At 42.8% G+C, this 1,147,420-nt stretch overlaps 13 protein-coding genes and 4 long non-coding RNA genes across 66 annotated transcripts; 8 read left to right on the top strand and 9 right to left on the bottom strand.

Moving 5' to 3' along the window:
- The first annotated feature begins 3,368 nt into the window (after nt 1-3,368).
- On the top strand, nt 3,369-13,764 carry TMEM125 (transmembrane protein 125). Of its 3 annotated transcripts, none has more exons than XM_053392783.1 (2): nt 3,369-3,528; nt 11,279-13,764. In XM_053392783.1, the coding sequence occupies exon 2, from the start codon at nt 11,580-11,582 to the stop codon at nt 12,249-12,251; it is 672 nt and encodes a 223-aa protein (XP_053248758.1). In that variant the 5' UTR covers nt 3,369-3,528; nt 11,279-11,579; the 3' UTR covers nt 12,252-13,764. The 3 variants fall into 3 exon arrangements, with proteins under 3 accessions (XP_053248758.1, XP_053248756.1, XP_053248757.1); XM_053392781.1 differs by lacking the exon at nt 3,369-3,528 and adding an exon at nt 5,244-5,513; XM_053392782.1 differs by lacking the exon at nt 3,369-3,528 and adding an exon at nt 10,525-10,946.
- A 1,570-nt stretch (nt 13,765-15,334) lies between these two features.
- On the bottom strand, nt 15,335-20,899 carry LOC128415911 (E3 ubiquitin-protein ligase TRIM56-like). Its single transcript, XM_053392758.1, has 2 exons — nt 20,789-20,899; nt 15,335-19,371 (listed from the first exon to the last, which is right to left on the bottom strand). The coding sequence occupies exons 1-2, from the start codon at nt 20,820-20,822 to the stop codon at nt 17,309-17,311; spliced, it is 2,097 nt and encodes a 698-aa protein (XP_053248733.1). The 5' UTR covers nt 20,823-20,899; the 3' UTR covers nt 15,335-17,308.
- A 3,708-nt stretch (nt 20,900-24,607) lies between these two features.
- Nucleotides 24,608-29,707, bottom strand: C6H1orf210 (chromosome 6 C1orf210 homolog). Its single transcript, XM_053392770.1, has 4 exons — nt 29,615-29,707; nt 28,200-28,707; nt 26,836-26,979; nt 24,608-25,203 (listed from the first exon to the last, which is right to left on the bottom strand). The coding sequence occupies exons 1-4, from the start codon at nt 29,699-29,701 to the stop codon at nt 24,812-24,814; spliced, it is 1,131 nt and encodes a 376-aa protein (XP_053248745.1). The 5' UTR covers nt 29,702-29,707; the 3' UTR covers nt 24,608-24,811.
- Nucleotides 29,677-71,770, top strand: TIE1 (tyrosine kinase with immunoglobulin like and EGF like domains 1). Of its 6 annotated transcripts, XM_053392754.1 has the most exons (25): nt 29,684-29,783; nt 40,279-40,445; nt 40,634-40,737; nt 49,270-49,554; nt 52,033-52,143; nt 52,498-52,653; nt 53,175-53,306; nt 54,880-55,020; nt 58,152-58,280; nt 58,512-58,657; nt 59,201-59,345; nt 59,801-59,959; nt 61,002-61,139; nt 61,627-61,917; nt 62,454-62,744; nt 63,076-63,269; nt 63,428-63,638; nt 64,455-64,565; nt 65,914-66,104; nt 66,674-66,787; nt 66,939-67,009; nt 67,621-67,661; nt 68,437-68,533; nt 68,763-68,862; nt 69,280-71,770. In XM_053392754.1, exons 4-25 carry the CDS (start codon nt 49,278-49,280, stop codon nt 69,349-69,351), a joined length of 3,318 nt encoding a protein of 1,105 aa, XP_053248729.1. In that variant the 5' UTR covers nt 29,684-29,783; nt 40,279-40,445; nt 40,634-40,737; nt 49,270-49,277; the 3' UTR covers nt 69,352-71,770. The 6 variants fall into 6 exon arrangements, with proteins under 6 accessions (XP_053248730.1, XP_053248729.1, XP_053248728.1 ...); XM_053392755.1 differs by lacking the exon at nt 40,279-40,445 and having other exon boundaries at nt 29,677-29,783; XM_053392753.1 differs by lacking the exons at nt 29,684-29,783; nt 40,279-40,445; nt 40,634-40,737 and adding an exon at nt 43,865-43,970.
- A 5,074-nt stretch (nt 71,771-76,844) lies between these two features.
- Nucleotides 76,845-78,183, bottom strand: LOC128415923 (uncharacterized). The gene is made up of 2 exons (XR_008331103.1): nt 77,772-78,183; nt 76,845-77,461 (listed from the first exon to the last, which is right to left on the bottom strand). It is a non-coding gene; the product is annotated as an uncharacterized LOC128415923 (long non-coding RNA).
- A 1,812-nt stretch (nt 78,184-79,995) lies between these two features.
- MPL (MPL proto-oncogene, thrombopoietin receptor) lies at nt 79,996-97,647 on the top strand. 2 transcript variants are annotated; one of them, XM_053392760.1, is made up of 12 exons: nt 79,996-80,313; nt 84,607-84,739; nt 84,857-85,038; nt 86,150-86,304; nt 86,859-87,015; nt 91,017-91,146; nt 91,715-91,896; nt 92,085-92,227; nt 94,055-94,211; nt 94,442-94,529; nt 95,594-95,675; nt 96,359-97,647. In XM_053392760.1, the coding sequence occupies exons 1-12, from the start codon at nt 80,112-80,114 to the stop codon at nt 96,794-96,796; spliced, it is 2,049 nt and encodes a 682-aa protein (XP_053248735.1). In that variant the 5' UTR covers nt 79,996-80,111; the 3' UTR covers nt 96,797-97,647. The 2 variants fall into 2 exon arrangements, with proteins under 2 accessions (XP_053248735.1, XP_053248734.1); XM_053392759.1 differs by having other exon boundaries at nt 95,591-95,675.
- Nucleotides 97,648-99,984: 2,337 nt separating this feature from the next.
- CDC20 (cell division cycle 20) lies at nt 99,985-107,009 on the top strand. Of its 3 annotated transcripts, none has more exons than XM_053392767.1 (11): nt 99,985-100,113; nt 100,822-101,041; nt 101,283-101,425; nt 102,450-102,546; nt 103,852-103,980; nt 104,203-104,399; nt 104,829-104,923; nt 105,773-106,004; nt 106,084-106,209; nt 106,344-106,461; nt 106,624-107,009. In XM_053392767.1, the coding sequence occupies exons 1-11, from the start codon at nt 100,069-100,071 to the stop codon at nt 106,794-106,796; spliced, it is 1,575 nt and encodes a 524-aa protein (XP_053248742.1). In that variant the 5' UTR covers nt 99,985-100,068; the 3' UTR covers nt 106,797-107,009. The 3 variants fall into 3 exon arrangements, with proteins under 3 accessions (XP_053248742.1, XP_053248744.1, XP_053248743.1); XM_053392769.1 differs by lacking the exon at nt 99,985-100,113 and adding an exon at nt 100,185-100,206; XM_053392768.1 differs by lacking the exon at nt 99,985-100,113 and adding an exon at nt 100,279-100,331.
- Nucleotides 107,010-111,074: 4,065 nt separating this feature from the next.
- Nucleotides 111,075-136,565, bottom strand: ELOVL1 (ELOVL fatty acid elongase 1). 3 transcript variants are annotated; one of them, XM_053392776.1, is made up of 8 exons: nt 136,460-136,565; nt 116,390-116,456; nt 115,957-116,147; nt 113,917-113,997; nt 113,624-113,680; nt 113,142-113,247; nt 112,439-112,575; nt 111,075-112,160 (listed from the first exon to the last, which is right to left on the bottom strand). In XM_053392776.1, the coding sequence occupies exons 2-8, from the start codon at nt 116,433-116,435 to the stop codon at nt 111,915-111,917; spliced, it is 864 nt and encodes a 287-aa protein (XP_053248751.1). In that variant the 5' UTR covers nt 116,436-116,456; nt 136,460-136,565; the 3' UTR covers nt 111,075-111,914. The 3 variants fall into 3 exon arrangements, with proteins under 3 accessions (XP_053248751.1, XP_053248752.1, XP_053248750.1); XM_053392777.1 differs by lacking the exon at nt 136,460-136,565 and adding an exon at nt 132,822-132,984 and having other exon boundaries at nt 116,390-116,451; XM_053392775.1 differs by lacking the exon at nt 136,460-136,565 and adding an exon at nt 132,822-132,982.
- Nucleotides 136,566-155,216: 18,651 nt separating this feature from the next.
- On the bottom strand, nt 155,217-181,603 carry MED8 (mediator complex subunit 8). Of its 2 annotated transcripts, XM_053392778.1 has the most exons (7): nt 181,509-181,603; nt 172,141-172,259; nt 162,798-162,942; nt 161,236-161,376; nt 159,837-159,918; nt 159,436-159,684; nt 155,217-155,764 (listed from the first exon to the last, which is right to left on the bottom strand). In XM_053392778.1, the coding sequence occupies exons 1-7, from the start codon at nt 181,512-181,514 to the stop codon at nt 155,700-155,702; spliced, it is 807 nt and encodes a 268-aa protein (XP_053248753.1). In that variant the 5' UTR covers nt 181,515-181,603; the 3' UTR covers nt 155,217-155,699. The 2 variants fall into 2 exon arrangements, with proteins under 2 accessions (XP_053248753.1, XP_053248754.1); XM_053392779.1 differs by lacking the exon at nt 172,141-172,259 and having other exon boundaries at nt 181,509-181,598.
- Nucleotides 181,588-268,948, top strand: SZT2 (SZT2 subunit of KICSTOR complex). Of its 3 annotated transcripts, none has more exons than XM_053392748.1 (71): nt 181,588-181,678; nt 185,566-185,691; nt 186,216-186,389; nt 188,113-188,283; nt 198,223-198,354; nt 206,376-206,490; nt 207,135-207,241; nt 209,392-209,602; nt 210,734-210,904; nt 212,554-212,785; nt 213,720-213,849; nt 218,284-218,426; nt 218,673-218,825; nt 218,973-219,087; nt 219,706-219,911; nt 221,212-221,436; nt 221,687-221,765; nt 222,479-222,570; nt 224,458-224,626; nt 225,037-225,157; nt 225,248-225,361; nt 226,130-226,327; nt 226,409-226,509; nt 226,883-227,018; nt 227,348-227,476; nt 228,170-228,374; nt 228,626-228,738; nt 229,086-229,314; nt 232,555-232,708; nt 232,799-232,891; nt 233,039-233,120; nt 234,604-234,882; nt 235,093-235,228; nt 235,343-235,459; nt 235,548-235,611; nt 235,796-235,981; nt 237,478-237,741; nt 238,236-238,413; nt 240,940-241,014; nt 241,270-241,408; nt 241,870-241,975; nt 242,409-242,532; nt 243,060-243,212; nt 244,027-244,129; nt 244,286-244,400; nt 244,556-244,667; nt 245,631-245,749; nt 245,861-246,025; nt 246,559-246,646; nt 249,175-249,348; nt 249,520-249,866; nt 250,538-250,704; nt 251,044-251,141; nt 251,857-251,989; nt 252,173-252,300; nt 252,416-252,525; nt 253,071-253,253; nt 253,330-253,600; nt 253,942-254,021; nt 255,272-255,397; nt 256,227-256,429; nt 257,145-257,238; nt 257,371-257,451; nt 257,771-257,845; nt 262,933-263,146; nt 263,960-264,143; nt 266,116-266,238; nt 266,995-267,484; nt 267,713-267,829; nt 268,271-268,339; nt 268,661-268,948. In XM_053392748.1, exons 1-71 carry the CDS (start codon nt 181,649-181,651, stop codon nt 268,802-268,804), a joined length of 10,590 nt encoding a protein of 3,529 aa, XP_053248723.1. In that variant the 5' UTR covers nt 181,588-181,648; the 3' UTR covers nt 268,805-268,948. The 3 variants fall into 3 exon arrangements, with proteins under 3 accessions (XP_053248723.1, XP_053248721.1, XP_053248720.1); XM_053392746.1 differs by having other exon boundaries at nt 206,331-206,490; nt 241,873-241,975; XM_053392745.1 differs by having other exon boundaries at nt 206,331-206,490.
- Nucleotides 268,949-269,866: 918 nt separating this feature from the next.
- HYI (hydroxypyruvate isomerase (putative)) lies at nt 269,867-276,260 on the bottom strand. The gene is made up of 8 exons (XM_053392744.1): nt 275,876-276,260; nt 274,738-274,846; nt 271,879-271,993; nt 271,448-271,526; nt 270,958-271,007; nt 270,634-270,703; nt 270,329-270,463; nt 269,867-270,131 (listed from the first exon to the last, which is right to left on the bottom strand). Exons 1-8 carry the CDS (start codon nt 276,072-276,074, stop codon nt 270,058-270,060), a joined length of 831 nt encoding a protein of 276 aa, XP_053248719.1. The 5' UTR covers nt 276,075-276,260; the 3' UTR covers nt 269,867-270,057.
- Nucleotides 276,261-413,207: 136,947 nt separating this feature from the next.
- Nucleotides 413,208-424,506, bottom strand: LOC128415905 (uncharacterized). Its single transcript, XR_008331101.1, has 3 exons — nt 424,394-424,506; nt 417,102-417,196; nt 413,208-414,440 (listed from the first exon to the last, which is right to left on the bottom strand). It is a non-coding gene; the product is annotated as an uncharacterized LOC128415905 (long non-coding RNA).
- A 559-nt stretch (nt 424,507-425,065) lies between these two features.
- On the top strand, nt 425,066-903,813 carry PTPRF (protein tyrosine phosphatase receptor type F). Of its 20 annotated transcripts, XM_053392726.1 has the most exons (37): nt 425,856-425,959; nt 494,392-494,478; nt 611,204-611,278; nt 612,582-612,740; nt 669,302-669,447; nt 670,932-671,073; nt 801,725-801,913; nt 811,311-811,328; nt 817,487-817,597; nt 832,880-833,149; nt 834,347-834,928; nt 835,317-835,450; nt 836,135-836,279; nt 840,466-840,771; nt 842,914-843,107; nt 850,577-850,603; nt 853,416-853,533; nt 855,490-856,068; nt 856,693-856,790; nt 858,893-859,146; nt 859,956-860,046; nt 861,836-862,066; nt 864,208-864,359; nt 866,741-866,856; nt 868,823-868,855; nt 871,282-871,379; nt 881,794-881,917; nt 883,546-883,721; nt 890,009-890,128; nt 891,519-891,673; nt 893,114-893,399; nt 896,397-896,575; nt 898,771-898,897; nt 899,819-899,944; nt 900,331-900,485; nt 900,792-900,927; nt 902,260-903,813. In XM_053392726.1, the coding sequence occupies exons 4-37, from the start codon at nt 612,659-612,661 to the stop codon at nt 902,326-902,328; spliced, it is 5,769 nt and encodes a 1,922-aa protein (XP_053248701.1). In that variant the 5' UTR covers nt 425,856-425,959; nt 494,392-494,478; nt 611,204-611,278; nt 612,582-612,658; the 3' UTR covers nt 902,329-903,813. The 20 variants fall into 20 exon arrangements, with proteins under 20 accessions (XP_053248699.1, XP_053248718.1, XP_053248701.1 ...); XM_053392724.1 differs by lacking the exons at nt 425,856-425,959; nt 611,204-611,278 and adding an exon at nt 425,066-425,236; XM_053392727.1 differs by lacking the exon at nt 611,204-611,278 and having other exon boundaries at nt 861,854-862,066.
- On the bottom strand, nt 885,287-890,014 carry LOC128415906 (uncharacterized). The gene is made up of 2 exons (XR_008331102.1): nt 888,686-890,014; nt 885,287-886,198 (listed from the first exon to the last, which is right to left on the bottom strand). It is a non-coding gene; the product is annotated as an uncharacterized LOC128415906 (long non-coding RNA).
- Nucleotides 903,814-932,387: 28,574 nt separating the features above from the next.
- Nucleotides 932,388-958,019, top strand: KDM4A (lysine demethylase 4A). 3 transcript variants are annotated; one of them, XM_053392721.1, is made up of 22 exons: nt 932,388-932,882; nt 934,155-934,343; nt 935,184-935,359; nt 936,131-936,245; nt 936,516-936,709; nt 937,021-937,070; nt 938,383-938,486; nt 939,213-939,350; nt 941,037-941,284; nt 941,991-942,181; nt 943,006-943,358; nt 943,913-944,033; nt 944,897-945,075; nt 946,637-946,832; nt 948,037-948,113; nt 949,160-949,215; nt 949,862-949,970; nt 952,420-952,608; nt 952,925-953,095; nt 953,812-953,931; nt 954,408-954,500; nt 954,914-958,019. In XM_053392721.1, the coding sequence occupies exons 2-22, from the start codon at nt 934,206-934,208 to the stop codon at nt 955,052-955,054; spliced, it is 3,159 nt and encodes a 1,052-aa protein (XP_053248696.1). In that variant the 5' UTR covers nt 932,388-932,882; nt 934,155-934,205; the 3' UTR covers nt 955,055-958,019. The 3 variants fall into 3 exon arrangements, with proteins under 3 accessions (XP_053248696.1, XP_053248695.1, XP_053248697.1); XM_053392720.1 differs by having other exon boundaries at nt 932,388-932,886; XM_053392722.1 differs by lacking the exons at nt 932,388-932,882; nt 934,155-934,343; nt 935,184-935,359; ... (1 more) ...; nt 936,516-936,709; nt 937,021-937,070 and adding an exon at nt 937,113-937,279.
- A 15,651-nt stretch (nt 958,020-973,670) lies between these two features.
- Nucleotides 973,671-1,143,988, top strand: ST3GAL3 (ST3 beta-galactoside alpha-2,3-sialyltransferase 3). 14 transcript variants are annotated; one of them, XM_053392705.1, is made up of 13 exons: nt 973,686-973,836; nt 979,904-980,048; nt 1,005,399-1,005,446; nt 1,007,557-1,007,682; nt 1,020,345-1,020,387; nt 1,031,789-1,031,881; nt 1,069,826-1,069,920; nt 1,079,113-1,079,176; nt 1,082,146-1,082,241; nt 1,083,386-1,083,572; nt 1,099,540-1,099,686; nt 1,123,048-1,123,194; nt 1,134,867-1,137,156. In XM_053392705.1, the coding sequence occupies exons 2-13, from the start codon at nt 979,928-979,930 to the stop codon at nt 1,134,942-1,134,944; spliced, it is 1,245 nt and encodes a 414-aa protein (XP_053248680.1). In that variant the 5' UTR covers nt 973,686-973,836; nt 979,904-979,927; the 3' UTR covers nt 1,134,945-1,137,156. The 14 variants fall into 14 exon arrangements, with proteins under 14 accessions (XP_053248692.1, XP_053248680.1, XP_053248683.1 ...); XM_053392704.1 differs by lacking the exon at nt 1,134,867-1,137,156 and adding an exon at nt 1,140,661-1,143,988 and having other exon boundaries at nt 973,695-973,836; XM_053392708.1 differs by lacking the exons at nt 1,123,048-1,123,194; nt 1,134,867-1,137,156 and adding an exon at nt 1,140,661-1,143,988.
- LOC128415899 (uncharacterized) lies at nt 1,012,359-1,021,340 on the bottom strand. The gene is made up of 2 exons (XR_008331100.1): nt 1,020,318-1,021,340; nt 1,012,359-1,013,941 (listed from the first exon to the last, which is right to left on the bottom strand). It is a non-coding gene; the product is annotated as an uncharacterized LOC128415899 (long non-coding RNA).
- Nucleotides 1,143,989-1,147,420: the final 3,432 nt, after the last annotated feature.

The raw sequence follows: 1,147,420 nt of genomic DNA, 5'->3' as shown, positions 1-1,147,420 counted from the left end.
GTGTTTGCAACAATAATATGCCTTCTGCTTTTCGGATACCGACACTGACTGTTCTGTAATCTAATCTCCTTAGTAACGCGTATCCTTTTCACAACACAACCATTTGTTTTCTGTCCTCCATGAGGCAACAAAGCAAAAGCACTTCAGCAATGGTGCGCTGGTGATAAGCTATACCCTTCAAGTTATTCCTCCCTGACTTATCAGAACAAGACTCTGCAGCACCCTGGGTCAAGTAGTTTCACTATTCTCTTAATTATTTGCATTTACGAATCAAAAGCCTTCTGAAATTCACCACTAACCTATGTTATGGGTAGTTGCTATAACTGCTTTAGAAACTTTTTTAGAAGATCAGCAGAGTCCTTAACAAGGCAGATGCTCTTCAGAGTAAGCTACCTGTAATGCTTTCTATGAACTAATTAATAATATGCATGCCTACAATTCCTAAATCATTCATATCCCATGTTCTTCCGTATGTCCATCACTAATTCTTCCGACAATGGCAGCGGATGTGAATCAATCTTTTTCTTGATAATTATTAGGTAGCTAGGAGTGATCTTCCTCTGACAGGTGCTTAAAACACTCCTTAATAGTTTAATCTTTGCTCGACAATGGTGCAATGCTGCCCTCAGGTGAGAAGTTTTTCCCGTGGTGCACGCACACACAGGCACTTCAGAAGATGTAATTAGAGAACATGCCATAAGGATGTTGTCCTGATCAGAGAAGATTGCTGAACAACCCACTGCTGACAAACCATCTCACCAAGAGACTTTTGGAGTCTAGCACTTGCTGGAAGATTACTCCTAGACCAGAGGAAGTTCATGGAACAGAGGCAGAATGGCAATGTAGATTTTATTGGATGTTTTAGCTATGTTTACAGTCATGTCTTGGATTCCGAGGCAGCATAACAATCCTTTGTGCTCATGTCATGCCTGCATCACAAGGTAAGGTTTTTCTTTTCTTTTTTTACAAGAAGGTATGTTAGCATTTTTCTTTGTGTCAACATAGCTATGAAAACCATGCTTTGCATTCTAGCGCACACTTAGTCTTCATATTTCACCCAGTGTTTTCCAAATAAAACTTGCATGTTTTTAACAGGAATCAATTCACGCACGGTATCAGTGCAGCATTGTCTCCTGCTAAAACATACCTGTTTAAATCAGACAGTATCTCTAGAGTAGGGGAGAGTTTAAGTATTATACCGTATACAGTTGTGCAAATTGGTAGTCAACCAGAAGAAAGGTGTTGAAGATCGGGTTAGGGTGGGAAGTAGTACCACAGATTTACAGAAGGAAATGTGAATTGTCATGCACATAATTAGGCATTACACCAGACAGTTTATGTTGCAAGAAGCCTACCAGAAATTCAAAAATTCCTTCCAACTGAAGATATGACCACTGTCATTTATAGGAAAGGAATATGTGCTATTGTATTACACTCGGGTAAGGGAAGACACAATAAATGAAGAGAGGGAAGAGTAACAGAATCCAATAACTCAGCATGATTTAGAAATCGCATACCTGGAATTGTGACTTTTTGTCAGTAACGAGGTAGGTAGGAAATGTGAAGCCAATGGAAGACAGGCCTTGCGGTATGTGATGGCAAGGTAGGGGAGAAAAAGGAAGAAAAGCAATCCTAGACTGCTGCTGTCACCATCAACCACAAATCTTTTACCACTCAAAACCCTGGTGGCACTTGGCTTGACCGTGTGTTGGGTATGCTGACAAAATGGACAAATAGTGTGACCTGGTGAGAAGATGGTTGAAGTTGGCTATTGTAGAGTTCATTTTCAAGCCTGAACTCTTGACGAGAGCTTGCTGGATGACCATATACATGGTTCTCTTTCGATCGCATTTCTCTGTCAAATGGAAATAACAATACCACATATAAGCTTTCCCCTCCCCCACAATAATGAAGTACAGGCAGCACTGGAGTATTGAGATAAAAATATGTATTCAGTCAAGCCTTCAATCCCATGAAATGCAATGCATTTACAAGTCTTAGAAAATATCATATGCAATCTTCTTCCCCCAAAAAACTGAATGTTGTGTTGCACCAACTATCTTGAATGTCCCATAGCAATGGTACTTGCCTACCCACTCAGTATTGCTTAAATATACCTCTGTATTGAAAGGTTTTGGGAACCTTAAGTTAATGGATAGAAGTGGGGCGGAGAGAGATGGTTCATAGTCTCTCTATTTTGTTAATCCAAAAACCAAGTACAGTGGTACCTCGGGTTACATACGCTTCAGGTTACAGACTCCGCTAACCCAGAAATAGTACCTCAGGTTAAGAACTTTGCTTCAGGATGAGAACAGAAATCGTGCTCCGGTGGCAGCAGGAGGCCCCATTAGCTAAAGTGGTGCTTCAGGTTAAGAGCAGTTTCAGGTTAAGAACAGACCTCCGGAATGAATTAAGTACTTAACCCGAGGTACCACTGTATCTTGTTTATTCACTTACTTTATTTTGATGAAACCATCATGGGAGGAAAGGCTTTGAGGGTGTAAGGGGTTTGCTGCCCATCAGTAAGTCTGATCCATTCATTAGCCAATATTCCCACAAGTCCCTACTCTTTTAGAAATGATTGTAGTATACTATCCTAGTCATACCATTACTACTTAGACACCAAGGCAGGCATAGGCAAACTCAGCCTTCCAAATGTTTTGGGACTACAACTCCCATCATCCCTAGCAAACAGGACTAGTGGTCAGGGGTGATGGGAGTTGTAGTCCCAAAACACCTGGAGGGTCGAGTTTGCCTATTCCTGCACCAAGGCCTTGAGAAAATCCTGCCCAGTCAGAACTTTTTCTCCCAAAGGCCAATAAAATGCTTTGCTTTAGGCTAAAAGAAAAGCTCTCTTTTCAAGAAGTCTGATGAAGATTCCTACCTTCCTGATGGGTGCACAAAAATGTAGAATGGCTGTGTTTCTTTCCTGGTGCCACCCTGCATCCTAAATAGCCCCATGCCTCTATGCTGCCCCTTAGCAAAAGTCAGAATGTGACTGTGCTGCTCCTTAGGGGGTGGAAATGTGAACCCGTCTGGCAAGGAGCTTGTCTGGTGAGGGTTAACGTAGAACTCTTTCAACCTGTATTTGCTTACCTCTGCCTGTATTGTATATCCTCCTGTTTCACTTGCTCCATCAGCCTTCTTATTTCCGCTTCCCTCAAGCACATAGTCACCAGGCTGGAATGCTTCCAAGGACAACAGCAGGTTGTCTCTCCATCCCCACCCTTCTGGAGAATGTACCTGCCTGGGCAAAGGTCAGCGTATGCTACGAGCCTATCAGATGCGGCACCTGGGCTAGGACAGGCGGAGGAAGGAGGTGGGACTTGCACCTGTTGCTTGACAGGTAGACGCAGGCAGGGAGGGAAGAAGATAGATTTTAATTTTATCCTCGGGCCACAACCTGAAAATTGTCCCATCCGTCAAGTTTAATAGCAGGAGAAGACGACACCAGCATCCTGGCAAGTCAGAGCTTAGGCAAAAGAAACAAGACTTGCTACAGCATCTTCTGTGAAGAATCAGCTTTAGGTGAGTGAAGCTGATGTCCCTTCCAGCAATTACCTGGTTGTCTCCACTACATACTGTCATCTTCCCTTTCAGTCAAGGCTTGGCGTGGGATTGGAAGCTCTTCAAATTCCACACGTACACACTGCTCGTCCCTTGTTAGCCTACAATTATGTTCAGGGGCATTCCTGAGGGACTGGTGTCCTGCCTTTTGCTCAGATACCTTCAGGATATGAGGATGTGTGGAAAGGAGACGGGGTCCTTCCTCAAAGCTTCTCTTCCTCTGATCACCAACACCACCATTATTTTAACTTCATTTAATAATGGCTTCCTAGGAAACATCTGTTGCAACTGTGAAACTGCTAGCAGATTTGCAGAGCTAAGTTGAGTCTGGTATGGTTTCATATTGGATGGGGGACTGTGTGTTGAGATTCCTGCATTGCAGAGGGTTGGGCTAGATGATCCTCGGGGTCCCTTCAAACTCTACCATTCTAATATAACATGATCTCAAAGTGCCTGGAAGCATTCTGCTATGTCTGCCCTTGTTCAGTAGCCCCATAGACTTAGCTGTGATTCTTGCACAGCAGAGGGCTGGACTAGATGACCGTGGGGGTCCCTTCCAACTCAACAATTCTATGGTTCTAAAAGCAGGAAGGGATGAGAAGGAGTGCGAGAGGTCCTTTCCCATATGGGTTAATGCTGAATAGCTGACAATCCAAGCTGGCTGTCATCCCTTCCTGGCCGCAGGCAATCCAGCAAAACACAGCAAGCAGTGTGTTAGAAGCCATCCTGTGCCAACAGCAGCACAGATCCCAGGCAAGTACCGCTTAGAGCACGCAGCTGCTCTTTTGCCGGCTTGGCATATAAGTGACGTGGATGGAACCATGGACTTGGATGCCACTGCCCATGAATCCACAGGGTACAATCGGTTGTTCCTCCAGGAGTTCAAACTTCACACACAGGTAGAATGGAAAGGCTTGTGTGATGCACAGAGAGGGTGGGGGAATTTATTCAACTCCTCCTGGCCTTCCTACAAGTCACTGAGCTTTGATTTCTGCATCAATGCAGCCTCAGCTGGCAACGTGCCCTGAAGAAGCCTGTTCTCCTTATGGTTTTAACAGTGATCTCATGCTCTGTCAGGCTTGGCCTGACACGGTCAGGCTGTGTCTGGATCAGGCCCCTCCCCTCTCTGACCACCTGGTTCTGCCAAGGCAAGGCTCAAGTAGCCACTGATCTAGATGTTAAGCAATTGGCCAGAATAAAGGGGATCTGTTACAAGAGGAGCAGGGATTTCTAGCTATCCCCTTAGTTCCCTGTAAAGTAATAGTACTTTCACTGAACATCTTCCAGATCTCTTAACTGACGCAGCAACAAGAGTTTAAACTGGCTTTTAAAGATAGCCTGGACCCATGCATGTTTAAAAGTTTACTCATGAGGCATCTCCTACTGACTTCTAAGTAAGTATGCATATGATTGCAGCCTTAGATAGTGGTGTATTTTATCAGTAAGATGCTCGTATGATTAGACCTCACTTCGCTTTGACCCATGAGCCACATTTCCTGCTTATGCTCAGTCCTGATACCTGACTGATATCTCCAAAGTGCAGTTATCTTTAGTGCTGAGCTGAAACAGGGTAGTGGTGCATTTTGTGGAGATCTCTGGCCCCTCTGATACGATGCCTTGCTTTTTCACCCATTTTTTACATTCCTCGGCAAAAGGGGGTGAATAAACTGTAAGAAGGTGGATGCCAGAGAAAGAGTGTGCATGCCTCTGTTGCCAAAGCAACAGGGCAAACGTTCCCTCAGGCTGGGATGCACACGCGAAGTGCCTCCCATTGAAAGGAATGCAATGCAGAGACAAGATATGCAGGTGTCATTTCTCTGGACTGCATTGCTTCCAATGGGATGCGCATCTCAAGGTGAGGGAGCTTCTCCCCCTTACACCAGTGGCAGTACAGGGAAACCATATTTGGGAAAAGGCCCTTTAAAAAAGGATAAAAGAGGATGAAGGTAAGGGGGTTTATTTATTGTGAAAACTTTCAAGTGGCAGCTTTTACAGTGAAAAATCGTAATGAAAATGCATCATAGCATTGTGTTGCTCTACTTTTAGCATATCCTCCTACCAGTGTTTGGCATTTCCCCACCACAGACGTGTAATGGTAAGAGAATAAGATGGTGCTTTATCGTGCAAGAAGCTTTAAACTCTGCCAGCTTAGACAGTGGGATGCAAAGCTCCCTCTCCACAAGGGCTGTCTTCAGTCATTCACATTGCTGTATACAGTCGTACCTTGGGTTACAGACGCTTCAGTTTGCGTGTTTTCGGGTTACGGGCATGCCGAAACCCGGAAGTACCGCAACAGGTTACTTCCGGGTTTCGGCGCTCATGCATGCACAGAAGTGCTAAATTGTGCTTTGCGCATGTGCAGAAGCACCGAATTGCAACCCGCATGTGTGCAGACATGGCGCTGCGGGTTGCGAACGCTACGGGTGAACGTGCCTCCCGCATGGATCACATTCGCAACCCGAGCATCCACTGTACTCTATAGCAGGAGAGGGGAACCTCAGGCCCAGGCACCAAATGCAGCCTTGGGACTCTCCCTAAGCTACACCCCACATGGGGCGCAATACACCTCTGGCCCCACCTACTTTTGCTTCTGATCTTGCCCACCTCTGGCTTGTGGCCCTCAGGCTGTAAAGGGTTCCTTATCCTGCTCTGTAAGAGGAATCGGGAGCCTGTGGATCTCACCATTTCCATCAGTCTCATGGGATGTCGCGAGTTGCAGCGCAACATCCTGAGAGCCACCAGCTCCCCACTCCTGCAATAAAGTCACAAATGGTACTATACTATGCAGTACGTAAAATACAGGTCAGTCCTAGGCAAAAGGTAGACAGCAAGAAGCTGGGTGGCTTTGAGAAGATTAAGGGGCAGCATGCAGATTTAGCAAGCACTGCATTTACTCATGAAAATGACTGTTTTCCATTCTGTTCCTGCCATTTTCAATATCCTTCTAAACAAAGTTTGTAGCTGTAGAGGCTGCAAAGACAAGGTCGCCTGTGGCAGGGATGCGCTTGCTTGGGACAGTAGCATTTCTGTCTGTTAAGTATGGGAATACTTAACAGCCATTTCCTGGAGCTTCCCGGGAGGGAGACGTCAGGAGCACTGGCAGGCGAAGGTGGGGGCATGGGGAGTAGTCCGCCCCAGGTGCATGCCGAGGGGGGTGACATTGCGGCCCCCCGCCCCCTGGGACGCTTGGCGCTCACTGCACACCCCCGGGACGTGCGCTGCCTGCCACGCACCCCGCGGGCGGCGCTCTACGCCCCCTGGGACGTGTGCCAGCCATGCCCCCAAATGTACACCGCTCCTGGTGCCAGAGCAGGTAGCTCCACCACTGGTCAGGAGAGCAAGGTGTTTACGTGTGGTTATCTGAGCAGTTGGGGGGTGGGGGGAGAGCTTACTACACAGAAGGTCCTAGCACCCCATCCAGGTCTCCGTTCTTCCTAGACAAAGACTTGCGTCTCAAGGGTTAAGGCAGCCTTGACGCAAGGATCTATTGTTCAACAAGCCGGAGAGCCAGTTGGTGACAAGAGGCAGATGCTGATGAGGAACCATGTGAGGCTGGTGCTGTGAATGGGGCTTTATTACTGTGTGGGATCCCTGCCCTCTGCCACTATCCTTGCTGCCAGCACCAGAGGCGAGCACAGCTCAGCTGAGGGATGTTGTGGCGATCTGATCCAGGAGCCCTAATGCAGCTTTGACAGACAAGGCAGGTACTCGTACAAGACAGGTGTACCAGTGAGTGGAATCTATTAGTGAGAATCTATCCAGTGAGTGGAATCTATTAGAATAGAGTGGAGGGGAGTGCTGCTTATGAGGGCCCATTGACCCATCCCCATTAGGGCTGCCATAGGTCCAGATTTTCCCAGACATTACCAGGATTTCAAAGGCAGATTTGACATCTGGGGGGAATTTCCAAAAGGCGGAGCTTTGTCCTGGATCTTAGGCAAGTCAATTTGGGGGTCTTCAGCGTGTCCTGGTTTTTACTTTTTGAAATATGGCAACCCTAATGCTCATTGGAAGTGGGATGTCACTGTGAAGGCCCCCATGTGGAAGATCACTTCAAAGAAGGATCTTTTATCAGCCCTCTGGAAGATGGAGTCTCATTTTAAGTATCCACTGGGGAGAAGCTTTATTGCAGGGGTAGCTTTAATGAGGTCCATCAATTTAGCCCTTGTGGTCAGATGTTGAAAAAGTGTAGCAACTGGGGCTGCTAATACTTTTCTGAAGATTGCTAGCTTCTACTATTTATTCGTTATGCTGAATACCCTGAGCATCTAAGGAATCAGCTATTTTTGCACATATTGCATGTATTTTGCAAGAAGATATGCCTTTTTTTTAAAATGTGCCTTTATTTCACAGAATGATCACCAACTCTAGTATTATACAAAATACCACCTTTCCCTTTTTTGTTTTCCAATACATTCTTGATTTTTATTGATAAGAAGTTCTAACCTAACTACTTACAACTTTCCAGCTGCATACTCTGCAGACTGTAGTCCTACATTCATAAGCTGTCATGTGAAAGGTATTGCATATTTCTGCTTACTTTGGTTGCTTTTTTCTGCACATAAACCTTCCACTAAGATTCACGAGGTAGGCAGAATTTGTACAGGAGCAATGCTGGTATTTGGGGACTACTTTGATTTGCCTTGCTTAATAATCTCTAGCAACTGATTTGCTTTTCTAGGTGTTAAGCGTGCAGAAGCAATCTTTATCTTTCTTGAATGGTAGCAGGGTAGGATACATGACAAAGGTATTCTTCCCCATGCTATTCCCACAACTTTGCTCCTAAGCAACCTTGTGGTTGCAGTCTTGTAACTACTAACCTGGGAGTAAGTGCAGATGAACTAAATATGCATAGAATTTTACTGCAAATTTTAGCTGCTACTGACCTCTTTACTCTTCTTGCAATCATTTGCAGTTGTGTTGGCACACTACAAAAATCTAACTTCTCATTGTGGGTTTGCCCCTGGGTTTTATTTTTGCTGACGCTTTTGAAGCTTTTGACTTTGTGCTGTTGTTTTATCTGCTTTTCTAAGCTGTGATTTTGCCTGCAGTTTTAAATTACTTGCTTCCCGTGGATATTGTGAACAGCTTTGAAAAACGACGATGGCTGAAAAGTATTTTGAAAATCAGTTTATTAACAATCATCTTGAACCATTTGCATCATCTATAAATGTTGCTACTTTGCCTCACATTCTCTCCAGAGTGCTAATGAACTAAAAACCCGCAAAGTAGGATATGATGATTTAAAAATCATATGTGAAACCCAGCTCTCTTTTTGCCTCTTCAAGCCCAAATCTCCTTAGCCATCAGTGCTATTTCTCCTGCATATTGGCTTTACTTTCTTGAACCCCTGGTGGTCATGACTTCTTTGGATTACATTAGGTGTGCTATTGTACTAACGAACCTTTCTGCACTGCTGTGAAAAGCTATAAGGATGTTACTGTTTGGAAAGCGAACACCTCTAAATCCTTTAATCTATTTCTAGACTGCAAAGTGAAACAGCAATATACAGTAGTATCTCGGGTTAAGAATTTAATTCATTCCGGAGGTCCATTCTTAACCTGAAACTGTTCTTAACCTGAAGCACCACTTTAGCTAATGGGGCCTCCCGCTGTGCCATGCCGCCACCACGCAATTTCTGTTCTCATCCTGAACCAAAGTTCTTAACCCGAGGTACGATTTCTGGGTTAGCGGAATCTGTAACCTGAAGCGTATGTAACCCGAGGTACCACAGTGGTGCTTCAGGTTACAGATTCCGCTAACCCAGAAATCGTACCTCGGGTTAAGAACTTTGCCTCAGGATGAGAACAGAAATTGTGTGGTGGTGGCATGGCGGCAGCAGGAGGCCCCATTAGCTAAAGTGGTGCTTCAGGTTAATAACAGTTTCAGGTTAAGAACGGACCTCCGGAATGAGTACTTAACCCGAGGTACCACTGTACAACTTTTTAAAGATTTCAGTACAATCTTGTGCTGCTCTGCTATAATAGACCCGATAAGAAAGATCCCCTTGTATGGGAAATTTTTCTGCCCTTTGAAGATCAAATGTGTTGAGGCTGTGTGTATGTGTGCAAGCATATGTATGCAGACTTGCATGGGTTGTTGGTTTTTTTGCCAAGTCTTTGACATGGGTGAAAGAAAGCCAAGTTTCTCCCCTGTTTCCAGCTACCTCCTGCCTTTGGAAACCTGCTGGAGAGGGACTGTGAGCAATATCTTGGGAGAGGTGAATGGAGGAGCAAGGCAAAACAGTCAAGATCCCTTGTTATTTTTGGTATTGCTAGGAGGTATAATGTTGCTAATGTAATCTTGCTATATTTAAAGTACTGAAGTGTGTTTTGTATGTTCTTAGATTTGCAGTTACGCTGTTGTTTATTATGCTATTATGGAATTATTCTTACGACAGTTGATTTTCAGATGTGGTTCATTTTTATTTCTTGTAAAATGGTTCTTTTGTGGAAAGGCAGCATACAAATAAGATGATTATTACTGTGATTTTAGCAGTTCTGGATTTAGTGCAAGGCCATCTTTGGCCCCGATCCAGAGAGTTGTTCATAACCAGGTGTTGCATGCAACTATAAAAATGACGTAATAACCAAATGCACTGGACCAAGAAAGCAGATATGTACCCATGTTCAGTAGCATCCAGTGCTGATCTATACACATGTAAAGTGGATTTCTCCATTTGCTATTTCTCTCCACAGACAATAGGACCCTGTGCAGGTTTTTGTACATGCGAAACAGCAAGAATAGCCCTAAAACAGATTAAGTGTAGCTACACATGAGAGAGCTGCATATTTGTCTAGACTATCTTTGTTCAAATATGGAGGGGCCTGGAAGCAGTCTTCTGACAGTTATTTAACATTGACTGGAAAGTTCTGAACAGTCTTGGATAAGGTGTTTTGTTTTTTCATTGCTTCTGTGACAGTAATATGACTGGAGGATGTCTCCAATGATAAATGCATATGATATCATGTATATTTTAAATATGAAAAAATAAACTAAAGGAAGAAATCACAAAACTTGGATTTCTGCTTTGGCTACTCACCCTTCACCATTATCTAATGAAAGAACAGCCCAATTCTATTTATTTTTACATCTCTCGTCTTCGTGCCATAAGCAAAGCTGGGTGCAATACTCAATTGCCTCACTCCAGCACAGATGTTAACACAAAGAATAGAACTCAGAATCCTGAGGAATAACAGCATTCGTCGTTTTCAAAATGATTCTAAGCACTGTGAAGATAACATTGTCCTCAAGATGGGTGTGCAGCACATCAATAAAGGCTGAGGCAGAGATGAGAACCGCATTTCCTGTATAGTGTTGGAGCTTCTCTATGACAGAATGATTTGGATTCTGCAAAACGAGAAAAATCAGTCCAAATGGTTGGTTTGTTTTCATATGGATAATTCAAGTGCAAATTACAATTTACTTATGAAAGCAGAATTCTGCTTTTCTTGGCATGCGGAGCTAGGGTTGGCAAAGTGCAGAATTTTGATTTATTTTCCTAAGGCATGGACAGGGCTATTGCCCTGCCCATAAAAAGCCGGTTTTACTTGCATGGACATTAGCTGACCCCAGAGGGAGTGGCGTTTTCCTTATGACTCTTTTTTCTTTGGAACTCCGGGAGTGGAGTTTCAAGGGAAAGGAGGTGGGCCCCTTCCCTCTCTAGAGGCAATCTTCATTTTGTAACCTTTTGCCGTCATTTCTTTTTCAGATAAGTGCCAGGATCCCCGTGAGCTTGGAAGCAAATGAGCTACAAGGCTGAAACAGCTCTTCACTTTTGGCTTCAAGAGAGAGGAGTCCTACATTCCTCCTGTGCTGCGCTTCCAACAGCATACAGTAATACGCGGGCTGCAGGCTTTTGGCTCTGGCACTGCTCCCTCACATAGGAAGAAAAAGTGAAGGGTGCTGCCCTCTCCTGCTGGGAAATGTCACACCCATCCAGGTTTGCCAGCTGAAGCGGCAGCTCCATCTGCACGACCCACCTTTATGTAGGAGCCAATACAGTGTCCACCATGCCTGAATTAGAGCCGCTGGGTGTGCCCAGACCCCCAGCCAACGCCAGCCGGATCCAGAGGAATATCCTGGAGGAACATGTGGAGCTATGGTGGTTCCAGGAACCCAGAAAATCATTTGTCTGCTATGGGGTAGCTGTGGCTCTGATCCTTGCCTGCGGGGTAGGTGGCATTGCACTGCTCTATAGTACAAGCAGCCGCTCTGGGGAATGGAGGCTGGCAGTGGGCACAACACTCTGCCTACTGGCACTCTTGGTCTTACTGAAGCAGCTGCTGAGCTCAGCCATCCAGGACATGAATTGCATTCGCAGCCGAGAGCAAGTTGCGCTACTGAAGAGCGGCGGTGCCTCGGACTGTGCGGTGTTGCTCGTGACATCCCTGGTGCTGCTGGTGTGTGGCACAGTCCTCACTGTGCTTTCCACCACCAGCGTTGGCAGCAACCCAACTGCCCAACGCCCCCTTGCCAGCATGTTTGTCAGTGGCATTGTGCTCACAGCCTCTGGAGCGATCATCCTGCTCAGCCTGCTGCTCTATTTGATGTGGACTTCTTGTTGCTCAGCTGTGCCTCCAAACCGGGACGCTGGGGACAACAGCACCCTCTTCACCATCTCGGGACGCATCTCAGCCGACCGGCGGCTCGCTCCTACCTCTAGCACAGCAAATCTCATTTAACCCTCAAGTAAACGCCTAGTGGCTGCCGCCGCCTTTGACCGCAGGGTTGAACTCTCAATATTGGACTGGCATTTGCACTTTACGACAACCAGCCTGGCCCAGATGCGTCTTCCTGTGCTGCACTCAGCAATGTGCTGGAATTTCTGCTGCAGAGCTGTGCTGCCAAGATAGCGGCCTGGGCTTGTTGGCCAGAGACCACAACACATAAAGATGTTTTCGCTACTGAGTGCTGGGAGATAAAGGTGTGGAAATAGTCGACGTTCCAAAGAAGGGCTTTTCTAGCACAACAGTGAAAATGGTACTAGAGGCTGTTCAATTTGGATAGAGTGTTTCTCTCACACACAAATGTTCGTTTCACTAATTAGTTTCCTCAACATTTCTGAAGTGGCACCAGGCATTACCCCAACCTTTTTCTTTTAAAAAAAATAATTTATATTGATTTTCCCAACCTCTTAATGTTTATCTTTGCAGCCCCAAGGTCTACTTACTTTTACAAAAATGAATGATGCAATTATACAGAAATGGAATTTGGTGCCCAAACCTTGTTTTTGTGTGATGTGATTGTCATTATCATGGAATGCATACAGTTCTGTTTTGAATGGATAGTTACATGGAGGCTGAAGGATAATTAAGCTGCATGGAGCATATCTCCGAACAGTTTTATTGTCCTCGCCAGAACAGTGAGGACAGTGGCAGACACATACACACGTACCCTTACTACCCAGCACTGGCACCTGATAGCAGGATACATGGATGGGAGTGACATTTCCTTGCTTGAATGCTCCTGCGTACTCAGGATTAGAAACAAGACCATGGAAATTGATACCAGGAATGTGTGCATGTATACAAGACGAGCATCAATGTATGGGTGGCGAATACAGCTGGCATTGGGGGACTTAGTTAATAGAGTATGAGGAATTAATAACTACTTTGCTTACTCAAGAGACCTCTCTGTAAGGGAAATCATCAAAGCTAACAGCCAAGTAGGCTTGCTCTGTCTGTTTCTATCTAGAGCACCTTCCCAAAAGGTCTTGAAGTAGACTCACATGTGGATACAAAAAATCAGTGGGTACAATTTATTTTGTGACCACAATTGTGCCCAACTGAGTTTCCCCACACTAGTGTAACCATATCTCTTTAACTTGAATCAATTCTTAACTTGAGGTGAGCCCCAAGCCCTGATTTATAAAGGAGCCCAGAATACACAGCCTCTGCCCTGAATGAGTTGATGCTTAACAGGCAGAGCAAGGGCAGTATTTGCAACAGCTGATATAATTTTTTTAAAGGGCCAGGATCACTGAAAGGCTTACAATAGAAGCAGAAGCATGGCAATGTCTCCCATGATATACTACAGCAAGGCAGAAGGCTACACCTTCACAATTTGCCCTTATACCAAACACAAACACACAACTGTATGCCATCAGTATGCAAATTGCTGAATCTAGGTATTCTGTACAAAGCAACTCCAGATTGTGCACTCAACAGTAAATAATACAAATTAGTAACAAGTTAATGTTTCCTTTTCCAATCCAAATACAAAATCTCAAGTTTCTTTTACAGGAGATGTAAGGAAATGAGATATGTGAAATGTTATGGTGGTAGTGGGGTCACCTACAGAGGAAATGAGCTGCAAAAGATTTAACTCATACAAGTCTCAAGCAGTCCTTTATTATTATTCTACTGCAGTACGATGCAGCAGGATAAATTTGTCTCATCTATTAATGCCTCTGTCAGCTCCCCCAGTGCTGTATCTAGGGAATAATGATGCTTGGGTCAGTCTCCCTCCCCCTTTTAAATCTCATTTGATCATGTGTGCACTGAAAACCAATGTGAAATAAAGTATAGAAATTGTAGTGGGTTTGTTGCTAGGAGTGTGGGCTACATGCAGTTACAGTGGTGCCTCGCAAGACGAAATTAATTCGTTCCGCAGGTTTTTTCTTCTTGCGAGTTTTTCGTCTTGCGAAGCACGGTTTCCCATAGCAATGCATTGAAAATCAATCAATGCGTTCCTAGGGAAACCGCCTTCAGACCAGGTCCGGGGACAGTCTGTCCCCCGACCTCTTCTGAAGGCTGGGGGGGGGGGCAAGGACTTCTCCGCTGTCCCAGGGCGATCTGAAAATGCTGGCGGGAGGCAGCGAACGCTTCGCTGCCGCCCGCCAGCATTTTAAAAGCTCCCGGGACAGCGGAGACCTTCGCTGCCGCCGGCCAGCATTTTCAGATCGCCCCGGGACAGCGGAGAAGTCTCCGCTGTCCGGGGGCTTTTAAAATGCTGGCGGGCGGCAGCGCAGCGTTCGCTGCCGCCCGCCAGCATTTTCAGATCGCCCGGGACAGCGGAGAAGTCTCCGCTGTCCCGGGAAGGCAGGCGGGGGGAGCAAAGACTTTGGCCCCCCGCCGGCCTTCAGAAGAGGTCCAGGACCTCTTCTGAAGGCCAGCGGTGGGCCAAAGTCTTTGCTTCCCCCCCCCCGCCTGCCTTCAAAAGCCGTCGGGATAGCGGAGAAAAACTCGTCTTGCGAGTTTTTCGTTTTGCGAGGCGTTCGTCTTACGAGGCACCACTGTATTCACAAAACTGGTTCAAGGTCCAAACTTAAAAGTGCACCTATTATTCAGGTCCAGGTGCTGTCATAGCAGATTTTTTTAGGATACCTTAGTGAATAATATGTTGGCATCCCAAACAGACCATGTTCCCATGACCCCTGCCCTACCAGCCCCCACACTATAAGTGCCATCTAAGTTGCTTCAAAGTCATATTCCTGTTCTTTATATCGCACAAGGGTGAAAGCCAAGGACACAACACTTTTTCATGCTCCAAGGATTAGGCATGGCTTTGATATAAGGCTGTGGATCTACTGCAAAAACTCAGTAAACTATATGCCACAGTATATCCTTCAAGATTTTTCCAACATGGCAAAAACCTCTATGTCTACTTAGAAGTATTCTCACTGGGACTTACTTCTGAGTAAATATGCAAAAAGAGGCAGATAGTGTCTCTCTTTGTGAAAAGTTAGTAGGCAACTTGAGACTTGCACTTTTCTACTGTCTACAAACCAGCTCCAAGTCACACGGCTTGAGAATGTACAACAAAATGGTTATTTATTCAATTTTATTAATATCAAAAGCATATACTGAAGAAATGTTAACAGCTCCTTAAGAATAAAGTAATGCACAATGGGGTACCCTTGACCCTGGCTACTCATGAGGCATGATGGCATTCAGCAGAGAGGTACCTGCACTCCTTTTCATACCTTCAACAGTTACCAATTTCTTAGAACATGGATGGGGAACCTGTGGCTCTCCAGATGCTGTTGGATGGATACTCCAAATATCCCTGACCATTGGCCATGCTAACTGGGGCTGATGGGAGTTGGGAGTCCAAACAATCTCTGCAGGACCACAGGTTCCCCAACCTTGCTCCAGGAAAGGGGAGGGCACAGAAGAAGAGAGGAAGGAAGTCAAGCTACAACAACTCCAAAAGACAAAGGTAAGAAGCCCAGTTGGTGACTGCAACAGCTTTGAAGCACTCTGGGCCACTGCGCTTTGAACAATGCCATAGTATCTGCAAAACTAATGGAGCGAAGGGAGGCTCAGGGGCCTAGCATAGGTGCAGGATGTTGAGGCTGATAAAATTCCTTCCTGTTTAATCAGAGGATAACTAGATGTAACAGGAACTAGATTTGCAGGCAGCATATGATCCCTTTACTCTTTAGGTTTTGGTCTTCTTTCCCCAGAAAATACATGTCTAGTCAACTTTCCCAAGCACAGAGCTATCAAAGGAAATCTACAGCATAGCTTGGTCAAAAAGGGAATGATCTGTAGGAACAATCTTGGCCTTGTGTTAAAAGATAGCAGAAAGGCCACCTTCCAATACGTGTGCTTGCAGAAGGTGATATTGGGCTCTACATCTTCAAGACTAGTCATTTGTGCATCCTTGGGCATACATGTGGAAAGTCAGGGAACTGGATGACTACTTTACTACCAAAATGAACAGCAGGAAGATTAGACAGTAGCTCACCAACAACGGATCTCGGTGCCGACTACATGTGCATATAGCCATTCATAGGTGACATCTGCATGGATCTTAAGACATGGGCCTTGAGCTGTGTGCCTATAAAAAGCTTGGAATACAATATTCCTGGTCTCAGCACATCCACGTTTGCTTATGGAGCCAGTGACAGTTGTCAAGCCCTAGCAAAGACAGCATATTTAGTAGGCATTGAGTAAGGAACATGTATGCAAGGAGAATTATTGAATTTCTACAATTCCATGGGTACTCAGGGATTATGCAAGCGCATTAAATGCTTGTGAGAAGATGTATGTGAAAACACATCCACATTTCCACAAATCACACACTGAATGCATGTTACTGTTAAAATTACACTAGAAGCTACGTTGCTTGTTCACATTGCCCCTTCTCAAAAAAATTCAATCTGATGGCAAGGCACAATAGTTCCTGGTCCACACAGCAGCAGGTGAAGAAAGTGGAATGTTATAAGCCTAGTCTTTGTAAATATAATGGTAGGACCGAGACCTCCTCAGCACTAACCCTGATGCCTGAATTTGAATTATCAGATTAAAAAAGGAATAGCTGGTCTATTGCTCACTGAATGAAGGACCAAGCCTGCTGATGCATCTACAAAATTTGCCATGACCACAATGTCAGAGAAAGTAGGAATGTCGGTTCCAAATAAAAGTCTGGCCACCTGTTCTCATGGGTCCTTCGACTGAGATCTGCATTGAAGCAGCAGACTCCAAAGGTCTGAACAAAGACAAGATCATAGTAATTGTGTGAATGCAATGCATGGTTTAAAGGTACATGTAAGATCTTAATCTACTGCCGTTATTCTCGTCAGGCTCTAACAATAGCAAGAAGACTTCAGCAATGCATATTCATCTGAGTGTAACAGCATTTCTTACCCAGGGTCTGATCTCAGGTCTAGTAAAGGCTGAAGCCCATCTCAATATCTAGTTAACACAATAGTGCCAGTCTCCAGAAAGATGCTCAGTTTCCAGAAAGATGCTCAGAATTTCAGAATTAGGCACTTGATTCATACTCTAATGAGCTATAGCAAACTACCGTATAGGTAAAAGACATGAGTGTTTCCATCTTCCCTCACTAAAATGAGGTTATTACTATCAATGGCCAGGACTCTGGGTCTTCCCATCTGACCCTGGCCACTGAACACAACCTTCCCAGTATTATCATATGGCGAGAACTGTATCACTTTGAACTGATCAATCACAAAAATGTTCCTGTCTTCATCAACACAGATGCTGAATGGCTTGGTCAGCAGTGAAGTTGAGGGGTTAAGCACATTCAGAACAACCCCAGACTTCTCCATGACCACAATTTGTTTCTTAATGAAGTCTGAGACAACAAACTCCTCCCAGCTATTTACAGCAATGAACAGGAATTTCCCCCCATGATAGTTGTCTGGCTGGACTCTACCAACACATGCCCCAGATGGGCTATACAATGAGATGGAACAGAGAGTTCCTTCACTAACAGCCACATAAGAGTCTCCATATGAGGCAAGGGGATAGGACGATTCAGAGCCCCTCAGCTGCAGTTTACGCAGGAATAATCCATCAAGATTCAGGAAAAAAAGATGAGTCTCTGAGGAACATGCCAGGATCTTTCCACACACACAGATGCCACAGAAGACAGAATTAGATGCAGGCAAAGGAATCACCCCCTCAAAGTGGCCACAGGCGCTATATTGCTTTATCTCAGCATTTGCCTGATCCAAAAGGACGACTTGACCACTGTGAGGCACAACAGCAATCCCAGTGATATTAGGCTTTTGTTTGGTGAGGGATGGATCTAGCTGAAAGCTGAAAGCATACCCTGCTCTTCTGCTCCAGCCAGTGGAGGAAAAAGAGCTTTTAAAGTCAGATTCACTTGTGAGGGAGTCTTCATCTGAATCAGAAGGAGTGCCCGTAACCTCCCCACTCTCCTCGCCCAGAGACGTCAGTGACTCACTGCCCAGCTCCAACGGCTGCGCATTTCTTGTGGGTTGCTCCCCAGGAAAGACAAGACTGAAAATTGATGCTTCAGAGAGTTGGTGGGGTTCATCCCAGGCAATGGTTAATTCTGGAATCTGACTTTGGAGTTGTGGCAGTCTGTGCGCCTGAAGCTCCTCAACTCTAGTCCTGATCATTCCTTCCAGGTGAAGGATCTCAGAGTCCTTCCCAACACATAGAATACGCTGAGAAAACTCTTGAGTGTTCATTGCTTTGTCCTTCTGACTCTGCAGCTCCTTCCGTGCTAAACAAAAACGCTCCAGCTGCTCTGCTAGGAAGGCATTCAGTTTTGCCAAAGCACAGTCCTTCTGGGCAAAGATGTAAGTAGTGATATCTTCCACATACTTGCAGATCTTCTCCTTGACACATTCGCTCTCTACTTTTAGTTTGTCCATTGCCTCCTCCACAGCTTTCTCTTGTTCAGAGATGCAGGTAATTGTTCCCTGCAAGCTCTTGATCAACTGCTCTACAGAAGGTCGTTTCCGCTGGACTGCACTGGACATGGACACCACTTTGTGCTGGAAATGGTCCAGCATGCGACAATCCCTGCAGATGGACATGCTGCAGGTATCACAGAAGAAACGGAGCGCCTCCTGTGGGTGATCTTGGCACCACATTTCCTGTAAGAATCTTACCTCAGTGTCATAATGCCCTGCAAGGAACTCTTCCAGGTTCACCACCTTATGGTGCAGAGTGAGGCGGGAGCAGCAGTGGCCCTGGGAACATATCTGGCACAAGAAATCCTTGCAATCCAGGCAACGGGCAGTGGCAGCCACAACTTTCTGAGCACTAGAGCAGACTGTGCACTCTAGGTCCTTGTTGCGCTTCATCTGGAACAGTTCCAAGAGGCTATTAATGAAGAAATTGGTCTTCAGCCCCACAGAACCTCCAGGAACTTCCGACTGCAGACGGCACTCAGGACAATGTATGGTCCCATTTTCTACCAAGGGCTCTAGGCATTTTTGGCAGTAGGTATGCAGACATGGCAAGATTTTGGGCACCACATACAGGTCATAGCAGATTTTGCAAGTCAAAAAATCTTCCCGAATCAAATCCTGCAGTGACGTGGAACTCTGAGTTGCCATGATCTTGTCTGGTCGGTCTACAAACAGAACAAGAGACAATCAGCATGGCCCAAATGGGTCTTGCACCAGCTATGAAGCGGAAGTGGGTGGGTTTAGAAGTTGTGTCAATAAACCTAGCAAGCTCTTTGCCTACTAATTCCAAGAGAGCCACACCAGACCTGTTAAAAGGGAGGTGGAAATGTAACTCAAGACTACAACCCTATGCACTCAGCTAGAAAATAAGTCTGCTGGATGGAGCTTACTTCTGAACAGATATAGATAGGACTGCAGTCAGTAATATAAATAAGGATTTGTGATTAGGGAGTCAGGAACTGCCCCCAAAGGAACTGGAAATAAAATTACCACCTTCAGTGCTGTAGCACAAGGGAACTGGAGAAGGGATTGGAGAGAATAACACCTGGTCAAACATAAGCAACCAGAGATGGGCTACTGGTATCTTACACATTTTGTGCACCAGTGTAGAACTTCAGTCTAGGAAAAAGCATGAAAGCCATGCATAGATTACAACAATGGAACCAGAAAAAAATATGGGAGGGGGGTGCAGGGAGAGAACTTTGCCCCATGTTAGAACTCTGAAAGGGAAATAATGGGGAAGAGCCCTACTTCAGTGGCTGGGCAGCTGCTGTCATGGACTTCAAAGATGCTGGAACTCAGGATGAAAAGGAGAAACGAGCTAAGAGGAAGACATGTTTTGCAAACCCTCACCATGCTCAATTCCCACCCAGAAACCTATGTCCACACTGTGGATGTGTGAATCCAGGATTGGCCTCCACAGTCACTTACGGACTCACTGTTAAGACCATGTTCATGGAAGACAATCTTACTCGGCTATGAGTTATCACCAAATAATAAGAGGAGCTCTGTATACAGAATGTCCCAAGTTCAAACCCTGTCCTATCCAGGTAGGGCTGGAGTGGGGAGGGGATTGCTACCAGTCAGTGCATAAGATCTTGTGATAGATGGAACAATGGTCTGACATTAATGCTCCGAACCTAAGGAACATTCTCTGAAATATGTGATATGGATTTTGATGGGAGTTAAATTTCAAGCAATCATACTTAGGATTACAGGCTTAATTTCCAGCTTGTGTTTTCGGTCTAATTTCCAAGTGCTGGCATAAGTGTGTGTGTGGAGTTCTTTTCGTAGAGAATAACGAAAAACCTATTTAACTTGCCCTACAGAAATGTGCCAGGGAATTGGCTCAGCAAGCGAGCCGGTCGAGATCGGGGAAATTGCAAAGCACCAGCGCGAGGAGGAGACGCTTCGCCAAGCTCGAGAGCTGGAGGACGGAGCACCGGGCAGTTAGCGGGAAACCACCTGCTTGTGGCCCGATCCTTTTCCTTCTATCCCTTTCGGGTTCTTTTGCGGGCGCCTCTCTCCCATTCCCCAGCCTCTCCCACCCCACCCCCCGCCCCACCCAAGGCAGTCACTCACTTGCAAGCGCTTCACACTCAAACGTCCAGAACATTGCCAGGCACCTTCCTCTATACGGGCAGTCCCTCGACCGGGCGCGAGCGATTTCCGCCTCGCGGCGTCCTTTCCGGAAGGCGCTCTACCTCGCTCATCTTGGTAGCAGAGCCGCTTCCTCTCCGGTTTCCTGTTTGAGTTAAGAGGCTCCATTTTGCACTGTTGAATCAGCGCGACTGGCTGCGAGCAGTCACGCCTCCCGGGCGCGTGGAGGGGGAGTTCCCTCTGCTAGTGTCCCGGCATTTTAAAGACTAGCAAATTTATTTCGGCAAAGTTCGGTAACAAGTAGAAACATAGGAAGCTGCCGTGTACAAAACCAGACCTTTGGTCCACCTAATTCAGTGCCTATTTTGGGTTTTTTTCATTGGCGGCTCGTGGTTCTTCAAAGTTTTAGGAGCAGTTTCACCCAGCCCTACTCGGGATTCAGCTGATACCTTTTGAATGCAAAACCTGTACTCTGCCAGTGAACTGTTACTCCTCTCCTCCTTATGGCAGGAAGTTAAAAAAATGAAGTGTCATTATCAGAAAAATGGGGTGGGCGTATGCTGACCATACATCTGGCTTTACAGTCTTTTGAAAAAGGCCTGTGTGTTTCAGTCCAAGCCCTTTAAATATAAAGAATATAAGAAGGGAGAACAGGGAACTTAGCAGTTGCCCATAAGTAGTAAGCACAAGCTTGGCAAGCTTGATCACGTGATCAGACTTTATGCCACATTGGTGAGATATATTTTATTTTCATTTATAGTAGCAATTTCTTCATGTGTGCCTCTTAGTATACATTAGTATATACAAATCTGTGTCCCTTTTTTCAGAGCCTACTATCATTAGGTTGAGTTAGGGTGCTACACCAGTCAGCAGTTTCCAGGGAGTAGTGGCACCAAGAGAATAGCTGTGTGTGTCATGTGGCCATCTGATGACCTGTGCCCTCTAAGCTAGCCTGCTGCCCTCAGGTGTGGTGGAGGATGCTGTCCCATCACCAGTGCTGGAGTAAAGATGTCTATTTATTGAGCATTCATCCTGGTTTGTTTGCAAGGAGGTAAGATGATGTTATTTCAAAGCATTACGCCACACCTTCCAGTGCATTTTCCCATCACTTTCCGTACCACAAAAAGTCCACTCTTTGGGGGAAGTATGATTATTGTGCAAGAGCTTCTAATCAACTATAATTGTGCAACCTGAATTTCCCATTAGGTGATTTAATCCCACCTGAAAATAACAACGGGGAACCACTGTCTTGTCTTTTGCTTCAGGCAACAAAATGTCTTGATTGATTTGGAATGTCTTGATCTCTTTGGATTTTCGGTAATGCATTTGCTCCAGACAAACTAGATGGAATTGGGTTACTTTTACTCAAGTTTTTTTAAAAAAGCTTCACATGTATTTTTATAGATATCCTGCAGCAAAAGGAAGCCTCTAACCCAGCCCACTTTATTTATTTAAATTTATGTTTAAATTAAGTTTTGCATAGTTCCACTGCGCTTGTCTGCACATGGACAATTTCTTGCTGGAGAATCATGATGTCCGTCACTTCAGATTTCTGCTTCCTTGATGGAAGTAGACATTTACAGGGAATGGAAGTAGCTGCAGCTCATGACTTCTTTGGGTGAAGCCTGTGTATTTTGCTATAGATGTCTTCTGCAGGCCTTGTTTTGTTTATACCCCAGTTTTTGTATTGAACACAAGCTGGTTGCTTCCAGCACCTCTTCATCTTCTGATGTGATGCTGCAAAACTGAACCATAACTCTACAGTGAGGGACAGAAGTCTGAGCAAACAGGGAGAAAACAGCTAAAAATGAGGAGTGTCATTTATTGCTATGAATAATTCTGGCAATACTGCATGACTAGCTGAAATATCTGATTAAGACATAATGTGGAGTCTTGGTATTTGCACAGAATCCCCTTGCTGTAGAGAAGTAAAGAGAAGGTGCAGCTCAGTGTTTTGTTTGACTAAAGGGAAAACACTGTGTACAATCTTATAAACCTTGAGAATAAACACCCAAATGATCCCATTTTCAGGGTTAAATTCACAATATTATCATTTGTTTAAAAACACTGGAGTGTATTTAATTATGAAACAGCCACACCACTGCACAGATTCTGAAGGAGATAATTTCCATTCAAGTCTCCCCTGTATTTCATCCTAGAAATACTTTCATATCACTTAAATGAACAATTTCTTATTGATACAGTTACTGTAATAAAGGTGATGTTCACATACTGGGAAACATTGCCTTCTCTGATCCCAAAGCCTTATTCAGTTCACCCAAAACAACACTGGGTTGACATTGCCATATCAGGAAGGAATTGAAACGGCAAATGGGGCAAGATTTTTTGTTTTGCACTAACATAGGATTTGGAGCTTATGAGGCTATACCTGATTCTACAACATGTGCCATTGTTTCCTTTGCTTGATCCTGCTACAAAGCCCTCTCATAGGAGGAGGGAGAAACTCCTGGCTGCAATGGAAGCAACCTTGCCATCATCCCCAGAAAAGGATAGCAGACATGAGAAAACAGGAAACTCTCCAGTAGTGAAATCATTGTGGTTTCAGTACTGGCAAAAAGCTATATTGACAGAAGCACAGCTTCAGGGAAGAGGTGTACATGCCCACACAATCTGAAGGGCCTGTGATGCACTGCCATCTGAACATCTTGCATCAAACAGGAGAGATTCTAAAGCTGAACACTTGATGAAATTACCAGTGGTCAACTGGTAGTTGAAGAAAACTACAATCAGAAGGAAGAATAATGAGAAATTAGTAAGAGGAAGGATTGCTGCTACATTTCTAAAGCCACTGTAATGGGCAGTTCTCATTTGAATTATACCAAGCACATAGTGGATGGCTTACCTGGAAGCATAAATATCATTTGATACACAGATAAAAGAGATTGTATAAGGGAATTATATACACTGGTTGTACAATGTGCAGCCCAGGGTATGAAACAAAACCTAGATAGCAAAACACACCTCTGCCTCAGTCCAAGCAGTGTTGCTGGTGTGAGTGATGCCAGTGGCGGCAGAAAGTGAGATGCTGCAATGCTCCTTGTAATTCTGCTTCTGTTTTGAACTCATTCCTACAAAGTTTGCAAGAGCTGCATCCTAGAGCCGCTTGCCTGCAGCGCTGTACATGGGCTTCTCACTTATCACAGGCAACACTCAAAAAATGTTGGCCACAAATAAGATGTGAATGAACCAAGTGTCCCTCCTAGCACATTCCTGTATTATCCTTAGAATAACTTCTTTGTTTAGGCACATCTCTCTTCCACATGTTGGCAACATATCTTCCAAAAATCTCACAGTAAGGCTCTTCTCACAATTTCCACTCCCATCTTGAAATACGTTGGAACCACTACAAAATTAAGAAACTTGACACTGGTTTTAGAGAGAGGCCATGCATAAACATTGTAATGATGGGTGCTAGTCTGGACTTTTTACTTTTTAGTCTGGCTTCTTTCTGTGGGTCAGTGCAGCTCTTCCTCTTCACTAGCTTGGGTACAATAGGAGTTGTCCAACAATATCTAGAGGGCATCAGTTTGGGGAAAGCTGCTCTTCACCATTCTCCCCACCTCTACTACATGCAGCTTTTCCTCATGTACCTTGAATATTTATCTGATCAAGTGTGTGCTAGGACTTTAAAGAACAACACCACATAATTTGGGGTTTTTTACACTTAAAAACTGCTTCCACAGTGGGCTGGGTTCATTAAAATTCTGCCTGTCTTTCAATAGCCTAAACCTGCAGTCTAGTACACAATAATGTGGGAGGTAATCCATGGATAACCTCAAATTACACAAATGAAATGTATTGAGAAGCTACTGCAGTTCAATGTACAGAAAAGGGGGGGGAGATATAGTTGTTGGCAAGAAGCTAAGGGTTGCAGATCAGGTAGGAGAATCTGTAACAAGTATGAGATAACTGGAAGCTCCTAGAAAATGGGGTGATAAGGTATTGGAGAATATGAAAAATCGGGGCTTGGTTCCTAATATCCTCTCAAAGTTTGAAATGGGGTTCCAATTCATTCTCTTTCTCCTCTGCCACCTCCTCCTCCTCCTCCTCCTCTTCTTCCTGCAAGCCTTGATTGGGTTCAATGTAGTTATCTTCAATGAAACCATCATCATCCTCTGCAGGACACCCAGCTACTCTAGGGATCCCTTGGTTCCTCCCATAGGCCACATCCATGTCAGCTTCGTCAGCATGGCTGCTTCCAATGGAGCGGGAATCAGGCAGCCGTTGATGGTTGTAGCTGGCACGGTTCCTCTGCAACAATTTGCATTTAGCAACCAACGCAATCACAATGGAGATGGCGATAGCCGAAAGCACAAATGCAGCGAAGTATGGCCAGCTATGAGCAACTTTTCCAGGGGGAAGTGTGGTAGTAGAGGCTGCAAAGGAAGGGAAAGCTGGTGTATAATTAAAATACTCACTACCCATGTTCTCATTCATGAAATATATTTGACTACAAACCTATGTAAAAACTTACTCAGGAATAAATCCCACTGAAGTGAGTAAGCATGCATTGAATTGAATTGCTTGGCACCCCTCTGTCTTTTTTCTTAATAGGTGTGAACAGGGGGAAGCCATAGTCCTATGTCCTTTCTTTGATGAAAATAGTACAGCGACAGAGGTCACTGGAGATATGAGCCATTCTCCCTGGCAAATGGCACCCATTCCTGGGCTAGGCATATCAAGCTGAAATTGGAAGTTATTGATGTCAACACAGAGTAGTATAGCAAGCATTTCATTCACTGAGTCAAGGACTACAGTGGAGCCTGTCACTGGCCTTCCGTGCCTGATCCTTCCCTTCTACAAGGTTATCTAATATTGGCTTAATACAATAGTGGCATAAAACACAGCACAATGTGACTAGAAGAAAGTTTGCTGAGAGTAATCTGCAGATCCAGCCCCAGCTAACTAATCTAGAGCAAAACAAAGCCTAAAATTCTACTTGTTCATTTGTGGATCAAGGTATTCATAGAGATTTGACTCTTCTAGGGTTGGGTTGATTTGAGGTTTTTGCCTGCCTTGGGATCATCATTGTAAGCTTCTCATAACTGTGTGGAAGCTGGTAGCTAGAATCAGCTAATTATCTCATTTGTAAATGACTGTTGCAAGCACCACCACCATCAGGAAGGATTTCCTGCTTTCATATAGCACTGTTGTGAGCAACAATGCTGGTAAACAGGAAACACAGAAAGAAGCATGTCATTAAAAACATTTCTCATCACCAGGGTTTAGAGTTACCCTTTATGGTTTTAATCAGAATGGGATACCTCTGTCAATCCTGCCAAATCATCTTAAGTATGCCTGGATCAGCAAAAAACAAGCAGGAATTGGCCTCCCTAACACATGCTGTTTGCACTGGTGACTGCGACTCTAATTCATTCTCACATAAAGCTAGGGGAACACCAGCGAGTGATGATTCTGGGATTTGGTGGAGAAAAAATGTCAAATGCAAAAATTATAAAACGGGTGTTATAGCTCATCAGAAGGACCCCCAGTTTATTGAGCATTGTCATGATTTGTTTGCCCCAAGGTTGCTGAGAGGTTAGATGACATTGGCTATTTCTTGAACACTCATACAGTTTTGTTTGCAAGGAGGTTATATGTCATTAAGTCAAGCAAGTGTTATGCCAGGCTTCCTCAACCTCAGCCCTCCAGGTATTTTGAGACTACAATTCCCATCATCCCTGACCACTGGTCCTGCTAGCTAGGGATCATGGGAGTTGTAGGCCCAAAATATCTGGAGGGCCGAGGTTGAGGAAGCCAGTGTTATGCCATGCTTTCCTGTGCATTTTCCCGTCACTTTCCTAACCACAAAAGTCCAGTATTGGGGGGGAAGCACATTTGTTGTTCAAGACCTCCCAACCTGCATTTATTTATTTAGTTATTGCCTACCCTTCACCCTAAGATTCCAGGGTGGGTTACATCAATTAAAACCTGAATCTGCTGGTATGTTATTCAATCCCACCTGAAATTGGTGACACTCTGGAAGTGGCCTGTCTTGCTTCACTTACTGTAATTTTTAGATGTCAGGTTACCAGTAGTTGAATGTTCATCCGGAGGGGCCCTCACTTTTCTTCTGTGTCCCTGGTCCTGATAGTCCAGAGTTCCAATCTCTTTAGTCTGGAGCTCTAGGCGTGAATCATGGATCAGCTCAGCTAGAGGACACAAAAGCTGTTAGTGTCCATTCACACTGAGAGATTACAGTTTATTTTCCATCCTAGGTTCATTCCGTTGAGATAATACAAATCTTAGGTGGTTTTATGAGAGGCAAAACCTTTTGCCCACCTCCCGGTTTGAGACTGCTTAAATCGACTTGGTTTCCTGGGATTATTCCTCAGTCTTCATTTTGTCAGATACGAAGCCTCTATTCCCTCAATATAAGCAGAAATACTGCAGTTGTGCACAGAGCTTGTCATGAACACATCTTATTGGGTGTAGTCAGTGACACACTGAAAACCTGCCCTCCATTGGTTCTATTTTGTATCCTCTTTTTTTTACAGGAGTACTTAATCTTATTATTGAGGTTGAATCCTGACAAGACAGAAGTACTGTTTTTGGGGGACGGGGCGGGCAGGTGTGGGGGATTCCCTGGTCCTGAATGGGGTAACTGTGCCCCTGAGGGACCAGGTGCGCAGCCTGGGAGTCATTTTGGACTCACAGCTGTCCATGGAGATGCAGGTTAATTCTGTGTCCAGGGCGGCTGTCTACCAGCTCCACCTGGTATGCAGGCTAAGACCCTACCTGCCCGCAGACTGTCTCGCCAGAGTGGTGCATGTTCTAGTTATCTCCTGCTTGGACTACAGCAATGCGTTCTACGTGGGGCTACCTTTGAAGGTGACCCAGAAACTGCAATTACTCCAGAATGCGGCAGCTAGACTGGTGACTGGGGGCGGCCGCCGAGACCACAGAACACCAATCCTGAGAGATCTGCATTGGCTCCCAGTACGTTTCCGAGCACAATTCAAAGTGTTGGAGCTGACCTTTAAAGCCCTAAACGGCCTTGGTCGTTATTATTATTATTATTATTATTATTATTATTATTATTATTATTTAGAAGCCAATTATCAGAGACTGTGTGCATGTTTTCCCATTATACGCCTCAAGCAGGGGCATACAGTATAGAGTTCCATATGGGCAAGAGAGCGGCCTAGTTGAAGAGGACAGGCCACTGCTCTGCCATTTTCCTTGGTAGAAGGGTTGCTTTTCTTTTAACTAGCCCTTTTATAAACTTCTGTCATACCCAGAGAACCACAGTGCTTTCTACTTGGATGCAACCTGCTGCTTTTTTTTGTTTTGGTTTGAACACTGAGTAGTGGGAGCTCCATGTTTCTGAGTACTGTCCACTCGACAACCCACTTCCCATTGCTTGACTCACCTTCTGTTTGTTGTAGTCCCTGTTGGGAAGGAGTGATGGAGGCACTGTACACCCAGGGATTCCCCTGAAGCTCAACATGGTGGATTCTTTGCACGAGTAACCGAGCAAGTTCAGCTGAATATAACAGCTCATTGTCCTGCAGGTCCAGATGGACGAGGTTTCCAGAGACAGGAAACACAGAGGGTTCCAGATACTGAAGTTTATTGTTTTTCAGGAGCAGTACGTGAAGGTTTTTCAAGCCCAGGAAGCTCTTTGAGTGCATGTTGGAAATGCCGCAACTGCTTAAATCCAAGAGGTGGAGAGCACCCAGGTTACCAAAGAGGCCAGGATAGAGAGTAGGAATGGTATTGCTGGAGAGGTTTAGGGAATGCAGGGAAGGGAAGCTTCTCAGAAATGTTCCATGTCTGGGCATTATCAATGAGTTAAAAGACAGGTCCAGGTTGGTGATATGTCTGGGAAGAGATTTTGGAGCACGGAGAAGGCTCTTTCCACTGCAGGCTGCCCATCCCTGTGAAAAATCATACTAACGGCATGAAACCTCAAGACATTCAAGCATCATCATTCAAATCAATTATTTACTTTGGGTTGAGATCTTTCCCTAACAGAATCATTTAGCTACTGGGCGACAGAAAAGCTTCTGCAGCTTGCCTTCACCTCAATTAAAAGTGGTTGGGACTGACTGCCAGGTATATAGATGCTCAAATTTAAGGCTGCTTTTGCATGCTACTGTTAGCAAATAACCATGTTTTGCAAGTTGCAACATCTCATGGAAGTTTTTTTTTAAAAAAAGTGTTAAATTTGAACTAGAGTGCTCTAAAGCTGAAGCAAGTTGACATTTCCCGCACATATGTTAGTGACATACTTGAAATGCATAAAGGAGTACTGGCAAAATCAATTACGCAGAGATTATGCATACCAACCCTTCACTTGGGCTGCACTCCTGTTGACCTTGTTAATCTCCCCAATCTGCCCTTTAGAGTAGCAGGGATCAGTATGGGGATTAGTGTTGATAAAGCTGAATAGCTAAATCACATATTGATCCAGTTTAGTTAAATCCAGGCTATGTCTGGAGTAGTTATTTCACTAGGATTGCAATCCTGTGCAAACATACTTGTAAATTCACTTTCACTGACTTCTGAGCCTTGGATCAGGCTACAGGACACAGTTCATGACACTGTTCATTATCGTATATAAACAACAACCATTGGAATAATTAGCCTCTGTACAATAGTGTATGCTTTAATTGTGAATGTAATTAGAATGCATAACTTTTTTAAAAAAGTGGGAAGTGGAACTGAAAAATCTGGAGATTATCCCATACAGCTAACCTTTAATCAGATAAACTAATCAAGATCTTCCAGGATGCAGAATTTTCAGATTATTCTTCACTATATACAGATGTATATCTTGCTTACCTGCTTGTCAATATTGCAGGGATGTCCTGATGCCACAGGCCATACCCAGAGCATGCTGGAGACCCAGAAATACCAGGCATCTTTCATTTTGCTTCAGGAAGCTGTAAAAGAAAGGGAGGAATGCCATGGCACAGTTGGTGACACAAGAATCCTGGAGACCTGCTCCATGGTAAGAAGCAGGTGATGTGGGTAGGATGGGTATGGCAGAGCAATTTTCAGGGTGCTTCCCAGAGCCAGTGTGGTGTATTGGTTAAGAGCGGTAGATTCGTAATCTGGGGAACCGGGTTCGATTCCCTGCTCCTCCACATGCAGCTGCTGGGTGACCTTGGGCTAGTCACACTTCTCTGAAGTCTCTCAGCCCTACTCACCTCACAGAGTGTTTGTTGTGGGGAAGGAAGGGAAAGGAGAATGTTAGCCGCTTTGAGACTCCTCCGGGTTGTGATAAAGCGGGATATCAAATCCAAACTCTTCCCTGTCATTAAGAAGTGCTGGTGCCTTTCAACTCCATGGCTGTGAATGCAGATTCCTTTGTATTGCATTTAACGTGGGGAAATGCACACACATGAACTGTATGGGTGGACTTTGCAATATCTGGCCTTCAGAAACTAATTTGGTATCAGGAGTCCATTCTAGCGGTTAAAGCCAAGACCTCAGGTTGGAGAGGAAAACTGAAGGAAGAAGTACAAAATGAATAAAAGATCTAAAAACCATGAGCTTTGAGTTCCTCCAGATAAAGTGTTCGTTCAAATTTCACTGTGATTTGCTTGCACAAAGCTTACACGGTAGTTTGGTCTTTGTTGAGCATTCATTCTGACTTGTTATTGAGTGGTTATATGACAATGAGCATTCATCTTGATTTGCTTGTGAGATGTTCGCACATCTTGTTAATCATTTGTTTATCCCACTCTTTTCTAATCATGTCCTCATCACTTTTCAAATTTCAAGGTCTGTTGTTTTTTAAAGTGGATTTGTTGCACAAGGGCAACAGAGCACTTTAATCCACTTTAATTGCGCAAACAGCTTGTGCATGCTGGAGTTTACTGTGTGTTTGCAGCCATCTGCATTCCCATTTAATTTGTGTATGACCTTACAACACACAACTTGATGCACCCCCACCACCCCCACTGGTAAATCCAGGTTTACTCACTTGGGGTCACATAAAGTATTTTTCCGTGCTTGGGGGTGAGTGAGTCAGTTGTCACTTTCTGTTGCTCTCCTGTCCATGTCTACTACTTCCTCAGTGCGTATATATCTTTCCCAGCTGTCCTCATAACTATTTCCTGTGCACTCCTGAATGGATTATTTTCGCCCCTTTTGGTCCCCCAGATTTGCACAAACCACAAAATTGTACAAACAGACTACATTTAAAAATTCTACACCAGATGTATTTGGCAGCAATCTGAAAAGTGCACTGAGAATTTACAATTTTTTTCATTTCTTTCCCAGCAAGCTAGCCAGTGTGGTGTAGTGGTTAAGAGCGGTAGTCTTGTAATCTGGAGAACCGGGTTCGAGTCTTCTCTCCTCCACATGCAGCTGCTGGGTGACCTTGGGCCAGTCACACTTCTTTGAAGTCTCTCAGCCCCACACACCTCACATAGTGTTTGTTGTGGGGGAGGAAGGGAAAGGAGATTGTTAGCCGCTTTGAGACTCCTGAAGGGGAGTGAAAGGCGGGATATCAAATCCAAACTCTTCTTCTTCTTCTTCTTCTTCTTCTTCTTCTTCTTCTTCTTCTTCTTCTTCTTCTTGTTCTTCTTGTTCTTCTACTTCTTCTTCTAAGAGCGCCTCAGGAGCATAGCCACAGCTCAGGAACACGTCAATTGCCTGACTGTGTGTCTCTGCACACTATTTGGCAGGGAAATTTTTCAAAACCACAAATTGCAAAGAAAGTTATCTGTGTGCATGCCCTGTTAATACTTAATCAGCATATAATGGAATCAACAAATTAGAAGGCAGGGTCACACACAAAAGGGTATGAAAGGGAAAGGCTGAAATTACTCCTGATACACAAATTCACATATGTGCAGGTGTGAACCACTCCAGTCCAATTCCAATTGGGAAGGGCTATAAGCAAACGAACAGCTAAATAATACTCAAATGTGCACAAGACCCTAAAGTCTGAGTATGCACTTCAGTACCTCCTGCAAAATACTAACAGCCTGGAGGCACCCTTGGCCCTTAAAAAGAATAGTAGAACATTGAAAGATCACGTTGAGGTTGGAATGGAGAATGGCTGAGTGCCAGAGACCTGAACAGGAAACAGGGAAATCAAGTAGTGTACAGAAACAGGACAGATGGCAAGCATCTGAGCTCAAAGACTAGCAAAGCAATCATAATGAATGAAGAGAAGAACCTAGACAGATACAGCAGTTGTGCCGATTCTAATAGGTGCCCTTTGTAAGACAGCCAAACTTTCAGGACTAGATTCCTGCACTCATTCTGCAGGCTGCATTTACACACGGCGAGAACAGCAGTTGTTCACACTGTTGCATCCAAGGCATACAAAATCTCAGAAGCATATTATTGCTTACCTTGTGCTAAAAAAGGAGGAAGACTGGCTTTTGAATTCTGAACCACGCCCAAGGCGACTTCACCCTTGCCTCCACACAGACATTTGGCACTGCTGGAGTCAGGCGAGAACCCCCACACCAAAACAGCACAGGGAGTCCTGCCATGAGGGAGAGTTACTGCAATTTAAAATGTTTACTCCCTTTGCCAAGTTCTCACTCTTCCCCAAATATTCCCTGCAGGCAGAAAAATAATTTACCTCAGGAATTGTGCCAGTTTGCGTGTGTGCTCTTTCTCTCTTCCTGGGTCTGTGTACTGTGGGAGTGGCAGGTGCTGAAGAAAATGGAGGGTGAATGTGAAAAAGGTGAAAGGTAAAGGAAGCCAGTTACATATTAACTGGAATCGGCACCTCTTGTCTTTGGGACACGGTAGGATCCAAAATAAGGCTCTGGTCCTAGGACAGGAGGAAGGGAGGTGCCCATTAGGCACTGTTTGCCCACAGATCGAGAAACAAAGTCATAAAGGTCATGTGCAAACTTGTACGACTGTTTACATGGATGCCTGCATTAATTCTGAATGACACATTAATCCTGAACGATATACAAAGAGTATTCCTGGAAGGGCTATAGCTCAGTGGTGGATTGTATGTTTTGCATGCAGAATGCCTCAGATGCAACCCCAAGCATGTAGGGTTGGCAAAGACGCATTGCCTGAAACCCTGGAAAGCTACTGCCAATCATTATAGGCAATACTGAGACAGATGGATCAATATTCTGGACTCTGTATTTGGAAGCTTCCTATGTCTTTTGTGTTGTACATGTGTGATTCAGATTGCACATCTTGTGAGGGTCTCCTAGCTTATTTCCTGCTTACAATAAAATATCAAATAGGTGCCCTGTCCATTGAACACCATGAGGGTTTTCAGGCAGGCAGGGTTAACACTACAAACAAATGTTGCTATTTCACGGTGATCTGCAAGCAGAATTCCACCCTGAAGGTATTGTGCTTTTTCTTTGTGTACATCCAACTGTGTTCCATCTATACTAGTTGGTGTTAACACAGCCATATGGGTGGGAAAGTATAGTTCACCCAAGCATTTGACTTTTTTGTTGAACCTCTCCTCTCCCCACCCCATAGCCCGCTCCTGCTTTCTGCTTTAGTGCTACCATTTTAGACCAGCTGTAGAGGAAGCTGCTGCCGTCTGGCAGAGAACAGGAAACAGCGTGCAAAGGAGAGCCAACTTTTGTGGAAGAAGGAAGCATAAAACACACTCCACCCTGTCTTATATGCTGTGGGGATTTGAGAAAAAAATGAACCGCCCAGGCTCAGAAGCACATTCCCTTAATTCCTCTCACACCTTTTGCTCTGCCCTCTGGGGTCTCCAAGGGTGAAGTGTTCTCTGTAAGGGTTCACAGAGCACTCACAAAATAGCTGACCACAGAGTGTCATTAGGAATGGGTGGGGAATTACTTTGTGGCTGGATCCCCTGGTCTAGGGATGTGGTGGCTTCTCCAGCTGTCTGAGAGGAAACGGGTTCCCTTAATTAACAATAGTACAATTTACTGTGAGTGTTCTCTGGTTCTGTTAAAACTACCCTGATGTCCCTTATTGTATAACTGCTTTCCTTGTTTTTATCTTTAGTATTTTGCCAGGCCAGTGGCAGAAGCAGCCTGTTCTATAGTTCTCAGAAAAGAACCTCCAGTACAAAATGGAGGGTTGTTTCTTTCTTCTTTTTTTACATTTTTAATGTATTTTATTTTTAAAAAAGAAAAAAGCCCCACAAAATCATGACATTCAAGTTGGTTATTGAATTTTTCTGTCACAGTCTGTGTTTCTGGGAATTAACAGAAATTGTTTATTATTAATTTAAACCACACACCAGAAATGAGACTAAAAATCAGGCTGGAGAGTGACAAAGAATAATCTGCAGGGGACTTCATCAAAACAAAGTATGAGCAGCCCTGGTTGTTTCTAAGTACAGTCGTACCTTGGAAGTCGAACAGAATCCATTCCGAAAGTCCATATGACTTCCAAAACACTCGGAAACCAAAACACGGCTTCTGATTGATTGAAGGAAGTTCCTGCAGCCAATCAGAAGCCCCTTTGGACGTACGGATTCCAAAAATAGTTCACAAACTGGAACACTCACTTCCGGGTTTGGGGCGTTCAGGAGCCAAAACGTTCAAGTAAGTTGTTCGAAAATGGAGGTATTAAGACACGCCACACGATTTGGGTATGTTTGGTGTTTTTGAAATATCTTCATTGTGGACACCCCACTTCAGGGCTGGCCCAAGATATCATCCTGAGGTAAAGGATGAGGTATCAATGACACACAAGACACATACTGAAACCAACTAGAATACAGTGGTACCTCTACTTACAAACGCGATCATAAATAGTAAAAGTCTGTAAATAGAGAGCCGCTACTGCGCGTGTTCGAAGCGTGATAGAGCACTTCTGCACACTGTGCGAAGTGGACAGATCGCTTCTGTGTGTGTGTGTGTGTGTGTGTGTGTGTGTGTGTGTGTGTGCGGTGTATACTTCCGGGTTTGCCGCGTTCACAACCCGAAAATCTGCAACATGAAGCGAACACAACCAGAGGTATGACTGTAGTAGGCTTTCTTTCTTTCTTTCTTTCTTTCTTTCTTTCTTTCTTTCTTTCTTTCTTTCATTTCTATCCTGCCCTTCCTCCCAAAGGAGCCCAGGGCAGCAAGCTCAAAATGTGATGGAGAACAAGGAACATAAATCAGTTTGCCAGGAATTAGAATTGGTGGGAGTGACTGGCCGCTGCTTTGGAAAGGATACAGGGAAAATATTAGGTTTCTCCTGCCCTTAGCAGAAGCAGGAAGAAGTGAAGAGGGTAATGGCACCTGTCAGCACCCTTTATGTTCTTGCAGCCAGCTGGCAGCCAAGCTCCTAACCTCCTCTTAGCAATAATGTAGAATTATTAGGGTTGTGATCCACCTGACTCTTTCTTAGAAAAGGGAAATGTGCTGAAAATTCTCCCCGCCCCAGTCTTTCTGCTTCCTCCCAAATGCAAACCAGCCTTCCCTTTGCCAGGATCTGTTCCTGTTCTCTGTATGTATAAACACCGCCCCCCTGCATTCTTTCAGCAAAGATTATTTGATGCAGCCTTTTAGCTTGGGGTCCTGCCAACCTAGCAGTTTGAAAGCACATCAAAGTGCAAGTAGATAAATAGGTACCGCTCCGGCGGGAAGGTAAATGGTGTTTCCGTGCGCTGCTCTGGTTCGCCAGAAGCGGCTTAGTCATGCTGGCCACGTGAGCCGGAAGCTGCCAATAAAGTGAGATGAGCGCGGCAACCCCAGAGTCGGACACGACTGGACCTAATGGTCAGGGGTCCCTTTACCTTTACCTTTTAGCTTGGGGTTGTCAGTGGTGCTGCTGGCAGGGCTCCAATGCTTTTAGCTGTTGCACAGGTGGCAGAAATTCAACAGATGAAGCATTCCCTGCATTATTTATTTTTCACATTACTTAACTGATGCCCACTTTAATGTCTTTTAGGTTCCAGCTAAAAATAATCTGTTCATTATTGAGCATTCATCCTGATTTGCTTGCACAAAGCTGATGTAGAGGTTATAGGATTCTGCTCTTAATTGAGTGTTTGTTCTGATTTGTTTGTGGGGAGGTCATTCACCCAGGACATTTAACAATATTTATTAATTTTCTTGATTGATTTGGGGCTGTAGTTATGTTTTGTGTGTGTATGTTTCATGGATGTGTTTTGCTGAATTTAATACTGGCCTTTAATGTACGATGATATGATAATTGTTTCAAATAATTTTTGAAAGCCATCTTGAAAACTACAGTCGAAAGGCAGGACAGAAACATTTTCAATTCATAAAAATTCATGCCCTACCTCTTGGGTGATGAGGGAAGGCTAAGATCAGACTGAGGTTGCTGGAGCCATGCCCCATTTGCCCTAGTGGACTAAGCTGCCACCTCTTCACATCATTATCTGGGACTTTGAACCACAGAGCACAGCAGCAATATAAATGACCCACTCAGTAGAAATTCCCAGTGGCATAGCGTGGGGGGTGCAGGGGGGGGCGGCTGCACCGGGTGCAACATCTTGGGGGGGCGCTCGCACTCGCAGCTCTCTGCCCCTACCTGGCTCACTCACTCACTCTCACTGCAGTGCTGGCTGTGCGAATCCGATCCGAGCCGCGCGGGTCGCCGCCCACTGTGGAGGGGGGGTGCCAGGCGTGCGGTTAGGGGGCGCAATCCACGGGTTAGGGGGCGCAAATTACTTGCCTTGCCCCGGGTGCTGACAACCCACGCTACGCCGCTGGAAATTCCCTCATCTTCCAAACATTTGGTTGAGTAGGAACATGCTCACTTGTTGCTTTATTCAGGTGGAATTCAATCACTTATCAGGTTGCACAATTAAAGTTGATCTTGCACAACAAATCTGCTTATCCAAAAAATCAGACTTTTTGTGATAAAGTGACATAAGGAAGCCCACTGGATAACTCGTGCTTTTACACAATATATTCTAACCTCCCCTCAAACAAAGCAGCATGCATGCTCATTAAACAACCAGTGTTATTTAATCTGCCTGGAAACAAATCAACTTTAATTCTCAATAAACAGGTTGTCTGGAAGCACCCACACCCCAACATTCAAGTGGGGGAAAGGAGTTTGGGTTTTTTAATAGAAAAAATGCCAATACACATATCATAATATCATACCTGTTTACTAGTGTTATAAACTAGGGTGTTGTAGTGTGAGGGGTGGTGCATAGAAAGCTGATTTCTCTAACCTTGTCGTCTCATAGAATCAGTTTACAGGGTTCCCTGGAGAGAAGTAACTACAGTGAAATCTGTAGCATAAATATTTATATGCACACACAAGACCAGAAATGTAAACACTATATACATTCAGCATTTCTAGTTTCTACCACTGGAGGGATCCATAACCACACTGGACTACTTGATCTGCCTTGGACGGTATCCAACACTCTATTAAAGAGTGCAGCTGTGATAGTTTGGGCCTATAAGGGTTCTTCTAGAATCATAGAATTGCATAGTTGGAAGGAACCCCCAAGGGTCATCTAGTCCAACTCCCTGCATATTATATTGTAAACGTATCATTCAGATCCATTTCTTTTATGTGAACATTTGGCATGTTGGCTTCTACCCATTCCCATTTTTCAGTCATGAATGTGGGTTGCTATTCTACCACTTGGCATCCACACGAGTGGGTGAAAGCTGATGGAATGTGTCCCGGGGTTTTCCCTGCCCTCCATTTCCTTCTTCTGTTCTAGGCACACACAAAGGTATTTCAGTACCTTTAGACACACACCCTTAAATAATTCCCAGGAAGTATGAAGAGCGCAAGAGAAAGTTATACCAAACTTTGTTACCATGTTTCACAATGAGCAGAATGGAGGCTTGTGCTTTGGGGGGAGACGGGAGTAATACCTATTTCTATTTGTTTTGGGTTTTTTAATTAATACCTGTACCATCATGGTATTTGCCTGACTTAAGCTTGCTCATGAGTAAGAAAGATGTTTTGTGCAATATTTCTGTATTAATTTGTTTAAAAAGAAAAGACCGGTGTATATGCTGCACTTATAATCTATGATATAATCACCCACTGCATGGGGATAGCTCCTACAAACTATGTTGTTTAAATTTTGGAAATACTTTCAGCATGCAGCAGTTGCTGAAAATGCTCATTTTGTCTGGGCCACCAGAAACAAAATAGCTAGTGTGCTCAGGAGCAAACTGAAGTAGGAATGTGGTTGGGGGTGCTGGTAGGGCGCCCAGGACTTCAGCAGTAGCCTTCTGGCAGCAGCATCACTGCCACTTACCAGGCCTGGAAAGATGCTGTAGGGTGGAGCTGAGTTCAGGGCAGCATGGGCACGCTATAGGAACACTCCCCCCCCTCACCACCACCACCTCTTGTCCCTGTCTAGTGTGTGGTAGTGGCATCGCTGCAGGAAGGCCAGCTCCACACTGCCACCCTGATCTAGCTGGCGCTGCGTGTGGGGATAGAGACTACCCATCAAAATGTCACTGCACATGTGACAAGCCACACATCAAAAAAGTGTGCTGGTGGTATTCAGCGGCGGCGGCAGTGAGTGCAGATTTTAATGGGTTATTTTTATTTATTGGGTTTTCCATGGCAAACAGAAATCTGGATCAAAGGTTTTAAAAGTACAAGCTAGCATTTTGAGGATGGTATGTGGCTCTGGGAGGGTGTGTGTGTGAAAACATGAGCAACGCCAATTTCAGCACCAATCTCGCAATAAACTCCTATCTGGAAGCACCCATCAATCTGGCTTGGTGGGGAATGGCTAAAAATTTTATAACCTGGAGAGATGCAAAAACTGCCTGCTTCAACAAGCCTCTCTCCTCCCTTCCCACTGCACCGTTTGTAGTTCCTCTCCATTATGTGGCTTTTGTGACTATACACAGTTCATAATAACCAGCCAAGCAAGATATTTCAGTTTCTGCTTTGTTGTTATAGCAGCAGCCTTCTTGATGATGAGAAGCAATTCCTGTTCATTTATTCCTTGGAGTTTAGCCTTCAAATACGTAGGCAAATGTGTAAATGTGTGTACTCTGCCAGAGAGAGCCTGAGATTCCTTCTGTGTCTTAATCTAGACTTAGGTCAAGGAGAGGTCAGTTCCTGCCTTTGCCGCTATTGTTGTCAGACTGCAAGCAGGTTTTTCAAAACTATATTTTCAAGGCAGCTGCCCCTATGTTTACACAGAAGTGTTCTCCAAAGGGAAAGAGAGGAGCGGTGCTTATTAAGGGATTAACCCAGCAGATGCCTGTTCTGCTGACTGTTTTGAGCATTTTTGCACATGACATTAAAAAAATGACCCTGAGCCTCTCCTGTACTGTTGGTTACGCATAAGTGTAAATGCAAAACACACATTAGAGTTCAAGGGCACATTGCAGGAAAGCAAAACATTCAAGGAGGGCATGAAGCAGAGCGGATGAGAGGTGTGGTCTGGGGAGAGTCCAGAGGGCAAGACAGGCCCCATGCCTGAGGCTGGTCTAAGTATCACTTCTGATACCCATTTCTATTTCAGGGAAACTTAGGGCTGAACTCCACATGATGTTAATTGCGTCAAAGCAATTAATACGCACAGTTTTTCATGCTTAAATACCTGCTGAGGTCCCGTACCCCTGAACAGTATTAGAAGAGTAGGGAAGGGTGCTTTTACGCTTTCCCCATCCTGACAAAAATAATTCCCACCCTGAAGCCCATATTAACCCAGGAAGGAAGCTCCAATCAGATTATTCACATATTGTAGATAAGATATTACTCAGAAAATAAAATAACTTCTCAGTTAGTGAACATTTGTATTAAGGCCCATTTACCAAAAAAAAACCAACAACAGTGAAAGCAAGAAATAAATGAGGCAAATGAAAACTGTCATTATATAAGCTAAGTGGGTGGTTAATTTGCAGGCACCTTACCTAGAGAAACAATTAAATTCAGTATCAGAGATAAGGTGTCAAGGAGAGAGGGGGAAAGAATAGCTTTGCCTGCCTGCTAGGGAAGTGGCCATTCAGAACATCTCCAGACTGGCACTACTCTGCGGGATGAAATCAAATGCATACATGAAAATTTAGGTTTAATGTGCTCTGTTGCCCTAGCACAACAAATCAACTTTTAAAAATAAATTATTTTTATGGCTAGGAAAGTGATGTGGAGATGCATTGAAAAGTTGTGTAAACACCCCACAATCAATTCAGGGTAAATGCTCAATAAATAGATTGCCTGCAGGAGCTCTTAGAAGGATTTTCAATTGTCCTCATTTTTCTCATATTTATGATTTTCTTAATTCATCCGCTATGATTTGTTCTTCTAGATATTTAATGATCTAACAGTGCTTTATTCCAGTTTACCTAAAACAAATGTTGGGCTAAGAGGCTTAATATTTTCTGTCCTTCCCCCTCTTCCCTTTTTAAAACTGGTGGTAGTTTGACCACCTTCCTCTTCTCTTATAGGAATGTCTATTTTAGTGGCATCCCCCCATCTTTTTGTTGGAAGATGAATTTCGCATTTGAGTTATTTAATAATTTGGATGTATATTGTTTGAACTTGTTAATCTTTAACTGATTTGTCAATTACCCTGGACTTGAACAAAATCTCCTGTTGCTTGTATTTAGGATCTCCAGATTCCCTCACAGAAAAAGCTTCAGATGGAATCTGTCCACCAACTTCTGCAGTGTACAGTAATGCAATGAACTCGTTTAAATTTATTTGCAGCACTGGCCCCAAGTTTTGGGGTTCCCTTAGGAAAGATGCCTTCAGTGCACCGCCTCCCTGAATGGGCCTGTGAAAGGTAATCTGAGATTGAGAGTTACCTTAATCTAAGATTTGTTAGTTAATATGTTTGTTAATATGTTATTTCCCCTTTCAGTGAAAACCAGTTAGACCTTTGGGGACTTGGAGGGTAGTAGAGAAGGTGTTCTAAGACTTTTGAATAGTTCCGTAAGAAAGTAAACATTTGATTTTTTCACATCTTCCTAGACTGGAATGTAACAGGACCACCTCTTCCTTAATGCTGTTGGCACCACCCATTTACTTGCTCTCTCCCATTGGACCCAATCCACACAAACACACATAGGAAGAAGGTAAGTGAAGGCAGATTAACAGGCAGCAGCAATAGGAAGGAGGAAGGGGAGTAGAGCTAGGGGTCTCCATGGGATGGTAGTGGGTTCCCTGTTGGGGTGTAGACCTTCTCAGGTGCCCAACAATACCAACCCATGACACATGGTGCATGTGCCTCCTTCTCCAGTTTTGAGGTATTTAAAGCTGCTGCTTTAAAAAAAAAATACTAAAAATACTATCAGATTTGACATGAACCTGCACCTCATCTGGTGTGCTTTCTGTATTGATCTCCAGTTCTGCGAACATAATAATCTTGCTTACTCATTAAGATTAATTACTTATCTTTAGCATCTCATCTACTTGGAAGGGCAAAAAAATCCATTGCAATCCAGTTTCTATGTATTTCCTGATGTTTTTTCCTGTGTGTTGTTGACATTTTTTGTTTCAGGGAAGGAGTTCTTATTCTGGTCACATCAGCAAGTTTAGACAAATTAGTTATCATAGTTCCTGTTTATACTGTCTTTTTTGTTCTAAAAAACCTCATCTTGAATTGTTCAGAGACTGAAGGTGCTTCTTCCAGAAAGGGACTTGTTGGGGGATCAGTGCTCCTCATGCATGCAAGTTTTCTGCAGTGTCATCTTGGGATGAAGAATGTCAAATTTGTTTCTCTCAGTTGCTATTTTTCCAGTCTTAAATTCACTACTCCACATTTCCACTGCAATTTTCAAAAAAAAATAATATATAAAAGTTTTCCAGCACTTTTAAACAAATTTATTCTAATAAACACATTTTTGGATGAAGTTTAGACTAATATATACAATTTCCCAAGCAATCCTTAGAATCCACATACTGTGGGCCTCAAAATGCCATCCTGTATTTCTTTCCCCATTTCATGTGGATTTACCCCTTCTAGACAAATTCTAATAAGTCAAAACAAAAAACAAAACAGTTGCCAGAAACCTGTTTGCAATATCTCACTGACACTTCCCATCTGGAAATACCCTCAATCCCAGTCCTCCTGTTTTGAACCTAAGGGGTTCTGTTTTAACTAAATACCTTCTAACTTTCAAATGCTACTTAGACTACATGTTTATGCACACTATGCCCACTGCTACAACCCTATAGTATTTATTCCCCAGGTAATCATGCACTAGGGTGCAGTGGTGTAGCTAGCCACTTGGGTGCCCGGTGTGGCACGTGCATCCTGCAGCCAGGGGTGGGGCGAGCTGCCCATGGGGGCGGGGCGAGCCAAGGCATGGCGCGCTGCTTGGAGCCTCTCTGCAGCCTCCTCCTCAGCTGTAGGGCGCAGTGGGCAGCCACAAGCCCTGTGCTACTCAAAAAAGCAGCGCAGAGCTTGCAGGCAGTCTGCCTTCTGCCTCCCCTTCAAGAGAGACGCGTGGCTCACACACACTGCAGGCCCCACGGTGTGGCACCCAGTGTCCTCTGCCTCGCCTAGCTACCAGTGGCATAGGAAGAGGTGGGTGGTGGGTGGTGGGTGCAGGAGTTATTTTTTTCCAAAAAAAGGTTGTGAGCCCAATTTTTAAAATTTTATTTTAAAAACACATATTTTTGCCATTTTGTCACCCCCCTCAGTGATGACACCTGGGGCAGAATGCACCCAGTGCACCCCCCTTCTTGTGCCACTGCTGGAGTGTGCCTCATGTTAGTTGCTTATTTCTCTTGGTCATGTGGCCCATTCTTTAAAGAGTGTGGTGCTATGCCCCACGCAGGGAGTGCAGCTGAATTGTTTTGGCACTCCTCCCCAGGCAGCTGGCAACACTGGCTCTGGTGAGAGGGAGTCCAGGCCTGCTGTAATTCACCCACCCAGTGCTCTGCAGGGGTACCCGCTTTCCTGAGCTCCACGTCAATAGTCGGAAACAGTGAATGGCTTTCCTCTTCCTGGCCCGGCTTGCTTTAGATTATCAGCAGGATAAAGAGTGCTCTCAGACTTTCTGTCAGGCCTCCTAGCCCCTTCTCCCTTTCTTCCAAGTGGCCTTAAATTTTGCGTGGGAATTGTTCTGAACTATGGTCACACTTCTCAGCCTAGACTCAAGAGCTAGGTTTCACAGCCAACTCTAAGAATGTGTCTGGGACGTCAGCCCTGAGGCACTGTGCACATGATGCAATGCAACGTGGGAGCACTTCACATGTTTCACAGTTCCTCGGCACATAAACCCTTCCATGTGAGTTCACCACACATGACAATGTACGTGATGGGATTCGTGCGATTTCTGATTTTACTGTAGGAACACATGAATTGGTGCTTGCTTCCAGAACTTTTGAAAACTGAAGTCAATAGGCTATACCTGTGTATTTGCAATTCTGCATCCATGTACATTAACATTGTGTAACCCAGAGTGGGACACATCTTCTGGGCAACACTTGAAATAAGCTATGCCCCTGACTGTGTTGCTGATACATGGGCATTTTAAGTGTGGAGGTGGAAGGTGGGTAGAAATTGGCTAAGGAAAGGTGGTTTGGCAGCAACATTGGACTTCCTCCCAAGCATATTTATTTACCCAAACAGGCGACTGCTATTGTTCTCTGTCTAGCTCCTCCCACCCTCCTGGCCCAAGCTTAATCCTGTGTAGACTAACAAAAAAAAGGGGTCCCACAGAGCAACATTATGCACTAGAAGGGTAAACATAAGGAAGTAACTCTTCCTCAACCCTGTAAATGCAAGCAACCATGTTTAGGCTCCATGTAGCTTTTTACCAGCCCCAGGACACACGTGCAAACAAAGCTTCATCCTATTTTTCATGAACACATGCATGAATCCAGCTGTATTCATGCACCATTTCACATGTTGTGATCTGTGTATATGTGCAGCTTTGAGAACAGCCTGAAGCAGTCATGTTACACATGTATGGGTTAAACAGAAGCAGAACTACAGGTCACAAAAGGGGAACATTAAGCTCAATATTATTTCACAAGATTACAGGTCTAGTAAGTTTGCCCACAAGGCTTCAACCATAAATGGGGATATTTACCAAATAATGGGCTCATCCACACTGGAGTTTATTCTGGATTCGAAGCTGCTTGTGTCTTTATATTTTGTATGTGTGTTGCATCCACACAATAGCATCCTCACCCAGGTAGTAACCCTCACTTCCCTCCCCCTGTGAAAAGGATGCAGTCTGCCTTTTCCCACCAGTCTGTTGCTGAACTCACAGTATGGAACATAGGTGGTCATATTAATTTCAGTTACTGCTTTACTTGAACCCAAGGTCATCTGGAGCAATGTTTCCAGACTGTGGTAATATATGATTTTAATATTTTTAGAGATTTTTTTTATTTTATAATTTGCTATTGCTACCTTGGACCTCCTTCAGGAGGAAGGATGGGATGATGATGATTTATCATCTGCCCTTCACCAGCAGGTCCCAGAATGGGTTACAATAACTTAAAATTCAGTATTTTTAAAAGTTAAAAAAAATTAGTCACAGAAACATCACAGGTTTCAAAGGTGTGTCTTCAGCATTTGCAGAAAGTGGTGTAGTGAAGTTACCAGACACATCTCTGTGAGGAGGGAATTCCACAAAATCATCACCACCGTTATCATCATCCTATAAAAGCTTCAGCAGGTACTGACCTCTGTTTAGATCATATTGACACCATAGAATTTGGTCATGTGAATTGACCCACAGAGTGTTGGGAAACTACATCTTTAACAGGTTCGTTTGACTTGGCACAGAAGAGGGTCATGCATCCCCCTCTCCCCATTGATAACTCTGTGGTACGTGAGTGAACCTGGCTGATCCACAAATGATGGCTGTGCACAACAAGACGGGCTAGAACTTAAGGCAGTACTACCCATCCATTGTGATCTGCATGTCTCTGGTTTCCTGTAGTGTGTAAAAAAAGTTGATAGCACTGCTGTAATCACAGCCATGCACAACTTCCAGAGGCGGACAGTTCCCTGGGCTGTAGATTACAGTGGTACCTCGGGTTAAGTACTTAATTCGTTCTGGAGGTCCGTTCTTAACCTGAAACTGTTCTTAACCTGAAGACCACTTTAGCTAATGGGACCTCCTGCTGCTGCCGCGCCGCTGGAGCACGATTTCTGTTCTCATCCTGAAGCAAAGTTCTTAACCTGAAGCACTATTTCTGGGTTAGTGGAGTCTGTAACCTGAAGCGTATGTAACCTGAAGCATATGTAACCTGAGGTACCACTGTAATCAACTTCAGGACTCCATGATACCTTCTTTCCTCAGCAACTGTAAACTGTTGTTCCTGACTAGAATCTAAAGAGGCAGAAAAAAAACCACTTCTCTCCCAGACTGGCAGCAGCTTGTTCCTTAGCCTTGGATTTGGAAAACATGACTAAAGGGAGTTTCTTGAACCCTGAACACCAGTGGAGTGTCTCTTCATTTCAAGCCTCTCTCCGTTGGGAGCTCAGTCCAACAACCTCCCAGTGCGTTGCTTCCTCCTGCAGGAGCAAGAGACAGGCAAGGAACAATGGGTGGAGAGCAGGAAATGGTGCATGGGAAACAGGATTTCATGTCATTGCTGTGCTGTCTGTGAGGGCCTCTAAGCATCCCTCCCCCAACAGACTCCATTCCTGCTCTGGCTGAATCCCAGCCAAGAAAGCTCTTCCCACTGACTCGCCACTCTTGCTGTGCCCAATCCATTCTCACTCTTAATCAGTTCCTGAACTGCCCAGAGGTTGCTTGTGCGTGTGTGTTCGTGCACCCCAGGCTGAAGCACCCCAGGAAGGCTTTCCAAGCAAGCATGGAAGAAACAGGCAGGTCATAATCTCTTCTGCAACAACACGTGGCAGGGAACAAAGCGCTGGAATGGGTGGAAGGGCCTTGGAGGGGACAATCTGAAGGGCCTTGGGACAATCCCAAGTAGGTGGACCAAAACTCAGCCAGAGTTTCTTTTCCTGAGGCTCGTAACATACACTTCAGAAAGCAGGAGCGGGATTTTCTAAACCGGAGAACCAGAATCTGTCTTCCTCATGGGGTGCGTGTGAACTTCCTTCGAGCTACTCTGACCCATTCAAAGCAATGGAAGACACAGGAGCATCAGGCATAGAGGACGCACTCTGCAAATGAAAAACAACTCAAATACCCCCATCATCTTTTCCTTTTCTGGATCCGTGATGTCTGAGCTCTCCTGACACTGTGTATACTCAGGAAAATGAGACTGGGCAGGCTTTGTGTTTTAACTCTCTTCTTGCATCTGGCAGGTAAAGTCCTTTTTCCCCCTTAAGAGGTTGGTGGGAGGTGGGTTGCTATTGGTTTTGGTGGCAGAAAGAATGGAACTTGGAGAAGGTTGCAGAGCTAGTGGTTACAGCTCTGTGCCAAGGTAGAACTTACTACTATTGGAGTCCAACAGACCGGGACATAGTGTCAGTAGAATGGTGCCACATAATACTTGTTCTGCATTTGTAAGAAATCAGTCTTTTAGTGTGGCAGCACCCAATCTTTGGAACTCCCCACCTATTGATATCAGGCATGCGCCTTCGCTGTACTCTTTTTTTGGTTAAATATGTTGTTTAGACAAGTCTTTCCAGACAGGTAGAAGGTTGATGTATTTTAATCTGCTTTTAGGGCATCATTGGTTTTAATTACTTTTTAAATGTTTTATTATCTTTAAAAAAATTTTTTGCTGATAGTTTTATTGTTATATTCTTTTTGTAAACCACTTCAAGGTTTTTTTGTTTTAGTTTTCATAAATATTATGAAATTAAATAAATAAATAAAAAGGGGTGGCCATCCCCTTTTCTGGACAGGAAGCCACAAGCTACTCCTATCTAGAATTATACTGGTATTCATTACCGTATATCCAATTAAGGGTAGGTAGTCTGATGCGTCAGCCTGTTGTCTATTCAGCAAATTGGGGAACCACTATGAAAATACCCAACAATTACAGGCGGTGCTGGGAGAATCCTTGAATGGCATACGAAGGGGGAAATCTTGTTCTGAGCTCTCTGAACACCCACCTTTGTTGTGCTGCATTCCTTCATGTGTAGATGCTGCATTAGCTACCAACAGGTCCAGTATTTTAATCAGGTTGACCACCCTCAGCAGTAGTCAGCCCTGTTTAATTGGGCTCTGGGTGAGGAACCCCTGGTGCCACCAGAATGGTGGGTCTGGGATTTAAACGTTTTCAGAGATGCTGTTATGTGCAGCCCCATGTGCTGTTTCTGCAACATCCTCTTTCTCTCTCCCAGCTAAGAGTGGAAAATCTTAGCCATATGGTGAGTGATGGACAAATCATTCAATTTCTGATCTGTGTCATTTTTTTGCATGAGTTCACTCGTGTCCTTTCTATCCCATTTTCACATTAATCTCTCGTATATGTGTGTGGTGTTGTTGTTTTATTTTTAAAAAACTACATGGAGTTCCACATCTAGATACATATTTGAGGGCTCCTCCTATGCTAGTGTTCCATCGTGAGTGTATTCTGCAACATGTTCTGGACACAAAAATAGTGTGTCGGTAGTGGATTTATTTTTTTTCTATTTCCTAGTTTGTTCTTTGTGATGGTTCCCCAGTGCTACCACATTATTGTTGTTCGGGAAAGTTATAGCAGGCAGTGGCAGTGGCAGGATATGCATTGATTGGAAATTAAGCTGGGTGACCACCCCAAAACTTCTGCAGGCCAAAACAGTATTGAAAGCAGGATTATGTGTGACAGCCCCAACAGCATCATGATCACCAATAATCATGAATATGAAATAAAAAGGACATCTGCAGGCATCCTTAGACATATTTTCTTTTAAAATTTGCACCTTTAAACATACTTTAATACTGTTGCTGAGCTGTGATGGAGCATTTGGGGAACGTGAAGAGCTGATGGGTAACTAAGTTCTGATCTGCAGATTGGTCTGGAAGGTGTAGATCAGGTTAGTCTGTATTCTCAAAGACTGAATTCCATGGCCATCTCCAACCTTTTCCATCCAGGCATGGAACACAGTGAATAGAGAACGGAAGAAAAACAGTTTTGGTAATGCCCATCAGTGGTATTCCATGGGCGATGGGTGTTTTGAGATCATTCTGACCGCCATTTGTGCTACAAACACACGCTTGGGTGATAGAAAGAACCACCGTATGGCTGAATGCAGTTGTTACGGGAAAATTGGGTGATACAGACACTGTTGGCTTGGGTTTTCATGTACATTTCTTTTGTCTCTGTTCAGATAAATCTTGCAGAGTTTTGAACCATGCAATGCCCCGTGAATCCCTTTTCCTCATAAGAGAGATTGCAGTGAGTGGACACATCATGTCTGTCTCATACCATCATAGCCTGGAAAAAGCTATTGTGTGTATCCAGTCCCAAAAGGCCACAAATAGATTATTTAAAGCCCTGCTCTCTAGCTAAGTTTGTGCATTGAAGCTATACTCAAGCCTGTGTGCTCACATGTTTCTTACTAACACAGGAAATAGCTTCTGAGGTGGGTAGGGTGGATTTTTCATTGGGAAAATAGCACAGGTAAAAGGGTTAACCCATACTGTGAAATGAAACGAAATGAAACAGCAGAAGGGCAACATCTTCTGTGTTTCATCAGAATATAATTAGCTGTTTTCTGAAAAGTGACATCAGAACATCATTTCTAAGAAAGGTTAATAAGAGGGTCACACAAGCATAATGAGAGAGACAATCTGATCAATTCAAATATAAGGGTGGCATTCCAGAATATATAATGTGTAATAGAAGTATTCTGGTAATAGCATCATTGTTATTCCTGAAAAGATTTCTGGATTTCTATGCTGGAAATAATGTGTGACAAACACATTGATTGTCACATGGTGTGTTTACATTTGTGTATTGTGATGTATGTACATGTAGACAGAAGAAGGCATGCTTAACATGTAGGGATTTTGTCATAATTGACAAAACAATAGCCCAAAGGCTATTAATGTGCTATCTCATCATACAAGCAATCTCTATGTTCCTTTCCAAATTCAAACAAATACACGGATAAATATTTTAAGTGGTGGTATAATGATTTGTTTTCAAACCTGTACTGTATGTGTCCCGAGACAGAATAATAATATTGTTTTTAACATATTAGATAAGAACTTCCTGCTGTGTTGTTGAAATGGCAACAGAGGTTGAGCACCATCCACTGTACCTTTGTATTAAAAGAATTTGTGTGTGTGTATGCGTGCGCACACACACACACACCAAAAAAAACCAGTCCTACGCACAGTATCTGTTATTAGATGTAAGCAATTAGGTATACGTATACATATTCAACTTATCAACAAAGATTCTACGTTCAGTGGCTCTTGCCAGAGGGATGAGATTTACTAGGGATTTACTAGAGACAATGTCCCTGTTAAATAGGAACAACTGGAGTTTATATCCGTTGAAAGAAAGCACATAGCTTCAGATGTTACTTTCATGAAGAGGAAACACAAGTATGTCACAGATAAGCAGTCCCTGGCTACTTTCACCTGAGTGAAGCTGGCCCTCACAGTGGGAGAGTTCCCTGCTCTTCTTCTAGAGCCTAGGCAAGGCCTGGCTTCGATTGTGTGAATTATGCTGAGATCGTTTGCTCTCCCTGTCCTAAAACAACACCTTCTCTTGTTCTTCTGACGCAGGAGCAATTATGGATATCACCCTGATGGCCAACGTTTTGAGTCCCTCACACACCAACTTCTACCTCTCGTGTGTGACTGGTGAGCGAAATGCCAGCCTCCAGATTGACAGAGACAATAAAATTGTCATGACCCACCCCAGGTCCAGATTCCAGATGTTCAAGAACAGCAGCCATGCAGTGCAAATGAGCGGCTTCTCCCGGGCAGACCTGGTGGGCATCACGTACTGCTTGGGGCAGACTGAGTCAGAACAAACCAGGGTGGTTTATGTGCACAACAATGTGGATGGTAAGCTTGAGAGAGATTCAAGATGACACTGGAAAAGATAATATGCAGATATGTGGTTTCTAAAGGCTGAAAGTCTGCACTTTCTGAGAACTGGGAGTGATATGTACTTTGAAGTTATTTTTTCTCAATGTTAGGTCCTTACATCATTGTGATAAGACCAAGGCTAAGGTAATGGAGTCTTCTCTCTATACCCTCCTCAGACCCAGACCCTGGGGTCATTCTTGCAATATGTTTATTTACCAGGACAAGGAAAAAGCAAAAATAAGTATTAATCAATCTAGGGAATTCATTTCGTTTTAGGCCCAGCCAGATAAATGTGTGTTGGCGTGTGTGTGTGAAATTGATTGCAGCAGCAGTGCAATGTACTTTACTTTACTTTACTTTACTTTACTTTACTTTACTTTATTCATACCCTGCCCCTCTGGCTGGGTTTCTGGCTGGGTTTTAAAAAGAGGAGTGGATGAAAGAAGCTAGAGAAAAAACAGCACAGTGAGTGGAAAAAGATGTCTGTAGGCCAGTCTACCCATAGATGAAAAGGAGGTCCACAGCAAAGAGGAAGACCTGGAAATTTCTCTGAAGACAGGTCTGCCTAGGCCTTGTCACCACTCAGTCACCAGCACAGGCAGACCCACAGCAATAGCCTCATGGAAAGGGCATCATTGCACTTACTGGGAGTGGGAAGATTGCTGTGAAGGCATGGCTGCACAGGAATGACTTCACTGGTGATATCACTGCCAGGAGGCTATTGTTGTAGCTCCACCCCAATGGGTGAGCCACTCCTAGTCACTGGACTTACCAGAAATGGCAGACCTGTTCTCTAATTCTAGGTTTGTTTGTTTGTTTGTTTGTTTGTTTGTTTGTAGTATTTACTTTGCCCCCTTGCTGGAAAAAAATAATCCTGCTGACATCTGTGGAAGGGATTCTGGCATATTTTATTGATTTATATACAGTGGTACCTTGGTTCTCAAACTTAATCCGTTCCGGAAGTCCATTCCAAAACCAAAGCGTTCCAAAACCAAGGCACTCTTTCCCATAGAAAGTAATTCAAAATGGATTAATCCGTTCCAGACTTTTAAAAACAACCCCTAAAACAGCAATTTAGCATGAATTTTACTATCTAACAAGACCATTGATCCATAAAAGCAATAAACAATGTACTGCAGTCACACAATAAATCATTCATTAGCTGAACTGGTTTCCACACAGTCACAAAAACAAAACAAAAAAGAGCCGCAAAAACAGACAGACCTCAGTGTAACACTCAAAATGGAAGTGTGGCACTCAAAATGGAGCACATTTGGCTTCTGAAAAAGTTCGCAAACTGGAACACTTATTTCTGGGTTTGCAGTGTTTGGGTTCCAAGTTTGAGTACCAAGGCATTTGAGAACCAAGGTACCACTGTATATGATTTTCATAACTGTTGCTACTAGTACTCATAGAATGGCATACACAGATCTAACCATGCAGTAAATAGGGTATCTGTCTTGGATGCTTTAGTTGAGATTCCTACATTTCTATAATTCTATGAACTTAAGGGCACACATTTCCTCTGGCATCCTACTACAAAAGTATTTCTGGATGCTATGGTGCTAGTCAGTCATTAGTCATTTGAGTGATTCTTATTGCCAGGAAAAGAGACATCAGTCAGATAATTTAAACAAAGAACCCAGGAAGAATATCTGAAAATTGACTAGATTTTCTTATCTTAGAAGGCCTTTGAAGTATGATAAACATTGATTTGGGTGATTTGGGTGATTATTATTATTATTATTATTATTATTATTATTATTATCATCATTACTATTACTATTACTATTACTATTACTATTATTATATTGTTCCGAACACTGTGAGTTAGTACCTCCACTAAGCCTACATGCTCACCTTTCCCCTTGCAATATGTGTAGAAAATGCCACACACAGTTTGTTCCACCCTTGTAAGGATTTCATCTTTTAGCCTGGTGGCCTTTGCACTCTGGAACTCCCTGCCCATTGACATTAGGCAGGCATCTTAGCTGTGTTGTTTTCTGTAGCCATTAAGAACTTTTTTGTTTAGACAAGCCTTCCCAGATTAGTGAAACTGACATGTATTTTATATATGACACGTATATAATATTTTAACTTTATTTTATAATGTGTAGTTTTAACTGCTCCTTTATTATTATTTTTAAGGTTAAATTGGCTTCAAATCTGACTTCTATCAATAATTTTAATGTATTTTTTATTTTAAGTAAAACGTTTGGAGTCCCGTCCCACCCCTAATTAAGTGGTATACAGATTCCATTAAATAAATAGAGTAAAATAGGCAAATATACATGTTGAGCAGGATGAAGTGTTTAGGTAAGTTCTGGAAATCCCAGACAAAGATGGAATGACAGATCTGGGCAATCCAGAGCATGACCCTCTGATGATCAGGGAAGAGAAAATATTGTAGGTCCTGCTTCCTAACCCAGTCTTTGTTTCTGTCTGACCCTGCAGCCAACCTCGTCCCAGAGAAAGTGACACAGACATTCAGCCTCTCCCAGCCAGCTGTACTTGTTGCCAAGATAAAGCATGGGAAGAATGCAGACATTTTGTGGAAAAGGAATGGCAAGTGACCCCCTCTCCCAGCTGCACGGCTTTGGGGAGATCTGCCCCTGCTCCAATGCTTCCCCACCCCACCCCATTGCTGGAACAAGGCCCACCCTCAGTCATCCTTGTCAATCGAAGCTGGCAGTCTAGGCCCAGACCTGCCAGTGGGCTTGCAGCTGGATGCCTTTGTGCTTCCTCAGTTCTTCTCCTACCCAAACTGCTCTGTCAGTGATGTCCTTAGAGGTTGCAGGAGCCTCTAAGCCCTATCCAGGCCAGTCACAGGCTGGAGTGGTTTAAGCCTTAGTAGGGCTTATTCAGAGTTCAGTTGTCAGCTCTCATGCTTTTCTTCCTCCTGGCCACTTTCATTTGCAGGGACCTACTATGACACCAAGGACCAGGGGGAGGTGAAGGAGAGCCAGTCCACTCTGACCCTGTCGCCTGTCAGCGTGAGTGACGGTGGGATTTACAGCGCTACATTCATTGGGGACAGTCCTTTGTCAAGTGCCTTCTTCCGGCTGATTGTGCGAGGTAAGATAGTGCAGAACTGAAGAGATGCAGGTCAGTGGGAGCCACGGATGTCCCCACTAACGTCTGTTTACATCCTTTGTTATGGGGTGGGTGTGATTCAGTGTCTCATCATTTAAAGACTCCCAGCTGAACATGTACAGCTTCTATCAAAAACTATTGTTTGAGATCATAAGAAGGCTTTCTCTGTGGTGCCTCTTTACTCATATGCCAGTCGTCACTTTAAGTTGCTGCCAGAGGGTAATGAACACATAGGTGTGAACTTACCCTGAGCATAGTGGCTGTTGGAGACTGTTAGTGACTGCACTGTGGTTAATGCTGCCTTGTGCTGTCCAGAGATCAGGCTTCCTTCCACATCTTCTTTAAATTTTATTTTATTATTTTATGTTTCTATCCTGCCTTTCTTCCTTCATGGCACTCAAGGCAGTGACCAGAACCAGACCTGCCTAGTTTCATTAAAGCAGTGGCCTCCTTTGCATTCGGGCAATAATTGTCTGTCTGTCTGTCTCTTCCCAACCTCCCAGGATGTGCAGCCAAGAAATGGGGCTCTTCTTGTGACAAGGACTGTCCCGACTGCCTGAATGGAGGCATCTGCCATCATATTGAGGGAGAATGCATCTGTCCACCAGGCTTCATGGGCACCCGCTGTGAAAAAGGTTAGAAGCAACGTGTACATGGTCTTGGTAGGAAGAGATGCCTCTGTTCCATGAACTGCACTTGTAAATCTTCACAAAGAGTATAGATGGTTGCCATTTGAAACCTAGTTGGATGTTGGACCCTGTATCTCCATATGTACCATATGAGGGCCACATCACCTCTTGGTAGTGCACTGCCTGTGTTTCTGACTGATGTGCCCCTACACAGAGTCAGCCCTTTGTGTGGAAAGCACACAAGAGTACCTGTGAAGAGCTCATGACTAAAGCTTGTAAATTTTCCTCTGCTTTGAAACTGGGAATCCAGCTGCAGGAGCTGCATGGCCAATGATGTTACCTGGCTGAACCCCTTTTGTTGTATGGTCTGCCCAGGAAGAAGAGGCAAGTTGGGTATAAGCACTACTCCAGCCATGCAGCGCAGTATCCAGAAGTGCATCAGATGTGCTTCCAAAACCTTCCTTTGAATGTGTCTTTAGGTGTGGGAGAAGCATTAGTTTTCAGTCTTCTAAACCTAGGTGTGCAGAGGTTGCAAGTGTATTCTTCCTTTTGAAAGTTTCCTGGTTGGGGTCAGGACTAATCATAATTGATGGGGAAAGCTCACATTTCCTTCTTGACAAGGATGGAAAGACATGCTCTGTTGAATCCCCAAGAATAGCTCCTCAGACTTAGGCATGACTCCTTAGGCCAGTGGTTTTCAACCAATGTGCCTCGGCACCCTAGGGTGCCTTGAATGACAGTCAGGGGTGCCTCTGTCCCTCTTTTCTTCCCTCCCTCCTCTGATGCCGTCTCACATCTCTGCCTCTCAACGGCTCGCACAGCTGTTTGTTGCAGCAGCCCTGGCTACAAGCTCCGCAGGCAAATGCTGCCTCTGGGGCTGGTCAGGGGACAAGGAGTAAGCAAGCAAGCAGGTGAGGGAGCCCAGACAGCCAGTCCACTAGCCCCTGCTGTTGGGAATGGACAGACAAGTCCCAGGCCGCTGTGGGGCAGTGAGGAGGCACCTCTCTTTGGGGCTGGGGGGGGGGAGCTCAGAGACCAGGGGCAGCAGCAGTGGCTGCCCAGGGAACTCCCAAGGAGAGGGGAGAGGAGGCTGAGGGAACACTCCACAAGGGAGGGTGTTCAAGAAAGGGGGAGAGACTGCCAGCTCTACAGGCACATGGTGACATAACTGGGCTCCTGAGCCCCACAGGGCTGCCACAGAAAGAATGTAGTTCGTCAAGGGAGCCGTGGACTTAAAAAGCCTCTGCCTTAGGCAATGAAGCGTGGGTAGAAGGCCATGGAGTCCCAAATAGCCTTCACATCTCGAGTCCCAAGTCTCTTATCTCTGCAGAGGGATCAACTGGTGTTGTGTGAGGAAAGGTACATGGGTTTGAGACTGAACCCAGAGATCGCAGTGGAGAAACTTGGCATCACAATAAAGAGGAATTATGGATTCATTGTAGGATTTGTTCTGATTGTGTGCAGATAGGGACACAGGAAGGAACAATGCACTGGCAAATGTAGTGCAGGGTGGTGAACATGTGCGGCTTTGTCAGTACAGTGGCAGCAAATCCCTGACAAGAATCTTCTTGCCTTGCAGCTTGTAAGGAAGGCATGTTTGGGCGAAACTGCCAGGAGAAATGTCATAACAAGCAAGGCTGCAAGGGGCTGGCCTTCTGTCTGCCTGATCCTTATGGCTGTTCCTGTGCTACTGGATGGAGTGGTCTTCAGTGCGGCTCAGGTATGTCCCCCACAGTTTCTTTCTCCCAACTCTGTGACACTTTTGGACACCAGGGTGATAAATGAGATGGGAAGGTGGGGGAAGCTGACCTACTTAGAAAGGCACAAGATGAAAGTGTATGGCGTCTGTTCCACAGAACCAAAGAAACTCTGTGCTGCCTTTCCCCTTGCTTTCCATGTTACATTTGGCAGCATAAAAACAAACCTCGTGTAATGCTTAGGGTGCAAACTTGTAAGCCACCCTTCATTAGGGCAGTTTCCAGCAATACATAAAAACACACCGAGGAAAGAAAATCAAATGTTAAAATACTCCAATTAATAAAACAGTAACAGAGCAACCAAATGAGGCAAACTGGTGGCTACTAGTTAACATAAAAAGCCAGGAGAGTAAAATTGTTTTTACCCATCAGCAGAAGCCAAATTTAGGGCACTCCCAGATTGTCACTATTTTCGGGTGGGATTCAATTCCATACCAGCAAATTCAGGTTGCGTAATTATAGTTTACCAGAAGGCCTCACCGTATTAGACTTTTTGCATTAAGGAAAGTGATGGAGAATGCACTGGGATTGCTTGATTCAAAGTTGTATAACCTCCCTGCAAACAAATCAGAACAAACGCTCAATAAATATTGGGCGTCACCTAATCTCCCCACAAACTTTGTGCAAACAAATCAGGATGAATGCTCAACAAACAGGTTGTCTGAAAGCAACCAGAGTCTCTACCGCCTGGACTTCCAGGGAAAACAAACTCCAGAGTTGGGGAGGAAACGATAAAGACTCTCTCATGCACCACCATCAAATTTTCATGTAGTATTTTTAAATAGTAAAAAATGACTTAACTTTGGTCCATTAATTACAATAGACCTATTGTATTCGGAGTAAAACATAGCTGAATAACACCCATGTCTTTCTTCAGAAGGGTGTGGTAGATCCCCACCCACATGGCCATCATGTGATTGATTTCTTGCTAAACTGAAGCTTCTGACTTCTTGTATGTGTTCAGAGCAGCAATAGGGATACATATACCGTATTTTTCGCCCTATAGGACGCACTTTTTCCCCTCCAAAAATGAAGGGGAAATGTGTGTGCGTCCTATGGGGCGAATACAGGCTTTCACTGAAGCTTGGAGAGCGAGAGGGGTCGGTGTGCACCGACCCCTCTCACTCTCCAGGCTTCAGGAAGCTATCAGCAAGCCTGGGGAGCCCGCGGGAGTTCCCGCAGGGCTCCCTAGGCTGCGGATAGCAGCCTGCCGCGCGGGGTGCCCTGAAGCAGAGCGCACCGGGCAAACATCTGCAGCCTGGGGAGCCCTGCGGGAGTTCCTGCAGGGCTCCCTAGGCTGCGGATAGCAGCCTGCTGCACGGAGCGTGGGGGGCGCTGAAGCAGAGCGCCCCGTGCTTCGGGCAGACATCGGCCAGCCCCACAAGCTCGGGGGACAGCGGGGAGGTGCAGCGCCGCCATCCCGCTGTTCCTCGACCTGGTTTGGTTTCCCCAACCTGGTTTGGGGGGGGGGAATAAAGAAAAATTTTTTTTCCTTTATTTCCCCCCCCAAAAAAAACTAGGTGCGTCCTATGGGACGGAGCCGTCCTATGGGACGAAAAATACGGTATATTGATGTAATGTGACGTCAGATCTGATTAACATGTTACTTTTGGATAGGGCAATGTTACCATGAGGTGGTGTTTTTACCTTTGTATGTTTCACATCGTAAAAATTACTTGTGAAAAGGCATTACCTTGAGAAAACTAATGTTTACCAAGTCTCATTCAAATGCTAGAATTTTTTTTGATACAATAAGTGTCAGTTCTCAGCACACAAGGGAGGGTTCAGGGTGGGGGTGGGGAAACAGTCCTTATGTGAAATCAACACTGTAATCATTGTGAAAAAGGTAATACTGTATGAGCATTGGGGTCATGTGATCTCTCAGAAAGTGAGACATAATGAAGCCATGGGAAAGAAGAGCTCCTACAGGTGTGGCTAGGAGGAACCATGGATATTGGAACAGTACCGAGGAAGGCAAATTTCATTAAATCGCGTAACCAGAGCGCAAACTAGTGGTTTCATTGTTGTTACTACCAACAAACAGCATAGTCACATTGTTTCCTGAACATCTTCACATGGAAAAGATGTTCAAGAACCCTCCCTTCATCTCAGACTCACAGTATTCCTTAGTATTTTTATTCGGTTTTGGCTACTTTCTCTGCTGGGACTCTGTTTGGCTCGTATCCAGGAGAGAGCCGCTTCCTCCCTTTGTTTCTTTAGAATCATTTCCCTCCTGCTTGGCTCCAACAAACCAAAAGAAAAAGGGGGTCCTCGTGAGCAGGAAGTTCCATAGCAAAGAGAAAAGGCTCCTCCAGACTGAGCTGTTCGTTTAGCATTCTTCCTGGTTTGCTTCCACAAAGTACAATAAAGAACGGGCATCATATAATCAGTGCAAAGTTCATATGATGCCTACCCATTATTGAGCATTCATTCTGACATGTTTGTAGGGAGGATATATGACAGTGGGAATTTATCCTGATTTGTTTGTGTGAAGGTTAGACGTCTTCCCACCCATCTATTGTTATGCACATTTTTCAGTGCATTCCGCTCCCCCCTCCCTGCCCCTGTCATTTTCCAAATCGCAAAAAGTCTCCTTTCTTGTTATTTGTAAAAGTGGGTTTGTTGCAACAGAGCACTTTAATCTACTTCATTTCTGCAAACCTACATTTCTGGCATGCAGTTGTATCTCCCCAGTAAAATTAATAACATTCTGGAGGTGACCAATCCATTTTTTAAAAAGGAAGCCCACACATTTAAAACTGCTTTGTGGTCTTGCATGCCTGCAAACCTACAATGGGAGATGGGTAAAAGCAGCATACATGAAATCTGCCAGACATCCTTGACCCAGGCACACACACTATGCCTTTAAAGGCCATTCAAAGCCTGTCCCTCCCCAAAGAATCTTAGGAATTAAAGTTTGCCCTTAACAGAGTTATTATTCCCAGCACCCTTATTCAACTATAATTCCGAGTGTGTGTTTTGACTGTGCCTTGAGCATTTCCCAGAGACTGGGGCTGCATTGCTTGTATGCAGCCCCAGTCTCTGGGAAATGGTCAGAGGAGATTGACCCGCGATCCCTGTGCTCTTTCCCCAGCTTGCTCCTCTGGGAGGTACGGCGCTGACTGTGCCCTGGAGTGTCATTGCCAGAATGGAGGCACCTGTAACCGGTTCAGTGGCTGCATTTGCCCATCTGGTTGGCATGGACAGCACTGTGAAAAGTCAGGTGAAAGCACTCTGCAATGTGTATCATGGGAATGGCAGGAACCAGGCCCAGTGCCAGAGAACTGCCAAACGAGTACATGAATGGGAGAGGGTGCTGCATAGTGGTTAGCCGTTGTCTGCCACCTAGAGATAAAGGGAGGCAGGGAATAAATATAATATTGCCCTTTTAAAAAATGCTATTTTATTATGATTGTAATGATGTTTTATCCTTATTCTGGTGTTCTGTGCTAAGATCGGATCCCCCAGATCAAGAACTTGGTCTCTAACTTGGAGTTTAACTTAGGCTCCCAGCCTGTAATTACCTGCATGGCAACAGGCAATCCAATCCCTGTGCGTGAAAACATTGAACTGCGCAAGGCTGATGGAACAGTGATCATGGTAAGCTACCACCATGTCCTGGATCAGGCCCTGTACCATCCCAGAGACCTGGGCTTGCTCTTCCTTCTGCCTCTCTAGCCCCAACTTGTTCTCACCCTACTCATACCCTTCGGTCTTTTTCTCTCTGTAATCTCCCTTTCACCCAGATCAATCTATGAGCACAGGGTGTTAAACTGGGTTTCACCCAGATATAGATAAGCACACGGTGTTAAATTGGGTTTCTTTGTGTGGGTTTGCAACCCTACCTCTGTTCACACGCGAGGAGGATAAATCAGGATCAAACTAGAGGTTATGTTAATTATGTAAGTATTCGGGTGCTTAAGCACGAGTGCTTTAGCATAGCAGTCCAATTGTCCTGACACCACTTTTCCTTCTGTTTATATAATTGCATGTGATCTATTCCCTTCCATGTTGGTACTAGTAAGGATGGGGCTAGGTCAGTTGTCAACCCTACCTGCATCCCATGGGACTGTGGTTCCCCACAAATACTCAGAAACAGAAGACTTGAGACAGGATTTGACTCTACTCTTCTCACCTCTCCAGTCTCTGAAAGCCATCATGGAAAAAGACTTGACAACCTGTGAATTTCAAGTGCCACCTCTGGTCCTCTCTGACACTAGCCTCTGGGAATGCCGTGTCTCCACTACGGGTGGGCAGGACAGTGGCAAGTTCAAGGTCACTGTGAAAGGTGAGCAGGACAGTGCAGGTGGTGAGATTTCAGGGTTAGAGATATTCATGCTCAGCTTCTGAGAATTACAAAATCATCACAGGAAGCATCTTAGGTAGTACAGAACTCGGTTACTGAAATGTTGCCACACAGTTTTTATTTTAGTACCCCTCCTAAGATATTCTGCAGTTCTTGTCCAGGCAAAATGAGGGTCTGATGTCTCTTTAAAGGTGGTGTCTCTTTAAATGTGGTGCTAGTTTTCAAGCAAAGAAACCTAGAAGGAGAGCATTAATCTGAGACAGAGACTAGGATTGTGCCACGTACCAATCAGGAAAATATCGCATGAGAAACATCTGGTGCAAATCTGTCCTAATAGTTGCAGTCATCTTTCTCTCAAGGGCAGAGGTAAAATGTGCAATCCCTTTGTCTACTTTCATGTTTGCCTGGCTTGTGATTGACGCTGTTCCCTTCCTTAGTGCCTCCCATGCCGCTAAACCCTCCCAGGCTTCTGGCCAAGCAGAGTCGGCAGCTTGTGATATCGCCTGTGGGGCGTGTCTCAGGTGATGGACCCATCATCTCCATCAAGGTTCTGTACAAGCCCCAAACTGGCACTTCTCAGTGGTCATCCATTGTAGGTAAGGGATTTGCTGTAATCCAGATGGAGTCGTCGCTCTAATTTGTGTGCTCCCTTAAATCTGCAGGGCTCTCTCAAACCTGTGCCTGCTCTGGCTTCAGTTCTTTTCAACTATACAGAAAGCGATCCAGACAGGAGTGTTGTGAGCAGGTGATCTAGGAGGCTGAGCTCTGGGTCTTTTGTGCTGGACCCCAGATCTCCTGCCCTTCCCCCTTCATTTCCTTTATATAAAAAGTTTTATATTTATAGAACAGCTGGGCACACCATGAAGCGCAGTGCCCGTGAGAACCCATTGCCCTAGCCATCTAACATCTTAGTTCGGCTAGGGACATGGTGCATTTATGCACATTTGAGTTATTTAAGTAACTAGCAATGCTTCTTGGCCCAGGGGATTCTGCTCAACAGGGAAGCAAAATATTTTCAGCTCAGCCAATCATGAAGAAACAAGGATTCTCTCAGGCATATGCTACAACAGGAACAGGAGATCAGGCTCCAAAGTTAGGCACAATTCTTGATCCTGGGAATTGCAAACCACCACCACCCCAGCTACAATTCTCATCTGCCTTAATAAACTGCAGTTTCCAGGATTCTTTGGGGGAATTTTAATTAATTAATTGTACCCCACACATCTAACTGGGTTGTCCCAGTCATTCTAAGTGGCATACAGCAGAATATAACAAAACACAGCAATGTACCAGACATTAAAAACTTCCCAATATAGGGCTGCCTTCAGACGTCTACGGAAAGTTGTATAGTTGTTTATCTCTTTGACATCTGATGGGAGGGGATTCCACAGGGCAGGTTCCACCACCGAGAAGGTCATGTATTCTGAATGTGCTTTAAATGTATTCTGTGGATATGAGGCAGTCCCTGTTCAGCAGATAATAGAAAATGGAGGGGACATTAGTCTGAAAGGAAAGGTCACAGAGCTGCAGATCCCAGTCAAAAGGCCCTGCGCAGTGGGCTCTCTGCAGTAAACAAAAATATGGAGCATAACCTTCAGCATGAGACTCTACAGTAACAGACCCATATTTGATCAACAGTTGACCATGCTCAGAACATCACCCTAATGAACCTGCGACCTGTCACAGCCTACCTTGTTAAGGTTCAGCTAACACGCCCTGGAGATGGAGGGGAAGGTGACCCAGGCCCTCACGCTGTCATGGTAACAGAGTGCCAAGGTGAGTATCTGAAGTTCAGTGAGCCAAATTTGGGAAGTGGGGAGATGAAGAATGCCCAAATCAAAAGAAGTAGATTCTGTGGTAGGCGTATGAGTAGTGCTAAGGATGCCTACAGTTTCTAATATCCTGGTTCCCGTATGGGTCTTCTTCAGCCATCCTTCCATTCAGTAGAGATTAACCGGTAGAGATTGTGCAAATACCTACTCTGGTATTCTACAGAGACCAGCTAAGTGCCCTGTTTCTGCCACTACCTCCTCTGGTTGGAGAACAAAATTCCAGTGCCCTATAGATGAGTAGCCCAACCTCTTCCCACCTCAGGGATCCAACTGCCTTCTGTCACAGTATATGACTGTATAAAATTTACTTTGAGGTGGGTGAGTGTGTGTTAAGACCCTTAACATGTGAATAAACCAGGTTCACAACTTAACTTCGGTGCTGTTGGCAAGAGAATCAGGCTGATGGCTTCTTGTTTCTCTATTCCACACAGAGCCAACAGCCAAGCCTGTGATTGAACGCTCATTTGTTGAAGGGAGCAACACATTGCATGTGAACTGGAACCTGCCCGGTGGTGACACTGTGGGCTCTGGGTTCCTTGTCCAGCTCTATGATGCAGCCAAGGAGCTCGTCCATCAGGAAAACATCACTTCCATGATTGTGCAGTCTGCCTACATTCCAAACCTTAAATTCAACAAGGAGTACAGTCTGGTGGTGCTGGTCTATCACTGCACCAGCCTCGGACCTCCATCTGACCTCTACAAGGTCAAGATTGACAGCAAAGGTGGGCAACGGGGTGTACCATCTGGGAGAAATCTGCCACTCTCAGAAGGGAGCAGGGCTGGGGATCAATGACTCTGGGGTGGGTGGCCTCTTCAAGGTTTTACTCCCGGGTGATCCCTTACAGAACAAGTACTATGTCAGAGATGTCCCGACCGGCTTGATGCTCTTGCCTTCTTGGTAGACAGGTCTAAAATCTAATTAACTTGCCTTGGCATGGTGTTATGTGTTGCGGGCTCTAAGGTGCTTCCTATTTTGCAGGGATTTCTATTTTCTTCCAAGAGGCTTTGAACCTCTGTAAACTCCTCAGGAAGCATTAGCACATGTGTTGCCCTGGAAAACTGAGGGGTGCCTCAGGGACAAACCTACGCCTTGCTCATTGTTTCTTGGCATCGTAGTAGCTCTGCTGACCAATGTCCTCTCATGCCTATGCCTAATAGGTCCACAACTGCACTGTCCGCCAAGCCACAGATTGCATTCCTAGCAGTTGTGGAACAGGTCACAATTGCAGAGCCAACAGCTGTACCACTTGCCTCCCAGGTCCCTCATCCCCACGGTCTCTCTCAGCGGAGCCCCTTGCTGACAGCACTGTCAAGCTCACCTGGCTGCCCCCTGAGTACCCCAATGGTGGCATCAACAAGTACATTGTGGAGGTGCAACAGCTGGGGGGTACCAGTGAGCCACAGTGGATGGACACGGACAACGGCTGGGATACCACAAAGATCATTGCAGGGCTGAACACCAGCGCGCTCTACCAGTTCCGGGTGCGAGCCAGCTCTTTTGTACCAGGCGAGTGGAGCAAGCCTGTGAGAATTGAGATCGTGGGTGATGGTGAGTGGACCAGGGGCAAGTTTGGTTGGCTGTCCCAGGGGGTGGGGTCTGAGTGGGACAGGAGGCAAGTAATGTGCGTGAAGATGCCTCTGTGATTCCTACAGTCAAAATGCAGGCCAGCCAGGATGCAGGTGCAACTGGCTCCTGGCAAACCACACCAGCAGCAGCCACCTTGGCCTGGAGCACTAATCTACCCTGGGAGGCAGAACAGTCATAGAGTCCACTCATGGCAGTGGTTCTGCATCTCTATCATGTCATGCAGTTGCCTTCTCCTCCTTCATTGCAGAGCCAGGCACTGTTACAAAACACACTGCTTCCCTCTTTCCCGCAGGAGCCCTGAGCCAAGTGCCCACCTTGGGGAGCCAGAACTTGCCTCCATCCAACCTGGACCAGCAGTTGCTGTTGGCCATTGTGGGCTCTGTCTCCGTCACTTGTGTGACCATACTCTTTGCCCTGCTGGCCCTTTTCCTCATCAAGAAGAACTTCTTTCACCGGCGCCGTACATTCACCTACCAGTCAGGCTCTGTGAGTGATATTGCCCTGCCCCACCTGCCTCTTCCCACTGATCTTGGCTCCCCACCCTCATAATTCTTATGCTCCACCATGCTTGTGACAGCAGATTGTTGACCCACTTGGTTTGCAGTGCTGCTGCCAACCTCCCCACTTAACTCATCCTCTCACAGGGGGAAGAGACCATTTTGCAGTTCAACTCAGGCACGCTGACCCTGACTCGCCGGCCCAAACCCCAGCCTGAGCCCCTCAGCTACCCTATCCTGGAGTGGGAAGACATCAAGTTTGAGGACATGATAGGGGAAGGGAACTTTGGGCAAGTCATCCGGGCCATGATCAAGAAAGATGGCCTGAGAATGAATGCAGCCATCAAGATGCTGAAAGGTGAGATGCCGCACGAAGTCAGACTCCCATGCTTGACACAGGAAGACCATTACCTCTCCCTCGCTAACCCTGCTTAGGGTGTAAATGGTTGATGATTGGCAGACCTGTTCTGATACTTGCCTCCTCCTTCTTGGTGGTGGGGAGTGCATTGACCATCAGACACATATGCATCTACTTTTTTTGGGTGCTCAAGCACCAAAGTATTCAGAGAATGAAGACAGCAGCCACTCCTCGCATATCCCTGTTCAGAAGGCAAGACAGTGGGCCTCCTCATGGCACACAATCATAGAGAATATCTCCACCACATACTTAAAATGGTTTCATAGCAATTCCCAATCTCAGGTAGCTAGCACCATAGTGTGCAGGGAAACAGAGATACTTAGCAATTTTCAGCTCTAAAACTACAATTCACAGGATTCCAGGCCACAAGCTATAACCAAGGCCTGCCCTGTGGTTTGGAGCTTGTGATTTGCCTGGGGCAGCTAAACTACAAGCCCAGATCCAGATAACATGCTAAGCCAAACCACAGTGTCACACAACACATCAGTAGAATGGCCAAGCAGGAACAAAGTGTCCATTATCTCCTCTCTGGGAGCCTGCACAGTATTTGTTTGTTCACACTGACTGGTAGTTTTGCTTAGCATTACATGTGAACAATGGTGTTATGTATGCTTGTAAAACTGTGACATGTTCATGCAGGAATGTTCATTTCCAATCACATTCAGGATACAGATATATTTGTAACGTGCATGTAGCACACCAAAAAGCTGGGCTTGGCCACATGTACAACAAATGTTCTTGCCACCACCACCACAGAATTTGCCTCTGAGAATGACCACCGGGACTTTGCTGGAGAGCTGGAAGTTCTTTGCAAGCTGGGCCACCATCCCAATATCATCAACTTGCTGGGAGCCTGCGAGAACAAGGGTGAGACACCTTGCCAATAGGGCACCCTCCAGTGCTAACTACTTCTTCCCCTGCTCCTCCATCTTTGGGCTCATCTGCACCACCTTTTCCTTTATTCACTGAGGAGGGCCCCGCCCTGCTTCCAAACAAGACACACTCTAGCACGCAAAGCCCAAAAGCCCCATCCTCTCTTCCCACTCCTTCACCTTGCAAAATATTTCCTTATTTCATTTCCCCTTAATCTCTCCCTGTGGTTAGTATGGGGCAGCGACTGGAATCAGAGCCAACACTTGAGCTGCTTATTCTAGGGTGCCAAGTTTAGTGTTTGCTTGCTGTTGTGAGGGAGTGACAGACAGATACATACCCTTAAAACATATTGCGCCATCTGTGAGCAGGTGTCACAATCTGGCAAAAGTTTTACCACCAGAAAGCAAAGAATGGTAGATCTGCTGATGCCTGCTTCTGTAACTGCAAAGCAGCATAAACACCAAACCCAGAAGTGTTGTTATCTTCCTCCTCCTTTAGAGGAGGAAATTATGCAGTCGAGTTTCTCACATTTGGGGAAATCACAGGGGTCAACGCACCCAGAATGCCAGGCATTAACCTCACCCTGGGAAAATCACCTTCAAGATCACGATATCTTCCCTACCAGGAGCTTCTGCCTTCTTTACAGCAGCAATGTACTAAGAGCAAACAACTTGCATGACTGATACAGCTGATAGCAGGGTGAGATAATGATGGTGATCACTGAAACACATTGTTAACCAGGCTTGGAAAATAAGTTTAGTTAGATCATAGGAGCAATCTAACAATACCCTTTAAGCGCATGGAGGTGAGGGGAAGGAAGCAGAGCACATGGGTTTTCCTTATTTCTGCTGGAAATAGTGATAGAAGGGAGTGTCAGAGGGTTGTATGGGCTGCTTTTGAAGGGTCCATGGGCAAGGTTTTAAAATGAGCAAGAAGACTTCAGATCTGAAATACAAATAGGCAGAGCATGTGGCCCTGGTACAATAGAATGTGAGAGCAGCAAACAACCCACGTAGGTACAGAACCACCAGAGGGCCACAGTGCACAAAACAGATTTGGAAAGGGGGTTTTCAGGAGCAGTGTGGATGAACCCTGTCAAAGCACTGGCACCACCTAGTGGTTGCAGTGACGCTATCTGGTCTACTATCTTTCATGACCGTGCATATTTCTACATACACTCTCCATATTACTTCATACAGAGGAGGATCTTGTGCCTTATCGCAGGTTCATCTCTGATAATTTTTATGGTCTTTTCTTTCTCAACCCTGCTGCTTCTAACGGAGCAAGTTTCCTGACATGTTTGTCTGGGCATGACTTGACAGTCTCTTCCCTAATTTTCCAGGTTACTTGTACATCGCCATTGAATATGCACCCTACGGAAACTTGCTAGATTTTCTGCGCAAGAGCCGAGTCCTGGAGACAGATCCTGCCTTTGCCAGGGAGCATGGGACAGCCTCGACCCTCACATCCCAACAGCTCTTACAGTTTGCATCTGATGTGGCCAAAGGCATGCAGTATTTGAGTGAAAAACAGGTCTGTGTGTCCTCACCACCTAGCCATCTTTTCCCCCTAGTTGGGCTCATGTTGGTTGATGGAACCGCTGGGCTGAGCTGGCTCCACTAGTTGGGCTCATGAACCAGTTCTCTTTTTGGGGGGTGGGGGGAATTAGCAAGCAAAGTCAGGGAGGGGAAAGACAGAGCAGGCCTGTGTTTGTGCTTTCCATTTGTAATGTGTTTCACATACACAGAATGGCAGGTCCATCATCTGAGTGTCTGACTTCAAGCTTGCAATAGTAGACGTGTATTGGAATCATATGCCAATTATATCCTGTATTGCTTCAGCATTCTCTGGTCCTAACTAAGAGCTGTACTGACATGAATAGAACTGGGATAACTTCATGTCAGTACAGCTCTGAGTTAGGACCAGAGAATGCTGAAGCAATACAGGAGGTGAAATGTAAGGCAAGATTTTGAGATGCCTATGGCTTTGGTTTCACAAGATAGCTCATGAGATGCTGTTGCGTGCAGCTGTGGACTAGGATGAATGCCTGAATTCTCTACCACTGCCTATGTCACTCACTGCTGTTTCCTGCCCTCCCCTAGTTCATCCACAGAGACCTGGCTGCCAGGAACATCCTGGTAGGGGAAAACCTGACTTCCAAGATTGCCGACTTTGGTTTGTCCCGGGGGGAGGAAGTCTATGTAAAGAAGACTATGGTAAGTCTGGATAGAGACGATCATGTGGACCCCTTCCTCATTCCTCAGGCTTCTCATCTGCTCTGAGTGGAGCCCAGCTCCATCTCTTCTCTTTGTTTGCCGGTCTACTCAAAGTGGGCTTCTGTAACCCCAGTGATGCTTGTTTTCACAGGGCCGTTTGCCAGTTCGCTGGATGGCTATTGAGTCCCTGAATTACAGTGTGTACACAACCAAGAGTGATGTGTGAGTGATTTATGGGTGGGTGGGCAGGGTGGCAGGGTCAACCGCAGATTGGACGACAGTGATCAGGTGGCAGGTGGTACTTTCTTCAGTTCTTCTCACCAAAGTAGTGATGGACGCCAACCTGGAAGGCTTTAAGAGAGGATTAGACAAATCTATGGAGGATAAATATTATGTTGTGCTCTGGTTCCGCCTGTGTTCTTCCCATGGGCATTTGATCAGCCATTGTGAGAACAGAGTGCTGGGCTAGATGGGCCTTCACTTGGCCCCTTTGTTCCAAGTAGAAGTAGAAAATGCAATGAAGAGGAATGTCATGAGGAGAATGTATGAATGATCCTCTGTCTTTTACTTCTTTAATCAATCCATTAAGTTGCAATACATTTGAATGCTATACTACAAAAAAAGCCTATTGGTGCTTTTTGAGATATTGAAGGCAATGTACAATAACTTACAATTAACAAAGGGAAACTACTGGCTTCAGTATTTTCTTTTTTCTCTCTGTATTAGTAGCAGGCCAGAACAAAAATGATCTTAGAAAAGCAGCAAGTTTGCTACAGTAGAGTGGAAAACCTGGACGACCTCAGCCTACATCCTAACTTGTCTTTCTCTTGCAGGTGGTCGTTTGGAGTTCTCTTATGGGAAATAGTTAGCCTGGGTAAGTTTCTGTCTCTGTTGCCCTCACTGTCCTTTATTCTGTGCATCCCATTTTGGCCCCACACTCTTCAATACAACTTCTTCATTTCATTTCTCCAACCTCCTCTCTGTGAGTGACATCAGAGTGCCTTACCCTTACTTTGGTTGAGGAACATGGAAACAATCTTGAACCAATCTTCCTAACAGGACAGCCAGGATAAAAACCTTCACTTTGGGGAGAAACACAAAATGCGAGCATACCTAGTCTTAGCAGATCTTTCCCCAAATGGGCTGGCTAACTATAACAACATCATGGGAGAAAAACTGTTACCAACCTACATAATCTATTCACCTCACCATATAGTTGCTACTGTACAACTTCCAGTCTAGCTGCACTTTGCATTATGTATGGGTGAGGACAGGACATACAGAGATGGGTGGTTTAGGAGAACTTTGTCCCAGTAGCACCCAGAAGGCTGTGTTAAGTGTGCATTGCACCAAGCAGGCTAGTGATGTTGCGCAGGTGGAGCTACATTGCTTGTCTGGTTTTGCAACACTGTGTGTCGCTGGCAGTTACCAAGTGGGGCAGGGGAGGGGCAAGGCAGTGGGATGCTCAGCACAGCAGCCAAGCTAATTCAGCACTCCCAGCACCACACCCCTCCTACCCCTCATCAATGGGAGCAGCAACGTGTAGTGTTAGGAAACTAGGAGAGCAAATTAGCCCCACCCATAGAGCCTCACCGGCCACTAGTGGCCCCAAGATGCTGGTGAATATGGTGCCTCGTCTGATTTCCTAGGAGGGACGCCATACTGTGGCATGACATGTGCTGAACTCTATGAAAAGCTGCCCCAAGGGTACCGCATGGAGAAGCCTCTCAACTGTGATGACGAAGTGTAAGTGGAAACCCTTCCCCCTGCCCAACACACACATCCTATTTACTCAGTTATCTCCTGCCAGTGGTCACTGGCATGCTAGGCCTCAGTATCTACATCTCCTCACTGTCGCATGCTGATGGAGGAGCTGGAGATAGAGATGCCCAGTAGACCAAGCGTCCAGTGAACTTGGCAGTTCCCCTTCCCTTGTGTATTTAGCTTCATTCTGACTCTTCACCTTCTCCTGCAGCTATGAGCTAATGCGGCAGTGCTGGCGGGACCGGCCATATGAACGTCCACCCTTTGCTCAGATATCGGTGCAGCTCATCCGCATGCTGGAAGCTCGGAAGGTATCACTATCTAGGGATATTATTGCTGTGCTCTGAATAAAAACCTCCTGAGCTTTCAGCCTGTGTGCTGTAAATATGTGGGTGAGCAGAGTTTACAGTCAGATGACAGAACCCAGTGTCACAATTGGGGGGCCCAGCACCCTTACCATACCCTTCAACTAAGAATATCCTGTTGTTGTAGGGTCTCAGCTTCTTTCATCAAGGCAGGATGCAGGTGGTCCTTAGAACTGGGCCCCATATCAGGCAATTGTCCCAAGATGTTGGGCTGGGGCTTGCTCTGAGCATGATTGCAGTGTAAGGTTAAAAAATGAGTTATTGTATTGTCTTTTTTAGTTAGAACTTGGAGGAAAATGTACTCACAAAAGAAGGGGTAAAAGGGAGTAGCCCCCCAACTTGACTCTGTTTCTCCTTTGACAGGCCTACGTGAACATGGCTTTGTTTGAGAATTTTACTTATGCAGGGATCGATGTGACGGCTGAGGAAGCATGAGAGACTTGAGCACTGACCCCACCAACCTGTGGACCCAAACAGGGCAATAGAAGCCTCCTGTACATATGTCTCATGGTCATGCCACCATCTTTTTACATAGAGCACAGAACATAGCTGAACTTGGCTGGTCCAGAGAAACCTTCATGAACCCATCCCTCATGCCATCTTCTTCCCTGACCAGAAGGGCATGGACAGCACACATCACAATCCAAGACTCTGCCAAACTTAAAGGAAATATATGGAGTTCAGAGAAGTGACACACAACTATAAATTGTGCTAGGGGAGCATCTATGCTCAGTAGCCCTATATATCACAAACGCCATGTCCCGATTCCAGCCTGCCTCCAAGATGGACAGTATGGGACCCATGCATGAATGGAGGACATGGTTTGCATGTGGAGCAGCCTTCGACTTGAAACAGAGTGCCTCTTGGTCTTGGAATTTGGCATGGGGAGGAGAGGAGAGGAGAAAAAGGCAAAGCATTACAAAAGCAAGAGAATCTGTATCATCTATATTCATGCATACATACACCACAACCATTATCTCATGCCTCGCAGGAAGGGGGAGGGCAGATCCTAGCCAAAGATTACCTGCTACCTGCATGGAAACACACTTCTTTACACTCCCTCCTCCAGGCTTCATTTCTGCAGAACAAGGCAGGAATGTGGAGATAGTAGCAATTTTCAAAGCCAGCCACTAGGAAGGAGTTTAAATGCTTTCACATTGACCCTTTTCATGTCATCTGCTGCTGCTAAAAGCATTGGCCTGTGCCGTTTGCAGTTCATCTCATATCCTTTCCAAAATAGCCCACTTTTCCCGGGTTCTTTATCACAGCCTGCTGCTTTTCTTTGAACAGGTGCAAGCACTGCACAAACTTGTTAAGCAAGTCCTCCATAATGTTCTGAATTGTAACACCTTTGAACACCTGTCCCAGGAGCGAGTCCTCCTCCACTTCCCTCTTTTTCTCCCGTTTTGGCAACTTCCTCCTGCTCCTTGTCTAGCAGGCCCGTGCGTGTGCTGATTCCAATTAAGCCTGCTTCTAAAACTAAGAGAATGCATTCATGCAAAAGAAGCATTGCACAGGACTGGATATACCCTTGGTTTAATCTACCAAGGCCCTCCTTGTGTACAAGCATTCAAGTGACACGTTATACGACAGGAGGGACCAAAGCTCAGAGCAGTCGCATGCTAGAAAGTTCTAGGTTCAGTCCCTAGGCATTTCAGTTAGAAGGATCAGATAGCAGGCAATGGGAAATACATCTTCCTAAGACCCCGGGGAGCTGCTGTAATTTGAAAGAGAAAATACTGATCTAGATGAACAAATAATCAAATCTGGGTTGTGTGCACATTATTGGCTTAAACACAGCTAGGTGGTTCTTTTTCTCAATTCAGATCAAAGCTGGTTTGGGGGAAAAACACAGTATTCTATTAAAAAAAACCCAACAGGATAGATCTGGATTGTGGCTAATGTTGTGTGTACACCACTTCCCAAATAAGCAGTGGGAGCTCAGTGGATGCAGAGTGAATGGGAGTGTGTACACAGCCTTAGTATAAGGCAGCTTCCTATGCATATAATGTCACCTGGATGCTTCTCCAAACATTTGCTTTTCAACAAATACCATGAGGAGTTTTTTTCACCGGGCAGAACATTGTGGACAGGGATTGTTCATGGAAGCAGACACAACTGTCCCCTCAATGATCTGGCACAGTCCACATGTTGTGAGATCAGTTGCTGGCTGAGAACTGCAAGTCTCTTGTCATTATAGGATGCCACGGAATAAGGTTTCCAAATCTTTTTATTGAGCCTTCATCCTGATTTGTTTACACAAAGTTTTCAGGGAGGTTTTATGATGTTGGCTGTTTATAGAGCATTCATTCTGATTTGTTTGCGGGGAGATTATATGATATTAGGTCAAGCAATTGTTGTTACACATTTTCTAGTGCATTTTCATTCCACTTTCCTTACTGAAAAAAGCGAATGTGTTTTTGTGCGGGGGTATGTGGTTTTGTCGTTTTTTTTGAAGTGAGTTTCTTGTGCAAGAGTGACGAATCCACTTTAATTCTTAAATCTTAACTTTGCCGATACGCAGTTAACTCTCACTCACAAAATAGTGATAGTCTGGAAATGCCCATGTATGAATGGCTTATGAAACAAAGGAAATTGGTAGGGGAATAGGAGCTGAACTTCAAAGAGTTGCTTTGGAACTCTCCTAGAATCCCATGGAAGCAATTCTAGCATTGCATGGAAATGGGAATGTCAACGAGGAGAGCAATCAGTTTTGCTGTGTGGTGGATCTAACCCATGGAACATATGCTTTCAGACAGGTGCAAAATTAGCAGTACATGACTGTATAGGCCTCTAGCGGTTCTATGCTGCCTCTGCGTTAGATTTGTACATAATAAAGGATGCATAAAAAGGATGAAGTTGTGAAATGGGGTATGACAACCTTCCTTGTGTTTTAACAGAAATCAAGAGGTACTCTCTAGCCTCCATCCTCTTACAAATGAATATAAACTGTTTATTTTTGTATGTGCCTCTCAGTAACTTTGGCAGCCATTTTAACAGCCATAAAGGGCTACTTCTCCCACTCTGCTGTAGGAGGCAGTTTGTCGGGCCAGCCGTTACAAATGGCGCTTTTCAGCATAAAATAAAGACGCAGAGAGCTAGCTTATTTCCTTGGACTGATGGAGCAGCTCTTTCAGACATCTTCTCCTCTCCAGTCCGTTTTTATTACCCTTTGTTCTCTCCAGCCGCATGGCTGCTTGCCAGTGTCTCATGTTACCTCATCTGGCCAGCTTAAACCCACCCACACCATATAGGGTCAACACTGCCCAGAGGAAACACAACTCCTTTTAAGGTCAATACAATTCTAATACATGTAAGGCACAGACATGCTGGTCACTGGGTCAGCAAGACACCAGGTGGCACTACAAACCTCGGCCAGGGCTTTCTGGCTCCCACCCTGGCTCCCACATGCCCTCTTTCTTTATATTTTAAGCATAATCATATATATCAGTACCAATGGCTTTGTCGAGCGCGAGAAGCGACTCTTTTGACACCGGAAGCGGGCCGTGGACTGGAGAACCATGCAGTACATACAGAATTTAAGAATGAATACATTGTATATAGCAACACAAAATAATGCAAATAACTACTATAATAATCACTATAATCAATAAATGTCGAAGCCAACTTCCATCAGGAAGCTAAGAATGTAAGAATTCTGATTCCATGCTGCATGGTAGGCTTCCTTTCTAGTTTATTAGCCATGCACTGGTATCGCTTCTATAGCACTGAGATTGGTCACTGTATGTTCCTGTAAGAGAACAAGAGCTATTAAACATGAATTTCAATGTATATTTACAGTTTGGATATATGCCCCATGATTCTTTCCCTCTTTAATTTGAAACTAACTGGGGGCAGGCATACATACCCAACATTTAGAAGCATGCAATAAACTAGTAAACTTAATCATAACTTGTACAAAAATATTATTCCTCCATATCTTATGATAATTTTCACCCTTAAAAGTCTTATTCAACAACACTGTTCTTATAGTTCGAGAGTGGCTGAGCCGTGAATACTGCCAGCCAGTGTAGGATTCAGGCAACTGCTGCTTGCCAGCCAATAAGGTGAAATATGGTGGTTTCAACTGGACCGTGTCGTCTGCTTCTCTTCCTTGTATAATGGTGCAGCAAAGGATGGCAAGGCAAATGGTTAGGAAGCACTTCTGCAGTTGAAACCCATAAAGGCTTGTCCTCGATGTCCACTGCCGCGTACCCTCGTCCCCACGTGATCAGCGGGACAGGTCCATGCCATGCGGGATCAGGCAAGCGTCTGTACACCACCAAGGGGTGGGGGAGTGCCTCCTCCTTCCTAAAATGCAATTCCGCGGGAGTATGGGTCCTAGTATTTGGATATAAGGATGGTTAAACACAAAAAGAACTTGGTGAACAGCTGAAGGAATGAGTGCTGTTGGATGTTTCGGCCGCCAAGCTGTTTTAGCAATAGTGTTTTGAACATCAGGTGCGCTCTTTCCACTATCGCTTGCCCTATGGAGTTAAAGTGTATACCATGAGTTAATTTCACATTCCACAACATACAAAATTCCGAAAATGTTTTAGAAATATATGCTGGGCCAAAGGAATAGAAAACTGCTTAGCCAATGCTTTTGCAGGGAGATGAAGGTTGTTATAACATAGTATAGGATCAGAAAAGAGAGAAGGCAGAAATGTTCTTCAGAGCTGAATCTGCTCTTGAATTTCCCTCTGCTAAATACCCTGGGTGTGATGTGTGGGAGCGAAGATGTGCAACATAATAAGGAACTCTCTGTGCTGAAGTAAGGCCTACAGGGCAAGAAACAAGGAAAACAAGTCAGAATCCAAGGAAGGAGTTATATAAGATATTGGTAAAATAGCAAAAAGCGATATACATACTGAGTATCCACAATAAGATTGAAAGATTGAGTAGGAAAGGATTGAAAGGCAAGAATCACAGCTGCTAGCTCTGCTCGCTGGGCAGAAGACTGTGAAGAGGTAAATAAACTTTCCCATTTTCCTCCCTCCTCCCACATCACCACCCCCATACTTCTTGTTCCATCTGTGAAGAGGATTAATGCAGAGGGGAGAAGTGTGAGAGACAAGGGGTTTGTCAAAACATAAGTGACTTGTGTCAGAAATGTCAAACGGTCATCCTTTGGAGGATTAAAAATGATGACCTATAAAATCAGCCAAAACAATTTGCATGGCAGCATTTGTGATCAATAAATGCTGCTGTTCAGTCTGTGAAAATGGCATATAAATTGATGCAACATCAAAACTGCTCAAAGCTATAGCACGTGAGCGTCCTTTGACAACAATTGTCTGATGTGGATTCATTTGCGGAATAAATGTTCTTCAAAGGGGTATGAGGTAAATGTAACCATTCTATAATGCAGATAGTCTTCTTCTTGTCCGTCTGAGCATATAAATTTCCTGTTGGCAACAATGGTGTAGCAAATATTGCCAGATGCAGCTTGTGTTCAGCACCTCTAGGTGGCGCATGCGGAAAGGTTTCAATGCTTCATTCACAAAATTTTGGCAAAGTGTAGGGGAGTTCCGCATGCTGTTGTGGCAGAACAATCCACTGATATCACTGGGTGGATTGCAATTTGTTATATACTGGCAATGTAAAAGCAAACTGTTCCTGTCTGCTGGATCCAGTGGGATAAAGATGTTTCAATGTAGCCAAAAGTTAATTGTTCAGAAATAAGCTGTTCAGAAACGAGATGGTGCCATTGCTGCGGTTTTTTCTTTTGGTGGAGGCCACTGTTCTACCCACACTGAGGTATCAGTGATCTTGGTTTGCCATGCTGGAAATGTTGTATTCATGGCTACAGGCTGGTTTTTATCTTGCGCTGCTGCCAGCAATTGAGCCTTGTGGGTGGCTGTACCAACAGACTGACAAATGCGTAGCATCGTAGTGGCAGGAAGGTGTATTATCGGGCGCGACGCAACCTTACAATCCTCAGTGGCATTTTCAAAGGCCAATTGTTTGATAATTATTTGTTTGGCTTCAGGATTTTCAATTTGGCTACTCACTGCTGTAATCAGCCTGTCCATAAAGGAAGGATATGATTCTCTAGGTTCTGGGATTTTTCTCATTGCTTGTTTAGCAGCAAGAGCTGTATCCCTCAATAAGATCTGCAGCAGTGTGGCTTGTACTGAAGCCTGAGCAATGGGGCCATGCTCCATCATAGCATCCATCACATCTGCGAGGGTAGGATTAGGATTTTTTCCTCTGATTTGTTGCAGTAAAGCAGGAGCATAAACACCACAGGCAATTTCCCATTCGTGAGCAAACAATACACCAGCTGATGGGGGTAAAACTGTACGTGCCAAAGGCTTGAATTCATCTGGAGCCAAAAGCTGGGCTTGAATTCCTGCTGGAACACCAGGGAATGCCTTAGTATCCTGAGTTAAGGAACAGGCAAATACTGCACGTTGCAAAGGGGTAGCTGCTTTTGCTGCTGCTGAAAGAGCAGGATCATTTCCAGCCAGACCACGGTATTTTTGCAGATTTGGGTCTTCTGGTGAGGAACTGCAGTCTGGAGGTTTGGGATCTGGGGCTGCAGGCAAAGCAAGGGCTGGAACACATGGCAGGACAGCAGGCTGAATTAAAGAAGCTGAAGCCTGTGTTGGCAATGCAGCTATGGAGATATTTTTTGGTGATAAAGAACCCATAGCATATCGAACCTTGCACCATGCATTTAAATTCCGTACACCAATGCTGGGAAGCCCATGAAAATGTGTTCCAATATCATCCCAATGTTTTAATTCCAAAGTTCCTTCTGCAGGAAACCAGGGGCAATGTTCATCGATTGCCAGAATGAGCTGTATCAAATCTCCCTCAGGAACTTCCAATTTGTTGCAGGAGAGGAGAAATTTTAAGTCTTTTAAAAATTTCTGTTGGGGAGTAGTCAAAGAGCTGCCCATTTTTCTAAAATCAATATTTAAGGGATCGACTAACCTTGGATCCGTAGATGAATAGCGCTTGCAGCCTTTTCCAGGCGAGGTAAGTCGATGAATATCCACTGCTTGGATCAAAAATCTTCTCACAGTCTTGCCCAGACTGTTTGCTTCAATCTTGCTTCTTTAGCTCTCTTTTAAAAACCTCAGTCGTATCTTTTATTCAGCCTCACACGGGGCACCACTTGTCGGGCCAGCCGTTACAAATGGCGCTTTTCAGCATAAAATAAAGACGCAGAGAGCTAGCTTATTTCCTTGGACTGATGGAGCAGCTCTTTCAGACATCTTCTCCTCTCCAGTCCGTTTTTATTACCCTTTGTTCTCTCCAGCCGCATGGCTGCTTGCCAGTGTCTCATGTTACCTCATCTGGCCAGCTTAAACCCACCCACACCATATAGGGTCAACACTGCCCAGAGGAAACACAACTCCTTTTAAGGTCAATACAATTCTAATACATGTAAGGCACAGACATGCTGGTCACTGGGTCAGCAAGACACCAGGTGGCACTACAAACCTCGGCCAGGGCTTTCTGGCTCCCACCCTGGCTCCCACAGCAGTTCCCCCCCCCCTTTCAAATACTAGTGGTCAGTACTGTTTGCATATTCTTTACCAGAGAATTCAGTGTAGGCCTTTGCCCTGCAGGGAATGCTGGCTCCACTCCAGACATTGCTGACAAACTGTTTTGGTAAGAACAGGGAAGGGAGTGAAAAAACGAGGCCCAACTGAATCAAGAAATAACTCATTGGCAAAGTAATCAAATACCACTATAACTATTCTTAACTTGGATTTAACCCAGTTTGCCAGGGCGGTACAAGTTCAAAGAAATATGCCCAAAGGGTTCTGCGTCTGTAAGTGTTGCCAAGGCAACAAGCGAGTTATGGATCCCTGATCCCTTCTCCTTCAGGAAAAAATGTCACCATTCCAGGTGGTGTGTTTCTGTTACCTGAGAGTAAACCACGAGAGCCCTTGTGAGATCATGCCACCATGTCATTCAAATCTCTTTTTATATTTCTTTATGAGACATCTTAGTTTAGCTACACGTGTGTGACAAATATTTCCACTTACAAATAAATAAGATGGTGATTTTCTGAGTAGGCCATCTTCAGACTGTCAAATCCACAGCCATATTTGGCACATTCAGCTCCATGGGATTAGTATTTGGCATACTGGTGCTATCTACAAAATAGTGCTTTCTGCTCATGGGCAACCAGTTATAGGATATGGAAGGGAATGTGCAGAATTTATGAGAATTGAAACTTGAAACAGCAGATCCGCTATTCCACGCACATGCAGCGACCAAAAATAATGCAGAATGTTGCAGGGAAGGAAGTTTCTCTTAAGCAATAAATTCATTTTTCTGTAGTTAAAAACTGTTATGGAGCACTAAATAAATAGTGTTCCAACCAGGTTTTGGTACAAACTGCATCAGCATTTCCCAGCAGTATCAAGAGTGAGGCACTGCTACAAACATTTGCTTGATTGCTTGAGGGCACAGTTTTGTGTTTATCCATGTTTTGAACTCTGTGTGAAGAAAAGCCACAGGGAGGGAAATTGAAGTAGAGAAATGGTCGCTGAGGGAAGGGTTGGGGCATCTTCCTCATTCTCTATTTAAAAATTTCCCAAAGTTAGTTTTATGTTCTAAAAAAAAGATGTTAGGGTTTCATAACATGTGTTTGCACTAAGGATGGCTGTGTTTTGGTTTGCATAGGTAAGCTCTCCTTTAGATGTGAACTAAATCAAATTCTCTGCTATTCCTAGTTTGCATATATGTTGTTATTATTTCATTTATGAATGTTCCAAAGTGATTACAATACAATAAAAACATGCACAGAACAGCTGCATATATAAAAACAGCTGACATCTGCATACATATAAATTATATATGCACACACTAATAATAATAAATCCTCTTACCCATCAGGCTGGGTTGCCCCAACCACTCTTAAAACAACAAGGCATATATAAAATCAATTCAGTTCTGATACTGATACTAAATGACACCAAAGATTTACACTTGGAAGGCTTGTTATAAAAGAGAAGCATCTTTGACAGGCACTAAGAGGGCAATGCAAAGGGTGCCTGCTTGTCAGTTTCTCCTTGGGTGCTCAGTAATGTATGATTATTTTAGCCTTTACAGTTTCTTCACTGCTTGAATTGTTATCTGTTGCACACTTCCTCATGCCTGAGAAATAAAATGAAAAGCATCTCTCTCTCACCCTCTCCACCACATTAGCACTCTCCCACATTTGACCTCTAGTTTGTTATCTTCGAGCCTTTGGTTAGCTGTAATCAACAATCTCTTCTGTGGTGTCCACTTTAGCGATGGTTGTCCCAGCAGCCATATCTATGGTAACAGGTGGACTTTACTCGGATCAAATGCATTGAGACATGAGTGTATTCTGCTACTCATTTAGCCAGGAAGAGCAAACACTGTCTTTAACTTGGTACTTTGCCAAAGGAGTATCTTAAGTAGCTTTTATGGGTTGCTCCAAACCACCTGTTTATTCAGCATTCATCCTGATTAGCGTGCAAAAGCTTATGTGGTGGTTAGGCCACACTATGCGTTTATAGCACATGGCTTCTCCACAAAGAATCCTGGAAACTAGTTTGTTAAGCGTGCTGGGATTTGTAGCTCTGTGAGAACTAAACTACCAAATGCTGGCTTTATAAAGGATTAATTCTTATTTGTTTATTAGGCAGTTATATTATAATGAGCAGACATCCAGCAAGCATGCTGATTTGCTTGCAGGGTGTTTAGTCATCTTCCTGACTATTGTTTGTTCATCCCATACATTTCAATATCCTGTCATCCTATCACTTTCCTAAATCCAAAGAGTCCTTTGTTTTTAAAGTGTTACGGCAACAGTTTTTAAATCCACTTTAATTGCACAAACCTTTTGTTCCGGTGTGTGCTTGAATCCGTCCCACAAAATAGTGACAGCCTGGAGGCATTTTTAGTGATCTGGTCCTTGAGTTACATGTTGTGGTGGAGCAAATGAGGGGTGGTCCCAGTACCCATCCGCTGCTTGAAGATTTGCTTGGGGCCTCATTCCCAGATGCTCCTCACAACTTGTGGATGTGAGTGCCTGTTGACTGTTTTCTCCCACTGGTTCCAACAAGAGTTGTTTTCTTAATGTTAACTGTCACACATGGAAGAGGAATATCACAGGAATTGTGGCTGGAAGGGCCACAGTCTTGATAACAGTTGCCACCCACCTCTCTCTGCACCTAGTGGTGTGTGTGTGTGTATCTGTCACAGAAACTTGCTAATCACATTGACATCCCCTTGCTGGGTCTGAGAAAAAAAGGCGCATCAAGTGTAGCATTCTGCTCTCAGTGTCCAACAGAATGTCTATGGGAAGCCTGCAAAGGACCCCTGGACGGTTAAGTCCAGATAAAGGTGACTATATGGTTATGACACTTATCTCGCTTTCAGGCCGAGGGAGCCGGCATTTGTTCACAGACAGCTTTCCGGCTCATGTGGCCAGCATGGCTAAACCGCTTGTGGCACAACAGGACACCATGATGGAAACCAGAGTGCAAGGAAACGCCTTTTACCTTCCCGCCACAGTGGTACCGATTTATCTACTTGCACTGGTATGCTTTTGAACTGCTAGGTTGGCAGAAGCTGGGACAGAGGAACAGGAGCTCACCCCATCGTGTGGATTCGAACCGCTGACCTTTCAATCAGCAAGCCCAAGAGACTTTGTGGTTTAGACCACAGTGTTACCCACTCCCTGGGGAAGCCCACAAGCACCATGAAGGTGCAATACCACTCTCCCATTTAGCAAGTGCAACCACAGAGCAATTTCTCCCTTACCCCACACTCGAATTCCCAGACCAGAGCCACCCTCATTTGCCTGGAGCACCCACCCCACAACATTCACAGACTATTCTTCTGAGAGCACTGCCAGCTCCTGCCAGTCCGCTACGACATCCAGTGCTTCCTGCCCAAAGGCCCTGTCCTTAAGAACCACCACCACAAGGGCAAGACATACTGCCTATCTGATCATAGCAGCCTCCAGCCAATGCTGCCACTCTTGCAGGCCATGGCGCAGTGGTTTCAGGCTGGGGAAGTGGTGGGGCCCAGGACTGGAGGAGGCCTTTACCCAGGCTTCCTGAGCAGCTGGCCTGGCACTTCCCAGATAAGCTTCCCTTGCACAGGTCCAGCAACAAAGGTTCAGAGCTTACGTTCACTGGAACAAAAAGCCAAGCAGTCCCTGTCTGCTACCTCAGCAGGAGTGCAGGCCACTGATGTATCCATGTGTCCAATGTTCTGCCAGAGCATATACTGTCGACACCAGCAGTGCGGAGGAACAAGATTTTGACTTGGGTCTGATCCTGGATGTACCTTCTAGTAGGATGGCAGTTCCTCTGTGCTTGGTGAGGCCACTGCTTGCCATACTCCTGCTCATCTCTTTGCCTGTGCTGAACTGTGTCTACATCACAGATGAAGGTAAGATTACAAACTGCTACTACTGTCCATGGTTTAGGGCAGAGCTTTCCAAACTTTTCATGTTGGTAACATACTTTTTAGACATTCATCATTTCACAACACAGTCATTCAGTTTTACTAGCAAACCAGAGATTAAACTAGCCCCTTTCCTGCCCTGGGAGGAGCTTGGGGTACATTAGCAGAACACACCTACACGCAGCCGACACACTAATGTGTCGCGACACAATTTGGAAAGCTCTGGTTTAGGGGAAAAGGTGAGGATGAAGCATGGCTTTTGTTACTTTTTTTGTGGCCCTAGAAACCTCATTAGGAAAGCCAGGCAGGTGAACATTCTTGTGGACGAAAGGCATCTGGGCAGAGGGAGTGGGATGGGGCTTTCTGGAAGCACCACAACAACCAGCTTTCCTGGATTAGGGTTTCCAATTTCTGATCAAAAATGCCCTCTAGGCTTTTGATCACTGTGGCATGCAGATGTCATCAGGCAAGGCTTCTCACAATGCAGTGATGAAAGAAGACACTCTTTTCAAACTATTCTCTACCATGCCCTTATTAAAACATAACTCTCGACTGTACCATGTGGGATCAGGAAACTTTGGAATAAATGAAGCTCTTCCATACTTGTGGATCAAGGTCCACCTTGGCTGCTGCAGAAGGAGGGTTAGGAGAAAACCCTTTCATGTCCTATGCCAGGACGAGGCCCAGCACAGAGAACTATAGATCCCAGAACTATAAGTGCTGAAAATTGTAGCTCTGTTGAGATAAACTACAGTTCCCGGGATTCTTTGGGGAAAGTCCTGTGCTTAACATGTATGGTATATTCACAGCCTCAGAGATCTACCTCCACCAAAGCGTTTCCTCTGTACATTATTCAGGGCCACCAGTCAACAGAAGAGCAAGGAACATTGGTATGTGGAAAGATGGAATAGGTTACGAAGGCTCAAAGTGAATGTGGGTACCGAAAGCGCCAAATTGTTTCCTGTCCAGATCAATGCAGTTCTTTACTAGGATCAGCTATTAAGTGCAGTCTTTCCAGATGATGAGAATTTTCCTCACCACAGCTCTCAATTAGGGAGAAACAAGATCTGACTAGAATTCAGGTTTGTTTTTCCAACACCCGTTATTCTTCAATGTCCTTTGTATAGAGTGGTTGTGTTTCCTCCCTTCTTCTGTGGGGGCACTGGGGTGGGGGGACAGGGACATAAAAAAGACACTGACCAAGAGTGCTGTCTATGTTCAAAACTTGAATAGCTCATAAGCAGATACACATAACCGCTTGATCAGTGAGCTTTTCAGCTTTTGCTGATGGATATGATACTGTTAGAAATACTACAAGGACAGAAACCAAAATCTAAATAAATTCTTCTTTGACTTAGCATGAATCGTAAACCTCAAATTGTTTAAGGGTAAGATGTAAAATTATTGACTAAATATATACAGCGGTACCTCGGGTTACATATGCTTCAGGTTACATACGCTTCAGGTTAAAGACTCCGCTAACCCAGAAATATTACCTCGGGTTAAGAACCTTGCTTCAGGATGAGAACAGAAATCGTGCTCCGGCGGCACGGCAGCAGCAGGAGGCCCTATTAGCTAAAGTGGTTCTTCAGGTTAAGAACAGTTTCAGGTTAAGAACGGACCTCTGGAACGAATTAAGTACTTAACCCGAGGTACCACTGTATAGTATTCAGATTTCACAGATATCCTATGTCCTGCAGTGTTACTTCCCGAACCCTTAATTCTGATGGTATAATTCATTTTACCTTCTTGCATTGTTTGTTCCTACAGAATTATTGATCTCCTTGATTTCTTTGTTTCCCTCTCAAATCTTTTAAAATTAGGGCTCCCTCCAGATGTCCTTTTTATTGTGTATTTGTCATTACCCATGATTCTGCCTGCAAAAGTGTCACGGTGAACCTATACTGCTTTGTTTCCAGTCAATGCATGTCCCATAGTCTCCTGCTTTCCTTTCTCACTGGGATTCTAGATACAATATTTACCCTTATAAGACAATCCTGAAACATTGTGGGCGGGAAAAGCAGCTAGTGAATTATTTTCGTGGGGATGGGTTAATGAACCCTGTTACTTCTCCACTCAAAATCTTAGCGTCTTGAGACTACTTTTTTTAAAGTCATTGTTTTCATTGCATTTGCGTATAATGTGTAGTTTGCTCCCTTATCTTGCTTCCTCCCACTCTCACTGGGAGTTCTATCTCCCTGGGACAGGAAGCTGCTCCCCCCACCCCAAGTTTGCCACAAAACCACATGGCTATTTTGGGATGTTTGTGAACACTTCCTGGCAGCAAATACTTTGGGGTGGTGGTAATCATTAGCTCCCCCTTTCCCTAATCCTTTCCCAACCCACTCAAACAACTGTGTTGCCAATATGGATGTTCACATAAAAAAACAGAAACAGAATGACAACATTTAGGGTCAGTACCGTTTGCATTTGTGGGTTATGAAAATCAGTACTGTTAGATGGATGTGTGCTGTACAAAAATGAAAATACATTATAGAAGGGATGAGGAAGCTATGGCACCTCCAGAGGTTGCTGGACTACAACTCCCATCAGCCCTAAACATTGGCCATGCTGGCTGAACTAATGGGAGGTGGAGTACAACAGGTCCTCATTCTTGCATTATAGAGAAAATTAATACTGTTGGGGGGAGCATTTTAATGAGCCACTAAGCTTCACGGCAGAAGGGGGTCATAACAGGGCCAGTGACTGCAGGCTGCACCACCCACCCACCCCAAGATGCAGGGCGGGGTCTTTGCATGTTACCTGGTACGTACTTATTCAGAGAACTGCACCCAAACATTCAGGTTGGTGCCAAAGAATGAGAGCGTGGAGATGCACTTTGAATAACCACAGCCAGCCCCCCACCTTTATTGAGCAACATCTTGCACCTCACCCCACACCCACTTAATTAAAAATTAACCAACATTATTTGATCCTTTCACGTGGCTAACTTTTATCTAGATCATCAGCCATTCTCCTCAGCAGAAACTAGTTTGTCAGCTTCTAAGACTGTATGAACCCCCCACCCCTCACCCCATTTGCTCTGCAGTCATCATTATACTCCCACTGCTTGTTTGGGAAGTGGCAAAGCCCACATTATCCACAATCCGTATCTCTCTTGTGGTTTGTTATGAAATAAATACTGTGTTTTGGTGCATTTTCCCACACACCTGCTTTGAACCAAATTGAGAAAAAGAACCACCTAGTTGCATTTCAAGCCAGTGATGTGTACACAGCCTAACACACATTTCTCTCCACTGCAGTGTGTCTTCTGGAAGTTCTATCATGCATTTGATAAGGATATTTGATTTTATATCCCTTGCCTCCCCATTATCATAGCTACCTCACCCCTGTGTTGGCAAACAGGATCTCTGTCCCGCCCCCCCTCCCAAGGCTAACTGTAGCATGGAGTGGGGGAAATTATGTTGTAATCACTAAGGGGAGAAGGGTTAAATTTCACCACCACCACCCCAGCATGCTGTGTTCCCAATGAACATTGCTGCTTGGCACTTGCAATTTTAAAAAAAAAAAAAGTTAGAGAAACCATTAGCATCATGTGTAGTTACAGGTAGGTAGCCGTGTTGGTCTGCCGTAGTCGAAACAAACAAACAAACAATCTTTCCAGTAGCACCTTAGAGACCAACTAAGTGTATCTGAAGAAGTGTGCATGCACACGAAAGCTCATACCAATAACAAACTTAGTTGGTCTCTAAGGTGCTACTAGAAAGGGGAAAAAATTATTTTGTTTCATCGTGTGTAGTTAGGCTCCTAGAAACATAAGAAGTTTCATTAGAGTAGGCCAAACTATTGGTCTATCTGGCCTGGAACTGTCCAAAAGTGAAGAAGCATTTCACATCATGCACTACCTGATTTTCTTAGCACACTGAAGAAAGGCCCTACAGGAGTGGTGCCTTCTCCCCTTCTGAAACTTCCCCACCCCCAAAGACTTGAGCATGGCTATAAAACTCTTATTCCAAGCTGACTGGAGCCCTGGAGAGAAGCACAACCCGTGACAGGCTGTGGTAACTTACTGGCCATTTCTTACAGCTTGTGCTTGTACAAACACTTGTATTAATCTCTATGACCACAGTTCTATTTGCCATGCACTTGCTTCCTCTCATCTCACAGTCCAGATGACTTTGGGTATTTGTGGTTACAATTGTCGCCCTATTCAGCTTGAAGACTTATGCAAGCTTCTTTATCTTTCTTTCTTTCTTTCTTTCTTTCTTTCTTTCTTTCTTTCTTTCTTTCTTTCTTTCTTTTTCTCTCCCCACACAGAGGCTGATCTATTGGCTGAAACAGCTCAGGACATCTTCTGCTTTTCTCGCACCTTTGAGGATCTCACTTGCTTTTGGGATGAACCAGCACACGTGGATGGGGCATATCGGCGCTTCTTCTATACATACAAAGGGTGAGAGGTTTTTATACATGGCTATGATCCATAGTCCAGGCTGCCTGGAAGGTTTCCAGTAGAAGAATACTGCAGCTCCTGGAGGTTTCCCACTGCCCACTCTCTTCATCTCCACAGAGACAGAAGCCGAGAATGCACTCTGCGGTCAGCAAAGCACAGTGATGGAGGCTGGCGCCATGTCTGCATCTTCCCCAGGAACCATCAGGATATTCTGCTCTTTGCAGAACTCCACGTCGAGGTGTTAGACACCATTAGTAATCACACCACTCGCTCTCAGGATCTCTCAGTGGCGTCTGTTGGTAAGCCTTCCTTCGGATTTGAGAAGCAAGGAAATGTGGCGTGACATTAAAAACAATTTTTAAACACTTAACAATCACAAAACATGTGATGGCTCCTGAAAATATGTATCTCAGGTGTCATCCTTAGGACATGGTCCTAAATCCCACCCACCACTGGCAGGGCTTGTTGAGTGGTACAGCCATCACTGCATCAGGATTCCACCACTCACAGATATACCATTAGCAAGCTTCCTGTCTGCACACACATTTGGAGGGCAAAAGGGGGACAGCCAAGTAAAGGGACACCTCTGCCTAATCCAGCCCCCAGCCTGGCAAACAACAACAACAACCAACAGTACTGAGGATGAGGCCATATGTATCTCCCTGGGAAGGAAGTTCAAAGGGGTGGGGCACTGGCACCTGCCAGCCAAACAACTCTTGCTGGTGGATCAGGGAGCAGAGCCTGCCCTAAGGATCTCACAGTAAAATCTGAGCATGAGGAGGAAAGCCAGAGGCAAAGGGAAGGGTGGACAAAGTGGAGGTCACATAAATAAGAAATGAAGTTACACCTACTTAAGCTTCACACTTGAGGATGTGACACCATCAAATTCTTGCAAACTTTCATTTCTACATTTGGCTCTGTCCATATGGCTGCCCTTTTCCTAGAGGCTAAGAAGTAGTGCATCCGGCCAGAATGCGGATGCCTAGATTGACATACCTGTCCCATACCACCAGAGCTTGCCCTTGCTAGCTGGAGAACTGCAGCCCACCTTTCTGCTGCTTTGTTGTTGTGTGCTGCGGTCCCAAGAAAGCAACCTTGCAGCAGACGCAGCCAAGTCCCCAGCATTCTTGCTTGCCTCTGCAGATTCCTGCACTCCCAGTTGTGACTACCACACAGAGAAGCATTCCACTGTAAATATACTGCATATACAGGAGAAATGTAACAAATCCACATATTGTGTATTTATTAGAACACTACTTGGGGATTTACTGTTGCTTCAGAGATTGAAACAATGGTAATATTTACTGAACCACTTAAGTGTTGAAATTATATCTTCATCTGTCTTTGTTTGTAAATCCCATAGTTTTCTATCTACGTTTGTAAATCCCACAATTGTCTATCTATTCTTAGGTCTGATTGCTCCACCAATGAATGTAACAGTGGTGTGGCCTGGAGTGGCACGACAGTTGCACGTAGCCTGGACCCCCCCACCTTTCCACTATGCAGACTTCTTGGCCTATGAGGTTCTTTACAGTGCTGAAGGCTCCACAGAGCCACCATCCAGGGTATGGCTTATATGGGGCAGGGGAGGTTGTGGTGTATGACACCTGCAGGGCAGCTGGCTGTGTCTAAAACTCTAAGCAGGACACCAAGCTCTGTGGCTATCAAGTAGGGGTGAAGGAGCAGTTCAATGCGGTTTGCATTTATAGGTGAGCCTACTTATTTTGCACATTCTGCAACACTACACGAACCTTTGAACTCTACAATTCTATGATCCTATGAAAACACAGACATCCTTCCAAATTCAGAATTCTCTGAATTTTGCAGTGCAGTTCTCCAGCCAAATAGTGTGTACAAAAACACAAATACTAGGATAAAATGTGCCTACAAATGCACATATTACTGAAAATAGCATACAAAAATGCATTAGATAAGGGAAAACACCTTTGCCAAAATGTGTGTATTATGCAAATGAAGCAGCGTAAAAGGGGAGAAATTTGCAGTAAAATGTTGCTAAATTTTCATGAGCACTTATTGTTAAACAATTTGCAAACAGATGAGCTATCGGGGGAAACTACTTCCACTAATCCTTCCATGTGCCTGATTCTATCCCTCATAGATGGAAGTGAAGAACAGCCATACATGCCGCCTCAGAGACCTGCTCCCTGGGCACTGCTACCACATCCAAGTGCGCACCAAGCCTGATGGCCTCTCTCTTGATGGGCTCTGGGGACCATGGTCTCCAGTAGTATTAGCAGAGACACCCCATCTCCCTGGTAAGGGTCCTGTTGTTTGGTAAACATTTGTCATGGGGATCTTAGTTGCATTACTTTCGAACAATGCACTATGACTGCATACATATTGTTACACGCCACCCCAATCTCCAAGCAGTGTGAGTTTCGAGTTGTTTCAGGTGCTTACCCAGGGTTTGGTTTCCTCAGAATGAGGGACATTGGAGACTGTAGTGTCTTTAGGATACATGGTTTAGTTATTCTTTCTATATAGCTCTGTTTCGCCATAATAACTTATTTGGACTAGTGGCTAGATGTAGAGGTGAAACGGATACAGGGCGAGGGGGAGTTGAGGTTGAATCCTGGCAAGATGGAAGCACTGTGGGTGAGTGGTTCTCATGTTAATTGCCTACCCTAGATGGGGTTGCATTCCCCCTGGAGGAGCAAGTTCTTCTCAATCTAGCTTTGTCACTGGGAGTCCAGGTAGCCCCAATGGCTAGAAGTGCCTTTTATCAGCTGCAATTGGAATGGCAGGTGTGACCATTCCTTGACTGGGAAAGCTTGGTCACAGTAGTTAATGTACCGGTTACTTCAAGACTGGAATTCCATATTGCACTCTATGTGGGGCCTCCCTTGTGCTTAATTCAGAAGCTACAGTTAGTACAGAGTTCTGTGGTACAATTGCTGGCAGGAAACTCTCCTCAGAGAGATCTGCACTGGTAGCCAATTTGCTGCCAGGCCATGTCCAAAGCGTTACTGTTAGTCTATAAAGCCCTTAGCAGCTTGGGATCAGTTTACTTGCAAGATTGCCATACCCCATACATGCCCACTCAACCACTTCGAGCTGCAGAAATGGCATTCTTACAGGAGTTACATACCATATTTTTCCATGTATAACACGCCCCCATGTATAAGACGCCCCCTATTTTGAGGGACTCCAAATTAAGAAAATGGGGGGAGGTGGCACAGAGTCGTTTAAAGCAAACAAGCGTCTGTCTGACCTGCTCGCCAACAGTAGCCAGCAATCGTACACCCAATTGCCACGCAAAAGACAATCCAAAGCAACCTTTGCTGCAGCAACCAATCACATGCCCAATTGCCACAATGGCAGCCAACCCAAACAATTAAACTCACTTCCACAGGATGCAAGGGTGGTTTTAAAAGAGGATAAGGCAAATTAATGGCGGGTAAGGCTGTCAATGATGGCTATGCTCTGCCTCCACAGTTGGAGGCAACAATGCTTCTGAATAGCAGTGGCTGGAAACCACAGGAGGGGAGAGGCCTCTTTGGCCCAGGTCCTGCTTGTGGGTTCCCCACAGGCATCTGGTTGGCCACTATGGGAACAGGTTGCTGTGTTAGATGGACTACTGGGCTGATCCTGCAGACACTACCAGTTTTTATGTGGTAAGACTAGGTAATATGAAATGCTTCCAAGAAGCACTTGTTAAATCTTCAAAGCTTTATTGCTTTACAATAAAGAGCAAACACCAGAATATGCGAATCACAAAAAAGAAATGCTTATTAAACTATGGAAGGTAATATATGAAATGCTTCCAGGAGATGCTTGTTGAATTATGAAAGGTAATAAGCACCTGGACTAATTAAAACAGCATACATCTCCCTTGCAAAATAAGAGATGAAGAGCAATAGGAGTATCTAATTGAATCTTCACCGACTTCCTCAGAGGAAGGTAAATCTCACTGCTGTTGTAATCTGTATTTTGAGCCAATAAAGTTTTTCATTAGATTTCTATCCCACTCTTCCTCCCCAAGGAGATCTGGGCAGCTCCTTTTAAGAAATAGAACCCCATAAAAAGAAGTGTCCAGGCACCAGAATTCCTAGAGGCATATATCTGAGCACCTGTTGCCATCAGGGTGGAACCTATGCCTTCCCCACCGTATTTTTGCCATCTCTTTGTATTGAAAATAGTTGTTTCACCAATGCTGACATAAATTGATATGTGCAAAAAGCAACAACCATTTATTTCCGTCAGGGAGGTGGTAGTGGCAGTAGTAGCTGATTTCTAGTAAGGCAAGGGGAGCTGAGGTGGCCTTGGTAGGAACAGGGGCCTGAGGAAAGAGGAGCAGACTGAGAGGGAGGAAAAGGCCATCCATCTTGGGTGTGCCACAGTGGCCAGGTGAAGGCCAGGACCTGTCTTTAATGTGAGGGTGCAGAGGATGTCCATGTGTTGTCTATGAAGGCAGGGTGGTGTGGAGGCAGAGGACTGGTTTGGGAAGAAATGGGTAGAGGCAAGAACCAGATGCAAGCAAGATCTTCACTGTTGCAACAGAGTCCCCCACCCCTGTCCCGCTGCAAGAAGGTAAGGACCTAGAACAAAAGTGTATAACAGCTTTTAAAGGCTTTAGAAATTGCACGACCCCTTAGCCAAAGACCACCCAAAAGCATCATACAACCGTCACAGAAACAGGCGGTCTACAACATAAATTTGAGAGTTTGGCTTGTCTCCTGTTTCTCAAGATACCTGATAATGCTTGCTGACTTGCATTATCTTTGCCAGTTGGGGCCATCTTGTGAAATAGTATGTACCCTAGTTTCTGAAACCATTGTCACAGACCTCTCCCCTATTCATAAACAAAGTGTGCTCTTTTGAGTGAATTTGAAGGATTTGTAAGTGAAAAGAACCATTGGGGAAGGTTCCCAAATGGCCAAAATATTGGGAAATTTTGGAACAAGAAGGAGATAGACTGAAACTGCAGAGTTTTGAGAAATTAAAAAACAAAGTGCAAGACTGGCTTCATTATTTTCAGATAATGGAGGCTTACAATTTGGATAAGAAAGTAGGCTTCCAGGTGGAAAAATCTAAATTGGAAACAGAATTGTTAGAACCCAAAACTAAGATTTTGTCAAAAATGTATAACTTGCTGTTGAAATGGAACACTCAGGATGAGACGGTTAAATCTGCTATGATTAAATGGGCACAAGATGTTGGACATAACATTATGTTTGCTGACTGGGAACAGTTGTGGACCACTGGGATGAAATTTACGGCATGCAATGCCTTAAGAGAAAATATTATGAAAATGATATACAGGTGGTACATTACCCCAGTCAAGCTTGCAAAAATTTATCATTTGCCCGATAATAAATGTTGGAAATGTAAAGAAAATGAAGGTACATTTTTTCACCTTTGGTGGACGTGCCCTAAGATTAAGGCTTTCTGGGAAATGATTTATAACAAATTGAAAAAGGTATTTAAATATACCTTCTTGAAGAAACCAGAAGCTTTCCTCTTGGGCATGGTCGGCCAGTTGGTGTTAAAAAAGGATAGAATTTTCTTTATGTATGCTACAACAGCAGCAAGAATACTCATTGCAAAGTATTGGAAGATGCAAGATTTACCCACTTTGGAAGAATGGCAGATGAAGTTGATTGACTGTATGGGATTGGCAGAAATGACTGGCAGAATCTGTGACCAGGGAGAAGAGTTGGCAGAAGAAGATTGGAAAAAATTCAAGGACTATTTACAGAAATATTGTAAAATTAAGGAATGTTGAATAATGTTGGATTGAAATTAAGTGGTTTTTAGCTGTAATGGTATAAAGGAATATGAAAAAATGGTTTTTTATAAGTAAAAATTTAAGGTTATAATAACCTAAGATGTTGGCTAGAAAATAAGGTGTTTTTATAAGCTGTAATGCTTTGAGATAAGGATTTGCTGAACAAACAATTCGAACTGGAGATACAAGAAGGGGAGGTATGAGGAGGTCAGGGAAATATGTTATTGAAAAATAAGTTGTGAAATTTATGTGTTTTTAAGATTTTTCTTTTTTTCTTTTTTCTTTTTGTTTGTATAAAAATTGAAAACTTTAATAAATATCTTTTTTTTAAAAAAAAGAACCATTGGGGAAGGTTTTTCCACGGTATTTCCGTCTGCAGAGAAATATTTGGGGTCTGAAATATCTCAGGCATGTGGTTTATGTACTTAAGTTTTATTTATGACACCTTAGAATTCTTATGACAATTCCACATTGTATTTAAAAGATGCTGTCTTACTCCTGATTCCTCTCACTCTCTGTTCTGCCAAGAGGAAATTGGCCTGCAGTGCTTCACTCCTGACCTACGCCAATTGCGCTGCTGGTGGAAGTGGGAGACCACAGAACCTGGCCCCTCTCAAAGCATATTGTACTGGGCAGAAGAGAACAGCAGAAATTCAAGGTGACACAACAACACCCCGCCCCCAAATCCTGGGCTGTCCTGCTGCCGTAGTTGATTGCTGGTGTCCACCGTTCACCCTCCAAAACACCCCTCCCTCCCCCTCAACTCTCACATGTCTACAATAGGCAAAGCTCTGAATCAGCATTGCCTCTGAAGTCACCCAAGGCTGCCCCCAAATATTCATATCTAGTCCAACCCCATACCAAGCAGGGAAATGAGGTGGGTCACTTTTGCCTATGTGGTCCAGGGACTTTCTTTTTTAAAGATGTGTACGCAAGTACCTGTGTAAGAAGTAAAAAGGTAGTGGAGGCAGAGGAGGAAGAATGATTGAGAGGAGGGACAAAAAAGAAATCCTGGGTATTTTTCATCAGGCTCTGCCCATTAATGCATACGGCAAGCACCAAAATAGCAATGAATCTATTGACTGGGAGTGTGCGGGCATTTGTGAGCCAACCATACATGCAAAAAGAAAAAATGAGCTTCAAATGACCTGTTTGCAAGATAATGCCTCTGTGTGGACATAGCTTCTGTTGATATAGCTGACTCCATCCTCACTCTTGGTTTCCAGAATGCAAACCTGGCAGAAGTGTGAGGGGAAAGAAGAGGAGATTAAGCCCCACTATGACCGCCATAACCAGACATGCACCTTCCAGCCAAGCAACACAAGTTATATCTCTGTCCTGGTGATTCTCAGCCAGGGACAGCAAGAAGTCAACTACTTGAAAGAGCCATTCCAACTGCACCATGTTGGTAAGAATCTCCAACATGTCTGGGCCACGGCACCATGTCTGCTGTCAGTCTGCATTTTGGGGGTAGCAAACTGTCCTGAAGAGCAGGAGCATCAGGCGGTATATAGTGCTGTTTGCACTGCATTGGGCCTCTGCCGCTTCTGCAAACTGAGCTGACTTGACCAGCCATCTCTCTCCCTCTGATTACAGTACTCACTGCTCCACCAAGCATCCTGCAAGTCACTGTAGACAGAGGTGTGCTAAAGCTGGAGTGGGCACCACCACTGGAAGAATTAGCTGAACATATGGTGTATCAGATACAGTATGCAGAACAAGACATCTCAAAATGGAAGGTAATATAAAAATGTATGAGGAATGCATGAGAGAGTATTAGGACCACACATCTGTTGCATTAGATACCCTTTTTTCCCCTTTCAGTACTAGAGCACAACTGGAAACATAAGGGAAGTGCCTTTGATAAAACCACATAGCTTTTCCCAGGAAACACTCCCTGGCAACAGCTGAAAAAAGGAAAGGAAAGAAAGGCTAATCCAGTTGCAGGCTGCATTAATAGAGCCATAGTTTCCAAAATGAGAAGCAATAGCTCCACTTTATTTTGCACCAGGACCTCATCTGGATTACTGTGTGCAGTGCTGGGCTCCTCACTTTTAGGCTATAGACAAAATGTAATGAGTTCAGTGGAAGGCAATGAATCAGTGTCAATAGCATGAATTATGCTCCACCCCCAGGCATCACCATTGGTCTAGGAGACAAGCACAAGCTGAAGGAATGTGTGTCATTGTTGGAATGTTCAGTCTCCAAACTGATCTCTGTTTATACATGTCCTGAGGCATGTGAGACCACAGAAAAGAGCTAAGGCTATAAAACAGCTTTTATAGAACATGTTATTTTTGCAGCTCAGATAGAGTGGCTATGGGGTTGTGACCCAGTTCTTCTGAAGTAGCCAATTATATATCAAGGAGCTCACCTGATCCTGCCTCACCCAACAGGGCCCAAACTTCCATCTTCCAGTCTATGGTGCCCCTGGTCTTTCACTCAGTTCCTCCAGACTGTTCAGCGTTTTGGGGTGAGATGCAATCACATACTGGCAAAATCAAGTTGCACAGTTCAAGTGAATTTGGTGTGCTGGAAAGGGTGGGCTAACAGTTGTTTGATACAGTGTCATCTGACCTCTCTGCAAACAAATTGGGATGAATATTCAATAAATAGCTAATATCATCTAACCTCCATGTAAATCACTGATCTTCAACTGGTAGGTCAGGACCCTGCGGTTCAGCCTTTCTCAATGTACTCAAAGATGTTGAACTACAATTCCTATGATTCCTAGCCAGTGTGGCCAATGGTCAGGGATGAGGGGAGTCGTAGTTCAAGAACATCTGGGGACTCAAGGTTGAGAAAGGCTGCTTTAGTTGACAATGGACTGATCTAAGGTGGGTCACAACAAGAGCACTCCCACCATGCAAATATATGGCAAAAGATTAAGAAATGGGTTCTCAAATGCATTTTGGGGTTAAAAGTGGATCCTGAGTCTGATAAGGTTGAAGATACTTGCTGTAAACAATTCAGAGAGAATGCTAAATAAACAGGTTGTCTGGAAGCAACCCAGGTCAATTATCTTTTATAATTCCACTGCTCCATTTTGTCATTAAAAAGCCTTTGATCAACATGCCAGGCTTTTCCAAAGAGGTTTATGAACTTTCTGATACAATTGCCCTCAACCCTTGTAGAGCTGTCTTCTGGCAGCAGGATTTCTGGCAAGTTCATGATAAAACCAAGAGATGCTGCTTTTTTTTTTTGCACTAGTTGCAATTTGTGGACCATCTTCAAGGGCAGTGTCACATGCCATACTGCCATATCTGGCTTATGAATTCATGGCAATCAGCCAGATGGGAAAAGTTTAAACAAAGGGACTTAAAGATGCTACATCCTCCAGTTTTTCAACACAAACAAAGCCTTTCACAAAGTGGGGGAGTGAGTGTGAGAAAGAGACCCATGTTAGAAGTTTGTACTGTACTGGGATCAGATGAGTGATGCTTGAGGACCAGCAAATACAGAGCAAAAGCAGTCTCACAGCTCTGACCCAGATAGCACAACTGCTCTAGGTTCTGGATGTGAATCTAACCAGCTAAGCACACCTAATGGGGCTATTCTCTGGGCAGACTCTGCAGGTGCAGTACTCAAACAGCAGTGAAATTCATCTGGCAGCCGGGGGCCACTGCTGCCTTCAGCTTCGTGCTCAGCCAGATGGACAGAAGTTCCAAGGGAACTGGAGTGTGTGGTCAGAACATGTGTGCACTGATGTCCCACCTGATTCAGGTAAGAGACCACAAATAGAAATGTAGGGTTGCATACAGGCAGTGTTTTTTTCTAAAAAGAAATGTTTAGGGGTACTCTCATTTTCCTACTCATATTGAAATACTGCCCCTCAAAGAGGCCAAACTTAAATTCACAAAATGTTTAGGGTTATGCGTACCTCTGCATCCCCTGAGGCCCAAAAGAGCTGACATAGTTTGGTAACACAGCTTCACCCTTTGTATCTTCCCTAGGTTCAACCATCTTAAATGTGACACCTGCTCTGTTGCTCTGTGCAGGGCTTGTATTGGGGCTGGGCTGCACCTTCCTGTCCATTCACAGGTAAATTTACATCATCTAGCATTCACCTTCAATACTTAGTTTTATTTTGGGAGCTAGTTGCAAATTGGAGAAACTGTTATGGACACCATGCACAGACAATAATCACAACCATACACATGAATGTATAGTAAACACACACACTCCCACCTTCACCAGCAATTAGGCTTGGAAAAAACCATTTTTGCTCCCCTTCCTCCCACATCAGAGCTATCTTCCTAGAGTGCAGCTGGAAAGGAAGTTTGTACACATGCATCCAGGAAGTTCACTCACATACACATATCCTGCAACAATTAGGTTTGAGCAAAGTCTCCTATTGGAGCCAAGAGAGGACTTTTTCCATTCCTATTTGCAAAATGTCCCTCCCCTGATGCAATTAGGCATGAAAAAAGCCCTCTATTAGCTCTAGTCTAGTAGTAGACTTTGTTCAAACCTAATTGCAGAGGAGGTTCTACTGGGGGAGGAGGTTTAAAGCTGGGGAGAATTAACTCCCCTCCCCAGCTATCACCCTCAACATTGAAAGCTCACTTCACCCCACCGGTGGTCCCATGATTAGGCTACTATTAGCTACAATAGTAGGGTTCTTTAAAATTGCTCGGGGTTGGGGTGGGCTGGGGTTGATGTAAGACCAGGGGTAGGAAACCTAAGGCCTGGGAGCCGGATGTGGCCCAATCACCTTCTCAATCCGGCCCACGGATGGTCTGGGAATCAACATGCTTTTATGAGTAGAATGTGTGCTTTTATTTAAAATGCATCTCTGGGTTATTTTTGGGACCTGCCTGGTGTTTTTACATGAGTAGAATGTGTGCTTTTATTTAAAATGCGTCTCTGGGTTATTTGTGGGGCATAGGAATTCATTCATTACCCCCCCCCCAATATAATCCGGCCCACCACATAGTCTGAGGGACAGTGGACCAGCCCACGGCTGAAAAAGGTTGCTGACCCCTGTGTAAGACCAAAACAAAAAACCACACTTTGGGATGGGGCTGTGATAGAGGCACATTTGCTTCTATTAAGATCAGCTGGGTTCCCTGAATTTCACATGCTCATTGTTCCTTGTTAAGCAGTCTGAAACAAAAGCTCTGGCCGCCCATCCCAGACCTTCACCACGTCCTGGATGGATTCCTTGAGGACAATGGAAAGCACCAGGTGAGGCCTTCCTCTTCCATACAGGCACCAACACCAATGTTGTTGGTGGATAGGACAGGAGACCAGAGTAATCATTTTTAAAGGTGGTGAACAGTATGGCTGCCTTACTGTCTTCCAGTTCTGTTTTGATGGGAGCCTGCTTCAAGTTTGCAAGGCTTCATGACTGACATGAAAACATCAGGCATAAGTTTCATAACTCTAATTAGTCTTTTCCTTGATGCAGATTTATAAATCCTGAATTGTGATTTGTAAATGTTGTCATAGTGGAAGTTTAAGAGACAGCATTCTTTGTCTGAAGCAGCATTAAGAGTCATTTTAACGTGGCGAGTCAGAATACACCAAAATAGGGTATCTAACAGTGACAAAGAGGGCTATAAATACAGAACCATGAAACTGACATTTCTCTCTGCCTTATTTCTTATAGTTTCCAGCAGAATTGCATTAATTCCCATAACAAAATCTCATGCTGATATTGCTTCTGTCAGCTATCCTCTCCCCAGGGAGATTTTCTGTCTGAAGTTGGGATGGCAGATATGTGCCCCCAGGTATTTTGTAATAGGAGTGTTAACATGTACACAGAGATAAGTATGCATGTACACATTTACCTCCACACTGTAGACTGGAGAGGGTGAAGCCCAGGGACATTTTTGTGTTTCTGATGCTGCTTCCTTCCCATCTTCCAGGTGAATGCTTTCTTCTGCAACAAAACTTTAGAGGACACACCTTTGACTTGCCTGCTGGAAGTCCTGTCTGAGATACCCCTGGAAACACGTAGCAGTAGCCCTCTCCTAGATAGTACTCAGCTGCACCAGACAGAAAGGGACACCCAGGCTTCTTCACACTTGTACTACATGGTGCCAAGTCCTAGCAATCCCCAAGGGAATAATAATGAAAATGAGTATTTTAGTGCCACTGATGATGGACATGACACGCTCTCACTGCCCTTGGAACATGATCTACACATAACTTCGGAACTGAAGGTCCAGCTAAGTATCTTCACCTTGTTCAGCACACCACTTTTGGCTCCTGACACAAAAGAGGAAAGAAGATGGGAAACTTCTGGGGATGAGTCTGTTTCTGCCACACACATATCAAACCAGTCTTACCTGCTCGTGGGCTGACTGTACATGCTCATTAGAGGGTGGCAACAAGAAATGATGTGGTTCTGTAGATTTTTGCAGAATATATTCTCAGCTGCTGCAGGGAAGGCATTTTGCCAATTCCTGCACATTGAATCTGTTTCCTGTCCTTAGCAGCTGATTGCATTAGGCTGAGGGATAAGAGTAAAACCTGATTGGGAGATATACCCACATGGTAACTGGTACTCAAGGCCCATCATATATATTTCCAAATGTAGTGCAATTCCTAAGAAACAACACCCTACTGATTTACCCATTTGATTTTTATAGCACGAGAGCCAGAGATAGCTGCAAAAAGCCATTTAGGACTTTCCACAACATGGAGAAGTAAACTGGCCATTGCATGGGATGTTATGCCGATTATGAGAGCCAATCACAGCAATACATGGTGAGCATAGAAATGCATATAATCTGTGGCTACTTAGTCTTAATGTGGTAACTCACATCATGTTGATAGGCCACACTGTAAAAATCAACTTAATCTATTCTGCCTTTGACTTCATTTTACATCACGAGCCACAACTCTCCTACAGCAGGGGAGTCACTATAATTACTGGCATTTGCATTGTGACCAGGTACTGTATTAGTGCATAGAATAATGTTTAGTAGTGCAACTTTTGTAAAAGCACACTCACTGTGGTCCCCTCAGTGCAAAGCCACGGAAATATGTAGGAGGTGGAGTTTTTGCATGAGTATTCAGGATGGGATGGTTTTGAAACATAACACACAGGGCTTTCCAAAGGGACTCATTGCTCAAACGCCTCTTAAAATGTAAGGGTGTGGCTGAGCTTAGCATTTCGCCTTCAGACACATGTATATACTACCTTGTTCTTCCCTGTATATTGCTTTGTACAGTCTGTGTTGGTGATTATACTATAAAGAATAAAATCCCATTGGCTCTGAAGAGGTTTTACTTCATGAGATTACAAATTGCTTACACTGAAAATAACCAGTCTTGCACTGCACAACACCTTAAAAAGCATTGGTCTGTTTGTGTCAAGCCTAACATTCTGGGAGCAATCTATCCTGGCCAATATTATCCCACTTCCAACCGTAGAGGCTAATTTAGTGCAAAGCAGAAGAGCTTACATTTATTCCCAGCAATTAACCATATCACTAATGCTCAAACTGACTTTCTTGCACTTCAGGTCTGCCTACTGTTAAAATAAAAAGGCCTGTTAGTTTAAATGCAAACAGCTGGATTTAAGCAATTTGTGGATCACAGCATTCATTGCACAACTGGTTATTCAGATCTTCCTCAACAAGGCAGCCTGCAATCTTCCCCAGTCTACTCAAGGTTGGGGACAAGACTCTGGTTTTTTTGAGGTGTGATGCCAGAGTTGGGTTCCCAGGCCAGAGTTGAAAGTGCAGCAGTCTTTGTTGCTTTTATTCCACAGGCATGGAACCCTCTAGTTACTAGTCTAGTAGTTAAAGGTAAAGGTAAAGGTACCCCTGCCCATACGGGCCAGTCTTGACAGACTCTGGGGTTGTGCGCCCATCTCACTTAAGAGGCCGAGGGCCAGCGCTGTCCGGAGACACTTCCGGGTCACGTGGCCAGCGTGACATCGCTGCTCTGGCGAGCCAGAGCCGCACACGGAAACGCCGTTTACCTTCCCGCTAGTAAGCGGTCCCTATTTATCTACTTGCACCCGGGGGTGCTTTCGAACTGCTAGGTTGGCAGGTGCTGGGACCGAACAACGGGAGCGCACCCCGCCGCGGGGATTCGAACCGCCAACCTTTCGATCGGCAAGCCCTAGGCGCTGAGGCTTTTACCCACAGCGCCACCCGCGTCCCATAGTCTAGTAGTTACTTGATGGCATTTGAAGGTCAGAAGTCAAGCACATCTTGTACTAGAGATCAAATGCAGCATTTAACCCTCACTGCTACAGGGGCGGTAAGGGGCAGACAGATTTATAAGTGCCAGGGCTTGACAATCTTGGCTAAACTCTGCTACTATCCTTGCAGCTTTGTCTTAATAGTTGGTGCAACTCAGAACTTGAGGGGTGGTATTCCCTGTAGCATTCCCTTGAAAGTCGGAGCCTGTCCTGAGGATCTCTTAAGTAGTGAGCTCTTGGCACAGGAGCCAACTCCTAGGGTCTGAGGTCCCTTTGCGCTCCTCCCAAGTTGATGGGCATTGCCATTCAAATGGTGGGCGTGTGCTGCATCATGTGATTGATTAGGTGGGACGGGGCTTACCTAAGCCCCCCACAATATTTTAGTCAAGTTGCCACCCCTCACTCTCAGGAAGCGTTCCTGTGGTAGAGCACATGCGATGCATGCAAGAGGTCCCTGGTTCAATTGTTGCGAATTCACGTTGGGCTGGGAAAACACTTCGTCCTCGAACTCTGAGGAGCCGCTGCCAGTAGTGTAGACCAGTACAGTGGTACCTCGGGTTACATACACTTCAGGTTACAGACTCCGCTAACCCAGAAATATTACCTCGGGTTAAGAACTTTGCTTCAGGATAAGAACAGAAATTGTGCAGCAGCGGCAGCAGGAGGCCCCATTAACCAAACTGGTGCTTCAGGTTAAGAACAGTTTCAGGTTAAGAATGGACCTCCAGAACGAATTAAGTCCTTAACCCGAGGTACCACTGTACTGCGCAAGGTGGCCCAATGGCCTGAGTCAATACAAGGCAGCTTTCTCCTGTTGCATTTTTCCCCCGGGGGGGTGGGGGAAAGAAGAGACGACCAAAGGCAATCACTTTCCCGAATGGCCCTGTATAAATTGGAGAGTTGGGCAGGATCCGCCCTACGAATTCCACCACGTGGCTCAGAGTCCTCAGCCGCAGACGCAGGCGGCTCATTAGGGAAGCAGCGACTTCGGAGAGCTCTGACCGCACCACACGCACCCACCCGGGATGCCTCGGCGGGCGATGCGCACGCGCGAAACATTCCGCGGCCCTCTCGCGACTGAGCCGTAGCGGACGTGCGGTTCCAAGCCTCGGTTGGAATTTTGGAACGTTATTGCGGCGTCCGGCGCCATGGCAACCCCGCTGCCCTCTTCTCTCCCTCCTCCCCACTCCGCCACCGCCGCTAGGCATCATGGGAAGCGCCCGCACTCAGGAAAACGCCCCTGCTTTATCCATGGAGCCGCACGGCTCCCTCCCAGAGACCTGCCCTAGCAGAGCCCCGCCTCCTCGCCATCGGAGAGCCAATGAGAGAGACGAAGGCTGCCCGTTGGCCTCAGCTTCCCGGCGGCCGGCGCGTTCGAAACGGCCAATCGCTGCTCGGAGAGGCGAATTTAAATCGTGAATGGCGGAAGGGCTCGGCAGAGTTTCCTCCAGATCGAGAAAAAAGGTGAGTCCGGTTTGTTTGCCTCCAGGCGGCCCGCTGCGTGGCTCTTGGAGCCTCTCCTTACCCGCCTGGCTTCCCTCGATCTCCTCGCCGCCTGTAGGGCTTTTTCCTGCCCCCCATCTCCGCCGCGTGGCCCGGGGTGGGGCTGCCCACCCTGCACGGGGAGCTTCTGGGGCTGGGTGGATGGGTGGTGCAGTAGACCACGCCGAGATAGAAAGAAGGTACCCCTGCCACTCTTTTTAGTGCCGCTGTTGAAAACGGCTGGGGTCGCAAGGCATCTTATAAAAGCAGTGCACCCTTTCAGGAAACCTCCGGGGGTCGTAAAGTACGAAGAAACTTCCTTATTGCTACGTCGTTTCCACTTAGATGCAGAACCTGTGTCTTCAGGTGGAGGCTCCCATGGGTCGATGCTGTTGCATGGGGCGCAGAGTCGGGGAGTTCCTTTGCATTTAGAAAAGTAAATTTTGATGGGAAGGGGGTGCAATATGGCCTTTCTTGAAAAACGTAGCTTTCTATATAGAGAAGCATTCAAATGTGTGAGCCTCCATCTGATCCGAATTTAGACTTGCTAGCTCAGGGCTAGGCCAAACTGACTGGGAATGGGAAATAACACGCGTGCTCACCCAACCCTACTGCAGATGTGTATTGCATGGTCTCTGTTGGCCTTTTGTTTACAGCTGCTATTTATTTTATCTGGCTTTATCCTCACAGCGCCCTATTCACATGGCACAGTTCCTGTTTGAGAGTGACTTGCACGGGCTGTTGAAGCTAGATGCCCCTATTCCCAATGTCCCTCCTGCCCGATGGCAGCGCAAAGCCAAGGAGGCTGCTGCCGCCAGCTCTGGACATACCCCAGATGCTACAGCTCCTTCACCCATGAAGCCAGCTAACAGACCTCACAGCACAAGCAAGACCCCCTCCAAGACACCAGGTAAGACTCCTGTTGTATCTTATGAGGGTGAGGACACATCTTAATGTTTGAGGCTATGGGTTGACCTAGCATATGTCATTAGCTTGTCTTGTGGTTTTCCCCCAACTAGATGTTGGGAGTGGCCTATTCACTACATCCCTTGATGGCACTGTGGAATAGTCACAGAAGTACTCCTTTCTATGAATCAAAACTTATCTATCAATAGATGCAATAGATTTTTTGCTGTTTCTCCATCTTGTAGGCAAGTCTGGTTCTAAAGCACAAAACACTCCAAACAAAACTGGAGGGGACAGATACATTCCTAATCGCAGCGCTATGCAAATGGATGTGGCCAGCTTCCTCTTGACAAAAGAGGAGTCCTCTGATGATACTCCCACCAAGAAGGTGAGTTTGTGATATTAAAGAACTGTTCCTCGTGCAAGCCATATAGAAATGGTGCAGGGAGATATTGACACCCAATAATTGGCAAAGCAGGCTTCCTGATAGTAGGTTAGCAGCTGTAAAGAGACAGGTGATAATACATGCTAGATTTCTGAAACCCAGCTATTATACAGGCCATTTTGCTCATATTAGCTACAAAATCAAGAATGACCAGTACACAATCCTAGGCTGTGATTTATGGGTAGCTAAGTAAATAACTCAAGCTATGTGATACAGGGCAGGAGAGCCTATTTCAGCCCAAAGATTGGATTTGAACTTGTCCACATTTCCAGGGGTTGCTTTCTAGCAGTAGGAAGGGCAAACCAAACCAATTCCACAAGAGAGAAAATGCATGTGCCTCTTCTCTCCCTTGTCACAAGCAGGTAGCACACATGTATGCTTGCACCTCTGCTAGCTCTTTAGAGAGGATCTCTTAAGTTCATGCAGAGAGATTGTATATCCAATCTTAGTGTTAAGCATCACATCCAAGATCAGAGTTTTTAGGTAAAAGGTAGTATTTCTCCTCATCCCCCCTCCAGTGCCAGTGAGGGTGGATGGAAATGCTGCCCTTTACTCTTATCTCCAATCTTAGGATGGTGTTTAGCGGATAAAATTACAGAAGATTGACCAATCTTCACCTGCTTCCTGTTTTACAGTATATTGGCTTGTGTGGGTGACGATGAGGTAAGATGTTATGCCATACAAACCTTCCAGCTCTGATTTGGCTCTTGTTGCTCGTGTCAGCCTGCAGGCTTATAATTGCTTAGCTGTCTATACTGTAAGAGCAAGGGAGCTGGGAACCTTTGGCCTTCCAGATGTTATGGGACTCAAAACTCCCATAAGTCCCTGCCAGCATGGCATGTGGCTAGGGCTGATGGGAATTTGAGGTCAGCAACATCTGGAGGGATAATAGGTTTTCCATTCCTGTTGTATGACAAACTACTAATTCATTTTTATTTTTTTAATGGGACTGCTTTTCCAACCCAAGGAGCATCAGAAGGCCTGGGCAATGAACCTGAATGGCTTTGATGTAGAAGAGGCAAAAATCCTGCGACTGAGTGGAAAGCCTCAGAATGCCCCTGAAGGTAGGACCAGATGCTTTCCTTGTGGGTGAAAGACACTGAAGGTATTTTTGTTGTTTAGTCGTGTCCAACTCTTCGTGACCCCATGAACCAGAGCACGACAGGCACTCCTGTCTTCCACTGCCTCCTGCAGTTTGGTCAGACTCATTTTAGTAGCTTCGAGAACACTGTCCAACCATCTTGTCCTCTGTCGTCCCCTTCTCCTTGTGCCCTCCATCTTTCCCAACATCAGGGTCTTTTTAGATGGTAGAAATAGCAAGGATTCTAAAAGGATGCCCTAAATGGCTTTGGCCCAGTATACCTAAAGGAGCGTCTCCACTGCCATCGTTCTACCCGGACACTGAGGTCCAGCTCCCAGGGCCTTTTGGCAATTCCCTCCATGCAAGAAGTGAGGTTACAGGGAACCAGGCAGAGGGCCTTCTTGGTGGTGGCGCCCAGCCTGTGGAAAGCCCTCCCACCAGATGTCAAGGAAATAAACAACCATCTGACTTTTAGAAGACATCTGAAGGCAACCCTGTTTAGGGAAGTTTTTAATGATTGATGTTTTATTGTGTTTTTAATGTTCTGTTGGGAGCCGCCCAGAGTAGCTGAGGAAACCCAGCCAGATGGGTGGGATAATCTAGTTCATGCGGATGGCACCCTCGCCCTGCTATGCTGTGACTTCAGAGTGAGAATTGTTCAAGGCAATTATGCCTTCCTGGGTGGTAGGAAAGTAGTATTGCCAGTCTGCAGCCTAGCAGTGACTCCGGTTTATAGGCTGCCGCTTGTGTCATTCTGTATTATGCTAGTAAAACAAGGTGGTTTGCTTGCATTTTGTTCAAGCTATTAGGATTGTGCTGGTTCGGGTCACCAACCAGAACCCATAGTCTTTCACATGAAACAGCAGCAGGGAAGAATTAGGGTTCTCCTTTTTTAAAAAAAATAGAATTAACCTCCTTGATGCAGTGCGCTCTTGTACATGTTTATTTGGAGGTTCCATTTTCCTCAGTGGAGCTCTCTCCTACATATGTATGCAAAGGGTTGCACCCTTAGCTTGAAAGAGCAGCATACCTCAAGTGCAGTGCCTGTGAGGAGGAAGCTTCTCTTGCAGATGGTTTGATCTGTTCATGGTGTGGTGGTGGCCTACCGCAGTTGCTTTGCATTTTGACAGAATTAGCTGAAAACCCAGATGTGTTAGAAGACTTATTAGGCCTTTCAGCAGCTGGGGTAAATGAGTTGAAACTAGATCTATGTCAACTACAGTGGAAGCAAATACATGGTTGACTTTGGTTTGGGCTGCGTAATCATGGTCACTCTTCCCCACCCCAGGATACCAGAACAATCTCAAAGTGCTCTACAGCCAGAAGAACACACCAGGCTCCTCTCGGAAGAATGGTAGATACATAGCCTCCATGTCAGACCGTATTCTGGATGCCCCAGACATCCGCAACGACTACTGTAAGTAGCTACAGTGCTTGTATTTTATAGGATCCCTGTCAGTTCTGCGATGATGTAACATGTTGCAGAAGACTTATGCCTCCATATGGTATTTGCCTTGGCTACTGTGGGTGGAGAGGGAGGGGTTGTTAGAGGAATCGGAGCCATGTCAGGCCTTACAATGGGGGGTGGGGAGGTGTGCAGAGGAGGAAGGGGCTAGTGGCGATTCATCTATTGTTTTAGATCTGAACCTCATCGACTGGAGCGCCCTCAACTTCCTGGCTGTGGCTCTGGATAAAACAGTGTATCTGTGGAACTACGAGTCCCGAGAAATAATCCAGCTCATGCAGATGGAACACCCAGATGACTACATCTCCTCTGTGTCTTGGATCAAAGAGGGAAACTACCTTGCAATTGGCACAAGTAACGCAGAGGTTCAGGTAGGGGTTATGCCTCTTTAATGAATTGATTAAGCATTGTTGACTTGACTACTTGCCAAGGGGCATGGTTTACAGAGATACTCATGATCTCTACCAGAAGTTCATAGAATCTTAAGAGTTGGGAGGGACCCAAGGGTCATCTAGTCCAACCCCCTGCAATGCAGAAATCTGTGTTGTGTGGTTACTCTTTGGGGCCACGAGCTACCAACAGGTACCCGGCAGGTTGTGGGAACTACTGAAGTGTGGGTATGTTCGTGGTTGAGGCATGACTTTGAGGGCCATGGCTTGGTTGCATTTCTCCAATTGATTTTAAATGGTTTCGGCAAAGTGGGCTTGTCTTTGTATATACTCTTCTCCATTTCCAACCCCCCTGGCAATACTCGAGTTTAGCCAGATGGTTGTACTAATTATTGTCTGTGGTGATTCTAGTTATGGGACATCCAGCAGAAGAAGCGTCTACGAAACATGGTCAGTCACTCATCCCGTGTGAGCTCCCTGAGCTGGAACAGCCACATTCTATCCAGGTATGGCCCAAATCCCAGACAAAGGGATTCATGAGAGCATTACTTGCTTAGGCTCAGCCTATCTGCAGGACTGTATTCTTCTATGAGAATCATGAGAGCCAGTGTGGTGTAGTGGTTTAGAGCGATAGACTCGTAATCTAGGGAACTGGGTTCGTGTCTCCACTCCTCCACATGCAGCTGCTGGGTGACCTTGGGCCAGCCACACTTCTCTGAAGTCTCTCAGCTCACACAGTATTTGTTGTGGGGGAGGAAGGGAAAGGAGAATGTTAGCCGCTTTGAGACTCCTTCGGGTAGTGATAAAGCGGGATATCAAATCCAAACTCTTCTTCTATACAAACCTGGCTATGCTCTGAGATCTTTGAGGGAGGCCCTTCTGTCACGCCACCCTCACAAGCATGTTTGGTGGTGGTGCGGGTGGGGCTTCTTGATGGCTGCTTGCAGACTTTGGAGCCCCCTTCCTAGAGAGGCCAGACCTGGCTCCCTCCTTGTCCTTCTGCTGGCAAGTGAAGACTTTTACTCCAGTAGGCTTCTGAGAACTGACTGTTTTTTAGGAAAGGGCTTTTAATAGTATTGTTGTTTCTACTAGTTTTTTAAAAATATTTTTATGTAGTTTAATATTATTGTTTAATTTCCATTTATTATCTTTTATGTGTGTATCACTTTATTGTCTTTATTTATGCTTGAGGCCTGGTTCTGGGGGGAAAGGCAGGATATAAATATAACAGCAGGAGTACAGCAAAACTGCATTCTCTGGAACTTTTTTTTCTTTCCTAAGTGAAGAGATGATATTGGTTGTCCTTAGCACTTGAATTTGGGTTTATATACTAAATCTTATGCCTCTCTTAACAGCGGGTCACGGACCGGTCACATTCATCATCATGATGTTCGTGTGGCAGAGCACCATGTGGCAACACTTGCTGGCCATACGCAAGAAGTGTGTGGGCTCAAGTGGTCACCTGATGGTCGCTATCTGGCCAGTGGAGGAAATGATAACCTGGTAAATGTCTGGCCAAGCATCCAAGGGGATAGTGGATCATTTCAGCCTGTGCAGACTTTCACACAGCATCAAGGAGCTGTTAAGGTAAGTAGTTCTTTATGTAGGAGGCACTTGACATGTTGCTGGCAATAGGGAAGATTAACCTAAGACACCTTTCTTCTAGGCTGTAGCTTGGAGTCCATGGCAGTCCAATGTGCTGGCAACAGGAGGTGGAACAAGTGACCGGCATATAAGGATCTGGAGTGTGTGCTCGGGTACCTGCCTCAATACAGTGGATGCACAGTCTCAGGTATGTTCACCTAGTATTCTCAATGGAAAATAAAGAGCAGTTCAGCATTGGATACTAAGCTGATGCTCAGTCTCTTCAATTTATACATGAGCATGTATTTGGGCTCTTGGTACTCACATTTTTTTTTTTGACAGGTGTGTGCAGTACTTTGGTCTACAAACTACAAAGAACTTGTGTCTGGTCATGGCTTTGCCCAGAACCAGCTCGTGGTATGGAAATACCCATCCATGTCCAAGGTCACAGAGTTAAAAGGTGAGTTCAGATAGATGGTATGGAAATGGCTGAAGTACCAGATTTAGCCAACTTCTAATTTGTGGGTATTGCTGCCTTCATATAATGGAAACAGCCACACATGCATTGTTCCTTCCACTTGTCTGCTGGAAATGGCACACCTTTGTTCTTAATATTCCCCAGGTCACACAGCTAGAGTGCTAAGCCTGACTATGAGTCCAGATGGGTCCACAGTGGCATCAGCAGCAGCAGATGAAACACTGAGGCTCTGGCGGTGTTTCGAGCTGGACCCAGCCCGTAAGAAGGAGAAAGACAGCAGCACCAAGAGTAGCATTATCCATCAAGGCATCCGCTGAGCCCACTCTCTAACCTATTGCTTTGTGTACAGAATTTTAAACAATTTAATAAATATTTCACTCTCACTTAAGAAATGGGGTTGGTGCATGGGGTTGATATCTAGGATAGGATAAAAGCAACAGACTGATATATCAAAGTGGATTTAATTGTTGCTGGCTATCTGGCCTGTATCATTTGTAATAAACCAAATAAACTACTGATGGAAGACCAGAGTGCTTATCTTAAATCTAGTGTTTCTGATGTTTCCCAAGAGAATATGCAGCCCTAGTCTATACAGACAACAGATACACAAAGTATGAGGTGTGTTGAAAATGAGGCTTTTAATGTTTTGAAGTAAACAAATGATAAGGTATCTAGTACTGTGCATCAAGGTGTATGGAAATAGTCATGAGCAATTATCATCTTGGGTGTAGCTAAGGTGCCCATCAGTAGCTGGGCTACTGACAGTGATACAACATGCACTTTCTACCAAGGGCTGTTTAATTCCTTATAGGGCTAAGAAGTGGCTACAAAAGCACTTATGGGGGCTGTAAGACCTTATTGTGGCAGAATAGTTGGATCAAGCTACTCTGATAATCTGGTTTCTAGATTGTATTCTTGTTCAAATGCTTGCAGTATATATTCTTTCTCCCATACAAATACTGTTCTTATCAATTAAAAAAGGATCCTTGCTGCTGTGTACTAAAACTTTGTAAGATTTGAGGATAAACAGTGTATGGTGAAACGTATACATAGCGCTATATAATACTTGGTGATTTAATCCTATTGGATTCAATCATCATCTCTTTAGATTCCCCACCCACACCCAAAAGCTTAAAACTATTTAATAGAGTAGCAGGAAGTAGAAACTGTTTGATATGTGCACATAGCTGAAGATAGGAAACATGGGCCACTTAGCTAGAATCAATATCAGAAAGTAGGGAGGGCAACGGGCTACCTTTGTTGTGCACTTTATAGGATTGGATATTGGAAGGAGGTTGTGCTTCTGGGCCTGGGATGATAGTAACTAAGAATGCCTGTATTTTACTGCGAAAAAGCTGGAGCTGAATTAGTGGAAGGCAGTTTACTACCAGGAACTGAGCTGTGCAGGCAGGTCCTGACAGTGAGGAATGTTTCTGTCTGCCTCATTCCCTTTACAATTTTCCCCCATCCCCAACTATAGACCAAGGGAGTAGATGCATCCATGAAGTTTTAAAGTCCTTGTGCATCTCTCTTTACAGCATATTTTAATACATGTAACCTGTGACTTCCAGCATATAAACAGATGAGATAATGATTAAATCCAGAAGATGGGTTGCAGCTCCATGGTAGAGAATCTGTTTTGCATGCATTGGTGCTGGGTTCAACTGCTGCCATCTCTAGCTAGGGCCTGTCTGAAGCCACAGAGAGCCACTGCTGGTCAGTGTATATCAGTGGTTCACAATTGGTGGCCTGTGGATGATAGAGGGTCCGCAGCTCCATTCGCGTAACAAAAGCTACCAGACATATCAAAATTTTCAATGGTAGGGGGTCCATGACTTGGCTTTTGAAAAACAAGGGATCTGCAGTACTTGGCTAATTGGATATCACTGGTGTAGATAATGGTTTGATTAAAATCGTCACAACTGGGTAGCTTCTTATACTTTAAAAGCTAATTTAGGTGCCCCCTCACAGTGTGATCCTATACACATCAGCTACACACAGCTCTTTTTAAATGGGACTTGCTGCCATAGCCTACCTACAAGCAGGAACACTTGCAGGATATCTGCAACTAAACTTCCTGTTGTATTTTAGGAGGTATATAGTATTTGAAATCTGTAGATTATCTCAAAAGGTTCCTTCTGCCAATGATTCCATGAAATATAGAATGGCTCTCTGTCACAACTTCAGATGGTAAGAGAAGCTAACATCAGTAACGGGAATTTGCTTCTGCGGCCTTATCTAAATTGGGATGGACAGCAGTCTCTTGGTCTGTGTCTGAGATATGAAAACTAGGGCTTGTGCATATTATTGACTAATTAAAATAGGTAACCACATTGACCCCTACAGATGCTCTTTGTCATGGAGAACTCGTTACCTGTAATGAAGGAATAGTACAGGAGTAGCGACTGTTGCTGTTATGCCCTGGAATGGGCAGACTTAAGTCAGAACTTGTGTTCCAAGTTCTGGCTTGGTAGAAAGTCTGAGCCACACAGGCTGCTGTGGTTAGTAGAACTTAAATGTTCTAGATAAAAGGCAACATCAAATAATTGTTGGTTCAGCTGTACTGCTACCTTCCAGTTAAACTCATCTGGCCAAATTGGGGCTGCAGTTAAAACTGAGGATGTTTTCTTAAACTTCACTAAGAGGAAGACTTTTTGCAAACGAAACAGTTGTTATAATATATAAAACTAGTGCTTTGTTCCTGATCCGAAACAAGACTTGAAGCAACTACTCAAGTTTGGAGTGGCTGTTCTAAAACAACTAGAGAAGCATGGCGCTTCCATAAGGACTATTAACAAGAAGACATACTATCCAAAATGTTTACACTTGTCAAATTTGAATAAGCTGCTGTGAGCACTTGTGTCAAGATAGGATACATATGTTGAGCAGTAAATGCTGTTGCCTGTTCAGTAGGGAGCACATGAGAACAGCCTATAGTTTTTAATCATAAGACCACGGAGCTCATTATCCCATATTTGCAAATAGACTGGGCAAGGCCAAACAGTTCCAATAGAAAGCCATATAGGTAAAGTCTCATTTGGAATACACTGTCCCATCTTCATTCATTAAAGTAAAGGGACCCCTGACCGTTAGGTGTAGTCGTGGACGACTCTGGGGTTGCGGCGCTCATCTCGCTTTACTGGCCGAGGGAGCCGGCGTACAGCTTCCAGGTCATGTGGCCAGCATGACTAAGCTGCTTCTGGCGAACCAGAGCAGCACACAGAAACGGTGTTTACCTTCCCGCTGGAGCGGTACCTATTTATCTACTTGCACTGCATGCTTTTGAACTGCTAGGCTGGCAGGAGCAGGGACCAAGCAACGGGAGCTCACCCCATCGCGGGGATTCGAACTGCCGACCTTCTGCTCAGCAAGCCGTAGGCTCTGTGGTTTAACCCACAGCGCCACCAGTGTCCCTCGTTCATTTCATTACTCCTGCATTATTAGTAACCAGGTGTTAAACCATAGCAAAAGAACAGCAAGAACAGGCATGCATAGTAGAATAACCATCTTTTACTATTGCTGAGTAGTATATCCCTAAATTCCCTTGCATCATAATAAAATACTAATTCAGAACAGTGGTGTAAATGTAGAATGCTGTCATAAGCATTAGTTGAAAGTTTCTCACACATGCACTGAAGGAAGGAGGCAGGACACAGAAAGGGATCAGCAGTGGAGAGATTTAAGTGTTACAAAACCTTGTAATTCAATCTAACAATAAACTTTGCTTAAAAGTTTTTAAAACAGGACCATCCTATCTGAAAACTGGCTAAAATAGCTGGTGGTAAAAGCTGTAGTAGTACATCTAGCATTGCTTATGGCACATAATCCAGGTTATGTATTAGTCTAGCCCTAGCACTGAGGTAGAGAGAGACACTTACGTAACCAAGTCACTCTGCAAGATTTATTCCAACAAAATATGCATTCTGCCATGCCTTGGATTATTCTATCCAGCAACACTTGTAGCCACATTTAGCACTATCTATAGGATACTGCACAGATCAAAGATCTGCCATTGTTGGCCAATTCTAACACAGGCCTATTTTGGGTGTGACACACAGTAGCAACAGCAGTGCCACTTTTCAGGCTACAGACAAATGGCACCAAGGAATAGGGCTTCTTCAGGCACAGGATATTTCGCAGCAGCTGGAGCTTGGGCAAGAACATAAATCAGTAAAAAACAGAAAGGCAGCTGGCCTAAAACTTTCCATGTAAGGAAAGGAGAATATGCATTGAGCCTGGCAGGGAGAAAAGAAAGGAGCCTAGGAAACAAATGCACAAAACCTTTGAGCAAAGTTAGCTTTGCTCAAGTCGTGGTCCTCTAGCAGAAGTCACCTGAGGCACGACACTACACTGGGCAAGCCAGAACGTGGCCACTACAATACTTCATAGGTTTTTGATCTGAATTTTTCAGTTATCCCCACTCCTTAAACTAACCCCAACTAAGGCACAAGGTGACTGAAGGGGAGCACCTCATTGGAACTGAATGTCAACATCTGTTTTATAGTCAATATGGCCCATGGAAATGTTTGTTCTTCTCACCCAAGCCTGACCAGTCATGGGTCCAAAGCCTTGAAATCAAGAACAAGAATCACTACTCTCTTTCTGTCCATTTATTTCTGTGAATACAAGTGAGAAACTCAGGTAGAAGGGAGGCACCTCTCCTGAGTCCTCCCCAAGGCTTAGAATACAGGGAGCGTCTGCTCCTTGGAGCAGATCCAGTAATAATAATAATAATAATAAAAAGGCACACAGAGCAACAGCATGCAAGCTGGAAAAAGGTCCTTCTCCCTGGGCTTCAGTGCAGCAAAAGTATCTGTGGTCATCAACCCATGGGGAGCAAGAGCCCAGAGTTATTGCTAAGGTTGTGGGATCAGAGCAACCAAAAACTGGGGAGTTATGTGGAGGGATGAACGCTGAGGCCAGCCAAGGCAGCAAGAATGAAGCCCTTGGCCTATAGCACCCCACCTGCATACAGAGCAGGAATAGATCTCTCTGGGGGAGTCAGACCCACAGCAACAAGGGACCACTCACATTCAAGTATGAATGGCAGGGCTCCAATGGGGTAAAGAGAATGAACAGTGGGCAACACAAACTTAGGGAAAGCAGAGGAACAAAATTCCCACCTGGATCACATGGAGTACATAGAACTAAATGGAAAGGTGTGTCCCATCTGGCAGAGTTCTGCTTTGGTCCAGCTCTGGAGGGAGCCCAGCCCAGGGCAGACACAGGCACTTTGAAGACCTTAGGCTAAAACCAGCACCAACAGCCCAAGCAGCCTCTCTCCCCTGGGACAGCTGAAGGCCAGGTGTGAGGGATATAGAGCAGTTGGGAAGGTGGCTTGGAACTGCAAGACAACAGTCTTTAGGCACTTGGTCTTGCTAATGGGCCCAGACATGGGTTCGGTTGGTCCGAGACACCTTGATCCCACCCACCTCCTAGTTGGCTTTGGCTTTGCCGTTAGAAATGGCACCATTCTCATGAAAGCCATTCTGCTGAGGTTGTGTCATGACCTTGGGCAGACGCTTGCCTCTGGTGTACGAATGGTACCAGAAGTTGGAGAAGAGGAGGAAGAAGATAACGCCGTAAATCCAGATGAGGTGGATGAAGATTGGGTACTGGTAGTCACAGCTGGGTATGAAGTAGTACTGGGAGACGTGGATGGAGACGAGCACAAACTGCAACTGTGAGTGGAGGCAAGAGAAAGTTATGGAGTAAAGAAGGCAGCTATATCCCGTTCCCCTACCCACGGGAGGAAATAGACAGCCCTAGGGACAGGTAGTTCCAAGCTGGGAGAGGGAGAACACAGAAAGTCTAGCACAGGAAACAATTGCTAAATAAGTTCCTGTAGCTCTTGCCAAGAGAAAGGAAATAAGTCAGACCAATGTCCCAGGCTGGTTGTACCATCCAAAGTTGGGAGTTGTTGGCATGAGTGGCCTGGCCCTTTCCCTTTCCTACTCACCAGCTGAATGGCAGTGATGTGCTTCTTCCACCACAGGTACTTTTGATAGGCAGGCCCTGCAGCTGACAGGGCATAGTAAAAGTACATCACCACATGTACTATCGAGTTCACTAAAGCATGAAATGAGCCCATTCCTCCTGCAGGCCAACAAATAAGAGAAAGATTAAATTCAAATGGTAAAGGAAGAGCTGAGATATGACCAAGTCCTACATACATATAGCAAGACCAGGGACCACGAATATGGTGGTCATGGTGGTAATAGAGTAAAAGAAGTCAGAAATGTTTGTTATTGTTGTCTTTGGGGGGCTTTTTTGGGGGGGGGGTTCCTAATCATCTCCAGTTAGTATTCTGTGAAATGCTATTTTGAAGTGCCCACGACAAATTTAGATTTCCAAATGAGCCCCCAGGCCCCAAAAAGTTGAGAACCTTTGATATAAAAATTATACAATATTAACTTTTACCATTCTAAAAGCTCTGTACTTTATTCCAAAAGTTAACAATTCATCACCATCATCTTTCACCATGCAGAGACTCAAGGTGGCTTGCAGATAAAATAGAAACAGCTAAAAGCATAGATAGGCCCATTAAAAATCAATTAAATGTTAACAGAATTTACACACACACACACACACACACAGAGAGAGAGAGAGAGAGAGAGAGAGAGAGAGAGAGAGAGAGAATACATGCCTTCCCTAAATCTCACCTGGGCCAAATTTGGCACCCCACCACCAGCTCCAGGGAAGCACTGAATGGTGGAACACATGCAGGAAGGTCACCTGTTCATTCTTCTTTCTTAGGATGAAGATCACCTGGAAGCAAGAGATTAGAGTGAGATGGGCTTTTCATTTTGGCCAGTGGGCCATTACTCCAGAATGTATAAAAGAGAGGAAGCACCATTGCAGACTCCAAATAGTAACAATCCAATCATCTTCAGTGAGCTAATAAATATCAACTGTACATACTGTAAGAAAATGAACAAAAACCACCCTATCCCAATGAAATACCTACTAGTGTTAGTAGAATATAAACGTTAGTCACCATTAATTTGCACAAATGATCCATGTCAGAATAAGTAGGGCTGTCTGACCACATCTGGTAAGTGTTGTTAAGGCCAATACAAATGTGTAGTCATACCCATTTCTGCTCCAAACAAGATACTGTAGGCCTCAAAAAACAAGCACTTACTGTGTCAAGCAGTTCAATGTACTTGGAGATGATGAAGACCCAGGCTACATGGACCATCTACCAAGAAAGAGCAATGTCAGAAATCCTAGTCATCAAAACATAAAGCTCCACCCTACTTGTCTACCCTCATTTTTTCTTCCTTCTGAATCCCCATTTCTCCTCTTGAAGTAATCCCACCATAGAATTGCAACATTTGCCAAGCTTGTGCCTACATTAAAAAAACAAACAAGAACACTCTCACACATGGGGGAATGTGAGTCAAGATATGGGGTTGAAAGAATGAAAGAACTTACCCGAAGGGCCATGGGATTCTGGGATTGGTCCACAGGGTCACACCTCCAAGTGTAACCAGTCAACCAGCCTGACATAAGGAACTGCAACAAGGAGCCACCATTCAGATACTTCTCAATGATACTACATTCACCAGCTCAGCTTTGTAAACATACCCACAAAAATTACAAGCCTAAAATTTGTGTTACTACAGTGGTGCCCCACAAGACGAATGCCTCGCAAGACGGAAAACTCGCTAGACGAAAGGGTTTTCTGTTTTTTGAGCTGCTTCGCAAGACGAATTTCCCTATGGGCTTGCTTCGTAAGACGAAAACGTCTTGCAAGTTTGTTTCCTTTTTCTTATGGGATTTCGTGCTTCGCAAGACGAAAAATTCGCTAGACGAAAAAATTCGCGGAACGAATTAATTTCGTCTTGCGAGGCACCACTGTAGTTTTATAAGAGGCTAATCAGCTACGTTTCCATGCTCACTGAAGAGAAAGAGAAGCTTCTTCTCTATGGTCAACATTAAAATGCAGGCAACTATCCTATTAGCAGGAAAATTAAAATAAAATAAATAAAAGTAGCTTGCTATCGAACAGGCTGGAGGAGGACAAAGCTGAGGGACAAGCTTTCCTTCCTTAGCAGCCACCAGCAGTCCATTCATTCATCTGCATAGAACTCTTAGGTCACCAATGGCTACCAAGCTAGTGCCGAAATGGAAGGTTGTACAAGGTACATGTCATACAGCTTCTCTGCCATGCAAATCTCTCTTCTAGGCACTTCTATGAGCAACCATTGGAACAAAACCCTGTGGAATTTTCAGCTGTCACAGCAATCCAAATTCCTTTTGCACTGTGTTGTGTGTGCGCGCATGCACGCACACACACACATACATACTGGAGAGGTGTCCCTTCATCCAGGGCTGCCAGACTCCATAAGCCACCACCTGCAGAGTAACACCAGTGTCACTGCTGACATAGCGTTCCTCTTTCTGCCCATTGAATGGGCAGGCAGAAGGGCTGCTGGCAGCAGTCTACAGAAAGCCCCCAAACAAGGCTTTGCAGGGTTGGTGCTGGGACAGCCCTGCCCCTATCATGTGCTAATAGCACTGGGCCCAATCCGGGTCTGATTGCTGCACCAGCTCCATGCTGCCACAATACCCCACCCCAACTTCTGTTGCAACCACCGTGCTCAACAATTAGGTGGATGGGGTGCTAGCTCTGCTTCTTCAATAATCCCCACCTGGTTAGGTGGTGTTGTAAATAACTAACTCTGATGTAATTCTGCATACTGACTTATATATACACACACTTTATCTCCCCATATTTATAGTTTTTAAAATCAGCTTATGTATGTAGTTTTGTCCAGCAATGCCCTTGTACATCCAGCTGCTACAATGCAAGTCCAATAGACTTAATTTGTAACTTAACACTTTTAAAGAAGAGGCACTTCTTAAGATAATTCTCCTATTGACCTGAGCAGGTAATGCTACCCCTGCCAGCTTTAAGAAAATGGAATACCAGTAAGCGTGATGCACTCCATCACATAAACACTGACAGAGAAAACATATTTACTGGGAAGGGGTTGTGCAATTCCCAAGTCACATGTATGTACCATTCTGTATAAAAGGCTACAATGGAGACACTAGACAACTGTTGCACGATTATGGCCAGCTGATATATTAAAGTAAATTACAGCTAGTAGAAACTTGTACATTGTCTGTTAAGCATAGCCTTGCTACACTTCTAGGTCATCATGTGAACAATTCCTGATAGGAAGAGTGAAAGAGTTTATTCATGGAAATTAGCATCCTCATAAAAAAACCACACCCTGCATGAACATTAACACCTTAATGTAACCAGACCAAAGGCCCATTGCACAAATGGTTTCCGTTGTCAGGCTCCATTAGGTGCATCCCACCCCAAAGCCTCTTAACCCCATAAAGCTTTACATATGCCAGGGTAGGAAGGAGTTTGAAACAGACACTGGGGATGCACCACAAGCAGTAACGGCAACATCCCACCAATGGAAGCTATAGCTAATCTATCTAGGAGATGCTTACCTCATAGACTATGTAGAGCGACAGAGCTACCATGGAGGAGTTATAGACAATCATGAACTTCCTGAGGTTCAGAGGTTTCCGGTTGGCCATGATGCGTGGCCCCAATGACAGTACAAAGTAGATATAACCCAGCAAGATGCCCGTCATAGGAAAAGGTGAGCCCATAAGTGGATATGAAGAAATCCGTGGGTCTGAAGGGAAAAGTGAACTGTTCAGAGGTATGCACTGTGCCCAACAACACCCCCTCTGTTATTTTATCAGCAGCCCTATGGATCTAGGGCAGGATAAGTTAAGTGTTTGAGTCACGCCGGGACCCTCAAGCTTTTGTTACACCTGGGGCAGGGGAGGTAGCATCTGTAAGGCAGCCAGAAAGTTGACTACTTCTCTTCTTGAGGCCCCAGTGGGTCACTGTGGCTGAGTAAGCCAAACTCACCTGCTTTCTTTATGAAGTCTTGATACATGTTCACCAGTGAGTCCATGGCAACAGTAGTTCAGCTGTTCTGCACAAGAAAGAAAGAGTGAGTCACACCAATAGTACTTGAATTATCTGCAGGTCCAGTCATACAATGCTTCTACAGCACTGCTCCCCATCCTGCACAGAACTGTCAACTATATTAATGAAGTAAGCAATCCAATCACTTCCTCTCAGAATCTTCCAAGTGCCAACTTGGCCCTCCTCATATGACCAGCTACAGAGCTGAAAAATGAGAGATCACATGATCCTAAACACTTCTTGCTATTAGGCAGTATGATTTTGGGAATTCTGTGCCTCTTGCCCATCTGAGCTCTGCACAAAAAGCATTTGCAGCAAAATGCATGCCTATACAGATATAGGAATAAACTGTTTAATCAGGCACAAGCATCTCTCTATAACAGCCACTCTTCCCCATCCTACAATTGTAGTTTAGAATCACTCCAAGCGCATGCTGTACAAGTCACAAGCACATCCCCAATAATGCTCTGCATGAACTGCAGCACAATGCACCTCCCCCCACTCGGTGCAAAATGACAGGCAGCCCTGGATTACCCAAGAAAAAGGAAACGCCTTTTTCAAAATGTTCTTTCACCAGCAGGTACAGAACAAACCTTCTCTGAAGTCGTAGATTAGGAAAGCAACACACATGCCAACTAGACTCAAATGGTGAAGGCCAGTTCTGTCATAGAAGCCCTACTTGCCCAGCTTTTAAAAGATTTTAAGGAATTGGCTTGTTGTGCCGATTCACAAAACATCCTCTTGCTTCTGGCCCCATGTAAAAGATGCTTGATTCCTGCACCCCAAGATGGCTACAGGATATTTGCATGGCCAACAGCGCAGCCTCAGCAAAACCCATGTATCAGGTTGCAGAAGATCACATCTGTTATTTCAATTCAGGTCCACAAACACATATGCACACACAAAGCTTGTTGCCCCTAAAGTCTGGAGTAGGTTCAAAGACAGCAAGGAAAGTTTAATGGTTCAACTACAGAAGCTCTAAAAAGTTGAAAGTAGTACAACTGATTGTATGAAAAAAGGAAGGTGATTGCCAAGAACAACTGTCCATGGCATATTGGAGAGTTCTGCAAATTGGAGAGTTCAAAGAACAATTTAAAATAAAAGTGAATAAAGAATAAAAGAAACAAATGTAGGATTATCAAACAGCAATAGCACCTAGAGATTTTTAAAGGTTTTCATTAGAACTTCAGGCTCACTCTTCGCTTTGATGTACCCCCACCAAAGAGGAAAAGAAAGGTTGAATGTTTGCCTCTTGAAATTCCATTAGACCCTCTGATCTGCTTATTAGACCCCTATAACCATACAAAATCCAGATTCTACATATCATAATCACTGCAGGATTATTACTGTCAAAGCTTGGAAAAATACCCATAAACCAAGTGAACAATCTATTGTTAGAAAGATATATGAATAGTTAAGACTGATTAAATTAACAATAATTGTAAAGACTTCCTTCTCTATTGCAAAGGAGGTCTGCAGACAGAGGGGGAGGTTCCTCACCAGTGTAGTGTGGCACAGCTTCACTACCATTCCAGCAGTAGGAAGGTCAGAAATTAGGGGGCGGGGGGGAGTTGGGGAGAGACTTCAGACACCGAATCCCAGGCCTTCTCATTTCCCTGATGTAAAGCCAGAGTTACCTCAGCTTCTCCCATTGAAGTCAATAGGGAGAGAAAAGAAATCAAGAGTTCCTCCCACCCCACTTTCCACAGTGTTCGTAGTAAGCTGTCAGGGAATTAAAGGCAATAGTTTTTCCACCATGGACTCCCCACCCTGCCTAACAGAATCAGTGTATGAAGAAGTCAAGCTTATAAGCAGAACAAATGGAAAAGTTAACCCAGGAAGGGCAGTAGCCAACCAGGAACACTCATGTTTACAAGGGGATCATAATAATTTATTTGTTTGTTTAGTCAAATATAAAATGATTGAATGACGCTAGATTTGATTAATCATCTCTAGCCATATTTTCCTATAGTTTCCAAGTTACACCCACAGATGTTCAAGCAGCTAGGGTTCAGTATCTTTTGCTTCTTCAATCCTATACAAATAGTCCAACCAAAGACTCAGGGGGCAAGAAGCAAATGCTGCAGGAAGTCCAAAAGATACTGACAAGCCTCATAAGCGGGGTCAATAAATTAAGAAAAACTCTAATCAGTTCCTGAAAAATATGTCTCTCTCCCACTTTGCCAACTGACCCAAGTTTGAAAGGTGCTACGAAGGCCTAACACATGCCTGGTAAAACCTAGCTAATCCCCATAATCTTACTAGGTTTACCAAGAGTAAGCCCCAGACACTGGCTGCTAGTGCAGGAAGAGAGAAATAGTACTAAAGTGCACAAAAACCCATCATACAACAGGCATAGCAAGGGAATTAGGGATAACAATATTCTGAGGTAGCTGACCCATTGTTCCTTGCAGAAGCTGAGAGCTAGTGAGCAGGAAAAGCCCAGAGGTAAGAGAAACACATCCCAACAAGCCACAGATTCTACTCTTCACTCCCCTTAAATTGGGAAATCAACCAGGAAGATGAAAGAAAAGCCCTTAATTGCAGCACAGGTAGAAGAATTGTGGTAAGCAAACCATGCCTGATATTGGTAGTTGTTCTTTCCAATCTCCAACATGATAGTTGAGAAGATACTCTAATAGCTGGGAAACATAGCCAGAGAGGATGGACAAGGAGTTGCAGAGGTGCTTAAGGGGCATTTCTGAATATATTACCCTTACACATCATCTACATGGTTACAATTCAGCATAACCACCTTTATGAGAACCAGGAACTTCACAGAGCAAAAAGGTCCTGGCTATTGTAGAATATGACTCTTGCCTAGGCAATCTAAGCATTCCTCTCAGCACCTGAAGCACACCTCTCAGTACAATGGTACCTCGGGTTAAGAACTTAATTCGTTCTGGAGGTCCGTTCTTAACCTGAAACTGTTCTTAACCTGAGGTACTATTTCTGGGTTAGCGGAGTCTGTAACCTGAAGCGTCTGTAACTCAAGGTACCACTGTACTGTATTTCCCAGAGACAGGAGGTCACAACAACTACCCAGCCTCAGTATATGGGCATTCCAAACTATAATCATTTAAAGCATTCCTCTCTCCACAGAGGCTTGCATATGACTGTGATAAGGCAGACTCTGCCCCCAGGCATACAATCCAAAAGAAGTTGTGACACTAAAGGCTCACCCAGGGCAGGATGATTTGAACATATTACGCCAATCCAGGCATGACTGCACAGGCTGCCAGTGAGTTTCCAGGCCCAGTTTTCAGTGAGTTTGAAAGTGCTGGTTTTGACCTACAGTATAAAGTCTTAAACGGTTCAGGACATCAATGCCTCTACGACTGCCTCTCTCTCTATATGAATTCACCCAGACCCTGAGATCATAATTCAGGGCCCTTCTTTGTGTGCCTACTCCATGAGAGGTCCGGAGGGAGGCAACATAGACCTTTTCTGCAGTGACTCTCCCATCCGTGGAATATTCTCCCAAGGGAAAGCATTCCTCTTCTCCCAGTTCTTTGACTAATTAAATTATAGAGTCATACCTCAGGTTACAGACGCTTCAGGTTGCGCTTTTTCGGGTTACGGACCGCCGAAACCCAGAAGTACCGGAACGGGTTACTTCCAGGTTATGGCAGCCGCGCATGCGCAGAAGCGCTAAATTGTGTTTTGCGCATGCACAGAAGCACCAAATTGCAACCCGTGTGCACACAGACGCACCACTGTGGGTTGCGGACGCTGCGGGTTGCGAACGTGAATCCCGCACGGATCACTGTACAGTGGTGCCTCGCAAGACGAAATTAATTCGTTCCGCAAGTTTTTTCTTCTTGCGAGTTTTTCGTCTTGCGAAGCACAGTTTCCCATAGGAATGCATTGAAAATCAATCAATGCGTTCCTATGGAGACCGTCCGGGGACAGAGGGGAAGCGCCGCGCACCTTCCCCTCTGTCCCCGGACCTGTTTTAAAGCAAGGGGCAGCGGGGAGAAGATTGCTTCTCCCCGTTGCCTGCCCCGCAATCTCTGGGGACAGAGGGGAAGGCGTCTGCGCCTTCCCCTCTGCCCCCGGACCTGTTTAAAGCAAGGGAAGGGGCAGCGGGGAGAATCGCTTTTCCCCGTTGCCGCCCCTTGGTTCAAAAGGGGTCCGGGGACAGAGGGGAAGGCGTGCGCGCCTTCCCCTCTGTCCCCGGAGATTGCGGGGCTGGCAGCGGGGAGAAGCGATCTTCTCCCCGCCGCCCCTTGCTTCAAAAGAGGTCTGGGGACAGCGGGGAAGACGCGCTGCGCTTCCCCGCTATCCCCGGAGCTTGCAGGGCAAGCTTCATTTTGCGAAGCAACCCCATAGGGAAATGCGTCTTGCGAAGCGGCTAAGAAAACGAAAAACTCCTTCGTCTAGCGAGTTTTTCGTCTTCCGAGGCTTTCGTCTTGCGGGGTACCACTGTATAAGGTCTTTTAAACTATGGGGGCAGGGTTATTGTTTTTGTTTGTTACTATGTTACGTATTTTTCTGTTTTTATATTGTAAACTGCCCTGTGATTCTCTGAAGAAGGGCGGTATAGAAATTTAATAAATAAATAAAGGAAGAGAGACTAGAAGAGAAGAGATGAAAAATTCAAGCACCACTTCTTAGTTTTTTAAATTACCAGTCAGAATGGAAAGCTTTCAAGAGGAGGAACCAAACACTGCTTATATCTCAGCAGTGAATGAAAAGACCCTGAAGTACCTTTTAACTTTCTCTCCTTGATGAAATGGGCACTGCTCATTAATATGTTAAAATAGCTAGGTTTTCCTATGCCTTGATGATCGTATGATTGAAGGTTAAGTCCCAAGTCTGGCAGGTCCTAAGCATAGCACCAAGGCTTGCCAAATCAGCAATGCACAGAGATGATGCAGGAATTGCTGTTCTTCCTCTATCCTATATTGGCCCAACCTGCTCAGCCTGTTTGGGAGAAGGAGTGAATTCAGCTCGGCACCCGCTCACACAGCAGCAGCCCAGCCCCACTGTAGCCTTAAGAGCAACTGTTTTGTATAGTCAGACAGAAAATACAGCACAGTCTTCCTTATCCCTTGAGTAAATGGGAAAATGCAGGGACTGCAAAAATCTCAGAAACCCGTTACCATACAAAATATGACCATATTGTATTGTCCAAGTACCATCCACCTCTGTCCACTACATAACAAAGTTATCAGGTCAGACTGGAAGGACAGCCAAGGTAGGAATCTGCCCCAACTGCATTCTGGCAGGTTGCTGTGAGGGGTCTTAAAACAGATTCCCAACCAGGGCCTGGGGGAGAGAAGTGCTTCAATTGAGATAATCCTCCTACTCAGTAAAAAAAAAACGAGGTTCTCAAAAAAACAAAAAACAAAGCAAGTGAGATGATCAAAGAGCAAGGGTCAGGACACCATCAAGGAGGATGGGAATCATCCCTCTGAGCTGTGACTACAAATGAAAGGGATCATGGCTATAATTCACCAGGAATTATATCCACCATGTGCTTCCCAGTGGGAATCCATAGAGATTAACTAGACACACACATTGGGATTAAGTTCATTTGTGTCTCTACTTGTACTGCTGCAAATTTTCATATGTGGATTCCAGCTCCACCCACCTCTGCAAACCGGGGCCTGGCAACTCTCTGATACATCCTGTCAGGCCCATAGCTTTGTTGCATCTCCAACCCACAGACGTTCTATAGCCAACAACACAAAGCCCTGCACCCACATTAGTGTCTTGTATAGAAGTGTTGTGCCTGGTACTGCCACCCACATGGGAGCAGGGAGGAATCTCTCAATAGCATATTGATGCAGAGATGGGGGAGGGAACTGGAATGCTCCTATGATTGGCCTGCCAAGGGGCTGCACAAATATCCAGAGCAATAGGGAAAAGGCAGCCCTGGAAAAGCAACTCTGACACAGAGAGGTGTCAAAAGCCCACATATTATTCCTATAAATCCTAATGATCAATCTAGTCATTAAACACACGTCTGCCATTAAACAAGCCCAATCATATATCCAAAAGGCTGATACTTCTGTTTAATAGCAAGGCATTTCTTAGAATAAGCCCTTAAGAGACTTCTCTTACTGTAGTTCTCTAACATGTTGCAGGCTGTGTTAAAAATCCAAACATGCTATAGAAAGGGGCCACAACAGGTCCAGACAGCCATAGTAAACTACAAAAATACTTTAAGGTCAAAAGATAACTGCAGTGGCCATTTGGGAGGCCTGAAGGTTGCAAGGCAGGAGTATGTGTGGCTCAGTTGTCTATTCAAGCCACATGCCCCTTTGAGATTTAACATGCCACTACAGTGGACCCTCTGGATATGAATTTAATTTGTTCCAGGGGTCTGTGCACACCCCGAAAAATCCGTATCCAGAGGCGCCGCTTCTGCACACACACACGCAGTGCGATAGAGCACTTCTGCACATGCGCGAGCGGCAAAACCCAGAAAAATACTTCCAGATTTGCCGCTTTCGCAACCCGAAGTTTATGTTGCTTGAGAGTAACATAACCCAAGGGTCTACTGTACTTATTAGCAAGCCATGGCTCCCCACTATGTACACCAAAGGAGGCAGACGAACCTTATGGCATTCGAAATATACACCTCCTTAAGCAGCTATCTGGCTCATATTTGTGGTTCCCAGATAGACACACTCAGGAACCAAGCCTACAAAAAATTATTTACGAAGGAGACCGAAATGCATTTACTGAATAATAATAATAATAATAATAATAATAATAATAATATTAATAATAATAATAATAATAATTTATTTGTACCCCGCCCATCTGGCTGGGTTTCCCCAGCCACTCTGGGCGGCTTCCAACAAAGATGAAAGACACACTAAAATGTCACATATTTAAAACTTCCCTGAACAGGGCTGCCTTCAGATGTCTTCTGAATGTCAGGTAGATGTTTATCGCTTTGACATCTGATGGGAGGGCGTTCCACAGGGTGGGTGCCACTACCGAGAAGGCCCTCCGCCTGGTTCCCTGTAACTTGGCCTCTCGCAGTGAGGGAAGGCCCTCGGAGCTGGACCTCAGTGTCCAGGCAGAACGATGGGGGAGGAGACGCTCCTTCAGATATACTGGACCAAGGCCGTTTAGGGCTTTAAAGGTCAGCACCAACACTTTGAATTGTGCTTTCCAGACTTTCCAGACCCCAATTTCTCATACAACTCTCCCAATCTTCTTATTTCTCTGAAAAACTCCTAACAGATTTACATCCCAAGGCTCAGGAAGTCATCCTAACCTCAAAATGTAACATATCCTATGGGAATCTTGAACTAAAATTAAAGTTTATATATTTACTAAATAAATCAAAATTACTTCCAATGGAGGCCACCATTCAGCACTCCTGGGTCACGCCATGCATTTCTTTCACCATTTTCAGGCATGACTTTCCCTCTCCAGCCTGGTCATTATAATTTTGGCTAGTATTCACAGCCTTTTAGGAATAGGATACTATTATTTTGTATTCTCCAACTCAGTGAAAAGTTGCAAGGTCACACCTAAAGGAAAGTTATTGTTCTCATTAATTATCGGGGGAATTCCCAAGCACAAACAGGAATAAGTAGCATTGGCTCTACCAGCAGAAGCCAATCAAGGTTGCTTTCACCTCAAGAGTCCTAGATAGCTACGGTACCTCCACTAGTTCTCCACCTTGATATGGCAGCCACTTGTAACTATACTCTCTCTCCTCCTCCCAGCTAGAACTCATGGACAATGTCAATAATTAAAGTCACATGCGTTTCCCGGGAGATAATCCAGGCTTGGTTTACACAGAGATCTTGCCTGCCCTAAGGCAAAATTATTCAGAGAAACTAACTGCTGCTGAGCAGTTCAAACTCTTATAGCCTTGAGAGCCAAGCTGTACGTAAATAAGCCTCTCTACTTAATAATGTTTCAGATAAGGAGCGAGAACAGGCAAATGCCACAAAACATGCCTCTTTCCCTCCATACACAAATATCCATTATGGAAGGGATGGGGAATCTGAGGTACTCCAGTGCTGCAGTAGGAAACAGACTAGCTAGAATACTGTAGGCAGATGAAAGTTAACACAGATCCAAAGTCAAACTCATTATAGACCCCCAGGTGAAATAAAGTAGGCCCATGACTCAGGGATAGCCTCTGATGGGATGATCTTGTAACATGAATCATCCATGAGTCTGCTTGATGAGAATGCATGATCATGGTAACCAGGCCCCAAAGCCACATATTAAGATTGCCATATGTCCTCTTTTTCCAGGACACATACTCTTTTATGGGTATGTAAAATGAGAGCCATCATAGCGATCGATAGTTAAAAGTAGAAGTCAGTAATGTGTCCCCTTTTTTGATCTTCAAAATATGGCAAGCCTAATAGCAGACTGGAGAGAGAAAAATCCCAGCCATCAATAAATTTTACACTAGCACAGAGAAAATATATTTTCAAGTCCTGCTTCCTAGTGTCCCCAGTCATGTTATGTTTCTTCTAGATAGCAATGCAGACATGGGCAGTAGCAAGACTGGCCCTAGACCAAATGGCACCACAGGAGCAACTCTGGCTCCTTTCCTCCTTATTCATTCATACCTTTCTATTGCATATGTAGCTCATTTCATAACTTTAAAGTATACTTTGCAGGCATAAATTAGTCTCTAAAAAGATGCTAGAATCTGTAAATCATATTCATGTTATATGAACCATTTACTATTTGTTTCAGCCAGTGTTAAAAACTAAAGATATATAAGCTAGGTGCCAAATGGCTCCTTAAACCAAGCTTGCAACTGCCAAAATGGAATGTCTAGTTGCCATTTTGGGGCAAGAAGGCTCTAAAGTCTTATTTTTCAAACAATGGACTGACTGTGATTGGTTCTTAAAGAAAAGTCGCTTGATCCAGGGACAGTCCACATATATTGGCCTATTCCAAGTTCTTTTTCTTAATGGTGACTGCTTCTGCTCAGGCTGCACAGAAAAAGCATTTGGTTCCAGAAACTCATTCCGATTGTGCAGATAAAATCTAACTCATAGAATTCTAAAGGGGGGGTATTAGTGTCTGAAATAGTGTGCGAAGTCCAGATCCAATGATTCCCCAGGCATGCACCTCCAGATGGTGATGTCAGGTGCCACAGAAGGGTGGGAAAGCTTCAGCTGCCCACTACTTTCTCTCCAAGTCCATTGCCACGGTGGGAGGGGGGAGGCATTTCAAAATCAAAGGAGCACCTAAGTCAGGCATAGGCGAACTTGGCCCTCCAGATGTTTTGGGACTACAGCTCCCATCATCCCTGATCTAACTGCACCACCACTATATACAGGTGAAACTCGGAAAATTAGAATATTGTGGAAAAGTTCATTTATTTCAATAATTCAACTTAAAAGGTGAAACTAATATATGAGATAGACTCATGACATGCAAAGCGAGATATGTCAAGGCTTTATTTTTTATACTTGTGATGTTTATGGCGTACATCTGATGAAAACCCCAAATTAACAATCTCAGAAAATTAGAATATTAAATGAAATCAGCAAAACAAGGACTGCAAATAGAGCAATATTGGACCTCTGAGAAGTAGAAGCATGCACATGTACTCAGTACTTGGTTTGGGCCCCTTTTGCATCAATTACTGCCTCAATGCGGCGTGGCATGGATGCTATCAGCCTGTGGCACTGCTGAGGTGTTATGGAAGACCAGGAAGCTTCAATAGCAGCCTTCAGCTCTTCTGCATTGCTCGGTCTCATGTCTCTCATCTTTCTCTTGGCAATGCCCCACAGATTCTCTATGGGGTTCAGGTCAGGCGAGTTTGCTGGCCAATCAAGCACAGTAATCCCATTGGCATTGAACCAGGTTTTGGTGCTTTTGGCAGTGTGGGCGGGTGACAAAGTCCTGCTAGAAAATGAAATCAGCATCCCCATAAAGCCCATCTGCAGAAGGAAGCATGAAGTGCTCCAAAATCTCCTGGTAGATGGCTACATTAACCCTGGACTTAATGAAGCACAGTGGACCAACACCCATGTTGATTACAATCCCATGGGATTACTGTGCTTGATTGGCCAGCAAACTCGCTTGACCTGAACCCCATAGAGAATCTATGGGGCATTGCCAAGAGAAAGATGAGAGACATGAGACCGAGCAATGCAGAAGAGCTGAAGGCTGCTATTGAAGCTTCCTGGTCTTCCATAACACCTCAGCAGTGCCACAGGCTGATAGCATCCATACCACGCCGCATTGAGGCAGTAATTGATGTATGCCATAAACATCAAGTATAACAAATAAAGGCTTGAGATATCTCGCTTTGCATGTCATGAGTCTATCTCATATATTAGTTTCACCTTTATGTTGAATTACTGAAATAAATGAACTTTTCCACAATATTCTAATTTTCCAAGTTTCACCTGTATACTGCTACTTTAATTTTATATGCATAATTTTACCCACCCAGCCTCAATTTAATCAGTTTCACCAGAGACTGCAGGTAGGGTGGGGACAGCAAATGGTGGCGGCCAAGTTAGATTGATACCTATGTGGTTGTGATTAATGGTACTAAACATTAGATGAACCAGGGAAAGATTTGTGAATAATAATTATTTTAAATGCAAGCTTGATTTTGATTTAACTTCTCTTCCCAGCAGCAAAATTTGTTAATATGGCGCCCTGAGCAAGGACAAAATTTGGTGTCCCCCCCCCCCGCCCCATATTTCATATTTTCACAATAATTCCTTCTGGTACAGTTGCTTTTTAAATGAATCTTCTCAGTTAAATACTCATAGAAATAAATGTATTGCTATTAATATTATATTGTGCCCCCCTTGGCTTGGTGCCTTGTGCAGGGGAACTACATGCACTACTCTAAATCCAGTGCAGCTCTTTCCACAGAATTGGAGTTACGCTTCTCTGACCCAAGTACAGTGGTATCTCTAATTATGAACTTAATTCGTTCCGGAGGTCCGTTCTTAACCTGAAACCGTTCTTAACCTGAGGTACCACTTTAGCTAATGGGGCCTCCCGCTGCCACTGCACGATTTCTGTTCTGATCCTAAGGTAAAGTTCTTAACCCGATGTACTACTTCCGGGTTAACGGAGTCTGTAACCCAAAGTGTTTGTAACCCGAGATGTTTGTAACCCAAGGTACTACTGTAAGGTGTTGGTCCAGCATGGCAGTGTGCCAGTAACAGCAGCATTTCCCACAAGTACATTCCATGCACTCACCTAGAACACTGAAGACAGGCAAGGCAGAAAGCCAATAAGGAAAGAATCGCCACGTCTGGAAGGAAGCTGCTACAGACATGTAGAGATAAAACCTATACCATACATGCAACACCAAACCAGCCTAGCTATGTAGCTAGGTGTGTTCTATTGTGAATCAGGGTGAGTGGCAGAAAGTCTAGTAACCCAAAAGAGATAGCATATCCAGTGTGACATTTATAAGTATACAGCAAGTCATAATAAAGTCAATGGTAGGGTTTATATTACTGCACTTTGGATTTAGACATATTGTCTCTAATTGGCCTGGTGCAGTTACTGATATAATCACATTTTCATTTTTCTTGACAAATTAGGAAGAGGTGCTCCTTTAAGTCTTTAAATTCTGGCAGGTCATTACAAGAATTCTGTAACTAAGAAACACTGCCCAATTTTTAAATTTTTGCTGCTCCCTCCTAGTTTCTTTTAGATTGTAAGTCTGAGGGCAGAGACTGTTTTGTCACTTCTAAACTACTATCCAGGGAGTCTTTTTTTATTACTAAATTGCAATATAAGAATGCTTTACATTAATAATTACTATCTACATAGTACAGTGGACCCTCAGGTTACGTTACCTTTGGGTAACGTAACTTTCGGGTTGTGAACGCAGCAAACCCAGAAGTGTGTACTTCCGGGTTTCGCCTCACATGTATGCACAGAAGCACTCCGCGGGCCTCGCACACAAGCACACAATTGCGCTGCGCGTGTTTTCGGGGTGTGAACGGACCTCCAGAATGAATTAAGTTTGTATCCGGAGGATCCACTGTAGTTCTAACTTTACATAATTTCTATTCTAAATATGCAAGATCTGACCAAGCCTTTGGAGCTGATGTGGCATTTATCTTTGGTCTCACCCATAGGTTTCCTGGAAGTTGCCAATGCCATGGCAGCATTTTAACCCTACACAGCCAGAAACAAACCTAGAATGATATAACTGAAGAGTTGGAAGGTACACCAAGCGTCATCTGGTCCAGGCATAGGCAAACTTGGCCCTCCAGATGCTTTGGGACTACAACTCCCATTATCCCTAGCTAACAGGACCAGTGGTCAGGGATGATGGGAGTTGTAGTCCCAAAGTATCTGGAGGGCCGAGTTTGCCAATGCCTGTTCTGGTCCAACCCCTTGTGTTGCAGGAACTGAGTTTGGGCTCACAGATAGGGTTTGAAGTAAGCTCTTCTCCCACCAACAGCCTCCCAGAGGTGTTGGGAAGGGCTGTAGGTCAGTGGTATTGAGCAACTGCTTTGCATGCCAACTCCACCCGAGTGGTTCAAATCTCTACTCACTTCACTGGGTACCATTGGGCGAGTCAGCATCTCTTAGCCTAACCAACCCTGCAGGGTTTTGTGAGAGTTAAAATGAGGACTATGCATACCACCTTGAGCTCCTCAGAGGAAAAGGTGGGCTATAAATCAATAAAATTAGTAAGTGTTGATGCTGCACCCACCTGTCTCATTCATACAGCACATTGTTCAAATGTGCCCATGAAACAATCTAGGGTGCCCACCTAAATCAGTGTCTTGAGTAAAGGTGTCCTGGGTGGCAAGCAAGTGGATGCCTCAGAATTGCTGCAGGCCACTAAGTTTACCAGCCAGTGTGTATGCATTTTATGAAATAATTAAAGGGGGGAGACTGCTAGGAGGTTTTGGAGGATTAGAAGAAAAAAATACATAGGATGCTCCCTCCTGAGTCAGACTACTGGTCTATCTAGCTCAGTACTGTCTACACTGACTGGCAGCAGCTCCTTAAGGTTTCAGATAGGGGCCTACCTGGAGATGCTGCCAGAGGTTGAATCTGGAACCTTCTGCATGCAAAGCAGATGCTCTCCCACTGAGCTATGGCCCCTCCCTTAAAAACAATGCAAAATGCTGGTTCTCATGGCTTTTAATTAAAGGCTGGTTTAAATAGGGACACAGAAAGCTGCCTAATGCCTTATATATAGGATGAGCTCTACTGAGTCAGACACATTGATCTATCTGGCTCAGGAGTGTCAACACTGACAGGCAGCAATGGCTCTCCAGTTTCAGGCAAGGAGGGCAACACCTCTAGCCCTACCTGGACTAAACTTGGCACCATCTGGAAGCAGCTACTCTGCCAGGGAGCTACTTCCCTTCCCAAAAAATCAAAGCTCCACCAGACAGGGAGAGAACAGACATCATAGCAGTGCTTAGCAGCTCTCCTGGATGGGGGCAAGACATGGTGAAGAGGGTGGCCTAATGATGACACCTTTCTCTTCCAATTAGTATACAGGGTCTTCAACACCAGGCAGGGGTTATACCGTATTTACTCAGATCTAATGCACCATTGAATCTAATGCGCATCTCATTTTTCAGAACCTTGAAATCATAAAAAGTAATTGCTGGCAAATGTAAATGAGTCATCTAATACACACCTTAATTTTCGCAACATAATTTGGCCAACGAAGTTGAGCATTAGATTCAAGTAAATACGGTATTTTTACAGTGTATGCTAGGATAAAATATTTTAAGATATGCAATCGCAAAGCTTGCTTTTGAAATTCAACTCCAATCTAACAAGAGTTGCACATGTAGGCAGATCAGGGAGCTTGCATGCATTCTTCTAAACTAGATGCAACATGTTGTCTCGCACATCTTTCTCAATTTTTTTTTATTATCAAAAAGCACCTGTCTGGTGCTTTTAAATGCCTCCAGCTGCTTGGTAGCCACTGAAGAAGCCATCAGCCTTCCCCTGCAGATGTAAGAAGAAAGAGCTTGCTCAGCAGAGCATACATTTTGCATGCAAAATGTCTCAGGTCCAATTCCTTAAATCTCCAAGTAGGATTGAAGCCCTGAAAAGCCATTGTCAGTCAGTGTAGTGAACTAGATGGACCTATGTTCCTATTAACTTGTGGCCTTTCCTTGCCAGAAGATCTAAGGCCTATACCCTGTGACACTCTGGAAGGGTTTAACAGGGGACGACCATTTATTTAACTGTGCATTTAAGTGGAATGGAGATCTTTTGTGTGTGTGTGTGTGTGCGCGCGCACACACGCACACACACACACACACACAAAATCACTGCTGTCTTCTCTCATCTTCAGTCTTTTGTTGGACAACAAAAGAGGTTTAAAGACACTCTCAATGCAAATCTTTAAAAATGTAGCATAAGCACCAATAACTGGGAAACACTGGTCTGCGAGTTCTCCAGTTGGAGAACAGCCTTTACCAAAGGTGTCACGAACTTTGAAGAAGCACAAACTCAGGGCAAAACCGAGAAACGAGCTAAGAGGAAGGCATATTTGGCAAACCCTCACCATGATTGCCTCCCACCCAGAAACCTATGCGCCCATTGTGGAAGGATGTGTGGATCCAGAATTTTCCTCCAGTCACTTACAGACTCACTGTAAGACTGTGTTCATGGAAGACAATCTTACTCAGCTACAAGGGGTTACCAAAGAAGAAGACATCTTCAGTATTCCTATTTTGCAAGTATAGGGCCTGTTTTGGAGCAGATGCTACTTGGCATGCACTAACTGAGCAAAAAAAGAGCTACCAGAGCCAGGGTTAAGCAGTCCACTATTTCTCTACTTACTACAAGGCATCCACTAACTACTTTTCATTGTGTTTTAAATAATAGTTACAGGGAATGATGTAAGAGAATAAGACACAAGATCTCAGGTGTTGCAGGACACAGCAGGAACATTTTTAAGCTATAAGGCAGGAAGAACTGTTATGCCTAAAAATAAGTTTGATTTTTTTTTTTAAAGTCATGATTTTGAATACCATAGAATACATGTTAAAAATCACAATTGCCAAGATTCTTAGAAGGTTGATGCTGGCACCTAATCTTTCAAGCACCAATTTCATCAGATGATCATCCCCAAGATGACATCCAAGGCACCAAGCTACTGAGTGACATCACACTGTGCGCCTGTGGCGTGACTTGTCAGATCTATGAAAAGTAACTAAAAGCAGTTAGTAATCTCCTGGGTTTGAAAGATCTTCAGAATGCAATGTTTTGCTGTATAAACACAAATACTGTAAAAGCTTATTTAATCCTGTTACGCTTAATTCTTTGGAACAAGGTTTGGGTGGAGGCTGTATAGGGTAACTAGAAAACTACTCCATTGGAAGTAAGGGGCAGGGAAGGGGATGGTCACAAGTCATACCCATCATTTATCTTCCTCTCCTAAGTGAATGAGGGCTGTAAACTGCTCTACCTACACCTTATTCTTATTCCCATCCCAAATTTATGTAATTAGCTACATAGTAGAGTTTGTGCAACAGGATCACAAGAGGGGATGGATTTGTGGCGCAACTGGTTTCTCTTACAAAATCAGCTTAATTTCATTCTTGCAGGTGCAACTAGTTCCATCATCTCTGGAAGCAAATTTGACAGCAAAGTATGAATGCTAAAAGGATAGGCAAGTGTTTAAGAGAGAAGAAGCAGAAGTGACAGAGATTAGCTAAACTTAGCTACAGGCACCCCTAACAGAAGTCTCGATTCCCACATTAACTTGCCTTGCCACTTTCACCCTGTACTACAGTTCCTGTGCTTTTTAGTTAAGCTAAAACCTCACCCTTCAGAGGCACCCGAAGCCTCGCTCAAACCTCGAGGCGACCTAAAGGCCTCCTTTTGGCCTCTACCACAGCAACCGACCCCAAGGTTTAGCCTTCCACAAGAACCAGCGCGGAGCCCCTCGAAACTACCCTGCAGCGCTTACATCCCTCTCGCCGCTGAGCCTTGGCGGCCGCTCCTGAAAAAAATTATTTCCCCTCCTCGTTCCACCCCGAAGGCAGGCGCTGCTGTCTCTGGGGAAAGGCGGGAGGGAAGCTTCCTTGGCCCACGGCCGGAGGAGCTAAGCAAGCGGCGCTCCTGCCTCTCTTGAGGCCCAGGAGTTACTCCTGTCAAAAGTTGCCGAGACGCCCTGCGCGGCCTCTGTCAGGCGCCACTAACCAAAAGGAAGGAAGCCGCTTTCCCCGTCGGCTCTGCGAAACCGCAAAGAAAAGGGCTGCCGGGCGCGGCTCTCTGCCGTCCCGACGCCTGGCAGGCGAAGCGCCGGGGCCCGAGCAAACAGGGCGTGGCTGGCAACAGAGGAAGGCAGAAGCGCGTGAAGCCGGACACCGGTCCCCGGCCCCTTCGGGACTCGGGAGATGCCCCCCTCAGCGCCCTCCCTCAGCCTCCATCGGAGAGCGGCCCGACGACTCACCCGCCTGAGGACGAGGAGAGAACCGGCGCGTCCCTGAGAGCTGCTTGCACGGCCACTATTTCCTCCTCTGAAGACCCGCTTCGGAGTCACCCCAGAGTTAAAGGGGGCCGCCCCGAGCGCTCCGCTGCCGGTGATTGGCAGAGCGGCGCTGACTACAAGCTACCTCACTGAGGAGGAGCCAGTCGTCTTGCTCGCCCCGTAGGAAGGCGCGCTTGCCGGGTGAAGAGGCCGCCAAGCTGGAGGGCGGAGGTGGTTGGTTGGGGGGAGGGAGGGAGAGGGCTGTGAGGCCTCCCTCTCGCCCTCGGATTTGGCTGCAGGCGCTCCCCGAGGGCCACAGCGTGCTTAGTGCACTTGTTGCAGAACTACCGAGCGCTGCTGGCAGGGCTGCTCCTCCTGCCCCCGCCGCACCCGCTTCAAGGTCCTGGCGTCCGGTCTTGAAGACCTCTGCCGCTCCGTCCTGTGCATGTTTATTCGCTTCCTTGGGGGGAGAGCTACGTTAGGTGTGACGCACGCTACTAACTCAAGTGACTCTTTTTTTTTGTTTTGTTTTAAAAAATAAATATCAGGAAGGAAACGGAGGACTCTTAGAGCAGGGCGGCAAAAGAGGAGCGATTACCCCCGCCCGGCCACCAGGCCGTGGTCTTCTCCCGGTAGAGAAGCTTTCTTTGGCAACATTTACTCCCACTAAAATGAGCGGCCCCAGCTATTTCCAGCTCCTGAGGCTCCTAAGCTTTCATAAAAAAAAAAACATGAGGAAAACAAAAGAAGGCAAACACCCCCCCCAGAAGCGACACGATTTGATTTATTATTATTATTAATCAGTAACACTTTTCTAGATGAGATGTTTTGTGGCACATCATACCAAAACGTGATACAAGTTATGAAACTTGTTAAAATGCCTAAAAATCATCAAGGGTCTAAATCTGAGGAGCCCTGTTGAGCTCAAAGTCCGTAGGACCCCCTCTGATCAGCCATGATCTGGATGGAGCTTGCTAACAACTCCTGGGAATTTTTTTTAAAGGAACATTTTCATCATTATTTTAACTATTAAAGTTTTTTATCCCACCTTTCCGTCTCTAAAGAATGTCCAGGGCAGTCAACATTCATACTTTAAGAATAAGTTTGATGAATCAACCAAGTGAAAAACAGTAGCACTGCCCCAGATATTTGTTGTTGTTTAGTCGTGTCCGACTCTTCGTGACCCCATGGACTAGAGCACGCCAGGCACTCCTGTCTTCACCCCAAATATACCTAGGCACAAACCATTTATTGGCAAAGTGAAAAACCTGCAAGAACAAAAACATCTTCAAAGAATAATATCAAGGAGAAGGGCCAGTCAGATCTCATTGGGCAGAGAGTTCCACCAGCTGGGTATTTGCAATGGAAAAGACCTTTTCACACATATCAACTGTCAATCTACACAGGAAATGTCCAGTAGATTCCACAAAACTTACTTCAATAATTTGGCCAGTTAGAGGCACAGGAAAAAGAATCAAACAGCCTGTGTCTAACATTTACAGATGCAAGTTCCAGCTCCCACATGAAGTATAGGTTGACAGGTAATGTTCAGTTTGTGTCGCAGGTGGCGCTGTGGGTTAAACAACAGAGCTTAGGACTTGCCAATCAGAAGGTCTGCAGTTTGAATCCCTGTGACAGGGTGAGCTCCTGTTGCTGGGTCCCTGTTCCTGTCAACCTAGCAGTTCGAAAGCACATCAAAGTGCAAGTAGATAAATAGGTACCGCTCCGGCGGGAAGGTAAATGGCGTTTCCATGCACTGCTCTGGTTCGCCAGAAGCGGCTTAGTCATGCTGGCCACATGACCCGGAAGCTGTACGCCGGCTCCCTCGGCCAATAAAGCGAGATGAGCGCCGCAACCCCAGAGTCGGTCACGACTGGACCTAATGGTCAGGGGTTCCTTTACCTTTTTAATGTTAAGTTTAAAAACATAGTTGACTCTGCAGTTGCTGAAAATATACAACTTGATTGCAAATTCCCTTTCTTTGCACTCATCTATTTACGGGCCCAATGATGTTTGAATCCTCCGTTCAATATTGTTAATAGGAACACCATAGAAATAGAATCTTGCAGAGCCTCCTTATAATTAAAGCATGATAGCACAACAATAGAACTAATATTACAACAAAATAAGATCACATATTGGAGTATAAAAGGAAAAGGTAAAACCATTATCCAGCTAAAATAAACAAAAAAGAGTAGGCAATCTTTTTGGCCTTGAGGGCCATGTGCAGTTGTATATTGGGAACCATTCATTCACATCTACGTGAAAGAACAATTTTGCCTACATTGGGAACACTGGGGAGTGGAGGCTTTAACTGCACTCCCAGTGCCGAAAAAACGTTGCCTCTGCACTGCTTGATAGACCGCACAGAAAGCAGCCAGGGCTGCATACGGCCTGCAGGTTGGCCAAATGTGAGCTAAAGACCAAAAACAATCATGCAGCAGAGTGAAAAATAATCAGCTGATTAGGTCAAAGTCCTGCCAGATTAACAATGTATACTAGTGAAAAGCCATTAGAGGGGTTTAAATGGGCCTCCAGGAAGACAACCCTTAGCACATTCCTAAGAAATTTACCTAAGATGGTGGGATGCAGAGAAGATCTTAATATATGGGCAGGTTTATATTGGAGAAGATGGTTCTCCAAGTAACCTGGTCCTAAGCAGCTTAGGACTTTAAAGGTAATTAGTACTTTGAACTGTTCCGAAAACAAATATTTTGTATTTTTATGTGGTGTACCGCCCTGTGATCTTTGAAGGAAGGGCGGTTTCCAAATTTAATAAAATGAATAAATAAATAAAAGAGATCCCACACATGGGTTCCCTTTTGAATGTTAAAGTTGAAACATCATTTATGCATCACGTTGTCAGCATTTGCTGCACCAAAAGCCACACTAAGTGGGGCACTTGGCTGATCATTCTTACCCTGTAAGGTAAACAATGCATAGTTATGGTTATAAATTTTGAAGATTGAACTCATCTTCCAACTTATATGATGAAAATATTGATTATCCTCCACTACCACCCCATATTAACCACAAGCAAGTAGGCATAAAGCAGATCTAACAATAAAGATACATTGTCCTGCTAAATGGTGAAGATAACCGTACCATACTTCTGAAACTGATAAGATATCGAACAAGTGATTGATAAAACTCACTACTTGGCAGGACAGTACAAACAACCAGTGATAACGTCCACACTGGTACTACTTGGTAAATGATTATTTATATTCACTCACTATTTATTCTGAAGGCAATCTCAACGAAACACCATGTGAGTATACAAAGTTGTAAGTGGGACAGGGGGAGGAGAGGTGGAGAGGGGTTAAATATGCTCCCTGTTCCTGTTTTTGAAAATGCAAATAATAATAAACACATTTTAAAAAGTAAATAAACACCATGTGAGTAAACTGCCGGTCTCTGTCATAAATTAAGGGAGCAACGTAATTGACTCCTACACTCAGACACAGTCCCAGGGTCTGGGTTGCACAAGAGCAGGATTAAACTAACCAGCCTTCACACTGACACAATTCAGGATGCTATCTCCTCTGTCACGTATATTCTGACATTATGGACAATAACTGAAAACTAAAAACATATTCTCATTTATCACTGTCACCAACCTTTTTTGGATCTGGGGGCACACATGGAATTTGAAAAAGATGCCAACAATGCCAGTCACAAAATGGCTGCTGCCAGGGGGTGTTGCCTAACACAAAATGGCTGCCACCTCCGAAAGAATAGAAAAAGAAAAGCTTCAGGAACATAAAATGGTTCAAATAAAGAAAATCTATTCAATTGTGTTGTCGCTTACAATAAAAGTTTGAAAAAAGTATTGGTTATTATGTTGTCTATTGCTGGTGTGCTGCTATAGATTACAACTAAAAATAAAAGATAACTGAATCTAGAAATAATTTTGAATTACTATAGCTAGCCCATGGTCACTAATAAACAGACATAATTTCTGATGGCTGGAAAGTTTCTTGGTTTGGTTTTTGTTTTGTTTTGTTTGCTTTGCTCTTTTTATGGAATAGAAAAGAACATAACTACAAGAAAAAACACAAACATTTTTTTTAACTCACCAGAGTAGTAATTCATCAATATTAGCCCAGACTAGTGTGATGTCTCTGCCTTTGCACTATGGTCTCCCTGCCCCAAACAAATTGGGAGCAATCCCTGCTGTGGTCCAGGCAGGAGGAATAGGTGATAATAAAGAGGGCACCTCTGAAATGGAACCTCCCCAATAAACAACTTGGACCAGCAAAGAAAAAGGTGATAATAATGATAATGGGTTGCATTTAGCTAACTTTCACCCTGAGTGGACTCACTTTAGTTAATGGCCATGGCTGAGATGGATTTCCATGCTTCCCCTACACACTTCCCCCCCAAAAAACTTCTTAAGTAGCTGTTTAAAAGAGTACCTGAACATTTTGTTTCATAATACACCCTCCCTCCATCCAGAAAATCTAAGTAATTACAAGCTACCTGCCATGTTCCACTTCTTGGGCAAGGCCATGTGTGGGTGGTCACAGACCAGATCCAGGTGCTCTTGGAAGAAACTGATGTTCTTGACCTTCTTGACCTTGACCTCACTTGATCTTCAACTGAGGGTTTAGGCCTGGTTTTGGCACAGAAACTGCTTTGGTCACAGAGTATGATTACCTCTGTTGGGAGATAGGGAAAAGGTGTCCCTGTTAATTCTCATTGACCTTTCTCCTCAGTGCAAAAATTAGGAACATTGCCAAACATTTCTTCAAGATCTTTGCCTGGGGCAGGCAGAATTTTCACTCCTACACCACAGTTCCACAAGAAGCAGGAATCATCTATATATAGGGTTACCTATTTAAGTTGATGGTCACTCAAAATGGTTTGATCAAAATTGCTTCTACACATTGTGAAGCAAAATAATTATTTTATCAGCTTTCTCTAAAATTAAAAAGTGGAGCAAGCTCACATTATCTTGGCTTGGCCGTATTGCCAGAGTTAAAGTGATGCTACTGCTATGCCTCCTTGAAATTATCATAAAAATGACTCAAGCAATAGCCAACAATGATACTTATTCATTTATTCATCTAAATAGGAAGCCTCAGCTACCTTGCCACCCATTGTACAGGCCCACAGCACAGGGAGGTGTGGCAGTAACCATTTTGAAATGATATTGTGATGTGACCAATCTATACCACGCACATACCCCCCCCCCCTGTTTAATTCTTTAAAAAGTGTTCTGGATAACAATGGAACGTTAAATGGGCAGGGAATAGCTGAGGCTAACCATTCCAAAAATTATCTATAGGCAATTTCTCAAATCCCTTTCGGAGCTCAAGGTCTGGAAAGAATGGGCAAACAAATTCACTCCTTTAATGTCACCCATGGTGACCCATTCTTGATCTTTCACCATGGAATTACTATGTGCTAACACTCCTGGAGCATTAGTACAAAACCAAATAGCTCTTGACAAGCTCCAACTTGAAATTCATCATAAAGAACTCCTGAGGTCTCCTTGGCAACCTTATGAGATGCAATGAAGGCCTATATCAGAAGTAATAAAGCCTTTTGACAGCTAAACAGGTGCTCCTAGGGTGAATGTGGACTTCCTTCTGGGTCTGCTGCCACCTTCAGTCTTGAGGCCTGGGGGACAAAGGAGAAGAACTGGAGGTCAAAGCAGGGCTCAGAATGTCTGGAGGGGTCACAGGGGGGCTTCACTTTGCATTTGCCACCACTGATGCACACACTTACAGGAAGATCCAGCAGGAATAAGTTGGGTTAGAGCTCTAGTCCATGTGCACACTTGCCGTGACAGTGAACAATTCAATATTATCCATCTCTCTGAGGCAGGTGTGATTTCTGTAGTGTTCCAGCGTAGAAAGAGACTTGAAGCATTTCTCAAATTTTACAAGTCATGGACTATCATATGTTACAACATTCTTTACAGATGACTTGTGACAGGGGCGGACTTTGGTAATATGGTGCCCTGAGCAAGGAAACCCGCCCCGCCCCACCAAATATTTTTTAATTTCACAGTAACTGTACAATGGTACAGTTGCTTTTTTATGGATCTTCTCAGTATTACTATTTTGCTCTCCCTTAGCTTGGCGCCCTGTGCGTAGGAACTGCCCACGCCACCCTAAATCTGGTGCTGTTTGTGATACTGTCTTTGAGAAAAGTAAAAGTAGGAATGTCTGAGCACTGCCTTCTGGGGCAAATCATGAAGAGAAAGGGGTTTGTATTTTTTGCTGCTCTTAGACCTGGAACTGAAAAGGCTCCTGATTTGGAGGGTAGCTTGGAAGTACAGAGGAAGCATTGTCCTAGCAGTGATTTTTCTGGTTACACAATACACTGGCTGTTTCTTTGTGAAATCAAGCTTTGCCCTCATTTTCTGCTCTCACACAGAGTTGCCTGTAGCTCTGTCAGTGGCTGGGGGTGCTTAGGAAGTGACTTCTATTGTTTATTGCTATGGCATTATTGTGAAGTATGGCATCACCACTCTGATGGACACAAGTCCAAAAAGCAAAAAGACAACAAGATAGTTAGTGCTTGGCCTGTGGGAACTGTGATAGCAATAGCAGAGCCAGCTGCCAAATATGTAGTCGTACCTTGGTTTTCGAACGCCTTGTGCTTCAAACGTTTTGGCTCCCAAATGCTGTGTTCCGGTTTGCAAACTTTTTTTGGAAGCCAAATGTCCAACGTGGCTTACGTGGCTTCTGATTGAGTGTAGGAAGCCAATTGGAAGCCACACCTTGGTTTTCAAACATTTTCGGAAGTCGAACAGAATGGATTCCGTTTGAGAACCAAGGTACGACTGTATTAGCATTTATATACCTACCAATTAAGTATTCAATGTGCTTCATATAGGGTATCCTGATGATCTTTGTAGTAATTATGTAATAAGGTTAGTACTCCTGTCCTCTTATTGCAACAATCCTGAAATATACACCAGTACTGCTATTCTCATAATTCAACTGGGAGCCTGAGAGAAAATTATTTAGTTAGTTTGGGGCTGTGTTGAGATTTATGAGTCGCATGCCTCCTAAAGGAGGGGTGGGGAACCTGTGGTCCTCCAGATGTTGTGGACTAAAACACCCATCATTCCTGACCGCTGGCTATGCAGGTGAGACAGTTCAGCTACAGTCTAATAACATCTTGAGAGTGGCAGGTTCCCCATTTCTCCCCTGAAAGATCACGCCTGTGTCTTGGGGGTATTCTTCGACCGGACTCTGCACAGATGCACAGGTGATATCTGTGGCCAGGAATGCTTTCCTCAGACTTGCCCTTCTATGCAAGCTGCAACCTCTGGAAACAAGAACCTGGAGTCTGTGACCCAAGTACTGGTGAGCTCAATGTTGGCCTACCACGATGTGTCCCACATAGGGCTTTATTTGAAGAGTATTCAGAAACTGCAATTGGACTAGGGTGCATCACTGAGGCTGCTGGCTGACACTTGGCTACGGGACGATATAACATTTGTTCTCTAGGAACTATGCTGGTTACTAGTTAGTCGCAAAGTGTTCTTTAATTTGTGATTTGACTGAATTCTTGTATAGATTGATGTTAATTGTGTGGGTGACTTTTGGAATAGGCTATAAACGAGAAGAAAATAAAAATGAAAGGAAAGCTGGAAACATCCCACCCTATAGCCCCCATTCAACCATTACATTATACCAGTTATTTCATGCAGCTTTAGAAACATGCAGATCAAGCCAAGGTAAGAAATTTATTCTGTGTGAAAACAATGAGGGGGCAAAGGTACCACCCAAAACATGTTTGTTAAAGTAACTATGTCACATGCCGTAGAACCAGTTGTGAAACCACAAAAAAGTATGTGATGTCTTGCTCAATACAAGAGGGCAATGCTTCAAATTACGGAGGCAGTATTATGCAGGATTACTTCCTTTGTAGTAATTTTGAAATAAAGATGTGGCAAAACATTGACCTGGAACTAGCAGCTAAGGCGTACCTAAATCCTAAAGCTCCAGAAAGGACAATGCTCAGGTCAAGGCACCAAGAGAACAGAAGCTGGGCCTTGCTGTTTCCTTTCAACAATACCATTCAGTAAAAGCTGCAATGCCTGTAATAATGGAAGAACTAAGAAAGTATGGTAAAGTAGCCAGATTCAAAACCAATGAATCCAAATCAGAAATAATGTATATGGGTATTTCTCACTCTGATCAATCAATCACTCAAAACAGACCAGTTGTAAAATCTGCCACAAGGCAGATAGAGTGCCCATAACTAAAAATCTGTCAGCAAAGGAAGTAAACTTCACACATTTACTTTTACAGGTACAATGGGGTCATAGATCTTGGAAATACCTGTATTCATCATGTTCAGGTCACATAGCCGCTGTAAAGATTGCTATCTATCCTTCCAAAATTGTTGTTTATATTTCAAGTGCTGCCAATTATCATTACAACCAAATAATTCAGAATTTGGCAGTGCTTAATAATCAAGCTCATACACAAAGGGAGGGGAGCATGACTAGGCTACAGAATTATATCTGGAAGTGTTCCAACTGGTGGGGTTGGAATCCTACACCTGCAAACTTATTACAATGCCTTTCAACTAAAGGATTTGATGTCATTGATCCACAGATAATATGGTAAACAATGGGTGGATATAGAAATTTTGGATCCAGTATGTAAAGCATGTCCTTTTCTACCCTCTTCACTTGCTAAAACCCATACCATTGCAAATCCTTTCCTATGCACCGCACTGAATATTTGGAAAACAAAGTTTAAAAAAATGGCTGCTCTGATATCTCTTTGCTACTATCCATCTTTTAATGAAGCAAGGAAATGCTTAGATTGGAATGGCTGGAAACAGACAGGCTTTTATAGACTTTTATGCAAATGGTATTCCTCTACGAAAAGAACAATTCATATGGGACAAAGCAAATCTTAAATGGTCGTGGTACCATTTCAATCAGGCAGAGGGCCTTCTCAGTGGTGGCGCCCGCCCTGTGGAATGCCCTCCCATGAGATGTCAAGGAAATAAACAACTACCGTACCTGTCTTGTAGAAGACATCTGAAGGCAGCCCTGTTTAGGGAAGTTTTAAATGTTTGATTCTATTTTTAATATTCTGTTGGAAGCCACCCAGAGTGGCTGGGGAAACCCAGACAGATGGGCAGGATATAAATAATAAATGATGATGATAATGATAATGATGTTAAGTTTCTTGTTAAACCCAGATACTTCCACTCAGGCAAGCACACGTTTTGCTAACCTCTTTCCATTCTCTAAGGGCATACCTTCCTTGATTTTTAAAGCTGTAATAAACCTAGAATATGGCAATCCTTTGTACCCCAAAATGCCAAGGGAGATGGACCTAGAAGTGCATATACCAAATGAAATACGGACGGCTTTGTGGTCCAAGAGACCATTGAGATAGGTTTCTGCAAAAATCAGGGAATCCTCATTAAAACTTCTGCATAGGTGGCACTTTACACTGGTGAGGTTATCCTGAATATCTACTAGATTTGTGATCTCTTTAACTGTGCACAGGACCGGCCACCCGCCCAATGTCAATTCACCAGTTGCTCCTTCCTGCCCACCTGCTGTTGCTTCTCCCTCCCTCTTTGCCCCTCAGTCACTACTGACAAATCTAGTCCCTCTTCCAGAGCAACGTAGGGAGCTAGTGCCCAGGCCACTGCTGCTTTGTAAGTAGGGAGATGTGGGCGGCTGGCTAGAGAAAGGGAGAAAGGGAGAAACATGGTCCCAGTGCTTATAGCAGCAGGCAGGTAGTAGGAAGTGGCAATGAGAAAGAAGGCAGAAAGCAACAGTAAGGAGGCGGAAACATGGCTGGGCCAGTTTCTGGTTACAAAATGTTTTGTGCTGGCCCTGGCAATAGATTAGGTGTCTGATTAGATTATTATAATGTATGCTTTGTGAGGTTGCCAGCCATGGCAACTGGACATTTAAGCTGCTTCAAAAGGTTTTAACTGGTGCCTATAGTTCTGATTTTAAAACCACAGCATTACATTGTCTATTTGGCTGCCAAATTCGTTTCTGGCCTAAATTCAAAGTACTGGACCTTGTTATGTATTGAGGTTCTCACCCTGGCCACCAGGGGTATTGTGTATACAGTTTTCATTCAGGTCCATGTCAGTTACTTTAGGTGGGAAACCCTGGGTGGTTGTTGCTACAGTGTTGATAGCCGGCTGCCTATAAAAGCAGGCCGGTTGAGCTGTTTGCTGTTCAGTTCTGTTCCAGCTTACAAATAAAGAGCTGCTTTGGAAGAATCGCTGTGTCGTCTGATATGTTCACCCACAACTTAACACTGGCGACGAAGGTGGGATCGATGGACATCAGAGCACAGCCAGACGTGGCCACCCTCTGAGATGAGCTGAATCACGGAGCTGAAACACTGTGCAAAATCACGGAGCAGAACCAATTCAGAGCTGACCGTTCTGGCTAGAGCACGGTGTTCCATCCATCACCTCCACGTCAGCATTGGAACCATGGCTTCACTCATGCCTCTACCGCCGTTTGCTCCAGCCTCTGAATCATGGGACTCCTGTGTTGCTCGGTTCGACTGCTAACTCCAAGCAAATGAGCTGACAAGAGGGTCTGTAGAGCAGAAGCAGGGCCTCTTCCTCAGCCTTGTGGCCCTGAGGTGTTCGCGACGGCCCGAGCATTGGTTGCGCCTTTAGCAGTCCAGGCAGCGCCATGGGACATGATTCAAGAGAAGCTCCGCAACCACTACGTACCAAAGCCGTCCAAGATTGCTGCCCGCCATGCGTTCTACCACTGGAACCAGGCAGAGGGGGAATCAATTAACAACTAAACCGCCGCCCTCTGACAGGCTGCAATGCACTGCAAGTTCCAAGACTTAGACGATGCCCTGATGGATGAAATCATCTGTGGGGTCCAGGACATCAGTCTGCAACGGCATCTCCTCGCCAAGCCAGACCTCACGCTGCAGAAAGCCACTGAGGAGGCTGTGGCGTCAGAAGCTGCTGAACTCTCCGCCCAGGAAATCCACAAGGCCAGTAGCCCATATTTAAAAGACTATGTTCGCTGGACAAACTGCACATGTAAAGCTGTATGGTGAATAGGGTCAATTAATATGCTTATGTGCCTTACTGAAACCAATAAGGGTATTGCTGTATGTAATGGAACCACTATGATTGTAACTAATGCCTTATCTCGGTGGGGAGGGGTGTTATGTATTGAAGTTTTCACCCTGGTCACCAGGGGTATTGTGTATATAGTTTTCACTCAGGTCCACGTCAGTTACTTTAGGTGGGAAACCCTGGGTTGTTGTTGCTACAATGTTGATAGCCGGCTGCTTATAAAAGCAGGCTGGTTGAGCTGTTTGCTGTTCAGTTCTGTTCCAGCTTACAAATAAAGAGCTGCTTTGGAAGAATCGCTGTGTCGTCTGATATGTTCACCCACAACTTAACACCTTTAAAGCCCTTGTCTGTGGTAAGAAGACCTTAACCACTTTCTCCCCAATTTGAGCCTTAAGTTCAATATTACAGGCCCTGCTCTATGTCCACTGGCATTAGATTTAAGAGTGAGCACAAGGGATACCTGTCTCTTTTCTTTAATGGTACCTTGATTACAGAACAGCCTCTCAGGGAAGATCCAATTGGTTTCAGCTTCGCTTGGCTCGTTTATTCCTGCAGGGTTTTGTTTATCATATATTAATTCTGATCTGCAGTTGTTGCCGTTTGGTTTCTATTCTTATGCTGACAATTCTCTTTAATGCAATTTATTTTTGTATGTTTTAAATAATTATTCTATGCAGTTTATTTATTGGTCCTGTTTAACATACAGGTCAGTGGCTGTCCGATTCCTGGGAGTCACTTTAAAGCTGCACATTTGGTAGGAGCAAGCTGTTAGACAGTTTATGGGACTTCAGCTGGAGTAGGAGTAAAGAGGCATAACAGTTTTGGAAGTATAACGATCACACTTGAAATCTCTCCTAGGATTCCAGTAGAATACAGCAGTATTGTTATTTTTTAATGTACTTCCCTTGCTGTGCAATGATCTAAAAGGGGGGAGGGGAAATATCAGTGGATCAAAACAACACAAAGATGTCAATAAAATAATTATTGCCTGGACACTGCTCCTTCGTTCAAGTTTTTCCAACACATTTGCTCTAATTGAGCTAAAATTGCTTGCAGTTAATAGTAGTGCAATCCTTTCCTCCGTTATGTAAACAGGAGGATATTTTCTATCTATTTCTGGCAACAGAACTTGAAGATATACTGGCATTAGGGATCCATGGAGGTATAGCATCACACTTATGGTAGCATAAGATTACTCTGCTATAACCAGACTTAACTCCACCAGTACTTAGGCACTAAAAGAGAATAATTTGTACAAACACCCAAGGAGAATACCAAATATTGGTATATTGCTAATATTCATCTTCTCAGAATCCGTACCAATAGCCTGCCTCAGGATTCCAGATCCAAATCCCTCATAGGAATTTTGGTTCAACTCCAACATCTGGGGATGCAAGGATAAGGCTCCTCCTTCAGATAAGCAAGAAGGAACCCATGCTTTAAAGTATAGCTGCTGCAAATGTCTTCTCTTTCTTTCCTTCCCTTTTATTCCTCGCAGAATGGAGAAACCGTATTGGAAAAACAATCCTTCCCCTTCAACAGCTAGTTGCAGTGTCAGGCTTAAGTATAAGGTGTGCAGAAAACAAGGGAGGTGTTGGCCTCAGACTTCAAAATGAAGATAAACTCCTACCATGCACAGATGAAGGTGACAGGGAAAAGCCACTTTTACAAAGAGCAGCAGGTATTCCACCCAGTTACTGCTGGTCAAACATTAAAGGCAAAAAGTGATAGCAAAGTTCATTTGGTTGGGTAGGAAGGCAAGCGTGAATAAAATAGGAAGAGAAATTTGTAAGAAAAGAGAATTGGAAATTGCTTGCTTGGAAATATATTATGAAACATGGGTGATGAAAGTATTTTAGAGCAATGGAAATCAGACAGTGCAAACAAATATAAGTAGACAGGGAAAATGGTGCAATGGAGAAAATTACATTGTTAATGTGGGCTTAAATATATGGGACAAACATTGAAAAGTTTTGACACCTAGCACATTGGCAATAGCACCCATACTAAGAGGGTGAAATATGGACATTTAGAAGATTTAGAAGATGTCAGGATATGGCAATAAAGAGATATGAGTAAATGTGAAGAGTGGGAGAAAATAAAATGGGAAGATTTGTACGAGACAAGTGCCAATACTGCCTATTTTCCATTTTATTCAAATAAAAACCTTTTTAAATATGTTGAGACAAAAGGTTTATGCAATGTTAGTTCTACTCAGAGTAGACTAATGGAAATTAGTGTACATGACTCTGTTGACACCATTAATTTCAATAGGCCTATTCTTTGATTGGGTAGAATATCGCCTGCACATTTTCCTTCCCAGTAAGCCAATTGTCTTCATACCTGAAAAACAAAAACAAGCACACCAGGAGATCTTAAAAAATCTTCCTGTTTGTCACTGGCTCACTGTGTGGAATTGGGAACACTGCTCTGGTATCTTTTCAATCAAAGGGGTAGCCATCTAGCCAGGATCATGAATTGCACTCTGCTTAAACCTAGGCAAGCTTGCCCCAGCAGGCAAAGACCTACATGCCAAGTCCATGTGTGTCATATTCTTCTTTTTAGTTTAGGCTTTCTTTCATGATCCCAGATCTGGGCACCACATTGAAAATCAGGGGTGGGCAGGCTGGAGAGAGCCCTTTTCATTTCCTCGCTCCTAAAACCATCCCCTACCAGTCTCCTTTTTCTGGCTGGTTGGTTCCCTGAAGAGGGGCCCTCCTTTTATAGAGTAGGGATTAACTGCAATATTTTGTTGCCGGTCTCACACTTGTTAGTATCCTAACCCCTTGCCCAGGCTGTTCCATTGCACCCCTGCAGGCTATTTTAGTAAAGTCCTGCCCTTAATTACATTTCCACAGAGCCCAGTACAGTGATGTCCTGCACCTGTTCATCAAAAACAACAGGGAATGACATCACTGCTTCCACTACAGCAAGACACACACAGAGATTCAGACAGGCACATCAGTAATACACCAGAAAGAGGACTTATAGGCAGAAGGAAATGACAAAGATAAATTGTGGAGTCGCATGGTCCATGCAAGCTGTAGAGAGTGTTTAGAAATGCTACAACAAAGGTGCAGATTAAATGTGGTCTTCAGATAAACAGAAGGAAATAGCAAACTAACATAGAATCCACAATTGCTCAGTACCATTGCTGCAATTTAGTACTACTAAGATATTTCAAACTCTAGGTTAATTTTACTCACCATGGGGAAAAGCAACTGGCGAGTGAGGATTAAAGTGAAAGCAGCAAATGGGGAAAGGATTTTAAAAAACCCTCATGCCCACTTATGTGCTGCACATAGTGCTTCCCCTTGCACCCTGCAACCCAGATTTCCCACTCCAGGTTTGCTACTGGACATTTAGCTTGGCACTCCTTCACTTCCACAACAGTTGTCTATTATTTTTCAGCTGTTCAACAGAGATAACTCAGAACAGATCTGCAAAACCACCTTCCAACTCTGCCACATTGGTGTAAGTCCCTGTTACGCCAGTTACATATATGGATTGGGTCATAGGAACTTCAGAGACAAGGAGAAAAAATATTTTCCTAAATCAGTAACAGTTTTGAAGAGATTATAGGGAAAATATAGAAATAAAGTAAATGTTCACAAATTGAAATAGTGTGGTATCTTACGGTTTTATGTTGAAATCGGTGCTGCTTTCTCCACCCCCGTCCCATTTAAATAAAACTTTAAGCAGCCAGACAAGCAAAGATATCTGTATTCTTAATGTAGTAATTAATGATTCACAGGAAGAAATTCATAACAAAGAAATCTGAAGCTGGTATATAATCATTTAACTCACTGAAGCAAAAGGTTTTAATAACAGTGAAAGGATCTCAGTGTTACTAAATGCTGATATGTGTGAAGTAGTTCATCATGAGAATAAATAGTAATTGTAGATGTAAGGCTGACTTCTAACTGAACAAGGACCACTCAGAACAGATGTCTTATACTGTAGTCAGCTATTTGCTTCAAAATTATATATTTGCATTAAAAAGTAAACAAATGAAGACCAGTATTATGGCCTTTTAGATCATAGAGACTCCAAATTTAGAACAGAGTGGTCTTTACTTCAAAATGCAGCAAAGAGGATCACCTCTGCATAAAATTATCTATAAAAGAAGTTTCTTTTTCATCTGTCTTCAGGCGTTTGTTCCTTTTAACTAATCCTAATCCACTCATATTTCTTAGGTTTTTCTCATTATTCCACCCCTGTCTGAAATATGCAGCTCCGCTGTATGTTTTGTTATTTAAGAGGCTTGGCAAATGACAACAGAATTTATGGTACAGTGGTGCCTCGCAAGACGAAATTAATTCGTTCCGCAAGTTTTTTCTTCTTGCGAGTTTTTCGTCTTGCGAAGCACGGTTTCCCATAGGAATGCACTGAAAATCAATCAATGCGTTCCTAGGGAAACCGCCTTCAGACCAGGTCCGGGGACAGTCTGTCCCCCGACCTCTTCTGAAGGCTGGGCGGGGGGCAAGGACTTCTCCGCTGTCCCGGGGCGATCTGAAAATGCTGGCGGGCAGCAGCGAACGCTTCGCTGCTGCCTGACAGCATTTTAAAAGCCCCCGGACAGCGGAGACTTCTCCGCTGTCCCGGGACGATCTGAAAATGCTGGCCGGCGGCAGCGAACGCTTCGCTGCCGCCCTCCAGCATTTTAAAAGCTCCCGGGACAGCGGAGACTTCTCCGCTGTCCGGGGGCTTTTAAAATGCTGGCGGGCAGCAGCGCAGCCTTCGCTGCCGCTCGCCAGCATTTTCAGATCGCCGGAGAAGCGGAGAAGTCCAGGACCTCTTCTGAAGGCCGGCGGTGGGCCAAAGTCTTTGCTCCCCCCCGCCTGCCTTCAAAAGCCATCGGGATAGCGGAGAAACGCGCTGCGCTTCTCCGCTATCCCGGGAAGGCAGGCGGGGGGGAGCAAAGACTTTTGCCCCCCGCCGGCCTTCAGAAGAGGTCCAGGACCTCTTCTGAAGGCCGGCGGAGATTTCCCTATGGGCTTTCTTCTTGCGAAGCAAGCCCATAGGGAAATTCGTTTTGCGAAGCACCTCCAAAACGGAAAACTCTTTCGTCTTGCGAGTTTTTCGTTTTGCGAGGCGTTCGTCTTGCGAGTTTTTCGTTTTGCGAGGCGTTCGTCTTGCGGGGCACCACTGTAATTGTTTCTTCCAATTAGGAGCTTTGGATGAGGGCGTTATGAAAGCCAAGTACATGAAGTTTACTTAATTGATCCTATGGACATTGGCATTCAAATGTTTCAAAACATTCTGCAAGGCTGGTAAAGCCAGAATACCTACAACTAATCTGGGAGATCTGTGACATGTAAACAAAGCAGACCTATACTTAACACAACCCTGTCATCTTAGGCTCTAATTCCCAATAAAGCTACATTGGCTTCTCTCTGATCTTTGCACTCCCTGGACCACCGCAACTTTACACTCAGTTTGTGCACTGGGAAGCATTCATATTGCTGCATTGTGAAAGCACTGAAATAGCAGCATGTCTTGATGGAGGCACACATGGAGTGGAGGAAAAGTGTCCAGTCTGAAACAAAAAGTCTGCACAAAATAAGAAAAAGTTAGTACGTCTCATATCAAGACCAAGTAATTCTTAGTGCAGGAAAATGGTGTATTATAAACCTGAAATTCTCCAAAATACTAACACTAGCTCTAGCTCTAGTATTGTCATAATACCCTTTAGAATGGAAGACACTGACTAGCTAAGGAGGTAGGCAAAAGTCCAATGGCCATTGAAGAGCCATGTGTGATTTGCAGTACCTCTGGTGATAGTTTCAGAATAACATAAGGTGCAAACTTTTCTGAGAGATTTATGGGCAGTGGTTAAGAGGCACAATACAAGGAGACAATAAGCATTAAAAAGAATTGTTGCAGAATGGTTGGTAACAGGTGGGCCTTTATAGATTGCAAGACTTTTATGCAAACAGTAAAGGTAAAGGTAAAGGTACCCCTGCCCGTACGGGCCAGTCGTGTCCGACTCTAGGGTTGTGCGCCCATCTCACTTAAGAGGCCGGGGGCCAGCGCTGTCTGGAGACACTTCCGGGTCACGTGGCCAGCGTAACGAAGCTGCTCTGGCGAGCCAGCACCAGCGCAGCACACGGAAACTCCGTTTACCTTCCCGCTATAAAGTGGTACCTAGTTATCTACTTGCTCTTAGGGGTGCTTTCGAACTGCTAGGTGGGCAGGAGCTGGGACTGAAGATGGGAGCTCACCCCGCCGCGGGGATTCGAACCGCCAACCTTACAATCAGCAAGTCCTAGGCACTGAGGTTTTACCCACAGCGCCACCCGCGTCCCTAGGCAAACAGTATTCCTCTACAAAAAAAATTCACAGGTGACATAGCACACCTTAAATGGTTTGTGGTACCATTTCAATCAGCTGTTAAGATTCATGTTAAACCCAGATATTTCCACTCTAGCAAGCAGGAACCTAATAGCGGTAGAGCACATCTTTGTCAACCTCTCTCCATTCTCTAAAGGCATAGTTTCTTCAGTTTATAAAGCTATAATAAACCTAGAATATGACAATCTTTTGTATACAAAAATGCTGTGGGAGATGGACCTAGAAGTGCCAGTACCAAGTGAAATATGGGTGGCTTTGTTGTCCAACAGACCATTGAAATTAGTTTCTGCAAAAATCAGGGAATCCTCATTAAAACGTCTGCATCGGTGGCACTATACACCAGTGAGGCTACCCCAAATATCTACAGAAGTCAATCCTAATTGTTGGAGAGGGTGTGCTTTCAAAGATACATATTTCCATATGTGGTGGTTATGTGACATCATCAAAGCTTTCTGAAGTGTTGTTCTCAAAGAACGAAGCTTGATAGATAACAAAACAATTGAAATGTCTCCTGCATTAGCACTACTTTTAGAAGACATCTGAAGGCAGCCCTGTTTAGGGAAGCTTTTAATGTTTGATGCATTACTATATTTTAATATTTTGTTGGAAGCTGCTCAGAGTGGCTGCGGAAGCCCAGCCAGATGCGTGGGGTATAAATTATTATTATTATTATAAATTATTATTATTATTATTTGGCCTTAAGATGCCACCTGCTCAAGATTACCCTAATGATGATCTGTTAGGCTTTCTACAGATAGCTGCCCATATGGAGATGACTGCATATTGGAAAGCTGAAGTTGGGTTGTACATTTGATTCTTGGTGTACGAGTGTATGGTCCAATAGCATTGGCTGAGAAACTATCATGTCAAGTCAGAGCAGCAAAGGGCAAACACAGTCTCTATTCCTTTTAATCACATATGGCAAGTCTTTGTAGCTACCAATTAGTTTCCGGGCCCAATTCAAAATGCTGGTTTTGACCTACAAAGCCTTAAACAGCTCAGGACCACAATACCTCAAGGACCACTTCTTTCCATATGAATCTACCCAGACCCTGAGATCATCCTCTGAGGCCCTCCTTCATGTGCCTCATCCTCGAGAGGTCTGGAGGGTGGCAACATGAGAATGGGCCTTCTCTGCAGTGGCTCCGTCTGTGGAATGAACTAGGGAAGTTCACCTGCGCCTTCATTATACACCTTTAGGCGCCAGGCAAAACATTCCTTTTTAACCAGGCCTTTGGTTGATTTGATTCACATCCTATGCCATTTTAAAACGTGGTGTTTTTTGGAAGGCGGTTATTGTTTTTATTTTGATGATATATTTTGATGTTTTATATTTTGATTTTGTTCTGTGAACTGCCCAGAGACCTCCAGGTATAAGGTGGATGATAATGATAATGATAATGATAATAATAATAATAATAGTAATTTTTTTGTATCCCGCCCTCCCTGGCCGAGAGCGGCTAACATTATAAAATAATAATAATTTGTTGATAACATAAATTGCTCAGACTGTGGCAGGAATCCACCCAACATGGGTAGGAAAATGTGGCATTATCTTTTAGGGTAATCAAATTACACCTAATTACATAACTTGTCTTGATAAAATTTCAGGCTTGTCATGCTATCTGTTGTTTAGTGTTGCAACAATTGTTTTTTCAAAATAAATGAAAACATTATTCAACCCCCCCCCCCCCAAATATTGCAAAATATTCTCTACTATAGGGATGGGTAACCTCAGGCCAGTGACCAAATGTGGCCTTCCATGCCCCCGTGTCTGGTCCTAAGGACTCTTCCCAGCCTACACCTGCTCCTCAGCCCTAGCCCCTCCCTCAGTGGACCTGCTTAGCACCTTCCTTGAGTATTGTTGCATGGCTACAATGTGTCCTTGAATTCTGATTATGTTTCTTGCTTGCCTGAATGAAGGATGGATGTGGGTGTGGGCGAGTGCATGCATGTAGAAACTAGCCTATTGTACAAAGGAAAAATTCACACTTTGTTATGTCAATTGCCTAAAAGCAAATGAGGGCTGACAAAAGTTGCACACCCCTGCTCTACAGGGATGGGATCGTCACTCAAGCAGTGTGCATCTTTATGCACCAGCTTTAAATCTTTAAGATGAGTGGTAGAATAGATCATTGGGGTGTTTCTTCTATGAAAGTACCAAGCCTCTTGGGAGACTACAGATGTAGAAAACTGTGCTGAAGTCAGCAAGAAAGGACCAACAGCTATGAAATGTTTATAGAAAACTCTTTGAAATATGGCATCTGTGCTGCAGCACCTCTCTTCCCCGAAAGCGGTGGCCAATGTTCTTTTGGATAGACTTTGGATAGACCAACTTTTGGAACTTGTACCTGAGAGCTTCACTGGATAGCACCATGTTATAATGGAAACATGTATCACAGCAAGGTGTCAGAAAAAACCACATAGTTTGCAGCCATTTGCCCTTGCAGCCACCCAAAAAGTTGCGGTACCACACATTAAAGAGTTGTGCACAGGGGCTCTTAAAACCCACAACCACAAAACCAAAGTTCAGTAACTGGAATGAAATAAGCAAGTTGGATTATCTACACCTGGTGTTCCCAAACTGTGTGATCTGAAAGCATTCTGGTAGTCTGCTTTGTGTTTGTGAATTTGTGACTGAAGATCGGGGTGGACACATCCAGTGCAATAAATATTCATATTAATTGTGATTTGTATTTTTATTGCTTTTAAGTTCAAATAGTTCAAATTGCAATACAATAAAAATGTATAATGGGGAAAATCCCCATTTATAAGAGGGTTCCATTCTATGACACGCAAAGTGGGGATTCCCCCACCCCCTTCCGTTGCCGTTTGCAGTGCATGTGTCAATGGGAATGTGCGTGCTAATGACGCTCAAGTGGGAAAACGCCTCTATATAAGAAACAAAAGAAGCAATACAAATATAATGAAAAATATAGCATCTAGCACAGTGCATCACAATTGTTACAATAGGCAGAAAAACCATTAAGTGGTCCAGCAAGACCTCAGCAATTTTCAAGTGGTCTGGCGTGGGGGGAGTTTGGGAATCATTTTTGTACACAGCTATGTATATTATTGGGATGCGGGTGGCGCTGTGGGTTAAATCTAGGGCTTGATGATCAGAAAGAAGGTCGGCGGTTCGAATCCCTGCGACGGGGTGAGCTCCCGTTGCTGGGTCCCTTCTCCTGCCAACCTAGCAGTTCGAAAGCACGTCAAAGTGCAAGTAGATAAATAGGTACCGCTCCGGCGGGAAGGCAAATGGCGTTTCCGTGTGCTGCTCTGGCTTGCCAGAAGCGGCTTAGTCATGCTGGCCACGTGACCCGGAAGGTGTACGCCGGCTCCCTCGGCCAGTAAAGCGAGATGAGCGCCGCAACCCCAGAGTCAGCCACGACTGGACCTAATGGTCAGGGGTCCCTTTACCTTTTATGTATATTATGGACCCAAATAGTTTCTATCAGACGGCTGATACTTTGGAAAAGTTAGTCACTAGTGAAAGGAATGCAGGAGACTGCATCTGGTATATTGGTGGAAGTTGGATGGAAGTAAACCATGGGCAGACTACACTGTACGAATGTACTGCAAAGAATTCATGAAGGCCAAAGAAGCATTTTTCCACACATCAAATTAGATGCACCTGGGATATTTTAAACTTCCCTTGTAGTGAAGAATAGTACAGTTCCTTCGAGTCAGCTGGGTTGCTCTCTGCATTACAGTGATTTCTAACGCCAAGTTTCTTGCATCCTCCCTGTGGAAGACACTGAATATTTGGCTTTATCTTATCAATGGCCAAGGATCAATACATCTGCAGACATCAAACTAGATAATAGCTTGATCCAGTGTTACTGGACTTAGGCGATCTACGAAAAATACAAAGACAAATCCACAGTGTTTACCATGACCAGACATAGGAACAAATGCAGGATTACCATCCATTCCATCTGGTTGCAGCAGAGAGAAGGAAAGCAAAGCTATTCAGTCTGCTCTACTGAAAAACCAGCTGCCTTTGGTTCTTCTGCCACCTAGTCTGCCACCTAGCAGTAGAATTTCTCTCAAACTACTTGAATTATTTCCATCCCAGCTGGCTATTATAACAACTGTAGTTTTTAAAAAATGATTCCTGAGTTTGCTTTCTCCCTACATACCGTATTTTTCGCCCTATAGGGTGCACTGGCCCATAGGGCGCACTTATTTTTTTTGGGGGGGGGGAAATAAAGAAAAAAAATTATTCCCCCCACCAAGCGCCAAAGAGCAAAGAAGCCATGACAGCGAGCGGGATGTATCCCGCTCGCTGTCTTGGCTTCGTTTTTAGCCTCGGGGCTGGGAGTCCGGGAGCGAAGGCGAGGTTGTGCTCAACCTCGCCATCGCTCCCGGAGCTTGCCAGGCTGGGGGTGGGGGAAGCCCGAGCTTCCCCCGACCCCAGCCCCCAGAACGGGTCCGGGAGCGATGGCGAGGTTGCGCTCAACCTCGCCATCGTTCCCGGAGCTTGCTGCTATCCGAAGCCCAGGGAGCGCAGCGCTGTAGCCCGCTGCGCACCCCGGGCTTAGGGCAGCTATCCGCAAGCCTGCGGCACCCGGCGGGAACTCCCGCCAGGCTCTGCAGGCTTGCGGATAGCTGCCCTAAGCCCGGGGTGCACAGTGCCGCGCTCCCAGGCCTTCGGGCTGCAGGCAGCTATTCGCAAGCCTTCGGAGCCTGCGGGAGTTCCCGCCGGGCTCCGCAGGCTTGCGGATAGCTTCCTGAAGCCTGGAGAGCTAGAGGGGTCGGTGTGCACGACCCCTCTCGCTCTCCAGGCTTCAGCGAAAGCCTGCATTCGCCCCATTGGACGCACACACATTTCCCTTTCATTTTCGGAGGGAGAAAAGTGCATCCTATACTGCGAAAAATACGGTACCTTTTTCCTTTTGTGTCATGTTGTCAGATTGTAAGCTTGAGGGCAAAAAATATCTTTTTTTTTAAAGAAAAAAAAAGATCTGTAAACTGGTCTAGGAGCACTTTCAGCTCAAGAGCAAGAGGTAATAGTTTAAATAAATATGTAAATGAATACACAAAGCAGAACATCTGATCTTTATTAAACAAAAAACCATAAAGAGTACATCTTGCATGTCAACTCCTCCTCCACCATCCAATTCTAATCACAAAAGCACACTCCAAGACAATCAGGCTTCATATTTATATGTGTAGAAAAGAGTCAAGATCTGCTCCTCATCCAGGTCTGGCTCATCAACAGATGTGTTCTTCCCAAAGGAATGCCTTTGCCATTCTGTATGAACACACTGAACACTTCTGAGTCCCAAGTAATAAATGCAGCCATGTAAATAAATTATCTCAATGAGAAGGTAATTATCTCAGGAGACAGAACTTTAGTCAGTAATCTTGCTGTTGAGAGTGAGCTGAAGTTTGAAAGGATGTCCAGAAGCAGCAACATGCCAGAATATTTCCTACTCACCTTTGGTAGGGATGCATTGAAGCTGATTTGATATTGGTTTTTATGCCGCTGGGCATTTTACCTGGAGAGAGGAAAGCAGCTGGGCTTAGCAATGTGTTAGAACAGTCTACATTTTAGGAGTGATGAACATATAAGTGGGAACATTTCCCCCACTTCTTCCCTGGGGTTCATGTCAGAATCTTCTTTGCACACACTTTCTAGGTGAGGTATAGCCTCTCTCACTGTTTAATTTTTTCCACTTCTGCATTCCCTCCCCATATTCACCGTGTGAAAATCTTGTTTTGATCGATAAAAACATAAGAAGAGCCTTGCTGGATCAGACCAAAGGCTGATCTAGTCCAGCATCCTGTTTCCCAAAGTGGCCAAACATCTATTTCTTGAGAAGCCCAAAGGAGAAAATAAGCTCAACAGTCTTCTCCTGCTGCTGTTCCCTAGCAACTGGAATGCAGTGGGAACTGGTATAGTAACCAATGGTAGCCTTGCACAATGCAAAATTCCTCTGCAACAGCATGCTCCATTTAAGAGCTCAATTCTTTGAAAATAATCATATGTATATAGGTTATCATACCTGCCCCTTCATCCCCACCCCCAGTGTGTGTGTAATGTAATCCTTCTGGACATCCTCATTAAAAAGCTGGCTGACATGAACCTTTCTCCTACCATCTGTGACTGGATTAAATACTTTTTGATAGATCGGACACAAACAGTGAGGATTGGACATGTAACATCTAATTCCTTAAAAATCAGCACGGGCACACTACAGGAATGTTTGCTAAGTCCCTACCTGTATTCATTGTATACGTACAATTGTATATCATCTGACCCGTCTACTGCAGTTATTAAGTTTGCAGATGACGCCACCATAATGGGTTTAATAACAGCTGGAGACGAATCAGCGTATAGAGGGGAGGTCCAAAAAATATCTACATGGTGCCTAGGGAACAACTTGCACCTTAATATCAGCAAAACAAAGGAGATGGTGTTGGACTTTCAGAGGAAGAGAGGAGAACTAGCCCCGCTGTACATCGGGGAGGGCTGTGTGGAGAGAGTCTCTTCCTTTAAATTCCTAGGAGTTTATCTCAGTGAAGACCTTACTTGGAAAATAAATACAACCCAGGTGGTTAAGAAAGCCCAACAGAGATTCCATCTCCTCAGAGTAATGCGAAAGAACGATGTCAATCAACATTTGATGATCTCCTTCTACCGGTCAAAAATAGAAAGTGTCCTTTCACACTGCATCACGGTGTGGTACGCTGGTTTGACATCAACTGATAGGAAGTGTCTACAGAGGGTGGTGAATACAGCACAAGATATTATGGGCTGTCCCAGTTGTATTATGGGGTGGTTTGCCTCTGTTGGTTAAAGGAATGGATGTTGCTAAAAAATACAGATTTGTTGGATTTAGAAGGTTATGATAATAGATTTGGTTGGCATGCATATTTATGCTATAACAAAACAAAAATCCATAAAGGATTTGGTAATCATATATTTCGAAGATCTTTATATGAAGTATGGGATAGGTATAAAAATTTATCAGAACGTAAAACACCGTGGTGGTTATCTCCATTGGAAGCAATGAGTGTGAAAAAGATAAATATGAGTAAAAACTGGGTTACCTATGAGAAATTGTTGGGGGGAAATGGAAATAAATGGAAAATGAAACCTTATGAGGAGGTTAGAGACTATGTGAATGATTGGTTGCACTATTGCCAAGTCAATGAAATGTATAAACAAGATTTTAAAGAAAAAGGATTTGCTGATAAAAAAAATATCAAAATTTGAAATAGAAATATTAAACAATGAATGTAAAATAATATCTAAAATGTATAAAATACTGTTGGGATGGCATTTGAAAGATGATACATTGGGCAAAAGACTTTGGATATAATATACAGCTTGAAGAATGGGAAAGGTTGTGGAATGAAAGGATAAAATTTACAGCCTGGAATGCTTTGAAAGAGAATATGATAAAAATGATGTATAGATGGTATATTACACCAGGGAAATTAGCTAAAATGTACGAGACAAATAATAAATGTTGGAAATGTAAAGAAAAAGAAGGAACATTTTATCATATGTGGTGAGAATGTAAAAAAGTAAAGAACTTCTGGGAAATGATATATAATGAGATGAAAAAGATGTTGAAATATACATTTTTTAAAAAACCAGAAGCATTTTTACTTGGTATTATAGGTCAGGACATTAATAGGCAAGATGTTAAATTGTTTTTATATGCAACAACTGTGGCAAGAGTATTGTTAGTCCAGAAATGGAAACAAGAAGAAATTCTGCCAAAAGAAGAATGGCAGACGAAAATAATGGACTATGCAGAATTGGACAAAATGAAAGAAAGGATTCAAAGCAGCAGGAGGCCCCATTAGCTAAAGTGGTGCTTCAGGTTAAGAACAGTTTCAGGTTAAGAATGGGGGGGCTGCTAGGGAGAGGGGCCACTAGGGGCGCCTTGGAAGATGGCCGACAATACCATCTCTCCAGCTCACACGAGGTAATTAAGAGGCTGATATGGGAGTAAATCAGCCTCCCGAAATTCTTCCCGGGGAAGGGAAGATGCAGTCTCGTCCGCGGTTGCCCATAAATCACCCCCAAGTTCGAAAGAAGGAGGGGGTGAGGGCGCTGGACGGAAAGCCCTCGAGTGAGCTCTGGATCTCCCGGATGCTGCTTCTGAGAGCGATGCTAGTTGCATTACTTAAGTTAAAGTCTTCGATATAAAAGTAATTGCACATGCTTCGAGCGAAGAAAAGGGTTTATCAGCTGCTAATTAAGCCTGCCACTGAGAAGTTAAGAGTGATGGAATGGACTGCACAGAAGATAACATCAAAGAATAACAGCTATGTCGGTATGTTGAAATGGAACGGAAGGGGGGGGAAGCTTCTTCTTTTTATTATGATATTACCTAACAACCCCTCCCCTAGAAGAACCGTCACCCGACGGACAGCAAGTGAGATTAGAAAATATTAACAGATTAAAAGATTAACAGTCAAAAGGGGAGGCGAGCCACTGCTTTGATATTTGGATTGTAAGTTTGATTTCTCCCCTGGAAAGACTGATTTATGGTGCAACTCGTCTGGGAAAATTAATGAGCAGACGCTTAGAATTTATTTCATCATAACTGACAAAAATGGCGCCTGCCGCCCGAGCAGGACTTTTGGAACAGCGTGTGATGATTTACTGCAAATAAAAGACTTACCAGCTTTAAAAAGAAAAGAAAGGGAGAGCCTTACAAAGTTCACACAGAAACATAATGATGCTTGCTTCAACTCACTTGTGGAAACAACTCAGAGGTGATTAAAAAGAAAAATGATAACAACAAGAAGATCGGAAGATGGGACTTGTGAACACCAAAAGCAGCAAAAATATGAGATGACTGGACCCTTACTGAACTTGAAGCATGGGAACCTCCAACAAAAATTTAAAATTTGGCAAAATATTTGGACTTAATGATATGTATTGGTATAATTTGGAATAATTAATGTGATATGATTGGATTGTTAAATGGAAAATTTAATAAAAATTATTAAAAAAAAAACAAAAAAACCCCGACCTCTGGAATGAATTAAGTACTTAACCTGAGGTACCACTGTATATGCATTTAAATTCCCCCAGGCACCGATTCCTCTTGTCTCAGCATAGCTCCCCATTCGCTACACCCGTACATTCCACTTCCTCTCCTTTTGCATTTGAGACACTCCAATATGACTGAATGCTTTTATTTACCTGGCTGTCCTGCTTGTGTCATCTGTACTCCTCCAAGCATGGACTGTGGCTGGCTTGAGGCTCCAGACATTTGTACCTGCTGCATAGCAGAAGCACCTGCTATGATGGGGTTGGCACCTGGCTGACCGGACTGTACAGGCCCTGATACACCGGGTGGGCGTCTGTTTGACAGACCCTTTCCAAAGGCCACAGCTGCAACAAGTGCATTGGTATCAGCAGGGTTGAATGTCTGCTTGTTCTGCCGTAAACCTGCACAACGAAGGAAAATTTATAGAGCACAGTCTTAATACCATTATGCTAATCTTGGCTGCTGTTATTCTACTATTTCTGCTTCTAGGGCTACTGGACTGTGAACCCCCTCTAACACCTCTGCTGTCCCTCCGGCTTCTCCAGTGCCATACCTCCACTCTCAGACTCTCGGTCTTCTTTGTTGATTTTCTCCAATAAGTTCGAGCACATTTTGTTTAAGCTTTGGATCTGTTTCTGTAATGATAAGATTTGCACAGTAAAACATGTCAAGGAATTTGTGTTGCCTTAAAAAAAAATTGCAACCTTTAATAGACTGCTCAATAAAAAAACTATTTGAGTATTTTACATAAAATGGTATAAAAGATTTATTAAAAATATTAATAAAACCAACTTTTAAAGGTGCACTTCATAAAATTATCAAAAATATAGATAAAATCTGCAGAATTTTGACTTTCAACAAAACCTCCCGTTATATTCTGGTGGAGAAGCTGGTAAAATGTGGCCTAGATGATGTTATTGCTAGGTGAATTTGTAGCTGGTTGATTGACCAAACCCAAAGAGTGCTCACTAATTGTTCTTCATTTTCCGGCGGGGACGGGGACTGACCAGTGAGGTGCTGCAGGATTCTGTCCTGAGCCCAGTGTTGTCAGCATCTTTATAAGTGACTTGGATGAAGGAATTGAGGGTCTGCTAATCAAATTTGCAGAAGACATCAAACTGGGAAGGGTAGCTAATACTTCAGAAGACAGAATCAGGATTTAAGAAGACCTTAATGGATTGGAGAACTGAGCCCAAACAACTCCTACTGTTACTGCTGCTGCTGCTGCTGCTATTCCTATACCATCCGTCCTCCAAGAATCACAGGGCCATTTACAATAGAAAACTAACAAAATGAATTTCAGTAGGGACAAATGTAAGGCTCTGCACTTAGGCAGGAATAATCAGACACACAAATATAGGCTGGGGGACAACAGACTTGACAGCAGCACATATGAAAAGGATCTAGGGGTCTTAGTAGACTACAAGTTCAACATGAGTTAACAGCTTGATGCAGTAGCAAAAAACAAAACAAAAAACCCCCAACCAATGCAATTCTAGGCTGCACCAACAAAAGTATAGTGTTCAGATCAAGGGAAGTAATAATATCACTCTGTTCTGCCCTGCTGAGACCCCCACCTGAAATACTGCATCCAATAGGTTCAAGTTACAAGAAAGGAGATTCTGACAAAAAATTAGGAAGAACTTTCTGATAGAGCTTTTAAGCCGTGGAAAAGACTACCTCAGAAAGTGGTGGTCTCTCCTTCATTATAACAGAGGTTGGATTGCCATCTGTCACGGCTTCTTTAAGCTGTGAGTCCTGCACTGTAGGGGGTTCCAGTAAGTGAACTTTTGGGGTCACTTGCAACTCTGATGCAGAATATTAAATGTGAGAACATGGTGGTAGAGAGAGATGCAAAAGACCACAGGATTCCTACATATAAATATTCAGCAAGAGATATTTAACAACAAAAACCTAGGAGTTGAGTATACTTAAGCAGCTGAAACCCTTACCAGTGCCGCATCGGTACCAATGCGAGCCGCGTCTGTGCTCAGCTGCTTCTCTTGCTCCTCTACTTCAGGATCAGGCTTGGTTCTCAGGTGATCAGGCACAACCTCATGGCTGAACACTGGCACTCGGCCTTCTGTCTGCCGCTGGAACATCCAGACCATCAGTGATCAAAGTCATACTTTGCCGCAAAGCTACAGAATACGAAGTTGGCCCTACAGACCTGATGTAGGTTACAGAGACCCAGTTGTTCCTGGGAATTTAGGCCCAGGATACCCGCCAGCAGGATTCTAGCAATTAAATTACCAATGCATAAAAAGTTTAAGCAATGAAGGTGAGCAGAAACAGTTACTTCTCTGTGTTGGCATCTTTACCATCAGCTAGCAGCTGAGTACCTTTGTAGCTCCTTCTGACTATCTATGAAGGAAGAGTCTAAAATTGGGACTGTATCACCAGCCAACAGGAGCCAGAACAGACTGCCACGTCTAAAATATAAAGGGTATAATTTTATCGCTCTGTGGATTTGAACTGTAAGCTGCTTTGGTGGCAATATTTTCTGAAAAGCAGGGCAAAAATAAAATGAAGGTGTATTCTGTGAGAAACTTCAAACTCTGTTCTTCAGAGTGTATCTGAAGAAGTGTGCATGCACACGAAAGCTCATACCAAGAACTAACTTAGTTGGTCTTTAAGGTGCTACTGGAAGGAAAAAAAATTTTTGTTTTGACTATGGCAGACCAACACGGCTACCTATCTGTAATCTGTTCTTCATGTTTATCTGAAGACACGTGCTGCGTAACACTAGTTTGTGGAGAACTGATTGAGCAACATTGTTTAAGACATGACCTAGGAATGTCAAACTCAAGCCTCTGGAATCCAGGGGTTGTAATCAATGTAGAGCTAAGGACAATGTTCTGTCAGCACAAGTGTTTCTCCTTGCGTAACAGAAGGTCCTCCCTTTTTCCTCCCACCCTCACTGGTTCTGCGGGCAGCATGGGTGAGGAGAAGAGCAAATGTCCCATTGTGGCAATTTAGTTGCCCCATAAGCTAAGATGTGACATACTTCCTTTCTAGACTGCAGAGGCACGACACCCTCGTGTTTGGTGTACAGTATACACAAAGTCCTAGCTAAAAGATTCTTCCAGTAGCAAGGTTGGCAAGGTATGAGGGTGTGGCAGAAATCAGCAAAGGGAGGAGATAGAGGCCAACATAGAATAGAGCATGAAGGAACTGAGGCTCAAGTTGTTACGTCCTTGCTTTCCTAAAGATCCTCTTTTCTCATTGGTTTCTGGCTTAGTCAACATTTGCAGCAAAGTGAAGTGATGTAATGAAGTGTACCACTTCAGCCTACAGGTAGGAGATGCCATTTTTAAAACTCCCCCAAATAAAAAACTGGAACGTGAGCAATCTAGTCCAATCCATTACGTGCTCTGCCATTTATAATACTTAAGTATTGAAGGTGCTACTATTCTCATTTAACCAACCTGTCACTCAACTTTTTCACCAGCACTGGAGCCAAGAAATGACTTGTAGCTATAAAATAGATTGTAATAATCAGCCAAATCCTTACCATGATCTCCTCATCACGATCTGGAGACAGCACTAGTGGAATTATGACCTGATTGCGCAGCAGTGGAGTCTTCTCATGTTTTAGGACTTTATTCAGGGTATTCAGCTGACCTGAGAGCAGAGCGAAGCTGTCTAACACTGAGGGCCTGAGGCAGAGATGGGAAAATGAAAAGGAGATGAGGCACACACATAGAGCATCCCTACCTCTGGCTGTGGGAAGTTCAAATCTTCACTGTTGAATTATTTTATTACATTTATATCCCGCCTTTTTTCCAAGGAGCTCGAAGTGGCATTCATGGTTCCCACCCCCTGCCCCATTTTGTCTTCACAATAAATCTGCAAGGTAGTTTAGTGAGCTTCATGGCTGATTTGGAACTAGAACCCCAGTCTCCCAGGTCTTAGTCCAACACTCTTACCACTATGTCATACTGGCTGTACAGTGGTACCTCGGGTTACAGACGCTTCAGGTTACAGACTCCGCTAACCCAGAAATAGTACCTCGGGTTAAGAACTGTGCTTCACAATGAGAACAAAAATCGCACGGTGGCAGCGGGAGGCCCCATTAGCTAAAGTGGTACCTCAGGTTAAGAGTGGTTTCAGGTTAAGAACGGACCTCCAGAACAAATTAAGTTCTTAGCCCAAGGTACCACTGTATTGTAGTCATGATGCCATAACAAGAAAGGCAAGTAGCTCCAGCAGCATTATCACAACCCCCTGCTAATTTTAACAGATAACACAACACACTGTGCCAAGAGTGGAATATCTAGATACCCCCCCCTTGGAATATCTCTGAGATTTGTGGGTATCTGGGTAGAGAAGAACTGTCTAGAGCAGGCATGGCCAAACTTGGCCCTCCAGCTGTTTTGGGACTACAACTCCCATCATCCCTAGCTAACAAGGACCAGTGGTCAGGGATAATGGGAATTGTAGTCCCAAAACAGCTGGAGGGCCAAGTTTGGCCATGCCTGGTCTAGAGGGATTCTGCCCCATGACAAGATGCGAGACTTGAAATGCATTCTTGCTCGGACTTCCGCTTGAGGCGCCATGGAAGATGACTGAAAATTCCATCACTCCGGCTCTCATGGGGTAATTAGAGGCTGAGATAGGAGTAATCAGCCTCCCAAAATCTTCCCAGGGGTACAGGAAGACACAGTCTCATCTGCGGATGCCCATCAAACTAGCCCCAAATTCGGAAGGAAGGAGGGGCTGGGGGCACTGGATGGAAAGTCCCCAAGAGAGTCTGGCTCTCCTGGATGCTGTCTCTATGAGCAAATCAAGTTCCATTTCTTAAGATGAAAAATTGGATTTAAGTTTTGGACATGCTTCGAGTGAGGAGGGAGGAATTACTCTGCTAATTAACCCAGCCACTGAGGTGCCAAAAAAGACTTGAGTGGAAGAAGGACTAACATTTAAGTTGGTATGTTGGGATGTGTTATTATTGTGTTTTGCTTTATTGTATTATTTGGCAAAAACACCCCAGAAGAACCATTTACATTAACTATAACAAGCAAGATTGGAAAGTTTTGTATTTGTTGATATAATATGGCTCTAAAAAATATAAACTGTGTGGAAATAATAATACTATATAATTAAGGCTTTTGATCTTTGACTTGCTTGGAAGAGGATAAAAGATTCTCCAATATGTGGACATCAGGCAGAAGCAGAATCTCATTAGCCGCTGGAGAGATGTTTAAAAAACTTGGACCGTTTTCCGGAATCTATGTGGGAGTTGTGTTGCACCTGGAATCCACCATGATTGGAAGTCAAGACTGGGCTGCAGAATTACAAATAGTCAAAGGGGGAGGTGAGCCTTTAATATGTCATAATACTTGTGTTTCCAGCTTGATTTGGTAAATCTCCCCTGGAAAGGCTAATGTTTGATGCAACCGGTCTGGGAAAAGCAGACGCATACAGTGGTTCCCCGCAAGACGAAATTAATTCGTTCCGCGAGTTTTTTCTTCTTGCGAGTCTTTTGTCTTGCGAAGCACGGTTTCCCATAGGAATGCATTGAAAATCAATGAATGCGTTCCTATGGAGACCGCCTTCAGACCAAGTCCGGGGACAGTCTGTCCCCGGACCTCTTCTGAAGGCAGGTCGGGGGAGAACGGCAAGCTCCGGGGACAGAGGTGAAGGGGCAGCGCTCCTTCGTCTCTTTCCCCGAACCTCTTCTGTAGGCAGGCGGGGGGAGAACGGCTTTTCTTCCCACCGCCAGCCTTCAGAAGGCTGTTCTGAAGGCTGGCGGTGGGAAGAAAAGCCCTTCTCCCCCCACCGGACTTCAAAAGAGCTGCGTGAAGTCCGGCAGGGGTCCAAGGGATTCCCTCCCAGCCGCCTGCGTTTAAAAGCACTCTGGGGAAAGCAGCGAAGTGCGCTGCTTTCCCCGAGCGCTTCTAAAGGCGGGCGGCTGGGAGGGAATCCCTTGCACCCCCGCCGGACTTCAAAAGAGCTTCGGGAAGTCCGGCGGGGGTCCAAGGGATTCCCTCCCAGCCCGCCCCGCTCCGCTGAAGTTTAGAGGGAGCCTGTGGGGAAAAACTCAAAAAAAATTTCGTTTTGCGAGAAAGGCCCATAGGAAAATTTGTCTTGCGAAGCGGCTAAAAAATCAGAAAACCCTTTCGTCTTGCGCGTTTTTCGTTTAGCGAGGCATTCGTCTTGCGGGGTACCACTGTAGATTTGATTTTATTGGAACTGAGTGAAGATGGTGGCTGCCAGCAGCGAAAAGACTTTCAGATTGATTCGGCAGAAACACCAGCGTGCGAGGAAATGCTGCAAACTTATAGAGGGGAATCATAGACATAAAATCCACACAGAAACATATCACTGTTTGATTTAACTTGCTTGTGGGAACAATTCAGAGGCTGTGAAAGAATGAAGGTCAACAACAGAAAGAATTAGAGGAACCATCGGAAATGACTATGAAAAGCAGTATGAGATGATCAGAACCCTCCGAACTTGAAACATGGGAAGTCCTATTAAAAATATATAATTTGGCAGAATAGTCAGACTATTTGATATGTATATGTATAATTTGGAATATTTAATGTGATTTGATTGGATTGTTCAAGTGGAAAACTTAATAAAAATGAATTTTTAAAAAGGGGAAAAAATGCATTCTTGTTCCAGGATATTAGCCAAATCCTAATGAATTCTGATCAAAGCACCGTATTTTTCGCTCCATAAGACGCACCTGGCCATAAGACGCACCTAGTTTTTAGAGGAGGAAAACAAGAAAAAAAAATTCTGAACGAAACAGCAGATGTATGATTTTTGTGGTTCATGCTGTGGCCACAGACATGTGATTTGACGGTGAGTTTGGGGTAGCCCAATGCAAAAATCCTGAGGATCCATGTGGATCCGTGCTTTGTAACCACGTTTTTGCGCCATTGCGGCCCCACTCAACAGTGGGTGCGTGGTTTTTTTGGTGTAAGATGTAGCCATGGACATGCTATGTGATCTGATGGTGAATTTGGGGTGACCCAATGCAAAAATCCTGAGGATCCATGGGCTTTTACCTCCCCCCTCCCAGGCAGCCTCCTTTCCCAGCAGCCTTATCTCCCTCCCGATCGCTTGCCGATCAGCGGCTTTGTTTCAACACCCACTTCCCTCTTTCACACACAAGAAAGCATGATCTGCTTTTCGCCCCTGGGCAATTTGGCTCCAGGGACCACGCATTCGCTCCATAAGACGCACAGACATTTCCCTGTACTTTTTAGAAAGAAAAAAGTCGTCTTATGGAGCGAAAAATACGGTAATTGCTCTCATCCTACATTTATGGAAAATATCACATCAAACAGAACTATAGGGATTTCACACAGTCTTCAACAGGGTACCACAAGCAAAGCTGGATGAAAGAAAACTGCTTCATACCTGTTTAACAGTCTGGATATACACATAATTACTCAGAAACAAGCACTATTGGGTTCAATTAGATTTCTCCTGGGTAAGCATGCACAGGGTTACCACATTTGACAAGGGATGCTCCAACAAACTGACAAAGCTAACAGAGATGCTGCAATAACTGTCAGATCATAATCCGATTGTAATGGAATTAAAGAGAAGAGATGAATCATAGTTTACATGGAGAAGGAATGAACGATTACTAGATGATCAGAAGATTATGCAAAGGGCGCAAGAGACTTTACCAAGAGTATTTTGAATTGAATTTGAATAAAGAAACAGAATAGACATGGTATGGAATGCAAGCAAAGTGGCAATGAGAGGTTTATTTATACAACAAAATAGCCTTCAGAAAAGAGTAAGAGAAAAGAAGGAGGACATATTAAAGCATATAATTGAAAATGAAAAGCAATTAATCAAGAAACCAAGAAGTACACAAATAAAACAAAATATTAAGATGCTGCAAACCCAATTTTCAATATTAATTAATCAAGAAGTCGAATGGAAAATAAAAATGCTAAGGCAGAGGAATTCTGAATTTGCCAATAAACCTGGAAAATTATTAGCTTGGCAACTGAAAAGGAAACAAGGACAAAATACTATTAATAAGCTAAAAATAGAAGATAAAATAATAGAAAACCCGAAAGAGATCAGGAAAAATCTCCTAAGATTTTATAAAGAATTATATAAAGCTGGAAAATAAAATATAGAAAAAAATAGAAAACTATTTGAAACAGAACAAATTACCGAAGATTCTGAAAAATAAAAAAGACCAATTGAATACACCAATAACAATAATGGAAGTACAATCAGCAATAAAACAATTAAAAATAGGTAAAGCGCCAGGACTGGATGGACTCACTGCGAAATACAACAAAAAACTGTGTGAACAACTGATGTCACCCTTAAAGGATGTTATGAATAATATTTTGTGCAGGGTGGGGCACTTCAAAGAATGGCAAAAAGTATTATCAAAATTTATCTGGCAGGGGAAACAACCAAGAATTAAATACAAAATCCTAACAGATACAAAAGAAAGAGGTGGTTTCTCCCTGCCAGACTTGAGAATATATTGTTAAATCTCCTGTCTATGTTGGTTGAGGAATTGAATTTTGTTAGAGAACACAGATCTTTTAGATTTGGAGGGCTATGACAACAGATATGGATGACATGCATATTTATGGTACGACAAAGTAAAAGTGCATAAAGGATTTCTGAACCACACAATAAAAAAATCAATTTATGAGGTGTGGAATAGATATAAAAATTTATTGGAACGTAAAACCACTTGGTGGCTTTCTCCAATAGAAGGAATAATGGTAAAAAAGTTAAATATGAAAGGAGAGTGGGCCACGCATCGAGATTTATTGACAGAGATAGCAAGTCAGTTAAAATTAAAAAACATTTGAAGAAATAAAAGAGTTATTGATGGATTGGTTGCAATATCATCAGGTAAATGGTGTGTTTAAGGAGGATAAACAGAAAAATGGTTTCTGTACACCAAGATCTAGGCTGGAGATAGACTTATTGGGTGATAAGAGGAAAATATTATCGAAAATGTATAAACTATTATTGGAATCACATACTAAAGATGAAGAGGTTAAAGGGGTGATGATACAATGGGCTAAAGATTTTGGATATAATATTCAGTTAGAATCTTGGGAAAGGTTGTGGAAGGAAGGTGTTAACTTTATTGCATGCAGTGCACTTAAAGAAAATGTTATGAAAATGATGTATAGATGGTATTTACCATCACTGGGGCCTGGTAGGGACCCCAAGATCTCCTGCAATGCTTTTGCAAAGTTTTTTGCAGATAAAGTCGCTCAGATTCGGAAGGAGGTAGTCTCCACCGTGGGAGCAGGGCCGGAGTGGGAGAGTGCTAGAGTCCTGTATAGTCATGTTAAAGTAAAGGTAAAGGTACCCCTGACCAACAGGTCCAGTCGTGCCCGATTCTGGGGTTGCACGCTCATCTCGCTCAAGAGGCCGGGACCCGGCGCTTGTCCGAAGACAGCTTCCGGGTCACGTGGCCAGCATGACTAAGCTGCATCTGGTGAGCCGGCACCAGCGCAGCACACGGAAACGCCGTTTACCTTCCCACTGGAGAGCGGTCCCTATTTATCTACTTGCACTTAGGGGTGCTTTCGAACTGCTAGGTGGGCAGGAGCTGGGACCGAGCAACAGGAGCTCACCCCGTCGTGGGGATTCGAACCGCCGACCTTTCGATCAGCAAGTCCTAGGCTCTGTGGTTTAACCCACAGTGCCACCCGCGTCCCATAGTTATGTTACATGGGACAATTCCAATCTGTTACCTCCGAGGAAGTGGACAGGCTGCTTGGACGAGAGAAACTGACCACCTGTCTCCTTGATCCTTGCCCATCCTGGCTAATAAAAGCGAACTGGGAAGGGCTGGACGATGGGCTCTGTGGGGTGATGAAAGCTTCCCTCTGCAAGGGAGCCTTCCCAGACCCACTGAAAGAGGCGATCATTAAACTGCTTCTTAAAAAAAATCTTTGAACCCAGCCAATATGGCCAACTATCACCCAGTCTCAAATCTACCATTCTTGGCCAAGCTGATTGAGCGAGTGGTTGCTGAACAACTCCAAGCACGCCTGGAGGATGCGGACCATTTGGATCCCTTCCAAGGCCTCACCATGGGACTGAAACTGCCTTGGTCGCACTGGTCGATTATCTCCAGTGGGCTAGGGACAAAGGTGAAAGCTGTTTCCTAGTTCTGCTGGATCTCTCAGCGGCCTTTGACACCACTGACCATAATATCCTTTTGGACTGTCTGGAGCGGCTGGGAGCTGGAAGTACTATTATAGAGTGGTTCCGCTCCTTCCTCCTGGGCCGTGTCCAAAAAGTGATTTGGGGGGATGAGTGTTCAGACCCCTGGACTCTCATTTGTGGGGTGCCTCAGGGTTCTGTCTTCTCTCCCATGCTTTTCAACATCTACATGCAGCTGCTGGGAGAGATCATCAGGGGGTTTGGGTTGGGTGTTCATCAGTATGCGGATAATACCCAGCTCTACCTCTCATTTAAATCAGAACCAGTGAAGGCAGTGAATGTCCTGTGTGAGTACCTGGAGGCGGTTGGAGGATGGATGGCGGCTAACAGATTGAGGTTGAATCCTGATAAGACAGAAGTACAGTTTTTGGGGGACAGGGGGCAGGCGGGTGGGGGGGACACCCTGGTCCTGAATGGGGTAACTGTGCCCCTGAAGGACCGGGTGCACAGCCTGGGAGTCATTTTGGACTCACAGCTTTGGACTCACAGGTTAATTCTGTGTCCAGGGCGGCTGTCTACCAGCTTCATCTGGTAAGCAGGCTGAGACCCTACCTGCCTGCGGACTGTCTTGCCAGAGTGGTACATGCTCTAGTTATCTCCCGCTTGGACTACTGCAATGCGCTCTACATGGAGCTACCTTTGAAGGTGTGATGGCCTAGGACTTGGGCTCGGAACTGGAGGAGTCTCGATCCGCACCAGATCCTCTGCCTCAGGCGGCATCTGAACCAAGTCTGGGGCCTGATTCTGAAGAGCCTCAGTCTGCACAGGTTCCCTTGCAACAAGCACCAGCTGAGCCGAGTCAGGGGCCTGAGCCTGCCCTGGCTCTAGATGCGGGGATTACCTCGTTGCCCTCTGCTGGGCAATCACATGCAGCTGCTCCACTACCAGTTGGGTCAGGAGAGGCTGAGGCGGCCTCTGGGTCTAGTAACCCACCGACATCTCCTGAGCTGCAGAGACTCAGGTCTGAGAGAAGGAGAGACCTGGGTACTCGCAGCAGGAGTGATCGCCTTTGGGCGAAACAGGGAGGTGAGTCACTGGGGGATCAGGACCAGCTGTTACCCCGTCAGAGATAAAAGGCTGCCAGACCCTGCCCCAGGACCCCAGCCCTGTTGGACTGACTCCTCATGGAATCTCTTGGATTCGGGACCAGACCTGGACCACGTTGCTTGGGTTAACCCCCAGGCCCAGCACAGAAGGTGACTCGGAAATTGCAATTAATTCAGAATGCGGCAGCTAGACTGGTGACTGGGAGAGGCCGCCAGGACCACATAACACCAGTCCTGAAGGATTTGCATTGGCTCCCAGTATGTTTCCGAGCACAATTCAAAGTGTTGGTGCTGACCTTTAAAGCCCTAAATGGCCTCGGTCCTGTATACCTGAAGGAGCGTCTCCACCTCCATTGTTCAGCCCGGACACGGAGATCCAGCACCGAGGGCCTTCTGGTGGTTCCCTCATTGCGAGAACTGAGGTTACAGGGAACCAGACAGAGGGCCTTCTTGGTAGTGGCGCCCACCCTGTGGAACGCCCTCCCATCAGATGTCAAAAAAATAAGCAGCTATCCTATTTTTAAAAAGCATCTGAAGGCAGCCCTGTTTAGGGAAGTTTTAAATATTTAATGCTGTAATGTTTTAAACACTCGATTGGGAGCCACCCAGAGTGGCTGGGGAAACTCAGCCAGATGGGCGGGGTATTAATAATAATAATAATAATAATAATAATTTAACACCATCAGAACTTGCTAAAATGTATAGGACAAGAACTAATGAGTGTTGGAAATGCAAAGAAAAGGAAGGTATCTTTTACAATATGTGGTGGACTTGTAAAGAGGTAAAGGCTTTTTAGGAAATGATATATGAGTTAAAGAAAATGTTTAAAAATACTTTTGTTAAAAAACCAGAAGCCTTTTTATTGGTTATAGTTGGTGAAGATATACCAATAGAAGATAAAAGGCTGTTTATGTATGCAACAACAGCGGCAAGAATTATTTTAGCCCCAAAATGGAAACAACAAGAAGTACCAACGAAAGAAGAGTAGCAGATGAAAATGATGGATTTTGCGGAACTGGCGAAGCTGACAGGGAAAATCCAAAACCAGCATGATCAAGTATTCCAAAAGGACTGGAGTAAATTTATACGATACGTGAAAGATCATTGTAAGCAATTAACATCACTAGCAGGGCTGTCTGAAGATTTGTAATGAGAAATTTTCCCCCTTTTTATATTTATTTAAATTTTGAGATATTTTGTAATGAGTGTACAGTAATTAGAATTGAAAAACGTATAAAATGCTATGATATAAAGGTTAATTTTGAAAGTCATGAGGTGGGAGGGAAGGAAGTCGATAGGCTCTAGAGAGCCAGAGAGGTAAAGTAGATAATAATGTATTACCGTATTTTTCGCTCTATAACACGCACCCGACCATAACACGCACGTAGTTTTTAGAGGAGGAAAATCCGTAGGCATGCCACCCGTAGGCATTCCCTCCATAACATGCACAGAAATTTCCCCTTACTTTCTAGGAGGAAAAAAGTGAGTGTTATGGTGCAAAAAATACGGTATATGTGTGTGTGTGTGGTTTTTTTTCCAATATCAAAAAAGAAATAGATGCTGCAATGACTGCTCCCACCAATAACCAAGAGTAGCCACACAACTTTCTTCCCAGCCTCTTACCAGGTAAGTCGGTCATATTCATTTTCCAGCTTGTAAATGAAACCGACTAAGGAATTCTTCAGGTCAGCCACTTGACTGATGAGAGCCTCAAGAGATAATTCAAGCTGCTTCTCCTCTCTCTGGAAAGGATAGAGTAATAACCAATTTTCTAATTAATGAGTGTTCAGTTTACAGGGACACTTTTGGCTTTCATGTACAGTGGTACCTCAGGTTACATACGCTTCAGGTTACATACACTTCAGGTTACAGACTCCGCTAACCCAGAAATAGTACCTCGGGTTAAGAACTCTGCTTCAGGATGAGAACAGAAATCGTGCTCCGGCGGCGCGGCAGCAGCGGGAAGCCCCATTAGCTAAAGTGGTGCTTCAGGTTAAGAACAGTTTCAGGTTAATAACGGACCTCTGGAACAAATTAAGTACTTAATGCGAGGTACCACTGTAGTGAATATAGTAATTATTATAATTATTTTTAGTATAGAAAGATTATTGTCTCTGACAAAGCTTTTGAGAAATGCGTGGCAAGAGTAAAGAGTGTTAAAAGAAAACTTGCTAGACTGAAGTCGTGCCAAATAGCAATGATGATATTCTGATTCAGCTGAGACCAGAGGTTTAAGACATGGTGCCTGGTGCATGACCTTCCTTGTATTTCACTTGTGTTTGCTCCTTCTTTTTGGGTGCCTCTGTTTTAACCCTATGGGCTTAAAGATATGTGCACAAACATAATAGACTTGCATAGGGTAGGAGCTGATGAATTTCTGGATCTCTGCCATGATGTTGTATTCACTCTTAAGAGAAGCAACTCTTAAATATTGGCCACAGATATTTCCCCAACATTTCCTCTTTTCAGGGTTCCCTTTGGGTGCTGTTCAAACACTGCCTTTGCATTGTTCCTTGCTGGTGGATGCAAACACTGGGTATCCCTCTTGCTACATCATACTTGGTGCAAGTATGTCAATAGCATTCCTAATAAGCTTGTTTGCACTGATGAAATATCTTTGAAAGATTATCTTACTTTTATTTGTAACCTATGTTGCTCTGGTATATGATCATTAATAGCTGTATCAGATGGTTGAAAGGAGGACAGTTGCACAGATCAAAGTTTATAGGGTAGGTCAGGTTCTGACCGTTCCTGATTTATAGGGTTGTTCCCCACCTTTCCTAGTGTAGGGTTGTGCCTTTGATTCAAATTAGAGGCCTTCAACAAGCAAAAAATTACGGAGCTGTCATGGTGTGTCTCAAGCACTGTTATAAAAACAAGGGAAGCTGAGTGATGGGATAGATATAAAGGGTTTAAACTACATGATGCTACAGTGGTACCTCAGGTTAAGTACTTAATTCATTCCGGAGGTCCGTACTTAACCTGAAACTGTACTTAACCTGAAGCACCACTTTAGCTAATGGGGCCTCCCGCTGCTGCCGCACCGCCGGAGCACAATTTCTGTTCTCATCCTGAAGCAAAGTTCTTAACCGCTAAATTGCGAACCACCTGAAAAAGTCTCCTGGGGGGCCGCTAGGGGCGCCTTGGAAGATAGCCGACAATACCATCTCTCCAGCACACACGAGGTAATTAAGAGGCTGATATGGGAGTAAATCAGCCTCCCGAAATTCTTCCCGGGGAAGGGAAGATGCAGCCTCGTCCGCGGTTGCCCATAAACCACCCCTGAGTTCGAAAGAAGAAGGGGTTAGGGCACTGGACGGAAAGCCCTCGAGTGAGCTTTGGATCTCCCGGATGCTGCTTCTGAGAGCGAAGCTAGTTGCATTACTTAAGATAAAATCGTCGATATAAAAGTAATTGCACATGCTTCGAGTGTAAAAAAGGGTTTATCAGCTGCCACTGAGAAGTTAAGAGTGATGGAATGGACTGCACAGAAGATAACATCAAAGAATCACAGCTATGTCGGTATGTTGAAACGGAACGGAAGGGGGGGGGAAGCTTCTTCTTTTTATTACAGTATTACCTAACAACCCCTCCCCTAGAAGAACCGTCACATGACTGATAGCAAGTGAGATTAGAAAATAAACTGTGTGGAAATAAAAATAATAACTAAAGGCTTTGTTTTTTGGAAGATCTGGAAAGAAAAATGAAAGGCTCTCCTGTGACACAGTTCTTAATTGGCATTTGCCATTATGAGACAGACTATGTTGCGAGATTAACAGTCAAAGGGGGAGGCGAGCTACTGCTTTGATGTTTGGATTGTAAATTTGATTTGGCAAAATCTCCCCTGGAAAGGCTGATTTATGATGCAACTCGTCTGGGAAAATTAATGAGCAGACGCTTAGAATTTATTTCATCATAACTGACAAAAATGGTGCCTGCCGCCCGAGCAGGACTTTTGGATCAGCGTGTGATGATTTACTGCAAATAAAAGACTTGCCAGCTTTAAAAAGAAAAGGTAGAGCCTTACAAAGTTCACACAGAAACATAATAATGCTTGCTTCAACTCGCTTGTGGAAACAACTCAGAGGTGATTAAAAAGAAAAATGATAACAACAAGAAGATTGGAAGATGGGACTTGTGAACACCAAAAGTAGGAGAAATATGAGATGATTGGACCCTTACTGAACTCGAAGCATGGGAACCCCCAACAAAAATTTAAAATTTGGCAAAATATTTGGACTTGATGATATGTATTGGTATAATTTGGAATAATTAATGTGATATGATTGGATTGTTAAATGGAAAATTTAATAAAAATTATTTAAAAAGAAAAGAAAAAGTCTCCTGCTACTGTTTCTGCAGATGCAATAGAGGTGATGAAGAAAGTCTTCTTCGCCGTTGCTACTGCCACTTGGTAGGCTCGACAATGAACTCTAACCCGTGTCCGGTCAGCTTCAGAGTGAGTTATCTGCCACCGGTGCTCTAGCCGTCTCAGCGATTGTTTCATTGCCCTCAGATGCGTGGAAAACCACGGGGCTGTCCGGGCTCCATGCAATCGGAGAGGGTGCTTCGGAACCAAACAGTCAATAGCCCTGGTTAACTCCACATTCCAGCAGGCCACCAGGGAATCAGCTGAAAGGCCATCAGCATGGGATAAAGCATCCCCTACCACTCTCTGGAAAACATTTGGATCCATTAAGTGGTGGGGGCGGACCATCCGAATCGGTCCTACCTCCCTGCAGAGGGGAAGGGTCGCGGAGAAGTCCAGTTGCACCAGGAAGTGATCTGACCATGGCACTTCTTTCGTTTCACTTTTACTTGGTGTCAGATCACCAACATCCATAGAGGTGAACACCAGGTCCAAGGCATGTCCGCGGCTATGGCTTGGGCCAGACTTATTCAGGGACAGCCCCATGGAGGCCATGCTTTCCACGAAGTCCCGAGCGGCCCCTTGTAAGGTCATGTCAGCATGGATGTTAAAATCCCCTAGGACAACCAAACTAGGTGTCTCCAGGAGAACATCCGCCACGACCTGAAGCAGCTTGGGCAGGGAATCCTTGGTGCAGAGGGGAGGTCAGTACACCAATAGGAATCCTGTACTACCCCTATTGCCCAACTTCCAGAACATGCACTCAGAAAACTGGGTTTTGCCAATAGGACGCCTGGTGCAGACTAATGACTTCCTAAAAATCACTGCAACCCCCCCTCCCCGCCCACAAGGCCTGGGTTGCTGTGCGTAAGAGAAACCTGGTGGACAAGCAGTGGCAAGGACAGGCCCATCTGCTTCATCCAACCAAGTCTCTGTTACACATGCCAGGTCAAGTCCTCTATCCATGATCAAGTCATGGATGGCAGTGGTCTTATGAATCATTGGCCTGGCATTGCACAGCAGCACCTTCAGGTCATGTGGGTATCCCTTGCTGATTCTAGTATCCGTCCGGTCAGGACCAGACCCAGAGGCAGGGATAGTCCTCAAACAACAACTAAACCTGCCTCCTCGGTAATGACATGGTCTGGTCTTAGCGTAACTCCTCCTCCTACCCGTGATCACTGAGATTGGTTGTTCCAGTGCATCCCCCCCTGTGGAACCTGCCCCAGCCATTTTGTAAGATGATGTTGATCAGAAGGTGACATGGGTGGTATCCAAATTTGCCTGTGACATGGCAAGTATTCAGGATTGAGGGAACCAAAGCAAGCTATGAAGTAATCATCATTTTACTGTTATGGTTTACAAAAAGACACCCTTTCTAGAATATCAGCTCAGAAGAATGGCTTATTAAAACCAGTAGATGAAACCAGATTTACAGTGGTGCCTCGCAAGACGAAAAGAATCCGTTCCGCGAGTCTCTTCGTCTTGCGGTTTTTTCGTCTTGCAAAGCAAGCCCATTAGCGGCTTAGCGCTATTAGCGGCTTAGCGGGTTTAGTGGATCAGCTGATAAGCGGCTTAGCGGATCAGCTGATAAGCGGCTTAGCGGATCAGCTGATAAGCGGCTTAGCGATCAGCTGTTTAGCGGCTTAGCGGATCAGCTGATAAGCGGCTTAGCGATCAGCTGTTAAGCGGCTTAGTGGATCAGCTGATAAGCGGCTTAGCGGCTTGGGGAAAAGGGGGGGAGGAAAAAACCCCGCAGGAACTCGCAAGACATTTTCGTCTTGCGAAGCACCTCCAAAACGGAAAACCCTTTCGTCTAGCGGGTTTTCCGTCTTGCGAGGCATTCGTCTTGCGGGGCACCACTGTATTACTAGCTCAGAAGAATTATGATTACAAAAGACAGATGTGTACAATAAGCCCTCACAAGTCTTCTGAGCTAGTATTATAGTAATGGTGCCTTTTTGTAAACCATTAACAGTTAATGATGATCTTTAATCCAGACAAGGAACACTTTCCAATGTGAACTGAACATTAACTATGCAATTACATCTGTTTGGATATATAGAACTAAAACTGTTGTTCTGCAGTAGGGACAGCTCTTTACGGTCCTTGGCGTTAGTTATGAACTGTATGATTTTTTAACTGCACATTTTTACCTGGAGCAGCCCACTAACATGCTTTTGTCTTTATTCACATTTGCAGATGATTATTGAATGTAGCAGAGGGCGGCTAATTAGTTGGGTCCAGAGTGTGGTTAATGGGGGTGGTCCCTGCCACATTGAACAAGGCAGTGGTGCAACTGCTTCTAAAGAACCCTTTGGATTAGAACAACCAGTATTGACCAGTTGCAAATACAGTACCTCCTTTTTTAAGAGAAGCTGGTGAAGCGGGCCATGGTGGGGCAGCTGAAAGCATTCTTGGGAGGGCAGATTATTTAGATCCATTCCAACATGGATTCAGGCCTGGCCACAGAACTGAGTCGGCCTTGGGCACCTTGATTTCTGCAGAATGGGATGGGGGAGTGAAACTTTGCTCCTGCTTCTTGATCCTTATCTCCAGTGCTATTTAATATTTACATGAAACCGTTGGAAGCCATCCCTATGAATTTCTGGGATAGTGCTATCAGTTTGCTGATGACACTAAGCTCTTATTCCTCAGTTCCCACCAGCTGCGAGGAGCAGCAACAGTGTTGACATCATGTGATGTCTCTGAGCGGGAGACAGGAAGTCTCAGCCAGTTCTCAGTGTAACCGGGTGGAGTTACTGAGTGTTGTTTTTCTTTCGCTTATGTATAGAAGCAGAGTCGAGTCCGAGACACTGTGCTCTGCTGCTCAGAGAGCAGTCATGATTGTACAATCTTAATAAAGTAGCTGTTAGACTACGGACTGTCTCTTTCTTCTGTGATGAGATGCCAGGAGGAAGTGAGTGTGCTCCTCTCATGAGGGAGTGATCGCTTATTACCGGTCTCTCTGGACTGAGAGAGAATTCCAGCCAGAGAGTGACCACCGGAGAGAAGCCCCGGCTTGGGAAGCTTGGCACCTTTCCCCGGGGGCATCTTTCCAACAAAAATCTGAATCAGTAGAGGCTGAGCGGTATTTGAGCCACTGCCTGGACACAGTGGTGAAATAGATAAGGAAAAACAAGGAGAGCTTGAATCCCGGCAAGCTGGATGAACTGTGAGTGAGTAGTTCCCAAGTCCAATATATTGGTTGCACTGCCCCTGAAGAAGGTTCGCAGTTTGGGTGTGTTTTTGGATCTAGCTCTGTCACTGGAGTCTCAGGTAGCCTCAGTGGTTAGAAGTGCCTTGTACCAACAGCCATTGGTTCAACAGCTACAGCTGTTCCTGGAAAGCCTGGCGAGAGTAGTTCATACGTTCAAGAATGGATTATTGAAATAAGCTCTCTGTGGGGCTTCTATTGTATTCTATTGCTTCTATTGATCAGGAGGCTGCAGTTAGTGCAGAATGCTGCAGCAAAATTGCTGCCAGGAGTACGGCCTTGTCAGTATAGAACACCTGTGCTCAGAGATCTGTACTGGTTCCCTATTTGCTACTGGGCCAACCAAGTTTGAAGTATTAGTATATAAAGCCCTTAACAATTTGGGACTAGTTCACCTACGAGATTGCCTTATCCCACATGTGCTCAGTCAACAGCTTCAGTTCGTGGAACTGACAGTACAGGTGCCACATAATACCTATTCCACATTTGTAAGAAAATGATCATTTAGTGTGGCAGCACTCACAATTTGATAACCATAGGCAGGGATTTCCAAGCAGGTGCCTTCACTGTATTATTTTTGGCTCCTGCCTGCTAAAAAAATCTTGGTTAGACAAGCCTACCCAGGTGCTTAAAAAGTTAATATGACTTTTAATCTGTTTTAGTATTTTAGTATTCTTGTATGTTTTAAACTACTGTAAATTTTATTGTTTTATCTTTTATGTAAACCACTTGGAGGCTTTTTTTTTAAATTTTACTACCACTCATATACATTTTATGACATAAACATCAGAAATAAGCCTGTAGTTCTATATACCGTATTTTTCTGTGTATAAGACTAGGGGTTTTTTTACAAAAAAAATTAGGTTTAAAACTGGGGCTCATCTTATACACGGGTAGTGCTGAAGGGTGTTTTCTTAATTTGGAGTCCCCCAAAATAGGGGGTGTCTTATACATGGAAAAATACAGCAATCTATGCAAATCTGGAAACTGTAGAAAAGCTGGAAATAAATTATGTCTTCACTTGAATAAAACAACTTTATTGCCAACTGTGTGTGGTGCTCCTTCTCTAAAGAGTACTGCTTGTGCATGGCTCAAGGCAGAATCCAGTTTGATATAATCATGTAATTCTTTTAGCACATGGAAAGGACACGTGAAGATTCCAGAAGAAGAACTAAATGATTACAGACAATGACAACATATGTCATATGGCTCATAAGTAATGGAAGATTAACTGTGGATGACTGGAGGGAGGGAGGACTTTCGATCTTTTCTATTATTTGTGAAAATGTAAAAACAGAGTTATATCCAATGTTGTGGAACACATGTTTCACTGATGCACTGCAATTTTCATTTCCTCTCCTCTCCCATACACCCCCAAAATCTGCTCCAGATGGTTTTGAGGATGCACAGGGGGTAGAAGTGGCAGGAATGGGGAAGGAAGCTCTCTTGTGCTTGTGAAAGTATATTGTGCCAGGAGAACTGTAGTGTTGGATACTGCCCATATTTTTTTCTGGCCTTTCAATTCTGGTTTCAAATTCTAAAATGTGCTAAGCCTTAAGGATAGAGCCAGAGGACAGAAAGAACACCCCATGGTTACTCTAGTTTTGGTGGAAAACGCATTCTGAATCAGACCAGACATGGGTTAGAGCTCAATGTTGAGCCTATCAAGTGGAGATAGCAATGGCGAAGAGGACCTTCTTTACTGCCTCTATTGCATCTGCAGAAAACAGCAGGAGGAGACTCTTTCAAGTGGTTTGCAATCTAACAGAACCACCTCCACCACTGGGGCCTAGTGAGGACCCCAAGATCTCTTGTATTAGATGTCAAGGAAATAAACAACTATCTGACTTTTAGAAGACATCTGAAGGCAATCCTGTATCAGGAATTTTTTTAATGTGTAATGTTTTACCATTTTTAATGTGCTGTAAGCCACCCAGAGTGGCTGGGGAAACACAGCCAGATGGACGGGGTATAAATAATAAAACTATTATTATTAATACTTTGACTAATAGGCTCTGGGACCCAAGGAACATGTAACATTTATTTATCTCCTTACCATGATTAAGAGATCTCCATTCCCTTTGAGTTCATATTCTCCTCTGTCTCTCTCCCCATATCCTATGAATTCCCCCTTTTCCTTTTTACTGCTAGACACTATTGGTCTTCTATCTATACCAGGGTTCACACTAACCATGGTTATATCAGGGAAGTTGGGATATAAATGAAAGATATGAATAATTTTAAGATGAATTAGTGAGTTAGGGCATGCAGCTAATTATGAGGAAAATCTCAGCTCCTACAGGAGGCAAAGATACACCAACATATTTTACATTATGGCTGAACTGTAATTAGCTTTTAAAAATGCTATTTAAATCCACCCAAGAGTCCTATTGCAACTGCCAATACCACTCCACCAATTTAGCACGCCAACCCTTAGCACATTTTAATGGAACTTTCATGTTAAAGTGTTGTTATCTGAAGCTTAAGTTGGCAGATAGTCTGTTAGCTAAAGACGAATCAGTTGTAATAGACAGCAAGGCTCCAACACTTTTAAAAAACTTGCACAGAAGAGAATTTCAACTTTTCCCAATCTCTTCATAATACGCTGCATCCACTTTACCTCTTCTACTGTTAAGAATTCATCTATACATGTATGCTCTTGCTTTTGAAGGGAAGAACGTCTTCACGAAAGGGTTGCATGCAGCTTACTGAGATACCTTGCACACCTATTAAGTTATAAAAATGCAAGAACCCTATTCACCTTTGCAGCTGCTTTCCGCAAAGGAGGGGTGGGAAACCTCAGGCACCACGACCACGTGTAGCCTTCCAACCTACCCTTGGGCCACACCCCCTCATCAACCCTGCCCCCATGCCCTCCTGGCCGCAACGAGTCAATGAACTCCCAATACTGCTTCTTGCTTGCCTGGTACGTGTGCAGAAACTCCGCCTTTCATCCGGCTAGCACGCAGCTTCTAGTACGCACAGTTAAGAATCACATCCATTTCCTCACCCGCCACAAGCACGCCCCCCCCCGGGAGGCCTGCAAAAGGGAACCGGGCCCTTGGGCTGAAAAGGGCTTGCTACGCCTGTTACGCCTGCCCAATCTCTGCAGAAGAGCATTCTCACAATTATTGTTGTGAAAAGAGCATTTGTACCCCCCCCCCGATCTTCAGCCAAAAAGGCAATGCATTAAAACAAGCCAGTCCCTACCCGGAGGCTTGCAAAATGGGGGGGGGGGGACAAGGGAAAGGGGGCAGGGAAGGAAGAGGAAAACAAGGTCCCTCGTAAACTAAGGGAGGGAGAGGTTCCTCAGCTACTGGGCTAGAACTAGCCATTTCCCAAGAAAGATGCGGTCCCAAAAGGCCCCCACGCCGCCGACCCACTAACCCCGCCCGCTTATTTCACCTGCATAGTGACGGAGACCGGAGACCGCGATATAAAGAAAGCCTCCCGCGGACGGCGGCTTATTCGCGCGCGCGCGCTGCTTCCTCTTCCGGGTTGGTGCGTCAGGAGGTCGGAGGTCACGGAGTTGGAAAGTGCTGGCCATGGCGGCCTCGGAGAGACCCGAAGCAGAGGTAGCGCGTCTGGCTTTCCTGTGCGCGCGGGGCTGGGGAGCGCGGGGGGCCGGGCCGTGTGCAGCTGCACGCGCTCGCTCGCTTGCTTGAGAACGCTCGAGCTTCCTAAGGCAGGGCTGCGAAGGGGGCGAGAGGCTTTGCGGGGATGCAAAGGGAAGTCTCTGCCTCGGGGCGCTGTGTATGTGTGTCGGTGGAGTGAGCGCGTGGATGCAAGGGAGCGTATTGCATTGCGTACAGACACGGGGCGCAGCCCTATAACGGCTCACTGCCACTCCTAGATCTTGTTTACTATGTGTTTATGTATCTGTTTTGCGCTTGCAGCTCGCCCTTCACCAAACGTTCCACAGGGCAGTTTGCAAACATGCCGTGAATGAAACAAGTCGCAACTTAACGTTGCAGTCACAAAAGCAAAACCGTCAAACAGCCTATGATTTAAAAACAAACACAGTAACACAGGAAAAAACACCATGGTACAGTAGTATTGAATAAGTGTCTGGCTGTATATTGCACCTAACCTGAAAGAGATTTCATGAGAACACGTGTATTCGATCAAACGCTCATCCCTACTTTGCCCAACAGTTTTGCAGTCGAGGGTGCCACAAGTAGGGAGTCCCTTTGCTACGGAGAGGTGTTCTCTAAACAACAGAGCCAAATGCCTCTGGCAGAGGAAATGTTTAGACGTAGGGAGATGTGCTGGACTCTGCATGCCCATTGTTGTTACTGCATCACCTACCCACATGCAGCCCTGGTACTTTTTTGGTACTATTAGTGCACATGTGGTAGCATGTTCAAGTCGACTTGCTACTCCTCCACTTGTCTACAGAGCAGCCTTATGGATGCTTGCTCAGAATTAAGGCCTAATAGGTAAATAGAGCATATGTCTAAGGATAGCAGCCTTGATTTGCCATTAAGGGAGAAACAGGCTTTTTGAATAAGAATAACTGGCCATTTTTGCTCTTCCTATCTCTAACAGTGACCAGGTATTCCAAGGGAAGTTGATATTAATGTAAGAAATATAAAGTAGGCAATATTATATATTCATTGGATCACCTGTTGGCTGTAAAAATATGAAACCTTTCTAGTTCCAAAAAACTCTCATGCTGTAATCCTATGTTTTGTCCTTTGTAGTTTATGTAGAAATGCATTACAAACTTAGTTAGTTAATGGCATAGCAAACTTATTCTTGAAGAGCCCTGAAAGCCCACACAGATTAGTAACAAACTTTTCCAGCCAGGCCACACCTGAATCAGCTCTCCAGGCCTCCCGGGTCATAGCTGTTTCTCTTAAAGGGCCCACATGCCAGATAGTTAGATAGTTAGATGATAGTGCATTTGCACACAAATTTAAGAGTAAATTCAACTGAAGTAGTTAGAGCTCTTTTTTTTTAGTATTAAAGAGAAATAAATCATTTACAACATTGTACACTGAACATACCACACAGACTTCAGTACTAATTCCAGTGATTTAACATACTCTTAACCAGCTGTTGAGAAAAAGAGAAATAATAAAGCAATTGATTACAGTTACAAAATCTTGAAAATATTATCATATATGTCCATGTGGAATTCTCACATGGTACTGGAATTTTCCATAAAAGAATGTCAGGTCTTATTCTTTCTCTAATTCTGTTGAAAATGTAAGCTTTAATTTTAGCAATCTGCCAGTGGGACTACTAACTAAACCCTCCTAGGATCACATTGTAAATTGCACAGTGGCAGTTCCTGTCAAATAGTAGTGGACATTGCTCCCTGGTTGTTGTGCTACATGGTTCTGTAGGGCGCTATTTTGTCCCACTGCTAATTAACACATACATGGAGTGGCCATTAAGAGTTTTGGAGCATGGTTTCACCAGTACAGTTGTACCTTGGAAGTCAGACGGAATCCGTTCCGGAAGTCTGTTCAACTTCCAAATCATGGCTTCTGATTGGCTTCAGGAAGCTCCTGCCATGGAAGCCCTGTTGGACGTCCGGCTTCCAAAAGAACGTTCGAAAACTGGAACAGTCACTTCTGGGTTTCAGTCATTCGGGAGCCAAAACAATTGAGAACTAGGCTGTTCAAAAACCAAGGTATGACTGTATACTTATGGCACACAGCTCTGTTTCTTCATAACATCTGATTTGGGAGTGGCTTTTCAATCCCTGAACCAGTACATGAGTGCAGTGGTGGACTGAATGAGGGCCAATAAACTGAGTTTGAATTCTGGAAATATGGAAGCTCTGTGGGTAGGTCACATTGCTAATTGCCTGTTCTGAAAGTATGTAGCATGGGGGTATTTCTCTATATATACGAGGTGCAAGTGACTTCTATGGTTAGGATTTCCTTTCGCTGGCTTCATTTGTATGCTAGATACAGCCGTATCTGAATCAGGTTAGCTTGGCTTTTGTAGTCCATGCATTGGCAACCTCAGCACTGCAATGCACTTTGTGTGGGACTGACTTTCTGCTTGGTCCAGAAGTTTCAGCTAATGCAGAATGCAGCTACTAGATGGCAGACTCCATGTGACACCTCTTCTGAAACATCTGCAATGGCTGCCCATGTGCTAAATGGGCCCGTGTCAATATTATTTTGATGAAATACAAAGCCCATGACAACTTAAGGACCACCTGGGCCCTTATATTCCAGCCTGATCACTGAGATCATTCAGAGAACAGCTGTTTGTTGTCCCCTGTGTCTCAGAAGCCAGGCATCAGAGTCATGAGTCCCATTCTATGGAGAGTGGGTGGGCCTTTTGGGACATTATGTCTCTTGGGAACTGGACAGTTCTGGGTAGGGGCTCCGGTAGCCTCCTTGCCAAGCAGCAAAATAGACCCTAGGCTGCTCCTGCTCCTCTCCTCACAATCTGGTGTGATTCCCACCTGTCATGAGGAGGTCTCATAAAGTGTCCCTTGTCTGGTTGCAGAACAGTCACTGCCTCTTAAAGTTGTGCATGTGAGTGTCCCAATAATTCAGGGCAGGGCTGAAGAACCTCTCCCTTCCTTAATTTACTAGGAACCTTATTTCCCTCTTTCCTTCCTGCCCCTTTTTCCTAGTGTGTTGTGGTTTTTCCAGTTAGTAAGCCTGCAAGTAGGGACAGTCTTGTTTTAATGGATTGTATGTAAGTCACTCTGGGAGCCTTTTGGCAGAAGATCAGGAGTACAAATGCTCTTAATAATAGTAATAATGCTTTTCTGCAGAGATTTGGCAGGAATCTTTACTGGTAACTTTGGAACATCTCTTGAACACCTTTTTGTGCTGACAGGCCCATTCAGCTGTTTAATATCCACTACCCCCAAGCATAGCGTGGATTGCCAGTGCCCAGGGTCACATGAAGGGGTAGGGTGGGTGTCTGCATCACCCAGGAGATGACAGCCACATAGATAAGAAAATGAGAGATCAATTCCTGGTTCGCATGGAGAAGCCGTTTTCAACAGAGCCCAGTGATGGAAGCACGTAGCTGTATTGAGGCAGCACCAGGTGTTGATTTTTTGTGCCCCTAACAGTTTTACACCCGGAGCAACTGCCCCTGTGGCTGCCCACGCTATGCCACTGCCTCCAAGATTTGCCAGTCATTATAATGATTATTTTGTATTGCTTTATGCTATTTTATGTTTTATTGTATTTGTAAGTACTGTTGTACACTGCCTTGATATTTTATGAGTGGGTGATGTATGTTTCTATAGATAAAATAGAAAATAATAATTAATAAAAAAATAAATATACCATTTTATTTTATTTTTTGTACATCTTAATCTTTGGGCTCATGCAGCATCTTACGGCAATTGTTGAGTGATATAATCTTTGCCATGCTGTTCTGGCGATATAATGACAAAGAACAATTTGAGACAACATGTGAGTTTCTTACGAAATAATCAAGATGTGAGATTATAGTTCTTTTTTGTTGCTTGCAGGTAGAGGAGGCCGGGCAGGTCTTTCTCTTGATGAAAAAGGATTATCGAATTTCACGCAACGTGCGCCTGGCTTGGTTTCTCAGTCGTTTGCATCAGGTGATCTGGGCAGTGCCTGAATCTGAACTGGTAAGCAAGCTGCACGTAAAGTTTACTTCTGTATGATGACCTCTTAGGCCAGTCAAAGTAGGAAAGCTTTGGACTGATGAACAACATTTAAATTTCTGTGATGTAGGTATGAGGTATCTGAGGGGTGGTCTTAGGTTGCACCCCTTCTGTGATGTATGTATGATGTTTCTGGGGGTGGTCTTGAGCTACAGGATGGGAATTTCAAAAGTCTTTATAAGCCTTTGCACACCATTTTTCTGGGTCCTCCTCCTTTCCTGCGTGTGAGGGGAGTACCCTGTTGCAACAGATCAATAAAGATCAAGCTTACTAGCTGCTTTGCTTCTCAATATTCTCTGGTTGGCCTATGTTATTTTCTCCTACCAATAGGGAACCTGTGTAAGGACTCTATATGGGCTCTTGGATACCCCATAAGAAAAAAGGGCAATTTTTGTTTACAACAGCATCTAGGAAGGAAGATACATCTATAACCGAGCTTTACCCTTTCGTTGTGTCCTGCCTCCATTCCCCCCCATTTTTTTTTTAAGGTGCATTCAGATAATGAGTTGGATATTCTCAGCATCCTTCCAAATAGCTGGCAACCTGACGAGCCTGTTCAGCCCAGGCCATATCTCCTAGTGCCTTCTACACAAGTCACTTTCCTTGCGCGCCAGTACCGTTTTGTGATTGAATTGGATTTGAGCCCTTCTACGGGGATTGTGGTAAGTGTACTAGTTCCTCATCCTGTGTTCCCTGAGCATTTCTGTCATCCTTTTTCCTCATCCTTGCCCTAGAAGTGCTTCTTCATCTTCTTGTCAGCGATAGCATATCTTTGTCTTGGAGAAGAGTCTCCCAGGCTCTATTTTCCTAGGAGTTTTGTCTGCTGGGTATCCTGACTTATTCCTAGTAGAGAGAGCACTTCATACATGTCTCCAGAATATTACATATGGAATGCTCCTATTATTATTTATTGAATTTATATACTGCCCTATACCCGGGGGTCTCAGGGTGATTCACAGAATAAAATCAAGATATAAAACCACAAAATACATAATAAAAACAACAACCCAATAGCCCCCCCCAAAAAAACACATTTTAAAAGGGCATAGGATGTAAATCAGATCAACCAAAGGCCTGGCTAAAAAGGAACATTTTTGCCTGGCACCTAAAGATGTATAACGAAGGCACTAGGTGAACTTCCCTGGGGAGAGCATTCCACAGATGGGGAGCCACTGTAGAGAAGGCCCGTTCTTGTGTTGCCACCCTCTCAAGGAGAAGGCACACAAAGGAAATGTTGATCTCAGGGTCCCGGTAAATTCATATGGAAAGAGGTGGTCCTTGAGGTATTGCGGTCCAGAGCCGTTAAAGGCTATATGGGTCAGAACCAGCACTTTGAATTGGGCCCAGAAACTAATTGGTAGCCAGTGCAGTCAGACCAGGATCGGTGTGATATGCTCAAACCGTCTTGCTCCGGTGAGCAACCTGGCCACTGAATTCTGCACTAGCTGAAGTTTCCGAACCGTCTTCAGAGGCAGCCCTACGTAAAACACATTGCAGTAATCTAACCTTGAGGTTACCAGAGCATAGACAACAGCAGTTAGGCTATCCCTGTCCAGATAGGGGTGTAGCTGAGCCACCATCCAAAGCCAATGGAAGGTTCTCCGGGCTACTGAGGCCACCTGAGGCACCAGTGACAGCAAAGGATCAAGGAGTACCCCAAGCTACGAACCTGCTCCTTCAGAGCAAGTGTAACCACATCAAGAGCAGGTGACCTCCCAGTGCCCTCAGTCTTATCTGGATTGAGCTTCAGTTTGTTGGCTCTCATCCAGTCCATTACCAAGACAAGACACTGGTTCAGCACTTCCACTGCCTCACCTGCAGGTGTAAAGGAGAAATATAGCTGAGTGTCATCAGCATACTACTGACAAGTATACTCGGAACCTCCAGAGAACCCCACCTAGCAGTTTCATGTAGATGTTAAACAACATAGGGGATAGGATTGAACCCTGCGGAACCCCACGTTGAAGGTTCCATGGAGATGAAAAGCATTCCCCAAGTAATACCCAAGTAATGACTATCCAAGTAGAACCACTGCAAAGCGGTGCCACCCACCCCTAGTTCAGAGAGTCGCTCCAGAAGGATACCATGGTTGATGGTATCAAAAGCTGCTGAGAGGTCGAGAACAATCAACAGGGACATGTTTCCCTTGTCTCTCTCTTGAAAGAGGTCAGTTTTTGTGCCAAAACCAAGCCTAAACCCCAATTGAAATGGATCCATAAAATCAGTTTCTTCCAAAAGTGCCTGGATCTGGTCTGGGACCACTCACTCCAGAACCTTGCCCAGGAAAGGGAGATTAGCAACTGGCCGGTAGTTAGTTAGCTGGAAACTCCTGTCTCTGGCACAACTTCAGTAGAAGCTTGATACTATGTCATTTTTCTTCTTCAGGATGACTCTACAGGGGAGATAATTTTCGATGAAGTGTTCTATGCCCTGTCCCGGTGTTTAGTGGGGTTGTTAAAGCCTTTTCGGATCCCAGGCTCGGACATCATCTACCAACCTGAGATCTTCATCACCATCCAAGTATATTCTTCCATCATTGGTCTGCAGACACACCAGGTAGTTATTACGTCTTGTGTTTCACGAGGCTGTTAACATGAGAGACTGCTGATAATGAGAGGTTTCATTACATGTCTAAACAATTGAACATTTGAGCCAGACTCTCTTGTGACATAAATTAACACACTAGGGTGGAAGAATATCAGGAGCTCTAAGCAAGTGTCCTCCTGTTGGCAAACCTTTTTTAATTAAGTCATCATGTTATGTAAATGAGATAGGTTTGCTAAGGATTAGATTAGTTCTGTGTCTTCTTATTTAATCCCACGCCCATGCCTCTGCAAAATCTGTTTTCAATGTTACATTATGTCCTACGGCATGGGTAAGGCTGCTCTTTCTACAAAGGTGCATTTCTGCAGCAAACAGACAAAAATCCTATTGTTGATAAACTTTACCTGTATTGAGCAGTGCATTCATATTGAATTACAGTGGTACTGGAGTTACAGATTGGTTAACTCTTTATTTTATACCATGCACATCTTTTTTAAAAAAATGTCAAAATTGGCAATGCTTTTATGAACCCTGTATATACTATGCGAATTGAACAGGATTGCATGTTTTGTCATATTTTGCATAGCCTTTTAAATTTATTTCTTATTCATTTTCTATCCCACCTTTCCGCAAAGGTGGTGGCACACATGGTTTCCCCCTTCCCCATTTTATTCTCACAACAGCCCAATGAAGTAGGTTCGGGTAAGAGAGTGACTGGACCAAGGTCACTCAGTGAGCTTCCTCTCTGAGAGGGGATTTGGTCTCCCAGGTCCTAGTCCAACACTCTAACCACTACAACCTGTTCTGCTTCTGCCAGTCATAAGGAGTTACTCAGGAGTGTTGTCCCCTAACCACTAGAAATCCTTTGTAGCCTCTCCTTTACATACTGAGGTCTCCCAGAATGGCCCGCACATTTTCAAGCTTATTTTTCACAGCTATAAGGTCGGGGGGAAACCTGCCTTTTAAAACGAATATGGAGATTTTCAAGTTGCTGAATTCTGTGGACACGATTGATTTGTGAATTTCTGTGTGCACAATCGCAAAGCTTGAATATGCTTAACTCTGATTATTGTGAGGTGCTGAGTGTAGTCGGACTTTGCCTCTCCTACTCCTGGCTGCTCTTATTAGAGCTGAGCGGCAATTGTAAGTGCTTCAGTCATTATAAACAGCATTTTTGTCCACATCCACAGCATTTAGTAAATTGTTAGTATTCATACATTCATTACTTGGAAATTATTATCAACAGTTTCTTACTCGTATATTCATGATTAATGGTGTTTGTGTGTTTGCTCTTCCTGCTTCGCCCTCTAGCTACCAGGATAGCTGTGTATGATTTAGAATATATATTTACTCTCACTTGTTTCCTTGATTTGTTTGATTTATGTATCAGGTTGTATGTATACTTGTTGCTAATTTTAGGAGCCTAAGGCAGACAGTGAAAGCAAATAAAATGTTGGGGTGCTGCAATTTTTTTGGCGCCTAGGTGTCAAAAGCTGTTCTGTGAGTATATGCATAGTCCTGTGTTTGCAGAATGCCAGAATAGCAAGCCAATATTAATGACTTTTCTTTTTAGTAATAGAGCTACTTCTTCATCCCGTTCAGTGATCTTTCTTTTGCATGGTGCCTGATAATTTATTTGGCTTCCTCATTTGTTTACATACAAAATGCATGTGCCAGTTTTTCCACTGCGGTGTCCAAAGTAGTTCACAGTATAAAATTTATATTCCACAATAATAACCAAAAGATAAGACCAATAAAGACTTAACTCCTTTCCCCCCTTCCCTTCCTGACTGCCATTAGATTGGAGGATTTCCCCCCAGTGTTTTCCTTCTGTGCCAGGAAAGAGTGAACAAGAACCGCTCACATTACAGACTTAGTGCTCCACTGTTCTTTCGACAACCCCATGAATCCATGGGAGCACCAATTCTGCAACAAACCAGCATTCTCTGTCAGAAAACAAATGGGAAACTAGCTACAACAGGTCAGCCACCCATGTTCACCTATGAAACAGAATGGGAGGAGGTTGCTATTTAAATGAAAAAGAGCATGGAGTGAACCCCTCTCTCTGCTTTACCACACCACCACGTTGTGTCATTTTTTCCTAGCCCAATTCTAGTTCCAGAAATACACTAGGTTGGGAGCAGGGTGGATAGAAAATCAATATATTATATATATTATATATATTCAGATTTTTTAAAATTTTAATCGGATTTATTTATTTTTTAAATCGGATTTTTAAAATAAAATGCTTTTGGAGGAAAAATCTTTCCAAATATAGTTTTCTATTTAAGTTACATTATAGTACAAAGGCTATTCATCAGGAAATAAGGATTTGTTTTAATTTTTTCATGTGTGCTAAAACTCAGTCTAAGCCTTTTTTTTAAATTATTGTTTAACCACATCAGTTAACAAACATGGATACATATGGTATAATGTTATTTTTTAGTTAAATAAATTGTTTAAATTGTTATTAAGGAAATGGTTATTTTTCTCTTTCCAATAAAGTACAGAAGAAAAGTTGTCCAAATATAAGCAGTTAACTTATTAAACCTTGCAGTAATTTCCTAATTTTCTGTCTATGTATTACTAATAGTATAACCAAATCAGTAATTTTTGATATAACTGTAAAAGCTCTGAAAATTTATTATTCCAAAAATGAAATCTTCATCTGGTTTTAAATATTAAGATTATACCAGCAAGAATGTCTTTCTGTAAAAAAATGATTTAAATCAAGTCTTACTGACTCGTGATTTAAATCGTGATTTAAATCAAATCCACCCTGGTTGGGAGAAAGTTGCATATAGCAGCAGAACACAGCACACTTGCTTTCATCTAAGGCAGGGGTGTCAAACTCAAATTCATCGGGGGCCGCATCAGCAGTTTGGTCACCCTCAAAGGGCCGGTTGTATATTGCCAAACACTGTTTATTACACATATGGCAAACACAAGGCATTAACTTTTTTTTAACTTTTCTGACTAGATGGCTGACATCGTTTTCCTGAGGTCAGTCCATCGATGTCTGGCGTTAGGTCTTGTGCTGTAGCAATCCGCAAAACAGCATGGAGGTTATCATCAGTGATGCGTGATCTGAGCTTGGTCTTGTTCAGATTCATGACTGAAAACATCTGTTCACATAGATAGGTGCTCCCAAACATGGACAGAACACGTGCAGCTTGAAGTCGGAGCTGTGGCATCAAAGCAGGGGGGAGGAGACGGTAAAAGTCGTCGACTGTCACATCCTGGAACTTCGCTTTCAGGCTGCTGTTGCACTGAAGTTCTATTAATTCCATTTGAAGGTGATGTGGTGCACTGTCAACATCGATGTTGAAGGGATTGGCAAAGCTGGTAAAGGTTAAGTTTTGTTCTTTAAAGTCAGAAAAGCGTCGATTGAATTCATCAATCAGCCGATTCACTTTGGTACCCAATCGAGCACATGAAAAAGTACCTGGGAATGAGGTTGAGATGCTCTGGCAGATAGGAAAGTGGGCAAGACTGTCTTTTTCAAGCTGTGACTTCCATAGGCGCAGTTTCTCCTGGAAAGCTGTTATTGCCTCATACATTGAGGTTATGACTTGTTTGCGGCCCTGCAGCCTCAGATTCAGTTGGGCGAGATGCTCTGTTATGTCACACAACATGGCAAAATCGCACAGCCAGTTTGGATCTGACAGTTCTGACAAGGGCTTCCCTTTACTTTGCATAAAAAGAGTAATTTCTTCCAAAAGCTCAAAAAATCTCTTGAGAACTGTGCTCCTACTCAGCCACCTTATTTCTGTATGGTATGGCACATCTGTATGTTCCATGTCCACCTCCTTCAAAAATTGTTGGAACTGACGATGATTCAGACCCCGTGCACGTAGAAAATTCACTGTTTTTGTGACTGTGGACATTATGTTATCCAGTTGCAGAACCTTGCCACACAGAGCTTCTTGGTGGATAATGCAGTGATAAGTTATCAGCGGCGTGTGGCAATTACTTTTTTTCATTTTCTCTTTTAACAGTCCAACCAAGCCATTTCTCTCCCCACACATTGCTGGAGCGCCATCAGTAGTAAGTCCCACCAACTTTTCCCAAGGTAATTTCATTTTATTTACGGATTCCTCCACTGCATTGAAGATGTCCCTCCCAGTTGTTGTCCCATACATGGCGACCACATCCAAGAGCTCCTCACTGACCGACAAGTCTTCCTTCACACCTCTTACAAAAATAGCTAGATGAGCTGTATCAGTATTATCAGTGCTTTCATCAACAGCTAATGAAAATGCCAGATAACTGCATGCCTCTTCAGCCAACTTTGTTTTAAGATTACAGGCTAGGTCCCTGACTCGGTCTGTGATGGTGTTTCTTGACAAGCTGACATTGTTAAAAGCCTGTCTCTGCTCAGGGCACACCTGTTCACATACCTTCAGCATACACTGCTTTACAAATGCACCTTCTGAAAAGCATTTTGAAGCTCGCGCAATTTCTTCAGCCACAAGATAGCTGGCTTTCACTGCTGCATCATTTTTTGCTGTCATTTTTGCAAAAATATTCCGTTGCGAATACAGGCTACCTTTTAATTCTTGGACCTTTTGTTGCTTTTCCTGGTGGCTAAGGTTAGCAAATTTGGCTCCATGTTTGGTCTCAAAGTGCCGGCGTAAATTGTATTCCTTCATCACTGCCACTGCCTCATAGCAAATAAGACATACTGGCTTGTCTCCATTAATCACAAACATGTATTCACTTTCCCATCTCTCCTGAAATTGCCTTCCCTCTGCATCAACTTTTCTTTTCTTGGACATTTTTGGGTTATTTGATTGTAGTTTATGGTCCCTATACCACTGTAAAGGGACATGGAAGTGGTCAGTATATCCAAAGTTTACCGCTCAGACTTTTAAGCAGAATAATAAGCAGACCCTCCCTAATAAGCCACATGACTTGTGTTTGACACCCGTGCCTTAGGTATTGTTGCTTCAGGGAATTATACACGGCTTTATACACGGGAATTATACACGGTTGGATGGCGGCTAACAGATTGAGGTTGAATCCTGACAAGACAGAAGTACTGTTTTTGGGGGACAGGAGGTGGGCAGGTGTGGAGGATTCCCTGGTCCTGAATGGGGTAACTGTGCCCCTGAAGGACCAGGTGCGCAGCCTGGGAGTCATTTTGGACTTGCAGCTGTCCATGGAGGCGCAGGTCAGTTCTGTGTCCAGGGCAGCTGTTTACCAGCTCCATCTGGTACGCAGGCTGAGACCCTCCCTGCCTGCAGACTGTCTTGCCAGAGTGGTGCATGCTCTGGTTATCTCCCGCTTGGATTACTGCAATGTGCTCTACGTGGGGCTACCTTTGAAGGTGACCCAGAAACTACAACTAATCCAGAATGCTGCAGCTAGACTGGTGACTGGGAGCGGCCGCAGAGACCACATAACACCGGTCTTGAAAGACCTACATTGGCTCCCAGTACGTTTCCGAGCACAATTCAAAGTGTTGGTGCTGACCTTTAAAGCCCTAAACGGCCCTGGTCCAGTATATCTGAAGGAGCGTCTCCACCCCCATCATTCTACCTGGACACTGAGGTCCAGCACTGAGGGCCTTCTGGCGGTTCCCTCACTGCGAGAAGCAAAGCTACAGGGAACCAGGCAGAGGGCCTTCTCGGTAGTGGCGCCTTCCCTGTGGAACACCCTCCCACCAGATGTCAAAGAGAAGAACAACTCCCAGGCTTTTAGAAGACATCTGAAGGCAGCCCTGTTTAGGGAAGCTTTTAATGTTTGATGTATTTTAATATTCTTTTGGAAGCCGCCCAGAGTGGCTGGGGAAGCCCAGCCAGATGGGCGGGGTATAAATTATTATTATTATTATTATTATTATTATTATTATTATTATTATTAATCCCGTGAGTCCTGTATCTAGCAGTATTTTGCTTTTGTCTTCCCAGTACCCACATGCATCACGCCAATTTTATTCCAGGCAGTAAGTACTGGTACCTTACTCAAGACTGGTTAACGTGCTGTAACTACCAAAGCCTGATTTCCCATACGTGCTTTCGCGTGTGTGGGTGGCATTTTAATCTGCATTAGTGACTGACAAGGTGAAACTGGAGCAGGGTAGTGATTCTAAATCACCACCGCATTCAGAATAAAGGTTTGCCATCGACTGGTGTATTTGTCTCATCAGTATTGTAACAATTCGATTCGGACCATTGGTCCATCTAGCCCGGCACTGCCAGGCACTGACTAGCAGCGGCTCTGCAAGGGTTAAGGCAAGAGTCTTTCCCAGCCATATCTGGCGACAGTGAGGGTTGAGTACGGCTGACTAGCAGCGGCTCTGCAAGGGTTAAGGCAAGAGTCTTTCCCGCGCTAAACAGCCTCTCCCCAGCGAGGGGTTGCTCGCAGAGCACAAATGGTCACGTTCAGACCAATCCACAAACTCCTTATGTTGCGTTAGCGGCTGATGTGGATCGGTAGCCTGCAAATAGTTTAAACTGCCACTTCTTGAACAATAGACCCTGCGACAGGAGTAACCACTCTATTATGTCGACAAGCAAGGTCGAAGTTCCACTGGGATTTATTTAAGTGTTTGCTCCGGAGGAAGCGGTTTGCGGATCGTGGCCCTAATGCAATTCCCAGCTAGTTTCCCCATCCCAATTTAATTATCCTTATGGGATTTTTATGATTACCAGGAGCTTTCCTCGCCTTGCAACTGCCTCTCTGCAAAAAGTGAACACGTGCCTTGGGAGGAACGAGACTTCTTTAGAAACCAGCACGCTTTTTCGTGTGGTTGCTGCTGGTGCCAACCGGGGAGGCGCGGAGAGAGGAACCTATAACTTGATAACAACTGCTTTTCGGAGAAAGCTCTGCAGAGCGAGCCGCTAAGCAGGCGTGAATCCGGCGCTCTGATCCCCCCGCTCGGCTGGCGCGCCAAAACTCCACCGCCCGAAAAGGGAAAGTCCTCTGTCGCCTCGCCATTGGCTAGCAGGAATGGTCGTGGCTTGCTATTGGGCAGCGTGGAGGGGAGAGCCCTCCTTTAGGAACGTACTTTGGCTTGTCTGGCATTTTTCTCTCCTGGGTGGGGGGGAGAAAGAGGTGGGACGGCGCGTGCCTCCTTTCCCGCTTTGCTGCTCGTGCGGAGGGAAAGCCCAGCCTTGTTTGCACAACCTCGAGCCAGTCAGTCACGTAAAAGCATCAGCCCGCCCCCGGGGCCGTCCTCCTTTTCTCTGAATGTGCGGTGCTGCCACCCCGCCTCCCCGCCCCGGTCTTTCCCTCAATGAATACACACAAGCTTTCTCCTTAAAAAAAAAAAGCGCTGGCAGCCGGCAGCGGCTACGCGGGCCGCATGAGGAGGTCTGCCGGGCCGGATTTGGCCCGCGGGCCTTGAGTCTGACACCCGTGATCTAAGGAATAGTTCCCACATTTTATAGGCAAATGAAACAGTTGCATGAATGAAGCTTACAATATCAGTCCTGCGACACATTATATGTGGCTGCCCTTCCTTGTCTAGTTAGGTTCAGGGAGACTGGAGAGACAACCCTAGTTTGTTGGCTGCCTTGCTCAGTGGGCGAAGCACAATTGTTCCAAGTGTCTCTAAGAAACTCTGTATGGGTTGACTGCGCACAGTCCTGAGAATGCGTCTTAAGGTTCTTGAAATCCAAAGATTCTCACCCACAACAAGGAATCAGGTTGAAATAGCAAAGCTTTTGTTAATTACAGGGCGGTAGAAAAGGTACTCAATTTTGAATTTATTAATGCAGTGCAGCTTATAAAGATTAAATCTCGGGTGTATTTGATCTAATACCCCATATGCATTTGTAACCTTAAAGACAAAAAATAAGTTCTTTCGAAGGAAAAGTTAATATTATATTAACAAAATATTTTTAAAAATGATGGGGTGAAAGCACACCCATTTGATATGGAAATCCAGAAGACAGAACAGAGATTCAGTTACATATACAGTGCTCAGATGATAATTCCTGCAGCTCTGTGTGTGTGTTTGTAAGCCTGGACCAGAAGCTCGGTTCCAGAATCTATACCTTTTAGGATGATACTCAGCTGTTTTGGTGGGATCGCAAGCCCTGCTCCTAGAAGCACAAGAAGACAACGGAATCCTTTACCTAAGCTGTTTCATCAAGTGCTGCAATGAGATGCAGAGCATCCCGTAGTTAGGAGAAATGGGTATTACTGTAAGGGGCCAACATTTGGTTTTGGGTCTTGTAGGTTTGTATAGAAGAGGGGGAGGGATTTTGTGATGTTGGGGAATCAAGAAGAGCAAGGAGGGGTTTCTCGCAACCTTCTAAAAAAAAGGGCAAGGTTCAAGAAGTTAAAAGGTAAAGACATCCCAGAATGCCCATGTGATATATTTGATGTTTATGCCTGGTTTATCAGGAAACTTGAAGTAACCTCTGTACGTATAGCCAGTTCTTACCAGTTTCTGCCTTGTTGCAACCAAGTCAGGCAGTTGGATTTTTAAACTCGTGTCACGAAACAAGAGTAAGGGTCAAAGTGGGAGTGATCCTAGCGTGCTGCACTGGTCTTGCCAACTTCTCAGATTGTCTGTGAATCAAAGAATAGGCTACCCAGACTACTGTGATAGTTCTCTGCCCATGATTCTCCACTTCTCTTGTCTATAGAAGAGAATGAGGCGGCAGGCAATAGGAGAGGTGAGACTCTGATAGCTGGCTTGGATTCCTGGGTTATATTATTTCTGGCACATCTTCTAACTTAGTCATGCAGTGCTTTAGGGGTAGAATAATAGTGTTCTTTTAAAAGATTCCTTGAGGTTGTTAACATACCTAGTGCTTAATTCAGCTGGCACAGAATGTAGGTTCCTGGCATGGTGCAAAGTAGCAAAAGTGAGAAACTGCAAAAATGTGGAAGTCTTGAATGAGCAAAGGAAAGTCTTCGGTTTCATTTCCCATATCTGTCACCTGGTAACTCTGCTGAATGTTGAAACACCAAAACGAACCTTGGGAAAATTAGGTTGTAAAATGTACATGCTATTTTGAAATTCTGAAACATGATGAACCCAATTTCTAAGGCAGGCAGCCAGCCAGAGGAGAGAAGTTGCAACACAATGGCTTGTTTGAAGACGGGGATATTTGAATGAAAATTGGTGTTCATTTTCAGGACATAGCCATGTATTTCAAGTTCAGACATCAGATTGACTCCCATGGCTATTTTAAGGAGAGGGAAGAGAGGCGCAAAATATACATCTTCATCGTTCTACCTTTCTCCTGTGTTCAGGCATGAGTGCCCTTGCTTGTGTATCTAAAGCAGCAGCAGCAGCATCCACACACAAGCAGATCTGAGGAAAACTCAATACTTGCAGAAGTACCAATAAAAAATAAAAAAATCTTTCAGAAAACCCCCCAACAAGGCAGACCTCTCAAGCAGCCTGAGGACTCAACATGCTTAGTTGCCAGGGAATGTGGATTGACTGGGTTGGGGATGTGGAAGAAGGAAAATAGGTAGCAAGGGGAATCAAAAAGGGTATCCTGGAATACAGCATGACTGGCTTGCTGGAACACTGAACAAGAACATTCTACACTGCAACGTTTCATGGCAGGTCCCACCTGCAGTGTTATATTTAAAGGAACAATTCTTGAAAACTGATTTGCTAGCATAATATACAATGTCGTAGATAGTTTATCTTGATGAATTTTGAGCTGGAAATTATCTCCAGGAGATATAATTTACTGTTTTGTCCTGGGAAACCTAGTTGAAATTTGCCTATATGCCACAGCAGCTTTTGTAGGAAGCTTTTATCTCCATAAAATTTTGCGCATTTCTGGCTCCAAACATCATTTGTAGAATTTCACCTTTTTAAAAAAGAACAACAACAAAACCAACAACTGCTTGCTGGTGAATTGTTGCAATCCACTGTTAAGATTTTCTGAGGTTTTGATGGTGGATCACTTGCCTCAGGATGCATCAGAGTACTTTAATTGGAACAAATAAGGATTTCCATTGTCTCTGGCCCAGGTACTATTCCAAGGTTGTCTGCTGGATGAGACCAAAACAGAGACCTTCCTGCAGCAGGTTTATACACGGCTGTGCACCTTTGAGAACAAAGTGGCTGAGATGCTCCAGCAGCAGTATGAGCCCAAAACTCAGGTGAGAAGACTACTTTCTGCTGCTTTGAATGAGTGGGAGTTTTTGTATTATTTGCTCATCCAGTCTATGAAGCCACCCATCCCAAGAGTAGCCAGCATGGTACACTCTGGATGTATGCCATTGACTGTGCTGGCTGGGACTTGCATAAATGATGAAAGACCTGAACCAGCTATTTCCATAGAGAGAGTGGGTTCTTTCTTCTTCTTTTCTTTTTTAAGGAAAATGCCCTTTGTGTAGGATTCTTGTGCAGCCTTGCAGATAGGTGTTACCATACTTTTCCATGTATAAGACGCCCCCTATTTTGGGGGCTGCAACCAATCACCAGGCCCCACAATGCGCTGCCCGTGTATAAGATGAGCCCTGTTTTTAAACATTATTTTTGAGTAAAAAACCCTAGTCTTATACACGGAAAAGTATGGTACTTATTTGTTTCTTGTATTTACTAGCAGCTTTTCTGAGAATGTTAAATGCATATGTATTTGTCATTTATGACTAAGTGAGTAGCTGAAAAAGAAGGGTTACAAACTAACTTGCTTGCTAGTATACATGATGCAAATCTCACCCTAGCCATGAACTAACTAGGTGCCTTTTATACAGGCTGCCATCTTTCAGCCTATGTTATTGCAATAATAGAAGCCTACCTTACAGGATGGTGCTAAGGAAACTGAAGATGGCATTGTAAACTGCCCTGTTGAATCGCGTTCGAATCAAGGCAAACAAGCGGATGGTGTTTTTGAGATCCTCATCTGAACTCCAAGGCTGCTTTTTGAGAGTGCCTTGAAACCCATGTGTGTCTCTCTTTTATTGAATCTTACAAAAGCATGGCCACACATATGTTAGTGGCTGATTGGTTAAAATACAAACAAAGAGGCTAGTTCCTTATTGGTTAACATAGGTATAAGGAGGGGTTACCCAAAATCCATTAATCTCCAGTTCTTCAAAGGGTCTTTTGCTAATGGACCTTAGACAAGTATCTAAGCTTTTAATCCACCTAGATTTATGATTGATTATATTATGTCTAAATCAATTACTAATGTTATGATCAGAATATAAAAACAACTAATTAATTATACACTGAAGGAAAACAGATCATTGTAAACTTAATGTGACCTGAGTGAAAAAAGAGTGGAATGCAAAGAATGGAATTTGTGTGTGTGTGGCACATCTTTACACAGCGTGTATATGAGAGAGAAGCAGAGAAAGATTTTAAGGTTCAAAAGCTTAAGAAGGTAGCTAAGAAAAGTTTCCCAGAATGCCACAGAAAAGAACCAGTGTTTTACTATACTGGCACATAAAGAGAACATCTCTACATCTCCTCCTTTCTTTTCTTATTTGCGAAATAAGGCAACTTGTGGAATGAAGCAGCAGTACTTTAGGATCAGTGGTTTGCCATCGAATCCCAAAATAATACTGCGAGGGTGGATGGGGCTTGAGTACTTCAGGATTATTGGTTTGCCAGTAAATCCCAAAATAATTCTACCCACATTTCCCCTTTTTGTTTATTATTGGCATTGCCATTTCGAATAATAGGCAGCGAGGAGAGCGCTCGGTGGGTCAGGAGGAGAAAAAAAGCGAGAGAAAAGATTTGTAAGGCTAGGAATGCATTGGAGGAAGCAAAAGAACAAAATTAATATACATACAATTATTATGGCATAATAAAAAAGACTACGAAGCCAAGTAAAATTAGGCAACCAGCCAGTGAACCACAGAAAAATAGAATCCCAGAAACCAGAGAACCCAACATCCTGTTTAATATGATGGGTAAGATTTTGCAAATGAGAAATTTGACGTTGAACGGCTTTTGAATTGTCAGTGATGTTAAAACAGCACATATCTGCGACTTGCTCACAGCCATAATGATGAAGCATAAGAAGGTAGTCGATAGCAGCTCTGTTTTTGAATAAACCATTGTGAAGTTCAGCTTGCTCTGTGTTGAGAAGGTGAAGTGCTCGAGAAGTAAAATTCAGGGCTTTTGCTGCAGAACAAGCTAGAGAGTTAATATTTCTGCTATTACGTACAGCCAATCCTGGAACACCTAAAAGAGAAACAGCTAAAGAGATATATTCAGACCTACTGGGAAGAGAGACAAGATCATCACAATTATCAGACAATTCAATATTGCGACTATATCGATTGTGAAATAGATGATGCTTTTCAGGCAATATGATAGACAAGCGGCTTAAACAGCAAGGTGTACCGTGGCTAATGTTTGCAGGAATATAATTAAACGTATAGCCAGGACATGACCAAAACCAACCTGCAGGTAGCTCTGTGTATTTATACACATAAGAGACATTCACATAAGCAGAGCAATTAAAATTATCCTTGCCCATTTTCACACAGTTGGATTTTGTGCAATTCACCATGCGAGCACAAGTAACATTATAAGATGCCACATATGGTGTTGATAAATCAATAGCCAAAGGTGGTCGTTTACGCACTTGAGTTCCCCAGACAATATAGGCAGAGTACCCAAGGTTGCGGAGAGAATCATTTTGAGGCAAGGATGAAAAAAACCATGTATCATTTTGTATGTCAAAAGGATCATGGCAGACAGGAATGAGGCAGGTTCCGAGGATATCGGCTATTGCCAGCTTCTGAGTCAAACAAAAAGAAGAAACATTGAGGGTTTTTGCAAAAGATTCCCACACATTCGGTGGTGTGGAAGCACTGTTGGGAGGAGCAGAAGCAGAAAGAGGCAAAAACAAAACACTGATAATGAGCACTATCATGGAATTAATATTAAGGCACGATATAATGCACAAGAGTAAATTAGCAGGGCTTGCTTCAAGCTGCTGTTCACTTCTAAACTGTTCAGCCTGAAGAGAAAGCGATTTTATTTGACCCCACGTCACTGGGGCATTAGGATTTCCCCGCTTGCGAGTCCTGGGAGGGCTGGACGTCGCATCTTGGGTGATCTGAAGTTGGCGTCGGAACTGAGGCAGTGGATCCTGAAGTGTCTGTTGCCATGCCATGGTACAGGCGGACGCAGCGAGCGGGAACCCAGCAAGTACCCTGTGGAGTAGAAACTGCAGCATAACCCTTACCCCATGTAATTAATTTTACTGGTTCACTCCATATATTGGAGGGTAGCATTTTATAACGGACCAGCGGAGCTGGAAGAACTTCCTTCTGCTGAAAATGCTTCTGAAGGCGTGTATAGGATTGATGATCCTGTATAGAAATATTCAAATGGTTGAGAGTAAAGAGAACACTAGCCAGCCAACCTTCCTTTTCTGAAAGAGAGGTTGGAATTCCGGCCTTCATTTCCTGCCTGTTCAGCGCAGATTTAAGGGTGCGATGCGCACGTTCAATTATCGCTTGACCTTGAGAATTGTAAGGGATTCCAAACAAATGATGAATATCCCATGTTTCACAAAACTGAGCAAAGCCTTTTGCACAATATGCTGGGGCATTGTCAGTTTTTAGAGAATGAGGCTTGCCCATAACTGACATGTTACGAACGAGATGATTGATCCATACAGGGCTAGTAGATTTCCAGCTGAGGGGAAGAGCATGTTTTACTCATTCAATTGGATAGTAGCATTTAATTGTTGCAATAAATCTCTTCCCCACAAATTGAGGTGGATGTTTAGCACACAGGGCTGAATATATGCAATAATTTCAGAACTGTCTGGCAGAGAGACAGGTAGCCACTGTGCGCTTTTACAAGAAGTCTGGTTACCACCCACACCCCACACTGTAGGAGCAGATTCTAAGGGCCATGTGGGGTCCCAACAATTACTGGAAATGACAGAAACGTCAGCACCTGTGTCAATCAAGCCTTCTATAATTTTCCCATTGATGTTATACTTACGAAGAAGTTTTTGTCGTCCAATTCTCTGTGTCACAGCCAGTAGCTGTGGGGGAATAGAAGAAGAGAGCTCGTGCAAATTATTATCAATAGCTGATATGACATTAGGTGGAGAAGGAAGCATTACCAATTGTGCCAAAGACTCACCCTTAGTTAACTGCATTGGCATAAAGCTCCAGAATTGTATCATAATTGTACCTACATAATCATGATGTAAAACACCTGGAATAACCTGGATTCCTTGTTTTGCCGCAGAAAATTTAGGCAAAATTAAACCTGTGACTGTAGAAGGGAGTGGACCTGCCATTTGGCTAGGCATGATCACAATTTCACCAGGCAAGGCAGTGTCTTTGGTTTCTTGATTGATCAAATCAATAGCAAATTCAAAAGGCACAATTTTAGAAACTTTTGCAACAGCAGAAACTAAGGGTGGGGAACTCTCTAATTTTCCGGGCCTGAGAGTTGGGCCCCTAAGGAGTTTCCCTGAGACCTACATTGATTTGCCCAATGATACCCTTTTCCACACTTTGGACATTTTTTTGAAGGTCTGGTAGTAGTATTTGCAGTAGTATTTTTATTTGCACCTCCGCCAGGGGCCCTGCACTGCTTAGCAAAATGGCCAGGGCGCTTGCAATTGAAGCAATTACCTGTAGGCCTGTTATTAGTTTGGATTGCAGTGGCAAGTAAAAACATAGCATGAGATTGACTCCCTATTTCTGTACATGATTGTATCATATCTGCAAGACTATATTTTGAACGACTTATGACAGATTGTAACACTTTCCTAGAATCAGTATTAGCATTCTCAAAGGCTAATTTTTTCATCAACTCATTCTGAGCTGTTTCATTATCTATCTGTCTAGAGATTGATTCTTTTAATCTATCAATAAATTGATGGTAAGGCTCTGAGTGTTGCTGCTTAACATTTACAAAGGAGTTCAGAGGCTGCCCTGAGACAGGGACTTTCCGAATGGCGCGCTGGACACAGGTCGCAGTGCGGCTAAAATGCGAAGCTGACAATAATGCTTGTGCAGCCAAGCTATCGAATGGGGCAGATCCAAAAAGTTGACTAGCTGTATGCATTGGATCAGCCAGAGCTATCGCACCATGTTTAAATTCACTTTCAAAGACCACATATTGTGCAGGGGATAAAATCATATGCATAAGATCTTTCCAATCATTAGGAGACATTACATAAGAAGTTGATATACTTTCCAACATTCCCATAACATACGAAGATTTCAGCCCTGAATCAGCGATAGCCTTCCTGAATTCCTTCATTATGGAATAAGGAAGTTTATCATGAAGTACTTCTTGCTGTGCAGTCCCTGGGATAGGCTGATAACTGAAAGGGAAAAGTGACGGCATTTCCCCAGACCAGGCAGACTGCTCCTCTAGAGACAAAAGACCTTCCTGTTTAGCTTGAGTAATCCCAGCACGGACAACCCCATAAACATTTGTAACATTGGAATGCACCGGGGGGAGAGAAGGAAAAACGACAGACTGAGACGCAGCTTCTGCAGATCTCACAGGCATAGGCAGAGGAGGGGCAGGCAGAGAAGGGGGAGAGAGGGGAATTGTAGTAATCTGACACGGAGCTGCTTCGAGATGAGAGAAGGAGGAGGGGGGTGAAGTCAAAGGAGGCAAAATTTGTGGGTACGGTGGAGGATTCTCTACTGAAACAAGGGGTGTAGGAATTAAAGAAGACGGCGCTCCTAATTTACCAATAGCATTTGCACATTTTTGCCAAGTGAGCAGGCAATTGATTGGAGCCCTTGGCTCAGAAAAAAGCGTTTTTCCAATTTTTTGCCAGGTCTCTATGTCCAGAGATCCTTTGTCTGCATAAAACGGACATTGGAACATTATTTCCATTAACATTTGTTCAATTTCTTTTAAGGAAATTTGAACACCATCCCCCTTTTGCTTGACTAATTTAAATAATTCATTTGCGTGAGCTTTTTGACCTTTAGATAGATCCCCTCCCATACCTATGAAATAGCGCGCTGAGACTTTTTTCCAGTCGGGTTAAGTATGAGGTTTCCTAGCTCTGCAAGGGACCTGGTACCTTACTTCGTCGATATCACGTCGGGGTCACCAGATGTTGAATCGCGTTCGAATCAAGGCAAACAAGCGGATGGTGTTTTTGAGATCCTCATCTGAACTCCAAGGCTGCTTTTTGAGAGTGCCTTGAAACCCATGTGTGTCTCTCTTTTATTGAATCTTACAAAAGCATGGCCACACATATGTTAGTGGCTGATTGGTTAAAATACAAACAAAGAGGCTAGTTCCTTATTGGTTAACATAGGTATAAGGAGGGGTTACCCAAAATCCATTAATCTCCAATTCTTCAAAGGGTCTTTTGCTAATGGACCTTAGACAAGTATCTAAGCTTTTAATCCACCTAGATTTATGATTGATTATATTATGTCTAAATCAATTACTAATGTTATGATCAGAATATAAAAACAACTAATTAATTATACACTGAAGGAAAACAGATCATTGTAAACTTAATGTGACCTGAGTGAAAAAAGAGTGGAATGCAAAGAATGGAATTTGTGTGTGTGTGGCACATCTTTACACAGCGTGTATATGAGAGAGAAGCAGAGAAAGATTTTAAGGTTCAAAAGCTTAAGAAGGTAGCTAAGAAAAGTTTCCCAGAATGCCACAGAAAAGAACCAGTGTTTTACTATACTGGCACATAAAGAGAACATCTCTACACTGCCCTGTAATCTTCAGAGGAAGGCCTGTAGAGAAATTTAATAAGCAGCAACCACAACAACAACCACAACCACAACATGTGGAAAAGGGTTTAAACACGTCTAAAAGTACTTTGTAAATGCTATGTAACAGTAACTCTCTTCCAGTTTACAACTGTTTCCCTGCTTGGTCACATGTAGGTGATTATTGCATCCCCATAACCAACCAAATGACTGCCCTGCCCTGTATAAGCATAAAGTTTGGAGATACCTGGGCAAGTGGTGGTGTCGCCCTCACTTTCCCTTGCAGCTTAGGCACTATATTTTACATAATTGAATGTCATTGCAGCAAAAATTGCTTCCTGTTAGGAGCAAGACACATGCTCATCAGAGATGTCCCATAGAAATGCTGACTAGATTACTGTGAGATCAAATTGTTGGCTGGAGAATAGGAAAGTTCTTAAAGTTCCTGTTGAGAATTAGAATGAGCCTGTTCGGAGAAGAGTTTTGTTTGGCAGGCACAGCACTGCACCTGAAACAAATGATTTAGCTGCATGTGTGTGAAGAGGAATTAAAAAGCAAGAAGGGATTTTTAATAAGATCCTGAGAGCAACCACAAATGTTTTTTTTATTAAAGGTACCTTGAATCCTCTCCATGAGCACATGACTTAACTGTCATTTCATTTTTCTGTGCTGCAGAGAGATTCAACACCTCTATCCACCCTCATTTTTGGAGCTGGCTTACAAGTTGTTGTATAGAGAGGTAGCTTCCCCTGTGGTTTCTGGAGCAATTGCTTTGAAAGCAGAGTTAGCTCTTTCTAAGCACAGGATCAACATAACTGAAACTTAGTAGGATGGGATGTGGGGTTGTTGGCCTCAGGCAGAGGCTGTGCCTGAAACTGTTGAAGCATGTGCTGACACCAGCAACTGGCAAAAGTAGATGACTCTATGATTTCCCAAATGAAAAAGCTTGTGTGTCTGTCTGAGGGCTGTCATGTGTGCTGGGATGGGTTTTCAGGTTTTTGCTGATGCTATTTCCCTGCAGAAATCTTGCAATAAAAAACCTGAAAGTAACTGTGGATACTAACAATACAGGTTGGGGCTGTCAGAGGTTGCTCAAAACAATCCCGCTGTGAGGGAACACTTTGATTTGATTGAAAACTTGCTTCTCCCTACAGCTACCCTTGGGCACACTTTGGTACAGACCCAACTCCCCTCTGTTTTGGGGACTGTGGATTAGAACACCAGGGAATGTCACTTCATACGATGCTAGGCAAAGGTGGTCCTGAAAATTCTTTTCCATTCACTTTATAAACCTGATTTTGGAGTCTACCAGATGTGCAAGAGGCACTTGTTGAGCCTGGGTAAAATGGGCTTTACTTGGAGGAGAGGCCTTTGGGCACTTGCAGGTGAGCGAAGGGGAGGCTCACAGTTTTAGCTCATAAGAACTTGTCTTGTTGCAGGTGGACCTGTCCTCCCTTAACCAGGAACGTCTTTGTGACCCCCAGGAGCCTTCGGGGAGGAAACTGGGCGTCTCTATGGTCACTGCTGACGTCGGACTTGTCACTATGATTCGGCAGGGGATTCTGGCACTTCAGCTGCTGCCATCCAACTCCAGTGCAGGTTAGTTTAAAGGTCTTCCTGAAGGTGGGATTGCTAGGGAAAGCATGGGGGGGGGGGTTGCGGAAGTTTCAAAGCCATCCGTTACATGTGAATGACCCAAGGGAGCTGAGAGGAGCCTTAGCCTGGCTCTGCCCAAGAGTATACAAGACTGAAAAGGTGATCCACTTTTCGAGGCTTAACATATCATGAGGTTTTGAGTCTTGGCCTTTCTCTGAAAGTCAAGGTTGTTCCCACTACAGCGGACTTTACCGCTTGATCGTCTTGCCTCGGGCTGCTCCCTAGGTGCTATCTGAACAACGTAGCAAAACTTTTCTTACAGCTTTCAGTCTACCTGGGGAAAGGTAGAACTTTTCCTTTCTTTTTTCAGAATTGTCACATATGCATTTTGTGGGTCTTTTTTGGAATGATTATATATACACCACACACACACACACACACACAGAGAGAGAGAGAGAGAGAGAGAGAGAGAGAGAGAGAATAAATCCTCTTGTGAATCTGAGGAAGCTACTGCATGCCTCCTCTAGAATTAAAGTAGCCATTCTCTAACCCCTATCCATCAATTGTACGTCTCCCTTGGGATTTAACTCTTAGATTCCTTTTAGAATGCCTGCCCTCTCCCACTGCTAATATTTGTTTGTTTGCAGGGATTATCGTGATCACAGATGGTGTCACCAGTGTCCCAGATGTAGCAGTCTGTGAGACTCTGCTCAACCAACTGCGCAGTGGGACTGTGGCTTGTTCCTTTGTTCAGGTACTGTGGAAGTGTGCTGGTGACAGGCACATTAGTTCTTTACTGTGCATGCACTGTGATCAGAGCTGACCCAGCCAGCCTTCAGGGGAAAACAAGACTGTTGCCTGTGGTGCCCAGCATTCCAGAAATCTCCACCTTTGCTACATAACTCTTGGCAACAGTTTGCTCTTGCATTTCTGGATTTACCTGCTTTCCCAATGCCTGCTGGGAGGAGAACTGGGACTTCTAGTAATGCTGCCTAGGAATCTGGCAGAAACACTTATTCCAGGTGGATTTTTGTGGCACACAATTGTGTGATAGCTGAGGCTGAAATTCTATAGTTGCGTACAATTCTATAATCCTTACCTAGGATTAAGTCCCAGTTGCAGCCCTGCACTTGCCTAAAAGTAGATCCCGTTTGAAATACTGTATATCGGGCTTGCTTTTGAGCAGGCATGTATAGGATTGCACACCTAGCTACTGAAAAGAAAAGCCTAAGTAAGAAAACAGTTTTTTTTGGTCAACTCTTGATTTTTTAATATGCTGTTAATTTTACCCAATATATGGTAGAACATGGGGAGACCAGTGCTCCCCCCCCCCTAGAAAAATAGGTGCCGGTAATCACTGTGAAGTTGTTACAGTAAGTGCCACACTTTTTAGCAAGGAAAAAAAGAGGCGCTGGGCCTGTGTACACTTGAGTACCCCCTGGGGGGGGAGCACTGAGCAGAGGGATTTCTGTTTGCTTACAGCAGGGGGGGAATTAAGAATGGATGGGGAAGTGGCCTGACAGCTATGTAGATGTTGCTTACCTAGTGCAGGGCTGCATCAAGGTTTAGACCTGCACAGACACCCCAGATAACTTTGCAGGTGTGTCCATGAAGCTTCAACCACACTGCCACCTTGACGCTGCCATGTCCCAGTAAGTGGCAGTAATACTAGTCTTGGAAGGGCAGTGGCACAGCACAGCTCCTCCACACCAGCCAGTCTTGGCACCAATTGTTCAGCCTATGTACTGTTGAAGAATGAGTGAGTTCACCTATACTCCTTTCTCCTTCCTCCTTGAGAACATTGTCTTGAGCAATCAGTGAAGTTTAGAAATTTGAATTTGCATTGCCTATTACCGAGGTAATGCTGCCTTCAGTTTTAAATACCAAAGCTTTTTTAAAAAAAATCAAACCCAACTACTCAGATGTGACAGGTGTCAGCAACTATCCTCCCTAAAGCAGTTCATATTTTAAGCAGCCCACTAAATAAATTCCTAACCGTTTAAAACAGCAGCCTGCACCCTGTTCCAGGTGAATTAGTGAACTGCTAAAAGGTAAAGGTAAAGGACCCCTGACAGTTAAGTCTAGTCGCAGACGACTCTGGGGTTACGACACTCATCTTGCTTTACTGGCCAAAGGAGCCGGCATTTGTCTGCAGACAGCTTTTCCGGGTCAAGTGGCCAGCATGACTAAGCCGCTTCTGGTGTAACAGAACACCGAAATCAGAGCAGCGCACAGAAACACCGTTTACCTTCCCGCCGGAGTGGTACCTATTTATCTACTTTAACTTTTTTGGCATGCTTTTGAACAGCTAGGCTGGCAGGAGCTGGGATCGAGCAATGGGAGCTCACCCCGTCATGGGGATTCGAACCACCGACCTTCTGATCGGCAAGCCCAGGAGGCTGTGGTTTAGACCACAGCGCCACCCCGCTGTGCTAGACACTTAAAATTTTATTCTTATGCCCAACTCCCTGGATCATTGCTCCAAGGTATCCACTAAGCAGGGGCCTATAGTACCTTACTTTTCAGGCCTTTGTCTAAAAGCAAGAAGAAATACCTACAGAAGGAGCTAGGAGTTGCAATGCCCATTGTCACATATAAAGCCAATCCTCTTCCTGTAATTTGGGAGACAGGATGATTGAGTATATGTAGACTAATGTGAAATGGGCTTGATGAGAAAATTGCTTTGTGTGTTGCAAACAGGAAGGTGCTGTCGTCTTCACTTCTGGAGCACAAAGTGAAATAATTGCATGGGTTGAAGCTGTAGAATTTTATTTTTATTTTTTGCATTGTGCACTCAGCAGTTTGACATACACTTCGGCAGGATGGGTTGAAATTGAGTTCATTACAATATAGGTGGCAGGAGCTGTTTCAAGGGGAAAGCGTCATGTGATTTTCTTTCCCCAGGTGGGTGGAGTCTACTCTTACGATTGCAGTTTTGGTCACGTTCCCAATGTGGAGCTCATGAAGTTCATTGCCATGGCAACGTTTGGTACATACCTCTCCACGTGTCCTGAGGTGGAGCCTTCTAGTTTGGACCTGAATGTCTACCACAAAGCTTTTCTGCTGTACTCCTTTCTGCGCAGCGGGGAATCACTGAACCCTGAGTATTACTGTGGTGAGCTTATTCTGCATGGAATTCAGAAATACTCCCCATCTTACCCACCCTGTCTTCACTAGTAAAAAGGCCCAAGATCCTTGAACATGTTTGAGATGTGTGAATGCATAGTAGGCCACCTTTGCAAGATAGTGGGTGTGATGGATGTTGCATGAGATTGAAGGATGAATAAGCAGGACTGTGGAAGCTCTCAGCTATTCTTGGCCTCATTTTTAAAAAACAGTTGGCCTAGAACCAAACAAAATCAAACAAAACAGCACGGTTTTGTTTCATAGACCTTTTGGCAGTTTCATACATTTATATACCACTTAATATTTAATATATTATTTTGTGTGTGTGTGTGTATAAACCATAGCCGTATCATATCTGAAATGCAACAGCACCATATACAGTGGTACCTCAGGTTAAGTACTTAATTCGTTCCAGAAGTCCGTACTTAACCTGAAATTATTCTTAACCTGAAGCACCACTTTAGCTAATGGGGCCTCCCGCTGCTGCTGCGCCGCCGGAGCACGATTTCTGTTCTCATCCTGAAACAAAGTACTTAACCTGAAGCACTATTTCTGGGTTAGCGGAGTCTGTAACCTGAAGCGTATGTAACCTGAGGTACCACTGTAATATAGTGAAATCTTAGTAAAGCAGAAATGTAGCAGCACACTTTTAAAAACATCTTGAGGGTTAAGGAAAGCTTGTCAGAACAGATGTATCTTCATTTGAAGCTCATCAAATGTGCCTGCCATACTGGGAGGGAAATCCAGAGGGTCAGTGCTGTCACAGGGAACACCCGCTTCTGATAAATTATTAGATGACAATCTGTTGGTGACCAAGTTGTTGGCAGGCCCTCCACTAAATATCCTAAGGTTCAGCTGATGCTGAAGAGGTCTGTATTACAGCAGTAGTTCAGGGCTTCTCCGTTCTGCTCCTTTTAAAGAAGAAAAGTGTGGTCAATTCTAAGCATGTTATTTTAAGCATCCTACCAAGCACAGTTTGTCTCCGTCCTAGACTTCTAGCCTTAGCATTTCAGTTGTGTGGTTGACTCTTCATAGTAGCTGCTGGAGGCCCTTGCAAAGTGCCTTGGGACCTTCTGTTAAGGGTGGGAATAACTGGCATAATTGTCTACTGTCGTTGCAGTGTCCCAGCACAGGCTGTTCAATGAACACCTTGTTTCCGCAAGCAGCAACCCTGCCTTGGCTATGAGGCGGAAGAAGCATACGGAGAAGGAAGTACATGCTGATCTTATCAGTATCATCTCTGTCCGGCTGCGAGAGGGATATAGTATCCGCGAGGTCAACGTCACAAAAGGTGACTTCCAGTAATCTTACTCTGCTTTGTGAAGTGTGGCCAGTGTTCATCTGATGCCCACTCAGACAATACCCAGAGCAGGTTCTGGGGGCCAAATGGAGTCCTCCAATCCCCTCAGTTTGGTCCTCAGGACTTTCCTCTGGCCACATCCCTCGATAGTCTTGCATTGCACAGCTGAGTGTTTTTCGAGTTTTGCCTGGCTGCAATGTGTCCTTGGACTCTGACTGTGCCTCCTGCTTACTGGGATGAAGGATTAGGGCAGGGGTGTACGCATGTGTGTAGGAACTATCCTCCTGTACAAAGGTAAAATTCACATTTGCTGCTTTTGCTTCTGTCCCCACCCACCACTAGTGTGTGATCCCTGAAAAGCTGCCCCGAAGGTAATGTGGCCCTTGGGCTGAAATGTTCCCCATCCCTAATCCAGAATATGGCTCAAGCCCACCATGTGCCATCCGGGGTCTTCTTACTGCCCCCTAAGAGCTAGGGTGCTGGGACGGATATAGTATTGGGTCTGAATGTGGTGACCTCAGGTTCACATTCTAGCTCATCGGTGAAGCTTGCCAGAATGTCTTGGCTCTGTTTGTCTATCCATGTATCCAAGAAGTTCATATAAATCAGCATAAATATTGGGCACTCATGGACTATGGGCCAGTTTAACACACCACCAGTGCGCAAAAGCTTGTAACAAGCAAAAGCTTGTAAGCATGATGGAACAGTATAAATCTTCTCCCCATCCCTCCCACATTGTACTCAGCTTAAAGCTGCTGTGGGAACCTGTGGCCCTAAAGATGACCGTAGATTCCAGATCCCATCAGCCCCAGTGGTCAAGGGTGATAGGTGTTGTAATAGAACAACATCTGGATGGCTGCAGATTCATTATCCCTTTCTTAATCCCATTTTCTAGTTTTTTTGGGGGGGGGTTCTGTTAAGAAAAAGATCTTGTCTCCATAGAAGCTAAAAATATCTTTTTTAAAAGAAAAGGAAAAGGGGGCAAGGAGCTGAGTTTTTCATCATCAAATCTTGTGCCATGCCATATTCTGACTAATATATTATGTATATGGACACAATGGAGCTTTTTGGGCTGTTAGTGTGTGAATAAAAAGTAGAAAGCTAGAAAAGAGACCAGAAACCTGATGCAACGGAGGCCACACAGTGCACAGAAACTTCTTTTTCCAGAGTCCCAGCACATTTTGTGCTGTGAGGCCAAGTATTCTTCAAGGGAATACTTGCTGCCAAATGTAGCTGCATGAATAAGAAATTCAAGCATGCACAGCAGATAAGTGGATGTTTCTGTGTTAGATTCAGAAACATGCAATTTGTGTCAAATGCACTGGGATTGTTAGTCTGTTGAAATAATAAATATTATACTCTCCCTATGTGGTGCATGGTCCATGGGGTCTAAAAACGAGATAGTTGCTATCATCTGGGGTGAATGAGCCAAGTAAAATTATTGACCATGTTATCTTTCACGGAAAAGCACTTTAATTGTGTGTTCCTGATCTTAGTCAGCTCTGTTAAAGGTCCTGAATCTGTGCCTCTTCAAGAAATGATGCATGTACATCCATCTCAAGGCGTAGTGCAGTGGGGGTGGGGGCAAGATGGGATGCTGACTATAACCCGTTTCTCCCAATCTTACTGCATGCTTATAGGTGGCACTCATCTAGAAGTGAAGTTAGTTCTGTTGTGGAAGCACAATATGAGAATTGAATACTTGGCAGTGGCCCCATGGCCCTTGGACCCTTCTAAACGTAGTACATGGGTGGAAGTGACTATGGAGGGCAGCTATGACATTTTGCACGACATCAGCTGCACCATGCGGAAACCTATCACCAGCCTGTACCGCACAACTGTGATACGCCGCTTCTGGAACACTTTGCAAAGGTAAGTCTGCTAGCGCCTGCCCCTTTACTGGGGTGGTGGCCCTCCATATCTCCTTCCCAAAGGCATCACAAGCAGTATGTATCTTCTTCTTCTTTGAAGCTGTGTATTCACTCTTAAGGAGCAGTGCTTCTACTGCTGCTCTTAAACATACCGTATTTTTCGCCCTATAGGACGCACTTTTCCCCCTCCAAAAATGAAGGGGAAATGTGTGTGCGTCCTATGGGGCAAATGCAGGCTTTCGCTGAAGCCTGGAGAGCGAGAGGCGTTGGTGCGCACCGACCCCTCTCGCTCTCCAGGCTTCAGGAAGCTATCCACAAGCCTTGCAAGCCCGGTGGGAGTTCCCGCGGGCTCGCAAGGCTTGCGGGCAGCAGCCTGCAGCCCGAAGCACGGGGTGCCCTCCGGAAGGTGCCCCGTGCTTCGCGCAGATGTCCGCAAGCCTTGTGAGCCTGGCAAGAGTTCCCGCGGACTCGCAAGGCTTGCGGATAGCAGCCTGCAGCCCGAAGCACAGGGTGCGCTCCGGAGGGCGCCCCGTGCTTCGCGCAGATGTCTGCAAGCCTTGCGAGCCCGGCAGGAGTTGCCGCCGGGCTCGCAAGGCTTGCGGATAGCAGCCTGTTCTGGGGGCTGGGGTCGGGGGAAGCTCGGGGTTCCCCCGCCCCAGCCTCGCGGCTGGGGGGGGAAAATAATTTTTATTTATTTATTTCCCACCAAAAAACCGAGGTGCGCCCTATAGGGCGAAAAATACTGTATTGTTTTCCATCTCTGGTGCTGGACAGTGGCTGGGCACAGAAGACAATTTCACTACATGAGCAAAAGAGTTGTCGCTGCTTGTAAGGAAAGTATGAGTAGGATATGGTAATTGTCTCTGGTAGATCAGCATTGACAATGCACTGGTGTAATGTAAATGTCACTGGTGGGGGTTATGTTGTCTTTTCAGCATCAACCAAACAGATCAGATGCTGGTTCACCTACAGTCATTTGACAGTGTGCCAGAACACTTCACAATCCCTGAAAGCACTAGAAATGGAGTGCCTCTCTTCTACATTCCTCCAGGATCCACAACACCGGTATGTTGTTTGCTGTCTCTGATCCTTGACTGAGATAATAGAGGCACAGCTCTTATATCTAATATAGCTGCCTGCCTGCCGAGCTCTTAGAGTTGGCTTCCTTATGCTGATTTGCATGTCGAGGGGGAGAGGGAAGTATGCGTATTTTGTTCATCCTACTTTCAGGGGTGGATGATATTCTGCAGCTTTGTATTTCAATTATGTTGTATCTCTTTGGTAGGGTACTGCATGAACCAGTTCAGTACTACTGTGTCTAAAGTCATACTGTTTCTTAGGTATTCCCTTCTGAGTTATCCCAAGTCAACCTGTATAGATGTGTATTCTTTAAGACCATCAATTAAAGATGGTGTGTGTGTGTGTGTGTGTGTGTGTGTGTGTAGGTTCTTGACTATATAGAGTCATTGCTTCTTATGCAACAGCAGGTTGCAAGCAGTAGACCAGGGCTCACCAACATCTGGCCTGGGGGCCGGATAAGGCCTGAAACCCTCGTTTATCCAGCCCGCAGCGATCCCCCTCCTCCTCTTACTGGCGCAGTGCGGGGACCCACTTCCGGGTCGGAGGAGCACCGAAAACAGCTTGTGCGCATGCGCAGGAGCCTCCTATGCGTGCGCAAACGCTATTTCCGGTGTTCCTCTGATCCGGAAGTGCACCGGAAATAGCGTGTCTGCACACATACGGGCGCACGCTCCCCTGCCCTTTGGCCCGCTGTGCGATTGTCGCTGGAGACACCAGCCCGAGGCAAAAAAAGCTTGCCGACCTCTGCAGCAGACTTTATTAAAATGACAGTTGCAGGCGTAGGTTAATCCATCAAAACCTTGCAGAAGGAGTATCTAATCTGAATTCAAATACCAAACAAATATTCTGGAAACCATCAGTTGACTAGGTAAATAATGCAGTTCTTGTTTGCCTGTCCCTTGCTGTGCTGCTTGATATGCTGTTCTGTGTAGTCTTTGTATTTGGCTACTGCAATAGGGAAAATTCCAAAAGATAAACCCTATTCCTCACAATCCTTTTAACCTTATTATTTGCAATAACGTTGCAGCTAATTTCTGTTTGTTTGTTTTTAAATGCTCATTTTCTTAATTTTTTATACAGTAAGCCCAGATCAATTGTATACAAATAAAAGGTAAAAAATTGTAAAAACATATAACAAAACCAGAGCTTCAACCTAGCATGCATGATCACTTCTAACTGCAAAATAAATGTGTAATATAGAGGAATGCAGATCTGTGTAAGAGCTCTCAGTGCAACACATTTGTCAAACCTCCAAACAACAGATGTCTGAGTAATAGGTCTAACCAAAAAGTTTTGTGAGGATCCGGGGTCTTGCAGGTACACCTTGACCCACCAGATAATGCAAAAACAGACTTCCCCTCAGCACTTTAATGTCATACCGAGATATGGACCTCGGAGAAGTTGATTTCAGTTGTAACTAAGATGTCCCAGCATGGTGCAAAGCTACTTCCCATTTAATGTTTGATCTTTGGTGAAAAGAACAGCTGCTCTATCCAGACCTTTATCGTCCCATCCTTTGAATTGGTTTATCTTTATCTGAAAAACAGGTGAAACAAGAAGGGGTAATAAAGGTAAATGGGTGGAGCGGGGGTCAAAAACAAAGCCCATTTCTGCCACATTTTCAGGTTCACTCAATGGATTGGCTATTGCTTTCATCTTTGCCAAGGACAGTTTTTGGGAAGGGTATCGCTCTGCCCTTGGGGCAATCTGGATGAATTTCAGTCAGAACCAATGCTACATCCAGATTGTCATTTACTAAATAAGATAATTGTCGGAGTGAGGCATTCACAAAGTAAAGGAAGGATTGAACTCTCATTAATAAGAATACACACAGAGGCTTGAACCAGCAAGACTCTGGGAAGGGTGCGTATAATAGTCTCTGTTTCTCTCTCCCTCCAGCCCCTGGCCCAGGTCGTTTTATTCACAAAAGAGCTTTTTACAGAGTGTTCATAAGAACCAATCAGATTTCTTCTGATCATTTCCATAAACCCCATGTGGGAACAAAGTTAAACTACCCAAACTAATTAAGCACACATATTTCTGGGGTAAACAAAGAACAGAACTACAAAGGAGAGCATTTGGCAACCCCAGAGGTGATAAACAAGCAATATGCATGATAAGAAGGATGGCCAGGAGGACAGTGATCATTATCACCTTTATGTGAGATCTGTTTCCTGGCCCTAAGATTAACATCCTAAGATTAACATATCAGAAAAGCTACATCAAAGAAGCTGCCCACTGTCTTTGATGACCCAGGAGCCTGCCTGGTGAAGCAACTGGGCTGTGTACGTGACTTGTGAAGAAAGAGAAATGGAACAGGGATGCAGAGGTGTGGATTGATCAAGAATCATATCAAAATAGTTTAAACCCAGTCAACGCAATGCTTTCATTGCTGACACAGATGGCTTACTCTATATTTGTTATAATTCCTCATGGTAATCCCACCTGACCCCACACTCTGGACATTTGCACTCCTACATCGGAGCTGGCATGATTCATAATAAAACTGAAGGTTTGGGATCCCTCTTCCACCCCATTCCTTGTTTGATATGTAATGATTTTGCTCACTAGGGGCCTCTGCCTTCCCTTAATAAAGCCATTAAGCAACTTTTGCCATTGTCTAATCACTCCATCATCCAACCAGATGGGGGAAGCATGTGGAATAAGAACAAGAATCAAGGTAACAAAGATGCTTTTACCGCTGAGATTCTCTCTAACTAGGTGAGATTGAGAGCTCTATCTGTGTAAGTCGGTTTTGACATCTTTCACTAGTGAGTAATAATTTTTCCTTTTGAGTTGCTGAAGCAGATAGATGATCACTGTCCCCAGATACTTTAGGCACCTGAGCTGCAAAGTAAAGCTGCAAGTGCTTTGTGGTTGATCAGCTAGCGGTATGCCTATACATAACATAACATACTTACCACAGTTCACTTCATGACCAGCTGCAGAGTGAAAGGGGTCCAAGACTGTTTGGATCTCAGGTCAGACTTTGATGGGATCTTTCAGAAAAAGGAGGCTATTGTCAGCAAACAGGCTGAGTACATGCTCTCTGCCATTTACACCTAGGCCTTCCACCTTGTTATTGTTGCATGTTAAAATTAGTCAGAGTTTCCATAACGATAAACAGCAAGGGCGAAAGGGGGCATTCCTGTCGAGTGGCTCTGCAGAGGTAGAAGAAAGGAGAATCCAGGCTGCTTCCCCTCATTGCCACTTGTGATTCAAAAACAGAGTTCCAGTTAACTTAGTCAGCTGAAAGGGCTACTATATCCTGTCCATTTCCTTGAACACAACTTAGGAGACTAACACCACCTATGTCTCTTGGTGTTGACTAATCTCTGTCAAATTAAGAACCCCATAGATCAGGTCAGACATCTGCCTCTGAGGCACAAGCCCCTTTTGATCTGCCCCAATGTAATGGCCAAAAACAAGTTCAGTCAGAATACCAAGACTACAGACTAGTAAAGGCGTCCGGATTAAGCAGTGCAAGCTAATCTTTATTTGATCTTCTTGAGGCCTCAAGGCAGCTGTCTTGAGTTTCTGAGCCGTTGTTCATCTTTCATAGAATCATAGAATCATAGAGTTGGAAGAGACCACAAGGGCCATCAAGTCCAACCCCCTGCCAAGCAGGAAACACCATCAGAGCACTCCTGACATATGGTTGTCAAGCCTCTGCTTAAAGACCTCCAAAGAAGGAGACTCCACCACACTCCTTGGCAGCAAATTCATATTAATGCTAGCCATCTGTCTCCACATGCCCTCTCTTCCAGCTTCCCATATAGGTTTTACCTCACAGCCCATTCTTAGCACTTATTGTTCTGTTTATATGTAGCATTTTCATTAAGTACACTCGTTGATTTTCTGCACCATGCATTGACAATCTAGCTTGTTGCAGTTCATTTTGACCATTGCATATATAATGTCAGGCCCTCATGGGGTCTGTCTTAGGTGAACACTCAGAGCTGCTCTTTTCATTGCTGGTTAAAAACAAATGGGGTGCTACATATTCTCTCAGTAGGAAATTTTGGGTGGTATTCTACTAACTATTTCCATCAGCACAAGGATTACAGTTAACTGAATGTGGCTTCCCCCTCTCCTCTCTGCCCATATGCCCTGTGCCCTCCTCAAATCTGCTCCAGAGAGTTGGAGGAACCCTTAGGGCAGATTTGTGGGGAGGAGGGGGAGGTAGTTTCATTATGGCACCCAGGCACAGTGATGGCAGCAATTTGTGAGTTTGTCCTTGGTGTCTGTAACTTCTGCTGAAGATGATTTTGAACTGTTTCAGGGGAATGGCATAATTTGACCAACCTTGTGCTTAACCACCTAGCATGACGGCTTTGGGGGGGGGGGCAGAATGTGCTGCACTCCACCGTAGAACCAAAGGCAAAGGCACCAACAAAGTACTATTTCCCTCCCTTTTAGGTACTGTCGTTGCAGCACAGCAGCTCGGACTCCTGCCACTCGCAGTTTGCAGCCTATTGGAAGCCCATTCTGTCTATGGATGCCAACTTCTGGCAGAGGTGGCTGCACATGCACCGCATCGTAATCCTCTTGGAGCATGACATGTATGTGCACGCTGGGTTGCTGTGTGTCTCTTGGTTGGGGAAGCATGCATAGAGATAGCTGAAGTACCCCAGCCACAGTGCAAATCTTGCTAAGTGGCTTAGCCTGTGGTTTTGCTTGTTCTTACCGATAGCATCGAAATGGCTGAGGGAGAGCTCTCATATGTGTGTTTTGCCCAAGAGTAGAAGGATGAGGAACCAGCAGTCTATCCTGGACCATGAGTAGTAACCCTTTGATGTACTTCCCAGGCCAGTCCCAAAGCATTTGCACACCCCAGGCAACAACGGCCGCTACAGCACTATTCAGTGCCGCATCTCGCACTCGGCGCTGACTTCCTTGCTGCGTGACTGGAGTAGCTTTGTGCTTGTGGAAGGCTACTCCTACGTCAAGCTCATGCGCAGGTAAGGCACTTAATAAAGGGGTGGGGCAGCTGGGGATGAGACGTTGTATAAGGTCCGCACCTTAGATTGGGGGTTAAGGTAGAAAAAGTTGTCAGCGCTTGTGTTGATGCTCGTTCCACCTGCTGTTTGTCGTTCTCCATTCTGCAGTTCTGAGGATCAGCCTCCTTTTTCATTCTATGTGGTGCGGATCATTTCCAAAGCTCCCTGCATGGTCCTTCGTCTGGGGTTCCCCATTGGGACGCTTGCTAAGATCAGGAACAAAGTGAGTACTGGATTTCCTCAGGTCATAGTAAGCATTTAGCAAAACTGTATTTACACAGCAAGAATCGGTTCAGTGGGTATTTTGGGGGGAAGTAAAGCCTTCAGCACTAGCAAGCAGCAATATGTTCTCCTGTACATTCAACAGCATCTGAAGTCCTCCTTGGGCTTCATAGACTAGAAGCCTTGTTTCTAGGCCTAAATAATATTGTGGGCAAAGCTAGCGGGAGGACCCATCCCTCCCACTCTCCTCCAGTAATGCAGCAAACTTGTCTAAAATTGCCTAGGCATATGGTATTTCTGGAACTGATCCAGGTCTTGATGGACATCTAAGAGGCAGGCTGTAGTCTCTTTCTGGGCTGCTTTAAGTAAGGAGGCTTCTATGGGGAATTCCCTCGTGGGGCTGATGTCTTAGTTTTTGGGACATCAGGTAACATTGCTGACAAAGACAGACCAGTACACCTGGGGGATTTTGGAGCCAGAGTTGCAGCTTCTACAGAGAGAACAGCAGGGCCCAAGGAGCTATGAGGGATTCAGGTTCCACAACAGCAGCTGTTCGTATGTAAGGGGCAGGCAAACGTTCTGCTCCAGTGTTTGTGCCCATCTACTTCTCTCCCAACAGATAGTAGAAGAATTAAGAGATCGTATCCTTCAGCTGCGCTTCCCCCACAGAGTCCAGAGCAAAGAGGCAACGCCAAAAGTGAAGCGGAAAGCCCTGGGCAGCAGCTCCCCATCGAAATCTCCTCCTGTGCCTGGGGCCCAGCCAACCCTCTCGGACAGGCCTTGCCTTATTGTGCTGCACAAGCCTCTGGAGAAGCTCCTGATTAGGTAACAGGGACAGGACATGCAGAACATTCGATACCTTAGAGCTTCAGTAGGCCTGGAGCAGGCAGACCTTGGCATATGATTTGGCCACTGTGGAGGTTGTAAGTATCAGAAGTTGGACTGGACCCCAGAAGCCTTCAGGGGTAGCTAACCTGGTGTTTGGGGCTACAGCTCCCATCACCTCTTCCTTCAGTCAGTATGCCCAATGGTCAGGAGTGATTGGAGTTGTAGTCCAAAACCTCTGGAGGACACCGTGTTAACTACTTGTTGGTCTAGGTCAGCAAGCTATTTCCCACAGGGACCTGCCTAGTGCCTACAGGGAAAAGCACAAGCAGGGTATGAGGACATGAGTGCTCTCTCGCTGTTGTGGCCCAGCAGCTGCTATGCAAAGGCATGCTGCCTCTGATCCTGTGGTTTAATACTAAATAGCTGTTATCCTCCATTAATTTACCCAATTGTCTTTTGAAGCCAACCAATTTTGTGGCCAGTCCCACATTATGTGGCAGCAGATTATGTAACTTAATTGTCAGTTGTTTGTAAAGGTACTGAATCTCTCGCCTTTCAGGCTTGGTGGAGAGCCCTGGATTCTTTAACATTATGAGAGAGGGCGACTAACTGGCTTGGGCTGTGGGAATTTGACACCCTTCCTGCTTAGGGGCTGCAAAGGTTGCAGGCAGGTGTGGTAAACAAAGCAGAGTATGCTTTGTAATTCTGGGAATCTTTTCACTTTAAAAAGATGTTTTTGCCCCTTGACAATTAATTTTTGGTGGGAAAGCTGAAATGTTTAATGGAAGTTGAGCATGAAAGGCTCCTCGGATTAGGCTTCTGGGCTTGTTTTCAATCCTTCTTCAAAAAAACCACCACTTCTGCTTTCCCATATTTACCAATCCTTTTCCTACAGGTTCCACAGTCCTATTATCCATGCCTGCCCTCTCCTGTGTTATGCAATCTGTGGTTTTTAATTTGTTTTTACTTTTAAAAAAACTCCAATTCTTTGTGGAATTTAAGAAGCACTGCTGATTATATGCCCCTCCAATAAGCCTACATAAATTCCTTAATTAAAATGGAAATTTTGTGCCTGCAGGAAATTCTCTTAATATATGGTGTGTTCTTTTGTGATGTCTTTGCCATTGTGTACACAAGCCTTTTTTTCTGCACACTGGGGTGGGCTTGTGTGGTGGACTTCAGGCTGAGAAGGCGCAGAGATGACTCACTGAAGTCTCAAAAGTGTTCTCCATGGGGCCAGTACGAACGCGACAGCCCCCAGCTGTAGTCATGTTCACTTCCTCTCTCCACTTCCTAGATATGAAAAGTTGCCCTCTGACTATCGTGTTCCATGCCTCCTGCCTCTGGAGAATCCCCCCATGTCTGGCCCTCTCACCATGGTGGCCAACCGCACAGCTTCCTCCACCCTGGCTTCCTTGTCTCGCTACTTCTACCACCAGCGCTGGATCTGGTGTGTGCAGTCGGGGCTGGTACCCACAGTGCCCATCACAGCCGTGGCGCAACTGCTGTCCACTCTCACAGAGTAAGTGCCCATTTCATTGCAAAGCCTGAATCTGAGCCCACCCAAAGAGCTGCGGAGGAGATGGATAGTTGTCCTACTTAGGTTATTTCTGCCGGTGTCGGATAGATGGGTGTGACTGAGTTCTTGATGATGGGGGGGGGGGTTGCATTACTTTGAGAGAGACTACGAAGGGTTGGAGTGTGAGGCATACACAGGTGAGGGTGTTGTAAGAACCTGGTAACCTGCCATAGTTTTCCTCTGGGATGTGCAGGGTTCGTCTGTCCGAGGGCTTTCATTTTGCGTCCAGTGGCGATGGAATTATCAGTATGGTGCTGGAGTTGCCCATGAAGGTAAACACGGTTTGCTCTTCCCCTTTGGTTTGATACCCTTCCTCTTGCCTCCAGTGTTGCCACATCATCGTGATCCCAGTAAGGGCTGATCTCAATCTGTGGGTGGCATGGGGTGGATGCAGAGACACCTGTGGCCAGGCCTAATGCACCTGTGTTAACTCCCTGACCCTGACATGTCGAAACCTATTTTGTGTGCCATTCTCTCAGGAGTTTTCTTGTTGGTCCTGTTTACAAGGGTGGCCGCCCCCTGACCTGCAGGCCACATCTGGCCCACCCACCCCAGAGATTTTCATGGTGCTTGAAGGCCCCCCCAAATTTGTCATTAAAAACATGATTCCATGGCCCTCAGCCCCCAAAAGGCTAGTCCACCCATAATAAAGAAAGTCAGCAGGTGGAAATGGCATCTGGCTGATGCTCCTCCCATGGCCTCTGAGGAAGGGAATGAGAAGTTTCCCAACATTACAGCCCAGGGAGGGGCAGGGAGTTCTCCTGATAAAATTTGCCTGATGAACATCCTCCCAGTTCTGTTCTGTCTAGCCCCCTCCTCCATGGAAAGCCGAAACCAAAAGAAACATTGAGCCCAGAGTGTGTGCGGGCTGGGCCAGATGTTGGCAAGTTGTACTGCTTGGCTGCTTCTCTCCTAGCCCCAGATGTGCCTTAGGAGAGAGGTGATGCCGCAGCAGGATAGGCTCACGTAGATTGTTCTTCCACAGAGTGACTCCTCAAGAGAGAGCGGCAGTGAGAAGCACAGCTGCATTGTCCAATACGTGCTGTTCCCTCCACATTCCACTTCAACCAAAGACAGGTGAGGGTAAGGGATCGCCAGCCCTGGGGTCATGGAAGAAGTCCTGCCACTACAGGCAGCTTGCAGGAACAGGGGCTTCTGGGTGCAGCTGGAGGGTCCCCAGGAAACATTGGGGTTATGGATTAAACTGCCAAATATCAAACATTACCCCTTGCTTCTGGTCTGCCACTGCTTACAGTGGCAAGGGGGCTTCTGGTTGGGAGTGCCTGGGTGTCCTTCCTGCCCAGACAGGTTGCTAGCATCACGTTGTGAGAGCTCAAAGACTTTCTCTGCTACGTGCCTTGCTGGCACTCCAGATTGTGCCTGCCAAAATAAGTACTGTATGTATGTGTGAACTTCCCCAGTCTATCTGGGCTGGAAGCCAGCTCTTCCAAGGCCTTTATTGGCAGTGCTTGTCCAGTACCCAGAGTTCTCCAAAGTACATGTAAAGAACCAGGGGAAAGAATCATTGGCTGTGTCGTAACTGGAAGTTGATTAGCTTGCCTCAGTTTCCCTTTGCACAGCACTCCATGTCCAGCAAAAATGTGGGGGTGGAAGTCAGCTGAACAGACTAAGAGGAATGCATAACAGCTGCACAACAAGTACAAAGCGGATGTGCCAAACCACTGAGTGTTCCCTTGGTGTGGTATTTCTTGTATTAATACCTCATCGCTCCAAGGCTACGTAGGCTTTAAAAATATTTGAGGCATACTTGTTTTCATGGCCCTGATGCCAAGCCAAAGAATGTGAAAGTGGCCTCCTTTTTGTGGGTGCCTAGTCTAGGATCCGGGACAGCCCTTCCCATCGCCCAGCCCTTCCCAGCTCGCTTTTATTAGTCAGGATGGGCAAGGATCAAGGAGACAGGTGGTCAGTTTCTCTCGTCCAAGCAGCCTGTCCACTTCCTCGGAGGTAACAGATTGGAATTGGTCCCATGTAACATGACTATGGGACGCGGGTGGCGCTGTGGGTTAAACCACAGAGCCTAGGACTTGCTAATAAGAAGGTTGGCGGTTCGAATCCCCGCAACGGGGTGAGCTCCCGTTGCTTGGTCCCTGCTCCTGCCAACCTAGCAGTTCGAAAGCACGTCAAAGTGCAAGTAGATAAATAGGTACCTCTCTGGCGGGAAGGTAAATAGCGTTTCCGTGCGCTGCTCTGGTTCGCCAGATGCGGCTTGGTCATGCTGGCCACATGACCCGGAAGCAGCACGCCAGCTCCCTCGGCCAATAAAGCGAGATGAGCGCCGCAAGCCCAGAATCGGTCACGACTGGACCTAATGGTCAGGGGTCCCTTTACCTTTAGTCTAGGATCCAGAGAGAGCTGGGAAACTTGTGAGGCATTTACCTTGATGAGGCATTCTGAGAAGTGTAGACTCCATGCGTCTATCCTTAACGTTAAAGATTATTCCATCTGGGTGTAAAGCTCCCTTTCGGCTACCTAGGAAGAAAAACTTTGTCAGCCCTTCGCACAACTTAGTTCAGCCTAGTTTCCTTTCCACAAAGGCCCAAGGCCCATTTATGCCCCTTAAGAACATAAGAGCTCTGAGGGATCAGGCCAAAAGCCATTCTGTTCTTATGGTGACCAACCAGATGCCTATGGGAAGGCACACAAGGGCAGTTGTGCTCACCCCACTTGTGGTTCTCTGCAACTGGTACTCAGTGACATACCATGTCTGGCACTGGAAGCAGATCACAGCCATTGTGGCTAGTAGCGTCACAAGGCAGGCTAAATGATGACTTTGCTTATGCGCAGTGGCCTGGCCAGGTATTCTCATCAGATGATGGGAAAGGCTAGTCCCTGGACAATTCAATACTTTGGGGATTCAGGCAAATAATAAGCAGAAGCCAAGGAAGTGTGAGGAGCACTCACTGATGCTCAAGCCATGCTTACAATGTTTCGCTTGCTCTCCAGTTTCTCCACAGATGATGACAATGATACAGAGGTGGAAGCTATTGAGGTGGACATGGAGCTGAACCTTGTTACAGAGTGCTGGGTGGAGCCACAAAGTGGCTGTGTGAATAGTGCATCAGACAGCTGGCGGCACTTACATGGCCTGTCTTACCAGAAAATTCCCAAAGCGGTACGTTCCTTTGGTGGTGAGGGAGAGGGAAGGCAACCTCTGGGACCATTACCTTGCAGGGACCATGACTGACAGCTGGTATTTCCTGGCTTTTGGTCTTGGGGGCCAGAATGCTTTATAGGTGAGGAACCTCTGTCATGATGATCTGTCCAGCCACCATCGTTGTTTGTTGTGAAGACACTACCTGCTCCTCCTTGGGGAGGAGTTGCTTTTTTCCCCACTAGGATTTTTCTCATCAAATAATTATCTGAACATGAATTTTACTCCCATTGGAGCATATATGGACAAGGTTTGGATACCTGGTCCAAGTTTATCCTTGGCATCTCTGTGTCTTAACGGAGTGGTATTTCTGAAATGGTAAAGTCTTTGTGTTGCCAAGCCCTGCGTCTTACTTCAGATCCCTCTTCCAGCTTTACCCTCGAGATCTAATGTGCATCCATACCATGCTTGCCTTTGAGTATATCAGCCAGCTGTGCCAGAACAAGGACTGGGTCTTCCCAGCATGTGATCCAAGACCCACTACTGCCGAAGGTGATTCTCCTAGCATGTGCTTTCTGGGCATTTTGAGATGGGGCTGTTCCTGTGGCTTGACAGAGATTATACTCCTACTTTTTGCCGTAGGTTGTGGTGCTTCAAGCGGCTCTCGGGTACATGAAATTCCATTCCAGTTTGACCTCATGAAGCTATTGCCAAAGTGTCAGCAGATTGAAATGTCCTTCCTGATGCTGACAGGAGGTAAGTCAACTTAGACCTGAAACTTTTGCACATTTCTCCGGGGGAAGGGCATGACTGGGGCTCAGTGCTTCTTGTCTCCAAAGCGCGTTAACCAAGAGCGCCTCTGGGCAATGCAGGCTATGTGTGCCTTTCTTCTGATTTACCACAGTCTACACTTCTGGCTTTGTAAAGCACTTTGACGATATTTTCCTTACAAACATCAGTATAAACATTTTTTCCATATATGTATGACACAACATCATAATATGCATAAGTATATACACTTCTATATAGGCAACCCCCAGTTTGTGTGGGGGTTGCATTCTGGGTCATTGCGCATGATGGCAGAGCACGTCTAAGCCTGCCCTGTTATGCCCCCGCCCTTGCCCTATTCTGCCTCCTTTTCCTGCCGCCTCCAGGGTCACAGTGATGCATGCATGCACAGTCGTGCGTGCTTTGAATGCATGCAAAATGGTTGTTGCCTGTTGCCTGTCTTCCAGTCAGATGGTTCAGGAGACCTGGTCCCTCTTTTTAAAAAACTCTTCTTGCCATATCTGTCATTGAACATGAGATGTAATGAAGCAGTAGGAAGGGATCTTCTTTTTGAATCACTGGAACTCCTTACAGATCCCATTCCTATTGCTTTAAGCTGGGCCAGGGAGGTTGGATGCTCTTGTCTGACTTAGTCCCACGAAGCTGTCAGACCTGCATGCGCAGTGGGTGGGTGTGCTAGGCTGGGGCAACAGAAAAATCGGTTTGCTCGAATTTTTGCTTTTCCACCTATAATAGAGGATGATGGGATCACAAAGGACTCTTCCTTCTTGCCCAATGAAATGCTCCTCAGCCTCTTCCATGGCTGCCTCCAGCATGACCTCAGCGACAGGGAGATCATGCTATCTGGCACAGATCATATAAGCTTCATGGAGCAGGTGCTGCAGCGGGACAGAGATGGCCACCCAGCCCCATTTATGCTCCCAGTGGTCCAAGGTAAGAGGACATGCATGCCGCTGTCTCTGCCTTTCTCCATTCCCCTGATGGCTTCTGACCATTTTACGTCCCTCTCAACAGAGCCTCCCAAGGCCTCTGTGCTCCCTGAACATCGGGATCCAGCCAACACCTACCGTTCTGTTGGCAGCAACGACAGGGCTACCTCTGCAATTACACAACAGGTACAGCATCCCCTTGACCTCTGTATCAAACTGCCAAGGATGCCTTACCCCAGAGAGCCCCCTGAACTTGAGAGCTTCCATCTGCTATTGTCTTCTGATGGAGATCTTTCTTGGGGTGATCTCATTGCACATGGGCAATAGTGAGTAGGCAACTGAATCCGCTCCAGTAGCTTGACTGAGTTGTAACAGTTCTGTCTCAATCAGTCATTATGTTTTTGGATCTAAAGGGCTATGTGAATGACTGACGAGAGAGTTATCTACCTTTGCTACCAAAAATGTGTGTCAACACACTTTGCTTGTTAAATCTGGGTGAGGAGCAGGGTTCCTATGTCAAAATGCCATGGCTATGTTCAATTTGACTTTACTGTCTTAGGCTCCAAACAATGCAGAAGGGTCAAGAGATGAGACCTTGCCAGCACCTGAGGACCTCTTCCCCCAGTGGCGATGCTATGCCAAGCTGGTAAATCCACAGCATCTTTTCCTCACCTTCCTACCAGCTACATTTCCAGGTAAGGGAAACTGTATCAGAAAGGGAATTGGACACCTGCCTGAGGAAATGAAGTCATACAGAGATGAGACAGGTGCTCGCCAATATACTGTAGGCTGTGCCAAGGGATGCTGAATCCTGCCACAGGTTTAAATTCTCACTCTTTAAGGACTAGAAGCTTGTTGCTTTGTTTTCTTTAAGAGAACCACCTGATTACTTTCTTGTGTGGTACAGTAGGAAGATTACGGCAGATGCGATGTTCTGACTATGTCGGTTGCTATATATCCCATGAATGAAGCCAGGTGCGATGACAGCAAATAATGTGCAATAAACTCTTACCATCTTTTCCAGACATACAGAGGTTGATGGCTCATGGGACAGATAAATCTTCCAAAGAGCAGGAACCAACACTTTCCCAAGGAGAAAAGGAGCTGGAGACTGCAGGGGTGCTTCCAACCGTCAGTGTTACGCCAGCCAATGGTACCAACTTTGTTTTGGGCTTCCTTGCACCACAGGCAGTCTCCTGTGTTTAGAATCAGATGGGAGGTGAAGGAGATAATGGAAGTTGCATTAGGTTCTGGTTGTAGGTGTTCAGGATCATACACTTTTAGCCAAGGGCACAAACTTGAATAATTTAAGATCCATACACAAGCATATCATTGGGAAGATGTTCATGTTTATGTCAGTCTCTCTTGAACCCTGACACAGGCTTGCTGGAGTGGGTTGGGTGAAGACTCAACCGCACCCCAGAGGACATTGGGGATGTTTACACGTGCTGGGTGGGGCTGATTGTAGTCGAAAAACATCTGCAAGGCGCCAGGCTGGTGAACGTCAGTCTATGTTTCTTGTGACTGCCAGCAGCTCTCTAGCAAGTCACCAGCAAAAGTCTTTCCTACTACCTGCCCACAAGATCATTTTAAAACTGGGAATCAATTAATACCTTCTGCAGGCAGAGCACATGCCCTTCTGCTGCAAAAGGGCAGGGGGAAGTAAAGCACTACCTGAAGTGCCTTGAGGCAGAGGAAAGGGTGCACATTTCAACTGTTCTGCTCTGAGTCATGCAAGGTGCGCTGTGTGCCATGTCAAGGTGCATAGAAAGAGCACCATTTCCTTCTTGTTTGAGCTGTGAGCTTGAGGCTACTTCTCATCCTCCAAGATGTATTCCGTCTACAGAAATTGGCCAGGACTTGGGAGATCCAGACGCAGTGCCGAGAAGAGAAGGGCGTATTTCCTTCAGCCGCCAGACATCTCAGCTTGACCTGGGTGAGAGCTGCCGAGCCCGCTGCCCTGTCTATGTCTACAGCTGCTCCTTGGAGCTGTTGCGGGAGCAGATGATCAGTCCCAGGCTAGATAAGCCTCTGCGGGACATCTTTTTCAGGTGAGCTCAGGAGCACCTCTGCACTTGTTGGGCAGATCTTGGCCTTCGAGGTTGTACAGAGGCAATCACTACTCAGTTTCCAGCCGTTTGGGCAGGGATATGTATAAACTCGTGTATATTAGGCCAAGCGCTAGTATTGCAGGCAGAGCCTTAGGAGCGTGTGAGATCTGGAGGGAGAACTAAGGTGAGGGAGGAATGTGGGCCTTGTCCTAGAATCTAGATGGTCAACATTGGATGATTTTGTCTTCCAGAAGCCAGTCAGTGGAGCGCCCCACCAGTGCTCCCTGGCTAGATGCCAAGCACAAGGAATTGCTGAGTTTCTGTACCTTGCTGCAAGAGCATTCCCATCAGTGCTATGTGAAAGGTAAAGGATAGATATACCCAGGTTGGGTGGCTGTCTCCAGAGTGGGAGGAAGCTGGTAACAGAGTGGGAGGAAGCTGGCTTTTCTGTTACCCCTCTGGGCCTGACTTCCTTCTGGAACACCAGGAGAAGCCCATGCAGCTGTGGCAAACTTGCAATTCTCCATACTTAGAGTGAACCTGATTGGTGGCTTGGTGGTATTTAAATGGGCCACAGCCTCCGCTAGCAAAACCTGCTGTGTTATTCTGCTCCCCCCACCCCACGTTCATCATTTCTGCTGCTTACCATGTTGCTGTTTCTGGGTGAATCTGCAGGGCCAGCTAACTCTCTGATCCTCTGATTCTTTGCAGGGCTGTTCCAGAGCCTACAACAGGGCCACAGCATTAGCTGCCCTGATCTGCTCATAGCCATGGATTATTGTGAGGAGCTCTTGCAGGAGATAGACATCACGAGCTTTCTGCTTACTCTGTGCAACCACGTGCGATCCTTCTGTGAGCGCCACCAGCATCTGCCCACCAGCTTGGAAGGGGAATCGACGCAGGCCCCCCGAGCGCGGGGTGTGCTAGTCTCTGTTTCCAGGTGGGATGGCTGCTTCCATATATAGAGATCAGAATGAATTGTAACTCTGGGGTGGCCTTGGCAGTGTTGGAAGAAGAATGTATCTTGCGGGGCTTCCCTCTGCTGGTCTTGTAGTGGATTGTAGCCTAATAGGTTCTTTCATCCATGGCCCCCAAATGTCAGAAGTTTGCCAGAGTCCCATTCAGCGCACTAAAATGGCTCCCTCTCTAATGTTCCAAGCGGGATTCTGATTCTGGAGCGATGCAAGACTCTGTATGGGGAAGGGAAAAACACAACCAAGTCAAATGCACATAAGCAACAAAGAGGGCTTGCGCACAGTTTAGATCAGGGATGGGTTTAAGCTTTTTCAGAGGTGTTTTTAATAGGTTTCCTTATTTGATTTTTTAAATATTTCTATTTATTGCATGTTTTTAGTTGTGTCTGTTTTAATTTATGTTGTGGGCTGCATTGGAGAAAGGCAGGGCTATACAATAAATGAATGAATGAATGGATAGGTGTCAGTCTATAATGTCGATTGGCCTTGGTTGAATTATTGAATATCCAGCCTTCTGTTTTCAGTCAAATAAGCCGTCAAATAAGGATCAAGATTGAAGCTGGGCAAGGAGTCAGAATACCAGGTCACCCAGTTCATGTGCATTTTTGTAATTGCTATACTCAAGGAATTAATTTGCATCTCTCATTCCGTCATTTAAAGAATTTCACCTCCTTCCCCACCTTTTTTAATTAAAAAAAAAGCTTTTAAGCTTTTTCTTTTTTGCCTGTGGAAAATGAGCTTGCAAAAAAGAAGTGTAAACAGTGCAGGATAAAATCTCACAGGGCACAGTTGGGCTGCGTGGAATTTCCAGCAGTCAAGGAGCAGCATTTAAAAGCTTTGCATAGCTTGCAGGAATAGAATAAATTATGCAAAATAAGCAAATAATTGCAGAGTCTCTTAACATTTGAATGATCTCAATATATAGTGCGGATATGTTTATGCAGATCAGATGGTCCTTGTGTATTTCCTTAACCTATCAAGGGCAAAGATTACTTACAGTCATAACTTGGTGCAGAAAAACTGATTCTTTGAACAGCAATCTCATATTTTTTCCCCGTGGGCAACAGCTATTCCAGTTGCTTTCACTGAGTGGCATGGGAAAGCAAATGCAGTAAATGTCACTGCAAAAAATGAGGAAGGACATATATTTTGTAGGAGAACGAGATTCTGTAACCTGAAGTATAAATGATCCCAGGCTGACTGGCACATCCCTCTGCACATGGAGAAGATAACTCAAGCAAACCTGTAGAAATGAAGGAATTTGTGCCTCTTTAGTACAATAGAGGAGAGCAGAAAGGTTTGCCTTGCAAACTGAAAATGGGGCAGCCAAATGGAACTAGAATGAGAAAGGAGAGGCACTGCGCCAGTTTAAAACAGTACAATTAATAAAACCGATATAGGAACACAATATCACAGGTGTAACTGATATTTATAATCTGTGGAAAAGGACAAGCCATATGCCAACCATGAATATGATCTATGAAAGCAGGTGCCATAAACTAACATAAACACCACCACCCCCTTTTACCAAAGAACCCCCAAGTGAGATGGATTGATTGATGGCCTGTCTGTCTTTTCCCCAGAACCTAATGCAAGGCGGCTCACAAAAATTAAAACAGAAACAGCTTTACACTCTCATGTTCTCTGTGAGTTCTTAGAAAGGCTTGTGGTGCAGCAAGCCACTCCAGCTTTCTGGTTTGTGGATGCATACAGTAGAGATTTATTAAACCACTCTTTCCCAAGTGCCCTGAACTGGAAAACTGTGGTTTTAAGGATTCCCTAGAACAGACATGTCCAAAGTCCGTTTCGGGGGCCTAATCTGGCCCGCCGGTTAGTTTAATCCGAACCCTGTGGCAGTTTAAAACGTCAACAACTTTGGTCGGCCCTTCACTTCATCAAATCTGGCCCCTTTGAAAAAGATTTGGACACCACTGCCCTAGAAGTTAGGGTTGGATTAGATCCTGATTTGTAGGGAGCCCTTAAACCAGAGGTTCCCAGTTCAAGCATAATGGGAAAGAGTGTCTGCATCCTTTTCCCCAGCCACTCTTTGAACATTTTATATTTCCAGCTCCAGGTTAATTACATATGAAGCAACAAATCAATAAAGTTACAATGAATACGTTTAATTACAATAAACATAGTTTTATTATTCATCTTATTAAAACATATTTAAGTGATTGCATATCAAGCACAACAACTCAGCTTCCTTCACTATTTGCGTTACTGTCTTCCGCCAGTTATTCTTCTTCACACTTTCTATTTGGCTGAATCAATAAATGCGCATTGATCTGCATTTAAGGCGTTTATCCATTAATCCTCCCCTAATCCCTTCATAGCACATAGGTTCTTCTAAAAATCAATCGACTAAACTTCCATCAAATTAGTTTTAGACAGGTTTGATATAACCATAATTTAGATCATTTTTGAGATTTTTCTCCCATCTCTAAATGCTATAAAATGACTCTCTGAAAAGTGTGGCCCGAAGGAGGCATTGAGGGGAGAGGTATATATGTAATTGTTTTGTTTTGTTTGTTAGTTGGTTCATTCATTTTGACAGGAGGAGAGGGTTGGAATGCCCATGCAGGTGAACCAAGAGCATACACTATTTATTGGCCGCACTTAAGGCTGAGCAAAGCTGATTCAAACACAGTATTTTATGCTCGTGTGTTCATGGTCAGAACTGGCTATACTTGTGGAATGCGTCTGTGAGCAGGGCCCTAGATTTCTGCTGAGGTTCAGTTCACAGACGCAGCTCCAGAAGATGCATTTTCCAATAATATTTTTTTTTTGCACATGAAGCAGTTCTATGTGCTCCTGTGCATAACTCTTTACAGTGGTACCTCGGGTTAAGTACTGAATTCGTTCCGGAGGTCTGTTCTTAACCTGAAACTGTTCTTAACCTGAAGCACCACTTTAGCTAACGGGGCCTCCTGCTGCCGCCGCACCGGTGGAGCACGATCATCCTGAAGCAAAGTTCTTACCCGAGGTACTATTTATGGGTTAGCGGAGTCTGTAACCTGAAGCGTATGTAACCTGAGGTACCACTGTATTTCTGACCCATTGGGGATCTTAGGATGTATGGGGGAATAGAGGCATGTAGGCTGCTTCTGACTGAGGAGCAGGGGAGTTAAGGTTCCATTATTGGGAGCACAAGTAGACAGAGCTGCTTGTGTCTGACTTCACTCTTCCTTCAACCTGCTGTGCAGTGCTGAGACGGAGGATTTTAGTGAGCCAGAGTCCCATGTTTCGGCCTGCCCTCCCCAAGAACCCAACCCCAGCTGCTGTTCAGAGTTCCCCCTCTCTCTGCTAAAGAGCAGCCAGCCTTGCCAGGAGCACCCAAACTTGCACAGGATCATCCAGGTAAGGAGAAACGTGCTTCCTCTGGGTGAGGTGAGAGGGTAGCTTTGATGGCCCAAGTATGTTTCCCACTGTTCCTTCTTCCCGTTCTAGGAAAAGTTCTTGGAGATTGGCAGCTTGCATTTCAAGCCAGTGCCGTCCAATCCTCATTATTACTTCTACTGCCCTCCTTCTGCCAAAAAAGAGGTAGGAGGATATGCTTGTATCTTTGCCTCCTTTCTCAGGGAGGCTCCTTTAAGAGGGTCTGGAAGGCTGTATAAGAGCCAAACTTGGAAGGATGCGGCACCCAGACTTGATGCATGTTGCACATGTGGCTTCTTGTCCCTGTTTTAGGAGGAGGCCTCTCGGGACCATACAGATAGGAAAGGCAGTGAAGACGTGGAAAGTTCAGAAACTGAACTGGCGGCGGATGAAGGTAAGGGAAACTCTTCCTCACCCTGCTGTTCTGAGGACTGCTGTAACAATTGGAGATGCCATGGCACTTGTAATCTAGTGACATTGGATTTCTGTTTTTTAAACCCTTAAGTGGACTAAGGAAATTTTATGTTGGGGAGAGTGCAAGAGTCCTTAAGGACCAGTGCACTGTTTTCCCCTGGAGCTCAGCAAACCATAGAGCAGGTATGTCGTCATACAGATATTCCTGGCCCCCACAGTGTAACATCCATGGCCAAGGGGTGTTCATTAGGTTTGTTGGGAGTCCATCAACATCTACAGATCCCTGCTATCAATGTAGGGGGGTCCAATGGAGGATCCTAGCTTTGAGCTTTCTGGAAGAGTTGAGACGAAGGAATTGCTAAGATTAGGTCCCTCCTTTTGGCTCAGAGGCACCCCAGTTCTCCCAGGCTGCAAATATTTTGCATAGATTTCTAGTCATTGGAGCTAGCTGTATAGTTTCAGCTTTCCTAGAATTGCTTGTTTCTAATTTAAGAGGTTTAAGAACTCTCAAGTGAACTCCATTCGCAATATGTCCATGGTGAGGACCATGCAATGTCCTCTTTGGCAGCCAGCCAGCTAGAGCCCAGGTACCTTACGTTGCCTGGGCCTGAGTCTTTATCAGCATTCTTGCCACCAAGAGAGGGGACGTTGTCAGAAAAGAGTGCAGGATTGTCCAGAGGGAGGTTTTCACAATGCTTCATAGAATCATAGAATTGGAAGGGACCATGAGGGTCATGTAGTCCAACCCCCTGCAATGCAGGAATCTTTTTGCCCAACATGGGGTTTGAGCCCATGTCCCACGACCCTGAAATTCAGAGTCTTGTACTCTTACCCACTGAGCTGTCCTGCTTGCGGCCTGTTGTACTGCCAGGCCTTTACTGTTGCCCTGAAATTTACAAAGGCCAGCTTTGCCTTCTGCATGGGAGAATGCGCATCCAAGCTCGGACTAATATTCATTACCACATCTCTTAAAAAAATAAAAATCAATACATTTACTTATATCTGACCACCCAGTCATATTATCAGTGCATACTCAAGTAATTACCCAATATTTTGTCTCATTGTTTTTCCTCCTTATGCCCATAAATCATGCTTGGTGATAATTTGACACTCCTGATGTTTACTATCACTAAATATATATCTCTATATATGTTTATTTTATATACTCTAATTAAACCACTTGATATATTCCTAACAAAAGACTCCCACATTTTACAACGCACAAGGCTTTTCAGTCTAGCTTCAGGCATTTCAGGAACTTGGCCAGCCAGCAGTGCCAGCCTCTTGTGCATTCCCCTGGCAGGGCTTCCTGTAACATCCAACGCCAATCTGTCTCCATATTCACAGATTGAGTGCGATTGTAGTTAACCCTTTCAGGATAAACATTCTTGAGGCCTGGTGCCTTTCACCAAAGCTCCATCGCTCCTTGAAAGCACTTTGGCTTTTTTCGAACTTGCCCGTAGGCAATGCATCCGCCTGTGGCATTGGAACGGAGAGTGACCCCGAACTGGAAGTAGAGTATCGGGAACGGCTGGACCACGAATTTCTAGAAGCCGACTCTCTGTCGGACTCCAACACTGTTAACCAGGACGAGGACTCCTTCAGCGTGCTGGGAGACTCTCTGGCAGAGCAAGAGCTGCTGGAACAGGACATGCCACCGCTCTTTGTGCACATGACATGCTCGGTGAAGCTGCGCAGCCAGCACAGTTCCATGCCTGTTCGCTCGCTGCCCACCTGCCTAGGTGAATGGAAATGAGCCCTGGGGTTTGAGGTGGGGGGGAGGGGTGGCAAGGCTAGGGTGGATGGGCTGCTGGAAGGGAAGATTGGTTTCAGCCTCCAAGTAAGGGGCGCTGGGGAGGGATCATATGCTGAGGCCCAACCTCCTTGGGCGCTTGGCAAGGAAGGCTAAAGTAGCACTGTCTAACTCAAGTAATACCTGTTGCTTTTACTAGGGGAGGTACTGGGCTGCTTTGAGAGCTGCAAGGCGCTGCACACCATTGACCTCTCAGACCTGTGTGTGACCCTCGACATTTTTGTTCTGACCCTCCCCCTGGAAATCGAAACGGTGAACGATCTGCATCACAATAGGTGGGACTCCAGGGTTGCACTGTGGGCAGGGGAGTTTGGAAACCACAACATGCATGTGGCCTTGGCAAGACGCGATGGCTGAACCTTGTAACTCTTTCCCTGTCCTCGCTACAGGTACACCTCTGAGAGTAGCGTCTCCTTCACCCGTTCCCCAGGGCGGCCTTCCTCCTTCCGCTCCGATGAGGAGCTTATGCACACCTTGGACAGGTTGCCCTCCACTGTGGATGATGGGTATTTATCTTCTCCATCATGTTGTTATGCTGGGGTGCAGAAATAGCAAGCCACTGTCTTTGACAGTTGTATTCTTTTTTTCCCCAAGGCACCCAGCACTTTCCAATCTTCCTGGAGTGCACAGACAAGCCGTTGAAGCTACCATGACAGAGGTGAGTTCGTTTGGCCCTTGGAAAAAGAGATTTGCTCTGAGACTAGATTAATATCCCACCCGCACCCAGCACTGTGTTCTGACCAAGCACCAGCATTGTGAACCTTGCTAAAAGCAAGGCCACAACAGGGTTTGCACTTTACTTAGGATCTAGACCACCTTGCCTGCTGTCTTTACTGTCACAGATCCGCTGGCTTTTGGATGACGAGATTGTGTCTGCCTTGCGCCATTCCCGGAGAATTACCTCTGGCACTTTGAGCCGGGTGGCTACCCATGTTTACAGTTCTCAAGGCCGTCCTAGCTGCCACTGTGAAACGGTTCCTTTGCAGTTCGTGTTTGGGCCTGAGAGCTCTCTGGAAAAGTTTCGTGAGGTAAGTGATCTTTCATGCTATTGGTATATGAAGCACTTAACAACTTGGGGCCAGTTTACTTGAGCAGCCACCACCCTGATATTTTATGGGAGGGTGTTGTATATAAATAAATTTTGCTGCCCCATACTTGGTAACTTAGATTTGTGGAACTTGCACTTTCACAGGTGTCACATAATGTAAATCTTTAGCATGCTTTGGAACTTCCTAGCTATTAATATTAGACTCACACCCTGTCTATATTGCTGTACATTCCTGGTGAAAGCTTTTTTATTTCAGCAAACCTACTGAAACCATATACTTTTTTTTAAAAAAAAAGTTTAGCTCATCACCAAACTGGGAGGGGTAGCTAATTCCGCAGAAGACAAAATCAGAATTAAAAATGACCTTAACAGATTGGAGAACTGGGCACAAGCTAACAAAATTAATTTCAGTAGGGACAAATGTAAGGTTCTACACTTAGGCAGGAAGAACCAGATGCAGAAATATAGGATGGGGAACACCTGGCTTACTAGCAGTACATGTGAAAAGGATCTTGGGGTCTTGGTGGACCACAAGCTTAACATGAGTCAACGGTGTAATGCAGCAGCAGCAAAAAAGCTAATGCTATTCTAGGCTGCATCAACAGAAGTATAGTGTCCAGATCAAGGGAAGTAATAGTACCACTCTATTCTGCCTTAGCCAGACCACACTTGGAATACTGTGTCCAATTTTGGGTACTACAATTTAAGAAGGATGTTGATAAGCTGGAACATGTGCAAGCTGATCAAGGGTCTGAAACTAATCCTTGTGAGGAGCGCTTGGAGGAGCTGGGTATGTTTAGCCTAGAAAAGAGGAGACTGAGAGGAGATATGATAGCCATCTTCAAATATCTTATGGGCTGTCACATGGAGAAGGGACCATGCTTGTTTTCTCCTGCTCTGGAGGGTAGGACTCGAACCAATGACTTCAAATTGCAAGAAAAGAGATTACGACTAAACATTCGGAAAAACTTCCTGACAGTAAGAACTGTTCAGCAGTGGAACAGACTCCCAGGAGAGGTGGTGGACTCTCCTTCCTTGGAGGTTTTTAAGCAGAGGTTGGATGGCCATCTGTCATGGATGCTTTAGCTGAGGTTCCTGCATTGCAGGGGGTTGGACTAGATGACCCTTGGGGTCCCTTCCAAGATTCTATGATATCTATCTATGTCTTTAGTGATGATTTTACTATGTGGCCCTTTTGTAGTTTTCCGACTAAGCAGTCTATAAATCTTTATAAATTTGTTTTCCCCCCATATGACTTCAGTTTTCCACAGTCATTTGACCTTCAGCTCATAAACCCTAAACAACACCCCCCAGCAACACACACACACACACACACACACACACACACACACACACACGAGCTACCTTGATGCTTCTCCATTCTCAGCCATTCTGTCTTGCTTTATGCCTAAGAAACATGCACCTGCCTTTTGCTTGTTTCTAGACAGTCACCCTGTTCTTTTTTTTTCCATGCAGGAGTTCCAGAGAATAGCCCTACCAGGCTATGTGCTCAACGCTGAAGACAGTGATTTCTACTATGTTTCCATCAGTCGCCTACATGCCCCCAAAGATGGTCCTAGCCCCACAGTGACGCTTGAGAGCACCATGACTGGAGGCAGGTGTGAAAGCAGCATCAAAACAGAAGGCTCTTTGCCCTGCTCCCCTCCGCCCGAGGAGGCTCATGGTCTCTGGGCATGGCCAGCGAGTGAGAACAAGCAGGAGGCAGAAGAATTCCTGGACGTAAGTATCCATGCACATGCTGAGTTGGTAGGGTGATCTGGAGACGTGTTTTTTTCTTATTGATGCTGTTTGGTAAGGGTGATTATTGAGAGCGCCACATTATGGATTGCATTCTGGTGATCTCTGCCACAGAGAGGTTAGGCTGGCCTCAACTAGAGCCAGGGCTTTTTCGGCTGTGGCTCCGATCTGGTGGAACGCTCTGTCACAAGAGACTAGAGCCCTGTGGGACTTGACATCTTTCCGCATGGCCTGCAAGACAGAGCTGTTCCACCAGGCCTTTGGCCAGGGCACAGCCTGACTCCCTCCTTTGGCAATCTTCACAGAACTCTAGCCCAATGGTTGCCATCAATTTGATTTGAATTAATTTTATAATGAAATGATTTTAGAATGTTGTCTTATTTTATTGTTGTTAGCCGCCCTGAGCCCGGCTTCGGCTGGGGAGGGCGGGATATAAATAAAATTTATTATTATTATTATTCTTTGCTGTGATGCAGTTGTCAGATGAAGTTCCACAGCCGGATCAAGCCCACACTTCGGAGTGTGGCTCCATGGATGAGGAATCTGCCGTGACCCAGCCACAGCCTCTGCCGTGCTCCTTGGAGAAGTGGAACAGTGAGAAATCTCCCTTAGCAACACCATCTGTAGCGAGCCTGGCAGACTCTGTGACTCCAGGTACGGAAGATGAGCAGGCATCTCCACCTGAATTTTGGAGCAGGGGAGTTCAGCCGTGTGGGGCTGCTTTAGCTTATCCTGCCCCAAACTGGTGCCCTCCGAGGAGATTTGGACGTCAACAGCCATAACCCCAGCCCACATGGCCAATGGAAATTGTAATCCACAACATCTGGAGGGCATTGTGCCATAGAAGTCCTTTCCTGGGACTTCTGCTTCTTTCTATTTTGGGGCGAGTAACATTCTAGCCACTGTAGTAGCATACATGAATAAGTTTCTATACATTTCAGGTAGTTCTGTCCCTATAATTCCCCAAAGAAAAGCTTCTGGGTTTTTTTTACAAAAGTTATTTTAAACATCCTTTTCATTTCATTATATATCATTTCCTAGTTAAGCTTTAATCTTACTACAAGACCACCACATATGATAAAAAGAACCTTCTTTCTTTTAAGCAGTTCCATTTAGCTGAGCTATAATTGGTAGGATTCCACAATTCAAAGTGCTGGTTATGACCTATAAAACCCTATATGGCTTGAGCCCAGGCTCCCTGAAAGTTCGTATCTCTCTATAGGAACCTGTCCAAGTGTTTGAATCCTCAGGTGAGCACCTTCTCTTGGTCCCATCAACATCAGGGCACCAGAGAGAGAGACATCTGTGGCTGCTCCCGCACTGTGGAATTATCTGCCAAGAGAGGCTCTCTCTTGGTTATCCTGCTGGCAGGCTGAGACCTTATTCAGACAGGCCTTTGAAAACTAAGATTCAGATGATGCTGACCACTGGACAAAACTGATTTTGATTTTAAATGTGCTTCATTGTCTTTTAAACTATTGTTTTAGCTGGTCAGGTTTTTTTATTAACTCTCCATTTTATAATGATTTTTAATGTTGTAAGCTACCTTGAATAGCTTACAACATTAAGTGGGATATAGATATAATAAATAATGATGAATAATACTTGGGAGAGGCAAATAAAGGAAAGTGCCCTCATATATCTGGGGCCAGATAATGATCCTTTGTGCTTCATGCATAAGCATGCGTGTTGTTGGGGCCATAACCCTTATTTTGCCCGAATAGCTCATGGCCCTCACCCAAGGTGTTCTAGGTCTGCTTCTCTAGGTTATATAGGCATAACAAGTTACTCATGCTTCCCCCTGCCCCCTTTCCAATTTCAACAAGTATTATAAAAACCCTGCGGTTTTCCAGTGCTGTCCAAAATTTGCAGAAATTACAGAAATTCAGGAAAAGCACATTCTATAATGTTACAAGAAGCCATGCAAAACCAGTCTGTGAAACTGGTCGAAAGGAAGAATTCCTGGGGCCAAGCTAACTCAGTTTCCTCAAGCTCTTCATGTTTCAATCCTAGATATATGAAGCCAGCTGTAATAATACTGTACACCCAATCTGCTAGCTTTTAAAAAGGGATATATATATATATCCCCAAAAGGCTTTTCAGAACCTAGAGGCTGGCTGGGTGCTTCTTCTTCCATCAGTCTCTGAGGCTGCAGTTGATTTTCATTGCAGTCGTGCTGTCAGTCCAAGATGGATTCTCCATACTTCTGCTGGCACTGGGAAGCTGTAGGAAGGTGGTTATATTTGTTGAAACATCGGAAGAGTATTGCCGAGGTTTCATGTGCAATTTGGCTCATGATGATCCTCTGAAAGCGATTAAGCGACTGCCTTTTAACGCCATATAATGGAACTTCTCTGCCTTACCAGTTCATTAAGCTGGCTTTATTGCCACTCTGTTAGGTTTTGTTTCAGTATTCTGTTGTGTGCAGGTCAATCAGCCTCTCTTCAGAGGGAAAACGCTTTTCAGGTCTCCCTTTTGTGGAAATAGGATTAGAAATGTAAGGATTACACGGGGAAGTGCCAAGTACTTGTCCATGCTCCTTTTTAATATGCAAATGCCTTCCTCGTTCCAAGGAGTGTGTTGGTTTCACCTACTTCATCATTCTTGAGAGGCCTTTTGGTGCCTTTTACTTAAATACACCATTTGCTCCCTCATATTTTCAATTGTGCATTGAGATTGAACAAAAATATGCCATTTCACACTTGCGAGAGAACGGGTGTTTATTCAAGTTAGCATTTTCACCCCAGGCCTGACTGTAATAGCAAAGTCTCTCCCTCTCTTAGGGGTGTCCATTAAAGTGCCTTTCTTTGTAACTATGCTCCAATATTGATTTTTCTGTAATCAAAACCACTTTAGTGCTGTTGGGCTCATGAGATTGTAAGCTCTAAAAGGCTGCCATGTGTCTTGCTGTCGGGCTTCTTTATGAAGTCAATCTTGCTTTGTTTCTTACATCAAACAACCCATGCAGCAGACGGGGTGAAAAAAAGAAGCCAACCGCTTTGTGACACGCTGATATCCTTTTTCTTCCTGGGTTTGTTTCTTGTTGCCTTGGCTTGTATATGCACAGTTTGGGGGGGAAAGGCCGGTGCTTAGATTGAAATCTGGTCCCAGAGCAAGGAGAGAGTTGGGGGGACCTAGGAGACCTCAGAGCAGTCTCTCAATACCTCTCTGTCCTTACAGGCTGTGGGAAGCAGCGTCCCAGTCGGGTACAGAGCCTGGTATCGAGCCAGGGCAGTATGGATTCCGATCTCCTAGGTGAGTGGATGAGCCAGGCCATCTTTTTGTGTGGAAGAGACGCTAAGTCAGTTCTCAGTTGGGTGGAGGCAGGTTGTTTGTGGCAGAGTGACAAGTTGCTCAGCTGGGGTTATTTTGCCCTGAGGTCCAGGTGCATCCACTTTGTGGAGATGGGACTGCAAGGGAACCACCATGAGCCTCTCTCTGCCCTTGGCTTCTTGTCAAAGATGGATTGGCTGAGCCACTCAGCAGAGGCGGTGCATTTTCATTTCTTAGGCTATGATGGCGGGAGCAGTGATTCCGAATGTGAGGAGGCAATAATGAGTGACCTGGAACCCAAGTGCCCTCTCATGCCTGACTTCTGGCTGATTGTCAAAATCCACCAGGACCGGGTGGAAGTCTATTCCCACACACGGTAACATCCCCTTTCCCGTGCCCTGCTCACCCGGGGATTCTGGTTCCCGAAATGGCAACTGTGGCTTTTACCCCAATCTCTGCAATCAGTTTCTCCCAGTCCCCCTGATCTTAGCCTTGTGTTGTATAGCTGGCTTCTGAGTTCTCCAGACTTCACGTGTACAATCTGTCTTGCTTTTTCCAACATGAAGCTAGCTGGCCTTGTTCCTCTGCCAGTTTCGTGCTAATCCTGGGAAAAGGGCGAAGAGCCCAGGCCATGCCAGTCATAGATCCCTCCCCCAGTACTCATACATTTTTAAGCACTTGCCAATGCTGTTTTATCTCCACCCAGTTTTTCATTGTTGACTGTGTTCAGTTCATTGCTAGCTATTGAGCAGGAAAATATATTGTGCATATAGTCTGCTGTTGTGAGAGCTCTCTCAAAAGTTCTTCTGAGCAGTCTCCCTTTTCCTTTCTGTACAGCAGCTTGAGTGCGGTGAAAGCAGCGCAGAATGAGGAAGGGGAATGTGTGCATCTTCACCGTACAGTGGTGAAGAAAGTTGGTGAGATCTGCCGCCTTGTTAATCAGGTAACTCTGGCACATTCGGTCTCTCTCCACTGACTCCTTGGTAGCAGGAATATCTCCCTACTAAGTTCCAAAAGTTGAATTTGGCAAGGTCACTCATTAGCCAATGTGTTATGAAATATTTGACAGCTACAGCTTTGGCCACTGGAAAAACCACCCAGATCTTTTCTGCTCATGGAGCCTTTGAAGAGAAACTTCATACATACATATCTATGCACTTTTAGATATCTTTTCACCTTAAACATGAGGACTGAGATGCTGACACTTTAAATGAGGAAGCTGGGATGTACCAGCTTCATCATATTCTGGTATGATTACAATCGTGTAGACAAATATTGCACTTGAATTTCAAGGCAGATACTAGTTTCTTCTACAGCCAGGCCTCCTGTTGTGAGGAAGCATTAAGTCCATCTCTGCGGCCCTTTTTTGTCCACAGCGGCTGCTGCTACAGGATCTGCACGACAGTCATAATTGCAATTCCCTGCTCGTGGCTGAGAGCGAGGAGGATATCTGGAAAAGTGAAACGCCGTACACCTACCGGCAGCGCACTGGGCCTGATGGTAGGAGTGGAAAGCGGTATCCTTATCCACAATAACGTTGTGCTGAGCCTTAGAGCCCAGAGCAGGTGTAGGCCTTACAAAACTTACAACATCTCTTAACTGGGGCTGATGGCAGCTGTAGTTCAGCAACCCCTGTAGGGCCAAGGGTTCCCTACACCTGACTTAGAGACTCTGCTTTCCCACTAGTTTGGCTGTGCCCTAATTATATTAGAGGCAGGCTTCCTACAGACCACAGGATGAGATTCCTCTCTTACTCTGCCTGTTGTGGCAGGGCAGTACTTGGGGAAGTGACAGCTGATGAATCCTATTCATTTGCCGTTTTTTCGCCACTTTGGTGGTGATGCACCGTCCTGCTTTTCAGGGCAAGCTCTGTAGGTTCCCTGTTTAAAGGTACTTGAGGTGTGTGTGTTTGCCTTTTAATCTTGTGGCACAACTGTACACGAAGGAGGAAAGTCTCTGTTGTATAGATGGCTTTCAGAGAACTCTGTAGAGGGCTGCCCTGCTGAATTGCATTTCCCGCTGTGCAGACTACCCAGGAGAGGAGAGCTACCAGCCCCATGACTATCTGGCGGCCACCATGCAGTTCATACCCGGACACTTTGCTTGTGACGCAGTCTGGAGCACCACCATCCATGTGCATTCACGACTCAAGATGGGACCCAATATGGGTGTTGCACGCGGTGAGTATATGGATGCAGAGAGCTCTGGTATTGGGGAGGTGTGTGAGGAGCTATCCCCAGACTCCCCGTTCCTAGGCAATGAGTTCTGTCTTGTCATGGTGCCTTTTCGCCCCCAGCTGTGGCCCACTGATGATACAAATTATTTGTTAGGATTGGTGTGAGGGCTGGATTAGCCAAATGATGTGGAGGGCGGCTTGAGTTAGGCTACAAACAAGGAAGTTCTGCCACAAGCTCCTTACAGGAAGAAGGAGCCACAAATACGGTGGTGATAAAATGCACAGAAGGGGGAACTTGTGTAACAAGTGGGAGAATTTTTCAGGAAGTGACTTTGTGTTGGGGGGGAGGGAAGCTTTTAGCATAAAAATCTGAGCAAGTTAATTTATTAGAAGAGATCCTAGCGTTGAGGTAAGGTTTCGTCACGGAATGAACTATTAAAAATAGCTCTCGTTCTAACTCTGTTATAAAACCCTAATATAGGCTAGCTACGATCTAAAAGAAGCTCAAGTGTTTGAAACTTTTCCCCCTCCCAAATATGCCCTGATAAGGAACACCTTAGCTTGAAACATAGAAGGATTTGATACTTCTCCATTGGATACCCTTAGTACATATTTATCACAGCCACCAAATTGCAGTGATCTTTTTCAAAAAGTGGGTATGTTGAGAATGGGCGGTAGTTATGAGGATTAGGCTGGATTAATATTTGGGAAATAAAATTGAAGAGGGGCGTGTGCTGTGCTGGTTTTTGAAGATAGCAGTGGGTGGTGCATTTGGGTCAGACTTTGCAACTTGTAAGCCATCTCTCTCCCCCCTGCAGCCATCCAGGCTCTGCGTTCTGTGCTCAATGCTTTCTCAGTTGTGAACAGGAAGAATATGTTTGTTTACCAGGAGCGCTCAACCAAGTCTGTTTTCTATTTACGGTAAGTTCGCCATTCTGTCATACGGCAGCCCACAAGCAAGGGGACCGCCTTGACCTGTGGTGTCTTCATCTCCTCTGCTGGTATCTCCTTTTGGAATGTCCTTCAAGTCCCTTGCCCTTGGCTTTACCCTCTCCTCTTTGTTACTCTCTCCTCCAGACTCTCTGAGACCACTTCCAGTGGGAAGGGTGGGGAAGCTGAAACCCAGAGCCTTCCATGCCGTTCACTGGCCCTTTCGCGCAGCCAGGAGCCCATATACATGGAGGACCTGAGCGTGAGTCTCTTTTCCTCCCAGGGAACCCCTGCACCCTTGCTGCTGAGAGCACAAGAGCGAGCATGCCGGCTGCACACAGCGTGCTCTCTGCTGTCTTTCCAGGAGTGTTGGGAGGCAGCTGCATCTTCTCAGTTTCTTCTGTTCTCCTCTGATAGGGCTCTCGCTCCTCTTTGGAGACAGCCTCTTTCCGCAGTGTGGACTCGGCCCGCCCGGTGAGCCAAGTGGACAGGCATATCCAGCTGGTGGTTCATGGAGTTGCACCGGCAGGTAAGTTGCACATTCATTCAACATAAAGTCAGAGACGGGAGGCTTATTGAGATCTTGTTGCTACTATCAAGCTACCTGTCCCCTGAGGTGTGTAAAGACCAGACAAACGTTTGATTTAGTAACTCTGTCTCCTTTAAGGTGGGCTTTCCCAAATGGTGGTGCCTCCCAAATGTTGTGTCGTTGGACTACAATTTCTACCACCTACTTTGCTGGCTGTTGCTGATGGGATTATAGTCAACAACATCTGGAGGGCAACTGGTTGGGAAAGCCCACCTTAACAGGATTTTAAAAATATATGTTGCATTGCAGCCCTTTCTGCAACAACAGAGGGAAATGCAGCCTTTTGCTCCCTTCCTATTCTTTAGTTCATCAGCTCTCCGGAATCTTGTGTTAATGTTTTGTTTCCTCTGTAATTTAATAACAAGCCATTGACATTCTTTTCCCTTGTGGTTTTGCTGCTTCTGGCTTTTCCTTCAGACAGCCGTCAGTGGGAAAGCCTGGCTGCTCTCTTGTGACATAGTTTACTGTGCAGCACACACAGATCATTGATCTGGAACACAACTAATGTAGCAGTTGCAAAAAGGAATGGCAGGTGGAAACCTGCAAAGGCACATAGTAGCTTCCTTTTTTTTATACCGTCCCAGACTTTGGTCCATCTATTATCTACACTGACTGGCAGCAGATTTCCAGGGTTTCAGACAGGGGTATTTCCTAGCCCTACCTGGAGATGCCAGGTTTGAACATGGGACCTTCTGCATGCAAAGCCGTTGCTCTACCACTAAAGCTGCAATTGTAGGAGGGAGTGGATAGGTGCTAAGGTAACCCTCAGGAACAGTAGCCAGACTGTGTGGGCTGTTGAAAAATAGAGCATGCTGGGTTTGGTATGGGGTGGCTCAAGCGTAAGAGGGCTCAGCATCTTGTATGAGACAAAGGCTACATACTGCAACTCTTCTGCTCCTCTAGGACCTGAGATCACAGATGAGCTAGTGAAGGTTCTACGCAGGCGCCTAGATGAAGCCACCCTGGACATCATCACAGTCATGCTCGTGCGGAACTGCAAGCTCACCCCTGCTGATGTGGAGGTATTGTCAAATAGGACAAGACCACCTTTTATTTCTTGGCTAAATCTCCAGGCCTCTGGGTTGGATGCGCTCAGGCTGTATCAGACCATTGACAAGTCCTTCTCCGTGCAGTTCATACAGCCTCCAGGAAGCCCACCTACTGAAGTGCTGCAGTTCACTCTGCCCCCCTCGTGCCTGCCCTGGCTCCCGGCCATAGCCTGCTACCTGCGTCAGAACCTGCTGATCTTCCTGCACACACCCAAGTACACAGACAGCAACATTGAGAACCATTTCAAGGTGAGAGGACGGGTGCCTGTGCCTGGCCTGGTGCTGCCTATTCAAGGGGTGACTTCAGTGTTCGTCTCTTGTAGAGGACTAAGGGAATATGTGCAAAGGACAAAGGCATGACAAGCATCCCAGGGGTAACATGGCTAGGCATGGAGGTATAAACAGATCATAGCCTGCTGGGTTCTGGAACAGAATGAGAGGCACAAACTAGGATGAGAATTTCCAGCAGCCTCAAACATCTCTACCCCTAGCTTGATCTCAGTCGCTGAGGACCAGTCATACAGGGACTGTTTTTATGGTTATGTGTGATGTAGTGCTATGTATCCTTTAATGGACTGGGGGGAAATCCCAATGTCTGTGACAGTGTTCTATGCTGGGAAATTCTCTGCCATAAGAGTTGCATATCATTTACTGAGATTAAGAGCCTACATGATGTAACCCACACTTTTGGTCTTCAGGGACCTCAAAGGCAGCTCTCCATGTTGATGAAAATGCAGCTCCCAGAAATAGTCTGATTTAACTATTCTTGCCTTCCTTTTCAGCACTATTTCCACCAGAGTAGCAGCAGCAGCCATGACCTGGATCTCTATCTGTACAACAAGCCTGGAGGCCAGGGCACTGGTGGCAAAGGTAATAAGTGTCTCTGTCGTACCCCCTAATTCTATAGAAGAAAATGGTCCTATGCACCCTCTCTGAGGACAGTGGCATGCTGGGGTGTGGGCCTGGCCTAGGTAGGTTACCCAGGTGCCAGAAGATGCTGTTGAATCTACATGCTGCTTAATCCATGTGAGTCAGCTGACTAAGGCCCCCGGCTTCCATTTTGTCTACTCCTGTGCCAGCCAGTAGTAGGGTAGAGAGGAGTTCATAAATTAGTGAGCTCCACTCCCCAAAGGCCTTATGAGTTGTGCAGTCATGGTGGCTCCTGCTCATTGGAGCTCATCAAACATCTACCGGGGGGCTAAAAATGAACTGACTTTTAGGTGAGAGCACAGTGATGAGTTCTAGGCAGACGTCAAGTGGGGAGTCATATGGTACTGTGGGCATCAGTTGGCAGCCTATGGACTGTTGGGAGCTCCCAGTGGTGGGGTACTGTTAGTTTGTGTGTCTGTGTGTCTGCATTGTGCCATACACTTGCCTCATTTTCCACCTGCACTGTGGTCTGGTTGTGTGGGTAACACATCACCTCAAAGTGTGTCTGAACATTCTTCTGTCATGTAGGTTCCATGCTGGATCTTGTGCAGCACCTGTTTCCACCTTCCCAGTTTCAAGGTAGTTTCTGTAGATTCCAGTGGTCCGCTGTACTTTTTCCAGCGCTGCTCCCATCCTCATTTTGACCTTGTGCCTGCTGTTGTTCTGGCTTCTGCTCTGATGCCTCCTGTATCACCCACTTTTTTCCCTTCTGTGTAGCCACCCACATCTTTTCCATTGAGTAGTTTCCTAACCCATATGCTTTGGCCACGAGAAGACCCCCCCCCCACTGGAGATGAGACTCGGGTTAAAGAAATCACACTGACTCCAGATAGAAATGGCTGCAAACATGTTATTTGCTTTCAGACAGAGAGAGAATTTCACTTCTCTCATAGCCTCCTTAGAACAGTTGTGGGAGTGAAAGTTCTTGTGGGTTTCAGAAAAGATGGATACATTTATGGAGCATTATTTGTTGTGGCGCCTCGTTTTGTACCTTGGGATTAGTAAAAGATTTTTCTCTTGCATAAACTTGGAGCTGGGAGAAGAGCTCCGTGAGACTGTGATGTTGCAGCTGGTGACATCAGCTGATGGAAAGATTGAGATGAACGACCCTGGTGTGCATTTGGGGATGCACAGTAAACACCCTTATAATTGGTCTGAGTAATTTTCATATTGGGGACCAGGCAGAACATTTTATCTGTGCCATATTTACCTAGGGTACTAGAGGTGGAAGTTGCTTCATTCAGTAGCTTGTGAATTGGCTCACCTGATCCCTTGTGTCTTTGTTAGCAAGCTTTCTAGTTGCGGGCTATGGCTGTTCTGTAGCTATTTAGGTAGCTGAATGTAAGAAACCACCTGGTCTTGGGATTATATGATTGGCAAGGAGACAGTTAATGCCGCTCGCCCTTCCTTCTTTCCCTCTGTTCTCATCTGGCTGCCAAGTTCATTGAGAGCAGGGAGAATTACATCTGTCGGGACAATTGCCGTAAGCCTGGAGTAGACTTCCCTTCCTGGCAGGCTCTGCTGCAAGCATTCATTTTTCCTTCCATGTGACCCCCATGCAGAGGTAAAGCTGACAGGAGACAGGGTGCATGCTGGGAGCCTCCTTGAAGATAGGGACCTATGGGTGCCATCTTCTGAATGAGATGATATGGTATACAGTGCCTTTGCCAATGTCGTGCCCACCTTCTGCTTAGTGGGAGACTCTCTACTTCTGCCCATGACTTGTTAGTTTTCCATTTAGAAGCCTACAGTGCTGATGGGGATGGTGTCCAGGTCCTGAGCCCTTAAATCCTTGCATATCCTTCTGCATGTTGTCATGAAAATGTCAGTAAGACGTCATCCAGTGTGTGATTCCTAGTGCAACCACCTCGCCTTTCCCTTTCTCCTCCCCTGGGCATTAATCAATGTGGCACATCAGCAGTCAGAAGGAAGGTTAGAAGAGCCCAAACGGTCCCCCCTCATTTATTCCATGGAACTTCCACCTCCCACTTTTCTGAGGGACTCCTGGCATGATCACACTGCACAGCAGTGCAAGCTGGAGCTGCCTCTTGGCACAGGGCAGGGGCTGAGCTGCTTGCTGCACCAGGAAATGATACCCAGAGAGATGTGACCTGTCTCCTGTCCTGTCCTTGGTGCTTTTGCTGGTTGGGCTTTGCTGAACCTGTGATGAATGCATCCTTCCCTTCAGATGACAGCTTGCAACCCACATCCCCAGCAAGTGCAGGCCTCTTCCCTACCTCCGTGATTGTGGTGTCTTCCTTGGCTACATGTCTTCCACCCCGACCCCTCCTTCCCACCTGTGACTTGTTTCCACATTACTTTTTTTTTTTAATCACCCTGAGTTGCATTCCAAAGGATGGCTGTGTGTTTGTAACAAGTTCCCAAAGGCTGTGGTCTCCTAGGAGCTCTATGCTAGTGGAGGGCTGAGCCTCTGGGACTCAAGCGGCCCTTTGAATTTTCCCCTGCAGGCATTGCATGCATTGCCCTATCCTTTGTGGACGACCGTGGAAATCCCATCTCATTGACTCGCTGGGTGAGACCACCCACCGCATTGCTGAGCACATCCTTCCTCCAGGAGGCAGATTTCGAGAGCTTGACAGCTGTCACTAAGCACCAGGCTGAGCCTGGCACGTCACAGCCAGGTGAGAAGGCACGGCTTCTGTCTGCTCTCTAGGAATGGTGGCATCAGATGGGCAAAGTAATTGGGCTTGAATCGGCTTGCCTAGAAGCCTAGGGAGCCTGGCTGGTAAGAGACCAGCATTGCCCTTGCCTTTTCCAAGGTACATCCTCTTGACGCTGCTTTTCCTCCAAAGCACTCTGTCCTCTGGTGCGCCTGGACATTTGGGAGAAGGGCAACATCAGCCTGCTGCAGCTCTCCGAAAGGCTGCGCAGTGCTCTTCGCCATGCCCTCTGCGACGCCCTCATGGAGTTCCGTGTGCTGCCCAACCCACTGTGTGTCGATCCATCTGCTGAGCCAGAGTTTCCAGGGAGTGTCGGAAGCCTGCGCCGGACGATGTCAGAAACCAAAGGGTTGACGCCGCCTGGCAGGCGCCGAGGAGCGTGTCCACCTGCTCTGCATTTCACTGTGCCCACTGCAGCTGCTGGTGAGCCGGTCACACCCACCAACAAGTTGGGGAGACGAAGCTTCTGGGACATGCGGGTAAGGAGTCTGTCCGGGGAAGGTGGCGGTGGGATATGTATGCTCTGGGTGTGGTGAGAGAGAGCCCAGAACCAAGAGCTCTGGATTCAAGAACTGTTACAGCAAAGTGCCAGCCTGCACTAACTTACAACCCCCAAGTGAAACACAGTTCACCAGCCATGGGTTGTGGTCTGTCAGATGTTTACTAATATCTCTGTTTTTTGTCATGCCAGGCGAACGTGTTCCTTTATTTTCCTAGCTTGTTGGATCATATATGGCTTTGCTCTGGCATAGTAGCTAAGAATATGATCTGCTCTGCCATGAGGTCCATGAAGGAGCTTCAGGCAAGCCCTCTGGTCTCACAGTGCAACCCTGTGCCTGTTTAAGCAAATTTCCCTGTGTCTGTTGTGACTTACTTCCTAGTAAGCATGTTACAGATGATAGCCACAGTCTCCACCCACTGCAATTAATGCATTAGGATAAGGATGCCTAGCCGCCTTGGGGCTGAGGACCACTTTGACCCACAGTCAAACCTCAGGGGCGTTATCGTATAAAGTGCTATATATATTTTTTAAAAGCTTGTGCAATACAGATCCTTGCTGGCCTGAAACCATCTGTGCCAGAGAAATGGGAAATAGGCCCATGCATTTCTTTCTCTGTCTCTTCATGACCTTGTTTTGTTTTTTCCCCAGAGCAAACCAGAGGCGGTAGAGCAAGGGAGCCCCAAGACCACGGATGACATAGTGCTGGAGCGGCCTGAAGAGAGCCGAACCCGCCGCCGCCACAAGACCGAGAGTGTGAAACAGCCCTCGAGCCACGAACGTGTTGCAGCAGCTTCCGAGCAGGGGCAGGCCCAGAGGCAAGCGTCCTGACAGTCTTTCCCCGCCCTCTTAATCCAGAGGGACTTTGTGGGGAGGGGGAAATCCCTCAGTCCAAAACCCAGCCTTTCATCTATGAACTGGATTGTGTGTGCTTCTGCACGCACAGAAAACCTCCTTCCCACACCCCCAAGGCTGACCCTCCCTGCATACTGCGAGGACAGCGTTGGTGCTGCTGAGTACGGATTCTGCAGGATTATGGCTGCTGGCTTCTGGGCACTGTAACCTTTCACACACTTCAGGGGCCTGGCTTTATACTGCCAAGGGTCCTTGTTCTTTCCCTTTGATTTTAACCTTGGCAATGGATCTCCTCTTCCCAGGCGCCGGGCCTGCCAGCTAGAGGAGGGGGATGTCGGAGTCCTGCACCCAATTTTCAGCCAGACCTGCCAGTCCTGGATGGCATTCATGAACCGCCTGGGTATGTACTTAGTCTGTGCCCTAATCCTTCAGTGCCTCAGCTGGTCCCACCTTCACTCAGCATGGAGAGATTCTATCTTCAATTTTGTGATCATGAAGAATATGAGATCCTGAGTTTCTTAGAAAGGAAGCAGAGCCCCATGGGTGATACCCAACTAAGACATAAGTGGTGGAGTTAGACCCATTAGACTGAATGGCGGTACACTAAGTAACTTAAGTCCATTGCTTAAATGGATCTATTCTGAGGACGACCAGCATTAGGTATCAACCCATGTCTAACCTCTCTGTTTGGGGAGCAAAGCTTGCAAACATGAGGTTAATTGGTTAAGGCTCAGAAACCAGATTAAGAGCAAATAGGTGTGGCTTTGGCTTGTGTACCCTGTTGAGCATATGCTCCTTTCTTTTTGACCACATGCTTCCCTGTCTCTCTGCTTATACTATTCTGAGCATGGAATCCGGGGCTTTTTGACCTAGAGCATGGAAAGGTCCATGCAAGCTCTGGGTACAGGTCTCTCTTTCCAATAGATGCAGGAATGAATGCAGGTGCAGTGAGTGCTGATTGGTTTGGCTCCATTCCCCCTTGTTGGATATTTTGACTCAGGACAGCAACCACCAGGCTGATGGTGCCACAAAATGACCCCATCTTTTTTTTTTTTTTTTTAAATAATGCTTTGGTGTAGCAAAACCAGTGACCCACTTTGTATTTCCCTCTGCAGGGTGTCCCTCAGTGCAGCAATGTGCCACGGAAAGTGTGTCCCGCTTCCTGCTCCCCTCCATCATGCTTGAGGTAGTGAACCTAGTCACTACTTTGGCAAATGACACCACTGTCAAAGTGTTTGAAAAAGTCAGGTAGGTGCTGAGACTGTGCTCCCTTGAAGAGTAGCTTGGTAGATCAGCTGAGAGGCAGCCACTGGAAATGGCCTGGGGTGCTTCCTTAGCAGGGTTGGGAATGTTACGTTTAGGAGAGGGGACTGGGTCTATACAGGACGGGTGTTCTTGTGCCTTGACTTAGCTGCTTGTCCCCTGCTGCAGTGGTCCCCAAGGGGTGTCCTTTGTGCCACATTCCCTGACACCAAGCACCAGCACTCGGCCAGCTGTCATTCGACACTTTGCCCTGCTTGGACGCAGCTTCCACCAGTGGCACTGCAGCACAGAGCAAGGTGAGTTGAGAGTGGGGAGCCAGAAAGGGGCAGCAGGTTTTTTTAATATCTCTGCGTATAGGCAGGAATCTCGCAAACTGAACTCAGCTTTGTGGTGGTGTCTTGTCTCATTCAGCCACCAAGGGATTGCAGCGTTTTGAGGCCACCGAGCTTGGGTCTGCAGAGAAAAGTTGTGATGTAGCTCCCCGACAAAGATTCCTTTTCATGGAGATCATTGACAAAAAGGTGGGTATCAGCTGAGTTGGTGATGCAGCCACTGCAAAACCTCTGGGCTCAGTTAGAACTTGGGAGTCGTCCAAAAAATGGAAAGAAGCAGAAGTCCCAGCAAAGGAAGAATAGGTACAAATGCTTATGGAATATTCAGAAATGGCAAAACTTACTGGAAGAATAAGAAATCAAGATAACAAACTTTGTATAAGAGAATGGAAATGGTTTATTGAATATTTACAGATAAATTGTAAACAGACAAGAACATTGGCAGGATTATTGTAATAACCTGCAGTTTCATAAGAGTATATATTTAAAGTAGATGAATAAATGAGCAAATTAAGTTAATTTGGATATGCAGAAGATATTAAAAATACATTTAAGGAACCGCAGAAAGAGGGGGAAGGAAATTAAGTTTTGAAATGTCAGAATGATTGTAAAATCAGTTAAATGTATAAACTTGAAAAGTAATAATAATAATAATAATAATAATAATAATAATAGTCCCAGTCTGGATCAGCAGCCTGAGTCTGTTTTTGCATTGCTTCCCTTTCCCCCTCCAGCTGGCGCTGCATACCTACAACTGGTCAGTGGACCAGGGCAGTGCCCTGAGCAGCTCCCTCACCCGCTTGCTGCAGTGGCAGAATGCCCGCGCCCATGTGGTGCACTGCCTGATCAGCCAGAAGCTTGGGCTCTTCCATCACTACTGCTACATGGACACCCCGTGGCATGAGGACAGCAAACAGGTACGCCCTGCTTTGTGCATTCCTGTATGCAGGGCGCTCTGTCCACGACTGGCTCTCATTGATTATCTCTATTCAGGAGCAAAATCCCTTCCTGAACTCAACAGTGGATGTGGATCTCCTGATCCGGAGCCCTAGCGTCCCTGCAGGCAGGGAGCCCGGTCGCCTCGGCAGCTCTGCCCGCATCCTGCAGCCTCTGCACTTCCCTCCGGATATGGTGCCCTTCGACGAGGCCCTCCGAGACGTCTCGGTCAACCAGCCTACCCTTCATAGCCCAGAGATGGCCACGCTCGACCGTGTGGCCCAGCACGGAGCTCAGTTTCTGGAGATCAAGAGCATGGAGCGGAAAGGTAAGTGGGAGGACAGGGACAAAGGACTACACTCCCTGCAGCTGTATCGTAAAGGGCTGTTACGGCTCTTAGGACCTTTGCACAAGTCTTTGCCCATGAGGGGTTTACCAGGGCAGCCAAAAGCAAGGAAGTGACAAGCTGTAAGAGCAAACAGGGTGGAAAGGAATGGCTTAGAGTAGAGCCATTCTCTGTCTGTCTGCTGTGCATATGAGAGCTGATGTGAAGCAGTAAGGTGGCTTGAGTTTTTTGCAGGGAAAGCTTGCCAGAAAACGAGGTCTTGTTGGAGGAAGGGCCCTGGGGCTCTGGTCCTGCTCTCCTCAGCCTTTGCTCCTGTTCCACAGAGCTGGAGAAACAGATGAAAATTGAGAATCTCTTTGTGACGTGGCAACAGCGGTCTGCACAGTCCAACATGCCCATCACTGTGAGTTGTGGTTTTTCAAGGGGGTGGGAAAGCGGCTGGGATGTGGGCAGCACTTAGGTGCCAGGGCCTTGACGCTGCTTCCCAAATATTGGGGTGGGGCTTGTTCTTGGGAAACAGGGAGAGGGAAGGTGGCATAGGATGGGGTGTTCTTCCCCAGGAAAAGGCAACATCATATGAAGCTACAGGACCTAGAAAGTATTGTGCTTCAACACCCGCCTTTTAAAAAAGCAGAACCCAAGACACTGTTAATGCTTCGCACAATTCCTCCTTCCACCTTCAGCAGCTGATCTGAGGTTATGGGATGTTGGGTAGGGTTGCATGTTGTGGAGGACACAGCAGGAGTGCAGAAGCGCCACTGCTTCCAGTGGAAATTGTACCTGCCCTGAGAAGGTCTGTTTGTGCACTGCGCTGCTTCGTTCTTGGCTATGCTCAGGGAAGGTCAGGTGGAGTGACATGAAGGCCGTTCCCCTCTATGATCACTCTGGTCTTTCATTATTGCCGACAGATGAGAATATGTACCATGTAAGCAGCTGTTTTGTAGTGTAAATTGAGAAGGTGACGTAAGGTGCCTGAGATGCTATCCTTACCATCACGCTCACGGGATGTTGCGATCTAGGCTGAGGTAGGTAAGAGATGTCATCTTGCATAATAAGCTGACGTGAGCATGTGAGTGTCGAATCTCACAAGGATAGAGAAATGAAACTGGGCTGTGCGTGCTTCTCTTAGCAGCCTCTCTTAATGGGGATGAGGTGGGTCTTTGTTTTAATAAGTTAATGCATCGCTTCATACGGAACTTGAAATGAAACATTCGGCTTAGGGCATGTCTGCAAGCAGGATTAGAGCACAAGAGCCTTCTCCCCTCCCGTGGCTTCTAGCAACCGGTATTCAGAAGCATCGCTGCCTCCAGCTGTGAAGGAAGAGCAGAGCCATCGTGGCTCTTAGTCATTGACACCCCCCACCCCACCCCCAGTGCTTTCAGAAATGAAGAAATGGTCACGTCATCTAAATACCACAAGATCGGAGCTGTGTTGTCAAGCTGCCAATGCCATGCTTGCATATGTTTTTTATAGGCAGGAGCAAAATCCTTGGGAAATGAGTTCATGATCACTGTGTAACTCTACCAGCTCCACCTTTTAGTCTCCCAAAGTTTTTACATGCTCAGGGCTGACACTTTGGGGCCACAGTAATAGCCATATGGAATGGGCCTGGAGACCTGTCGTAGTTAACCTCCTGTGTCTGTGTCTGTGCAGCTTGCAGATCTGGAAACGCTGAAGCAGTCCTCCCGCCTGGTCCATTATTGTGCCACGCCGTTGCTCTTTGATCCCACCTTCCGGCAACAGATTCAGGCTGACCAGCAGAACAAGCCGGAGGGGAAGGTGAAGTGGGGGGTGGGGAGAGGGGAGAGAGTCCTTCATAATGCTGTCATTCCTCCCTCCCATATTTCTTTTCTCCCCAGCTATACCGGGAAGAGGCAGCCGAGGAGACACTTACAAGAGGCCTTTCCCATGGGTTAGAAGGAGGTTGGCAGGACCTAGGTGACAGAGTTGAGAGTCTCCTAGCCTTTGGGGGCTAGGAGTGGGGCAGGACCCTGCTCTGTATGTATCCCCAAGTTCTATCAAAGCTGATTTCTGGGGGTGGGTTTGATTATTATTAAATAATTTGTATTATAAAATTTGTATACCACCCTGTACTCGCAGATATCAGGGCAGTTCACAACATGAAACCACAATATTGACAAACACAAAATCCATAATAAAAATAAGAACAGAAGCAAACCAATAATCTCCCCCTTCCACAGCTGCTTTTTAAAAGCATTGGATGAAAACCAAATGCATAAATATCACTCTAAGGCAGGAGTGGCTAATCTTTTGTTTCACCTGAGCTACATGCACCCTTTGCCCAACCCTCCTGAGACCGCAAAGGTGTGTGTGGCTGCCCCACACACATGCGCATCACCTGAGAAGTGGGGTATAGGCCCTCCCTGCCCATTAAATTGTTGATCTGATGACTGGATTTGGGAGAGGGGGGAGGACTTTTGCCTCGCTGCAAAATTCAGTGGGGTCTTGGGGGCAGGACAGAAAAATGTGCTTGGAAGGCCACACCGCCTCCTGAACAGGCAGCTAGCCACCCTTCCTCTAAGGCACTTTTTCTCTTGCCTACTCAGAGGAAAAATGCCAATTCTCCCATTACTCCTTTGCCATTCAGAAGCGACACCGCTCAAATGACTCCACGGCATCCGGTAGGGACCGCAGCCACAGCTGTGACTCCGCAGAGGGGCTGCCATGTCGGACCAAGGATGAGGCCTGGCTGCTGGAGCTGTGCCACACTTTCCTGCAGCAGTACATCCAGTACCTGCAGAGCATGGGCTTCATTGTGGTGCAGGTGCGCCCGCCGTCCCCCACCCGCAGGTCAGTGGGGATTGTCAGGAGGGCACAAGTGGTAGTAGTAAATATATGGATCCACCCTATTGTGGCGACTGTAATTGGCCCGAAACAGTTTTTGATATTGTACCTTCAAGTAGCTGCAACTCCAACACCTTATGGTAGGGGTCAGCAAAGTGTTTGTGCCTTGGGCTGGTTCACAGTCCCGCAGATGCAGCAGTGGGCCAGAGTGTGCACGCATGTGCAAATGCTATTTCCGGCACGGAAATTCCTGCAGCCAATGGGAAGCCAGCCAACGTCGTGGAAGGCGGTCCCTGCTCTGCTCCGCTCCGCACCGGTTTAGCGCTGTGCCCGGGAGCTGACCGAGTGGGCGGCAGGGGTCCCCGAGTGAGCGGGGGTGGGGTCCATAGGCCGGTTAAACAACCCCCATGGGCCACTTGTGGGCCGCTTAGGTTGCCAAGCCCTGCCTTACGGTGAAGGGTGGGTAAGACATCCGGTTAAGAATAATGATGGCAATGCTGCTTTGGGCAGTAGCAAGTTTATGGCAGCCATGGACATGCTTGCTTAGAGGGAGGGGGAATTAGCAGGAGCTCCACGGGAAGTTTTTCATAGAAGAAATGTGATGGGGTGTTTGCTCGCGGATCCTAGTCTGTTTCTAACCCCCCTTTCATCAAGATGTGTTGCCAGCACACCCTTGTAGATCTTTAATCTTCCCCCTCCCTGTCTCTCTTCTGCTCTTCAGCAGCACCAGCAGGATCCGAGCTCTGGCAGCAATGGGCATTGAGGGCCGGGCCTCTTTCTCATACACCAGGCCAAAGGCGGAGGGGAGCCCAAAGGTGAGCAGCCTGGCTTTTTGAGTTGGGGGGACCTTCCGGCAGGGAGAGGGGGCTTGGCCATTGGAAAGAGGGGTGGAGCATGTTCCCTAGGCATCAACAGAGCTTGTTCCAGTGCAAATGCTTCTTTTCCAGAGCGCCAGCCCTCCTGTCACCACGTACCACTTGCAGAGAGCTCTGCCTGGGGGCATCGTGCTCATGGAGCTAGCTTTCCAGGTGAGTGGAAACAGGTTTTCCTTCCGTGCTAAGCACAACAGGCCAGGCCAGTTTGTTTAAGGGGAAGCAGCCATCGCAAGTGCTCATAGGCCAGTTGGGTGAGGTGGGTCTAAGTTGAAGGTATGGCTAACCACTCAACTGACACACACACTCAATGGGCATTGGGAGAGGGATACAGGTTGAGACAGCCTATCCTGAATGAAAGCAGGAATACCACCTCTAAACAGTTTTTAAAGCAGTAGTTAACATTGTAGATGCCGGTGTGTAGTTGTTAGGGGCAGATAAAAGCCAATATCTCACCCGGTGCCGTTCTCCTTAGGGCTGCTATTTCTGTGTGAAGCAGTACGCACTGGAGTGCTCACGAATCCCTATGGGGCAGACTGTCAACTCACAGGTAATATTGCTATGTTCACTCTCTTGCCCTGGAGGTCAGAACTGGATGGATATAGAAGATATTGAAATACACATTCATGGAATCCCTTGAGAAGGGGGTGGAGGAGTTGAGCTTGAGGACTCAATAAGGCCACATTTTCCCTTGGCTGTGGCTTGGTAACCTTCCCCATTGTGTTTGCTTGCTTATGCTGCGCCTCAGCAGAGAGAAACAATGATTGCCACTATCCTTTTGTGCTGCACTGAGCTTTAAGCTTCCTTCAGGACTTGGGCGTTGCCCCCAGGATCTCTGAATAACAGAAGGCATGCCTTCTCCTGAAGATCTAGACATGCTTGACCCAGGCAAGAGAGGCTTCCCCTACTCTTGAATATATGTGAGGATTAGAAGTGCCAGCCTGTACCCTTCCCGCAAGGTAGGACTGGCAGCCTTTTGAGCAGTACTTCTGCAGGAGGCATAGCTTTGGTTTCTGAAATGGAGAGCATCTTGGTTCCTGTCTGCACACTGCTCAACAACCCTTCTCAGGTTCGTAGCTACAAACAGCCTCTGTTATCTCACTAGGTGGAGCTGACGCCAGAATATGAGAGGATACGCTCCCATTTTGTCTGGGTTTGTTTTGTGTTTGGTTATGCCTATTCCTGGTTTAGCTGGGTCTCTTACTGTATTATGGGGTGTCAGACCATAGCACTGGGCACTGTGAGAGGTTGGGGGAAGAAAGCTGGTCCTACAGAGTTCCATTCCTTCCTTCAAATGCAGAAAATAACTTGCCATCTCGCTCTGTCTGGGGTTTGGAGACACCCACTGACACCCTGAATTCCAGTGACACCGGACACATTCTGGAAGCAGCAGCGAGTTGCCTGAGCAGCTCTATAATCTAGCCTGAGCAGATTATAGTATATAAACTGCCTGCGCTAATGTTAGTAGCAACTGTGTTCTGTAACATTTAAAGAGATCTTGACACATGCAGCCACTACCTGAGCTGTGGAAGTCTGGCATGTAGATGTTGTAAGTGTAGATGCCAGCACAGAGGCTAAGGATATCTGCTGCATGAAGTACAGTCAATAATAATAATAATAATAATAATAATAATAATAATAATTTATTTATACCCTGCCCATCTAGCTGAGTTTCCTCATCCACTCTGGGCTGCTCCCAATCGAGTGTTAAAAACAATGCAGCATTGAATACACTGGTACCTTAGGTTACATACGCTTCAGGTTACAGACTCTGCTAACCCACAAATAGGGCTTCAGGTTAAGAACTTTGCTAACTTTGCTTCAGGATGAGAACAGAAATCGTGCTCCGGCGGCGTGGCAGCAGCAGGAGGCCTCATTAGCTAAAGTGGTTAAGAACAGTTTCAGGTTAGGAACGGATCTCCGGAACAAATTAAGTACTTAACCTGAGGTACCACTGTATTAAAAACTTCCCTAAACAGGGCTGCCTTCAGATGTCTTTTAAAGATAGGATAGCTGCTTATTTCCTTCACATCTGAAGGGAGGGTGTTCCACAGGGTGGGCGCCACTACCGAGAAGGCCCTCTGTCTGGTTTCCTGTAACCTCACTTCTCGCAATGAGGGAACCGCCAGAAGGCCCTCAGCGCTGGATCTTCGTGTCCAGGCTGAACGATGGGGGTGGAGATGCTCCTTCAGGTATACAGGACCGAGGCCATTTAGGGCTTTAAAGGTCAGCACCAACACTTTGAATTCTGCTTGGAAATGTACTGGGAGCCAATGCAGATCTCTCAGGACCGGTGTTATGTGGTCCCGGTGGCCACTCCCAGTCACCAGTCTAGCTGCCGCATTCTGGATTAATTGCAGTTTGCGGGTCACCTTCAAAGGTAGCCCCACATAGAGCGCATTGCAGTAGTCCAAGTAGTCAAACCTTGGTTGTTGAACGTAATCCGTTCCGGAAGCCCATTCAGCTTCAGAAATGTTTGACAACTGAGGCACGGCTTCTAATTGGTTGCAGGAGCTTCCTGCACTCAAGCGGAAGCTGCGTTGAATGTTCGGCTTCTGAAAAAATATTCCAAAACCGGAACATTTACTTCTGGGTTTTCGGCGTTCAGGAACCAAAACATTCCAAAACCAGAGGTGTTTGGGAGCCAAGGTTTGACTGTACCAGTGTGGGAAAATGCTTTTTTCAGTGGCTTCCACATAGAAGCTGCTGCCTTTAAATCTGCTTTTAGTCAACTGTGAAACAGAATTCCACAACTTAAACAGCTTAAATTTGCTACAGCTTCACAGAAGACTCAACAAATCATGTGAACGTTGGATTACTTGATTACCTAATTTTCATACACCAGGCCAGCCCATCAGCAGAAGTTAACTGCTTAGAGAAACATATCAGGTTGCCCTATTCTGTCTTAACTGCAATGTTAGAGGAGGAAGAAGAATGGGGCTCGTAGGATACTGACACATGGGAGAGGGAAAATGGTGAACTTTTTGAAGCATATTTAAAAGTCACTTTAGCACTGGAAACTTTTTGGTCTAAGCATTTAGGAGATGCTGCCTTAGTCTTTACAAACTCATTCTTCCAGTCTTTGGAAATGAGCGCCTGGTTCTCTTTTTTTATATAAAAAAGAGAAGCTGGAATTCTGACAAATCAGAAAGAAATATTAGAACAAAATGTAAACAAAAATGCTTGCAATTGGCAATTGGATTGGAACAGTGTAAAATGCACATGCCTTATTTGTAATGATGGAAATGTCACTTGCGCAAACTTCTTAAACAGCTTTTTAAAAAGCAGATCCTTCCAATTTTTTCTTCTTGTGCCTACTTAGGCATCTGCTCCCATTTATATGTTTTCCTCCTGAATTAAACCAAGCCAGCACCTCCTAAGTTGCCTCGAATCCTCACTCACCCACAGAGCACCCTGGGTGTGCACAAAGGGGTGAGCTCCCATTGCTCTGTCCCAGCTCCTGCCAACCTAGCAGTTCGAAAGCACACCAGTGCAAGTAGATAAATAGGTACTGCTGCGGCGGGAAGGTGAACAGCGTTTCCATGCACTCTGGCACTTGTCACGGTGTCCTGTTCTGCCAGAAGCGCTTTAGTCACGCTGGCCACATGACCCAGAAAGCTTTCTGTGGACAAACACTGGCTCCCTTGGCCTGAAAGCGAGATGAGCACCAGAGTCCAAAGTCGCCTTTGACTGGACTTAACCGTCCAAGGGTCCTTTACCTTTACCCGTATAAGCCTTAAATATACTACCGTATTTTTCGCCCTATAGGACGCACTTTTCCCCCTCCAAAAATGAAGGGGAAATGTGTGTGCGTCCTATGGGGCGAATGCAGGCTTTCGCTGAAGCCTGGAGAGCGAGAGGGGTCGGTGCACACTGACCCCTCTTGCTCTCCAGGCTTCAGGAAGCAATCCCCCCAGCCCGGCAAGCTCCCAGAGCGATGCCAAAGCTGCGCACAGCTTCGCCATCGTTCTGGGACCCGTTCTGGGGACTGGGGGCGGGGAAGCTCCGGCTTCCCCCGCCCGCAGCCTCGCAAGCTCCGAGAGCGATGGCGAACGTGCGCTCACCTTTGCCAGCACTCTCCTACCCGCTCTGGGGGCAGGGGAAGCTCCGGCTCCCCCCAGCTCTGGGATCGATGGCGAAGGTGCGCTCACCTTCGCCAGCACTCTCCGACCCGCTTTGGGGGCGGGGGAAGCTCCAGCTCCCCCCAGCCCCGCAAGCTCCGGGAGCAATGGCGAAGGTGCGCTCACCTTCGCCATCGCTATAGGGCGAAAAATACGGTACTTTAAAGAAGGGCCAGACAACTTGTTTATTTGATGGCAAGATCCACTGTGATGGCTTAAATTTATCCTAATTGTATCTCAGACGCATGATTCTGTACTTGGAAACCTCCAAGTCTAATGGCGTTTTATATTCCACTCTTCTGTGGAAATTGGCGTACGGCCTTTGCCTCCACCTCCCACAGCCACAAAGTTCCTCTTCTTCCTCATATGTTGAGTAGAACTTCAGGGGTGGTAGCACCTCACACATGGGCCTGCCTGGTCCTCCTGAGACAGGAACTACAGGAGCCAGTCCTACTACATGCTGCTGCACCCCAATTTTCCTATAGTGGGGGGAGGGTTGATTCTCCTGCTCACTGCAATAGGGAAGGCTGTGCAAATCAGACTTGCCACTGCTATCCTCTGTGGTAGAGAACCTCCTTGCAGTTCCAGACCTCCCTAACTCCAAGAGGTAAAGGACCTTGGCAGAGTTCTGCCAGACTTTTTAGTTTGCCTATTTCTATCCTTTCTCTATTTTTTTTGCCCTTTAGGAGTGTTAAGAGTAGAAAGTTTTTTGTTTCTTTTTTTTTAAGAAAAAGGTTGCTGAGGCAATTTAAACTGATCACAGAGACACTGCAGCTTTGATGTTTCTCATCCGGGCAGGGGAGATCACCCCTGTGTTACTGATGGAATCTTTGGTGGATCCCTTTGAAAGGACCTTCAGCAGAAGCAAATGGAGGACCCACATGGAAACCACAGTCCCCATGAGCCACCTGCTGTATTACCATGCCCATTTTACCTGCATCTGAGATTGGCAATTTAGTAGCCAGGCAAGGTCCTCATCCAGCTAGCTCTCCTGCAGGTTGAAGCAAAAGGGCAAAAGGGCTAGCGTAGGTAAAAGGGCACCAGGGTTCAGTGGCTAGCGACAGGGGCACTCTGGTGTTTTCTGTAAGGTATGACCTAGCTGCCTAGATTGGATAACGTCAGGCTACTTCCCTCACTACTTCCTTTTCTCTGTACTTTTCTGACCCCCCTCTATACAGCACCATAAAATAGTACAGTGGTACCTCGCAAGACGAATGCCTCGGAAGACGAAAAACTCGCAAGACGAAAGAGTTTTTCGTTTTTTGAGTTGCTTCGCAAGACGATTTTCCCTATGGGCTTGCTTCGCATGACGAAAACGTCTTGCGAGTTTGTTTCCTTTTTTAAAAAAACCACTTGAAGAGGTGCAGTTGCGACTGACCGTGCTCCGCAAGACGAAAAACATCGCAAGACGAAAAGACTCGCGGAACGAATTAATTTCGTCTTGCGAGGCACCACTGTACTGCATCTTCCATAGGCAACTGGCTTCAGGTCTGATTTCTCTCTCTGTTCACCTTAGCTTTCTATGCTCTTCACGGAGGAGTGCGACAAGGTGCGTGATCTCATGCATGTGCACTCGTTCAGTTACGATTTCCACCTGCGCATCGTGCACCAGTACCTACTTGGATCCCATATGGCGCTGCGGCAAGGCTATCACCTCACCAGCTTTCTGGAAGACTTCATTGCCCAGCACCCTGACATCCCCAAGTTTGGACGCAATCACATCTTCCAAGGTGAGAACTTCTGGGGGCATTTGAGGAGACTTTAGACAGCTATAGCTCCGCACAGCCAACTGCACCTGTTCTGTGGCCCCAGTAGGTGGCTGTATTCCGAGAAGTCACAAAGGTCCTGTCATCATCTTCATCTCTGTCTTGGGACCTCTTGCTTTGCTTATAAGCTGTAAACCAGTCAGGTCCTAACAGCAATGAGCTTTCCAATCTGACATAGACAAGTGGGAAGGAGGTTTTACTCTAGTAGAGTAAAAACTCAGTGTTGCTGGCCCTCCTTTAGCACACTTGGCTCCACATCGCTAAAGTACCTGGTTACATGAGCACAGGAGAATGCCAAAAATTTAAAGGACTTATAAAACCCTTCCTGTTTTTAACAACAGAAGGGCCTTTTGAACTCTGGAACCCAGTAGCTAAGAACCAGGTCTGTGTGGGCTTAAAGAGCTACTTTAATAAAACACTGTAAAGCAAGTGGCACTCAAACAAGGAGTTGAAGGGAAACATTTTAGAAGATCATTTTAGAAGATCAGCAAAAAGGAAAATAAACCCAAAACAGTGTGCTGACATAAGTAGCCAACAACTAACAGTGATTTAAAGGAACAAAGCAGGCATTTCCCTTGGTTTTCTGGCAAACATCTGGAAGATGTTTGCACTATCTCTGACGACAGCATCCCGAAGGAATGTAATAACACAAACAGGGAGTCATTTCAGGTTTGTCTTGTGGAGCAGATAGACCTCTGTCCCCCACACAGACTCCCAGAACCAAGCGATCCTATGGCCGTAAGCAAACATATGGTAATCCTTCCGCTTCTCCTACAGGTGCGCTGACCTTGCCTACCAGCTCCATTACAGCACACCAGCTGTACAACTATATAACTGACCACGCCAACACCTATCATATGAAACCACTGCGCATGGCCAAACCAGGAACTAACGCTGAGGGCAAGAAGGGCACTCCCAGCCCTGAGCAAAATGAGTATGCCCTAGTCTCCATCTGGAACAGGCAAGTGATTTCCAGGCTGCTCTGATAATCTCTTGTCTCAGTGCCACTTATGACACTTGTCTGTGAGCCCCACTCCCTAAGCTTCATGTGCCATGCATCTTCTTCCACCTTTGTCATTCAAAAGGCCGCCAGGTATCTCACCTTTTACGTCTTTCTGCGGTGGTGATGATGATTATGAGGATGCACCTAACATAGCTAGGCACTGCACAAAGATTAAATAATTCAGGGTCTGCCTAAGGCTTTATATTGTGTTACCTAGGACTTAACCCACTAGGTCCAGGACTGACAAAAATGCATTTTGAATGATTGCAAATGAATTATTTGTTTTATGTGATTTAGGGAAAAATATATTTTTATTTGCAGAAGTCCAATAAGGTACTGTCAGTATTTGATTTACAAAGGAAGTATTTAATTTAAGGTGCCACAAGAAGGCATTTCATTTTGTACTCAACTCTTTAGCCCTCCACAACTAACATACTGTATTGTAGAATAAGCTTTTGTAGGCTAGAGTCTATGTTTTCAGATGCATGGTGGCCTGGAAATGCAGACCACACAGCTCTGACGATGTTTAACTCTCTAAATTTTTTTAAAAAAATTGTAAATTGTACTCTAGTCATTATTATTATTCCTAGTCACTTACCTAAATTTTGCTTATTGCGGAGTCTCGCATTCATTCTCAACCAGTCAAAAGCAACCAAGGACAGTTCCGCCAACCAATTTTTACTGCCGCTGACAGTTGAGGAGAGGATACGGATAAAACATTTGCCTCTAGAGACCGTGTTTGTGTTTTGCTAACATAGAATTTCTGATTCTTTTTGAGAAACCTCATGTGAGCAGCTTGGCATTCAGATTACCAACTATTGTTTTCCTTCCTTGGATTGAACCGACTCTTGTCTCTTTGGTGCCACATTTTTTAACTGCTGCTACCAGAATCCCATTCCCACAGGGTGCTTTATCCTCTTCAAAAGAAATCCAATTTCGTCAACTTCCTTTGGAATACAACACAGCCACACTGGCTCCAGGTATGGCACAAGTAAGCCTAGCTTTTGCCTACCTGCGTATTAGGTTCTTGATTCAAACACCAAACAGTCTCTTCCAGGTGGCGTTAGCTTTTTGATCTCACACAGGTGGGACAAGGTCCCACAACTTTTTCCAGCTGCCTAGTCCTTGATATGCGATGCCCATGGATTTCCTAGATTTGCTTTTCAGGATAGAACAACCTTCTTACCAGCTTAGTTGTGGCATGCTGGTGTTTTATGCCAGTTGCTCTGAAACTAGACATAGCAGTCCATTAAAAGGCTTGAGAATTCAGAGATGGGGGAAATGTCAAATGTGGGGCATTTTTCACAAAATACTTGTGTGTACAAACCTTTTCTAGCACTGGGGAGGCTTCAAACACTAGCTTTCTGCATTACCAGGCTGCTGCAGTTACCAATATCTGTTTGCAAAACAGACATGATTCTAATAAAAAAAAAGACACAAATACAAAGTTTTTTATGCTGCTTGGATGGTGGTATAAGGTGCAGGTGGTCAGGCATATATTCCTGGACTGAGAAACTTGACACAGAATGGTCCTTGTATCAGGCTCATCTGTTGGCTTTCTGATGTGTAATTTATCCTACAACTCCAAACTCTTTGATGTATTCCTAGCCACTGATTTTTCTCTCCTAAATTGCTTTGATTTTATTTTTGCCCAAACTGTACTATGTGACAATAGGGCTACGAACCAAAAAGCTGTCACATATGTCTGACTCTCACGTCATTCTACAGTGGTGAGTCAAGTCACGAGTGTAACACTGCTGTTCTCCACCCCCGCCCCCACACTTGTAGGAAACAATAGGGTCTATTTTTAGTTCAGTTGAACAACCCGCTGCAATGCAAGTCCATTTGGCTGCAGTCCACACTGTAGCCCAAAAGGACTGCAGCTGCTTTCTTGACCATGTAGAGAACCGTTTGCATTCTTTCCTTACAGCTCTGGCTCCTACAAGGATTCAGAGGGGTTGCGTCACCACGACGACTTCGATGTCTCCATGCTTGTGTTCCACAATGCTGCTCCCTTTGAGGAGCAAAGTGAGTCAGAGCGACATATGCTAAGGTAAGAGATGAACTGGGAAATTGCAAGTCAGAGGGAAAGCCACTTGTCTGAGCAATTACGAGGTTGAACAGCCTTGACTGTTCAGACATGCAGTGTGCCAAAAATAAGAACTGAGCAGCTTATTGGCAGCTGGGTGATGTTTTTTAATAATAATAATAATAATAATAATAATAATAATAATAATAATAATAATAATTTATTTATACTCCGCCCTCCCCAGCCAGAGCCAGGCTCAGGGCGGCTAACACCAATAAAATCACAGTAAAAACATAATAGGGGGCGGGGAACCAATTTAAAACACAGGTTAAAATGCAATTTAAAACGCAGCCTCATTTTAAAAGTAGCCGATAAATCAAGACCATAAGGGGAGGGAAACATAAGGGTCAGACTGAGTCCAAACCAAAGGCCAGGCGGAAACAGCTCTGTCTTGCAGGCCCTGCGGAAAGATGTCAAGTCCCGCAGGGCCCTAGTCTCTTGTGGCAGAGCGTTCCACCAAGTCCGGGCCAGTACTGAAAAGGCCCTGGCCCTAGTTGAGACCAATCTAACCACCTTGCGACCTCCAAAATGTTGTCATTGGTGGACCTTAAGTTTGGGCTGCAGGGAACCAGTCTGGGCCATGGGTTGACTAGGTACTTAATGGACACGTGAAGTGGAGAGCAGTACAATTGCTGTCTATCTGCAAGAAGCCACACTGTGGGGCTGTTGGTGAGCGAGATAGGCAATAAGCAGCAATGGCAACTGTTCCCTTCCTCCCAGGTTGCACTTCTACGTGATCATGACAAGCCAACGGGAGCTGTTTCCACGACTAACGGCCGACATGCGCCGTTTCAAAAAGCTGCCACGCCTGCAACGGGACACGCTGGAGCCAGTTCTGGGACGTGCCGCCTGGGAGACGGCAGAGGGGGGCTGGCAGCGGAAGGAAGTGCCAGAGCCCTGGGAGGAGGTGGAGGACAGTGGGGAGTTCTATGCAGGAGGTCCCCAGGTCAAGGTGGGCCCCGGGCTCTTCTACACATCCCCGCTCTTCCCGCTTCTTGCCTCCGAGGTGGCTGCTGCCCAGAAGCAGCTCAGCAGCATGGTGCAGCTTGCCAAGTGCCACTGCCGCCGAGACAACCTCTGGAAGAGGCTCTTCCTGCTTGAGCCGCTTGCTTCTGACAAGCTCAAGCTGGGCAAGCTCTCCCTCGGCGAGTTGGAGGAGCTGCTGGACGCCGTGCACAGGAAATCGATTGCTGACATTGATCCCCAGCTGGTGAGTTGAGCTGGTTGAGTCAGTGGGGGTGCATGTTGTATGGGTGTACGCACACTTGTGACATACTGTGGCGGGCAGAAAACACTCAAAGGACCCCAGCATGGTCCAAGCTACGGGACGCTAAAGAACGCAAAGCCCTGCTGGACCAGACCAGAGCCCATCTAATCTAGCAGTCTATTCTCTCAGTGGACATCCGGTGGCTTATGCTCATTTTTCTCTTTGTGGCAGAGTTGCTTCCTCACCATGACAGTCTCCTGGTACCAGAGTCTTATCAAGGTGCTGCTGAGCCGTTTCCCCCAGAGCTGCCGCCATTTCCAGAACGCAGATGCTGGTACTCAGTACCTGGTAAGTCCCTTCCAGCATCATTCTCTCCAGCTGTGGGCCTCTCCCTGCTAACCAGCTTTCCTGTCAGTTAAATCAAGAGCGAACTTTGATCATTTTGCTTGGTCAGGTTTGGCATTTTCACTCATCCGTGCCAGCTCCCCTTGGCCCGACAATGGAAAGAAATTCTGAAATGCAGTCCTTCAGGTTTTTTTCCTTATTAGAAGTTGCCCTCTAGTTACTGGAAGGTTGTTTCAGTCCAGGATTTGGAGGTGGGTGAGTGAGATCAAGAGGCTTTATGGACTTCTGTTCCCCTTGCCCACTGGTTTTTTCCTACCCATCTGCCTTACCCCCCAGAAAAAAGTTCTGACCCTCCCAGTGGGAACAATGCAATTATTGCCTTGCTTCCTTTAATGTGGCGGATGATTCTCTCTTGATGCAGCGCTCTTGCCCCCAACTCTGCAGGTCGTGCTGAACCAGAAATTCACAGACTGTTTTGTGCTTGTATTCCTTGATTCCCATTCAGGAAAAACGGTAAGACCCTTTCTTCTTCATAGCTCAGCAGTTCAAAGGGGGTGGGCTTCAGGGTTACTCAGTATTGATGACATACAACTTCAGAGCCCTGGGGCTGCTGTTTTGGCTTTGAACATCTAACTAGCTCCGCCTGCCCTGTGCTGCACCAGGCACTGCTAACTCAAATGTCCTGAAGTTATCCTATCTGAACAGCCTTCCCAAGAGGAGTCTTTGGCCTAAGGAAAGGCTATCGGGGAGCTTTGTTGCTTAACTATGGGCAGATGGCTAGATCCCCGTGTCTTGCTAGTGCCATTAGTTTAACCCAGCTGTCTTTTTTTGCAGAGTCTGACCGTGGTGTTTCGAGAACCATTCCCAGTGCAGCCCCAGAACAGCGAGAGCCCCTTGCCGCAGCTGGTGTCCACGTACCACCATCTGGAATCGGTCATAAACACAGCTTGCTTCAATCTCTGGACAGGGCTGCTCTAGTGTTGGTTGGCTCCTTCCACCTGGGGCATGCTGCACAGGCCCAGCTGGGGCGAAGAGGCCACCGCAAGTGGCAGAAGCACACATGGGGGACCGTAGTGGGTGATGTGAGGCTACAGCTGGCTGGGTAAGAGCTTGGTTAGGACACTTTGAAGCCTGATTGAGCTGAACAGAATCAAGGGAGGGGGACCGCTCTGGAGACCAGAGCACAGCACAGCCTTAAGGGTGGGGGGCAATAAGCACCTTCCCTAAAAAACTACAGGATGAGGCATATATGGACAGATGTGCCACCTTCCCTTGGGCACTTTGGCGCCAGGGCTTGAAGGCAAGTGGAGCTGCTGACTTGGCCTGGTGCTTTTAAGAGTGACTCACTGGATGGCTTTTAGCGAGAGGGAACTGCACAATGATGGGAATTTTTATATATAAATGAAGTGAATGTACAGTAAATTAAATAAAATGGATCATTAATTATAACAATAAAAATCTTTTGTCATAGCTTTCCCCCTACAAGCTGCTGAGTTTATCCCTGGCGCGAAGCGAAGTAGGTTCCCAACAGCCTGCCAGAATGGCGTATCTGCCAGGATGCACTGCAGGGACCAGTGCCAAGGTCTTACTCCAGGCTTGCATGATGGTGCCAGTTTCTTTTCTAAGGAAGTTGGTTTGGGCTCAGATTGAATTGTGCCACTCGTGTCTCCCCATGGTTATACGCTGCAGTGTAAGATCTGGAATGCGAGTAATTTAAGCGGCAGCATGCAGATAGAACCTAGAGGCTAAGATGCCCCTTTAAATCTAGGAAATCTCATCCGGGGCCACTAAGTGGTACTAAAGAGCTAGATCTGGAGAGGCAGGGACTTCCCTTCCTTTGCACCACACTAGTCCCCATTCTTGTGAAAGGCATGCCAGCATCATTGCTTAGTGTGATTCCAGGAAAGTGAACTTTCCTTTTTTAGTGGGTCAACCCTTATAACTGCAATGAGTAATTAAAAAAATAAATAGAAGGCTATATTTCTTACTGGAAAGACCGGGCAGGAATGTAATTTGTTCAGGAACACAGAGACACAAGAGTGAAGCCTTTAGCCATTCCAGGACTTGAGTTGGAGCAAGACCCCAGGAATGCTATTTTGTTTTATTAGGAGGCAAAATGCATCCAGAACAGAGACAAACAAAAGAACATTGCCTTTCCAAGTTGGCATGTAGGATTGCACTCCACCTCTGATGCTCTTTAGTCCAGTTTTCCAGCTGCTGAACTTAACCCCTCAGCTTCCACTATCCAGTACACCATGACTCTTCCAGTATGAGTGCAGCCAGCCCAGCCCCTTCAATGTGCCTTCTGTAAGGGAAGCCAAAAGCATCAGCAACACCAAGTTTGCACTTCTTCAGCACCACCACCCCACCCACAGTTTTGGTAGTTGTGAAGCAGAGAAACAGTGGGTTATATCAGCAGCCTAAAAATTTCCCAGCTACAACGCTTCATTTCACACAGCAAAATCTCCCCCCATTCCCTTGGGATAATTTAAGCAGACTTGCCTTTGGGCTTGTACTCGCATCCTACAAAGCCACTGTAACTCATTGACTCCAGCAGCTGGAAGAGGTAAGGGAAGTTTAATTCACCAGGGCTGTCGGGCTCATGCCGTCCTGGTACCTGGGCAAACTGAACATGTCCTGCAGAGAAAGGAGGAAACCATCGGGGCAAATGAGGACTAGGCATAGGGGTCTGACTGGAACTATTTTGACACTACAGAAGCATCTGCCCCTTTGCTTAGGAACAGCCCCTGCAAGGGATTCCAGTTTTGAAGCCATACTAGGGAACCACTGCACCTTTCCTGTCTTACCAATAATTGGGAAATACTTTTCCAAGTTCTGAGTCAGGTTACCATCCATGATCTGGCAGTGGAAAATGTCCTGTGGAGTAAGCATAAAAAGACTCAATCTAGCTGCCTTCCAAGAGGCTGGACTAGGCCTCCCATCAGCCCCAGCCAAAATGGGCAATGGGCAGTGGGTGGTGGGATCTGGAGGGCACTAGGTTGGGGATGCCTGCTTTTCAGCCCCTCTCATCTCTCTGGTGGGCCTCTTGTTGCACCAACCAGTGTAATAGGTCCTCTAAGCCCAACACCCACTTCTGTGGCTGAATCCAGGTTTTTCTCAGTGACACTCACCAGCTGCAGCTTCAGGCTGGGGCTTCCCACCTTCTTCAAAATGGCAGCAGCTGAAGAAAATGGAGATTCACAATATCACAACTGATTCGGGGGGTGGGAGCAATTTGCTCCATTTCCTGTCATCGTGCAGTCCCAAAGCCCATTCTCCAGCAACTTCTAGAACATGAGTGGGGAACTTGTGGCCCTTCAGATGTTGCTGTATTCAATCTCCTATTGAATAGGAGCGGTGGCCAGCGGTGAGGGATGAAGAGTTGTAGTTCAGCAACATCTAGGGGGTCACAGGTTTCCCACCCTTGCTTTAGAATTGTGTATCCAAAATTTGGGGCTCTTGCTGCTTTTGAACTGCAGTTCCCATCATCCCTGACCTGCTAGCTGTGGATGATGGGAGTTGTAGTCCTAAAACAGCTGGAGACCCAAGTTTGGAAAACACCGCTTTAGAAGGACAATTCCCTATCTGAGGAGAAGGGAGGAGTCTTAGGCCATGGCCTACCTTGCTCTGGAGTAGTCAAGAAGTAACGGGGATCAGTAATCCGGCTATTAATAGGCTCCAATAATCCAGTGATCTTTTCCTGTAATACCAGAGCAAGGAAATGGAAGAATATCCACTCAGTGCCTTAGGCTAGCAAGTGAAGGAAAGTTGCTGCTGGGCAGCTCACCTCTTTTATAATATTTCTTGTCACTGGCCAGTTTCCTAACCACTGCCACCAGTGCCCAACCACTCCTGTGTGCCCTCCTGCCAGGCCTGACCAATAACTGGGGTGGAGCTTCTTTAAGCAGGTCTTGCTAACACTTTGCCTCTTGGGTTCTCTGGAGCTCAGGAAAGTGTCTCACCCCCAAATGGAATCACTGTTGAATAGGCACCTCACCCTTCTGATGAAGCAGTGCAGCTTGCTGCTTAACAGGCATCTACCCAGCCCCTACCTGAGCCAGGATGTTAGCAGCATATCTGAGGTTCTCAATGAAGGTGGCTTCCATCTCTGCTGACACTTCCTCCCTCTCAGCACCCAAAGGAATTCGCCCGGCCATAATGTGGATCCTGTAAGCAAAAGGCTGGATCAGGATGGAAGAGGGACAGAAGCAGCGGTGCTGACGGCTTTCTGCCCTCGAGGCATCCACGATGCTGATATGATGCTACTGAAGTGAAAGCTGTCTCATGCCCGCTTTAATTTCCCCCTGAGGAGATGCACTGACCCACGACGCCACCTCCAGCACTCAGCAATCAACACACATCGCTACACCAGGGTTTCAGCTGGGATAAGCTAACACCTGCAACATGTAGTAGGAATGACAAGAACGTCTGTATCAAAATCATTCAAACTATACTCTGTTATTTACCATGAGCTCACCTAGCTTGGCATAGATTATGAGCTCACAAACAGCACCCACAGGCCAGATACGCAAAATCACTATAGGCAGACTGACAGAACCTTAGTAGTATTTGATTGCCATGCTGGACACACACACAATCAGTTGGGTAGGAATGATGATGTGCTTTCACCATTTCCATGCATGTGCTGCTTGAGGGTGAATGGGATTTCTAACTAATTGGTGGTATCTAAAATAGTTAGTAGTCATGCTTAGTCAGCAGCTTAGTCATGCTGGCCACATGACCCGGAAGCTGTACGCCGGCTCCCTCGGCCAATAAAGCGAGATGAGCGCCGCAACCCCAGAGTTGGCCACGACTGGACCTAATGGTCAGGGGTCCCTTTACCTTTACCTACTAAAATCATACTTGGAGTGAACCCACTAAAATAATTGAACTTGCATTAGTTATGACTAATTTATGTCTGCTTGGTTTCAGTGTGTCTGTTTTACAGTTTAGCAAAATACTACACAGTGTTGCCGAGTACAACTGCAAAAACAGACTGCTGTTAATTTTCCAAGTTAAAAGGGCATGGTCTTACACAAAATAGCCAGCTGCACCACTTTGTTCTGCTTTCTTCGTGTAACGCAAAGCGCCATGCAAAATTGGTATTGCCGGTGAGCTTTTGGAAATGTCCCAACATCTGTCATTCATTACTAGCCTGCGTCTTACTGCCTGTTTTCTCTCCCTCCGCACTCAGAGGTGAGGTGTCTCATTCTGTTGCACAGCAGAGACTGCAAGCAACACTTCCATGCTCAGTAATGCCCCTAAGTGGAGCTGCCCGGGTTGGTTCATCCCTTTGATGTGGTTACTCATTTGAATCTCTGTTAACTACACTGCTAAACATCCCATCCAGAAGTTCATGTCCGCTTGAGATGAGCATGGGAAATTATATTGCTAATGCTAAGCTAGACAGACCAGAGGCCTGTCTACACAAGCCTTCCCCAACCTTGGGTGCCCAGAAGTCATTAAACTACAACTCCCGTTGTCCTTGACCACTGGCCATTGCTGGCTAGGAATGATAGGAGTTGTAGTACAACAAGTTCTAGGGACCCAAGGCTGAGAAAGGCTGATCTACAGTGATTTGCAGCGGCTCTCCAGGGTTTCAGGCGGGTGTCTCTCAGCACTACCTGTAGATGCCCGGGATGGAACATTAGACCTTCTACATGCAAAGCACAGAATTGTAGTGTTGGAAGAGATCCTGAAGATCATCTAGTCCAACCCCTTGCAATGCAAGAATATGCATTTGCTCTTATCACTGAGCTATGGCTCCTCCCCAAATGGGTTTGCCTTGAGTGATAGACCGGCTACGTCATGTCTAAAGATGCCACTGTGTTCAGAAAATAAAAGCCTTTAAAATGGAAAAGGTGTTCTTATTACACTTGTCTTTTAACTAGTGAATGAATAAGCAAGGTTTTAAAACAAAACCACTCCAGGCAGGAAAGTAGCTAGTTTTACCAAAGGTGCCAATCTCAGCGCCAGGGCTGGGGATGCCCTAAATGGGAGAGAATGTGTGTATTCACTAATAGAAGGATCTTTATCTTCACTGTTATCACCAACATTATCACTGTTCTTTAGGTTTTGTTCCTCCTCCCTATCTTTGGAATCAAATTTCCACTTTCTGTCCATCACACCACCCTGCTTCAATCCTCCTTAAAACCAGCCCCTCCCTTGAAATAATACATGACTGTGCAAAAATTATCTTCCTATAAGACTCTCTTCCCTTTCGCTCATATTTGGCCTTTAATTGCCCTTCTCCTTTTTAAAATATTTATGTACTACAAGACTGTCCTAATAAAGGCTGCATGCTGCATATTTTAACGCAGGAAGACACTACCCTTAGCAAGGGAAGATTTGCAGCAGCAGCAGGGGCAGTAGCTATGGTAAATCAGATGTCTTTTTGTGGAACAATCCTGCATTAACTCGTGCCTCTTACAAGATTTATGGTTTCCTTGTATAAGGCAAGAAAAAGACTATGGAACTATGGACACGGAGCTATGGAAAGGGGCTAGATCCCATGCCTGCTTCCTTAGCAAATTTCCCACCTTTAGCAAAGAAGACCCCAGAGTGGAGCGGGGGCAGGGGGAAGATGACGAAATACGCTTCATTTCAATAAAGGATAGCAATTGATTCTTTCTAGCATGGCTAGCAGGTTTGCTGACAGACAAGTAAAAAAACAGGCAAACACATAACTTGCCCTTTGCTTTCTTTCCAGGTTTGAGGGCCTGCTTTTGCATGGGTCTGTGATGAAAAAGGCACTTAAATTATACCACTTCACTTTCAAAGTGCAATAGTGAGGAGACATGTAACTCAATTAACACAACAACCACTGCAGCAATTCTGATCATTCCTGTATTATGGCACAAGGATGACACTGGTGTTCAATATACATATATTTTAACTACTTAAAATACTACCTTGGACATTTCAGGACCTTGCAGTACTTCACAGCCAAAGCCAGGGCCTCCCGGAATTCATGCTGGCGGCCAGGCACTGCCCCTAAGCCCCTGTCACCGTCTTGGTTTCCTGGGGAAAGAGCAGTAAGATTTACCCAGTATGTGTATGTATGTATATATATATATAGTGGTACCTTGGGTTACATACACTTCAGGTTACATACGCTTCAGGTTACAGACTCCGCTAACCCAGAAATAGTACCTCGGGTTAAGAACTTTGCTTCAGGATGAGAACAGAAATCGTGCAGTGGCGGCGCAGCAGCAGCAGGCGGCCCCATTAGCTAAAGTGATGCTTCAGGTTAAGAACAGTTTCAGATTAAGAACAGACCTCCAGAACGAATTAAGTTCTTAACCCGAGGTACCACTGTATACACACACACACACACACACACACACACACACCAGTTGCAGGGGACAATAGTAGGAAATAGATGTCTGCCATAAATGATACCTGCTGTCCTATATGTCAGCTAAGTGCTCCTATGTTTGGGGTCAGGAAGAGGTGAGAGGCACAGAACAAACAGCTTTATTTGCTTGGTCTTTGGCAAGCAGAAGAGCAGTCTATAACCTCTACTAGGAATATCTTCGATTGAAACAACCACCGTTTTGAGTGTAAGGGAAAAGGCCTAGGAGGTAGCAGGGCTTGGGGGGCAAGAAAATGGACCCATATCTTCTCTCCAAGCCTGTGAAAGAGACATCCAGTGTACAGTGAAGTGAGAGGGAGGTGTTGGTCACTATCTTGGGTGCCAAGGTTGATACAGAGAAAGAGGAAAAGAGGTGATGGACTTTGCACCTGCAGGAACCAGTAGCAAGTTTCAACTGGTAACAGGTGAGGTCTACAACTTTGTTTTGTTTTTTTTAAAGGTAAAAGCTGTACAGCAGCAGGCAGAAAAGAGATTTAGTGTTTCCAGGAAGACGCAGAGACTATTAAGCTCTACCTGCTGACTTCTGCCTGCTTGCCTTTTCACTCTTTCCGTGAAAAGGCGACCCCGTTGTAGTAGTGCCTGTGGAGGTCATGGGAGAAGGCTGGGTCCGGGTGGAGAGACCGTATTATGTCTGCGAGGGAAGGGCTCTAGCCACGGGCAACTCGGTCGGGTACCTGGCGGGGCGTTGAGCAGGACCAGCTCCAGCCTGGCCTTGTCTGCCGCCTCCCGCAGCTCCTCGGCGCTGCAAGCGTAAGGGGCGCCCAACTCCGCCGCTCGGAAGCCGGCCTGCGCAGCCGCCTCTATGCGCTGCGGCAGCGTCGGCTTCTCCTGGAAGAGCCACGCCAGGTTGGCAGCGAAGCGCAGCGGAGCCATGGCGGACGGCGCAGCGCCTGAGACACCCAGCAAAGGCCGCGAGAGGAGGGGCGGAGGCGGCGCCCACGCCCCCGGCTGGCAGGGGAGGTGTCCGGGCGACAAGCCCTTGGCGCCTGCTGCGCGCTGCTGCTCCGCCTCCGAGGAAAGAGGCGCCGCAGGAGGAGGAGAGCTGGAGCGCAGACGCTCGCGCGGCGTGTGAAAGAGGTCGCAGACTTGCCACGAGGGGGCGTTCGTGGGCTCTGCGCCGGCTCTCTTGCCCCTCCACCCACCCCGTTTGCATTCTGATGTATCCGGAAAACACATGTCGCATCGCTCGGCTTCTCTCGACCAGGCGGGGGGGAAACATATTTTGTCATATTGTATAAAAACATCTCCTTTGGCACTTCATTTCCACCAATGTGCACCATCTTTCCTGGAGGCCTACCCTAGATTGCATTGCCCCTAGATTCTCACCCTGCTGCAGCCCTAGGAATATATGTTCAGCATTCCCAGTTTCTGAAGACTTCCCACATGGATGATACTATTTCCCAAGAATACGTGTTCTTAGGTTCCACCTGCTCTGTCCTGGCTGGTTCTCCAGGAGCAACATGAGAAGGATGTCACAAAAGCCTATCCAGCCCAGCATCTTGCTTTTCCACAATGGTCCACCAAATGCATTATGAAAAGTCCATAAGAACAACAAGAGCACAACAATCCCCTCCTGCTGTCGTTCCCTGGCAACTGTTATTTAGAGGCATGGTGGCTCTGATCCTGATGCATATAACCATTGCAACTCCTAATCATTTATGGCTTTGTTCTCCGTTAATTTGCTTAATCCCCTTTTAAATCCATCTAATACCTGTATAATTCTTCTCCTTGCTCAGAAGGTAGACCAATACATGCTACCCCACAACCCTGCCCCTGACTCCCTTAGGTCTTTTTCCAAATAATTATTCAAAGTCAAGGACATCTCAGAGACATGGATCTAGAGACTGAACTTAAGTGGGGTTTTTTTGCTCAATACCCTGCAAGAAGATTATACACACCCTCCTAACCATGCACTTTGCAATTCTTAGCTGCTCTGCGGCACTGCTGTGCCCAGCCTCTGCTTTGCATTTTGCACACGGCTCCTCTGTGGCCCGATGCATGCTGTTTGTTTGCTTTGAAGTGATGTATAATCTGCGCTGATAATTAAAGAACGTCATTCCAGGGTTAGTATTTATTGATACCAATTTAACTCGCCTCATACATCAAACACCAACCATCCATTGAAATCCCTGGTGAATTTCTGCATCCCAGAGACCTTGTTTTCATTACCCAGAACTGACAGGAATGACTTTTGGGGCACTGGTTCTTCTGCTTTGCCTGAGGCTTTGTATAGGCCACCTTTTTCGTCCTTCAGCACAGACAGAAGCAATTGCTGCTGTTCTGGATTAAATGGGGTCTGCAGTAGGGCAGTGTGATGCTTTTTTATATTATTATTGCTACATACTGTATGTGAGCAAGTCTCTCGGGGTACAGGTTCAGGGCTCTGGAAATTTGGGATGCATTGTATTAGGGAACAAGTTCAGTTTTTCTAGACTGAATATTTGGTGTAACTAATGTTTGCTGAATCAAGCTCCTGATAGACATAGAGGAGACAGGGACTGTTTCAGTCTCATGATAGTCCAAATCACAACCCAGGGGATTTGTGGCACCAGCATAAAATGGCCGTCTAAGCATGGAATTGCCCAAAGACCACACAAATCCTACACACATCTTTGCACCTCTTTCTCCTCTCCTCTTTCTTGTTCATCTTCTGCTTCTGATTTAACACTTATTCAGGCAACTAGCAGAACTGGAACCCGTCAAAAGAACATAAGGAAAGCCTGCTGGTTCTAGTCCAGCATACTGTTTTCACAGTGGCCAACCAGATGCCTTTGGGGAAAACTGCAAGCAGGATCCGAGCACAAGAGCCCTCTCAGTAGCTCTGTCATGTCACTGCACCGCTGCAACTACAGCTGCCTGGGGCTGATGGGAGCTGTAATCCCAAACATCTGGATAGCACTATGTCATCAAAAGCTGGTCTATAAGGCAAGGCTGTCCATCAGTCGGCTCTCTTTACATAAACCAAATCCCCCTCCTTTCTCTGTAATCAGAAGAATATTTTAACACATGAAAAAGCCCTGCTAGATCAAAGCAAAGGTCCATCTGGTTCAGCATCCTGTTTCTCACAGTGTCCAGCTAAATGTCTTCAGAAACCTCACAGGTGGAGCATAAAGAGCCCCCCCTTGTTGTCACCCCCCCAGCATCTGATACTCGGAAGCAGGCAGATTCTGAATAGAACTCCTAATAAAAAATAGCTTTATTTAATTCCTGCCCCTCCCAATACATATTTGAGATCATACACGTCTTTTGTACCATGCTGTAAACATTCTGACCTCTTTCACGTCACCTTGCACAGAGTGCCCTCTGGAACGTGTTTCTGAGCATTTTACCCAAGCCACCTCACTTTAAGCAACCTCTCTTTATACGGTTGAGAACTTTGTCAGATACTAGTTCTACGCACCAATTCACTGGCTTTCCTCTTAACTTCTATATATATATGTATTATTAATCTCCACCTGCCTTATGTTTTTTGGGGTTCACTGAGTGAACTTGACGGTGTGAGACATGTAATTATTAAGTGATTTTCCATTTCAGAGACATCATTTCACAGTTTTGCACATTCATTTCATACATCAGATCATATAAAGCATCACATGTTCTCGAAACTCCATATGCACAACAGTCGCTTTCTATAACCTGAGGCAGGGAATAACCCAGAGTGCTGCTTCAAGCAGGTATTTTGAATTTTTTTGTGAATATCTACATTATTATGGGACTGTCACCAAAAAGGGATATAAATAAGGAGGATGCAGTTTATCTAGGCTTCAGCACATAAATCACAGAGAAGACTACAGAAGTAACTGGCTTACTGGTGAAGATTCTCCAGCTGTTCAGAATAAGCTGCAAACAACACATATGCATACACAGTGTTGTGTGTTTGTGTGTGTTTGCTTTCCTTTGTTTCATTAATTAACCATACATGAAGCCTTTATGGCTGAGGTCAGCAACTGGCAGCACCCAGCTCCTGGACAATTGCCAGTTGGCCCATAGACCCATTTCCTCCCTGTTGTTATTCCTTCCCTCTCACTTGGCAGTCTGCTTGCTTGCCTGCTGCTGCTGCTGCTGCTACAGCAGCCAGGTTGGACTTAAAAGCCAGCTCCCAGCATGTGGCAAACAAAAGGAAGGAGAAAAGCAGGAGAACACAGCAACCATCCATGGATTTGTCCATTAATTCTGCATTATCCAGAGACAACTCGTGTGTGTGTGTGTGTGTGTGTGTGTGTGTGTGTCCCCATATGGTTAATGGTTAACAGTGACTCAAGCAGTTTCCATACCTTCACCTCCCAAGCCTTTTGGAGTAAGCTTTCTGCCATCATGGAGGATGTAAGCTAGCAGTCCATCCAACCACAAGGGAGAAGGAAAGGCAGAATAAAAGGTGGGCACAGTTTCTACCCAAGGAAAGCATGCTCTGTCTGCAAGTAAAAGCTTCCTTAGCTAACAGGATTGAGGCCCAGAACTTGCCCCCAGCCATTCCTATCTGCTAATTAAGGCACTGACTTCTGCCATATGGCTAGTCTATGTTTTCTGTGCATTTTTTGTTTCTCCAGTGCCCTCGGGGAATAAGGACTTTAAATTACACCCTGGGCTTGCCCTCCTTTTCATTGGACATTGTTTTGTCTTAGCCTGAGCTGAGTAAGCATTGGCAAACAAGCAATCAGCCGTTCTGCTGTTTGCGTTACCCTCAGAGAGGTTAAAGCAATTTCCTTCTTGACTTAGGGAGGTTCATTACAACATTGTATGAGGACCCCTGCAGTGATGGGATAACTGCTGTATAATTATGTAACTACCGTAAAAGCTTTGCTGAGATTAGAATATATTGTTTGAACTGATTTAGTGCACCGGCTATGTTGCTTTCAGCACCACAAAAGGTTGTCCTATTGTTCTCTGATATTAGCCGAAAGCTTGCAAGCTTGTCAATTGACTGCCAATGAAATAACTCAGAAGCTGTAACAGGAAAGTGTTCCTTAAAATACACTCCAAGGAGGAATGCAACAGCCAGAGAGAAAACGAGATGAAATGCTGGGCCACTAGATGAGATAATACTGTTTAAAAGAAGCAAAAGGCCAAGTGGAGGCCACGGGGTGAAGGACTGCAATTTAGAGCAAATGCACAGTAAAAATATACAGAAATCCAGAGAGGCTAAAGAACTATGAAAAACAATATCTAAATGCACCTGGAGTTAATAAGGAGCTTTTTTTTGCAACAAGAGAAGGAGGCTTGTTTTCTCCGGATGTCATTGTTGACTAACTCCTTGGCTGCTTTCCCTCAAGCTGGTAGGTGGAAAGGGATAGCACAGCCTCCCCAAAGACCCACTGGTGCCAGTGAGAGCTCTCCCTCTCCACACCAAGGCTAACAGCAGTATAGGGAGAGGGTGATCTTCTTGGAAATCACAGCTGTGGAAAGGGTTAAAGCTCACCTCCACCTGTGGTGTGGTCCCAGCAAAATTACTAAATTTAAAAATCAACCTGGCATGCTTTCCAGTGGCGCACTTGACATCCTGTCTAGCTGACCGTAAGCTTTTGGTCCTGCTACAAGTGGACACCCCAGGCTATCTGCTGCCATTGCCTTGGCCACATCCACTGCTGATGTGCAGTCCAACCTCCCAGGAATGGCCAAGAGGCAGGGCAGCCCTCAAGCCCATCCTCATACGGATATACCTGTTAGGAACATTTGCAGAATTCTGCCTCATTGTAGATTGTGGGAATAGATCTGCTCCCCAGGGGAGCTGCAATTCAGGGCACCAGGTTGGCAAAGGCTAGGATAGATGGCCTTTGGTGTCTTCCAAGCCCTGCATTTCTTTCTGTGCGAGGGGCACCTGGCCACAAACCCTCCACAGTGGTTTGATTTTAAATACAGCAGGCTCTGCTTCCTTGCTGTCGCCCATTCAAGCCAATCTTCTGGAAGGAAATGAAAAGGGCCTAAGGCTGTACTCATTAGTGGGGCTAGACCACCTCGGCTGCCCCCTGGCACTAATTATACCACTGTGTACTAGGAGATGCTGCAGCTCAGCTGTACCCATCAGAGATGCGGAGGGTGAGAAGCACCGAAACAGTCCAGCTCTCTCTTCTCCTGCTCATTACAGTAACACTGGCATGACAGCCAAGCGGAGAGGGGGTGGAGACAGCACAGCGCTCAACTGGGTCTCCAGGGCACCTGGCTAATCCATGGCATCTAGTTCTGTCTTTAGTAATAGGCAGCAGCCCATAAATGCCAGCTCTCCAATTAGTCCTGGCCCCTGGCCCCATCACTAAGGAGGATCTCCTTCAAACCAGTATGGGACAAAAATAAAAATAAAAAATCATTTGGCTCAGAGGGAGAAAATCTCACAGAGCAGATGAGAGAGAACCCAGGGCTGCTTTGTCAGGGATGACAAAACGGGATGGGAATCCCCCTTCATATGTTCCTGAGCTCTGCAGAGGTTGAGAGCAAAGCCCCAAGTTCCTGTAGGCCCAGCCCCTAAGGGTTGCTTTTCATGTTACTTCTGAAGATGCAGCTGTGCTTCCCTGAGCAAATGTCTGCAGATGGGTGCAAAGGTTATGCAGACAATATCTGAAACTGAGATAAGACCTGTGAAGGGCAAGACTCTGCCAGTTGTCCTGCATTTTGCAGATGTGGCTTCTCAGGTAGCTGTGGGCATGTCTTGGGTTTCTCAGTCGAGTGAAGCAGCACTACTGCAGCAGCACAGTAAGACCACCACTAGCAACTGGGAACACCTGGAAGGCTGGGGAAAATGTCTCACTGGGTAAAGGGACCCCACTCCCTTTGAACTGCACTTAAGCCAGGCTGGCGTGGCCCCCTTGGAGGACACTAGCAGCTGGGAAGGTGAGGTAAGATTGCAAGATTAAGCAAACCATCTAAGAACGTCTAAGAAATTGACTTTTTGTGTCTAGAAAAGTGATGGGAAATACATGAACGAACAACTAACGGGAAAATCATATGAATGATCTGCATGTAAATCAGGATGAATGCTTATTGCCATGAAACTGCTCCACAAACAAATCGGAAGAAACATTCAATAACGACCAGATAGAATCTAACCTCCGCATAACCTTTTGCACAAGCAAATCAGGATGGATGTTCAGTAAACAGGTCGTCAAAAGGAGACTTTAGAGGGTGGAGCTAAGAAGAAACGTATCGAAACAGGAAGAAGCAAGAAGGCAAGAGTTAGACTTGGGAGGCATTGGATTTAGAAACAAGGCGAAAATGAAGAAAAACAGAGTAACAAACCTAGTGGTTTGGTGGGAAAGTTGGGTAAAGAAGGGAGTGAGTCAGCCAAGGGCCAGGAAGGTCAAAAACATGGAGGAAGGAGCTGGATATTGTTTTTGTGGAGATGTTAAGGAAGGTAAAAAAGGTAAAGGGACCCTTGACCATTAGGTCCAGTAGTGACCGACTCTGGGGTTGCGGCGCTCATCTCACTTTATTGGCCAAGGGAGCCGGCGTTTGTCCGCAGATAGCTGGTCATGTGGCCAGCCTGACTAAGCCGTAAGGAAGGTAGGAGAGGATATATGCATTGGAAGGACATTCTTTCCTCCCATTCATCTCATCCTACCAGGTACTTAGGAAGGTTGAGGATTGTGTACAGCCTTGGACTTGCCTGAAGAATGTATGCTGTGTTGAGCATTGGTGGACTCACTGACTGACCTCTGAGCTTCAGTGAGTGCCCCTTTGGCAACTGCTAGAAACAGCCAAACTTCGGGCTACATGAAGTACGTAGGACAAGTGGGCAGACCCAAGCTTTCAGTGCAGTCTATATTTTATTATAAGCAAAGGAGTTTGTCCCATGTGGGGTATTGGAGGAGTGAATCACATTGCAAGGAATTGCATTTCCACAAAAAGTGGCCAGGTGTTAGCCAGATGTATCCAAAGAGGTGTATTAATTAGTTTCCTGGGGAGCTAGTCCATAACAGCTCATTAATGGAGAAAGTGTTTGCTCTTTTCAGTTAGACACTGCATATTTTATCGTAAATGAAGTGTCTCAGATGACACAGAAGTAAAATAACTAAATTTGCACAGATGCACAAACACACACAAACTAATGTCTGTTGATATGTAACTATGCAAGTTTTGGGGCTGCATAGATAGCTGTAGATCATCTTTCATCAAATATTTTCCTATACTGATATTAACCCCAGTGACTGGGGTGGGGTGAGGTGAGGCGAGGATTGCAATTTTAAAATGTCCTGTTCCTTTGAAATGGCACATTTAAAAAGTCAAACACTAGAAGTGAAACACTCCCCCTCCTTCACATAAATGTCAATGCTCGCATTGGAAAATATAGCATTACATCTAGCCCTAATGCCATTTGTGTTGAACAAGGTTATGTACTGATGCAAATATGCTTTGTCACTTCAGATAAATGGTAGCCTAATCAGAAATAATGTGAAATATGTGACACAATGCATTGAAGAGTAGGCCTGCAAATTGCAGAGATGACCTAAGAAAAGGAGGATCTTGTGTCAAACAGTGTTAAGCCCTAGATCCCTTCATGCTCAGAAATTAGGACTTCCCATTCAGCGCTCCTGTTCTGCAAAGGCAGAGCAACAGAAGCAAGTGGCTGTGCCCTGAACTCCAAAAGGAAAAGGAAGATGCATGGCTTGAAGATCTTGCAGATGTGATTCTAGGGAAAGTCTCTGTTGTATGGTCACTGGAGTGTGTGTGTGTGTGTGTGTCTAAGAGATAGCATGGCTGGCTACCTCTGATGTCATGTTGCCTTAATCAACCTCAAGGTAAGCAGTGCTGGGTTGGAAATCACAATCATGCAGTCTGGTGTCCTCCAGTGTATCAGGATGTGAAAGCCATGTCTGGCTTTGATGGTACAAGGAGCATCTCGTTAAAATTGTGAGACCTTTTCTCTAACCCTCACCAAATTTCTCTGGCTAATAAATGGACCTTAAAAAGCAATATTGTCAGCAGTAGAAACTAATGTTCAGAATGAGAATCTTTCAGGAGCAAGCCAAAGAATCACCTCCCTCCATTTTTCACTAAAGGATCTTCACTGGATGAAGAGAACTCTATCACTATAAAATAATTTGGGGGGTGGGTTCAGTGGGGATTTAAAAGAGCTTGGATAGAATGTCCAGCCACACTATCCTTCCTCCTTTTAAACCAAAATGACTTTATTCCTCCTCTCAGAAAATCTGCTCAAGCCTTGCTTTCTGCTTATGAACTTGGACTGAAGCCCATGACCGACCTTCATGATCCCAATGGCCTCTTCTGCTGTATAAGCAGTTTTCTACAGGTGAGTGACTTGGGTCAATGTGTGCAAGGGGATTAAAAAACAAGAGCCAGTGGGCTATCCATTAAAGAGCTGCAACTCAATTAAGGCTATTGATTAATCAATGAGCGCAAGCATGACTCCACTCCTCAGCAATAACAAAAATCTTGGCTAGTGATGGACAGCTGCAAAATATAGAAAGAGGAGCTGGTTTTCAGGGCAGACCATGAATGGTGGTAAAGGGGGTCTGCTGAAGATCACCAAGGGTCTAGTTAGCCAGACATGAGCTTGTCAGGCCTACTACTAATGACGCCAATGATTCTCACTTCCCTTTTATTCCAAAACAATTACAACTTTTCAGATTGTTGCTTGCGATGAAGAGCTAGAAATGCAACATTTTCCTCAACTCTGTGAAGAATAAAGTTGCCTGATGCAGAATCTGAACTGGTTCAGGTATCTGCATAGGTAAAGCATACATTTAAATAATAATAATAATAATAATAATAATAATGTGGTTTTTAAGATTTACTCAGGTCCAGTCTTTTGCATTACAGCCTTGTAGTAACAAGGGAAGCCAGAGTTATTGGAATTTCCCATTTACTGCCTTAAAATATTGGAAGCCTCCAGCAAGCTTGGTCACTAAGGAGATCTACAGGTTTCAAGCTGCAGGTTCATTGATATATGGTCATCCATGCAAATCCACACCTTCAATGGCATATTTATTCTATGGTGATGGGTTTTCCTCAGGCTCTGGATTGTGTTAGTTTTGGCAGGATGATAGATACACATCAGGCAGAACAGAATCCATTGCAACCCCCCTCCCGAATTCAGTGTTGGGCTGTCCTTTTCCTTCCATAGTTTGATAGGAGAAAACAAGCAAATTCACAAGCAGAGCTAACTATGTTGTCATCAGGTCAATGAGCAATCTGGTGCAATGTTTTGCCAAAAGTATTTAGAATTTGTGCTTAGAAATCCTCACCTGCTTACAACTCAGTAAGCACATTCTCACATTTGGATGTTTTATATTGTCACCATTTTATTGTCATGCAACAGCTCATTTCCAAACCACTAAAGTATTCAGAAATGCAAAATTCAGTACTCGAGGACAAAATTGTCATTAGGTCCTGTTCCTGAATATAATGGCCTGTAATGTGCCAACTGGACCAGTGCAGTAGCCCACAGGTTCTCTCAGTGTTATTTATATTAGGTTTGTTTATATTTATAGGCCACTTTTCCATGCAAAGGACCTTGAAGCAGCTTACAACAGCCAAGTAGTTCACAATAAGCACACCACGAAACACTGATTACAATATGATGCAACCAATCATGAAACAAGACTAAAAACTAAAAAGAGCGATCGCTAGGTAAATTCAGCAGACCTCAGAAGATCAGAAGGCATGATGGAACAGACAGTGTTTTACTGATTATCTAAAAATGTCAGCCAGCAAAACAGTAAACCAAACTCATAATGAGAGAACAGATACTGTGCTTATTGAATAGGTACAATGTTCAATACATAGAGCCGGAGGATGTTTTGCTGTTCCAGTGCACAACATGCAACTCTGTGTTCTACAAACTCTAGCCACTTCAAAGCAAACACTGAGTGCAGTGGTAGAACGACATTTTGCTTTGCATATTGTAGGTCCCAGGTTCAATCCCTGATATCTCCAGGTAGCGCTGGAAAAGACTCCTACCTGCAACCCTGAGGAGCTGCTGAACTGGGTGGGCCAATATTATGGCTCAGTACAAAGCAACTTCCTATGTTCCAAGGGATCTCCAGGGAGCCAGTGTGGTGAAGTGGTTAAGAGCGATAGACTCGTAATCTGGGGAACCGGGTTCGCGTCTCCGCTCCTCCACATAGAATCATAGAATCATAGAGTTGGAAGAGACCACAAGGGCCATCGAGTCCAACCCCCTGCCAAGCAGGAAACACCATCAGAGCACTCCTGACATGGTTGTCAAGCCTCTGCTTAAAGACCTCCAAAGAAGGAGACTCCACCACACTCCTTGGCAGCAAATTCCACTGTCAAACAGCTCTTACTGTCAGGAAGTTCTTCCTAATGTTTAGGTGGAATCTTCTTTCTTGTAGTTTGGATCCATTGTTCCGTGTCCGCTTCTCTGGAGCAGCAGAAAACAACCTTTCTCCCTCCTCTATGTGACATGGCTATCATATCACCCCTTAACCTCCTCTTCTCCAGGCTAAACATGCCCAGCTCCCTTAGCCGTTCCTCATAATGCATCGTTTCCAGGCCTTTGACCATTTTGGTTGCCCTCTTCTGGACACGTTCCAGTTTGTCAGTGTCCTTCTTGAACTGTGGTGCCCAGAACTGGACACAGTACTCCAGGTGAGGTCTCAGTACTCCAGGTGAGGTCTGACCAGAGCAGAATACAGTGGCACTATTACTTCCCTTGATCTAGATGCTATACTCCTATTGATGCAGCCCAGAATTGCATTGGCTTTTTTAGCTGCCGCGTCACACTGTTGGCTCATGTCAAGTTTGTGGTCAACCAAGACTCCTAGATCCTTTTCACATGTACTGCTTTCAAGCCAGGTGTCACCCATCTTGTATTTGTGCCTCTCATTTTTTTTGCCCAAGTGCAATACTTTACATTTCTCCCTGTTAAAATTCATCTTGTTTGTTTTGCCCCAGTTCTCTAATCTGTCAAGGTCGTTTTGAAGTGTGATCCTGTCCTCTGGGGTGTTAGCCACCCCTCCCAGTTTGGTGTCATCTGCAAATTTGATCAGGATGCCCTTGAGTCCATCATCCAAGTCGTTGATAAAGATGTTGAATAAGACCGGGCCCAAGACAGAACCCTGTGGCACCCCACTAGCCACTCTTCTCCAGGATGAAGAGGAACCCTTGATGAGCACCCTTTGGGTTCGGTCAGTCAGCCAGTTACAAATCCACTGAGTGGTAGCATAGTCAAGACCGCATTTTACCAGCTTCTTTACAAGAATATCATGGGGCACCTTGTCAAATGCCTTGCTGAAATCAAGGTAGGCTACATCCACTGCGTTCCCTTCATCTACCAGGCTTGTAATTCTGTCAAAAAACGAGATCAGGTTAGTCTGACATGACTTATTTTTCAGAAATCCATGCTGACTATTGGTGATCACAGCATTCCTTTCTAGGTGCTCACAGACTGTTTGCTTAATGATCTGCTCCAGAATCTTCCCTGGTATTGATGTCAGACTGACTGGGCGGTAATTATTTGGGTCCTCTCTTTTCCCCTTTTTGAAAATAGGGACAACATTTGCCCTCCTCCAGTCTGCCGGGACTTCGCCTGTTCTCCAGGAATTCTCAAAGATGACTGCCAGTGGTTCTGAGATCACACCTGCCAGTTCTTTTAATACTCTTGGATGCAGTTCATCTGGCCCTGGAGACTTGAATACATCTAAAATAGCCAAGTATTCTTGTACTATCTCCTTAGTTATTCTGGGCTGTGTTTCCTTTGCTGAATCATTTGCTCCAAATTCTTCAGGTCGGGCATTGTTTTCTTTATCGGAGAAGACTGAGGCAAAGAAGGCATTGAGGAGTTCAGCCCTTTCTGTGTCCCCTGTTTGCATTTCACCATCTTCTCCTCTGAGTGACCCCACTGTTTCTTTGTTCTTCCTTTTGCTACGAACATACCCATAAAAGCCTTTTTTGTTGCTTTTAACCTCTCTAGCAAGCCTGAGTTCATTCTGTGCTTTAGCTTTTCTGACTTTGTGTCTACATGTGCTGGCTATTTGTTTGAATTCCTCTTTGGTGGTTTCCCCCCTTTTCCATTTTTTGTACACCTCATTTTTTAATCTTAACTCAGTTAAAAGTTCTTTAGATAGCCACCCTGGCTTCTTTAGGCACCTTCCATGTTTCCGTCTCATTGGTATTGCCTGACGTTGTGCTTTTACTATCTCCCTCTTAACAAACTCCCAGCCATCATGAACTCCCTTTCCTTTTAGTATTACTCTCCATGGGATCTCACCCAGCACTTCCCTAAGTTTTATGAAGTCGGCTTTCTTAAAGTCAAGAAATTGAGTCCTAGTATGCTTGGCTGCTCCTTTCCGCTGTATAGTAAACTTCAGAAGAGCATGATCACTCGCGCCTAATGATCCTTCCACTTCTACCCCACTAACCAGGTCATCAACATTGGTTAGGATGTTGCTGCTGGGTGACCTTGGGCTAGTCACACTTCTCTGAAGTCTCTCAGCCCCACTCACCTCACAGAGTGTTTGTTGTGGGGGAGGAAGGGAAAGGAGAATGTTAGCTGCTTTGAGACTCTTTTGGGTAGTGATAAAGCGGGATATCAAATCCAAACACCACCACCACCTCCTCCTCCTCCTCCTCCTCCTCCTCCTCCTCTTCTTCTTCTCCTCTAAGGATTTACCATCTCAGCCCAGTATGCATCTGCCCAAAGAGTGCCCTAAACTTTGTTCTTGTGCTGGTGGTGCGAACTAGATGTGTGTGAATAAGCTGTAAATGCAATTGAATGAACCCTTGAAATCTCTTAATTGGAGATTCCAGGATCTCCCTTATCCTGTTCCTTCAATGAGGGGCTGGTTTCTGCCAATCCTCATCCCTCCATCCCTTCCCTGAAGATCCAGATCTGCTGCATGAGTTCTTATCCCCAGCGCCGGATTATATGGTTAAATCGGCTGCAAAAACAAAAATGCAAGACTTTGTGCTAGCAAATGTCGGGCAGAAATATTAAAGGAAGATGTCAATTTAGCCCATTAGTGTTCCAAGCCATGGACACTGTCCCTGATCTTTAGAGCTTATACCTCAATCCTTGGCAGGCAGCGATGATGAGTCCTGGGCCTGGAGAGTACGTGTACAGAATTATCCTAACCAGGTTTATTTGGAAGCAAGTCTCATTAATTTCAATTTGCATCCAGTTTCAAGTAATTATGTTTAGGATTGCAGCCCAAGTCTGACTGGTGATTTAGAAATGAAGCCTCTCCAGAGCTGCAAGAGCGTGACTGTCAATAGCATGCAAACCCCTGACCAAGAAGTCAAGGGAACAAGGGATTGCCAAAGGCAATGTCCACTTGCACCCTTAAATACCAGAGATAGGTTGAAGCCACTCTGCTTCCTATCCTGTTCCTCCACTGTTTCTCCTGCTGACCATCCTCTTCCTCCCGATCACAAGTTCAGATTGTGTGTGCAATGCGAACATTGCATGAGATTGGCTTAAGTAGCAAATTTGGGGCTTTGTTTCTTTACCATCTGGTACCTGGGCCTGACAGTTCATCTGCCACAGTTCCCCTGCTAGCACTGTGGGCACCTGTTACTGTAAATCATTCCTGGACCTCTTAAATGATGAAATTCTCACCCTTCCAGAGGGAGTCTAGAGGCTGGATGGTTTTAACAGGACTCAGAAATATCCATGTCATTGAGCCCAAGCAGATGCCCAGCAGTAGACTCCAGCCAACCAATAGCCTGATGTAGTTAGGCACCCTTAAGTCAATTTGAATCAATGGACTTTGTCACATCTACACAGGACAAAGCAGCAAAAGCTGGAGGTGAGAACAGGAAATCCATGATCTTTAGCTGAAGGAGAAAAGTCCAGCAGCCCAAGTGTGGCTGTGAGCCAGGAAGGCATCTGGAATTCTTCCTGAAGAGAATGGCTAGACTCCCTTGCTGTAGCCCTTGCTTTTGCCTACCTAGCCATTTAATTTTTTAGTCCAAAGGCTCCCTGGCCTGAGGAATGCTGTGAAGCAGGGAAAGTGCTACGGACAGATCAAAAGGCCACTTCGGTATCAGTACTTTTTATTAGCTCAGCGGCTCTTTCTGATTCCGGCCTGGCTCTGCTCTCCTTAACAGGAGTAATAATAAGATGCCATGCACTCGCAAGGTGCCCAGGGCTTGTAGTCGGTCCTTGGGATTGCGAACCTCGGCTTGGGAGAGGACAGAGGAGATAACTGAATGCCCAGCCTAGCCCCTGCGGCAATGGCAAAGCCATCGTCTGCTTTGCTTTTGCGTCTAATATCCTGGCAAAAGGGATGAAGGACTCTGCAGGGAGATCAATCTTGTGGCCCTCAGTTTATTAGCTCGCTCTTATCTCTGGCTATATTTCAAAACACAGCTTTGATCATTTTCGTCTTTCTTTTTCTCTCTTTCATGCAACGTGATTTAATTTAAATAGACTTTTCTGTGGGCATGAGCTGCACATTCAGTGAAGAGTTGATTCCAGCACAGCAGTAAAAGAGGCCAGTGGAGAGTATTTGTAACTGGGTGCAGAGCCCTGCAAGGTTAAGAAAGAAAGAGGGTAGAACAAAGTGGCAGGCCGTCACTGGCTTAACCCACAGCTGGGCATCGGCAGGACGGCTGCTGATTATCCAGCAGTGCTCAAAAAACTTGTAAGTATCCTGGACAGTCTGCTTCTCTGCTGGATGATTTCTAGTAGAGAAACAGCAAGGGAGAGGGGGTATTAACCCTTTGCTTGACCTGCCACTTTTCTGCTGCAGCAGCTCCACCACCCCAAACAGCAGGGATCAAGTGTTTAGGGTGTGCTTAGGCATTCTCAACAAGACCAGGTGTGAGCTTTCTGTTTGAAAATTATCAGACGTCCAGAGTTTGATACTGGAAGGAAGGGGACCTGGCAAAGCAGACAGAGAATGCTTTGTGTACTGGATGGTGCTGTGTTCTTCAGAAACAGAGAAAGTATTTCTGTCCAGGTGAGATCCCTCACCTTACCGCCTATCTCCCGATGAGGGTGGCCAAGAGTTGTAGCTGATGGAAAGAAGTCAGATGGACTGATAGCAGAGACCAAAGACAAAGCACAAACCACCTCAATCCAGTTGTTTGTGGTGGTGATCAAAGCAGACTTGACAGATACCTGAACCCGTCCATCTCTGGAAACCGTAAGGCAGCAACAGGTCTCCTTACTGTGGGCAACAGGGGGAAATTTGCTTGGGGCAGTCTGTCCAGCTCTCCAGCCTACTCAAAGTGGTGGTGGTGAATCGCCAGTCTGTGGGCCCGATCCTGCTCATCAAGCCTTTCCCATCACCCCTGGCCAGTGGCCACTGGAAAAACAAAAACGAAGTGCTACTAGGAACTCTCTCTCATCGCAGCAGATAGGAACACCCAGGAAACAAAGGAACATTCAGTGAAGAGGGGAAAGGTGCTAACATTCCAGTGACTTATTTAACTACTAAAAGTAGCAGGTGCTTGTGATGTCAGCACTATGATCCCACACATACTAAAAAAGTGGCTCTTTCTTCAGTTTCACCTAGATAAAGCAGCAAATGTGCTATGCTCTGAACTTCAGGGATGTAGCTCAGAAGGTCGCAGCTTCAGTCCCCAGCATCTCCAACTAGAGTTGGGGAAAATTCATCTCTGAAACACTGGGGGACTGCATCCAGTTAGTGTGGACTGTGATAGCCAACATGGTGCCCTCCAAATGTTGTGGACTACAACACCCATCATCCATGGCAATTGTCCATGCTGGATGGGGTGATGTGAGCTGTAGTCCATAGCATGTGGACTGTAGTCCATAGCATCAGGTTGTGATGTGAGCTGTAGTCCATAGCATCAGGTTGGCTACTACTGGTGTACACAATATGGAGCTAGATGGACAAATGGTTTGCCTTGGTATAAGGAAGCTTCCTAGGAATACTTTGGGACTTGTAATAAATATTTAGGACTTGTTGAATCAGTAACGTAAGGGCCCTGTTCAGCTAATGCACATTCAACAAGATCCCTTGAAATAATCACCAGAGAAGCTGACATGTGTTCCTTTAATAAGGAAGGCATGGTACAAATTGGGATACATTAAAAGAGAAGCAATATTTGTTCCAAATAAAATCAAAACTAAACGGAACTTGACAGTTTCTTAAAAACAGTGCACTGTAAGCAGAATCATTAACTAAGAATAATGTTTAGGATTCAGATTCCATCGGTATATCACCACCCCCATCCGATTCATTACAACTGTAGACACTATAGACAATCATTAACAAGAGTTCACCACTTCATAAATCAGCTGTTTGAGCCCATGCAGACCAAACTTCTTTGGGGTGAACAAGGGGGGCTTTGGGTAGGTTGTCTGTGCCACCCTGTCGAGTAATAAGAAGGATTTTACCACACATCAGATACAAACATATGGTTTTCCTCAGAGGCCTGCTGTTGAGCAATCCGGTGGAGGTATCTAGACTAGATTTGACCAAGCTGCTTGGAAAAGTTTGGCAGACTGCCTACCTCCTTGACCTTTGCTTCTTAGAGCTAGTCACAGGGGGTTGACTGGGTGGGTCCAGTGATTAGGGTTTCCCTGGAGAAGGGGGAGATACCATCTGCCTTGAAGGAGGCAGTGGTGCACCCCCACCTTGGACCCAGAAGGGTTAAACAACTATCGCCCACTGGCAAACATCCCCTTTTGGGGCAAGGTGGTTATTTGGATGGCATGCTTGGAGGAAGCTAATTATTTGGATTCATTTCAGTCTGGCTTCAGGCCTGGTCATGGCACTGAAACTGCCTTGGTTGCCCTAGTTGACGCCATTTATTGGGAGAGAGATGACGAGGAGTGCTGCCCTGATCATCCTCCTGGATTTTTCCAGCAGCTTTTGATATTGTTTACCACAGAATCCTTCTGGAGCATCTCAAGGAGGGGGGGGGGGAAGTGTGCTCCAGTAGTTCCTCTCCTACTTCAAGGGCCATTTCAAGCAAGCAGTCAGAAAGTGGTGTCCCACAAGGTTCTATCTTGTCCCCCATGCTATTTAACATCTATATGAAGCCTCTGAGAGCTGTCATAGGGAGATTTGGAATGAAGTGCCACCAATAGGCAGATGACACTCAGCTCTGTTTCTCTATTCCGTCTCAATCAGGAGATGCAGTTGAGGTGTTAGAACCAGTGCTCAAGGGCTGTGATGCATTGGATGTGGCCCAATAAACTGAATATGAATCCTGAAATGAATGTCTTATGTGACCAGGAGGTGAGGAAACGGCCTGCCCTGGACAAGATTGCACTGCCCTGGAAGGAGCAGGTCTGCAGCTTGTGGATGCTCCTGGAAGCAACACTGTCACTGGTGACTCAAGTGATCTCAGTGGTTAGGAGTGCCTTTTTCTAGTTACGGTTGCTTCACCACCTGGGCCCCTGTTGGACAGAGATGACTTAGCCGTTGTGCTCCATGCTCTAGTAACTTCCAGATTGAATTATTGTAATGCACTCTACACAGGGCTGCCCCTGAAGATGACTTGGAACATCGGTTGGTCCAAATGCAGCTGCCAGATTATTGGCTGGGGTTTCCTTCTGAGCACATATAATCCCCTGGTTTTAAAACAGCATCACTGGCTGCCCGTTCCTTTCCAGACCCAACCCAAGATGCTGTATGCGAAAGAATGGAAACATTCCCCCTCATCGCAGCATAATCCACCACTGTTCTGACCCATCAATTCTAGCAAGGCAGTTTCCTCTACACCTTTCTCAAAAGGATTCTTCATGCTTCCTGGGTTGCCCTTTAGCACATCAGTTTCTCTATTCATTACCCAAATCCCTGAACATTTTCAAATCCAAATCTGTTGACATAACACAGAGTATACAGCTGTGCACCAGCAAAGGGATTGTCATAACTGAGTATGTATCTGGCAGGAGTTGGCATCACTGGGCATATGCTGCAGCCCACACTACACCAGGAGGTGCATTGCCACCTCCCACAGCCTCCTGGCCCTGCTTCTCTTTCCCTAGCTGCCTATTCTCCTTCAAACATGCAAACAGTAACAAGACTGAGGAACTGGAGCAGCACATTCCCCTTGCTGCCTTCTCTCCCTCTGTGTGGTTGTGCAGACAGGACCCAGAGAGAGAGCGAAAACAAATATGCAGTGGTTTAGAGAGCGCCTCCCACTGAAGGTATATTCTCCAAAGGTACTCCAAAACCTAGATCCAGCACTAATATCTGCCTACGGATTATTTTATTTTATTTTGGCCTATATCTAGGACTGGGAACTGTTTTTTTCCTGGCACGCCAGATCTATGTCTGCCCTGCCCTTTGAAGGCCAAATTCAGTAAGTGAATGGAACTGCCTACATGTCAGTCACCTAGCATCCCAATGACATCAGGTGGTGAGCCTCTTTGAAGATGCACTCCCAGCACACCTTCAAAGTGGCTAGCTCCAGAAGCATGCAGCACTTTGCACTGAGACTGCTGCTAAAACAGAGGAGGTCCCCCCCCCCCAATTTCAACAGTGGTTTCCTTTTCCTGCTCCAGTAAAGAAACAATCAGGAACTCACTTTAAGCTCCCAGTTGCTCCTTTGATGCTACACCAGTGCCTGCCCCACACCTGGCACCACATATGATGTTAAATGTAGGGCAGGTGGCCGTGGTTGTCAGGAGCAGCCTGGCAGGCAGGCCAAATTGGGACCCCTGCTGGGCTCCCCACCCCAGCCTACACTAATTGCCCTATTCAATCAATTACATATAACTAAATTGGGAACATACATAGTATCTTTCGCAGATATTTATTGGATAAAATAGTTGCTCTCAGTAAAACATTCCAAACACATACTTTACATTTCAAGCCACATTGCTTGAATCAAGAAGTACACAGAGATTGTTTGAAACAATGCTGCCAGCAATGAAACTCTTCCATAAGGGAGAGTTCCAATTAATATTTGATTTTTTTAAATCCACATGTTTAAACTGTGGTTAATGCATTTGATTAATCATGCCAATTAATGGAATAATGCTTTCAGCTCTGCTTTCAAGTTTTCCTTTCCTTTCCTTTTTTTTTAATGACACCAGAAAGACAACTTCTCACCAACCACATTTGTAATTGAAAATTACTTATCTGTAGTTTATGATGTGGCTCTCCTGTCATCAATGTTTCACATTTGACTGCTTCAATGAACTTTAATTTTATTATAGCAGACTGCTTTAAAAGAAAGAAAGCAAGAAAAATAGTAGTTGAATGTGTAGAACAAGTAGTACTTGAATGCACCTATTTAAATATATGCAAATCTGCCTTTTATTCAGAAAATGCTGTTGATCTTGATGTTCCAGTGAAAGGAGTGTGAGTGGGGTACAGGGAATGCCCCCTTAGTTACAATTATTTCACTGGAAGGTGTAGCCAATTCTCACCGTCTGCAATGGCACAGGGCAGAGTGAGGAACAAGTAGCCGGAGCAGATGATCTTCCACTCCTTCCTGTAAGCACATTTTCCCTGTCCTCTTTTCCACTCTAGTTGGAAGAGCTCAAAATAGCTTTGGCATATGTGTGAAGACTTCACAAGCAGTGCTGCCTGAAAGAGACCAGTTGGCTAGTACAGCCAATGTTTGTGATTCACTTCAATGCAAGAGGGAGCCAGCACCACCATGTGTGTGCATAAACAGGAGAAGCTCAGAGTAGGACAAGTCTGGCAAGTGTACTGAACATCTCCTGGCTTTAAGAATGGGCAAACCAAGCATGTACTCGCATTACATGGGGGAGATATACCACAACACCAGGGGGAATGCCCACCATATACATGCAACATGTGTTCAGCATAGGAGGGAGAAGGAGAAACACACAGCTAGAAAATATATAAAACACACACACATAAGCATCCCTGGAAACTTCACCAGTCGGGCACTATGCCAACAACAATATCAACACACCACTCATGCATGAAGGTAGCCAATTAACTCATGATGATAAAAACATGCCCCCAGTATGTTTCCTGCATTGCCCCAGACACACAACAATAGCCTTATTCAGCCTGACCATGGGAGGGCTGTAGATTTGCCCCTGCAAACCAGGTACACCTGGAACTGCATGCACAATAGGTGTTTGTAATGGACTGACAGAGAAGAGGAAGCAATGTCGCCTGGGTGCTCAGCCAGTGCTCATGCCCAGGATGGAGAGGAGGAGACTACAGTGACAGAGGATACTTCCACCTTAAAAGTTGAAGTGAAACACTGTGCACGCAGTGGAAGTTTGTTCTGTTTCTGTAATCCTGCACAGCAAAGGTGTTGAAGAGTGGCCAAGCACTGACAAGGATATCACCCCCCCCCCCAAAAAAAAACCCTGTCTGCATAACATGGGGCCAGAGATATAGCCCCATGCTGTGTACCCTGTCATTTGAATTATGGTCTGCCCATGTGAGGATGCTGTGCTGTGACTGGTTGTTGAGTTACATACCATACCCTAACTTTTTTGTGGTGGCTTGATGGTGGGGGCTGTCATCCATATAGGATGGCTGTTTTTCTTTTTTTCTTTTTTCAAAAAGAATTCCCATTGAAGTCAGAGAGAGAGGAATTTCAGCTCAAGGGTTGGGGTAGAGTTTATTTTTCTTTTCTTTTTAAAATTCTCCTTGCTCAGTGATTTGGTCTATTATGTATGGTTATATTACCAAGTCACCTTTTGCTTTGCGGTGCATTTGTCTGCATATTAAGAAAGAGGTTTCACTTGATATCATGGGTCTTCATTTCTTATCCCTTCACAAAGAAGTTGATTAAACGCACCGCTCTGCTTCAGAGCCCCTATGTTAGAAATATCCTCAATAATGACAGGCACATCCTTTTTCTGTTTCCCAGGTGTCAGTTCATCCTCACTGAGAATGTACAGAGAGCAAATTTCACTGTCAACAGGATCATAGCCAGGGACTGAAGAGGGACATAGGACCTCTGTGTGCTGCTTCTCCTCTCTCCTGCCCACGTCCCATTCACGGGTTTCAGCTGTTCCTTTGCTGGTGTAAGGGCTCCTCTGGCATATCTGAGGTGTTCTGCTAGTATATCTTGTTTTGTTTTAAAAAGGGTTAATTCAATAAGGGACACTGCACTCCTTAGAAAACTGAGCCTGATATTGTTAACCACGCAGGGATGATTTCATGGGAAGCAATTCATAAACAAAGTCAACCAGTAAATTATTTGTGTTTTCCAATCCCTCATGATTAACCCAGTTAAATTGTTAATTCTAGTCTGCCTCCCATGGCATGCATCACTCAATCTGGTGTTTAAAGACTCGAACTCCCATCAGCCCCAGCCAACATGGCTAATGGCCAAAGATGGTGCAAAACATCAGGAGGACACAAAGTTGGAAAAGGGTGGCTTGCACCCAACTACCTGTAAGAAGCAGATCCATTCTGCTGCTCTTGTGTCAAACTATGAGATTTCTGTGGCGAAGTGGCCTGCAATCCCTGAGCTAAACAGGAGAGGGCAGCCTTCGCACACAGTGAGGCAGTTGATAAGCAGAGTGGGTCAGTGGGGAGCAGGTGCTTCTCTCATTCCCCAGGTGACACTACTGGGGACTAGATCACATTCCTCGAAATGCTTTCACTACTACTGGGACCTGGAGCCTTTCTGGCCTCCTTGCATGCAGAATGTCCTGGGTTCAATCCCAGGATGTCCAAGTAGGGCTAGGAATGCCCCCTGTCTGAAACTCTGGACAGCCACTGCTGAAGTCATTGTAGACAATACTGTGTGAGATGTTCTGACTCAGCTTCCAGCTCCATCCATTGCTCAGGACTCGTGAAAATCTGCCCGCTCCAGGCCTTGCTAATAAATGGGAGCATCAAAAGACTGACAGCTTCTCCTTGTAGTCAGCTCCAGAAATAAACACCAGTAATTACCAAGTACTAGAAATCACTTGATCAGTCTGTGGACGTTGTCAATGTCAGCACAGAGCAAAAAGCGGAGGTGTTTATTGAAATCGCTAAGGGGCGGGAGGCATGTTAGATTGTTAATCACTTTTCAGCCCCTGTTGATTTTCCATGTGTTTGGGCCTGGCTTTCAGCAGATGGCATGGGGATTACATTAGTCACCTCTGTGGAGCAGCTATTCCTTCATCCATCACAAGTGACCATCACAAGTAGTTGTGGGGTGCCTCACTGCTCCCCTGTACTGGAATGAGAGAGATCTGGTTGTCACATTACCTAAGCTCAACAGCTTTAAAGATCCAGCAGTCTAATGGGGATAATACCAGCCATTCAGAAGGAATAAACACTAAATATACTCCAAAACCCCTTGGGATTCTGTCCCAATGATGCCCAGCCTCTGATGCTGGACCCACAAGCAATTTCCAGATTTGCTCTTCCCCCACATGCCAGACATTCTGGTTTACTAGTTCTGCACAGATCACAGTTCCTTTGGCACAAATGGCATTTAGGTAAATCTAACACTAGTAAAAATGTATGCCTTGGTAGTTAAATTTACTTCGTTGTAAAAACCAAGGTTTTGAGAAGGTCCAAAAATTGAATTAGAAGTGCACAAATACAACTGGGTGCTCTTATCCAGGATCCCTAGGGTTTTCCTGGCCTCAGCATATGAACCACTCACACTAAAATCTAATGTTTATGAGTTCCTGTCCAGCCAACCCCAGTGAGCTGCAGCACAGTTGGTAACTAGGATATCAATATTAGGTATCCCTACTTCTTCCTGTATCTTTGCAGAGGGCTGAGCCATTAAGATCTTGAAATAATCTTTTGGCTTTTCAAGTTCCACTGTCATCCTGTCCATGCCATTGGCAATCAGTTTGAGTATGGCTAGGAATTACGGGCAACTTTCTGCAATTTGGATGCAAAGGGTGACAAAGAGAAACATGTGTTGTTTTGACTACTCTGGTCTTTTGTCTGTAGCAAGCTAGATCAGAAAAAACCAACATGGCATCCTCTAGATGTTGTTTGCATTCCACCTCCCATCAGCCCCAGCCAGCATAGGCAATAGTTAGAGATGGTGAGAGTTGTAGTCCATCAACATCTTCCTGACATGGATCATAGAACTATACCCTGTGCCCCTCCAGATATTGTTGGACTGCAACTCCCATCATTGACCATTGACCATGCTGGCCGGGGCTGATGGCAGCTGAGAGTCCATGGGTTCCTCATCCCTGAGCTAGACCATCACAATTTTGATTTCAGTCGGGTCAGCTGGAGACACTTGGCAAAATAATCAGCAAGAACTGGAAGAACCCTCTAAGTCACAGCAGGTCCTAGGAAAAGAGAAGAACAGATGGTTTTAAAAGCTTTTGGGTTAGTTTTGCCCTACAGCCTCAACTTGTTGCTGTTCCTTTCCACAAATGCGGCCTTACTTAGCAGCAGTTGGCAAGGACTGAATGCTAGCCCCACGTGTGTCTTGGTTTTCTTGCCAGAAGCCCAGCATTTTGCTAAGGAGAGACAAACTGGGATTCCCTAACTCTGATTTTTTGGCTGAGATCCAGGGCAGCTGCTTTTAATACCTAAGGCCCCCACAACTGCTTTCTTCCATGGTCAGTTAAAGCCACCCACCCTCTGCAGTGTGACTGCTGCTTCAGAAAGCATGCCAGCACTGTCATTGGAATGACAGAAGCAGGGGCACTCCCTTATCTGCGGCATCAGGACTTTGCAGTCACTACCAGAGCAATTAGCATCTAATTTAGAGTCTTTAGCTGCCATAATCTGCCTCTCACGCTGATTTACTCAGAGCAGGGATAAGAAGGAGTTAGTAATGACCCCAGGGGGATAAGAAGGAACCTGTAGCCCAAGGGCTTTCAATTCACATGGGCAACTAAGGGACTGTAGTGCCAGTTTCTCACTGCAGAGACCACAGGGTAAAGATGGACAGGGTATGCGCTGCTGAAACCAGACCCTTGCTTCCATCTGCGGAATCCCTTGGAGTTTGCTTTTCCCAAGAGACAAAGGATCCAGGAGTCCGGAATCCATTTGCTCCTGTCCAGCACGGCAGCTTCCAGAAGGGGCCTTCCCTTTCATGCCTTTTGGTGTGGTTCATTTCCTGCTGCTCTCTATTTTTAAGCATACATCCCACAAGCCACCAATGGATCAGGCAGCACAATTTCAGAGAGTTCTGCATCACTGAAATATTTATCTAATTGCCCTTCTGCAGAGGAATCAAGGTCCTCTGTGGGCTATGGAAGTGTGGGGGAGGGAGGAGAGAGAGACAGAGGACTCTGGTTTCCCTCGGGGAGCCTCAGTGGGAACATGGATGCAGGCTGAAGACCATCTGTTTGCACCAGCAGCCTCCAGCACACAGGCTGCTCCCACATGCTCTCTGGGTAGCACCACTTTTAGCTTTGTCCTGGGGGGACACAACTAGTTCCCAGCATGAAGGCAACCAGCTATCAACACCAGCACATATGGGAAAAGGAGATTGGGCTCTGAACTCCCTGGCATTCCTCCTTTCTACCCAGAACCAGCCACTGCTCCTCTGTAGCACAAGAGAGGCTCTTGCTGCTTCTTTCTGGAGTCTATTCCCATCCTCATAAAATCACAGAGTTGTAGAGTTGGAAGGGACCCTGAGGATCATCTAGTCCAACCTGCAACCTTGGCATTACCAGCACTACACTCTAACCAATTGAGCTATCTAGGCTATTCTCAGGACTTGCCACTCAGGTGGCTTCTCACAGGTTTTGGAGGCCCACAGCAAACCCTTGTTCATACTGTGTTGCCTTTCTAAGCCCAGACACCAGCAAGAAATGTTTGCCTCAATGGGTTTGTGTGACCTGCAGGGGTATGTCATGTCACCTTCTCCAGCATCTCATTAGCAAGGCTCTGCGGTGTGTAGCCTATAAAAGAAAATGGAGGAGTCTCTGAAGAGCTGCTATCTAACCCTAACTATGGGAACACCTTCCTAACTGAGAACCAGAGGTGATGCAAGGAACCAACCCTTTGGTCACTCCTCAGACACACAGCTTCTTTCTTTCTTTCTTTCTTTCTTTCTTTCTTTCTTTCCTCAACCACCTGTTTCTTGATCCTCCCTTCCATAGATCAGAGGAGTCATTTTGCCAGCAGGCAGTTTCCACACCACAAAGAGACCAGCAGGTGACAGCAGCCATCAGATTCTCTATAAGTCATTCGATCATGCTTAGAAATCAGATTTTTATCAAATACTGATAAGAATTCCAACAACGGCAGGGATTTTGAGGCTGCAGAAACGTAAAATGGTGGAGGAAGAGTGCAAAGTCTGGACCAGGCCTGAGAACTACCTACCTTTGCTAATACAGTGGTACCTCGGGTTACATACGCTTCAGGTTACATACGCTTCAGGTTACAGACTCCGCTAACCCAGAAATAGTGCTTCAGGTTAAGAACTTTGCTTCAAGATGAGAACAGAAATCGTGCTCCGGCGGCGCGGCAGCAGCAGGAGGCCCCATTAGCTAAAGTGGTGCTTCAGGTTAAGAACAGTTTCAGGTTAAGTACGGACCTCTGGAACGAATTAAGTACTTAACCCGAGGTACCACTGTACCACTAGTGCATAGAGTGCATAGAGTGCATAGAGTGCATCTGCTTCTACCCCTCAGTACAGCTTAGCTTGCCCACTGGAAGCCAACTTCTTCTGAAGGAGGCAAAGGCTTGCAAGCATCCTGTTAGAGCTAGAGACCGTTTGTCTCTGTCTAGTTGACACACTAGATGCATTGCCTCCCTGTGTCCTGGTCATACAATGTGTGAAACCTTTTTTTTAAATAAAAAAATAGGCATAACCCCCTAGAAAAAAGAGAGCACATCACACTGGAAATCTGGCATTGATCAAGAGATAAGGCTAAGTCCATTCTCTAATGTAGAAGATGAAATATGCTGGCTGACATGAAGTCCCTAAGATGACTACATTTTTGTAGAGTGAGTAGCCTTGCTAACTTCTTCTTTTTCAAAAAAGGCTTAAATGAGGCATAACCCTGTTGGATGAGGCCAAAAGCCCATCTTAGACCAGCATTCCGGTAGACAACCAGGTGCCTATAAAAAGCTTAAAAGGAAATGAACACAATAGCACTCACCCATTTGCCACTGATAGCCTTATCCTTGATGAATTTGTCTAACCGTATTTTATGGTAGAGAATTATAGCAATGGGCACCAACCATGACAGCTTTCAAAGGGGAGTTAGACAAATTCATCAAGGATAAAGTAGAGAATTATATTGTTTTAACTGTGTGAAGAAGTACTTTCCTTTTATTTGCCCTGAATCTTCCAACATTTTCATTAGATTGACCCAGGTTCTAGTATCATGAAAAGTCTCTATTCACTCTCTCCCTGACCTTGTATACACAGTGCCCCTTACTCACATTTTTTCTGTAAACTGACCCCTCTAGTTGCTTGCTCCACATCAGCACTAACACACAAGTGTGATACATCAATCAAGTGTGAGAGCAGTAGCATAACAACAACAATTTTACAAAAACAAAATCACTAAATTATGATGGAGGGAGTTGGGCTGCCCATTTCCATTTGTGCCACGGGTGTTATCCATTAGGTGCCCACAAGTGGTACTTGGCAGTGGCAATTGTACCATGCAAGGAAAGAACTGCATTTTCCCAGGTACAAGATGATGCATTCTGAATGCTCAGAAAATGTGATATCCCTTTATCAGAAGTGCTGGAAGAGAAAATGTTTGGATCCTGCATCACTACAGATGAGTTACAACTCATGAAAAACCCAATTGTGTAGAAAAGGTCCTATAATTAGGTTTTTTAATGCTGTTTGCCTCCTGGGGTGCTAGACTGAAGCAAGCTGATTATTCTCAAGCATGCACCTTGGTTCCTCAGAGCCAAGAAACTGCTAATATTTCTGACAACCCTCCACTCCTGCTGCAGAAGAAACCAAAACACAGGTTGTGATGGCCCAAGAGGACCTGCTTGCTGCTGAAGTGGTCTTGAATGTAGCTTTTCTGATGCCAAGATAAACAGCAGGAGGATCTCACTCATGTAACGGCAGGATGCAGAGGGATGTCTTGGATCAGGGCTGTAGATTCTGCTGCTCCAGCCCCAGCCCCTACAGTTAAAAGTATCTGGTAGCAGCAGACGTGGAAGTGTTCTGCCTGAGGCGTTGGAAAGCCACTGCCAAGGTATGTAATATTAGGCTAGACAGACAAACGGTCTTGACAAAATATACAGCAATTTCCCATAGCATCAGCACTGAAGGGCACATACAAAAACAACAACCAGCTATTAAAGAAGTGATGGGGAGAGCTTTTGAAAGTTGCAGGGAGTACAAAATTCTGGTGGTATCTTGTGCAAAGATATCACTGGCACATTTCAGTAGGTACTTGCAACACCAAACAAAATTGTCTTGCTTGCTGATTAATTATTATTAATTATTATTATTATTATTATTATTATTATTATTATTATTATTATTACCCCACCCATCTGGCTTGGTTTCCCCAGCCACTCTGGGTGGCTTCCAGCAAAATATTAAAATGCAATAATTCATTAAACATTAAAAGCTTCCCTAAACAGGGCTGCCTTCAGATGTCTTCTAAAAGTCAGATAGTTGTTTATTTCTTTGACATCTGGTGGGAGGGTATTCCACTGGGCGGTTGCCACTACTGAGAAGGCCCTCTGCCTGGTTCCCTGTAACTTCGCTTCTTGCAGTGAGGGAATCGCCAGAAGGCTGCCCTGGGCTGCCCAAGCTAGCCTGCTGCCCACAGGTGCAGCTGGGAACACCTGCCTGATTGACTTCTGTATGTACAATGTAAGATTGCACAACTATTATAGTAGTATTAGAGCAGTAGCTTCCCCCCAAATATGCCATTCCTCACCTCCTCCCCATGCTGTGACACACTGAGGGTCCTCATCATTGTGCCAACCTGCAGCTCACCCTTCTGAACATGCAAACGCTGTCATCCTGCACCCATGATGGAGAACTCTGTGCAGTCATTTATATGCACAGACTCGAGGAAAAGCCGGTAATTAATGAAGCCCCTTTCATTACTATTATGCAAATGTGATTAATTTCAGCTGTTATGAATATGCAAATATTACAATTATGATCTAATTACCAGCACTTGTGGTGGGGAACAGGGAAATGATAAAAAGCAGCCAAAGCACCCCAGCAGTGCCAGGTGGGAGTAGTGGGTGGCAGGTCAGGGGGCGCCAGATAGCTGGCAGAGAGAGCAAGAGAAGAAGCAGGACAGCTAGTCAGCAAATGGGATGCATGAGCACGACCAACACAGGGCTTGGGGAGGGAAGCGTGCTCCTTAACCTTGTGAGCCGCCTTTGTGCCCTTCACTGCATTTGTCATCCATCTGGACACATAAAACTCCACAACATCTTCTGTGTGTGCATTGTAGCTATGGGAAGATGGGATGTAACCATCAGAGTGGGGATTGTAGGATAGAATGAGCTACCTTGAAGGATGGGGCTTAAGGCCACACAGGATATCACGTTTTTAAAATTGACTCTGCTGCGCCCCTAGATACAGAAATTAAGTGTTTCCCACCTCATCACTTTCTTTCCATGTCAGGAAAAGACCCACATGCCAGATTGCTGTGCATCAGTCTGCACAAGAATCACAAAGCAAGAGAAAAGATGGCAAATATTTTCCTTAAATGGGAAAGATCCACTATTAGTCCCACAGCCAGCATTATGGGGGAAAGTATGGAAACAGAGCAAGACTTGACGGAAGACTGAGAGGGGCAGAGTCGAGTGGGAGAGCCCACCCCCAACCTTCTGTTGCAAGAGACAAGAAGGATCTTTGCTCAGAGGATTCCCCTTGGCATAGCCCCTGCGTGGGCCCTGACCAACTGATGGCTGGCTGAGTGCTAAGAGCCACTGAATCCATGCCACAAGGAATGACTAGAGCAATTCTGATGGGGAAAGGAAAGGACTGGGGCAAGATTCATGCAATTAACAATTAGTTGGATAGTTTCTTTCCAAACAGAAAGTTGCAGACACATGGGGCTCATTTCACATCAGGTGTGAGGAATAGGGGCGCTTTGCCCCCCTCCAGTATCTGGATTGGGGGGTTCACACCTGCTATTTATAGGGGTTGAGGAAGCTCCCATTGGCTCAGGTTAGTGTTAATCATACTGCTGTACTGACATCTCCCAAACTCCCAAATTTGCCCTCTCCCAAATTGCTCAGCAATAGGCTCTGTCCCTTGTGAGCCCCTTCCTAGACCCCTGGAATTGCACGTGGTCTGGGTGGAGCAGCGCAATCATTTGCCTCCGTAGAGTTGCCTGGTGTGCATGCCACATGCGGCTTACAGCAGCAGCAGCCCATATTTTATTTATAGATGCATAATTAGTGTTTTCCCTGGGAGAGGCAGAAGCTAAACATTGCTCATTAGAAGGGCTGAGCCTGGCATAGGCAAGTGCAGCTACATGCTGGCAGAGCAGTTAGGGGCCAATCAGAGAGCGGCTCCCAGAAGAGTCCAGCCTGGGCAGCGAGGGCAAGCTCAGGGATGAGAGCTGTGTTTTCTCCATCACAACTAGCAGCCATGCAAAAGAGCTACATTCCTAATATACTAGAATATGATGCACTGACTCAGATAAGGAGCAGAAGGAGTTTCTGAAGAGATCCATCCCTTCTGCCTTGGTTACATAACGGCAAGTCCAGATCTGCTGCCAAGTGCACCCCCAACAAGGAGCTGCAACCCATTACAGTTCCCTGCAGCAGGGGGCTTATGCATGCGTTTGTTGCATTCATCATATACATTTTGGGATGTACACTTGAACCATCTTTTGTGTACACCTAAATGTGTGATGCATCAAGTGGCTCAGGATATCTGCATCACCACAGCTGCGCAGAACAAAATCTAACTGTCAGCACAGAATTGGTAGCAACAGTAGTGTGGTATAGCGGTCAGAGTAGAACTTAGGAACGCACGCCCATGAAGCTCACTGGGTGACCTTCAACCAATCACTGTCTCAGTCTAACCTACCTCACAGGGTGGTTATGAGGATAAAACAGGGATTGGGAGAACCAGGTATGTCACCTTAAGCTCCTTGGAGGAAAGGTGGAATATTAATGTTTCCAATTTCGAAACCAAAGCCAAACTTGTAATCTGAATGGTTAGAACATCCGAGCCCAGCTAGATCAGCCCAAAGGCCCTATGAGGCCCAGAATCCTGTTCTTACCAGCTGCCTATGTGAAGCCTAGAACAAGCAGAACATGGTTCACCATCCATGATCACCAGCAGCTGATATTCAGAGGGATGATGCCTCCACTACTGCTAGTAACATAACCGTTGTGACTAGTAGCCATTGACTAGTAGTGGTCATGATTATGGACAAAAGTTTAAAAGTGCATTAGCAGTGTCTGGTCATGACCTGGAAAGCAGGAGTGGTGGTGTGGAACCTAGATGGTGTTTCCAGCAAGGAAGGAGCATTATATGGCTCTTTGTGTTCACACGTCTTTTCTCAAGCTCAACAGCCCACTTCAACCTTAGTCATGCACAGATATAGCACTCCATTCTGAAGTCATCTACTTTTTTCTTCTTCTTTTGAGAAGCACCCAGGGAACTATTTCAAAACACTGCCATAAAATTTCAGATTCTGTGAAACACCAGTTTTTGCAAATAGACTGAGGTAGGACAAATGAATAAATGTGTGTGAAGTTTTATGAAGTATTTTGACCTCGGAATTTGCATTTTATGGCTACAGAAATAAATCTTCCAAAAAATAGAATAAAATCAATGCTATGCATACTTAGTTATCCCGACCTAGCTGTGGAAATCCATGCATGGGAGCAAGTTCCTGTATATATGCACAGACAGCAACAGTTTCAGACATGCATTTGGCATCTTCAGACAGATCCTGTTGAACTGCCTAGATGAGTCTTTTGATGTGAATATACAATGACATTTTGGAACACTATTCATTGCACAACTAGAATTGAATGGATACCATTGCATTAAAGATGTGCTTGCTGTTGCCCCTGCCAATCAAAAGCTGGGGTAACAGCAGCAAATGTCAGCAATTCCTGTCATTTAATCTTGAAAGAAAGTAATGGCATTTTTAGCAGGTTTTCTCTCACCTGCTACCATGATGGTAGCACTGGAGGCAGTAGCCAATAAATAACTTCAGTAATGTCATGATGGTTGCACCAGGAGGCCACCCAGAAATCTTAGGGTGCTGTTGCCCTGGTGGATCAGCAGGTGGTGCTCTTGCTACAGTCAGGAGAGATCCAGAATGGTGCTGAAAAGGTGCTATGCACCCCTGAGATCTTGACATCTCACATGCTTGCCTGCAGTTTTCAGACTACCTTCGGGGAACCTCTTCCACGCTAAAGTCACAGAATCTTAGAGTTGGAAGGGACCCTGAGATCATCTAGTCCAACCCTCTGCAATGCAGGAATCTCAATTAAAACATCCATGACAGATGGCCATCCAACCTCTGCTTAAAAAGCTCCAAGGAGGGAGAGTCCACCACCTCTCATGGAAGACCAATCCACTGTCAAGCAGCTCTTACAGTTAGAAAGTTCTTTCTGATGTTTAGTCGGAATGTCCTTCCTTGTAACTTGAATCCATCCATCCACCTTGTCTGTCAAGGAACTTCTTCACATCTGCGGTGGACCACAGCTGCAGTACGTTCTGGCCTATGTTCCAAGACAGACACTCACAGGACACTGGCAAGGTCTGCTGGGCCCCACTACTGCCCCACATAAATTGAGAGCACACTATAGCAGCCTTTCCCAACTCTGGGCCTTCAAATGTTGTTCAACTACAACTCCCATTATTGCTAGTCAGCAGGGCGAGTGGTCAGGGATGATGGGAGTTGTAGTCCAACATGTGGGGACTCAAGGTCAGGAAAGGCTGCTCTAGAGAACACAGCCGATGCTTCCCTGCAGGGGAAGATGCTTAATAGTAAACAAGCTGTATTTTAGGGGAGCTTGTCCACCAGTACTCATGTTCTCCTTGAGGAACTCCTGTTGTGCTTCTGAGGAACTTAATCCCTTCCACGTGTCCCTGGAATGACTGCTTCTCAGCAAGTTAAGTGAAAAGTAATTTGTGCACCCAGTGAGTTTAAGAGCTGAGCAGGGATTTGAACCGGGGTCTTCCCACCTTCAAGCTAATGTACTACCCCACCCTTCTGTGGAGGGCATGGTACCTGCATGGGCTGCTTAATGTAAGAAACCAGCCCAGTTGGAACCAGTGAGTTCACATGCCAGTTGCACATTTCACACATACAAATTCAAAAAGCAGCTGGAAGGACCTTTGCACCCCACTTTATTGTAACGTGAATGAGGGCAAAAGGATACATTGCCCAAGAGAGCATGCCATATGAAACAGATCCCAGAACCAGGACCTTGCTAAGGCTTGTGCTTAATGCGTTCACTGTTGCTTGCAAACAAGCAATTGCCCCTTTATCCTTTACCTTTCTACATGTGCTGGTGCTGTGGGGCAGCTCATCAGGTAAACCAGCAAGGCTCCACCTAACACAATGAGCACAGGGAGATTGCTGTTGGACTGGCGCTGCAGAAACAACAACCCCCCAAATAAAGCTTTATTCCCCCTCTCAAGTCCCCCCTCCCCATTTCTTTTCACAGTCAAGGGTCTGCCCCCACCTTATCGTTTTGGCTCTGCAGCTGCCTAGCCCCATTCAAGAGCCAGCTCCATTTCAGTGCTGCCTTGTCCGAGAGCCGTCTCTGCTCTAATGCAAACCATCCATCTCCATTCCAATTAGACATTACAGGGGAGTCACACGAGACACTCCTATCGGCAGCAGCATCTCAGCTCAAGAAGCTCTGCAGAGCTGGGGAATTAGGTAACCAGGCAACAGAGGAAGATGCAGCACCGCGGTGACACAGAGTTAAACCCAGCAGCACAAGGCAGCGTGAAGCCCAGTACGCTGACCCCCCAGCATGTGCCCAACATATAGCAGCCCAGGCAAACGCTTTTGCTGGGCCTGCAGCAACTAAGCTTTCCTGCACCTGGTTCAGGACAACATGCCTGCAACTACCTTCCTTCCTCTTGCTGCACACATGAACACACACATGAACACATATGATAGGTCTTAGCACCAGAACCCAGAATTTAACCCTGCAACATGCAGCGCTTTTAGACATATGAAACAGCTAGGGAGGTTGACAGGACTACAGACAGAAGAGGTGGGAGAAATTACTGTGCCTGCCCTCTTTCTGGGGGGGTACACGTGTGTCCAGTTAATGACTCAGGAGTCACGCCAGGGGGGAAAGTGCCAACATCAGTCTTGCCTACAGATAACTGCCTACATCCCCATAGTTTGAGGATGCTTTTTGCCCTTAAACCTCAGCAGCTCTTGTGTGCTTTATCATGCCTGTAAAATCTCTGCGAAGTGACGAGCGAATTACGTGGGCAGATACATAATACATACAGAGTAGTCTTGCAGTAACCTCTGATTTCTTACATTTAAGGCAGTAGCTTTAGTGCACTTCCTGGCAATACGTGGACCAGCGTTCTGACTCAGATGATAGAACTCTGGCACTAGTGGCTCTGAGCCCCATGAACACAGGGCAAAGAGCAGCGGAAGTGGGGCAAGGGCAAAAGGAACAGTCCACATGGTCCTCAATGGATGAGAAAGCTTTCTAACTGCTGCATGCCAGGGGCCATAACTGCACGTCACTCAGCATACATAAAAAGTCAAGTATCATTTTGAATGTGAACATGCAAATTAAGATGTTCCCGTCGCTAAACAAAAATAAAACAAATCCTGAATGGGGAAAAGAGGAAGGCAGCCTCCAGCGAGGCACATGGATCGTTGTTGCTGCTCCCCAGGCCTTTCTATAGCGGCGATGCTATGGGCTGACTCCCCACCACCACCACCTGCTTTCATTCAACTCCAATTTGTGCTAATTATTGCCTGCTCTTCTCCCCTCAGGGGGCTGGATGAGAGGATAAACACAGCCATGCAGGCGGGAATTAACTGCCACACACACATCCCCCCCCTCTCCCACCAGCCTCCGCCACCTAATTGCGTTCGGCTTGTGTGCAAGGAAGGCCTACCTTGCCAGGGTCACCCTTGCAGTAGCAATCAAAGAGGGGGCTGCCAGTGGCAGGTGGAAATCTACACCCACCCACCCACCCCAAGAGGCTTGGCACACGTCCCGTTTCTGAGGACAAGTGCAGGTTTTATACAAACAAGCTTCTGCAACAACATTCCATGCTAATGAGAACAATGAGAAATACATCGCTGCTACCCTCGTGTCAGAGTGGTTTACAATCATTTCTAGACACATGCCACTCTCTCCACCCCTGTATGCATAGGCATAAAAATACTCACAGCACTTTGTGTCAGTAGTATTAAATGAAGGGGAGCACGGTGGGGTTGGGGGAGCTAGCTTTGAATATGAGATCGCATGGAGGAGCAAATGTACCTCTGCATCACAACGACCCCAGATTTTAGAGGATCCATTACAACAGGCATTGCTCAAATTGTTCAGATGGACTGATGATTCTGCCATTATCATAATGCATGAATCGGTCTAAAGGGTTGCAAAAGCTGCAGTCCTACACGTATTCAACTCAATGGGGCATGCTTCCAACTAAGGATGAGGCTGTGAGTTTTTAGCCCTGTTCATAGGTTCTACTCACAATTAACCTGTACACACAAGCAGGAAGCAGGACTGTGCTGAGAACAGATTGCCCCAATAGGGCTTCTATCACAGCTGAATCGTATGCAAGCTTACTCAGCAATAAAATCCATTTTGCTCAATGGGGCTTAATACCAAGTTCAGTCAGGTCAGCAGTCTCAGCTATATGCTTCTAGGAATATAGGAAGCTGCCTTACGCCAGCTCAGGCCCATCTGGCCCAGTATTGTCAACACTGACTGGCAGCAGTTCTCTGGGATTTCAGACATGGTTGTATCCTCAGTCCTACCTGGAGAGGTCAGGGAATGAACCTGGGATCTTCTGCACACAAACCAGGTGCCTTAGCCCTGAGCTACAGCCCTTCCCCAAAGGCCCTGCTGGGGACCCCATCCTTCCAGCTGTTGTTTGCCCCCAACACCACCAGAGTCCATTACATAGAGGACATATTGGTCCCTGACATTAAGACCTGCGAGGTCTCCCAAGGTACTCACAATGTATTCCGGTCAAATGGCATGCAGGATTTGAGACAGGCTTCTGGGAGGCAGCAGAGCTTCTTTCCTCAGTGAGTTTGTCTTGTTAGAGACAGGAAAGGATTTGCAGCTTTCTCACACAGCATGGAACTCTTCTAGGAAGGCCTCGAGAAGAGAAGACAAGCTCCACCTTGCTCCCAATCAAGACAACCTGTACTGTTGTTCTTCACTGCAACACCACAATAATGCTTATCACACAGCTGGGGCATCATTTCTTTCCTGTTTGCTTTCACAGCTGTAACTTGGAGGAGAGAGTTGACCATGTTTCTTCAGGCATAGCTATCAGGCGTTTAACTACTGCTGGACCAGCAGAAATCTAGCTGGTGACATTTTCTTCAGCATTTTATTTCCACAGCTGCTAAAAAACAACTGCTGGCTAAATTTCTGCTTGTAACTTAGTTGTTAAAGGCACAAGAACTCCACCAGGGGAAAAAAATAAATGTTGACAATCCTATTTGCAATGGGCTATTATTTCTGGTCCCTCAGAAGCTGAAGGCTCTACATTATTTCAGATTTGGGTTGTTGTTTTTTGTTCTTTCTTTTTTGCAATCACTCCTGCTCAGAGGTTGGGGCGGGTGGGTGGCAGCTTGCTGCTGGCCAAGTGTTACTGTCCCTCAGCTGCTATCATCAAGCTTTTACTTGAGTAAGAATCTGCCCCTATATTATTATGCAGGATTGCCTAACATGGCTTGCATCAACACAGAGCAGGGTCAGGCAGATGCCAAGAGGCCACAAACACTGGAAAAGACAGGGATCTCTAATCCATCTTCCCTGCTGTTCTCCCATCGCTTTTGAAATGAGTAGTGTAGTTTAAGCAGAGGCACCAACTTGTGAGGGAGATTGGGCAGGCCGATGCCATGTCAGGACATCTCATCAGGGCAGAGGAACCACGAACACGGCAGCAGCACAGCTTCAATGGCTGGAGGATCCTCCTCCTCTGCCTGCCGGCCAGGGACTACTTCCTCCCTCCTTCCCTCCATAGCAGGAAGAGGAGCTAGCCACTGAAGCTGTGCTGTTGCCACATGTTCTTGGCTCCTCTAACCTAACACAACTCTTTTTGAACATGGAGGGCTCAAAAGAGTTTGGTCTCCTAGGTGTTGGTGCTCCTGATTTTAAGGAACTCAATGGGCAGAATACACTTGGGTATGGAAGGTATCTTATCATGTGTGTGCATGTGCATGTAGCAGAGACACACATACACACCCAAAAGATCTCCTTTGAGAGTCCCTCCTCAGCGGGCACCTTTAGCGCCCCCCCAACCCGCAAAGGAACCCATTAACAGGCTCCGAAGCGAAGAGGGGGAAGTGGCGCGGTGCTGTGAGTCAACTGCTTTTTCCGTGGAGCGAAGCCACACAGCCGTTGCCGGAGAGCGCTGCCTTTTTTCTGGGACAATTTGGCATCTAAAGAATCACCCATGAGTACTTAAATCTTGAACAATTGGGCTTTAAATAAGGACTGGCCAGTAGAGAGGAATTGGACTCAAAATTTATTTCAATTTGGTACTGAAACGGGAAGGTCTAAACAGGAAGTCAGCCTTCCGTTTCTTTGTAGTCAGAATAAAGCAAAGACAACGTAAACTAGAGCTTAGAAAATTACTTTTAAAGGATTGGCTTTCATCATTTAAAATTGTGGAACCCCCCTTCGGTAGCAGGAGAAGAAGGGGGATCTCTTTTTGGACTGTTTTAACCTGCAGAAGTGAGTTTAAAGTAAAGTAACTTTCCACTGTCCTGATCCTGGAGCGGAGTGTCAGGACTGACGTTTGAAGCTCATTGACCAGAGACAAATGTTTTTGACAGACAGCTAAAAGAAAAGTAATATAGTGATTCCATTGTTTCCTTTCGCATTTTAAAGGAACAAATATTGACAGAATATCTTAAAAAAGAAACTTTGTTGCTATTGTTCTTAAAAGAAAGAATAAACAGAAGTTTTCCCCCTAGAGGGAGACTGTGAAATTGTAACCAATTTCAGGAGCTTGCAGCTGCTACAGATCACAATCGTGGGAAAGGACTTGTGACCTTGTAGGACAATGTTTTCAGAAGCTCTGTTGGGTGCTTTCTGTAAAATAAATGCCCTATTGGATCAGTTAAGCCAGAAGACGGATTTGATGACTAATGCGGCCAGAATTTTTGAACAGGCAGCAGGAAAATACATGGAGCCTACCCAGGAACTAAAACAGGAGTGTGGTATGACAGCACAGATGAGAGAAGAGGATGCTGCTGAATCCTGGGTGCCAGAAATGGAGGGAGTTGCGGCCCTGCAGGAACATGAGCCTTTGGATTTGATAAATGAATTTGGAAAAAACCAGATTAGGAAAGATAAAGTTTGGTTTGGTTTGGAAAGGGGGGGTTGGATTGACTCTCCCATGCAGGGATGTTTGGACTTTCTGAGTCTGGGAATGGGCCGTCAGATGTTTGGAGCTGTGGGGGCTTTTAATTTTGGAGGGAATCTGAAAAAGGTGTTTAAATATCACATGGAATTTAGTCTGGACTATGGAAATGGGGCTGATCTGCTGAAAAGGGTCAAAAACATTACTAAGCTGGAGTTCCCACGAGTGAAAGGAAAATATGAAGAAGAGTCGCGGAAGGGACATGGAAGAGACTTGAGGGCCTCGGATATAAGGATACCAGGTTAATGCGCTAGATTAATGGGACAAAAAGGACTGACAAAATCCGGGACCAGGAGGAAGGGACGCTGGATGAAGATTGGATTGTTTTTGTTTTCTTTTATCATTAGGACTGTACTAAAAAATTGATGAATATTAGAAAAATGTTGAAATGGAACTATTTGGTTCTAGTAAAAATGTTTAAAGAATTAGGTTAATGATATGGTTATGAGAAGTTGGTAAAAATAAGATTTAAGTTTTAAGTTTTGCTATAAGACAAGATGAAAATAGATTAAGGTAATGTAAGGACAAAATATTATGAACTATGGAAAGGATTTGCTGTGATAATTATTAACCAGGATACAAGAAAGGGGAGGAGGAGGAGGTCAAAGAAAGAAGGTAATGAAAGTTGAAAATTTGAGAATGATGGATGTATCTTTTCTTTCTATTTTTCTGTTTTGTCTTTTTTTGTTTTTTGTTTTTTATAATTTTAAATTTTTTAAAATAAATATTATTTATAAAAAAAAGAGAGTCCCTCAAAGACCTGGGTTCCCTAGCAGGTATGGAGTTCAATTTAAGGCTGTGACCCTAACCCCATTTACCTGGGAATAAGCCCCATTGAATTCGGTAAGACTAACTTCTGAGCAGACATGGTTAGAATTCCTCTGTGTATCATTCTATCAAAAGGAGAAAGCAATGTCTGTCATCAGTCTGGGGGCACTGTTATGCAGTGGTTTCGCTCCTTCCTCCTGGGCCGGGTTCAGAAAGTGGTGGTGGGGGATGAGTGTTCAGACCCCTGGGCCCTCACTTGCGGGGTGCCTCAGGGTTCCGTCCTCTCCCCCATGCTTTTTAACATCTATATGAAGCCACTGGGAGAGATCATCAGGGGGTTTGGACTGGGTGTCCATCAATATGCAGATGATACCCAGCTCTACCTCTCTTTCAAATCAGAACCAGTGAAGGCGGTGAAGGTCCTGTGTGAGTGCCTGGAGGCAGTTGGAGGATGGATGGCGGCTAATGGATTGAGGTTGAATCCTGACAAGACAGAAGTACTGTTTTTGGGGGACAGGGGGCGGGCTGGTGTGGAGGACTCCCTGGTCCTGAATGGGGTAACTGTGCCCCTGAAGGACCAGGTGCGCAGCCTGGGAGTCATTTTGGACTCACAGCTGTCCATGGAGGCGCAGGTCAATTCTGTGTCCAGGGCAGCTGTCTACCAACTCCACCTGGTACGCAGGCTGAGACCCTACCTGCCCGCGGACTGTCTCGCCAGAGTGGTGCATGCTCTGGTTATCTCCCGCTTGGACTACTGCAATGCGCTCTACGTGGGGCTACCTTTGAAGGTGACTCGGAAACTACAACTAATCCAGAATGCGGCAGCTAGACTGGTGACTGGGGGCGGCCGCCGAGACCATATAACACCGGTCTTGAAAGACCTACATTGGCTCCCAGTACGTTTCCGAGCACAATTCAAAGTGCTGGTGTTGACCTTTAAAGCCCTAAACGGCCTCGGCCCAGTATACCTGAAGGAGCGTCTCCACCCCCATCGTTCTGCCCGGATGCTGAGGTCCAGCGCCGAGGGCCTTCTGGCGGTTCCCTCATTGCGAGAAGCAAAGCTACAGGGAACCAGGCAGAGGGCCTTCTCGGTAGTGGCGCCTGCCCTGTGGAACGCCCTCCCATCAGATGTCAAAGCGATAAATAACTACCTGACATTCAGAAGGCATCTTAAGGCAGCCCTGTTCAGGGAAGTTTTTAATCTGTGATATTTTAGTGTATTTTTGGTTTCTATGGAAGCCGCCCAGAGTGGCTGGGGAAACCCAGCCAGATGGGCGGGGTACAAATAATAAATTATTATTATTATTATTATTATTATCCCATTGTCCTTACCAGACAGGCCAAAGGAGAAAATTATGCATCCTACAAAGAACAGTCCTCTGTTTGAGGGCCTGTCTGGTCCAAGTCTGTGTACATATACAGTACACAAACAGTACACAAGCAGCTGAAAACACACCTAGGCCATTGTTTTTCTCAGTTCAGATAGGTTGGGGGGGGCATTCAAAATACAGAATTTTATAAGAAATGACAGGATGGATAAATGATAGGTGAGGATTGTGGCTACTGTTGTGTATACACTGATTTCCAAGCCAGTAGTGGAAGCACACTGGATGCAAAGTAAACAGGAATGTGTACACAGCCTAAGTTTGGTTTAGAAATAAAGAACCACAAGAAGGGAGAGGTGTGGCCTTGAAATTGACCATTCACCTGGACAGCAGGCACATACGTGAGCTGGTCACAATATTCACGACTGCGGTAAGAGATATTGTATCTCTATTTAAATTATAGCAATTTCTTCTAAATTTGCTTCTAAAAATCTCTTAAAAGATCTGTTGCTTCTAATTGCTTCTAAATTAGGGTAATTGCTTCTAAATTTGCACACACACACACACACACACACACACACACTTGCAAATTTTATGCAGATCTGTGTCTTCTTCAGTCCTCTTTCTTGGGGAATGCATTTCCCCTTTCTAGCAATGTCTAAGTGGCCATCCTGGAAGGGGGGCATTGGGATGAACTCTTAGGCCTTCAAGTATCAGTAAACCGAAGCACTGAATTTGCAGCCATTTATAATGGGATAGAATGTTCACCCTTCTGCTTGATTCATGAGAACATCTTAGGTCAGCTGTCAGGATTTATCACTGTGAACAGGCTGGCAGGAGGGTGCTGGCAATCTTCCTATAATGCCAGCCAGGGGTTGTGCAGAGCCAGAATCTCCATTTTCAGTCACTGTGAAGCATTTTTAGTATAAATTTCACAGTAAAGGTGCAGGGGCAGCTGGGTCCAGCCACTGCTCTCCTGGGTCAATGCAAGTCATGTAACAGTTTTTTGCCCACTGTGACTAATAATGCCACCTTTTTTCCCTCCTGGCCTTGCTCTTTGCTCTTTTAACTGCTGCAGACTGTCATACACATTGCTGATGAAGCTTTTCTCACTATCTCCATACCAAGAAAGCTTCACCTCCCAAATCCCTTTGCATTGGGCTGCTCTTAAAATGCATAGGAACAGGGCCAAATAAAATATGGCAACCCAAGTCATGAGGCCAGTAAATAAAACAACAACAACAACAACAACAACAACAACAACAACAACAACAACAACAATTTATTATTTATACCCCACCCATCTGGCTGGGCTTACCCAGCCACTCTGGGTGGCTTCCAAAAAAGTATTAAAATACCGTAATATATCAAATATTAAAAGCTTCCCTAAACAGGGCTGCCTTCAGATGTCTTCTAAAAGTCTGGTAGTTGTTGTTCTCTTTGACATCTGGTGGGAGGGCATTCCACAGGGCGGGTGCCACTACCGAGAAGGCCCTCTGCCTGATTCCCTGTAACTTGGCTTCTCGCAGTGAGGGAACTGCCAGAAGGCCCTCAGCGCTGGACCTCAGTGTCCGGGCAGAACGATGGGGGTGGAGACGCTCCTTCAGATAAAGTGAGGATGCCCACCCACCATTATAACAACATGGTCCTCAGTCTTTCCAAGGGCCTGTTTGTGCTCGCCTATCTGCTGCGGAAATCATCCAGTGGGATACTACATTTCAGGGCCACAAAAACAAAGGCTGAGCCCAGTGGATCTGTGATGCTAGAGGCGTAATCAGCTGTCCCTTCCCTATGAAAAAACAGCAGCAGTGCATCTGAGTTAGCCTTAACACACAACAAAAACCTCTGCAAAAATACACCTGCTACAGCAGAACTGAGTGACCAGATGCCAAAGGCAAGCCTTTCTCCTGCTTTATTCCGCCTGAATCAGCCCTGGGTGGCTGGACATGGAACAATCCTTTCCTACAATTACTGTCTTCCCCCAGACTGCAGGAAAAGCTGCAATTGAGAGGTTGATGCTGCAGGCTCCTTCCAGAGCTATCTTGGGAGCTCATGCACAGGTTTTACTGCCCTGATATTTCTTGTAGAGCGAAATCTATCTATAAATCTGCCACTTCCCCCTCATTGGTCTCTTTGCGTGCTAGCCTGCTGGGTCAGGAAGTACTAATAGCCAGTGTAATGTAGGCTGACACCACAGCCACCAGTGCAACAGCTCACCTCGCCGAAGAGTCTTCTCGGAGAGAGAGCAAGGGAAATGAGCACAGGCACTGAGGCAAGAACTACCCCACAGCTGACTCCTGCACAGTCCAGCCAGCAATATTACAGAAATACAGGGAGGGGGAAATTGCAGCCGTGTCTGGAAAGAAATGTGGCAGTGCCTAAACAAGGATAGGAGCACAGGGAACTATCCCATCCCAGGACACACTATTTGCCCATCTCGCTCTGTCTTATTTACCCTGACTGGCAGCATTTTTCCAGGGTCAAGCAGAGGTCCCACACCACCCCAGTCAGATGATTCTTTTAACAGGATGTACCAGGGATTGGCTCCTGCCAACCTAGCAGTTTGAAAGCACGAAGTGCAAGTAGATAAATAGGTACTGCTCCGGCGGGAAGGTAAACGGCGTTTCCGTGTGCTGCTCTGGTTCGCCAGAAGCGGCTTAGTCATGCTGGCCACATGACCCGGAAGCTGTACGCCGGCTCCCTCGGCCAATAAAGCGAGATGAGCGCCGCAACCCCAGAGTCAGCCACGACTGGACCTAATGGTCAGGGGTCCCTTTACCTTTACCTTTACCAGGGATTGGACCTAAGATTTTCTTTAAATAAAGTATGTGTCCCACCACTGAGCTATGTTTCCTCAGGGTTAGTTGCCTGATGCTAAGAAAACTTTAGTAGTGCTGCCAACTTCAGTACTGTCCCCTGCTCCTGTGCTTTTTTTTACAACCGCTTGATCAGCCAGAAGAAGTGTTTATCTCAAAGTCACAAAACAGCTCCATTTGCTGATTCCTGCAAATTGAGTAGCTGTAAAAGTCTGGGGATCAACCCAGGCTGGTTTTTATTCTAGGCAACCTGTGCTGTGCTTAAAATATCTCTTGTTGATTTTAGAAATCTTTTGACTCGTAGAAACTAAAACACCAGGAAGTCTCAAAGCCACCATAGAACCAGAATGTCAGCTGGTTCTAAGACTTCCTTTTTTGTAATCATCACCACCTCTTTAGATACCCATCACCAAAACAATGGCACAGATGTGAGAATATCATCATCATCTTGCATAAACTCACTCACTCATAAGCTGGAATCCTGCAGATGCTTACACGGGACACAAAAGAAGTGTGCTCAGGATTGCAGCATTAGAACTTTTCAAGTTTTTTTATTATAAAAAAATGAATTATTGCCTAACTCTGTCCTTGTGTCAGCTACAATCCAGGGGTGGTAGCTTAATTCCCATTTCCAATGCAATGTATAATAGGAGAAGAAGCCTCATACTCATATCCTCCACTTTTGTCTAAATCAGCAGAACATTAAAAAAAAAAACCATAGGAAGCTGCTTTATAATGAGTCAGGCCATTGGTCCATCCAGCTCAGTACTGTCAACTCTGACTGGCAGTGGCTTCCCAGGGTTTTGAGGTAGGAACACTCCCACCGCTACCTGGAGATGCCAGGGATTGAACCTGGGACCTTCTGCAAGCAAAGCAGATGTTCTACCACTGAGCTACAGCCCTTCCCTGCACAGGAGAGGAGAAACATGGAGCCTTTTTAAAAAGTACATCAAGAGATTTAAAAGAAAAGGGTCACTGAATGGTGCAGGACTGCTCTTCTTGGCTGTTTAAATCATCATCATCATCATCATCATCAGAGGGCTGCTGGAGCATTCCTGTACGGTCATACCTCGGGTTACAGATGCTTCGGGTTGCATTTTTTCAGGTTACAGACTGCCGAAACCCGGAAGTACCAGAACGGGTTACTTCCAGGTTTCAGCGGTCGCGCATGCACAGAAGCGCTAAATCGCAACCCGCGCATGCGCAGACGCAGGTTGCAAACACTGCGGGTTGGGAACGTGCATCCCACACAGATCATGTTCGCAACCCGAGCGTCCACTGTACTTGAGTAGACAGTACCATCTAGGAAGAAGTCTTAAAAAGCTAGCCAGAAACAGCTAGTGTAAGGGAAGAGGAAGGGCATACCTTAGGCAACAGCACCTCTAGGAATCCTAGCCCCAAGGTGGAGAAGGGACAGCTATTGCTGAGGATGAAATAAATTGCTTCTCCGCTACTTGGCATCAAAGGGCAACATTGCTCCAAACCACCCAAAGGCTAATGGCTAAAGATGAAGAGCTGCCCTTTGCATTTATACAATGCCACAGAGGAAGAAACACAGAACGCTGCCTTATACTGAGTCAGCCCAGTGGTCCATCAAGCTTGGGATTGTCACTACAATGACAAGCAGTGCCTCTCTAAGGCTTGAGACAGGAGTCTTTTCCAGCCCTACCTGGAGACTGAACGGCGGGGCTGCTGCATGGAAAGTAGGTGTTCAACCACTAAGATACGAGCCTTCCTCAAAAAAGTGGTGATCAGAAGGAAGGGGCCCCTGTGTGAGGCAGGGTGAGCAGCTAAGAAAAAAAGACAGGTCAGGAGAACCCCTAGAAGAGCACACAGGGGCAGGAGAGGCAGGAGAAGGGACTCTTTCTATCTAGCTAGCTGGAATGCTTGTGCAGATGGAACAAATTGGAAGAGCGCAACATTGAATTCCACCCTGAGGTATTTATGCGGTGCTTTCATCTATACTTGGCTAGGTTATCTGTAAATAAATGCAAATACTTCAAAACACCAATAAGCCTCCCGTGTCCTAATCCAAAGGAAACCAAAGATGGATAATTGCTACCCCTGTAGAACCTCTCACTGTCTGGAGAACTGCAACAGCATGTACATGCCACTTTTCAAAACTCATCAACAAAGTGAGTAATGGTACCACTGATAATTGCCCCTGTCCTCCTTTGCATCAGGCTACCTAAACTGATGCTAAATTGGGGCAGCGCTATGGTTCCCTTCCTGTGGCTTTAACAGCAGCCTCGGCTTCAGGAATTCAGCAGGTGAAGCTTTTTTCCCCATCCTAGGAAACGTACTCCACCATTCAATCTTTTGATGTGAGGCTGCTGCTACTGGAATGAGGCCAGTTAAAGAGGTGGCAGAGTTACTCAAAAGAGAAAAAGAAACGCTTCCAGATACCAGCATATTCTGGACTCTGTGCTGCTTGTGAATGCAAGCTTTACGCTGCATCCACATGATTTCATCCTCCTCCTCCCCATCAAAATGCTGTCCTATGTCATTTTCCACATAAAATTAGGTCAATAAAAAACACGTCATGGACAAGGCAAATCCTGATTAAATGGGCGGGGATTTGGGATGGCATTTTGATGAGCATGACATCATATGAACACAGCAAAAAACTCTTCAATGCACATGAAACTACCTCGTGGAAGTGCCCAAGGAGAGGCCAGACGGCAGCAAGTGTACAAGGTGTATTCTTGCAGCCTTGGCACACCCAGACCCAGCACTTATAGGGCTCCCAAACAATCCTCCATTACTGGATGTCAGGAGCTGGAGTCAAGTGTAGGTCAGCAATAAAAAAATAATAAAAATCACAGTGTCAGTGCAGTTAACTCTTTATTTTAAGAAAGCAAAAGAGTGCAGGCCTAATGATCCCAGCAACTCTTCCCAGTAGGTTTTGCTCCAATGAGGCAGTTGTGAGAACTAACGGTCCCTGCCTTTCCACCACCCTCTAAGACAGGCTACCTCAAACTCGGCCCTCCAGATGTTTTGAGACTACAATTCCCATCATCCCTGACCACTGGTCCTGCTAGCTAGGGATCATGGGAGTTGTAAGCCAAAAACATCTGGAGGGCTGAGTTTGAGGAAGCTTGCTCTAAGCCTCTTCCTTTCCAGGGTTTCCCCCAAACAGTCACAAACTGCATCTGTGCACAACCAATTTCTGCTCTGTTCTGCTCTTTTCATTTCCCTGTGTGTTCTAGGAGACCGGGAAGGGGGAGCTGGTCGTGGCAGGAGGGGGAGACTCTCTGGATTCTTCAGCAGCCTGCCTCAACTCTGCCCCTTAGTCAACCTCCTCTCCAGCCTCGGAGTCTGAACGGGTCTCTGCCACAGCCTCTTCCTGCCCACTAAACCCTGTTACCTCTTCTGCTTCCGACGCCTCCTCCTCCCTCCTCCCTCTGCTCCTTGTTCTCCCTCTAACCACTCATCATTGTCCCACCACCAATCCCCTGGCTCTGAGCCTTCTTCGCTTAGGGGTTCCCTTGGGGGTTCCCCAGCTGGTGACTCCCACCACTCTTTTGCATTCAGCCAGTCCATGGCATCGGATTGGAACAAAGCCAGTCCTTGATCTCAGCACACACACACAGGCACACAACCAAACATACTTTCCAGTAGCTACTGCTGCATTGTGGGCTTTTAACTTCTTTGTGACATGAAGGTTGCACCTGAGAAGCATCATACAGTTGGAGACCTGCCTGCTCACCTCACTACCACTGCATGACTCCCTTGACCGAGGCAGCTGTGCCTGTTTCCCCGAGGGTGACAAGTCTCCCTTTCTTGTCAGCGCATCCTCTTGCTGTTGCCATAGTTACCAGTCCTGGATGTCCTTTATCCCATGGAACTCTCCATAATGAGGAGCATAATGAAAGGAGCATTTCAAAGGAAAGGGCAACATCAACAGTCAGCTCACTCTGTCCCCATGGAGTGAACAGAGTTGAGCATCCTACACTGGGGCAGGGTGGTGGTGGAATCCTGCCTCCCAGACTTGATTTATGTTTACAGAGGAACAGCTGTGCCACCACTCCACACCCTCAAAGGCTATTCTTGCTCCTAACTTTTTCCCTAACTTTTTTTTTTTACACTGTTCTCTTACTATTGGATCAGAAACTCATTCCTGCGCTCAGGAGGTACCAGCATAACTCATATAGCTGCAACATCTATCTTTCCTGAAGCCATCACAAAGGCCACATTCACACCATGCATTTAAAGCACCTTGTAGCCCCTTTAAACAGTCACAGCTTCCCACAAAGAAGCCTGGGAGCTGTAGTTCATTAATGCTGCTGGGAATTGTCGCTCTGAGAGAGACTCCTAACAACAGAAGATGCTGTTCCCCCTAGTTCTTATGCGTGTGTCCCCACTTCAGTTGTGTCCTGGTGCTACTTTACAACTAGAATGTGCTTCTGGACTCTGACTCAAGAAGCTTTCTTAAGCTTCATGTCTCCGTTGCCCAACAACGAGCGGAGGGGGCTGCATGGGGCACATTTCTGTCCAGATTCTTTGCCGGGACAATTCCATGAGAATATAAAGCTTCCTTATACAGAGTCAGGCCATTGGCTCATCTAGCTCAGAGGCACCTACTCTGACTGCACCATTATGCAGTGTGCTACTGCCAGAGGTCTTATCAGGGTGTGGCCCCATTTATCGGTGCGATACCATTGCCAGGTGCTGTAGTAGGGAGTCAAATGTGTCCTCAGGCTTCCAGTAAGAACAGACACCATTGCTTACTAACAGAACATAACTGCTCATTTTAATATAAAATACAACTGAGGCCTACAGCCTCTACCAACAATCAGGCATCTTATCAAATACACAAAAAACAACCAGGGGGTTCTTTTCCCCATTCTACCTCCAGAAGGCAGATGGACCCACCTACAATTACTCTTCATTCTCCTGGTGCTGTTGCATGCACTTGGCTACACCCAGTTTAGGCCATGAAATATTATTCTGTTGGGAGGAGGGTTAATTTGATGCAGCACCATGACTGGTGTAGGGCTAGATGGAAGGAAGGGGTTGTGCTTGTTGTTGTAACTTTATTAGTTATGCTGACATTGCATTGCTGGTTGCACGTAGGATCCTGCCTACCTTATATCCTCTCAGCTGCACAGGTATGGTGACTATCTTGCAAGGGTCATAAGACCAGGGAGCAAATATTTAATTTTCAAGTGCATATGAGCCAAAACTAATATCCTCCAGGAACTGATTTATTGGCACAAGTAAGAGGATTAGCAAAAGGATGAAAAGGGATGTGTCTCCTGGCAGGAGGTTAACTAGAAGTACTTAACCCATCAAAGAAGAGTTTCTGAGTTATACAGGTCGTTTATAGGCAGATGGGCAATTCCTCTATTTAGGAATAACTGTTTGGCATTTGGCAAATGCAGAGGTCAACAGGGAACAAGTCCCTCACCTAGGAAGAGAGTGGAGACGATTTGAGTTCAGATACCCTGATGCAGGCTTGTTGTCAGTTGTCAGCTTTCAAACTAAATCTGACTGTCATTTTGCTTGCAGCAAATGTAACAAGCCATAATTCTATACAGTACTGTATGTGATTCAGGCACACAACAAGGTTTACACGAGATCCTCCTCCTCCTGGTTTTCTTTAGCTTTCTGCAGTTCTGTGCTACTGTGGTGGGGGCAGGCCTTTACCTTCCTGCAAGATTTCATTAAACCAACGTTCAGTTGGAGCCCTAAAGCAGGCAAAATACCGTGCAACAATGCTTACCTTTTGCAAGTCTGAGCTTGAATAAAATAGCCAGGAAGAAATTACACCAAAAAGACAACACTTCCTTCTTCCAAACTGAGGCACTTACTGCTTTTCCTTTGCTTCCTCTTTATGAATTAATCTGACTGCAGTTGGCTGTGTAAACAGTGCTCGGCGGAGGCCAGAGACTGTGAGGTAGCAACTCCAGCCAAGACACTGGAGATGATATGCTGAATCAATCTAGAATAACAGAAAATGTACATTGTGGGCTGGCAGCACAGCGATGCAGTCCCAGAACTGGCCTCATTCTGAAAGGCTATTTTTTATCCCTTACAGTCTCGTTATGGAAATGGATCCCACCCTAGCATGAATAATTCACAAAGCCATCAATCTCCGTGTCCAAATATCAATGTTACAAGGGGAGTCAAAGAGCACTTAGGACTAAAAGCTTCACTAAAAGGCGCGTCCAGGCAGGTGGGGGTGGGGTGAGGGAAGGAGAACAAGGGTTTGCAGGGAAAGGAAGCTGGCAGCTCCTGGGGTTGCCAGATCAACCTTTCAGACATCAGAGGCTACTAAGATGCAGAAACCACAGTAAAAATTAAAAATACAGAGAAGGGGGGAATGAGGAAAAAGCGATTGTTGACACGTTAGAATCACAGACGAGACAGATTTCCCAGGTTTCAGGCAGCCTCCCAGAGAAAGAAGCATTGGTACTGATTATAAACCCTGACATGATTCCAAGGAACAGCAATTTTCCCAGCAACTGTATCTTACCCACATTATCTCATATAACAGAAATTAGTGTTGTGCTGAGAAACTGGATATCAGCAACCGCTGGGGGAGTGAGAAGCCCACATCAAGGCAGAAAGTAACACTCAGGAAATCAGGGAAGCCAAGTCGGCTAGCATTGCGTAGCCTAAGTCATCCATCTCCATCTGAGCCTCTGCCCCAGCCTCGAGTGCCACAGTGCACAGCACTGATTGCTGAAAGGCACAAGCCGGCCCTGCCTGCCCAGATGCATTCTCATCCCGGCATTGCCCCAGCTCAACCTCAGCAAAGCACCAGGTGATGGAGCTACTGATACAGCTTTTTCCGGACAGAGGCTCCCGTGCCGCAGGGAGTGAATTAATTTGCTTCGTGTATCAGTTACTTTACTAACTAGATCTCAGCTATTTAAACCTCAGCCAGTCCACCCCGCTCCCCAGGGGAACGCCCCTGGCAACAATGCTACACTCCATTGTAAGTGGGGGTAAAGAAATACTCACTCGGGGGCTTTGACCTAGGCCAGGGGGTGATGGACCCATCTGGAATTACCAGATGCTATCTCTTAGACACACACACACACATACACGGCTGAGAAACCTCCTCTTCACTACCTTTCCCAGCAAACAGCACAGCCAGCAATGTGGAAGTGTAGTGTCCAGGCAGACTTTCTCACCAGGGGGCACCGCAGAGTCACGCATACTGTCAACGAATGCTTGGCAATTCAGGATACCCTGTGAATAGTGGAACAGGACGGTGCCCCAGCCCAGAGCATCTCTGGGGTGAGATATTATAATAGGCTGGGAATTCCAGTGACAATCAACTTTATGTTTAGCTCACTGGGGTGCTTGTGGGTGGGCAAGGAGTGGTTTGTAAAAAAACCCAGAGGAGTTCCTATGCTTCCAGCTAACTTCTGAGGATTCCGATCCTGCAACACACACTTGCACCAGGGCACAGAACTGCAGTAAAGGGTGTGGGCTGGATGTGGGCTATGCTGGGCAGATATGGACTACTCTTGCTGTCTCTGTAATTAGTTCTTATGTAGATGCACCCAGTGTAAATACTGAACAAGAGGTTACCAGAAGGTGAAAACACCTGCACAAGTTAGTAGTGCATGTGGAGGAAAGAGATGGAAAACCCAAAAGTGAGAGCAGCACACCCACAGAATTGCCTGTAAGGCAGTCAGGAAGTAGTGTTGCTACACTGCATTTTGTCCAGTTACCCTTTCCTCCCCTCCTCCATACCAAGAAGGCATTGACTGGGGCTACAGTACTGACAAAGGGAATCATGGTCCTGGCCAAGAGTTGAGAATCTCTGAGGGAAAACCCTTCCCCATTCCTCCACAGGAAGACGTTAGCACGGTACCTATAGAAACACGCCATGAAGCTGGGAGCTCAGGTTTATGAAAGCACTCAAACCAGAAAAACCAGCTGGGGGACTGGTCTGTTTTTGCCTGCATTACACACAGACACACAGTTTTGAGTTCAAGGGAAAAGTGGGCGGGGAGTGGCTCTTTCATTACCAGGCAGATAGTGTGATCATATGTAAGAGGCTGTGCCTGAACTAGCACAAATCCTCGGGTTTTCACCTAACATTGGTTTCACCACCTGAGAACTGCACAGCAACATGTTTCAGTTAAACACTACAAGGGTACCATTGCAAAACCTGGGTACATGATCTGCACCACAGATCGGCACAGCAATGATTCTCCCTGCTGTACCACCATCTGCACAATGTCAGGGGCTGTGCCAGTCAGAGCTGGATAATTCTGTGCCACATCATTGCTGGGGATACATATGCATGGGAACCTCCTACAGTTCTAACTTGGCTAAGCCAGAAGCACGAGGAAAGGACCTAATTAGCCGGTATGAATCATCACAGTGTTTCCCCATGCTGTCATTGTGGATTCCCTCGTGCAGACTGCTTGGGTCTTTGGTGGCTCTGCAGTCAGCATTGGCTGCAGTACAGACAAGAGAGGAAATTGTTTTGGTTTACCAGAGACCACTATAAGCTTCTATGTAGGCTGAAAGAGATTAGGTGCATTAAAGACGGCATCCAGTTTTTGTAAGGAGATGCGCCAATGTGCTTTGCCTGAAGAGCTAAAGAGTGTATTTAATTCTTGTTCCCACTTCCTGACACATCAGAACTGTGGAGAGAGCGAAAGATGTATTTGTACCCAACCGTGCAGAAGTGCTCCTAGCGCTTTATGTGAATTGCATGATTGGTAAATGTATGTGGCACATGTGTCTGTACTAAGGCTGTGTACACTGAAAGATTTATTGGAAGTGGATTTGTGTAAATGTTATGTAAATGATTTTTGTCTGTGCTGTGTATATACTTAGCCGTGCTAATTCTTTGGTTCAAATATAAATGTAGAATTTACTTATTTATAAACAGCATATTAATGTTCATGGCCATTTGCAGAGCAAAGTAAGGAATAAGCTCCTGTTCCAAGGAGCCTGGTCTTAATTGTCTGTGACGCTCAAAATAAGCTCAGATGCATTTGATTCATCTAATTCAGATGGTTCTGTAACAGGAAGCAAACTGAGCAGGAGGATCACTTCAAACACCTGCCATGAGCCAGGGCAGTTTAAGGGAAAGGAGATGTCTATAGAACACTTTGCTGTGGCTGGTCTGAAATGCAAAAACGCTCACAGCAGATTCAAACAGATCCACACATTGTAATGCTCAAACATACGGTGTCAGATGGGTATGAGGCAGAGGTTGCCTACATTTTTTGACCAGTGGGCACATTTGAACTATGAAAGAGTGCTGTGGATGCAAGTTGCAAAATGGCTCCCATGGTCAGCATGGCATGGCACAAAATTAGAGAGACTACAGTCATGTTGAAGTCCCCCCCCCCAATGTATTTCCATGCTAGAATCCTGTGGAATGTCCACCTGCTAAACAGCTGTTAAAGGAATAAGAGGTCTGTTTTTCCCCAAAACCCAAGCCTAGGCTGCCATCTAGGTTTGGCATTGACCATAACTGGAAGTGAGCCCTGTTAAACAGAAATAGGTTTGCCTCTGCATAGACAAAGAATCATACTGCTGGAAGGGAAGCTGGGGGTCATCGAGTCCAACCCCATGCAATGCAGGAATGCATTTGTTCCTGGAAAAATGGGATAGAAACATCAAATCAAACCAAAACCATCCTTTGCTGGTTATTTATAGCAGTTCGAAAGCACCCTTAAGTTGAAGTAGATAAATAGGTACCGCTTTCTAGCGGGAAGGTAAACGGCATTTCCGTGTGCTGTGCTGGTGCCAGCTCGCCAGAGCAGCTTCGTCACGCTGGCCACGTGACCCGGAAGTGTCTCCGGACAGCGCTGGCCCCCGGCCTCTTAAGTGAGATGGGCGCACAACCCTAGAGTCGAACACGACTGGCCCGTACGGGCAGGGGTACCTTTACCTTTTTTATTGCCCACTTGTTTACACACGAGTGTCCCAAAGTGACTTAAGAAGAATAGAAACAACAACCAGGAAAGTGTTTGCCAGCTTCTGTCCTGACCAGACTGACTCCCTCCCTCCCTTTCCCACCTTGCATCTCCTGGGGAAGCATTGTACAAAGGACAGAGGGAGCAGCCTGGCTTCTGCCCATCAGCTACTTTGGCACTGAAGGGGTGGGGGGTTTATTTTGGGGGGTCACCTGAGGGTGGTCCAATCAGGTGCACAGGCAGGGCAGCTCCAAGTGCCCTTTCCCTCCCCCTAACTTCTCTCCCTCTCCTCAGAAAAGAGGTGGCAAGACATGGCAGCCTGCAATGTAAAGCTGGTTATTTTGCCAGGATATTATGTCATCAGTTCCTCTCTGCCTTGTTTCAACTGCCTGCTTTATCACATCAGCAGAATTAAGAAAGTGATTAAATATAACCAAGATGCAGACTTTCAGCCCTGATGGGATGCTAAGCTTGGTGGAGAACCCTCTGCTTCCTCTCCTTTTAATTTAGAAGTCCCATCATGAAGACTGATGCAGGAAGTAATATGTGAGAGGACCTATCCGCTACCATGAGAATGGAGGCACAATTTTGATAGAACAGCATCAGTTACATAATGAGGGCTGGCAGGATCACAGCAGGATGGGTTGCCAAAGTTGTTTACCTTACCTTTACTTCGTTGTTGTTGTTTTTAAAAAAATATTATTCAAGAATCCTTTGTGCTTTTGAAAGCTGCATGACAGACAGAGCAGTAACAGGTTTGTTAGCATGTATAACAAAACAGACGAGTGTGGCAAGAATCAAATCAAGTTTAGGTATAACATGCTGAGTTTTCTGGCAAAGGAGAAACTGGAGATGGGTAGAATTGTGGGGGAAATTGATAGTTTTTATAGCAGTTCTGGCCCACACAAAACTGCACTGAGTGGCCTGCTGTGTAATGGTTAAACAGAGAAGAAGGAGGTGAGCCTTGCCTGGCTCACATTACAGATCTCCATGCCTGTGTCCCCTTCCCAGCACACCATCCTCCCACTTAGGGGCTTTGTTGTACACTGCTGGTGCAATCAGGGCCTGTGGGCTGGGTGCTCAATCTCTTCTCCATCAGGGTAATTAATGGGCTCCAGGGCTCACTCTCTGCTTCCGAGTTAATTGCTACATGCTGCAAACGCCAGGGAGACAGCAAGGAACATGGGCAACAAGCAATAGATTAAGCAGCATTAAGCAGCAAATCACTAGTTCTCTGTGGCTGCTGTGCCCAGGGTCTGCTGCCCTACCAAGACCTCTTCCATGCACAGAACCCAACCCTTGTGGAACTTGGTGCCGTCTGAGCCCCTGCTTCACCCAGTATGTCACATTCAGTAAGGTCCCTTTGGCACCTGCATAGCCAATGCAGTGTCTTCCTTGATTTTGGTGGCACCATCTTTAGAGCAATGGGAGAAAGTATTCTGGGTCAAAATGTGGTGATCAGAGAGCCATCGCAGGGATGAATCAGAAGAGATTTCCCTTTCCTCACCCCTGTCTGGAAATACGATGGTTGCTGCTTCTAGCAGAGTGGTGGATTCCAGGCAGGCACAGCAAATCCAAAGATGAACCAATCATTCTTCAGCAATGCTGGCAGGGATGAGTCTTTGCAGTGCCTTCAAATGATTTTGCAGGCCAAATTACATGACAACCCATTCCGTCTTAAGACACAGGTCACTTTTCAATACTCAGGGGCGGTCTGAGGCATTTCAGCACCTGAGAAGAAATGCACTGCTGCTGCCCCTGTGGTGTGTGGGGGACAAACTCCAATCTTCTTTGCAGAGTCTGCCCCACTGGGCAGAGCAGGGGGTATATTTTTTGTATCCTCTTTCCTTGCTGGCAACAGAGCTGGGGGGTGGAATGCCTCCCCTCTTGAGGACTCAGCAGGAGAGGAGACATTCCACTGAGCTTTGCTGCTGGTTCCTCTCTGCCCCTAGAGGGGTGCAGGGGGTGGTGCTTCAGGCAGCAGCCTCATGCTGCCTTATTGGCTGTGCCAATATCAGACCTGAGCAAGCAGGCTTGATCTTCATAGAGGGCTGATACTTTCTGCATCCTTCCCAAGAAAGGAATTCCTCAAATTCCTTCTATGCAAGCTCTGCAACAATATGGTGTTCCCAATCCTACCCAGCACAGTATAAGTACCCGTATTTTTCGCTCTATTGGACGCAGTTTTTCCCCTCAAAAAATTGAGGGGAAATGTGTGTGCGTCCTATGGAGCGAATGCAGGCTTGTTCCATAGCTGCGCGCAACCCCTCCGGCAGGGAGAGGCTGCACAGGGCTAAAGAGGAAGCCAAAGCAGCGAGCAGGATCCATCCCACTGGCTGCCTTGGCTTGTGCCATAGCCGTGTGCAACCCCTCTGGCAGGGAGAGGTTGTGCGCAGCCTGTATGCTGCTCTTTGGGGCTGGGAGGGGGGGGAAAGATTTTTTAAATTGATTTCCCCGTCTAAAAACTAGGTGCGCCCTATGGTCCGGTGCGCCCTATGGTGCGAAAAATACGGTAAGTCATTTCAGTGTAACAGAGCTCTTCCAGTATAGCAGGGGCTCTTCACTATGATGGGGAACAGAAAATGCCTGCAACCTACACAGAACAATGTTTGCCAACCCCCCAGCTATGCACTCGGTTGGCAGGCAGCCCTCAGGTTCCGAGCTGCTTGGTAAATCTTGTGCCAGCAAGCACCACTGTATGCCCTAATGGATAGAATAAATGGAAAGTTGCCTGTCTGGGACGAATTGCAAATCGCATTATGGGACCATGTCCAGATATCTAACATACTAATAGTTCCCCAGCTCAATTAGACACTGACATACACACATGCCCCCAACAGTCCCCAAGCGAAGGCTTAAACAGTTGGAGTCTGCCGCTGGTTAATTTGCACAGCACCAGAACAGAAGGGTGGAGCCCCCAGCTGTGCAATCAAAGGGTAGGAGGGCTTTGGAATTATCAGACCACACCTCTAATCGCAAAAGGGACAAAAAGCATTGTCATGCAGTGTGTGCCCACCATTTGTGGCAAGAAGGACCAGGGTTATAGAAATAATTACTGTCATAGATATGAAAATTGTGAGGACCAGGAGTTGCTCTGTACGATCTGATGTATGAAATTAATGTAGAACACTGTGAAATGGAATTTCCATAACACAAAGCCACATAACAACGTCTCACATCATCAAATTTCAGAGGGGCTCTCTGAAGCCAAAAAAAAATCACAGTGTGGAGAAGAATATTAACTAAAATGTAAATGTCATGGGGGAAACTAGCATTTGTAAATGCCCATAACAGAGATCATGTCCTCAAGTTATGCTTAATGATCAGGATAGGCTCATACACCTAAAAAAAGAATACATTGATATGGTGGCATAGTGAATGTATGCAGGTGAAATGTTAATGCTGCACTGGTGGTAGGTTGTGCCAGTGAGATCCTGAGGCATGAGAGACAGCATCAGTGCAAGGGGTGAAATGGGTGGTGTAGGGGACATATAGTCCCTTGGGGTTTGCTCCTGCTGTCTGTGTCAGTGTTACAACAAACCAATAAAGTAGTGTAAGTAAACATAACTGGAGAGCCCAAGACACCACACCCTGCAACTCTGCAATTACTAGACCCACATGGCACAAGTCTGCATCATTTTACCCCCATATTAAAAGAAACGTGATCACATAAGTGGTTACTTGGGCATGGGAAAGTTTAGTAAAAAGAACCACTTAGCACAAGGGGAACATTTTACTCATACCACAAATACCCACAGCTAGTAACAAAGTAGGAAATGCAGATGGGGACTTCTGTTCTCAGATGCCTTGTAGAACTTCACAAACACCCACCAGGAGCTGGGACTTTAAGAACATAACATGCCACTCATACAAGGAGAGAATCAGAGACCCACCTGGGAGGGGGAGCAGATTCCTCAGATATGACCCCTTAACATTATCCTCTGCCACCCCAAGCATCTGGTCCTGCTTAATGCACTCCAGTACCCAGAATCACAGACTGTCTCCCCATCCATCCACTAAAATATGGGGGAAATGTGTGCTGGCTTAATGCTCTGCTACTCAACAGCAGTGCCTCGCTTCCACAAAGAGGACTTGGATAAGTGTGCACCTCGCATTAAAGGGTGGACTGCTGACCACAAACTCATAGCAATCTCCCACTAGGTACTGTGGGAGGGAGTTTTGGTGATGAACACTAAGCTTCCAAAGTCCACTCATTTGTGAGGTATTTTGTCAAGTATGGAGTATATAAATGTTGTTAAATAAAGACTCAATAAATTGTTATTGCTAGTCATACTGTTCCATCTCATTCCCCCTTGTAGGGTGAGAGGAAGAACACATGGCAGCAGAACAGAGTTCTAATGCAACTCCACGCAGTGAGCATTGCCAGCGCATTGTCTCAATGGCAACATTTGCTCCCCAAGAGGTGACTTCCCAGGCATAGACAGCACAGGGGCAACCAGTTGAATACATACCCATTGGAAAAGTGGGGAGCCTGGCTGTGGAATGGCGAAGTGCTTAAATGAAAAGCATCCTTTTTCAATTACCCATGCAAACAGCACATAATCATAGGCAGCTTCTACCAATTGTACTTCACTATCCCCATGTTCCTCTTATCTCTCTACAGGCAACTAGGCAGCGTTCCAAGACTCTCAGAGGCAAGATGCTGCTTCCCCCACCCTCTTTAATGCAGACTTCAAGCAAGGCTTACAGCAGCAACAAGAGGAGGAGGAAGAAGCAGGCTGCATAGGGCCAGTGCAAATCCAGCTGCTGCTAGTGTTGCCAGTTTTTTGTTCTTGTGGGACTCCCCTGTCTTTGAAAGGTGTCTGACAGACAGAAAAGTCGCAGGTGTACTTTTACCCAGCATGGTGGTGTGCACTGGCAAGCAAAGCTATAGCTGTTACTCCTCTTTCTACCCTGAAGTTTTCAGAGGCACAGGAGCCTTACAAGAACACAAGTGCAGCAGCCTCTATTCCTTTGTGATCCTCCCTGCATTCCTTCTACCATTTGTATCACCTTTGACCCTCCAGATGTTGCTCACCTACAGCTCACATTATCCCTAGCTACTGGCTATGCTTGCTGGGGCTGATGGGAGTTGTAGTGCAGCAACATATGAAGGGCCAAAGATTCTCCCCCCCCCCCGAATTTCTGTTCTCACAATAGTTAAGCAAATTCACCACCTTATTCTTCAGTTAGGTAAATTTAGAGTCCGGTTTTAATAGCCTTATGGGGGACTTCCTCTTTAGATAATAATTTGTATTACTGTTGTAAGCTAGTTCTGCTGCAGCTGGAGGCCCTCCTGCTCCTTCTGTTGAGTAGAGGTCCTGGACTTCTGTTCCAAAGTCATAAGAATACTCACTCCCACAAGACAGAGTGATGGACAACTTGGATGACTTTAAAAGTATATTGGACAATCTAATGGAGGATAAGTCTATCAGTGGCAACTAGCCATGATTGCTATGTTGTAACTCCAATGTTGGAAGCAATATATGCCTCTCCATAGCAGATGCTGTAAATCAAAAGCTGAGAGACTGCTGTTGTGCTCAGGTCTTCCTGTAGGCACCCAAATAGCCACTGCCGGAACAGGATGCTGAACTAAATAGGTCTTTTCACCTGATCCAACAGGATTCTTATGATCTTAGCTGACGCTGAAAAGAGACCTTGCCTTGATTGAGCCTTGGAACACAGCTCCTTCGTGTCTTTTTAACCTACCATGGGAGAGGGAAAATGTACCATGGTGGTTTCTAGTCATGGCAAAGCTCTTATGTTCATGCTTGGAACTACACTTGAAGAACTGAGCTCTTTTCTCAATTAGCTATTACTAACTTGCTCAGTTTATTCCCACCCTCTCAGTAAAACTTCGAACTCCCGCCTATCCACCTGCTTGACTTCGCCCCTCCAACCTCTTTGCTCCCCACCCACCTGTTTACTTGGCTTGTTGCTCTGGCAGTCATAGGGTAGAGGAAGATTTCTCTCTCCTCTCCCCCTCTTTGGTGCTCTGCAAGCCAGGTATGCAAGTGGGTGGCAGAGAGGGAGGATGTTTTCAACTTGGATTAAAATTGAGCCAGAGAAGTACTTTTGGGGCCATGGAGTTCACTTCACATTTGAGGTGAGCATTAGGAGCTGATGAAATCCACATTTCAAAAGCCAGGAAAAACAAAATTCAGCAACCTCACTGGCACCAACTTTGGTGGTCTTTCAGCTTTATTGCAGCACTTGCAGAGGATGACTTCCCAATAGGTTCATGTTAACCCTGCAGTCAGATTGTCACTGTGCAACAAGAACAACCATTGAGATTTAGTACCAGTCAGAAGCAGTCCTCTGCCCAGACACAAACAGTCCTCCCCTATAGGACTTGCACTGCTGAGACTGCAATGGAATCAGACAAAGGCTACTCACTCAAATAGAGAATATTAAGAACACTGGAGAAATAAAAGGAAATAAAAGCTCTTGAGCACCTGTTTGGAGCGGGTGCTATCCAGGCCCTAATGAAGTCCTTATTTCTTTGCCAGCCACTTCAGGTGCAACCAGACATGCTGCAAGAGATTAGGATCTCCCATGTTGTTGTTGTTTTTTAATTAACAGCAGCCATAGGGTGGAAAGGAATCTAATCAGGGAGGTGGCGCCAAGGGAGAAGGGATGGTTTCCCCGGCTTTCCCCCCATTAAAATCCCTTACACTATTTGCCCCAAAGATACAGTAGCTGCATTTTCCTCTGAAGGAGAAAACTTTCATGTATCACATAGTTACCTGCAAGCTTTCAACCACAGAACAAATCACAGCTTGGATATGTGCTATGGCTCAGTGGCAGAGCTTTGCATGCAAAAAGTCTTAGGTTCCATCCCCAGCATCTCCAGGTACGTCCGGGAGGGACCCCATCTGAAACCCCCAAGTCAGTGTGCACAAAACTAAACTAGATGGCCCAAAGGTCTGACTCAGTAGAAGCTCATTGGGAGAGGGGGTTTAACAGGGAAACGCTACAGGGAAAAGGGTTAAGTCCCCCCTCCCCAACACTGCAGTCCCAAACCAATTCATATGCACACCCACACACCCCTACTATTAATCTTTCTTAAAACCAGGGGAGATTCTAATCTCAGTTCTGGTTTGGCCCTGAGGCTCCAGTATCTTATTACTTCAGGTGTCAATGCAGGTGAAGCTGGGGAGGAGGGCAACCTGCTTTTTCATCTTCTAGATCATCTTAACCCTGCCAGCCAAAGGTGTTTGCTTCTCCAGTTCAAAGAAGGCAATCTTTCGTTTCCAGCATCCTGCCCTTGCCTGAAGTGGGATTGGCCTTTGAGTCCTTTTCAGGGCAAGGTGTGTGTTTGTGTGGTGGTGGGGAGAGAACCTCTACTGATGTCATCCCCTTGCCCCCACTTCCTGCCATTCATAGCTACCAAATCACTCATCTACTGAGCTAGATGAATGCAAGTGATGGTGACTCATCCCTGCATACGCTGTGGGCTCGAGACGCTTTGTGTTTTGATTGTTACTTGAATTACTAGTGAATATTTTATTGTAGGGATCAGGAAACTGTCACATTTCTATTATCACTCTCTATTCATTTCCTCGGCATCCTTGGCAAGCTTCAGAGCCCATCAAAGAATGACAAATGGCATTAAGTATAGGGATCACTTTGCTGCACCCACGGCTGAAATGAAATCTCTTTTGGTGTGGGATGGAGCAGCCACAGAACAATCCACCAAGAGAGGCTCCCAGTGCTTCTTAGGCCCACATGTCACATACAATACACATTTTCTACATGGAAGTCAGTTTTGTGTCAAAAATGGCACAATCCCACACAGTGTCAGAGGCAAGCTAGGTCAGTGGGTGGCCATAACTGGATTTAGACCTAACAGGTGTGTTGTCTGGCACAGGGTTCCCGTGCTGAATAGCCTTCTCTGTTGACCATGCAAAGGCAGGATATCATGTTTGCAAAACCAGAATATTTTTCCTGCCAGCCAACTACATTCCTTAGAACAGTCCCATTACAGCCAGTACATCCCCCCCCTCCCTGAGCTTCCTCCTAGTGAAAACCCAACTCTCCATATATTTTGATCACCAGATGTTTCCATCTTTTCCCCTTCATTTTTCTTTTACACTATGCATATAATGTGCCTAGTGCACTGGTAGATTTACCCCTGTATCTTTGACACTCTGTTGGTTAGGGTAGCAACAGAGCTCTAACAGTTGCTCACATAGATCCCATAACCATATAAATTATGAAGTCTGCAACAAAGAAATGGGCTTAAAATGCATCCTTTCAAATGTGTTTGCTGATACCAAGTGTACCTCTGAACTTTTCTCCTGAAAGTCTTTGGTCTTATGCAAATCATATGCTATTGTCTATTGTTTAGCTCTCTGCTTTGCCCACAGTTGCAAAGAACATTTGAAGGGAGGAGGGATGGATGAAAAGGGGATTGTTGCAGTTCCACAACTTTAAATCACATTCAATTGTTTAATGTATTTTATCGGTTAAACCACAGAGCATAGGACTTGCTGATCAGAAGGTCAGCGGTTCAAATCCCCGTGACGGGGTGAGCTCCCATTGCTCGGTCCCTGCTCCTGCCAACCTAGCACTTCAAAAGCATGTCAAAGTGCAAGTAGATAAATAGGTACCGCTTTGGAGGGAAGGTAAACGGCGTTTCCGTGCGCTGCTCTGGTTCGCCAGAAGCGGCTTAGTCATGCTGGCCACATGACCCGGAAGCTGTATGCCAGCTCCCTCGGCCAACAAAGCGAGATGAGCACCGCAATCCCAGAGTCGGCCACGACTGGACCTAATGGTCAGGGGTCCCTTTACCTTTACCTTTTTATCTGGACTGCTAGCGTGGATTAGGGTGAATTTTATGCTGGTGCCTTTTTCAATTTTTAAAATTTGTATTGCAGCTTTCCCCGAAGGAGGTAAAGGTGGTGTACAAGGTCCTCCCCACCATCGTATCATCAAAACAATCCTGCAAGGTAGGTCAGACTGAAATTTAGTGACTGGCACAAGATCACCTGGTTAGTCCACAAAAAGCTTATGACATAACATTTGATTGTCTTTAAGGTGCCACAAAACCTCTTGTTCCATTTGTTGGTTTAAAATATTCCTATGTTGCCTTTCCAAGGCAGAAGGTGGCTTTCCGGAAATAAGATGAAAACATACTTATTAAATCTAACAGACACTACCATTGCTTCTTCTGAAAAATCTTAGAAAGAGTAGATGGCAGGACCAAACACCGGGCCAAAAAGATCAGCCTTACAAGCTGCCTTGAGAGCCAGCAAGCAGGAACTACAATCATCTTTGTGGGAGATCATTCCATAGCCTCAGGGCAGTAGATGTAAAGGCCTTGTATCCAGCCACAAGAGTTCCCACACTCTACACCCACAGACACAGACCTGGAACATGAAGCCTTTCCAAGTGCAGGGCACAATACAGAAATGCTCTTGGGCAGAGCATCAGCACTCCATAATTGTTGTTGTTGTTGTTGTTGTTGTTGTTGGTGGTGGTGGTGGTGGTGGTGATAGTACCCCATCCCTCCAGCCACTTCCCCCTTATCCAGTGCCTTTGGGCATCTCTTATGCTGTTTCTGTGCCAAAATCAACCCTTCTCCTGAGCTCTGTGCAACACATGGAGATTTCAGGTGGGTGTCACCAGAAGTGGAGCGGCTGTAGACTTTGGTAATCTGGTAGGGGGAAACTTCTGGCATGGCTAAAGACTTCTTCCCAACACCTCTCATACTACCTGTGCCATCAGTATTTGCAGGGACTGGTAATATTTAGCAGGATTGCTGTTATTTCAACTGCCAGGGATTTGGAAACTCAGGTGCTTGTTGGCATCACTCACTGCTTTCCATTCCTGAACTTCTCCTGCCTCTGCCAAAAAATTCAGAGTCAGTACCTTAGTGTCAGCAGCAGCAGGATCCCAGAGTCAGGCAAGTGACAGTTCTGGATCCTCACATGAACTGTCCTGCCAGCTCCCAGCATCACCCCAATGTGCACATGGTCACTGCCCTGCTCTCAGGAGAATTGCAGCCTCTCCAGTACTCCCAGGCAGTCAGCGTTGCGAACAAATGATACAGTCTCTGCCGCAGTGTATTCAATCAATTGCAGCAGAGCCCAAATCATGCCAGATGCCCCCATGCCCTGTTAGAGGGAAGAGACATCATTTCCTAGCAGCTGGGGGCCGCAGGGAAATATGCACACTGAACAGTAACTATAACTATATATAACTATAAATAGCAATAAGCAACTGTATATATACACATCTATATACATAGTGTGTGTGTGTATGTGTGTTAAAGGACAGTACAGAGCTTTGGTGACTATGAGGATGGATTATCAGTCAGTGAACATGGTATAGTACAGAGGAACATAGGCAAGAAAAGACTGGTCTGTGCCCCAAGGTCCCTACAATCTACATTTGGTTAGGGTATGGCTGTGGGGATAAGGAAGGGAAGGACTGACCCAGGAATTCATGGCCTCCATGGTGACCATGCGTCTCAGTTTGTTATCAGCCTGATGCACAGAGCAGGCTATACCCTTGTCTCGGTCTTCTCTCCAAGTGGGGAGAGGGATGGTCTGGAAATAGGAGTGGGCTCTGTGACTCTGTTGTCATGGTTGGACCACTTCCTGATCAGGTTTGGTCTCACAGCAGATATCTCCCTCTGCAAGTGTGGGGGACCAATTCAGATGGTCCAACACATAGCCTTACAGATCCTGATGAATTCCTGAATGCTCTGGGGTACTTTCCAGTGGATGGAGTAGGTGACCCTGTTAAGGCTCTCGTCTCACTGTGATGTGTGATCTCACTTCGCTGAGATGAGAAACAGTGGCAGAGCTTCATGCTCCAGCACCTGGGGCAGAGAGCAGGCGGGGGCAGGGCTGGCATGCGTCCCAGGGGAGGGACGTGCTGCCTGTGGGGGCGGGGCACCCAGCGCGGGCAGGGGGGCAGCTGAGATGGAACCCCACCGGGATCGCGCTGCCGGTGGTGGTACGCTCCCCCTGCCCCCCCTTCCTCCGCCAGTGATAAGAAGGGTGTTGACACAATCACTCCAGAGCACCCCTGGTATTCTAGGGAGCTGTGTTCAGTGAAACAGGCTGGATGATGGCTAAAGCACAGACGGTATATTACACATTCTGATGCCAACTAAGCACTTGTTAGAGTTCATAATCACATCTATCATGTGACAATAAAGACAGTGAAGAAGTCTTACTTCTCTGCCTCTATTATATACTCAAGTACTCATCCAGCAGAGCTTTTCTGGGTCATTTGGAATCTGGTTTCACCTGTTGAGGGGGACAGGCTACTGGAGGCAACAGAGGCATGCTGTGATCATTAGGCCCATCTTTTGAGGATAAAGTTGTTTGATTCTGCAGCAATTTAGATGCTATCATCATGGTTCCAGTTCCAGTTAAGGTGTCCAATGTCACCTCCTCTGACTTTATGGGATCAACTTCCATTTATGAGGGCTGATAATACGGACGGGGCACTTGCATGATGTATCCAACTATGCGCCCTGTCGATTCCTACCCATCACAGCTGGTGAAATCAAGAGGGGAAAGGATTGGTCAATGGATTATAACAACTATCACCCTGTCATAAATACTTCTTGCCTGGGGTGGAGCAACTAAAGACGTTCTTGGATGAGACTAATTACAATGCTAAATGCCACAGTCTCACTATTCTGAAGTAGGGACTGAACTAAGTTTAGGAGAACATATTTTGGTAAGGGAGCCTTCCTCCTATGGCACACCTAAAAAAACACCGAGATTGCTGTGTCATAGATGCACACAGCAGGACAGCTTACTTTTTGGCAAAAAAAAAATATTCCAGCCACTGGGGTGTTTTTTTCCAGGGACAAAAATTAATAACAAGATGCCTAATTTAAATTTATACAAGGCCATCAATTACCACAGCAGCATCTGGGAACTCTGCTGGCAGTGTCAAATTGCCAGTCATCATAATTTTATTGGGACTTCATAGTATCTGGATTATTTGCAGACAGGAAATTTCCTTACGTTAATTAAAATATTTTTAACAAGCTAACACAATTAATCATGTTGCTCTTTTTGCAGGCCTCCAGTTGTGTCCTGCTCCAGCTTACAAGGCACCCCAGCAGCTCTTGTGTTCAGGTGTCAGGAATCCACATGCAAAGGGTTGGGGGGAAGATGTACCTCCTGCCCCCACCCCTGACCTTCATGCATTCGTTGCTCCTTTGTCATCAGTTCCTATGCATTTTTGCAGAGTCCCAGGCTGCTCATACACATCCACTGCACGTACAACTTCTTCACATAGTCCTGCTCACAGATAAATCATTAACATGAGGAAGCCGAATGTGGGATTATGGTATACATGAACCTGGTCCCCCTCCATGCATCCATCTGAAAACAACAGCAACCCCTCTTGTGATTTCAGGGTTGTCAGCAACTCAGGAAGTTAGGTTTCTCTGCAGACCTTCCTGGCTAGGTATGACCATTTACAACAACAGAACGTGCTGAGAGCTGAGCCTCATTTTATCTCATGCAATATAATCTAGAGTTCATTTACATGTTCAGAAACGGAATATAGTCTGGCTGCAGAGGGGCAGATTTTTTTTCTTTCTTTTGAGGGGCACATCTTCTCAAGGAGAATTTGGGGGGAACTGCATGCTGGTGAGCCAAAAGCGGATGGTATTTGCAGCATTACAGGATCGCAGAGCTCTCTCAGCCTCCCCATTTGTCACTCATTCACTCAATGGTTTTCCTTGCATCATTTCAGCTCTCCCCACATTCCCCCTCCTCAGTTGTTTGCAGATAGCTCCATCTGTTTTGGACCTGTCCATTTCCATTTGTCCCCATCCTGCAGCTTACTACAGGCTTCCCCTGCCCCCCCACCTCATAATTAAGCAGCTGCCCTATCCCGATCTCTCACAGACAGACAATATGGAAGAGAAACCAATTCCTAGAGGAGTGGTCCAGAGAGCAAGAGTGGGCCAGCAGCTGGGCCACAGGTTCCCCACCATTCCACTACAGAAGTTCTAAATAAAGCAAACATTCTCTATGCCTATTGAAAGCTAGACATCTTTTCCTGACATGCTAGCTTTCCACCAGCAAGACAGGCTTCGACGCAAAATAATATTTGGTCAGGAGAGCTATATTGCATTCTTCCGCTGAAAATATAGAGTGATCTGCCTTCATTTACAGATTCAGCCACTCTACAGCTTTTACTTTGTAAATTACTGGTACAGTGGTGTCTCGCAAGACGAAATTAATTCATTCCGCAAGTTTTTTCTTCTTGCGAGTTTTTCGTTTTGCGAAGCACGGTTTCCCATAGGAATGCATTGAAAATCAATTAATGCGTTCCTATGGAGACCGCCTTCAGACCAGGTCTGGGGACAGTCTGTCCCCGGACCTCTTCTGAAGGCTGGCGGGGGGAGAAGGACTTTTCTCCCCACTGCCAGCCTTCAGAACAGCCTTATGAAGGCTGGCGGTGGGAAGAAAAGCCCTTCTCCCGCCGCCAGCCTTCAGAAGAGTTCCTGCAGGGCTGCCTAGGCTGCGGATAGTAGCCTGCTGCCCGGCGCGAGGGGCGCTCTGAAGCAGAGCGCCCCTCACGCGGGGCAGACATCTGCAGCTTGGGGAGCCCTGCAGGAGTTCCCCCCAGGGCTCTCCAAGCTGCGGATAGCAGCCTGCTGCCTCGCGCGGGGCAGACATCTGCAGCTTGGGGAGCCCTGCAGGACTTCCCCGCAGGGCTCTCCAAGCTGCGGATAGCAGCCTGCTGCCTCGCGCGGGGCAGACACCTGCAGCTTGGGGAACCCTGCAGGACTTCCCCGCAGGGCTCTCCAAGCTGCGGATAGCAGCCTGCTGCCCCACACGAGGGGCGCTCTTAAGCAGAGCGCCCCTCGCGCGGGGCAGACATTTGCAGCTTGGGGAGCCCTGCAGGACTTCCCCGCAGGGCTCTCCAAGCTGTGGATAGGGGTAGCAGGCTGCTATCCCCAAGGTGCGGATAGGGGCAGCAGGCTGCTATCCACAGCTTGGAGAGCCCTGCGGGGAACTCCTGCAGGGCTCCCCAAGCTGCGGATGTCTGCCCGGCATGAGGGGCGCTCTGAAGCAGAGCGCCCCTCGCGCGGGGCAGCAGGCTGCTATCCACAGCCTAGGCAGCCCTGCGGGAACTCTTCTGAAGGCTGGCGGGGGAGAAGGGCTTTTCTTCCCACCGCCAGCCTTCAGTACAGCCTTCTGAATGTTGGCGGTGGGGAGGAAAACCTTCCTCCCACCGCAAGTCTTCAAGACAGGTCCGGGAACAGAGGAGAAGTGCTGCGCGTCTTCCCCTCTGTTCCCGGACCTGTCCTGAAGGCTTGTGGTGGGAGGAGGGCTTTCCTCCCCACCGCCAACATTCAGAATGCTGTTCTGAATGTTGGCGGTGGGGAGGAAAAACCCTCCTCCCACTGCAAGCCCCGGGAACAGAGGAGAAGCGCTGCGTGCCTTCTCCTCTGTTCCCGGACCTCCCACCACAAGCCTTCAGGACAGGTCCGGGAACAGAGAAGAAGGCACGCTGTGCTTCCCCGCTGTCCCCGGAGATTTCCCTATGGGCTTTTGTCTTGCGAAGCAAGCCCATAGGGAAATTCGTCTTGCGAAGCCGCTAAAAATCGGAAAACCCTTTCGTCTTGCGGGTTTTTCGTTTAGCGAGGCATTCGTCTTGCGGGGCACCACTGTAGATCCATAACCCAGCATATTGGTATTTCCTGCCACATTGTATCATATTTGTGTCTGTGTCCACACACTGTAAATGTGCAGTTTGACAGTAATTCAATATGTGGTGGCGCGCATACAGTGTTATGCTCACATGCCTTCCATGCTAACATGGCTTCAGCTTATTCTATTCTAAATACAACAGTCTGTTAATTCAAAATGGGAACGTTATGGAGCTGGAAATTACTTCAAAGGCTGCATCTTGCAATTCTATGCTGCAAAGGCACCTTATATGTAGACCATCCCTGCTGGATCACGTGTACAGCTTTACCTTGAAAACCTCTAACGAGATGATTCCAAATAAGATGTTTTGCTGCAGTACTGCTTTTGTAGTTTGATACCCCACAATGTCTTGGTTAAACCTAATGCCCAAACTGAATTTCATTTCCAGTCCTGGTGCTCTTCAGTGTATATGGTGAATAATCATATTCTCTCTACTTTATAATGTCTCTTTAAGTAGCTGAAAATTGCTTCCCCTTTCATATTCTTTAAAATCCTGCTTAAACATATCTTGGTTGCTTCCGCCTTTTTTCCTCATGTGACAAGCCTTATAGAGCAGACCCTTCATCACCCACGTATTTTCCATCTGACTCCTTTCTAGGTTGTTGACAGCCTTCCTAAGTAATTAATCTGCAGTCTTGGTTATGGATTCTGTTATATAAAATGGCGCTGGCCTTTCATGCCACGGCATCACATTGCTGTGAGGCAAGTGAGATGTTGCGGGGTTCTGGCAAGTCCAGAGTGTCCACCATGGGGAAAGTCCACCTGGGAAGACTCTTCCCATGACATCCAGGTGCCTTACTTGTTAGCAATGCAAAATGGCCTCTCCACACCCCATACCCTTGCTAGCTGAGCAAGCTGAAAAACAAAAATAAGCAAAGAACATGAGTCTCAGATGGGCTCTCCACCGCCTCATCCCAACTACTACAGAAAGCTGAATCACAAGCTTAATTAGGGTTAATGCTGCCCAAAAGGATTCTCCTGGACTCAAAGTTATTAGCAATATTGAGGAGGAGAGGAAGTGCATGGCACTAGGGACAAGAGGGGCAATAAGGGTCAATTGGTTGATCCTACTTTCCTGCCAGAGCCAGGCATGGTCCAAAAAAAGATTCTACAGATGCCTGCACAGAGCTATTTGATCAGCAATGAGAATTTATCCCCAAAGCTCCTTTTGAAGCCTTCAAGGCATGACATAAGGATTCACAGAAGCCATCAGCAGATACCAAACAAAGCAATAATTTCCTGCAATGCCCAGCTTAGCCAGACCACTGGGGCACAGGCATGGGGGTTGAAGGCAGCTCTTCTGTATCAAGGATTCTGGGTCCATCTGCTTTCCCTGGAGGGTATCTTTGACCCTCCTCTTGCATCCCATAGAGAAACTAAGGTCAAAACATCAACAGTACCCCTGGAGGATTCCACCAGCTGTTGGGGCTGGGAGCATTGGCAGGCAGCAGCAAAGAGACAATGTCTCCTCTGTTTAGTTTTGAACATGAAGCAGTATCTTGTGGCAGTGCATTGGCAGTCAGAAAAGAAAGAGAGTAACATCTAATATGAATACAAGTCTCCAAAATACAATGCAGGTGTAAGTCCCATATTATGTTAAGCACCCACATGATGTTCCATTTCAAGTTTATTTAAGGAAGCAGTTTAGAGGGTGCAGAAGAACATAGGAAACTGCCCTATATACTGAGTCAGACCATTGGTTCCATCTAGCTCAATAGTGTATGAAGTGACTGGCAGTAGTTCTCCAGGGTTGTAGACCCAACCTGGAGGTGCTGAAGATGGACCCTGGGAAGTTTTGTATATGCACGTGAAAGAGCTATGACTCTTCCCTTAAAGACAGAAGATCATGTTGTCAAAACCTTCATCCCAGCAGGTTTTTGTGCACTCTGTTCCCATCTAAGTAGCTTGACTCCCATTTCTCTTTCAGAGCCTGACTACTGCAGAATGGAACTCAATAAAATGGTGTCAGACGTTGGTTTGAGAGCAAAATATGGTTTGAACAAAGCACTACAGGCAACTCCTTGTTTGGGTTGGGGTTATGTTTCAGGTTATTGTGCACATCAGCAGTCACATGTAAGCCTGTTTTGCCCTCACCCCTTTCCGCCCCTGTTTCACCCCCTTCCAGGGCCGAAAATGACACATGCGGTCACTCATCAATTGGATATGACAAAAATGGTCATATTCAGATTAAATGGCAAATGGGGGTTGTTGCAAAATGGGATAATTAACTCCTAATCTATTGCTGCTGCTATTACTACTACTACTATTACTATTATTATATCCTGCCTTCCCTCTGGGGAGCCCAATCCTCACAACCCCACCCTGTGAGGTGGGTTAGGTTGAGCAACAGTGGCTGGCCCAAGGTCACCCAGTGAGCTTCATGGCTAAGTGTGGATGTGAAGCCTGGTCTCCCAAGTCTTTGAGCACAAAAAAGGGGGAAGAGGAGGAGGGACAGCATGTTCATGAGGCTAATGGCAGCTACTGTGCATGCTCATGGACCAATGGGCTGAACTTCATTATGTAATTTTTACATACCTCTGTTATATAGATTCATCCAGTCCTAGATTGGGATGCATGTGGAGGAACAACAGGCATTTGCAGCAGAAACAGCTAAAGGCTGATGGGTGTGTGTGTGTTATGTGTTGCCTGCCAAAAAAATGATGACACTCTTCCATCCTTGAGAATCTATGTTTTAAAATGGCAGAGTAGGCACATTTGGTGTTTTCACCAACATGAGCCTCAAAACTTTCTAGTCCCTGTTGCAACAATTTCCAGAGTAGTAACAGTGATAACATTTTACAGGAAAAAACAAACCCTGAAATGGCCAAGGCTTCTAGCTGAGACTCCGTTCTAAGGCCCCAGTGTGTCTGGACTGTATTAGCTAACTTAATACGGAAGTGTCACCTGTTGCTGTTTGCACTGCCACTGCCAGAAACCACTTCAATTAAATCCCTTCTATGTAAGAAGGCCAAGCCAGGCATTAACAATGATCCCTTAACTTGCTCCCTTAACATGCTCCCACAAGCCTTAGGCAAACACTGTTTCTGTATAAAGGAGAACCTCGGGGTCTGGCTGTGGCTCCTGTGGAGGAGCTGCTGCTCACTTATTCAGTGGGAGTCTGAATTCCTCCTCTGGCAAACACAGCAAGCAGCAGGGACTCCTGAAATGGTTATGGCATAAACTAGGGAAATTAAGCAAGTGACTAGCTTTTCCTCTATGGGGCAACCTAAATGTTTATGGGGAGAGCGCCATGTCTTGGAAAATAGGCCAGCTGCACAGCTGTAAAGGATGGGGTGATTTAAAGCAAAGCACCAACAGCATGTGTTAAGAGGGTTGCTGAACTCTTCCCCAGCAAATCACTTCCCCCTAGAACCCCTCTTTCCCCACCCTGGCTGCAATTCCTCCATCTTGGTTCCAAGAACAGAAGGAAACCCAACGTGGGAAAGCATAGCTGCTGGGAAAGTCACTTATGAGAGTGGGGAAGCAGCAGTTGTGAGAAGTACCTCTCTCCTCCTGCCTGCTGCTTTTTTGCTTCACTTTGCTCCATTCTCACAGCGATGCTGCATGAACCATGTTCTAAGATACAGGTCAAGCTGCCATCACTTCCAGCTTAGAGCCATGATGTGATGGGGGCAGCCCTTTACTCAAAAACAACTTTGCCTAACTAAAGTTATAGATGTCAGGCAAAATGCCTATTGTCCCTCCACACGCACCTCAATATAGGACTAGACAAATCTGTGTAGTGGAGACATGTAAAACTCTATAGGTATTGAGCGTTTTGTGCTCTAGCTGTGGTTTGAAAAATGAGGCTGTTCCCCCATACACTGGAAAAGGCAGAGGGCTCTTGGATGAATGCTGATGGATAATGCTGCCAGTTCAGAAAGATAGCTCCCCTATTACACTGAAGTTTCATAAAGCATATATAGCTGCAACTGTGCAAAAGTAAGAATGGCTCTGGGATGTGGATGTTTCCATGTCCTTGCACACAGCACAGGTGCACCATGTCATGGCCCCAGCTGGCTGAAGAAGTACCTGCTGCCTGTTGCAGGCATGCTGGGCGAGATTGCTTTGACCTCAGCAGGTGTGTCATGTTGCCGCTCTGCTTCATGCAACAGATGCCTTCTGGTCAGGCTCCTCTGAACACGACAGGTGACTTGTATGAGAATCAATGCTCTGCCACGCAGAACACGCACCGAAATGAGTACAAAAAATGCGCTCTTGTACACAAGCTTGCTATCCTTTGTCACACTGCACATCCATCCCGAGTTCTGCCTCACAGAGCATACTTGCTGGAGAGGTAGGAGTGTTATGGTGTGGAACAGATTCTCTGTTATTGCCAGATGAAAAATAAACCAGCCAGTAATGAAAGTGAATTACACCAGGTTTTGTTTTTGTTGTGCTTTTTGGAATTCCCATAATGTTATACTGGTACTTAAGCTTAGGGCCAAACTGGATGTGTTAGGGACAGCCATGTATATTTATGCATGTGTCCACCATGTTCACATGTACGTATGATGTAGGGAGCTGCACAAATTGTAAAGTGCAGATCTCTGCAGACTGTGCTGTGATAGTTACAGTGGCCTGCCCCTTTTAAAACCCATGAAATGCACACTTTTTCCAAGATGCCTCTGATGAGGTCACAGCTATGTACTCCAGTTGAAACCCATTGGAGGGGGGGCACACAGGTTAAAACCGCTCAAAGGCCACTTGCAGGAAAAAGACAGTCAACAAGGGAATTAAGTTCCTTCTCCTTCCTGCTTGCTGGTTTCCCCCTGCTAATGAACCCCTAACGCCTGCATTGCAAATATGGCATGGGGCACCCCACCTTTGCCTTGCAACATCCAGTTTCTCCTGAGAGCTGGTGTTCTATAGTGTTCTGTGTGAATCAGGAAGTCCAAGTTCAGATCTGATTTCAGCCCATGGACTTACTGAAGAGTCTTTGGCAAGTCATCATTCTTTTCAGCCTCAGCCTCCCATCTGTAATATGGGGATAATAATACGGATACAGGGAAAAGGACAAGATTACTGAGCACTCTGAAGACCTAGGCGTTATCATCCTCATCATAATTTATTATGAATACCAATAATATATCCACTACAACTATGACTACTTCCACTTTTCTTTCCATTAGGGCTCTGCCTCCTCTCTAATTGTCTGGAATAGTAAGAGGGAAGTTGTAGCTGAGGCTATTTGACTCCTGGTATTTTTTTATTCCCCCTCCCCTCACAGGTGCAGTTGCCCCTCTCTGTGGGAAACTCTCTCCTGGTAATGAGCTCTTTCCACCATCAGTCACTGTCTTCTTTAATGGGATGTGGGGCCAGGGGGAAATGTCCCTGGGCTGACCCCTGCTCAGGCGCTCACTCCCAGCCAAGAACAGCCCTCTCAGACTTTGGGCTGAGAATGGCATGTGAAGGAGTGGGAGGGAGGGAAGGGCAGAGATAAGCACAGTGGAATGTGGACACTCCTGACAAAAGCACCAGCATTACATCCCAGCAGCTTGTGCAAATTCCTGCTGTGCCTTTGCTGGAGGAATGTTTGCTGTACCCATCAAGAGCACTCAAACTGTGAGGAGCCCAAGGGGGAAACTATCTTCCTGAGAGCACCATTATACCTAAGCACTGAACAAAGGCAGGGAAGGCATAATCCTTCTGCCAAAAACCAGGGAGGACAGATGCTAAGCACCTAAGGAATTTCACATTGCATGTTGCCCAGGAACTGCCTTACCTAGGTTAGCAGTGCTAGTCTTGATCAGACAGTCTTCCAGAAGGACACCTTGTGTGCAGGGCAAGCAGGCCAGAAGCATCAGCAAAGCCACCTTGCTCATCTCCTTCCACAGACACTTCTGAGAGTTGCTTTATAATAGCTTCTAAAGTGCTGGTGGCTGGTTGGGGGGGATGAAACCTGTCACCCAGTGTGCTCACCAGACACTAGGCTGCATTTGCTATGGGAAGAGACTCCCCTTCCTTATTACAAGGTGCTGTGATTTTACAGAAGAAACGAACTGCCAAAGCTAAGAATTATGATGGCAAATTATAATGGCCAACCACAAATATGCATATCCTCAAATTGAACAGGAACAAAAAACATTATAGTTTAAAGGGTGTGAGGGTCAACTTTCCCAAATGTCAGTAAAGACACCTCAAAAAGCATTCTGATCCACGCATTAGCCTCACTGGGTGGGAGAGGATCATTCCTCGCACCAGGAATGCAAAAGCAGGCATGCCACTCAAGTGAATTCACATGAGTGACACTATACCATTACGTTGGCAACAGACTACCTTTGGTGCATTCCTACCTGAGATGGACATCACAATACGAAGGGGGGAGCGGCTGGGTGTGACAGGAGAGGAAGAAAGTTTAGTAACAATCCTATGGATGATTTCAGTTTCCTGCCCCAGTGTAATATTATGCCAACATAATAGATGGTGCATCTAAATATAATTTGTCTGGGCCATACACCAGCACTGAAGCTCACTACAACACACAGCGCATCACATCAAAAGACAGGAAAGCCACATGGATAAGTCTTGTGTTCCCAGGCCCCTAAGGACTCTACAAACACCTGTCCAAAACAAACTTCACCTACACTGTTGCATCTGAGACTGCAAGGAGGAGGCACCCACCACTGGTAAGTGAGGAGTTGGCCCACTAAAGAGGGAATTACCATACCTCAACACGGGAGTCTTGAGTACTCTCCAGCCCTCCCCTCTAAGCATGCAATAGAGCAATGGCAATAGAGCGCCTGCACTCCTGGAATATGGGGAAGCTGTGTATTGGCTTAACATTCCACTTTAAGAGGTAGCAGCTCTACCTCCACAGCCAGAGGCAGTAGTGCTTGCTGGGACAAGCTGTGGGGAGCACAGCCACCTTTGGCTGGGGAACACGACACCATCCACTACATTCATTGCTGTTGTTGGTCATGCTTTTTGGACTCATTCATTCTTCCATACAGGTCAGAGACAGAGTTAGATAGTAGCACTGGATAGGGTCAGTTTAACTTTATGCTTGCTTTTCAGCTTTGGCCTATGGAAAGTTATTGATGATAAGATTCAATAATAAAGCAAATAGCCCTGAAATATAGCTGACTGCTACAGTGGTAAGTCTCCCCATTCTTTCCTTCTAGGCAGGGGGATGCCCAATCAATTCTTGCCTCTACTCTGAGCATGCTTCTACTTAGAATGCAAACTGTTCTCGTTCTCACTTTGATAATTTAGTGCAAAATTTGAAAGCAGGGCCCACCAGATGATATACTATGTTGTAACCATTTTTATGCCGCTTTTTGTTTATTTATTTAAAGCCTCTTTCCCCATTCTTAGGGGAGCCTGTGACTCTCCAGACATTGCTGGACTTTAACTTCCATCATCCTTGACCACTGGTAATGCTGGCTGGAACTGATGAGAGCTGGAGTCCAGCAACATCTGGAGGGCCACAAGTTTCTCACCTTTGCTTCCACTGTTCTCACAAGATCAGTCATCCCTGTTCACATCTTTGCCTGTCTAAAATACATGTGTCACATCTTTGCCTGTCTAAAATATATTACACACAAGAAAAAAGGTTGGGGAGGGAGGAAGTAGAAGTTGCAGTTCTTATAATGACCAGCTGGGATGGAAACAGTTCTGGTAGCCTCATGCCATGGCTGCCTCTAGGTGACAGTTGAGGTAGACTAGGCTGAGAGAGGCTGATGGGTTTGATTTCACTTGGTGGGCTCTGTGGTTGAATGAGGATATGAACCTGGGTTTCCCCAGCCCTTGTTCAGCACTGTTAATACAACTGGCTCTCCAGCAATGGTGAAGTTGAAGTTTGTTTTGTTCTGTTCCAGCTACTCCCTGTGTTGACTCCCATCTAAGCAAGTGGTGCAAAAGGTGCATTTGAACTTGCTGTCCATTCCGGTCAGGAACATTATGTTCTCGAGTAGCTGCCAAGCAACTTCCCTAATTTTTGTTCATTGAAAGCATCCTTGTAGACATGGTCCAAGGGCCAAATCAGACATGACCTTTATCCCATAGCTTGGCATTCTGTAGATGCTTTTAAGTTTTATAAACAGCCAGAGCCAATGGAGTTTTCCTCCCATTACAAACAGCTAGCCTGGCAATGTGCACACATGCACACACATAAATACAGATTCCTAGTGTATCCCATTTGGTACCATAGTGAGAACAAAGAGTTAATCCTCCCTCCCTTCTCCCCTCAATACCGCAAACATGATCAGGCTCCCCCTTCAGCAGCCCCACATCAACTGTTCATTAAGATTTATTTTTTTAAAAAAAAAAACCCACTACACCAAGCACATCTAGTCTGGCCCTTAGTGATGTCTCAATGCAAGAGCAGGCCAGGGAACTCTTAGACTCTGCACAGGGGCCAGGCCAGGCCAGAATCCCACAGAACAATGCCAGGCAGCATGCAGGGAACAATGATATGTGACTAAATGGAGAGCAGGAACAAAGAGGTTGTGAATACAGATTGCTTCTGAAGTGCAGAGTGAACCTTTCCTGGTCATTAGACCACTCATGACCAAAACTTTGGGCTCATCCAGACTTCCTTCTGTGCTGTGCTTTCCAGGAACAAGTCTGTGTTTTCCAGTTCTGAGCAGGTTTTTTTTTATTTGGTCCTGCCGCTTTCCCTGGGAAAACCCATTGTTTACTTCTGAATGGCAATTGGTCCCCCCCCCCCAAATTGGTGCTTGTTCTGAATTAGCAGTAAACAGCTGGTTTCCCCAGGGGAAGTGGTGGGACAAAAACAAACCTGCTCAGACACAGACCTGCAAAGTGTGGCACAAAAGTAAGTGTATAAATTATGTATTGGAAGCCCAACCCCAGCACCTCTCAGCACAGGTGCTTGACCTTCTCACTCTAGGCATTGGCCACAAAGACAAAAGTAGGCTTCCTGAGTGGTTAGCCAAATCCTCAGACTTCTCTTTGATGAACAGGTTTTAGCCCAACTTGGGTTACTCTCAGGCACTCTCACCATGCCCAGGAATTATCTTCAGATGCAGCCGGTGTACAGTTTGAATTCACAATTCAGCTGTCACAATTTCTGTCATCTCTAAAACTCCAAAATCAGGGCCAAACTTATTGTGAAATACAGTGGTACCTCTAGTTACGAACTTAATTTGTTCCAGAGGTTTGTTCTTAACCTGAAACCGTTCTTAACCTGAGGTACCACTTTAGCTAATGGGGCTTCCCACTGCCGCCGGCCACTGATGCGCGATTTCTGTTCTCATCCTGAGGTAAAGTTCTTAACCTGAGGTGGTACTTCCAGGTTAGCGGAGTCTGTAACCTGAAGTGTTTGTAACCTGAGGTGTTTGTAACCCAAGGTACCACTGTAGCTGTCTTTTCAGGTCTCTGGTTCCACAGGGGAAATGCAGCTTTCACACAATAGTAGAATCAGGAATCACACACAACTGAATTACAGCTGCATGAAAAGAAAACATTACAAAGAAAGGCCCAAAGTATCTGGCAACCTAGGAATAGCTGGACTGCTGAGACAATAGCAACAGCTTTTGCAGAATAGGAGACCAGCTTGTGAGACATCCACAAATCTGTCTGTGGGTTAACTGGCATATATCAGTGCCATCCTATTCCTGCATCTACTGGACAGAGATCTGCTGATGTGGCTACACTCTTCAGCCAGCAAAACACTCATTCCCTTCCATTATCTCCTTTATGCATTCCAGAAAAGTATAAAGGGCCTCTCACCACCAGAAGTTCTGGCTATACTGCACCAACAGGACCTTTTTAATAATCAGATTATTTACCTGGGGATTCACTAAGCACCTCCAGGACGACAACTCCTCCTTCCAGGCACCTCCTCACTGGAAGAGGAAGAGCAATATATATGGCCTTTGATAAACCAACACGACTTTGTTAGTTTGTGAGCACACGGAATGGCAAGAAAGCCAAAGTGAAAGGAAAGCCCCTCCAAGCTCTGGTAAATCCAGGTCTCCAAGGGTCTGGAGGGTCCTGTCCATGTCACTCAATGTTACTGCATTCCATGCCCGGGGAGGTTTGCTAGGGCCACCCAAGTTTTCAGAACAGAGCTAGCTGTCAGCACTTTAGATAACACTTTGGAAGCCTGCATGGAGCCGCCTGCACAATTGTTTGGGAACATTCAGGATTCGTTAAAGAAATGAATAGCTAACACAGCTTGACACATCACGAGGGAGCAATGGAGTCTGTATTGCCGAGAGGAGAGGTACTGCTGATTCAGAGGGAGCGGCCACAGATCGAGGCACCAGGTGCATTTGGGCCTGGTCTGGCAGACAGCCTGCAGAACACATGCCTCCTGCATGCAACACCTCTCTTGGGAGTCCTGCTATGTGGCTGGAACAAACATGCCCAACGCTATGCCTTACACCCTCCCTGCAACTGCTGAGGCCTTAAGGCGTCAGGTGGCTATCTCCCCAGGAATCAGGGGTTCAGGCAAAGCGGTTGCTTTCCTCCCCACCCCTGGTGCATCTGCATCCTTGTGCCGTGCAAGAGCGAGAGCATCTTCCATGCCAGCGGCTGTCAGAAAACTGAATGGAGAGCAAAGCTCTGCCGTTTCAAGCACTTTCATAGCAGGGAGGGGAGGTGGCAGCCTAATAGCAGACTCTCAGCTCTCAATCATCTGCTTCTAAAAAGCTGCATTTGCACTCTGTTCGGAGTCTCTTGTGGCAGCAGGCTCCAGCTCTTTAAAATCAAATGGTGCTTAAAATTAATTCTGTTAACTGATGAAAGAATTCTGATTGATGAATAATATCTCTTGGCTTTTCTAAAGGAACGTTTGCCGACGCCTCCCCCTGTGATGTCTGTGCCAGTCTTCCTCTGTGACTTCATCGCTCCTGCTCTTCATGGGAACAAGCTATCTATGACATCAGGGAGGTCACGTGTGGGAGCTTCCAGGGCAAGGGGAAGCAAGCTATGGGGTAACAAATAATAATAATTTCAAAGGAGAGGGAGTTACTTCTCTTAAAAGCGGATACCAATGAAGATAAGAATGGTGAATACAATCCCAGAAGCAAAGCATCTCTCTGCTGCTCAGATCAGGATGGGCTGAAAATACTGTGCAGCCTTGGAGACCATTCTTCCTTCCAACTCTGCTTCCTTCTCCTAGAATCCTTCATTCATTTCAATTATTTACATTCTGCCTTTCAGGGTACAAATATTTCCAAAGTGGCTTAAAGATAACATTGAACTATTTGTTTTAAAAAGCCATTATCACCAAATTAAAAAGCCAAAAGGATCCTTCCCACAGGCCAGTGGTTGGTAAAAGAATGACTGGGGGTGGGAGTGGGGGAGAGATAGATCTGCTTGATGTCACCATTGCTTGCCTCTCTTTCTCCCCTGGAATGCATGGGGCAGTGGGTAGTACATGGCCCTCTGGTGGTAGAGCGGCTGGCCGGAGCAGGCTCTGAGGTGGCCTTTACCCCCCACCCTCCTGGTATGCCAAGATAATTACCAAGGTGATTAAAAGGAGCATGTTGGTCTAACCAAAACCTCCACTCCTGCTATACCTTAAAGTCTTAGTTCTTGAGAATCATTTACAGACATTTGGAGTTTCATATGAATTCCTGAAATCTCACACTCTTCCCTTGCACCTGTTTGTTTGTTTGTTAAGACATATCCATGTAAGTAAATCACCACTTGCAAACATTTTATGACGCTTGCACAGTGGACATTAATTGTCTGAGTTTGACAAGGGTCTGGTTCACATGACATGGAAAACTAAACTATGGCTTTCTGCAAATGTGGAGGTTCCTGGAAAGGAGCTTGCTTGTTTTGGCACAGCAGCAACCAGGCCAAGCACAGTGTTTGCACGCATGTGTACATACATGCTTGGGCAGGTTGCTAAGTAATTTTCTCAAGACACATGGCACCTGCCCAGCTGCTGGTGTTGTTCATGAAGGCAAGGTTGACAATTACGTATTTTCTAGGGAAGAGCAGGGCTGTGTATGCCTACAGGCACCCAGGAATATCTCTTGCTGCCATAATAACTTAAATGCTTCACAAAAGCCCATGCATCCCCTTTCTGCTTGGAAAGGTATAGTCTCTAGTCAGGGCTATGGTTTTCTAATGGCTTTGCCAAAATATGTGGCATTAGGCATCCCTGATTCAATTAAACAGCATGTCACTCAGCAACTTCTCTGTGATACATTCTTTGTGTCATTTTATTCTGTGGATGTTGGTGTCAGTGCTCTGAGATAAATGGCTCAGGTATGCTTTCTAAGTGCATTTTTGGAATGTGGCAACATTCATTTAGGATCCTGCTTAGCATAGAGCAATTCACCAATGGTCAGTGGACTGGGTGACCAAGGCAAGAGGATACACGTTGTCTGTCCTGTTAACAGATTTATTGCTTATGTAGATGCAATAAGAACTGTGACCTCTCAGCAATCACATCCCAAGTCAACATCAAATAAAGTTCACTTCTGCAGCAAGCTACAATATACTGGCTAATATTACCTGGTTTTGTGTGGGTTACATGATCAATGAGATATGCATGTCCTAAATCTGCATGTGTCAGAACTGAAAGAACACTGAACTTTAATCACAATGACACAGGACTGCAGCCCCCATTTAATTGACACCCAAATAATTTTTGAGGGAGCTTTCATTGGTTCAGGAGCCTTTATTTCCTTCAGAATATTAAATATCCTGCTCTTCAGTCCAAAAAGGCTCCCAGAGCAAATTACAAAATAATTCTAAAACAGTAAAACAATGTAAAAGCCAATAAAGACAATATTAAAGCATCAGGCAGCAGAGCAGGCAGTTTTCCAGTGCTTAAACAAAATTAATGCTTAACAGATCTAAAAGACCTGAGCAAATAAGAAGTCTTTGCAAGGGAGCCAGACACATCTCATTAGGGACAGAGTTTCAAACCCTGGGCACTATCAAAACCAAGAAGGCCCTGTGTCTGCTCATCACCCACCTAACCTCATATGGCAGAGCGATTGAGAGAACAACTTCCAAGGATTATCTTAATTCTGGGTAGGTTCATATAGGGAAAAGAGATGATGAAGGCACTTGGGCCCCAATCCCTGCTGAACAGTGCTCATAAACAGACTGGAAGCCGGTGTCATCATTTCAGAAACAGGTGACATACCCTCCATTTACCCAATCCTAGTAAGTACCCAGTCAAGGTGATGTAATTTAAACCAGCTTCAGTAGCTGAGAGATCTTCAAAGGCAGCCTCATGAACAGCACTTTAAGGTCAGTATTCAACTAAATAATTGTGCTCACAATTGGGACTAGTGCAGTGGGACTTTCCAACTTTGCACCCTACACCACTTACATAAGGCTGCCATTTTACCTCCCAGCCCCATCTTATTCCTTTCTCTGTGTTACCCCAGTAGTGGTGCCTAGTAAATGCTGGAGCAAGCAAACTTTACTACTTCCTCTCAAGGAGTAAGAGGAAAATGGAACTAAATTGCAAGGCGCTCCCCTTCTACACTCTGTTTTTAGTATTAGCCCTGGGATATGCAAAGCCCCCCCAAAAGGGGGGGGGAGACAAGTGTTTCTGTGCATGTTAATAACTTTCCCTCACCACAGATATATTAGGTGTGGTGGCAGGTGTGAGGAACCTTTCTCATTCCAGAAGTTGCTGAACTAAAGTTCCCACAGCAAGCACAAGCAATGGCCAGGGATGATGGGAGTTGCGGTTCAGGAACATCTGGAAGGCCAAAGATTCCCCATACCTGGTCTACAGTTTCCAGAGCTTCCCCCCACCTCTCCCGATCTGCTCAGTCCAGATGTGTGTGGTGTTTCAGCAGTTGCTGACTCCCCACCAAGCCACATGACTAATAGGAAGTGGCATAGGCACTGCAGCGCACAGAGCTGGCTTCATGCAGAGATCATAGGAGCCTCTCAGAAGGAAAGGCAACTCATTTTGTTCCAAGGACTATACTTCTGCTCCCAGTCATGCTTTACTGTGGACCAATCACGTGCTATTCTGCCTACAAAGCAGCTTTCTTCTTTGCAAACATATTCCCATTCAAAATGCTAATTTCCCATAAAAATCATTACAGGTTTATCAGTTTTCACCTAAAATTCATTGGCATCTGCCCTTCAGTAAAGAACACCCTCCTGAAATGTGCAAATTGGCCAGATGTGGCTGTCAGAGATTTAGACAGACTGACAGATGCCTTTGCATTTTGAATTAGGTGTAGCCAACTGCAGTTGCCCACCCGGTTGTAAAAGCAGAGTTGGCTCCTTTCTGGAAAAGCTTGTGATTGACAGAAACATGTAAGCAGCTAACACCTGGAGAAGTAGGTACTCCCTCAGCCAGGCATCAGCTCATGATGTAAGTAACAAGCAGTCAGCCGCGGGGTATAATACAAGAGCTATCAAGCCAAAGCCTGAGTTCATCCCCTTCGCCCACACAGCCTCACTGTCATGCCACGAGCTCTCTATTTTCACATCAGGCAGTAATGGCAGGGGATGAATAGGGTCCTGGTGCTCATCAAGGCAGGACTGTGGCCCATCCCTGCTGCTGCAAGAAAATGCCCCTACCAACACTGCTGTCTAGAGGACCTGTAGCTGCTGGTGGACTGCAGGTTCAGTTTGTAAATGCAGAAGACACAGACGTAAAGCTGATGATCATGAGGTGAACTGAAAGCTCCACATCAGGCAGCAAGCACAGCCAGAGGTGGTGGTCCTATTCAGTCTGTTTTGTTTTCACATATGTCTTCTGCCCTCTTATCAGACAGATGCCCTCTGGAGCACTGGACTACCACCAAGTTGAGGGACGGTTGCCCAATATACAGCCATACCTCGGGTTACAGACACTTCAGGTTGTGCGTTTTTGGGTTGCACACCACACCAAACCCAGAAGTACTGGGACGGGTTACTTCCGGGTTTCGGCACTCACGCATGCGCAGAAGAGCTAAATTGTGCTTTGCGCATGCGCAGAAGCACCAAATTGCAACCCACACGTGCACAGATGTGGCGCTGTGGGTTGCGAACGCTGTGGGTTGCGAATGCACCTCCCACACAGATCACATTCGCAATCCGAGCATCCACTGTATATTGTGGCAAACTCCACTTACACAGAGAAAATGTAACACAAGGCAATTAAGGAAGCAGGAGTCACATGAGTGACGCGTGCCCTCAAATTGTACCAGCATGATTTGGCCAGAGCTGAGAATACATTCACAGGAGATACAGCTGTCACCTCACTGGATTTGTCTACGCAGCTCTAAAGTGTGGGCCCAGGGTACTGTTTCACTGCTTTGGATTTCTACCATCCAATCAGGCAAGCATGAGTCAAACCATGTTGGTCTCCTGATAGTATACAGTAGGTTTTATTTTGGGAATGGAGGGAGCACAAATACAAGGCTAACTTTGGGTCATGAGATGTGCTGAAAGCTCCATACAACCAGGGGCATACAAAGGGGGGGGGCAGGGGGCCACACTTGGTGACAAGATGGTCCGCTGCTTCCCTCCCAGCTGTAGAGCGGCCAAGGGTGTGCGCACTGTCAGTATGGGTGTCACTCGCACGGCGTCCGTATAGGCTGCCGCGCGTGTGCCACCGGATGGTTCCCCCACCCCGGCACACCGCACCGGGTGCCAGAGACGCTTCCTCCGCCACTGCATACAACATAAGGAAGCAACTTTAAGGAACAAATGGGGGGGGGGACTTAGGAACAAATTGTTCTGAAATATGCCATTCTTGGCCTCTGTTCCTACCAGCTCCACCATCTTGCTCTTAATATCAGGAAGAAACATTTCCCAGAGGGTTTGAAACTTAAGCCAGACATGATGGAAGTGCTGGGCAGATCAAAGTATAGGAACTCAATCTGCCTTAGACAGTGCTGCCCCTGGCCAGGTGTGCTTCTACACGGTTGAAGTGTGGGTGCCAAAAACCAGCGTTCCCTGAAGTGTCAGATCTGGCCTTGATGACACCAAGTTACACCTCAATGGATGACTGTAATGCACTGTGCATGGAGCTATCTTTTAAAACTGTTTGGAAACTTCACTTGCTCTAGAACAGCCTTTCTCAACCTGTGGGTCCCCAGATGTTGCTGAACTACAACTCTCATCACCCCTAGATAGCAAGGCCAGAGCTCAGGGATGATGGGAGTTGTAGTCCAACAAACATCTGGGTACCCACAGGTTGAGAACCGCTGCTCTAGAATGATGTAGCCAGACTCTCGACAAGTGGAAGCATGCATCTTCACTGTTGGAACAATTTATTTAGCTACTGATACATCTAAAGCCCTACTGATAGCAACTACTGATGTGTTTTGAGGTACTGGTTCAAGGTACTAGTTATGGCATTGATAGTCATAATAGCTTAAGACCTTCTCCCATTTTCAGAATTAATTATTGCATTACAGTGCCATAATAAATTCTACAGCCATTCCAAATAACCCCTTATTTAGAATAATTGAATAACTGAATTGTAGAGTTGGAAGGGACCCCAAGGGTCATCTAGTCCAACCCCCTGCAATGCAGCAATATCAACTAAAGCATCCATGACAGGTGGCCTCCATAAAGGAGGTTGTTGTATATCCCTGCCCAAGTGTCTGGCACCATCTTGGATGTGCTTCCCGCCCCCTCTAGGTACAATATTGCAAGGAAAGGAAGATGAATGGGAGTCCTGGAGGGAAAGTGAGAAGTGGAGAGTTAATGGTACCTGCAGCAAAATGGCTAAGTTCACCCTTGCTAAAGATAAAGAAATGACTCCCCACCCCCCAAATACTATTCCAATGATACATTGTCCACCTGGGAACATGAGAAACAGCTACCTGGATTAGCTGTAATGGCCAAGCAATTATTGTTCCCAGCCTGCTCCATCGCATTGTTGAAAGAAACATGAGTGGGAATAACCTGCAAACCCTTGGAAATGTGAGCCAGGCTGCATTTTCTTCCTGCACTAGCAAGATGCATTTTCCACTACTAGAACAAGTGTCCCATCACAGTTATAAGATAAGGTTTAGAGAAGCCCATGAAACATACATAGATGTAATCAAGCATTAGGAAAGACTCTCTGAAAATACTTATTAATCATTAGGATTTTCCTAAACCTTAAAACTGTTGTGTGGTGTTACTGAACAACAGTAATCAGGCTGAGCATTTAAATACCAGATGCTATTATGCATGTAAGCATCTAGATGACCAATTAGGTCAACTATGTAAAAGTGCTTGGACTCAAGACTTTGCCCTCCAGATGCTGGCCAAGTTTGCTAATGATACTAAATTGTTCAAGGTCATTAAAACAAAAAAGGCTTATGAAGCACTCCAAAGGGGCCTCTCCAAACTGAGTAAATGGGTGATAAAATGGCAAATGCAATTAAATGTAAACAAGCATAAAGTGATGTTGGGGCAAAAATCTTAATTTCTAATATATGTGCTCATAGTGTCTGAACTAGGAGTGACTGACAAGGAACAAGACTTTGGGATCATAGTGAAGATGTTGACCCACTGTGAAAATGCTCCCACTAGCATCGATGGGAGTCCCCGCCCCCCGCACTACAAATAGCACCAATGGGCAATCACTATTAAAACCATGATGAAGGTGAAGAGCTAACCTAGCTTCTCCCAGTCACATGCAGGCACAAGAGCTAAAGACACGAATAATGTCACGTCTGGTTTGGTCCTGGCAGAGTATTATAAATTCCTCTTCAGTTATAAAGTTTAATGAGTAGCCTTGGACAAGCTTCTCTCCCTCTCTCTTTCTTTCTTATCTCACAGGATTGTTCTAAGAATAACTGAGAGAACTGTGTAACATTACATAAATGGAAAAGGACTGTGTAAGTGCCAGACTATATACATCTACTTTTTCACATTCCGATCTCCTTGATCAAAGCTTTCTTGTTTGTTATCTCCATGGGAAGGACAGGTGAGTCAGCTTCTACCAGACAGGAGCCACATATGCCTATTTTGACCCATCTGTGACATGTTTATATAGGGCTTGAGCCTGAAACATGTAAACAAATAAAGGCAAGACATGTAGATGCATGCAGAGTGACTGTCCTTCATCAATAAATAACCACAGCAAACCACAGCTTTGCTTTCACTGGTTTTGATGTGACACGTTTTATTTATTGAGCATTTTACTGAAATGTTAGGGTTGGTTGTTTTTATATCCTGTAAGCTCCTTTAGCCACTGAAAAAAGTGAGACAAAATGGCAAAATAAAATAACTTACCAATAAATCTGAGACTAGTGAAAAGGCGTACCAGGTCACGGAGTGAGACCCTTTTATTGGAAGCTAACCACCAATTGATTATGTGTAAGGGAGATAACGTAGAGTCTAGCATCCAACTATAGTTATGCCACTCAGATTCTGAAATGAGCAGAACAGAAAGGCTCAGCCCAAGAGTCTGACGCTGTTTAGCAATGTTGTACCTTCCTTGAAACTCTATTTGCCTCCAGTCTGCTTCCCTAATATTTGCTGTTTTGCTCACTTTCAATTTCAGCGAACAGGTTTCCATTACTCCCCTCACTGTGTGTGTGGCAGAGCCCCAGAGCTATTTATATGGTAATTGATTTGTCCTGCAAGCTTCTGTATCCTGGCCGCAGGGTCAAGTCATTATTTGCATTATCCCAGGAGGGACATGACTGAAAGCCCCTTCTCACGACCCCTTGAGTACATGGTTTTTAGTCCATCCATGCTGACCTTAGCTGTGCCGCAATGAACTGAGCTGTTTGTGTGAATGCTGATATAACATGCAAATTTGGCACAGATCTACTTTCTGCATGCTGCTGCATGCAATTACGTGTTGTACAACCATCCACATGATTGGCTCAACCTAGCTGAAAGTCTGCACAGACTGATTCACAATGGCAGCTGCTATAAATTGAAAGAGTTGTGAGAAAAGGGTTGTGTCTGCTGGGCAAGGCAGGAAGAAGAGATGCTAATCAGCAGCATGTAAGTGTATTCAGTGACATGACCGAATACAAAGTCTCAGTCAATTAATCCCTTCCAGAAAGAAACTCTGCCACTTTTAATATACAAATAGAGTAATTGCGTTGATGAAGGCACACACACACACAGCAAATCAAAACATTCCTGTGCAACTCTAGCTAAACTTTCTCCCCGAGCTCGCTGTTTTTGCACGTGCAAAGAGAGTTTAATATAAGGATGCATTCAAACTTGCAATTCCCCATGAGGCCTTTACTGCATGTCTCTGGTAAATATTTGAATATACTCTCAACAGCCTCTTCCCAGTGCTCTACAACAGGCAACATTAGATTAGGGCATCAGTATTCAGAACAAGGCCCAGAGCCACTTTTGTTGTGCCCCTCAAGGGGGTTAACAGATGCCTTTCCAAGTCAGGGCTTCTTTTCTTCCCTTCCCCCATCTAAGCAACAATGTAATTGTTGTCCTTCCCTTGCTTCCACTGTAATCCTCTCCTCTTCCCCCACTCAAGCATGCCCAAGCAAATCTCACCAGAGTAGGAAATCACCTCCTAGTTACAGCAGCAGAAGAATGTGCAGAAGAGGCATTGTGGCTGCAGGCATTGAAGGGCAGCCGGGTTGGAGCTGTGAAAGGTTTGGGACAGCAGCTGTTGCAGCAGCATCCATAGGTGTAGAAATGGCATGAGGCTAGGCTGAGGGACTTGGCAGGCAGGCAGGCAGGCAGGCAGGCAGATATCACCCCCACAACACCTCTGCTCTGCCCCCAGAGTTTTGTGGTAAGGATGGGAAGCACTAGCATCATTTATAATGCTAGCTTCACTCAATAGCAGAAATGTAGAGGGTGGCAGGGTCTGTGAGAGCAATTAGGTTTCTATGCATTTTTGCCTCATACATATGTTTTCCAAAGCACCTTTCCCTAATAAAATGAATTTCTGTATGTTATTTCCATTTATATATACATTGTATGCACACTTCATCCTAGTACAGTGTTTCCCAACCTTCGGCCTCCAGCTGTTTTTGGACTACAATTCCCATCATCCCTTGCCACTGGTCTTGCTAGTCAGGGATGATGGGAGTTGTAGTTCAAAAACAGCTGGAGGCCCAAGGTTGGGAAACACTGTCCTAGTATATGCATTTTTGTACACATCACTTGGCTGTATTGCAAAATTCATAAAATTCTGAATTTGAAGGGTGGCTGAATTGTAGAGTTGGAAGGGACCCTGAAGATCATCTAGTGACTAGTCCAACCAGGTATATGCAGCTGTCCCATACACGGATCAAACCTGCAACCTTGCCATTATCAGCACCACACTCTAACCAACTGAGTCCCTGTTTTGATTCACATGTTGTTTTGGAAACTGCAAATTTTGTAGATTTCCCTTTAAATGTAACCTGAACTAAATTTCTCCCCATACCTATCAGAGGCATGTTTTAGCCATGCAATAGACTACAAGGTATGTTAACCATTAAGCTAAGAAACAGTGACATGCCCAACACTACCCACTGACTTTCATATTTGAATAGGGATTTGGGTTCCAGTTTTTCCACCTCCATAGCTTACACTTTAACCAGTGCACAATGCTAGCTATGCGGTTCTGGCTTCAATGGTTTTTTTGGGGAAGGGGGCTTGTCACATCATGCTGCCATGAAAAGCACAAGAGGACTTCCCATTTCTCCAAGTGCTAAACCTATTTCCAGATCATCCACAAGAAATAAATAACAGAATGTAGAAATGCAGAAAGTTTGCCAGAGACGGCGAGCTGATTGGACAGTGACTCAGCATTGAGAAACAGATCAGGCTGCATAGCCAAACGTGTCAAAAGTTCCACAAAGACAGCTTGGCATCTGCATCTCATTGTTCTGTAGAAGAAGTGTATGCCTGCAAACTCTGAGCACGGCAGCTAGGGTTGCCACCTTTTCCCTGGCAAATGCTTTGTGGCCAACTGCATCACATGCAGAAATTACAGAAGTGCATCTCATTCCATCACTGGATCCCCATGCCAAGGGAAATTTCCACTTACTGAATTTCTGCATGTCATGCAGATATTAAAGGCACAGAGCTTACGGCATGGAAAAACAGCAAGGGATAGTCCAAACATGGCAAGCAGAACTATCAAAGCAAAGTGAAAAATTTGGAGAATAAGACTCCAGGTTGGCTGGGTCATGGTTATCAATGCCTCAAGGACAGCGTCTCTCCACCGGAACTGACCCAGACCCTGCAATCATCATCTGAGGTCCTTCTTCCTGTGCCTCCTCCATGAGAGGTCCAGAAGGCAACAAGAGAATGGGCCTTTTCTGTGGTGGCTCCCTATTTGTGAAATGCTCTCCCCAGGAAGGCTCACCTGGTGCCTTCATTACATATCTTTAGGCACCAGACAGTCTTCTCCCAGGCCTTTGGCTAATTAAACCATCTATGGCCTTTTAAACTGTGTGGAGGATGTTATTGCTTTGGTTTGCTATTATGGTATGTATTTTTGTGTTTTTATATTGTAAATCACCCTGTGATCGTCATATGGTTGGGATAGAAATTAATTAATTTAATTAATTAATGTTAGAACAGACAGGCCACACGGGACTGTTGCAGGTTCTCCTCTGATAATAATACTCAGCAAAAGGAGATTTGAAACTGTGAAAGGGCCTATGAAAGGATGTCTAATCAGGGAGCATCACAGATCTGGCAAATCAAGGAAAACTGATGCAGCATAAAGTACACAAGGCTGCATTTTTCTATTTCTGTGGCAATTATGCAGTTTGTACAAGTGTGCTCTGAAAAATCAGAGCATTTCAATGGGTTTCCAAAGATAACCACAAGTACATATTGTATGACACCACCACAAAACAGCTAGAAAATATGTTCCTAGGTCCTTCAAGTCAGGGCCACCTAATGGAGTCAGAGTAGGGAGAAGACACAGTGTATTGTGTGGCCTGAAAGGGTCTTCGCAATTGAATAGAAGTTAGGCTCAAGTGCCTCCCTCAGAATTTTCTCATGCTGTAGGGAAAATGATCACATGTTTTTCTGTAGTTTCCAGCACATCAAATTTCAGGTTCAATTGCTTTCTGGCTATCTGAGGAATCACGTGTATCTGAAAATGCTAAAGATAACAGGCATTTCAGATAAGGGAAAGATATTGCTGTCAGAAATGAAACAATCCACAAAGTATAGCCAATTTGAAGCCTATAAAAACTGATGCAGAGCTGCTGGCACACCTTACAGTACAATTACTGAATGATACCATTACAGGTAAGGAACTGAGAAACTATAATTATGGAATATATGCATACCATTCTCTTCCAAATTTGATATCTGTTTAAAACATTTCTGTGCCACCTATTTTGACTCCAGGGTCTATTATAATTTCAAATGTTATCATTTACAATAAATGAAAAGCAAGACAACAGAAGCCAGTGAAATGGCAGTAATAAATCAATAATCAGCAGCTTAGAGACATTTTAAATTGTAGTGGTGTATAAATTGTCAAAAGAAACAAACAAATAATAAAGTTCATTGGAAATTAAATGCTTCCCAAAGCTTGGGAAATAAAAAGTTTTAGTCATGTAGATGTTTGTTGAGTATGCTGGACACTACCAAAAAAAACAGACCTCATTCCATACTTGACACCCATGTTAAATCTCTCGGCAAGGGGCACAAAGCAGATGATATTAATACATAAGCAAGTTCCTACAGGAGCAGGTGGTCCTTGGGATAAAGGTAAAGGGACCCCTGACCGTTAGATCCAGTCACAGATGACTCTGGGGTTGCGACGCTCATCTCACTTTACCGGCCAATGGAGCCAGCATACAGCTTCTGAGTTATGTGGCCAGCATGACTAAGCCGCTTCTGGCAAACCAGAGCAGCACACGGAAACACCGTTTACCTTCCTGCCGGAGCGGTACCTACCGTATTTATCTATTTGCACTTCGTGTTTTCGAACTGCTATATTGGCAGGAGGTCCTTGGGATACCCAGATCCTAATGCTGTTTAAGGCTTTGGAAGCCTAAATTGTCTCTTTGAATTGAACCTGTAAACAAACTAGTATCTGTTGTAGATAATTAGTGTCATCCACTAGCACCTGTCTGTCTGTGTTGTTTGCTTTTTATTTATTTTATTTAAAATATTTCTAAACTGTTTCTAAAAAATATATTTTTTTTAATTCTAAGTGGCATACAGCAGTACAAATAAACATAAAACAATACCATAAAAAGAGGTTTATGAAACTAACACATGGAAATACCGTACTTTGCCACAGGGGCCAACCTTATGCATCAGGAAAAGCCTGTACAAAGTTTTCCAACAGAGAAGTAGCAAGAGAAAAGCCGTTATAAAAACTGAAACCACAAAACTACTCACAGCTCTGGTATAATATAAGTTTACTATCAAAAAATAATGAGCGACTTGGGGAGAGATGAAACATCAGAGACTTTCAGTTGTAAAATAGGAGAGATTCTAAAATCTTTGATATCTCAAGGAACCACATATTTTTGCCTGATGTTTAACCATAAGTATTAACAAGCCAATCCTATACGTATCTCTCCCGAAGTCTCATTGTGTTTTTGTGTTACTTTCATAGTATATAGGATGATGGCCCAAATGTACGGTACTTTTCTTTGGTTCAAGACAACTGATTCCACAGACTGATAGTACCTCTGAGTGTTCAAGCACACAAGTCTCAAGGTGGGAATCTCAGTTTAAACATAAGGCAGTCAGTGATTTTGGAGAGATAGGTTTAAGGACATTTAAATTATAATACAACAGCTGTCTTCAGTTTATCTCATTTTTGAGAGAGAAAGAATGGGAGAAGGGGTTAAAATAGGAACAAGAGTTCTTAGCAGAGAATTGTCCTAATATCAGAGTAGGCTTCCTTTTTTGTTGCATGTATTTGGATAGTTAACACAATATGGGCAATCAGAGCAATTGTAATTCACTTCCTGTGTGAGGGTAATCAAGGAGCATAGGCTAAACAAAAGCTTCCTTCTCTCTTGCTCTTTGCCTGCCCCTGGGCAAAGTTCCTTGTTCAGTACTTCTCTGCTCCCCCATTGCTTCAGAAGAGGAAATCAGAGGCACAATCCCAGCTGCTGCCTCCTCCACCACAGCCAAGTGATTTAGCAATTGCATCATAGCAAATGACTCCACACCTGCTGCCAATCAAATGACTGCACAATTACTTTGCAACCATAGTCTGCATGATCAGCAGCTCTGCAAGGTGAGGGGATGAGGTGCTAATGAGCCCAACAAGGTGCTAATGAGCCTGGGCTGCCAAAGTATCCCTTTGGCCTTAGGACAGCAGCTTAACAGTCTGGGCTCTGCTAGGGAAGCATTTGTGAGTAGTAAAGCCATGGCTGGCAGGCCAGCCAGGGGCCACCACATGGCTTCACAACAGCAAACAACTAATGAGTGGCTTCAGCCATCTATTTGTATTGTCCCAGGTGGTACATTCCTTCCAGACTGCCACCTGGTCCCTAGTGCAAGTGCCAGCTTGTGCAGGTTTTTCCTTCTGCATCATCAGCGACAATGTGCAAGTGGGTAAAATAGCCTCCACTGGAGAAGCGCACATGTTCAAGATAATATAGATCCTGCAATACTACACATTTAATTTTTTCCAGGGATATTCCAAAAGTCTCCGAAGCAGTATGTTTATTCATGTAGGATTTGTGCAATTATGAGATTTGTTGGCCAGCACTAAAACTGGGTGGAGAAACACTTTTTTTTGTCTTAAAGCACCCCAAAAATTAAAATAAGGTAAAGTAAGCAATAACTAACAATCACAATACAGTATGCAAGTTTTTAAGTTTCACTGAACCCTCCAGGTTGATGTTCAAGACTACATCAATCACACAGTCCAGTCCTACACATACATGTTGTTGTTGTTTAGTCGTTTAGTCGTGTCCGACTCTTCGTGACCCCATGGACCAGAGCATGCCAGGCACTCCTGCCCTCCGCTGCCTCCCGCAGTTTGGTCAGACTCATGTTTGTAGCTTCGAGAACACTATCCAACCATCTCGTCCTCTGTCGTCCCCTTCTTCTTGTGCCCTCCATCTTTCCCAGCATCACGGTCTTTTCCAGGGAGTCTTCTCTTCTCATGAGGTGGCCAAAGTATTGGAGCCTCAGCTTCACGATCTGTCCTTCCAGTGAGCACTCAGGACTGATTTCCTTAAGAATGGATACGTTTGATCTTCTTGCAGTCCATGGGACTCTCAAGAGTCTCCTCCAGCACCATAATTCAAAAGCATCAATTCTTCGGCGATCAGCCTTCTTTATGGTCCAGCTCTCACTTCCATACATCACTACTGGGAAAACCATGGCTTTAACTATACAGACCTTTACGGACCTATACGGACCTTTACGGACCTATACGGACACATACATAGGTTCCACATAATTAAATGGGACTTCTTCCCCTGTAAATGTGTGTTGGGTTGCCCCTACAGTCTGCAGAACTGACCTTTCAAGCAAATTGCTCCTTATGTTACATCCCAACTCAGGGACTCTTTTTATCAATTAGCGGAGCCTGTTTCCTACTCTAAATTCTTCCCCTTTTCATACCTGATACACTTGGAGAATATTGCCATAGTGGGCCAATAGATTTGTCAGAAAGTGCTGCTCACCTGACAGAATTCATTTCATTTCTGACCTGTTCAGTTAGTGGGGCGGATGAAGGATGAAGACCAAAGAGAAGGGAAACAGCAAAATGTACTTACCCAAGTAAGGAGAGACTCAGGAAATTAGAAGAGACTGCAGACACAAAGAGAGCCATGACCCATTCATTCATGTGTCAAGAACAATGCAGCACAGGACAACCCAGAGATCAGCAGGTGACAATATAACTCTGGATGTCTGAGATGTAATCATAAGCTCCAATGTGCAGCTCTTGGGCTTTCCCCCCACTGATCATCTGCACAACTGAGCTCTTGCCACTTTGCAGTTTATTTGTTTACTAGGATAACGTTTCAATTAAAGCAACAGAATAGAAGAAGAGAGTCTGCTGAAAAGAACAACTGTGTGGCAGAGGGAAGAAGGGATGCCAACATGAAATTGAGTTTAGCAAGTCATTGTTGTTCATTGATAACAAGAACAAGAGGGAAAGTAGTACCAAGAGCCAGAAATTTATTAGGCAGCAGCTGGAGAGGCCAAGAGCAATGGGGTGAATAGAAATATGATAAAAGAACATCTGTCAAAACTAACCCAGCCCCTTGTCAAGGTAGAGGCCTTGAGGCAGCAACCCTGAGAGATTCAAAAGGAACTTTGAAAAGTGATCTTTGACTTCTCACAAGCACCTGTGGGGACTAGGAATAGCCCCCACGCTTCTTAAAAAGGGTGGGGAGGGGAGAACTCAGAAAGCACAAGCTATTTAGCCATGTTTCCCAGGCCCCATCTGCACTATACAACTAAACCCATATTAAACAGTTATGGCTTCTGCCAAAGAATCATGGGATGTATAGTTTGTTAAAAGTGTTGAGAGTTGTTAGGAGAGCCCTATTCCCATCAGGGCTACAATTCCCAGAGCTTCCTGGGAAGAACCACTGGTTGTTAAACCACTCTGAGAATTCTAGCTCTGTGAGGGGAATAAAGAATAAATACTTTTCAGAAGTATTTAACTTTGCACATACTTTAGCCAACACCACACCTTTTGAAGTTACCCTGTTTTCTGTTGATTTGTTAAAGTTTAAAAAGCAATGATAGAGTGTCCCTCTCTGAAGACCTTAACATCATTTGTTAGTTCTCGGAACATTGTTCCAAAAACATTATGTTCTTATGAAAAAATGTTCTGTGTTGTTAACCTCTACTTCTTTCTATCCTCCCTTCCTTCTGGATCATGTTGACACAATGAAGGGCGGTTTACAAATATTGGAGAAATAATACACATGCCTGCTGTCTCCCTGGTCTAATTTAATATTTTCAGATCCTTTTGGGCAGGGCCAGTTTTATAAGCTATGGCTATAATCCAGAGCAAAGCTATGTCTAGCACTTGTGCTGGATTGTGGCCAATGTTTGTTCAGTGGTAGACTGCAAACTGCTGGTATTTTAGAAGCAGATAATAAAACTATGAGTTTAAAAAAACACACACACTGAATACCACAATCTGACCCTTGTCACTGGAGCATTAAATCAGCCCTGTTGTGAGAAGCACTGCTGGTTATTTTTTTGGCAAGGCTCTTGTGCTTCTAATAGCTACATTGCAGACAGAAATTCAACGAGTTTATCCTGCCTCCAACAACTATTTCCAAGCTGGGGAAAGTTGTATATACTCTGAAGATAGACGAAATGTGTGGTATAGCCACAAATTAGCAGGACGTAGGCAACAATGTGCACTCCACATTGAAATTATTTGTGTTTTAGTTTAGAAACAGGATGATAATAGTCTTCTAGTTAGCAGTCACAGTTCCTATTTCCCAGAAAAGAATCTCCATTGGTTCATTGAAACCAATTGACATGATAGAATTGGAATAGCAGTACAACCATTCGCCTATCTTATTGAGAGCTGGTGTTATGCAGTGGCTAAAAGTTTAAGCTACCAACCAGGAGGTCCCCAGTTTGAATCTAGCCATGAATTTATGAAGAGGTCTTCCTAGATAAGACTCTTCATCTCAGCCTATCCCATAATAATAATGCTGGCTCACCGTACAGGGTTGTTGTAAGGACTGCAATGAGATCATGCATATATACTTTGAACACTTGAAAGTGCTATGCAACAGTTAAATGTCATTCTGAGATGAAGATCAAGACCATTAGGCAGTTGACTAGGTGGCAACTTGTTCAAGCGATTGTCCTGCGGGCAAATTAATTTGAGAAGTTGCATAACTACTAAGTAGGTACCAGTATCTCCATAATCTTATATTGTCTCAGTTATGCTGACAATTCTCGAAAGTGGAGAGGAAGCCAAACCATTAGCAATAGCAAAGCTCCCCAAAGACAGCAGCATTCCAATGAAGGTACTGGGAAGGCTAGAGCGGGGGGCAATTTAAATTTTCATAAGGTGGTGGAAGATGTGCTATCCAATCATTTCTACCCAAGCGTACTTGTAACAGCACCGAGTTGGCAGGCAGCGAGGAAGCCAGCGAGCAAGATAGTATTCTGTGCTGATATCTGTAAAATCCATAAACCAAATAGGAAAGAAATAGTTCTGGTATCTGGAAAGCAGCATGTTTTAGGCTCTCTCGGCTCCTTTCCTCTCTGCTGCTCTGATGTGATAGGAAGCAGAAATGACTGAGAGACTATGCGCACATGAAGTGATGCAGTGGAGGGTGACCCACTGCCAAGACTGCCACTGCAGCCATTCAGACCCACGGAACACAAACATACAAATCATTGCCCCAGGTAGCTGAAGACAATGCATGGTTTCTGACAGTAAGAGGCGACTGGTTTCAGACCAGCCCCACCAACTACCTAGAAACATTTATCCCTAACTAAGATGCATGTGAAGGATTTTGCACTGGTAGTGCAAGGGATGGAACATCCCCTGAATATGCCTAAAGGGGTCTTACAGGTAAATACATGACATGTATAAATTGAATGTTTGTTTCTGTGCAGTAATAAACACCAGCATGAAGTTGGTGCACAACAGCATCTTGATATATGGAATTCTTTACTGGAAAGCCAGACAGAGAATTGGCATATATTACAAGAAGATAAATAGGTACTGCTCCGGTGGGAAGGTAAACGGCGTTTCCGTGTGCTGCTCTGGTTCACCAGAAGTGACTAAGTCATGCTGGTCACATGACCCAGAAGCTGTACACCGGCTCCCTAGGCCAATAAAGCAAGATGAGCGCCGCAACCCCAGAGTCGTCCGTGACTGAACCTAATGATCAGGGGTCCCTTTACCTTTACCTTTAACTGCTAGGTATGCCTGGAAGGAACCAATGTAAGTTAATAATAGTGTAAGATAATTTTGAACAGCCTGAAGCAACCAATGTCTGCACTCTTTATGTGTTTGAAACTGTGCATCATTGGTTCTATGAATGTTGAGAGCCAGTGTGGTGTAGTGGTTAAGAGCGGTAGTCTTGTAATCTGGGGAACCGGGTTCGCGTCTCCGCTCTTCCACATGCAGCTGCTGGGTGACCTTGGGCTAGTCACACTTCTTTGAAGTCTCTCAGCCCCACTCACCTCACAGAGTGTTTGTTGTGGGGGAGGAAGGGAAAGGAGAATGTTAGCCGCTTTGAGACTCCTTAAAGGGAGTGAAAGGCGGGATATCAAATCCAAACTCTTCTTCTTCTTCTTCTATGTTTGGTTCTATGAATGTTGCTAAAAGGAGAGAAGGAGGACTGAATCTTGATTAAAGTTTTACTCCCATCCACCCATACAGAGGATAACCATTGGAGGGTGTACTTTGATTATCATAGCAGCATCAGGGACTGCCATGTGATGAGCAAAGTGCCTCTGATTAACTTGTTTCTGATGTAGCATTCTGAGAAGATGTGACGGAAAAGTTTGTTTTGCTAGGCAGGTTGGGTCCCCAAGTGTTTTCTTTTTCTTTTTCCCTGCCAGCAGATGGTTAATGAATGGCAGCCTCTGATTGGCTGGGGTTCCAGGAGAGGGGTTTGAAAAGGAAAGGATTTGGAGAGACAGTTGTTTTAGGTTGGGAGACAGGTTGGGAGATAGGGAGTGAGAGGAAAGAGAGTTGGTTCTGGGTAGAAACATCCACTCTGAGGAATATATCAAAAGCTAGAGAAAGAAGTCTCTGAGCTTAGTGTGAAGGACAGTGTGTGGTGTCCTGTTAGAGTAATAGGCCAGGAAATAACAGGGAGGCTGAGGCTGAGCCAAGAGAAGTAGAAGCTGTGAGGATACAGTCTACTTAGGTCTCATTCCAAGAGAGGAGAGATTCTTCTACAAAAAGAGAAGACTCCCAAAGAGGGGTGCGGTGATCCCTTGGGTCTGTTACTTGAAGTACCTCAGGCTGGGCCGAATTGCTGCTATAAAAATGAATGTATTGCCTAGAATGCTGTTTTTGTTCCAAGCATTGCAAATTATAGACAAAATGGACTGTTTCAAGAAGTGGCAGAGAGATATCTCAAGATTTGTCTGGCAGGGCAAGAAACCTCGAATAAAATTTAAGATATTAACAGATGCTAAAGAAAGAGGTGGATTTGCCCTGCCAGACCTTAAACTTTATTACGAATCAGCCGCTTTTTGCTGGCTGAGAGAATGGTTGCTTCTTGAAAACACTGATGTGTTGGACTGAGAAGGTTTTAACAATGTATTTGGATGGCATGCATATTTGTGGTATGATAAGGTCAAAGCACATAAAGCATTTAAAAACCATATTGTTAGAAAATCTTTGTTTAATGTTTGGATAAGATATAAGGATTTGCTTGAAAATAAAACCCCAAGGTGGCTGTCTCCAATGGAAGCGAAAGCTCAGAAAAAGCTCAATATGGAGGCCAAATGGCCGAAATATTGGGAAATTTTGGAACAAGAGGGAGATAGATTGAAACTACAGAGCTTTGAAAAACTAAAAAATAAAGTGCGTGATGGGCTCCACTATTATCAAATAATGGAGGCATATAATTTGGACAAAAAAATTGGATTTCAGGTGGAAAAAGCAAAACTGGAAACACTGCTGTTAGATTCCAAAAGTAAGAATTTGTCAAGAATGTATAACTTGCTGTTGAAATGGAATACTCAGGATGAAACTGTGAAATCAGCTATGATTAAATGGGCACAAGATGTTGGACATAATATTATGATGGCTGACTGGGAACAGTTATGGACCACAGGTATTAAATTTATGGCATGTAATGCCTTAAGAGAGAATATAATGAAAATGATTTACAGATGGTACATGACACCAGTCAAGCTTGCAAAAATCTACCATTTGCCTGATAATAAATGCTGGAAATGTAAAGAGTCTGAAGGTACATTCTTTCACCTTTGGTGGACATGCCCAAAGATCAAGACCTTCTGGGAAATGATCTATAATGAAATAAAAAAGGTATTTAAATATACCTTTCTGAAGAAACCAGAGGCCTTTCTTCTGGGCATGGTCGGCCAATTGGTGCCAAAGAAGGATAGAACTTTCTTTATGTACGCCACAACAGCAGCAAGAATACTGATCGCAAAATATTGGAAGACACAAGATCTACCCACCCGGGAAGAATGGCAGATGAAGGTGATGGATTTCATGGAAATGGCGGAGATGACTGGCAGAATCCGGGACCAGGGAGAAGAGTCGGTGGAAGAGGACTGGAAGAAATTTAAAGCTTATTTACAGAAACATAGCAAAATTGAGGAAGTTTAGAAGGAGGCTGGAATGAAGTTATGTGACTTTTGCATAAATATCATAAAGGACTTAAGTCAAATAGATTGTTGAAGGGAATGAGGAAAGGTAAAAATATATTATGTTTAAGATAAATTAATGGATAAAAATTGGGGAAAGATGGAAAGGATTTGCTGAAATAGCTAATTGAAGCAGAATGCAAAAAAGGGAGGTGTGAGGAGGTCAAAGAAACAAGCAAATGAAGTTAAGTCATGGAAGGTTTATTGTATTTTTGTGTATTTCTTTTATGTATTTTTCCTTTTTTGTTGTTGTCTGAATGTTCTTAATTTTTTTCGATGTTTTTGTTGCTGTTTTTTTTTCTTCTGTTGTATTCTTAAAACTTATAAAATTATAATAATAATAATAATAAATACTTGAAGTACCTCAGGAGTAGGGTTGTCAAAGGGGTGTGTAACTGACAGGAAGTACCACCTTGTTTAAGAACCAAAGTATTAAGCGGCAACAGCTGTGCAACAACTGAGAATGAAGTGAAATAGCATTATAATCTGAAGTATCTTATGTTGTACCCACTTTGTGTCATAAACTTCCTTTATTTAATAAAATCATTCTTGTTTATTTGATTAAATCCTGCCTGAGACTCCAAATTATTAAGTTTTCCCTCACACAATTCCCCCACTAGATAATCTGGGATAGTTTGTAGGAATTCGTGGAACTGGTGTTCCGTGAGGTGGGTGCGCTATATTTAAATGAGGGCGGGCCCAATGGCGCCAGGGGGGAAAGTGCTGTTGCGCCATCCCATAAGACACCAACATTCTAAAATTTACTGGAAGCCCCTTTTGCTGCAGCAAAGCCTATAGAGAGTCTCTCCTAAGGTCTCTTAAGTTTATAGCATAAGAGGTGCAGAGTTATCTCTCAATAGTTGCTGGAGATTTAGGTATTTCCCACCTGCACTATGTGGTGCCTTTGTGGAGGACATATTGTGTTTTTCCTGCACAAACTGCAACAAAAAATATAACTAAGGAACCTCCAACATCACCCTTATATGGTGTCTGTTGTATTTGTTTCTTCTTATGTGGCTTGTGCTTATCTGAATGTTACAGGCTGCAATCCCATGCAAACTTACTGGGAGTAAGCATCATTTAAAAGTTTCACTTCTGAGTAATCAAGCATATGATATGGCTGAGACACCCCAATACAAGAATGCTTGTGACATCATTAGTGAAGAAGAGTGACGTGTGACATCAATGTGCTGTGAGCTTCCTGCCCTGCAGCCTCATCCTGAAAATAATGTTTTCCCTCATTCAGCCCACCACTACATTCAGACACCAGTCAAGGGCTTGCATTATCTATTATGATTCAGACTTTAACACTGGCAGCATATTGATGGCACCCTGGCCCAAATCCCCCAATGACCACTCCTGGTAGCTTTATTTAGATGTTAGACTGCATCTGGAATAGAATGGTGCCCTGCAGCACCCCATAACACAACTGCCAGGAGTACAAAGAGCAGTCTTTCAACACTATTATTTGCACCTTGCCTTGTACAGTAGGTAGGATTGGAACCACTGTAAGACAATGTCCTCAATACTTACCCCAGTGACCCAATCCAGGAGGATACCACAGTCAATGGTATCAAAAGCCTCCAATAGATCGAGAAGCAGCAAAGTTGTACTTCACTTGCTCTGTTCTCAATAGCAAAGGGCAACTAAAGCCAATTCGGTCCCTTGACTAGGCCTGAACCCAGATTGAAATGGCTCTAGATCAGGCATAGGCAAACTCGGCCCCTCCAGATGTTTTGGGACTACAACTCCCATCATCCCTAGCTAACAGGACCAGTGGTCAGGGATGATGGGAGTTGTAGTTCCAAAACATCGGGAGGGCCGAGTTTTCCTATGCCTGCTCTAGATATTGTAGTAGAAACTTCATACTACAAATTAGGAGCTAGTATAAAGGGATCATCCAGAGACTTTTATATAATCTTGAAAGGCCTCTAGATTCCACTCAACCAAATCTGAGTGCCAGCCCATGTGAACAAGATGTGTTACAATTGAATCTTGAGATGAATCTGAATTTTTTAAGCACACACACTCCCACATTCTCACACTGAGTCAAGCAACTCAAGAGATTAGCCTGTGTACCCAATAGCTGGTGATTAATCATTAATCACATTAATCCAGAAATGGATATTCATTACTTCAGCTCACAAATATTAAAAAATGTGGTTTTCAATGTGTGTGTGTGTGTGTACTGGGTAGAGCAGAAAGAGAAGAGAAATCGTGTACGGTATTATACTGGGCCTGCCCAAGGGACTGAAGTAAGTTGATGATTGCAAACCAATGTGCAATTCTGCAGCACGATGCAGCAGTGCAGACATCTGGAATTCATCTCTCTTCTATATTTGGGGTGTATGCATGTAATGGGACTGAGTGCATAACTCTCTAACTAAAGTGACCTAATTTTAAATGCTTGGGTGAAGCTCTTACTCTGAAAGACATTGAAAATACCAAGGAGAGCAGTAGAGGGAGAGCAGGGGAACCATTCAGGGACTGAAGCAGAAGATGTGTGAAGAGAGACTTGAAGGATCTAGTTTTATAATTTAGCTAAGGCAAAAGTCAGCGGGGACAGACTCTCTGTCTATAAATACCTTCAAGGTAACTGTATAAATGAAGGAAGGGAATTAATTCACAGGCTTAGAAGGTGTCAGGACAAAGAGTAATCGCCTTGAGTTGAGCAGAAGACATTTAGGTGAAGTATTAGGGAAATCTGTTACTAGAAAGAGCAGTTTGGCACTGTGCGGCCAGGTGGAAAAGCGGGACTGGGCTCCTGCACCTTTCATGGCCAATAGAAGAGGAAATTTCAGCAGGTGTCAGTTTGCTATGTAACCTAAGGTAAAGGGACCCCTGACCATTAGGTCCAGTCGTGGCCGACTCTGGGGTTGCGGCACTCATCTCACTTTATTGGCCTAGGGAGCCGGCGTACAGCTTCCGGGTCATGTGGCCAGCATGACTAAGCCGCTTCTGGCGAACCAGAGCAGCGCACGGAAACGCCATTTACCTTCCCGCCGGAGCGGGAGCTATTTATCTACTTGCACTTTGACATGCTTTCGAACTGCTAGGTTGGCAGGATCAGGGACCGAGCAACGGGAGCTCACCCCGTCGCGGGGATTCAAACCGCTGACCTTCTGATCGGCAAGTCCTAGGCTCTGTGGTTTAACCCACAGTGCCACCTGCATCCCAAATGTAATCTACACCTGCTATGTAACCTACACCTGCAGAAATTCCTGCTTCTACTACAGCTATGAAAGTTGCAGGAAGCCTGTACGCTTCTGCATCTGCCTACCCTAACTGGGCATCACTGTGGATTCCTAAGAGCCGCTGAAGTTCCAGTCACAGATAATTCTCTTCTTTTTATCTTTTCATTTGCCCAAAGTTTGAATGCTGACCACAGTCCACGTGCAAAAGAAAAAAGAACAGCATTGCATTTCAGCAGTTGCAGATTAGCCTGCAGAGATGGCGAGAGCAGCACTTGCTGACATTCCTTCTTTTGCTTGACTTTTTAAGCTACAGGGCCTCAATCGTCTTTTGCATTTGGTCCTTACTTTTAGCTAAGGTTACACACCCAGGAGTAAAATGCAGACCTCCCTAATGCTAGATGCAAGGCTGCATCATGTGAGAGTTGTAGCCGGCTTAGCAGATTGCTGGGAAATAAAAGCAGAGGGGGAAAATATCTTTTTGCTAGCCAAGAATTCATAATGTAGAGTGAGTCAGGCTCTACTGCCCATGGCAGGTTTATTTGTTTTATTTATCGCTACTGAAAGGTGCTCTCTTGGCAGACCCCAAAACCTCTTTGGTGGAACAGAGCTGTACAGGCAGTGGAGCTGGACGCAGGCTTGGTAGTGAATCTGCAGTGAGAGGATGATATAATTTCTGCACATGTACACATCCTGCTCACTCTGCAAAAAAGATAATAAATATGTGGTGGTGAGTTCACCTGGATAACCCCATGAGTCATTGAGGCCTGAAGGAAACACACTCTGTTCCAGGGGAATATTCCTGTGCCAGGGATAATGCTGGGACATCCATGATATCCAGCATTCATGTAGCATTTCATTCTTGAAAACCAGATCATTCTTCCCCAAGCTCAAAGGGACAGTGTTATTTGTTAGGAAAGGGGAGAGACTGAAGGCGTGTGGCACATCTGCTCTGTTTGCTGTTTGGTCTCTCTTGAAGGCTGCTCTTTGCAGCTGCTGGAGGCTAGTATTCCTTTGGAGAGGATAATTGTAGGCTTTTAAAAAGAGAAATTCCTACAATTCTATTTTTGGGGAGGGCGTTTTTGGTTCTTCTCATAGACTTTTCCCAAGAAAACTAAATTAAATAACAAATCCTGACCTGCTGGGATAGCTCAGTCTGTAAAGCATAAGACTCTTAATCTCAGGGTGGTGGGTTTGAGCCCCACATTGGGGCAATAGATTACTGCCTTGCAGGGGGTTGGACTATATGACTCTTGTGGTCGCTTCCAACTCTATGACACTGGAATGTGTGTGTGTGTACGTCTATAGGCAGCATCTTGCTTTAGCTGCATCTACTGTATACTAGCCATGTTTAACTTGTTACTCATTTATTCAGTACCCTTAATTTTATTTTTAATTGGGGCAGTGGTGGTTTTGTGATGGTCACAAAAGCCAGCCAATCAGCATTCTGCACAGCTAGGCTTCTGTGGGCTCCAGGAAGAAAAACTTTGAGTTACTCCTGTCCTCAAATCTCTAAAAAAGGGTTGCACATACTACCAAAAATGAGTGGATGTAGAATGCAGCAGACTTGCTCTTCAAAATATGTACATTTATACACAGTCTGAATTTAATATTCATGTTTCCTGTGCACAACATTGCACCAGAACAAAGAAGGCACCCCAGTTGTGCCTATGGACATTGTTGTTCCCATGGCCAGCCACATTTCTGCTTCTGAGTCAGGCAAGACTTTGCATAATAAGCGAGGGTGCGCAACATCTGTAGCATCTGACTGCATCAGTGCAAAGCATAAACCAATTTGTTGTCTCCTGGCTTTAGCAGAGGGTTGCAGCTCTTTTACTAGCTCCTCCTCCTGTGTCTTTATCAGACACTTCATCTGCAGGCTCCACAGGCAATAATATTTATACTAGCTATTTTAGATGTGTTTAACCCAGCTTCATCACAAAGTGATGGGATAAAAAGAAGACGTTAAACCATGAACTTAAATCAACAAAAACACAATTACAATAAGAAAAGTAGCTAAAATCACACGAGAATCAATAGCAGTAACAATAGTAAAAATCCTGGCCAAGATAATTAAGCCCATATAGAAGCCTGCTGAAATAGAAGAGTTTCAACTGCAGTTTGAAACTCAGCATCAATGCAATCTTCTATAAAGATGGATGGCATTCCCTAGGTGGGTTGCGGAGAAAGCCTTCTCCATGGTTACAGATGTTCCTTGGATGCAGGACAAACAGGTAGGCCTCACCTGCTCATTTTAACACATGGACAGATTGGTATTAGAAGAGATGTTCATTCAGGATATCTAGGTCTCAAGTTGCTTGCAGTTTTATACATAACTATTGGCACTGTACATTTGACTTGATAGCAAATTAGGAGCCAGCACAGTTTTTCCTGCATTCTGCACTAGCTGAAGTTTCCAAACTACCCTCAAGGGTATTGCATTACAGTAATCCAAACACTTTCCTTACGAAGTGAACATTTGCAATTGGGTGATAGTGGTCATATACTCAGAGCCGGCCCACTCATGAAGTGGGGTGAAGCAGCCACCTCAGGCGGTGGAAGCCCCAAGGCAGTGCCCCTGCAGGCATCCACTTCCTTCATTGGCAGCAGAGAAGCAGCACAGGCATCGGCATCAATTCCCAGGGAGATCTTGTGAAATCTCAGTGTAAATCAATGTTGCTGTTGGTGGTGGTAAGTGGGGTGGCAGCGCAGCCAGTGGCACAGCTGTTGCAGCTGAGCAGGACAGCATTTCCTGTTTCACCTCAAGCAGCAAAACCGGACATGACACTCCTGCCTATACATCTAGGATCAGCTTCTTACAGGCATGGCTTCAACACCACCGGTTTAAAGGCATCAGGCTCCACACATACTTATAACAATGTACTCGCTACAACCACACTGGAATGAGTCTGTCAGCCCCCCTCATCTAGCTCATATTAGCCACAAAGGTCAAGAGAATAAGTGGTAGGTCACATAGATTCAAGCGTCCTCTTCATATCCTCAGGCCACTAAAGGTGAAACTGATCCCACCGCATCCAATGAAACACTGTCCTGCAAAAATGGTTGTCACATGCTGTGAAAAGTTCTGCCTGCTAATTTCTGCAGATCAAGCTTCTCCTGAACATGCAAACCAGGTTTTTCTGATCAGTTATGAAAGAATCTGGCATTCAGATAAATGCATCTATTTGTATCCTACCCTTTAAAGCAGCACTTTAACTTCTAATCTAGATGCAGGTTAGTCTGAAGATAGTGATTTGACCAAAGCTTAACTGAGCTGAGCAGTGATCTGAATGGGTGACACCTAAGAGAAATATATTTAACTGTCACAACTTGCAATTTCAGTATTTTGTGCATGTGCAACATTGTTGACAAGTAAACTAGGGTTTTTTATGGTGACGAAAATCAAATATTTGACTTCTTTTTCTTTTTTTAAACCACCATTGGGATCTATGGCACAAGCCACCACTGTGAATCTAAATATCTGCCCCTTCTCCCTGCACAGAAATGCAATAGATTGTGTTTGGTGTAACTTTTTATTTCACAGCACTTGATCTAGCAGTCTTGTTGTTGCATTACTGGTAGCTTTTGGCATGGAATTAGTGTACTAAATAATGTATTGACATTCATATTTCCAAAGATGCTGCAATTAGCACTCATTCTACTGTGTAAGCAGGTTCCCTAAGGTGTGCAATTGAGCTTGCAGATTCAGCTGGGGAGTGATAAATGGGGTGGCCAGGCTGGAAAATCAGACACAAACCTAGAAGAGATGACTTCTTGTCTGCAAGCCTACCCATCACTGTTAAAAAAGGGAAACCCGGTTTAATTGACATCTTCAGTTATAGATATTAATGGCAAGGTCTAGATAAAGAAACAAAGCCATAATTTTAAATGTCAGATATAAGCATATCCCCTAAAAACAAGGATATTGGTTTCTTTTTTAGACAGGCCACCTTTTCTCCTGTCATCGGTTCTGTGCCTTTATGCAGCATACCAGATAAAATTCCAGACTCGGCTATACAGCTGCAAATAAAACACTTTAAGTCTGTTGTAAAGTGCAATATACAAATGTGACACTAGATGGCGATGGTGAGCTATGGTAAATTCAATATTTTTTTTCAAAACATTGGTGGAGAGACATTTTCACAGTGGGTTTTTTATATGTGTGTAGATTCTACCCAGGTGGTGTAGGTTTCCTCTTCCTGCATCATTGTTGAATTTCTGTGGTCATGCAGCCATTAAAACAGAGGTAGGGAACTTCAGGCCTGGGGGATAAATGCTGCCCTCTAAGCTCTCTGTCTGGGTCTTAGAACTCTCTAAAGGCCATGCCCCTTCCTGGGCCATGTGGTATACTATAGATTTTGAGGAGGGTCTTTGGTATATGAGGAAATATTGCAATGGATCTACCCTAATACCAGAAACAGCAGGGTTCAGGATGTCAGTTGTAGTATTTGTGAACAACAAATCAAAATAGCATATAGGATTTGCTACACATACAAGGATAAACTAGTTCCTACTGAGCAGCACAGGGAACCGGGGGTTGGGGTTGTTTCCATTACAAACTGGACATGTATCTTTAAAAAACAGCCCCCGGTTCAGTTCATCTCATTTAGTGTTTTTTCCTAGCTGGAATGTGCCATTGAACAGTGATGATGCCTCTTGCTTTCCTGGAAGTGTAGAAAGATCTGAATTGTGCAAGGCTTGAATGCAGACAGTTGCACAAAGGCTAGAGTCATATGTGTTACTTACTCCATCCACGTTTTGCCTCTGACTATGCCCACAACTAGTAGTTGGCTTATGGAAGGTTTCCCATAATCAAATGCAGCCCTTTCACTGAAAAAAGTCCCCCACCCTTGAATTAAAGGCAGAGAAAAAGAGAGGGCATATCTGGATCCAGTAATCTTTTCCATCACACAGGAAAAGCCATTGCATTTAAGTCTTGAAAATGTGTATCAGAGTACATACAAGACAGTATACTGTGCTTTAAGGCTAGAGTCAGCCAGATTCCCGTTCTCCTTACTTCTCTCAGCATGTTACGTAACTGATGTGATTTAAAGAGGCAGTGCCAAGTTCACAAGGTTTGCCATGTTTCCCCAGACTGCTGCTTGATAGGTTGTGAGCACTTCTTGGATTATTCCTTGCCACATGTCTCTGTGTGGGGTTTTGTTGTTGTTTTACCATCAACAGCACAGATGCTGGTGTCTGTAGCGTCAGAAGATCCTGGGCAGTCCTCCAACCACAAGCCAGTCTGCACATCTAAATGCTTGCGTCCATTAAATGGCCATGAACTGTTTGGTAATCAGTTCAAAAGCATGTCAAAGTACAAGTAGATAAATAGGTATCGCTCCGACGGGAAGGTAAACGGCATTTCCGTGCGCTGCTCTGTTTTCGCCAGAAGCTGCTTAGTCATGCTGGCCACATGACCCAGAAAAACTGTCTACAGACAAACGTCGGCTCCCTCGGCCAGTAAAGAGAGATGAGCACCGGAACCCCAGAGTCGTTTGCGACTGGACTTAACTGTCAGGGGTCCTTTACCTTTACCTTTATCCTGGCCAAAGGTAGGTTAGGCTATGAAAGAGTAGCTTCAGAATTACCCAATGAACTTCAAGGCTGAGGGAGTTTGAGCTGGCAGATCCACACCATCCATTGAAAAGACATTCAGAGCACATTTAAAGCACTTGGCTAGCTTCCCACAGACTCCCGGGAACTATAGTCTTCCCTTTACAGAGCTACAATTCCCAACAGCCTTAATAAACTACAGTTCTCAGGATATATATATATATATATATATATATATATATATATATATATATGGAGGGGGTGGCTGGGTGGGAAGCCAGGTGCTTTAAATGTGCATTGAACGTGCTTTCTCATACCAAAAATATGCAAGCTCTGGTGAAACAGATCCAGCACAAGGAAGAATCTAGATTATAGAATGCAAGATAAGCCAGCTATTATTGCATGTAAAATCCTCTAGCTTGTACCACCTGGGGAACTGTGCAAAAACAAGCCAGACCTTGCATTCAACTGCCAGTGCAAAATATTTGCATTCTGGAAGAGCCTTAATATCAAACCTGACTTGCTCCCCAAACACTAAAAGGGCGTGGAATATTTTGCAGTATGTTAAAATTAGAAATTTGAAGCTCCTTTTTCAATGTAATGTGAGTAAGCTAACTGATTTCAAGCTTTCTCTTCATGAGCAAGTGCAACTACCTCCCCCCACCCAATAACCCACAATATCCTCAAACACAAATTTAAAGAATTAGGTTTAGACATATGTACAGTCAGTAATCTGATTGCACTCAATGGAGCTACTCACTTGCATACTATTAATCACACCAATAAGCTAATACACACCTTTGATCAGGAGTGGGAAACCTCTTCCAGCCCAAGGGCCACACTCCCTTGGAGAAAACGGTGGACTGGCTAAAGGCAAAGGGTGCAGAACAATGGATGTAACATCTTTGCACAGTAGGTTTTATTTTAGCCATGCAATGGTCAGAGGTTTGTACACACAAATCTCTCCGTCCTCTATGCAAGCAAGCAGCAGAAGGCATTATCACAGTTCAAGGGCATATTCTGACCAGGCAAAAGCACTCAATAGGAGCCTGGAACAGGGCTTTTGAGGGATGCGGATTGGGGAAGACGTGTGCAACCTGGGGAGAGTGTCAAAGACCTGATAGAGGTGGCCCCTGAGGCTAAGGTTCCCCACCCCTGCCTTAAATGTTAGTTATATGGTCTAGAAGACCATGGAGAAAAATATAACTTCCAAATTATTTAAACTCCCTAGATGATATTCTCTCTAGCAGCCAGCCTTTTACATCTTTTACAGATTATTTTTTAAATGGTTATGCAATTTGCTGCTGGTTTTGGTCCCTTGGGTAAACACAAGAGGAGGCAAATTTGCAAAACATGTTTGCATGCCAAGGTGACTCTAAAGACACTTCTATCACGTCAACACATAATTAGCATGTTTGCAAATAAATTGATTATGCACATGATTGAAGCTGGTTCTGACTGCTGTATAAATATCACGGTTTTCAAAAGTTGCATAATGAGTTATTTATCCATCACACCCTTTTGTCTGTTAGGTGTCTGCTTATGTGCTGCCACTGTCAATATCCTATTGTACACAGGTGGCTCTTTTACACTGGCTGCAATGCAGGTTTGTTGAATGTGTGCAGCACATCTAGAACTGATGTTAACCAGCCAGCCTATTTCATCTCTTCTGTGTATCTATTTGTTTAAAACTGTCTGGGTCTTAAAATCAGCAGAATCAAGTAATTCTTGCTTGTTTTTCCAATGCAGTAAAAAATAATCAGTTGGGATTTGCCTTTTTAATGTTTTGTTTTATACTTTTTTTAAAAAATGTATAGACATTATTGAGCTGACTAGAACACCAGTTCAATTTTACCTGAGCTAAATGTTGATAGGGTGTGCCCATCTTCTGAGCTCTGTCAACAAACACTTTGCTTAATATAAAATGTAGGTAGCATATATAATATAATTCTGTGCCAAAAGAGAACAGCTAGAAATGTGGGCTATATTTGTGTACAGTGGTACCTCAGGTTAAGTACTTAATTCATTCCGGAGGTCCGTTCTTAACCTGAAACTGCTCTTAACCTGAAGCACCACTTTAGCTAATGGGGGCTCCCGCTGCTGCCGCCACACCGCCGGAGCATGATTTCTGTTCTCATCCTAAAGCAAAGCTCTTAACCTGAGGTACTATTTCTGGGTTAGCGGAGTCTGTAACCTGAAGCGTATGTAACCTGAAGCATATGTAACCCAAGGTACCACTGTACAGTGAAAGTTTTCATCAGGTGCAGCTTGTCATGAGGGGCTAAGAAAATTTACAGTTGCCAAAATGCCAGCTTCTAACAAATATTATAGGCAGAAGAGCCCTGTTCTACATGGCACCTGCTCACCCTCTCTCTATTTCAACAGTGTCCTCATGGATCAGGGGTGGCTTAACCTTTCTTAGCCCAAGGGCCACATTTCCTCCTGATCAACATTCTGTGGGCCACGTGCCAAAACAACTAATGTAAATGTTACCTTATTTGCAGCAAGCTAGTTTCTGCACAAAGGATGTGGGTGGCGCTGTGGGTTAAACCACAGAGCCTAGGACTTGCCGATCAGAAGGTAGGCGGTTCGAATCCCCACGACGGGGTGAGCTCCCGTTGCTCGGTCCCTGCTCCTGCCAACCTAGCAGTTCGAAAGCACGTCAAAGTACAAGTAGATAAATAGGTACCGCTCCAGCAGGAACGTAAACGACGTTTCCGTGCACTGCTCTGGTTCGCCAGAAGCGGCTTAGTCATGCTGGCCACATGACCCGGAAGCTGTACGCCGGCTCCCTCGGCCAATAAAGCAAGATGAGTGCCACAACCTCAGAGTTGGCCACGACTGGACCTAATGGTCAGGGGTCCCTTTACCTTTACCTAGTTTCTGCACACATACTCATACCATACAAACCTGCTATTTATGCAATGAAATAGTTTATTCAAGGATAAACCATGAGATGGACCATATTAAGGGAAGAGACACAGCTCAGTGGTAGGGCATCTGTTTTGCACCAAGAAGGTCCCAGGCATCTCCAGGTATGACTGGCAGTGTCCCCTGCCTGAAACCATGGAGAGCCACTGTCAATCAATCTAGATAATATTGAGCTAGATGGATGTATGGCCTCACTCAGATTAGAATAAGGTAGCCTCCTAGGTATGACCCTAAGAGAAGGTGATTGGCTAGAGACCATCTGCCAGGAACAGGATTCTACTTCAGCATTGGCGCTACCACCACAAGTAAAATAGTTCGACTGAATCAAGCTACAAGTCATCTTTAACATATTATTGCTGGGCTTTGTCCAGAATAAGCCGCTATTGTAATAAGTACGCATTGCAACAAGTGAAATACACTGTGTAGATCATTGTAATGTGACAAATAGATATCCACAGAGTCATAAATGGTAAGACTTAATATCATCTGAAAAAGCCATGCAATAGGAATCGTAAAGCACCACAACACAGTATATACGCTGCATTATGGAGCATCCTTCATACAGAATGTCCCAAAATTCATCACAGAGAATTCATCATGAACTAGACAGGCGGAGACAAATAAGGTTTGAGGGTGACATTTGGGGAGAGCAAGCAACTTGGAAAGATTAATATACAGAATATACCAAACAGATTAGAATGGGAGAGTAAACAGAGAAGGAAAGTCCTTCTTCATCCCTTTGAGAGGGAGAGGAGGCATATGGGAAAGCATAGACTGGTTAAAACAGGCTAGGATTGACATATGCCAAAATTGCCTGGATGTTGGCAGCAAGCCATAAAATATGAAATATATTGAGAGATGTATTATGATGACAGATGTTTAACATTTATTTATCACCAGAGCCTATGTGGCCTAAAATTTGACAGAACGTTTCCTTATGTTCATGTTTGTCCCCATATAGTCTTAGGTCTGCATAAGCTTATTTATCACTTATTTATCAATACTTTGGATATATACCTTCATAGATAATAGTTGCCTACGTTAGGTTCATCTGTGGTGTGTTTGTGTGTTGGCATTCAAGGACTCAGCCTGGATAGCTCAGTTGGTTAGAGTGAGGTGCTGATAATGCCAAGGTTGCAGGTTTGATCCCCATATGGAACACTGTATATACAATCCACAGGGTCCCTTCCAACTCTGTGATTCTTTGATGAAAGCTGCCTAAAACCAAGAAGGAGAGAAGGAGATTCCCTCCCCCTTCCTCTTTCACAATACTAGAACGTGAGGCAATCCAACAAAGCTGAATGCTGGAAGATTTAGAACAGACAAAAAACGTAGTTCTTCACTCAGCACTATGGAATTTGCTCCTATGAGATATACTGATGGCCAAGAAGAAGAAGAAGAAGAGTTTGGATTTGATATCCCGCTTTATCACTACCCTAAGGAGTCTCAAAGCGGCTAACATTCTCCTTTCCCTTCCTCCCCCACAACAAACACTCTGTGAGGTAAGTGGGGCTGAGAGACTTCAAAGAAGTGTGACTGGCCCAAGGTCACCCAGCAGCTGCATGTGGAGGAGCGGAGACGCGAACCCGGTTCTCCAGATTACGAGTCTATCGCTCTTAACCACTACACCACACTTGGATGATTTTGAAAGAGGACTAGACAAATTCATGTGGGGGCTAGCTGAAGGCATAGTAAAGTGGGGTGGTGCCCTAATGAACCAACCACTACTGGGGAGTGTGCTATTGCAGGCTTCCCAAAGGAATCTGGTTAGCCACTGTGAGAAAAGGATAGTGCTCAAGATGGACCTTTGGCCTGATCCAGCAGGGCTCATCTTATGTTTTTATGTTGACATTGGAACTTTTATATGCATTCTAATGCACAGAAACAGATTAACAAAGAGTATCTACTTTCCTTGGACTGGTTTCCTTGCTCTCTGCCAGCACTGCAGCAACATTCCAAACAGATAAAAAGCTTATGAGTTAACAAAAAAGCCAAGAGTTTTATTAGTGGCACCACGATAAACACAACAGCACTCCGAGCACCTCACTTGGCATCCTGGTGAACTGCAAAAGCTCCCCAGCGCCCTATAATTGGGGAAACACAGATTGCACCCCCACGTCTCAACGATTGTTAATGTCACGGTGGGAAATGCTGCTGCCAATCTAGTCAAAGCAATTTGCCTCTCTTGTGACACAATCAGCTAACAAATTCATGACATGGATACAGATGTTTAGGAACAGCTGTTTCCAGAGGAGGCCAGGAAGCTAGAAACAAACATGGGTAAAACGGCTTGTGTGCTTTCTTTCTCAGTCCAACTTTTACATTTTAAACTTACTCTGAGTGGCAAAGCCTCACAGGCAAGGCCTTTTCATTTTGTTTTCCTTTGATGCACACGGAACAAATGGATTCAAGTTACAAGAAAGGAGATTCCGTCTAAACACCAGAAAGAACTTTCTAACAGTAAGAGCTGTTAGACAGTGGAATGGACTCCCTCATTGGAGGTTTTTAAGAAGAGGTTGGGTGGCCATCTGTCATGTATGCTTTAGTTGAGATTCCTGCATTGCAAGAGGTTGGAGTAGATGATCATCGGGGTCCCTTCCAACCCTACAGTTCCCAGGATTATTTGGGGAAAGTCATGTGCTTTAAATGTATGGTGTGCATGCAGCCATACAACACAAATATTCACTTCTTTATTTATTACATTTATTTGCTCCCCTTCATCCTTGGGGCTAACTTTACTGTAAGCAGATTCCCAAGGCAGAGGAAATCCTTGCACTTTCTACAGTTTTTTGACTTAGGCTACTTACTTTCAGTGATGGAACTATTCCAGGGGCTATTAGATCATTTTTTAAAAAGGAGTTAAGGGCACTCTGGGTGCAGTGCAGTTGGGTGCAATCCATTAAGCTACACTTCTGAGCAACCACCATTCATTTGAATAGGGTTTGTGTGGGTTTAGTTGGCTCAAAAAAGGGCTCATAATATGGTCTGAAGGCCCTGCTGAGACCAATAAATGCCATGTAGTCAGCAGAGCTCATTGGACTCACGCTTTTTAATAATAATAATAATAATTATTGCATTAGAGTGAAATTTTGATAGTCTCTGGTTTCCTATCGCTTCCTGTTAACTGATTAACTCTGGATTCTTTTTTTTTTTTTGCCTTCTAACTTTCCTTCCTTTTTTATTTAAAATTTTCACTTATCTTTCTCTGTAAAACTTTATTGTTCCTTTTCTGCTGAGGATTGATTGAAGGGGCAACGTGTAGATGTTTCAAACCAGTTTTATATCTGATAATTGCATTGTTTCCTTTCAATAACTTTTTTATCGTGGAATTCCTATTGTAATTAAAACATACAGTGGAAACGAAGAAAAGGCCCAGATGCTGCCTTCGTGCATATATCTCATGTAATTAAAAATACGGGAAGAAAAACAAATAGAAAATGTAGGACAGACCAGTTTTCATCCTGAATACTAATTTCAGTACTGGGGTATAAGGATAGATTCAGCAGTGGGGAAGAGGTTGCAAGAACAGGAGAGTATGAACCATGGAACTAAATAATGCAAAACACAGAGCCTCAGCCAAATTTCAGTGGATGGGCAGGATTATAGGATAATCATCAGGGAACTTTCAGTTCCAGGGAGTTTTACTTTCCTGCTTTTGCACTGGGCTCCTTTAAAACTCCTTAGACTGAACATCACAGCAGCTGTTCCCACAATTGCGACAGATGAATAGTAACCATATTCCTTGGAATGGAATTGCCTCTCTAGCAAAAGGAGCAAAATGTCGGTGCTAGCTTCTGTGTTTGTGTCTTAATGCTGATAGGTGAAAGATGAGTAAAGGAAACTCAGGGCAGGGCATAAGGCAGGCATCCCCAACCCATGTCAGTGAATACTCGCGTAGGGAACCAGATGTACAGTTTTAGCAGTTCTATTACCTGTGCTTCAAAATAATAATTCTTAGCACTTATATAGTGCTTTTGCTAAGCTTTCCAACTGCATTATCATCACATGCATTATCTCACTAATCCTTAGAATAACCCCGAAAGGCAGGTCTGCAGTATTATCTCTGAGTTACAAATGGAGTGGCTGAGTCTAATAGCAGCTTGCCTTGGAGCTAAACTACCATTTATGTGGGAGGTCTATGATTGGATCTCCCAACATTTTTATTCTTACCTGAAAGGAATGGTGGACTCAAAATCTGATCAAATGAGCAGCACTAGTGGAGGGAGTGCTTAAAAACATGCCTCCATTTTCTTAATCCAAATACTCCCTTCCCTGGAGCTATGTAAGAGCCATGGTTTGGTAATATAGGTACCATGTATCCCTGCCTGTCTAACAGCAGCTTTAGGGTGGGGTATATAGATTAAGGAAATGGCACAGTGGAAAGGATTAAATCAGATGCTGCTGATTCTTCTGTCAAATTCATAGCCCCATCCCCAGTAGCTCCCCGTGCCCTGCAGACGCTTCGCGTGAAGCTAGAACAGCTAGAGGGAGAGCTGCGCAGCACTCCCAACTGTTCTGGCTTCTGGGATAGCCGTGCAGCCTGCATTCGCTCCATAAGACACACACACATTTCCCCTTACTTTTTGGAGGGAAAAAGTATGTCTTATAGAGCGAAAAATACGGTAAACAGAAAACCACTCCCTTGATATTTGTTGGAAGGAGCTGGGAGTCTGGCACACACTGTGCACGTGCGGCATCACAGTTCCAGTGCCCGACTCCTCCAGAGCGCTTTGCCTGCTCCAAACATTGCGACATTCCGCATGCATTGTGCATGTGACGTCACACGCATGCATTGTGCACCGGGCCCCCTTGATCTTGGGGACAACCTGGTGCCTCTGGGTGAGGGGGGCTATGGGAAAGGGCACTTTGCACAAAAGGAGAGCACTTTGCATATAACAGCTTATCCCACATGGGTAGAACACACATTGCTAACAGCTCCCTGCCTAACAAGAATCTTGTAAGAATCCTGTCAAGATGCCTGGGGTGTGTGGACTGACAATAGTGAGGTCTTTACTGTCTGTGCTACTAGAGCTCATGGAACAGGGCTGCTGTGGCAACATTGTGTGTGTGTGTGTGTTGTTTGCTCTCTCTGTGTGCATGTGTGTTCTCCTTTGTGGGTGGATTGAGGATACCAAGGTACACAGTACTTGTTTGTTGAGCTTTGTCGATGTTTTCATGGACGCTCAAGGCATCCACCATTTTTGTGCCATTTTGGCATTTTCCAATCTGTGTGTTCTCCTGGGGTAAAATATACATAGGATACAATGGCTGTTCTACCCACATAGCAGCGGCATATCTCCCTCCAGCAAAAGAATCCCCTGGGACATAGCATTGTTCTGCGATTGTTCTGTAAGTGAAAACGATGCCTTTAATGCTTTTCGGGAATTCAAGAAGTAGAAACTACATGACCCTAAAGTCACAAGTGAGAAAGGAGTAAAGATTTCAGGGGTGGGTATTTAAATAAAAGCTATACTTGAGGAGGAGTTTGGGAACAAAAGCAGAAAGCTCATTTTCCTTTCTGCAGCAGAAGGAATTAATTTAGAAATGGGGAGTCATCTACTATCCTATAATTTCCTTTACTGAGCATGCCAAATGATTCAGTTTTGGAGAAAAGCCACCTAAAGTTTCCTGATATCAACAGCAAAAAATGTAATGCTAGAATGTTTGCAGGGTAACCACTCCTGTTGGCACTGTCTGCCAATAATTCTCTAATCTGTCTACCATGCAGCTTGACCACTCCCTGCCTCATTTTTTAGCCTGTTTCCTCCTTCTATTCCTGCTTTAAATTTCTACTGCGTGCCAAAGGTGTATTCTGTGCTGTCACTATGAAAGATGCCATGCTGTCCCTTATGCATCTTAGCAGGGGAGGTAGCTAATGATTCCATTATTTATAAACTATCAGTGATAGACACCAGAAGATGCACTAGACATATGATCCTATTAGGAGGAGCATTGTTAGGATGTGTCCAATTATCTTCTGAATGTGATTTGATTTTCTATAGTATAGAAACCAGGCTATCCACTCGTGAAAGAGAGTTCTGTGCTCATGACACTGAAATTAACAGTTTAGCTGTTGACTGAGACACTGATCTAAAGGCCTTATTCTGTGAACTACTGCTCCAAGGCACTTGCTTAATAGGAGCACAGGTCTCAGTACCTGTGAAATAAACCAACTCCAAGGCAAGGCCCATATAACAGTAGACTCAGGCTAACTAAAACCAGAGGCAAGCTGGAGTGTGTGGGGAACCTATGCCCCTCCAGAAGTTGCTTAATTTCAACTTCCATAAGCTCCTAGCAAGTAAGGACAATAGCCAGGAATGATGGATGTTGACGATCTGGAGGGCCAAAGGTTAGCCACTCCTGGTCTACATCAATTATAGCCACTCCTGGTCTACATCAATTATAGCCAATGTGAAGTTCTCCAGATATCGTTGGACCCACAACCCATAGCCAGAATGACTAATAGTCAGAGGTGTTGGGATTTGTAGCCCAACAGCATCTGATTACCCTGATCTAGAAGGGTAAGAAACTGCTGATCCACTTATAATAAGGTTGCAACTTCTATCTATAGAAAAACAGTGGGTGAGGTCATCCAGACACTTTGAGTACAGTCTTATAGGTTTGTGGATGACACTCAGCTCTGCCACTCACTTCTATCTTCTGTCACTTCTGTCACTCACTTCCAGTGCCAAGGAGGCACTAGATGACTAGAAGAACTAAACAAAAGATTGGAGAGTGGCAAAGAAACTGAAATCTAGATAAAATATTGGTTGGTGTGCATTTGATCAGTGTGTTGGACAGGGTCGCACACCCCTGAAGTCTCAGATCTGCTGCTTGGAGGAACTCTTAGACCTGGGGTTGCTGCTAGATTTCCAGGTGGCAATGGTGTCTAGTAGAAGTGTCTCCTTATCAGCTAAAGTTGGTATGCCAGATGCACCCTTTCTGGGAGAGGAAGGCTCTGGTACCTTTAGTGACCTACAGAGGTACATAGGGTGGCTACCCAGATGGATAGCCACCATTTATGGTCGTCAGTGGTAGCACTGAGGCTATGGAATTTACTCTACAGAGAGGCACCAGATAATGGCAGTTTGACTACAGAGGGCTTTTGGAATAGTTGAATTAAGAAAACTAATTGAGTTAAGAAAATGGAATTTAACTACTGATGATTTATTGGGATGCATCTGGTTTATTGTCTTTGTTTGTTTTGGTGAGTGTTATTTAATATATTATAAATTTGAGTCTTTGTAAAGTGCTTTGTGTGGACTTATTTTGGGTGGAGATGAGTGCTAAATGAGAAATAGCTTAAATAAATAAAAGTGCTTGGAATGGGGTGTAGTAACAGCTGTGTCAACTGTAAACATGATGTGACACAGCCATTGCAGGCAGCTATAGTGGTTCAGATTATCAGGATCAGGGTGCGAAGACCTCCAAGCTAATTGACTGATGGCCTCAACTTGTTATTTGTTCATGCATCAGAACAAACTTACAAACAAATCCTACTGGGAACTGAAACACTTTCACAGATCTCCTTGATGTATGAAATGCTGCTTATGCAGTCGTACCCATTATTTCAACGGTAGTGGAACTCAGAAAGGAGGAAAGAAAATATTCTGCATAAATACCACTCTAAATATCTAGCTATGTGACTCCTCAAATATCACTTAGACATCCTTGATTACCAAATGATGCACTTACTGCAGCAAACTCAGTAAAATATGACAATCAGTGACTTATATGAAAACCAGAGGTGCCACAGCCGGAAAATACTGCAACCAATCACCAGCTTAGATTTACAAATGGTATAGTAGTAGTAGTAATGTGTGTGTATTTTCCATAGCTTATTATTTCAGAGGGGTGTGGGGTGTTAGGGGAGGGGTAATACCTTTTGTATGGGACGCGAGTGGCGCTGTGGTCTAAACCACTGAGCCTAGGACTTGCCGACCAGAAGGTCGGTGGTTCGAATCCCCACGATGGGGTGAGCTCCCGTTGCTCAGTCCCTGCTCCTGCTAACCTAGAACTTCGAAAACACATCAAAGTGCAAGTAGATAAATAGGTGCCGCTCTGGCGGGAAGGCAAACGGCATTTCCATGCGCTGCTCTGGTTCGCCAGAAGCGGCTTAGTCATGCTGGCCACATGACCTGGAACCTGTATGCCGGCTCCCTTGGCCAATAAAGCAAGATGAGCACTGCAACCCCAAAGTCGTCCGCGACTGGACCTAACGGTCATGGGTCCCTTTACCTTTAATACCGTTGGTGAGGGCCATGTTGTGCTGCTTCTGGAGTAGTTTGTCCATCTTTGATCCCTACCCTGCACTCACCTCTTACCTGTGGCTTCTAGAAGCTGTCAGCATGTGACAGTGACCATACCTGGGAAGTGGCTCTGACTGCCTGGCTAAACCAGGTGAGGGGAGCTGATGGATCTCAAACCCTCACTGAGTTGTGAAAACAAACTCTGGCGGCTTGAGCAGACGAGACCAATAGTGGCTCCAACAGTCAAGAGAACAGTTTCTGCACTTTCTAGAGGGAAGTGAGGGGCAGATGGGGCTTGTCAACCTGGGAAAAGTAGTCCATCTCAGAGAAAGAAAACTCAGATCCTAATCCACCTTTTCCTTGCAGGATATCTTCGGGAGAAGAAAAGTCTGAGGAGTAAACCCTACACAAATACAGAGTGGAGTCCCTAAGAGGGTTGGATGGTGCCTTGTATGCCTCCTTCCGGCAACTCCTGGTGCCAAACGCCAAATGTACTGCTCTACTTTCCCTTGGAGAGGAATGTATTGTCGTCTGGACAGCCCAGGACCTCATGCACACTGCCTAGGCTTGCAGCCTGGGGAGATCACTTAGGTGCTGCTAATGCAGTGGTTTGACTTCAGCCAGAGGTGCACTCCATTGTCTCTTGAAGCAGACAGATACTAACAACAGCAGCAATGGAAATCTAAAGGCAGCTGACTTCTGTAGATCAGGCTTACGAATAAAGCTTGAATTTAATATAAACAACCCTGACTTAGGTAAACTCACTCATAGTATAGATACATCACATTGAGGAGAAGAAGAAGAAGAAGAAGAGTTTGGATTTTATATCCCGCTTTATCACTACCCGAAGGAGTCTCAAAGCGGCCTTTCCCTTCTCCTTTCCCTTCCTCCCCCACAACAAACACTCTGTGAGGTGAGTGGGGCTGAGAGACTTCAGAGAATTGTGACTAGCCCAAGGTCACCCAGCAGCTGCATGTGGAGGAGCGGAGATGCGAACCTGGTTCCCCAGATTACGAATCTACCGCTCTTAACCACTATACCACACTGAGAGAATGCTGAGTGAAATTAACTCTATAAGGCAACATTTAGCCTGTACCCCACACATGATATTTAGGTTAATGGAAAACAAGAGCCTGAGAACCAGTGGATTTAAACTGTCCATTAATAAAACTTAGTTGAGAATCATGCCGTTTTTTTAAATCACTAAAGCAGTGAAATTCTGGAACAGTTTCCATAGTGCAGTTTTGAGGGCAAACAAAGCTGGATAAATATGTGTGTGACTCCATATAATTATTTTTAATCTGATGCCTCAATAGCGGCTTGATAGGGTCAGGAAGTCGTATCTCCTGCAACCCCGCCTCCCCCAAAAGTTGTGGTTTTCTTTCAGTTGAGGGCTACTGAGCACATTATTACAAATTTCAATGACAGGAAACAAATTCTAGGTTTTGGGCAGGGTAAGGGGAGGCTTATTTGCCTTGAGCCCATTTTCTGCTAGGTGAGACTGGCTGGGGATGCTGGAAGACTTGACTATTCTCTGCAGAGTGGGGCATGGCTGGCTGGCTTCAGCTATCCAGGTTTGTTTTCGTGAATATATTTTTTCCTGTAAACACCTCTGACATGAGGGACAAGTATTGCAAGCTCAGAAAGGGTGCTGAAACTGCTTGTATGAAACCATGTGATTGTGGTAGCAATGTCTTCCTCTACTTTGCTCTTGAGAGTCCCATGGACTGCAAGAAGATCAAACCTATCCATTCTGAAGGAAATCAGCCCTGAGTGCTCACTGGAAGGACAGAACCTGAAGCTGAGGCTCCAATACTTTGGCCACCTCGTGAGAAGAGAAGACTCCCTGGAAAAGACCCTGACGTTGGGAAAGATGGAGGGCACAAGGAGAAGGGGACGACAGAGGATGAGATGGCTGGACAGTGTTCTCGAAGCTACCAGCATCAGTTTGACCAAACTGCGGGAGGCAGTGGAAGACAGAAGTGCCTGGCGTGCTCTGGTCCATGGGGTCACGAAGAGTCGGACATGACTAAACGACTAAACAACAACAACAACACTTTGCTCATCTACATACAGTGTAAACCTAGGCCCTATTAGACAGGCAAATTATCCACAAGAGAGCATCATACTCTTAATATAGTGTGCAGTGTGGGTCCCAAGGATGCTTATTTTGAAGACAGTGACATGGATTTGAATACCTTTGATATCCTTGTTAAATTTACTTAATATTGCAGACTTTCAATTTTCTGTTGTTTATGACTGAATGATCTCCACTTTTGCAGGTAAGAAAAAGGGGGGGGGAAGACTTTTGATCTGAAAAGCATTTCATCCCTTACATATGTTTATTTTTTTATTTATTGGGCATTATCTTAAGAATGCATAAAGAACCCTGCTGGATCCTACAAAAGGCCCAAATAGTCCAGCATCCTATTCTGACAGTAGCCAACCAGATTGATTTGATTTATTGTATGTCTATGCCACTTTTCATTCAAATGAATCTCAAAGCTGCTTACAAACAATAAATAACAATAACAAAACAAAACAGAGGGGAGCGAGCAGGGCAGTTAGTTGAGTCCACCAGGCAGCAGGGGGAGCCTGCATTAAAGGTGCTGAGGGAGCCTCAGAAGGATCCTGGGGGCCTGGATGAGCTTGCAGATGGTGAATCATCCAGGCTGGTGCCCATGGACTGTGTGAAGGCAGGAAGCAGAGGGTGTCTCCTGGCAGGGGTGGAGGATAAGATGTGGGGATGGCTAAGGAGCTGTAGAGTGTGTAAATGAGGATCCTTCCATCTCCATGTCCTCAGGTTTGTTCAGCTGTTGCTCCCTGGGCTGTTTCTTCTTCTGCTGCTTCTGGCGGTGGTTCATGTTGGAAGGCAGAAGAAGAAGAAGAAACTGGTCTCTGGTGTAAAGTTTGCAAGCAGGACCTGGGTGCAACAGCGCAATCCCCAGTGTTGCTCCCCAGCAACTGGTATTCAGAGGTATAATGCATCTGATACTAGAGGTAGTACACAGCTAACATGCTTAGTAGCCATTGGTAGCCTTAATACTTAATATGGCAGGCCCATATCCCAAGGAGTTTACAATCTAAAATCAAATGCAGGAGGGTAGGAGGCAGAGGAGGTAGGGGCAAATAAGAAAGCAACATGTGGTTGTTTCAATTATATGTGTTCATGCTTAGCTACAGACTGAGTTACAGTGAGAATATGCGGGAGTTATGCAAGATATTTTAAGTTTCTAAGAAGAGCTATGCCAGGATAGAAGAATAATTGTTCCACCTCAGTATTGTTTTCCTAGGATAAATGATTAATTTATTAATTCTGGTTCTTGTTTTTTATAACAAGGTTCTTATAACACTGCTCTCTTCTATGCATTCAGAAGTCTAAGGTTAACAAACACCCTACACATGAGAATGCATGCTAAAATCATGCTGCTTAATATTACCAATTACAACGACACACTTTCATTGAATGGACTGAACTTCCCCAGGAAAGCAAGATTGGACTTATTGTGATACTTGTACGCCAACACAGTGTTGAAGCTGTGAAAAAGGCAAATTAAATACTGATTTATGCGAAGGGATTGAAAATAAAGTACCAAGCATCATAACACCATTATATTAATCTTTGCTGCAGCCACACCACCATCTGTATGTTTCTGCATTTAATTTTCTTCTGACGTCACTCTTTGTAAGCCCCTAAACTCATGATAGTGATTCATGCATACGATAAAGAGGACCGTAGTACATAAAAGCTTATGGTGTAATAAATGTGTTAGTCTTTAAGGTCCAAGTTTCTTACTGCAGGAAACACTGCTACCCCTCTGAAAATTTGAAATAAGGTTACACACCACCCCAATCTCTGGGCAGTGAGAGACACCAGGGATTTCATCACTGACTTAGGTTCAGCTTCCCTGGAAGAAGGTCAGTGGATACTGTGTCCTTTAAGATATTTGCTTTTATATACACATATATACAACCTGACCATACGAAAGAGGGGCTCACAGCATTAACACCCCCAAAAGATATTGCTTCTCCATTAGCTGCAGCTTTGGAACGCAGCACAGAACAAGCATGTCTCTGTGTTTCCAGCTTTTAGCCTGCAAACACAGAATGCTTTTCAAGTGTATCAGTGGCTACTAGCCATGTAGGCAATATACCACTTTCAGGACCAGAGGCAACATGCCTTTGATTTAACACCAGTTGCTTGGGGGAAACCATGGATGAGGGCTTTTGCAATTTTGTTCTGCTTATGAGTTTCCAGAGGCATCTGGCCAACAGTGTGCAAGAGCTAGATGGATTTCTTCTGATGCAGCAGTTATGCAAGGTAATATATTCCATAAATTTCTGTGATAATTTCAGAAAATCTTGTTCCGCAGGTAGTCATTGTTGAGGCTGGCATCGGTGAATACAAAACATCTCCTGCATGTTATGTGGGGAAAATGCTTTCCTTTTGTCAGTTCTAAATGTACGAAGGTTAATTTCATGAGGTAAGTCTTCGCAGGAAGGAGGTCTTTCTATAGAACAACTTCCCCTGCCCCCGCTCCTGTCCCAGACATGCAGTGTTCAATTTCTTTTTCTTTCCCTTTTGAGCAGAACTACATTGGCAGCTATGTGTCTGGGGTTCCCGTGACCTTTGTAGCCCCAGGATGAGCAGCTATAGCCATTGTGGAATTCAAGAAAAGATGTCTGCATACAAGAGGTCTGGGATACGGTTGCTGTGGGAACAGAAACTTAGGTTCTCTTACCTTTCTGTAGTTGAATTATCAGCAGCAGAAAAAAACAACCAAACAAGCAAACCACAAAGTGCATCTCTACTCTGAAAATAGATTTTTCTAAATATGTTGTTTTGTGTATTCCATATTTATTATGTCCTTGACTTTTGAGCATCACATTTACTTAGTTTACATTAAGAAGCTACAGCTGTATTAACCAGCAGCCCTGTAAATAAGTTTTTGGGTCTAAAAGAAAAGCAAGGCAATAAATAAATAAAGTTGTGCAGGGCCAATACTTCTCTGTGATACGTGTCTTCCCATCTTATAGCTCACCATTTTGTTCTCTCCTCTCCCAGTTCCCTCCACTCCCCTTTCCTTCTGTATCTTGTCTTTTTAAATTCATAAGCCTGGTGGCAGGGCCTCCTTTCCTCCCTCTCTTTTAATTGATGTGAACTGCTTTGGGAGACAATAATTTGAAAAGCAAGATAAGAATATAATAAATATTTACTTCTAATTACATCAAAAATACCTATTGTTCAAAACAGGCATTTCACATGTTTGTAAATGTGACACAATCAGGGCCTGAAATTAGAACCTATTTATTGATGCATGGGAAAGAATAGAATTCTAACACTACTGAGCAAAAAGTATGCAAATCTGACTTTTATTACGAAAGGCAGCCGGATGACTCTGACACAGGCGGGGAATAGAATTTTTGAGTGAGCAGTATATGTTATTTTGGGACGCGGGTGGCGCTGTGGGTTAAACCACAGAGCCTAGGACTTGCCGATCAGAAGGTCGGTGGTTCGAATCCCCGCGGCGGGGTGAGCTCCCGTTGCTCGGTCCCTGATCCTGCCAACCTAGCAGTTCGAAAGCACGTCAAAGTGCAAGTAGATAAATAGCTCCTGCTCCGGCGGGAAGGTAAATGGTGTTTCCCTGCGCTGCTCTGGTTCGCCAGAAGCGGCTTAGTCATGCTGGCCACATGACCTGGAAGCTGTACGCCAGCTCCCTTGGCCAATAAAGCAAGATGAGCGCCGCAACCCCAGAGTTGGTCACGACTGGACCTAATGGTCAGGGGTCCCTTTACCTTTATATGTTATTTTATCATATTCTCTTTCAGAGCAGGACTATATGTGAAAACAGTTTGCTTTGCATTAACCGATAACATCCCAATGCTGCATTGTTTGATGTACACCACATATAAAGTTATTTTTATTGGGGAATGGAGGTTTGAGAGTCCATTCAGGCAAGTCAAGTCCTATACAGTATGCACTTAACAGAAAGGCTGTGTTTGTGCCAGTGCTACTCGACTGCAGTCCCTAAGACCTGTATGTAGATTTAAAAATATAGTGTCCCTAGTGGTGCTTCCTGTGCAGCATTGCTTTGTACGTTGTGAAGTGTTTGCAAAACATATGCAATTCCTTTCATCACAGGTCACTGTTCTTATTTAGGACCAGGCTATACAAAAGCTGGTTACAGCAGAAGATGTGCCCCTCTAAGAGTTTGTTCAAGCGCTTCCTTAACTCATTATTTAAGCTTAGTCTCTCTGAAGCTTGGATTACATTTCTAATTAATTTGGGGTGGGGAAAAGGTGATGGATTGACAGTTCTAGGGTTTCTCATTCATTTACTTGCCCATAAATGGAGAGTTCACAGACAGTGAAAGGGGGGTAATTATTCATTTCAGGCCTGCTTCTCTAAAGATAACTGGGATGGAATTTCTACTCTAGTGGCAGGAATGTTTCATACAGTGTGTGCTGATTAATAATTAGAGGTCTCTGACTATGGCTTAACAATTAACTGGTTCTTTATTGAGAACAAGTATTTATGAGCTATTCTGCTTCAGCTTGATCTATCCACACAGTGCACACATAAGATCTCGGCTGGTGTGTCCTCCAAACTTTCCCTCCCTGCAACGTATCATTTTCTTCCCAAGTTCTGTGAAGGTTGCTGTAACTCTCCTTTTAACAGAGTAGCAGTGTGCATATGTGTAGCTCAATTCTTATATTACCTATGTGCTGGGCAAGACTGGCCCTACAAAGTAAGGCAGAGTGAGGTGGCCACTTCAAGCAGCTGATTTGGGGTGTCATGAAAAGGCATCAAAATAATGTTTAATTTATTGTTGTTGCATTTGCACAATCAGAGACGTTGAGAGATTTTTGTGGGATTTTGTGTCTTACATGTCAAAATAACTTGGCTGACCTTAGACACTATGACCCTTGACTTGAGGGAGGAAGTGCTATTTCCTGCAAAATGTGTTGGGACCATCTTGCTGCTACGGTCAGAAAGTATGTGCAGATAGAACATGGCATCTATTACTAGACCATAGTATACAGTTCAACTGCATAGTGGTTCTATTATTATTATTATTATTACCACCTGTTATGTTGTGGGCGAACATAGCAGACGACACAGCGATTTCTCCAGAGCAGCTCTTATTTGTAAGCTGGACAGAACTGAGCAGCAAACAGCTCAGCCAGCCTGCTTTTATAGGCAGCCAGCTGTCAACATTGTAGCAACAACAACCCAGGGTTTCCCGCCTAAAATAACTGACGTGGACCTGAGTGAAAACTATCTACAGTATCCCCCTGCTGGCCCAGGGTGAGAACTTCAGTACATAACACCCCTCCCCACCGAGATAAGGCGTTAGTTACAATCGTAATGGTTTCGTTATATACAGCACTACACGTAATGGTTCAATTAGGCACAAAAACATATCGGTTACATTTCCCATACTTAGACCAACAGTGATACATGTTCAACAACATAGTCCTTTAAATAAGTTGGGCGCTTGGAAACTCTGCCAGACCGCCGGGGACTGGTAGCCAAGTCCGGGGGGCCACACAATTCTTGCTGAGGCGGTGGTGCGACCCTAGGTGGTGTTGAAACCAAATCCCCTGGATCCGCTGCTGTGGGTGGAGCCTCCGCAAGTGGAGTGGTCTGAGTCTGTGGTAAGTCTGGCAGACCCTCTGAAGCGGCTTGGTTCGGCTCCACGCTGGCAGTTTGCGAGGGAGGTGTAGGTGGAGCCTCGCCATCTGTAAGTGTCTCTTCTGGAGCCACAAGTGCAGTTGGGGGCACCACGGTAGTGTCCAAGTCCCCAACCCTGCGCCTAAGCTGGTCTATGTGCCGGCGCCACAAGCGTCCGTCTTCAAGTGCCACCTGGTACGAGCGAGGTCCAGTGACTCCCACTACTGTGGCTGGCACCCAAGCAATGTCCCCCACATAGTTCCGGGCAAAGACCTGGTTTCCTGGAACAAATGACCGTGGCGCGTTGGCACAGCCTGGCGGTTCGGCCACAGCAAAGTCCGGGTGCAGCCGGTCGAGCGGTGACCTGAGGCGGCAGCCCATAAGTAGTTCAGCAGGACTCCGCCCTGTAGCCGCATGAGGGGTGATGTGTTGCACGAACAAGTATTCGGCGACCCGCTCGTGCCAGTCTCCCCGGTCCAGGCGCGCCAGTGCCTCTTTTGCTGAGTGCACCATTCTCTCCGCTTGCCCGTTGCTGGATGGATGAAAGGGTGCCGTTAGGGCACGGCGGATGCCCAGTCCCAAAAGATACCGCTCAAAAGTGCCTGACGTGAACTGCGGTCCGTTGTCGGAGACAAGGACATCAGGACACCCATGCGTCGCAAACAGGCCTCGCAGCACCCGGATGACGGCCTCGGTAGTGGTGGAGGGCATCAGGGCCGCCTCCAGCCATTTGGAATAGGCGTCCACCACTACCATAAAGGTCCGGCCGTGAAAGGGGCCAGCCAGATCGATGTGCACCCTCGACCAGGGTGTCTTTGGCATCTCCCAGGTGTGTCCCTTAGCTGCCGGTGGTGCAGGCCTCGACTCTTGGCATGCTTGACAGGCGGATACCCAGGCAGTGATGGCATCGTCCATGTTAGGCCACCAGACGTAACACCTAGCCAACGCCTTCATTTTGACAATTCCCGGGTGGCCAACGTGCAGAGCCTCCAGGACGCGCTGACGGAGTCCCTGGGGAATCACGACGCGGTCTCCCTACAGCAGACAGCCGCAATGAGCCGAGAGTTCATGTTGTCTGGTTGTGAAGGGCTGGAACTCCAATGCAAAAGGCCCTTCTGGCCACCCCCTCCACACCCAGTTGAGCACCCGGCTGATGGTGCGATCCTGGGCAGATGCAGAGGCCACAGTGGCAGCCGATATAGGCGCTGCCGGAAGATCCTCAATCAGGAGGAGCGATGAAGCTGGAGCCGGGTCTTCCACAAACGCTGTAAGAGGGCAACGGCTGAGGGCGTCGGCATGGCCCATCGATTTCCCCGGGCGATGGACAAGCCGGTAGTGGTAGGCAGCCAGGAAAACAGTCCATCGCAGCATGTGTGGCGAGAGGACCGGTGGAGTTGGACGATCACCGGCGAGGAGGCCCAGGAGCGGCTTGTGGTCAGTGATGAGGTCAAAAGTCCTGCCATAGAGGTATTCATGGAACCTCTTCACTCCAGCCACAAGTGCCAGTGCCTCCTTGTCGAGCTGGCTGTAATTCCGTTCCATCGGAGATAGCGTCCTGGAAAAGTAGGCGAGCGGTGCTTCTCTCCCGTCTGGAAAACGGTGACTAAGGACAGCGCCGATGCCAAAAGGTGAGGCGTCGCAGGCAAGGACCAGCGGCCTGGATTCACTGTACTGTACCAGTACACGGTCCGATGAAAGGAGAGCCTTGACCGCGTTGAAGGCCGCCGTCTCCCGATGACCCCAGGAGCAAGGGGTCTTTGTGCTGAGGAGTTGGTGAAGAGGCTCAGCCACCGTGGCTTTGTGGGGTAGGAACATGTTATAAAAGTTCAGCAGCCCCAGGAACACCTGCAACTCCGTCTTGTTCTTTGGGATGGGGGCCTGCTGGATAGCGCGGATCTTGGATGTGGTCGGGTGAAGGCCGGAGGCGTCGATAAGATAGCCCAGGAACTCTACCTGTGGAACGGCGATCTGGCACTTCTTCCTCTTTACCTTGAGCCCGGCCTCTTGGAACCTGGTCAGCACGGCACGGAGGCGCTCGAACAGCTGCTGGTGTGAGTCTGCAGACACCAAGACGTCATCAAAATATGGTACCACACCCGGAAGCCCTTGCAGGAGACGCTCCATAAGGCTTTGGAAGATGCCAGGAGCCACACTCACCCCGAACTGCAACCGGCGGCAACGGAATGCCCCTCGGTGGGTGACGATCGTCTGGGCTTCAGCAGTGGCATCATCAACGGGCAGTTGTTGATAGGCTTGGGCAAGGTCCAGCTTAGCGAAGACCTTACCCTCACCCAGGGAATGCAGCAGGTGTTGGAAAACAGGAACCGGATAAGCGTGCTGCTGAAGTGCCTTGTTGATCGTGCACTTGTAGTCAGCGCGGATTCTCACCGACCCATCTGGCTTGACAGGCGTGACGATGGGGGTTTCCCACTTGGCGTGGTCAACCGGCTCCAAAACTCCTTGGGCGATCAGCTTGTCCAGTTGTTCGTCCACCTTAGCCTTGAGAGCAAAGGGAACCCGGCGTGGCTTTAGCTTGATGGGGGCGACTTGTGGATCAAGGCTAAAGGAGATGGGCGTACCTGTATATTGCCCCAAAGTGTCGTCAAAAACCTCAGCAAAGTCTTTGACCAGACCCTCAGTCTCTGCGTTAGAGATGCAGTTGATGCCGGTGACTTCCAGGCCGAGGGCATCAAACCAGTCTAGCCCTAGGAGGCTTGGCCGCTGACCTTCGACCACCACCAACCGGAGCAGGCCCGAAAAATCCTTGAAGGCAATCCGGAACCGGCCAACGCCTACCACGGGAATGTCGTTTCCCTGGTAGTCTCTCAGGTGTACGCGGTGAGAGTCGAGTTGCCTTTTGGACACTCTGGGTACCAGTCTTTTGATGGTGCTCCAAGACACGATGGACAGGGCAGACCCGGTGTCGATCTCCATGTCACATGGAGCTCCTTCAATGAGCACCGTGACGTTCAGCTTGCATCGCGTAGGCGAGTCAGTTTGGCCAATCGTGGTTCCAGACGGGCAGCAGCAGTTGGTGAGAGCGAAACAGCTTTCCTTGGCAGACTGGAGTGAAGACTTGAACTTGCGAGTCGGTGAAGGGGGGGTGTCAGACGGAGCCGATCGGCAGACCTTAGCGATGTGGCCCCTTCTGGAACACTTCCTACAGATGGCGTCTCTGAATCGACATTTGGCACGGGAATGGTTGCCTCCGCAGCCGGCACATTCCGGTTGGCCCTTGGACTTCTGTTGGAACTTCCTGTGCTCCCGCTTTGTCTGGTGCACATCATCGTCTTCACTGGAGGATGCCTCATCACCGCTGGCCTCTTCATGATGCACTGGAACTGGCTTCCTCGCAAGACACGGGCTGCTGGACTTGCAGATCTCCTGGGCAGATCCTTCAGCAGCTTCTGAGGCCACAGCCTCCTCAATGGCTTTCTGTAGCGTGAGGTCTGGCTTGGCGAGGAGACGCCGTTGCAGATGGATGTCCCGGACCCCACAGACGATTCAATCCATCAGGGCATCGTCTAAGTCTCGGAATTCGCAGTGCATTGCAGCCTGTCACAGGGCGGTGGTGTAGTTGTTGATTGACTCCCCCTCTGCCTGGTTCCGGTGGTAGAACGCATGGCGGGCAGCAATCTTGGACGGCTTTGGTGCATAGTGGTTGTGGAGCTTCTCTTGGATCATGTCCCATGGTGTTGCCTGGACTGCTTCAGGTGCAACCAATGCTCGGGCCGTCTCAAACACCTCAGGCCCACAGAGGCTGAGGAATAGGCCCCGCTTACGCTCCTGTGATACTTGCGTCAGCTCGTTGGCTTGGAGGTAGCAGTCGAACCGAGCGAGGTAGGAGTCCCATGATTCAGAGGCGGGCGCAAACGGCGGTAGAGGCACAAGTGAAGCCATGATTCCGATGCCGGCGTGAAGGCGCGATGGATGGAACACCGTGCTCTAGCCAGAACAGTCAGCTCTGAATTGGTTCTGTTCAGTGATTTCGCTCAGTGATTCAGCTCAGTGATTCAGCTCTGCTCAGAGGTGGCTGCATCTAGCTGTGCTCTGATGTCCATCGATCCCACCTTCGTCGCCAGTGTTATGTTGTGGGCGAACATAGCAGACAACATAGCGATTTCTCCAGAGCAGCTCTTATTTGTAAGCTGGACAGAACTGAGCATCAAAGAGCTCAGCCGGCCTGCTTTTATAGGCAGCCGGCTGTCAACATTGTAGCAACAACAACCCAGGGTTTCCCGCCTAAAATAACTGACATGGACCTGAGTGAAAACTATCTACAGTATCCCCCTGCTGGTCCAGGGTGAGAACTTCAGTACATAACACCACCCTTCATCCATAGATCTCGGAGTGGTGCACAACATAAAATTACAATATAGAAAACACAAAATACATAATAAAAATAAGAACCAAAAACAAACGGATAATCCTCCCCCCCCTCCACTTCTTGTTTGGGTAACCAAAAACTTGCTTTTGCATTATCACATTGTTTTTTATGTACTCTCTTCTATATTATATGGATGACCCATTGCAGGTGTCTCACAAGAAGAACATTTAGACTACAATTCCCACCCCCCCACCCCAGTTTGAATCAACTTCAATAACCCTGCAAAGTAGGCTGGTTCTCTTACACAAAAATTCCACGTGATACACTATGCTTTTCTGAATATCAGTTGGTGGAAATAGCAAATGGTGAGTGTGCTGTTGTGCTCAGGTGCTGCTTGGCAGCTGGTGGGCAACTGTGAGAATGATATGCTGAACTAAATGAGCCTTTGATGTGATCCAGCAGGAGTTTTCTTATTTTACTTCTAAAATGAGGATTCAAGTCGTCAACACAATTATTCCATGTGTCTTGTGCTGTATTGCGGAGCTGAGTGTTATGGGAACTATTTAACCGAGAACTATTTACAGATCTGCTGAACTGCAGCCTATTTCTCCAGTACAGCATACACAGCCTGGTGTGTCCTTCAAATACTGCCTTCTGGCAAGTCATGCTCCACTCTCCAAGTTCCAATGCAGGTTGGTACAAGTCAGACAAGCTCCCCTAACTCTTTTGCTGAAGTCATATTTCAAACCAAATCTAATTCTAGCTTCCATTGCCTCAGGAGGTTCATGGAGACCAAACTCTTGTCAGGAAGTAGTAAACTGCCCTGCTAGTAATTGTAGAATCATACAGTTGGAAGCCACCCCTGGGGTTATTTTCTCCAACTTCTTGTAGGATTCCCTATAGCTGAGCTATCTTCAAAAGATGTTGAGTCAGGGTGGTTGTTGTTGTTTTTAAAGTTTTCCAACAACAAAAGCTCTACCACAGTCTTACTCAATGCCTGCTAATACCCAACTACTCTCTCTGTGAGGAAGATTTCCAATGTTTAGCTTAAATTTACATTTCTACAAATAAACCCACTGCCTCTTGGTGTATATAATAATTATAGCAGGCATTTCATTATTTAAAGCAGGCATAGGCAAACTCGGCCCTCCCGATGTTTTGGGACTACAACTCCCACCATCCCTAGCTAACAGGACCAGTGGTCAGGGATGATGAGAGTTGTAGTCCCAAAACATCGGGAGGGCCGAGTTTGCCTATGCCTGATTTAAAGGCTAGTGACATATTCCATCTTTAATAATTTGTTTAAATATTCATTCCAGTATGGGACCCAAAGTAGGCTTAGTTTTTCTTGCTGAGGCATGACTAGCAAATACTACAATTCCCTATATTTTGGTTACAAAGTGTTTACTACACCACTAGCAGTGAATGCAGCAGAAAGCTATACCTTCTATGCCTGTGGCTATGACATACTGCAACCACATGCTTATTACAACTTGGCCCCAGATCCTTTTCATTTGCTACTGTCTGTATCCCTTCAATTTGCGTTTCAGCATTTGGTTATGTTTAACATTATCATTTTTAACACATTCTTGTGTTTTCAGTTCAAGTATACAATTTATCGTGATTATTCTCATTGTAATCCTTTCCTTCAAACTGTATGCACTTCATCCAGTTTTGTATTGTCAGCGTTTTTTTTATAAATATGTACCATAATCCTTTATGCAAATAATTCATCAAAGAGGAATGAAACTCATGCATCAAAGTCCCATTTTACAACCTTAATCATAATCCAGATTGTTCTTCTAGAGACAAGTCTAGGAAGAAATATCCACAGATGAATTATTGCTGCTGGTTAATATAGCCTGGATTCTAATGTTTAGGGTTTATTCTGCAAACCTATCACTTCTCTAGGATCTAATGATCAAACACTAACAGCACAAAGCCTTTTAATGATACCCAGGAGAAGCAAGGAGATTTCCCAAAGTCTCTTCTACAGCAGGAGGTGGGAAAGTTGCAGGAAAACATTGAAAAGGTGCTGAAATGCCAAACACAGCCATATGGTCCTCAAGATGTACTGCAAAGGGAAGCCACAGATGGAAACATTCCCTTGCATCAGCATGAATGAATTCAAACATTGGATCAGAAACTTGTGACACAGTCCAGAAAACTGCATCAACCACCCTAAAAGCTGGTGAAAGACTTTAACTGTTACAAAAAACCCATTCACTAGAAAAAATGGTTTGAAAGAAGACTAGATACCATTGCACATATAATGTTTGTCTTATGTACAGTATTTAGCATCCAGTCTCATGCCAAGTGCCTAAATACAGTTAATAATAGAATGCTTAGTGATTTAGGCTATAATCCTATTAAAATAAATGGTTAATAATCTATTGGTTTCAATGGGTCTACTCAGAGTATGGCTTAGTGGAGGACAACCCATTGTCTTTATGACTTACAACAATGCAGTTACTAAGGGAGGTAATCAGTATTAATATCTTGTACATATTCGGAAGGAGCTAGATACCACCGTGGGAGCAGGGCTGGGGCGGGAGAGTGCTAGAGCTCTGTCTGGTCAAGTTGCATGGAATCAATTTCAATCCGTTACCCCCGAGGATGTGGACAGGCTGCTTGGACGCGTGAAACCAACCACCTGTCTCCTTGATTCTTGCCCATCCTGGCTAATAAAAGCAAGCCGGGAAGGGCTGGGCGATGGGCTCTGCGAGGTGGTGAATGCTTCCCTCTGTGAGGGAACATTCCCAGATCCGCTGAAAGAGGCGGTCATTAAACCGCTTCTTAAAAAACCATCTTTAGACCCGGCCAGTATGGCCAACTATCGCCCAGTCTCAAATCTTCCATTCTTGGGCAAGGTGATTGAGCGCGTGGTTGCTGAACAACTCCAGGCACGCCTGGAGGATGCGGACCATTTGGATCCCTTCCAATCGGGATTCAGGCCTCATCATGGGACTGAAACTGCCTTGGTCGCGCTGGTTGATGATCTCTGGCAAGCTAGGGACAAAGGTGAGAGTTGTTTCCTAGTTCTGCTGGATCTCGCAGCGGCCTTTGATACAATCGACCGTAACATCCTTCTGGACCGTCTAGAGGGGCTGGGAGCTGGGGGCACTGTTATACAGTGGTTTCGCTCCTTCCTCCTGGGCCGTGTTCAGAAAGTGGTGGTGGGGGATGAGTGTTCAGACCCCTGGGCCCTCACTTGTGGGGTGCCTCAGGGTTCCGTCCTCTCCCCCATGCTTTTTAACATCTATATGAAGCCACTGGGAGAGATCATCAGGGGGTTTGGACTGGGTGTCCATCAATATGCAGATGATACCCAGCTCTACCTCTCTTTCAAATCAGAACCAGTGAAGGCGGTGAAGGTCCTGTGTGAGTGCCTGGAGCGGTTGGAGGATGGATGTCAGCTAATGGATTGAAGTTGAATCCTGACAAGACAGAAGTACTGTTTTTGGGGGACAGGGGGCGGGCTGGTGTGGAGGACTCCCTGGTCCTGAATAGGGTAACGGTGCCCCTGAAGGACCAGGTGCGCAGCCTGGGAGTCATTTTGGACTCACAGCTGTCCATGGAGGCGCAGGTCAATTCTGTATCCAGGGCAGCTGTCTACCAACTCCACCTGGTACGCAGGCTGAGACCCTACCTGCCTGCGGACTGTCTCGCCAGAGTGGTGCATGCTCTAGTTATCTCCCGCTTAGACTACTGCAATGCGCTCTACGTGGGGCTACCTTTGAAGGTGACTCGGAAACTACAACTAATCCAGAATGCGGCAGAATGGTGACTGGGGGCAGCCGCCGAGACCACATAACACCGGTCTAGAAAGACCTACATTGGCTCCCAGCACGTTTCCGAGCACAATTCAAAGTGCTGGTGTTGACCTTTAAAGCCCTAAACCGCCTCGGCCCAGTATACCTGAAGGAGCGTCTCCACCCCCATCATTCTGCCCGGACACTGAGGTCCAGCGCCGAGGGCCTTCTGGCGGTTCCCTCATTGCGAGAAGCAAAGCTACAGGGAACCAGGCAGAGGGCCTTCTCAGTAGTGGCGCCCGCCCTGTGGAACACCCATCAGATGTCAAAGCGATAAATAACTACCTGACATTCAGAAGACATCTTAAGGCAGCCCTGTTCAGGGAAGTTTTTAATCTGTGAAATTTTAGTGTATTTTTGGTTTCTATGGAAGCCGCCCAGAGTGGCTGGGGAAACCCAGCCAGATGGGCGGGGTACAAATAATAAATTATTATTATTATTATTACATGAGGACGGAGGCTGACAGATAGGAGTTTGTTCCAGTTTACAACTTAGGTGAGTTTTGAACTGTGGCTTTATGTAGAAGAAACTCTAGAATTTCCATGTAAATAAAATGGGCTTATAATTGCAGCCATAAAAAGTTTTTAAATATATGGATATAAACGTTTTTGCGCAAATAATCTAATATTTGTGAAAACACATTTCACATCTATCCCACTATGCCAAATAGTTAATTGCTATTTAACATTAAGCTGTTAGGAATGGTCATTAATAGATCTGAGGTGAGGTGTTATCAGTACACTGATGGTGCCCAGATATTTCTCCAAAACATCTGAATCAGGAGAGGCTTAACAGGCCCTGGACTGGAGTATGGACTTGGTGGTAGGCTGAACCAAACAGTCTGAATCCTGGCAAGATACAAGTGTTGTCGGTGAGTGGTTTCTGAGTCTGGATAATTGGTCAATTGCATGTATCATACTCACCCTGCAGGAGCTGATTTATAATCTGGAGGTGCTCCTGGATCTGTTTCCATCCCTAGAGGCACAGGTGACCTTATTGGCTAGGAGAACATTTTACTAACTTTGGCTGGTAAGGCAGCTATGGCTGTTTGTGGACCAGGATAGCCTGATCGCTGTCATCCATGTGCTAGGATGAAATACTGCAATGTGCTCTGTTGGTTTGCCCCTAAGCTTGACTCAAAAGCTGCAGCTGGTACAAAATGTGGCAGCTTGACTGCTCACTGGGGCAGAGTATCACAATCATATTACACTACTGCTAAAAGAACTGCACTGGCTGCCAAATAGCTAGTGGGCTAAGTTTAAGGTACTGGTAACTATACAGCTTGGGACCAATATACCTAAAATATCATCTCACTTCCTATATATGCAACTTATCATGGCGCTTCTGCAGACACTTCCTCATCAGGAGGTCTGTTCCATAGGTTGTTGACATCATGCTTTTAGTGTGGCAGTACCTAACCTTTGGAACTGCATCCTGTTACATATCAGACAGGTACTGTCTCTAGTATCTTTTCAGCACCTATTGAAAACCTTACTTTTCCAACACATATTTTAAGCGGATGTTTTCATCTCAGTCTATTTGTATTGGACTAGAAATTGTTTTAAAATTTGATTTTGATTTTATTTTATTTGTGATGTTTTCATCGTTAAATTGATTCAATATGTTTTATGGGAAGCGATTCACAACTGAAATGAAATAAATAAATAATATGTAGTTTCCTAAGAGATAACCACATCGGCCTGTTGCAGCGAAAACAACAGGGAGTCTAGTGGCGCATTTAAGATGAATAAATTTATTTCAGTATAAAGCTTTCCTGGAGTAGAGTCTGCTTTACTGTATGAAACTGAGTCTAGTCCATGAAAGCATATGGCATAATATGTAAGTTCCCCACTCCTGGTCTTGGGGTTTCTGCCCAACTCAGTATTTTTCTGTTTCAGATATATTAAAACAATTGCCATATGCTCAGCTCTAGACATCACAGATGGCCCTATAGTTCCAAATATATAACAAAGTACTCAGAAAGTCATCTTTTGAGAAGCCACAGTTTCATAGGTTAAAAAGAACAAGAATTTCTGGTGTATGAAAAGCATTTCAGTTTCTCATGCATAAGTTTATATATTGATGGGGCTCCAGCTCCACTCTGGAAAAGTTTGCTGGGGCCGGGGGACGGGGAGAGGTCTATTTTACTTTGTAGGCCTCTTTGTAAACTTCTGACTTGTCCATAGTTCGTTTCTTAAGACTGTACAAGTCAAGGGATCGCTGAGATGGAGGCATCCTTACACAGTGAGAATGCTGAGGGAGGTGATGTATCACAAGGGCGACATCATGAACACACCTTGATTTTTGACAGCCATGACTGAACTGCTCAGAGTGCTGCTGTTGTTACTGTTCTCTCTTGCTAACCTGACACTCTTGCCCTGCTTCTGTTAATACGGCTGTTGGAATATTTCCCCTCTCTTTATTCTAGATTATTAGCTGCCAGGTATTTTCTCTTTTTTACACCTTAAAACTACAATTCTCACCTTACTAATCAGGCTTACTCATGTGCACCATGTGTCTTATACACAAACACTGTGAAATCACAGATTCAAATAGCAATGTCACTTCTGCTGTGGTGTCAACCTGCAAGACGAAAAACTCAACCATGCTCGCGCTCTCTCTCTTTCTCTCTCTATCTCTCGCCTGGTCCGCTGTTAATCACTTCTTCTTCATGAACATTTCTTTAGACAAATGTAGCAAAAGAAGATTGGAAACAAAACCAAGCAATCGCATCTCCATACATAAGAAACATTGCTGAAAACATTAACTTGGATGGGAAACTTGAAATGTGGAGAGAAAGAAGGCACTTTTTCATATGTGGTGGTCTTGTAATAAGGTTAAAGCTTACTGGGAAATGATATATAATGAATTGAAAAAGATGTTTAAGATAACATTTGTTTAAAAAAAGCCCAGAAGCTTTTCTCTTGGGAATTATGGGATTAGAACTATCTGAGCAATATAGAAATTTATTTATGTATGTGACTACAGCTGCAAGAATTTTATTTGCCCAAAAGTGGAAGGATGAAGAGGTCCCAATGAAAGAAGAATGGAAGCAGAAACTAATGGAGTATGTAGAAATGGCAAAACTTACTGGAAGAATAAGAAATCAAGACAACAAACTTTTTAGAAAGGAATGGAAATGGTTTATTGAGCATTTACAAACAAACTGTAAACAGATCAAGACATTGGCAGGACTGTTGTAAAAACCTGCAGTGTGTGTGTGTGGGTGGGTGGGTGGGTGGGTGAGTGAGTGAAAAGTTGAATAAAAGAATAAGTTAAGGCAATTTGGAGTATGCAGGAAAGGACAAAAATTAATGTAAGGAGTTGCAGAAAGAGGGGGAAGGAAGTCAAAGTTGAAAATGTTAAAATTATGGTTAAATAATTGTTGTAATGTATATAAATGAAAACTTTTTTTAAAAATAGAATGATAACTACCTGAAAGGCATAATGACACACAGGGTGCATGAAAGTCACCAGCACTTGTGAAGTGGCAAAGAGAATGCTTCATTTGCACAAGTAAAAAGAACACAGGAGAAAGTTAAACCGCAAATGGCATCAATAAGTAAGGGAATGTCTGTAAAATTCTAGGGACAGATAGGAAAGCTATGCACTCTGAAACTGGTACATACATTGACATGATTTCTGTAATACTCAAGCAATGAAGTTCAATCTAATCAAAGAGGAGTTCAGAATATGTGGACATCAGTCTCATTGGACCCTGCTGTCATCTATCTTCCATATGAAATGCCCAGAGTTGTTCCCAGAGTGCAGTATGTGAATATTTCCTCATTAAGAATTTGGATGAACTCACTGCCTCATTTATTATAAATGTGTAACCTACTCATCAGAGAGCAATAGCTTTTGGTTACTGCTGACCTGAGACAGGGCCAAACCAACAGCTCCCACACTATTCCCTCTTCCTCAAAGCCATCTACTTCTATTATTCAATTTTCAAATGGTTAAGCTATTAATATTTAGGAACTGAATGTGCACAAAAACCCTTTTGCTGTTCGTTTATTTGGATTAAAATTGTGGTAGCTCCATGCTATGGATCTATGACAGAGTAAATAGGGTATACATGATAAAGAGTGCTACTTTCCAAAAGCCAAATTAAAGTAGGCACTGGCATTAATTAACATAAAAGCATTTCCTTTTCCCTTCTTATCTCATACAGAGCACCAACAGAATTGCTTTAAAAATCTGACCATAGTCAGGGAGCTGATATGCTGAGCCAGCCTGCTGTTAGCCCATTAGTATTAAAACATTGTTTTCTTGTGCTCCAATTTGTCTGTCATATCTGCCTGTTGCCTTTTATTTATATGGTAAGATCTTTAGCAGAGACTGATAGTTGTATTCAGAGGACATTGGCCATGACTGCAAACTCAGTTATTACCATTATAAATTTAATTGATTGAGTTTCTTTCCATGCAGCAAGCACCAGGATTTTCAAGCACTACCTGTCTGTCCACGGGCTTCCACAGAGGATGAGACTTCAGGGAGATGTGAGCTTCCATTTCTCATCTTATAAATTGATTGAAGGCTCTGAATGGAGGGGTGGGGCTGCTTTCCAGATCAGTTTCCCTATAGGACTTGATCAGGGCAGAAGACAAGCACCTCAGTCCCAGGAAAAGCTATCCTAATGTGTTGTTGATGCAGATGCATTTGTGGATGTGGATGTCAATGCTCATCTGAGCTTTACTGAATTCACATGGGTAGGCAAGTTTTGTTAGCCACCAGAAGCAGTCACATCAGGGTAATGGGTGCCAGAGTGTTGGCACAGCTACTTATTGGCCTTCTCACCTACTAAGGATGCTGGGGCTAAATGAAGCACTCCCCATTACATGCAGCTTATTTACTTCTCTGGAGTCACAGGTTTTTCTCATTGGCCCGATTACATCGCTACCTATCCCAAGTGAAGCTGCCTGTGACATCTTTGTTTTACCTTAGTTCAGCTTCTTTAACATGTTTCTCATCCTGCTTGTCCCAAACTAAAGAGGGCAATTTCATTAGAATACTTATCTCTTTTAATCTTATTAATTATGTGTGTGACATTAAGATGTAATGCTTCCATCACCATTAAAACACCACATTCTCAGCTTTTTCCCCTCTACACTTCTAACGAGTAGACAGTACCCAGATGGCACAATCTCATTTTCCATTTGCTGCTGTGACCAACTACCTTTGCAAATGTAGGGACTATACTCATTAATGGAGAATAGGAATACCAACAGCTGTTAGCTAAGGGCCACTTCACACGCTATTATTTTTCTACATGAAGATACCGGTAATCTCTGCATAGGAAAATATATATATTTTACAAGGCAGGATCACTGTATGGTCCTGCTACTCTGGTGGCTACTACTTCAGGGCTACTGCCAATGTAACCTAGTAACCATCCTGTGCATACCTAGCAACGATGTCAGAGGCACAATAGCTGCAGAAATATGTGCCAATATAAAAACACCAAAAGACATTCACACAGCACTCTTGGTAGTTTGCTGCATCTCGTGAATCATGAGGTTGCTTGCTGCCACTGCCCCATATTGGCAATGTAGGGAAGGCACCAATCAGTGGAGAGTGACGGGCTAGGATACCATCCAACCTGGCATTCACACCCCCCCCACACAATTCACAACAGGGCAGACATACACCACAGTGCCTTTTCCAGCAGAGGCCACCATGGTGCAACGAGCTGGCAAATATGACACTTATTGTCCCAAACACCAGAGCTGTGGAAAGGGGTTTGAATCTCCTGGCAGCACAAACACACACAGCCTGCAAACAGGCCACACAGGATTGCCATTCTAATCACAACTGTATAGCCCAGTGGGTAAGAATCTTGCACGTAGAAAGCACTGGTTTTCTAGGATAATGATTTGATTGTCACTATGGATATAATGCTCCATGACAGTTTAAATTCTCTTGAAATGCTCTACACAATACAGATCTATTGGTGTCCCTGTATGGGGGTGGGGACAAGCTTTTTGCAAGGAAGAGACAAGAAAGAACAGAAACAATAGGAAGCTCAGAGGAATAAAATAAACACTAGGCTCCACATGGGAGCCAAGTGGTAAATAGTACTGCAGAAGGAATAGGATATATGGATTCATGTCCTGCAACAGCAGTGGTGAGGAACCTGTGGCTCTCCAGATGTTGCTGGAATCCAAGTCCTATCTGCCCCAGCTAATGTGCAATGGATTAGGGGCAGAGTTCTCTCGCATTTTCTGGAGTGTCACAAGTTCTTAACCCTGGTGCTACAGGGAGATGCTGAAATTATCACTGTAATACAAAAGTTAATCTGCCACCAACAATAGTGAGATGCAGAAGAGAGGGCAGCATAACTAGACCCCAAACCTGTCACTTAATGGAGCAACTCCCTAACAACATAGTCACATTTACGACGAGACTTTGTAGTTTCCCAGGCCCGGGAACATGACTTGCTGCCTTCTCTTCCCCCATCCATGGCACCCAGGAAACACAGTCATACAAAGCAGAACTGAAGAAACCCTGGGATGGTCTACCTAGTTCTTTTGCATGGTGTCACATGGGAAATAGTTCGGGTCTGAGCCAGCGAAATGGTCAATGAGAGCTGCAGGGACCAATAGCCTCATTCAGGCAACTACCCCAGGATTATCTGCACAGTTAATACATCTCATCCTGCCATGCCTCCTGTTCACCTGCACCCCTCAGAAGATTTAGTATATTTTCTCTCCCCACTGCACTCCCCTCACCTCATGTAGAGTAAATGGCTATAACACTGTCTCCACTGACTATTCTGCTCCATGTGCCCTGGGTCATATACTGCAAGGAATTTGAGTAACAAGTGTTTGGCCAGTTTTATGAAAACAACAGAGTGAAATGTGTTCACCAGCAAAGTTAGTTGTGCTACCTATGATAGAAGCTTGCCTGCATTTGGTGTTTTATTGCCAATAGGGTTCCATTTCCACAACCTGTATACTGAATCATTGACGGTATAAAAGACACTGTTATCACATGTAGTCTATAGAAGTGATATTTAACCAGCTAACACTTTCAATATTATAGGGGAAGGTATATGTGTGTATATATATGTGTGTACACACACATATGGGGAGAGAGAGAGGAAGGAAGGAAGGAAGGAAGGAAGGAAGGAAGGAAGGAAGGAAGGAAGGCGGGCTACTTTCAAGGATCATAGAAGATTCTACTAATTTGAAGGCTGAGATAAACTGGGTGTTCCACTTTGATTGTACATTTTCCCTTCCCTGGTTTACCTGCATGGGGTGCCTTTTTCTTGCTGTCCCAGTTGCAGCTGTGCACTAGGGTTCCTCGCAGGTTTTTGCATTTGTATTCCAGAGGTGTACAGGTTCTGAAAAAGAGAAGACAGAGGTTACTACAGTGCTACCTCGAGTTCCAAACGCCTCAGGTTACAAACTCGGCTAACCTGGAGGAGTTACCTCAAGTTGAGAACTTTGCCCCAGGATGAGAACGGAAATTGTGTGCCAGCGGCCCAACAGCAGCAAGAGGCCCCATTAGCAAAAGCACGCCTCTAGTTAAGAACAGTTTCAGGTTAAGAACGGACCTCCAGAACGAAATAAGTTTGTAACTAAAGGTACCACTGTAATATGTTCTTTTCACTTTGCTTTAAATCTTGACTCACTGTTGTTAGTGCAAGTGCCCTTTCACCAGAGTACCTGTCACCTCTTTTTAAGGCATAGCATTATGCCATCACAAAAAGGTGCATCAGGTAGCCTGAGGGCAGGAACACACCCTGGGTGAGCATAGGATTCCACTCTTTTGCTTCATTCACTTTTCCTCCTTTCATAAGCATTGCTCTGTGGGCATAAGGCTGCACTAGTCTCTTGTCGGTACAAGAGTATTGCTACACTAGTGTCCCGTCCCCCCCGTCCCATGAGCAAGTCATTGTCCTCTGCTGGTATAAAGTGCTGCAAAGGGTTTGCTGAGTGTTATGTTTGTGTGCACAACAGATACATTGATCATGCTGTTGCATGCAACAGTATTCCCACTACTGCACTCCTGGCCTGAAAAACAGTTAAATAGGACTTCACTAAACTTCTGTGTTTAGTGAGAGAGAGGGAGAGATTATTTCCATATGGGAACACAGGGACCTGACTTCTAATGCTCAGTACCGTCTATGCTACAGTACTATCTCCATCTAGCTCAGCATTGTCTACACTGACTGGCAGCAGCTCTCCAGCATTTCAGACAGGGAATCCTTCCCAGCCCTTCCTCACAGGAAAGTAACAGTATGAGAAGCTGCTTCTAGATGACAAGGCCTTGTGCCCTGATGCTCATGTTGTAGCTAAAACAAAGACTGCTGAAAAGTGTTGTCCGAACAAAGGGTAAGGGAAATCTCACTTCACAAATAGTGTTGGGATATTTCGGATGTGATAGCTAAAGTGTCACAATAACCATTGCTTGTGAACGAATTAAATTAGTTTATTTGTGGATAAAGGTGATCCAGTTGATACAGTATACTTGGGTTTTCAAAGTACTTTTGCAAGATCTCTTACTGAAGACTTCAAAAAGATAAAATGTGACAGAGAAGGACCAGCAGTTGGTTAAAAACTATAAAACACAGAGTAGGTATAATTGGTATAAAAAATAAGCATATGTTCCTCAAAGCCACTTTTCATAGCATGTAGGCTCCTGTTCAACCAGTGTCTGCCATGGTTGACATATAGACTGCATACACACTATACCTTTAAAGTCCATCTTTAAAGCACACCTCCCCCCTTCAAGAATTCTGGGCGCTAGAGTTCATTCCTTACAAATTGAAAGTTTCCAGCAATTCAGTACATAGAATTCTCTGCAGAAGAAACATGCTTTGAATGTGTTTTAAGGCCACATTTTTCTAGCACGCCCAGCTTGTCAGTGGCTAGAATACATGCATTATATGCAGAAGGTTCTAGGTTTAATTCCTGGCATTCCCAGATAGGGCTGGGAAAGACCCCTGCCTGAAATCCCGAACAGTTTCTGCTAGTTAGTGTAAACAAACCTCCCCATACCTGGTGCCTTCCAAATGTTTTGGACTACAATTCATATCAGACCAAGCCAAGACAGAAGTGCCAGCTTGGGCTGATTTGAGTTACAGTCCAAAACATCTGGAGGGCATCAGGTTGGGAAAGGCTGGTTTGGACAACAGGGAACTAGATGGACCAGTTTGATACAAAGTACTTTACTACATTCCTATAACTGTTTACACACACCCCTTCACACTTTACATGCTTACCACTGGTAAACATTGGTGGATCATCAGTGTAACCTAGCTGCCCTGTAAATGCTTTAAGTTATAGTGAAAATTAGGATGATATACCAATAAGTGGTAAAACTGGACGACCCTGGATGAAGCAACAGCTCATACAGGCAGTAATTAGACATTTTTGAAATTCAAGATTTAGAAATATGAGGTTGGATTAATACTTGGTTGTGTGGCCAGGCTGATTGTCTATACTGTACTTGATATTGTGCAGTATATGTTTGTACAGTATATGTTTCATGTTAAGATGGTTATTCAGTGACTAGTGCATCCAACATTCTTTTCTCCTTGCTCCCCACTATTCACTTCACCATAGAACACACAGTCCTTGACATCCAGACACAGCCAATTCCCCTCCAAGCCACCTAAGTCTTGTTATCTGGTGTCTTTGGTTTCTGGGAGGGGGCTAGAAAACATTGATAAGGACCTGGTTTTTTTGCTGCCACTGATACTGGAAGATGAGTTACTCATTTTGTGTATCAAGGGCTTCAAAGGGCTAGCTCCCACCCTACTTGCAACTATCTGCAGACTATGCTAATAAAATAAAATCACAATTACATTGCGGAAATTGATTGTGCATGCAAAACATTGAATACTTGGTGCTGTTCAGATCATCCCTTAGAAGAACTGGAAAACACATGTCACAAAGGCATTATTTAAATGTTGGGTATGGAACAAATTCTACGGAAGGGGAGTCAAGAAGGATTGGGGAAATGGCTGTAAAATCAGTGTAGGAGCATGTGCTTCGCATGCAAATGGTCTAAAGTTCAATCCCCAATAGGGCTGGGAAAGTCCCCTGCCCTTAACCATGGAGAGCCACTGGCAGTCAGTGAGCTAGATTGATCAACAGTCTGACTTGGTACAATGCAGCTTCCTGTGTTCCTATGTAAGAAACAGAGGTCTCCAGTCTTTAATAAAAGACTGCGGAGGAAAGACAAATATAATTAATATGTAAAGAGAATGCAAAGAAAAACAGTAATTTACTTCCCTCCCCCAACATGTAAATCAAACCCGACAAACAATAAAATGTTTAGAAATAAACAGATGTTTAAAAATAGCCATTAAAATCAACAGACACATAACCAAACATTTCTGAACAACACAAACATTCCAGATGTAATTTATGATGAAAGGGTTGAGTTTTGCAGTGGGGCTGATATAAGACCATTTGTTTTATTCATATACCACTTCTCTACCATCACAGAACTCAAGGTAGTGTAAATATGATTCCTATGGTGTACCACAAATGCACTGGTCAGATTCCGACCTACTTAGCAAGGTTGCCCCATGATGACCCTCAGGGCTTGATTTAGGTAAACTAGGAAAGAGATAAATTAAAGTTCCTAAACTGCTAGCATATTGCAAAGCTAAGCAGGGTGATGTATAGTTTCAAATTGGATTAGGGTGGCAGCTGTGTGTTGAGATTCCTGCGTTCCAGAGGGTTGAACTAGATGACCTGTGGATTCCCTTCCAACGCAATGATTGTATGATTCTATGAAATAAATCATGGTAGAGATCATAGAGGATTAGCGGGCGATTGGAACATTACCACACAATCCAATACACATCTACCGGTAATTTGAGGAAAGTTCTGCTGAGTTAAGTGATACTTATTCCCAACATGTTTAGGACTGTAGCCTCAGAGTGCAATACTATACTGCAGATCCAGTGGCTAGGGGAGTTTTAGGATATGGCAGAACCTGCGCTAACTAGGGTTGCCATACTTCAAAAAGTAAAAACCAGGACACCCCAAAGTTGTTGAGCTTTTGTTTTTTACACAGCCTTTCAGAAATCCCCCCTGGATGTCAATTCCACCTTTGAAATCACAGTAATGTCTAGGATGTATGGGAACTCTAATTAAAATGGTATATCTCTGGATATACCTTTGCCACTGGAGATATGCCCATTTAATGTTGTGAAAATACTAGCACTTCACCAGTGGAGGGACAAAATGGACAAAGGAACATGAATGGATAATGAAAGGGAGAAGCAGACATATGCTGAATCCTTTGCATCCCACAATTCCTGATTCCACTCCCACCCCAGCCCTCTGATAACTCCAGAGGAGGTTTTGTAATAAAACAGAACCTCAAAAGAGAGCACAACCCGCCATGCTGCCAACCTGGGAAATAAACCTAAGAACAAAGCATATCACACAGGTATGGGGGAAATCCAAAGCAGAAATGCTGCAGGTGTCTGTCTCGCTTCCCTTGCCATATATGTCAACAATGTCTTGGCCAAACTCCATTGCTGAAGCAATACTTCCTCCCCTCAGCATCAATGTATCCCATAGAACAGGGATTCCCAAACTGACCATCAATGGTTCACAAGCTCAGTTCAGGTGATCCACAGTATGCACATGCATTGCATTAAGTATTCATATTGGTTTTAAATTGTATTTTAATTGCCTCTCTTGTTACTTATATTGTATTTTATTGTATTACAGTATGTAACGTAATAAAATATGATATGTAAGAAATAAAAGGTGCAATAAAATACAATTAAAAATCATACAGCATCTAGCACAGCACATTACAATTGCTACAGCAGGCAGAAAAATACAATTCAGTGGTCTGCCGAGACATTCAGCAATGTTCCAAGTGGTCCATGGGGGAAAACATTTGGCAAGCACTGTTACAGAGGGGGACACAAGTACTGATGCTGTGCTGAGATGAAACTCCCTGCTGGCCCTAAAGCTCCACAGGCAGGATGACAGAGTTCACACCACAAGCTTCATTAACTACAAACCAGCTGAAGCAGTGCTCAGCATAGTTCAGGCTGGCCTCCATCTTTTCTCTGTCCTCACTGCCAATGAGAGGATCGAGGGGAGAGGGTATGGTGGAGAGAACATAGTACAGGGTCATGTTGATGGTGCTGCTTGAGAGAGTGTGAGCTTCATTAACTACAAACCCTGGTTTGACTTTCAATTGCTCAGTTTGAGGGGTCCTACATAACATGGAGTCTGCCTACAAAACTCTACAAAATGACTACAAAACCCTACAGAAGGTTTTGTGGGAATCCTAAATTTTGGTGTTTGTAGTTAATGAAGCTCACACCATAAATGTAGTAGGCATGGAGGGCTGGTCACCACCCATCCCAGGCACCCCATTCCCATTGAAGCCAAGGCTGGCCAAACACTCTACAGTATTTGCTTTTCCTGGGGCTTGCCCCTTTGGCTTCACTTCTGTTATCTTTCTTGCTCTCTCACCGGCACTTGCAAAAGGATCCATTCATTGATAAGTGTGCCATTTCCCAGTTGGGACTCTGATTGGTGCATTGGGTATGTGTGTGTGTGTGTGTGTGTGTGTGTTGTCTGGGTTGCTTCCTACAGCTTTCCCATTGCTTGTTTGTGTTCCCTGCATGTAATCTAAGCACATGCCTTTACCCCTGTTGGGACTTGAATTGATGAACAGCCTAGGACCTGGGTATTTGTGCCTTTACTGGGTGTGCCACATTTGAAAGTAATGTTTGTGGTGCTTATGGTAGTAACAAGATGTACCCTGTTGCATGTATTGGCCCCCTCTCTGCTGTCCTGCTGGGCAGGAGCATTTTGCTGTGTTCACCCAGCAATTAATGGGAATTAGTAATGACGCTGCTATTGATGCTGGGGGCGTAGCTGGCATAGTTGCACTGTTGAAGGGAAATTCCCCACCAGGGTAGAAATCATATCATATCAGATGGAAAGCTCTTTAACTTGAGTAGACTGAAAGCAAAGAGTAAGGTTACCATAACTTCCGTCATAGAGCTTCAGTATGCTGATGACAACATAGTGTGTGCACACTCAGAGGATGACCTCCAAACCATCCTAAATAGCTTCACAGAAGCTTATGAAAAGCTTGGCCTATTGCTCAACATCCAAAAAACCGGTGTTGTACTAACAAGCACAAAACAACCCCTCCGCAGTGCCACAAATCCAATTTAATGGTGTAACATTGGAAAATGTTGATTACTTCTCCTACCTGGGCAGTATCTTTCCACAATGGCCGACATTGATGCTGAAATTCAGCATTGCTTGAGCTCTGCGAATGCAGCTTTCTCCCAATTGAAATGCAGAGTATTTGAGGACCAGGACATTGGCAGGGAAACTAAATTGCTTGTTTAATACCAAAATGCTATTGTACTACCAACCATATTGTATGCTTGTGAAACATGGGCCACTTATAAATGCCATCTCCAACTCCTTGAAAGATTCCATCAACAGTGTCTCTGAAAATTTTTACATATCACTTGGGAAGACAAGTGATATATAATGCCAGTGTACTGGAAGAAGCAAAGATCACCAGTGTCAAAGCAATGATTCTTCAACATCAACTTTGTTGGACTGGTCATGTTACGCGGATGCCTGATTATCGTCTGTGAAAGCAACAACTCTATTCTGAACTTTAAAATGGAAAGCATAATGTTGGTGGGTCAACAAAAGAGGTTTAAAGACTGTCTCAAGACAAATCTATAAAAATGTAGTATAAACACTGACAATTGGGAAACACTGGCCTGTGAGCGCTCCAATTGGAGAACAGCCTTTACCAAAGGTGTCATGGGCTCTGAAGACGCTCAAACTCAGGATGAAAGGGAGAAACATATTAAGAGGAAGGCATGTTTGGCAAACCCTCACCTTGATCAACTCCTGGCCGGAAACCTATGTCCCCACTGTGGAATCCAAGTTTGGCCTCTACAGTCACTTACGGACTCACTGTTAAGACTATGTTCATGGAAGACAATCTTACTCAGCTCTGCCAAAGAAGAACTGTTCGATGATTTTTTTACTGGGTGTATACAGGATACCAGCTAAATCACACTGAGATTGTGGCAGAAAAAGTGGACCATAGGATTGCTTGGTCCATATTTTATTATGCTTTCAAGCTGCTGCTGCTCAAATTCTGCTTCTTCTTACTTGTCTCCATCCCTCTCTTTTTTCTTGTTGTCTCCAGCTCTTTCATTTCAAAGGCAGTTTAAGATGTGGCTCTCCAAGTGTATGCCTGCCAATATCTTTTGGCCTCAAGGCTAGGCATGCCCCAACAAGCATGGAAGTGTATAACACAAGTTGAGAGGCTTAGATTTATTTATTTTTTTAAAAAAGACTGGTTAAAAATGCACAACAGTGCAATTTTCATTAATGATGGATGTTTTAATTATTTATTTGCACAGCCCAATATGGTGGTGGTGGGGAGGGGGTGGAGAGAAGAGAATAGACAGTACACTGAGAAGCTAGTACGAAATGGTAAAGAACATTTTCAGGGAAACTTTCCCCTTCCCCAGGAACCTTGAGGAAGAGGGTTGCCGACTTACCTACTTCCTTACCTGTCTCTGCTGGAGAGTGTAGTGCAGGCGGGGCTGGAGAGTTCAGGCAAAGACCAGTGGGGAAGCAGCTCCGCCTCCAGCCGGTCTCGCGAATAAGGAGGTGGAGTTGCTGAGTCCCAGCTCAAGAAAAAGGTGGTGTCGGGTGTGTCTGAGTCCGGCCTCTTTCAGATTTGCTAACCTTTAGCCCTGGGGGCCCTAGAGCAGTTCACACCTATTCTGACTAAGATGACATGACTCAATATAGGAGGCGGGTGGGGAGAGGGAGGCGGAGATCATTTGACGACGACAGCACTTTTGCAAATATACAGGAGAGTTTGCCTCGCTCAACAATCCCGGGGCAGTTGTGCGCGATACCTGACCCTCACAGTGTAAAGAACCCCCTCCCAATCTCTTCCGTACGGGTGAGGGGCGGGAGGACATCAGGGTCCGCACCGAATAAAATAGGCGGAAAGCGCGGGAGCTGAGCAGAGGGTTGCAACAGGAAGAATTATCTGAAAGACGGGTGAGGTGGTGGTGGGGGATACACAGCTGAAACCGGGATCTTCTGGAGGCGGGAAGTAGCTGCTGCGGAGCTTTAATGGTGTCGATTCTGTGGAAGATTCTGTGGCAGAGGGTGAAGCGGCTTTCGAGAGAGGAAGCCGACAAATGGTGAAGGAGAGAGAGACGGCGCGAAGTGTCTCCTGGAGTGTGCGTGCATAATCTCTACACCGGGGGAGCCGGATTCTATTCCAAGCAGGTTTACTCGGAAGTCAACCCCGCGGGTCTTCCTCGCAAGAAAAGCACAGAATAGTCGGGCGAACGAGAAATTCTAGGGGCACGACCCCATGACTGGTGAGTTTGTTTCTGTGAGGAACCTGGAGAATTTTGACGCGGGTGGGAGGGGGGCGCATAGTGAAGAAGAGTGTCGGGGCACATCAACTCTCTTTGCACATTAACTCTGCGTTAGCTGGAGAAAGGCTGCGTGCAAAATGTGTTTGCGTGTGAATGGGAGGTGGGGGGGGGGGAGAGAAGGAGGTCGAGGTGAACCGAGTGGTCGTAGTCGGTTGCGCGAGGAGAGCTGCGAGGAACGCGGAGTGACGGTGAGGCGGCGGCGGGGTGGGGGCACGCGAAGAGAAAGAGGCGCAGCAGCCCAATGGGGGGGTAGGTGGGGGGTGTCAGGGGCGCGCGAGAGGAGGAGGAGGGGTCGGCGGGCGGGCGCGAGGCACTCCTGGGCTCTGCGGGCGGGCTGGTTGGTTGGTTGGTTAGCTGGCTCTGGGCACGCGCGGCGCGGGCCTGCTGAGGCGGGTTGGCTGTGCTGGCGGCTCTTCAGGCGGGCGCGCGCGGACTGGGCGGGAGCTCGTGCGAGGGAAGGGAGCGGAGGGGCTCCGGGAGCTGCCGGTGTGTGTGTGTGTGTGTGTGTGTGTGAGCGCGCGCGCGCGCGTGTGTTCACGGAGAAAGAGAGAGAGAGAGAGAGAGAGAGAGAGAGAGAGAGACGGTGGCGAAGCCCGGCGCCAGCGGCTAGTTGGCGGGTCGGAGCGAGGCAGCATGCGGGTGGCGGCGCCCCGGGCGCGTGTGGTGAGTAGTTTCTTCGGCGTCCCACGGTCTTGCCGGTCACCCGCCGCCTGTTGAGTAGCGCGGGGGAAGGCTTGCCTTTGCTGAAATAAAAATACCTTACCGCTCCCCCCGTTGCCCACCGAGCCCTAAAGCTTCCTTCGAGGTGAGTTACTCTGAATGCGCCGCCGCTTTCGGCGGGATCAGCCTCGATCCCTGGAGCTGAAGCGCCTTCTTTCCCCTTGTTGCCCTGGGATTCTTCCTCCGCTCCCACAGCGGCAACTTGCCCTCCTCGGGGAGAAGAAACCTTTTGGACCCGATCCACGCTCGGTTAATGGAGTTGTGCGTGCAAGAGGGGGGAGGGGTTGTTGCCCAGTCCGCCCGTCTCTTACCTGCCGACGCCATTCTCACTTGATTCCTTTTCTTTTTTAAAAATACAAAAAAATCCGGATTTCAGCTGAGGGATCTTTCTCCTCCCCACCCCCCACCACCTGCATGGATTCTTGGCTGCTTTTTCCACGCTGGCCTCCATGTGTGCGTGTGTGTGTGTGTGTTTAGTTCATATTATTTATTACACGGAGACTTGCATTGTACCTGTTTTGGAACTGTTGCATGATACGGCATGTGTATGTTCTCCTCTCCGCCCTTCCTCGATTTGCATACTTTGTTAATGGTAGGCACAAAATGCAGAACTTTTTGTTTTAATCAAATGGTGGTGTTGGTTGTAGACACTAATTTAAAATAAAGAAATTCAAAGACCCTTCTTCCTGATCGTGTGCTGAAAGAGTTGTTTTTTAGATTAAAAAGAAACCCTAATATGTGAAAAGAATAAGAATGAAAGCATCAAATGTCCAAATACTCTTGCAGCCTGGAAACATGAGGTTTGTTTTCCGTGTTAATGAACGTGGCCTGGTGACCTTTCCCACTGGAAGACGTAATATACTGTGGTAGCGCCTGTAAGAAAATCAGTCTCGGTGTATATTTCCCCCCCAATGGCGTTTTGAAAAGGTGAAGAATAGACATGATCAGTCTGCCTGACTTCACCTGCGGTGCCTAGAACCTAAGACTTGCACGGTCAGGAATGTTGCCTTGCCTCGCCTGCTTCTCCACCCTGAAAGAAATGTTTAGAAATACAATCTTTTGGATTTGTCCCAGGTCTACCATACAGTCTGGAAAAGCGAAGCAGTGACACCACTCCAGTAAGAGCCTCGAAACCAGATGCTTTCAGAATGCCTGCTTCATCCTTTCAAATGGCAACCAAGAGTGTCGGGTTTTTTATTTCTTTGCTTTGTTCTTTTTGACTGCAGATTGATGGAAAGAAATGAGAGAGAAACAATGAGTTTCCTAGCTTTGGTCAGACTGGTTTGTGGTTTTTTTTTTTTTTAAACTCAGACAGCTTTAGAAAGGTGCCTTTTTGCTTCAAAGTCTATGCTTTGTGCTCTGAGCTAAACATGGGGTAATTAGAAAACTACCTGAATCACATTTTTTCTCTGACAGTTGCTTATTAGCATTTATCATTTTGTTTGCTTCAAAGGAAGAAGTGGATAAAAATTATGGAGTGTTTTCTGTGTACTTAACATTAGCTTTTTTCTGTGATGCTGGTTTCTTTTTCTTGGAATAACATTTGTGTGGGAAAATGAGGCAATTAATTTTTTAAAAAATAAAATATAAATATGCAGCATGTTAAATAGTAGTTGGCAGGGAGTGTTAAAAGCTGAGCAAAGTTCCTCTACATGTCAGGGGCTTAGGTCCTGTTGTATTTTTCAGAGCCTTAGTATAGAATGAAGACAGTGGTAGGTTTCCCTTCAGAGTTAGGTGAGAGAATATACCCTGCTACTATAAATTCCTTTTTTATTTCTCTTTTGCCACATTCAATCTCTGAGGTCTTCTAATATGCTTGTGCTCAAAATGTAAACTTTTGCCCCCTGTTGGACTGGCAGGAGTACTTTAGAAGAGAAGAAAAGGGCCCTTTTAAAATGCAAATGGTGTAGGCACTTTGTCAGCCAGCTCCCACTCAACCTGTTGGTTTCTATTTAACTGAAGCAGTGACTGGCAGACTGTATGAAATCCCAAGACTGCTTCTGTATATCAGGAATGAGAGTAACATTTTCAGTTTTACACTTGCCAGTTGTTAAACACCTCATGCTGTTGGCTTTACATGGCTGTGCACAATCCTGAACTATGAATAAATTTGAGTTCAGTATTGTGCAGAGTAATGTAGCTGTGTGAAATATATTAACAGAATGAAGGGAAATGAATGCATGAAACCCTTGGTTATTTCCTTTATCAGTTGTTTCAGTTAAGCTGTTTCAGCTCTTGAAAGTGCAAACTAAGTATTCACCATAAAGATTAAAACCATAAAAATTTCCACTCTTAAGAAACATGCATGCATGTAGATAACTTGTATGCACAAAGGGTGATGGTCCGTGGCAATTACTTCAAAGAGTGCTTAGGATCATACTTATTATGATCATACATGTTATCAACTGTAGTTGTGCTGTCAAAATGGCCACTTGTCAAGTAGATAACTGTATTATACAGAGTGATTTGTTGAAGACATAGCTAATTTCTCAACCCATAGCTATCTTAATGTTCCCAGCGTTTTGCAATCTTTGAATATTGTTAATTCAGCCTTGTAGTTAGGAGGTGAACAATCCCAATTCACAGCCTCCATAATGTTGCCCCAAGTTAACTGGTTACATTATGGAGGTTTTGCCCATGTCTGTCTTTGTCTCCTCAAAATTGTAGGAGGCTCCTGATTTTCTTTGGGCAGTTTTTGCTCACCAAAAGTGAACAGGAAAGTGTTGAATTACAAGCATAAATTAACTTTGCCATGAAAATAATGAACAAATAGAGCACAATCCACCAGGAATGCTGTCTCATTCAAAGGAGTAAGAATGCAGGAACATAGATGTTCTTGAGTGCAACTTCAGTTAATTTATGTGAGACTTGTGCAGGGACAGTGCCTGGCTGATAGTCTTATATTTGCTTCCGTTAATAACCATATATGCTCATCTTTAAAAAGAAAATGCTACATGACAGTTTTAGATTGCCAATGCTGTAGGCTGCTTCTCCTTGTCGCTAGAGGCCCTGGGGTGACAATATCTTCATTTAAAAAACTACTTGATGTGCATAGCACTCATTATCTTGATGCTTGATTCACAGTGGCCAGTTTTATGTTGCTGTCAGTGTACTTTAATCCTTGGTTTATTACTTTGCCATGATGCCATTGTTTTAGCTGTGGTTCTGAGATAGTACTTGCATTCAAGAGTGTGATCAACAAACTTAACTTTATCAATAAGAAATCAATGTAGCCTGTCATCACAACAGCCAACCTTGTGAACTAAGCAGTTATAAATCAGTGTTAGTTTATTTGTGTTTCCAGTAGGTTGCTTTTAACTCACTAACTTTGAGGGTGACCTGCTTTGGCATTCCTCCCATTTCTGGAAAAGGCATTCATAGCAAAGAGTTAAACAGCTTATGGACAAAGAGCTAATGCATCCCTTAGCGCAGAAGATTTTTATAATTCAGCTTGGTTATAAATATCGCCATATGCCTTTGTTTGCTTTTTTATGTACTGCTTACCCATGATAGTGTGTTGGCTTTTGGCAGAAACAGTAAAAGAAGTCATAGCCAGCCTTCCTCTGTTCTGCTGAAAGTGTCAGAATATTTAGCAAATAAAGCATGAACAATTCTGTATTGATGCCTTTTGGTTCACATGGGCTATAACTAATGTTTGGATTGTTTTCATTCTGGTTTATTGTGGTGGTGCTCCTAAGAAAGTCTCACCAACATCTGTGTCTTTTGCCAGCAGCAGTTGTTGGAGAATGCGTCTCTGAGGAAGGAAGAATATAAGTGTAACAGAAAAAAGTCAGTTTTTGTGGGCTTTGAGAAGAATTGCTTAAAGAAGATGAGTTTCAGCTGAGTTTTTGACCTTCTGTAAATCTACTTGTAATATAGGTTCATACATTTTCTTTGGAGTCTATATACTTAAATCTGCAAATGACATTGTTGGAGCCTGCTAATAGCATACTGCCAAAGCACAGTTTTTAGAATGTTGTCCCATTATACATCTCAATTTCAGTATTTCTTTTGCCAGCAAATGTTTCTAAAAGATGCAGAGCAACTTCTGTAAGGAACATATTGTTGCGGATCGTATTGACCTTCATTAGGCCCTAAATTTGGGGCCTTTCTTTTCCCTGCCCCTGCAGTTATGTTACTGTAGACTTTAACTGAGATCAACCTAATCAGGAGTTTCCCCAAAAGAAATGGATTCCTTGGATGTTACTTAAAGATACTTGAATAAGACGAGAGCTTACGTAAACTGTTTCAGCAGAGTGTGATTAACATGTTTGTGGTAGCATAGTGTGTAATCGACACTTTCATATACCGTGGCTTGTGTGATTATGAAAAGGTTGAGATGTGTATTTTATATGGTAATAGGATTGTAAACTTACAAACCCATCAAGTATTTGTTGGATCAGCTAAATACCACTAGACAGCAGTTTTCTGGACTTGTTAGTATATTATGAAGGGCAAACCTTTCTGCATTCCAATTTTACAATGGTTTCTAAAGTGCTTTTCAGAAGAGGCTAAGAGTTAAACTACTTAGTTCCCATTATGGAACACAAATATTATAATAATGGTAAAATGCTATATCTAAGATGTTAGGGGGGAAATGCTGATGTGTAATGCTAATCCAGCACGGAAATATTAAGTGTCCCTTGTACAATGCAGGATAAGAGGATCACATAGTTTATGAATCATAGAATTGTAGAGTTGGAAGGGACCCTGGGGGTCATCTAGTTGAACCCCCTGCAATGCAGGAATCTCAGCTAAAGTATCCATGACTGATGGAATAATTTGACAGTTTTATACTTGAAGTGGTATGCATCTAAAGAGTGCACTGCATGATTTGTGCAATAAAATGGTGTAATGCTTAATTTTTTTTATAGGTACCCAGAAATGGAGGTCTGAAGGCATAAATTCAGTAGTGTGGGGGCTTCTGCTGCAATCCTGATAATTCGCTTTTTATTTTTTCTAGCTCTTTGTCTTATAGATAACATGGGAGGATATTTTAAAATGCTCAGAAGAGATATGTCATATTGGACAACTACTGCTTGTTAAGAACCTGGTTTATTTCTGCTTGCTACTTTACTGTTAGTTAAATATTAATTTAACTTGGATTTGTTCAGTGGATACCACAGTGGTTATCTCTACCTCGCCTTGCAAAACCTTGGGGCAGACTGCTTTAAACAATTCACATTTCTTAATCATGTTTTCAAAAATGTTGTCTTTTAATTACTGTTTATGCTCTGCTTTCTTAGTCAGCAGTTTTCACTTCTACTAAAACATTTCTTTCATCATTATTAAAAAAACATTGGCCAAGAAGCCATGGTTATTGCTACCTAGAATATTGTTCAGACTTTTTGCATGTGCAAAGCAGTCTCAAGTTACATTATCTGAATCAATGACTATGTGCCAACAGGGGAATGGGGAAATAATTGCAGTTTACAGAAAAGTGATGGCTGTTGCATTGAATTTCAGTTGTAGGTTTGCAGGTTTATTAATGTGTCTTACAAGTGGGAGTTGCAGTAAAATGTGGAATGCTCCTATTCAGTGTCCTATTCAGCCATGCCTTCTGCTACTATATCCCATTCCTTCTCACCCTTTGTTTTTCTACCGAACCCTCAAAGCCAACACTTCATGGCCACTCAGTCTTCTGGCTTCATGGCATACTCAGTCCCCCTTGGGCTGTCTTGCGGAGTGGTTACTCCTTTAGTTTTTCCTCATGAATTTTGTTTTACTTCTTCACACCTTGTTGTTTCCCCAAGCCTACTCATACCTCCTGCTTGTATATCTGTGATCCCGTTCTAGCTGTATAAGGCTAGCTACTTGGATACGTTTGGCATTACAGTCATACCTTGGGTTGAAGTAGCTTCGGGACGAGTATTTTCAAGTTGCGCTCCGCGGTGACCCGGAAGTAACGGAGCGTGTTACTTCCAGGTTTCACTGCTTGCGCATGCGCATACGCTCTAAATGACGTCGCGAGCATGCATGGAAGCGGCAAATTGCGATCCGTGCAGACACAGGTTGCGTTCGCTTCAGGATGCGAATGGGGCTCCAGAACGGATCCCGTTCGCATCCAGAGGTACCACTGTATGTAGTATGTAAAAGAGGGACTTGCAACAGAATGTTGCAGTGTGGCATGCTCCTGTTCAGACTGCTCCATTCCATTTGGCTTTCTGTATCCACTCCCAACTATTAGTGAGCATTCTGTGACCACTTGGCATCCTCAGCCTTTATTGAGTTGCTTATAGTTAAGTTCGTTTTTGAAGTTACAGATAGGTAGCCGTGTTGGTCTGCCATAGTCAAAAACAAAATTTTTTTTTCCTTCCAGTAGCACCTTAAAGACCAACTAAGTTAGTTCTTGGTATGAGCTTTCGTGTGCATGCACACTTCTTCAGATACATCTGAAGAAGTGTATCTGAAGAAGTGTGCATGCACACGAAAGCTCATACCAAGAACTAACTTAGTTGGTCTTTAAGGTGCTACTGGAAGGAAAAAATTCTTTTGTTTTGTTTTTGAATTCCTGCAACCTCTTGAGATTTTGCCAAGCTGCCTTATATGCTCTTATGCATGGATAGTTCCATTTTGGTTACATTAGCATTGATATTCACAGATCAAATATCAGAAATGGAGGGATGATGATGATGATGATTTGTTAACACTTTCATTAACTTGTATTAGACTTGACTTGATCAAGTTGGGCCCAGGAAAGACCTTTCAGCACAGTAGGATGGGTTGAAATGGCATGTATTTGTGCATGTATGTTGAAATGGCACATGTATGTTCATTGCCTATTGATACCATTGAGAGCCATTGGGATGACATTTTATTAGGCATTCATTTTTTCTGCCCTTTCTCCAAGGAGCATAGAGCAGTATACATGGCTCTTCTGATTTTAACTCCTCAGAATGATCCTGTGAGATCGGTTAGGTAGAGAGATTATGATTGGCCCTGTGAATTCCGTGGTTGAGTAAGAGTTTGAATCCAAATATACTTAGTGAAAGTTGAACACCAGTACAGCACACAGATTTTGAAAATGAAATATATCTGCATTTGGCAGGAATTTACCTAGGTCTCCTGTATGGCCAGTGTGAATTTTCTGTTATTGAACCATCTTTTCTTTTGATTAACATGTCTGTGTAGTAGATATATTTCTGGTTGGAATTGTTTGGAGATCTGGGGATAATGCTGAGGGTTGAATAGAGAGACCTGGAGTGTTGCATTTGGCCCCTGTACCTGAGATTCCCCACCTCTGCTCTAAAGCAAAGTGCTTTCACATACATGATAAATTATTGTTGTTGTTGTTGTTGTTGTTATTATTATTATTATTATTATTATTATTTAAAAAGTAAGTTTCAGAGCCAAAGGGGTTGGGCATAGGAGAGGGAGGAAGTTCAGGAAAAAGATAGCTGGAGTTAATGCTTGTCAAATAAAAATTGGAGTATTGGTTTCAGCATAACCTTGTAGGAGATTGGTGGTGAGTGGTTATTGTGTGGTGACTTACGTGTCCTGTCCTGTTACATGGATATTTTTTTTAAGTATCTTTGTTTAGTGTAGGCATTTACAGAGTTCATATGCATGATCAAATAACTTGTGGTGTTCAGTTACACAGGTGTTATTTGGTCATAATTACAACTGCTCAGCTGGAATCAACTATTTCTGCATCAATGCACCCACATCTTCACTCAGAGGTCCATAAATTTTGTGTTGGCTCACTAGCCAGTCATTCTCAAGTGGAATGAAATGATACCTCTCTCCTACCCCAAGAAAGGGATCTTGCTTCACTGCATGTGCTGCTTCAAAGAACACAGAAAGAGAGAGCACTTGTTTGTTCAAGATTTGGGTCCATTTTATTTTCTCTTGGTGGCAGAAGTAGCAACCCTTGGTTTTTCACTTGAAACAGACTGGTTGTTGTTGGAGCCTTAGGCGAGCCTTTCAGCTGCAGCCAAGCTCTGTGGTAGTATCTGTACTGCCTGCAGCTGCACCATGAGGTGTCCACGGCAGCAGCATCTCAAGATGGCCTTTAGCACCTGCCTCTTAAGGAAGTCTTCACTCTCACTTTTGTCTCTAGCCATATGGCAGGAAAGAAGGAACAACAACAGAAACTCCTGTCAACACCAGCCGTGTACGTATATCTGAAAAGGGGGCCTATGAGGAGGAGAATGTCCACCCTCGGGACCCATCTGAGGCAGCATTGCAAGGGAAGCCAGAGAGAAGTGGTAAGGAGAGATAGTGAAATGAGTAGGCAGGGAAAGTTGAAGGAGGAACTTTGGGTCTGAGGGGAGGGATGAATGTGTCATGGTGGAGAAAGAACAAGGCAAGTAAACAACTTAGAAGAACCCTACCCTAAGCTACAAGGAAGGTGAGCAACTTCACCAACACTAGCAGCACCCCATCCCCTTCTCTCTCTTGCCTTCTTCCCATTTCCCCAACATTTCCACAAACATTTGGGAAGGTGGTGGGAGAGCTCTGAGAGACAATTTGTACAATTTGTACAGTTTAACTTCTCTGAAGCCCAAGGTAAAAGTAGACCCTACCCATACTTCATATAATCTGTGCATGCCACAGCACTCAAGGGTGAGTGAGTTGGTCTTTCTTGCATATAAATCAACATGCAAGAGACCGAACCCTCTTCTGGGTTGTCTGCAACTCCTTAAAGAGATGACAGGGTTTGCAGGACCGTGCCCTTGTTCTTTAGGAGCTTGCACTTTACATCCTGATCACTTAGCACAGAGATTGCCAACATTTTTGAGCCTGTGAGCACATTTGCAAACTGGATAAACAGTCATGGGCAACTGCTCCCATCACAACCAAGCACACACACCTTATTCTTCAAATGCTTCTTTTAAGCCTAATTGCAGCAGAGGAAGGGAACTCTGCAGGTGCCAGGGAAGGAATTGTAGAATATTGCTGTCCCCAGTTATTTTCTTCCCAAGTTTTGGGAAGCAAGAGAGATCCTACTTACGTACTGCAATTATTAGAGACAAATAGGGGCTCTGATCTGTCTAATAGTGATATCATAGATGTCGGGCTGGCAGGCCTCTGATGAGTGTGCGCCAGGGGCAGCAGGGCTGGCTCAGGAGTGGGGGCAGTGGTTTGTAGAGGCTTGTACCAGCCACGAGGCAAGAATTGGAGGCAGGGGAAGCTTTAGAACTAGAGGTTTGGAGCACAGGATGCCTCAGAAGAAGACGAGAAAGAGGCAGTCAGGCAAGTGAAAGGCTAGGTGCTTCTCCACCCTTTTCTGTACCACTGTCCTCCAGAACCAGGAGGGAATTGAAAAGGGATGCCTTGAGAAAGTTTCCACACTGGTGCAGCCTCAGACTCTGTGCACGCAGCCCTTCGGGTGAAGGTATATAAACTGGTGGAGGGGGAGTGGCCCCATCATTGCTGCAACTGCTCCATAGAGTGTGGACCTGGGAATAGCTGCCTAGCTGTTAGATTGGTGTGCATAGACATACAGAGATGTAGAAGCGACTGTGTTATCTTTGACAATAAATACTTAACTGTCTGCAGTGTGAATTCCTTGGCTGGGAAGTGTCATTGACAATAGATCACAATCTTTTGTACCCTTTCACGTTGACCTGGTTACGGTGCCAGAGGAGCATTTTCACAAGCAGCAAAACATTTGTACAGGATTATTGCACATCATGATCTATATGACCCTTTTCCTACACACGAATGTATGAATTAAGTTAAAGGGCCTGCAGTTGAAAACACAAGCAACCTCTTTCAAGTCACATCCTGAACAGACCAGAAGAAAAAAAATAGACTCCCATTGACATCTAGAGGAGACAAATGACTAACGCAATCAGTCTTGAATTGTTGTTAAGTAGCTATATACCTTCTGTGACTTTGCTTCTAGCCAGTGTTAGAAAAGTTAGATAATCTGCAACATGGTACAGTGAACAGCTATGCAAAGACCTGTTACTATTATGCAAACATAACATTAACTGGATTGGACTGTCTGTCCAAAGGGGGCTGCAGCTGGCATACCAGCTGTAACTTGTGAAAGTTGTGTCAGGCCACAAAAGCTGCTTAGGCCTCCAAAGTCAAGGCTGCAGCTAATGATACCCTCAGATTGTAAATTTGAGACTTTGGAAGAGTTGGTTGAATGCTACTACTCTGGGCAAATAAACCACCATCTTGTTTGGATTGACATTTGTTAGTCATCTTAGAGAATCCTGTTGTTGACTCAGCACTCCTATGGCTTTACCTGAATTTGAGGAGAAGGAGAAGTAGAGGTGGGTGCTATCTACAGGTTGAAGACACCTCACTCAGCAGTTTTATGTAGGTCTTAAGTAGCGTGGGGGACAATAACACGAAGCCCTGCAAAACACAGCATATGTGCTATGGTTCAGAGCAACAATCTGCCATTTGGGCTGGGCGATAACTGGTTTTCAGTATTGTGATATATCAGCAGCAAAACATTGCAATATATTGCTATATTTGAAATAAGGAAGGAATTACGCAGAGGCAAACAGGACAGTGTCCTGGCAACTGCTATTACTTAAGGGTCTAAATGATTATATTATCAATAACCTCATGGTCACTTTCAGCAGCAGGCAGGCCAGTATGCAACCAAATGAGACTTTTGGTTGGGGGCTTGGCTACCAAATGGTGGTATTCAGGACAATCCAGACTACGATGATGAGTCATAGTGAATACAAATAATCTGGGATTGTCAGACTGCCAGCAGACAGTGTTTAGCTGGTGAGTTACTCTGACGTTTAGTTGTTGAGTTATCACATTGTTGAAAACCAGATATTGCCTAGCCCTCAGGCACATTGTGATTTGTGATACATTGCCAGGTCAAATATTATGAAACAGTTATCACGATGTGAACTTTAACCTGGCTTTGGACAATATATTGATATATTGCCCAGCCCAATGTGCCATCACCAGCTTTTGGAAACAATCATCAATCAAGGCTGAGAAATGGAGTTTATGGGCACCTTGATAATTTTTTGGGGATGATAGAACTTTTAGAAATTGCTTCTCATAACATAACCATGCTAAAATGATAATTACTGTTGTAGTTTTTGTAGCATTCTGGCATAAAACAATAATTGGAACTATGTCACTTTGCAAACCTGAGTGGATCTATAACAAACAAATAACAAGAAATACCTGACCGTTTTATTAACCAAGCATAGTGAAAAGCAAGCAGTTAACAAACAGTATGGCTCGTGAAACACAGTGCCCTAGAAACACAACAGCCTTTGTGCCTAAAAGCTGCAGTGGCTCCTATGTTCTTAGCATTTATTAACTGATTTTCTAAATTTCTCTTTGACCTGCAAACAAAAATGTTTCTTTTTATAGAACTTCTTTTATAACTAGTTTGTTCATGTCACCTCTGTGTAAAGGCATTTGTGCATTTTTCTCTCTCCTCCCTTTTGGGCGTTCTTTGTAACTTTTGGTTGAAACAATAAACTTAGTGTTCCTTTTTGAACATCTGGTTGTTTTTGAAATGGAGCTCCATGAAATAATTAGTTTTTAACCTCAATCATATGAGGCATCTTTAATGGTTTGTGTCTTTGTTTTCCTCTGTGGAGAATTTACTTCCTGAATTTTGTTTCGTTGTTCTGATCTTGTTCCTGGGCAACTTTCAATTATGTTGTGCGAGGCACTAAGGAGAATTGAACCCATGGAAACAAGTGTTTCAGCAAGCTGAAAGGCGCTTGATCTCGTTTTCCATACCTCTTGTTAAAATAAAAATTGTAAACGTGTGAAAAAAACTGTTATTGCTTTCTGGAGACCTAGGAAACAGAAATTCATATCTAATATACTTGTGTTTCTTTCTGACTTTATTGCTGCCTCCATAGGAAAATGCCCATATGTAAGTCTTGAACTTAACAGTTGAGGCTAGTAAATACAGCTAGATTTTTAGTCCAGCAAGATTTAATATGGACTATTATTGAAAGTTGGCTGATACATGAACTAATTATCTGCACTGAACGACACTCTTCTTTCCAACACTTCATGTTTCATACTTCATCTAGTCTCTCTCCCAATCCCTAAATCATGAAATCAAATAATTACAGAAGCTTCTCCTTAAAAGTTCAGTGAAAGGAAGCTTACAGTTGGATACATCTCAGCATCCCTAACACCAGACAAAGACAGAGAGCCTCAAACGTCCACCTGCTCTATATTTTTCCTTTGTATGGGATCTAGGCAGCAGTGTGGAAAACAGCCAGAGTTTAGAGAAGTAATTTGGAAGGTAACTGATTTTATTGAATAAGAGGGATGTTTTAATGTCCCTCCTCATATACAAAAGCAGTAAGAAGCCTATTGAACATTAACGTGTTACATAAAACTGAAATATGAGTATATTTATCACTAGAAACTTGAATACAGTATGCTGTATTCTTCGACGGGGTAAGCTCCCGTTGCTCGGTCCCAGCTCCTGCCAACCTAGCAGTTTGAAAGCACGCCAAAAAGTGCAAGTAGATAAATTATACAAACAAGATGAATTTTAACAGGGAGAAATGTAAAGTATTGCACTTGGGCAAAAAAAATGAGAGGCACAAATACAAGATGGGTGACACCTGGCTTGAGAGCAGTATACATGTGAAAAGGATTTAGGAGTCTTGGTTGACCACAAACTTGACATGAGCCAACAGTGTGACGCGGCAGCTAAAAAAGCCAATGCAATTCTGGGCTGCATCAATAGGAGTATAGCATCTAGATCAAGGGAAGTAATAGTGCCACTGTATTCTGCTCTGGTCAGACCTCACCTGGAGTACTGTGTCCAGTTCTGGGCACCACAGTTCAAGAAGGACACTGACAAACTGGAACGCGTCCAGAGGAGGGCAACCAAAATGGTCAAAGGCCTGGAAGCGATGCCTTATGAGGAACGGCTAAGGGAGCTGGGCATGTTTAGCCTGGAGAAGAGGAGGTTAAGGGGTGATATGATAGCCATGTTCAAATATATAAAAGGATGTCACATAGAGGAGGGAGAAAGGTTGTTTTCTGCTGCTCCAGAGAAGCGGACACGGAGCAATGGATCCAAACTACAAGAAAGAAGATTCCACCTAAACATTAGGAAGAACTTCCTGACAGTAAGAGCTGTTCGACAGTGGAATTTGCTGCCGAGGAGTGTGGTGGAGTCTCCTTCTTTGGAGGTCTTTAAGCAGAGGCTTGACAACCATATGTCAGGAGTGCTCTGATTGTGTTTCCTGCTTGGCAGGGGGTTGGACTCGATGGCCCTTGTGGTCTCTTCCAACTCTATGATTCTATGATAAATAGGTACCACTCCAGCGGGAAGGTAAACGGCATTTCCGTGTGCTGATTTTGGTGTTCCATTGCACCAGAAGCAGCTTAGTCATGCTGGCCACATGACCCGGAAGAACTCTCTGCGGACAAACACCGGCTCCCTGAAGCCTGTAAAGCAAGATGAGCGCCGCAACCCCAGAGTCGTCTGCGACTGAACTTAACTGTCGGGGGTCCTTTACCTTTACATTTTTGCTGTTCAAAGACGACTATAGTTGGCTCTGGCATTCTGTTAATCAGCATATAAAATGTTTTAGAAAAGAGAACTTCACAATATTGTATTAGATTAGTGGTAATTAAAATGGTGACTCTTTTTCAAACTTCCTTTTCCAAACTTAAACTTTTTATGCCATTTGTTGCTAATCATGATGGGGGCTAGGGAATCCCGAATTTAGAATTCCTGGCAAATTAGCTTCCAGAAGATAAAAACAAACCATGGTTTCATTTAGAATCTGAACAGATAGAGGGTCTTCATTTTCATTCCTTTTTGTTCTCCAAGAATAAATTCAGAAATAATCCGCATATGTCTAATCATTTGCTCCAGATGGTGCTTCGCTGTTGGCTTAGGAAGGTGGTTGTCCTTGCTCCAGTGTGGTAGCCTTTAATTTCCTTGGCATTCCACTCCTTCTTTTATAACAAAAATCATATACAGTGGTACCTTGGAAGTTGAACGGAATCAGTTCTGGACATCCGTTCGACTTCCAAAACATTCAGAAACCAAAGGAAGGTCCTACAGCCAATCGGAAGCCGTGTAAGCCGTGTCAAACGTTTGGGTTCCAAAGAACGTTAGTAAACTGGAACACTCACTTCAGGGTTTGCGGCATCTAGGAGGCAAAATGTTTGAGTTGCAAGGCATTCAGGATCCAAGGTATGACTCTATACATGCATCATTCTATTTGTATGCTGTCTTTCCATAGTTAAAACCATACTCTAGGTGGCTTGAGATGCGGGTGGCGCTGTGGTCTAAACCACCGAGCTTCTTGGGCTTGCGGATTGGAAGGTTGGCGTTTCAAATCCCTGTGATGGAGTGAGCTCCTGTTGTTATGTCCCAGTTCCTTCCAACCTAGCAGTTTGAAAGCATACCAGTGCAAGTAGATAAATAGGTACTGCTGCGGCAGGAAGGTAAACATTTTTTCTGTGCGCGCTGGTTTCTATCACAGTGTTCCATTGTGCCAGAAGCGTTGTGCCAGAAGCGGAAAGTTGTCTGTGGACAAACGCCAGCTCCCTTGGCCTGAATGTGAAATGAGCGCTGCACCCCAATGTCACCTTTGACTGGACTTAACTGTCCAGGGGTCCTTTACCTATTTACCTTTACCTTACAACATGAAATTACATAATTACAAAAAATACATTAAAAATAACATAACCAAAATGAATAATTCCCACATAAATCATAATAAGATCTAAAAACAAATTTACATACCAAAAATTAATATAAATAACAGCAACAACTCCCCCCAAACATAAAAACTCCTAAACAATAAGGCAACCAAAGATTCTGTTCAGCAACCTCAGATTCTGTAGTTTGAGTCTTGTCAAGTCCCCTCCCTCCCAGGCCAGGTGGAAAAAGGACTGCAAGGCAGGGAGCAGGTTTTCCAGGAGTCACAGCCATGATATAAGGAGGTTAGGGTATATATTTTACCTTTAGAGGTAAAAGAAGAAGTAGTAAGAACAGACTTTTTCTGTTTGGTATGATTTTATTGTTTACATTAATTATGCAGAATGTAACCTTTCGCCCCTGCCCCTACCTATAAATGGCTGTGAATAACAGTAAAATAGAAATACACGCAGAACTTTACAAACTAAGGTTTGCTGGAAATGCAGCTCACCACCCGGAAAATCAACACTTTATGACCAGCATTGCCGGCTCCCAGTATGTTTACCATGCACAATTCAAAGTGCTGACTAAATCCTTTCATGGTTTGGGACTAGGATTCCTGAAGGATTGAAAACCTCCACATGAGACTGCCCATGTGCTCAGCTGATTGTTAGAGGATTTTCACCAATGAAGTGTGGCTGTCTGTGACCAAGAAAAGGGTTGGTGCGGTAGTGATGGCCACATGTAGAATGCTGTTCCCAGGGAGGCTGTCCTAGTGTCTACACTATTTTGCTTGTGTCTGGTGAAGGTCCTTTTATTTTATTTTTTTTAAAAAACCCACCTTTTGGCATGGAAGGGTTTTTTAATTCTAGTTTTATCTGCTGTTTCAGTTTGCTTATTTTGTTTTAAAAGGCTGTTTGTTTTTGTGAAACTTTGTGTAAACTGCCTTGGAATATTTTATTTGAAAGGCAGGATATAATAATATAAACAAATAAAATCTGTTCATTGGTTCTTTAATCCAACTGTGACAAAGAAGACTTCATCTGTGCATCTCATTCCCTCCTAAAGCCAGCTATACAGGGAAGAAGTTCTACAGTAGTGGTGATGTACCCCTTGCCCATGAGCCCAATTTGGCCTGCCAATTGTCTCTCTTTGGCCCACCAGGATGCTTTGGCCAAGCCACTCCCACCTGCCCTACATCTGATGTCATAAGATGCACCTGTGGGTACAGGTAAAAATGCTGCTGTGTCTAAGGAGGCTTACAGGTACATTTGATCAGCTGATAGTCGAAACCTGCAAAGTGTGGTGCGCAGCACTTTGCAAGTGCTGACCAGCTGATTCAGTATCTGCATAACGTGATGTGCAGTGCTTTGCAAGATCTAATAATCATTGGGCGTTCAGCTATACAAAAATGGATTACCTGGCGTAACTGTGATGTAAAGTGATTGACAGGTGGGTGGCCCTGTCCACCTGTCATATTTGTCCCATAGGATGATGTGGAGATAAGGATCTGACCTTCTGGCTGCATCCAGTTGCCCACTCACCCCTGCAGCATAGCACAGCAGTTCTAGTGGCTTCAGTGCTAAGCTTCTACTGCTGGAAGGAAAGAGACTCTGGCTCTGCCTGCTGCAGGATCTCTCTCTTGGTGCCCCTCCTTCTCCTGGTGTCTTTTATTCCAGTAGGGGTGTGTGTGTGTGCGTGCTGCGTACAGTTTGATAATCACTGAAATAAACAAGTAAACTTTAGGTGACATGATTTTAAGCAAGTTATGTTATCATACTTCCATAAAGTGGAAAATTGTTTTGAAATCTCCGCTGCAGGGCTACTAGCTAACATGCCTGTCAGTTTGGGGTGATCTATGAGGTCTTTCCTAAGATAAGTACTATCTACCAATTTTCAGAAATGACTTTGAAGAAATAATAGATATCATGAGCCAGAGCCCTAAGAACTGTGAATCTAGTTCCTAGAGCCCAAGGGGCTTTATACTAGTTTTTCTTAAAATAGAAGCCCCTCTTGATGTGTGAGAAGCTGCTTTAAAAATTGAGAAGAATTGAGGGGAAGTTTGCGGTGTGGCACATTGCCCAGCTGTTCAAAGAAAAAAAATGGGGGGAATTCTTCTGGGTGAGCACAAGCTCTTTGTGTGAACCTGAGCATCTCTTTGGATTGTAGCCATGATCATTGACTCTGCAGAGGATATAAAACTGGAAGGAATGAGGAACTATATGGAGGGCTAGATTAAAAGTGAGCAGTGGTAGATTGAGAACAATGAAATGAAATTTAAGGAAGACACATGGTGAGTTTGGGGAGTTAAGCACCAAATATCTGAGCAAGAGGCTCTAGCTATATTTTGTGTAGGTTTATTGGTATGGCTTGCACCTTTTTTACCTGTGTTGTCTACTCCTTGCCATGTTTTCTTTACAGTGGTACCTCTACTTACAGACGCAATCCGTTCCGGGGTGCCGTTCGCACCCTGAGAAGTCTAAGTAGAGCGCCGCTTCTGCGCTTGCACGTGACGTAATAGAGCGCTCCTGCGCGTGCGCGGCAAAACCTGGAAGTACGGTATACACTTCCGGGTTTGCCATGTTCGCAATTCAAAAATCCGCAACCTGAACCTAACTCAACTAGAGGTATTACTGTACTTGCATGTGTTACCATTTTCTTTTTGTCTGCATAGTGATGTATTGTGTTCTCACTTTGTGAAACTGGAGTTTACTTGTCTGTCACATACGTTCATTTTTTTAAAAAAATACATTTTTATGAAATGCTGTTGTTGGAAACGATAGAAGAAAGAATGTACGTCAAACATTGCAAAAACAAATGAACTGCTTAAGCTTTAAAGCAGGGATGAGGAGCTCTTTTCAGCTTGAGGGCTGCATTCTGTTCTGCGTAATCTTCTGGGGGCCACATGCCAGTAGTGGTCTGGACCAGAGGCAAAAAAACTAAGCAAAGCAGCAAATGTGAATTTTATCTTTGTATAGTAGGCTAGTTTCTACACACGCACTTCTCTATATCCTTTGTCCAGGCAAGCAACAGAAAAGCATTATCAGAGTTCAGGGACACATTTCAGCCTTGCAAAACCGCTCAGGGCTGAGATTCCCCACCCCTGCCTTAAAGAAATCTCAAAAGGGTTGCTGGAATGAAGATGAGAGTAGCTTCAAAAATTAGTAGAGGACAAGAAGTACCACTAAATTAGAGTGAATGAATGCATTTGGAAAATGAACACATTCATATTGTACAGTATGTCACTTATTTCTGTTTGACAGATAGGAACTGAGGCTGAAAAGCACTCACTTGCCCAACAGAGCCAATAGTTGTCTTGTGTGAACTAGGATTTGAAATGCTGATCCCACAGCCTTCCTTGTGGGCAGAATCACATTCTTTAACACATTACACTACCTAATTAAACAATGTTTTCTGACTAGCTTGAAACTAGTGTGGAATAGGATTACTATGTATAGTATTCCAGTAAATGGGGAGGGACTGCTTCTCCTGTTAGTTTTTAAGGATTGTTATATACTTCTTCACTGAGTTGGAATGTATGTTTATCTCCTTAAACAATTGTTTTCCTATATGCATCTTTTTTGTAAGATAATTTAACTTTGCTTACATGCTGTTTTCATATTTTACTGAGTTTTTAATTTCCCACATCATAAAATACAATTGTTAAGGGTTCCCCTGGGTGATTTTTTTCTCTCCACATTTTGCCATCTTTTTGTAAACTTTTGGCATTTTGGTTTGGGTAAATAGCCATCTTCTGCTACTGGCATAAATAGATATTTTGCAGATTGGCTGTTGTACCTACAAGCCAATGTGACCACACTCTGAAAATACCTGAAGGCAGCCCTGTTTAGGGAAGTTTTAAATGTCTGATGCCTTATCATGTTTTTAATATTTTATTGTGAGCCGTCCAGAGTGGCTGGGAAAACCCAGCCAGATGGGTGGGATACAAATAAATTATGATTATGATTATGATTATTAATCTGGAAAGAATTCTGCTAATTGTGATGAATCGTGAAAGGTTCTGTTGTCAATGTGGGTGGGCATCTGAACATACGTGAGCACTCTATGATATGCCCATGGGTAATGGAAATGACTATCTTACTTTCATTAATTTCAATTGACATACTCTGAGTAAGGCTTGCAGTGGATACAACCCTGGTTCACTACATTGTTGCCATAGTTGTGCTGGCTTCTCTGTGTTGCTAGAAAATTTGAGAATCGCAAGACCATTCCATACTGTGCCTCCTCTGGTGCATATCACATTACCCTAGTAGTGCAGGAAGGAACAGCCCTGCTGTGGCATTCGTTGCACCATGATACTGTAAGAACCCAGTCCTGATGGTCTTAGATGCATCAGAATTATAAGTTGGATCTCTGTATGGTCTGCTTTGGAGATAGGTTAGTTGAATTTATTAATATCAGGAGCATGTCTAAACTGGATTGCATGAACTTTCACAACTTATCAACGCAAAAGCATATATGCATATACTGTATTGTATTTAGATATTACTAGAATGGGAAACAGTTTGTGGTTGGTTGTACAATTGTTATATTGTCGGGAAGTTGTCTGACATAACAAGTCTGTTTCAAACAAGGGGCAAGTTTTCTAAGTGGCGCTCAGTGCTTTTAAATTATTGGTTTTCTCTGGATCTTAAATGATTTGACAGGCTGTTGGATTCTAATTGCAGAGTGTAATTAAAATAAACACCACAATGCTAATCATTTATGTATTTTGCCTGTGGCTGAAGTTTTAAATTGGGCACTGTGATAGTTCAGTGGAAGTGTTGTTATTACTTTCTATTATTCTGCATGTTTTCAGTCCAGTGATATTTTTGAAAAGTGGATAAAATACTGCTGCACAGTGTCATTCTGGTTTTTTCATTACTTAATTGTATATTCTAGTAATAATGTAATTATTGCTTTTAACAAAATCTGCCTGACTTGAGTGTTTAATTTTATCAGACTCGAGCAGTTGCTGATGAGGGGAATAAATGACAGGTTATACATGGATATGAATGCTCAATTATTAGCTTCTTTGGGGGAAAATGTTTTGCTTCTGTCCAACAGTTAGTGTTGCAAATCAAAGCAATATACCAGATGTTTTTCTTAATGACTGCAATTCTAGTTGTTTGTTTTGTTATTTTTTTTGTAAATAAGGAAGTTTGAAAGGAAAGCATTTCCTTCTCTTTAAAGTTGCTGTTGCTTGTCAGTGCCACACATAAAACGATTATTTCACAACCACTCCCTCTGGACCTTAGTGGGATAAATGTCTTTGGATAACACTTTCCCAGGCTCTTGTTGCAACGGAAATGGATTTTGCAAGACAATATGAGTCTCCTCCATGGAAAAAGTGTATGTTAGATCAGAATTCTAAATCTATAAGAGTTTTGCCTTAAAGATCAGGAAATAGGAACTAAGATTCCCCTCCAAAAAAAATTTAAATAAAGTTTGAAAGAAAATATACAAAGGTTAATATCAAATATCTGACATCTTTATATCAAAGATAAAAAATAATTTAAATAAAAGCACAAACCAAAAGGAGGAAAAGAAAGAGAAGAGAAAAGCAAAGCAAAGCAAAACAGAACAATCCTTAGATTTCTGACTACTTGGTAGACCATTTTTGCAAAATCCATATGGTTATTCCAACACTTCTCATTTCTATTTCTCCATGGATAGTCTATGTACAATAGGGATAAAAACACCAAATGTGAATATATAGTATTGTCTTTTTGGGTTTTAGCATTCTTAAAGGGCTTGAATTGCTGCTATGAATGTGTCAGCAACTCTTCTTCATGAACAATTGGAAATTCAAGCAAAGCCCCACAGTGTGCATGATTTGCTTATCAGTCAACATTTGAACATGTGCGGAGGACTCCCTTTCCCCCCCTTTGGCTTACCTCCTGCCTTCTTTCTAACTCAAGACTGTTTTGGGAACTGAAGGAAGAATTGAGGTACACATGTAGAATTCTCTCCTCTGACTCAACTTGATGTGTCTTAAATGTTTTGAGCAATTAAAGCAGGGGTAGCTAATATTTTCTTCTTTTTTAACTCAAGGGCCATATTCATCCTCTTGGCTGACCCTCTTGGGGCTGTATCCCAGCATATGACACAGGAAGTGAATTGCATCCTTGTCAGGCACTGGATTGTCTAGCAAAGTTTTTTCTTTTTACTCCGTTACCAAATCACTGGAATGTGGGGAAGAAAAAATGCTTGTGGGGGGTAGATGAGACTGGGGGATTAGCCACCCTGAAATTAAAGCAATGGCTCCCTTTTAACCAATAAGAGTATTGTGACCCCTTGAAGGCTAAGAAATGTATTATGACATCAGACTTCATGGACACTTAATTCCAGCAACATAATGTTTACAAAAAATATGGCAGTACCAAATAGGCAATTAGAGAAAATCCCCACCTCCAGTATAAATCAGAGTGTAAATGCTGAGTGTTGAAAAACAGCAGTAAGGAATACTATTAATAATGAAATGCAGTAATCGTATATACGATATATGAAACAGATGTTGGGAGTTTTTCTTTGTTCTTTAGCAACTGGCAGAAATTTGCATATTAATAACAAAGTAACAAAATCTTGTGGCACTTTAAAGACTAACAAATATGTTGTGGGATAAGCTTTCATGGGCATGTAAGCTTATGCCACATAAATTTGTTAGTCTTTGAGGTGCTGCAATACATTTTGATCTTCATGCTGCAGTAGCTATCTCCATTGAAATTGTCCTCTTTAACAGTAATTACAGTAAACAATACCTTAAAAATGGAAAAGGCATAAGACTTGTACAAGTGTGAAGCATGCATGTCTTGAACTTACAAACATGATGCAGTAAAAGGCATTGGCTGAAACTTTTCAAGGTCTCTAAGTGATATAAAAATATAAAATAGGCTGCTGTTAGAAATCTATTAAAACATTACCTGGTTCACTGAACATTCACTGTAAGCTCCTCCTTGAAATCCATTATATTCCTTTTAGAAAGATGTTTTTTAAAAGCCCCAGCAACCTTGTCTGGACAGGTGGACATCAGGGAATTTTGTAGCTTTATTTTTATAAGGAAATTGTGCAGAATTAATATTGATTTAATATGGCAGCTTGCTAGCACAACCATATCAATGGGTCACTTTCCAGGTTTGCTTATAAAGTGTCTTTCTTTCTCCCTCACACCTCCTCTAGTTCGGGAATGTTTTTGCCAGGGCAGAGGGGATAAGGGAGTTCTCATTCTTTTTAAAAACCCATTTTGAAGGTTTTATTGCTTGACTTAAGTTGTTATGAGGCTGGAATTTGGTGCATACATTCTTGGGAACTGGACTTGCATGCTGTTGTGAAGTCTACTGTGTTCATTGATTTGCCTACCATTCCCTTTCATACACATTTTATTAAATTGGTTTCTACAGCTGTGTTCTCTTTTGTGGCTGAGCACATATCTGTTTAAGTAAGCTCCTTGCTTGGGTTGTTATGCTATTTAAAAGCAGCTATGAATCATTACAATTACTGGTACTAGAGAGATCAGCTTGGCATGTGGGTTTTGTGAAGAATCCTCTGTACTTCAGGTGAACCTTTGAGAACCTAAGCAGCGTTAATTCATTCCCAAATCAGTTTTTATATTGTCACAGGTAAGAGTGGCTTGCTCAAGTTTTGTTAAATATTTTTGGAGATGTTATCTTAATACCATTTGTTACTAGTAAGGAAGTTAATACTGAATTCACATTTGCTTTGACTGTTAGCAAGTAGGGCTGGACCAGTGTTGGCATTCAGGCATGGAATGACTTAAGGGTAAAAACAGTCCCAGTGAACATGCTAGTTAATCTCCTAGTCTCTTGGCGCTGCATACCTCAGGTGCATGAATGTGGTATTTGAATAGACAGAATTGAATTGCAGTCATGCTGTGTTTGGCAAAACAGCCCAGTACAGAACTTCTGCCAATTTCTGTTGTTCTTGTGAGGTCTTGTTGTCATGAGTGCTGACTGAAATTCTGTATCTTAGACCTTGTGCTGTCTTTTGGTATAAAAGTAAAAATAAGAGTCAACATTATGAAGATCTATGAATAAAAGACAAGAAGAGTGCTAGACTATGAACTGTTTCAGAGATCTCCGTCTGCTAAACAACATTGCTGAATTTTATTCAAGCTCTTGGCAGAGAGAACAATTCTATCTGTGAGAGGTCAAGCAAATACAGTTTTATTTATCTCAGTGGCTTGGTTGCGGAAACTGAACAAGTGGCTTTTGTGCCTTATGATTTGTCATGAAACGTTGCTTAAAACAGCAGAAAATGTTGTGTGTGGACTCACTTAAGAGCTATCTTAGACATCTGCAAACTCCACAGCAACTACAGTGACAATTAAGTGCAGTTAATGCATGCTAAGTTTTCCCAAATTGAGTTAATTGCTCAAGAACTTATATAGTGAGTATTGTGAAGATGCAAAATGCTGTTGCCAAGTGCCCTTGCTAGCACAGGCATGGCTATTGACAGAAATTTGGAATGGTTCTAAAAGAAAAATCTTTGGCCAGTTGACTGGCCTCAAGCTTTAGGAATGATGTGGAGTTCACCAATGCTAAAACACTAGAATAAGGCGGATGACATAAGCAGCAGGAATCCTGCCAGCCATTCCTGGCTGCTACTGAACTTTAGTATTTTTTCTTGCAGTTTTACCTCAGAATGTAGAAAACCATGTTTCATTCCATTTTAATTTCGGCTCACATTGCACAAATAACATATCATAGCAAATTGTGATAGTGAAGGACAACGATTTGGATACTTTTGCATGGAATTTAAGTTTTCAGTATTTGTGAATATGCTGGCAGGAAAACTTTAGCATGATCTAATCCCCACCCCGAGTTTAGTCAGACAAGTATTGTGGATTGTTTCCTCAGTACATAATGTAGCTATTTACATTTTTGTACTATGATACCTTCGTGAATATTGCTTAAGAGTGAAAGATTAGCAACAGGCGTAGAATTATCCTCATTATGAACTATGTGAACCAGCCTCTTTTAAGCTCCAGATGTTAGAGAATAATTCCAGTGGTGTAACTATGTTGGTGTATTGCAGCAAAAGCGACAAAGATTTTTTGGAATCTTAAAAGTCTTGCTGTGGCATAAGCTTTGGGTGACTAGAATCCACTTCCTCAGATATAAGAAGTGTATCCTCAGTTGGCAGGTATAATAGACACACACAGGCATACGTTGTAAATGAGTCACTCTGATCTTACCATACATGGGTTGTGCAGAGAAATGACGCACACCTATTGCTACCCCTTGCATTTCATGGACTTTTGACCTCACTGTTTACTTTACTTGTATGCTTATACATATGTCGTCTTCCAGTTGAGGCTAACACTCCATGCATCTCTGATCAGTTAGTTTCTAATTCAAAAAAGCTTATGCTACAAATAAATCTGTTTGCTTTTATGATGCTGTTTGTTGCTTTTAGTTGGAGTATTGAACTCATAGTTGGATTGTTGACATAACTGGGATTTGATGTGCAATATCTCTCAGCTATTTTTGAACTGTAAAATGAAGTACATAGATGCTTTTTTTATACACTGCTCTCGTGAACGCTGGGAGAATAACTGAAATAATAGTAAAATGCTCAGTATATTTACATCACTCGTTTTATTTTCTATTCTGTATTGCTAGGGCAGTTTGTAATATAAACACTAAACAGTATCATGAAAATAATGTGTTGTGATAAATAAAACTGCATCACATCAGAAAACTTTTAATAGGGCTCGCCTTCTGAAGGCACAGATGAAATAAATCTATTTGCCTGCCACCAGAAAGATGACAGAGAAGGGAAGTAAATGAACACTCTGCTCCAAAGTTCCTTAGCAACTATGGTAAAAACCCTTATTTTCACGCAGGCCCATGCAGAGCTTGTCTGAGGCCTGGGGCGGGAGTCTTGTTAGAATATAAAGTTATAAACTCAAACAAAAGAGCAGCCTGTCCCTGGCGGCCCCCCAGTCGGTTTAGCCCTCCGAGGCTTGGGGCAATTGTACCTAGCTGCCCCCTCCCCCACTGCATGGGCCTGTTTTCATGAAAGCTAACCTAGCCTCCATACAAAGTGGCCATTCATTGTCAGATTCTAAATTTTGGCGAGGTTCTACGGAGGAGACATTCTATGAGATAACTGGGAAACAGCCAGGTGTTTTATCTTTTAGCAGCAGGCATGGCTAGCATAGTAGATACTGGTAAAAAGCATTCCAAACCCAAAGCTGCTACCTTTGCTAATTCAAGAGTGATGCTGGTGTCCCAGAGCAGCCCAGAGTGAATCTTCTCCAGGGCAGGCATTTTCTCAGCCAAGGAGTCCACCACCATTGTCAGCTCTGTTTTGCCTGAATTGATTTTAAATAGATTCATCCGTATCCAGTCCATTATGGCTCTCAGACGTGCATTCAGGAATGTTGCCACCCCACATAGATCTGATAAGGAGAGAGCTGAGTGTCAGCAGCATACTAATGACACCGAATGCCATATCCGAGCATGACCTTCCTCTGCTTGGGTACATCATCTGCTGAGGCAACCAGCATGTTTTCTAATCCAAAACCTGTCTGGCAATCAGACTGAAATGGATCTAGGTGATCAGCTTCATGGAAAAGCAGCTGCAGTTGGTCCAGTCACCTCCACCCCTCCAAAAATCAAACGGTGAGTGGACTATAATTACTCAAGACAGAAGGACTCCAAAGTTGGTTTTGAAGATGGGACCTAAAGGAGGCTGGAATATACCCTTCTGCAAAAGATGCTTTGACCATCATGCTGGCTATTCTCCCCCAGCTAAATGTTACTAGATACCTTGTTGCATCTTTCTCTCTCTCTCTTCTTGCACTTTGTGAACAGCCTCAGATGGAATCAACTGATACTTATCTGAGGAACCACAACTGACAATAGCCAAGTGGCTTCTAGTACAAATTTCATAACTGATGTTTACACAGATTCTTAGCTTCCTGACAACTCAGAATAGATCCACCAGATAACATGCTTCAGACAATGTTAGAAACTCAGATATATAAGTTATATATCAGATGTATAAGCTAATTGCAAAACTGCACCTTAAACCTAGGTTACATTGTCACAACAGAATGTCTAGGTGCCATTTCCCCTGCCTCCCACAATAAATGTTGTTGTTCATTTCACTTCTATACTGCTTTATATTTTTATTCTTTATATTTTGAAGGGGAAAAAATCTCAAAATTGTTTACAACACATTAAAATATCTAATAAATTCAAGTTTCAAGGAAAATATTTCAGATCCTTTTCTAAGTGACATTTTGCTTTCCCCATATTTATTTACCTACTTAATTTGTATAGCTGCCCCATGGAAGATGTATTGTAGGAAGCCAGTGTGGTGTAGTGGTTAGAGTGTTGGACTAGGACCTGGGAGATCAGGGTTCAAATCCTCATTCAGTCATGAAGCTCACTGGGTGACCTTGGGCCAGTCACAGCTTCTTAACCTACCTCACGGAGTCGTCATAGGGATTAACTGAGGAGTGGGGTGACTTATGTAGTCCAGGGCGAAAAGGTGGGATATAAATGCAATAAATAAACTATTCTGCTTACCTGCTTAAGAAAGCTGGAGGGGCCAGCAAGATGGCGGTGTCAGTTGCCCATATGACATCCAGTGATCTTCACATGGATGCAATTGGACCTGTGCCAGTTGCTGAACATGCCTGGAGCCTAGCTAATTTCTAACACTGACCTCACTGGATCATTTAAACTCTTACAGTGCAAAAAATGGATTCAGGAATAACTGTACCCCCTACATTCTGTTACCTTTTTTTAAATATTTGGGCTCTATAAGATGACATAATAGAATAAGAATGATTGTACAAAGATCTATGTGCATAATCTCTTGGGCTTTTGATTCTTGGGTGGTAATTGATGAGGGAATTTGGGTAATTTGTACTGCAAGATACCTTACGCCCATGTGATGGTTATTGTGCCCAGTAATTTTCAGAATTTTGTAGAAAATTCAGTTAATATCTTCAAATAATTTGATTACAAATTTCCTTGCTTCAGGCTGAGCCATGCTTAATTTTGTTTCACTGTAAGTTGCATTTACTTTTGTGCATGTTGTAAAGGAAGAGACCCAAAGATATTGCTGCCGTATGTTCATGCGCTGTAGGAAACAGAGATGCAAAAACAGCCGTTGTTAATCAAGGCTGTTAAAAGAGAATGTAAATAGCATTTCAGGGTGCAGAAATCATAACTTTTCTGAAAATTAAATAGAACAAAATAGGTACTTAATGGTACGGTTAGCCACAAGCTATGCAAGAATGAACACTCCCCTTTCTTTTAAATTGTGAGAAACAGCTAGAGGCCAAATGCAGAGATTCTTAGTCAAACCTGATTTTGCAGCCCTTGGGCACACAAGTAATATTAATTTACGCAGTTCATAGAGTTCATTGTGACTCCTCATCAAGGCAAGGATTGCAGCCAGATTTCTTGGCTCCCACTGAGAGAGCCTTGTGATTGTGATTCTCACATTGTTATGATTTTATAGAACATTCTAACACTGCATGTGTGTACTGGGTCCTCATATATGTGCCTTCACTGAACGTGTGGAAGGTGGAAGACTGCATGCTGTCCTGGCACTTGTGCATTGAGCAGGATGTGTAAAAAGGAACATGTACGATTGTATGCATGTAGCTGCTTGCATGCGAATAGGATCCTTATGTGAAGGCAGTCCTTCTGTTACTCAGCAATTTCCTTTCCTGTGCTAGCCTTAGCAATCCCTGCAGTTACGTTGGGAAACTTCAGAATACATGCTCAGGTCACCCTGTCAGCAGTGGTTCAGGACCTCATTGGCAACAGTGGGTCTGTCCCATTTGGTTTATGGGTCCACTGATTCAGCAGAGCACCCTTAATGTGGCTTCTGTGCTGGCTGGATCTGGGTATGAAGTAGCATCCTGTAGTTCTGTTACCTGTTAGGGTTTTGACTTAGACTGGGGCCTTGAGCTTTTGCAGGTCCATGGAAGCTATAAAAATGGTCTAACAGAGGAGGCTAATGGATCTGAATGCTTTCCTGATTGCTCTTAGGGATTTTCGTGTCTCTCAGCAGGCAATTCTAGTCGAGCTCTAGAATAAGAAAAAGGTCTTGAGTGGTAGACATGATTACTCCTGTGTATCCTTTCTGAGTAAGTACAGTCATACCTCGGGTTACAGACGCTTCAGGTTGCACGTTTTCAGCTTGCGCACTGCGCTGAACCCAGAAGTACTGGAATGGGTTACTTCCAGGTTTCGGCGCATGCGCAGAAGCGCAACCCGCGTGTGCGCAGATGCGGTGCTGCAGATTGCGAACTCTGTGGGTTGCAAACATGCCTCCCGCATGGATCACGTTCGCAACCCGAGCATCCACTGTAGCCAGTGAACTATCTATGTCTGTAACTGCATAGGGGGAGTACAAATTTGGGGTTTGTTTCGGCTGGCAGTAGAGTATTTGTTAAGCAGTAATCAAGTGTGAGCCTGATCCTATGCATATTTACTCAGAAGACAATATGTAACTGAATTCAGTAAACTTTACTCCCAGGTAAAGTGTATATAAGACTGCAGTCTTGGAGTATGGAGAGCAGTCTTTTTTGTTTTGTTTTGTTTTCAGGAAAGCTGGACGTTAAGTTTTCTAACTGAAATATAGGAATTTCCTCCTCTCCCCTTTAAGCAGATACCTTTATAATAGAAACATGAAATTTTCTGAAATACCTACATGAAGAAATTTACATACCAATCCATATCTTGTTTTAGCATGAATTTTGATTAAAAATAGTCTTTCCAAACTCTGTGCAGACAGTTTCAGTAATTTAGCTTGGAAAACTGCAAACTCCACCTTTCGAAGCTTGTGCCACAAAAAAGTTTATCTTTAAGATGTTCTAGGGCTATGGCTACTTGTTCCTTAAAAAGCTGACATTCTTCAGCCATTTTTTTGGTAACAAAATTTAGTGGGCAGGGAATTAAACAGGCATTTTGTTGTGCAAAAGCCATACTTCCTCACACTAGTTTTGTTTTTGTTTTGCACTAGAAAATGTGATAGTTGTACAATCGAGCTTTTTATTTAAAGTATGAATTTGGAGTGTGTGTGGAGATGGGCCTTTAAAATTTCAAAGGAAAAAATGTTGCCTTTCCCTTGGCACAGATACACATACACACACTCACACACCCCTACAGTTAGAAGTAGAATTGTAGGCTTTACAAGGGTGCATTTGGGTTACTTTTGCACAGAATGGATTACATAAAGCCTTGACCATAGATTGTGCTTTCTGTTCTTTAAATTAGTTGCCTTTCTTACTCCAGCCTGTCGTCTTATCGAGCCCTATCTTTCTTTTCACCTTTGTCCTGCATGTCTATTACGTGCCTGCCTGCCAGTCTGAGATGGTGTCTTTATACCATGCCTGGTATAGTGCACTGTTGGTGTTAATTAGCAGTAATAATCTCAGCCACCACCTCAGCACTGAAGTTTAAAGAAGTGAGTAAAGTGGTTTATCTCACTTTGGGTAATTGAAAGTTGTTTCACTTTTGTCGCAATATGTAATTGCCATGGGTAAGACACCCTTTTGATATCTGGCGATGTGTCACATAGCTAGCAGATTCTCTCCCACTTTGTTCTAAGCTAGCTAGTAATTTTGAGAGAGCCCCTGTGTGGTTCCCTGGATATAAGCGAACTCACAGAAGGAATATTATACAGGCAAGCATCTTCATGAAAGTAAAGCCAGGCAACCAGCCCAGCTTGGTAGTGGCGGGTTCAGATTTCAAAGCAACTGCCATGACCTTGACTGTGCACAGACAAGCTATGTGTGGTACCAAGGAACTGCAAGGTCCTCCGGATGCTTGCTGCCTTGCTGTGGTTATTAGGGGTTTTTATTATTGGTCTAGCAGTTCATAGCAGCCACTCGGCCCCCCCCCTCCTTATTTGAAAGTGTTTTAAACAAGAGACATAAGAGACTGAGATACAAAGAAACCTTTTGAAGTTGAAAGTGGGTCTGCATGAAAATGAACCGCTCGTCTGTGAAAGGAGTCAAGTGTGAAAGAATAGGATAGTTTCACTAAATGATTCTGATAGTCTGAATAAGACACTATAGCGAGGCAGAGACGAGAATTTGGTAAAGGTCAGAACTGATCACATGATCTGAAGCAAGGCAGTGGAAGTACATGAAAGGAATTGAGTGGAATGTTTATGTTTTTCTCCGCAGCCTCTATTTTTGTCAAAAGGAACTCTAGAAAAGGTAGTAAAAAGAAGCTGGGAATCTGATTCCTTTGGGATCTTGTCCCCCTTTCATTCAGCCCTTCTCTAGTCTCAAACCTTTTAAGATCAAAGAGAGACAGTTCTTCATTACATGCAACATCTCATTAGAAAGACAATTCTAAAACTGCGCACTTCATTTGGCCAACACTCTTGTGCACATTTTCCTCCAAATTACCATTTTAAAATATTCTAAGTAGAGTAGCTCTTGTTAGTGTTTCTTTTTTAATACTTTAGTAATCAACATAATTTGCAGGTTCACACACTATAAATCTGAATTACTTAGAACAGAAGTAATTTGAGTTGTGATGTGTCTTTTGAATACCAAATACCGCTGTGACAACCAGCATCTAGGACTGAGATATTTGCATAATACTGCTTTGGCCCATTTTTGATTAGCGTAACTGAGATCAGCTACTGTGTGCTCTTTATCTCAATTGAGATATTGTCTGTTGTGTCACAACTGGCATCTTCATCATTAAATCCACTTCTATTGATCATATTTTCTTACCTCTACAGGAGGTAAACAGCAAATGTTGATGAACATTCAAAAGATACCTTTTGGATTAGTCCAAGATACTACAGTGGTACCTCGGGTTACAAACACCTTGTGTTACAAACACTTTGGGTTACAGACTCTGCTAACCTGGAAGTAGTACCTCGGGTTAAGAACTTTACCTCAGGATGAGAACAGAAATCGTGCGCCGACGGCGCAGCGGCAGCAGGGAGACCCCATTAGCTAAAGTGGTACCTCAGGTTAAGAACGGTTTCAGGTTAAGAACGGACCTCCGGAAGGAATTAGGTTCGTAACCAGAGGTACCACTGTGACTCTGTCACAGTTTAATGTCTCTCTAAACCAAGGGTGGGCAGCTTTCTGCCGTAAATGGCCTGCCAGTTTTTTAAGAAATTAAAACCAGCCCAACTGTTGCCAACAAGTATGCACCATTTTCCACCACTTGAAGCAGGTACCTCCACTGGTTTTCTTGTTGTCAATTGCTTTGCTGTTGCTGACAAGGTGACAGCACCACCTTTGCCTTGGTCTCCAGCTCTCGTTCACTTCTGTCTTGCTCTTGAGCAAACGCTGGGAATCAAAGATAGAGATGGACTGGAGAATGAGGCACAGCCAGTCCACTGTGTTAGCAGCTAGGTTTCCCACAAATGGATCACAGCTTGTCTTTGTTGTGCCCACTCCTGCGTATAAGCACTTAACATTTATTTCTCTCAAGAGTATGGTGGCTATAATTTTTTAGCCACCAAAGTTAGGTGAAGGAGCACAGCTCCTAAGGAAATCAGTGAAGCATATGAGCAATTCAAAAAAGGTTATGCTGCATATAGACAGGTATTGATTGCCAGGAGTTTATGCAAAACTGGGAGAAGTATAAGTGGCTTAGGAAAGTCACGTTCTTCCCAAGAGGCTGTAGAAAAGGGGGAGGGAAACCATGTTCCCTGTTTAGTTGTACATGGGGTACTGCTTATTTTAAATTAGGTGTTATACAGTTTTTGCAGTCAACTTGTGCCCACTGCGAAGGTGATACTTTTTTTGCCATTGAATGTAATAGGGGTTTTTAAACAGCCTGGATGTTGGATAGCAAAATGACCAGATGCTGAAATACTAGAGGGACAGCTAGAACTAATCACTAACCCTCTTTGTTCCATTATTGGCCCTCAGTTCCCAACCCCATGACCTTCTTGATGGGAAAGAACAAGAAAACTAGGCAAATAGCTGAGTCAGAAGGAATTAAGTCTGTCTTTCTGGATGGAGGGAGAGGAAGGAATACTTCACTCTTTCTGACATGAACACTGTTCAGTGTTGCATAGTAGTGTTCATTGTAATTTACAAAAAGAAGAAGAAGAGTTTGGACTTGATATCCCGCCTTTCACTCTCCTTCAGGAGTCTCAAAGCGGCTAACATTCTCCTTTCCCTTCCTCCCCCACAACAAACACTCTGTGAGGTGAGTGGGGCTGAGAGACTTCAAAGAAGTGTGACTGGCCCAAGGTCACCCAGCAGTTGCATGTGGAGGAGCAGAGACGCGAACCCGGTTACCCAGATTACGTGACTACTGCTCTTAACCACTACACTACACTGGCTCTCAGCTGCTGTACTACATACTGATTCAAGAGCTAATCAAGCCTAGTTTTCTTCATTGTCTCACCCCTTGTGAAGTGTGTGTGTGCGCGCGTGCATTTCCAATCTATGTCATAGCACTTTGATATCCACTTTCTTCTCAGTCTCTGAACAGGAAGTCTAGGAATTGACATAGCTGCTATAGCACTGTATATGACTTATTTGCATAATTCTCTAGTTTGTATGATATGTTTAGGCCATGTTAAAGCATAATGCGAAACCCATTATTTGCTTTAATGTCTGAATCCGAACTTGTTCCAAAAACTGTGCTTTTGAAGCCTGACTATTCATGATTTGAGATCACTGTTTGAAGGTGGTTTGTTAAATATGTTGCACTGTTTTATTTTGTTCCTTATGTTCACCTCTTCCTGTAAATTTGTCAGTGAACTAATATTGTGAATATTTCCTCGCAATGTAGGTTAAATGGATTTCAGTTATTTACTCTGCCCCGGCTTCCTTAGAGAAAGGGTTGGATAAAAATGTAATAAATACAATAGAGCATAGGAAAGAAATGAATAACTAATGAAACAAAATTTGTTTTTATGAAGATTTCCACTGGATGCCTTATTTGAAATGCTTCTTTTTTCATTGTACCCAAATGTTTAGAACCATTTCTTTTAAATTGCAAGGTGACCCTGTATGTTCTTAAGAATACTTCACTTTTCTATCCCACACCACTGCTTGCCTTTCTTTTTAGTTCTATGCAACCCTTTTATTTTAACCACTATTGTAAACCAAGGAAAGAACTATGGTCATTTATTGCTTCATTTCCATACAAAATAGCATTTCAATAAGCAGGCTGCCACAGCATGATTCAAAACTGCATTGGTTCTTCAAATACCTGCAAACTGTATGTTGCAGGCAACTATATAAACAGATCTTTCCTATTCTGTTATTTTTCATTTAAATTCTTCCAAGTGCATTTCTTGATTCTTGTTTTTTTCAGTGGGATTGAAATGCTGTCCATATCAATAAATTGGCCCGGTGGTAGATCCGTCCATAATTTATGATAAAGTAATACTTAAGTCTTTTTAAACATTTATGCTATGCTGCTCTGTAATCTGCCTCTGTTGTAAAAATATACAACACTTGCAACTTCATCTACCAACTTGACAAACTCTCTTCTCTCAGGATCCCAAGTACTATGTACCGTTGTATAAAGAGACAGTAGTGTGGGGTAGTCTTCATTGAGCCAACTGGCATGGGTGATTACTTTTTTCCTTCTGGTAAGAAGGCTCCTGCCTCATATGACATGTGATATATCTAGTCCCCATTCCCAAGTTGTGGGTTCTGAAGTGTTCCTGAGCTGGGGCAATCTCTCATTGTAAGCTGGATTCTGTGCAGTTGTTGTGGGAAGGGAAAGGGGGTTTCCTCAGTTGCACTACTGAACTTTTGATGCTGTAAGAAGCAGGATGAGGACATCCTCCAAAGGTCAGTGTGATAGGAGGCTCCTCACTCCCAGTTTTTCTGCATTTACACAAAATATGACTGGCTCGCGAGCGGTGGAATTGGTGGACCCCTGAGGATGATCTGAATGGCTTTTCACACAAGCAGGATTTGGATGTATGCATTATTTACTTACTTGCTTGTTTCATTTATATCCCCATATTCCTGCAATAATACAGTATAAAGGTGGTCACGTGGTTCTTCCCTCTCCTTTTATAATCACAGCAATACTGTGAGGTAGGTTAGGCTGAGAGATAGTGACTGGCCCAAGCTTTATGGCCGTTTGAGGGTTTGAATCCTGATCTCTAGGTCCTAGTCCGACACACTAATCACTATACCATATTGCCTGAAGTAGACTCCTGTCTGGAGCCTGTTACAACCACAAGAAGTAAGTTTGCATTGTATTACTAAAGGCGGCTTCCCCTGTTAACATTGCTTGCCAACACCGCCTACCTGCCAAATTCCCAACCTGCTGCCAGTCCCTTCTGTCCCTCAGTTTGCCCCCAAACCCATCTTCTCACAACTTACCCCAAACCCCCACATTACCCTGCTGCTGCTGCTACTGGTGGGGTGGGGGAAACAAGGGGAGAAGGTCTTTGTTTATAGAATGCAGGCTTCCTTTTCTCACTGTTTGGGGTGGGGGGGGAGATGCTGGTGGACAAAGGGGCAAAGACTTTCTCCCCTTCATGGCTTCCTTCTCTCATCCTTATTGTCAGTGGTGGGTGGGTCTGCCTTCTCTTCATTCTCTTGGTAGCAATGATATGGGGAGCATGGGAGGACCTACCTGGGCCACCCTCCTGCATGCTCACTCCACTTGGGCATGCACACTCAGTTGTCAGCATGGCGATGGATGGCTGCAAATATGGAGAGAGGCCTTATTCACACAAATGAGTTGCATCTCTACATGACTGTTGAGAAAATTTAGTGTTTAGGGACAGCTGTAGTCATTACTGTGACCAGTGGCTTGAAGAAAGGCACCCATGATGAGAGAAACACAACTTATTTACACCCGAATCATATACTGGGTATATGATGGTGTAGTGTTTGACCCATGGAAAAACTTCCAGTCTGCTGAGCTATGTAGCATATGAAGGCCCTGTCTTCTCCTCCTTAGCAAATAAATACTGTTAAATAAAAAAGTTAATTGACTTGTAAGCAAGAAATCTGTGTACTATTTAATCTTTGAGGAATTACCCAATTAACATGTTCCCAAAAGTCTGCCCTAATGTATTGCTCAGCTAGCAATATTTTTAGCAAACTCGGTCTCCAAGGCATTGCATCCAAATCTTTCTCTTTAGTAATTCTTTCAGCAAAACCTTGCTTGGTTCAATGCAATTAAAATAATTCACAGCACTGTTCTAGGCTCTTGTTCACAGGTTCCTGCGTTTTTTCTCATGAGGCGGAATTTAGCTTTGAATGTGCTTATGTAACATTGAGGGACATAGACAGTGGGGTCTCTAACACATTTATTATTTATTAACAGCAGTTGTATGCTGCCCATAACATAAAAGTTACTGGAGCATGGTGCAACAAATAAGTATAAAAACACTTTAAATACAAGATAAAACAAAATCATAAAATAGGAATAGGAATACAGACAAGAAAACAAAACTCATCACAACTCCGAAATAAAAACACACTTATAAAAATTGAGAGAATGAAATTGCATGAGTGACCCAGAAGATATCACCCATAGCCAAAACGACCACAAGGGTGGTGCCAGGGGAACCTTTCTAGGAAAGCTGTTCCATAATTTGGCGCAGGGAGGGAGGCGCACTACTGGAATGGCCCTCTCCCTAGTGCAGTGGTTATCAACCTGTGGGTCCCCAGGTGTTGTTGGACTACAACCCCCATCATCCCTGAGCTCTGGCCTTGCTAGCTAGGGGTGATGGGAGTTGTAGTCCAACAACATCTGGGGACCCACAGGTTGAGAAAGGCTGCCCTAGTGATTACCCACCCTACTTCATTTGGCAGGGATACATGGAGCATGGTAACAAAAAAATATCTTAAGTTTTGGGAAGGTACATACAAGAAAAGGTGTCTAGCACAGTGTTGGCCAAACTTGGCCCTCCAGCTGTTTTGGGACTACAGTTCCCATCATCCCGGTTCCACTGGTCCTGTTAACTAGGGCTGATGGGAGTTGTAATCCAAAAACAGCTGGAGGGCCAGGTTTGGCCACCACTGGTCTAGCACGTCTGACAATAACTCTGGCATAGAAAAAATATCCATTCCTGCTGTGTACTTAGTAAATGCATTGCAGGTTTAATGACACACTGGGATGGGGAAAGGGCATAGAGAAAGACTTGCTTTGAGCATCATAACAAAGGGGGATAAAGAGCTTTTGCTGTTTACCATCAAGATCGGAATGTGATGCATCATGTTCCTGCATCAGCTGGGACTGAGGAGTGGCTCCACACTTCCTTTTTCTCTTTTAAAAAGGGCTCATTCTAATGCTACTACTTCCCAGGGCGGAGGATGCCATGCTCTTTTCCTCTTACTAATGAATAATGAATGAATTGTTCTGCTATTGAGGCATTTTTTGAAGTATCAATTATGAAGGTGCTATGAATAAACAGTATACTGTCGATGTCCTTTTTAGGGCGTTTTCATTCTTTGTTTTGAACAAAATTGTTGTTGGCATCCATCTGTCTTGGGAAACAATAGAGGAGTCGTATTTGCAGAGGATGTCAAACCATTGGAGAGCTACAGTGACTGTAGGGACTGATATGGAAAGACATGTTTTGCTGCAGCTGGGGCAGCTGAAGGCATCCAGTTGTGCTGCTGCAGATGCAGCATGGCGTCTCTTCTCTCTGTGCTCCTCCCAGTGGTTGTTTCTCCTCTGGTCACTGCTGTGGATACGTGACCTGTCTGTCTGTCTTCAGGCACTGTGGTTGTCTGTAAGGGATTGCCTAATGATGGGGCTGATGTTGCCATCCTTCATATGATGTTTGCAGACACCTTTGTAACACAGAGTTGGTCTGCCAGTGGGTGCCTGAATCCAGTTCCCAGTAGAGCACAGTCTTGGGCACCTTGCCATTTTCCACTCTGTGGACACTACCAAGTCAGCATAGATGTTGCTGAGACAGGAGTGTGAACATGCTGGGAACGTGGGCTTGGGATAGCACATCTTTGTTTGAACAGAATAGTCATGTACAAATAAATTGTGATTTGTTCAAAATTTGGTAATGTGAGAAGACTAAAGGATGCAACTTGTAACAAAACTGGAAAGGTGAACTTTCAGATTATGTTCATGTTGAGCTGAGTACACAATATAGTATGCATGTTGAGACTTGCTTTCGTTGGCTTGGTTTATACGTAATGGTAAATGAGAATCAAACAAACAATGACTTTCCGGGAATGAGCAAGTATGCTGGTATACACTGCTCAAATCATTCCCACTTGGGCCCATCTTCCTCCTCTGACTGTGTTGGAAGGAAACAAACTGGAGTGCTGACCACCTGTTTTAGCTGGTGGTAATGGGGTGTACTGTACTCATGGGGTACCCAAGTAAATTTGCCAGCAACAACCCAAACAGGATCCAGGGCTGTTCCAAGGTCAGAGTGCATAACAAAGAGTGAGGTGAGAGGCAAAGCCAGAGCATTCCATGGTCAAGTTCAGCATAGGCAGGAGACATGAGAGGAAATAGAACACAGAACAGGTGCATAAATATGGCTCCAGCAGGTCTTCCAGCCCACATGGGGGGTTTTGAGCGGGAGTTGCTGGAACCTCACCCAACCTCAGCTGATTTCTGTCAGCTCCTTTCTCTCTGGAGGCCTTCTTGAGAGGAGGGTCTTACTTCTGAAGAGACCATTGCTCCTGAGGAATCCACACCTATAGTTGGAAACTGCTTGAGATGGGCCAGTTTTCCTTTGGACTTGGGACCCATTCAGCCTTGGTGTCAGAGCCTGAACAACTTCTGGTTGCAGACAGCCCCTCCCCAGGCTCACTGCAGGATCCTTACCCTCATATGGAGCCTGACTTATGACTCCCTCCCTCCTCTAATGAGAACTTCCCTGGCTAAGGGGAGAGGGGGACATTCATTTCAACAGGTCTACTGTTGAGTAAAACATACTTGGATACTGCCCATGAATACTGCTTTGTTGCCCCCTGATGTGGCAAGTGGGGAACAGGCAGCATTTAAGCAATGTGCACCAGCACACTTGCTTGTTCCAAGCAAATAATTGTTTAACTCTGGCTTACTGTCTCATGCAAACCAGGCCATTTAGTGAGCTCTTCCCAGTAGAAGCCTGTGCCTCCTCTGCCCTGTTCACATTTGTATGTGTTAGAGCTGTATGTATGTTGTATTAACAAAAATAAAGTATGTACATCAAATGTTAGAATGTGATTTTGCTGGTTTTCTTTTGTTGCTAACTGTGTAAAGGGAGGAGAGGCCCTCCAGGACCTGTCCATATGTACATTAACATCACAGAAATAAGAGGAGCCTTGCTGCATTAGATCAATCTAGTTCAGCATCCTGTTTCCCATAGTGGCCAACCAGGTGTCTGTGAGAAACCCACAAGCAGGACATGAAGGCAGTTTTCTTCTCTTGCTGTTATTCTCCAGCAAGTTGTTTTCATACACATTCTTCTTCCAGTCCTGGATGTAGTAGCAATAAGGACTAGGAACTTAATTTAAAAACAACAACAGCAATGAAATCTGTTTTCCTCAGCATGCTGAATTCTGTATGTATCCTATACCTGATTGTGTGCTTGCACAGTGTTGTTGCAGAATGTGCATGATAATAGATAGTAGTTACGATGTTCTTTCAATAGATTATGCTGTATTATAGGAGGTAAGGACAATAAAAGCAGTATTAGATCAAACTCTGTCCACCATCAAGGACATATGAAGAGTAGCAAAAGTGTTGGAAAAGTTTTATCTTTGGAGAAAAGTTTTATCTTTGGAGAAAAAGTTTAATGTTTGGAGAAAAACTTTGTAGACAAGATCTTGATGGGGCATTCTTTCCCCATCTTTCATCGTATGTGATTTTTTTATTGTGTCAATCGAAATGCAGGAAATCTAACTGAAAATCCTTCAGATATGAATTTCTTGATGAATCAGATGTCTCATTACTGATTCACAGCACTGCTGCTGCTGCTATGAGGTTAAGTTTGCAGTGAAAGAGGAGGCAATGATTGTTTTTTTCAAGTAATTCTTCAGAATCTAGGGTTAGGTCTCTACGTTTATTGTGTGAGTGAACTGTAAGAACTGATGAAACTGCTTGAACTGTGGGTGGATTCTGAACAGTATAAGAAATTTAGTGAGGGGATGGTGGTAGGGAGACAAACATTTCAAAAATTGACTAACTCACTAACTTGACAAACATTTCAAAAAATTTTATTAAAAGCTTCAGCCCACCAATTGTCAAAGCCATTGTTCAGCTATACATGCTAACAGAGTAAATTATTAAATATGATTCAGCATTTTAGCTTTCTTGTTTGATACATAACTATTACGTAACTTACTGTTTCAAATTCTTGATAGTTTTGTTTTGTAGCATTCTGAATTGGATGCCCCCGCCCCAAAAGGATCATGTTTAGTAGAATAATGACTCCTAGTAAATGTGATCCTTGCTGGAGACATGCAAGCAATATTACAGATAGCTTTGGTACGCGTCTAGTGTTTCAGAAAGACATCATCGGCTGAAGCAGAAGCTAAAATTCATTCCTTTTAAATTATTTATTTAATGTTCTTTGAGGTGGGGATGGCTCCAGATGATAGCAATGTCAGGCATTTGCCACAGCCACAGTACTGGCAATGGGTGACGCCTCAATGGCATTGCAATTCTCAGTTCACATAGAGCACACAGGCAGCTGGAGAGAGTTTTTTTGCAATTCATATTTTCCAGGTTCAGAGCACCTTGCTTGAGGGCTGCTAGAATTCTGGAGCTCGCATTGCTTGGAGTGCTTTCACAGAACAAGCAATAAAGTGTGAGAAGGCAAAGTTCTTACAGTAAAAATACCCAGTGCACAACTTCCTTCGTTTAAAAAATGGTGCATTTATTTGGATTGTATGAGTTAAGAGTTTACCAGTTACTGGCAATTTTAGATTAGATTAATGAGGTATGAGCATATGGCTGCAGGCTTAAAAAATAGTAAATTAGAAACAGCATTGTCTTGCTTCATTTTACACATATTGTGTGTGTGTGTGTGTGTGTGTGTGTGTGCGCGCGCGCGCGCATAGAGTGGGCACTTCCTGTTGTGTTCTTGAGTTACTGATCCTAACTTCACAATCCAATGATGTGGTATATTTTAGTATCATTTGCAATGAAGTAATATCAAAACCTGCAATAGTATTAACTGTTTCCCACATGTGTATTATTTTGCGTGCATTGGGAACCAATTTTTCGTTCGTGTGTGTGTGTGTGTATGTACTAATCTCCACATATTGGAAGGGCAGAGAAGTTGGAGAGTGAGGTTACTATTAGGGCTCTAATAGCTGGCAATTTATTTTTTGCAAGGTTATCAGTAGATCTGTCTTCCATCAGCAATTCTTTTTTGTTCTAATCTTAAAGCTATAGGGAGAGCTCTGGAGGAGGGGGGGGAATCATACCTGAAAGCCATAAGAAGGGATTATAAGGTGAAGGAGAGGGTTAAACTCTGGAAAATAAAAGAGCCAACAACCTGCTGGGTGACTGTAAAGGTACCCCTGCCCATACGGGCCAGTCTTGACAGACTCTAGGGTTGTGCGCTCATCTCACTCTATAGGCCGGGAGCCAGCGCTGTCCGCAGACACTTCCGGGTCACATGGCCAGCGTGACAAGCTGCATCTGGCGAGCCAGCGCGGCACACGGAACGCCGTTTACCTTCCCGCTGGTAAGCTGTCCCTATTTATCTACTTGCACCCGGGGGTGCTTTCGAACTGCTAGGTTGGCAGGCGCTGGGGCCGAACGACGGGAGCGCACCCCGCCGCGGGGATTCGAACCGCCGACCATGCGATCGGCAAGTCCTAGGCGCTGAGGTTTTACCCACACCGCCACCCGCGTCCCTACTGGGTGACTGTACCTCCCCCTATATCAGTGAACTGAGAGAAACCAAGGGCCAAATTAGGTGAGATAAGGGAGATCTGTGATAGAATATCTAAATGTTTCTTTTATATATACTCTATGTATAAAATGCAGCTGGGGGCATGAATTGAATCAGGACCACACTGATAGGTTTTTGTTTTAATTCCATACTGTGCTGTTTTCCTAAGTGAAATTCCTCTACTAAAGATATTTTCCCCAAATAGGAAAAAACAGCTTCCAGGGGAGGTGCAATTTAGATCAGGGAAAGGGTTAACCCTCTTTACCCAACATTGTGCCCTTGATCCAATGTTGGGTCCCTTTAAGCAAAAGGAAACTTAAGATATCTGATCATAGAGCTCTCCCCCCCCCATCAGCTTTTAGACAACATACTTAATCAATTAGCTCCTCCCTTCTGTAAGAACACAGGGGGAAATGACTTGGGAGAAGCCATGTAAGCACACAGTATCCCACCTACTGGCACAACTGACCACAGCAGCTTAGCAACATGGGTTTTAATGCTGCTCCTTCACTCTGCGGTGTAGGAGGAAGAACATTGCTTTCTTTTCTTTCTCCCAGGCACCAGACCTAATTATATGGTTGCCACTGGCGACCAGGGTACTGCAACTTTGCATCTCTGAAGATTGGGTGGGATTAATGGGCTGTTGGCAGGCAAATTGCATTCTATAATGTTTGGGGACTGCAGCAGGGGTGGCAGCAGAGGTACATAAGAGTTGCCAATCGCATACGTTTTGCTCCAGATGACTGCAGATTCTACTCAATATGCTGCCTCAAGTTCTAAAAATGCTAGGATAGATGCTAGGAACTGATAAAATAAAAGCAGAGATTCCCAGTATTCAATTGAATGCAACAAATTTTGTATTTCAAGCTAGTTAAAACAATTTTCAGTAAATCTCCCATACTATAGTTTACAAGCTCTGTCTAACATGAACTTTTCTTAGACCTTAGATCTATTGATCTCTCCTGCATATATTATATATGCAGTGGAGATATTAGGAAAAAATAATAATAAACAACGTTAATGCATTTGTATTCTTTAATGTATGCTTCATACATGTGGTGTTCTCATTTTTCTTTGCTTATTGTCATTTGGGTAATATTTAGTCCATTATTGTCCAAGCGGTTTAGCATTAATTATGCTATTAATATAGTGGTACCTCGGGTTAAGTACTTAATTCATTCCGGAGGTCCATACTTAACCTGAAACTGTTCTTAACCTGAAGCACCACTTTAGCTAATGGGGCCTCCTGCTGCCGCTGCGCTGCTGCTGCATGATTTCTGTTCTCATCCTGAAGCAAAGTTCTTAACCCGAGATAATATTTATGGGTTAGTGGAGTCTGTAACCTGAAGCGTATGTAACCTGAAGCGTATGTAACCCGAGGTACCACTGTATATAAAAGAATGTCAAATGTATTGGTAAAATTAGCTGTGTTACTTCCAGTCCTTACTTTTATCCTGTAATCACAATTTGGTTGGAAAGAGAAAACATGATTGAAATCTTTGGAATCTGCATAAACTTTCAGTGCTTGTGTGATTGCTATTCAGGTATATATTCACGTTTGCTTGTCTTCCTAGATAGCTATTAATTGCAGTTGCCGCTGATGATACTCCTTCCGTGGATCTTTTGCCATGCATAGGGCTTCAGAGAAGCCGTTTCTACATGCTTCCAAACTGATCCAATGGACTGCTTTTTTCCAAAGCCTTCCAGGGAACTTGGAAGAGGGGTAGGATTCAGGGCTGTCACCAACATTAGTCAGAGTGAGACAGCTGTGTCAGGAGACAGAGGCTGAGAGTGTGTCAAGGCATTTGAGAACAGAGTTGTGTATTCCATGTGGACTGGCCTGTGTCTCCCTACTCCCCTTAGCTAGCTAGCCTGTTGACTTCAGCTGTGCTTAAGGGTGCTGTCCCATCACCACTGCTGAAGCAACAGATGCTTCTGGAACTCATTTTGGGGGGATGATTGCGTGGAGGTATTGGGAGGAAAAGGAAGCATCTTTCTCTTTGTGATGGGCAAAGGACAGTCAGTCACCAGACTGCATTTTATTTGATTATTTTCTTGCAGCTTGATTCTAGTAACCTCACTAGGCATGCTGTTAATGTTTGGATGAAATTCTATCAGACTGCAACAAAAGGATAGGTGGGACTGTAGGGGCACTCCATCAGCTCTGCTGAGTGACCAGCTTGCACCAGAGTCCTCTTCTCCCTCAATAGTTATCTGGAGAAGGGAAGGGAAGCAGGGTAACCACTGACTGCTGAGAGACTAGCTACGTTTGGCTCTTTCTTTCCCTAAACTATTTCCACTCAAGCTGATCATGATAAAATATTTTGTAACTTCAAGAACTGGTGTCTGAGTTTACTAGATTTCCTCTTCCCTCCTTAACCTGCTTTTCTTTTGTGCTATGGCTTCTACCTTGAAACCCTAAGGGCAGAAATTATATTGTCTGCTCCTGACAAACTGTTTTGGGATCCTTTTCTGCTGAAGAGGCAATGCCTTAAATTAATTAGATGTATCAACTAACTAAAATGTCAACCTTTACAAACCACATTGCCTCCGAGTGAAAGCAGTTTAGTGTTGCTTTCCCCAGAGGTGTAATCTTGTTTGCCACCCTGTGGTCCTTTGAGAGGAAGGCTGGGTTAGGAATGTAATTAAATAAATGTAGCCTGTGTGATTGCCTGCCATAGCCCTAGAATGACTGTAGACTCTTTTGGTCACTATCTCCCTGTCTGCTATATAGAAGGTGTTGCTTGATTTGTTAGTCCACACACATCATAAAGCCTTAGACTGGAATTAGGATATTCCCATAGGATATTCCCTCAAGATTTCTAGCCTGTCTCTTGAAAGATAAGTCAAAATAACATTGTATAAACGTAAGATTTTCTGATGCGTTTCTTTTCTGAGAGTGTAAGTGATGTGAGGGAGCAGGAATCACATGTCTGCATTTTCTTGATTTTTTTTTTTTACTTACTTGAACACTTGCTTACATGGTAAACTAGCCTCAATTTAAGTTCTCGAAATTGTTCACATGCATGCTTGTGCGTGTACACACACACACACACACAGAGAGAGCAAAACCCTAAAACCAACAGCCCTAGCAAATAACTTTACCACATTCCAGAATTCCAAAGTCCTCCTTAAACTGTAAGGTCTGGAGAAGTCTTTAGGAGTCAGACAGGTGACTCTCTCAGGGCAGCGAATTAGGAACATAGGATGCTGCCTTATACTTAGGTGAGACCATTTCTCCATCTAGCCCAGTACTGCTTACTCTGACTGGCAGAGGCTCTCAGGGATCTCGGACAGAAGTTTTCCCCATCACCTACTACTTGTTCTTTTTAAACTAGAGATGCCAGGGATTGAACCTGAGAACTTATTCATGAAAAACATGGGACCTTCATGATCTACCACGAGCTATGGTTGCTACCCCCAATCTCATTTCCAGAGCCAAGGAGCCACAACAGAGAAGTTCCTTGATTATCATCAATATCTGCACCTTTGCCTCCTTTGCAGACATTAAGAACCAGTGCAGAACAACATGAAATATACCTTAACTTTCTGCCAGTTTTATGGGAAGATGGCAAAAGTTCCATTTCAGATGAAGTAAATATATTTGACGACAGCAGCAGAAGATACCAGGATTGGTTGCAAGATTAGTAGTATTGTCTCAAGCCATGCTCTGTGAGAGGTAGAAGTGTTAAAACTATGACATTTTGCAACCTTTTCTTTCTAAGATCAGTTCTCTCTGGTTCTGTCTGGTACTATTTGCATTTTTCATTAACGCCCAAGGATTAATATTCTCTGTACAAGATTATATAGACTATTAAGAGGTGTAAAAAACCTTAATGTTTAAGCTGTCCACCTTATTTGTAGATACTTCATAGTGAAAAGACTCAAGGTTCCATGGGTGTAATTAGTTGGTGGTGGTTGACAGATATGTGGCGGATGTTGCTTTGAGTATGTGGGATGGCAGTAAATGGCAAATTATTGGCTGCTGTGATCACTATATAGATATTAAATGTATTTTCATTTTTGTAAGAATGTAGTTTGGGAAGTTGTGCAATTAGTGTATGGATATGCTAGCTGCTGCTCTGAATTTATAATGAAACAGCAACAATCAAGGCAAGAGGATACTTTCTCAGGGTGATAGCCAACTAAGGCATCCTTACGTCCATTGCTTTTAGTGGGTCTACTTTGATTATTATCACTCTGCTTTTGGCAAAATCTTATCATTCTGGGCTTTGTTTTTAGTGTAGTTCAGTTTTGCAAATTCATATATCTTCATAGAGTTAAACTGATTTGTTTAATAGGTGTGGATTTTAATAATTCCTCTTACTAGCCTTCACTCTTCTTCTGCCAAGTGTGAATCTCTGAAACAAATTTCCCTTGGAAAGCGGAATGCTATGGACACACATTCCACTCCCATTGTCAGTCAATTACTTTAAATGACGTATACATTTCTATAAATTAATCAAAGAATGGCCTAGTTCACACATAATGATACTATGGGTTATTGTGAATGAGCAGGTATGCTGGGACACAAGGATAAAATTGTGGCTACTTCACTCCTCTCCTGTTCCTACTACTGCCATGCTATTGTGATCTAAGTCATGGTTTAGCTTAGTGTTCCATCTGAACCTGGATTTGTGGTTTGTCCCCTAGTCCTGTTTCCAAAGTGCTACTGAAGCCAAGTGAGCATTTCATGAGAATGTGGACTTGTGGTTTGTTTGTCTTACTCCAAACAAACCACAACTTGTAACCAGGGTTTGTTCTTGGGTTACTGCTTGTCGTTTCTTTTGGGGAAAACAAACCACAACCTTTGATTTGGATATAATGTTAAGCCAACCATGGCTTAACTCCTGGTGATGTGGCCGGAGCAAGGAGGAACAAAATGGCATGATTTTCTTCCTGTACACCAGCACTCTTGCTAGTTCCTGGTAAGCCATAGTTTGGTTTAGCATTGAGTCTAAGTGGTGAATGTCATAAAATCTCATAAAGCAATATAAATCTAATAGATAAAATACAATTCAATCAGACAATAATGCATCAATAATAGCTAGCTTGATCGCACCCCAGGGAAAGATAGTGTGAATTATCCAAACTTTAATACTGATGATGCTTGCTTGATATTAATAGGTAGGGAATTCTGCAACTGATATTTTTGCCAGAGGAGGTACGCATTCTTCTACAGTATATCTCACCTAGGCTATACAGTGGTACCCTGGTTGTCAAACTTAATCCGTTCCGGGAGTCCATTTGACTTCTGGAACCGTTTGAAAACCAAGGCGCAGCTTCTGATTGGCTGCAGAAGCTTCCTGCACTCAATTGGAAGCCGCGCCAGACGTTTGGCTTCTGGAAAATGTTTGCAAGCTGGAACACTTACTTCCAGGTTTGCGGAGTTTGGGAGCCGATTTGTTCGGGAGCCAAGCAGTTTGACAAGCAAGGTGCCACTGTAGCTCTTGATATACTTTGTAGGAGTAAACCCCATTTAACACAGTGTAATTTACTTCTGAGTAAACATGTGGAGGATGGTGCTCTTTTGATAACTATTCCAGATTAAACAACATTTTATTTCCTTGCCTCAGGAATCTGTAATCCCTTGACTTTCAGGATGAACCCCACTCCCATTTTTGTGGAATTTCCTCCTTTAGTGCCTGAAAATTCAGTTGAGGTGGTTATTCTATCCTTTTATTATTAATGAAGTTATTAAATGAATCTGAGTAGGTTCTTGTCACCATTGTCACCCCCCCATTTGACAAAAGCAGCAGTCTCTCTTATCCATCAGCTCCTCTTTTGACTGTACAGTGAGACCTAATCATAACTGTGCAAACTATCCTTCAGTTTTGTTTGGATAGTATGTCTGTCCCCCTAAATTCAATGAGATAAACGTTGCCCTGCAGTTAGGTCTGCTTATCAAAAAGGGTTGAAAGTAGGAGCTGTTTTTTTGCTAACTGGATGCATTTTAGCTAAAAATAGAAGTTACTTCCAAAATTATGACTGTCTCACCGTTTGTGTTTGCAGAGATTTCAGTAGAATGCTAGAAATTAAACTCTAGCTAATAGCTGCACATGCAAGCAGATTTGTTCCCCTTATAAGAAAAGCACAACTAAAATAAGGGGCTAGAGAAACTCCTGTTAGGAAAGATTGCAACTTTGGGGGCTTAGAGGAGTTTAATATTATGCATGGTGTGGAGAAAATTAACAGATTTCGCCTCCTTCTCATTCTCAAAATACTAGAACTCATTGTCATCCTGTGATACTAAGTGGTAGAAGATTTAGGACAGACGGGAGGGAGTTGTCTATGTGTCATACTGTGTCATAGAGAAGAATAAGTTGGAATTACTTGCCACAAGATGTGCCAATGTGCGCCAATTTAGATTGCTTTAATGGGGGACTAGACAAATTCATGGAGGATAAGGCTATCTATACGGTCATAGAATATGAGTGGCTGGGAAACAACAGCTGTTGTGTCTTGGTCCTGTTTGTGGGCTTCCCATTGGCCCCCGAGGGAAACAGGATGCTGGGGAAGATGGGTCTTCTGCCTTCTTCATTAGGGTTCCTCCTATAAGTGCTTGATCCATTTTTTGTGGTAATCATTTCCATGTATCTTGCATTACTGACAAAATACCGTATTTTCGTCCCATAGGACGCTCCGTCCCATAGGACTCACCTAGTTTTTTGGGGGGGAAATAAAGGAAAAAATGTTTTCCTTTATTTCTCCCCAAAAACCAGGTCGGGGAACAGCGGGATGGCGGCGCTGCGCCTCCCCGCCATCCCCCGAGCTTGTGGGGCTGGCCGATGTCTGTCCAGCGTGAGGGGCGCTCTGCTTCAGGGCGCCCTGTGCGCCGGGCGGCAGGCTGCTATCCGCAGCGTGGGGAGCCCTGCGGGAACTTTCGCAGGACTCCCCACACTGTGGATGTCTGCCAGGCGTGCAGGGCGCTCTGCTTTCAGTTCCTGCAGGGCTGCCTAGGCTGCGGATGTTTTCCTGAAGCCTGGAGAGCGAGAGGGGTCGGTGCGCACCGACCCCTCTCGCTCTCCAAGCTTCAGCGAAAGCCCGCATTCGCCCCATAGGACGCACCCAGATTTCCCCTTCATTTTTGGAGGGGAAAAAGTGCGTCGTATGGGGCGAAAAATACGGTAATACCGGAAGAAATGAGTTGATTCATCTTTTACAAATCCACAAAGTCAGCTGCTTTAACAGGTCAGACAAGCCTGCTCAGGTCAAGCAAGACTGTGGTGTAACCATGGTAGCTCAATAAATGGATATAGATAACTCAAGTGCTATTAAAAAAGGAGAATCAGGCATGGTGTTGATCTGTGTGTGTTATGCAAACACTGGTGGGTTCCTGGCAGAAATGACGTTGGTGCAGGTAATAGTGCTCATGCGAAACAGGGACATTCCTCTGTTGCTTTGGCACAACCTCCTTTTTCCATAGGCTTGGCTGCAAAAATTTAATTTGACATAACCAAGCGCATGTGCCAGGGAGGACGGTTTAGTGTATTTATGCCCTCTTAAAGAATAGCTAATCGGCTATGGTAAAATTTCCTTACCCGTTAAGTTTGTGGGTCATTGTTTTCCAGAAGTTTACATTAGAAATTGCTGATGAAAGCATACTAATAGTTTCACTTGCATGGAGCAATGATAACAGCTCTGACAGGCAAAAGGATTAGTACTTTATTAATACTGCATTGAGTCTGCTAAGGCTTTTTCTTTTTTTGATGCTACACTAAGCATATACACTGTGTAGAGCACACTGACTTTACACTTGGATAGGCTTCTGCAGAGTTTCATTTTTTCCTTGTAGATGACTGCTCTCTCCTGCTTTGAAGTAGAATCATTCTCACTTCAAATTTCTGGCGTTACCTTTCTGGATTTGTCTTTGGAGAGAAATTAATAAAAGAGAAGATGACTGCAGCTTAGTTTGTAGTATTTGGCATAGCGTTAGGATCCAAAACACATTTGGTGTTAGAGAAAAGAGAAATAATGGTGCTGTCCTTTTGTTAGAGGAAAACATATTACAGATATTAAAGATAAAACAACAGATTTACCCCCTGGTAGAGAAAGTAATATGGAAGATAATAAAGCAGCCTAGCACATTGATAGTCTGAAACTACAAGCTATAATGTGGAATCTCTCTAAAGCTTTTTGGGTTTGTATTGTAAAGTGGAACATACTTGTGTGTGTGTGCACATGCCCACGTTATCTATATAGTAAAATACTCTTTCCTTATATTTACTCTTTAAATATTTTTATCTTCCAGAAGCCCCTCCCCCCACCTCCAGTCTCCTGCTTATCTGTTCCCGTATGAATGAAAACAAAGAAAATCCTGAGTATCTGTTTAAGCAGCTCAGCGTCATTCTCTTTATTCCCATTGCTGTTGCCATAGCCACCCTCTAGTTGAGCTTTATACTGTCAACTTTGCAGGGAGAGATGTCATCAAACCTTCATGCATTTTAAATATAACTGCAGATACCATACAGCAGCAAATCAGCCTCTTATTAGAAATCCTTTCCCTCTACAAAATTCTGCACCTTATTTAATTTGTTCCCTGCAGAACAGAGAACAAACTTGCATTACTTTAATGCTTAAACAGATGATTATAATACAGTGGCATATATGCATGATTAAAGCTAAAATGCAATACTCCGCTGGCATTCATTTGCAACAAAATTGTTTGGAGATGACTATGGTAAGGTGTGTGAATGTTAGTGATTATTAATCAATGATATTGAGTTCTCTTGGCAGGAAAGTGGACAATTTGTTTCTGAACACTTAGACATCCTTTATGAAAGCTGTATGTGAATCTGAGGTGCAAAAATAGTTTAAATATAAGAAGAGATACTATATTAAATTTATTATAATTGTTTTAATTCACCTTGTTGCTTTGTCCAGGGCTTCAGTGTTTATTGTTCTGGTCTTTTTATAAAGCTGTATTTTGATGCTCACTGTACACAATGCATTGTACACAGGAATTTGTATTCTATACGTGATACTCTTTTTTTAGAACTTCTGTTTGTACACAAGATAAGGTGGATCAGGGATCCTTTACCCGATTTTCTTTGACCTTTTCAAAATGGCCCAGCAAAACAAATAGCATGTGTTGTGTGTAGAGAAAAATGCTTAAGTAGCATTAAAACCAGCCTATTATTCTAATGTTCCTGCTCTAAATACTTACAGTGTACCCTATAGGAGTCCTGTAGGACCTTTTTAAATATAGCTCTTGCAGGCAGTTTGTGTCAATATTATAATCTGGAAACCCATGCAGATGTTTTGTGATTAGTCTTCTGACAATAAACTTTAATATGAAGATTTGGAAAAGAATTCAGGGTCTTGCATACCTACATTCCAGGTTGGTTTAAGAATAACCCTGTTTCTAGGAAACTTGTGATACGTCTTTGATGGTTGATGAGTGAGATGGAGAGAAGGCTCTCTTAACAGAATTTTTGTCATCTCGCCAGTTAAACTGGTACACTACATTTATAGTGTAGATGCCCTTTAAGTATCTTTTCCTAGCTCAGGAACTCTAATGCCAGAACAGACAGGAAATAAATATTTAATTATCCTGAATACGTTGAAAGAATTTTTGGCTTTTGCTAATGATGAACTCGTATCTTTTCTCTCACTTCTTGAAAATTGAAAACTGGGCCGTTTGAAGCATATATTTCTTGGTGCTTTCACCTGGTGTGCTTTGTGTGAAAAGGGTGGGGTGGGAAATCTGATGCTTATGGAAGTAAATTGCATTTTTGAGGGGGAAATGAATAATTTTGCACTAAAAAACAAACTCATAAAGCCTATGTTGCAAAAGTAAACCCGATATTATGATGAGACTTCGCTGTGTTTGGTTTCTAATAACATCTTTGCTCAACAGCAGGGATGATATGCCACTTCTTTAATTACTTTTAAAATCCCGATTATAAGGTGTATGTATTAGTGATTATCTGCTGCTGTTGCAGGTCAATAAGTGCCCTATTTCAATTTATTCTAAATTGATTCTTTACAGACTTAAGGAAAATTGTAATAAGGCCTCAGTCTCCAATAATGATGTCCACCCCAGGGTGGTTTATCTATAATTAACTATTGGTAGTCAGTTTAGTTAGAGCAATGCTAAAGCTGTTTAGCCATCCCTGCACGAGTTCCCATGCTGTTGGAGATGAGAACACTTTTATTAGCTGCACACTGGGTGGTATATGACTTAAAGATCATTGGAAAGCCAGTGACATTTTCAAAAAATTCATTTCCTGCTAGGATAAGGGAAGGAGGGGAAAGAGTCCAGCTGCCCCTTTAAAAGAACTAGCTTCCCCCACCGGGAAGGGAAAACACCAACATCACAGTGCTAGGACCTGGCCTCTGGGACCAAAATCAGGAGGCAGATGGTTGCACCTGTGCACAGCTGGGCCAAGGCCACACACTGACCACATGAATTGCTGACCTCCTGTTTTTGAAAATGAGTGAAACTTTACAACCAAAGGCTATAAGATGTGGCCGATGTATATGGAACGTCATATTGGAACGTCAGTTTTCAGCTGACAAAATACTGGTTACTGCAGCACTGAAAAGCATAGCCACAGTGTCACAAACAGAGCAGGAGAGGTCAAGTGCTCTCAGTGCCAGAGGACAGCACAACATGGTGAAGCAGAATTATGCCCAGGTGTTAAGCAGAGTTCATGGATATGTTGAGTAGGAAACAGTGGTGAAATATGAGCTGAGGGGAAAGGCAGTGGGAATTGGTGCAATACACTTTAGCAAATTATTTTTTAAACTGCTTTGCAGTAATTAAAATATGAGAATGTGGCTTTTTTGGGGGGAGGGCTTGAGAGTCAGTAGAAAGGGGCTGTGAACTGGCTTTGGCCATATTTATACATATACATATGCAATAATTTGGGAGCATAAAGAAATATGGGGCATTTTTTATAGCACAGCCCTATTTTGTTTGTTAAATTCTGAAACACTAATCTTTAAGGTGCTTTTGATTGCGATACCCACCCTGAGCCTTAGGGGACTACACTTAGGTTTAATATATAAAAGAATGCAGCCTACTTCTGACTAGATAATCATTACTCAGTTTAAAACTGATGGGAATATGAAGGCTTTCTGGAAGAAATGCTGTAGATGTGACATGCCACCATGTATATCCATGGGCAAACTAAGTTTTAAATTGGTGTTTTGGCTAAAATTAATTTTGTGATGCACAAACTCTAGACTTTATTTGATTGGGTAAGTGATCATTAAGGGCATGGCTGTACAAACCTGATAATTAAAAAACAAGCACAGGGAAGAGTTCATGACTTGGTTTAATCTGAGTGATGAAGGCAGGTACTGGAAGAGACATGAGAGGACTTGTGGATTATAATAGCCTCAGCTAAACATGTGAATGCAAGCCTTCGCCTGTCTCTTGTGTCTGGCTAGCTTTTAAGCAGCAGAACACAGGAATCTCAAATAGGTCCTGGAAATCAGGCTCTTGAAACTTGCCCCAGCATCATGGCTTGGGTGAAGAGTGCCCCCCTGAGGTCTGAAAAGAATTTATGTTTTAATTTATTTTATTAATATTTTTGAAACAGGTGTTCAAGCTTGCTGTTTCTGTACAGGAGTTTTAAAACCTGATGGTTGTTAAGAATGATCTCTCTCTCTCTCTCTCTCTCTCTCTCTCTCTCTCTGTGTGTGTGTGTGTGTGTGTGTGTGACTGATTCAGTCTTTCTACCAAGTTGCCTGATGGAAGGGAGTGACATTTGAACTGTGTCCACATCTAGCACATTAGACAACAGTATACGTACGTTAATTGTGTTTATGCCCACAACAGGAGAACTGGGCAGAAGCAGTGGGAGAAACATGCATTGCTAGGTGAGAACAGGTTGCAGTTTATTGGCACCTAAGAGAGAAAAGACCCAAACATTCTAGTACTAAAGCCCAGTTCCATTATCAGGCAGTTGCTGATGACCTGGCAATGCCTGCCAACACCTTCCTCCTCTTCCCCAATTGCAGCTTCACTTCCACTTGGTCAACTATGCCATTGGCATCCCATTCTTCTCTGACTTTTCATGCCTGCTGGTGCAGGGAGGTCCTATCTGTTGATATCAGATGTTTAAAGGATGGAATGGTGAGAGCTTGAGAGAGGACCTGGGGCTGCCTGAGGTGTAAACAGCAAGTCAATATTTCCTACCCATAACTTTTGCCTTTTGGGATGCAACCTTTAATACATCTGAATTACTGGATTAGTTTGGGTGTCCCAGATAGCTCAGATCACTTAAGGAGCCAAACACTTCCAAGGGGGTTGAATTAGGGCATTATAATATAGTCAGTGGCTTCCTAGTGATGCTTAATCTCTGCCCAGGTTTCTTTGGGCTAATTGGTTCTACATTGTTCCTTGGTATGGTAACACCATGGTTGGATAGTGTTCTCGAAGCCACAAACATGAGTCTGACCAAACTGCGGGAGGTAGTGGAGGACAGAGGTGCCTGGCGTGCTCTGGTCCATGGGGTCACGAAGAGTCGGACACGACTAAACGACTAAACAACAACAACATGGTAACACCATCTTTATGCTGATTGTCTTTCTTCAAAAGGATCAGTCCTCTGTGGCCATAGGGATTGCCAATACTTCTTATTATCTTGCCTTCAGGATAATGTGAAAGCCCAGCAGCCATCACATAGCATAGCATTTCAAGTTCCCTGCTGCTGAATTGGGACTGGGCTGCGCTTGCTGCGGGACCAGGAATTTCTGGTGTTAAATGGGCTTCAGTCACTGTTAACAAATGTGAGTGAACGTTGAAGAATACCTCTGATTAAAATGATTGTTAATCATTATTATGCAACGCTTCTTCCACTTGATACCTGTCTCTATCCATCAATTTATCTGTGTGTGTGTGTGTGTGTGTGTGAGAGAGAGAGAGAGAGAGAGAGAGAGCGTGTGCTAACTAGCTTTTATCACCTTAACCTTCCATTTTCTTTGTGTGATGCACAGATTTTTCAAGACAATACATATTGGTGTGTGTGTGTATGAGAAAGATGGGGGGGGGGAGTATTGATTAGTGCTGGTCAGACCATAGCAACTTCACTCTGCTGCTTACAGAGAATTTCACTCCACTGTAAAGGGCTGCACTGTGCTAATCCTCCTTACACTGCAGCACTTGTCACCTACCTGATAGGTGTTAAATACTGCATTCGGAGGGGATTATCACCAGCTCCTCTGCTCTGGCAGTGAAAAAGAAAAGAAAGCCGATGCTTTCTTGCTGTTCTCTCAGGGAGGAGTAACAGGGAATCCCAAAGGCATGATTGTAACATTTGTGTAAAGCAGTTTGGAATCCTCAGGGATAAAATGAATTGCAATATGAACACAGGGATTAATAATACATTTTTGGGGTGGCTTTTAGTTTAAAAGCTGTGAGCTGGTGTTTTTCTTAACATCACTTGTATTAGTACAAGGGTTTCTCTTGTGACACAGAAGGGGCATAAAAATAGCACTTCATTTGTTTCAGCTGTGGAATACGTGTGTTAAAACCCTTGATATATGGCTGTAGAAGGCAGCATTATTGGCATAACTGAAATTCTCCTTTGTGGTGACTTCTCAGTGCTGGTGATGACTATTGTGTTTCACAATAAAGTGGAAGAACAACTTATTGATTGGTTGCCTTCTGTTGGTAGCATGGTAAATTTCAGATCCATTAACCATCTGCATTGAATTACAGATGTTGAGACTAGGGCTGCAAGTGACAAAATATAGGGACTATTGAGTCCAACTCAGAGCTCTCCATATGTTTTGGGACTGCAGCAGCTTGTTGGGGCTGATGGGAGTTGTAGTGTCTATAGATTTACAGTTCTCTTTTTTTGTGAAGGTAAGGGGTGGGGAGAAAGCAAACAGCAGTCTTTATTTCTTGTCATGCTACAGAAGACTAACAGCTATCTCAGTGTTTCCATTTTGATAGATCTCTGGGAGATTTGCAGTAGATCGGCAAGTTTTTCTGACTCTTAAGTTCTCTAATAACCAACAACTAAAAAGCTGATCTTCCTCCATCCCAAATTATATTGATAAAAAAGAATTATTGTATTAGTCAGAATAAGCTTGTGAGCTTGGTTCTGATACTGATCACAAATTCCTGGACTAATTGTGGGCTCAGAGGCACCCGTTCCTTAATTTGCGGTCTATGTCCATCTGAGCCACTATTCTGCATATGGCCTTGGTTTGTGGATTTTGGGGTTCTAGTAGAAATCTTGAAATCTGACCACTGCTGCTCAAGAAATCCCACCTTGGTTTATATAGCTTGTTACCAGTCTACAGCAAATGAGTTTTTTGTGGAAGTATAATTTTAAAACATAAAGTTGAGGTTAAAGCCAGTTAGGTTAGGTTAGGTTAGGTTAGGTTAGGTTAGGTTAGGTTAGTGTTCAGCCTAGTTGATAACTCTCATGAAGAGGATATGGAAGTTTGGATTAGCTTCTTGCCCAGAGCATCTTGTGCCTAACAGTATGCCCCCTGTTTATCCCCGAGAACAGTAGTGGCTGCTGAAGTGCTGTGTTGAACATGTGTTGCCTATTCAATGATGAGGAAAACAAGGGTAGTGTAGGCTTCAGGGTGTGTGCTGTCCATCTGTCCAGCTTTATTTTCATGTTGCATGTTTACAAAAATGTTAGCTCTTCAGTTCAATTGTGAAGGTCTGTCTTCTACAAGAAGGCAAAATGATACTAAGGAGTGGGGAATGTAACGAACGTGCTGCAAGTGCTTCCAGATGATAACCCTCAAAGCACTTTTTTTCACTGAATGCATGCATACTCCTGCTAAAACTGATCCCCTTACATCAAAAATAGATCTACCTTGGACATGACAGCAAAATACTAAAAGCTCTCTTTAAATAGTCCAAATGATTCATTCTGCTTTTTGTTTTTTCAACTGGTTGTTAAGATTGCTATATCCTTTAAGTTTACTACAAAAGTGTGAAAATAAATGTGACTAACAGAAGTCAAATTTAATCTACTTGTTTATAAGGTTGTTCTTGGGATCAAGAGACAATTATCAGTGGCCTTCAATCTTCTTAGCAAGGAATTCTTATAATTTCCAGTGAAGCTGGCAATAAAAACTTAGCAGCTGTTTATACAGGAAGAGTGGGCGATTTATAAGCCAATTCTGAAAATTGGCAGACTTATGGCATTAAAAGTGATCTGTTGGATGTAAAGTGGAATGTGCAAGGTACCATAAATGTACTGCTTAGTATATCAGGATGCTGTTTTAATAATGTTTCTCTTCAGTTTTCTCAACAATCCCAGATGGTCAGTGCTAGTTCTTTTCAAACAGGAGACTAAGGACTACGTGGCTGAGATGATGCAGAATCAACTTGCCATAATACTATTAAGAAACTATGAGATAGTTGCACTGTCCCATTGTTTGCAAATAGCTTGGGACTATTTAATCACATTTCATATCCTGCCTTTCATCTCAAGGCAGATGAATGAGCTCAAGGCAGTGTACAGCACCTGGTTCTTTAACCCACCCCCAATCTTATCCTCACAACTACCTGTGATATAGGTTAGGCTGAGAGATAGTCACCTAGTCATTGCTAGGTTAGACCTTAAATAATGTTTGAAGAGGACTGGGCATCTAGTTGGTTTCTGGACTGGATGGGCCTTTGGTTTGAGCCAGAAGGCTTTTATGTACTTCAGCTTCTCTTCCCCCTGCCCACTTCCCTGAACATCCTGTCATTTTGCCTGTGTTGCAGCAGCAGCAGCAAAATTGATTAAGAAGCCCAAAGCACATGTAAGCAGTGTTAAGAATTTCAAATAAGGGTTGGCAGGGTAAGTGGTCTGGGGACAGCCACGGTGGTGCCCTGCTCCCCTTGCAGCCCATGCTGGCTTCTTTTGAAGGCACTCCTGCCAGCTGCTCTTCCCTTGTGCTGTGTTTGGTGACTGGCAGTGCTTGAAATTTTCACTTCAGTCACAGTTCCATTGTGTGAGAGGAGGGAAGTTAGAGGAGCAATGCTGGAGCGGCCTCATCATTAAAAAATGTGCAACAATAAATCCAGCCCGCTCCCTTTTTTAAAAAGTTACCAACTCTCTCATCACCCCCTACTTCTCTCAAGATAGCTGATTATTTATTTATTAGATATATATCCCAACTTTCCTCCAAGGAGCTAAAGGTGGCGTACATTGCTCCCCTCACTCCGTTGGTTAGGTTGAGAGACAGTGACAGGCCCAAGATCATCCAGGGAGCTTCATGGCTGACTGGGGATTTGAACCCTGGTCACCCAGATCCTTAGGCTTCTTAAGTGGCTCGTTTATGCAGCAAAATCTTATATTACTGGCTATATAATTTAGAGAAATTAAGGAACCTTGTGCATGTCCACGTGCACTCATATGTGGGATACTCATGTATGTTTTTGTGGTTTGAATGTATGTAAGAGAGTGACTGTGAGGTGACCATACCCACAACCCAATTTAGCTTTGGACATGACCCACACGTGACCCCTTGGAGGGATGGCCAACAGGGAATGCAGCAAGACAAACAAACCACAGCTTAGGGTTCACACTTAGTACTGGCTTAGCTCCCAGTAGCATCTCAGCAGGACCAGGGGAGAGGAGTAAGGTGGCTGTGAGTTTTTAAATGTGCACCACCATGCTTGCTTTTTCATGCTAAGCCATAGTTTGGCTTAGTAGTTAGTGTGAACCAGACCAATAAGTCATTTGAGTGTTGGTTCCTTTTTCTGTTGATGAAACTGAATTGACCAACTGGGTTCAACCAGTGAATTCTGGCTTCCAGGTTCTCGCAGGGCATTCAGAAAGCCCATAGTATCAAACTCAAGCTTCTGTTAGTGATTAGGCTTTAGCAGCCAAGGCTGAGGGTACTATTCTCTACTATTCTCCATACCATATATTATTATTTTCAGAGTGACAAAAGAGAGCAAAGATTGCTTTGTTTCTTTCTCAGGGCTGTGTGTTTATGTGTGAGAAGGGAAAGTGCCTGCCCTGTGTAATCATCCCCCTGTCCTTCATTGCTTTGATATCTCTGGTAAGCCTCCTCCCTTTCACCTCCTTCCATAAGATGAAGAGCTCTAATCTTTTAAATCTTTCCCATGTGTAAGCCTCTCCAGGCTTCTAATCGCTTTTGTCACCTGTCTCTGGACCCTTTCTATTTCTGCTCTCTCTTTTTAGAGATAAGGTGACTTGAAATGAAACTTTAAAAAATAGAGATTATGCTATTTATAAACAGTATTGCTGCTGTTTATGCAGCATCCTGTATGAACAGATGTTTGGATTGCTATTCTGCCCTTGCTTCTGGGTGGGTCAGTACAGTAGTAAAAAATAAAAATAAATGAGCTCATTTCTGTAAAAGGCAAGTGGTGGAGGAAATTTAATGGGAAGAATCTAACAGGCTTTGGAGAAATCCTAGGGACTAGGAGTAGTCCAGATATTGCAGAGTTCCTTAACTGCTGCCGGATCAGTAGTATTAAGAAGACTTCAGTGGCATTTTAGTAAAACACGATAGCATTATTACCTACTTAATATTTTCTAAATATGTGAAATGAACTTTTTGGGTAAGAGGTCAGTCAAGTATATAGTTTTGAAAGCAAAATGTCAACTTTTAGAAAACTCAAAAATTTCCCCACAACGGTCTAGTTTGCACACAGGCACGTAGAGCAGGCTTCCTCAAACTCAGCCCTCCAGATATTTTGAGACTACAATTCCCATCATCCCTGACCACTGGTCCTGCTAGCTAGGGATCATGGGAGTTGTAGGCCAAAAACATCCGGAGGGCTGAGGGTTGAGGAAGCCTGATGTAGAGGGATGTGGGTTGCACTGTGATCTAAACCACCAATCCTCATGAGCTTGCCGATCAGAAGGTCGTCAGTTCAAATCTGCATGACGGGGTAAGCTCTCATTGCTCTGTCCCACCTTCTGCCAACCTAGCAGTTCAAAAGCATACCAATGCAAGTAGTTAAACAGGTATCACTGCAGCAGGAAGGTTTTCATGTGCTCTGACTTCCGTCATGGTCCTCCATGCACCAGTAGTGGTTTAGTCATGCTGGCCACATGACCTGGAAAGCTGTCTGTGGACAAACACTGGTTCCCTTGGCCTGAAAAGTGAGTTTAGTGCCACACCCATAGTCATCTTTACCCATAGGGGTCCTTTACCTTTTCTTTACCTTACCTTACCAAGACATATGTCACTGTGCTCAAGTCAGACATCTTAAAGGACATGACTGTTGAATTTTAAAACAAACACCAAACATGTTTTCAATGCAAGAATAAATGCAGGGAGAGAAAACAAAGGATGGAAGTAAAACAAGCAGTTTAATAGAAGTAAATTTTACTGAGCATCTGTAATCTTGCATTTCTGTTTGAACAAGAAAGGTGATGGACAGATGATTATTGATCAAACCTTGGTCTATTATCAGTTGTACTTTAGATTATGAACCAATAGAGCAACTCAAAACCAAATACAACATTACACATTTTAGGACAGAACTCTCCCAGTCATTATTCAGCATCCATTCAGAGTTGTTTCCCATCAAACAAACAAACAAACAAACAAACAAAATTTGTGCTTTGCATAGCATTCCATTTTAAAAACAATTTCCTTATCCTTGCCATTCAATAAGACAGTAGCATTCAGAAAAAGCAAAACAGAATCTTTTGTTGGTACAGATGAACAGATTTATGGTGGCATTGGCTTTAATGGATTAGAGCCCATTTGGATTTGAGTTATGCATACACATATAAGCCACACGTGATACGGATAAGAAATTGTAAGGCTATGGAATATGTTAGACTCACTGTGACATTTTAAGCTAAAATATAAAAAGGTATGCTAAGTTTATTTCCCAGCTATAGTCAGAACTTTGGTCTTAAGTCCTAACTGAATAGAATCAAGTTTACTAATCAAATAAATAGTTTTCGAGGTTACCAGCATGAGTTTGACCAAACTGCGGGAGGTAGTGGAGGACAGAGGTGCCTGGCGTGCTCTGGTCCATGGGGTCACGGAGAGTCGGACACGACTAAACGACTAAACAACAACAACAACAACAACAACAAATTATAGTTCAGGATGAAAGCATATGCAAAAATTATTCTTGTTGCCTTTGAGATGCCAAAAGACTCATTGCTGTTTTTGCTATAACAGACCTGGAATATTTAATCTTGACTAATACATACCCAATATGGAATCAGCTCAATAAATCTTTACTTACAACTTCATAGACAGACATTACAGCATGTAATATAGCAAATAGTATTGGCATCACAAAGACTATTACATAGTTTTTGTATAGTGCCTCTCTGAAGCTTTACATGGCACAGTTTGGTAGCATGCATCAGAAAATGCCCTCTTGGCATTACTGTGGCCTAATTCTTAAGATTTCTTTCCCAGCAGTGTTGCTGTTTGTTTGCATACAAGAGAGCAAATCTGGAGATACTTATGATTTTCAGTTTTTATTATTTTGGTTTTTAGTGACACATTCACCTAATAGAAAAGAAAAATTCATAGTTAAAACTATGGCATTCACTCCCATGGGATGTAGTGGTGGCTACCAATGTGGGTGGCTTTAAAATGAGGTCAGGAAAATTCATGGAGGATATGGCTATGTTTTACCTCTATTGTTGTAGGCAGTAAAAGATTCTCAAATGGAGAGAGTGCTGTTGCACTAGGTCCTGCTTTCAGGCTTACAGAGGCACCTGGTTGTCTACTGTGGGAACAGTATCCTGGACTAGACAGGCCTTTCTTATTGAGGTAAAGAGACACAAAATGAGTTCAGCTTTTTCCTCACCGACTTCTAGTACAAATAGCAGCACACAATTCTGCTAACAACCCCTGCTTTTCACACGGGCTTGGAGCTACGTGGTGGGGCATGGGATCATCAACAACCTCAAAAAGATGCAGCAAAAATTTGTAGATCTCTGTAGAAAAATCAAATTCAAAGCATTGGCTTGCAAATTTAACAACTACCCTTTTAGTGAGGAACCATTAATGAGTACTCTTTGGGTTCGGTCAGTCAATCAGGTACAAATCTACCTAACAGTTACCTCATTCAACCCACATTTTACCAGCTTTTCTCGTGGGAATATTGTGGGGGACTTTGTCAAAAGCCTTACTGAAATCAAGATACAGTATCTCCACAGCATTTCCCTGATCCACCAAGTTTGTAATTCCATCAAAAAAATCAGATTGGTCTGGCATGACTTATTTTTGAGAAACCCATGCTGGGCTTAGTAATCACAACTTCCTTTTCTAAATGCTCACAGACCGACTGCTGAATTATCTGTTCTAGGACCTTCCCTGTTATTGATGTCAACCTCACCAGTTGGTAGTTACTTGGGTCTTCCCTTTTCCACTTTTTGAAGATAGGGACAACATTTGCCCACCTCCAGTCTGTAGGGAGCTCACCTGTTCTCCAGAGTTTCTCAAAGATAATAGACAAAATCTTTGAAATTACATCCACAAGCTCCTTTAGTACCCTTGGATACAGCTCATCAGGCCCTGGAGATTTGAATTCATTTAAAGCAGCAAAATGTTTGCTTACTACCTCTTTTCCTATCTTGGGCTGCAGCTCCCTCCTTGCATCATTTATTCGGTTATCACCAGGTTGGGCATTGTTTTCCTTTTGGTGAAGACAGAGGCAAAGTAGGTGCTGAGTAGTTCTGCCTTCTCTCTGTCACGCATTAGCATTTCCCTGTCTCATTCACGCAGAAAACCCAACACGTGCTTGTTCTTCCTCTTACTGCAGACATAGCCGAAGAAACCCTTTTTTATTATTTATAAGCTGTCTTGCGAGCCTGAGCTTATTCTGACCTTTAGCCAGCCTGACTTCCCCCTTGCAACTGTTGGCTACTTGTGTATACTCCTCCTTTGTGATTTCCCCTTTCTTCCATTTCTTATACATGCCCTTCTTAACTCTCAGCTCATCTGTAATGTAGCAAATGTAAAAGAAAAGTCTGAGGTCTTTACATCAAATATGATTTTTGTCAACAGTTCTTACAGATTTTGATGACAGATAATCTGTTGGTCTGTACTCATGGGAGACCCATCAATAGGGGAGTAAAACTCCATATGATCTATTATCAGTAAGTAAATATGGGCAATGTACTCAGTGTATACACTTTAAAATTAATGGCAAAATGGACTGAGTTTCTTTTTAGTTATTCTTTGCTGTTCTTACTCTGTCATTGGAGCTGTCACACCACTCATTGTAACTGAAAATGGCTATAAGAAAACAGTTTACAAAAATTAATGACAAATTTGTTAGTAATTTAAAATTTATGACACATTTGCTAATAATTAAAAATACCTTGCCCATGAGATGCCCACGCCAATCTCTGAAGTTCCACTGGTGACAGAAAACTTTTCTACTCTTACTGAAATAATCCATTCACAATAAATGAAAGAAACTCATTTTTCCATCAATGAAACCCTGCAAGAAAAAGTAAAAACACCTGTATTTAAAAATCCTTTAATTCTGAACACTTACCCATATTTAGAATGTATGGTTATTGATCAGGTAATAGATAAATAATCTGTGTTGCGCTTTGAAAATTCTAAATAGAAACCTTGAAAATACTTTCATTTTTATTGATTATTCATTATACATATATATTTTTAGTGATTGCTATTTTTATTGGGTTCTGTTTGCTTTTTTATTCCTCTGGATTTCTGTTATCCAGTTAGGTTTGCATCAGCAACTTGTTTCATGTCCCTTTTCCAATTCAACTTGCCTCATTAATTAATCTTCACAAGTTTCCTGTTTGTAGTTCTTAGAGGTTTGAATAAAATAAGTTAAAGAGAAGTGTGTTGGTTCTAAAAAACAATCCAAAAAGGATAAAATTAAAGGGACAAAGCTGACACATGTTTAATGTTTTGTTTGCTACTTAATGTATGATCTTAGGTTTCCTTTGCTACTACTACTAGTTTATCTTTTCTTGTCTCCTCTTTTTAAAGTAAAAAAGCACTTGAGGGCCAAATTTTTAGTCTTCTAGTAGAATATGCTTATTATAACAAGAATTGAAGACCACATTCCGTGTGCCAGTATTTTAATGTAAAGCATTTGGCATCTGTCAGCATAATATCCTGCCTTTATCACCTCATTGAATTTGCTAGAGGAATGCTGATAGTAATTTGCACAGCATCATTTAATCTCCTTTGTCAAATTATGAAGTTGTTATTGATTTCAAGCTGCTGGTTAGCTTCACAAAGTTCTTTGCATCTTATTGTTTTTCCTAGGGATTTTCATGCTATGTTACTTTTTGCTGGAGCTGTCAATTAGGAATAGATGTCTTGAACAGTAGGGAACAAATACATTCCCTTTAGAGCTCACAATCTGCACTGTTTTTCAAACAGAAAGTTGTCTTAACCTAGGGTGTAATTAAATAGTGGTTATAACCAGAACTACTTAGTAAAGTAAAACATGCAGAATTATCTCAAGTTGTTCATAAAAAGGTAAAGGACCCCTGACAGTTAAGTCCAGTTGCGAACGACTCTGGGGTTTCGGCGCTCATGTTGCTTTACTGGCCGAGGGAGCTGGCGTTTGTCCACAGACAGTTTTTTGTGGGTCATGTGGCCAGCATGACTAAGCCGCTTCTGGCAAAAGCAGAGCAGCACACTGAAACACCGTTTACCTTCCCTCCGGAGTGGTACCTATTTATCTATTTGCACTTTGACGTGCTTTCGAACTGCTAGGTTGGCAGGAGCTGGGACCGAGCAACAGGAGCTCACCCCATTGTGGGGATTTGAACCGCCGACCTTCTGATCGGCAAGTCATAGGCTCAGTGGTTTAGACCACATCACCTCCCTCAAGTTGTTCATACCTTTGGCTAAAACGGCTAGTGTGGAGAAAATGGCTTATTTCAAGGACAGCATCTCTGTTGCCTTGCAATTTTGCCTTTTAGGTTTAGGACAGTGGTTTTCAACCAGTGTGTCATGGCACCCTGGGGTGTCCTGACTGATGTTCAGGGGTGCTGCAGGCAACAGTGGCCTCTGTCCCTCTTTCCTACCCTCCCTTCTCTTATGCCCTCTTGCATCTCTACCTCCCAAAGGCTTATGTGGCTGTTGGTAGCACCAGCCCTGGCTACAAGCTTCACAGGCAAATGGCGCCTCTTGGGCTGGTCAGGGGGCAAGGAGTAAGCAAGCAGGCAGGCAAGGGATCCCAGCCAGTCAGTCCACTAGCCCTTACTGTTGGGAATAGACAGACAAGTCCCAGTTCCCTGGGAGGAGCGTGAGGAGGCAGGGGGGCGGTTCAGAAACTAGGGGCAGCAGCAGCGGCTGCCCGGAGGACTCCCAAGGAGAGGAGAGAGAGGAGACTGAGGGAACACTCCACAAGGGAGGATGTTCAAAAAAGAGTGAGAGGCTGCCAGCACCGCTGGCAAGGGGTGACATAACTAGGCTCTTGAACCCCACAGGGGTGCCGCAGAAAGAATGTAGTTGGTCAAGGGAGCCGTGGACTCAAAAAGGTTGAAAACCTCTGGTTTAGGGCAGTATAATACTTTATTTTAATTGCATGCATGCATGTGTTTGATAATTTTTATCAAATCTACAATGTATAATTTGACAAAGAAAGAAATAATTAGATTATTAATTATGGCCTCATAAGGTCGGCGGTTTGAATCCCCGAGACGGAGTGAGCTCCCATTGCTTGGTCCCTGCTTCTGCCAACCTAGCAGTTCGAAAGCACGTCAAGCTGCAAGTAGATAGATAGGTACCACTCCGGCGGGAAGGTAAATGGCATTTTCGTGCGCTGTTCTGGTTTGCCAGAAGCGGCTTAGTCATGCTGGTCACATGACCCGGAAGCTGTAAGCTGGCTCCCTCGGCCAATAAAGCGAGATGAGCGCCGCAACCCCAGAGTCAGCCACGACTGGACCTAATGGTCAGGGGTCCCTTTACCTTTGCCTAAGATGCAGCTTATAGCTGATGTGGACTTCACATGTCTGATCCCTCACCCAGGCTTAAGGAATTGGGAATAGACCACAGGATCCTCTGCATCTTCTGACCATCTCAGGTGCGAATTTCCACAGTTCAAACAGGTCCTGCTTACCAAACACAATATGTTCTGTGGAAACTGTTTGTTAGGCAAGCATAACAAGTCCACAATTTCCATTATTTCCTATGGAAATATTTCTAATGTGGGATTTGTCATACTGCTTTCACTGTTTTTTTTTCAATGGTTTATTCAGCAAAAGAGAGATGTGTCAGGGAACTGACATCGGAGCTAGAGGCGGAGGCAAGGCTCCCAAGTGATGCTGGAGAAGGGCCCAGCAGGGAGAGAGGCAGCTCATCCGCTGGGGAAGGAAATCAGCGTAACACCAGGGATAAAGGGGGGCAGATGGGGGAATCGGCGAGGGGGCTCCAGGACTCCTCGCCGGAGACCAGCGGGGAGAGCACGGGTCCTCTGCTACCCACACCCACCCTGCGCAGAAGACTTCCGCGCAGGGAAAGTAGGCGTAGACTTGGCGTCAAAGAACTTCTTTGCTGGAAGAAGTTCAAGAAACGCCCACTGATGGATTCTGCTAGCGACTGAACAGCCACGAAGTGAATGGCTGTCCAGACAGAAAAGGTTTAACCAGGCAACCTAGCCTAGAGTGGCGGTAACTTACGCACGAGCAACCCCTAAAACCATTACAAGATGCATGAAAAAAACCTGATTTGTTCAATCTCTCCTGCACCCTGATTCATCAGATCTTGCTCCCACATCCCCCTCCTTGATTTCTGCCTGAAAATGGCTGCTGTTGACCAGCAAAGCACAAACAAACAAGGAAGTAAGGAAGTTGGATTTTCAGATAGGTCAATCTGCAGAGTATATAGGGGGTTTGGAGATAATTGTTTACGTGCGGATAAGTGAATTTTCGGATAGCGGGATCTGTGGGTAAAGGCTTATGCTGGTAATATTTACTGGAAATCTGAAACTTCTTTGGCCTGAAACTATAGATCAAAAAGTTTGAATGGAATATCATACAAAATATTCTGACCTTTTGAAATCTGAATTATTGTATATAAAAACTGCATTTTCCAGCTCTTGTAACTGAAACCTCAAGTTCTTTGAAACACCATTCTGCTCCATTTCCTATGGTCAGCACTATTATTTATTTATTTATTTATTTATTTATTTATTTTGCTGTTTATTAAAAGATGCCCTTTCCTAGTTTATGACCAAGTGCTAATCTAAGTCTTCAGGGATATGACTCCATGCATATTATTTGATCTGTTCATTTTTGTTGGGCATAATAGGCAAAACAGAACCAATCAGTATGGGCCTACTGAGTTGAATAGTAAGCCTTTCCTCTTCTTTTTATTTGAGTTTAACAGGTAGATTATGCTAAATAATGTTCTGTTAAACTGATGTTGAAATTTGCACTACTTAGATAAAATTATAGGTTCGTTAGTAAAGGGTATATTTAATATTTTGGGTTCTCTGTAGACATTCAGGATGCTTATACAATACAAATCTGTTGCTTGAGATGCGTACATGCTCCTTTTTAAAAAAAAAATACAAAAATTCAAAATATATCTTCCCCACCCGCCCCAGATCTTAATAAAATTATTTTAAAGTCTGTATGCCAGACTAAATGTTATGCTGCCTAGACTGACATTCCCATTTCTTTGTGAGGAAACAAAGGTGTAGGAATTTTACAAGTGCTTTTGCTTATTCTTGCTTTTAAACTATCAAATGTTGGAATCTTTCTCAGTAAATGAGATCACCCACTGAGTTGAGAAGGTGAGGAACACTTCTCATGCTTTACAATCGTGTCCTGAATTTCTGCTTAATTTGACTTTTGTATGATTATTGTTTGTAAAAATTGGCTTCTGTGCATTTTAACAGCTTTCGGAATGTTCTTGTTTTGGGAAACCTGGAGAGGCTTAAAGAATGCCTTGGCATGTCAGTGTTTCTGCCTAAGGGAAACATTGCCCTCCAATAGATAACATTGTCTTCAGCTCATAAAGTAGCATTTTACCATTAGCCACCAGGTGATTCTCAAATGTCAGTTAAAAGTGCATGATCATTCCCAGATTTTAGTGGGAGGCTGCAGCTACCATCCTGTTGCAGAAGGAAAGAAATGTTGACCTTTCTTAACTTTTACCTTCATGCCATCAAATGTTTGTGCTTTAATTAGTGGGGCCCCTGAAAATACAAGACCTTTGGACTTGCAGTATATCTAGCAGAAATGAATGAGAACAAAAGCTACTGAAAATGCTGCTAGGAAGTCTTGATGTTAATTTTGAGTCTGATTTTCCCCATTGACAATAAATGTAAGAAATTGAGAGTTTGATCTGAGCTCCTGTTGTTACAGATTCAGGGTCACAAATCCAGGTAATAATTGACCTTGAAAGAATTAATGTGCCACTCGTGAAGGTACGGTTTAAACCATGCAAAGGCTTAGCAGGAAAGCTTTCTATGATTTGGGGCTGTAAATTGAACAAATGGATAATGTCAGGAAATACTTGGTTTTGAGGTTGTGTTTTCAGGACTGAGACGTTAGTACGCACCATCGTATTCCTGATTAAATCTGTGTAATAAATTAAATGGGTGTGTTAAAGGTACCCCTGCCCGTACGGGCCAGTCGTGTCCGACTCTAGGGTTGTGCGCCCATCTCACTTAAGAGGCTGAGGGCCAGCGCCGTCCGGAGACACTTCCGGGTCACGTGGCCAGCGTGACAAAGCTGCTCTGGCGAGCCAGCACCAGCGCAGCACACGGAAACACCGTTTACCTTCCCGCTATAAAGCGGTACCTATTTATCTACTTGCACTTAGGGGTGCTTTCGAACTGCTAGGTGGGCAGGAGCTGGGACCGAACGATGGGAGCTCACCCCGCCGCGGGGATTCGAACCGCCGACGATGCGATCGGCAAGTCCTAGGCGCTGAGGTTTTACCCACAGCGCCACCCGCGTCCCATTAAAAATGGGTGTGTTACTGTTCTGCAAATCCTGTCTATTTTGAATATAGGTAGAAGACAAGGTTGCATTACCTGTGAGGTACAATATATTGATTTCCGTGCAACATTGAACTATATTTTACTTTATTGTGAAGGAGCAACATGCTGGTACACATTGCCAGAAAAGTCCTGAGTTGCTCCTACCTCTCTTAGTTTGTTTGAGGGAAACAAATAATGAGCCCTGGTTTGCACATAACATGAAGCCAGCCTCTGGTTTGTTCCCTTTGTGGTGTGGCAGTAGCAAGGGGGAGAAGTGGTTCAGGAACTTCTGAGCAGTGTGTACCAGCACATCACTTCTTCACACTGAACCATAATTTATAATAAAACAGTTTTTGCCAACTTTGGGGTACCTTCCAAATCTATGATTCTGTGAACCTCGTGCCCTCCAGATGTTTTGGACTACTATTGTGTTGGCTGCTGCTGATTTGAATTGTAGTTCAAATCTTCTGATGGGCAGCAGGTTTCCTCCACATTGTCCTCATTTTTGCACAAGGTGAAGACCTTTTTGTTACCAAGGAATGTAATCAAGCTCCTTGCTGACACTGCTATTTTGTTAATGTTGTTGTTTCTTATTGTTGCGCCATATTGTTACCTGCCCTGCACTGCCATTGAGAGGGAGAAATGGATATATGTATGAATAAATAATAAAACAGAACTGCAGGTCTTTCAGGTTTGGGAAGTTTGAGATTGTATCTATTGTAGCACTTAAGTCATCATTCTGTGTCCTAGGCAAACCCATGGACTCCAGGAAAAAGAAATCATTGCCCCGAAGCTGCTTTCAATTCCAGTAGTGTTTGCTCAAATGAGCCCTGTTGGCACAAATTAGTTAGGCTAGTTTCCAAGTTGTGCTTCTCTAATTCTCTCCCCACCTATAATCCTAGCATTTTGGAGGCATCTGAGAAAGAATGTGGCATCTTTTAGCCATAAAGAACACTCTTATTACAGTTTGTTTGGCAGACATGCACCAGTTATGCATAGGGGACTGAAGCAGACATTCTTAGTATCATCCTGTGGACTTGAAAGCATATATTGTTATTTTAGGGAAGCTTTTCAGTGTTTACTGAGATTATGATTATCCATTTTTGTGTTCTGTAGGGTACCACCTGAATGGGTCTGATCAGTGTGAAAAGGACCTACAACTTCAGCTTGCAAAGGAGCTGTGAGGAGGTTTGCTGCAGTCAGGTGGGTATAAGTGTGCATCATATTGTGTATACAGAGCGGGTACAACTGCATATTTTTTTTTTGTTAATTGCAAATCTATCATTTCAGTTGACTTTTCAAAAATGGCAAATAAAGGGTTTGTGCAACCTTTCAAATGAGGCATTTTGAAAAAAGAGCAAGCAAAAAAAAGTTGCAGTTGATGAAAAAATTATCTGGCAAATTGTGAATGTGTAAAAATGGATTTGGAAGGGAAGGATTGTTCTTGCATTTTGTTTGTAATATAATTCGTATCCTATTGAACATTTGTAAAATGTTCCGAGGAGATAGAGTTGATCTTGTCCGCTTCTGTCAAGTTTAAACAAACCAACATTCACAATTGAAGTATGTAGATTGTCCAATGTAACATTTTGAAGTCAATGCCATTAATTAAATTAGTATTTTTAGTACTAACAATAATGGACTCCCCCAATAATTGCATTTAACATTTACTTATATCAAGATCAGTCCCCGGCCGCCTTAGGTAGAATGCATCTCTACCTTAATTGTAGAAATACAAGAGAATAATGTTTTGCATTTTATTGTTACTAGTTTTTTCTGCATATCTAGAGCAGTCTTTCTCAACCTTGGGCCCCGGATATTGTAGGACTACAACTCCCGTCATTCCTAGCTAGCAGACCAGTGGTCAGGAATGATGGGAGTGGTAGCCTAACAACATCTGGGGAGCCAAAGTTGAGAAAGGCTGACTTAGAGGATCCTTATAAAATGTAGTGTTCTGCATCTAAAGTGTCACTTCTGTGAATAAAAAAGGGGTGGAGAGCCAATGGATGTTCTCAGTTAAGGATGGAAAGGAATAGATTTTCGCCACCTATCATGCTATTCCAGAGGATTTCCCAAACACCCCAAGAAAGTCTTCAAGATACTGCAGTAGGAAAGCAGTGTTGTCAGAAATTCGCTCCTCCTATTTCCAGTAAAAGCATCCAGTAAATAGAGTTGTGGAGATAAAAGTGGGAAGAAGAACGCAATGTACACAGCTTTGAATTCCTGGGAGAAAAGTCACAAGACAAATCTAGAACAATAAGCAACAAATGTGTGCTGTTTCACAACTCTCAGCAAAATGTATACACACAGAACATTTTGCTAATCTTGATAAACAAAAAATATACCCTTGTGTTAGGGTACAGTCTACAGGAATTTAAACTTGATGCAGCTACAAGGTGTTTAGTTTTTTATGGTTGTATCTGCTGATTCATTTTGTATGTTATGGTTTTGTTTTATGGTTAGTGTTTATTAATAAATAACAGCATAGTGAGGACAAGCAGACCAGTAGTGGTTTTGTGGGGGGGGATATGGAAAATCAGGGCAGGGGGACTGCCATGTTGCCATTTTTTCCTCAGTAGAAAGGCAACCCAATTTATTTTACCTCTGAGTAAAGCATACCAAAGTCAGCCAACTGTGCTTTATTCTATAAAGGCAGCTCCCTTAGGGAGTGAATGAAATAATGTGTATGTGAGAAAAATGTTTAAATAAACATGTCCCAGTATCCTTCTCCACCCAGCTTCCCCAACCTTTTCTGCTGCTCTGCAAGGGCCCCCTCCTGAGTCCCAGCTGGGGTTGTCAACATTCCTTCCTCTGCTTAGCAACAGTGATAAAGCACCCTTATCAATTGTGCTGCCTGCAAGTGCCAAAACCTTACCAGTTGTCTCCATCAGGGTAAATTTGATTTCAATCACAATTTAAATCACGATTTAAACCACTAGTCAGTAAGGCTTGATTTAAATCACTAGTCAGTTAGATTTGCTTTAAATCATTTTTTATTTTTTTTACAGAAAGTCTCATTCTTGTTGGTATAATCTTAATATGTACAACCCGAGGAAGGCTTCATTTTTGGAACAATAATTTTTCAGAGTAGTTTTTATGGTTATATAATAAATGGCTGATTTGTTTATACTATTAGAAATACATAGACAGATAATTATGAAATTATTGTGAGGTTTAATAAGTTAACTGTTTATATTTGGACAACTTTTCTGCTGTACTTTATTGGAAGGAGAAAAATAATAATTTCCCTAACAACCACTTAAACTATTTATTTAACCAAAGCAATAACATTATAGCATATGTATCCATGTTTGTTAACTGATGTGGTTAAACATTTTAAACAAAAAAACTTAGACTGAGTTTTAGCGCACATGAAAAACTTAAAACAAATCCTTATTTCCTGATGAATAGCCTTTGGACTATAATGTAACTTAAATAGAAGTCTATTTTTAGAAATATTTTTCATCCAGAAGCATTTTATTTTAAAAATCCAATTTAAATTTTAAAAAAATCTGATTTAAATGAAAAAATCTGATTTTTTTTAAAAAAATCATTGATTTTTATCCACCCTGGTCTCCATATTTTGTTTCATACCTTTCTTTAGAAATGACCAATTGGCTTACCTTTTTTAAAAAAGTGAAGGCAAAGAGGCTGAGACTGCTGCTAGCATGGGGCCCAATACATGAGTTGCCCCTGAACATCCCTCTTGGTGGCCCTGCTCCTTCTCTTCCTAGATTTAAAAATATGTTGTGGTGTTGGTACCAGTTTTCCCAGCCTGTTGCAAACTGTGATTGCTTGCACCTGAGACTTCCTCACTTAGCGAATTGCTGGGGGAAAAAACCAAAGACTTGTGGGCTACTGTTACTGAGCTCATTTAGAAGAAAGAGAGATTGGGGTGGAGGGGGTGGGCAGCTGAAATAGCAAAGGGAGTCTGAAGGAAGGAAAAGGTGAGAATGGATGGGACACTCAGAGATTTGAGTGAAAAATGTGGGATTGCAGCATTTGGGGAAATCTTTGGCTGTTCAAGGAGAGAAGAGAGATCATACTATGGCACATGCAGAGAAAATGAAAACATTGAGTTAAAATTATAGTAAAAATGCTGTTGATGTAGTGATGCACTATGGACATCAAAGTGGCCCAGTGTGAGCTGAGTTGTGTGTCTCTGATGGATGATTGTCCTGCTGCTTCAGAGTATAAGAGGGAGATGTTAGGGAAATAATTCCAAACTGATACAGGGAGAATGCTTTGGAGGGCTATCTTCCTATAGCTGGATATTGACCTCATTAAGCAAAATGTAAGAAGTTTCTTTCCAAGTATATCTTGAAAATATTCCAGGAATGCCATATTTGGACTGGTATTCTGTAGCTGGGCCAATTGGAAATGTGGTTTTATTTCATTAAGTTGCTGACGATAGTTTGTAGCATCCTTAAATAGAAAAAGATAAGAAATAAAAGTTAAATTAAAACAATCAAGTAAAACAAACCATTTAGCAAATAGCAGCATTAAAATCCCAATAGTCTCTTATTAGCATTATTTATTAATCTGCTAAATGTGCATATTAAATAACAATTTAAAACTAGTATCTACCCTGAACTGCTGAGGTGAACTGGTCTGTGCTGCTTTTTTTTTTTTAATCTCCTATTACCCATTTGGACAGATTTAATGCTATCTGTGAGAATTATGTTGTGTCATCGCTACTCCTGGAAATTTATCTCTTAAGCATTATTTCCTTAGGTAGCTTTTAATTTGCAAGTTAGTAGGGAGAGTTATTCATTTAAATCCCTTTATTTCTTTACCTAGCTTCATTCTAGTTTGTAATCCCTTCTCACCTTGGAGTTTGTAATGATGTCTGTGGAGGACTTGCAAAGGAAGTTTTGGCATAGTTTCCGTTTATAGTTTCGATTTCTACTGATTTCAACAGCATTCTCAAGGTGATAACACACTGGTAATTTTTATGCTTGACAAATAAATCCAGCCCAGGTTTGGGAAGTCCTTGTTCCATGAAAACATGATGTAAAGAGTTTGTGATCATTGTGGATAACCACTTTACTGAGTACGATGTTGTGATGTAGTGTTCTGTGGTAGGAGCACGAGGTGGATAGGTAGGTACTTTTCTAGGGTTCTGGAAGCGAAGATGTCAAAAACTGCGCTGAAGATCTGGAAATGCAGATTCTGAGGGGGAATAAATAATTATGTCACCAAGAAACATTGGACTGATGAAACAAAAAGACATAATAGAGGAATGTAAGAAAAGCCCTCCTGGATCGGCCAATAGGCTCATCTAATCCAGTATTATTTTTCTTATAGAGGCCAAGCAGATGCCTATGATGAACCCATAAATTGCTGCAAATGTTTGCAATATTAAATGTATGTAATCTTAACTATTTATAGATGTATTCTAAGTCAAGAATTCTGCGTTGAATAGTGAAATCAAGGGGGAAAGGTGGTAGAAAACTTTCCCCATGCAATTATAAAATTCCCAATGTGTTTTCAGTAGTAGGGTTCTTCATACAGGGACAATTTGGTGAACTCACCCATAGGCTGCACTGTAAACTGCTTGTGAACAACTGGAAGATGACTTGTACAGTCATACCTTGGGTTGCGAACATGATCCATGCGGGAGGCACGTTCATAACCCGCAGTGCCGTGTCTGCACACACACGTGACGCGATCTGACGCTTATTCGCAAAGCGTGATTTGGTTTTTCTGCACATGAGCGAGCGCTGAAACCCGGACGTAACCCGTTCCGGTACTTCCGGGTTCGGCGTGGTCCGTAACGCGAAAACGTGCAACCTGCAGCGTTCGCAGCCCGAGGTATGACTGTAGACTTTTGGTTGCAGTCATGATTCATTTAGATATTTTACCCCTTGGATTTAACTTGTTGCTTCTGCATTTTAGCCTTTTCTATCACTGCTCATAAATTAGAAGCAGACAACAGAATTTGCTATAGATAATAAGATTACAAAGGCAAATATTTCAGCTCACAGTTTGGCATTCCAGTAGATGAATGTTGCAGGTTGAAATACGTTGTGGCATATTTCTTCTAAGATCGAAGGCAGATCTCTTGTCTGTCTCCTAGTCCAGGTGCTCTGCATGCTAAAAAAACTGATAAAAATGCCGTCTTTGTTGCAGCATGGAATGGGCTTAACAGAGACTAACTCTTAATCTTCCTCAAATGTTTAATGTTTACATTGTGGAATTGGAGTTAGGTGCCATAGAAGTGGTTGGGAATAAAAGTGTGTGTCTTTTGAAGTACTAATTTCTCATGAATTGAACACATAGGTGATGTAGCACGGCATGATTGTACTTGAATCAGACCATAGTGCTGTATTTTCATTACGTCTTTCATCTCACACTAGATACGAGCAAGCTTTGTTGAACAACACAAACCATTTATTTATTTATCAATTGCCTGTCAAGACAAAAAGCCCTAAGTGTCTTAAAATATAAAAATCTTAACTTAGAAACTTTAAAACGATTTCATAACAGATTTAATAAAACCATATTTTTTAAAAAAACACAGAATGGAAGAATTACCTTTAAAATAATTCAAAAGCTATGTGGAACAACAATGAAAAATTTTAATGACCTGCTTAAAAACAAACAAAGATGAAGCTAGTCTAGATTTATGGTCAGGGTCTCTCTACAGAAAAGGCCCTGCTCCATCATATCTGCTCCCTGCTTTGCCTTTTGCTGTTTGTAGCAAGCAATGTTAACAAGTCTAGCTGTGACTCTTGCCGGTCTTGGCTTATCCGCTGCAATCTCTTGGGTTCACTATCATTTTGTTGCATAGCCAACATATAGAATAAGCTGTTATAAAATTCTATTGTCACCTCTTGGCCAATGGAGTCAGCCATCCACCCCCACCCCGCAGCAAGAATGACAATGTATTATGACAAATGCGTTGCTCTCATTGTGCACTTTTTCTAAAATTTCAGAGGGAATACTGGCAAGCTGCTGAGGTGAGCTAAGCTGCCACTTCAAGCAGTGGCAAGGTAATTTTTCTAGTTGGAACGAACAGATAACCCTCAGCCACCTTATATTTTACTCATTCAGAAGTTCTCTGATTTTATCTGTTCCCTAATGTTGATGATACTCACTCTGCTCTTTCAGGGGAGCAAAATGGTCACCTGAAACAAATGGGGGGTGTTTGGCTACTTTGCTGGAGGGTTGGGACCCATTATTGGGTGGCAGACCAAGGTAAGGTGGGTCACAACTGTAACACAGCCGTTATAAAAATAAAAGGCGTAAAGTTATGAAGTGCATCTCCAAATGCTTGGTTGAGCTAAAGGTTGGTCCCACATCTGAAAAGATCTTATCCGCTACACTGACAGGTAGTGGTTTTCCAAGATTTCAGACAGGGCTTTTTCCCAGCTTTACCTGAAGATACCAAGGGCTGAACATGGCACCTTTCACATCCAAAGCATGTGCCTTGCTTCTGAGCTCTAGCCCTTCCCTGAAACAGTTTCCCCTTGCCTTTAGGAACATAAGCCACTCTCAGGCCACTGTTCCATCAACTTCAGCATCTCCCTGGCAGCAGCTGTTTAGGATTTAAAGATGAGTATTTTCCAGCCCTACATGGAATGGGATGTCAGGAATTGGACCTCAGAGGTTTTTGTGTAAAGCATGTGGTCTGCCACTGAGTCACACCGCTTCTTATTACTTCCCTGACCCCCACCCCCAGCCCCTCCTAAGCTGTGTTCTACTGAGTCAGGCCACTTACCCATCTAGTTTTCTAACAGCAGCTCTCATGGGCTTGGAATGAGATTCTTCCTATAGCAATTACTGGAGATCCTTTAACTGGAGTTGCTAGAAACAGAGCCTTTAGAAATTGTGACCTTTATGTTTGCATAGCATTTACTCTGCTAATGAGCTAAGAGATCTGTGACCCTTCCCCTCTGCAAGTCAGAGTCCTGTTTATATTTTTCAATATAGTCAGTCCATTGATAATAAATGAACATAGTGCTCAGAAATACTAAGAGGTATATTTTATAAAGCTGCCTATTTAGCCAGGAGTACTTTATTTAAATCAGAAATAATATTTAAGCCAGAAATTATAAAAGAGCATTGATTCCCGTTTTTCTCTACCCTTTCAGTTTAATGTGGTAAATAGCATAATAAATTACAATTGGGGTGTCTATGAATGAGTAAATATAATAGCTGCAGGTATAACACTTCTCAGGCAGCATTTCTTTCTTTCTTTTTTGTAGTTAAGCTGTTGGAAATCTTAGTAAACACCTTAGATACAGTAGGATCCTCTTAAACACAAGTTCCACGTAGCAGATCACAGAACATAATGAAAACATAAACAGTTACACAAATAAACCTGTCAGAGGGTAGAGCATTGCTACCATAAACAGCTGTAAACTGTGCACATTGGATGAGAATGCTGCTTTGCGGGTCAGCTTTGCATTGCATAGTGAAATAGCCTTCTTGGAAATAGCCTTTTGGTGTAAGCCTGAGGGTAGGTCAGACACACATTTTTTAATGGGTGTATTGTAAAAATCTCCTGAAGCAGTAGACCTTTATTCAGTAGGACAGTGAACATGAGCCTGGTGTTTGGTTTGACACCATGTTGCTGTGGAAGCTTCGACTGTCCTACTGAATAAAGGTCTACTGCTTTGCCTTCATTCAGCAGGGAAAGCTACTAAGGTTAAGTTTTTGTTACTTTGGTTGTTTTTTCTACACATATTTTAAGTCAGAGTTTGCTCAGCACACTGGTATTGACATTTGGCCCCCTTCACCCTGACCAAACCAAGCCTGCTTCACCTATGACATTTGCCTGTGTAATATGTTAAATTAAAGCATCTAATTCATTTTATAGAGCATCGAAAATACACTGCAATATTCTGAGCTGCTTGCATAATTCAAGGAAGGTAATTTTACCCCAGTGAGGTCACTATGGTGTGAAACTTCAAATAATTTGGATGCCTTCTGAATACATGTAGTTCAGATTTTGCATAATGCTGAGTTTTCAGGTCGCTTGCTTTGTGACCTGGCGTTCTCTTTCACTGGCAGATTTGTGGTGGTTGGTAGTGCAAATTTTCTATGCTGGGCATGTTATGTTCTGCTTTCAGCTTTTCCTTGCAGAGGATCGTCACTGCAGAGCAACAGAGACTTCAGTCAGCTTTATTACATCATTACTGACAAGGCTATTTCATTTGTGCTTGTAAACTCCGACAAATAACATGTTAGAACCTCAGTGGTCAGATAATCTAAAATGTTTAAAAGATACCAAGTTTGAAGAGACCAGAGTGGGAAAGCCATATAGTATTTTATCGCAAAAGAGGGGTCTGGTTGGGGCAGCTGTGAAGTTGCTGCCTCACCACTGGTACTGCTGACTTCTTTCCCCTCAGTTGTCTTTGTGTGAAATGCCTCAGCAAATCATTCAGAAAATAAAGTTGGCAAAATATGTGAATGCCTCCTTCCCCGTAAAATAGCCGTTTCCTTGTAATTTTGGCCAGTACAGCTTGACACTGAATCCAGCCAGCAGCGGTCCCGCATGTGAATGTGTATGTGTGAGAGAGGTATTTTTGTAGTCATCTCTCATTCCTCAGTGTTCCAGTGTTGATACTCACTTCTAGACCACCAAACTTCATCAAACTATGTGCACCAAGTGATCACCCAGACATCATTATGGTGTATCCACCTCAGTCACTGTGACTGTTGGTTAATATTACAAGAACGCTTACTACTTCATGCCAATGTTGCTGATTAGGTATCATGGAACTGCATACCTGCATGGTTTGTATTAGCCCGTTTTATACAGGTTTTTGACAAAATGCTTCAGGGTGTTATAAGCTGCCAGCACCCCTCTGTCCATTTAATGAATTTATTTGCCACATTTTTAGCCTGCTCTTCAGTCAGAAAGGGCCTCCCGAACAAAAAAATTCAAGCTAGTTCTTGCCTTAAAATTTGTGAAAAGACAGGACACAAAAGAGAAAGGGACAGGGAGGGAGAACGAGAAATGCTAGACACCAGTTCTTAAATGTACGAAGGCTGATGAGCTGTGATGGAAAAAGAGAAGAACCCAAAAGGAGTTGGTCTAATAGTAAAGTCAATGGAGCTTTCATTTTCATTTTCTGTCTTCTGAAGCCTGATATAATGTCTGGAGCTAGGTGTCTGTTGACGAAAAGGCAAATGTGACTGGTCCATCAGCAGAGCTGGTAGAATGGCCCGCTTCCCTTCTCTCCCCCTGCTGCAGCCTTTGTGGACTGCTTGTTTTTCCCCTCCCAAGAAGAGAGTGCCCTCTCAAAGGCTGAAGAGGGATATGTTCTTGGGTAAATTCTTTGACAGTATTCTAGGCAGAGGGTATAACAAGCATAACATACCAGGATCACTATTGACCCATGGCTAACTCCCAGACACATCAAAGGCAGTTCTACTCCACCCCCCTTTGAATTATACCCTCTGGGCAGGACAATCCACAGAAGTTTCTGTAAAGCTACAAACAAGGGCAGGAGCAACTGCCAGCTGAAATTAGGGTATGTTGACAAATCACTTACACATTCTTTGTTTTGTTTTACAATAATATGCCAATCCTAGGAAAAACGGATTTCTAAATAATTGCCTACTTTCCCTTCAGTCTGCATATCACTTCATTGGAAGTGTTTGTCGAATGGAAATTAAAGTATTTTTGCCAAAATATTAGCTCTTGCCTTAGCTTAATAGCTAGTTCTCCAGGTCCCCTTTGTAAACATCTGTTATGAAAATGTGTATGAATAGTACAGTAATAAGGCACTCCATACTAAAAAATCATGAGAGATTTATGTTATGTGATCTGCTTATATTTATGTGAACTCTGCCTCAGATTGTGGAACCATGAACTTAGAATGAAGTTCCCTGGGAATGTCCCAGTGTTCCATGAAGCAAATAGATGCACTGAATTGGTAGATGCCTCAAATAAAAACTACCTCTTTACAATTCATGAATCTTCCCTTTTTGGTCTAATAATTTATAGAGGTTGCTCTTCCGTTCAACAAAGTCACTCTTCTCTGAAGTCTCAAGCAGCGGAATGATGTTTTAGTGTATGTATTTGAATTATCAAAATCAATTTTGGGAATCGTTATTAATTTTATTTCCAAAGTTAATAAAAGTTATTGTTACCAGTTAGAAAGGAAGATTTGCTTTTCTGTAGTGTATATTAGCTGTAGCATTGATTTTTGTCTTGAAAGTGCCCGAGAATAGAATTTAGAGCAAATAAAACAGATGTGAGGGTACATGTTTCGCTTATATTCATAAAGATTATACTTTAGGGATTGATATGAAATAGAAAACCTTCTGCAGTTTCTGTGAAATGTAGTAATTTATGTGTTAAAACACCCCCAGTTTGACTATAAAGGCCTTATCTCACCTGTGTAAAGAATTTATGCGTAAATGCATATTTTATGTTTTGCCGCTTTCCATCTTCTGGTTCCTTTATACTTTTCATACATGGCACTTGTGTTTGTCTTTTGGAGACCACAAAAATGTGCATTGCATTTGATGTCATTACGTTGACTACTCTGTTAGTTTATTTTGGGTACAAACAAGAACTGAAAAGGATGATTAGAGCTGAGTGTATGAAGATGATAAAAGCAAAAGTTGAGAGCTAGGAATTGTGTGTAGGCTCTTAAAAATTCTTTAACTTGCAATTAGTTGGAACACTTCATGACTTGCACAGGTTTTGAGCTCTTGTTTTTACCTTTACCACACTCACTCTTGCAGGCTCTGCTTCCTCTAAGCTCCATTTATGGTAAAAGATGTTAGCATTGCCAACCTCTGTTTAAAAATGCTCCGGGGTACAGTATGATGAGCATTTGAAATGGGAAATCAAATTTTCAGCTTTGAAAGTTGAGAAGCATGAAAACTTTTAGGGAAAAAACCCTGAAATAATGATTCAGGGGTGAAAAATGACAGTAACTGGTAGCATATGCTGAAGCAGGATTTCAGCAGCTTCCTATGCTGAAGAAACTGCACTGCCTGCCAATAAACTACTGAGCCATGTGGAAAGTCTTGTTGAGCCAGTCCTGAGTTGTTCAGGGCTTTGTATGTTCTCTAAAAGACCTCCTGACTCTGTATAGACCTGCTTTTGTGAGTTACGGGACCCTTTGGAGTGTACAATGGTACCTTGGTTTACGAACTTAATCCGTTCCGGAAGTCTGTTCTTAAACCGAGGCGCACTTTCCCTAATGAGGCCTCCTGCCACCTGTGCCCTTCCACCATTTGGATTCCGTTCTTAGACTGAGGTAAGTTCTCAAACCGGGACACTATTTCCAGTTTTGTGGAGTTTGTAAACCGTATCATTCTTAAACAGGACTGTTCTTAAACCAAGGTACCACTGTAGTGCAATATGTTGTAGGGGCAGCGGCTTGCAGATGGAGTAGGAGGTAGTGGAACTCCCTGCTCCTGATACAATTTAGGATCCATAACACTGGCCTGGTTTGCAGTCAGCAGACTAACCATGGTTATTCTGACAAAATCAACAATACAAAGCCATGTTTTTTATTACAAATGATGTTTTGTTTTAAATATAGTTTGGTATTATATCTGAACCCAACATTCCTGCTTAACCATGGTTTCCTTGATTATTCCACCCAGATGCTCACCAAGCTGTACCAAAAGAGCTTCTGTTGGTGATCTGAAAGCACATGTGTGCCTTTCTTAGTGAAGGCATGGGGAAAGGGTCATAATTCAATAGTAGAGCATCTGCTTTTGTTGGAGAAATTTGTAAATGATTCGTCCTACCCAAGGTTTCCCAAGGGAATATCAATAAACACAGGCTTTAAGAGAAGAATTAGGCCTTTAATAATACACATGTACCTTAAGTCAGCATCCTTAAAAAAATCAGAGGGAAGCTGCACTTTAATGCTTTCAGGCATCATCTTTTATACACATCCAACTACATAGGTGATTAACTCTTGACCAATCGGACAGTTACAGCAATCACAAGTACACAATTACAACACTGTCGTCATAGTAAACTATTCAGAGATCAGTGTCTGTTTACATTGTCTTCGAATTGCTCTGTGTATTAGTGGTCTGCAGTGTCTGCTTTCAGTTCTCTATGTTCATATTTTTGTTCTCTTCTTAACCTAAGAGTTAGTGTAATTATGATGCTTGGCCAATCTAGTGTATTGTTCTCCATCGTCATAACTTATCTTCTTATGTTCAATTCCTTTCAGTTTTTCTAGGAACTGCAAGCGAACAGAGGCTTGCATATACTTAAAACAGCCTGTTTGTTCTATTAGAAAAGGCTTAGTCAAGCTCATACACAGATTTTCAGCTCTAACTGCAAAAAATGGATTCAGATATGAAATAAAATGAGGAAATTGTCCTACACTTTGCTTCAAGCTCTGGCATCTCCATGTAGGCCTGGGAAAGGTTTCTGTTCGAAGCCCTGGAGAATTGCTGCTATGCCAGACAATATGGACGTAGATGGACCCAGCAGGCTGACAATGTAGAAGGCAGCTTTCTAGGTTCGTTCATTTGTGAGATGACTCATGGTTTCTTGCACACACCGAGGTTAAAGAAGTGTTTTTTTTTCTCTAGAGAAAGGGTGCTGGTACTCACCATGCAAGGAAGGGCTCTTGGACCCTGCCAGAGCATCACGCCTCCCTCCCTAAGCTGGGCAGAAGCCTCCCAGGTTCTGATTTGGGGGTGGGGGAGGTGCTGGTGCTGTATACCAGTGTGTACTGCCATTAAAAGCACTGGTTTTAAAGCAAACCATGGCTTAGTGTTATGTGTAAATGCAGCCACTGAGTTCAAGTTGAATTACTGTAATGCTTGTTTTATTGCTTTAAAAATTGTCACTTTTGCCCGCTGAAGTGGGAATTGTATTGTTTTGAGTGTAAGCCACCTTGAAGTCTTTTGAGGAAAGGCATGATAAAATTGTTTTAGTTAAAATAAATCAGCAAGCAGAGCAGGGGTTAAAAATAATGCCTCCTCTCCAGCTGTAGTGGCACAAGTCACTTGTGTGCACAGATGGAGTGGTTGGAAGCAAGATCTTTATATATCTGAATGAAGCCAAGTTTCAAATTTGAGTCTGCCCCTGCCCATGTTGACAGTATGTAGCATCAAGAACATAGAAAAGCAGCTGCTTTGTCCTTTTGTGGAGAGAATAGAAATCCACACAAGAAAAAGAAGCTATAAAAAGTGATGCTGATAACAGAAACATTATTTTTCGTTGATTTGGCACTGTATCATTGGAAAAATAAACTAAGATGGCTATAAATGCAAATGCAATATATCTTACTATTCTGAATAATTTTTTCCTGAACAAGTCCTGACAGATGCCTTGTTAGTAACCCTATTTTTGAGATATCCTTATTAATAGTAAATTTATGTGCAGGAAAAAAAGAACAATAATTTACTCCTTTTGTAAATCAATCAGTGTTCCAGATGTGCTGGACCTTTATAGCATATATTTACTACGAAGCTGAACAATTCTGCTCATAATAGGTCCTATGTTCAATGAGAGCAACCTGTTAAAATCAATTGCTTTCCTTTCTAATTAGAGAAATGTATCTTCCCATAATTCAAACCAAAGCAAAAAGAAGAAGATTCTGAAAAGATATGTAATGGTCAGAATCCATATATTCGTAACTGTAGTAAAAACTCCCACCGTAACCTGATGAATGTCAGTAATACATTGACAAACGTACAATACATTGACAAATGTGAATCAGGTGGTCTGCAGGGTAGCTGCCACGCTACCCTGCAGACCATCTGATTCACCTGGCAGCAAATTTTATTTTTCTATCTTTTGGCTGTGGGGCTGTCCCTAGACATTTTGTTTTGGCCCCCACAACCCAGGTCCCAGGAGCCACATGGCTCCTAGCACTCCTATAACAGTTTCTAACACCGATCCTGGATCCTTTGTTGTGATTTCCATCAGCTCCTGCTAATAGCCTACCTGTACTCCTATCTGGACAGGAATAGCCTAACTACTGTTGTCCATGTTCTGGTAATCTCTAGGTTATATTGCTGCAACATATGTGGGGCTGCCTCTGAAGAGACTGGAAACTACAGCAGGTGCAGAATTCACGAGTCAGGTTGCTCACCAGGCCAAGACAGTTTAAGCATATAGCACCTATTCTGGACCGAATACACTGGCTGCCAATTAGTTTCTGGACCCAATTCAAAGTGCTGATTTTGATCTGTAATGCCTAAAATGGCTCAAGATCACAATACCTAAGACTGTATCTTCCCATATGAACCAACTTGAACCCTGCAACCATAATCTAAGGCCCTTCTTCATGAGCCCCTCCACAAGAGGTCCGATCGGTGGTAACACAAAAGCAGGGCTTTTCTGCAGTGGCTCCACATTTGTAGAATGCCCTTCCCAGGGTGGCTTGCCTGGCACCTTCATTACATATTTTTAGGCTCCAGGCAAAAACATTTCTCTATAACCAGGCCTTTAACTGATTAAACAATCTACGGCGTTTCATATGTTTTGAGGAGGTGGGGTTATTAGTTTGGTTCGTTGGTTGTTTTGTTATGGATTTTGTGTTCTCATTTTGTATTTGTATTTTGTCAACCACCCTGTGATCTTCAGATGAAAGGTGGTATATAAATTTAATAAATAGTTTGCACACAATATTAAAACCATGGTTTTAACCAGCCATGGTTTCATGTTATGTTTAAACCCAGCCCAGTGCTTTAACTATGACTTGCTATTGAAATTAAGCCATGCTTTGCTGTTGGTTTACCGACTTTAACTATCATTCATTGTTGCTTATAAGCTAGTTCTTCAACTTTAGCTTAAACATGATTTGTTTTCCCAAATGGCCCTCAAAACCAGAGATGCTATCCAAGAGCAGCTGAAAAATGAAACCACTCTCCATTTCCAGCAGCTTTCGCTGGCCGGTAGATATAATGATGTCACTGCTAAGTCTACCTAGTAACAGGATCTCTTTCAAACCTAACTCCTCTACCTGCAGCCTTTGCTTCACAGCCACAGCACATAATGACATCTTAAAAGAGACTTTTTCTCTGTCTGCTCACTTTACAGAAGTTTCTCTAACCTCACCTGCCTTTACTGCACAGCTGGGTGTGGAGTGGAGATGAAAATTTAAATAGAAATTTAAAGAGGCTGTTGTTCATTATGACTGGTTTTCATCAGTTCTCTTTAAAGTGTTTAAAAGCCTGTTACTAGCATTTTACATGTCATGTCTGTGCATGTGAGAGTGGGCCTTGAAAAAAATGTTTTTTAAAGCAAGATAAATGCCTTAGCTGAGATATCCACCTTGTTATGCTATTTAAGATGTGCCAAGCCCCCAATAAATTTATCTGAAGTCCCCCGCCCAGCAGCCATTTTACTGTTCTCCATTTCAAAACAATTTTTATTATCCTCTTTCCTTTACTCCTCCTCACTGCAGTTCAATTCTATACTTGTCTACTCAGAAGTAACTTCATTAAGTGTAATGGGGCTTACAGCTGAGCTGCATTCTAAGCACATCAGAAAGCCCAAAGGCTGGATTAATTTTTTATTTTTTTAAGGCAAGTGGGACATCTCAGACCAACTTGGAATCAACAGCATTCTGAGGATGGACAGGGAAGGAAATGAGATTGCTGAAGTGAGGTGATGTTAGTAGCACACTTATCCCTTTGGGACATTCCTAGAACTTACACAGCAGTCTCTCTTTTCTTCGCTTTTCCTCAGGAGACGTGTGTCATATTCTGAAGTATAGACTCTTGCTTGTGAAAGAACATGGGTCCCCCCCCTCCAACTTTCTTTTTTTGCAGAGTGTTTGAAACAAAAGTGGGCAAAGAACTGTGTGTGGGGGGTGGTTCCACATCCTTGTTCTCTTGCAGTCCACCATTAGGGAGAGGTATAGTAATGTGACGAAGCAACTACTAATAGTAGTAAGGCCTGGCCCACTGATAAGGCAAGGGGACTGCCTCAGGCAGCAGGCTCTTGGCAGTTTGGAGGGGTTAGGGTTGCCATATTCCAAACAGTAAAAATCCAGACAGAAAAGTTGTTGAGCTTTTTAAGGCAAAATTGCAAAAACAGCATTGCTGACCTGGGCTGCCATATGTCTGGATTTTCCTGGACGTTTCACCGATTTCTGCCCAGACACCACTAGAGACAGCAGTATTCCGGATATGTCTGGGAAATTCTGGACGTATGGCAACCCTAGGAGGGGTGTGAAAATGGCAAAAATTGTGTAAAAATAGCATCTAACAATCCCACAAGGATGCCTGTGGAGAGATGGAGTTTGAGTAAGGAGGTTTAGAGGGAGTGATTGTGGTAGAGTTTGGTGGATGGTTCTTTTTTGGTTTTTCATGGGTTTTCAGAGGTTTAGATAGTGTTTGCAGGCTTTTTAAATGGTGTTCCCAGTATACATGATTTCACTTAAACGTGCAGTGCCTCCGAACATAACCTCCGTGTAAATGTGGAGTTGCCTGTAATCTTTTGCAGGAAACCTCCCAGTCTGTTGCAAAGAGCTTTGAAAGGGCCTCTCCAGCTCCCAGCTAGGCAAATGTAGCAGTGATACATGGCTTGGGGGGAGGCACCATTTTCTGGTTCACCTCAGGCAGTAAAATGTCTTGTACTGGTCCTGGCAGGAGCATAAAGAAGGTGGGAATTAGGGAGGATGAAAACTAGTCAAACGCTTGCAGCACTGGCAAACCATTGTTTGATGACTTCTGGTTTAAGCATTCCACCCCCCCCCCAAGGAACTGTGGTTAAGCTTTGGCTTAGCATGATGTTTAAAACAAGCCGTAAAGGATGTTTAGATAATGGTAGAAAGATCTCTGAACTCCTCTTCTCCCCCTTTGTCAAACATAAATAATAGATGGGTAGATGTCAAGAAAATCTCTTGTCACATGGAAGTTGCTGGATTTAGCCATATGATATGAACGGGACACTGTCCACTTAATGTAGCTGTTAAAAAAGATTGTCTCTAAAAGCACATGCCAAAATAAATTTATTCAAGATGCCACAGGATGCTGTCTCTTGTTTGGTAGAGGCAGATTAAGATGGGTGGTCTTACGAAAAGTCTGGGAAGAGTGACAATTACCTAGTTTTTGCATAGGTCTGATTCTTTTCTTAGGCAATGCCTTGTCTGGTATATATCTGCAGGAAAAGAAGCTAATAGGGAAATGCTACAGCAGGCTTACTCAATCTCGGCCCTCCAGATGTTTTGAGACTGCAATTTCCATCATCCCTGACCACTGGTCCTGCTAGCTAGGGATCATGGCAGTTGTAGGCCAATAACATCTCGAGAGCCGAGGTTGAGGAAGCCTGTGCTACAGCAAACAAAATGTGTGCACAACAATACTTTAGCCACACTGCCTTGCTGATTCAGTATTCCATTACTCTGACCATTGTGTTAGTGTCTAAAATACTCTCAGAATTAACTTTAATTGCTTGTGATTTGGTTTTTGCATAATATGGTTTTGTTAAGCATTCCATTGCAGCATTGTAAGCTGCCTAAAGTTCCATGCACTATATAGCAAAACAGTCAGTGGCTTTAGTTGCATAAGAAAGTAAAATTATCTTTTGGTACCTTCATTTCCTCAACTTTGAAAGGACCTTCTTCTGTTCTTCAGGGTTCCAAGCGGTAAAAGCTTTTCACCATAAATTTATTCTACTTAGATTTCACTCAGACTTGCAGGAGCTGGATTCTAAGTAAAAAAATATTGAATTTCTTCCTTTTAGTGTTAGCCTCCAAATAATCTGTAATAACAGCAAATTGGGTGAAGCAGCAAGTGCCATGCAAAGTGTAGTAGGTAGCACAGAGTAATTTCTATTTGGCTGAAATACATAAGTCAATACTGTAGGAAGTAAAATATCCAGTTATTATAAATCTTTATTGAATTTTCACTGAATGGAAAAGTATAATTACTCATCCTAAACCTTATATATTGGCACGACAAATTCTCAGAACAAAAGCCTATTTAAGGATGTTTGCGAGAAAGCAGGAGAGTGTCACTGTTAACTTGAATTAAAGTAGCCACTGAACTTTACGCTTGCTCTCTTACTAAGGAAGAAGGTATCTGACATCTCTAGCAATCACTTCCTTGAGATAGCTCAATTTAAAATATTTTTTTCATGAAACAAAATGAAAAGAACTCTCCTTTAGAGAAGAACAATTACTACTTTTTAGAAAACAATAAAATATCACATACAGTAATATGTTTCGGTTTAGCTAAATAAATATATGTTGGTGTAGATAACATTTGTTGGGTCAGGGGTCAGATAAACTCATTAGTTTTTGAGTGAGGAGAGGCCTGCAAGTTGGCATGGCACTGTGGTATGCTAGGCAACATCTCAAACTTGCCCTGATAATAACTAACGTTGGTTCAGGTGAATTTGGACAGTTTGTGATGCATGCTAATATATAAGTTCTAGGATACAGCTCTTCAACCACTGTGTCGCCTGCGTGGTAAGCAGTGTAGTAACTGGGAAACTGTAGCACATCTTTAAATCAATCTGCATCTAGAGTAGTTACTGGCAAAGGATAAAAGCCTGCTCAAATAACTACAGCCACAGAGTTTAATGCTAATGTTTTCGCAGGGCACATAGAAGTCATTACATATATTTCATCAGAAGACATAAATCATTAGGGTTTGAGAGCACAGCTGGAGATGGATTGTCAGAAACTCCAATTAAGTGTCTGCTCTGAATGGGGGTAATGATGTAATGCATAATCCACAAGTTATGAGAATATTTGTGGCCAAGAAGCAAGACATAGCTAATTTTCAACAATTAGGAAATGACTTTCTGCTTAGGACTAAGATGCAGTGTCATAAATAACTGCAAAGGGTTTCTCCAGCTGCACAGGATTAATTCTACACTGTGCAAAGTCGATTTCAGGTATTAGGGACAGGTTAATGAGAATGCTCTGCTGAAAATTCTCCCCTTGATCTCGGCATTAGGTTTAGCGTTTTTAATTAGTTCAGATCACAGTTTGATTTGCAGGTAGGTAAAAGAGATAATTTGTGTTGATCTGGAGGTTTGAACAATATTCTGCTGTTAAATGTTTAAAGGGCCAGTAATAGCTTGTGATCTCTCATCTAAAACTGAGGCCCAGTTTCATATCGAGGGATGAACTTGTGTCTGCTTGTATCAGGGTGTATGTGTCTTTATCTCTCTTTTGTGAATGAATCCATCTCAGTGGAGACTAGACTGAGTCTTGGTTACTGATTATTAGAGGTTTGAGTTTTATTTTCTGAATGTCTGTCCTTGTGCAGAGATTTGACCTTGGAATATTTCAGGACAAATATATTACCAAAGGTTAGGTGTATTCATCTGAGTTATCTTTGAATGCAAACACTTGCAAATATATATATTTAATGTGAGCCTAATCAAGATGTTTGAAGACTTTGCCCATCTTTCCCCCCACTAATCAAGATGCAATGTATAATTTAAAGCACACTGAAAGATAACAGACACTGAAATTTCTCTCTGTGTCTTTGATTTGAAAACAGTTTTCTACATTCAGATGCTTTTAGATATGAAGCCTTCTTTTGAAATTGTGCATATTATATTCCACTCATAGCAAGAAGACTACTTTACGAGTCAGTCAACATTATTGATTTATATTAACATCAAAAGAGTATATCAAACTAAATTTTACCAGGTGACTTACCACCTGGTAAAAATTTATAACTGCTTTGGCAACTTTTGTTTAAAAGTGGAAAATAAATAAATAAATAAATATTGTGGTCATCCAGAGAGGGAAATATATTTGACATTGTTTTCTTAAGTCACTTTATTGTTTTCACAAAGAAGTGCAGAAAAGAACATAGTGATTGTTCTTCGATTCTGCCTAGATTATCTGGAAAAATTTCCTAGAATCGTAACTGTGACACATGGATAGAAAAAAGATAATTTTGCAAACAGCTTGGGTCTAAGCTTAGTTATAAGTGATTTATTTATTTATTTATTTAACATTAGCAAAGGGGTCTTCCCTATGGACAGGCCATAGGGCAAAGCTGTTGCCTATCTGAGATGTTGTGAGATGGGATTTGGCAACAGAGCTCAAACAGCTCCAGGAAGAAAAGAGTAATCATACTTTTTTTTAGGTGGTCAGGCTTCCAGGGAAGTATACCAGTCACTTATGGAATATTATTTGTACATCTGTTGGAATTGTTGTACTGGGCCAGATTCAAATAAGTTGTTGCATTAGTGGAAGCCCGTTCATTGAGTCCTGTCAGTGCAGCAAGACTTACTCCTCACCTCCCATGCCATCCCCAAATCTGCTTGAGAGGGGCAGGAGAACCCCAGAAGACTGTGCAGAAGGGAGTAGAGATTGTTCCATCTGGCAAGCAGAAATGCTTGTGTTTAGCAAACAGTCGCCTTAGTGCAACTCTGAATTCCACCTACTGTTTTTAGACCTTGTCTTATTTTTAAAAAAATATTTAATCTAGGTGACTAGGTGTACACTGTATTTGACTAGGTGTACACTGCTTTGATGACTTGAAGCTGTGAAGCGGTTTTTAAATTTTGTAGAAGAAATAATAAACAAATAGTCATGATGGCTGTATGGAACCTCCAGATTCAGAGCTAGTATATCTCTGAATACCATTTTTTAGTGAATGATATTCACCCTGTTTGTGTGCTTCCTGGAACCATGTGGATTGCCACTGTTGGAAAATAGGATACATACGCTTCAGGTTACATACGCTTCAGGTTACAGACTCCACCAACCCAGAAATAGTGCTTCAGGTTAAGAACTTTGCTTCAGGATGAGAACAGAAATTGTGCTCCAGCGGCGGCGCAGGAGCAGGAGGCCCCATCAGCTAAAGTGGTGCTTCAGGTTAAGAACAGACCTCTGGAACGAATTAAGTACTTAACTAGAGGTACCACTGTACTAGAGTAGAAGCGCCTTTTGTCGGATCTCAAGTTCTTATTTAAGATTCAATGAAATTAATTCGTGTTATGCATAGATGAAGCAGGCTTACTGTGGCAGGAGGACTCCCCACAGAACAGAGTTACAGATGGGGTTAATGTACTGTGGTGACCTTTCCCCCCGGTGTCCCTTCGCTGTGTCTCATTTGAAACTCTTCATATATAAACTGTTCAACAGTTATTACTTGATATGATATGGAAATAAGAGTTATATTACACAAAAAATGCCTTTCCAACCATTTATGATTACATTGCACATTCCAGCAAGAGAGTCCATTTTTCTACTAAATTAATTGTTCAGGTAGATTCAATTCTTTGATGGATTATGTCAGTTAATTAGCCCATTTCTGCAGTGTCTAAAGACTTTCAGCCATTTGTTAATCGGAGCAGGGATTTTCCCGTAACAAGCCCAAATAATCTTAGAGACCCGTGAAAATATTTGTGAAGCAAACCAGAGTACAGACTTTTCAACTCTCCACTCTCTGTGGAGAAAATTGGGAAATGGGGGAGGAGGATAACAGAAATGTAAAATACAACTTCGAAATATAATTTATAGATTCCATAGTTCCCTTGTAGCAGGATAATATTACAAGTTTACAAAAGGAGCAGTTGTGATCACCCTGAATGCATTTATGCTGTAATATATGACTTGCAATCTTTCTTGGACCTCTGTTAGTAGTTAAAAGCATAAACAAAAAAACTGGTGGTTTCTGTTAGGATATTCTTCAAGCTTCACTTCTCCCTTCTATGTGAAATAACCAGAGTCTGTTGGCAGTGTGGATACATGTTAAGGCTTTTTTATGGTCTGGCAATTTTTGAGACCTGAGGTTGATTTGAGCTTGTACAGTTTTGGCCTTGCCCACTGTGTAAACTTAATGACAATTACGCTTGCCAATTTATGAATTCGGTCTACGGACCAATAAAAAAACCCAACCATTGTTATCTGATACATGGTACAAAATGGATGTGTTGAGTGCCAAATTGCTGAGTTATCAGTTTTAAATGTGTCAGGTCAGAGAAGTAAACATATTTTGTGTGAGAGGTCATTAAAAGGCATGACTGACAAAGCCGACAGCTTGCACAGTCTTTATTTTCTTAAATCTAGCACCAATTTTGCACATACAACCCAACGATTTATAGAGGAAACCAAAGACTGAAGAAACTATCAACAAATTAAAACTTAAATTAGCATTACAACTAAATCACAAGTAACACTTGCAGTTTAACTCCTGCTTCTTTGCTGCTAATTCTCCAGCTACTTGTTTACATAATTTCTTACAAATACATTCAGTGGCAGACAACCAATGAGGCAAAGTGCTAGGATTAATTGAATGAAAATGAAATTTGAACAAGTATTGCTTTCAATACTGTAGCTTAATAATGTAGCTTTATACTAATTCTGCACTCACCCCAATCATATAAAGACTCAGTTTTTAAGTAATTGCAACTCACTTGATTCTTGTGTTGTTTGAAAGCTTAGAGTTTACTAATGCCCATAAAAATAAATCCAGCATCAAAACTGTTACCTATGTTTAATAATGAACACTTCTTCCACAACCTTTCCCTAGCCTTTTAAGGTTCCATGGGCTGTTCCATATATTTTATGCAGTTTCAACCCTTCACATCTTTTTCCACTGGTAATTCAGTTTTTGAATATTCCTTCTCCTTGTATGTGTGTTCTGGTGGTATATACTGTTGAGCTTCATTGACACATGACCTTTCCAGAATCATCATCATCTTCTTCTTCTCCTCCTCCTCCTCCTCCTCCTCCTTCTGTATACTGCCCTTCATCTGAAGATCCCAGGGTTCACAACAGAAAAATACAAAATGAGAATACAAAATATATACAAAAACAAAACCAATAGCCCCACCCCACAAACACATTAATAAAACCCCATAGAAGGTTAACCGACCAAACGCCTGGTTGAAGAGAAACATTTTTGCCTGGCACTTAAAGATATGTAATGAAGGCAGCAGGTAAGACTCCCTTGGGAGAGCATTCCATAGATGGGGAGCCACGGCAGAAAAGGTCTGTTCTCATGTTGCCACCCTCCAGGCTTCTGTGACACTTATGTTTGCTGTCCCAAGATTCTTGTTGGTTTCTTGATTGTTGCTAGGGCTGTTGCATTGATAAAATATATCTGAGTTCTCCTCCTCAATAATACTTTCTTGCCAGTAGGAGTGGGTGTGTATGTATTCATGTTTGTATTTTCAAATTAAGCCAAAATGTAATGAGTGGAAGCCCTTGAAGGATCTCAATAAACTTTCAGGAGTGGCTAATCTTATGAGAAAAACAAGTGCAAAACATTTTACAGTGGCATGGGAGAAACATGAAACTAACATTACCTGTAATTTTCCACCCCTAGACTAAAAAACATTGTGAAAATGTACAGGAATAAAGTAGGTGCACCTACTTTAAAGCAAGCATATTTAATCGCCCTCTTAAATTGATTCCAACATTACATTTACTGTAAGCTGTTGCTTAAGAAGGTGCAGAATCACTTTACAGGTCTGGGAAAGGTGTGGTTCTCTCTTTGATAGTCTACAGTAGAAAAGAGATATGGGGCAGTTTTTTATGCCCGTACTTCACCCCACCCCACCCCACTCCACTCACGGCAAGCATTCTGCTGTTTGTCAGGTAGCTAGCTCTGACACTTCTCATTAAGGATTTGGTAACATGCATAAATATTTGCTGCACACACGGAGATGCAATTTTGATAAAAAGAATGTAAATTCAAAAAGTAACTCTTTTTCTTGATGTACATTTTAAAAATCCATTTTGAAGTTCTAAAGAGTTATTACACTTTGCTGAAGGGCAGTAGGGTGGGTTAGGACATGTTCCATTTGATGTGCAGTATGAGAGATTTGTTTTCTAGTTTCCGAGCTGCATAGCTAGATGAAGCAAAGCGCCTTAATCTTATTAAAAAGAATTGTGACTGCTTTAAACCACTGGCGTCTGAAATGTGTAATTTCCATGCATCCATAGCTTATGTGCCATTCAGAGTCTAAAACAAGACGGTCCACTATCCCCTTGTAATTTAGTGCCTCTGGCAACAGCTGTTGGGAAAATGGATCACAAAAAGGCATGACTATGGGGAATGGATTATAGAAAGCATTTTATTGTGGTGGCAATCTGTAATTTCTTCAAATACTACCATGAATCTAAAGGATGGAAGGCGTTCTCTGTGCTTAACCATAAAATTAGCTGCTGAGTGGAATGTCTATTGATTTTGAAAAATTCTATTTATTCATTTACTTTTAAAATTTATAGCTCACCTTTTCAGTATAACAATTCACACGGCAGAGAACAAAAGTGAAACCAAGATACAATTAAAAGCATAATAAATCAATCTCCTTTACTGGCATACAAAGGATACAAAAGTATATAAGTCAAAGCATAAAATTGGTGTATGTTCATAAAAGGAGATTATTTAAGATAAAACAAATACAGACATATTAAGGTTAAAAAAGTGCCTCTTAAGTCTTATAGTGATATAAGTTTCATGGCATCTCTCAGAAATGTTGCTACATTCTCCATAATTTCATGCCTACAGCTGTTCAGTAGAAAGGAAACCCTGGAGAAGTCAGGACAATTTAACCTTTCTTTCAGCATGGAGTTTAAATATTTATCATGGGTTTTTGCATAAAATGGGTAGTAAAATAAAACACGTGCAATGGTTTTAACCTGTTTTATACCACAAGGATAGCTCCTTTCTGAATATGGATTTTTTGAGAATTTTCCTTGCAGAATTAAATCTTGCCAAGAAGAAAGCTCTACGTTGGTGGGGATCATAGATGATGTAAATATATGGTGGCCTGGCCAAATGAAGATAGAATCCCTAACCCTAATGGAGAGTAAGAGTTATTAGCTGCACTACTGAGTTTTTGGAATTCAGTCTCTAGAAATCTGTGCTTGATTGTTTGAAATGCTTCTAACGGTGGGAGTATAAGCAGTGAATCAAATGGTAGACCAATAGTTTTAACTTTATTCTCGATACAAGCTAACCATTTAGAGTGATGGGATTCCAAACTTCATATGAAAATTTAAAAAAGAGGGGTCACACTTGAAATGGAGGCATAGCCAGATTTTTATTGCAATGAGCTACACTCTAGTTTCCATAAGCCCTTCTCCATATTTCAAGCACATGGCTGCATATGGAACACAGTTTGGCATACCCAATATTTTACAAAGGACTTTTGAGTTGGGTGCATTCCATTGAGTGGTAAGCTGCGCCAATCCATTATGGTATGCCGTACAGTAGCTTTAGACTTACTTTGGCATTAAAAAACCTTAGTGCAGCAGGAACATACTGGTTTCCTCTATTGCTAGGTGATAGCCAAAGCACTGGCATATGCTGCACTTAATGCTAACTTGCAATGTTTTTCCCCAAGAGACATTATATTGGAAATAAATGCCTACGTATTTCCTTTTTTGAACTTGTTCCAATGTGTTACCGTTAACTTCCTACCTATGTGGCTTCCAGGACCTTGGAAAAATGATCATTTGCATTTCACAAAGTTCAGTACCTGACTGCAGAGTTTCAGCAATTAATTCAGAAAAGCCTCAAGAAGCTATTGAAGCATATGAAAATCTAATCCAAACTTATAACATAAAGGGAGACTTAAACATATTTTTGGTAAATAGACTGTAGGTTTCTCTTCCTTGGCTTCCTCTGTGGTGCCAAGGGCAAGGCATTTCTGAGGGGCATTCTGGAAAAAAATCTGGCAGCCACCAACCAATCGGAACTATGAGTAAACCCCACTAAGTTCTGCATCTCAGGGCCTACTAGTCCCAATAGCGATATGCTCTCTTAAAGATAAGAGGAAGTATGTTTCTGAATACCCGTTGCTCAGGGACAACAGCAGGAGGGTGCTGTTGCATTAATGTTGTCTCTGAGCTTTGCACCATTGGCCACTGTGAAAAACAAAGATGCACCAGATGAGCCTTTGATAGTCTCTGCTCTCCAACAATTGGGCAAAAGCATACCTGTCCATCATATTTCCTTATACAGAAGAAAAGTATTTAGATATTAATCCATTTCTTATCTGTCTGTTACTGTTCTTTGATTCCAGAATGTCTCCCCTTGGTACTGTGGGTAAACAATAGTCTCCCATACCAATTGGAAACTTGATTTAGGTTTTCAGGAAGCGAAATAAGTCCCTAGAGCTAAGCCAGTTTTTGTTTTATAATCTTTAGAGCTGCTGAGTGCCTGGTAATCATATGCGAACCCTACACAATATTGAAAATGGCTGCTCTGCTATTATTAAAGTCCACAATTATTTGGAAACAGGATTTTGAGCTGACAAGTTCCAGAAATATGCTGGGGTGGCTGGGAGGGGAGATCACCATTTGATTCATCGAATGCATCGTATAAAATTGAAGCAGATATCATTAATGTGGTAACCTTCTTGCCATGCATTTCTCCCCATGTATTTGTGTGCTACTTGATACACACAAATAGCAAGGAAAATAATGGTTTCATGTTACTCTTGCTTATAGTTAGCAGATGATGTCACAAGCACCCACCAAGTTTTTTTGTTTGATTGAAAACTGCTTTGCAGTAAGAATTTTATGCAGCTTGGAATTGTATCCTTTCCCTACATGCCTGGAATTGCACTTCATTGTCTTATGTACCATTACCGTGGTAGTATAAATAAGTTTTTGCTTATGTCTTGTATTTAAATTGGAATGCTCAAGGCTCATTCTAAAAACAAAGTGTTGTGCCTAAATTTGCATTTGCTCTCATGGTTGTCTTTGTCGTTTTGTGTGCTGGAGTACAATAAATTTTAAATATTAAGAGAAGACAATTCAGATTGCTTTCGTTGCATAGTGCATAAGTTGCAGAATCAAATTTCTTTCACTGCATGTTCAGTTTCACTGTTAAAATACTTTGCTGTAGCCAGTTGCCTTAGCTGATTTACTTCATGTTAACCTTGAGTACAGTTCAGATGTGTTTCTTTTCCATTATCTCCTGTTCCTTTTCCCCCATCCTACCTTTCGATTAGTTGCCAACATTTATTCGTTTTCTATTAAACTAGTAAAAGGGAGGATTATGGCACATGTTGAAGCAGGTTGGAGTAGATGGAACCTACTTTAGTTATGCGACCCCCGAACACCGCTTTTAATGAAAGGGCTTGTGCTGTGCCCTTTCATTTTTAATTATAATTATTGGTATGGTTTTAATAGCTTTTATATATGTATATATTTTTAATTTTATCAGTCTTTAATTTTTTTAAATTGTTGTTTTTCTGTGTTTTTAGTTCTTATTTTTACCTGTAAGCCGCCTTGAGTCCCTTCAGGGGGAAAATGTGGGGTAAAAATAAAAATAATATTAATAATTTGTTCCTGTTCATCTGCTAGTTCTGTAGCTGAGAACCTAATTTCTGTGCCAGGAGTTTGGTTTGATGAGAGAGGATAAAAACTGCCTAGGTAATTGGTGATTGAGGCTATTGTAACAAATGCAACAAAACCTACTCTTGAGCTATTGAAAAAGGATTCAAAACAGGTTATTAAAACTATAGTTACCCTAGTGGTCTTGGGGCATGAGGGCTTAATGGAGGAATAACTTATTGTCCCTTCTCTATTGTTTGACTTTCAAATTCCCCCCCCCCAAAAAATCACTTCAATTTGAAAGAGTTCTAATTGACACTCTAAATCAGACACCCCCAAACTTGGGTCTCCAGCTGTTTTGGGACTACGATTCCCATCACCCCTGACCACTGGTCCTGTTAGCTAGGGATGATGGGAGTTGTAGTCCCAAAACATCTGTAGGGCCGAGTTTGGGGGTGCCTGCTCTAAATAGTGGAGGCTGTTTTGAAGAATCACAGCATTTGCTAGATGAAAAAGAACTTTTCCCCATCAGTTTGCTGGGTAAGCTGCACCCTAAAGCCTGAAGTCATATGCTTGCACGTGCGGAAAACAAACAGGTATGCACAGGCTCCTGTGATGCATAGGTGAAACTTTTCAGGTTAACAAATAGAAAATAACAATGCAAGGTATTATATTTTTCAAGGGTTTAGCAAGACTTACTGACAGTTTAGGAACAAGAATGCCAAACCAATAAAAACTAGTGTCCTTTTGAGGTAGCTGTGAAAAATATAAACAATGCCCCAGAGAGGCAGCTATTCCAGTATTAGAAAAGGAGAGCTGACGTGCTTATCAGTAAGTATGCGGTTGTTGCATACAATTTGGAGGACTGAGAAAATTAAATGCATTTTAAGTTTCATTTGATCCCATTTCCCCCCCTAAGAAACCCATGAATTTATGTTAAATTTATCTTGGCTTATGAAAAGAGATGTAATGACTTCTGCTAACAAGATAAAAGAGAAGCCAGCACTTAATTTCCTAGGTGATACACAAAATAAAATGATTTGCATGCCTCCAAAAGATTATGCACAACCTTGTTAAATGCAGTACAATACAAATGAAGAACAAATGAGCTACCCAGATAGGATGCATTTTTGTAACTCAGGGCTGCTGTCTGCGGAATTCCAATAGAGAGTGAATCAAGAGGCACTTGTTCTTTCCAGTGGCTCTCAGGTTTTTGATAATCATTGCTGGCAAGATGATGTATCCAAGCATGCATTGATAATCCCCCTCTGTGTTTTTTATAGTTATGGTACATTTTGGTGGACGATGATTATTTGCTAAACTCGAAGTCTTATTTTCCATTGGCATACACATTTTTATTTCCTTTGATTGCCAGAGAACATGCAACATACATATATATACTCAAGTCACTTTAACAAGAGATGTTCCCAATAATTGGAAAATTCCTACTTTTAAAGTGTTCTACATGCAAATAAGCTGTGGTGGTTCCAGAGGGTGATTTTGCAATTAGGCTAATCTTGTAATGAGTGATTAGGTGAGCGACAGCACTCTGCTTGAAAACGGTGTATATTGACTGTTGGAGCCCTGTAATGAAGCGTGGAAAGCTCTATGCCCAGTGTTCTCTGGTAGAATTGTCAGTCACTGGCACATCATGGCTGAAGCAGTTTATTGAGTATGACTGCCAAATCTTACACAGGTGCCGGATTAATTTTGATGTATCGCACTTAGAGCAATGGCTTTGGACAGTTACTTTGCAGTGTGTTTGCTGGAAAACCATTGAAGGGAATTTTTTGAACAATTGGACTAAAATAGCTGTGCTACTGTAAATAATCTCCTGCAATGCTTTACAATCTCTGTAATGAGAAATTAATGCTTGTGAATTGTAACATATTTCTACTATAAAACTAATTTCTGCTGTCTGTTCAGAAAGGCATTTCCTAGGCACAAGCTGCAAAAGGCTGCACATTGCTTTACTGGCATTCCTTGGTATCACAGTACCGGAGGGCCAGAAATTAAGTGGCTTATGTCATGAACAGAAACATTCTGGAATGACATGACATACACAAGGCACAAGTAGGCGGGCCGCATTTCATAACATGTACTTTGCTTTGTGCAGTTTTCCTACTAGTGCCCCTACCTTATACTATGTCCCCATCTCATATCAAGGTAGATAGAATATCTGCTTAACACAAACAGGAAGAGGACTGCTGAAAGATCTATGTAGCCCTTTTCTAAATACAAAAGTATCACAACCACACTATTTGCTTTTCTGGGGAATACTCAGGTAGCAAAATGCCAAATGCTAGGTGGCTTTTGTGGGGGTGTTGCAGATTTGAGTAACGTATGAATACACAAATAGACAGCTTGAGTTAGCAAACCACTAACATAGTGAAGTGATTCCCTTTTATGAGGAAAGGGCCTTGTGAGATTGGGACATTGCAACAGATATGATTTAGAGCAACGGGGGGGGGGGGGGATGGTACGTGTTGAAACTCGACCAAAGTCCTGGAGTTAAATTGTGAGGAGAAAATGACGACAGTTACCGGAAGTTGCCTGGTAAAATTAGATTAATACTTAACCCAAGACAATCAACAGGGGCACCTGCCTCATCAGGAGTCGATATAGTGCATGGAGTCAGTATAGTGTGTGTGGAAGGGGGAAAAGTCAGATACAGCTTTTGCAGAACAAGGCTACGTATAGGCAACTACAAATTTATGCCCAATTGGTGCACTATTGCTTATTCATACATTGCCACAACCCAGAAGTGGACAGAAAAGGGGATGGAATGGGGGCGGAGTGAGCTTATGCATGCGGGGGTCAGGAAATGCAACCCCTGCACAAAACAGTTTTTGCCTGTATTTGCCTTTGCAGACTCTGATCGGGTGGGGAGGGAGGGGTGCAAGAGGGCACAAGTGCCCTCGTTGGCAGGTTAGCAGGGCGGCAAACTGCATCCTGCCCTGACAGTAACATGGCTTGTGGGGGAAAGCCATGCTTGGTGATGCCCCAGTTCGGACAATCACCTCTTCTAATAAGCAGAACTCAGCTGGAATATAAAGGAGGAATTTCCAAGCATATTTTTCTCATGTCATGTCATCAGGCCATCATTAGCTTGGCAGTGAAACAGTGGTGGCTGGCTTGCTGAGTTAGCAGCTATGAGGCCAGGGAAAGTGAGGTGAGGCTAGCTGTGCATCACTGCTTGTGGCAGGAGCCATCGGTGCCAGCAGTCAATATGGTGCCTGGCTGGGGCTTTGCAGGGGAGGAGAGGAGGAGGCAGCCCTGGCACCATGTTGGCCATGTCAGGCAGTGACTGGTGATTTGCTAGATGCATTTCTGAACTCAGAGAGGCTGAGAGCAGGTGCTGCAAACTTGAATGCTACACTGGCAGTGCTGTTCTTCACACTGGGAGCCAGTGTGGTGTAGTGGTTAAGAGCGATAGACTCGTAATCTGGGGCACCGGGTTCGCGTATCCGCTCCTCCACATGCAGCTGCTGGGTGACCTTGAGCTAGGCACACTTTGAAGTCTCTCAGCCCCACTCACCTCACAGAGTGTTTGTTGTGGGGGAGGAAGGGAAAGGAGAATGTTAGCCGCTTTGAGACTCCTTCGGGTAGTGATAAAGCGGAATATCAAATCCAAACTCCTCCTCCTCCTCCTCCTCCTCCTCCTCCTCCTCTTCTTCTTCTTCTTCTTCTTCTTCTTCTTCTTCTTCTTCTTTCTGCTGACGCTCCTCTGCTTCCTGGCCCTGGCAGGCTTATGCTGCTGCTGTTGCTGTGTTTTTTTCTTGTTTAGCAATCTGCAAGAGTTCCATGAGGCATAGTTTTGGTGAGGGTAGGGCAAATGGGAAGCTGCCCCCCCTCGAATCATTAGCAGAGATTTCGGAGGGGGGGAGCTTAATTCAAATTATTTGTTAATTTTTCAAAAATACCACTTCAGATTAAATTATTTGGCAGCTTATAGTTTAGGAGCCACTTCTGTATAAAGAAAACGCATCAGCCCTTTTAAAAGGATGCTTCACATTGTGAGTGGCAATTAAGCACTGCCACTAAAAAGGACACCCTCCCAAGAGAGTTTACAATTGGAGAGCGGCAGTGCAGACTCCCCCCCCCCCCCAGCAAAATTTGTAAATCTGGCACTGTTCCTCTGTAGCACTAACACTAGCTCAAGCTGGAAGCATAAACATGGTTGCATGTGGAAAAGCCTGTCGGTTTACTTTTTGTAATTTCTGTTTGTATCCAAAAGTAGAAAAAACATCATATGTTAAGTGCTTCAGAAATTAGGAGCTCTATAATTAACTTTAAAATGACAAACCCTATCAACAGACTTGCAGTCTTAAAAAAGGAAGAACAGACAGAGATCAAAGGTTGAAGAATTTGGGAGCAAAGATATCACACACTGTTTAGAAACTTGAAAGGACGGAGAGTGTTGGCAGTGAGAGAGATTTGGAAGTTGGATAGGAGAACGAATTCCAAAGAGAAAGAGAAGGTCTAGAATGCATGAAATGGAAGAAGTAATTCAAGGTTAAGCAGAGAAGACTATCTGTAGAGTGGAGAAGACAAGAAAGCAAGTAAAGAGAAGACAAGAAAGACTATTAAAGAGGCAATGAGTGAAGAGATTGGAAAACAAGTACTGTAGTAACTTCCCTGGCTCCTGTTAGATCCAGTTGAAGGGAGTGCAAGAGAGGAGAAGCATGGGCAAAACATGGGTGGACCAAACAAATGGGCAGGAGAATTGAAAACAGGAAAGGAGAAAAAAGAAATCCTGAAGAGAGAGAAGAAATCCAGAAGGGGAGACAATTACTGTAATCAATCTGGGGAAGAATTAAGGGAAAAGACTAATGTCTTTGCAATTTTTCAGTTAACCTGAGGGCCACTTCGGCATTTTGCTCTTAATCACAAAAAGGCATGCTTGTCACTTTTATCTTGTGAACCGCCCTGAGATCTTTTGATGAAAGGTGGTATATAAATCTAGAAAATAAATAAACCCATTCTCTGCACACTCCTTTTTCTCTGCACATACCAAAGCATACTCTCATCACGTATATCGCTCGTTTTCTTTCCCCATACCAGACTTTATTCTCAGCAACTCTCTCAAAAGCACACAAGTCTTTAACTCTCACAGCATTTCAAAGGACATCTCAAACAGAGGTGGGCAGTGAAGTATAGCTATGTGGTTGAAGCAGAATTGAAAAACTGGAGCCATCTCCGCCCACACCTTTGAATTTAGAGAAGGAAGAAGCAGTGCACACCACAATGCAGCCCTTTGGCAGCCCCTTTTTAAACGAATTCATCCACAGGGCTGCAGGCCTTACGTTGTACAAACTTGCAACAGAGGGAGGAGAGAGCAAAGGACTTCTTAGCAATTGTAGCAAAACCAACCAGGGCAGTATCCAACTAATGTGTGTCACTGGTGCAAGGATTAACACTTTGACAAAAGAGCTTTCCCCTCTCTCCTCTCTCCTCACCCCTCATCCTTTCTCTTTCCTCAGAAAGATAATAATGAAAGCAAGAAAATGTATGTCCACCAAATTGCAAAGAAGAAATAGTAGATTAATCAACATTGCTAAAAGGTAAAGACAAGTAAAAGGTAAAGGTAAAGGTACCCCTGACCGTTAGGTCCAGATGCGGACGACTCTGGGGTTGTGCGGTCATCTCGCTGTATAGGCCGAGGGAGCCGGCTTTGTCTGCAGACAGCTTCTGGGTCATGTGGCCAGCATGACTAAACCGTTTCTGGCGAAACCAGAGCAGCACACAGAAATGCCGTTTACCTTCCCACCGGAGTGGTACCTATTTATCTACTTGCACTTTGACGTGCTTTTGAACTGCTAGGCAGGAGCTGGGACCAAGCAGAGGGCTAAAAATTGACCAAGCGATACAGCACTAAAATGGGAGGAGCAACAAACAGATTCAGTGAAATGCCAATGATACAAACCAGGTGATGCACTTCTCCTTAACCCAACAGTATTTCAGCCCCTTCTGTTTTAGTTTATTTCATTTCCAAAGAAGTGATAGAGGGTGTATGTTTTATAAAAATGTTATTGAAGTTCAGAGAATTGCTGTGGGGGAGTGTATTGTTGTGCATTGTTTTCTACTGCTCCCCCCTTCCCCCACAAAGGTTTTCAAAAGTGCTCACATAGACAAGCTCTTAACTCCACTTTATTCCTGTTAATTACTGTGAGATGGGTAAGCTGCTTGTCACACACATTTAACCACGCCAGTCGAAATCACATTTGTCTTCAGCACTGCTGTTGCTTCTGAGCTCTAGTTTCCTAGGTAGAGCTTGATAAACTACCAAGCCTTGCAAAACTAGTTTGTCCAGAGACCATTGTGAGTCAGAAAAAATGAATATGTATGTAATGGGGCACCAATGGCTTTTACAATGCCACTTCTATGCCTTCATAAAGCTATTTCTGAATATATCCATAGTGTCTAAGCAGGGAATATGAGCTCCCTTCCTGCTTCACTTTTTTTTTTTTTTTGCCATCCATCTCTCCTTTCATTGGAGGGCTGTGGCAGTACTTGGTGGTTGCTTCTGGGATCTCTTTGCTTAATATTTCCAGTGGCATGTATTTGCTTTTGTTACAATAGATAAACTCTAGAAATGCAATAGAACGTTTACGAAATGAAAAGCTTTTATCCTGTTGCCTGCAGTTCATAGAGGCTTTGGGGAAATGAATGCATGCGACTATGAAGCAACCTCACTGTGAACAGCCTGATGCAAGCTTTCTCATTCTCATTCCCATTTCCTGCCTCCTGTCTGCTTCCTTGCTGTTCCTTGAAAATAGAGCAGTTCTATTTCCCAGATGACCACTGGAATAAAAAGAAACAACAAAAAAACCCAAGGCAGTAAGACAAACAGTTCTTCTTTTTGAACGAATTGTGTTGTCATTTTCTCTCGCTTTTAACTGCTATCTGTAGTATAAGATATGACACAGTAAATCAATGCAGGATTTCTTTTCTCTGATGCATATTATATGTATCTCACTTACAAGGATGGGATAATTAGAAGATGAATTTTCTTTTTGTCATGGACAGTGATGGATCAAAAAGAATCCTTTAACATTAATTTTATTTCCTTCTATAACAGAGATATTAATGCCAAGATTCTAATTCAGGCCCTTGAGAACCAAATTGCTTCGTTAAAAAGAATAAAAAGAAAAAGAAAATTGTGTAGGTTATAAAAGTGCTGTGATGCTATCCTTTTCATGTCATACAATGAAATCAAGGGGGGAAAGGATTGCATTTAAAGTCATGTCCACACTCAGTACATGTAATACCTTCATCCTATTTTATTTGCCTCAGGCAGGGAAATCCCAAGAAAAAGGGGGCAAAAAAGAAAGAGTTGTGGTATGTTGGGAGTACCTTTCTTTCAGAGGGAGAAAAATTGAACACAACTAATTTGAGTTATTCACATTCTGTTGAATACATTATAATATTTAAAATTGCCCATGGTTTGACACTGAGCCAGCTTGCACACAGCACTAAGCCAAAAAGATGGTTTAGCATGAACATGCAAGCATAGACTCCCAGAGGAAAGATTGCAACCACTTTGCTTCTCCTGTTTATTTTGGCTTAGTGTGTTTTCTGAATCTGGGTTTATAGTTTAAAGGTAAAGGTAAAGGACCTCTGACAGTTAAATCCAGTCACGAACTACTCTAGGGTTGCAACGCTCATCTCTCTCTATAGGCCAAGGGAGCCAGTGCTTGTCCGCAGACAGCTTCCGGGTCACGTGGCCAGCAGGACTAAGCCGCTTCTGGAGAACCAGGGCAGCGCATGGAAACACCGTTCCCGCCGTTCACCTTCCTGCCAGAGTGGTACCTATTTATCTACTTGCACTTGACGTGGTTTTGAACTGCTAGGTGGGCAGGAGCTGGGACTAAGCAACAGGAGCTCACCCCGTCGCGGGGATTTGAACCGCCGACCTTCTGATCAGCAAGCCCAAGGCTCAGTGGTTCAGACCACAGCACCACCCATGTCCTGGGGTTTATAGTTTTCCTCTCTCCAAATGAACCATGGTCTATAACCAAGGTTTGCTCTGTGCCTTACAGCTTGTGGGAGAGCTGAACAATGAACTGGGGTTCAGACACGCTAAATCATAGTGCAGCAGCAAAACAACCAGAGAGGAGCAAAGTGGCAGTGATCTCCTTTGTGGGAGCCAACACATTTTGCTTGTTCATACTAAGCTATGGTTTGGCTAGGTGTTGTATGTACAAAGAGAGCATACCTCCAGATTCTGGTTAAAAATTAAAACCACTCCATATAGGTCCCCTGCAGTAGCTTCCTAAGAAGAGGTGTCAGGACTCAAGCCCAGTATCTTGAACTGAGGAGTGTCGAGCACAGACATGGCTAAAGGAGGGAAATACTAGAAACTTCAGGCCATCACAGAAGCCATTCGAACAACAATTTTCAGAGGCGTAGCCATATAGTTTGTTGCACAAAAATCAATAAAGAATAATGTTGCTGAACTCCAACTCCATCTATTGGACATGTTTACGGAACTTCAACTTCCATCTCTGCCAGCAAGCATGGCCAATGGATGAAGTTGGGAGTTGAGCAACACCTAGAGGGCAAAAGGTCCCCTACACCTGATTTAGAGGAATAAATCATACTCGTTCTTTTTTCTCTATGACCCTCAGCTGCACAAGGTACACGGAGTAGCTGGGCATCTTTGGATCTACTTTAAGGGAGAGTATGTATCTAGTGTTTTTTTTCTTCTGCATGCAGATGTGGGAGCAGCTATGCATAGAAGGTCAACAATCATAGAGAGAACAGGTCAGAATTGGCCCCATCCCCAAAGTTAGCATGACCATTGCTCCCAGAGTTCACAGGAAGTATTGTTCCTTTGTTCCCCAAAAAGCATGTTGGAACAGCAGGCATTGAATGAACACCAAGGGTTCCTTTGGAGGACACATAATGCTTTGCAGCTGCTATAGGGCACTTTTTGTCATTTAGCATAAAGTGTAGCAATAGTCATTACTGTAGTGGGACACAGAGACAAGGTAATGGCAGAGGGGATTTCTGTGTGACACATGGTACATGCACCAGGTTACTACTCCTTTTGTCCATTACTTGAAAAAACTGACCTTTTAATGTGTTATTCCTAAGCAGTTGTCTTTATTGTTACAATTTGCTAATAAGTTCAGAACTCACACCAAAGTACAAAGTAGTTAAATAGTTAGGCTTATCAACCTGAAAGATGCATTGTCTCAGCTGCCAAGACTGATTACCTTCTGCCTTTTATGCAATGAGCAAAATATTCAGCTGTGTCGTTAATGAGGAATCATTAGCAATCTGAACAAGCAGATGTGATCTTAGCTATTAGTTCTCAAATCACCTCCTTTTAATCAGCTTGAACACTCATGTTCAGGTTAGACTAAGAGGTCTCTCTTGCAAACCTTAAATAGTATTACAGCCTAAAATGTGATCAACTCTGGATGCAAACTTTAGAGAACATTCTGTGTACATGGCCCTCATTTGCACGTATATGAGATACCTGTTCAAAGAACGGTGTAGATTGGTGGTAGACCCACTGTAGCAACCCATCTTGAACAGCAACCTGGATGCTGCAGAAGATATGTGCTCTGCAGTGATTCATTCTTTATTTCAGTAAACCTCAGTGTTTGAGGACAGATGCTTAGCTGAGAGAAGATACACACTGAGAATTTTGGGGTGACTACAAGTCATTCCAGTGGTCTGTACATAATGCTAAACCCTAGTTAAATTAGGATTTATTAATCAATTATTTTGTTACAAAATAATCCTCTTTGTTTTCTATGGTAAAGATTATATTAAATGGAGATGACTTAGACAATAGGTATCTTCAACTTTTTAGCTCCAACTCTCAGGCCACTTTGAACTTGTATCCAATGCTCCCCCCACATATATCATTTAAGAACTCCTACCTTAATTATCTACTTTTTGTCTTCATTTTATTCCTCACCACCAAATATGCTAGTTTTGATGGAGACTTACTTTGTTATCTGCTTTTTACTTCATGATTATAGAACAGTTTGGATAAAATGTCAGTGCTAAGGATTAAATAAACAGAGGGAATTTAAAAACAAACAAACAAATAACCAGTCTTCATCTCATTTGAGCATGAAGAATTACATTATTAAGTCCTAATGTTTCCAAAGCAAATAGTTACGGTACTGACAGTAGTATATTGGGTGCAAAGAACGCTAGAATTTTCTGCATACCATTTTTCTGACCCAAACTGCTGGTGTGTCTGTCATGGCTATTTCCTTGTAATATGTGCTACTCCATCAATGGTGTTTCCATCTTATCTTTTGTCTGTTACAAAAACTCAGTTCAGTAACTGAGGCATTGCTTGGTTGCCAAGGTTATTTCAAAGTCTCAAGCTTACCAATCACATGACCATGAATTTACCTGGAAAATGACTTAAAAGCACAATTAGACCACTATATAAGCTTTTAAGTATGGGCTCAGTTAGCCAACAGAAATTTTCTTAGTCACAGATATTTTGTTAGATTAATGAAAACTGGAGTAGGCTGAAATGCAGAACTCCACATTTGTTTTACTATGTTGTTGTAGTTTAATGTGATTTTTGAATAAAATTAAGTTGTCCTATTATTTAAATACTGATAACAAGATACAGTCATACCTCATGTTACATCCACTTCAGATTGCATGTTCTTGTCTTGCGTCCCACGGCAACCTGGATGTACCGGAATAGGTTACTTCCGGGTTTCGCTGCATGTGCAGAAGCGCTAAATCGTGCTTTGCGCATGCACAGAAGCGCCAAATAGCGCCACATGCCTGCGCAGATGCGGCGCTTTGAGTTGCGAGCTTTTCATGTTACGGACGGGCCTCCGGAACGGATCCCGTCCGTAACACAAGGTACCACTGTATTTACCTTTTCATAATTGATCTCCATTCCACACTACACCCACCCAGTTTCAGATTTATGCTAACCTGGGGGAAGAAAGTACCTTGGGGAATCTCTTTTTCATTCTGATTGTGGTAATAAGTGTACAGAATCTCCACAGTAGAATTTTTATGATATACAGTACCAGGAAGGTTTTCTTTTTCTGTGTGATGTCCAGTCATTCTCTCATTGGAAGTGTTTTTGTAGCAGACCAGTGTGGGGATTTCGAAAACTTCCTTTCAAGCCCATCTTCAGATACTTCAACCAGTGTAACCAGCATAAATAATTGCTGCTACATCCTGATGTGCACTTGCTCCTTGCCCATCCTGCATTGATATAGACCAGAGATGAGGAACCTGTGGCCCTCCAGATGCTGTCTGGGTCTAACTGGAGTTGAAGTCCAGCGACCTCTGGAGGACCACAGGTTCTCCATCACTGATTTAGGCTCAATTTCTCCCAATTGGGACTGCTTCCTCTTTCTGTCCAGTCAGGCTTATGGTGCTACAGAAAGACTAACCTGTCACCCGCTGTTTCCTCCCCTTCTTGCTTGTCCCCCAGCTTTCCCATTGAATACATAGTCTGGTTGACTGTTTTTTGGTGTGTGATACTATCCAGGGCAGGACTTCAGGGAGTGAATGTTTTGCTGTATGATTCTGCAAAGAACATAATTTTTCCATTTTGTTAGTAATTGATCTAGGTTATTAAGCAGTATCGGTCTATAGCAAGAAATCTGACTACTTCAGCCAATCGTGATTTCCTGCCTCCTCGCTGTGTCTTATATCTCAGTTCCAAGGCTGCCTGTCGTCATTGATCATTTTCGTTTGGTGATGACCTTAACTATTCTGTAGAGAAAGGTTCTAAACTCCAGAAATGAGCCTTGATCAAGCTTTTCTGGGTGGATTTATGGGAGGTTTTCACCATGACACATGGAAAATGACATTATGAGCCTGTAATCAAAATCTTTTCTATGTAGGAAGGTCAAATCAATCACAATGAAACATAGTTTTCAGGGGCGGGAATGCAGTTATGAAAAGCAAGTTTAACTTGAGTATGTTATTGGGATGAATTAGTGTTGCCCCCTCCCCCGAGGGATTTCAGTTCCCAACATCAACATTGGCATCATCTATATACACATCTCTTAATTCAAGCCATGCATTACTATGACTTTCCCACTTTGAATTATTTAGCTGAAATTAAATTTAAATTCCTCAAACACAACTTGTATTTTTTTCTTCAGCACTCGATTAATAGTTTGAATACAAAATAGTACCTCTAAAAACACGTCTAATTGTTTTTAGAGACCAAGTATAGGTCTCTATAATTACATGAGTAATTATACAATATGTCAACAAATCCTTTTAAAAAAGTTATTTTATAGAGTTTTGTACAATCTAAATGGCACAGTAAAGAGTAACAATAACAACAAAACAATTACAAGTCTATTGTGATTTGTTCCATAAACTAATACATACATAGAGAAGGCAAAAACAAAGAGTATAAATGAAGTTGGAATCACATTAGTTTATCAAATTTCTCCAGAAATATGTATGTAAGGCTGGTGGTTTGAGATCTGCAGATGAATTGATAAATTTGTAAATGCATCAAGTCGAGCCTGTGTCTTGGCTAATGTGACAACTCCTATTCTGAATTACGTTATGTTGTTGCTGTTGCTTTGTGGTAGCCTTCAGAAGAGCCTGCAGAAGTCTGGTGTAGCAGCATGCAAACAATTTTTCTCAGGAAGAGAGTCTGAGGAACTGAGGAAAATAGTGGTCTCAAGAGATGAATTTCTAGGCCTTATTGACAAATTAAGAACAAACTAATCATTGAGTCCAGATGGTATTCATCCGAGAGTTGCTAAAGAACTCAAATGTGGAATTGCTGATTTTCTAATATATAAAACTGGTCCTGCAGATCAGCAGTCATGTGTGTGCACACTTCCCTATGCAGACACACATATGACTAACCATTGGGATGGGCAGAGAGCAGATCAAAGATAAAAAATTCAGAAGTCTTTCTTACCACCACTGCCACCCTTCTGTCGCTCTAGCAAGGAAGTGGTGCAGATAAGCGAGAGAAAAAGTTAAAATGTTCTCCTCACAGCCCAGCACTGCTCCCTCTAGTCCTCTGTTGCTGCTTTGGAGAAGAGCCAGTAAATTGGCTCAGGGTGCTGGTGGGCCATTGAAAGCAGTTTGATGAGCCCAATCTAGTCTGGGGGCCATGGCCTTGCCACCCCTGGTTCAAAGCTTTTTCCTCTGCTCTCAGAACAGCTTACAAAAATGTTGGCTGTATCATCCATAGATTTTCCTTCCCACTGAGCTAGGACCCGAAGACCTGCCATCTCCAGTTGGATTGTAATTGCGGCAAAGAAACATTTGAATTAATTGAGGGGATGCATTTTTTAGAGGTGCTATTTCTTGCCTACTGGCTTCATGTTAAGACTTGGTAGCTTTGTTTTCCCAGTAAGAACAGACTCAGTTTTTTTATTATCCACTTGGAGTAGGCTGTGGGTGCTGAAAATACTCCCTATGTGGTATTGATTTATACAAACAATCAGTATTTACAATCCAATAATCTTTTCTGATTTAATAATAATAATAATAATAATAATAATAATAATAATTTGCAACTCAATTCCATGCAGTTTTACTTGGACGTAAGTCTCACTGAGTTAGTTCAGTGATGCCTACTCCCAGATATGTTTGCATTGGGTCATATGAGAAAACTATGAACCTCAAGCCAAGGTGAACCTCAGACATTGCATCACATTACAGTGGCAGCACCCAAGCAGTACAAGTGTCAAAATTTAGCAAGACTTAGTGAGAATTCTGTGCTCACTGCTGAATCTTTCCATTAATACCAAGGTTGAAATCAAACAACACAATTCATCTAAAGGCCCGAAAGAACAACTGGGTTTAAACCAAATGTTGGAAGATCAATAACGGTATAGCAGTACAAGTCTCCATGGGGAGTGCATTGGCTCCTAGAAGCTGTCAGCATGTTACAGCAGCTACACCCCAGGAAACAGCTTCAATTGGCCAAGTAAACCAGGTGATGGTTCTCAAATCCTCAATCTGCCACAGACTTCCCCTCCATGCGAAGGCAGGCTCTGGCAGATTGAGGAGTTGAGATCAATAGTGGGTCCAATGTTCAGAAGGTGGTTTCTGCATGTGCTGTAGAGGAAAATGAGGGGCAGAAGGGGCTTGCCAGTCTGGGAAGCTGGCCCTTCTAGGAGAAGGAAAACTCTGATCCTAAACCTCCTCTCCCTTGTGGCTATATTCATTTGTGAGAAAGGCTTCAGGAGTAAACTCCTGCAACTTCTGCAGCCAAGCTGGCATCAAATATTTTGCTCTTCTTTTCTTTGTACCACATTAGCTGGCCGAGAGGGGGGTCTTGTCATCTGGGCAGCCCATGACCTTCTTACACTGCCCAGGCTTGCACCCCGGAGAGGTCACTTAAGTGTTGCTAATGCACCAAAAACAATGCGGGAGGCAGCAATTATGAGTTACTGATCTATTCAGCCACAGCAGGTGTTGTGATTCTGCAGTTGTTTGACTTCACCCCCCACCCCCGGTGGCACGCTCCATGAGCCTAAATTACCAGTGGGACCCAGCAGCCCACCGCTCCAATCACAGGGCTTAAGACCGCCTATAAAAGGAAAGGTGGCCCAACAGGCACCTAAGACATTGAGGGATTTAGAAGTCAAAACTAATACCTTAAGTTGGACAGTGTAGTTGGATAGGCAGGCAGCGTAGCTTCCATAGAATTGGTGTTACAAGGCAGCATCTTAGCACTCTACCAGCAGCATTTTGCACTAGCTGCATTTTCCAGACTATATTCAAGGGAAATGCTGCAAAGACTGCATTGCAGTAGTCAAGTTATGAGCTTACCAAGGCATGTGATGCAAAGGCAAACCAGGTGCCCCTCCCCATGGGAAAAAGAAGATAAAAACAGGGACCTTTGGGACATAGTAGAGGCATCTGAGATAATCTCAGAGGTTGAAATGGTGCCAGGCAGCTGAGGAACATTCTTCTTTTAGTTCCCATAGTGCAAAATAAGTGTAATAGCTCAGTTTTCTGGGCATATGTGTTAGGGGTTTACAGTAGGAACCTACCATTTTCCATTGTGGGAGTTTATGGCAGTTATCAGAGAGAAAGAGAGTAACTTCCTCACACTCCCATTTTTCCCCACTGTCAGCAGAGCCGCCTCTCTGACCCAACATCTCTAGACAATGGTGGGCCCTCTGCTGGATCTCGGTAGGTGACCCAATCATGGAACCATATTACTCAAGGTCTGATGTAATCTTAATTGAATCTTTGCAATTATTTATCAGTATTATAATATAAAACGTTCTCTCTATTGTGTGGTATTGACGTATGAATTGGCTGTTCTTGTGCCATACATAGATTTTTATTCTGTATATGTGGTTTATTCAAACTGAGTTCTCTGAAAAGAATACTAGCACACAGCAGATTGTTTAACATAATAAACCACTATAATGATGGCATTTTACAAGCTTATATAGCCAGTGTAAACTTGCAGCTAACTTAGCATTGAGATAAGTACATCATGCCCTGAATTGTTGTTAAGAGAGGCTGTTGTCCGCATGTGTGCACAGTTAAATAAGCTATGTAATGTATTGTCTCAACCCTGAGATTTTGCACCCAAGGAAGCTTATATTTTATTGTTGAAGAAACAAGTACAGCAAATTATTGTATGTATAAAATAATAGAAATTATTGAAGCTGCTTAGCTGCTAAAGTTATTTCAGCACACTATTTCACATCACTAGACTTGATAAATTTTAATCAACACCTTTGGGAACGTGTTTTCAGTATCTAAATGCTTTCTTATTTCTTTTGGATATATATGTAGTGTGTCTGAAATTTGGATCAATAAACTTCATTCTTGTATTACCCTGTTGTTGTTGTTGTTGTTGTTGTTGTTGTTGTTGTTGTTGTTTTTGCTTCTGCTTCCAGTTCCTTTTTGGAGTAACAATTTGTTTGTTGCATGTTGTGAAGAGGTAACAGCTTAATTCTAAGGCCTCATTTCAAGATGACAGTGATAGTTTATTAAACTTGTTAGTTGTTTGTTATACAAAAGGTCTCCAAGTGACTACAACATATTTCAAGTGTGAGTAAAAATACATCACATTAATACATTTACACAAAAATACATTTACTGGATGGGCAAGAGCATTATACCTGGTAGCATTGCATGTGCCCAGTATCACTTTATTCTGGTTCTTCAATATATGTATATTTTTCGCACACTAGCCAACTATCTGCCTTTAATATTGAAGCTTTCCTTGCTAACAGTGTACACATGGGCATAGGGATCCAGTAGAAGTAAGATATCAAATATATTCTTTCCTATTAAGCATCACCAGGCCTTAGAGCAGCAGAATTAGGTGATCAGTTTCTTTAAAAGCATAAGTGAAAGGGATATTCTTGCTTTTGGGGAAAAAATTCCCTGGTGTTTGTTAAAATTAATCCTGCCTTCTATTAATATAGATTGTGTAAAATGGATGCTGCTACATAAATGCAATTTGTTTCTGTAAAGCTGATCTACCTTTACAGCAAATGTAATTGGTTTGAGATAAATTGCTGATTTTTAATTTTGTGGATAATGTGAAACCTGTTGTTAACATAAATAACTTTTTGGAGAGCAATATGTAATGTTAATGACTTGGTGAGCACCTGTCCCTTGAGTAGTTACTCCATAACAAATTCCCCAAATTTTGCTTGCATTCTGAGATTAGATTTTTTTTTTTTGTATTTCACATTATTCCCCACATTCATTCTCAGTTCTTTTAAGCATGTAGTGCTGTTCAAACCGAAGGCTGCATTCACGTGATCATCTCAATTTAAGACCATCATGCTTGCATACGATCAGTTAGCAGGCATACAAGTGCCATAGCTTGTAACAGTGCAGCTAAAAACCAACACTTACTCATTAAAGAACACAGCTGTCATGGGCTGGCTTTTGGCCCTCAATCTCTTAATGGTTAAAAACAAAGCAGAGGAGATATTTAAGGAAAAGACTGTCTCCAGCAACACTTGGTGGACATGAGAATTCCAAAGGCTCACAGAGGTCCATCACCTGCACGGACTTACCAATTTGCTTTAGGAAAGAAATTTATGTGAATGGGAACTCCATGTAACTATTGGAACTTGCACAACACTCAAAGCTGAGGACACTCCAATACAGAATATTATTTTTGCTTTCTTTTCCCTAAGGATAAGTCAAAAAGTAAACCTGAGGGTTTTCTTTAGAAGGAGATGTACCTTATAAAAATATGTGTAAAATTACCTGTTCACAATCATTGTGATATAGTGAATATGTTGTTGGGTTTTGAGTTGAGGTACTCTATTCTGCTATTTAGACTTGCTTCCCACCCCCGGTGAAATCCTGGATGCTTGCTTGACCTCACAGTGTTTACTTACAAAAGAATATAGTAAGTTAAAGTCTTTGTTTATAGATGAGGCTTGCAATGTAGTTATTAACCTGAGCTTGGCATGTGCCTAGCTGGTATAACTGAGAAGACAACTGGCCTAATAGGATAACTATTAATGTAGCTACAACCCAGAACTTAATGTCACAGCAAAGGTAGCACACTAGTCCAAAAAAATAACAAATACAAGTACCCTGATTTAGCCAGGCTTTAGGAAGAAGTGGAAGCTGCAGTGGGATCATATAAGGAGGGTCCAATATTCTGCTTGCATTGATTTGTTACGTGTGGGGTGCTGTGTGTTTCTGATGGAAATCAGGCTGAAATTTGTTACTGGGAACTGTACAGCAGACAGCCAAGGAGCTGTTCACCGAACCATCAATGCCCTTGTAAAGCAGGTGGGCTTGTTTGGATTGAAAAATTTCTTTATTGGCAAGGATAGTGCCATCAAACTGTGAATCTGGTGATTCAGGGAAAATGCAACCACATCCAGAACAGGCTCAGTAACCTACTCCAGAATCATCAGAACTCACAAACAGTATCTACGTCTTCTTGGATCTCTGTCTTCAGTTTGTTTTCCATTGGATCTAATCCAAAATTCATGGGGTCTTTTATTTTCTAGTTTTATTGTGGATTTTAAAATTACTTTTATGAGTTTTTCTTCTTACTGTCTGAGTAATACTGTAATACCACTTGGTATTGAAGGTGGGCATAATCTTGTATATTAACAACTGGGATCTGCAGCAAAACCAAGTGCCATTTTGTTTGTGGTGTACTTCTGTCCAGAATGCCAGCTAGCTATGCACCTTTTGCAGGAAACTCCATTCTATTCCATTTCCTTTACCTTAGTTTTCTCCCCATCAAACTCTGGCCCAGCAGGCATTCAGCATTCTGTGGCCCCTGAGCCTTTCAGTTGCCACTGGGCTATTTGAGGATACATTTTTCCTCCTTCAGTTTTTTCATAAGATATTTTCCCTGCAAACTTCTGCATTCCTCCAAACCTGCTGATTCCTACTTCTTTTGTTAGGAAGGTGAGTTTGGTATTAGCTGGACTTCGTCCTCCTCCCCCACTGGGCCATCTACTCTCAACTGCCCTGAAGGAAGGATTCCAGGAGAGAGAAGCACATAACACCTCATAGCTTCCTACTGCAGTGAAATAAAGAGAGCAGGGTATCAGCATGCTTGGGTTGACTCCAGGATTTGGAGAAATAAAGAGTTTAGGGGTGAAAAACTAAGGGGCATACCCCCAAAGCCTAATGAGGACTCCGTGGTCACAAGATGCTGAGTATCTCTTGGGGGAGAAGATTGAAAACCAGGTGGAGGATTAATGGAAAGGATATATTGAAAAAAGATATGAAATTGAGCACTTGATCTGCATCATTTTGTTGTAGATTCCTAGTAGTAATCTAATTGATAGGGTGACTGGAGTCTTGGAGGAATAGGTGAATAATAAGAACTAGTGATCTGCATCTGGCTAGCATAATTAAGTTTGATAGTGGTACATAGTGTTCAAGAAGACAAGCTTAAAACCTTTGAAGAAATATGGAGACTATTTTTCAATGCATCAGTGATAATGGAATGCAGTTTATTGAAGTAGTTCTTGGTGCAATTGAAGCACTTTGTTACCTTTTTCTCTTTAGCTTACTCTCCCTGTCTCTCTTCTTTTCTTTTGGAAAAAGCAACCCAGCATCATAACCTCTGTTCTAACTGGCACTGTGACATTTCATGCAAGTCGGCAGGAGGAGGGAGAAAGGTGATGGGGCCACCTATCTGAGGAAATGAGGGGGATGGATAAATTGTTGTGCTTACAGTTCTTGGTCACGTAGGTGCTTTCTGTTAAGAACATAAGAAAAGCCCTGCTGTATCAGACCAAAGACCTGTCTAGTGCAGGCTTCTGTGGCTATCCAGATGCCCACAAGCTTTAAACATGTTGCTGTGAAACACATTTGCTTGGGATTCGGCTCCTATCCTTGAAAAGATGAAAGATTGAATAAAATGATAACAGGAAGGAAAAGGATGTTCTCTGGGAGAAAGCAGCACTGGTGAACATTGCCACACATTATAGGTGTTACTGGTAGGAAAATGGAGAAACAAGGAAGCTTGTGCTTCGCTAGATGTGCATGCAAAACCATTAAATCATTGCTTTGAGCCACATGGTAGGTTTGTAGGCAACCTGAGAGACAAGAAATGCCTACAAGCTTACATTCTGATCTTGTGGACTGGCATAATAATTGCAGTTGAACTTGCACTACTGTAGTTTAAAGGCACTATTTTATCTGGGCACTGTGAGGCTATATGAGAGACTTCAGTTCTTATCCTGAGAGAATGATACAGTGAGCTTTCAGTAGCACAAGTATGCTGTATGGAGGGATAGAGGACGTGGGAAGGAATGGGAAAGCATCAGTGCAGTGGCTCATAGGATAAGCCCATAAACATATTTTTGTAGCTGTAATTAGACCTACATTTCTTTCAATCTTGATACTTGATACAGGCAACCGCAGATTTATGCATGTCCAATTGATGCACGGCTGTTCACACAAGCGTCATTGCGACCCAGAAGTGGTTGGAAAAGGGGGTGCATTGGGTCTATGCATGCTCCACCGTTGTGCATGACCTGGAACCAAACCCCCATGCAGATACGGGGTTGCCTGTAGTATATTTGAAAGCAACTATACAAATTTTAGTTTACATTTCAACAATTTTTTTTAGCTTTTATAATTGGGAATTCACATATGAATGATATTAACTTGATTATTTTTTGAAATTGTAAGCAAAAGTCAGTCAGCTAGATATACAGTTCATTCCAAAATGCCATGTCAATACTGTACATGTTAGATTAATTTTAGAGATGGTATTTAAAAGTACAAAGTAATAAAGCAGAATGGCCACAGGTTTTATAGAAGGTAGTAGCATCCTGATGAATGATGCTGATGACTCACTTTTCTATAACAGGAAGGGGTGGGGCTGCCTTCCTTCCAACCCGGCTTGCTGTGGTGGTTGTACTGTTAGGCATGGTCACCAATTACAGCTTACAAAACAGCTTACTGCCACCTGACCACACCCACTTGAACAATAGCTCATGAGGATGTGGTCAGGTGGCAGTGTGAAACAGGAGCATTCAGCAGTCCTGCCTCTCATTTGGCTCTTTGGCCATTTTATATACACCCTATACATAACCAATGTTTGCAACTGTCATAGCAAGTTAAAAGAACTAATCTTCTAAAGATAAGAGGATAGCATGGGCTGAACCCTAAATGGAAACGCTGTGTGGCTCTGCTTGAAAGTGGAGGATATATAGAACATCTTCATTTTTAAAATAACAACATTGTACTGAAATATATGCGGAGGGGACTACTTCACAGTATTGCAGTCAGGATTCTGTGTATCAGTGAAGACCTGTCCCATGATTAGGGTCTTGATTTAGTTTCCCAACCAGGAAACAAATTCATTCTGTATGTGCAAGTGACTATCTTTCCCTTCACTGTAACTCGCCTATAAAGGATTTTGCAGAAAAAACTTATTTTGTTACTTACGTTTTGCTGAGCCAGCTGAGATCTGTTCAATATCCAGCACAATATTCCTTAATTAAACAGGACAGATCTGCCTTCAGCCTTGGATTCTCCCCACCCTCCGTTCTTGTTGTCCTGGCACGCTCTTTAAAGGCTGTTGATTAGAAGTAGGAAAAAATTAGGACAGTTGAGGAGAGTTGAGAACAAATGAGATTTGGCAGATCCAGATGTGCCCTCTTGATGACCTGTTGAGAGAAGACTGGATTATGGGGAGAGGGAGGTGAGGGGCCACAGCTTGGTGGTAGAGCACATGCTTTGCCTGCAGAAGGACCCAGGTTGAATCTTCGGCTTCTCCAAGTAGGACTGGGAAAAGAGTCATATATAAAACCCTGGAGAGCCACTGCCAGTAAGTAGACAATAATGACCAAGAAGCACCACAGATAGCTTCCTTTGAAGGGACAGATGAAGAAAAAAGGGAACTAGGTTCTTCCGAAAACTCTTTATTTAGTTATATAAAGTATGTATGGACAGCAACCATTTTGCACCGAGCACGCATAAGCCCACCCCATTCCATCCTCTTTCGGGTTCAAAAAGATCTGTGTGTTGACAGTTGCACAGCACCTGACGTGCAGCCGCAAATGGCTGCCACCTGTGGATGTCACCCTTCCATTTTTTAAAAAAAGTTCCAAACAGCTTCTGGCATATTTAAATTATTATTATTCCCCTGAAGTATTCCAGGAATTGAGTAGACTTGCTGCTGTGAGAGTAAGCATGTGAACTTTGTATGCCGTCCGAATCCAGACTCGTGGATTGCCTCAGTCCACACAAATCATGAGCTGTAAATCCAAGACAAACCCTTTTTTCAATTGCATTTAATGTTTCTACTGAAGGCATTTATACTTTCTTTTTGTTTTTATGATAACAGCAAAAGTCTTACATATCAGACAAGTACTGCCTCTGTTGACTTTTTGGCACCTATTGAAAACCTTTCTCTTTCAATAAGCTTTCTGAGTCCCAGTTGGTATCTGCACTGGGTTTGAAATTATTTTAATTGTGTGTGTGTGTGTGTGTGTGTGTGTGTGTGTGTGAGAGAGAGAGAGAGAGAGAGAGAGAGAGAGAGAATGAAATTGTTTTATATATGCTTTATTGTGGATATTTTTATTTTCCTTATTCTTTATTGTGAAATTGCTTCAGGCTGCTTCATAGGAAATGATTCATAAAACAATAAATAAAAGTTTAATGTTTCTATGAACTTATGTTTCCAAGAAAGTGGGGAAATAGTTCTGGGAGCTACTGAGCACATTCTTCTAAGTGATTGATGTCCCACCATACTTGGTTGTGATCTTTGTTAGAGTTAGTCAGAATATGTTCTTCTATTATTTTACTGGATGTTTCAGATTGGGTAGTTGTTAGGTTTCATTGGCTAGAAATGGCTCATCATAGTTATGTTAAGAAGAAAGGTTTACCATGTAGAAACATGTAAAAAATAGCTTGTGGGAGAACTGGTTTTCTCTACTATTGTAGCCCTGTTAGTTTCAATTTGTATGAACACTGACCATGGCATTCCAGAACAAAGGTTTTCAACAGAAAAGCTTAAACTTAAAAAGTTGGAGAGAAATTCTCATACTACTGATTAAAGAGAGAATGGTGATCCTGTCTGTTTTAGAAATATGTTAAAATAGCATTCTAGAATTGCTGCAGACTTGTGGTAAATATTCAGCAGATGTTTTATTCGTATGTTTGAAAGCCAGTGTTTTGAAGACATGTAATTTTAGAGATGTCAATTGGTAGCATATTGCCATCCCTTCTGTTGATGTTTTTGTATTCTCAAAGAGGTAGTGAATGTTGTGCCCTCCAGATGTTGTTGGACTCCAATTCCCATCAGCCAGAGCCAGCATGGCCAGCGGTCACAGATGATGGGAGTTGGGAGTCCATTATCTGAAGGGCACTATGTTGGCTATCCCAGCACTGAGGTGCTGCAATTAAGTAACACATGATTATATACCTCTGTGGGTTTTTTTTAAAGTTTTCATTCAGAAATAAAAAGCTTAAGCACTATTGACTGGAATAAATGGTGAGTTTTGTGAGCAGCTGACTAGAAGCATTCCCCACACCCCCTCAGTATGCATGCTCATCAGATTGGGGGGGAAATAAAATAAAATATTGAACAGTGTTCAACAGGAATCAATGTTGGACGCAATGCTGTTCCAATTTCTGTTTTTTATTCAGTTACTTGGGTGAAGGATTAGACAATATACTTATCCAGTTAATGAATGATTCTATATCAGGCAGAAATGAAACACCTTAGAAAGATGCCAGGTGGGATATCAAAATAATAAACTGGAGAGCTGCACAGATAGCAGCAAAATTAAAGCCATGAGAACAAATAAAGTGATTTGCATCAGAAATACCTAAATTGCAGGTTGAAATTTTGTGGATAACTAACTGTCTAGAAAGTCACACTTCTGAGATTATTTTGGAGGGGTGTATGGTTCATAGCAGAGCTGTGTTTCATAACAGAAAATGAATCTGCAATGTGTGGCATTAAAAATTCATTAGAGGAGAGCTATAAAAAGTTCATAAAGTAAATCATATGACGAAAGATGGTAAAAACTGGGCATGTTTGTCATGTGGAATAATCATTCATTCTATCCACCGAGAGGACATAAGGCCCATTGGGCTTAAACTAAGAGGACAGATTTAGGTTAAATACTGGGAAAAATTTCAAAACTATAATAGCAATTCAGGAAATAGAATAAGTTGCCTAAGGAATTATAGTTTGCTTACCTTGGATTTTTTATGATAAAATTGGATAGGTATGAATTGCCTGTCAATGCCTTGCATCCTAAACACTTTAGGAATAGGCTACCTTTTCATGGCGCAAGAGCTTAGGCTAATACAGCACGGCATCCTTTTGAGCACCAGTGCTTTTCCCTGAACATGTGGTCACATAGCTACAATACTTATAATGTAATATAATATGTAAGAGGTTGTTGTGCAGCTCTATGGGTTTTTCTCTATAGATGATTATTTTAAGGATGTGCTATGATTTTTACCTCTTTTAATTGTTGGAATGTTTTAATTGTATTGTACTCTTCAAGGGATCATGTAATGAATGGTGACCTAAAAGTACGCTGATTAGGCTTTGCTTTTTTTCATAAATATTCAGAGGGAAGGCAATGGCTTATATATTCCATCCAGTTTTGTCTGTAATATAAATTGCTGCCTCTGCTCTTGAAGCTAGTGGAGCTACATATTTCTTTGTCAGTGAATGTTATTGGCATGTATGAATGCTTTATTTTAATAGTAGAACTGCAAATCCAAAACAGTAAGGTTAGAGAGCAGGTGGTATGTGCTCATTATTAAATATTATCACTAAATGATGACGTCTTTGTTTTGTGGAGCCTTCTGTTCAGGAAAGAGGGGAGGACAGTTTTAAGAGAATATGCAGAAGAATAACAGGCACTGTAGAAAAGTGTGTTGGGGATCTGTAGTTCATTGCTTAGGAAGGTGGTTAATGAGACATTTTCTGAACATCTGCCCTAAAGTTGTAGTCTAATGATGTTTCAGAGTAAAGCTGGAAACATGTTTGACTCCTATATTTCTGCCAGATAATAATAATAATAAATAATAAATTTTATTTATATCCCGCCCTCCCCAGCCGAAGCTGGGCTCAGGGCGGCTAACAACAATCAAATATTTTCCTTTTTTTTTTCATTTAAATGTGTGGAGCTATGGGATTTGAAGCCAGAACCATGAATGGCAGGTAGCATTCAGGGTTGAGGATAAGACATGCTTGCCCAAACTGTTAGTGGGTACGAACACCAAAGAAAGAACAGGGGAACTCTCTCAGCTCTTAAACTTGTATAGGAAAACCCTTCTGAAGGCTTACAATGAAAGGTGCTTACACTTGGGCTACCCTTGGTGGATTTACAGTTTAGCTCTAGTCCCTCTTCCCAAGACCCTGCCGAGTTTGACTTCATAGTCTCACATGAACACCCCTGGAATAAATGAAGTAGCTATCTCCCAAATGCTGGGTCTTTTTGAGCTGAATGGCACATTACTGCTGAGATTCAGTCACAACAAAGATTATCAGCAGATGTACTGACATGCAACCTGTAGTGATAGTGTCTGATCAAAGGGCTAGGTGGCCAATCTACATAATTCTACAAAACGTTGTCCTCATCCTCTGCTGCTTTCAGGTTACCTTTTCTACTTGCAATGATGAATTGCTTTTTACATCTTCTCTTGACACATTATTCCTGAAGGCTCCTTTGCGGAAAGTAGATTTATATCGCTACCTGGTAAAGGCAGAGGTCTTGCAGAAATGTTTCCAGAGTCAACATTTCTTTTAGTTAGTAATTGCTCAGCAGAAGGTTGCTGTCTACATGAAGTATTTTTCTGCTATGCTGTCCCCTGGACTGGCGTCAAGGAGAAACCAAGTACTTCAGGTATTACGTATTCTTGAACTCAACAAGTCTTGCTTAATGGGACTTTATTCTAGCACCAACCTGGAAGTGCTCAAATTCAGATGTGCATATATAACACTTGAAGTTTCGAAATGTAGATCAGTTATACTGAAATGTGCTGTGTTTATTGTGATGAAATTTATGCCGTTTTTTATTTGTGACCTTTCATTCATTTTAGTCATCTCCTGGTAATTGTGTGTATAAGCATCCCAAACTGACTAACTGCAAATATGAGAACAGCTGAATCCTGAAATTTTTGTTCAGGTGTATGCCATGAGATGACTGCATTGTAGGAGGTGGTTGGTATGATACAATCAAATGTCTATATTCATCACATCTCAGTATCTTGATATTTGTTACTTTGGGTATCATAATGTGGCTTGGTTAAGATATTTATTTATTTATAAGATTTCTTGGTTTATAAGAGTATGTGCAATGTCTCTTTTTCAAGTTACATTTTCTACAGATCAGTTTCATTTGTTGAGACATTAGTGTTACATTAGGAAGAAAAGGGGGAAGGAGGTGGAGGGGGAATGGTGAGTGGGGGTGGGGTCGGGTGGCAATGCTTCTGTTCTGCTTAATGTATGTGTGGGGCTTTGTGTCTTCGTCACTTGTGCAGGTTTTCTTTACTATTCGCTTGTGTTCCTTTGGTGGTGAGAGAGGTTGGGGTTGTCCTAGGGTGTGGTTGTTTGTTTGTGATTGGCTGTGGTGAACTTTGTTTTCATGTGTGAGTGGGGTGGGTGGGTGTTTTTGGATCAGATTAGCCATATTGATTCGTATGCTGTTGGTGGATTCTTGTCTTTGTCTTGTTGTGCTGTGTGTGTGATAAAGGGGAGCCATACCTGGGTGAAGGCATCTTCTTCTATTTGTCCCTGGTTAAGATATTTATTTGAAGTGTATAGCTTACAGCTTGAATCATCTTAAGCTACCTTCCCTGATGCAAATTTGGTAATGGGTAGATAGTCAGGATGTCCAAGTAGGATCTGTTAAGCATCCATATCCCCTTGCTCTAAAGCAGGGGTGGCAACTCTGTGGCCCTCTAGATGTTCTTGGGTTCCAACTCCCATCAGCAACAGATAGCATGGCCAGTAGTCCGAGATAATGGAAGCTGTAGTCCAGCAAACATCTGAAGGGCTGCATATTTATCACCCCTGCCCTAAGAGTAATTCCATTGTTATTGATTTCTGAAATACTGTTCACAAATCATGATCCATGGAGTGGAGTTATGGACATCTCTTTGCTAGCTCCTGGGAGGAGGGAGGACCTTCATTTCAGGCAAGGCCTCTATAGTTTATTTTGGGCACATGTGGGTGTGTGCATATAATTATATGAAAAATTGGCTTCCTAACCAAATGCAAATGCTTTTATGTTTAACAATACTGCTTCACTAAAGGAACGCTTCCAGCACCCCAGTTTTCCCTGCTACTCTGCAGTGAGCTTTTCCATTGTATACACAAGTGATCACATTTTGACAATATTATGTTTAGGTTCTGCAAAACCGTAATCAGTTGTATGAATGCAAACTATTCAGGCTATATAATAATTTCCTAAGCCTGCCATCTCACACTTCATTATTGTGGAGAGAGGCAGGCAAATGATAAATTGCTTGGAAATCAGAAATTGTTCATCTTCTGGAAAGGCTTAGTGGAGGGAGAGGAAGGGAGGGCAGAGGTTGAATGTGCTTTTTAAAAACATCTGTAGTCTGAGGCATGGTAAAAAGCCTCTACACGTTCTGTTAAACTGAACAGGGGAAAAACCTACAGTAATAATGAAAATTAGGATTGCCTTTGTCTTCAGTGTAGCAGTGTCCTAAAAGAATAGAAATCTAAATAAATTACCATGCTGTTTAATTTCAGCTATTGATATTTTTGTAAAAAAGAATAATCTACAATGTTTATGGCAGTGTTCTGTGCCTATATATTATATTAGTAGTTCTGAAAAATACTTTTAGGTCTTGTTGAAGCTTATCCATTAACAAGAGAGATTGCAATGACTTGAATATCTTAATAGTAAATTTCTCATCTCATTAATAAAGAAATGCAAAGGATATTAACAGAAATTTCTGTCTGACATGTAGAGAACACTAAACTTTTAACGCATTGCAACAAAAATAAACTCATTTACTGCTGCACAAAAATGATTATGCCCTGTTTTTGCCTGCTGTAAATTTGATTTATTCCTATAGTAATTACAGCAGTTGATTTGGGGAAAGTTGAAAACATTTCTTTCCTCGAGCATAACAAGGCTTCTGTGTTCCCTTTGCAGCTGCATTGCAACACTTTGAACTTGCTTAGCAGACACGACAAAAGGGTTTAATTAAAATACTAGGAGGATGAAAAATACATTTGTCTGCATTAACTCTGTACAGTTCCTATTCTTTAATTCTAATAATAAAAAGAAATAATAGTATCACTAAGATAAGAGGTTATCCTTCCTTATTGTCTATGCCCTTCCCCAAACGCTTCAATAAAGGGTAGAGCAATTCTGCAGGAAGGTTTGGTAATTCTGCTGCATACCCTGAAGTACAATTTAATTATTAGCTGTTGGAAAATAGGAAAGAGAGTAAATAAACAGCCTCCAATGCCCAAGGTCACTATAAAGCACAGTTGTATGAGGAAATCCACTCATCATGACAAATAAAAATGCACGATAATTCCTAAGACATTTGCAAGTATGATTTCCTTTCTTTTCCAAGTACAATTCTCTTGCTGTGTTCAGTTACATATTTTGAATATCTCTGCTTGAGTGCTCAGTATACTTGGTTTTAAAAAGTTCAGGAACCTGTAAGTAAATCAGTTGCCCTAATCACCGAATGAATACATCAAGTCTATGTAAAACAAACTCATTTTGGGTTAGAAAGCTAAAGCAGTGCTTAACTTTTCGATGTGATATATATATCAAGTAAGCATTCTACTTTTGAATTTTGATGAGGACCATACAAAACTGCCTTATACCAGCGCAGAGCATAGTTCCATCTAGCTCAGTCCAATTATTCTGGCTGGAATCTTTCGTAGCCCTATTCAGAGATGTTGGTTTGCCTTTTGCATGCTAGCTATGTGTTCTACCATTACCCTTCAGGTTTTTGCCCAGCCTTTGTAGTGGTTGTCATTTCAAAAGCTGCGGTGGAAAAAAATGGGCAGGGTGTCTGTGTGCTCTGTATAGATAAGTTTAATTGGTTACCAAGTTGTGGTATGCATTAGTACTTTTTGCTGTTGAATCAAAATGATTAGGAATCAATGTGTGTTTTGAGTTTGCCTTAAATTTGGCCTCTGGATATTTAGATGCATCGGAAGATCCATCTGTTTCTGTGAGAGAAAGCATTGCCAAGAGTGCTGTTTTTCTGATAGCAGATATGACTCTTTGTTGCCTTCCTCTCTTGCTAATAAGGATTTCCTTAGCACAGGGCTAGGGATACTTTTTTCCATCTGACTTCTCCCCGCCATTTGAGTCAACATTGCCCTGGCAGTGATCTTCCTTGGGCCACATGCTGGTGGTGTGTAGGGTCAGAGGCATCCCACACTGTTTTTCTCTCAAGGTCATCACCACTCCACGCCTTTTCTTTCATACGTCTGACCTATTTTTGTTCAGGTGTATGCCATGAGAAGACTGCACTGTAGTAGATAGTTGGTATAAAATACAACCAAATGTCTTTACACATCGCAGTATCTTGTTGCTTCTGGGAACAAGTACACCCCTCCCATTGGCCTCACTGAGGCAGTTGCCTCAGACGGCAGGCTGGGGACAGCGGGGAGAGGCGTCAGAACTGGAACAGAAGGTGAGGTGCATCCTCATGCGACTTTGCTGCTTTTGCCGCTCCTCCTTTGGCTATGGCTAGGAGCCGCCTTTGTCAACTCAGTCACTTCCCGAGGGGGAAGGTCCTGTCTCTGCCACCTTAGAATCGGAGCCTGGAACTGGCTCTGAAGGCCCCGAGGACTGAACCACTCACTGCCTCCTGTGCTTGTACCCCATGGCTGCCACCTGGGAAGAGCAGGGCTGCTGCTGCTGCCAGTTGCTCCACTCCAGCTCTAATTTTTGTTTCCTGTTGTCTTCCATGAGCCGATGCTGCCCCAAGGCCACCTCCAGCTGCCTCAGGCAGTGGCAGGGGAGGCAGCATTTTCTGTTTTGCCTCGAGTGGAAAAATGTATTGCACCAGCCCTGTCTGAGAGAGTCCATAAAATTGATTGCCATCTTTTCTTCCGATTTAAATTTTAACCCACCTAGTCAAGCTAGGTTGTATGCACAGAGGGGTGGCATTTTTGTTGCAGCTCTTGGGTCAAATGAAAGCCATGGGATGTAAGGCTTTCATTATTTCATTATATTTGCTTTCTTCACTACCGTAATAGAAATTCGTTTTGGGTTTGCCATGCTTTATGTTTTGCTGCCTAGCTATTTTCTTTGACTCTTGGATTGCTGGAAGAAAAGGTTCCCATTGATGGATGCTATATCAATTCAGCACTTTATTTTTATTTTTTAATGAGAGTTGAAAGAGAGGGGTATGTTGGCAGTCATGGCAGTGTTCCAGTGGAAACACTTTTCTAAACAAGTGCTTTATCACTCATCAGATCTTTAACTTAGATTGATTCAACAAATAGATAGATAGGCCATTTACTGAACTGTCCCAATATGTTATGACCAGGTGTGTGATCTGAAATTCAGTGCTGTTTCATAGGTTAGAAGAATTAGAAGACCAACTTCTGTTCATTAAGCCATCTTTCACCTTATTCTAATATTTCTGGGTTTGATAGTAGGTGCAAACTTCAACATAAGCATTATGTGATCATAGCTAAGGGTTGATCCAGGAGAACCAAACACTTTCATATGAAGACTCAGACCCGGAAATCGCAACAAGCTTTCACACTAGCATCTTATTGAGGGTTGCTGACACCCCTACACCATACATTTACTCATGTGGGTATAGGCCAGACATCTACATCCTGAAAGTAAAATCCAAGAATGCTCTTAAACTACAAAAGAATAGCTGGGGGAAATAGAGCATACATTCAGATATAAATGAAGCATTATAATGTGTTTAATTTTAGCAGTAAACTAACATAATTAGAGATGATGAGTGCAAGACATAGGCTGAACTTGGAACCAGGTTGCTAATGCATTCTTGAATTATAGTCCTTCTGCCTAGGGAGAAATACAGCTCTTCCATACTCATGATTATTTGTTTCCAAGTATTTTACCAGCTTCATGGAGCCCTGCCCATGTGATTTTTGTGTGTGGTTACTGCACAGCTGTCATCACATTTGAATACTACAAATTATGCTACCACAAATTTTATAGCTGAATTCCCTGCATTTGAGGAAATTGCTGGGGTCAGCATACTCTGAGGGCAATGGATGAGCCTCACAATGGGAAAACCTCCTTCATGATCTCCCCTGCCAAATGTTAAGTACTCATCATAATTTGTTTACAATTTGTTTCATGGAGTCCTGCTCATGTGAAAAATTATTTTTGGCATTTACTGCAAATTGGTCCTAAGAATTGTTTTAACACCATTTGTCACACTCTACACATAAGTAGGCACTGGACTGTTTTAGAATTTCTTGACCACTTCGATAAAAGTTTATCAGAGGATTGTTTATTGTCCTGAGTATGCATTTAAGACTTCAAGTACAATGTAGTTGTCTCATTTGATGCATTTTGGAGCAAACTCAGTCTGTGTTTTAGAAAAATTGAATTTCAATAGGCTTAACCACTGCTATGCCAAATTGTGTCTGCTATAAATATTTGTCAATGGTGTTAATAACAGTAGAGTTCAATATACTTCTGTAGGCCCATAATACCCACAGAGGAAATCTGAAGCCAGATCGTTGGTCCCTTTTGCCATATTTATAACAAGCTGTTTAATTTTCTTGGGTGAAACTTCTCCTTTGCCAGGGAAGAGGAGATTAGGCATGCCACTGTTACAACAGGGAGGAAACCAATGTGTTTTGAGCAAATTACTAGCTCTGCCATTCTCTTGTTTTGCAAATAATCGCTCAATAGGATTGGGGGGTGGGGAATAAAAAAGATGAGTTATAACAGTTTTGCTGTATACTTGTGACATGTATTTGAAACATGTGGCTCTTCTGGCTGCTTCATGGGCAGTCCTAAAATCAAGGAAGGCAACAGCTGTTAGCAGGCTCTTCACCGCTCTAGGAGTTTCTGGTTCTTAGCTTCAAACCTCCTTTCCCTTGACATCAGTGATAGCCTTGTCTTCTGAGGAAAGAGCCAGTTGCCCTTTGGGGTGCATGAATCCTTCAGCGATGAATGGCACAAAGCAGTAATTATTCCCTGCCTCTTGTGATCTGAGTAGTGGAAGCTGTGCGCCTGGGCACATCATTAAATTTCCAGGCAGCATGGTAGTTATAAGCCTAGGAAGAGAGTGATTCTCGTGGCATTTTAATATGTTGGGGTGGGAGTACCCGGTAACAGGTGGTATTTAAAAACCAATTAATATTTGTGAATAACAATGTGTTACTGGTAAGAAAACAAATCAGCCTCTATGTGAATATTTATGATGCTGATTTTTCAGGGCTTCTGGAATTGCACAATATTTCTCCAGCTGCCATTGCACGTTATTCTGCTGTCAGAACAATCCTGCACAAAGCTGAACTCCCCCTGACAATGTGTAACCAAGTTCCTGGGAGCGAGACAGTCAAGTAGATTAGCAGAGTGTAATTCTTGAACTGTGTATTCTCAATAATTCAATATTTAGGCAACCGAGTTCCAAACATTTTAAATATTCTTTGCCATTACAGTGAACTATGCAATTTAGTATACAATTTCATCCTATTAAGAGCCAAGCCATGCACACAGCTAATGCTATGTTTGAAGTGAAAAAGGGTGTTAAAGGTTGTTTTGTCTCAGTGTTCTGTGAGAAAGTGTTTTACAGTAGATCAAACTTGCCTAATGGTTCTTCATAATACTTTCATTTGAACTGCTCCCTGTGGCTTGTGTTTGGGGGAACTCAAAGGGGAGAATCCACTTTGTTTCTTAGTGGGGCGGAGTTTTCTATTTCATGCATGTTCACATTGCCATTTGAAAAGGATAATGGGTTTTTAACCTCAGTGAATCTTAGATTGCAGTCTCAGTGCTCATGGAGCGTTTCTTAGTCTTTTACAGAGGAATAAACTTGTCTGTTTTTCTTTTTGTCTTATCATAGCCATAAGCCCTGGGCTTCCAGCATCTTTTGTGGAGCATCTCTTCCTTTGACTAAGCAGTTCTTATTTTTATTTATTAAAAGTTCACTAAAATAAATTATTAATTAAAGCTGCATTTTTATTATTTTGGTTACGGGGTGTGTGTTTTTAACTTATTTACGGTGAAATTTAATTTAATGAAATCTTGTCTGGAATGGATTCAAATGGTTGGTAGCAGTCCTGGCTAGTCTACTTCCCAACCACAATGTTTTTCTGCTGCATGCGGAGAGGGCAGGGGAACTGCCGGAATGCCATACTCTAGCCACTGCTAATGCTAATATCTAGACATTTTTATCATGGTTGCATGTTTTGTAGCCATTAAGGTACACAAGGCAAACCGTAGCGAAAGGGCTGGTATTTCTGCTACACTGTTTTAAAAAAACTCACCTTTCCTCTTCCAAGGATGGAGGGTAGGAGGACAAGGAAATACAGTGGTACCTTGGGTTACATACGCTTCAGGTTACAGACGCTTCAGGTTACAGACTCCTCTAACCCAGAAATAGTAGCTCGGGTTAATAACTTTGCTTCAGGGTGAGAACAGAAATTGTGCTCTGGCTGCGCGGCGGCAGCAGGAGGCCCCATTAGCTAAAGTGGTGCTTCAGGTTAAGAACAGTTTCAGGTTAAGTACGGACCTCCGGAACGAATTAAGTACTTAACCCGAGGTACCACTGTAGCTGCAGGCATGGCAGGAGCAACAATTAGCAGTAGCATCAGCAACAGTTGAGGAGCCTAGGAACTCCAAATTTAGGTAGGAACAAAGAAGATAGGATGTTGCTCACCTGAACCTGTCTTGTCTGGCTGTATCACTCTGGGAACCTTGTAGCCTGCTTGTGGTCAAAAACATCACGGATCCCTGAAGCAGATGAGGGAATAGCCATCTGGCACCCCTATTCAGGAAGCCCTGAATGCTGCACACCAGGTGCTGCACACAATTCCGTGCACCTTTGGACACAAATGAAGTAGCTGCAACCCAATAACTTTGTTATCCCCTTCCCCTTATTCTTGCAAGCTGCGTTCTACAAAAGCGTGGAAAATACTAAAGCCACTGCCTGCAATGTGGAACCCTTAAATTTCAACCTTCTCCAACAGATTTTAGGCCATCTGCATTTGTGGTGCACCCATGTCAGTGAGGTGGGTGTAAAGCCTCAGCACATGGCCTATCATATGTACATATTTTCTCCAACTTGGGGGGGGGCATGAAATAGGATAGTGTTATGGAGTGCTCTTGTTAACAAAAATAATTTACATTAAGACAAATATTTTTTATGAATTTGGAAATACACAATCTGGTATTTTAATAGGGAAAGGTTTATATATAGTTAATTCTAGTCTGTGTACCAAAGCAATTCAGTCACGTAAGTTTTGATCTAGAGTCTGGTGTATCACTTCACGTCCAACAGAAATCTTTTAAAATGAAGGCATTTAAAATAAGGAAATAACTGGGTTTGGAGGTTGCAATATTTACTGGTTTTACTCTTTTTCACATCAAATTGGCAATAACGCATCAGTCAGTTCAGCATTTCTATTTGCTAGTAAGTACTAAAGTCTGTATAGGTTTCTGTGATTACTAGCAGAATACTAGCTCCATTTGAAAAACAACACTGCTTAAAATAGTGTTTTTGTGTGGTTTATTGCAGAGCTCTTTTTCTGCAAACTTGTTATAGTTATTTGATGAGGAAGAAAGAATGCCCTCTTAATTTTCTTGGCCTGAGCCCTGGCAGGGAGAACAAGTTCTGGTACAGTGGTACCTCGGGTTAAGAACTTAATTCATTCTGGAGGTCCATTCTTAATCTGAAACTGTTCTTAACCTGAGGTACCACTTTAGCTAATGGGGCCTCCTGCTGCCACCGCGCCACCACCACACGATTTCTGTTCTCATCCTGAAGCAAAGTTCTTAACCCGAGGTACTATTTCTGGGTTAGCGGAGTCTGTAACCTGAAGCGTCTGTAACCTGAAGCATCTGTAACCCGAGGTACCACTGTACTGTGTTTATTGCCCGATTAGGATCTGTCTAGAGGTATGACACCTATGCAAGTGAGTTTCTTGTAAATTCTGTTCCTTCCTTTTGATGGGGAATAAGAGAAGGCTTACTCCTTTGAAGTTGCATCAAGGTAGAAATAAAGTGCCAGATATATTTCTTGCTTTTAAAAAAATCATTTGTTTTCTGTCTTTTTATGCTATAATTTTAAAGCATCTGAGCTGTTCGTTTGTTCTGCAAAAGCACAACACAAAGGCAGAAAGACACCCCTCCTTTCCTCTGAGTTGTCTGTAGTTCATGGGGGAAGAAGGAATATAGTCTCTGCCTCTTCCTTCTACATAGAAGGCAGAAACCACAAGTTATTGAAGATGCCCATCAGGAAGGCAGGGGAAATGTTGCTCCCTTCCTCTGGGTTTTCTGCATGTACCATAAGGACCTGGGATGGTGGCAACCCAATTAATGGTTTATTAGTAAAGCAAGCACGGGGGAAGTGAGTAGGTAATGTGTGGTCTTGTCATGTGAAAGAAGTCGCAACTCCCATTGTTCCTGACAATTAGCCATTTTGGGTGTAACTCATATTTTTATTGCGCTGGACACTCTTGTTAAGCAGCACAATATTAAATGTGATTACACTGAAATGGGAGCATTTCATGCCATCATTTAAATTTGGGACCTGGTAAAATACATGCATTAGACAATGTTTATCTTAGTGTACTTTGTGATACTTATTGTGGGTGAGACTTATTTTATCTGCTTATGATGTTACCTTAAAATTAAACAAAATAATTGTTGATAAATGACCATAGAAGTTTATCAAGTTGCGGGTTGTGGTGGCTACTATTCAAGATCTTTAAATAAGATCTTTAAATAGGATATCACCATTTTAGAACATTTGACCAAGACGCTGAGATGTGTTTGTACTTGGCAAGTGTCCCCAGAGGTATAGCAGGATTTGAGAGAGAACCCTGTTTCATTGGCATCAAAGCCTGAAAAGTACTAAAGCTCTTGAGGTCTGAGAATCATAGGGCAAACTCTGCCAGGATCAGATGGCTTTTCACAAGACAACTGTGAAAAACAAAGGTGGGGAGAGACCTGGGCCAAAATGATATGGTCAAGGGTGGTCAAAGAAGTGTTGCCTAAAGATGGAGAACAAATTGGAGAGCATCACAAAAGAAATGAAACAATGGGGGAACTAATTGGTAATGAGGGTTTACATTCTCTTTAACAGCTTATGGTTAATTTCAAGTAATAACCAAAAATCTGTTCAACAGAAATGGATGTTAGATACCCGTCATGCCCTACATGCACACACGCGAGAAAGTTAGAGCAAGCAAACAAGAGCAAAAATGGCTATCATTAGTATAGAAATACAGAGGGTGACCTATCTTCTAATATTTAGCAGCACACCACTATCTTATACAGTAGCTTGAAACTTGGTTTTTGAGCATGTTGGCAACATAAAAAGAAAGTTATATGAAAAGAAGAGAGATCTCTACCAGTTGGTTGTACTATAATCAAGGACAAGAAGCTTAGAAAAGTCAAAGAGAGATTGGAATGTCCTGACATATCTCTGACAAGTGTAATATTTCCCTAACTCATTATCTGATAGTGGTTAAATAACTAGTCATGAGCCCTCTGCTGATATCATCCTCTGATTGTTGAGGGCCTAGGCAATGCCCTTGAGGAGGGAAACATGTACAGCACATATTTAGAAAACGTTGTGGCAGTACAGTGAGTTATCAGGGTGTCCTTTGTAATTTAACATTTTATGTGTATTACTTGTGCATGGTCTTGATGTTAATAAATGTTTTGTGAGCTAAGGTGAGTTAGTTTTCTGTGGAAAAGGACCCCCCCCAATAAGGGTATGATAGCTCTGGGAAACCATTTTTACAACATGGACTGTATTTGTGTTTTTTGTGCAAACCTTTTTTTGTTTTTTAGAAGCCGGAAGCAGGTAAGCCTTGCCTGTGGAATGTGTTTTTTGTGGGGTGGGGGGTGAGTGGCATGCAGCAACATCTTTTAAAGTGACTCTTTTCCAACTCAGTTGAAAAGCAGCTTTCTGGGTCATAGTTTATCTGTAGGGGCTCTAAAAAAAATCATTTCTTCAATAAAATCAATTTGATTTGATTTTTTTGGGGGGGAAAGAAATGACTTCATTATAAACAATCCTCCTGCAATGCAGATGAAGGGGAGAAAGCAAATGGGGGTGTTCTTTCAAATACAAGTTATTTCAATCTTGTCAGGTTAGATATGTCAGAAGAAAGAGTTTTACAAACAAGTCCCTGAAGATAAACTATAACCTAGATTAGCTGAATTCAGAGTAGGTTTTGTAAAATTTGGTAGCTGTGTAACTTCTGAAATGGTCTCCTTGTTTTCTTAACAAGGAATAATTGAATAGTTGTGAGTTTTGGCGGCTCCTAGGCAAGAGGCCATCAGTGGACTCCTAATCCTGCCTTTTAGATCACTCCTCTACTTTTGCAAACTATGTCTGTCAGGTGAGAAAACACTATTAGAAAGGTGTTGGGAAAGGGTAATGTGAAAACAGAGGTAAAAAAAGAAATCCTATCATTTAACTTTCCTTGTAACTCTATAGATTTAGTTCCTCTGTTTCTCATTTCCCCAACCTTAAATTCAGTTCAAGCATTTTTGCATCTGTTATATATATATATATATATATATATATATATATATATATATATATATCACCAATATTTGAGTACACTTCCCCCAAATATTCATATTTTTGTTTGCACTTTTGCTTATACACATTTTTGCAACAATTTTCTCCAATATTATGTATTTATGTATGTTGTTTTTGCCTAATCCATACATTTTTATGTACTCCTTGCATTTTTGAACACATCTTTGGCTAGATGGCTGCATTACAACTGCATTGCAAAATGTGGAGAATCCTGAATTTCAGAGGATGTCTGCATTTTGGTAAGTACATATTATGTCAGTTTGCAGTAAAATGCAAACTGGGATACAGTAGTGTAGGTCACCTCTTAATTGAGGGCTATGTGCCTGTTGCTACTCTGAGCAGTGTTCCTTTGCCTATGTGAGCTTGGGATTACGGCTCAGTTGCAGCGTTGCCATCAGGGCAGGACTATGGTGTAGAAATCCACATACACCAGAATGAATAAGAGCTGAGCTGGCTTGCTACATTCTGAAGCAATGCAATTAACATCAGAGTATAAAAGAACCTATCTGTACCACCACACAACTGGCCCACCCTGAGTTCCAGCCATTCCTTTTAAGAAATGTGCATCCTGTGCTTTGGTTTTCTGGTGGAGAGGCTTTGCAGGTTCATTTACTTCAGATGTCACTTGTACAACCTGAAGGTTCTCAACCATGGTAGTAATCTGCTTCCTCACCCCCACTGCCTGTTGCAGGAGTGATGCTTGAGCAAATTCTGCTGTACTATATCATATTTGTATTTTTGGGACTTCAGGTAAACTTTATGTTGGAAAGGCATAATGTGAAAAGTAAGCTGGTGCAATTTTTATGCACCAGCAGATCCCAAAGTTTGATCCCAGCATTCACTGGGCACCTTGGCAAAACACCTTTTGAACTCTTCATTTCTTGTGATGGGGATTGTGAAAGGACTGGAGTGCTGCATATAATGCTAGAAGCAATGGAATTGGTTGATGCAGTGCAGCATATTTAGCTCATCTTGTTCTGAATATGCTTTTGTAGCTTTCCTGTAGTGGGAATTGGCTTTTAAGACCTGAATATCTCATAAAGCTAATATTAACAGGCAGCTTGAGATTGTGCAAATTTCACTTTATTTGCTGAATCGAGTGGCAGCAGTAGCCCTCTGCTCCTTTTTGATTTCCTTTCTTCCATTAGTATATGCTTTGGCAGTTTTTGTTTTGTCATTGTCAAATACTAAATTAATTTTGGTTCCTGAAGCTTATACAGTAAAGGTGACTTTAGAATCATCATAATTGTCAATTTAACTTTCATACCACATAGCGTTTACCAGCTACTCTTAGGCAGTGGGTTGAAATAACTTCTCCATGGTGTGTCTGTCTGAAGCAATTGAGGAATTCGTTGAATATTCAATGTATACAAGGCTATATGCATTAAGGTTTTGGGTGTTGACGCCTCCTTGGAGGAGGCACTCTGCTGCAGTTGAGTTGGTTTTGTTTAGTTAACAATGCACTCTAATATGACTCACACCTTAGTAAGTATTGTGTTTGGACTTGTACTGAACGGGGAATATATGAAAAAGAGATGACAGAGGGGTGAGATACCCAGGTTTCATTTCTAGATGTAATATGATGAGAATTGATGCAATTCTTTATGCAGAAGATGTCATGCTGTGGACTTTCAGGATGCAAAGTAGTGTCGTGATAGGGACTGTGGCAAGAGCAATGCCTTCCTCTGGAACTGAATTTGTTGTGCTGCACTTGAACAATTGTGTAATTATTAAAGAATAACATTGAATCCAACAGAAATATAAAGCACTGCAAACTGAGGAGAGAGTCAAGTATTTAAAGAAAGAAATCCAGAAAACTGGCTAAGATCCAGCACTCCTAAGAACATCTTAGGAATTTTTAAGAGAGTCCTAATCTAAATGAAAGTGAGCAGTGTGATGCTGTTGCCAACAGAATAATTGCGTGCAACATACAGCATTATTACTACCTTGTGTACTTACTTCTGATTTGACTATGCAGTTGTATTGTGTGGCCGTATTTTAATGGTTGATACAAGCAGGAATAACGATGATGATGATGATGATGATTGATGATGATAATGATGATAGGGAGAGGGGCTCATTAGTAAAGTGTGTGTAGAAGATCCCAGCTTCACCCTGCCTTATCCAGTTGAAAGACCCCAGGTAGCAGGAAAGAGAATTGAGCTAGATGTGCCAGTGGTATTACTTGGTTTAAGACAGCTTTATATGTGTAACATTCTGGGTTGTATCAGGAGATACTGAAGGAACTGGACAGGTTTTACTTTTCAAAAAGAGAATTGCAGGATAGGTTTTCAAACACTAGTTTGGATATTGGTAAAAATTTCTGGGTGGGATTTTTTTTTAGAATAATGTAATTTTAATTTCCTTTCAAGTCTAGCACAGTGTCCTAAGACTTGATCCGCTTGTTATGAGCCTGTATTAGCCCAAGAATTAACTGGTCTTAAGCAAGATTTGCACTTTCTATTCGCCACCCGTCTCTGTCCTTTCCGAAATTCATTTTGTGTATCTTGCTTGCTGTGGAGATAACTCATAATCAGTTTTGGGCAGCACTCTGAAGCATGGAAAACATTCCACCCCCTCCCCCAGCAGCTGTAACATATGGAACAAAACGAAAGTATGAGATTTGACTTTTCTTTTAAAATAAAAGCATTTTCAAAGCGCCTGGCTAATTGTGGATAGTGTTTCAGAAAATTTTATGTTTTCAAAAAAAAAATTCTATACTGCTCTTCATCTGATGATACCAGAGTGGACAGTTGTAAGGGCACTAGGACACTACAGTACTTTCCATAAAAAGTGTTACTATATAAAGCTCTGAGAGTCAGAAAGCAACATTTCAGTTACAGTGGTACCTCAGGTTAAGTACTTAATTCATTCCGGAATTCCGTTCTTAACCTGAATCTGTTCTTAACCTGAAGCACCACTTTAGCTAATGGGACCTCCTGCTGCTGCCGTGCCGCTGGAGCACGATTTCTGTTCCCATCCTGAAGCAAAGTTCTTAACCCGAGGTACTATTTCTGGGTTAGCGGAGTCTGTAACCTGAAGCGTATGTAACCTGAAGCGTCTGTAACCCGAGGTACCACTGTACTTCCAAAGCCTAACACTTAAGAGCTGCTTCCAATACTTCTGTACCCAGTAATTCAGTAAAGGCAAGAATAAACCTCCAGAGGTCATAGGTAGTTTTCTTACAAACATCTTTTGTTAAGAATAGGCTTGTATCTGAGTCCGTTTGCGTCTTCTCTACAGCTTTATCCTTTTAAAATGTTTTCTTATCTTTTCCTTTGCAACACATAAGTGCTTTCCGAAAGTTCGTGTGTGATGTCATGACACAGCCACTGTTGCCACAGTAAATGTTAATGAGTCCCTCTCCCATCTATTGGATTGGATTGCTTGAAGAGAGTGGGCATCATTAAAAAAATACCATGGCTGTGTGTGTTTTCTGAGCTGGTAGCTTAGCCTCTTACCACCTCTAAAATACAGTTGAATCAAAGCATTTTTTTTTTTTTATAATATTTTTTATTACGTTTCTTTCCAAATTTTATACATTACAAACAAGGAGTTTACAAGAAACCATTTTTTTTTTTTTTAACAAAAATCCCAAATTGGACTTCCCCACCCCTTCCGATTCTGCGTTCTTTATATTAACAATGTCAGCAATTTGTTACCTTATGTCATACCTTATTGTAACTTTTACATGTTATGTATCTATATTCAATGTATTATGTCAGAATTTTTATACCTTTAAAATAAACGTAACATGTTCAATTTATTATCTCCTTTTCTCTTTTATCACTTAGTTTACTATTTACTTAATCCTAATTGCTAAAGCGTATCATTTTCAAATCATGCACCGTCTTAAGATTCATACAGTTTGTAATACTTTTGCAAGTAGTCTTTAAACTTTTTCCAGTCCACCTCAATTGTTTCTACATCCAAATCTCGGATTCTGCCGGTCAGTTCAGCTATCTCCATATAGTCCATCAACTGCGTCTGCCATTCCTCCAGCGTGGGTAAATCTTGTGTCTTCCAGTTCTTTGCGATGAGTATTCTTGCTGCTGTACTAGCATACATAAACAAAGTTCTGTCCTTCTTTAACACTTTCTGGTCTACCATGCCCAACAGGAAGGCCTCTGGTTTCTTGGGAAAGGTATACCTAAATACCTTTTTCAACTCATTGTAAATCATTTCCCAGAAAGCCTTAACCTTTGGGCATGTCCACCAGAGGTGAAAGAAAGTCCCCTCTGCTTCCTTACACTTCCAACATTTATTGTCAGACAGGTGATGTATCTTAGCTAACTTGACTGGGGTCATGTACCACCGGTATATCATTTTCATAATGTTTTCCTTCAAGGCCGTACTGGCCGTAAATTTCATTCCGGTGTTCCATAACCTTTCCCAGTCTTCAAACATAATGTTGTGTCCAACATCCTGTGCCCATTTAATCATAGCAGATTTAACTGTCTCATCCTGTAAATTCCACATAAGCAGCAAGTTATACATTCTAAATAACAGCTTTGTCTTTGGTTCTAACAGTTCTGTCTCTAGTTTCGACTTTTCCACCTGGAAACCAACTTTTTTGTCCATTTTGAAAACCTCTTGAATTTGAGCATAATGTAGCCAGTCTCGCACCTTATTTTTTAGTTTGTCCTGGCTCTGCAACTTCCAATTGTCTCCAATTTTTTCAGTCAATTCCCAATATTTCGGCCAATAGGCCTCCATATTGGGTCTTTTTCGGGCCTTGGCCTCCACTGGTGATAGCCACCTCGGAGTTTTACTCTCTAGTGAATCAAAGCATTTTTAACCCATATAACATGTATCATTTGCACTGGCATCCAGAAATCCTTTGGGTTCCTCAAATGACTTATGTTAGGTACCTTTCATTAGAATGTGTGGATGGTGCTAATGCAAATTTGTACTGCAGTGGAAAAGTTGAAAGTTACTTGCATAAATTTATATTTATAACTTGCAATCAGAAAGATGCTGTCTCATTGCAGACTTTTTGTTTGGTGTTACTCCTGTTAGATCTACACATACTACATTTGCTTCAGTACTAGAACCTTCTGTAGCTTGTTCTGGTGTATAACCCGCAATGGACAGTGCAGTAAATACAAGACATATATAAATGGAGCTCCATAAATCTTTCAGTCCAACATATCAGTTGCAAGAAGGAGCATCTTGCTGAAGGAATGGCCTGTAATGGATGCAGTGAAACACAATACATTATGTGCAGTGGTTAAATATTAATATGCATAGGCAGTGTTTAAAGCTCAAGAATGAATCTTACTGAGGATGAAATTTCAAAGCACTTCGAAGGTTTCATAATGAGGCTTCTGGATGTAGTAATCTCTGCTTTACCAAAGGCAGTTACTCTTTTGTGAACTATATCAACAATTAAATTAAATTTTGTTTCTCAAAAAAGCTTTTGCTGACACACAATACTGAAGAGTTTAGAGTAGGGGTCTTTCCAGGTCCTTTTTAATTACCTAAAAATGTAACTGGTATTTGACAGGGGACTGGATTGGCCATTCTGAAAGAGCAATTATGTGTCTCAGTTGTCTGTCTTCTTTTTTTAATCATAAGGATGCCCTTTTTTCAACCAGTTCCATTACACTAATGAGGGCGTCTCAGTGAGAGGTGTGAGGTGTGGTTAATATTAAGACCATCTTTTCTTATAGCTACAACCATCTGTAGGAGTTAGTTTCCGCAGCTAGTGTTTGGAGGCTGACTTCCTGTTCAGTGGAACACAGTGCTTTGGAATCGGAGAATTCATGCAGATAGTGCCTAAGGAGATTTAAGATTGTCTTTGCGGTCTTGAGTTCATTGTACTGCGTAGCATTCCCTTCCCATAAACAATGCACGTAAAATCTTAAAATTAGTAGTGTGAAATTTAAACCCCACCCCCAGTTCTGTTTTGCTTTTTACATTGAATAGGCACGCAGTTGAGCTTCCTCTATATAGAAAATACTGATTCATTCCCCCGAAATAGTTCCAATTTTATTTCCGTTTTTGTAGCTTATTTGTTTTTGTCAATGTGTGTTGTCCATTGATACTATATCAATCCAGTTTTTTAATTGATAAAGTGCACCAGAAACTGATTTTGATGACTTAATCCATAGATGTTATGACAAGGATGCCATTACCTTTTGTTGGATAGCAGTGTGACTGATTGGCTGTAGATGTTCCTGACATAGCCTGTCAGAAGGGGTTATTTTATCTGAAACCAGTATGGTTACAGATGAGAGCGGTCCTGGGAAACATCATTCACTTCTACTAGTCACATCCATCACTTCCTAATTATTGCAGTTTTCAGGCAAGAAACAAGTTCTCCTTACTGTCCCTTAAGGGACTTGATTGTCGCTGATGTAACCAGTCTCTGCTCAAGTGACATGGGAACTAATAGGATTAATTTACTAGATTTAGGGCACACCTCTGCTTCAGGCTGAAATACATTGCTTTAACTTGGAGCCATATAGTCTAAGTGTATATATCAGGTGAATGTGCTGACACTAGTGATGCTAAATTGAGCATGGTGGCTGAGCTGAACATCCTAGTATTCACACTGGGAACTAGTCATTTTTGTTGAGTAGCTTAATAGAAACATTCTTCGTAGTTTGGAAATGCAATCCTTCTAGCCAATGAAGCACTTCTCTTTTTTTAATTATAAATACTATGAAAAAATACTGATTTTAACTAAATTTATTCCCCATGGTTGTATGATAATCTAAAATATTTGACAAGAAATTGTGAAAATAGAAAAACTAACAAAATTTAGAATCACATTTCAAAATGGTATTCAAAATTGCAAAAAATAGAATACAGTAGAAAAAATAGAAGTTTTGGTCAGTTAGAATGTGCAAGGACTTTGATCACTCTGAATGTCAAAGCTGTGAAAAAGGCACATGTCAGTTTCTAGATTCTTGAGAAGTAGGTCAACAAACATGCCAGTGTAACTGGTGCAGTGAAGCTCGCATTAGTTTTCTGTTATGGTAAGCTAGTCACCCATCCAGGTTTCATTTAAGGATCACATGAAGTGGAGGCAGATTGTGTTAATTCAGCCACTGCACCTGATCAAGCTTTGGATATATGTAACACTCCAATTGGTTCTTTCTAGGTCTGCGGTGTTTGTGAGGAAAGGATTCTCATTTTATTTTGTGAGGTTTGTTTATTCATTTAAAAGCATCTGTTAACCCCCCCCCCCATATATTTAAATCTCTAAATGATGTCCAACATAACACCCATAAAACAGTCGTGTAGAAGCATGTAAGAACAAATAAAAACAGGAATTCATGGAATTGAAACACATAAAAAAAGGATCTAATCTTATGGTTCAGGGAAAGCCTGGAGTGGGGGTGGGGAAAGTCTTTACAAAATGCCTGAAACAATTGATGGTAGCTACTTCACATAGGACAGAAGGAAGGGCATTCAGAAAATGCTCATCATCTGTTCCCTGCCCTATGATGTTTTGTAGGGTGCTGTACCATGAAAACATTCCCCCCATATGTTCTAAGTGATCTTACAGGCAGTTTTTCCAAGTATCCCGGTCCTGAGTTGTCTAGGGCTTTATATGTTAACCACCAGACCTTGAACATAGCCCAGCAGCTGATCAGCAGCCAGTACAGTTCCTTCAGCACAGGCGTAACATGTTCACATCCAGCTGCTCCACTCAGAAAGCTGTCCACATCATTCTGCACCAGCTTCAGCACCAACCCCAAGGGAAGCCCCACGGTAGTCCAATCATGAGATTACCAGCACATGAAACATGGTGTCTAAGCTATCAAGATGAGGATGTATGTAAGGTTGTCTATATCCTAAAGGAGGCATACCCAAAGTGGTGCCATTAAATTGTTATTTAGTGTTTCAACATCTCTGACCACTAGCCATGCTAATTGAAGATTATGAGAGTTGTAGTCCATTAAGATATGGGGGATACCATGTTGGCTACCCCTGCTCTAGAAGTAGCATTAGCAGAGTTTTGAGGAGTGCTAAGTCAAGATTAGGGATGTGGGTGGCGCTGTGGGTTAAACCACAGATCCTAGGGCTTGCCAATCGGAAGGTCGACGGTTTGAATCCCCACAACGGGGTGAGCTCCTGTTGTTCGGTCCCATCTCCTGCCCACCTAGCAGTTCGAAAGCACGTCAAGTGCAAGTAGATAAATGGGTACCGCTCCGGCGGGAAGGTAAACGGTGTTTCCGTGTGCTGCTCTGGTTCGCCAGAAGTGGCTTAGTCATGCTGGCCACATGACCCAGAAGCTGTATGCCGGCTCCCTCGGCCAGTAAAGCGAGATGAGCGCCACAACCCCAGAGTCATCCGCGACTGGACCTAACGGTCTGGGTACTTTTACCTTTATCTTTAAGTCAAGATTTTACAGTGAATATTTTGCTGGGTCAGGATGAGGATATATGTAATTATGCAGTTGATATACGCTCCTGTGTAAAGCAGAGAATCAAAAAGAAAAAAGAAAATCACAACTTGTGAGGTATTTGCTAGTTATATTCTTGAAGAAAAGGTATACTTATTTACACATTTAAAGTGCTGGGTTTGATTGCACAATCTTGTAATAGCCACAATTAAATAACCTGATAATGACAACAGCACTGTTTCTGCCAAGGTTGGGTGATACTGACTTCCTGAGACAGAAGGCCCCATTTCATTGGCATTCATTTTAAATTCAGGCCCAAGGGTAAAATCTACTATCCATAAATGATGCAGGAGTGGGTGGCTCTTCCCTCTCTGCTAAATACATTGCTGGCTTCCCCCTGGCAGGTGTAAATTGGTCAATTAATGTGATCCTGCTGGGCACAGTCATAGGCATCTGTTATGCAATCTACCAACAATGAGACCCAAATGCTTCTAGTAGTTTTCTCCTTCCATTTTTCTCTGTCCAACTCATAAGCTTAAACACCATTTCATGCAGAATAAGAATAGCAATAATTATTTACCAGTATCTGGAGGGGAATGAATCCTTGATAGTACAGTTTAGATGGTTGGGAGGTGCAAAAGCTGTTACATGCCTCTTTGAAGTATCCACAGCAGCCTGTTACAAAATGCATTAGTCTGGCCTGTTCTAAAACTTTTTTATTTTTTATTTTTTTAAATAATATTTATTACTTTTAAAACTTACAAGAGAAAAAGAGAAGAAAAAAACGAGAAGAAAAAACAGAAGAGAGGAAAAAAACAATACAATACAATATATATACAATACAAAACGCAACCTTAACACATTAAACTAAACAAAACAAAACAACAATAATTTAAAAACATACATCATACCATTTCAATACTCTTATCTTTCAATGCCTTGTTTCATCGACCTCCTCTCACCTCCCTTTTTGTATTCCACTTCTGTTAATTGTTTCAGCAATTCCTTTCCATCTTTCTCTATTTTTTGTCATATAAATATCTTAACATATTTTTAACCTTATTTTCCATTAATGCTAAAATACTTATTTATGCTTAACTCCTTATAACATTTCTACTAAAGCCATAAAATTTCATTCCAACATTTTTCTAACACTCATTAATTTTACAGTATTTCTATATATAAACTTTAAACTTTTCCAATCTTCTTCCACCATCTCTTCTCCCTGGTCTCGGATTCTGCCAGTCATTTTCGTCAATTCCCTATAGTTCATCAACCTGGAGATCTTCTGTCCGAGGCTCTTAACTCTTTTCCAAGTCCCTTCTGCAGGTCTTCTTCATATTCTTTGATGCTGAAGAGCAGATCTCGGGGAGACTCCAACCTAACAATGCTTTTATTCCTTCTCGACAGGTCAGCCAACTTTCCATAGTAAAGCTAAGGTCCATATAATATTTCCGGACATGTTTCAAAATTCCTCCAAATCCAAAGGCCCCCACAACTCCAATCACCTCCTGACCCAAATCCAGGTCCCAACGGTCAGTAAATCCCTGCATGAAGGGATCTATCCAACTTTCCTTCTCCAGTCCGAGCAGGGCTCCAATCCTCAAAATCTGACTTTTTCTATATTCAATCATAAAAGGCCTCAACTTATAGTCCTCAATTTGCCTCTGTAAGGCTGGGGCTCTCACTTGTATTACTTTAGGTTCAACAACAACAACTTTCTCCTTCGTCTTCTCCCCAATTTGTCCTGTCGAAGTAGATTTCTGTGTCAAATCCTGAATAATTTCTGTATTGATGTTCACTTTTTGTCCCAAATTAATCACTTTTTGTCCCAAATTATCAATTTTGGTAGTCATAACATCCGTCTTCTTGTGGAGCTGTTCCAGCGAATAGCTTATCTTACATAATACAGTCACTAAGGCTTCTTCTGTCGACATTCTTAAGTGGTCCAAGGTCAATCTCTGATTCTCACAGTTTCTTATATTGCAGCTGGAGATTCCCCAGCTCCACTCTTGTAACAATTTCAAAAGCTCCCTCTAGAAGGAAACAGCACAGTTCAATCCTTTCAAGCACAGTTTAAGCAATAAAATTAGTTTCAATTTTCAGTTACTTTTCCTCCTTTTTAAACGCAGAAGAGGACAATGGAAACAATATATTTCTCTTATTTAGCTAGCTGTCAACATACGTTCTGTTCACAGTCAATGAACTCTCCCAAGACATCAGTCTTACTGGCAGCCCGTTTCCAGGTTCAGAGCGGTGGTAATTTGATTTTCATCACTCTCTCCTGCAGGCTTACTAGGTCCAAAATTTCCCCCCTCTTCCCCTGCTTCCAAGGGGAGTTTAATGATTTTAACCGATGGAAATTTAATCCTTTACGAAAGGCTTTCCAAGACTTTAGCTTGCAGCGTCTTTGCTTCAATTTACAAAAGAGGAAGGCGGACTTCCTGTTTGAAACCTTCCCGTTTCGGTGCCAAATTAAGATGTTTAAAGATCCAATTTTCAGTTCTACTCACGGGTAGTTGTTTAAAGTCCAATTGTCCACAGGAAAAAGTCAGCGCTCTCCGGCAACAGCAATGCGGCTTCACTCCATGAAAGAAGCAGTCAATTCGAAGCACCGCGCCACTCACCCCACGTCGCTTCGGATCCCCGAAACCGGGTTTCCCCGCGAGTAGGGGAGGCGCAAAAGGTGCCAGCCAAATCCCACGTCCACAGGCTTCTCCCGCCTGTGGTTTTTAGTGGGTCTCCGCCTTTGCCGTGGCGGCCAGACCCTGATTTCCACAGAGCGGGTTCCTCCCAATCAGAGGAATTCCGCCATTGCCGGAGGCGCTAACCCGGAAGTCGCTGTTCTAAAACTTTTTTAAAGGAGGGAGTGTTTTTGTTAGAATTGTTTGTAAAAATTACAGGTGAATATTGTGACCAGGATGGCGAAGCACTGCTTGCACTGGCCCACTTTCCCCCCTCTTACTGGCAGCTAAGCTACAAATGGATAATGTTGAAAAAAGAAAAATGCAAGAACAGTTGCAAACATTTCCACAGAATCCATAGCAGCTGCCAAGCTCCCCTCACCAGTTGTCACCCACAGACACTTGTCTTGAATTGTAGGTTCACCTTCTGTTCACTGAAGGCTCTCAGTCTAATGAAGTATCACAGTTGCTCAAGGGGCAGGCAATTTTAGACAACTGCCCTGCTCTGCAATTGTTCTGGAGGGTTCCCCAATCCTTCAGAGTAGATTTTTAGAGGTGCAAGTGGCTAAAGGTGAAAGAAGGAATAAAACTTCTCTCCCCTAAAAATTGCACAAGAAAAGCAGCAGTTACAGAGCAGGAAGATAATGACTTTATGACAAAATATGCCCCCTCTCCCAGTTTGTCCAGGGAGAGTTGCTGGGATTTGAAAGTACACAGGTATACTTTTGGTTGTGGAAGATATATCTGGAGGAAAGTCAGGTAATCACACAATGAAACCCTTTTATTGCATTTTTGACAGTCACAGATGTAGAACTGTCAGATTGTCAAGCCATGTCTTGTTCAGACATACAGTTAGGAATATAGGAAGCTGACTTATACTGGCTCAAACCATTGGTCCATCTAGTTCTGTATTTTCTCTCCAGGGTTTCAGGCAGGAAGTAATGCCCAGCCCTACCTGGAGATGCTGTGGGTTGAAACTGGGACCTTCTGCATGCAAAGCACATGCTTCTGTCACTGATTTGCTAAACCATGGCTTGTTAAATCATAGCTTAGCAGCCAGGAACAACCAACAGGACCCCACACTCTTCTTGTCTCTTCCCTCCCCACACCTTCAGCACTTACTTCCTGGTTTAATTAAACCACAGTTGTGCATTACATCCAAAATGGAGAACTTACTTGTAACCAGACTTAAACCACAGTTTCCTGTTCTGATGTAAATGTTAACAGCGATTTACTTAAGCAAGGAGGTAAGTGCGGAGGAAGTGTGAGGTTGCCTCACTCCCAGCTCCTATACTATGATGTAACAAACCCATGAATTATATGTCCGAATGAGGCCAATATCTTGCTATCTGTGGGTTAACACCTGGCTACCAAGCAGGAAAGTCACCCTGTTGCAAACCTAGTAACTGTTGCTTTTTATTAAATGATGTTAGCATGCATGGTGCGTGCTTCTAAAGTAGTAATTTTTAATTTCATTCTTTCCAATTTAAAATGAGCTTTTTAATAATGTAGAACTTCAGAGATAGAAGCAATGTATTTGCATATGCCAGCTATGCACCATCAGGTTTGTGTCTTTATACATTCTGTGTTTTAGTATCAAAGCCTGTTTTGTTGTTTTTTATTTAATAGCACCCAAAGGTGCGCTAGGCACATCACAGAAGGTATAAAGAGACACAGTCCCTGCACTAAAAAGCTTGTAATCTAAATTTAGGATTGACGTAATGCATGTGGATAAGTGAAATTGAGTGTGTTGTGTGAGAGAGCGAGAGAAGACAGCAGGAGAATCATTTGCTTGTGCAAAGCAAGGCAACTACATATGTCAATAAGAAAACAAAAAATGTTGGTGAAAGCTCTTGCAGTTAATTGACTTGTAATAACTTAAAGGAGTAACATCTTGGTTGAGTGTTTGGACAATTAGGAAATGTTCAGACCATGGGCTGGTTTGGAAAGGGCATTTTTTGACACCATCTGTGAGACCAGCTGTCAGGAAAGAGAAAATAAGGCCCACAGCAGTTAGGCAAGGCATTGTGTTGCTGGAGGTAAAGGTATCTGAAGTAGTGAGGCTACCCAGGAAAAAAGGTTTAAATAAGATCTTCATTCACCTACCTGGTTCATTTTTGAGGATTAAGTCACAAGTGCTGACTCCTAGTTTTCACCACCCTTCACAAGGCAAGGTAGCGGCCTTCCTCACTTCAACTGGTAATCCCTTAATGTATTGCTGGACTACAAGACAGCTGGTCTCTGAGAGGCAAATATTTTGGAGAAGCAAAGTAGCAGCATGACCTCCTGCTACTCTTTTTCCAAGATGGCTGATCTCAGTTTCTCTAGACTGACTAACCCTTTCCGTGGTAAGAGTCCACTATTGGGTGTTTCTTTCCGCATATATTGTAATGTTCTGTGCTCCACTGTCAGCCTCTGTAATCCTGGCAGTTGATCACAGGAGTTGTTACCTTTTTTCTCTTGCTCTGCTGCATCTTTGCTCTTAATTCTAACCCTTCATCCTTGTAGGTATTACCGGGACTGAACATAAGTGAAGCTACATTACACTCAGGGTTGTGTGTTGTGATCCTGCAAGTACACAGAAAGTGAATGGAAGTTCAGCTTCCAAACACTCTTAATTTAGATTTATAAAAGGAAAATCAAGCCTCTAAGCTTTATGGTTATGAGGTTAGGCTTGAGCTGCTAAAATCTCAGAAGCAGAAGTGGTGGATGAAGTAGATTTCCAGTGATTGATGGCGACCTGTGCAGAACTTGTCTGAGGCCCAGGGTGGGAGTCTTGTTAGGATAAAATTATAAACTCAAACAAAAAAGCAGCTGGTCCCTGGTGAGGCCCAGGGCAAGTGTACCCGGCTGGCCATCCCTCTCTGCATGGGCCTGGTTGAGGGAGGGGCTTCAGTGCATGATTCCTGCACGGCTAGAAAAATCCAAGTTTTCCGGAAAGGGTCCTTCTCAGTCTGGCTGCTTGAAAAACTCTCTGACTAGAGATTTCTGATATTGAACTTGGGACTGTCTGCATTTGTTCTGAGTTGCAGCCCGTCTCCAAATATTACTATAAGAATCATCCCTTGGAAGATGCAGCCTAGCACAGTATGATGATAGGGACTTTATAATGATAGGCTCTGCTGCATTGAGAGGGAGAGGGTGTTGCCTCTGAGCCTTCCACTCCATCACCTCCACATGTCCCATTGCACAGCCTGTTTCCTATCTGCTGGCTATAGGTGATGGCGGAAGATGGTGGAGGAACAGAACAGGATGCTCAGCCACTGCCTCAGAATTTTTTAAGCTTTCGGGAGGATCTATGGGTTGCAACCTTGCCGTTCCAACCTCAGTAAAACCAGAATGCAGCACATTTTGTTAGTACATCTCTCAAAGAGACAGCACTGACTTTGAAGCCCTAACAATGCCCTAGCCTGGCCTTCAAACTAATTTCTGATATTGGGGATTGAGGCAGCTCCGAACCTCTGAAAAGCCCAGTTCAGCCTAAAATCCCAATAGTGTGTCATGTGTAGAGCAAGCCAAAATTAGTAGGATGGGGAGCATAGACTTCTGGGAAAGGTTTTCTTTCCTGAGAAACATTTGATAGTACTCCTTCCCCCCCTTGAAGTATCAGATTTTTGATCTTTTGGAAGACTGAGCTGCGATGTATCTGTCAATTCACTACAGACTAATTTGTGGGCAAGGCTTGTGCCTGCATTTAGTCTTTTGCAGGGAGTGTGGGAGAGGCCATCTGCCATTGCTTTTCTACGTTACTTCCCCAGTGATTGGTGTGGGGTGTGGCGGAGAGCAGAGATTGAGAGTCTTCTGCTTTTGGTAGGTACTGATACTTGTTTGAAGAGAAATCTGATATATCAGAGTTATACTGGTGTTATTTAAACCAGTGGTTTAATATGGTCGGATGTAAAGAAAACAAGTGTTCCTGAATCCTTTCCTCTCCCTCCTCGCTCCCCTGTTATAGAATTTGGCCTAATTAAGTGTGCCTAAATGTATGCAAGTGCTGTTCATTCTTCATAACATGCCCCTTAAAAAAAAGCTCTGTGTTCATGCCATTTAAAAAAAAAGAAGAAGAAAAAAGATTTGATTTGGAAGACTGATTAGCAATCTGCTGTATTCTTCAGCTGAAGTTTGGGGGGCAGTAGTCCAATTCACTGTTTATTTTGAGGAGGGAATTGCAGGTTCTTGTTTTCCTCAGTCGTTAGATAAGCAATTTGACTAAATAGCAGTTTTAATCAGGTTTAATGACGTCTTCTCTGTGTGTAAGGGCCCATAAGATACTTAAGTCTAAAGGTCTGTTGTAATCAGCTAGGTTATTAGATTTGTTTACAGATCATATGCTGTGGCTTTCCTTTGATAACAATGTGTAGTTGACCTTTGTTCCTAGTTAAAAGTTAATTAGAGAATAAATACAGTTGCCCCGTTACTGACTGGGGTGTGTTGCACTGCATGAAGGGAAATACTAAGATATTGACTTGCCATATATGTTACAAAATTACAAAACTCTGTTGTTTGAGTGTTCTGAGTTAGCGTGCCATAACTACAACTGGCACTAAATGCACGATATAAAAGCACCCCAATGTTTAAGAATTCCTCGTATAATAAGGAATAGTAAGTGTGGACCCTTCCCCAAATTTTCATCTGAATTGTTTCACATGGTGATAGGAGGTTTAATTGTTCTCTCCTTAGCTGCAGTCCTGATTAAAATCCCCCTGCTCTCTGTTATTAGCCTTTTCCCTAAGACTAATAATACTAAGTGAGTAGCAATTTTAATCAGGATCACATCTGGGAAAGGAAGGGTTGAATTTCTGGTGAAATTCTGGTGATGCCCCCCCCCCCCGCTATTTTAAAAATTGTGAAACTCACATTGCAGGTGTGATTTTAATAGGGAATGGCTTGCTTAAAGCTGCCTAGTCAGCTCATGGCAAAGTAGATTTCAAACTGGGGACTTTCTGATTTCATAGCTCCGTCATTTAGCTATTCTATCACAGTACATCAGTGTAATTATTCAGGCCCCAAGGTCAGAAAAAGCGGATTAGGAATGGTGTGGAAAATAATGCAATTGACTTTGAATTTCTCCAGCTGAATCCAGAGGGAAATAAAGGCAATTCCCAATTTAAAATGTCTGATTGATGCAAGATTGCACACACATGCACGGCACCGAACCTGGAAGTGACAATAAAGTGTCACTGAAAGGACAGAACAGGGAAGTGGCGGAATGCTTTAGGCAGGACACGTGCAGTGGCCCAGAATGTAACCCCTGTACAAAACTAGGATTGTCTGTACAACATCAGGAAAAGCTCTCTCATATCTAGGTTTAGGGAGAAGCATTCTAGGTAAGACACTCTGTAACTTCTAGGCAGTCTTTACACAGGACCTCTCTTGTGTTACAAATTCAAGAGAATTTGGAACTGGGCGTGGGGCATATTGTGATGGTCCCGAGGCAGTTAAGGTGGTTTTAATAAGCTTATCATTTACAGGTCAGAAGTTTCAAGGCAGTCTTTTTCATTGTCAAGCAGCTTTTACTGGTCATTTCCCCCTGATGTTTAGCTGGAATTTTCTTTTTGAAATTTCTACTCATTGATTCTAGCCTCTCTTTTTTAATAACTTTTTACTGGGTTTTATAAACAAATAATTACAAATGCTACAAATAAAAAGACTATTTTTTTAACACCACAAAAATAACATAATAAATTTGCAGTAATATCTACGGTTCATTATTAGTGGTACATATACAAGGTCTTGGTTCATGAAGTGGTTTAAATAATAACAAAAGGGGAACAGCATTGATTTGAATAACTAGATAAACAGAGAACAAGTCTGCTCTCACCTTCCTGCATGACAGGCCTTATTCTATTTGAAGAACACTGCCGTGTCTCACCTTAATCTTCCCCTTTTCAGGATATAACTGATTCTGTACTAGTAGTTAATAGTAGAAGGGAGTTCTGACCACTGTAGGAAACAGGACTGTGGACTAAATGAACCATCAATCCACTCCAGTAGGGCATTTCTTATGTTCTAATATTCAATATTATAGTGTGTCTCAGTAGTTTCCCCCTTGTATTGCTCTTTCTTGTGTAGAAGAGTATCTGTTTTGTTTTTGGTATGCGAGCTTTTGTTTTGATAACAGATAACACTGTGTGTACATATCAGATTTTATTAAAAAGTAACAGGGTTAAAATGTCCTTCTGTTTTACCATCTGAACAGAAGAGACTACTCACAGGTGGTGCAGAGGAGCAGAGAATTCACTTACTGTATACCTATCTAGCAGCTCCTGCCCTAGTTTTTTCCATCTGTTCCTTCTCTTTCCAACCCCCATGTTCCACACTGTTTATGGTTGCAAAACAAACACCACCACCTACCCTTATTACTTAACCCCAGCTATTAAGAAAACATTGTAAGAAGAAAGGGCTGACAGATCAAGTATGTGTGGGGCCATTTTCACAAAACATAAAAGCAGATTAGGACTATTTGCATAACTGTAAGATGTTTCTTTAAAAAAGAAAAAGGGGGGGGGGGGAAGAACAGCCAGAAAGCATTAACATTAAGAGGTGTGGGCAATTTTCATTCTTACCTGGTGTGCCCGCAGAGAGGATTTAATTAAAATTTAATAGCATAGTGCCCTGTGTGTATGATACAATGTATTGCACTTTCTTTATGCAATGATTTGCCTTTAGTAATCAGTATTAGAAAAGCAAGAAGGGGAAGGGCCATGGCTCAGTGATATTACACATGTTTTGAATGGAAAAGGTCCCAGGTTCGATCCCCAGTATCTCCAGGCAAGGCTGAAAGAAACACCTGCCTGGAAGCCTGGGGAGCTGCTGCCAGCCTGTGTAGATAAAACTGAGCTGGGTAGGCCCAGTGGTCTGACTTAGAGCAGCTTCCTATGTGTCTAGATGTTCTTTCTCTGTGAGATTATAGTACTGAAATGATTTAAAAAGTTATACCCCAATTCCTAAAGATTTCAAAATGGAGGCCTTGAACTCCAGGCTCTAGTCAAGAATGATGTTGATGAACTTGTCGGAGGTTTATTTACTTAATGCCATCTGATGGGTACCAGAAATACCTCCGATTTTTCCTATGCAGGCAACCACTTCCAATATAATGTTCTGCCCTTTGGGTTGACCTTTTCCAGCAGGGTCCTAACTAAAGGTAAGGTGACACTAGTGGCACACCTGAGGACCCTGGAGGTGCAGGTTCATCTATACTTCATCCTGGTGCACTCCCCCTCCAAGGAGAAATGCAGGCAAGATAGGTCACTCTGAACTGCCTTTGGTGACATGGGTTCATAATAAATTGGGGGGAAGTCTCATTGGAACCCTCCCCAAAAACCATGCCTCTGGGTGTACAACTGAAGATGCCAGCCTTCAAGATTTGGTTGTCCAAAGGCCACATAGAGAAAGTGACCCAACTTAAAATCCAAATTGCAAGTGCAACTAAGGTGGATCTGGTGGTATTAGTCAAATTTCGAGGCATGGTGATATCATTTCAGAATCATGTTCCCTAGGCAGCACACCTCCCTTTACCCCTTCAGAAAATGCTGTTCTGCTATCAGGACCAGATTGCAAAATCCAAACACATTCAGATTTCAGCAAGTGCCTAGCTGTGCAGAGAGCTCTGATGATGGTAGTCCTATGGAAGTTAGTAGATGGGGTATGTTTGGAGGCTCACCTCAGGCTTGTGATCAGAAGACGCTAGACTTTATGATTGGGAACCCCACCCAGGTTCCTTGGTGACTCAAGGTGTTTGGAGCATCCCCGAAGCAATGCAGCATCAACTAGGTGGAGCTCAGGGGAATGAGACTGGTGCTAGTAGCCTTGCTCTGCATGTTCTGGGGCAACTATTTGAATGTTAGAATTTTGCAGCTATCATTGAGGAAGGTCTGTTAGGCATATTGCTAATGTTCAATGGACCATGCATAACATTAATTTTGGCAGCCAAAAGTCCATAATGAACAGATATAGATAAGTTCCTTAAAGGAAAGTCTCTGCACCCTGTGCCTTTGAATAGCGACCCTTGTTTGGACTATCCCTTGACAAATGAAAGATCTGTAAAGGGAATTGGGGGTTGCTTGTGCGTAAAGGGTGCTGCCGCTCTAGGCAACGTTGCTTGGCTGAACCTTTCCCTGGCTGGACAGCCCTTTCTCCATGGCTGTGTCAGTTGCTGGCAGAATCCGTCAGTGGGCGTTTCCTGAACTTCTTCCAACCTAGAAGCTCTTTGACGCCAAGTCTCCGCCTAGCCTCCCTGCGTGGAAGCCTCCTGCGCAGAGTGGGCGTGCCCAACGGAGGTCCTGGGCTCTCCCCGCTGGTCTCTGTGGAAGAGTCTTGGAGCCCTCTCTCCGCAGTTCCCCCTTGCTTCCTGGTGTCACTCCTATTTCCTTCCTCAAAGGAAGTGTTCTCTCTCTCCCTGCTGGTCCCTTCTCCTGCATTGTTGGGGAGCCTTACCTCCACTCTAGGCTCCGATGGCAGTTCCCTGACAAGATCATTCAAAGTGCAGAAATCTTCTGTAATGTGGGTAGGTTCTCAGTATTGACAGCAGCACCTGAAGCTTAGGAGTGGCTGTACATAATCCCGGAGGGAGCTGTCATGAACATTTCTTCGTATTTGGATTTGGAGACTGTACTTACAATATCTATTTCTTCTATTGAATTTCCTGTCAACTGCCAGTGTATTTATGACCATAATGGACATTGCAGCAGCTTGACTGAGACGGAACAGTATGTATGTACATTCATATCTCAGCATTTTATTTTATATCTGGCAAGACCTGATGTCAGAATATGTGAAATATTTGAATTGCATCTTTATTAGTTACAAAAGAGCCATCTGACACCACCATAAAATATTCCTTTCTTGCTGGTCGATTTTAGTACTAAATTTGGATGGTGCTTTAGCCATATTTTGGTATATTGAATGAGAACTATTCTCCTGAGCCAGATGGCACCTGCCTTTGAATTACTACTTTGGGCAAAATCATTAGATCAGTCTTTCAGTGTGTATGTGCCAAGTCTTTAATATTAATTTCTCTAAAATCATTGAGGTGAGTTCTGGGCCTAATCCAGATGCAACTGTCTTCTGTAGTGCACATATTCCTCTGCATACACCAAGAGGTTGGATCAGAATCCTTCTCTGCTGAGGCAAAATATTTAACAAGCCCTAGTAGCATTTCTGCTTTTAAAAATCCCTCCCCAGGTAGCATTGTATGCTATTAAACGCAAAAGTTCTTAAACAGTTATAAAACCTCATCTTAGCAATATAAATATTTTAGAAGTCACATAATGCCTTGTCTATTTTTGTCCCTTTCTTCTGCTTTAATAGGCTATGCAGAACTGAAACTGTCACTAAGTTGGTATTTTCTTTGTGCAGCAAGGTCGTTGGACCATTAACAAAGGCTTTATTAGGGCTGTTCTGCGTTTGAGATAGAGCAGAAGTCTTCTTGCTGGTTTCATCACCGAAGAGGCATTTAACAGAACTTCTGGAACTGCAGCCACATAATGAACTTGATCAATATTTAATATCAAGATACCCAAACTAATTTTTCTTATCTGAGTTTGGTAGTAACTATTGAGCAGTAACTCCCCCCCCCCCCCGGATACCTGCTAATCTATACCAGTTCTCTTATCATACCCATTACAGGTGTTAAAACTGTTGAGAGAACTGTTTAAAAGAAACAATAACTATTGAGAGGGTTAACGTAGACCAGGCATCCGCAAACTGCGGCCCTCCAGATGTTTTGGCCTACAACTCCCATGATCTCTAGCTAACAGGACCAGTGGTCAGGGATGATGGGAATTGTAGTCCAAAACATCTAGAGTGCCTAAGGTTGGGGATGGCTGACCTAGACACTTCTTCCAGCATGAGTACGTATTGTTAGGATGGCTGTGTTGCTAGTGGTTGCAATCCTGCTAAGTTATGTTGTTGTCTAGTAGTCTCTGTAGGGTAGACATTCTCGTTTTTTGATATTATGCATTGTCTAAGCATAATTTAAACAGGACAAAGCTTGGCAGCATTTAACCTTATTCATTAACTCAGAGAAAAACAGATTAAAGAAAAAGGAAGCAAGAATGGGCACAAAGGCCTATGACATTTTCTGGAATCTACTACAAATATAATGCAAATCCAAGTTTTGCAAACTGTCTGCCAGCATTGGAAATGCATGATTCCTCTTCCTCTCTTCTCCATAACAAATGCTCTCTTTCATAAATTGGAAGGGTCATGACTAATTCTGGCCGGGTCTTCCTGCCTTAGTGAAGTAGGAGAGTAGCCAGTGTGGAGTTTGCATATTGTTACTGTCCTTGCTGAAGATACTAGTCCCTATACATGTCTGAATCTTGACTATTTTCGTCAGTGAATAAGACTTTCTGGAGCATGACTGTGGATAGGGGAAATTTTTTCTTCTGTGACCTGTTTGTATTTTGTCCAGTGATGTGGGGTAGGAAATCCTCCAGAGCTTTATTTTTCTGCAGAATTTTTTTCCATTTTGTAAGTTCACAATTGTAAATACAGTACAGTCGTACCTCGGAAGTCAAACGCCTTGCAAGTCAAACGTTTTGGCTCCTGAACACCACAAACTTGGAAGCGAGTGTTCCAGTTTGGAACCCCTTGGAACCCGAACGTCCTCCACAGCTTCCAATTGGCTTCAGGAGCTTCCTGCAGGCAATCAGAAGCTGTGTCTGGGTTTCTGAATGTATTGGAAGTCAAATGGACTTCCGGAACAGATTCTGTTCAACTTCCGAGGTATGACTGTATTAGACAAGTGGGGAAGTTTCAAAGGTTTTAGCTTTGTTTACTGACTGCAAGGCATGCTAAACTAGGACATCAGAAAAGTTTCGAGTATATATTGTTCTAATCTGAATATGAAAAAATTGAAAGTTTTATGTAAAGCCCGTATCATTGATTTTGTTAAGGGAACACAGGAACACCTAATGTGTAATTTGAGGAACTATATAGTCAAGGTAGTGGAGTGCCCTAATAAGGTACCTGGAAGGGAGCAGCAGAAACAAGATCTGATCTTTTCCAGAAAATGAGCTTTTATTGAGAAAGTAAAATGAAAAGAAAATTGCGTGGAAAATTACTGAAGGATTGTCCTAGAAGGGAGAGGGGTTAAGAAAGAAAGAGAAATGAGCAAGTTCCAGCCCTGCAGGAGGCTATACAGTGATGCTGTAGCATTCAGGAGAAAGGATGGTTGAAGTCTGAAAGTTAGGGAGGGATGAAGCAAGTTATGCTTTCCTTCCATGTGACCTGCCCAAAAACTCATCAGTGGGAGTGAGAGTCCATGGCATCAGGGTGAATCCAAAAAGCAGAGAGGAAGAGCAGGTGTTCCTTAGCCATGACACAGCTTTACAGGACAGGATCCCTACATGGAGATGTGTGGAGATTGGTACCTGAAGCCAGGATCTCCGAAAATAAGTCCGGTTCAGTGTATCACAGCAAGATTGCTCTCCTGAAATCACACTGGCCATGGAATCTTGTAGAACCTCACTAATTTCAGGGGCCTAGGGCTAGTAGCAACCAGAAGGAAAATTTCCAGTTTCACCAAAAAAGGATATAATGGACTGTCCTTGATGAAAAGGGTTGCTTGACTCTTCAAGGGGATGTTTCAGCACTAATTGGAAGGTCACTGAAGAATTCTGGGCTCACAGGAGTCAATTGACAAAGTGGTCTTGAATGAATTAGGAAGTCAGGGAGAATTGTTTGTCTTGCCTTCCAGTGTATAGAGGGCTGGGCCACTTTCTCTTACATTTAAGGTGTCAGCAGGAACTGCAAATGCATTTTGACCTAACCCAATAGACCATGTAAACTAACATTTCCAAACAAAATGAAGACTTCTGAGCCAAGGCGCTTGGAGGTAAAACTATGCTTTGTGGAAAGAACCTCCTTGGTCAACAGCCTGCAGCAAATCTCGTGGGAACCATTGAACCCTGGTTGTTGAATAACCTCTTAGCATGCAGAAATTGCCTCTTGTCATAAAACCAAACCAGCTTTCTTTGAACACTTACTGATGGTGAATTCTGGGTTCAGTTCCTGTTGTTGTCCATTTCTCTGATTTATTTTATATTTTTCTCAGGGTAACTGTTCATCATAGAAGGAGTTTTGCCCTTCCTTGATTGCTATCCTGCTGCCTACACTTCTTTCCATGGGAAATAATGCATATTTTTAGAATAAAATATTGCTACTACATTTAGTGCAGGGGCACTAAATGGACAATTTTCCAATTATCTTGAAAAGGCTTTCTTCATTGTACTTTGTATAGTGTTATGGTGTGGGCAGGATGTAAAATATTTGGATTTATGTACTTCTAAATGCACTTTCCTGTTATTAATTCTCTTTCCAAATCTAATAATTCTGCTTGCAATAATTTATTTACAGTTTAGCCAAGAGATAAATCTATAATTCACAAAATACATCATAAATAGGATGCAGAGCCTCCCACTTGGACTATTGTGAAGTTACAGCGTTGTAAATGGGCTGCTTTTGAAAACGGTCAAAAAACTTCAGTTGGTATGGGATGTAGCTGCAAGATGTTTTTATGAACCCATTATACTATACTTCAACATCTTCACTGGTTCCCAGTCTCTTTCAGGCCTAATTCAGAAGTGCTAGTTTGAACTATTGAAGTATGGTTTGACAGTTTTGTATCTGAACAATTGCCTCTTCCTTTATGTACCTATCGTGTCTTGAGATCAGTGGCTGAGGCGCTTCCCTGATGGTCACCACCAAATAAAGGGCCTTTTCAGTAGTGGCCCCTTGGTTGTGGAAAGACCTTCCGAGAGGGGTCAGCCAAACACCTATTTCACATTTATTTCACCTTGGAACTTTTAGAAACCTTTATTATGCCGTGGTTTAATAGTATTTTAGACCTGTGGAGTTCCCGTCCCCATCCCCTGCTTTGCTCTTTATTTTAATTATTTAGTGCTGTGGTGTTTTATTTTTCTGCTCTCTGTTTTAAGGTAAAATGTCTTGATCTTACATTTCTGGTTTTGAGGCATGATAATTGTGATTTAAAAAAACCAAAAACTTTCACCACCTAGCATACTTACGTTATATTACTGAACAGCTAAACAAATAATGATAACTTTGGATTATCAGTATATTGACTTAACATTGATTGATTGATTGATTGATTGATTAACTAACAGGATTTATTTACCACTCAATCATCGACACTTTAAAGCAGTTTATGTAAAATATAAAATATTCATAAATCATTGATTAAATCAGAAATTAAAAACAAGTTAACAAAAAATTCAAAATATGAGTAAAAATAGCATAATGAAATGTCTTATTAAAATACATATCTGGTTAGCCCCACTTAAGCACAACAGTTTTTAGCAGTTGCCAAAAATAGTACAGCAAAGGCGTTTGCTTCTAATATCATACTTTGGGCAGGGAGTCCCAAAGTATAGTGCTACCAGACTGAAAGATCAATTCCTTTCAAGTGCAGAATGAACCTTATGTGCAACATGTACCCAATATATGAGTGAGCAAGATTGGATTCTGGTGCATTATGGTCCTACCAGTAAAATCAACATTGGGCATGTTTCAACCAAATCATTTTTTCTTACATTGAACCATTAGGTGTTGATTATTAGCTCATTGTCACCAGACGTGTTGAGGAATAAATGTCTCTCCTCCATTATATTTATGGGAGAGATTGATATAGCTTGTACAGCTTCATGTTGGGAATGCCCATTAAATTCAATAATCTAAAAGCTCTAGAGACTTGAGGACCAGTTCACACTTCTAATTTCCCTGGTATGCAATCAGTTGCAACCTATAATGGAATACCAAAGCAATTGTAGCAACTGAGAAAAGTGTGGCATGAGAGTGACTGCTGACAAAAAGTAGTTGATTCATACATGTGTTGAATAAGCCATGAGAGGGAATGGCAGAGGCTAGAATACTTGATAAGCATGTTTTACGTTTTACACATACAGTGGTACCTTGGTTTACGAACTTAATCCGTTCCGGAAGTCCGTTCTTAAACCAAAACCGTTACTAAACCGAGGCACACTTACCCTAATGAGGCCTCCCACCACCAGTGCCCTTCCACCATTCGGCTTCCGTTCTTAGACCGAGGTAAAGTTCGCTAACCAGGACACTACTTCCGGTTTTGCAGAGTTCATAAACCAAATTGTTCGTAAACAGGGTTGTTCTTAAACCGAGGTCCCACTGTACTCTCCTGTCAAGTAACTCAGCTAGATGGACATTGGAGGGCAGCTTTTTATAGTTTCTAATGTGTCGTGAAATTAAGTACAGTGGTACCTCTACTTAGGGACGCGATCCATTCTGGGGTGCCGTTTGCACCCCGAAAAGTCGGTAAGTAGAGCGCCGCTTCTGTGCGTGATGCAATAGAGCGCTCCTGTGCATGCGCGAAGCGGGCAGAGCGCTCCTGTGCGTGCATGAAGCACGCAGAATGCTTCTGTGCGTGTGTATACACTTCTGGGTTTGCTGCGTTCACAACCCAAAAATCCACAACATGATCCTAACACAGGTATGACTATATGTATTCTGCTTACTCTGGTTCAGGAGCAGCACTTAGCTAACAAATAACCCCTCTTTTCAGAGCAGGTTGATACTATTCAGACTGTAGATCACTTGCTGTGATAAGGTACTATGCACATTTTTTCTTAAACAAAAGAGGATGGAACAATTTTTGCTCTATTTGGAAAACAAGGCTATGGGAGCAGGAAGGAATCTATATAGGCCAAATAAAAAGGATAAAATCAGAGTAGAGAAGAAAACTGTATTGTCATGGCTCTCAGAGGAAACAGCCAACATTTGTTAGTAAATTGTTTTTTTTTTAAAAAAAAAACGGTAACTTGCCACACATTTTTTTTAATCCATAGTTTATTTATCAGAATAGATAAGCAGAGTCAGTGACGGAAGTCCAGCCGTCATTAAATGGTGCTTAGCATAGAAAAAAGACACAGAGAGGCAACAATATTCTCAGGATGGAGGTGCAGCTCCTTCAACTTACTCTCCTCTCATTTTATTATCCTTTGTTCCCCTCAGCCTGCATGGCTGTCTGCCAATGTCTCACGTTACATCATCCGGTCATGGCTTTTACTACACCCATCACCATATAAGGTAATCACTGCCCAAAGGAAACACAACTCCATATAAGGTCAATACATTCTATACGTTGTAAGGCACAGACATGCTGGTCACCGAGGTCAGCAGGCACCAGGCAGCATTTACAAGCCTCTGCCATGGCTTTATGACTCCCATAAGTCAGTGTTTTAGCTCAGCTGATAGACCTTGAGACTTACCGGTACTCTCAGGGTTATGGGTTCGAGTCCCACGTTGGGCAAAAAGATTCCTTCCTGGGTGTCAGAAATGGAGGGAGCTGCGGCCCTGCAGGATCATGAGCCTCTGGATTCGATAAATGGATTCGATAAATGAATTTGGAAAAAACCAGATGTGGAAAGATAAAGTTAGGTTTGGTTTGGAAATGGGGGGTTGGAATGACTTTCTGAGTCTGGTAATGGGCTGTCAGATGTTTGGAGCTGTGGGGGCTTTTAATTTTGGAGGGAATCTGAAACAGGTGTTTAAATATCACATGGAGTTTAGTCTGGACTATGGAAATGGGGCTGATTTGTTGAAAAGGGTCAAAAATATTACTAAGCTGGAGTTCCTACGAGTGGAAGGAAAATATGAAGAAGAGTCGCGGAAGGGACATGGAAGAGACTTGAGGGCCTCGGATATAAGGACACCAGGTTAATGCGCTAGATAAATGGGACAAAAAGGACTGACAAAATCCGGAACCAGGAGGAAGGGATGCTGGATGAAGATTGGATTGTTTTACTTGTTTCTCTTTTATCATTAGGATTGCTTTAAAATAATTGATGAATGCTAGAAAAATGTTGAAGGGGAACTACTTGGTTCTAGTAAAAATGTTTAAAGAATGAGGTTAATGGTATGGTTATGAGAAGTCGGTAAAAATAAGATTTAAGTTCTAAGTTTTAAGGTTTGCTATAAGACAAGATGAAAATAGATCAAGATAATGTAAGGACAAAATATTATGAACTATGGATAGGATTTGCTGTGATAATTATTAACCAGGGTACAAGAAAGGGGAGGAGGAGGAGGTCAAAGAAAGAAGGTAATGAAAGTTAAAAACTTGAGAATGATGGATGTATTTTTTCTTTCCATTTTTGTGTTTTGTCTTTTTTTATAATTTTAAAAAATCTTTAATAAATATTATTTAAAAAAAACAAACAAAAAGATTCCTTCATTGCAGAGTGGTGGTCCGTTCCAGCTGTACCATTCTGTGATTCTGTGACCATTGGGTACTGCTGTTCATGCAGGCATATGTTGATTTTGTAGAGGGTGAACTGAGCCCACAGACAGTCACAGTTTAATTTTAAGAGAGCTTGTACTGTATTGGTAGTATGGCAAGCTGAGGCTTCTCTGGTCTTGCAAATGTTGAATTTGTAAAGGTGGCTGAAAATTGCACACGAGACCAGTAGTTAGGGAGTCTGCCCAGTTTTAGGTTTAGCAGACCTCTGCTAATTTTCTCTGTTGCATGTTAGAGGATATGGGATTTAGCCATACATCGTGACATCATCTGTTTTGCAGACAGTTGTGAGACTTCAGAATAAATAGCAGTCTAATTCCAGCAGTCTGTGGGTTGGTTTTCTGCTGAGTGGGAGCAGAACAAAACCAGCTTTGTGATGGGTTGTTTTTATGTTTCTCCAAGGAGCTGTTGGAAGTCTAAATTATAGTTTTTCTGATGGCTATTTGAGAAAGGGCAGCTAAAATGGAGGGGTGTTACTGGGAAAACAGTTGTCAGATGGCTACAATAGAGGTTTCCATTAGCTGATGAAGCACTTAGAAGTGGGAGGTCTATGGAGTCTGATCAGCATTGATACGGAAAAGGAGAGTGCCTGTCAGAAATCAGTTTTCTAAATGGATGTTGGGGGAAATGCTTGTCCAGAATCAGGGCTATGTCCTGAAGCCTAGGCTATTGGAGGGGCAGGGGACCTAGTCACAGAAAGTAGATTGTGTTGCACTCAGTTGGGTTTATAGCTTGGGTTGGAGGCTGAAACGGAGAGCTAAAACAAATTCAGCATTAAAAAATCCTTAATTTAAATATCAAGGTGACTAGATAACTTCTTCTAAAAAGCTTAAGATACGCAATTGTTGTTGTTGAGCTAGGTTCCCAGAAGGTAGGCAGCCAGAAGAGGTCCTTCAAATACTCCTGCCAGCATCTTAAAGGTTGGTCTAGTTCAAAAAGAAGCAAGCAATTTGATTCTAAGGGTTTATTTTATGTGAAGACTATCCAGTTGGACTCCAACTCATTACTAGATGTGGATATGTTTAGCTGTAGTGATTTGTTTGAAGTGCTGTGATATTTGGAAGAAGACCATAATCTTGAAAATGAAATCTTTCCTGGCCTGCAGTTCGGTGTGTGATTTGTTCCCCTCCAGGGCATTCTTGTTTCTGTTTAGCATTCTGTGAGCCATATTGAGACCTGGGCCTTGTTTAATCATTTTGGTTCTGATTGCTTACTTGTATCCATGGGTCGCATCTTGAATTCAGTGTTTTGCATTACAAATCCGCTCTCAGGAGATGGGCAGAATATATGGCTCCATCTGCCATGTCTCATTTTAGCTTTTTTAAATGTGTTCCCATTAACAGGTGAAATACTCAGCCCACAGAGAATTAGGCTCATGTCTCGGTATACAATTGAAGATGAATGCTGTCCATGCAACTGTTCTGCAGCTTGATGATGAGGTGGTTGTAACAGAATATTCAAAAGTGTTAACCTGTTATTTATGCTGTTGAGATCATAGGTTTCAGTCATGTGATCAGCTTGTGGTTTTTTTTTTTAAACCCTGATCTGTTTACTTCCTTATTCTGCCTATGCACCAAATTCTAAATTCCACAGAAAATGCAAGAAAAGCAGATTATTCAAAAGAATATAATTTACGCTCTTTTGATCTTTGGAATTTGGCTAGAAATGCCTTAGAAATGAAGATTTCTCCTTATTACTATAGACTTTAGAAGTTTAAAAAAATGCTATACTGAAGGTGCTATTAATGATTCTGATGCTGGTATTAGGATTTATATAGATTATCATTTATATTAAACCATAATTTGGTATCGCTCAGCAGTTTTCGTGATAGAATTATTTTTAGTGATTAAAATACATCTTTTCCGTGTCACATTTAATTCCTTAACCAGCTAGTTAACACCTTTGTTTAAGATATTCTGCTTCAGCATGTGACACTGCTTGGATTTTATTTTTTAAGCTGAGAAGATGAACATTTTATCTGTTTGAAGGGCTAAAAGTAGATTGGAGAAAAATGATCATTTTTATTTTTTCTCTAGTAACCCTCCTAGTAACGCGGTGGCGCTGTGGGTTAAAGCCTCAGCGCCTAGGACTTGCCGATCGAAAGGTCGGCGGTTCGAATCCCCGCGGCGGGGTGCGCTCCTGTCGCTCGGTTCCAGCGCCTGCCAACCTAGCAGTTCGAAAGCACCGCCGGGTGCAAGTAGATAAATAGGGACCGCTTACTAGCGGGAAGGTAAACGGCGTTCCGTGTGCTGCGCTGGCTCGCCAGATGCAGCTTGTCACGCTGGCCACGTGACCCGGAAGTGTCTGCGGACAGCACTGGCCCGTGGCCTATAGAGTGAGATGGGCGCACAACCCTAGAGTCTGTCAAGACTGGCCCGTATGGGCAGGGGTACCTTTACCTTTTAACCCTCCTAAAAGATAAAATAACTGTTGCTGTAGCAAGAAACTGCTTCTTTCAGAAGTGGCTATGCTGAGCTGTTTTTTATGCAGTCCATTTCGTAGTGAAAATGCTGATTTGATATCCAATTAATTATCTCAAATTATTTCTATCCTATGTAGATATTTTAGAGGGGAAGCCAAGGAAGAACACCATCATTTGCTGATGCTGAGCAAACTAGCCCACTTCACAGAGTGTAATAACTGCAGTCAGATGGTCATCCATATTTGTGACGCCAAGGATGAGCACCATGGCCATGCAATCATCTCTCATCCATCCCCTCCTCCCATTGCACACCAGCTTCAGTATGGAGATTCTGGCTTGCATTACAATTAGAGGTTTCTGTTTTGTCCGAACGGGAAAACTCTACCTTAATGTTGGTTAACGAGCTTGGATAATAAGGCAGAATTTCATCCTGGATTTTAAGAATAATAAGCCAGGACCTCTCTGCCTGTTTTTGGCATGCTGTAGGAGAAGGAGAGACGTGGCCATAGTACTCGACCATGATTTCATAAATGTCCAAATGAAGCTTCTGTGTTCTTGTAAGCTTTTCTTTTCTTTTTTACCAATTTTAAGTCGTTGGGAATAGCACTGTAGTGTTCTGGGCTGGAAAGAGTATTGGTAGGCAACTTTGCTCTGCCAGGAGCAGCAGTTTCTTAGTCTCTGGACCTTTAAAATCAAACAAGTAGAAACTTTGGCTCTTTAGATCAGCCTCTTAGCTCTTTTCTCACTCCAGCCTATCCTTGTAACTACCCATTCAAGAGAAGAGGAAGACAGAGTGTAGTGACATTTTTTTCCTTGTTGGCTCTTGTAATGGTTATATGGGGTTGCTCGTGTGTAAGTTGCCGCCACTCTTGGCGAGGTTGCCTGGTTAAACCTTTTCCTGGCTGGACAGCCCTTCACTTCGTGGCTGTTTCAGTCGCTAGCAGAATCTGTCAGTGGGCGTTTCTTGAACTTCTTCCAGCAAAGAAGTTCTTTGACGCCAAGTCTACGCCTACTTTCCCTGCGCGGAAGTCTTCTGCTCAGGGTGGGTGTGGGTAGCAGAGGACCTGTGCTCTCCCCGTTGGTCTCCGGCGAAGAGTCCTGGAGCCCCCTCTCCGATTCCCCCATCCGCCCCCCTTTATCCCTGGTGTTACGCTGATTTCCTTCCCCAGCCGATGAGTCCCCTCTCTCCCTGCTGGGCCCTTCTCCGGCATCGCTTGGGAGCCTTGCCTCCACTCCTGGCTCTGATGTCAGTTCCCTGACAGCTCTCCTTCAAGAATACCAGGCACTGCACTGCCCCAGGAGTATGATGTGGATGGCTGAGGAAACGGAGTGGACTTAATGGTTTAGTGATGAGGTGGGTATAATGCCATGAAGTAATTGCAAGGCTGAGTTAGCTCCAATACATTCTAGAATACACAAATATTTCAGTGTGACTGCTAAAAAGTTTATTTTAACCTTAATTCGATATTGTTTTTCATTGCATAAAATGCCCTAGAACAGGGGTGTCAAACTCAAATTCATCGGGGGCCGCAAATTCATCGGCGGCCGCTAGAGGGCAGACGTTCTCTGGCTTGTAGGCTGCCGCGCATGCGCTGAAGAGGCGGCTTTCTTGTGTAAAAAAAAAAAAAGCGAGAATAAAAGGTGAAGGCCGGCGGCGGCTACACGGGCCACATGGTGAGGTCTGGCGGGCCAGATTCGGCCCGCGGGCCTTGTGTTTGACACCCATGCCCTAAAATATACTGGCTATGGGGCATCTCTTGCTCATATCTGCTCTGCTCTCCTCTCTCCCCACTTTGGAATCAAAGAAGATTAATTCCCAACCTCCACCTTCAATTTTCAACAGCCCACTTAATCTCTGTTCAGTTCTTCTTTTTCCTGCATTACCACATGCTCACTCATTCATGGTTTGCTTAGCATTGCATGCAACTGTACTTTGGGGACAACATCATGGTAAGCATGAAGTCCTGAGTAGACTCCGGCACTGCTGATTTCTAATGGGCACTGAGGTCCCTCAGGACAGTCAGTCTAGGCGCTGCTGGCACCAAAACTGAGATAATCTCCATCACATCAAGCTGGGAAACTGTTCGGTCAGTACTGGATGGTCAGTACACTAAGAGCAGATCCACTTTGTTTCACTTGAACTCCTGTGACAGAGATTTAAAGCAGCAGAGATGGTAACTGACTTTCCTGCTCATTTGATGCATTTGTTCATATAGTATGAGGCTTGTAGTGGCCCCCAGGGGATCAGCCCCCTATGGAAATAGCTGCAGATTGCTGTGCACCAGATGTCTGGGTCATTTGGAGCTGGGTAGGTCTCCATATCTATCTGGAATTAAACATTATGCTGCTCCTTACAACCCTAATCCTCCTGCATGTTTCTGGACAACTTGCTTTACAGTTTTGGTACAATCCATTCAGTGTCCCTTTTCTTGCTTAAATTTTACTCACACAAGTACTGTCCTGTACAGCAGGATCACAACTTACATTGATTTTACTTACACGATTGTCAGGGAACTGACATCAGAGATCAACGGAGAGGGAAGACGCTCCGAGGATGCAGGGGAGGGAACCAGCAAGGAGAGAGGGAGAGCTTCCGCTGGGGAAGGAAACCAAGGTGACACCAGGAAGAAAGGGGAGGCTGAGAGTACTTCGGAGGGAAGGCTCTGAGACTCTGCCAGTGAGACCAGTGGGGAGAGCGCAGGACCTCCGCTTGGCACACCTACTCTGCGCAGAAGGCTTCCGCGCAGAGAAGCTAGGTGGAGACTGGCTGTCAAGGAATTCTTATGTTGGAAGAAGTTCAGGAAACGCCCACTGACGGATTCTAGCAGTGATTAAGACAGTCGCGTTTGCAAGGCGCTGTCAAACCAGGGAAAGTTTGAGCTATATAACCTGCTTGGGGCAGTTTGGAGTTTTATGTATGAGCAACACCATTTCCCATTACAACGATCATAGATTTACATGGACTACACACAAAAAAGAAAAAAGCTTAACAGGCCCTGGAGGCTCTTGCCAGATCCCCATAATCCTCCAGCGCCCTTGCGAGACTGTTCCAGAGCCCAGTAAGCAAAGTGCCAGGCTTTAAAGCGCTTTTTGTGCAGGATACACCTTTGTGGAAATAGCTTTAAGCCCTCTGCCTTTCGTACCAGCCTCTGGGAGGCTCTTGCAAGAACCTGGACGGTAGGGGCAGTTCCAGGGGTTGTTCTGACTTTGCATGACTTTGCCTTTATGCACACACCCCAGGAACATAGCCCTTGCGTAAGTTGTAGTCTCACTTGTACTTAAAGAGCTAGGGCTGTCCCTACTGAAATTTTAAATGCTTCTGAAATGTGTTATGTATTGTTATGATTCATTGTTGATAAATTATGGTCTGATCCCACAGGCCGTAATACAAGCACAGCAACTGTAATAGGGATAGGTGGGGGTAAGATCTCCCCATCGGTTCCGTGGCACAATGTGCCACTTTGTCTCAGGGCAGGAGCAAACTCTAGCACTGAAGTAGCTTTAGCCACTGCACTGTTATGAGATGCATAGATGTAAATGAGAGATGGTGGAGGTTGTATGATCAAGCAGTTCCACTTTTGGTGCTATAGAGGGAGAGAGGATATGATAACAATCTCAAGGTATGTTCATCTGTGAAAACTTGAATGTTCCTATGAAAGTATGTCACGTTTCTGGCAGCAATCCTTGTTCATGTGAACTGTGTGTCAGAGCAGGCCACCGACATGAATAGTGCCAGGACTGCACCAAACTGCATGTTAATAAGTATTCATGAAAGTGCTTGAAGAGTCTGATTGACCTATGGCCAGAAGCAAGTTTTGTAAACAAATGTTTACAAAACATAATCTCATGCCATTTTTTATTCCTGACCCCCCCCCATGCTTATTGCTTGCAAAGTATCAATGCTTCAGTGCTTCAGAATTTTAGTATAGAGTATGGAGGCCACACTGGAAAAGTTAGCAACCAGCTATGATTTATTCCAGTGACGGTTTACACAGAATTCAGCCTGGCATCCATCTTGGAGAGACAGGATTCACACTACAGGAGCGTGCTCAGTCTTGCTTCCCATACATACACTTACAATAGGATTAACCCTCTCTCTGCCTCCTCCAGTGCCCCCACCCGCAATACAGTTATGTATGTATATGGCTTGAAATACTTTATAAGGCTGTGGTTAATGGGGACACTTCACTCATCAGGTTCAACAGAAATGAATATGTGCTTGGGGTCTCAATCTTACAGCATTCTGTAGGGTGGGGTGCATTCCTGATGCAAACAGGACTCTTCCAAGAAATGGGATGCAGATTTTTATATAGATGCCTGATGTTAAAATAGATAGAATGAATTCTGTTACCATTTGTATTCATAAAAATGCATTTCTGAGATTGTAGAAGATGAGATGCAAAGTGCTACAATTTTATGGTGTTAGATGAGAGATGCTTTTGCTTCAGTATTTCTGTAAATTCTAATGTTAAAACCTGCTGCTGTTTTTTTCTTTTACGTATTGCTAAGACTGCTTTGCAGTCCCTTACCTAGGAAAAGCATTCTGTATGTCTTAATGCTTTTATTTTGAATCAGACCCACTTTAAATTTATGGCCTTAAGTGACCATTCTGAACACAGTGACTCTGTCCTGGTTACCTCAACATGCCACTTAGCATTCAGACAGATAATCATTATCATAATTAGGCAATTAGACAATAGCCTGAGTCATATTTCGAAAGAATATTATAACTAACAGAGGTATTGCTGTGCTATGTAGCCTTGGTGTGGTCTCTTATGCAGTTTTAGAGTAACTTTCATTTCTTTGAGAGGTTTAACCTAAAGCTGTGTCTAGATTCAAGTCAACAGGGTATCTTCTGACCTTACCTAGGAGAAAGGTCTTCTGGCTTTCTCCCACATTATTATAGACTACAATTGATTCATTCAAAGGAAGTACAATTTTAGAGGAGTCTTGTTGAATTATGACCCGTCTCTGTTGTTTGGAGTCTTGCATGCCTTCTCAAAATACAGAATCATAGAATTGTAGAGTTGGAAGGGATTCTGAGGGTGATCTAGTCCAGCTGTCTTTTCATAGAAAGGCCATGCTTCTCAATGAACTAAGCTTTCTAAATTTGCTCTCTTAGTGTGGTTGCTAAACTGCCACACTTCCTTTAGTCATGAATGGATCCGAGAACCCTTTCTGTGGGTGTATTTGAGATAGTGGGTGATGGTTGTGGTCAACTGCAGCATAGTAATGTGGCTGTGGGCTTCAAAAGCGATGATCTTCCTGTAGGCTTGGATTGATGAATATGGGTGAGCTATGCTGCATTAGCTGAATGAATGGTATGTCATCCAACTCCTAACTTTGTAAATGATGGGTGAAAAGCGTTAGCTAATGCCTTTTTAATAATTAATTGGTGTGTACAGGCATATCTTAAAGCCATTTTCATTTCATATGTTATGATAGAGCTTTGATTAATTACTCTTCCTTGCTAAGTTGTAATAGAATAGTCTGTGAAGAAACACTATACTTTTCATTGACCAGCTAATAATGGATCAGTTTAGAGGCAGTTGGCTGTACTTCAGGCTTATTTATTGTGTATAGTGGCATGTACATTAATGTTCGAGTAATAGAAGCTGCTGCCTGTTTTGATGGACTGCTGTCCCCTGCTCTTCCTATATTATGTATATTATGGGATTGGGCAAAGGAGTTACCTGTGTGCTGATATTGCATTCATAACTCTATTGGGAAACATGTTGCCCTATGGGTGCCCTGAAATGCCAATCTTTTTGTTACTGCATCCTAACACTAATACACACACACACACACACACACACACACACAGTACACACATGAATGAATGCACATTCCTTTTACCATTTGAAGTAAAAAGATTTTGTCTGCACACGAAAGCTCATACCAATACTGGAAGGAATTTTTAAATTTTGTTTTGACTACGGCAGACCAACATGGCTACCTACCTGTAACTAGAGTTGGGAACCATTAGCGAATGGCAGAACCTCTTGCATTTCCTGTAGCCCACTGAATTCAAGTGGAGGAAAAATCAGATATGCAAAGCTTATACTTTACTGAATAAAACTTTGTGAATGCAATATTTCAGGTTAATATCCTACTCTTGTTTGTATACTGTATTTTTTGCCCCATAGGACGCACCAAGTTTTTTTGGGGGGAAATAAAGAAAAAAAAATTATTTCCATCCCCAGGCGCTTGTGGGGCCGGCAGCGGGGAGAAGCGCTCTTCTCCTCGCCGCCCGCCTGCAGACCAGGTCCGGGGACAGCGGGAAGACGCGCTGCGCCTCCCAGCTGTCCCCGGAGCTTGCGGGGCTGGCAGCGGGGAGAAGCGCTCTTCTCCCCGCCGCCCGCCTGCAGACCAGGTCCGGGGACAGTGGGAAGACGCGCTGCACCTCCCCGCTGTCCCCGGAGCTTGCGGGGCTGGTGGCGGGGAGAAGCACGCGTCTCCCCGCCGTCAGCCTCCAAACCACATCGGGAGACAGCGGGATGGCGGCGTTCCGCCTCCCCGCTGTCTCCCGACCTTGTGGGGCTGGTGCTGCGGCTCTCCTGAAGCCTGGAGAGCGAGAGGGATCGGTGCGCACCGACCCCTCTCGCTCTCCAGGCTTCAGCGAAAGCCTGCATTCGCCCCATAGGACGCACACACATTTCCCCTTCATTTTTGGAGGGGAAAAAGTGCGTCCTATAGGGCGAAAATACGGTGCTTAGTTATTAATGTTGGTTTTTATCATTTGCTTTGGGGCACTTTTGTTGAAAAAGCTACTAATATAATAAATAATAGCAACTTGAGGGGACCAAAATCTGCAAGGGATTGCTGTCACAGAGTGACCCTACAAGCTGCTTATTCTTGGAACCTGTCCAGAATAAATTTTGACAAAAGGTTAGCTAGTTTTTATGGCTATCTGAGAAAAATCAAGGTCTTTAAAAACAACAACACATATTTAGGGAAGCAGAACATAAACTTGCATATACAAAAGGAACATAAACGGGCATTCCAGCTGATAATATTTCATCCAGAAATCAGGGTCTTTGTAGTACTTAGCATTACACATAATATATAAATTTAAGTAGATAATTCTTAGAAAATACAAGTTTTCTCTCTGGGAAAGCTTTCCCATAGAAAACATTTTTTGATTAAACAAGATAAATCTTGACTTGGTAAGTCATATAAATACTACCATTACTAAGGAAGGAAACTCCTTCAATTATAGGAACTGTAGTCCCTTATGTAAGCAGGAGTGATCTCTGGAATCTCTTTGAAGTTTCCATTGTAATAAAGAATCTGTTAATACGTGGATTAAATAGTGAAGGAGATGTGGAATCGAGAATTTGAATTGACCGCTTAAGAATCTTATCAGCACAATTAGCTAATGTTGCCCTGAAGCTGATTTGGGGATTATAGTGAGACTCCAAGGCAAAAGCAAAAATCAAAGCTAACTGCTTCTGTGTACACTCAGGAACGAACAACAACAGGAACAGAGGTAGCTTAGTCTTCAACTACATAACTTCCACTCAAAATGGCTGTAAACTTCCACCTTACCTTTGGTAAGGTCAGCAGTCATTGATGTCAATTTGTTGTGTTTTATGGGTTTGGATTGGCCTTGGCCTTGAATTGTGGTTTGAATGTTGTTTTGTTTTGTTGTTTTGATGTAAACAATAGGTTGCAAACTGCCCTGGAATTTTATCTGATGATGGATGATTTTGAAATTGAAATGAATAATAATAGTAGTAGTAATAAGTCATATCTAGGCAGCAGCAGATAACATAGATTATGTAGTTGCACTGTCTTCTGATTTGTTCCCAAACATAATTCAAAATACTAGTCAATATTAGCCATATTTCTCAAGTTCCTACAAGCTCACAACTTGCAGTGAAATAATGAAATAGTATTTAGAGGAGAAAGTAGTCATAAAGGATATTCACTATGGATATTTTTAAAACATCATAATGATCAAATTCAGGCCAGTCAATCCACTCAACTCCTTTTTGATATTAACGAAGCAAAACAGACAGCATGACCGATTCTCAAGAATGATGGGAGTTCTGCATTCCTGGTGTAAAACCATAGCATTGTCTCACCTTCCCTTTTCTAAGTAGCCTTACTGTCCATCTTCTGTGAGCAGCAAGATCCTCTCTTGATACCATTCAGGCTGGTGTAGGTCCTGAGCAGCCTGCAAATATATCTTGCTGATCTGCAGAATAGTTACTTTCTTTTACATTCTGCCTTGCTGCATTTAAATATGTAACCATGCCTGTACCTGTTTAACTAAAAGCACATATATTCCCCAGACAATATATAATGGCAGGAGGATGTGCCAGTGAATCTTAAATCAGCACCTTGTAAATAGACAGCCTGTCCAATTCTGCAGGTCATATAAGAGAAAATGGCATGTATTTTATATATTAATTTTTTTGTAGATATTAACATCAAATCTGTGTTCTGTATTTGTCTACAGAGTCATTCAGAAATGGAGTGAAGTAATGGGATGCAGTACCTATTTCATCTATTAAGAGTTCCTGGGGGTGGAAAGCAATAAAGTAATGCAGTAAAAAATGTCCCAATTGTCCCTGCTATAAAATGCTGTTGGGCCTTCTGGCAGAATGTCGTGAGCAACGAATGGGGCTGCCCAGCTGTCAGCAGTCATTTAGTAATGAAATACCGCAGATTCATTCAGCAATTCTCTTCCTCTCTTTCCTCAGTGCTCTGCTGCTATAGTCACTGAAGAGAAGATTCTGTGAAATCAATTAGCCAAGCTACCTGTTTCATGCTGGGTGGAATTAGTTGCAGGGAAAAATCTCAGTTTCCTTCAGCATTAGGTGAATTGTGAGACCAATTAGTTGCTTTAAACTACCAATACTTTTTTTTTTTTGGTAAAATCAGCCACACTAATTTGGCATGCAGACATCACTAACATCCCTAGCAATGCATTGACTCCTTGACTTAAAGTTAGCCATTCAAAATCTCACCTGGCCCAGTTTTCTATAGGTTACTATTTATAGTTGTGTTTAGAAAAGACTTCACATCTAATGGTGTTTAAAAAGTGTACTTAATACTTAATGTGTTAGCTTTGCTTCCATTGAAGATGCTTTGACTGTAATCACAGTGTTCAGTACTTAATTTTCTGTGGTACATGCATGTTCTCAACAAATTTTGGTATTAATGAGTTATGATGCTAGCTTGATTTTTACATGTGTGTGTGTGTGTGCATGCGCGCTGTGTTTTAATCCATGCAGTCCAGCAACTTAGCATAAAACGGTTCAAAAGATTTTCTCCTGCCGTTTAAGATTCTCAAAGCTGCATGAATAAGCCCAGGCCTCTAATAAACAAAAGCCTAAAGAGCTGGTTTGCTGTCTTCTCTGCAGTTGCCTAAAGCTTTCATCTGTCCAGAAAAATGCATCAGACAATAGGCATTATTAATGGAGAACCATTTTTTTGGGTAACATTTCCTTTAAAAATCACTTGCAGTTTCCAGTGTGCTCTTCTGGCAATTAGCAGCTTAAACTCTGCTAAAATGTACTTTATAAATTGGCGATTCATGCCATAAATTTTCATAGTCCCTAGATGCAGGACTCTTGTTGCATTAGTGTTTAACTAGGAGTGTTTGAAGGTAATAGTTTAATAAATATTTCAAAACTGTGTGCCATAGCAGAATTTTTACCCTTCTTGCCCATGAAGTCTGAATTTTTAATAGTAAAAATGGCAAATTACCCAACCAGAATGTTTGGAGGTCTGTCGGCCCTTTTTATGGATCTTTCGAAGCTAGATAAGACTTGTATTCTAATTCTAATCCAGATACAATGGTGTTCCAAAGCTTGCGCACCACCCCCAATCTCTGGTGAGTGATGCACAAGATTCCAGAGAGTTCCAGGTGCTCACCCAGGGTCCTGTTTCTGTTGAGAACCAAGGTGGGGCAGAGTCTGTAGTGTTGTTAAGAAATATGGTTTAATTACACATATTTACACCTGTGTTTAGATTACACATATTACACATATTTACACCTGTGTTTAGATGAAAGGGGTGCAGATCTTACAGCACTGCCATCTCAAGAGCAGCTTGTTCTCCATAGCAGCCCAGCATTGCAGACAGAGGTAGCCTAAGCACCATCACTTGGTTGCTGCTTCCCAGCCAGCACTATACTGCCCTTCAGCCCCCACCTTTTCCCCAGAAACCTGCTCCTAGCAACTCCTCCCGATCTGTCTGCTTTTCCAAACCTAGATTTTATTTAAGGCATGATCCTCCCCCCCCTCCCCCGTGAGCACAGCCTCATAATCTGGCAGCCTCCCCTTACCTTGTCTGATGTTGAATTTTTGTCAGGGTAAAAACTCTGCTTTGTTCCTGGGTGGCACCTCTCTAAGCCCAGTTGCTAAGGAAGCTGGCTTGACTTCAAACCCCATGTTTTACTAATTTCAGAAATTATTGGGGGGGGACCCAGCACCCAGGAATTTTAGGAGATCCTTCCCCCTGCAAACCCACATCAATAATCTATGAGCTAGAAGGGGTGGCCATTACTGTCTGGGATGCATAAATGAGGTAGCCTTTTTGGGATGGTATCTAACCCCAGTATCTAATTAGTTTTGGCCCAAGAGGGCTCAAACTGACTGGAAACCATTCATAACTTAGTTCTATAATTTTGGGTAGCATCACTGAAGAGAGTTCCTTGTAAATCATGCAAAGGGGAAATCTTTTTTTTTTTTTAGGTTTGTCTTCGGAATAAAATTGTTCATTGAAACTGAGAAGTAGGCCTGTCTTCTGCATTTTATACACCCCGCTCCCTTCATTCAGCCTGCTATCTGACTCTAATCAGTGACAGCACATTTCTGTTGAGTTAATGTTCTTGGTATAAAGCAATACCACCCACCCACCCCACAGGAAAAAAATCATCTGTCAGGACAGTTCCTTCCAATTACCTAGGCCTTAAAAATGGGGTGATTGCCAAGCAGGTGGAGAGAAAAGTGAAGTTCTGTTGTGCGAGAAGTCTACATACTTGCAGAGGCAATGAGACAAGGCTTTTATGGTGGCAGCAGAACAGTTGATCTTTTCTCTGAAGGTGGTACATGTAGCTGGTTCTCTTTCCTTTCCAGGAAAGAAGACATGTAGCTCAGTGTTTTGCTTCCAGAAATACTGAGTCGCTGCATGCTCACAGATCAGTCTTATCTGGAGCCAGTTCTTATATGTCTTGGGTGAGCTGTTTTTTCCAAGCCTGTTATACTGCATAGGAATTCTTACTGCCTGAAATACCTTCTCCATGATTCCTAAATGCTTGAAGCAGCACTTGGTTTGTGTCAAAGGAAGAGCAGGACTACTGTATGGGGGATGCTTATTTGTTTGTATGGGGTATGTGACTTGTAAAGGCATAATAATTTTAATGGCTGCAGCTAATAAGCAACAACGAATGCTTCTGGTTTTAATATTTACAGTGTTTAATTCTTCTGACTGTTTAAATATGTATATGGTATCTTTGGTGACTGCATCATTTAAAACCACAGAGACTGAAACTGAAGAGATCTAATAAAGAACTTGTCAATAGGAGAAAAATCCTGATCATTCTTTTCCTTCAGGCCATTTTTCTAGGGAAAGCCTGAGCTAGCATAGCCTTGTTTCTTATCCACAGGATGGGAGCAAGAACTTGTTTAGATACCTACTTTTCATCATCATAGTTCTATGCAAATTTTATCTGGGCATAAAAATATACAAATTATGCTGAGCCATGCCATACCCTATCAAGTCTACCAAGCCTCTTTCCGTTTCTGCCCCGACATCCCTAACATCTAACTTCTAGGTTAGATTACTGTAATGAGTTATACATAGGGCTGCCCTTGAAGATAGTTTGGAAACTGCAGCTGGCACAGAATTCAGCCAGATTGTTGACCAGAATTAAAACAGTCTGAATATATAACACCAATTCTGGCACAGCTGCAATTGTTACCAATTAGTTTCTGAGGCTATAAACCCCAGTGCTTCAAGGAGTGCTTCTCCCTTCATGAAGAAACCTGGACCCTACATTCTTCATCTGAGGCCCTTCTCTGAATACCTCCTTTGAGGGAGGTTTGGAGGCTGGCATCATGAGAACTGGCCTTCTCAGTGGTGGCTCCCCAGCTGTACAATGTTCTCCCCTGGGAGGCATGTCTGGTACCTTTACTATCTGGTTTTAGGTGCCAGGTAAAAATATGTTTATTCACCCAGGTCTTTGGAGTTCAGTCCTCAGAATATTTTTCAGTGGAAAGGGAATGAATTGGATTTGCTCTTTTATGCATATTATTGAGAGTGTTTTAGATTGTTTTTATTATGGTTTTAGATCCGGTTTTAATCTTTGCTTTTCTGTAAGTCACTTTCACTTTTCATGCTTTTTTTTTTTTAAGTGGCTAACAACTATAATAATAATAAATTTGATCTGGCATGCTTCTGCGTCTTTTCTTTCCTCTTCACTCCCCACCCCCACCACAAATGCTGCTATCAGCACCAATTCCACTTGCCATATTTGGTTATGTGTGATGCTCTAAGCCACATTCTAGTGGTGGGTAGGGCCATAGGGAAAAACTGGCAGAGCAATGGATGGGACTGCAGTTCAGCCATACGAATGTCAAACACACACACACACACACACACACACACACACACACACACAACTCCCTCTTCAGTCTCGGCAGGCAATAGTGCAAGGGCACATTTCAAAAAGGCAAAATAATATTATTTGCCCAACTGGCATACAGGGTGCAGTGTGAAGTATGAACAAGAAAACACTGTTAATGAGAGTATTGCTACATTCGCATTCTATCTGTAAAGGTGGAGAATTGGAAAATGCAAAGCACAATTGCTATAAAGGTACTGTGTATTTGTGCTTAATACCTAAGAAGCTGTGGTTTTCCACCACCATTGGGCACTGGAGGAGATGTGTTTGCGGTATGCTGAACATTTTATTGCATTTTGCTTTCTCTTAAAAACAGGCTAATACTATCAAATTTGCTTGGTTCCTCTCACACCATTAAGTTTACTTTGCCCCTCCTCCACCCTATAAAGCTTTTGCCTTCAGGAATGTAAGCTTTGGCAACCAACAGAATTAATAGAGCTTTCCTTCTAAGTGCTGCAAATTGTGTGTGTGTGTGAAAATGGTGAATTGGATCATAATGACTTGGAGTGTACATTTCAGCACATTAATGCCTGAATGGATTTAAAAATCAACTAACAGTAACTTTATTCCTTCAGCAAATTCGGTTTTTTGGTTTTTTTAAAAAATAAAAATACTGAAAGTCTTCCCAAGAGCCTGCACATTCTGTATCCCCTTTAGGTATCTCACAAGGTCACTTAAAGTCAGTAGTCTGGAAAGAGAGTGAGTAACTTCAATAGCAAAGCAATGACATTCCTGAGATAGCAGTTGGAAGACACCCTTTTGAAAGGTCTTTCCATTTTCTGTCAGCAAAAAAATCTTCATTATAAAAGGCCACCTCCTTTTGTGAGGTACATAACTCATTGAGGTGGATCTTCTATTACAATCCAGGTTTATCTTGAATCAGTCTATTAGTGGAGGACAGTTCCCTTGGTGAACAAGATGTATAAAAGTTGTGAGGAATAATTGAGATATAAGGAAACACATACTTGTAATTTGTGATAGCCGCAGCTTGAGTAGGGATTTTTTTTTTAAAGACTGTGCTCAGGTCTTGCATTTTACAGGTAGTTTCTCTCTCCGTAACACACAGGTTGAAAGATTAATGGGAAGAAATGAATGGATTTAGACTTTCAGAAAAGTACAGTTTAGTCCATGGGTAGGCAAACTAAGGCTTGGGGGCTGGATCCAGCCTAATTGCCTTCTAAATCCGGCCCGCAGACAGTCTAGGAATCAGTGTGTTTTTACATGAGTAGAATGTGTTTTTTATTTAAAATGCATCTCTGGGTTATTTGTGGGGCATAGGAATTTGTTCATTTTTTATTTTATTTTTTCAAAATATAGTGCGGCCTCCCACAAGGTCTGAGGGACAGTGGACCGGCCCCCTGCTGAAGAAGTTTGCAGACCCCTCGTTTAGTCCCATATATATATCCTGCATAAGAATGAGGATTGATAATTTTCCTGCTGAAACTTTTTGCACCTTTCGTTGTTGTAGTCTAGCTGATTGATTTTACAGCTTTTGTAGTGCCAGCATCACATTTAAGGTTCTTGCCAGTGACAGGTTCTCCACACTTTCAGCAGAAGCCTGCTTTCTGGGAGACCCAACTTGTGGGAGGGGTGGTTTCGTTTACTTCTTAGAATCATAGAGTTGTATAATTGAAAGAGACCATAAGGGTCATCAAATACAACCCCCTGAAATGCAGGAATCTTTCTCCCAACATGGGGATTGAACCCACAAGCCTAAGATTAAGAGTTTTAGGCTCTACCAGCTGACCTATCCCAGGAATGTCCAGCATACTGCTGCCTTCTGTAAATCCCCATGGAGAACTTGCCCCTTCTTTCAAAGAAGGAAGAGAAAGAAGCCACATCTCCTTTATATGCACGCGCACACAGAGTTTTCAATGGACTAAAGGATTGTGGGCCTTTGCAAGAAGCAACAGAAGAAGCTCAATGGGTAATGCGGGGATGGAAAAGAGGAATAGTATCTCTCTCTCTCTCCTCCTTGCAAAAACCCAGCGTGCAGCAAAGAAAAACATTGTTTCGCTTTCTCAGGAAGAACATTTGCAGAAATTTCCAGAATTATTTTTGTGCTGCTGCCGCCGCTCAGAAAAGCTCACTTGAGAGTTCTCCAAGAGCTCAAATGTGAAATAGCTTATCTTCTAACTTAACCCTCAGAGAACAGCTTCCATACTTGAGGATTGGAACGTAGTACCCAAAATTGTGGACCCCAGGTCCTAGCATTCTGCAGGTGACACCTGGGTGCATTTGTAGGTCTCCTGAGGAGTTAAGCTTTTGAAAAGTATTTAAACACGAGGATACTTCATGCATTCTAATTAGGAGTTAAGTCAACATGGCGGGGGGGGGGTAGTAGGGAAGAGTGCAGTAACTCCACCTCTTCCTCAAACTCACAGAAGGTAACAGGGCCTTCTGTACTTGTGGAGGCTCCCCATACATTTTAGAACTTATCTTTTCCAGGATTTTAAAAATGCACATGGAGCCTCCATAAGTACCGAAGGTTTCCCTTTGCAGATACAGTGGTACCTCTAGTTACGAACTTATTTCATTCTGGAGGTCCGTTCTTAACCTGAAACTGTTCTTAACTAGAGGCATGCTTTCACTAATGGGGCCTCTTGCTGCCACTGCACTGCTGGCACACGATTTCTGTTCTCATCCTGGGGCAAAGTTCTCAACTCTAGGTAACTCTTCCAGGTTAGTGGAGTTTGTAACCTGAGTCATTTGTAACTCGAGGTACCACTGTAATCTCCCTCTATAAATTGGAGAGCGATCAGAATGGTGATGCAGGCAGAGCTAGTGTGTTTGTCCCCACTTCCCTCCCCCATACGTTCACTTCACTCCTAATTATAATACACGAGGGGGAGTAGTGAGTATGAGGAAGGTATGTTTGTCATTTAAGAGCCATAACCATTCATTCTAGAATTTAATCTCTGACTCCCCTTTGTTTACTTGTCCCTAGGCTATTAGGAATCAGCTTTAAGTTCTAGAGTACATCTTTTTATTGTCCCTCGGTTCCATTTTTCAGCTTTTAAACAGCGGCTCCTTGGCACTGCAGGAGCAACCCTGCTGCAGTGTTGTCTTTCTCGGCTCATATACTCAGTAAGCATTCAGCACTCACATGGGGCAGAGGCTGCAGTATATATGCCCATATGGTAACATTGCAAACATGTATGGGGAGGAAACAGAAATTTAAAAAACAAAGCAGATGTGGAGGCATCTTTATTGATCTCTGCATCACTGACTTGTGTGAACTATAGGAGGGAAGCACAATCCAGAAATCCCTCTTGTTTTTGTGGAAAGAGTCCTGCAAACCTGGGCCCAGAAAATGAAAGAGAATTTAATTACTTTTTTCTAACAGCTAGGTTTATTGTTTCCAAACTATGCCTAGCGCTGTTTTGAGTTTCTCTTATGTTTAGTGGGTAATGCATGGCAACTCAGTACATATCTCTCTAACAATTTTTTCTGCAGTCTTTTCTTCACAAAGCATTTAATTTGCACCCGTCTGGCCATTTACATATTTTGAAGCCTACGAAACATATTTGTTGAATTAGAGGAATTACATAGCCCATATAGTCTTTATGTATAAAATAAATTCATGTGTACATCCTCAAAGCTTCCTTTCTCTTTACGATGGAAAGCTCAGCTAGACCAGAGTTGTCAGGGACTCGGAGGGGGAGGAGGAGTGGTGGAGACTTCACCCCCATCCTGACTCTTCCAGGGAGGGGGAAGAGGAAAACAAGATAGATTTACAATAGTGGTTTGTGGGAGGTCACAGCTCAGAGGCAGATGAGGGGGAAAATTGAGAAATAATGGGAGAGGAGGAGCAGGCAAAGCCAGAGCAGCAGCTGGCTGACATGTTGTCACCAGAAAGCATTCCAGACCCACCATCTCCCAGAACCTGGTGAGCCTTAAAAGTAGGAGAGCAAAGAGCTCAGAGGGCATCCATAGAGGAGATGATGATGATGAACCAGCATCCATAGAGGAGATGATGATGATGATGATGATGATGATGATGATGATGAAGAAGAATCAGGAAGTGGGAGAGAAGGGAGTGGAGATTCACTCGGGACAATGCCATTATCCAAGAGGCTGGGTTATATAGACTATCTCTGTAAAGTTTGAAATAAAAAAGGACTGTAAGAAACTTTCCCTTGTCTTTATGCTGACAGCCCCCTGGCAAGAGTTTGGAGATGCAGTGCCTCAGGATTCCACCAGAGTGCTGAACTGCAGCCTCCTTCTGATTGGCTGTGTTTACATCTAGCCAGAGGTGGGTGGAGTCAGCAGGAAGGGAAAAGAGAAAGCATTAGAGAGGGGAGAGTTGGCGTTCTTGGTGTTCAGCTGGGTAAGAGCATAGCTCCCTGAACGTGTGTGCATGTGTAAAATTGTGTGTGTGAAATCCACTCTGAGGAAAATATCTGTAGCCAGAGAAGGAAGTCTCTGAGCTTAGTTTGAAAGACAGTGGTTAGTGTCTTTTAAGGGTATTCAGAAAAGAGAAGTAGAGGTGTGAGGGAACACTTTACTTGGGTCTCATTTCAGTCAGAAGATGAGTGATATTCTGGAAAGAGGAGAATCCCAAACTAGTTAGGAGGAGTGTGGTGATCCCCTGGGTCTGTTATACTGTTAGAGGAGCCTCAGGAGTATGATTTATTGAAGGTGTGTGTCAGAAGGCACCACCTTGTTTAAAAGCCAAAGTATTAAGCTGTAACACCTATACAGTTAAGGAACTGAAGTGAAATAACTGAAAAGAAGCTGTGCGATTACCACCTTGTTTAGAAGCCTGTTACATCCACTAAATTTTACACACACACACACACACACACACACACACTTGAAAGAGTTCTATCTACTGACATCTTTTGTTTTACCAATTTTGTTCTGTAAAATAAAGCTTTTCCCCCCTACTTAACTTACCTAAGTCTCCCAAGTACCAGAGTTTTCTCTAGAAAAATAAAAATTAAGCAGTAGTTAAGAGGGGGTTCGCCTCAATCTTACTGTATGGTTCACATTTTTAAAAATAGATCTTTAAAATTGATTTTCAAAGAACATACAGATATACCCCCCTATAATAAGCACACCCCTCCCCTCTTCCCTTCCCTAAAATACAAAGTTCATGGGAAGACATTATTCCAAAATTGTAAACGTGAGTTGGTCACATGCCACTGTAGTTGGTGTTCTGTTGAATATGTGATGAAGCAATATCATGCCTCTATAAAATCGTAGCAAGAAATTCAGTTTTTATACAGGCTCTGTGCCCTTTATGGCAAACTGGTTTGCTATAGCCATGGTTTGGAACCTAAGCAATAGTTTCGGTTTGCAAGTATATAGGAACTGTTTTCATTTTCTTCTCCTCAGCTCTCCTGTTGGTAAGTTGCAATGGCCTCGGGAGCCATAACTATGGTTTGTTCCTAGCCATGGTTTGAAGTGATGTTTGAACTGAGCAATGGAATACATAGCTGGAATATCGCTATTAGCTATGCATGCTTCGGTTCTTTCAAATGATGTAGACGACTATGATACACCTTGACAAACTGTAGCACAGAATTAGTTCTTTCACAGGAGATCCCTGGCTTTGAATACAAACAATCTTTGGGATTTCAGTATCTGCTTAGTAATGTGTTGCTGTTATCTATATCACTGCAACATTTTTGAGTGCATTCAGATCAGGGAGAAGAAAATAGTGGGATGAGAGGAAAAATGGGAATTAAATCTAATAGTCATAAGAGGCATCATTCATTGCTTACACACGAGCTGATCATATATCATGTCAGGATCAAGGTGAGAGAGGCGGTTTTATGACATTCTAAAGGATTGTTTCATGAGAAAGCTGCTTCCCTCTGCTAGAGGTGTGGTTTTGTACCGATCAATCAGTAATCCCTGATGAGAGTTGAGCTGCTGGACTTATTCTAAATATTGTATGCATTCATTTAAAGGAGGTGATATACAGACCACAGTTTCCTTATCTCTCAAATTAAAGGAGTGGGAATGGACTTTGTATGAGAGGGTGTACTCTGTAGTTGTTGGTGTCTAGTATGCGGTGCTGATGATGGGAAGGTTCAGATACCCAAGGGGATGAATGCTTTCCAGCCTAACTTCACAGCTGCTTAACAAGGCTTTCTTCAGGAATTGTGCCAGGGGAAAAATATTGCCTGCTGGGCAATAACCACTTTGAAAAGACAATCTCTACAGGAATAAATACTGTCTTTGAAGAGGACCTCGGCATCACAGATAGCATGTCTTTCTCACAGTACTCTTCCCCAAGCTGGTCTTGCTGCATTTTGTGAATCCCACAAAATGTAATTGCAGCCTTTATCCTAAGCTATTGAACAGAGCAGGTGGAACTGGACAAGGTGTGGTTTTAGGGGTTTTCTCCCCCCCCCCTTTTTTTCTTTTTTGGAGGAGCAAGTTTTAGGTGTTTATTTTTTATATAAAAAAGTTTGTGTTTTAAATGTTCGTTCCAGTATTTCTGGTCTCTATTAACACTGTGCCATACTGCTTGCTTATATATTATTGCTTTCCCCGAGTTGGTTACAGGGAAAACAGAAATTCTTTGTTACAACAGCTCCACTGGCTCCCAGCCCATTTCTGAGCACAGTTCAAAGTGCTGGTTATGACTTCCCAAGCCCTATAACGGCTTGGGTCCAGGCTATGTGAAGGATCGTATATGAGCTTGGCCAGGCTTCAGATCTTGTGGGGAGGCCTTTCTTTCAGTGCTGTCACCCTCATAGGCACATTTGGTGAGGGCACAAAAGAGGGCCTTCTTGGTGGCTGCTCCCAGATTGTGGAATTCTCTTCCACAGGAGGGTATGCTAGCTCCCTCTCTGTTTTCTTTTCACAAACAAATGGTTTTTTGTTCCGACAAGCCTTTGTTCACTAGCTGTCTGTTGTGGCAGGATCTTCTGGGGTGGACATTGTACAGTGTGTGCATTTGTGTGCTTTTAAATAGATGTAAGTGTTTTCAGTGGTGGTGTCGTCCCCCCCCCCAAAAAAATCACCTTTCATCTGAGGATCACATGGCAGTTTACAATATAAAAACACAAAATACAAAGCATAGTAACAAGCAAACAAGTAACTCCCCAAGTTTAAAAGGTCATATATTGTTTAATTAGCCAAGGGACTAGGAGAAGAATTTTTAATAGGGTTGTATTTAATTATGTGTGTGTATGTATATTTTTATTTATATAAATATAAAAGTGTGTGTGTATGTAGGTGGTTTCCTTGAGAGACTTGCACCCAATTTGCTGGAGTAGTACCTGAGCTTTTTCAGCCTTCACTACTGTTACTTTTTATATCGCACTTCTTCATTTATCCATTTTAAAACAAGAGTATGGAAGGTTGCTGACTGACAGCATGTGTGATTAATACTTAGTGGGCAGTGTTGGGAGTGGCTGTCTGCTAACAGCAGAGTTGAATGGAAATGGTATCTAATCTATACAATATACATAAGGGAAGGGAGAAATGACCAATTTTGAGATGCTGAATCTATGGCTTTGGCAGTTTTCCAGTCAAATACGATCTTGAAATAGATGATATGGTTACATTATTGTTGACAAGTTAATATACAGAGCAGTGTGTGTGTATATATATATATATATATATATTGCCAGCACTGCAGTAACTCTGTTGGCATTGTTCTCTAATTATATCTTGATGAGCAACCTTTTCTGTCTCTTCCCCCTAGTATTGCCAAACTGTGTTCCCGTTATAGTGCCTCTGCACTGTGCAGTGGGTGTAAGCTCATTAATTAAATGGCTATATTCTCATTTCCTCTTCTTGTGTAATACACAGGCTGATTGGTATCTACTTTGGACAGTATATGCTGATCTTATTGTTCCCTTTCACACAATTTCTCACATGGCCCACCATGCGTACGTTCCTGACATGGTCAAAGTTTAATGATTAATAATTAAGAATAGCTATTTCAACATATTCCTCAGGATCATTAGACAATGCCGCTTGCCCTCTCAGTAGGATATAAAAGGGAAAGTATAGGGCTGGTTTCTTTCCTCAACACCAGGTTTCTCACATAGTGTGATGGACTTCATTGTTGGCCTCTATCTCTCTCCGGGCATTATACTTACAGTTAAGGAATTCACATGAGTGGGACTGGGTCAAGTACCTCCTCTCCCTGGCACCCATGTGCACAATGCAAATGTCTGAAGGGAGGGAGCCTTCCTAGGTACATGTTTCTCTGCAATCTGGAACCCTGAGGGGTTGGATTCCAAGTCATGGTGAAGCTAGTACACAAAATGGCTCATTCCCTTCAGTTGTGTGGGCTGTATGCAAGGATGCCAGGGCAAGGAGCTATGTGGCATGGCCCCAGACATGGTGAATTTTGTCTCCTCTTTCTGCCTTGACATAGTCTCCTCAGGAATTGGGAAACAGTGAGTTGAACTTCCAAGTTGCTTGCTTGAAAACTTCAGCCTGTTTCCCCTCCTGCTCTCCCAAGCAGGGAATAATACTCAGTTTTTGTTGTTGTTTAGTTGTTTAGTTGTGTCCAACTCTTTGTGACCCCATTGACCAGAGCAATCCAGGCACTCCTGTCTTCCACTGCCTCCCACAGTTTGGTCAAACTCATGCTGGTAGCTTTGAGAACACTGTCCAGCCATCTCGTCCTCTGTTGTCCCCTTCTCCTTGTGCCCTCCATCTTTCCCAACATCAGGGTCTTTTCCAGGGAGTCTTCTCTTCTCATGATGTGGCCAAAGTATTGGAGCCTCAGCTTCAGGATCTGTCCTTCCAGTGAGCACTCAGGGCTGATTTCCTTCAGAATGGATAGGTTTGATCTTCTTGCAGTCCATGGGACTCTGAGTAGCATAGCCCAAAAGGTCTATGCAGTGTAAGGGACCACCAGTCCTTGAGTGTGCCCAGAAACTAGTGTAGCTGAGAAATCCAACTAAGTGGTTCATTCAAAAGGAATATTAGGACTGGTCCTGCACTAGGGGAAACTAACAGTAAATCTTGCTCTCCATGGTCATATGGTGTTGGTAGTTTCTGGCATGATGAGGGGACAAAGGGGTCAAAACAATGTTGGCCACAGTCCTGTTTTAATGGCTCTTGCTCCAGGGTTTTGATTGGCAGGAGGCTCTGTCGAGCCATTCAGATGAGCAAAACCTGATAACCAGGAAAATGATGAGGAGCTAAAGAATGAAGTGAGCAGGGTGGCCATGGCTGGGAGGTGGAGGATGTCCACATGCCAATTACTTCCTGATTTGCCCCCTGTGAGATGACAGGCCTGTGTATACTTGGACATGACTGAGGACTAGAGGTACTGGGCAGTTCTAAAGTGACAGACGTGGGTAGGACAGAGCCACACCACAGGCTTCATTCCCCCCCCCCGACTGGGGCAAGTTAATACATGTGACCTTTCCTTTTGTGCAAATAACCCTATTCAGCTTCTCATTTAGCTCTTCTATCAGCTACTCAAGTGTAGTGACTCTCTTATGTGGTTGTTTGAGGATATATTTTGGTCTTCAGTTTAGAGATGGACTTGAGGAATAACTGCTGTCCTGCGAGGAGATTTCTTATTTTCTGCCTGAATTCCCAAACTCTGCATTTCTCTTTCACAGCATATCTCTTCTTTCACTTCCATTTTTGGTGAGATTATTTATTGTTTCTGAGTTTGCGGAGGAGGTGCTTGATACTTCTCCAATCCAGCCTTAGAATAATGTGCCATTTTATCAAAAAGAAGCCAGAATTTCAAACAAATTTGTGCACATTCGTTTTAATTTGTAATTTCATGGTAAATAGAATCCAGTACCCTGTCATTTATCAGAAATTAAGTCCTTAATGCAGCTATTCAGAAGAGTTAGCCATGACAAATGAAAGAATTTTATAGTGTTTAGGATTTTGCATTTTCTGTAATCCTGAAAGTCAGAAGCAGAATGGCTCCTGCTTGACATTTCAAATGTTTTTGGAACATAACCCACTTAAAACCAATCCATACTTTACTACTACTTCTGGGGAAAAAAAATCAGGTACAAGAAATACTCAAGTTAAGTGGCAAGATACAAATATGATATAGCTGACTACTGCATACACATTTAAATGGACAAGTGGGCGGCTTAATCTTTTCTTCCTTGCTGGGAAACCTGTCTTTTAACTATGACTGTAGAACGCACTATTGGTGGTGCTAGATGCATGCTTTGTCTTCTAAGCTTTGGTGCTTTTTATTCCAAAGCTCAAAGTATAAGGTATGAATTGACTTGCAGATCCAGGAGTCAGATGATGCCCCAGAGAGTAAGAGGATGCAGAGGTTGAAACAGGAAGATAATTTGGCATATGGGGTAGGAAGCCAATTTAAGTAATAAGGATATTGATGTTGCATCTAAATGTGCAGGATTCACACATGGTTGGCAACATTTTCTGTTGATTTTATTTTATTTTTATTTCCCCCCGTCCTATCCCAAGGGCACAATGCAAGTACATTGGTACCTCGGGTTACAGACGCTTCAGGTTACAGACTCTGCTAACCCAGAAATAGTACCTCAGGTTAAGAACTTTGCTTCAGGATGAGAACAGAAATTGCACAGTGGTGGCAGTGGGAGGCTCCATTAGCTATAGTGGTACCTCAGGTTAAGAACAGTTTCAGCTTAAGAACAGACCTCCAGAATGAATTAAGTTCTTAACCTGAGGTACCACTATAAAAACAACTTCATATTTACTAGAAGGATTCCTATTCTCACGTACTTGCAATTGTAGCTGTGAAGGTTGGCTGTGAAGGAAGAGAAATTATTCAAATGCTATCTTTATGTTATGTTAGATTTACTGGTAAGTGTCAGAATTTTCTGACACATCCCACTGGTCTCCTAAAATGTTAAAGAGTTTGGGAAAAAATTATGATAGCCATTGGGTTTCTGAGATATACTAACCACATAACTATAAAATCAAAGGTGAGAGAGATCCTCCAGCTCTTCACTCACAGTTTATGTGGCTTCAGTACTTCTTTTGAGAGCAGCCTGGAAGCAACCCATATTCTCGTCCAGCCTATCTCTTTTGCTCATTGAAGAGACATTCAGTAAAGGGGAGGATGGAAGGACAGGGTTCTGGTAGTGGTCCCTCTGGTATTGGTGCAAACCCTATATATTCATAATATTCTGGTTCATGTACAGCATTTTTACATTTCCTCCCTCATCTTTTAAATCCTGGGTATGCTGATTGTGAAAATTGTACAGTGGGAAACTTCTCCCAGCATCATGTTGGGTCCTGCCTTCAGTATTGGACAGGGGAAAGTATTTTCTTCTGAAAATGGAAGATCTCAGCTACATAAACAGCATTTTTTAAAAAAATGTATCCAGTTTCAAAATAGAATGACAATTACTCAGAAAGATAAAACTTTAAACCTTCCCATTAAAAAAATTTCAGATATTGCATGTGGATAGTCTTTCCTTGTATGCAGCAAGGAGTATGTGATTTCCTTAGTATGAGTAATGCAGATCCAGTAAATAAGTAATCCATTATTAGTTTTCTAACATCATAAATGCAGTGATACAGAACAAGGTACATTCTCATTTGGGTAGGAAAAGTGCTTTTAAAATATGTTTAGATTTGCTTAGGGTCTGACTCCTTTTATCTTTCTTTGGTTTGCAGGAATAAGTCTGCATCATTGACGCTGAATGTATTGACTGCTTGCCTTGGAGTAAAGGTGACTTTCTCCACTTTGGAATATGGTGCCTAACTTCAGCATCCCTGGATTTTTTGTGCCAGCAGTAGTTCTGTGCTGCTTGATGTCATCAACGGAGGCGGATAGTAAGTAGCACTCAGATGGGAATATTTTATGGCTGAGTAAATTTTCAGCAGATTTTATCTATCAAAAGTTGAACCAGAACTGACTGGAGCACATTTATTTGTGACAGTGAAAGGGAAGGGCTGCGGGTCATTCAGTGTCAATTTGTTTCCAAAAATGTGTGATGCTTGCAAACAAGTCACAAAATGACTGCAGTATATTGAATCCGTTCATTGCTTTCCATTACCAAATTTTAGGTCATTTTGGATGAAAAAGAGAGGCAATAGTTGATTTCTTACAAGACCTAAGATCCCTATTTTTGTTTGAAACCACACATCTACCATATTTTTAATCATTCTTTTTTTCTTTTTCTTTGTCTTATGCCCTGTGGTATTGACTTGAACATTAAAGAAGTCTTCCATGTGTTATCTGTGATGTTACATAGTTCTGACATATTCTTTTTAGCTATCTTATTCACAAGCTAATGAGTCATTTTGGTCCCTACTTACATGGAGAGTTTTCTTGGCCCTTCCTACATCTCTATGTTGTATACACTTAAGACCCATCAATTTAAGTTAATGGGGAAGAGCTAAATGCTTATTGTTGAAAGTAGGTTTACTACAATGAATTTCTATGAGGGCATTTTCATAACTTGTTTTATTTCCTGCTGTTTTCCTATTTAATCTTCAAAATCTTGTGTGTCCCCCTCCTTTTGGATGACAAGTATATACTACACAAATGTGTTCAGTGAATGGGTCACAAGCTAATTCAGAACCCACAATATATAAGTAAAGTCATTGTAGCTGCTGGGAAATATATGCTGAGGCAGCACCTGTTGTTAAGGGCTATCCATCTCTGCTGCAATCTGTTGTTATTGCCACAGAATTGTAAATAGTAGAACTGGAGTAAAAAAGGGAGAGTGCTTTTTATGCAATCTTTTTTCCATTGAAAAGTGCTCCCCTTGGTGAAGGTGCTCTGTTCAGTGCATTCAGAGTGAGAACAGGAAGTAATAGTCATTATTCATTGTACTGGCCTCATTCTGAATTGGCTGTGTGTCATTGTGATGCCATCTACCTCATCCAGTTGTCCTTAAGATGAAAAAAGTGCAGAAGCAGCTACTGAGGACAGCAAAGCAGGTACAAAAACATAAGCATATTTTTTGTTTGTTTGTGAAGGTGGTGGTGCACTTCTAATCGGAAAATACGTTTAATGAGGATAGGAGGTGTGGGTGGGTGTCCGGTACAGTATAGTGCCTCAAAGATGGGATTAGTAAATGTTTATTTATATGCTTATACACTGCCTCATCTGCACACAAAGCTTGTTACACAAAATTTCATGCTGAAGCAATCAGAATAGCACTTGCTTCCCCCTCCCGCTCCCCCAGCATTAAATCATGTGGTCTCTTCCTTCTAGAGAGAGAAATCCCTTGTGATTTTTCTCATTCCCGCCTGGGAGAATTTAAGTACATGCTGCGGACCTGAAGGGGAGTGTGGGAAAAGACAGATGGGTGGGAGAGAGGGGGCTCCTCCCCTCCCCACCTCCAAAGGCCAGTTGCCACTCCTGTTGTTTTCTGCATGGTTTAACTTTTTGCCAGTAATTAGCACTGCTGCAAATTGATGGATTCATATTCTTTCTCACAGAGTTACAGGTACAGGCATTTTATTTTATTTACGGTATTTATTCCAGTTCTTAAATTCTCCTTGAGCTGGAATAACTTGCTTAGCTAATTTTATACCATTCTGTTAAGCAGAACCAGAAATGAGGCAATGAATGATCCATGCTTCATCCATTTCTGTGTAGCGGCCACAGTATGTGATTATATCAACTTTCTGTTCTCTGAAGCAGTAGTAGTACTAGTACTCCAAAAGGTTTGTAGTGTGGATTAATTGAGGATCACATGAGGAAACCTTTGGAGACCAATACTTCCTCACAAAGCCTCACAATGGCGTAACATGTCCTCCTTCCTTATATCTTATGAAGGGCTGCTTCACTGGTAACAGATTTGCTTGGCAGTGATATATCTCTGCATGGGGGGGCGGGGGAAAACATTTTTTGGTATTACTTGAAATACAACAGTTAATTTTACTTCAAAAAACACAGATAAGCATCACAGCACGCTCTCATGCTCTGTTTTCTGTGCAATAATGTACATGGTTTTTATTGTACAACAATTATTTCCATGTAGGGAAAAGATCACGTGTTAAGCAGCCCTGAGGCGTGTTGAGAAAACAGAAATCTAAGGCCTCTTCCTTGCACAGAATTACTTCCTGAGTGGGAAGGCAGTTTTTGTGTCACTGCAGCCTGGATGACCTTGAGGCACACAGATTAACATAGGCTTTGTTGCATGTGATAGGTGGCTTGGTCTTGATGTGTGACTCTAAATTCCAATTTTTCCCTTATCCGTCCTCTCTGGCGCTCTTGATAACAAGGCGATACTGTTCAGAGCAAATTGGTCTGAATCACTGCATTAGGGGGACAGAATGGAAGTGCATCAGCTGCAATTGGCAGCACTGCTGAACATTGGCAATTTCATTTTTCCTTGCTGTCTGTGTGACAGGCAGGAATCAGAGCAATCAAATGCCCAGTTAAGTGCTGACGCTACCTGGAGATGGAAATTGCGTGTTTTACAGAAAAGACAAATCCTCTAAAACACCATGCAGTTGTGGCTGTCTGTTTTCTGCAAAAACAGAATATGTTGGTGAATAACAATACAAAACGGTTGTTCAGGGGGGGAAAGGAAGCCTAGAAAAGGACTGATTGGCAACTCATTTTATTTATTTATTTATTTAATTTGGAGGCAGGCATTCGCCTTGTTTACGTGAAGATAAAATTTGCATACGCATGGCCCAGCCTACCTAATTTGCGCACAGGCATTCCCCTCTGCTTCTCTGAAATCACTGAGAAGCACTATAGGAGTGTCAAGGCCAATTAATATCTGCCAAGTGTTTTGAATGCCTCAGTTGTAAGGTGATAGTACAGAATGCAGCTATAAATGAGCTAAGTCCCTGGGCTTTGTGAGAGAATTATGCCTAGAAATGGAGCATAATTGATAATGCAGCAGGGTGTGCATGGATCACTTGTGCTGTGTGTATCTGAAAGCAGAGTTCCGCGAAAGCCCATAACCTAGGGTCTCCCACTCTCAAAATCTGTTTTGTTGTTACTGCAGCAGATTTTACTGCTGCTGCTCTAGCTTCTTGATAATTAGGCAGCTGTGCACATAGTAAGACATTTCAGGGTGAAATAAAACAGATTGTTGGAGTGTCATTTAGTGGGACTGGCATAAGGAATAAATATGGACTCTCTGAGAATTAAGTTTTCAGGATAGCCTTGAAATATATGTATGTGACTCAGATATTTCAAAATGGAGGGATTACCCTTCTGTAACAACAACAACAACAACAACAACCACTAGGATTAGCCAGATATATTTGTTGAGATGGCATAAACATTGCTCATCAAAATAGAGGGTGACGCCTTTAGTGGTATATGTCTGATATGTGTTTAAAATATATATACACAAGCTAATTTGATGGAACACTTCCAAATTTTCCTTTGCAGAGTATAGAATTTTTTATTATTTTTTTAAAAAAATCAAATTTCCTCTGATCTGACTGTTTCTGTCAGGGTGACCCTAATTCCATTACAGCATTTTGGAAGCAATTCAGGATGATTGTTCTATACTTTCTCCCTCAGCTTCTTCGTGTTTGTCTTTTATGTGCCCTCTCTGCTTCCCCTTCTGTCAGCTCTTGACTGTGCAAGGGAAAATAGCTTTGCAGATTTCATTTAATGTTCATTTCAATTGTCAAGGAAAAGATGCTCTTTCCAGGCTTTTGGAATATATTGCTTACTAAAACCCCAAACACTGCAAATCTTTTTCTGAAAACCAGGAAATGAAAATCAATTCTTTCAGCAGAGGCCATTGAGGCTGTTGTGCGTTTCCCTCCTCTTTATTAGGCTTTGTGTCTGAGGTTCTGGGCAAGGCTTCCATTAGCTGGGGGCAGGTCTGGGTGACCCACCAGAGTTTCAGATAATCTCAAACAGAGTTTCAAATCCTTTGAAGAAGAAAAAAAAGCCACATCAGAAATGACCTGGCGTGATGGAGGAACAAAAGTGAAGCTTATATAAATGGAGGTGTGAACCAACATAGGATATGCTCAATTACCTGCACTTGACTTCTTGACATTTGGGAGGAACTGCGTTTCTTTGGAGAAAGAGCATGGATGGGGCCTCAGGAAAGAGAGCAGTTCTGTCACTGCAGAATCTGGGGCTTATATGAATATCAATTGTATGTTTTCTTCTGATCTTGGTAAGAATGGTTTGCAGAACGTACAGCACGTGCACTTTTTTAATTTCAAAAAATTGAAAACCCATAACAAATGGCAACTTTTTGGGAATGTGGGTTGGAGGAATAGTCTCTCTTATTAGTGGGACACGGCTCTCTCTCTCGCAGTTGCTGGAGCTTACGTGGCACCTGCTTAAGGAGAGTAGACTTGCACCATAGGTGCCTGGCATCCCTCCATAGGGACTTAGTAAGTTTAATAGTTTTGGGGGTCTTACACTGACAAATGGGCAAGGCATGCCATCCCTTTCTAATTTTATTTTATTTTCGTTTTGTTACATTTATTTTCTGCTCTTCTTCCAAAGGAACACAGGGTGCCAAGTGGCAGGCCTTAGAATGGCCTTCCAGTTATAGTCTACCATGCTTCTTACTGTCTACCCAGCAGTTCAAAAGCATACCAGTGTGAGCAGATAAATAGGTACCATTGCAATATATAGATATAGATATAATAATAAAAAATACATCATAGAGCAAGCTGAAAGAGGACTCTCTCTCTCTCTCTCTCTCTCTCTCTCTCTCTCTCTCTCTCTCTCTGTGTGTGTGTGTGTGTGTCTTAACACAAGTAGAGCCAGATGCTAGAGGATGCCAAAATACATTTGGTATCTACCAAGAATGAATCTAACCCTAATGGGGTCAGAAGTCATAGTATCCAAATCCCTTTATGCACAGATGAACACAACAGTCTTGCTGGGGTCATTTAACCTGCTAACCTTTCCCCAAAGGAAAAATGTGGGTGTTCTTGGTTCTATCATATGCACTAGTTGCTCAAGGTTTAATGAGACCTTGAGTATTAAGATGCATCAATCTTGACTGATAGTTTTTTGTTATCTTCCGTTATTATTTATACGTGGCATTATCAGGATACATGACACCTCACATAATAACAGAAACAAAAGACTGGGTCCTGACTTCTGGATCTTAACATTTGAACTTAGTAGTGGAGGGCGGTAAAGAGAGGCACAGAGCTAATGAGGGCTGACATCAAGCAGATGCAGTTACTTTGGGTTTAATGTGCATTTTTATTCCTTTTCTTTTTTTAAAAAAAAAACATTCTTACAACTGTTTCTGTGAAGATTGCAACCTGGGGTATTGTAATCACCGCTCTAGGTGTAGCTTCAGATTGTGAGCAGCATTTACTCATGATATGTTAATATAATGAACCTGGAACAAAGAGATGTCATCCTACAACATATGCATATTGTCAGGGAACTGCCATCAGCCCAGAGGGGAGAGGTGGAAGGGCAGTTGGGTTACAGGGAGCCTCCAAAGATTGTGAGAAGCAGCACTTCCTCAGCTGACGAGGAAAGCCACGCCTCCAGTGGGGAAGGGGTGCAGGGCTCAGAGGATGCAAGAGGGAGCCACAGCACCTAACAAAGCGGAGGGGGGGAGGCAGGTCCCCCTCTGCCCACACCCTCTTTGCGCAGTCAGTTCACGCACAGAGAGGGGAGGTGTAGGATGGGGGTCAAAAGACTACTCTTCTGGGGAAAGTTTAAGGACCGCCCACTCCCAGATTCTGCTAGTGACTGAGTAGACATGGAATTGAGTCGATCTGCATTGTGAACATTTTGGACAGATAATAAAGCCTTGAAAAGACCAATGGGGAGTCTTGCCTGTTCGCTCTGGAGCAACCACGCCGGCACTCATAACACATATAGACTATTGTCCCTAAATAATTATTCTTATCCTATTTCCTGTTATAGAAGGAAGCCCCATTTCAGCAGGCCTTATTACAGTGGTACCTCGGGTTAAGTACTTAATTTGTTCTGGAGGTCCGTTCTTAACCTGAAATTGTTCTTAACCTGAAGCATCACTTTAGCTAATGCGGCCTCCCACTGCCGCCGTGCCGCCAGAGCATGATTTCTGTTCTCAACCTGAAGCAAAGCTCTTAACCTGAGATACTATTTCTGGGTTAGCGGAGTCTGTAACCTGAAGCGTATGTAACCTGAAGCGTATGTAACCCAAGGTGCCACTGTATTTAGTACCTTCCAGAGTGGTAACTGTGTTTTTCTGTTGCAGCAAAATGTAAACTTTGTGCACCACAGTCTGCAATGTGAAAACTCTGAATTACGTTACAAGAAGAGGTTCAGTGCTATTGCTTGAGGACTGAACTGAGTGAAAGTATTTTGGGCACATAATGTGTGTTGATTTGCTTCCCAACACCAGGATATTTAACAGCAACTGGTTTGTGAATGACTACGGTTAATTATAAAATTATCGCTCTGTATATTTCCCCCTGTATTACATTTCCCCCTCACTTCATTGTTTACAATCCCCTTCCCACAAACACTGTGCATACGTACCTGCTTCTCAGGGTATCAATTCATCCAACTGGTGAAGTGGACTGTAACCCACAAAAGCCTAAAAATAAGTTTGTTTGTTTTAAAAGTACTACAAGAATCCTTGTTCATACTGTTTAGTGAAACGAAGGATATATGTTTTGTGCATCTCAATGATTGCATTGGCTAGAGTCACATAATACCCAGAATTGATTTATTATGTGATTGTGAAAAACATTGTTGCTTGCATTGTTTTTAATATATTATGTTGGTGTTTACATTGCAAAACTACTGTCTGTTTTCCTGGGTAAGCTTGTTTTGGGGATTTGCATGTGTTAATTACTGATGTGCTTGTGCATCACATGAAAATCCTTCCTATTGTAATTAATATTTGCTCAGATATTCTTGGTCTATCAGTATGGACAGGGAGATCAAAGAGAAGCCAATCTTCTATAAGCTTAGATTTACCAGATGTAAATTCATAAAGGATTGGATGTGGGGATTGAGGAAAGTCTCCACTAGATCTATTTTGCTCATTTTGCTTTCTGCTTTGTGGTTAGATTCCTATTTATTTATTAGTATTTCAGACTGCTATTCTAGTCTATTTATCTTAGAGAGAGAAAATGTATATTTTAAAAGCAGAATTTGGATAATCACATTCCTTAGAATCAGATCAACCAGACTGTTGCAGTTTGATCTAGATAGCAAGATAAATTTTCTTGCTTGTCTCTATTTCCCCCCATATAGTAAAGATTATCCAAATAAAATCAGTGAATCCAATCCTGTTGCTACTCAGAAGTATAAAGAACTAAGGATCAGGGCCATAAGCTAAAGGGGTTAACCGTACAGTAGCCAATCATATGAAACTATTGTAAGCAAATTTTAAGCTGGTGAAAAGCACATAGTGGAATTTCTTGGAATCAGAGGTGTAGTGTTAAGACTACCTTGTTTCCAAATAATCTTACTACTTAGGTTTTTTTGTTTTTTGTTTAGCCAACTGAGGTAGCAAGTAGTTGCAGTGTGATGGGCATGGCTGTGAGTTAAGTTAATAGAATATTGACATTGCTAATGCCCTGCTCAGTTCATAGCTCTTGCTGATGGAAACATAAACGTCTCCTCTTGAACCCACTTGGGGAAACTACAGTGCAAGGCTTTTGAACAAATTTAGAATGACTGCAATCTGTGTAATAAGAGCAAATATTAGGATTTTAAATGAATAACATCACTGGGGAAGCAGGCAGTATGGTATTTAAATTATATTCCATAGCTTTTCATGCCCTGGAAATATGCAAAAACAAGTTAAAATTTAAAATGACAATGATGATGATATCTTGCAGCAAAAGGAGAAAATGCTGCTGGTGAAGAATTTGTGTATATAAAGCACTGCTGACATACTATCATACATAGCACCAGAGAGTCTAGTGTTCTTGCAATTTGATCCTTGAAAAGCCTTAAACATTGTCACACCTTCCTTTTCATTTACCAATAATCTATAGTCAGCATTATTTTTTTAAAAAATATATTTATTAGGGTTTTACAAAATGTATAGTCAGCATTATTATACTTTACCCTGTCCCCCCCAAAAAATATATATTTAAAGATGGTTTTTCGGTTCCAGGTGGTATGTCAGAATTTGTGTTTTCTATTCTCAGTAAGTCTGTCTAATTAGGAGGGTGCGGACATTCTCACTCCATCTGAATTTGATTATAGCAGGGATTATGAGAGAAAGCGAGAGCTAGAGCAGCAGTTCTCAAAGGGTGTGGTAAGAGAGGATAGCAAGTGTGGTGAGAAATTTCAAGGACAATAAAAAAAAATATTGATTTTGAAAATATAGCACTGCTAGGAGTTTGAGAACCACTGATCTAGGGTGTAAGGCAACCTGAAGTAAGATGCAGAAAATCCCATGCAAACCTGAGTCTGAGGCTGCAGTTCTAAGCACACTTGTGACAAAAAAATAAACCTACAAGCAGAACTGGAGCCTGGTATTTTGGTACCCAAGGCAAACAACCTGAAATGCACTCATAAGCCAACACCATATTTTATTGTTTAAAAATTATCAACAGTTGTAATAAATTGGTAAAGCAACAAGTGCATATCATTTACCTATTTTTTCCAGTTTTGGTAAAACTACAATAGCAATTTGATCAGAAACGATAGATAGATGATAGAGATAGTTAGTTAGATAGATGGATAGATAGATAGATAGATAGATAGATAGATAGATAGATAGATATAGATGGTATAGATATAGATAGAGTAATGTTTATCACATCAGTAGACAAATTGTAAATATAATGTAGGCTATTGAATAACACTGGCTGGTATGCAACTACGTAACTCAAGGTTGTGTTTTGGCATGTTAGGCATGGTAATTTCGCTCTCTTCTGCTGCCCCAACCGAGCCAATTGTGGGGGAAGCAGACAGGATAAAGTTCTGTTACCAGACCTGGCCCAATATATTTTGGCACCTGAGGAAAACTCCCAGAGAGGCACCCCTCTCCCCACTAGGAGAGAAGCATTGAGTGAAGATCTGTGTCAGAAAGAAGGGGAGAATAAATATGTACATTGGTATCTGCTGCCCCTGTGAATCCTAGTGCCTGTGGTGGTTGCCTCATGGGTGAGCCAACCCTGTCTGTCACATGTGAGAATCCTTGCCACTCATTAGTTGAATCCTGTGCACTTTGTACATGTTTATACACACGCACACACATACACCATTAATCATGATTTAGGTGCCCCCTTGAATCAGGCACCCAGGGCAAGAACTCTGTTTCCCCCACTCTAGTTCCAGCCCTACACACTAGACTTCTTTCTGAGTAAACATACACGTGTATATGATTGCATTGCGATCCCTCTTGACATCTCCAAGATTGCAGGTTCCAAAGAAGACATTGCTTTGAATCACGACAAGATGTGTGCTAGCAAGAATAATTTTTCACAAAGCTCACTCTGATATCTCTTACATAATAAATCCAATAAATCATTGGTTTTAATTTTGCTAGAACCATCCATTCACTGTCAAGCTTGTCTTTTGTCCATTCTCAAACTCTTAATAATGTCCTTATCTCTCTCTGATAAACTATTGACAGTGTTTTCTATCACTATTACTATTTCGTTACAATGCGTTTTCCTGCCATATTCACAAATTGGCTTGCTTCTTTGATTCTTCATCTGTAGAGAGTAACGGAATGATGAGATACTTAGAAGCTATTTCCTTTTTACTGGAAACGGCAAACTTTTATTCCTTCTGTTGGTTGGAACTTGCAAATTCTGAGTTACATATTTGGCATGGATGAATATATTGTCTCTTGCTAAATTATTGACTAATGTTCATTGCAGATGACTGCAATATGTGCAGGAAGGAGAGATTGCTGTAGAACCTGCACCACCACTAGCATGTATGGATGAAATTTTGTTTTTTGTATTAAGTTTACTAACTGGTAGTATAATAGCCTAGCAGTATCATAAATGGTGTGCATTGATTGCCATCCTTGAGAAAACCACTACTAAGGTACATCTGCTTTGTTCATATAGCATTTTTATTCTAACATTCTAGCAGTTGCCTTTAGAACAACAAAGCTTGCAATAGAATAGTACGCTTTCTACATACCTCACCGTTGAGAGTAGGGATAAAAATTTCACTTTAGCACTCTTTTTAGCATACAAATGAGTATTATGATGGCATTCTTCAGGTTTCGATGGTGTTCCCATCCATTTCTGAGAATGTTCTGCATAGAGCTTTGGGGTTTGCTCTGAAATCCCTCCGGAACCTACTCTGAAGGAAGTACATCAGAAATATATGTTCATAAAAAATAAAATCAAGTGAACAGTCAGCTTCCTTGGCAGTAGAGGTTCTCAGAACATGCAAACCGTTTCAACTGTCAAGGAATATTTCAGATGCTTTCAATTTAAACAGCATTTTAAGGAAATAGAGTGAAAACATCTTCTCACAATTGTCATTTGGTCTGAGTGTCAAAAAGGACGTGGACATCTTTGAAAACATTCGTCTAAGAAAAAAAATGACCCCATAGAAAAATGGGGGGGGGGGAGAGCCATAATTGTGAGGGTTCTTTACCTGAGGAAGTACAGTTTGGGGAAGATGAAAACAGTTGTTGGCAGACCCTATGCCTTTTTTAAAATGTGGGGGTTTGTGGGGGGAGTTATTGGGTCGTTGTTTTTATTTTGATTATGTATTTTGTGGTTTTATATTTTGATTTTATTCTGTGAACCGCCCTGAGACCTGCAGGTATAGGGCAACATATATATTCAATTTATTATTATTATTAATCCTGAGAATAATTCAGAATCCTTAAACCTGAATAAAACCCTTCAGTTAGTGACCCTGTGATTAACTCTGATGGTTGAGATGTCTGGCCACTGTATCACCAGGGTGGATTTTCTATCACATTGGGGTGGTAATTGAATCATTTTGAGCATCTTGCATAGTGTGAATTTCTGCAGCCAAACTTACTGACCTTGGTGTAAGTTAGGGCATTTGTGACAATCAAATAACAATCTGCACTTCATGTAGACATTTAGCTCCTACAAGCCATTCATTAGCTGTTGGCCTTCTCCATAATACACATTGAGCTTTTGGCAAAGGCATGGTTGGTCACCAATAGCAATGCTGGAGAAATCTCAAAAGGGATTAATGATTTTTAGTTGCAGCTGCTGCCACATTCAGATCCCTTCATTAGTCAGCTTGGAATCTGACTTTAAGCAGCTTTACATAGATATATCAGTTTTGTTCTGTGAAAGAATCATTGGCTTTCTGGTTCTTGACTCGAGAATGTTTGCTATCTCTGGATTTTCCATATGTATATCCACGAAACAAAATGTGCTTGTCTTGTACCATCCTTTATCTTGTGAGGAAAATAAGTTAAATACCTGCAGATTTCCCCCCACTGTTGACTTTCAGTAATGCTTGCGGAGCTGAAACACTGATTCCAAAGTATCCAATGAATGTGTTATGTTAATTAGTTCACTGCTGTATTAAGATATCTAACATGGAACTGTGTCTAGTCCTATTCTGTCAGCCATTATGATTTGCTGCGTAACCTGTAGCTCTCCAGTTGCAATTATCACGACAAAAGTAGTACCAGAAATGGGTACAAGGCTGTCAAGTGGCTGCATCCCACCCACATTTCTGGAGTAAGATATGTGACTACATCTCATTGCAGTTTACTGTGTAGGCAGAACTGCAGTCCAGGAATTTGCTCACACAAATACATAGCCATCTTCAAATAGCTCAAGAGCTGTTACATGGAGGATAGAGGAAGCTTGTTTTCTCCTGCTCTGGAGACTAGGACCCAAACCAAAGGATTCAAGGTACAAGAAAGGAGACTCCGACCAAAGATTAGAATGAAGTTTCTGATAGTAAGAGCTGTTCCACAGTGGAACAGACTCCCATGAGAGCTGGAAGGTTTAAGCAGAAGTGGATGGCCACCTGTCATGTATGATCAGCTGAGATTCCTGCATTGCAGGGGGTTGAACTAGATGACCCTCAGAGTCCCTTCTAACTCTACAATGTTATGATTCTATGATTCTTAAGTGTTCAGGTCGGAGCTGTAAAGGTAGATCACCTAGGCAGCTAGTTAGCAGGGGTGTTGTACCCTTGTACCCTAGGAGATGATGTGACCAAGTGCTTTTCTAGTAAAAAGTTCCAAACACTTGTGCTGGGCATGCTTGGGATAAATCTTTCTCCCTAGGCCCAAATGTCCTCTGTGACTCAGAAGTGCCCTTTACCAACGTTGTCTGGTTTGACAGCTGTGACTGTTCCTGGACTTGGATAGGCTGACCACTGTAGTCCACGCACTGGTAACCTTGAGGCTGGATTACTATAATGTTGCCCTTGTGTTTGGTTCACAAGCTCCAGCTGGTGCAAAATGCAGTGCTGGTGGGGGCGTCTGGTTGAACCAAGGTCCAGAGTAGCTCAGTCACTGAAATCACCTACAAGCGTATCATTGATTTCCTCAGCTGGCAAAGCTAATTTGATAACAAGAAGGAACCGAGGCTTCAGAATTGTTTTCTCCTTGCCAGTCCTGGGTAAGGGAAGGGTAATGATGCCAATGCACCATGTGAAGATGAGGAAGAAAAGGAGGCAAGAGTAGAAGTGGTATAGCTATAAGAAAGTTTCGCAACCCTTTAGAAAATTTATTGCCACAGCTTCAGCAATATACATGCAGAATTGACCCGGGCAGGTATTTTAAAAGAATGTTGTTGTGTTACTGTGCTGTCTTAAACACAGAATATTTTTTCTGTCTAATGAAGATTAGTTAGATTTCAGAGGTATGGCTTGTAACACACTGCATATTCAGAATATGCTGGATTTTCTTGCTAAACTCTTATAATGAAGATTGAAGGGGAACTGTACCGCACTGTACAGCTAGCTAACTTGGCAATTATAATGAAGTGGTTTGTATTACTATGTTTTGAATGATACAAATCTATTCACAAGGTAAAAACTGCAAATATGTTGTATAGGATTGTGCTGCTGAAATGTAGTACAAATTGCACTGCAGCTTACTATCCTAGTGGTGCAGCAATAAAATTAATAGCACATTTGCAAAGCTAAGCAGGGGCTGGTATGGTTTCAAATTGGATGGGGGACTACATGTTGAGATTCCTTCATTTCAGGGGGTTGGACTAGATGACCCTCAGGATCACTTCCAACTCTACAGGAATAAGGACCTAGTGGCTCTCCAGAGGTTGCTGAACTAACAACCCACATCAGCCTCAGCCAGCATGGTCATCCCAATGTTCAGGGATGATGGGAATTGTAGTCCAATGATATCTGGAGTGCCACAGGTTCTCCATCCCTCATTTAGTTAGCATTCTGTATTATACAGAGCATAGACATGCTACAGTGATTTTTACTGAGTGCCACAGAACACATTTCTTAGGTTTCTGTGGCCACAGGAGAGAGAGGCAGAGACAAGAGACAAAGACATATATGGATACAGTTTGAATGATTCTATTATAATTCACATGCCGGGAGGGTAGAGTGAATTCTGATTTATGACCATTTCCTGTCTTATGTCCCTTTACAGTTGCTTTAGTCAGCAGATTCCTCAATGTGGGGATTACACAGTGGTGTGTGTGTGTGTGTGTGTGTGTGTGAGAGAGAGAGAGAGAGAGAGAGAGAGAGAGAGAGAGACAGACAGACAGACAGACAGACAGACAAGAGGGAAATTGCTGGTGCCACACACCATCTCCCTGCTTAGAGTTTGGTTTTTCCCCCCAAGAGCTCTAGTTCAAATCAAGGTACATTTTGATGATCTCTTTCATGTGTGATAAAGTCTAAGGCTGGCACCAGTACAGTGCTAATGTAACAAGAGGGAAATTGCTGGTGCCACAATGGTATAAAATTGTATTAATGCAATGAACTAAACTTCTTTGTCATTTGAGTAGCACCAAACACATCACTTTTGTCAGGTGTTGCAATTAGAAATCATAGTGATATAACTGTTGCAGCCATGCTGTTGTTGGCTTCAAATATTTTGTAGAGCTTTGTCAAAAGAAAACATCTGTAGAGAAAGTGGGGTGCTCAGGAGAGTCTCTTGTGGCCCCTTCCTTGCCCCACTGCTGCACAATTGCTTTATTTTCCAGTAGTTTCTGCCACTACTCTCTTTTGTCACTCACTTGCAGCCCCAGAAAAGCAGAAAACGGGCTGTCCAATTAATGATTCAACTTGGGAATCCTTGACCAGTGTCCTTTGAGCCTCCAGCCAATCCCTCTTAATTTATGCAAAACATAAAGCCAGCTCTCCAGCCTTCTGCCTCTCCCCATGAATAAAGCAAATATCTTACTTTACCAGCTCTAGTCTTAGACTGCTAATAGGACGAAACCCAAAGTGATGAAGGCACATGAGGATTCCCAAATCCTGAGATTGGCAATTGCACATAGACTCCACTAGTCCAGTTGTGAAACTTTATTAAGAATATTGGCAAGAGAGCAATAAGGTCCAACAGAAATTTTAAAAGCAAAAAAAGAACCCAATGACTCCAATACCAGACCACTTCTATCCTAATTACTAACAGCACAATGATCTCAGTCCACTTAAGCGTAGGCAGTAAGGATAATCAGTTTCCTGGTAGTATGGAAGATGTGAAATGGGCACTGTGTGATAAAGGGAGGGGACAAAGCTGCAAGGGCCGTTCCACCTTTTAAAGACTCTGTTCTCTCTCCTTGAAGGGAGTGGCCCCGGCTCTTTCTAACCAGAGAGCCACAGTCAGTTTGCCAGGTGTGTCACATTTCTCCAACCTGCACCTTAAGGCATTCATTCAAGAGTTTTGAATATTTGGTGGAGATACCTGAGATACACGACAACTTGGTTTACAGGAAATGGTGGGAGGCCTTTGTCACGGCATCTACTTCCTGCAACTGGGCTGCAGGGAATTAAATAATTCCACTTAGAGATAGATTAAAATGTAATGTTTAGGTGTTAGCAAGGAAGCGTTGACTGCTGTGGTCAGGATGGTCTCCTGTGGCATGTGGATTTAAATCACCAATGAATTTCTATATGAATAAGAAAGAAATACAGCAGCCTATTATAAATAATAGAATATGGTAATATTACTGCTGCATACAACAATTCCACAGCCTTGACAGCACAGCTGTTACGAGTTAGGATTTTAAAATATGTACAATCCTTTGTCAACAGAGTTAAGAATGGCAACATTACATGGCTTATTTCTGCATGAGAGTATTTTGTGGGGGAATTTAATGACAAACTGTTCTGCATTTTGACCTTTCATAAATATTCTGGGCTTTTGCATCTTCCAGTGAATTGGTGAGATTCTCAAATTAAGACATGCAGAATCTTAATGGCTACTCTGACATTTTGCTAGACCTGGCTGGCTGAGTACCTGAACTTGATTAGTTTTCTAATGTGCTTGCTCTGCCAAGCCTGAGACACCAGTGTTCGGGGTAGTTTAGTTTTCTGTAAAGTGATTGCACTGCAAACCTCTTTCCAATTAAAAGGTGATGCTGTTCAGGTAATGGAAAGTTGTTTTATTGTTCCTGTCCCTTGGTATGCATGAAAGCAGTAAGGTTTTAGGAAAGTGATATAGCTTGTATTTTTGTAGCTCTTTATTTTATACAGCAGGTATTTATCTTCAAAAATGTAGGAAAACTCTCATGTGCCTAGCTAACTGGGTGACAGAGAACATTGATCACAAAGACACCCCCTGCATTAAACATTGTGAGAAGAAAAGGTTTTCTGTTTCCAAAGATGATAGGGCTACTGTTTTATTTTAAAACCAAAGTGATATGAGATGACACTGGCCAGTTGTGGCAACCAAGTACTCAGGTTAATGCCCAATTCCAAGCTGATATAATGAGTAATTATTTTCCCCATGCAAACTAATTGCCTCCTTTTGGCTCTATTAATGCATCTTCCAATTAGGATATCCAATTCAAATCTTAGTAAGTATGTCATAGTGGGAAGCTTTTGGACTTCCCATAGGCATCTGGTCACTGTGAGAACAGGATGCTGGACTTGATGGGCTAAGCAGGATGAATCAAGCAGGCTCTTCTTATAATGAGCTGAAAAAAGAAAATGGGGGAAAATAATGGTCAAAATTATAGAATAGGTACCGTATTTTTCGCACCATAGGACGCACTTTTCCCTCCTAAAAAGCAAGGGAAAATGTGTGTGCGTCCTATGGAGCGAATGCAGGCTTTCGCTGAAGCCTGGAAAGTGAGAGGGGTCGGTGCGCACCGACCCCTCTCGCTCTCCAGGCTTCAGGAAGCTATCCGCTAGCCGTGGGAGACCCAGCTCACCCACGGCTAGTGGAGCGCTGCATTAATCCCGAAGCTTGGGGCTTGCGGAGCTCAGCGCGCCCCAAGCTTCTGGGTGCCGGCAAGGTCTCCGCTAGCCGTCTAGACCTTGCCGGCACCCAGAAGCTTGGGGCGCTGAGCTCCGCAGCCCCAAGCTTCGGGATTAGCGCTCCGCTAGCTGTGTCTAGGCTGCGGATAGCAGCCTGCTTCCCGGAGCGTCGGGCGCCCTGAAAGCAGAGCGCCCGGCGCTTCGAGAACACATCCGCAGCCTAGGCAACCCTGCGGGAGGTCCCGCAGGGATGTCTAGGCTGCGGATAGCAGCCTGCTTCCCGGAGCGTCGGGCGCCCTGAAAGCAGAGCGCCCGGCGCTTCGGGAACACATCCGCAGCCTAGGCAACCCTGCAGGAGGTCCCGCAGGGATGTCTAGGCTGCGGATAGCAGCCTGCTTCCCGGAGCGTCGGGCGCCCTGAAAGCAGAGCGCCCGGCGCTTCGGGAACACATCCGCAGCCTAGGCAACCCTGCGGGAGGTCCCGCAGGGATGTCTAGGCTGCGGATAGCAGCCTGCCGCCCGGTGGGCGGGGCACCCTGAAGCAGAGCGCCCCTCACGCCGGGCAGACATCCGCAGGGTGGGGAGCCCTGCAGGAGTTCCCCGCAAGGCTCCCCAAGCTGCGGATAGCAGCCTGCCGCCCGGCGGGCGGGGCGTCCTGAATCAGAGCGCCCCTCGCGCCGGGCGGACATCCGCAGCGTGGGGAGCCCTGCAGGAGTTCCCCGCAAGGCTCCCCAAGCTGCGGATAGCAGCCTGCCGCCCGGCGGGCAGGGCGCCGTGAATCAGAGCGCCCCTCGCGCCGGGCAGACATCCGCAGGGTGGGGAGCCCTGCAGGAGTTCCCCGCGAGGCTCCCCAAGTTGCGGATAGCAGCCTGCCGCCCGGCGGGCGGGGCGCCCTGAAGCAGAGCGCCCCTCGCACCGGGCAGACATCCGCAGCGTGGGGAGCCCTGCAGGAGTTCCCCGCAAGGCTCCCCAAGCTGCGGATAGCAGCCTGCCGCCCGGCGGGCGGGGCGCCCTGAATCAGAGCGCCCCTCGCGCCAGGCAGACATCCGCAGCGTGGGGAGCCCTGCAGGAGTTCCCCGCAAGGCTCCCCAAGCTGCGGATAGCAGCCTGCCGCCCGGCGGGCGGGGCGCCCTGAATCAGAGCGCCCCTCGCGCCGGGCAGACATCCGCAGCGTGGGGAGCCCTGCAGGAGTTCCCTGCAAGGCTCCCCAAGCTGCGGATAGCAGCCTGCCACCCGGCTGGCGGGGCGCCCTGAAGCAGAGCGCCCCGCGCGCCAGGCAGACATCAGCCAGCCCCACAAGCTCGGGGGACAGCAGGGAGGCGCAGCGCCACTATCCCGCTGTTCCTCCACCTGGTTCGGTTTCCCTGACCTGCTTTTGGGGGGGAAATAAAGGGAAAATTTTTTTCCTTTATTTCCCCCCAAAAAAACTAGGTGCGCCCTATGGTCCGGTGCGTCCAATCGTGCGAAAAATACGGTAAGTTTGCTCACTTCCTTAAGATTTTTTTTTTAAAGAAAAATAAACCTCTAGAACACTGCATTTGGGCATTGATAATCAGTTGAGAAGGTAACTTGAATTGGGGTATCGGGTGCAAGGTGCTGTTGAGGCATGCTGGGAAATATACTTGCTGATTCCCATTTTCCAGTCTGCAGTAAAAAGTCTGAATAGAACTGAATAGTTGCTGATTGTGTCTCCATATTTGGCAGTAGATCACAAATCTGATTTATAGCATTTGCTTGGCTTTCAGCAAGCAGTAAATGCATTGCTTAATTATTCATGGCAGATGTATTATTGCAGAAAATTAAGACATCAGGAAACAAGTAAAAGCTGTTACCGAAGAAAGCGATAAACAAAGCTAAAAGTGGAAAGAGCTGTTGGGTGATACTCCTGAAGCATCAGGGGCTGGCCCTCAAGAATAGATGTTTCACACCTTCTGAAAATAATTGGTTAAACTTCCCAGCTCCTTAAGCATCTCACTCGTCACACTTAATTAATAGTCTTATATTAGCTCGCAAGTTAGATTTAATTTGTTTAATGTGTCATTTGAATTATCACATTTACAAATGTGAGAACCCCACCCCCCACCCTGCTATTGTCACTTTCAGCACCGAAATGTGTATAAACAAATTCTCATTTTCTAGGTATTAACATCCTTGATTACTGTGAAAAACTTGTGCAGAATCTATCTTAGGAAGGTATTGCAAAATAAAAATGCCAAGGGGGTTTATCCTTAGTACTTCACTATTTTCCATAGCACTACATTATTGTGCCTTCCCTTTCAAGATGTGCACTTAAGAGCCCTCCAGCCCCCCACGTGTTCTTGAAATCCATCAGCTCCAGCCAAAATGACCAATGGTCAGGAGTTGTAAACCAACAACATGCTGGAGGCTTGCCATTCCTGAGTTAAAAACTTTTAGAGGAAGGGAAATTGTTCAACCTGGTAGTTTCACAGAATGTTCCTGGAATTATCTGGCTTGCTACTGCTTGAAAAGAAACAATTATCTATATATAAAAGGGAGGCTTGTAGAGTAATTATTGGCTGCTGTTATGTTCTGACACTAAGAATTGCATCACCTACACTCTGATAACACCATCACATAGACAGCTCTGTGAATGAACCAGAGATTATAATATCGGACACCAAATTCGGAGAGTGGGAAGGGGCTGGCAATATTGGTCTACTCATCAGATAGCTACTCATCAAGCTATGGCACTTCATTGCAGAAGATAAATGAAACAAGCTAGGAATAATAATAATAATAATAATAATAATAATAATAATAATAATATATTTATACCCTGCCCTCCCCAGCTAGAGCCAAGCTCAGGACAGCTAACACCAATAAAATTACAATAAAACATAATGGGGGGACGACGACAAAAAAGCCAGTTTATTAAAATATGGGTTAAAATACAATTTAAAATGCAGCCTCATTTTAATAGTAGCCCTTAAATCAAAAACATAAGGGTCAGACTGAGTCCAAACCAAAGGCCAGGCGGAACAGCTCTGTCTTGCAGGCCCTGCAGAAAGATGTCAAGTCCCGCAGGGCTGTGGTCTCTTGTGACAGAGCGTTCCACCAAGTCAGGGCCAGTACTGAAAAGGCCCTGGTCCTAGTTGAGACCAATCTAACCACCTTGCGGCTTGGGACCTCCAAAGTGGTGTTATTTGTGGACCTTAAGGTCCTCCGTGGGACATACCGGGAGAGGCGGTCCTATAGGTATGAGGGTCCTAGGCCGCATAGGGCTTTAAAGGTCAAAACCAGCACCTTAAACCTGACCCTGTACTCCACCGGCAGCCAGTGCAGCTGGTAAAGCACTTGATGAATGTGATCCCGCAGCAAGGACCCCATAAGGAGCCTCACCGCGGCATTCTGCACCCACTGGAGTTTCTGGGTCAACTTCAAGGGTAGCCCCGTGTAGAGCGAGTTACAGTAATCAAGCCTGGAGGTGACCGTTGTATGGATCACTGAAGAATACAGTATCTGATGACAGCCCATAGAGGTTCCTAAAATAACTGTAGACATGCCTCCCTTAGGGACAGGGAAAGAGGCCTTGTTTGGCCCACATATGTGGCAATTGAGGCCTTTCTTCAGATAAGAGATGTCAAATTTCAGCAAGTGTGAGTGAAGGGATGTTGGGTCAAGAGTGTGGGAGGCTGGTATGGGAAATAGTGAGTGAAGTTAAGAATGACTTGGTAAGAATTATGATGTTAGTGAAAGAAAGAATGGTTAGGTGTAATAATCTCAAACCTTTATCAATGTTTTGTGACTTTCTATAGATACAATTTCCTACTTTTTGCAAAAGGTGCACTAGCATTTCTCAGGAAAGATAGCTCAAATGAAGAATCCCAGTACAGGAGATGTTTGGTTTCTTCCTCAAAATAGGTAGAAAAGCCACCCTGGTTTGCTAGTGTGGTTTCATTCAAGTGGGACTTGCCTTCAGTTGAAATGGATTGGGTGTCACAATACTAGTTACTATGTGAATCTCTTCGTTTCTGTCATTTAATAAAACTTGACTAAAGTCTGAAACAGAATTCTCCAGACACCTCTAGGGACAAATTGTTTAAAGACAAAGTTTGTCACAGGGAGAGCCAAAGAGGCATACATGGAACATTAGCAAAAATCTTAGCCCTTTCTGGGTTTCCATGAATCCCTGCTCCATACTTGATGGTTTTCCTTATAGTTTGCGATGGACTCCTGAGGTATCCCACAAAACATCAATATGTGATCTAGGTTTGCATCACAAACCTAGTTCTCTTAGTCCCTTAGTAAAAACTCAAACATTTCAGCTGGACCTTTAATTCTTAGCATCATGTCAGAATATAAATGCTTCTATTATGAAGAACATCAAATATGTATTCTATAATACTTTCCGATACATACTAAGACAATTGGAAAATTGTAAGGCTGTTTTGGAGGCATGTTGTTCAGTTCCTTTCATTTCTGCCCCCCTCCTCTCTTCCTGCCCCCTAGTAGCATGGCAATGTTGCTTCAGCAGAATTTGAATTCTTTGGGGTTTGTGTTTATCATAACCATAAATAAACAATCTGCTAGGCTAAGGAGACAGTACTTCAGTGAAGGCTGTTTTATCTTTTTTTTTAAACAACACCACTTAAAAATATTCTCTGTGTTTAAAAATAGACCAAGTATGAGCCTGAGTATGTGCCTTGAAGACTGTGAAACTTGAACCAGTAAATGATTTGACATGTCTCAATAACATTTGGATCTAAAATACGTATGTGGGAAACTGCAGTAAAATTCATCTATTTATTAAAATCTATCCTGCTTACCCAGGCAATTAGCCTCCACAAAGTGATTTACAATATAACCAAATTAGCATACATAGTTTTAAAGACAACCATTATAAAAACATTTTAAAATACAAAACACATATGAAACGTATTAAACTTAAATCAGTGCTACAAACACCGCAATCCAGACCGGCAAACCAGACGGGAATAATAGAAACAAGGTTTGGCAATCTTTTGGGGCCTGTGGGCACACTTGCAAAATGACAGCACTTTCTGTTATGAGCACTACACATATACCACAACCTGTTCTATTAGCTATAGGAGAATATGTCTTTCAAGCCCAGTTTCAGTGGAGGGTGGGTGGCAGAGAAAGTCTCTGAGTATCATTGGCAGTCCCTGAACTAAGGCAAAGGTCTGCTTTATTTAGGTAGGGTTTTAGCTGGCAAATCTGCCAAAGCTGATAAAAAGTACTCCTGGTAACGACTGCCACCAGTAGTATTGGATCCAAGAAGACCCCCAGGCTGTGGGCATGGTCATTTGGAGAAGTGTGGCCCCATGCAGTACTTCCAAGACTGCAGATTTCCGCACCTGCATTACCTCCACCTTACCTGGATTAAGCTTCAGCCTGTTTGCCGTCTTCCATATCAAAATTGCCTGCAGACACAGAATATCCGCAGCCTCACTGGAACAACGTGTGGAAACAAGAAGTAGAGTTGAATTTCACAGGCCTATTGATGACATTTTAGCTCAAACCAGGAGATAACTTCCTCAAGTAGCTTTGTATAGATAGATATTAAAACAAATGGGGGGGGGCATGGTGGACTGGTGAGGCATCCCATGGGACATGGAGCAAAACAGTATTCCCGCAGCATCAAAAGGAGAAAGGATGGGAGGCATTGTAACACCAGACTGTCAGGTGTACGTGCAGGAGCCAGGCCCTATGACCACTAGGATTCTGCAGGACTGGGGCCTTCCTAAGTTTGTTCTGAAGAGGCAAGGCACTGCCTCACAGGTGAGGCTGATTGGTAACTCACAGCACCTGGTGGCAAGAGTTGGGAAAGGATATAAGGTCAGCATTTCCCTTCAGCTCTTTGCCACAGCAGCATATTCCCTGCCTTTCTGTGTTTGACTCTTTGACTCCTTGACTCTTGATCCTTGGACCCCTGACTTCATGACTCCTTGCTTCCTGACCCTTGGCTTCTTGACTCCCAGCTCTCTGACCCTCAGACTCTTGGCTTTCTTTTTTCTTCTTTTTTTATATGAAAACTTCATTGTTTTAATCAGAAAAAAAGATAGTAGCAGGCAGGATGACAATGAACACCTTATTTACAGAGATGCTACTTCTACAGCTTCCATCCAGAAAATTAAAAAGACAGTTTTCTACATTTAGGGTATTCCCACAATGACAATGTTTTTTTTAAAAAATATCACCACAAACTTGTAGCTGCTTCTAATATGCTTTTCGCCAACTCTGATCTTTCAGAACCATATTCAGAAGTACAGGCCTAATTGAATCAGATGTACATATAGCTATTTTAGAGTTACAACAATATGGTCTTAAGATAAGAAGCCGTGAACAGCAGCCGGTGCTGTAACAAATCACAGCTAAAAGTCTTCAGTCCATTCTGTTCCTTCAAATAAGGTCAGCAACATTCATGGGCATTTCATCAATCTGAGTGGAATAGTACTGCTCAATGTCTAGCAGAATACGGATGTCGTCGTTCTTTACAAAGTTGATGGCGACACCTTTCCGGCCGTAACGGCCTGATCTACCAATCCTGTGTATATACAATTCTGTGTTGTTTGGCAAGTCATGGTGTCGAAGGTGGGGGTGACGTCCACCTCCTCGCTGGTCTCGAACTCCACTTTGGTCATGTCCTCCTCCTTCACCAGCCGCTTTCGGGCCGAGCCCGCCGAACCTCCCGTAGGCCCCGACATCCCGCCTGCCTGCCAACCGCTCACGGCTGCTTCTTCTAGCCCTTTCGAAACCCGACCGAACCGGCCTCGACCGAGGAGATGCCCGCCAGACTCTTGGCTTTCTGACTCCTGGCTTCTGGACTCCCGTTCCTGCTCCCACCCCGCCATCTTGCCCCTGGTCCCGACGCCCCCAGCCGGGACTTCGATCACCCGTGAACCGGACTGTGACACAGACACATACCAATCTTACTCTGTCTTGATGGCATGGCTTTTTAAGCTGTAAGGTAATATTCATGAATAGTTAGGAATAATATTAATAAATATACAGGAATAGCCAAGCCAGAGAAGGGCATTTGTGTGGAATTCTCTGTTCCCAATGAGAACCCTTATATCTCAGCACGATCACTGAGATCATCTGTAGGAACGTGTCTGGTCTTTTCCACATTCAAATTCCACATTCTGTGGCTACTGAACATGCTCAATCTTACTGGGCTATTTAGTGGAGTTCTTCCGTAACTGTAGTTTGTTTTGTTTTGTTTTACATCTGCAGACCTTGGGGCTCACCCTGAACAGTCAGACATCTCACTCTTGTTTCTCCACGACCCCATTTTGACTAGAAGTGTTGGCCAGGGTTAGTGCTTTTCTCTAGAGCATGGTACCAGTTTAAAGTCTAAACTCCCCCCCCCCCCAGTATAAAATCATTGTTTGAGGTATATTTTTTGTACTGCAGTTTTTAATTCTTCTTGTTTGTAATTTGTATTATTTTTTATATTCTATTTCTGTACCCTGCATGGATATTCTCTGTAGAGAATGTAGAGCAGTTCTGAGATCTGAACTCTTAACTCAGTAAATGATTACTTGTGAGGAGAGATGTTATCTACATATGGCAACTATTTAGAAGTCTATCAGTGGCTACTAGCCATGATAGCTGTACTCTGCCTCCATGGTCAGAGGCAGTACGCTCCTGAATACAAGTTGCAGGAAATTGCAGAAGGGGAGAGTGCTTCTTAACTGTTTACGAGCTTCCCACAGGCTTCTGATTGGCCACTCTGAAAACAAACTACTTGACTAAATGGACTATTGGCTCTTCTTATGTCCTTAAGGCAATTTTCCAGTTGTAGTAGGAAAAATTAATGAGAGTGCAAATAAATAAAATGTTGCATACCAGAGTTGTAGGCTACCAAGGGTAAACAAAGTTCCAAAATGATAATTGGGTTTTGGGGTGCGTTGAATGGGGGAGCAGCTCTTAATTTTTCTTAACTTTGTCTTAATTGTGCATTTAATGGCATCTAGGTTTTTATTTTCTTCATTGAAAAATAATAAAAATAAAGCTTACCAAATGAAGTTTTGGGTTAAAACAGAAATCCTTTGGTCGCAGAACATTTGTTTATTTAATGACAGCATTTAATGAATTTATCTTTCAGGATTATGTACAAAGCAAGGCATGACTTATACAGAACTATTTAAGAGCCATGGTTGTTTACCTAACCCACAGGTTAAATTCTTGTCTGAACCTTGCTTTACATTGGAAGGGTGTGGTAAGTGATTAGGAGCAGGAGAAGAACATATAAATATTAGCAAAAGCTATAAATCCATTTTGTGTCTTTATTTACCCAGAATGGCATGGAGCTTTTAAAGCAAAAAGTACTCCCTATCTAAAATTATGCAAGCAAAACAGACTTTGTAAGACTGCCTCTTTGCTGAAGCTTACACTGTTCTGACGTGGTCCTGATGTTTTCTGCAGAAGCTGCTTCAGTGACTAAAGTCTGACAGATGGCTTTAAAGGGAGCAATAACAACAAGGCTCCTTTTGCAAAACAAATGCTACAATTGTGACTTGAGGTTGAGATGATTAATAAAAGTTTTTATAATTCAGGCAAAACTTGTTTTTCCAATTTCCAGGAGATCTAGCAGTGACAGACTGTCTGGAAGAAGTAACAAACTGACTGTGCTGACTGTGTGATGGATTAAAAATATATATGATAAGCAAATTTATCCAATCCAAGAGATATACTGTGGGTCAACTCTGGTACCATATCTGTACAAGTTCAGGGAACATTGCAGACTAACAAAGAAAAGAGCAATCTATCCAGCCTGGCCTTCAAGCTAATGAGGAGGCTGCTGGTAAAGGATACTATTTGGTGGCGGTGTAATAGCATCTCCTTCTTGCACATCTCTGGTCATTGGCTGCATGCTGATCCGCTCAAAAAAATTCACAAGAGAAGACATGACGCTCTGTGCACTTCAGCAAACAAGCTACTTGAATAGCTGAAAAATTGAACCCATTTATAAAATATTGGAACTTGAATGTTGATCTTAACTAATCTAGTAAGGAATAGAATAATAAAATCCAATTCTGTGGTTCTATGTTCTTACATGGGGGAGAACTTAAAACTGTGGTGGGTGGCCTTTTATTTTCCCCGCTGACAGCTGCCTTAGCATCATAGTATTGTAGAGTTGGAAGGGACCCAAGGGTCATTTAGTCCAATCCCCTGCAATAAAGGAATCTCCACGAAAGCACAGCTCTTACTGTCAGAAGGTTTTTCCATATGTTTCGTCAGAATCTCCTTTCTACAGATAGACTGGGGAGGAGTAAACCAGCTGCAGGCTCCTTTCCAGGACCTCATATGTATGATGTGCAAATCAGACCAATGTGGATCTCATTTCTCTCTTACGCAGAAGGGAAAGGCGAGGCACTGTGACTCATTTGGTATAAGTTAATTTATGCATATTGAGAGCCATTTTCCATATATGACATCAAACCTTGGTTTACCAGTGAGTACATATTTGTTAGGAAGCTGTAGTCAATACCAGCTTTCTCACAAGTGTATCTGTATGGAATATTTGCTTGAATACATGCTTATCGATGCACTTCATGTTCTCAGGAGACTAGGTATACACTTAGGATTTCTTCTTATTGAGGAAAGCATCACATCGGGAGAAAATACAATATAGGAAAGTGGCTTCAATCTACAGATTTTTGACGCCAATTTTACAGCCTTGGAACACAACAGTTGGTCAGCCTCTGGGTTGACTGAAGGTGGGCCATAGTATCACATTGTAGTAACAGCAGTACAGAGCCTCATAACACCATAGAGCTTTCATGAATTAGAACTCACTTCATGCATTGATGAAGCGTGCTCTAGCCCATGAAGACTTATTTCACAAAATATTTATTTGCCTTTATTGTTGTAGCTGCAAAAGGCTAACATGACTAATTCTCTGGAATTTGTGATTAGCTGCAGATACTGCTTTTCTGATCGTTAAGCCTTAATAGTCTTGGCAAGCAATATAGTCAACTGTGATAGTGTTGCTGTGCTATTTCTGAGGTAGAAACAACTCTGAAGTGCCATTGCATCTCTGTTGGATGTTCTTTTCTCCTGTTTCTTTCATTATAAGTTGGCAAGCAGGCAGTTAAGTATCAAAAAATGTCTGTGTAAGGCTTTCTTAGTTCAGTGTTCCTACATTACAACAGCTGTGGCTTGCTCTGGATGGGACTGAAGCTAACCATCCCACCCTCTTTGCCCTTCTTTCCATCTCTCATACTTAAATATGGATAAAGATTGGAATTTGGTCGAAGAGAAACCTCAGTTTTGTCTGTCGGGGCACCTTATTTTTGTCTAGTACATGTCAGTTTAAAGTGCTGACTCTGAGGGAAACTAATCTTTTTAAAAAGATTAGAACAATCAGAGCTTATTTAATGATGCATAAGGAAGACAGACTTCTGCTGAAATGCATCTTAGCGAAATCCTCAAAATATTTCTGTGAGCTGCCCCACATCAAACGCAGTGACGCCAGATTCCGTGTGTGTCAGTATGACCTCCACATAGAACTTCAAAATCCTCATCGTTTCAGTTTGACTGGAGATGCTCTGGCTTAAACCTCACAAACGAGCAGAGATCAAAGTACTTCCCTGGGAAAACTTCTGTTTAAATATATTGATGTTTTAAATCTAATGCCACAGATGTTTTCTCAGTCCCCAAAGAACACCCTTACAGAAATAAAACAACTTGCATGTGTAGACATCTGCAAGAGAAAAAGAAAAGAAAATCTGTCCTTCAGATGATTTCTTACAAGTCCTAGAAAGTATGGTATTTCTGTTTCTTTCTTTCTTTTCTACGTGAAGGTGTATTTAAACTATTAGATCTTCAGGCACCAGCTCGTTGTTGCACATGCTCCTGTTTCTAGAAAACCACTTTGTCCACTTACCTTTCGGAGAGAAGATCACACAAGGGGAAATTTAGGCAGTAATTTTGTACATCCCATGCAGTCTAAAAGATATTGGGGTAATTTTGATACTGCTTATTGATGGGACATAGAAAATATTGGAACATAGTAGTAGTTTGTGCCACACTTCTATCTAATAGTTTTTTCAGATTTTTTTCAACCCAACTGTTTTAAGCACTGTCTGTGCTTAAGTACTAGATCTTAGGACTGCTTTATATATATCCGAGTGTTTTATTGTTAAACTAAGCAGGAAAATGGTATTTGGAAGACCATTAATAATTACTAAAGCAGCCACAGATTTGGGTGGTTAGTTCAAATCAATATTTGACATTCACATTTAGACACATTGCCTTATTGTTTTCCTGTCCCACTTTTGCTCAGCTTCCAAAAATCTCTTGCTTGTCCATTCCATTTTATAGTGATATCACAGCTCCAATTTTTCCTCTGATCTTCTGATCTTTTTTTCCACCTCTACATATACTTCAGTAATCATTCTCTCAGATCCCTGCTTCTGATCTTTCTTCCCACACAGCTTTCCAGACCTCACCTTCTATACTAGACTGTATGCCATACCTGGTATACCTAGGTCTCATGTGAGGCCTTTATCTAGCAAAGCTGACACTTTCCTTACAGAATCCACACTGTTTATAAACATTGGCACATTCATCCTGAGTTGGTTGGATATATGTAGTTCAGTCCAGGGGCTTTCAAACAATAACATATTTGGCCTATTCAGTGTATAATATTAACATTTAATTATTTGTACTGGGGGCTTATGGGCTGTTAGGGGTAGTACCTCTGGTGGGAGATACATTGTGCTCCTTCTGGGGTAGTTTTGTCCACCTTTGGTCCCCACCCTGCAATCAGCTCTCACCTGTGGTCCCTAGAAGCTCCTAGAAGCATGTGACAGTGGCCATACCCTGGGAACAGCTTTGACTGGCTGGCTAAAGCAGGGCCTCAAATCCTCCGTGAATTAGGGACTTCCCCTGCATGCGGAGACAAACTCCAGCAGATGGAGCAGGCGAGACCAATAGTGGGTCCAAAGGTCAAGAAGGCAGTTTCTGCACATGTTGTAGAGGGAAGTGAGGGACAGATAGGGCTTGTCAACCTGGGAAAGTAGCCTATCCAGGAGAAGGGAAACACTGATCCTAAACCTCCTCTGCCTTGCAGGATATCTTCGGGAGAAAAAAGCTAAGGAATAAACCCTACACAAATCTGGAGAGGTCCCTTAAGATGGTTGGATGGCACCATGTATGCCTCCTTCCAGCAACTCCTGTACCCAAGGTGGTGCCAAATGTATTGCTCTGCTTTCCTTTGAACTACATCAGTTAGGCCATGAGAGAGAACTTGGCATCTGGGTAGCTCAGGACCTCCATACACACTGCTCAGGCTTGTGTTGTAGGGAGGTCACTTTGGTGCTGATAACTTGTTGGTTTGTCTTCACCCCCGGAGGCACACCCCATTGTTCCTCGAAACAGGCAGATGCCAACAACAATTTGTACTTATAGCTCACTCTTCACCAAATGATCTCAGGACAGGCTACATAATTAGAATAAATGCTATTTACATTAATTTGAAACTAAGACTGTCAACAACAAAACAACTAAAAAGCAGCACAGTACAGCAGTGCAGAAGAATAGAAGATAACCACTCAACTAAAGGTCTGAATAAAGAGGTGTGCCTTGCTCAATCACCAAGAGGATACGATGACAATATAAGGAGGGGAGGTTGTCCCACAACCTGGAGGCCACCACAGAAAAGGCTGTCTCATGTGCCACAACCTTTTAAACCACAGAGAGTTTTTGGTACTGCGAATAGAGTCTCCCTTGCTGATCTTAACAACTGAGTGGGTTGATGTGGGAAGAGGCACTTCTTCAGATATTTGGAGCCCAAGTTATTCAGGTTTTATCTGTCAGTATTAACACCTTAAATTGGGTTCAGTGGTGAATTGGCAACCAGTGCCAATTAAGACCAGTGTAATGTGTGTTTGGCCAAAGATGCCGACTAACTGCCTTGCTGCTACATTCTACACTTGTTTCAGTTCCCAAATATTGTTAAGCATAGCCCACAGGTGGCGTGTTCTGCAATAATTCAGTTTGGAAGTTGTTAGAGTGTAGATCACTATGGCCAAGCAACTTTGCCCAGGAACATCTGTACCTGGAAAACCAGCCAGAGCTGGCAATAGTCATCCCTAGCCACCAAAGCTTCAAGCAGCAGAGGTGGGCTCAAGGAGTGCATCCAAGCTATACACCAGTTCCTGCATCTGGAAGCAGTCATCTTCTGACAATGTGATCAATCAGGACATGGGGCATTTATTCAACCAAGATTTCCACAAATCTTAATCTGTCTTGATTACTACATTCCTGTACCCACTTTCATTTACCTAGGAGTAGGCCCCATTAAGCATAGGCACTTTAGACAATTGTACTGTAATTTAAGTGCTGATTAGTGACATCTAACTATTTAAGTATGTATCGCTATAGGTCAGTGTTAGTTTTAATTTCCTTCTAAGTTATCAATAGTTGAGTTGTTTTGCTTTTTAAATTTATAACTTGCTTCATCCAATCTGTAAAGACAATAAAATGCAAAAATGTTTTTAAAAGATCAGTTAAAACAATACAGATGTAAATGTTGATTAAGCACACCCACACCCTCAGTGCTATTTCTCAAGAAAAAGAGGTGCTGGAACTCACCATGAGCACCTCCCTTTTGTTCTCTTATAATGGTGCCCACCTGAGAGGGGCTGGAACAGAGTTCCAGTGAGTTATGGCTGAAAAAAGCCCCGACAGCATAAAATATCCACTCCACCCAACACAAGAATGAACACACAAAAAATATGTGTTTATTAGTGTTGCTAGCTGATTTGGGGGTCTTTAGAATGAAATGCAAGAGTAAACATTAATACAGTAATTAAATTAATCATAGAACAGTTTGCTCAAGTCTAGCATTATTTTTATAGCTGTATTTTATAGTGCAGATAATCAAAATAAGATAAAAGAAAAGAAAAGCATGTTATTGCCAACGAAAATAGGATAAATGCTAATCCAGGTTATTTTTTAGAAATGGTGTGGATCAATATAAGGATTGCAGATGATGTAGTTGTGTTTTCAAAATGAAATTAGAATGGTCATAAGTGCAGTAGCTGCAGCAAAGGAATTGTTAATAGTGTGAGGAATGGCAAGTATTGAAATAAATGTTTGTTAGTTTTTACGTTTACCAGAAATGTGACAGTGTGAGAAATTAAATTTTTCTGATTCAGTGTTTCGAGTGGAATATGGCTTTGCTGACAGGAAATAAGATGTGATTCTAAGAAAAGTACATGTTTTTGCTTCTTAATGCTAAGCCCAGTTGGCTTCGCAGACGTGCTGAAATGTGTATTGGTTTGTAGAAATGGCTGCCAAAATAATTTTAAAATAAGATTTGAACACATCATCTTAATGTTGATCCCTGCTCTTTTTTCCTTTCAGACAGAGGTGGCAGAATATGTGCTCCTGGGTTATAGTTCAACAAAAGTTCTCCAGCTCAAATTATACCTTATCAGAAATTACTCTCCCCATTCCATTTAAAAGCCAAAATGCACTTGGATAGGTCACGTTAGGGCAGAAGAAAGATGAATGGATGGAGCATGGTTAACCCATTCCTCTTGGTTGTTTTCCAACTCAAAAATCACTGCCCTCTAGTTGCTTTTTGTCTCCTGCAAAACAAAATGATTTGATGGTCCCTTTATCTTTCCCCCCATGGATAAAAAGAGGTCCCCAGGGAAAAGGATTGAGTAGTCGCTTTCATCTACCCACCACAACTTGTGACTTACCCACACTGGTTTTGGCTACTCAGAAAATGTGGAATTCTGTGTAGATGTACAATTTCCGATAGTTTGAGACAGATGCTGTCATATGCTTTATCCAATATGCCTCCAGTCTGTGAAATATGGTCTGTATAATAGATTGGAATAATCATAGTGCCACAGTGGCAGAAATGTCAGCATGGGATTCGTGCAACATCATTTTTGCTTAGAATGAGTTTGCACTCATTTTGTCTAAGTCATGCATGATGGGAGCATGAGAAACCAACCATGGGTTGTAGTTCATAGTCAGTAGTAGATATGGGAGCCATCCGGGCAACAAGTCTTTAGCCTCACACTTAAGGTTTTAATTAACTGTTGAATTACATTGTGCTACAAGTCATGTTTCCTGCTTGACCTGTGTCATGCTTTTTTCGCGCAATAGACCCTCTATGATAAGCACATTGGACTTCATGCTCTGCTCAGCTTCTGCCTTGGCAGTGTTTCCCAACATCAATCCCTTTGAACTCAGACTGAGGGAAATCCATTTAAGGTAAACAGATTAACACATTTTCCCATGTCTAACGTGAGAACTGAGAGTCTGTCATTTCCCTAAAAGCATTGCATGTGACAGGCCCCAGATGCTGAGCTTCTCAGGGCAGCTGTCTGATTTACTTGACTGGATTGGGTTTACAGCTGGTGTCCGGCTGTTCTTTGTTATGTTTATCTGCTATCTCCTGGGCTAATCAGATTAAGTGATAGCATTATCTTGCTAAAGATCCAGTTTCCCCTGAGTCCAAGAGGTGTGGTCTTTACAGGACTTTATAGATGTTAAAGGGGTGGGAGTCTGCTTTGGGATATTAGTGAGAGCAGTAAGGAATAGCAGCTGCCTCAGCATCAGCTCAACCTCTGTGCTATGCTTAGAAAAGAGAGATTAGCCTGCCCTTTGGGGTGTATTTCTTTCTTTTCTTTCTTCTAGTAATTGCTGTCAGGAAGTTGGCAAGGATTCATAGGTAAGGTCACGGGGGCATACAGGGTCCCTTAACATGAATGAAATTCATGTGGATGGTTGATTCTTACCTATTGCTCAAGATTGTCAGCCTTGTTGTCACTAAAGACTCCTGAGTAAGTTTAGCAATCATGCTAATGCACAATACAGGGGTGGGGAAATGCATCAGGGCCCACAAGAGTGAATGGGCATTCAAATGGCTCATATAATCATAGAATTGTAGAGTTGGAAGGGACCACGAGGGCCCATCTAGTCCAGCCCCCTTATGATTTATCTTAGTCCTGACAAACCATAAGCTGTAGCCACAGTTGATCTTAGCTTTTCACTCATGGTTTGTCTGGGGGAAACAAACCGTGAACACACACATTCGTGCATATCAAACTTAGCTATAGTTTGGTGTACATATGAACTGGACCATGGTTTTCTTGCTTCCCTCAAATGACTTCAGAGGACTGATGACTGCAATTCTTAGGCACCGTATTTTTCTCTCCATAAGACGCACCTGACCATAAGATGCACCTAGTTTTTAGAGGAGAAAAACAAGAAAAAAAATATTCTGAAAGAAACAGTGGATGTATGATTTTTGTGGTTCATGCTGTGGCCACAGACATGATATGTGATTTGACGGTGAGTTTGGGGTAGCCCAATGCAAAAATCCTGAGAATCCATGTGGATCTGTGCTTTGTAACTACGTTTTTGCACCATTGTGGCCCCATGAAACAGTGGATGTGTGATTTTTTTGGTGCAGGCTATAGCCATGGACATGCTATGTGATCTAATGGTGACCCAATGCAAAAATCCTGAGGATCCGTGTGCTTTTACCTCCCTCCTCCCAGGCAGCCTCCTTTATCACTAGTGTCCCTTATCTCCCTCCTGATCGCTTGCTGATCAGCTGCTCAGCGGCTTCCTTTCAACACCCCTTTCCCTCTTGTTTGCCTTAGCATCTTTTCCTTAGCTGGAGCAGTTTTTTGCTCCTCCTTTTCTTCTAATTTCTATCCTCATTGCTTGTTTTAGTATTCCTGTCTCCTCTCCTTGCAAGTCTGCTGTCTTTACCTCCTCCCCTCCCCCGGCAGCCTTTACCTGCAGCCTTATCTCCCTCATGATCATTTGCTGCTCAGCGGCTTCGTTTCAACACCCCCTTCCCTCTTTCTTAAAAAAAAAAAAAGCACAATCTGCTTTTCGCCCCTGGGCAATTCAGCTCCAGGGATCATGCATTTGCTCCATAAGACGCACAGACATTTCCCCTTACTTTTTAGGAGGAAAAAAGTACGTCTTATGGAGCGAAAAATACGATATGTTCTACCACATAAACACATTTTTTTTATTTAGTAACTTCAGATTAGTTCAATTTCTAGCCTACACCTTATCATACCTCAGGGCACATTATTCTAGTTTTAAATTAAAATTGGTACATGCAGCAAAAGCAAATACCCAGTTACAGTGGTGCCTCGCAAGACGAAATTAATTCGTTCCGCAAGTTTTTTCATCTAGCGAATTTTTCGTCTTGCGAATCACGGTTTCCCATAGGAATGCATTGAAAATCAATTAATGCGTTCCTATGGTCAAAAAAAGTCCAAACAAAGCCAAATTTGGTACAACAAGAGTTTATTAAGTGCTCTTTAAAGTCACACATACTGTAAAGAGCATTTCAAAAATTGAAGGAACAATAAATTAAGTTTCTAAACATGACAGAAAAACATTTAAAAATCAACAAAGTGTACAGTACATTTTCTAAGACTCTGGGGGACAACTCGAAGAAGGTTCCTCTTCCACTCTTTGCTTCTTGCTGAAGAACCTGTCCATGGTCTGCTGCTTCATCCGCCTTTTCAGCACCTCCCTGAAAGGCGACATGACCCTCGTATCAAAAGTGTTCACAAGGTCATGTGCCACGTGCTTGTCAGGGTGGTGCCGCTGTGCAAAAGCCTGCACATCCTTCCACTTCAGGCAAATGTCCCTCAGTTCTTTGGAGGACAGCCGTTCCTCAGTTGCTTCCTCCTCTTCCAGCGAGGCCTGCTCCTGCGCAGCCTCTGCCTGCAGTTCGACCAGCTCCTGGGTGGTCAGCTCGTGGTCGTGCTCCTCCACCAGCTCGCTGATGTCCTTCTCTGTGACCTCCAGGCCCATGGTCCTCCCCAAGGCAACAATGTCCTGCACCACTGTTGACTCTGGTGCATCAGAGTCACTTGGTGCCACACAGTCCGGCCACAGGCTGCGCCAAGCGCAATTCAAATTTCTCTGGCTGATCCCGTTCCAGGCCATGGTGATCATCTTCAAGCAGGTGACGATGTCGAAGTGGTCCTTCCAGAATTCCCGCAGGGTGATGGTGGTGCAATCAGTCACCTCGAAGCATCGCCTGAAAAGCTCCCCCAGCCCCTCCCCAACTGTTGCAAACCCCTCCCCAACTGTTCCCCCAGCCACCCAGCACACAGAAATTCAAATCCAGAATTTTTTTTAAAAAAACAGCAGAGTGGCCCAATGGTCACAGAAAATCATAAAAATGCAGAAAAAAACCACACAAGCTTCCAGATTCTTGCAAACCCCTCCCCAACTGTTCCCCCAGCCACCCAGCACACAGAAATTAAAACCCAGAATTTTTTTCGTCTTGCGAAGCAAGCCCATAGGGAAATTCGTCTTGCGAAGCAGCTCGAAAAACGGAAAACCCTTTCGTCTAGCGAGTTTTTTGTCTTGCGAGGCATTCGTCTTGCGGGGCACCACTGTACCTAGTTCCTGCTTAGCTTGCTGTTAAAATGGCAGTTCAATGAAGGCTTCATACCTGTTCCAAAGAGTACTCAAGTCTGGACTTGGATCTCTCTCTAGGGAAAGGGAGTTTTGCAATTGTGGGACAGCCATCATACCTTTCTCTACATATCTGTGCTAAATTCCTGTTTTGAGCTCGGCACATAGATAGTATAATCAAGATAGCATGCCTGGTTATCTCCTCAGTTATGAAGGACCCAAAAAGTCAAGGACCTTATAGGTCAAAACCAGCTATTTCGTTTGTGCTTGGAGGACCATGGAAACCAGTGTAGACTAGAACACTGAATGCTTCTGCATGCTAGCTAGGAATGCTTGGTTTAAAAAAAAAAAAAAGGACAGAGAATTTCACATGTGTTTTTTTCTTCTGAGTAATATATCTTCCTATGGGGGGGGAAAACAGGTTACATATCTGTACATACATTGACTTGCTTCTGTTTAGGATGCTGATTCCCAGTAACCCTTATTTGATAATGGCACTTGCAAGTACCTGTTCTGTACTTCTGTTCACTATTGTGGAATGGGGTCAAGAATCTTAATTTCATTCTGCTACCACGACTTTGAAACCTTATCTTCACTGAGAAATATTCAATCCCAATGACATTTTCTTTGCCAATTTTGCTGGTGATTCAGCACTTAGGGAGTAAAAGTAGGTTAACTACAATGAGTTGGGAGATTTTAAAAAATAATGTCAATGAGTTCATGCAATATGCTCAGTAAGATCCAAGTCAAGCGAGCCCCCTGACTCATACAGGGAGCTTTCCAAGCTGAGTGTGTGTGCTGAAGTAGCATTCTCAGCCCTTTTGAGTGCATTGTGCTGGCATTCTGGGGAGCAGTACTGGCATGAGAGCTGCTCCCAGACTCCCTGTGCCAAAAGGACACCTTTTCCTGCAGTATCAGCACAAGTGAGGAGAAGTCAGGCAAGGGTGGAGGATTGCCCACAAGCTGTGTTCTCATGTTTTTCATTACAGGAGTAGAAAATATATGAAGCAATATAAACAAGACAAGATAAGGAACAAGAATTTTCTGATTCAGACCCAACAGGACAAGATACCTTTCACTGTTCCAACTTCCCCCTGGGTTTTGTGGTGATTTCTGAACCGATTTGCTTCCATTCCCCACGGTTGCTTAAGATACATGGTTCATAAAAAAGCTCAGCTGAAAGTATTTGCAAGGCCTCTTTCATAGATGCAGGAATAGAGTCTCTCTCTACCTCCCTCCCCTGCTCACTCTTCTTATTATGAAAAGTATAGCTAAAATCGCACTGTATTATTTCATTTGGTACATAGGTTTCTCCTTTCACTTTGATTTTCTCATGTGTTTCCTTTTTGGCTCCTGCTAGAACCCTACCTTCCAGATACTCCTGCTTCCAATTTATTGACATTTGTGCATTTATTGCATGGTATATAGGTCAAGGTGAGGTTCTGCAAACTAGCAGCAGCAGTTCTTTCAGATGTTCTGGACGTTGCAGTCTCTTTTGCTTTATCACTTTCTTACATGTGAATCAACTTTATTTGGCAACCCTGCTTCATAAACTTGTTAAGGAAATGGCAAAACTATTGGGGAGGTTTAAAATGGGGAGAGTTCATTCTAAAATAATTTTCTTACCCTACCCCTTCATAGAAGTCTTTAACAATTGTCAAGTAATAGATGCCAAGGGAAGACAGTTGATCTTTCCTGGATAAATTTACTACTATAATTTTATCCCTTTTTAATCCCCTTAATTTTTGCCTGTAGTGTTTGCATGGGAGAAATGCTGGTGATGGATCTCAGCGTAGAAGGTTGTGCACATAGCAGGCACCTCAGATTTACACTTTCCCCAAATCACAGAACTCTGCACTGCCCAGTATTGTCCTTCAAACTTAACATAATGCCACTGTAGTTCTTGATCCAACATGAGGAACTATTGGGGTTGGAGAGGTAGAAAGAGGGAGAAATTTGAATGTATGCATGCAACTGGTTGTACATTCCTAAAGGGATTGTTTTGATTCATAATGGTGCAGTTTTAGTTCAACTGACCCTTAAAGGGTTGATTTGCTTGGATTGCTGACATCTTCAGTTTGGTATCAGTCTTTCCGTGTGTCTAGGAGCTGGGTACCTATACCCACAGAATAGATGGCAGATGGAGGCTAACAATTAATGCACGCTGCCATTTTCCTTTTGACATTTACCTGTCAGTCTCTTTGCTACTAATACCCAAGGACAAAAATTGAGATGCAATGCCTCAGTGCAACATGACATATGGAAATGTTACTATCTTTGCTCTTGATTAATATGTCTCAGAAGTGCTGGATTTCCCTGGAGATATTTACACGCTGTGTAGGCTTCTGCTCTGTTCAAGACCCTAAAGGTGTAAAGCCAAGACTTTCCACAAATCATCAGATAAAGAGGTCATTGTATATATGTTCCTTCAGTATGACTCTTCTTCAGCTGAGCTCAGGAGAAGGAAGTGTTGAATAGTTTTCTTGACTGTAATTGAATTAATTTAAATGAAAAGTAAGTTGTTTAGATAGCCAGGTCTTCTCTGAAGAGCCTTGGTCTTAATCTAAGCTACCTAGTAGTGGGAAAGCAGATGTTTCTTGCTCTGCTCCTGAAAAAGGAAACTCATTTGTAGGAATTCACTGCTGTACAAGGATCTACTGAATTTAGCCTATACAGGCAGGCTTAGGTGTGACTGTGAAAATGAAGGAGTGCAACCCATGACTGTTAGTGCAAGAGCTTTTAGGTGGTGTGGGGATCTAAACCTTTATTAATGTGTTAGGGGTGTGTGTGTGTGTGTGTGTGTGTGTGTAAAGTAAGCTGGGCAGAGACAACACATTTTTGTTGTGTTATGGTTTGGGAATATGTGTAGGCATTCTAATTACAGCATGAACCAATCTTGTGAAGAATTATTGTGAAAACCAACTGTGCTTGCAAACCTAAATCATCATAGATATCTTAGTAATGGCTGTTGCTACAATGATGTCCCTCCACTAAAGGGAAATTATGCATGGGGTTTGCCATCTCAAATATATGTTCCACTAATGGCCTGCTTTTGAGCTAAACTTTCCTTCACGTTTAATTGAAAACAGCCAAATGAATATACTGTATTTTTCCGTGTATAAGACTAGGTTTTTTTCCTAAACAATAATGTCAAAAATTAGGGGGCGTCTTATACATGGATAAGAGCATATAGTTTTCATCTTGCATCCCGCGGCAACCCAGAAGTACTGGAATGGGTTACTTCTGGGTTTCGCCGCATGCACAGAAGCGGTAAATCGTGCCGCGCATGCGCAGATGCGGTGCTTCAAGTTGCGGGCTTTTCACATTATGGATGGGTCTCTGGAATGGATCCCCTCTGTAACACAAGGTACCACTGTACTGGATGTGTCCCTTAGGTATGTATATTTAAGAGGCCAGAATACTAAAAAATGAACATTTGACTTAGAATAATCCTTCTCTTAATTATAAAATATGCCACATTCAGGGTCCATCAAATGCAGCATTTTTGTTTCCAGTGGTAGCTAACCAGATCCACAGGGAAGCTCACATAGATTATGACAGAGCTGCCCCCTGTTACCCAGCGCAAGCAATTTTTGTGTGTGGTTTTGCTTGAAATTCTTCTGTTAAAACTGAAATTCAGTGCAGATTCTAATTCTGCTGTGATTAGCTCATATCATATTTACTTATTGGGTTTAATATATTTTTAAGTTAATATTTTAGTAGAGGAAGAAGCATGTGACATGGAGTACAGGAAGAATAGGAAGCAGAGATGCAACTCCATAAAGGAGGGGTTATCTCATCTGGGAGAGGCATATCCGTTCCTGTTTCAGCATGGTTTATGGTCTTTCTTTAATGTGTACTCACTCTTCTCTCTTCTCCACTTGTGGAAGTTTTCACTTTCAAACAAGCCACAACTCTTCATTACATATGAACTCGGGGAACTGTGGTTTGCTCAAACTTAAGTTAGTTTAAATAACCCAATATAGTTTGATATTCTGTCCAAGTTTGTGCATAATATGGAACTGTGTTTTGTTCTAAAGTGGAAGCAGAGGCTTACATTCATCTGTTTTGCATAGAAAAGAAAATGGGGTGACTGTATAAACTAAGGGTCACTGTAGTTTGTTTGCTGCCATTGTTTGGTGTTTGTAAGTGGGCCACTGAGGTCTTTTTACTAAAGGGTAGTGGTATACCCAGCACATTCCTTATCAAATGAATTGAAATGTAGATATTCCAAATATTTTGTGTCTCTCTAAAGAGGAATAACTAAAACTGGGTGCACCACATATACTATGTAGTTATGATTTAAGGAGCAATGTATTGGTGTATATCCACATGCCTGGTATAAAGGGGTTAAATTAATTTAGAATTAAAAGTGAAGGAAATGCTTTAGAAGTTAGATATTGGGAAAACACTAAATTAGGCGTTCCTGTTTGACACTTTATTGTAACTACCAAGCAGCTAACATGTAGCTTTCTGTAATAAAGATTAATTTTGTTCACTTCAGGAAGAATAGCTTCTATTGGAGTTTTAAAAAATGCACACTTTACAGATTTACGCAGTCTGCATCCCTAATATTACTATAAATCTGAACTTCTTAGGAGTACTGACTAATATATACAACTCTTTCGCTTGGGATAATTTGGTTATTTACTGCTGTTCCTTGGCTTATTTATTTTAAAAAGTTATACCCTGCCTCCTTCATGGCACTTGCAGTACCTCTCAAAGTAACAATTGAAAAAAATTCTACAATAAAATTTCAGGTTTAAAATGTATATATAAGCAAAGGCATCTTAAAAACTACTAAAAACAGATAAAGTGGCATTAAAGATAAATGGCTAAAGTAGCCTAATTAGCCATATGGTGCAGATAAAGCTTTAAATTTATTAGAAAAGTTAGTAGCAAGCTGTATTTTTGAACCTCTATTGGAAACCTGTTCAGCATCCTCACTAGGCCACCATGCTAAAGGCACTGCACTATCCTACTGATCTTCTTACAACCTTTATTACTAGTAGATCTTAGTAGACGGGGTGGGGTGGGGGTGGAGACACAGTCTCTGAGTCCTGTAAAGCAAGGCTACATCATGCAGTTGAACATAGAAGTAATTGGCAACACACCGTGCTTTCCCACTGATAAGGTTTCCCCTTGTGCAGGCTATGTTCCATGTGTGTGTACAGTTAGGCCCTTGGCTAGGTTGTGTTGTTTTTCATTATCCTTCAGAACAGATAGTGTATGCATGTTGTTGAAAAAATTGCTTTGTAACATAAGAGATCTTTTATTTAGTACTATTCAGTTTTAGAACCATTCTATCAGGTCTTTCCATGAGGCTGAGTATTCACACATGGAACATCTAAGCTCCTTATGGAAATGAATTTAACTTCTTTATATATGTGTGTGTGAGAGAGAGGGGGGGAGAGAGAGGGGGGGGGTATTTCAATAACAAAAGGGGCCCACCTGTGGAGAAATGTTGCATATCTGGTTCTCTGTGGAAACTGAATTTGCTCTGTTGTATGCTTGCATTCATCTAGTCTTTAATGCCATGATCAAGCCACTTGATAGTTGAATCTGTTTGAAAAGTCCAATTGAATTTTCTCCTGAATCTTTGATTAGTTCTGCGTTTGTATAGGACTGCCTGAACGTTTTTTGCCCCAGACAATGGAAATTCTCCTAACTTCAAGAACCAAGCATAACATGCACAGTATATGAGAAAATAAAAAACTGCTTCTCTGTCCAGATATTCTTTAACAACATAATCTACTAGTAACCAGTCAGTACATTAAGCCTATGAATTACTGGATGTTCAGATAAATCCAGAATTGAAGACTATATACAGTGGAATTTAAAATATCGTTCAAAAGGTAAAGCCTACAGAACATTAAATGCTTTCCTTCATCCATGACATCTCCAGGTGATCTGACTCAGTCAAAGACAGTTTCCTATGTTCATCCACAAATTAGCCAACAAAGTGAGATGCATTTTGCTTTAGAATTAAAAATAACATTAAAATGTTGCTTCCTAAAACATGTTTCAAGGCAGGCAAACTTAAAACTTTTATTGAGAGCTTCCAAAGAGGGTCAGAAGTAGGTTACCGATACTCTCCTCATGCCCAGGAAAGGGGGATAAAAGAGATACCACCAAAGGATTAGCTCTTGGTTGGAGAATTAAATGATTCCCCCCTAAACGTACAAGGAAGAGAACTGACCATTTCACAGGACATTCACTTTTAACATCCCAAGATGGCCTGTAATTGTCCTTGTGATTCATCATATTCATAATTTCTGCAGACTCAAGTTTTCAGGGAGCAGGTATCTTCCACAGATGTTTTAGCCATTAATGTGGGTCTTTTGAGGCACTATGAGTTGATAACAAATCAGTTTTCTTTTCACTTCCTTGAGCAGACTCAAAGAATAAAAGACCAATTCACCAGCTTCTTCATTACTTTACTGCCAGAAAAGCAAAGTCTTTACATGGAGTATCACTAGCTGAGAAGTTAAATGGCACCATTTATTGGGGTTTGTATTTACCCTTAATACAAGGAGGGAGTAAGTAGATTCTCGGTAGAAAATGTGACTATTACTACATTGCTTCAGCTTCCTCTAGATAATCATGCTTTTAAAATACGCAATACCATTTCCCCATCCACCTACTCTGTCTCTTTTGACGTCAAAGTACACAGGGGCTTCCTTGAGGGGGTTGGAGTAAGGTTGCTGATTCTCTTGGGTGCTGTCCTTTTCAGATTCATCCAAAAGATAGTGGTGCTGGGTTGGTAATCTAATTACCAACCAAGCAAACAGAGCCCACCCAACTCAATTTCACAGTGAAGTCTTGAACAGAATATATGCAGGCTGGAGAACTGCAGATGAAAACTCTCTCACACACGTCCCTAAGAGTTAAGATTATATGTCTGTCAAAATCAATGAACTCACCAACTCCTTAAATTCAGTAGGGAGAAATATTATCATTTCTCCACCATTCTATTTATTAGAATATTCAAACAACCTTTGTTCCCATTCTTTCAGTCTTGAGGTAATACCAGATTTCCAATATTTTGCATATAGTATCTCATGCTGCCGTGAGAAGCCAGTTCCTTACTCTTTGTGTTCTCGGACCGGGGGGGGGGATAAGAACGGGTTCAGCTTCAGTCCTCTAGTGCAGTTACTTTGAGATTTAACTCCTGTTAAATAAAAAACTGTAGTATGTGTCCATCACATATGGTACAGTATTTAAAAAATGATAAGGGTCTATTTTAGCTTCTCTTTTGTATTAAATTCAGGTTTCATATTGAAGAGGTTTCTATTAAAAATAGTTAAATTCTCAGCTTGTCCTTAGTTGATGTCAGAAACAATTTAAGAATGAAGACTCGTGAATTTAGACCCACGGGTGAGATGACAGAAGTGACTTTAATATTTTAACAATTAAATAGTTCTGTTAAGGATCCATTCCCATTATGTTTTCCATAAATGTGCATTGCTTCGTTTCTTAATTAAAAGCTGTTATCTTCTTCTTCTTTTTAATTGTCATTTTCATCCTTTCTATCTTGGTGAATTCAGTTCACCTGGCTTCCCAAAGGAGTTTGTTAAGTGTGCTTGGTTGAATGCCAGCCCATCGTTGCCTAATGGAGTTAAGTGCAATGTGGATATACTCAGAAACCACACTGGATGAATTACATATATGGGTCCCTGTTAATATAATAAGAACAGCACTTATATTGTGTATGTAATTTACTCTATGAAGTTCACTTATTCATGGGTGAAGCACCAAATTAGCAAAACAAAAGTGGGTTGTAATGCTGTTAATAATGATTGTAGAAATCTGCAAGATAAATCCCTGGCTCCGGTGATGTATTGCTATTGAATTCAGAGTATATTGGATTGGGGCAGCTTACACAGTGGGAATGTTAGTGTCTCCTGAAAGCCATTCAGGGCCTCTATGTGCAAGTACAAATAGGTTTCAAAACCCTGCAATTTGGGAAAGCCTGCCTGCGTGCCTGTAGTAAAGGACAGCCTGCCACCTTTCAGTTTGCTAGTACTGCAAATCTGGTTTCCAAATCAAACGCATAACCTAGCAACAAACACAAATGCTTTAAAGCTTGAAGTAGAATGGGATTAATGTTGGTGTCTTTTTCTGTAACCTCCAAGACATGGAGTTTGTCTTCCACATCAACAATAAATATTGTGAGAATGTTCAGCTGGCAAAGTTCTGAGGTAAATCAAGGTCTAGAACAGTGAATGGTTCAGTGGGCAAATGCTGGAACACCACAAATCACTTAAGGGACCATCACTTTCATTTGTGTGTAATGGAAGTCAAGGAAGCAGCTGCTTTACTAGCAGTGAGGTTTGTTTTCACAGTTTCATCTTTAAATTTGTGTTTTTCTTCCAGTCATTTAAAGACAGAGGAAGAACACATGCTGTAGGGCCAGCTAAAGTGCTTGCTCGTACATTAACTGTATATCTTTCTAACACGGTGACAAAGTGTATTTCTGCTTTGAGACCTCTCTGAGATAAATAAGCAAACACTGTGGTCACAGGAAAAATGAAGGCAGGGACTTCATGAAGGCTTAAGCTGTACAAACTCTGCTTTTTTGTGTCTCAAAAGTCTCTTTATCAGGATCCTTCTGCTTTTCAGATGCTGCCTAGAATGGTTTGTTCTAACACTGTTGTGTGTTTGCTACAGAATTCATAAAACTGGCAAAATTCTTTTCTCCCCAGGAGACCATTCCAACTTCCTTTTATACAACGATCAAGTACTGTACAACCACCTTGTAGTGTGACTTGCAGTAGTTTTGGCAAATATTCAGACATGTCTGTGGCTGTTTTCCAAACATGTAGTACTGTGCAGCATTATAGCATGATGCTCCAGTTTTGAAAACTCCCCCCCCATAGCCAAATGATATAATGCTCTGATTGCTACTTAACTTCCAGACTGCAATTCTAGCCACAGAATTTTATCTCCTGTCCAATACTATCACTGTTGGCTCATTCTCAACTGGAGCCTAAACCAATCTGGAATTTGGGAAGTGCTGAGTCAGTTTGTTTGCTTTTTTGCGGGTTGGGTGGGTTTCTGCATATGTACTTGGTGAAATTCACATTGTGAATAAAATGTTGAGAAATGTGTTATTGACAAACCCAGAATATTATAAGTCTAGAAATGTTGATTTCACATAAGAGTCTTTATTTCATTTAAAAGATTAGGAGACAGCTTTTCCTGGGTAATTTAATAAAATACATAGAGATGACTTCCAGCATACTGTGAAGGAAAAGCACAATTTTTAGATATAAGAATTTCATCTTTAATAACCCAATTTTTACTTCCTAGCTGCCTTTATATTAAATTGCCTTTCTGTCTCCATAAGGACTCACTTTGCTCTTATGTAGGCAGGAGGTGTGGCACATGAGTAGCACAGACAGCCCTTGAGGAAACTGTCATGTCTAAATAGGGCTAAATTTTAGCTATACTACAATAGGTGGTAGTTTTCCTTCCCCTCATTTTGATCTTTCAGTTGTCACAATTACTCCTGACTAATGTCAGTAGTGCTATATTCTTTATATACGTTACATGGTTATGTGAAGACTATTCTAGAGCTATACAGTCACTTACTCTTCTTTGTATTCTCCGTGCTGTGACACTGATAGGAAATGTGCATACACAAAGCAATTTGGTGGAATTCTAGAGCTTTGGCTAAGAAACTGGCACTCTCCCCTCCCTCCCCCAGAATGCTGAAGGGATGGAATAAACATCTTCCTGTGCGGTTTGCTCTAACATGGTTTGCTATATTGTGCCACTACCACTGTTCCTGCTGCTGGCAGAGAAGTATTTTCTATTGGGGCCAATTTTGGGCAAGATCACACATTTTGGATGAGATCTTGCCAAAAATAGACATGATCTCACCCAAAATGGGTACCAATGGCAGTGGCACTTCTTTGCCAATGGTGGAGGTGGTGGGGTAGGCATTGCAGCCATGGGCTTGCCACCTGGGGGACTTCTGCCACTTAAGGTAGTGGCCTCACCCTGCCTAATGGCTGAGCCAGCTCTGCTCTAACTTCTTCTAACTGTTTTTTGGTCAGCTTTTCTGTCTCCTTTGGACCATAAATCATTGGTTTGCTTAGTTTTTCAATGAGTTAGGAGTTGGTACATTCATTCGGTGCTCATGTGTTTGTGATACATTAGTCATCCTTCACTTAGTGCCATTCTTTGGTGTGGGGAAGAACATGACTTTGTGGGAGAGAACAGAACAGTCATGATTGCTGTTTGTTCTGTTTGGGAGTCTCACAAGACTGAGTTGCCAGTCTTGTCAAGTGTTTATTAAGCATTCTCCCTTGGCTATAATTTTTCATCTTCCTCTGGATCCTCCAGCATTTTCTATATCCTTGGTGTCGATTTTGAGCCAACTGAGGTTCCCAGTGACCCATGAGAAGTGATAGGACTGCCATTAAGAGCAGCTCTTGCAAGCCCATACTTTGTTGATTTCACCAGCAACCTCAATGCCACTTTCACTGTCTCCAATGACTCCAGCACTTACAACTCCATTATCTGGGCCTGTAGTGGTGTCTTCGGTCGCTTTCACTTCGCCTGGAAGACCTGCTCCCTACATTACTGACTCCAGTTACAAATGCTGTTGCTGTTGCAGAACCCACCATCTTATGGCAGGGTTAATGTTGCCAGTCTTCATGTCATTTCTGGAGACCCCGTAAAAGCTGCTGCCAGATTGGGCTTACGTTCAGGGCGGCCTGGCAATCAAGCTAGCAAAAATAAATAAACAATTCAAACAGGAAACTGCCGTCTTGGCACCTTCCGCTCTCCCCTTCTTCAGTTTTTTATTTTGCCTCGCAGAAACTGGTTGTTTCTTCCTGAGACTCCGGGTGTTCACCTTCTTTCAGGCTGGTTAATTCCTTGTTTCTTCTACCTCTTGTTGAAATTCTTTGTGTTCTCTGGTTCCTTTACCTTGTGGCTTTGTATGTTACTTATTTTCACAACCTTTAAGAATCAGTAGCCTCTGTATTTCTCCCTCTCTGGCCTTAATGCTCATGGCAGTTAAGGCTATGGAAACCGAAACTGATATTTCTTCTGCAAAGGAATGACTATTGTTCAGTCTGCTTCTTTGGCTGCATTTAAATAGTAAAGGCACAGAAGAAATTCACACTCTCCTCCTGCTAGGAGAGAACTAAAGCTGCAAACTACAGCCTCTAAAGGCAATAGATGTGATTCAGCGAGATCTGCTTCTACTCAAACTTCTAGCTCCAGCCCTTCCCTCATGTTTAGCAGTAGCTGCTGCTACTTTCACCCCAGTTATGGCAGATCTTCCCAGTTTACCAGCCTCTGCTTCCCCCTCTTTAGGGGATTTCTATACAGAACATTTCAGAGCTAGATCAGGTGTACCCATAAATCCCCCTTTATCTGGCATCTTTCTAACTGGGGGAGGGGTGTGAAATGGAAAGCTCAGCAGGAGGCCCTGTCCCTGCCTTGGCTGAGTAGTGCTCACTGCACAGAGAGAGGATGGCAACAGCATCTTCTTCTGGAGAAGGAGAGCAAGCAGTTCAACCACAGGGAAGCTCTCCCTTAGCTGAACTTTGGGGAAATCCTTATCCTATGGAAACCCTCCTCAGAGCCAAGATCCACTGCACTGCCCCAAATAGACCTAGCCATGGAAGTACATTTCCCTTCAGCCCCATATCAGTCTCCAAATGTTCTCCATCAACAATATATATCTACTACTACTCCCTCCACCTCCAGGAGGCAGTCTGAAGTGTGTCCTCCACACAAGGGTTCTCAGTCCCAACCCAGGCACTCTTGTTTTCCCCTGAATACAACAGTGCAGCTCACATGTACATTCAGGCAATCCTGATTCACATAACCAGTTTTCATTCTAAAGGCACACACATAAACAGACATGGAGCTATGAAAATGCTTACTCTACAACAGGAGGCATCCAGACTCCTTCTCTGGGTAGGTTTTCTACCAGAGCAGAAACCCCAGAGGCAGATTGACTGAGGAAAGAATGTCTCAATAATGGGGAATGGAAACTCCCATCTCATAACCAGTCACTTTGGGGAAGTTGAAGTCGATCTCTTCACCACTATAGATAGCTGACAAGTCAGGAAATTCTTCCAATTCTACTTATGGTCAATGGAAGCCATGGGTGCCCTCACAGCACCATGGCCATAGGGGCTACAGTATGCCCCCCTTAGTTATCCCTGATAGCAAGAGCCTGAGGAAGATTCAATAAAAACGGGCCAAGATGACCTTGCCGCTTCATGACCCTAACCAACCTTACGTTTTCATGGTGCTATCCTCTAACCGTCAGGTAAAACCTTCTCTCTCAAGGACCCACCTTGGCTCTGTCTACACTTATGGAAGTTGAAGGGAAGAAATGACTAAAAAGCTAGTCTTCCAACACTATAGGCACTATTCTGGCATACAAAAGATCGTCCTCAGTACACCTGTATTGGAGGACCTGACGTCTCATCAAATGGAATTTTCCCAGATAAGCAACAGTCTTCAGGCTTCCTTCTCCTTCTCCAGGAAGGCTCGTCTCTAGGTCTCAAAACCAATACTGTGTGATGTCAGGCTTCAACACTTTCATCTGTCATCTCCAAAGACCTGGATCGACCTATGTCAGCTCAGCCAGTTCCTGCCTCATTTTCCTTCAAGGAGCACCACTTCTTGCTCACTAGTGCAACCACTTGCATCTACATACTGTCTTATGAACTCTATAATGTCCTCCTTATGAGCCATTCAAGTAGGTCCCACTGTGCTTACTATCCTTTAGAGTTCTGTCCCTGGTAGCCATTACCTCTACCAGATGCATTTCAGAGACAAAGCTCTGTCAGTCATGAGACATCATCGGGTTTCTCCACAGGGGTAGAGTAATTCTGTGAACCAACCCATCATTCCTTCCAAAGTTACTTTCACAGTTCCATTGGCAGCAGGAGCTGATTCTTCTGTCATTTGGCTTTTTCTCTCGTACATCCATCAGAAAATAATGACAATCCCTTGATGGAGGTGGGAACTATTTCTGCATTCTAGAAGTTGATTGAACAAGCTATTCCTTCACATGATGGGGAGGCATCAATCAACAGAATATTTGGGGGGGCACTAGCTTTAAATTCTATCCCCCCCCCGAATCATAAACAAAACAAACCTGGAGATCTGCTCCACTTGGTTCATTTAAAATGCTCTGCACAAGCCTGATAGTCCATAGCTTGTTTGGTAGTTTTCAGAGGAGGCCTAGGTAAAATAATTACCTAGTTATTTTAAAGAGAAGTCCTAGTTGTTACTTTCCTGGGGATTGCAGTTGAAGCAGGCTTCGGAGCACCTCAAATTTGGTTTTAAAATGTGACTTGCTTCGCGGCTGGATGTTTAAGATTGAATGATGGTCTGCAAGTAACATTGCATAATAACACACTGACGTTATGTGTTGGGTGCCTCATATCATCTGTGGGCCCTACCTTCATCTTGAATTAGAATTCCATGCCTGGGGAGAATGGGAGACGAATGGAACTATCCGGCTAGTGGTGACTGGAAAGGCATGTTATCTCATCACAAATCTCTCTTCTCCAAATTTCCCACACATACATTGGACATACATTGCCTTCTGCACTACCACCACTAGGTGATAGCACTACTGGAAAAAAGAAATTGGTCCAGAATTAAAGTCAGAGTTGCTGACAGAACTCACTTGATGTCAAGTGTTTGCTTGAAAAATACCAATTGGAAGTACATTGTGCAAACTTGAAAAGTAAAGGTAATTAGTTTTCTCAATGGCTTTAACAAAATGTGATTAAAGTGCAAACTATAGGCTTTCTGAAAGAGGTGAAGTAATTAAACTGCAAAGGTGCTGTGGGAATTCAGTGGTGCTCTGTGTGACTCGTGTTAAATAAGAAATCAAAAAGGCACAATGACTCTCAAACTGTAAAAATTAAAGTTTGCGAAAAGGGCTGTATTTTGTATATTGAAGGATCATAAGCAGTCTTCCTCTTTCTACCATCCTCTTAAAAAGTGAGCGGAAATAATTATACATTGAGCAAAGCTAAAAAAATCCTTTTGCTAGAGATATTCAAATAAGCAACTGACTTAATATCAATAACGTGTGGTAGAGTGTTTCTTACATTCCATGCCAGGAACAGAAACTTGGCATCTTGGTAGCATGTAAATGATCTTTTGTTTGTTTGCAGATGCTCTGTTCTGAACTCTATGCATGCGAAAGTAGTTTATACAAATAAGGAAAAATGGCTTATGTAATGGGAATGTCAGAGTGCACTCATTATCGTTAGTCAGGATTCTCTCTTCTTCACCAGGTAGATGAGTCCAAGATTCAGTTCAGAGAACAATATACACTACTATTAAAATGAAATGTATTTTTTATCTACCTCACCATTTCTAGTAGCCAAGAAGGCTGTTTATTATCCTAACAGGTATCCTAATGAGATTGTTTACAGTGGAGCTTGTTGGGGTTGGGAGGCTAAGTAATAGTGCATCTTGTGTTTATCTGTAAAAGGAGTCTGAGCTCACTTTAAATTCTTAAAACTAGAGGAGGGAAATTAGATTGGTGAGTCCTTTGAACTTGCTGCACCAAGAACCAGCTGCTTGCAAAGGAGGATTAAAACCTTTTAATCCTTTTGTGCAAAATAATATGGTGTTTAATGTGGTAAGCATGCTAGCAAAATTAATTTTCATGTTTCTTTTTTCAGGCAGGAGCATTCATATCCATCTCTTCTCAGGCAGGATAAATTTAGTTCTGCCTCTATTCCTGGCTGTGCATGCTCTGGACTTTTTGCACTTTGCAGTGCAATTTAATAATTTTGACATTTTCAGGAAAGTTGTAAATTAGGAACTGTGGGTTTCAGTGTAAGCCCCCTGCAACCATCTGTTAGAACAGGGTCAGACACTGCTGGGAAAGCTGCCTAAGGCAGTTCAGTAATAACCCAGCTTTGCAAATAAGTTCACCAAAGTTACTAGCCTACAAAACATTTTAATCGCCCACCTACAGATACATCCATTCAATTTAAAACATTTTTTGAGGGGAGCTAACCAATTTCAGACTATAGAAAGCAAAGGCTACCCCTGCCCCCAGCTGTCTGAGGATTACAGAAAAGAGTATGAAAAATCCAAAGGAAACAATATTTAGGGAATGTCATAGTTTATGTTGTTGTAACTTTAAAGAAACAAATTGAACAGTTTTAGCTAAAGCTGCATTGGAACTTTTCAGTGCTGCTTGTGTTTCATTAGGGTTGCCATATTGTACCTTCACTATTCTGGGTGGCCATTTGCATGCTATGCAGGGTATTTCTAATTACATATATTGAATAACAACAGGTAACATTCCCCAGTACCAAGAGCAATAGCAAGGTGGCCACACTGCACCATACTCTTCCCCTCTCTCTCTTTAACACACACACACACTTTACATACACAGAGACTATACATGTACCTCTCCATCTCGCTCTGCTAAGTGTATCTCTCTCAATCAAAATACACACAGAGTATACTGGGTACCACCTTTATATTGAGAAAAACCCTTCCATGGCCCAAGGAAACGTCTGCCACCCCCCCAATAGAAATGACTGGCCACCACTTGGCGCTGGGTTGGCAGTTCCTGGTGTAATAAACACCTTTTTCACTTGCAAAAGCTGCAGTGCCATTTATAATCTGTCATTTCTTTTCTTATTCAAGGAGATTCATTACTACATTCCTGTCTATATGTGGTCTGCCTGGTGCTTTGTTTTTTCTTGTCAGCCTTTTCATGTTTATGCGGCCATTCTTATCTCTCACATATATGTTTATGGTGTCTGAATTGATGACTGGCTAGGAACAAGACCTTGGGGTTCTGGTGGGTAGCTCAGTGAAGATGTTGACCCAGTGTGTGTCAGCTGTGAAAAAGGCAAATTCCATGCTATGGATCATTAGTAAAGGGATTGGAAATAAAAACTGCCAATATCAAAATGCTATTATATCTATTGTGCAACCGGACGCGGGTGGCTAGGGCTTGCCGATCAGAAGGTTGGCGGTTCGAATCCCCGTGATGGGGTGAGCTCGTTGCTCGGTCCCTGCTCCTGCCAACCTAGTGGTTCGAAAGCACGAAATACAAGTAGATAAATAGGTACCGCTCCGGCGGGAAGGTAAACGGCATTTCCATGCACTGCTGGTTCGCCAGAAGTGGCTTAGTCATGCTGGCCACATGACCCGGAAGCTGTACGCCGGCTCCCTCAGCCAATAAAGCGAGATGAGCGCCGCAACCCCAGAGTCGTCTATGACTAGACCTAACGGTCAGGGGTCCTTTTACCTTTATGGTGCAACCACACTTGGAATACTGTGTATGGTTCTGGTCACATCTCCTCAGAAAGGATATTTTAGAGCTGGACAAGGTTCAGAAAGGGCACCCAGAATGATTAAGGAGTTGGAGCAACTCTTCTATGAGTTGGGGTGTGAATTGGGGCTTTTTAGTTCAGAGAAAATGTGAGTATGAGTAGGTATGATAGTGGTGTATACAATTTATGCATGGCATGGAAAAAGTGGATAGAAAGAAGTTTTAGAACCAGTGGACATCAAACGAAGCTGAAGGGTGGAAGATTCAGGACAGATGAAATAAATTACTTATTTGTACTGTGCATAGTTAAACTAGACAACATGTTGTGCTGGCCACTAAATTGGATGGTTTTGAAAAAGAATTAGACAAACGTATGGAGGAAAAAGTTATCAGTAGCCATAATGACTATGCTCTGCCTCCACCATCGGAGTCAGTATGCCTCTAGATACCAGTTGCTGGGAATTGCAGGTGGGTAGAGCACCATTGAACTTAGGTTCTGTTTCCTGGCATCCCATGAGCATCTTGCTGCTCACTGTGAGAACAGAATGCTGAACTAGATGGGCTTTTGGCAGTACTCTGCTTAAGTTCTTATGGCATATAGTGTCTCATGTGCAACGAGTCTGATTGGCTGAGATAAATTAAATTGGAGAGGTTTAATGTAAGTCTTCAGCAATTGTGTTGTTTGCAGTGTCAAGAGTTAAGATGTGTAGCAAGAGTTACAGATGTGTGGCTGGTGCTTCCACTGTGTTTTGTAGGCCATGACCCACTCACTGAAGTGGAAAACATTTCTTTACCCAGGGAAGTGTGTCCTTATTGCTTAATGTATGCAGCATGGCATGCATACGATTGACAAGTGAAATATAAATATTAAATGTTCAGATGAACCATTGGTTTGCTTCCTACAACGAATTTTAGATAACAGTGTCCAATTTTAAGCTTACCTTTAGTTCTGTAAAATGCTTATGGGAAAAAAGCTGCATATGGGAAAGACAATTTCAGGGTCTTTTATATCCTCGGAGTCTGCTTTGTGATTTCCCACTGTTGTATTTAAATCATTCCTCTCTGCTATTCCACCCTCTGGTTGCCCAAATTGTATACAAAAGCATAAACCAAACAAAACTATTTTTGGCAGTTGATCTTTGAGACCTCAAACTAAGGAATTTCTTACGTCACCACTCAAGGATATATTTTGCATGCCAGAAATCATTGGTGTATATAATAGCTACAATACATATAATTTATGAACTGAATCCTTATTTTAAAATAATGCCTAGGGAGTTTTCTGTGTTGTAGGAAGCCTGGAGCTTAGGAAGGTAGCCCTCTGGTACATTCAATTAGCTTGATTGGCAGAGTTGCTGTGGATGAAAAAAGGGCAAGATTTAGCAACAGCATCATTTGGGATGAGTCAGATTGCAGAAGGTTGTTGGCCTCAGGCAGTAACCGTACCTTGTAACATTATATATTCTGTGTAATCAGCATTATTCCACACCCTATGACAAAGCAGAGACTCTTAACTGTTGTCATGAGCACCTTAGTTTAGCATTTTACCTATCCAGGCACCATCTGCCGCTGGGAACAGGTAGACTTGACTTCTTCACTTTTGTATTCCCTATATTTATTTAGTGTAAAATGAGCTTCTTTGAACAGAAAGAAGCTAGAAATTTTATGATAAAGATTTTCCTGAACATGTTTGAACATTTAGAGCATATGGAATTCATAAATTCACTAAATGTAAGTCACATTGCATATGAACTTCTAGTAACAGAGAATTATAGAGTTGGAAGGAACCATAACAGTCATCTAGTTCAACCCCCTGCATTGCAGAAATCACTTTCCCAACATGAAGCTTGAACACAAAACCCTGAGATTAAGAGTCTCATGCTCTACCAACTGAGCTACATGTACCCTAGGAATTAAAGGAAGCTTAAGGTATTCAGGTCCTGAGGCATGTGAGGCTTTATAGGTCAACACAAGCACTTCGATTTGGGCCTGGAAACTAATTGGCAGCCGGTGTAGTCAGGTCAGGATTGATGTTATATACTCAAACTGTCTTGTTCTGGTGAGCAATCTGGCCACTGAATTTTGCACCAGCTGAAGTTTCTGAACTGTCTTCAGAAGTGGCCCTATGTATAACTCATTGCAGTAATCCAGCCTAGAGGTTACCAGAGCATAGGTCACATATGTTAGGCTATCCCTGCTCAGATAGGGGCATAGTTGAACCACCAGCCAAAGATGAGAAGGTACAGTATCTCTGTCTTACCTGGATTGAGCTTCAGTTTATTGGCTCCCGTCCAGTCCATTACTGAGGCAAGACATCAGTCTAGCACATCCACTGCCAAGCCTGTAGATGTAAAGGAGAAATAGAGTTGTGTGTCATGAGCATACTACTCGCAACACACTCCAAAACTCCAGATGACTCCACTCAGCAGCTTCATATACAGTGGTACCTCTGGTTACGAACTTAATTTGTTCTGGAGGTCTGTTCTTAACCTGAGATACCACTTTAGCTAATGGGGCCTCCCACTGCTGCTGCACTGCCGCCGCACAATTTCTGTTCTCATCCTGAGGTAAATTTCTTAACCCGAGGTACTACTTCCGGGTTAGCGGAGTCTGTAACCCGAAGTGTTTGTAACCCGAGGTGTTTGTAACTCGAGGTACCACTGTAGATCTTAAACCTAGGGGATAGAACTGAGCCCTGAGGGATTCCACATTGAAGGTCCCTTGGTGCTGAAAAACAGTCCCCAAGCATCACCTGCTGAAGACCATGATCCAAGTAGAACTGGAACCACTACAAAGCTGTGCTGCCCACCGCCACATCAGATAGCCTCTCCAGGAGGATACAGTGGTTGATGGTATCGAAATCTGCAAAAAAGTCAAGGAAGGAAGATTAACAGGGACATATTGCCCCTGTCTCTCCCCCAACAGAGGTCATCATATAAGGCAGCCAGGGCAGTTTCTGTACAAAAGCCAGATTGAAACTCCAATTGAAATGGATCTAGAAATGAGATTTGTCGCGCATCTTGTTTTTGAAAAAACATATGTTGGGTTTTAGTAATTGCAGCTTCCTTTTCTAAGTGCTCACAGACTGACTCCAGTTTGCAAGGACCTCACCTATTCTCTAAGAATTCTCAAAGATTATAGACAGAGGCTCTGAGATCACATCCACTAGCTCCTTTAGTACGCTTGGGTGTAGCTCATCAGGCCCTGGAGATTTGAATTTGTTTAAATAAGCTAGGTGTTCCATTATAACCTCTTTTCCTGTCTTGGGCTAGAACTCCCTCCTTGCATTATTTATTCTGTTATCACCATATTGGGCCCTGCTTTCCTTTTGGGTGCAGACAGAGGCAACGTAGGTGTTAAGCCAGGCATCCCCAAACTCGGCCCTCCAGATGTTTTGGGACTACAATTCCCATCATCCCTGACCACTGGTCCTGTTAGCTAGGGATGATGGGAGTTGTAGTTCGAAAACATCTGTAGGGCCAAGTTTAGAGATGCCTGTGTTAAGCAGTTCCGCCTTCTCTCTGTCTGCCTGTAGCATTTCTCCATCTTCCTCAGCTCATTCTAACCTTCTCCCTGCAACTATCTGCTACTTGTTTGTACTCTTCTTTCATGATTTTCCATTTCTTATACTGTACATGCCCTTCTTAAATATCAGCTCATCTGTAAGCTCTTTATGCAAGTACACAGGTTTATTTAGATGCCTTTCACTTTTCTTTCTTGGTGGAATTGTCTGCATTTGTGCTTTTGATATTTCACTAGTTCCTCAGCATCACAAAATAAATAACATAAAATAGCAAGTCATATGCAGAAGTCCAATACCTAACAAAACAGCTGAGCAGATTGCATTGCAAAATGGTCAGTTACACTGCAATCAAAATTAGCATGAACCTTATTAGCCTTTTGCTGAGGGAGATTATAGAGGGGAAGAAATACAGATATTTGTAAATAAAACTGAGCAGAAATTGATGTGAATTTTGGTAAGTAAATATGTGAAATCGATGTAAGTTAAGCAATCATGGATAATGATTGATTTTAATCTCAGGCTATTGCTTGTGACACTGAAGCTATATGCTGTGAGCTATCAATTTTCTGCATCTCAGAAATAGTTTCTCTATACTTACCCTGTACCTCCTCCTGTTAGACCCCCAAAAATATTTCTTCATCATTCCAAATATATTTAATCATTTTCATAGAAGTAATTGTGTTCATCAATACCTTCACAAATTGAGAGTGTTGTTCACTGGTGTAAATTTAAATGACCTAATTACACTACTCAGGAACGTTCTCCTCTTTGCTCTATGGTACATAGAAAGAGAATAAATAAGGTATTTATAGCTTTCTTCGAAAAACTTATAGCATGGTGGTCTCAGTTCTTCTGATTGTCTAGTAGCTCTTTATGTAATTTTCATAATAATATCCTTTGGGCAAATAGTGACCAGGATTGCTTTTATTGTTGCATTAAAGTAAATGTTGTTTTTCTGATCTTTTAGAAAATATTAATAATTGCTAAGCTCAGAATGGGGGTTAGATCTCATAGCTTTCAGCGGCTTCTGAATACATTTCTTGAAACTTTTGTTTAGCATTGATGGAAACACCAGTTGATCAGACATTTCATTTCTTCTCCAGTTCCAGAGGAGACTGCAGGGTCTGCAACTCAGATAATGCCCACCTTTCACCTTAACACTTGACTGAAAAAGGCAATCCCACTCCGCGATTTTAACAGCATGTAATTATTGGGAATTGGCATTGCCAGGAGTTTGTTTGTTTTTTAACATCTCAGTGTGCAAGAAAAAACAAAAACGAAACGAAATGAAAAACCAGTAGCAGCAGGTGTGCATTGAGCTCTGTCATAACGGAGCAAGCAAAGCAGAGTAAGCCTTCCAGAAATCCCTTTGTGCTCCATTGTGAGAGAGATTGTAAGGCCACCCAAGCTGTTTCAACCATTGTTTTATATTATAAAACAATGTTTTTGTTCTATCCAATAGCTGATTAACTCCATCTGCAGGTGGATTATATACTCCCAGAACTCAGGATGCTTTCAGTGATAACTAAATTTGGACATGGTGGTTCTGATATTCTCAAATTTTTCAAGCCCGATCATAATGAAATCCTGTACTTAATTTTTGTTGTTGTTTAAACAGTGTTTGCCAGTGCCTGCCCACATGGGCTATTTTAAACTGGAAATTCGCTTATTACAGGAGTGTGAAGAATTAGCAGCTAAACAGTTCTTCCTAAACAATCTTCATAATGTTTTTAAACTTGGTTGTATTATTTTGTTCACCGATGTATCCATTGTTTCTAGGTGTGGTATCATTTCATTAGTCTTGAGCTGGGCGCACAAGATAGATATAGTCAGATTGCTGTAATATTCATTATCTTTAATTCAGACCCCAGGCACATTTCACCATTCAGTATATTTGTCTTGCAGGTAAGCCAAACTTCATGAAAACTCCTGAGGATCAGATTGGGATATCTGGAGGTGTGGCCTCCTTTGTATGCCAAGCAGTAGGAGAGCCAAAGCCACGTATCACATGGATGAAGAAAGGAAAGAAAGTTAGCTCCCAACGATTTGAGGTACGCACAGAATATATTTTCTCCCTAGTAATTTTGTGGGCGTTTCCATATGTTGGGTGGCATTAAAATATAACAAATGTGTGAACTGGAAAGAAATATTTCCTCTTTGATACACATTACCTGGAATATGGCATTTCTGATTCTCCAAATTTCCAGACTTGGACTACTGAGGGAATTATTCATTCCACGTGGATAAGTATTGGTTAACTCTCCTCTGAGAGGTAAAATAATAAGATTCTCCTAGTACAGCTTCCTTCTGTAATCACTATATTTTCTTGGTGATATTATTTCATCTCATTTTGCTTTGTTTGTAAATTGAAATTAGATGAGTATGAAGTTAATTAAGTTCAGTGTCTATTCATTTGCAGTCCTTGCCATTGAGGGACAATTTATGGGTTGTATCATAAACACATTTCTCTATGAGAGGGTTAAAGAAATTTCTTTGATTTCATGAATGGTTAATGACCCAGTTCATGCGTCATAGCCAAACCATGGTTTGCCTATTTGTACTATGCCTCATAGGGACGCGGGTGGCGCTGTGGGTAAAAGCCTCAGCGCCTAGGGCTTGCCGATCGAAAGGTCGGCAGTTCGAATCCCCGTGGCGGGGTGCGCTCCCTTTGCTTGGTCCCAGCGCCTGCCAACCTAGCAGTTCGAAAGCACCCCTGGGTGCAAGTAGATAAATAGGGACCGCTTACAAGCGGGAAGGTAAACGGCGTTTCCGTGTGCAGCTCTGGCTTGCCAGAGCAGCGATGTCACGCTGGCCACGTGACCCGGAAGTGTCTCCGGACAGCGCTGGCCCCTGGCCTCTTAAGTGAGATGGGCACACAACCCCAGAGTCTGGCAAGACTGGCCCGTATGGGCAGGGGTACCTTTACCTTTACCTTTACTATGCCTCATGCTCTCCCACTCCCTCTTTCTCTCTCTTCCAGTTCACTTAGTCACTTCCTAGGTTGAGCAAAAAGTAGTTTGCTGTGATATTCAAATTCAGCAAACTGTGGTTTGCCTATAAACAAGAATCATAAACCATTATTTACTTTGTACTTCCAGTTTGAATACTTTAAGGAATGGAATGATGAGAGGAGCACATGAGCAGAGGAAAAAGGGGGAATGGGCAGCACAGAAACTTGAGTCATGGTGTTAATGGCCAAACTGTGTATCATGGCAAAAAGACACAGAGTTTCTTTTAGTTTCAGAATGTTAATCATGCTTAATGCTAAATAGGGTTCACTGTTAATAAAGGTGGACAACTAAGGTATGCGGTATGGTTTCCAAACCGTAATTTACAACAACATCTTGTTGGTTTAAATCTTCGTTAAGGAAGGACTGTACAGATGGAATCATTCACCATGGTAAACAAGGTTGCAGGAATTTGCCCCAGAGAGTGGAGGGGCTGGTCCCTGTCCCTTTCCTGATTCCTCTGTCATGGTTGGAAATGGTATGTTGTAATAAAATGGGTAATACAATTTCCCCTCTTTTGAAAAAAGGTTATTGAATTTGATGATGGGTCTGGATCAGTTCTACGTATTCAACCGCTGCGTGTCCTTCGGGATGAAGCAATATATGAGTGCATGGCTACCAACAGTGTTGGGGAGATAAATACCAGTGCCAAACTGACAGTGTTAGAAGGTAAGTGGAAGCTCTGTTACAACTGAGCTTTATATACCACAGCCTCTTACATATAAGCTGAACGGTTTGTTCACATTGGAAAGCCTATGCTGTTGGTTATGCTTGCTTTTTCTGCATCTATCTATCTATCTCTATATCATTAAAAGGGTAAACAGATAGATCACTGTGTACAATTCCAATATAATTTATTGTTTTCATTATTATTATTTCTAAATATGTTTATTGTGATGAACATTCACTGAGGTTCTCGAGGGATAAAGCAAGGAGGTATTAACTGAAACAGCCAGCAACATCTCTGGACACAGACCTGCTTCAGACAAAGAACTTGCACAGTTACCTTACCTTCAAAGTTGCCAGCAAACATTTCCAGCAGAAAACAGTATACAGGCATTATCCTTCACCTCCAGAGTTGGAGATGAATAGAAGGGAAAACTAACTTCAATAACATGCCTACATTCCCCAAACCTAATTTCTCTCCTTCACCCAGATCTTTTAAACTGTGAGGGAGAGGTTCTCCTTTTAAACTTAAAGAATCAGGGAGCAGGATTAGGTTTTGGTCAAGAGGGTTATAATTTTCTCTCTACCACCCTTTATTGTCACAGAATACAGTGGGATTGGCTAATAATCAGCCTAGAATTTGTTCACCACTCCTAGACTACAGGGTAACAAGCAGAAAGCTGTCTTCTTTTGAGTTAAATTGCAATGGACAAGTCCCTTTTTGAATTGCAGCCATTGGCTGGGGTGTGTGTGTGTGTGTGTGTGTGTGTGGAGTGGGTAGAATTGTGCTTGGAGAAGGTATTCCCAGAGAGACCGGCTCTATCACCTATAGGATCCTTTGAACCTGCGCGATCCAAATTTTCATATCAAGTGGGTTGGAAGAATACTTCAAAATGGAGCCCGTAGGTTACAAACTGCCTTGTTGTGCAAGGGGCAGGGAACAAGGCTTAAATTTGATGTCCCCCAAGACCTTGTGCTGCCTTCCCAAAGCTGGGTAAGTGAGGCACTGGGCTTTGGGAAGGAGATGTGAAGCTCTGTCAGGGTCCTGGAGCCCTCCCTCCATGTGTTCTGGAAGGCCGATCTGGCTGTGAATTCAAATTTCAGGCCAGGGTTCTGGGTCCAACAAGTTATCTACTGTATGTGTTGAAGAAAACTTCCATGTCCAGAATTCCTTATTTATATTGGATAAGGAAGAATTGTTTGAGGAGTGGAGAGGAAAGAAAGAAAATGAGGGGAAATTCTCTTTTCTCTGGCCTACTTCCCTACTTCCATTTTAAAATGTTTTTTTAAAACAACAACACACAACTACTCCCCCCCCCCCCAATTTATTAGTGTGTATATTTCTAATAACTTCATAGATGGGCCATGGATGCCTGAATGTGCTGCATTCTCTAAATGCAGTTTAAATTTGCCCTAATTGACTAAAATGGAAAATCTGTTTTCAAACGAAAGGATTAAGCAGATTTATTGGTGTATATAAATTATTTACTGATGATATCTTCCAGTGAGGAAGGCTTAGGTTGCTAGATGAATTAAGCAGAATGTTTCACTGCTGCTTTCCCCCCACCTTTCCCCAGTTTGTTATTGTGCTGAAACATATGTGTTGGTGATAGCACTGTAGTATTTCATTTATTTACAGCAGTACAATAGAAGTCTCCTTATAACTGGATGCGTAAGGATAGATCACGTGGAATCAAATAATTTACAAAAATCCTTTGTTACTCAAGTATCAGGTCTCCTTTCAGATTCTACTAAATATATTTTGAAGAACTGGAAAGGCTTAATTTTAGCTTGAAAAGATACTGAAGAATTGGAACATAGACAGATAACAGTTGGCAGCAGTCTACTCTCCAATGGCTTTTCCTTCACTTAATCTGCTTCTGCAACTTGCTAGTCTTCAAAGGCACAGTGAGTTTCTATTTACCACCACCAATGCTGCTGAAAGACCAGTAGGAGACTTGCAGACCAGTTTAAAAGGTTGAGCAGGCCACTGGTTCCCTACCCTTGGTATAAAGCAATAGGTTTCACAGCAAGGATTTTATTTCCAGGCAAATCTTTTTCCAGTCTGTACTTCACTGGGATTACGTGACAGAATGTTATGTGGCCTTCACTTTCTTCAGGAGCAAATCTTTGTACAAGTGATCGCCAAGTTATATGGGACATATTATTAAAGTCTTCTCTGTTAAGGCTGGATGAGCATTGTTTTTATTCTGTTCTTCCCAAGTGAATATGTCCAGGAGGGATGCATACTTTGTATGAAGGAAATTAGAAGAGATATAGGGCTTGTTACTAGGGGTCCCTATAGAACCCTTATAAGCTTAAGCAATTTGCATGTGGGCTTGGACAAGTAGGGTGATGTTTAAGAAACTGAATGGTCTTTTAAGACTATATTACCAGCTGCAGCGTAATTGATTTGGGAATGCCTCTTGGAAGATTATTGTAAGAAAACTGGCAATTCTATTGGGCTTATGACAGTTTTTCCGTTTAAAAAAAATCATCTTGGTTGTGGAAACTCTAGGCAAGGATTAAAAAAAAACACTTCATTGTTGGTCCATCACTTACAATGCCAGGGTTGCCACTTCTGATAGTGGGATTTGAAATAATATTTGGATAGTAGAAATGATCCTAGTATTTTTATTTTCCTTCAAGAAATCTCTAGCTTTTGGCAAAAGTCTTTCCAGGCACATTACCATAAATTTATGTGGCAAAAAAAAAAATCCCCAAACCCCTCATAAATAATTAAAGTCATATATTCACAACCAGTCGATCAATGCTTAGTTGGCTTCTGTGGTGTAATTTCAGCTGGCCTTGATCTAGGTTTTTGTCATGAATTGTGGTGGTCTTTCTGCTTGCTAGCATATTCCATTTGGTACATTATTAAGAAGCAAACTGGAGCCAAGAATCTAACGTAAGCAAGCATTTTGTAGCAGTTACTTCTTTGCGCTGTCCTTCATTCTCCACTTCCATCTCTCTAACTCCAGATCCTGTTGGGGAACAGAGTTGCATACACTTAGTGTAATTGAAAATTATTTCTTCTGTTGATAGTGGAAGAGGTAGGCATGCAAACAACCTCTCCCTCTCTTTTTCTCTTGGGCAGCTGATAAGCTGAATAATGTATGAGTCATATTGAGCATTTCTGTCTTTTTCAATTATGACCTGCAGCAGCGCAGAATTTCTCTTGCATGCCTAGCAAAAGAAGGGTTTGAGCAAAGTGAACAGGAAGGGACCAGAATCAATAAACTGACACACACACACACACTCACAAGGAAAGCTTCAGGGAGAGTTAGTGGGCACTGGGTGTCACAAATTAATAAATATGTGATTGAGCTGTAGGACTGGAGGATTACACCTTGCATTACAGAGCCTTTTAAATAGGAGGATTGTGCAGAATGTAAGGAGGGAATAATGTTGCAGCATTTCCAACACTGCACCAAACCGAGTAACTCGTTATATCCTACTTTTTAGGAAAACACAGCAGCTCTGTTGGGTATGACAGAGGCCAGATTGGTGCCCCCTGCCCTTCTGCATAATCCACATTCTCTCTGTTTTTGTTTTATCCTGGGATGGGAACCAATAGTAACCCTGGCAAGAAAATGACTTTTTCCCTAGGCTTTGGAATTTGTACATTTCTTTTATGATCTAGATTTCGTGTAAGCGTATTAGTATTGATGAAGAAAAAATTCAGCAATTTGAATTTGATGTGGGTAGCCTTTACAGTAGTCTCAAGCACATTGTGTCACGTCAAACACAACATACTTCTTGTTTCAAGCTATTTTAATGAGAGTTAAAATATTTCATTTTTTTAATCTGTGCATTTGCATATTTGCATATCTGCCTTGAGCCTTGGCTCCATAATTCTGTATGGGCAGAGCAATAGCTCCTCCATTAATTTGCTCAAATGGGTTTATGAATGCCAGTCCCTTTGTTAAAGTGTGAGTCATAATGATCTTGAAACCTGACTTGGAATGGCTTGGATTCTAGCTAGCACAGCCATTATATTTTGTCTAGTTGGACAATGAGGGTTTTGTATTGCTTTTAGATATTTTTAGGTTGTTGTACACCATTTCACAAGGGGGTGGTATATGGATATTTTTACAAACAAAAATGTAAATAAATAAACTGCAGGCTGAAAGTATAGCAGAATAAACCAGGTTTAGGCTTCGAATCTATCAAGGGTATAGTTTAGGGATAAGAAAAGAGAGAACACCTTTGTCTTTCCAAAGCTCACTGATTACTGAACCATATCATGAGTTTAATTTCTATCACCATCTGCTGGCTTCATTCCAGTTCCTGGAGTTACCCAGTTTGAAATGCAGTAAATGATAAACATTTGACAGTTACAAATTATTTCTGTAGAGAACTAGACCTCCAAAGGCCTGAGACAATATGTCCTTGTAAATGCTCATCTAATACTAGGTTCACTATTTCAACAGTAAACAAAAGTTAGCTGTGTTTAATCCTTATTTACGCTTAGTTAGTTACAAAAGAATCAGCAAGAACAAGGCAGTTTGGCTCATGTTTCTCTCATTTTCTTTTATATGTTACTGCCAAGAAAGGAGCCTTTGTTATAAAATCAGAGTAATTAAGGGAAGAGAGGTTATATTTTAATACGATCTCTAAGTAAAAAACTAGCAAATTAGCATTATGTGTCACTTTAAAATGGAGAGAAATGCCACATTCTATACCAGAGAGAGTGTTGATTTATTCTTTGGCTTGGACTGTTAATTCATCCACATATAACAGAGGTCACCAACTTGTGGGGCTTGTGGGTATATTTGAACATAAACTTGTGAGCACCACCACAATGTATATTACAATATTTACAGGTTTAGCCTAGAAATCCAATGAGTATCACCTACCACATTTTTATAAGCTTCACATTTTATGTTTCTGTAGATTATAAGGATTCACCTAGTCACTTTTCAACATGAACACAAATTCCCTCAGAAAAAGTAATGCTTCAAGTGGCCCTTAAATATGGTATATTTGGGGTTCAATTGATATATTGGCACTTTCTAATGAGCCTGATATTTTGTATTTCATGTGTTTTATTCTAAATAAGATGAATGAAAATTTAAGGAGCTCCAACACAGGTGGGCAACTCAGAAACCATGTGTGTGTTTCTCTAGCTTTGCAAAACAGTAACTTCATTGGTGTGATGTACTAAAAACAGTAACAACCCTCTTCAGCCTATCAAGCCCAATGGTGTTTACCTCTGAGTAGACCTGCATAGGATTGAGAATTCTAATCTTTATTTTGGATTAGTTCATCCTGAACAGTTTTGTTTCAAGGCTCATCCCTTCATCAGATGCACTCAGCTCTTGACTGAAGACTTCTGAGGGAATACATCCCCTGACAGAGAAAAGGTAGCCTCTAAAGGTTGCAATGTCTACTCAGAAGTAAGTCTCATTGGATTTAGTGGTGCTTACTACTCACCCACCAGCTCAGGTAGCGCTAGTTCACCTGTAGCAGCACCCTCATGCCACCCCATTCCCTCTAAGCTGGTGATTAAAAATGGGTATCGGAAGAAGGCAGGATTCCAGCTGCTACTCTCTGCAAGTAAGCAGTTACAGCCAGACTAGTGGAAGTGTGTATGAGAGTGTGTACGTGTGATGGATGGATATGCAGAGCAATCCTCTGTAGGCATACTCAGAAATAAGCTTCATGGATCGATGTGTGTGTGTGTGCGCGCGCGCATGTGCAGGGGAAGTGGGGGGCCAAATCAACAACTAGAGAACTGGGCTCAGAAAATCCTGTTGGAATCCCTGCCGAAATGACTTGGACCCAGGTATCTGAAGGAATGCCTCTGCCTGTATCAGACTGTTCTATTTCTTAGATCTAGGGATCATGTATGTGACCAGCACATTGTGTGAAGGCCGGAGTAAGAGTCGGAGCTGGGGCCGAGCCAGGAAGATATGAGCCAGGGAGTTCTAGAGCAGGGGTAAGGAGACTAGAGCCACCAAAAGGAAACTCTTAACTCAGCAGAAGTCCCAAGGACACTGAAAAACTTACATCCCTGCCATATCATCTTCTACCTAGTTCTCTGCTCGGTCATTGCTTACAGCTGGACCTTTCTAAGTATCTGTGGCAATAGAGCTGCATTGTTAGTCAAAAGGCAATCCTCTTGCAACTCTGGGCTTCCCACTGGACCTGCTGCCACCTTCACTCCTGGGACCTGGGAGATGATTTTATGACTGCCATTTTGAGTGATCCATTTTATCTGATCTTAACTGTACTGGAATTGTTTGCATTTTACTTATATTGTCATCCGTTCTGGGAGGCTAATATGGTGAGGGTGAGCTAAAAATATATTTAAAGAACCCTTCCAGACAGCACAGGGAGGAAAGGGTAACCCCTCCCCTTTCTGTATTCCAATTTGGATCTGGTTGCGAAGTTTGCCGCACATCCAGCCCTGAATTATTTGGTAGAAAGTGGGGAGGAAGGGTCACCTCTCTAAACTACATTGCTCAGTTTTGGAAACAGTCTTATAGCAGTCACAAGGTAGCTTATTCCCTCTCTGTGTTGCTTAAGTTGGGGGCCACCTCTGATGTTCTCCTTCTTGCCACGGTTTGCTTTGAAGGAGAAAGCAGGCTGAGCCACCCCCACAAATGGTTGTGGTCTCCCAACAGAGCCTAAGAGTTGGCAGAGAGGCAGATTCAGCTGCTAAGTGAAGGAGGGCTTTCTCACTCATACTTTACCTGCAGTACTGGTGGATTTCAGTCAGGTATTTCCTTCCGTCCTTCAAGCCAAAACAAAAGCACACTATTATTATTGATTGACCGCTTCTTGATTTCAGCCTGCGGCACAGGCTGTACAAAGCGAAAGGCTTGTTGCAATGTTTACTAGAAGTGATTACAATACTCCAGCAGCTGGTTTCAATACAGTGAACCCTGTTGCATGTCTCTGGCCCTAATTCTTCTTGCTACTGGCTTGATTTGTAGAATACATTATTGTATTGTTCAGACATACGACTTGTAGCAGTTGTGAAAGCTCTTACCTCTTCCCTAATTTTTGTGGGGGTGGCATCGCTTTGAAAGTTCATGTTAAAAAGGAACTAAGTACATGGGTGCAGCTGCCCTCCCCCTAAATCAAGTAAGTAAATAAAAAGACTTAAATAAAAGTAGAAATTATTGAAAGATTTTGACAGATTTTTCTGAGCTCTTGAGGTCAAAAGAAAGTAATTTAAAACAACTGTTGTTGAGACATTTCATTCCAAATCTGCTAGACAGAGCCGGACAGAGAATGATGACAGGTGGATGTCCTGTCCAATCCCTCAACATAAATCCTGACTATACACATGACTAAGTAGCTGTACTTCATCCTGACCCAAAGGGAACTAGTACCAGTTTGTTCTTTGACAGAATGAGCTTAATTCTGTTCAAGTGCATCCAACTGAACATGTGTCTCTGCCCCCGCATGAAAATCCATCCATATTTTTGCAGCTTTAACTTGTAAAGAACACCACAGTTTTTAATTAGGCAGGTTACAGTACAATCCTAACCATGTCTACTCAGCAGTAAATTCCATGGAATTTGGTGAGACTTACTCCCAGGTAAAAAAGGGGGCACTTGTAGTTATAGCTACCCACCTGATCTTATGTGCCATATTAGCATCTCTCATAAGTTTCCCGCCTCAGTGCCAGGGGAACATAGTGCCACAATGCCTTGAAATGAGGGCGATCAGCTGCCCTGTTCTCTGTCAGTGTTAGTGATAGGGGAAGGCAGTGCCTCACAATCGGATGCCCTGTTTTCCCTCAGCCTGAGGGAAGTCTGCAGTGTTATCCTCTGCCTGCCCTGGTCTCCCTCAGCTTGAGGAAAGGCAGCTCAGATCAGCAGCGTTATTGGCTGAGATCTGCTCTGCTCTCCCTTGTGTGAGGAGCCATATATTGCTGCATATTTCCGGGTTTAAATCGTTATTGCAGTGTGATTTCAAAACTGATTTCAGCCAATATATTTTAAAATCGCACAGCGCTAAAACAGACCATAAAATTTGTGATATCACCATGCAAAAATGACAAAGATTTAGTTGAGGGGGAGGCAAGGGATGGGCCGTGGACCCCCTGGGAATCAAATAGATAAATTCCCCCTGCCTCTTTTGTTAAAAGAAAATATCTAAACTGCTTTAGTCTAATGATATGGCAGTTTCTCCCCAATGCAAATTAGGCTATGCAGACTACTAGCTGCCTGGAGTAACTGTTCCTAATTATCTAAAATCTAAAGTAGCTGTCTTTGGCAGCAAAGCCATCTCACCCATGCAGTGTCTTGCTTCACATAAGATTGAACAGATGCAGGAAAATAAAAATAAAAAAAATCCAGAGAGCCAAAGCAAGATTAAGAACCACAGTTTATAATGCAAAAATCTAAACCTGTTATCAATAATTTACAAAATGGTAAGTGACACACAATTGGGCCAAACAAATTTAATAAAACATACTTGGGAATTGACTTAGAAACAGTAATTGAAGAAGCAGATTGGCAAAGCCTGTGGGCTAAAAACAACAAAACTGAAATCACTATCCACTCTTAAACTCAAGCTCTTACATAGGTGGCATTAACACCTCTGAGGTGCAGCTACCTCAATAAAACCATCTTTGCTCTTTGTTGGAGAGGGTATAAGGATATCAGAGCGACTATTCATATGTGGTGGGCATGCAGTAAACTGCAACCATTTTGGAAGAATTTTGTTGATGAAATAAGCTTGGTTACAAACCAAAATATTAATTGCACCCCAAACTTGGTTCTGCTAATAATTTTTAAAGATGATCATGTCAATTTGATATATAAATCACCTTCCTTTTATTATCCACTAGACAATGCATTGCTCCAAGTCGGAAGTCCCTAAAATTTTATCACAGTTGAAACAGAAAGTACGGAGATTGGCACTCTCTGAAAAATTTACTAAGGAGGCCTAGGCATTAGCCACAAAAAGATGAGATGATAACTTTATAGTGACATGGCACACTTTTATTACCCATGCAAAAGACTATAACTCACAATGGCACCCACTGGGCTTTCACCTGACACTTTGGAACAATGTTTTCCCACAAGGAACCTGAAATTGCAGGGTGGGGGATGGGAAGTGTGTCATGTTGATTGGAAGGATTGCTATTTCATGTTATTTTGAGAAATCCATTAAAAAAATTTTTTTTAAGTAAAAAACCACAGCATATCTTAAAAGGGCTCCCTGGGGTGCACATTACACAAATGGGAAGACAAAAATGAAGAAACCTTCTTGCTCATAGCAAACTGCCATACTTCACATGGTGGGACACTTGAAGAAGAGCCCCAGACAATGATTTCAAGGCACTAACAGATACACATGAAGGAGACAATCCTTCAGGTAGCAAGTTCCCAAATCATGAAGGTTTTTAAAGGTCCAAAATGGCAACTTGAATTTAAATCCAGAAATGAACTTTTCAGTCACCATCACCCATTGTCAGTTGCCAATGTCAGAGGTATTCTGAAAGCAAACTATAAGCTCAGTTAGACATAATGTTAACAGAAATCAACTATCCTTAATTTAATTGTAAATAAGAGAATGTTCTTCGAGTACCTTTGGTTCTAAAGAAATGGATGGTAGTTTTTCCATTTCTAAAAGTCTCTTCTTGAACATCTTTCTAGCATTTCATGCTAAATATGCTGAAAATTTCCCTGGAAATTGGGGGATTAATTTCCCATAGATTTTCCCATAGCACATAGACTAGTTTATGAATTAAACAAGCTAGGAATGCAAAGATTCCCCCCCCCCATTAGACTTCAGAAGGTCAAGAGTGGAGATATTATTTATATGGATGTTCAGGGGTTGGGTGACTCTTAATTTGGATAACTTGGTATTTTGTATAATCAAGGCTCAGACTGTGGACTTCAACTTGAGTAACTTTTTTTTAAAAAAAATAAGTATATGCTGCATGAAAAGAACATTAAAATCTAGCATTCTGCTTTCTGAATTCTTTAATTATCCCAGCAACCATTCTCCCAAAGAGATTGTAAGCTGCAGATAGTTCCTTAGCAAAATTCACAGCCTCATGATAAATTTATATGAATGACTGCTTGGTAGTTTTTATGGACACTTCTTGCCAGCTCAGTTTTATTTTTGTATTAGAAGTCCAGAGTAAGTATTTAATCGCCCTTTGTCCCAGGGAATAGGATCTCTGTGTTAAGGAAACTTACCATGGCAGTATATGATCCGTGTCACCCACCCTCCACCCTCCACCCCCCATCTTCCAGCTCCTTGATGAGCTGGGTTAGTCTTTTGCCATGGAAAACTGCACAGTACTGTATTCATCTGTCATGCTAATCCTTCCCTCTGTGGCTTCAATCCCTTTATCACATTGGCCCAGCTGGATTGAAATCTCTCCAAGTTCTTGCTTAGCAAGCTCAGTGGAGAAGCCCCAGTTTTGATATCAAGTAGTAACAGCACTCTCACTTGCTAGTAGCTATTTCTAGCAGTGCTGCCACTCTGTGGATCAGCATAACAATGCAGTTTGCAGAGTGGTAGAGCTACATTCACACTTCAGAAAGCATAACACATTTAATAACTGGCAGTATGGCTGACACATTACTAACTGAAGTGACTTCTGTCCTGGTGGAATTTCCTCCATGTTAAAGATAGTCCTTGTTTTATTTTACGAAGCCAAAATGTCATATTATATTTCACATGGTCAGAATAACTTTCACACTACTTTGTTCCCAGCAGAAGAACTATTATTGTGAATTCTACAAAGAAATAAAGTTATGAGAGCATATTGCTTTCACCAAGTGGTTTATTTATGCTGGAGAAGTCTGGAGATCTGGTGAACACAGGCAGGCTTACCTGTGCCTATGAACAAACCTTTGTAGGATGTGTGTGTGTGTCCCCCCCGCCTCGCCCCAATTCAGAGCTCTTCTTTAGCATGAACTCTTTATATTGCTAGAAATCAATTGTGGAGGGAAGAGACAAATCAGGAGGTGAGCATAATCTCTTGAATTTCAAGGTAGAATATGTTTAAACAGCAATTTAAAAAGAAGAATGGCATTATAGTCATTGCATAGGAACTACATGATTATTCTAGCTTTTTGAAGCTAAACTGTATACTGAAAAGATGTTAAGTCAGTGATGGGCACATATATAGCATGTTGATTTACCAAATTAGAAAAAGTCAGGTCTCCATGTTGAAAATAGAAGTTCTGAGCTCTCTGACTGAAGACACAAGCTAGTCTGACAAAGGACCAGTATGATATCTGCAATTAATGTTGGTCTATTTGCTTTCCCTACAGCGGGGGGGGGGGGTCCTCCACATGCTGTTGGACTACAGATCCCATTGTCCCTGGTCATTGGCATGTGGCTGGGGCTGATGTAATGGTCATCCACAACACCTGGAAGGCACCATGTTGTCTATCCCTGCTATTCAATATCCTGGGGAGTGGACAGGAGTTGTTAAATCACTTTACTATTTATTTATCAGGAGATGCTACATGCCAAGAAATGTAGATTATAGAAGACTTTAGTCTTTCGCCTGGCGAGCATAGGATAAGAGATGAGCTCTGCTCTCTAATATCACTCATTGTTTCTCACACTGTTCAAATTTCAAGGTAGCAAAATGATCGCCTCATGTTGGGCACACCAACTTGTCATATGCATGCTCTGCCAAACCTAGGCATCTAACCTGCACACTATAAGGGAATATAGAAACAGAAAGAAGAACTGGGAACACTAAAAGATTGTGTGAGTCCTTAGTAACCAATCACCAGTCTTGGTTAGAAAGGGCAAGAAGTTACTTTACTTTAGGTGGAAGTGCAAGTAAAGCACTCGAACATCCTTCCTTTGAGGGCAAACCTCACATGGCTGTTAAAGAGCAGTCATCTGATTCCCTGCTTGCAATCAAACACGGCATAGTCCAGGAACAGTTTTACTGTGTGATCTGCCATTTAGGCAAGCTGGGCCTCAGAGGCAGCTGTTACAAGCAAGCAGGAAGAAAGACAACAAAGATGGTATGTAAAGAATAAATCAAATTATTAGGCACAGGGTAGTTGTATTCTAGGTCTGTGGTTGTAGCCTCAGTAGGGTAAAGGTAGGCTAAAAAAGAGATCAGGAGACAGGCAATATATGCCAGTTATGGAGTGGCTGAGTGAAAAAATTATATATTAGTGATTCACAACTACTTTCATACTGGAAATGCAACCCCAAAGTTGTCTGTGCCCAAGCCAGCTCAGCAAGAACAAACATACCAGATGGTGTTCTATGCTTTCCAAGCAATGCATTGAGGGCCCTGTCTCCTGGCAGCGCAGCAGGAAATAAAGAGAACCTTTCTTATGTAAAACTTGATAATTGGCGTCCAGGACAAAGCTTGCCAACTCCCCTGAACTTATTAAACAGCATGTATTAAATCAAAGGACTGTAGAGCAGGATCTTGTAAAACTCATATTCTGAACACTCACCCACCCCATTAAAGAAGACATATATCTGCATACATATGCATACCAACATTACCAAATACCGCATTTTTCCGTGGATAACACATCCCCATGTATAAGACACCCCCTGTTTTTGGGGACTCCAAACTAAGAAAATGGGGAGAGATTGTTGAGCCTTTTTTAGGGGGGTTGCTAAAAATCGGTCAGCCGCCTGACCAACGCTGCCACTCTCACACGTCCCCAAGGCAACCTACAGACTGTCCCCTCACTGGCACAAGCTGCCAATTGCCCGCGCAATTGCCGCAGCAACAGTCAGTCAAACCCAGCCCTAGATGCAGTCACCAATACCACACCCAATAGCCCCTGACAATCTACAGCTCCAGGAAGCAACCAATAATAAGGAGATTGTATGGGTGTTGTCTTACATTTAGCTGCAGAGAAGTCAATAGAGCAAATTACAAGCAACCATGCAAGTACTACTATTAATGACCTGCCAGCAGCCATCTTACACTTTAGTTCCAAGAATGTTGTAACACAGGATACATTTGATTGACTACCTGATAGTATGTTCTTACTACCAGTGAGACAAGGACTGTCAGGAACCACTATTAAAAGTGCTTCTAGTAACTAGTGGTGCTTGGTTGTGTATACATTTCTGATAGAGAAGTGGCATAAAACTCCTTTTAAAAATAAGGATTCAAGCACCTGAGCAATCAGAATGGGAAACTGAGTGCAGCCTTGTAAATCCCATGACAAAATACATCTAAACAGTAGTTTAAAAGGAAGAATTAATATAGTACTTGCATAGAAAATGAAGAATGCATCAAAACGAATGTCCCAGCTTTACAGCTAAAACTATAGTTTTTAGAGATGGTTAACTGTAAACATAAGCACAGTTACTTTAATGGTGTTTATAACTACTGTCAGAAAAACTCTTTGAGCACAAGGCCTTAATGTATCTGCAGTTTATATGCCACTTGAAAATGGCTTCACAGGCATAGATAGCTTTACAGAATTACTACAATGTGTAACTTGCAAGTGCAATTTTTTCTGAACTTCAAAAACAGAATGAAGTACCTAGAACCACAGACACAACTCTGAATTTCAAACCAAATTTTTTTTTAATTGAAAAACACATGTTGATTTGAAGCAAATTAGAAAATCCATCTATAACTATACCTTTAATTAGGGAAATATTGGATAAAAGGCTAAGTTATCACAGGCTTGTTAAGAATTGCACAAGATTGTGTCTTAGCACCTTGAAAAAGGCAGATTAGCTTCAAAAGTAAGTGGTATAAAGTCTGTTTATAAAGAAACTCCATTCATATCCAACCAATTAAAATTTACTTCTCAATCGCAGTCATTGCAGCCTAGCACAAAAGACAGAGCACCCAGACTCTGATGAGTTTTAGTGAAACAGAATCACAGGTTTATAGGGAACCTTTTTTTTTATTGTTGGATTATTATTAAACTTATATACGACAAGCTAACATGCAAACCAGGTCGTTGTTTTGCAGCTTTTAGAAAATAAAACCAAAAGCTGGATTACAGCAGTAAACTGTACCTCAGGTTACAGACGCTTCAGGTTACATACGCTTCAGGTTACATAAATTCTATTTTCCAGGGACAGTCACAGATTTGCAGAAGTCATCCCAGTTTCTGATTTCATCCCAGAATGTCCCGCTTTTCCTTAGAATGTCCCTATTTTCACCAGAGAAATGTAGGAGGTTATGGTAGGATGTCTCTATTTTCATATGAGAAATGTTGAAGGGTATGGAATTATCCGACACCGCCCCCCCCCCAAACCATCTGAAGGCAGCCCTGTACAGGGAAGATTTTTAAATGTTTAATGTTTTATTATGTTTTTATATATGTTGAAAGCCGCACAGAGTGGCTGGAGCAACCCAGTCAGAAGGGTGGGGTATAAATGGTCAAATTATTATTATGAAATAGGACGCCCCTATTTTCATGGGAGAAATGTTGGAGGGTATGCTTTTGGACTGTTATCTGTAGGTTTCCCCCTCTACGTCAAATAACTGGGGTTAAATAAGTGTTGTTTACTCTTCATAATACATGAAAGGTGGATCTCCCTTGGTAGGTTCTGGACTCTCCTTCCTTGGAAGTTTCTAAGCAAAGGTTAGATGGCCATCTGTCATGGATGCTTTAGCTGAGTTTCCTGCATTGCAGGGGTTGCACCAGAATTATGACCCTTAGGGTCCCTTCCAGCTCATTATGTTCCTATCATTTTATGTATTTGTATTTTGTATAAATTATAAATATTATATAGTAGAAATGATGGGGAATCGGTAATCCTCTGGATTTGTTTGACTCTAACAACCAGAGCTGCTGGCAATGAATATCTGTTGCATCTTTTTTTCCAAAGTAGGCCCTCCAAATTTATAGAATCATAGAGCTGGAAGGGACCACAATGGTCATCTAGTCCAACCCCCTCATGATTTATCTTTCTGCCCAATGTGGTGCTTGAATTAAGATTCTCACACTCTATCAGCTGAGCTATCCTTCAATGCTTTTTGTTAGATTTTGATTTCTGTGATCATTGTTGTTCTCTGAACCAACATTAATTTGTGTACTACATTGTAAAGTTGTAGTTTCTGAGCATTCTTGTGGTACTTCAGTACAGGATTCAAAACTCCCATTGTTCTAGGCACGTTTTTTGACAGGGAATTTCATTAGCACGAGCAGTTTTTGAGCTCTGGGCGCAATACTGCGCCTACGTTTTCAGATTAAAACTGCACAGTGGAAGTAAACGAGGACCTTTTTCTGCCTCCCCACTTCCAGCCACTCTCTGAAGACCAGAGAAGAGACCCTCTTAAGAATATTAGGGGCATGGGGGCAGGGGAAGCATGGCTATGTTTTTTGCAGTCTTCAGATGAGGACTAGACCATGCAAAAAATGAACATAAGATTTTAGCTGCAGGTCATTCATTTCCAGCTTTGTATTCTTGTTTTTAAAAAGCGTGCCTAGACATTCCGTTGGTGCGCCCATAACCTAAGTTTAAGATGCCATTTAGCTCCTAGCTTTCATATCTCAGTTTCTAACACTGCTTCAGTGAGTTTCCTTTGTCCAGGGCTAGGCAATGTATTATGTTGCCCTGGGATACATGTCTGTGGCAAAATCTCCATCAATAATGCATGAAATCCTTGTTTATTACATTTCTCAGAGACTTATACTCAAATTGTCTCTCAAGGTGACTTACAATGTAATCATGCCATGCCATGCCATGCCATGCCATGCCATGCCATGGGGTAAGAGTTTGTGTATGCCAACTCCCCCATGGTACTGAGGTCCATTGAGAGAGAGGCTTAAAATGTGGCTCCTCCACATTTAAGAACTTGTGCACCTTATAGCTAGAGAGTGGAGGATATACTATGGGGTTGCTGATGGCCATAGCAACTGTAACTGTGAAGCTCAGCCCACAAACTGCTCAATTAAGCATGCCACTAAATCAGCTGAAAGTACCTCTGTGTTTAGTGAGGGGGGTAGCTAGTTTGGCCGATTTTATGTCATGTGAAAATTATCTTTATAGCCTTTCTGAAAGGCACTGTCTTGTATTTGCTCCTGTCAAGTCCTTGAGCTGGCTGTGATCTCCCTGAGTTCTCAAATGCCAACAAATTGGGATGGAGGGGTGCGTGCATGTGCGCGCGCAAATTCCTTTACTATTCCGGACATGAATTCTGCTGACTGAAAATGTTTTATTTGACCCGTTCCTTCCCTATTGAGTAGTAGTCCAGTTATATATGAAAGAGCAGCATTTTCTGATTAGATATGCTGAACCATTTACAGCATCTGATGGATGAGAGGAATTCATCGGGCTGGTATGGAATCTCCTTCCCATAATGCAGTTTGTATCCTTTATGTGCTTGTCATGCTGCTGCAGACATTGTCGCTGATCAAAGGAGTAGTGTCATGATTTGCATGCAGTAAAACTGAACAACCCCCTCCCCTTTACCTTCACTCTGTGCCATTCAGGAGGAGACAAGAGGAGAAGGCAGCAGGAGGAGCAGTGTCTTTGCTAATTAGACACTAAAAGTGATGGAAGCTTTTTTAAAGCAGCACTTTTGCCCCAGGCATGAATTTACTAACTTTAGTTTGTTGTTAGGTTTGGTTCATTGATCTTGTCACAATTGATGATTCATTAAGTTGTGACTCGTGTAGAAATTACAATGTGCAGATGAATCGGAAGGACACGTCTGAGCACTCTCAAAGTGTTAATTATTTAGGAAGGGCTCTTGGTAGCAGGCATGTGCTGCACTCCAAGTGCCAATTGCCATTTTAGAGCCTCAGCTCATAGACTGCGGGTGGCAGAAATACAGCCCTTTAAATTCATGTTGCTCAGACGGGTCAGTTTTTAAATATCTCTTCAATTAATGCAGTGTAGTTCAGAAAGAGGTGGGGTTTTGCTGCACAAGGAATCTTTTGCCTAAGCCCAGAAGGCTTTTAATACCCAGAGCATTATGGGCATTAATAATCCCACCATAATCACAGTGAAGTTAAATATTTATTTTATGATTTTATTCTCCCAGCTAGGTTTGGTACTAGCCATTCTTTCACTGCAAGTGCTAAGAATTCTAGCATAAAGATGTTTCAGATATTTTGAGAGAGAGAAAAGTTGCCTACAGACTGAAATAGATGGGTTCCCTACACTTGAGTTTTGTCTAGTTTATTTAGGAGGCAAGTAGAGTTCTGAGAATGCTCCTCTCCTCTGTAATATTTTTAAGAACTGAGGATTCTTAGAGGGTTCCCAGGTGTCTCTATGGCCCACTTTCAGAATCGCTATCACAAATTTATTTATTTGTATTTATTACTTGCCTTTCACCATATAGTCCCAGAGCAGATTGCAACATAAAAAATATAGTGTTAAAATCAAAAACAATTTACAATCAGAAGAATTCCATGTTATATTTTCTGACATATTGCTTCTAGAAAATATGCACTGTGAATCTTTTGTAAGATCCAGGAAGTAATTGTGCAGGTTTTCAGTTCATTGGTATTGTGGCTTCTATAGGGTGAGTCCTTTAAAAGAGGCACACATGTTCCACGGGGTCTCTTTTAAAAGACTCACCCTGTAAAACTGTCACTGCTTAAAAAAGAAATAAATAAAAACAAATATCCTAAATGGCATCATACCATTTAGGTATGATTAGGGGGATTAATGGCATCAGACCGCCTCTCTCCATATGAACCTACCCAGACCCTGAGATCATTCTCTGAGACCCTTCTTTGTGTCCCTTTGGAGGGTGGAGACATGAGAATGGGCCTTTTCTGCAGTGGCTCCCCATTTGTAGAATGCCCTCCCCATAGAGGTTCAGCTGGTGGCTTCATTAAACATCTTTAGGCGCTAGGCCTTGGGCTGATTAACATCCAATACCTTTTTTAATGTGTTGTGGGAAGGGGGATTAATGGTGAACTGCCCTGAGATTTATTGATGAAGGGCTGTGTGCAAATTTAATAATAATAAATAAAAAAAAAAAATGTGTTTGCCTTGAGTTTCTGTCCTAGCCCGCATTCAGACATTCTGGCGCTGTGTATCGTAATCCTGTAATGATGAACATGGTAGCTCAGCCCCTCCTCACAATCCTTGTTGCTTCCCATGGACTGTAGGGTGTTTGCGTGAAGTAAGGGGCCTCCTGTATTCATGGGGAAAATCGGGTCTCTAAAATGCATGGAGACCCCCCACAAGTACAGAAGGCTCCACACTCTACAGCAGTCAGCCTGTAACTGCTGAAGGGCAATGATAACAGCAGGGATAACAGCATCAGTCCCTGTGCACACACACCCTTTGTATGTACATGGAATCAGAATGCCTGAAGAGGATTCTTGATATTCAAATAAAAATGTATCACTAGTGATACCTTTTATTTTATTAATTCTAGCAGGTTTGTTGCTTGATTTACTTAATGTAGAAAAATGTGTAATTTTTACGCCAAATTCTGATGGCCACTGCATACTGCTCTCTCACACAACTAACTTGCCAATTTTCAGAGTTGATGAGAAAAGAAGCTAATTGTAATAACACAGGAGGTGGTTGAAACAGTAACTGAAGCTAAGCTGCAGTTAAATTTCTTTTGCCTATCTCTAATTAACATACATTCATTTGTCCATCTTGTGTGCACAGAGCTATCATTTTGGCTATTTTCAAAGGAGAGAAAAAGTACCAGATAGAAAGGTTGGAATTAAAAGGACTGTGCAGAGCGTTTAACAGGCCTGTTTGGAGCATACGTTCAGCCACAAAACTTGGCAACTCTTCTCCACCTTCCTGTCATCTGTGTCAGTAATGTTCACTGGAGCGCAAAAGTGAAATACTTCTCTTAACCTTTTCTTTAGTGCATAGGTTTAAAACAAAATGCTTCCATCAAGAACTTTCATTAGCTCCGAACTACAGTACTACTTTACATTTGGGTCTACTCAGTTTTGCTTTGCTTCTTCTGAAAAATTAATTTTCAATATTTGAACATCTTCTAGCAGTTCTTTAGATTGTATGCATTTTAGCAGTTTATCATGAAGTTTACCCAAAGCTGAGGCAAATTTGTAGGCAAATCGGCCCCAGAAGGCAAAGTGATGAAATGTAGACCTGTCTGTTCCATGCAGTGGAGCAACCAAAATTGTTCTTACCATGTCACAAAGTCAAAATTGTTTGGGATTGCTCTTGGCTTGGTTCAGCAATATGGACAGGAGTCTTTTTTCGCGTTTATTTTGAGTGCTAACTCCAGCTGTGCCAATTTTGATCTGCAACTCTGAGTTCAGTGATTTCCCCAAAGGTGTGTGTGTCAGATAGAGACAGAGACAGAGATGGCTCATTTTTTCCAGTTTGTCATGAAGCAAATACCTTGAAAGAGAGATCAAGGCATATGATGACTACATTTCAATAATAGATTTAGTATTGATCTCATTCAGAGTCCTAGCTATCCATAATCTTTGTTCTGTTCACCATACACTCTTAATAATTTTGTGCCTAAATTAGTTTAATATTCCATCAACAAAAGCTGGCAGATTATACTGAACATATTTATGATAGTAAAAAGTGGGTCATTGCATCATGATATAAACTTGCTAATTTGGGGGTCCTCGGAACAATTTCGGAAACACCTCAAGAACATATAAAAATAGACTTGTTTTCTGGTCCTTGGGCTAAACCTATCACCTGCCAAGAGAAATTATCCCAAGCATCATTAACAGTACAGGAAGAGGTGTGGGGTGGCTCTGTTATGGTATCTGAAACTCTGGAGCTTTCAACATTTTAAGGTGGTTGTGACATTTATTACAGCAAACCATTTTATGTGAAAGACGTGGATGACAGATGTGTATGAAAGGTGCTAGTCTCTGGGGAGAGGTTGTGTGGTTAACTGCATGCTTCAGCTCTGTTGTGGCTGACCTGGACAATGAACTCAGGGGCTGGGACTTTTGCACTTGTTTTTAATCAGTGAGGACTGATGTAGCAAGCATTGCTTCCAGATAGCAACTATGGCTTGGTTTTCTACTCAGTACAGTTGAAATGAAGAAATCTATAGTTTTAGATGTATTTAAAATCAGGAACTTTCTTCTTCTTTTGCTGATGTCTTTTATCCTGTTCTTCTGTAGGGCCACAAGTCAAAGCATAGGCAAAAAAATTGCTGTCTGACTTGAGCCATCATTTTATTTTATCCATTACATGTTTATGTCACATGTTTACATGAGATCCATACTGTACCACACCACACTGAATTCATTTTGTTATAATGAAGTTGCTTATTCAAAATTGTTTTGTTGCATATGCAAAGTTATTTTAATATTTTCCAGCTGCAGCTTTGTGAATATCTTATATCTTCGCATTTCTTAAGAAATTACAAAGTGCTCATTGTTGCAGTCTATTCCATAGAAAAAGATGTATCTATCATGTATTGTACATCCTGAGTGCTGGAAATGTTTTGTGTTTTTTTCTGTGAAGGCAATGCAGGTTTGTTAGATAACATCTTAATGCTGCTTGGGTCCTTACAATTGTGATATTTCAATTTCAGCAGAAAACTCAGTAGAATACCCCTTAATTTTTTCTGTACTTTCATGTTTTAGGATTGTGGTGAAGTAATATAGGGGCAGTATGAACAGAGAAGGGGGCTATTAGCACAAGCAGTAGGGATGACTGTTGACAGGAAAGCCTGCAGTGGTGACTCCTTCCTGCTATTGGCATATTTTGGCTTTTGCTTGAGTCAGGAAGAGCTGTATTGCAGTACTTCTCAACTGGTTCTGAAGTCAAATCCTTGATTGGGTGCTGGTCATGGGCTAAGGGCCAGTATAAGCACACTTTTCATATACTTCTCCCACAGCCACCAGTTGCCTCACATGCATAGTTCAGTCTTCACTTGAAAGTGAAGTGGTGCATTTCATATCAAATATAATACCCTGACGAAAGAATGAGATTGTCCTGGAGTTTTATGCATGATGATGCTTGAAAGGCACTGTAGTCTAAACCACTGAGCCTCTTGGGCTTGGCAATCAGAAAGTTGGTGCTTCAAATCCTCGCAACAGGGTGAGCTCCTGTTGCTCTGTCCCAGCTCCTGCCAACCTAGCAGTTTGAAAGCACACCAGTGCAAGTAGATAAATAGGTACCGCCGCGGCGGGAAGGTAAACAGCATTTCCATGCGCTCTGGCTTCCATTATAGTGTTCCATTGCATCAGAAGCAGTTCAGTCATGCTGGCCAAGTCCACATGACCCGGAAAGCTGTCTGCGGACAAATGCCAGCTTCCTCGGCTTGACAGCTAGATGAGTGCCGCAACCCCATAGTCACCTTTGACTGTAACCTTTACCAATACCTTTACCTCTACCAATAACATTTCACATCTAAGCAGTTCTCTTTAGAAAACAGAGGAACCTAAACCTACCTAGTAGTTTACTAGAATGCCCAGAAGTCTCAAGTTTTTTAAGAGACCTGAAAAATGGAGTGAATTAAAACGTAATAAGGAAACAGCATGTGTTTCTACCTCATCTCTTTCTTGCTTAGTTTAGAGATGATGTACATACTCGGAAAAGCACATGGTTTCTGCAGTCCTTCACCTGCATAATATTCATATGTGATTGAGTGCTGTGCGTTTGAACTGCCCCCCAAACTCTCTTAATACTGAAAGTTAGCATTTCAAGGAGAAGACGTGAATCCTTTTGGTGGATATGCTTGCTTTCCACCAGTCATGATTTTCATTATCAAGGGGCAGTGTTCAAATATTTGGGTTTTTTTCCTGTATGCAGGGGGGCTGAACTGTATGCTTTTTCTGACTGTGTAGGTCTTTTCTTAGAGTACCTGTGGGGTAAGGTAAGAATCTTTTAGTGGCTCTGAATGCATTCCTTATATTGTAATTGAAGCCATTGGTCTGGATGTTTTCACTGGTTATTTGCAGTCAAACTTGAAAAATGTGGAATGAATCACTTATGAATGACTTTACAGTTGACGTTATGTGACATTTTATTTGCAATTGTAAATACAGGAAATGGTAGTGAAATGTGAAAAATGTGATGTGTCATAAACATTACAGCCTCCTCATTAAATTTATTGTATGTTTCTGAGATACCCAGCAAATGAAATAAATCTAGGACATTGTTTCCTCACAGCTACAGTTAAGACATTTTCTCAAAGATATGCAAATAAGAGGTTGAAATGGAAACCAGCTTTTTGTTATCTGTAGATTTGAGATGGTCAAACATCAACATAATTATAAAGTCCACCAGTTTTGCTTGAGTGCCCATTGCTTGCAATTGACTGTGCATCTGTTAGCTGCGAGCTGCTGGTTTCCACGGAAACTGCATGTACCACTACCTGTGAATAATTGAGAATGACAGCTGTAATGAGGGAATTTTGGGCAAATTGTGTAAATATTCGTAACCAGATTACCCTGATAAAATATTTTCACAGCAGATAAAGACATAACTTCCAGGCTTAAGGAGATCAAACTGAAGAGGAGCACGAGAGGGTCCCTCAATGTGAAATCCAGGGAACGAGTGCTTTAAAACCTGTAACAAATTCCCCATATTTGAGAGCAGTGTTTGTGAAACTCTGATTCCATGCACCGCCACCTCAAGGGCCTGAAATCCTTTGTAGTTTCGTTCCTGGGGGCAGGTAATTGGATTGTGTGTGCTCTGAATATGTAAGTACTGTTGAGGCCCAGAAGGGAATAGCCAAAGAAGCTGTTAGGTGGAGGCAGGTATCTTATTTGTTTTTCCTGTTTCGGAGCACACCCAGTGGAGGGTCAAGGAAGGTCATACAGCACAAAGATAAAACAATAAACCAACCCCTGTTATCCTTTTATATCACTTATTTTAAATAAATAAATAATGCAGCTCTTACAGCAGCTTAATATTCTATGCACTCCACTGCGGTACAATCTGCATAAGTCCAGGCAGCCCATCTACCAGTTAGTTAGATAGAGGGTGTGTGTGTGTGTGTGTGTGTGTGTGTGAGAGAGAGAGAGAGAGAGAGAGAGAGAGAGAGAGAGAGAGAGAGAGAATGGGTATGGGGAGGGGGAGGGGAGAGCAGGAGGCAGGCAGACCCAGCTGGTTATAACAGGATTCAGCATGATTGCTGCTCAGGTCATGTTGGCTTTTGTTTATATCAGCTTGAAATGACCTGAAGAATTTCCATTCCCCGTCTCCATGTTCCTTGTCTCTGTACTGAAGCTTGCAGGAAAAAAAGGTGCAGTCATGTCAGTAGGGCTGAGTCTGGTCCTGAATGAGCACAGTTTTGTGTTGTTAAAAGGTTCTCTTGCAGTCTGCAGCTAGTGAAAAGGCTAAGTATTCGATACCATAACTAGCTGTCCAAATTAACTTTTCCTGGAATTTCTGCATTCTATTTCAGCAGCAACTGAAGTTCTTTTAGCATTAAGAATACACCCTGGATGCTTGCTTGCGGATTTGTCTTGACAGAGCACTAATGCTGATGCTAAGGTGATGCAGCCTTGTACACTCTTCTTACTATTTTGCTGCCTGCATTTGCTGCACTCCATGTCTTCCTATTCTCCTAAGTGCCAGCCGCCTGTGGTATGAGAGAAACACCAAATGACAGCATGCTGTTTTTAACTTGGGTGTGTGTGTGTAAAAAAATTATCCAAACCTTGAGGGTAATTAGGTGAATTATCCTTAGGTGTCTTCTCCATTCTATTCAGAATAAAATACTGCCGTTTGTTGTTTCAGGGTCTGTTGTGACACGTGTTGGGGGTGGGGGGTGGGCTGGGCTACTTTGCAAAATAAGGCAGGATGGCAGATGATTCTGTCGATTTGAGAAATGGAAGTTGTCACGAGTCACATCTGCAGTTAATTAATTTGGGGGCAAATACCTGTAAAAAGGTGCAGTACATCTAGGACACTAGGATATTTGTGGCTGAGTGATGGAAGGAGAATTGTTCTGTACAGAAACGTTCAATGGTCTTAATTCTTGAAGTGAAAGAAACATTTCTCAGAAATTCTCTCTTGAAATGTAAAGGAAGATTTCTGTAAACTTTGCAGAGGGAGGCAGGTGTGTGTGTGTGATTAATCATGCTTTCTTGCTGACTGACAACACATTGTCAAATGTAATAGTAAGGGGGGCTTAAGTAGAAATAAATATGCCTGTTCTAGTCCTTCTCTATTCCGGGTGCCAAAACCTTGTCAGAGTGAAATATAGAATTGAGCCTGAATGGCTGAGCAGCTTCCATCTGCTTCAGAATCTCTCCAAGATAATCAAGAATGATGAAAACTGTTACTTTCTTTTTGACCTCCAACTGACCTGTTAGCCTGGTGTCTATAAAACAAGGAAACTCCTGACCTGACATAATTTCTAATGCCTCTGTAGATCATACCTCTTCCATCAATATTTCTAGTACAAAGGATTTCTAGTACTTGTGACTGCTCTTTATTCATAAAGAGAAATTTTTGAATCTAAGATTAGCTCAATACTTGTTTGTGTATTCACTCACTAAATTAATTTTGCAGTTCTGATACCTGTTTCCTGCAGGCAAAATAGCAGGTTGTCCTTCAGGAGCATCAGCTGGCCCAGTCAAGAATCACAATTTCTTGATTGTGATCCTTTGCTGGGGGATGGGAAGAGCGGCACAAAAGAGCTTTCTGGTGCCTAATTTGTTCAAGCAGAGTGTAATGGCTGAGTTGTGAACTAGGAGGTCCCCTCTATTCAAATCTGACCTCTACCATGAATTTACTAAGTGGCATTATTAGGCATACCACTCTTATTTCTTCCTTAGCCTTTCACCTACAATGTTGGGCTACATAGTGTAATCTTACAGTTTTCCTTACAACAAAGCTTTATGTGAAAGGACTTGAATACTCAAAAGCACCATATAAGTACTTATTGCTGTTATTTGTCATTTCCTTTCTCAGAAGTAGTCCCAGTAGCTTACTCAGGCTTGAGTGGGGTCCCAGTCTCTCAAGCCTCTTTCTTTAAGGAGTGTCCATCACTGTTTAGAAATGTCCTGGTTATATGGCAGAGTTGTGAAATTAATGGAAAAAGCAGCCAATTTAATATACATTGTTGTTGTTGTTGTTGTTGTTGTTGTTACTACTACTACCATAAATTTTTAAATATTGCACATGTATTCTTTTTTGTTTCATGATATTTAGAACAATTACCGCAGTCAGTATTATAAGGGTTACTATTAATTGTCTTGAATTTTCAGACATTTCGTTTGCAAGGCTAGAGTTTGGAATTTAAACTAGATTTATGTCTGATCTGTTACAATCTATTCTTTTATCTATTAGAGTTTGTTCATAAAATAAAGTGTGATTATTGCTCTCAAGAACTGGGTCAGGACTATATTTGCAAAAGAGGTGGTTCTGAATTGTTAAGTTATGTACAATTTATGGTGAAACGTCTTCACAACTTACTTGTGTTTGACTAGCTATTCTGTATTAGATGTGACTTGGAAACCAGATACTACATGTTTTATTGTTTCTGATTAATCTTGGTGTTTGTTACTTTTAAAAATAGATATTAGCCACTGTACTATCCTGAATAACCATGATAAAAGCTCAATATTCTGCCATAATTTGTACGTCGCTATAATTGTTAACGTTTACTTTCTTACTATAATTTGCTCATTGCGTTTACTATCCAGCCCTGGAAATTTGGGGAGGGTTTTCTGGACGTTCAGGAGATTGATTGTCAAGCTGATGTAGGATTTATTGTTGCTTTAGAGTACATTTTCCATTGCTTTTTAAAAAGTCACTGATCTGCATGTTTAAAACCTTTTTCGATTGACTAATAAACTGAAACTGAGCTATTAATAATGCCATTATTCTGTGCTTTGCACATGGCTAAGAATATCTGGTCTCTAAGGGAATGCTGTACTTGGTTCCCTTCTTCCTTTGCCTTGTCCTCCCTAGTGTGTCCAATTCACCTTCACACTCACCACTATGTGTCTTCTTAGCTTGCTCTTGCACATGCTTTATTCTTTTCTTCTTTTTGCCCTCTGGGCCTCAAATGATGCTTTACTATGTACTAATTTTCTTGCCTACTCCTTCAGATTCTCATAAGTCTGCTCTTGTGTTTGCTTTAACCCTTCTCGTGTACACTGCCCCCCCCTGCCATTAAATAGCTATATAATATTGCTGCTCATTGTAACCCTCGCTCTTGTCTTTGTCTGCTTTTTCTTCTGTGCTGGGACTCAAGGATCTGTGGGAATAGGGTGTTTTATTTTTAATCTCCCAAGAAGGACCATGCAAGGTTAAAGTACTCTGCTGTTTATAAAGGTACATGGGTGGTTTGTGGTCTAACCCACTGAGCCTCTTGGGCTTGCCAGTCGGAAGGTTGGCGGTTTGAATCCGCGTGATGGGGTGAGCTCCCTTTGCTCTGTCCCAGCTTCTGCCAACCTAGCAGTTCGAAAGCACACCAGTGCAAGTAGATAAATAGCTACTGCTGTGGCAGGAAAGTAAAGGGCATTTCTGTGTGCTCTGGTTTCCATCATGGTGTTCTGTTGCACCAGAGGCGGTTTAGTCATGCTGGCCACATGACCCGGAAAGATGTCTCTGGACAAACACTGGCTCTTTCGGCCTGAAAAGTGATATGAGTGCCGCACCCCATAGTTGCCTCTGACTGGACTTAACCGTCCAGGGGTCCTTTACCTTTACCTTTTTACAGAGTTTAAAAAATAAAAATAAGAAGAGCCATGCTGAATCAGGCCAATGGCACATGTAGTCCAGAATCCTGTTCTCACAGGAGCCAGTCAGATGCCTATGGGAAGCTAATAGGCAGGAGCCAAATGGTTAGAGCACTCTCTCCATTTGTGATTCCCAGAAGCTGATGTTCAGAGGCATAGAAAGTGGAGGGGGAACATAGCCATCATGACAAATAGCCAGTTAATGCCTCATTGTCCATGAATTCATCTCATTCTCTTTTAAAACCATCCAAGTTGGTGGCCATCACTACTTCGGTAGAATTTGGGAGCAAATTCCACCGTCTTACTATGCAGTGTGTTTCTGTTGTGTGTCCTATATCTTACAACATGTACCAGATTCTTGGGAGAATGAGATTGAGAAGGGGAGTGGAACTTCTCTCAATCCATTTTCTCCATACCATAATGCCATACACCTCTATCATACCCCCACTTACTGGCCTTTTTCTCAACTAAAAAAACTCAAATTTTGTAACCTTTCATCATAGGGAAGTTGTTCCAAACCCTTGATCATGTTGGTTGCCCTTCTCTGAACCTTTACCAACTCTCCAGTATCTTTTTTGGGGTGAGGAAACCATAACTGTACAGTACTCCAGGGTGGCACCACCATACGCAATTGCATTATGCTATTGACAGTTTCCCCTTCAGTCTCTTTCCTAATAATCCCTAACACATAACTCTTATTTTTCACTGCTGCTGCATGCTGGGTTGACAAACTTCATTGAACTACCCACTACGACCCCAAGGTCTTGTTTCTGCTCAGTCATCTCCAGTTAACACCCCATTAGTGTAAATCCAAAGTTAGACAATTTGCTCCAATGTGCATCACTTACTTTGCGTACTTTGAATTGCATTAACATTTTATGCCCAATCACTCAGTTTGGAGAGATCCTTTAGGAGCTCCTTACAATCCTTTTTTTAATTGCCTTGAACAATTTGGCCACCTCTTTTTATTTTATTACTTTTGTTCCATTGATTAAACATTTGTATCCTACCTGTCCTCCAGAGAGTTAAGGGAAGTGTATATATATGGAGTCATTCTATTTTATGTGAGCACAATCTATTGATGTTAAGTTGGGCTGCCTTGGTGTACGCCCCCCCCTTCACTGGTGCAGCTGCAAGGAGGAATTCGTAAGCTTTTGCTCATATTTCAAGCTACCCACAGTGTCATTCCAGTTTGGACCTTCGTTAAGTTTAACCATAGGTTCGGATTGAAGCAGCATGCTAAACTGTGGTTCATCTAAAACAGAAGCAAAAGCTTCTCATCTCATGGCAGCAGCACAACTGCAGCTAGTTTTTGAAGTGCTTTGAGGTTTTTAACCACTTTGAGCATTTTTGTGGGGGTTTTTTACAATCAAGTGGTTTATAAATATTATTAAATAAAGCATGGTTTAGCATTAAGTTTGAATACATGCGGTGTGCCTAGTCCAAGGTTGTGCACTGTTTTTTATGGCTGTAAGGAAATTTGGATCTAGGACTCCCGGAACAAGGTCAGCTGTACACTACAATAAAGAATAAAGGAGCTCATAAATTCCTAGATCACCAGCAGTTATAAGATTCTCCATAACTCTCCCTTGCTGAGATTTAAAGGAATTTTTTAGGCAGAATGTGTTTGTGTCACTCTTGCTTTTCTGGGAGCTCAGTAACTCTCAAAGTGTAGGTCTTCAACAGCAGTGTCTGTATTCAAGGCAATAAAGGAGGGTCACTGAAGTCTGAACTTGGCTCCCTGCTGGGAAAAAGTTAAAGATTAGTGACCTGCTGTGAACAGCCATTTACTTGAAACACATAAAGAAGTCCTTAATAGCAGGTATAGGATTGGCTTGTGATGGAAAGAACACTGAATGCACCTGACCAGTTGCAGCAGGGTCCTTGAACTCCTAATGTGCTTGCTGTGGCACTGCTGATGTAAAAAACTAACTGTTTCCATGTTCCATTGCAGTCAGCTCTCCCTCCCCCTCCCCCTCCCAGTAACATATAGGAGGAGCAGCCTATTACATTGAGTAATCCTTGGACCTGAATTCTGTGTCTTGAGCCAGAATTACCCCCCACCCACTAACATCCATGTATCCAGTGCTATTTTTCTAGAAAAAAAGGTGCCGGAACTCACCATAAATTCTCTTACAAGGACAATGGCACCCACCTGAGCTCCGGCTAAAAAAAAGCCCTGTGTGTATCTATTAATTTAAAAATTAATGAAATGCTGGAGTTTCCTGTTGGGTATGTCCAAAAAAACCCCACCCATTGGATTAAAATACTTTCCCCATTCCATTATCACAGCTCTAATTCAGTGACAGATATGGGTGTATTGCTCCATACCCAGAGTTGTGTAAATTGGAAGGAAAAATTTATGTCATTGCTGTATTAATAGTTGCTACAGCGGTACCTCTGGTTACGAACTTAATTCATTCCGGAGGTCTGTTCTTAAGCTGAAACTGTTCTTATCCTGAGGCACGCTTTTGCTAATGGGCTCTCCTGTGGTGCGCGCACCTCCGGCGTGTGATTTCCATTCCCATCCTGGGGCAAAGTTCGCAACCAGGAGCAGCTACTTCCGGGTTAGTGGAATTTGTAACCAGAAGCGTTTGTAACCAGGAGCGTTTGTAACCAGGAGCGTTTGTAACCAGAGGTACCACTGTACAGTGGTACCTCAGGTTACATACACTTCAGGTTACAGACTCCGCTAACCCAGAAATAGTACCTCGGCTTAAGAACTTTGCTTCAGGATGAGAACAGAAATTGTGCTCCGGCGTCGCGGCAGCAGCAGGAGGCCCCATTAGCTAAAGTGGTGCTTCAGGTTAAGAACAGTTTCAGGTTAAGAACAGACCTCCGGAACGAATTAAGTACTTAACCCGAGGTACCACTGTACTAAGATGAGCCTTACATAACTGAAAGCTGACCTGGATAAACAGGTTTGTATACAAAACAGCAATTGAGCATAGGTGGGGAAAATATTGATTATGCTAGGTGCCTGCTGACTTTTATGCTTTGTGGAATTCAGACTATATGTAAGAAGCATTATCAAAGTGATGATTAGGCACTTTCTTATGGAAACCTTTGGTATGAAGGAGGGTGTCAGGAACCACACCACTGATTCCTTTCTGGGTGCTCTGTTTCTCAGCCACTCCCCAGCTGTCAGAAAACAGTTGGGATGGAAGTGCCAAGGTGTTGACAACACTGGCACATGGATCTCTAAACACCTGTCATAACCTTAGCTAAGTGTCTGCTGCAGCAAGACTTGCAAACCACTTGTGTGGCCTGGGGTACTTATAGAACCAGACTGCTAACTAGCAGAAGGTAGAGATGCCAGCCTGAGCCATCCCTACACAAAAAGTAGCAACTGCAAGAGCAGGATCCATAACACTGAAAGCAGCAGGATGTATCACAGCAGTAGTGAGATCATCATGCGATATCAGTGGCACCTTGAAATTGGCTGCTCTGTTCTCCCTCACATAAGGGGCAGTATACTGCTATGTATTGCTGGGTCAAAATTGTTATAGCAGTGTGATTTCAGAACCGATTTTGGCTAATATATTGAAAAATCACACAGAGCTAAAACAGACCATAAAATATCACAATATTACCATGGGGAAAAAAGTGGACCCCATGGGTGCAGGCTGTGGATCCCTAGGCGTCCCCAGACCCCTAATTGGGAACCACTGGTCTAGAATCTGTAGGAACCTATCTTTTGAGCTGTGCATCACAACTGCCTTTAGAGGATTGGCAGAAAAACCCCACCTCAGCAGCTTATTGTTGTCATCTACTGACACATATACTTTGACAGTAGCAAACTAAGCCCGTACATTTAAACAAACAAGTGAACTGTGTTCTACATGGATAAAATCGTAGGATGCACCCTGCTTTAATTAGAGCTAGTGAAGCTCCTTTGCACTCCTTCTGTTTACTATCATAAGCAAATTACATATGCTTGCAGCACAATAAAAATAGGATGGAGGGGCAGGTGCTGCCTTTAAAGCAACAAATCAACCTTAAGATAATTAGAAAAAAGCCACAGATATTTTCAGAACAGGTGGCTAATACAGAAGGACTGGAAGTGAGAAAAGTGCCAGACACCTGGTATACATTTCCAGAATAAAAGTGAGAATGGCTTATGATGCTTGGGTTTGTGGGAGAGTTCGCTGTGAGCATATTCTTCCTCTCAAGGGAATATTTGCCATTTCTTTTATCTACTCTGAATGCTGCCTTGTTTTGCCTATGTATCACAACGGATGTAGTTTGCCCTTTTCCTAAGAAAATGGTAGCCTGGTTTTGATTAGACATTTTCTTCTGTAGCAAATTTGTCTTGTGGTTTTGTAACGTTGTGGACTACACATTTACTCAGCACAAATGGCAGGTGGAAGGCAGAAGGCAAACCGTTCCATAAAATGTGGACCAGAAATGTGTAATCAGTGGAATGAAGTCCCTAAAGGTAGCTCAAAACTTCAGTTCTGCTCCCCCTTTTCCATTCCCTTGGCTGCAAACTCATGTTGAATTTGCTATCGGTCAGGAGGCTTATTCAGCATTACTGCATCATGTTCACCCTGGCCACTTGAATGTGAATGGCTTATGCTTTCTGTCCTTTATACATGTTGGTGTAACACTTCTGCATTTCCTTTGTTTTCTTCATTATGATTCTGTGGTGAAAACAGTTATGTTTTAGTTCACTTACTAGTTTAAGTCCTCATATGTAAGGCTGCAATCCAGACTCTACTTACCTGGACATATCCCATTAAATTAAATAGTACTTATTTCTGAGTAGACATGGTTGGAATTGCACTGTAAGTTAGTCAGCTTCCCCACCCCCACCCCACCGCTCTTAGCATTGGAACAGTGGCATTAAAAGTTTGAATTAAAAGCTTTTGCCTGCCAAGAGACCACGTTCTCTTCCCTCTCTTAGAGAGCCACTGCTGTGTATCCTTTTGTATCCCCTTTTATCTCCCCCTTTGCCTCTGTCTATTCACAGCTACCTAAGTTGTGTTCATTGTGTTACAACAAAGCAGAGATACTGTGCACATTAATATTTCTCCATACCTACTCGCTTATACATTATTTTGCTTTCTTATTAATCAAGGTTTCTATTCTTCTTGTTGAAGGCTTTTTTTAAAGGCAACCTCACAATCTGGCATTTAAAGTTCTCGTTAATTTAATTCCCCTTCTCATTTGTTAACAGGCCTACTTTTTTCCCTTGTTACTCTTTCCCGTGGCACATATTCACTCTCACACACGCGCGCACCCCCCCAAACCTTCATTAACTTGCATTTGTGATAATTCCAGCACACTTTCCTAAAAATGCAAATAGAAGGATCAAAGAGGATTGTATATTATAGCAACATTCACACTCCAGATTAACATAATTACTGAGCTTTACCCCAACCATTCTATACAGAAACATCAGGCTCAAAAAGGAGATCATAAAGATAGGGGTAGGCACTTCCTGCTAGAAGGGGAACTCTAGGAGCAGTGTTTCCCATCCCTGGGTCTCTATTTTTGGACTACAACTCCCATTATCCTTAGCTAGCAACACCAGTGGCCAGGGATGATGGGAATTGTAGTCCAATTCCCAAGGTTGGGAAACACTAGAGTATGCAGGAAAATCTTACTTTTTTCAGGGGGGAGTCCACATCTATCCCAATTTTCCAGGGCTGTACATGGAACCTGGCATCAGAGAGCAGCATGCAGGTGTGAGCTTTCAGGCAAAAGGAGTCAACATATTTCTCAGTCTTTGACCCTGGGGCAAAGGTATATGCATGTACTTTTATGGAACTGGCCTGGAGGGAAACATATCTGTGGATACCCATCACACAGGAACAGTCCATATATACACACATATATATACCCAACTAGGATACGTCTGTATCTAAAATACATAAATAAATGAACTAATTTTGTTGCTTTTCAGTTATCATGATTTATTTTTAAACTCCACCTAACCTCATTTTTTTAAACAGAGCCATATCATGAATCCACCTTACTTATGAGTAACCATATTACGCTTTCAGGAAGGGCAGGGACAAGCATGCTAGCATTGTTCCTCATTCCATCACTGTCATTGGCATGAATTAGTGGGCAACTATCTGCAGCACGTGCCTGCATTATACTTATGTAGATGACAAGGAAAAAGGGAAACATGAAACACATCCTGTATTTTTAGTGTTTTGGAAATTGGAAGAAATAGACCAGCTTGCATTTATAGTCCAGCCATTGCAAGTTCATTAGCAGCTTTAAGGCATGATCCAGCACATGCTAACTCTGAAGTAATTCTGCACCCATGAAAGGAGATTGCTTATAGGGCTTAATGGAACTCTTTTCTCACACTTGCCCACCTGACCCAGATTGCAGTATACTGACTCTTGTTTACAATTGAAAGTTGATGCATGCCTCTGTGCATTCCTTATCTCTGTAGAACTCTTGCCTTCAGGCTGGGCACTAAGGAGTGAGGAGAAGGTGTGCACCAGCACTTCATTATGAATAATCAGTGGCACCTTGCAGTGTATGCATGCCAAGGATCAGTCAGGAAGATGTATGAAAAAGTGCCGAATTGAGCGTTATGTGATGAATCTCCTGGGAGGATTGATTATGCCCACAGGTTTTTTTTAAAATGCCACCTAAAAATATAAATGTTAACATTCAAAATATGGAATTTAAGATTTAATTTGTCATGGACCAAATGTAAAATTAGGAAAGCTTTAAATTGTGTCTTGTTCATGTAAAAGTTGACAGACAGACAGACAGACAGACAGACAGACAGACAGACACACACACACACACACACACTTGTTCATATTGCTGTAGAACCTTTCCTCTGAGGAGTTTGTAATGTTGTGAATTTGGCCATCATGATCCCTGAGAATGAGTAGCCAGGGACTGCAGCAAAATAACCCAAATAGTCTTTATAATGTGTGCGATGTGTTTTCTGATGCCTGCAATCCAGTTTTCGGAAGATGACATCCCTCGGAACTAGATGGGTTGACACATAAATAGTTCAGAGTAGTTTACAGTTTGAATTTGAGGGAGATTTCTAGCTGGAGTTACCTGAAATTGCAGTGCAGTCTGGAAATAAGGGGTGGGGCTGCACAAGTTGCTCTCAGCATAGGAGCCAACTCCTAGGGGCTGAGGGGGTCTTTGGCCCCCCAAACAAAATATTTGAGGAGGCTGGCCAGGCTCTCTAAAATGGATGGGCATTCCCATTCAAATTGTGTGTGTGCGACATGATTTGATAAGATTATGTGGTGCTTACCTGCCCCACCCCCCATATTTTATTCAAGCTGGCTCTCAGTGAACCTGAAACGGGATTAGCAGTCTTGCTTCCTGCTGTAGGATTTTTATTTTGTTGCAGTTTGCACTGTTTGTATATTTCTAAAGAAAACACAAGAAGTCTCCAGTGTTCTCTTGTTCTAAAAGCACTGCCACTAGAATTCCTTGTTGCTCAGGGAACTGGGAAGCACTTAGTATGTTTTGGAATCTTAGGGGTTTTTACTAAATTGATAAAACTGAGCTAAATTATGACAGATTAATTTACAATTCTGAAATGAAGCCATTTGATGTTACTTTATTAGATTTTAAGCTTGTAGGCAAGGACTATTGTGAGTTATGTATTGCAAAACACTTAAGTATACTTAGTATATTAGTAAACTAAGTGCTATAGAAATAATAAGCGAGGATGAATTTATGTTATTTAGCTTATGGCCTAGAGCCATTGATAATTTTAAGTTTTAACTTTAACATTTAAAATTCTAAAACATGGAGAAAAGCCCAGTGGTCAGCAAATCATTGTTTTCCTACAGTGATAATTGCTTCTTGAAAATTAAAACAAAGACATTGCATTTACATTGATGCAAGTATTTGGCTTTGAGGTTTATCAGTGTTCAGATTTTAAAGGAAATGTATTCATTCTCTATTGGAAATACATAACAAACCTCAGGACCCAACACACTGTTACTCTTCAAAATCTATTTTCTACCCCAGACACACTTCAGCCATAATTCTCAATTCCAGTCTTTGCTTAGGCACAGTGTTTTGAATCATCCCACAAAAGAATAACTGAGATGAAGGGAAGGAATAGATTTTTTTCCACCTTTTAATATCATTTCCAGGATTTCAACTATAGCCCTCTTCAGATAGGATTCTGACTATATCAGTATTCTCACTTACACTATAATTCCCATACTTAGGATGTAAGCCATTTTCAAGAATGCCATATTAGGGTTAATTTAACACATGAGCTTCTCCCACATTGGCATCATGATTGCCCTACACAAGTTTGAGGTCAATCTTCTGAAGTGTGTGCAGCTTTCTGTATATAGAACTCTGAAGAGGCTTATAGTTGAAATCCTAGAAATTTTTATGAATCGTAGAATTGTAGAGGTGGAAGGGACCCCAAGAGTCATCTAGGAATCTCAACTAAATTATACATGACAGGTGGCCATCCAACCTCTGCTTAAAAACCTCTGCTGACCATTTCTGCTTTTCCTGTTACATTTAGCTTATTGCCTTGGCAACCACCATGACCTTAATTCACTTGGTGGCTTAGTTATCTCTGTTTCACATTAGCCTTAAAAGATGGACAAAAATACTAACTTTGGTGAATTGGACGTTTTTCTTTGTACGTTGGGGTAAGATTTTAAGTACTTAAGTTCATATTTTGGTTAGGAGCCATTCTGAATTTGGCTAGCATCAAAGTATGATACTCAGTTTGCACATTAATTGGTATGTTCTGTTTGGGACAAATATGCCTGAGTCAGTTATAGAAAAATGTGAGTGTAATTCAGCATTGTACTATGGCAATTGCTCCATCAGTATAAGCTCTCTCTCTCCTGCCGCCCCCCCCCCCACTGTTTTGAGGAATTCTCCTGGCACTCAGATTTGGGAGGAGAGGTGGGCAGTCCCATTGCACTCGTGGGACTTATTGTGCTGGCTTCTGCTAGCATAACAACTTAGCTGAACCTAGCCATGGATTTTTTATGCATCTGTGCGCGCACACAAATTTCTATCCATCACATCCTTTATGTTTACAACACAGATTCCTTACATTTGGACTTGAACAGTGATGTGCATTTCAAGTTGGCTTTCTCATGTTTATTGTTGAAACGAAGACACTTGGTTATAAAAACCTCCTACTAGACCAGACCAGACATTAATATAGTCCAGTAATCTTGCTTCCTACAGTGGCCAACATGATGTGCCAGGATGCCCACAGTCAGGGCTTGAAGGCAAAGCTCTCTAGCAGTTGGTATCCTATATCATTCTACATCTGAATCTGGTTGTTCCATAGAGCCATCATGGCTATTAACTGTTGGCTATCTTTATCCTCCAAGAAGGTATCCAATCTCTTTTTAAAGTAACTAAAGCCAATGATCATCACCATATTTTAGGGCAGCAAATTATATGTTGTATGAAGAAGTACTTTATTGTGTCTAAAACTGATCAACTGCATTGAATGATCCTTAGAGAGGTTTTCCTTCTTCATATATAATATCAGAATCTATCTAGTTTTTTCCAAACCATGCCTAAGATTTATGATATCTCCACTTTTTTCTAAACTAGAAGCTGAACAGACTAAAACACCTTAGCCTTCCCTTGTAGGGAAGATGTTCCAGCCATAATTATTTGGGTTGCCCTTTTCTGCACCTTTTCTAGTTGTCTTTGATATAGGGCAGCCAGAACTGCACAGTATTCAAATGTGCTTACAACCATAGAGATAGGCATTATGGAACTGGCAGTTTCATTTGAAATTCCTTTTTCTAATGATCCCTTGCATTAAATTTGCAATATTTCATAGGTGCAGTACACTGAGTTACATTTTCATTCAGCTTTCCACTATGAACCCCAAAATCTCTTTTCACCACAATTTCAGATTCCATCAAACTGTCTGTGAAGTTGACATTATATTGTCCCAGGCCCCATCATTTTACCCTTCATTTAGTTGAACTTCACTTTATTTACTTTGTTTACCCATTCACCTAGCCTGGATAAATCACAGTGCTTGGTAACCTACTTGGGTTTTCACTATCCCAAATCATTTGGCTTTTTCTGCAAACTTGGATACTTCCATGTCACCCATATCTTTTAAGAAAAGATGAAAAAACATCAGTCCCATTACTGAACCTTGAGGGAAGAATATGCTAGGTTTTTTTTAATTGTTCAGCCAGATAGTAACTCACAGGAGAACTTGTCCTCTTATCCCATGTCTGCTAAATTTGCTCAGAGCCACTGATGAAGAACTTCATCTAAATAAATAAATGGAAACCAATGTCTGTAATACCTACTTAGTTCTCTATCCACACTCTCAAATCCAAGAAGGTTGGTAGGACAGAACTCCTGTCTTTTATAACGCTTTGTACCTACCAATTTATCTGGAACAGATGTTAAGGTAACTAACCTGTAATTTCCTGATCTTCCGCACCCCTCCAAAGAAAACTATTTATTAACAATCACTAATATGTTGCTTTGTTTCCAATCCTCTGGCACTGAGATCAACTTTAGGAATAAGTTACATATTTTTGTTAGAAGATCAGTATTTTGACACTGTAGAGTAGTTTTACGAACTCTTCAATGGATGCCACTCGGACACAGCGACATCAATTTTTAATTTGTCAGTAAGCGCCATAACTTAAGCTCTTGTCAACTCTATTTGTTTCAGTTCTCAGTTGCTCTCACTGGAAAAAATCTATTTCAAGTGTGGGTATCTGTCTTCCATCTTTCCTCACTGAAGACAGATGCAGAGAACTTGTTCAGATTAACTGCAATGTTCTATCCACTTGTAGCATTTCTTTCAGTCCTTTGTCCTCTGACAGTAACCACGTCCTTTGCTTGTTTCCCGTTTTTGTTGTATTTTGTTGTTGTTAATTTAATATTTTTAGCAAAGCTCTTAAAATTGTTTACACACATACACACCCCGCACTTATTACTATCTTGCTTTGTCTTGCCAGGCATTTTTCTTCACCTCATTTGGGGAGACTTCTGTTTTCTGAACAAAGCTTTCTTGCCTTTTATAGCTGTCATGGGAAAGGTGCTGCTTGAAACCCTTGCAATCAGAGTAGGCAATACTGTGACAGATGAATGGGGGGGGGCTTATTTACATACTGTGGTGGGGCTTGTATGCATACCTTTCTGCTTCATTCAGCTTCTGTAGGACAACTGGCTCCCCCTCTCCTCCAAGAACCAGAGGCTCATTGCACCAAGCAACCACCATGGTCAGATAGTTCATACTTGCGGATGGGATAGTACCACATCCCTGCTAACTTTTTGCTAGCCCATTTGGTCCAGATAAAGTACCCTGAAGATGAACTCAGCAGTAACATGTTCATGACCCAGACTATAGCCTGGGAGTCATTCCATTGATCATATTGAACTAGAGCTTCTATGGTGGGTGGCAGCTTGTCCATACGTCTGACAAGAAAGATCCATTTGGGTTTTGTTCATAGAGCTGAGAGGACGTATGTCACCATTTGTGACAACAGTCAGTTTTGGAAGTGATGGGATTCTAAGTATAGCTCTTAAAAGAAGTGACAGGCCAGCTACATAAACTCCTCTATGACATCTTCATATGGCTGCCAAACCTATCAGGTTAAGTTGTTCACTCTTGCCATTAAGGAGGATATTGACTTGCAACCAAATTAATGTACGTAACACTGGCAAGGATCCTGGTCTTGTTCTGTAAATCACAAATGCTATATGCTATTGATGTTTAACATCATACCTATTTCAAAGACCACATCACATATCTACAAGGGATTAGTCAGGTTAGCAAAAAGGAATGGCAGCATCTCTTTTTCAATTACTGTCTCTCTCCTCTTTTCCCTGTCCTGCTTTGATAAGCGTGTGTCTCATATTTTTCCTAATCTTGCTGGCCTTTCCTTTTTCTTTCCTGACTTGGATGAAACAGAGAAATAGAATAGTGTGTCATCAGCATGCTAAAGACAGTTTACCCCAAATCTCCTAATGACTCCCCTAGCTTCTTAATAATAGGAGTTGAATAGCACTGAGGACAAAATGGAACTTCTCAGAATGGAGCTCCATAGCATCTGCCATAATACTGAGGTAGATACATCCAATGCTATTATCTGGAAACAGCCCTGAGTGTGGAGTAGAACCACTGTAATACAGTGCCCCCAACCACCATCCCACTCCAGGATGGAGGATACCATGGTTAAAGGTGTCAGAAGCTGTCAAGAGGACAAGGAGCTGGGTCACGTTCTCCTTTTCAAAATAAAGTTAGCAATTTATAGGGTTTTGTGCCACCTATGAGGCAGGAGCCAGGGTTGGTGGAAGGGGAAGCATCCAAGTAGCCAGAGGCTGGAGAGGAAGAGCAGGATGTGTTGGAAGTGGAGGAAGATGCAGTTCAGGCGAGAGACGGGGCAGTCAAATCCCCACCATCCCTTACCCCGCTGTCTCCAAGAACCAGGAGGGATTTGATGAGGCTAGCACCGGAACAACTCCCATGTAGGAGTGTTTGCATACACTTCGTCAAATGAGGCTACTTAAGCCCGCGGGGGTGGGAGCTGGTCCCACTGTTGCTTCAACTGTTCAGCCAGGGCACAAGCCTGGGAAAGTCATGCCAGCTACGTAGCCACTAGGAACATGAGTGTGTGTATATTCTGTGCAGTTTAGGAGCTGCTGTAAGGATGTGCTTTTGTCAAAAAAAAACCCCCAAAACTACTGGCCATTTGTCCTCCTTGGTGGGGTGTGCCCAGGACGTCATCCCTGAACACTGGTCCTGCTAGCTAGGAATGATGGGAGTTGTAGTCCAACTACATCTGGGGACTCAAGGTTCAGAGAGGCTGGGTTAAATCAATTTCATCCAAGAGCATCTGGAGTTGATCAGCAACCATCCTTTTACAGCCAGTGCAGTATGGATAAAATGGTTATTTAAGCACATTTTTTTGCTTCATTTGTTTTCTCTGTAGTATGCAGCAATATTCACTGTGGCTGTTGACCTTTGGATTTGTGTGTAGGTAGGCTGGTGCTGATGAACAGATTATTCCCTTTTGGGGAGGAGGTTGGACTGGCCAATCCATGGGCCCTTCCAACTCTATGAGACTGGTTTTTTGTTCTATGAAATATGCTTGAAAGCAGAAGATGCAGTCACTTGGTATGAAGATTCAATTTGTTCAAGCACTTCTTGAGTTCTGTAAATGACACTTGTAGTTATTGCCCACGATCCAGTATTTTTCTGCAATGTATAGTAGTGGGCAGGAGGAATGTTTTCAGTTTCTCTTTTTAACTGTACCTGATTTTTTGTTGTGTATAAATGTGGAGTTTTCTTATATGTTTTGAAATTGCTGTTTCCTGCCCAGATCTTGAGGGGGGAGGTAGCATTAAATACTTCAAAGTAAGTGCAGAAAATCATTGTCTACTCAAGTTGTGGAAATGCCCATTTGCCTCAATATAGGTAATATTTCTAGTTTTTATCTTCCCCAAAACAAGGGTGTTCAGGGCACTGTGGTACCATTTGGAACCCCAGCTTCCTGTGTTTATAACTGTACCATAAAGTGTCATGGTAGAGATGCTGCAAATTTTGTTATGACTTTTATTCATGTTAGGCCTAACAGTTCTGACTTGTCTGTATGCTGTGTGAACAACAGGGCAACCTTGGGGCTTGTGGGTCAAAGAATCTGAGATAAAAGAATCTTGCTTCTTGCTTGCTGTGACTACTTAGTGAGGCGAAGCATAGTACATGCAGGTCCTGCTATCCAAACACAGTATGTTCTCAGGAAACCTTTTGTTAGGCAAGTATTAGCATAACATCAATGATTTCCATTGATTCCTATGGGAAAATTTCTAATATCTTCCTGACCACCAACGTTTGACCCCTCCCCCCCAAAACAGGAAAACCTTCTGAAACCTTGCAGAAGGGGAACAAGAAAGGGGAGGGGGAAACCACTCTGATATTTGTTTGATCTCTCTCCCTTCCTCCCCACCCCCAATCATTTCTAGCAAAAAGGTTGCTGCAGACCAAAACACAAAAAGTAAGGCTTGCTTAAGGCTGCTTATTTGTTTACAGTACTACATGCAGGGCCAGCTGTTGTGCTGTTATAGCCTAGTTTGGGTACTAATTCCTCATGTTTGGATATGGGATTTTTTTTTTGTATAACACGTGTGGATAACGGGACCCGTGTGTATACTCTTCTGTGCCTTTCTGTTGCTTCATACTGAAGGTGATTTTGTGCTTTCTTTACATGTGTCTATATGGTTATAATAGTTTGTGTGTGTAACTGCAGATTTTTATATGGCTGATGGAGGTATGTGATTGCTATGTGTTATTAGTGTGTGTGAGAGAGAGAGAAGGAGGGGGAGGGAAAGCGAGGAAGAGGCATACATGTGTACATTTCAAAATTAGTCATATGGCCTAAATATAAGCTTCTCACTCTTGGTTTATTATCTGTGCTCCTTGTATTACCCTTTCAAAATCCAGCTCTTAATGGGAGGCAGAGAAGAAGAAGCTGAGTCAGCGTGCCTCATATCTCAGTGGTTTTAGTATGAAAACCAGAAAAGGTGAAGTGAATTAAAATCCTTCCCAGTTGTAGAGAGCAGAATCTGTTGGCTCCATTTTTAAATGTCAGTGAATTTTATTTTGCAGGCAAGTGTAATAGATAGCAAGGAACTGAGGAAGCCTTTCTTCAGGTTGTACACCTTTTTCATTGCTGCACAAAGATCAAAAACATAAAGTAAAACACACTTTGTGCAGCAGCACAGAATAGCAAATAACTTGGAGAGCAGGACTTCTAGGTTTCTTCGCCTTGTGAAGTTCAGAAGATATTAAAGAGACTGAAGTGAGAAAACTGGCTTATAAATGGTTTGGGTCAGGATTTATCAAGAGGAAGTTATTTGAAGTGTTGCAACATTACAGAGTCGCCTCCAGCTTCTTAAAAAAAAATTTATTGTGGGTATTATTTTGGTAAAAACTGGCATATCACTTCTCTGAACTAAAGTTCGTTTGTTCATTTACTTACTTGATTCCATTTATGAATCACTTTCCATAAAATATCTCGAAGCAATTCCACAGTAAAAACATCAACAACAGAAACAATTTGCAAACTTTTTTTAAAAGAACAGTTTCAAATCCATTACATATATAGAGTGAGATAAATATCTGAAAAGGGTTGTTGAAAAAAGGTCTTCAATAGCAGAGAAAAGACAGTAGAGATGGTGACTGACTGATATGTAACAAGAGGAAGTTCCAAAGGGCAGGTGCCACCATACTAAATGCCTGATTCCTATCTCATATGGAATGAACCTCCTGATGAAATGGTTTCTGCAGGAAGCCCTCTCCTGCAAAGCACAGTGATTGATTTGGTACACAAGAAGTGAAGCAAACTTTTAGATATCCTGGTCCCAAGCTGAATAGGGTTTTATATTAAAACCTAGTGAAAAGCATGGGACAGAGACAGTCTTGCATGCATCTGCAGTTCCTTTGGGGAAAGCACAGTAGTGAAGTAGGCTTTATCCTGGACAGCTGTGGCTCAGAAATGGTTTGTCAAAGTAGCTAGAATCTGAGATACATTGGGAAGAGTGATGAGCTGCTGATCTGCCTGCTATAAAACCACAAATCTGAGCAGGGAAATGCTCATGTTCTTAAGTGTTTGCTGAACACATGTTAAGTATTTGTTTCAGTGGCCTTCCAAGGACACTGTGCAAATAAGCGTGGTGTGAATTACTTGAACTTCGCAAATACAAATCAGGAAATTAAAGTACCATTTCATTAAGAATGTTAATTTCCTGTAGGCATGGAATGATCCTGTAGGCAAGTGAATGATCTGAACTTTTGGGTGGAACATTTGATACTACGTCAACTAGGCAGCATTTCAAATTCCCCACAGAAAGTTTGGTCCTCTCTGCAGTACAGTGTTGGCACCTGGACTTTGCACATGTGGCATTTTACAGAAAGAAACTATAAGAATAGAGACATTGGGAGCCTAACACAAATAGACATGTTTTTCACCTGAGATACCTACTCACAGATATATGATCAGCCATGCCCTTGTCTAGGGCACAAGTTGGAAACCCAGCATTACCCACACTGACTTGTATCCTTATCCTTCCCTGCTATTTTGGGACTCCCAGCATCAACAAGAGAGGAGGAGCAGCCAGAGCAGCTGCAGAGTAGTTCAGTTTTCTTCCTGCTCTGTGTTTGCTGCTGCTCTCACTGCAAGGAGAGGAGAGCTGTCAGCTCACTCTTGGGGAACCTACACACCCACACAAAAATTTGCAGCGAATGGCTTTTGTGGCCAAGACTTCAGGGTTAGGTGGGGTGGAGAAATTTAAAACAACAACAACAAATGCTGGGTTGACATAGCTGACATCTGGACTGGGGTGGGTGTCAGTATTTGAGGTTTTTTATATTTATCTGTTGGTTAGTAGACAGGAGTACCATTTTGTTTTATCACTAACGTGCTGCCAAAGTTTTATATTGCTGTTATTGGGGGGAGGCTACATTTTGTTTTTAGGTGGTTGTATGGAATGTTAGTGTTTTAGATGCGTTCTTCTCTTTTCTATGGTATGCTGTGTGTGATGGGATGATGAGCTGCTTGTGCGTAAAATCCTAATCCCTCAGAGTTTGGCTAAGTCCCCAAACCTCTGTCTGTGATGGAGCTCCTTAAACATGACTCCATCAATCGCTCGTTGAATCGGACAGTGGGCGTTTACGGAACTTCTTCCAGCATAAAAGCTCCTTAACGGAAACGCGTCTTCTGGACTCTCGGCGTGACAGTTTCCGCCGAGGAGTGGGTGTCCCTACAGGAGGTCCTGAAATCTCCCCGCTGCTCCCGCTTGAAGTGTCTCTGAGCCCTCCCTCCGACTCACTTTCCCTTGGAACTCCACTTCTCCCCCTGCTGGTCCCCTCCTCCGCTGAATGGTCTCTCTCACCCTCCATGAGCCCTTTCACCTCCTTAGTCTCAGATGGCAGTTCCCTGACATCCACCTCCCCTCCAGGGCCCCCTTCACCCCCTTCCCTCCCCTCCTCTGCGGGAGGCGAGGGAGCAAAACCCCTGAAGGAACCTCCCTCATCTTCCGAAGTTTCGAACACTTCCCTCCACCTTTTGCTGTCTCCGGTTTCCAAGTACTCCTCCTCATCGGAGTCTGTTCCTCCTTCCAACTCCGATTCCCTGAATCCCTCCAGTTCCTCCTCATCGTCGGTGGTGCCAAAGTACTCCCTCCGAAACCTCGCTACTGGCTGAGGTTTCCTGGGGAACCTTTGGTGGAACGTTTCGATCAAGATCTCGTCACGGACCTCCTCTGCCTTCACCCAGGTGTTTTCCGACTCCGGTTCCCCTTCCCACGCGACCAAATACTCCACCTGATTACCCTTCCACCTGGAGTCGATGATTTCCGCCACATGGTTGCGGCTTTCCCTTTCTTCTATGGCTGGCCCCCGTGTGGATACCCCTTCACCTTCCCCCCTGTATGGTGACAGTAATGACCTGTGGAATACTGGGTGCAGTTTCATGTGGTTCGGTAACCGGAGTCTGAACGCCACTGGGTTGACCTGTTGGATGACCTCAAATGGTCCCAATCTTTTGGGTCTCAATTTCTTGCAACCCCCCTTGAACGGCAACCCTTGGGTTGATAGCCAGACCCGACTCCCCACCCTAATTGTTTCACCTTCCCTTCTGCTCTTGTCTGCCTGCCTCTTATATTCTTCCTTGGCCCTTTCTAAGTTGAGTTGGAGTTGACGATGGATCGCTTCCATTTCTTCTACAAAAAGTTCCGCGGCCAGAACACTCCATCTTTCCCCTCCTTCCCCTGGAAACGCCCTGGGGTGGCACCCATAATTAGCCAAAAAGGGGCTCATCCCGGTGGACACATTCTCAGCATTATTGTAAGCAAATTCCGCTAGTGCCAACTTTTCGACCCAATCGTTCTCTCTGTCATTGACATAACACCTCAGGTATTGTTGGAGAATACCGTTTGCTCTCTCCGCCTGCCCATTGGTCTCAGGGTGCCTGGCAGTCGAAAAGTTGACCTCTACGTGCAATAAGCTCATAAGTTTCCTCCAGAATCTGGACGTGAACTGTTTCCCTCTGTCGGAAACCACCCTCAAGGGGGCGCCATGCAGTCTGAAAATATGTTCTACAAACAATTTAGCTGTTTCTTCCACCGTGACTGCATGTGAGCAAGCTACAAAGTGACCCATCTTAGTTAACAGGTCTACTACGACTAGTATGGCGGTTTTCCCCTGGGATTTGGGCAGATCAGTCATAAAATCTATCGACACCGCCTCCCACGGTCGTTCTGGTGTGGGTAACGGTTCTAATAACCCCGCTGGTGCCCGCCTTTCTCCTTTGGCTCTCTGGCATTGGTCACACCTTCTCACATACTCCCGTACATCCTCCCTCACCTTGGGCCACCAAAACTCCCTGGTCACCAACCACATGGTCTTGTGTTGCCCAAAATGCCCCGCTGTGGGATTGTCGTGCAGCTGTTTGAGTACTCTCCCCCTCAATTCCCCTTCGGGTATATATAGCGCCCCTCTGTAATACAATGCCCCGTTTCTTTCTTCAAAACCCCCGGGGTCTTCTCCCTCTCTCCTTAGACCTCTGAGCTTGTCCTGGGCGTACTCATCATTTACCGTTCCCTCTACCAATTCTCTTTGCCCCACCCAGGCCGCACCACACACCCAGTGGTCCTCTGGGATAATATGTCTTTCTTCAGGCGCTCCCTCCCCCTCCAAATATTCAGGTTTGCGAGAGAGAGCGTCCGCTCTGATGTTTTCTGGACCTGGCACATAGCAAATTTCAAAATGGAATTTGGAGAACTCCTGGGCCCATCTCACTTGTCGTTGGTTGAGCACCCGTGCCGTTCTCCAATACTCCAAATTCTTGTGGTCCGTACACACTTGCACCTTATGTTGTGCGCCAATTAGTAAGTGTCTCCATCTCCGGAACGCTTCGTGAATGGCGAGTAGTTCTCGGTCATATACCGTGTAGTTCCTCTCGGATTTGTTCAGCTTACGCGAAAAGAAGGCACACGGTCTCCATTCCGACTTATTGCTCCCTGGCTGAAGCAGCACCGCCCCCACCGCCCGGTCTGAGGCATCAGTTTCCACTCTCATGGGTTTTTGTAAATCCACATGCAGGAGCTGTTCTTCCGAAGCGAATGCCCTTTTCAATTCCTCAAAAGCATGCTCCGCCTCCGCCGTCCAAACGAATTTCTTCTTGCTGCTTAGACAGTCCGTGATGGGAGCCGTTAAGTGGGCAAAGTTCTTGATGAATTTACGGTAAAAGTTCCCAAACCCTAAGAACCTTTGCACATCTTTTTTCGTTTTCGGTGTCTTCCATTCCAGCACCGCCTGGACCTTGCCTGGATCCATGGCTAATCCCTTGTCTGATAAGCGGTACCCCAGGAATTCCACCTCCTTGGTGTGGAACTGACACTTCTCCAATTTCACCCACAACTGGTTTGCTTGCAGCTGGCTCAGCACTTCCCTGACATCCTTTACATGCTGCTCCTCATTCTCTGAATATATCAGCACGTCATCGAGGAAGGCCACGCAATTCTTGTAGAGCAAAGGTCCCAGTACGTGGTTCATGAGCGATTGAAAACAGGCGGAGCCTGATTGTAATCCGAATGGCATAACGAGATATTCAAACGCCCCCAAAGGGGTGAACATGGTGGTTTTCCATTCATCCCCCTTCTTTATTCGTATCAGGTTGTATGCTCCTCTCAGGTCCAGTTTCGTGAATATCTTTCCCTTCCTCACCCTGGTCAAAATGTCATCAATCCTGGGCATGGGGAAAGTCACTGGTTCTGACACGGCATTTAGGGCCCGGTAGTCCACGACCAATCTCGGTTTATCCGTGTTTTTTTTGTCCACAAAAAACACTGGGCTCCCCCCCACCGCTCTGGACTCTCTGATGAAGCCCCTCTTCAGGTTTTTATCAATAAACTCCCTTAACTCCTGCATTTCCCTGTCTGACATGGCGTACAGCTTGCCCACGGGGAGCTGGGCCCCAGGGACCAGATTAATTTGGCAGTCAATGTCTCTGTGCGGTGGTAATTTATCTGCTTCCCTTTCACTGAAGACCTTGCTCAGGTCAGCGTATTGTTTGGGCACCTTCCCTTTGTCCGCCACTTCCGTCCCTGCTAGAGAGGCTTTTGCCCCTTCTGGCACCTTTCCCTCTCTGCAGTGTTCCAGACAATGTGCTGACCCAAAGGAGACCACTCTCTGATGCCAGCCCACTAGCGGGTCATGCAACGCTAGCCAGCTCATTCCCAAAATGACTGGAGCCCCTCCCAGGGTGGCTACATTGAACGCTATCCTCTCAGTGTGCCTGGCCACCCTCATAACCATTGGGATGGTTTGTAGGCTGACTTCTCCTCCCAGCAGCTCCCTCCCATCGATCGTGGTGACCTGCAGGGGGTTGCTTAAAGGGAGTGTCTGTATCTGGTGTTCAGCTGCAAACTCCTTGCTCATAAAATTACAGGAGCTGCCTGAGTCCAGCAGCGCCTTAGTCTTTAGTGGGTATCCGTTTGCCAGCTCTAGCAACACCTCTATTACTAGGGCTGGTCTTGGAGGTTCCGGAGTGGGCACTTTTACTGCTCCTTGGCCTGTCTGCAGTGCCCTGACAGAGGCAGACAGGCGTTGGCTTTTACTGGCTCCTGGACTTCCTCCTCCTTCCCCCCAACAGCTCCCGCCATCCCTTGCCATTCCTTTCTTTGCGGGTAGACTCTGGCAAAGTGACCTGGCTGCTGGCAGAGATAACATTTCTTGGCGCTCTTTCCCTCCTTCTTCCTCCCTTCACTGGGATTTGAAACTGCGCGCGCGCGCGCTGTTCCAACTTCCATCGGCTCTCCTGGCGGGAAACTTGGTTCTGGAATCTCTGGAAAGCGGAAATCCCTCCAACGCTCTCCTTTCCCCTCCCGCTTCTCCATGGCTCTTGCCTCCTGGCGTGCTCCAATGGTCAGCGCTGATTTGGTCAGCTGGTCCATAGACTCCGCCCTGGGCGCCCGGGAAAGTTCATCTTTCACCGCCGAAGAAAGCCCCTCTTCAAAGAGCATTTGAATGGGTTCCGCCGAAAGGTCCCACCCCAATCTATGTATCAACATTGTAAACTCAGTCCAGTACTCACGAACCGATCGGCTCCCCTGTTTGCACGCCATCAATTGTCTGCGCACCAGCCCCTGTTCAATCTCGCTGGAAAACATCAAATCCATGGCGCGAAAAAACTTCCTCGCGTCCTTCAGCATGTCACTATTCCCTGCCATCAGGGGTCTGACCCAATCTCTCGCCCCTCCTTCGAGATGGCCAATCACAAACGCCACTCTCGATGCCTCGTCGGGAAAGTCATTAAACTGCAGTTCAAGAGCATACTGCATCTCTGTCCTAAAGGCTTGGTAGTTCCTGGGGTCCCCCCCAAACTTCTGCACCATTCCTGGCATCTTTCTTGCTAGTGTAGCGCCTTTTGCCTTTTCTGCATCCTGCGCCCTCCTTTCTTCTAGCCTCGCCGTTTGCATTGCTAGCTGGAGTTCCAACACTCTGTACCTTTCTTCCAGGCTTGGACCCTCTCCAGCTCCTGCTGCTCCTCCGGCTCCGGCTGGGTTACTCATGATGCCTCTCTGCACAAGCTGCTTTCAGGGACTGTCCGATTGCTGTGATGGGATGATGAGCTGCTTGTGCGTAAAATCCTAATCCCTCAGAGTTTGGCTAAGTCCCCAAACCTCTGTCTGTGATGGAGCTCCTTAAACATGACTCCATCAATCGCTCGTTGAATCGGACAGTGGGCGTTTACGGAACTTCTTCCAGCATAAAAGCTCCTTAACGGAAACGCGTCTTCTGGACTCTCGGCGTGACAGTTTCCGCCGAGGAGTGGGTGTCCCTACAGGAGGTCCTGAAATCTCCCCGCTGCTCCCGCTTGAAGTGTCTCTGAGCCCTCCCTCCGACTCACTTTCCCTTGGAACTCCACTTCTCCCCCTGCTGGTCCCCTCCTCCGCTGAATGGTCTCTCTCACCCTCCATGAGCCCTTTCACCTCCTTAGTCTCAGATGGCAGTTCCCTGACACTGTGTTTATGTATAGGTTTTACAGTGGAAGTCGTCTGGAGACCTTTTAGGTAACACCCATGATCTTGGAAGCTAAGCAGGGTCAGGCTGGGTTAGCATTTGGATGTGAGACTGCTTAGAAATAGGGTCCAGGTTTTGTTTTTTTAGGGATGGGCCATAGCTCAGAGGAAGCGCATCAGCCTTGTAGGCAGAATGTTCTAGGTTCAATCCCCCACATCTTCATTGATCTAACTTCCTACCTTTGAGACTTCTTTGTTCTGGTAACTGAGCAACAGACTGAAGAGTAAAGAGGCCATTTCCCATGAACTGGGCTTGCAGATTTAATCTGGCTGTAGGGAGGGGAGGCATTCTAATGACACAAACTTTTATGCATGTGAGCACCTTTGTTACCTTTGGGAATACTATTTGTAGGCTTTGGGCTGCCTTCATTTAAAACAGAAATCTATTTGTATTTCAGCAGTGACATTCAAAACTAGTTAAAATAAATTGAAAAGCATCCAGCTTCGAAAAGTAGTCTTCATTCTATGTAACTTTTCTGAATGTTTTGCCCTGCTGTGAAAGTGGGTTGCTGTTTTTTTATTATTTAATATTTATTTCTTCCGCTATGGAAGTCACTGAAACATCTGATGGGAAGATCTAGTGGCCAATAGAAAAAAAGAAGAAAATTGCTTGACATGGGAAAGGGATTTGATGCCGTATCATTGCAAAATGCAGCAAGTACAAGAATATGGATGAATTTGGGGAAGCAGAATGCTGTGGTCTAATAGGAAGTCTACTGCTCTCTTGGGATAAGTCTGTGGATGATAATAAATCAAGAGGAGCATGACTTCTGGCTGTTCCTGGGGATTATTTTGTTCAAGCTCTAAGAAAGGAAGTTAAAACATGCGGAGAGGCAGACTGGCTGTTTTTCAGTTTGTGTTTTTTTACTCCGAGAAAAATGCTGACATGGTTACTAATTATGTAATAAGTGGGTAGCTATAAGGAACTTAAAAACCTGACAAATGTAGCGTTTTGAGGTGAGGAATAGGTTGGATGCATGGAGGGGAGGAGTGCTCATTCCTGATTGATTTTATTTTAAAATTTAGCATTAACCCCTCCTGCTTGGCTGCACCAGTAGTGCCTCAAAACCTTTTAGCTCTAGCAAATAAATCAGCACATCCCTGCTGTCTGTTGCATAAATAAAATATGCACATTGTTAACTCTGCATTATTACAGGGTATCTGTACTTCAATATTTATGAAAGTGTCATCTGTTGTTTTGTGTTGGCTTTGTCTCAGTTTCTGTAACAGAGAGAAAGAAATAGAAAGAGGTGTGTGTAATGTACACTCTGAGCTCCCATTGTCTCGGAAGGTGTTCGGGTGCTCTCTCTTTTTCTCTCTCTCTGTGTGTATGTGAAAGAGAGCTGATACTTTCAGAATCACTGTTCCGAATAGATAAATGGAATTGCCAGAGGGTTACTAATATCCTTTAAAAAGAGAAATACTCTTTCTCCCTAAAGGAGGTGGGGAAAAAATTAGAGCAATTACATATGTATTGTGAACGTCTGTATCAAAAAGAGCAAAAAAGGAAGAGAATGGAAGGCTTTCCCATTCAGTGTTCTAAGTGTATAATTGGCCACAAATTGCTTGAAGGGAGAACAAGGAGGGGCAAGGGCAGTGTCTGTCCTCCGGAGTTTTGCAGAAAAGTCAGATTTCCTTCCATATGTATCAGTGGGTAAAAGATGGCAGGCACAGCAGATACTTTGGCATTGCCACAAGCAGCAGCCTAATGTGTCAACACAGATTAGTCTTGCTGCACTCTAGCATCTCTTCTGTATGTAGATGGATTTTGATCCTTTACTAGACAGGCTGTTGAAATGTCTGAGGGAAACTGAGCTGCCTCCCAAAGCACCTACTGCTCTTTGCTATATGCACTACCCTATGTGAGCTCAGTCTCCTATTCACCTGTTAAGTAAGGATCAGGTGTTCAGTGGAATCCACACACACACATACCCCGGCAATTGCATAAGATATCGACACTAAAATATTTGATACAAGCTTAATAAACACAAGACAACTGCAGACAATGTCAATTTGAGCCAGTGCAGCTGTTGTGAGGAAGCAAATGCTTTTTAAAATAATTGCATACAGGACGTTTTACTGGATCAACAATTCAAACTACATTCAATATTAAAAGCTCACCAGCATTTGTCAGATGACCTTTTGGTAATCGTGAGAAGTATTGATAGTGTGCATAAGTGTTCTTGAAATGGGATATCCTCTCTGGATTCCCACTTCTGGGCTTTGGACCATCCCTTGGCAGCCTGAAAAGATAATGGCTTATCTTGTAGTGTTTTCGAATCGGCTCAGATAAGCGTTTTACCTAAGGGCTTCAAGTGCCGTTTTGCTCCCTAGAATCTAGCCCAACCCCCTGCATTGCAGGAAGCTCAGCTAAAGCATCCATGACAGGTGGCCATCCAGCCTCTGTTTAAAGACCTCTAAGGAAGGAGAGTCCACCACCTCTCCTGGGAGTCTGTCCACTGCTGAACAGCTCTTACTGCCAGAAAGTTTTTTTCCATAGGTTTAGTTGGAGTCTCCTTTCCTTCAACTTGAAGCCATTGGTTCGAGTCCTACCATCCAGAGCAAGAGAAAACAAGCATGTTCCCTCCTCCATGTGACAGCCCTTAGATGTTTGAAGATGGCTATCTCCTCTCAGTCTCCTCTTTTCCAGGCTAAACATAACCAGCTCCTTCAAGCGCTCCTCATAAGGCTTCGTTTCCAGACCCTTGATCATCTTGGTTCTGGTCTGACTGCATTGGCTACCAATTAGTTACTGGGCCCAATTTGACATATAAAGCCTCAAATGGCTCAGGATCGCAATACCCCAAGGACCGCCTCTTTCCATATGAACCTACCCAGACCCTGAGATCTTCTTCTAAGGCCTTTCTTCATGTGCCTCATTGAGAGGTCCAGAGGGTGGCAACACAAGAACGTGCCTTCTCTGCAGTGGCTGTCCGTCTGTGGAATGCTCTCCCCAGGGAAGTTCAACTGGCGCCTTCATTGTACACCTTTATGTGCCAGGCAAAAATGTTCCTTTTTAACCAGGCTTATGGTTGATTTGATTGACTTCCTATGCCCTTTTAAAATGTGGTTCTTTTGTGGGGGGGCATGTTACTGGGTTGTTGTTTTTATTTTTATTATATATATATTGTGGTTTTATATTTTGATTTTGTTCCTTGAACCATCCTGAGACCTCTGGGTATAGGGCGGTATATAAATTCAATAAATAAATAATAAATAAATAAATCATCTTGGTTACCCTCCTCTGCACATGTTCAACATCCTTCTGTTAGAAGGTTTTTCCGTATGTTTGGTCGGAATCTCCCTTTATCCATCGATCTTGGGGTGGGGCATGTCCAAAAGGTGTATATTATTATTATTATTATTATTATTATTATTATTATTATTATTAAATTTTCCACACACATGTCTTAAGATGATGTACAAAATGCAACAAAACAGCTAAAACCAACACAAGAAATAATAGTAAATAAATTTTAAAACAATACCAAGTAGACACCCTCAGGAGAGATCTATTCATCTAGCTGGGAAAGTTTGTTGGAAGAAAAAATGTCTTCAGTTGATTCTGGAAAGTGCAGATAGTGGGTGCCTGTTGTATTTTGGTAAGAATGATGTTCCACAGAACAGGGGCAGTCATAGTAAAATCTCCCCTACAAGTTATAGTGAAGCAGGCTTCTGATACTTTGGAACTTGAAGGAGAACGGCGGGGCTCTTGCATTTTAACAGATGTATTAACATGTCTATACCACCCTTCAGTTCAATTTTTTTCAGGGATGTTTGCAATATTTAATAAAACACAACAAAATGAAACCAGCAAAAACAAACGACAAGTCTCTTGCATTTCCTATGACCCTCAATGGCCCTGTATTGTTCCTTAATGGCCCTAGCTTAGCTAGGTTGTTTTGCATAGGATAGCCCAGGAATTCCTCTGCAGCTTGTGTTTTTCCCTTCATATTCCAAATAATCAAAATCCTACCATTTATCAATGTTTAGGGTTTGGGGGGGACCCTTTATCCTTTTCAAAGCTAATACAGGGTGCCTTTTAATGGCAGATCAGTTGACAATGCCCTGCTGCTCTCACCTGAAATTGCATTCAGGCATTAACTGAGTGTAACTGTTGTACCATAGCCAGCAGTTGAATGATTAGAGATAGTCGCTTTAGGTGTAGTTAGGGCATAATTGAGGTAATAAGAGATAATTTCTCTAGACTCAGGTCATTTCAGCCCTGTAGGCATAGCATCCAAGTTTGTAACTGTTGCCACTGAATCTTGTTACTGTCAGCAGTACCGGTTGTCCCCTGCCCCCCCCCCCGACCAACTTTGCGATCATGCTACTGTACAGTACTGATTGGCTTATACAGAAACTTACACTGCAGTATGCAATTTTGCTTTATCTCTACTCTGCCACTTCCAATTAATTATAACTTTAAAAGAAAAATCATAGCACCACCTCCTTGTGTATAAGATGTAGAGAGGACCAGTATTTATTTCCTATTACACTTACACACACACACACACACACGCGAATGGTATTACCATTACAGTCTCAGACTTATTGACATGGCAACACAAACACCCACACCCACTCAGCTTGCCGATCAGTTGGTCGGCGGTTCAAATCCACGGAGTGAGCTCCCATTGCTCTGTTGCAGCTCCTCCCAACCTAGCAGTTCAAAAGCACACCAGTGCAAGTAGATAAATAGGTACCGCTGTGGCGGGAAGATAAACGGTTTCCGTCACAGTGTTCCATTGCGCCAGAAGCGGTTTAGTCATGCTGGCCACATGACCCGGAAAGCTGTCTGCGGACAAACGCCGACTTCCTTGGCCTGAAGCAAAACGGGCGCCGCAACCCCATAGTCACCTTTGACTGGACTTAACCGTCCAAAGGGTCCTTTACCTTTTACCTTTACCAATACAACAGACCACATTCTAAGTGTTCTTGAATACTTATTCCCCCCATTTTTCTACTCCTTGCCCCATTTTTTAACAGAACGAGACTTGTAACTCTCATTGCTCTATATAGCTCAGATTATATATTTGTCATTGTATAAAAATTATTCCTTCTGCTTTTCTGTACTAAGGTTAGGGAAAGGAAAGTAGTTAAGCCTCCTAGTTTGGATGCATACACTGTCCATACCTGTTTTTCTGCTTTAAAAAAACAAACCTTTTTCTTGTTTTGTAGTTGAAGGTTATTTTTTATATTATAATAATAGGGATTCTAACACTAACTCCCTAATTGTGGGTGGAAAGGCATCAGTTAAGAAAAGCTTTCCAAATCTGAAGTATAATGTTTTTCAGATGCATGCACTGGCATGAATATTTTAGATTTTTACAGCTTGAAAAAAGGAGTTTTTCAGTTTTAGTGCAACATATAGGACATGGGTCATGATGTTGATTGTTCAGGGCGAGGATGCTATTTCAGGATTTTATATCTTTTACTGTTCCTTAACCTTCAAAAGATAGTCTCATGACAGAAAATACTGTTTTAAAAGGCAGGTAACACCCACATTGTTGCAAGTATCTTTTATCAGTAACTTCTCAAAGCCTTTCTGTGTTTTCCTTTGAATTCCTGCTGCCTTGCAATGTTATTCTGTGATTTCTGGCTGTTCTAGATGAAAATGTATTTTAATGTGTGTGTCAAAGTGACCCAGTTTATTCTGATTTTGGCTTCCCCTACTTGTAGATTTCGCCATAATTCCTGCTGAAGGAAAGTCAAGTGTTGGATGTCTTGGGAGCTAGTAGGATGCCTACTGAAGGATGTTTGAAGATTCTCTCGCTTTCTAGCAGGGTCAGCCCTACTATTAGGCAGACTGAAGTGACTTCCTCAGGCAGCAGATGCTGCTGCTGCTGCTGTTGTCATGTTGGAAGACAGAGCTATGTGTTCTACAGAACTTGCCCTGTGCCCCCTAAGCTAGCCTGCCACTCTAATAATAATAAAATTTTCAGGCAAGAAAATTTCAGATTTCCTGTGGCAAGTCTCCACACTTTGAAATTTTCCTTAGAGAAATATTTGTAATGTGCTTAGCGATCCTTTTACATGTCAAAACTGACCTGTGAGCTATGTTTAGGGTATCTGAACACCTGTCTCTAGCCACTCTAAACAGAAATGAATGTATCTTGGGGCTATCACCAACATCCTAGTTCTCGGGTAGCAAGCACATCTGAAGTCCTGGAACTCATGGACTTAGAAATAGGATTTATTGTCTCTGTGGGGGCCAATACTTCTAGAGTAAGCTACTTCAACAATCCCTTCAACTTCACAAAATTTGGAAAATGTGCCTGGATCTTAGTAATAGGAATGGGCTTCAAGACCTACATGCCTGTTGTTAATTCTGTTTCTAAACATTTCCATGTGATGATTTTGTCTTCTGCCTTGCCCCTTAGAAGTTTCCAAGCCCAGTCTTTCTGGCTCTTCCCCTCTTGTTGACATCATATCATTTTCCTTGTGCTTAGTAGGGATTCTTCCTTGAATCCTTGCCTCAGGCAAAGAATTGTAAATACAGAGGAGCCACCCAGGGGATAGGAGATTACAGCAGCATGTGTTTCATGTATTCGTGAATTTTGTAATCAACATGTTAAAGAAGTGGCACACTTCTATTCCTGGTGGCTTTCCAAGGTTGTACTTCATAGGAACAGGGCATTGCAGTGCACTAGGTTGTGGACTGGCACACAGGAAGTTCTGGAACTGGGTACCTCATGGTCAGGTTAAACATTGTGAGGTGCAGAGGTGCAGAGCTTTCTGTGTTTTGAAATTGAATTTAATGTGGGACAAGCACTGGCCAAATGTCTGGAAATAGGGCAATGTGGTTGCTTTGTGATACATGGATGACAGTTGAATGGTCTTTTTTCTGTTGAAAATTAGTTGAAAGTTAGTTCACTCCTTTTTTAAATTTTGATTATTATATTTAATTATATCCTACCTTTTCCCCAGACCAAGGTGGCTTACAGATAAAAAATCAAAAGATAAAATAGAAACAGCTAAATATAGATAGATGATAGATAGATAGATAGATAGATAGATAGATAGATGATAGATGATAGATAGATGATAGATAGATATGGAAAAGAATGTCATTAAAGAGAAATTAAACACTAATGAAATTAAAACAAAATAAGAAGAAGTTCTATTAAAATTACAGGCAATAATAACACTAGCCCCTTCCTGTAAAAATGCCAGTTTTCAAAGGCTTGTTGGAATAAAAAGGTCTTTACCTGCCAGCAGAAGGACCACAGGGAGGGAGGCAGTCTAAATAATGTAGGAAGGGAGCTCCAAAGTCTGGGAGCAGCTACTGAGAAGGCTGTCTCTCCCATGTCCCCACCAAGCATGACTGGAAGGGCAGCGGGGAAGGGCCTCCCCATGGAAATTTCAGAGGCTGTGCAGGTTTTTGTATGAGGGAATATGGTCTTTCAGATAGCTTGGACCCAAGCCACATAGGGCTTTACAGTGGTACCTCGGGTTAAGAACTTAATTCGTTCTGGAGGTCTGTTCTTAACCTGAAACTGTTCTTAACCTGAAGCACCACTTTAGCTAATGGGGCCTCCCACTGCTGCCGTGCCACCGCCGCGTGATTTCTGTTCTCATCCTGAAGCAAAGTTCTTAACCCGAGGTACTATTTCTGGGTTAGCGGAGTCTGTAACATGAAGTGTCTGTAACCCGAGGTACCACTGTATACGTAATAATCAACACTTTGAATTGGGCCCTGAAACAGACCAGTAGCGAGTGGAGCTCTTGTAACAAGGGAGTTGTATGTTGCCTATAACCAGCCTGATCCATAATTCTGGGGTTGCTTACAATAAAACCAAAGCATATGCAATTCCAACGCAAATTAAGAGCAGATAAAGACATAGGATTCAGAGTAGACTCATTGGAATTGGTAGACCTAAGTGGATTGTGTCCATTAATTTAAATGGGTCTCCTCTGAGTAAAACAAACATTAGACACAACCCATAGCAAATCACTAAGAAAACATCTTTATAAAAGCATCCATGGAATTTCCCATGGCTCCTAATTGCATTGGCAGACTCAAATCCCCAATGTGAAAAAAATAAACAAAAATGGCAGACATATATCTCAAAAGAATCCCAAAGTGCAAACTTAACCATTGTATTGCTTATCAGATGACAAGTGTTCTGAAGGGAGGCAAGAAATATACAGGTTTCAGCGTCTGCTCAGTAGTGGGACTCACAGTGCTGTCACCGAGCCGCAGCCAAGAAACTGCTGCCACCTTTCTTTTCTGGGAGTTAACTTCCTCACTGGCAGTTAACCATCAGTTCCAATGTAGAGGGCTGCTTGTGTATTTGTGCACAGGTGCACATAGTGTATACAGAGCACCAACGTGTTAATGTAAAAACACTTCTGGCCATTTTTCCATAATTAGCCCTGGTGGATTTAGTGTGAAGAATGAATATGGTTTCATTTTATAGCCAATGGTTTATTGAATTTGCTGATATTAGCAGTGTGTATTATATTGACATAGTTCCTGTTAACCGAGTCATACTACAGACGTAAATGAGTACATGTATAATAACAATGTCTTTTTTATGAATTATGAGGGAAAGATGTGGCTGTATCTGCCATGACTGAATGGTAGTGGGGAATATCTTAAGCACAGTTATTGTGCTCAGTTCACTTGGTTTGGGTTTAATGTTTGCAATCCATGCTCTTAGTCTTGCACAGATCAATAAGTATACCTAACAATGCATCTCCTGAGATCCCACTGTTCTTTTACATATTTGTATACAATCCAAATGGGATTTCCCTTCCATGGGAAAAAGTCAGTTTCTTGGCATAATTTGTTAGTATTTTATTGCGTGGGGGTGTGTGTGATAAGAATAACAGCACTTACTCACATCTGTTACTTTTAGAATCCTTAAAGGAAGATCTGTATTATAACCCCTATATTACAGATGGATGATATTAAAAATAGTGGCTTACCTGAGAGGCAAGATTCAGACCAGGAGTTTCCTGATTCATGGATCAATCCTAGTTGAAGGAAGAATTGTAGACAGTCAGTTCATTAGTAAAAGCCTCATGTGATCATGTAATGGACCTAGAAAGACACACACAACCTAATGCTTTTAGAGGGCAACCATTAAAGGGTTATGATGTCCTTTTTTAATAGTAACAAAAACCTAGGTTTAGCCATCCAGTTCTAGTATTTGTCCGTCCGTCCCCCGTTCAGATGAGGCATCTAAAAGCATTGCAGTTTATATATAGTCTGCAACAGAAACATGTGCTGATATTTTTCATCAGTTCCTAGTAAGAGAACAGCAACCTATTTTTCTTTAAATAGCATTCTCTGCAGCCTTCTCAGAATTTTCTGTGGTTCCCCCCTCCCCTTTGGTTAGGGTAGCTAATGTCAACTTTCTGTTGTTGAACCAAACTCTGTAATAATGGAGCAATGACACATCGAGCTCTTTGTTTGCGAACTTATTAATCTGCTGAGAGAAAACACTCGATAAGAAGAAAGAGATGGGAGGGGGCAGTAACTTAAGTGCAGCCATTAAAACGTATTATGGAGACCCTGGGCTTGTTCTAAATAGAGTAAAATTAGCAATGCAAATATTTCTACTCGCCAATTATCCTAGATATAAATAGAAGGTCGGAGATCTGCACAGTTAATACCAGTCATGTTGAAACCTTTTCTCAGCAGTTCACCAGCAAAGTGGCTTTGTGTTTTCCAATCTGTATTCATAGGGTTTAAGGGACCTGGTGAGGAGGATGGAAAGGTGGAAACAGGTTTAAAGGGCTGTGAGGAGTAAATTATTTCTTGTACTATTGTAAACAGAACAATCCAGTGATGTCTAGTTTCTGAATGGTAAATATGCACACATTGATACATTAAATAAATACACATTTCTAGCCCATTGACTTCTCCCAAAATTATTTTTATATAGAATTTGCAAATCTAATGGCCCTGTTCTGAGTACAGATCCAGAATATCCTGATAACATTAGGAACAAAAACTATATGCCTACCAATATTGATTGTTCCTGCTGAGAAGGGGGCATATTTATGAGTCTGAGAATTGCCCTCTAAAAAGCTGGATTTGGTGTTTAAGGGTATGTCCAGATAGCTCTGATTTTATAAACTAGATGTACTATTCCAGCCTCTTATCTGTATTATAGATAATGCTGGAAACTTCACCAAGTCAGTGCATGCTTTGCAGGCGATGTGTGGCTAGTGAGTGGCCAGGGGTTAGGCTGATGGATAAAAATACAGCTAGGAAGGTCTATATTCAGTACCCTTCCACACCAGCTTCAGACTGAAGCTCAGACACCTTTTGTAGGAAGAGCCCTTGAGCTGGGGAGCAGAAAAGTCAGAGAATGGGGTACATGAACTGAATGTCTCAGTACTTGCACTGTTAAAAGGCACTCAGTCAGGAGTATTGTTGTTTCAGGCCAGGTCAGATCAGAGACAGTGTGCATTACTTCTGAACTTGGGAGGCCTTGTGCCAAGTAAAGGGTGAGGTGGATGATCAGTAGGCTTCTTAATAGGTTACAAATCTGGCATCTGCCTAATTCCACTAGTATATTGTGTCAGCCATGATGGCCTCTGTTACATAAGGCACAGACCACATCCTCTCCTAATATTTGTAAAGATTAGGATAAGGAAAAAACACTCTTATGAGTAACAGAGCTCTTTTATACCACGAGTTTATAAATGAATTTATTGGTTATAAGCCATGGTTCTATCAATATTTAGAGATAAGACTATACTGTAAGTATAGGTTACAAGACTTTATTTTCAGGCAGCTAACAGCTTGGATACTAGATTATAAAGTTACAGTATAAGAGTATGCAGAGGAACATCTCTGTTACATGGTTATCTTCATGACAAGATAATTCTTAGAAATATAAACCTAAATGGGACAATGATCTGCAGACTCATGCTTGAATCTCCAGAAAAAAACAAAACTGATGATTCCAATGAAACTTTTATTTCTAAAATGAATTATACTCAGTGCTGATGTCAACACACTTTGTGATCACTGGGCTCTGAATACAAATTTTCCAGGCCCAGAAAGCATGCCAGTATTACAAACTGTGTTTCTGCTGTTTTGATTGCTATTTGATATAGAGAACAGTTTATCCCTTCCCACATCATTCACATTGATGACTGCAACAACAGCGGTGGCAGGAAAGAAGGTATTTGGCTCTCTTTCCTTTTGCCTCCTTTTCTGGTGCTTGGACCAGTTTCTACAGTTGGATTTGGAATTTTTGTTCACTTCTGAATTACGCTTGGTAAACGCAGCCTGTCTGCCTTGCAAAAATAGGAAAATAGCTAGGTTAATTCTGCGCCAAGTTCAAACCCTGTTGTGCCACAGTGACATCACAGAGAGTGTGGCAGGTTCTTCATTTCTCCCCCTAAATTCCTCTTATGAGACCTCAAACCCTCTTAACTGTGTGCTAATTTTGCTGTGGCAGCAGCACAGCAGGGACTTTTCTCTTCCTGGCATTGTTAATGCTGCTGTGGCAGTTCCTTGGCATCTGGATGGGGAAAAAGACCTCCCAACCATTGCCGCTCAAGGAGCAGCAGCCAGGAGCAAGTGTGTGGGAGCTGTGGCATATGTATGTCAGGTTTATTGTTCATAGTTAAAAGTGCAGATTTTAGGGGTATGCAGGAAGTTTTTCTCCAAAAAAACCCAGTTCTCCCCATTATTATTATTTTTAAATTTCTCTATAAAAATTGAAATCTCTCCTCATCTCTTTGTCTCAGCACAAATGTTCAGTTTGAGGACACATGTGGCCACCACCTTGCTGAAGCAGTCTGAGTATCTGGATAGGTGACTTCCAGTGAACCATATATAGACTACACTGGGTTCCATGATGGAAGACAGGTGGAATATAATGAGAAGGAAATACATAATAAACAAATAAATAATAGAAAGGGGGGATTTTGCTGCTGGAAACCACCTCCTTTAAAATGAGAGGCAGAATTTAAATAGTGACAGGTTGAACCATTTTAGTTCAAACACAAACACATTTTCTTGCAGATTTAGATAGCTAAGCTGGATAACGAAATGTGCTGAAAAAGGAGCAAGTCCTAGTGAAATAGAAAGTCAATACTGAGCATGTTTAGTGCTCTATAATAGCATTGATGGAACTTGGAGGCTTTAATTAAAACACTTTGCAAGTTCCAACTATGATAAAATGATAAACAGGAGTGTAGGTTTTTCCAAAACTGTTAAACCTTCACATTAGGCAAGATGCCATTGAGCTTCTCTGAAACATGCTTCCAGATTTCTCCCTAGGGCTCACAGCAAGAGAGACTGTGAAATGTCTCACTGGAAGCCTTTTGAAATGAAAAACAATATTTCTATAAATGTGTCCTTTGTTTTTAGAAAATATTGGTTTAGGAGAGCATGAGTGGCAAAAGCCCTTCTAAGGCATAATTACAATTTGTACTTCCAAATTCAGCCATTCTGCATAATACTTAAAGACACCTATTAGAAGAGATGCTCTTCATTGAATACAAGCCACCAATAGCTTCCCTGTCTCCACTGCGCTATGGAAGCCAGCATTTGCAGAATCAGAGATCATTGTTGCTGTTATTGTTTAAATTTATATCCTGCCCTTCTTCCCAAAGGAGCCCCGCATAGCCACTTCCTCCAAGGAGCCAACCTACATAAGGATTTAGATTACATAAGTTCTCTGCTGATAAAACACCTCTTTATAGCTGCAATAGTGAGAAGTGCTTCAGCTGGCAGCGCGCACTGAGAACTGTCCATGGTTATGACTTTCCTGATCTCTGCTCAAAGAGATCTGACCCATCCTGTCCTGCCCTTCCCAGAAATCACACTACTTAACTGCTTCCCCTTCCTCATGCCTCAGTGGAACACAAATTGTCCTTCACCCTTAAATGAATATTCTGCACATCAGCCAGGTCCCTCAGTGATTGATATAAAGTGAGGTAGAGCCCATGAGCATTCCAATTATTTGTTTATCCCCCACTTCCAAAAAGAGAACAAACAGAGATATCTGAAAGACATGAACTCAGTTCTTCATCCCAACATCACTTCAGAAGTGGGGGCAGGCTGAACTTTATCTGCTGAGCATGACACATTTTTTCTTCCAGAGACAACAATCATTTAAGGGCCAAAATCATCAGAGCATGCTCAACTGACCTAGGCTCCCAAAGCCTTCATGAGACGAAGGAGAAGAGAGTAGCAGGCCACTTATTTTTCCTCAGGCAGAAAATTCTCTGTTTTATCAGAATGAAGACAAATGTCTAGCTGTTTCCTACTTTTGTTGGGGATTTTATCTTGTCAGCATGAGAAAAGTAAATGACCATGGTTGCAGAGAAATCATTTAATGGCAAGCAATGATTAGGTGAACACAATATATGGGTGTGGAAGGAAGAAGGGGAGAAAAAGAGTAAACAGATGCTACAATGTGGCCATTAAGAAGAAAGATTAGAAGAAAGCAAGCTAAAATGAATTTCCTATAATATTTGAATTTAATTTTTTGTGTGCCATAGACATGATTTCTGTTGTGACTGCTGGACCAAGGTTTTGAAAATATTTGTGTTCCTCGTTAATTGCATATATCAGAATTTTAACGTTCTGTCTTTCATGTTCCAGAGATGGTTGTTCTTCACCTCTCCCAGAGTATATGAGATGCACTTATTTCTTTGTAACTGATTGTGCCTACCTCTCTAGATGTGTTAATTTCTTTTGTATTAGACTTCTCCTTAGGGGGAGATTTGGTTGACTTTCTGCAACTTGTGACTCTGCTAGGGTGGTGTATAGCAGCAAGTGTAACCTAGACTCAATTTGAATGTTTTATTACACTACATAGGCACCATCTGGATCCTGATGATTAAAACAAGCCTTCAGAGCTGCATGGGGCTTTCAACTTGCGTCACCAAAAACAGAACAAAGTAAAACACCCAAGTATAAAAACAAAAGTTTCAAGATGAGACAAGGTGCTCCAGAAGCCTAGGGCAACGTGAGTGCCAAAAGGATTTATCATTCAAGCCACAGATAATTCAGACATTACTTCTGCATAGTTCATTGGTTTGGCAGTATCCCATCCTCCAAAGGAGAGCAGAATTAAATGAAGGGGAGGGAATCCCAAGGCACAACAGGGAGGAGTGTAGAACAAATAGATAGAGGAAGAATGCTTGTAAAAGCATGCGAAATATACATATTAATAGCCATGTTCTCTCCCTGCATGTAAGTAAGGGAACCAGCACTTCCCACAACATGATTAGCTCCTTGCTGGTTGTATAAAGGCATTGGCTTCTTTCTGGTTGTATAAAGGAATTGATCATCCTTTTATTGTTGTGATCCCTCTGCAGCCATTTGTTTTACTTGCCCTCTTTTCCCATGGCAATTTTAATTCTAATTGGTGCTTTGGTGAAGTGTTGGATTGCAAGGAGGGAAGATGTGTATTTCTTGGAGACAAGGTGATGTTTGAAAATAGCATTGTAACTGAATGTCTGGGACAGAGAGACTAGCACTGGTGGCATCATCTAAGAAACATGGAGGCGGGGTGGATGAAATGCCAGCATCTCTGATCCTACCATGTTTTAAGGTACATTGTATTAGAAAGGGAGATATGGGAACTTGCCCAGAAAAGGTCACTTATTGATAGCAAGGAATGGTTAGGAGACTCTTTGCAAATGCCTTCCTAAGCACACCTGTAGCATTCCTAAATTACAAAGTCGATATGAAGGGTAAAGGACCCCTGGACGGTTAAGTCCAGTCAAAGGCAACTATGGCTCATCTCGCTTCAGGCCGAGAGAGCCAGCGTTTGTCCACAGACGGCTTTCCGGCTCATGTGGCCAGCATGACTAAACTGCTTCTGGTGCAGTGGAACACTGTGACGAGTGCCTGAGCGCACGGTATAATAGATATAATTCATCCCCAAGACACCACTTGGCTAAGGTAAAAAGCCTTTCTCCACATCTTAGTCAAAATGCAGCCCAGTGAAGTAGCTGTACCATGATAATTTGGATTGTCAAAGCTTTAGCATGGAACGTAATAAACTTTTCTGTTTCTTAGTTTTCTTTTTATAAATCTTACTGGTATTTGATATAACCTTTGTTGATGTTGCACTCCAGATGCACATTTTGCAGCAGTTTTCTTAACATTACCCCTCTGTGTTTAGTTCATTTAGGATTATTCCATTTTCTAGTGGCAGGGAGATGAAGCTGCTACAGGGGCACCAGATCATTTCATGACAATGAGAGATGTGCAAATCTGGATCCCAATTTTTAGATCCTATGCTGCATTCACTGGACAATTCTAGCTCCGCAAATAGTTCCCTGGCACCATGGGATTCACATGGGGAACAATAAATGTACTATCTTGATTCAGCTATTTTGCAATACGCTTAAACATAAAAGCTTTAGTTTCACAAGTGACTCTGACGCACTTCTGCTCATCTACAAAAGCATATGGTCTGGTATCAAATTGTAAGATGAATTTTAATGAAAGAGGCAGTATCCAGTCATTCAACTGGGTACTACATGGTGACCTAGCTGAAGCCTCTACTACAGAGCTTTCCAAATTTTTCATGTTAGTGACACATTTTTTAGACATGCATCATTTTGCGACACAGTGATTCAGTTTTACTAGCAAACTGGAAGGTTAAACTAACCCCTTTCCAACCCTGGGAGAAGCATGGGGAGCGTTTGCGTGACACACCCACAGACTGCAGCTGACACACCAACGTGTCACGACACACAGTTTGGAAGGCTCTGCTCTACTATATTACCCTTGTGATTATGGCTGATGAAAACTATATTTGATGAAACTCCATCTACGCTACACATAGGAAGAAGCTCCTTTTCTTTTGTTCTTCTTTGGCGATCACCCGTATCCGAGTAAGATTGTCTTCCGTAAACACGGTTTTAACAATGAGCCCACAGGTGACTGTGGAGGCCAATTCTGAATCCACACGTCCTTCCACAGTGGGGACATTGGTTTCCAGGTGGGAGTTGAGCACAGTGTGAATTTGCCAAGTGTGCCTTCCTCTTAGCACGTCTGAGAGCAATACTATGATTGAACTGATATGGTTTGACTGAAGGATTTTCTGGCCTATTACAAGCCTCTCCCTTCTCACCCTACAACTCTCCACAGCTTATAAAAATCAGGAGAAAAGTTTATCCTCTGCACTTCCAAATGCAAACCTTAGTTGTTGTTGTCCCCTCCCCCCCAGAAAGAGGTTTTGCTGTAGTACTCTGGCAGTACATTATAGGTAGCCTTCGTTATTCAGCACTAACAATGGGCCCATGCAGGGAATATATGTCAAAATTTTAATAGGAGGTGCAAGAAGACACTTGGAGGAAGGAATAGTCAGGTGCTCCATGGCTCTAGGATAACTGTGGGCAATTGGCAGGTAGGTCACAGGGACTAACATGTTAGCAGCCATTTTTGTTTCTTATGGATATTGTTTCCTATCTGGATTCAGGACTTGCCTGAATATTTCGTAGTTTCCCAGGAGAGCCTAAGTAGTCAGTCTCCCTTCTTCTGCAGAAAACACAAATGCTCCTTAAAACAGATTCATGGCCTTCCCTCTTAAAGTGATTTAGCAGAATTTCAAATTGCCATTTAAGCTGATCTGCAACAACTTTACTCCATGTGCACCTCCTGCAGGAGGGGCCAATCAATGTGCCCTCAATGTGTTAGTTGTACTTCATATTCTTCTGTAACACAACTTGCCTCTTAAGCTGGTGAGTCTATTCATTACACCCTGTATAATACAATTGACTACAAGTGCTTAAAGTTGGTGACAGTGTTATAAATCAACAAAAGCTGATCGGAATCAAGGCTGAAATAGCCCCGTAAATATGGGCCATGTAATCCATTATTGGAAATAGTTTTAACAGCCATCTTTAGCCAGTTTCCTCTAAAACAAGGCACATAATAATCTGATGATAATAATGATAAGCAGCCCCAGGGATAGTATGGATCAAACCTGGCATTAGCTTTCAGAAAGTATTTATTACAAGGCTTTGCCGTCTGTGCCACATCCCTTGTGTGCTATTATCCTGTACTGCTGCTTTATATCAAAGTTATGCTTTGGGTCTTAGTAAAGAGTTGCCTTTGAACATGTTTTCCAATATAGCTTTTGAGAGAGAATGCCAGATCCAGCTCTCTTGATATTTCCAGACAAGGTTTTATCTGTGTTTTTAACACCTGAAAATCCAATGGACTGGAATAATTTGCAAGTATTCTTGTAAACATTATTTAAACACAGGATTAGGTAAACAAGTGGGGTGGAGCACTGTGCTAGAGATCTGTTGTGCCAACTTCATAGCAACCCTGAAATCATGTATCTGACCTAAGGAAATTTCAACTCACTCTGGATCAGTCATTGAGGAGGCTGAAGTCTTTTGTAAAGTCACGAATATACGGCAAAGATAAATCCTTGATTAGTGGAAAGTTGACTACTCCCTGCCAATAGTAGATTTTCCAATGTGATTGATTCTGAAGTCTTTGTGCAGCAGTGCCCTTTTTTTGGCCTCTGTTAAAAGTGGAGAAGCTGAAGAATGTTGTTTTGACTGATTGCATCATGAAGCATAAGCACAGAGGCCTGCTGGATCAGGCCAGAGGCCCAACCAGTGCAGCTTCCTCCATCCTGCTAACATCCATGAAAGACTATTTTAGTGTGCTTTCCCTGGGGCTGCTCTTGGAGATGATCCGAAATTGCAACTAGAGCAGATTGATAGGAGCAGCAGGCTGATATAGAAATATTGCAATACAATAAATAAATAAACACTGTTCTCACCGTGGGAAGTCTGCAAGCAGGACATCTCACAACTGCACTCTGGCCTCTTGTGCTTCCCAGCTACTGGTATTCAGATGCATATTGCCTCCAACAGTAGAGGTGAAACATAGCCACCACGGCTAGTATCAACTGATTTTTCTAAACCCCTTTTAAAGCCACCTGAGTTGGCGGTTTTCACTACTTCTTGTAGTAGCAAATTCAGTTGCTTAGGGATAGCCAACCTCCAGGTGCACGGCCAGTTCTAAGGAGTGATGGGAGTTGGAGTCCATCAACATCTGGAGGGCACCATGTTGGCTACCCCTGCCATAGTTTATCAATGTGCTGTATGAAGAGGAACTATGGGCTTTTGTATTATGATAGAGGAAGAAAAAAATTATATCCACTTTCTCTGCAGCATGCATAATTTTATACAATTCTTATGATGTCCCCCTTTGCTCACTTTTCTTCTGCTTTAAAATGCCTCAGTTCCTACACTTTCCAATTCCCTCGAGCCTCCCTTCTGCAGGAACAAGTGCTACTTTATTATAGGTAGTGACAACTGGGTCTTCTAGAAAGAAACCACCTGAGGATGCTTAGACTTCAAGGACATTTGATGCCATAGGAGCCAGTTGGTGCACAATGAGGAAATGTGTACTGAAGCCTCCATCAGCAGATGCTTCCTCCCTGCCTACACAGTGTCTAATACGGGCATCTATAGCTAGAGAGTGATTCCAGCACTCTTCTCCTCCCCTTGCCATGGCCTGCATATCCAATCTGGAGAGTTGTGCTTGTTTTAGTCACTTGCCACAAACAAAGTGAGCATCTAGCTGCTTTTGGACACCACCTAGGTTGACAAAAAATATTTGGCTTGCTGTGGCAGCCAGGTTCGTGTTCAGTGACTGTGATTTCCTACTGTTCATCACAGAGACTGATTCGTGTTCTCTGAATGGTATTAGATGTTCCACCTCTTACGATTCCATTAGGTTTTTTGAAAGGGTTAGTATTACCTTAGGCAATAAATGAGTATAAGGTGAGATTTCTGGCCCTCACAGTGGCACTTCATGTTGGTTTTGAACTATGCTCAGAAATGCTTTTCTTCCATGTTCTCATAAATTGTGGTATTCCTTGCTTTCTAAATTGTTATCTAAACTGAGTGTTCTGTAGCAGACTCTGTTGTTTGAGAACTTGTAAGAACTGGAGAGTTGAGCACCACTATGGTTAGGGTTGGGCGGAATGATGATAGATGTGTCTGAGAGCTCAGTAAGACACAGGCTGATCTTGCTTACATACAAAACGAACAGTAGGAATTGTGTCCTCTCCCAGAACAATCAGTCAGCAAATGTTTCAAAATCAAGAAATAGGGCAGCCACACAGACAGCATCCATAGGGCTTGTTCCACTCCTTGTTGGTTGTGCCTTTCTAGTAGCCATAGGACTACTTCCAATCTAGAAAGCTGAACAGATGAGAACTCTGTGATATCTTCATACGACTTTGGTGAACAAGATGGTTCTTGTGTTTATAAGCCTGCGCAGTGTAGTGGCAAGGGTACTGAACAGGGACCTGGGATACCAGGGTTTAAATCTCCACTCAGCTATGAAGCTCATTGGGTCAGTCACCATCACTCAACCTAACCTACCTCACAGGGTTGTTGTGAGGATAAAACCAGGAGAGGGAGAGCCATGTATACCACCATGAGCTCCTTGGAGGAAAGGTGATAAATGCAATAATAAAATTCAAAAATATTGTAAATAAAATTTTAAAATAGCAGCAAACTCCTATGCATAAAGAATTGTGAACAGTAGGGGTAAGGCATGACTTCTGCATACCCACAGTACTGCCTAACACTGTGTGCCTTTGTGCAAATGCAGCCTTAAATCTCACATTTCCTATTGATGGAGATTTTGAGACCCTGCACTGTGGAACATTCCTATTCTCCTGAAGCATAAAAGCAGGGCTTGTGTATGAAATCCCTCTCCTTTGACAGCAAAATAAGAGCAATGTAAAATTGTATTAAATTCCCTTGCTGCATTCAGTGACCGGACTGTATGACTGGAGCATGAACACAGTTTAAAAATAGCTTCCACATACAAACAAATAAGATAGCACCGGGGGGTAGTGTAGAGCTTATTGCAGAAATATTTTACTTTCAGCTGCATGTTACAGGTGGAATTTATATGCAAATGAAAGCTAGTAAACTGCCTTGGGCAGGGACTGTCAAATAGCCAAAAACTGTGCATGCGAGTCCCAGTGAGTTTGATGGGACTACCATAAGTACAATTGCTTAGTTGCATCTTTATGGTGAAAGACCTATCAGACTTGGGTTATTCAGTTAGATCTTTCCAAATATCAACTTGACAGTTCCAGTCAGAGATAGTATTTTATTTCACAGGCATTGTATGTTGTAATGTGCATATCCCTTTCAAATTTAAGCACAACCTCTGGGCACCTTTATCCTTACAATGACCCCAAATGAATGCAAATTTTTTTAGATATCTTTTGTTGATGTTTTCAAATCAAGGCCTTTGGGGACTCAAGAACAAGTCTGGCAAGGTGAGACTGCATATGTACATGGTCATCATGTAAACCTGTCTCAATCTTAAGATCAGCACCAGAAGCCATGCTTTCTGGCATTTTGTTATTGGAAATTCCGACTGGTCAATAATAGGAACAGAGCCTTATTGATGGTGCTGTTGCAGTTATGTGATTCTCTCCCCAGGGAGATCAAACATGCAGCTTCTCTCCCTGCCTTTAGATAGCTTTTCAAAACCTTCTTTGTATGCTTTCTGCTATTGTTATTTTTTAAAACCCTCCCTACTTCATTCTTGTTTTAGCGCTGCTGTGTGTTTTGCCTTTGGTATTTTAGTCTGATTTTATTGTTCAATATATTTAGTTTTTATATTTGTAAACGTCTTTGATCACTTTGGTAAAAACATAATAAAACTTCTCATATTCCTCCCAGTGTTGTGAGGGTGACCTTGGCAACGTGCTTACGTTTGAAGGGGAAGTACAGGATATCACCATCAGCGATGGGCTCTGCCTATTGCGCAACAGTAGATACATAAATAAGCAAAATATTATTTATTATTAGCATTATTAGCATATTAATATGAGAAATGACAAAATGCATATATTTGTTCAGACTTTACTGATGAAATACTGATTTCATATTCTGATTGGAGGAAGGCAGGAATAAATAAAGCAGTGTTAGTTTACAAGTAGGTTTTAGAAAGTTGAGAAAGTTTATAGGTGGATTCCACTTCAAAACTTTTGAGAAGTGCTGTTGTAGATATCACCATGATCTAGTTTTGGCTAAGTGTTTGCATTTCTGTAGCTATTGTCTCTGTGTTTGGGCTCATCCAGACTTCCTTTTGCACTGTTCTTTCTAGGCACAGATCCACACTTTAAAGCTCCATGTCCAAACATTTGTGTGGTTTTTTTTGTTTTGTTTTTTTGTCCCAGTGCTTTTACGGGACACATTTTACCACTGAATTGGAGCAGATGGGAGTCCACTTAAAACACAAATGCCATTTGCTCTGATTCAGCAGAAAAACACGGCTTTTCCTTGGAAAGCGCTGGGACAAAAAAAGGTGGGGGGAACCTCTCAAAAAAAACCTACAGTGCTTTAAAGCTTCGACCCATGCCTAGAAATACAGCACAAAAGGCATTCTGGATGAGCCCTTTGTTTTAGAAGGCCAGGTGTGAATAAAAAAATTCAAAATTATGTAGTTTGATACTGTGGCACACTTTTCACAAGTATCGTATATCTGTTTGCATACCAAAAAAAAAATAAAAAAATTCTGAAGGTTCACAAGTCGACTATAGCAAAGTAGGTCTGGGTATGCTCAGTATCTGGATGACAGGCCCTTCCACTTCTGTGGTGGAAGAAAGGTGAGATACAAATGTAAATAAAAAAAGTGAAACCCTTATCTGTGAGGGAAAAACATTCATAATCCTTGGATCTTTATTTTGGCCACTGCTTGCATAAGTACTGAACTTGAGGATCGGATCTAGAGTACAAACAAACATGAAGCAGTCCTTAGGGTTCAAACTGAAAACAAAACATTAGCATTTTGTTCAGTGTTTCTTTATGTCATGATGAATAAGCCATGGTTTTATGCTGCTGCTGTGATTCACTCAATAATAGCTCTTCTTTTTTTGCTCTTGAAAGGTGTTAGCAAACAAATAAAATAACGATTAAGCACTTGGAAGGCTACATTTTCAATTTACTCTATATGCGATGCTTCAGTTTTTTGTGGTGTTCAATTTCTTTGCTATTACAAGGAGAAACTGTCATTTCAGAGTTGAACATTTGCTATAAAAGGGCATGGTCTGAAAGTGTGTGGTTTCTTGGCAAAATATCTAGCTGAGTTTGTTAATGAGGAGAGAAGGGCATATTCTACTGCTGCTATTTCTCTCAAAAACAATATATTTCTTTTAAAGAAAATTGTGCATGGCCTGTAGAATTGCTGCCCACATTGTAGTCTGGTTTCTGTAAATAAAATTTTTTGACGCAGCTGTGAGATGAATTGCTGAAAGCTGTCTGTTTTGCATCTATGGTATGTAATTATTACTTGTCCTAAATGCAATTATGTGATTGCCTATAATGTGTGAAGTTAAGATTTTGAAATATTCAAAACAATGAAAATTAAAAAGCTGGAAATGTAAATATTTGAAAGTCATATTTCTAAACAAGCCATTATTACTATAATAAGTGTACTTGCCTAGCTAACTAGGAGATTCGTTGATGAGCTGACTGGCTGAGGGCAAGGATCCAGGGCTGCTTGCTAGAGTTAGTCACAACAGCAGTTGATCTATTTAACACTCTACACTGCTTTCTGTGCTCCCCAGAAGTTTCATTGTCATCCCCAAACACTAATTAGACAAACATTCATTCCAGAAAAACAGTGGGTTAATTTTACTTTATACTGTATATCCTGAATTCCCTGATGTGCATGTTAGGCAATGAATCCGCATATGGAAGGAGTTCTATCCAATATGGGCCAAAATATGGACATTGCCTCTTCAGTGGTGGAGCTGGACCAAAGCAGGTGAGCACATTAGGCAGTAGCATTTTTTCAGGAAATTCATGTAAGGAGAAGGAGGCGGCTATATTGTTTACCATAGCAGGAGGGATATGTATAAGGGGATAGCATGGATTTTAGAGATAAGAGGTGATAAATCTATGTCAGTCTCACCTGGAGTACAGAGCATTTGTGGGCACCTTATCATAAGAGGCCAATCCAGGGCTGGATTACAATTACTACAGAGCCAGGGATTATCCTATCAAACTCACTACTCTGTTTCCCAGTGTGTAGTGCTTAATATCAAGTAGTTACCACCACTTTATCACATTATTTACAACCAGACAGATAACAATGCCTGAATATCTAAACCTGGCACATTTACTTATTTGAACTGATTTTTACAATTTCTTGGTCTGCTAAAAAAAACCCCTCTATATACCGTAATTGCCAGGCAGCAAAAGGCACAGTGGCAGGCTAGCATACTCGAAGAATAATCCCAGGACACAATCTGGAATGTTTAGCCAAAAAGAATATTAAGAAAAACGGGTAGCTAGACAATATAAAACCAGGCATTCAAGAGATAAAAGAAAGGTAAAAGCTATATTAATCAAGCATTGACTTGGATATAGATAGGAGGATTCAGGAACAGGGTAAAAAATCCTCAACTTAATTAGCAGGTTCCAGGGATTTTGAGTCTATTACCCTTGATGACATATTTAGTCTTGTTCAATAGAGCAAAACCAACTTCTCCTCTTTGAAGCATGCGGCATTAAAGTCTCAAACATGATTACTGAAAATCCATGATTGAAACCAGTGGACAATAAGGGTCATGAAAATGATGACATAGGACTCCAGGTGGATATATATGTTTATCAAATATATTAAAGTTCTTCAAAACACAAAAATTGAATATAAATTTAAATACAAGGTAGACCAATTTACAACAGGTTTTGCTTGCTGAAATTGGAGAGAATCTTAACCTTTCTACCGGCACAAAACAGATGCAGTGTAAACTTTATGATGATAAATCAGTGATTTCTTGTTGGAATTTTGTCCATTATCATTTGTTAGACCATTAATTATGAGGGTGCGGTCCTATGTATTCAATTTTAGCAGTTGCCTGTACAAACTGATAAATCTAATAGTAGAAAATATGGCTATGATTTGATTCAAGAGAGATATAGAAGTTAATCTGTGGAATAAACTATACACACTTTTCTACATGATACTAGAAGGTGCTGCATCCTTAGAGTAAGTATACACATGTAACTTTGGCCCATTTGCCCCATCCAGCTGTTATTCTCTATCTTTAATAAATAGAGTAGGTTTGATGCTGTGTGGTTATCAGATGAGTTAAAGTGATCAACTTCAGGATATTGACTATATAGAATCAGAAGTCCTTTTTTAATTTTGTCAAAGAACTTTTGAATTGAAGCAGGTATTATTGTACTTCCCTGGAAAGTAAACAGCTTGGAAGGTGTTTGCTTGCAGCTCAGAATGACTGAGGTCAAAGTCGTGATAGCAAGATTAGGACAAATGTGAGCTTCCACTAGTTGGGCACATGCCTTGAGTACATTTAGGGATAGAGTCAACTAGGACTTCTATCCTAGTTGGTAAACAGTTACACCAACACCCACACTCACACACATAGCCATGAAAAACATGAGGGGACTACGGCCAAAGTGGGATGATGTAAACACAGCCATATCTCCAGATAGCCAGGCTGACAGCCACACAAATAATTTTTACTGCTTTCCTCCATTCAGGTTTTTCAGTATAACCAGATAGGGAAGCTCTAGCAGCCCAGCTTGCACCAGCTCCTACTGACTGTGAGGCAAGGCAAATTGTCATTTCCAAACGAGGCTTTGCTGCTGGCTCTTTTAGAGAAGCTCTTTTTTGTTGGGTCAAGGATTTGGGGCCTCTTAAAATCGCAGATGACTGTTAAAGCCCTGAGCTGGAGTTCTGAACTTTTCTCTTAAAAGTGCTGTGAATTATTATGTTGCTTTCCCCCACATTGCATTGTGAATAGATTACCTGAGGTTTTGCCCTTCTCGTGAAGCCATAGACTTTTCCTCAGAAAAAGAATAACAGCTTGCAACTTAGCCAGCCCATCATATGTCTGTGTTGCTGTGAACTGAAGAGAAATACTGTGAGAAATGAAAAGAGGGAAATGTTTTGTGCTTCAGGGAGGAGGTACTGTAACAGGCAATGGCAAAAAGCAAAAGAAATTATTCACAGCACTTTAACAGAAAAGGTCTCCAATGACTAGAATTCTTAGACTTCAGGCTTTTACAGAGAGTTTGGATTTGCGAATGAAACCGTTCTTTGACTAAACCAAAATAGCTTTTGTAGAGGACATACATGCACAGCAGAGATTAACGCCAGGGAGAGCAAGTCAATTAAACTATGGGAGACACAGAGGAATGATGTGTTTGTCAAGGCTGGTTCCTGGGGCATTGCACTGCTTCCACCTCTCAAGAGGATCTGCCGAGTCTTCCTCTCTAGGCCAGGCCAAAATCAGCCAATGTTTTTGTTCACAGAAAGCTTGTATTGATGCTTAGTGCATCATTAATAAATTATATTGCCTTGCCAATCCTTCTAGGCAGTGGATTGCAACTATAGACCGTCTATTAGAATTGGCACAAACTGACCTACCACCAGCAGAGTGTGTTTAACGGTGAACAGGTTTTTTGAGCTTAACAGCGAAGTACTAAAAATGTCAGCTCAGAAGTAAACCCTATTTGCTTCAGTGGGGCTTACTTCAAGGTAAATATATATTGGATTGCATGCAGACTCAGCAGTGCAGAGAATGTTTAAAAAAACACTAATGACCCTCTTCCCAATTATTTTGTCCTACTTGTACAATTCTTGAAAGAATGGGGGAAGGGTGATTAAATTTGATGTGGGGGATCTCACGCCTGGGGGCTGAATGTGGGCCAGGCCAGGGTTGTCTATCTGGCCCCTGAAACTCTCCTCAGGCCATACCGTTTACCAGTCTCAAGTGTTTTTGCCTGACTGGAATGTGTCCTTGAACTATGATAATGCCTCAAGCTTGCCTGGATGAAGAGAGATGTGTGGGTGGTCATTTGTTCAGAAGCTTACTCATTATTTTGTGACATTCCTAATATATGCCTTGCTGTTGATTTTAGATTAGTAGTAGTAAACGTATTATGGTGCAGTGTGGAATCAGTGGAATAATTTACCATCTTTCTTGAAGAATTCTCAGAAAAATGTTCATATTTTTCAAAGAATTATATCCCAGCTCAAAATAATAATGTCAGCACACGTCCACTGAAGCCTTATCATTTTCATCTGTTTTTCCTTAAAGTTCTGTACAGTGGTAACTCGGGTTACATATGCTTCAGGTTACATTCGCTTCAGGTTACAGACTCTGCTAACCCAGTAATAGTACCTCGGGTTAAGAACTTTGCTTCAGGATGAGAACAGAAATCGTGCTCCGGCAGCGCAGCAGCAGCCCCATTAGCTAAAGTGGTGCTTCAGGTTAATAACAGTTTCAGGTTAAGAATGGACCTCCGGAACGAATTAAGTACTTAACCCGAGGTACCACTGTATACTGATCACAGCACAGAGTTGTGCATTCTGTGTGATATTGACACAGTTAAGGAAAATTCACAAGCTTCGGGGGTAAGAGTGCTGTGCAATCCCTGAGTTTGCCTGTCCAAGCTTAGGGAAGCTCCCTGATCCAAATGAGCTGGAGTTTAGGCTTCTTTCTTTTTATATACTCTTTAAGAAATTTCCCCTAGCATTATGTGACTAATAAAACCCCTGCCGCCAGCTCTAACTGCAGGCACCAGCAAGACCCCTGCCCTAGTCCTTCTCTCTGCTCTAATTATTTTCATATTGACCAGGGAGTTTTGAGCAAATAAGTTCAGGGATTGCCGAGTTGCCTTGCTCCCCAGGCTTGGGTAGCTGTGCCATATGGAACTGCATTGTTCTTAAGGGCTTCTGCGCAAGTTTGCCTGAACTATCATTAATAGTACTTGGACTAACCCCGCCCCCCGGCAAAAAAACCTCTACTTTATTATTTATTTACAATTTGCTTAGTTCAGTTGAACATACCTTGACACAAATACTTTACAAACCTGCCTGGATAGTCTTAATGGTGATCACACATAGGTAGAATTTTATTTTACATTTCAATCCAAAGAACTTCTCAGGGAAATGATGCCCAGTTTGTAATATAATCCAGAAGAACCAGTACCGTGAAAGATGTAATTATGGACCCTACAGTGCCATCACTTGGTAAAATATAAAATTAACAATACAAAATCACAAAATATTGTTTTCTGCTGAACTGAAAACTTGTTATAGTCTGATCTTGTCTTTCCTTATTGCTCCGTGGTCTGCTTTGAATCCCACTATCCTCTTTCCTGTTTTTTGTTGCCTCTCTGCTCATTCCTTCCTTGTAATAATTACACATAGGTTCTAAACCTCTGATAGAGTTTTAACAAAAAGATTTGTAAATCTCTGATCTAATAAAAATTAAGTTGATGTTTTACCTATAATTTGCCTTTGTGACTGATAGTTGTTGGCATAGTGTGACCCTGATAAACCTATCTTTCTGTCTCAGCCGTCTTCTTGTTGCTGCAAACAGACACAAATTACCCTCATTTCGGGGGGGGCTTCATTGCTGAAATCAATACAACATGAATGGAAAAACTCAAATTATTAGAACTCTATTTTCCTCTTTTCAGTAATGGTGCTGGGAAGAATTGATTGAGCTTTGGTGTTGCATTTTAAACAGCCATTCCCACGCAGTTTGTTCATATATATTTTATCTGGTGCCTTCTTTTTTGTAGTGAAACTTCAAGACCCATTTATGATGAACAAATACAAATGGCAATCTTGAATACTTCTTGTGGTGTTTGGTAATGTAAGACCTCTCATCATAGCTATTACCGTAGCTGTATGATAATGGAAATAGCTGTGCTTGGGAACCAAGAATTTATTACAGCAACAGTGCACTACTATGCTGTGCATGGGTGTTGGTTTGCTAAAGGCAGCATGGAGACTGATGGAGATGGTATTGCTGTTGCATTGAATTGATAAAGCAGCACTATTCACCATACTTTACTTGCTAGGCAGGAGTAACTGGCTTCACAAATGTAAGATGGGGGACACATGGTTTGCTAGTAGTACATGTGAAAAGGATCTAGGGGTCTTAACATGCTTAACATGAGTCAACAGTGTGATGCAGTAACAAATAAGGTTAATGCTATTCTAGACTCCTTCAACAGAAGTATAGTGTCTTAACATTAACATGCTTAACATGAGTCAACAGTGTGATGCAGTAACAAATAAGGTTAATGCTATTCTAGACTCCTTCAACAGAAGTATAGTGTCCACATCAAGGGAAGTAATAGTACCACTCCTTTCTGCCTTGGTCAGACCACGCCTGGAATACTGTGTCCAATTCTGGGCACAATTTAAGAAGGATGTTGACAAGCTGGAACGTGTGCAGAGGAGGGCAAACGAAAAGACCTGGCACCTGGAAACCAAGCCATATGAGGAATGGTTGAGGGAGTTGGTAAGTTTAGATTGGAAAAAAGGAGAGTGAGAAGAGATATGATAGCTATCTTCAAATATCTGAAGGGCTGTCACATGGAAGATGGAGCAAGCTTGTTTTCTCCTGCTCCAGAAGCTTGGATCCGAAACAGTGGTTTCAAGTTACAAGAAAGGAGATTCCGACTAAACATATGGAAAAACATTCTGACAGTAAGAGCTGTTTGACAGTGGATTGAACTCCCATGGGAGGTTGTAGACTCTCCTTCCTTGGAGGTTTTTAAACAGAGGTTGGATGTCTATCTGTCATGGATATTTTAGTTGAGATTCCCACATTGCAGCATGTTGGACTAGATCAGGGTTCTTTCCAACTTTATCATTCTATGCTAGGTGTACTGTAGATTGGAACATACCAGCCAAGCAAGGGGAGAAGCTATTTTATCCTGAACTTGAGAGAATTAGAATAGACTTTGCATCCCATCTTCCCAGCCTTACTCAGAACAGTGCAGCAAGCCACAAAGAGGATAATAGAGAAATGTCCACATTTTCAAACCTCAGTAACCATGTTATTTGGTGTCAAAATATATATGATACAGTATTTCATTAGCCATGTAGTTCTTTTTTATTATTCAACTCCTCTAAGCCTTGCTGAGCAACTGGGTCTTCTAGGAGGGAGTTCCATAACAGTTGCTCAGGAGCTGTATGTAAATCTCAAACTTTATTTCGGTTACCAACCAGCATAAGATGAATCATATGGATAAACTGAGCTTAAAACAGGTAAGGGATAAAAACTAGTAGTAAAAAGGTGATTATATCATACATAAGTTAAAAAGAGAGAAATAAGGACAAACGGTTAAAAGCGACTATAAGGGCGGGAGCGTGAAGGAGCACAGGTCTTGCATTTTGGGCCTAGTTTGTGGTGCAAAGCATCTTTCAACAAATATCCATCAGGGCAGTGCAGAATCTGGCAACTGAGTATGTAAAGGCTTCTTGGCCTTTACACTTGCTAAGATCAAGTGTAGTATCTGACTCTCTATCAGATATTGACACTTTCACTGGACAGTCAAAGAACAACACTAACAGATTAGCAGGCAATTGTTTCCATATTTAATTTACTGTATTTTTTGCACCATAACACTCACTTTTTTCCTCCTAGAAAGTAAGGGGAAATGTCTGTGCGTGTTATGGAGGGAATGCCTACGGGTGGCAAGCCTACGGATTTTCCTCCTCTAAAAACTATGTGCGTGTTATGGTCGGGTGCGTGTTATAGAGCGAAAAATATGGTATGTCATACAGTCGTACCTTGGTTTTCAAACAATAATGCATTCCGAAAGTCTGTTTGACTTCCAAAACATTTGGAAACCAAGGCATGGCTTCCAATTGACTGCATGTGCATATTTTCCTTTTATGGCTCATTTTCAGATTTTGGTCCCTGGATCTTAGGCATCCATTTTTCAAAGAAGAGGATGAGAGTTTTCTCTCAGCACATCTGAAAGGCTAATAATATAAGATTGTTGAGATGCCTATGATTCTCCAGACTGAGTTATTTCTCAGACAGTGTGACCTGGGATTCTACAGAGGATAGTCTGCCCTCCTGTTTCTCAGTACTATCTGCAGAGAGATGATCTGTTTGCTACCTCCGTGTCGTTTTCAACTAACTCTTTGATTTGATTGCTGATTATGGTCAGATTACTTTAAAAATGTTCTGGAATTTTCTGAAATGAGATTCTAGCCCAAGTAATAGGTTATCTGTTATTTTCTTTGGTATTTGTGACCCCCATCTCATAGTGTGTTGATTAGGTTCTCCCTTTTCTCATTTTGTGGCTATGTTCGTTTCTTCTGGTCTAGTTCCCGTTATATTTTGAAGCGACCATTAGTAAAGAGCCTGACCAATAGATCAGGGTCAATCCATGATCAGCTAATAGATAAAACGATTTTGTTGGGAAAGAACAATGACTTACAGAGAAATCAGTTAAGTGAGCTCTCACAATATTTCAGGCAAGGTGGGGAGGAACAGAGTTTTGTCCAAATGTCTCCTGGCATGTTTGAGTAGAGCACAGGTGAGGACCTGCAGCCCTCAGCCTGGTTGCACACAGCTGAGGGGAGCCCTCAGGGGCCTGGGGCTGTTTCTTCAATGTTTTAAGAGGAAATGAGAAAATACAAGGGTTAATTTTCATTGTAATGCAATATCTACCATGAATTGTACGGCTGATTCAAAAATCCATTGCACGGTTTGGTTTAGTATTGTAGCCATTTATTGTACAATTCCTAATAAGTGGCTTGAGGCTTATTATGGATTTAATTGAGATGCTCAGGCCATTTTACAGTGCCTCAGGTGTCAAACATCTATTTTCCTGTTTAGTTGGTAACTGTTTCTCAGAGACTAGTATGCGCTAATTACAGATGCATATTGAATCTTTTGTGGAAAGTTCTGTCTTGTTTAAACAAGACTATTAGACAACAACAGTGTGGATGGATTGCTGAAGGAGGATAGGAAGGTTGCAGAATTATTACAATCGGTCTTTACCATGGAAGATGTTGAACAGATACTCCGCCTGAACAAGTATTTTGATGGAGAGCATTTGAAGCACCAAGTTGAAAAGAGGTGGCAAGGAATAAAATTCTAAGGCTAATTGACAGATTAAAAATCTCTGTCATTGGATCTGGATGGCATACACCCAAGAGTTCTTAAATCAAGTGTGAAATTGCTGATCTTCTAAAAAAAAAAAATGTTTTAGGTTGTCGCTAATATCAGGTTCCATACCTATGGATAAAAAGGTTCACTGACATAATGTCAATTTTTAGAAAAAGATCCAAACATGGTAGGTAAGTGGCTAGAAAGGATTAGTTGTTGGCATCCATCTGTCTTGGGAGAAAATGGAAGAGTGCTCTTTCCAGGGGCACAGTCAAACAGTTGGAGAGTTACAGCACCTGCTGTGACTGTAAAGACTGATAGGGGAGAGACATGTCTTGTTGCAGCTAGGGCAGATGACGGCATCTGCTTGTGTTGATGCATGTGTACCATGGTGTTTCTTTTTCCTGCGCTCCTCACGGCTATCATTCCTCTTTTGGTCACATGGCCTGACTGAAGTCTGACCCACAGAACAGGCAAAGTTGGAGTGATGGTAAGAGAGCAATAGCTGTGAATAACCATCTCCCTTTAAGCAATCCAGGTATTAAATCTACATAATTAAATCTCTCTGTGTAAACAGTTGGTTGCATGCTTAGTTAGAAAAGTATTAACATGCCTGTTTTGTATATTCTGTGTGGTTTTTCTCAGTTTTCGTTCTGTGTGGTTTTTCTCAGTTTTAGAAAAATTCTCTTTTAGGTTAGGTTGTATTTGCTTTTCCTTTTGGAATTCAAAAGACTGCACCCGAAGACTTCTAAAAGATCCAAGCCTTTTAAAGACCCAAAACTTCTAAAAAGATCAGAGAGTAGCTGCCCTACAATGTAACTTTGCTTGCTGCACAAGTTTACTATCTAAAATTGTTACAGTTTGGAGGGTTTATGTTTACAAGCATATACGGAATACAATCTGTAAGGGATTCTTATGAATTTAAGAAGTGCCCTGTATGATCAAGTCCTCTCCCTGCCCCCTACTCCCAGCGTTCAAGAGCTAAGGCTTTTTGAAACTAACACTTCTGCACCCTTCCTTAATAACTGACCTTTTGTTACCTAATAGAGTTGTTGAATCCCCCCTTTAGACCTATTTGGCAGTGTTAATTCAACTCTGCTTTGTAGTTAGCTTTATCTCTTTCCTGCAGCTGTGTCTTATGCTCTCAGTTCTCTTTTGTCTTTTGCTGGTCTCCATTTCCAGACCAGCTATTTTTTGTTCTCCTGTAGCATTTTAAGAAGCAACCCTGGTATGCCCTCATGCTCTTGTGCTCATGCTTTGCAGCACAGTGGGCTCATTGTACCTTCATAGAATCACAGACTCTTAGAGTTGAAAGGGACCCAAAAGTCATCTAGTCCTTCCCCTCAGTTTCTTCATCCAAGTAATTTATGAAGGCATTGAGCAACAACAGGCCCAGGACAGAACCCTGTGGCACCCCACTAGTCACATTTTTCCAGGATGATGTGGAGCCATTAATGAGTACTCTTTGGGTTTGGTCAGCCAATCAGATACAAATCCACCTAACAGTTACCTCGTTCAACCCACATTTTACCTGCTTTCTCGTGGGAATATTGTGGGAGACTTTATCAAAAGCCTTACGGAAATCAAGATACAGTATGTCCACAGCATTTCCCTGATCCACCAATTTTGTAATTTCATCAAAAAAAGAAATCAGATTGGTCTGGCATGACTTTGTTTTGAGAAATCCATGCTGGGTCTTAGCTATCACAGCATCCTTTTCTAAATGCTCACAGACTGCTGAATTATCTGTTCTAGGACCTTCCCTGGTATTGATTATAGCTTAATAATACAGCACCTGGCATGTTCAGGTAGGCAAGAGAAAGAAAAAAGATTTCTCCCTTAAGCTGTTGGAGAGCTGCTGCTCGCCAATATCAACAGTACTGAGCTACATGGACCCAATGGTCTTAAGTCAGTATTAATTAGCTTTCTATGTTTTTGTACATTCTTCCCATACCTGTAACTGCCAGGTACAGCAGTAACATATCTAGTCTCAAATGGAAGGAAGATAAGTGGTAACAAAGCAAGACATATTCAGAGAGGGATTCAGCAGAGCTGTAAGGCAGGGGTCAGCACCTTTTCCAGCAGGGGGCTGGTCCACTGTCCCTCAGACCTTGTGGAGAGCCGGACTATATTTTTTTTTGGGGGGGAATGAACGAATTCCTATGCCCCACAAATAACCCAGAGATGCATTTTAAATAAAAGGACACATTCTACTCATATAAAAATATGCTGATTCCCAGACCATCTGTGGGCCGGATTTAGAAGGTGATTGGGCCGGATCTGGCCCCCGGGCCTTAGTTTGCCTACCCATACTCTATGGCATCAGGTGAGGATTAGTGCTAGAATGTGCAGAATAATGTGACCCTCTCTAATTTCCCTTTCTGCTCAGTAATGCCAGTGGCGTTTGCTCTTTTATTTAGGCATCATAATGGGTAATAATAGATCTCTTTTAAAATCATTTCCCCTCATCATTTCGCATTACAGCAGCAAATATAGGCTTCGAAGGGCCTTTTTATGTGCTTCCATTTCTTATTCAGTGACACTAATGTAATGGGGTCCTCCCAGAGTACTGCTGAAGTAGCCTAGAGATTATTAGACTCTGAATTTAAATTCAGAAAATAATTTGTTAAAACCCTTAAGCACATTCCTACAGAAACCCACATAAGCATTTGGGTTGTTCTCAGTGCAGCACCAAAAGGCACAGGGCATGTGCCTCACTCTTCTTCTTCCCCCAAAACAGCCAGTTTGCCACAAAAAGACAGGGTCCTCTGGAATTTTTAGGACTGGCTTGGTTTGGTTGTGATATGAGCTTTCTAAGCAAGAGTTGGTTTAACTGGATATGTGAGGCCCATAAGATGATGAGCTTCAGATGTGCTTAAGAGGTAGGCTGTTGCATATCTATCTCATGCCTCAATGCATTGGCTAGTCATTAAGAGGCCAAAGAAATGTATTCATTTTCCCCTCCCCACTTTTCAGCAATCTCAACTGGTCTTTCCGAAAAAGAAGCATTCTGGTCAACTTATGCTGTGAAGCATCACATCTGCATTAGGATGTGATTTATGTAACAAATGCAAGGTGGTTGAGATTTGAAACCGACAAGACATTGACACCTGAGAAGAGGAACAAAAGAAGCTCTGCTATCAGGTTATGATAGTGATCAAAAATGCCTTATGACAGTGGTATGTGCAGCAGCAGAGCAACTGCCAGAAGCTAGGTGGAGTGCTAGTGACATTCTGAACTGTGCAATTAGGAATTTTTAAAAAGCAGCTTTCTAAAACACAGAACAGTAAATATGCAGTCATTCTGCTTGAATCAGTTTATAATGGCCTAATAAGTGATGGTATGTAATGAAAATGCAGTAAGAGCACCAGAATGCAAGCTTCGATGGGAGTGAAAGAAGCATTCATCTTAAAACAAATTCAAAACAGCACTGAGATTAAAAAACAAAACAAGCTTTTAAAATGCCAAGTTTGATGTAGCCTAGGTAGAGAATAAGTGGTGGTAGTTTTCAGCTGCAGAAATAAAGGATAATAGCTTCATTGTAAAAATAACTCTTTTATCTCTCTCAAATCCAGAGGCACACATGGAGGCATTCAGTACTAATACAGTACACACGTGGAGGCATTCAGACACTTCCTTGGATTTGGGGGCGTGGCAACAAGTGTTATCTTAGTAGATGTTAATCTGCAATTCTGCTCCTCAGAAAGGGTTCCTCTCAAGATACAGTGTCATTTACAGAAATCATCAGCTTTGTTCAGTTAGCTGTAGACATAAATATATTTCTTTAATAGGAAAGGCAGAAGCATCTTGGTCAAAATGTACAAAGAGGTGACATGTTCTCCTAGTCACTCTGGGCAGTTTCTTGCTTGGAACTAATGTTGTCTGTTCCCCATTTCTTTTGAGGAGCTGTGTGATAATTCACCTTTGAGCTGCTAACATCTTAATTTTTTATCCATGAAAGAGGAGTAATATACATAGAATTGTAGAGTTGGAAAGGACCGCTATTCCAACCCCCTGCATCATACAAGAGGGGTAGCCAACATGGTGCATTCCAGATGTCCCATTAGCTCAAGTCAGCATGGCTAATATGCTGGGACATGCTGGGAGTTGCACAGCAACACCTGGAGAGCACCACATTGGCTACCCCCACCCAACAACATAATAGTTCAGAAGCTGATGAATTTCACAAGCATCTAATTATGCAGCATAGGTAGTAAAAGGCCCATATAATTATGCCTTGGTGGCGGGGGGGATCTCCCTTCTAGGTGTAACATTATTGACATTGTTGCATTCTACATTATAGTAATGCCTTGTCATCTCTACTCAAGTGGTAGAGCACTTTATAATTCCTTTAGTTCCTATAATTCCTATAATTTCCTGCTAGATAATGTTTCTCTCTATTTTAACTGGAAATGCAGATGGTATTGGAAATGCTTTTATAATTTTTTTGCGACTCAAGTCTTGAAAATATGCTATAATCTTACCCTTACACAAATGAGAGGAGAATTACTGGGCTGCTGCCGAATAGTAATATACCGTATTTTTCGCTCGATAACACGCACCTGACCATAACACGCACATAGTTTTTAGAGGAGGAAAACAAGAAAAAAAAATTCTGAATGAAACAGTGGATGTATCATTTTTGTGCTTCATGCTGCGGCCACAGACATGTGATTTGACGGTGAGTTTGGGGTAGCCCAATGCAAAGATCCTGAGGATCCATGTGGATCCATGCTTTGTAACCACGTTTTTGCACCATTGCAGCCCCAGGCAACAGTGGGTGCATGATTTTTTTGGTGCAGGCTGTAGCCATGGACATGCTGTGTGATCTGATGGTGAATTTGGGGTGACCCAATGCAAAGATCCTGAGGATCCATGTGGATCCGTGCTTTGTAACCACGTTTTTGCACCATTGCAGCCCCAGGCAACAGTGGGTGCGTGATTTTTTTGGTGCAGGCTGTAGCCATGGACATGCTATGTGATCTGATGGTGAATTTGGGGTGACCCAATGCAAAGATCCTGAGGATCCATGTGGATCCATGCTTTGTAACCACGTTTTTGTACCATTGCAGCCCCAGGCAACAGTGGGTGCGTGATTTTTTTGGTGCAGGCTGTAGCCATGGACATGCTATGTGATCTGATGGTGAATTTGGGGTGACCCAATGCAAAGATCCTGAGGATCCATGTGGATCCGTGCTTTGTAACCACGTTTTTGCACCATTGCAGCCCCAGGCAACAGTGGGTGCGTGATTTTTTTGGTGCAGGCTGTAGCCATGGACATGCTATGTGATCTGATGGTGAATTTGGGGTGACCCAATGCAAAGATCCTGAGGATCCATGTGGATCCGTGCTTTGTAACCATGTTTTTGCACCATTGCAGCCCTGTTTTTGCATCAGATCATTGCTATGTGATCTGATGGTGAATTTGGGGTGACTCAATGCAAAGATCCTGAGGATCCATGTGGATCCGTGATTGGAACCACGTTTTAAGTAGGGAGGGAAGGAAAAACATAGAAGCGACAAGGAGAGGGGTGTGCAGAGAAGCAGCTGGCTAAGAATGCAGGAGAGGGGTTTTACCGGAGGGAGGAAAGGAAGGCAAAAGTCCCCCCCCCCACAAGCCAGCCAGCTCTCTCTCTCTCCCCCCCCCCAACCTGCATGTTGCCTTCGAGTCCCAGACGCACGGAGAGGAGCTTTCCACTCTGCTTGCCTGGAGGGGAGGGGTTTTCTCTGCTCTTTGTTCCGTTTGAGCAAACACAGTAAGGAACCAGAAGCGGGTGGGCAGTAAGACCCTGAGGCAGAATGCAGGAAAACAGCAACTTCCTCCTTTCCTCCCTTCTCTGGACTATTTGATATTTGCCTGATTTTTGCCTTCACTCGCGCTTGTCAGCTCCAGGGACCACACATTCGCTCGATAACACGCACAGACATTTCCCCTTACTTTTTAGGAGAAAAAATCTGCGTGTAATAGAGGGAAAAATACGGTAGGTATCTGCTTGGTGTGCTTGAAAGCCTGGGATTTGGGGCTGGCCCTCTTTCATCGGCCTTGTCTGGACCAGGTTTTCTTCACACTGGCAGCTTTGTGGTCAGGCCTTTTGAGCCCACCCAGATCTGATATCTGCACCTGTAGATGATGTAGTCAAATGTATTCTAGTTTTCAAGAGGACAGAAACTTATAACAACCTTCTCCAACCTGGTTTCCTCATGTTTTAGAATACAGCTCTCGTCAAGTCCAGCCAGTATGACAGTAAACCCAAGGAGTTGCAAAATCCTGAAAAGGAAAGATTTGGTTGAATGGGGAACCTATGACTGTCCAGATGCTCTTGGACTACATCTTCCATGATCCCCAGTCAGCACGGACAATGGTCAGGGAAGGTGGGAGTTGTAGTCCAACCATATCTTGAGAACTGTAGGTTCCCCAACCATAGCATAGACTCTCAAGGCTTTTTGTCATACTTTTGAGGAGTGTTTTTAATAGAGGAATGAAGGTAAACATACTTGTTCATGTGTTTTAATTGAGAATTTTCCAAATTATTCTACTAAATATGCGCTCCAGGCTAGAAAAAAAATCTCACTCCATTGCAATACATGGTCTCCACGGCTAATGAGTAAGCAGAGATGTGAGCTGCAATTGTTTTAATAAAGTGCATAGATGTGGTTGGATGCACACAGGGAATAGAGCTAGTGAATTTAAAAACCCCAATTTTTATGTAGTCACTTTTCTTCCTTTAGACGTTCTTTAAAAAGACAAAGGATTATTTATAGATCACTGAGAAATGTTAAATGAGTTCATTGAATATTCTGTTAATATGTAGAGATGGAAAAACAAAAGATGCCATCCTAAGAATTCTTTTGTTTCTTCTCTTTCTCATCAGAGTATCAAAGATAAATAACAAACTTGAAAGACTGCTTGCAGGTTTGGCTAAGAAGGAAACCAGGCTCTTGTTCAATGGGGAGCAAAGACGGTTTAGTGGAGACAGGAGAACAGTCTGTTCATACAGAAAGGGACATGGATCAACTATTCTCTTCAGGCAGTGAAGACAAAAAAAAAGCAAGACTGGCTTGAATGGCAATAGACAGAATACCAGTTTAAGAATAAAAGTGAAAAATCTTTGTAAACACTTCTGGGTTATGAAACAGCAGAACAAGTGGAACAGAATGGCGTATGGTAAGGTTGGAGGTGGGAAAAAATAATTCAGATTTCCCCAACAAGAGAGATGGATATTATGTGTAGTGGAGTAAGTGGGGTTTAGCAGTGCCGCCTTATCTGCTCCAGATCAAGTGTTGAAAGAACCAACACATTGGAAACAAGCCCTCAAAATGGCTCACAGATTCTCACTGCCTGAGATTATTCTTTTCAATTCCTGCTATGTATCAGAATTTATTTTCTTCCTGATCAACTTTAAAGGTGTGTAATCATGCGAAATGTAGTCTCTGACAGCACAATTTTAATTCTTGCCAACCACTCGAGAAGCAATTGGTACAGCAGGAGCAGAGTGCAAGTTCCTACTGTCTCCTTAGCTTAATAGATTCATTGCTATCACCATTCCATGAATTACTTCATTTATAAACACAGTATTAAAATGTTATCAACTTCTTGGCTGAAACACAATTGAAAGAACTGGACCTGAAGTTGCATCACCCAGTTACGGTGTGTACTTAATAACATAGTAAGTTTCCTTAATCAGACCAGGGGTCCATCTAGCACGGTATTGTTTTCTGTGCTGACTGGCAGACCCTCTCCATGGTTTCAGGCAGGGGCATTCCCAGTCCTACCTGGAGATACTGGGGATTGAACCTTAGGACTTCTGCATGTGTTCTACCACTGAGCTATGGCCCACCCTAACAATGTGTAAACCTTGTCTTGGCCATGCAGTCTCCATCTGATCCCTCATATTCTAATCCTTGTGGGCAATTGGATTTTGTAATCTACAGTGGTACCTCGGGTTAAGAACTTAATTCGTTCTGGAGGTCAGTTCTTAACCTGAAACTTCTTAACCTGAGATACCACTTTAGCTAATGGGGCCTCTCGCCGTTGCGCCGCAGCCACGCAATTTCTGTTCTCATCCTAAAGCAAAATTCTTAACCTGAGGTACTATTTCTGGGTTAGTGGAGTCTGTAACCTGAAGCACCTGTAACCCAAGGTACCACTGTATTCCTTTCTTTATATGCCACTTCTGTGCTACATCTGAGGAAGATTTTGGTTTGGATTCTTATAAGCTTAGTGTTCAGTGCCATTTCTAGCTATAAACATTGTGAAATTGTTTTCTTGCACAAATGTGCAAGAACTGGGGAGCCTGTGGCTCTCCAGATAGCGAATTAGTATCATTCCTGATCATTGGCCATTGTTGCTGGGGCTGAGCAGAGTCCCAACAATATTCGAAGGGCCACTGTTTCTCCACCCTTGGATGTAGAACCAATCCATAGCGCCAAATCATAGTCAGAAGTAATACTTACATTGTTTGGGTGTTTCCCTTTTTTTGCATTTTTGCTTGTTTGTTCTGAGGCTTCTCTGTGATTGAAGTCTTCTCTGTACTGAACCAATAACATCCATCACACTAGTCTCCCTTTTTGAAATTTAAGACATTTTGCTTTTGCAAATTAATATACTTACTATCTGTACTGAAAGAAATAATGAAATGGATATTAACAGGATATACAGTAATCTGTGATTAGGTTTAGAAGTGTGAAAGTGGTTTGTTGTCTCAAATTTGTTTTTGTTTTTTAAAGTGTATTGAGGACAGCATGGTTTATCTGACATGAGAAAAAGCAGTACAGTCATACCTTGGGTTGAAGTAGCTTCGGGTTGAGCGTTTTCGGGTTGCGCTCTGCGGCGACCCAGAAGTAATGGAATGTGTTACTTCCGGGTTTCACCACTACCACATGTGCAGACACTCAAAATGATGTCATGTGCATGCACGGAAGCAGTGAATCGCGACCCGCGCAGACGCGGGTTGCGTTCACTTCAGGATGCGAACGGGGCTCTGGAACAGATCCCGTTCGCATCTAGAGGTACCACTGTACATTCCCTCCATAAGTAGAGGCCATTCAAGGGTATTGATATTAGTGAAGAAGGAATTTCTAAGAGGCTCTGCCATTCTGGTTACTGGTAGAAAGCTCAGTCAAGCACTGTTGTGGGCTAGCTGGGAGCACCATACTGATCAGAAGATAGGATAGGATCTCAACAGCTCATTAAACCTTAAAATGTTTTTGAGTTAACAATTCTAGCTTTTCAATCCCAATGTACTTGCAAACATTGCATATATTGTCTTCTGGGCTTCAAGTATATTTGCTATGCCCTAAAGAAAGCTTTCTCTAAGGTTTATTGGTTCAGCTCTGTACATATATTTTTTCTGTCTAAAAGGGGAATTCTGTTAGTAAATGAATTAAGTGCTGCTAGAAATAGCGAAATTGTCCTCCATAATTGAGGGAGGCTCACCTGGCACCATTTGTTACATATCTTTAGGTGCCAGGCAAAAACATTCCTTTCCCCCCATACCTTTGGCTAATTATACAATCTATGCCCTTTTCCATGCGCTGCTCTGGTTTGCCAGAAGTGGCTTAGTCATGCTGGCCACATAAGCCAGAAGCTGTACGCCTGATCCCTCGGCCGGTAAAGCAAGATGAGCACCGCAACCCCAGAGTCTGGACCGAACGGTCAGGGGTCCCTTTACCTTTACCTGTGCCCTTTAAAACTCTGTGTGTGTGGAATTGTTTTGGTTTGTTATTGTGCCATATATTGTTGTGTTTTTATATAGTAAACCACCCTGTAATCTTTGGATGAAGGGCAGTATAGAAATTTAATTAATAAATAAATTAGCACTGAACAGTAAGTTGCAGCCGTAAAAGTCAATGTGTAGAAACGTAGCAATCAGTTGCAGGTTCAAAGTAGTGAGTATTTGACATCATAGGTGTAGAGGCTGCTTCTTCATAGAGGATTGCTAAGTTTGAAGTGCAAAACACTTTAACGGGTTACCCTTATTTCCATAAATCATCATTGAAATATGTTGATCATCAGTATTTAAAAGGGCTCAATTAAAAGTTCAAACATATTACGATGCACAGCTAATAAAGGGCCTGATATGAAATGCAATAGCACTTGGGTGACATTGTGCCAGCCCCATTGCTAATGACCAAAATGTTAAAAGACTTATTGAAGTTCAGTCATCAATCAAGGTAAATAGATTCTTGCGGCAAAGAATGTAAATGTGCTTCTTTGATATGGTGTGAATACAAACTATCCAGACCGCCTCTTTGTGCTTGTATCTACTGTTATCAATATATGAACAGCTGGACTAATATGGCAATGGGGAAGAGGGGTGATAATTAACGTTTCATTTCCTAATTGCTGGATAGAGCTATCATGACAATCCTGATTACTGAATTGGTCTTCTAATTGCACCTTCTTTTTTCTTTTCAAGTTGCATCCCAACATGGTGTTTCATCCACATTCATGCAGCCAAAAAATAAAATTAAGTAATGATAAAGTAAAATTAAGTAAAATATAAAGCTTATGCAAATATAAAGTGGTTTAACTGTCCTTGCGTCTACTCCCACATGCTCTTCAACATCTACATGAAGCTATTGGGAATGGTCATCAGAGGATTTGGAGCTCAGTGTCACCAATGTGTGTATGACATCCAGCTCTACTTTTCCATACCATCAGAAACTGATGAAACTGTGCAGTGCTGAACAAGTGCCTGGAAGCAGCAATGGTTTGGATGAGTGCTAACAAACTGAAGCTTAATTCTGACAAGATGGAGGCACTTTTGTTAGTGATTCCTATGTTCAGAAATCTGATGAACAGCCTGTTTTAAATGGAGTTGCACTCCTCCTGAAATAGCAGGTTTATAGCCTGAGGATACTCCTAGATGTAGTATTGTTATGAGGCCCAGGAAACACCAGTGGTAAGGAATCAGCTATGCAGGGCTGTCTTCACCCGGGGGCACCAAATGTTTACCCACTGCATACCGGTCCCTCCTCCATTGCTCTGCTACTCCATAGCGTCAGACAAAAGCAGTTGGGGTTTTTTTGCTGCATCGTTGTTACAGGCGAGTGGGGGGGGGCACTAGGCAGATCTTTGCACCCCGGCAACGCATATGCTAAAGACAGCCCTGCAGCTATGGTTGATTTACCAGCTTTGACTGTTCTTGAACCATGTTAGTCTTATTATGGTAATCCATTTTCTAGTTACCTCATGGTTAGGCTACTGTATGTTGGGCTTCAATTGGAAGATAATTCGGAAACTTCAGCAAAGACTGCTGACAGGTACATTTGTGCAGAATCATGTAACAGCAATTCTTCAGGATCAGCACTGGCTGCCTATGAAGCCAGCTTTAAGGTGTTAATGATGATATATGAAGCCCTAACTTACTTAGAATCTAAATATTTGACAGAGTCTCTCTCCGCTTGTAATACAACCCAGGGGCTGAGACCAGTAGCAAGTTTAACGCACTGTGTGATGACCACAGGCTAAGGTCTTCTCTGTTGTGGCACCCCAACTCCAGAATTCAGTGTAGATGGCTTCACTGTTAAGCTGTTGGCACCAGGTTAAGAGGCACGTGTTCAGCCCAAGTGTTCAGAGGAGTTTGATCTGATTATTCAAGATTTTAGCCCTGCTGTTGTGCACTTACAGTATAAAATGTTTATCTTTAGAAAACTTTTGGTTGCTATTTTAGTGTTTTCTAAAATAACTCTTACTTTTTATTGTTGTGAGATGCTAACTTATTATACTATTTACTTTATTTTGTAATCTTATTTTATATAGTGGCCTGGTCCACAAATAATGCTAAATCATTAGTTAACATTAATAACCGTAGTTAATGTTAACCATAATTATAAAAATGCCAGTTCAAGCTGAGGCATCAGGTAGTTACCATCATTTATTAGTATACAGGCAATCCTCGTTTTGTGCGGAGGTTACTTCCAGGTTCGGCACCATTTGCGCGTGGACAATTGCGTGTCCATCAGACCTGCCTAAATCAGTTGTTGCCTGAGCTAAAAGTATCAGAGAGAGCAACCTTGAGAGCAGCTTGATTTTTATTTTTTATTGCCACTCTTCACTCTCTGCTGTGGACTATGACAGCTCCATAACCATAAAGTAATGGCAGAGATTTGAGTTTGCATGTGCCCTGCCGCCCACCCAGCAAATGAAGGCACATGACAAAGAAGCACTTACAGCAGCTCCCATGGTGCTCCAGGTACCCATGCACGCACACTTCTAGCCTTTAGGCAGCTGCCCCCAGATTTGTGCCCTGTGGAGCAGTTGCAGTAACAAGGGGACCATGTCCCCCACCAGCTTATGTACCCTTGTCTGATGGTGGCATGCACAACCTGAGGCTCCACCTACACAGAAGCCATTATTGCTCTTCCCTCTTCAAGCCCCTCCTGGTTCTAGGAGACAGGCAGAGTGGGGGGTAGCAGAGAGTCAGCCTGAACAATCTCTTCCTCTTCTGCCACATCCTGTGTTCTTCCCTCCATCTGAGACTCCCCTTCCCCTTCCTCCTCCTCTTTTCTCAGATCCTGCCTTGCAGGCAGCAACAAACCCCCATAGATTGCTGGTCCTCTCTTCTGGGTCTCTCTCTTGGCCCCCTGCCTCTGCCACACACTCTTCAGAGTGCTTCTGGTCCTTGACAGCATGTAATGCTATCTATGGTTAATGTTAACAAAGGTTTATAAAACAACTACAAGCAACCTTTAACCATAATAAACAAACCATAAACCACTGGCTGGTATCACACATTAAAGTTGTGGTTTAATAAACCATGGTTTAGTGTTATATACAAACCAAGCCAATGCTCTTTATTTGATAATGAGTAGTTTAAAAGTCAAACAAACAAACAAACCTTGCAGACTGTAGTTCTATGAGAGCTACAGATGCTTACTTGATGGAAACCAAGTAAATAGAATATAGATTCCTTTTTATTTGAACCCATCATTAATATTTGTCTCTCATCAAATCAAACTGATCCTCCACTGGTTAATTGACTTTAAATGTTTAATTTATCTTCTGATTAAAAAAATGCCATCCTGTTAATGTATAAAATATGTCATGTGAAGTGTATGATTTCTGCAATCATAACTGGAATGCTGGGTAAAAAAAAATGTGGGTGGGGTGAAATTCACTGCTAATTTTTTTATCCTTTTGGCGATACATATGATATTGATAGTTCAAAACTGAGTCCAAAAGCAGTGATGTTATTTCATTATAATCTGGTATCAGTGCAATTGTTTGTTATTTGGATAAATAGCTATAGATTTAGAATGGGCAGTCAGTTTCAAGAAATGCTGATCCAAATTCTATATTGTTGTAGGCTTACATGTTGCTTAGGAAGTCACGCTTATTATCAGGCACCAGCTTGTGTTGCTTTGGGAGGCATAATCCCCACAGGGTTGAGATTTCTCATTCTTAAATTATAAAATAACTCAAAGGTGGTTCTGATTTATCTAGAAATGCACAAACTATGCATGCTGTGTAGCCCTCTTAACAACACAGCAGTGCTTGGTAAATACTGCTTCTCTAAACAGCGCCACAATAAGAACGGGACGTTGGGGGGGGGGGTAACTGTGGCTAAACCCCAACTCCACTAAAGTCAACAGCATAATTCCTTTGAAGCTTAAGATAGCTGGAATTATGTCCCTGTGCACGCACACCTGACACTGTAATGTGCCTTGTTAGAACACAGTGTTATCGACAATAACTTGTTGGAGACATCATTGCTCACTGCAGCTTCATCTTCAGAAGGCCTGGTGGCATCAATGATTTGTCCCAGGCACAAAGATCGTAAAGGAGATTCTCCAGGGATCCTCCAGGGATTGCCTCTCCCTCTGGCTGGATAGGCAGGGTCCAGTTTAACAATTCTCCCGGGGGGGACGGGACATCCCAGCCTCCCCAGACCAGCCTTGCCTTGGTCCAGAGTGGCTGAGTCTGCTGGAGCTCCACTTTCACCCTCATTTTTTTTGGGGGGGGGTTCCTTTTCCTTCTCTCCTTCCTTCTCCTTCCTGCACTTCTTACCTTCCTCCCCTCTATCCCCGTTCTCTCACCTGATCCATAATATATCGGGGGGGGGGGGCAATTGATACAGTTTAATCCAGATCTTTGTTGGAACTTTCCATGCTGTCAAGAGAAAAGTTTGTTTGCACTCCCTGGTTGAAGGAACCAGATAGAGGCAAGATGCATTTGGTTAAGATAGAATACGCAGCAGTAACTGTTAATTTAAGGAAACCATTGAAGGATAGATGGGAAGTCAATCAGTTGTATATATAGGTATATTTCTTTTGTGTGTGTGTATGTTTTTGTTTCTTTATTTGTCATGTTTGTATTTTACTTATCTCCACTACTATCTCCACTCCACTGCTTATCTTTACAAACATGATGTGTGTGTGTGTGTGTGTGTGTGTGTGTGTGGAGATAAGTGCTGTTGTGGATCTCAAAAGACTGAACAAAAGGGTGACATACATTAAATTCAAAATGGAGACTCTCAAATCAACCACAGAAACTGTCGAGTGGAACTACTGGTTCGTTTTGATGGATTTGTCGAAAGCATATCTCAATGTTACAAAACACAGGAAAGTATCACAGATTCTGCTATGGAAAAAGGCATTTCCAGTACCCGTCACTCTCCTTTGGATTAAAATCACCCCCAGGGGTCTGTCTTTACCAAGATCCTGGTCATGGTACATGCGGACTCAGTGAATCGATATCTGAACAGTGTTTTGTTCAGAGCACCCTCACGGGAGCAAAGTAAGAAGGACATTCAGATCACCCTGTTGTGCCTGCAACACCATGGCTTTGTAGTGAACATGAAAAAGAGTGCTTTGATCCTGATGCAGAACATTGTACTTTTGGGGGTTTAAATCCGTTCTTACCAATTCCAGTTGCATCTGACCCCAGAATGGGTAAATCCCAGTGTCATAACTGCCCTCTAGGATTCCTAGGGGGAAACAAATTCTTACCTTGAATTTCTGTTCCCTGGGTTCCTGAAAGGTAGTCATGAGGCTGAGATTGCCCCTTCCTCTGGCTGGACAGGCAAGGTCCACTTTAATGATCCTCCTCAGGAGAGGGGCCACACCAGTCTCCCTAGACCAGCTGGAAGAACCAGGATGACCCCCTCTGCCCCAAAGGCCATATCTCATAGCGGCATTCCAGCCTCTACAAATAATCGTCAAAATACTAGCTTCCAGGAACAAACAGAAGGCCAAGAAGACCACAGAACAGTGAATAACAGACAAAGAACAGTGAGCAATAGAGAGATTAGCCAGAATTCCCACTGGATACCCTAATCTAACTCCCATCCTCAAAATGCAGAACCCATAGTGGGCATGAGCAGTCTCTGGCCTATGAGGCGGATACTGCCCTCCAGAAACCCTTGGAAAAGAAATTCACGGCAAGTGGAGACTTAAAGCACTTTCCTTGCTATCTGAATGCATTGTTGAGGGAGGTGGATACATGTTGCAGGGATAGTGCTTGATTATCCTGTTGTGCCCCAAGGCTAGTGCAATTTATTTCCATGAAATATTAAATAATCAGAGAGATGGGTAGAAGATTAAAGACAAAGGTAGTATAATTTATCAGTTTATTCTAAGTGTGAGACTTATCCTGCTGCTTGCCTTTGGCTACATGCCTATTTTTGCACTTATTTTCTCTGTCTCTCTGCATCTAAAAACTAGACTCTGCTGCTCCCAATGTCAATCCTAAAGCTATGTTGGAGCACTATTATGAGTGACGAGCTGATATATTTTTCTGTAAGGATGTGTTTAAACAATTCTAGCTGGAAGCAAAACTTCATGTAACTAGGAATTAGAAATGCTCCTGTTGACCAACCAAGCAATAATATAGAACTTGGAAACTGATGATCATGTTTGAATTGGCCAGCTAGGAACCCCTCGTCCAAAAAACAACAACCCTGAAACCAATGACTGTCTAGTGCTCTTTTATTTCGTGCATAGAGTCTTTGCCAGATACAGAGAATATTCTTGCCAGATACATGTGTGCCTTGGGTCTGAACTGATGCATAAAGTTGTTAAGCCTTTTCACTTGACTTTTCACTATGAATAAAGAGTCAGAAATCCTCTTTTCTTCTTCCATTTTCCTTTTTTGCCTGATTGTTTTTGATAATATATATTTTAACAGTTTTGATGCTAGTATGTTTTCATGTTTTGAAAGTGTTTTCTTAAATTCCTTTTTATTTTATATGTGTTCCTTTATTTAGATATGTATATTCATTTTGTCTTTGTTGCAAATGTTGTTCACATGGGGTGGTGGTCAACTAAATGTTACTCACAGCACCTCACTTAGTTAGCCTACTCTTGAGTAAAACTTAGCAGTCTACCACCCATTGTCTATATTATTTTATATTTGCTGTTTGTGTGTCTTGGGGGAAAACAATTCAGTAAAAATATTTTATTTGTTAGCTTTTTAAAAACAACAAGAAGTGGCCTGAATGTTCTGGCCACCACAGTAATTGGCAGCCAGCTGGTGAATTCCTCACCTCTACCACAATGTTTAGTATAATTCGCTTTCTGAATTTGGGGTGAGCAGTTGTTTATTTATTTATTAGAATTATTGTTTTCCACACAAAAAACAAAGAGCTCAGGGCAGCTGACAACATTCAGGAAATCAGTGTAAGTAAACTAATCCAGCTAGGGGCCCTACACAATCAGAAGAAGGCTGCTGGGCATGTTTCTCTGTCTGGATGAGGATTCACACAGAGGGAATTTTTGAAAAAGCCTTGTTCACACATAACATGAAGTTAATGCTTAATATCAAGATGTGCGCTCCCAGGGAAGTGGTTACAGCCACTTTGATCCTTCCTGGTCCTTTTAGTATAGTGTGACAGCTAAGCCAAGGTTTGGCTCAGTGTGACCTCTGCACCCAGAACTGTTCCGAAGCTTAGTTCTCTTTAACAGAGCTTTGTCTTGGGTGCAAACTGTGGTTTAGGAAGAGAGAACTTGACTACGATACCAGGTTCAGATGATATGCTGAGCCAAACCTTGCTGTGCTAAAAGGACCAAGGAGGAGCAAATCTGCTGCAACCTCTTCCCTGGAAGCCAGCATGTTTTCATGGTTTGTCTTAGTGTTAAATGCAAACGTGGCCAAGTGCATGTGGCCCCAGTGCATGTGTAAAGCAACCTAAAGAACTGAAAGACGAAAACTCATCATAAAGATAAGGATTATTTCAGCAACGCTATCTTGCAGTTGTGGTCTGACAAAACCTTACTGGCACTATCCCATCTTTTTCTTGGTTCTTTCTCTGCCGCTGATTTATAGTATTGGCATTGGGGTTAGCTTCACCATTCATCCCCTCTTCCCCTTACATCTTTGTATTTTTTTGGCATACAGCCCAATCCTGGTTCCCCAGACATTTAGATGCTTTTGCACAAACCTCTCTTTATGAAGCCCACAAGTGCTAGCATGTGTCAGTGAAAGCCAGGCTAAGTTAGCAACATCCTCTTGGGCTCCCAGAGCATTGTTTTGCCTGCCTGTTTAATTGGTAAGCTGCTAAGAGCTAGGCCTTCTCTTTTATTTGTGCTGTGTATGGCAATGTGAACAGTTTCAGCATTTAATAATCTCACCCTCTTTGGAGAGTACAAGCACTTTCTAATCCTATCGAATGGTTTGAGAGGAGAGAGGCTTTCAACAGTAAATACAGTATTTCGCATGGGGCTCCCCCTCGCAGGAAAGTTCTCTATAAGCGTCATTGTGCTCAGTCCTCCTGGTAGTGCAATTGAGCTGGCGCATGTCTGAGCACCACTGCCTGTGTGTCTTCATTCTTCCTGTAGGAGGGCAACCTTTGGAGACATAATCTGCTCTGGCCTCGTGTGCTTCTTTCCTGTACGTTATTATTATAAATGGATTCAAGCCAACTATTCGCTCCCAAATTCCTCTGATCTGTGCCCCAGGAGCAGTTCTGGCAACATCTGAGAGCTGTGGAGATCTAATGGCCACTAATGATAACTACTGATTGCCTCTTACGCTGCCTGTACAAATGTCACATTAGGCTTTAATAATGGAAAGAGAGAACAAACCATTCTTTACCTCAAGGGCTGAGAGCTGGCGATGGGGACTATCTGGCTAGTTCCTGCTTAGAAAGTACATGGTAAAGAGGTTCCTGCTTAGAAAGTACATGGTAAAGAGTACTTAGATTGAATGGGGAAAGCTCTATAGTTTATTCTTTTTTTCTGAAAAGACAGAGTTTTTAGGGCCGAACTATGTATAATGTTTATTATGATCATTGATTTATTAATTGCTTTTAAGCAACCAACTCTACATGATGTTGTACACTAAATACAGCAATTTCCCCTTTTAGTGCAACCTTTCCTTCTCCACAAACTGACAGCAGCAGGGGCCCAATCCAGATTGGGACCCCAGCATGAAACGTTGGGAGGGCTTTGACCCTGTCCTTTGGATGCGGGGGGGCTGTGCCTTTAGTTTGCACAGAAAATAAAATATTCCACTAGTGCAAGTGTTTCTTTCCGCCCAAATTTCAAGTACAAGGGGCCTGTTCTGGATTGGGAACATAGCAAGGAGGAGCAAATGGTTAAAGCTTCCACATTCCCTTTGTCAGGGTCTCAGTTTAGATCAGGCCTCACACTGGCAATTTGTGCAATAAAACACTTGCACTCAAGGGCAAACTATATGATTTATATGCCATATGTAGACATGAGCTGCCTTGTGATATAAGTTGTAATCCTGGATGTAGGATGTAGTTAGCTAACTGTGAAGAAGGTGCTTGGTAAAGCGCACTGGGTATGTAGGGCCACTGCCACCCTGTAGTATGTTTCCACAAAGTAGAAATTGACGGAGCCCCCGCCCTTCTTTTCAGTGTCATTCGATTATTCTATAGCGACAGAACAATTTAAAAAATAAAACAAAATCCTACCACATTGCTCACTAGTGAAAGAGGCTGTATCTGTAGTGTGTGCTGGGCTGAAACATACACAGGTGAATAAATGTTGCCTTGGGTAAAGAGGAAGCTTCAAGAAATGTTCTGGTGGGCCAGGCAAGCAACTTAATCTGAAGCCCTGTAGCATTGGTTTGCCTTCTGTTCTTGATGATAAAACTCAAGAAGACATTGCTCTCCTGTGTTAAAACTCTGGGACAATGTGCTGCACCTGTAAGCCAAGCTCTGCTGATTAACAACAATATCTGCATAGGATGACAGGCCTGTACAACATCCCGTTGCCAAAATGTGTATGTTTTTAAGGGAGTCAGAAAGAAATTGGCAGGCCTAACAGCAAAAATGACTGTGGCTGGTGCACCTGCTGACAGAAAGTGTTGTCACTTTTCCATAGTTGTCAAGTGGAGAAGAAAATAGAGCACCAAACTGCCAGCACATCTGGCACAAACTAAAAGTAAGCATCTGTCCTCCAAACTGTCTGGCTTCACCTTAGCCAAGAACAGACTTCAGAGAAGAACTGACAGGTACCAGATGGTGTGAATGAGCCCATAGCTTAGTTGCAGTGGTGACACTGTCAGTCAAATACCCTTAGTTCAGAAACTATGTAAGAAGCTGGTTGAGACTGAACCTTATTCTGTATAATAGTTACATCTTCAAGTGCAGGGATGGGCAGACAGTAGATTGGGATCTGCTGGTAGATCTCTGGGTGATTAAAAATAAATTGGCAAGGGTTTTTGACTCCCAACTGCTAAATAACAGCAGTGACAAAATGACTCACATGCCCTAAATTATACTGCTGAAATTATGAAAGATTTTGGGGCAGGGGGTAAGCAGGAGTGGACTTTGTCTAGAAGGACTGTGAGCTCAATTCAGTTCTAGTACTCAGATTCTAAGTGTATGCCATTTGCACCAGACTGGTAGATTTTGGGGTTCTAGTAAAATATCATGAAGTCACAAACCTGAAATCTGTTCTCCCTTTGCCCGAGATCATCCCATGGTGATAGTGCAGCTGGTTGAACATTCACAGAAGATTGACTAACATTGAATCTCCCTGTGCATAACACAATGCTGGCCTGGGACAGATTCATCTATTCTAGAATCAGTTCTCTATCTTTAGTACACATTGAGGAGTGACTCAATAAGCCTGGAGCAAGCCCTTCAGAAAAATATTGAATTGGCAGTTGTACTTGAATATATACATTTCACTCTTCCAGATTCACAATATTTTAAAGCACTATTGGGCCAACCACACACAAACACACACCCCATGTAATTTTTTTGAAAGAGAAGGTGAAGTAGTATTTTATACTCTAAGCAGATCTGTCCACGCAGTTGTTCGGTACACTGGTCTCTTTATGATGTTGTTTAATTGAGCTGAGGGATAGGTTGTGTTGATATCCAAAGACTGAGAATGTCGCGTAGAGAGAACGCATCAAGGAACTGCTGGGAAGGAGCACAGGCAGCACCTTTGTTGGCAAATCTCTAGCCTGTGGAATTTGTTAGATGTTTTGTGTGTCAGGAAGATTTTTATTACTCTAATCTACAGTGTTTAATGATCTCTGTGGACGACCTGGACATGACACTTCCTCTTCTCTTGTGCCATAAACTATATAAACTTTGTGTTCTGTAGGGTAGATGTGTTTGGGATTCCAGGTCCAGATGCACAAGGGTTTCAGAAGAGGTATGTCCAGCCATTTCACTTTTGCAATCTGTCTTCCCAAAGATTTGCACAAGAGAGGTTGGAACTGTCCATGTTTATCTCAAATGCCTTCCAACTTACGACCTCACCCTTTCCCACTTCTCTGTTTTGACCTTTCCCCTCTTCCTTTCCTGTAGAATATAGGTCTCCCAAGTTGCAAATATGTGGAAACATTTTTCCCTTCACTTTCACAAGCATCAAAGCAAACATTTCCCCCCTCAGGATCCTTGCATAACTATTTGTATTGAGCTTTATGATCCCTTGACAATTAAAACTGTCAAAGACTTTATTATATATAAATGTGGGTATAAGAAATTATGTGCATGATGGCAAGAAACGAATTCTTTCAAATTAGAAAAGATTTATTATCCGAAGAGCTACCAAAGTAAACCCCCGTTTGATGCTTAGAACATAACGCTAAAGATAGAATTGCCACAATGCAATGTAAGGTGTACAATGGAGCAACTGTTAACAATGGATTTTTAACGACCCTTCTGATGATTACCAAGCAAATCGTGCAGAAGCTAGCAAGAGGAGTGCCTCTACAGTGCAATAAATGGAATTGTAAAGCCTTAAGATTATGGTTTCATATAAAGACATGGCATGCCTTCCTCTGCATTATGCATTTCCCCCTCCTGTGTGCATCTCTCTTGCTGGGTTTTAGGTATAGAAAAGATGGGCAATTACGCTAGCAGAGATCATTGCTTGCAATCAGATGCCATTCCAAAGAAGGAAAGTCTTCATAATTAGATGAAAGAGTACAATACTTAAAGCTTTCTGTAGTGAATGTCCAAGATTGAAAACGTACTTTAGGATGAATTCCTCTGGGACAATCACACTAAAGCATCTGTCATACAGGGTTGTCAGTTCTTTTTCTCCCCCTTCTATTCGCCAGAGTCCAGTTTACACATCTGGCTATGTAATTGGGAGTGCTCATTACAAACAGCAAATGCCAACTGCAGCTTACATGGATGTTCTATGTAGCTGTTAGCACGCGCATTCCACCCTACTGGTGCACTTCTGCAAGATCCTCAGAGTCTTAGCAGCTGCTGTGCTAAACATCCACAAAAGCCGCTCACTATGGTTGTTGTTGCTATTTAACATTTGTTTAGCTCGAACAGAAGGGTAAGCATTTACAGACCCAAATTGACATGGTCCCTGCCCAAAAGGCTTATGTGCCAGGTCAGAGTCAGGCAAACAGGATAAAATGAAGGAAGGAGACAGGGCTTTGAAGTCACAGGAATAAGGTAGAGTTGGCTGTGACATCTGCTGAACCAAGAGTATCCAGAATTAATTTCGATTTGGAAGCCCTTAGCCTCCAGGAGAGTGTAAGAGGTGCATTAATTGTGGTATCAGTCTGAAGGATACTAATGTTGGAACATTTTGCCTTTATTGTGTTAATTGCATAAAGCAAAGGATGAGCTCTGAGTGTTTCCCATAGAGAGTTCTTGCTTCATCAATGATGAAGTAGGCCTGATAGCATGGATATGTTTTTCTTTAATTCTTCAGTATCTGTACTGTGCACCGAGCACCAGAAAGAAAGTGTTGTACCAGTACACTCAGAAATTCCACAATGTTATAGACTCAGTCCTTTGGAGAACATTGGTGATATTGCCCTGGGCTGAAGAAGAGAGGAGCGGGTGCGGTATTAACTATATATGCAACCCTGACTTCAAATGCAGCCAGACTTGCTTGTAAAATAAGATTTGGAATCACTATTCACTGCTTAATTTGCTTTCATTAAAAATAGAGGAAGCAACAACATAGTGTATTCTTTGTCAGGAATGCCCATAAAACACATGATGTGGTTGTTACTGCATATTAGATTAAAAAGCTTTAACATATTTATAGATGGTGACCACAGAACAGCTTATAGTGGAGAAAGTATAGCAGAATAGGAGTACTGAGTGGACTGAAGTTGAGGTGGGGTGCAGTGGGCGGGGGGAGAAAACCCATGTGTTGCATAGCACAGGATGGAAATGTATACTTTGGGGTTGAAGTCACTGGCTGACTAAGGAATGCTGCTTTTGTTTGGGTGTACAGCTGCAGTGACCACAATGAATGCATCATTTCCATGAGTACATAATAATTGATGTCATATTTTCATTGTTTGCTGAATTCATGCCATCTAGAGTTATCACTTTTGGCCTAGCATTCCTGTTTTCCCATCTTAATTTAGAGTTAGCTTTGCTTATTCAGCAGCTTCTGTTTTATTCTTGGATTTAAAATCTGGGGTATTTTATTTTAGGATCTTTGAAGAACTAGTGTGAGAGCTGTAAAGATTGATTCCTCTGAAAAGAGTTACATTTAAAATTAATCACGAGCACATTTGTAAATTGCTTGTTATGTGTGGTGCTTAAGACTTGAATTTGCTTTTAATGTGTGGCTGATGCAAGCTCTAGGGGTAGAAAAGGAGTACGAAGGGTGCTGCCAAGTTTCACTCAAATGTTCACTTGGCAATTCATGCCTAGAGCAGAGTGGAGCAGTGTGAATCCTCTCTCACATACACACAACTGTTCATCTCGAGGCAGCTTGAAGATGCAGCCCCTACATTCAAGAAGTGCTTTCTGTAAACTCCCAGCACTCCTTACGGAATTGTATAAAAGACATTGCTGCACCATGTTCCAGCAGGGGTGGTTTTATTATTCAAGACACATACAGGATTTTGCCTTCTGCTTTGGCTCTCCTTAGCTGACATGGACACCAGAACAACGTGGTACATATACTCTGGGCTTATCTATACACTGTTTTCACCATTGCACTAGAAGCTATGCCAGTCATTTCACAAGCGGAATCTGCATCAAAAGGTTGCAGTTTTGCTGTGTTGCAAAATGTTGCAATAATTTGTTGTTGTTATGTAACATGTTCTTGTTCAGTGTTCCATCCTGTCATGCCTTCTTTAAGGGTGCTTTGTTCCATTGCCCCTCCCTCCTGGCTTTTCATCCCCTTTCCCAAAACAGAAATTCAGGCCATTAAGCATGCTCAGTCTTCAGTAGTTTAAAAAATAAATAAACAGGGGAGGGTTTGCTCCCTTAGTGTTCCTGCTCTAATCCCTCCCACACACCCTTCTGAAAACCTTGGAATTTTATGAAACCTACTGATGGTGCTGTATTCCCACCCCCAAGCTCTGTTTTGCCTATATAGCCATTATAACTCAGCCCCTCAGTTTGCAATTGGTATATGTGATTTTTAGATCTTTGGCATCCTATTGCAGTCCATCATGCAAGCTCCCTAATTCTTATCTTTCCTTATCTGGTGTGCTCAGGGAATGTTTCAGCAGTTTTATCAGGACTTGCATCCCTATTTTCAAAGTGCTTCCTATACAATTGTTTAAAACAGTTTGCGGAAGCAAAAGAAGGCAGAAAAAGTGAGAATTAAAGCACAGATCTTCCCCGTTAAAGGTGATTTATAAAATGGTTGCTTTAAAACTATTGCTAGGAGACCATTTCCCCCCTTCTTTTTACTTCTCTGGTAGATAAATGGCTTTCCTATTAATTATATTGGATAGACAGAGTGAGGTTACTCCTTGGCACATTTAGACACTGCTAGTAATAAGTGGAAATGGGAGGGTGTCTCATGTTTTACTCATGGACAAGTGAATGGAGACAGCTTTTAAATATCCATAAATGGGCTCTACAACAAATTGTTGCAGTGTGGTAGGAGCGTGTTCAGGGTGTAGGCTGCTTAACCATGCCCTTTCTAGGATACTGTACTCCATTTCTTTCTGAGTCTCCATCCCCTTCTGCTTGGTTTTCCATCCCATCTTCAACTACAGTCCCAAGTCGAATCAGCCCCCCAGCATACCCGCTATTTTCAGTGGGAGCTTTCCTCCATTTGCAAAAAAACCGTCACTGAGGGGATATGCTAATCAGGACAGTGGCAGGCAGGGGTTAAAGCTTCCCTCCCCACATGCCACGATCCATCCCACCCACCCCTGCTATTAATGCCAGGGCAAAGTACGTGAAAATTGCCTCATATTATTTGGCCTTCGAGTCTTAGTAAACTTTTTCTTCACTTTGGTTTTTCTTTGGAGCTAAATCAGTATGGGTGAAAATTTGCATAGTACTTGAGGGACTATGCTCTCCACATCTAATTTTATTTCTGTAACTTCAAAGCCATGATCCTTCTGTTTCACCTTTATCCTATAATTACTCTTGCTGGAATTAATGTCCATTTGCACTAGCTTCTCTCTTCCAATTCTTTGTGCTGAGTGTGGCTATTCAAAACCGCCGTACAATAAGCAAGGAGGTATGGAGGCAGTAAAACACAGAAGGGAATCTCGCCCCTTCCTCTGAACTGGCCTTTTAATGTTAGTTCCCGTGGATACTCTGAACCACTGTTGATTTAGCTACAGACTGAATTTTATACAAAACCCACCATGGAAGAACTGAATAATCTAGCAGTAGAGGGTCTGCTGGTGAAAATGAGCTTGATGCAGCTTTAGCACTAGAAATGACTGAATGTTCAGTCAGACTGTTGAAATGCAGCCTACTATACAAGTGAGGTGATGTGTTGTTGTGCTTGAGAGGAGCAGAGAGAAAACACATGCTCATCCCCACCCCCACACAAGTGCTAACCCTCATGCGTTTGTTCTGCTGGAAGAGCTGGCAAGGGTAATTTCCCCCCTCCCTTACTTTCCCCTTCCCTTTTCCTCTCAGTGTTATGAATTGTGCTTTGCTGACTTTCACCGCTTCGTAGCAAGAAAGGTCAGGAACCTCATAAACAAGGTGAGGAGAGAGTTGTGGGAATGCAGAGCAGCAGTCCGGGCCACTGATGCTTTCTGACATTAGAGCACTAATGAATGTTCTTGTCATGGTCCCGTGAATATTTCAGGAAACATTCTCCTCCCATCTTTGCTGGGCCTCCTGGTTGCCAAGGTTACCTGACAGGACTTTCCTCAGAGAGAGGTAGCTGCAGGTTGGCTGTTCTCAGCATGCCAGTGAGTGAATTTGCCTGTGAGAATAGCTCAGGGAGAGTTTTCACCTGCATTTCTCTCCCCCGCCCCCCAGGTGCTGCTTTGTCCTTTCGCTTCCCAAGGGAGGGGTGTGTTTTTTATTTTTTATTTTCATTTTACTGTTGGAGTTGGGATCATATTAATTTTGTTTTGCTTGCATAACCTGGACTGTTATCGTGTGACTAATTACTTGCACATTTCCCTTCAGACAGCAAATGGGAGAGATAAAGCTTCAGCAGGTTTATGTGATTTCTGCTTATCAAATTACAGCAATTATTTGAAGAATGGTTTAAAATGGTAGGGAGTAATGAATTTAATGATTTGCTTGCAGCAAAGCCTTCGTGCTGCGTGGAGCTGACAAACAGCCTATGCAGAAACTGACATCAAGCAGACATGATAGCAAGATGCTAGTAACACAGGGAGACCCCAAATGGCCACACTCAAGGCTAAGAACAAAGGGAGGGGTATATTTTGCAGGACTGTTTAATTGTCATTCTCACAAGTCAATTTGTTCCGTCTTTTCCTTACATAAAATCACCATTGGGGCAGCATAGAGGACCTTTACCCTCTGTTTACTTTTATTTTGCGCATGGGTACTGCACACACAAACACCAAATATTATGAGGTAAATCACTCATCTGATCAGACAGTAGTTTCCCCTGTTTTTCCCATTGTTAAAATTGCTCACAGAAATTTATGGGGGAGTAACACATTGCCAGGGGCAGGTCAGGGAATTCTATAATGTTTGCATCTACCAAGCATTGCCACCTTGTCATGATTGATAGCAAGGACAGACCTGACTTGCTTGTGATTGGACTGTCCACTTGGTATCCAGAGGAGGAAAAAGTTGGAGGTGTCATAGAAGAGGAAGAGGAGGCATTCTCATGGTGTTCCTTTGGGCCAGCTCAGCCCATTGCAGTGGTCACAGGAACATGTGGTCTCAGGAGCATGTGCATGAGATAATAAAAGTGGAACTCTTTCTAGATGCTCAATTTCTTGATTATATGATTTCTGCTGTCCATGAGCACCACAGCACCCAGAGACACACACCCTACCGTGCACTTCCCCAATTTTATTTTTTCCTTAAAAGCACACCCTCATTTTTTGGTTGTTATTTGCTTTTTTACTTTTGTTGTTGTTTGGCTGAGAGGGGGTTGCATGTTGAATGGTGTTAACTATATTTCTCTGGTTTTTTGTCTGTTTGAGTGGTGGTGAGGAATATTGCCAGTTTAGTTTCTGTGAAATGGTATTTTATAGTGCTCATAAGAGTTTCTTAGATTTCCAAATATGCACCTGGGCTGAAAAAGGTTGGGGATCCCAAGTAACAATGTAAGACTTGACCTATAGCCCTGCTCAGTTCCTTGAGGGATCTGCTCTGAATGTCTTTTGAGGTCTTCAGCATGGAGCTACTCCTTAGGGTAGAGACTATGTTCCCCATCCATAAAGGGATAAACATTTCCTAGGCTACTAAATGTTTAATTCCTTAATAATCTACTGCATATAAGTATGTTATACCTGCTTCAGTGACCAGTTGTGTGTGCATTTTTAATTATTGTTTCCTGGCAAATGACTCGGAGCCACTTTTCTCCCTGGGAATTCATGAGCTGGACTAAAAGCTCTGTGACTCCCCACCAAGAAATGACAATTTCCTTGGGAAAGAGAGATAGAGTAGCAGCCGATGGAGGGCTTAAATTTGTTCACTTTAAACATTAGGTCAAATACTTGAGGGGCACCCCTAAGTCTTTATCAGTGTTGTTTGTCCATCTCCAATTCTGACCCTCATGCTAACCATTTTCTTAAGCATGTGGCTACTGCTTCCTTTTCCTGTCTGCTCAACTTCTCCTGAAGTAGAATTTGCATGTAACATATAGCTGGACCTTGAGGAGTGTGACTTGCTTTCAAAACACTCTTCTTAGCTCCTGTCTGAAGCCTCAGAGTTAGCTTGCTGTCATTACTCGTCTCTTCCTTGCAGAAACCTAATGTGTAAAACTGTAACCATGGGTCGTTGCCTGCCAAGCTCCAGGGAGCTGTCGGCTTCTAGGCTATTCGGCATTTAAAAATGATAGCTCCCATAAAAGTTTATTGGGCAGCCAGCTTCTGGAAGCTATAGCCCCCTCAACTTCGTACTTAAAAGCAGCAGGATCTTATTGGGAGAATCTGTGGGCAGCAAGAAGTCCTCATATGCTGTGCAAGTTGCCAGGTTGGCAAAATGGCATTCAGTGCCCTGCCAATTCTTTTCAGGTGATAGGCAGGAGAAGATTATAAAGTGAGGTGCCCAACGTGGGCTTTCTTGGTATCACCGTTGACATGCAATAGGGAAAAAGCAAGCCACTTTGTGGGTGTGCACAGGAGGTATGAGACATGGAAATTGCAGCATGGCCAAAGGGCAAGAAGAAGCAAAAGCCCAAGCCCCTCAGTGGCAGTATTGGAACAGATGTCCTTCAAGATAGATGGATTGTACACATGTAACTGAACCCCATTGTTTTGGGGTTTTGGAGGAAGAGTAGACTCCTCGTTCCTTAACTGTCATTGGCTAGCCGCTCATATCTGTATGTGGGATGGGAATAGGAAAATTGCTTATGCCCTGCAGCATATGATTTCATTACTCTTATTGTTCTTAGCTTTTATAGCTGCAAATGTTATTAGATGTCATAAAATTGTCCAGTCCTTTTAAGTCCAGCCGCAGTATTTGTCTCAATTTGCCAGCACATAAAGAAAAAAACAAAGCCCATCTCAGAAGAAATATGAACTTTTTTAAAAAAAACAAACCCTAAAATTTGAAACTCGCCCTGAAAATAATGAATAAGTTGATCTGTAATAATTTGAAAATGCAGTTTGCTTTAGTAAGATACAGCATTACACTACCCTTTTTCACGTAGTCACAATGAAATCTTGTTTATCAAAGCTTACTGATATATTTAAATTTTAATACACCTTATTCTGTTCTATTCTTTTGAGAAAGTTGCTTTGTTTTGATAATTTTCTCAACTTGCAAGTATTATCTGAGACCTAATCTCTTTGTCCCACTTCCCAAAAAGTCGTTCACCATGTCATTTGTTTGGTCATTTTGCATCAGAGAAGGATGCAGTATGGCCCCTTGCTGTTACCAGGACAAGAGCATAGCTGAGATTGTGTAGTTGCAAAGCTAAACAGGGAGTGTGGAAAAGGAGGAAGGATAAGGGCTGGCATCAAGTTCCCTAGCCTTCATATTGGTGATTTTGTTTTCTTCTGCTTTTATTGATCATGTATGTATTCTTTTGAGTTTACAAAATTATTTAGTGATCTTATGTATCCATTCAGCTCTGCAAATGGTGATGCTTAAAAAATAGTAACTTTTCTAAGACAACTTACTGAGCTTTACTACACTTCACCCCAAGGTGGCTACACGTCCATCACTTCCAGGCTGTTTGGCAGGACTACTTGTGGGGGGTGAAATTGATGGAGACTTATTCATTACAAGCTGCTCAGCAGATCACTGATCCATGTGCTGTTGGGCTGTGCCTCTATTTTCTGGGTGGACACATTTCTAATGAACACCTCATGCTTTTCTATTTTGCTTCTGCATAAGGCAACTGTGGTCAAGCTCAATACAAGAGACTCATTATTCAAACTCATTCTCCCTGGTGTTCATAAACCACCAGGGATTGCTTCAGTAAGCTTGTGATACAAATTTCAGTGCCAGATCTGAGATACAGGTGGCCATGTCATTCCCTTCAATACCAGGGAACTTCCACGGGCATCAGTAATGCGCAAAATTGGCTCAAGTGATAGGTGTTATGAATCTTCTGGGTTGTCCACATCTGCTATAAATCCAACTTGATAGCTCAGGTGGTGGAGCATAATCTATGGGTCATGGGTTCAAACCCCATGTTGGGCAAAAGATTTCTGCAAAAGCTGGACTAGATGACCCTTGTGGACTCTTCTAACTCTACAATTCTATGATTCTATGAAATAATGGAAGTCTGGCCTTCTGCCTTTCCAATTCCAAAGGAAAGTGGCATGCTGTCATGGTCTAGAGTTCTTAGGCTGCTTGAGGAACAGCCCTTGGTGAGCCGTTACTCCATTAATAGAAAATATAATGCAAATATATAACAAGATGGTATAAGTCTAGATACAAAAGCAATGCATTCTTCTTCTTCTTACCTCAGGGTTCAGACTCATCTCAGGACGTTAACTTTAGAACTGGAAGTATTAGATTTAGGGTAATGCTGTCCATAGTCTTGATCAAGATAGTAGGTAGACTATGGTCTTACAAGACAATGGAGATATCTAAGCTAAATGTTTTTCTCTGTGTATTCTAGGGTTAAAGGTTTAAGAATAGGATTCTCAATCCCTCTTGGTTTGTTCTTTTTCTTTTTCTTCATGAGGGCATTCAAATATTGGTGACTGCTCTGTTACCAGAAATTTGAGTCTATCTAAAAACCAATAAAACTACGAGCTGCATTATTATATAGACTAATATTGGGCATCTTAATATCACATGCAGGTATTCTACCTTGTAAGTTTTTACTCAGAGGTTACTATGCATAAATTCCATTATGTTAATATTTCACTTAATCAGTATTTCCCCAGAAATAGCTATTGAAATAAAAAAATTGACAAAGCTATTAACTAGAAACACATAACTATTTTTGCACTTCTCTCTGTACACTAGATTTCCTTGTAAAATACTTTTTTTCCATTCACTTACTGAGGGCGTTCACTTGCTGTGGTACCACTGGGATAAATCTTTTCAGTGTCTGGCTCTTATGTATGTCAGTGAGCTAGTTCAGGCACAGTTCTGTTTGAACTTTTGTATATCAAATAGTCAATGAACTTCACTCAAAGTGCTTGCTAACGAAACCACCCTGATTATCTGTGTTCCACCACGCTATACATCAAACAAGGATCTGAAAGGGAAGGGTGGAACTGTTTCATGCCTTTAAAGACTAGAGAGTAAAGGCTGTGTGACAACCTCCTCTCTAATCTAGGATCTGGATGTGGTTAAAAATCTGATTGCTTACACTTTGGTTTTGATTCGGAAATTTATTAACTGTTCTTCATGTGCATCAAAGTTTGCAATGCACCTTAAATGGCTGTGTATCTAAAAGATTAAACTGAATCAAGGGCAGAACTATTAAGGTGTGTAGAAATTGTGCATCAAAGTTTAGAATGCACCTTAAATGACTGTTTGCATGAAATATGAAGTTAAATCAAGGGCAAAGCAATTAAGGTGTATAATAATTGAAAGAGGAAATTAATTGTCTTTAATCTGGCATAAATCCCAAGGACTTCTATTAAGAATTCTGGACCTATTTATAATTAGCTAGGCCTCATAATATGCTGGTTTCCAGAGGTTGGAATGATGCTACCATGTACAGATATAAGGCTTCTCTGCCTAAAGTCTTACTGGGTTGAGTGTTTCTAGACACCAGTACACCTCATAATAAATGACATAACATCACTTTGTCATAATTCATAGACACAAACATTTTGTAGCAAATCAGCCTGCTTGGAGGTGGTGATGGCAGCCATTATTTTTGCATGGATTAATGTGGGACTTTCTGCTTGTAGACAAAGTCTTTTTCCATTAAACTTCCATTTGAGTGTGCTGAATGTAAGCATGGTTGTTGGGCAAGTGTGTTGACAATGACCTAGTTTATGTTAGATAGGGCAGAACAAGGCAGGCATTATGTGTTGTGGATTCTGTATTCTGACTGTCACATGGGAGGAACAGGTTAAGTCCTTGTGGTTTTCAGAAAAGAATCAACCCAAACATTACAACATGGAAAAGAATGTAGTGTGTATTACAGTGCTCATTCATCAGCCCTTACATGTAGGTGCAGAATGATAGGCAATGGTTTCTGTGTAGCAATGCTATCGGCTAGTTAATAAGCAGTATTAGAAGGAGAGACAGGAAAATGAAAATCCCTTCTTGGAAACTAGCAGTATGCCATCATGTGATGTTGGATCAGGAAACAGGGATTTTGGGGTATCTCTGCTCTGAGTATTTAGTGAAATCCACTAGATTTTAAGGCTTTCTCTCTCCATGTGCCTAGAAAGTAAAAGTCTGCCCTATTTTTATTATCTAGAGCAGGGTGAGGAGAGCTGCAGGACTAAATTTGTAGCATTAATGCATTTGCATGCACCTTCTCAAGGGGCCAGGTGCTGCCTAATTAGAAGAATTTTGCCTATTGCCCAGGTCAGTGTCTACATAGGCTACTCAGAGGAAATCTCCAGCACATATTCTTACATGGTCGTCCATTTTTGAGCAGCGGAATAGTAGCCTGCAAAATTAATGTTGTGCAGCTGACATGATAGAACACCAATGTAAATAATATCAGAAGTTGCACGTATTTGTGTCTGTGTGAGAAGGTACAATATGATAGTGGATTTCCTTGTGCTTCAAGTATACAAAGTCCATTGTTTCACCTTATATTGACCCTCATCTTGTTTGCAAATTGCCAGCAGGAGGTGGAAGCATTCAAGCAGGACCAGTCCAGGAGCTTTTGCCACTTCAGACAAAACAAAAAATGTTTCCATCTTTCCATCCGCCGTGGCTGCCTCCTCTATGCCCATTTGCCGCAGCTGCCTCTTACCATGCCTGCCTGCCACAGCTGTCTTCTCCACTGCCACCACGTCTTCCTGCACATCCCTCTGTTGCTGACAAGGAGGAGGTGTCAGTGAGCAGGCCTGGAGGAGACTGTAGTGGTGGCAGATGGGTAATAGGGAGTATTGGGTGGGTAGAGAGGAGGCCGGATCTGCTGGCTGAGGCAAGTGCCAGCTCTGTTTTCATGTGTTCAATAGTCCTGAAGAGTTGTATAGGTGATGGACCGAAGATGCAGTAGTAGTCTAATTCGTTTAGTGTTGCATGCTACACTGTTGTATTGCGGGGCTGTGGAAAGTATACACTTCATGTGTTGCTTTCATTATTTTGCCAGAAAGAGAAGCAGACATTCAAACCCTCAAGAATCTAGAATTGATCTGAGACTTCTTTCTCTCAATAATAAATTCAGTGCCAAAGACATATACTGACTTTATTTTATTTTTTTATAATATATTTATTAAGATTTTTTATAATATTACAGTAAAATAAAAAAGGAAAAAACAGAATAACAAAAATACAGAATAAAGAAACTTTTTAAGAAAAAAAACACACACATACATTTTAAATTACTTATTTTCTTTTAACTTGTTTCCCGGACCTCCTCATACCTCCCTTTTTTGTATTCCACCCCAAATTGTTAGTTCAGCAAATCCTTACCATTATATTATTACCTATTTATAATCCTTTTTTTCATATTCTCTTAAAGCATTACAGCTGGAAACCACTTAATTTCAATCCAACATCATTCTAACACTCATTAATTTTACAATATTTCTGCAGATAATCTTTAAATTTATTCCAATCTTCTTCCACTGATTCTTCTCCCTGGTCTCGGATTCTGCCAGTCATTTCTGCCAATCCCATATAGTCCATCACCTTCATCTGCCATTCTTCCAAAGTGGGTAGTTCTTGTGTCTTCCAATACTTTGCAATAAGTATTCTTGCTGCTGTTGTAGCATACATAAAAAACGTTCTGTCCTTCTTTGGCACCAATTGGCCAACAGTGCCCAGAAGGAAGGCCTCTGGTTTCTTCAGAAAGGTATATTTAAATACCTTTTTCATTTCATTGTAGGTCATTTCCCAGAAAGCCTTAATTCTTGGGCACGTCCACCAAAGGTGAAAGAATGTACCTTCAGTTTCTTTACATTTCCAACATTTATTGTCGGGCAAATGATATATTTTTGCAAGCTTGACTGGGGTCATGTACCACCTGTATATCATTTTCATAATATTCTCTCTTAAGGCATTGCATGCTGTAAATTTCATACCTGTGGTCCACAACTGTTCCCAGTCAGCAAACATAATGTTATGTCCAACATCTTGTGCCCATTTAATCATAGCAGATTTCACCGTTTCATCCTGAGTATTCCATTTCAACAGCAAGTTATACATCTTTGACAAAATCTTAGTTTTGGGTTCTAACAGTTCTGTTTCTAATTTTAATTTTTCCACCTGGAAGCCGATTTTCTTGTCCAAATTATATGCCTCCACTATCTGATAATAGTGTAGCCAATCTCGCACTTTGTTTTTTAGTTTCTCAAAGCTCTGCAGTTTTAGTCTATCTCCCTCCTGTTCCAAAATTTCCCAATATTTCAGCCATTTGGCCTCCATATTGAGCTTTTTCTGAGCCTTCGCTTCCAGTGGTGACAACCACCTTGGGGTTTTATTTTCCAATAAATCTTTGTATCTTATCCAAACATTAAACAATGCTTTCCTGACAGTATGGTTTTTAAATGCTTTATGTGCTTTAACCTTGTCGTACCACAAATATGCATGCCAACCCAAAACGTTGTTAAAACCTTCTAAGTCCAAAATGTCTGTGTTCTCAAGCAGCAGCCAATCTTTTAGCCAGCAGAATGCTGCTGATTCATAGTAAAGTTTAAAGTCTGGCAGGGCAAATCCGCCTCTTTCCTTTGCATCAGTTAATATCTTAAATTTTATTCTGGGCTTCTTGCCCTGCCAGACAAATCTAGAAATATCTTTCTGCCACTTCTTGAAACAATCCATTTTGTCCACAATCTGCAATGTTTGAAACAAAAACAACATTCTAGGCAAAACATTCATCTTTATAACTGCAATTCGACCCAACAAGGTAAGCTTCAAATTTGACCAAATTTCTAAATCTTTTTTCACTTCCGTCCAACATTTTTCATAATTATCTTTAAATAAGTTCCCATTTTTGCTGTCATATTAATCCCCAAATATTTCACTTTCTTGACCACGATTAAACCTGTCTCATTCTGAAACCTCTCTCTTTCAATCGGTGTTAAATTTTTCTCTAAAACCTTAGTTTTTGACTTGTTCAGTTTAAATCCTGCCACTTGACCAAATTCTTGAATTAGTTCTAAAACCCTTTTAGTACTAGATTCTGGCTCCTGTAACATCAGTACTAAATCATCTGCAAATGCTCTCAATTTGTACTGTTTGGCTCCGACCTGTATACCTTTAACCAACCGGTCCCTTCTAATCATGTTCAGCAAAACCTCCAGGACCGATATAAAAAGCAATGGAGAGATTGGGCACCCCTGTCGTGTCCCTTTTTCTATCTTAAATTCTTCCGTCACCACATTGTTTACAATTAATTTTGCCTTTTGTTCAGAATATATTGCACCTATTCCATTTTCAAAACCTTGGCCTACCCCCATCTCCTGTAGGTTCTTCTTCATAAAGCTCCAAGAGATGTTGTCAAAAGCTTTCTCCGCGTCCACAAATATCAAAACTGCTTTAGTATTTATATTCACTTCTAACTTTTCCAGTATATCAATTATATTCCTCAAATTATCAGACAAATGTCTTCCCGGGAGAAAACCCGTTTGGTCTTTATGAATCTCTTCCATCAATACTTTTTTCAATCTCTTGGCCAGAATGTCAGCAAAAATTTTGTAATCCACATTAAGTAACAATATAGGGCGGTAGTTCTTAAGCTGAGTCTTTTCAGTCTCTGTTTTCGGTATAAGTGTAATATACGCCTCTTTCCATGACTCTGGTGCCCTTTTCCCTTCCAAAATTTCATTGCAGACTTCCTTCAAAGGTTGTAATAGCCACTCTTTCAAAGATCTATAATATCTAGAAGTCAGCCCATCCGGTCCTGGAGATTTGCCCAATTGCATATTTTGAATGGCACCTTCTACTTCCTGTTCAGATATTTTATAGTTCAACATTAATTTACTTTCTTGAGAAATTTTCTGTAATCCATTTATTTTCAAAAATCTGTCTATATCCATTTCTTTCTGAGGCCCTTGTGAATATAATTGTTTAAAGTACTTCTGGAAACAGTTTCTAATCTCAATTGGGTTATGTATGTTCTTTCCTTCCACTTCTAAATTTGTAATAGTATTTAATTTTTGTCTTTTTTTCATTTGCCAAGCCAGCAGTTTCCCACATTTGTTAGCTGATTCAAATGTCTTTTGTCTCATTTGTTTAATTTTCCATTCTATTTCCTGATTCATCATTTCCATATATTGTACTTGATATAATTTTATTTCTCTCAAAATCTCCTGCGACTTTGGTTTTGCCCTCAATTTCTTCTCACTTTCTTTTATTTTCTCCAAAATTTTGTCTTTCTTCTCATTTTGACTTCTCTTCTTTATTGCATTCTGTTGTATCAGAAACCCTCTCATAACAGCTTTGCTTGCGTCCCAGATTACTCTTTTTTCTACATTGGTGTTCATGTTTATTTCAAAATAGTCTCTCAAAGTTTTTTGGGCCTTTTTATACACTTCTTCATCTCCAAATAAGGTGTCATTCATCCTCCATCTGAAGGAGCCGGATGATATTTGCTTCATCTCCATCCTTAGAGCATTATGGTCGGAGCAAGTTTTTGGGCAGATTTCCACTTTCTTTATCTTTGGTGCCATTCCTCTAGTTACCCATATTTGGTCAATTCTAGTCCATGTCATCTTGGCTTCAGAAAAGAAGGTTCCCTCTCTTCCCAAGGGATTCTTCGTTCTCCAAATGTCCACTAAATCCATATTGTCTGTCATCTCAAAAAAGGTTTTGGGTAGTCTCCCATCCTTGGTGACTACCTGCCTTTGTGCCTTGTCCATGTTTGTAGATACTACTCCATTCATGTCCCCCATCAAAATCTTGTTATAATCCAAATAGTCCAATAAAATCTCATGCAACTTTTTAAAGAATTCAGATTTCCCCTCATTCAGTGCATAAATTCCTACGATCAAAAATTTCTCTCCTTGAACTTGAATTTCAATTGCCAAAAATCTTCCTTGTTCATCTTTAAAAATTAGTTTCGGTAATAGTCTCTCCTTTGCATATATCACAACTCCTCTTTTTTTAACTTTATCCAATGAGATAAACTCCTGTCCCAATCTCTTGTTAATGAGTATTTTCCTGTGTAACCTTGTTACATGGGTTTCTTGTAGGCAAATCAAGTCCAATTGTTCCTTTTTTAGTAGGTGAAAAACATATACTGACTTTAAAATCTGAGGGAGAAGCAATTATATTCTGTAAGAAAAATGAATCCCCTTAACTCTCTTATTTGACTGAATACCGCATACAGTATCTCTGAGACTCCCACAGTGTGTTGATTGAATTTAGGGACCATTTCATCATTGAAAAGTTAAAGAGAAGCACCCTTCTGTCTGTGCCCTAAAATGAGAAATACCTGTCCTGCTGAATGGTTTGATGTTTTGTTGATGAAAACACTGGCAGCCTTTGGATGGGTGGAGGAGCATTTTTCACTTCTACGAGCATTGGCATGTGCAGCATCAGCAGAAATACAGGAAATACAATTTTGAAGTGTTGTGTTGGAATTTTTGTTGATCTGCTGTATTGGGTTTGTATTGATGCACACACAAAGAAGGGGAAGAAATAGCCTGATCCCAAGATTCTGGCATGATTCCACTGTCAACCTGCTGCTTGTTTGAAATGTTATTTTTAATTCATGAGGTATTTGTTTTAAAGCCCTGTCTGAAATTACTAACCACAGATTTTTACAGTGCATGTTTCAAAAAACTAGATGGTGTTTCAGTGCTGTGGATAAAGACTGAGATCCCAGTACCTAATATTTTGGTTAACAAACTCCTCCCAGTAAACTCTGATCAGTTACATCAAGCAAATATTATAAAGCATCACTTGTTAAGATTATTACTTTATTTATGCTTGTATCCAGATCACTGGCTTCCTATTTGCAAGTCTCTCTGCCATGACTATGTAGCTTTTGCAAGGTGGTTAAGATGACCAAATACCAGTGCCTAAATTTCAGCAGGAGTCGCAAGATCATCATTGCATATTATCAGTGCTTTTTTCTAAAAAAAAAAAAAAAAAAAAAAAGTTTAGGGGTACTCTCCTTTTCCTACTCATATTGAAATACTGCCCTCAATGAGGCAAAACTTAGGTTCACAAAATGTTTAGGGGGCATGCATACCCCTGCGTACCCCCAGAAAAAAAGCATTGCATATTATAGATGTTTCTCTTACGGTTAAGAGAGAAAGCAAATTTATAGACTTGGCTCTTTAAAAAATAATTTGCATTTGATTTCACATCTATTTTTTTAACAGCAAAATAATAGTAGTTTTCTCTGACTTACGCCCCTTACCCAGTATCAAAAATATTGCCATAGCAGAACCAGAATCCTAATATTTTATATTTTGCTGAACTGGCTAACTAAGACTGCAATCCTAACCTCACTTAACCAAGAGTAGGTCTTACTGAATTCAATAGTACATGATTAGGGCTGTGTTGAAGTTTGCTCCTACGCAGTAAATTATTCTGCTGTGATTCTTACTCATTCATAGATTCAGCTTATGCTAGGTGGTGTACTTAAAAGCTCTGGGTTCGTGGAAGTTTTGCTAGACCCATATTTGATCCTGGATACCCAGATTACATTCTATTGCTGGAGAGAGTAGATCAGGCCATGATGGCATACGGTATATCTAAGTTACAAGGGGCTGCCTTTGAAAAGTTTCTGGGAAATTCACATTGTAAAAAATGTAGCACCCAGATTGATGGCTACAACTGAGTTTTGAGAACATGTCAGCTCACTATTCAAACGGCATTGGTTCCCGAAATTTCTCTTGTAGTGTAAGAAGCAAACATCGTAAGGCTACTCAATGAATTCATGTCCAAACTGAAAATTTGAACTGAGGGCATCAAATCATTATTATTTACTACCCCCCCCACCATATCATGCTGCCTTGTGGGAGAGGCGACACTGCTGCTGTTATTATCTGCTGAAGGTACAGTACAGGGAATGGCTGTGTTATACAGTGGTACCTCGCAAGACGAATGCCTCGGAAGACAAAAAACTCGCAAGACGAAAGAGTTTTTCGTTTATTGAGTTGCTTCGCAAGACGAATTTCCCTATGGGCTTGCTTCGCAAGACGAAAACGTTTTGCAAGTTTGTTTCCTTTTTCTTAAAACTGCTTGAAGAGGTGCAGTTGCGACTTGACCGTGCTTCGCAAGACGAAAAAACTCGCAGAACGAATTAATTTCGTCTTGCGAGGCACCACTGTAGATATTATAGAAAGGCATGATCAGAAAACATTAGCACTTTAAAGGTTAGCACTATCAGCCTTCACAGCCTAAATTCCATTTGAATGGCAAATATGACCATAGATTATTCAGTTAATTGGATAATCAGCCTGGTTTACATAATTCTGCTGAAGGTGAAGCTATCATAAGATGAACATTAATTCCTGAAAATCAACCCAAACTGATCATGTCCCAAACCTATCAGAGGCAGCTAGTGACCCAAATCTTCTCTCTATCCTTTCCTGTAGCTCAGAGTAGAAACAGTTAGACTTTAAATCCACTTGAGTGACAACAGGAATGCTTAATGTTAATATGGGGCCAAACTTTTAGATATTCAGAAGATTGATGCTGTCAGATTAATGTATTTCCTACATCATTTTTCATGTGTTAAGCATAAACTAGACTCAAATGGATCAAAATCAATGATCCATTAATTTTAATAGCAGGTTACATTAATGTTATATGGAAATGCTTTATTGATTATGTTGCTAAAAATGAAAATCTCTATACTAATAGTATATCACACCAGTGCAGATGAACAAGTCAGAAAATCCATGATAAATTAGCAGAGAAGTTAGAAAATAGAATTTAGAAGTAGCCAAAGCAATTCCTTTTCCACAAACATTGGCTATTTTACTTTTATGAATAGGTTTTTTAAATGCTCTGATGGTTTTGTCACAATGATAGTCACATACAAACTGAATTAAAATTGCTTCAAGTGTTGGGGCTTCTCATGGCAAATATATTACTTTAAATTCTTGCTTTGTGTGATGTGTTCTGGGCATTATTTTGAGCTGGTTATAACATAATTTAGTTCTCACAGTTACATGTGGAAATCAGATGAGTCCTAAAGAACTTGGAAACTTGCTGCTATTTTTTGGCATTTCTGTTGGTTTCTAATAAATGTATTGCTCAACTAGATTTTTTAAAGGGTTTTGCTTTTCTCATGGACCAACATGACTACTTTTTGTTTTTATGTCCCTTGGAGAATACCAAATCTAGCTCTTCAGGGCAGCATCTACAACTAGAGTAAGGCAATTTACTACCAACTGAAAATAAACTTTGGATTGGACAGCTTTATCCCTGCTAACCATTTGACACTATGTTTTTTGATACTGTATGTTTTGTTTTTGTCCAGTACACCTTCAAAACTAATCTCTAGTTTTGATAATGCTGCTATATTTGTCTTTTATTCTGCTAATTAGGAACTTAGGTGTTCATTTAAGGTGTTGGACAGATCTAGGTAACACCTGGAGTTTTGTTTTCAAAAATAGGAAGTAGTTATTGCTTTTTTTAAATCACAGAAACCTAGTATGTAACCTCATATCTGCAGTCCTTATCAGAGACTTATTCAGCCTGCAATCTGTTATCTTGGAAATGAGTTTACAAGCTGACCTTATGACTACAATATCCAGCCTAATTTTGGTTCTTGTTTTTTCCTTCCCCATACCTACATTGTGCATCGTATTTCCTAATGAATAGTTCTGCTACAATTATATGACATTTTTATTAGTCCTGTGATGAATATATTGCCCTGTTGTGGATTTTGGATTTTTTTACCAAAACCACTACATTTGCTTTTTATGGGTTATCTCTGTTCAAAAGATAAGCCTACAAATGGAACCTTAGATTGGGTTTTAAAATAGACAGTCATCTAGGTGAGTAAGAATCACCTTCAAGCACCAGTCAAGGAAGCCTCCAGCTGATGTTGTGCTACAAATCACTTCCTAGGGCACTGAAGATCTGGATAAGTTTGTGGATTTATTTCCAGGCATTCTAGATCACTGTTGTATTCTGCCTATGATCATCTGTGGAAAGTTAAATGGATAATCCATTCCAGTGCAGTTTTGCTACATATGTGTACTCTTTCACTACCAAATGTCATATGAATGCAAAATTTTGCAACTAGTTCAGAATTGGTACAACTGCATACTTTTATTTTAAGAAGTTCACCTTTGAGTACATCCCACTTATATTACAAAAACTGCCCTCTCAAGTTTAAGAGAAGTAGCAAAGCTGTCCTGATGAATTTTGCTTACACTTTCACTGTCTCACATATAAGCATATGCATATCCTAATTGTTTGTAACTTGTCTATTGCTGGATGATTTGCAGGAAAGCAGAAATTTAGGATATATCAAGTGGATCCTGAAAAGGTAGCATGGGTAATTCTGATATAATACTTCCATATGTATTCTTTCTGTGGAATCATGATTTCTTTTAACTATGGTTTGTTCAGACAAGCAAACGAGCCATGGCTGGTTTCTCCAAAGCTTGGTTTGTTTTCCAGTTGTTCTTGCCTCACGCCCCTGTAGCTTGGCAAGTATCTATAGTAGGGTGGTCAAACAATACATGCTTAAGCAAGATTGTTGTGTTAGGACAAAACACCAAGCCATAGTAAAAAGAAGTGTGGTTGGTATCTGTCTGTCTTGGGAGACAATGGAAGAGTGCGCCTTCGGGAGCGAAGTCAAATTGTTGGATAGTTACAGCGCCTGCTGGAACGATATGAGAAAGTCATGCTTTGTTGCAGCTGGGGCAGATGAATGCAGCTGATGCAAGTGTACCATGGCACTTCTTCTTGCTGCACTGCTCCCAGCAGTTACTCCTCCTCTGGTCACTTCTGTTCATAAGTAAGCAGCACAGAACCACAGCTTCACATTGTGATTTGTTACCAGAAAACAAACCATGGTTAGTCTGCTGGTCTGGGTTCCATCACTGGAACAAACCACACTGTAGCTGAACAAGCCATGAATTAGTCTAATGTATAAACCAGGCCACTGTCAACTTTAGAAACCAAATTTATGCATAATATTGCATCTAAAGGAGATTTCTGCATTAAAGTATATAAAAGCATGAATAGCTCCCAATCATTTATTTTGCAGGAGGACAGACATAAGTAATATTAAGAATTTCTCTAACTTCTGTTTTCCTTGTGTATTCATCCAACCAATCATTTTAATGAAACAGTGTGATTTCATATATTTTCTTTTTAAAATATTTTTAATTAAAACCACAAGAACAGAAGTTGGCCTTTCTGAAAATCAATTACTACATAAATACTTCATTCAGTTGCCTAATAGTAAACTAATATTAAACAAACCTAAACTGTATGTTTGTCTTTTGGTGTGTAGAAAAGCTGGGGGTCTGAAATGTTGTGAGTCTGTGTTGTGCTGCATAATTCTGTTGACATGTTTGTAACAATGGGAAAGAGGAAAGCCTCTGCCTTGCCTGATGGCAAAAAAGGTGAAATAGGAGAGCTGAAATTAGTACCGACATACTTGCTTGCTGTCCCTAGAGCTTCTGCTGCCTCTTAGAAGAGCAGCTATATCAGATAATGAAAAATAGACGCTCACCAGCCAGTCAAACTCCACGGTTGAAAAGGTATCAGAGGTTTGTAAATTTTAGATAATTAATAATCCAGTATTATCCACTGCTGGATAATTAATATTCAGTAGTTAATACTGCTAATTAATATCCAGCAGTTAATACTACTAATAAGGTTAAATAGCAGTTTCCTGGCAGTGAAGATAACATTCTCCTTTTGCTAGATTTTGATGATGATTTCCTTGGCTAGATCATAGCTCTACTGCTTTGTAGAGGGGAGGGGCAGATGAAATACAAATCTGGTAATGTAAAAATAGTATTCATAACCTCAAGAGAGTGAACAGCCACAGGTGATTTGTCTAGTATTTCTCTTGACAGTTTGCCAGAAGGCTATTACCCTCTTGTTGCATATGGGGGTCTTAGAAAATACTGCAATAAATATTTGATACACAGAGCATAAAGCTGGAAGAAATTTGTTGAGAGAGAGGATTAGCAGATGTCGTTCATTTTCACGCTTATAACTTGATACTACACAGTGATTTGTAATTAGAGGGTTAAGATGGATTAGCTTGAATGAAAATGAAATTCAAACTGCAGAAAGTCTATAGGAGCAAGCAGGAATGAAGATGCAGCCTCATAGTGCAACAGCACAAGATTTGAACTTGATATGCTATAGTGCAAGGCTATATTATTCAGTTAAATAATGTGATATATATTTATTATTTCATTTATCTACCACTCTTCATAACAATATGACAGCATGGTTTACAGATAGAACCAAATACAGAACCACATCAGTCAGTAAGAACAATCTTAAAATCTGCTCCAAACAACAGTGGGATAATATTTTGATTTATTACATTTCTATACCACCTTTATTTCCCAAAGGATATCAAGGTGGTGTACATGGTTCTCCTCCTCCCCATTTCATCCTCACAAGAACCCTGTGAGGTAGGCTAGGCTAAGAGATGGTGGCTGACCCAAGGTCACCTAGCGAGTTTCATGGCTGACTGGAGATTCAAACCTTGCTCTCTTTCTCCCAGGTCCTAGTCCAACATTCTAATCCTTATGCCACACTGGCTCTCTTAATATGACTAATCAACCATTCAGTAAATCAAAGGTCTCAAGGACCAGTGTGAAACAACTTTAAAAGTCCCACTTGAATAAGTGCATCTTAAGTAACAAGTGAAACTGAAATAAAAATGATACCTGACACACCTACAGAGATAGGGAGTTCCATAAAGAGGGTGCCACAGCAGAGAAGGCGCTAGCTTGGGACACTGCTCCTCAGACTTAGCCTATAGGCAGCAACACAAGAAGCCCTTGGCCAGTGATCTGAATTGTCAAGCTGGCACATACCAGGAGAGGTAGTCGGTCAGGTACTTGAGCCCCAAGCCATTATTGTCAGCATCAATACTATGAAGTCAGCTCAGTACCTAAAAGGCACACAGTGCAGATTCTGGGGAATATGACTAATTTAGCATGCCATTGAACTGAGCAGTGGTGTTGTTATTACCCTCTGGCCCCATTTACTACAGGCAAGGCCCAAAAGTTGTCCATGAGGGAATGTAACCATTGGGCAGAAAATTATTTCCCACTCCTGTCTTATGGCTTCCCATTTTTCATCTAGGAACATTAAAATTGCCTCCTTGTTGAGTCAACCTGTCCATTATATTTTTGTCCAGAATATGACCAGAATTGAATGCTGCAGTAGAAAAGCACGAGACAATTATAGTGCGAGCCATTTCCTACCATCTAGAGAATTAGTTTAGGGGCACTTAAAAGACTAAGGGTGTATTTCCTATTAACAACCTCGTCTTCTTTTGATTTGCCAATTTGTTCTTTATTGGTGTTGGATTTTTTATATATTTTTTTAAATGCAATAAGCCTTTAGAAGTTTGGGCTGACTCAGATGATTTTTGTGTGTGTGAACAGTTATGCTTTAGGTATTTTTCAGGTACCAAATATTTGTTTATGTTCTGCTCTTGTCTGTTGTTTCATGTGGTTAAATTCCCTAGAGATGATCCTCTTAAAAGCTTCTTATTTCCCTGAGAATGGAACATTTTTAAAATGTACCTTCGGTGTGTCCCTTCGGAGTGCCACATCACAGTCTGTTGGCGGGGCTGTCATTAGAAGCTGCTATGTATTTCTGTTGCTAGGAGTAACCTGAATTATTTGCCTTCCTCATGGTTGATGCTAAGTTGTTTTTGAAGTCCTTGTTTTATGGACCTCTCCTTTTAGTTCTTGGGTACTCTTGAGGTGTGCTTGGCTTTGGCAGAAACAGGCCCTCACTTTCCCCCACAAGTCCATAGTATATCACCTACGCATGCATTGCTTGCTTTACTACACTTCCCTGCCAACATGTGCTAATATTATTTTTTAAGAGTCACTGTTCTCACCCCTGCAAATTGTTCATAGAAATCTCTTAGTTCAGTTGTAGTCATGCCTGACCAGCACTGGACCTCTTGCCGCATAAACTGTAGTCATTCCTCTGGCCCTTGATCTGCTCTACTGCTCTTGATTGCCTGGCCTTAATTGAGCAACAGCATCATGTCACCAGCTTAAGGCTATATATTCAGCAAACAGAAGGAGTGGAGTGTAATGTGTGTTGGCATCTTAGAAGCTTGAACCTCCCATTAACAAATTTTTTGTTACTCAAAATGTTATAAATTACCGTATTTTTCGCCCTATAGGACGCACTTTTCCCCCTCCAAAAATGAAGGGGAAATGTGTGTGCGTCCTATGGGGCAAATACAGGCTTCAGGAAGCTCTGCGCAACCCTTGGGAGCCCGGCGCAAAGCCGCGCCGGGCTCCGGAGGGTTGCGCAGAGCTGCCTGCCCTCCCGGGCTCCGCGCAGCTCCGCGCAACCCTCCGGAGCCCGTGCCAAGCCGCACTGGGCTCCCAAAGGTTGCGCAGAGCTGCGTGCATTCTGAAGCCTCGAGCGCGCTGAAGAGCGCGCTCAGGCTTCACGCAGCTCTACGCAAGCCTGGGGAGACCGGCGCAGCTCCCTAGGCTTGCGGATAGCAGGCTGTTCTGGGGGCTGGGGTCGGGGGAAGCTTGGGCTTCCCCCGCGCCAGCCCCGTGCCTGGAGGGGAAATAATTTTTTATTTACGCGGTGCATCCTATGGGGCGAAAAATACGGTATCTCATTTATCTAGAGCATCATAACTTATTTTCTGTTAAAACATTCAGAGTGGTATACAAACGATCAAAACAAAACAAAACAAATGGTAAGTATAAAAAGCAACAGTAATAACATACCATTCTAATTAAACTAAAAATGCTCCGTAACAAAATATTCAGAAGCTTGTGGGAAAACAGAAAGGCACTTAAGCTTGGCTGCAATCCTCAGAAGGTTGTTCTAAATCTTAGTGTGAGCACATGTAGATCTTCACTAAGTACCGTAGATTTTATCTAGAGAATAACTTCCCTAACTTGATATAAAGGAATATGAAGCTGAATATGGAGGGAAAGCATGTCATAAGGTGTTCATTCATTCATTCATTCATTCACCTGGAAAGTTAGCCCATCTAGGAGAAGGAAAACTCTGATCCTAAAGCCTTGCGGGGTATCTTTGGGAGAAGAAAAGATAGAATAAACCCTTCACAAATCTAGAGTGGAGTCCCTAGGACGGTTGGATGGTGCCTTGTATGCCTCCTTCTGGCAACTCGTGTAGCCAAGCTGGTGTCAAATGTATTGCTCTGCTTTCCTTTGGATCACATCAGTGAGGCCAAAAGTGGAATTGTATTGTTTGGGCAGCAGCCTCCATAAACACTGCTCAGACTTGCGCCCTGGGAAGGTCACTTTTGTGCTGCTAATGCAGCCGTTTGTCATCACCCCCAGAGGAGCTCTCTCTCGACAGATAGATACCAATAACAACAATATATTTTGAGTGAATATGTTGATAATGATAAATATTCTGTGCAATTTCTTTAAAAATATTCTGCAGAAGTATGGAATCAATATGGTATATAGCACAAAACTTGGAAGCCTGCAAATGTGTAGGCAGTGTTTGAGGGGAGCATTTTGACAGTTGTGTGACAAGCAGAAAGGAAACAGTACAGCTTTTCCTGACATGGTGTGAAGAGATAGGGAAATGGCACCTGGCAAATGCCTCTTATGCTGCTTTTAAATGCCTAGTTTTATCGCACTCCTATCTCCCCTAATTCTCAGTCTGTTATCCACACCCCGTGTTCTTTTCCTACTGTCCTCTGTCACGGCAAAGTGGCACTATCCATTGTCATTTATCAACCCTTTCCATATTAGGCCTTCTCAGGTCTGTAGTACCCTCACTTATCTTTTTGGAGTAATTAAAAATGAATGCAAGTGGAACTTAAACAAAAAGAAAAGTAATTTTTTGGCCTTTAAGTCCTACTAAGCATGTGACGACTACAGCACAGATCCTTTTAGAAAGGTAAGTGGTCTTCGCACAAACTGATAAATGTAGTTTTTTTCCAGACTAATGAGGAAAACCACCCAGGGGAAAAATACTTGGCTCAAAAATTTCAGACATGAAAGTTAGTTGTTTAAATTTTTGAGATAGTCAGGCATTTTCTTGAGTCTACCTCCTACCTTCCTCCTTGGGTTTTTAGTTCTTAATTTATTTCTCTTGCATCTTGATAGCTTAAATACTCAAAATAATGACCTTTTTCCTTATTCTGATTTGCATCATTCCTGCCAATATAAAGATGAGCTGATTGCTATGGTATGATTGACACGTTATTTGTGAGAGCCTGTAGTATATTCACAGTGTGCCTACTGGTCTGTCATTGTTTTTTCGTGTAATTACTTTGGGTTGTGTCTAGTGCTAGCCCTACTCAGTGTATACTCATTAAAACTAATGAACATGACTACCTTAGGTTCATTCATTTCATTGAGTCTGCACTCAAGTAGGACTAGTTCTGACTACAACTTTTTGTCTTTCATCTAAATGCATTCAAAGGATTAACCCAGATTTTCTGATGTTGATGCATAATATCTGAGTAGCAGTATTAAAGAGTCTCCAAATTGTTATGCATATTGCGGTTTTTCATACCATATGTCCATAAACAGTTTCTACACTATAGTATGATAGGTATTTTGGAACTACAAAAATGTGGGATTGTTTATTAATCAAGCATCCTATAGGACAGAATATATAACTAACCTTCAGAGTCCAGAATGAACCTGGACCTTGTATAATATTACCAGCTGTGAATATTCAGAAATTTTCTCTTATTCCTAATCAGAAAAATGTCCAAAGAGCTCATTTGGGATTGCATTATTTATCTTGGGGAATCTGAAACTGATTTTTGAAATCTGAATAAATTTGTTGCGTACTACTAAAATTAGTATTACTAGATACTAACACCCATGAGGAATAATGAGGAGCTTGGGGAGGGGGGAGAGTAAAAAAATCCCCTCCCACTTCATGGTGCTTAAGTTTTCATGTTCAGAACACCCTTGAGTTAGCCACAAACCTCCCCTTCTTTTTGAACTTCTTGTTTAAAACGAAGTCTAGAGATGTGTACCTCACCCTATTTCTTTCCCCATCCAGTTCACCCAATTCTAATTAAACCTCCAATGCATGCTCGTGCACGCACCCATTCACACACCAGTTTGTGCTACAAAAGGGGCTATGAAACCCTAACAATTTAAAGCAGCATTGTGGAACATCTTGGGTGTGCCTGCAGAATAAGTCCACTGGCCTTTCCTCAGGCCCGCTCCCCCCCCAGCCCCCTGTCACCTGGACAGTACAGCACACAGCATGGAAGAAAAGCAAGCTGCCCATGGAGGAAAAGATCACACTCCATGGACAATTGGCAGCATTTCTGCACTGCATGTTGAGAAATTTTTTAACCCCTGAAGATGTATCCAATGTGTAAGGAAGGGTTATGGGCTGTCGGTCCACGTTTTCTTAGAGGTGTGGAGTCTTTATTGGTTAAGCAGAGAACTCTTTTCCTCTTAGCACAAAAAGAAACTGAGAAAGTGTGAAAAATGTCCATAAATATGTTTGCAGTTTTCTTTAACATTTTTGAAAGAGGATTGTGATAAATGTGCTTACATAAATGGGATTTTTGTGGAGGAGGGAATTCACAGGTACCCATTTGTAATGACCTGCAAGGCTTTTGTACCTGGGTCAAAACAGTCTAACAGGCATCTGTCACATCATGGTGCTTGCTCTTGACTAATGTTCTCTATTAATGAAAATGAAGAAACACAATTGGCAGATCATTCAGGTATGGGTAAGAACTGTCACTCAGATTGAAAATAATTGCATCCACAGTAGAGATCGCAGTAATAGTTTCCAGAAGTCTTTGTTTAAAAACAGAAATGTGTTTCTTTCCTTACTGCCAAAGAACAACACCACCAAGAGCAAGAGTTCTCTGGCCTCCTCCTAATTTCACCTTTCAGAATCCAGGTTCAGATGTACGGATGCAATAGCAAATTAATTTAAAGAGAATATGATTCCATCCCAGTCTTTTGATTTCCAATTGAACCATACAACTGTTTATGTGGCAGCAATATGGTAAACCCATTACCACTTGATAAATTTTGTGCTGCAACTAGTCTTGTGGGTGCTTTGGCACATGGGTGTAGAACTGAATCCAGTTTGTGGGCCTGACCTTTACCTCCCCTTCTATTCCAGATCACGGCTCACATCTCCTATCTTCTTGTAATGACTTCACTAAGCTAGTCAGGACAATTTGTATGCCTGTCCCACACCAGATGTCCTATCTGACGTCAGGTGTACAGCAGATGGGCATAGTTTGGCCAAATCAACCTAGCGGGTCAAATGGAGAGGCCTGGTGGGCCTATTGAAGCCTGTGGACTGGAGGTTCCCCCACTGCTGCTTTAGTAGGTCCTCATTACATGTTGAGTTCCTTATGTTCCAGCTCAACTCTTCTTTCTGAGCTTTCCAACAAGTGGTATGAGAGATGTCAGTGAACTCACAAAGCTAATCACTGCCAGAAATTAGGAAAGACCACTTGAGGCAGTTTCACTTCATCTCCAACATCTTGTTTAAAATGTTCACATGAAACATCCCTTAGTCATGAACAGCAGTATTGTAGAAAGAGCTTAATTTGGGGGGGGGGCATGTGTAATGCTTATTTTGCATTGCTTTGTCCTGCTTAGCTGTCACTGCCATGAGTAAGTCCTGATAACATGTATTTTCTCTACTGCAGCTTGAAATGGCAACATTGGACTACGTTAATTCACTGGTTCTTTGCTTCGTGTATTCTCACATACAAACTGGGAAAGACTGCAAAAGGCTTAGAGATTAAATTTGATCACTTGGAGGGTTTGGCCTCCCTGGATTAACCACCTATTTTATATTGCAGGCAGCAAAGGTGCAGCTGTAATTCAGGCACACTTGGCTAGTTCCAAAAGACTGTTTTTGTTTGCTATTCTTTGTGTATGCCTTTGCAAGCTAAGCTGTGTCTCGTGATACTCTTCTATATCCCTGCTTTTGTTTAATTTTGTACTGTAGAGGAGTGTGTGTTGTGGTTGTATTGGTGCTGCTGTTTCTTGTTTTTGAATGCTAGCTCTGGTGTCTTTCCAGTTAAGCTCTGTGTACCTTTTGTCTTTGAAAATCAATGGAGAGCAAATAAAAAAGAACTAGTTTTCAGTGTACCTTTTGCACAAAAACCCTTTTATGTTTGCTAGTGAAGAGGCGGTTTTTCGGGATGCCAGACTTTGCATACAAGAAATGGCTTGGGCTCTTATTAAGCTTCAGTTGCTTTTTTTTTTGGTGTTTCTTTTGAAAATTATAGATACCCACCATAGCCCCTTAACTCTGCGAAGTCAGAAACCAGATTCATTTCAATGTTCTCTCATGCTATAGAATATGGAAAAAGTAGTGTCTGCAAAGTGGATTTTTGACAAGATAGCAGACAAGGACGCCTGATAAAATGTGAATATTTTATTTGCACAATTTTGCATTGCCCTGTAAATAGGTTGACCATTCAGAGATAAGCAGAATAGAGAAGGCTGGAGGGACTAAAATGTTATGCAAATCATGAATATGCAGATTGGACATAGGAAGTTAACATGAAGGACAGAAGTATAAAACACTTAGACTTTGTTCATACAACACTTTAAACCGTACTTCAACTAAATGTTGCTTTAAATGTGAACACACAGCATGTCCTGGTGCATGCTGCTAAAATCACAGACCATTTGCTCTTCTTCTACCCACCATGTGGGAAGGAAGAGTAGAATGCTTGACTGTGTAGTCTATAAAAGCACAGGTTTGTCTTAATCCAGTAGGAAGGAATGATTTCCGTAGCTCAAATATCCAGATAAGAACACCAGCTGATGTGGGACTGGCTGGTAAGAAGAGATCTAACACTCTAGTTTTGCTTAAGTATCTGCAAACAAAAGGATGACATGAGAATAAATGAGGTTCTAGTATTTTAAGAAGCTTTTAAATGGTGTTCTGACTTTTCTCATATATTTGTCTGTCTTGCTTGCAACTCATGTTTAGCAGAGAACAGTACATCTTGCCTAAGATGTGAGGAAATGTGCTGAGCTTAGGAGATATTTGCTGAAGTGCTGCTCTGGAGCATTTGGGGGTTTTCTGTACAGGCCTCATAATGGCCTCAGCTACACTTACCTGTAAGGGTAGTACAGCTACTGCAGATAGAATTACCTTTTTCTCTCACTGCTGAATTTTCTTTTTTCAAACTGTTCATCATAGTGATACTTTCATCTTATAATAGAGCAGTAAGCCACGGCAGGGTGTACATTGCTCATTTTCTGCACGCCTCAGGTATCTTCAATTGCCTGGGAGAGTTTCTGGCAGCTTCTTAATGTGCACCCTGACATGGATTGGTGCAATTGCTTTGGCTTGTTAATTTTACATTCATTTGTTCATCATAGTCATTTAATAATCATATGTGCCTTTGGAAGATCAGGACAACATGGGGAAAATTCAGTGAAAACTGAAATGAAAAATACTTGTCAGAGATTTGAGCTGCCTCTTCACTATTTTTGCTATGTTTATTGCTTTAGAGTCATATATACAGTCATATATTGTTTGAATGGGTGAGCTGCTGTGGAATCATGGACTCACCCCAATCTACATACAATTGCATGATCAAGCTTAGGAAAATAGGTTTGCCAGAGGAGTCACCTGTGCACAGCACTGATTGGCTGGTGCTTGCAATATTGCAAACCAATTTCCTGTTTTGGAATTTTGTCCCATTGCTACCTGTTAACATGATTCTCTTTCTATTGTGTTTCAGAGAACCAGATCCCATCTGGCTTTCCAACCATAGACATGGGTCCACAGCTCAAGGTAGTAGAGAAGGCCCGCACTGCTACAATGCTCTGTGCTGCCAGCGGTAACCCTGACCCTGAAATATCCTGGTTCAAAGACTTTCTTCCTGTGGACACAGCCACTAGCAATGGCAGAATCAAACAGCTCCGTTCAGGTAAAACAATAAAGTCTTCTCATTTCCTGACCCAACTCCACCCCAAATCTTTCTCTACAGGAAGCAACTGTGGTATTTTGTACCTAGATTGTGGGGTTCACTTTTTCACCCAACTTCTGCTACGTTTAAAACATTGTGTGACATGAAGAAAGGTTCGGGATTTGGGTGAGAGAGTAGATTTCAATAGTTAGGATATTTGTCCTTGTTAACTGAAGAAGCAGAGCCTTTTGAACATGCTTTCTTGTGTCCCATGAGCAAAGGAGATTTCTTATCCATGACCCGGTAGCATATTGGATCAGAAATATATCACTCCAATTCCAATATAGGTTCCTGCTTTCAGGATAGTAAAACACATGTCACTAGTTGTTCCACTTAGACCAACAGTCTGACAAAAAACATTTTGATTCATGAATAGTTACTCAGTTGGGCCAAAGACAGAAGCTCTTAGCCAGTTTCCAAAATGTGGAAAATCTGGATTTCTAAAATGCACAGGACATTCTTGAACAGAAATCTTCCCTGCTGCAGAAATTTTCCCCATTAAATGAGAAAATTATAAGAATGAAGGTTGGGGAATGATGGGAGGTAGCCTACTCACCCAGCTGCCTCCCTCATGAATTTATGTTAACCTAATGGCAACTCTGAAGAGGGCTGCTTAAAACATTTCAGTGGCTTCATACGTTCTACAATTCTGCCTCTTTTGGTAACAGGGAAACTCTTCATATAGCCATGGTGCCAGAGCACAGTGTGGATAGGAAGTGAGGATGGTCCTTTTGAGGGAGAGAGAGAGATTGTGATTGAGATATCTGCCCCATTCTAATGAGCATACATGCCCATTAGCTGGCCTCTGATAACTACTTGTATGCAAAACTACTACCCCCTGCAAGCAATGTAACTCATGTGTGGTAGTGGTCGTGGCTCTTAAATTGATATATATCAGATTCTGCAGAAATGAGTTTATAATTAGCTCCTTGCTGACACCTGTGAGACCTCAGTCTTGCAGTAGGCTCCCCCGCATATAGAGCAGTGAGCACTAATTACACTGATAAATTTACAGTTTATATAATTTCACAGTGACCTTTAGCGTAATCTCAATATGTTTGGGCTGAAAGAAAATATCACCCTCGTTAATTTAACTTGAAAGGCACTAAGCAGGCAGCATTAGGGAAGTGCATCCATGGATACTTGCTCTTCATACTTACTAAATCAGCATCCTCATCTAGGAGGATTGCAGATGAGCTGGGCAACCCTTAGGCACATGCTGGGCTCTCAACAACATTCACATCATGTGCACTCGCCTGCTGCTGAGCAAGCTTCAGGGAGGAAAAACCTGAGTTTAAAAACAAAACGTGTTCAGCACTACCATCACGTCCAAAGTTTATTTTGTTTTTCTTCATTGTAAGCAGTGTCTCAACTGAATTTCACCAGGGATTCGGAGTCCCCAGTTGTAGAAGACACTTGAATTTCCGGGAGGAGGGTAGAAATCAATGAGTAGCATATCTGCAGGCCTGAGAGAAAATTGATTAAGCTGTATGGAAGTAAATGAGGTTTATAGACTTGCATATAGTGAGCTCAAAAAAGAGGTTTAAAGTCTTTATTGGTAGGAACATTGGAAGAGCTCACAAAGCAACATTAGTATATGCCGCTGATCCAAATTGCCTCTACTCAATGAAGCTTCCTTTCCAGCAAGTGTGTAGAGGACTATTGTAATAAAGTAATTCATTTTCATAATCAAAAGAGGGAACTTTAAGTCTGCAGTTCATAGGGTTCTGAAACTGCATAGAACAGATAATGACCCAATTCACATGTAACACTAAGCCAAACAGAAGCTTAGCATGGAGGAGTCAAACCTCAAACTTATGTACAGATGTAATGCTAAGCTAAATCGTGGTTAATGCCTGGGCCATTTAGCAGCACCAGAGGGGGAATGCTGCATTGCAATCTTCATTCTGGGAACCTGCATGTTTGCTTTCTCATGCCAAGTTATGGTTTGGCTTTGCACTGCATGTGAACTGGGCCATTCTATTGCTCAGCTGCTGAAGACGTGGGCCCTTCCAAACACTCTCTATTTCTGTGTAGTATTTTCCCAGTGTTCAGACTGCAGTATATCTCTGAACAAATGCAGTTGTTTTCCCACCAGAATCTATAAGATGTACTGTGCCATGTCGAATGGGATTATGTGAGTGTCATGACCACCAGTTGGATAGGCCCCATGACACCACTGGTCTGAGAAGCTGAGGCAAATAGTGTTGAAAAGAGATGGATTTCTAGGCTCTATTGACAAATTAAAAACTGACAAGTCCCTGGGTCTGGGTGGCATCCACATGAGAGTTCTTAAACAATTCAAAATATCTAACTTCTCCCTAAGATTAGACTGCTTATCTGAGAAATTGAAAGCGGCCAGTGTAACACCAATTTTTAAACAGCGATTGGGGCGGGAGGGGGAATCCAGGAAGTTACAGGCCCTTTAGTCTGTTCTGGGAAAGCATTCTTAAAAATAGAATTAGCAAGCATATTGAAGAGCAAGTGTTGCTGAAGAAGAACCACCATAGCTTTTCCAAGAGTAAGTCCTGTCTCGGTGTCTCAGTAACCTTTTAGCATGTAAATAGAGGTGATCCAGTAGACATTGTGTACTCCAGCTTTCAAAAAGCCTTTGACAGAGTACCACACCAAAGACTCCCGAGTAAGCTCAGCAGGCATGGAATAAGAGCAAAGGTCTCTTATGGATCAGGAACTGTTTCAGAAACAGGGAACAGAAAGTTAGAATGGAGATCCCTTCCAATGGAGGAATGTTGGAAGTAGAATTTCTCAAGGATTGATGTTGGGGCCTTCTCCCTTTGATTTGCACAGAGTTAAGAGGGTGAATTGTGAGATGGCAAAGTTTGTTAATGATACCAAATCGTTCAGTGTGTTTAAAACAAAAAAAGGATTGTAAGGTGCTCCAGAAGGATCTCTCCAAATTGGGTGAGTGTGCATAAAATGGCAAATAGAATTCAATGTAAGGAAGTGTTAAGTGATGCACACTGAGGCAAAAAAAATCGTAAATTGGTGGTGACTCACTAGAAATGAGATTTTGGGGTCACAGCGGATAACTTGATGAAGTTGTTGACCCAGTGAGCAGCAACTGTGAAAAGTGCAGATTCCATGCTAGGGATCATTAGGAAAGGAATTTAAAATAAACCTGCTGATATCATAATGCTGTTATACAAATCTATGGTGCAACTGCATTTGGAATACTGTGTACGCTTGTGGTTGACTCTCCTCAAAAAGGATATTGTGGAGTTCAAAAAGGTTCAGAAAGGGAAAGCCAAAATGATCAAGAGGTTTCAGCAACTCCCCCATGAGAAGTTTACAATACAAGTTGAGTGACAGGGACATGGTAGAGGTGTGTAAGATTATTCATAGTGTGGAGAAATTGGATAGGGAGACATTCTTCTCCCACTTTCATAATAATTTGGGCCCATCCAATGAAGCTAAATGTTGGAGGATTCAGGATAGACATATAAAAGAAAGTACTTCTTCACACAGGTATATAATCAGCTGAAATAAAATTAACTAATTTATTATTAACTATGGCTACTTGCAGTTTAGTAGCGCTGCAGAGAGCTTGCTGGGGAGACCATGCATTAAAAAGGGACTCAAAAATAACTTAAACAAGGTTTTAATAACAATAACAAAAACTCCTTATACACTAAATACATCAACAACAAACCAGACCCAACCACCAACCCATCCCCCAGGGTAATGAGGGAGCTAGGTGCTGCTCCTTATATACTATGCCCAAATGCTGACACAGCTTAATTAACACAACCTAGTAGCACCTGCTATGACACAGCTTAATTAACACAACCTAGTAGCACCTGTAAGACTGGGTCTCGTTATTTGCCTTGGCCCTGGCCCTTAAAGACATACACAACTTGTGAAGCAATAATGAACCTTCACATTTTAAAGTGACCATTCAACAATCTACACCACCAAAATGTAGTTGTAGTTACCACTGTGGGTGGCTTTAAAAAGAGGATTAGGAATAAATTTATCAGTGGCTACTAGTGCCTTGATGTCTATGTACTATCTCTGCTGTCAGAGGCAGTATTGAGGTTACTGGGAATCATCAGTGGAAAGGGTGCTGTTGCTCTCAGGTCTTGCTTCTGAATTTCCAATAGGCATCTGTTTGGCCACTGTAGACAGTTTCTGAGCCAGCAGGGTTCTTCTAATGTATGCCACTTACCCCTATAAGCATGCCTTAAAGCGACTCACTGCAAAACAGCAAAAACATATGAATACGTCACTACACTAAATAGTCCAAAACCAATTCATTACAAAATATAACAAAATTTGAATAAACAATTCATTTCGATAAAACAAACTTTATAATGTTTATATAAAATAGACAATATAAGTCATTAAATCTTATCAGTTGATATTATTTATATTAAATAGGTAAGCCAAAGCCAGATATGAGAAAGCCTTCCAGTATAATCATGCATTAATAAATAATATAACCAGTGCTATGTGCAATAAATGGCAAGCATATTTTATAGAACCTGCAGCAGATAATCTCTCACATGCCCCACTCTCATATTCTGATTAACTTTCTTACTTATTAAAAAAGAAAACAAGTATTTAAAGGTTATAGTCATATTTCCTACATTTACTGTGGAAGAAAACTAATGCCAAGTCTAGACAGTGGCTTGCAGCTCCTCCTCGTTATTGATTGTACAGGGCAATTTGTGGGCTTTTCCTCCAGGTGCAACTAAAAGTGGCATCCCAAAATGAAGTAAATAGTAATAAATGTTTGATCATAAAAACTAAACTGTGCCTTTACATGATACAATCTAAGAGAGGCAGTTGACTTACTTGTGTAAGATTCAGGTTGTGACATTCAATCTGAGTTTGTTTAAAGATGAACAAGATTAAAAAGCAGTCAAAATGTGTTAGGTTTTTACCTCAAGTGTTTAGGACATTGCTTTCAAAATGGAACATAGCCATAGAATGATTATGTTAGAGGCCTAGTTTCCCACTTCATCACTTGCTCCCCAAGCAAAGGAAGACAGATCTGCAACATAGAGGTTTGGCAACACAGTTCCTCTAATGATCCTGGCTGATGAGTGATGTAAAGATTTGCTGTTGTTAATTGTTTTTCTTTCTATCACACCCCTCCTGCACTTGCTGCTCAAGGTACTATTAAATAAAATAATGTTGTAAAATAAAGTAAGGGCATATTAAACATTGACTTACGTAGAGTGGAGGAAGGCGTGGCAGTGAAGATGTAGGCTAAGGAGAAGGCATTTACACTTTGCTGAAAAAATTGTGTAAAAATGAGAGGAAGCACACAAGCCAAAGCTGAAATGGGAGGTGAGATTGTATCATTGGCAAGGTTATGATTAAAAGATACTCCTACAGTACCAGATCAAGAAAGTGGCCAGCAAAGTTGCTCTTGCTGCTTGGGCCAGGCATTAATAGAAAATGTGGCTGGTCATAAATTAAAAGTAGTAATGAAATGGATGTAGTGTGGGCATAGTCATTCATCCATTTATGTGACTGCCATTCTGCCAAGGCAACCAAAATGGTTTATAATTTTGAAATACTGAAGCAACCAAAAACTACAAAATTTTGAACAACAGAATTCTCAGTAAAGCCAACCCTGGGAATGTTACTAGGAGGCATTGTAGGGTGGAAGGCATCCTACATTGGTGGGATCTGCATTACTTAACACCCAGAGCATCCAGTATAAGGAATAGCAGAAGTGTGGAAAGGATATAGAATTAGGGTGGCTTGGGCTGCAGTCCTAACTAACTTTCCTGGAAGAAAGCCCCATTGACTCTAGTCAGACTTACTTTTGAGTACACATGGTTAGGATTGAGCTTTTACTCAAAGTAGCACTCACATACCAACATTCTTTTCAAATATTATTGGCTTAGTTACCTCATTGGGAAAGTCAGATCCTCAGGTCTGCTATATCTGTAGTTCTGCATTCAAGGCTGTGCGAAGTGCCATATACCTCAAATTGGTTTGGATTTGGTTTAAATGGTCATTCAGACCTGAATGTTTCTAATGTAGATTATCAACGATATGGACAAGCCTTTTGGTCACATTCAAAGCTCCTTTGTGCTAGAAAGTGAGCAAATGAGTATGTCATTCCTGAACTATAATTTCCTATTTTCATTCAAACCAGGAAATTTTGGTTAACATCTTCAGAACAAACCAAGATATTAAACAGTTTTTCAAAGTTTAATTAAATGGTAACCATGGTTTCCTAGTTCAGATGAAATGGGAAACTATCGTTAATGAAAGACATGGTGGTTTGTTTTGCTTGAAGTGAGGAATGAAAGGACTGTATGCACAGCCAAATTCCTGCTCTTGTCTCTGCTTACTAAGGGTGCTTCCAGACAGAAGTTTATTGTGGAATTGCTGCTGAACCATGCAATTTTTTCTTGCTGTGTCCGCATGAAGTTGTCACCAAAATGCCAAGCAATTTTTTTTTTACATTTAATTTCCATACCCCTTACTGCGAAAAATAGATAAGTAAAAATAACTTGTTATAAGCCTTAAGTCACTTCGGATGTGGAAGCTAGTTAATGCATTAGCATTTTTGTGTGTGGTGATGGTGGCAGTTTGTCACATGTGTTGACATTTCAGTTGGTGGCCCCTAATGCGACAGTCTGTACACAGGTACAGAAATACCTGCATACATGCACAGAGCAGAAGGCAATGGAGGGTGGTGGTGGAGTGTTGGGCAGGAGGGACAACAAAACCATCTTCATATACACTCTGTTGAGGTCCTCCAATGTGGACAGCAACTGGCAGAATAGCAATGATATCCATGACTGGGAGAGAGGTGGGGAACAGAAATATGTGGAAGCTAACATGCCAAATGTGCACACTGAAATATCTGATCTGAGCATTATGTTTGCAATATAAGCCCCTCTCCTGGAAGCACCCTAAGGCAGCACAATAATAAGTGTCATTAATTATTTAGGTTGGGTGGATGTCTTATAAGAACACTGGAAGCTGCATGCAAAGTCAGTCCATTGGTGCATCTAGCTGAATATAGTCTATAATGACTAGCAGTTGGTCTCCAGGTTTCAAGCAGGAGTCTGGAGATGCCAGGAATTGGATAAACTGGCAGCTTCTGCATTCTTGTTCATGCCGAAAATGTACTCTATTGGAGTTAAAACTTAGGATGTTGTCCAAATTTTTATTTTGTAGCATATGACTTACATCTTCATTTGGTGATCCTGACCACTATCATGGGAGTTCTGAATAATTTTTATTTTATGTCGTTTATTGCCATACTCTCTAACATATATTAGTGCATACTAAACCTCCCAAGAGATCTTGTTTCATTGCTTCAGAGTCACTATACAGCTCTGGCAAGGGCTATCTTACACCGAGATCTGGAGACTGGGTTTTAATAACATACCAGCTAAACTTTAGGGAATCCATTTTGAGTGTGTGTTGGGATTCCTTAGCTTTGCATCCATAGAGAATTTTCAGTGACTAGGTGGATACAGAACAGCTCCAGATCTGTTTGGCAGCAACATAAAACAGATGCTGCTTCAGTTAGCCAGGAATCATTTCTGGACACTCTTGTAAGAGATGCTTCTTGTCGGGGAAGGGGATGGAGACCCTTTATTTACAGTGATAATTTGGAGATGGTGCAGGGGCAAGTAAGCACTCAGCAAATTTTTCTTTGGGGCATGAACCAATAACCCTCTTCTTCCTGTCAGTACAGCTTGTGAGCCATGCAAGCTTCCGTGATGAGAATGGTTCTGTCAAGGGGGATGGAATGGTAGTTAGAAAAGCAGATAAATAGGCAGCAGATTTATTATGGTAGAGATTACCCGCAACTTCAGCAAACGGCATTAGCCTTCCTGATGCTTCATTCATCTGTGGACAAAAGCATCAGCAAGTATAAACCAGCCATAAAGCGAAAATGGAGTAATGTCATCTCGGCTGTGGAGAATGCTAAACGAAGCAGCTGGAACTGCTTCCTCTGATTAAAAGCTAGGGCTACTGCCTGAAGGAACATACACTAGGAGAGTGGGAGGGAAAGCGATAACAAGTGTAAATATTTTAATTACTCTTTAAGAGGCAAGTTAAACATGCTTAAAATCTGCCTTCTTTGTATTTACAGAAATCTTTGAGTGTCTTTCTTTGTTTCCCATTGGGTGATCAGTGCTGTGGATAATGGAATGTGGGGAGCGGTTAATCTCAGATACACAGCACTCATATGCTTACTGGTATTTATTGATCAATACACGGAACATGATTTGACGCTCTGTGTCCTGTTTAACCCTCTCTTTCTATCTGTTTAAACTCCCCAGTTTTCTTTGGTAAGTGCTTGGTGTTCAGATGTGCAAAATCTGCATCAAACCAACACATACCATGAACTGCCTACAAATTAGATCTGCATGAATCTCCCTCACCTTACTAACAGCCTTCATTTGCACAAAATAAGACCAAGGGGACAAAACTGGGGATCAGAGGAGTTTGCTGTCAGTTTACATACACAGGTCTCCCTCTGCACATCTGGACCATGCTAACAATAAAGCCCATGACTGAGCAAACTGCACTTTTGCTTGACGTTTTGGAGCAGTTAGCTTTGTAACCAAGCCCTCCTTATAAGATGCACTCATAGCATGTGAACTTATTTTCTGCTCCCTTATAAGGAGGGTTGGAATCCCTTTCCTCTGCCTACTGTATAAATTATGCAGAGCGAGTCTGGTGCTCCATTGGTCCAAGTAAAAACTAGAAGAAAGTGCTTTAGATTTTTATTTGAAAAATCTGTTGTGTAGAATACCAATTTCTGGCCAGGGGGAACCTGTTGTAGGTTTTATTAAAGTTACCCCTGAATTCATCACTCAGATTTTAAGTTTCAATTACATAATCAGATTTTGTCCCCAACGGTCCATGTAATCTTAAACCAAGAATGTGTGTCTCACCAACACCATATGCTTAATTTTTCTCCCCACACACACTCTCTCACAACACTCACTCTGGTACTCCCACAGCCCCATCTTCTGGCAGAATAAAAGGGCGCAGCACCCATATCCCAGTGGCTTCTCCATCTCAGTTGTGACAATGAATGCTAGTGGTTTTGCTTAGGAGTCAGAGCCCTCCTTTGTGTAGGACCAGCAATATATCAATTGGGTAAAATGGGGCCAGACTCTGTGTTCTTGGTAGCAGAGAGCTTTACTAACCACCTGAGGGCATCACTCTGACTTGTTACTGCACATCCTTTATTTCTTTTTATTTATTTATTTTTGTTTGTTCCTGTTGCGCTAATACAGATTCTAGCTTTGAAAAACTTTCTACTTTTTTAGTTATAATTTTCTTCCTTTCCTCTTTGTACTAACGCTTCTCTCTAATCTTATTTGCATTCAAATTACCTCACCAGGTGGTACACCAATCAGAGGTAAGAATGCTGAACTGTGCCTCTAATTGTCATGTCACTCCATATCCTTTCTGCCATGCCCGTCTCCAACAGTATATCATCTCCAGCTATTCTTTCACTCCAAACTCTTGTCAGCTCACTTGCGCATCTGCCGTTCCTTCCTGTGTGTGCTTGTTTTTGTTTATTTTTAGTGTGGCGCCTTGTAGAATCATCCATCGCAGGTGTGCACAGGTCAAAGGGGGTTATTCAACGGGAGGTTTTCAGAGGGAGAACGCTATCCCCATTCATGCCACAGAGGGCTCTGAGGTCTTGAATCTTTCAGATTCAGTCACCCTCTGGGGCACCACGTCCTGGCAGGTCTGAAATAGCTGCTGTGGCGTGTTTTGAAGGATGTAACACTTTCACAAGAGAACAGTGAAGCCCTTCCTTCTGCATTATTGCTGACAGGAATTGAACTAATACAAAGGAAATAAATTCTTAAAATGCCAGGCAAATCTAACTTGAGGAATAAGACTGGAGGACTTTCTTTGAGAGCTGAAGGTGCACCTTTTCATAAATTTAATAAATAACATTATTATTATTATTATTATTATTATTATTATTATTATTATTATTATTTTGCTGGCCCTTCTCTGATATGAAGGTGAAGGGAGGAGATCTAAGATGCCAGCTCCACCCCTTCTGAAGCCTGACAAGGATTCATGGTGCACTGTAGCATAAAGATTTGTTGTGAGTAAATGAATCAGACACACATCTGGCTGCATTAAGTCTTCAATTGTTCAATCCACCTCCAGTCTGACAGCTCTGCATTCCCAGACCTTGCTAGTTTCACTGCCTATATGTGCTAGTAACATTTCTAGCCTACACACTCAAAGTAGTCCCTTGAATTAATTTTAAGGTTGTAATCAGTACTATATAGTGTGACTCTGATCTCTTGTGATTTCAGTTACTGCTGTTGACTGACCCCTGAATTTCCTGATAAACTTTTTAGCACCACTAAATTACACTATCTCATTTGTCCAATGCTCCCCTTCTTTCCTCCCCCTTCTCTCTCCACTGAATCACTGCTGGAAGTTAATAATCCAAGTCTTTGGAACTGGTTCTGTTGCTGGGGGTTAATGTTTTCAGTTCTTGTTAAGTGATTTTGGAGCAAATGGGGGTTGCTGTTTCAAGTGTATTTGCATCAAGTTGCTTCTGTGAAAAATCTGGGTCAGGGGGAAAACTGTAAACCTCATTTTGATATGAATGGGTTTCTCTGTCATCTTCTCTCTGGAATGCTGCAAGATTGACAGCTGTGATGCCACACATTTTTAAAACCTTTTCTCTGCTTCTATCACAACTCTGAAAGCAAAATGACAGACTGAATGCTAAGTAACCAAGCAGGCCCTGTCTTTGCCCATATCAGGTTGGGCCTTTCCCAGCACACAACTGCTATGTATTTCCTCTGTATCAACAAGCGAGGGCATTAATGACTCAGCACCAGAACCGCCTGGATGTTCCGTACATCCTTTTTGAGGAAAGTGGACATATCTTTATAATGAGAATCATCCATCTCATAAAACATAAATCTCCCTATCTGAGTCCTAATGAGGTATTTTAAGAATGTGTCTGACATTATTTAAAATGTATGTGTCCCGTTTGAATGTCAAAGATGACATTTCTGTACGTGCCAAAAAGCCACCTCTTAGCATCTCATACAGGATTTGTGTCAGACTTACACCTTTTGTTAAACACACAGGCTATTGAGTCTCTAAAGATTACCAGATGTGGTAGGTGAAGGCACTTTTGTGAAAGGGAGGTTATACTCACATAGTGGTCTGTACTGTGGTTCTCACTAAGGTAAGTTTGTTGCACTTCTGGGATCAATTTGATGTGGAAATAAAACTAAATTATTTTTTTGTTTGCACAGCTAGTTGGATGTAAAGTTTTCAGTGGTTCATGTTGAGAGGTGGGTTCTATGTGAATGCATTGAAGGGCCAATCATACTTTCTGCCTATTGAATGGAAGTGTTATGGAAGTCAGGCCGGAGATGCAGGATAAAATTTTATTTCTGAAACTAACCTTTCCTTTGGGCCCTGCAGCCGCAGTTCTACTCTTGCTGTCCAGAGGTGCTGTCATTTTTCTAACTGAGAGCTCTGTGTTCACAAGGCATGTTGTCACTTTTAACATTCCCCCTTTGCCTTTCAGGTGAGACCCAGGCTGAAAGGTCAGGGTGAGTTTTGATAGACTGTTCAGAGATGCATGGGTCTAGTTGGTGACTGGCAGGTTAGACAAGAGGATGGATGAATGGATGTGTATTTTGAAGGATGGCTAGTAAGCAAAAATAAAAGCTGCTTTAGGGGAAGTGACTTGACACATGTCCCCTTTCTCAAAGTTCAAATCAAGTTTTCTATGTTGTTATAGAATGCAATTAAATATTATGAGAAATATTTCTCCTGGAAGCAGAAAATGCTGGCATGTCATGGACCTCTGATGCTTCAGATTTTGCCATTGCAGGTACATGAGAAGCAGTGGAAGTGTTAAAGGGAAGACAGCATTTTAAATGGTCCTTTTCTTCACAAAATAAATTGGAATCAATTGGAAAGCGTTTGTACCCGTTGACTGGATAGACTTTCCTCCAGTGTGAGTTTCACCACTGCAAAGCAGAAGGACAATTACTTTGAAACAGAAAGATCTGATAATTGGCAGAGAAGGGCTGAGAAACTTTTTATCTAATACTTTTACTATTGCCCAAATTTCACGCTGTTTTGCCCTTAGCACCCTCTTTGGCAGCCTTGTAGTGCTGCTTCTCTTGGGATCTGCATATCTCAATCTCTCTTTTTCTGTATCTGGAGTACAAGAGGAAAGTGCATGAATGCCAGATGCATGATACACAAAAGGAAGGGGAATCAGTGATTGAGCTGTATTCCTGCATTTGCCCTTGTGTGCTGCTCAGTTTCATAGCTCTCCGTCAGTGACTGCCTCACTTGTATATATCACAGAAACCCAGCTTCATTCCAGGTCCCAGCCATGCCAATCATCATGCTCAGGAAGAAGAGGCACAGCTGAACAGGAACATAATGAGCATCAGTAATAACATCACTGTGGTAGTTTTGTTTTTATTTATTTAGCTTATTTGGCCATAAAAAATAAATAAATTTGAAATGGGGGCATTTGGCTGCCATTCCAGGTAGCACCTAGGATTATTAGAGCTGAAAATCTAAGCGGCATGTTAAGTATTGATATATAAATCATGATCCAGAAAATTTTGTGCACCATTTTACTCTACTGGCAACTGCAGAGCTGCAAGAACCCAGTGTGAGATTGTGAAAGTAGGCTTTTGCCTTCCTCGTCAAATCCTCAAAAAGGTTTCACTCTTGTGGACTTATATGAACATAAATTTAACTGAACTCAGGTGAAGCTTCTGAGTAAACATTCATAGGATTGCTCTGTTAATGAGACAGTCAACATTTTTCATTAACTTTGCTGGCAAAGCAAGGCAGCTCCTGCCAAAACCAGAACACTTCTATGTTCCATAGATTAGACCTACCTGCAGAAATATAAGGTGAGAAGGTATCTGTGGATTTATTTATTTTAGCCATCTCTGACCATGCTTATGAAGCCCACCAACCCCCACTAACTATTTTCACTTGCAATTACAAGTCAGTAGAGAGTAGCCTTCCCCAATTCCCATCAGCCCCAGCTAGCATAGCCAATGGTGAGGAATGATGAGAATTCTAGTACAAAACATTTTGGGGTTGGGGAAGGCGATATAAAGCATATGCATGTGCCTCACAAGTAGAGAGGAGCAATGTAGGGAAATGCACATACATAATGTTTGGAAATATCCAGGGTCAAGGAACAGGAAGCTAGGAGTTTGAATCCCCTTTCTTGGGGGTTCCCTCTGCCTCCTGTCAGCCATGATGCAGGTCATCATTTCTTGCTGTTACTATATTTTAATACTTGCTTTTGTTATATTTGAAGGCAGTGATGGACTGGATGTGGGCCAACAAATTAAAAATGAATCCTGAAAATCCAGGAGCTGGGAGGGCAGCCTCTTCTGAGCAGGGTTGCAATCCCCTGGAAGAAGCAGGTTCATAGCTTGAGGGTGTTGTCCAGCATTGTCACTTTAGGTGGCTAATTTCCTGCTATGGCTTGTTTGCCAGCTACAACCACTTATGGACAGAGGTGACTTCGCCACAGTGCTGCATGCTCTGGTAACTTCCAGATTGGACTACTCTACATGACGATGACTTCGAAACTTCAACTGGTTCAAAATTCAATGGTCAGATCGCTGGCTGGGTTTGCCTTTAGCACTTATGCAACTCATGTTCTAAAACAGCTACATTTTCTGCCAATTCAAGGTGCTCATGCTAGTTTTTAAAGCTCTAAATTATTTAAGCCCCAAATATCTGAGACACTGCTGCCTTCTCTACAGACCCTCTCAGATATTAAGATCAGCAGAGAGACCCTTTGGGTGGCTCTGCCGCCCTCAGAAATTCAAGGTGATGGCTCAGGAGAGGACATTCTTTGCAGCAGCTTATAAATAGTGGCACCTTTGCTTTGTCAGTTGCTGAAGACGCACCTTTTTATCCTGGTGTTTTGGGTGTTTTCAGATGTGTGTTTTCAGGACCCACCTGAAATTAGTTTTAACTGTTTTTAATACTGAATTTAAATCATAGTAACCAGCCCTGGCACCTGCTGATGAAGGGTGGGTAATAAATTTAACAACAGCAGCAATGTAGCAGCAGCAGTATTGGTAGTAGTAGATGTTTTCCTGGTCTGGGTTACAAAACATTAAAAACAAACCTGACAATGCTGATGCTGCTGTATTAAAGAACAGTCAACTTATTAGTATTATATATGAAAGCACCTTAAGAGTGGCAGAAGGAAGGCTTTTCTGGCTGGCGTCCCCTGCACTGCCCCCTGCCAGCCCCAGCGTAACAATAGGAAGGGCTCCCTACATCGTTTTTATTACATAGCAAAGCTCAGTGAGGTTCATTTTTTCTCTCCCTGACATATAGACTTAGGCTACAGTCTCAATTTATCCTTCTAAATAGTGTAGGTGGCGTCAGTTGATTCACATTAGTTTTCCTTCTGTTGCAATGATATGAAAACTGAATTTGACCTCCGTTCCTTGAAGTGGGAAGAGCGGAGACAGCAATTTTGGCTTCTGTTCACAGTGCTGTTTTCTCTGGCAAATGGAAATGGGTTCAGACTCTGACAAGCAGACAGGTTAATGCTTTTTCTCTTGGTTCAGGTGTGTATGTGTTTCTGAGCAAATGCCCTCTTCTGCCATCTCTGGAATCTCAACTTCTGGAAGAACCAAGAAAGTCTTTGCTGCTCAGGAAGTATGGAGGTTCTGATCTGGCAAAGTGGCATCAAGGCTACTTCTACATTCACCCTTTGCTTATTTTCCCCTTCACCATTGTCATCCTTACTTCCTCCACAAGCTAGATGCAGCCCATTTTAAATGATTTCCAGAGGAAACAACTGGACAGGGTTCAGCACTCATCTATGATGGACGAGATAAGGAACAAGAATGCCATTCAAGCCGTATTTGTCCCTAATGTGGGTTGGGCTGATTTCAGGTTTAAGTTGGATTTAACACAAGTTGTACCATTTTCTGATGCTGACTTATTAATTGTATTGATGGTTGTATTGAGGTCTTTATCATAAATGAAAGGAGTAGTCTTCAGAAGCAGAGATGCAAAGGACTTCTTAGGGTACAATCTTGTAATCCTTTTGGTTTGTAGGTTTCTAAGATTCTGTTATTCATACTTTATGGGGAAGTCAAGGTTTAATTTTAGAGAATCGAATTGATAATTAAAGGAAAGAGAGTAGTGCACCAAGATGCAAATTGGTTGTGTGAAGATGGTATTTGTTGTGATATTTCGACGGATAAACCTGAATTATTTTGAAAGTTTCTGTGCTTGGTAGAAATGGATGTGTTCCATAAGAAGTGAATTCAAAAGGTGTCAGTAACTGTTTGCCTGTGCAGCTATAAAAACTGGACACAGCAGGTGCTTTTTAGCAACAACCAAGTGGAAGTGGTGTTTGGTGGACCCTCTGAGAAGTGCCATGCCACACATTTACCAGAAGCCCTTTGTGTCCTAAGTTAGAGACACAGAGCAAAAATTTACATGTTTTGTAAATATATTATTATAACCAATATTGTCTGTGTTCTATTTTCCATATAGGAGCTCTACAGATTGAGAACAGTGAAGAGTCAGACCAAGGCAAATATGAATGTGTCGCCACGAACAGTGCTGGGACCCGTTACTCTGCTCCAGCCAACCTTTATGTGCGAGGTAAAGTTGGAGAAGGCAAACTTCCATCCCTTTCTACCTTCTCTTCCGTGTCTACACCTTCTCTAATGACCCATGAGACGTTGCAGTGAGAGGTTACCTTTATGATGTATTGTAAATGATGAAACCTAAATGCCCAACCAGTCATTGAGTTGAAGCTTTGGAAAGTCAATTCTTGCCACAATTTTTTTTCTTTATTTCATTTTTTTCGCCAGAGCTTCTTTAATGGTCAAACTGGTTAAACCACTGTCATAAAGGGGGCAGAAGTTCATGTTTAATTATTTGTATATTTTGTTAAACAAAAGCATGTTTGGGGGCTTTGTGAAATTAGTGGGTCTCTCTTTTTCTCACCACCACCCTTTTTGGGGAGGGTTTATTTATTTATTTATTTATTTATTTATTTATTTTAACGAGATAAAGCTTTGAGCATTCATTTCATAAGCTTGACTTGTTCTCTTGCAGGTGAGTTGGTGCATCATGTTGACTCTGGAATAGCATGTTAGTTTCCATAAGCTCTCTTGGTCAACACCTTGTCAGCAACGGGGATTATTGCAGAAGCTATTACAATAGCTTCCATTCCTGCTGAGAATCAGCTTCAGTTTGTTGCATGAAGCCACTTTGCCAGACTGTTTTCTTAACTTGTTATTATTCCCAGATCTCAAAGTCTTTTCACTCACTGTTAAATTTGATACAGAATTTTGTGTTTGGAGAGCAAAGAGTTTGGTACTTCATTAAAAGCTGATGAGTTTTCTGTTCTGTTTTACATGGGAACAATGCGTGTTCTCCTTGGCCAGACCTTGTATTAGCCAGGGATATTAATGTAAGACACCCCGTGGAGGTGTGGTTTAGTACTTACATAACAGTGGGAAAGAAGAAGAGTGATAATTTGGTGCCTTTGACTGATTGGCAGTTAAACTCATATTTTATTCCTTCTTAGGTCCTGGATCTCAATAACTATCCATTTAGAAATACTGTTTTCATCTTCATTCCTTCCTCTGTCTTTTCTCTTTTCTCTCTCTCTCTGTCTCCCTACTTGATCGTTGCTTCCTAATACTCATGCACACGCCTTTTATTTGTGGGGTGGAGGGGAGCTGCCTTAACCAAGCTGAGGAAGAGTTATTCCCAGGAGAAGCCAAAATGACTTACTGTGTGATTGCTTCTAGGTCTCTCGGTTACTCTCATTGTGTTCAGCACTCATTTTCTACAGGTGCCGTTTCATCTTGCAGAACAATTTCAACATACAAATCTGTACGATGCTGAAGTTTCAGATAGTCTCAGAACTCTTTATCTGTGCAGCAGAAATGCCCATTTCTCAAGCATAATGTGCTTATTATTGACTTTATATACCCTGTACTCTGTGTGTGTGTGTGTGTGTGTGTGTGTGTGTGTGTGTGTGTGTAGTCAGCTCTAGTAAAAATAATGTCATATCTCCCCAGAGTAAAGGGAGGGTGTTTGTTTGAACATATTTCATGTTTACATTGTTGTATAAATTTTTGGACATTCTTAATCACTTTTACATTTTTTCCCCAAGTATCTTTCTCTGTGTTGAGCCTTTCTGAAAAAGCTTGGGAAGGCTAATGTTTCACCTGAATACATAGCTTGCCGAGGCAAAGAAACCTCACCTTTAAACCTGGCTGATTCCCTGTTTGTTGAGACTTTCTTTATTTAGCTAGAGAACTCCCCTTAGATTCTAAGGAGTGCAGTAAACTGTGACCCCAGGTTTGATGCGAAGAGCAGGTTGTTCAGCTAGCTGGCTGGCTGGCTGGCTCTCTCTGGAGATAAGGTGACACAAGCCAAGCTTCTAGTAAGGATATGTTTCTAGCCCTGTGTGTGTGGCTCATTTTCTATTAACTGTTGTATTTCTCAGGCATAAATTTCGAAACAAGCCTCTTTTTATTGCGTATAATCTTTACAAGGTTGGACTCCAAGCTGCAGGATTGAGATAAAGCCCCATAGTATATAAAAGACAGGTTACTACATAAATTGTCCCCTGTGGAGGTTTGCCATATGTACTGTTTCACGGACTATATTTGTGCAGGCGGCTTTGTTTTATAGAACAAAATAGACACCTTAACCAGCCCAACGAAAGACTTTCACCATTCCTTTGGCTCCCAATCCATTGCCAAAGCAAGAGGCTACTTCCCTTGTTTGAGAAAACAGAACAGGATGTATGCACAAATATTATCCACATGTTACATTATTGAAACCATACAAGTTTCATGTCACTAGAGGCAAGGAATACTGTAGCCATGATGACCCCTTCTTGCTTGCAAAGTGTCCTAAGGTAGGGTTGGTTTGCATCAGGGGATGGAGTATTCAATTTTCCCACTGCTGTTCCTGTGTGGGTGTGTATATGCGTGCGCGCGCGCGCACACACCCACACAGCTGCTTTTATCCCAGCCAAGGTTCTGGATTCCTGGTAAGCTTGAAATCACAGGTCTGGACCCTCACAAACGAAAAGATGAGGGTTGCAGTTTCAAGGGAAAGTGGCTGGTAAAGGAAGGTTAAGAATCACTTTTACTCCTTGCCCTTTACTCCTCCTCCTCCCTCCTTGCACTGCATCCCCTTGCAACAGCACTTTGCAAGGGAAGAGGAGGAACCATTCAGGGGTTTGTTACCCATAGCTGCAGCATAACAAGCAGCTTGTCCCTTACCCTTGTTCAGATGTGCATCCAAAGAGTTAGAAGCATCCTACAGTGTGTGGTCTCTGTGTAGCTCTGAGAAAAGTAAATGGCAAGCCACAGTAATCTGTGTAGCTGGCGCCTCCAATGCCATATAGTTTTCTGTGTGTATAATAACCTGCATGTATAATAACCGAGCACTTTTCCTTAGTGCTCATATCATTTTCATAACTCCTCTCAATAATCCTTACACTCTGTAAAATAGACCACTACCAGTATCCACATACTGCAAATTAGGAGGTGAAACTGAGAGAGACCTGCTTGTTGGGAGCAAATCATAGCTGAGCTCTTTGAACTGGGTACTTCCTCTCTCTTAGACCACACCTTTAACCACTTCCCTACATCAACTAATCTTGTGCACATGGGGAAAAAACAGTCAGTGGGAAAAGGAGATAATTCTTTCCATGAATAAAATATAGCATGCATGTGAGCAGGGGGATGGTCTGAGTAGCTGTACATAGGCTGAATGTGGCTTGTGGATCTCAGATGGTTGGATTAGCTCTTGCGGCATCCTACAAAAATGTTTTTTTTCTCTCTCCTAGCAACCTTATAAGTTGAAATGGTTGTCACTTGGCCTCTTCTGCATTTTCCGTCAGTTTTTCCCCAACCAGCTTCAGTGAATACAAACTCCAGGGGGGGATAATTTGGTTTAGTTATATTCCTCCTGCACATAAAAAAGTTTGCTCTCTGAGCCACATATCCTTCCATCGCTTAAGAGTTCTTGAGTGCTGTAAAACCAAAATAAATTGAGCATCAGCTAAGAGTTACCCATCACTGTGTCATCCAGATTAGGTCAGCCCTGTTAGTAATGCCATTTTGAAGGAATTTTTTTAATGAACAATAAAATTGCTAATTGAATCAACTATTAAAGTAAAATGTTGACCCACAAAACCAGAGATTGGTTAGGCTGCAATCCTGTACCCACTTATTTACATGGGAGTAAGACCCACTGAATTCAGTGGGAGTTGCTTCTGAGTAAATAGATGGAACTGTTACTACCTTTCTGTACGAAAAGCTGATCACATTGTGACTTTTTAAAAAATGTTAATCTTCATAAGCCTTATACAGAAAGGTGCTATGATTAAAAACACACCAAATTTACACTGTGATAAGGCATGTCCTGCCCTTTTTCTGGAAAAAGAAGTTAGAAGTGTAACTGGATAATAATAGTAATAATAATAATAAGGCTACAATTCTATGCACAACTAGCTGGTAAGAGTTAGCATGTAAATATTTTAAATAGGAGTTCTTAAAAATAAATATTAAGCAAGCACACCAGTTTCTTTGTCACAGACTTCTCCAGTATGATGAAATGCATTGTATCATTAGTTAAATTATAACAGCTATTTCTAAATGGTCATCTATACGTACAAATTGGCATATACAATTTTTAGGCAAACCAGTGCCCTCTTTTGTCCTCTTTTGGTGTGATGGATTTTCTTGTTTGGGGTGGGGGTTATTGTACAAGTAGTCACCCTAACTGTTACCACTTTGGCTCTTCTGCAGGAGAATGTGCTATAAGGTTTATACATAAATTATCAAAGTGATCAGGGGTACTGGGAGCTTCTCTGACCTTATCAAAGTAATCAGGGTTAGTAGGAGTTTCTCAGCCTCTTCGTTTACTTTCTGTTTCTCTGTGGAATACTGGGAACAGCATTGTGCCTTCTGATTGCTTGTCCAATATCACATTTGTTATTTTGATGCTGTTGCCCCTCATCAAGTGAGACTAGCAGTTGCTGTCAGACTACTGACAGATGGGGCCCATGAAACATGGAACACTTAAGGCCTTTCTTGGCTCCTGTAGGTGATAGCAGAACTTGAGGTTGTGGTGTCAGGTATATTTTGCATATATTGCTCTTTCCATGGAAGATGTAAACTACTGCACTTCTTACTGTCATGCCTTTAAGTCCCAGTGTTCTGAAAAGAGCAGGAGGACTTGCTTCCTGCAGTGCCAGAGATAAGGGATGAAGAGAAGGGCTCTGGGGAGAAAGTGAGCATTCCAATTCACTAGGTGTTGGCATATTTACTGATAAAGCAGGCACAATTTCAACATGAGATGAGGTGTAGCTGTTTCCATCCAGGGTCTTTCCAGAGCAGACTCAGCTGCAGATGTTTATTTCCTATAATCCATTAGTATAAGAAGTGATTAAGAGATAATCCAGCAATTAGTAACAAATTACAGGCCCCAAGATCATTCTTGACTGACGGTCTAGAAAGTTATCTGTTTGTATTAGTGTGCTTCATAAGTGAACCTTGCTTACTGTAATCTAAAGTACAAACACATGTGGGCAAACCATTACAGCTTGCCTGGCCTGGGCTTTGTACTGATGAGTTGTATAGCATTGCTGTGCACCTCAGATAGCACAGTCTTCTTTTCATATTGCCTACCTCAGTGTTAGTTCCTTTTTTGTGGAATGCTGGTAATTTTGCAAAGTAGTTGCCTCTATGCAACTACTTTTCACTGGGGTAGTAAAACTGTATCTGGGCTGATACATTTCAGTGGGGTTCACATGATTCAATGCTCTCTTTCCTATAAAAATATCACTTCCACCTAGAAAACTAAATGTTAAAGGGAAAGATTCTAGCCTAGCCTTCTCTCAGAGAATACTAATTTACTAACGTACAGGAATTATTATTAATATTTTGGCTCCATATTGGCGAATCTTTAATTATGTAATCCTCCTGTCTGTACTCTTAAGCGGTACAACCCCAGAACACAGGTCTGTTCACCTCACTGAGAAATGGGGAACTGAGCCAAAATTCAAACCCACCCAAATTGCTGAAGTCCCAAAGATTTGAACCTTTTTTAATAGGAAGGTTATATAGCTGGGATTCTAATCCCTTCATACAGCAGATTAGGTTCAAATAATAGAATCTTATGAACAATCATTTGACTACATATCCAAAGGCGGAACCTTTGGCATCTTCCCATCATCCCCTGAAACAACTGTGGAACTACAAATGTGGTACAATCCTCCTGTCACACTCAGAAAAGAGAAAGTACTTTTCCCATTCACTCCAGGGTGGTGACAAAGGAGTAAGCAGAACTAAAACGATATTTCCATTTTCTGTACTTAATGGCTACTGCAACACACTTCATTCTGGTCCTTGAGCAAGTGAGATTCAATGCAAAGAGAGGAGTACAGTGCTTCCTTTCCCCTTCCTCCCCCACATCTATTGTGTATCAGTGCTGAGAATATGCACTGTGGAGTATATCTTAGCTTCCATGGTACTTCTTGGTGCAGTCTGTTTTAGGAGCAGGTAGGTGGCTGCACATCATGAAAACTAGCTGAAATCCCATCCTCTCTCATCCTTGCAAATGAATTACTGATGGAACCAACCATACAGTGTATATCTTTCCCATTAAGGCTTTTAATTGAGTGTGTGTTCTGCTGACAGGCAATGTTCTCCCCCCACACCCGCCGTGCCGTTTCCCACCCTTAAAATGTGACTCATAAGCAGTTTCTAACCACCAGAACAGTCTCTGCATTCTCTCAGCAAGGGTTCAATTTCAGGCGATTCACCACAGATATTAGCTGCTATAAGGTCATTCCTGCAAAGGAAACGAGGTCTTCCATGCCCTTCAGGGAAACACAACTAACCTCTTACTATCTCTCCTGCAGGAACAAAAACAGGAATGTACTGGATTGCCCTGCTGATTTGGGGTGATCGTTGCTTTGACTTCTTGCCCTCCTTTCTTTCCCAGTTCAGTGCATCAGGGGTCCTGACACAGCAACTGGTTCATAATGCACTAATGTTTCTCTGCTGCTTTTAGCTCTGTTTGGAAAGAGGGAGAAAGAGGCTCTTCATGCTTAAAGAATTCCCATTGTTCACCAGGACTGCTTCCTCTGTGTTGAGGAGTGATGGGGCGTGTGTGCAGATACTGAGCTGTGTGAGAGAGGCAGGTGGGGGTTAAAGTGCCTCCGCTACTGTCTGTACAGTTGGAACGGAGCTTGGCACTTGACTGAAAATCCTGTGGTGTCTGAAATGTGGTGGGTATGTCCATGAGTGTGTGCACACTTGTTCTTGCCTGTACTTGGCCAGAAGTGGGGGCAGCCTACCAAAATCAACTTGGCTCTTGGTGTTCCTGGGACATGTGCTCCTATATACTGATTGTCTGGTTGTGTGCATCTGGATGAGGAAGAGAAGCTGAATCCAGTGTTCTGTGGCAGGAATGTTTGTTTGTGTGTGTGCGTGCACAGTTGCACAGTGGGTAGTCCTGGCCGGTCTCTACCATCATGTCTTGTTGTTTCAGTGCTGTGCAGACACATGCAGCTTGGCCTGTTTTTACTCTCTGTGTTTTTCCTTGTCTTTTTTTATTCCCTTCTCATCTTCATCGCACAATGTCATCAAACAAAACAAACTTTCATCTCTCAGATCCGCGAGAAGGTTGGTCCTTTTCACTTCTTATCCATCTACAGTATGCCACCTCTGATGAGACTTTTCCAGTAGGGGATGGAGAGCCAGCACTGCAAGGGGAGGGTCTGATGGCCCCTGGCTCTCTGCCAGGCACTGCCATAGCAGGCCTGAATCTGCTTCCTAATTGCTATGTCCTTGCTGACAGCATTGACCACACTGCTTGCATGCCTTTTGTCGCTTGATGTTTAAAATGCACAGACCCTTATCTGCATGCAGTCCATCCCAAAGATTTCCGTGTTTTGAGATGGGAATGGGGTGCATGTACATAGAGAGTAGGCAGCAGAGTGGGTTTTGCCTTAATCTGTTACTTTGTTAGACTCCTGTGTGACCTTTCCTTTTTTTTGAGGAACGCAAAGTACTGATTTGAAGTTTCGGTCAGGGTGGACACCCCTTGCTCACAGTGTAAGCTGCTTGGTATAGAGTAGGAAGAGGAAGGAGCAACTGATAGAGGCACCATAGCTGCCTTTTAAACACATTGAATTCATTCCACATCACACTTGCGTTTGAGATGCTGTGTTTATGATACACGCAAAGCACCACTGATGTAATTGAAAAAGCAGAGTTTTCTCATGCTGGATCATTTTTGTTTATAGGATTGTTACCTGTATACCTGAAACCCAGGGACTTCATTCTTCCCTGGACAAGGACTCACTCAGCAAGGGCAACAACTGTACTAGAGAAAGGAAGGTGTGCCGTTATCTTACCTGCCTTTCTCTTATTGACAGTGCTGTGTTGCACCAAGATATTAGACAAAAGGTGATTGGTAGACATCAAAATTAGCAGGTGGCTTAAGCTACTCCAATATTTCCATTGAAGTTCAATTTCTGTTCTAAATCGGGTATTTTCAAAATGGTGCTGAGTATTGAAATTAAGAGAGGATGTTGCCTGGACTTAGCAGTGCCATAACCTGAAGCAATTCCTATAGATATATCACCAACTTTCTCTGACCCAAGGTATTATTCCTTTGATGAAAGAAACAGAATCCATAACTTTATAGGCCCTAAAATGACCAATTAATAGAGAGTGGTAGATATTGAGAGTTAGGAAATGTCTATGCCTTAGTTCTGAAGGGGATAATGTTCATCCCTCAGTCCAGATGCTCCGCTATTGCATCCCTTATGTTCCCACACTTTTTCCTGTGTACCTGTAATGGTCACAGGACAGTGACTACCCTGTTCTGCATGCCAGGACTTCTGGTTGAAGTCTGTACTTTAAAAGCACCTACTTTTCCAAGTTACTCTTCAGTTGTTTGTGCATCTTGTTTAGCACAATAGCACTAAAGTACATGAAGCCTGAGACACTGCTATTTGGACATTCCCTTAAACCAAGACTCCTCAAACTGCTACACAGCCATACTAAGTGAACTTCATTAGAATTAGAACTTGTTTAATGAGCTGTCATTGCAGTTGTCCCAGAGCTGTTGCTTTTGTTTTCATTTTAGTTCTCTGAATATGCTCCCCTTAAGAAGGGGAGAAAGTTTTCTTGTTTTCAGACATAAACCAAAGCTTGTTTAGGGCAACATTGCATGTGATCCTGGCAGGAATTGAAGCTGAGAGATAGTGAAACGTTCTGAAGCTGCACAGATTCTGTTTGCCTGGCACTTTCATGTGCAAGGTCAAGTAACCTGAACAAATTAAATCCCTTCTTCCAGTGGAACCACCAGCATATATCAATAGCAAAAGTAGCCTTGATTGACAGATATACGCTTAGGGCTGTTTCATGCATTATGCTTACACCTTCACATATTAAAATAATAAGTGTGACTTCCATTTTCTCCAGTGCACAAATGGGTGTGTTTTATTTTTATTATTAGTTACACTTTACAAACCATACATCAACATCATTAATGTTATTCACAAGTGTTATGTATACACTTCTCTATAATTCAGCATGATATCTCAACTTATATGCTCAAAATTCATTTTAAATCCAACTTTTTGTTCCAGTTTCATTAAAATATATCATATTCTGCATCAATAAATAAAATTTCTAATTCCTTTAGGTTTCCATTCCATCCAGTTAAGTTTCCATAAAACTATGCTATTTAAAAATCTATCAGAATACTTCATCTAGCAAACTGCTTTTCAGTTGTCTTTCTTTCTTTCTTGTTTCAAAGCTACAACCACTAGCCTGTGGAAAACAGGCACTATTTTCACACTATATTCCCAGAAGTACATGTTTCGCAACACCCTTGTGAGAAAAAGGCATATGTGGAACAGCCCTTGACCAGGATGTTGCTTGGTCCCAGCCCACCAGAAATGTCCCAAAGCTCAAACATTTAATGGGGAGAGATATGTTAGATGCTAAATATTCCAGTGGGATGTTCCAAGCCTTATAATTTGTTTGGCACTGATAATTGCATCTTAGTTTTTGTCCCGTCCCCCCCAGCTTTACTTACAACTGTGTACTGTTCACCCATGCATTTAATTATTGCTCTGCGATTGCTACCAGGTTATTTATTAAGGAGTTGTTTTATCTTGATATGGCAGCTCTTTTCTCTCCCCCCCCCTTAATGCTGTGTTATTTTCAGAAGTGAATGAATGTAAATTCCAGAGCTGCAGAGTCTGCCTCTCCCTTGCTTTGCTATTAGCGTGTCACTAGGCCGAACCGTGATAGGTCTTTGGCATTGCTCTGCTGTAATGATAGATCCTCTTTTATATGGGGTTTTCAGCGCAAATAATTAGCTCTAAAAGTTATAGCTGAAATATAATCCAAAAATGGCTAGGCCCTGTTTTGGAAATTGTCTATAAAATGTCAGCACTCAGGGATGTATTAGGAACATAAATAGTGAGGCATTGTTTGAACAGGAGTTTAGACTCTAAATGCATCTTTTTTTTCCTTCCAGTCTTCTCCCTCCTGCTGGTGATTCTGTCAGTAGATTGTGAGGCCCTAGGAACTACCTTTCCATCAGGATATATTGTTTAAAACAGTAATGACAAGTATGAGAAGGGGTGGAGGAGCTATTCAGATCTGATAATTTTTCCAGTTTGCCCACCTTCCAGAAGCAGTTGTGATAAGCAGAGTAAGACAGAGCCATGGACACTGGACAATACAGGAGAAAGGATTGTTTAGTTTCCCAACAGCATTGCTTTTACCCCAGCGTTCCCACAAAGCCAGAAACAAAACCATACATGTAAGCTGACCCAGGTAGCAAACTTGTGCGGGTGTCAGGAAAATGAGATTTATATTATGGAAGAATTGAGAGAGGCGACAGTTGTCTTTGGCATGAACAGCTTATTAAAGCAGTTTCGCTACCTGAAGGAGGGGATCAATTTGCATAGTCTCCCACTCAAAATTAAGATATCTTGAATAAAATGTTTTGCGAAAGTCAAAATTATATTGCAATGATGGTTACTACCTTGGCTTTGTTTCTGGATGGTTCTGGCATTTTGTCACAACTGAGAGTGCTAAAAGCTAAATCAAGACGCACAATGTTGAACTTTAATTAATACTCCAGAATCTGGAAACAACTTTTGACAAAGATTAAAATCCCTAAGCACGTCATGGTCAGATGCAATACTTGCAGAAGATGAAGTGGGGTTTGTGTATGAGATTTTAAAGTCAGACTATGAAAAGAGTTGAAGCTTTGCGAGTGACAAAAGCAAATTGCTTATTAAGGAATTTTTAAAAATAGCACACCATTGATCCTACTGTCCAAAAGTGCTAACAACAACAACAACAGGAATTCATCTTTTACTGTAAATTAATTTTGGCTGGCTGGTGCCTTTCACTTTTAGTGTGACTCTAGCACTCCTTCTTTTATTATTTTCCAGTGGCCTTACTTCTCTTAGCTCTGCTGCAGTAATCAGTTAATAGTTGTTAAAACTGCCCAGCTTTTAGCAGTTGCTTAGTGCCTGGAGTTTCCCATGATGGAAGTAGAAAAGTGATGGGAGGAGGACTTTTAGTGAGATGACCTCAGTGTTTTTATGAAATCCGAGAAGCAGCTGCTCTAATCTGAGCTAAGCAGGTTGATTGATCCATGCACATTTATTCTGGATGCAAGGAAGGTGCACGCTAATGCATGCTAAATTATTAACACTTCTCCACCTCCCTTTGTGGTATTGCCTGCGTCTCCCCTCCCCACCTTCCAGAATGTGGAGCTGGTCTCTACTGGTGTGTTCTTATCACCTCCACTGCTGTGAGATGGCTCAGGGTATGTCACTTACTTTCCACCTTGACTGCCAAATGATTGCCCTGCATGCTCCATTCCGTAGGGAAGCCTGGGGGATTTTCCTCTTTTGTGAGTCATATAGGATGCCATGCTCTGGGATGAATAACAGTGAATTTCATATTCGATAGTCTGCTGAAATAAACCTGGAACACCATTACCCATAGACCTTTACAATAGTTTTCCCCATGTGGTTTCTTCCAAAATCACCAAGTTGCTCACTTCTGCTTTATCTAAAAGGAGTTTACAGAAAACAAAACAAAAAAACTCTGACAAATTCTACTGAGAAAAGAAGTCATGATAGTGTGAATGATACTGGAAATATTTAGGAGGCATCTACTCTCATTTGGTCCTTGTGATTTGCTTTGTAAATTGGAAGAGGATTTCTGCAGATTCCTGCAATTGGTGGGAATGGAGCTGCCTTAATTATTGATTGTCATGCCAGAGGCAGGAGAAAGATTGGAGCCCAGTGGAAGCTAGAACCGTATGCATGCTTGGGGATGCTGTGTAAGCAACCTTTACTAGTTCTGCTCTGCCAGAGTGTTCTAATGCTGATTGACAGCTGTGCTTCACATCCCACTGGACTCTGCCCACAAAGAAGCTGCCAATTACCCAGGAATGCTATACTGGTGCTAGGTTGGAATCCACCTCCTTTCTAACCTTCCCAGGCATTCTTTCTAGATTATAATCCAGCCTGGATTGACAGTAGCATCTCTAAGCCCATCTGTTCCTGTTTTATTGACATTTTAAGATCTCAGTGTGTAGTTTAATAGCCAAGGAAAGACTAGATAGAAGGGAGGTTGCCTCCCACTCGCTAGTAGGGCACACAACTGAGCCTCCATTGATCACCTTGCCTCTGTTCTTCCCCTCTACATAATGAGAACTACAATTTGATTTGCAGCACATCTGAAGAGTATTTGCAACCAGACTGGAAGAGAGAAACCACCAAAGTGATGCTACAGAGGCAGGCACAGCATAAGGTCAACAAACACTGGGTACTGTCGGGGTCTCCACAGCCTTAGTGTGGAAGCTGTTCCTGCCACCACCCCTTCTGACCAACAGAAACAATCTATTCTGCTTGCACGGTGCAGTACTTAGGCAACGTATTGTGGCTGGAGGACAATCTGTTGAGGCTAGGTCATTAATAGGGCAACCTAGGGCAGGAAGAAGGCAAGCATTTTTTTGGAAATGAAACAGTGGAAACTGAGTGAAGAACTAAGGCAGCAGCCTCACTTCTGCACCTTTATGCCCTGTAACCAATCTTGAACTGTTGCTGCATCAACGTACCAATAGGAAAGAAAAGGTTCATCAGCTTAGTGTCTGTGTTGGCCTTAGGGAGATGCATATCTCTGCTCAGTCATAAGAGTGACATTTGGCTGAGTCGTCTTGTGGAATCAGAAGTGCTCTGATTTCCGATCCTCTTTTTGAGTAACCTACCCCTGGGGAAGGGGCTTGCCTACAGCCTTTCTTTAAATCGGCTTGGTTTTGTGTGGGGATTGGAGGGGGGGAAGAGATTTTCATTGCCATTCATCCTGTGGCTAGGCTAGAAGAGACCCCTCTCTGATACATTGTCGAGTAACCTTTTCTCTTCCCCTGCCGCTAGAATAGTAAACAGCAGCTTTCAAAAAGGGCGAGAGGTAGCTCTTTGCTGAATGAACTAAAGCGCTTATCGGCAGATTCACAAGCCGTGTTCTTTCTTCCCAAGCATGGTCTTGACAGGTCTTTTTACGGCCACAAAGGAGACAGCTGGGGACTGATGTCTGAGAGATATGTCAGGGAATGCTGTTCTGGTGGAGATTCACTCTAATTCTAACCACTGCTCATGCATGCATCTGAAGGTGGCTTAGGTAATCGGAGGTAGTTGTAGGAGCTATCTTGCTTGGTTCTCACTGGAGTGGATGGCAGAGGTGGTTTCTGCATGCTACTGAATTCTTTCAGCCCTTCTGCATGAATTCCTTCCAGTCTCATTCCTGTTCCTCGTGCTTGCCTATCTGTGCATTTCAACCTTCCCACCCTTGTTTTTTGTCAAGATTTTATGTAGCAGCTTCTTTCCCATACCTGGCCTCTTTCCTGTCTGGCGCATGTCAAGTCAATTAATTATTGCCGTGCACGAGCCTGTTGTGTTACTACTCAAGCTTGCTTTTCTTTGAGACCAGTTTGGTTGGTGAGCGGGTGGGAAGTTGGTTGGTCCCTGGAATAAAACACAACAAATGAACAAACCTCTTCATGTACTGGCTCAATACCATGTTCATTGTGGGGGGGAGAACGAGTCCTGCCTCTTGCCGATCAGAACCAGGCTGCGTTGGACAACCACCCCATCATGTTGATCCATTGCCATGTCCATTAAATACCAGGGTATTCTCATAACTCTGTTAGAGCGCTGATTTGCTTTAATTTCTGTCTTGTTTGGGGGTGCACTCCCCTGTCAGGCAGGGAGCAAGCCTTTCACTGGTGACCAGGCACACAATTATTGATCTGAGATTGAACAATTGATTAAAAGGAACAACCCACTAGATTATATAGACATTTGATAACATGCACATTATCATTATGGGAGGGCCCCTTTAAAAAAGCTGGTGAGGAGCTGATGAGCTCTGCTTTGTCACTGTTGACAGCATTGTCTAATTTATCCCCAAACCCTCACTCTGTTGTACATTCTAATGTGGGGGCTTCTGTGCTCAGTCTATTTCTGTGAGTCTGCTAGTTTGGGAATGAATCATCAAAGAGAGCTCAAGCGAAATTTGATTAGGGGAAGTGTCAGGCTGAGCCGAGTCTTGTCAGCCTGTCTGTCAGCAGCTGCCCCTATTCTAACGAGATTTTGTGTTGCTGGAGATGACGCAGGAGGAGGCCCAGCATGAGGCAGTCCCAGTGGGCTTTAGCCCCTGAGCAGGTCTCTCCCATCTTGCTAACAAATAGTCCACCCCACTGCTTTCCAGCTAACCCTATCCCTCTGCATTGCAGCTCTTCACTACTCTGCCAGCCCTGACTCTGTGGACTGGAGAGGCTGTGATATTAAATGTGTAGTGACATCTCCATTACAGAAAAGCAGGTTTCCCAGAAGAGACACATTGCACCCTCCCTCCCACACTTTTATTTTTTTATTTTATTGTATGTATTTGAAATGAGTTTGCCCAGAGGAGACAAAGATTTACTATGTTCAGTTGTGTTCCTCTATTCCTCCTTAAATTGGCCCATAACACTGGCCTTAAAGAAGGGTCTTCATTTCTCAGTGTCATTTCCCTGACTGATGTGTGTACAGCAAACAGCTGGGGCACTTTAGCCGATCTAATGGTTTGTCTACAAAATAACCCAAGTGAGACTTTTATATGAATAGATGCTGTGTGATGAAATAAGGAGTGTTCTTTCTCCTGGAACACATTCCCAATGGGAGAGAGGATCCTGTCACCCAGGCCCTCTGCTGTCAGCTTGGATCTGATCTCCTGTCTATTAGGATGAAGCTCCTACCCAGCAAGGTGTTCTGATCCAGCTGTGAGGTGCCCCAGGCTCACTGCTGAATCTTGCACAGGAACACTGTTTTAGTTAGCAGTAATGCATGCAGTAATTTAAAAATAAAACCCTGTAGCTGCCCCTGCAAGATAGGTTTGTCCTGCAGGTTGCTTTGCTGTGAAACCAACCAGTAGTAACTTATTCCACCTTGAGAGGTTCTGCACACCCTATGGACAGGGAGTGAACATATTTTCTAATTAGTGGGTACATTTGAAACAAGGAGACATTTTAGTGTCCGTAATGTAACTTAGTTGAGAGAACAATTATGGTGGCAGTCCTATAGTTGAGCTCCTGCCGAAAACACCAGTGGCTCAAAGGGATAACCTTGGGTATGAAATTTGGCAGAGAAGTGAACAGCTCTTGTTCAGAAGTCTTTTTTTCTTTTCTTCTTTTCTGGATTGATTTGCTACTACTTAGGAGAAATGTTGATCCTTCCCCCACCCCTTGGGTATGGAGTGAATATCAATTGTCTAGGCTGTGACCCTACTAGTTGTCTATTCCTTGTTTCAGTGCGGCGAGTGTCACCTCGATTTTCAATCCCTCCAAGTAACCATGAGGTGATGCCTGGAGGGAGCGTGAATCTCACATGTGTAGCAGTGGGGTCCCCAATGCCCTACGTGAAGTGGATTGTCGGAGACGTGGAGCTGACGAAAGAAGATGACATGCCAATGGGCAGGAATGTTTTAGAGTTGACCAACATCACGCAGTCGGCCAACTACACCTGCGAAGCCATGTCCTCACTGGGGGTAATCCATGCAACAGCTCAGATCACTGTCAAAGGTAAGAAGCTGCTCCATGGTATCCTATACCTCTGCATGGTACCAGGTAGCAGAATGGGGTGCACTTGTGACATAAGCCCTACTCAGTCATTATTGGTGTGAATGGGGAACCTGAGTACAAAGATGCTGTGGAGCCTAACCATTAGCCCTGTCCCCATTGTTGCACAGGTCTTTCCAGCTTCTCGCATGTTTACGGCAAACATCTGTAGCAGGGAGTCTGCTGTACATGTGTAGACTTTTAAGACACATCACGTGTGCCAAATGGCCAAACATCAGAATTATAGAGCAAGTCTCAGGGAGAAATAATAAGGCCTCTCCACTGTAATTCAAGAGCCCTGCCCAAGAGCTAATATTTGTTTGGTTTGTGCATGTATCTGGATGGTGTGAAATGGCATCCAGGACAGCAGATCTCTGTCAGGTCACTTGAAAAAGCTTTGTGGGAGCACCTGTCTTTCAGTTCTGTTACCCTACTAAACATCCTATAACCTAATGTGATTTCAGTATTTACATTAATACAGCTCCAGAGGGTGATTGTTATGGGAGTCAGGGAGTCTCTCAATCTTTTCTTCATGATCATAAATGTTTTCCTTGTGCCTAGCCAGTACATTGAAGGATCCCAAGGTAGTAGAACACAGTACTGACTACAAATTTATCTTTTTTGGATAAATGGCTGATGTGATCAGTTGTGCTAGAGTAGTTCTGCTTTCTTGTTAATGCTCGGAACTTTCATAACAGGATTGGGTTCCTTAACATCCCACCACAAAAATATGCTTGCCACAAGTCCCTGCAGTCCACATATTCTTGCTCTTGCAGCAACAGTAGACATGGAACTACTTTTGTCCTTGTATACTTTCCGAAAAGGCCATGAACCTGGCTTCCTAAAGTGTACCTCAGCTGAGTAACCCTTTCTGCTTTAGAAAACCTGACTTGGTTCCTTGTTTAAATTACCTTTATTTAGCCAGCTGCCAGCAAGTGCTTTGAGCACATCTAATAACATGATTGCTGTGTTTACTCTTCCATTAAGAAGCACTTCAAGCAATATATGGTAATGTGTAATATAAAAATGTACGTTCTTGACTATGAAATGATTTCTGCCTTTAAAGGAAAATGTTAGCAAGCATCTAAGCCTCCTTTATAGCTCTGCACATTACAGCATTTGCACTAATCAAATTACTGACATTGTGCTTTTTGCTTTCAGCTCTTCCAAAACCTCCAATGGAGCCATTAGTAACGGAGACGACAGCTACCAGTGTGACTCTCACCTGGGACTCAGGAAATGCTGACCCTATCTCCTACTATGTCATCCAATATAAGTCCAAGTCATTAGAGGGCACTTTCCGAGAAGTAGATGGTGTGGCAACCACCCGCTATAGCATTGGTGGCCTAAGCCCCTTCTCAGAATATGAGTTCCGCATTATTGCTGTAAACAACATTGGCAGGAGTCCCCCTAGTGAGTTGGTGGATGCACGGACAGGAGAGCAAGCTCCATCAAGCCCACCCCTCAAAGTGAAGGCACGGATGCTGAGTTCCAGCACCATGCTGGTCCAATGGGAACAACCTGAAGAGCCCAATGGGATGATCCGTGGCTATCGAGTGTACTACACCATTGACCCCCACCTACCACTCAGCAAGTGGCAGAAACACAACACTGATGATCATCATCTCACCACTGTAGGAAGTTTGATAAATGGGGCCACCTATAGTATTCGTGTCTTGGCTTTCACCTCAGTAGGAGATGGACCCCCTTCTGATGCTATCCAGATAAAGGCCCAACAGGGTGGTATGTATGTTTTGTGTGAGCTCTATTCCTTCTCTGTCCTACTGTTTCCAAGAGCTAATATTTTGAGCGAAGGTTGAAGTGTGATCCAGAGACTTTAGGGATTTGGTAGGCAATTTGTCCTTTTCAAATAGGTGTTCCAGCAGCACTCTGTTGCCAGCATAGTTAACAGTTAACTTAAGCATAGTTGTTGATACTTTGGTTAATCACTAGTTTGAGAAAGAACATAGTTCTCTTTGTTTGAACCTGGAGCTTAGGAGAATGTGTTAAGATTGTGTTTATGACAATGCTGTTGTTGAAGTGCGTTGATGATAGGGCTTGCACCTTGAAATTTTCTAAAGCTGCTCTGGAGTCCCCTCCCACAACTGACTCTTGTTTTATTGGTCTCCAGTTCCATCTCAGCCAGCTGATTTCCAGGCTGAGGCAGAGTCTGACACACGGATCATGCTGACCTGGCAGCCAGCACCTCAAGAACGTGTCACCAAGTATGAGTTGGTGTATTGGGAAGAAACAGATGGGATCCAGGTGAGGGACAACATAACCCATTGGTGGTTAAAGACCTATACCAAAGTAGCCTATGGGTATGGGGCACTTATTTTTATATCTGTTAGAGTTAGGCCCAGTATGATTGTTGTGGAAAATGGCATTTGCATATTTGTGCATCTCTGAGAATACTGCAATCCACATCCCATTGGATTATGAACCTATACCAGAGTTTCACCTCCCTATGATAGCTGCAAGAGCTCCTGCTCCTGCAAGAGCAGCAGTAAGTTTTGTTGGCAGTCATATTGCCACATAATAGTTGGATCAGGCCTCAGAAGTTATCTGGCCTTTGAACCATTAGGTGGTGGCTCTGAAGTGAAGACCTATCACAGCTTGTCTTCTATATATGCTAACTTACTTGCACCTATGTCAACACATACTTCATTAGCCAAAAGGTTCCAGTGTCTGGGAACTGAAAGTGATTCTTTTCTCATGGCTATAATGAGAATGCACATCATCTGTGGGGAAGTAAAATCATCTCCTTTAAATAATGGCTTTCAGGGTTACATAGGATGAGCATAGATTGCTCTATTGCATGATTCTTAGTATGCAGTACTGGTAGGCATCCACGGCTAAGAGTCCAGTACTCGGGTGTCAATAGCTATGTTATTCCCTCCCTCCCCCCCAATCCAAGTAAAAGAAAAACTTGCCTCTTGCCTTTTCTAGCATAAGGTGGACTTTGACCAGACCTCATCATATGCACTTGAAGGGCTCAAGCCGGACACACTCTACAAGTTCCAGCTGGCAGCCCGCTCTGAGCTGGGTCTAGGGGTCTATACCCCAGTTTTGGAAGCTCGAACAGCACAGTCCAGTAAGTGTCTCTGTTTGGTTGAGAGTGTGAGTGAGGGACAAAATCTTATTGCACTTTTGTATGAGAGTTAATGGAGAGGTTGGAACCAGTAGCAAGAGAAATGTGGAGAGGACAGGCCAGCTGTGGCTCTGATGCAGGGGCCATTTGCCCAGGGTAAGTCTTGTCCCATTGTCCTTCAGTCCATGCTTTCCCCTTTCAACAGGTGGACTCACAGATATGCTGGGCAAAGGGAATAGGTGGGAGAAGCTGATGAGATTTATTCCCTGTATCTCTGTGAGTTTACTGGCACATCCTCTTCCCCATGCAATTCAGTTGTAGTGGGTGTTTGATATCTGCACCTCGTGCATGCACCTTCCTGCTGTGCATGTACCTCATACCCCAGTCAGAGACACCATTGCTCGCCTTTTCCCTGCCCCTTCCAGACAATCATCTCTGTACAAGAGGAGCGATGCACACATTGCATTACTGCTACACTGCAGGCATTTGCAAGCCTGGAAGAATTAACTTGAGGGGGTGGCGGGATCTGATCTTTGCAAGTAGATTGAATGATTAATAGCTTCTTAAGGGGATGTGTGCTGAGTGAGGTGTGTGGTGCATGTGGATGCTTGACTTTTATGGAGTGGAAGGAGGAAGAAGACTGCTGCGTGGGTTTTGCTCCAAGGCTTTGAAGGCTTGAGGCAAACAGTGAAGTAAGTCAGAAGGCCAGATAAAGAGGTGACCCAAGCTGGATCACTTTAATTCTCTTCTGAGCCCATGTGCTGGTGGAGTAGGAGACCAATGCACCTTTATTGGCAGCTCAGAGTGCTGCACATAAGCAGATTAAAGCTATCAAAGAGCTCTGAGATAAGCTTGTTTTCACTAACGATTTTGGGGCTTGCTTTTATGCAAAAAGCATTAAAGGGGAAAAGTGAGACATTTTCATTTGTGCCATCTGTCAAGGATTTAGTGGCTGTGTGGGGCAAGCAATAGAGGAGGCAGCAGCCACCCTCTCTGTGTGGAGCCAGAGAGTGCCTGGGATGAATCAGGGTGGGGAAGAACTGCTCCACTTATGATTGGAATGACCTTTCCTCCTTTCATTAGCACATCAATCATAAGAATTCCAACAGTCCTGTTTAACTTGCTCTTTAGCTAATGGGATCTTAGTGCCAGGACGATTGGACAAAAATATATGAAACAATATTCAGAGGGAGGCATCATAAATATTTTACATTGGGGGACACAAACTGAATGTGGAAACTATTAATTGTTCTGTTAGCAGCTGCTGATGGAGCATGTGTATTGATAGGCCATGACTGTGCACTTGCCCAGCCATCATACTAACAAGGCATAACAGACAAATATCAGAAGCAAATAGTAATGCAGATATCTCCAACCTGTGACTCATGCATAGCTCTGTGTAGCTGGGCCATGTTAGGAGTCTGTGCAAAGAATTTATAGTCCAGCAATTAAAGGAAGGCTAATCCTGATGTTGTGCCATTTTAGCCATTCATGGATTCTAGTCCACAGGTAAAGGAAGAAACCTCTCTTCACAACTCCCAGGTGAGGGGTGAAGGCATGTAGTGCCAAAGCACGTTTCCCTATGAAATGTAACATTTGGAGCATGAATTAAGTGGCTATGATCACTGGGAAACCTGTTCTAAAGAGCCCATCGGTAGGAATTCTAAAGCTTACCTTTCCTTGAACAGTGTCTGAAAACAGCTTTTTTTGCAGACCTGATGTGTTGTGAGAAACCCGTAAAATCCAAGTTTCTGCTAATTGATAGAAAAGTTAATGGGATTGCATGCCTCAAGACCAATTTCTGTTGAACATTTTTCTCATCTAGTCTTGCTTTTTTGCCATCACACATTGCATGTGGAGGTGGTGAAGCATCTGAGTTTAACATAGGGCCATATGCTGATTTAGCAAACTATTTCTAAAGTGTTCCCAGTAGCATACTAAATGGTCTCTGGGGACAGAAGCAAGGGAGATCTCTCTGACACAGAACTCCTATGATACTGATCCTCCTCGGCAATGTTTCATACTATAAAAAGATAGGTGCTCTGGCTCCATCCCTGGCTATATCTCCTAGTTCCAGGTGTCTGTGCTTTAGCTTTTATGAGGGAATATAACTGCATATACTCCAGGCTAAACTACATATTACACTAGTCATATTCACCCATGTTAGCCATTAGTCCCTTCCTCATGGAAGGACAGCTTAGCAGTGGGAAATGGATAGAGTAGCCAACACCATGCCTTCCAAATGCTTTGGGCCCAAACTCCATCAACCCCAGCCAGCATGACCAATAGTCAGGGATTATCGGAGCTGTAGTCCACAACATACAGAGGAGACCACATTGGTTACCCCTGTGGTATAGGACAACAGTGCTTTACCTTTCAAGTTGTTTTCCCCACCCCACCCCAATGGAGTTCAAGGTTTGTGCTTGCAAGGTAAACACATTCAGTGAAACAGACAAGATGAAAACAGTGGGGTGGAGTTTGAGGGAAAGGCAGCTAACAAGGGAAGGATTAAGCAGCTCAGGCAGGGCATGATTTTTGAGAACTTGGGATCCAAGGCTGCACCCTGGCTCAAATGAAAACTTGAAGCCATTTTTTTTTCTGTTTTAGAAGAATAGTTTGCAAAGGCAGATATGGGGAATCCTGACCTTAATTGTTGAACAGCCCAAATAAGATGCTCCTCTAATCACACATAGGATCTATGTCCTTTGATACATTATCTCTGGGAAAAGTGCTGCCGCTCCTAGCATTTTTCTTGAGGATAATATCATCTGGTACTAAACATAGAAACATTGAAATTAGGTTACCCAGTGCTCATCACACAAGTAGCCATTCTCATAAGCATGATTTAGAGGCCCTTACATCTCCAGGGAGGGCATAACCTGAGAATAGTGAATGGGTTCATTTTGCCTCTGAGAATATTTGTGTGTGTCATGGTTCAAAATGTGTGTGTGGGTGTGTGGGTGTGCACGTGCATGTTGGTGTGCATTTCTTTCTCATGTACTTTTCCCATGTATTTTGCTTGTGTTGCTATGTTTTATTTTGTCCTCTGATGTTAAGCTGCAGCTTATTATTGGCACTATTCAGGTGTGACTCTTACCCAGCCATCAGTAGATGTGGGAAATCACTGTGTCTCATGTGTTGATCCATTTATTATGCTTGCTGATAGTTCTTCTGCTTCTAGTTGCTGAGAGCTTTGTCAAGTGAGGCCTGTTCTCCAAAATCTCCAAATTCATTAGTAAAAGGATTGTTTCCAGTTAATTTAGGCTCTCTTCTTGTCTGCTTTTCATACCCCATGTATCCTTCTTGGGTTATACCTATATTCACTTTGTCTACTTTCCTGCATTGCCTTGGCTTTCTTTCTTTACTCTCTACCTTTCAGATCCACCTCAGCAGTGTTGTTTGTAGTACTTTTTTTTACCTCTTTAGGAACCTTCCTCATAGCCTTAGGAGCCTCCAGTTCTGTGCCCTGCTCCCAGGTTTGGAGCAATATGTCAGATGCAAAGAATCCAATTCTCCAGGATTGCTTGCTTGCCAGTTAGTGTACAGTCAGATTGTCCTCAGAAGATGTATACTCCAATAGCCTTCCTCAGCTTGAGCATCATCAGGTTATTCAAGGAACAAAACAACACTGTCCTTACTTTTCTTCTTGGTTTCAATAATTTTCATACTTCAGATTCTTCCTTCTTGATTCCTGCTCTCCTATTCTCATCTGTTACTTATCCTATTGATCTCACATCTGTCTAAGTCTTGTACTTTCTAGTTCTCTCTTCTTTTTAGGCAACCTCTACAGAGGAGGCTAGGGGAGAATTAGCTGTGGGGTCTCAGAGCGAGTAATCTTCATAAAAGGGGATGGGGAGGGAACAGAAGGAAAATAATAGATCAGACTCAATTCAAATTAAAGGCCAGGCGGAATAGCATATCTGCTTGCCAGATGGAATAATATCTCTTCTACTCCCCCCCCCACTGCACCCAGTTCTGGGGGTTCACCCAATCCCCCAGAGTAGTTGGTGGGGTGCACAGGTGAATGAGAGGGAATAGCCAGACGACTATTCAGTTGAATCGGGCCTAGTGGGTTTTGTTCTATGTTTATTGAGGCTCTGTTGGCCGGGTAAGAGCTCCCTGTAAATTATGTATTTTGCCCAATCATTTCCCCTCATCTCCCCACTTGCTTCATTTTATTTATCCCTAGCCCCTTCTGCCCCACCCCAAGAGGTCGTGTGTGTAAGCACCAGCTCCACCTCTATCCGGGTAAGTTGGGTACCACCACCGGCTCAGAGCCGCAATGGAGTCATCACACAGTATTCTATCGCATACCAAGCGGTGGAAGGAGAGGACACCAGCAAGCGTGTGGTTGAGGGCATTGGACACGAACATTCAAGCTGGGAGATCAACAGCCTGGAGAAATGGACAGAGTACAAAGTGTGGGTGAGGGCTCACACAGACGTGGGTCCTGGGCCAGAGAGCATCCCGGTCTGGGTTCGCACTGATGAAGACGGTAGGTTCCTGACCCATGACTGAAGGTAACAAGGGCTCTTTTGGGTCCTGCCAAAGGAATAGCATTTGTAGTGCTGTTCTCGGCTCTACAGAAATGGGGGGGGTGGTGTCTAAATGTAGTCAATAAGAATGATGGGGTTAATATGTATGAAATATAATCAAAATGCCTGCTTCCTACATGAATCTGTTCCTCTTCTCTATCACATGGGCAAAGCAGCTCTCTATCAAGGACATTCTGAAGCAAAAATTGCATTGTTATGGCTAGTCTGTCAGATATGTCATGCCAGTTTAAATCTCTTCTGTAGAAAGTGCCAGTCCTTGCACTGTCAGAAGGCGCTTCCCAGGCTGCATCCTTGCCTCAGAGACCAGAAAGGGCACAGAGAGGCAAATAGAAAAAGGGAGCCACTCAGTAAACTGAGAGCAGGCATACTTCAGTTGTACCACCCATGCTGTGCTGTTGCTTGCACCACTGCAGCCCTGTAAAGCCTTGCATAGCAATGTTCATTGCCTACTTCTGAAGCTTGCTTGCACATCTGTATGTCCTGCTGCCTGAATTGTTTGCTTCAGTTCTCATTTAGCAAAGCCTTAGCCGGAGGGACACTGCTACCCTAGAAATGTCGCAGCAAGCTCTCTGCATAAGTTTGAGGGCCGTACAGTTGGCTCTTCCAGCTAAGCTCTCTGTCAGGAGTGGTTTTAAAACCTTCTGATGCACTCATTTTTCATAGGTGGTAGCACAAAAAGGGGGTGAGAGTGCTTTTTGAATCTTGAAAAGTACTGGTAGCTAATATACCCTCCTCATAATTGGGGTGACCTCCATTGACCCAACAATTCAGTCCCTTGGCAGTTGCTGTTAGCTTAAGACTCTGCCCTTTATCGGCAGGTATAGGTAAGTCTCGTGATTGCTGTGCCTTGACAGAACCGTCACAAGCACTTTCCTAGCCATGTCTAACTGTTGGAGCAGAAGGGGAATGTTGTCCAGTTACTACACTGCAATGTAGTTTGCTTTCCACACATTTTTCGGATGAGGAATAACCATCTGGGAAAGACGCCCCATTTTGCAGTTTATGCAGAAAGATGGAATGAGGTCCACGATCCCCTTTCTCATTCACCGATTAGGCTTGCCTCCTCCCCCTGCTAATATATGTATCTTTCCCCTCTGTGCTCCTCTTCAAGTAATTATCTGCAATTAAGAGTGAGATCTGTGGAAACAACCAGTTGCCAGAGGGTGAGCGGCTGCCTTGCCTGCCTGCCGAGTGTCTGCGTAGAACAGTCCTTACAGGTTCCATCCAGTTCTCTGCCCCCAATTAACCTTGTTCTGCACTAGCAAATGGGACACAGTGTGTTTACAGGGGCTGTGGATTTGCCCTGCAATAACAGAATTCTGGTCTTATTTTTTTCAAGCAAATTCTGAGTAGCAATACAGCAAGGATGCTCTCTGGAAGGAACACTGCTCTCAGAAATCATTCTGTAAGCTGAATGGCCAGCCAAGAATATGAGTCTCCTAGGACTGCCTTCCTCCCTCATTACCAGCCTCCCACTTTAGGCTATAGAGCAGCTGACCTTAGAGCAATTTTAATAAATTTAATAAATTTTCATCAGTGGCAGCATTTGGACACAGTAAATCATTAATTTCAGTCCAGTTTCAGGCCCAGACTTTACACCAAAAGCACCTTAGTCCCCCTGGTTGATGACATTTGTTGGGAAACAGATGAAGGGAGTGTAACCCTGCTTGTTCTCCTTGATCTTTTGGTGGCTTTTGATAGCTTTGACCGTGGTATTCTTCTCGAGCAACTCCCATAGCTAGGGGTTGTGGTTTGTTTTTCCATTCACTATGGAGGTATGAAGTGGACGCTCCTGGCATATTCATGGTAAATCATTAACTATGTTCCCATTGTGCCTGTAATATGTCCACTCATTGATATGTATATATTGGGTTGTGTGGGTACTAGTAATCTAGACAGAGCTTTGCATCTCCTTATGCCACGCCTTGAATAGCAGGACAGCTTAGTCCCACAGTACAATCATGGATATTTGCCATTCACTCTACTGTGAATTCTGCTTTGTAATCTGGGGTGATGTGTGTCTCCTCCACCCCAGAAGCAATGCTGTTGTCTCTGATGAAATTTTCTCATGTGCCTTCCAGTGCCCAGTGCTCCACCTCGGAAAGTGGAGGTAGAATCAGTGAACTCCACAACCATTCGTGTTACCTGGAAGTCACCTATCTCTAACAAGCAGCATGGCCAGATCCGAGGCTACCAAGTCATCTGTGTGAAGCTGGAGAACAATGAGCCAGTTGGGTTGCCTATCATGAAAGACGTCATGGTAGCAGAGTCCCAGGTATATCCTGGTATGAGTGGGATGGATGGATGCATGCATGGACAGACAGATAAATAATATATTTTGGAGAAGGGCCTGTATTTGCTTTGTCACGGGCTTTTTCACTTTATATGAAAGTGAAGAGAAAGAGCTATATTATGGCAAAGAACATGCATTTTCTTTGTTACAGGCTTCCTTACTATAGTTGAGAGCCTAAAACAAATTTTGGGAGAGAACGATGTGAAAAGGGTTGAGATGGAATGAACTGGGAGTATCAGGGAGCAGGGCAAGGCAGACGTTTCTGGGACTTCTACAGTTGCAGTCTAGGTGTGATCATTTGTGAGCTAGACTGTTTGAATGGCACCCAATAGGATTACTGGAGAGCTATGTTGACTAATTAATATATCTCATTAATACAACACTTGGTTCATTTGCATCTTTCTCAGCAGGGAGTAAAGCACAGCCAACCCCCCAACCCCCCAACACACATACAACCACTACCAACTCCACATACAACCCAAACCTACCCCAACAAGGAGTGAGGGGGGGAATAAAGTGAGACAAAGACCTGCTAGCTCAAGACTTCACTGCTCAGCTTAGACCATCATGATTCCTACAGACTTTGTCGAATTTTTGTATTTGTGAAGCAGCCCAATGCCTCTTCCAATTTCCTCCAAGTTGTCCTTTAGGCTGGTGAAATTAATCATCAACTTGCTGCCGTGTTCTTTTGGTCTTTGGGGTTAAAGATTTGGTCCCAAGTAAACTATGCTGTTAATCTCCTCTAAATGAAATAACTTGATTGCATTTGCTTTTTGAACTGGGGGGAGGGGGTCCTCTGTTAGAGAGAAAATGAACCTTCCTGGGCATTAAGAACAGATTTCACCACTGTTCTTTTAGAACACTAAGTTTGCAAGTGCATGTTCCATGGTCTCCTGTCCTTCATGGGCATGTCTCTGCATTATTGTTTCCCCATATGGCAGAGATCAGAGGCTAGCTAATGTCCCTTCATATCTGGCCTTTGAAAGGTAGAAATGCAGTATAGTAGTCTGTTGCCATATCTTGCTGAGTTCCTAGATTCTTCCTATCCTACTTCCCTTCCAGGGTAAATTAATATAGAAAGGGGTTCCATAGGTTCAGTTGACCTTGTTGAAGGTGGGAACTGAGACCTTATGATGGGGAAACATTTCCTTGTGCCCCCCCATACCTCTTTTGTTCCCTACCTATGACTACAGTGCTAAGTGCTTTTATCATGCACATTTTATTGACTGATATTCCTCAGCCATTTGACTGGGAGCGAGTCCCAACAGAGTTAAGAACCAATTATGTAATATTTCTGAGCCTGGCAGGTTAGACTGCCACCTCATCCCACTCTACCACTGTCTTTCACTTGGACCTTGGAGACAGAGGCAGGGAATCTTCAGACCACCTGGGAGGTTTGCTTGCCAGGCTGCTTTGGGTAAAGAATGCCCTTTCCCACTCCTCCCCTTCCCCCTTCAACTACCCATCCGTCCGTCATATTACTTGGGACCAGGAGGACTGCCTTACCATATACACACTTTCCTGCTTCCTGGAATTACCTAACACAAAAGCCAAATAGGGTTCCACCTGGCCATATAAACCTGCTGTCTCTAGCTTAGCTACACAGTCTGAGTAACTCATTGCTCAGATGCAGACCAAGTTGGATTTGACCATTCCTGCTTCCCTGCTTGCCTCTAGCCCTGGCATTGCTTCATTCTGATTTACTTCCTGATGCCATGCTTCATTTATTTCTTATGTGATCATCCAGTTTCCGGCTGAGATACTTCACAGTATTTTGTAGAGCTCATGCCTTAGGCCAGTCCTGGCTCAGTTCATCCTTGGATTGGATCTGGGCTGTTTTCACACCTTGTACTTTGATACTGTGTGGTATCAAATAAGGCATCTAACGGTAGAGTCTCTTCTCAGACTGTCTGATTTGCAGCCACAGGCTTCCCTCCTTATGGAAATGTTCACACATAGAGGCATAGAGACAAAGACTATATAGATGGAACAAATAAACTTGGTCAGTTTATTCAGATGACTATAGGAAAATGAAGCTAATGTCTGCCATTTCTTACAATCCCATACATACTTAAGATTATGTATTAAAATTACATATGGGAGCTTTCAGGAAGCAATAATCAGTTTAGAGAACAAAAATGAACAAGATTTCCTAGCCCTCGTATATGTAGGTAAGGAGAAATATGAATGTGTAAAGGTAAAGGGACCCCTGACCATTAGGTCCAGTCGTGGCCAACTCTGGGGTTGCGGCGCTCATCTCGCTTTACTGGCCGAGGGAGCTTCCGGGTCATGTGGCCAGCATGACTAAGCCGCTTCTGGCAAACCAGAGCAGCACACGGAAACGCCGTTTACCTTCCCGCTGGAGCGGTACCTATTTATCTACTTGCACTTTGACGTGCTTTTGAACTGCTAGGTTGGCAGGAGCTGGGACCAAGCAACGGGAGCTCACCCCGTCGCGGGGATTCGAACTGCCAACCTTCTGATCGGCAAGTCCTAGGCTCTGTGGTTTAACCCACAGCGCCACCTGCGTTCCCATGAATGTGTAGGAAGCATCTGAAATTTACCCATCAATTAGAAAAGGGTGGATTTGTCTTCCAGTACTTAGAGTTACTGTTTTGAAGTCAGGTTACACCCTCCTCCCTATTGTGTTTAGCATCTCACAATTAATTTAAACCACAAGAATAATCTAGGTATAATAATTTGGTACAAAATTCATTTGGGTGTTACTATGTCATTAGATCCTTAGGTCACTGGTTCGTTTCCGGTTCAAAGGACCAAAGGGACGTGGGTGGCGCTGTGGGTTAAACCACAGAGCCTAGGACTTGCCGATCAGAAGGTTGGCGGTTCGAATCCCCACGACGGGGTGAGCTCCCGTTGCTCGGTCCCTGCTCCTGCCCACCAACAGGATGCTGGTCTAGATGGGCCATGTTAAAAAGTTGCAAGCCTTCAGAATAGAATAAGAGCATAGGCAGCTGTCTTATACTTATATCACATGTTTAAAGCACATGGTGTCTCCCCCCCAAAAAAAAAGAATTCTGGGAACTGTAGTTTGAATTTTTGCTCTATGAGGGATAAACTACAATTCCCAGGATTCTTTGGGGGAAGCCCTATGCTTTAAATGCATGTTGTGGATGAGTCAAATCCAGTGGTCCATCTAGCTCAGCAGTCTCTGACAGCAGCTTGAGATAGCACAAGCACATAAATATGTCTTTAGAACTAGCCATCTCCACACCAAAGAACAAGAATAATAGCAACCTCTCCTCTGAGACAAGGATTCTGTAACCACTTAAGTTGGCTTTATTAGCAAAATCCACATGATATCCATTGGTAAAAAAAAACAAAAAAGCCGACACCTGAAGTGAAGAATTATTGTGCATTCAGCAGGCGTGTGTATGTGGTTCTAGGGCAAATCTTCACTACAATGACAGTTCACACACAGGGGAAATAAATGTCAGGGTAGGGCTAGTCCAAGTAATCCATATCACAGCTCTCTCCCCCAGAACTGCAGACATGGTCAGAGAGACAGTGGCTATAGAGAGTCATGATGAAGACTAAAATGAAATGCTGTAAGGGCATTGCAGCCAGCATAAATACCAGCTGCCAGTGTTAGCTCTGCTTGTATTGGTTCTGGTGCTCCCAAGCAGTGGCAGCAGCTGAATCTTTTTTATTAAGGCCACTGCCTTCCTAAAACCCATTTATCTTACTCAGCAACGCTAAATACTTAAGAAGCAATTGGGCTGGTTTAGCAGAGAAATGTTTTTATCTGCAGGTGACTGTTTCATAAATTCAGACATTTGGCTGGAGCAGATTTCAGAGAGATGCTCCTTCTGTGGAGGTTCCTCTGATCTGTGAGGAGATTAGAGTCTGGTGAAGATGTCAGGGTAAACACTACATTTAAATAAACTGTTAAGATTGAATGGGTGCCACCAGGATGCTGGTCTGCTTCACATATTTCTGCTTTGCCCTTCAGGGAAATTGTGGAGTTCTCCTGCAGTTTGGAGCATTTTGCTCATTTGCACAGTCTGCTTTCACGGTCTGCTTATTGATATTGGCTTGGATGTCATATTTTCAATACATTTTATATATGCAAAATCTATCATCATTCTGTTATAATGATCATTGTTATCATTATCACCTCACTTTTCAGGAAACATTAGATGTAGCTTACAAAAATAAGTAGTAAAATAAAATACAATCTAAAAGAAATACATAAAATATTAAAAATAGCAGGAATAAAACACAGGAATTAAACAACAGCAGTCCATAAAGGCTCTAGAAGAAACAGATATTTCTTCCTTTATTTAAACAATTTATACCCCATTTTTAAGCTTCACAAAGGGCCCCCGGACATAATAAAAAATACAAGCACTGATGAATAATAAAACAGAATATAGAACGGCAAGGATAAAAACCCTCAAATCAAGCTAAAAGCTTGGTGAAGCAAAGAAAATATGTAACTCTCGAAAACTCCATTCAGGCTTCTTGGGGAAGGAATTGTACAGCTTGGGCACCACAACCAAGAAGCCACTGTCCCATGTCCCAGTCAGTTGAATGTCCCCAAACAGCAGGATATGGAGCAAGGCCTTGAATGAAGAATGTAGTGGGCTGGCAGCCATTAGAAACAAAATATTGTGTGTGTATTTTTCCTTTTTCAATAAAAGCTTAAAACGCTCGGAAGGCAGAAATCTCTTTCTAGTACCAAATTCTGTACAACTTCAAAGCATGAGGGAAATCAATCGAATGCACACAGGCTTGGATGTAGTCTACTGCTTTTGTTTATAATATTTCTAACCCACTCTTCATCACAATGGATCCCAGAGTGGGGTGAAAACAAACATTCATATTGATAGAATAGTTCTGAGCAGGCAGCTGAGAAATGTAATTATTAATTAGCTTGAGAGAAAGCAAGTTTAATACAGATAGAGGAGCTCACATTCTGATATACACAGAGCAAGTTAAGGCACCTTTGCAATCTCACCTGCAGATGGCTGAGCAAGAAACCAGCCTTTGATGTAGCACACTGTAACCTCATAAGTTGCAACATTCTTGAGCAGTGATCAGCTGTGCATATTTTCATGTTCCTGTGAACAGACAGGATAGACGTTCATATCATTGTCTTGAATAATTGTGCCATTTCGTGTCTCATTCATCCTAGGAGAATGGCTTCTCCTTTGCACTGTTACGTGCTGCCAAAACTGTCATGCATGAACATTGTGATCAAGGATGTCTTCCCAACACCTTGCTCCCCCAGGAAGACCAGTTTGAATTTCTGTTGTGGGTTCCCAAACTCTTCTCCTGTAGACAAAGTGCCTAGCTCCAGTGTGGGCTGGAATTGAAACATACCACTGATTTTTCTGTTTGATATTCAGTGTGTGTTCTTCCCTATCTCCTCCTTTCTTTTATTAATTCTCCATCCTCTGAATCCCCCTTTGCATAGGTGTTGCCTAAGCATTTATAAAACATGGTTTGATTGTATTACTTTACTTGGGCCTGCGCCCCTGCTCTCACGGCTTGCCAGCCTTGTCTACATGTCACCCCTCCAAATCCCCAGCCCTCTTCCACTTTACACCTCAACCCCGCAAACCTCACCCAAAGCCTCTCCCCTTTACACTTCACCACTGGTAGGGTGAAATGAAGTAAATGAAGAGGAGAAAGTCTTTTCTCACCTAAGCACTCCTGCCCTGCTGCAAGTTTCCTTTTAATTGTCCCACCACTGTCACTCAGAGAGAGAAAAAGAAATTGCATTTTAAAATGCAGGCTTTTTCTCTCCTTCCCGCAGCAACAGCCTCCCAACAGAACAGCAGGCAAGCAAGAGGGGAAGGCAGACCAGGCAAGCAGAATGGGTGGCCCAAGTGAGCCACACAGCAGCAGAAAGGTCAGTGTTGGACATTTGGCTCTGCTGCTGCTTCCTGCCTCATTGTCCTCCAGTGCTGGACCAAAACTGTGGTTGCTGGGGAACTGCCCTGCCCTGCCCTGGCTGTTTCTCTGTGACTTGCCTGTTCACAACCCACACCACTTGCCTGGACCACCTGCCACCCGTGTCACTCACCTGCCTGTCTGGGCTGCCTGCCTGCTGTTCCGTCATCACTCTGCAGTTGGTCACACCAACTGCAGTGTGACAACATTATTACAATCTTAATACATACCAAGAAAAACTGAAGTTCAATAAAACACAATGACACACATTTTAAAAATGCCATTGTTGGGAATGGAAGTGGGCAGTGATTGAGATAGTGGCAGTACATTTTGTGAAATGGAGGAAGCAGAATTGAGGGGAGGGGGAGTTTCCAAAGCAGGGCTGTGGACATGTACAGACCTGTGGCTCTCTTGATTACTTCTATGGGACATCATGTCTTTGCAGCAGTTTCAGGTATTTCTTCCTACAATAGCTTTTGCTGCTGGCTGGTGCCTTAGTAGCCGTGGATCTCACTTGTTTTGAAGAGCTTGCTTCTGGGTTTTGCTGCCAGTGAAAACATATGTGTCGCTGCCAAACTCATTTGCTACAGAGCAAGTTGCAGCAAAGAGCTCCTCTGTCCAGACAGTTCAGTAGTATGAGATCACTTGCCTGCCTGGGGTGGGGTGGATGCGAATCCTTGTGAGCCTTCCTTCAGAACCCAAGCATGTTGCTTTGGAAGGCAAAGAGATGAGTAAATGAGACGTGCACCATAAATCTGCTTGCTTTGTAAGATGCACTTTAGGTAAATGCACTCTTTGCAAGAATTTAAGTAACTCTGCTTGATGCAAGAAACTTAGAAATTGATTACACTGATGATCATGCTGCTTCTCTGGCTGGTTTTTGAGGAAGCTTATCTCAGTACACAGCTATTGCTTATCTTAACAGGGAGGGTTACAGGAGTCTGAGAATTATGGTTGAAAGGGTTCAGCTGGTGGAAGGGGGGGAGTGCAAGTATTGCCCTGAAGCTTTGGTAGGTCATTTTTCCTGATTTGGTTTGAGTCTCTTGGCTTGTGCTGTCTCATCAGAGGCTCTGGAGCCCAGCCACAGCATTTCACGAAGACATTTCTATGTCCTATTTCCACTAGGATCATTCACTACAGGAGGAACATACTATTTTCACATGTGTTTCTCCTTGTTACTGTTAATTCCTTTATTGCTAACAGTAGCAATATGCTGTTTCTAAAGCTGGTGTCCAGAGCTAGCATATGTACCTACATAATGTAACATATCAAACTCCCAGGTTAGTGTGTATAGGATTGCAGCCTTAGATAGTCTGCAGTTTGAAGAGGGGGGTTGTTTCTGTAGTTCTCGGGGGGGGCGGAGAGAAAGAAAGCTACAATTCTTTGTGTGAGAGAGGTGTTTGTGGAAGAAAGCAGTAGATACACTTGGGGGTCCAGATAGTGCCAAATCTTGTGTGTGTGCTTGCATGTGTTAATAATCCATAGTTTGTCATCACAGTTCCCTTACTCTTTCCTCCTTCCTGTCCCCCCATCAGTTAAGGTTTAAGGACGCTATTGACCACGTAAGTACCATTTGTTAGAGTGTTTGCTTGGATCAGATGGGTCTGAGGATCATTTTGTGAAATCTGTGTGCATAGTGCTGTCAAAACACCCCTGTCAATCCTCAGATGGTTCTAGGGAGTTGCTCTGTGGAGCTTCCACCAGCCACAAATCCTGAGCAAATTGGCATTTAGATTGCTGCTAAATGCAGAAAAGCAATTGACATTTTTCATAATCTGTATTTCCAGCTTGTTGCAATGCAATTTCAGGCAGATGCGGGGGGAGCAGCCCACTTTCTACAGTCTTTGGTCCAGCTCGTTACATGGCAGAGTCAGATCTGTAATCTTTAAACCTCATTGATCCCAGTCGTGAAAAATACCCTGTTCTCTCAGCTGTGACCTTTGGTTGAAACAGAAGCTGTAATAAGAACACAATCACATTCAAACAGTTAAATTCAATTTTTCCAAGTAATTTTGAGATATAAATTTGGAGGAACCAGCTTGAAAATTACCTTTGGAGAAAGAGAGATTAAGTTACATACCCTGCTGTGGCTTCCCTCGTCTCTTAGCAGAAGGACTTTGCTTAGAAGGGGTTTGCAGCGACAGCCCTATGTATGGTATCTCTCATTCCACCTTCTTTCTTTCCTCTCTCCCCCTAACTTGCTTTGTTCTAGCGGCATGCTCTTCCCTGTGTGAGAATTACTCTCCTGTGTGGACTGTGGTGATGACTACATCTTTTCGTAGCCTTTGTGTTGTGTGTTTGAGTAGTATCTCCCTCTATATCAATTTATTGCCATTGATTGATTTTGCTCTCTCATACAACTCCAGGGGGAAAAGGAAATCTTACTTGAACTCTGATTTTGGTGTCATTCTGATTTCTGTTTGCTAATTTGGGTTTGCAAATGAAAGCAATGAAGGAATAATCTGGGTTAGGTGGCTGAATCCTGTAACTTACCTGGGCTACCAGTGAGAAAAAGCCTATTCACATTTGTTTGTTTGTTTGTTTTATTCAAGTAATTAACAATTACATGACGGCCAAAAACAAAGCACCCTGACAAACCAAGGTTCTAGGAAGAGATTGTGCTCTATCTATCCATCACAATACAGATTTATTCCTGGTTATATCACATTTATATTTTTGTGCATTAACATTCATTCCTTCATGCATAGGGTTAATGGTTGAAATTCTACTAGAAAAATGCTAGAGGTTGTCTTTGAGCAGGTCTTTCTCTGTGGGGTCCTTCACAAGGGTCCATATTTGCTAATAGAATGTAGAAGGTTTGAGAGAGCTGGAGTAAGCTTATGGTTACAAAGCCAACCCCGTCAAATGATCCAGTGAGATAGTTCAAGGTCCTGCTGCTACTTGCCCCTGCTGGTGTCTCTAGCCTGCACAGCTGGGGACAATACCATTGAGAAGGTAACAGATCCTGTGGCCTATAGATCCTGTGGCCTTTGTTTTGTGTAGAATTTTATGCTTGCTCTCTCGCCTTACATTTTTCCTGATGTGTGTAGCATGGGTAGTTTCTTTTTAAGAAGCAAGACTCTTGAATATCGTGGTTGGTGAGCATGTTATGGCAAGTGGCAGAGCCACTAGCTATATTGCTGCTCATCCCAGGGCCTTCTGCTGGAAGAGACAAGTGAGTGGTCTGCTTCTGTTCTGTTATATGTACTGTTATATGTACCATCACTTTAACTGTGATGGAAGGGCTGCTACTTTCTTGTTACAATAGGTTTACAACCAGTCCTTTTCATCTTTTGCCCATGTATCTGTGGGGTAAATGGCAGCACTATGAACAGAGAAGACTGCTTCATTCCCTTATTACATGACTGCGTAGCAGTTTGCCCTGCCAGGTATAGCAAAAAAATGTGCTTGTTTGTGGCCTGTTGATATGAGGAAGCACTTTGTCTCCGATAAGCATCTCATGACAATTAAAATTCAATATATGATGCTGCTGGAAGGTGCTGTTCATAAGTGAAAATAAGACACAGAACCTTGCCAGGCTCAGAGACTAAAAGACAAGACAACAAGGGAAGGCAGGTGGAGGGAAGTTTTAAATGTTTGATTTTTATATATGCTGTAGGCCGTTTAGAGATGGATGGGGTATTATTATTATTATTATTATTATTATTATTATTAGTCTGTCAGTACCAGAACAAAAAGAGATTAATTGTTAACAGACAGTAGCCCTTGGTTGTCCTTTTACCAGTAACAAGTTCACTTGTGGTAGAAGTTGTGGGAAAGTTGTTCTTCCCTTCCCACTTCAGTTTGCTGTATTTTGTTGGGTCCCTGTTTCTTGCAGTGAACTTCCTTGGCTATCCAGAATTATATGCTGGGCAATTTGTCTAGAAATTGGGCTGCAACTAACGACTGCTGCAATTGCATTGGCAGTTGCAAGTGTTGAGTTTGACAAGCTGCTCCAGACAAACCAACCCTTTCATCCCATGTTGGACATAGGAAAAAATGTGTGGATTTGTTCATGTGATTTAATGAAAATGGGTGCTTTCTGGCAAAGGGAGGTGCACAGGAAACACAACAAAAGTACCCTATGACAAAACATACCCTGGCTTACTTCACAGAGGCCAGAAAACACTGGATTGCATCAACTAACCTAGGAACATGTTTTCTCAATGCAACTTTCACTTGTCACCAGTGATGCGAGAGATGGAGGACCTGTATCCAAAGTAATCTCATTAAAAAGTTAATAAAACTTCAGGGTCAGTTTTCCTTCTTGTGTGTTTTGAAGCTAAATGGGTCAAATATCCAAAGTACAGAAATGCTCTTATATTCCTGCCTTCCTTAATTTGATAACGAGCTAAAAATGTCTGTTTCCCACAGGAAACCCTCATAGGAGGCCTTTTACCCGAAACAACCTATTCTATCAGCATCGCAGCCTACACCACCAAAGGGGATGGGGCCCGCAGCAGGGACAAGGTGGTCACTACAAGTGGAGCAGGTGAGCCAATAGCACTACAACACATCTTTGATGGGCAAATCTACTCTAATATTTTGAGCTCCAAAATCAAAGATGGCAGAAATTTTAATCTTAAGAAGTGTTAGGAAGGTGAAAAAAGCACCTGTACCCTCGAACCCCTTGTTTTGCAGACTGAACTGCAGGTGATGGAGAAGCAAGTAGAAGAATGGAAACTTCCTCTCTTTAAGAACCGCTTCACACATTACAATTTTATTACAATGGAGATAATTTTCAGGCATTCTGGCATGCCGTGTTAACAGCAGTCAGTCAGATATCTCTGGGGAGCCACAAGCAGAGCAGGAGAACAATGACCATCTCCTGTTCATCCCAAGTATCTGACGTTTGGAACTGTACCGCTTCTGCTCATAGTTACCATGGCTAATAGTTGCTGGGAAATGCCTCTACCTTGAATTGGCAAAATACCATGACATTCACATGGCAGCTTCATCACAGCTTAGTCAAATCAGCTCACCCCAAATCCAGAATACCACTATGCTATTGTGAATTTGCTCTGAGTGCCACAGTCTGGCACAGGATAATGGTTATCTTGGCACTGTGCTGATACTGAATAGTTTTGTTGTTGATGGATTTACACGTCAATCTCCCCTGATTTGGGGGGAGGATGTGTCTCTGTTGTGGGTGGAACGGAGATATGAAACCATCCATTTTATACAGCAGGTGTTAAGCTTTGAAGGGAGCAGCCCTTAATTTGTGCTACATATATGAGATTTGGAATCCTGTTGCTGCTCAGCCATCACATCAACATTCCTAGCAGGAACCAGTTCATCAGCTCAAACACAGCACATTTTGATTGCAAACAGCATGCTATGCTCTCAACAGCTCGCACAGGTGGTGAAATTATAAAGATTGCTATGAAAATTGCCTGCATCAAACTAGCGGAGATTCCAGTTTTGAGTCTGGGCTTCTCTGCAACATCTTATATTAAAGCCCTGATTTCTTATCTTATGGCATTACCTTTCACTTTCTTTGTCATACTGTCCCAAATCTACTTTCTCTAGGCTTGCTTCTGCAAATGGCAAGATTCAAGGAGTGGTTGCGGAAGTATGATGAGATTTAAGAGTCAGATACAAGGAAGTTTTGAAGACAGTATCCATCACAGTGTTATTTTTCATTGCAATTTTGGAAATAGTTGCATTTGGAATAATTTACGCTATAGAAGTTAGGGATTAGCTGTTTAAATAATTTGCCCCAGGGTTTGGTTCCATCTGAATTTCAGTCCATCACCTACTGACATCCTGCATTATCAGTGTTTGCAAACTACAGGCACAAAGGTTTTCACAAAATATAGCAGCTGACAAAATTCCTTCAGAAGCTTGCACAAAGTGTGGCATTTGTGATAATCTTATTCATCCCCATTCCTTTAAGATCCTATAGCATCCACCATAGGGTTCTCAACTCGCCTCCCCAAAAGAAATAAGATCTTATGATCAAGTTAGGCACATTTTACAGACAAACATATAGGTTAAGGATATTTGTGAAATATAGCCATGTAGTTTTTTTCCATTATAAAATTTGGATTTTGTTTTGTTGCTGTTGTTTAATTGTGGAATTTGGAGGACCTGGAAGATATGTTCAGAAATACAGTGCAGTTGTTTCTGCACTGAACCACTTCAAATTGCAGGTGGTTTGCCTTTTTGGACATTGCCCCTGTAAACTCCCTGCCTGTGGAAAGCATGCAAAGGAAAAGTCTTCTCCCAGATATGCTGCTTTTTTGTGTGCAGCTAATTTTAATGTGGGGAAGCATTCAAACATATTGATCTTTCATCTGTAATCTGACGCCAAATTGATAGGGAGTGCTGTGCTAGCTAATATTCCTTAGCAGGTAGATAAATTTCCTGAGTGAGCAACTCCAGCAGTGAAAAGGCCAGATCTGTCTCCCTCCCACTCATGGCATATCACCCTGTTTTTGTCCCACAGTCCCAGGCAAGCCTACCATGATGATCAGCACCACAGCCATGAATACAGCTCTGATCAATTGGCACCCACCTAAAGAGATGGTTGGGGAGCTGCTGGGCTACCAGCTGCAGTTCAAACATGCTGAGGAGGAGAAGATGAGGATTATGAACTTTGAGAAGAACGTGGATCACTTCACCGTGACTGACCTTTACAAGGGTGCCACCTACATCTTCAAGCTGGCTGCCAAGAATAGGGTTGGTCTTGGGGAGGAGTTTGAAAAAGAAATCACTACCGCAGAGGAGGCGCCAAGCGGTTTCCCCCAGAACCTGCATGTGGTGGGGCTGACCACCTCCACCACTAAAGTGACTTGGGAGCCTCCACTTCTGGCGGAGAGGAATGGGAAAATGACCAACTACACAGTTGTGTACAGAGACATTAACAGCCAGCAGAACCTGACCAATGTTACGAGGGAAACGAGCATCACTCTGACCAACCTCAAACCTGACACAACCTATGACATCAAAGTTAGAGCCCACACTAACAAGGGAGCTGGTCCTCTCAGCCCCAGCATTCAGTCTAGGACGATGCCAATGGAACAAGGTAAGCGCCTCCCCTGTGATCAGTTAATGAACCTCAATGGCAGAAAACAGGTCAGAGATGACCTGGTCAGTATTACCTTCCTGAGCTTATAATTTTTTGGATGGGGGGGCGGGCATGGAGTTTGCATGACTGCATTTTTTTTTTCAAACACATACCCCATTTTCTGTTTCCAGATAAGAATTGTTGCTTTGGTGCAAACTGAACAGGCAGCTTCTGTGAAGAAACAGTGCCTTATAACTGCTACCTTTTGAAGATTGCTGTGTACACACTATACCTTTACAGTACAATCGGAACACATTATTTTCCTCAAAGAACTCAGGGCACTGTAGTTTACCTCTTGCAGTGTTAAAAATCCTAGCAACCCATAACAAACTACAGGGCCCAGATAAAGAATATACTTTGAACGTGCTTTAAATATATAGTTTGTACACAGTCTATGACAAAGAGGGGAAGGTGGCAGCACAGTTTGGCCAAAAAGCTTAAGTGTCCTAAGGTGCGAGAAGGCTTATTGAATCTACAGGAAAACACCAAAATTTGCTGCTACCGAGAAGAGTGGAAGGGAAAGGGTTAGTTGTCCAGTGTTGCCTCACGGGGGCCACTCAAAAGGATTCTTTCTAATTGCAGTGTTTGCAAAGAACTTTCGTGTCAGTGCTGTGATGAAAACATCAGTGCTACTTAGCTGGGAGGTTCCAGACTCTTACAAATCTGCAGTTCCTTTCAAGGTAAGGGAATATGTCTGTCATGTATGGGGACCCGATTAATGTGCAGTAAGGAAGAAATTAGAAAGTCTGTCTCAGGGACCTTCAGACCAAGAGTCTTGCTTTCATTAACCCAGTTATGTAAGCTGAGCAACCAAATCCGGAGAAACACCAGGGGGACCAGGATGTAAGAAGTGTGGACACCCCCTTGTCCTGGGTACCCTAGAGTCCTGACACTTGTTTCCTTTAGTCTAGATCACCAAGCATGGTAAATAAGTCTTTAGAAATTAGTTAAAAACTGGTACATTTCCAAACAAAACCTCTTGATTCCCTTGCCGATTTTGGAGACTCATATATGCCCTTTAAATGTTACTCTAGCTGTATGGGAATTGGTTTCCCATGAGTCCTGCACGGTGGAGTGAGGAATTCATTCTGGGCACTGGCACAATCTTCTGCTCAGAACAGACTACAATTAGGAGCCCAAACCCCCTGAATTCCAGGCAAAATGGTTTGATCCTACTGCTGATTATTAAGCATTTTTGTTCAGAACACAGGCAGAATTACACTTAGGGCAGGATAGAGATACCTCTAGAACCCAACAGGGCACCATAGTGTGCTGCTCTGCCTGTGGTCGCTAGCAACATGACAGAGATAAGTAAGCACTCGTGACAGCAGGAGAATTCTATGCAGGGAATTTGTTCATAAAAGGCTAGTTCTTTGGACTCGTTCCTAATGCTGTATGGTCAGAGCTGCCTTGGAACCATCATCAAAATGGTTGCATAGTGTGAGCTTCAAAACGTCGTTGCCAGATTTTGCTGACGTAAGCAGAGAGTTGACAGCAGTTGCTGCCATGGGTTTGCCATGATGAGGCACAGGAGCAGATGGTGTTAGCGGCTCACTAGCTGAGGAGCAGCCATGCAAACGCAACGGGTGTAAATGAGCTTTCTTCTTCCTGTAGACAGTATTAGATGTCCAGGCCATGCACAAGTGCCAACAGAGTAGCTGGCCCAGGAGCAGCTGGACCAGGAACAGCAGCAACTTTGCAAACAGGACACTCCCCCACCCACCTGTGCTGAGCTGCTTAATTCAAGTGTACAGGATGCCAGGCCAAAGCCTAATAATCTAACGAGCACCGCTGATAAGTCTCCATGGGAACAATTAGCATTATCTACACTTGATAAACAGTCTCGCACTAAATCTACATCCCAAAGGGTGTCCTCTTTCTCTTTAACAGATTTAATTAAGGCAGATATTGTTATGATTTGTGAACACTGAGGCGCAGGCTAAATATCATGGTATTTTTTATTGGGAATGAACTGAGACCTCTGAAATTCCTTCACTGAAAAATCAACAACAGGGCTTTCAGTTCTCCTCAGAGAAGAGTCGTTGCTTCATCTGGTCCAGGAGATAAAACTCCCTGCAAAGAGATGACTGGTCCTGTGAAGTGAGTGAGAAGTGATGTTATGGTGAGATTCCTGCTGCAATCAGAACCTGACACTGCCCCTGATCTAAGAGAGCTGCTTCCCTGCCTGTGTTTGATGCTAGAAATGGATTTTAAATGAACGCTGTGTTGGGGAATGAGAACTGATCATGAGACATTTTCATGAGGGCATAGGCAGAATGTTTTCAGACTAGTAGCCCCGGCTTCCACCTCCTAATATTGTACCTTGACAGATTTTTAGTAAGAGATTCATCTTGCAGACTACTTTAGCTTCTCGACACAGTAACTTACACCATTGTTGCCTAACTCCAGAAGGCCCAGCAAGTGAGGAACAGCCAAGCAGGCATCTCTACCCTAGATAACCGTACCACCACCGCACTCCTTACTCCCGAACGGACGACAGAAAAAGTTGCAATAGTTATGGGAGCTAGGGACCTTATCTTTCTTCCTACCCACATGTGCAGACCAACAGAGCTGGGAGAAGGCAGCACCAACTCTTATTTCTACATGGGGGTTCATGTTCTCTCAGATTTGGTATAGTCACGCTTATCAACAGGTCAGCTTGTTTGGTACCTTACACAAAGAAAAAAAAGACCCAAACGAGGAAGAGGAGTTTTGGAAAGAACTTCATCCAACCCTTTTCCTATCAGTTTGGGCTGAATCAACTGTTTCCCTCTGCTTACAGATTCTGTACAATGGCCAGACTGTGGAGGTGGATGGCCACTCCATGAGGAAGCTGATTAATAACCTGCAGCCAGACACAAATTATTCCTTTGCACTCACAAACCGGGGAAGTAGCGCAGGAGCCTTGCAGCACCGAGTCTTTATCCGGACAGCACCTGATGTCATCCAGAGCAAGCCCATTTCCACATACAAATACATCCATAATGGGCAGTTCACTCTGACTCTTCCCAAAGTGCAGACCTCTGTGCCAGTCAGGTACGTTTCTACTTTATTTATTTTTTTATTTATGATGCTATCATAGGAAAATATGGTGTTGTATAGTTGGGGAAGGGTCTCCTGAGTCCCTGCAGAGTTTTGGTGGTTTTGCACAGGTAATAAGGGTGGTATTATAGGGAACTGTATTGGATTTCATAGATCATGATAATGGTGTAAATCCACCTACAACATGTTAAAAATGGTTCCCAATAGCAAGAGGTTACTAAAAATATGAGAGCACTCTGTGCAGCAGCCTTACCTGATCTGATGTTTTGAACTGCAACTCCCAGCTGGCATGGTCAATGGACAAGGGTATCAGAGCTGTAGCCCAAAACATCTGGAAGGCACTAGGTTGGGCAAGGGCGATGTGCAGGATGTGATCAGGGTTCTGGATCTGGGCTACCATTTTACATATTATAACCTGCTCCTCTCAGTCACCTATCATTATATGAAAAATAGGGAGTCATAATCCCCATCATTCATCTGAAAGGGCCCAGGATGTACTTTCCACACTGCTGCACAGTTACTTTAAATAATGTATGTAAATCCTAATAGGAGGCTTGTGGAAGTCTCATTTGTGTTTTTGATCTCCCACCACTGAAAAAGGAACCAGATTATAGAGCTGTGCTTTCCCAGCTTCGGACACTATCACTTAGAAGCTGGCCTGGTGACTTTTATTAACCTAATACATGCCAGCAGGCTACAGCCCGTGTCTCTGGGAAGTTCAAAGGAGGGAGTTGCAGGGCTTTCATGGAGAGCATCCCTCTGTTTGAAGTAGAGCTCACTTATTCCCCTCTCTTGTTCCCCAGGTGGTACTACATCGTGGTTGTGCCGATAGACCACACAAGCAACCTAGTTGGCTCCAGATTGAAGAGCCCAGATGATATGGGACTAGACCAGGTAGGAGAAGGCCAAAACTTGTTTCCACTTGTTTTGAAGGGGGTAAGGGAAACAGATGTTCAAGAAACTAGCCCACACATATGAAATAATTTGGGAGAGTATATGAGCAGCGTTAGCCATCCTGTCATACTGGAGATAATGGCAAAGGACCTGGGGTTTCGGAAACTTTGCCTATGTGGGATAATTCCCACATTTGATAGCTTAATTTGGAGGTGCCATCTTCTGCCATCCTGAAGTCATCAAGTTCCTCAAATACCCATGATATCCATATTCATCTTTAACCAGCTCTCAAAATTGCCTGTGAAGCTTACTGGTCCAGTGAAAGAGGTCACTGAAGTGTGATTGCCCATGGACTTGTTGCATGTATGGATCACACCACGCCTCCTTCTGCCCTCAGGTTCTGTTGTATAATTTATATGCAAAACAAGATGTAGGAAGCAGAGGTCCCCATTTGGATGGGTAAGGCAGAAGGCAGGGAGCCCAAACTGTACTTGGAGTCGGAGCCAGTGACAGGCAGAGTCACTTAATTCTCCCTGCTGAGTTTTGCAAGGGAAACACTGAGACTTAAGAAAGAGAAAACTGGCAGTCAGTGCAACCCCCTACACTGGATGTAAATAAGAAGCCAGGCAAGTGGGGGCTTACCAAGGGGAGCAGTGCCCCAATTTGCCCCGATAGATCAGTTTCCACTGGTAAAAACTGAAGCTTGGATAAGACTCTGTGTGCACACACACATCTGTGTGTTGCACACATTAGTGAAGATGCAGAGAAGCAGTGGTTGGAGGGCAGGGATGCCATTTTGTTAGGGTCACAAGCCAGCACCCTCCTTCCCTGAAATAATGGCATGATTCTGTGTGGTCTCTGTTTTCTTCCTGGCACCACCATTGCTCTAATGCTTCATCTCTGCCCTAACACATTTTTGTGTGAAATGTATTTCATGCCTCCTCCTTCATTTTAAATTAGAATTTCTGTTCAGAGCCTAGCATTCATTTTTATTCATTAGAAAAACATCTTTAAACATCTGAGAGCTTTTCTGAGCAATGTAATTGAATTTTGGTGTGTTTATATCCTTTTTTCTTGAGTTTGTGGACGACTATGAAATTTGCCATTTTTTCCTCTCTCTGAACATTCCATGTTAGCACTGTGTGTGATTTATACAAAGTCTTGCTGCAGCCCAGCAGGATGTGGTGGGGGTGGTGAGCTCTGCGTACAGATTTTGTCCATTTTAGTGTAAGCTACAAAGTGTGTTTGCAGAGTGGCAGAAATCTGTGTCAAAGCCTGCTGAATTTTTGCCTATCTCCAAAAGTTCAAATTGCTGGGCATCTAAAGATGCATATGTGGACTGTGTGGCTTGTTCTCTGCTACTCCTGCTGCTCTACCATCAAAGAGAAACACATATTTTAAAATGATTTCCCTTGAGATGTTGAGGGGTATAAACTTTATAAAAATGGTACACTATTTTTCACAAAACTGTGCCCAGTATAGGTTATGATGAATACAAACAAAACATGCATAAGAATGTGAGCAGAGCCCTGCTGGGTCAGACCAGGGGTCCATCGTGTCCTGCTTCCTGTTTTCACAGTCGTCCACCATAAACCCAGGACAACACTTGGTTCCAGTTTTACCCCCAGCAACTTAATTAACTGTGCATTCATTGAGTTCTAGAGAAAGCCTTTGGGAATGCACTAATGAATACCTGGACCTCCCTGGTGATTTTTGTCACCTGACTTACAGGTTTTCCTCATGGAAATGTAGTCACCTTGGTAAATAGCATTGCTCTCTCTCACGCTAGCTTCCTTTTGCCACCCAGCTACTTGAGGCCATGAACCAAGGGGACCCAAGCAGGCGCCAGCGACGTCAGGCAGAGCGGCTGAAGCCTTATATTGCTGCCCAAATGGATGATCTGCCAGAGACCTTTGTCTTGGGGGACCAGAAGAGCTATCAAGGCTTCTACAATAAGCCCCTTTCAGAAGACTTGAGCTACCGTTGTTTTGTGCTGGCTTCACTGGAGGATGGAGATACGGTAAGGACCACGAGAAGCGAAGGGACTGTGTGCTGCCTAAGAGGCCCATTCCAGAGATGGCATTAGGGAAGCTTTGTCACAGTGGAACTTTGCTCTGCAAAGCTTAAGCTAATAAAATCAGATGTATAAAACAACTCAGAATCTCCTTCCCCTTCTCCATGCCTCTCTTGCCTGGTGCCTTGCAGTCCATAGGAATAAAATAGATTATCAGCCCCACTCTTTGTGCTTCTTCACTTTCCACACCCCTGTAATTATTAGGATTATCCATTGTTGCAAGCCAGAATGAATAAGGGAGGGGAAATGGTGGATAATGCCATTGCTTCTGCAAATGTGTAAATAATGTCCACCCATAATGAAGATACTCAAGCCCTTCTGCTCCGTCCCATGCTGGGTCTCTCACTTTCAGCCTCATTTACTTGTAATGGCTCATTAGAGCTGGTCAAATGCTTCATTACTCTTCTGGTCTGAGCACTTGGGTGGCGGACATAGCAAATATGCAGGCAGGAGAATAGAGGCTGCAGAGCAGGCGGAGAAGGTGCCCTTGTGCCACAAGGTTGGGTACTGCATGTACAAGAGTGACTATGCACAAGAGCACTTTGGCTAACAGAGCAAACTCTCCAAGCAACTGGTTTAATTTTGTGGTGCAACTGCAGCTGCCCTCTACATAAGATCTGCTGCCCTCACAAAGTTCTCTGCCAGTTCTTTCTGAAACCTGTGCCAGGTTGTGAGCTCCAGCTTGGCACTCAACTCAGTCGTCGTGTTCTTAGACTAGAGGAATGAAGCCACAATATCATAAATGGCTGTTGCTGAAAGAACGATTGCAGAGCCACAGATTACTTTGTCATTTAGCACTTTATCAGTCTCGTTTCATTTATCACTGCATTATTCTGCATTTCATTTCCCTGTGACTTCATTGGTTACAGCCCCTTCCATGTCCCCAGGCATGTGTATATATACATATACCTGTAATTCAGAGTAACACATCATGCATCTAATGGGCTGTAGTTCACAAAAGCTATGCCACAGTGAATTTATTAGTCTTTAAGGCACCGCAAATACCTTCCTTGTTTTTGCTGCCCCCTGGAATTCAACATTTATTGTTTTGTTTCCCCAAGAAGTGTCAGAAATTTAGTTCTAATCTTAGAACTTGGGGAACGTGTAGTTATTTCTCAGTAATGTGAAAATGGGCTCTAGAATAATATTTTTTATTATTCTGCATGTTCTAGGACTTAGCCCTGGCACTGAACCAGGTTCCAGAGACAAAATGTGGCTCAAATTAAGCCAGGCAGGTGTTTCCTGCTGAGCATCCACAAAAGCAGCTGCTATGGGCATGTTTTCTCTGTGTTTCAAAGAAGAGGCTATTTAAGATCTCCGCTTTCAGACTGGCAGAATTTGGTCAACAGGCATCTCCGCAGGGGCGAAAAGTGAGACCAGTGTACGCCTCTCCCTTGAGCAGGGCAATAGGAAGCCTCCACTAGAACAGAGAACATGGTCCTCCCTGAACATACGTCTTCTGGCAGGCATTAAAAAAAAGATATAAGCATAGCATGTATTGGAACAGAGCCAGCCAATTTTGTATTGCTTTTTTGGTTGCAACTTGCCAGTCCCTTGTATGACTTGGAAGCCTTTGCATGTGAGAAGCCCCATGTGAATCCTGCTGTATTCAGGGCTTATGCTAGAGCTTCAAGGACAGCCATGAGTTAGTCTGCTGTTCAGTGTGGAACATAATGCCCAGTGGGTGTTCCTTGACATATAACCCCCTAGGGTGATGTGTTTATAACGGCATAATAGGTATTATAAACCACTTAGTCACTACCCGCCAGGCCTGATGCTCAATTGGCTGCATCTCCAAAGCCTATAATTTGGCTCTTCGTGTGTCTGAGGCTGGCAACTTGTTCTCAGCTGGACCATTCCTTTCTGGCACTGAGGGAGGCCACTTTCTAGCTGATGTGGTTCTGAATGTTCCATTACTGTGGAGAGGAGGTTTGTTTTCACGGTGTCTGTTAATTCCCTGGGTGCTCATGAGGAAAATTGCAGGTGGGCAGCTTGGGGCTATTGTTCCGAGGGACAACTCAGAATTAAGCAAGGAAGAGACCTGATCAATGATCTTTGTCTGCTCTCCTCTCTCTCAAACTCACCAGAAGAAGTATGCAGCCAGCCCCTACTCAGATGAGATTGTGATGGAGGTTTCAGCCAAACAGCAGGATGAACCAGAGATGCTGTGGGTGATGGGGCCTGTCCTGGCTGTCATCTTAATCATCATCATTGTCATTGCTATCCTGCTCTTCAAAAGGTGAGCACACGCCTATGCCCGTGCAATGTTGTGGTGTCCATGGTGCAGTATTGTGCCAAGCTCAAGAACATTTACAGTGAGCAAACTATATTATAAATCCAAGGACACTGTCTCTTCTGGGGGATGTGGTCTGAACCTTCCTGAAGGTTTCTCAATGGAGCCTGCAAAACAGTGCTATGTAAGGCAAGCCCTAGGAAGGGGTGGGGAGCATGGGATCACATTCAGTGGCCTCTGCATTTCATTTTGTGCTGGGAAGGTATATACTGGAAGTGAACTGGGGCTGTGTCAGTGCCAGATGAACTGTGAAGCCATAGGACATGGCTTCTGCTTAGTGGTTCTAGGGTGATGACCTGGATCACCATGCCTCAGATTAAGTAAAAAGCTCTGGCCAACAAATGCCTACATCCCTTGGTTTATTCAGAGGCCTGGTGCTTTTCCCCAAGTCTTCTTGGCTCCAAGAATGAACCCTCCATGTGGTAACAGGGACCCTTTGTTCCAGAGATTTGTCCTCAGCCTAGTCATAGGTGTTCTGATCCATGATCTGGGACATGGGTGTCAAGTGCTTGGGCTGTTAAAAGAAGCAGGAGCTGCTCATTTGGTTACAGGGAGTGCTTACTCTCCCATCTTTGCTCTGGGAAGCTGTCATCATTTTTCTCCAACTAAATGTGCATAATAACACCAAGAAGGGAGGTGACTTTGGGTTATTGCATGCACAATTAGTACTTTTTGTAACCTGGATTTCCTCTTTTTTTCTCTATTTCTGCTGTCCCTGGATCTAGCAAACAAGAAAGGTAGACATCTGCCCTCCTCCCCCCACCCTTACTAATCCTTTGCTTTGTCTGTTTCACATCCACTGTTTCATCTTGTTAAAAACAGTAAGCATAAGTCTTCCTACCCAGACTAATCTGGCTTTTGGATATTGCTCTGCCTACCTAGCCATTGTGGTGTCCTAAACTCCTTTAACCTTCTCTTGCTGTTATATTTAAATAAATGGCTTCACAAGTAAGGTGTGACAGAGTTTTAGAAAATTCCTTTTCAGTGCATTTGGTGTTCCAGGATTTGTGGGGTTATTTGCCCCCTATATTGATCAAGGATGTGACATTACCATGAGCTGACTCTAGTTCCTTGGCATAATCAGCATGCTCTATAAACCAGTTAATAAGGCCTTGCTCTGAGCTGTTCCCTTTTCAGTGTCACTGTGTGTGTCCTACAAAGGTCTCCCACTGCTTGCTGACTTTGGTGTCTAGCTGATTCTTAGTAAATCTGGAAGTAATGCTGTTACAACAGAGTGACACTGACTTTCAGCAGGAGGCAGGAACCAAAGCAAAGTCTTAGGCTTATTTCAACAATGGTCCCCTTTGGTGATAAATTCAAGTTGATGCAGGGCTCTTATTTCAGATGTTGTAATGTGGTGGCTGCTTTATAAATGACTCCCCACTTCATGCATGCATGTGCATACAGCTGAACAAACTTTTGTTTTCTCCCCTCACAGCACAGAGAGCTCGTGAGGCACCATGCTAATTGTGGCAATTTCTCCCTTCTAACAAATAGAGTTGTGCCGTCAGGCAAAGTAAAAAAATCCTTTTCAGGGTGCTATCAACATTGTTTCCAGGTTAATCATAAGTGCTTTGGGCTTCTGATGTGTTTGAAAGAGCTACAGATACACACACCTCTCTGCTGAATTGCCTGCAGGATTGCAGCACAGTGCTCCTTAGTACCAGGCTGGGGTGTTTCTGTTTCTGTTGAATACCCCCTCCCCGTGGCTTAGTTACCCTAGAAAACACATTGCAACTTTAAGAGGCAACACCGTATGAGGTTTTTTGGTTTAATGGTAGCCACTGGACATCACTGATAACTCTTCTTGTCATGCCAAAATTTCCTGTAAATGTCTCCCATTTAATCACTGAGCAGGTTCATCTCTGCTTAGCTAGTGAAATCTACTAGGATAAGAGCCTAGGGTGGTGGAGCTGCAGGCATAAATATAGCATGAAGAGACAACAGTGTATTTTATTGTTCCATTAACACACGCCTGGGGGGCCTTCAGCCACTCAAGACAAGTATTAATGGACCAATAAAATTCACCCTGAAGAGCCCTTACCCTATTATATTACAACTCTTCACATTTTAAATAATTTTTTTAATATTTGGCAAAATCTTAAGTATATTCATCCACCACAGGAAATAGTTCCCAACACTGGTGTGTGGAAGATGGAAGCGGAACTGGAGATTTTGTAAGCCTGTGTCCGCCCCTGGGGAGGGGGTTACCAGTCCCCCTTACTGCTAGGTGCATTATTGAGTCTGCTACAGGGTCATCTTGAAGCTCTCTGCCATTTGGTCCATGCCCAGATCTACCTTCTGAGCTGCGCCTTCTCTTCCTTTAGGAAAAGGGCCAATTCACCCTCCGCCAAGGATGAACATTCCATTGGCCTGAAGGACTCCTTGCTGGCCCATTCCTCTGATCCTGTTGAAATGAGGCGACTCAACTACCAAACACCAGGTAGGTACCACTTGACGGCCCCACAGAGGCCTGTGCTCCTTTTACTGGCAGAAGTTTGTGATAAGAGAGCCTCTTCTTCCCCTTGCAGTGTTGTGTGCACCTTCTCAGGCTAGGTTCAGAGGCCAGTGTGGCTCAATACACAGTTGCTCACGTGTATATCTGACATTGGCAACAGTCAGAATGGGGATGGCAGGCTTTCTGTTGGCTCAATAGCCTGATCATACATGCATCACAAGGTGCTGGAAGGCATAGCGTGACAAAGAACAGGCTCTAATGGAGCCCTTGTCATGATTTATCTTATATTCCATAGATAACACTCAGTTTTTTGGCCCAGATCGTGCTCTCCAGATATGGCCTCAAAATTAGCCAGCAAAAGGAAAGTCCAACATCCCAGTAGGTCCACTGTCAAGTAGCGGATAGGCAGGTTCATGATTCAGCTTCTGCATTGCTTCCAACTCTTAAGGTACGTTGCAGTTGTAATAGATGCTGCTTAGCTGTGTCAGCAAAACAATCTGTCTTCAACAGAGTCTATTTCCTAGATTTCTTGCTTTGTGGAGGGCCTCACATCCTCATCTGAGGCAGGATGTGGTTTGCATTCTATCGTGTTAGAGTTGAAGCAACCTATTCCTTCTTTATTTAGATTGTGGGATTCATGAAGGCTATTGAATGATGTTAGCGGTAAGTGGGGGCTTCTAGCTCAGTACACCCAGACTCTACCTAGCAAGATGTGACCTGTATTCCTTTTCCTCAAAACTATTTGTCCTCCTATGATACATTTTTGGGGGAAAGCAGTTGCAGGAAGCGAATTGGAAGTTGTGTCCTGTGACTATGTGCAGCGCTGCTCTCTTGTCTCTCTTTCTAGGTTTGAGTCCTTTACCTCATACTGCCTTGCAGATGGGTCAGAGGACGGGGGCTTGTGTAGGTTGTACGCACACAGCTTGCAGAATTGGGAGCGCGACCCACCCTATTAGTGTAAAAGAGTCCAACATGACAGGAGAGTTAGAGGTCTAGTCCAGAGGGGTCACAGAGAGAAGATAGAGGCATGGACATGGTGCAGAGTTGTATGTGCTAACAAGGGATGTTGCACAAAAGGGAAGCTTGACAAAAGAAAGCGAGTTAGCCTCATAGTGCATACGCAGTCGTCCCCCCCCCCCCCCCACATATTCTCAGGCGTGACTATACTTGCTGAGCTGCTAGCTTGAGCTTTTGCACCCTTTTATCTTCTCAGGTGCCCAGTAGGGAACAATCGGTGTACAAAAAAAGTTCTGGTATTATTGTTTCAGCCTGAGACACTTAGTTGCCTCTACCTAGCCTCACCCTCTTCTGTGATGGATGGATGCCTTCTGTGGGCCAGACAGCAGCAACTAAACCCTGAGCAGTCTCATAGTTGATATCCCTTCTGGCAAATGTAGAGGCAGGAAAGGCCTTGCTCAGTACATAATTAATCAAGCTGCTGTTATTAAATATTAAGCTTATCACTTTAATAGTTTCCACTTCAGACACAGGTTCTTGCGTGAATTGTCAGCTCCTTTGTTCTCATGTTCCATTTTGCAGGCTTGTGGCAGGTCAGGCAGGGTGATGTCGCTACTAAGCGATTGGGTGAATTTTGACTACACCTTGGTTCCAAGGCTCTGCTGCTGTCTCATGTAGGAGGGAAGCATGGTCTTGGAAAGCAACATGTGCTGGGAATAGGAACTCTGTTTGCTGGCCAACAAGCAAAGCCATCTATCATGTCTGTTGTGGGTAAATCCTCTTTGTGAAATAATCCTGGTTGTACTTGGTGCTTGTCTTAATACATCACCCTCCATGCTGCCACATGTGTAGCAAGCATCAAGCTGCAATTCCCATCCCTAAATGTAGGAATGTGAAGGTTGTGGTGGGGATTTTTGTGCTGCCCTTTGACCCTCCTCTGTCGCATCTTTAACTCTTCCCTCAGCAACAGCTAATGGGATTTCTGTTCTTTCAGGTGCCAGTGGCCCCAGTTGCCCGAATATCTCAAGTTAGTTTTCTCTCCTCCTCCTTTTTCTTCTTTCTCACTATCTTTTCCCCGCCTCTTTCTTTCTCATCTTTTTTTTGTTCAGTGTCATGAAGGTCAACCTCACTCACCACAGACTTAGTGCTAACCCTTCTCTTGCTAGTGAGCCAGGCTGTCCCCCACAAACTAGTCTCTGATGCTACTCACATACAATGCTCCAGCCTGCATGTGAAGAAAGAGAGATTAACACATCACAGTTTTCCAAACAATGAAATTCATAAATCAGCCAGCAAAATTGCAATCTTGACTGAGCACATGAGGCTGCAACAGCTCTTTCTTTGGTATGTTATAGGACCCCAACTTAGGGAAGCAAGGCCTGGCTGCAGTTGCAAAGGGTGCACTTATATCATGTGGAAGCTATACAGCATCTCCTCCAAAATGAAAAGGAAGTGTTCTCTATCCAAATGTAGTCCATCAAGCTAGGACTTGCTCATCTCCTCCATATGCTCCTCAGCAACTGTTTTGCAGGCAGCACCTTACTGGAATGCCTTAAACCCAAATGTATTTATTTAGGCATTCAGTCATTCTTAAACCCAGTTCAGGTTACACAGGTATAAAAACAATGACATTACTATTATTATTATTATTATTATTATTATTGTTATTATTATTATTATTATTATTATTATACCACCCTTCATCCAAGGATCACAGGGCAGTTTACAATATAAAACTACAAAAATACATGCTATAGTAACAAACAAAAACCACACACACAAACAGTTTAAAAAGTCATAGATTGTCTAATTAGCCAAAGGCCTGGGAGAAAAGGAATGATTTTGCCTAGTGCCTAAAGATACGTAAGAAAGGCGCCAGGTGAGCCTCCTTGGGGGACGGCATTCCACAAAGGGGGAACCACCACAAAAATGGCCCATTCTTGTGTTGCCACCCTCTGGACCTCTTGTGGAAGAGGCACATGAAGAAGGGCCTCAGATGATGATTGCAGGGTCCAGGCTGGTTGATCAGAGGATAGGTGGTCCCTGAGGTACAATACAAAATAATACATGAGAGTAGCAAAAATTAAAATTTACAAAACCAAGTCCTGCAGATAATTCCATAAAATCCCAACACTTAAAAATGTTTGTCAAAACAAAAAGGTTTTGAGCTGATGCAAAAAGGATAACCCCATGGGCACTGACCCTTGATGTGGGACATCAAAAGGGGACTTTTGTTCACATCTTAAGAACTAAGCGGGACAGTACTGGGAGTGGTGCTCCTTCAGGGCTCCTGAGTCATGCAGGACTTAATAGGTCAGTGATAGTACATTGAATTGATCTCAGAAATGTATTGGAAGCCTGTGTAAATCCCATAGAATTAGAATAATATGATTCCAGGTGGTTGACCCACTAACCAAATGGGCTGCTGCATTTTCCTCTAACTGCAACTTCTGAACCATCTGCAAGAGTAGTCCCTCATGCAGCTGCTCTTTTATTCTTTTGCTCTCTCTGCCTATGTCTTAATGAATGTGAAGTGCAGTGTGTCACCTACAAATACTGTTTTAATTTTCTGAGCTTCTGGTGGACAAAGGAGAAGGGTGGGATTTTGTTCTATATTGTGCCTGTAAAGTTTACTTTGGCTCTGGCCTCCACGGCAAGAGGAAAATGCGGGGATGGGGGCGGGAATTGCTGCAGATTTTACTTCCTATTGATACTTTGAGAATTGCAGAGGAACAGAGATGGGGTTTAACTTGTAAGAAGAACGGATCCTGTCTCTTGATTAGGGGCTGGTGTAAGTCTACTTTGTGAGATTGTGCATCATTGCACAGTCATCAAACTCAAGAAGGCTAGTTGCACAAAAGCTTACTTTCCAGACCCTCTTTGCTCCCTACCTATCACTAGGCAAAATATTCTTTGATAAGGAATGGTTTTTAATTGCCCAGCTATTAGATACAGGATTTCTTGGTGCCTTTCTTATAGATGCATGGCTGTGAGTGCTTAAGACTTGTCCGCTGCCTCAGTCACTGAGAACATGAGAGTGGGCTGTTGAGAGATACAGAAAGTGGTCCCAGAGCCCAGTGAACAATGCTGGCATCTGTTCAGGATCTCTGTATCTGTACTGTGGTGTGCACTGTCTGAATGCAGGGCGCAGACTCCAAGGGCTTTGTACTTTATTGCCTAGGCCCCTTCCAGCCTCAGTCCATACAGCAGTATCTTCACCCTTTTTGGCCTGGTATTATATGTAGAAGCCATCTGGCTGGTCGCTGTCTCATCAGAGCATGCACACATACATTGTGCCATTGCGTGGGCACTGCATGCCATGTTTCCTCACTCATGTTCCATCCATCGCGCCACATTGCCATTTGGTCTGCTGTGCGCATGTGCAGGAACACTCTTCAGCTGTGCAATAACTTCTTACCCTGCTGCCTCCCCTCCTTATCTTTGATCTGGTAGGCATGCGTGATCATCCTCCCATTCCAGTGACGGACCTCGCAGACAACATCGACCGACTGAAGGCCAATGATGGGCTGAAGTTTTCCCAGGAATATGAGGTGAGCCTGCTTGGGTGTTTAATCTTGGATCTGTATACTTCCAGATTCAGGGGTCGACAACCTGGTGCCCTCCAGATTTCTGGACTGCAACTCCCATGAGCCCCAGCCAGAGAGTTAATGAGAGTTATGATTTAGAATGTCTCGATAGCACCGGAATGGTTGCTTTTGACCTGGACAATAGTTTTGTCTGCAGCTCCTCAGCCCAACCTAACATTGCAGAACTTACAAAAGAATTCTGCCCATAACTGCCCTATATGCTGGAAAAGAAGTGTAAAATGTAATGTGTGAACGGTCAAGTGCAGACCTGTTTTGCTTCCAGTATATAGAGAAATATAGATATAGATTCTCACATTATGTTTTGCACACTTTCTGTTAGTTATTAATTATATTGGAAAAGGTTACAGTTTCAGTAGCCTCGGAGTGCTGTTTATGCTGTGATGGAGGCCAAAATAGTGGTATTGAGAGGCCAGGAATTATGGTGGCTTTTGCAGGCAAACTCCTCTCCACGATGAACCATTTACTAGGCAGATGATTAATTTGAAAAATTGCTATGTTGGAAAAAGTTCCCTTGTAGCTATTAGAGTCACAGTAGCAGGATAAATGTTTTCCTGTGCTTGCAGCATGCCCTGTAGGGCCCACTTCAGCTGTGAGGGGCTTAAATCATAAATAAAACTCTTCTCATATGTGTAGAGGGGGAGGATAAATTGAGGAAGTGTCCTTTTCATGCATTATTGGTCCTGCTTGAATTGTTATCTTCTTTTGCCCCTGACCTCCCCTTGCAGCAGCATATCTCCCTTGATTCAGGGGATGTGATACAAGCATTGCCCAGAAGGCAAGATTATAGAGGCCAGGGAGAAGCACTGGCTGGCTAAAGGCTAGCATGTGAAAGAGGCACCAAAGCCTAGCAAGGTTTGGAAAGACTGTTAACCACACACTGCTGATCCACAGCATTTAGCAGGGAAGGACACAAAAAAGGAGTACCGTATTTTTCGCCCTATAGGACGCACTTTTTCCCCTCCAAAAACGAAGGGGAAATGTGGGTGCGTCCTATGGGGCAAATACAGGCTTTCGCTGAAGCCAGGAGAGCGAGAGGCTCTCGCTCTCCAGGCTTCAGGAAGCTTTGCGCAACCCTCTGGAGCCCGGCGCCAAGCCGCGCCGGCCTCCGGAGGGTTGCGCAGAGCTGCCTGCGCTCCCGGGATCGGCGCAGCTCCGTGCAACCCCCCGGAGGCCGGCTTCTGAAGGTTGCGCAAGCTCCCAGAGCGATGCCGAAGCTGCACGCAGCTTCGGCATCGCTCTGGGATCCGTTCTGGGGTCTGAGGTCGCGGGAAACTCGGACTTCCCCCGCCCCCAGCCGCGCAAGCTCCCAAAGCGATGCCGAAGCTGCGCTCAGCTTCGGCATTGCTCTGGCTCCTGTTCTGGGGGCTGGGGTCGAGGGAAGCTCGGGCTTCCCCCGCCCCAGCCCCGCGCCTGGGGGGGAAAATAATTTTTCCCCTTTATTCCCCCCCCCAAAAAAAATCTAGGTGCATCCTATGGGCCGGTGCATCCTATAGGGCGAAAAATACGGTATGTTTTCCAGGAACTCCCAGCTGGGTGAGTGCTTATGAGGCTGTTAGCCTGCCAGGACCCAAAATCCCACATGCAAGCCCATTTCTAATTGGGCTCTTGTTTTCATAGATCATTGTGACAAGATCCATTTTTTTCTGGAGTGTGGTACAAAAGAGGACCATGGACAGCATTAGCTACAATAGTATCAGGGCTGGTGGGGGTTGCTGAGTGTTCTCACTCTTATAGAGGGCTTCAATCACACTTTAAAGAACACACTATCTCTTAAAAGTGGTCATTAGATACAATTCTGACTTGCAACCTTCCAATCCCTCTCTCTCAAATTCCAGTTTCAAGTAAACATCAGCTGCATTTACCATGATTAAGTAGCTATTAAGGAAGGAACTAATTTTGGTATATGGATTTTTCTTGGGGATTCTGCTGCCTTGTACCCCTGTCTGAACCATTCATCTTTGTTAAGTCCAGGGCAGGCTGAGTAACAGGAGAGGATTTTCCCACTAGCGCAGAGAGAAGTCGTACTGAAGCAATACTCACTCAGAAAGTTGGAAAATAAAGAAATAACCCTTTATTGTTTTTTGTCCTTGTCACTACTGGAGAAAATTTGAACTTTCAGGCCTAGCAAGCAATTTGATACCACAGGCACTCTGTTAGGGCCATGGCAGTGTGGTGTGGAAGAAGAAATCTAGAATAGTAGGTAGATGATTCAGGAGCAGTCTTGTGTATCTAAGCTGAATATGGAAGAGCAATATAGTGCTGAGATGTGGGGGGTATACTGAGAAGGCATTGAGAAGGCATTCTGCATCACAACACAGATCACAGTTTTTCCTCTCCCAGACAACTCAGCCTAATCCTGTGAGTTCAGGAACCCAGCTAATTGAACTGGGTTTGCAGCTGGCTGAAGCAGCAAGAAGGAAAGGGGAAGCAGTTCAGATCAGCTCTTGAGGCTATTTGTGTGCTCATTAATTTGGGTAGAATTGCATGTTACGTTTCTCACACAAACCTAGCCGCAAAACCGCTGCATAAAGGACATGCTCAAAGCCATAGGTAACTCAGAGGTCTGCATACTTAATACTTCAGCCACAGGGATGGAATAGCATTAGGAGTACCTGCTCAGGGCAAGACCTAGCTCATAAGCAAAATAAGAAACACTACAGTTCCTAGCCTCAAGTTCAGGACCTCAGGGGTAGTAGTAGAGAAAGTGTGGTCAAGCACTGTGCCAGCGGCCTGCAGAGGGTGTAGCTGCGCTAGAATTGGGAGCGGAAAAAGGATTTGCCCAGCAAAACAGCTGCCTGGTGCTGCCAGTGCTGGTTATGAGCCCTTGTGGATCTCAAGCCAGTGTGTCATTCTCCATGTGACTTGCACAGACCGTAAGGAGTGGAAGTGGCTTAGCTCATTGTTGCTCTTGATAGGTCTGGATGTCAAACCACAGAGAGAGCATCTTTAGCTCCTACAGCACACTGAACCTTGGAGAGAATTTACAGCCAGGGATTAATAGAATTAAATAAGCACAATCACGCCAGCATGTTAATTATTTATCTACACTCTTGCTGTGCTAGAGCAATGCTTGTATTTGAGCTCCTCCTGTTGGACTGTTGCCTGTACTGCAGACAGGCTGTGCCCACAAGATACTCAAAGCAGGTGGTCTGCCAGACTGTGGATAAATATTAGGCAATTTTGAGGTGGGGCCAGTCTTCCTCCTCGGCTCAGTGAGTGAGCAAGTGAGATTCCTTCTGTCACCGACTAGCGAGCTGGAGTGCTTCCTCCTTCTCCCCCCCCCACACGGTCGCATGCAAATAGGAAGCAGATGCTGTGTGTTGTGCAGTAAGTGAATTAGCTAGAGCTCTTTTCCTTGTATCTGTCAATGAGGTGAGAAGACTAGTGCTGCTGCTGCTGCTGCTGCTGCTGCTGCTGCTGCTGCTGCTGCTGCTGCTGCTCATGATCCTTTCTAGGCTTCCACGTTGCCCCTTCTCTTGGGTTCAAAATATATTCAGGTCTTTGAAACAATTGCAGCATCATGCTCTGACAGATACATTTACTGGAATGTTATACGGTGGTGAGGAACAAGTTTTAGCTTTACTGACCTGCCATGTAATGTGTTGGCATGCATCTGTCTTGGGAGACAATGGAGGAGTGCACTTTTGAGGGTGAAGTCAAACCATAGGACAGTTATAGCACCTGCTGTGGCTGTAGAGACCAATACGGGGGAGAGATGTTGCAGCTGGGGCAGATGAAGAAGTCCAGCAGTCATTCCACCCTGGTCACTGCTTTGGATAGACAACCTGACTGCCTCCAAGCACTGCGGTCATCTGCAAGGGATTCCCACACAGTGGGGTTTATGATGTCAGCCTCCATGTCTTGTCTGCAGACATCTTGGTCTGCTAACAGGCCTGGTGCCTGAAGCCAGCTCCCCATAGAGGATGTCCTTGGGGACCCTGCTGTCTTCCATTCTGTGGACATGACCAAGCCAATGTAGACGTGTCTGAGACAGGAGTCTAGTTCCTCGTAAAACTGGTCCCTGGTCTGTATTTCAGAGCACATAGTGGGAGTGTAGATGCTCAAGACGTTAACCGGACAGGAAGTAGTTGAAAAGCAGAGGGAAAGCAAGCATTCTGAGCCCTCTGTCAGCTGTTCTATTGCAGGCAGATGGGAGTTCCTTATTGCAAAGCCTATGCCACAAATACGTGGTTCTTCTGGGTTCCCTCCTTGCCAGAAGAAGGTGTAAGTTCTTCTCTCTGAGGCAGCCATTTGAAGCGAGTCTGGCCTCCTGTAGAGTGGCAATGGCAATGTTGAGCATTTTCAGCTCACAGTCAATGTTGGCTGTCTTTCAGGAGTTATTGACCTGCAGCAGGTTGGTGGACAAGCCAGGACACATAGTCCTGATGTTCCAGCATGCTAGGTGCAAGAGAGTTTATTTCTTTTTTGCCTAGTGCAGTTGTTTGGTCTGCTTGTTGAGTGACACCCAGTGAGACACAATGATCTCTCCCACCAACCAAGGCAACTCATAGAGCTCATAACTTACACTTGCACCAATCAGGTTGAGCTTACAACTTGTGACTGCTGTCTCCGTGTTGTTTTTGTTGCATTTGCAGCACAAAAGTGATTTCACTGAAGTGCAAGTCTGGGCAATGTTTATGGGGGTCCTGGGCTGCCCAGATGACAAGACCTCCCTCTTGGCCTCACTGTTGTGGTCCAAAGGAAAGCAGAGCAATACATTTGGCACCAGCTTGGCTGTGGGAGTTGTCGAAAAGAGGCCATTCAACTGTAAAGATGCCATCCAACCATCTTAGGGGCTCCACTCCAAAGTTGTGTAGGTTTTAGAGCTGTTAACCTATCCCTGCCTCACTTTAATCATGTCAGCATGGTTAGTAGGTGGTGACTGCAATGCTCCAAATAGATCAAAGAGGGCAAAACTACAGGCCATGGAGCAAGTCCCTCTGTATATGTGTTGTTGTAGAAAGAGGGTGTCCTGTTTCACTCTGAATCATTTCCTTATACAACTTAGAGACTCCTAATGGTTGTAGATTTTGTCTCTTGCTTCAACTAATTATTGTCCTAACATCTCCATTGCAGAACCAGAAATATCACCCAGCATTTTTGGCACTCAGCATTTCCTTCCCCTAATTCTATCCTGCTGGATAGAATTACGACTCCCAGACTGCCATGCACCCTTCCTTATTTGGGAAGCCACAAAGAAGTCAGTTACTGAAGAAGCCCTGCAGATTCTGCTTAGCAACCACCTGCTAAGGCAATATGTTCATTGTTGCCCCTTGAAATGATAATGAAAGACTAGCAAATGCTTCCAAGCATCTGAGCTGCATCTTTTCCAACTCTTCCTTTCCAACCATCTGCCATAGCATTAGAACCTATCAGACACTCTAGCAAGGTGCAGATATTTAGTTGCATGATGATGGTTACAGCTAGAAAAGAGCAGTGTGGCTTGTCCCTCACTATATCTCCTTTCCCCTCTCCAAGTATCCTGCCATGCCTCCCACTTCCAAAATCCTCCTTGGCCATCTGACCACAGAACAAAGACCCCACTGGGGTTTGCTAAGAGACTGCCTGTCACTTTTAAGAGCTCAAAGCAAGTATGACAGCAAGTGTGCAGTAGCAACACCTCCTGCCCTGCTAATTAATTTGCTCACCCTTCTCTCTTGTCTCCTGTAGCAAGCAGGGTGCAAGTAAGGGAAGAGATCATTGGAGCAGGAGGTACACAACTGCATACTCAGTCACTGCCATCAAGCTCCTGTGGCAGCGAGGGATTTCTGGAGGGTGAGCTCCTCAGTTTCCCCCGGTTGCTTTCCTTCCAGGCATTCATTGGGCCCATCAAAACTACATGCAAGTTCCCACAGCCATATCTGCTTACTGTGCTGCAATATGTCCTAGAAGTTGGAAGTTTTCTTTTCAGTGACAGACGTGACTCTGCAATTTGACACATTGCCAGTGATTGATTCAGAAGCCATTCTTTCCCCATTTAAGAAGTATTTTTGACTTTGTATTGGTCAATGGCTGTGTTAACATGGGTGCTGCCATCATTAATACACTGGTAGTACACTAATGCACTAGCCTGCTATGGTTATGCTAGAGCACTGCCTGGAGTTCAGGGTTTAGGAATCATAACCTCTTGATGGGCACAGCAAACATGCTGGAACCAAACCTTGTAGCTAGCAAGGTTTGCATCATCCCAGCCTGCTAAAAAAGTAGAGACATTGCAAACTTCTTCTCTAGCTGTGCTCCTGCACCTTTAACAAAAGGAATATTATCCTTTCAGTCGTTGGACCTGCCAAGAAAAGCTTCACCTGCTGAATTTCTGCTGGCCATACAGGAAATCTTCCAGGAAAAATGTTGACAGCGCTTTATTCAAATTGGTGTCTGTCCCTCCCTTCCTGAAAAATCCCACCCCATACATACACGCTGCTGTTGCTGTCTTAGATTGGGTAATGTGAGGTTCTTGTTGGGCCCAAATTGCAAGAGTGAATGTGCAAATCCCAGTACGGCAAAGCTGTTTTGCCCGTGGACAGAGGAGAGGAGTTAGGTAACAGTGGGATGAGCCCTTTACTTGGTGTGGCCCATCTGAAAAAAACTGCTTGGTGGGTTTCAGCTGCATTTTGGGCACCTCTCTTTCCCTGCCTTATTTACTCATTTGCCCGCCATTAAGGGGGAAACAGGTGTACATTAATTCATCAGCAGAGTTTAAATTAAATCATTTCACTTCTAAACAAGTCACTCATTTGCAGGCGTATTTAATTAGCACTTCTTCACTGCCAGGTGGATGCTGCTTTTCTCACCTGTTTGCCCTCTTATGGGGTCGTTGGTGATAGAACATGGGAGATTTTTCACCTCCGCATTGCAGAGCAAGACAATTGCTGTAGTGGTACTGCTGATGCTACACTCTGGGGGATTGGGTGAAGCTATGCCATCCTCGCCTTTATCTTCCATGTCATTGCAGCCGTCTCAGTGTGACTCTGACTGAGCAGAGGTGTGTTTTGTGCTTCAGTCTCTACCCTTAGGGCAAGGCCTCCAGGAGGGTTCTGAAGGAGGCTTTTCTGCACAGAGGTTCTACACAGTCTAAAGTGATGTGGCCCACTTTATATCCCAGTATAGGACCACATATGGCTCACAGAATGAATTAAAACAAATGTGGCTTAAAGACACACAAGTAATATAAGATTTTATAAGATTTTTTTAAAAAATAAGTATATTAAAAAGAGCACCAAAAACACTCAAAACAATGTAAAAGCACACACAAAAAGAAAAATGTGTAGAACGCCCACCTTCAGAATACACTGCCACTGCAGCCAGTAAATGACCAAAGGCCTGTCTAGACAAAAAAGTATTTGCCTGCCAGCTAAAGGAAAGCTGGGTGGGGGGCAGCCTAACCTACTGTGGAAGAGATTTCCACAATCTTGGAACAACCACCGAGAAGGCCCTCTCTTGTGTCCTCACCAAATGCGCCTGTGAAAGTGCACTGCTGCCCATTCATCACTTTGTATCTTACCAGTGCAATGGTTTGTGTGTGTGTATGTGTGTGTGTGTGTGTGTGTGTGTGAGAGAGAGAGAGAGAGAGAGAGAGAGAGAGAGAGAGAGAGAGAGAGAGAAAGTAGACATCTTCCTACTTGTTTGCTGAGGATATTACCGTTTATTGAAATGTGGCCTGAAATATAATATTAGGCTTGGGATGGGCTATATTTGCTATGCTTGTCTTGAGCTGTAAAAAAATCCTGCCAAGACACAAATGCTTCCCTATCTTTCATTTATTGCAAAGAGAGGATAGTTTACAAAAAACACAAATGGAATTCCTCTCTGCTAGGGGAAAACAAAAGACATCTGGGTGCCAAATGGACAGGTCCAGGTAGCTATGGACCAGAAACCTGGCTTGTTTCTGTTATGTGTGACATGTGCTTAGTGTGACTTGAGCCCTAGCCTTGAGCTGCAGAGAGCTGGGCTGTGTCTACTGCCACTTTGCACTGCACTGCCTGCTTATTACTCTGATAATAGAAGATTATAGGGTTCCTGTTGGAAACGTCTATTTACATCCTGCATTTCCCAAACCACCTATTAGCAGTGCTGTGATGTCATATCCTCCCTGCTGAGACTGTGGAAATCTCTTTTGTGTGCTGCATTGCTCTTCTTTGAAAGGAATACCCATTGCCACTGAACCTAACATGGGATGCTGTTTTCCTGAAAGGCCTGTGCAATTTCTTGGACTTAAACCTGTCATTCCTCCAAGTGAACCAGCCCGTGTGCGTTTTTGTTTATGACTGCCTCAGCCTATTGCTCCTGTAATGCAGTGGGAGAAAAGCCCTTAGACAACGAAACTTCCCAGCAGTGGTTGGGAGGAGTCAGACTAGGAGAAGTGCCAACACTACCTATACTGAGCTGCTTCGACTTTGTTGCTCATGTGCATTCTACTATTCTATAAAGTGCTTGCTCTGGTTTTGCTCAGACAGTTTTGTCTGCCATGCTGTGCCTGTGGGAAACTGAAAAAGCAGCTCTCTGTCCATTGCAGTCTGCATCATGTAGGACTGTTACCTAAATTGCCATGTCAGGCATGAAACAGATCACATGCCAAGTGTTAACTGGATATCACAATCGGGTGTTTTAAGTTTTGCAGGAGAGCAGGCAGTGGTTGCCGACCTAGTCCTGCCAACTACACTGAGAATTGTGGCAAAAACATTGATCAAAGCAGACCAGTGCAGTGGATACATATGCTTGGATGGGCACAGCTTCTCCAGCATTTGCTCCATGAACCCATGTTGAAGATGCAGGTGTGAGTTCTCAGCCACTCAAAAATGAAGGAACTTGTACATAGAATTATAGAGTATGATCCAGCTGAGAGAGATTTCTCTGGCTGAGCTCACGTAAGAGGAACCAACTGCTAAAGTTCCTATTTAAATTCCACCTGAGTGCTTCTCCACAACCTGTTTCCCGTAGAAGGCAGGAAAGGAACATTTACTCTGCAGTCCTGTACTTCTGTAGGACGATGTAGGGTTGAATGATGTTTTTCCTTCCTTTCATTGTTCTTTAGTTTTCTGGCAGTTGCACATTTGACTTACTGTAAAAAAAAACCTCCCTTTTTACTAGTAGCTCTGGTTAGCCTGACACAGTAGATATCACTGTGGCAGAAGGGGGGAGAGGACTTAAGCGTTCAGGGATTTGGGTCTGGTTTAAAGGCCAAATTTATATGGTGATCTGCAAAAGGGTCTAAGTACCAGGGTGGTTGTATCTTTGCTGCAGAGTACTGTTGGAAGGAATTTGCAGGATTGAAACAACAATTGGAATAAATTATTAACTCTTAATCCACCCACAAAGCACGTTCCAAGATGCTTTATTCCCAGATGATTATTTGCCACATCAAGTGGTGGGAAAGCAGCTGGAGAGCTTGCAAGGAAAAGGTTGATTATATACACACCATTTCCTCCCTACATATCATGCCTCACTGGTGTGGAGAGGAGAAAGAGAGACTTGCATTAGAATCATAGAGTTGGAAGAGACCTTTGAGATCATCTCATCTAGCCTGCTGAATGCACAATTTATAATGCATGATTAAACTACAGCACTTCTGACAGACCTACTGAAAAACCTCCAGCAAAGGAGAGCCCATCACCTTCCAAGGCTCTGTGTTCACTGTCAAAACAGTTCTTACCATTAGCAAGTTTCTCCTAATATTTGGTCAAAAAATGCTCCCTTACAATTTTCATACAATGGTTCCAATCCTGCCATCTGGAGCAACACAGACTCATCCTAGATGCACAGACTCAACCTAGATGCAAACAACACTGTTCATGCCTAAGAGAGAATATATCTACTATACATGTTTGCTTCTGTCCTCAAGCTTCTTTTTAAAGATGTTACAGTATTTTGCCCAATAATGCCTCTAAGACAGTTGGGAGTTTATTTTTTCACTGGGCACAGATTTGCAGAGATGCTGCACATCAGAGGATTTACTCATGAGACAACTTTCACCAACACAAGATGAATCACTGCTTTTGACTTTTAGAGAATTCACACAGTGCAAAAAGTATTTAATTGCTGCATTGATTGTAAAGGGCCAATTCAATTTTTGGAGTTGACTTTCAAGACAGGCAAGGCTTCCCCCCCCCCCTTTTTTTTTTTTTTTTGTCGGCCCAGACTGAATGTGCCGGTGGCAAATCAATCTGAAAGCTGATTCACAAGATCTTGCATATGAAACTTTCTTTCCATACTGTTTCACATTCTAGGGTGGCTGGTGTTTATTTCAGAGTTGAAAGGTATACATGCACACATAGAAGTGTGAAAGCTTGTAATCGTGCCATGAATTGAGAGAGAAAGAACTTGTGTTTTAGCACTCCTTTTCTCCTCTTCTTTGTTGCAGTCGATTGATCCCGGGCAGCAGTTCACCTGGGAGAACTCCAACCTGGAAGTGAACAAACCAAAGAACCGCTATGCAAACGTGATTGCCTATGACCATTCACGTGTCATTCTGACCTCCATTGATGGTAAGTGTTGTTAGCAGCACCTCACGCTAACAAAATTCTCAGTGCATCAGACCTGAGGTTCAAATCCCCGTTTCATGTGATGCCAAGTAACTGTACCATGTTCCAGCTGGCAGAATAACTTAGAGGGTATCATTCTGGTGGACTCAGTGACCCAAAGAGTTCATGGTTTCCTTACTGGTTTTTTCACTGAATCACTTGAGCACATTCTGAGAAGCCTTGCAAATCAGCCTTTAAACACATTACCATTCTAAAAACTTTTAAGGAAACAGAACTCAAGCAGCCCGTCTCTGTCAGCAGTCATAATCTAGAGTCACATCTGGGCAGCTTTTGTAGCCATTGATGGTTGGAAGGAGGTACACTTGGGTCTTGGTACTCCTCCAAATCTGCTACTTAATAAAGGTTGAAGACAGACAATAGCTTCTTCAGAGAACATAAGAAAAGCCTGCTGGATCCAGCCAATGGCCCATCTAGTTCAGCATCTTGTTTCACAGTGACCAACCAGATGCCTACGGGAAGTCCCCAGGCAGGATTCAAGCACAAGAGCCCTTTCCCTTCCTGTGGTTTCCAGCAACTGATATTCAGAAGCATTACTGCTTCCAACTGTGGAGACAGAGCATAGCCATTGTGTCTAGTAGCCATTGATAGCCCTCTCCTCCATGAATTTGTCTAATCTTTTAAAACCATTCAGGTTGGTGGCCATCACTACCTCCTAGGGGAGAGATTTCCATAGTTTAACTATGTGCTTTGTGAACAAGTTCTTTCTCTCTTTCATCTGTCCTGAATCTTCCAACATTCAGCTTCATTGGATGTCTGCAGCTTCTGGTGTTATGAGACAAGAAGAAAACCTTCTCTATCCCCTTTCTCCATACCATGCATACTTTTATAAACTTCTATCATGTCACCTCCTACTCTCCTTTTCTCTAAACTAAAAAATGTAAAATGCTGCAAGCTTTCTTGAAAGGTTGAAAGAGTGATCTTTGCTCTCCTCCCCCCCCCCTTTGCATGGTTTACTCCTTCCTTTTCACCTCTGGTAAACAGGTTTGCAGGGTTTTCTCCAGTTTCAGAACTGGAAAACCCATTTTATCAGTGAAAATTGGGCAGAAGTAAAGTGTGTTCCAGGGGTGGAGAGCATTTGCAGACTACAGGCTGTATTCTCCCCTGGACAACCTTTCAGGGAACAGATGCCAGTACTGGGTGGCAGCTGAAGCAAAAATGGCAGAGCAGCAAATGTTAATGTTTTACCTTTTGTACAGCTGACTAGTTACACCCCCCCTTTTTTTATCCTCCACCCAGGCATGTGTAAGGCGTTATCAGAGTTCAATGACACATTTCAGCCAGGCAAAAACACTCAAAGAGAGTGTGACGCAGGGTCAGTGAGGGGCATGCCTGGGGAGGGTGTATGGCAAGGACCAGATGGAGAGGTTTGGAGGGCTGTGTTTGGCCCCCAGTCCAGAGGTCCCCCACCCCCAGAGTACATCATAGGAAGCCTCTCCCCAACCACTTTCACATCTCTTAACAACTATTCCCTGTAGTACAGTCTGTTTCCACTACCAGGATGGTCCAGGATTCTGGCTACCCCCTTGTCTTCTCAACCCCCTGAAGGTGCATCCTCTTCCTTTGTCATGCAGGTGTTCCTGGAAGTGACTACATCAATGCTAATTACATTGATGGCTACCGGAAGCAGAATGCCTACATTGCTACACAAGGGCCTTTGCCAGAGACACTCAGTGACTTCTGGAGGATGGTATGGGAACAGCGCACAGCAACTATCGTCATGATGACCCGGTTGGAGGAGAAGTCTCGGGTATGGACAAGTGCAATCCTCTCTTCTGGGCAGAGATAAGTCAGAGAAATGTGATGCATGTTGATTCTGTGCGTGCAGTGCAGCTGAGATTAGTAGCAGCCTCATATGGTACTGTGACATGGGGCAAGGGGTCCTAAGTGCAGGCCTCTGAGGAAAATAGAATATAACATTATAGACAAAGATGGTACTAGGATTTTAATGCCAGCCTGATCATCAAGCATAGCCTCCCCACCTTGACCAGTTCTAGAAATCCATAACTGAATACTTTTTATATCAGATTCCAAAGGCCTAAATGAGTGATGTGACATGGGGGAATGGTAATTTCTATGGCTGTTTCACAGTCTGATGGAGTTTTTGCTTCATCAGTGAATCATGGTGGGAATCTTATCCCATAGAGCTACATACAAAGAATAAAAACTCAGCGTGGCTTCCTGCGTGAAACAGTGGCTTGGGAGGCAGGGCTATGGAGCTCCTCTCCAGCCTTATGCTCAAAGGCATAATGCAGATGTTCAAAGGCATTCAAAGTGGGAGGAAGGAATCGGAACCATTGTGGCAAGTCCCCATCACCTTGCTGGACCCAACTTCCATTCATTAGAGGACAAGTTTCTATACAGGCAACAACTCTTCATTTATGTTTGTTGTATTTGCACACGACCAACACGTACAAGCAGTGCTGGGAACCCAGAAGATGAACCTGGAAATATGGAGCTCCCTGGACAGTCCTCCTGGCTCACGAGGAGACCTTCTCCAGAGCCCAAAGAGGACCTCAATGTGAGCTGGAGGGGCACCAGGGCTTGCTCAGCTGATGCACGGGGAAGCAGCAACAGTGGCTTTGCCACCCCACATGTCAGCTGTTTGGCAGGGCGGTTGAGCAACTCAGTTTAAAGCCCCACTGCCCCTCCAGCTCGCAAGGAAACCCTCTTTGGTGGGTCTAGGGTGAGTCTCCATGCAAGCCACTAGGATTCTCCAAGTTGCTCCCCACTTTACACAATTTTACGTATGCATGCAGGGGCCCAGAATGTAGCTACCACATAAATGGAGAGTTGCTTTTTAGTATGATATGTGCTGGCAAAGGGGGTGGGGGAGGCTCTTCATGCATAGGCAGATGTGTCCTCCAACACATGGAGGTCAGACATAAGAAATAGTGAGATCTGATTTCAATCCCTATCCCCATGTTTACTCTTTGAATGTGCACAGGGATTTCTGAAGGGTTCTTTCACCCCCATATAGCTGTGCCCTTCCCAGTTGCCTGGGTGTCACTGAGCTTAAGATGCATGTGTTTAAAGATATCCTCAGAGACATGGATTTCAGTGTGGAGAACCTTGGGCGGAGGGTTCCCCAGAAAGTACCATCTTTTGTAGTGAACATTTATGCTCACAGAATATTTTATGTTTCCATGCCAACCACAGGGCAGGGAGATGTGCACTTGGACTGTGGTTTACTCGTCTCTTTAGTCAAATAGACTTGAGTCAGGAGATTGGAAATGGGGAATTTGCAGAGAGAGGGAAGTAGCTGAATGAAGGGGGGTGATGTATGTGGAGGGAGAAAAGACAAACGCAGGCATGTATCCTTCCTTGCTTTGCTGAGTTTTATTGCTGAAAGCAGAACACCAGTGCTTTGTGTGATAAGAGGACAACAGAACTGAGTTACAGAGGGTGCAATAGGGACCAGCCTATGCTCCATCCTAGGCAAAAAGGAATCAACCCCAGATTCTTGTAGAAAAAGCTTGTCGGTATTGATGGATGGTGTGTGGGGGGTACCTGTTAAGTGTATCTCCCCCTGCCCCCTTAAGCATTCAGTCAGCAGTGTGAAAGTAGCCTCCTTCATCATGGATTTGCACAGCTGTTGCTAAGTCTTTGCCAGTGCCTAATAAGAAATGCTAGGCTGGATCAGACCAGTGGTCCATATAGTTGACTTCCTGACACTGCCCCCACCCCCAGATATAATAGACATTTTTACAAATTAGGAATGAGAATGAGAATCTGTTCTCTGTTGCTATTCTCCCACCATCTGACGTAGTGGCCATTTATGTTTCTTTCCTTCCCATATTTTATCTAGCCTGATTTGAAAACAATTTGTTCTAGCTGCATAACAGCATTCTGCAGCGAAGTTAATCATGCATTCTGTAGCGAAGTTTGTTTAACTAAAAAACCATTCGTTTTAATTTCAATGAATAGCCTCAAGGTTTATGACAATTTCCCCTTGTCATTCTTTCTATACCATTCTTGATCTCTATCCAGCCCCTCCTCAGTAATGTTTTTCCCCCAAAGCTAAATAACCCTCAAAACCTTTTTCCACAAGGATGATTGACCTGTTGTATTTTCTTGTCCTTTTCTGTACCAGCTGCTGTTCTATAATGTCCCTTTTTTGTGGGTAGGGCAACCAGAGTGATATGCAGTCACCCCAAATATTGCCATATACATAAAACGGATACAATAGGGAAGAGGAGGACAAGGGGCTGTTGCACCGTGTTCATTCTAGAAAAAAGCAGAGGTAGGGAATAGGTTGGGTCTGAAAGTGTTTATGAACTTAAAGCTAACCTAGTTTTCTGGGGCAGGTAGTGGCTGCTGCAAACATACCAAAGTGGCGGCAACTTTGTGTGCCAAGCAACTTTGTGCATGAAGCAGTTCCCCACCACCACTCCAATGCAATTCTTCTCCTTCACGTTTGTCTTGAGAGAGCTAAAATTGCGAGAATAGGTTGGGAGTTAGTTTGCACAAACAGTTTGCCAAGTAGACGTGCCTCCATGTGCTTGCATTTAAGCAGCAGACACAATATTTGTCTGTGGTTATTAACTGGGCCATGGAACTCCAATACAGGCTTTTCAGTTTTAGAATAGTGCTTGCATTTAAGGTAAACATGAAATGACTCCTTTTTGTGTGTCAGAATAAATGAATATCCAAAGTCCAGTTTGCTTTGTTTTGGGGCTGTCCAGCTATCAGAAGATGCTCCACACAGTGTGTTTCTCCAAGATAACATGTTCTGTAAGGCACTTTGGGCACTTGTCTCTCTCCTGCCTTGCTGCTTGTTGAGATGCACATTATCTCCTAGTAGCACACTTCCCCTCCTCCCCCTCCTAATTACTTCCTATGAAATTGAGGGTGCAGTAGTACCCTCAAGGTGACATACTTCATTGAGTTAGCATACCATCCAGCCAAGTATGGTGGGTGGGGAAGATTCACTGACACACTTGTTCCTCTGCATTGAACTGAGTTCATACCACTACTCTTTAAAAGCCTGCCTTACTACCAGTCACAGATATGATGTACCCACATCAAGGGAACCGTCAATTAAGTAGTCATAGTAGCTTCAGGGTGGAATCAGACAAACCTGATGGGTGGGAGTAAAAGATTGATCTAAACCAGGCATAGGCAAACTTGGCCCTCCAGCTGTTTTGGGACTACAACTCCCATCATCCCTGACCACTGGTCCTGTTAGCCAGGGATGATGGGAGTTTTAGTCCCAAAACATCTGGAGGGCAAAGTTTGCCTATGTGTGATCTAAACGCTAGACTAGCTCTTGGGGATTCTCCAAGTGAAAGGGTTCACTTTTAACACCTCTCTGTCTTTTTCAGTGCTTGCTCAAGCTTGCCCCTTTTCTTATCTCCAAGCTGTCTCCCAGCCTAGGACCTTTGAGAGCGGTTTCAGATGTGTGCTAGCAGGTAGCACTTTCTCAGGCCCAGCAGCAATGCTGTGTGTGGGTATTGTTGCTCTGGACTTTGACCTCGTGGATTTGGGGAGCTCAATGCTTCAAAAGGTTTCCACATCTTCAGAAGGGCAAGCAATACGGAGGGGGGTATCTATTTGGTGCCTTGTTATGACCTGCAGGGCCTGGCAGCTTGCTGGTACATATCATCCTCACCTTTCATGTTTGCATACTACATAAAAGCATATTCATTCACTGCCTCCAAAGCTTTTGCAGTTGGCAGCAGAATCAGCAATATGTGAGTCTCCAGGGCCCTGTGTGTTCTGGGGAACTGGCCCAGACTGCCTTTTCCATAGGAAACTTCCCTTGCACTCTCCCAGTTTCTGCACCGCTCAATAGAAAGTGCCCTGAAGCCCAGGTATATTAGAGACCTCTCATCCAATTTTGCAGACAGTGGGTCTTGGGAATGTGCCCTGCCTGGTAAAGATATATTCTAAACCAGCTGTTCTTCCTTTGTAGCACTTTTATTAAGGGGGTCTCCTTATTTTCCCAGCAACTGAGGGAGTCACTGGGCACTGCCAGCAGTAAATGAATTTCCAGGTTGTAAGCGTGTTCGTGACATTAATGAGAAGCGAGTGATGCCAGAAGAAAGACTCTCTTATCTGGTTTAGTGCCATCGTGCATCAGCTTCAGCATAAAATTTACAGAGCTTGAAAATGGGGCATAAACATTATGAGTAAATTTGGCAGAAAATGTGAGTGACTCTTATCTGGTCATGAATAAATAATTTTCAATTACCAGTTTGGGCTTTGCTATTAAACCCTAGGATAGAGTACTTGAAAGTTTGTTTTGTGTTTGAACATAAACACTGCAGTCTCCCCAGGGTTGGTCAGGAAAAGGGTGACATTTGCTAAAGAAGCCAGGTCTGCTGGACACAGCCAGGTCTGCGCTGCCATTTGCTATATTAGCTGTCACTTGGGTGAGGCAGCTTACCAGTAAGCCAGACAACAGACCTTCCTTCTTGAGCACATACTTCTGTGACCTCAGGAGAACCAGGATCTCAGCGACCTGCAGCTCTTCTACAGACTTCCCCAACTGCCCAGGAAGTTGCTTCTGACCTTAAGCAGTGATTCTGAAGTAGAAGAAGTTGCACCCCAGCAGTTCTAGGGTGCACTTAAATCTCTTATCTAGGAATGTTTACTAAGCCCACCCATTAAAATATCCTCAATTAACAGGCGGAACACCAATGACTTCTAATTAGGGTGTTGTTCCATGTCCTCCATTCCCTAGAAACACACACAGCTAATAACTGAGCTTACCATTACTTGACAGGTCCAGATGATCCTCATTCATTCTCCCTTGTAGAGGTTCTGTTGTAGCCAGGCTTTAGTTGGGAAGGAAAAATAGGGAGAGGCAGAATAGGAAGCAGAGTACAAGGGACGGATGGGTGGATAGGTGAAGCAGGAGGTGGAGAGGAATAGCAGCAGACACACATTGAATTTAGTTTTTAAAATATGGAAGATTTGGGCAAAGGAACAAGACATCTTCCCTGTCACCTCTCTCCACCATGGAATAGAGGAGCAAGTCTATACAGAGAGCAATTTACATGCAGGAAAATATGTTAGTGCTTCCCACTAATGCATCTTAGTCAAATGGGAGTGGGAAAATTCATCCTTGCTGTGTGGACTGCCCACAGCGCAGTTATAGACAGGAAGTACACTTCCAGGTCTTGGGCTTTGACAAAGAGAGACAACTAGATGAAAATATGGTTTATAGCTTGATGCATCTCTCACATATTTGGCACCTTCCCAGCAAAGCAGCCCAATCCTACTTCAGCAGAGAGCAGCATTTTCAGCTAACCTTTAGAGGGGCTCCTTCTAGCAGGCATACACAGGCATTTCTTCGGCGCCAGGAGAAGCTCAATATAAAACCCTCAAAATGTCCATTCTGTGGCTCCGTTTGACTCTTTTCTCTTGCTAGACTTTTTTTTGGTTCAAACTGGCTGTCTCAGTTGCCCTTCAAGAATCTACTACTCCGTTCCCACTTAGAGGATCTTCTCCCCACCTGCTGTCTCCTGGAGAGGACATTGCCAGTGACCGTCATGGCAGGAACCCTGGCAGATTCCCAAGCAGAGGATGATAGACTGTGGCCAGGCTTCCCACATTCACCACTGAGGGGGAGGAAAGATCAGTACATTTGTCTACAGACACCAATCTTCTCAAAGAGCAGGGAAAGGACAGAAAATTACAGGGGAAGAAATTGCTTTTGAATAGACCATTTCTCTCTGTTGCACTCCCCTTGCCCATTAACATTCTTGCTCCTTATTCCTACCTTTGAGCACCAAGTATCTTGTCTTTCCTTGTTTCCTACCAGACCATCCAGTATTACTGGCCTTTTGCAGAACGAAGTAGAGGGTCAAACAAAAATACCCACTTGCTTTGTAAGCCTCAGCCAAATACAGTAAAGGTGTTTTGCATTTCTACACTACTCAGAGTGGGTCCACACCAGCCATTGGCTCCTAGCAGGGGCAATTTGAGTAAGGCGAGAAAACCAGGCTCTGAGGCATCTTAGGGGCATATGTAGAGCCCATTGATAACTTCACCCCCAAACACTGACCCATTATTTCCTTTTTCTCATTGCAGGTGAAGTGTGACCAGTACTGGCCAGGCCGTGGTACAGAGACCTATGGATTGATCCAGGTGACATTGCTGGACACAGTTGAACTTGCCACATACACAGTTCGGACATTCGCCCTCTACAAGGTAAAGGAGAAAGGAAAGTGTGGGCAGCCAAGGTCTTGCAAGAGCGCCCAAGAAGTATCTTTCCCAGAGAGTTACATGAAAGTGCAAGGAGTTAAACTGACTCTTTCACAGATGCTTGAAGTGAGAGAAACCATCATCAAATACAGGCTGAAGTGGAAGCGCCATCTACACAAATTTCACTCCCAGCCCAGTCTTGCCTTATTCTGCCAAGGAGCTTACTCTTTGTGCATCTTGGCCTTGCAGTGAAGGCCAAGCCATGTGTTCTCAATGTGCTGGTGAACTAACCTGAAGGTTAGAATGGCCTGAGGAATGCTGTCTATCTATACAGCTATTAGCCATGGCTCTCAAAGCAGTTGATAAAATACAGCAAACAACAAATCACAGTGGGCAGCCAAAAATTCAGCATGAAACAAAAATAGAACAGAACAGATTGTGAACATATTGTGAAAGGAAGTGTATGGAATGAATGAGGAACCACCAGCCAGGTGCCGCGTGCAGCCCTGAAGCCTCCAAATCTAACCCACAGCCTCCCCTCTTCAGTGTCACACACACACTCCCAGCAGCAATTGGGATTGAAACAGCCTTTCATCTGAGCAGACAATAGTCTGTTTTGAAGCCTTAAGGGGGGGGGGCATGAGTGTGCAGAGTTAGAGAGGAAAGAATTAACCCTCCCTTTCCCATGTACTGAGGCCCCACCACCCAAAGTTCCCCACTCCCCACAGAAAGCAGCCTTCTATTGGCTCAAATGAGAGGCTGTTTCCAAGAGCAATCTTTGTTGAGATTGCGGCTGGGGAGGGAAGAATTAACTGTCCCCTCCCAATCTGCAATCACCATAAAGGTTGCCTCTTTCCCCTCTGGGAATTAGGCTTTCCCCCCAAGCCTAATTACTTGTAGGGTGGGGGGAGGTGAGTATTAACATATGTGTGTGCCATGTAGGATGGTAGTATGTATCTGCTGTGTGTGTGTGAACACTTGAGAGTATAGTCCTCTCCAGATGTTCAGAATGTGGCTGTACAACATGCAGGGAGCATCTACAGTCACAAAAGGCTACTTACTTCACACAGTCCTCTTCCACAAGTTGGAAGGCAAAATGATGAAGGGGCTAATGTAGCACACGCATCCCTGTTGTTTCCCCACCCAAAAAAGACCCATTGAAATTTTACCAATTGAAGAGAGCTTTTGTCATCCATCCCTCTGTTTTGGCCCACCCACCATAGGGCTGTGGCCATGAGGCAGTGTTGCCCTTGGGCTGAAACAAAGGGTTTCCCATCCCTGGTGTACAGTAATCCTGGGCCCTGAAGTGTCTGAAGGCATGGGATTTCTAAACCAGAGAAAAAGCCCACTGTCCACTGCACCACCACTAGCTGGCATATTTTGGCTTCTTCCATAGAATGGGTCCAGTGAAAAGCGGGAGCTGCGGCAGTTCCAGTTTATGGCTTGGCCTGACCATGGGGTGCCGGAGTACCCAACCCCAATCTTAGCCTTCCTGAGAAGAGTGAAAGCCTGCAACCCCCCTGATGCTGGGCCAGTGGTTGTACATTGCAGGTAAGGACTATCAGTATAAAGGAATGGGAAGGTATTTTGGCAGGGGTGCACCTGTTGGGATTTACAGTCAGCCTGGCACTGCCGCCGCAAGAGCAATGAAATCAGTATTATAGTCCTCTGCTAGCATAAGCAGCACTTTGCAGTCAGTGCCCATCATCACAACACTTAATTCACCATTTTTACCTGAGAAGCAACAACAATATTTTAAAAATTAAAACAGTATGAGAGCAACATTTCAGAGGGGAATTCTGCATATTTATTATATATTTATTTTATTGCATTTCTATCCTACCTTTTCCTCCAAGGAGCTCAAGGTGGGGTACATGGTTTTTCCTCTCTCCATTTTATCCTCACAACAACCAATGGCAATAATATTGATGACAGAAACCCACAAATCCATCTCACATAAAATGCAAGCATACTTTAGCATCCATAAAATGTGCAATTATTACTCTGTTATTGACTTCCTTCTATTTCCCCCCTGCACCTGAAGGCTTAGGCTAGCTACAATATATTAAAATGAACCTTCAAGGTAGAATATCTAACTGAACCACCCAGCAAGATGAAATATCCCAGCACCATGCATACACAATTCAGGAAACTGTTATGCCTAATCTAAACTTACTGCTCAAACATTCATATGCTGCTAACAAGTATGTGCATTCACAACACGAAAACATATGGGACACCATTCTGCACAAACATACATATGCCATCTATTTACAGAGCATGACACACCATCTGCATGTGCACTCATATAATCTCTTGCTGCACTTCAGGATGGAAAGAAATGACTGCTTCAGCCACAAACATTAGTTCACTAGGAATCAGCATCTTATCTGGCCAGTGATTTATCTCTTGTAGCTGAGTGGGAACTATTACTGAACAAACCACTTCATCACTGCAGCTCTCACGAACTCCTTAGAAACGGTATTTAATGCTCTCCCTTCATGCTCTGGTTCAGATGGGAGTGGTGTATAATTAACACACGCTCTCTCCCTATTAAAACCCTGTTAGGAATTTGACATGAGCAGTGGCAAGGAGATGTCCTGCTGTAGAATTCTTAGCTGTCAGACATCATATTTGTTGTTTGTTGGCATGTTTTTGGTTGTGCTGGTTTGTGCACTGGGAGCAGGACCAAGTTATACACTTCAAAAAGCCTCCACCAAGGAAGATTTGGGTTTGCTGGTTTTGTAAGAAGGAACATTACTCAGAAAGTGTGCACAGGGTGGGGGCAGAGAGACCATAGTGCAGAATCCTCATTCCATTTGCTCTATTCAGGTGCGTTAACCTGCCTCTCTGAGGGTTCTTCGGAGAAAGTGTGAACTTGAGGATTATCAGTCCCTGCAGTATGCAGTGGGTTGGGACAGGGCTTGGTGAAGGCTTAGAACTGACTCTGAAGGAAGTACTATTTCATGTTTTTGTGCCATGCTTTTACAGCGCCGGTGTGGGCAGGACAGGCTGCTTCATTGTAATCGATGCCATGCTTGAGAGGATGAAGCATGAGAAGACAGTGGACATCTATGGGCATGTGACATGCATGCGCTCACAAAGAAACTATATGGTGCAGACTGAGGATCAGTATATCTTCATCCACGAGGCCTTGCTTGAAGCAGCCACCTGTGGAAACACTGAGGTGCCTGCACGCAACCTCTTTGCTCACATCCAGAAGCTGAGTCAGGTACCTCCGGGTGAGAGTGTCACAGCAATGGAACTGGAGTTTAAGGTGAGCAGAAGAGCATTTGCAATTTTCCACATGTCAACACACAGAGTGATCAAGGGGCTGCTCAGCTGGAACTGGCACCCCTGCCTGTCATCCCCCACAGATCTGTGAGCAACTATGAAGAGTTGATTCTTGGGTTGAAGGGAGATTTTCTAGGGATAATGATTCTTTTGTAAATTTCTAAACCAGGTAGGAAGTGATTAAAATATATTTGCATTGCAGAGTGAGTGTCCTCGACATTTCCCTCCTAGAATGGCAGCTTCTGGCAAGGATATAAAAAAGCAGATTGATATGAAGTTCTCAGCAACATTGCTTTGCAGAGTGGCTGGAGCTGCATCCAAAATCAGATGCAGATTGGGCATTAGTGGTAATTGATGTCACTATGAACAACTTCGCTGGAAATGCTTCTAGTTTAAATACTTGAGATGTCAACAGCTCCAGTGCCCCCTGCCTTGCTCCACTTGTACTTCTCCCTAGTATGGAGGAGGAGAGAGGGAGGGCCACTGTCGGGCTTAGCTGGCATATTGCCTGGTGCAATTTAAGGAAGTAAAGTCCCCTGGTTGTCACAATTGTCTTTGCTTGCCAGCACCAACGCCCACACTTGTGTCGGCTTCACACCAATTTTTTCTTACAGCCTTGATACAGGCTGCAATTTTTTGCTAATGCCCACATTCTCCAATGATGTGCATTTGTACAGCAAAGGCTGGGCGGGGGGGGGGGAGGAATAGTTCCTGTGGGGAAGCAGTGAAGCATGTAGAGTGTGAAACAGACTGCGGAAGCCCCACTCTACCCTGGGAATAGCCTCTTGCAAAACAGCAGCCATGGAGTCAAAATATTGACTTGCTGTGGAAACGGCACAAAGCAAAGCAGCATTGCCTCTTTGCTCTGAATACTGCTCACACTGGAGGTTTTTTTGGGGTGGGGATTGGACAAGGCTCTCACCTCCACCTGCACCTATTCCCAATCCCCCAAGGAGAAGTGAAGGAAGTGGGGGGTGCCATGCTGCTGCTCCTGGATTCTGACATCACTGCTCAATGAACGTGAGAGAGGTAATGGCAGCAAGCAAGAGCAGGTGCTGTCACTACTTGCTAGATGGCTTGCTTTGCCCACCACTGGCTTGCTGTCCTCTGCGGGTGAGTGAGCAGAGTGGTAACAGCCTCGCAATGAGAAGAGGAGGAGTTACTGCCGCTTGCTTACTCACTCCAGAAGAGCCAAGGGGCAAGCAGGTGGCAGTGGATGCTGCTCTTCCTTGCAGCCGCCACCACTCCCAAGAGAGATGATAGAGGAGACTGGTTGAATTGATACTGGTGAGGAGAGTGAACAGCTGTCACTCAGTAGTAGTGGGAACTAGGCCTAGCCTGCTCCCAGTGCCAACCAAAGGGAAAGGCAGACATGGAAGCAGGTGGCAGCGTCTGCTTCTTACTGCTGATGCTTATTGCCTGGAAAGTGGAGGCAAGTAGGCAGTGATAATGAGGAGGAACAACAGGCCTCTGGCTGTCAGTAGTAGACCTCAACAGATGTCAGCAGCTCAGATTGCAGCCCTGTTTCTGAAAGCAACTTGGTTGTATGTGCCATGCCATACATCAGAGCAGGAGCCACGGAGTGAAAGAAGTGGATGGGTAGAGCTGCAGTAAGAATTAAGGGGGAAAGGAGTGGAAAGTGAGTTACATGGAGCAAAACAGATTCCTAAGTCCTCATACAATTAGAAAGAAACTGGGCAGCACATCCATAAAGGGTCCCCTAACTCTTTCTGGTAGAGAATGTAAAAAATGGTCCTTTTCCTGCCAAGCAAGGAAGCTGTCCTGCAAGGAGATGAAGCTACTAGGCTAAACAAGGGCTTATCTCCTGGAGCTGTGGAATTAGCACTGAGCAGCTGGGAATGGGTGGCATTTATAGGGGACCTGTTGGTCGCAGCTCTTCCTAGAGCTGCTTAGAAGTATACATGGGGCTTGCTTTCTCCTTCTGAGTAGGTCTAATGAATGGGAGACACTGCTGGGCTCAACCTGAGTTTCAACTCTCTCTCTCTCTCTCTCTCTCTCTCTCTCTCTCTCTCTCTCACACACACACACACACACACACACACACACACACACACACAAGCAAGGTCCTAGAGGAGGGGGTGTCCCAATATTAAAGTCCCCTTGAGCTGGATGTTTTCTAAGAAGCAGCCTCTGAAGATAGGGAGCTGTAGAGTTTAACCCAGTTGTGTTAAAAACCACCAGAGTCTCCCACTCCCCTCCTTCTTCAGAGGTTTGGGTCCTGATGAGTGCTAACAAACGTCTTAAAATACCAATCTCACAAATTTTGGTATTCTCTGCAATGTCCTGTGCTGAGGCTCCCTCTAAGTATAGGATATTTCAGCCATGGGCCAGAAGTCCCCAGCATGAGACAGAAGGCAAGGGTTGCTCAGAAGAGCAAGGTACATGCTTCTAAGCAGGTCAGGAATGATGTTAGAATGAGTGTTAGTAAGGTGCTAATGAGTAAAAGCAAATAACAAGAGCTCCCAGGGGAAGAATACTATAGAGTGACCCTAAGTGCCTATCTAAGACACACACACACACACACACACACACACACACACACGGGCCTATGTTTTTAGGTGTACATGTAAGATGTTTAGTGTGAACTTGAAGAACAGAGTACGCTCATCATGGAGTTGTGACTGGTTATAGATCCTTGCTGAGCTTGTCTCTGCATCATGGGCAAAATGACCCTGCTTTGGCTGAAAAGACATCCTCCCAGGGTCTTGCCTCCTCAGGACCTTTGCCAGGGTAGGCAGGAATTTTCTTCCTTTTCAAGGCTGCTGGAATGCCCCCTATATTTCATCTGGGCAGAGGGGCTGCTTTAGCCCAGCTTCCTGCATCTTTTGTTACCTCCGTCATTATTCTATGTGGCAGAGTGAATAAATGTGTGTACATCATATGGGAGCTGCTCCTCCCAGAGTAGTTACAACTTCTGTGTGCCCCTGTCCCCCTCTAATCTGTACTTCTCCCCTGACAGCTCCTCGCCAACTCTAAAGCACATACCTCACGATTCATCAGTGCCAACCTCCCCTGCAACAAATTCAAAAACCGCCTGGTGAATATTATGCCCTATGAGCTGACACGGGTTTGCCTGCAGCCAATCCGAGGCGTCGAGGGCTCAGATTACATCAATGCCAGCTTTGTAGATGGCTATAGGTAATGTAGTCAATCTAAACAGAGTTTAAAATCTCCTCCTGTGATGTTGCTGTGCTGCTGCTTCTCTGTGTTCTTTTTTTTTACTTTTCTTTTTTTCAAAAAAAATTGATGCTATTATACAGTATCAGTAGAAATCATAACATTAACCACATCCTAAATATTTCAACATTTCATTAATACATTAATAATTTTAAACTGAAGCTTACATCCTTAAATAGGCATCTTAGAATTATCATCTGAAATCTAATAAATTGCTAAAATAGTTATGTTCAAGATTTAATTATAAATATATTTATAGTATATAAATTACTTTTAAATTTGAATGTAAGCTGGACAGCTCTGTCTTTCAATAAGAGCACAGACAGTAGCCTTTCATTAGCAAACATGGGGCTTTTTTCAAGCTGCCTATTCCCCAGAGTCTGGGATCCTGATAGAAGTTACCTTTTCCCTCTCAGGCTTTATTAGCCTGGGGGTGACAGGTACTGGCTCCTGCATCCTCAGCTTTTCGTTAGCCAAGATACTGCTGGTAACCAACTGTACAGTTCACCTCCCACAATGGGATTGTCTTGCAAAGTTGTTCACAGTGCTGCAATAACAGCAACTGAAATGCATCCTGTCACTTGAAAGCAAAGAAACAGTGGGAAGAGCAAATCTGCCTCCAAAATGGACTTGGGGATCCTTGAGGAGGGCTGCACCTTCTGCATGGGGGCAAAGGAAGCATTGTCCTATAACTTACTCCCTGCCCCCATCTCTGAGACACCCCATGAGGCTACAAAAACAGCTGTGAATTGGTAGTGCAAAAGATATCTTAGGAGAGCATTTGAGTGGCAGAGGTCCAGCAACATGGGGAGGCTTTTCAGTGCAAAACAGGAGCCTGATGCCAGGCCTCTAGGCTGCTGTGCTGGAAACAGAAGAGCAGATGAGGTCCTGGCCACTTATCTGCTTCAGATTTCAAGTGCCCAGAGTGTGTTTAGAGCCGCCACCTCCATGTGTCTGGTGCTGCAAGAGAGCTGCTAAGGTTGGGAGGGGGGCGCTGGCAAAAATGTGTGCCAAAGCAGCAGGTGGTAGCATTTCATGTCCTACCTAAACCGTCCCTGCAGGCCACTGTTTATCTCTTCCCGTCCTTCCCTTTGAAGTGAGCAATCGTTCTCCACTTTATCTAAAGAGATCAATTGGCCCAAGGAGCTACAGACGGCTCTGAAGCTGCATCTTTATTAGCGCCTTTGTTTCTGCCACCTCACCTCCCCCCGCCCCACTCCTGCCTTTTATGATGTCTTATAAATCCACCTTGGAACAGCTTCCATCTCTGTCCCACACATTACAGCTGTCCTACAACAGATTCATTAATTTTTAGCACCAGTGGAGAGATTAAATGAGAGTGGATAAGGCTGAGAGCCTAAGACTACATTCAAGGATCTGTAGTGCCCCATAGTGGTAGAATACAGATGGCACAGATTCTCTCTTCAATTTTCTGACTTATTTTCCTACATATCACTGGGGAAACAGGATTCATTGTCTTCACTGGTAGCATATGTCGGGGTCTGTGTATGTATTTGCTAACTACTGTCTAATTTCTGTGAAGTCAGCAATGTAGCTAGAGTTTTGCAGTGACAGAAATTCCACCCTTTGGGGTCATGTACAACACGCATACTGTGTTTCCTGCACACCTCAAAGGAACTCACACAATTTTACAAAAAGCTTATTGTAGAGTTGTAGCACTACTCTGGTATTATATTTCACCCCACATGTGCATTTTAGAAGATCCAACTGGTGTAATAACATTAGTTACTCCAACTTATATAATATGCCCCTTCTCACATTGAGTAAGTTTGGCTAATTTCTTAGTTGTTGTTTAGTCGTGTCCGACTCTTCGTGACCCCATGGACCAGAGCATGCCAGGTACTTCTGTCTTCCACTGCCTCCCGCAATTTCTTAGTACCTTTGTGTTAATACTCTACTTTCATCAAGGGACCTCTGATAGCCTTATTGATCTCATAGTGGAACAGGTGGTTGTGGGCAAGGACTGCAGAAGGAAGCAGCTAGATGCTATCAGAGATCCAGATGTGTGGCACAAGTCCTCCTCTCCTCCCCCAGCAAGCCCTTTATCTCGTTCTCTAGACCTAACTGCTAAGCATCTCCTTTCCATCCCAGAAGTGTCAGTCATCTACCACTCTGAAATGTTTGATTCCTTGCAGGCAGCAAAAGGCCTACATTGCCACACAGGGACCCCTTGCTGAAACTACAGAGGATTTCTGGAGGATGCTGTGGGAGCACAACTCTACCATTGTGGTGATGCTGACCAAATTGCGAGAGATGGGGCGGGTAAGCTAGCACCCTCAGCTACCAAGTGATGTCTATTCTGGGGCTGTTTCTCCAGTGAGATTCCAGGTGTACGGCCCGGTCTTGGGAGCAAATATTTTGCTTTCATTCTCCTAATGCTAGAGGGGACTGCAGTCACTGCTAAAGGTGAAGCTCATTGCACTGAAGTCTTCAGACTGTAACTGTTTTGTGGGAGGGATTCAGTTGCATACGAGTAAATTTAGGTTTGTGCTAGTGAAGTGAATTAAAACTCTTGCACAACAACAAAAATGACTTTTTTGTGGTGATGGGAAAATGCACCAGAAATATAACAAATGATTCACACGAAGTCAAATAACCTCTCCACAAACAAATCAGGTGATTGCTGAATAAACAGTGAACATTGTATAACCACTTTGTCAGCTTTATTTAAATAAATCAGAATGTATGCTCAATAAGCACGCAATCTGCAGGAGTCGTCCATCTCCAGCTACATGGCTGACTAGCTCTGCTGGGACCCAGTTGGTGAACAAGTATCCTCTGCAACCATCAATGTACTTGATCCCCCTGGCCCACTCAAACTTTAAGAGGAGCTAGCAGCTTCAGGTTTCTTGCTTTGCCCAGAGCCAGCAAAAAAGGGGCATTTGGGCTAGAACTGAGGTTTTCTACCTAGTAACTTGGCATGGAAGAGCAGGCTGATTGCTAATCAGGAAGTCATGGGAAATGGAGGTGTGCAGGAGCAAGGGGAGTCTAATCAATCATATCATGGCAGGAGGGAAGAAATAGATCAGTGTCTTGCTGCGCATATTAGAGCATGGAGTTGTGTGGGTATTGTACTACCCAACAGGACAAGATGTCAAAAGGCACCTCACTCTAAAATATTCAAGCTTCAGTCACATCACACATTTTGACTGTAACAATTCTGACTCTTCCTTTGCTTTTCAGGAGAAATGCCACCAGTACTGGCCAGCAGAGCGTTCTGCTCGGTACCAGTACTTTGTGGTGGATCCCATGGCTGAATACAACATGCCCCAGTACATTCTGCGTGAGTTCAAGGTCACTGATGCCAGGGTGAGTACTGCACAGCCTACTCTGAATTCCCCAATATTTATTTCCCATTACTGCTCAGAAATTGCAAGTAGCACAGGACAGAAGGGCTTTATCTTCAACGTGCATCTGATTGTCCATTGCTTTATCACCCTCTGCATTGGTGTTACAGTGTGTCAAGTGGCTGAGACAGCTGGAAAGCAGAAGCAAGGATTTCAGTTGTGTTTATATCTACTACACCCTGCTATATAAAACAAAATACTCACTAAGGGGCAAAAGAAATCTGCTTAGGTCGGCTGGGCCTCCCCTCCTCAAGGCTTTTCTGGCACCAGTAGGAAAGGCCTGACCATGAAGGCTGCCGTGTGTTTTGAGAAGATGCAGTGACTATATCTCCCTTTAACCACAACTAGGATGGACAGTCAAGAACCATCCGGCAGTTCCAGTTCACGGACTGGCCTGAGCAGGGAGTACCAAAAACTGGAGAGGGCTTCATTGACTTCATTGGGCAAGTTCATAAAACCAAGGAGCAGTTTGGCCAGGATGGGCCCATCACTGTACACTGCAGGTAAGCTCTGCTGTTTGCTTGTCCATGGAAGCTGGCTAGGTGCTGTGTGCCAGTGGTGAGGAGGCTGGGGTCATCAGGGAAAGCTAGATTACTACTGCAGAGATGGCCTCACCTTTCTAGGTATAGAAGCCATTTCCTTGGTAAAAGGCAGGGGAAATCTCTGCTTTGTAGTTTTGAGCACACAAAAACATTGTGGCACTTGTAGAGAGATATTTTAGCTTTTGGGAGAGCTTCTTTTGATCTTTGTGATCTTTTGATGCTTCAGTTCCCTTTCACTGTGTCTCTTTCTCTCTTCCTTATGTGCAGTGCGGGGGTCGGACGCACAGGGGTGTTCATCACATTAAGCATTGTACTGGAGCGCATGCGCTATGAGGGCGTAGTTGACATGTTCCAGACTGTGAAGACCTTGAGGACACAACGACCAGCCATGGTGCAAACAGAGGTAAACCACCAGCCACATGCTTGCTGCTGCACAGAGGACTGGGGGCAAGCATTTAGGACCAAAACTTTGCTTTCACTTGCTTTCAGTATGGAAAAGGGATGTAACTTTCTCTGTAAGTAGGCATATTCCATATAAATCACATCAAGCAGCCACCAATCTTGCCCCCATTCCCATGTTGACGTGTTCTATGAGATATATAGGGTATATACAATCTTCTCCTTTGGCGATCACTCATAGCCGAGTAAGATTGTCTTCCATAAACACAGTTTTAACAAAGAGTCCATAAGTGACTGTGGAGGCCAGTTCTGGATCCACACGTCCTTCCACAGTGGGGACATTGGTTTCTGGGTGGGAGTTGATCACGGTGTGGATTTGCCAAGCATGCCTTCCTCTTAGCACATTTCTCCCTTGCACCCTGAGTTCGCGTGTCTTCAAAGCCCATGACACCTTTGGTAAAGGCTGTTCTCCAATTGGAGTGCTTGCAGGCAAGTGTTTCCCAATTGTTGGTGTTTATACTACATTTTTTTAGATTTGCCTTGAGACAGTCTTTAAACCTTCTTTGTTGACCACCAGCATTACGCTAAGCTATGACTGGCACAACTAGTATCTACAGCATCTTCTGAAGCCTGTAAAAGGCTTTAAAAAGGTGAGACAGCTAGATCGGTCAAGACTGATGAAGCCACATCAGAGCGCCTTCCAGCCAAGATTTCTCACCATGAGTTAAACCCCACTCTGGGTTAGTCCCAGAAGGTAGTCATGGTTATACTGTGCAAAAGAACAGTGCCAGCAAGCATTTGCAAAGGATTACACATGGCCAGTGGCTATCCTCTGGTTAGAACCCATGCTGTTTTCTGGTCTAACTTGATGGCAGCTTGGATTGGCCTCTCTTTCACCTGATCAATGCGACCTGTGATTCTGTGCTGTTCTTTGTGTAGTGCAAGGATATCAGAACCAGTGGTTGGATGGGTCGTGAGACGGAGAGCAGAAATCCATAATTCATCCTCCTTTTTATATAGGACATATTTTACTGGTGCACCATGAGAGTAAATTACATTGCTAAAAATTCAGTACTTGGGTTTCCCATACAGTCAGCTTGCTGTTCTCCCACCTGCAGTTTAACTGGCACTTCACTCCCAATCTAAGCTTACTGTACTAATCTGAGCAAAATGGCCCCTCTTTACATCAGATGCAGGGCTTGGTGCTAGCCAGTTGCCTCTTTTAGAGTGAGGTGGTGAAGGAGTCCGCTTGCAGGTATTTGCACCGTGATGTGATAGAAGTGGTGGTCTCCTTTAGAGGCTTTTTGCTTATCCCATTCTCTTCCTTCTTCCCCAGGACCAGTATCAGCTGTGCTACAGGGCTGCACTGGAGTACCTTGGCAGCTTCGATCACTATGCAACGTAACTAGCGCTTTCAGCCAGTTGCAGCGGGAATGTCCAAGAGCAGAGACGGGTTCTTCCCAGCCAGCCGCCCATTTGTTAGTCCTTCTGTGCAGATGCTGCTGCTGTTGTTGCAGCATCAAGCCTCCCCATGACCAACCAGTTCTGACCACAGTATTTGGGTTCATTGCCACAGCGCCAAAGGTGGGACCAGCTTCTAGCGTTTCCAATTTCCAGATGAATTTCTGTTAATGCCCCCACTCCTCCTCCTCCCCTTGACAGCATTTCATGGTGAGAGTCACTGGGTGGATGGAATGGGATCTTTTATATATGTAAAATAGTTAAACTTAGTCTTTTATATCTTTTCTTTTTTAAATTCTTTTGCAAGTCTTAATGTTTTGCTCAAGCAAAACAGAAGAATGGAGGTGGTGGGGTTTGAATTTCCTTTTGCTTCCCCCGCCCTTAACTCTTTTGTTGTCTCAATCAAGGTGGTGCTGCCCATTTTCGGGCAGCCCCAGGTTAATATTAGTGGCTGGCTCACAGCTCTGGGACCCTTCCACTCCCTCTTCAGTCCTTTGTAGAATATTCAATTTCACAGAGCTGGAGCCAACTTAATGCTTATTTCTAAAGCCTTTTATTCATAAGCCTGTCTGTCAGGTGGGACTCCAGCAGCTATTAGATGCTTGGTCCTATTGACATGTGTCCAGTGACCTCATATTTGTCAGCAGATCCCTTATGAACTTTCCATTTGAGGGAGAGACCCACTGCTTGGGATTCTCTTGTTAAGATGGGGGGGAAATGTGGCATCCTTGCTGCACGAAAACCAAGTTCCCAAAAGGGACCTGACCGACACATTTATTTAGTTCTTTCTGTGCCAGTAGCATCCTGAGGTGCTGTTGCCTAGGCAACTGTGGCCAACCAAGTGCATTGGAGCACCTTCCAAGGTGAAAGAGCACAACTCTGGGAAGTCAAGCCTTCCTGCACAAACAACCCCAGCATGGGGGTGCCTTGGTTATTAGGGAGGGAGGGGTGGGATTCTTCAGGTAAGGAATTCAGTTCTCAGAGGCTGAGTGTAACTATAATTTCTGCTATCCTGTACCACATTTAAAAGTCATTAGAATGCTGTATTTTTCACTATGACAGGATGGTCTAATTAACCAATGTGGCAAGGCTACTGGACTTAATTTAACGGTACTATATATTAATACTCCTTATTCTCTCTCACTTGCACTAAAGGCAGGGAGATTACAGCCTTCTCCCAGGTGCATAGTTCTATAAATAAAGGTGGTGGAAAGGTCTCTAACTATATTATCCAATGTATTCAAATTACATTGAAATCAACAATCCTGGGTTGGTGATGTTGGAGAGAACATTCATTTTTACCTTGTGAAAGCATAGTGCTGTAGGGGTCACTGTTGTATACAGTCTGTTTTCTATTTGTTAATAAAAATCTACAGCATCATTGCATAATTCTTGATGTTAATAAATTTGAATAATCGGGTTTCCTACATGTTCGTTTTGCTGTCTTGTTTTATTTGCCAGTTAGCGGATAAACCTGTAGTTACCCTGGCAGGAGCTCCAAAAGACCACAACTCTGTGGGAGTGAATCCTACCTGTCCATGTGTTAGAAAGCAGAACTCAAACAAAATTCTGTGAAAGCGAAATGCTCTTGTTTGGCCGCTCACACAGACAAGAAAAAGGAGGAACGGCTGGAACTGTTCGCCTTTCAGTAGAAGAAGGGTGTGCCATGAATCATTTCCACATGGACAATTTGCCTGCTGAAACAATAGCACTTACATGATATCAATAGAATACGGCGTTCTTGATAGGATAGTATGGAAGTGCTGCTGTTTGTAATACACTACATGTGTTATATATGGGAATGTTGAGGGTGGCAGGAGAGGATACAGTGGTACCTCGGGTTATATATGTTTCAGGTTACAGACTCCGCTAACCCAGAAATATTACCTCGGGTTAAGAACTTTGCTTCAGGATGAGAACAGAAATCGTGCTCCAGTGGTGCGGTGGCTGCGGGAGGCCCCATTAGCTAAAGCAGTGCTTCAGGTTAAGAACAGTTTCAGGTTAAGAACGGACCTCCGGAACGAATTAAGTACTTAACCCGAGGTACCACTGTATATTGATTCCTTCCTAACTTGCACTAGCAAGTTTCTTCACTTAGTACAGTCCCCTTTTATGCAGCAGAAAACTGGTTGCCGACTCGTGTGAGCCTCTTAAGACAATAAACAATTCAATCTGGCTTGCCCTGGTAAGGCCTCTTTGATCCCTCCTAAAAGAATAAAGGCACCATAGTCTTATTCATAAGTAACAAAAAGTAGTTTTACTCACAATCAGGCAGAGCGCAGTGTGATCCCTGAAGGCAGGCTTTAGGCTTAAAGTTACAAATATGTACAAACAGGTTTACCCCATATGGGAGATAACCTGGGGAGACTGCTGGCTGGCAGCCAGCTAGCAGTACAGTCCAGGTGAATCAGGAAGTTTGCAGGATGAAAAAGAAGATCGAAGAGAGGGGAGGTGGCTGCGTGACTTGGCCTTTTACCAGGTCTGGAAAGGTCACGCCCATCTACTAGTCACATGCAAGGAAGGATGCTCCAGGCCAAGAGGGAACAGGAAGTTCGACTGACTGGATCAACATCCCCTGCATGACCACTCTAGGCAAAACAGGTAATGTACTTGACTGCTCCCAGCGGATTACATCCCACATCATACCACCAGTAGCATGAGTTGTTGGCACCCGGGGCCAGCCATCCACCAACACTGCCAGTGCACCCCTCCACCAAAGCCAAGCAGGGCTGCGCCACCTGCCCACCCACATAGTCCTCACCCAAGTGAGCCTCGCTCTTACCTCCCTGCTGCTGCTACCACCATCTTCCCCCCTGCCCCAGCTAAATTTACAAACCCTTTATTTAAAAAAGAAAATAGGGATTTACTGTCCAAAACATCACTTAACAGCTTGAAAAAAATCTGCATTTTGTCCCCATGTTTACATGCTAAACTTTATCCTAATATTGTTCTAGACATGCACACAACCCTATGCACATACTACATTTATGCAAACAGGAGGTATTCTCAGAAAGTGTGGGGCAGTAGGAAAAGTTACTGCCGCTCCACACAGCAAGTTGTGTTTCCTTTGTTGTAAGGCAGCTACACACAAAACTGCAGCTACAAAACCCGTGCAAAAGTTTTCAGGGCACAAAAGGGTTTGGATAGGGGAGGTCTCTTCTGCCTTCTCTCCCACAACACTAATACACTGCCTGCCTCTTGCTATCAGAGAGAAAGAGAATAGCATCCACGCTGAAAGAAAGGAAACAAAGCTTACTTAAATGTTGTTGTTGTTTTGGAAACTATCCACCATGCTAAGTGCAAAATTATTCATGGGGTAATACAGGTGCCTGAGAAACAAACTTAACGCTCCCTTTCCCTCCAGATTCCACTGCCAAAGACCTGGAAAGCTACTTTATGGGCATGTACAGTGGTACCTCGGGTTATATATGCTTCAGGTTACAGACTCCGCTAACCCAGAAATAGTACCTCGGGTTAAGAACTTTGCTTCAGGATAAGAACAGAAATTGTGCGGCAGCGGGAGGCCCCATTAGCTAAAGTGGTGCTTCAGGTTAAGAACAGTTTCAGGTTAAGAACGGACCTCCAGAATGAATTAAGTTCTTAACCAGAGGTACCACTGTATGTAAATGCCATGGGTAGTGTTCAATGAAGTTTTAGTCAGAGCAGACCTACTGAAATTAATGGACCTAACTTAAGTCATGTTCATAAATTTTCATGTGTCTTCTCCAAGTAAAACTTAGTTGAATTACTAAGCAAAGGCAGCTTAAGATGATCATCACCTCCCCTTAGTCAGGATCCTTCATACATGCATAAACCCACTTAAAAGATCTGGAAACAGCACAAGAGGCGGGGGCAACAACGTGCTTTGCACAGTTTGGGAAGTTTCTAGTAAAGCCATGCAAATCTCAAGAAAATGAGCCAAGCCACACATAGCTTGACTGATGCTCCCTATAAAGCGGATACATTTTCCTATATAAGCACTGTTTAGAATCAATTAATTTTTTTGTACTTGCAAAAGTTGTAGGAAAGCTATGCTAGCATGTTGGAAGTTTTCTTGTTATGTATATTTACAGGCAAAATTCCTGTAGAGAGCGAGCAGATTTTCATTTTCTACTGTTGACCCCCCTCATGAAGGTCAACCACCTTCAATCTGGAATCCTCACTACCTGTTTTCAGCCCTGAAATAAGTCTAATAGTGTGTGTTTAAGAATCTACAGACTATAGTTTCCTGAATAACCACAGTTAGCCACATCATAGCTCTCCGGTCTTAGCTCCCAGGTCTGTTTCTGGAGCCTATTTAAGGTGCTGCTTTTAACTTCCAAATGCCTAAATGGCTTACAGGGCCTAGGTATCTCAAGGACTACCTGCTGCCAAACAAGCCTGCTCACCCTAAGATCTTCATTATGTGCTTTTTTGCAGAATTATAAAGTGATCAGGGATATGATTTTGTTTTGCTTTGCAGCATCTTGCCTTTGGAATCTGTCTCTGTTATCTCTGTTATCTTTTCATTACCAGGTAAAGGCTTTTTAAAAAAAATCTGTCTGGATTTGACTTAGGATATGGGTTTATCTGGCTTAAGTGCTCTTTTGTTTTGCAGTCATCTTCTGTGTTGTTGTATTTTTACTGCTACATACAACATTTCAAACTTTTGCAAACTGCTCTGGTAGGCTGTATAAACCGGGGGGGGGGGGGGCTTTGTGTCCCCAAAGACTTTGTTGAACTGCAGTACAGTACCATCATCCCTGGCCACTGGCCATGCTGGCTGGAGCTAATGGGAACTACAAGTTCAGCAACAGTTGGAGTATCACGAGGCTTCAGTCCTAGTACCTTTCATGTTAACTATTAGTGCTTCTCAGACTCCTACTTCATCAGCTAAACAGGCCCAACATTTCCAGCTTCTCATGTAACACAGAATGCATGCAGTTGAGAACTGAGGCTGCATATTGTCTAAATTTTGTTCCAATTTAAAAACAGTCTTTCTTAAACAGAGTGACCTATACTGGACACACTATTTCAGGGAAGGTCTCACCCAAGTACCGTAATCTAAGAATTATAATTTTCCTCCTTTGCTGATGCCTCAAATTGGAGACTGCAGCTAATATTTTAGATGCAAAGGGGGCAGGCAGTTCTGCAAGTAAATCTACTTCCTCTTCTGAAACTAAAAGGGGTGGAGGAATGGGAATGGAAGGTCAGTTTCAAGCTCTTGTTCCACCCAGTTGCCCATACAGATCATAATTTGAAATGGGAAAACCTAATGTTCCTGACTTCAGAAGGTAGAAGTACAAGACCTGCAACTACTATTGTTTTTGACATGAGCACTAAGGTAGTTGCAGAGATGCCTATGGATAGTGCACAAGAGGAAGAGAATTAAAAGGCAGCAGGTGATATTTTTTTTATGGTGATGCAGATTCAAAAAAGGACTTGGTAGAAGTTGTGCCCAATTTGCCACAATATAGGGGCAAAACCTACCCAAAAGTGATTATCAAGTAAAGCTGAAAATTCTCTTGCCTGGTTTTATCAGATGAAAAATCAGCCTTTGTGTACTGATCAATCAGAATCTTCTAACCAAGTAAACTCATGAACATGCTTTATACTTAATACTGGATTTTTGCTCTGATGTTTGAAAAACAAAATTCTCTAGCCTTCCTACACCCGGCTTCATTTTCAGTAAAATGTAGCATAAGTCCCATAGCCATGATACAAGCAATGTGAACTAGCAAGAGCTATTTTATGGTGCATATTGTTTCTTATATAACTGGGTGGGGAAGAAGGAATATCTTAATAAATGCTTAATTTCTAAATAAAAGGTATGGAGTCAATCTTCTGAAAATCATATTTAGGCCTTCTTACATGAAAGCTCTTTCCTTGTCCATAGATGTGCAAAGAATACTTGACAGGGGGATGGGGCTAGAGATTATGAGACCGTGACATTCTGCACATGTGTAATGGCACATGTTCCTAAATAACACCTTTCAACTGTCCTGATTTAAGTGAGACATCCCATTTTGGGGGGCTGTGCTCTCATGAGAGTCACATGGCCCTAAAATAACAACCACATTTTGGGGGTGGGGTGCTTTTACTCAAGTCACCTGGCTCTCACAAGATCGCGGCCCTGAAATATGTGTGTTCCAGTTTTCCTCTGGGGCATGTTGGAGGGTATGAAATAAGTGTTGTACAAGACCTATTGTGATGAAAACAGCAGGGTTAGGAATTGCAGCTCTACCAAGTCAAAATTTTACCTGCCATCACTGCTATTTGAACAGGTAGACACAAAGATGAAGTCTCAGTAGCCTGCTGCCAACACCTCTACCAGGCTTTAGTTCCAGATCACTTAGTGGCCACAGAACGAAGACATACCGTATTTTTCGCACCATAGGACGCACTTTTTCCCCTTCAAAAATGAAGGGGGAATGTGTGTGCGTCCTATGGAGCGAAGACAGCATAGCCCCGTGACCCTCTGCTGGCTGGAGAGGTGATGCGCAGCTATGGCAGGAGCCTCTATAGCCGCGCGCCACCTCTCCAGCCGGGAGAGCGCGCTCGGGGCTAAAGAAGCCCCGCTTACCCTCTCCCAGCTGGAGAGGTGACACGCAGCTATTGCAGCAGCCTCTTTAGCCGCGCGCCATCTCTCCAGCTGGGAGAGCGCGCGGGGGGCTAAAGAAGCCCGCCGCAACTCTCTCCCGGCTGGAGAGGTGACACGCAGCTATGGCAGGAGCCTCTATAGCCGCACGCCACCTCTCCAGCTGGGAGAGCGCGCGCGGGGCTAGAGAAGCCGCAACCCTCTCCCAGCTGGAGAGGTGACACGCAGCTATGGCAGGAGCCTCTATAGCTGCGCGCCTTTCCGCTGCTCCCCGACCTGCTCTTTGGGGCTGGTGGTGGGCTTCCCCCCGCCAGCCCCAAAGAGCAGGTTGAAAGGAACCTGAAGCCTGGAGAGTGAGAGGGGTCGGTGCGCACTCTGAAGGGGCACTGGGCAGAGAGGGAGAGAATTTTTTTTTCTTGTTCTCCCCCCTCTAAAACAAGGTGCGTCCTATTGTCTGGTGCGTCCTATGGTGCGAAAAATACGGTATTCAGCTTTCCTTTTTGGGAGTGTCTCTTAACTTACTAGTTCTAAACAATGCAAGAGGGAGGAGTTGTCTTTAGACCAGCAGTGCTGTGTTGCCTTGGCCGTCGGCTATTCATAGGCCTGTACCTGATGGGAGCTTATACATATTATTTTAAAACAGGCATGGGGAACCTGTAGCCCTTCAAATATCCAACACCCATGAGCCCAAAAAGCAAGACCAGGGATGATGGGAACAGTAGTCCAAAACAGTGGAGGACTTTGAGCTTTAAAACTGTGACATCAAAATTTGGTGTCCCCTCCCACCTCTCGGCTTCTGTTATTTGTCAGTGTTGAGGTGCCTTCTTGGCTTGACGCCCAATGCAGCCAAACCAGTTGCACTCCTCTAAATCTGCCTCTGTCCAAAAACACCCCCATCCCTGTATTAAAACTAAAAAGTAAAGGGGAAACAACAATGTTACTTGAAGGGAGAAATACATGAAGAAATCAGCCAGCAGGAGCAGTATCTTCGGGTAATTAACCAGTCTTTAGCCTGCTCAAGAAAGGCAGGTCTTTCCTTCCACTATAATCTTTTCTGGCATTCAAACTCAGTTTAGCCCACATGTAAACTGATTTGCTGGATGGATTTGAGTTCTGCATGTGTTAGCTTTTCAGTTTGCAAACTGAAAACACACAACCTTTCCTCTGTAGGACTATTCACCCACCTCTACCCATGCACCCTATGCACCAGTGATGTTGGAGGACATTTTGAGGAAATCAAAATTTAAAAAGGCTTGACAGAGCCAGCAAGTGAAGATCAGTGAGAAGGCTGCAGAATAAGGGGACAGTTTTAAATAAAAGCTCAGATGGCCTTTATGTGAAATTCAGATCCATAACCCCAAGAAAATATGGAGGAAAGGGTGGGAACATTCTGATACTGTAGGTCATAATCAAGAATGGCTTTTAGATGATACACGCCAAAGTTTGTGGCACATGGGGAAGTGCTATAATGATTCATCAGGAATTGAGAATAGCAGTGTCCCCTCATTAACTATCAGGCATGGACTCAATTGCCTTTAGTTGCCAGAGCAACCAAAAGGAACAGAAGAAGTCAAGCTGCTCCAATTAAAGGCAATTTAATGTCCCTACTCAGTACACTCATTGTGTAATAATATGTGCAGTCAAGGCATCTCATCAACAAAACTTAGCAAATAGCTGCTTAGGGCAACATCATCCACTCAAGCCAGGGACAAAGCTCCACTAAGACTGGAGAGAAACAGCATCTGGCTCAGGTTGTCAGGATCCAATTTCCAGCAAAAAAATGCAAAATGAGCTGCATTTTGTGCATTTTAGCTGTTATTTATGTCACCTTAGTTTGCATTGCAGAAAGAGTAGGAAGGAAAAGTGACAGTAGTGAGGAACACTGCTCACTGTTTCATAAGAACCTAAGATCTCTGCAAGATTAGACCAAAAGTCTATCCAGTCCAGCACCCTGTTTCTTCCAACAGATGCCAGACAACAGTCTCCAGAAAGCCCACAAGCAAAGCACAAAGATTTAACCTGCTGTATGCTTCCAGCAACTTATACAAAGAGCTGTCACGCTTCCAAACATGGATTAACATTTTGTTGTCCTAACTATTCATTGAGCTATTAATCTAAGACTATCTAATATCCATCCAAAATCATCTTAAGGGCCAGACTAAATGTAGTACCATTTACAATATTAGCAGATGTGTTTATATTTTTAAAGAATAAATAACAGGCCGCCTGCCAGGACGGTTCCAATCCAGATCATGGTCTTGATCTGCTATTTGTATTGGAATAAAGCCCCCATTCACACTTATCATTTCAGAAACCTGGCTCAATAAATCACGGGTGACAATAGTACAATTCCTTCTCCCTCTTCAGCACCAGTTCTATTAAATTAGAATTAGTACAGCCTCATGCTATCTCCTCCTCCACTGGCATCACGAACCTCTGACCTTTTTCCTTCCCTCTGTGCAACTTAAATGTTCAGTATAGCATTTAAAAAACATGCCTCTTGTGCTGTACATCTGTTGTAGTAATAATTGTGTGGCAATTCAGAAGCTGAGAGTCTGCATCCGCCCACTCTCCATCTCATTAAGTATGAGGGGTTTTTTATGCTTTCTCTAACCCAGGACCAGGATGGGGGACCATCGTCGATTGTCCTTCAGGTGTAGATATGCTGCAGTCAAGTAGACTATTAAGACTGCACAGCCTGACCCATGATATTTGCCCATGAAATACAAGGAGTCTTGCATGACTTGAGCTGTATGCCCTAGCTCATCCCTCTCTGCAGCCTGCTCACTACTGACTATTATGAGAACCCACATGGTATGCATTGCTTCAGATGGTTTCCTATAGGTGACTAAATTCAAAAGCCACAGGGAGCAGAACAAGGAAAAAGCAGCACTTACCTTGCAAACCTCAGCTTCAGAACTCCTGCTGTATCAAGCAAAGGTCTACTGTTGTGCCTTAGCTAATTTATACCAATTGGATACACCTGCTGGGGCTGCAGTGAAACAAGAAGCAATGTTATTGCAGGTGGAAAAGCAGCTGCCTTAGTCTCAGCAGGATTCTAGAAGACAGTGCTTTAGCTATTGCTTGTGTTATCAAAAGTCACCACCCAGTTTTCAATAGGTTTCTCTCTATTTAGCAACCTTATTTTTATGACCACCCATCAACATACATACTCTGTACAGCTTACAGAATGAAGAATACAATATTAATATGTAATGTGATTAAAGTGAAACAATTAAAACAGTTAAATGCAGCCTTTGAAAAACCTATTAGCAGCCTTAAAAAAAACCTATCGTTTGCAGCTGCAGCAGCAGCAGCAGCAGCAAAGCCAGCAAGTGGAAGTGTGAGCAGGTTCAAACCCCTAGCTAAGCATTATCAGTTCTCTCTTCCAGTTTAGCTCATGCACTGAGAGATTAGCTATTAGTGAGCATGATTTGTATATGCAAAGTGGCACTGTTCTGAAACTATTCCAAACCACCTCACTGAAAAGCCACCTCCTGGTATGGAAAATTGGATGTGGTGCCTTTCTGTTTAGCTGTTCTACTGTTACATTTACACATAGATGTACTATTAGTTCCAAAAGCAAAACCTAATAACTGACAGTGCAATCATATGTTTATTCAATAGAGCTGATTCCTTGGTAAATGTGCAGAAGACTGCAGCTTGGATGATTTTGTTAAGAGAGCTAGCATCTGAAAATTGTGAGTTGATTGGTACAGCTCACTCAGTTCAATAATTAATCATATGTTTTGTCAGCTCATCTATTATATTTGTATAGGAGTAAAAACAATAGTTCTGAAGCAAACCCACCTACTTTTTTAGATGTATGACATCATTTTAGAAGAGACATTCTCTCCTGTCAGACTGAAAGCAGAAAATGTGCCCTAAGATTATGCTTGCCATCTACTGTTTTCAATAACTACACGTATGTGTGTTTGTGTATTAATTTAATTCTGTTTAATTAATCACCCATTTCACCTAACTATTCCTTTGTCCTTTTCAAACTCTCCCTTGCACACAGACCACCTCACACCTCAGCCTCCTCTCTCCTATTCCACAGCTCCCCTTGCACACACAAACAGTGATGATGTCTGTTACTGTATTTTTAATATTTATAGAATCTGAAGAGCAAGCCTGTCCATTAGCTTGTTCTGAGCTCATACAAGCATCCCAGAGCTGGTGTACTGAGCAGGCCTTGCCCCCCAAGCAAGTCAGAGAGCTTAAGAGCTCGTTATACACAGGTTCCACTTGGGTTACCTGGCGCATAAAGAGCTTTTGAGCTCTCTGCCTTGCTTGTGAGGAAAGGCCAGCTGTGCAATGCTTGTGTGAGTTCGCACGCGAACTCAGATGGCTCTAGGATGCTCATGCAAGATCTCACAGGCCCATCTGAATTCCTATGAGCTCTTGTAAGCACATCCCAAAGCAGGCACACTGAAAAGGCCTTGCCACCCAAGCAAGGCAGAGAGTTTAAAAACTCTTTATCCACCAAGTAACCTTAAGTGGACCTGGTGCAAAGAGAGCTTTTAAGGTCTCTAGCTTGCTTGAATTTAACTTGTGCAATTTCAACCAGCCTGCCTTCAACTGCATATAGCTGAAATCGCACAAAGTAAATGTGCCTAAGATGCAATTTTACTGTATTCTGCAGATTGAGATCAGGCAACTCTATTGAACAGAGTTGACCATTTATTAGCTGCAGGCTGTCCAATGTGCATGGACAGACAAGGTTTTCCTATCAACTATGCACACTAAGTATCCTCCAACACTACATTTCTACCCATCTGTAAAGCTAAGTTAACCATGACCTACTTCAAAGAACTGCTGTGAAGATATATGGGATAACTATTATAAATTATTTGCCATACTAGACATATGATAATGTTTATCTACAGTTGGGACCTGCAACAAAACTGCAGTGTGGAGTGCATTTGTCTGGATTCTAGTCAGCCCCTCTCCAGTTTTCCATTTATTAAAAATCTCAGGAAATTATCCTTCTGTGGCCCCTGAGCTCTCCCCCCTTCTTACAGGGGGATTTACTCATTTGAAAAAAATATTTCTGAAAACCTTGTGTTTTCTCTGAGCCTGCTGATACTTCCCTCCTGTGTGTGGATGGTGCTGTTCTGGCTACATAAGAGTCTACACTGAGTTTGACATTAGAATATACTAGGATACCAGACAGAAAGTGAGGAGGAATTAAAGAACCTTTTAATGAGGGTGAAAGAGGAGAGCACAAAATATGGTCTGAAGCTCAACATCAAAAAAACGAAGATCATGGTCACTGGGCCCATCACCTCCTGGCAAATAGAAGGGGAAGAAATGGAGGCAGTGAGAGATATTACTTTCTTGGGCTCCATGATCACTGCAGATGGTGACAGCAGTCATGAAATTAAAAGACGCCTGCTCCTTGGGAGAAAGGTGATGGCAAACCTAGACAACATCTTAAAAAGCAGAGACATCACCTTGCCAACAAAGGTCCATATAGTAAAAGCCATGGTTTTCCCAGTAGTGATGTATGGAAGTGAGAGCTGGACCATAAAGAAGGCTGATCGCCAAAGAATTGATGCTTTTGAATTATGGTGCTGGAGGAGACTCTTGAGAGTCCCATGGACTGCAAGAAGAAACCTATCCATTCTTAAGGAAATCAACCCTGAGTGCTCAATGGAAGGACAGATCGTGAAGCTGAGGCTCCAATACTTTGGCCACCTCATGAGAAGAGAAGACTCCCTGGAAAAGACCCTGATGTTGGGAAAGATTGAGGGCACAAGAAGAAGGGGACGACAGAGGATGAGATGGTTAGACAGTGTTCTCGAAGCTACAAACATGAGTCTGACCAAACTGCGGGAGGCAGTAGAAGACAGGAGTGCCTGGCGTGCTCTGGTCCATGGGGTCACGAAGAGTCGGACACGACTAAACGACTAAACAACAACAACAGGATACCAGACTGCCTGTCTGGTAGAATTAAACTGAGGAAGATGAGATTTGGTGACAAAATAAGTAACTCTGAGCTCTTGATAACCAAGTTCAGTTTCCATATTCCATATGTCCACTTCTTATTTCTCAGGAGTTTAGATGTTCTCCATTTTTTGCTAATTCCCACTTTATGTCTGCTCAGGTAAGGCAAGCAGCTGTGAGAGGAGGCATTTTACCTCACCTGCAAATTGGTCCCAGTGGGGCTCAGTGGATGCTAGATTTTGTTCTGCCCAGATGCAGGGAGAATAATTAGAATAAGCTTATTACTCCCCAGGTCTGAACAAGTTCCTTTCATTTTCATATTTTGCATACACCTGAAAGGAATATAGATAAATAAGTAAGTAAGTAAGTAAATTGAAATGTGTAGAGGAAATAATGGACCCACAGTCTTGGGGCCTATTTTCAAAATGCTTGTTTTTAGTCCTGAAGTGTACTATGGTTCTCTGGATTCTTTATGCAGGGCAAGCCATCAATGCTTCCAGAAAAGCTGTACATACATCCTTCTTCTGTTGCTTTAATGACTGGCTTAGTACAGCAGCAGAGTACTAACATGCTAATTATTTTTGGCAAGTAGAAAATTGCTTGGGGGTGGTGAAAATCCACTATCCAGCCATGAAACTGAAACTCTACCACTAGTCTTATCTATAAATGACTGTTCTTCAATCAGATAGCAATTCCAAACGAGATAGCAAAATGGTAAGAGAGTAGCCCATCCTGGAGAGATCAGGTCAGAATGAGAAGATCCACTGCTGGCTAGCTGAATCCATTTCAAGCCTTCTCCTCTATTTACTCAGTGCACAGTGACATCCTGTCTAAAAAACTATTGATGAGAGAAAGAGTGGGGCATACATTAATGTAATGAACAAGAAATGGTGTGAACCACAAGAAAGTCTAATGAACATGCCAGATTTCAAGCTCACTACCACCATTTTGGATGCAGTGACCTAAAAGTGTTAGGAATACATTTTCTGAATTCAACACAGATATTCTACTTGATCTGAAGTATTTAGCAGCTACCACCCCTGAATACCATTTCTGTGATGAATTCACTTGCCACCAGTCTGCAGTTCTGCTCTGACAGCAGCAATAAATGAACCTCACAACACTAAATAATAAAGCACTATCCTATCCCATCCTTTCTTCAAAGATTGCCTTCACTTTATTCACTGGGGTCATGGCTAGAGCAAAGGCTCCATGAGCTAAGGCTTTTATATATATATAAAAAGTGAGGACAAATGTGTGGAATTTCAAGAGAAAGATGGGAGGGTAAAGGACTCCTTGGATTACCAAGCCAGGGGAGGCTCATGTCTCTAAAAAGCAAGTCAGCAAATTGAAGCAAGTTCAAATATGTTATCAGAAGTTCAGTTCAACTGGAGTTCTGCTCATGGCCCACAAATATGTGCTTACATCAACTTCACTCTGAGGGCACAGCACTAGTGCAGGTAATCAGAAACAAATCAAGCTAAATATACTCCCATCAGGGGAAGTTATGGTACTCCCACCCAGTATCCAGAGTTACTGCAGTATATGGGAATAATCCCACAATAATCAGTATGTGCAATGGATCACTTAAGTGAGCAGGATTAAAGTGCTCAGAATGAAAGTGCTCCCCCATTTTATGTATGTCTTGAGAGGAATTTCTCAGTACTTTTCACAACAATATTCTAAATGAATCAATATTTTGTAAGGTTCTCAGTGGCTTCCTCCCCTCAGCTATCCCTACAAATAATGCAGTTACCAACAGATGAAGCGGGGGTATTGGTGTTGTATTTCCTTATCTGGAACTGCACCATAGAGTACACCTGTTGGTGGGCACTCAATTGCTACAGGGATCTGCCATTTTTAATCTTTTTATGTGCTCTCTTACTGAGGTGTCCTCAGATCTAAGCATAGCCAGGGAGGGCTGACACCCTACTGTTCATCTTAGCTGCAAGAAAAGTCTTGGGACAGATTAAGAATGACATTTTATGCACGCCCTGGGGCAACCCTTGTTTAAAAATTGGAAGTTGTACATTTATCTGGGCAGGGGGTAGAGCGCTGGTCAAGTTAAACCAGTTAATTGAGATTTTGTCCTCTTTTCAGATCTGAGGAAAAACTGTAGCTTACTGATAACCACAAATTGGCAAAGCATTCAATTGCACAACCTCCTGATTTTTGTATTTGGCCCTGCGGTCCTTAAAACATCTGAATCTTCTACTACGTTGGGAACCGAAGTCCACCATTCTGCATCTGTAAAGTGGTCTCCAACAGAAATATGAGTAGGAGGCTTCTCTTCTGTCTGCCAGAATACCTGATAATGTTTTACTGATTGCATTACCTGGGCAGTCTGACCATTCTTTTGAGATGGTAAATACTTTAGTTCTTGCATCTAGGTCACTGACCCACCCTATTCATACATAAATATGCCCTTAAGGCAAGATTTGAAAGTGAAAGAACTATTGGGGAAGTGTTCTCCAAGATATCTCCTTTTGTAGAAACAAAAAAAAAAAATTTCCTTCCAGTAGCACCTTAAAGACCAACTAAGTTAGTTCTCGGTATGAGCTTTCGTGTGCATGCACACTTCTTCAGATACCTGAAGAAGTATCAGATACATGATATTCTTCAGATATCTGAAGAAGTGTGCATGCACACGAAAGCTCATACCAAGAACTAACTTAGTTGGTCTTTAAGGTGCTACTGGAAGGAAAAAAAATTTTTGTTCTGACTATGGCAGACCAACACGGCTACCTATCTGTAACTCCTTTTGTAGAGGAAATATTTGGAGTAATGAGGAGAGCCAGAGATGGCTTTTTGTGATTGTTCTGTGTGCTAAAATAATGTGTAATTTTCTCAGGGAATATTTCCTAAGTTTTGATGGATGAAGCATGGGCATAGCCGGGGGGGGCAGGGAGGGGCAGCTGCCCCCCTTAAATCAAATCAAATTTATTAAAACGGTCACAGACCAGATTAACTCGTACAGCTAGTCAGCAAAGCATAACACCGGAAAAAACAAAGGACAATTTCAATACAGATTAGGCCATAACAGCAATTTAAAATTAGACAGCATAAATAAAATTAAGTATTTGCCTTTGCCTGCATATTGGCATTGGAAAGCTCTTGTTTCCTGCGCCTAATAGCGGCTACACAGAATTTGGCAACATTGATCGTAATTTCAGGAACCTTATCTTCTACCAAGGCTCTCATACGTTGGAGTTCTGGTTCATTTTTAAGCTTTTGTAGAACTGGGGCAATAAAGGTCAGGCGTAGATCCTCGTAGTAACTACAGTGCAGCAATACATGCAGACTTGTTTCCACTTCCGATGAGCCACATGGGCAAACACGTGACTCATATGGTTTGCCCTCATATCTGCCTAGCAGCAGGGCAGAGGGCAGAACGTTAAATCTGGCCAGGGTAAAGGAGTGTCTGTACTTAGGTATTTGTAAATCAGCCAGATAATTTGCGGGTGAGAACCCTCTCCCAAAGTCTCTAATTGTGGCATGTTTCTCCATTTTGCCCATATGACATTGCAGCTCTATGTCCCTAATGCGTTGAAGCACTTGACTTCTGGCTCTCTCATATCCTGCCGCTATCAAGATCTGCGGGGAGAATCCCAAGCTTCTTATCTTTTCAAACAGGGAAGCTTTCCAGGTAGAATGAAAGGTGTCTAAGAGTGTTAAAGGAGCCAAACCGGCCGGGAAAAAAATAAGTTTTAACCAGTAGTGTATCTTTAGAATCCACAACCGCGCGTTAATGGGTGGTTGTCCAACTTCTAAGCGGACAGCTATATTAGATACACAGGGGGGGATCCCCAATAAACACCGATAGAATTTTGTTTGAAATGCCTCCATAGGCGCAAAATTTTTAAAACTGCAAACCTGGGATCCATAAGTGAGTTGTGGGAGTATTTTTGCAGCAAAAACCTGGGAGGCCGCTGGAATGTATTTACCCCCTTTCCCGTGAAAAAATCTTATAAGGGCTTTATTGGCCCTTCCTGCGTTGGCAATGGCGTTTTTCATCTGTTGGTGCCACGAGACCCTTTCCTGAAAAGTTATTCCCAGGTATTTGAAAGTTGCTACCTGGTCAATAGGTTGACCGTTAATTCTCCATTTGTGTTTCCTTCTTTTTTTTGAAAACACCATAATTTTAGATTTGCTGTAATTTATTGATAGTTGTTCCGCTTGACAATAGTCAGCAAGTGATCTCAAAAGCTTCCTCAAGCCAACGCAGGAAAAGGAGAGTAGGACTGCGTCGTCCGCATACAGAAGCACTGGGAGGGGCATACCTGCCAGATTGGGAGGGTGGGCATTTTCTTTCGCCATATTTACTGCTAGAGAGTTGATATAAAAATTAAATAGCGTTGGCGCGAGGACACATCCTTGTTTAACCCCATAGTGCGTTTGAATTTCTTTAGTTAGATGGCCTGACCGATCGCATCTTACCCTCACCCTGGTGTTTTCGTATAGACCACGGATAAGGCGTAATAAGCGTTTATCTATGTTTGTAGCGCCGAGCTTTTCCCAGAGTCTGTCCCTTGGTATTAGATCAAAAGCCGATTTAAAATCCACAAAAGCTCCATATAAAGACCCCCCTTTTCTAGAGTATTTGTCTGCCAGGTGTTGAAGGATAAGGGCCTGGTCTATAGTTGAACGCTTTGCTCTAAAACCAGCTTGAGCTTCTGATAGAATATGCTCTCTTTCCATCCACTCCACTAATTTATCACATAAATGAGCAGCATACAGTTTGCTGATAATACTTAATAGACTGATTGGTCTGTAGTTAGCTGGCTCAGTTCTGCTTCCTTTCTTGAATATTGGAATGATGATGGCTAAACCCCAGTCCTCGGGGATAATAGCCGCTTGATTTATACTAGTGAACAAGGCGGCTAGCACAGGGGCCCACCATTCAACATTTGCCTTAAGAATTTCTGGTGGGATATTGTCAGCACCCGGGGCTTTCCCTGATTTAAGAGATTGAATAAGGCCAGTAATTTCTTCTGTGGTTACAGGGGGCCATTCCTTGCCAAATTCACTTGAAGCAGGAAGCAGAACTGGGACCAGCTGATTTGATGAATATAATGAGAGGAAATAGGCCTCCCATGCTCCAGCGGGTATAGAGTATTCGACTTCGATCGGGGAGTCTCTCCAGCCCTTTGCGATTGTTTTCCAAAACGTGGCAGAATCTTTCCTTCGGGAGGCCTCCACTAGGCACTGCCATTCCTCCCTTTGTGCCTGGAGCTTTTTCTTGTTAATCAAAGCTTTATAACTGCGTTTTAACTCAAACCAGTCTAATGGAAGCGAAGGTAAGTTCGCTGATCTATAGTTCCTATACTTGTCCAGCAGGAGGCGTTTCATAGCCATGCATTCTTGGTCAAACCAAGGTTTGGATTTATTAGAGTGCAGAGATTGCCGTGGCGTTTTTTTGTTGGTCAGATAAGGTTGTAGAGACGAAATCAGTTCCCGGAACATATCTAATCTAGCCTCAGGAGTTGGGGAATTAACAAGGTTCTCCTTTCTAGCAAGAAAAGTATCTGAGTGAAGTCTTTCCGATATTTCATCACTCAATTTGCTGGACCATTTAATACGTGAATATCTTAGCTCCATGTTTTCGAAACATGGGGCTACAAGTTTATCAGAGCAGAATAGATCTTTTCTTACATCCAGTATTAAACAGAGCGGTAGATGGTCGCTGTCAACCCTCTCCACCACTTTACATTCCCGTGCTCTGCTCAAAAGGTTAGATGACACCAGGACGTAATCGATAGTGGAGGCTCCCATGTTGGATATAAATGTAAATTCCCCACTGGGTTCTCTGTCGACACGACCATTTAATACAGTCAGATCCAGATTGTTGGAAAAACGTAGAAGGCATAGGCCTGCGTAGTTGCAGCCCTTGTCTTTTGAGAGCCTTGGGGGAATAGAAAGGGCTTCTTCAGAAATGGGAGGTACATCATGGAAATGAGCATATAACGCTTCATCTGACTGGCCAATTCTGGCATTTAAATCCCCAGCCAGCAGCACTGCCGCTGCAGGAGTTTGATTCATTAGCTCATCGACATATGATTCTAGCCTATGCCAGATATTTTTGATAAGCTGCTTGCCTCTTTGGGGAGGGGCATATATATTAATCAATAGAAGTGTGCAATATCTGCATTTCATTAATAATGCCATGGCCACACTGCTCAGAGGCTCTAGCTCGACGAAAGATGCTCTCAGCCTTGTGGATATTAGAATGCCTAACCCACCCTTAACTCGTCCCCCTTTGTTGCTTGGTGAGCCTGCGAGCGAAAATGAGGCAAAACCATTTACATCTAAATCTCCTGTTAGCCATGTCTCTTGCAGGAAGACTATATCATGATCTTGAATAAAATTGACAAATGATTGGTCAGTCGCCTTGTTGAGCCAACCAGCAATGTTCCATGATAAAAATTTGAGATTGGCTTTATCACGGTCGAGTCTTTGTCAATTAAATCAATAAAAACCAATAAAAACTGAGGTTCTGCCCCCCCAACAAAAGGCATGTCCCCCCTAACAAAAATCCTAGTTACGCCCATGAGGTCAAGCTTCTGATTTGAAATTGGGGTGTCCCAATTTCAAGGCTTTGTTCCCCTCTCACAGTGCTGCCCTGGCAGTGAGTGAGAGAGTGGCAACAGCAGATCGCAGAGGCCACGCAGGGCCTGAGACTCACCTGCCATCCACGCAGTGGATTGGACTCTCCAAGGTTGGTTCTTTGGATCAGATCTGCATGGATATTGCCTCTCTTCCCCTCACAGTTTGGTGATCTGCAAGCTTGATGGTCCGGCGTAATTATGTCATTCACCAGGGCACCTTTCAGAGAGACAGGGGGGGGGCAGGGATTAAAAGGGCTGCAGTGCAGATTGGAGCTGGCAACGGCAATGGTTGAGTCCTGAGCAACTAGCAAGATGGATGAGAGGGCAGGAGGAAAGGGAACGAGGGCTGATGCCCAGTGCTAGGGTCTCATCTGGTTATGTGTGAGGTAATGAAGAGATGGCAGCAGTGCCTCTGAGCATGTACTGAGTAAGTGTGCACCTATTTCCTCCACCACCCTTTCCCCCCAGTTAGAAACACCTTGCATTCCTCAGATAAAAATGTCCTGATTTTCATCTGAGTAGTGTTGGAAGGTATGAATTAGTGTTTTATTACTTCCTTTTCTCTCCATCTCCTAGCTATCACTCTGCCCAAGCCTTTTGTATTCAAACATTTCCCTGATGCATCTGGGCCTCCATTTCACCCTGCCATATCCCTAAAAACACTCTTATACAGCAACAGTAGTTCCCACCTCCTCCATCTAGCCCTGCCACTATAATGAATTGTAAGCTACTGACCCAGGCCTCAGGCATTGGTTGCCATAGGGAGCATGTGTTTGTGAAACATGTGAATGGAGACATGTGCACTAGGACACGTCAACATGTGCAGGCTTGGTAACAATCTAAAAATATATTCCCAGCCCTTCCAAATGCTCTATTATTCTCATGCTGAATTGAGACCTGACCAAGGGTCAATTCTCATATAATGAGAGTGGCACCATTGCTGCTTCCCCTACCACTTTAACACAGGCAGGACATGCTAAAACAGGTTAATACTGTCAGGTGTGCATGCAGGAGCCAGGCCCTGTGACCAATAGGACCGCAGGACTGGAGCCTTCCTAAGTTTGTTCTGAAGAGGCAAGGCACGGCGACAGGATCCGTTCACCAAGACCTGGTTGGATACTAGCCTGGTGCCTTCGGAACTGGGGGGTGCGCCGCTTGATGTCCGGGATGGGTGTATGTATCATCGCAGCCGGCTCTAAATTCCAGAGGGGACGCTCCGGACCCAGGTCTTTGAGCAGTGCCATGATGCGTGAACTGCCGGACAAGGGGGATACGCGAAGACACTGCAACTATTGGCCCGAGCTTTCTGGTAGCCAGGGGTTCGGGCAGACATTAAGAAGTATGTGCGGTCCTGTGAGACTTTTCATTGGACCAAGGTGCCACGGCAGAGACCCTTGGGGCTCCTCCAGCCGTTACCCACCCCCCACAGGCCATGGTCAACACTTTCTATGGACTTCATCGTGAACCTCCCTGTGTCCAAAGGACAGTTGGTCATTCGGGTGGTGGTAGATTCACTCACCAAGATGGCACACTTCATCCCAGCTCGAAGCCTCCCCACAGTGCAACGGACAGCCCACTTGTTTCTTAAACCCCTGTTCCGGCTACATGGGCTCCCGGATGCAGTGATCTCCGATAGGGGTCCCCAGTTCATGTCCCGGTTCTGGGCAGCCTTCCTCAAGGGACTGGGTATTGAGAGGCGCCTCTCTTCCACATACCACCCTCAAACACATGGCCAGACGGAGAGGGTTAATCAAGTCCTGGAGCAATATCTCCACTGGTTCCTGAGCTACCATCAGGACGATTGGGTGGACCTTCTGCCACTGGCTGAGTTTGCCTATAACAACACCTGCCATGCCTCCACGGGACAGAGCCCTTTCTACGCTAACTACCGGCACGTCTCTCATGCCTTCCGCCAACGATCGGGTCTCCCACATCCAGGAAACACAAGCTGACCTGATACGGCACCTAGAGAGAGCCAAGGCAGATTATAAGGCGCAAGCGGATTGACAGCGCCAGCAGGGGCCCGCGTTCCAGGTTGGGGATAAGGTCTGGCTGTCGTTGGAGCACCACCGCACTGGACGTCCGTCGGCTAAGGTGGACCAGGGACCATTCACCACCCTGCAGCAGATCAATCCGGTCGCCTACAAGTTGGAGCTTCCCCCCTCCCTGAAGATCCACCCAGTGTTTCACGTATCCCAGCTGAAGCATTTCCCCACCGCCAGTCCAGGTTGATGGCCATGATGAGTTCCAGGTCGCCCAGATTCTGGACTCGAAATGGCTCCATGGCAAGCTCTACTGTCTAATTGACTGGGTGGGCTACGGGCCAGAGGAACGATCATGGGAGCCGGCCGACTTCGTGCACACGCCCACCAAAGTACAGGCCTTCCATCGGAGGTTCCCAGACAAGCCTGGGCCATGACCGGGGATGGAACCCCATTTTCCTATGGGGGGGGAGTACTGTCAGGTGTGCGTGCAAGAGCCAGGCCCTGTGACAATAGGACTCTGCAGGACTGGGGCCTTCCTAAGTTTGTTCTGAAGAGGCAAGGCGTGGCCTCACAGGTGAGGCCAATTGGTAACTCACAGCACCTGGTGGCAAGAGCAGGGAAGGGATTAAGGTCAGCATTTTCCCTTCAGCTCTTTGCCACAACAACACGTTCCCTGCCTTTCTGCGTTTGACTCCTTGACTCTCGGACCCTTGACTTCGTGACTCCTTGCTTCCTGACCGTCAGACCCTTGGCTTCTTGACTCCCGGATCTCTAACCCTCGGAATCTAGGCTTTCTGACTCCTGTCTTCTGGACTCCCATTCCTGCTTCCACCCTGCTATCTTGCCCCCAGTCCCAACATCCCCAGCCGGGACTTCGATCGCCCATGAACCGGACCGTGACAAATACCATAAAATTGGCTTTTGGGTGTTCTGCCCCAGAGTCTTACCAGGTAATAACTCACAGAACCTCTCTATCTGCTTAGGAATTTTTCAGATGTAGCTTCTACATCCCTGCTCTTCGCAAAATATTATCTTCCTCACACTTCCCATCTCCTATGGAACAGCACAAACATCCTGCTTGTTTAAGTAGGCAGGAGAGGAGAATGGGTGCAAGAGCCAGGGGAAGAATGGGATAGTGAATCTGCATTCCCCTTGTGGTTGAAGGAGAAAGAAGAGTATTCTAGACCCTCCAAGTGTCCCTATTTTCCAGGGACAGTCCCGCATTTACAGAAGTCATCCTGGTTTCTGATTTTATCCCAGAATGTTCCACTTTTCCTTAGGATGTCCCTATTTTAATCGGATAAATGTTGGCAGCTATGGAGTTATGCAACCCCCCAAGCCAAGAAGATAAGTAACTATACAGCTTTTAGAAGATATTGGAAGGCAGCCATGTATAGGGAAGTTAAGAACCTGAGGTACCACTTTAGTTAATGGGGCCTCCCGCTACTGCCGCGTGATTTCTGTTCTCATCCTGAAGCAAAGTTCTTAACCCAAGGTACTATTTCTGGGTTAGCAGAGTCTGTAACCTGAAGTGTCTGTAACCCAAGACCTCCGTTTAAGAACAGCCCTGTTTACAAACTATTCAGTTTACGAACTCCACAAAACCGGAAGTAGTGTCCTGGTTTGCAAACTTTACCACGGTCTAAGAATAGAAGCCGAAGGGTGGAAGGGCACTGGTGGCGGGAGGCCACATTAGGGAAAGCGCACCTCGGTTTTAGAACGGGTTCGGTTTAAGAACAGACTTCTGGAACGGATTAAGTTTGTAAACCAAGGTACTGTACCACTGTACTGAGAAGGAGCAAAGAGTGTTACAATATCACAGGTTTCTTTTGCTATGACGTACCACATAATAAAGATGCATGAGACCAAGAATAATGGCACAATCCAGCTCATTCTAACTTTAAATCTGTAAATGCCTGAGTCACATATACACTACTTCTTATTCAAGCATTTTAACAATTTTGCACTTAATGTACAAGGAAAAATACCATCAAATAATTCAGTCCACTACTTTAACATGTTCTTAAATAAAAGGCCCAGTTTAGTTGCATGTTTCCCAATATTCACATACCACTGAAACATCCTCTTCTCTCCCTTCCAGATCACCCTTTTTAGCATGCTTTAGCTGAATCTGTGCAGCCTTCTTTCAATCTTTCAGTCTTTGTTTTCCTCACTTCTATGTTTCATTCCTTTCATATTTTTTAGCTTTTTCTCACTCCCTCTTGATTCTCTGAATGTCTTCTGCATTTTATCTGTAGTTTGCCTTCTGCATTCATACCTAATGCAATTGCACTCTTAGAAATTCTCTCTAGCGGCATATCTGAGACACTTTGAAGGTAAATTACATCTATAAAGCAAGGTCCCTGGAGACTTTAAAAGCCCATTTCTCTTCTATTAGACTGAATAGAAATACTCATGAGCAAGTAAAAGCGACCACTTCCTTTCACAAATAATTCAGCATTCTACCTCAGGGGCTGTGGGGCAAAGAGGGAACCAGAAATGGATGTACCCAAAAATTTACATTGCTCTAATCATCTCACGAGACTGATAACACAAATCCCCAACAATGGCTGTTTATGAAAGTACTTTGTACCTGCTCAGTGGCATAGCTAGCTGCTTGGGTGCCCGGGCGGCGGGGTGAGCCATCCATGGGCCAGGGCAAGCCGCCTATTGGGGGGCAAGCCAAGGCAGGGCGTGCTGCATGGAGCCTCTCCACAACCTCCCCCTCAACTGTAGGGTGGCTGAGGCGGTGGGCAGATGCAAGCCCCACGCTGCTGTTTCAGGCAGCGCCTGGAGCCTGCAGGCACCCAAGCCACCACGTCACTCCCAGGAGAGACGCACAGCTCAGGCATGCTGCAGCCCCCACAGTGTGGCGCCCAGTGCCAGCCGCATTTCATTGCGTTTGTTGACTGAACTAAAAAGTTTAGTGAGCCCAATTTAAAAAAAACTCACATTTTTGTCATTTTGTCACCCTCCTCAGTGATGACACCCGGAACAGCCCACACCCATCACACACCCCTTCCTACGCCACTGTACTTGCTTATATGTCTGGCAGGCTGGGCAACAAATATCCCATGGCTTACATACAACACAAGTAACACTTATGTATAGCCAGAGCTCCTGTTATTATCCCAAGAATGCCAAACTTCATTTTTCTAAAAGTCACATTCTAGTCCTCATGGTTAAAGAGAAAAGATGGAACATGTGATGTTAATAAAAAGTAAAGAATCTGAAACATTAAACAAAAAGTCTACAAGTCATTTGTACTTATGCTCTAGTGATTTTTAAATTCCTGCATTTTTAAGATCAGAGGATTTCACCACCACCACCACAGCCATTCTTTACAACCAGGCTCATTCACATAAAGAAGGCATCCTGCAGCATTTCCTCACTGAAGCTGTCACATAAGCCACTGTTCCAGCACTGTAGTCTGATATAATAGCGGCTCTTGCATTCTGCAAATGTTAGTGACCTGAAGCTACAATTGCAGTTCACCTGTGAGCTATTTCTCTGAAAGTGAGGTCTGGTTTGTCATTTGCCTCTCTCACTCTCCTTTGCTGTGGGAGTAGTTGTGTTTTCCCAAAGCAAATCCACAACTGATTCGTTCTTCCCAAATCAGAAGTAAATGTGCAAAGGTATAAAATGGCATAGTCTGTTAGCTAGATGTCCTTTAGGCACCATCGGGAGAAAATATTCTTGGTATATTGTAGTCCATTTTTGTGGGGGCGTGGGGATGTTCATGAAAGTGAAAGAACACTACTTATGGCCTATAGCTTCCAGCTAAAACCACTCCAATGTCAATCATTTAGGATTGACAACCTTTTAGAACCTGTCAGCACAACTGGAGATTTTGGCAAGAGTGACCTGGGCACCACCCATTCTGATAGCTCTTCCCCCTCCCGCAACTCCCCCCCGAAAGACAAAATGTGTGTGTATGCGCGTGCACGCGTGCACACACACACACACACACACACACACACATACACCTTAATCCAGATTGTTGCAGCATGGCAGTGCTGAAAAGCACTGAATATATAATTTTTACAATTAAGTAAATTAAGGCAAATGTGATTTGTGATTTGAAGCCAGAGGTCCATTTGCTTATCTGTGCTCGTAAAGCTAAAAAAAGAAAAGAAAGAAAAAGAAATTTGGGTTTGCACAAAAGTTTGGGTTCAAGCCAGGAAAGGATTTGGAGTTGAAAGGTAAAGGTAAAGGGACCCCTGACCATTAGGTCCAGTCGTGACTGACTCTGGGGTTGCAGCGCTCATCTCGCTTTACTGGCCAAGGAAGCCGGCGTACAGCTTCCGGATCATGTGGCCAGCATGACTAAGCCGCTTCTGGTAAACCAGAGCAGCGCACGGAAACACCGTTTACCTTCCCACCGGAGCAGTACCTATTTATTTACTTGCACTTTGACGTGCTTTCGAACTGCTAGGTTGGCAGGAGCAGGGACCGAGCAACGGGAGCTCACCCCGTCGCAGGGATTCGAACCGCCGACCTTCTGATCGGCAAGTCCTAGGTTTAACCTACAGCGCCACCCGCAACCCCACACCTCTCATACTGCAAGGCTAATTTTTATTTTAAAATGTTTTTGTGCAAAAGGAATTCTGTGAAAAGGAGCTGCTTAACAAAATTAAGATACACATAAAGGACAATCTGCATCCTTTCCTTTGGGTTGACAGAAACAAAAAGTGGCTTGTTGTTGTTGTTTAGTCGTGTCTGACTCTTCGTGACTCCATGGACCAGAGCACGCCAGGCACTCCTGTCTTCCACTGCCTCCCACAGTTTGGTCAAACTCAAGTTGGTAGCTTTGAGAACACTGTCCAACCATTCTAAGTAGATTCTAAGTAGAAGGCTTAGGGTAAAAAAACAGCTAGTGCCAGGAAGCTATCTGGCTGGGAAAGAAAATTGGAGCCATCAAATGTCTTCCTCCAGTACACGCTTCCCTTCCTCCTGCCTGACTGCTGGTTTGAATTTGAAGATTAGTTTGAAGATTCAAAATTTATTCTTCCTCTTTTGTGGTGGGAGGGAGGTCTTCATTCTTTAGTCCATGCTGTTAGTGTTTTCACCTTACTTTCTCATGTTTTAAGATGCGCCCCCTTACTTTTGGTATCAGAGCTGAGCTGAAGGGGAGGGGCATCATAAAACAGTGAAGTACATAGCTAAGGCAGGGGAGGGAGTAGATTTTGCTCCCCAAACTTCTTTTAGAGTAAAAGATTAATCTTTTCACCACCACTACCCTACTTTATATTCAAACTTTCACTGAGCATTTAATACACATGTGTGCATTTGGTTAGGCCCTTAGTCTCTTCAACTTTCTGCCACCTGCTATTTCCTCAGCTCCTTTGAATGTGTACGCTCTTTCTGCGTGTACTCAAGTGTGTACTCAATTTCTTTAGACAACTTGACCAGTTTTGCACTCCTACCAAGAAGACACAAACTCTTTCCTCTTTCATTAGCTCATTTTTTATCTCACTCTTCTAAACAATCTATTTCTGTTCTTGTTTTCCTCAGACCCCTCTCTGCCTTATCCAACCTTCCCTCAGCTTTCCATTTCTGGAATACCTTCCTTTAGCCTCCATGTGTTCAGGCTGCTTACCTGTGAGTGCTGCTTCCTCCTGGGACCTCTTCCTGCTGAGCTTTCCAGTCCACATTCTCCATGTGAGAGGTTTTGTTTTGTTTTGTTTACTTCATCTGGCAAAGTTGGAGCAATATGAAGCCACAGCCTAATAATCTCCCTCAGCAGATGGAATGTTCACAGAAACTGTTAAACCTCACAGTAGCTTGGCCAACTCAGGAACCAGAGGCTTCATTGCCACTGCTTTCAAAATTGACACAAAACCTCTTAGAAATACACCACAGAATTGATTGTCCACATTTAAAACTGGGATTAGAGAAGGCTGATAAACTAATGTAGCTTAGCCAAAAATAAAAATGCATAAATCCAAAGAATAAAAAAGAGATATGGCTCATGTAGTTCAGCCCTGAAGTACAAACATAGCCAAAGAAAGAACACTTTGAATTAATTGGTTTAAAATATGCATTTGCTCAAATAAAGGTATTATTTCAAACAAGAAAACATTATTGTAAAATCAGATTGCAATCGATTCAATTTGTTCCACATAGAAGGTTCAGATATGATCCAAATCTAGGGGGTGGGGGAAAACTCTCCTACCCCTTGCCACTTAAAGTAATATTTTCATTTATTAGTTTCGCCGAAGGCAGAAAGTTCCTCTCACTCATTCTGGCTACGATTGTGTCTGAGAGCAGGAATAATTCTGGTCCCTTCAAACAGCTGTCTACTGCTGCCCTCTTGCTGGTTTTTAATAAGTAATCTCCAGCCAGGAGCAGCCATGGTAACAATAAATGTGTCACCAGCCTTACATGCTTCCTTTGGTGGTGATTCTAGACCATTTATCATCATAAAAAATGGCTTGTGTCATCCTGAATGATATTAAAAGTTGCTCCAGGACTTTAGTAATGAAACAACGTGCCTGCCAGACCTATGGAGAAACTGAGAACACACAGCGTTTCCCTCACAGCTAGTCGTCAGTCATCTGCTTGCTCTCTCAGGATAACCAAAGTTTTTTAGACCGTGTCTATGGAAGTCTTTGGAGACCAGCCAGCAACATTTTATTAACTTGTCTTTATTTCTTCTGATCCAAAATTTGCGGGTGCTACTGTCTCAAACCTTAGGAGTTCCCAAGAATAACTGACATTTCTCATCAGTGGCTGAGAGGTTTTCCGGAAAATTTCCCAGCAATTCTACTGGTTCAATAGGACCATCCTAATTAAATGCTGGGAAAGGAGAATTTGACTCACATGGTCATTGGGGTCTGACCTGGGCAACCTTGCCAAACAAGTGGCTCACTAGGACATAAAGTTATTTTTGTTTTATAGCCCAAACCATCCATGTGACTCAGGATAGATTATAATTTTAAGTAAGTACATGGATCCCTGTCCTTCTAGGACTTGCATCAGTGTCTATTGCTGGTGACAGCGCTGTTTCTGGTGGTTAATGCTTTTTTCAGCCATGGCATGCTAATGTGAGTAAAGAGTCTCTATAAATATGACAAGCATGCTTGGTTTTTCCTCAGGATTAGAGATACTCAATGTAGCCGGAGGGGTGTATTGGTCTTCCCTCAGAAGGTGATTTGGTATCACCCTAGAATCAGATCTCTGCCCAGCATAAATCTTCAGTTCTAGGCAAGATTTTAAAAGACAACTGTACTGTTTCAAACAAAGGGGTCATTTTCAACATGTATGCCCTATATTAATATTAAAATAAGCCCAGTAAGAAAGGCATCAGTTCAGTTAGTGATGTGGGCTTACTGGCGCGGGGGGGGGGGGAAATAAATTGTGAAAATTTCCATAAACATTTCTGGAAAATTTTCCACAACCCTAAATCAGCTGGTATTTGATTTTTGCATGTAGATTTAAAGGTAGTAAACATATGAAAATTGTATGCTGCATTAATTTTATGAGCTGTCCACTCAGAAGTGAGTCCTATTAAATTATGTAGGGCTTATTACCAGATAAATAGGGTTAGGCTGTTTGCGGCAGAAAACTGAAGAACAATTGAACCCAATAATAAACATGAAGATGAATGGCTGCAATACTGTCCATGCTTACATTGGAGCAAATTCAAATGAAACCAGTGAGATAAGTAAACATGGCTAGAACTGGGCTCCACATTTCCCTGCCTGTTAGTAGTACCCCTTTCTCGCCATGGGTCTGGTGCTGCCTTACCCTATGCCAAATGAATGATATCTTGTTACTGGCAAACCAGAATTTATTCTGGAATGCATTATGCCTTAAATTCATGTTCCTCATAGTCAACAGATGAGACTGCCTGGTAGATAACACAGTGAAAGGACAGTGTTCTTGTGCTTAAATCCTGCTTGCTGGCTTCCCACAGCCATCTGGATGGCCACTGTGAGAAGAGGATGCTAGACTAGATGGGCCGTTGACCTGATCCAGCAGGCTCTTCTTATGTCTGTAAGGCCAGTCTACGGATATTAGTCTCTCTCTGGAAACCATTCAAAGATTAGATATTATATGATTAAAGATTAACAGTCCCAGTCTCTGCTAGGTTCACTTTAAAGAGTAATATAGAAAGACACATTTGGGCAATTGTCGGTTTCTGTAACTCTATTGCCCCTGGTGTGATTCTGTCTGTCATGCATCTCTTAGAGGCAGCCAATGTAGTGTCCTCCTGATGCTGGTCGAGCACAACTGGCATCACCCCTAACCATTGGCCACTCTGGCTGGGGATGATGGGATCTGTAATCCCACAATATCTGGAGGGCTGTAGGTTCCCTATTGTTACTAAATTATTACCGGTATGTACAACATGCCTCTCCCTTCTTCATTGGATGTTTTTAAACAGAGGTGGCCATCTCTCTGGGATTCCTTAGTTGTGACTCCTGAGTCGCAGGCTGTTGGACTAGATGACCCTTGGAAGTCCCTTCCAGCTTTACGCTTCTACAATCTCTTTGGTAAAACAATAAACAATACAGATTTGCCACCTCGCCAGTTTAAAACCGAGGCATTTTGGAATTGGGCTCCAGCGTCAGCGCTGAGAAGTAAATAAAGGAACGACAGTAATTTCTCCTTGCGTCGAGGAAATTCAACCAACATGTTTTCGCTTTCAGTGCTTAAGTAAAATGAAAAGCAGACGTACAAAATAATAACAGGGTATCGCGCACGCTGCTGTCCCCTATATCAACAAACCCTTATGCCGCTTCTCCTTTCAATATGAAAACGGTTATTAGATAACCCCCTCACCAACGGTGGAGACTCCCTCCCTCCCTCAGCGTCTCCCCACAAACACAAAGTCTGCTTAACGACAAGACTCCCTCCCTCACTGATTGGCTATTCTATGGTCGTGCCGATTCACACACTTCTCCTTGCTGACTGGATCGGAACTATAATTACAGTACGTGAATCTCGTTGTGGGCGGAGACCGCTTGGGAATATGGAGTAAGGGGCGGAAAAAAGGGAGCGAGAGAAAGACGGAGCGGTTTCTTTACTGACTCGAGCGGAGGGGGCGTCCTATGGTCGTTCGAACAAACAAAGTCGCAATATCGCCTCGCGCAGCCGTAAAATAGCGTCGGAACTACTTTCACAGCAGGGGGCACTAATCCGACCAGTCGTCGCGGCGGCGAAGGGGAGGGCCTGACGGCGGACGAGACTTTTGTGATTGGCATTGTAGATAGCCTATGAGACGGTAACGCCGATCCAGGCGGTCGCGGCCATTGGACTGTGACTGGGAAACGCCCCCGACGCAACCGGGAGGGGGCGGAGCATAGGACGGTTTCGGCCCCAGGCTAATACTCGAGCCTTGGGCCTTGGCAAAGGCGGAGGTGGTGCTTGTATGCACGTAGGTGAGTACGAATTAAGGGGGCATTCTTGGGGAAGCCGTGGCAGTGCCGGGGGCGGGCGGCGGACTGACTGACTGACTGAGCCGCGAGGGTAGCGAGAACAGGGGAGTGGGGAGCGAGGCGGGTCCGGGTGGGGCCCCTCTCGGTTGGCCTGAAGTCGCGTTTGAGGAACGGGAACCGTCGAGAGCAGCGGAAGACCGTCCTTTCAGGTGGGAGTGGTTGGAGGGTGGGCTCCCCTCTCCTCTGGATTGATCTCTCTCGGGGCTCAGAGCCGCGCCGTGTGGTGCCAGGCCCTGGCTTCATGAGTGGAAGGGGTGAGGGACGGCCGGTCTCGTCGCCTCCGCGCACAAGCGAGCGACCTGATTTTCCTCGCCTCCCCTAGGCCGGGTTTTGTAACCGCAGGCGCAGCCCGAGGCAGCCCTGGGCGCCCCTACAAAGATGAGTGCTGTTAAGCCCCTCACGTCTCGCAGCGACGGGCGCAGCTTCCTTTCTTCTCGTGGAGAGGCAGGCCTCCCTCCCGTGTGTACAAAACCAAACAGGCCCGGCCCATCAAACAGTGCCGCACGTGCCCCTGTCAAGGAGACATCCTTCTCCTAAGAAGAGCCTTGCTGGCCGTAACACTGGGTCAGACCAAAGGCCTGCCTAGTCCAGCATCTTATTTCCCACCGAGAAGAACCAGCTACCCCGAAGAAGAACACGAGCGCAATAACCCTTTCCTGCTTGTGGGCCCCATCAACGATGAGATTCATAGCCATACTGCTGCCTCTTTCCCCTAGGCTTCATGGCCTTTCAGGATTGATAAATGTCTTTGTTGGAGGGGGAAGTAACTCTTTGGTGAGAAATGTAACTCAAGCTTCCGTGTCAGGAAATGCCCTCAACAAAACAAAAGCAAAAGCATCGTCATACCGTATCCTCTGTAGCCAACCATCAGAGCACCTTCCAGTATCCCAAGAGTGAGAATGGTGGGGTCTTTCGCAAACAGCAGTGTTGGCAGTACACCCTGGTACTTGTTCTCTGACAGGGGATTTTTACAGTGTGATGGATGTTTAGGAGGCACAAGCTGTTGAGTAAAACACGTGAAAGTTAGGAGGATTTTTTTAAAAAAATTATGTCATTCCACTCCCAAGATAGTTGGGTTATTGATCTTTGGGGAATGGGAGGGGAAATGCCTTTATTTATGTTTAGCATTCTTTATATATTATGCTTAAACTATCCTGGATAGGCCTGATTTGATTATTTATTTGTGTTATTTGAATGGTTGTTTGTATTAGTGCACTTTTTTCCTGGTTCACATGTGACAAGGACAATTGTGAACAAGAACGATGGCATCTGAATTTGAGAACCCGAATCCAAGTGCGAGAATAATGACATTCCACCCAACTATGGAAGAGTTCAAAAACTTCAGCCGTTACATTGCGTATATAGAGTCGCAAGGAGCTCATAGAGCTGGACTGGCAAAGGTAAAACAGACCACAAAAGTGTTCAAAATATTCTCTAGTATGATTCAGAAAAATATAGTGTATAGTTAACTTACTTACATGGGGGTTACATTCCAGAGATCACACCTAAAGCCAAAATCATGTTTAGTCCAAACCCATTATGTTTAGTGACGGGTAGGATTGCCAAATTTTCTCAGAATGCCACTCCCTTTCTGCCTGTTTTATTTTTTTTACATAAAGCTGAATGAGCAAATGTGCCTAAGTTGCCTTACTGTAATTTGTTGATTACTGTAATTAGCACAGCATAGTGCTAATGAGAAATGTATTTTGCAGTGAAGACGTGTCTTTGTAAAGTTTTGATACACAGCTGCATGCCGTTGATGCTAAGGAAATAGTTCTTATTTTCATTACAAATAGGTCTTAATATTCCTCACTGGTAAAAATTGAGTTGTTTAGATTTTCATAGTCAGACATAGAAATTTTGCACGTTACCTAATACTATTTGCTTAACAATATTTGAGATGAAGGGTGATTCCCCCCCCCCCATATTAAAAGTTGAGACATTTTAATGACTGTATAATTCTAACCATGTCTACTCAGAAGTATGCGCTATTTAATTCAATGAGGCTTAGTCCCAACTAATTATATCAAAGCATTATGCCAATGAAAACTTTTAGAATCATAAAATTGTAGAGTTGGAAGGGATCCTGAGGATTATCTACTCCAACCCACTGCAATGCAGGAATATGCAGCCATACCCTTGGAATAATATGAAATCATATGCCTTACTGGGTTACTTCTACAGGTTTTATTTACTTGCTATTTTGAACCATTGTATCATTTGTCTTTTGAACTTTCTAGGTTGTTCCTCCAAAGGAATGGAAACCACGCAAATGGTATGATGATATTGATGATGTGAACATCCCAGCTCCTATTCAGCAAGTGGTCACAGGCCAGTCAGGCCTCTTCACACAATATAACATCCAGAAGAAAGCTATGACAGTTCGGGAGTTCAGGAGGATAGCAAATAGTGATAAGTATGAAAGTTTAAATACATTTCTATTCTGTAATTTTGTCTATCACAGTGATAGCCAACATGGCACCTTTCAGATGATGTTGGATTACACCTTCAATTCCTGGCCATTAATTATGCTGGGTGGGGCTAATGGGAGTTGTAGTCCAAAACACATGGAGGGCACTACATCAACTACCTGCTCTAGTTTCTTTTTTTAAAAATGACTGCCAAGCAATGCCCATGTATGACCTGTCCTTTAGTTTTAACAAAAAGAACAGATCTTCATACACAAAGGCATGAGTCAGCCCCAAGGATCCCCTGCTGCGCATTGTAATTCTTGCACCCATAAGAAACTGATGTTTCGTCCTGTTCTGTGGCTCATAGGAATTGTGTTTATCCCTGCTGATCACCCAGGAACACTGGTGTTCTTTGTCAAAGATTATCACCAGAATAATTGAGATAAAATTATCCAGTCATGTACTGTATTTCTTAATGGTCTTTTCCTTCTCAAATTATGCAAATCAGTTTTTTGGCAAAGAACTTGAGCCTGACTACATAGCGTATAAACATTATTACTAGAAGTAGAAAAAAACAAGAATGGAACATTTGGCTTCTTAGTTCTGCATGTTTATACTTATACATATTCTCTCTATCCATAGTGCTTATCTAATCTGTTTTCTATAATACATTTTTATTAAGACTAATTTTTTTTAAAAAAATGCTACTTTTTCTGACATTTCTATGAGATATGCCTATGAAAAAGAAAGTGAAAAGCAACTGCCTTCTATTTTAGATACTGCACCCCTCGATATACTGATTTTGAAGACCTTGAACGCAAATACTGGAAGAACCTCACATTCAATGCTCCAATATATGGTGCAGATGTTAATGGCACACTCTATGACAAGGTAAGAAGCAAACTTATGAATAGGTGTCTCTAACTTGTGTATGGTTTACCTTGTTTTCAGTAGTGATTACAAACTCTTAACCTTGATGCTGAGCTCTAACCATTGTAGGGTTTCACTGAAGCAAGTGCAGACTTACCTGTCCCTGTTGCTGAAATTACCAATAGGGCAAGGAGCAGAGGTTAGCAGTAATATAGGACAAATAATATTAGTTATTACAGCTGATAAGATGTTAATTGCTTGTTTCTGTTTGGCTTCATTTAATTTCTTCAGCATGTAGATGACTGGAATATTGGCCATCTGAATACAATTCTTGATGTAGTAGAGAATGAAAGTGGCATTACTATTGAGGGGGTGAATACACCATATCTCTACTTTGGAATGTGGAAAACATCATTTGCCTGGCACACAGAGGACATGGATCTCTACAGCATCAACTACTTGCATTTTGGGGAGCCCAAGTCATGGTGAGAGAACCTGTTATGGAAAAGCATTTTGTATATAACCTTTACTTATATTTACCATTCTGTATTTCTAGTAAGAGTCTCATGGGCAAGCAAACTTTCTGACTTCCTTAGTTTGGAAAAGAACAAAATTGGCCTATAAATGTTGGTAGCTTAGCAATTGAAATTATTTCTCCATTATTTCCTATTATTATTATTATTATTATTATTATTATTATTACTACTACTACTGCTACTATTATTATGATATCTAAAGCTCTTCAACCCCAAGCTCCGCTATGCTTTTTGTTTACTTAACGTGTTTGTGACTACAGGTACTCCATTCCTCCAGAGCATGGGAAGCGGCTGGAACGCCTTGCTAAAGGTAACCATCTCTTTCTGTCTCAGTGGATGTATGCAGTTGATTGTTTCTGAAGAGCCATAGGATCTACTTTCGCTTTAACGCTACCATGGCAATAACCCTAATCCAGCATTATAAACCTAACAGCAGGGAGGAAGAACTTTTTGCACGTGAGGGAAAAACCTTTTCTAGTGCAGCAACTTACCCTAGTTCCCATACAGTTCAACTGACAGGTTAGTGGAGTGATGAAATTTATTAAATCACAGTCAGTTTCTGAATGTTGAAATGAGCAATGTTGGAAGACTATTACCCTTGCACAGCTCCCTTTTCTTTTTTAAGGACTACATAGGTGAAGATATGGACAAACATTCATCTTTTCATGTATCTTCAAAGAAAAGTTAGTTCCTCAATTGCTATGTCCTTGCAGCTGAAAGAGGAAGCATTACTCATCAGCACAATCCAGTAGATCACTGTAATAATCGTGCCAAAATGTATAAATATACAGTATATAATGCAACAGTGATGGTTGTACTGCTGGGAGCTAGTTTTGGCTTCCTTGGGCAATGCCTGACATTGGAGAAATTGGAAAACCATTTCGAGAAGAGACTTTGGGTGTGGGGAAGGACTGTACCCCAGTGTGTAGTGCACATATCCTTCATAATGGAGCTCCAGGTTCAGTTTTCGGCATCTCCGGTTAAAGACCGAGCAGGGCTGGGAAATATCTCTGCTGAGACACTTGGTCTCTGAATGAGTGTGTGGGAAGGGAAATTTCTTTGTGGTGGTAACCATTCTTAGAATCTGGGAATGAAATGTTTGCTTTTATTCCTGCACTCCTACTTGGGGGGGGGGGGGGCGTTGAAGTTAGGCTGATTGTCTTAATTGTAATCTGTTTAGGCTTTCAAAATGTTTTTTACTCAGCTTGATTAAAGGAAATCCACTAGTTAGCTTCACTTTCTTTGGAACCCACAAACAAGATGCAGCTTCTATTCAGAGTCTAAAAAACAGATATTAATCTCCACCTTAGTTCTTGGGGTTTTTATTGTGAGGTGTCCCCTCCCCCATTTTGATTATTTTGGTCCTTATTCTGAGTCTGTGACATAATTCGTATTGTGCTATGAGATGAGATAAGGAAAGACTGCCCACCTTTCCATTGGAAACAAGTGGGTACAGTCACCTTTGAGAGAGCATGCTAATGGTCTGATTTTTTTGCAGTCTCGTCTCTCTCCTGCTTGAGTAGCAAGAGTCGAGAATAAAGTATTAAATAATGTAGCCAAAGGGTATTTATGTGAGCAGCCCTTTTCATCCAGCAACACATATAACATCTTTACTTAAATAGGGTTCTTTCCTGGAAGTGCCCAAAACTGTGAAGCTTTCCTTCGTCACAAGATGACCCTAATATCTCCATCAATATTGAAGAAATATGGCATTCCATTTGACAAGGTGAGAAAGGAGCATTGGCATTACTGCAGTTTTAGAGTACATCTAAGGAAGCATCAGGGATCCTTGTAAGATGACAGGAATTGGATTTCTGAGAAGTTGATGAAAACACCAGAAAATACAAAATCTCTTATGAGATCCCTTAAACTTTGGCCTTCCTATTTCTAGAAAGGTCTGGTCTTAAACTTACTGGACAAGATAGTTTTCTTCTGCAAGTGAATTATAAGGTGCAGGGTTTGATGTTGTGCGGAGGGATGTAGCGAATTATTATTTGTTTGATTTGTGCCTACTTAGCATAACGTGCCTTAACATAGGGGTTGGCCACATGTCTCTATTCTAATAACAGTTTCACAGTTCTAATTGAAGTGGAAAAGGCACTACTATAGCATTGAAAGATAGTTTTAGTCACTCAGTCTCAGCTGATACATAATTTGTCTAAATATTTGTTTACAAATGTACATGTGGCCAAATAAAATTTTAACTAAAATGTATGTTGCACCTCATTTCTTCTTCTGTCCAGATTGAAATATGCCATATATAGTTCAATTTGCAGAAGTTCTCAGTCTCCTAGAAATTTGTGAATAGTGCAAGTAAAGCAGCCTTTGACAATTTAATTATTTGAACAAAAGGGTAATTGAGCCCTATGATTTTGGATTCATAGTATTAGAACTTACAAGTAAGAGATAATGTGAAATGCAGATAATCTTAAGTGGCCTTCCTGTCTTACAGGTGACCCAAGAAGCAGGTGAATTCATGATAACCTTTCCTTATGGATACCATGCTGGCTTTAATCATGGCTTCAACTGTGCTGAATCTACTAATTTTGCTACACTTCGGTGGATTGAGTATGGAAAGCAGTCTGTACTAGTAGGTGTCAATTTGCTTGCTGCTTGGAAAAAAATCCCTAATTAACAGCTTGATTTTTTGAATGGGGCTCTTGGAACTACTGTATTTTTATAACAAATGTTTTTTTTTAAATGATATTTATTCAAAATTTCATCAATACATAAACAAAAACAAGAAAAACAGAAAAATACAGCAAAAAATAAAACAAAAAGAAAAAAAACCAAAAAAGAAAAAAGAAAAATACAAATCTCAAATTTACAACTTTTCATTTGCTTCTTTCTTGAACTTCCTCACACCTCCCTTTTTGTATTCTAGTTTAATTCATTATTCCAGCAAATTCTTCCCATGTTTCTCAATTTTAATTTAAATAATCTTCACGATCTATCTTGTTTGTTAATTCAACATAACCTTTCCCTCTTTTAATTTAATCTGTAATTCAATTTACCTTAATCTCTTTAACCTTATCTTATCTTAAAAATCTTAAAATTTCAAAGTTTACGTCATATTCATTCATATCTCCTTAAATCATTTCTACTAAAGCCAATTTAATTCCTTTCCGGCATATTTGGTGTTTCATTAATGTTACACTGATTCCAAAATTAACCAAAGAATTTTCCTTGATATCTCTAATTTTTATCCAGCGTCCCTTCTTCCTGGTTTTGGGTCATGTTTTTGTTGATGATTCTGGGCTGCAAAGTCGAATCAGCCAGTTTAGTCTTTCTAAGATTGATTATGCTTAAAAATGTGCAATGGGAGGACTTGATTAGAGAACTTGGGAGTCCTTTACACCTCTACCCCATTCTGGTAAGCAGCAGTGATTGTTGGTATAGGGAGGGCTCTGATCTTGCTTCCATCTTTCCCCACAATGGCCAAGTAAGTAGCCACAAGTAGCGTCAGGGCAGCTGTATGGCACCACTGCTCTGGCTGCTCCTGCGTAGTCCCCCAAATAAAGGCAAATCTTGCTTCATCTACTGTATAAAGCACAAGGCTTGTGAAATAATAATGTGGTAATGAGACTTGTTGAGTTTCACAGTACTCTTTATATATGGTGTTGTTGTTTTTTTTTGAGAGAGAGATATTTTATTGAACCTCCCAGTGCTCTCCCATCCAAGGGTCTGATCAGAGCTGCACTTTCTTAGCAGTGTGGCAGCTACAAATGATTCTAGGCCATTCACTGGGTCCTTTTTTATTTCATCATTAATCATTTGTTACACCAACTAACAAATGTGTTGGTGTCAGAATACAGCTCACAACGGATCTTGAACTTTTGATATTAAGAATATTATACAGGAATTGGATGTACACACTTATTACCCAGCACTCCCCAAATACATTTTCATTTACTCAGTAGAGCCCCCTACCTCTGTTATCCACATGATTATTTTCAATCTCAAGTCTGTTTAGGGAAGCTTTTAATGTTTGATGTATTGCAGTGTTTTAATTTTTTAATTTTTTTTGGAAGCCGCCCAGAGTGCCTGGGGAAGCCCAGCCAGATAGGCGGGGTATAAATAATAATAATAATAATAATAATAATAATAATAATAATAATAATAATAATTTATTATTACTATTAAGTCTAGTACCTGCTTATTAGTTCTGACTGGGAATGGTATGTGAAATCATTGGAGGGAAAACATGATAGCAGAGTAAAGTAACATTGGACGGAAATAGAAATAGTGGTCTCACTTGGTTTGTTATTCCATGCAGTGTTCATGCCGAAAGGACATGGTCAAAATCTCCATGGATGTCTTCGTGAGAAAATACCAGCCAGAACGCTACAAGCTTTGGAAAGCGGGGAAAGATGCAACTGTCATTGACCACACACTTCCAACTCCAGAGGCAGCTGAGTTCCTTAAAGGAGAGCTCCTCCAGAAAGTTAAGAAGGCGAAGCAATGTCCTGAGGAAAGTGAACCCGAAGAAGGATGCAAAGCAGAGGAAGATACGGAGAAGAAGAGGTATGTTTGTTTTTTATACCGTACACAGAAATTGTGAAGTGGCCAATTCAGGAGCTGGATATTACCTTCCTTTCCTATGAACAAATCTGATCAAAAGTGATGATCAACCTACTTAAGGACATGGCCATCAGCAAATTCTTGTTTTGATGTTTTTCTGGCTCACAGAGGGGTGATGAATATTTAGGTGAACACAGGAAATAAAAAGCATATAGCCGAGAAGGCTACTTAGTGCTATTTGATCAGCATTTTCTTTAAATATATTTTCAATGTAGGCTTGTGAGGGAGCATTTTACAGAAAAAGCTGAGTTGATTTAATATATTGCAAACATCTGACTAGATTACCCTGCCTTTTCACAGCCTTTTCACCTTAAGTCTGTATCTGTGATGGATACATTACATTGAAGATGGCTACTCCATGGCTACATAATAGTCAAGTCTCTCAGGACCTTTATGTAAAACAGGGATCTTTTTAAAGCTGAGGAGGAAATGCTGTAAAATTTATTCCAAGCATTGATGTCAATGAATGTCCATTAACTCTGTGGCAGAGTGTGGTATGGTTTCTATCACCCTTCTCGGTTGTTGTCTCCATCGTGATACATGCATTTATTTATTTTTGCAGGAAGTCCATTAATCAACTAGTCCTGAGAGATAGCAACTTGCTGTGCTGGGTTCAGTTGTGCTTAACTTGTAAGACTTGTTTTTGCAGCATGCCCAAGCATCGCATTGGAACCAAACGGCACCGCGTCTGCTTAGAGGTTCCTCATGAGGTGAGCCAAAGTGAGGCCTTTCCCAAAGAAGAGCTGAGTTCAGTGCAGTTTGACATGGAAGTGGCAGAACCGCCTGTTGGACCTGCTAGAGAGCCTGTGCAACAAGGGGACCAAGGGCTTGCACCCCCAGGTAAGTGCTTCAAGGTCTTGCTCCATTGCACTGCTCCATCAGCGTGTACCATGTTGCTGCAATTTTATTCATACTGTCACTCAGGTGTCATGTACCAGGTGCAACACACATTAGATTGAAAAGGGCTACTGTTTCTGCATTTCATGCAGAAATCTAGGCAGTAAATTAGCATGACATTTAAATCTACAAAATACATGCTCAAAGAAGCTGGAGCAATCACAGAGAAAGTAGATGGGTTCTTTGTAGTAATGTTCACCTTAAGTTATTCAGAGTCATTTGACAAAAGAAGTCCAATACTACCGTGTCATTAAAAGCTTTTACAACAAATTAATAAAGTGAATAGCGGTTATCAAGAGGTGTTCATCTGAAAGTTGTAAAGGAACTGATACAGAATTGCCTAAGAGTTCATTGTGGTAACAATAAATTGCCTATCGTTAAAATCCTTAGAAGGTAGCTAATATGTAGTGTTTTAAAAGATTTGAAATAGATTGGGAATGTGCGCTGGGACATGCAAGTAGGGATAATATGTGTTTCCTCCCTCTTCCCTTAATGTTGAGTTTTAACATTATGCAGGTGGAGAATTCAAAATGGACAATAAATTTTTTTGAAAAAATGCTTATGAAATGTGCAAGCATGCATGCTGAGAAATGGTGGGGTGGTGATGACACTGAGCTAGAATGTTTTCTTGGTGTTTGAAGTCATGGAATAAAAAGGTTGCTGGGGCACTGCTGACATAGCCAGACTTAGTTACCTGATGGATCAGCTCTGGAATTTGTCTCATTTGGCAGTTACTAATGAGTGCTTTAAACATTGTTTTGTTCCAGAATATGCAGATTCCTCGGAAGTAAAATTTGAAGAACTGAAAAATGTCAAACTAGAAGAGGAAGAGCCAGATGCAGCTGTTTTGGATCTTTCCATCTCTCATTCTGTAACTTCAGCCTTGACCCAGTCATCCATGAAGCAGAGTTCAGCCTCCAGCTCTCAGTCTGGCTCTTCAATGTGTTCAAGTTCTTCAGATTCTGAATCTCCTGACTTCTCCAGGCAGGCACTTGAGCAAGCTGAAGTTCTCACAGTGCACAGTTATGCTAAAGAAGAAGTCGGTGGCATGGACAGTGAGCAGCCCTCTGGAAAAAAAGCCAGTGCTACTACCCATGTGAATGAACAGGAACTTGCAAAAGTAATTGGAAGATTAGTATTGGGATTGCATTACAAGAGCAGTCTTGCTGTAGCATATGCTGCAAGCAGACTAATTATCAGTGATATCTAAATTGTATGAATTGTGTAATAGATCAGGCTTGACCTTAAGACTGGTTTTCTTTTATGTAATGTGCTGTCAGCTTGATCCTTGTAGTGTTTTCCAATACAAGCATAAGCTAGATATTAAATAGGTGTGCATTTGTGCTAGGACTGTGTTTTCTGCTTTGGGCACCAAGTAACTCTAGATGTCCAAAAGCTATTTATTTGGACCTCTGGTTTTTAAGACATGAGTACTTTCTCTGAGTGAAAGTCTTGTATATCATGGAACGTAAGCCACAAAACAAACAAGCTGTTTTCACTTTCAGATTCTGTCCTGTACAGCAAAAGCATTTTGCAGATTTCGGCTTTTCTCTCTCTTCTTCCTGACTTCAGTTCTGAAAATTCTCTCCCCCCCACCACCACAATCTGTTTTATGTTGTGCTGCATCTGTTGTCTGTGAAGAGATGTCCACTGACCTACCTCTGTCTTTTCCAGATGGCGAAGGAGTACATCAGATCAGTAAAAGACCGTAAAAAATCAAAAGGGCGTCGCCAGCCCCTGAGCAAACTACCACGTCATCACCCACTTCTCGTTAAAGATGACCTCAGTGATGATGGTAAGTTCAGTGTTGTTTCCTTCCCGCAATAGAGGTCTGTTGTGGATGCTAGTGAGGATTGGGGATTCCCAGATGTGTGCCCTTGTGCAATTCCTGGGCAGACACAGATTTTTTAATTTTTTTAAGGTGTGCGTATTGCTCACTTGTTTCCTACATGCATGCCACATTTGTGCAAAATGAACACATTTGAATGAATGAATTGGAAGGCAGGGACAAAGACAAAGGGGAATGCCTACTGGCATGGATGGAAGCAAGCAGATTTGGTCTCCAACTGCAAATGTGTGTATATGTGGACTAATGAGGTAAAATTTGAACAGAGAAAATGTGGATTCAAAATGAAACCCCCCCCCCACGTTATTCCTTGAAATATGTCCTCTTACTCATTTCTGGAATATTTTGATTAATAGTTCCTGAGAAGATGCAGTGCATGGCTAACTGAACTAGAATTACTCTGGCATTGAATTTTCAACCAGCAGGTTAGGGGCAGGTACAGGGCTTTGATCTGTTTTGGTTCCTAAAATTCAACACACTTTTTGTATCTATTTACATTTAGTGCGTACTGTGTTACTTCCAAGTTATTGATCCCATAAATTAAATAGGCTTGAGGATCATCATGCTAGAGCTTCCACTATTGCACCACATATGTGAGAACCATGCTTGTAATTGCTGCTGGTGAAGCAAACTTTCAGCAGGACTGGGCAGTTGTACACTTTTGGGGACAGTGAGAACAGTGTCCTTTGGTAGTACTTGTGAAGTGGGTCAAACCGTTAAGGAATTTTCCAACAATCTATAAGTCCCTTGACTTGGCTATTTTGCAGCTCAGGTTTGTAAGCTTTGAAAGACCCCTGTGTATCTTATTGCAGAGATGTCAGAGCAGCTGGCACCAGATGAAGAAACTGAGGAGATAGAAACATGGGCAAAGCCACTCAGCCAACTATGGCAGAATCGCCCTCCAAACTTTGAGGCAGAAAAGGAGTACAACTCAGCCATGGCTCAGCAAGCCCCCTATTGTGCAGTCTGCATGCTGTTCCAAACCTACCAGGTAAGCAGACCAAATATTTTAGAGGTCTTTGTAGTGCACCAGTGCTGAGAGAAAATAGCCAAGGATATAATAAAAACTAGGTTGTGGGATATTGAACACCAGGAACTAACAGCAGCAGCAGAGAAAACATGTTCCCCTCTTAACTTTCAACTTTCTTGGGCATATGAAATTAACCACAATTATCTTGAATTTTTGCTTCATCCTCAAGAAAGAAGGGCATTTTCGCTGGCCAGGTTTAATTCAAATGCTTCAAACCTCCTATGGGGAAGGTTCTCGGGAATGGTGGAAGGAGAAAGAATTTGCCCATGTGAAGACCATCAGGTGGAAACTCTTACACATATGGTTCTTAAATGTAAACTATATGTTGATCTCCGCCAGCAGTTCCTAGATCAGCTCTGCATCCCCAAATGGAAACCAGAGTTTCATACATTTTCTATTATTGAGGAATAGTCAGGAGCTCACCAAGTTAGTGGCTAAATACCTTTATCTGGTTTTTTGTCGTCGAAACACATTGCAGACATCTGATCTCTCTGGAGACCTAGAGATCTAATGTTAGACTGCTTTGCCTCTTTCATTTGACAAATGTTTTGTGTCACTGGAAAGGCAGGAATTCTGTATTGATTTGCTATGGATGTTTGTATGTGATGCCAATAAGAGGTTTGATGATGATTAGTGAATTCTATATAAAGCACAGTTTTAATGGATACAGTTTTCAAGAATGCCCTTTAAAAAGTGCTTGAAATGTGTCTGAATAATTTGCATGCATCTTAAAAGGCATGTACCATTTTGTATCTGTTGTTTGATCTTAATTCTGTTGTACAGTAACATTTTATTGGTTGTGCAGTTTGTTTGGCGGTCTTTTTTCTTAAACAAGGAAGAGTTCACTAAGCCTTCCCTTTAATATTACCTTGCAGAGTTTGCTTCCATAGAGAGTTACTTGTGAAAATACTGTGGGGTATGGGTCTCTTTAAATAGTGTTGGATTGTTTCCAACAGCTGCTAGAGCCTACCCTTATCAACACCTTCCATTTAGCTTCTCTGAGCCAAATCTATGAGAAACCTCTGTAGCAGTTTGATGTGACCCAGAAAGCATTGAATATGGAGCAAGATAATAAAACAGAATGGGTACTATAATGGGATTACAGTACAAGATAACTGAGGTCTAATTTAGCCTGTCCTCGATCTTGGCACATGATTACTTGTTTAAATTTAAATTACTTGTTTAAATTGTTTAAATTATTTAAAATTATGCCCTCACATTTGTACTTTGGTCTGACAGCAAGTTGGCTTACTGGGTTGTGGGGGGGGGTTGTCAGTAATATTTAGTGTTTCTTTCTCACTAGGGAATTCTACTAAATCTACATCTGATTTGTCACTAACCTTGTCATTGGCTATGTTACTTCTCTGTTTAAGACTAGAGTATTGTAGTTCTTGTGTTCGGACAGGACTGTACCTGATAGGTAGCGTACTGAATGAGTAGGTGGCCTTTGTTATTACCTACACTCTTAACTGCCTTTCCAAACTGGTGTCCTATTAAATGACTCTTTTTCCTCCTCTCACAGGCAGATTGTGGAGGCCAGAGCTCGCAGGCAGCTCCAGGTGCTGATGGAAAGATGAGAACTAAGCCCCTGATTCCTGAGATGTGCTTTACTACCACTGGCTGCAGCACAGATGTCAGCCTCTCCACTCCTTACTTGGAGGAAGATGGCACCAGTCTTCTGGTCACTTGCAAACAGTGTCAAGTTCGAGTACATGCCAGTGAGTACTAAATATCCTGGGTGTGATCCTGTGCTATGATATTAAATGCTGTCCCTCCATTTTACTCTGTTTTAAAAAGGGAAAGATGGAACTGTGGTAACTCACTGCTACTTTTAAAAAAAAAAGCAGGGAAGGATGCAGAAAAATATTATTGAGCTGCCTTCTGGGAACTACCTTGATTTGTACAGAGAATAAAATGAACAAGTGCGTGGAATACCTTGCATTAGTGTGAATTAGCTAAGAAATGAACAGGAAATCTAATTTGTGCACATAGTAGAACTAGAGCATGCCAAAGAAATTATGCAGCAGATTAAAAAAAACATTCAGAAAGCATTTGCACACCACACGTAGTGGAACTCTTACACAAACTTTCAAGTGGAAGAATTTCAGAGTTCATGAAAAAAAGACAGCAAATGATCAGTAGGAATATCAGCTGCTATTAGGATTGCCACAATAAATTGTCTACATAATGTTTTGGGTATTCTTATAACTTCCGGTCTCTAGCGATTTATAGTGAGAAAACTAAATCTGGTTAGTTACCCAGTTTTAATAATTTAGCCCCTCATTCCTAACAGTGACCAGTCTCAGGATCTGAAAACCCACCTACCCCTACTCCCATGACTGTTCTTAGGTGTTGAGTAAATCATGAAGAAATGTGGGTATTCCCATTTTGAAATAAAATATGAAAAGAGTGTAAGAGGCTCAGTGCTATTGTTAGATATGTATTACTATGATTTGAATAGGTGATGGAATGGTTAGTCTAAAGTCTGCTTATGTTCTGGTGTTGTCTGTTTCTTCTCCCTCTGGTCTGAATGCCATACTGTTGTGTTCGGGGACGCAACTGCCATATTCAGCTATGCAGTGATTAATTCTATCAGTAAATAAAGTTACTGAAGCAGGAAGAGTAGAGTCTGAAAAAGCTTGCCAGTTTAGTTATATGCTGCTTCTTCACAGTGAGCTGTGCCCAAAGCAATTTACAACATAAATCAATTTACCAAAATACAAAAAAGGAAGGGGGAGAAATCAGTTTATAAACCTACCAATAAATCCAAATAGGATAAAATCAATAATTCAGAAAACATTGAAGAAACAAATAATCTAGATTTAACTTACATTTTGCTCCATATTTATGTATTAATGGACAATACACACACACATTAGAGAAAAAATACTCCTGTTGAAGTTGTATGTTCATTTGTGTTAGGTTGTTATGGAGTAGCCCCTGCGAAAGCAACTGAGGACTGGAAGTGCTCTAGATGCAAAGCTAATGCCTTAGAAGAGGTAAGAAAATCTTAAATGTCATACCTTTTGCTAAAAAACTCTTGTGTATACATGTGGGCCTTGACTCAATGCTACTGGGATAGCTTTTGGAATGCTATACATGAAAATGTTCTATTGAAATGTAAATAATATTGTGAGCTAGTTTCTGTTATGAAAATGCTTCATGGAATAGTCTCAAAGGAAATTGGAAGGTTGACTTACTGAAATATATAGGCAATGACTGTTTTAGGCGTGTGCAATTGATGCATGACCGTGCATGCATGTATCATGCTGTCCCCAAAAGTGGCTGGAAAAGGGAGTGGAGCGGAGCAGGTTATGCTTACATGCACTCCGCTGCTGCCCACGGGGGGTCAAGAACGTAACACCCACACAAAGCAGTCCCTGTATTTGTGTCTGTGTTTAATGGTAGCCCGTCCATTGAATGCCTCATACTGGAACTGTTACAAAGTGCAAGATTCTTTGAGGTAGCTCTTTTGAAATTTCCCTAAAGCAGTATGTCAGGTTGCACATTGAGATTCCATGTTAAAATTAATATTTATGGTGCTCATTGAGAACCATTATCTGGTCTGCTGGTTTAGAGAATTGGGTCCTGTTTGGTATGTGACTTGAGCTGATAATGGAACTGGTCTGTAAGAGCCACTACCTAACAATTTGGTTAGGATGCTTTATATAGGCTTAGCATCCAGCTGAATAAGGCAGAGTTCCTACTTCACCTCCACCTTCAATTTTCATTGTGTAGGAGGACTTCCTCTTCATTTGTTCTAGAACTCAACCCCATTGAGTGCATTCTGCCCAGCATGAGGCATATGTTAAGCCCTTCATTTCTGCAGGTTTCTAGTAGAATTGGTTTGACTTCTCTTCCGCTTTAGTATGCTAGCTTGACAAAAGTGGTTAATGCAATAAAAAGAGAGATAAGCTTGTACAGTCTGCAGGACTAAGCATTTTGTGTGTTTGAGAGAGATAGGAAGGTTCTGTCACAAGGATGAAAGTGAGAATTTCTTCATTTCTTCTGTTTTGGTAACGTGGCTTTTTTCCTTACCTGTCAGGATTGCTGTTTGTGCTCACTTCGGGGAGGTGCACTTCAAAAAGCCAATGATAACAAGTGAGTACTTGGGTAACTGAATATGGAAGGGATGAAGGTGGCGCTGTGGTCTAAACCACTGAGCCTAGGGCTCGCCGATCGGAAGGTTGGCGGTTCGAATCCCCACGACAGGATGAGCTCCCGTTGCTCGGTCCCAGCTCCTGCCAACCTAGCAGTTCGAAAGCACACCAGTGCAAGTAGATAAATAGGTACCGCTGTGGCGGGAAGGTAAACTGCATTTCCGTGCACTGCTCTGGTTTTGCCAGAAGCGGCTTAGTCATGCTGGCCACATGACCCAGAAAAACTATCTGTGGACCAATGCCGGCTCCCTCGGCCAGTAAAGCGAGATGAGCACCGCAACCCCAGAGTCGTTCGCGACTGGACCTAACTGTCAGGGATTCCTTTACCTTTACCTTTTACTTGGGTAACCGAATATGGAAGGTCTTTTTTCCTAAAACGTGTCAATAATTCACTTAACTTGAAGCAACAGTTCTGAGAATTACGAGTTCCTGTTTGGTGCAAAGTGGGTTGAGAGGAAGCACATTTGCTTACCTAACCTTTGTACAAGGCAGGGGTGGGTGTAGGTTTGTTGGTTTCAGATGCATCATCGCCTGCAGCCCATCTTTTATAAGCATGTGCTAACACTCCATCTTCTGATGTTGTTCAGGTGGGTTCATGTTATGTGTGCTGTGGCAGTTCTGGAGGCTAAGTTTGTGAACATCGCAGAACGCAGTCCAGTGGATGTCAGTAAAATACCACTGCAGCGCTTTCGGCTGGTAAGAAGGCAGATTGTTTTGTTCCTTTGAAGTGATCAATAATCCCAGCATATGCTTTTTGATTATTCTTCCATCAACATTCTGATAAAGGATGTAAAATAAGGTTGTTCAAATCAATAAGATAAATGAAGCTGGAGTGCGATTAGAAGCAGAAGCAATTGTACAGGTGTAAAGTAGAACACATAACCTGTATACTGTAACTTCTAAGCACTTCATATACGTTGTTCCAGTGATCTGTACAGCAGCCCTATAAGTTAATTATGTTGTATTATGTTGCAGATAGCAACTTAAAGCTGGAATTATAGCTTGCCAAAGGCCACTAAGTGAACTAATACCTATAACTATTTGTTTTCTGCATTTACATCCTGCTCTTTTCCCTTGAAACTACTAGTTCCAAAGCCCTTCCCACCAACTTTTAGTCAATAGTATTCACCTTGCTCCTGCCTGCAAGATGGACACATCTTTCCTAGATGTGTAATTATGAGGGGTTGAGAGACCCAAAAGCCTACTAGATACAAGAGATTAGAGGGCACTGAAATGCCAACAGCATTGGTCATACCAGTGTCAGGTTGAACACACCAGTTGCATTATAATGAGAGAGCAGACTGCTTATGCTGCAGAGAAAGATGGGGAAAGTAAACTATCCCAAGGAAATGGGCCATTATTCTCCTGCATCCTATGTATGGTGTGCGGTTAACAGCCCTTTTCATCAGCAAGCAGTGTTGCATTACATTTTGCTCTAAATTACCTTGAGCATAGCAGGGGAAATTTACAAAGCAATATGGCATAGACTACCTGCAGCTAACTAAACAGCATGAGTTCTCTATTATTCTTCACAGGGTTCTAGAGTAGCAGTGTTCATTTGTGGAAAGTGCAGTACTGTATTTACTTGATGGAGATCAGTAAGTGCATTGACATTTTAAAAATGAAACATAAAGCCTATAATAAAACACAAATCAGAACTGACAGACCTATTGAAAATAGGAATTTATCACATCTGAACCCAAACCCTCTCATCTACTTCTCACTTGAAAGAATGCAGATGACTTCTTTTTTTAAGAGCATAGGAAAATTCAGAGAACAAATTCTGAAGGGAAAAGATGTTCTTTTCCACTGAGATAGTAATTGTTATACCTCCTTTCTGTGAAAGGAGACCAGTAATTAATTAGGGAGAGGACAAGGGATAAGCATGCATTGCTCATTTTTATAGTAAAGATGAATGAATAAGCTATTCACTGGCAGTTGGCTAAGGACACAGCAAGTAAAACCCAGCTGTAGTTTTTTATGGAATACAAGTGAGTGTCCCTGCCTAGCTCAAGAGTCTGTCATCATCAATATATATATATTGATGATGACAGACATATATATATATATATATATATATATATATATATATATATAGCTATTCATCAAACGATCTCCGGGCAGTTCACAACATAAAAATACAAGATAAAAACCCATGGAAACTTGAGCCAGATAAATGACATACTGTCAGGTTAGGGCTGCAGGTCTTCTACACTTCCACAACTTTTGAGACTGGGTAAGCAGAGGCAAAGGTGGGGACAGCATTGATAATTTAGTCACACTTCTCCTTAAGAGATTTTCCTGCTACCCTCCTGATATTACAGTAGCTCCCTCTCACTCAAAGTATGTCTCAAATTTAGTCTGCTATTTTCAGGGTAGTGTGGTGATATGGACATAATTCATGAGTTGTTTTTATTTATGCTTTGGAAAAGCCTTTGTGTTTTGTTCCCACCATGCCTTCATCTCAGTCTTTCATATTACTGTACAGTTAGAATGGGTATCATAGTCCATTAACTGTTGCCCATTTATCTTATATTGTGAATAACCTGCTTCTGTTGTCAGGTATTTCATGTTTTTCAGCTGATGTTGTACAGCTAGGTTGGCACTCTTGTTTATGTACTAGTTCAAAGCCCTGTGCTCTAAATGAGATGCTTGTTCTTTGTCATTTGGGTATTAGACTTTTGGGCATATCAGATATGACATGAGAGCAGGGATATTGGAGGCACCATTCTTGATAATTTCTCAGCAATTATTTGAGGAAGGGAAAGCCCTGTAAGAATAGTGAGGAGACTGCCAGGGAGGGACAGCTAATTGATAAGCCAATAAAAATGATTCATGAGGAGTTTAATGGTCCATCCATTTTTGTGACAAACCCTTGAACAAAAGTTGATGTACTACAAAGCTCACATACATAGGTAAGCATAAGATGCAAATGTTTAACATTTATATGGAATTTGGAGATATCCACAACATTTGAAAAACTGTCTCAATATTTCTAAATCAGTCCTATATAAAGTGTGCTTATTTCAGTACCTCAACTTTAAAAATGTAGCATCCAAGCCAGATTTGAAGCTGATATGGCTCACTGTCCATTCTGGTTGTCATGTTCCTTGAATCTGTTGACCCTAAACTGGTTTGTTCACAGAAATGTGTTTTTTGCAAGAAGAGACGGAAGAGAACTGCTGGCTGTTGTGTGCAGTGCTCTCATGGCCGCTGTCCTACATCCTTCCATGTCAGCTGTGCTCAGGCAGCTGGAGTCATGATGCAACCGGATGATTGGCCTTTTGTGGTCTTCATTACTTGTTTCAGGCACAAGATTCCATCCCAGGCAGAGGTAAGGTCATGAAGGCTGATAGATTTGGTTTAACTGTTAAAATCATTTGCATATCCATACATGGATGAAAATAGTTAGGAATCCAAAGACATGCAGCACCAGCAAAACACATAGCGCTTGGGAGGGGAAACAGTGATCTCCTTTGTTCAATGGAGGAGCATATCATTTTAGGGCTCTGTGTTAATTGACAGCTTTGGGCAAGTAATCTTACCTTTCCTGGACATAAAATGCATTGGAAGTGCTTCGCTCCCTGATCAGTGGTCCATAAGCTTAGAAGTTTTATTTATCTTGACTATGGCTCTTCTTTTTTCTTCAGCGAGCCAAGGCTGCTCTTCAGGATCTTACCGTGGGGCAAGCAGTGATCAGCAAGCACAAGAACGGGCGTTTCTACCAATGTGAAGTGGTCAATCTGACCAAGGAAACCTTTTATGAGGTCAACTTTGACGATGGCTCCTTCAGTGACAACTTATACCCAGAAGACATTGTGGTATGCTATGTAATGAAAGATCCATTCCACTAGAGGGTGTATAGTTTAAGGAAATACCTTCCTGAATGCTCATATTGCATCTCAGTTCACATTGCTGAAGTAATAGTGTTCATTGAAGTGGGACAAATCTCTAAAGCACCTGAACAGGGCTCAGCATATCACTTTGGGCTGTAGGATGTAGACTCTGAATGGAGCACTTAAAATGCCTGACTGCTTTATTACAAATATCTTCCATTTCCTCCTCCTTGGCATTTTTGTACTTTTAGCATCATTTTTTTTAAAGGATGCCAGATAACACCAGCTGTGGTAGGAGCACATATCTGAAACACCAAGGATAAAGTGTTCTTTGTTTTTTATTGTTAAACCTTTACATGTATTATTGAGAAAAAATAGGGAGAGGTATCTACGGAGATGAATTAGTCACTACTGATTCCATACTGTAGAACAGCTGTGCAGTTGTAGCACCAGATTTGAAGTGTTAACAACTGCCTATTTAAGGCAGCAATGCTCTATGTGTAACACAAGTTTCATTCCTAACAGCAACTAAGAGAGAGCAGTAATTCCACTTAATGAAAGGTCTGATGCCTCCTCAACCCCCATTCATCCACTCAACTGGTAACTCTCTCTAGAGTGGGTTGGATAGTCGGCAATATTTATTCTTCCCATTTGTAAATAGATAATGTTTATCTTTTTCAAAAAATTATCCCACATGATAGAGTCAAGATTGTCTCCAAATGGGTCCTCCAGCTGGAGGTGAAGTTGTTCAAGTGAGATGGACAGACGGCCAAGTTTATGGAGCTACATTCGTGGCTTCGCACGTTATTCAGATGTACCAGGTAAGGACTGAGTGAGAAGGGATTATACCTTCTATCTCCCCTGTCTTTTTGTATGGGTCCCCCCCCCCCCCCGATGGCTTGCTAACTTGGAGGTCTACTACTTCTGCTCAATTCACAAACTTATTTGTCAGTTGTACAAGTGGCAGATGGCATCTAGGCTTGGCCATAGTCAAGGAGGACTGGTTGAGCTAAGCATTTGAAATTTGACTTGCTTTAATTGTGGTTGTGTGCTATGATTCTAAATGTCTGTCCAAGTCCCTTCGCAGTCCCCTCTCTTGCTGTTAGCCTGTCTTTCACCATTCCCACCCTGATGTCTCTTGAGGGCATATATGCAGATTCAGTATTTGTTTCTCAGCATTAGTTCAACAAATGCAGAAGCCGTGAGGGGACAGATGGTAAGATGGACATTATCCTGAACTCAGGAAGGCATGGGTTATTGTGCTCACTTGACAGTTGCCTGATTTTTCTGGATGTAGGTGGAATTTGAGGATGGCTCCCAGCTGATGGCAAAGAGGGATGATGTGTACACTCTTAATGAAGAACTTCCTAAGAGGGTCAAGTCAAGGCTGGTGAGTCAAGGAGCAGGGGAGGCTGATCCATATAGTTCTTTTCACAGAGAAGTAAAGTTATAACTCAGACCTTTATGTGCCTGAGATGGTTCATTTCATGTAGCTATGAGCATAGGTGCATTTTAATTATTAATTTATGATGAGGGGGGCACGATATCCCTGCAAGGTGCAATCCTTGATTTTAAACAGCGATCGTGGATCTTCTCAAAACATTGTAAAATCCCTTGTAACTAGCCCTAATTTTATTTTAATGACTGGCAAACTGAACTGATGCTTCAGAAGCTGCCATTTAAAAGTCCTGAAATTGAAAGCCCAATTGATCACCTGTTTGTGGGGATCAGCTGGGCCACCTCTAATGCAGAACATGAATGCCATTCTCATAGTAACTATTTTGGTTGATTTCTCTCCCACAGTCTGTTGCATCTGACATGCGCTTCACAGAGATCTTCACAGAGAAGGAGGTCAAACAAGAAAGAAAAAGACAGAGGGTCATCAATTCACGCTACCGTGAAGATTACATTGAGCCTGCACTGTACCGGGCCATTATGGAGTAGTAGTGGAGTAGTAGCTGGCAACAGAATTGCGGTGACCACCTCCAGGTGGATCCTAGCACTACAGCACAGCAGAGGCCAAACAGACTGTCTTTACATCCAGGTTTTTTTAAAAAAAATATTAATGAAACAAACTTGCCTGATTCTGCAGCACCTTGAAGGTGGTTGTCAAGTAATAGGATGGATTCGACTTTACTGGCAGACTCTAAGTCTAGAATTTGGGAGCACTAAATTCTCTGACTTCCTGAACCATTTGGCTCACACCAGCTTGATGGCTTCACTTTTGGCAGTGAGTTTCTTTTTGAAGTACAAACTCTTCTCTACCAGAGGAAAATCTTCTTAATACAACCCCAGGGAGCAACAGACAGCTGCAGTGCTATGGATGAACCCCCTGCTTTTTCCTGGATTAACTGTCTGGTTCAGGGTGTGTTTCCCAGCTCACCATGCCTGCACAAAGCTGGCGATGTCACTGGTGCTTGACAATTAATTCCTTTTTATATTTATAACCCTGTTTTTGTCATGAGCACGTGTTTTTTCAGCATCACCTCTCTCAGACGGAGCCAAGTGGGATGAAGAAGGGAGAGTGAAACTGATTAGCTCCTTTTAGTCCCTACTTCTTGAACCTTTGATTTAAGTTTTTGTCCTATTTTATATTCAGAGACTTATTTACTCATGCGTTTAATTGTAATAGTATGTGCCTATGTAATAGGAAACTGTTTGGAGCCATTTAGCACGTGCATTCCTTGGGCAAAAGAATCCTAGGAAGTACCCCTCATTAAGGCAATAAGGACCGCAGGCATTCCAGGGCCCTGGTTCTCCTGGGAAGACGAGAAGTCAGGCGCAGGCATGTAGCAAGGATGCCTTGGAAAATAATTGTAAGCGTATCTCACTGGCATTGGCTCCAGCTTGTGGGGTGTCTTGAGTATAAGTTGAGTATTTATAAAATAAGTGCAAAGGTCAGCATTATTGGTATTTCTGTTTAGGAACTTTATGCTGGTTTTGCCCTAAACTAAGATGGTAAAAGTAGCAACAGAACTCATGTGTATTTGGTCCTATCCAAGGTGTGGAAGTTCAAGGGGTATGATTTTGGGAGAGAGAAAGGGCTGCTTTTGTGCTTTACAACAATGGGGACAACTTTACGTACGTTCCAGAGAGAGTTCAAGCTACTTTTATAAATATGTTATTGTAGTGTATGTAGGGCCATATCATCATGAACATGCCCTTATCTGACCTTGGAAGATAAAAGTACCCTCTTGTTCATTTGGCTGCTCTGGCAAAGGATGTGGTGCCACAACCCTCTGTTCAGCTATTTCTCTTGCTGTATAAAGATGTGCTGTATCGGAAATTTTAGGGATGGAGTGCCTTCTTACACAACAGACTATGTTGTGGGGTAGGCCACTGCTTCTGTATCAGCCTTGCAGTATATATTGCAAATTCTTATAATGTAATTTGACCAAATTCTCCTTCAGCTTGCAAACACAATCTTCAGGCATTTTTCTGACTCTTCTCTCCCTTTATTAATTGTAATTTTGGTGTGGCCTGAGGCAGCCCATAACGGGGGAGGGGGGGTAATATAAATCTTGATAGCCAGTATTAACTTGCTCTGTGTGTTATTTGAGAGAGTCTAGGAGTGGGGTGACTTCAGAAGCAGTGTATGTGGGATCCCTGAACGCACACACATGTACATACACACAGCAGACTGGAAGATTAGAAAAGTCATTGCATCTCATTGATTTCTGTGACTGTCCTTTGAAGAGTGGCAGCTCCCCAAATGTATAAATCTGCCTTTGGAGAAACACTTCAAATATTCTTGAATGCTTTTCACTCCCTCAGCTATCTGGGTGGGTGGGTGGGCATACTTTTTGGTGCTTTGGGTAACAGATTCCCTCTGGTCAGTATTCTTCTGGTTCCCCAGGTATGATATTGAAAAGCAGAGTCTTCTGTCTTTCTTTTTCCCAGGAGCCTCTTCCTGTCCCAGCTGGCATTTTCTGCATCTTGATTCAGGAAGGATTGTGTTTATATACAGAAATCCTTATGTTGGCATATTTTTAAAAATATGGCTTATTTACTGTTATGCTTCAACTGAAATAATGGGCTTTTCTGTATCAGCTTTGAAACTGAATCATTACCTTAAATATTATCAACATACAAGGGGGATTTTTCCTTATGCTTTTGTTTCAAATTGTCTATGGGAAAAACTAGTCTAGAAGGCATTTAAATTTACCCGATAAAAATAGTCTTGAACTGTAGCTATGCTGTGGCTCAGGGCCTTTTCTGAATATTTTTAAAAAGGATATCGGGGTTGAATATGTGTGTCTCTGGAAATGGCTGTTCCTATTCTAGACTGTAGGTGAACCTGAAGATAGATTGCAACAGGTTAAAGTAAAACAATTTTATATTGTGTGGAGACAATATGTAAAGTACATTGTGGCTGAACCAGCACACTTTGTGAGAATTCTAAGGATTCTATCCAGAACTTACTATAAGTATTCTGCTTTACTACTATTATGGGTGTATGTCTTGCTTCATTTAGATCAATTAAATGCATTTAATCTTAGTCAGCATAGGAGATCAGTGAAATAGCAAAGCAGGTGTCTGTCCCCCAAAATGCCAATTATTGATTAATTTTATATAATGACTGTGGGAACTCATTTATACTGATATTTTAATAGGCTTTTGAGGAGTTAAACTCCTTGTTATTTGCTTCTCCCCTACTTTAAATACAAATTAACTGATTAAGATGCATGAACAGCAAGGAGCAGGCTGAACAGAGTGTTACAGACATGATGTCATTATTACCCTTCTCTAAACTGGACTCCAATAATTTCTGACCTGTTTGAAGTTTTACTGGCTTTGGAATGGCAATGTGAGATGGAGACAAGATAGGCAGCTTTATGTATTGTTTTCAACCTGATCTAGTAATATAATTTTGGACTAGACTCAACTGATTAAATCTGAAACACTTTAACATTGTACGCCTCATGTATTTAATTACATCATGGAACCTCTATTGCTTATCCCAAGTTCTTCCTTTTCTATCTTTGCTAGTTACATGGTAGTTTGGTCACTGCTTACTCTTAATAACCCTGGATCTCTGATTTTTCTCCTCCCCCCCCCAACCTTCAAGAGTCATTCCAGATATTCTGAAAATAAATGTACTGCAGTAGGGGTATGCCTTATGCACACTTGAATATACATTTGGAAGTTCATCCGGTTTTAAGCCCACAGCTCCTAATTCAGAAAATGATAGGCAGATGAAATGTGAACAGTAAGAGTGAGAATGAAAAATATAGCTAAAAGGATGGAACACTTTCTTCCTCTCTGTCCTCCTCCTTTTCTTGCGGGATGGGATGGGATAAATGTGATTTGCACAATGGTAATATTTCCAACTGTAAAGTGATAGGTGAACTCTCCTGAAAAAAATTTTCTCCAAAGAGCAGCAGAAGTGACTAACTTGTAGTCCAACAATCTCTGGAGAATTCTGCCCTACAGAATGCTTTCAAACATACACATTGGGAAGGGGAAGGAACTTTACTACCCCCTTCCCAAGAAAAGCAACAATACTTTCTGAAAAGGGGAAAGGACAGCAAGCAGTGGGGAGGCCTTGATAAAGATGTAAGAGGCCCTGTTGGTTTCCTTAACAGGAAATTACAATATTGAGCATTTGCTTGAAAAGCAGAGGAAACTATGAATACATGTTGCCCAGCAGGAAATTATGTTTGTGAGCATACTTTGGTGCATCATTTCCAGTGCAGAAACAATTGGCCCTTTCTGCCACTAGTTACAACTTTAACTTTCTCAAAGGTAAGATGGTTTGGTTGTGCTTTTGTGGCTTCTTTGGGAGAGAATTGGCAGGCAAATTCAGTTTCAAGCCAGACCTGAATTTGGCAAATCTGGTCCTTGGCTTCCAGGCCCGTGCAGAGCTTGTCTGAGGCCCAGGGCAGAAGTCTTGTTACATAATAAAAGTTACAAAGTCAAAAAAAAGCAGCCGGCCCAGTTACATAAGATGGCAGAGCCACTCAGCTTACCCCTCTGAAGCCCAGGGCAAGTGTACTGAGCTGCCCACCCCCACTCTGCACAGTCCTGTTGGCATGTACTGAGATGTGAGATGAGCTGTTTCAAAATCTGCCAAATTCATATTCACTCCCTTCGCTGCAAGTACCAGTAATTGAAATGTCTCAAAGGTGTGGGAGATGTAGCTGCTAACAATGCTGTTCTCTAGGGTTTACCCACATGATTCTCCTTTGAAATGATTCTGGGTAACTTTTCTGGCTGCTGGCTGCTTTTATTAGTGAAATACAAGCCAGCAGACCTTTCTAACTTTTGCATCTGTGCCTGTAACCATGGTTTGAATGGGGTACTAGAAAGGTAAGTGAAAGGGGAAGGAAAAGTACGTGCTGGAAGGTTCATTGGAGTTGTGGAGGATTGTGCACTAGTTGTAGGGCTGGTTGTGGCTTTTTTGCTTCAGTTACACATGTGGAGATAGAACTGAAGGAACTCTCACTTATTTTGAGCGGCTGTTGCATCACCAGTTGTCTCACTGTTCCATTTGCTAATCTTCTGAAAAAAGATTCCTATGGAAATTTGTGAGAGAGTTGAACAGCCAAAATTTTTCTTTGTCTGGCTAGTTTTGCAACACTCCAGCTCATATTTTGAGGAAGATGCACAAATGCTCTTCACATATTGAAGGTCATTGCAGAAAACCAAAATCCTCGAAAAACTAGCACAGGGAGAAAATGATTTAGGTGATTTAGGTGTGAGCAAGGGTTGTTTACACCTGAAGCCTGCTCCCAGTGACTTCTACTCTTCAGGATGAGTTTGTCACAGAAGCACTTGGCTGAAATACCATGGATCTAGCTACATTAAATTCAACCCATTTTTCAGAAAGGTTTAGGGGCGAAGCTTACCTGTTGCAGTACCTGCTGCTAATGCAGTCTAGATCTTCTGTATGTCCTAGAGAACTCATTTCTGGCACATGACTTATGTGGAAGATGTCTGTCAGTGACTTCCCTCTTCTAATTAAGAACTGGTGTATGGTGTGTTAAATCTTTCTATGTATAAATCTTTCCTACACTTTGTTTTTATCCTCTCTGGCCTCATTCATGCCAAATCTCCACAGGGACTGGGCCGATGACCAGACATTACTAGACATTATTATAGAAACAGGAGGGCTGCAGGGATGGAAGGTTTTATCATCTTGCCCAGGGTATATTGGTATATCTGGGGCTGCCTTTTCTGCTCCTTGTAGAACACAGCGAGAACTGGCAGGAGGCCTAGGAGCTGTCACTACATAAAGACAGCATCTGCCTGCCACTTGCCCAGGGTATGAACATAAGGTCAGGCTTGTCCTCTCAGCTTGTGTGTGAGGCCCAGACAGGGCTGGATTGAGGCAAGCACAGTAGCTCTCTGTGCTTCTACTACGGAAGTATGAGGAAAAGCCAACAGGAGGTGCAAGGGGAGCTCAGGGCTGGGAAGGAGAGAACTCTGCTCACTACAGTTGAGGTGAGATCTTTTAAAACTGCACTCATCTCTCTGGTGTTTCTTCTTAGTAGACACTCAGACATAGAACAGGATGTGGGGAGTGGTCTGGAGAAGCCCCAGCTCTTTCACTTCCATTGTTTTAAAATCTCTCCTTTAAATGTCCTCTATACTCTCAGAGCAGGCCGGGATAGAAATAAATAACCTGCCAGTTTGCAACAAAAGCAAATAAATAGTAAATTCCTCAAACTGGTGAGTGTGGACAGTTTGGGAAATGGGTCACTGGGCTGCTAGCAATTAACTGGAGGCAATGCAGCATGAGGAGCTGAAGTGCAAATATTTGGGGGCCAGATACAAATATCAAAGACAGATTCTGCTTTCCCAATCTTCCCTGTCATGCATGCATGCATATATATATATATATATATATATATATATATATATATGTATATATATGTATATATATATATATGTCAACCGCTCTGTGGTGCTTTAATAAATTTATTAGCCTACCTTTTGAGTTCAAACTGAAACACACAATGTAATAAAAATCAACATTTTAAAAAAGCCAATAATGGTTTAATTTTTAAAAAAAGCAAAAGTCTGTACTCAGGATTTGTTAATAGCTTCTAGCATAGCTAGACACAACTGCCCTGTGGTTTCATATGGGTCTTGGGGCTGAGGTGGGGGATGCAATTCTCTCTCTCTCTCTCTCTCTCTCTCTCTCTCTCTCTCTCTCTCTCTCTGTGTGTGTGTGTGTGTGTGTGTGTGAAGTAGTCCTGAATAGGATCAGAGTTTTGCTTCTGCTAAATGGGTTACTTTCCCAGGTTGACAAGCCCCACCTGTCTTTCATTTCCATCTACAGCATGTGCAGAAACCACCTTTTTGACCGCTGGACGTACTATTGGTCTCATCCACTCAATCTGTTGCAGCCTGTCTTCACATGCAGGGGAAGTCCAACACTGGGTTTGAGACCCATTGGCTACCCACGCCTGGTTCAGCCAGCCAGTTGAAGCTGTTCCTGGTGTGTGTGGCCGCTGTCGCATGCTGACAGCTTCTAGGAGGCACAGGTGAGGGCTGAGTGCAGGATGAGGACCAGAGGCAGACACACTGCCCCAGAAGGAGCACAGTGTGACTTTCACCAGAGCTACTACCCTTACTCTCTAATGAAAATAATATATGGATGGGGAAGCATGAAGTTTTAATTGAACAAGGTTGAAGAAAGGGTAATCACTGTTTACCAAAATGCCGATGTGATTAAACTAGTTGGGTGCTGTGTAGCAGGAATGGCTACCGAATGATAAGGAATGGCAACACATATGGGAAGCAAGCCTGAGCAAGTTTCTGCAGTGCTCACATCACCCAGAAGAGAGTCAGGGAAGATGCTCTAGCTCTGTGGACTTGTAAAGAGCTTCAGTGTCTCCCTGTGTTGTCTCTTGCTTTGGCTTAGCGGAGATAACAGGAGTATTGGGGAATGGGAAATGCAGCTCTATGGAGACCATGCTCACAGCAGCATTTTTCCTTCTCCCCACAACCATTTCCATCATGGAAGAAGGGAATTTTTCTCTGTATACTATGCCTGGTTTTTTGTTTTGTTTTATTTTTTACTTCTCTGAATGTCTTCATTTTAAGATTTATCTTCTACCCTAGTAACTCTGGCCTCCCACTAAGATTCAGTACAGCTTGTGCTATGCTATTTGGATATATTCTTTATGATATTTATTAGTCATTGCATTTGTAGCCCACCTTTTTCTCTAAAGATCTCAAGATGACGTACATGGTTCTCTCTCTCCTCACTTAATCCTCACAACAGTTCTGTGAGGTACGATAAACTGAAGGCAGCGATTGGCCCAAGGTCACACAGTGAGTTTCATGGTTGAGTGGAGATTTGAACCCAGTTCCTAGCCCAACTCTTTAACCACAACACAATACTGGCTGGTGTGGCAGCTACCTTGGGATTAAGCAGACTTATGAAACTGCATTTCCCTAAAGTGTGGATAGTAATGGATTCAGGAGCTATTTTGGCATGCAAGTGGTATATAAATAAAGGAAGTCACCCTGGGTACCTTCATATGTTGTGTGCTGATGAAAGAGTCCCAGAGCCCAGTGAGTCCCTCAGCAGCAAACAGTGTTTGTGGGGAACTGTTAGCATTCATTTGCTTTCTAATCTACACCATGAATGCTCTGCTGCTTGCAGACACTCTTGGGTTACCTGTCTGGTCTCAGCTCAGGGACGTAATAAGAAGTGGGCTTACTTGCAAGCTGTTCCTTGTGAATTGTGGTGTTTCACAGGAGACCTCAGGGAAGGCTGCTTGCCAGCAATTAATGCCCTGAAGACTCGGAGGGCATTGTCCCATAGCAACATTGCTCTGCCAGAGCTCTGTGCCTGTATGGGAGGGGGGAGTGGTGGAGCGTAGGCAGGCAGATTGGAGTACAAAGCAATTTAATTAGCTGTGAGCCTTCTTGTATGTCTCTTGGGGAAGGAGTACTTGGCAGATTGAATGCTCACTCCCACTACCCTTTTGTGAGGCCTTTTGCCAGGACTACTTCTCAAGATCGTGGTGGATGGAATAGTGAAACTGCTGAAGAAGAAGAAACCTTGCAGACCTTGCCTTCCTGTGCTGGGACAGAATTTGTATCAACTCCAGTATCCTAAAAGGATTACTTTGATTGTGCAGGCTGCAAATATTCCATACCATTAAATTCTGCACCATAAGAACTAAAATGCTGGATAAATTATGGGCTGGGTGGATTTATAAATCAAGGTAGGAATGTTCATGATTTGCTGCCTGCATCAGTGGGGCATCATGTCACACTGCAGGGTGCTTGGTAGGTCTGATGTGGTACCATATAGTGCCACTTTTAATCTAGCAGGCACTCAGCATGAACTGACCTTAGCACTCCAGAGGCCCCTTGAACCCCTGTCCATGTAACACGGGGGAGAGGTGGTGGCCAGATGAAAGCAGAATGTCTGAGCTTACAGGCACAGTACTGGCCAGGTCAAAAGTTGTCCTGGTGTTATTCCTAGGTGACTAGCACACCTTCTACCAGAACAACAACTACCAGACTTTTAGAAGACATCTGAAGGCAGCCCTGTTTAGGGAAGCTTTTAATGTTTGATGTATCACAGTATTTTAATATTCTTTTGGAAGCCACCCAGAGTGGCTGGGGAAGCCCAGCCAGATGGGCGGGGTATAAATAACATCTTCTTCTTCTTCTTCTTCTTCTTCTTCTTCTTCTTCTTCTTCTTCTTCTTCTTCTTCTTATTATTATTATTATTATTATTATTCTAGTGCTAAATAGCAGGATGTCACAGAATCCTTTGCATTAGACATCCCTGCAGCATCCTGTGTCTTTTGTGTGAGATGTCAGAAGTCTTGTGTGCTGCTAAGCACTTCATCACATGCCATTTCTGACCAAGCAGGTGCACTGCCCAAAATGAGATGTTCCTGTTGCTAGGCAACTGCCCAGTGTTGTCCCCTCCTCACTCTGTTTCCCTCCCCAAATATCCATGCAGCCAGGACTAAAATGTAATAGCAGTGGTGGGCCAGCTAATTAGACATGGACGTAATGCTTGGCCCCCTGTGCTTTAACATTATGGAACATGAAGCATGCGCCCAGGAGACACGGTGCTAAGTGAAGGGATGTGAAGACAAAGGCTTTCTTTTGCATGAGTCACCAGCTATCTACCAACAGTCTATCCATTACTATAGGCAAACACCTCCACCTGAAAGATACTCTTTCCTGCCAAGGGGCAATAACACCACCACCAGGCGTTCTGCAGATAGCAATGTAAACAATTCATATGCCTTGTACATGTTTTGCTGTTGCTGACCTCCACACATTTATACATGCATTATACCTTTGTACATGTGTACTCTAGGCAAAAACCTGCCTTTTGCAACATGTCTGAGTGACTTGCTCCACTGATGATGATAATAATAATAATAATAATAATAATTAATAATTTATCATTTATACCCCGCCCATCAGGCTGGGTTTCCCCAGCCACTCTAGGTGGCTTCCAACTGAATATTAAAAACAATAAAACAAAACTGAAGGACAAATCTCTCCATAGACTCTTCTCTCCTGTAGCAGGTGTATGCAGCCTATGCTGGAGTATTCGCCTGCCCTAGGGGTGGGAGAGAAAGGAGGTTCTTTTGGGGGCTGATTACTCTGTTGCAGATTGACAGTTCAGCTTTTACTCTCTGAAGAGGTGCCAGGATAACAGATGCTGTTGCATGAATTCAGTCATCCTGCTCCCGGGGATATTTTTAGGTCCGCTAGTGAACAAGCATAGAATTTGGAACCTGAGCCATCAGCTCCTTTCAGAGTCAGCAGTTCAGAATGGCAAAGCAGTTTTGGCAGTCTGTCGCTAAGGAAGATGCTTCGGAATCCAGGTGAGGCCAGGGCTCAGCAATTCAAGGTAGGATTTGGGGATGGGGGAGTACTCTCATTTGAAAAGCAACTCTGACCGCAAAAGAGAGATTCCACTGCAGGAACAGCATTGCCATTAATATATCTCTTGACTGTAGGGGATTTGGGGAGTGTCAAAAAAGCCACTGTTCAAGATCTGGTTGTGTTTTTATAATATTCAGAGCTGGATATGGTGCACTGTGGTGTGGGTGTATTGTACAGCTGGTAGCAAATGCAAAACAAACTGATTAGATGTGTATAGAAATAGATTTGGAGAAATGAATCTGAATGAATGCAGAAAATATGCCAGGGCTGCTGCTTGTGAGAGATCAGCACATGATATACTATTCAGATGGCTTATCTGTGAACATGTTTCAAATTCCTAAAAATGTCACAGGTTCTATCACAAAGAGCACTGTGTGAAATAGTCCACCCTAGAAAGCGCTGGCACTCTTAAAATGCATGAATGCTTTTGGAAGAAGCTGGGGTGGGGTGGGAAGAACTCGTGCAATCATACAGAGCAGAAACAATATCATGGCTAAATCTGGCCAATTGCATCCTGAAAGTTTCCAAGCAAACAGCCAATCATAGAAGCAAGAGATTTCTAATACATTCTTTTCTCTGATCTCCAACAGGTTCTAACAGTTATTCTCTAATCAGCTGATTTAAGTTAGATAATTTCAGACCCTCCAAGTGTCCCTATTTCCCAGGGACGTCCCTGATTTATAGAAGCCATCCTGGTTTCTGATTCGATCCCAGAATGTCCCACTTTTCTTAGGATGTCGCTATTTTCATTGGAGGGTATGACATTATCTGATCCCCCAAGCTGTCTGAAGGCAATCCTCTATAGGGAAGGTTTTTTTATGTTTATATATACTGTATGTTAGAAGCTGCCCAGAGTGGCTGGGGCAACCCAGTAAGATGTGTGGGGGTATAAATATATTTTAACTTCAAAAGAGCTGTGGGGGTTTGGGTCAGATCAGAGATTTGGCACTGGCAGATTGAAATTGAAATACTTTATTGTCACTTGTACAACTTGTATACAGTGAGATTACACGCACACCCCCCCCCCACTCAGCTCTCTTAGTCTTAATTCTCGTCGTTTACTGATGCACACCCACCAAACCCGAAAGTCGGTTGCCCTGTTGTTATCTTTTCATTCAGCAGCCTAACAGCCCATGGATAGAAGCTCTTCTTTACCCTGTTGGTGCGACTAATCATGCTTCTATATCTTCTGGCTGAGGGCCTATTATTACATTCTTTAAATTTCCATATTGCCCTTCATCTGAAGATCACAGGGCGGTTTACAATATAAAAACACATGCATTTGTATTGATCTAAGTAATACATTTCCAAAAATGCTGTTATTTGTTCTGGGAGAGGGGAGAATACAGGCAACATGATACATGTACCTGCATGCTTTCCCTCATGAGGCAAATGGGGGAGGAAGGGTATATAGATTTAGACTGGGCATGGGGGGGGCACATGGGGAAGATGTAAATGCTTCCTTTCTCAGCACTTCCTCACTGATTCAATTTGCACACACCCACACCCAAAAAAATCTGGTTTGAACAACAACTCCGTGTTTCTAATCTAGCTTTCACCTACAGTAAATGCATGAAGCATGGCAATTGCATTTGTTATATGTGTACAAATGTTTGCATTGTAAACACCACAAAGTGTGAAGGAGAAGCATGTGAAGGAAGAGGTGAGTAGTGGACTTCTGCCAGGGAACCCTAATCCAGCCACAGCTGCCACGCACTGTATGCATTATCTACAGGCTTTTTGCTTCACACTTTCCAGTGCTCATTGCCACAAAGACTGATGTATACACAACCAAGTGTTGGCCATGTGACGTAAGAACTGACTCACCTCAGAATCACTCAGGCAAGACTCCTCTCTCATGGAATCATTATACATGGCTGGCTCAGCTGCATAAACAACCCAGACAATTATTTAAGATACTGATATTTTTATGGCTACTAAGGCTGCATATTAACTGAGAGGCATGTCCCAGGGTCCCCTGCAGGGTCACAGTGGGTTCTAAAAAGCAAAGGTAGCTGTGTTGGTCCAAAAGAAAAAACCTCCAAAGCTGAGCGATACCTTTCTTGGAACCCATCCAAATGTCACTGAAGTGTGGCAAACTTCTATAAGTCTTAATCAAGCACACAAAGCAGAGGGTGATGGGGCAAGGAAAAATCAACTAGTAAAAAATTAGACAGATGAAAGCTGGAGTTAGTGAGAGGCTGACTAGAGGTAGGCTACAGCCACTCATTTAGCACAATAGATTCCGGAGGATGATGGATGATGAATTATCACTGCTGAAATCCAAGAGCTAGATCAGCGTGCCAAAGAGGTGCGAGTACTGCCTGCATTGTTCATTTATTGGCCTTTTTGTAAATCTGGCCATAGTCTGAGTCAGAGAGTTGAGTATCAGCAGAACTTCCTCTTCCACTTAGTTCGCTGAGCTTAGTTAGAAAGGATAGCTACTCCCTAGGGCTGCACCTGAGCTCTCTAACATTTTGTTAACAATTACAACTATGGGACTCGGCTTATCACCCACAGAGCAGCCTCTGCTTACTTCCATTAAGTTAAAAGGCTCCTGCTGGGATGCTTTTCTGAGAGACACCTGGAATAGACTAAGTTAGCAACAAGATATGATGAGAAAATTAATGGAACCTATTTGCACATTGATTGATTCATCACTGTGCCTTTATCGATTCTGTTGATCATAACTTCCTGGCTTTAAGAAACACAGGAATTTTGTCTCATTTAAAATAATTATTTGCTTAGTAGAATATATATAAGACATGGATTTAGAGGAGAGGGAATAAGAAGAGAGCTACTTAGAGAAGCAAAGTTCTCTGATAGCAGGAAAGTGTGTGCCCTTTTCACCATTGTATGTGCTGTGAAGTACTAAGGATAACAAACACAGCACACCTAAGACCACTGGCTGCCCAAAGGACATGTCTGCACCTTCCCCACCCTCTTATTTCAGTGCAGGTAACAGGACATTGTCCTCCACTGTGCTTGAGGGCAGTAGGCTAGTTAGGGGATGCAGGACAGGATGCATGGTGCACTCTGCTTCCAACAGAGATAATAGTATTTTATTTTAATCTTTTGTTGGAAGCCACCCAGAGTGGCTGGGGAGACCCAGCCAGATGGGCAGGGTAGAAATAAATAATAATAATAATAATAATAATAATAATAATAATAATAATAAGCTGAGTGGCAGCCACACAAACACACACCTCTGCCACCTAACACAATCACTTCACTCTCTGGGCTGGTCCTGTGAGCAGCGCATGAACCTTTGAATATGCAAAGCTATTGTCTGACTATTGGCAAGGCAACCCACAAATTGACCAGTTTCAACAAGGAGAAATAGCAGGGATGGGTACAACTCAGAAGCAAACACAACAGAGCTGTTTTCCAACTGCTACTTCTCCCTCATATCACCCCGTCACAATTACAGCAATTGCAGGCTTTCAGAGAAAGAAGTACTAGATAAAAGAACAAGATCTTATAAGAGACAATTGTTTTAACACTTAACAATTTGAAAGAACAAAATATGTTCCTAGAACAGGGAGTATAGACTCAAAAGATTAAGCAGAGTTGCAAATTATGACCAACTTAAGCCCATCTTTTATAAATAAAAGAGGTGAATTTAAATTTATAAACTTTAGATTTGCAAAAGGAAGTGATCAGATAATGGTGATTCCCCCGAGTTAAGTCCCTATAATTCTATCCTACTTCTCCTCTTCTGCCCCATTTTCCTTCCCTTCCCTATTTGGGCAGCCATTTCCTTCTCCCCTTTTATGCAGGGTGATAATAAGGTGATGATTCTTTTTCTTCTTGGTTCTGGACATTCCTGCTGAGAAAAGGGTGAAGTGGAGAGTTGCACATGCCAAATAAACCTTGGAGTTTTTCTTATGTGCTCTCTTCTTGAAAGCATCAGTAAATCCCAGAGAAGCTGTACGACATTATAACGTTTTTAATCAAACTTAATTACTTCCTAGTTATTATGTCGTCTTAGCGACATCCAGCTTGACATCTGTTTGAAAATACCATTTAATGTGAAACAACACATTAAAGCCCTAAACACCACCCAGTAATCATGACCCTAATCTTCTAGGTGGCAGTTAGATGGTTGCCTGCATAGACTGATCTTGAGCACACAGTTTAAAGATTCAGTTGTCTCAAGATTCATTGTGGCAGGAAATCTGATTTTGTTGTGGAGGCTTTCCAGCAGGTAAGACACCTGAGAGCATGGAGTTGTGTTTCCAGAGAGACAAAACACAGGCTGAATAACAAATGAGAACCTTGTCGCTGTCTGTCTTAACTACCTAGATAATAGCTAATCTCACCTTTTGTCAGAAGCAGGTCATTGCCTATATCAGAGGTCATGTGGTTTGTGAGTGAACACAGTTGGCTGGAGAAGAGGTGAGTGGTCGAACCCTCCAGCATCCAGCCATGATGAGGCCATTTAGTTTTTTGTGCTCAGCGTGGGGTGTGATGAGGGATTGTTGTGATGAGCCGCGACTGGATTCTTGTTGTTTCTGTACCTTGTACATAGTGATAGCTTGCCCCAACTGCTTAAATTGGACTTCAGTTGAAGGTGCTGAATAATACTAATCCTTATCACATTCAGGTAGGTAGCCGTGTTGGTCTGAAATAAATAAAAAACCAACTAAGTTTGTTCTAGGTATAAGCTTTTGTGTGCATGCACACTTCTTCAGATCTCGACTACTGGACAATTTTTTAATTTATTTTGACTGCGTCAGACCAACATGGCTACTTTATCACATTATTTCACAGGGACTAGGTCTCTCCTAAAGAATTGCATTACGAACCATGTATCTTTGTTAAGGTGTTTAAGCTCTGTTAAGCCAACCCAGCAGCTGCCAGTATCTTATTTCATTAGTAATTAGGTTCAACAAAACCTTTTGTCACTAAATCTTGTTTGCTTTTATTCATTTCAATGTCTTGTACTTAGTTCTGTTGGACAGTATGCCTATCCTCTCACAAATTTGGGCCTCGTTAGACTTGGTAGCATGAAATGGGTCTAACTCCCACCCCACCCCCCACAGGGCATTTCCAGCAGGTGACAACCTATAACAAATCAGACAAGGAGTGGACAAATGACACCTTGATGTTGTAACTGATATTATCATGGTCCTGGGATAGTATTCTTGCAGGGTCTGGTTGACTATTGTTGCTGGTGAGAGTAGCTGTTTTAAATTAGGGAGCCATCTGTAAGCAAGGACAGACCTTCTACTCAAGAACTATGAGAAGGGTATCTCATTGTCTCGGATGAGCACTGATGATACATTGGAATCCTTTAGGTGGAGCTGTGAGTGAAAAGAAATGGTGTTATGTTGCTTCCTCTCTTGGATATGTCCTGAAAAGGAAAAAAAGTGAATAGCATGAGAAGAGCCCTGATCATTCGGTCAGATGACCACTGTCAAGCATTCTGCTCCCACAGTGGCCAACCAGATGACTATGGGAAGCTGGCAGCAAAAGTCCTCTTCATTTGTTGTAGTAGGAAATGTTGAAATGTTTCATTTAATCCAAACAGAGTTTAGTGGATTAAGTCTCTTTCCATATGTTATCTCAGGCAGCTTTAGAAACTAATGCAATTTCTAGAGCCAATTTCTTGGTTAGTTCTGTCGGCTTTGAGGACTGCCTTATATGCTGTTCATATTATCCTTGGAGAATTGAATTATTTCCTTGAGTGCAGGGTGGCAGAGCTAACACAGTTGAGAGGAAAATCCAAATCCCTTCATTTTCACCAGTTCTTCATATTGCTTATGATTATGATTGGGGGGAGGGGATGGCACCTCTGTTGTGTCCTTATTTTTAAAATTATGATAGGGAAACACAACACCTGACATTTTATCATCTAGTGAAGTAGTCTTCATATGTCAGGGATAGGAGGACATGTTGAAGTGTTTATGAGAAATATGCAAATACCAAATACAATTGGTTTTTTAAATGGTGGCAATCAGTCCAAGCTGAACATAAGCTGAACAAAGTCCACTTGGTCTTCTTGTGTCATGTGCAAAATAATGACTGATCTGTAGTAAAAATATGACCTGTAGTTTTATGGATCAACGTTGCTACACAATAATAATGTGGAAAGTTCCAGGTTCAATCCCTGGCATCTCCAATTAGGGTTGGAAAAGACTCTTACCTGAAATCTTGAAGAGCCATGTTGGGCAACACTGAGCTGGATAACAAATGATCCGAATCAGTATAAGGCAGCTTTCCTTATTCCTAACGTTGCGTCATAAAAAGCTGATGTTATATTCATACGTATTAAAAGAGCAGCTGTTTCCAAGACTGAAGAAGCAATAATGACACATAGCATTCATGGGAGATTCAACTGCAAAAGTCGTTGAACTGACATTAGAAAGGATTTAGAAGTGAGATACAAGAGAGACAAAGAATCCAGAAGGCAAATTATCTGAGGAAATGTGGGAGAAATCATGCATTTTTTTAGTCCAGAAAAGAAAACTGAGGGAAACAGTATGAGTTTTCAGGCAGAGTTGTTCACTCCGAGAAAAGGGCAATATGTAAGGGTTAATTTATGTGAAGCATTAGGATCGACTTTCTAACTGTAAGAAACCTGATGAGGGAACATTGGAGGTATCGGCTAAGTAATCTTCAGTTAATGCTTTAATGGTAATGCATTAGGTATAGAATATCCTGGTCTAGGGCAAAAGTTGGACCAGATGATTCACTGGACCCCCTTCCTTTGGGAAGCAATCGGGAAGCATGATTTCTATGGGCACTTTCCAGCCTATGTTAAAGACTTTAATGCCTGATTTAAACAGCAGATTTCTCTCATTCTAATATCAAGTAAACTTTGTATATGCTTCTTTTAGGCTGGATTGTGTTCCATTTATGTATTAAATTTCTTAGACACTTCTCCAGACACATGCTGATGGTGCCCAGCAATTTGATTTTATCATGTCAAGCATGTGTGATTTGCACTGACTGCTGATTAGTTTCCAGGTTCAATTCAGGATATTGGTATTGGCCACAAAGCTTTCAATGGATTGGGACGTTGGTATCTCATGCACTAGCTTTTTCAGCAGGCTTCTCTGCTCCACAAGTTGCAACCATCATCTGAGACTCTGCTGCAGGTCCTACAGCCTAATGAGGTGAAGGTAGTGTCAGCTAGGCTTAGGGCTTTTCCCCATGTAGCACCCACCCTATGGAATGTCCTGCCAAGAGAGAAATGTTAAGCTCCTTCACTATATTATTTCAAGTGTCTGGTGAAGTCATGATTTTGTTATAGGGATTTTGGCTTATTAAAAAGCTTTTGTAACGGCTTAGGTTATGTCTATTTATTGTTATTTTTATTTGTCTCAGCTTTTTAGGGATCTCATTTTGCTGAGATGCAGGTAAGTAGTTTGTCTCCCTCCCTATGGAGAATCTTACTTTTATTATCTATCTTTGGGAGCACCTTTGTTCTCATTGCACCACAATTCTACTTTTCAATCAGGCTGCTGCTGCTGTTTCTGTGTGTTTATTAAGGGACTTAAAGGCCACGTCCAAAACAGCCCTTATTTTGCATGATATTTCTGATACCTGCAGTTGGCAGCAGAGCATAATGTTATTTATCGTTTTAGGAAGAGAATACATCCAAGCCCCAGGAGGAGATGTCTTGAAAGACATCTCCCCCTACCCTTCTACAGCTCCATTTTGTATATTTAGGCTCTGCCCTACAGCCTTCCCCCCCACCCCTGGAGAGGACCCAAACTAGCATTTTGCAGGACGGAAGTTCCGCTGGCATGCCTTGCCGCCGCCTTAACCCTCTCCTACTCTTGCTTTAGCTGGGGGAGCTGCCGCTGTTGCTTTTCCGCACGGGATCAGGTACAAACAAGACTAACCACCCGCTCTCTTTAGCATGTCATGTGGGGATTACGGGGAATCCCAGGGGAAGTTTCCATTGAGCGGTGGGGAAGGGAAGCGTGCCCTGACCCCAACATGCTGCGCTTCAGCTTCCCAGGACAGCCTCTCGGTGCCTGTGGGATTGTCAACCCTTTGCCCGCCTCCCTACCCCCATCCCCCCGGTCAAAGGCGAGTTAACTTTTCCACGGTACCCACCTTTGGGTTGGGTGGGGAAGCGAGGCTGCCTGCAAGCAGCGATGTGCTCTTCGCAAAAGCTTTATCTGGCCCCGGTCACCCACGGATGCCATTGGCATTTTGCACAAGCCTACACGCATTGCCGCATTCGGACGAGAATTTTTCCTCCTAGCGGCTAGCGTCTCAATCAGCCTACAATAGGTCGGATGTGCTACGACTGGTCCCTTCTCCTCCCTTCCTGACTTCCTTCCCTTCCCTCTTTCCCAGTGTCTGGGATTCCAGTCCATACCTTTATTATTCTGCCCCCCGACCCTTCCTAATGTCTGCAGAGGACGCTGGTCCTCCCACGCTATTCCTCAATTGGCTACAGAGGATATCTAACGCCCCGCCTAGAGTTAAAGGGGGGAGCGGGGAGAACCGGAGAGGGAAAATAAAAGAATGCGGCCCCACTGATTGGACGGCCCTCGCCCCCCTCCGCTCCTTGCGTCACACGATTGGACAGCTGAGGGCCTCCGTCTTTGGTACGCTTGAGTGGAGGACCCTCCTTGCCTCTGATTGGGCGGCAGGGAGCCCCCCGCGCTCCCGCAGTCGCTGAGCGCTTTGTGGAGAATGCCCCTCGCCTTTCTCCATTGGCCATCGGAAGTCCCGCCTTGTTGTGCGATTGGTGACCGACGCCCCCCCCTCCTGCCCTGAGGCCGGCTAGTACTGCCGCCGCTGCCCGGCCCGGCATGGCGGGCGGCGGGGCAGCCAGAACCCGAACCCGGAGGAAGGGCGGCCGGGATCCCCCTGATGCTCTGGTGAGGAGATGGGAGGCGGAGGGAGGCGGTATCCGTTCCGGGGTAGTGGTGGTGGTGCAGGAGGAGGAGGAAGCGAGCGAGCGAGCGAGCGCTTCAATTCTGCATCCAATGTGTTTTCTTTGCCCAGGTCAACCTCTCGCCCCGCAGTGATTTTTTCTTATTTACTTCCCTCCCGTCCTGCTCTTCTTTTTCTTCCTCCTCCTCCACCCCCACCTCACGTGGACCCTGCCTTGCCAGGAATCTTCTCTTGAGAGCGAGGAAATAAGGGATCCCATGAGACTTGAGGGATTTCCTCTCTTGCTTCCTTTCTCACTCTCAAGAGAAGACCCATTAAAGTACACCCCATGTGTGGCCAGAACCTCCTTTTCACCACAGGAGCGCCTCGCCTCCCACCTTTCCCCTTCCCGTCAAACATACAGCCTCAGGCTCGCCATCTAAACAACTCCCTTTGGGTCACCCACCGAGCACTGTACTGCGATTTCAGAATCTTCCTGTCTTGGTTTTAACTCCTGAATGGGATCTAGTGCTTGTATGGGTGGATGATCACACGACTGGGCCAGTAGGGAGACAATCGGTCTTTGAGTGTTACCTCAGGACTCTTCCCAGAAAGGTGGTTGTATCTCGCCAGCTAGTATGTGTTCCTCTGTGCCAACATTTTCTGTGTAGCAGGGAATGGAAGATGAGAGGTCATGAGGGAGGAAGAAATAAGCAAGAATGTTGATTAAATCTGGGGTGTGCCTCTTTTTTCCCCTTATGGTTATTTCATACGTGATTGCACTTTATGGGTTAACTGTTCACCCGTGTGACTGCTCACATGCTAGTTCATTTCCAAATAAATTCTCCAACTGCATTATTATTCATTCAGTGACCCAAAGGGAAAGGTCAACAAAACGCTGACTGTAACTGTAACACAAGCCTTTTTAGTTAGAATGCAGAGGAAACCTTGAAGGGCTCTATTCAGAAATCCATCTCCATTTGCCAAAACTACCTTTATAACCTTTGTAGGCTAACGACAGAGCTCCTTTAAAAAATGAACCCTTTGGATACTGCCATATGTGGCAGAAGCATTGGCAACATTTATGTAGAAAGTAGCTGGAGAATTTGCTGATAAGAGAAATCAATAACACCTGACCAAAGGTATTTAGGAAATCTGTTCCATGCCTGATTAGGAGCCTAGTGTTCTCTGAAGTACTTAAACTTTTTACTTAAAGTATTAGTTTAAATGTGCAGGGAGTTTTTGGGATTTTTTTTTAAAAAATGGAGACACATTTAATGTGAACACTTATCCTAAAGAATAATTCCTGAGAACAGAAGGAGATGAATGAAAAACTTTCCTTTCAGGAAGGAATTTGATCTAAAAACCTATGGTCAGCCAATCTTCTATAACTTGAAACTAAAGTGCTGGTGGTTACCTTTAAAATCCCAAATGGCTTGAGACCTGAGCACCAGAAGGAATTCTTTCTTGTATTTGAGACTGTCCAGATACAGAGTCCCTCTTCTGCCACCATCTAAATTATTATAGTTTTATTATTGTTAGAAGGTTTCTTGGGAGTTGTCAAATAGAAATTTGACATATAAATATTTTAATTTTATAAATAAACCCATGCGTTCCCTGTTTTGCAATCCTGTTAGAGTAAAGGTCTGAAGACCCAGAAAAATGTATATGTATGTGTGTGTGTGGCGGGGGGGGAAGTATCTGTCTATCTACATGTTCACATGTATATAATTGTTAGATTTATGAAATGCATTCTATGGTTATTATTCAAACAATGGTCACACCTGTACTCCATGTAATTATAACTTGCTTGTTGAGATATGGTACAGAAAATAGTTCTTAGGGTGTGCAAAACAGTTAAAGTTTACATCTCTGTACCAGTGCAAATCTAGTGCACTTTCTCTGAGTGTGAAAAAGGCAAGTCTATGCATGTGTACTCGGAAGCATATTCTATTGAGTTCAATTGGAATTTCTCTCAGGAGAGTATGTGTAGGATTGCAGCTTGACTTGTGCATACATTTAGTATGGGAACTTACCAGGCAATGAGATGAGGTAATCAAGAGGTCAGAAGTGGGATTCCATCAGTGTGCATTTGCTGGGTTGTTGTTTGTCCCACTGTACATCACATTGATCTTTAGTTGAATCTCTTCAACAATTATTTTATCTAGTCTAGTAGAGATCTTCATGGAGCTCTTCACAATTTGTGTGGGATTTTGTTAAAGATTTGGTGACAGTTGTATATTTGACTATTTTACTGTTGTGATTTCGGGCCATTTTTAAAAAACAAGTTACATTGGACTAGTTCCAATATTGACCTTTGTGCTTTAATGCTAAGAGCGGTGCCCAAACCAGTCAGAACAGACAAAAGAGATGGCCTTGAGTTGAACTTAAGAGGGCTGGACTTACAGCTATATTTAAAAAAAGGTTTTGAATAAATTTCTTCCAACTTTATTATTGTTCTCCTTGGTGCTTTTGTGTGATGAGGGTAAGTCTAAATCTCAAGATACTTTCATCATTCCTTTAAATTAAGGAATTTGTTTTGATCATGTATTAGCTTTTCTACTCTCGAGGGGTAGAGCATTTATTATGGGCTAAAGCTCATGTGTGTGAGTCTTTCAGCCTGACACAATTTTGCTAGTAATATCAAAACAAGGATGGTGAGAACATGAGTCACTCTTACAACTCACTCATATGTATCTTTACTTGGAAGTAAGTCCTATAATGTGGATTATTCCCTAAGTGTGCCTAGAAATTTAGTATTAATGGAGCAAAGTGTGGTGTATTAATGGAGAGCCAGTGTGGTGTAGTGGTTGAGAGCAGTAGACTCGTAATCTGGGGAACCAGGTTCACATCTCCGCTCCTCCACATGCAGCTGCTGGGTAACCTTGGGCCAGTCACACTTCTCTGAAGTCTCTCAGCCCCACTCACCTCACAGAGTGTTTGTTGTGGGGGAGGAAGGTAAAGGAGAATGTTAGCCGCTTTGAGACTCCTTCGGGTAGTGATAAAAGTGGGATATCAAATCCAAACTCCGCTTCTTCTTTGTCGTCGTCTTCTTCTTTGAGATGTGAGTAACTTTTCCTAACCCAGACAAAATAGTTATGCAAGAAATGTGCTCTAGTCAGCTGGAACTTGTTTCTGTGAAGCAGGCCTTTTTCTGCTGTATCTTGGAAGAGGCCGAGACTTTGACTTTCCTGCATAGCACAGTGCCAAGCTTCCTGCACTTTGCCCCTCCTCCCTTCATTAAGTGCAGGTGATGTGCTCTGTTCAGAAGCTAGGAGAGTAGCAGATACCCACCTATGCTGTTGCATGGGCCACTACTGCATTCTGTTTGCATAATGACCAGCCAGATGCCTATGGAAAGCCCAGGTCTGGATGTAATGCCAAACCATGGTTTGGTGTAATGTTTCAATCAGCTTTAGGCTGAAGTCCTATACACATTTATCTTGGAATCAGTCTCATTGAACGTACTGAGGGTTAGTTCTGAGTATAGGATTTCAAATATAGGATTTCACTCCATTTCAGATGGGTCTGTTTTGTGTTTTATTTTATGTAGTGGCATTTTCTTTTTCAGCTGAATGGTCAAGGAAACAAAGAGAATAATTTTTGAATCATATATCTAATTTTTGTTTAAACCCACTGGTAAATTTTGTGGTGCAATAATGTGAAGAATAACACATTTGTTTGTGCCAGTTTTGGTAGCATACAATACTTTGGTTACTGCTCCGGGGAGATTTTTATTGGAAGAGCTCTAGCAATCAGAATTGAATGTTCTTGCCTTAAGCAACTCTGCCCTTTGTTATTAAATGCTGAATTTGCCTTACGATTAGAAGATGTAGGACTCTCTTTGAGCAATGCCACTGTTGAAGTTTAAGCTCCACCCCTCCTCCTGAATGCTACAGTTACAGAGGAGGCTGTTAGATTTCTTCCTGACTTTTCTAAATGTGATTCTAGAGCTCCAGCTGGCTGTCAGATGGGATTTCTGAAATATCTTTCTCTTCACAACAAACTGGTGGGAAGGAAGTGAACAAGCAGTGCAACAGCGGGATGCATACAGTACGTAGAGGTGTTCAAGGCATGAGCTTTCCTGGTCAATTATTCATATAGGATACTGGAGCATAGGGGGTCTGCTTTGAAATAGGCAGGGGTCTCTGGACTACTTGAGGGGGCCTTCAGCATTCATCATTCATGTCTTGTAATGTTATATGTGAGGAATGTGGGTGGAAGTTCTTTGTGTTTGTCTCTTGCAGTCTGTTTGAAGCAGGTGTCCTGAAATGGGATTTGGAAAATGTACAGGGGATCAGATAATTGGAAATAGTGGCCAGACGTCAAATGCTGGCAGAATACTGAAGTTTGTACTAGCCTTCAAGCCAGCTTGTGTTTCTTTTTTTTCCAGAGTTTCTGTATATGGCCAGTTCTTGGTATGCTAGTACTTATTTTCTTTAGTTGCTGAAAGTCAAGAGGAGCTCTGTCATTTAATTTCCAAATCGTTTGCTCATTCTTGCTTTGTAAGTGATCTGATAAATATATACTAAACGTGAGTCCATCACTTGTTGAGAAAATCTTTGCACATGCAAAGTTAATAAACCTTCTATGAGAGATAGTTAATTTTATCTTTTCCACATGGAAACTAAATCTGACATGATGAAGATACCAAGTACCTAGTGGCTTTAAGAAATATATGGTGCTACATTGGTTGAATTAAGATGTTAGTCAAAACCATCGTTTGGAAGACTGGGAACAAGCCACGGGCCTTGAGTCTTCTCTTCTCATTCCTTGCTTTCCTCATTCATGTGTACAGATTATGGACAGCGGATTAGTATTTTTCCATTTAGAATTATCACCATTCTTATTGCTATTGAGAGATGAGCAATTATTTCCAGAATTTTTGGCTCCAATATGGGATAGATTCTAATTAAGGCATATGCCAAGTTGCTATTATGCCCATAGTTTTTTAGACAGTTGTAGAAAATGCAGCTCTTGTTAGCACCTGCTCTACCACATCTCCATTGACTGCTGTAGCCAAGGACATACATCTCATTTAATCTTAAAATACCAATGGTGCTCGGCTGTGTAGAAGCTTTGTCTCAGAATTAAATATTATTAATTTTGGGGGAAATGTTGCTATAACCCTGTATTGCATTGCATTATGGTGTTGAAAGAGTCATGGGCTATATTACTGAGGGTAAATGGCTATTAGAAAGTTTAAATGAATGTGAATGGTACTTTTAAGATTTGTGCGAATTAAAGCCAGCAAGTTCTTGGGAAAATTTCATATACTCAATATTTTTTATTGTATTCTATTTAAATTACCGTCTTTTTCGCTCTATAAGATGCACCAGACCACAAGACGCACCTAGTTTTTGGAGGAGGAAAACAAGAAAAAAAAATATTCTGAATCTCAGAAGCCAGAACAGCAAGAGGGATCGCTGCGCAGTGAAAGCAGCAATCCCTCTTGCTGTTCTGGCTTCTGGGATAGCTGCGCAGCCTGCATTCGCTTCATAAGACGCACACACATTTCCCCTTACTTTTTAGGAGGGGAAAAGTGAGTCTTATAGAGCAAAAAATACGGTAATTATCTTATGCCAATGATCTCGTTTTGTGGAATATTTTTTGACTTTTAGTATAGCTTGTTCTGAGTTTTTATAATTGAGGTCATGTGTTATAGAGCAGTGGATTTTCTAAACATAGTGATCTAGGAATGAGTTGGCTTCCTATGGACTCTGATAGCATCTAAGAATAGCATTTATAGACCAATGCTTGGAGGAGCAACCCCTGATTTATTTATTTATTTCTCGCATACAGACAGTTACTCAGAATTTTTTCCTGTTGTTAGTTGTTTTTTCACAGACTGTTACTCAGAAATGTATCATGATCATTTAAATGGAACTTAATTCCATGCAAGAGACATAAAATTGTGATGTTGCTATTGCTGATAAGAGTGTCTACATAATATGCATGTTAGGAAGGGAACAGATGTGCTGCTTGATATTTTATGTCTGTGTGTATTAGGTTGCAGAGGGTTCAGTAAACAAACTAGAAAATGCAAGGCTCAAACTGGTTTCTTTCCCCCAGGTATTATAAAAGAGACAACCCTATATGAAGATGGGACTGCTGGTGTACATGCGTAACCTGCTACTAGCCCTCTGTCTCTTTCTGGTGCTGGGCTTTCTGTATTATTCAGCTTGGAAACTGCATCTTCTCCGATGGGAGGATTCAAGTAAGTATGTTGCTCAGGCCATTTAAGAGCCTCCATAGATGTATGGCTAAGTAATCTTTCATAGATTTCAGGTCTGCCTGCTGTGGAACAGCCTAGAACATGTCCAAACAATTGTTTGATCCTTTCCTGTGCTGTAGAGATCAAATGTATCTTCCTCTTAATGTTGTTATTCCCTAGATCAATTAATTGGAAAATTATAAAATGAACTGTAGATTCCTGTTGCATTTACATAGTTATTTTGTCTATAGATGTGATAGTTATTTATGTTACTACTGTTGGGTGAGCCACTGAGACTTGTGTGAAGATTTATTACTATTGTTATTACGGTGGTGGTGATGGCTCTTTATTTCTTTATCTTTTATACAAGCAGAAGCATGTTGTTTCCATTTATTTTCTTTATCCTCCATTAGATATGACTTACTGGTAAAGGCATTCATTTTGGGGGATGGTTTTGTCCTGGTTCTGCAACGGATCTGTATGTTTTCATTGTGTCCAGTACATACCAGGACACAACTGAATGAAGAATCCAACACACATACAAAATGCAGTCATTGTGCTGGTGTTTGCACAGAGTGAGATACAACTTCAGTGCCTTGCTTACTGGTGTATTTGGGCTTTGGTTACTCAGGTGGAACCAATTCTAGTTTAGTCCTTATTTAAATAGCTGAAGATGATTTGTTTCTCCAGTGCTTTATTAAACAAAAAAAGCAATCCAAATGTTGTTGCTTTCATTATTATTTGGTTAAATCCATGATGCAATTAATGGTGTGCAAATTATGAAGGATAATCTGGGGTTCTCCTTAGTTTGGGCACACTTCTCCTTTCTATCTCTTATTGGCTCCTTCCTGACATTTTAAACATCTTGTTTTGACAGGGTGAAACTACAAGTTCCCTGCTTCTCTTCCACATAAGTCTTCCTGCTATATGCATGTTATTGGATATTCATTTTAGTTTTTTGCAGCTTGGTTACTATATGAGCAAGCTACCATGGTGTGTTCCGTGTGAAAGGCAGTGTTCAGTGTGAGAGGAAAGAGCAAGGCAACTTAAGATAAATCTGGGTTGATGGGTTTTGCACATCCTGCTGCAGAGGTGGAGAAACTTTTTTGGGCTGTGGTGGAATGCTGTCAGCTGCTGCATGCAAACAGGGGTGGTGGTTAGACACAACCACATATTCTGGTGATGGTGGTAAACAGATGTACACATGGACACATCCAAACCTACTTGCTAGAATCAGGCTTGGAGTCAATGGGAGGGATTTTTATCCAAGTCTGAAGGTGGCATGGGGGGCTTTTTCAGCTATAAATGTTAACCCTTCACTTCCCACTTATGATTCCCCCATATGGCCCTGTGTACCACATTTAGGCTTGGAAAAAATATTTGCTGGTTTCAAAGGGAGGTTTGTGGTGCTGGGAATTGAGGGCAGGCCGCAGGCCTGATAGGGAGGTACCATGGGCTGTATTTGACCCATAGCCTGGGAGTTACCTAATTGTGGCCTGCTTTGTCGTTTTCTATTACCACGTTTCCCGGCAGCACCAAAACAGTTACTGGGGTGTTTCAGAGTACCTAAAGTGAATACATTATTCACTCCCAAACCCTCCTAAATTGACCTTTGTATCTGATGTAGTTCAGGAGCTTTTATTATATTTGCAATAAAATGTGCTGTGTGTTTAGGAAAGGGTTGTGGTAGTGTCTTGATATTTGTCTGTCACTTGGCTTTATTATTGTGGCATACTTATTTTGTTGTTAAGATAACAGTAAAGTATATTGTTGTAATGGTTGCAAATATTTAACTTCCTGTATATAACCATCTACTACATCTCATTGACTCTTGGAAACCACCATGGTTATTGTGAAATGAGTCTTTGAGACAGCAGTCTGCCTATTTGCTTTTTGGAAGTTAAAAAATGGTAAGTACATCTATAGAAAAATAGGAGTTGAAGTACACTGGAGAACAAATGCATTTGAAGTACAGTGGAGTAACATCCCACATCTGATGCATGCTTACTTGGAAAATAGTCCCACTTAGTTCAATGGAACTTAATTCTAGGCATGTAAGGCTTTGGATTGCAGCCAAAGTATTCTGACAAATGTCATAACTACAATGAGGTCAGCTGGGAAGTAAAATGTAGTAGTACAGTTGGTGTGATGCCTGATCAGTGTTAAAAATAGTGTCTCTAATAATGCTCTTTAAGCATAGGGTGTGCAATTATAGTTGGACCATTTGGCTCCAGTAGTGCTCAGCTTGTAGTTCAAACTTTGAAGGGATAACTTTGTAAACGAAATAGCCTATTTCTAGGTCATATAGGGTTCCCATATATTTCATGAATCAGCACAACCTAGCCAAACTTAAGTATATTGAAATTTTATTTTTATTTACTTATTTAATAAATGTGTATACCTCCCTTCATCCATAGATCTCAGGGCAGTTCACTGCATTTTAGTTCATTCAGTGGGAGATAATAAAGCACATGCTTCTGAAATAAATTGGACCTCAATGCTTAACTTTTCCTGGATCATTTCTAATGTTTTTCTCCTTTGCCTGTAACCACAAATTTGTATATGTGTATATATATATACCTGCTAACCTAAGTTAACATTTCAGGCATATTTCTAATTCCTCTAGTCTATGAAATCTTATACCACAAGCTTGTTAATCTTTAAAATGCCAAAAGGCTCCTTGTTATTTCTGTACATATATGTATTGCCTACAACTTGCACTTAGTGTCTTGTTATGTCAGAAGCATAAATCCACTCCATTTCTGCTATCTGTTTTTTGCTGTCATTTTTGGAGGGCATGATACCATTGACCAACTCTCTTTCATTTGAACAGCACTTTTTTGCAGTTGCACAGTTGCCTAGTAACTGTAGATGATGCTACAGAGTGGGGAAGATCTTGGCTTTTGCTTTTTTTTAAGCACAGAAAATAAACAGAGTAAAAGAAGATATTCTATGTGCTGTATTCTGTTGTCATGGACTTGGAATACAGGATCATGGCATGTTTACCCTTCACACACAAAATTATGAAGTGTTTGCTTGCAGATGGAAACTTCTGTGTCTGATCAGGGGAAACAGGTAGTCAATTCAAGCTCCCCCCCTCAATATCACCTGTTTTACCTAGACTTCCTTTCAACTCTTCTTCTTCCTGTATTTGTATTTTCTGATGTTCAGTCGTAGGTGTTAAATTCCTTCCTGCTTTTTCTGTCTCTTATCCCTTATTTCAGACAAGTGGAATATCTGGGCTGATCTTACACAGTATGACATGTTCCTGGACTGCCTGATCAATATTGCTATTACCAGTTTTGATGAAGGCAGTATCGAAATCTCATAAACAAACAAGCAAATTAATGAGATAAGTTAGTGACTAGAACTGCACAGTTTCTAGATACGACTTTTCAGCAGATCTTTAGCCAACAAGCTCATGTAAATAAATTCTTTAGTCAAACAGGCAAACATTTAACATTTGAAAAGCTGCCCATTGCAAAGGCTTGAATTCGAAAACGTGAGCACAAAGAACTATTATAAAACAAGACACACTCCCCCCAAATAACCATAGTTGGGCAATAGCTTTTATTTGGACCAACTAAAATGTCACAAAAATTATCATCTGTACCTTGAAATTGAGCCTACAAGTTGACCTCAAAGCTACTACATTAGCCTAATTTCTGTCCCCTTTTATCTTGCCCCCCCCCCCCGCTTCTTTGTGTAACATCGTGCTTCACGAAGAGTTTTGGAGAACTCTAAAGCTTGCCACACTTTTGTGACATTTTGGTTGGTCCCAAGAAAAGGTATTGCCCACCTGTTGAAGACACACTGAGTTCATAGTTTTATCAAATACGGGGAGGGTAAAGATTGTGAAGCACTTTGTAAACGGAAGGCAATATAAATAGTAATAGCGACAGCAATAGTAGCAGAAGCCCAAATGTTTAAGTGGAAGGGATTTAATTAGTGTCATAAATGCATCAAGAGTGCATTGATGTGTCTGGAGCTTCAGTGTGTTTCCTAAGAATTATTGCATTTGAATATTATAACAGGTATAATAAAGGAAATAAACCTTAACAAAATATATATTCCCCGAAGAAATGGGTAAAGTCTTGTTTTTAAATAATTGCACTGAACCTGTGAAGTTGCCTTATATGATGCCACAGTATTGATTCATCTAGCCCTCTATCCCATCTGGTAGCAGCTACTTGAGGCAGAGGTACTTCCCAAGACTGCCATCCGAAATCCTTGTAAGTCAAAATGCCAAGGACTGGGTTTGGGTTCTACTTACATGCAAGACACATCGGCTACCAATGAGCTTTGGTCCCTTAGTACTTGGTAGCTGAGTACTTAGCATTAAGCAAGTTGTGTGATGTTTGTTTTTCAAGGGAGAAGTTGAATAGCATGGGTGGGCAGACATATGCAGCACTGTACCTTGGCTGATTCTGCTTTGGCTGGACACCTACCAGTATGTATCAAATCATGACATCTGCTCTCTCTCAGCCTTGGAATATCCTTACTGATTTAGCTCAAATTTCCTGACAAATGCTGCAACCCTGAACCCACAGAAACCTGTAAGTGACTGTTGAAGCCATTCAGTAGACAGATTTTAGTCCATGCCTGCTTCCTGCTGAAGCATAAAATCACGTTCTTACTCATTTCTTCCTGCTGCTGTTGTCACTGGCTTTTCTCCAATGGTTGTACTGCAAAAATAGTTGGTAGCAGGAAAGCACTAGATGCAATTCTTATCTGTTTCCCGTCTGTCTGTTTCTATGGGAACAGAAATTAGGTGCATGAGCAAATAGACTCACTCAGCTGCTCCTGGTAGGTTGTGGTTCGCTTCCATTTTTATGGTTGCAAGCTCTGTTGAAAGATAATCTGAACTTGAGTTCCAGGAAAAAGAGTTTTAAGACTGTTAAGTTTCCAGGATTCCTGCTGATAATGCAGGAGGTTTGAAGTAATGTTTGTGCCGGTCATATGTTTGACACTTTCTTACCCCCCACCACCATTTAGTTATTTGTGAGCCTTGATTTTCTTCTAGCAGGTATGTTGCTTATCTCTAGGACCTGAAAGGGGATTCTGAGACACCATATTCACAATCTTCGTTATATAAATAGTTAGAAAGTGTTTCTCAAATACACATTGCATAAGCTTAAGTTATGCATTTATAACTCTGAAACTATCAAAAGTGTGCAACTTAGTAAACGTAGTATAAATTTCTTTTAAGTATACACCATTATGCTGCATGGAATTGTTGGCATAAGTGTTGGAGTAGTGAGCTGTAACCATTGCCACAAATCTGCACAACTACAAAGTTGAATGCAGGGCATTAGCCATGTATTATATATTTGATACCTTTGTCCTCCTGCTTTTGCAGTCCAGACAAAAAGCAATGACAAGGTGTTCTTGTGACTACAAGATAGTCTTAGGTTTGGACTGGTGGCTTATAAGTTGGAAAGGCCTGTATTAAAATGTAGTCTGATTGCAAGCTGTTGGTTGTCTTCTGTCTTTGCTCCGCAGCATGTGGATAATTTTGGTGCTCTAATTTGAAAGGCTGCCTGGCATTTTAGCCGAATTAGGTTGTTGAATTATTCTCTCCTTGCATGAGTGCTGGTGCATGAGGTTAGAGCAGGGCTGAGCTTGCTGGCCCCACCCCATGCTCATGGAAGATACTCAGTAATGTGAGGCTGATCAAGATGCTGCCAGAATTCCTAACTGAAGAAAATACAAATGCATCGTCTCTGCCATGAGTCCTCACTGGCCCAGGACTCACTCTTCCATGCAACCTCACTGCAGCAAAAAGTTGTATCTAGAACTGTATGTGCAACACTTGCAACATGTATGTGATCAAGTACAAATTACCTTGATAAAATCAGGGGAGTGATAACAGCTCAAGAGCAGCTAGTAAGTCCTAACCAAACCACATGGGATCAAGGAGAGCATGAGTGAAGTTTCTTTCATGCAACAAGGCTTTCCCTTGCATCTGTTCCACTGTAGTCAATTCCACTCCCCTACATGTAAGGGACCCTCTAGGATGGTGGGGGATGTGATGCGGGAGCTGATGCTGGAGGATAGAGATTGAGGACGCCACCCCACTGCCTGCAGCAGCAGAACTGTATTTTGCTTGTGAAAGAAATCATTTGGATCATAACCATTATCTTGGATGTGTGGTTCATTTCTTGAAAGGCAGCCTTGGTTTGTTAGGGTGCTATTTATCAGAAGTGACTGTATTCCCACATGGCTGACTAAGCTTTGCTTGTGCTAGTTTTCTTCTAATTGTATTTCAGCTCTTGCAGGCTGAAGCATCATGACTTACACACAGCCTTGTTGGAAGGGGAGCTACATTGTTCTCCTGCAAATAACAAAACTGAATTACTTTAATAACAGGCTTTATTTGCTAAATAACTTGGAGGTTAAGAAGTCTAAAATAGCGGTGTTGGACTAATTATTGTAGTGTTCTTGTCTCTAGCCAATTAATTCTTTCAAATAATTGCAGCTCTCTATTTTTTTAAGAAATAATTGCCTTACTGCAAGCTACATTGCTCCCACTTTACACTTTTGAAAGTTTTTGGCAGCTAGTCTCTCTTTCTTTTTGAACATTTGCTTACATTTCGTTATTGAATTAAGCAGAAGTTTAGTCATTCACTAGTTTTGCGGCACACTACCTACTCATATAAAATATAAGTATAATAAGCCGTAAGATGCCAGAAAAGCAATACAGAATGATCATTAAAATGACTGTCTCTTCTTAAGAAAAAATTAAACAACCATACAGTCCTGTTAGCATAAGAAGATCTTCAGAAGATGCCTGAACATTAGCAGCAAGGATGCCTGCCAAATCTCAGCTGAAAGTACTTCTCAGCATGTATACCAACAACCCTAAATGCCTGACTTCTAGCTGCATTAGTCAGATTTCTGAAACTAGGGACAACTAACAGCACTCCTCCATATTATCTTGGTGAAGGAGCATGGAATATAGGGCTCATGCTGCCAATGAGATATCCTGGACCCAGATTGTTCAGGTCTTTGTATATTAATACAAAAAGATTGAGCTTGGACTGGTAGCTTATGGGCATCCAGTGCAGATGTTTTAGCCAACAGCATGTGACACCTCTGCTGTCTTCCTCTGTTAGCATGCTGCACTAGCTGAAGCTTTTGGACCAAGCCAAAGGGCAGGTCCACATAGAGCATGGGTAGGCAAACTAAGGCCCCGGGGCCGGATCTGGCCCAATTGCCTTCTAAATCCGGCCCGCGGACAGTTCGGGAATCAGCATGTTTTTATATAAGTAGAATGTGCCCTTTTATTTAAAATGCATCTCTGGGTTATTTGTGGGGCATAGGAATTTGTTCCTTTTGTCCCCCCTTCAAAATATAGTCTGGCCCCCCAACAAGGTCTGAGGGACAGTGGACTGCCCCCCTGCTGAAAAAGTTTGCTAATAGAGCATATTGCAGTAAGGCAGTCTCAAGGTTGCTAATGCATGGACTGCAGTGGCCAGACTATCCTGATGATGCACACGCAGCTGTTCCTGGAGTACAAGACAAAGCTGGTAAAAGGCACTCCTCGCCACAGAGGTCACTTGGGCATCTAATGACAAACATGTATTGAGGAATGCCCCCAAGCTACATACCTGCTCCTTCAGAGGGAACGCAACCTTTCCAGAACAAGCAATTGGTCTATCTTCAAGGCCTTAAATGAAAGCTGTTTGGTTTTTTTTTTACAAAGCTGATCTCTGCTTTAAGTAAGTCGCAGTAAGTAAGGCATAGTTGGAGTAGTTTCTTTGAAATCAGTAGATTTCAGTTACTTTAGACCATTGATTTCAGTGGGTCTACTTTGAGTATGGCTCATGTTGGATATGAAAGCCTGCCATTTGCTTTTTCTGTGCTGTGTTGCAGAATCATGGCACACACAGTATCAGTCTTATTAAGCAATCTTTTAAAGCCCTTCGTATAGTGGAAAAAGCTTAATGTTCAATGTCTCACTCAAAGTAGCTATTTGTTACCACTTGAGGGCAGTAGATTTCCTTTTTTGGCATTCTCTAAAAATTCTGTTTAATCCTGATTCCTCCTCTATGGATGGAACATACAGGTGAAACTCGGAAAATTAGAATATCATGGAAAAGTTCATTTATTTCAGTAATTCAACTTAAAAGGTGAAACTAATATATGAGATAGACTCATGACATGCAAAGTAATATATGTCAAGCCTTTTGTTTGTTATAATTGTGATATTATGGCATACAGCTGATGAAAACCCCAAATTAACAATCTCAGAAAATTAGAATATTAAATGAAATCAGCAAAACAAGGATTGCAAATAGAGCAATAGTGGACCTTGGAGAAGTAGAAGCATGCATATGTACTCAGTACTTGGTTTTGCATCAATTACTGCCTCAATGCGGCGTGGCATGGATGCTATCAGCCTGTGGCACTGCTGAGGTGTTATGGAAGACCAGGATGCTTCAATAGCAGCCTTCAGCTCTTCTGCATTGCTCGGTCTCATGTCTCTCATCTTTCTCTTGGCAATGTCCCATAGATTCTCTATGGGATTCAGGTCAGGCGAGTTTGCTGGCCAATCAAGCACAGTAATCCCATGGACATTGAACCAGGTTTTGGTACTTTTGGCAGTGTGGGCAGGTGCCAAGTCCTGCTGGAAAATGAAGTCAGCATCTCCATAAAGCTTGTCTGTGGAAGGAGGCATGAAGTGCCCCAAAATCTCCTGGTAGACGGCTGCATTGATCCTGGACTTAATGGAGCACAGTGGAACAACACCAGCTGATGACATGGCTCCCCAAATCAACACAGACTGTGGAAACTTCATACTGGACTTCAAGCATCTGCCTCCCCATTCTTCCTCCAGACTCTGGGTCCTTGGTTTCCAAATGAGATGCGAAAGTTGCTCTCATCAGAAAAGAGGACTTGGGACCACTGAGCAACAGACCAGTTCTTTTTTTCTTCAGCCCAGGTAAGACACTTCTGACGTTGTTTCTTGACAAGAGGAATACAACATTTGAAGCCCATCTCCAGGATATGTCTCTCTGTGGTGGCTCTTGATGCACTAACTCCAGCCTCAGTCCACTCCTTGTGAAAGTCCCCAACACTTGAATGGTCTTTTCCTGACAATCCTCTCCAGGCTGCGGTCATACCTGCTGCTTGTGCACCTTTTTCTTCCACACTTTTCCCTTCTGCATAACTTTCCATTAATGTGCTTCGATACAGCACTTTGGGAACATCCAACTTTTTCTGCAATTACCTTTTGAGGCTTTCCCTCCTTATGGAGGGTCTCAGTGATGACTTTCTGCACAACTGTCAAGTCAGCAGCCTTCCCCATGATTGTGCTTCCTACTGAACCAGACTGAGAGACCATTTAAAGGCTCAGGAACCCATTGCAGGTGTTATGGATTGAATAGCTACTGCACCTTTTCACAATATTCTAATTTTCTGAGATTGTTAATTTGGGGTTTTCATCAGTTGTACCCCATAATCATCACAATAACAAATAAAGGCTTGACATATCTCACTTTGCATGTCATGAGTCTATCTCATATATTAGTTTCACCTTTTAAGTTGAATTACTGAAATAAATGAAGTTTTCCACGATATTCTGATTTTCCGAGTTTTTACCTGCAAATATGTGTGAAACAGTATGAAATGATGTTCTTTCTGCTTGCTTTTCTGTGCTGCAGCTTTGATTATTAATGTAACATTCTTGCTTTCCTACCTTTGGAATAAAACATCCTGACACTATTCTTCTATCTACCTGTCTCCCAGGTGCTTTTCAAGATTTTTTTCAGTATTCCAAACTGAAAAGATAAATTGGAGGCAGAGTAGTTGGAATGACTCCACATTATTATAGTACACATTGCACTTTGCTTTTTAAAGTAATCTGCTTTCCTTTAATGGAACAGAAACATATTCTCTTGTTTCAACCCTGACCACCTCCTGCACATTAAAAAAATGTGCCCCTTCTCCCCCAAATAGTAAAGTTTTCTTTACTTTGCTACTCCTTGCTTGTGGTAAACTTCAGTTTCCTGAATTACAGTGGGGCCTCAACCTAAACACTTAATAATCAAAGTACTTACAAACTAAGCTTTTGCCATCACCAGGGAATGTGTGTGGTGTACGTCCCCCAATCTTTCCACTGAAATGCTGTTTTGAATACTGGATGATATGTTTAAAGACCACTGGCTCTCTATTTTGATACCTTCCTGAGGCCAGAGCCATCTCAGGAGGTGCAAGATGCAAATAGTAATTAGTTCCATTTGACAACCTAGCTATGTTCCTTATTAGGAATTTTTGCATGGAAACCTTTTACTGCATTTGAAAATGTTCCACTACAGCCCTGGGCTGTTGGTGTTGATCACAGATTTGTTTTGATTTACTTGTGTGGTGGCTGTGGGAGGGCTGGACAGAGACCAGTATGTAACCAGGACAGTTCAACAGCTGGATCTGCTTGCTATTTCTTGAAGATTGTGCTATGTCCACAGTCCTATTAGAGAATTGCTGTGCTTCTGCTTAATCTGGTTTTATTGTTGCTCTTTCTATACTTTCCTTATTGGGGAATGTTGGAAATATCTAATGTTTCTTTAAAATTTGTATACATTATTATCAATACATATATAATAAAGAACCCCCAAATAAAAGGAAGAGGTGATAGACTATGTAATAAATAAATGGAATATATATGAAGATTCTCAATACCGAAAAACATAGATACACATTTACTATTTTTGCTTGGCAGCACCAACACTCTGGAACCCCTTGCTTACTGACATTAGGCAGACACCTTCACTATGTTATTTTCAGTGCCAGCTAAAAACCGTTTTGTTTTCATGTGTAATTTTATTTTATAATGTATATTTCAAACTGCTGATTTGATCTAAGTTTCATAATTTTTTTAGGTTAACTTGTTTTTATCTCTCCTTAGTAAGCCGTTTAGAAGTTTTTATGTTTAAGCGGTATACAAATTCCATATTATAAAGTACCGGTATGTGTATTGGTTTTGTAGATCTTATTCAAATTATGTGGCATTAAATAATACATACCCCCCTTTCAAATTTGTGCAAATAGGTTTTGTTGGTTCTAGAATATAAACAAACATCTTATGCTGACTGTTCTTGCAATTGGAATTAAAATGATTTCTGTTTTTGTAAAACTTTCATTATTAGTAACTGGTAAATTAAAGGCAATGATCCTTTAGCTTTGGTAGTTGCAAATTCAGAAATTGTGTGCTTCATTTGATTTGATACATTTTTTAAAAATCAACAAATAAAAATTGCCATTTCATTTTTCAAAATACTGAATAACCACAAGATCACCAGTCTTTAATGGGCACTGCAGAAGCTCAGTGAGTAACGTAGGGTACAGTGAGTAACGCTGGGTACAGTGGTCTTGAATCTGTATTCAGTAACACTGGGAGTCAAGATTGTGCAAATAGCAGTCCTAAATAATTTCTGAAAAATTAGCAGAAAAGGGGACAGGGCAGCCTGACAATTTCAGAAATATATTTCAAGGAATGAATGGAGAAACTTTAGGATATGTTCAATTCAGTCTTGAGAATTAAACAGTTATGCAATTCATTGATGGTATGAACAGGAATACCATGAGAAAGGACTCTGTTACATATTTTCTGTTTGTTCTGCAATTGCTATAAGCAAAAGTCTCTTAACTATAAATGACTTTTTAAATTTAATATGGTTCTAATTTGTTTATTGGTGATGATTTGATGCCCTTGGTATAAAGCTTTTTTGGTTAGACACATTGCATATTTTGGGGGATAATCAACCCATGTGTCACTGTCATTGATAGTATGATACCCAGTTCCCATATTACGCTGTCCACATGGAAGAAAGGCTCTTCTGAGTTTAGTGCATATAGTGGTTACTTACAATGTTTCCTGAAATATACAAGGAATTGGAGCCTGAAAAAGGGCAAATGAGCTCCCTGTTTAATATATTTATATCCATGCATACTGGACTGTGCATGCCGGGACTCTAACCTCTGCATTCTGGAGTCATATATCTTGGGAGCTTTTATCCAAGAAGCAAATAGATTTAAATAAAAAGGAAAGATGTCCACTTATTTTCCACCCTGACTGCCCAGAGAAATCTGGGTTGTTTTACTCTGTTCTCTTTTTGCAATCAGTGTTGTAAGTACTTTACAAATTCAGCATTTGTTTCTAGTTTTCCCCTCCTGAGTCACCCTCAAATGCACTTAAGGTTTTTGCCTCATACTGGCTTAACCAACCAAATAAATATTTGTCATATGGACTTATTCAGTATTAAACAGTTATTGGCATGATTTTCAACTGCTGTCCCAAGTGCATACCTTCAGTTCCTTTAGAGAGTTTATTTACTATACATTAGGCATAAATGCCTGATTGGTAATGAAAGGTAAGAGGAGAAGCCTTGGCAACAAAAGCTTGGAAACTTTTCTTTGAGCCTAAACACAGATTTCAAGTGCCCGTAGCCTGTGATTCTGTGCATGCTTAGGAGGATGCACAGATTGTGTCTTGTTTGGAGGGAAACAAAGCACAAGTGCTGGGTTGCATGTATTGCTAAGCCATCTGCTCCAGGGTTTGTTTCCCTGTTTGACTAAAATCGGAGTCAAGTGGGAGAGCTTGAGCTGCATGTGCCAATACACAGCTTATGGACAGCATGGTTAAACAAGCCATAGCTTGTGCCTTAGCACTGTATTAAAATGTGGCCCCTGCCATTTAGGAGTTTTTTTTTCTGAATTATTCTTAAAGTATTTCTGCCAGAATCAATTATGCTTATTAAATACATTTATTGAAGGCTAAATTCACATGCACATAAAGTTGGATGGGCAACTTTTTTGGCCCTGAGGGCCAGAGATAGTGGTGGTAGATCAGGGACCACACACTCATTTGCACACGTACACACAGACACACTCATTCCCCATAACCTTCCCCCTTCCCACCAATCTCTCTCTCTCTCTCTCTCTCTCTCTCTCTCTCTCTCACACACACACACACACACACACACACCAAACACAAACACACTTTTATCTCAGCATGAGAGGAGACTTGCAATGGTATTTTTAAAAAAATCCATATACAGTTGTACCTTGGAAGTCGAACGGAATCCATTCCGGAAGTCCATTCAACTTCCAAAACATTTGGAAACATTGGCTCCTTAAGCTAATCGGAAACCGCAGAAGCCCCATCGGTCTTTTGGCTTCCAAAAGAATGTTTGAAAACTGGAACACTCACTTCTGGGTTTCGATTGTTTGGGAGCTGGAACATTTGACTCCCAAGGTGTTTGGGATCCAAGGTATGACTGTATCCCTTTATCTCCCCACTCCACTCCCTATCTCTGGCAAGTGCTTACTTCTGCTGTCCCTCGTTTGGATTGTCTTTCTTCACTGCAGTGCTGAGTTCCATTCTGATCTTGCTGACTCTTGCTACATCTTGCTGTTGTCTTTCTTCTCTTTTGATCATTGAGTGTGCAAGGTAAAGTGTTGTATAGATGCTCTACCTGGCACATCTGTGGTTGGAGGAAGCAAAGAGTAGGGTAGACAGAGGTGGCAACGTTGGCTCAGTTCTGTAAAGGAGAGGTGTTTTCTTTGATTGTTTTTTTTTAAGTAATGGGTGGTTAGCAAAAGTGAAGTTGCTTTGGTGGCAGGGACGGTACCAAATGCAGCTGTGGCCATGGCAAATTTAGTGGCAGAGGCGGTTGGTAAATTTGACAGCAGTAGAAAACTGAGAGGCATCCAGCTGGCCACATGGGGCAGGGGGACGACTATATGTAGCCTGTGTTTTGCTCTTTGTGGTGTAAATGTATTATATATTTTTATTGGGGATATTCAGGAGGACGTGTCGCCTTCTGTATTGTTTACATATTTGCTGGGGTCATTTTTAGAGAAGTCATGGGACTATCCCAGAGTTATTGTGACCTTTTGTCATGGATGAATGTATACTGGGAAGGAATATATTTTATATTGACGCTTGGCAGAAACAAGCATTTCAGAAATAGGGATCCTTTAAATAGAAATATGTACTCCATGTTCCTTCACTTTCACTCATCTTTTTGTGTGAATAGTACAGGAGTTTGTTTTCAAAACCTGCCTACTTGATTATGGATGTAAAATCCAGATTTCTTCGGAATTACCCATTTCTTAGTAAGGTGAACACTCAGCTCTGAATAAAGATACTCTGCTTAATGAAAACGTATAGTGATTTTCAATAAATCTGCTCTTGAAAGTTCATGAAATTCCAAACTGCTAATCCTAAGCAGTGTTACTGGACTCTTGCTCCATGACCTCAAAGCCACTTTGCACATAGGTACACTGCAATTTATTTACATACATGTAACATTGGTGGAACACATATGTGTTTATCACAGCATGTATTATGTGCCAGGGAGTTGGAGATTTAGCCACTGTTCCTTGCCACATGTATATTTGATAGGAAATGTCCTGGCTCCCACCCAACACATACAGACAGAAGTTATTACTTGCAGGTAAGAAATAGATATTTATTCTGGCAAAGTAATGTTACTGACTTGGTAGTCATGATTCAGGAGTTCAGGAGCAGGGCAAGAAGTTCAGAATAGGTGGAAGGTGATGAAGATGTCCCATCAAGGTTCTGCTTTCCTCCTGCCAAGCTTTTAAAGACAAGGCATGACATGTTCCCTTGTGAGATTCTCTCACTTGTGGGAATGCCAAAATTGCAAGCTCGTGCTCTCTCAGGACAAGAGGTCTGATCTCACCAAAGGGGGTGCTTGGATCTAGGCAACAAGATTGCACCTTCCTATTCTGGTTCTGCTTTAGTTGTTTCTGTCTCCGGTTCAGCCTCCCTCCTCAGCTGATCAAAATCCTCTCCATCCTCCACTGCGGCTCAGCATTCCACAGAGGGGAGAGCCAGCATCTCTGCTCCCCTTTCCAAAGTGACTGAAGTTGGGGTGGAAAGATGAGCTCCCCATCTTCTCCAACCTACGTTCCTACAATTCAGCCCCTGCTTCCCATTTCTTCCTTATTTCTCGGAATTTGCCAACTCAAGCCTGATCCGAACAGTGCTGCAGGGCTCATGACAGCAAAGAATGTATGATGTGGCCCTAAAACTAAGTGTAAAAGGAAAATTTTTTTTCCTTCCAGTAGCACCTTAAAGACCAACTAAGTTAGTTCTTGGTATGAGCTTTCGTGTGCATGCACACTTCTTCAAATACACTTCAGATAGTGTATCTGAAGAAGTGTACACTTCAGATAGTGTATCTGAAGAAGCGTGCATGCACACGAAAGCTCATACCAAGAACTAACTTAGTTGGTCTTTAAGGTGCTACTGGAAGGAAAATTTTGTTTTGTTTTGACTATGGCAGACCAACACGGCTACCTTTCTGTAACTGTAAAAGGAAAGTAAGAGTTTTGTCCAACTAAATAATTACAAATGTGGAATGACTTCTGCTCGCACAATGGAACTTTCCTGTTCTCCCCCCATATACTCCCAAGAGTTGGGGAACTCCCAGACCTGATCTGGGGGTGCCTGGGGAGGGGAGAGGTAGAAGAAGTTGCATTTTATATGTGGAAGTCCTTCCACTTGTGCTCAGTGATTTAGTCGGGCACAACTCTAAGTAGTGACATTTAAAAGGACATTAGCAAATGTTGGATATTCAGTGAACTTTTAAAAGCAGTTCCTTCGTGCAATTAGTTTTACTCTTTCTTCTCTATAGTTAATGGGGGAAAATATAATTGTTCATAAAGTTTACATAGGTTAGGTCTGGCAAAAGCGAACGACTTCATAGCTCAGTTGCAGGACTAAATGAAATGAGAAACCAACTTGATAGGCTGCAGTGTGCCTCTTAGAAGCTGTTGCATGCTTTAAAGTTTCATATTTACTTTTATGCTCCTCCCAGCAATATATTTTGTGTATTGTCAAAGAGGAGTTCTGCCTGCTTAACACTAATATTCAGGGTTAGATACTTAAGTGAAAATTGAGAGGAAAGGACTTCAGAACTGAATATTGAACATAAAAGACCTGCTTCTGAAGTTAATTATTTGCTCACCCAAGAACTAACATTTCACATAAGGGTTAAATCCAGCATTTCCACAAGCAAAATTCTGCTCCTGGGATGCTTCTGCTGGCAAATTATTTTCATTGTTTCCCCCTATAGTTGTGGGGATACTGTGGAACAGTGTGGGAGGTGGTGAGGAGGCTGCAAAGGAAAAGTTGTCTATGAAAATGGCCTGCTCCCATTCCCCCCAGTGGGAGTCTTTGCTGGATTGCAGTCCTATCCGTGAACAGAAGGAACCCTTCTGTTCATGGAAAGGCAACTCAGGATCCAGTCCTGTGATGTTAGTTGGCTTTGTGTGTACCAGTTGCATAAATGTGTTCCAGATTAGGTTTGCCTCTACATAGACATCTTATAGTCTATGTTCATTGTGATGATGTCACTTCATTCCAAGAGATTAAAGCCCACTAATGTTACCCTCGGGATATTTATGTTGGAGAATGTGCCCTATGAGAAATTGATGTTTTATAGCTTTTGAAGGCAAAAAGAGAGCAAAAGAGAGCAAGTGCTTAGCTATTTGTTCCTTATGCCAGTAGAGGGCACTGCTGCTATATATTATTGCATTTGGAATCCCTGATGTCAAGTTGAAACCTGTGAAAAATTGCATAGAGCAGTTGGGGAGTGGGCTTGCAGCCCTTGCTATAAAGTTGTTGGAGCCTTCCTATTCCCTTCTGTTAGCTTGAAAGTGGATTCCCATATGCATCTAGAAAGCTGTCTTGGACATTGTGTGACCGAGCTTTCTAGTCTTCTAAGGGAGGCTCCCCTTTGAAGGAACATAAATAGCTTTTGTGAGGATGGGTAGACTTCTGGTAGCTGTAAGGGCTTGATGTGCTAGAGTAAGCCAAACCCTCAAGCCTCTGTACTTGCTACATTTGCTCGTTAGAATTGTATCTTGCTTGTGCCCACTTCTCTTTCTCCTTGCCTCTATATGTGCCACTAATATGCCTCCTGTGCACATCAGTGGAGGCATAGTAAGCAAGTGGAATCGTGCAGTTCCCACCCCAATGCATTAGTGCAATTTCAAATAATGCTCAAATTAAGAGTGAAACCCTTGGTTGCAAGGCTCTGTGTTTGGGACTGAATCAAGACTGTACTGTCAGGCATCTTTTTGTTTTGAGAAATGAACAATCCTCTACATGTTTATTCAGAAGAAATAGCATAGGTTTTAAAGGGGCTTACTTCTAGGTAAACAGGTACAGGATTGTAGCCTTAGTCAATAATGTTTGCTTCATAATTTGAAAATAGTGTAAGGGATAATGAATATGCTTATAGATTTAGATTCCCGCAAACTGTCAACATATTCAAAAGAATCATTTGGAAACATTAATTCAGTATTCCATTTGATCTTAATGGTCAGTTTTTATATTCCCACACCTAGCAGAATTATCTGTTGTTTCTCTCCTTCTTTCTCTACTTTTTAAAAAAAATAAAATATACATTTAGAATTACATTCTTCCCATCATTACTGTCAGTGAAGAGCAGTATATCTTTGTCACACATGCCCCAAAAGGGATGCTTTCCATAAGAGATTCCCTTTCAGCCTTGAGCTGACTTGGAAATCTTTTAACTACAGAAACTTTTCAATGAAAATTGAATTGAAGAGGGAAGGCAGCTGCCTCATAATACCAAGATTAATAAAATAACTGCTGCCATTTATGAGGTGCTCTGGTACTGGAAATAGCCCAGTAAACCAACATAACTGTAAGCTTGCCAATCCCATGAGAGCATGATACCTTGCCTTTGTGCCTGACATTAACAGGTGGGTGGAAATATTCCAAGAAGTGGTTGGGAGGAAATGACAGATACCTTCTCAGGTCTGCCTTTTTCCAGGGTTTTGAGCAAGAATTCATGGCTAACCTGTGTGGGCAGCTCCTATTTCTGAAGGGTTATTCATGAGAGGTTTAGTGACAGGTTTGACTAGAGAAATGGAAGTGTTACTTATACTGAATCACAAGAGATGCTCTGCGAAGGTGTATGGGCAAATAAACAATACAGAACTCTCAATTCTTGCAGGGCTTTCATGGTTTTATTGAGCTTCTTCTGTGACCTCAAACATCTCTTAGTTCATTTGTGATGAATATGTGTGTGTGTTTGTACACACACTTATTCATTTATAAGATTTCTTACCTACCCTTCACCATAAAGTACTAAGGTGGGTGACAGCACTCAAATATACAATTATAGAACCAAAGAAAACCACCACAATTATAAAATACATAAAACTATTCAAATATGGAATGGAAGAGTATAAATTATGCAAAAGAGGTAGGCACCACAAAACAAAATAACTTAACTGTCAAATGCAAGAGTAATGATATGCAGCTTCAGCTTTCAACATTCTGTGCGTTGAAGACACTAGATGCATATACATGTGTGACCTTTCAGTAAGTGGGTGGGACCAACAAACCTGTCAAATGTCTTTCCTGTGAAGATCTCATGCTCAGTTTTCCTATAAGCCTCATGCTTTTGCAAATCTCTGCTGGAACAGAACACCCTATTAATATACTGTTGATTGAATAGATGGTGGTTGCTACCAAGTGAAGCTGACACTTCCCCCTGCTTATTGGGGCTTATACAGGAACTCTGCAACATGAACAGCTGATGTAGAAGAGACTTGGTGACTTACCGCAGGGCTTCCAGATATTTGTTGCTAATCCTCATGGTACTCTGATCAGATAAAACATTTCTCTGCATTTACACTTCTGGATGACATAGGATGTTATTCTTCTCATTAGATCATGTCTTTCCCAAGTGCTAATTTGAAAGGCCACATTGTGGTTTGGTTTTCATACTCAGTACGGTGCAAGGAATGTGGTTCTTTTTGAAAATGTTCCAGCTCTATTTGTCTAGGGCTGGAGTAGTTTGCTTCCTTGTCATCTGCTCTTGTTTAATAGTCTCACAGCCATGCTGCTTACAGACCTGACTGGTAACTCGCAGAGCCTGGTCTCTGGCTTTTTTAAAATGTCCAAACTTTTCCCATGAAGCAGATCCTTTTCTGCTCTGAGATCATGCTCCCATTTGTGGGAATTTTCTTTCATTTGAGTTTCTTGGCCTCTTGTCAGAGCTGCAGTGGGCTTGCTTAGTTTTTCAGCTTGCAGGCTTTCAAACCAAGTATCTCTGTCAAACGACCCTTAAGCCAAGGAGGACAGCTCTGACCCTGAACTTTAGCCCTGAACTGTGGCTTTTTTATTCCTAAAATGCAAGTGTCTTGATTTGTGGATCTGTTTTTACTTTATTATTTATTACACCATAGGTCACAGGGTTTATGGAAGCACAAGTCTAATGTGTTTGTAATTTTTAGTTTAGAAATATTGCATGCTGCTTTTGGTCTCTGTATGTCATGCCTTTTTCTCTCTGCAAAGTATGTTCACTCCCAGCTTGGGGCAATGATCATGTAAGGCAGCGGAGGGCCAGGAACATCTTACAACTTGCAGTTCAAAGTTACAGCTGTTGTGAGTCAGCCAGCCAAGGCCTGCATCCATGAGGGCAATAGTAGAAAACCAGAGGCATTGACTGGATCTGTTCAGTGTCAGCTTTCATTGAATAAATGTCTTGTTGAAGCCCTTGTAATGAAGAGAGAAGTGGGGCACTGCCACTTCATACAGAAAGGGTGTCTGGGAGAGCTCTTAGTCACCAGATAGTTTAGTTTATCTCCCCTGTTTCGCTCTTCTTTCTTGTGCTTCAGTCTTGCTTGCTGCTTGTTCATATTGTCAGCGGAATTGAGACAGGCAAGCTTTATCTGTGTAAAGCTGTCAAGAATGAAATCGCTGACAATTTTCTAGGCAGCTGAGCCAGAAGATTTTAAGTTTTGGGAGATTTTGGCTGCAAAAATCCTTTCTGAGAAACTGAGAAGCATTGTTGCCTTTATGGGAAGAACGTTCATTTGAGAGATGCCTGGCATTGTCAAAGTTTAAGGAAAATCTTCCTTGATTCATAGGGGACTATTAAATTTGGGATAAACATCACTATTTTAAGAGGTTGATGTTTGATCTGCTCTTGTACTTGACAAAGGGATCTAATGATTTCATATCTCCTCTTTGGGCATATCCATAAGAAATTTGTAGTACACATATGCAACATGCACATTTGCATGTTTATTTAATTTGCTTTCACTCCTTGTGCTTTCCTTCCTCACCTTTTACAGTTCACAGAATCACATATTTTATTTCTACATAACTTGCAACTACTGCTTACATTTCAAAAACTAGTTACAAACCATTTGTGATTCTGCATAAACCTGATTTGGAATAATTGCCATGGGTATCCAAAGAATTAAAAAAATATTACATTGAACAATAAAAACAGTTGCAAGATGGTTCTTTACTTCATTCACAAGGGTCCTAGGAAGCCCAGGCCTTACCAACTGAATTGGCTGAGCATCTTTTGGGTTCTGAAACACACACCAATAAACAGTTAAAATTATTGTTCTTTATCAACCAGTTTGAGATGCAATACCTCAGTGAATCCTCTCTGTTTACCTGTATATTCCTTCAGGCAAAGATGGAATGAATGAACCAGGCTGTACAGGGAACTTTAAAAAAAAGAATAAATTCTCACATATGTATCTCTGTGTGTGCAGATGTAGGCATGACCCGTGTATCTCACTATGTGGGAAGAGCATCATGTGGTAACTATAAGAGATGTATTTTGCTAGATGACAGCTCTTGGATTTTGAGAAATGTGTTTTTAAACTCTGAATTTTAAAACTCTGTTTGTGGAATCAAAAACTTTTTTTAAAAAATGGGACAATATGAGTTTTCATGCTTTCTTTAGAGCATGGGTAGGCAAACTAAGGCCCAGGGGCCGGATCCGGCCCAATCGCCTTCTAAATCCGGCCCGTGGAAGGTCCAGGAATCAGCATATTTTTACATGAGTAGAATGTTGCTTTTATTTAAAATGCATCTCTGGGTTATTTGTGGGGCCTGTCTGGTGTTTTTACATGAGTAGAAGGTGTGCTTTTATTTAAAATGCATCTCTGAGTTATTTGTGAGGCATAGGAATTCGTTCATTCCCCCCCCCATATAGTCCAGCACCCCACAAGGTCCAAGGAACAGTGGACCGTCTCCCTGCTGAAAAAGTTTGCTGACCCCTGCTTTAGAGCCTTCAGGGTCTACTTGGATGGCTGCCATCTTTTGTTGGCGAAGCAGTTTTGTGAGCTTGCAAAAACCTGGTGTTGTGTTTTTTTTGCAGGGGTTACCCTTCAAAGCAAGTAAGGAACATGCTAGAATAGCTTTCACCAATCTCACAGTGTCTATGTGCGTGTGAGTGTACACAGTAAATTTAGGTTGAAGCAACTCTGCATCTTTATAAACTTAATGACTCCCATCTTTCAATGCATTTTTAACATAAAAGAATTGCTTTAGGTCCATATGCTTCTCAGTTGGGCCTCACAGGCGCACCTCCAACTTTTGTGGTCCATGGGGGTAATTTAGTGAAACACACACAGAGTAAGACTTTGTAAAGCAATCTCATTTTAAGGAGGTAGTTTATTAAAGTAGAAAATCCAGAATTTATTGGAAATGCTTTTTACAATCAGATGTTTCCGGCTGCTGGATCCTGTTGCTGCTTTCCTTCAGTAAAGGGAATAAAAATGCACCATGGGCCCCTTTCTTCTGTCAGTTTGGACAGGCAACCTGACTGAGGCTCAATCCATAAGTTAACTTGCTAGTAGCTTCCAGTCCCCCTGTTTCAATTCTGCCGTGTCCCTCTTTTCAAAAACATAATACATGGTATACTTCAGTGGGTTTGTGTGTGTGTGTGTGTGTGTGTGTGTGTGTGTGAGAGAGAGAGAGAGAGAGAGAGAGAGAGAGAGAGAGAGAGAACACAGAGCACTGGATTGTGTCAGCAGGCCCTATCCTCATAAACAGAACAGATCCTGTGTGTGTACAGTTTGTATGTATGTAGAATCTGGCAGGGATTGCTCTCCAGTACCTGTACTAGCATGGTTTGCTCCCCGATTATGTTGCCCAAAAGGGCTGTTGTTTCTGCACCTTTGTAGAGTTGTCACTGCAGTTTGTAAGTCATCTCACATTCCTGAGCGCTGCAAAAGTATGGCTGATGGAATACTTGGAAAGGTTTTATTTGTATCTGCACATTGTGTGGCTGCTTGTGCTTTTGTAAGTTTTATGTAATGTGGAATAGAGCAATTGGAATTGAATGAACTTTGGACCATACCTGAGCAAATGATTAAAGTATCTACATCCCTGTTAGATGTTAAGACTCTCTTAACAGGTTGCCTTTTTATTTCTCTTGAAAGCAGAGTACTATGAACAGTAGAATAAATAAAGGAACAGTTCCACCTGATGACAATGTGAATAAATAATTTTGTAGCATGTGTTTCAGTGCAGTTGGCAGCGTTCAGTTCATTTTGAACAAAGGTCCATAAATGTGGTAATAACTCTGGAGGAGGTGTGGGTGACTGCCAAAAAGCCCTGAGTGACTGATGCAGGGCATTCATACCCCAGACAAATAAGAAGCACCAAAGCAAGACAGGATGCTCAGTAGTTGATGGAATTCCACATTATTATTATTTTCAGATACGAATCTGAACAAGGGTCCTGAAACTGATGGGTGCAGTCCACAGACTGGCTGAGTGCTTTTGTGTGGGTGTGTATTGAGCAACCCCAAACTGGCTCTAAGCCTGGGAACAAGAAGAATAAGCCTTCCTTGTGAACTGTTAGTAGCTAGAGCAGTTCCTCATAGCTCCTACTATTGGAGTGGGGGAAGAAAAGGGGTAATGCATATATGGTGGGGTGTCCCCATGCAATTTTAATAGGAAGTGGTTATATTAGGCTGCAGGGACCAGTGAAGTGGACAAAGCTACCTCTTGACAGATTACTGCACACATTTTCTTGACTATGCTCTAATAACCATATTTACTACCAGCTAGCTTACTACGTGTGTGTGTGTGTGTGTGTGTGTGTGTGTGTGTGTGTGAGAGAGAGAGAGAGAGAGAGAGAGAGAGAGAGAGAGTCTGTGTGTGTGTTTATCCTTTTAATAGTGGGGTGTCAGTGAATGGATAAAATATTGTGGTCCTATCACTGCAAAAGAAACAAAACATACATGGAAAATTGTTACATGTGATTTTGACAAATGTATTCTGAGGGACTCAAATTTCAGATTGGAAAAGCAGACTTAATAAAGACTTTTAACAGCAATCTCAATATTCAATTTTCTCAGTGTGTTCAGGAATTAACTGTTGCTAGTTGGATGTTTGCTTTTCATTATTTTCCATATCAACTGCTAGCAGATTATTTGCAAAGGACCATATTTGAGTAGACCTTTGTTTCAGGTTGCTACTGAATCAATGATGTATGCAGAATTGGTTCTGTGTGAAGGAGGAGTTTCTCTGATCAACACATTTGCACAATAATACATAAGTAACTTCTAGACGTTAACAGCTAGAATTCTTCCTAATGTTATCACTTGTGAATTAAAGCTTTATTTTGTGCTTCTAATAATGCCGTGTTAGGTGTAACACAGTTAAAAAGCTGTGTGTATGCATATGCATTTCCTGTATATGCTTCAATCTTAGTATTTCTGTGAACTAAATCCAATTTGGAATGGAGAAGGGAATCTGGCAGTAGACTTAGCATTGACTGCATGAAATAGCAGGGCACTGTTCCAGGAAGCAACACATCATGTGTTAATCATGCTTTTTAAAGAATTTATTCACAGATAATGGTGTGTGTATAGGAGTTCTAGGAATAGCCACAATCTAGTTAATGTTGTTGTGTCAAGTGGGCTTTACGTCTAGAGCACATATGCATGATAGATGTTGACACTACAAAAAGTATTACTTCATTGAGTTTGTGAATTACAATGTGAGGTTGGAGAAACTACCTTTATCAGTAGGAGCTACTAGCTGGAATTTTGTTCTTTGTTCTTTGATCTTGTGATCTTATTTTTGAGATGGAATCAAAATATTGAACACCTTACATAACACTGATCTGATTTGCATGCAACACTGAATAAACTTTGTTTTAATGTGAATGAGCAAATGTATGGACTCCCAGATCGACGATTGTGCTCCTCCTTTGGTCCTCCTGCTGTTACACTATCTGGGGCTAAGCCATGGTTTGGCTCTGCATTAGGTGAATGTACCAGTTTTGATAATACATTTCTTCATTGTTGTCCAGTGTGTACACTTCTTTAAAGGAGCCACCAGATTAGTGTTGGTCCATCACTATATTTGGCTTGGGATTACCTGCAGTATGTAATACAAAAACTGCATCAATCTTTTATTAAACTTCAAGTATCTCTGCGGGGCCTGTGGTTTATTTTGTGATTATCAGAACTCTTTGCAATACAGCATACAATCTGTACATACAAGTCTAAACCTTTGGGATAAAAATGGTTTATTGCTAAACATGATTCTGCTGAAATCATTATTCATTTGGACACAGAATATGTCCAAATGGCTTGAGGGATATTGCAAGGAAAAAGAAAGTGGGAAATGAGTCTTATAAAACATAGAATATATTGGGATCTAAGTCAAACTTGGGAAAATTCACATAATAAAAGTGTCCATCCCTTCCCTCCCGGCTTCCATCCACTGTTGTTGTGGGTTCCTTCTGGTTTTAGGTTTCACCATGTTGCTTGCCCTTTTTTGGAAATAGGGAATTATGAATGATCTTGAATTTTATCAGTTGAATTCTGTATCTGTCAACTAGCTTCCACAATCTTTCTCTCCATGATCTTTCTATTACATTGTGAAGTTTAACCATGGGCAGTGTTGAAACAAAACGTCCTTAGACTCAAGAGGCCATATAATTCCAGTAGTGATTTTAAACAGCTATGCTTGAGGTGGCATTTGCTCTTAATGCACATGTTATCTCTAACATAGTCCTTGCTTCTCTTTCATATGTATTAGATACCTTCTTCTACTCACATGATGGAATGTAGCACTTGGGTATTCTATGACACAGTAATTTGCTAACCTGTTTGACTAGTGCACTTCATTCTCTCTGTCACAGCATAGGAATAACTCAGAAAAGAAACTGCAAGACATTTGAATAATAATTATGAGGCATTAGGAGCTCCTCAAAGGCAGCATGAAGCTTGCTCCCTACTGAATTTCTGCTGTGGGACAAAAATTAGGTTCTTTTAGGACTGCCTACCCCCTTCCTGGAAGGAATATAATTCTGGGCCAGAAGTATTTTTAATGTTTCACTCCAGTGTGATTGATCAGCTGCACATGTAGCACAAAAAATGCCGTGGTTAGAGTTTCTTTGCTGAATGTGTAGCCAGTACACTGATTTTATTGAGGAAGAGGAAATAGGAGCCTCTTGTAAACAAGTAACGGATTTATATGACAAGGGAAAAATGAACTTGTACTCTTGTGTTACAGATTCAGTGGTTCTTTCCTCTGACTCCGTTGGACGTTCAATAGGCTCAGGTACAACAATCCCTCCCCCTCCCTTCCCCCTCTCATAAAAAGACTGCCATTTAATTTATATGTGACAGCCATGTTGGGAGGCAGAGAAGAGGCTGTCAAGCCTAGTTCAGGATTAACCTTCAAAGTAGCCCTTGAAAGAAATCTAGCAGATGAACTCTCTGTCTTCAAAAGGGAATTACTTAAAATTACTTTAAGTAATCTTAAAAATTACTTTAAGGTATCTGAAGAAGTGTGCATGCACACGAAAGCTCATACCAAGAACTAACTTAGTTGGTCTTTAAGGTGCTACTGGAAGGAAAAAAATTTTTTGTTTTGACTATGGCAGACCAACACGGCTACCTATCTGTAACTTAAAATTACTTTGTGTGCCATGGCAACTCAAAGCCACTTAGAGTGGAACTGCTTGTTTTCTTGTGTTGCATTTTTAGTGCTTCAGTTGTGAATTTGACTAAGCATTTGTTCTAAGTGGCGGACACATTAGATGCAGGGTGATACTATAGGACTTTATTGCAGCGATAGGGAGCCTGCTGCCTCTGGATATTACTGGACTTCAGCTTCCATCAGCCCTATCTAGCATGATCAATGGTCAGAGATGATGGAAGTTTAGTTCAACAAAATCTAGAGTGCCACAGATTCCCCATTCCTGCTTTATTGTGTTCCTTGCCACCTCTCCACATTCCTCAAATCAGCTGACCTGTTGATTGCACAACGGATCCACATTGCACAAATGGTATTCCTCCATTCCCAGATGATATCCTGCCTTGTCATGCCATTTGGTGGAAAGGCTGGATATAAATTTAACTAAGGATAATGATAATATTTTTTTCTAGGCAGAGGGTTTAGTTGCATCTAATGTATAAATACACATGCACACCTTACCACCACCCCAACCATACAGTGCATTGTACACTAATTGGAGAAAAATACTCTTCCAAAAGAGAGTTCAGTTAAATAGATCACTTCTTCATTTTTGGGAAGAAATCCTGTTGAGGAATCTGTTCAGGAGGGAAGATGAAGGTATGCAAAGTTTTAAATGTGGAGTTTTAGCAATGTTTGTTGAGACATACGGAGTTTATGAGCCAGGGAGAAACTTCATTTTGCTTCTCGATTGTGACTGAACTTTATAATCTTACAAATTGGAGCCTAAAAACAAATTCTGTCCCTTGGGCCACTTCAGGTCACCTATGAACCAGCACTGCATAGATTGTACCTTCGGAGTGCTATTACTAGGATGGATCAGTGTTCTGGCTCATAGCTTTCTAGCACAACACAAGTTCTGATATTCTGTTAAGGGCACGTACTCTGCAATGTGCGTTTCTGGAAGAGGAAGGGTAGGAAATTTCTCATTGTCCAGATTTTGTTGCAGTCCTAAAGAGGTGTGATGCCCCCAATAAAAGAAGCTTTGTTCCCCTCCCCTTTAAAAACTAGCCTCGTCCCACCCTCTCCCATTAAAAGCTGCTTTCAGGATTTCTAATTGTACTCTGGGAAGAATGTTTGCTGCCTTCCAACATGGTCCCAGGCTCCTGCCTGCACAATAATCAAGCACAGCTTGCTGCCTAACACTAATAGCAAAGCCTTGTCGAAAGGGTGCTGAGTTACTAACCTCAGATGGGGGTCTTTTAAAAAGCACAGGCTGCTTCCTGCTCTTCTTGCTTCATTCTTGAGAATGTGATCCTAAAGGCTGGTTGGGCAAGGGTGCATGATCTTGCTCACAGATTGCCCAGCTTTGCTTGAAGAAGGGAAATATCATTAAGTTTTAAAGAGATCCAATTTAGTACTTGCAGATATTGTTGCGCTAGTATCTCTGTGTGGGGCAAACATCACGAGGTGTTAGAAGACAATAAAAAAAGGGGGGGGGGGAATCAGTTCCTCTGTCTGCCTCAACAAAATTCCATTATTCAGTCTTTATACTAAAGTAGCCAGCCATGGAGAGAAAGCTTGGAAACGGTTACAGTTTGTTAAACAGCTGCATGTTAAAGTTATTTAATATTAAGAGCTTTGGCTTTTTTGTGCTTCGAGCTCTGCCTACTAGAGAAAAAGAAGCTATGTAATAAGTTTGAGTTGTGTGGTCTGTTGCTGGACTGAGGGATAGCTTTCCTTGTTAAAACAGGAAGGAGAGAGAGAAAATCCACATCTCTTGTGCCTCTGTCATCTCTCCCATCACATCTTGCTGCAAACCTGGGAACAGGCAAAGCTAAGAGAGAACCTGTCGCTATTCCACGCCCAACCATTCCTAGTAGGTACTGCTTCAGGTTGGGGAGAAAAAGGGGGGAAATCAAAGGATACACACACTAAAGAAAAAATATTCTTCAAGGGTTGGAAACTTGCAATAAGTGACTTGGGAGTGGGTAGGTGCTTCCTCTGCTCATTGGGGCTCGGTTTGGATGATTTTAAAGTTAAATTCCAGCTATGTAGTTTTCCAATTATATGAATACATAATAACTCTGAATTTGCTCATATTTCATGTTTACATCTATTTTTTCCTACCCTCATTTTCCGTTTTTACCTTCTGATTGATTCCTAGATTCTAAACAACTGAAACCAGAAATTTCTGTGACTGTATGAAATCCCTACTACATTCATGACACCAGATGTTTTAAATGGAAAATTGCATTAAACAACTTATAATGTCTTCTGTGTTCTTAAAAGTAAACTTAAAATAGGGGATCTGAGGGTGCATATTCATCTTTGAAAAATACCTTGCTATCTGAAAAAACACCTGTTTCCACATGAACCAATCCATGTGTTATGATATGCATTGGAGGCTCTTTACTAGCAGGCCGTACAATCAGAGATTAGGCAGGTAGCAACCACAGAACTGTTATTTTCAGTGGTGCTGTCCTGGTTCTGGAATCTCTTGCTGTGACTGCTCACTTGGTACCTGTTGTGATAAGTTTCAGTGCCAAGACAAGTCCTTTTTATTTGCCCAGTCATTTAAGTCGTTTTTAGCAGCTATTTTATTTTAATTTTTGTTTTACTCTGTTTTGTGTGACAATTTTTACTGGCTTACTATTTTTCTGTAGATTTTTATACACTGTTTTGAAAACTTTGATTTAAAAGCTGCTTCGGAAAAAGTTGAATTAATTAGCATGCATTTGGTTCAGTCACATGCAGGATACCGCATGCTTGCCCCAATCTGAAAAAAGAAATGTGATGCACCAGGGCCTTGACAAGGTGCCATATCTATCAGCCTTCTTTCACCCTGGTGCACTCCAGATGTTTTGAACAACAACTCCTATCATCCCTGATCATTGGCTGTGCTGACTGGGACTGAAGGGAGGTTGAGTGCAGTGGTTCCCAAACTTTATGCCCCTGCAGATCACTTGACATTTGCTGTGGGTCTTAGTGGACCACTTAATTATTTTTCTGCCTGTGGTCACAGTTGTAATGTGCTATGCCAGATGCTACATGATTTTTCATTGCATATTTATAACTTCTTTTATTTTTTGTATAGTGTATTTTGCAGTAATACAACTGAATTCTATCTTTTCAGATTGTAATATGATTATATACAATATATAAGAAATAAACAATTAATTAAATGCAAGTAATATGAATATTTAATGCAATAGATGTTCTGTCTCCCATCTTCAAATTAATAGATGTGCTGCAGAACACTCGAATGAGGTTCATAAACCGTTGTTGGTCCATGGTGTAATCCAAAACATCTGGAGAGTACCAGGTTGGAGAAGGATGTGTTATGTGTAGCCTTGACATTTAGTATGTGTAGGAAGGACTTTGTGGCTATTTAAAGTACTTCTCAGGTAGCCTCTATTAGGGAATCTAGTTCGTAGCATACTGAAAAAGCAGGCCCTCTTACACCCCAGGGCAATTGAGGAAGTTGCAACACGTTTGTCCTTCCAGTCACATGGCTTCTCACTTTGAAGTTTTGGGTCAGAGCTCTAGTCACTGTTCTGATTTTATGCCCCTATTAATTTTTTCCAATCTTCTTTTTAGTGCCATATGTCCCTGAAGATGTGAAGTTGCTTTATCGCATAACCTGTGCATTACACATGTTCCTTCCTTTTCCATACCAGTTTTTATGACCAACGGCTCTACCTTTTCTTATCTTCTGTTGACTTCTGCCTTTCTACTCCAATATACATCTGGCCCCTTTTCACAGGAGTCTGTAGACTAGAACCTCTGGGGATAGGGAGGGATGCCTTTTGCTCTGAAAAAGCACCAGCCTATCTTCAAACTCTAAATGGTCATCTGTATGTGTTGAACTATTTTCTTGTGGGATTATTTCTGCTATGCAGGAGACAGTTAGATTTAGAGCTTATCCAGATATTTGAAGTCCTGGGTGTTTTCCTTTTCCCTAGTCCCAGTGCAGTGAGTGCTGTAATCTGTCCAAATATAATGGATGAGTGTGTAAGGTAGCTTAGTTGCAGAGGGACAGCCTGTTTGCTGTCTTGTTTTTTTCCCTGACAAAAATTAATGGAGCACTGGAGATGTGCATTTCAGCCACGGAGAAGGGCGTATATTTTTAGAACAATCTAAAAAATGGCAGACATTGATGTTAGAAGCTGTTTTTATGGATAGCTTCAAGCAAGGGTTGGCAGACCACAGGCTTGATAGATCTTTGTTTTTTAGTAGAACCATGAGAACCACCAGCCACATGCAGGTGCAAAATGGGGACACAAGCAGGCTTCTGCAATCTGCACACTTCTCATTTAAGGCCTCTGAGCAGAGCAATTTGGTTTCAGGCCTAGAACTGATCTCTTGGTCATTTCACATGCAAATCCAGTCCTGGATACCCCTCAAGCTGTCTTTCTCTCAGTAACTTTAATTTCTAAAGGGTGTGTGTGTGGACTTTTAATGGCTTCTGTTGTTCAATATCTAGCAGTTAATTCCACCCCTGATAAATCACCTCAAGATTTGTCCATGGATCCTGATCTGCCTTCTGCCTATCTCTGACTCACAGGACACACCAGTCAAGAAACTAGTCAATAACTTTATTAACTCTCTCAAAATAACAGAACAGGCACAGACGCTTCCTGCTACTAGTGCCACCTGGTGATTTAACTATATTGTGACACTGTCCACAGAAGTGGTTGACTTACTTTTTTGTTTTAGCACCACTTAGCTATACAGCGAGGGGACGCAGCCTCAGAAGTTTTGGGGGAGGGGGTTATTATAATGCTAACCTTTTTAAAAGGCCACATAATGGAGCAAATACTTGAGGGTGTGTGTTTGTGTCTTGGCATTGTTGACATCAAACTTGCTATGCATTATGTGCCCTGGTGAATGTTTGAAGTACTGTTCTTAATTGCATTAAACCCAATAACTTTTCCATGTGACATTATATTGTGTTCTAGAAAATTCAGTGTCCCTGAAACAGACACCCTTTGTTGATGAACGATGTCTGGATCATGTGCAACGAAAGAACAAGAGTTGAAGAGTTATATTCAGTTTTGATAAATGGATAACTTTGAAAGGCCAGTTATGATTTCCAAGAATTGATTAATCTTCACAAAAGAATAAACTTCAGCAAAGAGCAAATCAATTTTGAAGGAGCTTTATCTTGGATTATAATTATTGGGGGGGGGGAATAGGGATGTAGATTTGATCTAAGCATCTAAACTGGTATTATCAACAATTGATAGTAAAAGAAAACTACAAAAGAGCACTTAGTGTCTATTTAAAATGAGAATCATCTCCCACTCTGCTATGCCTCTTCATTGTGTGTGGCTGTATAATTGCATTTGTCATCTACATACTGACATACTACATACTTTCAACCACAGTATTTAGAATTTGACAATTGACTGGTTTAGTGTTCTTTGCCCACAATGTAAAAGATTCCATGATTCAATGAAACAGAGTGTGTCATGGCTAATCTGCTGTTTACTACCCTTGGTCTTATGCGGTTAGAAACTTGAATTGCATAATGCAAAGGCCACCAAAATAAATAATTCTGGATTTCAGGGCCTGGACTCCTGAATCAGAAAACTGTCTTTACCACTATCAGTGCCCGGGAGGGATACTATTAGAGGACCATGAATGATCTGTCTATTTTTTGTTACCAGATGGAAGAAACAAGCTTGTGTTAATAAAGCAAATGAGCTAATGTTTTCATCTGCCCTCATCTCTCCCTGTAGGGTTGGGGAAATGGATTGCTACAATTAGAGGACTCTTACAATTCTTGAGATAGTTCTATTTCTCAAACCTGTTCTGACATCTTTCTGTCTTACATATGTATTACTTCTGGAGGAGGACCTGCTCTTGGGTAGGGCTGATACTAGGCAGCAGCATTTAGTATCTCCATGAGAGCTTAGCTTCCACATCATGTCTTTCCTGAGGGCATTTCTCAGTCTCATCTAATATTTCTTTGACTTGGGTGAAAGGTTTCTGAGAGTGACATTTGGAGCTTTTTGCTCTGGGTTTAAGCCTGTAGGGTTGCCATAATTTGAAGAGCAAAAAAGAGGACACATTTGCCAACTTCTACTTTTAACTATGGCTCAGTATGATGACTTTCATTTTACATACCCATGAAAAAGAGGACATGTTCTGGAAAAAGAGGACACATGGCAACCCTAGAAAGGGTACAACTGCATGCTCAGAAGGACATTCCTTTCATGCTTGGAAGATTATTTTTTTTACTAGGTCCAAGGAAATGAAGGAGACTTCAGCTTCCCTATAAAGAAGGCAGTCCATAACCTTTGCTTCCAGCCCCTTCCTTCCTTCCTTCCTTCCTTCCTTCCTTCCTTCCTTCCATCCATTTTTTCTATCCTTTTTTTCATTGCCAGGTGATCCCGGGGTGAGTCACATGGTAAAAGTACACAAACAAAATACAACATTATATATATAAACAATATAGTTCACTACATCTGCTCCTTTTAAAAATAAACCAGGGGGCTCCATATCTCATCCACCAACCCCAAGACCCCAAGGCTTAGAGAAAGAGAAAAGTGTTTTTTATCATTTTAATTTTGTTTAATAAAATAAAGCAAATATAAAGAGCAAAAAGCAATACAGTTTCAACAGGTTGAAAGCAGCACAAGGTTGGACGTTATAATTGATCTTGTTCTAAAACATTACAAAAAATACCCCCAAAAACCTGTTGTGCTGGTTTATATGTATTTTTTTGTACTAAGTTACTTAATCACAGTTACTATGGACCAAATGTTATCAATCTATTCAGATATAGTAGGAAATTGGCTTCTCCCCCTTCTACCTGCAGGATTCTCCTTTGCATCCTGTCTATGAACAGAAGGAGCATATCTCTGATACGTTAGGATATCATATGCCCCTGGAAAATAAAATATTTCTGCTTAGTTAACTAAAATATGTCATTCCAGAAAATGATGAAGAAATAGTGTTTAGCCTTATAACTGCTGCTAATATAACAGCTAAAAAGTAGGAGGAGGGGAGCATGTTTCACCCATTTCCCTATTTCCCCATAAGTTCGCTATGCTGCTTTTTGTGCTGCTTTCAAGAGTCCCCCAGCCCTCCCAAATACATTTGGAGGAACACCAAGGTGAATTGGCAAGAGATTCCCCTGTCCTCCACACACTACCAGGAATGTTTTTAGCAGAAGTCTGCTCAAGGGATGCTCCCACCAGTGGGAGGAAACTTAGGCTCCCAGCCAGTATGTTCTGATGGTAGTTTTAAACAATGCTGTATTTTATTTTATTTTATTTTTAGAGAAAACTGCTCATGAATTAGAAAAACATTTTATTTTAAGTTCAATGGTGAAGTCTGAGTTTGTCTTTTGTGATCCAGAATGCTCTACTTCAATGCTACTTTGAGGACATCTGTGCCTAGGGCTTTTTCTACTTGATAAATAATTGCCATGACTGCCCATAAAGTTTCATCAGTTTCAATGAATTGTAGAAGCTCATTTGTTCTGCAGAACATTTCCTTGGTTTCCTCCAGTTCATCTTTGGGTAACAGTGCTTACTCCATGTTTTATATCCCCATGACAGTTTAATTGGGAGTTGGCTGATGGTTTGCCAATTCCTGTTGTACCTTGTTTGTCAAGTGCAGCAGTTCTTTTCTACTATTGGTCTCCTTTCCACCTCTCATCTCTATTGGCTATGGGATATGAATGTCTGTGGGTGGGAATCTCCATAGAAATAACCTTTAATCTAGTCTTGTAATAAAATATTCCTATGTCCTCTTATTTATTATTTGTTATCTTTTGCAGATCAAGTTGACTCGCCCCAGAGGTCACCAAGAACTTTTGCACATTACTTTTTTGTTAATATTATCTTTGACTTTTACTAGGAAATATGATATGGCTTCTGAAGTGGAGCAAAACCTCTTTTGTGAAACAGTCACTTAGGAATGTTTAACTGCATTTACACAAGGATTCATGGCACTGAATGAAATCACAGTTTATGTAACAAAGACCTGCATGTGTCCAAGTACATAACTTTTTAGAGAAGAAAAGACCAAGATGATGCATATTCCCTTTCTTTTTGAGTTTTCTATGAGTTCTTTATACTCCTGTCTGGAAGATTTCTGTAGTTTTGAAGGCTGCCCTGAATTTACTGTGGAGAAGAAAAATATTCACATGCTTAGAATTTGCTATCTCTGACATAAGTCTGCGAATAAGCTCTGAGACTACTGGTCCCCGTTCTCTTTTCTCTTTTTTTGTCTCAGTCCTTGTTTATTCAGAAGATACATACAGGCAAAACAGTGGATTACTAACTCTTTCATTGCTAAGGTGATATGGAGCTGGCAGAGTGCCACTCAGAAATGTTCTGGATGTGAGCCCAGAAAAGAAGTTTCTGAGGGGTCTAGTCAGGCATTTTCATGGGAAAGGAAATTTTACTGAAAATGCAGTACCTGAATTACATAACTTGCTAAACACTCTAAATCAAAGGATGGCATTCATGATTGAAGACTGTTTATATGAATGTTTGCTCCGTGAGAAAAATATAAAGCAATTGGCTATAAAGTATCTTTATTGATATAATAGATGCATGGAAGTTATTCTAGTTAAGGCTTTCATGTTGAATATTATCTGTAAGAAATAGCAAGGAGAAATAAATAATGTTGGTTGGCTGTTACCAACAGCCAGCCCATTAAGTAGTTGTGTGCAAACCATGGTAAGGCCACTGGGTAAACTGTCATCAAGACTCAGTTTGGGATGGGAGGTTACTTTCTCCCCAGAAACCAAAATAATCACTGCACAGGTGAACTGTGGCATCTCTTCTCATCTACACTTACCTGTTCCTCTGTGATATTTTTCTGGGAAAGTTATTATCCGTTGTCTATTGTATATATATACACACACACGCATATCCCAAGGGCCTTACAAGGGCACTCCAGTATTCAGATTGTGACCCAAAGAAAGTCACACTGTGCTCTTGTGTATTTCAGAAAACATGTTAGTTTCTGGGCCAACTCTACGAGGCAAGAGAGCTGTCTTCTAGCAGAATAGAACTAGGGTTGCAATGGTAAATAGTTCCCCTAGCATATTTCAGCTATATCCTGCCCAGACAGTCATTTTAATTCCATAAGGGTTTATTCCTTAAACATTACCGTATTTTTCCATGTATATGATGACATTTTTTTCTGATTTTTTTTGTGATAAATTGAGGTTCATCTTATACACGGGTTAATATGCTAAGTAAGCGAGGGCTGGTGCTACGGTGGTAGCAGGGAAATGTCAGAGGGGAGGCAGCTTACCTGCTCTTCCCGGCTTAGGAAGAGTATTTGGTGGGTGCCATTATGTGGTGTATTATGGCACCAGTTCCGTCAGCCAGAGCGGGGGATCATCAAAAAGCTGCTCAACAGCTCAGCGAACTTACAAAAGAAGCTCCACAACTGTTGAGGGCTCCCAAAAATAGGGGTCGTCTTATACATGGGGTCGTGTTATACACGAAAAAATACGGTAATCTGTAATCTGCAGACATGTATACACGTATGTCCCAAGGAAACGTAACAGTCCTAGAATCATAGAATTGTAGAGTTGGGAGGGACCCAGAGGGTCATCTAGTCCAACCTCCTGCGATGCAGGAATCTCAACTTGATTATACATGACAGATGGCCATCCAACCTCTGCTTAAAAAAACTCCAAAGAAGGAGAGGCCACTACCACTTGTGGGAGTCTGTTCCACTGTGGAGCAACTCTTACTGTCAGAAATTATTCCTGATGTTTAGTCAAAATCTCCTTTCTTGTAACTTGAATCCATTGGTTCAGGTCCGTTTCCAGTAGGGGAATGATCAGAGAGATTAGTCTGAACTCTCACCAATATAATTAATTCCCTAACTCTCCGAATACATTGAAACTGTGAAACAGGTTTCTCAAACTAGAAACTTTTAATGAACATCGGCATGGGCACACCACATTTTGTAGAACTGCTTGTCTCAGACATTAGAAGGCAAGATTCAGAAACAGGAGGCTAAAAGTTAATACCAGTGAACCTCTATGGATGGTTGTCTTGGAGCCAGAGTTAACCATGTATTACTATTATGCAAAAGTGCAAAGAATCTAGATTCATTCATGTTCTTTCTGTGTTGTCTTATTAGGAAACTTGAAATCAGTTAACCTAATCAGTTAGGTTAGGCTGATTGGCCACCAAAATTCCCATTGCAAACTGAGGCTATGGCAAGTAAGGTGGTACATACAGAGAGAGCAAATGGATGGAATTTAGGGCATAGAGCATGGGTCAGTTACCGTAACCAGCAGTGTACAGCCATATTTCTAGAACTGTACCACAAATGTGCACGTAGCCCCTTAGCATAAAAGTGGGCTGTACCTCTTATTCTTTTAATGAGAGCAGACATAGATTCCACAAGAAGGAATGTTGTCAGGTAGCAGCTGAAGTTGTAGTATCTGTGTTCTTTGGTTTGACTTGTGTATACAATTTTTCATAATTATGCTTGTGGAGTATTTAGTCCGTTTTGTGGTTTGGCCCCTGAGGAATACACACTAGAGACAAATTAGTTTCCTTCTCTCTGTGTAAACATGTGGATGCAGCTGGAAAATGTGAAGGTGGATGGATTGTACATGCATTTGCTCTTTCTGCTGTGTTGTCTGTTTGGGTGGTCTGTTGGGAGCTGGGCAATTAGACTAAGCATTTCTCACTTAACTGTCCAGCAGTTAAACTGATCCTAGATGTTCAGAGGAAAGTTCCATATTTGTGCCAGTGTTTAGCTTGGCATGAAAAGTGTGTAGTTTATTGAGCTTGCTGTGCTTGGCTGTAAGTCTGTTTGTGTTATTTCTGCTACACTTTTATTATTAAATCATTGGCAGTGGTAGGTTCTCATTTGAAACTAGGGTGCCCTATAGCTTAGAAGAATATGTTTTTATCTCTCTTGACCCAAGGCCTAGTGTGCTTTGTGGTATGAGGGGAAATTGTTTTCTTGTACTTGCGATATGCTAGAGTTATCTGTGACACATTGCACTATGCGGTACAAAGAAAGTGAGTCACATGTTTTCATATTTTTGTTCCCTATATTCTTAATGTTTCTACTTTCCTTAATTGAGTAAGATAGCTCTGCTTGAATCGTTTCAGATGGGCAGGAGTTCCTCTTCACATCTCTTAGTATAGCAAGGTCAAGTTTCCCTAATCATTCATTGGTCAGTGTTCTCATGCAGTGAATGCTTTTGTTGCCCTTTATTTCAGGTGTAGCTTTCTCTATGATATCCAGAATAGCAACAGGTCCCAAACCTTTGTTAAGATTGATGCACTCATTAGCATATTTGTTTGAATTGTTCTTTCTTAATACTTACCTATAATTTTTTTTAAAAAAGTGTGAAATTTCTCAGTTTTTTATGAATGGAATAAAACATTTTTACCTCTTTTTTATTACCCCTATACTTGAAATTTGAAATATTTGCAGTATCTACTTGACCAGGCATAGGAAAACTCAGCCCTCCAGATGTTTTGGAACTACAACTCCCATCATCCCTGACCACTGGTCTTGTTAGCGAGGGGTGATAGAAGTTGTACTCCTAAAACATCTGGAGGGCTGAGTTTGCCTATGCCTGTACTTGACTATCAATGGCAAATCTGGATGGCCTTTTAGGCTACAAAGTATATATTACCATGCAAGCACAACATTAATTATTGTTGAATATGTATGATATAATTGCCTTTCTTATAAATCAATCTGAGAACTGATTCAAATTTTCTATATATATATGAGTTTCTTTTTCAGTTATGAGTCTGAAGAATCTTCAGCTTGTGAATGTGGATCTCCCATCTTCCTCTATACGCTCTTATGAGAATTGCACCACACATATGTGTATCAGTAATAGACATTTTGATATACTTTTTTTAAGATAGAAGTGGTAAGACTACTCCTTAAGAAGACCTCATTGGATTAGGAAAATCTAAGTAATTACTGGCCAGTTGCCTATCTCCCCATCTTGGGCAAGGTTCTTGCGTGGGTGGTCATGGACCAAATCCAAGTGCTCTTGGAGGAAACTGATTTTCTAGATCCATTTCACTTGGGGTTTTGGTCCGGTTTTGGCACAGAAACTGCTTTGGTCACCCTGTATAAAGACCTTTCTTGGGAGAGAGACAGGAAAAATATGTCCTTGGTCATTCTTCTTGACGTCTTCGTCTGGAGTGGCTATCAGAGTAGGCGGTGGGTGGCATTCCTTTTCAGTGGTTCCAGTCCTACTTGGACAGTCTTTTCCAGAAGGTGATGCTTGAGGAGTGCTCTTTGACCCCATGGAGGCTTCATTGTGGGGTTCCTCAGGGTTCATTTTATATCCCATGCTGTTTAACATCTACATGAAACTGTTGAGTGGGTTCATCTGGAGCTTTGGAGTCTGTTGTCAATAATATGCTGATGACACACAGCTCTACTTCTCCTTTACCATTGTCTTTCCTTGGTAATGGACTGGATGACAGCCAACAAATTGAAGCTCAATGCAGATAAGACTGAACCACTGTTAGTGGGTGGTTCTCTACACTGGATGGATGGGAGGTTGCCTGCTCCTGATGGGGTTGCTCTCCCTTTGAAAGAGTGGGTATGTAGCTTGGGGATACTCTTGGAACCTTTTGCTGTTGCTTGATGCTAAATTGGCTTTGGTGGCATGGCCCAGCTGTGCCCCTATCTGCACAGTGAGAGCCTAACTTCTGTTGTTAATTACTCGGGTAACCTCTATTTAGATTACTGCAACACATTATATGTGGTGCTGCCTCTGAACATGGTTTGGAAACTTCAGCTGGTGCAGAATTCGGCAGCCAGGTTGCTCACCGGGGCAATAATATGTTTGAGCATATTAGACTGATCCTGGCCTGACTGTTGCTTGTAAGCTAGTTTCCAGGTCCGATTCAAAGTGCTGCTTTTGACCTATAAAGCCTTAAACAGCCCAGAACTTCAATACCTCAAGCACCACCTCTCCCCATATAAACTGACCTGGACTGTTCAATCATCATCTGAGGCCCTTCTTCATGTGCTTCCTTCATGAGAAGTCCAGAGGGTGGCAACGCAAGAACATGCCTTTTCTGCAGTTCAAAGGGTCAGAGTATGGCTCTTCAATAAGTAACAAGGGTAGAATGTATTGCTACAGTAAAGGGTCACTGGGAGTCTGTTGGGTTTAATAGGTCTGAAGGAAGCTTAAAATTCAATTTGCATAATGCATGACACTTGGTTGTTTGCATCAAATTTATATTGATGCCCACAAGATTTTGTATGGTATTGCAACAAATGACTGAGATATCCATCCATATAGATCCCCACCCAAAGTGACTGGTGCCTGTTATGAGTATCATTGCTCAGGAGATACCTAGCAAATCCACAATGCTTAATCTTTAGTTGAAGGCACTGGAATTTTAGAGTGTTCAGAGCTTCCAGTCTTAAGCTTTATTTCATTTATATTCCTTGGAACTGTGCTTAGACAAGGCTACTTTTTGCCTGTTGCAGACTTTGTGTTGATAGTGGGATTTATTCAATTGTTTCCTTCATGATTTTACCTCTTGCAGCCCAAATGTGTAGATAATATGGATCAGGGAAAGTATATAACACTTGCTTTCAGATTTGCACTCACTTAGTGTTAATGATTTGTCTTCTCAATAACCTTCCTAAAGGAAAGTTTAATTATATAGTATGTCTTGTAATTAAAATGCTGTTTCTCAAAATGCAGTATTGTTGGCTTGAAAATGTGACATTATTATCTTGTCTTTTTAAAAGAATGTTGTGTTTTTGCTGGGGTATGGTGAGGTGATGGAATTCATTTGAAAGTTTATTTGACTTGATGAGAAGGTGTAAATGCAGCCTGTAAATTTTGCACATCAGCACTTGAAGCAGCTGGAAGCAGGGCTGCTACTGTTCCTCCTTTGCTAGGCAGGAATGCAATTTGGATTGAAACCTCTGTAAGACTTGAGACTGCCAAATGGAACAGGATAGGAGGTTGTTGATACTCACTTCTGCTATACCCTTTTGAGTAAAAATGCAAGGGTTAAATGTAGTTCTTGGCTATGCTATATACAGACTACAGCATGTGGAAATATATCAATACTCAATCAAAAAACAATTATTCTGGGGTGTCTTGCACTGTTTCTATAGGGAAACCTATTTTGAAGGTCCTCCCCAAATAAATGCAGGCTTTGTATTTAATTGTGGCAGGAGTTACAAAATAATCTGCTAGAAGGTGAGTGATCATGCTTCAGAAAATTTGCAAGACAACTCATGTTCAGGATCAAGTTGAAAGAAGTATGTGTGTATATAGAAAATGCAAGTGCATCTTTTTTCTAGATTCTTTATGTAAAATAGTCTTATTTAGTTCTGACTTTAGAAATTAAGAAACCAGAAATTATTCATCTGGCGGTATGATTTATTAACCATGCTGTCATATCCAGTTTCTAAACTTTTGTGCCCTTCACAAAAGATTATCTTTTTAAAAAGTTTCTGCTCTCTTGTAGGACACCTGATGATGAAAAGTTGTATTGCCTTAATTACCTGAACTCTCCTGCTTTTGTCTTTCAGAATATGACAAACTGGGATTTCTCCTGCAGCTGGATTCCAGACTGTGAGTAGAACTATGGAAAGGCTTTTTATTGATCTAGCATTATCAGTTTCCTCTGGAGACAAAATAGATTCTGATCCCTAGCTCTGTACAGTAGTGCTCAGTAGTATGGCACAAAATTAACAGAGCTGGTTGGCAGCTTCTTCCTATTTTGCTCACAACTTTTCTCTTGGTCAATAAGATTCACAATTGCACTTTTTGTTGTTGATAGCTGATTGCACTGCACAGTATCTTCTCAGGAATAAGACCAATGGTGGTAACCTGTACTCCCCCTCCCCAATTTGGCCACTGTTTTTTTTTTAAATGTTGTTTTTATTAGTACTGAGAAGCAACTGGTGCTGTTGAGCCCTGTCATAGCTCTGGTATTTCAGCCTCTTCACCAAGACTAGTGTGACCATAGGGATGTGATCTCCCTCTCTATCTTCTCATTGGATCGATCTGACCTGATGAATATTCATATCTGTTCTTCAGTAAGGTAGATCACCTTGCCTTGTGTATGTCATAAACTTTAAAATTAGAACTAAATTTGTAAAATGACAGATCACATTCCCTGAACAGGCTTCAAAGGGCAGAAGCTTAACATTGTTTTAGATGTGGGTACTCATAGTTGACTGAAAAAGTCAACCTGTGCTGTCAGGCTTACAGTCTAGAAATACATGACACAAAAAGAAAATGGAATGGAAGTGGGGAGAAAATAAGCAAATTACAAGTTTTTAGTTACAAGTTGTTCTAATGACTAGATGGCGAGCGGATGTGTTAAGAAATTGCTGCTCTCAGGGATAACTCAGGAATGGATCTGCATTCCTTCTCTTGCTTTTGCTGCAGCCTGATGTAATGGCTGCTGCCAGGTGACAGTCAATGGAGGACAGAGCCTGGCTTCTCAGCAGAATTGGTTGTGGCCCAGCATCCTTTCTCTTCCTTCCCCTGTTGTAGCCTGGTATTAATTGCTGCTGCCAAGTGACAGTTGCACGGTAGAATGAGCTGTCATTCAAAACATCTGAAGGGCACCAGGGTGGGAATGGCTGTAGTAAGGGCATACACCGTTATCTGAATAATGCAGCGACAAGTTACAGAGGAAATGGTAGAATTAATTTTTTTCTTGCAACTTCATTCAAACCAATTGTGAGTGCTTGTCCTACACATAGAGTAAACTTTGAAAAAATTTAAATTTGAACAATTGCCAGCAATTGTGTTTAATATTGTGCTTTTTCTGTTGCTTCATTTCAGGTTACTATTTAATAGCCAGTGCAGAAGTATAAAACAGGTGTGAAATGAAGACTAGATTGAAGTAAGCCATAACCAGTGATAAGGTGCAGAGAACTATGTTAGTCTGTAGCAGTAAGAAGATATAATAACAAAGTGTGACACTATGAGGCATGGGTGGGGAACTGTTTCCAGCAGACAAAATGGCTGCTAAGGTTGTCTAACCCCTGTGGGCCATTTTGGCATTCTGTCAGGTGGCACATTTTCCTTTACCCTTGCAGTTTGAAATCAAAACATATGGCTAAAGGCAAAGGACTTAACAAGTGCTGCTGATCAGGTGGCAGGTAGGCAGGAAAATGGCCGTCTGGCCAAAATGATCCCTACTTAGGCCCACAGGTCATAAATTCCCCACCACTGCTATAAGGCATGTCGACTAGTTTGTGGCACACATAATTTTCCTCAAGCAGGGGAAGGTTTCGTAAGATTCATTCACATATATGCCACTTTCCACCTTCTGATAAGATGTGTATACACACATGCATATACGTGCACACACACGCGTATATGAGTTAAGGTATGTAAGAATATGACAACACCAGCACCCTTGTATTTCAGTTTTTCATGTGTTCATGTTCTTCCTTATGCCATGCTCCTTAATATACTCCTAACTCATCACATATTATTAAAATATTGTAGCCAGGACTCAGCCTTTCTGTATGTGAAAGATTGGAAGCAAACAAGTCTCATCAGAAGAGAGTTAGTGGAATAGAATTGACTATCCCACTAGCATTATTCCTCTCTTCTTTGTGTGCATCCACTGACTCAGATCAGATGGAGCAACTTTTTGCTTCTACTTCAAGCTTCCATGAGGAAGACTTCATCAGCGGACACAAAAAAAGTGAATCATGCTTTAAGTGTTCTAGTTTGAAGTAGGAATGAGCCAGGCCATTCCTCCCTGTTCTTCTATTTTTGGGATACCTCTCACTCAAGGACTTCCAGCGCTCTGCCCTTCTTTAAGCAGAGGGACTGGATCATGGCCTGTATGAATTATGAACATTGACCAAGTAGAAGGTAGTTTCCAATCTAGCCCAGTGTTGTTTGCTCTGACTGGCAGTGGCTCTATGGAGCATATGCAGAGGTTTTTCTGCACCTGTTAAAAGTCTACTTTTAACTGGAAATGCCAAGGATTTGTTAGTGCCACTTGTGGAGGCCAGTTTGGGCTTCATTTCAAACTTCAGGAACTAATAAGGTCTGATTGTAGACCACAAATTCCTGTCAATAATTAAAGGTATAGTCACTTGATTTTTTTTTTTAATTGCCCTAGCTATTTTGAAGGTGGTTGTCAACAATTTTAACAAAAAAACCCCACATTATTTACAAAAATAGATAATTTGGGCAATTTCATCCAAATCGCTAACTGAGGTCAACCATTTATGTTAGATGTGCTAGCGAGAGAAATCTAATGTCTGCTAACAATTAAGATTTAAGGTTAATTGGGGGCAGCAGTCTGTCCATGTTATTTTGTACAATTTTGTTAATTTGTTTTTAGATCAAAATTCCTAAATACTCCAGCCCATCAAAAGGCAATGGTTGATATAAGTGAGCATCAGACAGAGTTCCAATTTATTCAAATTCTTGAGTATCGAGCAAGAAATCTGAATTTGGTGACTACCTGCACAGGTCAGGTATAGCTGATTGGGTAGTTGTACCAAAAAGAAATATTTGGATAGATTACCTGGACATTTAGAAAGCATAAATAAACTAAATATTGTTGTAATGGGTTAGGAAATGCTGTATTATTCAAATATTGTTGATTTTACTAACAGGTGTGTGTGTGTGTGTGTGTGTGTGTGTGTAACATTTTTTTATTGAAGCCCACAATTTTCTAGCAAAACTGTATATACCATGCTTTCCTTTGATCCATAAGCCATCACTGGATGTTTCCAGTGCAAAAGCAGTGTCTTGTTACAAAAATTGAAGATTCCAAATGTGGAAAACAATATTTTCTCATATTGGCAAGAAAGTCAAAGGAAAGGGTTAAAAACTAATCTCTCTCCCTCTCCCTAGCTCAATGCAGAAGATAATCCTGGGGCAGGGAGAGGTTCAGAGTGGAAGACATCTGGGCATGGTGCTGCATGGATATTATGTTCTGGTTGATGACCCTGTTGACAGAAATGGTTTCATTATATGGCTGTTTTGTAGATGTGATTGCCCCTGTGGAATTCTATTGCTGATATGTAACTCTGTAACAGTGCCTTAATTGGTGATGGTGTCTCCATGCCTGTATGACTTTGTGAAACAGAGCTTACTGAGCTCTGACAGGGAATTCTTTATCATTTTACCAACAAAGATAAAACAAATGAAGAAACTTTTTTTTGTTAAACTAGCTTTTGAATTATGCATATTCCTTGGCTCAAAGCCAAGATGCATCTATATTTGGGATGTTATTCAACTGGTGTAAATATAATGTGGTATTTTACATTGGGCTGCTTATGACTTTCTCTTTCGTGTGATCTCTGCCTCTTTTTTTACATTGTTGACGTTCAGCCTGTACTGTTCAATGTGACGTAAGTCACACTTGTTATGTTCGCAGCTAGGTAATGATTGCCTGGTATTATTTTCTAGAATTCATGGGAATTGAAAGGAAATGAGAAAAGGAGGCTTTCAGTATATCAAGGGGGGAATATTAAGAGTGAGCACTGTGTGAAACTGCATGCGGGCTAATATTGTCAGGCTGAAGTTCTGCCAAATAAGCTGTGTTCACACTGAAAATGAAAAGTTGGGGTGCAGAAAAGAGGGCAGCCTCATATGTTTTTTTAAATTGGGTGGTAACTTGCACATAAAGCTTTAATCAAATCGGCAGCTGCTATACATACTGACAGGCACACTGTAAGCTGAATGGCTCTGGCAGACATTTTAGGCACTATATGTAAATTATGCGAAGCTATAGATTGTAGGGCTGTTTCTTGACCCATATAAACGTACTTGGCAGTCATTCCATTGTCTAGCCTGTCGCTAGAAGAGTAACCTTGCATCAACAGTCTGTGCTTAATCAACTCCATAAATAATTGCAGATGGCAGCGTTACTGCAGCATGTATTTTGAAGCCCAGAAACATGGATTTGCTATAAACCACACAGATTAACTAAAATAGTGTGTGTGGTAGTAAATAAACTATAGTATTTATTTGGTGGCTGCATTAGTTACTTGCAATGTTAGTGTCAGGTGCTGTGTGCACATACATTCACAAACTTTTAGTAGTGCTGGCTCCAGGGAGATCACATAATTGAAACTAAGGACTCATGGGAGGGCTTCCCCACCAGCCATTTTCCAGACATTCTGCAAGCTCTGAGGATTTGTCTTTGTTTTATTACATACTTGTGTTATATCTCCCATATCTATACTAGAAAGGACATATTACACTGTAATTGCAAACTTCTTTGTAAGAAATAAAATGTGTAGAAATTGAGGTCTTTGTCCAAAATAAGAGGAGAGCCAAAAATAACAACCTTCAACCTCTCAAACCCAAATGAAACTCAACCCAGACTGCGAGAAAACCATAAAAATGGAGGCAGCCTAAGCTTAGGAACCCATGGAACTTGAGTTACTAGTGTTTATTTAAATGTCTTCCCTACACAGCATTAACAAAAGCTTAAGCAGATTCCTTTGCCTCTTATTTCTGGGATGGTCTTGCGAACAGTGTTTTTCCACTTGAAGCTGAAGACACAAGTATTTAAGTTTTAGGAGGGCATAAATAAATACTTTGGCAGATCTGACTACTTTTACACATACTGTGATTGCATTCAGATTAGATTACTGCAGTGCACTCGATGTGAGGCTGCCCATAAAGAAGTTCAGAAACTACAGCTGGTGCAAAGTGCTGTGTTCAGCTTTGTGGAATATATTACTTCCGTATTATGTGAATTGCAATGGCTTCCTGTTTGTGTTTAGTCGATTAGTCGTGTCCGACTCTTCGTGACCCCATGGACCAGAGCACGCCAGGCACTTCTGTCTTCCACTGTCTCCCGCAGTTTGGTCAGGCACAATTTGTATCCAGGCACAATTCAAAGTTCTGGTTATAACCTAGAAAGCCCAAAATGGTTTGGGACCAAGATATTTGAAGGACCTCTTCTCCCAACATAGGTTCAACATAAAGAGGCCTTGTTCCATGTCCCTTTGACTTCAGAAGGTTGGTTGGGACTTATTGTTAGCAGAGGGAACTCCCTCCATTGGGAAGCCAGGTTAGCTCACTCTTTTGGCCTTCAGGAAAGCAGTGAATGAAGACATTCACCAGCCATTTTGTTTGTTTTAATTCCACTACCAATGTGGTTAGTGGTGTTGCTTCTGTTTCTTTTATCTCTCTGTTATTAACTGTATCTTATTGCAGTGATCTTAGAGCATATTATCTCTTTAAACAGAGGTTTGCCATGGATACTTTTGCTGAGATTCCTGTATTGCAGGTGGTTGGTCTAGATGACTCTGAGTCCCTTTCAACTGCAGTTCTCTGATTCTATGGTTGAGCAGCGATTCAAACCAAAGGTTCTTCGGTCTATACCCAGTACACTATTCTCTTCACTACTGTGTGTGTCAAGAGATGTTTCATTTGAAATGGCTTTGAGCTATATAGTTCCAAGTTTGTCTTGCTGATAACAGTTTATCTTTAGCAAAAGGAATTACGTAAACTTATCCACCAAAAGGCCCATTATTATTTTCCCCTACTAGAATATGTAGATATGAATGGCAGAATTATATATAGAATATGCAGTGCTTAAGCTTTTACAAGGAAAAATCCAGTAATAAAAGAATGAAATTGAGGTGAAACATAACTAATATTAGGTTAACATATTAGAGGCATCTCTGTGTGAAACAAATTTCCAGTCCTGCACACAGTTACCTGAGAGTAAGTCCCATTTAAATCATGGGTAGTCATGCATTGGATTTCACTGTTGTTAAGGTTGTAGATACTCATCACTAAGAGTATTTTAAATCAGATCTGACAAATCCCCAGTGAATGTACATTATGGGGCGGTCCCAAATTGATATGGAGATGCACTGGAAGAACTAATGTCTTTTCATTCTTTAATGGCTAGGATTCTTCTCGCCCACAGGCAAATAAGCAATTGCTTTAACTGTTCACCCATGCTCTGGTGAGCGATTTTGCCATACTCCATGGCTTTGTTTTGGTTTTATGTTATTTTTTCTCTATGGTTTTCTTCATAAGTCATTTTAATTTGTTCTCAGTGTTATCTTATGAAATTTAGAGCTCATTCTACTAATAAAAATATTTTGTTATTAAGCTGTTAAAACATGTTTTATTTAAAAATCAATGCAGAAAGTTTTAATATCAGTTTTGGCCCCCACTTCCCTCTGTGTCTCGTTGTGGAGCTGGGCTTTGTGTAAGCTCACCACATGCACAAATAACTAAAATAAATTGTTTTCATCCTTTTCTTACTCATTGTGCAAGGAATTTAAATCAATAATGTCTGCCTTCTTTCTAGCTTACTGGTGCGTATATAAATGCAGCTGTATTATTTTGCACAGTATCGTAAATTGGAGTCCTGGCATGAAAGAAAAATGAACAAAAGTGAAACAGAATTGTATTCTGTGATAAAAATGAAATATAACTCTAAGCTCAATTAAAACTGGCTGGACCAAGACCGTCTTGGTCCACATATGAAGTTTGTGGATGATAGGCATCTTATTTGCCAGAGGGAAAGCTCCAGAATGCTTGGTGTTGGCAGGGCAGTAGCTTCTGTTTTAACATGATAACATGACTATTGCTGTTGGGGCAGATTAGCTCTCAACCCTCTCAAAGATAATAGAATTCACATTAATCTCCATCTCGTCTGTGTCTTTTTTGAGTCTTGGCTCTTTCATGAAGTCTGATTATATTACTATGCAATTTGTAGGTTCCCCCGTAACTCACTATTGCTTTGAAGATCCCAGCTATTTTCCAGTATGGGATCTTGCAAGTCAGAGGCAGATCTAGAATTATGAAATGACATTGCAGTGGGGATTAAATTTGCTTTGATTTCTTAGTTAGGCCCTGGCCTATGTGTAGTATATGATAGTGGTAGGTTTGTTGGGATGAGGGGGGAGGGCTGCTATTCTTTGTGTTGTAGGAAACACGGCGTAGCTGGAGCTGATTTTGAAGCTCCCAACACAGGAACAGTGACAGGCTTGCAAATGGAAATGGAAACTAAAAAGTGTTGTTGTTTTTTTAAAAAAATTCTGATTAAAAATGTGTGTTGGCAGGGATGTACCTACCAGATGCTTACTTTAACAAATAATCAGCCTATCATCCACCACTTGGGGGCTTTTCTATAAAATAAAAAGTGATAATTGCAAAATAATAAAACAGTTTGAATAGACATAAAAGCTTTGTTTGGTGAAAACTGTAAACAGGTTTCAAGGAAGTATATATTTAAAGAAGTGTCTGAATTCTGAAAACATCTGTAATAAATATTGCAAAAACCAAATGAATAGTTTAACACAGTGGGTGTCAAATCTCCAGTCTTGAGGCCCAAAGTCTGTTTCTTGCAGAGCAGGCTCCAGAAGGCTTTAACCTCTGATGATGGGGTGGAGGGAGATGAAGCTGCCTGAAGCTGTTAGGGAAAACAGCATATGAAAAAATGGAAAGCACAGTGGGAGAAAAGGGAGATAAATGTTGGTTTCCTATACTGATACTAGTTATATATGTTATTTCCCAGTGGGAAGGAATACTGCTAACAATAAAATAGAATCATAGAATTGCTAAGCTGGAAGGGATCCCGAGGTTCATCTAGTCCAACCCAGCAATGCAGGAATCTCAACTAGATCACAGTAGGCCTCAGCCTGCCCCAGAATAGTGATCAATAGGCTGGGCCTAGCTTGAAATATAACCCCTGCTTTTAAGTTGCTGTCCAAGATGCTATTCCCCAACTTGGCTGGAAGTAACTATGGCCACCCAGGCCCAGAACAGGGTTTTCTTGTGACTGTAAATATTTACTTACTTATATTTAAATATTTACATGTATAATCCATACTATCTATCTATAGTATGGATACCACCCTTCATCTGAGGATCACTGCATGATTTGCAATATAAAAATACAAAAATATGTAATATAGTAACAAAGAAAACCAATAACACACACACACACACACACAGAGAGAGAGAGAGAGAGAGAGAGAGAGAGAGAGAGAGAGAGAGAGAGGGGCCATAGAGTGTTTAAATAGCCAAAGATCTGGTTGTAGAGGAACATTTTCGTCAGGTTCCTAAACATATGTAATGAAGGCGCCAGGTGAGTCTCCCTGGGGAGAGCATTATACAAATGAGGAGCCACCACAAAAAAGGCCTATTCTCATGTTGCCACCCTTTGGACCTCTCATTTAGGCGGAACACGAAGAAGGGCCTCAGGTGATGATTGCAGTGTTTGGGTCAGTTCATATGGGGTGAGGCAGTCTTGAGCCATTAAAGCTTTATAGATCAAAGCCAGCACTTTGAATTGGGCCCAGAAACAGTCCGGCTGCAGTCCGGCCAGGATTGCTATTATGTTCACAAACCATCTTGCCCCGGTGAGCAACCTGGCTGTCAACACTGTCCCACTTAAACAGGACAACTGAAAAAGTCTCCAGTCCTAGCACATGGGACTGCATAGCTGATAAGATTTCAAAACTATTCAGTATTGTAATTAGTGTTTCTTCTGCTTTAGGGAGCTAGAAGGTACCAAAGGTTCCTATTCAAAAAGGAAGAACACTTAGAGAAGTTTATCTGTTGACAAGGCAAATAGAATCAGGGTGTAAGTATAGCAAAGAATCAAAGTGTTAGGAATCACTAGGTTGTTCTTATCTTTAGTTATTGTAATCTGCATTGTACTATTGTGGTGCCATTTACAGTTGACAGTGGTAATACTGTACTGTAAATGTTTTAATTAATGTCATAAGATGCTAGTGTACCTTGTTTTTATTTCCTTTTTTACATTAATGTAAAATATTAGTGTACATGGTTTGGAATCCATGGCTGGGTTTTGGCTCTTTGTGAGGATCTGTCTGAAATATCCTTCCTTTGGCACCTTGATATATGACCGTCCCGGTTGCATAATGCCTTCAAGGTGCTGTGGGGAAGCAGTCTTTTCCTTCCTCTGCGGCGTTTTCTCTGATGTGGTTCAGGTTATTAGCTATATGTATTACGTAAGTTTTCAAAGCTGGCTGTGAATGTCTTTGTGATAGTTTAATAAAGATTGAGATCTGTAGTGGTTAATAGGACTAGACAAATAAATACTCCCAGATAAAGAGAACAGTGCTTGAAAAACTATGAAAGACTGACCCAAGTATATCTACAGAATGGGGTATGAGTAGTGCTAAGCAAATGGAGCTGGCAGCTGTGGTTGGGTTGCAAGCCTAGCCTTGCTTGTGGCACTTTGGAACACAAACTTTTACTACATTTGAAAAAGTTTAATAAGTTTGTCTCTGACTTCAATGACTTTGGGAGTAATTGTGGGTTTTATGGTACATGAGCACATATGTTCCTAGTATGGCACCAGCAAGTCATCACTAGTCAAGAAAGGATTTACTCAAGGATATTAATCCTTTTTAGGATCTGTACAGAATATACTTTGGCATTTTGAATTTAATTTTTTAGAAAACTTTACGGACAAGCTAGGGGAATACATCTTTATGCATTGTGCTAGATATTTTGTGTCAGTGTAGACATTTTGAATGGATAATAGGATGTGGTGTTAATGGCTTTTTTTCTCTGTTGGTCTTAGCTCCTCAAATAGAAGGATATTCCCAGTTGTATGGGCTTTAAATAATGAATGCACATAACATAATGGTTGTATCCAATGGTGGCTTTTCACTAGTACCCCACTCACACAAGGCAGAGAACCCAATTTCCTCCCAAAATCTGAATTTCTGTTGTACAGTGATGCTCCCCTCTCTGTTATTTCTGGAATATTTGTATTATAGGTGGGACACTATCCAGGGCAAAATCTAAAATGAAAATTTAACTTCAGTTCTATTCACTACCTATATATGCCGTTCAGTATTGTCTCAAACAATGAAAGTGTCTGTCATGTATAGATTCTGCTAAGACTTCCTCAAAGAATGACCTTTCTCTTGAATAGTGCTGCTTCCTGCACATGCAGTCAGGCTTTTCACTGCATTTGGGGATAAGTTATGCTGTGATACCTTAGCTGGCCTTCAGCTTTATTAAAGATGGTGGTTTAAATATTTATACAGGTTGAGATGGAGCCCATATAATCAAAAGTGCAGTTGCTGTGGTAACTGTGATCCTGAGAGATTGCTTTGCTTTCTTACTGCTTTAAATCTTAAGAAAGAAAGAAATCTATGATTTGTTAATTTGTGTTGGTGTTGATAACTCAGGATCAGGTTTAAATCCAAACCTTTAAAGGTATAGAGCAACCATTTTACAAAAGGTATATAAGTAACAGGTTACAATTATTATGTGGCCAATATTCTTTTTGTAGTTGTCAATAAAACCTTGAAAGGAGAGGAATTAAGGCAGAAATTAATGCCCCCAATAGCTAGAATTATAAAGGTTGTGATATGTAGCCCCTAAGAGTTAAGTATGGTAACTTGGGAGTTTTTGGTGATAAAATGGCAGACACAAAATCCAGTTTGTTTGACTCACATAGCAAGTGGCTGTTTAAAAGTACTTCATTCTCCTCAGGCCTAGCAGAAACATTAGCTGCTCAACCACAATGCTTTTTCTTAGAATGTAAAGACATATCCATTGATTGTGAGAGAGGATGAGCAATTAGAAAATGAACTTGGGAAACAATGTTGCGCCTGTGATAGAGAAATGTCAACTGCCTCCATTCCCACATTGGCTGGTAGAAATTTGTGGTAATTTGGTTAGACTTGCTCTGCAAATAGTAACTTCACAAGGCATGTAGATCTGTCATGCAACAGAAAAACAGTCTGACAAGAGATTCTTTGTTGCTACTTACCTCCATCTTTTTTGGAAAGCTCAAGTTTAAAATAGCATATGAGATCCCCTTCTTTACCTTTCTTGGTGTCTAAAGTCCTATAATGGCAGGGAACATATTAGGTGCTCAATGCTATCACGTTCTTATTTGTTTAATATTACTTCCCCCCTGTTGCTGCTCTTAACTATTTGAGGAAAAACAATTGATAAAAGGTGACACAGCTGGCATTTCTTATACAGGATTAGCTTGATTCTTTTTCTTTCTTCACAGGCCTCCAGAACTAGCATCAAAGTATGCTAACATCTCAGAGGGGGTTTGCAAGCCTGGATATGCATCTGCACTCATGACTGCCATCTTCCCAAAGTAAGTTACCTGTGCCTTCAGGTTTGTGCATTACAGACCTTTACTCCTACCATAATATTTTCCCCTGTTTGTGGTACGATGATGATGACGATGATTAAGGTAATATCGTAATTTAGAGATTTGGGGGACTATATTCTTAGTGATTTATAAATTATCAGGGACGTATGTTACAGTAACATAAAATAAGCTGGTTTTGTGAAGCCATAATCAAAGCCACTTAACACATTTTGAAAGATTTCAGACATCATCTCCTCATGTCATTAAAAGTTACTACCTAATTTATGGGCAAAATCAACATATTTCATAATCTAAAACTGTACCTTGAAACAGGAGGACAAACAGTACCGATTAATTCCAAAATATAAATTTCACTGGTCATACATGCATAATTTCTTATCATATTTGCCATCCTTTACAGCATTTAATAATATGCAACTGTGTCTGAATATTCATGTATTGTTTCTCTTCCTTTCCCATTTCCCTTTGTTATGCATTCCATCTTTTTAGATTGCCTAGAATTGCATTGATAAAGATAGGTTGATTTGTACCCACAAGACTGACCCTCCCAGCAGGCAGAGTGAGGGAACTGCCCCAAGTAGCTAATTTGTAGGTGTTATGAAAGGCTAGTTACTTACCGTAATCTTTTTTGTATGCTAACTGCTAGTGAAGGGGAGATGTGCTTGTGGATGCCAAATGACTTTGAATTGAAGAGGAGCTGCCTTGTCCACCATCGTCCAATTTAGGTTCTTAGAAGCATATATGATTCTTCACTTGATTTTGCAGTCATCAAGTAGTTTGTATATGCGTGTGTGTGTGTCTGCCTTGCTTATAAAGTAAGTTGTTTCTTGGATAAAAATAGAACCATGTTATAGTATGATGACACTGGTGATTCTCAAATATATGTGAATATCTGACAGCATGCAAGATATTTCAGGAGCTGAAAGGCAGAAACCAGTATTCACTGTTTGGCTTTAAATGGCTTGTTGCTGTGTCCTTGTTCATTGAAAAGATCATTCTAAATTGGAGGCCTTTGCTCATCTGAGAGTTGGATTGCTGAATAGCTTTTGACCTTTCTTTGGGAAGAGGGGTCTGGCTTTCCACATTTAATACAAGGGCCTCCAGTCCTACGGAATATGCCTGTGGTATACAGTGCACAATGCGACAAAGCCCTTCCTAACCCTGAGGATTTTCTGCTCACAAACAAGCTGCAGTTATGTACCAGTGTACAAGCCCTGCTTGCTTGCCTGCCTGCCTGCCTGCCTGCCTGCCTGCCTGCCTGCCTGCCATTTTGTAGTTCACAGTTGTGTGGAAATAACAAAGAGCATTCGCATCATAAGTCAAGAGCTTCTGGTCTGCTGTTTTAAAAGGAGACAAAACATGTATAACTCATTATGAAGTTGTTCCAGTAGCATTTCTCAGTGTACATGTGGATTTATTGAGAGATGAATTCAACAAAGTATGGGTAATGTTGGGTTTTATAATGTGACTTCAGGACTATATTCACTGTGTATCAGCAGTGAATAATGTACAGATGTGTAGGTTCAAAAGATGGTGGTCACTTTTATATCCAGTTTTGAGTATAATTCAGTAAAATGTAATCTGGTTGCTATGAAAAGGGGCTCTGGAGTTCTGTGCTAAAAAATTATATTCTGCTGTTAGGGTACACTAGACAGACTTTGAAAATGTGTGTCCAGTTGCCTGATGTGCATGGGAGATTGCAGAGTGAAATCCTGCTGGCAGTATGTGTCTGCTTTGCTGCAGTGTTAGAAACTGAGATATGAAAGCTAGGAGCTAAACCTAGGTTATGGGCGCAACAATGGAATGTCTAGACACACTTCTTTTATAACAAGAATACAAAGGTGAAAATGAATGAACTGCAGCTAAAATATTTTGTTCGTTTTTCACATGGTCTAGTCCCTGCAGGGTATTATGATATATTCCCTTAAAGGATGAGCAGCGTCTACTAGCATTTGGGTTTGAGCTTTCAGAAAGGAAATCAATAGAGTAGCCACTTAGGGGTCAGTTCATATTTTCATGAGGCACTATAAGATACTTGCTTGATTGCAGGTTCCACTTCTGAAAGGTGGATGTTGCAGAATATTCCGGGAGACTGAATTTTTGAGGGCATGTTTTACACAAGATGAAGCTTGCCTTGTACATTCCATGGACACTAAGGAGAGATGTAGTTTTGCCTTATCTGTATATTGTTTCTCTTGTTCCTCTTGATGGATATGGGACAGTCTGGCACAATGGTCATTGGAGCCTCTCTGTTGTCTTACTTAGGGGTGAGAGTAGGCAGGGACACCAGGGGTCGTCCCCCTGTCATGTCCCCTCATTATTCTTCCTTTGTTCTTAGTTACCTGTTTAGTTTTCAAGTTTGCTAAGGTACTGTTAGGTTGGCAGATGCTTGGAGAATGACATTGCTCAGGCACAGGTGTGCCAGCTTGGCCCCGTGAAGAAGAAGAGGAAGAAGAGTTTGGATTTGGTATCCCGCTTTATCAGTACCCTAGGGAGTCTCAAAGCGGCTAACATTCTCCTTTCCCTTCCCTTCCTCTCCCACAACAAACACTCTGTGAGGTGAGTGGGGCTGAGAGACTTCAAAGAAGTGTGACTGGCCCAAGGTCACCCAGCAGCTGTATGTGGAGGAGCGGAGATGCGAACCCGGTTCCCCAGATTATGAGTCTATCGCTCTTAACCACTACACCACACTGGCTCTCCATGACTGTGGGTGCCCAGGGTTGTGGATGCCATGCAGCGTGCATGGCCCTGCCATGGACCTTGTGGATGCCTGGGCCCTTCATGGGGAATTTTGTGGGTGCTCAGGCACCCAGGACCCCAGGGAGTTGGTACCTATGTTCAGGCATACTTTGCAGGGAGCCCATCTTTCCAGAAGAAGACCAAAATGGAGAAAGGCCCTTTCTGTCTGCACATTGCCTCACATCCATATATGGCCAAGTTCCTGTTTCTCAACTATAGATGCTGTAAGGCTGCTGCAATCTGGCTGTGACGTTTGTTCTTGATGATAGTTCAGTATGTGTTGGAAAAGACAAATGATGCTGAAATTTGTCATGGTGGGGCCTTAGTTCTGGGGGAGCTAATTTATGGTGAGCAATTATTTTAATTATTGCATTTTGGAAACTTCCATATGTATTAGGTATCACATTTAAATTAAAACCTGGAACATTTCAAAATGATATATATGAAATGTTTCTGTGTTTCTTCACACGTTGGTTTTCATTATGTGCCCGTGGCAGCTTCACAAAATGTGATCTCTTTTCCTTCAGTTCAGTTTCAGCAAGTATCTTTTTTTTTTAAGCGTGAGGTGACAGGCTTGTTGCTTTAAAGCCCCAGTTAAGTTCAAAGGCTCCAGTTGTCCTTGCAAATTAACTCAACTTCTCTCCACTGACATAGCAGTATCTGCTGTAGATATTAATTCTTTCAGTTAATATAAAATGTTCAGCTTAATACTATCGCCTATTTTACCAAAGCCTTAGTAATTTTAAAAGGGAGGGAGGGTGTGTCCATTCATGAATTAGTCTGTTTTGACAGTTTTATACTGATTATGTTGCATAGTAATCTTCCTTGCATGACCATTGCTCCCTCCCTCCCCCCTCTTACGATTCTAGGACTCGTTTTCTGCTTTTTCTGCTTTTCTACCTTCTGCAGTATAGAAGGATTTAATTAACAGTGATGCCCCCTCTAGTAATCAGTGCACGGTATCCTTATTTGATGACTATACTAGTGAGAGAGCCAAGGAATATGAAATACTCTCTTTTCCAGATTGATGAATTAGTGGAGATTTACAGTTTTACTGGCTGAGAATTCCTGGTTCTCAAAAAAGGGAAAGCCTGTTTATATCAGCCAACTATATCAGCCAAATGCTAGAAAAATACTTTTGAGTTGCATAATGCTCTTCATTAGGATGATAAACAACCACTGATATTAATGATCATGGTGTTGTTGTTTTATCTAGTTTTTACTCAGCAGTGCTGGCAGACTATTTAATACCAAGCTAGAGAAAATAATTGAAGCATACATTTAACTAGAAGACAAATAGTCCATGTTGTTAAGGGTTCACGTTTGCAGAAGTCAAACCCTGACTTAGCCATGAGGTTTACTGGGAAGTATGACCCAGTCACACTGACACACTCACAGCACCCAAATGACATATCCCTGCATTTGTATGACTATTACATGAGAATGCACCCAACAACTACCATCTAGATCTTATCTATCTCCCTAGACTGAAACATAAAAATCATGGGAAGCAAAAATCTGAGACTTTTATTATTCAGACCATAGAGACAGATGTGTTCTGTGATTTGATGGCAGTTAGGGGCTGATCCTGTGTTTAAAAAAAGAAAGTTATGCACATTCAATCTAGTCAATCGGAGTAGCACAGACCACTGCTGAAGAATGACTTAAATATAGCCAGGAAGAGGATAAAGGAAATTCGGGGGTAGGGTAAAAACAACAGCAGCTATTGCAGGTACCGAGTGGATCATGGATTCATTATTTTTTCCTTCTGTAATAAGAGGATAAGAAAAATGATATTGGGTCCGGCCAAAGGCCTATCTAGTCCTGTTCTCACAATGGCCAACCAGATGCCTATGGGAAGACTGAAAACAAAATTTGAGTACAATAGTGCTCTCCTCACTTATGATTCCCAGCAATTGTTATTCAGAGGTACACTTCCTCTAACACTTCTTCTAACATATTAATAGCCATGAATTTGTCTAATACACTTTAATAGCCATGTAATCATCAGAACCATCATCACGTCTTCAGCTTCTGGTTTATTGAACATCACCACCATGAGTCCTAAATATTGATGCAGTTGAAAAGACATGAATCGCTTTTGTATTGAGAGAGACACCCTGCAGCTTTGTGTTATTATCTGCTGCACACTTGCAATAGTTCCTCAATCATTTTCTCTCCCCCTCTCCAAATAATAAATTAATTAGTTGGGCTGGAATTAATCATTGCTCTAATACGATTTTTCCATCAGTACATGCATTTCTGCTTGCCTGGTGGAATGATCTCCCCTCTCTTCCCCCTGTGCTTTCTTCTGGAGGTTCTCTTGACCCCCAGAGCCGGTGTGGAGGAGGGAACCTCTATTGCTCTAACTCCTACAGGTGCAACTATTGAATTGAATCAAATCTGGCCCTAAATAAAACACACTATCTTTCAAGTTGATTAGCCCAGCCTAGATTAATGAGTGACAGATCGTTTTACTCCTCATAACTTTTTATCATGCTGAAGCGTTGAGGCTGCTGTTGCCACAAAACAATGTGGGTGGGCAAATGAGGAATAATCCTCCCTGTTCCATCCTCCCCACTCTGTGCGGAAGAGGCCTGGTGAGCCCAGTTCTGCCGCTGCCTACAAGCAAAAGTAAGTGGGTGGACAGGCTAGGAAGAGGAAGCCCAGACAAATGGAGAATGTCTTCCATTTTCCATCCACTGCCACTTCCTCACAGAATACCCTCCCCCCCCCTTATCCAATTAAGATGCAAAATAGAAGGTAGGACATCCAATCAGAAGTAATGGCAGAAGCAAGTGTGCTCGCCTTAAAAGAGGTGAGCAAGTCCAAACAAAGTAATGAGGGACTGTTTGCGGTGGAAGGGAGAAAAGAAGCCCCTTCTCTCTTGTTTGAAATTAAGGGACTTTCCATGGGTGCCAGAGGGGAGACTATGGACACACTTGTGCCTGTGGTTGCCACAATGGTACTCCCTCTCCAGCCAATTAGACCTCCTTCCAAGCATCTTACTTTCCATTTTGACTTGCCTTTTTACTCAGCACTCAGAACCTATTAAGCAGTTGGAAAGCTATGACACACTGGAAAATGTTTATAATGCAAATTAATGGAATCTATTATTTTGTTCAGTATTGGGATGTAAATGAAGGGGTTTTTTTTAGTATAAATATTACAAACTCTATGAATAGGTGCAGGACATCTAATATCTGGAGAAAGTTGTATACAGGTTGCAGTTGGGAGGCTTCTTATGCTAAGCTCTGTGGAGATTGAACGATGCTTTTTCTCTGAAAATGTTACAGCGTTTGGATATGGATGTTCTCAGAAGTGCGTACTATGGGCTTTGTTTAGTCTGGAGAGCATATACCACAGCAGAAACCATTAAGGGAGTCTCCAGTTTTATTGGGCTTTCCACTGACACTTGTGGTCATAACTGAGAAATTTGCAAATAACAGTGACAGAAGGCTGATGGCTACCTTAGACTGAAGTCATAACTTGGAATGGAATTTTCTCGGCTCCTGAGCCATTGGCTCCTTGTACTGAAGTTTAATACAGGCACATTTCCTCCCTTTTCTGTGCTTAATGCTACTTAATCTCTGTGTTCAGTCAAACTAATCACATTAAATCCCCAGATGAAAGATGCAATTATAGCTGGACATGTTCAAAATATGTTCTGTTGTGTTATGGTAAATGGAAGTTCAGAGCACCACAAAATTCCATGCTGCTGTTCTAAAGTGTTGTGAACTGCTTACCAACATTTCATCACACCCAGTTTATTCCTTGTTCCTAGGTTTTCCATAATTATTTTGTGATTTCAAACGAGGCCTGCAAAGAGTTTGCCCGAGGCTTGAGGCGGGAGTTTTGTGCATGACAGCGTAAGACCAGCAAGCCCCTAGCAGTACCCCCACCCCACCCTGGCCAGCTTAGCCCTCTAAGGCCTGGGGCTACCCCCCCCCCCGGCTTGGGCCTGTGTCAAACTGTTCCTGAAAAGACTAGGAAACTTGACAAGGAAAAGACAGCAATTCTATGAACATTTACCTGAGAGCTAGTCCCGTTGAATATAGTGGGACTTCCTTCCAAGTAAATATTCACATGGTGCAAGCATGTATTGACTGATTAATAGAACAGATAGCACCGCGTTACATAAACCAGGTCATTTTTTTTTACAATCTTTTTTGTCAATCTTGTGTTAGGAGTAAGATTCATACACATAATCTCAGTAATAGTGTTTATGCCCATATTACAGAAAGAGGGCTGCGCCTGAGGGTAATGGCTTGCTTAAGGGCTCAGTGAATTCAAGACTCAGGTGAGATTTCCTGGGTATTAAGCCATTATTTTGAACAGCAACTTCTACTCAACATCTAAAGACATGGTTATTCTCACTTGAAGAGTGATCATGCCCTGTAGTTTACATCACTTGTGGTATACCATGCTTTGTTTGTGAGAGTGAGGAACATAACTGGAGACAAGGCCAGGATCAGCAGAACTGATAAAAATAGCACAAAATATACTCAGAGGGGAATCTGCCTGTTTATTTCTAGAGCCTGGACTTTTGCCTAGTGGTGAGAGTATCTAGACAATAAAACTGCTAGGTTTGTTCAGCACATTTCCATGTTAGTTCCAGAGAAAGAGAGAGAAAATTAGGCAAAGTGTTCAACTCTTTTTGTGGAATACAGAGGGGTCTTGGATTCGTGGCTTATTTTGACACTGATCAATTTTAATTAGAATGGAGGGGGATGATAGCTATTGCCTGTAAGACAAGACTATAAAAATCTACACACCTCAAGATCAACAAAGCAAGCACCAAGCATGTATCTGTGGGGGGAGCATTCCACAAGTAGTAGACCGCTACATTTCGGCCAATCTAGCAGTTTGAAAGCACACCAGTGCAAGTAGATAAATAGGTACCGTGGCGACGAGAAGGTAGATGGCATTTCCATGCGCTCTGGTTTCCATCACAGTGTTCTGTTGTGCCAGAAGTGATTTAGTTATGCTGGCCACATGACCCGGAAAGCTGTCTCTGAACAAATGCTGGCTCCCTCAGCCTGAAGTGAGATGAGCACCGCACCCCAAAGTCACCTTTGACTGTACTTAACCGTCCAGGGGTCCTTTACTTTTTCCTTTACCTTACACCACTACAAAAGGCCCATTATTTGGTCGCCCCCCCCCTTAACCTCTGAATGCAAAGGTATCTGAAATACCTAGTTGGTGTTCTTTGTCTTGGGAGACAATGGGAGAGTGTGCCTTTGGAGGTTAAGTCAAACTGTTGGAAGGTTACAGCACCTGCTGTGGCTGTAGAGACTGATACGGGACCGACATGTTTTGTTGCAGCTGGGGCAGATGAAGGTGTCTGGTGCTGGTACTGGTGCTGCTGCAGATGCAGATGCACGATGGCATCATTCCTCCTCTATGCTATGGATGTACAACCTGACTGTCTCTAGGCACTGTGGTTGTTTGTCAGCCTTCGTGTCACATTTGCATGCATCTTTGTAATGCAAGGTTGGTCTGCCAATTTCCCTGGTGCCTTAAGCCACATCCTCAGGACCTCTGAATATCATCTGGAAAAGTGGGCAGGTTCATATGGGAACAAAGGGTGGTATTCACCTAACCAGCCCTGTCAGTGGAAGCCTTTGCAATGACTTCTGCTTGCACTAAGGAGCTTCCTCCATCTCTGAACTCCATGCCCCCAGAATTGACTTGGGAGGGTTCTGGAAAACCTCCATAACAGAGTGTTTTGGGGGAGGCAAGGGGGAATTGTTGCATCTGGCAATGCTTGCACAGATGGAAGCATTAGTAGAGCATAATGTTGAATTCCACCTAGTCCTTTTTACAGTGAATATGAATTCATTTCCTACTGTAACTATCCAAAACGTTGTGATTCTAATGATTTCATATCTACTTCAGTAATTATGACTTGATTTTGAAATCCAGTTTCTTGTTGTATATAATGGTTTTTCCTGTGACGCAGGTGATGGAATATTTCACAGTGATGGAATATTAAGTAATGAAAGCTTTCTAGGATGAAGAATATCAGGTAAATGAGAAGAAATGCTTCTAGAGATCTCCAGAGGGCAAATGAAATACAAGAGTTCCTGTTTTTTATGAGTTGTAAAACTACAAGGGGAGAAATCCCAGGTAACACAAACAGATAATACAAATTGCTGGTGATAGCAAAGACAAAGCCTAGAAGTTTGGGTCGTCTTTGGGTTTGTGATAATTCACCTGGTACTATTCCCCCCCCCCCATTATCTACTTAGTGTACAAATGAATAAAAGCGAATGATGTTGGGATATTGTTTTCACAATGTGGTATACATGCCTTTGGAGAGTATGCAGTATAAAGTGCCGACAGGGTTGTTTTTTTCCCTTAGTCTGAAGTGTAAGATGATGCCTTAGAACCTAGTATAAGGCAAGAGTTGGCTTGAGTCATGGTTTGTTTTGTTGGATCTGTACCCTGCTGTCCCCAAGAACTTTTTTGAATTTATCTGGGGCAAGGCCACATAGATTAATATGCTCTGATGAAGAGAGACATTCTAAGGAGAATAGCAGCTGGTTGAATGTTATATTTTCAGAACAATTGATTTGATTGAATTGATTTATTATACTTCTGTGCTGCTTTTCATTCAAATGAACCCTAAAGCAGCTTACAAACAATTAATAAGAATAGCATGATACAACATAATAGAATATCACAAATACAGCATAAATCATATAGAATAATTAACAAATCATCTGTGAAATCAATACAGCGTTATTAACAACATTAACAAAATAGCCAAAAAATAAACTAAGCACTGTTAAATTCATATGCACACTCCCCACACCCCCATGACTCATAATTGTTCACTGTTCAGCTCATTAAAATACACATCCACATAATGCCCGTGGCAGCAACTCCCTTCTGAAGGTTTTTCAGGCTGGAGGTGGGGCAGCACAGGTGAAACCAGCCACCCCCTAATGACAAACAGTCTCTCTTCCCTCACAGTTCTTACTCTGGAAACAGCTCCCTTATGAGAGCTCCTAGGGCTGTAGGGTGGAGCAAGGCAGGTGGGAAAAGCCATTACCTGCTGGCCATTGGCCAACAGAAAGCAGTCCATGGAAAAACCAATTTGTTCTGATACAGCGCTAAACTGGGTTTTCCTAGGGGAAGGTGGTGGGGCAAATGGAAGTGTGGATGAGCCCTCAGATGTGTTTATAGCTCCCTGACCAAAGGAGCTCTTCATTATCTCACTAATGCCTCTGATCCCAAACTTCTTCAGAAGATATGAAGGAAACATGTGGTGATCATCCCAGCAACACCTCAGTGACCTGGTAGCAGTTCATGTAACTTTTTAAAATTAACACTGTTCATTATATTATTGCATTCTTATGGTTAGTGAATACTCAATGTGTACTCCATAAAGCAGAGCTGACCACTGCAGATTTGAGCAGAGGGAAAACATAATTTCACTCTTTTTCCTTTCCTGCATTCAGCTCTCCTTGCAGACTTGTGTTTACCCATTAATCTCCACCCAAATACTTTTATTCCATTGTGCTTACTGATCCTGTAATTTCATATGATGTAAGGCTGATACACATTTCAAAATAATTGTATTTGCAGGATGGGCTTAAGCTTTAAAGTAACACATTTTTCCCCCTTTGATATTTGCTTTCTCCTTCTAGTCTAGGTTCAGCAACAGTATAAAAAGTATGGGGAAAGCTTATAAGTAAAGAATAACAGAAGCAGGATACTTCTCTGGTTAGAGAAGCTGGCTTACCTCTTCATTGAGTTTTATTGTTCCAAAATCCCTGCCTGTGAAGATTTTTAATCTAGGAGAATTGGGAAAAGTTCTGACTGGTCCGACTGCTGTTGCATTCCAGGTTAAATGACTACATGTGTCTAATTTTGATTTCCTTCTAAATCATTAGGGACATCACTCCTCTGAACCTCTACTTGATACAGTTGAAATTGGATGCCTTGCCTGTCAACAGAAATGTAGTCCGTTAATAGTGTTGAATTTATTTGTTTTAATTAAATGACTATTAAAATCATGAAAGAGGCCTTGTGTTTGGGAGAGAGTGTTTCACATCCTATAAACACATTGCAAACTCTTCCCAGAAGTGGTAGAGAGCTGATATGTATGCAAGGCCATGAGAGACTTCAGAGCTGCCTTCTGCGCATGTGTGCTCTGAGCTTTGTCCCACTGCTTGCTGCACAAAAGCAACCTATTCTTTTCTCTTCTTACATTGCAGCCCAAGTACTTTGGACAGCGACCTTTATGTTTCTCTTAACCTTTGTTTGAAGGGTGTGTGTGTGAAATTTGTCCTTTAGATTTCGGGTGGCTTTAGGTTTAGGTTTAGTGCTGACAAATACCCTGAGAAGAGTACTGAAAGCTGGTGCAGCTGTTTTCTCTTGCAGTGTAGTTTAGTCTCCCTGGCTGCCCATTCAGCTTCTCTTCAAATGTTATGAAGAATTTTTTCCGTGTTTCTTGTACAGAGGGTGGATAGATTCTTTTCTACATCCTTAAAGTGACCTAGCAATCTGGCACATCAGAACAGGTGCTGGCAGATTATTTGCTCTTGATTTATGTTCAACAGTCTATGTGTGGATTAGGCTACTATAGTGAAGTGCTAGACTATTTTTGTTTTTATTTTATTTTATTTTATTTTATTTTATTATAATTGTCAAGGACTGAATATGTTCTAGTTGACAGAAAAGGTGTCTAACTTCTAGGAAACTTACAGGTGCTGGAGAAGAGTGGTAGAACTTTTCAGCCAGCTTTTGTTTCGAAAGAATCTACATCTTCACAAGAGATGAAATACTGTTTGTAAAATTGGGCTCTTGCTCCCTCTGGGCTATTTTTGCTCCCCAGGGAAGCTTGGACTGTGATTGGAACTACACATTACTACATACCAGATCAAATAGTCTGATTTCCACACATTTCCAGGAAAGAAAAGCTTGTTTATATGAGCACAAGGTTTAAGCACAGGATTCAGTGTACACTGGAATAAACCTGTAACTCACTTCCGATGATCTGCTCTTGATTGTTCTCATGGATCTATGTGTTTGCAGCTATGAAATCCTTCATAACCTCCTTGGTAAAACATTGATTTGATGAGATAGATTTGGGACTTATTAGTGAATACACAAGGTATGGACTACTTATGTCCAGATCAGTCTGTAATTGTAATGTGTTCTTTGTACCCTGGTGTGTGTTGTGTGTGTATTCATAGGTGTATGGAAAAGACCAGTAAAATGCTATCAATGTTGTATTCTTAATTCAGCTGTATGGTTCCTTTCCAAATAAGTCATTAACTTCTGTTAAGCCATTGCCTTCATGAAGCAAAATTATTCCTTGTCTTGGTAACCTGCTTGCCCCACTGAATTGAATTAGCCAGTTTTTCCCATCAAAATTAATTGCTCTCGGTTTATTATAGAGATTGTTTGCCCTCTTCCAAGGACTGTTTGTTCCCAACAGTGTGTTTTAGGATCTGTTTGTATATGCTGGAAGCTTTTTCAGCTTATTTTTTTGAAGGTCACCTTGGGTTCAGAAAAGTTTAGAGTGGTAGCAGCTAAAATAGACTCAAGTAAATTCAATAAGATACAGAAAGTGGTTGATCTGTAGAATTCTTTCCTCTCTCTCTTCAGATTTCATTGCCAAAATATGTTTAAATTGACAAATGATGCAGCCAGTCTCTTAGGAGATGCATTTTCGACCCCCCCTTGTTCTGCTGCTTTCCTGATGCATGCTGCCATGTTCAGTGGTTTTATAGAGCTTAATGAATGACATGAGTAGTGCTCTTAGCTTTCCAGCACTCCTGAAAAAAATATTGTTGCATATTTTATAGAGTTGGTCATTAGAAAGAGGTGACATCCTTCGTAATGTTTTGTTTTCAAATCTTTAAGATAATATTTAATTTCCTACTCATAATGTTCCTTTGAATGTATACTTTATATTTGACTTTCTTCAGTAAAGTTTGATTCCAGACTGTTTTATTTTATGTTTTAATGTAGGTTGTAAACCACTTTGAAATTTTTTGCTTAAAATTAGAAAGAAGTATAGAAATGAAAATAATAATAATAATTTTGCTCACTGCCCAGATCTGTATTCTCTGCTGACTAAAATAAATGCAGTGGTACCTTGGGTTAAGAACTTAATTCGTTCTGGAGGTCTGTTCTTAACCTGAAACTGTTCTTAACCTGAGGTACCACTTTAGCTAATGGGGCCTCCCGCTGCCACCGTGCCACTGTTACACGATTTCTGTTCTCATCCTGAAGCAAAGTTCTTAACCCGAGGTACTATTTCTGGGTTAGCGGAGTCTGTAACCTGAAGCGTCTGTAACCCGAGGTACCACTGTAGTTGGTTCATAAGTATAGATAATTTGAGGCAATTAGTTCTGATGTAGTGTCTAGATCAGATGGATAATCATTGTAACAATTGGAAGAAGTTTGTGGAGTAAAAGCACAAGCGGAGGACTCGTGGGGAGGAATTTAGTGTTGTGCTATCATGATCATTAGCTCAAGAATTTCTGCTTGACAGATGGAACAATCTCCTCTCTCCTTTTCCCATACACTGTTCAGGGAGTTCTCCTGACTCCCCAGAGCCAATTTGGGGGAGGGAAAGCCCCATTGTGCTAGTGGGACTCATTGTGCTGGCTCCCTCTAACACAACCATTTAGTTGAATCCAGTGCTTGATTTTTTTATTAAAAAATAATAGTTCATTTCCTGCATTTCTTGACCTTATCTTACCATGCTGCTACACCATTTCTCTCACCACAATGTGGCACACATTAGGAAGGCTCATGGAACTCTGAGCCCCTTGCTTTTCTTCCCCTACCTCGAGGTACTTGCTTCAGAGCATAGGCAGGATAACAGCTGAGTGTAGATGAAGGAGGAAAGCAAAGTAAAAACATGTTGGTGGGGTTAATCTGGTGTATTTACAAATGGTGTAGTGCAAACTGTCCAGATTCCCGTGAATCTACGTAAGTACTGTTTGTTTCATTCCATGATGACTCAGATCTTTCAGGGACAGGTCTGTTTTGATGCTTGGGGTAATTCCCAGTCCACAAGAGTGCTCAGCTTGGGATAATGGGATGCTGATCAATTTGACATACTAGTCTTCCAAGTTACACCATAATAATAATAATAATAGTAATAATAATAATAATAGTATATTATTTGTACACCGCCCATCTGGCTGGGTTTCCCCAGCCACTCTGGGCGGCTTCCAACAAAGATGAAAAATACACTAAAATGTCACATATTAAAAACTTCCCTGAACAGGGCTGCCTTCAGATGTCTTCTGAATGTCAGGTAGTTCTTTATCGCTTTGACATATGGGAGGGCGTTCCACAGGGCGGGCACCACTACTGAGAAGGCCCTCTGCCTGGTTCCCTGTAACTTGGCCTCTCACAGTGAGGGAACCGCCAGAAGGCCCTCGGAGCTGGACCTCAGTGTCCGGGCAGAACGATGGGGGAGGAGACGCTCCTTCAGATATACTGGACCGAGGCCGTTTAGGGCTTTAAAGGTCAGCACCAACACTTTGAATTGTGCTCGGAAACGTACTGGGAGCCAATGTAGGTCTTTCAAGACCGGTGTTATATGGTCTCGGCGGCCGCTCCCAGTCACCAGTCTAGCTGCCGCATTCTCGATTAGTTGTAGTTTCCGGGTCACCTTCAAAGGTAGCCCCACGTAGAGTGCATTGCAGTAGTCCACCAGGACCAGATAATAAATGCAGCACTGCAAATGAAGTCAAATTACATAGACAGTCACGGGACTTGATCAGACATATAAACAAGAGCTAGTTGGTGCCTCCCAAAAGTAAACTTGATACAACTTCATATCTGAATGTCAAATTCTGAGGATGGGCAAGCTGAGGGGTTCTGTTACTCACATTTCCTTCTTTTAAGCTTTCAGAAGTATTTGGCTGGCAGCTTTTGGAAACCGTATTGGACTGGATGGGGACAGTGATTTGACCAACAGCAAGCCACGCCTTTGACATTCCTTTGCAGCTACAACACAGCATCCATTTTATAGAAGGCAAAACAGTGAGGCTCAGAAGCAAATAAATTGCATAATACCACAGATTGAGCATAAGGCATAGGCAGAGTCTCTGTGACAAATGACAGCACTTCAAAAATAATGTCCTTTTCTAAAAATTAGCACTCCTAACTCAACATTTGCTGCAGTGCCATGATCTGAAGTTGCACCACCCCATCCTCAACTTTCTTTGTAGAATCAAATGGGGGAAAAAATTAGAATAATAAATGGCTGTCAACTCTCATCAACAGCTATTTGTAATGATAGCTAACTTGAACTGTGTTCCTGTATGTTTTACTGGGTAGTCACATCAAAGTGGTATGGGCTATAGCCAATATTATTATTAGTTGTACTCTATGTAGATCTGTTAAAATGAATGGACATGACTAACTTAGGCCCATTAATTCTAGTGGGTCTGTGTTGAGTAGAACTTAGATAGATACAAACCTGTATCTCAAAAATCATCATCATCAACCTTTTATTCGACCGTCAGTCAGAAAAAAGTACATTTGTCAATACACAGTTAAAACATCCAGGAAGATTTTAGAACTCAGCCAACACTAAAATGGTCTAAACAGATAGCCCCATATCAATACAGTCAATTATAGTCTTGCGACGCTTAAAAGCTAAAAAAAGAAATTTGGCCACCAAGGAAGGTATAACTCTAGTGACATTATTCAGCAAGTGTAAAACCTGGTTTTCTCCGGGTAGGAAGCTAAATTGACATAGGTGTGGGTCTATAAAATTTTGTCTAAGCTCTGCATAAGAAGGGCAAGTCAAGAGAATGTGTTCGGTGGACTCAACCACACCCATGGCACAATGACAGGTTCTCTGGGCGTATGGTACTCCCCTGTACCTTCCCCACAATATCGCAGAGTCAAGGACATTTAATCTAGCCGCTGTAAGAAGTCTGCGGTATTCAACATAGTGGATTTCTGCAAGGTAGGGGGCTGGTATGGTCCGATAAATCTGGTCCCCTAGGAACATCCCTGGTTTTACCTGGGCTATGTCCTCTTGTCTGGCAATGTCACTCAGTCTCCGGGAGATCACAGCTCTAGCTTGATTGTACGTCATAGACTCAAAGTAAAGGTGAGACAATCCGCAGGATTGAACCTCGTTAATGACCTCCCTTTCCCACGATGATTGGAAATCGTCCCTCAATATCAAGGGGGCAATACCCACTGGTTTAAAACAAAGCTTGAGCCATAGCCAGAGCTTCATCTTCAAGGCCACATACCGTAGAGCTTGCCAGCCGACCTCTAATCTCATAACCGCACCTGCTACCGAGGGGGGAATCCTAAGGATGGCTCTAAGGAATCGTGTTTGGATAGAATCCAGTTTCAAAAAATCCCTACGGGAGCCTAAAGAGATGCCCACCAAAAGAAGGGGGAGGACTTTCATTTGAAAGAGTCTCAAAGCTATCTTCACTGATTGAGCCTGATTCTTAGCATATAGAGATCTAATCTGGATGGCTGCTTTAGATGCATTAGTTGTTATATAGTCTCTATGGGCCAGAAAAGACCTATTTGACCGTATTACTTGTCCCAGATATTTAAAACAGTTAACCTGCTCTAGGGGGATCCCGTTCATCGACCATCAATGGAGTCTCGGTCGGGCAGAGAAGACCATGATCTTGGTCTTAGCATAGTTGGGTTGGAGCTCATGCTGATCACAGTATTCATGTAGAGCTTGCAACATTCTCCTCAGTCCAATAGGGGATCTGGCAAGAAGTGCGGCGTCATCCGCATACAGAAGAACATTCAGAGATCGGCCTGCTAATTTGGGGGGGTGGAAAGCATCATTGGCCATGTGAGTCACCAGTGAGTTAATGTAGAAGCTAAACAATGCTGGGGCCAATAGACAACCCTGTCTTACCCCTCTAGTGGTGGTAACAGGGTTGGAGACTAGGCCTTTATTGTCTAGCCTGATTCTCAGAAAGGTGTTTGTATGGAGGCTGATAATCAGATGAAGGAGACGATGATCGATCTTTGTAGCAGCCAGTTTTGTCCATAGCTGCTTTCTAGAGATTCGATCAAATGTATCTCAAAAATGAAGGACATAGCATCTTTGCCACAATATAAGATAAACTTTTATTTTGTAATCTTTCATATTGTGTGTACACTATATATTAAAAGCATATTGTTTCCCCCAAACAATCACAGGAACAATAGTTTGCTAAGAATGCTGGGAATTGCACTACAGTTCCCAGAATTCTTAGGGGGAAGCCATGGGCTTTAGATGTATGGTATGTACACACCCTCTTTTTTATTTTTGTTGTTAGATGTACAGTATGGATTCCGTCACCCTTCCTATGTTTCTGTGGCTTGATCATGTAGGTATGTCTACAACTTTGCTATGTTGCATTGTTTACTCTGGATGCGTAAACATTATACAGCAGTGAGCTTGATAATTATCTCAGGACTATAGTTTGATGTCCTTCCATCTTAAACAATTCTGGAATGTACCTTGGAAATGCCAGAAATAGGCTTTGGCTTCACTAAGTCTCCATAATGCAATCAAACAGGCAATAATTAGCAAGTACTTGGCAAGGAAATCTAACCCTTATGCATTCTGCACTGTCTTGTACAGTTTTCAAAAGAATTCAGTAAGGAAAAAATCTGATTGGTCAGATTTGCTTTGCAGGGGATATTTTGGAACAGTCTTCGTTTGGGACAGGTATTTTAGGACTGATTCTGTATAACTTTTTTCATTCATGGAGAAATACATGTGAAGAGTATTATGCTGGAATGCAAAATACTCATACTTCTTGCATTCGGATTTAACATTTTTCACATGTGTTCCTCTGTGGAAGAAAATTGTGTGTTTCACCTTATGTACCTAAGATGTGCCTCAAGAGGGAAATAAATTGATGTTTTAAAATAAAAGATATAACCATAGAAAAATGAACAATCGTAGGAAATCTTAAAATTGGAAACAAGAAGTAACTGATGCAATAAAATATTAAAAGTAAATTATTCAACAGGACTGAGTAAACCAAAACAGTCTATACCTGTGTTAATTTACAATATTGTTTATTGATGAGGACTTTTCCATATACACAGTTGAGGCTTGTGTACATGTTTATATAAAAATTATGTAAACCTATGTATACTGCAAAGATTCTATTTAACTTGGCGGTTACTTTTTCATATAGATGCAAAGGGTCATTTTTTTAAAAGAGAGAGAGAGAGAGAGAGAGCATGAGAAGGCAGGCAGCAAGGGAAGTGGCAGTTGGTATGCTGAGCATAAAGGAAGGCTTCCAGACCAGTAATGTGCGATGGCACCTGCAGGATTCGGCTCCATTCCTGAAGAAAAGTTAAAGGTAAAATCCTCTCACATAGAGTAGTATGGAGTGAGCACTATCCCTAGTCTTACACTGGGCTCTCAGAGCTCCTTGAGGAAACATTGACCAGAAGGGGTAGTAGCAAGGAACATAGAACACTGGTAAGAGACTTGTTCCTATTGGCTGTTTTGGTCCAGTGACGATGACTTGCCTGATTCATATACACCTGGATTTCAGATCTTCTGCTCAGCCTTAGACTCACTTAGGGCAGGCACTCAGCAGACACCCCTGAGGCAGCATCCCTGTGGGCACCCCAACCATCTTGCCATCTCCACCACTGGTGGAAAAAGGGCACTGGCATTGGCGCCAGCTTCCAACGAGATCTCACATGATCTTGCCAGAAGTCTGCGCTGCCACCACACAACCTAGGTAAGTGATGTTTTCACAGGGGCAGCGTGTCCCTCAAACTCAACCCTACCTTCCACCCCTATCCAGGACACCTTCATACACAATTAGCCAAAAACATTAAGCTCTTATGCAGATCAGTTGTGTGACTGCATTTGGGCTAGATGGGCCATTGGCCTGATCCAGCAGGCTGTTTTTATATTCCTATGATGATAAGCTTTTGAAAGAGAAATTTCTTTTCAATATTAATTATGGAATGCTGTGATGTCACTTTTCTTGTATTTGTTTCTTTATAAGAACATAAGCAGTCTGCCATGACTCACTTTATTCGGCAATGGGAATATTGTCATGGGGAAGAGAAAGAGCTTTTACCCCATAATCACTCATTTTAATTCTTTATATTTGCCTTGTGCACAGAACTACAAGTGAAACTCCATTAAGCTAGGATTTTAATGGGTATTTGCAGGAACTAAAAATATTTGTGTAACATTAAAACTGTTGTTATTCTAAGGTTATAGTGTCCTATCTTGGTTGCCATCTCAATGTGTCAGTGAGAAGATTATCTCTCCCTGAAGAAACACAGTATGTATCTTTGTGTGTGCTGAAAAAGAATGAGAGAGAATAATAATTGTTTTTGTAAAGGTCAGAGCTGTGTCTTCTGAGTATTCCTGGGTTCCACATCAAAAGAAAGGACATCCTTTTCATGTTTCTCTCAAGATGAAAAATGAATACTGCACAGAAAACCTCCATGTTGAGATAAATACTTTATGATTGTAACACAGAAACTTCCATTTTGAAGTAATTCACAATAATAATCTTGGTCAGGACCATATAATATAATAACATGGCTACATGAGTATCCTGTCAGATGTCCAGTAGAATAAAATCCCCATATATGTTGTCTATTAGAAGGTGCTGGTGGCTGGTGGGGTAGGAAGAATGTTTGGGGGTCTCACCTGGTTATGTTTCAGCAAACACCATCTCTTTAATATCCTTGAAATATGTCCCTGCATATGTCTTGTCATTTCTGTGAAGGGTAATTTCCTTTTTTAAAGAGCTTCTTCATTTGTTGCAACCCTAGGCATCTTAGCTTTACTTCAGCTGTAGGGCCTAATTAGGCTTTCCGCATCTAGGCTTAAACCACCCACACCCAACCATCATGTGATGTCATATGGCATCAGGCTCAGGAGAGATAAACCTGCAGGATCTGTGTACCAGCAACTTGCTTGTTGAATCATAGTCTGATGTCTGAACTGGGCCAAAAAAGAGGATTTTGGAACTGCTGAAGATTCTCAGGCGAGTTGGAATGAAACCTAATAGGATCTTTGCGGAGCATCTTGAGCTAAGCCTGATACCCAGATATAGTACTGGCAGTAACAGTAAAGGTTCATCACTGCTGCTTTTATTGTTCACCTGTTCCTCATCAAAACTCGGGTTCTGTTCTCAGGCAATATTTTAATATGCATTTTACTGCCTGTCAAATGTGTTAGCTTTGTACTCAATTCTTATAAGTTTGCCAATGCATCTGAATCACAAATGCCCACCTTTGCTATTCTTGTGCTCCTTCTTCCAACTCCCGAGGTCTTCTATTCCTTCTGCCATCCCAGTGCTGTTCTGCTACATACCTCAGCCTTGGCGTGCAGCACCCTGGGCTATTTTAAACTGATGTCCTCTTTAGAAGAAACAGTTCCTCCTTATGAGATGGAATTCTGGTGTAAGCTTGTTTATGTGTCTCAGAAGTTGCTTCTGTTAGAACTGGAAGATGCTGAGCTATATAAAGGTAGATCCCGGGTGCTTTGCAGCTGTTGTGAAGCAGAAAAGTGACTCATAAAGTAAATAGATTAAAAAACTGTTAGTTCTTTTTCCCACCTCAACTCTAGTAGAACTGAAGGGCTCAACGTAAACAGCAATAGCTTTCTACAATATTAGAGGTCAGTGAAGCAACTGTGCCAAATTGTTCAGAACTTTTTGTACAGAATAAAGTCTTTTGTGGACAGATTAAAGAAACCAATATTGTTTCTGTTATGTGGATACCAGATGGAGGTGTGTGCAGATGCACATATCTCTTGTGCAAGGATAAACAATCTCAGGGCTGGAGGCCACATCTGTTCTGCTTAGGCTTCTCTACCATCCTGTGTAGACCTGCGTTGCTGTGTTGTGACTCACCCATGAGTAGGTCATTTCAGGGAGAAGGAGGTGGGGGAAGCTTTTTTAGAAGAAAAGCCTCAGTGGACCAGATATCGTTTATTGCCCACCGCAGCTGTAGTGCATTCATTCACAAGCTCTTTCACCTAGTATCAATTTATCACTTGGAATTAATCAGGGAGAATTTGGGCACATAATAATAATATTAATAACAGGTTTTACTAGGAAATGAAGGTTAATTCTCTCTTACTTCCCAAACTTTCTATGTATCATATTTTTGTACTAGAAAATACAAGCAGGAGATGGATAAATGAAGTGCCTGAACAAGGCCCTTCAGCATACTCCATTGAACTAAGTCACTGCTCAGTTAACAGATGCTGCTTTGGCACCCTGGAGCCTTAGACTGGCTCCACAGCTGCCAACCCCCTCCCCTTCTATGTTCAGGACTTGCTTGCGTGCCAGCCTGTTGACAGCTGCTGGACATTATCTGCTGCAGTTTCCTTACCAACACTGGTTCCCACGCTGACTGCAGATGGAGAGGATTCAGCCATGTGATCAACTGTCATTTGTAATTGCCTGAATTCCTTATTTCTCTGTAAAACGTATGCTCTTTTAAAAGCTGCAGATTAAGAGTACATCTATTTTACATTTGGAAAACCTTGGCCTGTTCTTACAGGTTTAGAGTGGTGGGAGATGTCTTTACAGAGTGACTGAGAGAGAAGATACTACTATTTGTCAAGTACAACATTGTGGATACTGACAGTTCTGTTGTGGAAAACAAGCACTTCCTTGAATTTCCATCCCAGGGTACTTTGGTAGAATTCTTCTTTAGGATGACACAAAACACACAGCTTGTCATTTCCCAGCCCCTTCAGAAAGATAAAATTACTAATATTTGGGTTGTGGCTGGACTAGAAGAAGTTTATTGGCCAGTTTTTATTATTGTTGGTGGTGTTCTGAATTACTCTAGCTTTATTTTTAAATAGTCTAGTCCTAGTAAAACTGAGTAAATATTAGTAACTTCATCACCCTGTATGATGATGTCTGTCAGCAAAGAGATGAGGGAAGTGTGTTCTTTTTAATTCTCTGTGGTCTGTCAGCTGCTTTCTGCACCATAGGCTACAATATTCTTCTGCAATGTGTTATATGTGAGGCTGTCTTTGAAGACAGTGATTTGTATTCAGAGGCATTCTGATTCTGTAGGTAGCATATAGCCATCATGATTAATAGCCACTGATAAGCAGCTTCATCTTCTGTAAATTTATTGAGTCTTCTTTAAAGCCACTTAAGGCTACAATTGTAATCTAAATTAAATTCAGTGGGACTTGCTTTTGAATAAACATAGCTAGGATCACATTTTGTGGTGAATTCCATAGTTTAACTATGTGCTGTATGAAGAAATACTTCTTTTTGTCTGCCCTGAATCTCCCACCATTCAGGTTCAATAGATGATCCCAAGATCCAGTAACTACAACAGAAGTAGAAAAACCTACATTTCTCCACACCATGCATCATTATAAACCTCTGTTGTATCTCCCACACTCATCTTTCCTCATAGAGGAGTTGCTTAGTCCCATGATCATTTAGGTTGCCTTTCCTTCTGACCGGAACTGCATAAAGTATTCCAAGTGGTGTCCCACCATAGATATCTAGAAAAGCATTACAGTTTTGGCAATTCCTCCCGCCGCCCCTGCCCCCCGTCCTCAGCACCTGCTGCACATGGGGTCTGTGGTTCATTGAGCAATCTACCAAGACCCCAGGAATCCTTTCCTAGACAATCACCACAAGCTCAGACCCCATCAGTTTATATGTGGTTAGGATTTCTTGCCCCAGTTTGCATCACTTTACACATACATTGAACTGTGTTTTCCATTCATCCATTTTGGAGAGATCTTTGAGCTTCTTCATTATGGTCCACATTATTTTAAACCATAGTTAAATGATCAAACATAGTTTAAAGGTGATCATACAGTATGCTGTTTCACACTACTGAAATCACGGGTGCTTTGCTCCTCTCCCACTCATGCTTCTGTTGAACAGCAGCACATTGGGGCTCCGCCCTGTTCAGAGCTGGATTCAGGTTTGATGAAGCCCTAAGCTATTGAAGGTAATGGGGCCCTTTATATGTCCAGCTGTCCTTTGCTACATTTTGCCATGCAACCAGTCCATGCAGAATGTAGGCACCTTATATATAGAAATGAGCAAACCAGTGATATTTTAGGGAGCAGGCTAGCAGACGGACATCATAGGAGCCTAAACAACACAAAACACTTGCTGTATGTAGGTTTTATTTTATTTTATTTATCTTATATTTTGGAAATGTACATACAGGTTTTTTTCCTTTAATTTTTTTGGGGGGCCCCAAGAGAGTGGGACCCTAAGCCATAGCTTGTTTAGCTTATACATAAATCCAGCACTGAGGACCTTGTGTTAGACCTGAACATCCAGACTCAAGAGAGGAGGGCAGTGGGAAGAGGAGTTGCATGCCTTCAGCTGTGTCTTTGATAATGTGCTTTCCCCTTTCTCACAGTGAACCTGGTGGTAAGGTCAAACATTGTTAGTTCATGGAGAGCTGTCTCTTTCACTTGTAGTTGTGGAATATGTTCTTTTCTGGGGAAAGTTAGTTCTGAAGGGGAATCATCTTAGAATCACTGAGTGGAACAGAGGACCATAGCACAGAGAGGGCTTTCTTAGTTCTAGAAGAGATTTAAGAGGCCCTTTAAGGATCTGTCATCAAGCTGTGGGGCCAGGCGATGGGTAGCAGAAGAAGGTCTGCAGAAGAGTGGCAAGACCCCATAAGGGTGGCACCAGCATTTTAATATTCCTCCTGGGTGACAAAACTGCCTAAGGCTGACTCTGGGTGCTTGAAATAGAATTTTAAAGCTGTCACAGTGGGAAATATGATTTAAGCAATTCCCACTATTTAGCTTACTTTAAACTGCTGGAATGCAACAAGGTCAGGAGATGGAACTGCTGGCACACCACTCCTGTCTGTTACATTTATTTGGAATGTTGGTGTTAATGATGGTGCTGAAAGCATTCATGGCACTGAAGAATTGAGAGAGAGAGAGGAGTCTGGAACATGACTAGAAGCTGAAGAGTTTAAAATAAATTGTCTTGGAATAGGGAGGTGTGTTTCCAGTAGAAACTCTAGGAGAATTGCTCGGGGGAGCAGATATGTATGACACACACAAACATACACACAATGAGCATAAGCAAACTCTGTTGTGTTCTTAAAGTCACTTGGAAATATCTAAAGCAGGGATAGCCCATGTGGCACCCTCCAGATGTTAGACTACACTTAAGCATGCCTGATGATCAGGGATGATGGGAGTTGTAGTCCAACAGCATCTGGAGGACAGCACATTGGCTATCCCTGTGAAACGGGATGAAGTTGCCGGGCAGACTTCTGAAACTTCAGGGATGAGAATGAAGCCCAGAGGTGTGAGTTACACACACTGCATCATACTTCTGAATAACCACAACTTAATTGATTTAATAGTAGTTGGGAAAGAGAACTTAGATCTACAGGGGTCATTTGTCCTAGACTGTTTTGGTTAGGTGTTTCATGACTAGATCTAAAAGCTGAAGGCTTTCTAGAGTGTGAAGGAAAATTTAACTAGCCTTTAAGATGAAACTTAGCTGTGTCCTCAAACATGATAATACCCTTAAAAACCTTGTATTGAAACTGTCTTGGATCCCAGAAGAAATGTGAAATAGATTCTCCAAATTAACAAACAAAACCTGAATGGTTCCAGGTCTTTATTTGTTGCATTTCCACTCCCATTTCTGTGTTTTCTGGTATCTGTGCATGGATTTAGAGAAAGTCTTTGTGGGTTAGGTAATCTTTTATGTACATGATCACACGTTTTTCAGTTGCTGAGAAGTAATGTGAAGTGAACCATAGCAGATGAAACTTCCCAGTACTAATAACAGATTTCGCCAGAGAGGTTTTTGTTATCTCTCAGGATAAAATCACATGAGTGTGGATCTTTCATGTCATTTGTTATCAAGTCTAAACCTTAATATATAGAGGCAAATGTCATCAATGATGCAGTTCCTGCAACAGCAATTATATGGGGTTTAGAGCTGTTTCTACTACTGTTCCATGCCGTTTGGACTTTAGGTTCCAAACATCTTTCAGCTTCTCTTCCTGCTGCATCAGAGCATTAGCAAACAGAGGTTCCTTTAAAACAAACACTATGGCAGTGGTTACCTAGCCTTCTCCTTTTGCTAGCTGCTACCTTATGTGGTTCCCCCCACCCCCAAAGAGGAATACTCAGTAGCAACCACTGAATTCTACTGAAACCAGAACAATTATTATGGCTTCCCTACATCCTTATTGTCTTTTCACTCTGTTTCTTTCTCATGAGAGAAATGGAACAACAAACAAAGCAGTAGCAGCAACCATAGTGCACTACTGTCTGTCTGGCATGCTCTGACTGCTGCAACTACAACATGAGCTCTCATGCTTTAGTGGAGAGGTGCACTTGACATCTTGGAAGCATTTTTTTATTTGTTGCAAATGAATTTTGTGTTGATGTTGTAAACCACCCTTTGGTCTCTTGATGAGGAACAGTGTATCAATTTAAAAAATAATAATGATGGTGGTGGTGGTGATGATGATAAATAAAGATATGGCGTTTAATTGAATTTTTAAGCTCCTTTGTGATCTTGTGTGCATATTAAGAATCTAAAATATTTGAGGTTTTCTGCTTTTTTATTGTAATTTTGACATTTATTACCAGAAATATGAAATACACTAATGCTGCCTCAGTTTTCTACAAGACTGTTAATGTCACCTTTCTGGATGCTTGCTACTGAATAATTTCATAGTAATTGTTGCTTAAATTTAAATATTCACTGGAAATTACTGAGAAGTTCTAGATCATTAATGTGAGCTGATGCTAAATACCACTTGGATTTGTTAAAAATGGTTTAAGAGGAAATTTAAGCTGAAGTGGGGCGTTATAAAGATCCATAAACAAACCCAGATGCTTCCTGGTGTGCTAGGTGAATGCTTGTTTTTAGCCAACAAGCACTAAGAAAACCTGCTGGAAGTACTTTGCATTGCTAGTGACCAATCTCTCTTTTAAAGCCTCATGGGAACAATGTCTTTCAGTTCCAATAAGAAAGATGGCCAGTGTTATTAGATGTTTTATTACTCTCTCTCTCTTTTCCCCTCTTTTATCCCCCCCCTTTTGCTTTGATACTATGGAAAATGTCTGCTGAACAGGCATTTTTGGAAAAGATTTCCAATGACTCCCTTAAAATGTTCCATGGGATTAATTATATAAGGCATTTGGAATCTTTTAAAGCTATCAATTGCAATTGAATCATTACAACAACTTCTGATACATCTCTTTTTAATATGAGCTTTACGTTCAGATCAGCTGACATCTTTTTGGTTATTTCAGCTGCACAATAAAGAATCTTTTAAAGCTTCCCGTGAGGGGCTAGCAGTAGCTCAATGTTGCTTAAGTATTTCCATTGTACTCTCCTTATTTTTGCTGCAAAGCTTCTGGAAGTGTCAACTTTTGGCCTGCAATGTTGTAGGACTGGTTTTTGCATGAAGAGTGATTTAAATTATGAAGAGGCCAGTTGAAACATTTTTAGAAAAGAAAAGTAATATCAATGCACTTTCCACATCCATACAAAGCGTGAGAGAGAGAGAATCAGCTTGGGTTGCCAATAGCTGACTGGTTAAAGCAACTAGGTTTATAGGATGACCACTTTAAGGTGTGGGATGGGAGGTGAACCAGTCCCACCACCTCTGGTCCTAAAAAACAGAACTGAGAAAATGATGATGTAGGTTTTCTTTAACTGATTAGGAAACAGCGGGGCAGGGATAGTGATAATATGTTGTGGAGGGATGAGTTATAGCAGAAACATAAGCTGAAGAGGGCAATGCAAAAAACTGATGGCAAAAAGTGGGATATAATAATAATGACGATGATGATAATTTTATTATTTATACATGCCCATCTGGCTGAGGTATAAGCCATCGGAGTGGCTTACAGCAGAATATTAAAATACAATGATTCATTAAAAGCTTCCCTAAACAGGGCTGCCTTCAGATGTCTTCTAAAAGTCTGATAGGGCGTTCTAAAAGTCTGGGAGGGCGTTCCACAGGGCAGACGCCGCTACCGAGAAGGCCCTCTGCCTGGTTCCCTGTACAGTGGTGCCTCGCAAGACAAAATTAATCCGTTCCGCAAGTCTCTTCGTCTTGCGGTTTTTTCGTCTTGCGAAGCACGGCTATTAGCAGCTTAGTGGCTATTAGCGGCTTAGCGGCTTTAAGAAAACAAGGAAACAAAGGAACAAAGGAAACAAACTCGCAAGAACTCGCAAGACGTTTCGTCTTGCGAAGCAAGCCCATAGGGAAAATCGTCTAGCGAAGCGATGCAAAAAACGAAAAACCCTTTCGTCTTGCGCGTTTTTCGTTTTGCGAGGCATTCGTCTTGCGGGGCACCACTGTAACTTCACTTCTCGCAGTGAGGGAACGGCCAGAAGGCCCTCGGCACTGGACTTACTAAATAAGTAGTGGTCTGCCTGCAAGTACCATTGTTACAGCTGTCAGTACCTTCCTGCACATGCATACATTGTTAATGACCCATTTAGAGTCTGAGTGCTTTATAAGCAGCTTGCAGCACCGTTGATAAGGGACACTCATATTGAAATGTAAGTGTGATACTGTACCTAAAAACATGTGTCAGAAATACTGTCACTATTCACTGGGGATCTGTTTGTTGTCAAATTTAGTTTTCAAACTAGCTGCTTGCATATAGCAAGATTATTATTATTTTTTTTAAAAGGGGTGCTTTATAGTGAGCTATGGGAATTTTTTTTGGGGGGGGGTGGATCTGAAACTAAAAGCATTACTGTATTATTTTGCTCCAGTTGCCAAGTGGCTATAATACATTTCTAAAAACCATACCTTCTGCTTAAGAGGCTTGCATGTGTACAACTTTCTAAGTTGCCAGAAGGTATTATAATCTCACTGCTTTGCAGCTGACTGGAGGCAAAAGCCTTTAATTTTGCAAGAACCGCATTTTAAATCTGGCACTTAAAGGTATTATTTCCATACTGCCTTCTTTTTGGCTTCCAGGATTTTAGTAAGTTGACTAAGCATTTTGATATATTTTCTGTCAAATCTCAGTTAAGAATTGAAATTTTAATTTAATTCAATTTAAAGTCAAGCCCAACTGAATTTTTACTACAGCCCTAGTGGTAGCTTTCTGTAGGAACTGGGATGTAGTACAGTTCAGGGGGTAAGAAATAAAGTCCAAGAAGGCAAGAAAATCCTGAGAGAGAGAAGTTCTTTGTAGGTCTTCATACAGATAACATATTCCATACAGAGTTTTTCATTCTTCTCTTTCCTTCTGCTTTTCCGTACAAGCCAAAGAGGTGGCAAAATTATGTATTTCCATGTAAAAATACCACAAAGTGATGGATTCTTGAGAGTAATTACTGACCCAGCAAAGCAGAGTGGAAGTTTTTGGCTTGGTGAGCACAAGTGAAAACTATGATGCTTTCTTACAAAGTGAGGGCCATGTGTTTTACTGCAAACAGCAACTGAGAAACAAAACTGATGTGGAATATTTGGTATTTGTTGGCTACAAAGCTTTAGGTTGCTTAGAATCAGATGGTGCCTGCTGCATATTTGAGTCATGCTAGTGTTGTGGAAGATTGGTTTCATCAATCCTTCTAAGCAATGTATTTCAACCATTTCATTTACTGTAGGCGTCATGCAGATTTACCTGCAAGCAGAGAGTCTTCCTGCTGTGATGAGGGTTTTCCTAGAGTCTGTGCCTACCACAATCCCCTGCCTTTGGTCCTTAAGCAATACATGTACAGCCTCCAGACTGAATGCAGATTGTCTCTTTTTACCTCTTTCCCTCATGCTTCAGGTCAGGTGGGATGCTTGCTTGTTTTTTCTCTTACTCTCAAGTACTTTTGCATCTTCATGTGAACAAGTACGTGGCACTCTTTAAAGAAGAAGTCTTAACATTTTTAAACTCATGGAAATCAATTCTGAAAAGAGGGGCGGTAGTTTCATGATTGACTCAAAGGCCAACCAATCAAATCTAGCTTCTGCTCCTTACAGTGTGGTAGGAGGGAACAGTTTCACTTACCTCATTCTGGGAGAGAGGATTGTACATATATGCCACAGATATAGTAAGTGCACTTCTGCAAGAGCCTCATAGAAAAAATATCAAATCAAATCAATCTTTATTACGGTCCAGAGACCCCACAAATCGTTACAAAGCAATGCACAATTCATACAGCCTATGTCTAGGTTAAACAAGCATTTTGTTCAAAAGATAGGGATCATTGGTTCTTGCAACCACCGATAAAAACTTTGCCACTGCTAATGTTCTAGCGTTTGTCCGGTCTTCCAATAGGAACCTGACATAGTGAGCCTCTGATTTTCCCGGGAAAGGTATCAGCAAGGGTAATAGAAAAAATATGTATATCTGTATGCACTTCTAATTGAATCCATTTCCCCCTCTCCCTCAACCAATATACGTTAGTACCTAATCAAGTGAGCATCCCCAAAATAAATATGGGCATAAGATTTTTGGCTCTTGCTTCTGAAGCACAAAATAATGGAGCGAGCTATAATTTTTTATTGGATCAGTTCTTTCTGACTGTTAAGTGTATGCTAGACTTAAGCTTTATAAAGTAGTTGTTCAGATTCAAGGAGAAGAGCTGAGCTTTATACAAATAAGAATGATTAGGATTAAGCTGTGTTCCAGCCATTCTGAGAAGGTACAGTTTCATTTGCAAAATGTTGAATCAATACATTTGCTTTCTTGAGAACAAATACTGGGGAAAACTTGCCAAGAGAACAGGGCTTTTCTTCTTCCTGCAACATGTTATTGAGATTCTTTTCTCCACCATCTGCTGAGAAAGCTATGTACTGAATGGGTTGATCTTAATCCCCTTTCCACAAGCTCTGGATGAGATAACTGATAGAAAATCACTAGGGTGGCAGTGAGAAATGGTTGAATTACATGAGCCAAGACTTGCCCTTCACCAGCCTCTGCAACATTGAATAGAATCCTGGAACACTCTTCCCAAGATGCATGCTGCAGCTACTTCTTTTGGCTGGCTTGAATTGGAGACAGTGCAGGAAGCTGTGTGTGAGCCAAGAGGTATATCCTGGGAATTGCCTGCAGCATTGCGAAAGTTGTTGAATGGCAGCTTTAGTATGCACATTGCAGCCACATTGTACGACAACCCATTTCCCTTAGCCACCTTGTCTTTCACAGGCTGTGCTTAATGAAGGAGAAGGTATCCTGCAGGAGGCTGTGGATGTGCCCATACCGTGGTACCTGGGGTTACATACGCTTTAGGTTACAGACTCCGCTAAGCCAGAAATAGTACCTTGGGTTAAGAACTTTGCTTCAGGATGAGAACAGAAATCATGCGGCGGCAGCAGTGGGAGGCCTCATTAGCTAAAGTGGTGCTTCAGGTTAAGAACAGTTTCAGGTTAAGAACGGACCTCCGGAACGAATGCAGTACGTAACCAGAGGTACCACTGTATTTTGTTTACAACCAATACATGGTGAAAGCCTGCACTAGATTCTCCATTATTCAGAAAGCCTCCTTTCTCCTACCAATGTCTATGCAGAAGGCTAAATTTATGCTTCCCTGTATTTAATGCTCAGAGAGTGCAGCTACACTTTTTTAAAGCTGTTATTTCTTTTTAATTTTGCATATTTGCAAAAGCATTTGGTATACACCTCACAGCTAGCTTTCTAAATCCCCAGCCTATCTCTGATCCATTTAGGAGAAACCGAAACTGTGCTTAAGGGTTTGTTTCAGAGCCTTTTGCCTCTCTTCCAACATGGCAGTTTCTCGTGTATCCATCTCACATGTATTATTTCTAAAAGCTGTTCTTATAAAGAGGTTTTACAAGCTTACTTTTGATTTGGTAAAATATCTGTTTATATAATTTTTCTTTTAAAAATTTGTCCCCTCAGGATCTCAGGAGGGGTGTTTATATTAAACAGCATTTATGTAAATCAGTATGATTATAGAACATGTTGGTTTGCTGATAATTTCAGAGTCAGAAAGCAGTGGAACAGGCAGAAAAATACATGGACAGCCCTGTGTCTGACAAGTCCTGTGCGTGGCGTAGGTTGAGAAGACTGTTTAGAAAAGAGTAGTTATTTTTGGCATTTTCTTCGTGTTGTGGACAGAGTCGGGAACTGTTGTTTCTAGGAAATTCTGACATTAGGTTTAAAGATGGAAAGGCCTGTTGTGAAACAACACTGGACTTTGTTTAATGCATTGCAAATGGAATTCCTGTTAAGTGTAATAGAAGAGTGCTATCTGGAATAGTTTCCTGCCTAGATTGCCATAGAAGTAATTAATATAGGCTTTGCAGTTCCCAAGTAATGGCTTTTTGGGGAGGAGCTCTAGTACATAGTGTACAAAATGCACTTAAAACGGGTGACAGGACTGCCTTTGAAGTCCTTGAACTGAGACACATGCTCCCCTTCACCAGCGACATGAAATTGAGTTTACAGAGAAACAAACTGTATCTCTTGAACCAAATGAATTATTCTGCTTTGATTCCCAAAACAGTTTAGATGTGTATGCTTTGTGACAGGACTCGGTGGTGATAAGATGGCAGCACCATCTGAACAGAGGCAGGGCTAGTTTTTCAAGTGCTTGTCACTTAAAAGGTTAGATTAATAGTGCCTATGTCTTGGAGTGGTACAATGAATGGCTCAAGATATGGGGGTGCAGCGGGCATATTGTACCCTTGCCTCGAGTCAAAACGGGGCCTGGGACCTCAGAAAATATTTGCATATATTGTGTGAAGACTAGTATTTACATTTTGTGTAAGCCTACATAAAACACCATGACATTTCTTCTCCCAGAGCATAGGTTAACTTCAGCTTTGCGTTTGGACTTAATTATTAGCACCAGAGTAGGAGGGAACTGTGGGACACGGGTGGCGCTGTGGGTAAAACCTCAGCGCCTAGGGCTTGCCGATCGCATGGTCGGTGGTTCGAATCCCCGCGGCGGGGTGAGCTCCTGTCTTTCGGTCCCAGCTCCTGCCCACCTAGCAGTTCGAAAGCACCCTTAAGTGCAAGTAGATAAATAGGTACCGCTTTATAGTGGGAAGGTAAACGGCGTTTCCGTGTGCTGCGCTGGTGCCGGCTTGCCAGAGCAGCTTCGTCATGCTGGCCACGTGACCCGGAAGTGTCTCCGGACAGCGCTGGCCCCCGGCCTCTTAAGTGAGATGGGCGCACAACCCTAGAGTCGGACACAACTGGCCCGTACGGGCAGGGGTACCTTTACCTAGGAGGGAACACAAGACCCCTCGACTTGCATATGTCATTCTATGCAAGTCTAGTATTATATCCAAACCAGGCCTTTGACTGCTTTCAAGTTCTCTGCTAGTGAGACTTAAGTTTGGCTTGTATCAATTAATTGTAATGTACAAACTGTAAAGTACCTTACCCAGTTTGGATGTAATGATGAAATCTGGTTAGTACTTTATTAACAAGCAGATGCTTCTTTTTTGTGAACAAGCAGATGCTTCTGATCTCCTCCTTGCAGCTGTTCCATAGAAAGATGTGGGAGCATGTAAACCTAGGTTTGCTTCTATTCACATAGCACTATGGTTTAACTACAATATGCAAAGTAGACCTGGTATCAACCTTATTAGATCCTTAAGCAATTTTTAGAGTTTTGTGGACCTGATAATACTCTTCTACAAAAATCAGAATTCATTTTAGCCTTAGTGGCAATGATTATAACTTATTTTTAGAGCAGTTTTGAACAACCACACGTGGTTACTGCAGCAGGGAGAGAACAGGAAAAGGTTTGCATAGTGAAGGATACAGCCACATGAAGCAGTGGTTTATTTTTATTTTTATTTTCACAGTAAGAGCTAAACTAGGAAATTATTTAAATTTGATGGCCATCACCGATCCGTGTCTCTTTCCCTTGTCTCGTGGTGACATCTAGCTGAAGCAGATGTGTGATGTAATGCCATTGTGACCAGCATTTCTCAGTCCCTGTTCCATTTCATTTACCACTTCATTGACTGCTAAATGTAAGTGGTGAGTGAAATACTAAATGTGATGCCTCTTCAAGCATCTCCTTCAGCTAGAGGTTAACAAGAGACAAAGAATCATGGATTAGCATGGCCATGTGTTTCAGATAATGTCTACCTCTGGCCCTGAATAAAGCTAGTAATATATTGGCTCTGATTCAGGCTCTGTCAGCGTTTAAGTTGCTAAGAATTATATCGCTGGCACTTACTTATTAGATTGCTGTTTATTTCTTGTATCTGTGGATAGTGATGCTGAAAACTGCATTCTTCTTTCTGTCGGACATAATTCCCCATCCAATATGCAACCATCAGCCTTCTGTTTTCTTAGTATAATCACTGCAGTTAAGACTGCTACCTGCGGAACCTGTTTGATGCCAGCTAATATTGTAAACAGTGTCCAGCAATGGACTTTCCTCCCTCCTCTTCCTTTCATGCTTGCTTGTACTAAGGAAATTTGATCAACATGAAGCTTTGGCTGTCTGTCTGCTGTTACTATGTGTGAGAGAGAAAGGGAGACATACCAGCATACCTGTGACAAAAGAGTATGTGCATAGATAGGCAGACTGAGAATATGCAGACTGAGAATTCACTCACTACTTTATGCTTCCTTTTTGCAAATTGTAAGCAGTAAATTCCCTCAGATTTTGCTTACCTTCTTTGTGTTTCAGAATACCCTGAAACTGCATCCCCTTGGCTCACTCATACTAGAAGCATTGAGTGCTCCAGTAGGTTTATGGATCAGCTCTACTACACTCCAAAAATAGTAATTCAGCCCAGCTGCTTTCACAGCAATATGTTAAATACAAAAAATGACACTAATGTAGTGGCAATGATTAGACTTTATACTAATTTCTTTCAAACTGTTCCTAATATTCTGCTTCTCATTCGTAGGCAGACCACAACAATGTGATTGCATTGAAAATGTCATGTGAAAGGCGGTTTCTGTCTAAATTAAGTTCTAAAATACATAATAAAAAGTGTCTTAAAATGTGACTACTTGTCTGTATTCATTGTAAAAAATGGCAAAAGGACTTAATTTTGCAGCCAGCTGTGCCCTAGAAGGATTTCATTATATTATACTTGTATTGCACGGCAGCAGCTTGTCATGCTCTCTTGTTTATTACCAAGACATTCACAATACTTAGCCAGGCTGTAACGGCAAGCTAATGTGTGTCTGTGTCCAATACTCTGAATGGTCAAGAGCTGTTCTTGTCCCTGGTCCTGGGTGCTGTACTTGGCAGAGAGAAGTGACTCTCACATGAAAGTCAAAATAGAAATATATTTTGGGTCAAACTGGGCTCTGAAAGACATTTCTCTCTTGTAGTCATTAATCTCCAAAAAAACAAGCTTTGGAACTAAGCCAGCTCATATTATCCAAAGCTCATATTATCCCTCATATGGCAAAATACACAATACATTACTTGGACTTGATCAGACCAATTCCCTGTTCCCCATTTTTCTCCACTGGTTTAAAAATATGTGAGCAATATAAATTTAAATTCAGTCAGAATTGTTGTTTCTCTTTATAAATATCCTAAAATTGTCACTTCCAACAGCTTTCTAGAGCATCCATAAAGGAAGACCTCTGTAAATAGAGACATGTTTCCATAGCAAAAAAAAAAAAAAAGTGCTGCTCTGGTTTTGTTTTCAGTTTAAAACTTCATTGTGTGTTTTTGGCCCTTGAATCCAGGCATCTGTGTGACAGCTGGCTTTGATGGGCTTCTTCTTCCCTTTAATATTCAGAAGACTAAAAAGGATGAAGGGTGAGCAGGTAACAAGATCTAGTTCTTACGGTGGTGTGAACAGCCAGTTTATGGTATGACTACAGTTGTGATAATGGTGAAGGTCTGATGTGGCACCCTCCAGGATTAGGGCAAGCTACCAAAATATACTTGGAGAAACAGGCAGTGTAAGATGACAAATGAAACCTAGAAAAGGATGACTAAAGTGACTATCTGGCTCTCAAACAAACAAACAAACAAACAAATCATCACTAACAACCACGAGGGTGTATCTGAAAGGATTTTTTATAATGAGGGATATAAATTATTAATTAAACAAATAAATGTCACAAAAAATTAAGTACTCTTTTATACCGTATACCAGCTCTTCTTAAAATTAGCACTTCATATAAGTAACATCTGTTTAAGAGAAAGTGAGTGTGCTCTTGATTATTCTTGTTATATTTTGTCAAATTCTTACTGCCCATTTTATTTCTAAGTCTTGTCCTCTTGTGCCGGATTTAGTAGATGTGGTTGAGCCTGAACTAGGTGGAGCTCATTGTGTTGCCAAAGAAAATAAGTTGTCTCTCTGCGTGTTTTAGAAAACTGATTTTGGAGATTATACACATTGTTTGTAAGCTTTATAGGCCTGTCTGCACATATTTTGCTTCTATTAGTCTGGTATGCTACATTTTTATACAGTATTATGAATTTTGTGTCTGCTTTATTTGAATTAAACTGTGTATCTGAAACAATATATTGATTTTGAAAACTTATATTAAATATACTAATTAATTTTCAGAAGAAAAATAAATCTCGTCAGTGGCATCTCTGGAGGTTTTTCCAGAGTCTAATAGTTTATTAGCTTGTACACAGATATTGAATTTGCTGCTGTTCTTTACTTTTGAAAGAGCACAAGAAGCAATTTCCCTCCCCTGCAGTTTTTCCATGACCTTCTAGACCAGTGGTTCCCAATCTTTACAAGTAAATGGACTCCCTTTTAACCATGAAGATGTTGCAGATTTGCACATACTAATTGTTGCAATTTTAGGCTCCATAAATTAGGAAAATAATGACAGCAAACTATTATGAACTCAGTAACCTTAGGAGGTAGAGATTTGATCTGATTCATCAGGGCTCTTCTTGTATTAACACAACTGTGCATAAGGAAAAATTGAAACAGGTGCATATTTTATACCGCTGCAGCACTTAAGATGGAGAAACAGAAACACTTCTGAAATACTGTCTTCTGCACTATTTTCAAACCTGCGTGTCTTTTCATCATAGCATGGCCATCTCCTTGTCCTCTGACTGCACTCCTATGCACTTATTTTGAGGATCCCAAATCAAACGTTATGCAGGGGACTTGCTCAGAAATTGGAAAAGGACAAAAGATGAAAAAGATTTAAAAAGCTGGTGTTTCCGAGCTCTTCCTCTACCATGTTCTTGCCATTGCTTTGCTGGGGAAGCCATGTGTATTAAATATCCTTTAAATATATAGTGTAGCATTGGCCTGATATAATTAGAGACTGTGTAAGGAGAAGTTTAATTGTGCACAGATGACTGATTCCTGAAGGAAACACAGTATCTTGTTGAATAAAATGAACCCCAAAATATGAAAGTAAGTATTTATTCCATCTAAATTAGAGTAAATAGATTTTACACCCACCCAAAAGCCCCTCTGAATATTTTCTATCTCCTGTTTGCTATACACATACATTACTCAAACCAAACCATTTAGGGGTGGGGGTGGGGGACAGATTATGTGTCTGATTGTTCTCTCCATGCCTATAAATGCATGAGAGGGAAGATAATTGAAAGACCAAAATACATTGTGTATGTAAGTAAGTGTCACTTTGAGACAGAAATTTTAAATCCTGTGAATTGACATGTTTATGAGATTGAGGGGAGGGGAGATTAAACACTTATATGGTATTGCTGCTTGGTGAAAATGAGAGTAAATGTAAGCATAGAGAAGAAAGAGAAAATGGCAGGAGGAATGGAAAGGTCAGGATTGAGTTCACTGTTTCTTTTTCTTTGCAAAAATTCACTGCTGCAGCATAACCCATTATCATTCTCCTCCCTCTGAGACAGACACACGCAGACAGACAGACAGACACACACACACACACACACCAGTTGCCACTTCTGGGGCAAAATAAGTTGGCCCCAGTGACCATGCGTTGGTAACCACAAGCTTGGACTATTTTAATGTGCTCTGTTTGGGGTTGCCTTTATGGCTGGCAGTGTGGCTAATTGTTAATTGAGACAGTTTACTATGAGCATGTAACACTCCTTATAAAAGTATGCACCTGGGCCAGTTTTAAGGTTTTAGCTGTAAAGCCCCAAACAGCATGGAGCAGGGTTATCTGAGGGAATGCCTTCTCTCATATAATCCTGCCTGATCACTAAAATATTCCAACAATGGCCTCCTGGTGGTTCCTCAGCCTGCAGAGGTCCATCTCCTAAGAAATGGTGTTGTGGTGCCCAGTCTATAGAACAAGCCTTCCACTGAGATAAGGCAAGTGCCTACTGTTAATGGTTTTCAGGACTTGGTAATTCCCCCAGTCCTTTTATTTTCCAGCCACACTGTGTGATGTCTTCTACCAGCCTCTTCTGTTTTGAATGAGATTAGTACACTACTACTCATGCATTATCTTGTTGTAATCCTTACAACAACTCTGTAAAGTTTAATATTATCCACATGATGCACTTAGGAGGCTGAGAGGGTGACTTGCTGAAGACTACGTAGTGAGTTCATGACAGAAGTGACATTTGAATGGAGGATTTGTGCCTCAACTGTTTTAGCCTCTGCACCACACCAGTTCTGAGTATTAGATTTAGAAGCAGTAATTTTCTTTTGATTTAGTTTTCAAGTCAACTGAATGGCATGTTGTATATTCAGTTTTTGTATCCAAATTAGGCTTGAAGGATTGTTATGCGGTGCTTTGCTAGAACTTGTGGTATAGTGTATAGGAATACTGTATGTTCTGAACTGTATGATTACAGTCGTATCTTGGATCCCGAACGCCTTGTGAGTCAAATGTTTTGGCTCCCAAATGCCACAAACCCAGAAGTGAGTGTTCCAGTTTGCAAACTTTCTTTGGAACCTGAATGTTCAATGTGGCTTCCGCAGCTTCCAGTTGCGCCTGCAGCTAGTCAGAAGTTGCGCCTTGGTTTCCGAATGTTTTGGAAGTCGAACGGACTTCTGGAGTGGATTCCGTTCGACTTCTGAGGTATGACTGTATTGGTTTTCTTTGTGTAGCTTCTGGTTGGGTATGTGGATGCTGTCATCATGAACTCTGAATTGCATATTTGGAATAGCTTATACTGGAAAGCTTTTTGCATCCTTTGCAGGGGCGTTCCTAAGATTAAAAGAGCCACAGGTTCCCTGACTCCTTTTTCTCTGTTTGATTTGCCCCCTATCATTGCTGGCTGCTGAGCCACATGGTTTTACAATTTGCACTTAGGTAATAAAACCTTTTTTCTTCATTGAGTTCCTCCCCACTTTTAAAAAAAGATTCTGCTTCATTATATTTTTCAGGTTCTCAAAGCCAGCACCAATGTTTTTGGATGATTCCTTCAGAAAGTGGGCACGAATCCGGGACTTTGTACCGCCTTTTGGAATTAAAGGGCAAGGTAGGATAGCAGTAGTTCATTTACCATAACTTGAATGCCCTGCTGAAGTACAAAAATAGAAGGTGCCTATAGTTAAACATACTCTGTGTGTCTATGGTATCTGCCGCTTGTGGACTTCAACTGCTAACGAGCCCCATCAGCAGTAATAGGGGGAGCCCTGTTGCTCCACTTGAGCAACAGGGCTCCCCCTATTTCCCTCCACATGACCCTGTGGCCCCTGAAATTGGCTCTGAAATATCACGTGGCAAGTTGAAATGCTTGTGCAGACAAAACGTTTGTAATTGTGTGATGTTGAATTCTACATTCTTGAGTGGGGACTAGGACACCACCAGGTGGATATTGTTACCCTCTACTTGATTGAGAGGCAGAGCTTTGACTAGATGTCAGGTCCTCCCCTTCCCTGAGGAGCAGTTCGTTTTTCTGCCTCACTTGCGAGTTCACTTATTTTCACTGTGCATTTCTGGCCTCATTTAATGTCTGATTAGAAGAACGTGTGGATGTTGTACTGTTATTCTGAGTTCCTATCAACACTATTTTTAGTTCTGCCTGATTACCAGTTGGCTTGCTTCTTTGCAAACTGAGCTTTCCCACCTCAAAAATTCCTTCCTACTTCCTCCTTCAAGCATATCAAGACATTTAACAGCCCTCCACAAGCTCTGCTGCTATACTTTAAGAATTAATTGTACAGCTGATTACCCTAAGAATTAATTGGAAAATTAATTATCCTTTTAAAAATAGAACTGATTACCAGTTAAAGGAAGTTGATCCTGACTCTGTGATTACCCACACCTATTGACTCTGACCCTGTGAATTAATTACCTAAAGTGGCATAGTTTGTACTTTGATCCTTTTGTAGCCACTCTGGAAAGATCAATGAGTAGGATGCAGACCATGGCAAACTTGAAATTAATTCTGCATCTCAGAAATTACATTACTTGCCTGCATTATTTGTGAATATTGGGATTATTTGGCCCATATTGTAAGACTTCGGTTCATGATACTGGGTATAACATAAAGTGATCCTAGAATTGGGCTCCATGAGGTCTTGTGTATTGTTAGATATGATTTAATTAACACTGTGCATGGGAAACTGGTAACAGTCTCACTGTAGCATCTGTCTTCACACTGCAGTAGGAGCGGGACTGAGTGTAAATAAATCTGCTCTATATGAGGCAATATATATTATTATTCATATAATGACATTAGTTTCCCTAATAAGGGGAGGGTCTTGGAAGCATGAGCTTACCATTCTTATAGTCCTTGTACCTAGTATAAGGAGGAATTTGTTCACCCTTTCCCTATCATTGTACCAGACCCAGTCAGTGTAGATGTAATAAGCTGTATACATTGTTCTTCTCTTATGCTTCCCTCTTAGCAAAGTGGATGATTAAATACAGCTGTGCAAATTGTCCAGAAATACAAACTCTTCATTCACTGCAAGAGATTTGCACCATTCTTTATCTGCAGGCTTTCAAGGTGTGCAGATACAGAGAGGAATACAGGTCTTTGTACTAGGTGGTTTTAGGTCTCGGAAGCAGCTGATCAAGTCTTTTGCCAAGTAGAATCAAAATGGAGAACCTCGGCACAGGATGACTGAATATATTTGGCAGTCTTTGCTTTGCATTTCCAGGTTGCTGCCAGCTTGTGTCACCACTACAGTGTTATGTAAATCCAGGGTTTTATATTGGATTTTCTTCAGTTAAAAACAGAAACTGCCATTACTTAAATGGCTGGGAGCTGAAGCAATGGGAGCAAAACAACTGAATGGATTGTTTAATGCCCTCATGGGACAGAACTTTGTGCCAGGATTCAGTCCAAGGCAGTTTGTATATGTGGGAGGGAAGAATTATTACTCTCTGTAAACTGGTGAGCCTAATGGCTGTGCTGACAGGCTAGGAGCGTGAGAGAGGCAAATGGCAACCTTCTCGCATCACACGTCACTGGGATTCTTACATCAGCTTTTTCTGCTTATCCCAGGGGATGCATTGGGGATGAATAATAGTGACCTGATGATGGGATCAGCACCTCATTAAGGTCTTCAGTCAGGGCTAGTCTGGTGCCAGTTGAAAGGAGACTGCAAGAAGAAGTTTCTGGTGCTTGCCAGAACTACAGCAACTGGAGAAATTGGGCGATGCTTGAGAAGAGGATGTGCCAGTTTAGCATCAGAGGGCAGCTAATCCTTCATAAAGACCCTACCTTTGTCAAGGAAGTGTACCATGAGAAGTGCTTGGTGCAAATGTTCAGGAGCTTCAGTCTGCTTGTCAGCTGTTTGATTTGAAATGGCAAGGGGGATTAACTTGCTTTGTTCTGTGAACTTGGGATCACCCTGGCTGTAATGTACATAGTCTGCACAGTAACATTTTAAAGTTTCGAGCTGTTGTACCAGACTGTTTTAGTCTGTGAGTTGTTTGTCAAACTGATTCCGAGAGTTCTTCTTCTATGCCTTTTCTGGGTTGGCTTCACCAAGAAGCAAGCTAACCCAAACTTTAGTGTTCAGATTGGACTAGGTTTCATACCAGTAGACTACAGTATATTTTATAATTATTAATAAGCATGGTTGGTTTCAACATAGCAATTTGTTACAAATGCCACACATGCCATAACTTCTTAAGTTATTTACTCAAATGCAAAAACAAATAATAGCAATAGAAAAAAACTTATTCATTCATTTATATAACAAAGTCAATATGCTGCTTAATCAACAAAAACTTCTATGCTATAAAACTATGTAGAATAATGTCTGAGAAGGCACACATTAGGAAAATGTCATGTCAGGATTCTTCACCTGTGTGAATTTTCTGGAACAGCTCCTGCTGGCTCCTGATCATGGGATTGTCCTAGAAAAATCTGTGTGGATGACCAATTTTAACTTCACATTTTTCACATATATGCCTACATTCCTGTGGAGGCAAGTGTTACGTCAAAGTGTTTGCTTTTATGAGCTCTGCAGGGTAGAAAGCTATGCATGCACAGTTGGAAGTATTGACCTCCAGGGCATACTGGAACAAGCACATCTGAGCACTACCAAACACAATCTATGCCATTCCCTTCCCTAAACATTCTTTTAGCTGCATAGCAGTCTCTTTTCACATCTGGCATGCTGATATAAATAATACTTTATCTCTGTTGATAAAATACAGATGCATGCTGACATCAAAATTCAAATTTGCACTGAACCAAACTATCTGTCTTTACACCTCCTTCTTGGCTTCTTGCCCAGATCTGTGTCTGGAGGAGCTGAAGTTCAGAGAGCAGGAGTTCTTTCCCATTTTCACTCCCTCATCAACCTCCTGTGTTCATTGAGAACCTTTTTTCAGTCTGCTGTGTTATGGTAACTATTCTACCTTAACACGATGAGGTTCAGCAGTCTGTTTCTTTCATGAATGGATCTCTTGCTATCTACAGAGGTTTTAGGGTGCAACTTCCTCCATCTTATAATGAAAACAATTGTCAAAGAGTATAAATAAAACACTACATCCTTTCCAGTTAACCTGCCCATGCATAAGATTTACATGAGAGACCCTTCTGTAGGTGCCTTCCGCATTCAGAAATTTAGGCAAGTGGCAAATAGGTGAAGAATAACAATTGGAGCACCACCACTGACAATCCCCTTCACCTGTTTCCCACTTGCCTAAATCTCTGTGGTGGGTGGGTGGGGGGCAAACAAACAAACAGTTTAACCATATTGAATGGTTGGGGGCTAAGGAAGGGGTGAGGTTCTTTTTGTTTATCTGCTAATTAGTGGTTGTGAGTGTTGCTTTGTTTGTTGTTTGCTTATTGCTAATGTTGTTTATTACTGCTAAGGTGTGTTGATTTTGTTTTCCTAATACGTTTTATGGAATACTAACATATTCTATGATTCCCCCCTCCTTTTTTTCTAAGGTATAATGTACTTGCATATATTTTTCTGTGACATAAGTCACTAGGAGGCTCTTGAGTAACAAGTGACTAATAAGTTTAAATAATAATAATAATAATAATAATAATAATAATATATTACACCTTTCCTCCAAGAAGCTGGTGGTTCATGTCCCCACACTTTATCCTCACAAGAACCCTATGAAGTAGATTTGATTAAGAAGGCTTGCCTTGCATGTAGCCACCCAATGAGCTTCATGGCCAAGTGAAGATTTGATCCTGGTTTTTTATGTCATAGTATGATGTAGCCAAAGTGTTTTGTTCCACTTTGGTTGGCCTTTTACTCTGTGGGATAGGAATCCCATGAATATTGATTGGCACTTCCCAAGAGAACAGAGAGCATTCTAAAATTACTCAAAGAGAGGAGGAAAAATAGATGCAGCACCCTTATCTGAGAGTTACCCTTTTCTTAGTTATGATGAACCTAAAAGTATGCATTTCGGATGAGATGAGGCCTTAGCCGGAACCCACATACCTTCATTGGCCTTTTTTCCCACCAAAGCTTCCATTGAAACCCCTTTGAAGTTTTTCCTAATACCCAAGACTCTGGAAATAGCTTGCATGCCCCTGGCAAAAATCCTAGAAGCTTGAAGATCAAGAATAATACCCCCTAAGGAATCAGAAAAGCAAAAGTATGTTCCATGTACAGCTGGATGTTGCTCAACATCCAATTTTGATGTCTTTCCACATGTGTTACAGCTCATCTACATAGTTTTCTGTGGTCCTGATTTATTGCTATTATGCTAATCTAGGAATTTAAGACGTTAAAACTCTCAGAGCAGGTACATCATAAACTGGGTGTGCCCTGCATTGGTATCATGTATCTGGTTATGAAAACTACATATATCACTCCAGAGCAAAGCATCCTACATCTGATTGCATTCATTTGAAGAGCAACTATGTGGCACTGGATATCTTTGTGCCATGCATGACTGCTTTGTTTTCTCACAATATGAACTCTGACTTCAGTTGTACTCATCAGCTGTGTGCTCCTTTTGCAGAGTTGTGAGTCACAAAGTGCTGAACATGACCTAAAGAAGGCTGATCTATACCAGAATCCTGCAGCAGGTACCTTGGTTTTAAGTTGCTAAGGCAGGGTCAAGCAGGGTCAGGTAGGTCAGGACCTGGGACAGCTCACAGTGCAAATTCCCAGGAACCGTTGAGATTGTTCTGCCAAAAGATCTGGTATTTGTAGTGCAGATTTAGATATCATACACACCATGCATTTCTCCCACCCCCAATAATCCTGGGAACTGTAGTTTCTCCCTTACAGAGCTACAATTCCCAGCACCCTTAGCAAGCTATAGTTCCCAGGATTCCTGAAGGGTATGTGTGTTTTAAATGCACTTGAAATGTATGGTGATTATGCAGCCTTAGTTACATATCAGAAAAAGAATTGTTACAGGGTTGAGAGATCTGTGTTTGCTGCAACATACTCTTGCATTTCTTAGGCTGTAAGAATCCCATAATTTCTTGCTGCTTTCTTACATCTCCAGCATTCCAACAAAATGTCTCTTGGCTAAATTTGTAGCATATAAAAGCAGCAATGCTAACCTTGTGGTCTAGATTTTTCTAGCACAAATATTACCAGCTTTCCTAGCACCTGACAACATTGTTACACCTTGACTTGTGTCTCACAAACCTGTTCCATGTAAAGTCAAATTAATGGCATGTGTGCAGGTGCCAGATGCTCATTGCCAGAGTTCTGCTCAGGTGAATTTTTCAAATAGAGACCAATGGGAGATAAAATACTAAAATTCACTTTTTCTCATTGCTTACTGTTTTGGAACATTTTTTAATGAAAGACACTATATAAACTTAGATGGAGCTGACTCATGTGGCAAGCTGACCAAACTTGCTTGAAACACTGCATCCCATCAGTGCTTGTTGATCCCTGAAGTGGATGCTGAGTCATTAAGCCCAGTGGCTGTTTATTTAGCCTTAATGTAGAAGAGGAGTGAGAACAGCACGTTGTAGACAGGAAGCGGAGTATTCTCTGGAGGGGAATTTGTATGGTTTGGACCTCTCGCAGAATCTCTGCTTTGTTTGGGGTAGGTTGGCTTTAGGTGAGTGCAACAGGATGCACCCAAGAATTTTACTAGGATCATTTTGTGATCTAGCTCTATTACAAACCTGCATAGTTAGAAAGCTGGAAAAAGACCTTGTTACTTGGGAATAACTCATACTAAATAAGCTGGGGCCAACCTGGGTTGTAAAAAAATATTAACTGTGTTATTATCTGTTCAGTCAGCTCCCTGAGCACTAAGGAATCAGTATTCTTATGTGCATGCCAGCATTTCATAACAGTTTATTTTGCTATGGTGCTATCCTCCATTGCAATACATTAACTTATAGAAGTTGGCATATATGAAAACATAAAACAAAAATGTAAAAATCCATTAGATAGCTATTGAAAGCCACTATAATTTCCTTAGGAGAGTTCCCCCCCACCCCTGAATTTTATTCCACTAATACAAGATGTACACCAATTTTTGGCGGCTTCTTCTGCGCTAGAGCCTTGAGATTTACTAGCCTGAACCAGTCATAAAAAGTGGAGCAGGGCTAGTTGAAATTATCTGCTGTCTCCTACAATGAGTCATACATTGGGATACACAGTTTACATAAGTTACTGCTTCACAGGATGTTCAACTGAAAATAGTGCCCAGAACACTTTCCCTTCTCCCCCTCCATTTTCAAAAGAAAAAAAAAACCTACTTAAGGAAGAGCACGCCTCAGTGGAACTTTATTCTGAGTGAAATGCATAGGATTATACTCTCATTGTCTTCTTTCCCATCCATTATTCATCTTTAAATGAAAGGTCTGGCCTCTACCAGTTTAGTAGGGAGCTGCAGCTAAGGTGGGGAGTTGTAAAAGGTTTGCAACATTAGGAGGAAATAGCCTTATGCCAAGTCAGACTTTTTCTCTTCTTCCTCCCCTCTCCCATTTACCATGCTGCTTGATAAAAGCTGCCTCCACTCAGGATATACACTCTTCACAGCCCTTCAAGCAGCCACACTTCTTTACTGTCTAATGATAGATAGATCTTGTAATCTTTGCATATTATATATTATCTGCCTTTTCCATTAACTTGCATAATTCTGCTTTCATAGTGTAAGTCTTTCCCTTGTTTAAATGTGGTTTGCAAAGCCAAACTCCTAACTCTTCTGCACCTTTTAACTTGTTGAAAAGCTCAGTGCCTGATAGTCTTGCCTCCTTATAGACATAATTTTTGCAGCAGCTATTTGCAGTTGTCCCAGTTCTGAATTACAAGTAACCAAAACATACAGTATTTTTTTAACGACGTTTATATGCCAATTTTCTGCCCACACACCCAAGGCAGTTTGCAGATTCCACCTTTTTGGCACAATATAGAAATCCAGTCTTTAGTATTGTGGCACATACCTTTTGGAACTCCTTCTTGTTAAATATATGTCACATACTGAAGACAGGCACCGTCACCATTGTCTTTTTGGCACATACTGAAGACCTTTCTTTCCGAACAAGTCTTTTGAGTAAAGATCTTTCCCAGACTGCATCTGTATTGGAATTGTTTTTAGATGCTTTAATTGTTTTATTGCTTATGTGATCACTGCCCTGGACTCCTTTGGGAGGAAGAGTGGAATATACATCTAAAATACTACAACTACTAATGCTTTGTAGATCAACCTGCTACCTAAACGTGAAGTGAAAGAAAATTAAGAAGAGAATCACCCATTCAGATATATTCACTTGTTATGAAAAGCACCAATTTTAAGTTGAAACAATTTATTTTTATTTATAAAAATTTTACAATAGTGTCCAAACCTACTTTTTAAAATTAAGGAGGTAGCATTATTTTGAGAATGCACAAAAGAAAAAAAAATACCTCCAGTGAGAGCAGGATCCAGTACACGATACTCCTGATTTAGTGCTATGTCATGCATCACTTCTGGTTCTTGGTTAAAATGAGCTCTTTATTGTTTACTATAGTATCATGTTCCAAAAGCAGGTTCAGTGCTGAAAAGTCATGTGTACATCTTTAATAGCCAATCTAAACTAAACATTGTAGCAGTCGTCACAACTTTGTAAGGTTTGGCAGTTAGGCATTGGTTGAACTTGTGTTGGGGGAGGTGAGGTGTGGCCATCACCTGCCCCTCCAATATTAAGGGTATTCCATTAAAGGAATCCGGGGGTGTGGATCTTGTCCGAAGCCCAGGGAGGGGCTAAGGCCATGCCATGACCCCATCGGGAACCCAGGGGGAGCTCGAGTTGATTTTCATCAATGGGGCTCCCCCTATTGGTGGTTGACCCTTACAAGACTCCCTGCATGGGAGGCAGGAGTCAGATATAGTCGGGTCAATTCCAATGCCTAAGCCAATACCAGTCACATTCTGTAACCAATAAAGTTGTGGCCAAAATTTGCCCAATAACCATTAACCTAATATCTGTGTCCTTGTGTCTTATTCATCATTGGGGGGGCGGGTGACCTCGAGGTCTTGACACGCAAACAGATTCAGTGCTGAAAAGTCATGTGTACATCTTGAATAGCCAATCTAAACTTGAGTTTGTAGTACATCTGTACAAGAGTTGGAGCCCAATGCTCTGGTTATGGCATAGAGGTGGGTGTCTACAAATCTGCCTGTCTCTAGATTGCCACATTGCTGTTTGCTCCCTGGCTCAGTAGATGAAACCACATTAATCTACCAGGGGCTGCCTGTAACTGCACTACATAGGGTGGCATCTAATGTTGTGGAGTTGACTTATGGCATACTTGCCAAAATGGTTTCCCAGCCTTGATTGCACCGAATAGACCTGTTGCACATATGAGTAATGCAAGTAGCTCCCTCCTTACATGTAGAAAGTGCTGCAGGTCTTTAGTGAAAGCAATGTGGTTTATTGTTCAGGATATCCACTTGGTACACATCAGAAAGAGAAGCAAAGAGGGAAGACACTGTATGTAACAAAGAAACAATGGAGAAATAGATTCTCAAAGGTGCCTGTGTTTATTGAAGCTCAGTCATTTTAGAAATAGAATTTTATTTTTCAGAGTCAATCTGAATTTTTAGCTCTAGGATATTCCTGAATCAAAATAATGTGCTATAAAATACAACCTAAAGAATGTATTTATGTAAGGTTTGTTGCCCTTTGTCTAATTTCTAATTGTTATGCTGTAACTTAAATATACCAGTGCAAATTCATTCATTAATCATCTTGGTCCCTGAAGTCTTTGTACATCAATACTATGGGGGGAAAATGAAGCAAGCTAACCCTTCCAATGTATTTTTTTCTTAACAGATAATCTGATCAAAGCCATCTTGTCAGCAACCAAAGATTATCGTCTTACTCCAGCCCTTGACAGGTGAGTAGATTCTTTTGGGAGCCTGAAGGAGCCCTTGGAGTTGGTGGCCATTAATAAACTGCTTCCCTATGGGCTCTTGGCTTTGGAATAAAATGAGGAGCTGGGAATGATGCTCCTGTTCCAATCCATGGGGTCTATAAAATAGTTTTTTTGACAGCTTCACAAATTTTATTCTCTAGTGTTACCGCAATCTGCTTGATTCCCTACATTTCAAAATAAATAACTGACAATCTTTCAACAAATGCATTAACTTGTCACAACCTCCCCCAAGGTATCATTGTAAGGCAGCAGAATTGCACAGTGTTTATTCAGACAAATATAAGGTTCATCTTGTTCTCACTAACAGCTCCTCTTCTAAACCCTATGTTTATAGCTGTGGGGCAGTGGAGCTGATAGCAAGACTGATTATGGAAATTTTTACCTGGCTTTCGGAGGCGTGAGCTGTTAATGCACATATTCATGGGAGCAGCAAACTTGGATGTAGTGGCAGACATGTTCATTTGTCGTCCCCCCCCCCCTCCAATATTTTGCTTTTAATATAGAACATTCTTCACTAATATATTGGCACATGGTGGAACCTCATACCTATTGTTGTTGTCTAATACTAGCTTAGCACCAAATTCTTGCTGTTTTCCTTTGCCTCAATTTCTTCTACTGAGCTTTGTACTTCCTAAACATATTTTACATTCTGAATTGGCAAGAAAAATTGAGATAACTCTGTTCTGGGTCACCTGTCATAACCCATAGTTTAAAACAAACAGTGGTTTAGTGTGAACAGGCCGCATGTCCCATTTCTACTGCTGCAGTTCCATGGATGAACCAAACCAGAATCTGGCATATTGTGTTGCTCACACCCAGGAAAACCACAAGTGGTAAGCAAGGTTTGTTCTTGGCTTACCGCTTGTGATTTGTTTGGAAGAAACAAGCCACAATCCTTGGTAGAGATTAAACTGATAGAAGGGAAAGAGATAAGAGAGACTTGAGGAAGTATGCAAGGAATTAAGGCTACACAGACAGAGATTAAAGGTTAAATATGGAGTTCTACAGAGTAGAGTTAACCCATCCTAAAATCAGACAATTTTAAATAAATACTTTTCCAAGCTTTTAGACAAGTCATTTTCATTCTACTTTCCATTGAGTTACCTTAAAATAGTAAAATAGGAGAATAATAGTCCATTTTTATACAGACTGGATATGAGAATGAGTTAAATCAAGACTGCAGATCACTGTATATACTTGAAATATTACTGAAGTGAGGTGATAGTATTGCAGTTTTCAGTTGAAGCAAGAAGTGTTACCCTTGTTCTTGAACCAAAAATTCGATCAGCATCTCATCTTGTCTAGGAGCACTTCCAAGTGTCTGTCTTACTTCTGATGTGACAACTTTATGGAAATGTGGTCTGGTTTACAGACAGCCTACTATTGTGCTGTACTTTCTGCTTCAGTTGTGGTACTCCTTTGAGGCAGTTTTCAGTGTTTTTCTACACATCTTTGTATTTATGGTATCCCAGAGCATTCCTACTCTCCTGTTTCACATTGTTGGAGCCACTAAATGTAACCACAAATCATATGGTATTTGGGACCTAGTTTCCAAAGTTATACTCAACAATACACAATATTTTTAATGTATATAAGACTTTACAGAGCAATAAGTGGGAGGAAGAAGGAGAAAGAGTGAAATTAAGGAAGTGGCTTGTGTAGTACATAGACAGTTTTTACTCATCCTTCAGCCTCCAATTCCTGTTGGCAATTACTGTACTTTTCTGTGTACAAGACAAGGGTTTTTTACTTGAAAGTAATGTAAAAAAATCAGGGGTCGTCTTATACATGAGTAGTGCAGAGGAGGGATGTGCGCAGCTGCAAGCAGGAGCTTGTGTGCGGCGATTGGGTGGGTGAGTTGTGGCTGCTGCTGTGATTGTCAGGGTTTTTCAGTCGTTTGATTTATTTTTGGCATTCCCCCCCCCAAAAAAGCTCAACACTTCTGGGCCATTTCCCCCCATTTTCTCCCCCCATAGTCTTATACATGGGGGCATGTTATTCACGGAAAAATAAGATAATTCTTAAAATTACAATGCTCTTATTATGTCCTTGAAAGAGGATGTAAAAAGGAGCCTTTGAATGTAGTCGCTTTGACTTCTCCTGAACTACAGGAAGCACTGATGAGGAAATGTTGAAGGATCTGGATTGGGAATTTTATCTTGTATAAAAGGAGGAGACAACATGGAACAATAATGCTTTTATATTATTTATTTCATTTATGTCCCACTTTTCCTCCAATGATCTCAAAGTGGCATACAACCCCCCTTCCACTGTATCCTCACAACAACCTAGTGAGGCAGGCTAGGTGAAGGGAAATTGACTGGCCCATTGTATGTAACAGGGAGTGAAGCAAAGTGTACCATCCAGTACATTGAGCAGAGGACAAGAGGAAATTGGATTAAACACAGATCCAGGTCTAATGTCAAAGTGAATAGTAAAATAAAGGGAAGAGAATTGCAGTAGGAGTTCTAACATGATTTTAACTAACAATCTACAACTGTCATTTTCCTCTTAAGGATTGTTTATTTGGGACCTTTCTCTGCATATTTTCCTGTGCATAGATAAATGGTATTTAATTAAGCAGTTACTATTCTTCTGTGCAAACAAAATCTGCACTTAGTTTCACTGTTTAACTCTTCCCTTACAGTTGTTTCATTATGAAAAGAAACATTTTGTTAGCTATTTAAATGCAGTGATTTCATCTTGAGCCAATAAGCCTAAGTAGATATGGTGAGAACATTTCCTCCTTTTGCTACCTGTGTTGCTATGCTCCCTGTATTATAAATTGACAGAGTTTGTTACTGCAAATTAATAGAGTACAGCCTCCTGATTATACTTACAGTGCCTGAATTGGATCTTGACCAGGGGGAGCTCTGTGCTTGTGGATTTTACTGTTTACCCAACTGCCCTTATCTCTGCTTCCTTCCCAGTCTCAGTTGCCGGAGATGTGTTATTGTGGGAAATGGTGGCATTCTAGCAAACAAGTCACTGGGTTTGAAAATCGATGACTACGACATTGTTATCAGGTGAGTTGTCCACACAGGGGAGAGGGTGTTCTATAATTCTTTTCCTACTATGTGCAGTAGAGGTTTGCAGCACCTCTGGCCCTGTCAGATTCCAGTGTCCTTGGCACAATATGCCTCACATAAAATCCTAAGGCTGGAATTAGAAAGTATGGCAGATGTGGGGCTGCTGCTAAAAACAGCAGTTTCTTGTTTCATTCTCTTCCCCTTCCGCAGTAGCAACTAATAATACAATGTGTGACATAAAATCATCTCATTCTGAGTTGCAAACAGCTAATGAAATGTAGTGGGAAAACCTGGGGCACACTGGCAAGACGTTAAATGTTTTTCCTTATCGGGGAGGCATAGGAGGATGTGGGACTACTGCTTTTCAGAACAGCCATTCTGATATTGTCTAGTCCTGAACTATAAGAGATAGAGACCCAGTTGCCAGTTTCTTGGTTTCCTGTTGGAAGGAAATTGTGGTGCAACGGTGACATCGCTTCATATGTCGAGTACCCAAGGGCATTCAAGGAGCTCCTTTTCCAGAGTTGGATACCAAAAATTTTCATCTTCAAGTGCTTAGGGATGCTCTGGTTTGTGGACAACTAGTTTCAGTTTATAAGGCAGTCTTGCTAGCACTACCTCATGAGCATGATTATACCACAAACTAAATTGAAGGTGAAAAGTTCTATGCACTTATGCTTTGTGATAAGCTTTGATGATAAATATTGGCCCACACCATAGTTCTAGTAGAGAATAACTACTTACCAGCAGTTCAATATGTTCTAGGAAAAATCAAGATAGTGTAGATGGATGAGAATGGGCACTAATAACTTCCTTTATATTTGTATTGAGAATAGTGGCTGGCTCTTTATTTGAGTGCTTAGCTTCTCACTTTGGCCTGTGGAAGAATCAGGAAACACTAAATTCTGAAATTCTTGGTTGCTCAGTCAGGTCTAATTGATCATCTCTTTATACACATTAACTCCAGAAGTTGGATGCAAGCAGTTTTAACTGTTTCACTGGCAGTTTACGAGCTCTCAGCATATTTGCTCTTGTCTGACTTTTGTTTAATTTTATAGTTTCTATCCTGTGTTTTTGCTACCATTTCAAACTGAACTCTGGTGTAAATGCAACTGGCAGCTCTTCTCTGAACTCTCTGTAGGCTGAACTCTGCTCCAGTGAAAGGCTTTGAAAAGGATGTTGGTGGCAAGACAACAATGCGAATAACATACCCAGAAGGGGCCATCCAGAAACCAGAGCAATATGAAAAGGATTCCCTCTTTGTGCTGGCAGGGTTCAAGTGGCAGGATTTCAAGTGGCTGAAGTACATTGTTTACAAGGAAAAAGTGGTAAGAGTTACTCTGGAGAATAACTCCTGGTATTTCCTGACTTTTTGCTTGTAGCTCTCAGTGCTGTGCTTACATTTCTTGCACAGCTCTGTTTCTGTGGAATGCATCCTATCCATTTGCCTTTCAAAGTAATAAAATGGGCTTCAGAATACCTTTCTAATCTCAAATGACCCTGAGTTTGAACACCGACAAAATGAAGCAGAAATGTGGGGTTTGAGGCATGTAATAAATAAATAATTTAAAATGGCAGCGTAAGAACAACATATCTTTGTAGGCTGCTTGTTATTGATAAAAACAAGGCTGATAAATAAATCCAATATTCAAGGCAAATAAATTCAAACAAAATAGGAAAATGATTTGGGAGATAAGCTAGGCTATCTAGAAGCACCTCATATCCCAGCAGAATACAGTCTGCTCAGCCCATTGATAAACAGATTCAATGGAGGACTTTAACGAGTGTTTGAGGTAAGAACACTCCAGTCAGGCTGCTATTCCTTTTCAGGTTACTTTTGGTCTCACATACCTGTTTCATTCTGACCTTTTTTAGCTGCTTGAGACATAAGCTGTACTGTAAGCATAGAACACATTTTTTCATAGGTTGAGAATCCAGTGTGGGGTAGTGGAACCCTGGGAGTCTAGGGTTCAAATCCCCACTCAGCCATGCTCACTGGGTGATCATGAAACAGTTACTGCCTCTCAGCCTAACCTACCTCTTAGAGTTGTTGTAAGGCTTAAATGTTGAGGGGGAGAACCATGTCCACCATCCACAGCTACGTAGAGAAAAAAATGAATATAAATGCAATAAGTTAACAAACATTAGGGATAACCATGTTTCTAGTTTGGAAGTGTCAGCATTGTCTCATCTTTTCTATTGGAAAAGGCGGCAGCAGAAAGATACTTAAAAATGCAGACTGCCAAACTTAGCTCAGACACTTTTTAAATAACTGGGCAGCCCTGATTCATACATGCAATGCTATTTAGTGGGTTGGATTCAAATATACATCCTTACCTCAATAAAATGATTTCATCTGTAGGAAACTCTCCTTGAACATCTGGTTCATGTTGGTAAAGGAGCCAAATGAGGGCAAAGGTTTCCTTGGAAATAAGTAGCCTCTGGGTTTTGCCCGCTCTAAAAAATAACCCTATACCTACTTTCACCAGTAGGCTGCCAAAATGAACAGCTTATGGAGCAAGTGCCTGCGGCATCAGGAAGATGTCTTTAGTAGTGTAAGTCTGGTGTTGAGTGAGCACCTGCCTGCAAGTGCAGCCACGCTCAACAGCCTGCTCATTGCAGAGGTGTGTCTGATGCACACTGTGCAGGGATGACGTTGGAGGTCGAATAGGGTGCAGCTGAATCTGGGCAAGGGGAAATGCTTCTGTTTTTATTCCATGTGCACATCAGTTGTCTTCTATAAGATCTGAACAATCTTCAATCTACATATCTTAGGAAGGAAAGACAAAATTTACTATGAAGCGAAAAGTTCTCTCCTAGCAAATCTTAGTATATAGGCTCCAGAGGCACAAGTGGAGGAAGGAACAAAAGAAACCATCTCCTGTACAGTACCCACTTCAATGATTATTTCATTAGAAATAATGGGGAAATGTCTTACTACAGTGTATTTGGAATTTTTTCTCCATATGCTTATACCTGCCTATGGAACCATTACAGAAGAAGGGCAGTTTTATCAGCTTAGCTCTCTTTAGGACCATAGAAACCACTATGTATTGATGGCAGCAAGTCTTTTTTTCCTTTTCCCTTTTCTTTACTGGTTTTGAATATTGTGTAAGCATGCAGAGAACAGTGGATAGCTCAAGTGGCAACTAATTCTTCTTGTGCAACACATTACCACTGTGGGTATTACCTTATTAGCAGATTTATTTAGTCACACATGAACTCTCTGCCACCATCCAGGAAGAGCCAGCACAACAATACAGTCTTGCCCCCCCCCCCAAACCAATGAATGATCCAAATAGGTTAAAATTAATCCTCTTTGCCTTGCATCAAAGAGGAAATGGGTGCATTAAACATTTAAAATGAATCACAGTCACAAGGTAAGCAAAAGGGGGGGAAAGGGAGGGGCAATGCTATTAAACTGATTCTCTCTACAAGGTGTTGTACACACAGGGAGTGGAGCAGAAATTCTCTTTCACTCCCCTTCTTTGACCTTGTTCTTGCAAGGCAGTTTTCCAGGACAAACTGAGAGGCACGTTCAGGGAGGAGTTAAAATATGTGTCATAGGAGTTTGGGAAGGTCCTTTAATCCTTTTATAAAGCAATTGCCAAACTGCTGCTGGGACAGGAGTTAGCATTCCTGGGGGACAATGTACAGAACTGTAGTATTCCTGAACTTCTTTCATCCTGCCTAAATAAGAATAAAAGTTCTCACATTATAAATATGAAAGGAATTGGAAAAGTACTTTCTGCTTTGAAGTTTTAGCTTTAGACCACTTGACAATGCTGCATCTGAAACCTTGCCTCTCTCCCCACAAGCTTCAGGGAGATGTACGGTACTTCTCCTTGTTGTTGTTTGGGCATTGTTTCCCAGACTTGTAATCTGGTATTTGCAAATACTATTAGCATAACTTTCCATTGATATGCTCATTTTTTAATGTTCTATTCATTTTTTTAGTGCTCTCTGGAGGTGAGGTAGTGACAGTGCTCAGTAGCTTGCACAGGATGTCTAGTTCCCCATGCATTTATTCATTACCAAGGAAGGAGTTTATCTCATGCTGTTGCCTATTTTCAGAGTTCTCAGTCACCAAGATGAATTATCACTAAACATGCTGTGTTTCTTTGCCTCTCCAGCTTTACTGTCATTTCAGTTCAGTGATTTGTTTGTTTTTGAATTTATTTATGTTGTAGTTCGGGGGGGAGGGGATAGGGGCTTCTTCACTACTCTCAGCACTCTTAACAAACTACAGTTCACAGGATTCTTTGGGGAAAGCCATAACAGTGCCCCGACTTATAGGCATGTGAAGACTTTATTAGAGCTAATGGGGAAATAGTTGACACTTAACAGCACTTCCTGTAGGATGGCACGCTTAAGTACCAATTTACAGTTGGAGGGGGAAGTTTACCAGTGGGATGGCACAGCACTGTCAGAGGCCTCTCAGTAGTTCCATAGAAAGAGTTCAGAGATGTTCATGTCCTGCTGGCTGTGTTATTGCAATGACACCAAAATTGTAGTCAATGGGAGGAAAACAAGAAGTAAAAAGGGGAGAAATAAGAAAATACCCCTTCCTGTCCTATAGAGAAGACTGTGCTGAAGCTGCTGGAATCAGCTTTAGTTTTGTTATGCCAACTAAGATTAGCAGTTAGGTTTATGGCCTTTTTGGCTTGTCTGTGCATGGCTGTGTAATAAGGAAACACACAAGTTGTCCCAACAGCTTCATGCAGAATGGTAGTTGCTGTAAATTCTTCAGTTTAGCACAGCAAAAGATCATACAAATCCATGCAGGTTAAACACATTTTGAAAAGTAGGAGCTTGTGTAGGTATACACACACACACACACACACTCACTCACAAAGTGTATTTATGTAAACATAAGGCAGACATTTCCCTGCTGAACTCCCAGTTTGTCTTAGTGTTTGCCATATATAAATCATAATTTAGTTTATATGTGGGAGAAGCAGAAAATCTGGCAGCATTGCCCTGCCCACACAACAGTAGACAAGCATAAGTCTACAAGACTATACAGGTTTGCACAGGATATCTTTGGCAGTGCTGAAACTGTTCTTTTCACTGTGGTGCTCTCCATCAGGTGGATGGCTATAAGCGAAAGGGAAAAGTGCTTAATATTAAGGTCAGCATCACAGAAATGACATAAAATGAGTGCCTTTTTGAGAATAGGTGACCCATCAAATCCTTAGAAAGCGTTGAATGGAGTATTACAACTGAGAATACGCATGAGTTCATTTCTGCAGCCTACAAATACAAAACCCATTGGGAGCTCTTGAAGTTAGAAGGCATTGTGGATGGTTATGAAAATCATGTACTTGAAGTATGTGCTATACACAAAGGTATTTGACATTTCTTCCTCTTTCTTCTTAACGTTTGCATTTCCTCTGATAGCCAAATATCTAAGTATTTACTTACGCCAGTTACCCACTTGTAAACACTGTGGAGAAAAGCATCTATGCACTGAAGGTTTCAAAGAAAATATTTGTGTACCATGAGCATGGTGATCTGAGTATTTGTGATTAAGTTTCTTTAAAAATGTGTGTTTTTGAGTGCTCAGAACTACATTCTACAGTACAGTCTTCAGACCTTACTTCGGTCTTTTGATTTGCTTGGAGGGCTTCTGCTTAGGTAAAGGCAAACATTTAGCATCTAACTTGCAGCCCGGAACAAGAAACATTTTAGAGCACTATATTCAAAACCATCTGCAAGTACCATGCAAGCTTACCAGCTACTGACTAAAACGCCCTGTTTAGTTAGATGCCTTTATTATTTATCACATCAGAATTCTTCTTCCTTTTCTTCTGTTTGTGATTCTCATGAACAAATGTAAGCAGATGAGTCTTGAGTTGCTAATTGAGAGTGCCTACTTTGGGGCCTAACCAAAGTTAATGTGGGCAGAAACACTTCCCATTTGTCAGTCTGGTAAACCTACCTTTCACTTGTGCAATGGAGTCAGGGATTGTATAACTACATTCCTGGTTGGGTGGGGCACATAAAGAGGCACATGGTGAATTGGAGCATTGTTTGGTCTACATCTGCCCTTTTCCGTTTCCTCTCTCAATTGTTGCCAATTGTACCAAAGGCCAACTGCATTCACCTAGATACTTTGAGGCAAGCCTCAATTCTCATTCATTGTTCTGTGTAATTTTCACAAACTTGTTCCTGAAGTATAAAGCACAAAAATATCCCCTTACAGAAGCCCTTATTTCCAAATGATTTGTCTTTCCTGCTGATCTACCAGCCATTCTCATACAACTGATGTGCAACTAATTAGGGATCAATGAGCAGTTTTACAGGACTAAAGTTTTGTTTGCAGGACGTGGAGTACTATATTGTGATGTAACCTGCAGAATCTGTGAGATGCACAGCTATGAATCAACACACCTCCTGAGTTACGGCTCTTTAAACGAAACTGGGTTGAAGAAACTTCATTTCTTTGCTGCCCTAGGGGCATCATGCATCAACAGGCTAACAGAGTCCTGGTATCATTCATTTCAGGAGGGACAAATTTGGAGTGGAGAAGTAGCAAGAGTACTTAACACTTTCCCCACCTACCACTTCTCTGCTGCATATCACCCCCACCTGCAGCGTTCCAAATTCATGTTTGTCCTTGCAATAACTAGGAGATGCATGGGAAGTAATTTTGACCACAGAAATAATTACCTGGGGAAGGGTAATGCATCCACCTTTCAGTTCTTTATATGAAATTGAGGCAGCATAGTGACTATAGACTCAACTACAGAGGAACAAAATGTGCACAAATAACTCATCTTTGCACTATTTCTTCTATTTTTTGCCTGTCTCTGATCCCTCACCCCACCCATTTTTTGGTTAATTGGTCAGTAACATTATATTTTTGCACATTTTTCAGCAGTACAACTGAAAGTTCAACCAGGGCACGGGGAACCTTTACTAGGAAGGTAGCTAATAACCCAATCGTATCCATGCAACTTAAATGATAGCTCATTTATCCCTTGGGCAGATGCAAGGAAAAAGAAATGCAATTCAGATAAAAAGTGTGAGAAGGAATGTATGACACCAGACTGTTGCACTGTGAGCAACATGAACACAAAATATATCTAGGAGATCTACCACCACCCCTACCCCATGAGCACACCTTTATGTGAGCTCTCTTTGGATCTTTTTCTTTGCCCCTTTGTGTGAGAAACTGGGAAAAGTAGGGTTGCCATATGTCCAGAATTTCCCAGACATAAACAGAATACTGCAGTTGGAATCAGGGTCTGGGCGGAAATCGGCAAAATGTCCAGGAAAATTTGGATGTATGGCAACCCATGTTGGCAGTGTAGTTTTTGCCGATTTTCCTTTAAAAATAGCTCAGAACCATTTTTGGGGTTTTTTTGCAATTTTGCAAAAAATAAAATAAAAAGCTCAACAACCTTTGTGTCTGGGTTTTCACTTTTTGAAATATGGCAACCCTAGGAAAAGGCAGGTACTATATGTCCAGTGGAGATGTGTGAAGTCCACTCTGCTAAATCCACAGGCTGAACTAATCCTGCAGCTATCCCAGTCTAATTGTTGGTGGCTGAACAAAGAGACAGAGGAGCTGTTAGGTCTTCAGGGTCACTGGTGGCTTGGAGATTTGCTGGAGAATCATACATTCCTTTCTCTGTGGAGATGCTGGGTTCAAGGTCTGGGCTGGACTGAATCCTGGCACTTGGATACATTTAAGGACATTAAAAATACAGCCTGTTAACTGGTTTTAGTCTTTTGCACAACATGCAACATTTATTACATGCCTCCAGCTTGGAAGCTTTTCAGAATGCATTCTTCATTAGTGTCTTTGCACTCCACTAAAATATGATGGCTAGAAAAGTGCCATACTTCAGGAAAGAGCTTGAATACAAGCTATATTCTAGGTGGACCTATCAGGGGTTGGCTGTTCCTTCATGGCTTGTGGATGTCAGGCATTTTGAGCCAGTGTGTTTAATGCTTTTTTTTTTTAAAGTCAAATAACCTTTTAATGATAGTATATAATAAAGCCCATTTGAAAACATATCTGAGGTTCGTAGTTGGGTGAGAAGAGTGGTGATTATGTCGGGGAGAGCACGCGCAAACCAAACTAGACTTCACCAACTGCCCACAAATCAGAGATTCCTGGTGGCCATGACCAAGCTACAGAGCAAACTCTGTATTTTGAGGGCTGTTGCTTCAATGAGAGCAGGGGTGTCCAGGGAATTTCCATTGGGTTTGCTTTGCCCAGTTTTTGCTTTCATAATACAACACTCCTTATTTGATGACAAATGCACTTCATTGTGAGACTTTATTGCTTGCTGAAGGAAATAATTACTTCCTGCAACTAATTATATAAAAATGAAGTCACAAGAACAGGCCAATTGCCTGGGAAGTGACTCAGTGCAATGATTGTAAGAAAAGCGCTGGAAAAGATCTCAGTAGCAGTACTTCACTAGACCTCCAGTTTGGTGTTCCATAATGAAGAATAGATAAGCATCTTTTTTTCTGAGCCTACCCAACACATGACTGCAAAGGAGTGGAGAAATTGGCAGTGTTGATACCATCCTCCACACATTCTTGAGATACCTTGGTGTTTTTAACACCCTCTCTGGTGTCATTACTCGGTTCAAGCATTCAGATAACAGAAGGCCAAGGATACCCTGACATCCCCCAAGTTGCTCTCCTCGGTTCAACCAGTATTGGCAAATGTAAGTAATGACAGGCACCGGAAAACTCGCAGCTCTTCAGGATGCAAACTCCCACTTTGATGGTGGAAACAACCTCAGTGCCTTGCAAAGAGGGGGATGGATATCGTTTGACTGAGAAAGAAGAATGAATTTAGTCACAAATCTCAAGAAGGAATGTAATGTAACAGCACAATCCTCTACATGCCTTCTCAAAAATAAGCCCCATTGGGTTCAATGCGTTCACTTAGGCAATTGAAAATCTGCCACTCCCCCTGTTATTCAGGTGGAGGCAATAATAGATTCTGGAAGAGGTAAAGGCAAACTCAGCTCATATGTGCCCTGCTTTCACCTGTGCTCTCATAGATGAAACGATTATATCCTCCCAAATCTACCTTACAAACCACATTCCATATATAGAATGTCCTTAGCTGTGCTCTTCCTGTTCGCTGAGCATTTCATGTGACATCCCACATGATGTGGATTCAATTGATTCAAGTGTAAAGTTAAAGAAATTGGAAGGAGGGTGTAATTTAGCCCTCCACTCAAGAAGAACAAAATAGGAGCCCTCCCTAATTACTGATCACTGGAGTAAAAGCCAAGTAAGAAGTGATATGATATATGTGTATAAAATTATGCATGGCATGGAGAAATTGGAAATAAAGTTTTTATTCATTCCTCATAACAATAGAGCTCATGGACTCCAGTGAAGCTGAATGTTGGAAGATTCAGGACAGACGAAAGGAAATACTTCTTCACACAGTGCATAGTTAAACTATGGAATTTGTTCCACAAGAGACAGTGATGGCCACTAACTTGGGTGGCTTGAACAGAGGATTAGACAACTTCAAGGAAGATAAGGTTATCTGTAGCTACTAGCTACAATAACTGGCAGAAGTTTATTCCAGATGCTTCTAGAAGTGAAGTCCTTGATGGTCCCGAAGCAGTGTCATGCTTCTCAATACCAGTTTCTGGCAACCACAGGAAGGGAGAGGGCTGTTGCATTCAGATCTCACTTGTGGGCATGTGGCTGGCCATTGTAAAAGCAGGAAGCTAGTTGGGTCACTGTCCTGATCCAGCAGGGCTATTCCTATGTTACTACTGCTAAGATACTGTAAAATCAGCTGCTTGTCTGATTGAATTTCTGCCTCTTGGGATACAGGGTACTCACTGTATTGAATCACTTCCCATCAACTCATCTCTAGCCCCTATCCTAAAAAGATTGCTCTTATCCCAGATCTGAGGAATATACTTTTTGATAAGGTCTATACAAACATTCAGAATATATCCCTTAGCTCTATTCCCATGACTGAGCTGAATGAGCTCTAAGAAATGTGTGTTTTTAGTAGTGCCTGGCATTTGTTAACTGTCCTGTCTGTCTGCTCCTCTGCGTCTAAAGAAGGGCAGGTATCCCCAATAGGAATTAACAGCTTTAGACATTTCCCCAAGCATCTGTCTCTAATCAGACTATTAGACATAATAGTGGCTGCCCCAGTAGAACACAGCAGCTGAGAGGATACCTTAATACCAGCTGCTAAAGCCTACAGGGGTTAGTGGCTATGGAGCCAGCTGCCTGTGGTTTGTATAGTGGTGGATATGAGCTTTATAGCTGAGAAACAAGGAGCTGTAGAACAAAACCACAAAGCCTCTGTTTTGGAACCCAAACACAAGGAACAGGATGCTTTTATTTTGAATGCATTCAGCATGGTAGCACATTTCAGTAATGTTGATAATCCTAGAATAATACAAATGAAATAGACCAGAATATCACCTGTATCCTGTTACCCAAAGTAGAATATATTTTCAAACTCCAGTGTGCCCAAAATAGGTTGAAGCAAAGTGTACCATGGTAAAAAGACTGCACAGCTAATACCTCTGCAAGTGAGCCCTGCCACCCTTAAAGGGAAAGCAATCCAATCCAACAATCTGGTTTCCCCTCCCCCTAGAAGTCAAGTCCTTGATGGTCTAGAAGCAATAGGTCATATTAATTATAGCATTAAGAAAAAAATTGAAACATTTTTGATGCATTAAGTTTGCCTGCCCATCACTAGCTCCTGGAGTTTACACACAGATGTTGCTGGCAACAAGACAAGGTAGTTCAAATAAACCTAGAAAATTTCATGTTTAGAAAACTCCTTGTAACATTTTCTTTGATGCCATCCGCAAAATGAAAATATTGCTGACTTTGGGGTTTTGTTATCATTTGTAGATGTTTCAGGATCACAGCATTGGCTTCTGGGCATAAAGACAAGCTATAGGAAGCTTTCCTAGTTGATAATGTTTTGTTGACGATTGTTTAAACCCCAGAGCTTGCATAAAACACAGAAATATATTTAATCCAATTTGTAAATACTTTATTTAAACAAGCAGTCCATCTGCTTCAGTTCACAGTTGCATTCAAAGCACTGCCCCACATATTTCTGAGTCATGGGCCACCCCTTCTTATTGCATTGTGAAATTGGCCAAGATCCTTCCATTATCCTGGAGTTGCAAACATGGTGCTCATGACTGATTACTTCCACTGGTACCTTTGAAACTCCCCCCCCTTCATCATGAGGTATCAAGTATATAGAGCTGAAGAAGAACTTAGAGTTACATTCTATCGCACTGCCTCTTTCATCTGTATTTACTCTTCAAAGCTCAGAGCAGCATCCAAGCTGTCAATCTGAGTTTTACAAAGCACATAATGTTGGAAGAGGAAGGGGGAAGAGTGTTGCTCCTTTCAGCTTCCTCTTTCAGTTGTATGAGTTTTTCAAGGCTCAGATTGGTAGCCAACATCTTGTCAGAAAGTAAGCTGACCCAAAGGGTAAGAGGAAAAGCAGGATATAACAAAAGAGGAGTGGTCTTTATATACCCCACTTTCCCTCTTACCCTTTCACATTGGATTCTGCACCAGTTAAAGTTTCTGAACCATCTTCAGAAGCAGCTCCATGTGTAAGATGTTGCAGTAATATAATCTAGAGGTTACCAGAACATAGACAACAGAAGTTAGGCGGGCTATCCCTGTCCAGATGGGGGCACAGCTGGGCCATCAGCCAAAGCTGATGGAATGCACTCCACACACCCAAGGCCAGCTGAGCCTCCAGCGATAGCAAAAGATCCAGGAGTACCCTCAAGCTACATATCTGCTCCTTCAAAGGGAGTCTAATCCCATCAAGAGCAGGTAATTTCCCAACCATCCGTTCTATGGAACCACCCACTAAAAATGCCTCAGTTTTACCTGGATTGAGCATCGGTTTATTGGCTCTTATTCAGTCCATTACTGAGGCAAGGACTAGAGGGGTTTTATTGGAAATACTGTACACCTCTGCATTTCCCACCTTTCTTTCTCTAAACTGCCACTTCAGAGTGTGTTCACACATGAAGCATTTTCTGCATAGATGTCTTAACATGCAGTAAATTGCATTCGTCCCCTACAGTGGACACACATTTCTGTTCTCCACGCCTATATGTGGTGTGCCACAGTAGTGATTTTATTATAGGAAAACTGGTTTGAATGTTTTGTTACCTCATCACCACTTCCAGGTAACTCCAAATAGCTTTACAGGATGTGATGTTGAAATCCATCATGTGAATTACAGCACTGTTTCTTGATACTAAAACTTTTAATTGTTTCTCTTTGAACATTCCTTTAATTGACACCTCCGTGTCTACCATAACTACTTCCCAGAAACTGTTAGCACTTTTTCTCTCGCTATAAACACTGCCTATCAACTGATGCTGTAATATCAGTAGTAACTCATGGCAAGTCTTTTTATTTCACGTATTTCCAGGACTCAGGGCAGAGGCTGTAGCTCATTGGCAGAGACTGTGCATTGCATGCAGAAGGTTCCAGGTCCAATTCTTGGTATCCCTGGGTAGGAAGAACTCTAGTCTGAAACCCCCAAGAGCCACACAAGCTAGACTGACCAGTGCTCTGGTTCAGTATTAGGCAACTTCCTGTACTTATCTGCATCCCACTTGGTAAGAAAGAAGTGATACTTCTGCTAGTCCTTATTTTGATGATGACTGTTTTGTCAGCTTTTGTTTTTGTATAGACTTTTTAACCCTGGGGTGCAGAAATTGCTGCTATTTAAAATTACCGTATTTTTCGCTCCATAGGACGCACTTTTTCCCTCCTAAAAAGTAAGGGAAAAAGTCTGTGCATCTTTTGGAGCGAATGTGTGGTCCCTGGAGCCAAGTCGCCCTTGCCCCGCACTCCTGGGCTGCTCTTTGGGGGTGGGGGGAGGAGCCACGGTGCTCTGCCGGCAGCCTCCGCTTTCCCCTGAAGCCCCGGCAATGTTTGCAAGCAGAGGGAAGGCTGTGCGCTCCCGGACTGCTCTTTGGGGGTGGGGAGAGGAGCCACGCGGCTCTGCCGACAGCCTCTGCTTTCCCCTGAAGCCCCGACAAGGTTTGCAAGCAGAGGGAAGGCTGTGTGCTGCTGGGGTGCTTTTTGGGGGTGGGGGGGTGGGGAGCCACACTGCTCTGCCTACAGACTTTGCTTTCCCCTGAAGTCCCGACAAGGTTTGCAAGCAGAGGGAAGGCTGTGTGCTGCTGGGGTGGTTTTTGGGGGTGGGGGGTGGGGAGCCACACTGCTCTGCCTACAGACTTTGCTTTCCCTGAAGTCCCGACAAGGTTTGCAAGGTTTGCAAGCAGAGGGAAGGCTGTGTGCTGCTGGGGTGCTTTTTGGGGGCGGGGAGCCACACTGCTCTGCCTACAGCCTTTGCTTTCCCCTGAAGTCCCGGCAAGGTTTGCAAGCAGAGGGAAGGCTGTGTGCTCCTGGGGTGGAGGGTGGGGGTGGGGAGCAGCAAATTGCTGTCTCTCAGTGCCTCCTAATTCAACTGCAGAGGATTGCCTAACTGGATTCTGAGCTCCATTTGAAGTTTAAAAATAGTAAACTATTTTTATGGAGATTTCTTCAAGTAGCAGTTTTGCGGAAATAGTCATAAATACATGCAAAGCATCTCCACAAACCAGTAATAGTAATTTCAGCTAAAACTGAGCAGGTATCTGGTTCAGGAACAGTTTAAATTGCACAGCTATAACCAGACATCCTGTGTGTGTGTGGACCATGTTCCTAGTTGCTAATCTTTACTGCTGAAAAGAGGCTCTGATATTCCACTCCAACTCTATAATTCATTATACAAATTCTTACAAGTACAGTCCACCTATACTAAACCAAAAACATTGTGTTCTCTTGGTATTGAGTGGAAGCTATTTATCTGCCCTCTTTTCCTCCTCTGTTCTTTGCTCAGTCACTCCATTTTGAATCTTTCTTTCAAAACAACCATGCCTGTTTTGAGAAAACTTCAGAGATTTAGGAACTGGAGCACAATCATTTGATCTCTTTGCTGTTCCTCCATACTCCAAGCACTTCTCATTTGCACAGCCCTGGTTTCTCTCCCTGACTATTAATATTCTTGATTAATAACAGTAAAATGCTCAAATTTTAGTTTTTGTGACTGCTGCCAATACTGACTTCCCAGTGATAATGAAAACAGCTACATTATAATGGAATGTCTGTCCTTTTTCCATTCTCATCAGTATATACCGTGGCTCGCTTTAAAGCAGCAAAGTGGACAGGAGCCACACACTTTGCTGTTTTAAATAGTTTAGTACAACATTTGAGTCAGATTTCCCTCCCCCCTTGTTTTCCTGCTCTAAAAACTTGGTGCGTCTTTTGGTCAGGAGCGTCCTATGGAGCGAAAAATACGGTATATGAAAATTGCTTAGTTAGTTAGTATAGGAGAAAGCACAAACTGTTTAAAGTGGAAACTGGCAATGTGTGGAAAAGGCTGCGCTCTGCCTTGAAGCTGGTGTCCTCCAGATGTTTTGGACTACAGCTCCCTTCAGCTGCAGCCAACATAACTTCACTGACTGGGGGTGATGGAAATTGCAGTGAAAAACATATGGAGGGTGCAAGATTTGGAAGGCTATCTACAAAGGCTGGGAGAAAACAAAAAATATATATGAAATTTTGGTGAGGAACTCTCTGTTCTTAAGGGTTGAGAACTGTGGCACCAGGTGGGAATCTCAAGGGAGAGAGAAGAAGCAAATGCCAAGGGAAAGAGAGATGGGAAAACCAGTAGGGAAGGACTGTTGGAGCTGGGGCTGAAATGTGCCCATCCACTAAGCTGCAGGCCATTTTTATGCCCACATTTCCATATACATCTCATCTGTTTGGGCATTTTGTTAGTTAATTATTAAAGACCAATAGATTTTATAATTGCTTTAAAAAAACAACTGGTGACTAACATGTGACCCTCCTTAATTTATTGGAGTACAGTTGCTCTAATCCCTGGCCATTGGGCATGCTTACTGGTGCTGATGAGTGTTAACAGTCGAATAACATCTGGAGGAGCACAGGTTAGCTGCCAGTATTTTAACAACAGATAATTCACAATGAGTGGATTGTGGGAATTCATTAAAAAACATAGTTTTGTGTGTCGGACTGCTGACTAGATATCGGCACATCAGGAGCTTCCGGGAACTCTCAAGAGCAAGGTGTGATCTCTGTATCATGTTGAAAATTTAACACATGTTTCTAGTTCCACTGAAGATTGTGGTTATGGAGTAAGGAGCAATAGTGCCATCTAAGTGGTGCTGTCATGCTTCATACTGCACATTAATCTTCAGAAGGTAGTCTTCTTCAAAAATATTGTGTTGCATATCCTGATGGTTTTCTGCAGTTCATAATAGAAAGTGAGCACTTGTGAAAACAATACCCAAAGCATTGGATTAGGACCTGCAAGGAATCAGTGCCGTTGCAGGCGCTCTGTAATTGGAGCTGCTTGATTTGTCTCCACTAATCTTTCCTCGGCTGTGGATTTTACATCAAATAGCTGGTTTTCTCAGGGGCACAATAAGAAGTACAGACCAAACTACAGTAAATAAAGATACCTAATCCATTCTAGACATGAGCCGAGAGCCTAGTTTCCTCATCTGTCAGAGTTCTCCCTTCCTTCGATTTATGAGGTGTTTCATTCTGCAGACATTCAGCTTTTCCTTTAGCCCATGGGTGCAAAGGGCAGGGAGTATATATGGTTCGCTGGGAGAACAAGAGAAATATATTACCAGTGTTGATGGTCAGTCTAGGGAACAGCCAGACTGAAGCTACTTTCATTTTGTAAATTGAGTTGAGATTGAACTTACAGTTTTGAGAAAGCAAAAGTCTGGTGGTGGAATTTTAAGTGATTCTGGGCATATTTTTATGAGTTCCCAAATGCACTTCTCACTTATACAGCCCATCTACTTAAGCAATTGTGTTTCTGCTTGATATAAGCAGGCCATGACCTATTATTGCTGTCCAGAAAATATTTGAAGTACGGTTGTAATTTTTAGGAAGAATGCAGCAAACCTCTGGTCTTGGATGCACATACCCTCCAATGTTTCTGCAATGAAAATAGGGACATCCCATTCCATAAAGATAATTTTACTATTTATACCCCACACATCTCATTGGGTTGCCCCAGCACTCTGGGCAGCTTCCAACATATATAAAAACATAATAAAGCATTAAACATTAAAAAACACTTCCCTATACCAGCTCTACTTCGGCAACAGAGTTGGCGGGGTGGGCAGTGTGGCACTTCCCATTTCATCCCAAGTGGAGAAATGGGACACACTGCTCCTGCTGCTGTGCTGTGGATGTAACTGCTACTGGTGGTTCTTCCACTTTACGTTGATAGGTGTTTTCTTTCTCTTTTCCTGCCATTTCCACAGCTTTCCAATTATGAAGTATTTCCAAAGAAATCCCCTCGAAGGTACACAATGGAGAGTGGGTGTTAGGAATGTAAAAAGTAGGAGCTAGGCCTATGTGTAAGGGACGCTGATGGCGCTGTAGTCTAAAGCACTGAATCTCTTCGGCTTGCCAATCAGAAGGTCGGTGGTTCGAATCCTCGCGGCAGGATGAACTCCCATTGCTCGGTCCCAGCTCTAGCCAACCTAGCAGTTCGAAAGCACACCAAAAAAAAGTGCAAGTAGATAAATAGGTACCGCTCCAGTGGGAAGGTAAACAGTGTTTCTGTGCGCCGTTCTGGTTTCAGTGTTCTGTTGCGCCAGAAGCAGCTTAGTCATGCTGGCTACATGACCTGGAAAAACTGTCTGTGGACAAACGCCGGCTCCCCCGGCCTGTAAAGCGAGATGAGTGCCGCAACCACAGAGTCGTCTGCAACTGGACTTAACTGTCAGGGGTCCTTTACCTTTACCTTCAGGCCTATGTGTGGGCCAATTTAGTAAGTTCCCCCCAAGACTTTGTAATAGTACTAAACCACAAACAACACCAAACCCCTTCTATTATGCTCACAATTTGTTGCTGTTGTTACTTCCCCTTTCCTGTATGTGTATGTGACAAGACTTATTTGTCTTTGATTGTAAATCAGATGTGACCTAACAAGGATGGCTGAAGTTGGAGTATGGATGGAATGTATCTTAAAAGCCCAGACAAGAATGGCTGGAATGGACCCATCATTCAGGGCTTTTTTGTGTAACCTGCCCATACCTTGGCACCATTCCTTGGTAGATCCTAGAATATGTTCCTAGGATATAATTTCTTTCTACAGAGCTGGCAGGTTCAAATGAAAAACAGGTTTGTGAGATTATAGCATGTCAGTTATCTAACCATTTGCTATGGGCCTTTGCTTTTCTACAGAGTGCCTCTGATGGCTTCTGGAAGTCTGTGGCAACCCATGTTCCAAGAGAGCCACATGAAATCCGTATCCTGAATCCATATTTCATCCAAGAGGCAGCTTTCAGCTTTATTGGCCTTCCTTTCAACAATGGTCTGATGGGCAGAGGGGTAAGTGTGCAGGAAGCTTACCCCCAATATGACACTTTATTTTGTGCTGCTGATAGAAAGCAAAATGTGAATTTAATCCATGATCCGTAGTCCTTTCCCAAAGCCACACTCATCTAATAGAGGTAATTCCTCTGGTCAGAGACTCTGTAACTTTTGTGTTTGTGCAGTGTCTAGCATACTGGTGCTAAATGTTAGATAGAAGCTGTAATAGTAATTATCAGAAAGGTGATTAAAAAATGATAAAAATAGATTTCACAAATGAAGAATGCAAATTGCAACGTTTCACAGAAAACAGGTATGACTGGGTCAGACGTGGTCATATGTGCTATATGTTTTAAATTGCATCAATACACATATGATACTGCTTCATGTTGCTTGAGAGAGTATGTACTTATGTACTTCCCTGGCACATGGGGGAAGTACATTGTTTTCCCTCCTTCAAGATATATAAATCTTGATATATATATCAAGATATATAAATTGAATACGTTGTTGTTATGTGAAATGGAATTCTCTCAAAATGAATGCAGCTGGAAGATGTCAAGATAAGTTCTTACTGGGACCTTTTGGGTCCCCAAAACGGTTTGCCACCAACCCTTACTACACTCCACACAACTCAGTGATTTTCAGGGCCATGGAGCCTGTGCCCTTAATGAAGCAAAGGTATTCATTTGCCAATGACTCCAACTGCTTGTCACAATATCAGCCACTTCCCACTTCCTTTTAAAATTTGTAGCGTCAAGTGACAGGTACTGCCAGTTACCTTAATATACATATTGTGAAATTTGCTGCTATCTGCAAGCAAGTGTAAGTAACTGGAGCAAAATTTACATTTTTGGTGAAAAGTTCTAGCCCATGGGAATATGGTATTCTACTCGTTTTAGTTTTACATTCCATAGCTTGTCTTAAGAGGCCAAGCTAGTCTCATTTGCAGAAAAATACAGTCTGGCCACCTGCTTCTTCTTTGGGGAATATAAACAGGGACGTACAAGCAGGTTTCAAGATTCCAGCCAATTAACAGGGATCTTGCAGCACTGTTTGTGGGCTCATATAATGCTGGAGTGATCATTTTTTTACCTGATGGCACACATCTGCACGTAATGCTACTCTTCTTGCTTGGATGCTATAAGTAAGCTGTTAGGCTTAAGCAGGCATATTTCTTCCTTCAGTTTTCTTTTTTATTTCTTCAGCCAACACCTTTGGCAAACCATGGCTGAATTTCCCTCAAGATTCTGTAGGTACTGGAAGTTTATAGGTCCTTGCTAGGGCATTTTCACATTATTATTGTCAGGGAACTGCCATCGGAGCCAAGAGTGGAGGTAAGGCTCCCCAACGATGCAGGAGAAGGGACCAGCAGGGAGAGAGAGAACACTTCCTTTGGGGAAGGAAATCGGTGTGACACCAGGAAGAAAGGGGAGCAGGGAAGGACTTCGGAGAGATGGCTCCAAGACTCTTCCACAGAGACCAGCGGGGAGAGCCCAGGACCTCCGCTGGCCACGCCCACTCTGCGCAGAATACTTCCACGCAGGGAGGCTAGGCGGAGACTTGGCGTCAAAGAGCTTTTATGTTGGAAGAAGTTCAGGAAACGCCCACTGACGGATTCTGCCAGTGACTGACACAGCCACGGAGAAAGGGCTGTCCAGCCAGGGAAAGGTTTAGCCAGACAACAGTGCCTAGAGCAGCAGCCCCCTTACGCACGAGCAACCCCCAATTCCCTTTACAATTATTAATATTATTATTTTAAATAATGAAATAATATATTTCTGAATATTTGGGGAATCTCCTCAATACGCAGATTTACCACCTTTGTTTGGATGATGGACTTGTTTTGCTTCCATACTGATGGGCATGGAATCACCTAAGTTTTGTATTAGAGGGGATGGTGATATTTTCATTTTATTATGTATTTTATGTTCTCATTTTCATTTTAATATTGTGAACAGCCCTGTGATCTTCAGATGAAAGGCAGTATACAAATTTCAATAGTAAATAAATATAAAAAACAACTCAATTCCATTTTCATCATTCTTACGTCCTTCACTCAGGAATGGACTCCCTTTCACTTTGAGGGATTACAGCAAAAATGTTCCCTTAATTTCTCCAGTATGTTAGCAGTGTGAGTAAGCATAGAGTATAAGGTAATTTGTAGATGGAACAGAGCTGCTGATTAGAGGACACAGAAAAGAATGTTTCATCTATGTCTGAGATACACTTCATCACTATACAGTGGTACCTCGGGTTACATATGCTTCAGGTTACATACGCATCAGGTTACAGACTCCGCTAACCCAGAAATAGTACCTTGGGTTAAGAACTTTGCTTCAGGATGAGAACAGAAATCGTGCTCCGGTGGCGCAGCAACAGCCGGAGGCCCCATTAGCTAAAGTGGTGCTTCAGGTTAAGAACAGTTTCAGGTGAAGAACAGACCTCCGGAACGAATTAAGTACTTAACCCGAGGTACCACTGTACTAGAATTGATAGAATGGGAAACCATGCAGACATTCCTTAAGCCTCTTCAGGTCCTATTTATTTCTGTTACAATATATTCCTGTCATTATATATAGAAAAAGTAAATGATCCTCCCAAGACCCTTCCTCATATGCCTTTTAAATATCTGGGTTTCTTTTGCTGGAAGAGGACAAATTCCCCAGCTAGGTCAGCTCTGTGCTTCAGCATTCTGTCTTCATCATTAGGCTGCATTATCTGATTCAAAGGAATGGGTAAAAGATAAACAATTGTTGCATAGAGCCTGGACAAGTTGCCTGTTAAGAAGATTTTAACACCTTCCCCACAGTATGTTTTTTCTTGTTCCCCCAGCAAGGTAGATAATGTCTTTTGAAAAGCTTCTTGATTAATATTTGGAATGATTTTCGGTTAAACTGTTTTTTTATTGAGTATATACCCAAGTATATTCTCATAGTTGTGTGGTTTTTTTTAATCCTCATAAATTTGTTATCCTACTTTTTTGTACTAGTGACAACCAATCTAAAGGTGACATTGTGCAGAAAAATATTTCCTCATCTCAGTTTTCACTCTTTGCTTCACAGAATGGCCCTTATTCTTTTATCCTATGAGGCAGGCAGGCTAGATATTGCCCCTCTGCATTCCTGTTGGACTTTGTAATTATAGAGATGTTTGTCATCTCCTCTCTAAGGTAAACAATCCCAGCCTTTGCAATTTTCCTGTACAGAAGAATCAGCCCAGACCCGTGAGAGTTCATTCCCCTTCCTTTTCTGGCATACTCCACCCCCACAATACATTTTGAAGGTGTGTTTTTTTCATGAAATGGGAGACTTGGAATGAATACACTTTGCTAGGTGGGATTTCTAAAGGTGTGCCATGGCCTGCTATGAGAGAGCACTAGGCAGTAAGCTTCTTAGAGAGTGAGTGAGTCAGACCACCTAGATGGCGAAGAGTCATGTGATGAAATTCAATCAGTTTATTTATGCAGACAGACATGGAGAAAAAATATCTAGTGATTAGACTCCGAAATCAAGAACATGCAAATTTGGTGTAAGATGCACTTCCAGTCATTAAGAATAATTGCACCCAAAACGACTCAAAGAGAATGATGAGAAAGCCAGGGATACTACTGAGATCGACTATTTTCCTAAACAAATGTAAGTAATCCAGGTGTTTAGTTTCTATGTACATAAGAGATAAAATGAGACATTCAAAGCTCTTTCCCCCTAAAAATTAACCTTCAGAAGTGGGAAAATAGTCAGAACTGAACATCAGGAAGACATCTTGCATTATTTCATTTTCATTTTCAATTAGGCTGGATTTTAACACACAGCAAAGCAACTTATTATTTACAGATATGCTGAAAATATGATTGCAGAATGCATAGTAGAATACTTTAATTGTGTATTTTCTGATGGTCATTTTTATATTTGTGTTCTGCATACTGACTATAAACATATATGAAATCTATTAAAACCAGCCCTTTCATTAAAAGCCCCAAAGCCTGTTGGAACAAGAAAGTCTTCACCAGCCAGCACAAGGACAACAAAGAAGGAGACAGTCTAGCTTCTCTAGGGAAGGAGTGATTGCAATTTAACTTCTCAAATATGCTCTGCCCCTAGTAGCATGTATATTCTTGTACCAGAACAACCGGCTGATTGTCAGGAGAAGTGGGGCTTCAAAGCATTACACAGGTTGAAAATGGGTCTCCTGATGTATTAGTAACATCAGTTGATTGACAGTTGATCTTCTGGTGGGGGAGATGTCCTGCTTCTTCTGGGGTAGTTTGCACTCAGCTTTCACCTGTGGCTCCTAGATGCTGTCAGCATGTGACAGCAGCCACACCTCTGGAAACAGCTTTGACTGGCTGGCTAAACCAGGTGAAGGTAGCTGATAGGTCTCAAACTCTCAGTGAGTTAGGGTCTTTCCCTACATGTGAAGACAGGCTCTGGCGGATTGAGTGGGTCCAGTGGTCAAGAGGGTGATTTCATTCATGACAGAAAGGCTTTGGGAGTGATCCCTGTGGAGAAATCTTCAGGAAAAGAAAAGGCTAAGGAATAAACCTGACACAAATCCTGAGTGGAGTCCCTAAGATGGTTGGATGGTGTCTTGTATACCTCCTTCCGGCAACTCTTGCAGCCATGCTGGTGCCAAATGTATTGCTCTGAATTCCTTTAGACCACAAAAGGAAGGCCAAGAGTGGGGTCTTGTCATCTGGGCAGCCCAGGATCTCCATATACATTGCCCAGGCTTGCACTCCCAGGAAGTCACTATGCAGTTTGACTTCACCCCATGAGGCAAATTCCATTGTCTCTTGAGACAGGCACTGCTGTGAGAAGATTTTCTATTTTAAGCAAGGATTTCCCTTATCCAAATTATGCATGTATGCATTCTGAGAATCCATTTCCCCCTACTTTCATTCTTATCAACAAAACAGCTTCTGATGAGGGGTTTTGATGTGTATGGTGGGTGACAAACATTTTTTTGCTAGCCTCTTTTTGCTCAGTTTATTTTTATTTTGAAAAACATTATCTTAAATACACATACAATTAAATTTCTTTGGAATGTAGAAAAGAGACTGCAGAAATGAACATGCTCTGAATTGAGCTTTCTGAGGTTTTGATAGCTTGTGTTACAATATCAAATTGGTAAAATCAACCAAGGAGGGCTTTAATTAGAACCTGATGTTTAACTTTATGAAAGTATGCTTGGGCATTTTTTAAAAAAATCTAGTTTATGAGACTTTAAGGAAAACAGATTTTTGCCAATGGCCTCTATCAGATGAAGTAAACGGTAAACTATTTGGTCAGATGCTTTGAACAAAAGCAAAATTAGCTATGCAGGTGTAGGACCGTAGAAAGTTAGGATCTTGTGCTACACATAGGGACAATTACAATCCCATCTGAGAACTTGTTTGCATCCACTTGGGACCTCCATGTACTCATGAGTTATACTTTAGTGCACAGCTGGAATGTATGAAGCAACCCCAGGGAAAAGGAGGTTGGCTATGAAACAGGGTTTCTCACAAAAGCATTGTACCTTTCTTTGTATAGACTGTGACACCTATGAGCTGCTTGTTACTATATTACTTTAGAGCAGATGCAGTGGGAATAGGAGTGATTTGCAGCACCATCCTACCAAATGGATGCCAAGGGTAAATCTTTGCCATAAAGACACTGCAGAGTCCTCTTCATGTAATGTGCAGCTTGCTCTTTAATCTTTGTGGTATCTTAAGAGTCAGTTAACCAAACCTCCTCTTTTTGTCAAGAACTTAATTGAAAAAGGTACTGGGGAATTAATGAAAGATAATATGGAATGAAAGTCCTCTCACAAAGTGCCTATCTTGAGCATGTCCAGAATTGTACAAAAAGGCACCAGCAAAGCATAAGGTCAGGCAGAGGCTTGAGTTAGATCATCTCCTTAATAACTAGGGCCAATCTGAAATCCTTATAAAGGGCCATAATATTCCATACCTCTTTCCAAGCTTAAATAAACTTCAGGGCGCTGCTAGCACACCACATATGGTAACAATGTGCTGCCAATTAACTTTGTAATTTTAGGGGGGTTTTCAACAGGGTTGAGAAGGCTGAGTGAAATGGTTCAAGGCTGATCTCAAAGTGTTTCTTCCAGGATTTAATAAATGGTTAAATGCAGGAACATTCTCCACTTTGAGACTATAATTTGTGCCAGATGAATCTGGAGAATACTGTGAGGTACAATAGTGCATAGACAGCAAAGATGGCTGAAAGATTCATTCAGTTGTGTGAGACTTGCTTTCTAGGCAGAATTGGATAGGGTGTGTGGAAAGTGGGGAAGCTTCAGTGTGTTGTAGGCTTTTTAGTGATATCTGTCTCTGGATTGAGAAGTGGGTAAGCCAAGCTTTCAGCCGAAGACCATCAAATCTTTCTCCTTCCCTTAACACTGTCAGCATTATTTGGGGGCATAAAAGAAACTTTTGGTGCAGGACTTTAAGGTAGGGTATTGGCAGCATGTCACCCCACTGCTCAAACTGCACTGGCTTCCATGTTGTCTTTTGGGCCCAGTTCAGAGTGCTGGTTTGGACCTTTAAAGCCCCATACCAGTTAGGACCAGGATATCTGAGGGATAACTGTCTGAATCACCATGCTCATTAAGGTCATCCATAGAGATCCACTTGTTGGTTCAAATACATGTTTTGAAACAAGGAAGAGACTTTATCTGCTACCACTCCCATACTCTGGAGGTTTGTTTTGCCCCCTGTTTGTATGCCTTCCACTAGAGCAGTGGTTTCCAGTTAGCTAAGTACTGCAGACCCCCTGCTTTTCAAAAGCCAAGCCATGAACCCCCTACTTTTGAAAATGTTATCTATGTGGTAGTTCTTATTATGTGCATAGTGCCAGCATAACCCTCCAACATGTCCCAGCACAAAACCAGGACAGGCGTCTTCCAGCTTATAATTATTTCAGGTAAATAACTAAAGACCACTACTTCTAATTAGCATTCAGGGTGCATCCTTATTAATCATTTTTTGTAGCAGATTGATTACGCAGAGTAATTCACACTCTTATCTTTTCTGTCCTTGCCACTATCATTCCAGTTATACAGAATGGAAACTAATGTTAGTAGAGATAGTATCTAGCTCTCTGTGTGGTCTTGGGTAATTCATGAGCTAGGCTTTAGTTGTCCTTTCAGCCAGTTTGTTGCTCTAGTGAGAAATGACATCCATAGGAGTGACTGAATTCAGCTGATACATATTGATGCTGTGCTCATGACCTGGCTTGTTTATCTGCTGTAAATGTGTGTTGCATTTGTATCTGTTCAGCATGATCTTAAGCCACAGAATGCACTTTTCTGCAGTTATTTGGTCAAACTGGACGTTGCATACAAGAGCATGTACAGTGGTACCTCGGGTTACAGACACTTCAGGTTACAGACACTTCAGGTTACAGACTCTGCTAACCCAGAAATAGTACCTCAGGTTAAGAACTTTGCTTCAGGATGAGAACAGAAATCGTGTGGTGGCGGCAGGAAGCCCCATTAGCTAAAGTGGTACCTCGGGTTAAGAACAGTTTTAGGTTAAGAATGGACCTCCAGAATGAATTAAGTTCTTAACCCGAGGTACTACTGTATACAGGACCCAGCCAGGGGTGTATGTTAGTCTGTCTGTTTAATGAAAAGCAATCTTGAGGGGCTGTACTTTTCCATGAAATAGCTGAGACTGTGTGAATGCACACTTTAACTCTTTCCTTGCTGGCCATATTCCTGCTCAAAATCACCCTTCCTAAACTGCCTTTTTCTGTGATTTGGATTATATTTGCCGTTATAAAAATGTATTTTTATGTAATGTGTCATATGCCCCTTATTCTGCATGATACCTCAAGTATATGTTGAACAAAAGATTTCTAATTTTTTCCCCTTTACAAAGGATATTGATTTGAGCCTCAAAAGCTGGAAGAAATGCTAGATCTTTGACTTTCTCCATTCTCTTCACTGTTAATTTATCAAATTTGTTGTAAGATACCCTCCCAATGGAGACAATGCCTGAAGCTGCCCAGAGTGGCTGAGGCAACCCAATCGGATGGGTGGGGAATGATGATGATGATGATGATAGCAGCAGCAAAGGAGACGCAGATTTCTGATATATGCTCCCATCTTCTTTTTCTTCTCCACACGCAGGCTACATTATCTTCATCTAATCGAAAAATGAAATCTATACTCACACTCTATTGGGATTGTAGTGGGAGTTACTCTGGCACTATACCAGTGCAACAGCCACCAAATCCAATATATTCTCGGCCCTGAAAAGGGGCGGGGGGGGGGGGGATAAACAACTAGAAAATATAAAAAACCTCATAAAAATAGAAGACATGACCATAGAGTCTCAGTAGACTCTACAAGTGCCCCATCAATCAGGATCTGTGGTGCTGCCACCCACATGCTACCCGCACATGGAGAGAGCCAATTAATTTATGATGATGGGGACACACGCTCCATAGCACCTCCCCTCCATCAGCCCCCATCACATAGCCTGCAATGATCCCACTTTTTCCAGTCCTACATGCAGAAGTTTTAATCCACTTCTGCTACTCACACCCAGCATTTGTAGCACAATGTACAAAAGGGGAAGACGAGCCCTCAAATTACAGCTCCAACAGTTTCCTGTGTAGGACACCCGTACAGAGCACACACAGCCATCTTTGGACAAGGGCCAAAGCAGCAGTGAGATTCTAATAGCTACCCGTCCCAAAGAAGCAGTCTGTAAGAAGTGGCTTCCTGACTTTGACCAGGGGCATGTTTGCAGATGAATCCAGGGTTATTGGAAGAAGCTAAGTACTACTTATTTTGATGGTCAATGTGGCTGGATGTCAGATAACTTGCTTCTTATCTACAAACATCCATAAAGCAGGTTTAGTTTCCTTCGATGATGGGGTGGCCAAAGGCAAGCCAGCTTTGAATGGCAAAGGGCACAGGCAGTGACTGTTGGAAAGCATCACAAGACAGTTGTCCACCACAGTTAAGAGGCCACAAGGGATCTGTGACTAATCAGAACTCACAACCGGATGACTGAGGTGTCCCTCATAAGGAAAAGAAGAATGCATTTTTAGACTTAATCCAATTACTGGTGGAAGATGTTTGCTGTAGGAAGCCTTTTTCCCCCTTTCTTGAAATTAATTAATTAATTAATTAATAGTTGAATATAGGTATTGGAGTATATGCTTGTGTCAGATATGGCAAAGGTTCTGGTAATTAATTAGACTTGCGCTTCTGTTGCAGATTATGCAAATACTCATTCACATTCTTGGCTACTGCTGTGGGAGTAAGATTGTTTTCCTCTGGTATGTTTGTAGTATCACCACACACATTGCTCAGAGCAAAACCAAACTAGGCACACAGTTCTGGTCATATGTAGTGTTCCAGATAAATGGAATTTCTCAATAATGATACACCCATGCAGCAGCATTCTTTTCTCTTGTGCACCTTTGAAATGCCTGTCCCCTTAAAGTCCAAGGAACACTTTACTAAATGAGCAGTGGGTGGAGGAGCACTGCACCCGAGGCCATCAAACTTACTGCCATTCCACCATTCCACTAGTACAGAGGTTTTCAACCTTTTTGAGTCCACAACTCCCTTAACCTATTACATTCTTTCTGGGGCACCCCTGTTATGTCACCTCTTGCCTGCAGAGCCGGCAGCCTATCCCCCTTTCTTGAACAACACTCTCGTTGGGAGTCCTCCAGGCAGCTGCTGCTGCTGCCCCCCCCCCCCCGGTCTCTGAGCTGACCCCCTGTCCCCAAAGAGAGATGCCTCCTCACTCTGCCCCACAGGGGCCTGGGACTTGTCTGTTCATTCGCAACAGCAAGGGCTGGCAGACTGGTTGGCTGGGGTACCTTGCCCACTTGCTTGCTTGCCGACAGGCCGCTTCAGCTCCTGGCAGCCAACACCTTCTGACCAGCCCCAGAGGACCATTCGCCTGTGAAGCTTGTAGCCAGGGCTGCTGCAACAAACAGCTGTGCAAGCCTTTGGGAGGCAGAGAAATAAGAGGGCATCAGAGGAAGGAGGGAAGGAAAGAGGGACAGAGGCCAGCGTTGTCTGTGGCACCCCAGGGTGCCACGGCACACTGGTTGAAAACCACTGCACTAGTAGGATCTGAAGCCAGATCCTACTAGGGTGGGGAAAAGGATTCCTTACCAATCACTCTAGCAACAATGCTTGCAGCAGTGCCAGAGCCCTTTCTGAACTGTATCTGGGATGAAGGAGATCCTGAAAAGGGGAAGGCAAATGTGTGGGGCAGTCTGAAACTATCTTGTACCTTGGACACTGGTTAAATAGACAGCAGGGTAGCATGTGCAACGTCTCTTATGGCACAAAACCAAGTTTGGAAGACTTACTATTTGTCATGGAACTTGAAAGGATACAGAAGCCTGCCTGGAATGGTTAGTTCAACAACCCCACAGAGGAACAGCGGGGAACATCCTGGTCATTGCTGCTGATCATGGGGTGGGCCTCTCTCACGATCAGCATGGAATGGAGTGTGGGATATATTCTAAATCTGGGAGAGAGCAGCCTGCAGAGAGCAAAGGAAGTAGCAGAACAGAAATAAAAAGCAATAATTAGGAGCAGGCGCACATAGTCCCTGGACCTAGATGCAAGTAAGATTTTTTTAAGGTTAGAGAGGAGACGGAGGTGTCACATGGGTGCTTAGTTAGTACTCATGCATCAGCCTCCCCATCACCCCCTGAGTATACTTCCACATTCCCTATGGAGTTTGCAGGGGAACTCTAACATTTGCAGGCACAGCTTGCATACAGGCTGTGATACTGCAAGTTATAAGTTCTCACAAGTGTTTGGCCAGTAGCAGCAATGGTTAGATCAGAGTGCCTCGCCCTTGCCAACAGAGAGTTTACTTGATATGGGAGGCACTGCTCTCTGCTGTTGGGATGGAACAGTGCTAGTGCAATACAGTTGAGAAAAAAATGCAGTAAAGGGGTGCGAGACATATAAAATTGCTGCAGCAGTTATACATTATTATAATATGTGATCCTTCTTGTTAGCTATACAGGGTACTCTGTCCTGCCCCTCCCCCCATTGGAGTGGAATGGGAATTGCTGTTGAACATTTGTGTCTGGAGTCTCAAAGTGTAGTATCAGGGAAATATTAGTAATGTGTGTTGTGAGGTCAGGCTATTTTCTCTCTGTTTCCCATCACCAAAGTTCCCCTGTGAGTTGTAGTCCCATAGCACAGACCCTTGGAGTTGTGATCTTTCACTGTGGGGTTTATATACTGTTTCAGTGTGCTGTGATTCGGTTCTAAGTTACACCATGTCCTGTTCCTTGTTGTGGCTAGGCAGTTGTCAATGCAGGGCTGTTTCTTTTATTTTCCTCCCTCCCATTGAAGTCAATAGAAGGGAACTTTGCTCCAGGTCTGGGGCTGGTGCAAAGGTGTGCCATTAGTGAGGTGTGTTTCTGTGGATTAAAGAGGTATAGCATTCTCGTCCCATGTACTGCCCATAACCCACCCATGAGTCCATCCAGTTTCAACTGGGGTGTCTTCACTGCCATAATAGCACTGCCAGCAGTATGTACCACTGATATATCAGATGACTTTCACCAGATTATCCACTACTGGCTCAGTTTTATGTGAAGCGGCAACCATCAATTGCTCCAGACTTCTTGTCCAGTCTTTCCCTGACCTATAAGATCAGACCCTGTCTTCGTTTGCCTGACTCTCCTGAATTCTTCTGTTCATGTGCTTGTATTGCTGTTTTACCGGTTTTCTGATGTATTTTTGTTTTAATTACACTCTTTGTTGTTTTTAGGCTGTACTCCACTTAGAGGTTTTTAAAAATTAAAGTGCTTTATACACGCATAAATAAATAAATAAATAAATAAATAAATAAATAAATAAATAAAATAAAATCAATCATGGCAGTGGCATATTTGTTGTTCTTCTGGTATAGTGGAACATCTTTCAAATCCTGCAGTCCCTCAACCAATGAATAGGTACAGTTGTGCCTTCATGCCAGTGAGTAACAGGCCTATGGGAAGGGTTGGTATCTCCACTTCTTGCAGTGGTGCCAGTTTGCCATGGAGCTTAAAATAGTTTACTTTACATTTTAAACTCAAAGCATGTAATTTAAAATCTCTAGAATCCTACCTTTCATTTTGAAAAAATGTGTGTAGCTTAAAGACATTCTATTATAATATACCGTATTTTTTGCACCATAACACTCACTTTTTTCCTCCTAGAAAGTAAGGGGAAATGTCTGTGCGTGTTATGGAGCGAATGTCTGCGGGTGGTGGTGGGGATCTGCTGCAGTCGTGAGCAGAGGATCCATGGTTCCCCTTCCTTCCCTCCTCCGTGGTTACAAAGCATGGATCCACATGGATCCTCAGGATTTTTGCATTGGGCTACTCCAAACTCACTGTCAGATCACATGTCTGTGGCCACAGCATGAACCACAAAAATCATATATCCACTATTTCGTTTAGAATATTTTTTTTCTTGTTTTCCTCCTCTAAAAACTACGTGCGTGTTATGGTCTGGTGCGTGTTATCGAGCGAAAAGTACGGTAAATATAAACTGCAGAATAGGCTTTTGGGCCACATAAAATTCTACTTCATTTTCCATCTCCTTATGAAAGGTAGCTAGCTGCCTTATACCAGGACAGATTATTAGTGCATCTAGTTTGGCTCTAAGTGCTCTGTGTGCCTGTTCAAAATCATCAGGAGATTATGAGGGCTGGAAGCAGTGATTTCAGCTATGAGGCAATGAAGTGTGCAGGATCATTCCCTTCCTTCCACTCCCTCATCAAAAAAAGAGTGTAAATTAATGCTCCTATTTAAGTTTTATGCATCTTCAAGCTTGTTGCTTTTATCTATATTTTCTTTTTCCAGTTCTTTTATCTGTTTGTCATGGATTTGGCTTAATTCTTCTGCTGCTATAGTTGTTTTTGTTAGAATCAAGCCTTGTGTTATGTTCTGTTAGTTTCATTTCCATGTCCTCATGACCACTGCTCCTTGTGCATTTTTCTAATCTATGGGTTGTGCCGAAGAAGATTCCAGCAAAACAGTCAGATTATCCGGGATCACTGTCCTACGTTGTTATTCATTTACTACCTCGGCACCATGAACGCCTAAAAAGTTTTACCGCTTAGCCCACAGGATAGCTTCTATTACTTCGTTTCGACCATAGACTTATTATACTTCTATGGACTTTCAAAGATTGACAGATGTCTGTCTATTTGTTTTCAAATATATTAGAGAATTTACAAGTGTACACATTTTGTTTTTGTTGTACTAAATCATGTATATTGTGCAATAAGAACTACAGTGCTATCTAGTATTCTGGTCCTTGTGTTGCTTGTGTTGTTTGTTGTGTTAAGTTTGCAACACTGGGGCTTGTTGTTCTGTATTGGTGATGCTTTCTAACTTGACTATAAATTACTTGTAGTCAAGGTGAGCACAGATACGGTCAAGTTTGATGATGATACCAAATTGTTCAGGTTGATAAAAACAAAAAGTAATTGCAAGGAACTCCAAAAGGATCTTTCCAAATTAAGTGAATGAGTGATATGTGATTCAGTGTAAGCAAATGTGAAGTGATGAATATTGGGGCAAGAAATCCTAATTTCATGTACATGCCAGTGGGGTCTGAACTGATGGTGAGTGACAAGGAATGAGACCTCAGGGTTATGATGGATATTGATTACAGTGTTGACCCAGTGTGCAGCAGCTCTGTAAAAGGCAAATTCCATCTTGAGGGTCATTAGGAAAAGGATTGAAAATAAAACTGCCAATAGGATAGTGCTGTTTTTCAGTTATACAGTGTGACTGTACTTGGAATACTATGCGTACTTCTGGTTGCAGCACCTCAGAAAGCCTATTGTAGAGCTGGAAAAGGTGAAGAAAGGGGCAAGGAAAATGATTAAGGAGCTGGAGCAACTCCCCTATGAAGAAAGGTTACAACATTTGGTGGTTTTTAGTTGGGGGGGGGAGAAGCAAGTAAGTGGAAACATGAAAAAAGGTGTATAGAAGTATCCATTGTGAGAAGAAAGTGGATAGAGAGGCTTTTCCCACCTGTCTAATGTCCAGTGGAGCTGACTCCAGGGCAGACAAAAGGAAGTGCTTCTTCACACAGCACATAATCTATTAAATGTATTTCCACTCGATTTAGTGATGGCCACCAACTTGGATGGCTTTAAAAGGGAATTAGGCAAATTAATGGAGAATAGGGCTATCAATGACTACAACCATCATGGTTTTGCATCTAGCATCAGAGGCAGTATGCCTCTGAATACCAGTTTCTGGGAATCATCAATAGAAAGAGTGCTATTGCACTTAGATCCTGCTTGCAGGCTTCCCATAGACAAACAGGGTGCCTTTAATCTGATCCAGCAGGGCTCTTCTAATGCTCTTAGCCATTAAAACGGGTAGCAAACATGGTGCCCTCTGGATGCTGCTGACTTACAACTCCCACCATTCACATTTATCTGTTAATGTATTTCTTGGTTACTTACTGCTATTACAATTGTCACATTTTAGTACTCGCCCTTCACCCTAAGGCCCCAGAGTGAGTTACATTTATTAAAACATAATATTACACAATATTTAAAACAGTACAGAAGAACTTAGATACAAAAATAAGGTGGGTCCTAAAAATACAAACCTCAGGTGTCAAAAGCCCAGGGTTAAGATAATAGTAGTGTCAGCAGTAATAAAAATGAAGTACTTGACTGATTTTCAAAAGGGAAATGAATTAATTGGTGACAATAAATTGGAAAATTCATTTAGAATTGGTAAAATTTATTTACAGGTGGGAGACAGAAAGAGGGGATCTTGATACACAGCCTGAGGGCGACAGTAGCTGTCTCCAAGCTCCTTGCTACTCTGGAAATGATATGGCTGGTTGCCACTACCCCTTCACTCAAGCCACAAGGGCTCAGCTTGCTCTCTGCTCTGCATGGCCCATTGATGTCAATGTACTGTTCTTTACCATCCTTTCACAGGGAGTCAAGCAGGTCACCACACCCCATTCTTGTTCCTTCTTTCCCTCTTCTCTCTGTTCCTTGTTTTCCTTCACCCCCCAGCCATCCAGATTGCAATGTGGAATGATAGCAGGGTGATAGGGGGCATCATTCAGAGCTTCCCATGGCCACCAGTGTGTGTGTTTCTTAATGTTTTTTACCACCATTGATTGGGAGGAAAATCACACTCTCTTCATTCTAGTGGAAGGATGTAATTTTCCCACATTGCTGAAGAGTGGGTCAGAGAAACCTGTCTGCTCTAATGCTCTGTCATTACAGCCAAGAAGGCACAATTTTCCTCCCCATTGGCAGTGGCAACACAATTAAGAAACACGGTTGTCAATATCCTCACTGAGGAGCTGATCAGAATTCAAGTGCTAACAACAATTTTTTTATTTGGCCAAAACCAATTAATGTGGGTTACAGGAGCTTCATGGGGTCATTTTATGACCTAGGATAGATTTACCCCATTGTCTAAAGTTTTTTGTACTGTCTGATGAGTATCAGTTATTTATGCCTGGCCTCTTCCTCTTGTTTCAAATGTGCAGGGCAGCATTGGTGACTCCCCCACCGTGCACAGAAGCCAATAAAACTTTATTCTCACTTGGATGCCAGTAGACTTTATGAGTTATATGAGGAACCTCCTTGTAAGGTGGACATCAAAATCATCAGACTATTTAGAAATCATGAAGCCTAATTGCATCAAGTTCTTCATTTGCATTATCATTTGTAAATCATTTGTGTATAGAGCATTCACAGTTTCTTGACTTTTCATTTTTGTTTGACAAATCTTAAAATAGAAATTGATACTATTCACCATTTCATTAAGACCTGAAGATAATGCATGATTGATCTCCACCCTCTTTGGAAACATATTCTGTGATTGTTTGTTTCATTCTATTGTCATGGCAATGGCTGGGAGTTGTATTTTGGGCCTCTGAATTTTTCTCCCTCAAGGCACCTCAACCTTGCCTAGAGAAACTGCATACTACAGATTTAGTGTTATGTTTCAAGTCATGGATTTATATCTCTGTCATGTTCTGACATCCCTCACACCCTTGGGGATTAACCTCTGAGGTCAGGGAGACTGTGAGATTCACAGAATCATCACTTCTCAGCTGTTTTGTAGTTTAGGCATAATGGTATACAGCCCATGATGGGCACTTTGGCGTTGGGAGGCAGTCTAGCAGGATCCATATTGGCCAGCAGTGGTGGAAGTTGCACCAGTAATTCCTGCTGGTTTTAGGCCTGCTGCTGCCAGTATAAGCCAACAGGCTTTGAGTAAAGAAGTGCTTCTGCTTTAAATCGGTAGAACTGTTATCCCGTGCAGTCTACTTTGTTCATGTGGTTACCAGACTCTTTCTCAGAACAGAACTGTACTATTCTCTTCCATTCACCTTCCAGTTCCCTCCTCTAGGGTTTCAATTCTGCTGCACTTAACAGAGAGGCGGCATGATTGAAAGATTGCAGCAGCATGGGGGTGAGGATTGTAGTATTCTGCCAAAGTGTTTGTATAGATATTTTGCGTATGCTCCAATGTATGGAAATCCTGTTTTCTTCAGATCTTCTCTATATGGCTCCATATATTTATGGAGTAAGGGTGAATTTCAACAGTTCTTCTTGAAAGTCTTGTTTTAACTTGTACTGAGCCATTAAATCTATCAACTATATATAGTTATCAACTCAGACTGAACCCCAACTCCACCCCACATATTCCCCTAGTGACACTCCACGGTCTAGCATCACTTCAAATGTAAGTGAAAATTTGGCGGACGCATTGAGCTTGGATCACAAATTAACTTTGTGGGATCTTTCCGTTCTTAGGAAAAGGGTTGTCTCTCATTACAAACATATTTAGTAGAAACTCATATGCAGAAAGAGAACAGATGTCCTGGACTACTATTTGTGTGAGGTCACTTCATGCATATTTTTTTTAAAAGGTATCCATATTATTTTAAACAACTTTTACATGCCTATGTTTTAACTGTGATCTACTGAACATGGTAGAGCGCATTTGTAGTAATAAACTGTTGAGTTTGTACAATTGCACTCTGCTTCAGTTAGGTAACAAGGCAGTCAAGCAAACACACTAGCACTTGCTTTGTTTACAAATAATTCCAACTTTGTGAATTTTGGACAACACAGTATGTACTATTTATGAACAGAACAGTTCCTTGCGGATGCTAGATTAATGAATTGTGGTTAGTCATTAAATTGTTATTGACAATTAAACAACTATCCAGGCTGCACAAACAGTTTTTAATGTAATATTCTGCTAGTGAAATTTGAGGCATCATCATGTCACACTCTGCCTAATATCCTCACACATCTATATTATTTTAATGTAATTTATTATTTTAATAAGAAAACCACCTTGAGGTCCATTCGAGGGCTGAAAGTCAGGGCATAAATTTTCTAAAATAAAATATACAATAATTTAAAATATATGTCCTTTCATTTGAAGGAGGATGTCAAATGAAGCATTTAAAAGCAGTTTGAAATGCATAACCCATAAAACACCTTTCAAAGGACTCTGGAAGACCTGACAACCAGCTGTTGCCTTGTGAAGCCTATAGCAAAGTCTTCACCAGTCCGATCTTGTGGAACACTTTACAAGGGGCCTTGCTGATAGTCAGGTTTTTTGAAGCCCTTTGCCAAAGGGCCTTGCATGTGCCACCAAGCAGCTGATTGGCACTTTATGTGATATATGATATCAGGTGTGGGACAGATGAGTGTGACTTGACCAAAATGTCCAAGCAGGTGAAATAGAGGAAGGCCTGGTGGGCCTAATTAAGCCTGGTGGTCAGAGGTTCCACACTCCTGCATTAAAGGATGTACAATTTCAAATATAGGTGCATCTCTTACAAAGTTATTTTAATTGTATTTAGCAGCTTCAGAATGACTGGTAAAAATCCAGACGTATGGTTACAGCATATGAGCAGTTCTCTACTTGCCAGAGAATTTATAAAATGTTGCTTGATACCCATGCCAATAGATTTAATATTATTTCTACTCCAGTTTCATCTGTGGGGTACAACCCCAACATGATTAGGGGTTAAGATATCAAAATTGCAGATATTTTTACACTAGTCACAAATGTGCTGTTTAGTTCTCTGGTTCTCCAAACCAGCATTGATTTTTGCCTTTTCTGCATTATACTTCATGACTGGACCATGTGCCAATTGGTCAGCCTTTGTGATGCTTTGTTGAACAGGAGGATTTCCCCCACAGGCACTGCAGTCACTCATGTTCTCAATTAAAATAGTGTCTGTATAATGAGGAACACTCCGTTCTGTTATCAGCACAGCTTATTTACCCATCATTCAGCTGTGCTGAGAGCAGCTCTGGTCTGATGGCCTTCCACCTCATGAGAAGTAGTCCTTCTGGGTCACCTTCAGACTGCTCATCATACACGCTAAGTTTTCCATTAATTAGCCCTCTTATTCCTTGATTTTGTTAGATCCTTTACTTCACATATGCACGGTAGTGTCCATGCCTTCATCCCTTATGATGTCTTGAAAAAATGCATAGTTCTTGCACAGCACGGTGGAAGCTTCTGAAACCTTGTCAGAGGTTTTCTGTGCTTTTTAAAAATCATAAAGAAGCCATTTTTATTTTATGGATTCTCATTTTTCTTTCTCTGATGTCATACGGAGTTTCACACACCTACCATATCTATTTAATAGTGAAAATGCTTTCCTACACAAAACTTAAGTAACTTTTTCTCCACCCAAAAGTGATAGAAGGAAAGCTCAACCACCTGGCTAGAATTACTGGATGTTGGATATATCTAAAGAAGAGGTAGGAATACCTATGGTGCATTTCATCATGGCCTTGGCATGTATGGTCCTATAGGCATGTTTGTGGTCTGAGACGGGCTTTAATACAATTGCTTTTGCTAAAAAGATCTACCCAACAAGCACTTGGCAAGGGATTGCCGCTCCATTTGTGAGACTGCGTGTGGGTATTACTTGCGGAAGAATAAATGTTGCGAAAATCCAAATGTTCTCAAAAAAACAATATAGATGTATTATGATATCTTGGCTGACTTTACTGGCATATTAACTTAGTGTTGGTTTCAAATTTCACCAATTGAAAGCTGCTCTTTAAAAACATTTGTGAATAATTGCTGTATTGTCAATAAATATTTTAATGACTATTTGCAAGCTAGAAAACCTAAGTTAATACCTGCAAGACAATTTGAATAAAAATACTGTAAAGCTAATTGTTATCCATTATGTTATACAGAATGTATACTTATAAATTTATAAGTATAACATTATACTTATTTTTAAGTGGATCACAGCCAAGACGTGTTCCCTGAACAAAGGGACCTTCCAGAGTCTTGCTGTTTTTGGGTAGGATTCAATCACATACCAGCAAATTCAGGTTTGATTTGGTACTCTTTCACAACAAACTCACTTCCCTAAAGAATCAGATTTTTAATGATAAAGAAAGTAGCAGGTACATGCACTGGAAAACGTGGAATAACGCTTGCCACACCATCTTATAACATTGCCACAAACAAATCAGAATGCATGCTCAATAAATAACCGATGTCATACAACCTCCCCACAAACTTTATGCAACCAAATCTGGATGGATGCTCAATATACAGGGCTTCTGGAAGTAACAAAAGAGTTTAAAATACTAATTCTTGCAAGTGATCTCAGACAGATGCAAATGTGAACCTCAAAGGGGGCTGGGAGTCTGGGCTTCAGGGACAAGAATGGACTGTGGTTTGAAACTCCAACAGCCATTCCTTAGGGATGTCAAAGCCCATTAGGGTTCATTTTTCATCCAGCCTCAGAAGTTTGGCTAGAATTGTGTCTTGTTGTTTTGTATGTTTGTATGTATGTTTACTTGGATTTATAGTCGGTCTCGTTGATTGTGTTTATAGTGACTGCAAGGGTGTTAGATGCAGTGTTTTAGGGACTGGAACTGGTTTTCAGGCAAGGAAGTTGATTATAACCCTCTGTTGTTAACCATGTAAAGTTGGCTGGTTTTAACAAGACAAATTGCAGAGAGCTGTCTTGAAGACTTGTGACAACTGTTAGACCAAAAGAATCACATTTTGCTCATTATTCTTTTGAGGAATCAGCATTATAGGTGGCCTGTCCCCCACCATTGGATCAAATAACAACTAAAACTTCTATACACAATGTAGGTGTCAGGTATTTCTCCAAAGAGATTTACTGCAACCATTTCCTCCCAATCCAAAAAGCAGTGACATAGAAATGACCCCCACACCCCATAAAGCTGGCAAGGCACTGAAGCAACAGGAATTTTCTCATACATCAAGCCCACTGCTGCAGAAAATGTTGCTCTCCTTGCTTTACAGAAATACAGTGTGAGTTAGCGGGTGTCATAGTGTCACCATGCATAGGATTTACAGTGGTACCTCGGGTTACAGATGCTTCAGGTTACAGACACTTCAGGTTACAGGCTCCGCTAACCCAGAAATAGTACCTCGGGTTAAGAACTTTGCTTCAGGATGAGAACAGAAATCATGCTCCGGCGGCGCGGTGGCAGCGGGAGGCCCCATTAGCTAAAGTGGTACCTCAGGTTAAGAACAGTTTCAGGTTAAGAACGGACCTCCAGAATGAATTAAGTTCTTAACCGGAGGTACCACTATACACTGTTCTGAAGCTACTGATCTGTAACTGCTATGCCCTGCTTCAAACTGCTTCTGCTTCTCTCCATTGCGACTGGTATACGTGTATGTCAGCAATTTTCAAACTCCCCCCACATCCCATGAATCATTTGAAAGTTGCTGAAGGTATTGGTGGACCACTTAATGATTTTTTTGCTTGTTCTAGCAATTTTAATTCCATAGAAATTTGTAATACATTAAAGAACAATATAAGAAATAAAAGGAGCAATAAAAATAAATGTGAATATTTAATGCAATGGATGTCCCATCTCCCACTTTCAAACACAAATCCAAAGACACACCGTGGACCATTTGAATGAAGCTTGCAACACTGGCAGTTCGTGGATCACAGTTTGGGACACCCTGGTGTGTAAGACATGCAGTAATGTTGCTCAGAACACTTGGTTGCTAGCATGAGGTCCAAGATTTAAAATCAGGGCTGTGTATAAACTCTGTGATAAAGCTTTCACTAGCACAGGCTGACATAACAAAAACTTAACAGGCCAATTCCACACACACACACACACACACACACAATTATTTGCAGCTCCCTTGAATAATTTGAATACCCATTCCTTGTGGGTCTTTCTCACCCTGATCAAGTCAAGCAATTAAAGTGGAGATAGAAGAATTGTATAATCTGCATTGCTCCTCCTTGGATCTAGAGGTGTGAGGTGCTGCTGCCAGAATCTGCATGCTTGCTTCAACCACAAGCCACCCCCACTGCATGGCTTCTTTTGTGTCTGAGATCTTGGCTGTGACTTCTAGAAGACCTGCTCCTGCCATGCACTTGGCCTGGGAGGACGGGACCCTGACTGACTCCAGCTACAAAAGCTGAGGATGCTGAACAGATTACTAGGTTGGAGTACTGTTTGTGGGGCAGGGATAAGGGTTGTTGGCGGGGTTGTTACTGTTATTGATATTCGTTTTTGTATCTTTATTTTTAGATCTTACCATGATTTATATGGAAATTGTTCAATTTAGTTGCATACTTTTGGTTGTGCTTTTTATTGTTTATGCCTACTTGTGTTATATTTGTAATTATGTAAAAGATTCCATGTCGTAAGCCACCTTGAGCATGGTTTTAACTATAGAAAGGCAGCCTACAGATCAAATGATGTGTGTATGTTTGTATTCCCTCTGCATATGAATTGTTGGGAGAGTGAAAATTTTATGTTCTGTTGTTGTCACTGAGGTGAGCATGAAAGAACAAACATAAGGAACCAAATGATAGAGAAGAAAACATGGTAAAAAGGAAGAGTGAAGGGAAAAAATGGTGGTGCACATAGATCTGTGAGATAAAGAGAAGAAGAGAAGCAGCAGGGAGGTGATGATGCAAAAAGACTTGTGAGATGGGAAACAAAAATAAGAGTAGGTGTTGGATTTTGTCTGTAGAAATTCAGATGTTTGGATTTATAAGGGTCAGTGGCCTGCTTATTTATCCTTACGGGGCAAATCAAAACTTTTAAGATGGCAAAGGAATGTTTAGGACTGTATATAATGAATCATTTAAAGTTAATGTATACAGACAAAACTGTGTTACAAAATGCTAGCCAAACTACTGTTGTCACCGTCTTACATTAATAAAAGTGTAAAAGTCACCCTCAGAATGCTTTATATGCCCCTGCTCTAAGGCAGACATAATCTGGAGCAAGATATTCTGCATTAAGGATCACCTTGGTACAGATTCTTCCTTGAGCAGCTAGGCAGTGAGAGAGGAATGAGACAAGTGGCAGAACTATAGTAAGGCAGAAGTTTGAACTGTCCTCTAAAGATTAAGGTACTCCTGATTTTTGCTAGATGCCAACGTCTGAAAGAAGTCTGAGTAACTGGAAACTTTCTACAGATGGAAGACACTCACATTGCTATTATCATATTAGTTCGAATGGCTTATTGTTCTAGCTCTTGAATGTATACACATTTACTTATTGAATAATTAATTAACAACAGAACCCAACTTATTAAACAGGTCCCACCTCATATTGTTAACAGCAGGAAGTGAACCAACAACAAATAAAATGATCCATTAATACTGAATGGCCTCGTTTAAAGATCCTGGGAAGGATTCAACATTGTGCTCTTCCATTTTTTCCTTCAGTACAAACATTTCAGCTTTCCCAGTGGAATAATCGAATGTCTCCTCCTCCTGCATGCTGTTCTGGGGGTTCTTCAGACCCCATCCCACCCACCCCTGAGCCAACTTGGGGGGGGGGAGGAGGAGAGGGAGGAAAGTCCTTTGCACTAGCAGAACTCATTGCACTGACTCTTGCTATCACACCTACTTAGTTGAATCCTGCCCACTGCTCTTTTGTCAGACTCCCCTCAGTTGCTTTGAAGCTGCTGTGTGCCATCAACACTCAATGCCAGAGTTATGATCTGTGGCTCTTCTCTTGGGGATTATTGTGAAACTATTTGATACCTCTTTGTTTTTCCATAGCCGTTCCAGTTGAAATCCTTTCTACTCTCCTTCCCTCCTCGCCGTCTGTGTTCTGCAAAGCTATTTTTCTCTTCTCCATTAACTCCCTTCCTCTACTTGTCAATTGCCATGGATCCTTCCTTCCCATTTCCCATGTGCAACTTGCTCCCACATTCTGCTCCAATAGGGATTTGCACTAGTTACACACACACACACACACACACACACACACACACACACTTGGGTGCCATTAAAATGCTATTGCTTAAGAAAATGAAAACTTAACTTAATAGCTTGCATTGTGCTTCCTTCCCCTTTCCTCCACAGAACATCCCTACTCTGGGAAGTGTAGCAATAACCATGGTGCTCCACAATTGTGATGAGGTAGCAGTGGCTGGATTTGGTTATGACATGAGCTCTCCAAATGCACCACTACATTACTATGAAAACATCAAGATGTCTGCCATCAAAGAGGTAAGGTACTCTATGTTCAGTAGGCAGTAGCCTTGATAGCTAAATCCATGTTCAGAAGCAGAATATCTCTGAATACCAGGTGCAGGAAACAAACAATGGGGGAGGGCTACTCTCTTCCTACACTTCTCATTGGTTTCCTGAAGGCATGTATTGGCCACTTTTAGAAACAAGATGGTAGACTTTGTGGACCCTTGAACTGAGCCAGCTATTTATAAAGCAAAATAGTTAACTAGTGGTTTTCCCTCCATGGAGGAAGCTAGGAAAGACAACAAAGCAAATCCAATATCACCTGGATATTGTGCTGCTAGGAACTCATACAAATAGTGGAAGCTCATATTTCATGGTACCGCTCAAAGGATTCCTTTACAGCAGAATCCTGTGTTTCTTTCACTTCCCGACCAGCCATTATAAAGGAAAAGGTATAGGAAAGTGTGATAGAGAACAGATAGTTTAGAAGAACAATGAGGGCCTTCGCAAGGCGTTGTTGGCCATTTTCCATTTATGTAACTTACAATTGCTGCTTAAGCGACATCCAAGCTACAGACCCAAACTGGTTTTAAATAGTTTGTAACCATCATGGTTTTCCCAGAACAATGCTGAAAAACCATATAGTTTTGTGAGGCTATGGATTAAGTTTTTTTAATTGGAAATCCCTAAATGGAACTACATTTCCGTGAGTTCTGAGGGTGGGGGATTGTGACAGTTTTGTGACAGTTTGAATCACACAATTTGTATTTATTTGATGTACACATATAAAGCTCTGGGAGTTGTTTTTGACTGTCCAAGGGAGAAAATGGCAGGGTTTGAACTCAAGTGGTGGGAATTTTCAAAGCCGAAACAATTAAGATCGATAATTGGGCAATATTTTAACCAAATATATTCTTGCTATGAGTACTCATTCCATAATTAATTTAGTAGTCTTTATGTTATTATAGAACTTGTTTGGTTGTTGTTGTTTTTACTTCAGTGGAATACCATTTTGGAATAATTAGATATTCACCTCTTTGGAAACCAGACTATACTCCCGTTTGCATTAAATATGTGGACCAGGGGTGGGGAACCACAGGACCAGGGGCCAGATGCAGCCATTCAAGCCATTCTGTCTGGCTCTCAGGACTCTTGCCAGACTGTACGCTTCAATGGCCCCACTCTGCACTTTCTCAACTGCTTTTGGAGTCATACTTGCTGCTCCACTCACTTTTGCCTCTGACTCTGCTCACCAGTGGCATGGAGCCCGTGGAAGGTTGTCCATGAGGGTATGTGTCCCTCAGGTTGAAAAATGTTCCCCACCTCTGGTGTAGAAGACAGGACAGATTAACTTATTCTTCCTTACTCCCATTCAGCAGTGAAACAATTTGTCCAATATCTGAACTATTTTTGCTGCAAAAAGTTTTATGGAGATGAATATTTGCCTTATGGCTGCTACAGATTAAAGTAATCTGTGAGACGCACCTGATTGTCAGTAAAAATGACAGGCAAATGCAGCTGTTATGGACAGACCAGTCTTCAATAAAGGTAAAGGTAAAGGAACCCTGACAGTTAAGTCCAGTTGCGAACGACTCTGGGGTTGCGGCGCTCATGTCGCTTTACTGGCCGAGGGAGCTGGTGTTTGTCCGCAGACAGTTTTTTTCGGGTCATGTGGCCAGCATGACTAAGCTGCTTCTGGCGAAACCAGAGCAGCGCACGGAAACGGCGTTTACCTTCCCACCAGAGTGGTACCTATTTATCTACTTGCACTTTGACGTGCTTTCTAACTGCTAGGTTGGCAGGAGCTGGGACCAAGCAATGGGAGTAAAGTACCGTATTTTTTTGCTCTATAAGACTCCCTTTTTCCCTCCTAAAAAGCAAGGGGAAATGTGTGTGCGTCTTATGGAGCGAATGCAGGCTGCCCAGCTATCCCAGAAGCCAAAACAGCAAGAGGGATTGCTGCTTTCAGTGCGCTGCGTTCCCTCTTGCTGTTCTGGCTTATGAGATTCAGAATATTTTTTTTCTTGTTTTCGTCCTCCAAAAACTAGGTGCGCTTTGTGGTCTGGTGCGTCTTATAGAGTGAAAAATACGGTAATCTGTGAGACGCACCTGATTGTCAGTAAAAATGACAGGCAAATGCAGCTGTTATGGACAGACCAGTCTTCAATAGAGTCCAACATTAAAGCATCCTCGACCTGCAAACCATACTAATGGAGGAGCTGCTCACTGATATATGAGGAGCTCTGTAGACAAAGGTGCAGGAGGATGACCAGCCTTTATGAAGTATCTCTGCCTTCCCATAAAAATTCCTGGTTATATGCAGAACCATTAGAAAGAGGTATGAAGAATGAATTGCTTTCACGTCATCTCCCACATAGATTGCTTTTTCTCATTATCTGGTTTGTGGGTACCAGGCTAATCCTCACCTCACAAACCCAAGTTCTCTTAGGTTTCACTTCCCCTAATACAAGCAGAGCCATCTGCTCCCAAGTATCAATATTTAATTCTTCTCTAGCCTTCTCTTCTCCCCTCTAGACTAATTGTTTATAATATTATGGAATCTAACTACATGAGAGGGGATTGCATTTCTGCCTTGCCTCGCCTTTTTAATATTAATGACAGCTAGTAATTGTTAGCCACTTGGGAATTAAGATGAAAGGTAAAAGGGGCAGTGCCTTGGTTTGTCATCTTCTGCTTTTCCCAGGAGTGTAACAAGTGAGAGTTTGTAGTGCTGCAAGACTGGTGTTCCATGATCAGTAGACTATGCAAATGCCAAGAGGTGAGAAGAATGTTGTGCTATTAGTGATCCATGGTAAAAGTATATGTATTGTCTCTCATAACCAGTGCTCTGGAAAGAGCAGTTTTGTCCTTTTGATACTGGGTCAGCTGAGGTTGTATCCTTACTTACCTTTATGCAAGGTTCTATATGCTCCTTTTACTTTACAGGTGCTTGTTGGCAGGATATCCCACCGTATGCCATAAAGAGCCAGTTCTGTCTATGAAACTTTGAAGCTTTTTGAACATCAGTGTTAGTGCCAAATAGGTACAAGGTTTATACGTGTTGTGAAAGAGAGGAGGAAATTAATCATCATAGCTCTTGGGACACAATTATCCATAACAATGGGAGGGAAGGGTAATGAGGGTGTGTTGAATATAATTTTCTTTCTTCTATTCTGTAGTAATATTTACATGTACAGTAAAGCCTTGAACAGTTTCATTTGAACTTAAAACCTATGCCTTTTAAAATGAGTCTTTGGGATTCATCCAGGAAGGTAGGCGTAACATTTTTGAGGCCTAAAACAACTATTGGATGAATGAATGACCTGAGTCTAAACTGTTTTGTCATAGGACAGGGGAGTAAAGTCCAGTGTACAACAAGCAAAAATGCATTTTCTGTAAATTTTCAGACAAATCAATCTACAGAAGACTGAGAGAACCTTGAAAATGATGGCCTGTGTGACTAAGCACAAAGTGTGTTTTGCTTCCAGTGTGGCATCATGTATAGCAGGAATGGAGAACCTTTCTGGCTCTGCAATACAGACCTTTTTTTAGGATTGGCTTTGCAACCTCACCCACCTGTCAATCACTTGACATCACAATGACGTAAGAGCCAAAACCTGCTTTCTGGTGTGGTGAGGGCTCAACTTGCTCCAGGAGGGTTTCCATTGACTTTAGTTTCATTGAAACCACTTCCCACTCCTGGAAAAAGGCATGCCTCCACTCCCCATCTGTTTATGCACAGGGAGTTCAGTCGTGATTTCTTCATGGATCAGCAGCCACATCTCCACCTGCCCCAGGGCAGCTGGGTGTGGCGTGGGGGAAATTGGCTTGCATGCCAAACAGGGAGAGCTAGTGGCTCAATTCATCCCACAGACCAGAGGTTCCCCACCATGATATTTTAGGAAATGAGAAGAAATTGCTTGTTGCGTTTCACTTGGTACTGCCCTGTGTACTGCCCTGTTAGATCTTCTGTTCTGATACAAAAGAGAAGGATGGAATAGTCTGATAAAAGAGGTCTGTGTACTCTAAACAATATATATAGGTAAAGGTAAAGGGCCCCCTGACCATTGGGTCCAGTCGTGACCAACTCTGGGGTTGCGGCGCTCATCTTGCTTTATTGGCCGAGGGAGCCAGCGTACAGCTTCCAGGTCATGTGGCCAGCATGACTAAGCCGCTTCTGGTGAACCACAGCAGCACATGGAAACGCCATTTACCTTCCCGCAGGAGCGGTACCTATTTATCTACTTGCACTTTGATGTGCTTTCGAACTGCTAGGTTGACAGGAGCAGGGACAGAGCAACAGGAGCTCACTCCGTTACGGGGATTCGAACCACTGACCTTCTGATCGGCAAGTCCTAGGCTCTGTGGTTTAACCCACAGCGCCACCCGTGTCCCTAAAAATAATATATATATCTCTGCTAAACTCAGTTCAGGAAGGTAAAAGAACCCCAGCCCAAATCTCCATTGTTTTTACATAATAGGAATAAATAGAAAATTCTAGTCCCCAAAGTGTATATTTGCGTGCACGCGCATGTGCACAGTCATTAATTGGAGCCTCTCTGGGAATGTCCATCAACCGGCAATTCTATTGTGCTGTGTCTTAGAGGGAACAGACCTGCAGGCTACAGTGTGCGTTCCCTAACTCAAGGTGTGTCATTGATTTACACGCAATGTCTGCTTGACATCTCCCTGGACACCATTTAAAAACCCAGTGACTCATCTCTAGGGAATTTCTTCTCAATACACACAAAGCCAATGAATTGCATTTGTTTGCAGCTGGGTGGAGATGGCCCCTCCTGTGCAAAGACATGAGCGATAAAACCTCAGGATAGAAACAAATGGCCTTTTTCTATTACCTGCTGCACTATGTAAGGCTGAAGGTTTTGCCAGTTTTTTAAGGGCAAAAATACTGAAAGCACAGTATGTTACTGTGAAATCATGCATTTCTGGCTACCAGCTACATATCTGTGGTGTAAATTATATGTATATGAAGGTATGCAAATCATCCAGGAAGCATCCAGCCTAGATGGAGCAGGTAGGACTCACAGAACTCAGTGGGACAACTCATGAGTAAATTTGCATAGTTGCATCCTTACGGTAATAGTTATCAAACATCTCCCCAAAAATCTAGACAGATATCCCTCAACAATAGCCTTATAGTCAACAGGCATTATTGGACACCCACTTCAAATGTAACAGTCTTGGTCCCCTGCTTACCATGAGGGTGACCCTGATCTTTAAAGGTAGCCAATCCAGCCCACTGCCAGAATGAGAAACACTGGGAGGTGGTTGGGAGGATTGCAGACAGGAAGCAAAACTAGTAAACACTGAGCACTGTTAATGCAAGATAAGAACACCTCTTCTCTGTAGATTCAGAGAAAGAGTCCAGCAGAGTGAATGACAGCTGCAAAACCTTATCCCTAAATACGGACCTGGCAGACTAGTGGATCTCAGTGGACAGAGGATATCTGAGAGCAATGAAGCCTCTCCTATCCTGCTCCAGATGCATTTTCAAGTGGCTCCCTGTTGGAGCTTTCACACCAGGAACCACCTTTGCAGAAGGCCATATCGTTATCTACCACAGCCCCATGGTACGATGCTAGGTGCACAGTGCTGCTCAAGCCCTGACTTTAAGGTAATTGCTGGCGCTTGCAAAATGCTGTGTACAGGGCTTTGCAGAACACAACAATTAGCTGATTGGTGCTTGTGGAACACTATGCATAGGGCTTTCCAAGACTCAGTGATAAGCTCAGCTCTGTCTTTACCTTTCCCACAGCTAATTCATATATAACTCCTAATACTGGAAAATCTAAAATGTGAGCAAGTGCTTGGTTTTGGTCCAAAAATATGAACATTCAAGCTTTCATCTTAGGTCCTCATGAGCATAAAGTTGGCTGAGAGATTGTGCTTAGATTGAAGGTGATGTGCACAATGCCTATGCAAATAAAGCTGTTGATGAAAGACTCTGTCTACTTTGTTTAGCCAAAGGGTTGAGGTGTGTGGTGTTTTTTTTAAACAGGTGTTTATCTAATATTCAGGGTCACTGAGAGGGAGTACAGGGGGTACTGCTCTGTTGGGCAGGGAGCCCAAACTCTGAACTTTCATAAAATAAAATAAAAAAATCCTTAACGTTTGTATACCAAATCTTATGAAACAAAATTTCAGGTGCCATTTGACACAATTGTTTTGTGAGATACAAAAGTGTCCTGGATTAATTTATCAAAAATAAAGATGACCTTGCTTTAGTTTTCACCATGGTTACCACAGGTTAGAATTCCCAGTCCTATGCAGTGAACCTCACTAGGCTTGATTTTTATTTATAAGAATATTTTCGAACTGCCAGCTCTTAAAAAATACCATGGTGGTATAGAAAAACGCATTTAAACATCATAAAATTATAATATAATGGGGTTATTTTCAAATAAATATTCAAATGATTTGTTTTAGTTGGATGGCATTCGCCTACCATTTTACTCAGAGTAGACATAATGAAATCCATAGACCTAATTTAGGTATATTCATTAATTTCAATGGGTCTACTCCAGATAAAGCCTAGTTGAATACCACCCTCTGACTTTAGTGTGACTGTGACATATACATATGGCAGAAACCTGCCAGTTTGTTCCCGAGACAGCTGAAAAAGAAAGTCTTTTTCCCAAGCTATCCAGACAGGAAAAGGATCTTTTAAAATCTGTTGTTGTTTTTTATCAAGTAAAATACGTTACTGCTTCTTCCATTTGTTAAAAGTAAGGAGTTAGACACTCTTAAGAACCCAGGGAAAGATAGGGAGAAAGAACAGGAAGAAATTCTGATATGATGGAAAAACAGGGCAACTTGGAAAGGTGTCAGGAGCTTTGTAAAATTAGGTTGGCCTCTATGCCGCAGGTTGTCACCTGTAATTTCGATAGTGGGGGTTTAATCACACACCCATGTACCCCACCTATCCCAGGGGGTGTTTACTTGCCAACCCTAGTAATGTAGAAAGATAGATGTTGATATCTGATTTCCAAAGAAAAGGGCAGGGTGTAGCTCAGGAGTACAGAACTTGCCTCCTGATCAGCTGCTCTCTGCAAACACATTTCTCCCAGCCTGAGCTCTAACACCAGATGTGACAGTAGATACGAGAAAATGTTCCTAGGGAAGGGGGCTGAAAGGAGGTAAACCATGGGGGAAGGTTTTTTTTTTAAAGTATTATATTAATTTTATTTAAAAAACGAATATGCAACTCTTCCATTGCTCAAAATAGTTTCCAGATCGGTAATAAAAGATACAGGGTTGACTAATTTGTTGCTTGATTTCAGTGGTTGTGCTCTGTGACTTAGTATCCAACTATCAACAAAAGCAGATTCTGTCATTCTGTTTGTTTTAAAAATATGACCTCTTTTTCATTACTGGGATAGTTCCGTGCTTAACCGTTGGGAACTGCTGTCATTACATTTCGGTTGACCCTTACATTTTAGCTTTAGATCAGGGGTCAGCAAACTTTTTCAGCAGGGGGCCGGTCCACTGTCCTCAGCCCTTGTGGGGGACTGGGCTATATTTTGGGGGGGGGAAATGAATGAATTCCTATACCCCACAAATAACCCAGAGATGCATTTTAAATAAAAGCACACGTTCCACTCATGTAAAAACACGCTGATTCCCGGACCGTCTGTGGGCTGGATTTAGAAGGTGATTGGGCTGGATCTGGCCCCCGGGCCTTAGTTTGCCTACACATCATCAAAACTAAACATATAACTCTTAGTTTCTGAAAGGGAGGCAAATCACAGGAAACATACAAAGGTATGCAAATACATTTACTGGAAGAACTGGGAGGGACGGAGCTTGTGTTGAGTCTATGCCATAATGTTCAAATGTTAGTGTGATGAGAAACAGACCAACAATACTGGGGTTGGGGTTTTTTTCTTGTGTCGCTATTAGTTAAAGTTAAAGAAGTATGAGAGAATATGTGCCACATTGTTGTCCACAGTGAATCCCAGTAATTGCTGGTAAGTATGAAGAGCGAAACTCCTATGAAAAGCCAGTGTGGTGTAGTGGTTAATCTGGGGAAATCCCAGTCTCGTAATCTGGGGAACCGGGTTCGTGTCTCCGCTCCTCCACATGCAGCTGCTGGGTGACCTTGCGCCAGTCACACTTCTTTGAAGTCTCTCAGCCCCACTCACCTCACAGAGTGTTTGTTGTGGGGGAGGAAGGGAAAGGAGATTGTTAGCCACTTTGAGACTCCTTAGGGTAGTGATAAAGCGGGATATCAAATCTAAAACTCCACCTCCTCCTCCTTTCAAAACATTATATAAACCTGGCCTAATGACTTATGGTCTGGCAGCATGGCTGCTCTTCAAGCCTTCCTGGTGAATAGCTCTGGAAATGCAAGAAACAGCACTGGCTGAAAGAAGGGTCACTTTTGGGTGGCAAAGGGTTGAGGCATTGTGATCTGCAAAAGGATAGTACATTTTTAGGTGCCTGCAGTGATGACTGATGTGGTTCATTCTCTTCCCCCCACCCCACCCACTCACCACACCTTTTATCTATCTGTCTGTTCATATACAAACACACACACACACACACACACACACACACACACACACTTTCTGCTTTTTGGCTTTTTTCTGCTCCTTGGTAAAAAAACAGACTAGCATCCTTTATAGCAGGTGTGGGGAACCTCTGACCCTCCAAATGTTGCTGAATTTCAACTCTCATCATCATTGGCCATTAACCATGCTTGTTGATAACATTCTTGAAAGCCAGAAAGGGTCTGAGTAGTGTTTCTAATAATCAGGGTGAAGCAATAGCTTCCCTACAGATTCTAGTGTCATCATCCCTCATCTTCTCCCCAGTTTGTCCTTCTGCATACATATTCTGTTGCTTCTCTGATTTTGATCATTTCCTGGGGAATTCTCTGGGTGGAAATGAATAATTCAGAATTTTAAATACTTCTACCACAATAATAGAGCAGTAAAATTAGAAAAATATAGAAATATGCCACATTTTTCTAATGCAATTGCAGTTTGGGGGGATTGCAGACTTTTGGCATAACTTGAATGTAGAATTTGCATTTTTAAACACTCTTGCACTTGTAATTTATATAGCTAAAAGTGCCCTTTTGAATGCATTCCCCACTATAGAAAGCGGTTTTTAAAAAGCAGTACAGTACCATGGTTCCCAATCAATAGTAGTATTTCTTGTTCCTAAGGCACATCCTTTGCCAGCCACATGGGGGCAGAATCAAGCTGAATCTCGAGAGCTCTCCTCTGGTTCCTCCTACCCAGATCTAGTTTAATCTTGGTGTAAAGTTACTTGCTCACATCTAACTAACATCATTTGAGCAGTCAAGTGTTAGCTCTTCACTACATTAAAACTGTAGTCCAAGGAGTGGGAAACGTTTTTTCAACACAAAGGCCACATTACCTCATCGACAACCTTCCAGAGTGTGCATGTCAGTGGTGAGCATTGCTAGAGGCAAAAAATGGGTGTAGCAACAGTTGTGACTCTTGCCCTTGTACAGTAGACCAGGGGTTTTCAACCAGTGTGCCTTGAATGACAGTCAGGGGTACCACAGACAATACTGGCCTCTCTCCCTCTTTCCTTCCTTCCCTCCCTCCTCTGATGCCCTCTTACGTCTCTGCCTCCCAAAGGCTTGTGCGGCTCTTTGTTGTAGCAGCCCTGGCTCCAAGCTGCTGGTTGCCAGGAGTGGAGGCAGCCTCAGAATAAGCAAGCAAGTGGATGAGGGAGCCCAGCCAGCCGGTCTGTCAGCCCTTGCTGTTGGAAATGGACAGACAACTGGGAGGCCAGGCGGGCAGGCAGGCAGGTGCCATGTTGGCCTTTCTTGTGCTTGCTGTGTGCCTGGGAGCTTAGTGCCCGGTGCCGAAGGGACACTTTCTGCCTTTCCGCCATATAGGCCCAGCAGCTCCTGCTGCTGCCACTGCTGCCTCCCAAGGTGAGTAAATTGGTGGCCTCACATTCACCTTCTGCCAGTCTCCATTGGGCTGTTAAGGCTGGAGGCATCCTCTTCCCAGGCTCCTGTGGGGCGATGTGAGGAGTCACCTCTCTTTGGGGTGTGGGGGGGGTAGCTCAGAGACCAGAGCGGCCATGGTGGCTGCCCGCAGGACTCCCAAGGAGAGGGGAGAGGAGAGGATACTGAGGGAACACTCCACAACAGGGAGTGTTCAAAAAGGGGCGATGGGCTGCTGGATCTGCAGGCAAGGGTTGAAATAACTGGATTTCTGAGGTTTGGAGTGTGTTTCCCCATAGGGGAGCCACAGAAAGAATGTAGCTGGTCAAGGGAGCCGTGGACTCAAAAAAGTTGAAAACCTCTGGGCTAGACTGAGGCCAAGCAAAACCTAGGCATTTCTGCACAGGCATTTTTCCATCCAGGCAAGTTAGAGGCATCATCATTCTTCAAGGGCGCATTCCAGCCAGGCAAAAGGAGGGGTGGAGCAGGGCCAATGAAGGACAGGGCATGGGGAGAGGCCCAAGGGCGATATAGAGAGGCCTAGAGTGCCCTAGTTTAACCCTACAGCCATTTTGACAAGACGTAAGTCCCATTTTGCTCATTTGGGTTTACTTTTTAGTAAATGCACTAAATATTGAGCTATAAAAGACAAGAAGAACCAAAGAGTAGGTATGCTGAGTAATGCCCATCAATGCCTTCAAATAAATTATCCAAGTGAACCCCCAGGTTTTTAATTCAAGAATATGACTTGATTAAGAGTGTCATTTCTATTTCCCTTCCTCAGCTGTAGAGCTGAGAGTAAACACATACAGAACTTGTAAATGTTTGTGTGGAAGAAGGAATTTCAGCAGATTCAGCATTTCACACCTCTGCCAAAATTCACTCTTTCCTCAGTATTAGATGTCCAGAGACCCTAAGATCCCTTGCCTCTGGCCACTCTCCACCCCCTGCCTCCCATAGCTGCAGATTATGCTTCCCTATGTGTACTTGAAAAATGCCCCTGTTTGAAACTTCTATACAAGAGGCATGCAGGAAAAGAAAGTGGAGATTAAATACTAAGTTCAGCACAAAATAACTTGGCAGGTATGATCCTGCGTGTGGCTCATTAGCCAGAAAAGAGCTACTTAACCTCAGGGGAGGGGAAGGTAGAGTTGGGTGTCCACAGATGGTCAATAGGGAGCTTTTACCGCTGCAAGGCAGCAGCACAGTTTCCTGGACATATGGCTGGCTTTCTGTCAGGTGGCAAATGCATTAGTATCAGGGCATTTCAGGAAACGACCCTCCCAGCCTGCCATTCTTAAGCAACAGGGGCTGTCTTCTTATAGGTTTTCCTCCTGCGATTTAATCTTTATGGGATTTTGGTGTGCTGGTCATCAAGATAAGTATGTCTGATAACAGGGGTCCAGCAACTGCAGTGAGGCTAATTGGCTGTAGCTGGGCAGCTTTTCCTCCTGTTGAGTTGGTTTATCACGCATCATTATCAAACCTGGCACAGTTCTCCATTTGCTATTTGTCCATGGAGGCAGTACCTTATATAAAAGAGAAAGTGGATATTCTTCATTTGCACGTATTCAAGACAGTTTCTAAAGGCTACATAGACAATTAAATAAAAATGCAAATGAAGGGACAGTTACTGAGTTCATGTTACGTTGGCCCCTCCTATTGTTCCCCTTGCCCCAGCCCACACTCTTTCACGCTTGCTTACAGTGAATGCACCCAGAATTCCAAGGAATGCATTTCACCTTTTGTTTTGCAGAGCAGATTTCTATCATCTCCCATTGCTCCTGTTACCACTGACAGAGCACAATATCAGACAGTCCAATCAAGACTGTAAACAGAGGAAATCCTATCTTGATCCCCAGAGAGCAGGAAGAGATTTTTTACACCACATGGAGTATTCTGGCTGGAAAACACAGAAATCTATAATTTCTGCCATCCCCAGACCTTCAGCAGGTTTGTTTGCACAACTGAGAACAGTTCAGAGTCCTCATTGGAAATGGGAGACTGGGAAAGGGGGAGCATGAAAGGAGTGGGCTGAGAAGTTTGTCTAGCAGGCTACAAGCATGTTTCTCCAGGGCTCAGTTCCAATAATAATAATCATGGGTTGCCTGAGGCTAATATTGTTCTGACAGCATGGCTCTTCTGTAGAAGCCCTGGGTTTATGCTCCTTATACTGACAAAAGAGAGTTGGGGTATGTTACCATCACGTGGCTAAATCCTTCTAATCAGTTCAAGTCATCTGCCATAACTGGAGTCAGTTCACTGCAGCAAGAGCCTAGCGAACAGGACCAATGAGGTACAGAACATGAAACCAGGGAGCTAAATCAATTTTGTGTTCCACTGAACCACACATTCTCCTGACACCCCTGCTGTTGTTGGCACATGCATTTGATTGCAGACAGCTCTGCCTCACTGCAAAGAGTAACAGGAAACTCCACCATTAGCAGGAAATCAGGCTGGAAATGACCCACCTGTGGTAGTAGGACAGATGGGAAAGCTGAAGTAGACAGTGCACTCTTTCTAACCCACCTGAACAGAATTTGTGATCAGTGTAACTCATCCCAAGTCATAACTAGCAGTAAGAGGGAAATGGTTCATACTACCATGTTGTCTGAGGCATCCCAAGTAGGGTTAATTACTTTTTTGGAATGGCTTCCCATTCATTACATGGTCCAAGTAATGGACATCCCTGTGATGGAGTTCCCTCTGTAGTATATATGTTCTCATGGGAGGCTCAGTTCCACCAGTGACATCAATAGCCAATGTGTTTCAAATGCCTCTGCCTACTTGGTCATCTTTCTTTCTCAGAAAGGACAGCATGGGTTTCAGTTCATCACTCCCACCTTATCCTCACTCTTCTAATCTTAGCTAAATGCAGGAATGCAGTTTTATTTGCCTGATTAGCCATTTGCAGTAAGAAGATTTTCTTCTATAATTGGTAACCATAGATGGAGCGGGGATGAGCCTCTTCTTTTCCCCTCAGATTGGTATGTCCCAACACTTAGCTAAAATTATTTATGTGGACCACGGCACCTTGCTGTGTTTCTTGATGCAGGTGAGGGGCTCACTTGTGGCAAATAGTCTCACCAAGATCAACAACTGCAACTTTGTTCCCAGATCCCTGGAAAAGCTTCTAGCTAAGGAAGCAACTGTTATGGCAAATGACAGACATAGCCAATGCAGCCTTTTCAGTGGTACCACAAGTAGATGCTCAGCCTTAATATTAAAACAACAGATGCTTGTTGCAATGATATGCAGTATCAGTAATATTCAGTCCAGGTATCAGTTTACATAGCTCTCTTGGCATGGTGGAATGTTCACCAGGGTGAAATAGATCCTGGGGATTTGTATTTTATTTGCATATTATATCCCAGAATCCCACATGTTAAATGCAAATATCCAGCACTACCGCTAAGGCAGGTTGGGTGTGACTTATCAGTCTTCATCATGTGCCAAAAGGCTGGGTCAGGCAGTGTGAGGCCATGACACATGATGCAGAGATGAGAAGGCTACTTTGTGTTCTGCCATTACAATAAAGAGAAGTTTCATAATTAGAGGCAGCTGTCAATGAATGACATTGGGGCTGTGGATATGATGAGGAAGATCAGAGACCCATGGATAAAGATTTTTGTAATATGCAGCTTTTCTAAACTTGGTCCCTATGTCTGTTTGAGACTGTTTGACATTCACTTTCCAGCTGTCTGTTTCTGTCAGCTGGGCAAGATGCCTATCTGCCCAAGTCCCTCTTTGGGAATTTCTGCACTCCTTCCAACAGTGCATCCTAATTTCCTTTGTAAATAAAGGGGGCATTGGGTATTAACATCAAAGGTTTTACTGCAATTATACTGGTTGATGATGCGCTTATTTTGCCTATTTGTTAGAAGACTAATAATGTTTGAATAGTGACAGTGCATTCATGTATATATGACTCAGTTTATTCTGGGGAGCATAAGTAAAGGAAAGAACCCCTGGATGGTTAAGTCCAGTCAAACTTGACTATGGGGTGCAGTGCACATCTCACTTCAGGCCGAGAGAGCCAGTGTTTGTCCACAGACAGCTTTCCGGGTCATGTGGCCAGCATGACTAAACCACATCACATATGTAGAGAGAGAGGCTTGTATCTCTCTGAGGCAAAGAATTTGTCACTGTGGTATTGGATGAAGATACTGACTAACTCAGACAAGCAGCTTCTGGGATCTGTTACTCAAACTTTACCACTTTGCAACAAGCTGTAGTTAGTGCATGCCTGCTTGGCAAGTGTAACTCTGATTCAGAGAAGACTGAGATTTTAGGCAGATTCTCCTTAGCCTTATGGAGAACAGAGGCTACATACCAATGACCTCAGCTCTGCCTCTGTTGCTCACTCTCTGCCAGCCACGGCACGAGATAGTGATTAGCTGTCTTCATGGCCCAGTAATAACCATCTCTGAAATGTTCTGCATGATTAACCTATTAGATACAGTACAGCTCCCAGTATTCTCAAGCTCAGCTTCTGTTTGCTTTCTAGTATCCATAAAGAAGTAGATGAAAGGAAATAAGTATTGGTAATTCACTATTTGGGGGTGCTAGAACAGGAGGGGAACGTCTTTTCTTGGTTGAGGGAAAGGCATTTGCATCCATTGTTTTCAGGCTATGTTAATAGAATATATGTCAATTGTTTCTGCAGGTGAAGCTATAGTTGAAGATGCATCTGAATGATTGGTTAGGGCATAATCAAGAAGAGCTGGAAGTGAGAGGCTGTAAGAATATAGTCTGGCTACAGTTTTGTGAGCTGCATGAAGCTCTGTTTATTTTATTTATTCAGCTGCGTTCATCATAGGGGCTGATCCAGAAAATAGCAGCTCCTGGAGAACTACAAACCACTGCATTGCTCTGTATCATCACATTACTTCCATAGAAAAGGACATTATGCTGCTTTCAACAGGTGCCTCCAGAAACTGGTGGAATGCAGTGCAATTGAATCCCAAATTTGTAATTGTGGCTTTTATATATTTTCACCTTTAGATTTAGATGCGGTGTTCAAAGAATAGAAACACCAAGAAAATGTTTTAACAAACATTATAAGAAACTTTACCACAGTATATTTAAAACCAGATACCTTTTGACAACAATTAGGCTTGTAAATTCCAACACTTCCTCATCCAGCACACCTACACTTCACTAACCAATCAGAATATCTTCCTCTCATCTTCTCTCTGATATATCTTCTTTAGTCCCTTTTCTGTGTGTGCCCAGCACACAATCTTTCTTGCTCTTGTCCTTCTCCCTCTCTCACCTGCTTCTTATTCTCTTATAAGTTATCTTCCTCCTTCCAGTCATCCCTGAGACACGCACACTCTAATTCCTCCCTCTTCACTTGCCTGCCCATGAGGGCCATGCCCTTTTAGGTATACAGTGGGCAATAGCCATGTCTAAGTAGACCTTTCACCTATCAGCTTTAGTGGACTCGACTTCCTTTGAGGTTTTTAAGCAGAGTTTGGATGGCCATTGGTCATGTATGATATTGTTGAGATGCCTGCATTTCAGGGCTTTGGACTGGATAACCCTCAGTGTCCCTTTCCAATTCTATGATTCTAAGTGCATCTAAGATTGCCTCTCCATCCCTAATTGCATATTGAAGGAAGGGACCTACAGGTAATAGCAATAACAAAAAAGTGGTGTTAAGAGGGCTATCCATGTTATACAAAAGATTCATAATCCATATTAGGGGAAGAATACATAGGCACACTATTTCCACTTCTGGTCCTTCATTTACCTTCCAGGTGCCTGGTATTAGCTACTGTTCCCTCCAGTCTAGTGGTGCTGTTAATTAACACCAAACTGACTGGCAATTAGACCTTGCTCAGACTGTGGTAATCTGAAGAAGCCCTATGGTTTCATCTTGTGACTATGTGGAGGCTAGTTTTCTCTGTTATAGCACCCATCCTTTGGAATCCACCTTTTCATCAGCTAGTACATACGTATCTGTTTACCCAAGCCTTCCTAGGCCTTCTTAGATACTATAGATGTCATTTTTTATATTTCTATGTGTATTTTAGTGGATTTTTTAAGATATTACATTGTACACCATCTGATTTAAAGGCGGAATATAAATAGAATAAATTGGTTTAAAAGTAAACCAAAGGTTTAAGGGTGGTATATAAATGGATGGATAGATAGATGATAGATACAGTAGATAGATAGATGATAGATAGATAGATAGATAGATAGATAGATAGATAGATAGATGATAGATAGATAGATAGATAGAAGATAGATATAGAGAAATAAATAAATGGTCCAGTGCCTCTAGATCATTGCTTTGATTGAGAGGGCTCTATTGTCATATTTGCTTCCTCCTGTGCTTCCAGATGACTTGTTAAACATTCGTCCTGATTTGTTTGCAGGGTGATTAGACAATGTTGACTACTTAATAACCACTCATTCTGGTTTGTTTGTGAGGAGGTTAGATGATGTTGCATTAAAGCAAGTGTTCTCCCACATTTTGCCAGCACATTTTCCGATCATTTATTGCAAAACATGTTATGTTTTTGGAAATAATATTTTGGGAATAATATTAAATAATGTTTTGTTGGGAGGCTTCCAACAAAATATTAAAATACAGTAATCCATCAAACATTAAAAGCTTCCCTAAACAGGGCTGCCTTCAGATGTCTTCTAAAAGTCTGGTAGTTGTTGTTCTCTTTGACATCTGATGGGAGGGTGTTCCACCGGGCGGGTGCCACTACTGAGAAGGCCCTCTGCCTGGTTCCCTGTAACTTGGCTTCTCGCAGTGAGGGAACTGCCAGAAGGCCCTCAGTGCTGGACCTCAGTGTCTGGGTAGAATGATGGGGGTGGAGACGCTCCTTCAGGTATGCTTGACCGAGGCCCTTTAGGGTTTTAAAGGTCAGCACCAACTCTTGTGCTCAGAAACATACTGGGAGCCAATGTAGGTCTTTCAAGACCCATGTTATGTGGTCTTGGCAGCCGCTCCCAGTCACCCGTCTAGCTGCTGCATTCTGGGTTAATTGTAGTTTCCAGGTCACCTTCAAAGGTAGCCCCACGTAGAGTGCATTGCAGTAGTCCAAGCGAGAGATAACTAGAGCATGCACCACTCTGGCGAGACAGTCTGCAGGCAGGTAGGGTCTCAGCCTGCGTACCAGATGGAGCTGATAAACAGCTGCCCAGGACACAGAATTGACCTGCGCCTCCATGGACAGCTGCGAGTCCAAAATGACTCCCTGGCTGCACACCTGGTCCTTCAGGGGTAATAAATAATAGCAATAATATGGCAAAGGATTTTGGATTAATTTAAGAGAAAGCATGCTGCACCATGACATGTGGCTGCTGAGCAGCTATTCCTTTTTTTTTTTTAAGTGTCACAATGATGCCTCAAGAGCAAAAAGCCTTTGAATGCACCTGTATAGGGCAAAGTCTTGATCTGGCCTCTGTGATCGGAGCTCTGAGACTAACAATAGAGCTTTACAAACCTGAAATGGGGCAGTGATTGACTTTTTCTTCACTTCTTCTTCTTTTTTTCTCTTTCCTTTTCCACTCCCCACCCCCTGCAGTCCTGGACGCACAATATACAGCGGGAGAAGGAGTTTCTACGAAAGCTGGTGAAAGCTCGAGTAATCACAGACCTCACCAGTGGAATATGAGGAGGCGCAGCCAGTGTGCGGAATTGCACAGCTACATGCATACAGCTGAGGACAAGGGCAGCAAGAGGTCCTTGGCAAGAATCCCGGCTTTTTAGAGACACACAGTGCCCTTGAAAAGTCTCCCTGGCCTGCTCTGCCTGCCTGCACCAGGGCTCACAGGGGAGCAGCGGCTATTGGCCTGAGGGGGCAGGTCGCACACTCGGAACTGCAAGAGGATCTTGTGCTTGAGATGGAATATCACTGGAGAGAACAAACAGAGTGGTAAAACAAAACAAAATTGTGCCAAATGGGAACAGGAGCCAGGCCAGAGGCAGCAGTGTTTGAATGTCCAATGCATTATTTTATATGTATACATACATATATATATATAAAGAAACTCTTGAGAATCACACTAAATATATCAAGTGGAGCCTGGCCTGTGCACCAGCCCCATGGGACACCTGACCTGGTGTTGCACTTAGCCTGCCTCTGTGCCAGCCACAGCCCCTTTGCAGGGCTTGAATCCGTCCAAGAATTGTCTGTTGTTGGTGCTGCTATAATTTAAAAGTATTGTGGCCTCACTTTGCCCTAGATGGAGCAATTGAGAGGTCTATTGGATCTTCAGACTCCCTGCTTCTCATGCAGCAGCCACTGCTGCCAACATTCACCAGGCTGCATTTTTAGCCATTGTTCACAGAACTCACATCAATGTGTTGGGGGATTTCTACCTGTTTGGTAGGTTAGCCACAGGCCCTGCTGGAAGAAACCCCAAAATATTTGTTTTCTGTGGCAACTGCATCATGGTTCTGAAGTGTTCTGTACTTTTTTGTTTTTGTTTTTTTGCTTGGGGAGGGAATAATTTATTTTTGGATCAGGTCAGAAATTGTCCTAAAATATGAAGTTTCACCAGTGTTCAGCAACTAATGCTGCCAGAAATTTTACACTCATTCGGTTGTATTCTATTTTAAGTGGTTACTACCTTGATAGTGTTTAAGCTCCTCTGGAGATACTGATAGAAATTGCCTGGCCTGCAATTACCCCATTTTTAGCTTCCATGTGTCAGGTGTTTAACTCAGTCTGTTACCAAATCCTTCTGCATCCTTTTAAAGGGGACAGAGAGGGGTATTTGTATTCCTGTGCCCTAAGTGTCAGATGCATTATTTGCACAAGTGTGTTCCATTTGTTTTGGAAAAGTTAGAAATATATTGTGCAAAGTGACCAAACAGTGGGAAGGGTCAAATGGCATCATTTGTCTGGGGATCTGTGCACCCAAGAAGCTTTCTCAGGGGCTCTTACCCCTCCTCTTCTAAAATACAAATATATTTTGCATTGAAGTGAGGTTCAACAGTACATTAAAATCATTGGCTTGCCTTTCCTTGCACAGAGAGGATACGAGAATCTGAACAACTCTTGTTATGCAGATAGACATGAAGAATGTTTATTCTGTGTATGCCAGTGGTGTTACCCTGTATTCTGCAATGTGAGTGTGCATTTCCATAATTGTTTTTCAGGGTCATTTGGAAAGGTAAGAGCATAGTTACGGAATTAGTTAATGATACAAGAGCTAACTTAAGTCCCCAGGCTAGTTAACCTCTGCCTCCACTGACCCTGTACCTCTGTAGGACTACTTAAGGTAAAAGCATTTCCTGAAAGTTGGCATTTTTAACTTTTACTGACCCAAAACGCACAAGCTGACATACTCTGGGCAGGAGTTGAGTTGAGCCTGGCAGAGCTTCCCAAGTGTGCAGTTTTCCTTGCATGTGCATCAAAGTGTGTCAGGCTTGAATGGCAGCTCCTCATAGGGGAGGATGGCTGCTTTGTTTGTTGGCCCTTGTTGGCTGAGAGTAATGAGCTGGAGTGTGAAGTATTGAATTTGTAGCCAGCCCTTCTTGTATTGGAATTAGCACATTTGAATACATCTCTATTATTTGTTTATCTGCTCCACTAACCGCCTGATAGTTTTCAGAAATGTCAGACCTGGTTTGCTAAGCATCCAGCAACACAGCTGGGCAAAAATATATATCCATCCAAATTTTGCCTACTTGAATGCTTTCTTGTGAGATTCAAAACTGAATTGGAATTGCTGCCCAGGCCAGAAGAGTGGAGCATAATTGCCCCCAAATGCTCTGTTTTCCCCAAGTCACACTGGTTCACTTTGAACTGGTACTCAAATCATGTTAACTTCCACTTCCGTAGTTTCTAAAGCTGGGTTTGCAGCGTTCCTGGGAGAGCTATTTCAGCTACATGAATCAATGAGAAATTTCCAAGATTATAGAAGTTTCTGAAAAATATGTCATTCATTCATCACTGTACATAGCCTGGATGGGAGGTATGTGTGTGTTCTGATAGGCCCAAAGAGTGTGAATGAGTTGTAGAATTGGGGAGCGGGCCTCCACCATATTGACCAGTGCTAAGCCTCCTATTGGCAATCAAGCCACACAGAAAGCAAGGCTATGGCATTAGTCCCTCAAGAGTGATGTGCTGAAAAAGTATTAAGATGATAATGTTGTTAGTTCCTGTGCTCTGTGTTGAGTCCATTTTATTATCCTGCCCTGGATCAGTTACCTCAGGGTCCTGGCCAGAGAGCTACATTTGTGGATTCTCAGAGTGGAAATGGAGCCACTGCCACTTTTCTGGATATAATGGTAGAGTGATAAGAGGTGGGTTGAACTCTCTTTCCTGCCAATCTATGCTATTTTAGTGCATTTGCTGCCCCTAAGTGCATGCACTTTCTATCCCATTAGTCATGTACCGTTCCTACGACATGTGCAAAAGAGGAACATTTGTCAGGAAAGGATCACTGATACACAGAGGCTATGCCCTCAGTCCACCTCCATTCTGAGCTAGGGTTGCTACCCAGAGGAGAAAAACAGACATTGCTCATTGGCAAATGTTAACTCAACTGCACGTGCAAAAGGGTAAAACTGAGTATTCCTAATATTTTACAAATCTTATTTCTCTCAACTTCATAATAATCATGTAAAATTTGCAATTATTCCAATTTTAGTAGGGCTGTCACCCAGTTAAGAAGAAAGCTTATTATATGAGTTTCAGTCAATTAATCAGATTTGTATATAGTTCAGAAGCAAAAAATAAAATAAAATCATGCTTCCGTTGCTCAGTGCACATGTATGTCATTGCCGAAATCATCTTAGAAGAGGCATTCCCTCTTGTTTGATGGGAAAGGATGATGCCTCTGTTAAGATTATGCTTGGCATCACTATTTCTTCCAAGTATTTGTATTAAATGTAATACTTTTTTTAAAAAAATCTGCCAAATTAATCTGGACACTTCTTCAGTGTTTTAACTGAGTAATCAAACCAGTTAATAGATTAAATGTTGCAGTTCTATAATTTGCAGATAGCTGAACTGAAACAGGGAGAGAGTACTTTACCCAAGGTAACCCAGCAATAGCATACCTTGGGATGGGGAAGATGTTGCACAGGAGATAGATAGCAGGATCTTCTGCTGCTCCCTGATTTCCCTTAGCCTTGGACTCTGAAGGAATGTGGTTTACACTGGAATTACCCACTGATGTATACCATTTGTCTGATCATCATAGCTGGGAGCTTTACAGTTGCCTTCAGGCATTTCCTACAGAAATAATGCGAAAACTTAATTGTTTGTGATAATTACTAAATGCCTGTTCCATTTTTGTGACTATTTCTTCAATGTCAGAAACTTCACTTTACAAGTTGTTTCGTAGGCTTCAGTGGGAATACAGCAAATCCTTCCTAGGTAACTTTGCTAGCCTAGTGAGCCTGCAGCTGTTATGGACAGAGGCTGGCGACGTGCTTTACAGATCTCACAGAGAGAGCCTTGTTCATGCCATTCACTATCAGTCACCTGCCCTGGCATCAACAGTTTAGAAACACAGTCTTTCTATATCATTCAAGGAGTACAAAGTACTAGAGTGAGCTCTGGGTCTTTGCTGGCCCATCCTACAGAGGGACTGAACCACATTGCGGTGGATGGTGAAGGGGCCCACCCTGTTAATGTGCTTGAAACATGCATAGTTTTATTAAATTGTGCAGTTTCTATTGTTTGAACTTTCTTTTTAGCTAAGAAAGAGGTGGTGTGATGTATGAGCCTCCAAGTCACTTGTGACTTATTCATATCATGGAAGCAATAAAACTATAAAAGACGTCTGGATTTCTGTGTCTGTGTTTCCCTCCCTCCCCTCCCCTCAAGTGAAAAGGCAGAGGGATGCTTACAGATTGGTGCAACTTGTTCCTGGAGTCGCTTCCATAGTTAGCAAACAGCTACTGGTGAAATCACACAGAAAAAATCAGCTCCTAGATTTATAAGGAGCAGTTCCTGTGAGAAAAGGAAACTGGAGCACCTTTATACTGTATTTCCACATAAAAAGTCAAATGGGTGAAAATAGATACTCTAGGCCTTGTGTATATAACCTTATTTTCAACCACATTGGGCAGCTATGGACTAGCTAACCTCAGCACATGGTGTGCTTTCATAGTTTAATGTGCAGACATATCTCTATTCTGGGCTTTAGGTACCACTCTTTCACAAAAACTCATAAGAGGCCACCTGTTGTCATCTGAGGAAGTTGCAGCTTATCTATACAGATCCCAATGGTGCCATGCCACAGCTGGGTGTGTTTTTGTTGTCACTACTATCTGGTATCTATGTGCAGACAGATACCTTACATAATACCCATCCTGGGATTATTTGGAGAATATCATATTTTATTGTGCAGTGTACTCAATCCCTGCAAACAACAAGCTCATGAGGCTTCATCTGATACAAACACATCACTTAACTGCAATTGACAGGGGTGTGAGTGAGCCTGGATGAGTTGTGCAGAGTTCGTATTAGTGCTGTAGGAATGCCATGTGGGAAAAGACTGATACGATTGCTCAGGTCACACCAGCTACACTTTGTTTTTTTTTTTATAAATTTTTTATTGGTTTTTTCCACACATAATACAAGACAATACAACACAATACAAGACATACAAACATGCAAACACGTATAATTTCTTAACCTTTCATTTCTTAAGCCTTCTTTCAACGACTTCCCCATACCTCCCCTTTCTGCATCCCTGTTAACAATCTTTTCAGCATCCCCTAATTTCAATATAATACTTCTTTTAGGTCTTATTTCTCATATCCAATTACTAATCGCTGCAATTCTATTTTGCATTACCCAAAACATTTTAGCATTCATTAATTTTACAACAGTTCTTAAGATAGATTTTAAACTTCTTCCAATCTTCTTCCACCGTCTCTTTCCCTTGGTCACGGATTCTGCCGGTCATCTCAGCCAATCCCATATAGTCTATTACCTTAGTCTGCCATTCTTCCAGTGTGGGTAGTTCTTGAGTCTTCCAATACTTCGCTAATAGTACTCTTGCTGCTGTTGTAGTGTACATAAAAAACGTCCTATCTTTCCTTGACACCAATTGGCCTACCATACCCAGGAGGAAGGCTTCTGGTTTCTTCACAAACGTGCATTTAAGCACTTTTTTCATTTCATTATAAATCATTTCCCAGAATACCTTGATCCTTGGGCACGTCCACCAAAGGTGGTAGAAAGTACCTTCAGTTTCCTTGCATTTCCAACATTTATTATCGGGCATGTGATAAATTTTTGCAAGCTTGACTGGGGTCATGTACCACCTATAAATCATTTTCATAATGTTCTCTCTCAAGGCATTACATGCCGTGAACTTTATACCGGTGGTCCATAACTGTTCCCAGTCAGCAAACATAATGTTATGACCAATATCTTGTGCCCATTTAATCATAGCTGATTTCACCGTCTCATCCTGTGTATTCCATTTCAACAGCAAGTTATACATTCTTGACAAATTCTTAGTATTGGGTTCCAATAGCTCTGTTTCTAATTTTGACCTCTCCACCTGGAAGCCAATTTTCCTGTCCTGTTTGAAGACTTCATTTATCTGATAATAATGAAGCCAGTCTCTTACTTTTGACTTCAATTTCTCATAACTCTGCAATTTCACTTTTCCCTCCTCCTGTTCTATAATTTCCCAGTACTTTGGCCATTTGGATTCCATATTAAGTTTTTTCACTTCCTTAGCTTCCATTGGTGACAGCCACCTGGGGGTTTTGTTTTCCAACAAATCTTTATATCGAGTCCAAACCTTGTACAATGCTTTCCTAACAATATGGTTCTTGAAACCTTGATGAAATTTTACCTTGTCATACCATATATATGCATGCCAGCCAAATCTGTTGTTAAACCCTTCCAAATCCAAAATGTCTGTGTTTTCAAGAAGCAGCCAGCTTTTCAGCCAGCAAAACGCCGCTGATTCGTAATACAACTTTAAGTCCGGCAGGGCAAACCCCCCTCTTTCTTTTGCATCAGTTAATATCTTAAATTTTATTCTGGGCTTTTTGCCCTGCCAGACAAATCTAGATATGTCTTTTTGCCACTTCTTGAAACAATCCATTTTATCTAAAATCTGCAATGTTTGAAACAAAAACAACATTCTAGGCAAGACATTCATCTTAATAACAGCAATACGGCCTAACAAGGAAAGTTTCAAATTTGACCATACTTCTAGATCTTTCTTAATTTCTGACCAGCATTTCTCATAGTTATCTTTAAATAGGTTCACATTCTTAGAAGTCAAATTTATCCCCAGGTATTTCACCTTCTTTGCTATCAATAAACCAGTATCATTCTGGAATTTCTCTCTTTCTGC

The sequence above is a fragment of the Podarcis raffonei genome, chromosome 6 (assembly GCF_027172205.1).
Source record: "Podarcis raffonei isolate rPodRaf1 chromosome 6, rPodRaf1.pri, whole genome shotgun sequence".
NCBI lineage: Eukaryota > Metazoa > Chordata > Lepidosauria > Squamata > Lacertidae > Podarcis > Podarcis raffonei.
Note: the sequence above shows the minus strand (reverse complement) of the source record. Positions and strands in the feature narration are given on the sequence as shown.

Coding starts and splice junctions, on each gene's coding strand:
- TMEM125 (XM_053392783.1), top strand. CDS start 11,580: ATGCCTGAATTAGAGCCGCTGGGTGTGCCCAGACCCCCAGCCAACGCC.
- LOC128415911 (XM_053392758.1), bottom strand. CDS start 20,822: ATGTTCTGGACGTTTGAGTGTGAAGCGCTTGCAA. Junction 19,372..20,788: donor TGAGTGTGAAGCGCTTGCAA/GTGAGTGACTGC, acceptor TTCTGTTTGTAG/ACCGACCAGACAAGATCATG.
- C6H1orf210 (XM_053392770.1), bottom strand. CDS start 29,701: ATGAAAGATGCCTGGTATTTCTGGGTCTCCAGCATGCTCTGGGTATGG. Junction 28,708..29,614: donor CCTGCAATATTGACAAGCAG/GTAAGCAAGATA, acceptor GATTTTTCACAG/GGATGGGCAGCCTGCAGTGG. Junction 26,980..28,199: donor GGGACTACAACAAACAGAAG/GTGAGTCAAGCA, acceptor TGTGTCCTCTAG/CTGAGCTGATCCATGATTCA.
- TIE1 (XM_053392752.1), top strand. CDS start 45,857: ATGAGACTGGGCAGGCTTTGTGTTTTAACTCTCTTCTTGCATCTGGCA. Junction 52,144..52,497: donor CATTTTGTGGAAAAGGAATG/GCAAGTGACCCC, acceptor TTTCATTTGCAG/GGACCTACTATGACACCAAG. Junction 63,270..63,427: donor TCACCTACCAGTCAGGCTCT/GTGAGTGATATT, acceptor ATCCTCTCACAG/GGGGAAGAGACCATTTTGCA.
- MPL (XM_053392759.1), top strand. CDS start 80,112: ATGTATCCATGTGTCCAATGTTCTGCCAGAGCATATACTGTCGACACC. Junction 84,740..84,856: donor TTCTTCTATACATACAAAGG/GTGAGAGGTTTT, acceptor TCATCTCCACAG/AGACAGAAGCCGAGAATGCA. Junction 94,530..95,590: donor ACCTTCCTGTCCATTCACAG/GTAAATTTACAT, acceptor TTCCTTGTTAAG/CAGTCTGAAACAAAAGCTCT.
- CDC20 (XM_053392767.1), top strand. CDS start 100,069: ATGGCGGAAGGGCTCGGCAGAGTTTCCTCCAGATCGAGAAAAAAG. Junction 103,981..104,202: donor AGACATCCGCAACGACTACT/GTAAGTAGCTAC, acceptor CTATTGTTTTAG/ATCTGAACCTCATCGACTGG. Junction 104,924..105,772: donor AACAGCCACATTCTATCCAG/GTATGGCCCAAA, acceptor CTCTCTTAACAG/CGGGTCACGGACCGGTCACA.
- ELOVL1 (XM_053392776.1), bottom strand. CDS start 116,435: ATGGACTCACTGGTGAACATGTATCAAGACTTCATAAAGAAAGCAG. Junction 113,998..115,956: donor CGCTCTACATAGTCTATGAG/GTAAGCATCTCC, acceptor TCCTTGTTGCAG/TTCCTTATGTCAGGCTGGTT. Junction 112,161..112,438: donor ACATCACTGCCATTCAGCTG/GTGAGTAGGAAA, acceptor CTCCACTCACAG/TTGCAGTTTGTGCTCGTCTC.
- MED8 (XM_053392778.1), bottom strand. Junction 161,377..162,797: donor ATCGTGATGAGGAGATCATG/GTAAGGATTTGG, acceptor TGGATGTTCCAG/CGGCAGACAGAAGGCCGAGT. Junction 155,765..159,435: donor GACACAAGCAGGACAGCCAG/GTAAATAAAAGC, acceptor TCCTCTCTCCAG/GTAAAATGCCCAGCGGCATA.
- SZT2 (XM_053392745.1), top strand. CDS start 181,649: ATGGCGGCCTCGGAGAGACCCGAAGCAGAG. Junction 212,786..213,719: donor TTCTGGAACACTTTGCAAAG/GTAAGTCTGCTA, acceptor TTGTCTTTTCAG/CATCAACCAAACAGATCAGA. Junction 235,460..235,547: donor CCCTCCACTGTGGATGATGG/GTATTTATCTTC, acceptor TTTTTCCCCAAG/GCACCCAGCACTTTCCAATC.
- HYI (XM_053392744.1), bottom strand. CDS start 276,074: ATGGCTCCGCTGCGCTTCGCTGCCAACCTGGCGTGGCTCTTCCAGGAG. Junction 274,847..275,875: donor CCTGCTCAACGCCCCGCCAG/GTACCCGACCGA, acceptor CTCTTTCCCCAG/GAAACCAAGACGGTGACAGG. Junction 271,994..274,737: donor AAGGTCCTGAAATGTCCAAG/GTAGTATTTTAA, acceptor TTTTGCTTACAG/GATCCACATTATGGCCGGGC.
- PTPRF (XM_053392724.1), top strand. CDS start 612,659: ATGGTGCCTAACTTCAGCATCCCTGGATTTTTTGTGCCAGCAGTAGTT. Junction 836,280..840,465: donor AGCTCGAACAGCACAGTCCA/GTAAGTGTCTCT, acceptor ATTTATCCCTAG/CCCCTTCTGCCCCACCCCAA. Junction 881,918..883,545: donor CATTCTGACCTCCATTGATG/GTAAGTGTTGTT, acceptor TTTGTCATGCAG/GTGTTCCTGGAAGTGACTAC.
- KDM4A (XM_053392721.1), top strand. CDS start 934,206: ATGGCATCTGAATTTGAGAACCCGAATCCAAGTGCGAGAATAATGACA. Junction 939,351..941,036: donor ATGGAAAGCAGTCTGTACTA/GTAGGTGTCAAT, acceptor TATTCCATGCAG/TGTTCATGCCGAAAGGACAT. Junction 948,114..949,159: donor AAGCTAATGCCTTAGAAGAG/GTAAGAAAATCT, acceptor CTTACCTGTCAG/GATTGCTGTTTGTGCTCACT.
- ST3GAL3 (XM_053392704.1), top strand. CDS start 979,928: ATGAAGATGGGACTGCTGGTGTACATGCGTAACCTGCTACTAGCCCTC. Junction 1,020,388..1,031,788: donor CTGCAGCTGGATTCCAGACT/GTGAGTAGAACT, acceptor CTTTCTTCACAG/GCCTCCAGAACTAGCATCAA. Junction 1,031,882..1,069,825: donor ATGACTGCCATCTTCCCAAA/GTAAGTTACCTG, acceptor TATATTTTTCAG/GTTCTCAAAGCCAGCACCAA.